The sequence below is a fragment of the Marmota flaviventris genome, chromosome 11 (genome assembly GCF_047511675.1).
Source record: "Marmota flaviventris isolate mMarFla1 chromosome 11, mMarFla1.hap1, whole genome shotgun sequence".
In the NCBI taxonomy this organism is placed as follows: Eukaryota; Metazoa; Chordata; class Mammalia; order Rodentia; family Sciuridae; genus Marmota; species Marmota flaviventris.
The window spans coordinates 99,253,974-100,407,406 of record NC_092508.1 but is presented as its reverse complement, the minus strand read 5'-3'; the positions used below and the strand labels follow the sequence as shown (position 1 = coordinate 100,407,406).

Genomic DNA, 1,153,433 nt, shown 5'->3' with positions numbered 1-1,153,433 from the left:
TGAAGCAAAATTGACTGAAGATGTGAATTTTACATGTTAAAATCATGTCAGAAGTTAACCAGAAGAGGCAAAGGGCATGAGTAAGGGGTAGTGGTAACTATTGTTAGCAAAGCCATCAAAAAGAGAAATACCACAGCATATCCAGGAAACTAAAAAAGTACTTGCAAGTTGCTGACCAGTAAGGTAAAAGACTGGAAGAAGATAAAATAAGAGAGGTCGAAAGTAACCAGAAAATTAGAGTTGGATTGAGATCTAGACTTATATCCTATGGGTGATGTGAAGCTACTGAAAAAGTTTACCAGGTACATCACAGAGCATGAAGAATCAAAACAACTATTAATGAACAAAACTACTTTAAAAATTATGAGGAATGTCAATTTATATTTCTAATAGGACTTTTAAAAATCTCTAATCTGAAAATCCAAAATGTTACAAAATCTGAAAGCTTTTGAAACTCATTGATGCTCTTGCAAGATAAAATTCCACACATGACCCCATAAGTTGGGTCTCACTCAAACTGTAGGCACACCAAAAATATTGTACAAAATTACCTTCAGAATATGTGTATGACGTGCATATGAAATATAAATAACTTTTTTATTTAGGCATGGGTCTCAGCCTCAAAATATCTCATTATATATAAGAATGTATTGCAAAATTCAAAAATGCCTAAGTTTGCTACACTTCTGATCCTAAGCATTTTGGATAAGGGATACTCAATATGGTCTCCTGCTGTCATCTGATGAATGGAATTGATAACTGCCAACCAAATCATTGCAGTCATAGAATCAGTAAAAACTCAATGGAATAGGTAAATTCTCAACTCAACCATAAGACCTGCATAGGATGTCTCAAATGAAATTAGAGTGCAATTTAACTGAAAATACATTTATTCAGTCGTTAAACCAACCAGCCTTATACACATTCATCCAATCACACATGCATCTCTCATTTATCAGATGTTGAGTTCATTATAATAACAAGCTCCTCCACAAATCCCACACCTGTACTTGTTTTCCTTTCCCTGTCGTTTGATAGTACCCTGATTTCAGCTATAAAATTTCATTCCAGGCTTACGTACAAATGTCTTGCTCTAGATCTAGAATTAGCCATTTTTTTTTTTTTTTTTGATTCAAGGAGGCTTGGTTTCCTTAAGTAGAATACTAAATTATCTGTATGTGAAGAGTGATCATTGATAATTGCTTGGCTGTTATTTCCAGATTTTATCAGTGAACAAAGGTAATTTATTTAATAATATTATTATCATTATTATTATTATTTGTGGTGCTTGTGATCAAACCCAGGGCTTTGCACATGCTAGGCAAACATTCTACCACTGAGATACACTTCCATCCTTATATCTATTAGTTTTTTAAAGAGAAAATACATCATGAGTTCATAGTGGTATTTTAAGATGTATCATTAATTAAAATATGTAATTGTAAATTTTGTATGACTCAAAAGCATGCAAAGCTAAATAGTTGCCAAATTATGTTGGACAATTCATACAGTGGTAAGCCTGTAGAACAAAGCAAAGAGAGAGAGAGAGAGAGAGAGAGAGAGAGAGAGAGAGAGAGAGAGAAGTAATTTCCATAAGAGGCACTCTCACATTACCTCCTGAGAAGGAGAGGGCTTTGATGCTGAAGGGACTCTCGGGGAGTCTCGGATTGCTGGCATTGCTCTTTCCCCTGATGGAATTGGTTATATAAAATAAATATCTAGAGTAGTTTACTGAGATATGCATATGTTTGTAAAATTTTATGTGTGTGTTAAAGTTCACAGTGTAAAGTCAATTTTAAAATGTTGCTGCAGCCTGCTCTTCCTAACTTTTTTTAAGCATCATTGATTTTTCTTTTTCTAATTTTCTTGCCCCAAACATTTCAGGGCTATTTTTGAATATTCCGTGCTTTAAAAATCTTATGCATAGCATGTGGAGGTTGTTGGAGGCATGACACCAAAAATTTCTAACAAATAAATAAATAAATAGTTTGTTAGATTAGCTTCCCTAGAATATTTTTTTTCCTTCCATCTGACAGTATTGGCACACACATCTGTAATAAACAACTACTTTTGCTCTCATTACTTGAATTGTCAAGAGACTACTATTCCTGCTTCTGTATCTTAATTTAAGTTCAACTTACTTTTGTCTGAAAGTGTTTTCTGAGCACTTTGTAGGTGCCCAGAACTGTGCCACACACAGAGTAAGCCCCATGGTTCCTGTGCTTGAGCACATTTTCAGTATATCGATGACATATGTTATTGGGAAACTGGATTATCAGAAAGGCTTTTGCATTCAAAGCCGGCAGCCAAATGAAAAGCAAATGTATTTTTATTTATTCAGATTTGAAGTTATAGGAAATGAATCTGATTCCTCTGTATACATTATTTATAGTAGATGCATGGAGAATAAAGATAAATATTATTTATTTATTCACATTAAGTAGCCTCAGGGAAAGAACACTTATATTCTTTTGTCTTCTTGTTTATTTTGTTGTTGTTTGTCAGTACTACCTAGTAAATAGTGAAGCTGGGATTTGATTCCTGGACATAATGCTCTTATTCTAAATATTATTCATTACAGGATTTCATTCCAACTTTCTCCAACAGCCATGCCTGATGCATCAACCCTACTAATTACCACAAACATGACACAAAGCTATAAGCAAGTCAAGCCTCTGCCTGAATCTATTTGGTGTGCCAGAACCTTCTAAGTCACAGCTCATTGGTGGGTAGATTGGGACACTGGAGAATCACAGCGTGGTTACAACTCCACATGCAAAGTGGAGCTGAAAATATCACCCACTGAGACAATTGTGCAGCTCATCTGGGAAATTATGTTGCCATTTAAAAGGGAATAAAAACTGAATTCAACGATTTTTAAGACAATATAGAGTCATAAAAAGGTTCTGGGAAATGTGGATTTTGATCCTGTCTCTGGTGCTAAAGTGAGATAGTGAGTAGGCAACCAAACATCAACAGCTTCTTATGGCTTCACAGGTCCAAATTCTATAATTATGGCCCCAGCCTAACTTTCCAGAATTATGGAAAAGTGCTTTCATGATTTCTCCCTCTTTACCATTAAAACCCTTCCTTGCTATCTACCAAACATCCTAGGACTTCTGGATTTTGTACACAGCATGCCATGCAGCTTTCAGCCTCAGTGCCAATATGTGGGCAATTCTCTGGAGTTGTTGTTTGATTGCTTGCATAATATTTCAGATTTTACTTACATAATATTTCAGGTTGTGTCCCACAGTCATTATCAAAGTAACACACATGAAATAAATTAGGACAAATACATAACCCAATTAAAATGGGATCATATTATGTAAGAATGCCCAAAGCAACAAAGCACAACTGGACCTTCTGAACATGAATCAAAGAGGTCAGACAGGTGGATAGTAACTCAAGTAGTTAGTGCTAAGGTAGAAAAAAACTGAACCATAATGGAAAAATTGCTAAGTGTTTTATAGATATGTCTGTAAGATAAAACTCTGGGTTGAGTGATAGGATCACACTTTGTGAATTGAACATACTCAAGCTCTGCTAAATGCTCACAGTGAAGATCAGAGAAAAGTCCCTGCATTTTTCCGGAATGGATGGGTGACCATTTGAAATACCCCAGAGTGTTCAGTTCTTCACAAGGACGACATTCAGGAAAAACTATTTATTATAGTTTAGATTGGATGTCACCCAAAATATCATTTGTGAGAGGATGGAAGCAAGTTTAAAGTGATATTATTGGATCATGAGAACTTTGTCATAACCAGTGCATTAATACTCTGATAGGATTAACTGGGTGATAACTATAGGTAGGTAGGGTATGGCTGGTGGAGGTGGGTCACTGAGAACTTGCCTTTGGGGTTTATATTTTGTTTGTGGTGAGAAAAGCTCTCTCTTTCTCTCTCTACTCTTGGTGTGAAGTCCTAAACCACTTCCCTTCACTACACTCTTCCTCCGTGATGTCCTGACTCACCTTGGGCCTAGAGCAATGAAGCTGGCCATCTATTGACTGAGGCCTCTCTAACCATAAGCCCCCAAATAAACTTTTCCTCCTTTAATTATTCTTGCCAGTTTTTTTTGTTTGTTTGTTTGTTTGCTTGTTTCGTCAGATGGTGAAATAGCTGATTAAAACACTATACTATTGTTTATCAATTGAATAGGCTGAAGTAATTTCTCAATTGTAGTATGGCCAGAGCCTATGCAACCTGTAGGAAGGTAATTCCCACCTCCAGCCTGCTCTGGCCTTCCATATAAAGAAGGCAAAGAACCAACTGCAGCTCCTCCAAGCATCCTTCCCCACCTAAAGCTTCAGGAAAAAAAAAAAAAAAAAGCTACTTATGAAGTTAGTAGCCAAAGACATAAGCTCACTGAAACACCAAAACCTCTTATGTACCTCACCACATTACTAAAGAAATATATGCCATTGTTATTTTGGTCCTTTGCACACGTCCAGCTTTCAACAGCAAATTACAAGGCAAGCAAAAATGAAATAAAATAAAAGAGTTTGAAGAGACAGAACAAGCGTCAGAACCAGGTTTAGGGCAGATATGCTGGAATCATTAGATTCTGTACTTAAAACTACTTTGATTAATATTTTGTATGCTCTAATGGAAAATGTAGATAACATGTAAAAACGCATGCATAATATACACGGAACATTAGGAATTCTAAGAAAGAAAAAAAGCAAATACTAGACATCACGAGCACTGTAAAAGAAATGAAAAGTACCTTTGATGATATTATTAGAAAACTAGAACTGGCTAAAGAAAGAATCTTTGAGCTTGAGAATATTACCTTGAAACATTCCAAAACTGAAAGAAGAAGAAAAGGAAGAAAGAAGGAGGAAAGAAAATAAGGAAGAAAAGAAAGAACAAAATACCCAAGAGATAAGGGACAACTACAAAAGGTGAAATGTATTTATAATAGGAAAACCAGAAGGAACAGAGATTCTTTTATTTATTTATTTTATTTATATATGACTGCAGAATGCATTTCAGTTCTTATTGCACATATAGAGTACAATTTTTCATATCTCTGGTTGTATACAAAGTATATTCACACCAATTTGTGTATTCACACATGTACTGTGGATAATAATGATCATCACATTTCACCCTCATTAATAACCCCATGCCCCCTCTCTTCCCCTCCCACCCCTCTGCCCTATCTAGAGTTCGTCTATTCCTCCCATGCTCCCCCTCCCTCTCCTACTATGAATCAGAATCCTCATATCAAAGAAGACATTTGACTGAGAATTTTTCCAAATCAATATTATATACAGAAACCCCACTCCATGAACTGCAGAGAACATAATAGAAAACAAGCAACAACATGCCCTATTTCTAGTGAGGATCATATTCAAACTGCAGAAAATCTAAGGTAAAGAAAAAAAAATGGTCTTAAAGCCATCAAAAGTAAGAAACATACACCTTTGGAGAGGAAAATCTTAGAATTCACTCCACTCTTCTTCAGAATCCAAGTGATCAAAAATAAAATTGAATGAAGTATTTAACGTGTTGAGAAAAAAAAGTCTCACCAACCCATAATATGTAGCATGTAAATTATACATTAAGAGCAGAGAGCTGGGTGGTGATGGCACATGCTTGTAGCCCCAGCTACTAGGAAAACTGAGGCAGGAGGACTGAAGAAGAACATTTTTTTCCTTAGGGAAACCAACACTGAGTGAATCTGTTGCTGATAGATCTGACTTATGTTTTTTTTTTTTTTAAGTTAGAAACTCAGATCAGCATAAAGAAAAGATGAGCATTAGAGAAAGAAAAAGTTAAAGTAAATTAAATACTTTATGTCTTATTTTAAAATGATCTTACAGATTATGGTTTTTAAAATTATATATATACATGTATATATGTGTATATATAATATGTGTATATATAATATGTATATTTGATTGTGTGTGTGTGTGTATATATATATATATATATATATATATATATACTTTTCCATAAGATAAGCATATATATATATATATATATATATATATATATATATATATATATACTTATCTTATGGAAAAGTAAAATGAATTATACAAGAGATGAGAGGAATTAGGTAACTGAACTAACCATGAAGCTATATAGTATTATTTGAATGTGAATGAATAGGCAGAGCCCAGATGATTTTCAGACCAATTAAATTATTCTATATGATACTGTAGTGTTGGTAAACATCATTGTAATCTTGCCATATCTCATATAATGTGCAACTACTATTTGATCTTTTTGTGATGATGCTGTGCCGATATTGGCATCAATTATAACAATTGTACCATGTGTGTCAGGGGATAGAGTCTATGTAGAAAATCTCTACTTTCCACTCAGCTTTCTTACAAACAAAACTGTTTTAGAAAGTTCAACTTATTTTTGTTTAAAAAATGCAGGGCATGGTAGAACAAATATCTAGAGAGACAGAGTAACCCAGCTGTCCTTTGTATTGCCTTTAATTCCCATACTTGTTAGAGCCATGTTCTCACATAGATTCAAATTCCATTTTTACTGATCTCCCTTAGCATGTTCCCTCATAAGGAAAATGGGTTTAATACAATTTATATTCTCTGCTTTTCCTGTGGTTGAAATTAAGATATTTAACCACAAGTGCATAGTGCTCAAATTGTGGTGGTTGCTCCTAATGGATTCCTGTAGGCTCATTCCTACAGGATGTTCCCACACAAAGAGAGATATGAGGGGTTGTGGTGGTTAGGATTTATAAGATCGAGGCCTGCTTTCACTCTGTCTTGAACTGTACATCAGAGAGGTCATTCCAGGCTCTGCACAAGGACCAGAAGTGCAATGTGGAATGTACAGGGATCCCTTGCAGGAGACCTAAAAAGAACCAGAGTCAGTTCCATCTCTTTTTTGGGGGGATTGGCTTATTTCACTTGGCATGTTGTTCACCTATTTCATCCATTTGCTGGCAAATGCAATCATTGCATTCTTCTTTGTGATTGAGTAATGTTCCATTGTGTATATATATCTCATTTTCTTTATCCATTCTTCTGTTAAAGGCTACCTATGTTGGTTCCATAGATTAACTATTGTGAATTGTGCAATAAACACTGATGTGGTTGCATCACTGTAGTATGCTGATTTTAAGTCTTTTGGATATAGACCAAGGGGTGGGATAGCTGGATTAAATGGTGGTTCCATTCCAAGTTTTCTAAGGCATCTCCATACTGCTTTCCAGAGTGGTGACACCAATCTGCAGTCCCACCAGCAATGTATCTGTGTACTTTTTTCCCCACATCCTTGGCAATATTTGTTCTTACTTGTATTGTTGATAATTGCATTTTTGACTCAAGTGAGATGAAATCTCTGTAGTTTTAATTTGCATTTCTCAAATTGCTAGAGATGTTGAACTTTTTTTCATGTAGTTGTTGACTGATCTTATTTCTTCTTCTGTTAATTGCCTGTTCAGTTCTTTTGCCCATTTATTGATTGGTTGTTTGTGTCTTTTGAGTTATTTTTCAGATTAATGCTCTGAGGTGCAGGTGACAAAGATTTAGGTTCTCTCTTCTTGTTCTTGATCGTTTTCTTTGCTGTAAAGAAGTTTTTTGCTTGATACTCTCCCTTTTATTGATTCTTGATTTTACATCAGTAAGTAGTTTTTTTTTTTTTTTTTTTTTTTTTTTTTTTACTATTTTCTTGGACATGTCACTTTTGGTTGTCTTTTGTCTCTCAAAATGTCAGTCAGTTGCTGCATAAGTTTTGTTTTTTTTTTTTTGGTTCTTTTTTTCCCCTGTGTTTTGCTTCTAATTTAAAAGACCAATGCTTCTCATTTTTTAAATATATTTTGGGAAACAGTAAAATTGACCATATTATACTTTAGTTTTCTTTATAGTTTTTTTCTCTCAGTTCTCGTTTTTTTTTCATGATTTGTGCAATAATTTCTTCAAATATTGCCTATGAAAAACTTGTTGTAGTAGAGTTAAACCCCTCAACTACAAAAGGAAACATAGAGTTGAAGTTCAAGAGCAACCTAGTAGAACCATACTGAGAGGATAGAATTTAAGAAGTATTCCCAGTAGATGTGCCAAATGTGCCCTGAGAACTGTGCTTGCTAGTTGTTGGGCTCTTTTAAGATTGACAGAATTCAAAGCAGTAGAAGAAATAAGAAATGAGAGGACAAAAAACTGGATTAATTATAAAGAGATCTTCACTACATCATGAAATGCAAATTGAAAATAGAAATAAAGTTGAATTAAATAGATGGATAAAGAAAGCTATATAGGCTATATGTGTGTCAGTTAATGGAATGAGATTCATAGAAGTTGCAAATAGTTGCCGGCAACTTTCTTATGTCCTTTCTTGACAGCCAGATAATCAATATTTATAGAGTCCCTGTTTTTAATAACTGTGGTATTAGTTACTACAAAATGAAAAGCCACATTTCCCTGTAAACCTGGAAATCTATTCCGGAAGACAGTTTACATGCTAATGAAAACACTTAGAAGTGTGATTCTTCAGTCATAATTTTTAAGGGTATTTTGGAAAAAGTACTTCTTGGTTCTCAATTTACTTTTAATTAACAGTTTTCTTTAGATCTATTGCTTTAAATGGCATTTTGCACTCATCCGTTGTAGGTTCAGCAGCACATGCATCAAACAATCTGTGAGTGTTTTTAAATAGCTTTAAGGTCATGTCCCTTGTGCTTTTCCATTTGGGGCATCACAGGTATATTTTAGTTTAGTTGTAAAGAACAGAGGTTGTGCGATATCTTAAGCTTTCAAAACATTTATATAAACAGAATGTTGGAGTACCTTGATCCAATTAGGCTTGAATAAAAATGTTCACATTTATAGCTGATAAACCACCTGTGCTTGGAAACAATCTCAAAATAATGTATATTTTAATAAACCTGGAAAATAGTAGGCATGAAAAATGGCTGTGGAATGAATACAAAGAATATATAATAAAATGAGTTAATATTTAGACAACATACTCAAAACTTGAAGTGTTATGGAGGTTTAATAAATGGACTTTTTCAGAATCATAGTTAGGCAAATGCAAATATGTATCATTTGTGAATGGTAAGAGAAACATTGTCTTTTTCTAGGCTAATAGTAAAACATATCTCACATTAAAAATCAGATCTTAGGATGGAAAATTTAGATAAAATACTAATATATGAAAAGTATCCAAAATAATGCTTAGCACATGATGTTCTAGCTATTATCACTATTATTATGTGACTAAGTACTACTCTACCTCACATAAAAAATGTAAAATATCAATAATTTAAAGTTTAAAGCTTCAAAATCTACTCAGATTTTTTTTTTAAATATGACATATTTCTTTATGTAGCAAAACCCCAAAGGTTACAAAAATACTATTAGAACTGATAAGCAAGGATTATAGCAGTGTCACAGGACACAATGTTAATATAAAAATTAAGTTGCTTTTCCATATACTATCAATTCAATGGATATATTGACTTGGAAATTTTTATAAATAGAAGAAAATAGTGCCAAAACAATGACGCAACTGGAGATAAATTTTAAAAGAAAAATGTAAGGGGTCTGAGTATGAGAAATAATGAAACACTAATATGAGATTGAAGAAAACTTACAGAAATGGAGAGGTATTTTGTTCCCTTATATAAGTATCCTAAATATTCCTAAGGTATTAATTTTCTTAACTTGATCTACAGATTAAAAGGAATCTCATAATTCCAGCAGGCCTTGTAAATGTTAACAAGTGATTCTTAAGATTAGATAAAAATATAAAGCATGTACAATAATCAGCACAATATTGGAAGAGAAGAACAGCACTACAGAACTCAAACCACCTAATTTCAAGACTTACTTTAAAGCTACGATTACCCATAGAATGTGGTATTAGCCAAATAATAGATACATCAATCAATAGAATAGAACAGAAAGCTCAGAAATAGACTCGTGCAAAATGACAAGGAAAATTTAGGTTTTTTTTTAAAAAAAGAGACTTTTTTACTGTTTTAATTTGCATTTTGAATTTGTTCAATTAGTTATACATGACAGTCGAACACACTTTGACACATCATACATAAATGGAGAATATTTCTCATTATTTTGGTTGTACATGATGTAGAATCACACCAGTCATGCAGTCATATATGCACATAGGGTAATAATATTCGATTCCTTGTACATCTTTCCTACACCTGTACACCCTACCTGTCCTTCACTTCCCCTCTGCTAATCCAAAGTAACTATATTCTTCCCTAACCCCACCCCCATTTGTGAATTAATATCCACATATCAGAGAAAAATTTCAGCCTTTGGTTTATTGGGATTGACTTATTTTGCTTAGCATGATATTCTCCAGCTCCACCCATTTACTGTCAAATGCAATAATTTCATTCTTCTTTAAGGCTGAGAAATATCTAATTGTGTATATATACCACATTTTCTTTATCCATTCATCTGTTGAAGGTCACTAGGTTGTTTCCATAGCCCAAATGGTATTGGAGCAATTTGAAACCCACATGTAAAAGCAATTTAGACAAGGCCTTGTACTTAGAAATTTTTTAACAAAAAGATTGCTCATAAACCTATATGTAAATGATAGACTCATAAAAGTTCTAGAAGAAAATTAGAGAAAAAATGTTAGGACCTTGAGTTTGATGCTAGGTTTATAGATGCAAGACTAAAAACACAATCCATGAACAAAGAGCTAAATTGTTCTATATTCAAATAATATATTTCTGTTCTGTGAAAGACATTATTAAAAGTATTAACACACAAACTTTAGACTGGGGAAAACATTTAGACAAGATATCTGATTAAAAAAAACCTGATATTTAAAATGTAGAAAAAATACTTAAAACTCATTATTAAATATGTACTCCAACTACTTGTAGACTAAGAGGAAGTGCCAAGCCTCAGCCATTGATTTTAATTTTCTAGCCCTTTCTAAAACAAAACAAAACAAAATAGATCATACAACCTAGAAGTTCAGTGATTAAATGATTGATGAACTGAAGCCCCACCATTGACAATGAGGTACAGAATGCATCTGTTAACTTTTCCAGCAAACTGCTGTACCGATCATGGGTTAAATACACTGTCTCCATGAAAACAGGGTAGACTGAGAGACCAACCATACTTTCATAAGAAATGTGGCTACCTTAGTAACACTTCATCTGTATTCAGTTTTCCTCCTTCCCTATTTGTTTGGTTCCTCTATTCATTAAATCTTTTGCTTAACTTCCAGGACATAAGTTTAAATGCCATCTCTGCTTTCTTGCAAAATGAGTCACAGAGAAGTAATTGACAAAGTTGAAATATACACCTAAACTGCATGGTTCTACTACATTTACTTTATTATTATTATTATTAGTTGTTCAAAACATTACAAAGCTCTTGACATATCATATTTCATACATTTGATTCAAGCAGATTATGAACTCCCATTTTTATCCCGTATACATATAAAAGTACATGTAGTAGTGAATACTACATGTACTTTTAACCATCAATTTTTGATGCTTCTGGGTTCCTTTAATAAGTTCCCCATGAAGATACAAAGTATTCTGCAGAAGCCCATGTATGAGACAATGCAAAATAAATTAGAGGTGAAATGGTTGGGTTATGAGAGCCTTAACCTAATCAGTGCCTTAATACCCTGACAGGGATTAACTTGGTGGTAACTGTACAAAGATACAGTGTGGCTGGAGGAGGTGGTTCACTGGAGACATGCCTTTGGGATATATATTTTGTCAGTGGTGAGTGGAATCAATCTCTCTCTCTCTCTCTCTCTCTCTCTCTCTCTCTCTCTCTCCTAGTTCCATGTCCTGAGCCCTTTTACTCCATCATACTCTTCCACCAAGGTTTTCTGCCTCACCTTTAGACCAGAGTAATGGAGTCGGTCACTAATGAACTGAGACCTCTGAAACTATGAGCCTCCAAATAAACGTTTCCTCCTCTAAAATTGTTCTTTCAGGCTTTTGGGTTATAGAGGCAAAAAACTGGCTAAAAGATCTTGTATATTTCTTATTATATCACTGTACAAATATTTATAGGAAGTACTAAATAATCTGTATAGGAAGCACCACCAAGGCAAATCAAAAGTATGAATGTTTAGGTCTATATTACCACCCTAGTACAATATCTGTCACTCTTGAGTATTGTGCTAAAATTAAAATAATTTATTAAATAATACAACACTTTCAAAAAATTTTATCAAATTGTTTTGCTCTTTGATCCATATGTCATGGTAGTGCCAGATTGAATGATAATGAGACATCTGGCTTAGGCCTATATTTGTGACTTTATAGATCTGCAGTACCAAATTATTATTTAAAATGCTCTCTTAAAGAGGTCTTATATCAATGAATGTAAGATATATCTGATATGGATAATTATGGACAAATATGTATCATTCAAGGTTAGAAAATAGAAAAAAAGTTAGAAACTAGAGTCAAATGTGCACATATTTAATTGTCAAAAATGGGGAGAACTTTATCATAATGATTTTCATGATTTATACTGTGGAACAATTTCTCCCAATTTCTGTTTTTTTTTTTTTTTTTCTATTTGTGACAGGCAGGTCTATACCAATTATCTCTGCCTACTGAATACCCAATCATTTCCCAAAGGTTTGGTATAAAGAGACTTCTGGAAACCTTCAAATACCCATCTGCTCCACAAAAGAGTCATTACTTCTGCTTGCTGTCTTTTAGAATATTTTGTTCATTTCTTTATTTTTGTCACATAATTTATGATATTTACTGAGATCTAATATTAAGAGAGTTCTGTTATCTCTGTAGAAATATCTATGAATATTGAAAAAGAATAACATTCAAAACCACTATTTTTTCCTTTATTTGAGCCAATGCATTTTTAAGTAAGTAGACTGTGAAAAAACATACACATACACATTTTTTCCTCATTTTATCAATTAAATAGGTGGCTATGTTTTAAACAGACCCTGAAAAACAGATTATAGGATGAGAAGATGAAATATATGTGTATAACATGTATATGTGTTCACACACACACGCTTAGGATTTTGTAATATTGAAAAATTAGGTAGCCTTTCTAATAAATTAGAATAATAATATAACTCTGAAGGAAAACAGCACAGATTGCTGATAAAACCAACTTGCGTGGTGATATCTGAATACCTTTTCCACTTCCATGTACATACAATAATCGTGATCAAGTTTCTGGGACATGGCGCTGGAGGGTGGAATCCAAGGGAGAAACAGAAAGTCGACTTGTGTTAGGGAGGTGACACTGACAGACGGGATTGCCAGAGGTTAAGATGCTACATGCAGAGACAATTTCATACATCTGTACAGGATCCTCCTGAACTATTCCTCAGAATCCTGATAAGTGCACTTGTATAAAGAAACTACTGAATTTTAGGAATAGAACCACCTAACGGATTAGAGGTAACAACATCTGGCCTCCACACAAGATTGGAAATTCTGTCTGTTCCCATCAGCATAAATGGAAAGTCTCATATATGATGTGGTATTGGGTGGGTGCACAGTATCTCTCAAATCATCCATAATGAACCCATCTGAAAATCAAAAACCAGAAGGATAAACTATTTCCAAGGGATGGATATAGGAGGGGGAAAAACATCCAACAACAAACTGATTAAAATTTACAATGTCTGGAACACAAACAAAATTACCAAGCTTCAGGGTCCATAAAATGTGATCTAGACTGCTTAGACTATACTATTAAGTGACTCAATCTAACTTACATTTATAGAGCATTCCATTCAAGAAGAGCAGAATACACATTCACCTCAAATGCACATGAAATATTCATGAAGATAGAAAATACTGTGGAACAAAAAGTCTAATTCTAAAAAAAAATTTAAATATTTAAATCATACCAATCACAATGAAGTTAAATTAAAAGTATATAATAACAAGGATTTCTTCAAAGTCCTCAAATATTGGAAAATAAATAACATCTTAAAATTACCCATGAGACTTAAAATGTAGCTAACGGAAATTTTAAATAGATTTTTAGATGGATGGAAGATTAAAATATCAAATATCAAAAATTGTGGGTTTCTGCTGAAACAATTCACAGGGAAAATTATATGTTATTAAATGCTTACAATGGACAAAATGAAATGTCTCAGTTTAATGTCCTCAAATTCTACCTAAAGCCACTATAAAAAGAATTCTAATTAAAGCAAAACCAGGCAGATGAAGGAAATAATAAAGGCCATAGTGAAAATTATTGAAATAAATAAATGAACAAAATTAGAGAATTAATAGAGAAAATCAATTAAATGAAAAGGTAGGTCTTTGAAACTATCAATAAAATTGATATAGACAGATCAAAAAATACAAAAATGGGCTGGGGATGTAGCTCAGTGACAGAGTGCTTACCTAGCATGCATGAGACACTGGGTTTGACCCACAGCACCACTTAAAAACAAAATAAAATAAAGGCATTCTGCTATCTTTAAAAAAATACAAAGATGACATAAATTATCACTAATAAGCTAAGAAAGATGATATACCTATAAATTCTAGAATAATTAAGTAAGTTTGTTTTTTCCCCTTTTAAATTTGTTCTATTTAGTCAGACATGATTGTAGAATATATTTAACATATAATTTATAAATGGAATATAATTTCTCATTCTTCTGGTTGTACATGATGTAGAATTACATTAGTCATGTAATCATATATGCACTTAAGATAGTAGTGTCTGATTCATCCTAACATCTACACAATTCCCATTGCCCTCTCTTTCCTTCATTCCCCTTTGTCTAATCCAGAGTATTCTGTTCTTCCCTAACAACCCCCCTTATTGTGAACTAGCATCTACACATCAGAGGAAACATTGACCTTTGGTTTTGGGGGATTGGCTTATTTCACTAAGCATGATATTTTCCAGTTCTATCCATTTACCAGTAAATGCAATAAGTTCATTCTTCTTTGTGATTGAGTAATATTCCATTGTGCGTATATACCACATTTTCTTTATCCATCCATTTGTTGAAGGCCACTTACATTGGTTCAATAGCTTAGCTATTGTGAATTGAGCTGTTATAAACAATGACATGACTGCATCATGGTAGTATGTTGATTTTAAGTACTTTGGGTATAAACCAAGGAGTGCGAGTCAAGTGGTGGTTCCATTCAAAGTTTACTAAGGAATATCCATAGTGCTTTTCAGATTGGTTGCATCAATTTGCAGTTCCACCAGAAATGTATGAGTGTACCTTTTTCCCACATCCTTGCCAACATTTATTGTTACTTGTATTCTTGAAATTGACATTCTGACTCAAGTGAGATGAAATCTCAGGGTAGTTTTAATTTGCATTTCTATAACTGCTAGATATGTTGAACATTTTTTCATATATTTGTTCACTGATCTTATTTAGTCTTCTGTGAAGTGCCAGTTCAGTTCCTTTGCCCATTTATTGATTGGGTTATTTGTTATTTTGGTGTTAAGTGTTTTGAGTTCTATATCCTGGAGATTATTGTTGTATCTGAGGTACTGGTGGCAAAGATTTTCTCCCATTCTGTGGCTCTCTCTTCATATTCTTCATTGTTTTACTTTGCTGTGAAGAAGCTTTTTAGTTTTGTTACTATCCCATTTATTGACTATTGATTTTACTTTTTGCACTTTAGAATTCCCAAACTGAATGATGTAGATTTAGTCCTATAGTTTTTTTCTATTTGGTGAAGGTTCTCTGTTCTAATGCCTAAGCCCCTGGTCCATTTTTAGTTGAGTTTTGTGCAGGGTGAGAAATAGGGGTTTAATTTCATTCTGCTACTTATGGATTTTCAGTTTTCCCAGCACCATTTGTTGAAGAGGCTCTCTTTTCTTCAATGAATATTTTTGACACCTTTGTCTAGTATGAGATAACTATATTTGTATGGGTTTGTCCTGTGTCTTTTATTCTTTAACTTTGGCCTACACATCTGTTTTGGTGCCAATGCCATCCCGTTTTTGTTGCTATGACTCTTAGTATAGTTTAAGATTGATGTTGTGATGCCTCCTAAGCAGGCCTATTGATGACTTTTTGGCAATAAATATTGAAGTTAGACAAAGTGGGTAAATTCCTTTAATGAAAGAACAACAAAACTCACTCATGAAGAAATAGATAAAATAAATAGCCCTTATCTCTTAAAGATAGTAAATATATAATTTAAAGATTTCCCATAAATAAAACTAATGAAAGGTCAACCAAGTAAGAAAGAATAATACAGATTGCCTTGAAGAGGAAAAAATATTCCTATTTTTTTTATTTTAGACTAGAATTACCCAGTTAACAAAACAGATAAAAAATAGACATCACTATTTCTCCTGAACATTGATGCAAAAATTATGCAGAAAAAGCAAAGCAAATTTAATATATAAAAGAGATAAGACATAAGATTTATTCCAGAAATGAAAGATTGGGTTAACATTTCAAAGTCAATCAATGTGTCACAGCATTAGCAAATGTAATAAAAAGGGGGTAAACCATGTGATCTTCAAATACAGATATATATTTGCTATCACCCAATACACTTTTATGATAAAATGTTCAGCAAACTATGAATTAAAGAGAAATTCCTCAGAAGAGAATCATCTGATAATCCATGTGACTCATTCTGTAAACATTTGGAGTGGGAAGCAAAAGATCTAAGAGTAAGACATTAATGCTGAAACGTAATTTCACATTTCATCAAGTTCTTCATCTGTTTCTTAAAAATGAAGACTATATGCTGTATTTCTCCCCTCCCTCCCTCTTTTCTCTCTCATTTATTTCTTCCTTCCCTTTCTCATCTATTCCCCTATCCTCTCATCCTGTTTGTGCATATATTTCAGCTTCTACTGTACGTTTTCATCTCTTTTGAAAATGTTCCAATCCCTCCAACTTATTCTTAGATCTTGCCTCTTTCTTGATGGCTAGTGAAATTTTAACAATTAACCGTGGCCATCTGCTGCTTTGGGGGTAATAGAAACCAGTTGACTTTTTCTTATTCATCCACACTGATGTATGCCAATCCTTCTAGGGAAGGAATGCATTCAGGACTTTGTGCTTCGCTTGAAAGCTTCAGACTTCATTTCTCTTGGTCCAACTCCTTGCCTCTTTTCTCCGCTCTGTAGGGTAGGGATTGTGCATATGCATGAATAATATTTGTGTGTGTTTCTATGCATTGGCACAAACAATGTTGAGCAGCAACATGAATGCATGACCAATCTTGTCTCCATATACACTATTCTTATATGTTCAGAATCTATCCTCATATTACTTTCTAACTGTATCATGTGTGAATAATTTAGTTACCTATATAGACTTAATATTTTGTGATAAAAATGAATAGCATAAACATTACCATTTTAACAATTTCTTTTTTTAAAAAGGAGAGAGAGAGAGAGAGAGAATCTTTTTTTGTAGATGGACACAACACAATGCCTTTATTTTTATGTGGTGCTAAGAATGGAACCCAGGTCCCGCCAGTGCTAAGTGAGGGCTCTATCGCTGAGCCACAATCCCAGCCCCCATTTTAACAATTTCTAAGTATAAAGTTACGTAGTATTAAATATATTCACATTGTTATGCAACACAATACTGCTTTACTGTAGTACCTAGCAATCACCTGTTACCATTATGTTTCTGAATTAAATGCTGATACTTCATTTAAGTAGAAACATACAATATTTTATCTTTTGCAATTGTCTTACTGACTTACTGTAAAGTCCTCAAGTTTTATTCATGTTGTGATGTGTGTCAGAATGTTCCCTTTTCAAGGTTGACTTATATTTCATTATATACATATATAAAATACATATATATTATAAATATGTATTATATATACATATATAATTTTTGTTTATCCATTTGTATATTGATGGATGCTTCAGTTGTTCCACTTTTGCCTCCTGTGAACATTTCCAATGTTTGCAATATTTGCCTTATTTACAATAAATATGGCTGTGGACATCTCTCTTCCAAATTCTGCTGCACTAATTTTGGATATATATCCAGAAGTAGAGTTATTGGATCATGTGACAATTCTATTTTTCATCTTTTTTTTGAGCAACCACCATGCTGTTTTCCAAAACGACTGCTTCATTTTACATTCTTATCAACACAATGCAAACATTTCTGTGCACTCTCACCAAGCCCTTGCTATTTTATTGTTTTTGTTCTTGTTTTTAGAAAGTAGCCATCCTAATGGATATGGTGACATTTAGGTTTTTAATTTCTTAAGGACTGACATTTTTGGTCTCATATTTTTAACACAGTCTTAAGCACATAGTAATTATTCAGTTAACACAAACAACAACGAAAAGAAATTGCTAGCGGAAGAATTATATTGGTGAAACAATTATTCTTTTGCTGATAAAAATTTGGATAAAAGATTGAAATATAAAATATAAAGCTATTTCTTTGTTGTTATGGCCACCCTGAAGTTCCAGGCAGGATCATTGTTTATATATATGTATGATTAGGGAGCACAGAACAACTTCTCTTTTCATTATTCACTCCTTGTTGATGTATTCCCGTTTTCCTATGCTGATCCATAAATGCATGAGTGCTTAATTTAATCTGATGTCATTCCCCAAACTGGTACAGAGCTATATGTTCCTGCTGTCACAGTTAAGGAGGTCAAGTGGCATCCACAAGGGAGGCCTGAACATGAGGACATATTTATGATTTAGATACAATCACCATGGTGTAGTCAAATTAATATTTAGTTCATAAAAACTCTATTCTCCAAATAACCTCTTTATTATTTGAAGGCATCCCTGGGTTTTCTCAAGTCAGGGCTGTTGATCTGGCAGTGCTAAGGCATGCTAGAAAGAGAGAGCAGACAAATTGTTCAGAGAGGTTTAATTTTTCATGCATGTTTTATACATAAGTAAATTGGAACATGGAGATTAGATCACACTCCAGCTGTTTCTTTTTAAATTGTGTTGTATCTTCTGTGCTACTCCAAGTCAGTAATAAACACTTTCTTCTCCCTGGTGTTACACACATGAGCACAGCAAAAAAGGATATTAACCTGAGGCATGGACAGATATTGCATGTCTCTTGTTCAGCAATGGCCAGCACAATTGCCTGCCTTCATTGGTACCATTAGATAGTCTCTTAGCTTTTTATCAAGTTCATTTATAAAAGTGAGAATTGGCAAGATCATTCTTTAAGGTGCTGCTATGTTATTCGATAAAATAGTTTATTCTCATCTACTCTAGGCCATATTAAGAGTAATCAAAAATGCTTTCCTCCTGGATAAAACATTTTGTCAATTCACTAATACATAAACTGTATTCTCCACACACTTTCTCTAGATGAAATGCATCCTGAAAGGGATGAACATATAAACAGATAAGATTCACTACCTTTCTAATATTACACATGAAGAATCATGTCTGTAGACAAAAAAAAGTCCCATAACAAGTATTCATTGGTTGTTTGCTGTATATAAAGTATGGTTTAGACAAGCTCATAGATTAAAAATTATTGAGCAAATGTAAGGTTGGTAGGCTGATGAAATGTATCTATTGATTATGGAAAGAAGACCTAAAACAGTCCAAATCTCCCACAAAACACAAACATCCTGGTTGCAAAGCACATCCCCATTGATAATATCCATTCGAGGACCATGGTAAACACTGGCTGTCCTTATCTAGTACCTGAGCACCTCTTCTTCTTCAATGAAACACCTCTGGACTCCTTCCTTCTCAGAAATATCCCTATTTCATAATGGAATCTACTCCAGGAAAGACAGTATAATGACTGACTTGGAGAGGCTTAAATGTGATGCAAAACTTTGGATCTTGTGAGCCTTATGAAGCCAAGGCATTGTTGACAAACAGGAAATGAGCCAGTTTGCTTTTAGCTTGCTTCTCAGGTGGATGATTTTCTAGGTTTTTTGATGTGTTACTAAAATCCAGTAAAGTGACTATGTTATATCAATAATGCAGAACATCTGCATAATTTAGAAGTTCTCATTAGGATGGGAATGATCACACTCCTTAAATGAGGTGAGGCAGTCACTTAAATATGTTTCTTCAATTTCTTTGGCAGTTGCAATGGCAAGTTGGCATCTCTATGATTTTTTTCCCTCTTGTGATCTTAATAGTTTGCTGTCTCCTACTTGAAGACTTAAAGGCGCTTAGCACACCTTTGGTAAGAATGCACCATAAACCTCACACTTTTCTCTATTTTTAGATGCTGGGAGATTTTTCTCAAATAATTGTAACTAACAGCTATTTTTATTCTGCATTCTTCATAATTTATTATATGACTCCCTCACTCAGTATGAGTTCATATTTCAAACATCTATCTTTATTTTTTTTTTCATTTTATTACTGGACATACAAATATTTGTTGCATTGTTGCTGCTCATAAAATACTTTGATTCCATGCTATGAAGAATCCCTGGAAAATCACCAACTTTTGTATGTCTTTAAATTAGATTTTTAAGAAGTAAACTACTGTTGAATTATGCATATTCTCATTTAGAAATCTCCAAACAGTTATTTATTCATCTGTGAACATTTAAGTGGAAGAATTTAAGAGAAGTAAAGCATGCTATTATCTTCAAGATGTTTGTTTCTTCACCTGGAAAATCAAAATAGTTGAGCCAATTAGAAAAAAAAATCTACAAACAATTTAATAATAAACAACAAACAACTGCTATGGAAAATTTAAAAAGAGATTTGTATGAAAAATATTTGTATAAATAAAATAAATTACATTTATGAATAATACAGTAATAAAGATTATTTTATATACAAATTCTGACTTACATTAGACTTAAATAATGAGATTTGTTAATTCTATCAAAGTTAATTACCAGGAATTTTCCTATGTTCAGGGTGCTGTGCTATATGGTCACAATTCAATAGCAAAGAGTCAGCTCTGGCATGGCAGGATTCAAATGAAAATCACTGTCATACAAAGAGTAATTGCTAAACTTAGAAGAAAAGTTAGGATAACAAAGTTATGACCAAACATGTGGTGGTCAAAAGGAAGGGTTAATTAGGATTTGTTTGAGGTGTTTGGGAGTTAGGATTTGATGGTAATGGATGCTTTTTCTAGGACCAGGCTGGGTAGAGTTAAGGTAAAATAAGGTTTGCTTCACAAAGAATGAGGATAATTTTTTTTCCTAATGAGTAATAATACAAATTTAGTGCCTTAAAACAACACACATCTATTGAGTTACTATCTTGGAAAAGCACAACAGGGGTCTTTATTTATTTACTTATGTGGTGCTGAGGATCAAACCCAGTGCCTCACACGTGGCTGGGCAAGCACTCTACCACTGAGCCACAACCCCAGCCCACAACAGGAGTCTTACTGGACTAAAACCAAGGTGTAGGCAGGAATGCATTTCTTTTTGGAGAAGTTAGAGGACAATCCATTCATCTCTTTTCCTTTTCTGGTGTCCAGAGGCCACACAGATCTCCTATTTCATGGTCCCCTTCTTCCATGTTCAAAGCCATCAAATCTTTGACTTTTTCTTGATCTGTTTTCTCTGATCAGAATCAGGATTGAAGTGACTTAATTGACCTCCCCTGGACAATTCATGATAATTTCTCCATCACTGGGTCCTAACTTCAGTTGGGTTTGAGAAAAAATTCCTTTTGGAATATATGAAAATATATTCACAGATTCTTGTAGAGATCTTTTGGAAAACATTATTCTGCCTAACACAGAGAATATTTAATGGTTCTAGAATATTTATTTTCTTCCATGTTACCAACTAATGATTTCCTGTTGACCGTGTGGCAAAGGCTTTTCATTAGATACAAATAACACTATCCCTATTTCAAATACATATAGATACATGCATATATAGATATAAAGATGAATATGTAGATGTAGAAAGAGATATTGATGCAGATGAAACTATGTGTACATATGCATGTGTGTGTAATTTAAAAGTACTTCCTAAAGTGCCTAAGGCTGTGTGCAGAAGAAATATTTATCATATACCTACTGGTGAATAAAATTGGAGTTCTGTCTCTTTTTGCTATATCTATTATTGAACTCCTGAACTTTTGAAAGTTATCCCGAAGGGTATTCAGGCCCATAAAGAATGCATGAAGACAGTCCGATTGTATTAATGAAATCATAGTCAAGACATAGATTCATACGTGATGTTCATCATTCTCTCCAATCTTGAGCATAAGTTTAATTCACCAGTCCACTGAACTTAGTTCCTCATAGAGTCACACCCGAATGAAGCCATTCGTCCTTGGTGCCTCTCCCACAGTGTCCATAGTGACAATGTCTTCTTGTATTCCCATGGATGTGTGTACATTCAGATAACTTGTGTGAGTCTGTTTACAAACATTGACAATTGGACAGGTTTTATGATACAGCCTCACAGATAAGAACTGATATAAAGGAAGAAGTCTCTGCTTGAGTTATGGTGTTGTACCAGACAGACACAAAAAGCAACAGATCCTGCAGCTGCTGTCATTGCCTCAATAAATACTTGTTGAAGGGTTGGTCTGGGTATCCTATCTTTCTCCTTAAGGGTAATACAAAAGGGAGTTAACTCTAGATGATAAAGGGAGTCTTTCTCCACTGTGAGTTTGTTCTCAGCGGTTATATTTATAAAATGTGTGCCACCGTGCCTGAGTTTGTATGTGTTAAATGTCCAATTTAGTAGAAATAGCCATATTCTCATATCTGCATCTTCAGTCAATAGCAATTTGTTCTGTAAGAATATGAAGAAAATTTGGTCCACTTAGATATAGAGTTGGAAGAAAGAGAATTTATTTGAATAGTTTCTTTAGATCATTGTAGATAACTTTCTTTGACATTATACCTGAACTTACTAAGTGATAATTTCCTAAGATTAGTTGCAATGTGGAATTTGAAAAAGTTTCAAAGAACTGTTGAACTTTACTACATTAAAATGAATTGGTCTACTGTGAATTTTCAATAAATCTTTATTCATAATTTTTGAAACATACTTATATTGGCATTGAGAAAATACAAGTTCATTATGATTGGATGACTGGTGTCCTTTTGAGAAAATACAGCAGCGAGTTATGCACAGAGAAAGGGCCCAGTGAAGACAGAGTGCAAAGATGGTCATCTACAAGTCAAGGAGAGAGACTTCAGGAAAATTCAATACTGTCAACCTCTTGAACTTGCACTGCCATCCCCCTGAACTGCAAGAAATACATTTCTGTTGTTAGCAATAAATGCATAAATAAAATATTAATTCATAAATCTACACAGATCTCCCAAACTTTGACATGTTTTATTATACAATATCAAAACTATTATAATCCTTAATAGTGTCACCAACCTCATAAGAAAAATGCTTCATATTATTAAGAAGGTGTCATACTCATGGTGGCCAATTCAAGTTATTGAAAATCTGATTTTCACTGGAAAGTCTGAAATGTATTATTGGCAAAATTACTTTCAGATATTTTCCTTGAGGTCACAAGTTCACTTCATTCATTTTCATCAAAATGTCTGACAAATCTCCTGAATAACCAGTCTATCTTTCAATCATTCTTTACAGTCAAAATCAAGTTCCACAGAACAAGGAGCAGAGTGACTTGGAAAGTCTCTCACATAAACACTTTCCCTTAAGGCATCCATTATTTTTTCATGTGCAACAGAAATGTTGCATGCATCTTTCTGATTATTTTACACAAAATATTAAAATTGTATGCAATACTGAGTCATAATTATTTCATTAAATTTATACTTGACCTCTTCATCAAGAATATTAACTGAAACATCCGAATTTGTACTGTCAGTGCAATGACAGTGAAGAACAGAATGCTAACTAGTGTGGAGTTTCTGCTACCACCTTGATTTGTGCTAAGACCCAGCAGCTTTACCTACAGTTACTTTATACTTTCAATGCAAAGTTCAGCACAGTGAAGACACTCACACCTCTTTTTATTATTAAAATACTTTTGACTTTACAGGCCTGTAAATATGTCTTGGAGAAGAGTCTGTGAAAGCACATAATGAGAGCCACTAATTTATAAAATGTAGAGTGGAACTAAGCAGAACAGAAAAATATGTAAAATAAATGTCATAACCACGGATCATTTAGTGTCAACAAGTTGGTGAAGATTTATTTTTTTCTGGAAAAACAGGATACTTAGTATAGTGGGAGGCATAAAGTAAGTAATAGGAAATAATTGTTCACTAAGTGAATATGGAAAACACACACACTCTTATACACTATATATCCTAGATCTTCTCTATTTAAAATCATAGTCATTAGCCATATGTTACCATTATACCTAAATTAAAATTAAATGACATCAATATTTCAATATCTTAGTCATTAGAGTCACAATTATGTGCTTAATCTCACCTAGCTAGTGCCTACTTTATTGGAAAGTTCAGATCTAGAATATTTCCATTATCAAAGAATTTCTTTGGAGTAGAATGAGTCTAAATACATAAACATAAGATAATATAAATTACATTTCTACTTTATAATATATCATACTGTCAACATAATTTTAATCAAGCATAACTCTATGATGTAGAAATAGACCAAGGTAATTACCTTTTTGTTTGTTTGTTTCAAACACATTAATTAAATAAAGTAACATTTGAATGATTAATGCATTTTAAAATATTTACATTTAATAATTAAAGGTATTTCCTGATAATATGCTTACTTTAATATTTTCCATAAGTATGAGTATTTGGAGGAAAGCTACAGATAGAAAGAGGTTCTACAGTAAAACAGAACCAATCATATCAAATAATCATGTGTATATAATAAACTGGCTTACCTGATTATGGATACTCAGAATTCACAATCTGCAGATACAGAAAGTTTGTTGATGTGACTCAAATGTCTGAGAGCCAGGATTCCATTCCTATCTAAAGTGCTAAAAATCTGAAGAATTGATGGCAGGAGACTGGCATCCTAGTTAAGCAGACAGCAAATTCATTCTCTCTCTCTCTCTCTCTCTCTCTCTCTCTCTCTCTCTCTATATATATATATATATATATATATATATATATATATATATATATATATATATTACATACATATATATATATCTGACACTTTAGAGTTTAAATACTACTCAATTACATTGAGGAGGTGTTGTGGTTTTGATATGAAGTTTCCCCAAAAAGGTCATCTGTGGGACAATGTAAGAATGTTCAGAGGTGAAATGATCAGGTTATAAGAGCTTTAATCCAATCAGTTGATTAATTTAGTTTGATTAATTTAGTTTGATTAGTTTAGATTGATTGTGGTAACTGTAAGCAGGAATGGTACAACTGGAGGAAGTAGACCACTGCAAGGGTGTCTTTAGGGTTTATGTTTTGTCTCTGATGAACTGAACTCTCTCTGCTTGTTGGCTGTTGTAAACTGATTTGCTTTTCTACATTATGCTGTTTTGCCATGATTTTCAGCCTTACTAAAACTGACTGTTTTAGGCAGATTTTTTTTTTTTACTGCCGTGACTGAAAGACCTGATAAGAACAATTTCAGAAGAAGAAAAGTTTCCTTAGAGAAACTTTTCAAGGATTCAGAGGTCTCTGTCCATAGATGGTCAATTTCATTACTTGGGGCTTGAGATGAGATAGAACATAATGGCAGAAGGGTGTGGTTGAAGAAAGCATCTCAGGACTCCCACCAGAAAGCAGAGAGATCCAGCGAGCTCCAATCACCAAGAACAAAATATGTACCCTAAGGCATGCCCCCCCATCCATGACCCACCTCATTCAACCCTACCCTATCTGCTGGGAGTTACCACCCAGTTAATTCCTGTTAGGGGATTAATGCACTGATTCAGTTAAAGCTTTCATAACCAATGATTTCGCCTCTAATGGTTTTTTGCATTGTCTCACAATGAGCTTTTTGGGGGCGCCAAATATCCAAGCCATAACACTGACCATGGACTAATTCTCTGAAACTGAACCAAAATGTAACTTCTCCCCCTCTGCTAAAGAGTTCTTGTCAGGTCTTTTGGTTACAGAGATGCAAAGCTCACTGAAATAGGAGGTTATCTGCTTTACTTAGCTCAAGACTCAAATGCTAATCTCTCTTGAAAGTATTCCCACAGACACAACCAGAAATAATGTTTCATCAGAAATCTGGGCACCCTGTGGTCCAGTCAAATTGATCATATCTCCATTCTGAACAGGAGATCAAGGTAATGCTGAACTCCTCTATTCTCTGTTTACTTGTATTAGCCACATTAGCATTCTGGTTAATAAATATATAACTACATAAATAAATTATTTAGTCCACATCATACCATTTTCAATATCATTGCATTTTTTATTATCACTTCACTTTAAATCAATAGATTTGAGGTATCTGAATACATGTGTCATGCACATTTGGGCTTTTAATGTATATTTTAAATTATATTCCATAACATAAACAATTTTTTTGAATGTCCACCAGTACTCTGTGAATATGGCTATATTTATTTCAACTGGATAATCTTATTTTAAAACTCACCTAGTTAAATACAATTAAAATTCATACTATTTGTTAATATTAATTTGCATTACAGGTTTGATTTCCTAGGCAGAGTTTTATATAGGATGGACCATCTTCATGTTGTGGGGTTATAAAGTGAAGCAAAGATGAAAGAAGAAATTACTAGGCAGAAGGAAGCTAATCATGGGCCCCATGAATTAAACTGAAGAATTTTCTAACATGTAGGTGTTGATTGTATCAATGTCATGTGCGTGTGTATGTGGCATAGTCATCCTGCAAATGCATCATCATCTAAAGTTCATCTGATCCTAGGATATATACACCAATAGGCTATGAAAAAGGACTTACTTACATAATTAAGGTTTCTAGAGACAGCAGGGAAGGCCTCCCTTGTAAAGAAAATAAAAAGAGACACAGAGACAAGATTCAGAGGCAGGAAAGATGGCAGAATGGCAGAATGCCCAAGCTGCCAGCTTTATTTATGTCTATAGGCTACTTTAGGTCAGTGGCATCATTAGTACATATTGTTCATTACTAGGCAGGTTACAAACTTAGCAACATTATGCAGCTTATTCCTCAGTTACATATTAAATTGCAATGTGCAATGTTAGGAGCTTTGTGTAGCTCTCAAGAAAGTCCATTGTGGGGCTGAGGCTGTGGCTCAGTGGTAGAGCACTTGCCTAGCATGTGTAAGGCACTGGGTTCGATTCTCAGCACCACATATAAATAAATGAATAAAATACAGGTTCATGCATCTAAAAAAATATATAAAAAAAAGAAAGAAAGTCCATTGTATAAAGTTACTGTTATGTGGACAGGTTTAGGCTCAGTCAAACATTGTGGTTGTCTAACAAGAGAGTTCCTTTATTCTCAGGAGTATGTGCCTAAGATCAAGGTCAAGGCTGATAAGACTCTAGCACAGAGCCTCCTCATGCAGGGCATTGCCACAGCAGCTAGGCATTCTGTGTCTTTGCATAGAAGTTTTCCCAGAAGCCTGGTATTGCACATGTATTAGTTAGCTTAGTAGTTCCTAGGAGAGATCACAGGGCATACTAAGGGTAGGAAACAGAGAGTCTGTTACGCCCTGGGGGTTTGCTCCCCAGAGGAATGCTTCCCTGTATTTTTCCACTGTCAGAATCCCTATAGCACCCCTTTTCTCTTTTGTATGGCATTTTGGATGAATAACATTTGTTTTCTCTTTAATATTGGAAGAGGCAAAAATAGGGTAAACATTGACAGTAACAAGCATAACATTACAATCTCAGGATCAGTAAACACCCACTTATGAATAAGGAGTCATTTTTTCTGGATTTCCCATAGCTGGGGTACAACATCAGAACAACATTGTCATAAGGATCAAAACAATTACAGACTTTTGTGTAAGGTTAGCAAACAAAGCAGTAACCAAGTTTTCCAGAGTGTATTTTAACCCCTTTGAGCCAGCAGCTGTTGAGCTGAGGTTGTTAATGATTTTATATCTCCCCAAGTCACTGGAGGTTGAGTATCTCAGGGCCCTCTTATAATGTTCCTTCTCTTTCAAGGAGAGTGATACTCTTTTTGTTTGGTGGAGATCTCCTAATCCAGGGTCAAATGAAACTTGGGTATCAGGTTGTGAGTCCCTGATGACCATTCATAATTAATAGGTCTCAGGCATCGAGCTGGAGTCCAAACAGAACCTGTTAGTGTAAGCATAGTAGTCTATCGTTTTTCCCATGTGGTCAGAGGCATAGGATCTTGTTATCCTGGGTCTGGTGGAACCCTATATTTCGCATAAATTTTTGGTAATGTCTGTTTGGGAATAAAATGTCTATCTAAAGCAGATTACCAATTGTGAGTATTAACTTTGTATTGCATGTTGTGTGCATTAACTCTAAATAAAGCAATTTTTAAGGCATTATTAACATGAGAGAAGCTAGACTCCCCAGCAATGTGCAATGGCTTAAGAGCCAGTAAAGGAGAGGGACTGGGTGATTATTTAGGTTAATTTAAGAATTCTTAGGTAGTTGAGGCTTTGAGGTTTTCATGGTTTGAATCTTCCACTGGCTGCAAAGGTGGGAGGGGAATCCCAAACTTTCTCAGAAGTTTTCCCAGATATGAGACACAAGGGTCAGAGGGGGAGGTGAGACTTACACACTACCAGCAGCCAGACAGTAAATCTCTGTTTTAATCATCCTCAACAGCTACTATAAAGTTCATTCAATTCTATTCTATATAACTCAGCTGACTCTCACTTTCATGAAACTGATTGTTTGTTTTTAGCTCAACTGAAATATCTTGGTATGCTTCTTCCTTCCCTTTGTTCACAACTTCTCTTAATGTCCTTGGAAACCATTAATATTTTTGACATAATCAATAGAGTCTCAAAAATTTTGCACCAATCACACATATCCCTTCAGAGGTAGGTAATGTTCTAAAGTAATTTCCAGGATTCCACCCCTGGAAATACACACTCTTTATAATTCCAAGGGTTTGTGAATATGACACTCATGCCAATGAAGAAGTTATGTGGCACAGCTGATATCAAGGAAGGAAGATTGTTCTGGGTTGACATGACTTAATCAACTGAGCCCTAAAGAAGACTGGGCTCCTTCTGAAGAAGAAGATTGCTATGGTTTGGATCTAAAATGTTCCTTCCAAAACTGATATGTTGAAAGGCTGGACCCTAATTAAGCAAGGTTCAGAGGTGGGGATAGCTGTGGCTTCATTGATGGATTAATGATTCCAATGAACTACTTAGTGGTAATTGTAGGCAGGTGCATCTTGTATGGAGGAATTAAGTCACTGGGAGCCTTGGGAACCATATTTTTTCTCTGTCCCCTTCTTGTCTCTTTCCCTTTGCTTCCCAGCTGTCATGAACTGGGAAACTTTTCTGTCATACCCTTCCGCCATGTTTCTGCTTTGGAGCCTGCTGAACATAACACTGATTCCTCTGAAAACCAAGAGCCAAAATCAATGTTTCCTTCTCTAAGCTGCCCTTGTCACGTGTTTTGGTGACAGAAACTCAAAGTTGACTAACACAGAGATTCTCCATTACAGGCTTGAAGATGGAAAGGCCACCTTCACTAAGGTTGCAGCATCCTGGATCCTAATCAGTTATTTTGGGAAGTTCATCCTCCTCCGATCTTTGACTCCAGGGACTAAGAATAGTGCTGCTGAGACTTTACTTTGTTTGGCACTGTTCTTCAAATAGTGATAGTAGAAGAATGAGCTGTTAGCATAAGATTTCTGTCGTGATTGAAAACTATTCTCAAACTCCTCTTCATAAATAATTCTAGCCAACTAAAACTCATGAACACATCATCCTCTTTATTTTAGTCAGACCGCATCGTGGACCCTAAATGATATGTCTTAGCTGACGGTATATTCTTTCTTTCTTAGGCTAGGCCCCCTGAGGCAGGGATGGGATGAAGATGTTTGCCAAAGCAAGGAATCTGTCTGATCCTATGAAAGGTAAGATATCCAGAATAGCTTCATGCCTCTGGATATTTTAAAACCAGCCATACTCCTTAATTCAGTGGCTTGTAAGTATATGCTTCCTTGGATTAGTGGAAAATATTGACTTCCTGTCTTAAGATTTGTTAAAAATGTATGTGGTTTTATTAGCAAAGTTCTTCTCGGTAAACTGCTAAAAAAGTAAGAGAATCAACTACTAGAAAACATAAACTTGAAGAATACTGAGAATGTTATTGTTTTTACGTACTCACTGTATCTTTGATTCTCAAAAGAATGCATGTGTAGTCATATTTTTTTTCAATTTATGTTGATCTTGTCAATTTCCATCTAAAATAATTTGGTATGTGTGCACTCCCACCTTCCAATCAAATCCTGTTGACATGAGTTGGTGTTTCATAGGTCATCAGAAAAAGAGAATTCAACTGAAATACACCGTCTATTGTCAACTATTTTGATTTTTTGCTATAAGCCCAAATGGCAATACCAGTGGCATGTTTTGAATTATATAAGAATATTACCATTTTTCAGGGGAAAAAAATCTTGGGGATGAAGAAATCAAAATGTTTCTATAAAATATTCTTTTGCCATAAGTGTTCATGTTTTTCATTATTAACTGGCAGATATCAGGGGCTATGGGAAGATCTAGAATGTGGCTCTGACTTCAGTAAGTGCAAGTATCCTTGATTTTCTACCTTGGTAATCCCAGGTGTGTTCTCATCAGGATCCTGCATCTGTTGCCAAGGCAAAACCACACAAAGATAAAGACACCATCACGATCAGCCCAAACCTCTCTCTCACCCTAGATGAATTAAAATCTCAGTAGCACTGAAATACCACTGAAAACAATTTTGGGTTAATGCCAAGCACCGTGGAGAATATAAAGGAGAGAGAAGATGAGGTGGGTGCCATTGCTCTAATCGAGGTAGCGTGACTGAGGCTCATAGAATTACTGAGGAAACACAACGTGAATCTTGAATCTGAGTCAGTCAAGCTGTTCATGAAGGCAGACAGACAAGGGCACCATTCTTTCCTCAGTGTGGCAGAAATAGAGAGATTGCTTTAGCAATATCTACCTTATATAAGCAATTTTTATTTGTGAAATTTGATTAAATGATCTCACATACCTTAACAATAACAGAGAAGCCTAAGTTGCTCTTGTTTACCCCATAAAACTTTTAGGAACTCACAGAAAGTCGTTTTGGAATATATTAAACCAATCTTACATGAATAACTAATTTGTTTTTTTAAAATTGTATTAGAAAAAGGGAATTATGTATGTATTAAAAGGTAATTTCTGACCTGTGGAAATCTTTGTTCTTTAGTTAAAATGATTAAATGCAAATCGAACATCAGTGAGCATATTTAAATGTACATTTTCCTTTTATTCTTCAAATTTTTTAAGTCTTCTAATTCTTTCACTTGTTTTGGGCCAAAAGCTCAAGAATGTGATTTATTTATGCTTCCATTTCTGCTGTGTACCTAAGATGGGATAACAGTTTGTGCCATCATTAAAAAGTCATTTTAACAAATGACCATAGAAAACCTCACTACTTCCACCCACCCTCCTCTCTCACTAAATGAGCCAGCACTGGGGTTCATATTTTCATGGAAGCTGGGGTGCTCTGCATCCTAATTTGAGATGCTATTAGCACAGTTTCTTTCATATTACCCACCACCCAATAAGATTGATGATGCGGCCTCTACCTCCTGACTCCCCTGAGCTTACTGGGTTTCCATGTCAGTTGAGCTGCTCTCAGAAGTTCATAATTTGGATAATACAAAAGTCACAGACACAAAAGGGCACAGGGAGAAGAAGTGAGGACAAAGCTTACCAAACAAGGGATCTGCACCCACACTGTGCCAGGTGTTGTACACAATCCATGTCATTGAATACATTTAAGCCTGTGAAGGAGGTATCACTGAGGTCATTTTTAAGTGGCAGATAATCAAAAGAAAATTACAACTTACAAATAGATGATGTTTATGAGCCCAAATCTCTGGAAGTTGCATGATTTACATTGTTTTGTTTTACATTTACTTGTTTGTCTGTTTTGCTCCCACTACCCAGCTCTCCCTGAAACAAACACATCAAAAAAGTCAAGAAGGTAGTATGTGGTATTGCTGTATGTGTAAATTCAACAAATACTATTTGTGGACTATAATATGAGTGTTTGCCAATAGCATCTTCCCAGCAATACTACCTCATTGTGTTTCTTTGTGAGTGTCTGTTTCCTATCTTCTGAAACTTGGAGTATTATGAGTTTCATCACCCTCAATCCTGCATGCATCTAATCCTTGGAAGCATTTTCTTATTTCAGTGGTATCTGATTCTTGTTTTAATTGCATTCTTAAATTAGATGAAAAATGGTATGTGAGCCACCTCAACCAAATGCATAATGCTTATTTCAGTACCACCACCCATGCTGGTATGCCAGATCACATTATACAGAACACCCAGGAAACTGTGTGCTGTGATTTCAGCAGGAGCTACAAACCAGCTATCTGCAGCTCAGGGTCCTTCATTCCTATCTCTCCCTGATCCTACCTAACTCTGCAGAACATGAGCCTGCTCCTTGCAATCAGACTCACTTAGCTAAGCCTCCTGTTTCTGATGGAAGAACAGAGGTACAAAATCATGGGAGAAGTGTTGACCCTCTTCCCTTCCTCAATCCTTGGTTTATCCATCTATAAAAATGATAAATAATACCTGCCTCCAGGTATTATAACTGGGGAAGGAGATTGTACAAAATTATCTTACATACATATACAAATATGAATCCCACTTACATATATAATGATAATGCACCAAATTGGTTAAAATGACAGAAAACAAAACTTCATAGTAAATACCTTTCAGTGCTCTGATTGCATTCATCAAATTTAAGAATAGCATTACTACTGGATGGAAAATAGCATTTGGTACTAACATTGGTACCAAATTATTATTATCTCATAGGATAAATTAGTTAATTTACATTTAATTCCTCAAATAGTGAAAGACAAAATAACAGACCAATTTATATGTGTAAAAGTGCTTTAAAAATGCCTTACACAAAATAACCATGTGTATATCATGTTAATGTTGGCATAATATTATGTTACAGATTATAATATGTTTTTTATATAGATATAAAATAAACAAGGTAAGTATCCAGCTATGTATCTAAAATCTACAAACTGGTTTGTTCAAGTCTGAGAATGGCATTGTGGCTTTCTTTTCTTTTTTCTTTACAGTTGAAATTCAGATTCTTTGTTGTTGTTGTTGTTATTGTTTTAGATATACATGACAATACAATGTATTTTGACATATTATGCATACATGAGGTGCAACCCATAACAATTTTGTTCCCATTCTTGTGGTTGAACATGAGAGGGAGTTTCACTCATGTGTATTATTCATATACGGATATAAGAAAGTTACATTCTGTTCATTCTACTGTTTTTCCTATCCCCATCACCCCTCACTCCTCTCCACTTCCCTTTGTCTAGTCTAATGAAATTCTATACTTTCCCTTCCCACCCTCCCTTGTCATGGGTTAACATCCACATATCAGAGAGAACATTTGGTCTTTGCTTTGTTAAGAGTGGCTTATTTCACTTAGCATAATATTCTCTGGTTCCATACATTTACCTGCAAATGCCATAATTTCATTCTTCTTTATTGATGAGTAATATTCCATTGGGTTTATATACCACATTTTCTTTACCTATTTGTCCATTGAAGGTTGGTTCTCAAATTTGGCTATTTGTAAATTGAGCTGCTATATACACTGTTGTGGATGCATCACTGTAGTATGCTGATTTTAAGTCCTTTGGGTATAAGCTGAAGAGTGGGATAACTGGGTCAAAGGGTGGTTCTATTCCAAGTTTTCTAAGAGTGATTGCACCAGTTTGTAGTCCCACCAGCAAGGTATGAGAAAACCATTTTTTCACATCCTTGCCAACATTTATTGTTACTTGTATTCTTGATCACTGCCATTCGCACTGGGGTGAGATGAAATCTCTGTGTTAGTTTAATTTTCATTTTTCTAATTGCTAGAGAGGTTTAATATTTTTTCATATATTTTTGACCATTCATATTTCTTCTTCTGTGAAGTACCTGTTCAGTACCTTTGCCCATTTATTGATTGGGTTACTTGTGGGTGTTGTTAAGTTTTTTGAGTTCTTTGTATAACCTGAAGATTAATGAATGCTCCATCTGAGGTGCAGAGGAGCCCATTCTGTAGGCTCTCTGTCCATATTGTTTCCTTTGCTGTGAAGAAGTTTTTCAGTTTGATGCCATCCCATTTATTGATTTTCAGTTTTACTTGTTGTGCTTCAGAAGTCTTGTTGAGGAAGACTGTTGCTGAGCAGATGTGATGAAAAGTTGGGCTTACTTTTTCTTCTAGTAGGTGCAGGGTCTCTGGTCTAATGCCAAGGTTCTTGATCCACTTTGAGTTGAGCTTTGTGCAGGATGAGAGGTAGCATTTAGTTTATTCTACTACATATAGATTTCCAGTTTTCCCCGCACCATTTGTTGAAGAGGCTATCATTTCTTCAGTGTATATTTATGGTGCCTTTGTCTAGTAGGAGATAACTGTATTTATATGGCTTTGTCTCTATATCTTCTATTCTTTTCCATTAATCTTCAATTCTATTTTTGTCCTAATACCACCATGCCATTCTTTTTTTTAACTTTACCACAACTCTGTAGTATAATTTAGAATGGTATTGTGATGCCAACTACTTTACTTTTCTTGCTAAGTCTTGCTTTAAACATTCTGGGCCTCTTATTTTTCCAAATGAATTTCATGACTGCTTTTTCTAGTTCTATGAAGAGCATCATTGGAATTTTCATAGAAAATTAAATCTTTATAGCACTTTCGGTAGTATGGTCATTTTGACAATGTTAATTATGCCAGTCCAAGAACATGGGAGGTCTTTCCATCTTTTAAAGAAGTGTTTAACTTCTTTCTTTATTGTTCTATAGTTATAGAGGTTAGAGGTTTTTCATATCTTTTGTTAGATTGATTCTCAAGTATTTTGTTTATTTATTTTTTGAGACTATTGTGAATGGAATAGTTTTCCTGATTTCTCTTTCAGCTCTTTGGTCATTGGTTTATAGGAACACAATTGATTTATGTGTGTTGATTTTATATCCTGCTTCTTTGCTGAAGTTTTTTTATGAATTCAAGAAGCTTTTTGGCAGAGATTTTTGGGTGTTCTAAATATGGAATCATGTCATTAGCAAATAGGAATAGTTTGAGCTCTTCTTTTATAATTCTTTTCTGATTCTTTTCTAAGTTATCTTTTGGACACATACAAATATATTATAGATATAATAGTATGATGTCTAAGATTTCTTTTAAAATAATATTGAAGAGGGAATCAGTGGATAGATGGACAAAACAAATTAGTCCTTGAATTAATTGCTGAAGCTGGAACACGAATCCTGGGCAGTTCGATATAGTAGTCTGTCTCCTATTGTATATATTTGTAATGTTTTATGATTAAATTTTAGGGGAGGAAAAAGATATGCAGTAAAGAATATTTGACAGCATCTATCACAGAAACATTCCATCGGTTATTGTTAATTAGCTACTAGAATTATTTTGCTACTTTTTAGAGTTCATAAGTTTAGTTTTTCCAAAGATATTCATTTGCTTTTTAAGTATTGGTGTATATGTGCATACCATAATGTATTAATATACATTAAGTAATGTGTATGTGTATGTATTGAAATTTATTTATTAAAATACCCTAAGGATTTTGTTTGCAGTACCAGGGGTTGAAAACAGGGGTCCTGTATCACTGAGCTACATCCCTTATTCTTATTATTGTTTAATTCTGAAACAGGATTTCACCAGGTGCCCATAGGCACCTGTGATCCTCTTGCCTAAACCATTCTAAATTGGTTTTTGTTGTTGTTGTTTTGGGAATGTTTCTCACAAAACTTTCCATTGTACATATATGAATACACCATAGTGAATCTCCACATCATGTGCAACCACAAGACTAGGATCCTAATTAGAACAAGATGTACTCCATGTTTGTATAAACTAATCTATTTTCTATCTCTGAATATGCAGCTATCTGTATAGAAAGTCAAAAAGGGTGAGTATATTATATATAAGACAAGAGATCCATCAAAGAATAAGTACATAGAAATATAAAAATATAAATAAAATAAACTCTAGGAATTTATAATTAGGAATTTTACGCAAAAATATTAACAAATAAGAAAGTACACAGTAAGAGCCAAATATGTGATTCAGTTTGAATACATTCTGGGAGCTCAGAAGAGGGAGAATTGTAGCCTAAATAAATCAGAGAAGGCTTTGCAATATGGAACTTAAAAGATTAATAAAGAGATCAGTTACCCTTTTTTCTAGGATCTAGGGATGGGTGTAAGTATAACTCAGTTTTCACAACCCTTCAAGTGTTTATCATCATTGTTCAGATGAGAAAATAGATCACATTCTCTTTGTTAGTATGAACCTGAGCAGAATATTTAAACTCACTTATTTTTTTTGTTTCTTCGTGTTATGCTTGCTACCTCTTCAAACAAGAAACGATAGCTAGGTTATTTGATGTGGAAAGAATGGCAAACTCAAAGATGTGACACAGGGAGATGAGAAATCATGACATTTTATGAAAGTAAAAGATAATTGTGTAGTATTTTGATTTTTTATATTTCTTTTAAAATATGGGTGGAAATGAGGAATAGTGAAAGCATCATAGATCATAGCACAATGCAGAAATTTTGGAAATATTTGATATATTGATCCTTTACCTAAATACCCACATGACAATGATGATGCCATTTAAACTACACCAATGGCTCACCACTCACCATTACATAAAAGTTATGGTTCCAGCCCTGTGGCATTATTACAAATGGGTCTACTACCCCAGTGCAATGCACATGTGCACACACTCACACACACACACGCACACACACACACACATACTCCTGTCTATTCTTTGGCTTGCCTGTTCCTTCTCATCCCTCTAAGTTTTTCTTTGTAATTGATGCTCTGGTGACTCTGCATACTTGGACTTAGTGTTAACTTGGATTTTGTTGCACATCATGATGATTCACTCCCATGCTTTGCCTGTCATCCGCACAACCTTTCTCCCTCTAAGACTTCAGAGTTCAATGCTCCTTCTGCACTATGTTGCCGGCCCCTGGAACCCTTGCCACCCTACCTCCAAAGTTGGTCTGACTGCAGTTCTGCTTTTTGGTCCCTGAGTCTCTCCTAAGACTTTGATATGATGTAAAGATCTGTCACTCTCTCTCTCCATGATTTAGGCCATGGACTTCTTGGAGGTATAAGACATGTACTTTATTAATTTTTCTTTTTTCTTTTCTTTTTCTGCCAGTATATGTCAGCAGCCTTGTCAAGTAAAACCTTTTAATGAATTAATAAATAAATATTTTTGAATTATTTTGTTTTCAAAGGCTAAAGCATTTCTCAAAACTCCTAGTTGCAAATAAATTTTGACAGCACTCCTATTTGGCAGCCTCAGATGTAGCTCCTAATGATCCCTGTCTCTGGGCTTCACACCCTTCTTTGGGTTCTCTCTCCCTCTAGTGTGGGAGAGACTTGACTTGCTTATAACCAACCAAATAAGGCAAAGCAGATGGGATGGGATGATACTTTCAAGATTTGTCGATAAATCTGTTAGGACCTCACTGGCCTTCCCACTTGCCAGCTCTGATGAAGCCAACATCTCCATCAGATATGGAGGCCCACATGGCAAGGATCTGAGGGAAGCCTTCAGTCAACTTCAGTCACATGGCAATAGCAAACTAATGCATCAAGGGGCTGGGGTTCTAGCTCAGCAGTAGAGCACTCGCCTAGCATGTGCGGGACGTGCTGGGGTTCAATCCTCAGCACCACATAAAAATAAAATAAAGGAACTGTGTCAAACTACAAATACATATATATATATATATATATATATATATATATATATATATATATATCATATTATGATAGTTGAAACTTTGTTGCTCTTTGTTGCTTTTGTCTTATGCCAGGCACACACCTAAGCACATACACACACCCCCCTTAGCAGTTTCTTTACTTTGCATAATTCATACAGACCTAGTTCCCTCCAGGTACAAATGTTGAATTAAGATATGTCCTTAGCTGTTAAAACGAACAGAATAACCTTGGGAATTAAAACGGAGACAGGATAGGTCTGGGGTTGTGGCTCAGTGGTAGAGCGCTCGTCCCCCACATGTGAGATCCTGGGTTCCATCCTCAGCACCACATAAAAAAACAAATAAGTAAAATAAAGGTATTATATCCAACTACCACTAAAAATTAAATCTTTAAATAAATAAATAAATAATGGAGACAGGATAAAAAGTAACGATAATATATGGAAAAAAAAGGAAGTATCAGAAGTTAAGAAATTCCATTTGCACCAGAGAGGAAAACTCCTGAAAATTAAACAATTATTTTTTTAAAATGACATCAATTTTACTTAATCGGTCATTTAAAATCTTATTTATTATACAGTCTCCAATTTAGATTGGGATCCTTTCCAGGGTCTGGCTTGTTTTAAGCATTGGAAATTAGTTATTTTCTGAAGATTGTACAATAGGCAATCACAATATCTTTCAATAACAACATTTCAGAACTGATTCAATTTATCCTGAAACCAACTAACAGCATTTATTCTTATTGTCATCACTTATGGGCACTGACACTATTTTGTTTTTTCTCTCAAAATGTCTAGAGGATAACATTCAGTATCTTCAATTAAGGAGATTCAAGATCCATCAACTAGGCATTTCCAAAAAGATATAAAAATAACAGCAAAAACAATAGAAAAGAATCCAACATCACATAAAGAAGGTGCATTCCTGTGAAACTTCCCTGACAAAATGTGATTTAAGGAAATGTTTATCTTAACAGTCCAACCTGATTATTCATATTTTAAACTCAAAAACCTAAGTGGGTGTGGAGTTGAGCAATGGTACCTGAAGGGCCATAAAGCATGGCTATCTAGCCAAATAATTCCAGGGGCTCAATACACTGATTTCTTCTCAAAACATGAGGCAGAGACAATACAAGTTTTGAATCAAGAAATTGCCAACCATTCAGTAATAATGGTACAACAAAGAGCTGTTCTTAGCAAATCCAAATGAAGAGAAATTGCTAAAGTCAGGTCAATAAGTGCATCAAGAAATTAATTAAATAATAATGCATTCTAATTGAATTTATTGTGCAGCTTATCACCACGGACCAAAGTTAACAGTTCATATAACTCTTAGAAAGGATGAGAAAATGCAATAATCTTACATGTGCAATAGCATAAACACCATAAAAGTAAATGCAGTGGAACTATTAAGTAATGAAACTGTTGAAGTGTGTATGTGTATATGTTTGAGTGTGTCTCTTCACAAAAATATAGCAAACATTACAGCTTGAAATGGGTGCTGTTGCTTTCTCCTTTTGAATAATCCATGCATGAATATTTCAGTGATATCGTAAGAGTTTCAGTAATTATGAGATTTTTTTCTTAAAAACTCCTCAGAGACAGCTGTTGAAGTATGCCCTAAGATCAAATGCTCACAGGGAGATAAAGTAACCCAAGTAACTTTTACAGATTGAGTGAGCTAAGGAAAAGGTGACGAGGTTAGATGAACTGGGGAACATATGTTCCACATGTAAGGGGCAGTTTCTATTCCACCCAGGTTTTGTTGCCATGAAAACCCTATTTTAGACTATTCTGTTTTCCAAAGAGGCTTAAAATCCCCATTAATGTGAATTTTCCCATTTTTAATATACAATTTTTTCAAATGCAAAATTCTTTTGTAGACTTAAGTATTCAAATAAAAAGACAAAAATAAATAAAAACATGTCAATGGGGTAGTTTGTGACTGTGCTGTCATAATCCATAAATTCCAATCACAGCCCAGCAGGTCTAGATGAAGGGATGGCAGATTGGTGCTCAACAAGGCAGGAAGGTGGGAAGAGGCAGTATTGGTAGTCGTTTAGATAATAGCACAAAGAAAGGAAATGTATGTGTAGGGAGAAATCATAATAGCATAATGACTAGAAGGAGGAGGAGAAGATATAAAGGAGGAAAGAAAAGAGTTGGAGGAGAAGAATATGATCAAGGAGATTTTCCAAGGTCAACAATTTAAGATTGGGGAAGCATCAAAATGACTAATAAATTCAGAGTAAGTCTAAGGTAGAAAAAAATGAAATAACCCTTATAATGGTCAGGGTCCTCCAGAGAAAGAGCCAATAGGATGACAGTTACATATCTACATATCTCTGACTCTGTCTATTATCTATCTCTGTATCTATATCTGTTTCCATAGCTAGGGACCTATCACAAAGACAGATTGGAAGAAAGTTGCCTCACGTGATTATGAGGCTCCAAAACCTTCAGAACAGGTGGTAAGGAATCAAGGGAACATTCAGTATTGCAGTTCAAATCTGAAAGCATCTCTTGGCACAATTCTTTCTTGCTGGGAAGAGTCAGCCTATGTTCTACTAAGGCCTTCAACTGATTCAAGCAGGCCCACCCATGTTATAGAAAGGATGTGCTTAGCATAACAATTTAAATGTTAATTTTATTCAAAAACTCTCACAGAAACTCTCGGAATAATGTTTGATCAAATATCTGGGCACTGTGGCCAAGCTAAATTGACACATGAAAATAATCACAAAACCTCTATAAAGAGGGCAGAATTCACATATGAACCCTCTGGGGGGCTGTTAGAATATGTAACCTATATTTAATTTAGCTGTTTGTAGAGAGGTCTCTTATGAGGTTTCTTTAAATTTGCTTAATTATGAATGATTGCTTCTAAGAGTGAATAAATAGTTTCATGAACAAAAAGTCATACAATTATTTTATTGTTTCTGATTTACAGAAATATTTTATGTTGACGGAATAGTTAATGAAGTAGCAAAAAAAGACTATTTTAATATCTGAAATATCAGATTAAAAATTTTGTGTTCATGGTTTTAGAATTATTCCTGATTATGTAACTATTACACTTTTACAAAAGATTCAATTTTTTTAAACAAATACTGTTAAACAATAATATATAGAGATGTTAAAATATTCAAGAACAAATTATTATAAATTAAAAAAATCAATTTGAAGAAAATATGAAAAATAAAATGTTAACAGCAAAAAAGGAACATAGAAAAATATTTAGTTTTCATTGTAGGTAAGAAGACAGACTGCACAACTTATACAAATTAATAAACTTAAAAAAAAAAACTTAGGAATATAGGAGCATGGTACAGTAACTCTGGGTTAATAGTAAGTACTAATTAAGGATCATCACTGATAATTCTTTCCTGGAAATACTGTTTTTATTTTTAAAATAGAGTTCCTCTGTCCTTAGGGTGGGAATCAGGGCCACATAAAATATCCAGTGTTCAGTCCTTATAAAAACTCAAATAAATAAATAAAATGGATTGAAAATGAAATCTAAATATGAGTAAAATATTTAAAATTATGGAACTGTTTCTATCTTTAAAATCTATAATTTTTATTTGGAAAAATTTTCAAAAATAATTTAAACATTTTAAATTACCTATGTTTTTACTATTTCCAAAGAACTTTAGGTCTGTTTATGATTTTTAACTTCTGTTTAGACTCCTTTAGTTTAATTTGAAAAAACTTCTTTTAGCATTTCTTGTAGGTTAACTCCATAATGAGGAACTCTTCCAGTTCCTGTTAAAAAAAAAAAAAATAGTCTTAGTTTCTCTCATTTTGGAAAACTTGTTTCTTCCAGATACAGAATTCTCAGTAGACAGTTTGTTATGGTTTTTTGTTTGTTTTGTTTTGTTTTCCTTTAGTAGTTTCAGTGGGGAATTCCAATGCTTTCTGGCCTTAAAAATTCCTTTTGAGAAATTTGCTGATAATCTAAAGATGCCTGTTATAGATAAGTTGCTTCTTTCTGGCTGTTTTCAGGATTCCCTCTTTTTCTTTGGCTTTTGAAATTCAGATTATAATATATCCCAGTGTTAATCTCTTTGGATTTGTCCTACTGGTAGTTCATTGATCTTCTTGGATTTGCAGATTCATATCTTTTCTCATATTTGGCAATATTTCAGATATTATTTCCTCAAACAATCACTCTATTCCTTTCCTTTTCTGTTTATGTGGTCTACATGGTGTCCCTCATGGTCTTGAGGATCTTTATTTTTGGTGTTACTCATATTTAATATTTCCAATTCTCCTTTCTTCAAATTTATTAATTCTTTCTGTAGTCTGCCTAAATCTTCTGAGAAGCCCTCTGTTGAGTGTTTCGGTTTAGCTCAAAAATTGATTTTTGGTTTCTTTTTACACTTTAATTGTATCTTATTTTGATCCCTTGTACATGTTTTCCTTTAGCTCTTTTAAATTATGTGAGAAAAATGATTTAATTTTTTTTTTTTTTTTAGTTCAGACGTCAGGACTTCTTTAAAAATAAGTGTTGTCCATTTATTTTATTCCCTTTAATTATTCCTATTTTCCTCAGTGTGTCTTATGAATTGTATTGAAAATTGTGCATTTAATTTTTACATTCCGCTAACTCTGGAAACCAGATTCTTCCCCTTTGTCCTGGTTTATTTTTATTTTCTTTATCTGAAGATTGTAATGATCCTTCTGTTTTGAGATTTTTCAAAACTTTTTGGAAGCAGACACTATTATTTGTTGGGTGTGATCTCTGAAGTTTTTGTTCCTTTACCTCATTCATGTTCAGCTAATATTTGGACACAGATTTCTTTGAATTGACAAAGCATGAAAAGATGGAGAAAAAAAGAAAAGAACAGCAAACATTTCCGTTCTTTATATGTGGCTCTATGCTAGGATACTCCTTCATAATTCCTAGGGTTGGAAAGGATTTATCTAACCCTAGATATCTTCCCATGGTTGAAGATTAAGATCTGAGAATTTCTCTCAACAGATATGCCTGAGCCTTTTCATGTCTTTTATATTACCTCATTTAAGTGGATGACTTGAAGGTTCTAAATTCCCAGAGTTTTATTCCTTCTTTTTCTCTAGCACAGATCACTTGTCCCTGATATCTGTAGTCACTCTGTAGGTTTTGTGAACAGTGCCTGTTTTTATTCTGTTTGCTATATTAGATATACAAAGTGGGATAATATCCTTGCTTCTGTCCTGTAGGAAATCCCTTAGTCTACCCAGAACAGGCTTACCAGTTATTTGCAAATAAGATCTGCTCTGCTTCTTCCTATTCCAAGGGGGAAAAGAGCACCCAGCTGCTATGGCTCAAGGCAAAAATTACTACTGCATTGGGTGATAGCTAGGAAAAGGGTGAGTGAAAATGTCATGATATTTTATGGCCATTTGGAAAACTGCTTCTTCCTGGTTTGGCATTTGCTTAGTTGATGTAATCCTTTAGTTCAGGTGACTCAGTTTTGTTGTTGTTATTTAGTGATTCTCTCTTAGACAGTTTTTAGCTTCTAAATCCTGACATTTTTCTGATATCACTCCCTCTACAGTATGTATTTTTAAAACTATCACTTAGAAAAGTGCTTGTTTTGATTAGTGGATAATAACATGTCAAAAATATTATTTTTTTGATTGCCAGTGACACCCTGAGTGTTCCATAACTTTGTCAAGAAGGTATATTTTCCATTTCAAAAGTATTTTGTTTATTGAACTTGCCACTTTGTAGGTTGAAGTTTTTAAATTTGGGGAAATTTTAGTCATTTTATTATATTTTTTTTAAACTTCATGAATGAAAGTAATTTTATTTTCTGAAATTTATAATATGAATCAAATAATTAATAGCTGATTATTATGTAAGACACATGTATTATCCTGATAGTCTAACAATTTTTAAGCAACACTTGCAGACTATAATACACACTTTTCATATTTTATCCTAGAGTATATTAAACTTTGATTTTCCTCTCTGTACCTGTTTTCTCCATTCGTCTACTGAATATATATATATATATATATATATATATATATATATATATATGTATTTGTAAAAAGCAGAAGCAAATTTGCATGTTTATTGTTTTCTCCTCTCTACTCATTACAAATGCATGGATTGTTTTTAGGTTAGTGGCATAGTTTTGTGCCAAAGATGATAACTCATATTGCTCAATAACATTATCTGGGCAATATTTGCTGCCTACCTTACTGACTTCCTGATTGTATCACTTTTTTTGATAACCTGATCTTGTGAGTTAGGAGATTTGGAAACTGTAACCCTAAACTTTTCACATTCATTCATATACTCCTCATTTAATTACATTTAATTATATATTAACCCTTCATAGATTTCACCTCCACTGCAGCATAGATAAACAAAACAAGGTGTTTGGAGCTCTAATGAATACAAGATAACTTACAATTTCAAAATGTGCTTAGATCAGACAATTTTGGAATGAAGGAAAAACAACAAATGTGAACCCTTTGATCAAGTTATTGCTGATCAGACACAGTGCCCCTACACCAGTGGTTTCAGAGAGACACAAGACTGAATATAGAGTAGATGGGGAATATTGAGCCCATGGCTGATTAGAAATAAATGCCCTCAAAACATACTTCTGACAATTATATTAGTTATGTAAGAATTTTCTGACATATTTTTCTTTGTTTCATGTGTTTATGACTGCTCTTCCTTAGCAGTAATCTTTCTCCACCACCAACATCAAGTCTTAAAGAAGTAGGTTTTAAACAATTTCAAAAAAATTGCCTCATATTAACTATGGAAGAGTCCATAAAATATGAGAAATCTAATTTGTCTTTCAGAAATATTAATTCTGCATGTAAGTTGACATGATCGTGAATTTATAGGCAGCCAAGGTTTATGATAGACTATGATTCAATAACATCATACTAATGAGTATATCCACATGGTCAAATGATCTGCATTTTAGAACATTTTAATATATAGTGTATCATTTTTATCTTTACAAAAGCTCTTTGCAGTAGATGTTACTGATATTTTAAATTACCATTCTTTTTTATGATTAAGTTCAGTGAATTTCAGTATTGGACCAAGTTCTAACACATAAGAAATTGTAGGACCATGAATTAAACCATACCTCCTAACTCTAAATTCAGATTGTTTTAGTGAAAACTGCACAGTTGCCTGATAGAAGATGTTATGTGGACAATCTGAAATGGAAATTTTACCAAAAAAGTAGAGGAAGCAATTGTAGCTTCTGTAGTCAAAGATTTCTATCAAAACAACAACAGAAACAACTCTGCCTTCATGATGAGTTTGACAAACAAAGCTCTCTGTCCTAAGTAGAAGTACAGGATGACAGTACCATGGGTAAGATAGGAAAAAAAAAGTAAGCTGTAATATTTTTATCAAAATTTGGAAACTTTTCCTAACCAGCATGACCATCATTTCTGACAAAATATGAAAATGGGCTTTGTAATGAAATAAATGACAAGTTGGGTAAAACTGTGGTACCCAAATGCAAGTAGCAGTCAATTTTCTGATCTAGTTTGTAAAGTGACAAATTTATTCTAACAACACTTTCTCTGTAAATGAGCAAACTATAGCAATATGAAGCAAAAATAGTATTTAAAAAGCCAAAGTAAAATATTTAGCATATATAGTCCACTGTACTCAATGAAATATTTATGTGCAAAATAGGTTTCCTATTTCACCCTAAATACATTTTTGCCGAGTATACTGTATGCAGTGCTCTTATTTGCTCTATTGTAATTTAGAACTTGCTATGCAGGTCAAAATGGCACAGTGTGTGATAAAGTTTTTCCCTTCATCTTTACCTCAAAACAAAATGAATTATGGAGCTTCTGATTATTACATTCCTCAGCTCTCCTCTTAGAATTTTTCCTTGTGGAACAAAAAAGAAAAAGCAGAGCTATATTTTTGCAGGCGTATGTACATATTTATCTTTGAAAACTAATGGAACAATACTGGCAATATGTATATGAGATACCTCTGATCTCTTCAGATGCAATTCTTCCCTTGCTTCTTGACTGTTCAAATATATTTTTTATTCTGATTTGCAGTTCCTAAAACTTGCAGACCCTTCACAGTTACATCTGACACCTCCCAATTTAGAGTCTGCAGAATGTTAAGAATATTCATTCATTCTGGATTAATTAAAACTTGATAAATGTGGTAAATCATGTTAAAACTCTTTCAATCCATATCCAAGGGTCACACAACCTCATGACACAGGACTAAATATATTAATCATTTATATTTTATCACTTTAAAAATAATTTACTGTTACCATAAAAATTATCATCTTAAAATAAGACATATTTTGTTATGTATATTTTATTTTTCTGTTTAAGCTTTTCTATCTAATTCAGTTTCACAAAATAACTGCACAGGAACTACAAAAAGTATCTCAATTCCATTTGGCACATATAGAACCGGAAGCTAAACAAAGTGTACCAAGGAGAGAACCAACAGAACCAGAATGTATATATATTCTGATTTAGATTTAGGGGAAAAATATACGTATACACACACACACAAACACATACACATACACAGAATCAGAATATATATATATATATATATATATATATATATATATATCATATAATTAAAATATACATATGTGTAAATTCATAGGTGTTTTTATACACACATACATATGTGTATATATATATATATATATATATATGTAATTATAATTATAAGAGGGTTTTATTAGATTGGCTTGCACAATTAGGGGATGGATAGTGCCACAGTGGCTGCCTGCAGGCTGGAAAAATGAGGATACCACATCCTTCCCTGGAGAGTCAATGGAGTAATTCTGTATTCAAATGTTAAAAAATCTGGACTCAAAGGTCTTGTGTCATGGCAGCAGCAACAACTGCCCCTGTTCAAGACAGTCTGAGTGTGTGAGCATGTGCAAGCTTCCCCCTTAAGCCTTTTTGCTCCAGCTTGAACCTATACTACTGGCTGGTACAGCTTGCATTCAGGGGAAGTCTGCCACCCTCAGTTTTCTGACCCACACAACAATCTCTTTCTCTGGAGCTAACCCTCACAGACATAGCCAGATGTGCGCTTTATTAACTTTCTAGGCGTCCTTCAATTCAGTTAAGTTTAAAAACAAGATTAGCCATCACAGAAAAGAAGGCCAGATTCTTGGCAGAGCTGATAACATACATCTTGATATTAAGTTCAATAAATGGCAATTACAATATAGATCATCTGTTAGAATGTTAAAGAAGGAGAAGGAGAAAAATTTGATTGTACCAACTGCTGGAAAGGAGAGACAATGAAAATTAGTTGGAATATTCGTACATTACTGCTAAGTATGCAAAATTTGACAGTAAATTTAGAAAACAGATGGCCAGTTCTTATAGTGTTTGATATAAAAGCATATAACTCAACAAATCCACTTTGGGGTATCTTTTAAAGAGATTGACAACTTGCATTCTTCCAAAAACTTGCACATGAAGGTTTGTAGCAGCCCTATTTAAAATCACCTTAAATTAAAATATCCCTAAATGGCTTTTAATGGATAAAGGGATAAATTGTGAACATCTGTAGAATGAAATAGAGTTAAAGAATAAACAAGAATATGCTACTGAGATCTACAATGAATTAGTTGCATTTCAAAGACTCTATGCTGAATGAAAGAAATCAGCTTCAAAAAGTCACACACTGTATGTTTTCATTTATATTGTATTCTTGAAAAGACAAACTAGAGTGCAGAAAATACGAAGATTTGAGAGATTATATGTAAGAATAACAGTACTGCTATTAAGGAACAATACAAGGGAGTATTTTAGGCTGAGGGAACAGTTTTATTTCCTGATTGTAGTGGTGGCTTCAGCAATGTATAGATGGGTTGAAATTCATCAAATTCATATAAAAAATGTCAATTTTATCATAAGATAGTTATAATACTTGAATCAAAGAATAAATACATTTAAAAAAATTTAAAACTGTATATAGGCAATAGACATCAAGAAATACTTAAATGATTTTCTAGTATCCTTGGATTTATTTTAAAGATAAAGGAAATAATAGAATGTAATAGGGTATTGTTTTCAAGCATAGTTAACATCCTTCCCAATGCCTTATGTAACCACAAATGTATATTTTCTTCTTAAATGACTTTTAAATTGGGTATTATATGTTCAAAATAATACACATTTGGAAAAAGTATATTCATTACTTTTTGAAGAGTCAGAGATGACAAGTTGTAAGGAAATTTTATATGATCACAGATTCTGGAAGACAAGCTAGCAGTGATATTTTCAAAGATGGCTTAAATTAATGGTGAAAGACAAGGAACTGATTAAAGAAGAAAGAGCCTCTGTCCTCACATAGAGGATACTGACGTTCACTGCAAGCATCCATAAATATCGAAGACAGATTTTTAAGATTCCTTTGGGACTTCAATTTACACTTCTATATTATAACTGATTAATATGCTAATGAAGAGTGATCCAATTCAATAATAACATGTTAACATTCAGAAAACAAGTTGATATTATTCTGTAGATAAATTTCAGATTTCATTTAAACTGTTTTCTTCCTTATTATCGGGGGTCAATAAATTCAGATAGAAGATGATTCTCTTGTGACTTTTAAATTATAGTTTTTAAACAGAAATAATCATGGTGAAGATCTGCATAATTGTACCGGGTGGGGATTCAGTGGAATAGAGATTTAATGAAGAGTTTTAGTAATAATAAATGGCAGGAGTTTCTCCACACCCCAGAAAAGAAATCCTTTGTGATATATAATTATGTGCCACCCAAATTCACCTCTTTCAGATGTAAACTCAACTGGCTCTTTCATGTTTACAGATTTATTCATTTGTACTATAATCTAACTTTAAGACTCTTATATTAGTACAAAAAAAATAATGTCATACTATTTGCAGGTTCTCTCACCACTCCAAATCCCATTCCTAAGTAAGCACTAATGTATGTTCCTGCTTTATAAATTTGCTTATTCTGAACATTTTATAGAAATGGAATCATACAGGGTATGGTCAATTATGACTGGTTCTTCCAGTTATCACAATGTTTTTGGAGTTTATCTGTTTTGTAGTTTATCTGTTTTGCTTCACTCCTACTTATGACTTAATAATATTTCAGGTGAGGATGTACCATATTTATTATCCATTTATATTAAATGATCAATATTTGGATTGTTTTCACTTTTTGGTTATTTCAATAATGCTTTTATTAAAATTCATATATAAGTTTTTGTGTGAAAGTGAATCATACTTCTTGGGTAGAAAATTAGGAAAGAAATTGAAGGGTCTTTTGTTAAATGGGGTAAGGTCAAACTGTCTTCCAATATAGATGTACCATTTTACTTTGTCACCAGAAAATTATAAGGGATACAAATTCTCCACATCTTGCCAACACATTATTATTATTATTATTATTATTATTATTATTATTATAGCTATTATACTGCATATTACAGCTATTCTACTGCATACATAAGGCATCAGGAAGAATGTTGACTATGCTTGAAAACAATACCCTATTACATTCTAATATTTCCTTTATCTTTAAAATAAATCCAAGGATACTAGAAATTTATACTTAAATTTGCACTTCCCTAATATCAAACGATGTTAAAAAGTTATATACTAAAATCCTTGGCCCATTTGAAAATTAGGTTATATGTGTGTTCATATTTCTATAAGAAATAAGGATTCTTTGTATATTCAAGATATAATTTTCTTAATAAATAATTTTCAAACATTTTCTCTTGGTCTTTCATTTAGTGAAAAGAACATTTTAATTTTTATGTTTAAGAAATAACTGGTGCTGGGGATGTGGCTCAAGCGGTAGCGCGCTCGCCTGGCAGGCGTGAGGCCCTGGGTTCGATCCTCAGCACCACATAAAAATAAAATAAAGGTGTTGTGTCCACCGAAAACTAAAAAATAAATATTAAAAAATTCTCTCTCTCTCTCTCTCTCTCTCTCTCTCTCTCTCTCTCTTTCTCTCTCTTAAAAAAAAAGAAACAACTTAAGGTAATTATAAGTACCAGACTCCTATAAATATCAGTATTTATTATAACAATATTATGTTGAATAAGCAAAACAAATCCCCTCCTTTAACACAAATTGTGCACTAACCAAAAGTAGTGCATGAATATACAATACTGAGTTTCTGTAGGTAATGAGATAGGATTTTAGTGTAGCTTTCTGGTATTTGTAATTTGTGTCTATAGCAATGGCGTTCATCTTACTATGACTCTTGAAATCAGGAGATGGTGGGAAATAAAAACTAAACCTATGCTGAGATTTCATGTCACTCCATTCAGAATGCAATTATGAAGAATACAAGCAACAATAAATGTTAGTGAGGATGTGGGGAAAAATAGGTACACTGATAAATTGTTGGTGGGTCTGAAAATTGGTGCAATCACTATGGAAAGCAATATGGAGATTCCTCAGAAAACTTGGAATGGAACCACCATTCAACCCAGTTATCCACTCCTCAGCTTATACCCAAAGGACCTAAAATCAACATACTACAGTGATGCAGCCACAAAAATGTTTATAGCAGCTCAATTCACAATAGCTAAGCTATGGAAGCAATATGGGTGCCCTTCAACATATGGAAGAATAAAGAAAATTTGATATATATACACAATGGAATATTACTCAGCCATAAAGAAAAATGAAATTATGTCATTTGCTGGTAAATGGATTAAACTGGAAAATATCATCATAAGTGAAATAAGCCAATCCCACCAAAACAAAGGCTGGATGTTTTCTCTGATATGTGGATGCTAATTTACAATAAGGGTGCAAATAAAGGGTTTCTGGAGCAAACCCTCTCTTGTCAACTGGAAAATGTATCAAGATACACCTCTTATAGTCATGGATCATATATTAACTTACTATAAATAGGCTTTTTGTTTCCATTTTACATTTAAGGTAACAGTGTTATTATGGATTATAGTACTTTGATAATTTTATTTCATTTTTATAATCCTCAGAGTTGTGATCAAAACCCATTTCTGTATGGACTCGAAGTTCATATTTATTCCACAAATTTTGTTTTTTGAACCTATAAGTATTGTGAAAAAGAAAAAAATGGATAAGCAAATAGTACAAGACTTTCTTTTATATTCCTCCCTCTGCTAAAATAAAACCTCTGTTACAAGTTTTATATTTAACTTGGATTCAAATATTTCCAAAACAAAACCTCATGATCAGATATTAAGAGTTACTGTCCTATATCCAGAAAACAAACAAAACCAAACCATTGAGTTTTTTTAAAAAATGTATTTTTGTCTTATTCTTGTTAAGAAATTAGATTTTACTTCACTAGGAATTCTTATTTTATTTTAATTTATAAAATACATATAGTAGTTGACAAAAAGTATATAATTAAATAAAATGTGTAATAATAAAAAAATCCATGATATCAGAGATTTCATATTATGGAACTTTACTTGTGTTTCTGATTCTTTCCATCAAAAATCTTGCTAAAATTTCATAGGAAGAAATGATTAAAAGGAGTTGTTATGGTTTAGATTTGCAATGTTCCCCAAAGGCCCATGTGTCAAAGGCCTGGCCCTTAGCTGTTGGTGCTAGTGGAAGGTACGGGAGCATTTAATAGGTGAAGTCACTTGAGGTGTGTCTTTGAAGAGTGTATCTTGTGGCAGACCCTGGCACATGCATGAGCACTTGCTCTCCCTCCCTCTCTGCATCTCTCTCTCTCTCTCTCTCTGCCCCCCACCAGGGGGTGAGCAGTTTACATTTGCTATACCCATGGCGCCATGATGTTCTACCTCACCTCAGACCTAATGGTGAGGAACTTCTGAATCCTCTGAAACCATGATCCAAAATAAATTTTTCTGCTTTAAGTTGTTTTTGTTGTTTTTCTCAGGAATGATGTCATAGACACATGAAGCTAACATGCTAGCTCCACACAGAAATCATATGACAAAATTAAGCAAAGAAATTTTTTATTAATTTATTTATTGTTGGGTACTGAGGAGTTAACCCTGGGGTGCTTAACCAACTGAGTCACATCCCCAACCCTCTTTATTTTATTTTTTTAAAATTTGAGACAATCTCTCCCTAAGTTGCTTAGTTAGGGCCTGGCCAAATTGCTGAGGATAGCTTTGAAATCATGATTCTCCTGCCTCAACCTCCCAAGTTGCTGAGATTACAGACATGCAACCCCTGTGCTTGGTGCAAAGTAAAAAAAACAAAAAAAAAACAAAAAACCCCAGATCATGAAGGCCAGAGTATATTTGGCTGAATATTTCATTTCCAAGCAATTATACTCTCCCAAGTTTTAAAAGTACAGAATACTACAGAAGTTAGAGGATGCCCAAAGGCAACAGACACACTTGAACTTGATAAATAAATAGGAATAAAGCAGAGAGGGCAAATAATACAGTATACATGAGCCATTGAAGCAAAATCATTAGCTCTGCCACTCATATAAACAGGCATTATGATTTGATGGTATAGTATTTATTATCAGAGTAAATCACATTGATCTGTATCATGAGACTTGACTGTGGCAAGAAATAGATCCTAAGGATTTGGGCGGCGGGGGGAGTGTTTGATTTTTATTATTTATCTTGGTTATTTGTTTCACGTACATTCGAGGAGGAAGCTGTGTGACTATGTGCAAGATAAGTATAAATTTAGTGATCAACCAACTTGTGTGTGTGTTTGGTATTCACTGGCTGAGAACAAAGGCAAGAAAGACAGAGACAGACATAAAGTGACAGAGAGCCAACCTGAAACTCGAAAATTAACAGAGAGCACTTCACAACGTGCCTCTCTCGTAAGTTCTGGCCCATGCGCAACTCAAACTAGCCCTTAGGCAACAGTTCATTGTTATTGCAGAGGAGGGGACAGTCACAGTGAAAATTTTCATTTATTCACCTGTAAAGTCATGATAGAAATGCTCTGCTGATCATGGTGATCCAATTGAACATTATCTACAAAATGCCAATCAGCAGTTTTCCCTTACGTCATATCCTTTTATGAAGAAAAAAGAAAATAAGACAGATTTATCCTGGTATGGAAATTTTTATAAACATTTGAACTTAGCATGCCACTCTTCTTCTTCCATCTCATGCTATTCTCTGGTCTGAAGTTCCAATCCCAACCATTGTGCCCGTTTGCTTTTCTAAATATAATTTGCACATTGGATCTCTGAAGGCGAGACTTTTTAACGCCTTTTTTTGTTTATTATTTATTCTTTTATTTATTTTTAATTCCACCCTCAGGGTCTACAAGGCTCTTGTGCTGTTCTTCTGATTCTTGCTCATTGGAGTACACCTTGTTTCCCTAATCAGGAAGGGGGTAAGCAATGGCTTTGACACAGTCACCATATGCCCTCATAGAACAATAAATGGCATAAACTAGGTGGGAAAGATGTGATTTGGTATAATTCAATCATTTTAGAATGAATTGATATGCTGACTAGAAAGGATTGAAAAACTGGATTTGAAATCAAGCTGTGCTACATGTTAGATCTGTACCTGTTTCAAAAGTGGCATAAGCCTCAGATTCCTGGTCTGTAAGATGAAGACACCAGTATGGAGCTTAACAACTGTTTTTGAAGATTAAAAGACAATGTTCTAAAGTGCCCTGGATATAATTTCCATTCAATAATTGGGATTCTACAATTTACAAATTAAAGAAAAAGTTAAAGAGAGGTAAAGCAACCAAGCTCACACAGCTTGTCACTGCAAAGTCTTAATTTTCAATGGCCTTTAAATCAGCAGAGCTTGCTATTCAATTCATATAACTGGATAGCCTTTGATCAAGAGAAAACCCAAGATTCTTTGTTCTGCAAATTCAAGTTTATGTATAATGTGGTCTAAAGAACCATTATTTTAAAAGATTGCCTGTTGTATAATATTCTGTTTAGAAGATTTGATTTGTATCTATGTACCAAAATTTGTGGTTTGGACTATGCTTCATTGTTCTGGTGTGGCCCTGTTGTCCAAGTAAGGCACCTGGGGTCTGAAACAAAGCATCATCTCTGAGAGAGGAAGATGGCAAGACAGACAGTAATTCAAAGAGAATACCAGGAACAAGAGCAAAAGTGAAGTGTTCCAAGCAAACTAAGGAAGAAATTACTATGTTTAGAGGTTAATTATAATAAGATAGCAGTAGTCAAATTTAAAAAGCTAACTTACTTCAACTTTAAGTAAGTCTAATATTGTCTCATTGGAATGGAAAATGTGAGAAAAGGATACACAAATGAGTCAGTAAATAAATAACATTTTTTTTCCTAATTGCAGTTTATTGAAGGAAAAAAAATCAATACATTCTAGTAGCTACTTTTCCTTTTTTAATAAATGAAAAACAAATGATTAAAGGTTATATAGATATGGATTTTTTACAGTTTGATGAAGTTGGGGGTTTTTTTGTTTTTTGTTTTTTGTTTTTTAACCAGGGATTGAGCCCAGAGGGCTGCAACCAGTGAACCTCATCCCTAGGATTTTTTTTTTTTTTAAGAGAAAGAGTCTTGCTAAGTTGATTGAAACTTCACTAAGATGATGAGGCTGGATTTGAACTTGGAATCTTCTTGCCTCAGTCTCCTGAGGTGTTGGGATCAGAGGGATGAACCATTGTACCCAGCCTGATGAGGTTTTATTTCATTTTTTAAAAATTCATTTTATTTTTTTTATTTGTTCTTTTTAGATATACATGACAGAGTGGATTCTGACATACTATACATACATGAAGTATAACTTGTTCTAATTAGAATCCCATTCTTGTGGTTGTACATGACGTGGAGTTTCACTGGTATTGGATTCATATATGAACATAGCAAAGTTATGTTATGTCCAGTTGATTCTACTGTCTTTCCAATTCCCATTCTTCCTCCCTTCCCTTTATTTCTTTTTGTCTAATCCAGTAAACTTCTACTCTTCCATTCCCCCTTATTGTGTATTAGCATCCACATATCAGAGAAAAGATTCTAATTTAGTTTTTTGTGGATGGGCTTATTTCAATTATCATAATAGTTTGCCCTCAAAAGTCAAAAGGCATTACTTTTAATGGCTAAGTAATATTCCATTGTGTATGTTTTACCACATTTTCTTTATCTATTTATCTGTTGAAAGGCACCTAGTTTGGTGCCATAGTTTAACTATTGTGAATTCATCTGCTATAAACATTGTTGTGGATGCTTCACTATAGTACACTAATTTAAGTCCATTCATGTTCAAAACACTAGAAAACCCATGGATAGTAGGAATGTGCTCCAACATTGTAAAAGCTATACATGTTAAACCCAAAGCCTACATTACTCTAAATGGAGAAAAACTGAAATTTTCCTTCCAAAAACTGGAACAAGACAGGGATGTCCTCTTTCACCACCACTTTATATTCAACTTGAAACTTTAGCCAGAGCAAATAGGAAAAAGAAAGAAATTAAAGTGATACAAATAGGAAAAGAAGAGCTCAAACTACTCTATTTGCCAATGATATAATTCTATATTTAGAAGACTCAAAAATCTTCACCCCAAAACTTCAAGAACTTATAAATTAATTCAGACAATAGCAGGGTATATATTTAACATCCATAAATCAATTGCATTCCTATACAACAATGATGGATCAGCTGAAAGAGAAATTAGGAAATCTATCCCATTCATAATAGACTTACAAAAATAAAATATTTGGAAATCAATCTAATAAAAGTGGTGAAAGTCCTCGGCAATGGAAACTATAGAACACTAATGAAAAAAATTGAAGAAGGCCTTACAAGATGGAAAGATCTCCCATACTCTTGGATAGGCAGAATTAACATTGTCAAAATGGCCATACTAGCCAGGCACAGTGGTACATGCCTGTAATCCCAGCAACTTGGGAGGCTGAGGCAGGAGGATCATGAGTTTAAAGCCAGCCTCAGCAGATGTCTCTTTGAGATAAATTATAAAAAGGGCTGGGGATGTGACTCAGTGGTTAAGCATCCCTTGGTTCAATGCCCAGTACCAAAAAAAAAGAAAGAAAAAAAATTGCCATATTACTAAAAGTGCTATACAGATTTAATGCAATTCCTATTAAAATCCCAATGGCATTCTTTATAGGAATAGAAAAAGCAGTGATTAAATTCATTTGAAAAAGATAAGAGGCCCAGAATCGCCAAAGCAATCCTCAGAAAAGTGAAGCAGAAGGCATCACAATATCAGATCTTAAATTATACTATAGAGCAATAGTAAAAACAAAAACAAACAAACAAACAAGAAAATACTGCATGGTATTTGCACCAAAATAGACATGTCAACCAATGGAATAGAAGAGAAGACACAGAGGCTAACCCACACAGATACAGTAATCTCATACTATAGAAAATTGCCATAAACATACATTGGAGAAAAGATAGCCTCTTCAACAAATGGTACTGAAACAACTGGAAATCCATATGCAGCAAAATGAAACTAGACCCCTATCTCTCACCCTACACAAACTCAACTCAAAGTGGATCAAGAACCTAGACATTGGACCAGAGACCCTGTGCCTATAAGAAGAAATTGTAGGCCCAGTCTCCATCACGTCAACTTAGGAACTCATTTCCTCAACATGAACACTGAAGTGCAAAAAGTAAAATCAAGAATCAATAAATGGGATGGTATCAAACTAAAAAGCTTCTTCACAGCTAAAGAAACAATAAACAACATAGAGAGAGAGCCTATAGAATGGGAGAAAATCTTTGCCAACTTTGCCTCAGATAGAACATACATTTCCAGCATACGTAAATATTCAAAAAACTCAACACCAATAAAACTAATAACCCAATCTATAAATGAGCAAAGGAACTGAACAGGCACTTCATGGAATAAGATATACAAATGATCAATAAATATATGAAAAAATATGTTCAACCTCTCTAGCAATTAGAGAAATGCAAATTAAAACTACACTGAGATTTCATCTCACTCCAGTCTGAACAACAATTATCAAAAATACAAGTAACAATAAATGTTGGTGAGGATGTGGGGAAAAAGGTTCACCCATACACTGCCGGTGGGACTGCAAATTGGTGCAATCACTTCTGAAAGCCTTATGGAGATTCTTCAAAAATCTTGAAATGGAACCACCATTTTGACCCAGATATCCCACTCCTTAGTATATACCCAAAAGACTTTAAAAAAATATTATTCTGATATTTGTGGAATATCCTAGCTAAAATATTTGAAAATATGTACGACTATCACAAAACAATGTTTGCATCAATACCTACTTCAAACTGGACACACTACGCCTGTGATATTTTTCACATGTGTCTTCTGACATCCTAAGGGAAATATGTGGGTAAAGGAAATCTACCTGAGTATAACAGATTAAAATAAAACTTATCTTAGTTCTCGATTTCTTTCAATTTTCCAAATCATAAAATAATCTTATAAAATAACTAAATCTCTCATTATTTTTCTCATAATTTCTCATTACTTTTTAAGTAAAAAGCAAAAATGAAAATAGCAGACCTATTCCTGCCAGAGTTAGGATTTTATAGGACACATCTTCTTTTGTGGTTGATAGCATGGGTCCTGATATGTCGTGAGGATAGGTTTCCTGGTCATTTTCTAGTGATCTGTATAGATCACTAGACCTGAAGGTCAAAAGAAAAAAAAATTAACATGAAATAGCTCAAATTTAAATCCTTGAGATTTAAATACATAATGAATTTCAAGATCTATAAAGACATCTAATGTAATTGTTGTTTCAAAATTATATTAGCAAGTTCAATTAAATGACACAACTTATCCACATCTTTTTTATGTCTTTTTATTGATAATAAATGTATATGTTGTTTTTGTCTACGTTGCCTTCATGATGAGGTTTAGCCCAAATTCTCACTCAAGGCCTGAATCTTGAGAAGCATTTATACATGCATTATATCTGTGAAGTGTGAGTATATGGAAGAAGTAAATTGCACACAGATGTTTGGAAGTATGTTGGTGTCAAATTTGTTTCCTTTCCTACCTGTGGTCTTGAGGCCCAGCCAGTCGGTTTGGTCACTACTCTGAAAATCCATGCAACACAGGTCTTTATTCTCTTCCTAAACAAGGCATCCAGTGACAATACCAACCCATTTTCTGTTTGCTTGAGCATGATCTGCTATAGTGAATACTGATCAAGTAACCACAAATGCATGCATGTAAATTATATTGTAAAAACATTTCATTAGTTGGGAAATATGGTGCACGCCTATAATACCTGCAACCCAGGAGACTGAGGCAGGAAGATCTCAAGTTTGAGGCCAGCCTCAGCATTACCAAGACCCTCAGCAATTTATCAAGACCCTCTCTCAAAATAAAAATTAATAATAATAAATCAATCAATCAAATTAAATACTTATTAGATTATTTATTAAAAAATAAAAATTAATACAAAGGTCTGGGGTTATAGCTTAGTGATAAAGCATCTCTGAGTTCAATATCCAGAAAAACAACAACAAAACAACTAAAAGTATTCATTTAAGTATTATTATTATTATTATTATTAGAAGAAGAAGAAGAAGAAGAAGAGGAGGAGGAGGAAGAAGAAGAAGAAGAAATATAAAATAATTAAAAGACTGGAAAGAATTTAAAAGTAATGTTATTATTTGATAAATATTTACATATGTCATTTTATATGTTCACAAAATATGATAGCCTCTGATTTATAATCACTATTTAAATGTATTAAAATACTAATACTAAAATTTATAAGAACAAAAAGAATTAATATCCTAGTACATATGATAAATGTAATACTAAATTTTATAAACTCAATATTATAATCTCCATTTCACAGATGATACTATGTCTCAGAAATACTAACTGATTTGCCTAAGGTCATATATGAAGTTACAATATGCAGAATTTTTTTTTTTTATTTGAAGTTCAGGCTATTTTTTTAATATTTATTTTTTTAGTTATAGGAGGACACAATATCTTTATTTTATTTTTATGTGGTGATGAAGGTCGAACCCAGTGCCTCACACATGGTAGGCACCAGCTCTTCCTTTGAGCCACAACCCCAGCCAGTTCTGGGTATTCTTAAATGTCACTCTGCTTTCTCTGGGAAGGAGCAATTCTGGATTGAGGGTTCTAAAAACTTTGGAAGGGGGATGTTAAATTGAAGTAACTAAAAAAAAAATTGAGAATGACTAATCTTTCCCACTGACTTCCACACCTTGTTAATGATAGCACTAAATTTGTAAAGTCTAAACAAGATCACTGAAAAGAAGTACAATATAACCATATTGAATTTTGGAAAGTAATCTTTATAACCATTTTCTAGGTGGGCATCGGCAATGAATTTGTTCCTTCAACAGCCTCAAAAGCCTCATTAATTTCATCATGCTTTGCTGTTCAGAGTACTAAATTCATGTCAATACTTCACTGAAACTAAGTGACAAATCATCTCTTAATTGACAAGAATTTTTTTTTTTTTGGTTTGAAGTCTCTGTATGATAAAGAATATATTTCCAAGGGCATCCCTGCCCCTACCCTTAAAGAAAATAAAACAAGAATAATAAAAAAAAAAAGAGGAAGAATGTTTATTCTCTGATATTCTCAGCCTCTAGCTCCCTACAGAGCATGGAAGTATTTCTTTTCAACATCTTATGTTCTTATGTTTTCAGCAATGATCTATATTCTTTATTTGTTAAGTGCCTAAGAACATTTGTTTAAATAAAGGGAGCTTAAAAGCATTAGATATTAAATGTTTCCTTGGTTCAGAGAAACATGGATCTTCTGGAATAAGTAGATATGCCACCAGCAAAAAACATATTGAATAATAAAAATGTACACAGTGCCCAGTATGTTCTGTAAGTCTAAATTTATTTATAGGTTTTGACTTTCTAATCATCATCAGTGTATCTCGGTTTTATGGTGTGCAAGGGCACCCAGAGGGAGAATTCATTTTAATCAAATGTAACATCTCAGAAAGAACCACATGAACAAATCAGCCAACCCCTTCCATTGTAAACCCTGGGTAGACAGGTGATTATGTGGCTAAGCTGTTTTATCTTTAAACTATCATCAGCAGTTGAAATGTTGACTGATTCCTATCCACTCCATTTCTTTTACTGGTGAGTGGTCTTAATTTGGCAAAAATGACAAAATCTTTTTAAAATCATTTTGCATTTTTAATGGAAATACACAATTGGTCCAAAAAAGAACTGGAGATTTTATAATAAAATTATAGGCAAGGCGAAAAAAAATCAATGCAAATACAAATAAAACAATAAAAATAAGGGAGGTGAGGAGAAGAAATATAAATCTATATATGTAGTAGACAATATAAAATATACATAATATATAACATATATAATATGTAATTGATACAATTTTTCTTGACAGGCATACATTTGCCCTTATCAAACTGTAAAAGAAACCCCGTGGGTTATAGTGGTCTATAGTACAATGTACGTAAGCTGATCATGAGTCTGTAAATGAAATTCTTCCCAATATTCTCCACTTCAATCTCATTTCTAATGTTTGTACCAGATGCCTATGATGCAGACTTGTTTACAATTCCCAAAATCCCCAGTATTCTTTCATTGTCTCTGTTTTTGTGGATTCTTTTGTCTTATCTTTCAGCTTGTCTTGCAATTTCTTATCACTTATGAATAAACAAACAATGTTTCAATGGAACAAGAAAATTTGGTATGCATACAACAATGGAATGCTACTCAGCAACAAAAAAGGATGAAATTTTGTCATTTGGAACAACATAAATGAAACTAGAGGTATGTTAATTGAAATAAATAAGGCACAGAATAAGGCACTTACATAAGAGAAACAAATCTGACATCCTGTTGCACTGTATGGTAACTATAGATAATAATGTACTGTTTATTAAACAAAATGATTTTGATTGTTTTCACCACAATGACATAATGAATGTTCAAAGGTATAGATATGCTTACCCTGTACACTACATAGCATATACATGTAATAGAACATCACATCGTATGCCATAAATGGGTATAATTTTTATTTTCAGTTAAAAATAATTTAAAAATCCAGTATTCCTTTGTGGCTTTCTGTTCCACCTCTGATAACAAACACATGTAATTGTCAAAAAATTATGAACAATATAGAATTGCAGAGCAGAAAATAAATAGAACAATCATTTTAATAAATGCTTTTGAGGGTATTAAATATAATATTTAAAAAATTGATTTCTGCTTCATGTAGTTCCTCCACATCAGTTTGAACTGTATTGTAGATTTAAACAAAAAAAAAACCCTAATTTTCTTAAAAATTCAAAAGTCATGAGTCATAAAGAATAGTCTATTTACAAATTTAAATGAATTGATTTTTCCAAAGAGCAAAACATGATAAAACTTTTTAATTTATCTGTGTGTTTCTACTACTAGATTTAAGGTTGATACTGTAACTTTTTTTAGTTGATATTCTGGTTATACCTTCCTTAAAATTTACTGAAAGAGTAAAGAGAGGAAACTGAATCCCAGAGAGGGTAACTTTCTGAGAGAGCTCTGTATTTTAAGTCATGAGCATCCTATTGGTAGGGTGACACAATCAAACTATAAAAACCTGGATAGGAAAGAGTCTGGAAAATAGAAATCCTAATCTCACTCATCACCTGTATTCCAATCTGCTATGCTCCAAATGGTTAAACATAGCTGGAAGCTGGATTATATGGGAGACTTGGCTACAGCTCATAGAAATCACCTTCTTTTTAAAAAAAAAAAAAAAAAATTTAAATTTTTTTTTAGTTTTGATAGACCTTTATTTTATTTATTTATATGCCATGCTGAGAATTAGACCCAGTACCTCACACGTGTCAGCAAAGTATGCTACCACTGAGCCCCAGCCCCAGCCCTATGAATCACCTTCTTAAGACATGATCAATGATGGTGAATGAGTATAATACTGACATCTCCGGTTATGGGTGACAATTTCTGTTCCCTCACATGTTGAAGTTTGAACATTAAAGAACAAGCACATAAAGAAGGGTTTATTTTAAAAGGGGTAACATAGACTGCTTCTGGGAGGGAGAAGGGGGCCATAGATAGTATCCTGGTATCCCAAGAAAAGAGGGTGTTTTGTCTCTTTATATGTCCTAGGCTTCCTTTGCTCTCCTGCTCTCTTCCCCTTATCTCTCTCTTTCCAGCCTTTGAGACTAGGCCCAGGAGATGCTCAGTTGAGTGGCCAAAAGCTGAGAAGCAGATGGACTGGGATGGGGAGAGGAATGGAGCAGCCCAGGACACATTAATTAACAACTTTATAGCTCCCTGTAGGGAGGGGCAATTCCTGGGACAGGTTACCCTAGCAACAGGTTGGAGCAGGGGCAGGTTCCTGATAAGGGTGGAGGAAGAACTCTAAAGGAATTAACATTTCAGTCCCTCAGGGAGCAGTCTCCACCTTCCCCCTATTCACTCAAATTGGCCTCCTTGATCCTACCTGACTAGATTTACCTATCTATACTGACTGCTGGTCTAATTCTGGCTTCAATACTATATGCAAATATAAAGTCACAAGAATAGCTGAAGTATTCATGAGAAAGATTGAGGTGAAAGAATTTGCTCTATCAAATATCAAGCTTTCTCACAAAGCCACAGTTAATTAAGACAGAATAACAATAGCACAAGTTACACAAAAGACAATGAAACAGAAAAGACTAAAAATCAGACTCATGTATAGAAATACAAATTAAGATGAAGATAGAGTAGGAAATATAAGAAAGTCTCCTCAATTAATGATGTTGGAACCACTGAAATAGTTGGGGGAAAAGAAACTTTATTCTCGGTTCACACCATTTCCTTAAATTAATTACAGATAGATTTTAAGTCAACCTATAAGGCAGAAAAAAATTCTAAACAGAATAAAATATATATGGATCATAATGAACAACATTAGATATTATTTTTACATCAACCTTGAAAATATTTATCTATTGATAGCATTACTTAGTGAAATTCAATATGTTAAAAATGTAATACAAAAAGACTGAGAAAATATATCATTCAAAATGGATAAAGGATATACACCAAGAAGAAAAAGACAATTTAATGAAAAATGACCAATGCACTTAGAATATAGTTCACAAAAGTGGATGTTTAATTGGTCCAGCAGTACATGAGAAGATGTTTAATTAAGAGCAAGATGATTCTTCCATAGGAACAGAAGAGAATATGAATTTTATGTCTCCAAATACATTTTGGTGATATGTGGAAAGGATCTCATGTTATCTTATTACTTATATTTTCTTATCAAAATAAGGGAAAAGATCAATAACTGAGTGTGAGTAGAATGAGAGGAGATTTTAGAGGTCTGAGGAGAGAGAAGAAATAAAAAAAATGTCATCTATAAGAATGAAAAAAAAGTCACCTACAAGAATTGGGATCTTTGCTGGCATGAGTGACCATAAGTAAAGTTTCCTTTGGTTATTTCTGATAATTCGATTAAGCACTAAAATTGTTACTGGACCAAATTGGAGCTGTAATTTTGCAAGTGGACGAAGATGGAACAATGAATTGAGGCTATAGACAAGAGATTGTAACTATTGACTATGGGATAAAAATGTCTGTGGAAAGAAATGAAGGAATGGAATAGCAGCAAAGTTGGTTTCCTCCAGTGTTCAAAGATGGATGGATTGAAGTACTGGGTCAAGTGAGATGGTCCATAAGAACTAGTTGATCAGAACGTGGGAAGTTTGTAGGGGGATTGTGATGGAATTGTATTTATTAACAATGACAAGTTCAGGTATAATTAATGCAATACCTCACCAACAGTAATATTTTATGAAACATAATATCTAGCATCCATCCTAGATGTTATATAATTACACATATCTCAACAAGAATCTGCAGAGTTGTTTAGGAGTAACAGTTACTTAGACATCAAAATCTTCAAGTAATAAAGATACCCAGGCCAGATAAATGAATGCAAAATACTAAGCACCATATTCTCCTGATCGGCAATTCAAAACTGTGTATTTCTTAATGGAAAGGGAGGAAGAGAGACTTAACAATCAGCATAATATGACAGAAGACACCTCTCTACCACTAGACCAAAGATAGTGATTATGGTTTGAATATGAGATGTCACACAAAGGTCCTGTGTTCATCAATGAATATTCATACTTAAAATCATTACATTATGAGAGTTTTAACCTAATGAGCCCATCCTGCTTTGGGCTGGGTGGTAACTACAGGCAAGACTGGAGGAGGTAAGTCACTGAGTTTTGCCCTGAAATGTTTTTTTCTGAGTTGGCCTCTTTCTCAGTCTCTTTTGCTTCCTGACCCCACCAAGTGCTGAGTAGCTTTCCTTGCCTGGACCCTTCCTTCTCCTTGGACCAAAAGCAATGGTCTATAAACTGAGACTTCTGAAACCATAAGTCCTAAGTAAACATTCCCTCTTTTAAATTGTTCTTGTCAACTTTTTAGTCACAGTGACACAAGAGCTGACTAATACAGAAATTAGTTCTAGGAGCGGGGTCATTGCTCTCACTAACCTGATCGAATTGTTTAGAAACCTTTGGAACTAGTATGAAGGAACAATTTTGAAAAGATTGGAAATGTAGGCCGGAAAAACCTTAAAATGTTACAAACAGAGTTTAATGGGTAATTCTGTCGGAGCTCAGAAGACCAGAATAGCAATAGGAATATAAACTGTGCTCATGAGGTTTCAGAGAGAATTGAGGACTCTTTGGGGAATTGGACTAGAAGCCACTTGCCTTACATTTTGGCAAAGAAGTTGTCCACATTTGCCCCATATCCTGAGGATTTTTGTGAGGCTGAATTTAAAATTTAATTCCTCTGGTGAAGAAAATTTCAAGGCAGCACAGAATTCAGGCAGTGACAAGGATATTGCCAGAAACTTTTGGCCAGATTTACTATGACAATTTTTATATTGCAGTTCAGCAGGCAAAGCACATGTAAAGCTGGGGTTGAGGAATTCTGGTTGAAGATTATAGCCACTAAAGAGATGCTAAATAATTTGCATAGAGACTATAGGAAAGATGGCCCAAGAGCATCTGCAAAATTTGTAAGACCACACTTCCTGGGGGCTCCAGGACTTAGAAGGATTCTTCTAATTCCTTTGAGAAGAGAGCATGGAGACACCCTACTTGCACAGAGGAGCCTAGGAAGTTATGTCACCTTGTTGAGCTATGAAGATATTTAGAAGCTGTTGTAGCCAAGATTCTAGGGGTCCCAGGTATTGAGCCAGTTGGCAAGAGATTTTGGTATCATCCATGTGGTAATTATTGTGCATGAATACAGAATACTAAAATTAAGGATCAAGGAGGCTTCCACTGAGATTTCAAAAGAAGGTACCTGAGAGGCAAAGGCAAAGTGTATTGAGGTTGTAGTCCCTGCATGCTGCTCAAAAGAGGGCAATGTGTGAAGGCAAAGCCAAAGTTGGAGTGGAGACCCTAGGATTTAAGAGATACCCATGAAATGGACTGTCTATCAAAAAAAAAAAAAAAAAAAAACAGTTGCTAACTACAGAAAGAATCAGGCTACAAGAGAGCTCATGTGTGCTGTAATTGGTTGAGATCTAAGGGGTGGGGCTGCCCAAGCGCTTTGGAGAGCATAGACTCACAGCTCACAGTCATGTGTCTTAGATGTTGTCCACAGAATTACAGGTGGATTTATGGAATTTGCCTGCCCCTTTGAATTTCAGTCTCTCTTTGACTCTTTTCTTCTGTGTCTCTATTGCTCCTTTCTGGAACATCTACTCTGTGCCACTACATATTGGATATATGTTACTTGCTTTTGATTTTTACAAAGCCTCACATTCAAGAGATTGCCTTCAGTCTCAGAGGAGACTTTGAATTTGGACTTTTGGGCAATGCTGAAACTGTTAAGATATTGGGACTCTTGGAGATGAAAAAAAAAATGCATTTTGCATTGTGAGAGGGACATGAGCTTTGGGGTTCCAGGGGTAGAAAGTATGGTTTAGATATGAGCTATCAGCCAAAGCTTCTGTGTTAATGCAGGAATATTCAGAGGTAAAATGGTTAGATTATGAGAGTCATAGCTCAATTGTTTCATCCTGTTTTGAATGAACAGAAGAGGTGGTAACTATGGTCCGGGACATGAGTAGAGGAGGTGGGTCACTAGGGACATGCCCTGGAAGTGTACATCTTATAGATGACCCGTTACTCTCTTTCCCTCTCTCTGTCTCCTGAGCTCACCATGAGCTGAGGGGCTTTCTTCTACTTGAGGGGCCATCTCTCATTACATGATGCCTAGGGTTGGGTCCAGAGAAATGGTGGAATCAGAAATCTGAAAACTGAAAACTATGAAACCATGAACATCAAGTAAACTTTTCTTCCTCTAAGTTTTTCTTGTCAGGTATTTTGTTCACAGCTATGCAAAAGCTAAAGTATTAAAGGTATGAAAAAAAATTCAAATACTGAGAGGGCTAAACAAAATGCAGATTCTGCAAGGGAAAGAAATATTTCTTCAAGCAAGAAGATTCAGGAAATATTCAGAGATAAATAACAAAATAGAATATGCTGATAAAAATCCCTGGGTAGAATACAATCACAAAGGGACAAACAAGAATGACTTAAGAAAGTAACAGGGAGATGATAAGTGGTGGTTAGCTTCACAATAGATTCTGAAGGCAGAGCTAAAAGGATATTATAGTTCATTGGAAGTGAGCCATGAATAAAAAAGAAAGGAAGAATAAATGATTCCATATACTTGAACCAGAACATCTGAATTACTACTGTCATTGGCCAAGACAGAACAGGCTGAGAGAAGGACAGTTCAAAGACGAAAAGAGGGATTGAGACAGGCGCACATGAATTTCCAGTTGCCTATTGAGCAGAGAAATGTTGAAATGGAAAAAGATCCACTAGGTTAAGAGAGCAGTTGTCAACATCAGCAAATACCCAGAGTAGATATTTTTACATTGCTTTGAATGTGAAATATACTTACATAAAAGTATGTAAAGTAGATAAAGTGAATTTAAACAGATCTCCATAAAGCCAACTTCCACTTACCATCATCCAGAGAAAGAAATAGAACATTGCAAGAGTCATTTAATTCTCTCACCCAGGATACCTTTATCTCATCATAAACCCCTCACTTGAACCCACCAGAGAAAAATACAATATTGAAATAAAAAGTGATTTCAAATTCATTTTTTACTTTATGACAGTTACATCTGTAAATGCATCCCTAAACAACATGAATTAGTTCTGCTTGTTTTGGAAATTGACCTGAATGGTATCATACTATCTATATGCAATTTCAACTCGATTCTTTTGCTCAGCATTAACTTGTGAGTGTCATCTGTGTTCTTGTGTATAACTTCAATTCGTTCATTTTCCCCTATGTAATATTTCATAATCCAATTGTTCAGTGTAGATAGACATTTGACAGATGACAGATGTCACTTTCAATGCCGACTTTTATAAGCAATACTTTCATTAACATTCTTGCAGGCATATTTTGGTGACCATTTAAACATTTATCTTTTGAGGCTCCACCCCAAAATTAGAATTGCCGAGTCATGAGTCAACCTTATCTTTCAGATCACTAAGTTATATAATTCTACTTCCTAAAAATTTTGTACTCTCACCAGCAGTGTATAAAAATTCTCCTTGCTAAGAATTTTTTTTTAATTTTTGTTAATTTAATATATCTTATTTTAACTGTATTTTGTCTCTCATAGGGGCAGATACACCTTCAAGCTCATGAAGTTTAAGTTTTCATGCTCAGTAGAAAATACACCATACTGTTGTCATTAGCTTTTGTGTATGGATTAAGTGATTCTTGACCACCCAGATGTGGAAATGACTCCCAGGAACGCTCTGCAATGACTTGCTCTGTAGCACATCATGAAGGTGCCGAGACAAATGTTTCACCGAGCCGTGAACGTATACCAAAGAGATGGCATTGGGTGTTACGTGTATTTAAAAAAAAAGCACTAAGAAAACTTTCATTAAAATATTAATTTAAAACAACAATAGGATGTTAAATACAAATATAAAATAGTGTAGATAATTAAACCAATATATAATATTTAGATAATAAAAAGTATATTGTGGCATCAAATCTGTTAAAATCACAATAAAAATGCTAATTAATATATTTAATAGCTAAATAAGTTAAACTTAGCCGGGCACCGTCGTTCACATCTGTAATTCCGGTGGCTCAGGAGGCTGAGGCCCAAGGATTGTGAGTTGAAAGCCAACCTCAGCAAAAGTGAGGCACTAAGCAACTCAGTGAGACCCCGTCTCTAAATAAAGTATAAATAGGGCTGTGAATGTGTCAGTGGTTGAATGCCCTTGAATTCAATCTCCAGTACCACTTCCAAAAGAGTAAAATTTAATGCAATCTTCTAGTTAGTTTAACAAATAGATTATAACAAATATGAGATGAATTTCCAATAGATGTAATATATAGGCCCTTGAGTTATTTGTTTGAAAATTAAATCATAAACATTAGATACAGTTAAATATCGTGCTAATTTCATTTGAAACAGTGACATCAGGAATATCTCACATTTTAATACCATAAGAGTTGTCAATATATTGTTCAGCAAGCACATTTGAAATGCTCTTAAGTCTTTAATATAAATGTACAAGAAGAAAATAGAAAGGTTTAGACAGCAATATGGGAAATTTCACATGATATTATAAAACATAATTATTAGACTGAAACTTTTGCAAATTATCAATTAAATTTATCAACACTATTAGAGAAAACATTGAATTATTTTTATAGTATATAGAAACTAATTCAAAAATCACTGTCACATGACTATGTATATATCCTGGATATATGTGTGTGTGTGTGTGTGTGTGTGTGTGTATAATATTCCTGGTTCTAAGATAATTTATGGCATTTATCAGCTTTTTAATATGTATGTATAATTTTGTTTTCTATTTCTTAAGGAAATACTTTTGGGCTTAAATTGGTACTTATAAGTTAATTTTTTTAAAGAAAAGATCTCTAAAATAAAATTCAGTTTCTTAAGTATCACATCATTTCCCCTCTGTACATTTCCCCATTTCCTAATGAGGTCATTTTCTGCTTTTTAAAACTGTACAAGACCATTGCCCTTTTTATTGAGATGTCTATATTATTCTTATTGTTTTATATTTATTTACATATGTGACTCTAATTTTTTTTATTTTATAAACAATGTATTTATTCCTATATAAAATATTATCCATTAATTTGTTTCTTCACTCTGTCAAGGATGGCCTTAATCAATAGAATTTGTTTCAGTTTCAACACATTAAGTCCCAATTTTCAATTCTGAACATATTTCAACAAAATTAGCACAGGTGCTTTAAAATAGGTTGAAAATCATAATCTAGAGCTTATGTAGATATATAAATAAGTATTAATGTATAATATAAACTTAATATTATTATTATTATTGAGTTATACTATATATTATATAATTATGTCAAATGTTGCATACTGTATTTAAATTTTGATGGTAGTTTCACATCTGCCATGATGGGATAAATGAATTTTAATGTGGTCAATTTATAACTATTTCTATTTACATTACTACAGAAATTCCTGTACAACAGTGATGATGATTTTCTCCCATAACTTTTCCTCAAAGTTTTATAGCTCTTTACTTTTTATTTATTTTTTGGTACAAGGATTGAACCCAGGGGTGCTTAACACATTCCCAGCCCTTTTTATATTTTATTTAGATACAGTGTTTCACTGAGTTGCCTTGGGCCTGGCTCAGTTGCTGAGGCTGGCTTTGAACTCACAATCCTCCTGCCTCAGCCTTCCAACCCTCTGAGATTATAGGCGTGAGTCACCAGGCCTGGTATAGCTCTTTATTTTTTGCACTAGACTTTTTTAAAGTATTGGGGATAGAACCCAGATGTGCTTTGTGACTGAACAACACCTCATCCATTTTTATCTTTTACTTTGAGAGATGGTTTGGCTATATTATCCAGGTTAGCCTCAAACTTGTAACCCTCCTGTTTTACTTTCCCAAGTCACTGGTCTTACAGCTTTGCACCCTCATGTCTAGCCTACTTTAGTTCTTTAACTTATCTGACCTTGAGTTTTGGATATAGGTAAAAAGTTTATATCCACTTCCGTCTTTTCATGTCCATAGCCAAATGCCTCATGAATATGAATTGAAAAGTTTGTGTATCTTTCTCATATCATTCAATAGGCCAAGTCTGTCTTTATCAAAATTTTCACTAAATCTGTAGCTTCATGTAGTCATTATTTTTTCTGTATTATCGATACTTTTCAATTGTGGAATCAATGCAAAATAATTTTAAACACTAGGATTTCAATCCAGTTTTTATAATTTAAGAGAGTAATTATCATCACTTTTATTTACTTTTTACAAGTATGTCTGCAGTATTTGAGTTCTTTTGCACTTTGGTAATTTTTTTTTTTTTTTTGTAGCTGGGCATGGGGGTAAACCTATAATCCCAGCCTCTTGGGAGGCTGAGGCAGGAGTATCTCAAGTTCAAAGCCAGCCTCAGCAACAGAGAGGTGCAAAGCAGCTCAATCTTTAAACAAAATACAAAATAGGGCTGGGGATGTGGCTCAGTGGTCAATGCCCCTGAGTTCCATCGCTGGTACCCCCCTCAAAAAAAAAAAGTGAGAGAGAGAGAGGGAGAATCTCTTTTGTTATTGCCTATTAAAAGTCGTTTTATATCTATATGTTTAGGTCTGGAATGATAAAAACTGTTTGGAATCTGTTCATGCCATAAATGATTTTTCTCTTTCATTTTGATACCCTGAAAAAATTCATTAAATGTAATTATGATTTTAAAACATTCCTGTATTTCTAAGATGACCCCAATGTGGCTTGATTTGGGAATCTAGTTTAGTGATGCTTAAAATATTGCTAACTTAGAAAATAAAAATTTGGTGAATTCAGCAAAATTGATGGAATGAGGAATCTCCAAAACTTGTACCAACACAAAGGTAGTGAGTAAATGTCAAAAGCAATAAGAATTAATTTTATTTGAACCTGGCAATTCATCAGTAGTTTTTAGTACCCAGACAAATATTTATTCAAGAAAAAAAATAACCAAAACTCAGTAATGAGTTCTGTGGTATTTTAACTTACCCTGGCTACATCATCCTATCTCCATCTTCTCAGTGGCCTTGAAGGCAACAATCTCATTCCCTGTATAGTTTACTAATATTGGAGATAACAGATTAACCTTATTCTCTAAGAATTATGGTTGTTTATTTTGACCTGTCTGGTCACTGAAAGCTTCATTCACTGAAAGCATCATTCAAAAATTGTGTGTTTATTTTGCCAAACTCCGAACTCACCCAGGACTAAGGTAGCTATACATGATTTGATTGTGAAAAGATTTAAGAAAAATATTTCAGCTATTGCTTCATGGACAAGAGACACCAGTTGGAACAAACAAGAATCTTGGGAAGAATAGTTGGATAAGGAGGTAGAGAATATAGGCTTTGAGAATCAGAACCATATCAGGAGGAATCTAGAAGACATATGCCTGCCTACTTCTGTTTGCATGATCATAGAATACATGGGAACACATTAAATCCTCTGTTTCGTCTTTAGGGTCATCCTCTGGTAGGGGTGTGTAATTGAATCTATGGATTAATTTATTTTATTGCTCCTAGAAAAATCAAACACATTAAGCTGGGGTTGTGGTTAGTGGCAGAGGGCTTGCTTAGCATGTGTGAGGCACTGGGTTCAATTCTCAGGACCTCATATAAATTAATAAAACAAAGGCCTGTTGATAACTAAAGAAATATTTTAAAAACACATGTGTTCAGATATTGCCACTGATGCATTTCCTGTCTCCTCCAATGATTTTTTCACTTCCTTCTCAATTCTCTTTTCTCCCATCTTTTCATTTTCTTTGCTATATTCTGGAAGACTCTTCTATCTTTTAATATTCTCTCTCAGAAGTTCTTCCTCTTGCTGTTCAATCTATTCAATAAGTTCATCTGTTGAGATTTTAATGCTCACTATTGCAACAGTTAGTGAATCTATTTAATATTGTTGTTTCTCAAATTTACTTCATTGACTTTTATAACTACCCATAGCTTGGGGAAATTTTTCAGCTGGTGGTCTGATTTTGTTGTTATTATGTGTGTGTGTGTGTGTTAATTTTGTTTTCTTTTCAGCTATAAGTCAGTTTATTTTAAAAACAGGTGAGGTTTCCTTCCTGTGAAATTCGGAGTCACATTTATTCTTACCACTCCTTATGATGTGGTAGAAGGAAGGTTTATATCTGGTTTCGCTTTGCTCTTACATTACATTTTTTTTGCGTGTGTTTTATTCTGAGGAGGGTCTTGCATTGGCTATAAGTGTTTGGTTTCGTATTCTTCTAAGCTTTGTGGCTAACAATAACAAAGTTCAAGCCTGTCATATCAACAAATGTCCTCTGAGCAAAGGTTGCTCAAAGCTTCTCTTCTAGATTCTAGCTTTCAATTTGACTTTAGGTAGATTAACTAAACTATTAACAGTTCAGTTTTTTAAGTATTATTTTATTGTTTTTCAGCAGAATGTTGAGTGCAAGTAATCTGGACTAAAATACATATAGAAACTGATTTAAAATTAATATTATTACAGAACTTATTATGTTTATATATTAATGTCATATAACTAATTATAAATTAGAACTTCTGAGTCTTATTATTTTTTTCCTTATAATGGCATGTAATATAATAGTATATCCATGTGGTTCTGCAACATATAATCAATTGGTGAAGTACCAATAGACAAACTCTCAACTATTTGAAAAAATATACAAAAAAGTTCTAACTTATTTAAAGTAAGTAGGAATTCAAAAATAATTTTTGAATATATAGATCATTAGTTACAACATTATATAATCAAAATTGTTTGAAAAGTTTACTATAATAGTCAGCCATAAAATAATACCATTAATTTGATTTTAAAAAAATATCAGAGGACTTCCATGTCTCAGAAGTGAGTAGATATACCTTTCTCCATTCTTTCCATTTGGTACAATAAGAATTCTTAACATTGTACATAAAACAAGTGGAAAAATAAAACATTTTTCTAGGAATTTTTAAGCCTTGAAATTTGTAATAATTTGTTATAACTGTTGCAGAAAATAAATAAAGGAGCTACAATAATCAAGACTGTATAATATTGGCAGAGGGATAGTCACATGGACCAGGAGAACAAGAGAAAAAAAATTAAAAATAGAGCACTAAAATATATCCTTCGGATTTTTGACAGAAGTGTTAAACAATCCTTTGAAGGAAAACTTTTTCAAAGAAAAGTGCTGGAGCAATTAAGTATCCACAGGAAAACATAATACAAATCAGAGTAAAATAAAACTAGACCTAAATCTTGCACATCATACAAAATAAAGCAAAACAAAACTATCTCAAAATGGCTCACCAACTTAAATATGAAATGCAAAACTATAAAATTTTTTTTTATAAAAATACAAGAAAAAATTCAGAATTTAGGGCCAGGCAAAACACTCTTAGACTTGATAGTATACGCATGGTCCACAGTAGAAAATTACAGTAAGTAAGGACTTTATTAAGTCATGAGAAGAAATGATGAAGACTAAGAGAAAAACACTTCAAAACTATGTATCAAAGGACTATTATTTAGAATATATAAAATATTCTCAAAGTTAATAAGTTATAAAACATTATATTTTAAAATGTACAAAAAACACAAACATGATATTTTACAGAGGGGATAGTAGTTAAGATGTCAACTAAGGACTGGGAGTTTTGCTCAATAGTACAGAACTTGTCTAGCATGGATGAGGCCCTGGGTTTTATACACAGCACCACAAAAAGGAAAAACAGTTGAAGATGACAAATAAACACATGAAATAGTTTTCAATAGCTTTAATCACTTAGCTGTCATTGCCTATGAAGTACAATGTCTAAAATAAACTAAATGGCTTGATCCAAGTTTTCAGCACAAACAATAGTTAAATCAAATGACAATATTAAATACCATTGAAGATATGAAAAAAGTAGGTCACTCATACATGGTTGGTAAAAATGTGAAATCCTACACTCACTCTGGAAAAAAATGAGTTTCATATATAACTATAAATTGGCAATTATCTCAGAGAAACAAAAACTTATGTTCACATAAAACCCAGTAATAATTTTTATCACAATAATCAAGAACTGAAGACAACTCACTTCTTTAAAAGTGAATGCTTAAAAAAAAAAAAAAAACTATGCTGCATCTATGTCATATGCTATAACTGACCAACAAAATGGAATGAATTGTGGATACACACAATAACCTGGATGAATGTGTAGACAGTTATGCTGAGTGGAAAGAAAACCTCAGTCTCAAAATGTCTTCAAGTGCAAACTTTTAGAGAGGTGGAATGAATTCGTGGTTGCCAGAGCTTAAGCAGGTAAAAAAAGAGAAGTGAGTGTGACTCCAAAGGGGATCCCAGGGGTGGCAGAAATGGGACTGTTCTCAGACATATGACTCTTCAAATTACATTTTTTTCCAACTTTACAATGATATGAAAGTGATACGTGTTCAGTAGAAAGGCTGCTGGGAATTTTGAATCTTGATCTTTCCCAGGCTACTGAGAGATTGCAATAGAATCCTCCAGCAGTTCTGGGCAGACAGGGGCCACAGACCTCAGTCGGGCAAGCACACACAGGACAGTCAAGTGTGTCCACTTACTGCACTGCAAAACCATGCTGTTTGGTAGATTACACATATTAGAAACAATCTTCATTTACAATACATTCAACCTTCAGGATTTGATCTAATTTTATTTTAATTTAACAGAATATAATCTAATCATGAGCAAAGAAGCATCTATGCATCTTATCCATATCAATTGGAATATTCTTATTATAAGGTACTATATTAATTTTACAAGATATTAACACTGGGAAAAGATTTTGAAGGATCCCTGTAATATTTATTTCTCTCTCTCTCTCTCTCTCTCCCTCTCTCTTTCTTACTTTCTTTCTTTCTTTTCTGGTTATAAATAGGACCCAGGTTTGAGTAAGTCCCATTTGTTGATTCTAGTTATTAACTTTTGTGCTATGGGTGTCCTATTGAGGAATTTGGTGCCCGACCCCACAGTATGTAGATCGTAGCCAACTTTTTCTTCTATCAGACGGTGTGTCTCTGATTTGATATCAAGCTCCTTGATCCATTTTGAGTTAACTTTTGTGCATGGCGAGACAAAGGGATTCAGTTTCATTTTGTTGCATATGGATTTCCAGTTTTCCCAGCACCATTTGTTGAAGATGCTATCCTTCCTCCATTTCATGCTTTTAGCCCCTTTATCAAATATAAGATAGTTGTAGTTTTGTGGATTGGTTTCTGTGTCCTCTATTCTGTACCATTGGTCCACCCGCCTGTTTTGGTACCAGTACCATGCTGTTTTTGTTACTATTGCTCTGTAGTATAGTTTGAGGTCTGGTATCGCTATACCACCTGATTCACACTTCCTGCTTAGAGTTGTTTTTGCTATTCTGGGTCTTTTATTTTTCCATATGAATTTCATAATTGCTTTATCTATTTCTATAAGAAATGCCATTGGGATTTTGATTGGCATTGCATTAAACCTATAGAGAACTTTTGGTAATATCGCCATTTTGATGATGTTAGTTCTGCCTATCCATGAACAGGGTATATTTTTCCATCTTCTAAGATCTTCTTCTATTTCTCTCTTTAGGGTTCTGTAGTTTTCATTGTATAAGTCTTTCACCTCTTTTGTTAGGTTGATTCCCAAGTATTTTATTTTTTTTGAGGATATTGTGAATGGAGTGGTTGTCCTCATTTCCATTTCAGAGGATTTGTCCCTAATATACAGGAATGCCTTTGATTTATGCGTGTTGATTTTATATCCTGCCACTTTGCTGAATTCATTTATTAGCTCTAATAGTTTCTTTGTAGATCCTTTTGGATCTGCTAGGTATAGAATCATGTCACCTGCAAATAGTGATAATTTAAGTTCTTCTTTTCCCATTTTTATGCCTTTAATTTCTTTCGTCTGTCTAATTGCTCTGGCCAGTGTTTCGAGAACTATGTTGAATAGAAGTGGTGATAGAGGGCATCCCTATCTTGTTCCAGATTTTAGAGGGAATGCTTTCAATTTTTCTCCATTCAGAATGATGCTAGCCTGAGGCTTAGCATACATTGCTTTTACAATATTGAGGTATGTTCCTGTTATCCCTAGTTTTTCTAGAGTTTTGAACATAAAGGGATGCTGTACTTTGTCGAATGCTTTTTCTGCATCTATCGAGGTGATCATATGGTTCTTATTTTTAAGTCTATTGATGTGGTGAATAACATTTATTGATTTCCTTATATTGAACCAGCCTTGCATCCCAGGGATGAATCCTACTTGATCATGGTGCACAATTTTTTTGATATGTTTTTGTATCTGATTTGCCAGAATTTTATTGAGGATTTTTGTATCTAGGTTCATTAGAGATATTGGTCTGTAGTTTTCTTTCTTTGAAGTGTCTTTGTCTGGTTTAGGAATCAGGGTGATGTTGGCCTCGTAGAGTGAATTTGGAAGTTCTCCCTCTTTTTCTATTTCCTGAAATAGCTTGAAAAGTATTGGTATTAGTTCCTCTTTAAAGGTTTTGTAAAACTCTGCTGTATACCCATCCGGTCCTGGGCTTTTCTTAGTTGGTAGTCTTTTGATGGTTTCTTCTATTTCCTCAATTGATATTGGTCTGTTTAGGTTGTCTATATCCTCCTGACTCAATCTGGGCAGTTAATATGACTTAAGAAATTTATCGACGCCTTCACTATCTTCTATTTTATTGGAGTATAAGGATTCAAAATAATTTCTGATTATCTTCTCTATTTCTGAAGTGTCTGTTGTGTTATTGCCTTTTTTATCCCGTATGCTAGTAATTTGAGTTCTCTCTCTTCTTCTCTTCGTTAGCATGGCTAAGGGTCTGTCGATTTTATTTATTTTTTCAAAGAACCAACTTTTAGTTTTGTCAATTTTTTCAATTGTTTCTTTTGTTTCAATTTCATTAATTTGAGCTCTGATTTTAATTATTTCTTGCCTTCTACTTCTTTTGCTGTTGTTTTGCTCTTCTTTTTCTAGGATTTTGAGATGAAGTATGAGATCATTTATTTGCTGTTTTTTTCTTTTTTTAAGGAATGAAAAGAAACAATAAGAGAGGTAAATAGGGAGCCTACATCCTGGGAACAAATCTTTACTCCTCACACTTCAGATAGAGCTCTAATATCCAGAGTATACAAATAACTCAAAAAATTAAACAATAAGAAAACAAATAACCCAATCAACAAATGGGCCAAGGACCTGAACAGACACTTCTCAGAGGAGGACATACAATCAATCAATAAGTACATGAAAAAATGCTCACCATCTCTAGCAGTCAGAGAAATGCAAATCAAAACCACCCTAAGATACCATCTCACTCCAGTAAGATTGGCAGCCATTATGAAATCAAACAACAACAAGTGCTGGCGAGGATGTGGAGAAAAGGGTACACTTGTACATTGCTGGTGGGACTGCAAATTGGTACAGCTAATTTGGAAAGCAGTATGGAGATTTCTTGGAAAGCTGGGAATGGAACCACCATTTGACCCAGCTATTCCCCTTCTCGGGCTATTCCCTAAAGACCTGAAAAGAGCCTGCTACAGGGACACTGCTACATCGATGTTCATAGCAGCACAATTCACAATAGCAAGACTGTGGAACCAACCTAGATGTCCTTCAATAGAAGAATGGATAAAAAAAATGTGGCATTTATACACAATGGAGTATTAGTCTGCATTAAAAAATGACAAAATCATAGAATTTGCAGGGAAATGGATGGCATTAGAACAGATTATGCTAAGTGAAGCTAGCCAATCCCTAAAAAACAAATTCCAAATGTTTTCTTTGATATAAGGAGAGTAACTAAGAACAGCGTTGGGAGGAAGAGCATGAGAAGAAGATTAACATTAAACCAGGGTGAGAGGTGGGAGGGAAAAGGAAAGAGAAGGGAAATTGCATGGAAATGGAAGGAGACCCTCATGGTTATACGAAATTACATACAAGAGGAAGTGACGGGAAAGGGGAAAAAAAAAAACAAGGGGGAGAAATGAATTACAGTAGATGGGGTAGAGAGAGAAGATGGGAGGGGAGGGGATGGGGGGTAGTAGAGGATAGGAAAGGCAGCAGAATACAACAGACACTAGTATAGCAGTATGTAAAACAGTGGATGTGTAACTGATGTGATGCTGCAATCTGTATACGGGGTAAAAATGGGAGTTCATAACCCACTTGAATCAAAGTGTGAAATATGATGTCAAGAACTATGTAATGTTTTGAACAACCAACAATAAAAATTAAAGGAAAAATAAATAAATAAATAAATAGGACCCAGGGCCTCCTATACAGCAGACAGGTGCTAAACCAGTGAGATGCAACTCCAAGTTGTATTATTATTATTATTATTTTCTTTTCCGACAAGGTATTGTTAAATCGCTTAGAGCCTAAGTTGCTGAGGCTGTCTTTGAACTTGCCTCAGTCCTTCTGCCTCAGCCTAGGATTACAGGAATGTGCCACTGTGCCCAACTGTATTCTTTCTTTTTTTAATTTGTTTTAATTAGTTATACATAACAGTAGAATGCATTTATGCACTTTTATATATCATACATAAATGGGATATTTCCCGTTTTTCTGAGTGTACATGTTGCAGAATCATATTGGTCATGTAGTCAAATGTATATTTCAGTAATAACATCTGTTTCATTCTATTATCTTTTCTATCCCCACATCTCCTCCAGTCCCCTTTCATCACTTCCCTCTACCTAATCTAAGGTAAATCTGTTCTTTCCTAGTGCTCCTCCCCACCCACCTTATTGTGAATTAGCATCTGCATATTAGAGAAAACATTTGACCTTTGTTTTTTGGGGATTGGCTTATTTCACTTAGCCTGATATTCTCCAACTCCAACCATTTACTGGCAAATGCCAAAATTTCACTCTTCTTTAAATCTAAGTAATATTCCACTGAGTTTATATACTACATTTTCTTTATCCATTCATCTATTGAGGGATACCTATATTGGTTCCATAGTTTCGCTATTATGAATTGAGCTGCTATAAACATTGACGTGGCTGCATTACTGTAGTATGCTGGGGTCTTCCTGCTGGGAGTGCTGGTGGCCCTTGTCTTGCTGTTGCATTTTGAGTTTGCTCCGTTGCATAAGCGTATCCCTGGTGGTCTCTCTACAAGTAGGAGCAGCACTGAGATCTCGAGACTGCAGCATGGCCAAGCCTGAGGTATCTGAAGCCCAGATTGGTAGGATAGAGACTGGGTTTGGAGGGCTGGTCTGGGTTTGGTGATACTGTGAGACATCAGAGACAGGGCTGAGAAACTGTTGAACACTGACAGAGACATTTCGACTTTCCAGCAAGATGTATTATTTCTTAATACATACAAATTTATAATTATCCTCAAATAAAAAGTTTAATAAAAAGTAATTATAGAAAAGTTAATGCAAAGGATTTAGAAACAAATATTTTTAAATTACAGAAAGTAATAGAAATGGTAAATGTGCTAAAGAACTCTCTCTCTCTGATACAGGCAATCTCTAGATTGCTGTAAGAGAAAAAGATAAAGGCAGAACAAACTGACTCAATAATAATATGACAGATATAATGGAGATGGAAATTACATGAACACTTTCCATCAATTTATCATAAATATTTATAACAAGAGAACATATAGACTGATAAGGAAATAGCTGCACTTTACTCAGGAAAACATGACAACCCTAATAATAGCAATGAAAAAAATTCTTGGGATTACTGTATTATTTTTAACATCCTATGTATAGCAATCAGCAAAAAGAATTTTGAAAAAAATTATAAACTTGGAAAACAAATTAAACCATCTCTATTTTCAGGTGGTATCTTTCCTTATATGTGGAAAATCTCAAAGAATCTGTAAAATTTTTACTAGAGTTAATAGATAGCTTCAGGAAAATTTTAGGGTAAAAGATCAATATGCAAATGGCATCCAAGCCATGTTTGTATGTAACAGTAATGAATAATCAACAAAGACATTCAAGGAAATAATTATATTTATCATAATATTCAAAAGAACACAATAGTTAGGAACAAGCACAACCAAATATCTGTCCACAGTCCAGTCCTGCTAGGGAAGTGGAGTAGGTTGCAGACAGGCCAAAGAAGATGCGTGGAGACAGCATGGAAGACATAAGATTTACTGGGGAAATTTTGCAAGAGTTTAGTGACTGCTTTAAGAGTTTAGGGGCAATAGATAGTCAGAACCTCAGTTCCTTACAGTGCTATGCCAAGGAGTGCTTCTTCTTCCCCACAGTGCTTTCTCTAATAGTTGATGGCTGGATGAATGACAGGCATTATTTCCAGAGTGCCCTCAATTCCACATCCATCTACATGGAGAGGGGAATTTTACATCTTAGGCTGAAGATGCAGTGACCTCATCATAATCACCTTGCTTAGTTTGCTTATTCGATCAGCATCCCAATGAGCAACTTTCTCAGCATACATGCAAGAAAGTAGCTGTGTCCAGATGACAATAAGTTGCCCTAGTTCTCAGTGTGCATAGAAGAAAGCCAGTGTCCTTCAAGATAATATGTATCTGGACTTCATGGCACAGGCTTGCTCATTTTGTTCCTTTGTTACCTTGGCTAGGTTTGGGGGAACAGAAAGAAAGCATTCAAGAACCTGGTGTTTTGGTATTTTCCTTTGCTTCAGGGATGATACTTCAAGGAGATGAAAGAGTTAAACAGAAACAAATTACAAAGTATTATTGATAGAAATTTTAAAAAGACACAAATAAACCAAAATATATCTCATGCTTGTGAACTGGAATAGAATATTGGTAAAATGGCAATAGTATCCAAAGTGATTTACGGACTCAAAGCAAGTACGTAAAACTCCTATTATACTTTGGATCTAAAGTTTCCCACAAAAGCTCATGTGTTGAAGACTTTGTGTCCAATGCACCAGTATTCAGAGATGGTCCACCTATTTGAGGTTGTGTCTGTATTTTGAGTTCTTACATAAAGAATTGTAACCTAATTTAGTGCATAATCAAATGGAAATCTAACTTAGGAGTGGTTTTATTTTATTTATTTATTTTTGTAACAGGTAAGCAGCTGAGAACCAGCCAAATAAAGGGAGCCAACTAATAAAAATGTGTAAATAATGCAAACACCTGCCTATAACCAAGCTATTTGTGTATTTTACTTCTATGTTTAGACTGTAAGAGCTCACTCACTCCTCTGCTCAGCAGAGCTCTCTGAATGCCTTTTGGTTTAGAGTACTGTCTTGTTCGTGTATCACTTTTGCCTCAGATAAATCCTTTAAACCCCTTTTGTATAAGCTTTCCTTTCCATACCCTTCATAAAAATTAAGAACTTTTGGTCACCCAAAGATGTTATTTAGAGGGTGAAAAGATAGTCTACAGAAATAGGATGGGCTATGTATAAATTACACATTTGATTAGGGCCTTATAATGTGCTAAACATGTCTCCCTGCTTAAAATAAAATCATATGCAGAAACCCTAATCCCCAGAGTGATGGTATTTGGAGGTGGGTCCTTTGGGAAGTAATTTAGTTCACATGAAGTTATGAGATTGGGATTCTGACAATGGGATTAGTGCCAATTTATGAAGAAGAGGAGATTCAGAGACTTCTTTCTACCATGCTGAAGGCACAGCAAGAAGCTTTATATTTATAAATCAGGAAGGGGGCCCTTACCAAACACTGAATCTGTGGTATATTGATCTTAGAGCTCCCCAAATCCAGTACTGTAAGAAATGAATGTGTATTGTTTAAACTACCCACCCTATGACATTTTGTTATAGCAGCCCAAACTGATCAACCTACTTAATCCAGCAAAATATATCTGATAGATGTTCATTTTTGGCCACATGATAAAGAAATATTTCTCTATATTATAACATAAAATTGAGATTTAAGAATATGGTACAACTTTTATAAATGCTGGGTGAGAACCAGTGTTTATTTCTCCTCTGAGGCCAAATCATGGTATCAAATCACCAACCTACACTCACTCTATAAATAATTTAAGAAGGCTGGTAGCAATTATTTTTGTACTAGTATATTTTGGAATTTTACAGAAAAAAATAAATTTTAGAATCCTACAGACCAAAAATTCTTATAAAACTGATTGCATTTGTTTATTCCCAGGATTGATTCATTTTCTCCCTTTCTTCCGCTCTTTCTTCTCCTTTTGTCAGGCCTTCCCTCCTTTGTTTCCTTTCTTTTTTCCTTCCTTACCTCCTCCTTTGTTTTCATTTGTTTGTTTTTTGAAGGACAGACTTCCTCAGAACCACTGTTCTTGCAAAAACTATGGATTTATAAAAAATGTATTGCTTGGAACTAAAAAGTCACATGGAGCCCACAATCATTCCAAAAAACACATTAGAGTTTATCAAGGGAGAAAATTAGCTATTTGGACAAATGTAATGTAAGATGAGAGTGAACCATTACTCAAAACCAGAAAATAAAATTGAATAGAAGCACTACTTTCTTAGACTTGGATGAAATGATAAGGACGTGTTGTTGCAGTGTGTTGAATTTGCTTGAAAATACAAGAGCCAAGTCCAATGTACAGGGGATTCATGCATTCAATATGTGTGCTTTTGCTTGACATCTTCCTCTATGTAAGGTTTAATATAGACAGGCCAGGGGTAAACCTTGTACTACCAATGAAATCCACCATGAAATAGAAAAGAACAACTGAAAAAGTGTTATTACATGATATTTGTCAGTAATATCATCTTTGGTCCTGCAGGATTGTTCAAGAAAAGGGAATGAGCCTCGAGAAAGTTCCACAAGAAGTTGTACAAGAGAGACAGGAAACAGTTCAGTTCAGCTACAATGTATTTATTATCATCAACTTACCAAATCCAAAAGAAATGGGTAAATCAAAATGAAAAAAAAAATGGTAAGACGTTTATTGGAACTGATTCCTAAAAGATTTTACATCAATATTTTAGCAAAGTCTGCCAACTATGTAACCAAATCATTCATTTTTTTCCTAAAATAGTTATGCTTTTTTGATGAAGAGATTTTAAATTTATGTTTCCACATTTATCAGTTCCAGAAATGGCATAGTAGTGGTTGAGTCCTTCTCATGAAAGATGAGAAAATTAGCACATTTATAGTTTCTTCCACTCTGTCCACCCCCATACCTCCTGGTTTTATGGACATAAAATGGGATATTTTTCTAAAGCAATAATTTTTAAATTATTTTTATGCCATATGACAATTATTTTAAGAATCATAACATTTGGTCTATGTATTGTAATATCTCATGGTTACGTAAGTGTGATTCATTTTTAAGTGGAAAAGTGTTTTCTGTATGTATATTCTTTCATATACAGATTAATATTTTTCAGTTTTATTTTTAAATATGGCTTAAAATGACCATTTGTTATATTTTGCTCTTTTGTCTGCATAACAGATAAGGGACAATAAAGCTATTGAATCTTTTCATGTTTGATATGTCTTTGCTTTACAGCTAGATAATATAATATTTTAACTAGATGTCAGCGTCTAATTGAATTCAACCAAAATTTATCTTCAACATGTAGATTCTATTTTATTTTATTCTAGAATATGAACATAATGTTGCTGAGTAGAAATCTAAGCAGTCTATTTTTTTCCTTTGAAATTTTGGTCTAGTTTAGATGTTTATAGAATATTTTTATTATGCTTAAAATTAAATGCTCAACAATATAAAATTTGTGTTTGCTATTCCTAGCCTTCTTGGGGACCTACTAGATAATGTTTATCTACAGATTTCCTTAACACAGGAATTTCTCTCATTTTATCTTAGAAAATTGCCTTTTTCATTATTATGTTCTCAAAGAATCTCCAACTTCATAAATCTAAGCTGCCACTATTTTCCTTCCTTCAGGGTCTTCATTAATTCTGATGCCACATTGAATTCTATGACCATAGTATCTGGATATGTGAATTCTCCCTGAGTTCACAAAAATACATTATTTTAGTATATACTCTTTTTTAAAAAAAAATTATTGTAGCCATAAACTTTGATGAATATTTAAATGACCATTGCAAAATGCAAAAATAAACAGCAAACATACATAGTCTCAAACTGTTTCCCCACAATACACTTATTAATTACATGGCAAAAAAAATGCAATTTTACAACGCAGAAACACTACCTTACCTAAGTGACCCAGGTTAACATCAGTTCTGTGGATTGTATGTAGCTTAGTATATATTCTTAATATCCTACCTTTTTATTTATTGTCTCATGTTAACAGTTTACTTATTTTTTTTGGAGAGTAAGATAGTTTCTCCTTAAAATTATATTTCCTAAAGCTGAAGTTTTCCAAACAATGTTCTTCTCAGAAAATACATGCAATTTTCTTTTTCTTTTCCTTGTTATAAAGAATATTAAAGGTCCTGTTGTTTATTGCTTTGTTTTACATTGTTCACTTATCTCTGAACAGCAACATTTTTATTCATGTATTTTTTTTTCTCCTGAAAGGCTTCTTGACTTCTTTGATTACCATCGCCTTCTTTCAATCATTTCCTTCAGAAGAAAGGTAGAAAACAAGTGCCATATATTTCTAAATTTGGAATGGCAATGCTATCAGCTGTAAAAGCATCAACAACAACAAAACATTTCAGTAGGTTAACAGAGAAGTTTGCTTCCTGCTTACATAACAATCCATTGTGGGGTTGGTTCCCAGTCCAAGGTAATTAAGGAACCCTCACCACTTCTATCTTGTAGTCCTACCATCTCCATAGGCCTTATATTATTTTTCAGTACAATCAGTAGGAGGAAAATAAGAGGATGTAAAAATTAATCTGCTACTAAAATGTTCTGTCATGAATTACAGTCACTGAATTATTTAACATTTTATTGACAAAGATAGTTATATAGTCACATTAGAAACAAGTTCATGACAGAAGGCTGGTAAATGTGACGTCTACCTGGGTGGCTTCTTGGTAAGTAGTATTTTCCTTTGTATTTGTGGGAGATTAGTCTAGGATGCCCAGAGGATCTACAAATCTTTGGATGCTTGGGTCTCTTCCATAAAATGGCATTTGCATATAATCTGTGCACATTCTTCTCTGTATTTTAAGTCATCTCTAGAATATTATGATATCTAATGCAATGTATGTACCATTTAAGTAGTAGTTCTGCTATACTGTTTGGGGAATAATGACAAGGAAATGTAATTTTGTGTATGTTCATACAGATTCAACCAGTTAGGCCCAATTACATAGTACGCAAGTAAGACATGAGACAAGTGACTCTTAAACAAAGCATGCTGGTCAGAGATTGAAGATGTGCTCATTGCATTCACCTGGATTCAGAATAGTGCTCAGTGGTATAATTTTTTTTTTCTGTATCTTTCTCAATATTTTCTTAAAAATATTTTTTTAATATTTTTGATCCTTGGTTGGTTGTAACTTCAGATACACAATCTGTAGATATGTAGGGCCAACTGTTTATGTAATGGAAGAAAGAGAGCATATGCTGCTGGGCAGCTTTCATTTCTGTCATATTCTAACCCTCTGACCACTAATCATCAGTGAAGACCATTTCCACATAGAGTAAGTAGTATTTATCTCTAAGGAAGACAACCCAAAGTCCTAGTTCAAGAACAATTTAGGGGAGTAAACTTTGTTTTGTGCTTACAGTTTCAGAGGTTCAGTCCACAGTAGGGTAACTCCGTTGCTCTGAGCCTGAGATGAGGCAGAACATCATGGTAGAAAGATGTGATGGAGGAGTTCTGGTAGCCAAGAAGCAGAGAGAGAAAAAGAGGGAGGTCAGGAGAGCAAGGATCCAGGACAGATAAAGTCCAAGGCCACACACAAAGTGACTTATTTCTTCCAGCCGCAGGCTATTCTCCTATAGTTAGTCCATTCAGATCATTAATCCACCAACTGGATTAATACAGCCTCTAAACATTGCTGCATTGTCTAACACACTAGTTTTGGAGGGATACCTCATATCTAAACTATAAAAGTCCCATCTAGTGATTTCATCCAGTTTGGATGATGCACAGTCCTCCTGTCAATTCTGGACGGGATATAGCTGTATGTTGTCTTGACAAGTCATCTTACCTTATAATAAATAGTTAAGATATGCAAACTGCACTAAGTCTCTCATTCAGAAAGCGGCGGGTGGGGTAGGAAACAAGAATCATTTTTGTCCATAATTGAGATAAATACCTGCTGGATAGGCATTAGAAAGAGCCAGCCCCTGCCTTTGCAATGTGGGCAGCTCCTTGTTAGAATGTTGGTTCTGCCTCTGAGAACAACTGTCTTGTACAAGTTCTCCATATGCCTGTGGCCCTATCTTTCAGGATGCACTTCCTTGTTTCTCCTCAGCCATCTCTAAGGTTGTCACTGTGGAGTTACAGTACTCAGAAAATACCCCGCTCCTTTCTTATGCCGGTAATTAAGAAATTGCTTCTCAGCTCTAAATCCACCCTGTGTGTCCCCCTCCGTGCTTCCGTTGCTAGCACGAGGCCAACCATGTTTCTTTTCCTTGCCAGTTGGATCTCTGTTAGTCCTTGCCAATAAGGACATGAGGGAAAGAGACTGTTAATAAGGAGACATAATGACTTGCTCTTTCTTTTCTGCACCTAAATAAGAGTTCTTTACGAAACTACAGTTATTCTTTCCTGTGTGACAGCTGAATCCAGTTTGGAGTGTGTCTGACCCTTGAAGAACTAGGAGGCTGCACATTCCTCAAAGATACAAAGACTAGAGGAGCAGCCACTTAGTTGCAAATGTCTGAGCTTCATGATGCAATGGATCCCCTTCTCAAAAGTTATAAGATTGATAAGCTTCATGCTCTTCTGTTTGGTTCTCCATCTCTAGGCAGGGTAATGGCTTACTCAAGTGACTGTATCTGAGATATGTCCATCCTGCTCTCTGTTAGTCTTATTTGTGAGCTTTTTTAAAAATTTTTATTTTTTAGTTGTCGATAGACACAATATCTTTATTTATTTTTATATGGTGCTGAGGATTGAACCCAGTGCCTCATACGTGCGAGGCAAGTGCTCTACCACTGAGCTACAGCCCCAGCCCATGTGAGCTTCTTAATGATTTTGTAAGGGATTAGTTATTATTTATATTTTCTCTCATAAATAAATCTTGTGATTTTTATCCCTTGGTGTAGTTTATATCAGAAGAAATCAAAGAAAAACTTCTTAAATGTGTCTGGATGTTGGGTTGTATCCCTGAGTTAAAAAAATATATATATACATATACAACCCAATATATATTATATATATACACAACCCAATATATATTATATATATATTCCTTGCCAATGGGTTGTCTTAATCTGTAGAATTTCATGGTACCAAAATTAAATAAAATTTTATCAACAAACTCTGAACACTAAACTCTGAGATATTAGTATATACTGGGGGTAAAAAAAAGTATGATCCAGCAGGAAATGATTTGCCTAATCAAAGATTTGTAAGATACTATTAAGTGAGCAGACACATGAATAATATGTATGAAATTCTTTCAATGGACGTTAGACCAGAAGGAACAGTATACAACCCAGGATCAGGTCTATTTTATTGACATAAGTACAGTTACAAGAGACTCTAAAAGTAGGGGCAATATTTAAGTTGATTAGTTGATTGAAACTTGAAGTTGATAATGACTGATAATGATGTTAAGATGTGAGAACATCCTTTGAAATACAAAGATGAATAGATCTAATAGCCTATGGAGAAAAGAAATGTTGGAAGGGATTGAACATATATTCTATGCCTCATCAAGAGATCCCAGAGACCACTGACTTCATTAATCATTGAAAAAATCTTTAAGTATCATTATCAGTATTTGAATTCTACCATCAATTGCTTGGAAATATCCGTAGTGCTGTCCTGTCTTGATCAGGGGTGGTGAGGATAGAGGACAGTAGTAAACTTACTATTTTTGGTGGTAATGAGAATATCTCATAGTAGCAGAATCCAAATGACAGTGTTTAAATCATTGAAGACATGACAGATGCATTTATATTAATAGTCCAGCACAGATTAAATGATTGTCAGAATGTTTTGAATGGCAGGATATCTGGCAATGTCTAATTTTATACAGTAGTCCCCAAAATGAAATAGATGGCATTTCCTACGGTAACAAAGATAATTCCAGTCTGGTGGCCAGAAAACATGGTTTGAGTCAGCACAACAAATAGCTACAGCTTCTCAACCTATTTTCAAAGCTAAGCCACTTTACATAGCAGAGCCTCTCCATTGAAGGGAAGGCAAATTCTCATCCTGCAGCTATGTCAATGGAAATCATCCTCTAAGCCTTCTTTTAAGGAACACTTAATTAGTTCATTGCTTTGTAGGAAAAGAATATGTAGACTTCTTGGAGGTGACTGGACCCAGGTTCTGTTTCACTGCTACAGTTTGGATCTTCAATGTCTTCCAAAGGCCCATTTGTTAAAGGCTTGATCCTCAGTCAGGTGCTGTCAGGAGGAGGTAGAACCTTTGGGAGATGGGGCCTAGAGGGACATTTCAGCTCACTTGGGGCAGGTCCTCACAGGACATTGTGGGACCCCAGCCCCTTCTTCTCTTGTTCTCTTTTGCTCCCTGGCTGTGAGATGTGCAGGTTTGCTTTACCACATACTCTAGCATGAAGTTCTGCCTCCCATGGGCTCAAATATAGCAGGGCTGAGCAATCCATGGCCTGAAACCTATAAAATTGTAAGACAAAATAAGCCTCTTCTCTTTGTAAGTTGATTAATTAAGGTATGTATTATACTGACTAATACAGTCAGTCCATGAGCACTGGCCACTCATCAAATATGGGACTTCTGTGAGAGTTTTGACCCAAGTTCAAATAAGAGCAATCTAGGAGGTATAGAGGTACCTTCTTTGTCCCCACACCTTTTTTTTTGAATGTATACTTAAAACACCAATTTTTATAATATGGTGGAACATTAACATTAAATCATGCAATTTTTATACTGAGCACATGTTCCCTTCAACAATACATTTCCCTCAGGAACAATCTAGACTTCCCTTTCCCTTCTATGTGCACCATTCTAAATCCCAAGAATTGCACTGAAAATCACACTTGAATCTAAACAAATGTCTTAAACTCTCTTTGCTTCTGCTCTGCTGGGGCTTAACTAACTTAGCTGGTGAAGTGGCAGGTTATCTATAAGAAATAGGTGGTGGCTTTCAAGTTGCAGCAGGCAAATATTTCAGCAGATATTTTTCCTCTTTATTATAACTGGCCTCCAAATGTTATATCCACAATCCATTTCTTCTTGCCAGAGAGAGGTGTAAAGAGCACTGATTTTGACTGATGCATAAGCACCCCCCAAGCCGCCCTGCTTGGGCCTCCTCACTCTGCTGTCACTGCTTGGGTTAAGATCTGAACCCATGTGTAGGATTCTGAAGGTGAGAAATCTGTGGCCCACAGAAATACAGAACTGCAGGCTGTTCAGGGGAGGAAAATAATGCCCTGTCACATCTTAGCGTGGGAGCTATTCTAGAATATAAAGAGTAACCCCCTTCTCTCCTCCAGGGTTCCTCTTGGGCTTTCTAACACAAGGCCTGACATTGTACCATTGGAAAGGAGCAATATTTCCAAGACTAAAATGTATTATAAGAAAGAAGGCAAAACAGGTAAATTTGTCATTGAGAGACAATATTCATTATTGGCACAGCTGGCAATAACACATCATTTCTGTTCACACAATACCCATGGAAACTAGTCACAGTGTAGTTGATATCCAACCAGACAGGAAGGGTCCAGGAAAATGTAGTTCCTGAGCGGCAGCCATTTCTTTGTCAATGCTATGCCATGGGATTGAGAAACGGAACTGCAGTAGAAGCAACTAAGGACATATTGCAACTAAGCAATATAAGAATCCATACCATCCATATATTCATCAGTTTGTATAGAAGATAAGAACAATCTGAGATTCCAAAGTCTTTTTTGTTTCACTCCATTGTAATACTTGTTGAATCAATTTTGTATCAGCTTTGAAGATATTAAGAGTTATCCAAATCCCATTGGTATTGATTCCAGGTTTTAACATAAGCTGGCTGTGTTGATGAGAAGTTGAGTGAGGGAAAAAAAAAATCTCATAATCTACAGGCTTTCAGATTTGAGAACGGCACATATTTTCTGGCATATAGTGAATTTTGCTGTTCATACTCTGCATGTGGAAAAATAGCTCTCAGTACATTATTTTCTGAATCTTTAAGATTGTCCCATTGACACTGAATTCTCTCAGTGTACCATTCTTTACCACAGCTCTTATAATTCCAAAGTATGGGTATCAGTTATTTTTCTGAAATCTTCATAATTACCTCCTGCATAATATACTTCTTCTTAAGGGTAAGGCTTGTATTTCTAGTAAAACATTTAGGTTGTATTTTCATTCTTAAATTTGGTCTCTTACTCAGATTTTTAGAGATGTTCATTCTTTTTTTGGGGGGAGGGTGGGTACCAGGGATTAAACTCAGGGGCCCTCAACCACTGAGCCATATCCCAAGCCCGTTTTTTTATATATTTTATTTAGAGACAGGGTCTTGCTGAGTTGCTTAGCGCTTCACTAATTTGCTGAGACTGGCTTTGAACTCATGATCCTCTTGCCTCAGGCTCCTGAGCTGCCAGATTTACAGGCATGTGCCATCATTTCCAAGGTGTTCTACTTTTAAAAAGTCCTATGACTGCCATTAATGCTATAAATTATAGCAATGGCAAATTATACTACAAATTTATTCTTTAGTTATATTACTTCGATGAAAACTGATTATGGAAGAGGTATGTATCAATAGTCAGATTAATGTAAGAAAGAAAATCCTTAATGATCTATAATTTGGAAATTTTTACCATTGTATTTGTGGGCACATCTTTATAATTCTTTATTCTGTTCAAGTTTAAATCATACTGAAAATAAAAATCTTTTTTTTTAAGAGCAGGATATAAGAATAAACTGTTGATAACACTATAATGTTTGCAGAGAATTTACTAATATTAGCATAACATGTGTGAAGTAGGCACTCCATGACTTTTGGGATTTGTGTTGTATCAGATTCTTTTCTCTATTATGCCTGATGTTATGACAAAATATTTATTAAAAAGAAGAAAATAATCCTTTAATTATCTAAAATAGATTTATGTAAGTCAAATATTAAGCTATTGTATTATGCAATGTTTAGGCCTTGTTGTATCAACAACAGTTTTCTAAAATCATCTTTCATCTTAAGGATTATTATGTAGGTAATTTCAGTTAGATTATCACCAGCATCAAGCATGTTGGTAATGTCCACCTGCTTGGGTTAATATTACTTACTTTGTGACATTGCCCATTTCTGAAGTCACCCACATTTGTTCACCATATTCTGTTATTTTCACTTCAACCCTGAAAAGTAGCTAAGAAAATAAAGGTAGGTCTTCTGACTTTAGACATGACTTGATTTGTTTTCTCATGCGTAAGCAATTTTCTGGCATTTCTGATATTTATAATGCCAATACTTCTTATATGAAATACTATATAAGAATAAAAGAACTGAGTCCTAAAATGCTATAGGATGCATGGTAATGGAATTGAGTTCATGAGTATCTATTTGCCAAGTACTTGACAGAAATCATCCCATTTAAGTATTAAAGCAATCACAATAACATTGGTTAGGGTAGAGTAGGCTGCTTTGCCAGAGACACCAATATTCAGTGGTAACAGTGTAGGACAGTACTTGTCACCTTCTTTTTCTACCTTCGTGTGTAGTTTGCATTCCTGTTAATGTCTCACTAGCAATGTCCCCTGTATACTCAGTGATTGTCAGCTAGGGCATGATATCATAGTAGCTAGCTGATTGGATCTTCTACTGGTTTCTACTGGGCTTACTCTTGCAGCTGCTGGAAGGACAGTCATACCCAGAAAATGTTATTGGCTGTTGTTTTGGAACCTTGTCCCTTCCTCCATGTTGCCTGTCATGGCCAGATTGGCTTTTGTACATGGATATCCAGGATAGCACTGTAAGAAACTGAGAGCAGGACATGCTAGGCCATCTAAGGTCTAGTCCTAGAAAATGCATGCTATGACTTGATACATTGTGAGGCTCAATAAAAGTCACAAAGCCAGGCCACATCCTAGGAGCAGGAAGCATACCCCCCTCTCGATTGGGGGATTCCAAAATTCTTAATCCACTGACCTATATTACAAAATAAGTTGTCTACACCACCTATGTAGTGTAGGGTTCAGACAATGATCAGATACTACATTCAAAAAGGGGGAAAGTGAATGTAAATAGCACTCATTGAGTTGTCCCAGTATTGAGTTTTACCCTGGCACACATTGCCAACTCCCCTTGCCCTGGGAACAGGGAATGGTCCTTGACAAAACAAACAAACAAACAAACAAACAAACAAAAACCTAGTTTTGCTTCCTCTGAGTGCTTTTCAAGTGCTTTATTCTGAGTGGTTCTTGGTGGGTCTCTCTTGAATCCTGGGCCAACTTTTTATGACACGTATTTATTTTTGGTTTATCATGAAATATAATCTATGATTATTGCTGCATTGCTTTCTCAGTTTGCGTTCTAGTCCTATAAATCTGATGAAAATTATTTTTCTTATTTTTAATAATCTGTTTCTTTTAATCTAATTCTCCAGCCTAATTGAATTATCTAATCTATTTTCACTAATACAACTCTCTTTTAAAAAACACGGGATTCCTGGGAATCTGACAGAAGCATGTCCATTCCTCAATAGACAGTCATAATTGTTTCACAAACACTTCTCCCTCTACTTTGGTCATGCGTGAAGTTGCTGAGTGGTGCCATGCTATGATTCTATTTTTATAAATCCCTATTTTATTTTTTTTCTTCTAGTTATAAACTTCTACTAGGATTTTTTTATATCTTTCGAAGATCTTAAAAGGAGTCTCCTGATAATTTTATGGTTTATTTATTTCTTATTTTGAGAATATTTTTGATGCCAAGAAATGAGAAATAACTACGTTTCCAACTCCATATAACATGGATATTCTTGATTGTTAAACATTCTTCAAAGATACAGAGAAGATTTAGAAAACCATACAATTCCTTTATAAGCTCATTTCTGCTTCTCATGCTGCTTATGCAACCAAAAAAGCCAAATGCCACTTTCAGTACACTGTCTGAAAATCTCTTTAGCAAGGGTTGAACATTCATTAAATGTCTGTTCTCTCGTCTAAGCTTCCATAGGAAATCATTTATAATTGACTGTTTGACACTGGTTGCTCTTTATCCAGTCTTCTCACCATTCTTCCAGCCTTTACCAATCTCCTGACTTCAAGGCCAATGCTATAATTTAGATTTTTTTAAAGATTGCACCCTGTTTTCTAGTACTGTGTTTGTCAGCTCAGTCTTACTGTAACAAATGCCTGACAAAATCCACTTATACAAAGAAAAAGTCTCTTTTGGCTCACAGTATTGAAGGTTTCAGTTCATGGCTGTGTTGCTCTCTGCCTTTGGCATCATATCAGGAGGGAGTGTGGGCCAGAGCAACCTGTTCATCTCACAGCCAGAGAGAGGGAGAGGGGGACTTGGGTCTTACTCTTGAGAGCTACCCTACAATGACCAAAGACCTCTCACTAGGCCCTACCACTTAAAGGTCTCTATTTCCTCCCAAGAGTGTCAGGCTGGACACTAAACCTATATGGTGTGGTTCTTTGGGGGACATTTAAGACCCAGGCAATAGCAGATGCAATTGCTGTAACAATATATGAAAACACTTCAAAACGCAGTGGCTTAATATGGATCAATGATTATTTGTGACTTTACAATTTTGCGTTAATTCTTAGGCCCAGCTGGATATCTCATCTCTGTTGCATTTGGACTCTAGAGCCTGCCCAGTGATTATCCTGAACATCTGTGATAGCCTCATCTACAGACCTGCAGCTTGACTGAGATAACTGGAATGCCCAGGATCTGGATGGACCCCTCTCTCTTCTGTATCCCTTTACTTTCTATAGCTTTTCTCTCTCTGTGGTCTTTCATTGTCAAATATACTAGTCCAAAGTCCTTTAAATGGAATATCAGACCATAGTGATCCAATGCAGAAGGTGAAATGCATCTTAAAAGGCAAAATTGGAATGTTCACAATGAAACTCTTACATTCTCCTGGTCATAATATCAGCCCAGATTCAATGAAATACTTCAGCATGAGTGTTTGTAATATTCTATAATATCACCCTATAATGCGGGAGATTTCTATAGGTTTTTTCAGAGGCATATGTAGTTTTAAATATCCTTCTAGGAATTACATAAATATAGGCCTATTTCCATTATGAAAAATCCCCACATTGGATGAGAATATTAACCAAGCAATCACAGCTTATTGGTGGAAAGTATAATGTAAGGTTAAAATCACAGGATTTAGATACCGAATACGTGGATTCAAATCTTGGGCTGCATATGTGCTTGCTACATGACTTTGGGTAATACTCTTTTGAGTCTTAAATTCTCATATACACAATGGGACAGGAAACCCAAAACTAGAGAACTACCTTAGAGTTTAAATAAAAAATCTATAGTTTCCAACATATACAAATCCTTGTTAATTGCATACATGTAACAGTATTCATAAAACTGAAGGTAGATGACAAAGAACAAGAACAACTACAAATAGATATTTAAGTATTTTGATAAATATACATTCAATATCCTATGGAAGATTAGAATTGGGATATTCAAACCAGATTGAGTGGATGAATTTTAAAAAGAAGAACAGAAGTACATGGAAAGAGAGGGAGTACCATGGATTCCAGGAGAAAAACCAAGTCTGCGAGAGGGCACAAAGGGGGAAACTGAGGCACAGGATGTCATGGTCCAGCAGCAGAAGAGGATCAGAGATGAAGGAAATGTCAAAAGTACACTGAGCTCTGAGTGAGGTCTTGAGCCTCCCTACTGGAATTTATGGAAAGATATGGACATATTTTAGGTAGAGTAGTGTAATACGTAGATTTGTGTTTTAGAAAAACCCTCTGTCAGCAAAGAAGCAGGAGTTTTAAAAGACCCTCAGAGAGAATCTCTCCAACCCAGTGACGGGCTGGTTGGTGCCAGCTGCTAGTGAGAAAAGCTGACATTTTAATGTATAAGAAAATATTTTATATACATACTATTTCTTAGTACCACAGCTGCTGTATAAAATGAGGTTTATGTATGTACATTCATGCATATGAAAGAGTTTTCCAAAAGGTAATAGAGACCTGTCCAGAAAACTAAAAGCTTTTCTTTCTTTTTGACAATAGAAGAAAATCTTTGTTCCTGGAACTTATGTGACATATTCACATCTTAAGTTTAGCCACTTGGGTAATATTCATATTTCTGTTTTATTTTTAATATACAGAGGCATATTAGAAAATATATTGCATATACTGTATTATCATTTTTTATGTTATATATAATTACATATGCTATGCATGAATATAGTATAATATACATCATATTATATATTAATAATATAAATCATATATGCATATACATATAAATTAATGTATATATGATTTTTGAAAACTTTTATTCCTGGGACTTTAAGGTAAAAAATTGTATTCTAGTGCTGAAAAATTATAAGAATTTAATAACATTGTTACCCAAGTCAGAGCAAAGAATGAAGTCAAAATATCTAATTAAATGCATTTCAAACAGCAAAAAAAGAATTGTTTATATACATCTTACATCGCATAGCTACAGATAGTGTTAACTTTCATTCTGGTTGACAACATCAAATTCTGCCTAACCTTGTTACAATCAATCATGACTCTGATGAAGCAGTTTGAATAAACAAGTCTGTTATGACTGTCATATCTTGTTCAAGGAATATAACAGCAGAGAGCTGGGGAGACCACTGCATATGGTCAGGAGTTTGTAAAAGCAAGCGCTAACTAGAAGCGAGAAGAACAGCCTACATTGTTGTGCTGGAACCATCTGCTTACCAACTGACACTCCAGAGCTTGCAAGCTTGTTATTTCATTAGTTTAAAAGAGTCATATGTATGTTCATACAATTGTAAGTAGTTAAAAATGTCATTAATAGAGGGAAGTATTTGGAATGATAGCATGCAGACTCTGACTCACTCCAAAAATGAAAGGTCTCAGGAGAATGGACCTGAATTATCTTTAGTGTATTTCATATCTTTCTCTGCTCCCCGCACTATGTCCCTGTTAATACTGAACATCAGCAAGTCCCACGTTTTCATGCTCAAGTCCTCTTCTTGGCTTTAAGTGATCTTCAAATTTGCATACAGGCTATAAAATGTATATAATGCTCTTCTTATTCATTTTTAAGCCATCACCACATGAGCAAACTATTGTTCAATTTTTCTAAATCCCCAGGAAAGTTGTACATGGCTCCTTCTCTTGTGGATGGGCCAAGACTTCCCCAACTTCCCTAAATCTTATTATCTATTGGTTTTCATGACATCATGATTTTATTCAATCACATGCAAGCTTTTTTTGATTACCCATAATGGGTTGTACATAACTTTGACAAAAGTGCAAAATAAGTGACAGTAGTTGGAGATTTGGAGGCTTTTCAAATCAGAGAATGTCCTTATGTAACTTTCTCATGTGAGTCATGACTTGGCTAGGAAGAGTATTTCTGAGATATAGCATTTTTTTTCTCAAAAGTCACAAGTGGGCTAATTGCTTTTCTGGAAATGATTCTGTAGAGAATTCTAATATTGTATTTGTGAGATATTGCATCATTTTGTGTGCACATGATGCTTAAAAAATTCATTAGTTGACCTTGAAAGTTATAGTTTCCACAGAATACATTTGTTTTAGCATTTGCTGATGTTTGGTGAAACAATACATTTAAGAAGTATATTTGAATAAAGTCTTTTTAAATTTATTTTTTAAATACATAACAATAGTGGAACACATTACACTCATTATTACCCATATACAGCACAATTTTCATAACTCTGTATATAAAGTATGTTCACGCCAAATTATGCCACTATATGTGTACTCTTTTTTTTGCATTACAATTCTTAACACACATATATACCACAGTTTTTCATATCTTTGTTTGTATGTAAGGTATGTTGACACCAAATTCAAATCTTCATACATATATTTTGTATAATTGTTTCCAACATTTGGTAAATGGAATACACCTTGTCATTTTTCATGAAGAACTACTATGCATGCTAGTGTATCAGGGGACTGAGAGGCTCTGCATTCAAGAAACCCAGTGAATTTCCCCTTCTCCTGAAGCTTTCCAACCTCATTTCAATATTTAAACTTCTTGTCACTTCTAGTCAGATCCCTGTTAGAAAATCCATATTTAGAAGATTTTAAAAATATATTGGCATCTTCTAAATATTGTTTTTCTGGGACACAATTAACTTTTCCAATATATAAATTTTCATATTATTTCTCACTCTTAAAAAATTTTGCTTTATTTATTCATTTATATATTTATTTATTTACATAGGCACTGGAGATTGAGCTCAGGATGCCCTTTCTTCGTCCTTTGTTTGTTAACATTATGAAACAGGGTCTCGATAAGTCAATAAGGCTTACCTTGGACTTGTGATCCTCCTCCTCAGCTTTCTGAGTCTCTGGAACTATAGGCATACACCATTGTCCCTGGCTAAACTGTACTTTTGGGTATCATTTGCATTTCATCTTTTTTTTTATTTCCATGCAAAATATTTGATATCTATTGCCTCTCCTTTCTTTCCAGTATCATATTGTGTTTACCTATGCCTGTACATTTCTGAGAAAATTCATCCACAAATTATTTTACACAGACTTCTTGGCTTTAGACAACAGAAATCAACTTTTACAGAATGAAGCAGAAAAAGCATTTTTAGAAAGCACATTTAAATACTCAGGTCTCCCCTGAAGAACTGGGTTGTCAAGGGAACTAGATTCAGAGGCAGCATAAACAATGGTGAGGCAGAGCTGAGAGGAATCATCTACCTGGGATGCTTTCTGGGCAGCATGATTACTGGGCACTCTCTTGTGTCCCTATTGGCTCCAATAGTAGTCATCTGTAAATGTCCCTCAGAATTCTGTTCTCCCAACTCCTCACTATCACACTGTTGATTTCTCCAAAATTCCCCCATGGAACAGTCTCAAAATTCAGAATTGTGTTGTGTGTTAGCTATTCATCCGTTCTATGACAAAATGACTTTACTACCTGTCAAAGAGAAAAAGCAAGGAATATCTACCCTTCCCTAGCTTTCCCAAGGGCAACCACACTTTGTCTCCTCATTTTGAGACATCCCAGATATAAAGGGTGCTTTTTGGTTAGACAACTAACTGCACACATAGGCAAGTGTCCACTAAATTACTAATTTGCTTCTTGAATTATCTTTTTTTCTTTGGTATAATGTAGTATAATGTGTATTGGATATAATTATGTTGATGCATATTTGGTTTTACAACATGCTTCCTTTATGTTATCTTGCTTCTTTGTTTTTAAATTTCTGCTTGCCTTTCAATTAACTTTTCACCTCACACTGTTATCCTATATTATCTCACATTTTATGGAATCCATGCTCCATAAATTTGACTAAGATAACAACAGATGCTGTTTAAAGTTTACTCCTCTTCCCTACAGTGAATCTGTTGTAAAATGTGTACTTCTGCCTTTGATTGTTGTGCGCCGTTGATTTGTTTCTTTGACATAATAGAAGATTTCCTTGGGCTTCATATCATTTTCCTCCCTTTCCATTTATTCGTTTTAAATGGGACTACAGTGATTATTCCTAAAACAAAGTGAGGACGACATCTTTGACCTTTCACATCTCAATTTAGATGTCTTCTTTTGCATTTGTAGCTGGAAGACAGATTCAGCATGCTGTACATATGGGAAGGGCCAGGGTCATGGACAACCTAGCAAGGGAAATTCATGATACCAGCTGGGTACCAAGTCTCCTGAGGCGTCTCTGCTTTCTTGTTCCTGTCCACTTCAATGTCAGAGAATGACATTCATTTTTTTTTCTTTTTAATGGAGAAACTCTGGTTATTTCTCCACCCCTTGCATCAGAGTTTGATGGGAGATTTCTTCCTGTGTCACTGCCTTTCACAAAATGGAGAGATAGAACCATGTTGGAATGATGTCATGTTTGGATATTCCATGGTGTGAATTCCTGAGTCCTGGGTCTCAGGTTGTTTGTAAGCATTGTTCTAGTAACATTCTTGATACTGCCACCTGATATGTAAGGGAAAAATTATCATCTCCCTTTTCCTCCTTCAATAGCCACAGCAAGTGGGGCACGGTGGTGTTGCACATCTGGAATCCCAGCTACTTGGGAGCCCGGAGCAGGAAAATCACAATTATAAGGCCAGCCTGGGTAACTTAGCTAGACCCTGTCTCAAAATAAAAATAATAAGAAGGACCAGGGATTTATCTAAGTGGGGGATGTTTGCCTAGCATGCATGAGGCCCTGGGCTCAATCTCCGGCATCACAAAAAAAGTTAAAATAATTTTAAAAATTAAACTCATAAAGGGCTGTGGATATAAATCAATGGTAAGCCATCCTTGGGTTTAATCCTCAATATCACACACATACACAGGAAATCATAAAAGATGTTTATATAGCTGGGGATGTGGCTTAGTGGTAGTGTTTTACTGGCTTGCTCAGGGTCTTTCAATCTAAAGCTCAGTATCTCAAAGTAAGAAGAAGAGCCATAGTTAGTGCTCTCCTGTTAACTGTAGTCAACTACTCCCTGGGCATACAGTGTACAATCCCCTTCAGTCTGATTGATGTGCATTCAAGTGTTGCTGCCTGCCCATCAGGGTATCATATTTTTATTGTGGAAAATTTCATCAGTTCAGTACCTACCACTCTTTTGGGGGGTAGGGGTACCAGGGATTGAATTCAGGAGCACTCGACTTCTGAGCTACATCCCCAGACCTACTTTGTATTTAGAGACAGGGTCTCACTGAGTTGCTTAGCACCTCGCTTTTGCTGAGGCTGGCTTTGAACTTTCAATCTTCCTGCCTCAGCCTTCGGAGTAGCTGGCATTATAGAAGTGTGCCACCATGCCTAGCAGTACTTACCACTCTTACCTCTCTTCTACTTACTGAGCCAATTGGTACATTCTCTAGGTATTTCATCTCATCTATTCATCACAAATTTTATAGATGTCTTGGACTCCAGGATTTATATCATTGGCTTCCTTCAAGTCCAAGTTGTTTTCTGAGAAACAAAGCATCAGTTTTGTCTTTTCTCAAAGATAGTTGATCTCAACAACACCTTTTTCAACTTCCCAATAGTCAGCAAAAATCTCTATGTTCACATCCTCTTCTTTGTTGCTGCAGTAATAGAAGAAAAGAAGGTATGTATCTCTATCCAGGCTGGATCTGTATCAACTTTTCTATATTGCCACTAAATCTCTCTCTTTTTTTGGGGGGGGTACCAGGGATTGAACTCAGGAACAGTTGAGCACTGAGCCACATCCCCAGCCCTATTTTGTATTTTATTAGAGACAGGGTCTCACTGAGTTGCTTAGCACCTCGCTAAATTGATGAGGCTGGCTTGGAACTTGTGATCCTCCTGCATCTGCCTCCCGAGCCACTGGGGTTACAGGCGTGCGCCACCGCGCCGGTTTGTCACTAGATCTCTTAGCAATCAATAGGATCAATCTATTTCCTTATTTGAAATTGTACATAAATTGCCATTTGCAGGCAAATTTCAGATAGTTGTATGTCCACTCTTAGAGACTATTGGTTTTTGTTTTTTTGTTTTTCCACTCTATAGTCTTAGTATTCTAATAACTTAAACTCTACCCTGGTGCTTTCCATTGAAGTCTTCCTGAACATGCTCCTATTTTCTTGATGAAAATACTGAATTTTAAAGACTAGAGTCAGATCATGTTGTAAAATTTCTTCTTTCAAAAATTACGGTTTTTAACATTTCTATTACTACCTATTTCTCGGAATGATTAGTGAAGTATAAATTGTGTTTATTAACATGTGTATTTAGCAGATTTTTCTGAAAACCTCCCTAATCTAACTTAAATTATCTAATCATAAATGAAAACATCAATGGCTTTATGATTTTCTTTAGTAGGTATAACTCTCTTTAATTGTATTCATAAACTCTAGTATCAATCATTTTTCCTATGAGCTCTATTGTTTCTAGAGTCTATTATTTCTATGTGTTACTCTCTATTTTGCCATAATATTATTTATTATAAATATTATTTCCTGGTAGAATAATAATAATGATGATGAAAAAGTAAGTTTAGTAGTGTTTTCTTTTTTGTTGTTTTTGTTGATAATGGGATAAATGTCAATGGGTTCCACATTTTGGCCTGATTACTCTTTTTTTTTTTTTTAAATGGCATGTATTTATTGTATATATGAATTGCAAAATAACTAACCAGTAAACATACATATTACCTCACGTTCATCATTTTTGGCCTGATTACTCTTAACATAATTGTACAATGAGAACTCAGTTCAGAATCTTTTGGCATTTTTAAAAGTGTATATATGTTCCCCCTTGTCCATAAGACCCAAAATATGACAGAGACTTCTTCCTAGAACACAACTATCCAGATGAATAATCCTTTAAAACCCATTTAATTTTAATTCCAGGTCACCCTGGGAAACAGATACGGGAGCATAATAATGGAGAAGGCAGTTAAGGAGCAGCATTTTTAGGACTTTAAAGTAAGTTTTTGCATTACTCATTATGGGTTGATGATTATTAATAACCTTAGGTTAGCCAAGTTATGAAGTTTATTACAAACCTCAGAGAAGTTTATCTAGACTTTGCGGAATGTGCAGTTTGGCAAGTAATTTTTCATTATGTTATCAGAGAAAGAGAGCCTAAAACACAGTATGAAATATACAGCATTATGAGCAGCCCCAGTAGGCAGGCTGCCTGGCTTTAAGAGGGCTCTGGTACAACTAAAGACAATGTGTGCTTGTGAGTACCCAAGAGATGGTAGAGGATAGTGGCCTGTATCACCTCATTCTTGCACAAAACTGAGAATTTTATTGAAAAAAATTGAAACAATCATGCACTTTACTGTTACTAGATAAGAGCATATAATCTTCACTTCAAATCTAAAATGCCTTTGAGTTCTAGTAAAAGTTAAGGATATAGATTAAAAACACTGACAATGTCAATGGTTGGAAACAATTGCCAAACATAGAAAAATTATCAAATCAATGGCTTGAAATATTGCCAATTAAAAAAATCAAGGTTGAACACTTCTTTGGAGTCAACTGTCGTCATTAAATTAGACATGAGAGTGATATATAATTGAGATAGATGTGAAGAGGGAGCAGAAAACCAGAAAGTTATTTAACTATTATTTGGTTATTATAGTTATTTAAATTAACTTTTTTAATTATTAGAGTTTTATGGTTATGCATAGTACTTGGGCTCATCCAGACAATTCATATATGCATGGAAATTGATTTCAGTTCATGATCCCCCTCTTCCCTTTCTTTTTTTCCCTCCTGCCCTCCCCTTGTCTCTTTCCTTTGCTCCACCAGACTTTCTTTTGTTCATCTATTTATTTGTATTTGATTATTTCTTTAATGTATCCTAGCTTTCCTTCCCACTTTATTTTTACTCTGGTTTCCATATATGAGAGAAAATATTCAACCTTTGAGTTTCTGAGTTTGGCTAATTTCACTTAGCATGATATTCTAGATTTTCATCCATTTACAGGCAAATGCCAAAATTTCATTTTTTTAAGAGAGAGAGAGAGAGAGAGAGAGAGAGAGAGAGAGAGAGAGAATTTTTTAATATTTATTTTTTAGTTTTTGGTGGACACAACATCTTTATTTTTTTATTTTTATATGGTGCTGAAGATCAAACCTATGCCAGGCGAGTGCGCTACTGCTTGAGCCACATCCCCAGCCCCCAAAATTTCATTTTTTAATGACTGAGTGGAAATCCAACACACACACACACACACACACACACACACATTTTTTTTTCTTTTTCTCTTAACCACCCATTCATCTATCGATGGTTATCTGGGTTGATTCCATAACTTAGCTAGTATGAATTGTGCTGCAATGAACATTGATGTGACTCTGTCACAGTAGTATGCTGATTTTAGATCTTTCAGGAAAATATCCAGGAGTCAGATGGCTGGGTCCTATTGTGGTTCCATCCCTAATTTTTGACAAAAAAAAAATGCTTTCCAGTGTGCTTGTATTAGTTTGCAGTACCATCAACTTTTCAAACTGCTTTCCAGTGTGCTTGTATTAGTTTGCAGTACCATCAACAGTATACAAGAGTTCCTTTCCCCCTACAAACTTGCCAGCATTTATTATTGTTCATATTCTTGATTATTGCCATTCATACTGGAGTGAGGTGGAATATTAGTGTAGCTTTGATTTGCATTTCCATGATTGATAGAGATATTGAACATTTTTTTCATGTATGTATTGGCCTTTTGTGTTTCTTTAATTAAACAGTTTCTGTTTAATTCTTTTGCTTATTTATTGATTGGGTTATTTGTTTGTGAGTTTTTCTTTTGTCATTAAGGTTTTTTAGTTCTTTATATATTCTGGATATTACTCCTCTACTAGAGGAGTAGACAGTCATGATTTTCTCCTCCATTCTGAAAGCTTTCTTCACACTCTTAATCATTTCCTTAGCTGTGCAGAAGCATTTTTGTTTAATGGCATCCCACTTTTTGATTCTTGGTTTTATATCTTGTACTTGGGGGTCTTGTAAAGGAAGTCTAGGAAAGCACAAATATGATGGAGTTTTGAACATTTTGCTTTGTTTTGTTTTAGCAGTTGTAAGGTTTCTGGTCTAATCCTCAGTCTTTAATCCATTTTGATTTGAGTTTTGTGCAGAGAAAAATAGAGGTCTAATTTAATTTTTCTGCATATAGCTATCCAGTTTTCCGAGTACCACATGTTAAAAAGGTTGTCTTTTCTCCAAGATAATGTGTCCCTTTGTCAGATATCAGATGATTGACTATAGCTTTGTGGGTTTGTCTTCATGTCTTCTAATGTGTTCTGTTGGTCTTCATGACTATTTTGGTGCAACACCATGCTGTTTTATCACTACAGCTCTGTAGTATAATTTCAGATTAGTCATTGTGATGCCTCCTGTTTCACTTTTCTTACTTAGTATGGCTTTGGCTATTCTGGGTCTCTTATTCTTTCAAATGAATTTAATATTTTTTTTTTTCTAATTCTGAGAAGAATGTCATTAGTATTTTGAGAGGAATTTCATTGAATCTGAGTAATGCTTTCGGTAGTATGGCCGTTTTCACAGTATTAATTCTGCCTATCCAAAAACATGGGATGTCTTTACATTTTCTAAGGTCTTTTTCAATTTCTTTCTTCATTGTTCTATAATTTTCATTGTAAAGCTCTTTTACCTCTTAGATTAATTTCCAGGTTTTTTTTTTCTTTTGAGGTTATTGTGAATGGCATGGTTTTCCTAATTTCTTCTGTGACTGAACAACTAAATCACTGTTGTGTAGAAAAACTATTGATTTATGGATGTTGAACTTTTATACTTTGCTGAATTCATTTACAAGTTCTAGAAGTCTTCTGGTAAAATTTTTTAGATTTGATAGATATAGGATCATATTATTGGCAAACAGGGATAGTTTGACTTTTTTTTTTTCTTATTTGTGTTCGTTTAATTTTGTTTTTTGGGCTGATTACTCTAGCTAATGTTTTGAGGACTATATTGAATAGGAGTGGTGAGAATGTACATCCTTGTATTGTTGCTAAACTTAGTGAAAACGCTTTTTAGTTTTCTCCAGTTAGTACAACATTGGCTTTGAGTTTCTAATAAATGGCCTTTATGATGTTGTAGTAAGTTCCTTTGATCCCTAGCTTCTCTACAACTTTTAACATGAATAGGTACTGAATTTTATCTAAGGCCTTTTCTGCATTTATTTTTTTCACTCCCTTAATCTGTATGACATATACTTTTTATCCCTTTTGATTAACTTTTGCTCAAAGTCTACTTTATTTATTATGAGGATGAAAACCCCTGCTTGCTTCTGCATTTATTGACATGACCTTGTAGTTTTTGTTCTTAATTCTTATGAAGTGATGAATTACATTTACTGATTTGCATATGCTGAACCAACCTTGCATTCCTGGAATGAAACCCACTTAATTATGGTATATTATGTTCTTGATGTGCTTTGAATATGGTTTGCTAATACTTTATTTAGGATATTTGCATCTATGTACATCAGGAATATTGGTATAAAGTTTTCTTTCCTTGATACACTTTGTCTGGTTTTGATATCAAGGTTATACTAGCTTCATAAAAAGTATTTGGGAGTATTCCCTCTCTTTAAGCTTCATGGAATAATTTGAGAAAGACTGGTGTTAGTTCTTCTGTAAAGGTCTTGTAGAACTCAGCTGAGAATTAATCAAATCCAGATATTTGCTTTTTGGAAGGCTTTTAATTGCTCCTTCAATTTCATTACTTTATATTGATATGTACAGGATTTCTATATCTTTCTGGTTCAATTTCGTCAACTCATGTATGTCTAAAATTTGTCCATGTCTTCCAGATTTTCCAGGTTATTGGAATATACATTTTCAAAATAGGATTTGATAATCCTCTGGATTTTGAAAGGGTCTGTGGTTATATCTTCTTTTTCAACTCTAATCTTACTAATTTGATGATTCTTGCTCTTGGTTAATTAATTCTGGACCCACTTCAGCTGGACTGGTATTCCACTAGACTGAGAGGAGGAAGAGATTTGGGCTCCACTTCACTTTCTGACTTGAGGATCCCTAGGTAAAATAGTCTCTGTGCCTGTTTTGCTCTTGTTCTGCTAGGTACAGCCAAGGTCATGTGGCAGGCACATGCCAGGACCATGTGGCCAAGACATTTTTGCTGAGATCTCTTGATTCCTGCAGTAGCAACTTTAATATAGCACTTCCTGACTTGGCTGTCTGTGGTCAGTTGGGAAGCATGGAATGCTTTTCATGCACCAGTGTACAGTGCAGCCTATGGATCATCCAGCTTGGCTTCAATGTAGGCCTTTTTTTTTTAATTGTACCCAAATTTCTTAGTCTCCAAGGCACTCTGTCTAATATTGGGTTTTAGTGAAATACCTCCTTCACCCACCTTGCACAGAAACAGATTCCTGCTGCTTGAATCCTGGGTCACAGAGCAACAAGGAATATACACTTCTTCTAGATCACCATCTTGAATACTTCGTGGGTATGGAAATGAAGAGGGGTTAAAGAGAAAGATTAAGTAGCACCGAAATCATTTTGAAAGAGAGGGGAGATCCTACTGTCAGCATTTCCATTTGTTCCAACATTAAGAAGCTTCAGCCTAAACTACTACATGCCCAGAAAACAGTGCTTGGTTTATATGGCACTTTTTCTTACATATAAATTTGGGTTCATCTCTACCAATAAATGCTTAAACAATCTCATGATTATTGATGATATTATTGGTAATAGTACAAAAGTATAAATAAACTATCTACCAATAATATATATATATATATATATATATATATATATATATATATATATATTGCAGCATATGCAGTAAAGCACCTATTGTTCATCTTAAATCTAAATGGACTTATGGTACAAATAACTGAAGGATCTGAATAAATACATAAAATATCAGCTGTTGAACTATCTGGCTGATGATAAAATTGATGCTTACAAATGAGAAACCATGCTGGAATATAATTTAAGAATTCATAAAATTAAAGTGATTGTGCTTAGGTATCCAACTAATTTTTCTTGTTTCAGGGGGCTTATAGAATCATTCTATTCAGGTAATTTACTTAATAAATTACATAATAGCAATAAAGCAATGTAATTAAACACACTGAAGTAACTTTGAGAGATGTTCCAAATGAACCACTAAACCTCAGTGTTTTAATATAACAGAATCTTGGCGCAACTTTAGATTTTAAGATAATTTTTGGCAAAAATAAAACCATTTGTTTTAGTGACAGCAATAAACATCATCATGTATTCAAAACCTCATATAATACATGCATGTTATAATGTAATATTGCGTATGCTATTTCCCATTTCATAAAGTCATCCAATATCATTAATTTTTTTCTTTTTTGGGGGGTAATTGGAATTGAACTCTAGAGTACTTTACCACTGAGCTGCTTCCCCAGCAATTTTATTTTTTTTAAACAAGGTCTCACTAAGTTGCTTAGGGGCAGGCTAAGTCAATTAGGGCATTGCTAAATTGCTGAGACACTAAGATTACAGGCATATTCCAATACTCCCAGATTCAATGCCATTATCATATATTCATATGTTAGTTTACAAATGTTGACCTAAGAGTTGGAAAATTTAAGTCACTGCCAAAGATCACATTGCAAACATGCCCAAATTTAAGACTATATCTGCATGACTTCAAGTTCAATATCTTTTCCACCTAAGGCCACAACTTCAGTATTCACTCATACAGGCAAAAGCCTGTACCTTTACGCTAATGACAAGAAACGCAAGGTGACATTGCCCAAGGCTTCTTTCATGAAGCATTTAGAAAGAACACACAGCTGCCTTCACTGTGGCCAGTGCTGGGAATTGTTTTCACACCACTTTAACTTCCCACTGTGAGGAGGCCTCCATCTGATTAGCTATCACCATCCCTTGATTTACGACAGCCATTAGTTGTGGCTAGTCACTTTTACGGGCACCTATGTTCCAATGAAGTGATTTGTCCATGGTTGTATATAATTATAGTCCAATTGGTTCAGGCACAGACCAGAGACCATCATCCAACGGCTCAGACATTCGTTTTATTATCAGCCTTGATTTGAGCTTTAATTAAATAATAATTTATTCAGTACCTCCTTCAAAGGATTCTGCTGCGATTAATACTCATACATCTCTTCAAGTGTCTATACATACTGTGGAAACTCAATAAATACTGCTGACTAACTTCATGCCTGACAGAAAGAGAAATATTGTGGCACAGATGAGATGGAAAGAAAGCCAGTAGTGGGATAAGTAAAATGGAATCAGTTGATCTTTCATTGGTTAAAACAATGACAGAGCCAAGCATAAGCATCAGATAGGAGACAGCAGTTCAAAGCCATGTAATATCAGAAACAGCTGCATAACCTCAACTGCTGTGCTCATTGGCTTCTTTCCCTTGCTATTGGAAAGAATCAGCTCTGGTGTTTTCATAAGCACTCTGTCATTTGACAGAGCGCTACCTAGTTACATAGTGACCCTGAGCTTTACTGCGAGAGGGTACTTCTTATCCTAAATTCTGGGATCTTGCAGAAAATGCCAGGTGTATGCTGTTGTCATTAATAACATCATGTTGTTTATTTGTAGGGAAAGGAATTAAGATGTATCTGCAAGGGAGGGGGATTACTAGCTCAGTACACACCATCTGCATCCTACAGATAAGAATATAAACACCAAATTATAAATAAAATATACATAAAACAAATGAAGGTAGTCATGTTGCATGCACGCCATTCATAGAGCTGCAAACATTAGCCATTATAATTGAGAAATCTAAGTGGCAATGCAAACTCAAGAAAGCAGTCACTATGCCAGTGGGTCAGATAGATAAATAGCTAGTGATTTATTACCAGATGATTATTAGCTAAACATACAAATGGATTAATACACAAGACCAACTCTTATTTGTACCTTTAATTTCTTTGCTTCTGGGGGATTAAGAGATTATTCTACTCCCTCATTTTCCCTTCCCAACATCTCCCTTATGCTCTCTCAGCCAAAGACAACTATGATTTATTTCCCATGAACATGTATCTCATCCGTTTTTACTTTAAGGTCAATTATTAGTTTTATTTCCTCACAGTTTTGTGAATTTCTGAGCAATGAAGGTAGGAAACTGGAGAGTAACACTGGATTTCTTTCTTTTGTGAAGTTAGGGATTCTTAGAAAGTCAGGGAATCCAAGTCTTCTCTTGAGCTTCTGTATCCTTCCTTGAAATAAATACCTGTCATATCCCACCCAGAACCTGCCCCAGCTTTGAGTCCTATCCCTGAGTCTCTGCCTGGTTTATTAACTTCTGGTTACTGTTAGAACTCATTGGCTACTGACACAAGCAGCCTGAGTGGATTTCTGTGTCTGACCTGTAGGGTTAGCAATGTTCTCATGTTCTAGTTGCAGACAGAGCACCCTCAGGATTTCAATAGTATCCTATATGCTACAGAAAATGTACCTTTCCCACTTGCTATTGTCAATTGCCACAGATTCTAGATAACATGTTTTGACTTCTGAATAAAATTTTCTTTTTAAAAAAGAAGAGTCAGATGATCCCTGCCTGCACTGGACAATTTTCATGAGCTCCTGAAGTGCTTATCCAGAATTAAAAGCATGGCACTGTGCAGTACAGACAGCATAACCGGTAAAAATAATAATGACCATGCCAGACTCTTGCCCTACTATTTAGACAAGATTGACTACAGAAACAACAAAGAACATAAACAAAACCAAAAGTTGGTTATTTGCCAAGATCAACAATATTTACCCCTAGCTAAATAGATCAAGAAAAAAACAAGAGTCAAATTTCCAAAGTCAGAAAGAAAAGTATGTACATTAGTATTGACTTTACAGAAATAAAAAAAAAGTACTCAAAGAATATATTGTGAACAGTTTTACCTCCATCAGTTGGATAACCTAAGTGGGCAAATTTTTTAATTTATCGAAATCAAATCATAAAGATGCAGAAAATCTGAACAGATTCTATAAAGAGTAAGGTATTTGAATTAGTAATCAAAAACTTGCCAACCAAGAGAAAACCTTAGGAGCAAAAGCCTTTACTGGTGAATTATAAAGAAGAATAAGCACAAATCCTTAAAATCCTTAAGCTCTTCCATATATATATAATTTTCTATTTTATTATTGTACTTTTAAACTCCAAGATATTTTTTTTTGCTTTTTGTTAAAATCTATCTATTGATACTTTCTTTTTGGAATATTTTATTTCCTCTTTGTTCACATCTTCCTTTAGCTCTTGCAGCATCTTTAATACAGTTGCTTTTGAATCTGTGCTTAGTAAATCTAACATCTCAGCTTCTTTGTGTATATTTCCTACTAAATTAAATTTTTCTTCAAATGGATTTTTTCTTTCATTGCATGAGTTGTATTTCTTAAAATTTTTATATTTTAATCTTATAGTATGGAAACTCAGAAGATCATATTCTCCCTATTTCCCAGAGTTTGCTGTTTTGTTAATTATTTTAGAGTGTCTCTGCCCAAATGAACATCAGGTGATGTTTACATTCCTCTCAGATCTTTTGCAGAGATGGTTTATGTTTTTTTTGGTTGCTATCCCCACAGCTGCCTGACACAGGGCTGGAATGTGGGGGGGGAGCAGGGGGGTAGCTGCTATTATAATGAAAGCTGAAATTAAGTGATGTCAAGCACAGTTTTCTTTTTTATATATTTTATTTTTTAGTTGTAGATGGACACAATATCTTTATTTAGTTTTCATGTGGTACTGAGGATTGAACCCAGAGCCTTGCACATGTTAGGCGAGTACTCTACCGCTGAGCCACACCCCCAGCCCTCAAGCACAATTTTCCACCCAAGCTTTTCCTTGGAAGTCTCAAACACTAAAATAGATTCCAGAATTCCAAAACAATCATTTCAGACAGTGTCTGCCTATCTGTACTGTTTCTGTTTTATTTTTTAACATTTCTGTGCAGGAATGGAAACTTCCGGTTTTCTGGTTTACCTCTTTCCATTTTCATCAGTTTCAAATTTGTTGAGATCTTTTTTCAACTATCCCCTTATTGGAGAGAAATTATCTGAAAGTATTCTCTAAAATGGTATCAGGTAATTACAAGAATTTATTCTTTTTCATGCTAGTCCTCCTTGTATATATTTCTTTCATTTGTTTATTGTTGTCACTTTGTTGAAAACGAAAGTTTCATATATCCGGGGACATTCTCCCTCTCTTTCACTCTCAACAGAATAAGTTCATATCCAAGACTACCTGACTTTTCCTGAAGGCTCGGGAAAAATTGGCTAAATGAAGGTAACTATTCCTATTACATTCATGTGAACTGAATATACTCAAGAGAAATAAGTACTTTCCCCCTCCCCCCCCCCTCTTGTTTTAGTACAGTTTGGCATCATTTTTTACTCTTTGTATTTCAACTCCTTCACTTATGGATTGGCAGATGAAATTAATTTGAGGTTATTAGAGACAAAGTTGAGGTTGCATTTTTAAATTTAACATTGTGGGAGTTATCAGTTGCTTATTCATCAGTGAGGAAAGCTAATATTTTAAGCCTTATTTGGCTTGACAAATCCTAGCATCTGAAACTCACAATAAATTTATATGAAACCATAAGGCATTAGAAATCCAAAATAATGATAAGAAATAATTTATTAACATGAATGTTCAATACCATTTAGTAGAAAATGTAATTAGAGAAGAAAAGAAACAAGGTCGAAATGTTGGTAAGAGACAGCTATCATTATTAATTGCTTTTAATATAATTGTCATCTTTACAATCCAAGACAGTAGATCATAAGCTGTCAGGGCTAAATAGAATTTAATAAATTATAAGAATATAAAAAACTGAAAACCAAAAGTTTTCTCTTTGAAATAACAAATTACACAATTAACTTCAAAAAAATCATAATTTGTGGTAAATCTAAAATTAGCTGTTATCACATTTCAGATAACGTAAGAAAAAATGAAAAAGTTTAAGTAACTAATAAATTATAAAATGAAGAGAGAAGAATGTAATACATCACATAAAACTGCTTTCATATTAGAGTACACATTATAATGACATGGATTATAAAATAATCTATAAATGTATGCTATTCACATTAAAATACTTGCAGTATTAAATTATGAAATTTGTATGATAGTTTATGTAGAATATCCAAGTTTTCTAAATGCAGTAATAGCAAAGAGAATTGGTATTATACATATTAACAAATAATATACAGCTACATTAATTAAATTGTGGGATATTGCTCAAAATTGACAAATATACCAATGGAACAGAATAGAGTCTAAAATATGTAGAATTGGTTACACAGTAAGAGTGGCTTTTATAATTAAGGGAAAATAGATGCAATTTGTGTGTGTGTGTGTGTGTGTGTGTGTGAATGTTTGTACATGTATTCCATTGGAATAATTAGCTAAATATTTGGAAAAAAATAAATGCTTATCTTATGTCATATTTTTTTAAAATGACTGTTTAAATGTTAATGTTAAAATCAGAATTATAAAAGCATTAATAAACATTTAATATATTACTTCAGCTTGAGAATAAGTAATAAACAAGACAAAAATTTAGAAGGTATAATAAAAACATTGGAAGATTGACTATATAAAAATGAAAGAACTGAATTAGAAGATAATGCACATAAAATAAAAAAGGCCACATAACAGAAGCAGATACTTTCTGCTTGCAGTCTTAGCAAGGACTTACTATCTAAAAGCTTCAAAGATTTAGGCAAATAAAAAAAAAAAACAATATTGGGCTGGGGATGTTTCTCAAGCGGTGGCCTGGCATGCATGGGGCGCTGGGTTCTATCCTCAGCACTACCTAAAATAAAATAAAGATGTTGTGTCCACCAAAAAACTGAAAAATAAATATTTTTAAAAATTCTCTCTCTCTCTCTCTCTCTCTCTCTCTCTCTCTCTCTCTCTCTCTCCTCTCTCTTAAAAAAAAAAACCCCAACATCTCAAAAATAAATAGGCAATTGATTAATAAGTAATGATTCATAATTTAAGACATGTGTATGGTCAATGAATATGTGAAAAGATGCCTGAGTTCACCAGCAATTAAAGAAAAGTAAATTAAAATAATAAAATCTATCCAGATTGGTAACATTTTTTCAGAATTTGATAATTTGAGGGTTTCCATGGGAATAGGAAGACAGGCTATTTTCATAAAGTGTAGGTGCAGAGGGAACATTAGTTCAGTCACTTTGTATTTTAAATATGAATAGCCTTTGCCTCAGCCATTCTGTTTCTCAGAGTTTTCTGGAAATATGAATGCAGATGAACATGATCCACGTGTTTGGTGCAGAACCTTGGTAGCAGGGGATTTGGAAATAATGTGAGAAAACTAAGCACAGTAAAACAAGTTACTATTTAGCAATTGTTTGCATTAGTGTGAAGTCATTTTTAAAATGTATTAAATCTTTTTTTTTTAATTTTTTATTGTTGGCTGTTCAAAACATTACATGGTTCTTGATATATCATATTTCACACTTTGATTCAAGTGGGTTATGAGCTCCCATTTTTATCCCATATACAGATTGCAGAATTACATCAGTTACACATCCATTGATTTACATATTGCCATACTAGTGTCTGTTGTGTTCTGCTGCCTTTCCTATTAAATCTATATTATTGACACAAAAAGTCAGGTGAACATTATATTATAGAAAAAGAATTATAGTAGTTATATACTGTTACCAAGATCCCCTATGTGCCTGAAACTAAAAAGTTTGCAAAGATGCAGTCCTAACCATTAACAGTAGTTACCTCTAAAGTTAGTGTCCGAAGAAGAGGAAATGAATGTGGGAAAATAGAGAAGTTTCCTTTTTCTCTATAGCCTTCTTGAACCTTTGGAATTCTCACTATAAGTATCCATTACTCTATCATTAAAATGAAGAGGCTCAATAATAGGAAGTCAAAACTACTTTATGATTAGTATGCACTGAGTATTGGATAGAGTGCTCAAACTCACAGAAAAGCAGCTCCCAGAAAAATTTACTTACAAGTCAAGAGCACAGGGTATACTTTCTGCAACCACTTTTAAGCCTTCTCTGGGGAGTGTGGTAATTAAATGTCCATAGAGGAGTATCTTCTAAGTCCCTACTTGTCTGTATCCTAGTATTTTATCGGAAGTTTCTATATTATGATCCAGAATTTGTCTGTGAATGATTGGGTGTATGTATGCTCACAAATTTAAGAATTAGAAAATATATATATATAGATAGATAGATAGATAGATAGATATATTTATATACAAGATATATATATATATATATTTATATCTATATCTATATCTATATATATATATATATATATATATACAAGATATATATATCTTGTATATCCCTTACTGTTTCAAGGAGTGAATTAAGCAAAACTGCAGGTTATTACATCTTCAACCTGTGTATGTCTACCTATTGCTTGAGGCATGGTGATATTTATTTGATACATAAATTGTGGAAATAAAACAACAAAGGAATGATGTTTTCCCTAGAAATGAAACAATTGAAAATGCAGTTTTTGATCATTTTGGAAAAACTGAAACCTTTCTGTCTCTATTAAATATGTATATATATATATATATTTTTTCTCTAAGGCCTTTTACTCTTTTAAGATTGACTACCAGCAGCTCACCCTAGATGTATTTATTGAATTTAGGAGTTGATTTTGTTGCCAGAAATGTCATAATTGTGAAGAATGGCAAGAGATAATAAAATATAGATAGAACCAGTCTGATCCTGACATCCCTGGAAATGGGCCCTAAATTTGGAACCCAGCTCCACTTCAGTCTGTTTAGTGTTGTTGAAACAATAAAATGTAGACCTTAGAAGTCAAGAAAAATACTGCCCCAATCATCAGGTAAGTGTGTGGCAGGTGGCTATACTGAAGTTGAAACTCAATAAATCGAAAATCCATGCAAACAGGGAGGCAGGAGCCTCCCAAAACTATTATCTTAGATAGCATCTGTTCATTTTGCCAATCCTCAAACATGCGTTCGAAATCCTACAACTCCTGAAATAGCTGAAAACTGGAGTTTTCATTTATTTTGAATAAATCTGGGCTATAAGTACTATCTGTTTCTTATACTCAGTTTCTAGCTGAAACTGTTTTTCTGTGGTTGCAAAGGAGTTGGTTATACTTGATGCATCTTTTAGTCAAACATTTCTTAATGTACTAGCCTATCATATCTAGGCTGTAGCTAGAAAGATTAATAATTAATCTTCAGTATTTTAGAGGTGTGAACACTAACACAGAGGTTAAATGGCTTGCCTATGACAGCAAATTGGCCAAAATATCTTCCGTCCCAGAGTCTGAGGCTGTTGTTGGAAACATACAGGTGTATTACAATGGAATCTGAAGTCCAGAAGCCACTGCCAATCAAGGGGAGAAGAAGGAAGTTTAAAATGAGGCAAAGTAATGGACTGAAAGGAGGGCAGACAGAATAAAAAGGATAAGGTCACAAAGGCAAAAAGAAAAAAAAAAATGAAAGATAAAATAAGATTATATTAGAGGAAAGAATGAAAACTAAATTTCAACCTCTCATTTAGGCTATTACAATGGACTGAATATATAGTCATGGGCACCATTTTTTCATATATATAATTTACTCCAGGAAAATGTATTAGTGACCCAGCAAAGAAGATAGACCATACTAATTTTCAATGCAATCAATGTCATCAAACATTTACAAATACTTGAAACTTAGCTTTTATAAAATAAAAAGCAAAAAGGTCTGGTTATGTAGCTTGGCCAGAAAGCATATGCTTTTCATGTCAACCACCTGGATTCAATCCCCATAAATAAAACAAATAAATAAATGAAAAATAAAGAAAAGGAGAGTCAGATCTCTGTTCCTTATCGTACTTATGAAATTTGTTCATGTAATGGTTAAATTGTGTAAAAGCATGAAAATTTTGAAAACAATTACATTTAGAGGAAGCAGAGTTTAGTATAGATATATTAGATAGGAATTTGCAACCAGGAAAGATCCAGAATGCCATTAGCATCAGTCTGTGAGGTTTATGGAGTGTGGATTAATTCAGTGAATTATTAAGTGGAAGTCAGTTCAGAGAGCTTGTAGTGTAAATGCCCAATAACAATAGCTTGCCCTTTTACAACTGGCTTTCTGAAATTGTTCTGGAAATATACTCAGTTGGGAGGCAATCCTCTAAAAGAGAGGGGTAAAAAAGGATGGATTTAAGGCCTCAAATATAGAAAAACTGAATAAACTCTCTGTTATAGTTTGGATGTGAGGCTTCCCCTGAAGGTTCATATATGAAATATTGCAAGAAGGTTCTGAGAAGAAATATTTGGGTTACAAAAACCTTAACCCGATCAGTGAATTAATCACCTGAAGGGATTAATGAGTGGTGACTGAAGGCAGCTGAGGTGTGGCTGGAGGAGGTGGGGCACTGGGGGCGTGGCTTTGGGGTATACATTTTGTTTCTGGAGAGTGGAGTCTCTCTCTGCCTTCCATGTGAACTACTACCCTCTGCCACACTCTTCCACCATGATGTCCTGCCTCACCTTGATCCCCAAAGAATGGAGCCAGCCTCTTATGGACTGAGACTTTCTGAAACTGTGAGCCCCTAAAAAAAAATGTTTTCCTCCACAGTTGTCCCAGATGGGTCTTTTAGTCACCTCAATAGAGGTCACCCTGTCTTCTGCCAGCCAGCAGAGCAGTTCAGGGCACCATCAGCATACACCTAGGAACAGAGAGTCTAACCAGGTGTTCTTTCATAAGACATCTATAACATGTGAGCCAAGCTTTGGTAATGTTTTTCTCCACACCGAATGAAGGCAAATTGCTTTGCCAGACAAAAGGTAAGCTGTCTGTAAGCATTCTTTTGAATCTTTGGGCATTGTTTCATAACAGAAAACATACATTTGATAGAATGAGCTGAAAGTTTCAAAATGAAACAGGTATAAAGCAGTATTAATCAAAATCTGATAACTATGGCCAAATAATGTGTTTCTGTGTTTGTATGTGTGTGTACATTTCTTATTAAACCCTATTGTGCAATAATCCAAGTAAGTTAATCAATACCTTGGAAAGATTTATTTTACAAAAAAGTGAATTTAATATTGGTTGAAATTAAAAGATCCCTGGAATGTATATGTCATTTGACTCAAATGTGGCATTTAATGACCACATAAATTAAAATAATTTGGGAATGATGCCTACCACAAATCTTGCCCAGGACAATAAGGCTTATCCAAGATAATATATATATGATGTTACAATGTTACACTGTCATATATATATGACAGTGTAAAATTATGTATAATATATATACCCACTAAATATCCTCATAGTTATTTTTGTGGATTAGTATTTTAAATCCTATAGAAAATAAACGCGATATAACACTAAGATTACAATACCCCCTTTATATTTTCCTATTTAATTACTTTCATCAGAGATTCCACTATCTTTCCACAGGTTTATTTCTCTATCAATACCCTTGAAAGACTTCCTTTAGCAGTTCTTACAGAGACACTTAGAATAACAAAGGCCAATGAGTTTTGTTTACCTGAGAGAGTCTTACTTTCTCCTTCTTTTTTAAAAAGCAGATCTTTGGATACAGAATTTTTTTTCATCATCAGAGATGGAACACAGGACCTTGTGAATGCCATGAAACACTCTAACACTGAGATATACCCCCACCCTAGATACAGAATTTTTTTTATAGCATTTTCAATATAATTTACTGTTCTATTGCCTCCAATGCTTTTATTGAGAAATCTGATTATTATCTTATTGAGGGTCCTTACTCAAACACATTTATTTTCTTTTAGTGCTTTCTATAGATTTTCTCTTTCTGTTTTGCTTTCAACAGTTTAACTGTAGTGTAACTCCATATGGATATCTTTGGGTTAGTTTTACTTGCATTTCATGAAATCTTTTGTAGATGTGAGATTTCTCTCAAATTTAGGATGTGTTCAGCCATTATTTCTTCAAATAATCTTTCTTCTCCTTTCTCTCTCATCTCCCTTTAGGACTTCAATAAAGAATATATTAGTCCATAGGTTCTGTTCACATTTCATCTTTTTTTCCTTTCTGTTATTAATCTAAATGAATTTTAATTGTTTAGAGCTCAGAATCACTGGTTCTTTTATCTAGGGACAAAAAAAAGGAAACTCAACTTTGCTGGTAAAATTTTCAGTTTGTTGTGATTCACAGGCCCTGAATTTCTGTTCATTTCCTTTTTATCTTCTTTTTATCTCTTCGTTGATATTTTTCATTTTTAACAATTTGTTTCTCTCATTTTTTAATGTTTTTCCATATTTTTCTTTAGTTCTTCAAGAATTCTCATGATGATTGCATGAAATTATTTATTTATTAAGTTTGATACTTTATTTTATCCTTTGAATGGATCATGTTTTGCTGTTTCTGTGTATGCCTTGTTTTGTTTTGGTTTTAAAATTGGGCATGTGGAAACACAACCACCTTTCTTGGTTTTTGCAGACTGACTTTGTTTCAGGTTTTTAATATCACTAATTAGTTAGCTTTGCTTTGAGCCCTGGGATCCATATCAAGGTAAAACATGAAATATTTTCAGGTGTTTTCTTAGCATGTATATTGACTAGACCATAGGTACCTTTCCTATTTCCACTTCATACATGATGGTTTTTATATAACCTAATTTTCCAGAGTCTCATTGCAGCCTTTACTCCAGAGTCTTACATAGTCATTTATATGTCTCTACCATTCCTTCTTGCCCAGGAGTCTATGGATCTGTTGTTACTCTGCAGCTTTCATGGCCATTGGGCTCTGCCTCATATCTGTTTAGTGTGACAGAGACCTGCCCTTAAGGAAGCTCATGAACAGATTAGAATACTGCAAATGTCTGATCTACTCCCTGTAGTATGAAGGACAGCTGAGTAGAGAGCTGGGAACTAGACTATTGCATCCTCTAGACCAAGGCCCTTCCTCGCCACTCAGAAAAGTGTGTGACCCAAGTGAAATAAAATATAGTTCAGTTTCCAATCATCCTTAAGGTATTGATATTGATCTTTGTTGTTGTTGTTAACTAGCTGTTTGCTTAATTCACACAAATCTTTGTGACTATTTTTCAGAATTCTTATGAGGTTAGTTCACCCATGTTTTGGTTACATAATGAAGGTCTTTGTGGGAGTGATCATCAGCCTTCTTGGATAGCCATTTGGTTGACATACATCTTTCACAATTACAAGCAAGGTATTAGCCAAAAAACATGCTGTTGCTACTTTTGCCCCACAAACTTGTGTCCATATTTATGTGTGTGTGAGTGTGCCCACATATACACTCACATGTGTCTCTGTTCACTAAATTATACTTACAAATAGAAAACACCATGATCTTTTTTCTGCTTATGTTAGCTGCAATTCTGAAAGACAGGTTAGTTCAAGTCAATAATCATTTCTTAAGAACCACATGAGTAGATAGGCCTTGTGCTAAGGGCTAAATACACAAAGGTAAATAGGATAAAATTAGTATCCGTATTAGTCAGAATTCTCCAGAGAAACAGAATTATACTACAGGAAGTATAATTATGAAAAAGGGGACTTATTAGTTGGCTTGCATGACCAGGAGCAGGATAGTCCATAATGGCCGTAACTGCACAGTCCAAGAAGCTAACATCCCAGAACATGAGGGCTCAACAGTGCTACCTCGTCTGAGGCTGAAGGCTTCTGGAGAATCACTGTCAGAATCCACTTTGTAAGAGTGAAGAAGCTCGAGTCTGATATCCGCAAATGATTGCAACAGCAATGGAGAAACCATTCAAGAAGAATCAAACCTGCATCTGCTGCTGCTTCCAATTTTTATTCCATCCAAGTCATTATCATATTAGACAGTGCTGCCCACACTAAGGGAGGGTCTCCATTTCAGTTGACTAACGCACATGTCAATCATTCCTAGGCACACCTTCATTGGCACACCCATAAGCCTCTTAGTCCTTGGCATCCCTTAATCCAATCAAGTTGGCAATTCAAATGAACCATTACAGGATCAAAAGGCTTTTGAAATTTCATGGTGATACAGGCAGGTCAACACAACATATTATAGTTGGAAAATGTAAAGTAAAAATATTCCATGGGAGACAAGCATGGGGCATTAAAAAAAGGTCATTGGGTCTTTCTTATATATATATCATTATATATAGGGCTGTCGGGAAACATTCCCAGAGAAGTCAATACCTGAGCTAGGATTGGAATATAATTAATGTATTTTTTAAAAAAATAATTTCTTTTTTTAGTTGTAGATAGACACAATACCTTTATTTTGTTTATTTATTTTTTTAATGTAGTGCTGAGGATCGAACCCAGTGCCTCACACATGCTAGGTGAGTGCTCTACCACTGAGCCACAACCCCAGCCCCTCTAATGCATTTTTGAACAGAGAAAAACTATAGGGTCTAGAGGCAAGAATATAGCATTATAAAATTTCATTTGTGTGACAGCCTTGTTGAAACTGAAGAGATTCACTCACTCATTCAACACATGTTTATTGAGTTGTTGCTAGGTGTCAGGCATTGCCCTAGGTTCTGGGAATGCAGTAGCAGAAAACACAAAGTCCCTAACCTTATAAAATTCAAAATATTTAAATGGGAGTTGAAAGTTAATCATGAGGTTCTTCTTTGATAATCACCAAAGACTATGCAGAGGAAGTAATATTTGAACATCTTGAGAAAAAAGGAAGAAAGCAGTGGTAATACCTAGGGGCAGATAATCTCTGATTAAGGATTCTCTAACTATGACAATTTTGTAGATTGAGAACATGTGGCTAATAAAAGGAACAACAGAAATTCCAGTGTGTTTAAGCAGTGGGAAAAGTGGAATGCAGATCATTGAATAAGCAGATCAGGTAGCATTTTATTGTTCAGGAATTCTTTTATGTTATAAGGTTGAATGTAAATGAAAATTGTGTCCTAGGACTGCAGAACTGACAGTGAAAATTGACAAGGAGGAAAGGCATGGGGAGTTAAAATCCGCATGGCAAAGAGTGCGCATCTGGGAGTCATGCTGAATTTCCATGGGAGAATCCTCATGATGTTTTATGCTTAGAGATATCACGTGGGACCATGACAGTTAGGATAATGCAGAAAGCAGAGAGGAAGATATTAAGAGACATATGACATGTGCTCACACACACACACACACACACACCTCATAAGTAGCACATACCTACCAACGTGGCACACACAAAGTAGCAGTACTGCTAAATGGCTTGAGACAAGAGCCATTTCTTCCTAAAATCTTGGAGTATTCCAACATTTTCTATTATGCAACCTTAAGTAATAATAGTGTGTTTGCCTTATAAATTTAGCTTCCAAGCTAAGATATAATGCAACATTCAATTAGATTGCTACTCATGAAATTCTTGGATGGAAGTCCCTGGGCTGGCTTTGGTTTTACTGTGAATCCAAGTGAGAAATGCAAGGACTGAGATATGAGGCAGGGTGTATTTTTAATAGACCAAGCACATGGTCAGAATACTTGCCAGGGAGTTGTACCAAAGTAGGTGAGATTTTTGTTGTTAAGATGTCCAAAGAAGTGGTATGTTAATTTGAATTATTGTATTTGTTTTCAGGAGTGAAAGGAATATTATCATCATCTTTTTAACTCCTGTGGCAACTTCAGTTGTTCTTCCATGTGTGCAACATGGCAATAGTAAGTTGGGATATGGAGAGGGGCAGCATATTTGAGTGATGAGGTGAATGCAGAATGGTTTTAGAGACCTGTTTTTGGAATAAGGTAGTTTGAAACATATAAAGAGAAAGTGATATCAGTTAGAAGAAAGAGAAAATGACTGCTAGGGGAGAAACAAGAATCACCCTAAAACAACTGACCAAGCTAATGCCTAGGAACAGTGTTCAAGAGCATATTTTTAAAGTGTGTGGAGTTTCACGGATGGTGGATTCATATTTGAACATAGAAAAGTTATGTCTTATTCATTTTACACGTACAACCATGAGAATGGAATCCTAATTAGAATAACTTATTCTCCATGTATATATAATATGTCAAAATACACTCTACGGTCAGGTATATCTAAACAGAACAAATACCAAATAAAGTATATAGAAAAAAAAATGTGTAGAATTTGAGACCCAATGGTTCAAATAAATGTATTGAGGTTTCTTTATTTAATTTCTTATTGAAGATACTTCTGAGAGTTTTTGATATATTAATAGACATTGCAAATAGGGTAGACAGCATTTTCCCTGCTAATATGATCAACATCCTGTTATTTTTGCCATATTCAAGAGCATCTCCTGAGACTAGTGTCCACTCTGCACATTTTGAGAAACTAGTGATTTTTCTACAGACGGATAATTTTATCCTCTTAATCCTCTACAAGGAAAAGGACTCCTTCAGAATAGACTGTCTCCCCAAGGATACACTACTAATTCAGTTCTCAACTTGGTTTTACCAAACATCAGTGTTTATAATCAGAAACTTGTATATTTCTAGCATTTAATGAGGACTGAAATTGCATATTTTATGAAGAATGCTGATTTTTGCACAATTTGCCTCCTACTATATTTGTGCACATATATTGGTTGTTCATTCATTAATGTCTTTTAATATTAAGTGGGAAGTCCTTTGGTCTCCTTCAAGTTCTAGGGGAGATTATGAAAAATACACATTTTAGTGATAATTTGGTCATAGTTATCAGTTGCTGCCACCATATGTAAATACATTTGTTAATATGTTTTGCAGAATGTTGTATTTCCACTTCCTGTTTTAATGTCCTTGGTACACTGTAAGTATTTAGATTTCTTTTCATTGTGTTGTATTACTGAATAGCAGTGAGCTTTTATTCATTTTCCTAAAATATATAAAGAGTGGAATAATTGAAACTGGAGTGCTATCATTGGAGTAGGGATGAAAGAGAAAGAAGGAAATTAAACATAAAAAGGAAGGAAGGGAGGGAGGGAGGGAGGGAGAAAAGAAAGAAAGAAAAGTTTTAAAGAACCACTAAGTCACATTTGCCTCATGTGGAAATCTACAGGAGTCATCATGAGAGTTTATTTCTGAAATTTGAAGAGCCCTTCTCAACTGTTTTATGTAAGATAGACAATTCTTTCATCGCCACCTATGTTATCGGTCTTCTATTTCTTCAAGGAGTGTAAGTAATATGTATGTTTTAAATTAACTTTTTGATTCATTTGTTAACTGCTACCTCCCTTAAAAAGGTAAGATCCATAATGTAAGGGATATTGTCTTTCAACTCTTGAGTCTGCAGTGCCTAGGGACATAGGGCAGAAAAATAATATAAACTGCAAGAAGAATGAGAGAGATGAATGAAAGATAACCGAAGAAGGTAGAATCAGAGAAAGAATGAAGAAAGGAAGGAAGGAAAAGGAGGGAGGTAAGGGAAGAAGGAAAGGAAGAAAAGGGACAGAAAAAGGAAAAAAAGAAAGAGGGCAGAGATCTTGAGTGTCTTATCCTTTTTTTTTGTACACATAATAATTTTCAGCACGATAATTAGCAGAGTGATTTTCATACTTAAGCCTTTCAATAAATATTTACCCACTGACTGAGCAAAAATTCATTGTTTGATTACTGGTACCCAAATGCTGAAATCCAAGTAGCATCTTATCCATCACATTTCTTTGCATTCTGTGTTCAGCATGTGCCATCTCTTTGAAGCTCTGGTGGATTTCCCTTCTGCCCTCCATTTCTACTGCTATCATCTTTCCCTAGCCCTCATATGCATGAGGTTAGCCCTAGAGTAATGCCCTCAACAAGTATCCCTTCTTTCTCAAAATCCACTCAAATCAGTCTTCATTAAAACATATGGATTCAGTCCCCTCTCAAAAATAATTTTAAAAAAATGCAAGGCCCCCAAACATAAACAGAATAAGCGGAACCTTCTTGTTACGACATTCTAATTGGCACTCTCACAAAACTTCCCCATGAGATTTCCAAGTTGATTTCTCACTCCTAGGGGTGAAGCATGTAGGCTATATACAGCAACAACAAAATCCTGTTCTGAGACCGTATGATCCTGAGCACATTATTTCTATTCTACGTACCTCAATTTCTACACAGATAAAACTTAGATTAAAAAGTGTGGCTTTGTTGCAGGGTTCTTACAATGATCAAGCTCTAAGGAATGACTGGCTTCCAGGATTCAGATTCCGACTTCGACATATTTACTGTGTAATTCTGGTGTGCTAATGAAGCTCTTTGCTATATTAGGCATGTCCTTTCCTAAACTAACATTGAAATTTAGTGGCCATTGTAACAGAATTAATGGGTGAGTCTGATTAAGACATGAGGACTTTGCCTCCTGAATGGATCATGTTGTTGTCAATCATGGGAGTGGGTTAGTTTTCTCAGGCATGGGTTTATTACAAGTGTAGTCACACACACCCCCCCCCCACTTCCACCCCCGCACTCTCTGTCTCACACATACTTTCTTGCCCTTCACCATGTAATGATGCAGCAAGAAGGTCCTTACCTGATGTGCCTCCTCCATCTTAGGCATCCAATCCTCTTAGAACTCTAAGACAAGTAAAATGCCATTATTTATAACTCACCCAGTTTGGGGTGTTCTCTTGTAGCAGGAGATAACAGACTAAGATGCTCTCTATGCCTCAGTTTCTCTAGTTTAAAATGGAAATAATACCTAATTTATAAGGATTAGATGAATAAAAGTTTAAATGATTCTAGAACACATAGTTATAAATTCATATATGCATATTCATTACCTACTTTTAGTTTCAACCCAACTTTCCTATTTAAAAAGTATATTAGATTTTTCCCTGGCTTCCTGCTTTTGCTTGTATTTATTTCACTGTAGGGATTCTGACACCTCTGACTGCAAAAGTCCTCTTCACTTTTCAAGGGTCCTGCATGATGTTTCTCCTGGTCCCTTATTGAAGTCCTGCTCTCTCAAAGAATTGTGATTTCTCTCTGACTTTAAGACTTTAGCCACCTTTTCTTACAGAATTTCCTTTTTTGACTTATTGACTATTTTATACTTATTCCTAATTGAGACCTGCATTTTTCAGGTAATATGGTGTTGTTATAAAGATAATAATTTTTAGATTGTAAATACAATACCACATCAAAAAGAAAACAGGCCAGCAAGCTGTAGGATCTTGGAAACAATAATAACTAAAGTTTGGCTACTGTAAGAGAAAATCTGGAAATTAGTTTAAAACTGCAACCACCATGAAAATGTCCCCAAAGATTAATCCAAACTCAAATGAGCAAAAGTTTCAGAGCAATTTACCCAGTTGATTCTCTGGCAAAGCATGAACAGGCAGAAGTGACTCAGCTCCTCTCCTCTCAAGAGGAAAGGAGCACAGAAGAACAGCACTTTTTTTTCTTTTTTTCCCATAAGTCTGAACTTTCTATGGGATGGTCATTGGAGCAGTTTATGTTTTGCCTGAGTGGGAACATATATGGGGAAAGGTGAGCTACCTGTCTGGAAAGCCACAGAAGAATGTTTCAGATGCTATGTGAATGCTGCAGGTAAATTGGAAAACTACAACTTCTCAGGCCAGAAGATGTTGTCTACAGTCATACAATAGAATATTTCAGTCATGCAGAAGAGCTGAAGTGAAACCCTGAGAAATATAGACTTTTGCAACCCACCATATATATCAGAGAAAATTTTCTTAAAAGTATATTAATAATCTCTGGTCAAACATAACCCCCTAACCAAGATACATGAAACTACCTTAAACATTCATACAGGGCTGAAATAAAGGCTCAACACAACATAACCTATTAATTAATGAAGGTCTTCCTCGTATGTCTGTAAAAGCTAGGAGAGGTGGCTGTTTTCTTATTTTTTTTTCAACATAAGATCATGAAACATGTAAAAAAAAATAGGAAAATAGTCCATTCAAAGGAAAAAATAAACAAATTTCCAGTAATCATTTTGCAGAAACAAGTCAGACAACTTACTGAACACCAACTTTTCTTCTGAGATATCTTCTGATGATCTATTTGAAGATCCAATTTCCAAGTCACAGTTCTCTTCTTACTTTGAAAACGCTTCCTTTGGGTTTGGTCTTCAACAGTTTGAGTATAATCTATCTATTATAGATTTCATGAGTGTCTCCCAAAAACTCATGTGAGAAAATGCAAGAATTTTCAGAGTTAAAATTCTTAGAATATGAGTGAAATAACCTAACTATTGAATTAGTTCACTGATATGGGATGGTGACTATAGATAAGTAGGGAGTTTGGGGAGGAAGTAGATGACTTTAAAACTATTCTTAAGTCCTCTTAAAGTGCTAAAGTAAATAATGGACAATGAATTAATCAGATATAAAATATAAATGAATAAAATTAAAATATCAACAAAAAGTAGATATTATAAAAACACCAGAGGCTGGGCATGGTGGCATATGCCTGTATTCCCAGCAGCAAGGGAGGATGATGCAGGAGCATACTGAATTCAAAGCCATCCTTAGCCATTTAGTGAGGCCCTAAGCAACTTAGCCAGACTCTGTCATAAAATAATAAAAGGGGGGGGGGGGCCTGGGGATGTGGCTTAGTGGTTAAGCGCCCATCGGTTTAACTCCCAGTAACAAGAAAAAATGAAAAACACCAGAAATTCAAAAGCTAAAAAGCACAATTACTAAATTGAAAAAAAAAATAATGAGATATGTTCAATAATAAATTTGAAACAGTGCAGGGAAAAAAACAGCACTAGGGACAGAAAAAATTTATATTTTAAGTCTGAGAACATAAATAAAAATGAATTAAGGAAAGTAATCAGAGTATAAGGGACTTTGGGGACACCATCCAGTTGATCAAGGTAAGTATTATGGGAGTGCCAAAAGGATAAAAAAAAAAGCAACGAGACATTATTTGAAGGAATATGGCTTAAAAAAATCTTGAATTTGAGAAATGACACAAATTACCAATTTGAAAAGCTCGTTGAAGTCCATGTGGGATGAACTCAAGAGACCCACAGTGAAATACTCTTTTGGTCAGCTTTTGTGTTGCTGTGACCCAAAGACATGATGAGGAAAACATAGAGGAGGAAAATTTATTTTGGTTCATGGTTTCAGAGGTCTCTTATCTGTAGATGGCTGACTCCATAGCTCTGGGCCCAGGGTGAGGCAGAACATCATGGCGGAAAGGCATGGCAGAGGAAAGAAGCTCAGAACATGACAGTCAGCACACAGGGAGAGCTACACTCACCAAGGACAAAATATAATCCCCAAAGGTGCACCTTCAGTTCCCTATTTCCTCCCCAAACTCCCTACTGATCTACAGTCACCACCCCCATTAATCCATATCAGAGGACTAATCCAGTGCTTAGGTTATTCCTCTCATATTCTAATCATTTTACTTCTGAAAATTCTTACATTGTCTCACACATGAGTTTTTTGGAGACACCTCATGGAAATCTATAACAGACAGATTAAACACAAACTGTTGAACACCAAACCACCAAAAAGAGTTTTCAAAGTAATAAGAGAACTGAGACTTGGAAGTTGGATCTTCAAATAGATCATCAGCAAATCTCAGAAGAAAAGTTGGTGGTCAGAAAGCTGTGAGAAAATATATTTAAAGTGTAAAGAGGGTAACCTGTAAGCCACTAATTTTATATCTGGCAATGTTCACCTTCAACAATGAGGGCGAGCCAAGGACCTGAACAGACACTTCTCAGAGAAGGACATACAATCAATGAACAAGTACATGAAAAAAATGCTCACCATCTCTAGCAGTCAGAGAAATGCAAATCAAAACCACCCTAAGATACCATCTCACTCCAGTAAGATTGGCAGCCATTATGAAGTCAAACAACAACAAGTGCTGGCGAGGATGTGGGGAAAAGGGTACACTTATACACTGCTTGTGGGACTGCAAATTGGTGCGGCCAATTTGGAAAGCAGTATGGAGATTTCTTGGAAAGCTGGGAATGGAACCACCATTTGACCCAGCTATTCCCCTTCTTGGTCTATTCCCTAAAGACCTAAAAAGAGCATACTACAGGGACACTGCTACATCGATGTTCATAGCAGCACAATTCACAGTAACTAGACTGTGGAACCAACATAGATGCCCTTCAATAGATGAATAGATAAAAAAAAATGTGGCATTTATACACAATGGAGTATTACTCTGCACTAAAGGATGACAAAATCGTGAAATTTGCAGGGAAATGGATGGCATTAGAGCAGATTATGCTAAGTGAAGCTAGCCAATCCCTAAAAAACAAATGCCAAATGTTTTCTTTGATATAAGGAGAGCAACTAAGAACAGAGTAGGGAGGAAGAGCATGAGAAGAAGATTAACATTAAACAGGGACGAGAGGGGGGAGGGAAAGGGAGAGAGAAGGGTAATTGCATGGAAATGGAAGGAGACCCTCATTGTTATACAAAATTGCATACAAGAGAAAGTGAGGGGAAAGGGAAGAAGAACAAAAAAACAAGGGGGAGAAATGAATTACAGTAGATGGGGTAGAGAGAGAAGATGGGAGGGGAGGGGAGGAGAGGGGGGATAGTAGAGGATAGGAAAGGCAGCAGAATACAACATACACTAGCATGGCAATATGTAAAACAGTGGATGTGTAACCGATGTGATTCTGCAATCTGTATATGGGGTAAAAATGGGAGTTCATAACCCACTTAAATCAAATGTGAGAAATATGATATGTCAAGAACTATGTAATGTTTTGAACAACCAATAATAAAAAATTTTAAAAAAATGAGGGAGAAATTAAAATATTGCAAAATAAAAAATGTTGAGGCTGTTCAATATTTCTGAACTTAAGAAATTCAAAGAGGGACTCTAAGTGATTGAAATAAAAGAATGATAGTTACTTGGACTCATACAAAAAATTATTCTCTCTTTATAAGGTATATACATGGAAAAATATAAAGCTAACATTACTGTAATTTTGATTTGTATCTCCTTATTTTATTTTCAACAGAATTTTAAGTGTAACTACTTAAACATAATTCAAATATATCTTAGTGGGTTTATAATGTATAACAACATAATTTGTAACATCAATAACATTAAATGGTAGAGGAATCTGGCTGTTAGGGATCAAGTTTTCATATTCAATTGAAGTTAAATTGGTATTAATTTAAAGCACATTGGTAAAATGTCATGAAGTTACATGAAATCCTCATAAAGAACATATCTATATAGTATGTACAAAATAATGTAAATATATTTACATTACTACATAATGTGTTTATTTTTTGAAACTTGAAATAAGTGATTTAAAAAAATGAATAACAATGAAGGTAAAAGATATTGTCAGAACAAATAACAAAATGGCAAAAGTAACTCCTTCCCTCAATTTTTATGTTAAAGATAAATGGTTTAAATTATTCAAGAAAATGAAATAAATTAGAAGAATTTTTTAAAACAAGATTCAAGTATATGGTGTCTTTAAGAGATTCGTTTCATCTATGTATACCTCTATAGGTTGAAAGTGAAAATGGAGAAAATGTTTTTCATGAAAATTCTAATCAAAAGAAGGCAGGAGTATTGATACTAATATCAGATAAATAAACTTCAAGTCAAAACTGTAACAGTAAGTTAAATACTATATAATTATAAAGGGGTAAATTTGCCATAAAAATATAACAATTAAAAACATACTTTCACCAAATATTAGCATTCCAAAGCATATACAAGTATTGACAGAATTTTTGGGATGAATTACCCTACAATAATAGAAGGTGATATCAATGTTCTACTTTCAATAATGTCTAGAATAACCAGACATATTATCCATAGGGAAATACAGAAACTTAACATCACTATAACTAATTTTGTTCAGTATAATTATTGAACAAAAATTCTACACTATTTCCTGATAAAAATCACTGAGTGCCTGGGGATAAAAGGAAACATCCTCAATAAGATAAAGACCCTACTTAAAGCACACAGCTAATCTATACTCAACATGATGACTTTTCCCGTTAGATCAAGAATGAGAGAAGTCTGTACTTGGCCTATTTTGTCAACATAGTACTAGGAGGAACAATTAGGCTACAAAAAGAAAAGGAACTCAAAATTTTAAGGAAGTAAAAAATTTCCTCCATTTGCAAACAGGATAATTTTATATGTAGAAAACCCCCAAATTTTCACCTGAAAAGGAAAATAATAGCAGTAGTAAATGCAATTTGAAAAGATACAGGATACAAAACAAACACACTAAAATCAGTTGTGTTCCTCTCTGTTGCCAACGAACAAACATGACAAAGAAAATACAAAAAGAACAACAACATCAAAAAGAATACATATCTCAAGGGGGAAAAAAAAAACTACATAACCAAGGAGACCAAAAACTTGCACTTTGAATTTGAAGTGGTGCAGTTGCAATGGAACACTGTATGTAGTGCCTTGTAAAATTAAACATAGTTACTCTACCATCCAGCAATTACACTTCTACATATATACCCAAAATTACTGAATGCAAAGACTTGAACAGATTCCTTGTTTACCTGTGTTTATAACACTATTTTCAATAAGCTAAAGATAGAGAAATCCCTGGTGTCCATTGACAAATCATTGGATAAACAAAACAAACAATAAATTTTATTCAGTCTTAAAATGTGATAATATTCTGATACATGCTACAACCCTGAGGAAACTACATTAAGTCACAAAAGGACTAACACTGTGTGAATCCTCTTATTTGAGTTATTTACAGTAGTGAAAATCATAAAGACAGAAAATGGAGAAGTGGTTGCCATGGGAGGGGCAAAGAGGACAAGGAGGAGCTTGTGTTTAATGAATGGCATGTTTGAGCTTGGGAAGATGAAAAGGTTCCAGAGATGGATGGTGATGGCTGCACAGCAATACGAGTGTACTTAATGCCACAGAACTGTACACTTGAAACAGTAAAAATTGTGGATTTTAGATTATGTACATTTTACCCTTAAAAAAATACCACCACCCCAAAAGGCAAATACTATAAAAACACATTATAATGCAAACTCACATATCTTCTCCAGAGAATCAGTGATGCAAGAGAATAGCCTAATAAAGATGATGTTAGAAATAGAGAAAGAAGCCATGTTAGTGGCACACAACTCTAATCCCAGCATCTCGGGAGGCTGAGGCAGGAGGATCACGAGTTCAAAGCCAGCCTCAGCAACTCAGTGAGACCCTGTCTCTAAATAAAATACAAAAGAGGGCTGGGGATGTGGCTCAATGGTTAAGTGCCCATGAATTCTGTTCCCAGTGCCAAAAAAGAAAAAAGAAATAGAGAAAGAATGTCTCATTTAATACTGTTCAAACTGAAGCAAACACTATAGCAGCTAAATAAAGTAATTCAGTTCATATTTTTTAGCTCAGAAGGCTTAAGTTTAAAAAATAAAAGACAGAAGAGAGAGAGGGAGGGCGAGAAAGGAGAGATAAAATGACAACTTGTAGAATAAAAACTAGCATTCAATGCCAATGCCAATTAGAGAGAAGGGAGCTCTGGAAGCAGGTGGGTCTTGTCAAGGTGTTCCAGACAGAATGGGTGTACTACAATGTCCTACAAGGCTGTAGCACCCTGCCTGCTTTGCATCTGCTACAGTGCAGAGTAGTCTTTTTCTGGGTGGTGAGGTCGCATGTATTGGAGATATACATCACTGCCTGGCATCCATGCCTGATTCAGTCTCTTGACAGCTCATCCTGCCTCTCCACAGATGAAGGCCTAAGCTCTAAATTGACAATTCTCAAAATCGTTCTGAAATCCTTCTATGTGAGAAAGACACTGCTAAACCCTCCTCTGTCCTGCTGTTCTCTGGGTTGACATGGGCAGATCTGAGGGGCTAATCATAGGTGACATAAACAGACATTTTCTTTCCCCATGTTTATGGTTTAAAGGGTCATTGCATAAAAGCAGTCATATTAAACTCCCAGAGGAAAAATTCAGTCCTGAACCAAGCTGTGCTATTATTCATTCAGTTCTCCCACCCTTTAAGCAGACATTTTAGGCTTACTCTGCCTTTTCCTTTATCTATTAATAAAGAAAATTATAGAACTCCATCCACAGTTGATACTTAATGGCAATGCCACTTGAAATGTGCTGATTAGGCCATTGTGGAAAGAACCTTAGCAATCCTGCCTCCTGTCTGCTTCAGGGGAAAAAAAATTACCAAGATTGTTGATATGCCTGTTTGATGTGATTTATTCTTCTTCTTTTTTTCTTTTTTTTCTTGGTGGTGCTGGGGAATTGAACTCAGGGCCTTGTGCATGCAAGGCAGGCACTCTACCAACTGAGCTACATCCCCAGTTCCTGATGTGATTTTCATGAGGTGTATGTCATAGTTTTCTACCACTGCTTTTATTCATATCATTTGGGAGAAAGAGTATCACCAGTCCTCCCCACACCAGCTTGCACACTAGTTTTAACATAAAATACATTCGTAAAATAATGTTTTTTAGTTAGATTGTTAGGACTCTCCATCATTTCCATGGCTCATTCTTGGAGAAAGTTCCTGTCCCCTCCAAACTACACTTACACCCACTATATGTCAGAATTTTGGTGCAAACCAGAGACAGTTTCAGCTTATAGATAACAGCTTCACTTTGCACTGAGATCTTGGACAGGTTTTTAGTATCATCTGCCTTCTTTCCTGTACTCTTGATGTCTAATTTGCTAATTCATACAAATATAGTTCCTGCCAATATATAGTGCTGCAAAATGTATGCACATTTTACGAAGAGTAAAATTGCAGAATCTAGTCATTTAGTGTTTGGGATTAGAGAAAGCTCAGAGTTGTAGAGATTAAGAGGTAGAACAGTACTCATAGGATAACACAAAGTCTATGCTTTTCCTGCCAGAAGCCTGTGAGGCTTGTATATTGGTTTTAAAGTCACACTGTTTGGGATTGATTCCCAGAGTTAACATCACTGGCTATGTGACTTTAGTAATGTTGCTTGTCTTCTCTGTGCCTTATCTGTTTTTTATCTATAAAATAAGGTAGATAAATCCATTCATTATTAGAGACCAATAAGTTAATTCACATGCAATACTTAAGTATTTGGTAAATTTTAGCTACAGCAATCAAACTAAGTTCGGGATCAAGCAGACTTACTTCTAATTCTAAATCCCACACTTAGACATTTAAATACATAAAACCTCCTTTTTCTTCTATTCAAAGCAGAGGCAAGAAGGTAGTATAATGAGTCCATGTCTGTTGTGATACTAACTTTTTCATCACGATTGCTGGTAATTTGAGTTTTCTCTCTCCTTCTCTTCATTAGTGTAGCTAAGGGTCTGTCAATTTTATTTATTTTTTCAAAGAACCATCTTTTTGTTTTGTCAGTTCTTTCAATTGCATATATACACAATGGAATTTTACTCAGCAAGAAAAGAGAACAAAATCATGGCATGTGCAGGTAAATGGATGGCATTGGAGAAGATAATGCTAAATGAAGTTAGCCAATCCCAAAAAATGCTAAAATGTTTTCTCTGATATAAGATAGGACTGACTCATAGTGGGGTAGGGAGGGGGAGCATGGGAGGAATAGATGAATTCTTGATAGGGGAGAGGGGTGGGAGGGAAAGGGAGAGGGCAGGGGATTAGCAAGAATGGTAGAATGTGATAGACATCTTTATCCAAAGTACAAGTATGAAGACATGAATTGGTGTCAAAATACTTTATATACAACCAGAGATATGAAAAATGGTGCTGCATACATATAATAAGAATTGTAATGCATTTCACTGTCATTTATTTTAAAAAATCAATAAAAAGGAGTCCATCAGGTAATATACATAAAAAAGTGTTATCACAGTAGTGGGCATCTAATAATGAATAGCTCCTTATAAACATGATGATAATATATTTAAAATAAAAGGTTGGTGTTTTCTAACCTCCCACTGTCCCAGTGTATTAAGTTGACATAAAATACATGACAATAGAAGGAAAAGCAGGTCATTTCACCTACATTAGCTAAAATACTCTATGCTTTGAAATCCACCCACATTTGAAATTAGCAATTAAAACAGTTGCCATCCATTCAATATACTCTTGCTCATCACACACTGTCATGGAGTGTGGTTGAATCCTAGAAACATGTCCTTCTGTAGTAATTACTACTTCTGGCTTTTTGATAAGCTGACCCAGGCAGAGGATACACAGCTCATGCATGGCAAATGCTGAATATATATATTCATATATATATATATTCATGTTTTTAGTGACATCTGTCCCAAACTAAAACAAATGCCCTCTATGATTGTTTTATATATATATATATATATATATATATATATATATATATATATATATATATATATATTCTGTATTCATTTTCAGACCTCACAGTTTTTCTAAATTATTCTCAAATATTGAGACTATTAAAAATAAAAACGGAGACAGATTCCATTCTGAAATACAAGCAGAATACCTAAGAAGAAAATTGAACTATTTAATGAAATGGTTACTGGGAAAGAACCATAGAACTACTTGTACTTGTAATTATCTCTGGAACAGCCAACTTTCTTTAAGCAAACAGAATGGTTGGTGATTATAAAATGATGGCCAGCTCAAAGAAAATTACACCTGCTGAAAAGTTTAAAAAGACCCCTGCCCTGAATCTCTCTACTCATTGAAATGTCGGAGAACTCAGAAAATAGTAACATGAATAAAATGTTGTTTTCTTTCTAATACTAAGATCCACTGAGCAGTGAATACTATACAAACTATTGATAGCCTCCTTCATGTATTAGAAAGAACTGTGACTTTAAAATTATGAAAATTTAAAGTTATAGCCCTCAATGATGCCCTCAATTAACACCTTTTATTTTAAAATGCAATAGAATAAAATTTAAAATATTTTTTCTAGAAGCAGAGAGTCTAACTTATCTTTGTCTAAATTTCACAGAGTTCCATTGAATAAAAATAACAAGGGGAAAAAATCAAGTTTTTGATATTTAAACTTTGGTGAAGGCAATTCCCCTCTCACTGTCTTGACAAGGTCACAGTGAAGATAAGTGCTGGCAAAGCTGATCTCCCACTGTCTTGACAAGGTCACAGTGAGGATGAATGCTGGCAAAGCCGCGCTGGTTGATGGGAAACCAAAACCATGAGACCCTTTTTTATGTAATTGGGACTTTTCATTTTCATGCTCATGTTCCTGACAGGAGGCATGAGTATGTTAAATGCCAAACCAAATTAAATTTCAGATGGCTAGAACATAACAGGTAGTTCATGCCTTGAAGGCTGTTCTACTACCCCTCAGAATATCAAGGACAAAATAGAAAGCTGCTCTACTATCTCAGCACATTGAGGACCAAACTGATAATGGACAACAGTCATTCTCCGAAAAGTCATGAGAATTTTAGGCACCACACTGATTATATCAACTAGAACCCAAGCCCATATTTCCGGCCTCTTAGAAAACCTAATCATTATGCTCACTGTACAAAATCCACCATGTGTAGTTTCATTCTTGATGAAGGAAAGTTATGTTATACACTTAGGAAAGTTAAGACATATAAGGATACATTCTTCTCATTTCTGTAAACCCTCTTTTACTTTACATATGGATTTATGATGAGCATAATTAACATTGGTGGAAATTGGACTGATGTTTAGAACATACTTTTTGTTGAGAAAGATTATAAAGATATAAGAACTAGTGCACCTTGGCTGAGAAACAAAGAAACTCTTTGAGAAAGCAGCTCAACCAGTTTTATGAGAATAAATTCAGGAATTAATTAAAGTAGCTTTATTATAAGACATATTTTTAGAATAATGTTAGAAATATTATTCTATTTAGAGTCTTGGGTTTAAAATTCTTAAGTTTTTAGCTGTATGAGTTTATGATGTGTTTTAAGGATGGTTTATAAACTTTAGGATATTTTAAGTATAAGATTTAAGGGGACTTTTTTAGATGGGAATTTTAGATTAGAAATAAATGTGCAGTGTACTTTAAAACTTAAAGGTTAATGATAAGTTAGGAGACTTAGAGTCTGGTTACGTAGTTTAGCATTAGTTAATAAGAATACAACTTGGGAAAATCTGAAAAAATGTAAATTAGTGACGCATTTTATTAATGATTGATAACTAAAGGTCACTTCCTGGAAAAATGTAAATTGATGTTACGTTTTTCTATACCCCAATTATGGTTAAGGAAACGTTATGTCTGTGTCTTGACAAAGTTTTGAAATTGTATAATCAATGATGTATTCTGAATTTATAATGATGAGAAAAATTGTAATAAAAGATGACACAGAGAAAGCTGCATTAGAGCTCTCTCTCTCTGGAGATTGCTCCTACAGAACGACTCCCATCTCATCTTTTCAGTGATGCCACTCATCCTTCAGGACTTCCTGGACCCCCCTAAGGCTGGACCCCAGCAATACTTACAACATCAGAAGTAATTTTCAAAAAGTTCTTCAGTGTCTGTGTCTATGTAATTTTATCTGACCACCCTTCCCCATTAAATTTGGTGAGTTTGTTAAGTCCACCTACCACCAACATCATTCAGTTCAGACAATATTCAGTGTTGGCTTCTCCATTAGGCACCTGATACTCTGCTCAGCAGTGAGGATTCAGCAATAAGATGCATTCTTACACTCACGTTCACAGCCTGGTCTTGTGGAACCTCTCCTTCAGGAAAAAATAAGTGGGAAGATTTTTCCTTTTACATGATGCATGATTTAGCAAAGTAAAATGGGAAAATGTATAGAACAGCTCTGGAATCAGATTAGGCTACTGAAATGACCTAGCTTTCTACACTGAAATAATAATATCCAGTTTTTCCTTGTGCTTAGGTCTATACTTAGTTCCTAGAGAAATTTGATATGGCAGATGACAACTAGGGGATTTAATACATCTTATAGCATTTAAAATCCATTATAGAATTTATAGAACATATTGCCAAAATTATAGTGAAGTGGGTTAACTCTGAATTTGGTGTTCCTAACGTTATGGTATAGATATTGTCCCAGCCCATTCTTAATTTGCATATCTTGCAAGCAATATTGCATTTCCATATTCATCCCTAGATGAGACTAGTTCCTGTTTCTATTGATTTCACAATTTACATGTCAGCTCAAGGTTATGCTCTGAATCTAATCAGATTCTTTCTTTTCTTTTTTAAAAATTTTTAGTTGTAGATAGACACAATACCTTTATTTTATTTATTTTTATTTGGTGCTGAGGATCTAACCCAGTGCCTCACATGTACTAGGCAAGTGCTGCTCTACACTGAGCTATAACCACAGCCCCAATCAATTAAGCTCTTTCTTAAAGGCTTCAAACTTTATCAAACCTTTGGTGATGTGGAAGGATTAAATCATAACAATGCAAATATTAGCTATTTCTATGGCTCATTCTCATTTTTCCAAATTCAAATTCAGATTCTGGTAATATTATCCTCCTCTCTTCTTCCATGGTTCAATCTTCTCACTTGTCCTCTGTGTTCCAGTATCTGTTTATTTCTAATGTAGGTCATTCATTAAGATATTAATCTTTCTCAGTTTCTTTGGATAGCAGGAGATAATGTAGACACCCAGCATTCCCCCCGCCACCAAAGATTTATTTAATGATATGTACAAGAGAAAGAGAAAATTTGGCCACTAATTTCAAAATAATATATGGTTTTATTTTCCATATGAGAAAAAGCAGATTCTTTAACAATAGAGATCACATATATACATTTTTTCCCAGATGGACTTTATGTTTCTAGTGAATGAAATCCATATTTTAAACTCCTTAGGATCTCCTATTTCATTGAATATGGCACCTTGAACTTGCTGCTCATGGAAGGAAGAGCAGGTTCTGCATGCTAAGTGAGCATATGTTGTACTTTTTGTTGAAGCAGCAGCATGTAGGAGGTAGAGTTCTATGGGAAAGAAACATGCTTTGCAACAGGATCTGTTAGCCGCTTACTATATAAATTTAGGATAAATCATTTAACATTTCTGAGCTTCAGTGTCTTCATCAGCCAAGCTGACTTCATATGTCACAGGAATGTTGTGAGAATTAAATGAGGTAAGAAATCAAAATACAATTAGGTTTCTTCCTTCCCTTCACAGTATGCAGTTTTGTGAATGAAAAAAAAAAAGATCCTTTTAAAGTACAGAATGAAAAGTTTAAAGTATTTCTTATGCCTATCTTTCAAACATAAAGAAAATTTTCAGTTGATTGATAGCCTGAGCGTTATGTTTCTGTTGCTTTTCAAGCAACTTGGCTTCGTTTCCAGTGGATGGCAATGGATTAGCCATGTTTCCAGCCTCTGTTAACTCAGCGCTTCAACATCTGCCCTAAGGCACGTGGCATACACATCTTGGGCTGGGGCAATCCAGTAATATCCTTGCGTCTTCGCACCTCAGTCTCCTGCTCCTCTGTACGTTTCACTCCTTGAGAGAGGTCATCCTTCCAGCCTCACTTCTGAAATACAAAAGAACCGATTCAGAGCCCACTTCTCCAACCACCTCCCTTATTAAGCTGTCACATTACGCCACCAGCCCTACCCTTGTCAACCCAGAACCAGGTACCAGACATCTAGAGGTAGTCCCTATGCCCCAGAGACGTGATGAATATTCACAATAGCCAATATTCACAATAGCCAAGTCTGCGGACCCTCACTCATCTATTCCTCCCTGAAAAACAAACAGCAGAAAAAGCACAAGGAAGGTCCCTGCCCAGGTTTTTCTCTCTTCTTCTGCCGCTTGATCCAGCCTGGTGCTTCCCCTAGTGCCCCCCACCCCAACCTCCTTTGAACTCTAACAAACTCTCCATGGGTGTTCATCTCTTGATTTTTTGGCCTTACTATACCTCAGATTTTCTACTTATACACTTCATTTTAAACTAAAAGCATACTTCAGTGGGTTATCAGTGGGAGTCTCTCATTCTTGCTGTGTGTCATTAAGCCAAGAAGTTGAAGTTGACTTTTTCTCATAGCCAAGATTCATGAAAGTAGATTACATTGGTCTATATGTATATGGTGTATCTCATTAATTATTTTTTTCCAATATTTGGTTTCTTATCATACCCTAATGTTATCTTATTCATGCTCTTTGAACATGTAATAACAAGCACATAAACGCTCATGGAACTCAAAACAAGTAGGGAGACAAAAACAATCTGATTATTCAAATAAATATAAATAAACTGACATCCATGAAAATTGCCATACAGTAGATTAATGAGACAGTGAGGGTGTTGGGCATAGTTTAGCAGGTCAAGGAAAGCTTCCTTTTGAAAGTAATACCTGAGCTGAGAGCAGAAGGATCAATAAGAAGAGCCCCATGTCAAGAGAAGAAGTGTCCATCTCTTGAGTGCATGGTGGACCTACACTTATCATAGAGTCTTTTTCAAAACTTTTTACATAAATGCACTAGTACATGAATATTTTTTTAACAATCCACAGAGCTCTTTTCAACTGGTGTAGTCTGATGCTGAATTTTATAACAAAGGTACATTTATCATGATTAGCAGCCCATGGTCCATGTTAAGCTTATTCTAAGATTAAAAAAAATCAAATTAATATAATATTAGAGTACAAAATTTGAAGATAGAACCAACTGGAAACATAATAAAGTGTTGACTTTGGGGTACTCCTATATCATTACTGTGCTGCCAACACCAAGCTCATTTGCATCTTCATGTTTTAAAGGTTTACTGAGCAGGTACTCAGTTCTAGGTCTGCAGCATTCATGAAAGCTCTAATTTTTCATGTCAAGTCATTTCCAGCACATTTGAAGGCACAGAAAAGAGAAATGAAGAATCAAAACATGAGGGCAGCTATAAATGAAGAATCCTTGAGGAGACACCAAGGAAGGAAAATTTGTCAGACATGAGAGCCCCCAGTGATGGGCTTTCTAAAGGAAATGGCACTCAAAATGAGATTTTAATAATTAAATAGCATAATTCACTGTGAAATCCCTGGCACATCTAATATACAACTAGAGGAGACAGGCTGAGAATTTGGGAAATGAGGACACAGGAAGCTCAGAGAATCTCTATATAATTTCATAGTCAGACTCTCAACACTGGGTAGCAGTTTGTTCTTCATTTTATAAATAAGGATTTGCAGAAGCCTGGGAGGTCAAGTGACTTGCTAAGGGCCACACAACTAATTAGCTCTTTAGCCACATCCAGACTCTCTGCCTCCGGACTCCGCAGCATGTGGCAGCAATCGGGGCCACGCAGGAGAAGTCAAAGTGCTATGGCATAATAGCGAGGTATTTTAGGGATGTGTTCTCATCCTGGAGTCTTTTTCAAGTCTTTATTCTGCCAAACATGTTTGGGAATAGATGCACTTCCCTGTCACCATGTATCCACAGAAGGTTACGGTGCAGTTGACCCCACTAGGAAATTCACAGGTGACAAAAATGCATCACTGCAGAGAAGCTGGCTCACCTGCAGGGCTATTCAATAGAGAAATCAAGTTTTAAATCAAAGTTGGAAGAATTTTGTAAAAGGCCAGAAACTTGGACCTTTTGTAGTCATCTTGACTGTTACTGTCTTCTGATAGTTTTTCCATTATATGTCGGCACACTAGGGGAATAGAGAAACATTAAAAAAATAACTAAAACACACACACAAACACACACACACACACACACACATGTTTTTTGTTTTTGTTTTTGTTTTGTTTTCTCTACTCCATTTCTGCCTAAAGGAGTCATGTAGGGACTGGAACTGATTTTGTTAGTTGTGTCTAAGGCAAGAGGCTTGAACGATAGGTCCTGACTTAAATTTCACTTTAAATAACTAGTTAATGTATTCACTCACAAAATAAAATGTAAGTCAGGCATGGTGGTGCATGCCTATAATTCCAGGGCTCAGGAAGCTGAGACAGGAGGATCGAGGTTCAAAGCCAGCCCCAGCAACAGCGAGGTGGCTAAGCAACTCAGTGAGACCCTGTCTCTAAATAAAATACAAAATAGGGCTGGGGAGGGGGCTCACTGGTTGAGCGCCCCTGAGTTCAATCCCTGGTACCAAAATAAAATGAAATTTAATTTTTACTCTACTTGCACATCATGTTACCTTGTAAGAAAGATCATTGTTGTCACCCATTAAGAGCTTAGTCTTTCTTAAATTTGGATAGGGAGAAAATAAAACCAAATCCTATCAATAGGCCTTGAAACCCTCCAACCCTGGTCAGCCCTGACTGGGATTACTCTTTTGATCCTTTCAGATTAAGTTCAAGTGCCATCTCCTTTTGGCCTAACCTTACCCAGTGGATCTAGCATTACACTGTGCTTGTGCCAATGTTAGTAATGACCATGTTAGACCGTGATCATGAGCTTTTGTGACCTCCCCCACACACACATTACAAATGTTTGAAGGTCAAAGAAGGCATTTTTATTTATTTTTATGTTATGAAGATAAGAATATAGAGCACTTTAAATATCCAAATGATGTTGAAGTGAAGAAAATTTAACAGATGCAAAATATCTGCATATTTCATATGGTTAGAGAGGATGTCACATGCATGTTTTCATCCATGACAACATGACACAGTCTAGAAACTCAATAATTAATGAGTAAATGTGAATGAATAGGAGGTCAGTTGAGGGGGATATCAATGTTACTGAAATATTTATAGCAAATGAGAAAGTATTAGCTGTGTGTTAAAAGATTCTACATTTAGGATAGGTTTGGAAGAAGAGGGCAGGACTTCAAAGCGGAGACAACTTTATGACAACATATTAATGAGAAGAATTCTAAGAAGTTTAAGGAAAAGTTGATAGAATAGTGCCTTATAGGTATGCAAGACCAGTCAGTCAAACTCACATAAGAATCACTAACCATTGCTCAAAGGCCTTTGAAGGGTCCTGACAGGAGATGTCACGCAAGCACCAATTAATACTATAACTTCAGTAAGTCAAGCATAGTTATTGCCTAGTGAACCAATGACAAGCTTTTACACAATCTCCAGAGGACATTAATGTTTTAGTTTCTTAATTAATGTGAATTTGAAGTTCATATTTGTTAATGATGGAGCTTTTACCTGCAACAAGATTTAGCAATGTGGAAAAATAGTCCAAATTTCTTTGGCAATACAGAAAAATACATAAGGTCTTGTGAACAGGACTTAATTAGACACTGATATTTTATCCCACACATATGACTTCTTTTAGAGTCAATTAAAGGAATTTATCAAACTACAAGACTTGGATCTTTCCTATCTGTGACTAGGATATGAGAGACAACTTCCTGTAGAAGAGTTAGTGGCTACCTTGGGAACAGATGGGTCTCTTCTCAAATATATGATGTATACTGTATTATTACAGAAGTGATTTAGCATTTCTTAGTATGATGCTCATTTTTAAATACCAACCTTGAGAGACTGACTTCAAAGGATTGCCGCTGAGTGGAAGAAATAATTTATATGAAGTAAGTCTAGTATCTTAAATATTCTGGACAGCCATATATATGTACACACACACACACACACACACACACAAACATACATATGTGTGTGTGTATATATATATATATATATATATATATATATATATATATAATCATGTATAAATTACCATTCATTTATGTATTCATTCAAATGTTGATTATAACTATGTGTATTTGAATCTATTACCTGTGCTAGTGACACATCAGTGATCTAGACAAAAAAACAAACAAATAAACAAATACCATCCTACTCAGGGAGAGGGGGAGAAAAAACAATCAGCTAAAAAGAGAGGTAAAATACATGACATCTAATATAAGTATCATCTCCCTAGAAAGTGATACAGTATGGAAGGACATAAGGTATGTCAGAGATTGAGTGGTCACAATTTACAGTTAGTTATTCAAGGAATGTCCAGATAAAAGTTGGCACTGTGCTGGACCTTTTATCCATACATTCCTTGAATAAATCTTTTATCTTAGGGCAAGTCATCCAGGAATCTGAGAGAAGAGCAAGTACAAGAGCCTAAAGGTGAAGCTGGCTGAGTAGGTGAATGTCAAGGGAAAAATCATGGTTATAATCAGGGTCCTTGGAGAGCAGAAGAAGGACTCCAAGAAGAAATAGGGCCAGCCATTAATTTTTATTTAAAAACAAACAAAAGGATGACTTTGACTTTCTGTGTGACAAGGAAGAGTGGACAGATTTGAATATAGAGATGACATGGATTGACAGCAGTCATTTTTAACAAAGTGCTTCTGGTTGCCCTGTGAAAGCCGACTACGTAGGAGAAAGATCAGCCAGTTTGGCCCTTGGGTGGAGGTTCACGGAGGTCTGAATCAGGGGCAGAGTCTGGACACATGGCAGATGTATTAGATGTGGAATGTGAAAGAAAGAGAAAAATAAAAAAATGACACAAGGTTATTAGCCTAAATCACTGTAAGAATGGAGTTACTCCCAGATGCCTATAGAAGACCATGGATGGAGCTATCAGGCCCCCTTCCACCGCCCCATGTTTCCCAAGACGGCCATGCCACGTCTACCTTCCACCTGTATCCACATCTGTCCAGAAGCAACTGTTGATCTCTTGTAGCAAGTGGTTGGAAAGAGTAGGAGAGGAAAAAAAAATCTAACTTATGTTCTATAGACTCTCTCTGTGCCACCATAGTATGTGAGGCACTTCACATGAATTCTTGCATTTACTGTTTGAGTGGTGTGGTGACATTGGTCTTGTTATTAAGGAAAACTCAAGACTCGGACTGGTTTGTCTAAATTTTCTAAAATGGTCTGTGACCTCAGGCCTCCAAAGCATAGGATGTTATTTTTGAAATAAATTCCAAGTCTATAGGATCAGAATTTCTTACATTGAGTTTATTTAGGGGCCCCCAGTTTCAAAGGTCCGAGTTCATGGACAAGCAGCTCCATTCCTCCAGGTTTGAGGTGAGGCAGAATATCATGGCAGAAGGGTGTGGCAGAGGGAAGCTGCTCATATGATGATTAGGAAGCAAAGAGAGAGACTCCACTCACCACTCCACTTCTTTTGGGGGAAAATATTTAAACGAACAAAGAATATCTATTCTTGATGTCAGTTTTTAATAACCAGTATTTAATAGGATAAAATGGTGGGGATTTTTACATTCAAAATAACTAAAACTTGTAATATCAATCCCAGGATAGGCATATGTTTTCTTTCCAAAAAACCAGAAATAAGAACTAGTTTTTGGAGAAAGAGTTCATGATAAAGAAACAGAAAGTAATTGTTACTTAAATAAAATAAAATTAGAGGCGATATATTTAGTTCTGTTATTTAGATTGCCTTGTTCATCAATCAGTGTCTACTCCCCACCACCCTCACTTACTGTTTGAATTAGAAAAGCGTACCTCTGTCCTAGCTGAAGATTCAGCTCTGCAAACAGTCCAGATAGTTTTGATAAAGATAGGAGTTTAATGAAAATCCTCCCACAATGCTCACTGATGGCAGTGTAATATTGGAAGTGTTCATACACTTTGTGCCTATGGCCTCTTCTTTGGAGTCAGCTCAAGCTTCTGTTATGACTTAGGCCCTTCCCTGAGCATCTTAGTTCCCAATGGGCTAGACCTTTATTTGTTTACTGAGGCAAACTGTTCCAATTCGTGTTCTAAAGAATGCCAGTTCCAGATCAGGTTCTGAGGATACAGGAACCATGTTCTCTCTTAGCGTATACCATACACATTAGACAAAGGACCTGAGATAGCATGTAGAAAATGCATGTGTTTGAGCTGGGGTTGTAGCTCAGTGGTAGAGCGCTTGCCTGGCACGTGCAGAGCCCTGGGTTCGATCCTCAGCAACACATAAAAATAAAATAAAGGTATTGTTTCCAACTAAAACAAGATTTAAAAAAGAAAAGAAAAGAAAATGCATGTGTTTGAGTTTGTTTAATCTGAATGTAAGATCTTATTGTATTATGGAACCATTTTATCACTCAATATTACAGTCAAACTGAGTAGTAGGAAATACACCAGGGAAGCGCTGAAGTTCTCAGCTTAATTTATTGGTAACTCTGACCCTAAGTGTCAATAGGTTTGCTTGAGTATATACAATTGCCATACCATTTCACACTTCCAGAGGCTCCCCAAGTATTTATTCTCAAGAATTCTTGAGTCCTATAAACTTATCACACTGCTTGTGCTCATTAATCCCAGCATGTTTCAGACTTTTCTGTAGATACTGGGGATACTACAGTAAATATAATTTCCCAGCAGCTCTCAGCTGTGAAAGGACAAAACAGGTAAGAGTTGAAGTTATGATGAGGTTTATTTAAATAATGTATGTAGACAGCAAAGGTCAGAGCCTGGCAGCTGGCATATACCTTGCAGTCAATTTTACCCTTTCTCTTATCCTCAGTACTGACAAGTACATGGAGGGCAACATGAAAGAGGTGAGCAATAGCCTTAGTGAGATCTTAGCACCTGCTTTAAGCATTGGCCTATGGAAAAGAAGCAGAGGGCAAACCAGTGCAGAGGTGGTGGTCAGAGGTTAATAAATATATTGGAGAGCAAAGCTTTGCATAAGAAGATGAGGTCTGGGAGAGAACTGGTGGGTAGCATTTGGGAGCAGAAAGAAATCTATTCTCCATGCTAATGTTTCCATCTGGAATGTCCCTCAAAAGTTCATAAATTAAAGTCTTTATCCCAAGCTTAGTGCTACTGGGAGGTGGAAGAAATTAAAATGTGGGGCCTAGTGGGAATTTTTTGGTCATTGGGGGCATGTCCTCAAAAGGGATAGTGAGACCTTGTCCTGCCCTCTTTTTAAATCCCTGGCCAAGAGTTGAATGATTTGCTCTACCATATGCTCCTGCCATGATGTACAGGCCCAACAGTCACATGGCCAATTAATCATGGATTGGAACCTCTAAAACTATAAGCAAAAATAAATCTTGTCTCTATATATTGATTATCTCAAGTATTTGTTATAGTAAAGCAAAGATAACCCCTCCTCAATCTCCATTTCCAGTTCTAGAGAAATAAGACTCCTAGTCAAATTTACAAACTGAGTTAAGATGATCAGCATGTGGTCCACAGGCTGACTTGAGGTATTGATACTGGCTACTGCCTCACCACTTCCTGAAGGACTCATATGCAAAAGTCAATTTACCTCACCCTGGGACAGATCTCCAAGCAGGAGACCTAAGAGGACCCCAAAGGCTCTGAATCATTTTCTCCAAAGCTTACTTGCTAATATAGATTTGAGAAACATGTAAATTGGTCCCATGCTAGATGTTTAGCAGCCCAGTAGGTGATAAAGGAAAATCAAACTGAGTCTACAATAATGGGTTCTAAACATCCAGACTTTGAAGTTATGAAGAGGACTCAGGAATAAAAGTAAGATGTTGTAGTCCTTTGGGCAGCCACCTAGGGCGCAGCTAAGCTCTTTTTCCTAGGAAGCCTAGATCCATACCCATGCATGCACATGTGCATGTGTGTGTGTGCACGCGCACACACACGTACATACTCTGAAAACAAACCAGGAGCCTGTGCTGTCTCTACCTTTGAGTAGTCTCTTTTGATAGACTTTGGGCAGGCTAGTCCAAACTGACCTAGATATACTGCCCAGTGAAGATATTATATAACAACATAGGCATTTGAGGAATTATTTTCAACAAATTGACTTTTAGCAAATTCTGTGTTTCCATCAAAGCAAGGAACCAAACAGATCTTTCATTGTTCTTTTTTGTTTGTTAGTGGGAATTGAATTCAGGGACACTTAACCACTGAACCACATTCCCAGCCATTTTTTATATTTTATTTAGAGACAGGGTCTCACTAAGTTGCTCAGTGCCTCACCAGTGCTGAGGCTGGCTTTGAACTCATGATCCTCCTGCCTCAGCCTCCCAAGATGCTGGGATTATAGGCATGAACCACTGTGCTCAGCCATTTTATTGTTCTTATTGTTTTTTTCTTTCAGGAAATTTTATCAAATCAACTAATAGTGGTAATCAGAGAAGTCTGTTTGCAAGATTAGCAAAATATACAAGATTTGACATTGGATATTTTGATTATTCTTTCCTCCTGCTGTCATGTCCTAAGCGTAGGACAGGGCAAGGTTGGAATTATCGAGCTACCCTGAGCTTACTAAATTCTTCTACTTTCACATTCTACTCAGGCATCTTATGTTCAATGTTTTGTCTGTTGTAAAAATTCTCTTCCCTTTTTCCTCTGTTCCAAATGCTGATTTCTTTGGTAAGGTGATATAAAGAAATACGGATGATTAAACTAGTTTGTGTTAAGGTGTGAATGACTCATAATTCATTTCATGCACCAATGGATATTGCATCTTAATGAAAACCTTTCTGGCAATGATAATGGTAGTAAAGAATTTCATATGGGAAGTGGGTAGAAAGTACCTGCATACCTAGCGTTTTCTAAAGCATATTAATAAACTCCATTATTTTTCTTTAAGTGTTAATTTTTTGACCAGGTCCTTAAAGCTAGATAAAATTTGAGGTAACATTAAAAGAAGGAAGAGAGAGAGAGAGAGAGAGAGAGAGAGAGAGAGAGAGAGAGAGAGAGAGAGAGAGAATTCGGGTCCAGAATGATCTACATAATTGCTTCAGTTGTGTTTTATTTCAGCTTGTCATAACTGGCTTTACTAAGCAAAACTTCTGCAAGAAGCAGAAATTAACAATTCTAACAGAGCAGCGAAACTCCAAGAAGTATGGCTAATGGAGGAGCCATACAAAAATAATGAGCTATGAGTTTCAATTGTTGTCAAACTAATGCTGCATCTTTACATTAGAAACACTAATCAAGTTGAGAGCATCTAGTTCATTTTTTATTTTTTTTCTTAAGTAACAAAATTAGTCACCCATACAATATTAAAGTTCTTGTTCATTATCCATAAAATGTTTTGCTTTATTTGGGGATAGAAGTTGCTGAAATTAAACACGAATGACATAAAGTTATAACTAGTTTTTCCGTAAATGGGATGTCTTAATATGGCATATATTTTCCCTTTTGGAAATGTAGTTGGCCCACACACATATCTTAGCTTCTGTAGCAAATTCAATTTTGATACTCAAAACAGAAACAATCTTGCAAGTTTTATTGTCCCATATTATCTACTGTAATTTTTTTTTCTTCCTGAAGTTTTCAGTCACTTAGCTAGAAAAGGGGCCCACCGAATTGCTGATCCTTTTGCTAATGGAAGCGTGAGTGTGAATGTGTAGGTTGGATATTTAGCAGAGGATTTGAGTTAGAGTTGGGTCAGATTCAAGACCATGCCTCTACATCACTGAAGCTAAATCAGGATCCAATTCTTTGGGCTATCACCAAAAGCATTGGAGATTAAGGAAAGGGAGATAAAATGAATAGCAAGAAAGAAACTCTGCTTTCTATAAGGCAAGCCTGAGATAGGTGAGTAATTTTATACAGCAGATGGTGCTTCTAGCAGTTGGCAGAAAGCTGACCTTAGTAATGCAAGCATTGGAGTGGTGGGGGATGTCCTGTCTACACTGCTGTGTACCTGCTGAGGTCATCCTGAAGGGTGCCAGGGAACGCTGCCTTTCACATAAGTGAAAAGGACTACTCTTTTTAGGCTACACTTCCCCAATGATATAAGCAAAATCAAGATGCAAATTTGCAATGCATGTCTATGTTGAATTTCCGAATTACTTATGCTGAGGCTATACTTCCTGGGAGAAGAACAAAAGGTTAATCTTCAAACAAATTTCATACAAGCTACTGTCCTTTGGAACATGAAGACGACCTGAAGAGCACCTACAGGTTGATATGAAAATGCACACATCTGTCATATTTAGCAGCTTTCTTGGACAATATAGGACACTGTGCTGATTTTGGTTTCTTGGTTTATTCATTTATTCTTAATGTTTCATGCCCTTTCCAGATACCATTTTTTCTTTAGTTATATTAGCTTTACATTTAAGCTACGGCAAGTAACTTCTGTCCATTCAGGAAATGCTCTGACTCTTCCTAGGTGATAGGAATTAGGAATACTTCATAGAAAGAGCAACAAAATTGCCTTTGTCATCTGCTCCTTTCAATTGCAGGTGTTGACATTAGTGGCCAGAATTCTCTAGTTTCTAAACAGTATACACAGATACCCAAGTGCTACCACAGCTGCCAGACCTTAAGGCAGACTAGACTAGAGGGTCGTTCCACTTTAGATACTGAAGTTTAATGAGCAACATCATACGCTCTTCGTTGACCTCATAAAAACATCCAGTATCATTATGAGGCTTTCACTTGGCAACCCCTGAGCAGAGTTGGCTGCCATGAGAAGTTCACTGCGAACCTCAGGCTATTGGCTATGCTGGTTAAATGTCATCTACAACTGGTATCCCATAAAACTGCACTAACCACAGCCAGGATCCTCTGAGCCTCATCACCCCTTTATCCATCTCCATTTGGCTCCTTACTTCACTCTCCCAGTACTGAGATACTCTCAACAGATGACAACTTACGAGTGTTTCTCTAAAACCACTCCTGTGTTTCTACAGGACTTTTTGATATCAAAATAACTTCTCTTATCCATTTTATTCTTTCTTTCTCCCTTTTTTCTCTCCCTCCTCTGCTTTTCCTTTATGCTTCCTTCCATTTTAATTTAAATGTAATAATCACCTGAGCTGTCATTCTGTGCTGACTAATCCTGATGTATAGACTAATGCAAATTCCCATTCTCAGAGGACATGTCATTCTTTTCTGTAAAGGTGTAGAGGCTCAAAACAAATGTTATTTCTTCTGAGAAGTATTCTCTACACTCCCTAGGTTGACTTGGATTCTTGTCTTTGCTATCAGAGACCCTAGGCTGACAACTCTCTTCATCAGATTGTGACATAATTGCCACTTACTCTTGTGCTTCTGGCTCCTCTCACCTCTTTCAATTTCAATGGCAGCCTCAGGTTTCTTCTGTGATTGACAGAGCATTAGGCACACAGTAAATTCTTAATATTTATTGGATTAATGAACACACACATAATATCTGATCCCTCTCCATTCTTTTCCATGATTTTGCTGAATAAATTTGTCCCTGTCTCTGCCTTGAATATTCCACCTTCCTACCATCTTTCTTTTAACTGCAAATGTGCTCAATCTTCCCCTTTTGAAAATAAATTATTTTCCTGACTCTGAGAATAACTCAAAATATTCTTCATTTCTCAAGAATAGTTTAAGAATAAATGTGGACTCCAGTGTATCATTTCTTATTCACTACTCTCTTCATTGGTTTCCAAAGTTTCATTCCCAGAGAAGCATTACTGTCATCCCCGGAGGACTTTCTAAAAATGCAAATTATTGATTCCTTAACCAAGAACTAATGAAACAGAAACTCTGGGGTGGGGCCCAGTCATTTCGCTTCATAAACACCCCCAGTAATAGCCAAGCATGCTCATGTGTGAGAGTCACTGCTCTTCCTGAATTCCTTTGCCCAGTAAGATTTTATTTCATTGTAAACTAAAATACCACATTTCAGTTCTCCCAATGGACATTTGCAAACATTCATACATCTCATGATGAGGCACAAACTACGAGTAATGTTTATGACATTCAAGTAAATAGTACTTTTAAGGAAATTTTTACATCGTTATTGAAACTATTAAATGAAAGACTGATTTATATTTTTCCATAAGTGTTTAGAGTAATTCCGAATTTCTAAATATTCCAGGGAACATTTTTTGGTTGCTAATTTGATTTTATTGCTATAAGACAATAGTATCTATGTATTGATTCTGTTACTTTATATGTTTTCTTTGTGACCTAGCAAATGATTAATATACCTTCTATGCTTGAAAAAAATGTGTAACCTATAATAGTTGATTATAGGTCTCTATGCTCTATTAATTTTAATGATAGTGTTCAAATCTATAAATTTACTAGGTTGGCACATTGAAATTAACATTATTGTCAGTAATGTTAATTATGGATTTATTGACTTCTATTTCAAATTCTGTCATATTTTGCTTTGCATATGATTATGTTATGATAAAATGCAAGTTTTGAATTATTATATTTTATTCACACATTGTTCTTTATTCATTGGTAGCCCCCCTCTTTATCTAAAAATATTTTTTTCTTTAATATTTTTAATAGAACTATATTTATATTATCTTGGTTATCATTGACTTGCTATGTCATTTTTTCCACTTTTTATTTACACATATGTCCTCTAGAAGAAATTGGTAGCATGAATTCAGTAAACAAGAGCTTAACATAAAGGGTTGGGAACTAAGTTAAGAAAAAAGTAGCATTGACTTTTGGTGGAGGTGAAAGAAAGTAAATACAAAATATTATTACAAGAAGAATATGAATGAAAAACCAAAAGGGAATTAGTAGATGTGATAGAAATAGAAACACTGAAGAAGAAAAAAAGACCTGAGGTTGTAAAGTAAATGCAAAAGAAAATGACAAAGAAATTAATGGGAATAGAGAGAATGTGGTAAGTGTGGAGGGCAAGGAAGAAAAAAAAATAACCAACTGTGTTCTCTGCTGCTGACATTCCAAATAAGGTGAACGCTGAGAGTGAACCACTGGAGAGGGATCCTGAGTGATCAAAGGTGGTCCACTCAGAGTGGCACAAGGAATGTCAGACTGGAGGACAGCCAGGAGAGAATGGGCAGGAGTGGAGACAGCTGAGTATGGACCACTCATTGAACTTCCAAAATAACAAAAGATTGTTTAAATCATTCAGTCACAAAATCAAGTCATTTATGAGGGAAAACACAAGTGTCCTGTGGCAGAAGAAAATGGAGTGACGTGGAGGAAAGGAAAATAATTATAGTCAAAGAACTTTCCCCATTAACAATGATAAACGAACTAGCAGTGAAGATTCCATCCTCCTATACATGAAAATGAGGCCCTAATGATTAGGCAATAACAATCACACACACAAAGAAAGAAAATGTGTTGAACTCCAATAGAATTTTGGTTTTTTGTAATTAAAAAAATGTGGAGCTGAGAGGGGAAAAGAGGTGAAAAAATTTATGATAACTTATGAGCTCCCGTTTTGAAGGAGGGAGACTATTACCACATGTGAAATTGAAACATGTAGTAATATGAAATCAATATTAATAAAATATTAAAATTTTCATAATAATGTTCTTTAATCAGGAACATTTTAAAAACAATATTGCTTGCTTTAATTAAATATTTATCAAATGTTATCTAATTTCTTAAATTTTATTTTTATTTTCTGTTGTTATATATAATAAAATAAATATAATGATTTATACAATGATTTTTTTTTTCTGCTTCTAAAAATTATTTCTGAATGCCCACTAAGATATTTATATACACTTCTATGTATCTTTGAGTATATTCCCTTAAATTGTTTTTGGAATATGTTTTAATTTTTTAATTAACATAAAAGTTGTATATATTTGTAGGTATGTGTGATATTTCAGTATATATATATATATATATATATATATATATATATATATATATATATAGTATGTTTGAATAAGGTTAAACATATCTTCCTCCTCAAACGTGTCATTTCTTTGTGTTGGAAGCAATCAGAGTCCATTTTTTCTAGATTTTAAAAATATATATGGTACATTATCATTATCTATAGTGACGTGGAGTCATATTTTGGGAAAATTAATATAACAATAAGATAAAGACTTTCTTTCTCCCTTTATATTTTCAATATTGCTGAGTTATTTTTTTTAAACAAGTAGTAAAAATCACCCTTATAATCTAGGTATTACTGAAACTAATATGCTACTGCAAAAAAACTTCAAAGACAAAGAAGAGAATGTAGGCTGCTGGTAATCCCTCCACCTGGCATCCAATTAAGTTTCTCATCAAGTCTTTAGCTTCCCTCCATCGCCCCAGAGTGGAACTGAGGTAGCCTTCTAAGTCAAACCCAGTGCTGTCACATTCTTCTCCTCTGGGCCCTGAAACGTTTAAATCTGCATTGAATAGGTAATTTCAAGTGAGTTTATTCAAGTGAGTGCATAGCTACAAACTCCTTCCACTCATTTCTTTAAAACAAAACAGAATGCCTCTGACATAGACAGTCATGCTGGAGATAAGCTCATATTGAAGAAAAGGAAAAAGGGTTATGTAAGTTCCTGATCCAATGACTTTAGAGTGATGGTAGGAAAGAAAATGACTGTCTTGTAATGATAGAAATTGGGTAAGTGCTTTTGGTCAGCACTGTAAATTAGAGACTATGATAATAGAAGATTCTCTAAACGAACTTGTGTGGTGGTGGTTGGGGGAGGGAGTAGAGAGTCTTCAAAAGCCACCAACCAACACAGACAAGCAGCACAGGATGTCATTATTATTTCCTAGATAACACCTTATCTTTGACAGACATTGGAGGGTAACATCAAATGTGCTTGCTCTAAGACCATGAATTGTAGTCTTTCAGACAACACAGAATAAATGTGTATAATTACAAACACCAGTTGGGTGTAATTATATGTCTACCAGAATTTTTAAGTATTAGGCTATCTTCCAGTGGTAATGTGTATAATAGTTTTAGTATTTCTTTTGAGCTGGGTTGATTTTTGTCATGCTAATCAAAGAAAATGATCTTAATTTATTCTGTATTTCAGTAGTGAGATATGTAGAAGTTTTAGGCATTCAGATATTTACTGAGTTCATGTTTACCAGAAAACCAATATGATAAATCAGAATTAGTAAAACACAATATATGTACCAAAAGATGCTCTTGTAGACAATAGAATAATAAAAGTAATTATTAAAATAATTTGTTAGGGTCTTCTATTTCTTCTTTTATGTATAAATTTTGGGGAGAGAAAATCAATAAAAAGTGAACTGAATTCAAACACTATAATCCCACCATTTAGTGCCTATGTGACCGTGGGCAGAAAAAAAAAATGCCTTTTGTGTCACATTTTCCTGGGTGGTGATACGAAAAATAACCCGATCATATTCAGAAATCGTGAGGATGCTGTGGGACCATGTATATAAAAAAGTTTCTGTGCAGTAAGTGGCAATTAATAACAGATGATAGAAAAATAATGTTTGGAAAGTTTTGTCTCTTTAAGAGAATGTATGATTTGACATCCCCAAATTCTTATAAAATTTAACTATTTTTCATTAGCATTTTTATTTCATTAGCAGATGTACTGTTACTGGCACATGCTGCTATTTTGTAGGTAGAACATTTGCTTGCAACTTCTCTGGCTGACATTCTCAGTTATATCCTAACTAACGATGATTTCATATTCTGTCCCTGAATTACCTAACACTCAAAAGCACATTCATTTTCCCCGAACACGTGATTGCTCAGTTGATGACACAAAACAGTCATCAATATGGTTTACTCCTCTCGACTATGTAAGTCATGAATTTGGGCTCAGATTCAACTTGGTGAATTCCCATGTTGTGCCCCAAACCTTAAAACAATTTGGATGAACTCTGAAGCAGGAATTGAGCCATGTGTTTCCCCTGCTTGCAATTTCTCACTCATTTTAACTCAGTTTGCACCTTGAGCAGCAATGCTACCATTCAGTAATGTCTTACAGTTGTTAAAAATAATCTTGTGTGAGGCAATGTGTTAAGTGATTTACACATTAATATGTTCAATGCATACAATAACTTTGAAAAGTTATAAGTATTTCTGTTTTATGATGATAAAAATAGAGTCTTTAAGGGTTTATATAATTTACCAGACATCACACAACTACAATGTGGCAAAATTGTAGATTTTAATTCAGGTCTCTCTGATTTTAAGAAAAAACACTTTTAGTATAGAACATTTCAATAATTGTGTGTGTGTTTCTTATAATTTTCCAATCAAATACTCTTCACTGGTGCCCTGTTGTCTCCTAGATGAAGGTGACGTGTGTAGGTCATTCACAATGTTAATCCGAACTTTGATTCAGTTTAATTACCTACTCTCTCATGAAGGACGACCTGAATTCCAGCAAGGCCACTTCATTTACCCTCCAGTGAGCACCTGCTATCCACACTCACTCAAGCTTTGAAAAATGTGCTAAATCAAATTCATCCTGAGGCAGGATGACTTCAGAGGGTTTCACAAAGGAAAGTGAAGAACTGCAGGAAGCATTAGGAGAGACAAATAGAGAAGATCTTTGGAAGGACCTATAATTGCCTTTTTAATTTCCTTTTCTTTTCATCTATACTAGCAAAAGAATTTTTTAAATGTTAGAAATGATACAAAGTAGAAAAGAGAATCCTTGTAGCTGATTAGTTTTAATTCATTTCATGTTTCTACTAATATACACTAATATGTGAGATGTGGCTGAATGGGAGGTTGAATTAAATAATCCCTTTACTTAAAGAACATGATATATAGGAAAGTCTCTATTTAGACCTATCAATTTTTTCTAACTATGCTCATAAATGATCATGCTTGTTGCCGAATGTTCCAGTGAGCTTCAATAAAAAGAATGAGAAAGACAGAGTTGGCATCCAGAGGAAAACTTATCAAAGACCTTCATTCACCTCCAGTTAACAATTGCTTGAGTTGTTACCGTCAAATAAACATTTTAATGAGTTGATGTTATAAAAGCAACTGATACTGAATTCATGTACTTATTTAAGTCAAATTTACTTGACTTTGCCACATAAACTGTTCCCAATGGCATTCTTTATTGTTAGGAATGGAATATCCTTTCCCATGATTGAAATATTTAGTTTCATATTCAGGGACCATTCATTTTGTGGTCAGGACCCTTGAAATTGAATTCAGAGTCAAAACACTGAAAAGAGAAGAACAGACAGCATTTAAGTATTGTGTATTGCATCTTAGGTAATCTTTGGTGAAAACGGTGGTCCTAACATAGGCTGTAGGGATTAATATCTTGGTCAATATAATCCTTTTTATTTTTATAAATATTTTCTGCAGTAATGAAGATATTATTTTACTACCTTTTATTTTAAACATTTTTTTAAAAAAAACTTGAGTTTGAGAACTAGAGCTTCCTACTATTTGGATCTATCTTTTCTGATTACATTTGTAAGAGACTGAATCTTATTGTGTATAAGTGGGGCTTTGGGGGTTTACTCAGTTATCCTGGGCAAAGTGGCATCTATCTAATGTTCACAGTAAGGTGGTCCCATCTGTTCTCTGTGGCATCAATAAAGAGAACCCAGGCTTTTCCTGCAATGGTGTTTTTCCTCCCCACCATCCATGGTGACTCCTACTTTGTTAAATTGAGTTAAATTTTTACAGTGAAGAAGAAAGTGGAGTAAGGAAAAGTATTCCCCATAAGTGCTCCTTTCTTGACACTTAGCATGCATCAATTTTATACCAACAGGAAAGTTATCTGATTTCTAAAAGTTCATTGAAAGTGTTAGCTGTTGTTGTGAAATTATGCATCTTTTCTCAGAAGAAATACAAATAAAAGAAATAATTTTGAAATTTTATTTTTTGTCTAGGCTATAAAAATAATACAAAAATTTAACTATTTATTCTCTTAGCTTGATAACACATTACTATTACACTTGCCCACTATACATAACCCTTTATGCTTAATATATATTTTATTATTTTTGCAAAAGGTATATTTGTATGTTTATTTTTAATTTATGTAAATAGCATATAATTATATACCACATTTTTTCATCAATACTTTTATATATCATTTAGAATTTAAGTTTACCTCATGTTCCTACATACATCAACTCTAATATTCCCTACTACTGAATAAAACTCTAAATTTTCACCATCAATTCTCCTGGTGCCAGTTGGACAGTTGGATCCCAATATGTGGCTACCATATATAACACTGCAATGAATATATATATATATATAGTGCTGGGGATCAAACCTAGGACCTTGTGCATGCAGGGAAAGAACTCTATCAACTGAACTATATCCCCAGCCCTGAATGAACATTTTTTGCATATATTCCTTTAGGTACCTGTGCAAGAACTTATTTGATGTTTATACAAGAATATATTTGAGGTAAATACCCATTTATTTGAGTATTCAAAATATTTGAGATGAACTGCTAAGGTGAAATATATGCATGCATTTCCTGTGACCACCCAGGCTAGCCTCTCCAGCTCAAACCCATATAGCACTAACATAGGGTTTTTATATCCTCCATATTATAAACACTCAGCTTTATTCTAGTTTCTAATCGTTGCCATATTAAAAGGTATAGCTTGGTGTTTTAGTAGATGTTTTAATTTTAAATGATATTATTTCAACTGCATTATATGGAGTAGCATCTTATAAGTAGCACAAATACATTCTTTCCATTTAGAATAAAGCAAACAAGGACCACATCAGTAAAGAGGAAGTTATAATTCTACATTTAACATTTTTTTTTCTTTTTCGAACACTAGTGCTATAGTTTAGGTATTGACTAACCTCCCAAAGACCCTTGAGTTAAAGGCCCTCAGGATAGTATTAATGGGATGGGGTGGGACTTAAGAGGTAGGCCTAGTGAGGTCTTTAAGTCATTAAGGGGGGTGTACCTTTGAAAGGAATAGTGGGACCCTGCCTACTTACTTTTCCTCTTTTTCATCTTAGCAATGAGGTGAGCAGTTTACTATGCAACAACAAAATGCTATAATTTGGATCTTGAGTATCCCCCAAAAGGCTCATTGTTAAAGATTTGTTCACCAGTTTATGGTGCATTTAGGAGCAGATGAACCTTTAGGAGGTGGGGCCCAGGAGAAAGAAGTTAGGTTATTGAGGGTGTGCCCTTAAAGGGGATATTTGAACCTCAGTACTTCCTCTCCACCTTTTGCTTCCGGATTGTACACATGCCTCCTTCATTGTGTATTCCCACCATGAAGTGCTGCCTTGCCACAGACCCAAAAGCATTGAAGAACCAAAACCTCTGAAATCATGAGCCAAAGTAAACCTTTCTTCCTTTATGTTGGTTATCTCCGGTATTTTGTCACAGTAGCAAAAAGTTAACACATGCTTTATTGACCCAGCTTTGGCCTCTGGAATGCCCACTAGTGGCCTAAAAGTAATGGATCTTGCCAATTCTTGATTGTAACCTATAAAATTGTGGGTCAAAATAAACCTTTTTGCCTATAACTTAATTATTCAGGTGTTTTGTTATAGTGATGGAAATCTGACTAACACAACTAGAGAAGGTAAAAGTCCAAGTACTTGTACAGGCAACTGAGAGTTCAGCTCACTGCTAACAACCCTACAATTGCAATGCGACCTTGGTAATCAATGCTTCACCTCGCCCTTTCAGTGTTTTGAAGTTTTTAAAAATGTCATACCAAAAGTAATATAAAGAAGGAACAAAAGGAAAGTAATTTATAATGAAATAATACGCTTTTCAATATGTAAATTACCAAGCAGGTCTATAGTAGAAGACATGAAAAAATAAATGCTTGTGCCTGTACATAGAATCATAATGAAAACAATAGCTATGATGCTGCCTGAAACAGGTGCATTGTATTAGAAATTCAAATATTACAGCTTTGCTACTCATGATGTGCTTTTCCAATCCTGTGAACAATTCTGGGCAGCATACTTAATACAAAAAGAAGAAGAAAAGAAAGTAAAACTTCACCTCAATTTATAGATTAGTTGCATTTCTGGAAAATTCAGTAATATTAAAATCTAGCCAAAATGATTTTTATTTAAATGTAACAAGGAATTTGATTGCAGTATCAATATTTTAGAACAATTTTATTTCTCCTGCCTGAATATCTGACAAGATATTTTAAAATGATGTCAAATATAGGGAAATTAATTTTGCAAGACTCTCCCATGTTTTACTCTATTTGCTTCTGCTCAAGAAACACCTCCTGAAACAAACAAACAAACAAACAAAAAACCCTCTTGAACTTGGAAAACCACTATCAAGGCCAGATGAACTTTGAATCCAAATCTAAACATCTAACTAATGTTTCAAAATAGTTAAGTCTTCATAATCTAACAAATCACTAAGCAGTTGCTGTCTAAGCGGGGGAAATAATATTTTTTTCTTTTTCTTTCTTTTCTTTTCTTTTTTTTATTTTTTTGAGTTCCAGGGATTGAATGCAGGGGCACTCAACCACTGAGCCACATCCTCAGCTCTATTTTGTATTTTGATTAAAGACAGGATCTCACTCACTTGCTTAGTGCCTCACCATTGCTGAGGCTGGCTTTGAACTAATGATTCTCCTGTCTCAGTGTCCTTAGCTGGGAATACAGGTGTGCTCCAATGTGCTCAGCAAAAATAATAACTTTTAATTGTTCTGTTCAATTAAATCACAATCCAGGGCATACCTGTAGAAAAAAATGACTAAGTATGCTGAAACCAAGATGGATCTCTCTCATTATCAATGGTAGAGTTAATAATTGCCAGGAACAGAGAACACACGTATTTGATATTGTTAGGATTGAATTTCAATCCTAGCTTTGTGTAATAGTATGAAATCAAGGGCTGGGGAAATAGTTCAGTTTGTAGGGTGCTTGCCTCACATGCACAAGGCCCTGGGTTCAATTATCAGTACCACCACAAAAAAATATATATATTAAAAAATCAAGTTACCCAACCTTCCTGAATCTCTAACCTAGCTTTGAAGGCTGGATTATTGATATTTGCTACACAACAATGCTATTTAGACAAAATAATATATGCACCATCATGCACCAGAGCAAGCAGTCAATGAAAGTCAGCAAATGGATATCCAATGATAGATGGCAGTCCTACAAATGGAACCTCTGTCTGTAGGAATTGAGTTTTGCCTGACTTCTTCCCAGTAAGAACACAAGAAGTTCTGTTCATCGATCAGCTTCTAACTAATTACAGGACAGGATCACTTAAAGTAAAATCTGTTTAAGCAACTTTAATTCGTATTAATGCAAAAGAGAAAAAGATTAGTGAGAAGAAATATTTAGAATAAAAAGGGCTGGTGAAATATGCCAGGACTTAGGGTTAGGATTTTATCCCAGAATCCTTCTGTAATATGCGGTCAGCCTTAAATTCATGAACTGACTTGAATTCCATATTGAATGTCTAACATTCTTTGAAACACTACTTAAAGATGCTGTTCCTGAAGTTGTTCTTCCTTCTCTAAGTGCCCAGTATACGTGTGGGTTGGGGTGAGGCATGTTTAGCTCTCTATTTAACTTTATAATGAGCTTTAGATTCTTAATGCATCTTAAGTCTACTAACTGCCCAATATCGGTTCCGTTATAGCGTGCTATTTAAAATCAATTTCTTTAAGTAATCACTTGCTTGATCACTCAAAATAAAAAGTCAGTCCTAAAGTGAATTTTCCAAAATTCTTTCTGAGAGATCACTCTTGCACAGAAATTACCTTTTAATTTCTAACATTTTCCCTTACACAATTAACATACATTGGAGAAATTGGAGCAGCTCCAAAAAAGCTTGTGTGTCCTTTAAATTAGTGTTGCGATCCATTGCTGTCAATGAGATGTGATATCATGAAGCGTGTGGCTTACATTCAATTTCCCCTTTGGGTACTAAGGACAATAGCAAGTTTTGCAGAGCACTTATGTACTGGTTGGAGATCCCTGGATGAAACGTGTAGGAGAAGAGAGAGACATTATAAATGGAGCACACTGGCTTTTATCACTTGAAAGTACAGTCTGATCTCTGCTTCTTGCATCCTTTTAGCTGGGCACAATGGGACGAAGGAAGAGTTCGAGAGAGTGCTGGCACACGGTGTGTGGAGGGGAGGTGGGCAGAGAGAGATGAAAAGAAAGTGGAGTCTCAAAGCTTCTTTCCAGAGTAAGAAACAGAGGCTTATTGCCAACGGACAAATTTCCGAATGGATGTGATGCTCTTTTATCTTGCTGTTGCTTTTTCAAAAGTTGAAAGTGTTTGGGGGCAGACACAGCTGTCTGCACTGAGACAGCCTGTTTGTTTTAACAGAAGGCTGCATTCAAAGCCTCTTGAACAGTGAGAGTTCAGATGAACTTCTGCCTTCACCTGGAGCAGAAAATAATCCAGTCTCACACCTCCACTGCTGCCAATGTGTGTGACTAATTATGGGAGAGACTTCCTGGGAAGAGGCCAAACGTAGCTGGAGATTAGAGAGAGACAGGGGTAGAAGGAAAGATATTAAAAACTGAAATCTGGATAAAGGTGCTATATCTGCAAAGAAATGGGGTTCCATAAAACCAGATTTGCCATAATGCCACTTCTGAATAGTTAAAGGAAGATGGCAAATATAGAGAAGTCAGGTGAAGGAGCTCTTGGGGACAGGAAGTTCCTTTGGATCTATTCAAATAGTTAAGTTCATGAATGCCAAGGAGAAGAGGGAAATAGCACTTTGACACCCTACAGATGGCTCTGCCCTTTGCTGAGCCTGTCATTTTTATCAGTTCAGTGGATTTCCAAATAGGTTCTACCAACCAGCCACATCAGTGTTTCTGGGTATTTCGCCTTGAATGCAAATTTTGGGGAGCATTCAAGAGCTGGGATCAGAACTTTGGGTGGATGAAGCTCAGAATTCTGTGGTTTAGCACACTTTCCAGAGATTCTGATGTGTGCCCGTACTTGAGAGCTTCAATGTTAATTTAAGTCATCTCCATAACAGCACTGCAAGCAGAGTATTGTTTAGCTTGAATTTTAAGGTAATGAAGCAAAGCCAGTGCAAGAGGAAACTGCAGAACAGATAATTACACCCAGTTCTGACATCTCAACCTGTTTCTTGTGTCTGTCTATTCATTCATTTTTCCCATCCTGCCTCCCAATAAGCACTATACACATTTGGCAAGAATGTTAGAGGAATACCAGGATTGTATACATAATTGGGCAAGTGCTCTACAAATATACAATAAGGCAAAGAGTTGAAAAGGAGGCAGCCAAGGTTTTACACTCTGACAAAGGGTTCAATTACAATGGGTTCTCCTAGCAATCAACCAGGTGCTAAGTCAAAGACTAGCATAAGTTACGGCAGCAAATAGCTGCATACTGAGCCAAATGCCCTTCTGATTCTGGGTTCCTCTGATGAGTAGTGACTTTCAAAAGGTGCCCTGGACCAGCATCATTGGCCTCCCTTCTAAGCTTGTTTGAAATGCAAATTCTGGACCTAAGAATAAGGAACTCTAGTGAGGTCAAGCAATCTTTACTTTTGCACAATCTAATTGAAAGAGATGAAAATAAAAGGAGAGAATCACTTGGGGTGGAGGCAAAATTGGTCTCCAAGGGAGTATTAGAGAGAGGCCATAAACAGGGTAATTTGTAATAACTGGCTTGCATGAGCAAGGAAAGGTAGAGGCAGCAAGGCAGGCTATATAACACAGAACTGAGGGGAGGAGGAATGAGAAGCAGACAGACAAGCCTGAGAGGCACAGGGCGAGCAGTTGAAAGTGGATCTGAAGACTTCCTTTCCTCCAGCATCTTCTTTTTGCTTGATCAACGCACACTATGTGTCAAATGGTAATTTATTCACCATTGGTGAAGCAGTTAATAGTGCTGTAATTTTGCTCTGAATAAGATATTGTACACTTATTATTTCATGTATTTAACAGAGCTTGAAATTAACACCATCAGTAGAGCAAGACTCATTGATGTTACCTCCAGCCCCTGGCAGGAAATGTCCTTTGCCAGAGGGGAGTAGCAGCCACTGCTCTTCTCTTGGCAGGGATGCTCCCATAGTACTCATGTGATAGAATCAGGAGCAATTAGGTTTCGAGGATCATTATCATTTTTGTTAATAGTTCTTGCTTGTCAATTTCTATAATGATCATTTCTCACTTTATGTGTTTATTTTGTTGGTGAGTGAGGTTCATTTTAGGAAAGTGGCCATACCTAATAGTCTAGCTCACTATCAAGCAAAATAAATTTAGAGCTCCACCATGGTACTCTTTCTCTTTACTCAGATGGGAGAGGTGGTACAAGGAAAGACAGGGCCTGTAGCAGCAGGAACCATGGGTCTTCAACTCATCAGTGAACTGCTCTGCTCTGTAAATGTTTCTTGACTTCATGGAGACTCCCTTCCCTCCTGTATAACTCGCAAATAATGAAACCAATGCAAAACTTACTTCTGATAGTTACGCATGATGGCAAACATAGATAACTTGGAATATAATAAGAGTTGGTATTTTTTGAGCACCTATGCTCCACCAAATATAAACTTCACTCAAGCATTTTTGTGGCTTCCCAAACATTTTACCACTGCTATAACTTTAACAATAAAGGAGAATAAATAATTCCACAAAAATCTATAGTAGAGCCAGTGTCCAGCATGACCTGCAATTAGCAATCTATTTTCAAGAAAGTGTATTAACTTTTAGAAGAGTTATAAATGTAACTTGAGCATAATTATGTTTGCTCTTATTTAAAAATATACTTTAAATTACTTTTTTCAAGTCTACAAGTAATCTTAGAGGTGCCAGATTCCCACATTGCTTCAATAATAATATAATAAGTGATGAAAGCTAACTGAAGAGAAAATCTCCCCTCCCAAGGACTAGGTCAAGTGCTTCCTGGTATGATCATGTGCAGCACTGGCAAGTGGCCTCCTTTGGTAGGTTCTCCTGTTATCCCCAAGTGTGTCTGAAGAGGCTGTTTCTGAGAAGTAAAGTGAACTTCTCCAAGGTTAACAGAGTTTAGAAAAGATCAGGATTTGAACCCAGGTTGTATGTCCGCACAATTCCTGGAATCCTTCATCTCTCCATGGAGATTTTATGTTCCCTGCGTAACTACCTTATCTTATATGTGTTTATTTCTAACTAAATTTCTAAATTGCTTTTCAGAATCTTTGCATATTTTCTTTTCTTAACACTCCTGATTTTGTTGAGGATATGCCCATTTTCCAATGAATTTTAAGCCAGTAAGCAGTTAAAATATGTTTGTTTTTATAACTGAAAACTATTGGGTCTCCTCCTGCCTGCTTCCACAACAAATAACTTGATGAGTAATTAATAGTAAATCCAGCACCAAGATAAACACTTCCACACAAAGAGAACTTCAACAAATATTTGTTGAATTTAATAAAAGCTCATAAGTTAGGAAAGTTAGCAAACTAATTTAGTCCTCTTAGTAAGAAATTTCTATATAAAATTCATATGGTAACTGGCTGTCACCCAAATACAAATATTTAAAATAAGTTTCCAGGACACTTTAAAATCCTTCAGTGTAATGGAATTTGTTCATTTACTCATTCATTCATTAATTTATTTATTCAGGAGACATTTATCTGATGCTTCGCAGTGTTGAAGAAACCATGGCAATTCTAGACAAGTTAAAGAAGTATCAAAGAGCATTTGCTTTTGAGAAATCCACAATATTGTGACTTAGGCATTCAATATAAATAGGTTAATTTGTATATTACCTGGATGTAACAAAATTATCTTTGCAATCATTCCATACAAGGTTTTACTAACATACATTGGCAAACAAGTTAGATAAAAATATTTGAAAATATTAAAAGATTTATTAAATAAAAGCAAATAGCATTCGGTTGAATTTTATTTGTACATAAATAATGCTTTTTTAGTATAGCAAGTATGCTTATTATTTATTGGGAAGGGGAAATGAGGACATGCAGTTTGAGGGACACAAAATAGCGGTTAATGCAAGATGAGCATGTCTATAGATCTAAGGCTTCATTATAATAACCGTTTTATTTTCAGTATGTATCCCATAACATGATGTTCTAAACCTCAAATATGCACAATAAAATTTATTTAAGAAAAAAGAAAAAGAAATGTACTCATTTGAAATGCACTTGTATAAAGTAATTGTTTGTTGTTTATCTGTAATTCAAATGTAACTGTGTGTTCTGTATTTCATACGATGCTAGTTCCGGGCACTTATTATCCCACTCCTTCTAGTTTTAATAGAGTCATAAAGGTGTAGAGAAAAAAGCACAGCCTACTAAGGCCCTACTGAGGTCTACGAACCACAGAGTCTCAGGCACCTTAAACAAAACTAATGAGGTTTTGAGAACCTTGTATGAGAGGCATTTTTCTGAAGGAAAATTATGTACCCCGTCAGACATATTTTCTACTCAGAGAACAATAGTTTTCTCATTTAAGTCTGCCTGTCAGGGAATATTTTGAGCACCGTGATATTTTTAATATCATATTTCACTCAAGAATTTCAAAGTACTTTATAAATAATTACATTATTAATGCCTTTGTGACCCTTATGAAGTAGCTAGGGGACATGTATTATTTATAATCACATTATGGATGGAGAAACTGAGATAGAGAAAGGTTTAGTGGTTTGATCAAGGTCATGGAATGAATCACCAGTGACACTGAGGAAGGAACTCAAAGCCGGTGAGCTGTGCAGTTCTGCACACTTAGAGCATGGGGGCTTTTCACTGAGGATAAAATTTAGCTGTGCTTTTACATAGAGGGCAATCATAGTTAAAATAAGCTGCAATTATTCTTGATGTCCTTGTAATGTGTCTCTGCTTGTCTGCCTTGTGCTGTCCTCCACACTCAACATGGTGAGTCTCCTGTGAGGGCCTGCTCCCGTAGCAGCTAGAATAGAAGAAGCACTTTCCTGTAGGACACAGATCTGGGGGCTAGAGCCGACCCTATTCAGATGAGCTGGCTGACAACAGAAGAGGCTGAGTGCTTGAGCTTAAAGGATGCAGGTGTTAGAACCGAAGGTTGAATACCAGCTTCATCACAGCCAGACGTATATCCCTGAGAAAGCCACAGGGAAGGCTTCCATCTTCAGAGTTCTTTTCTTCATTATGAAGACATTTATATTAATCTTGACATGCTGTGCTGTTACCAATGCTATTCATAAAACTCTAGGCAAATTAGGAGAACATAATATGACCAAAAAGGCTGCTACCTAATATTTTATATATATTTTTTTCTTGTCTCTGGATCTTGTTTTCATCTTCAGGAGATTAGAAATAGGTGATCTTGTCGGTCCTCTCTGGCTTTGAGATGACATGACACGATGGATTGGAAACTTTGAAAAAAGAAAATCACTGAGGGTTGTCTTAAAATCCAGGTGTACAGTTTATATCTTAAGCAGACTTCAATTACATGGGCTCTGCCTCAGGTATAGTGTTGCTGTTACCAATCATCCATGAGCAGCCACATGGTTTTACACACACACACACACACACACACACACAGGTAGCTTCTGGTAGTTCAAAATTTAGATCTACCATAAATAGAAGTTTTTGTCTTTCTCAAAAAAATCCTCCTGTCCTGCTGTTTGCATTCAAGCTCTTGCTGTGGAAAGCAGAAAGCTCTGCTGAACACCACGTTTGCTGCATATTGGTTAACATAGGAACAACCCTGGGCTTTGGAGTTACACATGCATTTGACCTGGGTTTAGATTGTTAACTTCTCTGCACTTCATTCCCTTTATATGCAACATGATGATAAGAAGACCTAATTTATAAGTTTATTATATGAATTAAATGACATGGTTTAGTTTTGCTTGACTTAGGAATTAAGTGATGCAGTGTCATTTTTTTTAATTCTCCAATTTAGTCAAAATTTCCAACAGGATTGGGCTGGAGCACTTCATCCAGGGTGGTCTTTACAGGGCACAGACGAAAAGATTCATGTATATATTCATAAGATTAGTCTTCCATTTATAAAATAATAGTACATTGTTACAAACGAGTGTATTTTGCTGAGATTAACTGAAATGTTTTATAATCTTAACAATTCAGCCTGTGGGAACACGTGTTTATTAGATACAGTATCTTTTTTTCCTTTTTCTTTTATTATCAGTTCTTTAATCTTCCTCTCACATTCTGAAACATCTGCTCAACTTATAGCACTATACTAAGTAAGAAATAGACAAGACATTTTGTTTAATTGTGCAAAACCGGCAGCAAGTTCACACGCCATGTACACACACACACACACACACACACACACGGGATTCAATAGAAAACTTGGTAGTGAAATAGCACATTTTTTAATGCAAAATGCTCACCAAAACCCCAAATATTGACTCACATTTCAAACTCCATTTCTATAATGTCACAGCACTCTGATGAGTCTATTTTACCCCTTCTTATGTCAATTAGAATTCATATCTCCTGGGTTGGACAGATAGAGCCCAGAATGTCTATCAGAGTGGTAACATATCTGATGGTCTTCCATGTAGTACCATCATGGCTGGACCATGCTGCTTGTTTCATCCTTACCCCAAGTACTCCCTTTGTCTGTTAGCTCCCTTGCAATGGCACCCAAGTTGTACCCAGCCCCATCTGACACCACACCCACTCACCTCTCCATTCTTTCATAATCTATAGCCAATTGATTAACAGGATTTTCTCAAAATGGTATTCTGGCTCATGGCTCTGTGGCATTCCTTGTGCTGTTGTCTCTGTTCAGAACACCTTTCCCGGCACCCTTCTTTTCCACATTTGACTTTTCTTCACATTCCACTACTTCCTTAAAATCCTCATGGGACAGCCTTTCCAGGCTGCCCCCATACTGCTTCTATGAGCCATGACTCATGATTCCTCTATCAGAGTGCTGGTCACACTGACTGCTCATGCACCTAGTAGAGTCACGGCTGATTTCCAGCAAGTGAGAACCACATAAATGTTGAATGGATGAACAATGGGCACATCATGGATAAATGAATAAAGACATTGCTATGGTTTAAAAGCATGTGAGGTTAAATGTATTGGTTTGTTGGAATTTAACCCCCAAAGTGATGATGTCAAGAGGTAGGGTCACTGGACAGTCATTAAATTATGAGGGCTCCTCCCCCATGCATGCAATTAAGTGTTCCTATAAAAGGATTCAAGGAAGGGAATAGAAGCCGTCTGCTTCTTCCACCATGTAAAAACACAACACGAAGCATAATATACAAAGCAGAGAGGGAGACTTCACTAGAAATAGTTCCTCTGCTGATGCCTTGGCCTTAAACTCCCCAATCTCCAGAACTGTGAAAAATAATTTTCTGATTTTCATAAATTACCCCCATCTAAAAATATTGGTTATAGACACAGAAACGGACGAAGCCAATCACTCCCACTGATATCTTCCATATGAACCTCTTGAAGTTTGACTTTAGGGTGGCCAGGAGCATGTGAAGAGGCTCTGTGTAAGGAGCTGGGAGCTATGAAAGCAGAATCTAGAGGATCATATTTGAGTCAATAAAGAAGATTTCTGTTTTAGGCAGCTTTTTTGCTGCTGTGACTTAAATACTCAAAAAAAAATTTAGAGAAGAAAAGTTTATTTGGGGGCTCACATTGTCAGAGGTCTCAGTCCAGTGGGCTCCATTCCTTGGGTCTTGAGGTGAGGCTGAACTTCAAGGTGGAAGAGTATGGCAGAGGGAAGAAGCTTACATGATGATCAGAAATCTGAGAGAGAGACATGCCCCCAGGGACCCACTTCCTCCAGCCATACCCTAACCATCTCCAGTTACCACTCAGTTAATCTCATCAGGGGATTAATTCACTGATGGGGTTAAGGCTCTCAAAATCCAATTATTTCTCTTCTAAACTTTTCTGCATTGTCTCACACATGGGCTATTGTGGGGCATCTCATATCCAAAACAGAATTTTCCACCTCTGGTTCCCAAAAGCTCATGACCATCTCACAATGCAAAATACCTTCTGTCCATTTCCAAGAGTCCCCATAGTCTCAACAGTTCCAAGATTGCCGAAAAGTTCAAGTCCAAAATCTCCTTTGAAGACTCATGGAAAGCCTGAAGTGTGAGCTCCTGTAAAAATCAAAAGCAACTTACAAGCATCCAATATATAAAGATACAGAGTAAACCTTTCCATTCACAGAAATAGCAGCATAGAAAGAAAGGATAGGAGCAAGTCAAGACTCAAAGCCAGCTGGGCAAACAAGTCCTGAAGTTCTGTGTTCAGAATCTGGAACACATGGTTTTGGCATTGTGATATTCTATTCAAAGGATTTGTGTAGCTCTGCCTTTGTGGCCTTGTTGGATGCAGCCCAAGTGGCCTCTATGTTGACTTGTCTTTGCTCAATCCCTGTAGTTTTCCTAGAATGATGTACTGTGTTACTATCATTTCTTAATCTTGGGAGTCTTCAATGCAGCTTAGGCTTCCTCCTTCACCCTCTCAGGAACTGCTGCCAGGGACTCTCACCCTGCTGCATTCTGCCTTGCCTCCTAAGCCTTTGAAATCTTCCTTTGAACTCCAGTATAATTAATTCCTGCAGAACCAGCACCATGTGGTTGACACCAAGGACTGCCGCCATCTTGAGAACAAGAAAATCCTCCTGGGATCCTGGCTGCAGCAACCTCGGAGTGGCTGGGTAGCTGAGCACTTTTAAAATAATTTCTAGGTCTCCTTATGCAAAAAGGTTGCCCCTCTCGTCTCTTCTCAAGAAAATTTTTACTTTTACTTTTTTAATCTGAGATGAGTGTGGTCTTGCCAACTCCTGACGTGCCCTCAAGCCATCTTTCTTATTGTCTCTGGGCAAAGTCTTCAGGATTTTTTTAGTAGCAGTCTTTAACAACTGCAACTTCCTTAGGCTCAGTTTTACTCCTGCCTTTCAAGTCCAAGTTTTTCAAATCTTTCTACTCTTCTATCTGCACCTGAATATCAAAATAAACTTGGCTAAAAGCCACTGTCCAAATGCTATGCTGTCTAGAAATGTCTACTGCCAAATTAAGAAATCCATCACTTTTAAAATCAGCTTCACAGACAGTCTTGGGACAGGGCAAAATGCAGACAACTTCTCAGCCAGAGCATAACATGAATGACCGCTAGTCCAACTACCAATTGTGTCCTCCTTTTCTTCTAAACCCTCTTTAGTTCCATCTTCATTGTTCATGGTCCTATTGGCATTCTGGTCTTCTGAGTGCCCACCAGAATCACCTACTGAGCTCCACTTATAACAATCTAAAGCATTTCCAGCTTGCAATGCTAAACATCTCAAAATTCTTCCACCAATTCCAAAAAGCTCCAAATGCTTATGAACCACATGGTCAGGTTAGTCACAGCAACAACCAAACTCCTGGTACCAATTTCTGTTTTATTCAGCTTTTTCACTGTTGTGATGGAAGTACTTGATAAGAACAATTTTAGAGAAGAAAAGTTTATTTGGGGGCTCATAGTTTCAATGGTCTCAGTCCACAGACAGTGGATTCCATTCCTCAGAACTTGAGGTGAGACTGAACATCAAGGTGGTAGAGTGTGGCAGAGAGAAGCAGCTCACGTGATCAGGAAGCAGAGAGGGAGAATCCACTCCCCAGATATAAAATACATACCCCAAAGTCACGCCCCCAGTAACCCACCTCCTCCATCCACACACCCCACCCATCATCAGTTACCACTCAATTAATCCTATCACAGGATTAATCCAGTGCTTTTGTTAAGACTTTCATAGCCCAATCATTTCTCCTCTGAACCTTCTTGCATTGTCTCACACATGAGTTTTTGTAGGACAACTCACACCCAAACCATAACAATTTCTCTCTAGTATCTGCATGGAAGACATGAAAAGAGACATAAAGGGAGATATATTACAAACAAAGAGATGGTTGGTGTTTGGAAGCAAAAGCCAGAAAGATATGTGAGGAAAAGGCAGTAAAAGACACGTGCCATGAATTATGAGAAATCATTTGTAGTGAAGACATGATAGATGTACTGCCTCATGGGATGATTTTAAAAATTAAAGAAATCAATACTTATAAAGTACTTAGGATGGTGCCTGGATCCTAGGAAGCAGTCAGTAAATATTTTAAATAGTAATCACTATTTTACTTTTTATTTAGAATAAAAAGGAGTTCTGTGAAGACACTCTAACTCAGAGTCTAAACTTCTACCACAGTGCATGATAACAGTACTATAATCTGTATTGATTTATCCATCTATTTGTTGGTAATAAAAATCCATTTACCATGTACATATTGGGTGCCTGCAATATTCTAACAACTCTTCTTGACATTGGTTTCAGTCTATGCAGTGAGCTCTCAGTAACTGATTTTTTTTCTCTAGTGTTATGCAGAAGAGTAAATAAGTAGAAAACATTCATTATATTTTTAAGAAGATTCTTTTCTATTATATCTATAGATATTTTATCTTAAGCAAGCCTTAATTTTCCTATGTAAATCCTGGATGTCAATCTTCTAATAGATGATGTTTTTCCCAATAGTCTAAAGAAGCTGCTAAGAATTTATGATATTTTCAACACTTTTATCAAAGATGGATCCCAGTTTTTGCTTTGAGCAAAACCAGGATCAAAGTAGATCCAAGATCTGTGTGGCATTTCTTAAATTTTAATTCACAAACTTACATCATGAAACATCTGTAATATATTGGGCAATTTCTTAGGTATAAGATATAAAAAAAAACAAAGAAAGCCAAGGTTTAAAGAACTCAGCTATAGAAGTCAGCCATAATGGAACAATGCAAAAGCATCCATTATATATAGAATCATAAGTTCTGAGAGCAGAGACAGAATACCTAGCACTAGGTGAAAGACGTCATAGACCCTTCTTCTGGGAGGCAGTGGCTAAGCAGATCATGTAAAGGACGTTGGTGTTAGTTAAATACTAAAAAAGAAAAAGAGGCTTTCAGGAAGAAACAATAATAATAAAGACAAAAGATATAAGACCCCAAAATATACTCAAGTTATGATAATATATATAGTTCAGACATGTTTGAATATAATATGCATTAAAACATATAACTATCCTTATATTTTATATAATGCAATTTATAAGAATTAAAACTTCAAAAAAGATGAACTTTGATATATAAGTTTCAGCTTGTTATAAGTCCAAATACATGAATGAAGTGATTTGACCTTTTGTATCTTGACTCCTGCTTACCTCCTTTGCTCTGTATTTGCCTCTTTGTGACCACAGTCTTTAATTTATGAGCTTTTTCTATAAAAGGCTGGGGAATATTTTTTTAGGCTTGGTGGCTCATGGAGTCTCTTTCTCCTCTACTCCACTCCACTCTGTCCCCATAAAAGAGCCACAGGCAACACACAAACCCATGAGCAAGGTCATGTGCCAATGAAACTATTATTCACAAGGACATTTAAATTTCATCAAACTTCCGTGTGTTATGAAATATCCTTTTTTTAAAATTTCTTTTCAATTATTTGAAAATGTAGAATGATTTCTTAGCTTTAGGGTCAAATAAAAAAGAGATGACAAGAGGAATTTGACTCCAAAGACATGTTTCGTTAACCCTGTTCCAGAAAACTGTGATCACTTAGTGGCTGAGAACTAGAACTGGAGTCTGACGGGGATGGGGTGAACTCTCAGCTCAGCCACTGAAGTGTATTTCATCTGGAACTAGTCAGAGAGATTTTAACTAGCTTATTCAATGTTTTCCCCCCTGGAGGGAATGGGGAATCATGTAAAGACTTAGAACAGCACAATTGTCTGATCTAGCTTTAAGAATTATTATTTTTTTTTTCCAGCTGGAAGGTTGATCCTATATCAGAGCATCTCTGGTAGAGAGAGCAATTAGGCTGAGTTATAGAACATACTACATTCATCCAAGCAGCATTTTTTTTTCATTGTTAAATATGAAACATGATTTAAATATTTAATTATATTATGTATTTGTACTGAACTTATAGTGTGTTTCTTTTTTTTTCTAATGTCATTTAGATATACTGTATTTCCTATTTCAAACAAATTAAAGGTCATCTGTACACAACAACCTTGTGAGAATCATGTTTGATAGAATCGAATCTGGAACTTGTTTACCGCAGATAGAAATGCTTTTATAAAGTGTTTTTTTGTTTTTGTTTTTGTTTTTGTTTTTAACCAGGAACACAGACCATCTGTTTCCTTTGGTGATACAGTATCTCAGTCCACAATGTGGTTCCAAATGAATAATGGAGATTGGTTTTTACAAGTCAGCTTTATCTGTTGCAGCAATGATTAATAACCCCATGGCCAACCCTGCTTATAAAAAGAGAGAAAACGTGAAAACAATTTTGTATCTGAGTGAGATGAATCCAAATTTTGCAAGTAATATTATACTCTACAAAAGCAGATTCTATAGGATGTAGAGATTTTCCATATTGTGCTACATAAGGGGAAGGTGTGGGCATCAGATCTTGCATGACTGGGGTTGAAACCAGGCTCCAAAATAAGCCTTTTGTGTGGTCTCAGCCAAATATTTGGTCTCTAAGGTCTCTAAGCCTTCATTTCATCTCTTTGGAATATGACACATTCTTTGTAGTATTTGAGTGAAGATAGTCATTTTGCATGTGTAGGGTCCAGAATATGGTAAACTATAGAGTAATCAGTAAGTTATTTATAAAATTATTTTTGAAATGGCATCTCTGTGTGTGTGTTTATCTATTGGTATATATGGTCCTGCTCTGATGTAGGAATTTCTCCACGTTCCAAATTATCTCTTGATTGGCACCAAATGACTTCTGTGTTTCTATAACAGATTTCCTTATTTTCATTTTTTTTTTCCTTACTTGATTTCTCAGCACCTCTCTGTCATTTATAAAATTCTCTTTCCTTGACATCTCTATCATCCTTTTGTTTTTGTTTTATTCTTACCTCTCTGATCTGATTCTTATTCTCTCCCTGTATCTCTTCCCCCTTCTCCCTTTTTTTGTACGTAAAATGGCCATTAAACATTGGACACATTCAGGGATGAATCCTAATTCACTGTGTTTTTTGTTACACTATGTGCTAACTCTAAGAATTGGTACTTATGCCATAATTTCAAAACCAGATTTTTTTTTTGATACCAGGGATTGAACCCAGGGGTGCTTAAACATTAAGCCACATACCCAGCACCCCCCTCCTTTTTTTACATTTTATTTAAAGACAGAGTTTCACTAGGTTGCATATGGTATTTTGAAAATAGAAATTCAATAATACCAACTCTACAGTAATGATGAAAAACACTTCAATGAGATTACCATTAAGAAAAAAAAAATATTCTGAGCATGGCCCAAAAGCCATATCTGCTATTATTCTTACTCTTCACCTTGGTCTTAATGTTGTAAAGAACTTTCCCCTGATGTCTCTTCTCTAGATAACTGGTTTTTGGTTTTTTGCTTGTTTGTTTATGTGTATGTGTGTTTCCCTGCTTACAATGGATCCTCAGGCTCTTAGTATTTGTGCCTGGTGTTAACTCAGAATGACCCTTCTCTACTCTTCCTAAACTCCTTGCTTAAATAACTCAACTTTTCCTTTTGTGATAACTATCCTTTCTTCAGAGAAGCCTTCTCTGGATCCTGTGAGAAAATTAATTATTCCTATTGTAACCAGCTCATAGCACTTTGTACTTATTATGAACACTAAGTCTTTTACTATTATTTGTTTTATGTGATTCTGTGTTAGTCAGCTTTTAGTCACTATGACAAACACATCTGATAAGAACAACTTAGAGAAGGAAACATTTATTTTTGGCTCATGGTTCCAGAGATCTCAGTCTATGGTTGGTTGAATCCATTACTCTAGGCTTAAGATTGTTCTAAGAAAGAACATCATGTTGGAAAGGTGTGGCAGAGGAAAGCAGCTAACTCATGGCCTCATGGCAGCTAGAAGCAGAAAGAGAGAGAGAGAGAGAGAGAAAAGAAGAAGAAGAAGAAGAAGAAGAGGAGGAGGAGGTGGAGGAGGAGAGGGAGGGAGGGAGGGAGGGAACTGGAGAAGATAAACTCTTCAATGGCTCACAACTAGTAATCTGCTTCCTTCTTCCAAGTAGGTCCTAACTCCCAGTGGTCCATTCAGCCATCGAGGAATTAACCCATTGATGAAGTGAGAGCAAAAATATCCCAAAAGCCCCACTCTGAAACTTGTAGCATTGGGAACCATATTTCAAAAAGAGACTTTGGGGAACATTCCAGATTCAAATTATAACATTATGTTACATATGTTCCTTCTTCACTCCCTATATTCTTTGAGAGTCAATTCTATTGTTGTTGATGTTGTATATTTATTTGTTTTAGAGTTTTTCACTATTATATCCATGCATGGTATAATTCTGAACTTACTACCATTTAATAAGTAATCCGTATTGTATGAAGGTATATAGTTTCCACATCTTATGAATCAAGTCTGTATATATATAGTTAATATTTGTAGCCGTGTATTAAAGACAAGTTGTAGCAAGAACATAGGAAAAGGTTTCTAAGTAGGAAGTTTATCCAAGGTACCCTATCCAGCTGATGACCAATGTGGGCAACTGTGTCTAGATCCTTTTAGGTACCATAGAGAAGCCATCTGTAGAGAAAGCAGCTGAGAATCGTCCACTCAGGGAACAGAAGAGGAGAGTGTTTATCTGCTAGTTATTGCCCATACTCGAGTTTGCACTGCCTGGACACTACCTTGTACTTCCATTTTTCATATTCCTCAAAGAAGCTGATTAGATTCCTACAGGACTATGATCTGGTAAAACATAGAAATTCCAGAATAGAAAGTAAAAGAGCTGAAGAGCAAATATTAACATCTTATAATTTGAATTTATTATTATAAATAAAGAAGATAAAATGGAATTATAGTTTAAAAAGAAGGAAGGAAGGAGAGAAAGGAAGGAAGGAAGGAGTCCATCCAAATAAGAGAAAAAAATTTAAACCTTGAACCTAAAACCTTAAAAAAAACATATTGAAGCTTATATATCTTAATGAGATAATAAGCACCTGTTATAACTATCATGTAAATAGATGTGTATGATATAGTGAATACTAGCTGCAGACATTGTAGAGTAAAAATATTATTGCTAAAATAAATTATCCAAGATGGAAATCTTTTTCATCAGTCTCAAGTGTTTGAACTTGATAGTCTCCAATATTCTGCCATAGAATCAAATATGATCTAGTATGTGAATGGAATAAGCACAGTATTAATTTCCTGTTTGATGAAATACTAGGGATTGGGATGAATACAAAAGAACAGAATGAATACAAGATTTATGTTCCCTTCCTAAGAATTTATAATGTATTTCAGAAAACAAAATCTAAGAGGGCTTTGAAAACTCAAGAGCAGTTACAGAGGCAGTATACAAGGTGGTCATAGTGATTGCTAAATCACTATTAGCACCGGCAGAAATTAAAGGAGATTAATTCAATTGAGTTAACTAGAACTTGTCTTTAAGTGACAAAGAAAAAGTAAGAACTGTGACTGGATTTGAACTGGTTTGGAGAGAGTGCTGGGGAAAATTGCTGGTTACAAATGATCAAAGGTAAGAACAGACACCTATAACTCCAGCAATGTGGGAGGCCAAGGCAGGGATTCAGAAGTTCAAGGTCAGCCCCTGTGATTTAGTGAGATCCTATCTCAAAGGAAACAGAAAAAAGAAAGGGATGTAGCTCAATGGCAGAGTGACTCTGAGTTCAATACCAAGTATAATAAATAAATAAATAAACAAACAAATAAATAAATAAATAAACACCAAACCACATCATCATCTTCATTAGAAAGGACAAGAGAGTAATGTCTTTAAAACTGAAATCAAGTAATATAATAATTTGCCTTCATTCAATTCAGCTGTGAGGGGGAAAAAGGTTTTCCCCTATTTTTTTTATTTTTTATTAATATTACACTCTTGCCTTCTTATTCCTTTTACCCCCATGATTCTTTCTGGGCCTTCCAATAAAATTGCTCTAAAGAATATGTTGTATTTAGTTTTCAAATGCTTTTCTCCTATTCTGATTTACACAACACTGCAATCAGGTTTTTGACTCAAACTCTCTACAAAATATACTGTGTGTGTGTGTGTGTGTGTGTGTGTGTGTGTTTGTGTGTGTATTCATATGTTCAGGAATTTCTACCTGATTTGTTCATTGGTGTATTTCCAACACCTAAAGCAAGGCCAGTGCATATTAGATGTTCAATAATTGTTGTGAAATGAACACAAAAGAGAGACACAAAGTTTGAAACTTTGTGTTTATTGAAACTTTGTAGTTATTTCTGCATGCATGCCTTTATTATAACATATTTAGTGACTTGTGGCTCTGGAGGAAAGCCTGAGATTTAGACAAGGTCTTGCAAAGAAGAAACCCAGATTCAATTGACACATTAAGCTCTGACTAATATTGGTCTTATTGAATTCTATCCACCTAGTTTACATGTACAGCTAGATGCTGCTTTAGAAATTCTACGAAATACTAAGGAGATTAATGAGGTACAGCCTGAAGTATTTTATTTGCTCCTGAGAAATGTGTTATGCATATGTCTGCACCATTCTCGCTTACAGAAACAAGTGAGGTACACGAGCAAGCAATTCAAACTAAGACTTCCAATCAATTTATGGTGAGAACTTAAATAGTTATTTTTCCCCCAAAGTATATAATGAATGGGAAAATAATCTTTGTAATTTTCTCAAACTTCACAACAATAAACCTCTGGAACAATGTGAAATATTTGAAGACCTTAGGATAACTCTCTGCCTTGATTTTACTGCCTTTGATTTGATTGTGCAGGGATTGGCTCCCTCCCCATAGTCACTTGGTGGCAGAGGGTAACTGGGTCAGATTCTTGAATTCATGACAGCCGCAGAGTGGAGCTCGAAGAGCATGGCCCTTGACATTGGTTAGTCCTGGCTTGGGATCCAAGTTCCACAAATTGGAAGCTGTGGAAATTCTCCAAATCTCTGTTTTCTCAACTGAAATGTGAGATTATTGACCTCATCTGGCTAATACGAGAATTAAATATAGCAGAAGTAAACACTGCAATAATAAAGACTTCGCTGCTGTGACAAAATTTTCCTAAAGGTAATTGAGCTTAGAATAAGTCTCAGAAAAGTTCATGCAGACTGAATATGCAAAGACTTCAACTATGGAAGGACCTATGAGCCTTGGGCATATGCTGAAGAGGTTTCATAGGACTGAAGACAAAACATGGCCAACATTGATTTGATGAATTGAACAATGAAAATACTATGACCTAACAATTTGGGCATTTTTTTTTAACCTTTTCAAACATTTTATTTATTTGTTTTCATACTGGGGATAGAACCCAGTTGTGCTTTACCACTGATGTATATCTTCAGCCCTTTTATTTTTTTTTTAATTTATTTTTGAGACAGGATCTTTCTAAGTTGCTTAGGACCTTGTTGAGGCTTTTTCAAACTTGTGATCCTTATGCCTCAACCTCCCAAATCAGTGGGATTACAGGCATGTGTCACTGAGCCTAGCTATTTTTAACTGTGCATAAAAACATAAAATTGTACATATTAATTTGGTTCCATATCAAGTTTTGATACATGTGTACATTGAGCAACGTTTAAATTAGACTGAGCATATCTGTCTACCCAAACATTTTTAATTTCTTTATAATGAAAACTTCAAAAATCCTTTATTCTAGCTTTTTGAAATTCATAATTCATTACTGTAATCCATAATCTCCCTATTGTACAATATACATTAGGACTTCTTTCTATCTGTGACTTAGTTTATACTCATTGGTCACCTTTCCCAATCACTCTTTCCTGTTGCTATTTTCAGTTTCTGTAGACCACCATACTACTCTCAACTTCTATAAAATCAACATTGTTTTTTGGGGGGATGAGAGGTGTGGGGGGGGGGGAGGATTCCAGATAGGAACGAAATCACACAGATTTTTCTTTCTGTGTCTGGCTTATTTCACTTAATAATGAATTCCAGTTCTATCCATGTAGTCACAAGTGATAGCATTTGTTAGAGTCTGTAAACAAGTCAAAAATAACACCTGGCATTTTGCCAGGGGAATGTTAGAGTTCCTAAACAAGTCTGGATGGTGCCTGGCAAAATGCCAGAGGGAGTGGTTTGAGAAGTAACAAAAGCGAGCCATTAAGTGTAGAGATTCCTTATTGGTTGACTGATGTATCTAGTTTATGCTAATTAGATAAGCTGTGTGGAATGTATAAATACTGCTCCTGTCCTGCAATAAACGGCTCCCATTCCTGCTGTATCAACGTACACAAGTTATTCGTCACCCCCCCGGTTATTTTGCTGCAGCCGGACTGCGGCAAGCATTGTACTCTTTTTCAAAGTTGAGTGGTATTCTATTATTTATATGTACTGCATTATTTTATATTCATTGGTTAATGGACACTTCCCTTATTATTGTTTCTTGCCAATTTTGAATAGTCCTGTAATGAACATGTGCATATCTCACTTGGTCACACAGATTTCATTTCCTTTGGATACACACCCACAAGTGGAATTTCTGTATCATATTATGGTTTTATTTTCAATATTAGGAGGAATCTCCAACCGTTTTCCATAATGGATGTACAAACTTACATTCCCATCTACAGAATACAAGGATTTCCTTTTCTTCTTATTCTTGTCAGCATTTGTCATCTTTATTATTCTTGAAAACAGCCATTCTCACAGAGATTAAGTCATTCTCATTTTGGTTTTGATTTGCATTTCTCTCTTGTCTCTTTCTTCTGAGGATTGTTTTCTTTATTGAATAGAAACTTTTTATTTGGTGAAATCTTACTTGTCTGTTTATGTTTTGTTACCTGGGTTTGGGGGGTTTTGTTAAAAAGCACCCTAATTGCTACTAAAATGTTGCCCTTATTTTTTTTTCTAGTAGTTTTATATTTCCAGGTCTTACATTTAGGTCTTTAATCCATTTTGAGTTGATTTTTGCAACTGTAAGAGATAGGGGTCTACTTTGTTTCTTCTGCATGTGGATACACAGATTTTTCTAGCACCATTCATTTAAAGATTGTCCTTTTTCCAATGCATGTTCTTAGTACCTTCATTGAGAATCAGTTAGCTGTAGATGCATGGGTATACATTTAGGTATTGCCCTAAGTGCAGACTCATGGACCAATGATCTTTCATTGGTCCATGAGTCTGCACTTAGGGCAATACCTTGCTGTTTGGATAACTGGAGCTTTACAAAAAGTTTTGAAGACAGATAGTCTTATGCCCCCTTCTTTATTCCTTTTGATCATGACAGCTTTGGAAATTCTGGGTCTTTTGTGCTTCTATACAAATTTTAGGTGTTTATCCAGTTCTATAAAAATGTCATTGAATCTGTATATTATTTGGGGAAGCATGGACATTTCAATATTAATTCTACCAACCCATGAATACAGGAAGTATTTCCTTCTTTTAGTGCTTTTTCAATTTATTTCATGAGTATTTTTTTTAATTTTCATTATAAAACACAGATAAAAGTAGCAGCCTTTCACTTGCTTACTTAAGTTCACTCCTAGATTTTTTTTTTAAAAGAGACAGAGAGAGAGAGAGAGAGAGAGAGAGAAAGAGTTTTTTAATATTTATTTTTCAGTTTTCGGTGGACACAACATCTTTATTTTATTTTATGTGGTGCTGAGGATTGAACCCAGAGCCCCACGCATGCCAGGCAAGCACGTTACCCCTTGAGCCACATCCCCAGCCCCACTCCTAGATTTTTAAAAATATTTTTACAACTATTGTAAATAGGATTGCTTTCTTGGTTCCTGTTTCTGACAACTCACTATTGGCATATTCTTGTATACGATTTTTACTTTTTGGTTTATAAAAGAGTTTGTGAAAAAAATATATATCTGTATATATACTTACATACTATATTTACATACTATATTTACATACTATATTTACATACTATATTTCATATATCATATATAATATATATGATATATAATATCATATATGATATATAATATATATTACATTTATAAAAATCTATGAAATGATCTAAATATAGTGCATATTTGTATCATTTGAAGAAACAAATAATATACATTTCAGTGAATATTTGCTGAGTTTTGCTATGCTCTTCTTCAAATAAATAAGAAACATCAAAACAGACCAACTCTGCCTGATAGAAGAGGAGGCAGCCAGGCAGCCCTCCAGAAGAAATGGTAAGGAGAAGTGAAAAGGGAAAGCTGTTAAAAGAAGCAGACTGTGACAAGTTGTGCTTTCCAGACACACATTTAAGTGAAAGGGGAAAACTGGATGTGAATAGGAACATTTCAGCATGCCTCTGAAACACATTTATCATGCAAGTTGCCTTTGTAACAAACCTTTACCTCCAGTTCTATCATAATCCTTATTTTATAGATAAGAAAACTGAGGAACACAAAGGTCAAATTGTTTACCCCAGTTTGTACATCTAATGATTGGTAAAACTGGTTACAAACTCACAGAACATTGCTCTGTATACTTTTATGGACAAAATGTGCATTGACTATCTGAATTCCTTTTTATATTTTTATCCTGTAAAATATGAATAAGTAAGGTAATATGTTTACTATTATGTGTCTCAATATTTCACAGAAAGTGGTTCACAGGGCAGTGTTTCTAAGGGACTCCTTCAGACATAAAAGTTGGAGAAAGTCTGATCATCAAATCCATCTTTTTGAGACTGTGTGATCATTAACATAACAAAGCAGAAACTTGCAGTAAAAAGAAACCACTTAGTTTTAAGAGCTAAAGAAACAAACTTATCCACCTGTATATTTCTTTGCATGTCTATCAAGAGCCCTTGAAAGGGTCTCCTCTTAATGCCACCTTGGGAAGTGTGACCTGAGGTCATTGTCAAATGAGTACCCAGGAGTGATGCCAGCAAACTTCTTCTATAGAAAGAATGAGCACACTAATTAGCTCTGTGGGGCCCGGTCATGTCTTCATTAACTTCACCTCCTTCTTGGCACAGTTCTGACAGTACAGATGCAGATGTCAATTTTTCTTTTGTTTGGTTTTAGTTTTTATTTTCTCCCCCACTTTGGTCAACTGAGGGAACTTGAACAAGGAGGCTCATGGCACTGTTGTAAAATATTCCCACAAAGTCATCACTGTCTCAAGCATGCCTTGTTGAAGTCTTAAGAAAAGGTTGCAAGTTGAAGATTTAGTATTTGGCACGTTTTAAAACTCCCAGTTGAAATTTCTAAAGAAACGCGGAGCTCAAAATTAAGCTTGTTTTGTAACCAGGGAACACCGTGCACAGGCCCTAAATCAACAATCTTCTTTACACTTGCAACTTCCTTTGCAAATGAGACAGACAGGTCAAATTCCAAATGTGATCCTGTTCGTTCAGATGAATAGAAACTATCAAAATTCTCTAACTCTCACTTTTGCCTGTAAAATCTGAAAAAGGTGTTCTAGGAGAAGAGAATGGAACAGTGGTTATTGAAGACTGGGGAGGGCAGAAAGGGTGATGACAGGTTAATCACTGGATGCAAAGTTGTAATAAGATAGGAGGAATAGGTTCTGATGACATATTATACACTATGCTGACCATAGTTAACAATGATATAATGTACATTACATGGTAGCTGCAAGAGGAATTTCAAATGATCTCACCACAAAAAAAAAAAAAAATACATGTTTAAGGTGATGAATATGTTAATTACCCTGATTTGATCATTATATTATAACATGTCGGTCATAATGGTACAATGTGCCCATAAATAAGTACAATTATATTATTATATATACTTGTATGTACCATAATTATATATACACACATACATATTAATTAAAAATTAAAATTGAAAAAAATAACAGCTGAACTCTTTGATAGCCATCTGCGCCAAATTGGTCTATACTTTAGATATATGTTCACATGAGATAAGAAAAAACTAGATCAAAACATTAAAAAAAAACCATATAGCAACAGATAATTTTTTGCCCTTAGACAAGTCTCTACATTTCAGGTTCTTCTTTGGTAAAATGGGCTCTAATATCTTCTGATTCTACTTTTAGCTTTATGACTTGTGCTAGACAACTCCCTTTCTTATGTGTACCCCAGGTGCTTTCAAAGACTTTCAAGCAACTAACAATAATGTGGCAAATCAAGGTAAAATATATTTTTAAAAAATCAAAGAAAAAATTTAAAAGATGTAAGATCCAGTTGGGCAAAGGGAACACACAGAGGTGAACACAAGGACCAGGCACATGTAGGTTCCGAGAGACTGGCACCAGGTTTAATTCAGAGATCCCCAGAAGCCAAAGAAAAAGACTATAGAGGTTATAAGTTTCATAGTGTGGAATAATGTAACTGCCTCTCTGGTGCTTGGAAGAAGAAGAAAGGTATTTTGGGTATTGATATGTGGAATGAACCCTGTGTGACCTCACAGTGGGAGGCTGCACACATGGTCCTGGTAACAGCAGGGATGTGAGCATGAGCATGCATCCCATCTGTGTGGACAGCTTTCCCAATTGCTATTGTTTTACAACCATCCTAAACATGTGACAGCCTTAATGGCATCTGTACAGTTAATATACCAGAGACAAGACTTTCAAAATGGTGATTTCTAATGACACTGACCAACAAGGTGGTCAATTTTTAGTCGTTGAAATTTTTGAGAGTATTGTATCACTCTGGGGCTTTGCCTCTAGAAATATTATTTTGAGTTTGTTGTTCATAGAAATGTAGACAGCTGGGCATGGTAGCACATGTCTGTAATCCAAGTGACTTGGGAGGCTGAGGTAGGTGAATCATAAGTTCAAGACCAGCCTCAGAAACTTGTGGGGGCCCTAAGCAACTTAATGAGACTATCTCAAAATTAAATTAAATTAAAATATAGTAGGGCTGGAGATGTGGCTCAGTGATTAAGTGTCTGTGAGTTCAAGCCCTGGTACAAAAAAAAATCAAATAAATTAAGAGATCATGATCAAGCAAAATGTCTCTGATTTGAAGAAAAAATAAATGATTTGGTTATAAATGCAATTATCAACACTGTAGACTACAAACTTGATTGACTTCCATAGCTTAGTGTGCTTTTTATTACCCATGGTCAGTAAGAAATGTGCTTCCCCCTTCTCCTTTTAGTACAGAAAAGCATATTGGAAAGAAATTGCAATTTTCTGATTGATGTTCACCTTTCCTGTCTCAGTATGCCCTCAACATGAAAAAAACAGTGATGTCTATGATTCATACTAGATTTATTTCATCCATTATAGAAATATTTACTGGATGTTGCTATCCTAAGCACCATTCTAGTTATAAAGTCAGAAAAAGAAAGAATGTGGTTATTATCTAGTGATAACATACATGAAACCTATAAGATGGTTTTTAAATATTTATTGTTAGTGCTCAAAGAATATGCTTATATTTTAATTGAAAAAAAGGATCCTGTGAGACAGTAGATCGGAGTAAGAGTAAAAGTCTAAATTGAGTACTAGTATAGTGTCTATCTTTCACACATTTCTCATCTGCTCACTGAGAGATGAAAGGTCATGTGACAAATTTGTGCAGCTGTGATTTGCTTGAAATTTAAGAATCTGCTCAAGAGAATCCCTCATGATTTCTTTTCCTGCCATGATATATCTGAATTATGCATATTTATTTATAAAACAGTTCATGTGTTATTGTTCTAGGCAGTCTGATATAAACAAAAATTTAGAGCATGTAATTAAAATCCTAGTTTGATGGAAAGATAAAATTTCTTAAAACGTTAATTATGAGGAACTATAAAATTGCTAATTCATGAAATGATTCTGTTGAGTACAAAAGAATGCCCTCTTTGGGCAGCCCATAATGGCAAATGACTTCCTCTCTAGATGGAAACATTTTTTAAAAAAACCCTCTCTTGTTCTTGCAGGTGCAGCCTGGTGCCAGGACACACAGCTGGGGCAGCTAGCATGTGCTGATGTCAGCTCACACTCACCTCCTTGGCTCTGCAGCTCTGGGTGGGTCCCAAACCACAGGAGAGTACATGCTACTCTGGTGCCACTAGAATCAATTCCAGTGGGGTAAAAATTAGAAAATTAGTAAGGCAGTATTCTACTCACAGAAGAAAATCTCTCATTATTATGCTTATTTTTTTAAAGAAAATATGTGAAAGAGGAAGAAAGGGCAATTGAATTTTGTAGGATAGGTTGGATTTGCCTAGTTGGAAAAGTCATAGAGGTTCTGTTTGTTGGATAGTGGAGATAAACTGAACAAATGCATAAAGATCAGAAAGGGAAATTTGTGGGAACAGCTGGTACAGGCATTTGGTTGGAACTGATGTTTTGAGAGTGAGAATTATGCTATAAGACTAGAAATGCAGCTGTGTGCCAGCTGACAGAGGATTTTGGATATTAGAATAAAGAATTTAAACTCCATCCTTTAGGCAACAGCAAATCATTGAATCATTTCAAATGATTGATATAATTAGAAGGAATAATTTTGGGAAATATCAACATAATGCAAAGGCACCCCCCCTCCATTAAAGTGGAAATCAGTAATATACAGTTGCTATAGAGGAAAGTAAAATTGCAGTTAGGGTAAATAAAATCACCTCTAATTAAATTGCATAGAGGTAATGAATGCTAATGTTTTATACACTTAAATCTAGATTCACTCCATGCATACAAAAGGTGTATTATAAAAATAGTCACACAGTGCATAATAGTTTTGAACTGTTTTGTTACTTCATATAATATGGCCTTGCAGTTAATAAGGAATAGTAAATCTAAACTTTTTCATAGAATTCCATAGAAATCACACACACACACACACACACACACACACACACACACACACATACACACACCTCATATGTATGTGTCATATAATATAAAAAATAAATATCATATACAAAGCCTTGTTTTGGGCACAATATACAACAAAAGCGAAAAAGCAAAGACATGAGCACAGGATAAGCAATCAGAATGAATTAAAGAAAAGAAAGATTAGTAATAATATTTGATTTGAAAGAGCAAATGTAATTATAGATACAATGAAATTCATAAATCAAAAACTTAAAACCAATACATGAGAATAGATGAAAATGACAGTGTCTATCCATCTATAAAATTTTAAAAATAATTCAACAAAGAGGTAAAAATTAAAATATTTCTATAGCCACTAGAGAAAATAAATCAGCAATAAAATTGGAACTAAATCTAAGTTTATGAATGTTTCATGAGCAACTATTAATAAACATTTAAAGAAGGGTGACTCCTATATCATTAGAAGATTTTTCATAGTAAAACGTAAAAAATACTTGTTTAAGAAATAAAGGAGGAGAGCTGACAGACTTCATGAAGGCAGAATTTTGTTGAAACCTAACAGAATAAGAAGAGAACATAAATATAAATTTTAGGACAATTCTCTTTCTGAAAATAATAATAATAATAATTCATTATAATACTAGCAAATATTTTTAGTGCTTCGTCTATATTAATTTATATAATCTTCAAAAATCTACTATGAATGTAGTGTTATTATTTTACATTTTATAGAGAAGAGTCCTGCAGCACAAAAGGTTTAAATAACTTTGTTCCTGGTTCCACTATTTATAAAAAAAAAAAAAAAGAAAGAAAAAAATCTTAAATCCATACTCAGACATTCATCAATTTCTGCTCATTTCAGTCACAATAGCACATTTTTGAATACTCCATAACTAGTCAGAATTTATTCCAGGTATACAGTGTACTTTTACACAGAATAATTTATTAATGAAATACATCTTATTGTATGAAAATGTAATTGTATCAATACATGGATATAAATCACTTTATAAAATCTCACAGTTAACATCAAATGTGATGGTGAAAGACTAAAAGCTTCAAGAACAAAATTACCATGGCGACTACTGCTACTTGTATTTAACATTTAATGGAGGGTCTAGCTAGGACAATTATTCAAGAAAAAGGAATAAGTAACATTGAGTTTGGGAAAAAAAAAAAGGCAACTACTTCTGTATCTAGGTGCATTGTTCTTATATGTAGATATTCCCAAGAACTACATACAAAAAAAAATTATAGCTAATAAATGAGCTCATCAGGCTTGAAGATTATAAGACCAATGTACAAATCTTAGTTAAAATTATATTCATTAGCAATGACATTTATTTTATTTTATTTCATTTTTGTACTGGGGATTGAACTCAGGGACACTTAAACACTGAGCCAAATCCCCAGCAAATTTTTGTACTTTATTTAGAAAGAGAAAGTGTCCCATTGAGTTGGTTAGGGCCTCACTAAGTTGCTGAGGCTGGCTTTGAACTTGTGATTCTCCTGAGCCACTGAGATGCACTACAGCACCAAGTGCAATGACATTTCTCAATATAAAATGAAAAAAAAAAATGAATGTATAGTATAAAAATTACATAGATATAGATTTAATAAAACAAATACAAAATAAGATAATGTTATTAGTTTGGAAATGTGGTGTCCCCCAGAAGCTCCTACTGATGCAGAGATATTCAGGGATGTTCTATTCAAAGAATAGAATGGACTGACTAGGTGGTACCTGCAGGCAGGTGGGGCATGCCTGGAGAAGGTGGGTCTCTGGTTACTGGGGGTATTCCCTGGAAGAGTTCATCTTCCCTGCAGTTCCTTCCTCCATCCCCCTTTCTCTTTTTGTTTCTGAGTCCACCTTGAGCTGAGCAGTTTTCTTCCTCAGCTGGGCCCCTTTCCTCATGATGAGCTCCTTCATCTTGGGTCCAGAGTAATGGAGTCGGCTCTGTATAGACTGAGACCTCCGAAATCCTGAGTCCCAGATAAATTTCCCCTTCTGTGATCTGTTCTTGTCAGGTATTTTAGTGGCAGTGGTGCAAAAGCTTATTTATTAAAATAAACTTGTAAGTTTTAGGAGGGATGTACGTACAAGATATATATATATATATAAAGACACATATAAGACTTACAAGAAAAGCATGTAAACTGAGGAATAAGTAAAGAGACAAAAAGAAAAGAAAAAGAAAAAGTTGATATTTCTGTAGGGATTTTGACCATGGAAATTTACAGGGAAGCATTCCCCTGGTGAGAAAACTCTTAGGGACAGTGGGGGGTTGGTAACAGGCACCCTGTTTCCCACCCTTAGAATGCCCTGCAATCTCTCTTAGGATCTAGCAATACAGCTAATATTTGTGCCATGTCTAGCTGATATGGCAATACCCTGAGGTGCCTCTGTATTGGAGCCACATCAAGGCTTGATTGCAGGCACTTAGCTCCTGGGAATAGAAGAACTTGTTTGCTAGATAACTACAATGTTTCACCAAGCTCTAGTGCTCCTGGATCTGCCTACCTAAGAGTAACTTCAGACAATGGACTTTCTTGAGAACTTCACAAAGCTCCTAACATTGCATATTGTAACTAGGAAAGGTAACTGCAGAATAAGCAACCTTACTGATACTCTAAACGATAATGTGGTTATGGTACTAATGACCTAATGTAACCTATTGTTATAAAAAAAATGAGGCCACTTGGACAAAGAACCACTCTGTCACCTTCCCTGCCTCTGCACCTTGTCTGTATCACCCTTTATTTATTTATTTACACATTTCCATATTATAGAATATTATTTGGCCATGAAAAGAAAGAAAGACTGAAACCTGATTAATTTAAAGCATTATTCTAAGTGAAAGAAGTCAAAAACACAAAAGGTCTAAGAAAATCACATTAGCTGTTTTGGAGCAAATATTGAGTGAAGAGAAATTGCTATCGGATATGGGTTTTCTTTCTGGGGTGATGAAAATATTTACATTATTGAATAGCGGTGATAACAGCACACACTAAGTAAACTAAAAACTACAGAATTGTATATTTTAGAGTTAATTTTATGGTATATGAATAATATGTCATCTAAAAGGACACCAACTCTAAATGTGAAGTATGATAGTGGGCTGGGCCCTGGAGAGGAAAAATAAATTACTGTAAAGGATATTATTGGTACAATATGCAAAAGTAAATAATGAATAAATAAATATTAAATAAATAATAAATTTTTAAATTAGATTATAGAATTATATCAACATTGAATTTCCTGTTTTGTGGCAAATTTGGAAGTTAACTTGCAATATTTAGTAGGAAAGAGATCCTATGTCTCCTACTTATTCTCCAATGTTTAGAGTATGCAATAAAACTAATAAGGAAAATTATCAGCAATTCCTCAATGAAGGTGGAGGGAATAAAGAAATGTGTTTTGCTTTTATGTAAAAATTATTGCAAAACAAAAATATTTGTGATAGAGTCAAAAGGCAAATGCACAAAAAAGAAAGAAAAAAAGAAAAGAGTAAAAAAAAAAAAAAAAAAAGATCAATCCACCCATGAACATATGGATGTGTTTCCTTCTAAAAAGAGAATTTAAATTCAAGGATTCTTTGAGGGAAGTTGAAGCTTTCTTATCCTGCTATTAATAGTGAATTTATAACATGTTAAATTAGCAATTGAAAAAAAAATCCCACCATCCTGATGGAAAGAAAAATTTAAAAAGCACATTGACATTTATCTGATGAGCTCACAAAATTCATTTTACTATGCACATTTGAATTTATTTGTCGACATTAATGGAGTTTTAAAAAAGATGGATGATGATATTTGATTCTGAAGATATACAGTCAAATTCAAGACAAATGTTAAGAATTATGAAATGATAAAATATTAAAATTAAATATTGATGCTGAAGTCATATTTGTATTTCTTGGCCATGCTTCATTTTTTTAACCTATTAATAGTGGTATTTCTGAATCACGAAATATTATCCTTCTATTTTCAATTATCAGCTTTTTTTTGTTTCTATGATTTATTAGATGATTGTTGACATAGATTTGAATTTTAATTTTGCACTGCTACTTCAGAGTAGTTATTCTGAGCTTGTGTCTCATGGCCACAAACAATGTGGGGCAATATTTTTAAAATTTATTTTATCCATCCTCAGATGAAAATAAGAACTAATCATCACTCCTGCCCATTACATTAACATCTCTCTTCTATGGAGGACTGTCTAAAGCCTGGGCAATATGTTAACACCAAACTGTAAGAAATCTGTGTTGTTCTGTCCTGCTTTTATCTTTAAGTCATTACAGTTCATCCGTCATCATCTATGTGGTACCAAAATGGAGAGCCCTCCGTGCCCTTCCTTGCACTCCCGTTCACTATTTTTTCTTTCTCAATGTTCTGAATACGGTTTTCATAGAGGGCCTTAAGATATCCATTATGACTAACTCTTATTTTTTGCTTATATTTTACGAGGCATGGAAATGGACATTATTATCACATAATATTGAGAAACAATATCTTTATTAATTCTTATCAAAAAAATGGGGTAACAGATACTCTCTGACTTCCAGTTCTGCCAAGATGCTATAGTCCCAGTCCTCACTGTCCTCTCCTATGCAACTAAAAAGTTCTGGACGTGAAATAATGAAAAACTACTAGAAGTCTCTAGAAAGTGGAAAAGGGAAGTCATGCAGTTTAATGACCTTTGGATCTGAAGGACAACATGGCAGCAATTTCGCTGAGTTTCTTTATTACTCCACAGGGCACTGCAGATGCTTCTAATCTAATCCATAAACTGCAACAGACACCAACCAAAAAAGCTTCAAGAAAGATTGTCAAGAGGTTGAGAAAAGGATAGCCTAATTGCAAATTTTTAAAATTATTTTTTTATCTTATTTTAATTTTTTGCAATATGCTTCCTATTCCAGCTAACAGAAAAAGAACATGCTGACCTCTGTCCACTCACTCCCTGGGACTGAATAAAAATTTATAGTACGTCTTGAACTCATTTCTCCCTTCCCCACCCTTCCAAGCAGGCAGATTTTTGTTCCTCAGGTTCCTCCAACAGGAGGTAAACTTGGGTTAATTTTCTGTCTCTTGCTTGGATAGTGTCTCCAGGGAGCTAAGTCTCCACTCCACCCAGCAGCAAGGAGGCTTAGCCAGACATAGTAAGACAGAGCTGTCCTGGGGAGGCACCACCAGCAGCATAGGTAAAAAAATGAAGGGTGAGAAGGGGAGCAGCTGAGGACAAGGGGGCAGCTGAGGACCCAGCTCACAGAGCATCAGGTAGATGCAAGGCTAATATCAAGGTCATCACTTTCTCTTCTTCCATGTTATTGAAAAGACCCAGTGAGAATTTAGGCATCCATTCCCACAATATGCATTACAAAGAATGGAGGGAGGGAGGGAGGGTGAGTTGGTATTCCACTCCCAGTGAGTGAGGATAAGGCTACAACTAAGCTTCAGTCTCAAAACTTATAGCAACAAAAGTGTGTCAGACCTCTTCCCCCTCCCCACCCCCGCCACCCTCTCTATTGGCAGCAGGACCTAGTAGGCAGCCGACCTTCCACTTCCACTTGGAAACAACAAGAAATGAGAAACAAAAAGTCCATACTCCACTCCTGGGGAAAATGAGGCATAATGCTAAAGCCAGCAGACCTACCAGCCTACTCTTCTGCAAGGGGCAGTGTGAGGAAGTGTCCCACCTGGGCAAGATGCTGTTGGCAGCCACCAGTAAGAAGTTGAACATGTACACCAACCTTGCTCTTACCGCTATCCCTAAGCAATGAGACCACTTACTAAAACGAGACAATAACTAAGGATCAGAGTTTAACAATATAATATCCATATACCAAGGACTGGGAAAAATCATCAAGAGTAAGAAAAGAATGTCAACAGCTGCTATCAGTGAGATTTATCAGGTTTGAGAATTAAATGATATAGATTTTAAAGTAGCCATCATAAAATTCCTTAATCAATTACTTACAAATTAAAAATCAGAAAATACAAAGAAAGAAATCAGCGGTTGAAGGAAGAACAAGAGGAAAATTATAGGATTGATAAATACAATTCCAGGGATGGCAACATCACCAGATGTGATCAATAGCAAGGTAGAAAGTGGAAAATGTGGAAAAGGATAGAATCAATAAACTGGAGGGCAAAGAAAGGGAATTTTTATAATGCAAACAACTTAAGAGAAAATAAACTGCAAAATAAGTTAACAGATTCTCAGGAAACTATAGAGCAGTGTAAGTAAATAATATACATAAATAAGTAAAGAAATAGCTAATATTCATATTATTAGTTCTCTAGAAGAAAAGAGAGGAGAGGAGTGGGTGGGGATGAGAATAAGACTGAAATAGTATAGAAGGTAAAATGAGTGACTGCTCTAATTTGGCAAAAGAGATTCAAGAGGATGTGTGAACCACAAAAACCAAAAAAATCCACACCAACATACATTAAAAGGAAACTTTTGGGAACTAAGAACTAAGAGAAATCCTGATGGCAGCCACAGGGAAGTGACTAGTTTTTTAGAGGACAACAAGAAATGAAGTAAGAATGGACATCTCTTTCATAACCAGGAAGACCAAGAAGAAGAACTGTATATGGGCAAACTATTTTCTAAATAAAGAGAAAATACATCTATTATTAGGTAAAGGACAAATGTGAAATGTTGTTATTAGCAAACCTATACTTAAAGAAGGGTTTTTAAATTTTCTCTTAAAACAAGAAGGAAATGTTTCTTTTGTTGGTAGTGAGCTGTGGAAGCATCAATGACTGGACTGAGCCACTGATCTCTGTTTAATATTAAAAGAGGCGATTGTTGACATTGAAAAATTTTGACTCCATGTATCATGATTGCCCTGAATCTTGTTCAGTATTATTCTCCTTTAATTCAAGATTTCTTCTAGTTAAGTTTAGTGGCAGTGGAGACAATAAAGTCAAGCACCAGGAAGCACATACATGTAACCATTCAGGGGCTCCATCCTTTTAAATTAAGCCTCTCAGTTTCCACGCAAGTATACATTTTGTGTTACCCCTGTAACTTTCTTCTACAAGGAGACACTTTGACTTGCTCCTCAGAATTATCACTACCTTCTCTCTTTACTATTCAAGTATTCAAAGCAGAATAACAGACTTCTCTGGACTGGGGAAACTGATCTCCTTAGCATACATTTAAAAAACCAAATCAAGATGTCATTTAGTCATCTCCTGATGCAGATGAATAATAAAGTAGATGATTGTTCACTTTACTTGTGGCCATCAGTCAAGAAATCCTAGTGATAGGATGAATGAATGTTTATTGACATCTTTCTTGATACAACACCACTGTATTTTTAATTATCATCCTGTGTGCTGGGGCTGGAGCAGGCCTGAAACCCATGAGCTGTTTTAATAAAAACACAAAATGGGGGTGTGGTGCTGAGGTCATCATTTCCTTAGAAATCATGCCTGTCCAGAGTTGAATCCATGATTTAATTGTTGCCAGCCCCAAAATAAGCCTCTAGAGCACAACAAAAAGGGTCCGCTATGGTTTGGATGTGAGGTGTCCCCCAAAAGCTCACATGTGAGACAATGCAAGAAGATTCAGAGGAGAAAAAAAAGTAGATCAGGATTCGGAAGACAGGAGTTATTGCAACTTTAACTGGGAGAGCAAACTATCAATGTGTCATCATTTTTCCCTCTGCCAAAAAGCATAGTTCCTATAATAATTTTCTTTCTGATTCTCCCACTTTAATTTTCACTTTCCTAGCTCTAAGCTCAATTTCCCCAAAGAGTGACTTTTTGAAAAAACAAAATATTTGGCAAATGAATTCAAACATATGTCTACCAGAAATCAGGTGGATATAACACAGGATTTTTTCTTGTTATATATGCATGAGATTTTTTTCTTTTATTGTATTTTTTAGTTGTCAATGGATATTTTATTCATTTATATGCAGTGCTGAGGATCAAATCCAGGGCCTCACATAAACCAGGCACTCTACCACTGAGCCATGACTCTAGTACCTACACATGAGATTTTTTTTTTTCTTAGGGAAATATACTGTTGAAATTCTTTTTGACTCTCCCCTTTGTCATTTTCCTACAATCCTCTCCAAGGATAGCATGCTTCTAAGGTTAACATACATCATCTCAATGTATTTTTTTTCAAATTTTACTCCATGTACAAGTTGCACAGTCAATATAGTATTGTTCAATGTATTTTAAAACTTGAATAGCAACTTCTTTTCATGTTTATGTGCATCTTCCTTTCTCTAATATTTTTATTATAGATTGCTATATATGTTTGTATATTCATCTTTGCAAATTTTTCTCCTATTAAATAAACCCTGAATAAAATGATTTAATTGTTGCCAGCCCCAAAATAAGCCTCTAGAGCACAACAAAAAGGGTCCGCTATGGTTTGGATGTGAGGTGTCCCCCAAAAGCTCACATGTGAGACAATGCAAGAAGATTCAGAGGAGAAATGATTGGGTTTCTACACCCTTAACCATATCAGTGAAATAATCACTTTAGGGGATTGAGTGGTAACTGAAAGCAGGTGGGGTGTGGCTGGAGGAGGTAGGGAACTGGAGGTGTGGCCTTGGGTTATATGTTTGTATCTGGAAAATGGAGTCTCTTTCTCTGCTTTCTAATCAGCATGTGAGCTGTTTCCCCCTTGCTACACTCTTCTGCCATGTTGTTTTGCGCCATCTTAAGCCCCAAAGAATGGAGCCAGATGTCCATGACTGAGGCCTCTGAAAACATGAGCCCCTTAGTAAAACTTTTCTCCTTTACAGTTGTTCTCCTTGGGTTCTTAAGTCACATCAGCATAAAAACTGACTAAAACAGAGTCTGTGGCAGAAGCCCTTCCTTCTTCTCCATTTTATTCTTTGCCAAATCCCTGTTTCATCCCTGAATTGGAGGCCTTGGGAGGATTTGTGAATTTGAGTGCCTTCCGAGATATCTCATAGCTTCTCATTTATATCTGCTCTTCTCCTCACTGCTTCTCCCCTTTCTCCTCTCTTTATTATCCACTTAATTTCCACTTTGACTTTAAACACTCTGAGCAAGTCAACATCCACCAATTTTCATTCCCCATACCTTTATCCAACTTTTTCACTCATTGAGCAACTGTCATTGGATTTTTCCATCAAACTGTGAGCTTGTAAAAAAGAAATTACATAAATTTTGTTGCTGTTGACCGACCCTGGGACATACAAGGTACTGAAAAACATTTTGTAAATGTATATATTGTCTTTATTGACCCCACATATATGGTTAAGTCACAGAGTAAAGAAAATAGTAGAAGTGGAATTGCTTTAAAGGACGCAGAGTTCAACACAAACACAAAATCATAATGGTTTTGTCAGCAAATTAATAATAATATCACCTAAACAGTATGTCTCTATTTAATTGTGTGGTACTGACTCCAGGCTTACTCATCCTCTGCAATCCAGGCTATCTGTAGTGATACAATGTGAGAGCTTCATATATTGCATAGTCCATATACTTTTGTGTATATGTGTGATTGTGTGAGTACATGACATTTAAATAGTGATACAATGTTATAGTTTAGATATGAGGGATCTTCTAGAAGCTTATGTATGAGATAAATGCAAGCAAGTTTAGAGGTGAAATGATTGGGTTATAAAAATATAAACCAATCAGTACATTGATCCACTTAAATGGATTAATTGGATGGTAACTGTTGGCAGGTAGGGTGTAACTCAACGAGGTAGGGCACAGGGGGCATGCCTTTGTGGCATAGACATTGGTCCTGGTGAGCAGGGTTTGATCTCTCAACTTCTTGAGCTGCGTTCTTCATCATACTCTTTTGCCTTGATGTTCTGTGTCTCAGAACAGTGAAGTCTGCCATCTATAGACTGATAACTCTGAAACTGTGATCCCCAAATAACCTTTTTCTTCTCTATGTTGTTCTTGTCAAGTCTTTTGGTCACAGTGGCAAAAAAAGCTGACTGAAATATACAATGATGTTTCTTTTTTTATTATTTCATTTTTTAAAAAATTCTTTCTAGATAGAAAAGACAGTAGACTGTGTTTTGACATATTGTAAATACATGGAGCATAACTTATTTTAATTAGGATCCCATTTGTGCTTGTCCGTGATGTGGAGTTGCACCAGTGGTGTATTCACATATGAACACAGGGAAGTTACACAGCAAAGTTACAAGGATATTTCATAGTGGCACTGTCCAAGCACTCATGTGCTCTCTGACTGTAACAGCAATCCAGGGTAAAGTTGGCACTGCTTTTCTGTTCATCAAGCTCAGACTGCATTAGACATCTTGTAATTCTTGTGGGATAAAAATGTTTATAGAGATGTTACCACCGGTTATGGGTGACAAGTCCTGCTTCCCCACATGTTGAAGTTTGAACATTAGAGAAGCACACCGAGGCAAGCATATCAAGCAGGGTTTATTTAAAAAGGGATGATAACAAAGAATTCTCTTGGGAGGGAGAAGAGGGCCATAGCTGGTATCCTCATATCCCAAGAAGTGAAGTGTTCTGCCCTTTTTATATGTTCTAGGCTTTTGTTGTTCTCCTGCCTTTTCCCCCTTAACTTTCTCCTTCCTGCCCAGGGCTAAGCCCAGGAATCCTTGGTGGGATGGCCCAAAGGTAGGAAACAGGTGGGCTGAAGGGGGAAGGGCCAGATGGTGCAGCCCAGGACACAATAATTAACAACTTTATAGCTCACTATACGGAGGGGCAACTCCTAGGACAGGTTACCTTAGCAACAAGTTGGAGCAGGGTCATATTCTTGATAAGGGGCTCAGAAGAAATTAATATTTCAGTCTCTCAGGGGACAGTCTCCTACTTGCTGGACTCACTCAAAATTGGCCTCCTTGATCTGACCTGACTCGATTTACCTATCTATACTAACTGCCTGTCTAATTCTGGTTTCATGCCCCCTTCTAATTTTAGGAACTCCTTACTACTGTAAGGAATGGGATGATGGCCATTCTGGCTTCTTTGAGCTGGAAGTGGGGCAGCAGTGTGGGGCAAGCAGGTTTTGAGTTCCCTTTTAGAAGTCAGGTTGGATTGAAGTCTGGTTGGGGAAGAACATGTTGTAAAGTCATCTGGGGATAGGTGTTTCAATGAGAGAGAAACAAAAAACATGAGTGCTGAATAAATGTTGCAGCATCTGGAACATGTCAATGTATAGTAGAAGTTCTCTCACCAGGAGGTGTGAGGGCTGATAAGTTGTCCCCATAACAAGGTCAGAGTGGACAAGGCCTTTATTTGGGATTGTAAATCTTTACTATCCCCAGAGTTATAAGGAATGTAAACACAACATTTAACTTTTAATATTTCAGATGTTCAACCCCATAAGATGTAATTAAATAACTTAATGTCCTCTGATCTTGTAAAATCCTTCTACTGATATGACCTCTGTTTCTGGTAGAGAACACTTTATTTCTGTTACTTATGGTTGGATAATCATACTAGCAAACATTAAGCCTACCTGTGTAGGGTAGGAAACTCTGTAGGCCTTAAACTAACTAAAAACTTCTGATTCTGGCAGTTCCTCTTGATAGTTTCTTTGGATAGTTATCAAGCATTCATGCCTAAGAATCTCTCTTTTGTAGACTCTAGTCTTACTTATTTTGGAGGTTAACACAATATTTGACTATTATTTTTTTTAAATACCCAGGAATGGCTTTTCGTTGTTGTTGTTGTTGTTTTGTTTTAACTGTTTTTGCTAGGTGTTTAAGATGAAGCAAGTCAAACTTATTTTTGTTTTTATCTATTGTTAACAATCAGTTGAGTTTCCATCAGAGACATTCCTGGGAGAACATGAGAGCAGCTTCTTAGTTCTGATAGTGCCATTTGTGCTAGGATGGGTCTAGGTATTGCTAACCATGTGGCTTCCCTTGGAAACATCAGGAATGTCTTCCTTCTCCAATGACCCTCCTTTTCATGGCAAATGTATTGATTGGCTTTCTGTTCTCCAGAGATCTCATTAATCTCCCCCCTGGGAGGTTATGTGGCACAGACTTGCAAAACTCTTTAGAGAAGTTCCCTTTTCCCTGGATTCAGATTGACTCAGAGGGCAAGAGCTAAATATTGCTTTTCTTGGCCCTTTTAATTTAACTTTAATTTTTAAGTCTTGATCTTCACCATCTAGCAAATCAGTCTCACCAGTCTTAAATTAACAGTACTTGATTTTAACATTAATGTCTATAAGTTTACAGTCATTTACCCTTTTTATTAATTGGGGCCTGTACTATCCTATATGTCCTGTAGGTGATGGCTTATTATTTTAAATTAACCCAGATTTTGTGTTCTTAAAGCAATATCTATGCAAAACATTGTCAGGCAAACTTTAAACAGTTTATAAGGAAAATATAAAATAAAAATAATAAGAGTAAAAACATATTTAGGTCATGTAATAAATATCTTGAATTTTGGCTGAGTTATATATTGTATCCCCTGTTTGAGAACCTAGTAATCTTAACAACAAAAATTCAATCTTTTGAAAATAATGTTAAATGAACTGAAGTCTGGCTTACTTTGGAGTCATTCTGACATGTAGTAAGATGGGATGCAGAGCCTTATCTCAGGTGAGGCGGGCTCTTCATAAATCTTTATAAATCTTAAGTAAAGTGTTCTAGTTCTGAAGCTGATCTTTGCTTCTTAAATATCATATTACAAAATTTATATATATTGTATCTGAAGATTCCATGAATATTAGCTAACACAATATGATATTACATTTAAAACATGAGTTAAAGAAAGGCTGAGAGCTTTTAGCCTTTTGTGGAAAAGTAGCAAAATGTTTGTGTTTTACAATATTAACATTTACATAGATTAGTCTCATTAACTTAAAAATACATTTAAATTGTACCCCAGTATAAAAAGTAACATAAGGGGCTGGAGTTGTGGCTCAGTGTAGAGTGCTTTCCTAGCACATGTGAGGCACGGGGTTCGATCCTCAGTACCACATAAAAATAAAATAAAGATATTGTGTCCACATACAACTAAAAATATATTTTTTAAAAAAAGTAACAGAACTTCATATTAATCTTATTGATAACAGGTCCAGTTACAGAACCTTAAATGATATAAATAAATCTCCAATGTTATTCTTATAATTCTAAAATTACTATACAACTTTTGTTTGGAGAACACCAGTTTGATATAATGATCTTTCAAAGCTTCTACCTTAAAGACTTGTATTCCTGGAAGATATGAAGATATTTAATATAAAAAGAAGAGCAATAGCACCACAATTACATTGATGTTTTTATTATAACCAAGTTTAGCTTTTAAAGAAATAACATAGTACAATGCTATAAAATAACAGTTGTTGTTTAACCAGTTTTTGTTTAATTTCTTCAAGGTTACTTCCTATTAAAAAAACAAAACTTAATAAACACAATGTTATGGAAAAATTAATGTTTTAATAAATCTTTTTCCTTTTAACACATAGATGAAACTTAGGTTTCATATCAGTATATTAACATTTGGCCTTAGGGAAGAAACCTTAAATAGCTTTCACCTATATATAACCAATTTACATAGACTTTCTTTATCACTTACTTAAACCCTCTTACTTACTTCATCACATAAAGACTTTCTTATCCAAAAACACATTTTCCCTTCTATTAAATATAGTTCCCATACCTAGAACCTTCTAATTCCTCCTTCCCATCTGTTAACCCCCTTTTTTGTTCACATTTTGAAACAATCCTTGTAAATTTCTGAATTTAGGCAAATTATTTAATTTTAATAAAAATAAATATTTTACATTATTTACATTATGCTTTAATTGGAACAGTTGAAACTTTTGGGCCTTTGTATATAGAAATCTTCTCTAAACCTTTGTATATAGAATCACATCCGTTTAACATTCCATGAAAACACAGTGTTTAAGTATATAGAATTATACCTGTTGGAACATTAAATTCTTAGTAACCTTTTTTAGTGACAATAAAGCAACTTTAAACCCTTTTTTTATTCATTTACCAATTGATGAAAACATCAATGTTACCCAATGAAATTCAAAGGGTTAAGAGTACTTGATGTTATATTTAACATTTATTTAGCATTTTAACCTTGTAAATTAATCAGATGTCTAACAAACAAAATTACTCATAAATGAGTAACCCCAGGTCAAATCTGCTTTACTTATTTTACCAAAATATCAGACATGTATATTGAACAGGATTAGCCATTTCTTCCTTGTTGAAGTCCTAGAACCTAGGGATATTAGACATTTTGTACACACCAACATTTATTAGTTCTTTGACCACTTGTAAGTTTAACTTGAAAGACATCTTTACTTTCATCTGTTTACCCAATTTAAATTGAACTGTTTAAAATTAAATTATGTGAATTAAATCAAGTGAATTAAAAGTATTTGGATCCATTTTTTAAATTTTATGAGCACTCTGCCAATTTTCATAACATATGCACATATAGACATACAGCACATAACACAAGTGCACACATATAACACAATAGTAAAGGCTTGTAGCTTTTTAAAGGTGAAATCTCCATTGCAATGTTTAAAAATTCCATAGTTGAATAAAAAATAGGACTGATCAGAAAAACATTAACCTAGGTCTGTAGGATCAAAATCATGAGCTCAAAAAAATACAGAATCTAAGAAAAAGCAAGAGTACTAGAAAAAATGACCAGCCAGTAATTAGTAAAGTATCATACAATTTGCTTTTTAGTTTAGTCTAGTTTGAGTTCAGGTAAAAGACACTTTTTACTTTTTTTTTTTTTTTCTTCTTGGGCCTCAGATCAGTCTCCTACACAGCTTGCAGGCTTCTTCCATTAGCATTTCAATGTAAGTCCTGGCTGAGGTCAGAAAGGTACAGGGAAAACTGCTATTCTGAACTGCTATTCTGAGCAGGAGAAACCTTATGCCTAAGGCGTTTTAACCATTTTTTTCCTAGTTGGTAAATGGACAGGTTTGTATGTTGAAAATTATAATAACTTACTTTCTATTAATTTTGAGAACAAAGCTACCATGGATGGTAAGCTCCTTACTGAGATAAGCTACTGGTTGTTGAGCAGGTCCATTATTTTGTGCAACCATTCCTGGGATCTCAGTGACAAACAGGTTAAATCTTGCTTTATAAGTAAGTTGAGGACAAACTAAGGCCCCGTTTTAATGACTTAAAGTCTCCTCAGAGCTGTTCATAAATCAGAGGAGGACTAAACTTTTTTGGTAAATTTATCCTTTAAAAGTAGGTGGCCCTTTATGGATTCAGGGTTAAAGGTGGTGTGTTTTTATTGTCTCCTGAGTTTCTCCATGAAAATAGCTGGGCTTTCCTGGGGCCCTGAGTAATTTCAGAAACCTTGGAACAGTTAATGGGCTTTTGCTTGACCTTCCTGAGACCTTCAGGGACCAACGTTTGGAAATATGTAATTTTCCAAGCTCCCATTCATCATTTGACTCCCAGTCAGGATCATTTCTGGAAATTGCCTGTACTCTAGATGAATAATTAGGTTTGTTTCCAGTTTGTGATGCTGGGGCATGGGCAAGATTTGGTCCATCCTCAAATTCTTCAACTGCTTGCTTTAGAGTGGCTTCCTTCTTATTGGAGGCTAAAGTTTGGCTAAGTAATAATATAATATCTTTCCAGGTGAGGTCAGGCACCTGGCATAAGTTCTGAAGCATCCCAAAATATTTATTTAGATCCTCCAAAAATCTCTCTGAATTTGTTCTTATTTGTTTTAAGTTGGGGCGAGGCTCCCCTTGATTTCTCTTCCTCAGTAGATGATTTCTTAAAGTCTTCTCTCACTGTAGAGATTGCGGTTAGGCCTGACAATACGTAAAAGTGAGGCACTTTTCCTGATCATCTGTAATTTCCCAGTATGTAGACTAGTGGTCAATCTACACATTGACTTGAGAGAGAAGCTCCCACCTGAATGATGGGAAATTCAAGTTCTTTCCCTCTTAAAAGAAAACTATTTATCTAATATATTAGGGACATCTCCCTAAATTTGAGCTTCATTATGGTCCAGAAAATCTGTCTCTCATCACTGGTTTTGCCAGTTATTTCTGGCCTCCTTTGGCAAAGTGCTAGGGTCCCAGTCTGCCCTCTGTCAGAGACCCTGGGAGGATTCAGACTTACAGGCATTACTGCTTTTCTCCCTGCCACTATAACTCCTGACTATGAAAAGTCCATAAAAATAAAAGAGAACAGTTGTATATGTCTTAACTTTTTGTGCCTAACTGTTGTCCTATAGACTAAAGGAATCTCCAGAGAGTAAGGGGAACATCTATTGATTGTTAAGTGCATAACAAACACCCTTTTCTGGAGGAGTTTATGGGAGGGGTTGGTCAAAAAAATGCCTCCCTCTTGTGGCAATTTTTTTTTTTTAATACATTGAGTACATCTGAGCACAGAAACTGTAACTGGAGATTTTTAACTGGCTTGTGAAGGCTAACTATGCCAACAAAGGGAACCTGGATGTTTTCTTACTAATCATCCCATGTCCTTCTCTCAGTCCTACAACCTAAATCACTAGTGTTTCTGACTGGTGAAGGAAGGGGCACATCCAGAAGGGAATGCATGCGGGGTTGGGGAGTGTTGCCTAACCCATATGGAGGCAAATGTAATTGGGGCTTTTCCTCAGTGCCATTCATCTACTGATCACCCTAGATACCCCTTAGGGCAGTCGGGAGGGGGTTCTAGAGAAGGAACCTGAGGATTCCTGAGTGTAGCCCAGGCCAGAAATTCCCCAGTTGTTCTATACTCCTTCATCCACCTTCACGCATCCAAAGGCAGATCAGGACTAGGGACGCTGTGTACTCATGCCAATTGCTCTCCGGACCTGAACAGAAGAATAGGAAGCGGCTTTGGCAGAACCCAACATGCCTGCTCTGTATTGAAGAGGTGATTGAATGCTGCCTAGACCAGGAAACCTTTCACCCGAGTCTTGAAGTGTGGTGGTTGTGAAGTGGTACCCCCTTCCTCCACGGAAATGTCTTAACTGGGCTTCTCCAGAATTCTTCACCATAGATGATTTTGGGACTGTTAGCAAAAGAGATTCTGCAAAAGAGTTCAATGTTGATAAACTTCCTATTTTCATGTTGCCCTGTTTACTTGGCCAGTGGCCAGGAAGATACCAGCACTCCAGGTGCTGGACATCCCCTTACAAGTTTTTCACAAACATATCCCCTATAGTAATTTGTAGAAATGTACAAACAAGGCTGCTGGCCTTGAGCTGGGCTTCACAGAGATGTCTACATTTTTAAGATAAGCTACCAACTGGGCTCCATGGTAACAGCTGGCCTGGGGAGGAAAGAGAGGGGAGAAGAAGCTCTCCCCTTCTCAGGTGTTGTCCTTGAAGGGTTAACTTGCCCAAAACAGTGAAAGAAAAAGCTGCTTTTATGTGAATTTCTGCAGACTGTGAACTTCTGAGCCCCTCCCCTTACATGCTGGGTATAAAACTCTGAAACTCCCAGAACTTGGGGTTCAGGGGATTGATTAATTACAGCAAAAGCTGTGCCCTCTGAACCTGGATGCAGCCAAATAAAACTGTTTCCTGCTATCTTCGGTGCCCTGCCTCCTCTGTCCCTACAAGAGTTGCATTATGCATTAAGTAGCTGATGGGTGCCCATCATTCTCCAAAATGAAAGAGGCTGAAAGATACACCTCAAACAGATGTAGGGTGCGTGGAGAGGAGCTTGCCTCAGTATAGATCTCCATGGAACCTCCAAATATGTTACCACTGGTTACTGGTGACAAGTCCTCACATGTTGAAGTTTGAACATTAGAGAAGCACACTTCAGGTTACCTTAACAGCAGGTTGGAGCTGGGGCAGGTTCTTGATAAGGGTGGAGGAAGGGCTCAGAAGGAATTAACATTTCAATTCCTCTGGGGAAAGTCTCCAACTTGCTGGACTCACTCCAAATTGGCCTCCTTGATAGGACCTGACTCGATTTACCTATCTATACTGACTGCCTGACTAATTCTGTTTTCATAGTGATAACCAATTACGAAGTCTCACTTTTGATTTGTTATATACCTTGTGTCATCCCCAAATTATTCTCATTGGTTGCCAGAAAAAAAAAAAAGAAAAAAGAAAAGCCTTATAAAGTCACAAACTACACACCTACTTCTTGATTTGGGATTCTGTGAGTGTTAGCGACAGCCTACATCTTGCCTTAGTTAATTTTATAGTTGGCTTAGGTTTTGAATGATTGCATTTTGCAATCAGTTAACAACCATTTTCTCTCCTTGTGAATATATATATATATATATTTTTTTCTCAATGCTTATTTTTCATTCCACATGAGCTTTAAATTAATTTCTTTAGTGATCATGGCTTTGAAATATGTGTGCCTTGTTCAGTGTAACTCTCATGCACAGATCATATTCTCCTTCAAGTGACTAAGTTTTCTCCCAGTGACAGTCCTCTTCCAAGCATACACTATGGCCTATTAAATTTAAAAAATGCCCCATTTGTGAATCACTTGTCTCCCGGCTTCAAAACTGCCCTTTTGTTCTCTCCTACATCGTGCTGGAGATGAGACTCAAAATCACATTTTCATGTTGCTGGTTGTTTCTTGTTTTGATCTGCTAACAAAGGATACAGAGGGAGTCTGCAAATCTGGTGTGAGCAACAGGGACTTGGCCCTCTTTTTCTACTTCCTGATTCTATGAGGATCACACCAGGCTTGCCTCTTCACTTTGGTGGCTGTCTTTCATGTTAGAGAGAGCAATCCAAGAAAGTTTTCAAAGTTTTCAACATTCTGAGAACTATTGTCACATGTACACTCAGAAACTCTCCTCCTGAAGTTCCCATCTCAACAGGAGGCTTCAGAGACACCTATACCAGCATAGTTCATTAATAAAAATCGGAGTCTTAGTGCTACAAGGCTCTTACTCCAAACTTATAAATTTAAATGATCCCAGCATCTCCACTTTGTTTGTACAGCTTATCTCCTGCCTATAACATGCTGGTAAAGGAAATTGGTAAGAGGAGAAATCTCAAGAAACAGAACTGAAAAAAAAAATGAGTTTCAGGGATTTATTTAATGTAGAACTAGTCAAAGTATTTCTATCAAAAGCCCAATAGATAATATGTTTTTAGTTTTCTCAGCCACTGTCACAAATACTAAACACAATTGTTATTACAAGTAAGAAGCAATGAATGATTTGTTAGCAAGTAGGCATGGTTATACTTAGCCCATAAATTATAGTTTGTCAAATCTGGGGATAGAAAAAAGATCCAGAGAGGAGAGGGGAGATGGGTGCTTCAGGCTTGGATCTTCTGCTGGTCTTTTCATGGGAGATTTACGTATCAACTCTGACTTCAAGTCCCTCCTCTCTAAAAGCCCACCATTGGGATGAAACATTTCAAAGGTATCTCACCTTTCAATTCTAGAATGGTAAGAATTTTTCATTTGACTTCCAGATTAATATCATGAGAATTTCAGCTGACCCACTCCTTAACATAACTGGTGGGAATCATAGAACACAACCCTTTAAGTGTTTAGAAATGGTTGTAAGAATAAAAGCACATAAAACAAGTATCTATTTGAGACTATCTACAGAAATTCAGTTAGAAGAGAACAGTCCATGGTATTTGCACCAGGATAATTGTTAAACCATGATGCAAAGAAAAGACCACCGACTCCAATTGAAATCAAATTAAAGCAAGTTTATAATTTTGACCGGCCAGGCTGCCTCTCCCAAAAACTGCAGGAACAGAAGACAGCCCCACAGCTCTCTAGGAGCACAGCTTTATAGCACAGAAAGTTACACAAAGAGGGTTTTGAGAACTTACAGATCTAAAGCAAAGAACACAGAGGCAATAATAAATGGTAGAGCAAAAATTAGTAAAATAGAGAAGAAAAAAAGGAAAGAAAGAAAGAAATCAATAAAACAGAAGCTAGTTCTTTGAAAAGAACAATACAGACAAACCTTGAGCCATACTGACCTGGAGAAAAAAAAAAAAAGAGAGAGAGAGAAAATAGAAGCAACTAGAATCAGTAACGAAAGAGGGTTATTATTAATGATTTATAAAAATAAAAAGTATCAAAAGGAAATATTCTGAAAAATGATGTTTCCAATTTTGATAAATGAAATGGAAAAATGTCTAAAAATTTATATCACACTAAAACCCACTGAAGAAGAAGTAGTCAATCTGAATAGACTGATAAAATTAAGATTTATTAGTAGTAATGATGCCGCTGGTTATCAGTGAAGAGTTCTGCTCCCTCACATGTTGAAGTTTGAAGCACGCGGAGGCAGGCATATAAAGCAGGGTTTATTTAAAAAAGGGTAACAGACTTCTTCCTGGATGGAGAAGGGGGTCATAGCTGGTATCCTAGTATCCTGAGAAGCAAAGCAAAGTGTTCTGCCTTTGTATATGTCTTAAACTTCCTTTGTTCTCCTGCCCTCTTCCCCTTATCTTACTCCTTTCTGCCTAAGTGACTAGGCCTAGGAATGCTGGATGGGATGGCCAAAGGGTGGAAACAGGTGGGCTGAAGGGGGAAGGGAAGGATGGAGCAGCCCAGGACACATTAATTAACAACTTTATAGCTCCCTGTGGGGAGGGGCAACTCCTTGGACAGGTTACCTTGGCAACAGGTTGGAGCTGGGGAAGGTTGTCTTGATAGGGTGGAGGAAGGGCTCTGAAGGCATTTCAGTCCCTCAGGGGGCAGTCTCCCAACTTCCTGGACTCACTCAAATTGGCCTCCTTGCTCTGACCTGACTCGATTTACCTATCTATACTGACTGCCTGTTAGCAATAGTTTCCAGATGACTTAGTGATGAATTATTTCAATCATTTAAAGAATTAATATCAATTCCTTACTTCATAATCCCTCCTAAAACACAAAAATGAGCAAATACTTCCCAAGTTACTTTATTGGGTTATCATCACGTTAATACCAAAACTACACTAAAACATCACAAGGTAGGATAGGACAGACCACTATAGTTTATGTGTTGGGCACAAAATTCTCCACAAAATATTAACAAGCTAAACAGAGCATGCTACAGGGACACTGCTACATCGATGTTCATGGCAGCTCAATTCACAATAGCAAGACTGTGGAACCAACCCAGATGCCCTTCAATAGACGAATGGATTAAAAAAATGTGGCATTTATACACAATGGAGTATTACTCTGCATTAAAAAATGACAAAATCATAGAATTTGCAGGGAAATGGATGGCACTAGAGCAGATTATGCTAAGTGAAGCTAGCCAATCCCTAAAAAACAAATGCCAAATGTCTTCTTTAATATAAGGAGAGTAACTAAGAACAGAGTAGGGACGAAGAGCATGAGAAGAAGATTAACATTAAACAGAGATGAGAGGTGGGAGGGAAAGGGAGAGAAAAGGGAAATTGCATGGAAATGGAAGGAGACCCTCAGGGTTATACAAAAGAACATACAAGAGGAAATGAGGGGAAAGAGAAAAATAATACAAGGGGGAGAAATGAAGGTCTGTAGAGGGGGTAGAGAGAGAAGAGGGGTGGGGAGGGGAGGGGAGGGGGGATAGTAGAGGATAGGAAAGGTAGCAGAACATGACAGTCACTAGTATGGCAATATGTAAATCAATGGATGTGTAATTGATGTGATTCTGCAATCTGTATATGGGCTAAAAATGGGAGTTCATAACCCACTTGAAGCAAAGTGTGAAAGATGATATATCAAGAACTATGTAATGTTTTGAACAACCAACAATAAAAAAAAATAAATATAAAAAAAAAACAAGCTAAACATAACAGTTTATAAAAAGAACTATATAATCTTCTTGGTAGTATAAAATTTTGACAGTATTACTTCTGTATATTCAAGAACATGATTCAATCAATAAATGGCCAAAAGAAACTAAAGCAGACATTTCTCAAAAAAAGAAATACAAATGGTCAACAAATATATGAAAAAATGCTCAATATACTTAGCAATCAGGGAAATGCATACCAAAACTACCTTGTGATTTCATCTCATTCCAGTTAGAATGTCAATATCAGTAGTACAAATTATTATAAATATTGGTGAGGATGTGGCAGAAAAGGTACACTCATAATTTTGTTGGTGGGACTTCAAATCCGAACAACCACTATGGAAAACAATATGGCAATTGTTCAAAATACAAGGAATGGAACCACCATGAGAGCCAGCTATTTCAATCCTTGGTATTTATCCATAAGAACTATAACCAGCATATTATATCAATTGCTCATACCAATGTTTATATCAGTACCATTCACAAAAGTCAAGTTATGAAGCTAACCCAGGTATCCCTCAGTAGACAACTTGATAAACAAAATGCAGTATATATACACAATACAGTTGTATTCAGTCACAAAGAGTGAAAGTATGCCATTTGCTTATACATTAATGGAACTAGAGAACATCATGCTAAATGAAATAAACCAGACTCAGAAAGCTGAGGATCAAATGGTTTCTCTCATTTATAGAAGTTAGAACAAAATAAGGAAACCAAAATGCCAGGGAGGGGGGAATTACATGAAACTAGAAGGGAGATGGGGAAGTATCCGAAGGGAAGGGAATTATGGGGCAAGGAAGGAGGGATAAGAAAAGGGAAGGTCTGCAGAATGAAGCTGAGCAAATTATTAATATGTATGTATATGAATATTCCATAGTGAATTTTACCTTTTTAGATACACATACATGTGTATCTATATATGTGTATCTACACATGTACATGCATGTGTATCTATAAGGCACCAATTTAAAAAAATAGAAATAAGACCAGTAAAGTAGAGATAGCTGAACAGAGGAAAGGATGAATGGAGGAAAGAAAGAGGTACTAGAGACTGAAGTGGAGAAAATTATATTACAGGCACATATGATTATGTCAAAATGAACTCCAGTATTTTGTAGAGCTATAATGCACGAACAGAAACATTTAAAAAAAGAACTGTACACTAGGACCAAGTAGAATTTATTCCACAAGGGCAAGATTGCTTTAACATCTGAAAATCAATTAGCATAATGATCATCACAATAGATTCAGAAAAGAAATCATTGGAAAAATCTAATAGGCATTTATGATAAAAATAAACTAGAAGACAGAAGCTTCTTTTACCTGATGATGGACATGTAAGACACACACACACACACACACACACACACACACACTCATAGAGAGAGCTAACATCATGCCTAATGCTGAAAAACTGGATGCTTTCCATCATAAGTTTAGAAACAAGACGAAGATGTCCTCTTTTGCCACTTCTAATCAACGTCGAACCAATGACTGTAGTCCAGAAAATGAAACAATAAAAAGAACTCAAATATGTCCAGGTGAGAAAAGAAAAGATAAAAGTATCTCTATTCACAAATGATGGAATCATATGTGTATACTCCTAGGCAATTCACTAAATACTATTAGAACTAATAAATGAGATCAGCAAAGTTTTAGGATGTGAGATCAACATACAAATACTAAATTGTACTTATATAAATATAATCTGAACGCAAACTAATAACCTGAAAGAGAAATTCAAAACAACATTCCATTTACAATAATACAAATAACAATTAGTATATTTTACAAAATAAGTACAAAACATACTCTCAGAACTATAAAACTTTGTTTAAATTTATTTTTAAAATACATTAGTAAATAGAAAAAAGTCTCCTGTTCGTCATTCAGAAAAGTAACATTGCTAAAATTGACAAGGTGATTCTTTGTGGTATTTGGGGTTGAGAAGTATTCCACTTCTAAAACATCTCTCCAACCTTATTTATTTATTTATTTATTTATTTATAGACAGGGTCTAACTAAGTTGCCCAAGTTGCCCTTGAACTTTCTATCCTTGATCCTCGCACCTCAGCCTGCTGAGTAGCCTGCACTCTGATGGCAAAGTGATTCTAAAATTTATATAGAATAGCATGAGAATTAAAATAGTTCAAAGAATACTAAATAATTAGGGTAATATTTGTGTGGCTTATACTCTCCAATTTCATAACTTAGTCCAAAGATATAGTAATCAAAATTTTGTAAGGCCAGAATAGGGAGCCCAGAAATAATATCTTTCAGCTAACTCCTTACAAGAATGCCAATGGATTATTAAAGATAATACCAAAAATAAGAGCAACAGAAGAAAAAAATAAATAAATTGAGCTTCATTAAAACTATTGTGTGGCCGGGAGGGAAAAGATGGCCGCTGCGTACGGGGGTTGCTGAAGTGCTGAGCGTGGTGCTCAAAGCAGCGGCTTTAATAGAGATTTCTGTTAGAGCTCATTTCACCGTTAATCTGTAGCGGACCACTTTGCCAAGGAGCAGGAAGAACAAAGAAATCGAAAAAGAGACGCTTGGCTGCCCAGAGCCGTGGGCGCTTTGCTCCCATCTGCTTCCTCTTTCGCTTCGTTCCGGGCGGAGAAGCTGAAGGTGTAATCAGCAGTGGATTGTAAGTACCCGAGGCAAAGAAAGCTCAGTGCGCCCCGCCTTTTTTTTTTTTTTTTTTTTGAATACTTTTTATACAGGGAGAGTTTGTGGATTGGGTTTGTTGGCGGGGCTGTGGTTTCTGTGCCGAAAATCCACTCCGCGGGAGCCGCCATTTGCTTTCTGCTTGCTGTCTTGATGGCTCTGTATACACTGTCCGGCAGCCGCACCTAGAGGTTGGAGCTGGGCTGCGTGCCGAGCCCTGTCCTCCGAAGGCTGGACTGCAGCCTCGAGCGTCTCGGTGGCCTGTTCGCCGCTGCACCTTCGGGCAGAGCCTGCTCTGGGGTCGTTCTGCACCCCCCTGCCAGGGGACCCGTGCTCCGGAGGAGGGGGACGGAGAGCCGCGGCGGCAGCCGCTTGGGCCCCTGGGGCCGGGCACAGGGCTGAAGAGCTGCGGAAGCCAGGGCGGCTCTGCTACGGTCGCAGACAAGCGTGGCCCAGAGACAGCGACAGCGGCAGGGTTTCATTTCTAGAAATCTGGACTGGAAACAGAAGCAGCAGTTTGTATAATCCCAAGAACTTGCTTATACCAGGAAGCTGTAAGGGCAACATGAATAGCATTGAGGAGATGTAACATGGTGGCAGGAGCAGAGAGATCAAGTCTCTGACATCTTCAACTGCGCGGGCATAGGGAGCCGTAAACTGTCTAAATGCTGTTTGCTCAGGATCACTAGGCAATGCTGAGCTGACGTGGATCTGGGGTGTACAGGCTGGGCCCCTCAGAACACACACACAGAGCCCAAATCGGAAGCAATTAAGCTCCGGTTCGCCTGCTTCCTGTGACTCAGCACTAACGATCCCGCTGAAATAATTGGCTGGCCCTTAGGAACTTACAGAGGTAAAAGCCAACCGAGCCTTCATAGGCAGTGGCCACAGGACTGAAACGGGGATTGGGAGAGACAGTCAGGACCCACCCGTTGCATTGGTCACCTGGCAAAGGGAACAAACGGTCACCATTTGCATGGGATATCACCATGGCAGAGAAACGGCATCACGGGCGGAGGAGATAACTGCATTGAAACCAGCGCGACAGGTGTGTAATCCCCTAGTCATCTCTCTCCACACAGCAAGGAAAACTTAAGGGCCACTCCCAGCTCTCCTGTGAACGCAATAACCAGACCGAGGGAATCAGGAGTAGTGCGGGACTCGCGGCGCGGAACTCCCGGCTACTGCTCCCACCAGTGCTGACAACTGAGGTCTCTTGCACCAGCTACCGGGGGCGTGGCTACAGGAGGGCAAGCAAATTCGCTGGGGGATCTCAGCCCCAAGCTCTACAAACTTAGGGTCTGAGGGAGGCAAACAGGGAGAGTGAGCCCAGGTGTTCATGAAAACAGGGCTCCCAGGAGCAGCAGACCTGGCGTGTAGCCAGTATTGTGGTGAGCGCCACAGGTGAGCACGGCCTGGCTTGAGGAAACACAAGACAAGGCCCTAGACACTCAGGATTGGAGACCCGCCCAGTCTAGGAGAAAGAGCGGCTGCACAGTGAATGGTTCCCACCTGTTGAGAGGAGAAGCTTGGCCCAGTGGGCACAGCTCCACCTACTGGAAGAGGAGTTAATAGAACTCTAGGACTGCATTTATTATTATTATTATCATTTTTTTTTCTTTTTTGTTTTTTTTTCTTTTCTTTTTTTCTCTTCTTTTTCTTTCATTTTCAATTTTTATTTGTTGTTGTTCTTTAACTTTTTTTCAATGTTTCTATTTTTTTTAATTTTTTTTATTTTATTATTATTTTTTTAATTTTAATTTTAATTTTTTATTATCACTATTATTTTTCTTAAAATTTTTTTTTTCATCTTTCCTTTCTTTCTTTATTATCTAATCTTTGTTATTCTTGTTTCTTTTGTCTTTTCATTTCTTTTCAATTTTCTTATTCCCCCTTCCTTGAATTCTACCTGCCTACTCTCATTCTCTTTAGTGACTTCTTCCCTTCCCTTCTAATATCTTTCCTCTCAAGCATCAAATAAATCTATAAGAGTAAACAGTAACTCAGCAGTCAAACAGAACAAGAAGAAACATGAGCAGCATAAAAAAGCAAGGAAGAAAAGTAGTACAAACAATGAAGGACAGCCTAAATATTCAGGAGGACCTAGAGTCAGCAGAAAAATGGTCATATAAAGAACTCAAGGAATACCTTAGACAGATGGAATGGAACCTTAAAGAAGATACGAGACAGCAAATTCAAACAGTGAAAGAACACTTTGAAAATGAATTACATAGACAGATAAAAGAAGAAGTTAAGCATCTTTATCAGGAGATTGAGATTATAAAAAAAAACCAAACAATAATTCTAGAAATGAAGGAAACGATAAACCAAATTAAAAACTCAATTGAGAGTATCACTAACAGAGTGGAGCAAGTAGAAGCCAGAACATCAGATAATGAAGACAAAATATATCATCTTGAAAAGAGCCTAGCCAACTCAGAAAGGCTGGTTAAAAACCACGAGAAAAACATCCAAGAGATATGGGATAACATAAAGAAACCAAACCTACGAGTCATCGGGATAGAAGAAGGTACAGAGATTCAAACCAAGGGAATGAGTAACCTGCTGAAAGAAATAATTACAGAAAACTTTCCAGAAATAAAAAAGGAAACGGATATACAAATTGTAGATGCATACAGGACACCGAGCACACAAAATCACAGTAGACCAACGCCAAGACACATTGTTATGAAGATATCCAATATACAGAACAAAGAGAAAATACTAAAAGCTACAAGAGAAAGGAGGCAGATTACATTCAGGGGTAAACCAATAAGGTTAACAACGGATTTTTCATCACAGACGCTGAAAGCGAGAAGATCCTGGAACAACGTATTTCAAACACTGAAAGACAATGGATGCCAACCAAGAATTCTGTATCCAGCAAAATTAAGCTTCAGGTACGATAACGAAATAAAAATCTTTCATGATAAACAAAAGCTAAAAGAATTTGCAGCCAGAAAACCAGCATTGCAAAGCATCTTGAGCAAAACACTACACGAGGAAGAAATGAAAAACAATAACCAAAACCATCAGTGGGAAGTGCCTCTATAAAGACAGAGGGCGGGGGGAAAGCTAACCATGGAGAAACAAACTAAATTAAAAAAAAAAAAGAAGAAGATAAATAATCAAACATGGCTGGAAGTACAAACCATATATCAATAGTAACTCTAAACATTAATGGCTTAAACTCTCCAATAAAGCGACATAGGCTGGTAACATGGATTAAAAAAACAAATCCAACAATATGCTGCCTCCAGGAGACACATCTGATTGGAAAAGACATACACAGGCTGAAGGTGAAAGGTTGGGAAAAAATATACCACGCACACGGTCCTCGTAAGCAAGCAGGGGTGGCCATCCTCATATCGAATAAAATCGACTTCAAGACTAAATTAATCAAAAGGGATAAGGAAGGACATTATATACTGTTAAAAGGAACCATTCACCAACAAGACATAACAATTATCAATATTTATGCACCAAATAATGGTGCTGCGACGTTCATAAAACAAATTCTCCTCAAGTTCAAGAATCAAATAGACCACAACACAATAATTATGGGTGACTTCAACACACCTCTCTCACAATTGGACAGATCCTCCAAACAAAAGCTGAATAAAGAAACTATAGAACTCAATATCACAATCAACAACCTAGACTTAACTGACATATATAGAATATATCAACCATCATCAAGTGGATATACTTTTTACTCAGCAGCACATGGATCCTCCTCAAAAATAGACCATATATTATGCCATAGGGCAACCCTCAGTAAATATACAGGGGTGGAGATAATACCATGCATTTTATCTGATCATAATGGAATGAAACTGGAAATCAATGATAAAAGAAGGAAGGAAAAATCCTACATCACATGGAAAATGAACAATATGTTACTGAATGATCAATGGGTTACAGAAGACATAAAGGAAGAAATCAGAAAATTCTTAGAGATAAATGAAAATACAGACACAACATATCGGAATCTATGGGACACAATGAAAGCAGTTTTAAGAGGGAAATTCATCGCTTGGAGGTCATTCCTCAAAAAAAGGAAAAACCAACAAATAAATGAGCTCACACTTCACCTCAAAGCCCTAGAAAAGGAAGAGCAAAACAACAGCAAATGTAGCAGAAGGCAAGAAATAATCAAAATCAGAGCGGAAATCAACGAAATTGAAATAAAAGAAACTATTGAAAAAATTAACAGAACTAAAAGTTGGTTCTTTGAAAAAATAAATAAGATCGACAGACCTTTAGCCATGCTAACGAAGAGAAGAAGAGAGAGAACTCAAATCACTAACATACGGGATGGAAAAGGCAATATCACAACAGACACTACAGAAATACAGAAGACAATTAGAAATTATTTTGAAAACCTATATTCCAATAAAATAGAAGATAGTGAAGACATCGATAAATTCCTTAAGTCATACGATTTACCCAGACTGAGTCAGGAGGATACTCACAACTTAAACAGACCAATAACAATAGATGAAATAGAAGAAGCAATCAACAGACTTCCAACCAAGAAAAGCCCGGGACCGGATGGGTATACAGCGGAGTTTTACAAAACCTTTAAGGAAGAATTAATGCCAATACTTTTCAAGTTATTTCAGGAAATAGAAAAAGAAGGAGCTCTGCCAAATTCATTCTATGAGGCCAACATCACCCTGATTCCGAAACCAGACAAAGACACCTCAAAGAAAGAAAACTACAGACCAATATCTCTGATGAACCTAGATGCAAAAATTCTCAATAAAATTCTGGCGAATCGGATACAAAGGCACATCAAAAAAATTGTGCACCATGATCAAGTAGGATTCATCCCTGGGATGCAAGGATGGTTCAATATACGGAAATCAATAAATGTTATTCACCACATCAATAGACTTAAAAATAAGAACCATATGATCATCTCAATAGACGCAGAAAAAGCATTCGACAAAGTACAGCATCCCTTTATGTTCAAAACATTAGAAAAAATAGGGATAACAGGAACTTACCTCGACATTGTAAAAGCTATCTATGCTAAGCCTCAGGCTAGCATCATTCTCAATGGAGAAAAATTGAAGGCATTCCCCCTAAAATCTGGAACAAGACAAGGATGCCCTCTATCACCACTTCTATTCAATATTGTTCTCGAAACACTGGCCAGAGCAATTAGACAGACGAAAGAAATTAAAGGCATAAAAATAGGAAAGGAAGAACTTAAATTATCACTATTTGCAGATGACATGATTCTATACCTAGAAGACCCAAAAGGGTCTACAAAAAAACTACTAGAACTAATAAATGAATTCAGCAAAGTGGCAGGATATAAAATCAACACGCATAAATCAAAGGCATTTCTGTATATCAGCGACAAAACTTCTGAAACGGAAATGAGGAAAAACACTCCATTCACAATATCCTCAAAAAAAATAAAATACTTGGGAATCAACCTAACAAAAGAGGTGAAAGATTTATATAATGAAAACTACAAAACCCTAAAAAGAGAAGTAGAAGAAGATCTTAGAAGATGGAAAAATATACCCTGTTCATGGATAGGCAGAACTAACATCATCAAAATGGCGATATTACCAAAAGTTCTCTATAGGTTTAATGCAATGCCAATCAAAATCCCAACGGCATTTCTTGTAGAAATGGATAAAGCAATCATGAAATTCATATGGAAGAATAAAAGACCCAGAATAGCAAAAGCAATTCTAAGTAGGAAGTGCGAATCAGGCGGTATAGCGATACCAGACTTAAAACTATATTACAGAGCAATAGTAACAAAAACAGCATGGTACTGGTACCAAAACAGGAGGGTGGACCAATGGTACAGAATAGAGGACACAGAGACTAATCCACAAAGCTACAACTATCTTATATTTGATAAAGGGGCTAAAAGCATGCAATGGAGGGAGGATAGCATCTTCAACAAATGGTGCTGGGAAAACTGGAAATCCATATGCAACAAAATGAAACTGAATCCCCTCCTCTCGCCATGCACAAAAGTTAACTCAAAGTGGATCAAGGAGCTAGATATCAAATCAGAGACTCTGCGTCTGATAGAAGAAAAAGTTGGCTACGATCTACATATTGTAGGGTCGGGCTCCAAATTCCTTAATAGGACACCCATAGCACAAAAGTTGATAACAAAAATCAACAAATGGGACTTACTTAAACTGAAAAGTTTTCTCTCAGCAAGAGAAACAATAAAAGAGGTAAATAGGGAGCCTACATCATGGGAACAAATTTTTACTCCTCACACTTCAGATAGAGCCCTAATATCCAGAGTATACAAAGAACTCAAAAAATTAAACAATAAGAAAACAAATAACGCAATCAACAAATGGGCCAAAGACCTGAACAGACACTTCTCAGAGGAGGACATACAATCAATCAACAAGTACATGAAAAAATGCTCACCATCTCTAGCAGTCAGAAAAATGCAAATCAAAACCACCCTAAGATACCATCTCACTCCAGTAAGATTGGCAGCCACTATGAAGTCAAACAACAACAAGTGCTGGAGAGGATGTGGGGAAAAGGGTACTCTTGTACATTGCTGGTGGGACTGCAAACTGGTGCAGCCAATCTGGAAATCAGTATGGAGATTCCTGGGAAAGCTGGGAATGGAACCACCATTTGACCCAGCTATTGCCCTTCTTGGACTTTTCCCCGAAGACCTTAAAAGAGCGTACTACAGGGATACTGCTACATCGATGTTCATAGCAGCACAATTCACAATTGCTAGACTGTGGAACCAACCCAGATGCCCTTCAATTGATGAATGGATAAAAAAAATGTGGCATTTATACACCATGGAGTATTACGCAGCACTAAAAAATGACAAAATCATAGAATTTGCAGGGAAATGGATGGCACTAGAGCAGATTATGCTTAGTGAAGCTAGCCAATCCCTAAAAAACAAATACCAAATGTCTTCTTTGATATAATGAGAGCAACTAAGAACAGAGCAGGGAGGAAGAGCAGGAAGAAAAGATTAACATTAAACAGATACATGAGGTGGGATGGAAAGGGAGAGAAAAGGGAAATTGCATGGTAATGGAGGGAGACCCTCATTGTTATACAAAATTACATATAAGAGGTTGTGAGGGGAATGGGAAAATAAACAAGGAGAGATACGAATTACAGTGGATGGGGTAGAGAGAGAAGATGGGAGGGGAGGGAGGGGGGATGGTAGAGGATAGGAAAGGTAGCAGAATGCAACAGTCACTAGTATGGCAATATGTAAAAACGTGGGTGTGTAACTGATGTGATTCTGCAATCTGTATTTGGGGTAAAATTGGGAGTTCATAACCAACTTGAATCTAATGTATGAAATATGATATGTCAAGAGCTTTATAATGTTTTTAACAACCAATAAAAAAAAATTAAAAAAAAAAAAAACTATTGTGTGTGTGTATATGTGTTTTAAAGTACACTATCAAGAAAGTAAAAACTAAAAGAACAGAAGAAAAATGTTTGCAAAATCATGTATATAAGGAGGGACTTATAGCTAGAAATCTAATAACTAGTTAAAGTCAAAATAAGAAGAGAACTCAATTTTTAAAATATACAAAAATTCTGAATAAACAGTTCTCCAAAGAAACTATACAAATGGACAAGGAATTCATGAAAAGATGTTTGACATTGTGAGACCTCAGAGAACAGCTAGTCAAAATCAGGATAAGATATTGCTTCCTACTGGCTAACAAAACTAGAATCAAAAAGTCAGATAATAACAAAAATTTAAATGTGGCATATCCTTGCAAAGGACATTAAGTTATCTGTAAAATGGTTGAAGTAATGAAAGTTGGTGTCCTTAGGTTAAAGTTGAAAACACTATGTTAAATGAAATAAGCCAAACACACCAAGTCACATGGTATAATATTCCATTTATATGAAATACGCAGAACAGGCATATTTATGTATGAACTACAATGTTAATTATGAAGCAGTAATGTTGGGTAGGGTGAAAGGGTAATAGCTAAAGGGTATATTCTTAGGTAAAGAAAAATATTCTAAAATTAACTGTGGAGGTTGCTATATATACCTGGGAATATACTGAAAATCATTATATACATTAATTGAATAAATTAATTTATTTGTTTACTTTTGCAACACTGGGAGTAGAATTCAAAGCCTCATACATACTAGGAAAGGATTCTACCACTTAGTAACATCCCAGCCTGAATCATATACTTTAAATGAGTGAATTATATGCCATGTAAATTGCATCTGTATAAAGCTGTTTATTTATTTGTTTGTTTGTTTATTTATTTATGCATTCATGCATGCATGCTGTGTTAGAAATTCAGATGGAAGCCTAAACCACTGGAGTTATCTTAAATCACTGCACATTTTGTTAGTTGATATGGTCTGTGTAGTCTTTGAATTTAGACAATTTTTTCAGTTTGGAATAATCATAGGGGCAAGAGGTTGACAGGATCTAGGAGGTGTAATTTCAATCCACTTCAGTTTTTGTTTTTTATTTTTAATCTTCATTGTGATAGGGGCAGAAGTTGGGGACAGAATATCTAGTTTATACTTGTGGCTCTTAAAATATCTGATGGCATAGAGCTTCTTGGATCCTACTGCATGCGATGAGGAACACAGGTTCATGTCAGTAGTCTGCAGAGATCTTCAGGGTGTAGAGCTCTTTGCAGAGGACTGACCACAGACTCTGCATCCTACCAGAGGGCATGCTGATTGTAGTACCCATCTGTCCTTTAATTCAGAGAACTACTACTACCAGTGCCCTCGCACCCGCTGACTTCTCTGTAGCTGCCTCCCTGTCATGTTTTAACAGGCTACGATATTTGTGAGATCTATATGAGTCGTCTTATTTCTCCCTGAGAGTTCAGTGAACAAAACCACCCCCTTTGCTTCTCTTCCTCATTTTTCTCTATCCTCTGCTAGACATTTCCATTAACTTAGTTTTATAAGACATGAATGACTTTGTTGCTGGCTTACATTTTCCTCCAATCTAGTACTATTTGGAGAGAAATTCCATTCTAGTAACCTACTTGGTGCATAAAATGCATTTTGACATATGTTAGTCCATCTCTGAGATGCAAAGCAGTCTATGATTAGGATCCAATAGGCTAGGAGGACAAGGATAGCATCATAGTGGTTGTCTCTGCAATACTGGGAGAATTTCTGGATCATGGCAGACTCTTCATAAAGTTTGATAGATAGAACTGAGATGGTATCAAGTGCTGCCAAGAGGAACAGATCAATTGTTTGGGGACAAATGGAACAAGTGTTAACACCATGATGCTTGGATGCCACATCATGACTACATCATGACATCAATTGTTAAACATGACAGTGGTACCCCTGAAGTAATTATAAAACAATATTCAGGCTAATCTGCTTGCTGTGTTAATTTTTTCCCAAACTTACCTGTAACTGAAGGATTCATATATGAGATAGTTTACTTTGCTCTTGTATCTGAACATCAATTTCTTCTCTCATTGTGGAGTCTTGAATTGCATAGCTGCAGGCATTCTAAAAATCAATCCATCAATGAATAAAAAATGCTGACTTTTTTTTCACCAAAATTGCTTTCATAATTAAAGGACATTTTTTTCCCCCCAAATGTTTAGAAACTAAGAAACTAGCCTGAGGAGATAAACTGGGACAAAGGTTGCTTTTTTTCCCCACCAAATAAATTGCTGTAAATGGGAAATTGATGAAGTAATTCATTAAGCATTAACTTTAAAATTCCAAATTTTCCCTGTGACTATAAATTTAAACCATCAGCAGTCTATTTTTTTTTTAATTCTAATATAGAAATGTGATAAAGGTGACCTCCTTGAAGTTACCTTTGGACTTCCAAGTCACTAGGACTCTAAGGCTTGATAGGCAGTGCTATTTAATGGTAAAGGAATTTCACTTTGCTCCACTACAATCTTGATGAGTGAATTCCAGAAGTTATTTAACTTTTTTGGATTTCAGTTCTTTATCATGTAACATGGAAAAGAGAATAGGACCCCCTCCATACAGTAGTCTTGTGAATTCAGTGGAAAACAAAAATACAGTATTTTCCTCAATCCCTGGTAAGTGTAAAATAGTCATTAAATGTCAGCTTCTGTTATTTTTATTTTTGGAGGTGTTACTGGGGAGTGAATGCTGGGAGGTCACCCATGCTAAATACATGCTGTACCACTGAGCTATGTCCTAGCCCTAAGCTGCCAGGATTATCCTTCCTTGAGAACATGTCTTGGGACAGTCAAAGGACTGTCCCAGACATGAGTGGTAGGTCTTGAGACCACACTTTACCTGCCTATACTAATATTATCTTTACTATGAAATCTATTCAGTTTTCATTAAATATACTTCCTGTTGGAAAATGTACAAAACATAAAAAATAATAATAATAAAAATTTTAGAAGCAGAGTTTAACAACCTGAAAAGTGCCACTACCAATAACATTTGGCATAAATCCTTTCAGCCTCTGTTTGTATTTGTGTGTTTGTGTTTTGTAATTTCAATCATAGATCAAATACATTTTTAACTTTGTATTTTTACTTAATTTACTGAAATTTTTGCATCTTGTGTATGTATATAGCTTTTTTTTTTCTTAGATCTGGTAGTAATTGCAATGGTTGGTGGCGGGGAAGGGTGTCACAGAGCATAGTGTTTAAGGATGCTGGCTTCAGAGTCAGGCAAAACTGGAGGTCCAAAACTGGCTGTGCAAATTTTCATTAGTGAAAATGGGTGACTTTTAATTATCTCAAGTCCAGTCTTTTTGGGTCAAGATGTGAATAGTATATAATTCTGAATTTGTAATACGCTCAGGAAATTTAAATGACATAAATTAATTCATGAGCATAATACCCAATTCACTTCTCCAATAACAGCAGTCAATTTTTATCATGATTTAATTAATCACATCCAATTTTACCTATCTTCTTGACTTCTCATATGATGCTTTTTTCCCCCCAATAGAGACTTTTTTTTTTTAAGGAAACAAGAATTTTTTTAAAATTTTCCATTGTACTCATATGAATCTATCATTATGCAATAGAGAAGCAAAGACCAGACAGGCAGTCAATTTTCCCCATGTCATGTAGTGAGGATGATGCATGAGTGACAATATGTAGTTTAGGACCTAGGCTTTGGCTTGTGTTTCTTGGCTTATTCCATTAAATCTATTCTGTGTATCCCTGGGGAAGGACAGATGGTTCTTCACAACTTCCTGTACATTGATAGCAACAAAAGACATTCAGTTTTAGGAAAAATTTATTCATACATGCACTCAGATATCTTACACCCACATAAGTGAGTGAATGGTATAAACACTTGCCAATTCTACTCAGGGTAAAAATACCTTCACACTGAGATCTGAGAGAAAACACATGGCTATTAAAAGTGAGCTGCCATTTCTATTCCTGCTCAATAGGATGTGGCGGTTTTATTTATTTAACTTGCTTTGTTTTGCTGTAGGGTTCAAATAGAAGAGATTAAAGGTCTGGGTTAAGTCAGTGGGGAAAAGAGGAAGTTCAAGGTGAAAGGGAGAAGACAAATATAGCTATATCTAAGGATCCCACCTACCCTCTCACTTAGTTTCATCTTTCCAGTCACATAAATATTTGATTTAGTGAAAGAGCAGGTTGATGGATGTGGATTTAAAATTGAAAGGGTTTGTTTTTGTTTGCTTGACAGTCAGATAGAAAACATGATTAAAGGTATCTCCAAAAGAACTGGAATTGCTGGGAGCTGTGGTACATGCCTGTAATCTCAGGGACTTTGGAGGCTGAGACAGGAGGATCTCAAGTTCAAAGCCAGCCTCAGCAAAAAGCGAGGCACTAAACAACTCAGTATAGACCCTGTCTCTAAATAAAATACAAAAAAAATAGGAATAGGGATGTGGTTCAGTGGTCGAATGCCCCTGAGTTCAATCCCTGCACTCCCCCAACCCCAAAACAAAACAAAAAAATCATACTTCCCTCATTACTGAAGATGTGGAGTCATTGCAAGAAATTCTTAGAGAATTTGAGGGGTCAAAACACAGGACAACCTCACAGTGTAACGGTTGATATCTATTTTAGTCAGCTTTCTCTATACTGTGTTGAAAAGACCTGACGAGAGAACAATTGGAGGAGGAAAAGTTTGTTAGGGCTCACAGTTTCAGAAGTTTTAGTCCATAGATGTTTGACCCCACTCTTTGGGGCCTGAGGTGAGGCAGAACATCATTGAGGAAGAAGGTGGTGGAGAAAAGCACCTCAGGAAATGGCACTGGGAAACAGAAAGTGTTTCCTTCACAATGGACAAAATATAAACCCAAGAACATGCCTCATTGACCCTTCTGTGCAGCCACACCTACCTGCCTACAACTAACCCAGTTAACCCCTATTAGTGGACTAATTCAGTGATTAGGCTAAGTCTCTCATAATCTAATCATTTTACCTCTAAAGTTTCTTGCATTATCTCACACATGAGCTTTTGGGGGACACCGCATATCTGCATCATAATAGTTTCAGACACTTATCTAACAACTCTGAACGAAGTTTCCTGCAAGGGGCACTTGGTGACTAATTTTGCCTATTTTCTTTTGGTAAAGCAGCCATTTTTGGAAAGCCAAACTAAAATTTCATAACTGCTGACGGAAGAGGGGTTCCATAATATCCACCAATTTGTTTATCTCAAACTTACTTTTTTTTCTACCAAGTTATATATTGCCTACTTATTACATTTGTTTGAATTTAGTAACTAATTCAAGTTAAAGTGAAATTCTTGCCACAATAGCGATAAAACCACATTAATCTCACAATTTTAGTGTTATATCTCTAAACACAGATGGAATGTGGCAGAGAGATGGCACAAACTGTGATATTGGAGAAAATTGTGTTTTCATGCTGAATGTGGTAAGTTTTCTCAGTAACTAAAAGAAAAGTACAATCATTTCCCACCAAAAAAAAAAAAAGCTGTAAATATAAATGAAATAAAATAAGAAAACATCCCTGTTATAATGTATATATTTTTAAAAATTAAAGTAAGTGATTGAATTCCTTTAAGAATCCAATCCTTTAAAAAATAAAAATAGTGTTTATCACTAATAAGTTGTTTTAATACCTTGAAGCCAAATTATTCTACTTCAAACTATATTGTAATAATAATAATAATAATATTAATAAGTGTTTTGAATAGCTAATGGGTACTAGGCATCGCTTTAAGTGTTTTATGTGTATTATCACTATTAATATTGTTTTTATTTTAATATATTTTTAGTTTAAAAAATATTTTTAGTTTTGAGTATAGTAATTTTATATATATTATGGGCTACAGTGTGACATTTCAACACATGCAAATACTGTGTACTAATCACACCAAAGAATTTGGCATATCCGTCACCTCAAACATAATCTTCACAACAACCCAACAATCCTACAAGAAAATATTATCATTTTTCAGATGAGAAAGTCTTAGCACATATAAGTTAACTAACTTATCCAATGTCACTCAGTTTTCAGAAGTAGATTGAGAAGGCAATCACACTTTACAATGTATTGTTTTTTATTTATCTTGCCATTTGATTTGATCAGGATTGGTTAAGTTATGCTTCAGTAACAATTAGGCTCAAAAATCTCTATGTTTTAAAGCAAAGCATATTATTTTTCATTCCTATTATAAGTCCGTGTTAAGGCAGGTAGAAGTTTCTGCTCCACAATTTCTTCACTCAGGACCTCCACCATCTGGAATTACTTGTCACTTGTGGAGAACTCTCCTGTCTTCAACACTAGACATTAAAAACATACACATACATAAATATACTTGCATGCACACATATACACATTTTTAAAGCTCTTTATTTATTATATCAACATACACAAGGAATCAACCTGAGTATTTCAGCCTGCCAGATTCTCCCTACCTTCCATCCATTCTTCCTTTCTTAAACAAATTGATCTTTACTGAGAATCAAGTATTCATATAGAACATCTTCTTTAAAACTTAACTACAATATTTTGAATACACAATTACGAGTGCGATAGCTGGGTAATACGGTGGTTTCATTCCTAGTGGTTGTATTAATTTGCAATTCCACCAACAATGAATGAGTGTACTTTTTCCAGTACATCCTCACTAACATTTATTATTATTGGTATTCTTTATGATTGCCATTATGACTGGTGTGAGATGAAATCTCAATGTAATTTCAATTGCATTTCCCTTATTGCTAGAGATGCTACACATTTTTTTCATATATTTATTGGCAAGCCACATTGATATTTACAGCAGCACAATTAACAATAGTCAAGTTATACAACCAAACTAGTGCCCATCAACAGATGAATGAATCAAGAAAATGTGGTATATATACACAATTGAATGTTACTCAGTTATAAAGAAGAATGAAATTGTGGATTTGGGTGGTAAATGGATGGAACTGAAGACCATCATGTTAAGGGAATAAGACAGACCCAAAAAGTTAAAGGTGAAATGTTTTTCTCTGATGCGTGAAAATGAGATAAAAATAAAAGGGGGAAAAAAGTGGGGGTGTTTCATCAAAGTTGAAGAAAGATCAATGGATTGAGGGGACAGAAGGAGGAATGGGATAAGGGAAGAACAGTGGGACTAATCAGATCTAACTTTCCAATGTAGACATATGAATATACCACAGTGAATCTACCTTTATGTATATCCACAAGGCTCATATTTATATAAAGTAACTATAAGTTAATAGCAGAACAATCAGTAGAGTAGAGGAAGAGGTACTGGGGAAGGAGGAGAGGAGGGCAATGGGAAGTACTGGGGACTGAATTACAGCAAATTATATTCCATGATGTTTAATTATGTCAAAATGAATCCAAATGTTATGTATAACTAAAAAAACTAATTTAAAAAACATGCATTTGGACATGCAACATGCCAAATCCCCATAATATGAATTAGAATTAATCTAACATCAAACTGTGATATTCAAATTAGTCTGCTCAGGAGCATTATAAATTTATTTTTCAATTCAGCCTATAGATATTTGAAAATATTAAAACAATTGGGTATGTTTATCCTATTTTCGTTGATATAAGAGCATATATCTATCTTTGTTCTTGGTCATTTAAAAACCACATATGTTTATAATGTAAAACTCACTATGTCATCTTCATGTAAAACAGGTGTCAATTGGCTGATATCTCCAAATTTTCATCCTTTGATATTTTCAAAGACTGCCTTACCTTAGACGCTCTGAAAAATCCAGCACATCAACATATATTTCTGGGAATTTGTGAAAAAGTGGTAAATACCTATTTTTTTTCAGGGAACTTCTTATCCCAAATTGTTACTCATATATGCACTTTTTTCAGAGAAGTCTTTTATCTCAAATATGGAAACCATTTTCTTTTCTATGATCACCACAAAACACCATTTTGCAACACTCAAACACTATAGATAATAGATAAAATATATGTGAAAAATAAGGAGTTAGTATAATATGGCACATTAAAAAAACATATTGTTTTATTTACATTAGACTTTATTTTTCTACTTATGTTTCTGATATTAGAGACAAGAGTGTCCTAAGCAGATAGATAACACTTAAAAATTAATCTTAGACATTAAAATTAATCTTGTCATTCTTAAAAACTTTTTGGCTATTCTGCAAACTCCTGACTGGCCATCCCTGCATTTATGTTCACCATATGATTGGATGGATTCACTCTTCTCCCCTCCCTGTCCAGCTGTTATCTTTAACCTAAACCTAAACTTACAACTTCCCAGACCTTGTTTATAAAGCTCAGGAATTGATCTTCAGCAGTGATGGTCTCAGTGGAACATATATACAAAAGATTCCCCCACCTTCCAGCTATCCTGTATATTCTCAGGGTATTTTGGTTCTAAAAATAGGTTCAAATAGGAAAGAACTTCATTCCTGACCTAGCAATCAAGGTGGTATATAGTTAACTTTGATAAAGATTTTAAATAGCAAAATGATTTGGTGATAATGAGGCTTAATATAATGTTTTTATTCATTTATTTATTTTGAGAAATTCAGAAGCCTAAATGAATATGTCATACGGTATATGGAATTTAAGTCTTACAACTAGTGATAGCTAACAAAGTTTTATTCTTATAATTTGTGATAAACTTTGATATTTTCTATTCCTTTTCAGTCTTCAAATGTTGCTGGAAATTAGAGTAATATTACAACCACATGTTGTTTGTGACCTTAATTTTATAAAATATTTGCTTAAAGAGGTTAAATAAGTTAATAAAAAAAATCCAAGAGATACTCAGTGTTGGGAAAGAATATCAACTGTGATCTGCCCAAATTTTAAACCCATGCAAGCACTACCAAAACATGAAAAAGAATTTTTTTTTCTCTAGGGGATGAACAATGTATTCATGAATCTTCAGGAGTTCTTGATAACAGCAAGCAGTTCAGAGAAAAGTAAAGAAAAAGCTTCCAACATTTTACCCAGAGCTGCTCATGCTTGACTGTGAAGGTGGCTGACTTCTCAGTGAAATAGGTATGCAGACCCAGTTAGAGTGAACTTTGAAGATGTTTTGTACAAATGCTGTTTCAAATCATTTGCATAAACTCCACAGTCATTAGAACTATGATCCTTGCAAAGTGGTGATATTGTAGCTCATTAATGCTGGGCATATTTTAATAAAAGGGAAAAGAACTACATGGCTTATTAATGTGGCAAGTTTAATGTTATGTCAAGTACACAGAAGATTATTATTTTTTTCTTTCTTTCTGTTATAACTGTACCAATCTTGAATCAGATACCTACACACATACAAACATACACTCATGACTACCTCAGCCACTGAATAGAAAAGATAAAATATATTACCTCATTCTCCAAAAGTGAAATAGTGACAATGTGGCAAAATCTAACGTTGGTAAGAAGTAAAGCAGAAGTAGAAAGAGATGAGCAAATAGGAATATCTCCTATGCCTCCTCCATACTTCTAAACTGAGAGCTTCTACAGGGTGTGGCTTACACAATAGAAAAGGAATAAATATTCCTGGGTTATGAAAAAGGAGAAATATTCCAAGTACACACACATTTCCCACTTTTTGATGAAGTATGATGGGTGTTTTTAGTGGCTTCTGTCTAGAGTTAGACATTGTCAGCCTGAGATGGGATGGTGCTTAAGCCACAGTGGATGGTCTCTGCTGTGGTTTACATGTGGTGCATGTGTTAGCGGAAGACTTTTCTCCAGCGTGGTGGTGTGAGACATGGTGGCCCCTTTAAGAGGTGGGGTCTGGTGGGAGAGATTTAGGCCATTGATGGAGCTGACTTCAGGAGGGGTTAAGTGGTTCTCAAGTTACCACAGTGAGTAATGAGCTGTTATAAAGGAGCACAAGAGTGAGCTTGACCTGCCCCACTCACTGGCTTCCTGTTTGGCCAAGTGATCCCCTTTCTTGCTTGTGTTCCCACCACGATGCTGTCCTCTATGAGATCCTCACCAGAGGCCAAACAAATAGGGCTGCATGATCTTAGACTTTTCAAAGTTTAAAACTGTGCATCAGATAAGCCCCCTTTCTTTCTCTTTTACTATTATGGTTTAAATTTGGAATGTCCCTCAAGGACTATGTGTTAAAAGCTTGGTCCCCAGACCATAATTCTATTGGGAGGTGCTGGACCCTTAAAAGGTGGGGCCTAATGAGAGGTTCCATCATTGGAGATGCACCATTGAAGCAGATAATAGGACACCAGCTGCTTTACATCTTGGTCATGAGGTGAGGTTTTTTGTTTTGTTTTGTTTTTAATTCTACCACATGTTCCCACCATGTTGTACTGCCCTCAAAAAAAAAAAAAAATGAGGTCAAACAATTATGGACGGAAATCTCCAAACCTCAGAAGAGTAGGGAGGGAGGGAAGGAGAAAGGAAGGAAAGAGGAAGGAAGAAATCTTAAATAAAGTTAGCTTTAAAAATAAAGAGAAATATTTTAAATCCCATAGAAAAGTCAATGGTCTGCATTATCAGAATCTCCAGCCAAATTCTCACGGGAGTAATCTGCCACACTCTCCTAATTCCCTCTCGGTGATGGGGCACTGTGCTCTCTATCGGAGACTCTCACAGCTCCTGCCGGAGCTGTGTGTGCTGTTACCCTCCTATTTACCTATTTATGGTAAATAGGAAATCATGAATTTCGTGTGCAAAAATAAAGTATATTCTGGAAAGGAGAGTGAATGCTGGCATACAAGGTGGATGGAGAGGAGGTCAGGGCCAACTAATGTCCACCATGGACCTCACAGAATATTCTCGCCCCTCTTACACATGGCAGGATGCCAATATTTGAAGAACACTTGAGGGTCTTCAGGATTATTCAAGCCCATTTTCTTCACCTATGCCCAGCACGTATCATTAAGGTTCACTTCATGTCTTAGTACGATATTTAAAAAAAACAAATTTACCAAAATAGTTCATGAAGAAAAATGGGATATGAATGCACGTTAATGACTTCCTAGGATCTCTGAGAATCAAGTTAAAAAGTTCTACTATGACCCTAAAAGTTCTACATGATTCAGTTGTTTCCCCCAATCCAGCCTCTCCTCCTGCCACACTGCTTCAAGCTCGGAAAATTCCTACCTTGCTACCCTCTCTTGCTCTGTGCTGTTGACTGAATCCAACCCCTCCCCTGCCCTGATACTTTGCACGAGTTGTTCTCTGTTTACCGTGTTCTTGCCTCTTTTGCCCTTCATGACTTCACTCCACCCAGCTCATTTTAGGAATCTCAGGTTCAATCTCCCTTCCTAAGGAAGCAACTGCCTTTCTTCACTTTCTTAGGGTATCTCAAACCTGCACCCCCTTGTTTTGCTCCCTTCTTTCCCCAAGCATTTAGTGAAAAACTGCAACAGATAGTAACTGTGATGCTTGACTTCTGAACTACAAAAAAAATTTCTCTGAGAACAGAGACCTTGTCTCTTTGGTCTGCCTAGGCACAGCATCATGCAAATGAACATGTGAATTCTTCCACTAATATTAATAATAGTTAAAAGTTCCTGAATACTCACCCCGTGATAGTTTAGATGAAACAAAAATAAGGCAAAAAGAAGTGAGATGAAGTGTCCCAGGTGACAGCTTAGCAAGCAGCAGTTGTGGGATTTGGGACACTGAGCGTATATGCTTACCTCCCAGGCTCCTCTGACTTCAGTAAGGAGTGAAACCCTGACTCCATTTGAAAACCGATTCTGTCTTCAGACTCTCCAACTCCTACCCTGTTATATTTCACTTACGTCTTTCAAAGCCTTTACTAGGGTGAAAGAGAGGAGTTTGAATCAGAACATTGGAAGCCTATATCCTAGAAAGTCTTAGGCAATTAAGTCACCTGTAGAAAATGATGGTCCAAAGTGACATGCGAGGCCTGAATCTGAGGCTGTTATGGTCTTAACATAAGGTGTCCCCCCCAAAGCCCCTACATTAATGCAGGAATATTCAGAGGTGAAATGATTGAATTGTGACAGCTGAAACCTCACTAGTCTGTATTAACTGGTGGTAACTGTAGGCAGGTGGGGCATGACTGAAGAAGGTGGGTCACTGTGGGCGTGCCCTGGAAGGGCTCATGTTCCTATGACCTATCCCAGCTTCTTTCCAACTGAGAAGCTTCTTCTTCTGCCACCATTCCACCCTAGTGTTCTTCCCCGCCTCAGACAGGTTTTGTTGGGGGCAATATATTAACAAGCTGATTGTGGAGGAAGAGAAAATTCTGACAATGGGAGTATTGGCCGGAACCAAGAATAGGAAAAGTCAAGGACCTTTCTAGAAAATATCAGTCATCTTCTTTTGGTCTCAATGATAATAGAGAGTTCAGAGCAAAACAGGCTCAGAAAGAAGCGTCCGTGGTGTGAGAAGTAGGAATTTAAAGTTTGAACCCCCATCTCCATCAAGAGAAGCAACCAGCAAAAGGCCAAGTAGGAGAATGGTTAAAGTCAATTTGAAATGGGAGGATGCTTAACATTCTGCTTGGAAGAGCTTGTGTAGCTGTGATGTGACCTCTGCCCCTCTTCCACTCCCCCATCACAATTCTAACAGAATCTACTGCATTTAGGAAGACCACATTGAGGTTCCAATTTTCTTTCTTTTTCTTTTTTTGTATCTTGTATGAAATATAGAAATGGGAGGTGCTGGCCTGGAGTGAGCTGATACAAGAAAGAAACAGCACAAACCAGTTGGACATCCCTTATCAGAAATGCTTGGGACCACAAGTGTTGCAGATCATGCCTTTTAGATTTTGGAGTATTCATATATACGGAGTGGGATGCCTTAAAGATGGAAACCAAGACTAAACACAAAATCCACTGATGTAACTTCTATGCTTAATTCACAAAGCCTATACATAATTTTAAGCCAGTGATTTAGTGTGTCAGTGTTTTGACTTTGACCCATCATATGAGGTCAAGTGTGGGATTTTTCTCTTGGGCCATCATGTTGATCCTTTAAAAGCTTCTGATTTGGGAACATTTCAAATTTACAGAATAGGAATTATCAACTTGTAAGACGTAAGAATCATAAATCTGAGAAAACAGCAAAATTGAGTCCCAGCTGAGCATGGTATGATGGCAACAGGAATGATAAGAAATACTGAAAAAGAAGTTAGACTTCAGGCCTGGTGTACACACCTGGTACACACCTATAATCCCAGCGGCTCAGGAGGCTGAGGCAGGGGGATTGTGAATTCAAAGCCAGCCTTAGCAACAGTGAGGCCCTAAGCAACTCAGTGAGACCCTGTCTCTAAATAAAATACAAAATAGGGCTGGGGATGTGGCTCATTGGTTGAGTGCCCCTGAGCCCCTGAGTTCAACGCCCAGTACAAAAAAAAAAAAAAAAAAAAAAAAAAAACACACACACACACACACAAAAACTTAAGACTTCAGAACTGGGACTTGGTCTTGCTGATCTTATTTAGATCACAACAAAGCACTTGGAAATCGAGATGGACTCTGCCTAACAGAAACTCAAATTAATGGTGGCTTATTGTGTTTATATTTATTTGTCATTCTGCCCAAAGATACTAGAGATATTTCACATATCAAATTAAGGTTTCCAGGGCTTCAAAAAGATGCTATATTTGTGCAATTTGATGACCATGTGTAATGACTTAAAAAACCCTGGAAGTGGCAGTCAAACCCCCTTATGAATAAAAGTATTAATTCAGGCAATCTCCACCAATCTTCTGATAACTGGAGAATATTTTTAGTCCTACACATGGAATTTTTATCTCTGTGTGTTTGCTCATAGTTTATTAACTCAAAATAAACCTTAAAAATAGAACATCTTTATATAAATGGGACTCAAATATTGTTGCTTCTTAATAATACCTGGCTAGTATTTACCATGCACTTACTGTTTCCCTGGAGCTCTGTCCATTCCCTTTACACTTGTTATCTGATTTAAATCTCAAACAGCCTATCCCATTTTCCAGTTTCCAGCTGAATATTCTGGAGCCTGGCACAGTGAGGCAATGGAGAGAATGATCCAGCTATTAGAGGACAGAAATAAATTTTGAACCTAAGTGTATCTTTCACCAAACTCCATTCACTACTAATCACATTGCAAAACAATCTAAAAATAAATTTTATAAAATGAAAACCTAAAAGCATGATTTGAGTAACTTGCCTTGAAAAGAGAGATGAGACTTAATCTCATCCACCTAAGAGAATAGGAGCCCAGGAGTTGCTCCAGATGTCCAAGGAGTCTGTTGTTGTACTAACATATGTTAAAGCTAAACATCCTAAGAAAGCAATTTGGAAATCCCTTTTTCCTCCCTTTATAGAAACAAGGAGTTTTAGAACTGTATCTACAGTCATATGCCACATAATTATCTTAAAGTCATGGACAGGACATATTTGATTGAGTGTTGCCATAAAATTATACCACCTAGTGCTGTCCTGGCTACTTGGTTGCATAAGTCCACTATGATGCTTACAGACAATAAAGTCAACGAACAACACTTCTCTCAGCAATTGCTTCTATTGTTCAGTGACACATAACTGCACATTGGCTTCTTGTTACTCACCTCTGTCTTCCATTCTTGTGACAGAATTTCTCTTTGTTTGCATTCCTCAACACATGATCTCTATTGCCATAGTATGAAACTATCTTTCAGCAGTGAGGGAAGGAAGAAAAGATGGAAGGACAGAGAAAAGGTAAGAAAGGAGCAAGGAGGAAAGGACAGAAAAATAATAACAAGACAGACAAAAAGTTATCTCTTTTTGGTAACAGGGATTGAACCTAGGGGTATTTAACCACAGAGCCACATACCCAAACTTTTTAATATTTTATTTAGAGACAGGGTCATGCTGAATTGCTTAGGGCCTCACTAAATGATTGAGGCTGGGTTTGAACTACCAATCCTCCTGCCTCAGCCTCCTGAGATGCTGGGATTACAGCACTGCACCCAGCTAAAAAAATCCTTTTAATGTTAGTGAAATTAGAAATATTGGGTTGTGGCTGTGGCTCAGTGATAGAGCACTTATTTGGCATATGTAAGGCACTGGGTTTAATCCTTAGTACCACATAAAAATAAAATAAAAGCATTGTGTTTACCTACAACTGAATACACACACACACACACAAATTTTAATTAGGAATAAATTGTTACACTGTTACCTTCTGCTCCTTATAAACTGAAAACATTCAAATTATTCCCCTGATTGTTTTTTTTTTTTTTTTTTCGCTCATAACACCAGCCTTCTCCCAATATCTGTCTTTTAGGAGCACTTCCAGCATAAATGGCTTGAATATGACAGTGCCTAAAGTTCATCTTTGATGCCAGTCAACAGAAGAGGAGAAGTTGTTCCTGGAAACTGGTCAACTAGGACCTCCTGAGATCCCTGAACACCACAGATTACCATCATCTAGTGAAAACACTTCTTAGATTTATATACTTAGCAAATCTTTTCTCAAAATCACACAAGGACCTGAAGTGCACAGTTTAGACAAGTATCATCCACTCTTGAGTCCCAAATCATTTATTTTTCTAAATTTGCAAAGGCATTGGGAAACTCTTAGATAACTCCCCTGGGGACAGCACCAATTGTTTCCATTGTGTCTGATCAGTGGCTACCATATCCAAACCTGAAGAATCTACAAGAAAGAAATGCTTTATGTTTTCCGGCACATCAAAATACTATTAGGCAGCTCAAATATTTGAAAGAATATACTTGTTACAAATATGTATCTCCCTAAAATTCCACCCATAGATTTTAGCCCCAAAGAAACAGAGACCTATCCTGTTTATTTCCTTTTTCTTTTTTCTTTATACGAGAAAGCTCCTTGGGCTTTTTTTTTCCTTTATTTTTTTAATGTTTATTTTTTAGTTTTAGGTGGACATAATATATTTATTTTTATGTGGTGCTGAGGATTGAACCGAGGTCCTCATGTTTGCTAGGCAAGCACTCTACCACTGAGCCACAACCGCAGCCCCATTTTAAATTTTTCTTTAATTAAAAGTATCTTTGGCTATGCCCCTTCTCTATTTTCTAGGATAACTTTTGAACACCTTAAATTCTGTTAGTGCTCTAAACAGATAAGCACTATGGTTTTGATAAACATTTTTAGTCAACTAGTTGAGAGACATCAAACCAAGCACCTGCATCTGGAATGAAGACCCAAGGCGTGGATTAAGAGCTCCTTACACATACACAATTTTCCTGTGTAGCTAGTTACTGATAAAACTTAAAGAAGAAAAATAGCAAAAATATTTCAGAAGGCATTAAGCAGTTCTAGAGATGAAACATTTTACAAACATATACGTGTATGTGTGTGTGTGTGTATATATATATATATCATGGTCAGAGAAAATGTTTTCACAAACGTGATGTTTGAACAAAGATTTGAAAGTTGAAAAGGATCTGGATTTACAAATATCTAGGGCAAGGACATTTTAGGCAGAGAAATTCACAAGTGCAAAGGCTCTGAGTGTGGTTGACACCTCAGTCCTGGGAACCACAGTGAGAATAAGTGAGATTCAAGTGGGGGAGCTGGAGGGAGATGTAGCAGATTTTCAGTTGGATCCTAGGGCACAGGATACTGTGGAGCCTTTTAGACCATTGTAAGGAATTTGGTTTTACTGTGAATGATGTAGGAACCTATTCAACATTTTTCACAGAAGAGTGACACTATCTAACATCAGTTGAAGAGGATCATTCTGACTGCTGTGTTTCAGAGCAGCAAGAACAGGAGAATTTATTCCAAGTGAGAGGCTTTTTGTGATAGTCCAGATGAGAGTTGATAGTGGCTTAAAGCAAGAGGATAGCAAAGGAGATAGTGCAGAATGGTTGGAATCTGGAAATATTTTTAAAAGAGAAGCAACAAAGAAATCTGATGAATGGATGTGGAGTTTTAAGGAAGAATGTGGACTGAGCAGAGATGAGAAACAGAACTGAGCCTCTCTTCCATGCACCTATAAGCAGTGATCCTTTGTTACCCAAAGAGCTAAGGTTTAAAATCTAATGCTAACTAAGCACAGCAATCAGAGAGTGCAACATACATGCCCCTTTGTTTTATGGGTAGGGAAACTGAAAACCAAAGAGTCAAACCCAAGTCCCCTTTTGCTTTGTTCATTCAACTTTTGAAAATCTAAGCTTGTATTCAGTAGAACAGCACATCATGACATAAAACAGGCATACAGCAAACTACTCCCATACCTCACTTACATTCTCACCATCTGCATACCGATCAAGAATATCAGCCATACCTCAGACGTCCCTCATCCTGTCTCCTGCTACTCTATTACCTCCAAAGAAATCATCTCTCTCCACTCTTTTAAAATAATAATTTTTGCATATTTTTTTAATTTAAAAGATAAAATCATATTTTATATCTTTTCATTTGACAAGAAGATCTGTATCTGCTATACAATATGGTTGTCATATATTTATTTGCATTTTAATAGATGGTTCTGTTGTATAAATATACAATCTATTAATCTGGTTTCCTGTTGACAAATATTTGAGTTTTTCTTTCTCTTTTTCTCTAACTATTATGATTAGTGCTACCATAAATAATTTTGCAAATGTTTAAGGGGATAGTTTTTATTCCTTACGTGGTCTTCTATGATGCTAGCAATATAGCTTCATCTGTTTCAATAGCACAATGGCTCCACAAATGCATTATTATTTGATAATTTGGCTTTAGCATGTAATTCACGAGAGGGTTCGTTATCAGTTATAATCTATGCAAACAAAAATTTATGTTCCTCTCCAAGATGCAACTTCTGCCAACTCTCTAGTTCATAGGATTTTCTAAGAGGTGACATAATGCCCTTCTTACATAAGCATAATTGGCAGCTGAAGTGCATTGAACAAGATATGAGTCCCCTAAGGAGTGATTTAAGTACTCAGGCTTGGATACAAATTCAAGACCATGGTAAAGCAAATACCACTTTTAATTCAAAGAGAGATGTTGGAAATGGCAAGATTAATATGATAATAAAAATTATATAATCACCACAGTAACAATGCTAGATGTATTTCTTAAGTAGGTAGAACAGCTCTGTATTTAATAGAATGGGGTCTGGTCCCAAATTTTCTTGGTTAGAATATCAATTCTGCTACTTTCTAACTATATGACCTTTTTTGGACTCAATTTCCTCATCTTCCAAGTGGGAGAAATAATATGCTTATTTCAGAGGGCACAGCTTTAATGGGATGAAATGTGAATGACTGAGAATTATGCTTGAAAATAGTGAGCACAATTTGCCATAAAAATATTATCATTATTTTTGAGTAAGTACATTCATTTTTTCTAATTATTTTTGTCTCATGGTAGCTAGGATCATCCCTAAGTTTATATATAGTTCTCCTTTATCTCATATTCAATTTTGTAGCCTTGTATGCTTAATGTGGCTTCCTCTTTTAATACAAGTGCACAATTGGTATCATATGCATTAACTTGCCCTTTTTTAAAATGGTAGGTATTTTTTAATATTTATTTTTTAAGTTGTAGTTGGACACAATACCTTTATTTTATTTATTTATTTATTTTTATGTGGTGCTGAGGATGGAACTCAGGGCCTCACACGTGCTAGGTGAATGCTCCACCTCTCAGCCACAACCCTAGCCCTAACTTACCTTTTTTAATACCTTTTTTTACTAGGTACTTTGATTTAACTTGTCTTGGTGCATTAAGGGCAAATCTAAGTAGATATTTTTTATAGCACATTTTAGAGATTTAGTAAGGAGACCTACATAAGTTAAATAACATATTCAGGGCTTTATAGCATATTAAGGAGTTAAATAAGTCTGCTATTTTCTGTAAGCCAATGGTATTTGGCTATTTCTTGCTGACTCCTGTGGCTGATTGGAAAAATTCAGTCTTCATTTTGGTTCAACTCCTACCCGTTAGTTTTAATGAGAGTATAGTCTGAATTAGTTGGATACTGTTGTTGTTGATTATCTCTAACATAATCATTTCTTGTCCTGATTGATAGATTAGGCTCTGATTTCAAATTTCAAATTGTTGTTAAGTTGCAATGTTCTGTTAAAGAATTGACCATAGAAACAAAAATAAAATAAAACAAAAAAATCAACTCATATAATGAAATGAAAATTACTATGTTCTTTTGTGCAGTATCTTTAAGCTGTATTGAAATTATTATAATTTAAAATAGTTAAAGGGATATTAATAAGTTGAAATTCTAGTGAACAGTGTGTAAGATACAAGTCTCTTCCACCGGATGCGACTAAAAACTTTGAAGGATGCATGGAAAAGCTGAGAACTCCTAAAGAAAAGGGGAGCAGGAGTATTGGAGGAGAGAATGAGATTTTGAACACCGCAAAATGGACACGAAATCCTCCCTCCTTTGTTCCTTCAGTATTTCTAGCTTGGACTTAAAGACAGCACAATATTCAGACACTGGCACCAAATATGGAAGCAACTTGAAAAGAATCTGTATGTCTCTGGCATAAGCAGAGGTAAAGTGAGCATTGATGAGGCAGAGACAAAAGAAGGAAGTCCATGGATTTTTAAAAAATCTTTGTTGTTTGCCTTTTACCCATCAACTAGGCAATCTCACAGTAGTTGCAGAAGCAGTAACAACTGGAATGACACCTATAGTTTCAGAAAATGAGCACCTGTGATCTCAAAAGTGCAGGTGTGTTTTAGTTAGCTTTTTTGCTCCTGTGACCAAAAGACCTGACAAGAACAATAAAAGGAGGGAAAGCTTATTTGAGAGCTCACAATTTCAGAGGTCTCACTCTATAGACTGCTCCATTCCGTAGGGTTGCAGGAGAGGCAGGACATTGTGGTGGAGAGTGTGGCTGAGGAAAGCAGCTGAAGACTTGGCAACAGGGAGCAGAGCATACTCTGCTCAACAAGAACAAAATATGAGAACCAAAGCCATGCTATCAGAGCCCTGCTTTCTCCAGCCATACTGTGTCTGCCTATAGTCACCACTCAGTGGATTAATGCACTGACTGGGTTAAGTCTCTCATAACCCAATCATTTCACCTCTAAACCTTGCATTGTCTCACCCATGAGCTTTTGGGAGACACCTCACATCTAAACTATAACAAAGGGGAGGACCACATTGTTGTCTTCTCCTGTTTTGCTGGCTATTTGGTTCCAGAGACAGACATAATCATAAAAGGTTTATGACAGAACAGAGAATTAAGCTCCGATTTTGTTGTCAGATCACAAAGAGTATCTCTTATGCTCAAGAAAGTGACAAGGAAGATACAGAGAAAAGGGTTCTTTAAAAAAGATTCTATGAAGTTGAAACCCTGAACTTATCTCAGATCTGTGCATGCATGGATTTAAACATCATACCAAATACTTAGAGAATGAAATTAAACCACTGACCACTTCTTGCATTCCAGATTGACCACTGAGGCTGGACTTAGAACAGAACTGTGAAAACTTTGAAAACTGACTTGAAATTGTACCTGCAACTGTAGGGTATATAGAAACCCAGCTGGTGAACGTAACATGATCAATTGTCTTTTATGATGAAGATCCATGTCTTCAAAAAGACTCTGAGACTAAAACATAGTCTTTAAAAAAATTGAGATATAATCTATAACTTCTGATCATGTAAAGGAACATGGAATAATGACTTCTAGAAAAGGAAAAGAAAATCAATTTATGTCAGCTCTGAAAATAGAGTGATGTCGAAGTCATCAAAGATGCTAAAGCAGCTAGTATTAATAGGGGCCAAGAAGTAAGAATAAATGCTTTTGGAACATAAAAAGTTACAACATTTCAGAAAAAAAAGATATAAAGAAAACATACACACACACAATGTATGGGCCCAACAGAGAGCAGAGAAAATATATAAAAGGATTAATAGCCATGAAGATACATCAATAGAACTTATCCCATCTGAAAAGTAAAAGAAAAAAAATAAAAAAATTTTAGAGGCCTGTGAAATAAAATTATCAAATTCACGTTATCAGAATGCCAAAAAATTGAAGAGAAAAGAGTAGGACTTGGAGAAAATGATGGAAGATAATGGCTGAAGAGATTGGTGAAATATGTAAGGCACAAGATGCAAAAATCTCTTGGGCTGGGGATGTGGCTCAAGCGGTAGCGCGCTTGCCTGGCATGCGTGTGGCCCAGGTTCAATCCTCAGCACCACATACAAAGATGTGTCCGCCGAAAACTAAAAAATAAATATTAAAAAATTCTCTCTCTCTCTCTCTCTCTTTTAAAAAAAAAAGATGCAAAAATCTCAATGAACCTTAAGGTAGGGTAAATTAAAAACAATCAAGACTCTGAAGCATCATAAAGAAACTACTAAAGGCTTTAAAACAGAAGGGGAATATTTAAAGCAGTTAAAGGAAAACAAGGCATTATATATAGGGGAACAATAATTTAAATGATCGTGGGCTTCTCAATAGAATTCAGGGAGGGCAGAAAACATTGAAACCTCATTTATAAAATGCCACATGTAAAGAACTGTCAGCTAAATCTAGATCAAATAAAATATCCATAATGAATAAAGATGCTATAAATGTATTCTTAGATGGAGAAAAACTGATAATATTTTTTCAACAGGAAATCTTTTGTAAAAGATATACTAAAGAGAATCGTTCATATGGAAGGGAAATTATACCAAATAGAAACTTGGAAACACCAGACTGAAGGAAGAGCAAAATTTCAAAATTTCACAAAAATGTGAAATATCCTGTTACATATAAATAGATTAACTTTCTCTTCTTTTGTAAAAGATGTAAGCAAAAATTTTATCAATATCTTCTCAGGTTTCCAATATACATAGGCATAGAGCAAGAAACAGAAAACAACAACAACAAAAAACTGATGTACAAGTGTCTTCCTTCGGACTAAAGTGTGGGTGTGGTGTTAGTCAACTTTTTTATTGACCAAAATACTGATCAAGAATAATTTAGAGGAATAAAAGTTTATTTTGGCCTCACGGTTTCAGTAACTAAGTCCATGGTCAGTCAACTCCATTGCTCTGGGCTTGGGGTGAGGCAGAACATCATGGTGGAAGAAAACTGCTCAGTTAGCAGCAGTCAGGAATCAGACAGCGTGTGAGAAGCCAGTGACAAGATAGAGTTGCCAGTGGCACATTCATTCCCCAGTGGTATTCTTCCTCCACCATGCCCCACCTGCCTACAGTTATCACCTAATAGTCTATTCAAATTATTAACTCATCAAATGGATTAATCCACTGATGAGGTTACAATTCTCACAATCCAATCTTTTCACCTCTGAACATTGCTGACACATGAACTCTTTGAGAGACATATTCAGATATGAACCATAACAATAGGCACATTACTGTTCATTTTATTTTAATATTTTTATTGCAATATAATTATACATAATAGTGGGATTCATTGTGATATGTTTGTACATGCACATAACATAATTTGGTCAATTTTATTCTCCTGTACCTCTTAGGGTCCTGGATTTCTGTGGTATTCTTACTCTACTGATGTCCCTTATACTTTCATGAGATTCCCACCTCCATTTTTTTTCTCTCTCCCTTACACAAATGATAGAAAATATAATACCTCTGACTTTCTGGTTCTGGCTATTTTGTTTAACATACTGCTCTTATGTTCCATCCATTTTCCTGAAAGTGACATTATTTTTATTTTTCATTATAATTGAAACAATTCCATTGTGTGTGTATCTATCTATATCTATCTATCTATATCTATCTGTCTATCTATATCACATTTTCTTATTCATTCATGTGTTAAGAGAGACCTGGGCTGGTTTCATAACTTGCTTATTGTGAATTTGCACTGTTATCAACAGAGATATGCATATATTACTATAGTATGCTAACTTTTAGAGAAGTGCTGAGAAGTGGTATAGCTGGATCATAAGGTTATTTCATTCCAATTCTTTTGAGGAATTTCCATACTTATCTCCATAGTGGTCATGCTAATTTACAATCCCACCAACAGTGATAAATGTTTCATTCCCCCTACATCCTTGCTAGCATTTATTATTATTTGTTTTCTTGATGATTGCAATTCCAATTGAAGCAAGATAAAATTTCAGTATAGTTTTGATTTTCATTTCCCTGATTGCTAAAGATGTTAAATATCTTTTTACATATTTGTTAGCCATTTGGAATTTATTCTTTTGAGAACTGTATCTTTAGATCACTTGCACATTTATTGGTTGGGTTAATTGTTTGTTTGGTGTTATGTTTTTGGAGTTCTTTATACATTCTGGATATTAATCTTCAGTCAGAAGAGTAACTAGCAAAGATTTTCTCTTGTTTGGTAGGCAGGCTCTCTTTCCATGTGTTTTGTTATTTCTTTTACTATGCATAAACTTTTTAATTTGATGCCATTTCATTTATTAATTCTTGGCATTATTTTCTGATCTTTAGGAGTCCTTTTGAGGAAGTTGTTGCCAGCACCTATACGTTGAATTGCTAACCCTAAGTTTGCTTCTAGCAATTGAAAATTTTCCGATCAAATGCCTAGATCTTTGATATACTGTTAGTTGACTTTTGTGCAGAGTGAGAGATAGAAGTCTAATTTCATTCTTTTACATATGGACATTCAGTTTACTCAGTACCATTTGTTAGAAAGTCTGTCTTTTCTCTCACATATGTTTTTCACACCTTTTCAAGGAGGAGGTAATGCATCTGTATGGGTTTGTCCCTCTGTATTCTATTCCAATGGTCTAAGTATCCAAATTTATGCCAGTACCATGCTGCATTTGTTAGTATAGCTGTGAACTATATTTAAAAAGCAGGTATTGTGGTGCCTGCAGCATTGCTTTGAATTGCTTTGGCTATTCTTGGTATTTTATTCTTCCATATAAAATTTTGAATTGTTTTTTATAGTTCTGTGAAGAATGTCATTGATAATTTGGCAGGGACTGCATTAAATCTATGGATCACTTTTGGTAATATGGTCATTTTAACAATATTGATTCTGCCTATCCATGAACATTGGAAGTCTTCCTCTCCTAGTATCTTATTAATTTTCATTGTAGAGGTCTTTTACTTCCTTGATTAAATTTATTTCTATGTTGTTTTGTGCTCCTTTCTTTTATTTTCTTTTTTTTTTCTACCCCAGAAGATTCATTATTGGTGCATAGAAAAACTGTTGATTTCTGTATGAAAATTTTGTATCCTGCTACTATGCTTGAATTTATAAGTTCTAGAAATCTTTGGGTGGAGGTCTTTATATCTTCTAAGTATAGGATTATATCATCTGCATATTGTGACAGTTTGACTTCTATCTTACCTATTTGCATCTGTTTTATTTCCTCTTTTTGCCTAATTAGTCTGGCTAAAATTTCAATACTATATTGAATAACAGTGGTAAGAACAGATATCCTTGTCTTGTTATTCTTTTTTAGAGGAGATGCTTTTAGTTTTCCTCATTCAGTATGAGGTTGGCTTGATTACAACTGTCTTTAAAAGATAAGGGTGATCTAAGCTGAGTCTTTCTTACCTATAATCAACCATTGATATGCATAAAACATTATATCCCTTTATTGTTTCCTTGTAGAACCTGGGACATAGGAAACTCTTAAAAAAGTGCTGACAATCTAGATATTATTGTTTTTGTGAGGCATAAATTGTCCTTGGTCTCCAACTCAAGAGTTTGGTGCCCTCCATCTACATCCTTAAAATTGTAGTAAACTGATTATGAGCTTGCAGATTGGACAAAATCTCAGACATTAACAGATCTCCACATGAAGTAGCTACTTTACATATAAACAAAGTATAATTCAGAGCCTGGAGAAGAGCTGGGAAAATTAATAAGTATAAAATAATAAAAATGTTAATTTACCAAGATTTCCTAAATATTCATATACTTAAGAGAACCTTGAAACACATGAAGAAAAACTTATAAAACTAAAAATTAAACAAAAAAATCCACACTTTTGTTGGAGAAAGCAATACCCTTTCACCAACAAATAAAGCAAAAAGACACAATATCAAAAAATCTACATAAGGATGGAAAAACAATATCAAATGCAATTTAATTGACATTCCTCCAGAACGTTCCATATAACAATATCAAAACACAAATTATTTTCAAGTGTATGTGGAATCTTTGCAAAGATAAACCTTAATCTTGATTATAAAAATATTCTTAGTAAGTTTAAATGACTTGAAATCATATTTAAATTGTATTGCCTGATAATAATAATATTAAGATAGAAATTAAAAACAGAAAGTGAAAACTCTCAAAATATTTGGAAGTATATTAACATATGTAAATAATCTATTAGATGAAAAGTAAGTCTTAATGGAGCTTAGAAAATATTTTAACCTGAATAAAAATTTAAAATAAATATACTAAAATTTCTGAGATGCAACTAAATTTCATAGAGGGAAAAATTACAGCATTATTTTATTATGTTGAGATGAATAAAAATATAAATTCCCATTTTAGGAAATTAAAAAAAGAAGAACAAAATGAACCTAAAGCAAAGCAGACATTAAGAAGGAATAAAGAATAAAAGCATTAAATACTTATAAAAAACAAAAAATAATAATCCACAAAATAAAACAAACAAAAAATGAGAGAAATACAAATTACAATATCAGAAATAAAATTAGGAACATTAAATGACATTAAAATGAGTCTTCCATGCCCCTAAATTGAACAATTTAGATGAAATACAACAATTTTTGAAAGACAAACCACCATGACATATTGAAGAAGAAATGTTCCAAATAATCTTTTATTTATTAAAGACATTAAATATCTATTTATAATCCTTCACATAGTGAAGGTGTTCCAGGTGGTTTCACTGGAAAATTCTATCAAATAATAAAGTATATGGTTATATATAGCAATATATTCACAAATATTCCATGGAAATAGAAGAGGAAGTTTCACTTTACACATCATTACAAGGTTCAGGAATACTCTAATATCAAAACCAGTCAAGAAAGCATAATGAAAGAAAACTAAAAAATGTCTCTCATGTACTTAGACACAAAAATATTAGCAAACTAAATGCACAATATAAGTGATGCATTGTGACTAGGTGGGGTTTTATTCAAGAATTACAAAGCAGGTTTAGTATTCACAAAAACTCAGTTAAATACATCATGTTATAATAGGAAAATAAAACCCTCATATGATTTCATGAATTACTGCATACAATGTATTTGACAATATGTAATACACATTTGTGATTAAAAACAAAAACAGAAGCAAAACCAAACCAAAAAAAAAAAAAAAAAAAACAACTCCAAAATATTCCTTAGCAAACAAAAGATATCAATAAACTGTCACAACCTGATAAATGGTCTTGATAACAAACCCAAACATTCTTTGTGGTAAAAGATTGAATGCTTTCCTCTTAAGATAAGTAAAAGGGCTAAAATATCCTCTCACACAATTTCTATTCAACATCATACAAAACAATATGTGATAAAGGTCAATAAGTGACATATATTGAAACAGAAGAAATAGAACTGTCACTTATCACAGACAATTTTGTTTATCTAAACAAAACATGTCAAGCAAATTTATCTTTAGCTCATAACCATATCATCTTGCATAGAATTTTGTGTCTCTTTAGAGAACAGCATGACGGTATCAACCTTTTGGAGATTGACAACGGTGTTCTCTTTTGCCAGCAGAATAATGTAGTTTTAGCTGGTGATCAGAGGGCCTGAAACCCTAAGGGAAATTGAAAATAGCAACACTAACCATAAAGATACCAGCACACTGAATGCACTGGTAAAAGAGGCCCCATGATTCTTATTGCAGAGATCGTATTGTATGGGGGCTCTGGAGAAGATAAAGAACTCTCTTACTAGCTGAACCATTTGCTGGTGAATTTTAACTATTCATAAAATCCCATAGTCAATTACCTCTCAGAACTGTTGGAACGAAAAAAAAAAATTCAATCCAGAGTGTAAAATTCCTGTAAAACAAAGCAATATATACCAGACTTCATGGCAAAATGAGTAACCAAATATGTCCATGTCCTAATTTTCAACACCTATGAATAAGATACCTCACGCAGCAAAAGGGAGTTTGTAGATGTTAAACATTCTGAGATTATCCTGGATTATCTAGATGGGTCCCACACAATGAGAAGGGCCCTTCCAAGTGGAAGAGGGAGGCCCGAGGGTCCTTGTCAGAGTCAGAGAGAGCTTTGAAGATTCTATGCTGCTCACTTTGAAGATGAAAGGAAAGACCACAAAGGAAAGCAGGAGGGCTCTTGAAGATAGAAGCAAGCAAGGAAATGAATCCCTTTAGAAACGTTCAGAAGGGGTACAGCCCTGTTGCTACCTAGGTTTTAACCCACAGAGACCATTTCAGACTTCCAAATACAGAAATGCAAAGTAATAGATTTGTATTGTTCTAAAATATAAAGTTTGTGGTGACTTGTTGCAGCACCAATCAGAAAATCATATAATTATTTAAGGCAAACAATTTATTTCCAGCTGTTTTTAGCTTCTACAATTGCTATACTACCACTTTCCAAATACTCCTAAAAATATCCTGTTATCTTTCTTACTGCAAATAGATGTTTAGACATCATAAATAAATGCATTATACATTGTGGACAGAAGCAAAGATTTTTTTAGTTGGTCAGAACTGGATTCAGGCCTTGATTCCTACATCTACCTTTCCTTTGCCTTGGAAAATGTCACTTTAGCTTTGGGTGCCAGTTCCTCAAGCCAGTGTGGGATTTTATGACTGCCTGCTTCATGAGGCTGTTGTGAAAATTAAGTGAGATATTTCCATGAATCATTTAGTACAGAATCTAACTCTTTATTAATGATTATCCAATGAGAATGATTATTTTTAGTGGCTATTCAATAGTCTCACTTTATAAAAGATGAGAAAAATAAAGTACATAAAAGGGAAAAAATCTTTAGCAGATGAAAACAAAGCCAGTTTCTAGCATCTGTGGGACTGGAATCCACATCTTTTTTGCTTCCATTCCACTACAAGCTCTGCATATAAATAACCATATCTGAATATCATTATTTTTCCTTTTAGAATTTTCAGAGCTTGTGGAAGGTTCAGTAAGTTATGTGTGCATACCAAATGTCTTTCTGTAAAAATCATGTTCTAGACTTTCATTGGAAATTCACATTTTCCTTTCCCAATTTTCTTTATCATATGATACAGAAGTCTTTTCAAAGTATCTGTTTCAAGTCTCAATTAAAAATCATCTCTAACTGAAATTGTCTCCTTTACGCTTGGGGGAAAAACACACACACACACACACAAAAAAAAAAAAAAAAAAAACCTCTTCCTTCTCTTTCAAAAGTCTTCTCCTAAGTATAAATGATTCAAGTGTGAAATGAGAACATCATAATTTCCTAGGTAAGAAATCATTCTTTTTTAAATCATTTTTCACTTAAGATGCAATAGAATAAATAGGGAGACAGCCCAGTTGGACCAGATTCACCGCTGTTGCCACCTGGTGGACACTGTCTCTCACTGCAAAACATTCTCAAATTCCTGTTTTTGAAAGCATCTGTGATCAATAATCTCATCTCTTTGGTTGTGTTTTCTACCAGTGCATGGAAGATCGAAGGGTAAGAGGAGAGATTGACAGTTATAAGTGTTCTGCGTTATCCTTACTTTGGAAAGAAAAAAAATTTACATTCCTATATTCAGTTAGCAATTAGTTGCCTAGCACTTAGAATGTGTGAGGTGCTCTTAAAGACAGAACTTAAATTCTTCCCAGGGGATTACTCACAAAAAACTTTATTTCTCATGGCTTTAAATAGAAACATTGCATTTTTTCATAATTGCTTGATATCCTTTGGTGTTATCCTATTCTCCAGGCTTTGTATATTTCTGTTTCCTTAAACAAACACTAACAGCCCCTTTGACAGCTCCTTCTTACCTTTGATTATTTGCTCAAAATCCTTTATCTATACCTGTACAATATGCTTTGTAATTATCTGAAATGAGCTGAATATTTGTTCCCCTCAAATTCATATCTTGAAACCTTAAGATAGTATTTAGAGATGGGTCTTTAGGAGATAATTAGGTCTTTATGGTTAGCCCTCATGTTGGGGTTAGTGGCCATCTACAAACCAGGATGTAGATCCTCCCCTGCAATCATATCCATATCATCCACCATGTTGGTTGATGTTGACTTACCACCCTTCAGAACTGTGGGCAATAACTGTTGTTTAAAACCCCAGTCTCCTATGTCTTGCTATAGTAGCCCAAGGGGCTTAGACATTACCTGTATGTCCCATGCTCTCTCATATTTCCTTTCTGTTGAATGTGGTAGTCTATCTGCATGTGATGTCATTTTCTCCAACTAAAAACAGTTATAGTTTATTTATAAAAAAAAAACAGTTATAGTATCTCCATTGAATCAGTAGACATAGTTGACATCATCATCATCATCATAGAAGTAGTACTTAGCATGTGCATTTTCAGACTAAGTTTTTAAAACAATGCACAGCCTTTGTTACTCCTGGAACAGAGCTATACTAATAGCCATGTAGTGAATAAACAGATGAGCCTTTAAAAAATATATATCTTTATTTTATTTCTTTATTTTCATGTGGTGCTGAAGATCGAACCCAGTGCCTCACATGTGCAAGGCAAGCACTCTGCCTCTGAGCCACAGCCCTAGCCTCAGATGAGCCTCTTGTAATAGTCTTTCATTGTCTCAGTCTCTGGAAGGTATCTAGCTGAATGTGTTTTGAGGACCCCTGCCATGAAAATAATTCCTTCTTTCCCTTCTTCAAGATTCAGACTCATTCTGTTATGTACCTTTGAGCCTTTGACAACAAAAGTAATTCCCAACTTAGATATTTCCACTTCTGATCATACATATTATGTATGGTTATATTATACATCACAGAACATTATTATATAATAACATTATATATTACATGGATGTGCTTTTATGAGTTTACATAGAAAGTTCACACAGAATATATACTTCAAATTTTGAATTGTAACTCCCCTCCACCCCCACCCCCCAGCTGCCAGTGATCCGCAATATGATCCTCTTTCTCATTATGCTGGATGGTTACAGCTCCCTGCCGTTCCAAATCAGGCATGTGACCAGGAAAGACACAACTGGCACTGTGCCACTGTGCAGTATGTGTTGCCAGAGGTTTTTTCTTTTCTTTTTTTGGATACATATATCCAATAAATAACATGATGTAGTCATCATTTTATGATAAAATAGGCTTTGTGTTAGATGATTTGCCTAACTGTAGGCACATTGAACTTCAGTTAAGTGAACTGTAACAAGTAGCACATCCAGTGTATTAAATGTGTTTTTCAACTTAGGATGCTTTCACCTTACAACGGGTTTGTAGGTAGCTCATTGTATGTTGAGGAGGAATTTTATATCTTGAAAGCAATTTTCAAACTATATTAAAATCCCAACCTCTTTGGGCTGGAGTGCTCTTTGGACAGCATTAGTTACTGGTAAATGTACTTATCAGCAGCAGTAGCCAGCAATATGGTCTTTAGGGAGCAGAAAAACACAGGGAAAAAAGACTCAAATAGCAAAAGCAAAGTTAAGAAAAATTAAAAATGATAAAAACAAGTATTTTTAATATCTGAGCTTTGCCTAGCAACAGATGAACCTTTGCTTAAGGACTTAAATGGCTTAAATGGATGTTTTGTTAAAAATACACACATTGACTCAGATCTGAATTCAAATCCAAGTTCTGCCATTTCTTAACTTGGTAAATGAAGTAATGCTTTTTATATTCTCTAAGCTTCATCTTTCCTGGCAAAAGAAGGGAGACACATCAGTGAATCTTGTAGGGATATTTAGGGGTATGATGTATGCATGAGGTGTGCCTTACAGCATGCTGGAATCACAGTAAGAAGTCAATAAATCCTTTCACCCTGTGCTCAAGACAGTCAATGATGTGGCAGGAATTTCTCTAGCCAATATTTTGTCAAATTTCTTGCCCAAAATAGATGTCAACCTCTATTTCCTGTGTGTGTGTTTCGTGCATGTGGTCACTATAACTTTCCTTATTTTTGTATCTAAAGAGCTGAACAAATCACTCCCAAGCCTCCAGGGTAATAAATGATATATTACTTGGAGTTTAGAAATCATATACTTTGCCCACTAAAATGTTTGTCTAAAATATATGCACAAGAACTTTCGTACATTTCACATTTACTTAGCACCTTCTGTGTATGAGGTTCAGAGCACTGTCTTTCATCTCTATCATTAGAGGGAGGGGAGTTAATTAAAAGTTATACTAGGTTTTTTTCCACAGTATTTCACAATCTCATCTGTCTTAAATTCTAAATGTAGAAAAACCGTATTCCAGCCTCAGCTCTTGGATATTTCTATTGCTCAAGATAGATAGACTACATTCCAAGAAACTCTGACATCAGCTGTCAGGAAGAGAACATCTCAAAGGTTGAATTACAACTACAGGGTATATGGTGAAGCATAGAAACACTGCAAGGGCCTTGCGTTTTTATTAAGAAATCTGCTGAGGGAGTTTGGTATGGATTCAGCTTGAGCTGAGAGCTCATAATACCAAGTTACACTTCAAAATCAAATACAGGTTAATCAAAAATTATTTGAGTCTGCACTGTGTGCAGTTGCTAGGGGAGGTAGGATGGGATGCAATTAAGTCTAATAATGTGTCTTCCAAGCTATGTCCATTTTCCCAGCACAATTCAAAAGAGAAACTCCATGTGTGATGTCTATGTAGCCCCATTTGGTGGGTTAGCTTCCTGGGATACAAATATCCTGCTGGGAGGATAGCCCTACAGTAGTGTGAAATTTGTCCTTTTCTTTATTAATTAAAGAAATAGCCTACCAGCAAGAAATGTTGCCTAACTTCTGCAAGATTTACTAAATCCTACATATATATGTATATATATGTGGTGTGTGTGTGTTTGTGTGTGTGTGTGTGTGCATAGAGAGAGAGAGTTCTTTACTAAATTCTCTCTATAAATATATTCTTTACTATATTATACATAATAAAGAACTCTTTAGCTTCTGAATCATTCTTTTGATAGTGTAAGAATACCTTAAAAATAAAGGTGACAGCTGAAGAAATTATCAGCTAAAACCATATAATATCTCTCTGTCCCAGATTTTACTGAGTTCTATGAAAATGTAAATGATATTTATTTATAAAAACATCAATATTTAAGACATATACACATACATAGGCATATACTCATACACACATGTTGAAACATACCTGGAAGCCTTGTATGTAGCATATTTTGGTAGTATTGAATGTTCTAGAAGACATCCTGTGTCACTCATGTGTCTTAAGTGCCTCTATTCTAATGTTTCCCTGTTGTCTATTCCTTCCCCTATCCAAACATATCACACTTAAATTAGGATAGTCACTCATCACTTAAGAAGAAGAATCCATTTTGAGAAGTGCATTGTTAGGTGATTTCAGCATTATGTAAACTTTAAGGAGTGTACTTAGACAAAGTAAGGAAGCTATGACATCTCTGGAGGATATGATCTTGTGGGACACAAAGTCATTTACATATTTGATTCCTCATTGGCCAAAATGTCATTGTATACCATATGACTATATTTTTTTGTGTGTAAATCTGTATACACTTTTACCTTTGGAGGGCATGGATTGGGTTTTAAATATGTTAAGTCTCTCAGAAATCATACAGGATTGGGCATACAGATTGTGGTCAAAAAACTTGCAAATAAAATAAGTAAAAATATTAGTTGAATAGATGTTAGAGTCATAAAGTGTGCACAAAATTCTGAGTACAAGGTAATCAGTGTGGATTATCAGACAGGTTGCATTAAGGAATTGAGAATAGGTGTATTTGTGAGGAATTTAAATTTGCCCTGTGCCATTTTTAATGGTAAGTCCATCCATTCACTCAAATACATATATCACTTCTTTTCCAAAACAAGTTCCCTGGAGAGTTCTGGGGTTACAACAAGGACTAATGGAGGGTGGGATTATGTCCTCAAGGAACATATAATCTAACAATTTCATCTGCTAGATGGTGACATTAATTTAAATGAATTCTTACTTATAAAAAATGAAGAGAAAAATTATTGTCCTCAATTGATAATAGAACACAAAAACCCAGGGAAAGCCCACTAAATCCATATGTCATACCTCTAACATGAGGAAACTGGTATTCAAGCTCAAGCCTGTCATAGGGCAAGCGGTGCCATGTTGCATTTTGACACACAAAAAAAGTGTATGTAGAGTAGGCAAAGAGACCTGAATAGACAGTGGTGAGAAATAGGCCATTGCTGTGACAGTGTGTAATGGCAAGCACTCATTAGGGTTCAGGTGTGGTACATCAGGGATCCACTTATTGACGGCTCTGAGCAACTCCCTCTCCGAGTGGCCAATTGAGGCGCCAAGGTAACTAAAAATAGATTCTCTAGACATTTTCCTTTGCCCTATCTCCAGAGCTAACCGCATCACCTCTCCTCATCCCCAATTAGTTCTCAATACAAAAGCACTTTGGCTACCAGCCATTTTTGAGAACCGGGGAAGCCGACTTCAAACCCAGCCTGAGTGTAATTCCAAAAACAACACCATATGCGAAAGATGTGGAATGGAGAACTTGGGCCGATGGAGAGACGCTGACTGACAGCATCATCCACAGTTCATTTGCCATTAATAACAAGGCAGCCTGCTTTCCTGGGCGTTCTCCAACCTGCTAATAGGTGATCTCTGGGGATGGCCTCACCCCTCCTCCTCCTCCTCCTCCTTCTCCTCCTCCGGCTGAGTGGAGCCACTGCAGAGCATCTGTGGCCCTGAAGTATTGTTTCTAACAACTCAGGGCTCTGCAGAATTCTAATCTCTAGAGTCCTCCTCCATTCAAATGGAAGAATGCGGGCTTCCAGGCATTGCTGCCTTCTGCATTGCCCATAAATGAGGGCATTTCGTATGTCATCTTCTGAGTCTCTTCTGTTTTCCATTTAAACACTCCCTTTATTAGAGGCACAAGCAATTGATTTAATTAAAAGGTTAACACCAGGGCAATCACATCTTTACTCCCCACCCTTCTCATCTGATTTATCTGGAGTTGTCGCTGATGGTAAAAATCACAGTGAAGGAAAGAGGAAAAAGACATTCGGCCAGTTTTATATCAAGATAAATCAAAGCACAGCTGGGGAGGGCTTCGTGCAGCTGACAGAACATGCATTTGGAATTGAGAGTTTGAGATTTTTTAACTCAGCAAGAATCTCATAACCGTGTTATTTTGGGCAAGTGCCTTCTTTTCTTTCAACTGTTCTGATCTGTTGAATGACCAGGGTTCTATGAATGTGACTGATTATGAAAATGATATGAGAGATTTGTCAATAATAATACAGATTGCTAGGACCCACCTCAGATGGACTCAAGTCTGAGTTCTTAGAGAACATGGATGTCCCCAACGTGTTGCTTAGGGACAATCAAATTCAGGACACTGTGGGTTCATGAGCCTAACAATCTTGTCCATCTCTGATAGCTGTCCACATCTGCCTTTGTTTCTAAAGCAAAATCATGTCTGGGTTGCAGATAGAAACATCACCGGCTTCGGGATTTTTCCAAAGCCCCTTAGAAGATACCATAATGCAACAGGATGCTTTTCCAGGACGTGATCACTGCTAGACAAACTCGAGAAACCAAAAAAGCTTATTTTAAAGGTTGCCCAAACTCCTTTTCTTTCTCTTCCCCATTCTCAAGTTATTCCTTAGCCCAGTTCTGGACTTTGCCTCATCTAAACCGCCCATCACATATGATTAAAGCACTCGTACCTGCTCATCTTGCCTCTTAAAACCATTCTCAACTCTTGCCAGACAATATCTGAAAACCAATGGGTATCAATGTGTTGATGACTACTTTTGACACAAACTTATTTCTTCAAACATTTTATCTAGGGATATTACCTAAACTGGAAAGAAGGATTTTGTTGAAATTATTGGAATTTTGAACACCTTGTGCAGACTAACGTGGAGATATTTCAGACCATGGGTTACTTCTGACACCCTAAATTACATCATACCATAACAGAAGAAAGTGCATTAATAGGCCTTTAGTTTTTAACACTTTGATGTGTAAAAAGATTTACCTCTGAGGCTAAAAATCTCTCTACTTTATCCACATGAGCAAGCATTTTGAAAATTTAATCAAAAATCCATTTAGCCCTTTCTGATGTTACCTACCAAGTAATTCTTATCCCCCAGTTAGGAGCATCCATGTGCCTTAGTTTTTACTGACTGTGAAGCCTGATTTCTCCCAGTGCAAATCCAAGAATAAATTACAACCTTCTGAAATATGTGCATCTTTGAAAAATTTAGAAAAGAAATATGATTGTGTCAAAACCATAGGTAATTGCATTTGGAACTAACGTAGTACACTCATTTTTTATAAAGTTGAATGGACACACTTGATTTTTTACATGTTTGCAACATTAAAAAAAAAACAAATGCTTGAGGATTTTCCTATTTGCAGAAGAGAAAACAATGAAAGGATCAGGTTATGGAAATGGGGGAAATTTAAAGGAAAATATTTTCATCAGGATTTATCCTGCTAACTTCATATAAAACCCAAGTAGGAAGACTATTTTGAGTCTATAAAGCACTGCCCAGAGTGTCCCAGAGCCCAGTTCAGCATGCAGAATTCCTGGATTAGAATGGAGATCTTAGTACCTTTAAACTTCAAGTTCCTGGGAAAGCCAATTAATTCCTCAGGACTTAGTGTCCATAAAGGAATATGAAAATATCTATTCAATAAAATTTCTGTGAAGCATAAAAGAGATTATGCATACAATGACTTAGAATAGTGCCCTAGTACCCAGTTGTTAATTAATGCTAGTGACAAGCGTTTCTATTATTACCTAATTGCTTCTTACCTAGGGGGTTTATTTAACTAGAGGAAATCCTTTGCAAATGTGAGCTCTTATTTCCTGTCCTTCCCTGGAGTTCAAATCATAATCAGCATCCTAACAACATGCCAGATCAAAAAGGAAAGTCTTAGGGATCCTTTTTACTGCCTGGTTTGAGACCTGGCCAGAGGCCTGGTGAGTGACCTGCACCAGGCTTCATTTTCCTTCAGCCTTAATCCAGCCTGGCAGGATTTCTCCTAACCTTCTCTCACCGGAAAAGGAGGAAAAGTCCTGTGAGAAGAGCAAGAAAATTTTCTCCTGATCCCTTGTGGTTTCCACTATGGAAAAAAAAATAGACTGATGGTTCAATTGTTTCATTTTGTTCTCCTTGTCTCTATTTTTAATTTATTTTCCATTGATTTTAAAAATGAGTAAACCAGTGTGTTCCTCAATAAGTCAATAACCGTTTCTTGAGAGCCAACATTGTGGCGAGCGCTGTCCCAGAGATTGAAGATATACTGACAAAAAGGATAAATAAGATCCTTATTCAGTGGTACCTCAGTCAAGAGAGAAAATGCATATTTCTTAAAAAAAGATTAAATAATTGCAAGCATAAGTGCTGAACACACACACACACACACACACACACACACACACAGGAGAAGGGCACTGATTAGGGGAGATTGGACTAGCTTACCTAAGTGGAACATTGAAACATAAGCTGACAACAGACAAACTAAAATAAAAAGAAAAGTTCTTCTAGTCACAAGAGAAGACTATATAAGAAAGCCATACAAAGGAGGATGCAACCATCCAAATCATGATGCAAAAGAGAAGTTGGGGATGGAACAACAAATATACCAGAGATAGAAGGAGGGTCAGCTCATTTGTGGCCTGCAAAGCCATGTTGAAGATTTGAATTTTTCATGACAGTGAAGGAAAATCATTTAAAACTCTTTACTAGGGTAATTAAAAGTTCAGAATTGTGTCTTTAATAGATCACTCTGGCTGCAGTGTAACAAAAGTCCCTGGCAAGGGATCAAGTCATCTACTTAGGAGACTATCTAAAATAGATCTTGTAAATTATCAGGGTGGGTCAGAGCAAGCTATTTGAAATGTACAGGGATCAGGACCTATGGGATGTGGGTGGAAGCAGATTCTAGATTTAAAAGCTCAGTGGAAGGTATTGCTGTTTCCTGAAGGAGCCAACACTGAATGAGGGTATCAGGGACATGCTGTCTGTGTTCTTCCTATGGCATTCAGGTGGAGATATTGCAAAGGCTGAGCATGTGGGTTGGGAGCTGGGAGGGGCTGTCTTGCAATAAGATGTAATTTTCATCATTGAAACCTTGGGAGTATAAGAATTCGCCCAGGGAATGACTATTCAGTGAAAAATAAAACAGCTAAAATTGAGCCCTGGGAAACTCCAAACTGTACTGACTCAATAGCAGAAAAAAAAAAATGTACTCTATAAAGAAGCTATCAGCAAAGCAGAAGGGAATGAACACTCCATAGAAGGCAAAGAGAGCTAAAAAAAAAGAGAGAAAGGAAGAAAGAATTGGTAAAGTATCAATTACTTATGAGGTTAATGAGAACCAAGCATCCTGAGAGTTAGTGGTGTTCAGTGGTTTTACCATCCCAGAGAAATCATGGCCATATTTACAGCTATTTTAATAACTTGCCATGAGTTTACTTGTGAATAGGAAGTAAAGAAAATCCATACAATAAACCTAGGGAAATTTTTTCTTTTCTGCTTTGAAGGACAAGACAAAGTCTAGGATAATTTTATGTGTGTCAGGGTGTAGGAAATATATGTTTAAGATTCTAAATTATTGATTTTATTTATAATCTGAGGAAGAGGATTTAATTTAAAGGGAAAAGAAAAAAAGAGTCCTCAGAGTTTCTAAAAATCAAAGTGAACCAACAAAGAAGCAGAGAAATTAGTTTTAAACTGGGAAGAAAAACATCCACACATTTTACCTATAGAGAAGATAAAATAGTGTGAAAAGTCTAGAAGTTTTTAGTTTCTTCCCTCAGCTTTCTTAGTCATTACTCTGTTGTGAATATATTTAACTTTAAAAGATACTTCATGTTTAAAAATACTTTGTTTCATTTAATTTTGCTTATTAAATGTACTAAAGTATTTTAAAGTATCCTTTAAAGACGAGCATTTATGTATTGAGTACTCACTCTGTACCCAACAGGGTTGCATGTGTTAACTCATGTAATCCAGTCACATCACTTGACTCATGAGGATATCAGACACAAGAAAGTCATGCAAGTTTTTCCAAATTATACAGTAGCCTTTATCAGAGCTGGCCATTTCAATAAAGTCCTATTGATCTCAAAGCATTACATCTTATTTCTTTCCATTCTTACCCATAATGGAGCTAAAATGATGAATACAATCTGTAAACTCAAAGCAATTAAACCAGCTTGAGTCCCTCTGAAGGTTCAGATTTTGCACTCTGCAGAGAATGGTTGTCTGAATTAAAATGTTCCAAGTCTGGGGCACCATGTTGTCCTTAGGAAGTCACTTTAATTCAACACATATTCCAGAGAAGTTTAGAATGTCAACTTGTAAAATAAGGGTATTATGCCTTGGGCCTAGAATATCCCTCAAAGTCTGGTGCATTGAAGGTCACCAAGGCAACAGTGCTCAGAGGTGGGGCTTTTGAACCTCATCCTTGAACTAATTCACTGATGGATTATTAATTTGACGGCAGTATTAGGAAGTGATAGAAACTTTAGGAAGTGGGGCAGAGTTAGAGAAAGGAGATCACTGGGGCACACCCAGAAAGGGTATTTCTGTTCCTTGTCCCTGACCTGCACCGCCACCCTCTGCTTTCTGGCTGCCAGGAGCTGAGCAGCTTTTGTCTGCCATGACCTTCAACCATGAAGTCCTGCCTCACCTCAGGCACAAAACAATGGAGCTGGCCAACCATGGACTGAAACTTCTGAGACCATGAACCAAAACAAATCTTTCCTCCTTTAAGTCATCTGTCTCCTTTAAGTTAATTTGTCTCAGATAGTTTCATCACAGTAATGAAAAGCTGATTAACATGAACGGAAACCTCCTTCTACTCCAAAAAATGACAAGGATATCTCACCTTAGATTACAACACGGTGACCACATTATCAAAGATTGATTAAAAGAACCAGCAGAAATGACACTTGCAGGTGGAGGTGGAGGGTATTTTATTCTTATTTTTGTTTTTTTATGCAGAAATTATGTCTCATTCCTTTTCTTATTTCTTAACTCATACTGTGGTAGTTTCAGATTTTTTTAAACAAGCAATGTTATTTTTTGTAACACTCTCTTTTCCAGTTTCTTCACATTTTCAGAAAAACACTGCTTGAAACTGACATTATATGTCTTAGATCTTAATGTACTTCAGCTTGTCTTTTGAATTTTAATCTCTTGCTGTCTATCTTTCTTAAGAAACATAATCCAAATAAAAAAATAAAAGCTAATCAGTCAATCTGTGCTCAAAATGTCTTAAATATAGTAGGGACATGTGATGCTTTTAGAACACACAAATAATATGAACTATGATTTTCTGTTACACCACTTTGATTATCTACTGCCTCTCCCCCATTCTGGTAACTGGTTAATAATTGGTCATTTCACATTCATTGCCAAATTATTTTTCTGATTATATGATGTCTTAATGATGACAGATAATGTGGGAAAAAATCAGTAAACTAGAAAAATCCCATAACTTAAAAACAAATGCTTCCAGATTCCATATTTATAATTTCTAACAGTTGTACACATAAATTTTCATATTAGCTTTTGCATCTTGACTTTCTTCATAAAATACAAAGAAGTATTTCTTCTCCTCCTCCTCCTTCTTCACTTATAAACAACTGAAATTTATTCCTCTCAGATAAGGAGGATGGGAAGTCCAAAATCAAGGCACATATTCAGTTTCTGGTGAAGGCCCCCTTAGTGGATCATGTATTGTTATCTTCTCACTATGTCTTCACCTGGTGGAAGGCAAGGGAGGCTTCTGGGGTCTCTTTTAAAAAGCCCTCATTCCATTTATCACTTCCCAAAGGCTTCACTTTTTAATACAATCACATTAAGATGTTCTTATTAAAGCTGTATATTTATACTGAATAGTTGAGTTCATCCCAATAATCTCATACATGCATGGAAATTGATTTTAGTTAATAATCATGTTTTTCTCTTCCCTTTTTCTCGCTTGTCTCTCATCCTCCCCTCACCCATTCGCCTTCCTCTATTCTACTAGTCTTCTTTTGTTCGTCTATTAATTTATATTTTATTGGCTCTTTATATTATCCTATCTTTTCTTTCCCCTTTCCTTTATTTCTAATGCCTTTGCAAATATTTTAATTACTAGGATTATTTTAAAAAAATTACTAGGCTATTACACTGTAGTATATTTAATTTGCCATGGTGAGCATTTATCTAGCTTTTAAATTTTCTTTATTGTGAATACAATTTTGTTATGCTTATTTTCCTAGTGTATTTTTCATAGTCTTGATCCCAGAAAACAGGATTGCTAGGTCAAAGTTTAGTGATGTTTTCAAGACTCCAATACCCATCGTGAATTTTTTTTTTCCTGAAATGATCATATTTTTGGAAGATTTCAACTGTGAACGACAAGTAGTGGTCCCACTATAACAAAATTTGGTTTTAATATACAAATTTCTTGCATTTATAACTAATTTTTGTTAAGCAACTATTGTGTACTTAGCACTCTGTTAACTGTTGTCACATTTTAAAGTATTTTACAGGTATGTTGCTTTATTTAGGAAGCCAGTAAGAAAAGATGGCATATCTATTATTAAACACTCTTTCAGGTGGGGTGTTAGAAGTCAATGCTTAAATCAGTAAATTGCTTGAGATCACTCAGTGGAGTTGCTGAGACTTTAGGTCACATCCTGCCACCCCAGGGTTTGTCCATCTCCCTCTGTCTCATCTGGCCTTGTCTACATATAGCACTCCTCTGCACACACTGATGCAGATGGTCACTCTTCCCTAGCATTAGGACAAGCCCAAGACCTCCAGTTAGCTGACATTCTTTTTCTGTCAAACATATGCTTTATCATGGATCCCACTAAAACCTTTCAGAATTATGTCCAGGGACATACTAGTATCAAATAGAGTTAAGAGCTGAAATAATCTCTTAAATCATTGAGCTCATTCCTATATTTCACAGAAGGAGGAAAATGAGGAAGGGATATGTGGCAGATTCATGATCACTCTGCAAAGTGCTTCATCGCTGAGCACCAGAGTAGTTAACCCAGAGAGTACATGCAGGAGACCAAGCACAAGGCCACACATGTGCCAAGCATACAGCAGGAACCCAATTATACTGGTGCTCTCAGTTTTCCTCTGTCACATTCTGCCTTTCTTGGTCACACATTATTATTGTGAGATTTGTCACTGGACACACATACAATAAAATCTTGCTTCTACCTGTCAGTTCTCACAGGAGGCTATTTAATTTGAGGATAGACTTTATATCATTAACCACAGATAATTAGAATGCCAACATTTTAATTTAGTCATCATCAAAGGCTTTCTTATGCTCTGAGATCCATTTTACTTCATTTTAAAATTAACTTTTCAAAGGTGAATATAAAATTTAAAAAAAATGAAAAGCCTAAGATGCTTTCATTTTAGCATATCTTTGTAAATGTTTGTTTATCTCATTTTATCTGTCTACATATGCATAGAATGTACATATTTGTATTAAACTTTGAAACCACATCATATGCTAATTGGCCTTGGCATGTCATGAAAATTTTAAGGATACTTTTTCTCCATAATTAGCATTGGTGATGGTTGTGTAAGATTTTTGCAACATGAATACACAAAATGTATCTGCCAGCACATGATAGTAAGGGGGCAGGCTATTTATAACATTTCACTCTTAAAAACAAAGATAAAATGAACATCCTTATGCACTTATAAGATTATATATTTAGAAAAAATTTGTTATGTTAATTTGTATGTTTAAAAGAACTTCCCCTATGACTATTTCACAAGAATATAATTGCAGAGCAAAAATGAATCAATGTTTTAGAGTTGGGGATGTATCTCAGTGTTCCCTTGCCTAGCTGATGTGAGGCCCCAGATTGCATCTCCAGCATTGAAAAAAAAAAAAGTGGGAACATTTTGACATTTCTTGAAACATGTGTCTTAATTACCTTCCCAAAGGATAGTGTTATTTTCACTGAGTTTGTTTATTATAAGAATAATAGTTATATATATTTATAGGAAAAATGTAATATTTTGTTGTAGCATATTCTCTTAAAGATATTTGAAGTTGTAGGTTGTAATTAATCTATCTTATTGCAGGTCTTACATGTGTTAGCTTTCCAGCATAACAGGGAAAGACTGTTTCATCATGCATTAATGGAAGGCAAGCTCTTGTGCTGGGATGGTTTGGAAGAGATGGGAAAACATGTGGGGTTCTCCTCTTTCCAACCTAAAATGCCAAAAAGGAAAAAAAAAATCAGAACAAAGTGGTATTAGTAGTCAAGTCAGAGACACAAGAATGCTCCTTGTTTTCTCCTTCCCCCATGTTCACCAGACTGTTCCTCGAGGCTGGGAGAGACCCAGAAAAAAAAGCCACCTCAAACCCAAATCCTGTGTTTCCTGACATCTTACATTCTGAGCATGATGAGTCTGTTATGCTTCCAAATATTTTGCTGCTGTAATTCATTTATTTGATTTATTTGTTGTTATTTTTGTGGAACAGCACACCCTCTTCATGAAAGTGCTAGAATCTAGAGCAAACTTCAGATCACATACACAGGCATAATCCATTATGCTCTGGAGTAGATATGGAAGGAGATCTTTCTGTGAGAATATTGGTACCACTCATTATAAGCCTTAAATATTTATATGTACAGCCTATTTAGAATTCTTGGTGTTAACTACAGTGTGGGGTTTCAGAGACAACAAATTTAGTTAGCACTTGTGCAAAAGTACTTAGCCTAAGCCACTTCAGGTCAAAAGAATCTTTTGTGCAGTTGTAAACAAAGTGCAAAGTCTAGGGTTATTCTTTAGAGTTTAACATCTCTTCAAAGAAGTGACCTGATGGTTTGCAAAAATCATGAATAAGATGTTAGTATTTTACGTGTTGTGTAAGGAATTTAAGAAGTTGGAGAACCAGGGTTGAATTGCTTCGTCTTTTACACCACTCCCTAAACTGGTCAGATAGAGAGGACTCCACTCTCTTCCAAGCCAACACTATGCAAGGCATATTTGAAAGGGAGGAAATCAAAATTGATTGCAAAATACTTATAATTTAAGACACTTAAATAACCTTTATCTCTGCTCTGATAGTAATATCTTTATAGTCGTTTCTAAGACTAATTATACAAATGGCCCTACTTCAAATTAACATTTTGTATACTTCACCCAATCCTTTGACCAACCTTAGAGAAAACATTGACACATTCATGAATTACTCCTCTTACTGTGTCTGTATGTATCCCACACATGCAATACTGATTCTACTTTACAGGAAGGTCCCAGTCTTCCCCAGCACATGGATAACAGGTCACAGCATAGGGCTTTTGACTTCCTCTGGAATTCCTCCTTTGCTCCTGTGATCCATGGATGTTTATCGATCTGCGTCTGGATTCACCTAATCTTAGTCCTACTACTTTCAGGTGGCCAGAGTTTATATCTTCCTGCTTTAATTTCCCATGTCCTTTCCTCCATTGAGTGTGACTTGTTTTAAGGCCTATCTCACCATCCACATGGGTAAAAATCCTCAGGCCAGAAGCATATTTTATTCATTATATAGCCAGTGTAACTGGGTAAACTCCAAATTGTTTCCTCCTCTCTATACAATAAATTCCACAGGAAAAGGCTTAGAATGTACACGAGCAACAAATTCCTCAGAACTCCATAGAATATTGTGAGCATCAAACAAATCCATATATACTACCCCAAGTGAAAATAATGCAATATGTTTATTGTACCATGATGGTCCCATGGTACTGCAGTTGGACAGGAATGGATACAACATGCCCTGCTTGCTAGTCTTGATGAGAGTAGCCAACTCACCTACAATTCTACATCAGTCCAAATGAAGAAATGAAAAATTTTGTGAATTAAACCAAAGTAACCAAAGTCTTTAACTTCTTCTCTATTGTAACACATTATTAAGTGATGTTACCATCTCTCCATATTTGTCTCTAATCTATTTGGTTTAGACTTGCTATATATACATTTAATAGCAGAACAGATGTAAGTATGATTTTAGAAAAATGGCTCAAAGATTGTGAGCTGAAATAATAAAAAAAAACTCCCTATATAAAATGTAGGTTGAAATTAAATTGAATGCATGCTTATTTATACATATCCTTTCCCCAAAATCGGATTGAATTTCATCCAATCCCATAAGTCTGAAATTGTACAAAGACTGATGTTGAATCTAGTTCTCATTTTTGCCCATTGAAAAACAGCTAAAAAATCAAGATATAAATTTTAAAATTAATTAATTACATTTTCTGACAAGTAAGATTAAAGATGCAAAAAAAAACCACTTTATGTAGAATTTCAAGAGTACAAGAAAAATATTCCTAAAAAACCAACTGAAATTCGTCTATACTCTGTATTGCTATGGATAAAGGCTTCACAGGGTTACAAACATGAGATTTCTCTTTCTTCAACTAAGAATTACACCATGTCAGAGAAAGGGTATAATTCATGGGAAGTGGAGATAAACTTGATAAATTTTGGAGATGGAATTTTCTTGAGAAATATTTGTCTAGTAAATTTAGAACCAAATTTTCAAATTTTAGCACATACAGTTTTGGCCATCCTAATCTTTATTCATTTTGACCAAACTCAGAGCTACACCTTTTGTTCTAATAAGCAAATTTAAATAAATTGTTTTCTATCTTTTTAAAATCATTCTACATCTTAAAGATAGGTCTTATTCTACCTGTTCCTTATTCCTGTATTGAAAACATATTGTATTTGAGAGTGGCATGTAATCATTTAGATTCTGATGTTTGCTATTAATTCTTCAGAAAATAAGTCATTGTCTACAAGAAAAAAAATTTGCCAGACAAATGTCAAATATATAGAAAAATATGAATTGCCCACATTTTAAACATTTTACTCCCCTCTAAGGTGATATTGATTTTTCTTGACAATGATCATGATCTTGCTACACCTGTGCAACTCTACTCTGTGAAAGGCAATAAAGAGTCTCCAACCAAGATAAGCTGGGAGTTGAAATATCACAAGTAATGAGACCAAATTGAATAACAGCATGTCTGATGAGCATTTGAAGCTGCATTTCATTTTCAACATTCACAACACATTGTGATAATAGATGTTATCCCATTTTACATATTAAAAATATTTAAATAATTTGCCTTCTATGTCATAAGCTTAAAGTGAGGTGAAAACTTAGTATGTGCCTAATATCCTGAACACCAAATCTCAAATCCATAAACTGTTTTTTTTTTGAGTAAAGTGTTATAAACACCTAACGTGAAAACATATGTTGAATAAAAGAGTAACACATTATTTCATTGTAGCTGCTAATGCTTCTAAGAGAATTCGTTTAGCTTGAGAAATGACCTGACTAACATTTGGAGCCATAAAACTACAAAATATGAAATAACTAAATGTTCCTCTCCTTAAAAACAAACAAACAAACAAAGCCAAACAAACACCCTCTCCCTTACCTACAATAAATATACATAATAAATATACATATAAAATTCTTCACAACTGTTGTAGGCTGACCTTGTTACATCACCCATCCATTTGGAAGCCACTAGTAATTTTGGTTCCCTTTCTCCATTCTGCTCCCCACCCCCCCTTAAATATACAAATATTTTCCTCATGTAGTTCTCAGCATCTACATAAACCATTTATTTGGGGGAATTTTCCTGATCCAATATAGTGTCAAGTCTTCTTGCAAGTGTAGTTTCCTAGTGTCTTGGAGTATTTGCATGTAAGCTGTCTTGAAGTGTCACATGCAATGACACCAAATGATGAATGACAGTGAGCCTTTAATGAGCCCTTCAAGCACTAAGTATTGCATTGCATTTACCTCATCTCTGATTTTCCCAGCACTTTGTGATTTGGTGTCATTCCATTATACACATAAAAATAATTTAAACATAAAATAATTTAAATAATTACCATGCAGTACAATTCTAATTTTTTATTCTACAGGGACAAAATATATTAGACCTTTAGATTTCATGAGCCTTCATGGTTGCTCTCCTCTGCTGCCCACATCCTGGACTTTCCTTATGCTGAACCAGATATTGGGTGGGTCAGAAAACTAGAGAAAGCTGTAGATATTTATGACCATAGTACAGGGGGGCAGTGAAATAAAGAGTGAGAAAGCAAGATAATTATTAAGTAGATGGAACAAAGTGCCTTTAATAAAGGAGAAAAGAAAAATGTATATGGGAGTTCTTTATACTACTCAAGCAAGTTTTCTATAAGTTGAGAATATGTCACAATGAATACCACAATGAAAGCATCAACGAAAACACACAGAGATACTGCCTCAAAGAAGTCTATTTTGGAAGGCAATGAAGACTTATCAATAATCAATACTCACTAGAGAGAAATGAGAACAAATCTATAATTTTGGATATTTTTAAAAGAATTGAAATAAGCAATAACTTAAAGATTTAAATTTAATTTATTCAGGAGGAATTGTTTCAAACCATTTTAATAAACAACATCAAAGCCAAATGTACAGTCTATATTTTGAAAACTTCTGAGATTATTTTATTATTGTGTTTATCCCACAGCATTTGATACATCAAAGGGTCTTGTTTAAAAAAAAAAAAATGAACAGATAAATGAACCTTATCGTCTCCTATACTGTATAAGCTTTTTGTTTCTTGTATCCTGTTCTACTATTGCATTTGTAAACTGCATCAGGGTTCAACAAAATTTTCTGTAGATGGTCAGTAAATAATTTAGGCTTTGCAGGACATGAAATATTTGTTTTGTTCCTTTTTTGTATATGATATCTGAAGGCATTGAATCCAGGGCCTTAGGTAAATACTTTACTGGACCCCCCACAGAATTTCTGTGACAACTTCAGAGCTACACAACTCCCATAGAAGAGTAGACACAAATAACACAAACAAATTAGCACAACTGTGCTAATTAGCATGACAACACAAGCTGGACTTGGTGGTGCACACCCATAATCCCAAAGACTCAATACCTAACGTAATTCAAATGCTATGTAAATAATTGTCTTTCCATATTTCTTTAGAAATGATGACAAGAGAATCCAAGTCTATATCGGTACAGTAAAGATGGATTGTTAAAGTATTTTTTAATCTAACCTTGATTTAATTGGCAGCTGTAGAACCCACAGATGTAGAAAGTTCACTGTATTTACAATCAACCAAAATTCCTTGCTATTTGGTGGCATCTGTTTTCAGTGCTATGGCATGACTTCCTCAAAATAGATTATTTCTAATTCATTTGGCATCTGTAGCGTCCTCAACAAAACAATTAGAAAGAAGGTACTTAGTAAATGGTAATTAAAACTATTTATGAAGAAAAAAAAAGATTCATATGGCCTATCAAAAAATATATATATATACATATATGCATATGCATATATATGTATGCATATATATGCATGTATATAATAGATATAGTCAAAATGCTGTATCATTAATCTTGAGAAAGAATATATTTTCTAAATTGCACAGCTTCAAATCATTAAAAAAATTAAGATTTTAATCGAAAGAGACTGGTGGTTTTATTTTAAAAAGAATAATAACTAAGATAACAAATGTTACTTAATATATTGAATTACAAACATTTATAATGTTAGGTCAAGTGTGATTTCTTAATAGACATAAAGTAAAAGAGAGAAGTAAAATTCTGAAATAAATCAACAGTTTTCTTTTTCTGCTTTGATGCCTTCTTCTGTATCCATTTCTCTCATTCCCCCAAATGAATAATAATCCAGCATCCTATAAAATCTCTCACACTGAAGCTTCAAATCTGTTCTGCATTTTTCCCTTTGTCCTAGTCAACACACCCCCTGCTGGCTCTAGGCTAACATTCATTCCACCTTATTAAAAATGTCAATGAAAAACATATTATAGATGTTTTTCACTGTTTTCTATGCTGATTTAAGTGTGAAAGGATTAAAAGGACATAAATGCCAAGGATTAGGTTACATGATGAAATAATTCTTTGAAATTAGTTCTGTCTTCTCCTAAATATGTATTCCCTGAAAAAACATACCATTGGAAAATGTTATAAATTTGTAGAAGAGGTCTCATGGTGGAGTCTGTAACACATCCTCTCTTCAGATGTTGGCCTGATTTACTTAAAGTTCAGGTATGCACCTGGGAGGGAACGTTTACCAGCCATTCTTCATTCATTCTAACAAGCTTAGTAATAGCATATTGGCTGTGCAGGCAGCTATTCCCTGAGAGACATTAGGCTTTAATAAACCCTAAGAAAAATAATTTTTTAAAAATAAGAGTCAAAATTGTCAGTCATGTTTGCGCTCAAATGAGGAAACAAATATATCTACTAAATCTACACAATTTTCTAGATATACTTCATTTCTATATATTCGTGGCACTAAAGCAATGGCATGATAAGCCAAGATTCTAGAATCAGAAAGTACAAGTTTGAATTTTTTGCATTTCTACTTAATCACTTTATGATTTGAGCAATGTTACTTAAATTTCAGGAGTCTCACTATCCTTATGTGTGAAATGGAGGGGGTAGCACTAAATTTAGAATTTTGCTATGAATTTTCAAAGAGAGAACAAAGTCAAATTGCCAATGTTAGGTTGATATTTTATAAGCAATGTTCTGTTTTCTTTTTTTTTTCTCTAGAGAACCTAAATAGCTATAGCTTAAATATTACAAACCGTTGCTCTTTCAGAGTAGAAGTAATTTTGTGTTGTTATTAAATCTCAAGAAAATATCTTTGTCATCAACCATCTCATGTTCATGGGATATTGTAAATGCTATGGGGAAAACCGCAAAGATACTAAGACTTTTATTCATAGACCCCTCTCTTTAAAAAAAAAAAAAAAAAGAAAATCTGACCTTACCCTTGAGTCTCATTGGTCAGATCTGCGCCACACAGAAAATACCACACAGATAATCGTTCATGAAGAGGAATATAATTGCTATGGTAGTCTTACTCCAATTATGTTTTTTTTTTTTGATCAGCCTAGTTTTCTTTTTTTTTCTTTCTTTATTTTTTTATTGGTTGTTCAAAACATTACAAAGCTCTTGACATATCATATTTCATACATTTGATTCAAGTGGGTTATGAACTCCCATTTTTTACCCCGTATACAGATTGCAGAATCACATCGGTTACACATCCACGTTTTTACATATTGCCATATTAGTGACTGTTGTATTCTGATACCTTTCCTATCCTCTACTATCCCCCCTCCCCTCCCCTCCCATCTTCTCTCTCTACCCCATCTACTGTAATTCATTTCTCTCCCTTGTTTTTTTTTTTTTCCCTTTCAACTCACATCCTCTTATATGTAATTGATCAGCCTAGTTTTCAAAGAAGTTAGAATTGGCTGTTGATCAAGAAATCAATATGTGCCACTTTAATGTATGTTAAAAAAAAGATGATATTGTTCCTGTCCTTCAAGCACTCATTACCTACACTTATAAATTTATATATGCTATCTTCCCACTTAGAAATTGTGATAAGTATAAGAACCTTAAACACAGAACTGGTTCATTTTGGGCATCTAATTCACCAAAAGCAAATGATACACGTCTAGACACACTACAGTTACTCATAGGTTAATACTAGTTAACTGAATTACTGTGTTATGTTAAGTAATGAATTATGCATATTTTCCCTAGAATGGGTAAACTTTTAAAATACTTGCTTTATTTTTACTCCAGGAATGAATTAGAAAATAAAATACAATAGAATTTCAATGATTATGAGCTAAATAATTTGGGCTACCATAAGGAATGTATAACAGGTTTGCGTAACAAAATCATTTTTATATGTGTCATTGTATTAGGTATACACAATTATCAAAGGTAAGGATTTTCATCATTCACAGTGGATAGGCATGGAAACTGAATATGAAGAGACCAAGTTGTGTACTCAAGATCTCATACCAGTAGGTTTCAAATCAAGACTCACACTCAGAACTTCTAATTTTATACTCATAAATATTTTTCATTAAATTACTCTAAACAGGTTTCTCTGAAAACATGAAATGTATCACAAATTACTCCATTGTGATTTTATGCAGAAGGTCCTTCAGAAACAGATAGAAATAAGTGAAGAAAAGAAATCCTTTTTTGTCATTTGTTTCTAGATGTGAAATGGTTGGTTTTGTACAAATGTAATTATATAGATGCTTTGGAAAGTGAACTTTCCCTAAAAAAATAAATCCACATTCTTGAGACATATATAGTTGGAAGAGAAAACTATCAAGAATATAACCCAAAACATAATTTCCACTGATTTTTTCATGTATTTGGCATCTTAATTTCCAAGGTAAATGAAGATAAATTTCCACCAAGGAGCCCAGGCATTCTGGCACAAGGACTGGTAGGGAATAGATGTAACTTCTGAAAGAGCTGACAAGGTCATTAATATGTAACATTATTCATATATCAACACTTGTTGAATACCTATACTGAAGACTCAAAATGAGAAACTTATCAAGAAACTACTTTTGAGAAACTACTCGGGGTTAGGGAAACATTAATGTGTGTTAGCATCACCCACACAATCTATAGAGACCTTACCAGAGATGTTCCAGCTGACTTTGAAATTGAAAATTCACTAGTGGACATTCACCTGGGAAAAGGAAAGAGCATTATGTGTAAACAGCATGCAGCGTGCATGCCAGGCAAAGGTATTTAAGTGGCTGTTTTATTGGCAGGAGTTGGATGACAGAAGATGACTATTTTTGATGTTAAGGATGAGTGTTGTGATGACAAGCTTGAATTTGACTCAGATCTAAGAAAGAGAAGTAGTGAAGAGATTATAGAAAATTTTTCTCAACATATGACTTAATCCATGGGCATTACTATGAATGTCCATTCTTCTGCAAAAATAGAATTCTGCCTTCATTATCTTCAGACTTGACTTTCTTGTTATGGTAAATACACCTGACTTGACCTGGCCTGAATAACAAGTGCAAGGCCCAGGGTGTCTCAGTTCCCTTTACTCCCAAGAGACACAGAACTGATTCATTATGCCATCTGCAACTCCCCCCACCCCCCAGGAGAATCAGTCTTTGTCAGCTTAAAAACTTCTAGAATACTTATAATTTTGGAAATCTGGTGTTTAATCACATGCTAATTTGTATTCTAATATTAAGTTTTAATGTATTTACATCTCATTTCCTCAAATTATGTTTAGCTCTATGAGAGCAGGATTTTTTTCCTATTTTCTATCCCCTGTACCATATTACTGACCACACATACTAAAAGAAAGAAAAAACGTAAAAAAAGGAAGAAAGAAAGGAAATACAAAGAAAATAAGATGAAAAGAAAAATAAATTAACTTTTTGCCACATCAAAATTTTCAGAAAACTCTAAATTGAAGATATGGGTAGAAACAAATTATTCTGAATTACTTTGATGATAAATGGACCTTTCTTCCATGCACCCAGGTATTCATATGTTGTAGTGACTTTCAGCTATAAGTTTTATAAGGATAAAGGAGATAGGATGGGAGGTTTTCATTTTTAGCACCCTTTGGGTTGAAGCCATTAATTCTGCATGATATTTAACGTATCAATATCTGTCTCCTCTTAGGATTGAATCAATAAAATGGAGATGACCAAATATACTTCTATCTGCCTCACAAGAGGATTGCAAAATCAATGAGATGAGCCACTTGTTGAATATTCGAAGGCTGAGATTACATTTAATGAATGATTCTTTTCCTTCTGTTCCTTTAAGAGTAAAGCAGTGCAAGTGCTCAAGGGAAAATCAAAGAGACACTGAAATACACTCCTACTCATTTCATTTCTCCCCCCCCCTCCTCCTCCTCCTCCTTCTTCTTCTTTTTCTTCTTTTTAGATTTTAGATCAAAGTTTTGCTTGGGAAGATATCTAGATTTATTTTTTAAAAAAAAAAGTATTTTTGGATTTCAATTATCCATTTTTCATTCCCTATTAGTATTCAATCTACTCTATCTATCTCTGTGAAAATTTTCAACCAATTCAAAAACAAGGTACTCTGAAATGTGAGTTATTCTAAATGCATCAACATGAGTAGAAGAGGGAGACTCTTACTCCACCCTGTGAAAGTTGAATGTATCAGACTAATAGCCTGAAAAAAGAATTTCAATAGGTAAATATCAATATGGCTGAAGACAGTTTTAATAGAGATTAATATTCAACTGATGATAAAAAAACACAAAACTTTGCTGCCAAAATGCCCCCAGAAGATGGCATTGTTTACACTATTGTCTGAGTGGAACAGCTGTTTACCCTTCACTATATTGAGAGCTGCAGTATTCTTACTGAAATGTTAACAAATCTTAGACAAATGTCTGCTGTTTAAGGCTCAAAGTTGCTCTGAGAACAGGTGTGTTGGAGAGAGAGAGAAAAACACAAACTACAACTGTAAATAGGATTTTAAATTAGCTGCAATTTATATACTCTATACAGGGCCCGCATATGGACATCTAAATGCAAAATTCCAATATTTACTAATAACTTGAAGATCATTCACAGTTGGGGACTTCAAAGTAACAAATTTTCCTGATTTCCTTTTAATATATATTCCAAATACATTTTACTGGCACAGTGGATTCATTTTAAGTCATTTTGCCAAAAATAAAGACATAAATCTTTTATAAGTATTAAAAGATTTTATTTAACCAATTTCTTTGAACATATGTAAAGGCTTTGATTATATGGAGGGACATAAACTTGATGACTGAATATCTGTGTTCTGTGACTCTCAATTTCCTATTAGTAAAATGGTAAGGCTTGAAGTGATAGGTTAGGATATGGACCTACAGGAAACCTCAAACACTGCTAGCAAAGAAAGGAGAGCTATGAGTTAGTATTGCCATTTTATAGAATGACTGGCAATGTGTAGTAAAACTGAAGAAAAACATTTCTTGTGATCCAGAAATTCTACTCCTAGTGTGTGAGAGAAACTAATAGACAGTTACAAAATGATAGTTTTATTGAGAAAAAATGGAAACAATGTATAGATCATAAATAAAAGAATTAATGAATAGTCTTTGAAATATTAATACAAAGAAATACAATACAGCAGTAAAGATGAAAGAGGACTTAATATAGTCAAATATGTGAATTTCAACAATATAATATTAAATAAATTGTAAAGTACAAAATAAGAGTGTTATAGCATTGAAAGAAAAAGCAAAGCTAATTAGTGCTTAGAGATGTATCTGACAAATGTAGGGAAATATTAAGTATAGGAATGATATATACCCAAAGAAAAGTTTACTAGAATACATGATGGAAGATAAATATTTATGAAGCAAGAATTCAGAAAGGGGGACTGGGGTTGTAGCTCAGTGGCAGAGCACTTGCCTAGCATGCATGAGGCACTGGGTTCAATCCCCAGCGCCACATATAAAATAAATAAATAAATAAACAAACTAACTAACAAATAGGTAAATATAAATAAAGAATTCAGAAAGGCCTTAAATTGTATTTTATTTCTTAATAAAATTTCTTTGGCATACGTTTGGAACACACAAAATGGAATTTCATATATATATATATATATATATATATATATATATACATATATATATATATATATATATATATATATATATATTTAATATACTCTAGATTTTCCAGTTTAATAGCAAGATAGTGTTCTCTATAGTCAGGGATAGGGTCGCAGCTTCTGGGGGCCCAAGGTGGAAAGGAAAGCCAAGCCCAAGCAACCCACCTTTGACTCTCACTCCCCCTATCTGCAGTCCCCTGCCAACAGGATAGCTCCTTGGGTCACCTTAGTTTTGATGTTTTGGAATTCATCATCTCCAGGGTGTGGCCTTTTGCCCACAATTGCAGCTTCTGCTGGGGGAAAAAAAATCTACTGACTTACATAATTATTTCCAGTTAGAAGCTTAGAGAGGAGAGGGTCTTTTACTTAGGACTGATAAGACCTTCAGGATTCTTCCTTTAATAAAATAATGAGGTCACTGAGCCAGTTGTCATTGAACTATCTTTTAGTATTCCAATGATGTGAGACCAGTTATAACCAAAACCACAAGGTTAACCTCACGATTTATGCAGAAGCTGGTGAAACACAGCTCAATTTGCTGCAGTTGTGCAGCCGGCTGCCGAAGACTAAGGGTTGTCAGGAATCCATAGTGTAAAATAAGTATGCATAATTGTTAACGCTGTGGGTGAGAAGAAAGGGAGACATCAACTTCCTCTGAAGTGGGTAGAGTCTATCAACTCTATTAACTTGATTGTAAGCTTCACATAGGAGAAATCATTATGGTCCCTCATTTTGTTAAGGTTTGACAGCTTTCTGACAGTTTCCAATAAAAACAAAATAAGTTGATTCATGGCAAAGCAAGAGAGTCCCCAGACACATACTAGAAATCAGAGACAGAAACTGGATTTCTTATAGGGAGCCTCTAGGAAGAAATCAAAACCACTGGTTCCCTCTTTTTAAATGTAAATTCCTCCAGAGGAGACCTTAGATTTCCAAAACGCCAACCTGGGCTTCCACCCTGACTCTCATTACCACCACACCCATTAGTAGAGACTCTCCATCTCTCCCAGGCGCCAGTGAACCACCTAGGCTCCGGAACCCAAAGCACCGCGCACCCTGCAGTACTTGCCCGAAGCAATGTGCCAACATCGATGAGGGAGACGCGGACGAGGAAGGCCGGTGAAAAGATGAGCGATGGGAATAGGGTGCGGGGTCGGTAAAACAGGAGAGTGGACATAATGCTAAACCTCTAAATCAGATCCAATAATATCAATATCCATCAGCCTTCCTACCAGAGAACGAACGCAAGGGAAATTAAATCTCACAGTTCAAAGCTCTACTTGCTCCTCCTTTCCAAAGGGAGGAAAAAAGGCATCTCGTTAGGTCATTACAAAGCTTTCCATGGGAAATTCTCTCTTCCTAATGCGTCTGTCCTTCAACTCCTTTTAGTATCCCTTCAGCAGCGTTCTTCGAAAACCTTGTTTAAATTTCAGTCTCTATTCATCCCCTAGATGGGGGATAGAGAAAGGCAAAGGGAAGGGGGAAGGTAAGGAGGGAGGGAGGAAACTGGGTGGGGAGGAAGAGAAAGAGAAGAGAGAGAGAGATTAAGACTCCTTTCCCTTGCCCTCCCAGGTAGCCAAAGCGCACCGCAGCGGCGCGCCTGCTGGAGGAAACTCGCCGGAGCGGGGCTAAGACCCGCCCAGACCACTCTTATAGGCGAGCGCGGGGCGGGCCTGTCCGGGGGCGGTGCCGCGCGGCCAGCTTGCCTATAAGGAGCTGTCCGCCACCCCGGTGCTGATTCCTGCTCTCGAGCTTGGCGAGGTGGATTTGGCTGTCCACCGAGCTAGGCGCCTGTCTTTGCAATTGGGTTTGGATTTGCACCTTTAAGGAGGGGGGAAGAGGAGGAAGAGGCGAGCCGAGGAAGGAGAGTACAGCAAGCGGCTCTTTCGGGGACTGTAGCCTCAGCCGCAGCTGCGAAGAAGCCCTCCCCACGGTTTCGGTGGAGCGTCTGGGCGCGGGATGGAGTGAAAGAGAGTACCTCTCCAAGGGGGGGTGGGAGGGGGTCAGAAGGTGCGGACAAGAGAGACAAGCCGCGGCTGGTGCCTGCAAATTTGGAATTCCATTGGAAGGGACCACTCACTCGGGGAAATGGATTCTGTACCAGGGCTGACCAGCGTTTTGACTTTGCTGTTCTCTGGTTTGTGGCATTTAGGATTAACAGCGACAAATTGTGAGTACTACTATCTGAGGACGGGGAGGTGAGGTGGGAAAGGATAAAATTCGGAAATGCAATCAAAACCCCAAGTGTGTCTGCTCTGGGCACGGAAGGGCAGGAGGAAATGCTGATCAGTGTGGAACCATCGTCACTCCAACCATCCCAAAAGTTAGCAGAGCTCTCATGCGCAAGCCCTGCTAGATTCCCTTCCCTTCTCTCGCAAAGTTCCCTTCTCATCCTATCTAGCTTCGTGTTCTATGCCTGCTTAATCTCAGCCTGGGCTTTTGCCCAAAAGGTCCCCTGTTCCAACAGTATACACTGGGAGCTCAGCTTCCAGGGATAGAGCTCCCAGCCACAGCGCACAGTGACAGCGACTCATCTCTGAATGCAGCTGCCTTGGATTTGCAGTATGCCCAGCTCCCCACAATACCTAGCTTTCTGCACTGCCTTAGGCAGAAGGTTTCAGTTGGGGTGTGTTGCAACCAATGGGCACTGGTTTAACCGAATTGGGAGTTTTGGCCTAAGAGTTATGGCCCGATGTAGTCAACCACAAGATCAATGGCTGCCCCTATTACAGGAGGAAGAGCTTTGATGCACACCCCACCCCCAAAATCTTTGTGCCAAGGAAACAGATAATGAGTATGCACTAAGTGTGCACTCTATCGTTCACACTCTAACCTCGGCAAGTGCAGGACCGACATTTAATTTAATAGGCAGGAAAGCTGGACACCTGGGGATCCACCACCTGCACTATGTATTTAAAGAACCCAGTTCGTCAAACTTGAATAAATCGCTAGAGCTATCAGAGGTTCAAGCTCAATTGCTCAGCTGCCTCTCTAGGCAGAGGAAAGGAAGTTTTTCCAGCTCTGGGAACTCCTAAATGAGAAGGAATGCAATTAAGCCATCTGTTTTGTTTCCAAGGATGGTTTATCATGGTCTCTTAAGTTTCTGGGTTTGCTCCCCTTTTCCATATCCCTGCCATGAACCTCAGAAATATTATCTATATTGAAACAGGATGATTATTATTATTATTATTATTATTATTATCATCATTAGCATTAGCATTAGTTTTTGCAATCTGTACTATCCCTTTTAGAGAAAGGAGAAAATAATATTTCTACTTAGGAATCCTTTACCTCACTTCCCACCTCTGTAAGTCCAAGAGGAGTTAAATATCTCTTTCCAGTTCCAATGGGAAACAGACAAATATAATATACTGAAAACTGTCCGGAGCACAGTCAGTGTTTCTATCTGTGATCAGAAGTTTGGGAGATCTACAACCTACAGTTAGTGGTAAAGTCTTATAAAGATTTTACTGAAGTTTGTATTCTGAAGGAGGGATAAAGAGGCCAACCTCACTGGAAAGGAGGAAATTTATTTAGAAATTATTTCAGGTTTTGTGGGGGCAGGTTAGAATCTGATTTTTTCTTTATTTTTCCTCTCTTTTCTCACCCTCTCCCTTTCTTCTTCTCTTCCTCCCCTTCTACCTTCTCTTCTTCTTTCTCTTCCTTCTTCTTCTGTGAAATCATTCCCATGGTGCTTTAGAAAAAGATCTGAGTGGTTAGAAAAAGGAAGTTAGGTATGTTTCTGAGCTAGTTTCTCTACCTTCTAGAACACTAGAGGTCAGCATTGTCCTAATGATTCAAAGGTGTGGCTGTAAACTATCACTGTTTTCCCTTTAGCACATTTGTCTATCTGAAGAGTAGATACTTTGAAAATCCACAAAGGTGGTAAAAAATAAAGATGAAATAGATAGAACATACTCCATTAGATTATGGTTTGGGCTTCCTCAAATAGCACTTTAAGAGCTTGGTGGGGAGATAGATATTTTTTGCAAATTAATTAAATTATGATTAATATGTGTTCATAATGCTCATGAAGCCTAAATGGCATGGACTTAAGACTCATGCTTATCATTGCTGATGCAGTTATAGAGATAATTCTGAACATTTAAAATGAAATTTTGTGATAATGTGATAATGAGCTTTAGTATTTCATCAATGACAGTTTAATTTCCTCATTTCCAATCAACGTTCCAATTGAGTGCACACTGCTTGCTAAATATTTTGGGGTCAGTGCTTTTAAGGAATAATGATAAATGTTGATTATGCTGTACAAAAGTATTAATTTGGTGAACAATAAGATAGCAGCAGAAAATTACTCCTGAATTCAATACAGATTGGTGGTTTTCAGAACCTATCAAACAAAACCCCTAAGAAAAAGCCTTAACATTTCACATTTTCTCTAGACTGCTATTGTTCACACTTTACTCATAAATATAGAGTGTGGACTTACATCTATATGTCATGTCATTTAATGCCATTTATGCACATATCTTGAATAATAGCATTTTCTTTTCAAATGGTCATTTTTAAAGTTTATTTGGAGAAACTATTTTTAAAGAATAAAAATATATCTCATGTCATTTGTGAAGTAGTCTTGAAAATGGATTATTGACCCAAGTTTTTTCATAATACATAGTTATACTACTAGACTTTGTTCAAGTGATAATAACTTTAAATTGTTTTTATATTTTTATAATTGTTTGTTGTTATTATTGTTGTGGGGTGTGTGTGTGTGTGTGTGTGTGTGTGTGTGTTTAGTTCTTATGATCTGAACAAAACTTGGGAGTTTATCTCCAAGGAAAACATGAATGCTGATCCGATTATAGATTTTATAAGTTTCTGATTAAACAAAATTAAAATGCAGTCAGTTTAGAAGGACTGGCTATAATATGGATATTAATAATATCTGCTGAGAATATATTACCTACAAATAATAAAAACTCTGGAAATTCCCCCATTCCAGATTTTTAGGATATTAAATAGCTAGAACATTTCCTGTGGGTTTACCCTAAGGGGATTAGGTAATTTCAAATGTAGATATAACAGACCAATGTTAAATGAAAAACCATTTTACATATAATATCAACTCCTTTGACACAGGAAGCAGCCCTGTAACTTGATAGTTCACAAAGTAAAACCAGGAATTAGAAGAGCTAAGAAGTTCTAGTCCTAGTTATTCTATAGCTAAAGTATCAAATACCCATCAGGTCATTCAACCTTCCAGTGCTCACAGTTGGCTGAATAGCAGAAGCTGTTATATATGTCTGCTCTCAAACAGAACAGCAGCTTGATGTCTTACTATAGAGATTCTTCAAGTATTAGATATGTTGATAGTCTGTTACAAAGAGAGAACTTGCATTCAAAATATAGTAGGAATGGGGATATACGCAGGGATACACATAGGGTGACTATGTATTTTACAGAATAAGCAAATGTTATGTCATTATAAATCACCTTAATTTTGACCAAAAATTGCTTAAAATTATTGTTTAGCATCTTATCTAACTTTGCTGCTGCATATTAGTTTCAAAGTATAAAACCTAGAGAGAGTACTGAAATTCTTCACTTTTGTTTTTTTCATATCATGCAGAAATGCACTCAAAATATATGAGGATGTTAATCATAAGGATCTTGAAATAAAGAAACCCACTATACCTTGAGTTATCTGAAGCCTACACACAAACCCAATCAATAAGTAATGGTATAAGTAAACAAAGATCATGCTGATCTTCTCAGCAGGAAAATCTTCCTTCTTTCCATAGTACATAGTTATACTAGTACACTTTGTTCAAGAGATAATAACTTAAAATTGTTTTTATGATTATTTGTTGTTTTTGTTGTGGTGGTGTGTACTTTCATTGGCATCTACAGTTAGCAAAAGTGAAGAAGCACTTTAATGCTCATTTAGAAGAGTCCTAAAAATGTTTCCCACTGTTTTGAGTTGACTTTCTTTGATGGTACCATCCTTATGAACTCTCTTTTCATTCCTTTTACATGTCTCCCTATTTCCAAACCAGATTGGTATGTTTTACAATTGTAACATGTGAATTAAATGATAGACCAATAATTTTCCAACAAAACTCCAGACTTGATGAGGAAATTGGTTTCTATATGAATAACTGCTTCCCTCCCCACTTCTTCTTGACCTAATGAATAACTATCCTCTAAATTGCAATTTTCTTTGACTCTGCTCCTCTGCCCAATTGCATTTGAAATCTTTATTGAGTCCCAGTTCCTTGGCTGAATTGCATCACTTTTCAGTGTCCATTTGTTATAAAGCAATGTGATAATATTCAAAATGTTTCTAAACTTTTTAGTTGGAAATCCCAAGTCTTTTAGTTTATAAGCCAGAACTCTGCAAAATGCAACCTGTACATTCAATGTGAATTATCCTCATCAGAAAGCAAGGCTGGGATGGATCTAGTTACCTGAAAGGCCAGAAGACAATAGTGATTTACTTAATAGGATTTCATCAAGAGGTTGCAGTGTACTCATTAGAAGCGTATAATGACATTTTTAATTCCAAGAGAAGATACCTTCATTCATCAAAAGTCTGCCACTTTCTGACCAATGACCTTGTAAAGGTTACTTACTTATCTTGATGATCTTTGTGTACTAAATGAAGGGATTGGATCAAATTATTAAGGCACTACCTACTTGTAATGTATTTTTTTTTTCTTAAACTGCTTATTTTTACATTTTCTCATTCCATGTGTATACCTTGGAATGACTGTGTTCCAAAATTGTAAAGTAAATATAATTAGAATGATAGAATAATAGGTTTTAATTCCTAGCAACAAGAGGCACTTTATATCACTCACTTCATACACATAGTTTTATAAGGCTGCTCAGCTAGGTAGACATTTATAGATTCAGTTTACAGAGGAGTAAGTTTTAGGTTAATAGAAGTTAATGATTTCCCTAAGATCACAAAGCTAAACAATGAAAAATTCAGTATTGGGAAGTATATTTATCTCTCTTTAAATACTAAATTCTTTGCAAACCGTGACTTTCATTCCAATGCATTTGGTTAAGTGCTACATATTAGTTTTTGTAGAAATTGGGCATGGTTTCTCTGAGATTGGTGTAACTATATTGTGACAAAAGGCATAGATCAGCAGTTTTTGCCAGAGTCAACTCCTAAGTCATACCTTTAAAAAGTAACAAAATAATTGAGATCTAGACTTGATGCAAAATAGTTAACATCACAATGATGAAAGATGAGAAGCCTCCCATCTGGATGGGTACCTGATGATTTATATAACTTTCATAAGTGTTGAGAAAAAAGACCTTGATAAGGAAAGGATATAGATAAATAAATTGATGATTTTTGAACCCCTCTCCCACATGTACACACTTAACAATACCATGAAAGGAACTCCTCCTAGAGAACTGTGTGGAATACCAACACATTCCAAAAACAAGCCAGGTCATCTGGTTTTAGTTTATTTGTATAAACTATCTGCTTGGTCTTTAATATACTTTTCCATTTGTAATTTGATTCACTTGGCTAACTAAACATGTGCATCTGCGTGTGTGCGCGCACACACACACACACACACATACACACACATTTAAGCTAGATCTGGTACTCCCATACATTACAATTTCAAAAATAGCACTTCTCAAAATCCTTGTCTCCTCAACTAGGATGCTAAGGTCCCTGATGGTCATATTTTATTGCAATGTCTATGTCCAACACCTAAGACACTGGATAAGGAAGTGAATAAAAAAATAAATAAATGGTTTCTTATTAAGTTTTTTTTTTTTTCAAATCGGTGCTTTATGGATATAATTAAAGTTAGAATTCTTTGTGGTATATTCATATATGTACATAGTATAATTCTATTAAGATTTTTTTTATTCCTTAACTGAAATTCTTGATGTCTCTTGCTAGATTATTATTACTTGTGTTTTTTGTTTGTTTTTTTTAACTTTGCTGTTGTTATTTTGTGGTTTTTTTTTTTTTTTTTTTTTTTTTTTTTTTTTGTGGTATTGGGGATTGTACCCAGGGCCTTATACATGCTAGGTAAGTACTCTATTGCTGAGCCACATCCCTTGCTCTAGAGTCTTATTTTGAAAATGTATTTATTTGTTTTTATTTTTTAAACTAATAAGTAGTACTTATTATCATTTTTAAAATCCAAGGAATAGGGTATCTGTTAAATTAAAGAGCAGAAGCAGTTTGGATTACTTTATCGAATGTGTAAGCTATGTAATGGGACCCTGTGTCTGTATAAGCTTGCATGCCTTCATATGGAAATTATCTTCTTACGTGGCACTGGCCATTGGTTTATTAAAGACAAAGTCTGTTCATTCATTTTATTTCAGTGCCAAGTTGGAACTAATTTTATTAACTTGCTTTATATAATTTTAATGAGCATTTCCTATATAGTCTAAAAAATACATGATCATTTTGTTGTGAAAGTCCTTTTTTTTAGCTCAAGGTTTGATATACAAAGTTTAGATTGTGTTCAATGGGGCTTTCATATTAAATTACTGAAAAGATTTTTTTTAAATTGCAAAACTACAACATTATCCTGATAAAACAACTATGAAACTCCTATGACATCATTCATTTTAAGCCAGTTAGAGAAGATTTAAGTAATAATAGTTTGTATGTATTACTCATTTGAAGAATTATCAGAGAAATCTATCCCAAATGGTCGTTCTTTTTCTGAAACTCAAGTATTCATGTGAAGCTGGAGAAATATATGAAAAAGAAGTGTAGTCCATGATCTCAAGGAACTTTGAACACTGGGCAGCCAGAAAACTAAATCTTTAACAATGTTAGAGTAAAAAAATTCAATAATAAAGGTAAGCACAAGGTGTGATGTAAGGCACAAAATGAGAATCTAAACCTGGCTAGAGCATCAAGGTATTCTCTTTGAAGAGAGTTAAATTTAAACTAAGGCTTAATAAGCTGAATCCACTAGCTGGAGAAAGAGGGCAAAGAACTTACTTAGCATAGGGATAGAAGTAGAAACATTACATTAATGGGATTTTATTTTTATTTTTATTTTTAGAGCCATGGAGATTTATTTGAGGATTTTATATATATAGTTATCATAATCAGATTTTTTTGTTTTTGTATTCCTCCTTAATCACTCAGTAAAGGATGGATTGGAATAGTCCAAGAACTGGTGTTAAGAAATCTAGTTAAGAGATGATCACAGTAACTCAGAGGACTCTCAGTAAGGATCTTAAGAAGGATTCTTTAGACTCTGCGGTTTATACACGTTCGGAAAGAAAATAATGGTCAAGTAAATTCAAGACATGGGGATATATAAGCTAGTAAACTCACAGAAGGCACAGATTTGTGGTTAAAATGTATTCTATAGCTGCTTCCATTGTTTTTGACAAATGAAAGCTATAGATGCTAGAAAAGGTGCTCTGTTCTCTGAAATGAAGTTCCTCTCTGGGAATACCAAATAACCATATTCTCAGTGCAGTGTATTTCATATTTGCATGACAGTGTACAGCACATGTTGTCTGTATCCATCATCTTGATACATCTTCTAGTCTGTAAATTATGCTGGCTTTTGTCATCAGAGCGAGAACTAGTCATTAAGGAATATGTAATCAAACCTCGACATACTGGTTCTCATTCCCCCTCTGACAGGGGGGTAAACCGGGGAATCATCACTGTCATCAATGGCTGCTCAGTGGAAAGAGAGAAAAAGAGAAGTTGGCTGTGCCACGTTGATTTGCTATCATTGGTAATTGATTTTCAGGCATAAATTCCGTGTCTCTACATTCCTAATTGCTTTTGTGCATATTCTTGGGGGTTGATTAATGCCATCTGTTCCCTGGATCAGCCGCATTGATGGAGTTTTAAGGGATGACAACAGTAATGTTGAAGATAGAAAGAAAGTGAAGGGGAAATGCCAAAACACTACTTGTGATGTATATTATTTTTAACTATCCACCTTTGGAAGCAGAAATATCCCTCCAAAGACAGTGCAAGGAAAATAACAATCTAAAGAAATTTGCCTAACTGACAGATGTTTTGTAGGTGTTTAGTCTAGGCCACTATTCGCCGAATATATATGTTCAGATCCATCTCCCGTTTCCCCTCCCTCACTTCCTCTCTATTCCTTCCTCTCTTTCCCACCCCTTCTCTCTGTCATGTCTTCATACAGTTTGTGCATCATCCTTGACTTTTCCCCGAGCTCACTATTCTGTTAAGGATGGGGAGGAGGGGACTAAGGGTGTTGAATCCCAGTGCTACCTTGTTAAACTGCATGGCACAATCACCAGTGTGAAACTCCTCCACAAGCCCTTACCCACACAGGCCTGAAATGCCAACGTCCACCTCCAGGGCCCTTAGAAAGCCCACTGATTCCAATGCCCCAAACAACTCCTCAGCCAATTGCACTAATCCCCTGAATCTCTAATTATGGGGGTAGAAAGGCTTCCAATTCATAAAAGTAAGTTGTAAAGCATTTATAGAAATACAAATCTATGCTGAATAATACTTAAAACAGACATTAGAAAGAAAAATTTATAGAAATGTATGCTGTATATTGGTGGGAGGAGAACACACTGTTCTCAGTTGGGAAAAAGCAAACAGGAAAGTCCAGGATGTCTAAGAAAGTGGGATCTGTGTCCTCTTTATGCCCAGGGTAACCCCCAGTCTCTCCATATTATAAGGCCAAAAGTACAACACATAGGCAAAGAGGAGATAATGAAGGGCAAGGGAAAGGCATAAGTTGCATAGTTCTGGATTGATTTAATTCTCTCTCTCCCTACATACTTCCCATGGATACTAACGAACATGGACTTTGCAAAGTTGGCACAGTATAATATGAGTTACTCTATACACAGCGAACATGGTGTGGGCATCTAATAATTATGCCTATTATCACAATTGTTAGTGAATCTCAACATTCAATTATAATATAAAGTAGGACAAGGGCAATGACACAGTGTCACACCAAGATAGATTGCTTGCTTCCTCTTCAACTGGATAATCAGGGCACTGAGTGATTGCCAAGGTAAATATAAACAAGCTCTTACTGTGACATATATGTCAAAGGGATGGTGGGCAGAAACTACCTCCACCTAACAGAGAAATATGACTATTCTGGATTCCTCACTTGGTTCCTGGACTCTAGCATAGTACATGCACTACTTCTGGTCCTTGGCCAGTGAAGTTACTTGCTGAGAAACTCAAAAAGGGAGCCTCATAAAAGAGTGGGAAACCAGGTTCATCTAGAGAAGTAGGAGGAGCAAAGAAAACTGAGCAGCCCCTTGCAGGTTATGTCAGCTTTGTGAGAAAAAAAATTTGAACAGATCTTAAGGAAACACCAATGACCCTGCTCTGAGGTATGTGAGGGGAATTGCCATTTCCTACAACACACCATTTGCAGGAGGTTTAAGCAGATGGAGGTAGAATTGGAAGATCCCAGAGAGCTGTATTACCCTCTGTGTACCATGGAAGCTGCTTCTGGTGAATAAGTAGCAGAGGTGTTCATTTGCTCTTGTTGATTGTGAGTGAACAATCAGTTGCAGGTGCTATAATTTATGAATAATAAAGGCTCATTCCATCTGCAAGAGCCTCATCTTTCATTCATTGCGTCCATGGATATTTATGAAATGCCTATTGTCCATACACTTCTCTATACATTCCATAAAAGCCTTTTGTGCAATAGCAATGCAGTGTCTGGGAAAAAGGATTCCAATCACTGTTGACATAATTCCAGAGAAAGAGCCATCAAAATAATTATTATCTCAAAGCAAACGCTAGGTACTGTGACACCCCATCACTTCATTCCTGCTCAACATAGAAAATGCCTCTTTCTTTTTCCAAAGATCTTTACTTCTGCTCTGTTTTCAATGACCATCCTCTTCACTCTAATGTACCTACTTTCTTTTTTTTTCTTTTTCCTTTCCCTTCTCCTGTCTTCCCCAAATTCTACTCTTTTCTACTTTTTTTCTTTCTCATCACTCTCTCTCCTTTCTATTTTTCTTCTCTCATTCTGCCTGCTTCAATTAGTTTTTACTAAATAACTTTATTTTTTATGTTTTGTAGCCTTAGTTATTTATTTTCAAACTTTTCCACTAAAATGCTGTTTGCTGGAATAAAGACATGCACAAGAATCCAGGGAGTTCAGATATTAAGGCTGTAAGTGGCCACAGAAAAATGCAATTTCTTGAATTTTATCGAAAATACTCTGGTAAATTGTCATTCAGCTCCATATTACATCTGTGTTTATATTATGATAAAAATATTTTCCCCAAATCTCTAAACTTCACGAGCCAAGTTTATTAACTTAACCGATAGCAGAGAGCAGCATATACCCAGGGGCACAAGCCTAAGATTTTTGGCTTTTTCTTCCTATTCATGTCTTCTAGTACTCAAAGCAAACTCTGGGTACTGTGTACTTTCTGTATTGAAGAAAACAACTTCAGTGTCTCTCCTCTTCTCAGAACAACAGATTGCTTCGTTTCCCATTATCAACTGTTACTGATGTGTAAGCTGCAGATTATGATTTACGAATAATGGGAAATAAAAAGGACATATCAATTCACAGAAAGGAAGGAAACCCACCAGACTGCTTAGTGGACAAAAATGACACTTTTTGGCTTCTGTAACTAAGAATTCCAAGCTCTCTCCCCAGGTCTGGGCTGCCCCCTATGCAATCACCTGGGCATGTGTTGTCTTATTCATGAGGTTTACCTAGGAGCAAATGAGTTCTATGAGGAGCTGGATTGAGGTCAACAAGGGCATATTTTTTCTTTCCTGATTTCACAAGTTGAAATCACCAGAATAGTTAAAAAAAAAAAAAAGACTCGTGTATCTTCTTTTGCAATAATCATAAATATTTAACACAACCAAACAAAATAAAGGAAACAGATTGAAGTGTTGGAGCATTGGAAATTTGAGATAAAATTAACTAATGTGTTCTTTGCCTGGGTTTCAAACTTGCACCCTGTGTCAAGGTTGGTATTTGATGAAGTTTCATTCTATTCCTTCTCACATTTCTATGGAACAGTGGTTCTCACTCCCCTTCTAGAGTGAGAATACACTGGCTTGAATGGTTAGAGAATTGATCTGAGGTCATATAGTTAGTAGATGGTCACGTTAGAATTTCAATCCATTTTTCCTGACTTCAAAGCTCAAAGCTGTTTTCTGTTTTATTTAACCCAGTGCTAAAGCTGAGCTAGTTTTTAACTTAAGGGGATAGGCATGTGTTCATCTTGCAGAACCTGGTCTCTCTGTGGGTAGAAAAAAACCTTGTGTTTCCAGGACCACAAATTCTGCCCCAGTGTTCAGGTCAGATTACTCCAATATTGCAGAGTCTGTTCCCCATACCTAGAAGTTACTGAAGTTCCTGTTGATCTACAAATTTATAAAAGCTGGGTGTGTCACTCATTAAATCTTTCTGTCAACTCTTTGTGGCCAGGATGTATTACTAATGGCCTTGGAGAGTCAATGATCAGTGTCCACTATTAATGTATCTCTACATGTTTTGAGATAAAATTGCAGTATTTTTATCTCTATATTTTTTCATATCACTCCAAGAATTTGTTAGATACATGTTGTGGTTTTTTTGTTTTGTTTTTTAATCTCACACTTACCTGTTCATTTCAGCATTGTTCACAATAGCAAGTGTCCATCAGAAGATGGGATGAAGAGTAGGTGGTATATACACATGGTGAAATGCTATCTGGCCTTGCATAGGAAGGAATTCCTCTCATTGTGACAATGTAGATGAACACAGAAGATATTATACTAATGAAATAAACCAAGCAAAAAAATGCATATATAGCAAAATTTCACTTATATGTGGTATCTACAAAAGTCAAACTCATATAAGCAGAAAGTAGAATGGTTGTTGCCAGACACTGAAGGTATAGGGAGGAAAGAGGAGGTGTTGGTCAAAAAGTATGAAAAGTTTCATTTAGGAGAAATAAGCTTCAGAGTTTTCTTGTACATCATGATGACCATAGTTAAAAACAATAGTGTATTTTTTATAATTATTCAATAATAGTGAGATTCATTGTTACTTATTCACGTGCATAGAACAATTTGATTTCATTCCCCAGTACCTCCAACAATAGTGTATTTTGTACTTTAAGATTAGTTTAGATTTTAAATGTTTTTGCCACCCTGCCCCACCTCTGCCACAGAGAAAAGCCAGGTTAACAAAGGAAAGATTGCATTTCAAGGATACCGACAGAGAGAACTCTGGAAATCAGTAACTAAGTGATGGGAACCCTAAATAGCTTGAGGAGAAAGGAAAACAGCATAGAGAAAGGAACCACACTGTCACTTCAACCTTGGCTCCCAGGCCAGGGTGGAACTCCACAATGATGGGATAAGATAAATGGGAAAGTAACAGTAACCCCATCACAGCATCAGATTGGCAGGCTTAACTATAGGAGGATCTCACAGTCTTAGAGGCTTTAGTTTCAGTTTAGAGAACTGGGTGAGGTTTGAGTGACAGCTTTGCTCCACAATAGGAACTAATTGGGACTCCCCAACAATCAGAACACAAGTTGCTAAAATAGCCACTTATAAGCTTTATCCTGCTTTAGGAGCCAGAAGCAGACCTCTTGATGCTGCAAGAAGCCCTGGACTTTTATATGCCTCACAGGAAGGAGGACAGGCTCCTTAGAATGCTGCAGTTCCAGGACCTTTAGCTTCTATAGCACATACCATGGTGCCATGTATACTTTTCCCTCTGGACCTAGGCAATATCCTAGCTCTGTCCTGAGGCTCCAGGTCCATGGCTACCAGTATGAGAAGCCTCACTGATTCCCATACTTCCCCCCATAGGATCTAGGGATAGTTTGATCAGCATTCTGTAATTCCTGGTAAAAAGTTTTTCTTTTTATTTCTCTTTTTAATTTTTTTTTTAAATAACCCATTGGTCATTTAGGAATATGCTGTTCAATTTCTGTGTATTTGTATATTTTCCACTGTTCTTTTTTTTGTTGATTTTCAGTTTTATTTCATCATGATTTGAGAATATGAAGGATATTATTTAAACTTTTAAAAACTTATTGAGACTTGAATAAAAAGTGGTATAAATATGTGAGGTAAGAATATGTAAATTAGCTTGATTCAATAATTTCACAATACATATATATTATATGTATGTAAACATTAGATAATGTGCCATAAATACATGATTTCTGTCAAGTAAATAATAAAAATTTTGGCACTAATGAGGAAAACCCTATTCATGATCAAAGTTACAAACAAGGCAAGAATTGATTGGGTGGCATTCAGATGTGTTCCTTATCTTTTTAAACTACAGGGTTCATCTCGGACACAGTTTGTAATCTCTTTTTCACTCAGTAGGGATAGATGGTGGTTTAGATGGGAAGGTAGTTTGATAAGTGTGAACCCCAAACCACTATTCTTTTTTTTTTTAATATACATGTTTTAGTTGTAGATGGGCACAATAACTTTATTTTATTTTATTTTTTTATGTGGTGCTGAGAACCGAACCCAGTACCTCACACGTGCTAGGCAAGTGCTCTACCACTAAGCCACAACCCCAGCCCCATAACACTATTCTTTGCCACAGATTATATGCTGGCCTTGAGCATCCATTTGGTAGACAAGGACCAGCTCTTGCACTGGTTTGATTCATTGTCAGTTGCATGGACAGCTAGACTTTTGTTTGGTGCTCAAGATCTCATGACTTTCTTCCTTCAACATAGGCTACTGTGTTGACTTAATTGTGCCGTCTATCCTTGTGTCTCCTGTATGTTGTTTTTCAGCTGTTTCTGTGGACCTTCCCACTTAGGTCTAAGAAGTTAAGTAATGTGTTCAATATCCAGTGCCCTACAGCTATGCCTCCATTTTCCTATAAGTGGTTGCTACCAATAAGGGGCATTGAGCATCCTGAAGCTATTCCACTGAGGCCATTAATAACTTGTGTGTTCTAGTTCTCAAAAAGATTCTGCATTCTGAAGAAATAAAGGCCTTTAAATATTTAAACTTCATTTCAAAACCAGGATCTTTTAGTTTCCTAAATGAAATTGTCCATAAAATTTTTGTATGTAAAATAAATTACAAGGAGAACTGCTTCTGGGAAAATGGGAAAGCCCAGAATTCTGCTTCTCAGAGTATTATTTCTCTCCTGGTTCTTCATGAAGTTACCACATGAAGGGCTGTCTTATTCTAATTGCAGAAATCTCTAAGTGTAATTGCATGCAGAAGGGCTTAGGCACATGAGGGCTACAAGCTGGGAGCACTGCACCTGTGACAGTGCTGGCATTGGTCTATAAGCCAAGGTCCAGGTTATTAAATGCTTTAAGTGTTACCTCTGCCCCAAATCACACTAACCCAACAGACATCTGTTTTTTAAGTCTTATTGACACGTTATACTTATACATATTCATAGGGTACAATGTGATATTTTGGTATTTGTAGAATGCAATGATCAAATCAGAAGAATTTAGTTGGGCATGGGGTGCATGCCTGTAATCCCAGTGGCTCTGGAGACTGAGGCAGGAGGATGGAGACTTCAAAGCCAGCCTCAGCAACTTAGGCACTAAGCAACTCAGTGAGGCACTGTCCCTGAATAAAATACAAAAAAGGGCTGGGGATGTGGCTCAGTGGTTAAGTGCCCCTAAATTCAATCCCCCCCATAAAAAAACCAGAAGAATTAGCATATCCCTCACCTCCAACATTAGTCTCTTCTTTGTTGATAAAGTAAGAACAATAAGTTATGCTCCTCTACTGCACATTTAAGTGACTATTAGCTAAGAATAAGGCGTTGTATGTTTCAAATAGCTCAAAGAGAAGTTTCTATTTTTAACCCAACAGAAATCTGTTTTTTTTTTTCTTGCTGCTATTTTATATGAGTGTCAGGGAAAGACAATCTTATTGGCATTTACTGATTTGAAAATATAGTAGCTTGTCAAAAAATCGCCTCCTCACCGTGATCTCTAGTTCGTAGTCAACAGCTATTTTTTATGTTAAAGAATTATCTTGCAAAGGCCCTTGAATTATCCACCTCCAGCCCTGACATTCCCTTGGGACCTCCTCAAAGGAAGGGATCTCATGTTAGCTGTGATTAAATTGCCTGAATATAGCACAATGAAAGGCAAAGTAACTACCTGATAAATTGAAGCACAGGTGGGTGGAGTGAAACCCGAACAGAGGCAGCAACCTGGATCTGGAACAGTAGAAGTCCAATCCCTGAAGGAAGACACAGTGAGTGCTGTTCCGTGGTCCCATGCCTCCATCTCCTAAACTTTTTGAAAGAAAGGGACCTTGGGCCACCATCAGTGAGGACCTGTTACTGTACCCTGATATCAGTTAGTGTGAGTAGAAATGGAGAGAACATTCAAAATTAAGGAAAAAAAAAGTTGCATATCTGGAGTCAGCCTTGGTTTCTCATTCTGGTTGCACTGTTAATAATACCTTTAGGTGTTTGTTTAAAGTATCATCCATCAGAACATCCTTGCATTTAAAATCTGGATGTGCTTACCCCTCCCTTCAGTGAACTACAAATGCCCCTGCTCTATATTTTAATAGAATTTAGTGTAATAAATAATTTAATATACTGTAGAAGTTAGTATTATAAATAATTTAATAATTTAATATAGTGCAGGCCATGTAATAAATTATTAAAATAATTTAATAATGTAAAATAATACATTTATACATAGATTCATACCCACTTTTTTTTAACGATCTATTATTAGTTTTCTTTTATGGTCAGTATTAAATTAATACATGTAGAAACCATAGATTTGTACAATTGAATATTCTTTATACAAACCAGTTCTTTCAGTGACTGTCAAGATTTATTATACCCCAAAGTCAATATTGATTTGGGTGTCACCTTTGTGAATATGTACCTTTCTAGATAATGAATTGAAATGGGCATTTAGATGGAAAATAATATCTATTTATTTTCTGAAATCAAATGTGTTTTGCCAAGGGGAGGAACTTAAACTGTTGGGAGGTGTGTGGGCATGCTCCACCATGGCCGTTTTATTCAGGATGCTGCTTGATAAGCATGCTTTGCATTCTTATTTATTATCTTCTTTTTATAGTTCTCTTACACGGTTATGTTGTCTAATAGACAGAATGTGAACTTCAAATACCTTTGGCTTGATAGTTTGGTAACATAATCTGGTGATACCAATGCTTGAGCATCTGGATAACAAGCACACATCAGATTAATGAGCAACTTGAACTTTGAATTTATTTAGGCCAATAAACATAGACCTCCTCCAACAAGGACATACAATTAGTTGAGGAATGCAGGACCAGAATACGATTATAAAATAGTTCCTTTGGTTTAAGATACTGATGAATTGTTTTGATACAGACTTATAGCATGTCATATGTCTAGGAAATATGGTATGCATGACTGTGGGTAAGGCTTTGTTTTTGTGTGTGCATATTTGTACCAAAGCTCTTTTTTTATTTTTTCCTTGAAGAAGTCAGTACCACTTGCTTTTGGTAGATGACTTTGGTAGAAGACTTTGGTAGAAATTCTTTCTAAAAGTGTGAGTCTACAATAGTGACATTTTCCTATTATTCTTTTCACAACTGCTGTACCAATTTTGGGTACTGAGTCACAATATACATTCTGAATAATGGTTCATTTTACAAAGAACTGATAAGACATTTAAATAAAAGTATAATGCATACAGTTTTTATATATGCATGGATGCATATTTACTTTTCTATATAAGTTTGCACACCCTGCATTCTTGATTTGTCCTTTACAAACAAGATGTATTAGTTTAACTGTCATCTCAGCAAATCTTTTCCATTCATTAATGGTCTGATAAAAGACCTAGACTTAGGAAACAGTATCATAATTAAGTTCAGGCTGTGGCTTAGTAGTCAAGGGAATATATACTGTGAAAATTCATTAGTAAAATTAATCCAAGAAACATCTGAGCAAGTGAAACAAAATCAATTCAAGGGTAGAATGTATAACTCTATTGATGTTTTCACCCTTGTTGATACATTGTTTGGGGTAAAGATTTCTGTGTTTTCTGCATAAATATCAATTTATGTTGGCAAATTCAATTTGACTTATTGGGTTCCTATAGCTAAGTGTTTTGTCGCTTCTTTGGGAGATGATGTCATTTTTGTGTATAGAGAAATAAATATCCCACACTTGATGTCTCATTTTACACATCATCCCATTTTCATCCCAGATTAGAAAACAAGACCCAAATGGCACCATTAATGTAAGGTGCTGGGATGATTCCCAGAGGGAGCCAAAATCTTAGGGAGGTTTCTTTGTCTTTCTTATTGTTGTGTGAGTGTGCACACATGCCCACACACAGCACAATACCTCCTCAGTGTTAATTAACTTAGTTCACTTTTTTTTTCCGTAAAGAATTTAAACCCAGTTGGGGTAGAACAGTTGTTCTCAACTAGAAACGATTTTGCCCTAGAAAACATATGGCAATATCTGGAGACATTTTTGATTGTCTCAAAAGAGGGCTTGCTACTGAAATCTAGTTTAGAGGCCAGGGACCTTGGGAAGCAACAACTTACAAGCACAGGACTCCCCCAGAACAGAAAATTATGTAGCCTGAAATGTCAAGATAGCCAGGGTTTGAGAAGCTAGTTTTGATCTATTAGTCACTTATGAATCTTCATGTGTTTTTTAAAATAGAAAAAAAAAGAGGCTTTAGTCTAGTATCTCTTTCCATAGGAAGAGTATTAGAAGAAAAAGAAGTAGAGTTTTGTCTCCTGATTCAGCCACTATTCACTGTATGAGTTGATTGTCACCATTCTGTATATTTTTTCCCAAATAAGGGTAATGACACATATACCCTATCTGCTATTGTGAAAATAAATAAGAAAAAGAGTGATTTGAGAATCTGGGAAGATGTTCTGATGCAATGATATTTCTTATAATTTGTATTATTTGTGGGAGTAGTGGCCTCCCTGTACTCTCCTCCTTGGCTTTTAGACTGACAAGAGATAATATCGATGAGGCAGGCACAGAGCAAAGAGGTGCTAAGAGGACACATCCTGCACTAAAAACTGCGATGGCAAATTTCAAGCCATTTTTCAGTTTTTCTAGGCTCCTTATGGCTCAACGTTTTGTCTCTTCTTAAAAATCATCTGGTCAGGGCTTCTCTGGCAGGGTGCCATGTGCTTCAGGCAATAGCTACAGACTGTTCGTAGTATGGAACTTTGGACCATTTTTTCTTCTGATAAGCCCCTTATGGATATATATGCCCTATAGATATATAGATAAGAACATTGTGAAATGAAAACTAAAGGTGCCAAAATGACCTGAGCTTCAGCAGTGACATAGCTGCATGTCTAAGGAAAAGCCATGAACCAATAATCTATTCAGATGACATTTTCTACTTCATTTAGCAGCTCAAAGATCATTGAAATAAGGACCCTGGCTTTGATGGCTTATCTGCTTCACTTCAATCTTCAATTTTTAAAATCAATTAAATCAGAAATACAGTCTTTAATTTGTCTTTTAAGTGGAAATGAGATGATCAGCCTTGGCCTTTAAAACATGTCTGCTTTTTGAATAAAAGGCAGCTTGAAAAATCAGAAGTCACAGAGACTGCAGAGTTGGATAAGAGACTTTTGAAGGTTTATAGTCTGGTCACAGCCTGCATAACCTATGTAGGTCTTCGCATTCCCTAAAAGCATTCCAGATAGTTGACTTGTCCATCCTATTTGACTTCTCAAGTGTAGAAATATGACTTCACAGAACAGTTCACTTCCTCAACATAGATTGTGATTGATACGACATCCTTCCATTTATCTAAGTCAGCCTCCAAGTATAAATAGATGACTCCTCTTACCCCTGCTTACCAAAGCTTCTTAAGCCAAGTCTCCTTGTCCTCTTCATGATTCTTCGGAAAATACCTAAGAACAGCCACCATGCTTCAAGAAATCTTGTTATTTCTTTTTATTTTTTAAGAGTTGAATTGGCTTTGTTTTTTATTCTAGATTTTGACAGTACTTCATTTTGTGGGATAGAATATGTTTTCTGATAGGTCTAGCAATCTTTTGGTTGGTTTTTATAGACACAGAAAGACTAAAGAAAGCAGAAAAAAGCAAGCAAAACAACAACAAAAAATGAGATGTATTGGTCATTATCCTTGAAAGGTGGAGAAAGAGACATAAATCTATTAACTGTTTGGTTAATATCAGATAACTTTTGTGTAAGATTTAAGGCAGAGGGGAATTTTTTCATCGTGCCAATTGAAAATAGTTCTGGGAAATGTAGCTGTTACGGCTCTAATCCTGATGTCCATTTTCTCTCCCTCTTCAACTCCCCATAAGCATGTTCTTTTACTTTGTGCATGCCCCACTCTGTCAATGTTCTCTTAAAATGTCCAAAATAGAATGCAACTCTTATTTTTTACCTACCTGCAGAGGCCACAGTTCAGGTTGTGAAAAGACCTGGATTGGGAAGGAGGTTCAGTGAGATTTTCCAATAACATGAACCCTGAAGTCTAAAATGAATCAAGCTAGAAATCACCGAAGAATAGTATTGTCAAAAGGCCATTGTTGTCTCTACTTTCTCTCACTCACTCTTTCACTTAATTGGCCCTACATTGACAGAAATAGGTCTCTTCACTTCACTCAAAGGTACCTGGTGAAATTTTGTGTTGGTGGTGTCTCCTAAACTGAGTGAACTATGAACTCTGTCTCACCTCTGTCTGCACAGTTCTTCCCCATGGGCCTGTTCTATGCTCCCTTCTCTAGTCTTAATTAACATTGCTTTTCTCTAAGCCTTCAAAGCCTGTACAATATATATTAAATCTTTAAGCCCTTAATTATATGCTGCCTTTTATTGGCATCTACTTTTCTTTTCATTAAGAATCTGTCTAACCGCAAGTCAATGCTAAGAATTGCATTTTATACTTATTCTGTGTATAGTAACGGGATTTGCCATTATAGACTGGCTACTCCCTGCCATATCTTATCATTAATATACACTACTGATAATCTGTCCCTAAGTCATGCTTTTAATATTATTATTTTTATTTTGTAGGTAAAGAAATTTAAGGTTAAGCTATCTAATTAATGTGCCTCAATCTATGCAATCCTAAAATGGTTGTTCTAAAATCCAACGCTGATTCCAAAGCACTATGTCTTTACTATTGAAAATATTTCATAACATAGCTGGGAACTGAACTTCTGTAAGAGGGTCTCAGTATCATTTAGGTTGATTGAAATTGTTTTCATTCCAAAATATTTTTTGAGTGCAAGTTCTAAACCAGAAACTCACCTTAGCTTTTGGTAAAGAAACATATTTAACTTGTAAATATAAACCATGGCTTTTTATTTCAGACTGAAGACAGAGTCCCATGTGTTCTCAAAGCCATCCTGGTGGAGATCATGTCCCACACTGTTCCCTTGTTGCTGGTCCTCCTGTGTGCTTCCATTTTTGCTTTGATGTTTCATAATGCCAAATCGTTGCTCTTAGCACTTCCACTAGCATGTGGGTGGATCCTGTGAAATGATCGTGGTATGTTTGAACACACAGATCCTTCCGGGTGTCCTTATCTCAGAACCCAAACTTCTCAATTGGAGCTTTAGTACTTCCCATGTTACTGAAGAAACTAATGGTAATGAGGAAACACAGATATAAGCACAGTTTCAATCTCTCTCTCTCTCTCTCTCTCTCTCTCTCATCAACCAAGCTCATCTTTTTAGAGCAATAATTTCACTCAAAGCTTAGGAAATACACATTATTTTAACAACAAAGAAAATACAGGTATATTCTGTAGGAGAATGATCTCATGAAATTTTCAAATTAAACATGAGATTCTAAACATTGCTCTGGTTTAAAAATGGGTAGGTCCACAACAATTTGATGCTAATAGGTTAACTGTTTCTAAGTTAAATAATCCCCAGAAAGAACTACAGTGTCAACAACCACTTTTTGGAGAGCAGCCCTGAGGCCTAGATTGAATCATTCAGTTCAGCCTCCAGTTGAAAATGGCTTTCTCCAAACTTATTTTTTTAGTAGTTCATGGGATTGAAATCAGGCCTCCTGCATCTTAGGCAAATGCTCTCCCACTGAGCTACATCTCCAGTCCCCCCTTTTCTAATTTAAGGTAGATTATTAGATAGTGCTGCAACATAGAACAGTGTTATAATTGTGAATGTCTTATCTCTTTAACATTCTCTGATAAAAAATGCACCATGCTGGAAATAATAATGTTAACACTCATCTTTTTTGAAAAAAAAAATTCTTATAGCAATATTAAGATAATCCCTTTTACTAGTTTTATATCTTGGGGAAGAAAGAAAAATAAAGTGATACTGATGGTAAGACATTCCTTCCCCCACTCCCAGGCTCTTCACAGGACACCCTGCAGGGGTGCTACCTCAGGACTCTCAAGGATTTCTAGTTTGTGTTAAGAGGTGATGTGAAACCTCTGAAATTTGCACAAGACATTGTATATTTATGAGCATCTGTGCATCTTTCTTGCATAAACTTCGTTATATTTCTCCTGATTTCCAAAATATGGCCAAGATCCAAAAAAGATGAAGGGGGAAGGCTTGGAGTCCCTGATTACCCTCAAAGTCCTCAGGGAGGGGAGAAGGGACAATCTTGCTCTAAATACTCGTGATTTTTATCTAAGTGTGCATAAGCAGGTACCATTTCTCAACTCCTGACAGGATGAGTTTGAGCTCCAGGGGCCGAAGGCAGTGAAAAAGAACCCGCCAAGGGGAAGAGTCTTACGAAATGAAAAAGACAAGGACAGGAAAGGGAAGCATAAAAGATTTCACAGTTTTGCCAGTGGCTGAGTATGTGCATTGCAAAAATCTGGAATTAACAGGGATGAACAACTTCATTACAAAGAGTAAAAAAAAAAAATATATTCAGATCCTGTCCCTTTGTCCTTTCCTCACCCTTCCCTGTCATCCCCCTATGAGAGATACAAAGAGAAATAAGAACAGTTTAATACCTAGAATTTGCAAGTCTCTGAATATTCACCTGAAACAGCTGCTTCCTACTGAGAAACCACTGAACTTCATCATTTCCCATTGCATCAGAAGAAAGATGGCTGAGGGATCCATTTCTCCTTTCAAATATCAGGTGCCCACAGCAATTAGCTAATCATGTTCCTATCAGGTCAAGTTATAGGATAAGGCACATTTCGCATGAGAAAAGAAGACAAATGGGTTGTTAATGCTAAGGGAACCTTCTAGAGATAAATGAAAAAGCATTTCACAGTATCAAAGGCTCCACGGGGGTGCCTCAACATTTCCTCAGTAGCCCAGACTCTTTGCAGAGGAAGCAAAGAAACCAGGCTGAGTTTGGATCAAGGAGGGAAATAGAGCCTTGGAGGGGTGTGTGTGTGTGTGTATGTGTGTGTGTGTATCTTTTGTTTTTTTATTAATGTTGGAATGGGCTTTAAAATCTCCAATTGTAAGAGATTTCTTTGATTGTGAAATCTCAAAATTTTCTAATACTAAACTTTGAGAGAAGCTTTTCTAAATCATCCTTCCTTAGTCTACCATAGCATGAGAATTAAGTTCTTACTATGTGAAAGCAATAGAAAAGCCCAGATTGATGACAAAAACAAGTATGTAACAGTTATTACCAACCAGAAGCAGTTCTGAGTTATTTGCTTCTGCCAGCACGTTAACTTTCATGAAAATCCTATGTGGTAGTGTATGTTAAACCCTAGCTTATAGATCAGGCAACAAAGGCACAGAGATATAAAGTCACTTGCCTAAGGCCACAGCTAGAAAGTAGAAATACTAGCTCAGCAAGTCTGGCTCTATGGCTCACAAAGTCAGTGTTATGATCCTTATTTGACAGAGGAGAATGTACAACTGTCATAGGTGAATGGTCTCATCCAACATGTCTCATCCAGCACTGGTACACACCGAGCTTGGTTTGGACCTAGACCTGCCTAGCTGCATACCCATTTCCCAGTTGAATATCACTTTACATAGTCTTCATCAGGCATGACATCATATTGAAGTGCACCCCAGCAAAGTTGACTTCCCTAACTGTGTGATGCCTGGACCTATACAAGTAATAAGACTGCAGCCCAAATGGACCTTATTGTGTATACTGTTATGGATTCCGTCCATGCTTCAGCCCTTGCCTGCATACTGTCTCGATTTCCCCTGTGTCCCTAATACATACGAGGGCAGTCAGAGCCTCAAGTCTAGAAGGTATAAGAAAGTATTTTCACTCAGAAATGTGAAGTCATCCACTAATTATCTCCTTTCTCTCTTCTCAGCCTTATCTATTCATGAACCCCATGGGCATTTATTGAGTGTCTATTGTGTATGCACAGGGTGCAATAATGGCACGGAGCCAGCACTTGTCCTCATGACACATAAAAGTTCAGATTGGGGGCCCCTGGAGGATTTCTTCTGTTGCTCTCATTTGCAAACTGTTCCTCTAGCAAGGCCCTTGTTCACACATGAGCATGGGCATGCACACAGATGTACACACACACACACACACACACACGAGAATTCTTTGCTTATCTCCGTCCTAGCCATTCCCAAGCCTACACTGAGATATTCACCCCTTTCTCATTCAGTACTACCTCATGTTTCTAATGAATTCTTCTCTCTGAATAATTACTTTTCTTCTCATATGTATATCTTTAATCTTTACCCCAAAATATTGCTCCTTAAAGCTAGAGTCACTTCATGCTCATCTCTGTTGTTCTCATTAAACTTGCAGCATGTGGTCACAAGGGCATGTTTTAGAGAACCCAAGGGAGTAGGAGTGAAAACTAGCTCTACTTGAGGAAGGTAACCATGGGAACCCCTTTACCTCCTCTTTTCTGCAAGGAAATGTAAGTTCTTTTCTCTCCCACATTTTTTAGCACATTCACACCTGATGAATATGTAGATGTCATTTAATATTTTGTTGTAGCTGAAGTTTGTAAGTATAAATAGTTTTATTGGCTCTTTAATTAATTAATTTATTTATTTATTTTAGTTTGCTTTCATACTGGGACATGAAGCCAGGTGTGCTTTTCCTCTGAGCTATAGCTGGGATTAAAGGCATGGACCAAGGCCCTCTGCCTATTATTGGCTCTTCCTAAGCTATTAACTGGGAATTAAAGTCCAAGTACTCTCATTTGTCACTGGTTTCTATTTAGGGTTTCATTAGCCAGGTTGGAAGGGGGAAATCTATAGATATTTAAATTCTTTGTAAGAATGTTTGTGTGTCTTACTTTATTTATCATACTTTCAGAGGGGAACAAGATAAAAAAATGACAAAGTTAGGAATGCTTTTATTATTTTTCTTCTAGATATGTTTTTATAATATAGCCATTTATTCCATCTTTAACCTGATTCACCAAGATAAAAATGTTGACAGTGTACATTTGCAGACAGGAAGTAGATGATGAATGGTGAAGACCACTATTATTTGGGTCCCAAAGAACCTAAAGCATTTTGGATGACCTTTAATAAGCCGAGAGTAAAAACTTAAAATGCTTTTAAACAATCTCACTGAAGCAAATATTTATACATGTTTATTTTTATAAGCATTGTGCAAGATATTGGGTTACATCAAATATAAGGATTTTTTGTTGGTTTCTTAATTCTTAATGGCAGGACTTTCCCAAGCTCTTGATATATTAATATTGAAGCAAGAATCTCCAAAACAACTGTAGTGTTTTCCCCCATTCATTTGGCCACAAGTCTCATTAGTCAGAATTGCCGTTTATCAAACATCACTTTGAGAAATACAGATCTGAAGACCTTCTGATTTATTACTACTATAGTTCCTATGATTTCCTGTACCTGGTACCACCTCAAACATTTGAGGTTTCTTTTTTTCCCCCTTTCTTTAGCATATCTCTAAGAGACGAGTAGAGGTGCTGGTCATTTGTGTGCCTTCAAACCAAAATTCTCACAGAAAATGACTGTGTTTATTTTCAATCTGAACAGTCAAAAGATTGGTATATAATTTTAACTTCTCAATGTACATACCTGCTATACTGCCTTTTGGTGGGAAATAAAATAATGTTTAAAAAATATCTGTGTAAGGGGCAATTGTATCTGAGTTTTAATGCAGGCTCTATAATCCACTAGCCTTTTAACCTCCTCTGGACTGCAATTTCCTCACTTGTTAAATGATAACCATAACTACTCTTGCGATTAAAAAGGAGGTTACAGAAACTAACTTTCATGCTATGTCAGTTTTAGTCTGATTTGGCTGCTACAAATAAATTCTGTAGCCAATTATTTTTTATAGTTCTAGAATCTGGAAAGCCACAGACCAAAATACCAGCAGATGCTGTCCGATGAGGGCCCATTTTCTGGTTCACAGATGGAAACTTCCCACTGTAACTTCAGATGGTGAAAAGAACTAGGGGTGGAAACTCATTGGGTTCCCTTTTATAAGAGCACTATTGGCATTCATGAACTTCCCAGCCTCATGGTCTAATCCCCTCCCAAGTACTCCACCTCCTAATACCACTGGGGGTTAGGATTCTAGGTCAGTGTTGTGTGGTCACAGACCCATGGGCCATGACAACATTTTATGCACAGTACTTAGCATCTTGTAGGTACTCACTCACTCAATAATAAATATCCTTAAGATGATTGCTATTATTAAGAATAAAGAGCTAGTTTAGAATTTTGTTAGCAAGAATTTAGGAAGGCAGGGTGGAAGGAAAATGTCTAGAATACATACTACTTTACTTCTTTTGACTGTCCTGATCTCAAGTCCCCTTCCTTCATGCCTGTGGTCCCCCTGCATACTGCTCTTTTTCCTGATGTGGTGCCTTGGGCTCACTGGCAGGAAAGCTGAGAGATCTGGATACCTAGTTCTTCTCAGATCCAGCATACAGCTCCACACTTTGATGGAGAACACTTTTGACAGAATTTCAATTTCTCTGCAATATCCATCTCACAAACTACAGCTTCAGTTGCACTTAGCATACTCTGCTTGGGGCTCTGGCAAGTGCTAAGTATGATTGATAGGAGGGACCAGTGCAGAGATGCAGGTTCTCTTCAAAGTGTGTTAGTTCTGAATGAAACAGGCACAAGCAGAACATCTATGATGCTAAATCTTCAACTTCTAAGAATTCTCCTGCACCACAGCTGGCTAGATTGTTCATAGTGAAAATCTAAAAGAGAAATACACTAATTGTTAGCATAATCTAACATTATAGATAGCTGAGGAGGGGATGGGATCAGAATAATGGGATGGGATCAGAATAATGGCATGTGACAAAATGTTTCCTAGTGATATTGTAGCTGATGTGATTATCTGCAATAGTTTGAAGACTTAAAAGTCATAATGCCTCTCTTTCTTTCTAGGTCTTCTTCTAAAAATATATGCAAACAGAATTCTCAGGATTAAATTAAAAATGTTCCTTTAGCTACAAGAAGTGCCCTAAGGTTTTATTGTTTCTAGATGACAGTGTAGTGCAAAGACCCTTCCTTTGGTAGATGCCATCATCTGCTCATGAACTGGACTTTACCTGTTGTTCCCTGTGCACATGGGGCTGCTCTTTAAGCACCAACAAAGCATGTAATACTAAGGGCAACTCCAGTATGGTGCCAATCATACAGAAAATATTGCAAATTCAGGTTTCTTCTAGTTCTATAATAAGAAAAATGAAATTTTTTTTTATTTTGGAATTTTTTCATAATTATAGCTACATAAAAAAGTTGTCCAAATGATGGGCTTTACTGCAAAATGCATGTATAAATCACACATTGATTATGACAGATTATAGACTTTTTAAATGCATATGATATGGACTCTAATCTTAATGAGCTTCTCATCATTTAGGACTGTCCTGGGTACAGTATTTAGGGCCTATAATCCTAGCCACTTGGAAGGCTGAGGCAGGAGGATTGCAAGTTTGAAACCAACCTAAGCAATATAATGAGACTCTATTTCAAAATAATATTAAAAAAAAGGCCTGAGGATGTGGAGATGTAGCTTGGAGATATAATGCTCCTGGTTCAATCCCCAGTAACAACCAGAAAAAAGTATATCTAATTTTAACACTAAATTACATGCTTGGTGACAGAGGAGCAGGAGATACCAAAAGAATATTGATTTGGGGATTATAGTGATTTGAAAACCTAAAGTTTGATACCAATCTGAATGGTTTACATGCTCTTCTAGCCCCAATTCTTCCATTTGCACAAAGGCCAAATAATGTCCATGCCATAGAGCTCTGGTAAAGGCTGACACATCCTATTTACCTAAAGGACATATAGTAGTCATTCAAAAATTCTAGGCTATTTTGCTTTATTTTTTTCTTATGGCATTTATTTTGCTACATGAAGTAAAAAAATATTTCTCAAACAATCTGTGATAAGGAGTCTGTCCTTTCCCAATCATTCCTCTGACCCAACCTATCACAGCCTAATACTTTTAAAAATGCAACTAAATGAACTAATAGACTAGTAGAATAAAGAAAACAACAAGCACAAAAATTCCAAGCCAAATTTTTCAGTTAGATTAAACACAGATCAAACTCTGCATCTAGACTTCTACAGGTCTTTCAGTGTTCACTCTCAAAGTTTGCACACACCTTAGGTTGGTGGTAAAGGAACCCTCTCTCAGTCCATCCTATTTGTCAGATTATGTTTGGAATAGCATGAACTGGAAGGTAAATGATATGGCTCTTAAATTTAATCTGATTAAAAGTAGAAGTCTTTGGGTTCTGTTATTGGAAGGCTTTGCTTCAAGCCAGTATTGACAGAAAGACCAACCACCATCTGCAACTGATTTTAATCTGACCTAAGAAAATGATCATACCCACACAGATACCAAGGGCAGAGATGGGGGGAATACTCAGAGGAGATCAAGACACAATATCAGAGCTGAAGGGATTAGAGGCCACCTGAGCATTTATCTTATTCCTTTTCTACCAAAGGTCTTTGTGTTCATAACAGAGAGGAATTGGAAATGAATGCATGCATTGTGTAATGTGGGACTTTTAGCATTTTATAGATTTCCATTCCAAAGTCCTCACTCAGTAATTATTAATAATCCTTTCCCTGTCTTGAAGGGGTGGAGAGCATTGGGCTTGTATCCTGAACTTTCACCTCCTACTTCTCATTGCACCTTCCATCTCTATTCAAATGCATAAATGCATCCCTGTTCATATCACTTGCTTTGAGGCAGCATGCAAGGGCCTTCTAGGCCCAGTTCTGCCTGACCTGTCTGCATTCAGCCCTCCTTCTTAGCTCTGCATATAGCCCTGTGTTTTATGTTCTAAGCACCCTGAACATTTGGCAGTTCCTTTCCCTCATCTCACTTTCATGTTCCTGCCTTTTTGTCTGCTCAGCCCAGCATCAAGTGCTCCTTGGTTGGCTGACTTCTAGTTACCCTTCAATTAGTTCAGAAAGTCTCCAGGAATTCTTTCCAGGCCTTCCCTCCCCTGAGCTGGACGAGACATCACTGCTCTGTGTGCCCATACTTTCCTCTGCATACCTTGACCACTGAACCGACTACATTATTCTGAAACCATCTGTTTGTCCTCATTTCTTATTCATCAGCAAATGTCCAATAAATGTTTGAGAACTGACCATAACTGAGTTAGCTGTCATGGCTGTGTCCAGAGGCACTCAAGAATCGACCTGCATACTAATAAGCAAAATGCAAAATTTATTGTACAAATTTGGCACAGGCAAAGCAGTATCAACCTTTATCAGGTTCACCCATCAGTAAAAGAAGAAATGCAGAATCAAGATTATTTCTCTACACACTTTCTATTTCTTCTAATTCCCCTTTGACATAAACTAAATATGTTTGCATATATTTTGGATAAAGCCAAGGAACTACTGTCAGCTATCAGGACAAAGGTCTCTACTTTTGTATAGACAAATACCTTGAGAGAGATGAGACCTGGTCTAGAATAATGGACAGAACACCAGTCTTAGATGGGAACTGTGTCCTTGCTATTTATAAGTTCAACAATCCAGTGACCTTTGTGCGTCTCTGTATCTTCAACTGGGAAGAAAATGAAAAACATAGTAATAGCCTATGTCACAAGATATTTTGAGGGCTAAATGGCATGATTTACATAAACACCTCCTATGGTGTCAGGTACTATTAATGATAACTATTATGATCACAGAGTTATTTATATTCTTCTTGAAAGCTTTCTTAATCTGATTTTGCTTTGTAATGTATCACAGACTAATTACAAGGAGATAGTTTGGGGGAGTGAACTCAAAAGACCCTTCAACGCATGTTTCTACTCATCTTAAAACCAGCCCTAGACATTATAACAAACATGATCTTAGGAAGTATTTGTAAGCCTGTCCATAATGATGTATATTTTGAAAATCTGAGTTTTTTCCAAAATGTGGAAAACCTTGAAGCCCATGCTGAGGAATTAGGATCAAATAAAATAAAGGAAAAGGAGGATGTCAAAATGATTTACTGGTGCAATGTGACTTCATGTAGGCAGTAGAGAGCAGCGTCGGTTAGGTAAGGAAAACCTTATTGCGGTTGCTGATTTTGGAGCACTACAGGTATTTTAGAGGAACACTAAGGAAGCAAAACATAAGGTCAAAAAAATTGAACTGAAGCATGAAAGAGACATATGTCCTTTGCTACCTCCAGAGAAATGTGCTCTTGTTTTTTTTTGTTTGTTTGTTTGTTTTGGGTTTTTTTGTACAGATGTTTGGGTTCATTGTGTTTTTAAGTTGCATTACTTGGAAGTAGGGAGAGATGGGCTTTTGGGCAGTGGGGAAGTGCTTTAGTTAGTTATTTAGTTAGTTTGTTTATTTATTTATTGTGTATTTTTGCTCTAGGGATAGAAACCAGGTGGTTTAACTGCTGAGTCATCTCCCTAATCCTTTTTATTTATTTATTTATTTTAAATTTTGAGATGGAGTCTCACTAAATTTCTTATGATGTCACTTAGTTGCTGAAGGTGGCCCTGAACTTGTGATCCTCCTGCCTCTGCCTTCTGAGCTGCTGGGATTACAGTCATGTGCCCTCAGGCCCAGCTGCTTATAGTTTTAAAAGAAATATAATGGGGGGAAATTAAATATCTTTTTCAAAACACAGGAGATCTGATGCACTGTGGTGTTCCTCACCTCCCTGGATTCCTAAATCCAGCCTTCGACAAGTGTGAACCTAGGCAAGGGCCACAGCGGCTGTGCACTTAGAATAACTGTCAATGTTACTAATCTTCCTTAAGCAGTCTGGATGAAAGTTGCCAGAGGCTTAGGCCTGCAAAAAGATGGGACAGAAGTCATGAGGAAGGAAGAATGTCAAATTCCTTGGGATTTTATTGCTCATAAAATCCCAGATTTACTGCAGCAGGTCTTGGCCCCAGGTAGTTTTGTTGTCCTTGACTACTCGTTTCTTACTTCCAAGGGCAATGGAAACTATATAACATACAGTACCCAAGCCATTTCCTGCTGTGGCTTAGTAAAATTGTCTGTTTTCGTAAGTCTTGTTGAAAACAAACAAAAAATTTACTTTTTATATTTTCTTCCCACAATAGTAACAGAATTTGTCCCTTGATTTCCAATATCATCCTTCCATAAAGACAAGGAATTCTGATTATATACAGAGGGGCTCTTCTTGGGAAGTCCATGTGGTTGAAGTCTTACAAACGATGTCCTTAGAGATTTTATGGACTGAAATCAAATGTGTGGGATTGTGGGCTCTGACCCCTTGGCTTCCTACCTGTGTGACCTTGGGCCATATGAACTCAACACTCACGTTGCTGAATGTGTGAGACTCAAATGTTGTGTCTGTAACTCTCTTTCCAGCAGAGAAAGAGCTAACCAAATGGTGACTCCCTTCCCCAACATCATGAAACAACACTGGATACAAATATTTGTTAAGTCTAAGGAAAGACACTTAGTGAAGTTATGATCATTTTCAGTTTTTATAACTGTTGACAAAGTATGAAATCCAACTATTTCTCTTAGACTGGAGTTCTCTGGCCGGACAAAGACTCATCTAACTCTTATTTCCAACATTGCCCAGGAATTCCTCTCTGCCCCCCCACCCCTCACCTCCTCAGGCAGAGATTTCCCATGCTTTCTAGTTGCTCTTTCCTCCTGGAAAGTTCTTTCTCCCCTTGTGCACAAGCTCATATCCTCTTCAACATTTACAGTCCTCCCTGACTGTCACATCTTTCATGAGTCCTTCCTAGAATGTTCTAGTCCAGTGATTCCTAACTACTCGTGTTTGATCACAGAGGTTGTCAAAAATGGGCATCAGTGTTTTCCCTAAGATCCTGAGAGTGGCTTGAACATAAAAGCAGAGTATTCTATGTCCTTAGCCCCATCCTATTTAAACTACCTGGTCCCATTTCTATAGGACCTTGGTTACCTGACTTTCCAAAATCTTTCAAGAGGTTATTCAAGCCTTTATTTCATTTTGTTCATGCCCTTCTTTTACCAGCAGATCCTATTATTCTCAGCAAATGCCTCCTAAAGCATTGGAGAAGATTGATCTCCATCTATCAACATACTTATTTCTATCTTTGATCCCTTCTCCTTCACCATCCCCATGTCCACTGCCCTGGCTCAGAACTTGATTTTGAAGTGACTCCTTTACCTTCAAATTTTCTTTCGCTGTTCATTCTTCGCTTTTTGAATTAAAGCATGTTTTTTCCCTTTCTCAATTTCATATCTCTTCATCTCACGTTGTGTTTGCTTTCTGAGACAAGACTGAAGAAAGACTCATCAACATGCAGTTTTTCTATTTTACTTCCTCTATTTACTCTTGCACTTATGGGAATTAAGTCTACTGGAATTTCTTTCACCCCAAGTTTTAGAAAGATAGTCTATGAAAAAGGAAGGGGCACAGGCTTCTAGATAGGGTAGAAATCAACTTACCCACATGAACTTGGGCCATTTAAGAAATCCCTTTTGTGCCTGGGAATCTTTTTCTATAAAACTAGAGTAATTGTCCCTGCATGGAGTCATCGTGAGAGATAAAATAATAAAATACATCAAGTGAAATATAGAGGCCATTAAATTGTTTGAGTCTTTGTAAATCTGTCATCCCAATAGTATTTTAACACTATATGTAAGACCTTCTTTCTTGGAATTCACTTTGTTCTTGCCTTTTGGGATGCCTGTCTCTCCTAAGATCTGGTCTTCCTGTCTTCATCCTTTTATATGGTGTTAAAGTCCTTTTACACTCAATTCAGCTGTCATACTTGTACATCAACCTAAAAGTAGCTGTCATCAATCATCTATCCCTTAGTAAGGCTTCACTGAGAAAATTAACCCACTACCCTTTCACTCAGAGATAAATCCATCTTCCACGCTTTCTTAAGGTGAAGGACATCACCATCCCTTCCCTCCTTGTGCTATCTCCACCAACTATATCATTAAAGATATGTCACTGTCTTTAATTGTTTGTTAACTCATCTGTCTTTCTCACCATCTGAGGAGCTTCTCGGAACTTAAAAGATACCTGGCACATGTGAGGTGCTCAAATATTATATGTTCACTGAGGAATTTTCTTTTCAATCAGTATGTTTATCAGATATCTCTTCCAGTCCCATGGGCCAAATTGTGTCCATTGATGACCTTCTCAAATTAAAGTGGTCACCTTGTGGAGAAGATTTGCATCCTCATTCCTAATCCTGCTTCTTCTAAGCAAGTGATTTCTCCAGCTGCTTCCTGCTGATTCAATCTGCCAGGATATTTAATTGGCCTTGGGCCCATTCCCCTGGTAATCTCTGAGGTAAATTAGTGTCCCACCTCTTCTGGTGATGGAATTATTATTTATTATTTTGTACAGTTTTACTTTTTATTCTATTTATTTTTCACTTTTAGTTAAGGAATAAAAGTTGCCCTTAGCAGTATTATTAAAATTTTCAAAAACAAATGGACATGTTAGGTTTGATTGTATTTGATAGCCCTAACTATAAAAAAGATAACATTGCTGTTTGGATTGATGAGAATACATCATTTTTCTTTGAACAATTTGTAAAACAACTAAAAGTCTGCCATCATATGGATGCCTTCAGAAGATTGTGCTTTTGCTTTTTCTTGTCAAAGGGAAGCTTGTGCACTGGATTTAAAGCCAAACTGAGTAATTTAGGGTCCTGGTCTGTAACCCATTATGGTCATCCACAGGGAGCCTGTCATTCCTAATCTTCAGATTTTTATAAAGTTGAGATAATTATATGAACATTGCAGTGTTGATGGGGTAGAATCAAAATAAACTATAGAGCGTATTTTGATAACTGGCACATATTAGGCACTTTAGAAATACTTTTCCTGGTTTGTGTTTTTGAGCTATTTTCTATCATAGCTGGAAGATTTGTTTTTTATACAGCCATTAAGAAGAATTTGAGAAACCATTATTCTCATTATTCTGGCATGTTTCTATCAGCCCTGATTATCTTCTGTCTGGCACCATTGTAAAGTTATTCAATATCTGTGTACTCTGGTGTTCTCAATAAGATGGTGAGTTCCTTAAGGGCAAGAGCCTGTGAATGCCAGTACAAAATATGAACTCCCTGAATAAAAACATCTGATGGACACAATCTAAAACTTGCTGGGATAGCACTGTATAAGAGGAGCACTGTTATGCTTGGAAAATAATTTTTCTTCTCATAACTGCATATTCCCTAAAATGATAAGGTTAGAAGTAAAATGCTTCAAATCTTTTGTGAGTCCTGGAGTCCATGATTTGTAAGACTTGTGCTGTAGTTGGCTGAGGTCCATAACCTCTAAGCCTTGACACATATGAGTAGTTTAAGCAGAATTTTATTTTCCTGTGTCTAGAGTGGCCCCTTTACCTTTTCAGACCTTGCTACTCTGGAACTGATGACTCAACACAATATAAAGTGGAATTAAAAGCTGAGCGGTGCCTGTATCCACTTGCTGTACCAGAAATCCATCCACTATGAAGACATCTGTCATGATTAATCAGGCTAAGCAATTCTCAATAAGAAAAGCATGAGTGAGTTTGTTTTGCTGCAAAGGCCTGCCCTGATCACATTAATTTGGAAGGCAGCTGGAGGTGGCAATGTACCAGGTGAAAACAGATTGGGGAACCCATGAAATTATTCAGCTGCTCATGGGAAGCTTTCCCTGTCATCCACAGGAAAGCCTCCACTTACATCCAAGGAGCAGAGTTACAAAAAAAACTCCTTTTGGAAGTTGCAACCTCGAGTAGTTGAAAATTTGAACTACAAGTAGCCTGTATGAGAGTACACCTGTGCATAAACCTGCTTTATGGACACACACAGGTGTGGAAGGGGCCACCCATGATTATAAAAAGAACATGAAATTTGACAATAGGCAGACTTTAGTTCAGATTCTGGATCTGACATTTATTGGTCTCCATTTCTATATCTGGATATGGAAATAATAAACCCCAATTCAGTGTTCTAATGAATAATTGAGAGAGAATTTGTATACCTGAGGTTGCTAAGAAGCAAAGTCATCACCTTCCCACCTATGGATAGGTACCTAGGTAATATGATTTAACAAACTTTTAATCTTTTTAACTTAATTTTATTTATTTTATTTTTTAGTTGTAGTTTAGTTTTAGTTGGACACAATACCTTTTATTTTATTTTATTTATTTATTTTTATATGGTGCTGAGGATCGAACCCAGTGCCTCAAACATGCTAGGTGAGCGTTATACCACTGGACCCCAGGCCCAGCCGCTTTTTAATGTTTTTTTTTTTTTTTTTTTAAATTGTTTGTCCCATAATCTTACAAATTTCAACGTGATTATTTTGCTCCTATGGTAAAGCAAGGAATGTGCATGTTAAAATTCAAATATTTTTTTGAGGCCACCCACTATGTGTCAGGGACTGTTGTGTTTCTGTAAATGAGTACTCCCATTTGAGTGTTCTTCCCAAAGGCTCAACCTCAGAAAAAGAAAAATGTGATGATGAAAGATGTAAGGACGTGTCCATTGATCAGAGAATTCACCTTCACTTCAATTTACTCTGGATTCTGTTACTAAAATTGACACACCAAAAATATGGAGGCTCTTTTCAATAAGGCAGGGAGGGTAGTGATATTTATCTTTGTCTCAATGGAAGTCTTACCTGGACAGGTCTGTGTGGTATGCTTCTGGTATGTAGCCTCCATACCTCCAGATTATGAGCTTGTCAAAGAAGAAAAAATTTCCTCCTCTGTGTTTTTCCAGTATCTAAACAAGGCCTGGCACAGAAAATTCTCTATAAATAATTGCTAAATTAGGTCAAAGAGGGGCGGTTAGTGTAGAAGATTCCAGCAGAGATCTGAGATCCTTTATTTACTTAAGAAAGTGAAAATCACTGAACACAATATTCTTAAGAGATTGGAGCAATAGACTTTCATCAGGAAACTTGTAGATTGAATCCCTCTGATTTGTGTTTAATCTGATTTCCTCCGATATTTGTGTCCTTGAAGTTTCTCAAAGTCAAAGACTTAAGGCCAAAATTTTCCTCTTGGAGCTCAAAATCTTTAAAACCCAATTCTCCCCTCTTTAGCTAAATCTATATGCCACACTTTCTTCCAGTCATCCTGGTGTCTGCATCTCTTCCTTGCTTACATGCAGTTCAAGTATTTATCCAAGGTCTGTCTTTGCCCCCAATGGCTTCCTTCTCAACCCCTGGCCCAGGCTAATCAGATCCTCTTCTTCAGCCAGAGTTTCTGTTCAGAGTGAAGAATTTGTACCACATACCTCTGTAGCCCACATTGCTCTGTGGCTTCTCAGTTATCCTGCCCCTACCTGTACCATTATTTTATTAAGATTTATTTTTATTGGTGCATTATAATTATACAAAATGGTGGGGTTCATTCTAACATACTTGCACACATACATAACATAATTTGGTCAGTTTGATTTTCCAGGATCTCCCATTTTCCTCCTCTCCTCCTTTTCCCTGGTTACCTTTTTTATCTTCCTCCTAATTTCATGAGATAAGAACCCACCCACAGTGCTAGGGTTTTTTTTTTTTTTTTTTCCTTTTTTCTAACTCACACACATACAAACATTTTCTTAATTGATCGTTCCCAAATTGATTCATGCTCATCAGCCCTACCTCTCCAAATAGATTGGAAACAAATAATACCTACTTGTGGAACTGTGGTGAGACAGAGTGAAATAACACATGAGATGAAGATCAGCTCCAAAAAAGAGCCAGATCTCTCTCTTGCCCTTAAGACTTCACACAGACTTCAAAGTTGACTTTTCGAAATTTTTTTTATGTCAGTATACATACAGAAATGTGTTCTACAACAGTGCTTCACACAATGTTTCACATGATAGAAAAATAAAAATAACAACATGATCCCTTAGGTAAAACAAAAAGGTAGCTAGTTATGAATGACTGTTTAAGGCTTGGTTCCTGCTTTTCTATGCAAGGACTAAGAATATCAATGTCCTGATTCCTCTGTGACCCACTAGTGGCACATTTCTCAAGCTTCTTTATGACTAAGCACAGTACCTCCCTCACAATAACTCTGCTACTTAGCATGCTAACTTTTATCTTCATTTGAATTATAGTCTCTGTGGCCCATATACCCATAATTTGCCTTTCTCAAATACTTTTACAAGGTAAGTCTAAACTCCTCCTCATATGCAAAATATTCTCTACATGAAAAACAACTGAGAAGTTCTCAAAGGGCTCACCTGTACTTCCTGGAGTTGGAATTGGATAGCTACCCCATAATCTCACAGCGACTCCTGAGCTCACAGTTACTCCAGAACCAAAAACTATTTCAGTCACACCTTACAAAAATCAGTTTCCAAACTCTCACCTCCCTACCTCATTCTCCCTTTAGTATTTACTTTATGTACTCCTTTCTCATTTTAACAAGAAGAGAGCAAATATCATGCAGAGAAGCAATTATTACACTGTTGAGGACTATAGTTGGTACCACAACAACTCCTGATGCATCACAATTAATGAACCCATCACAACACTACATTAGTTTACTATTGCTTTTATAACAGTTACCACAAAATGACTGCTTAAAACAATACAAGTTTCTTATCTTCCACTTTTATAGGTCAGATCATGAGCCTAGCAGGAATCTGGTCTTCAGGAGGCTCTAGAGGTTTAATGTGTTCCTCTGTGCATGGCCAATTCTTCCAGGGACAGCAACATCAGGCTTAGTTCTATTTATAATGTTATTCCTCTAGTCCTCTCTCTTCTGTCTCCCTTTTCCACTTAGAAGGACTCTTGCAATTATATTAAACCCACCTAGATAATCTAGGATAATCTCATCTCAGGGTCATCTGATTGGAAACTTTACTTCCACTAGGGATCTTAATTCACTTTTTCCATGTATCATAATATATCCATGAATTCTCAGTAATATGGTTTTGGTGGTCATTCTTCATGTCACATAGAGGAGTTACCAAATGTGTGGGATGCAATGATTAAATAATATGATGTGTATAAGATTAAGCATAGTTCACAGTAATAAGAAGCATTCAAAAACTTAGTTTTGATATTATCCATGTATGCATATTTAATGTCTAGATTGCATATTACAGACAAAAATAAAATGTGGTCCCTCTTATAACCTTCTGGGTATGAGGAAACATTGAGAAAAAATAGGGAATGAGACACAACAAGGAAAATACTAATATCAACAATAATCCCTGAGGTCTGCTGAGCAGTCTTTATTTTTCTCCGCACCATTTTCAGTACTGAATATATATAACCCCTTTATTTTCATAATAATCCTATAATATAGGTTCATTATTATCCCCATCTATCAGGTATAAAAGAGAATGCAGAGAGGTTAAATATTTTACCCTAAGCTTCACACCTGAATTTTTACCAACATGGGTTATTTTTTAAATACAATTGTATGAATAAATGTCTGCATGGATAAATGAGTAAATAAATGAAAGAATGAAGGAATGCATAAAAGTTATCGAGTTTGCTAAGGGGCCTGTCCCTGAAAAATGTCATTGTCTTTCTGGAAGCCATGATAATCAACACCAAATGTAAACACATCTTTGCATAAATGGCAGAATGTTACATCATCGATATCAAACTAGGGTAACAACCAAGTTAAACTTTTTGGGGTGTTTTTTTTTGACTGGGAAACCAATGCCAAGAAAGCATACTGATTAAGTTGATCTTGATTGACTCAGCTGATGTCAGCTGATGTCCAGCTTTATCTGAGCGGACTTCATGAGAAGTTTGTTCTCCTAATACCACTTGATTTTTCTGCTTCCACCAAGGTCCTTTTTTTTCTCCCCTACAGACCATGTGCTCTCTCCATTAGGAGTAAATGCTCTCAAAGGTCAGGAAAACCCAGAGTAAAGCAATATCAACTGTGACTCATTTTGAGATCTTCCCTGGCTGTGCCCTATTGCACAAAACTTCAATATTTAATTCCTTATTGCATTTCATCTTCAAAGGTGGGAAAATGTTTCCAAAGCAGAGAAGCATTTAGCATTTAAAATACATTTTGTCTACACAAATCATTTGAAATTTGATTCTATCATTGACTGAAGTCTCAGTAATCCTTTTAGTTTATATTCGATCATTAACTGTTCTTCATCCTTTCAGTTTTTCTGATAGAAGCCAGTCTGACCCTTTGTCTATAAGAAAAGCTATATCAGGAGTCATAGAACTTGGGAAAGCACATTTATTAATCCCTGTGTCTATAAGACATGTGACTGGCCACTGTATTAAAAGAAGACACTGGGGAGTATGTTCTTCTGGGTACCTTCTTTCTATAGGAAACAAAAGAGAGAGGAAGAGAGAGAGTTGTGGTATAAGACACTATGATTATAACACTATTTAATTAGGTTGTAAATCAAAGACATAAATGTACCATTTGAAAAAATAAGAAAAAAAAACAGTTCAGTAAATAACTGAAGGCTCCCCAACTAAATAATATCAAAGTTGAGTTTAGAACCTCTTTTCTAATCTCCTTTGTGTGTCAAATTTAACTCTATCTCCTTTTTCAGGCTTGCTTTTTCTTCTGAGTTTCTGTCTTTACTATTAACATTATCAACCTAGACCAAGCAAATGGAAAAACACACAATGTCCCCTCCCCTCCCTGTGTGTGTATTATGCATGGAAATGACTTATCCTCTATGACCTCACTAAGTCTTTTTCCCCATTGAAGTACCTATTACAGCCGCCTATCACTTACTGCATAGGTGCTCAACAAATGCTTTCCACGACATTTGAAAGGCTTCTTATGGCAGATGGAATAAATAGGATGGAGTGGCAGCACAGTTTTAGATTTTAGAAATGTATATGGGGAAATTTTAATGCCCGATTGGGACCATAAATTTTAATGCCCAATTGGGACCCTTTTTTGGACTCAAAAATATGAAGTCCCTCACTTCTTTGGAAAGCTTTTCTTTGTTGTTGATATTATGGTTTGTTTGTTGAAAGACAGTGGGAAATTCACAGAAAATTCTCCTGTCACTCTCCCTTGGAGGAATCATCACATACAACTGAATGGCAGCAGAATCTCTGGATGAATGTTTCCTACTCCTTCATTTGAGAGTTCATCATATAAAAGGATCTGTTCTTCAGAATAAGAGATGTAATTTGATATTGTAGGTTGATATTGTTTTTTCATGTTTATTTTGCAATCTTTTTTTTAACATCTCATGATTGGTTTCTTGATGATCATCTCATCATAGCAAAAAGATCAAGAGAAACTTGGGGCAAGTTTTCTCTTTGTTTCTTTGGTTTACAGCTCCCCACAGGGTGTGGGGAAATTGTACATCCAAACTATGAGTTCCAAAGTTTACATTTATGGATTGGTAGAAAGAAAAACACATCAAAAAGAGTCATTCAACACTTATCTTGGAGTTAGAAAGTCAAGTTATAGTTTCCAGCTCTTGTTCTCTTGCATATGTCATTTTAGGAAAATTTGTATATATCTTTATGTGTTGCTTTCATTTTCCATAAAATGTGAATAGTGATTTGGATGATTTCTAAAATTTCTCATAAATTTGACCTTCTATGATTCCACATTCTATAATTCTGATTTAAATTACTCTAAAGGTATCTGCTGAAAGCTCTTTATGCTTAGCAATTTCAGCCAAAAATAACAGGGTCTGGTCTTTATTCATATTGAACTATGATTTAGAGAGGTAAGGTTAAGGCATAAGGCACATTAAATGAGAATTACGAAAGCACTTAGATTGCGTTTTATATAGACCATTCAACACATATTTCTTACATGTAGTGAATATTTCTCAAGTCCTTCTGTATTTCAGGCACTATGTTAATTGCCTATAATATATTGAAAAAAAAAGAAAAAGAAAAAGTCTCTACCCAAGATCTAGTAAGGTAAACTATTTCCAAGCCTGATATTGAATATGAAGCTGGAATAAGATTCAGATCCCGAAAGAGGAATATTACCATAAAGGCAGTGGGATATAACTCTCCAAGGTTGTGAGATTTTATATATATATTTGAGAATCGAAAGCATTACCCAATCAAAGTCTTTCATTGTAAGGCTACTTCTAAGCATACTAAGAAAAGTTCTGGCAAGATCCAATAGCCTTACTTTCCCTCATTCATCACATGCAAGCAGCTACATACTTCTCTCCATTTCTTTTGACAACAACCCAGTCCAATCCACCATCTTTGCATATGAGGATCACCATGGCATGTTTCTAACTGGTCTTCTGAATCTGATTCACTTTTCTCTTGTATATTTTATTCTCTACAATACAAATCATATATTATCCTTTGTTGATTCAAAGACCATGTTCAGTGGTGGCTCAATGCTCTTTGATAATGACCAAATCCTAGAAAATTGATTATAAAGATGTTAATAATTAGATTTATGTATACCCCTTTCTGTGACTGGAGTTTGGAGAGGTAAATTTAAGGTATAAGACATTAAATGAGAATTATAAAAGCACTTAAGTTGTAAGTCCCCTTGAAACCTTACTAATGCATTTATGTTCTGTCATGAATTAAAACCTTCATACATGATTTTCACAGGGCTAGGAATGCTATTCTCTCATGTCAGGCATGATCCTATTATCCTTAAGATTTAGCAACAATTTCACTTCCTGCAGAAAGACTCTTTTGAACCTAGTGGAGATTGCTTTCTCCTGTTATAGACTCCTATAATCTTTCTGAACTCACCTTATCTCACTGTATGGTTTGGATGTGAAGTGTCCTCCAAAAGCTCATGTGTGAGACAATAAAAGAAGGTTCAGAGGAGAATGATTGTGTTGTGAGAGTCTTAATCTAATCAGTGAAACAGTTAATCCCCTATGGGATTAACTCGATGGTAACTGGAGGCAGGTGGAGTGTGGCTGGAGGAAGTAGTTAATTGGGGGTGTGGCTATGGGGTACATATTTTGTATGCTGCTTGAAGTTCCTGTCTACCCTGTTCACTGTTGTAGGGCACCAGTGCCTATTTACAGGGGGTACTCCATGCTTACTAAAGAGCTAAATCATAAGAGGATATGGAGAATTAGTCAGACCACACAGGACCCAGGTTAGGATACTGCTGAGAAAGCAAAGGTGATTAGAATTAAGGCAGAATTGCTAGTAATTATTCAAAATCCTGTTCCAAGGTGGAACAAATAAATGGCTGGAGATTGTAGATGATTAAGAGGCTGTTAAGCAAGACTAGCAACTAAAGAAATATACATATGACACTGGTCCTCATTGAGAACTTGTGATGTAGAACCTGACCAATTCCAATTTTTCCAGGCTTGTCCTGGAAGATAAAAGAGTAATTTATTTGACCTAATTATGTGGGTATGAAGAATACCAGAAGAGTCAAAGTGTCAGCAGAGAAACGACTGAGTCACACAGTGCTAGTGTCAGATGCCTGCTCCATTGAATTTAAGCTCACATTGGCCCACATTCCAAATCCCCTTGGGTCTCTGTTTCCACATCTTGAAAGTAGAATAGATATTAATTCCTTCAAGAGTTGCACAAATCCAGATTTTGTATGCAGAAAAGCAGCTATCATGCCCCGAAAATGAAACTTGTCATTATAATAACAAAAAAGATCCTAATTTAGAATACTGGAAGAAAGGCAGTTCCCGCCAACAAAAATAGGAATTCAAGTGATGAGCAATGGCCACCTCCTCTCATGGTTGGTGTTCTCAGTTTATCATGGTGGAGCTACAACCTGAAAATGAGATGACTCATGATCAAAAGTAAAAAAAAATCAAATTTAGTTCACAGTATTGATACTAATGTTAGTCTCCAACGGGAGGTTTATCAGCTTAAAGTCCATCTGCTTTACAAAGCTAAAAAAAGGATGATGTATTCACAGTCTGGCTTGAGTTTCAAATTGAGAAATACTTTCTGAAGCTATTAACAGTAAGTGGATATGCTCTCGAGGTAGAATATCAAAGCAGCCAGTGCAAAGAAACAGGAGGTTTCTACTGCTGCCACCTGCCTTAGTGCTGAGGTTTAGGAAGTTTTCGCTCTGCTGGCATAGCACCTGGTGTGGTAGCTCCTATGACAGTGTTTGTGTGTGTGTGTGTGTGTGTGTGTGTGTGAGAGAGAGAGAGAGAGAGTGTGGTGGGTGGGGTATTCAGAGGCAACAATTCTTTTTCCCAACAAACTTTGACTAAGGTTTCAGCTACGCAAATTCTGAAATGCTTCTGTTTAATCCAAATGATTTCACTTAAGTCTCCAGGAGAACAAATTCTAGATTACTTTTTAAAATTTACAGTTCCATCAATCTATGATGGACTTATTTCACTTTGCCATATTTGGAGATTAGGGTTTGCACTTTTAATTTGATAATTTTTTTCATCTCTGAAAACTTATTTTATGGCATCCCATTTGATTGATGACATCTAAGCATTGATATTGTGCTGAGAACCTTCCATGTGGAGGCATGTCAGCTCATTTGATTTCTTAGATCCCTTCTCTGTGTTATTTTTACATCCTGAATATGCTTCAAACTGGCACTGAGCCCAGACAATTTTTAATAAGAAATACTTTTATTGTTGTCTTATTATTAAAAACTGAGGACATTGGAAAATGAAACAAAATGAAGATTAAAATAAACATCAGAAACCCGCTACCTAGGCAAAACCATGAATAATGTCTTGGATCATGTGCTCCCGGATAATTTTTTTTATGTATTACCTTTTTAATATTTCTTTGTGTATCAATGTATCTCTATTTCAATGTATCTGTTAGCAACCTTATTTTTAAAAGTCAGATAATATTCCATTATACAAATATGTGGTTGTTTTTATACCAGGTGCCAGAATTTGAAGTAATGCACTATACTGTAAGAATTCTTACCTGTTTGTTTAGTCTATGAATACACAAAAAACAGGAGTCTTGTACTATTCAAACCTGACATCTTATACTTGGAAGGTTCTCAATAAACATTTGTGGATGTTTTAGTATTTCTGCTGCTGTGACTAAATGACCTGACCAGAACAATTTTAGAGAAGGAAAATTTATTTGGGGGCTCACAGTTTCAGAGGTCTCCATTCCTCAGGTGAGGCAGTACATCATGGTGGAAGAGTGTAGCAGAGGGATCAGGAGGAGAGAGAGAATCCACTCTTCAGATACAAAATATTTACCCCATAGCCACACTCCCAGTGAACCATTTCCTCAAGCTACACCTTACCTGTCTCCACTTACCACTCAGTTAATCCCACCAGGGATTAAATGACTGATTAGCTTAAGGCTATAACCCAATGATTTTTCCTCCAAACCTTCTTGCGTTGTCTCACATGTGAATTTTTGGGGACACCACGTCTGAAGCATAACAGTTGACTTGGATTAACTCAACAAATAGAAAGATACAGGGTAATGTACAAAATCTTGAAGGATAATATACTAGTTTTCTGTGAAAAATTACCATAAAATCAGTGACTTAAAACAACAAGAAAGTACTTTCTGATAGTTCTGGAGGCGAGAAATCTGACATAAGTACCACTGGGTTGAAAATTCAGCCCTTGCCTCTTCCAGTTTCTGAAGGTTATCAGTATGTCTTGGTTTGTGGCCACATCACTCCAATCTCTGCCTCTTTAGTCACTTTGCCACCCTTCTTCTGCATTTATGAGCTCTCTATGACTCCCTCTTATAAATATCAATGTGATCACACTTAAATCTCACTCTCATAATTTAGGACAAATTTTTCATGTCAACATCAAGAAATTATTCACATCTGCAAAGACCTACTTTATATAAGGTGTATGTATAGGTACCAGTAGCACAGGGCATCTTTTATTGAGGAGTGGCATTTTCTACAACCACTAAGAGAACAGAAATTCAACTGCAGCATTTAATCATAGATTGTTCATTTTAGGAAAAAAGTAACTAGTGGAAAGGGTAGAGGTGGTACAGAGACTGTTATTCAAAATATGCCTTCCTAGACAATGCTTTGGTGTTTGTTGAAATTAAGACTATTACTTCTTATTGTTATACCAATTTGAAAGCCAAAGTGACTGAATTATTACCCAATTTCATTATTTCAAATAATAACCTTTTTAATTTTAGTTTTTTGTTTTTTTGATTTGCATATGATAATTGTACATATAAGGTGGTACAGGGTGATATTTCAACACATGAATCCAGTGTGCATTAGTAACATCTTTCTCTTGTTATTATTTCTCTACATTGGGAGTCTTTGAGTTCCTTTCTTTTTTATCTTCATAAACCATATAATAGGTCATTGTGAATCATACCCCTTCTACTATGGAGATAATCGGTAAAGAAACTCATATGGTATATAGCTGGAGAAAGTGAGAAAAATATAACAAGTAGTATTCACTTTACATAGTTCATCTGATTTAATCTTCATAAAAATTCAAGTATTTCTATCTTTGTGAAAGCCAAAACTACACAAAGCTAACTCAATAAACAAAGAAAAAATTGCAATTGTCTCATCACTTCTAAAAGTGAATATCAGCTGGGCTTGGTGGCACACGCCTGTAATTCCACTGACTCTGAAGGATGAGACAAGAGGTTCATAAGTTCAAGGCCAGCCTCAGCAATTTAGCCAAGCCCTCATCAACTGTTTAGAGAAACTGTTTAAAAAACTAAATAAAAATAAAAATGCCTGGGCATGGTGGCATACCTGTAATCCCATTGGCTTGGGAGGCTGAGGCTGGAGGATATCAAGTTCACAGCTAGCCTCAGCAAAAATGAGGTGCTAAGCAACTTAGTGAGACCCTGTCTCTAAATCAAATACAAAATAGAGCTGGGGATGTGGCTCAGTGATTCAGTGCCCCTGAGTTCAATCTCTGGTACCAAATAAATAAATAAAAATTAAAAGGGCTAGAGACTTAGCTCTCTTCATTCCAGGTAGCTAGCATCTCCTCTTTCCATAGAACCAATGTGACCACTGTCTTTTCTTTTCCATCATTTTCCACAAGGAATAATCAAATGAAATAATCACAGCTTAGAAAGAAATGACTGATTGTTCTCACATGGTTGTCTGAGTTGATACCACATCATATAGAAGAAAGTGTCGCATACGCAGATGCGACATTAGAAACCTGTCTGTGAAGGTCTGCTCTCTTGTCTAATGACTGAGACCTAGGGCAAGGTGGGACATTTCAGAATATCAGTGTCTTATTTATCTATCTATTTATTTTTCATTCATTTATTTGCTTTGTAAAATTGGTGCATTATAATTATACACAATAGTTGGATTTATTACTTATTCATATATGCACACAATAGAACAATATAATTTGGCCAATTTCATTCTCTAGTACCTTCACTTTCCTCTCCACTTACTATATTTTATTTCTCTCTTCTGTTTTCATTAGATCCCCCTCCTTCTTTTCTTTTTCTTTCTGGATTCTATATATGAGAGAAAGCATACAACTCTTGATTTTCTAAGGTTGGCTTATTTCACTTCATATAATGCTCTCAAGTTCATCCATTTTCTTACATATAACATAATTTCATTCTTCTTTATAGCTCAATAAAATTCTACTATGTATATTTACCACATTTTCTTTACCCACTCATCTGGTGATGAACAGCAAGGTACTACCATAATCTGACTTGTGAATTTTGTTGTTATAAATATGCATGTAAAATTATATTTTGCTAGCTTTAATTCTTTAGGATAAATACTAAGAAGGGGTTATAGCTGGGATATATGATGTCTCCATACCTAGTCTTTTGAGGAACCTCTGTATTGATTGTACAATCCCACCAGCAATGTTAAGTGTTCCTTTTACTCTATATCCTCTTCAGCATTTTTTTTTTATTCTTAATGGCTGCCATTCTGAGGTGAAATGAAATTTCAGTGCAGTTTTTACTTGCTTTCCCCTAATTGGTAAAGATGTTGAACACTTTTTTCATATAATTTTTTTAGCCATTTTTATTTCTTTTGAGACATGTCTGTTGAGTCCATTTGCCCATTTATCATTTTGATGGTAAGATTTTTTGTGCTCTTTATATATATTTTGAATATTAATTATCCATCAAAACAGTAGCTCAGAAGAATTCTCTCCCATTCTATAGTTCCTTCCTTTTCATTGCTGTGAGGAAGATTTTGATTTTGATGCTGTTCCCTTTATTAACATTTGGTATTATTTTCTGAGCTTTGGGAGCTCTATTGAGTAAGTTGTTTCTTGTGCTTATATGTTGGAGTGTTTATCCTATATTTTCTTCTAGTGGTTGCAAAGTTTCTTATCTTATCCCTAGACCTATCAGTGTAAATGAAAAGATAGTTAATATAAAGCTGCCATTACATATAAAATTCCAGCAAAACCAAATATTAATATCAGGGATTGGAACTTTGAAAACCATGAATTTGTACATTTACTTTGCATTAAAAATTATAGTAAAAATAAATCAATTTTTGTAAATCAGGAATAGGATCAGTGAGACACCAAGACATGTGAAATTATAAGCAAAACTTTTATCTTTATTTATGTATTTATTGACAGCATCCAGATGATTTTTGTAGCATCTACTAATACCTGTGCTCCAATAACTATTAATAGAATCACAGAACAATTTATTGATGATATCTAGTTAACATGCTTCCAAAAGCATCTCCATATCTTTCTTTCTGTTTGATAGAGGTAACCAGAGAATAGTACTCAAAATTGTAAACCCTTTGGAGGAAGAGATCCTTGGTAGTAGGTTATCCTCCTAAACTTAGCTATGTAACAAACAGATACTGTCTAAAATTCAAACTCCAGCTCCAGTTTGCTGACATCTGCATTGCCACATGTTATTAAAAGGTCTGACTTAAGAACACCTTATATATTTGTGGTGAATGAAGACACCAGGGCAAGGACAGACACAAGCTCCCCCCAGCCACCAAACTGTTCACTAGTGGAACCATAACCTCTGGTGCCCAATCAGACTTTAAAGCCCTTCCCCTTCTTCTTGAGCTGTATTTAATTTTCCCTTGACATCACCATGTCTTGGGTTGACACTGGGGCTCCTGGTGCTTTTTGTCTCTGATTAAGCAGATGGGTGGATAGGATTTAAATCTCTGATAAAAGCTTTACAGAAAGTAGGTAGAATCAGGCAAGATTACCTCTGGTTCATAGTACCACCTGACTCATATGGATTTTTGGAAGTTAACAGCTTATTGTATATAGACACACTGATCCTGCTCTGTAGTTAGTCATACCGGGAACTATTCCTTTTGGGCAATGTTGTTGTAAAGGTCATAGAACAGGAGAGCACTTGGACAGGGTTCTCCATTTCTTTGCAAGGCCCACCACATGACTGCAGGTTGCAGGAGCAATGGCATGGGAGCCAAAGGCATCACTTGTTGAGTTAAATTAGCAATGTATGATGACTCCAAAAATAAAAGATTAGAAAATACAGAAGCAAATGCCAAACCAAATCTAGAATTCTACATTTGAAAGACCTTCTACTTTTTGAAGTATAATATGTAGTAATCAAATTTTCTTTTTTATAATTATATGTGCATTTAATCCCTGTGATGGTATGTTTACAAATGGGATCATGGTCTGCCTGTTAAAAATCAACCTGTTTTTTTATTCACCAATAAGTTTTGTGTATTTTTTATATCTGTAAACATGTTTTGTAGGATTGTAACAGGGTATTGCAGATAGACACACTAATTTCTTTTGTACACATCCTTAACTGTACCAGTTGATAAAGTTATAGAAAATAATTATGGATTAAAGTCTTTAAAAGAATAAAATTTTAGCTGCAGATAACTATGGATTGGCCTGGGCTTGAATTCTAATTTCTCCACTTACTAGGAATATATTAGCTCTTAACTTCAAGTTAGTTTTAGCTCCAACGCATGTGTTTTCCCTTCCCAAATTTCATCTGCATACTGTAATAGAATTTTCAATCTGAAACAACTTATAATTTTTGACCATGTCTAAAGTACAAGGCATTCCACTAGAGAAAGAATTTTCTTTTGTCATCTAATCCTTACAACCCTCCTTATGTCAATTTTGTCCCTTTTATTTTATGTGTTTCTGATAGCAGATATGGAGATAGAAGTCCATGCAGGTAGTTTATTTGTGAGGTGATCCCAGGAAGTTGAAGTAAGATTGTGGGAGAGAGATACAGGAAAAGAGGCAACATCAATAAAAACCCGGTAGAATGCTGCAGGGACTCAATTGTGTGGCACCTCTGGGAGAGGTAGAAAATAATTTGCAGATCTGTTTCCTCCAAGGGCAGGAAGCTGAAAGGTTTATTCACTGGTTAAAGATTCACTTCTTGGACCATAATTCCTCTAAATTCATGAGGTTGGGTGAAGCAGTTCTAAGATCTTGGAAGAAGCCACACAGCTGTGCCTAGAAATGGAACTTCATTTGTATGAATTTGTGTTTATATAAAACTGTCTGCTGTGAGGGGGGGTGAAATCACAAGGAGAACGAGGGCATAAGATTTGGAACAGTGAAAACACCTGCTGCATCATTCTAGTATAATAGGCAGGAAATTTGATCTCAGAGAGATTAATTAATTTGCCTGAGAACGCTCAGCCAGCAATTAGCAGATCCATGCTTCACACTTGGGTTTCCTGGCCCCCACACACCTGCTCACACACACATGATCCTGCCTCCAGGAAGCAGCAGCAGTCTGCCTGAGTGGAGGTTCTGTCAATTGTGCAATCTTCCCTAGCTGCTTGGGCATAGCAGGGTGGCTTCTCCTTTTGGGTATCACCCATCAACTTCCAAATTCTTTTCAGTCCCAGACCTTGACCACAGGGAATGCAATTTGAAAAATCTTTTGCAACCCTTTACTTTCCGGCTTCACAAAAGAAGTTCATTTACCTCAGTTTTAAATGGTGGATTGCAATATCAGTGTTGATGCCCAATCAGTTTAGTGTTGACTAGCATTTTAAACATGAAATAGTTGAGAAACAAGTATCAAAGGGGAGTGGCTTCTGTCACTTTGCAAAGGAAAGAATGTTTACTTCTTTCATTCATTGTGTGTGTGTGTGTAATCTCCACAAGGAAAGGATTTCAAGGAATTGACAATAAATAGGAAGCTTTGAAAGCCACTGACTCATATGTTTAAAATGAGGTTGGATGATGTTCAAAATGCAGAGTTAAAAATCCCATCTATGCCACCTACTAGCCAGACCCATTTCAGCCATTCTATCAATAAAATATTATTAACCTCAAGGGATATTCTGAAGAATGCCTAACACATTAAGATTATTCAGTAAATTCTACTTATTATTACAAATGTATATTCAATTGATGAAATACAAAACTTGCCGGCAAACTTTGTCCAATATATAGAACAAGGAGAAGAAAATTTCCAACATTTTCAAGTACTTGGAAATATATACTGGAAGGATTGAATTAAATTTAAAATTTTCTACAATTCTCTCTTAACTCTCCCTCACAATCAATGTTTGAGAAATATAAACTCAATATTTATCAATTTAAGCCATCAATGTCTTAGAAAAATCAAGTTAAAAGGTTTACATTAGTAAACTAAATTTCATTCAAAAATATGCATTGTGTCCAGTACTCTGGAAGCTACATGCACTATGTAATATGGTCTTATGCTGAAAATAGTTTCAGTCTAAGCAATTGACTCACAAATTGCTATAAATTAAGATATAATTACAAACACTTCAGCTCAGAAAGGAAACTACAACCCAGGCTTTGGGACAAGAACAGTGAATTTGAACCCTTGTGTGAGTGTGGATGTGTTTTCTTTACGTAATCTAGAGAAGTCATTTCTGAATTGATTGCACACTGAATTCTCTTGGGGGCACACTGAACATCATCTTCCAGTTGCATGGGGCCCATTACATAAGAAACACTGACATTGCCCCAAATTCATTACATAAGAAATACTCCTAGAAAGTGACAGTGAATCCAGAGAGAAGCAATTTTGGGATTACTTGGACTAGAATTTGCTGACTGCTTTTTCTTGGCTTGAAATAATGCCATTAGAATTATTTTTAGTACATCTGAAGCAATTATACAATTAGTTGATTTTCACTGCTACTTAAAAAAAAAAAAAAAACTCAAAAAAGCATGGATTCTAAGATTCTGAAATGTCAGGAAAGGATCCAAGACAGCATTTTTTCCAGAATCCCAATGGTGAGAAAAGCTCTTTTTTTTTTTTTTTTTTTTTTTTTTTTTTGCCAGCATTCTTCATATATATCCTTACATCTGATTGAAGAATTCTAGGAATAATTAGTCATTTTTCTTTACTGAATATCCATAGTCAATTCATAAACAGTCTCCAAAATTGTTGTAGCCACTATCCATCTATAACTGCATTACATTTTTTTTTCTCTTTTTAAAATTGTCTTTAAAAAATTAGGTATTTTAAAATAGAGAATATATGCATATATATGTATATATGTGTGTATGTATCTTACTATAATTAGGATTTTGTATTACTAGATGTACCATTTTTCTAATACACATTTAAATGACAAAATAACAATTAACATGAAATATGTTAGTTCTTATACCACCTAAAATCGTCGATTAAAATCACCCTTTGGGAAACACTCTTTATGAGCAAGAGGAAATAAGCCTCCTATTTGTCTCACCTAACAGCTCTTCAAATGCATGCACCTGCTAACATTTCTCTTCTAGAGGCTAAATCTCCATAACTTCTTTAACTGCTGCTTCCTATGTGAAATTACTTCCTGTCTGCTCTCCATCCTAGCAACCTTCTTTTACATGCTCTCTGGCTTGTCAAAGTAGCTTTTAAACAGTGGAAGCTTCTCTTAGGTGTTAATTTCTTACTTGTCTCTGGGAAATAAAAGCATTGCACTACCAGTGCCTTTCCTGAGCTGCAGGCCTTAGGGACTCTTTTCTGAAAAGTGTGAATGAATCCGCTGCAGGATGTGGAATTTCTCATGCTGTGTGAGTGTTCTCTTTGTTTCTTTGAAAAGGGATCTGGTGGTGAGGGTTTGCCTTTATATGAAGACACTGAATACAGTACTAAACAGGATGTGTGTATATATATATCCCCCAAGGAGGACAAGCATGTGGCACATGACTTACCCATCCCCCATTTTAATTATTCTTTTATTATGGAGATAATTATAGAGTCACATTCAGTTGTAAAATATAATACAGAGAGATCTTGTATGTCCCTTACAGGGAGTCCTCAGTGGCAATATATTGCAAAACTGTAGAATAACATCACAACCAAGATAATGACATTAATATAGCCAAAATGCAAAATTCCTATCACTTATTATTGCCCTTTTTATAGTTAGTTTCCTCCTATCCTCAACTCTCCCTCAGACCTTGCAACTGCTAAGCCTTTCTTCATCCCATAATTTTTGATCAGATCTTAAATGTTATAAAAATGTAATCATGTAGTATGTAAACTTTGGGATTGGCTTTTATCACCTACCATACTTCTCTGGAGATTCATTGATATGCATGTATTGACTCCTTTTTCATTCATTCCTTTTCCTTTTATTTATCAGTTTCATTCTGTGTCAAATAGTTTTCCAAGGTATGGATGTGCCTCACTTTGTTTATCCATTCAGAGGAGAATTGGGCTCTTTCCAGTTTGGTCCTCTTATGAATAAAGATGATGTAAAATTCACATACAGATTTTTGTATGGCTAGAACTTTATGTATCTGAAATCAATATCAAGAAGTATAATTGCTGAGCCATATATACTAATGACATTAGGACTTTCTAAAGCATCTGCCAAACTATATTTCAGATGTCTATAACATTCTACATCCCCACCAGCAACATGTGTGTGATCCACTTTCTCCACATCCTGGAGAGTGTTTGGGGTTGTCATTGTTTTTTATTTTAGACATTCTAATAGCCATGCAGTGATGTCTCATGGATGTAGTTGGAATTTCCCTGTTGGCTGGTGACGTTGCCCATCATCTTCCATGTGTGTGTTTGTCGTCTAAATGTCCTTTTTTGTGAAAATTGTCCTTTTGTATTTTCCCAAAAAATTAAAAAGTTTAATTATAGCTAAGATTTTATATATATATATATATATATATATATATATATATATATATATAATTTTTTCTTGGATATGGAGTTTAAAATATTTTAAATACTCCTTTTTCAATCTCACAGAGTATTTGGGTAACAAAGCTTTCTAATTTGGGTGAAGTTCAATTTAGCTTTGTGGATTATGCATTCTTTCCCTGATTTTATATGCCAAAGTTTTTCTGCTGTCTTTTTCTTCTAAAAATTTAATAGTTCAAAAGGTTATTTTTTTCTCTGCTGCATTGCTTTTAAGCCTTTGTCAAAAATCATTTGAGTATGTTTGTGTCTCCTTCTGAGTTCTCTTTATGTTCCATTTGTTTATCCCTCCACCATTACACATAAATTTTATTACTGTTGCTATAAATTGTCTTAAAATCAGGCAGATCTAATCCTCCTTCTCCCCAACCTCCTCTCTCTCCTTCTTTCATTCTTTGTTTTTCTTTATCCTTCATTCTTTCCTTGTTTTCTTTGTTTCTTTCAAAATTGCTTTTCTACTAGGTTCTTTTACTATTCTATGTAAATTTTAGCCTAGTCTTATCTACATACAAATAAATCATACTGGAATCTGTTATGAATTGTGTTACATCTGGCAGTTTTGGTAGCCATAGTGTTTTGTAGACGTTTTTCATTAAATGGAAACAGTTCTCTACTTTTAGTTTTCTGAAAGTCTTTATCATGATTGGTTTTTGAAATTTTTCAAAATGTTTTGCTAGATTGATTGATATCATCATGAGATTTTTTTTCTTCCTTAGCCTGTCAATAAAGTGATATACTTCCAATGATTTTTTATACTTAACAAGTTCAACATTATTTAAGGGGGGAGAGAGGGAGTCCCCACTTGTAATAGTGCATAAGTACACTCATATATTGCTAAATTCTACTTGTAAAGCTTTTAAAAATATTTTTTTTTTGCATCTGTATTCATGAAGAATTTTGAAATACTTAACAAGTTTAACATTCCTGAGTGAGGAGAAAGGGAACTCCATTTCATAATGAAGTATGATTACCTTTACATACTGCAAAAGTTCTCTTGAAGATTTTTACATCTGTTTCCATGAAGGAATTCAAGGTATCTATGTATTTATAAAATGAATTTTGAAGTATTCTCCCTCTTCTGTATCTCTCATTCTAAAAGAGGTTATTTAGAATTGGTGCTAATATGTCTTTTAATTGTTTGGCAAAATTCTTCAGTACAAACATCTGAGTCTGGAGATTTATTTTTTCCCCCAAGGGGCAAAGTTTTACAAAGTTGGAATTTAAGCCCCTTAATAGTTATAGAACTACCTATCCAAAACATACATCTCGTATCTGTTGAGTTGTTGTAGTGATTTTTTTTAAGGAATTGCCATTCAATCTAAGTATTCCCTTATGTTTCTCACAATGTCCGATGTGATATTCCTGATTCTTTCCAGATGTTAGTTCTTTAATCTTTCTTTAGTGTTGCTAAGGTTTTCTAAATATTGTTGATGTTTTTCAAAAACCCACCTCTTTTCTTCATTGATTTTTCACTATTTTTCTTCCAATTTTATTGATTCCTGCTACCTGTTCCACTCCACCCTCTTCTGTTTCCTGTGCCCTCCTTTGTCTAGGTTCTTAAGGTTTAACTTTGGAGTACTGATTTAACTCTTTAAATAATGCATCTAGTCCTGTAAATACCACATTAGCATTATTTTAGATGTGTTCTACAAATTTTGATATTTTGTGTTTTCATTTGCAATCTGTTCAAATTAGTAACTTAGTGATTTTATCTTTGACCCAGTGCATTCTTTTGAAGTGTGCAGTTTAGTTTCCAAGTGTTCGGAGATTTTTCTGTTTCTTATGTTATTACATGGGCATCAGAGAGCATACTCCACTTTATTTCAGTTCTTTAAAATTGTGGAGATTAGGTTTATGTCCCAGTATTTCTTCTATCCTGATATATATATATTTAACAGGAATTTGAAAATTATATGCATTTGGCTGTGGTTAGCTAGAACTTTGGTTGTTGTGGAGTTATTCAGTAACCTTTGCCAATGTTCTGTTGTAGTATTAATTATGTACAGAATGATGTTGAATTCCCCAACTATAATTGTGGGTTTGTCTGGTTTTCCTTCCAGTTCTATCAGTATTTATTTCACAGCTTTGTTGTTGAATCATACACTTTTATGATCAGTGTATCTTCTTGCTGCATTGATGTTTTTATCCTCACTTCACACCCTACGGTTCTGGTAATTTTCATTGCTCTGAAGTCGACCAAGTCTGCTATTAATGTAGCCACTTATGTCTTCTGTGATTAAGGTTTCCATGCTATTTTTTCTTTCCCTGTTCTTCCAATCTGCCTATTTGTATATATTGGTAATAAGCTTTTGGAAAACAGCATATAGTTGGGTCATGGCTTTATCATTCATCCTGAAAAATCCTATCTTTTAATTTGTGTGTTTAGACCATTTATATTTTATTTCAATATATTAGAACTTAAAACTCAATATTGTTTTCTATTTATCTGTTTTTCAAATATTTTTTTTTTCTTTTTCTTCTCTTTTACTGAATTACTTGATCATATACTTAGAATTTCTTTTGTTTGTTTGTTTTTAGGTACTGGGGATTGAACTCAGGGGCACTAAGCCACCGAGCCACCTCCACAGCCCTATTTTGTATTTTATTTAGAGACAGGGTCTCACTGAGTTGCTTAGTGCATGGCTTTTACTGAGGCTGGCTTTGAACTTGAGATCCTTCTGCCTCATCCTCCCCAGCCACTGGGATTACAGGCATGCGCCACCGAGCCTGACTTAGAATTCCATTTTGATATATCTATAGGGCTTTTGAGTGTATCTCTTTATGTAGCTGTATTACTAGTTTCTAGGTATATTATATGCAAGTATTTTATCACAGTCTATAGGTGCTGTCATTTTACCACTTTAAGTGAAGTATAGAAAGCTTGCTTAGTTGTATGTCCCTTCATTCTCCTCCTTTTGTAATATAAATGCTTTAAATATTTTATATATTTGCCTGCATACTTTAGAACCACATTAGATAGTGTTATGATTTTCACTGCAACTGTCAAACACAACTTAGAAAATTCATGAGAAGAAGAAATGCTTATTGAATTTACTTATGTTTTTGCTTACTGTATTCTTTCTTCTTTCTAGGTATTTCAAGCTTTTTTTTTTCCTTAATCATTTCTTGCTGTTTAGATAACATAGCATAACCATTATTTTAGAATTAGTCTGCCAGTGCCAAGTTTTCTTAGTTTTTTTTTTTTTTTTTTTTCATCTGAGATTCTATTTATTCCTCATTCTTGAAGGATGCTTTTCGCTGGTTAAAGGATTCTGGTTGACTGATTGACAGTTCTTTTCTTAGGCATATTAAAAATATTCTTCCACTTCCTTTTGACCTCTGTGGATTCTGATGAGAAATCTTTCGTTTTTCCCCCTTTATGAGTAAGGTATCATTTTCCCTGACTGCTTTTTTCTTTCAGAAGTTTAATTATGATGTGTCTTGCTATAGATATCTTTGGGTCTCTTTTTATCTGGAAGGTTTCTATCTTCTGTAGGTTTCTGTCTTCTGTCAAATACGGTAAGTTTTCACCATTATTTAAGTGATTTTTAGGTGCCACCCTTTTTTTCTTCTGGCACTTAGATGACAAAACTTTAATTAATCTGGTATTCATGCCATATTATTGAAGCACTATTTATTTTTATTCCAATTCTTTTTCTCTCTGTTTTTTTATAAGCCTGGCAATTTTTAAATTCTTCTTTCTTCTGTTTTTTATTTTTTCCCTCTGTCCTCTCCTATCCTAAAGCCTATCCACAATATTTTTATTTATTATTACTTTTTTCCATTTTAATATTTTCATTTGATTCTTCTTTGTATCTTCTATTTTCTGATACTATGTCTTTGCTGAGGCTTTTAAACTTTTCCTTTATGGGTGCTCATAATTGATCATTTAAACATTTTTATCAGGCCTACCTTTGAAACTTTGTCAGATGATTTAACATTTTTGATGCAGGTGCCAGTATCCATTAATTTGTGTCACTCCATCTTTAATTTTCTCCACTTTTGGTATGATGGTGATCTAGAATTACAACTTGTATATTTCATATACAAGGTTCTGGATTTTCTTTAATCTTTTAACTGGATTTTTGACATTACTCAAAGAAGAGAGAACCACCTTGCAATTGTTAGGTGGATGTAGAAATTCAAGCTTCCTGCTCAGCCCTCATAGATATCTGAAGACTGGATTCCCCATTAGTGCTGAGTCAGGTGAGAACTCTTACTTCCCAGATGGTCTGCACTGAATCTGTGAGTGGAGGATGCATTGTTGGCAATAGAGTAAAATCCAGGCTCCCTACTTGACCTTCATTCTCAAATGCTCCACTTGGAGGCAAAGTACAGATTATCCATTCAGCCTTTGCAAAAATGGAGATGGGGTAACGTTTTTTTTTTTTTTTTTTTTTCTGTATTTTTTTTGAACAAAAAAAAGTAGTTATTTTTTTGTAAGTTTTCCAGATTGCTAGGATGCTCTTTTCCTGACCATTTGCTAAGGGAGAACAGACTTTTTATCTACTACTTTTGACATTTTCAGGTTCTAGTTCCATCATCTCTAAATTCATGATATAAGAGAAAAAACAGAAAATTCAGAGCATTTATGACTATATCCTTTCAGTTTCAAGCTCTTCATCCACTCTATTTCAATGTTCAGAGACTTCTTTATCCCCATTTAATTACAGTGTTCAGAATTTTCAGTTGTACTTAGTCTCAGGAATAGAAAAATTATATCTATTCTATCTTCTCAGATGCAGAAGACTCTAAGCCTTTTTTTTAAGCCTTAGAGGAAAAAAAACCCAACATTTTGTTGGACTAATCTGCACTAAAAATTTGACAGGCAGCATATCATTTCATATTTTTAAAATTCCTTTCTAATTTTTAAAGAAAGAATTCAGGACTGAGAAAGCTTAAAGAACTAGCCCCGGGTCATGCAGATGGAATATGGAGTAGTTGGAATTTAGGGCATACAGGTGGCTAATTTACCAGATCCAATATGCTTGATATCTTCTTTCCATGTTCTTTCATATTTTCACAGTCACAAAAGTTTTGCAACAACAATTTCAAGAAAATAATGTTTAAGTGTCGAAATAACTATGCCAGATTAGTTAGAGGAGAAATTTAAATCAAAATTATAAAACTTGAGAACAGCAAACATAAGTATATTTGATTGATCTCAAAACATAATGATTTGGGCTCAACACATGTGGCTTAGTTCAGATCTCTGCTCTGTTGTGCACTTCCTGCTACAATAGATGGAAAATGAATTGAACCACTGGTTAATGAATTGAACATAACATAGTTCAGAAGAGCTAATAAGTGATAATAGTGGTTGCAGGGGCAGGGGATGCGTGGAATGCCTGGCCCCATTTTTATCCCAGTCTTCCTAACTAATTCATACTCAGCCTTTGAATCTCAGCCCTGAGCTGTAGAGCATTTCCAGAATTAACTGAGCATACATAACCGTATACCAATTACTTCATACTACCTTGGCTTCTCTGCAAGTCCATCTTCTCTTCTGAGAGTGGAGCCATTGACAGAAAACAATCTTTTCATCTTTACATTCCTAACATCTGTATCATCCATTACATAGTAGGGTCTCAAAAAACAACAATGGGAGAATATATGGATGAAGGAAAGAAAAAATAGTTAGCAAAGCTACCATTAATATAGTTGTGAGAAATTATTCCCTGATTGAATAATTCTTTATGAAAAACAAAATTCCCACATTCAAAAAGAATTTTGTATGATTATAAAACCACATAAATGATCAGTCTCAGCATGCTTTAAGTTTTTCTGAACTTTTTCAAAAACTAAAAAGAAAAAAAAAGAAGAACCAACACTGTAGATGACGATATTTGTTTTTCTTTAAATTTTTTTTTTTTTTTGAATAAAGAAATCTTGCAAAACACTGCCTGGTGGCTAACTTTTCCAGGGGGTTATATTGATTACACTAGGTGGAACTGATGGTAAAACAATGCTTTCCACCCACTAAGATATACTAACCAATCAAAATTATTTATTTTCTGATTGGTTCCCATATGCCCAACAAATTATCAAAATAAAATAACACCAAAAAACCTCACAAAAAATAACAAAAGGCAGGGCCCCTTTTTCTATGGTATCTGCATTGCCCTTGAAACCCACAGGATTTATGGAAGAAATAATGAGAAATACTATCAGCCTCTGAGAGTGAAGTACTGGTATGCATAGGGTATATTAAACTATCACAGTGACAGGCTACAAAAAAGAGAATTAAAATAGGTATTGATTATCTCCTATGCATTGGCCATTATATGGGTCACTTTTAAATGATATCCTTTCAAAATACCTTTCGAAATAGTGCTACCTCCAATTTATACATAGGAGAATCTGAGACTTAGAAAGACTGAATATCTTACTTAAACAAAGCAACATTCAAATAGAATTTGAAACAAAACTCGTTCTCTCTCAAGCATATCAAGCCCACTGAGGTACATAAGCAGTATAAATTTAATAGATATGTGTATTAGGAATTAAAAGGATAAATAAATGAATGAGAGGGAAGAGAAAACTTATACATGGGGAAAGTATGGATATCACAGCTGAGTAGGGTTTGGAAGCATGGAGAAGAGAAAAGGTAGCGTCTAGAAAGAGGGGAGAGCAGTCAGATCAGGATAGAAACTCAATGGGAAACAAAAGAGGCCTCACACCGTAGGGTGATGCCGACAATAGCAAAGTGTATGTTGGATCTGATAGGAGACAGAGTGGATGGGATTAGGGCATTTCAGTGACAGAGAACAAGTTGGGGCTAGGGCAGTTTTTGAACCCTGGAATTACTTAAAGGAGATAGGAAAGGAGGAATTGATATCCCCAGTGATTACAAAGTAAGAGCCTGAGCGGTTACTTCCCAGAGTAGGTGATAGATGGCTGAATGTGAGTGAAGGAGAAAAATCGTTTATCTCACTCAAAAATGGATGGTCGCTACTAGCATGGTAGAGAAGCCTGACCCTGTAGCCTTGCCTCTGTGTTAGTCTCTGACTCTGGGAACATTATTTTACCTTTCTCAATCTCAGTGTCATCATGATGAAAATGGGAAGGTCTGACTGTCTCCACATGTTGGCCAGTTGAATTGAATTAAATAAAAAATGTAAAGTATGTATCCCACAATAGGCACCAAGTAACTATGATTTATATCATAGTTACTTGATATAGCAGAGAGAGGAGAGCACAGATAAATGGAAGGATGAGTTTAACATAGGAGGCTTAATATGTGTTCATGGAGGGATTCCGTACACCTTTAGAGGAATATATTTGAACTGGACCCTAGAGTAATGGGTCCCCACATAGTGAAGTCGTACGAGTTCTTTGCCCTGAGGTCTCTCAGGAAAAATCAGTTCAGAGCTGTCTGTGTAAAAATACTGCAGATGGTTTCTGCTGAGCCAGCTGACTGAATTGAAAATCCAAAGTAGGTCAAATACATACTACCTGGAATTTCTGGGAACCAAGCAGCCTTCGGTTTCACATCTGGTATGTTCTCCACTTTTGTGCTATCCTTGTGTCAGTCTAAGGCAATGTCTTTTTTTACCTTGGATGGCATCCTCTATATTGAATCTGATGCCCCCCTCCTCTTTTTTTAAATCGTGTTTTGATTTCTGAGAGTGCTCTCATTTTCTCTTTATAACCTCACAATCTCGTTCTGCAATGTTAGATTATATTATACCATTTTACAGTATGTCAAGCCAAAATACAGGAGGGTAAAGTGATTGGAAAGGGGTCAACTGCCTATTTAAGTCAAAAGTATGGGGGAAACTGAGGTCTTGAAATGATGATAACTGTCAACGAATCCAGGGGTGTTGGAAAACTTTACAAAAGATCAGAAAGTGTATATGGTGGGTTTTATAATCTCTTCAATGTGGCTAATGGTTTGAGAGCAGAATTTATTGGAGTTCTCCTGTACATCAGTGTATTATGTCAGCCTTCTGTCACTAAACAAATACCTCAGGTAATCAACATATAAAGAGAAATTTTTTATTTTCGTTGACTACTTTTGACATTCCTCTCTATAAATTGACCTCACTATAGTTAAGTTTATGGTAAGATAGCACATCATGGCAGGGGTATAGGGCGGAGCAGAGCCACTGACCTCATGGTCAGGAAACAAGGAGAAAGAATAGAAAGGACCAAGTCCCACAGTCCCCTTCCAGGGCATATCCCCCGCCCAATGACATAAAGATATCCCCCTGGGGTCTAACTCTTAAAAGTAGCACAACCTCCCAATAATGTCACTGTAGGGACCGCATCTTGAACCCAGGGGACATTGGGGAACATTTAACATTCGAAGAATAGCAGAAAAGTTGGCTTCAGCACATTCTGCTGACTCATGAGATCACAGCCAGCGTAGAGTGGCTGGATACAAGGTGCAGAAGAGGGAGCCTCTCTCTCCTCCCCTGCATCTCCACCCTCACATTCTATACCCTCTCCTTCCTTCCCTGGCCTGTGTTCTTCTAAAGGAGGATTTCTACCCACTCATTGGTTCCATTTTCTCAGCATACACCCATGGAAATCATGTCGATTGTGTTAATTTGCTGCTGATCAATCAAGGCCAGACTGCCTTCCTTTCAGTGAACTCTTCTGAGGGCCACAGGTCTTATTTTGATGTTTCCACCTGGGTTTCTCACAGTTTTCTCTAAGAGATAATCCTCAAGTTATGCAATGCACATAGTTTTGCAAGGGAAATAGAGATCAGTCATTCCTTCAGTGAGTATATACTGAGTGCATCCAAGGTCTTGGGAATAAAATAGTAAACAAGAACTAGTGATCCTCTTCTAATTACAAACAACACTACCCATCGAAGTATTTTCAAGCCTCTACATTTAATTACCCACATTATTGAATCAATGAAATAACGGAGATTTGATCTTTGCTGACCATTTCAACCACCTGTACTCGCTTCTTCAGGTGGCTTGTATCCCTCTGTCCCCACTGAACACTTGGTACTGTGATCTTCCAACAGTCTTTCATTTTATTTACCAGAATATTTGCAATGTAACTTTATTTCCACTCATAGAATGAAAGGTATAATCTTTCGCAACAGCATTCTTGTTAACAACTGGAAATAGGATTAGGGGAAGGAGGTTATTCCATATAATACAAATCTAGTCCACACAAAAGACTGAATTTACAAGGTCTTCATTTTGTTCACCTTTTTAAAAAAATTGTGCTACTATTATTGCATAAAGGATTGCATTGTTTATTGGCTACTCTATGACCTATGGAGCCAGATAAACCTGAGTTAAAATCTTATCCTGGTACATTATTACTATATGAATTTGGCAAGTGCCCTAGCCTTTCTTATTCTCCATATTCTTATCTATGAAATGGGAAAAAAAGAACAGCAAGCTAAAAGCTTGTGGTGAGGAATAGTAAATGAACTTGAAGCTTCTTGAGGAGAATAGCATGTGATCAATGTGCAATAAATGGTCCCTGTTATGATTACTATCTGTATGTTTTTTGCTTGCAATTTGATGGCAGGATGATTGTTGAAGCACAGGCAACTCTGGACTGATTTGGAATAAAATGAATGCCTGATGATTCTCAGTAAATGTATTGAAATGAATGATTACACAGTAGATGTTTCAGGTCAGTATTTGAGATAACAGAATTTTTTTTTCAGTTAAAAGGGATGTGCATCCATAGCCACATTAAAAATTAGAACCCATTTGACATTGTGAAGGTATAGCCTAACAAAGGCACAGACAGCTGATATTTCATCTTTTAGTTCTCTGGCTTGATCTTTTTTTTTTTTTTTTTTTGGCACTGGGAACCCAGGCGCACACCAGTACTGAGATACATCCCTATCCCTTTTTATTTACTAAGTTGCTGAGGCTAGTCTTGAACTTGCCATCCTCTCACCTCAGCTTCCTGAGCTGCTGGGATTACAGGTATGCACCATGGCACCCACTGGTATAATTTTTTTCTTTTCACCTTTTCCAGTATCCATACTTGGGTGTGAGATAAAATATCATAGACTCTGGGACAACTACATAATTTCATTGCATTTTTATGTCAGCTTGATGGGGGTGAAAATAAAGATGCTTTTCTCAACTCAGTATTATCTTGCATGATTTGTATTACTGATATCACAGTGTCAGTGTTCAAAACCAAGCTTGGAAATTTGCAGATGCTACTAAATTATGGGGAACAACAAATAATGAGGCACTATGCATTCTGACAGAGGAAAAATTTGCTCATTTGGGCACCTCAGGCTAATAGAGAGCTAATGGATGGCAAATACAGTTTGGTGTAGATAAATGTTGAATAATGAGTTTTGAAACACAGACTAAAGAGAGGGAATGCCTAATGAATTGAAAGTGCTTTCACACAATGAATCAAAGAAAGTTGGGGAGTGATTAGAGGGGATGTTCTGAATGTGAAAACTTGAATTGTTTCTTCTTTGAAGTGAAGGGCAGAAGTGGTCACTAGAAGGAATTAACATTTTCAAATAATCAGCATTTTATAGAGCAGAAGTAGGAATTTTGAAGTCAGGCCTGTATGCACTTAATTTCTGCCATGTCATTTTCTAAAGTTGTATGATTTGAGACAATTTTTTGGTCTATCTGAATCCTAGTTTTTTATTGGAAAACAGAAATAGTAATATTTGCCAAGATTTCTGATATGGCAGTCAGGTGAACACACACATGGATCCCCAAACGGATGCTATAGGGTACCACCTATATTGGAGACATTGCAAATTTGTATATTTATGATAACATTGATAATAAGTAGTCTGAAACATTCATGTGTGAATCAATATATTTAAAAAATACTTCTGATATATGGAGGGAAAATATGTTGAAAAATGGGCACAGTTATTCTAAATGACCACACACACCCACAATAGGAACTACTGGAAGTGCAGAAGGTGAATGGAAATTGTCATGCACAGTGCCAGGAAATGCTCAATGCAGCACCAGTTTTGGAGAAGATGAGACCAACTGTGATGGAATTCCACCTACATGGGCATTACCCATGAATAAGACAGGACTGCCTCAGCAGGGATAAGAGTGAGGCTGAGGTCCCCAACTCCTGGGGGACCACAGAAAGAATGAGCCAGAGTGGACACAGCCCTCCTCCATAGCCCTAGAGCATACTACCTTTCCAGTGTAAGACTGTTGTTTTCAATTTACTAATATGGCTCTTTTCCTGGAGTATGGATTCTTGGAAAGACTAGGAGCAAATCTCACTGCCCCACTCTTCACAGGGAAGTGCCTGAAGCATGGTGGGCACCTGGAACGTTGATTCTAAATGGATCATAAATGGATCTCACTTCTGCTGCTTATACCTGAGGTCAATGTCATAATCTAGGATTAGTTCTCTGAACTTGCCTTTTTTTTTCCTGTTCATAGGCATCTTTTTGTCCTTTAGTTTTTATTTTTAATTTGTGTCAGTTGACATTTATTGAATGTTCACTAGGAAATAGTCTTGGTAGCAAACATTTTTTTTTATTTTATATAATTTTTGAAACAACCTGATGGGATAATCACTATTGGCCCCATTTTCTAGATGAGTTAATTGAGGATTATTTACAAAAATAGTAACTTAACCAACACCTAACAACGCACAGTAACAGAACAGAGATTCAAAGCTAAGTTCACCTGCCTCCAAACTGCTCTTAAACTCTATTTTGTAAGATCCTTTGCAATGCTATCCTTCATATCCTCTGTTTTACCATGAAAACTTTTACCCTTAAAACTTTAGATAAGGGGTAAATCATGTGCTTAGTTCTGGGGTCAATCTCCAGAATCAAAAACAAACCTAAGGTTATGCTGATATTTTCTTTGATATGTATATCACTTCTATTGCTTTTATTTTATTAGATAATTACTAAGTAAATCCAGTGTCCTTGTGCCCTTGCCTTGGGTAATTCAATATTCATTATTTGTCTTTAGTTCCAACTTTTACTTATATAAAAAAACCTATACCATCAACCTTAAAATTTCCCTGTTATATATCTGCCCATCAAATGCAGTCATAGGGCTATATGAGGGCCCTGATGAAAGGACTGAGGTAGGGCCAGGCATGGTGGCACATACCTGTAATCCCAGCAGCTATGGAAGCTGACACAGGAAGAAATTCAGCTTACTGAGGTCCTAAACAATCTAAGAAGATCCTATCTCAAAAAAAATTTTTTTCAGAAGGTTTGGGAATGTGATTCAATGATTAAGTGCCTCTGAATTCAATTCCTGGTACTAAAAAAAAAAAAAAAATAAGAGGAAACCTCTTTGGGGAGTAAGTGTTCAAGAGAAAATAGAATTTGATGTCATTGGTCTCATGCAAAACAAAACAAAACAAAAAGAAAAGAAAAATCCCTCCATTAGATTCTTCATGCCAATTTAGCTAACAATATTGCTTATAATTAAGCATCCATCTCTGTGAGGTCTAGAGACCTCTTTTTTTTCTTATCACCTGACACAAATTCTCTTGCGCAGCACTAACTTGTCTGTCTCCGTAATTTTCAGGTGTATTCTTGAAGCAGAGGAAGCATATTATATTCATTCCAATGAATTATTTGGTGAACTTTATTCACAAGCTGAGCAGATTCTTTTTCTCTCTATACCCCAAATGAGCTCTTTTCATCTATTCACATTTGTGTGAATGGATCATCCATCTACTTCTCTGCCACCAAACATGACCCATCACTAGCAGTAACTAGAATTCAAATATACTTTTGGAGCTTATTAAAGCATGTCCCCATATATTATCTCAGAGTTTCACAATATCCTTTGGGAGAAAAATGGTTATGCATGCTTCGTTGTTGGTTGAAACATGTTGAAATTACATGGCTTGCCCAGGAAGGAAATGCCAAACTAACAAAGGAAATCTCTGCTTGGGATTCTGACACATGTGTTTGATTCTGAAGTCTACTTTTTAAAGCTCTGTCATGTTACTTCATCCCAATTCCACCTTCACCCTGAAGATTTTGCTTTCTAACTACTCTTTCACTCAACTTCTATATGTGGTGATGAAGCCAAGAAATATCTGTTTGGTCAAACATATTGTTACCATATTAACAACCAAGTAAATGCATAAAGTGAAACAGAACACATGTTATGCTAATATAGATTAGAACAAGTCCCCTCCATTTCCCACATTCTACCCTACTTACCTTCAACTCAAGTTCCCCTTTGAAGACACCCTAACATCCTAGATCCTGTGTGGTATGGAACTTTCTGGTACACCTGGGAGATAGCATTTGAAGTGAATGGTGTGTTCCCGCATCAGTAGTTTTTCCATGTTCTTCCAATGAGTGGAGAATACTTCTGAAGCACATACTCAAAGCAGGGGTAGAAGGAGCAGCATGACTTAGGGCTTTAATAGCAATAAAATTTACTGTGTACTCAGCCTATGCTAGAAGGTTTCAATGTTATTTCATGTATCAGATTATTTAATTCTCAAAGCAACTCTAAGAGCTGATGTATACCATTAATAGGCCCAATTAACAAATTTAAAAACTAATGCAGAGATTAAAATGTGTCCAAGGACAAAATTAATAAGTATTAAATTGGGAATTTATCTCCAGGCAATCCAGACTCTGAGCCTACACTTTACATTACTACCTGGGCCTGGGATAGGCTAGAATGTTAGGGGGAAAAGAAAATGGTAAGATTACAAATTGAAGAATGATTGATGCCTTAGACAGGTGGACTTTATTGCTTTGGGAAACATCAGAAAGGGGAACACAGAATCAGAAACTGTTACAGGAGTATCCCATGCATGAGAGAGTTGAGCTTGTCTAAATAGCAGTTATCAGTCTGAGGACACCGCACCATTAACAACAAGAATGATCATGTTATCTATCAGTTATTGAATAATTTCTGTGGCTTTCAATGCCTCCCTGTTTCCTATGCTCTTCTGTGCAGCACTCAAGAAATGCCATGATGTAGGATTTGCTGATCTCTTCAGATTTATCTCTCACATCTCTTACATCCTTTCTCACACTATAAGCTCTGATAATATCAATGGAACCATTATCCCCCTCTACCATTCAATTTGGAGGTTTCCTTTACACTCTTGCTCCACCTGGCATGCACTATGTGCCCTTTGTACCTGGAAAGCATTTTCAGCCTCAGTTCAACTATTCACTAATCCAGGACACCTCCTCTCAGCACACAATGAGCTGAGATGTTTCCTGGGTCCATAGAACACCAAGCACTTATATCTGTCTGGATACATACTGTTATGATTTAGATATAAGGTGTCCCTTAAAAGTTTCTGTGTTGGTGCTGTAAATATAGCTCAGTTGGTATAGTGCCTGCCTTGCATGCAATCTCCAGTACCACACACACACACAATGTTCCTGTGTCAATGCATGAATATTCAGAGGTAAAGTGATTGGGTTGTGAGAGCTGTAACCTAATCAGTCCATCCTAGTTTAGAAGGAGTAACTGGGTCATAACTATAGGCAGGTGGGGTATGGCTGGAGGAGATGTTATTGCAGGTGAGCCCTGAAGGGGTTTAATCTTCCCTGTAGCCCCTCTCCCCTGCCCTTTCTCTGTTTCCTGTATGCCATGAATAGAGCAGCTTTCTTCCATCATAATTCTCTGCCTCACCATGAGCCCGGAGCACAGACTAAACCTCTGAATACCAGAAGTCAAAACAAACTTTCTCTCCTTTAAATTGTTCTTGTGGGATTAAGGTCACAGTGTCTTCCAGTTTAACAGAATCCCTGGTACATATGTGTCAAAAAGTTACAAACTGAATCGTTAATAGACCCAGTGTGCTACTTAAATTCCAACTTTAATCTCAACATGACCTCAACATTTTACATCATTTCTGACTTTACAGGTAAAAAGTAAAGTAAAATAAATATAATAAGTTCTAAGTAAGTGATAAATTTATGATTCAGACTTGTCCATGTCCAGAGCCTGATTCCTGGGTCCATAGAGCACCAAGCACTGATTCTTTTTTTTTTTTAATTTTTTATTGTTGGTTGTTCAAAACATTACATAGTTCTTGATATATCATATTTCACCCTTTGATTCAAGTGGGTTATGAACTCCCATTTTTACCCCATATAGAGATTGCAGAATCACATCAGTTACACATCCATTGATTTACATATTGCCATACTAGTGTCTGTTGTGTTCTGCTGCCTTTCCTATCCTCTACTATCCCCCCTCCCCTCCCCTCCCCTCCCCTCTCCCCTCTCTACCCCCTCTACTGTCATTCATTTGTACCCCTTGTATTATTTTTCCCTTTCCCCTCACTTCCTCTTGTATGAACTTTTGTATAACCCTGAGGGTCTCCTTCCATTTCCATGCAATTTCCCTTCTCTCTCCCTTTCCCTCCCACCTCTCATCCCTGTTTAATGTTAATCTTCTTCTCATGCTCTTCGACTCTACTCTGTTCTTAGTTACTCTCCTTATAACAAAGAAGACATTTGGCATTTGTTTTTTTAGGGATTGGCTAGCTTTACTTAGCATAATCTGCTCTAATGCCATCCATTTCCCTGCAAATTCTATGATTTTGTCATTTTTTAATGCAGAGTAATACTCCATTGTGTATAAATGCCACATTTTTTTTTATCCATTCGTCTATTGAAGGGCATCTAGGTTGGTTCCACAGTCTTGCTATTGTGAACTGTGCTGCTATGAACATCGATGTAGCAGTGTCCCTGTAGCATGCTCTTTTTAGGTCTTTAGGGAATAGACCAAGAAGGGGAGTAGCTGGGTCAAATGGTGGCTCCATTCCCAGCTTTCCAAGAAATCTCCATACTGCTTTCCAAATTGGCTGCACCAATCTGCAGTCCCACCAGCAATGTACAAGTGTACCCTTTTCCCCACATCCTCGCCAGCACTTGTTGTTGTTTGACTTCATAATGGCTGCCAACTTACTGGAGTGAGATGGTATCTTAGGGTGGTTTTGATTTGCATTTCTCTGACTGCTAGAGATGGTGAGCATTTTTTCATGTACTTGTTGATTGATTGTATGTCCTCCTCTGAGAAGTGTCTGTTCAGGTCCTTGGCCCATTTGTTGATTGGGTTGTTTGTTATCTTATTATCTAATTTTTTGAGTTCTTTGTATACTCTGGATATTAGGGCTCTATCTGAAGTGTGAGGAGTAAAGATTTGTTCCCAGGATGTAGGCTGCCTATTTACCTCTCTTATTGTTTCTTTTGCTGAGAAAAAACTTTTTAGATTGAGTAAGTCCCATTTGTTGATTCTAGTTATTAACTTTTGTGCTATGGGTGTCCTATTGAGGAATTTGGATCCCGACCCCACAGTATGTAGATCGTAGCCAACTTTTTCTTCTATCAGACGGTGTGTCTCTGATTTGATATCAAGCTCCTTGATCCATTTTGAATTAACATTTGTACATGGTGAGAGAAAGGGATTCAGTTTCATTTTGTTGCATATGGATTTCCAGTTTTCCCAGCACCATTTGTTGAAGATGCTATCCTTCCTCCATTGCATGCTTTTAGCCCCTTTATCAAATATAAGATAGTTGTAGTTTTTGGATTGGTTTCTGTGTCCTCTATTCTGTACCATTGGTCCACCCGCCTGTTTTGGTACCAGTACTATGCTGTTTTTGTTACTATTGCTCTGTAGTATAGTTTGAAGTCTGGTATCGCTATACTGCCTGATTCACACTTCCTGCTTAGCATTGTTTTTGCTATTCTGGGTCTTTTATTTTTCCATATGAATTTCATGATTGCTTTCTCTATTTCTACAAGAAATGCTGTTGGGATTTTGATTGGCATTGCATTAAACCTATAGAGAACTTTTGGTAATATCGCCATTTTGATGATGTTAGTTCTGCCTATCCATGAACAGGGTATATTTTTCCATCTTCTAAGATCTTCTTCTATTTCTCTCTTTAGGGTTCTGTAGTTTTCATTGTATAAGTCTTTCACCTCTTTTGTTAGGTTGATTCCCAAGTATTTTATTTTTTTTGAAGATATTGTGAATGGAGTGGTTGTCCTCATTTGCATTTCAGAGGATTTGTCTCTGATATACAGGAATGCCTTTGATTTATGCGTGTTGATTTTATAACCTGCCACTTTGCTGAATTCATTTATTAGCTCTAATAGTTTCTTTGTAGACCCTTTTGGGTCTGCTAGGTATAGAATCATGTCTTCTGCAAATAGTGATAATTTAAGTTCTTCTTTTCCTATTTTTATCCTTTAATTTCTTTCGTCTGTCTAATTGCTCTGGCCAGTGTTTCGAGAACTATGTTGAACAGAAGTGGTGAGAGAGGGCATCCCTGTCTTGTTCCAGATTTTAGAGGGAATGCCTTCAATTTTTCTCCATTCAGAATGATGCTAGCCTGAGGCTTAGCATAGATCGCTTTTACAATATTGAGGTATGTTCCTGTTATCCCTAGTTTTTCTAGAGTTTTGAACATAAAGGGATGCTGTACTTTGTCGAATGCTTTTTCCGCATCTATCGAGATGATCATATGGTTCTTATTTTTAAGTCTATTGATGTGGTGAATAACATTTATTGATTTCCATATATTGAACCAGCCTTGCATCCCAGGGATGAATCCTACTTGATCATGGTGCACAATTTTTTTGATATGTTTTTGTATCCGATTCGCCAGAATTTTATTGAGGATTTTTGCATCTAGGTTCATTAGAGATATTGGTCTGTAGTTTTCTTTCTTTGAAGTGTCTTTGTCTGGTTTAGGTATCAGGGTGATGTTGGCCTCGTAGAATGAATTTGGAAGTTGTCCCTCTTTTTCTATTTCCTGAAGTAGCTTGAAAAGTATTGGTATTAGTTCCTCTTTAAAGGTTTTGTAAAACTCTGCTGTATACCCATCCGGTCCTGGGCTTTTCTTAGTTGGTAGTCTTTTGATGGTTTCTTCTATTTCCTCAATTGATATTGGTCTGTTTAGGTTGTCTATATCCTCCTGACTCAATCTGGGCAGTTCATATGACTTAAGAAATTTATCGACGCCTTCACTATCTTCTATTTTATTGGAGTATAAGGATTCAAAATAATTTCTGATTATCTTCTGTATTTCTGAAGTGTCTGTTGTGTTATTGCCTTTTTTATCCCGTATGCTAGTAATTTGAGTTCTCTCTCTTCTTCTCTTTGCTAGCATGGCTAAGGGTCTGTCGATTTTGTTTATTTTTTCAAAGAACCAACTTTTAGTTTTGTCAATTTTTTCAATTGTTTCTTTTGTTTCGATTTCATTAATTTCAGCTCTGATTTTAATTATTTCTTGCCTTCTACTTCTTTTGCTGTTGTTTTGCTCTTCTTTTTCTAGGATTTTGAGATGAAGTATGAGATCATTTATTTGTTGTTTTTTTCTTTTTTTAAGGAATGAACTCCAAGCAATGAATTTTCCTCTTAGAACTGCTTTCAATGTGTCCCATAGATTCCGATATGTTGTGTCTGTGTTTTCATTAATCTCTAAGAATTTTTTAATTTCCTCCTTGATGTCTTCTATAACCCATTGATCATTCAGTAACCTATTGTTCATTCTCCAAGTGATGTATGCTTTTTCCTTCCTTCTTTTATCGTTGATTTTCAGTTTCATTCCATTATGATCAGATAAGATGCATGGCATTATCTCTACTCCTTTATATTGTCTAAGAGTTGCCCTGTGACATAATATATGATCTATTTTTGAGAATGATCCATGTGCTGCTGAGAAAAAAGTGTAACTGCTTGTTGTTGGGTAGTATATTCTATATATGTCAATTAAGTCTAGGTTATTAATTGTGTTATTGAGTTCTATAGTTTCCTTATTCAACTTTTGTTTTGAAGATCTGTCCAGTGGTGAGAGAGGTGTGTTGAAGTCTCCCATGATTATTGTATGGTGGTCTATTAGACTCTTGAACTTGAGAAGAGTTTGTTTGATGAACATAGCTGCACCATTGTTTGGGGCATATATATTTATGATTGTTATGTCTTGTTGGTGTATGGTTCCCTTGAGCAGTATGTAGTGTCCCTCTTTATCCCTTTTGATTAACTTGGGCTTGAAATCTATTTTATTTGATATGAGTATGGACACTCCTGCTTGTTTCCGAAGTCCATATGAGTGATATGATTTTTCCCAACCTTTCACCTTCAGCCTATGTATGTCTTTTCCTATCAAATGCGTCTCCTGTAGGCAGCATATTGTTGGGTCTTGTTTTGTGATCCATTCTACTAGCCTGTGTCTCTTAATTGGTGAGTTTAAGCCATTAACATTTAGGGTTACTATTGAAATATGGGTTGTTCTTCCAGCCATATTTGTTTATTTATGTTACTAAACATGGTTTGTTTTCCTCTTTGATTATTTTTCCCCCCTTTACTGTCCTACCTCCCACTGTTGGTTTTCATTGTTATTTTCCATTTCCTCTTCCTGTAATGTTTTGCCGAGGATGTTTTGAAGAGATGGTTTTCTAGCTGCAAATTCTTTTAACTTTTGTTTATCATGGAAGGTTTTAATTTCATCTTCCATCCTGAAGCTTAATTTCGCTGGATACACAATTCTTGGTTGGAACCCATTTTCTTTCAGTGTTTGAAATATGTTATTCCAGGATCTTCTAGCTTTCAGAGTCTGTGTTGAAAGATCAGCTGTTATCCTGATTGGCTTACCCCTAAATGTAATCTGCTTCCTTTCTCTTGTAGCTTTTAAAATTCTCTCCTTATTCTGTATGTTGGGCATCTTCATTATAATGTGTCTAGGTGTGGATCTCTTATGATTTTGCACATTCGGCGTCCTGTAGGCTTCTAGGATTTGGGATTCTGTCTCATTTTTCAAGTCTGGGAAGTTTTCTCGTATTATTTCATTGAATAGATTGCTCGTTCCTTTTGTTTGAAACTCTATCCCTTCCTGTATCCCAATGACTCTTAAATTTGGTCTCTTGATGTTATCCCATATTTCTTGGATGTTCTGCTCATGGTTTCTTAACAGTCTTGCTGAGCTGTCTATGTTCTTTTCAAGTTGAAATACTTTATCTTCATTGTCTGATGTTCTATCTTCTAAGTGTTCTACTCTGCTGGTAGTATTCTCAATTGAGTTTTTAAGTTGGTTTATTGCTTCCTGCATTTCTAGAATTTCTGTTTGTTTGTTTTTTATAACCTCTATCTCCCTGTATAGTTGATCTTTTGCTTCTTGGATTTGTTTATGTAATTCGTTGTTGAAGTGATCTTTCATTGTCTGATTTTGCTGTCTGATGTCTTCCTTGAGACTCCAGATCATCTGAAGCATGTATATCCTGAATTCTTTATCTGACATTCCATCTGCTGCAGATATTACCTCTTCTAACGTTGAGTTGACCTGCATTGCTTGTGGTCCTTTCTTTCCTTGTCTCTTCATACTGTTCGCATTTCTTTCTGCTTGGTGAAACTGTTGTGCTATTGAATTTTCCCCCTATATATTTATATTGGTCTTGTATAGTTGCAAAGTCTCCCTCGCAGGCGCGGGCGGCGGCTCTGCCCCTCCTCCAATTGGGGCAATGTGCCTACCACGCCGGCAGGCCGTTGGGCCTGTTCTGCCGGTCGGTAGCAGGTCCGCCTACCTTGCAGGCACGGGCGGCGGCTCTGCCCTTCTGCGGGCTGCTAGGCTTGGGTCTGTTCTGCCGGTGGGTCGCAGGCCCGCCTACCTTGCAGGCGTGGTTGGCAGCTCTGCCCCTCCACGGGCCCCTGGGCCTTTTCCGTTGGTGGTCACAGTTCCGCCTACCTTGCAGGCACTGGGGGAGGGGGCGGCTCTCCAAGCACTGATTCTTAAAGCTGTATATTACACCACACTGACTCTCTCTCAAAAGAAGAGCTAGAAGTTGAAATTAAGGCAGCTCAGTAGAAGATTCAATAATCATGATTCTTAGAGCTGGGGGTATTGCACAGTGGTAAAAAATGAGCTTAGCATTCAGGAGACCCTAGGTTCAAATCCCCAGAGCAACAACAACAAAAAATAGTGATTCTTAATTCGTGTCCCATACTTCTTGAATCAATGGAGTAGAAAAATAGAACAGGGGGCATTTAAAGAAGTCTAAAGCAGTTCTTTCTTATCACTCATGGTTAGTTAAAAGTTCCAGGGCCCATAGAACTTGGCCAGACCTGGATCACAGGTATTGGGGAGTTAGAAAAATTGTGAGATGAGTCACTATATTTATGTTATTAAGAATAATAAAAAAATATAGCTAATATTTTAGTCACTTACTGTAAGGATTAAGCATTTTAACTATTTTACTATGTGGTACTATTCTATCTTTCTAGCAATATATTCTGTCCTCATTTCCTTTTGGATGAGAAAACTAAGACAAATTTAGTGAATTGCTCAAATTTGCACTGCCAGTTTGCCCTCAGTATCCATGGGATGTGGATCCATGGACTTAGCCAATTGTAGACTGAAAATATCCAGAAAAAAAATGTGTCTGTACTGAACATATACAGACTTTTTTTGTCATTATTCCATTAAAAAATACAGCATAGCAACTATTTCCCTAGCATTTATATTGCATTAATTATTATAAGTCATTTAGAGGTGATTTAAAGTATATGAGAGGATGTGTGCAGGGTATATGCAAGTACGAAGATATTTTATATAAGGGACTTAAGCATTCACAGGTTTGTGTATTCATAATGGGTGTTGGAACCAATCCCCTGCAGATACCACAGTCCAATGTACCAAGCAGAAAAAGCAGACTTCAAATTCAACCCAGACTGTCTGGCGTCACAGGCCACATTCATAGAGAGAATCCTCCACTTTCTTAATAGTGTTGACCTTCACCGAGATGCTACTTCAGGGCCTGTAGATCCAGAGGGCCAGAGCAGGAAAGTAGTAAAATAATTCAGGCAAGGTATGATTCAACCAGACATGAAGGTCTCTGTGTGAATGTGCTTTAGAAATTTTAGGTGGTAATCATAAGCATTAGTGTGCTCTACTCTTAACACATAATTTGGTTCAGGAGTGGGTGCTGCAGAACAAATCTAGATGAGGCTTTTTTCTGCTTATAGGACAGATCCCCAACTTTAGTTTGAAAAGTGATTTAACCCAACTTTAGTTTGAAAAGTGATTTAATTCAGCTGTTCACTCACTTCAACCCTAATAAATCCGTGCACCAGAATGTCTGGAGACCGTGCCAACTGTTCCTGAGGTTTGAACTGACAGAAACAACAAGTCGATGTTAACGACACTGGGTTTCTAAATGGCCACTCCACATTGATCATTTATCTCAGGCTTTTCTCCAAGTTGAGAAGGTTGATTTTATTAGATGTGTACTCTTTTTAATGTAGATCAGTAGCTCTGGCTCATATCAACCAAATCTACCTTGTGTCCCATTAGTCTTTATTATGAGCTGAAGAGTCTCCGAAGGTATGTCACTAACAAGTCACTCCCAGCTCCAGAGAAATTTGCCTGTATGTCTTTTAGGACCAAACGTAGATGTTAAAAACAATCATGACTTCCCTACGCACTGAACTCTTAAACACTGAGCTTCTCAGTTCCTTCTACCACTTCCTAAATCAGAATTAATTATAAAGGAAGCAAAAAAATGTATTGTATATTAAAAGTAACCTTTGAATCCTCTTTTACAAATATTAAAAGCAATACCACAGGCATAGGAACTAATCTGAGTCCCTGGGGCCATTTTTCAAACAAATAAAAAAAAAAAAAAGTAAGCCACTGCATGAAATAAATGAAGAAACCACCAGCTAAAATTGCTGAATAATACAATAAAGAAATATAAATCATCCTCAGGGGATAATTATATCCTGGACTCTGGCTGATTTCGCAGAGAAAAGGAGCACAGGGTCAGAAGTTAAGTGAACAGGGTCTTCATCCCAACTCTGCCATTCATTGGCTTTGTGCCCTCACCTCAGGCAAGCTACTCAATCTTTTTTGAGCCTCGGTTTACATTTTTGCTGTAAAAAAAATGACGACACCAACAGAAGTCACAGAGGCAGACCAGGAAGCAATGAGAAAGCTAGCTATGTTCTGTCTATAATTCTAAGCTCATTACATTAAATAAAATGAGAACCAATCCCCGTGCTCCAGACCCTAGAATAGAGTTTCTTCTCTCTGAGGAAATTGGGCTGCATTATTCAGGTTTTTGTCACTGGACAAAGGACCGAACATGAACAATTTATTTTGGATGACAGTTTGAGAGGTTTGAGTCCATAGATGGCGGGATCCTTTTCTCTGGGCCTGTGGTAAGGCAGGATCTCATGGCAGAAGGGCAGGGCCAAGGAAAGCTGCTCAGTTCATGGCAAAAAAAGGATGCAGAAAGAGAGAGAGAGGAAAGGGCAGAGGACAAGAAACAGTTCCCAGACTGTTCCCCACCCCAACTGAGTCCTCGCCCCAGTAGTCCATTCAGTCATGAATGAATTATTCAGAGATGAGGTCAGAGCCCCCCTGATCCAATCACTTCTCCCAAACCCCTTTCTGATCACAGAAGACATTGAAGGGCATTCCAGACCCAAGTCATAGCATGGATCTTTCCACGGGTGCTCTGGAACCACCTCCCATTGCTTTGGCTGATCTGGTTGGGAAAGTTGCTTAGATTCCCTGAGCTTTAGTCTCACCATTGATGAATCTGAATTAAAAATATTACCTACCACACAAAGCCATTGTGACGATAAATGGAATAAATTAGGTCATGGTTTAGGGAAGTGCCTGGTAACTTCAAAGTATACAATAAATGCTAACCTTTTCTCCTTTTGGTTTTTATTTCTTCATCTAAGAAATTGTGTCTAACGGTAAATATTCACATACGATAAAAAATAGAATATTATATATAGTTTAACTACAATAATTATTATTACATTTCAGAAGTCATAACTATGTATTATATACACTATACACATATATGTATTACATATAAGATATATGAATATATATATATATATATATATATATATATATATATATATATCTTTGACGGGTATACTCCATCACCCTGTAGCTAATTACTCCCTTATTTCTCAATTTTCCTCCATGGCCAAATTTCTTCTCCAATTGGTCAACATTTATCATCTTCTCATTTTTTTAATATTTATTTTTTAGTTGTAGGTGGACACAATACCTTTATATCACTTCTTTATTTTTTCGTGGTCCTGAGGATCAAACCCAGGGTGGCACACATGTGAGGCAAAGTCTCTACCACTGAGCCACAACCCCAGCCCACCATCTTCTTTTTCTTTCTCTTTTAAAGGGAAAATAAAAAGGTAATGGATTCCATGTACTTATCACACAGCTTCATCTACCTCACCAACGTTCTGTTCCCACATTCCTTTGAAGCAAACTATTGCCATTGTATACCTTCTCCATAAATTTCAGCATGTATCATTGACAGATTGAATTTATACTTTTTAAATTTCCATTCCTTTTCAACATGGGAACATGTGTACCCTCCAGACACAGAGTGATGAATAGATTGGTGGTTCTTCCTCAATCCTCTGAGCAGTATTTCATGACATTCCTTTCTTAGAAAGGTGTTCTAACTGTTCCATACTGTATCCCACTTGCCCTCATTTTATTAAAAAGATTTTCATTTGCGTCAAGGTAGCTAATGACCTCCACATTGCCAAATCCAGTGAGCCTTTATCATCCCTAATTATATTTGATTTTCTGAGGCCTTTTGATACGTTACTGTGAAACAGATCTGAACTAACATTGAATCTAAGTTACACAGCGTGGGTAATCTTTGTTAACACTTTGAGGGGGCAGTTCTACTGTAAAGCACACGTTGTAATCAGTATCAGTAGCTACTGTATGAGAACTAATATTGGTAGCTCGCTGTTTGTCTTCCATGATACTTTGTTCTCCTTGCTTATTACGGACCCATCACAACTTCAAGACACTTTTCTCAACCCCAGGCTTCAGAAAGTTTGATGTATTCCATAGTTTTGCATGTGGCCCTTATTTCTTGGCATTCAGAATATTTTTCTTGGGAAGAAGAATTAGGAAAAAAAAAATACTGATCTGACTTTCTTGCTAATGACTCTCTGGTAGAAGAGCATCTGGTGTTTCTCTACTGTGTTCTAAACACTTTCCTCTCTCACCAGCACTATTTATGCTCAGTCATCACTGGGCATTTGTCAACTACTACCCATAGACTGGCAGAAAAATTCTTTTGCAGTGAACAAGTCTTTTCTTTTATTTGAATAGTTCTACTGTCTAGCGCAGTACCTGAGATACAGAAGTAAATTAATGCTCAAACTGTATCATTTTTATATTATACTGCTTTTGGAAGTCAAGAAGAAATATGGGAGTAAATAGTGAAGTTTTGATTTAATTGTCTTTAGAGCTGTAAATAAAGAAAGGAAGGAAGGAAGGAAATATAAATATCTAGGTCATATGATTGGAATGTGGTCCGAGTGTGTCCCAAAGACTGATGTTTTGGAAGTTTGGTGCCCATTGTATCTATGTTGACAGGTGGTGGAATCTTTAAGTGGTGGGGCCTCCTGGAAGGTAATTAGTTCACTGGGGTACACTGCCCTCAGAAGGGATTCATGTAGTGCTCATGAAACCAATGATTATTATTCTGTTATAATGTTATCTTTTACTTTCAGCCTCCTAAACTGAGTTAAATAAACCTCTTTTTTAAAAAACAAATTACTAGCCTCAGGTATTTTGTTATAGCAACAGAGACAGACTAGTACAGTGGGTTAATTATACTCTCAAGTTAAAAAGTCCAAAGATAGGGCTACGTGTATTTCATTTAAAAGAACAGTAAATAGAATTTTGGCAACGTCACCAAAACGTCAGCTTTAGATGAAGAGAGCATAAATATGTGTGTGTATGTATTTGTGTGTGTGTATTGTGTGTGCGGGGGAGGTTCATTTGTTCCTTTATTCACTCGAAATGTTTATTCAATTTTTACTTTGTATAGGGAAACACATTAATCACTATTAAAATGTTAATAAAATTCTCTCTTTGACCTGAAAAGATCTGTAAACTTAAATAAAAACACATATATGTGTATATATGATGATATGTGAAAAGTGCCCTAAATAGAATGTAAAGAGTGTCAGGAGTTTTCATGGAGTAAGCAGAATTATGAAATGTAGAAACCAGGGGCAATTTGACAGCCTATGTTAACTGGTCTGTAGGGTTGGGTGATATTGACATGCAGAATCAGGCAAGGTAGGAGTAAAAGTGCATATACAGACTATATCATGAGAAAGTAGGGGAATTAAGAAAGCTAAGTATATTTGACACAAGGTGGTATTTCTGTATAATTAGAGTAGTATCCACATGGAATGTGCATGTTGATTCTAGAGGCATGGTTTCCAAGGCTGCAGATAGTCTTTAATACCAAATGAGGTAGATGGTACTTGAAGGAGAGTGGTGGATGGGATTTAAGAATAAAGACAGTAGAATGAATTGGACATAACTTTCTTATGTTCATACATGTATAACCGACGAGCATAACTCCGCATCATACACAACCACAAGAATCGGAAGTTACATTCTATATGCATGGTATGTCAAAATACATTCTACTGTCATGTATATCTAAAATTAGCAAAAAAAATAAAAGAATACTGCATGTGCATCTGATTGGTAATAAGTGTACAAAATTAATAGTGATTGATTAGAGTCAGGAAGTGATAAATATCAGAAGTGCTTACTATATGGTATATAGGAACACTGATGGCAAATTGCTGTGGTTTTCTATGATTTTGTTTTATCCCCCCCTGTCCACCCTCAACACATTGGTGATGGTAGGTTCTGATAATTGATATGAATGAGAGACTTTAGAAGTTGTAGAAAGTTCCTGAAATCTGACACTAGTTTCACCAAATTACTCTCTCATTTAGAAGAGCCTAGAAACTTATCATACTGTTAGCTTGCGTAGTTGGTATAGTAGGGCTTTTCCTGTGCTTGTTTTTATTTTATTTTTTGAGTAATTAATATATGCATACTATATACAGTTAGAGATATGCATAAAGTCATGTAATTAAAAGTTTACTGATATTCCTACTCCCTAGAAAACCAGTTCTCACCTTCGAGGTCACTTTCTGAAATGTTCTGCATATGTCCAAGCACATAAAGAAGACCTCTTTTTTTTTTTTTTTAACAAACACAGATTGCTATAAAAATGAGCTCTTCTGCACTTTTTCTCTTAACTATGTATTCTGATAATCCTTTTAGATTACTGCATGAAAAGCTTCATTTTTTTAAAGATGCACAAGATGAATGGTGCATATTGTAATTTTTAAAAACCATTTCCCACTGTGGGAATGTAGATTATGACTAATCACTGCTATTAAAAAATAAGGCTGTAGGCTGAGGATGTGGTTCAGAGGTAAGGCACTTGCCTAGCATGCACATGGTTTGGGGTTCAATCCCCCGTAATGAAATAATAATGATGATGTTGTTGAGGTGAATAACTGTGCACACCTGACAGCATGTAAGTGTTTGAATGCATGTGTAAGAATACTTTTCTAGAAGTAGAATCATTACATCATACATAAGAACAATTATTGATTTTAAAGATAATATCAAATTGTTCTTTATAGAATTTGCACCAATATTCATTTCAATGAGCAATTAAAAGAGCGACATGTTCCCAAGACTTACATGAAAATAGAGTTTTATTAATTTTTCTAACCTATTCAAGCCTATGTAATGAAAAGCATTATCTTGGTCTAATTAACTAACATTTTCTATCAGCCTCACTTTATCTGGATCCTTTAAGTTTTAATATGGTTTGTGTTCATCATTGCCATTTCCAAAATATCCTGCATCTTCTGGCATTAATCATTTTCTCATTAACTTATGAGATGTTTTTACCTGATCCTGTTATAGTTTTGGTTGCTGTTGTTATTTAATATCTAGGCGCATAATCAATTGATTTTCTGACTTTTATATTGATTCTAGTTTTATCCCATTCTAATTTAATAAAGTTGCCTGTGTCATCTCTGTGTTTGGAGCTGTTTTGATACCTTTCCTGGTGGTCATTTTTTTTAGGGGTAGTCTATGGATCATCATACAAATGTTCATTCTCAAATATAAGGCCATAGGAAATAAAGTATATCTATTGCATCTGATTTTTAAATTATGATACTTAACTCCTTTCCTTATTTTTTGCCCACCTGATCTTTCATGGAATTTAAAGAAAGGATTACAATATTATTTTAAATTTTTTCATATATACATATTTACATACACACACATATGTGTGTGTGCTCCTTTTCTCTATGTTTATCACTATGGTTAGGCATCCCTCAATAGCTCATGTGAGAGACAATGCAAGGAGATTTAGAAAGGAAATGATTGAATTATGACAGCCTTACCCGATCAGTGAATCAGTCCCTTAATGGGGTTAACTAATTGGGAATTGAGAGCAGGTGGGTTGTGGCTGTAAGAGGTAGGTCTCTGGGTCTGTCTTTGAGGTTTATATTTGTATATGGCTAGTGGGGCCTCTCCATGCTTTCTGATCATCACATGATTTTTCCTTCATCACTCTCTTCTGTCATGATGTTCTGCCTCACCTAGAGCCCTAAGGAATGGAGCCAGCTGTCTATGGATTGAGACCTCTGAAACTGTGAGCCCTCAAATAAACTTTTCCTCCTCTACAATTGTTCTGGTCAGGTCTTTCAGTCACAGCAGTGAAAAAGCTGACTAAAACATACCTATTATTATTATAGGCATTAGACTGCATGAATACTGTTAGGAGAAGAGGATTTGGAGAAGATGTGGAAGCTAAGGTCAGGAAATGGAACAGAGATTCATGGAAGGTGCCTCTCCTAACACTCATGATAATAAAAATTAAGTATTTGGGGTCTTGTCCCCACTTCCTGGCACACAGCTTTTGGAATCTCCTGAATGATGTGTCCTTTATATGTTAATAAATGACAAATGGCTGGAGGATACTGGATAGACTCTGTTGGGAGCTGGTCACCAGAAAACCAAGGCTTGATTAAAGACTAGAAATTTTAGCCCCTCTCCCCCACCCCCGCACCTCTCGGTAGAAGAAGAGAGGGACTAGAAATTGAGCTAAAGGCAAATGATATAATTAATAATGTTTATATATCGAAACCTCGAAACACCCCAGCAGACAAGGTTCGAAGAGATTTTCTATGTGTCAACACATCCTGGTGCTGGGAGATGATGATATTCCCCAGAAAGGCATGGAAGCACCTTGTCCCTTCCTCAGTGTTTTGCCCCATGCATTTTTTTCCATTTGTTTCTGAGCTATGTTCTTTATAATAAACCGATAATATAGATGGTACCACGTTTAGGACGTTTGACTTGCCATACTTCAATTTCAATAATGTGAAAGCAGTATGCATTAGATAGAATTTATACTTTGAGTTGGACTTTTCTCCCTAGGCTAATGATATGCAGTTCCACACTCATGACACAGAGCATCAGAAGTAGTGAATGTGGCTTGCAGGCAGTCCTGCTGAGATCACTAGAGAAAAGAGCCTTTCCTCTATATGTAGTATTGCTAAGGTGGTAGGTCCCATAGGCTTGGTGGATTCAATGCATTTCAATGTCAAATGAGTTGATGGAGACATAACCCATCATAAGTGGAGGAGAATCTGTAGTAACTGAAATGCTTACTTGATTGCTGTGAGCTATTCTAGCAAATCATTGAGACTGAATTTGTAGCTCATCTGAGAATTGGGACTGGCATCTTAAGTAGTGGCACTGAGTTCTTATGCTCTGAGATCTGTATAAGGGAATTAATGTCAGAATTGAAGTATAGAACATTCAGCTGACCTCTGAAGAGTTAGAGAAGTAGTTGGTGGAAGAGAAAACTCCATACATTTGGTGGCAGAAATGTTGTGGAGTTCAGCAGTTCAGATCAGCCCTCGTGAAGCATCATTGGTCAGGTGGGGGCTGTCCTATATCCCTGAGAATTCAGCTCTTTAGGTCAGCTGAGCAGGACTGTGAAACAACAGGTCATGGACTGAGGAAGCTAGTGCTTTGGGGCAGTGACCACCTAGCTAGCTTTTGAGGATAGATCTGGGATGTCTGTTAGGTGGAGAAGAGGATTTGGAACTGAGGACATTGGGTCTCACTATATCTGTCTGTTCTTGTATCTGATTATAAAATCTTCTTATAGAGGAGTCCACACAGCCTACTGAAACTGCTCCAAGGGATACTTCTGTCCAGTTAGGTCATATGGAAAATGGAAATCTAGAAAACATAGCTTTGCAATATATACCAAACAGCCAAGCTTGCCTTTGTTCTTTATTATATTTTCCAATTTTCTGAATTCTGTGTTATATGGGTTTTCTTATAAGTAATATAGAACCAAGGTTTGCTTTGGTCTGATCTTATATCTTTTTTTTCTTTTAGTAAGTGTCATGATAGAATTTTGCATGGCAGAAATGTTTGCTTTTAGATAGTCAAATATTTTCTGTTCGCATTTTAGCTGTTGTGACTTTATAAAAATATTTCTTCATGCAGTCAATATTTTCTTGGCTTTGCTTTAACAATGTGTTTTGGTGTATGTGTGGGTGTTGTATGCTTTATTCATTTCAAATTGGAGAGTGAATACTTTTATTCTTGTGGTTACCTTTGAGGCTGTTAGGTTACATATTATCTTTAATCCTCTTCTTAAACGATGTGTATCAACTTTTGGTTATAACCAATGATCCAATTGATTTCATTCCTCTAATTTATGCTTACCTTTCACTTGATCTTATTTTATTGTTTCTTGGTGTTAACTTTTTTTGTAACATTTAATATATTTATTCCTCTGTTACTTCAAATCTAGTGTTTAAAGACCACATCAGAAGGTGAGAAATTCAGAAAACACTTCCTCCAACCCTTTAACCCCTTTGGTGTCTCCGTGTTTTATATATCGTTACTATTTTCAACTTAGCTTGCAAGCTAATATTCGTGCTTCTTATACTCTGTATCATTTCTCAGAACAGAAGGGTGAAATGACTCTGTCATGCATTCGTTGGAAGTATATGAGTACTTTTTAATATGTTCAAAATAAATGATTCTCAAATTTACTCCATTAAATGATATTAAAAACAGTTTATTTGCCACATGGCACACTGTTTTCTGTCATACATTAGTTTGTGCAAACCCTACACTGGAGAACCACTTGTCTAGCCCAGGCAGAACAGCAATTTTCTCAATGCATTTCAGAAACCAAAAGGCAATCAGATTTTTTTTTCCAATTGAGGTTATATCGCTCATACATGTTCTCAAAGGAGATATCAGTCATACTTAATCCTGCACCCTTTGTATTTCCACAATTCTAATGAACCAGATTATTACCAAGCCACCACCCCAGTGAAAGTATAAAAATGAGAAATTTGGAGATAAACATTAAGTTACAGTTCACATCCTGGCAGCAAGCTGGGGGATCCCTGAAAGCATCATGGTGCAAAACAATCAGTGACATCTTCAGGAGCCTGCAGCCGGTACGGCCACACATTCCAGTCTGCGGAATTGTTCCTACCAGGGGACCCATGGAACTATTAATAATTTCATATTTTTTTTCATGTCTTGTAACTGATATCCCATGAGATAAAAGAGCACTCACTGGGGTCTTAGAGACTTGGCTCACGGGGCTTTTGGGTTTCTTATGTCCCACTCACTGATGCTTAGACTCCATCTACTCTCCCCTCCTTATAGTCACACAATGGAAGCTGTCACACTCCACTAAAGTTGCAAAGTTGGGCCCATGTCCAGGGAGAGCTGGGGAAGGCCACCCATTCCCATGTCATCTTGGGCCAAGGCATGCGAGTGCTGTCCCTCCCCAGTCTGGCAACACCAGGGCACAGTAGGCATGTGATACAGCACAGGTAGACCCCTCTCTCACTCTCCATTCAGATGACAAACATTCTGGGAATAGCATTGTAAAGCCCTGGGGGTCACCCATCCTCCTTATATTGGTGAGCAGGCCCATGGGAAAAGGAAGTTGATTTTCCTACCTGGGCGAGGTACATCTGTCAGGAGGGGTAAACTGATACCTCATCTAGATATTATTAGTGTTTGTAACCAAGTTTATATTGTGATACTATTGCTCCTATGCTCTGGGTAATTTCACAGAAAAGAAGGATGGAATTACAACAGTTAGCCATGTAGGTTCATTTGCCATGTCCCAAGGGGTTTCCTGGGCACCTCAGAGAGTCTGTACACACTCTATGAGTACCTCTTTCCTGAGACAATGTGCCACTAAATATCAATTAAAAAATACTGGGCTGGGTTTGTGGCTCAGTGGTAGAGTATTCACCTCGCACTTGCGAGACCCTGGGTTCGATCCTCAGCACCACATTAAAATAAATAAGTGAAATGAAGTTGTTGTGTCCAACTACAAGTAAAAATTAAATATTTTAAAAATACCAACAGAGATCAAGATAAATACAAAGAAAAATTATATAGATATATACATATATATGTATGTGTGTGTTGTGTACATGTATATAAAATATATGTAAATACATGTATTATATATAGATTAATGGCACTTTTTTCTGCTTTTTGCATGAAGAACCCAGATTTTATTTTACACTGGCCTCTGCAGTCATGTATGTGGACCTAGAAGTAATTTAGGTAGAAGACAATTTGACTACTGACTCTAACTATTAAGGTATAACTGTTATGAAGTTAAAATAAGTGCTGAAAGGGTGCTAATTTATTCTCAGTCAACTGACTGTGTGGAAGGTGTTGCATTTAACCTTTACTTTTCTACTCGCTTCAAGAAGTCCACACATTAGCAGGCCTCTCCAGGGTTTGACTTATTCTGTGAGGTCATGTAGTCATGTGCACACCTGCGTGAAGCATCTTTCTGTTAAATCGTCAGTACGGAGGCACTTGGTGTCTCCTTTTACTGAGCAAAGAGATTCATATTTGAGAATAGAACTTTCATTTTTTGAGCTTATGCACGCAATGTTAATGTTCATATGTTTGACCCTAGGAAGGAAATTAAAACAATAAAGATTTATCTTTCTGGTGCTTGGAATTAAATTGTCAGCCAAGCACATATTCAATCAAAGAAAAATGAGCAAAATAATAAATATGCCCATGATGACTGTCAAATGAACCATACCAAAAAACAGCCACAGGAAAGAACTCTGTGTTAAATACCGGGGATAGATAAGGCCCCTTACTTTATCTAGGACTTTATATACATGATTTTTTTGTCTTCCTTCTACCCATCCTGATTGTGAGCAACTGTACTCATTCTCTAGATAATCAAACTGAGGCTCTGAAAGTTTCAATTGGTCCTGAGGTCACACAATGATTGGGATTGAAAGGTAAGTGTAGGTGACCCTGAATCATTCTATTATAAAAGACTACATCCCAAGGATATGTTTCTCTGTTTATTCAGAACACTTACCATTCAAAGAACTTTTACATCTATTACTTCATTTGATCTTCACAAAGGTCCTTGACAGAGAGCTCACCACCAGAAAGGGGAGCAGAGGACATAGAGTGGATAAACATCCCAAGTTCATTATCTATTCACAAGTGGGGCTCCTCTGATCTTCCGTGAACTCTACTTGTCTGATAAATGAATGGACTGAAAAATGACTGTATAATCAAAGTGTGATTTGTCCAGGGTGGTAATATATGAATAATGTATGCAGCACAAATACTGCTGGATAGAGCACTTAACTAAACCCTTGATCAGATGCCTCTTATTATCTGGCTGGCAGACAATCAAAAAATAAAATGAAATTTGGGCAAATTCCATACACACTTGGGAAAGGCCACAGAGAGTGAAGGAAGAACGCTAAAAAAGGAGGGGAATTCTTGAGAGTTGGGGTGAATTTGAATGCCTGGGACATCTGGAAGCTCATTTGAAAAGAACTAATATGCGGTTGCATATCTCGGTAGTGAAATTACATGAAGGAACCGAGATTTTAAAGGGGAGTCTACTTTTGACTACATATGATAGGTGGGTTGTTTCATAAGTTCTCAGCCTGTCATGACTGATTCTGATATTGCTAATGAGCTTAATGTCATTTGTGTACTGATACATGGGAGCCTGTTGCAGTGGGTGTTCAACACCTCGTGGGATATAACATTATTGATCTTTCCTTGCAACCCCAAATATTACTTCAGGCTCCAAAACTGATGGGGGCAACTGAAATAACCCAGAGGAAGAAGACACAATATGACTAAAATAAACCCAGAAAGGCAGCTACAAGAAAAAAATAGCAAATATTCAGAACTCCAAGCCCAAGGCCGATCGTTCATTGGAGATAATGTAAACATTTCTGTGACACCACCTTTTCTTCTTTCTGGCCCTTCTTCACATGAATCAAACATCGGTCTTCCTTCCAAATAATAGCTTTCATTTCTGATTTCACAGTGTCTCCAAACTCAAAACTCTGAGTCACTAGACTGTGTCTATTCAGGGTTTTTTATTTTTTATTTTTTTATCACTGCATAATTCAGCACACACTCTGCTGTGGTTCTGTCTCAGAAACATCCTCGAGGGGACAGAGTACCTTCGGTGACTTCTTCCTAGTTAGGCACAACGGCCCCACCCACAGGAGCTTTCTGGAATTGTATGCTGCTCCAAATATAATGATGGAGTTTCCTGAATTCCAAATCGCTCCCCCCCACCCCCCCACCCCCCCGCAAATTGTAAACTCATTAACAACAAACATAAAGAAGATTTCTGACCATTCAGGTTTTTATATAAATCTGACTTGTTTAATTGTCATGCGTAAGGAAAAAATGGTGCCTTTTACTGGATGACTTCTTAAGTAGTCACAGGAATTACCTTCCTATTCATTTCGGCTTTTCATTTTTTGATCGTGTTTTCCTTAGTTCTTAAAGACTTTGACTTTCCACTGTCTCAGGTTCTCCTTAAGTTGGTGATCTAGATGTGGAGGTTCAGGATTCTGCCTTAGACATGAAAGTTGGCCTGCCCTTGACCAGAAACCTGGTCATCCAACAGGAGTTCTGACAATTGCTTCACTCAGATGACCCAGGTTGACTGAACCAACTTGTCACAACTCTCACTTTTAGAAAAGAGACAGCAATTTGCTGCTTGTCTGTTTCTCTTATTCTTTAGTAGCACAGTTAGGTATTGTTTTCCTTTCATGTATCAACCGAGTATATTTGTTGATTTTATTTTTCTTGTTTGATTTTGATTAAATTTTGTGTTCCTAAAGATAAACCTGCAAAAGAAAAATATTTAGCTGAATGATTCATTGCAAAGTGGTTACCTGTGTAAGTATCATTCTTGTTGAGAAAGCAAATATTACCAGCAGGCAGAGTGAGGCCCCTAGTTCCCCATCACCACCTCCCCCACAATCCCCTGCTAAAAAGGAAGCCCCGCTCTGATCTGCAGTCATGATGTAGTTTTACTCTACGGTAAGCATCACTAAACATTATGTATTTTCAATTCCTATAAATAGAACGTATTTTGGGTTTGGCTGCTTTTGCTCAATATTGTGTTCTTTTGACATTCTTTCAAGTTGTATTTATAACAACGGTTCATTATTGCCATTAAAATTTAGAAAAATCCACACAAAGCCAAAAGAAGTTTCCATACGCAAAAGACAGAATGCCTAAATTTATTAAAAAACTAATGCTATCAAGAGTTAACTAGGCAGTGACACCCTACCATAGAATGTAATTGAATACACATGCGCTGGAGAACTGTTTGCAACTTACTACCTCCTAATTTTTAAAATGAGCATATCCAATTGGACAGGGTGAAACACACCTGGGATCCCAGTTACTTGGGAGGCTAAAGCAGAGGATCACAAGTTTTAGGCCAGCCTCAGCGACTTAGTGAGACCCTGTCTCAAAATAAAATAACAAGGTCTGAAACTAGTTGGTAAAGTGCCCCTGGGTTCCGTCCCCAGTACCAAAATGCATACATACATATATACATACATACATAACATGTTGTACCCATGTCTGATGACTCAAAAGTCTCCTTTCTGGTACCTATCTTGAAACACATGCACATCATTAGAACAGCATTATTCATAATAGCTAGGAACTAGAAATCCTCAATAAATATGAACTGTAAAATGAAAAATTATTTCATTTGCATACAGTGAATTATGATATATGATAAATATTTCTATGTAAGTTTTTCTGTATACTTTTCTGTGCATGTGTTTTATCTATCACTCTGCCAAAAAAAAGTAAAAAAAGAAATCTTTATTTAAAAATGTAAATAGGACTATCTGTAACTTCATACTAGGCAAATTAAACACTAGGCCTGTCCAATTCTTTTGTTCATTTCTATTGAAATATTTTTATTATTGCTTCGTAGAAATTTTTTAATATTGTGGTTAGCACCCTTGATCCATTATGTATAGCAAACACCTCCCCGTCGCATCCTGTGTTTGTTCATCTTCTTAATTAAATCAATCAGAAGTTCGTAATGCTTTAATTTAGCAGTGTTTTTCTTCATAGCATCTTGCATCTTGTTTAAGAATCACAAGATATTTTCTTATCATTTGGAAGCATTATTGCTTTTGCCTTTTACATTTATATCTATAATTTTTCTGGAATTCATTTTTGTGGATGATGTGGTATAAGATAGTGCTTTATCTCATATCTTCCAATTGTTCCAATACCATTGGAAAGCCCATTTTCTCACTACAATATAATCCTTGCTATAAATCAAATATTTCTTTAAATAGGCCTATTTCCATGTTTTCAATCCTGATTCACTATTCTGTCTGCCTAATTTTGAGGCAATATCATGTGGTCTTAATTATAATAATTATAATATTTTTTATGGAAAAGAATAATTCTGACCACTTGAAGAGCATCATTGGCTATTTTTTTTGAAAAAAAAATGTGTATATTAAGAATTAACTTTTCAAGTTAACAAAAAAACCTCAACATTGGGATATTGGTTGGATTACATTAAATCAATAGATCATATAAATAATAACAGACAACTTTACAGCATTTAGTCATGAGTCAATGAGTCTCATCTCTGTCTTCATATATGTGTCTTCTTACATATTTTCTTTAATATTCTAGAAAGTTCTGATTAGAAGAAACTATACTTTGTTAGATTTATTCTTAGGCACTTGATATTTTTGTGATATAGTATAAATTATCTTACTTTCAAATATAATCTTTTAATTGTTAGCTTCTATTATTCAGATGTAAATTTATTTTAGTATATTGACCTTGAATCTTATCAGCCTTGCGAACCTTATAAATCCTTATGATTTATTTATGGACTTTGTCAGATTTTCTATGTGTATAATCATACCTTCCATGATTAATGGCATTTCTATATTTTCTTTTCTGATCCTAATGTTTAAATCATTTTCTTTCATTATCCACTGCATAGGACCCTCAGTACAATCTTCAGCAGAAGTGAGAATTATAGAGAACTCTCTCATTCCTGATCTCACTATGAAACATTTCAAAATTTTATCAAAAATATGTTTTTCTAGATATGTTTGTAGATACTACTTATTAAGCTAGAGAATTCCATTTAATACATGCCATTCAGTCTCTATATGCATGTAAATTAAGTATATGTGTATATTGTGTATATAAATTATTGAAGACAAAGATCACCAATTATTATTTCTATGTCTAAGACATTTTATTTCATGAACATGTCAATTACAATGATTAATTTTCTGATAAACCTTGCATTAAAAAAAAACAAATAGTTTCTGTATTTCTACTGAGTTACATACCTAGATATTTAGAGATGTTATAATTATATTATGATAGTGTATAAATAGCATAGTATGATTAGGTCATGATATATAACAATGGTTTTATATGTCTGTTTTTATATTACTAAATTCAGTTGACCAATACATTTTACTGTTTATTAAAAACATGACACAGATGCAACAATTATAGTTGCTCAACTCAAGGAACAAAATGGATACCCCCACATAACTAAGTTTGCTAACACCTCACTTCATATTTTATTAGATTCATTGCAATGTCAGAAGCCAAGAGCACATTAAGAGTTAAATGAGGTTTACATTAGGAATCTTTAAGTAAAAGCCAAGGAATTGGAAGAAGACATTTATTCTGTGAAGATCATTGATATTCTAATTGAGAGCCAGCCAGATCTTCAGCTTTATTTTTTTTAATGAAATTAAAAAGGTAATATATTTTGAAAACAAAATAAAGTAGGATTATTAGAAAATCCATAGTCAATCCTCAAGGGTGAAATAATCAAAGACACAAATCAGACTGACCTGAGTATAACATGAAGCTGCTAATATTTATTAATTGTGTGACCCTGAAAACTTCTCTGTATCTCACTTTTCTTACTGGCCAAAATAAAAAACCACTGCTTTCCTTCAAAGATCACTAACAGTTACTTGGTGAAGCTACTTGGTGAAGTCTAGCACTTGGCACATGGTGTTTCATTGATGTTAATTTCTTTCTCTCTGTATCTGCCTTAGTAAACCCAAACCTACAATGAAGAAAAAAATATTGACGTTTAACAGGGCCATTTTTTAAAAATATGCTTTGTTTTTTAGTTGTAAACAACAAACTAATAAGAAGGTAAATGTTAACAGCAGGTACCACAGAGACAGAATCCAGTTCAGACAGTAGTTCAGACTGTGGTTCCTCCCTCCCCACTTAATATAACTTTAGTAAGGTGAGAACCAGGTGTTCCAAGTATAAAAGGTGGGGCAGGAAGAACTGCCTGCAAAGGCATTAAGTCCGGGTACCAGCATTCCCTTAGCATAAGAGGCAGACCTGCTACTTTTCTTGAAGAGAGAAAAAGGGCATAGGGGCATAGAGTTGCATTCTCTCCAGCCAATCATTGGACAAATGAATGAAAGAGAAAGGAAAGGAAGTTCAGAACAGTGCTAGCCCTGCCAATTTATCCATGCATTTGAACCCCTAAGGTGAACTCTGTTGTGTTCCTTCCTTTTGGTGGCTCAACCATGGATCGCTGTCTATGCATGAAGCAAAACAGATACTTGAGTTAGTCCTGGTGATTGGACTTTCCCTATGTGATAGTTTGGATCCAGGAATTCCCTGCAAAACTCACATGTTAGCATTGCTGCAAGGATCAGAGATGTGGGTTGTTAGGCAGTTGTGACTTCATCAGTGGATTAGTCTTTTTTGGTTGGTTAATGAACTGATGTTGAATATACTACTGGGTACAAACTGTAGGCAGGTGGGGGAATGGCTGGAGGAATTAAGTCATCGGAGGAGTGCCTTGGACTATATATGTACAGCTCCTCCCTCCCTCCCCCATCCTTCCTGGCTGTCACATAATGAGCCTTTGTCTGCCATGGTCTTCTACCTTGAGGTTTTCTGTATTGGAGCCAGCCAACCATGGACTGACTTCTGAAACTGTGAACCAAAATAAATCTTTCCTCCTCTAAGTTGCTTTTATTAAGAATTTGGTCACAGCAATGAAAATCTAACATACCTTAGAAGAATTGTTTCACTTTTGCACAAATTTAAATATGTAATCCAAAACTTCCAATTTGGAGGATGTTTCTACTGAGAATTCTGTACTTATCTTTCAATCAATTTCAGATGCTAGAGGTTCTATTAAGAACATGTTAAAGAAATGGGCATGCTTGGTGAAGGAAACTCCTCTGGGCCATTGTCCTAAGTCATCTCCTTTGGTCATGTATTTCAAAGTTGTGTAATTTTCACAGCCAATCTTAATCCTTCACCTCAATACACCTTGTTACTTTTGAATTAGAATCCAAGGTGAAATACAGCTGGCCAGGGTTTTTAAGAAAATGAAACTGATTACAATTTTAAACCAAGTCTTTAGTCTGTTTTTCCAATATTTACATTTTATTGCCCTTGGAACCTTTAAAGACTTGAAACATTCTCTCCCCCTGCCCGCTTCTCCAAACACAGTACTACAAAATAATTGTGGCAACATTCTTCTTTAAGAATCACTACACCTCAACATTTCTTCATTTCCATTTGATTTTCTGGTTCAGTTTTCAGGAAATACAACCGAAATTTATAATTTAAATCTTCCTTGGTCACAAATCTGAATCTTTCTCTGATCACCTTATCTAAGATTTCACTTCTCCTCATCACTTCCTAATCCCATTATCCCACTTGATATTTTCCTATCACTGTTGTCTGACGTACTATATATTTTATTTGATGAATTTGTCTTTTGTCTGTATCCCTTGCCAGGATTCCATGGAGGTGGAAATTTGACTTTATGTCCTCAGTCCTGAACCATGCCTGACACCTAGTGTGTGCTCAGTGCAGTCTTCCTTGAGATAGTTTATTGTGTTAATTTATAACAAGATGCACTGAATTCCAAATTATCCAGGCTGGTTTGGGAGAAGTAATTAGTTTGAAAGATGAAGAAAAGCAATATTCAAACAATTTTTAGTGAAATAAACTAATTTAATAAGTATTTAACCCTGAATACTTTCTAATCAACTAAAACTCTTATACCAAAAAAGCCTTTATCAGAAGAAGTGAATTCCCTTTCATAATCTCTGTTCCCTCACATACCCTTACTGACCTACTCTTCTGTTCTGCACTCAAGCACAAAACTGAACAAATCATTGGAATTATCGTTCTGAAATGCTAATTCTAAACACCCCGCCCATTCCCATGCCAACTAAATTAGGAATTCTAGGAAAAAGGCACAGCAACATGTCTTAACAGGCTTTCCAGTGCATTCTGATAGGTAATGAAGCTTGAGAATCATTGATCCATGCTTTCTTTTTAAAAACATAAATCATTATTTTATCTTAAGATTGTTTCTTTTCTAGTTCTTCTAAGATTAAAAAAGGAAGATCATTATCATGCAACAAAATAATTGAGAATGTATCTGTGTGTATTTCTGAATGTCTTTGTACATACAATTCATGCATATATATTTACACACATTAAATTCATACATGTATACACATGTGTGTATGCACACACACACACACACACACACATGCAAACACAGATCATTTAAAAGCCAAATGTGGATCCATCTATATTTGTTAACTTAAGAGCCTTACATGCCACAATACCTGCTTCAGATTATTATTTGTTCAAGCCACATGGCTTGTATTCAACTTAGAATGGTTGACAAGTCATTCTTAGACATGTACCTTCCAGAGGATACACCTGTCACTGGGCAGATTGAAGGAGGAGTAAAGTGGATTCAAAAATAATGAGGCTTGTTTCCCATAAGGAAATGGCATGACAGTAAGCCATTTACTTTGTAAACCACCACGACCCAATCTGCTTATGGGAATTCTGAGTTTTAGAAAGAGTGCTTTGGAGGGAAGAAAGGTCATAGAAACTAAAAGAAACATAGCACTCTGATAACAGCTCATGCTTCTTAACCCTAAATGCCTGTGGTGACCTGCTGTGTGACAGTTATAAGACATGCAGTAAGAAAGAAAATCAGCATCTATTAACACAGTCTGTGGGCTGAGTATATGGATATCTCATTTATTCTTCAAAATAACCCACATGATAAAAATTCCATTTGTATTGTAAAGAAGGAATTTGAGGTTCAGAAAGTCCAGCATCACATATTATCTAATAAATGCAGTGAGAAACGTTTGGTCTGGGTCTAGTTACAAATAATGTCTTATGCCTACAATACTGCCTAGGCTCTGGGAAGTGGACACCGTGGAGCCACATTGGCCTTCTTTCTGTTTGTGGAGCAGTCCCCCCTCTCCAGGGCCCTTGCATTTATTGTTTGCTCTGCCTCAGGCACGCTCTGCCCCAGGTCTAACTCTTCCTGCCCTTCTGTCAGTTCACTTGTATAACCCATCCTTGTATCACCTGACCATACAGAGAAAAGGAAAGTCCCTGCTCACTCTCATCAGATCACCTACTTCCTTGTCCTCCTGGTGCTTAGACAATGAAATGGCTCTGCATTAATCATGCTTTTGAGCACTCATTTATTGTCCTCACTTTCCAATTAGAATGGACATGCTCAAAGAATAGGGGGCTTTCTTTCTTGCCCTCTGCTTTACACCTGACCCTTAGAGTGATCTGCGGAAATCAGTCCACACTCAATGTGCACTATGTATTTTCATGGAATGAATAAAACCTGCTCACATCAGTAGGAACAATACATGATTAATTTTCAAGAATTCTATCTATAGCATTATGGGACTGAGTGAATGATGGCAATTTTCATCCAAAACAAGTTTACCAGTCAAATTTTATGTGGATGGCGCCATGATATATACAGCGATAATTTAAGTTAGACTATGATATTGTTCATTAAATAAAAAACTTCAAATTGTAAGGGCGAAAACTGCAGTGAAGAAAAAAGAAAGGAAGAAACCACTACCGGCTTTTTTCAACATGGAGTGATGTATTCATTTGTTAGCAAACAGGTATTGAATAGTTGAGAGCTGGACACTCTAAGATAGCGGTTTGCAAACTTAGAACCAGCTGGAAAGCTTAAGATTACTGTTGGCTGTGGTCTATTCCATAACATTAGATTTAATTGAAATAGTAATTGTTTCTCATGTGATAGATTTGGATCACTCAGGTGATTCCATGAGTTCCTTGCCTGGGCCACCTTATTGGCAGCAGTTCTAGGATTTGAAACTTCGGTATTGTTCACACACACACACACACACACACACACACATATGCGCGCACACACAGATGTGTGAATTTAAAAAGTTAAAATCTTCAGTAAGCCTCCTCTGAGTGTCTTAACTCAGTTTCATTGGCTACAGGCTGACCCTTTGAATCACACTTCCTTAATGCAAACCATTGACAAGAAAGCACAGTGCTCCCTGCCTAGCCTGTCTGCCAAGCACACATGTATATATTTTCTTTCCTCATTTTCCACACTTATTTTCTTTCCTGGAATGTTTCTCCATCTTTCCTGTTTTTCTGTAGTTTGGTTTCATTGAAGTCAGCACAGCCAAGACAATTGAGCTGCAGGGAGGCTGCTGAGCATGATTGGTATGTCTGCATAGTCAACACAATTATTGCTTATGTCTGGCTTCCCGGACTTTTATCATCATTGGGGAGAGATGCAAAACTAAAATCACATGCCTTTGTGGTCCAATGCTGAATTAGACATTGAGTGTACAGATGGGAAAATTATGAGGTTTTCTGAGCCATGAGATGCACCTTAGGAAATGGGTTAAGGAACTCCTTGCTCATTTTCTCAAACCCTCCCTGAATGATCCAGTGTACCCAACTTTTATGACACACACCCAAAGTTTACTCTATCGCTGCAACCCACGTTGATCTTTCCCTTACATGAACATCAGCTGAATTTTATAGTGTGTACCAAACAATTTAGCACTTAACGCTAATTAAATGAGGTTAAATAAAATCACTTTTGCAGAAGTGCCTGCTGTGAACTGTACGAGACAGATGCATGGTACTATTACCACCATTAATTAGATTAATTGGCTTTTGTGTGTTCATTTTTCCTCCTCAGCTCTTTTGTAAGCTTGCGACTGGAGCTTCCATGTCAGCTAATTCATGATGGGAAAAGAGAAGATGCTAAATAGCTGTGGATTTATTAAAGATGGAATTACTTGGTGGGCCAGACTCGTGGCTTGTTATGCACCATGGTCTTATTTCTTCCTACCTCCATTTTCTCCTTGAATGTTCTCACTCATCTTTGCAAAGGGAACAATGCCAGAGCCCAATCCAGCTATATTTAGATAGCCAGAAATGAAATAACTGTAACATGATTGATAACCTTAGGTCCAGGGAAATGATATTACTAATTAAATCGTGAAACATTAGGCAGGCTGTCAAGCACAGATATATTTAAAGTCGTAACAGCTCTTGCTTATTTTTAAAGTGTTTGCATATTGAATGATTCTGGTAAAATTGTTTCTATTTATCAGACCAAGTATAAAGTGCTCATCTCCACGGTATCTGCAAACATAACAGTCAATCTGAGATAAATCCAGGCCCAAGAGAACAATTTCTCCTTCATCTCACATTCTCTCCTTCTCTCTAGCCCTTTTATGAATATGAGTGGCATTCAATTTTAGTATTAGCAATTCCAAACTTTACAACTTCTAGAAGCAAACGTATGTGATAAGGAAGGCAGAAGGTAAAGACTGAAGCAACAGAACTACCATTTGCAGAATTACAATTTGTTTTGCACCAGGTTCACTGAGTCTCTGGATTGGTACCTTTACATGTCCCATATTACAGATGAGAAAATGAAACACAGAGATGTTCAAAGAAACAAACACATCCACAAAAATAACCTTCCATGCATCATCTTTAATAACTCTATTCAGTATGTTATCCTTATTAGTCATAAGGAATAGATTACATATTAAACTGAGGGCTCTTTCAAACAAAAACTTGCTCAACTTCTACAAAGTTTATTGCACTTTCTCTCACCAGTATTTTCACCCCTTTCCCACCTTTTATGTCTGTTAAAACCCTTCAATTTGATGACAAAAGAAAAGCTATAAAGAAATGGAGTCGACAAAGGTATAATTCTTCTCCAGAGGTGGTCATTGTCATGAGTAAGATTATTTTTAGGGATATATCTCTAAAGCCAGTGAAAGAGAACTCTGGGCTTAGATTGAAACTGATCATTTGTCCCATGGCCAGGTCATGTGGAGACCTGTATGGCCATGAACACATTGTTTCTCATCTCTAGGGATCCTCATCCCTTTTCTACAAAAAAAAAAATGAAATAAATAAATAAAAAATAAAAAAATAAAAAAAATACTCTATTGCCTGACTGAAGAAGAATGAATGGAAATGATTTTAAGGTATCCACAAGTAGTCAAAAGGAAGAAGAGGTAAAGGCAATAGTGGACCTCAAAATCTTTCCAAAATTGCATTTACATGTTACATATTCTCTTAACAATAGGCTTAAATATAGTATATTGTACAATTTTGGCAAACATAATAGGCGCATCTTGTACAAACACGAGGTATTAGACTGAGCACAATAAAATTAGGGAGTTAAAAAAAAAGACTGAAAATCATGTTGAATAGTATTAAAGAAGCCTACATTGAAGTTCCAAACTGATTACTTTAAAATGTCTTAATCTGAGTTTGTTATTTTCCAATCTGATTGTAGAGAGAGGAATGCTCCTAGCTAATTTCTACCTTGCATTCTAAAAGACTTTCCATCATTTTTGCAAATGAGTAAACAGAGACTGTTCCTAAACCTGAGAACTTCTAAAACCAATCAGGGTAAATTACATGCACAAAGGAAAAGAAAGGTGTTCTGGCATTAAATCCCAGTCTGGGACCTCATCTTCATTCCATATGGATTTTCAACTAGGGAAATTCAAGGCCACATGCTATTGCTGTAATGAGACTTTGAAAACCTTTTTCTTGTTTCTCTTTTTTTTTTCTGTTGACAAGGATTTCCTACTTAAAATCACAAATTGCAAATATATTGTCAGAGTCTGCATCTGATCATCTTTCATTTTATCCCTAAGTTCTCAGGGATGTTTTTAGCATTGAACTTAGGTGGCTATCTAATGCTGACTCTGAAGTGAATGACTAGCAGAGGGAATAGAGAAAGTCACAGACTCTTGTCCCTTGATCAGCAGTCCTTCTTAAGCTCAATGATGCATTCTCAAGCCTCTGGATCCACCAAAAGACTTAGTCTCCTCTCCCCGAACTCCGCTGTTCAGTCTCCACCCAGCCACATGTGTCCTCTTTTTTATCCAAGGTGAACTGTTCACATGGAATGACTGCCATTTGGTCTATTCATAAAGTGACTACATATTTTTTGAAAGTGACAGGAAGTTATAATGCCTGAAGAAAATGCAAAATATCAGAGTTGGTTGGGCCAGGCAGGACATCTGGTCAATAAGCTTATACAAATCCATTGTCTGTCTTTTGGGTTCATCCAAGAGGACCTGCATGAATGCTTTAGTAGTATCTCCTCTAAGCTTCTCCAACAGTACCTGTGAGCCTCAGATTCATTTTTATATTTAAGCTTTTCATTGCTTGTCTGAATTTTTGTATGCTTTGAATACGTGCCTGACCTCACAAACTAAGTTGTCAATTTGGGCCTAGAGATTTCATTCCTTTAGTGTCTAGTAACATGCTATGACTTAAGTAGACATTCAAATACTGAATGAATGAGTAAGAAAAATACATCAATTAAAAACACTTTTATGGTTTGCCTTCTTTTTTTAGGAAAGAAGAACGATGACACAATAGTAGTGATCCTCAGAAGTAAAAAGACTCTTAAGAATTATATTCCCCTAAACATTGGTGGCAGCAGCCAATTTTGAAGTTTGATTTGCTTAGAATTTTTCAAAAAAAATTCCATTATGCTATTTAACCGACTTACCATTGATATCGGCAGTTGTGCTTCAGTGGGGGTATCGTTGTGTAAGATCATGAGTTGACTTGGATACAGCACTGACCCTAAAGTAATGGCTGAGTAGACTTACCTGCATTATTTGAAACTGATGATGCCCTATCTTTCTGACTTGTAACTTGGGTTAATAGAGCAAATATTGTCTACCTCAGACATACTGTGATGATACATTTGAGATCATGACCTCCTTAAGAAATCATTCCATAGAGGAGGAACCTATCATTCATCCTGTGAGGAAGTGTCATGAGGTGGTTCTCACCAGGACACTTTACTCCTGTTAACAGCCTTACAAGTATCGCTAACCCCATTTGAAGTTGAGGAAATGGAGATGAAAAGGGTTAAATGGCGAACTAAGATTCAGTCTCAAGTATATCTGACTCTGCAATCAGGAATTGAGTAGAGTCCTTGTTTCAGCAATACAAGTGATTTCCCAGTGGGTATGTGATTGGGAAGTAATAGATTGGAGATTGATCTTAGGATTCATTTACCTTTGATGATTACATGCAGATTTAATCCAGGTGTGCTTGGGCAATGCTGCTTTAAGACATTGATATTATTTATTCATTGAGGAAAGGGGGTGGTTTCTATGCAAATGCTAAAATGAAAGACTTTAATAGGGAAAACAACCCCAAAGGTATGTTATAAACACCATTTTGTTTACATATTCTCCTTTCCATTATACAAGTTTTAGAGAGAAACAGGCTCCTTCTCTTATGATCTGCCTCCCTTTAGGTTAGTGAGCACAAGAACAATGTTTCATTAGCTTTGTGTCTTGGCACCGTGCCCCAGGCTTAAGCATGACATCATTGTGTGTAGAGAGTGGATGAAAACTGAGAGCTTGGTCTTGCCCTGGTGAAAGCATCAAAAAGGAATCAGTAAATGTGTATTAATAAGAATCTATTTAGTCTACTGGAGATGTTCACACTATCTCAAGAAAAAGAATTACACAGAAAGGTGTAATTTCACCTTGGGGAAGGAGAATGTTTAAAGATGCCACACAGCAGTGCTTTTATGTGTAATAGGGTCCCTTTTTTAGATCACATGAGAACTGGAAAGATGTTTTCACACCAAAGGGGCATGCTGATCTCTCCCAAGGTGGTGGTCAGAGGAGACACTGCCACAAAGATGCCATCTTAGAGAACCCAAAGAGAGAAAAGTGAAGCTAGAGAGAGCCACAGAATATCAGTGGTCCTTCACACAGTCAGCCTACATGAGCATTAAGTGTGATTAGCAATCAGAACCTGATGGAAGCAGCAGACATCCTGGCTTGGAAGAGAGACAGACTAGTTGTGAAGTGTGCCTTGCTCAGACTGGATAATAGTTATCATTTGTTCCTTCCTAGAAAAAAGTGGAGAACTGAGCAGAACTCATCATTTCTCCTTACAGTTTGTGGAATAAAAGAATACAAAACATTGCAAATGGTGCTCACGATAGTGACTGGTCATGGCTATTCTCAACAAATCTTTGTGTTGATGTCATAAAGTGCAGAGTTAATGGCCTATATTATTACAGGTAGATACTTAGGTGAGGTGAACTATGCTAAGCTATTACATTTGAGATTTTCTTGTATAGATAAACAAATAACTTCTATAAAATATTGTCTTACTTTAATTTGTATTTATCTAGCTATATTAGATTATATATTTTCAAATGGGACATGTGACTTTAACATTAGCATAAACTCATGAATAAAAAAGAATCAACCTTATTAACCCCATTTTACAGATAAGCAACTTGATTTATAAGGGATAATTATTATGGCTTTTAGGGCTATCTGATAGTCAAACCATATGGATATTTGATAATTATGATACATTTATTAATTCTCATGTAAAATGTTACCTGTGGCAAATGCTTAATGAGCTCTTTTTATATATTAAACACTCAGCTAAATATAATCTCAATTTTTTCACCTGCAAATTGGAGCTATAATTCTGTTCCATTCACTTCATGGGGTTTGTAGAAAGAGGTGCAGTAAAGTATGCGATAGTGCCTGGGTATGTTAGGTACTATTAAATAGTAAGTGTACCTTCATTAGCCTCTTGACTAAAAAAATGCCTTTCTGTAACACACTGAACCACCCAACCCTAGCACTCCTGCCTGTTCTACTTTTCGCATATAACTCTTCTTACATTTCTCCCTTTAATTTTTTAATAACAGCATCTATAATGGCAATAATAATACGATTATTATTATTATAAAGCATTTCTTCCATCATAAAAGTCTGCCTGGTGTACAAAGTATTTGTTATATTTGGTTTGCAAACTAGTCCTGTGATCATTCAGGTATCATTATTCTCAGTTTTCAGAAAAAAAAGACAGCTGAAACGTAGACATGGGTATTTCTAATCCACCCTGGTGGCCAATTGAAATTCACACCCAGGTGGACTCATTCACTGCCAGAGCTGTCTCTGCTACAAATGACTGTCCCTCCCTTTCAAGTCCCTTTGATGGAATGAAAAGAAAAAAGACCTAGGAGAATTTTTGTCTTCCTCAAAGATTCTTACCTCATCAGCCTCTGCAATTCTTAGCTGCCTTCAGGTGGTCTGAGCTCCATGGAGCTCTATGACAACCATCACTAGTTCTATTTCTTTATGTAGGTCCAGGTTACACAGTTGAGGCCAAGGGTTAATGCTCTCTCCATGGAAAAGATTATTCTTCTCTTCAACTTTCTGGTGCAGGAGGAGATTCAGCACCAGCTAAGTTGTCCCTCCCGTGAAATCTTTCCCAATGCTCTGAGGAGCACTGTTATCTTTGTGTCCCTCCCAAATCCAGGACCAACTTTCCATGAAGCACCAGCAATATCTTCCATCCCCCACCTAGTCACAGATTTGTGCCAACCAGCAGAATGTAAATGTGGTCATGTGTGTGTGTCCCTGTTCCAGCACAGTCAATGACAAGCGATAAAGCCACAGCATATTTTTGAATGAATGAGAAATTAAAACACGAGACAAAAATAAATAAATAAATAAATAAATAATTTTTAAAAAGCATTGCATTTGTTAAAGGGCAGGATATCTGTCACTGCTCTGAAGCAGCTGTGCTCTGCTGGAATTTGAAGTGGCAAAAGAAGTTGCCTCTTTCTTCCTAGGTCCTTAATTGCTGTTCTTTCCTTGCAACATTACCAGTGTAATGTGCTAATTCTTCCTCTGTGTCACCCAAACACATTTTGCAAATGTATGTGGAACCTAATTCTGGTTTCACTCATTTGTAAAGGTCAAAGTTGAAATGTTATCAAAGTCTCACCTCAGTGCATCAGTGAGATCTTCTGGGGGTTCATTTCACAGGGCCATTAGTTGCCTAATCCTACCTTCATTCTCTGCTTGAAGTCAAAGGAAAAGAAGAAAAAAATGCAAGGAGAGTGAGACTCTCTCCATTAAAAGAAAAGAAGGGGACACAATTAAGAAATACTCTCCAGGATAATTAGCCCATAGAAAAGAAAACAAAAGAATTGGTAAAGCTTTATTTGCTATTTACATTAATGAACTTAGGTTCCAGACAGAAACTATGGGGTCTATTAATAAAAATTACTTGGAAATAACATTGCTTTCAGTTCTATTATATGGCAAACTCTTCTTCAGAAAGCTTGCTATCAGTAAAATACCCCCAGCAAGGGGTCTAGCGCAATGCTATTTCCATCTCATAAAATCCATATTGTCTGCTTCAAGTCAATATCAACACACTAGCTAATAAAACCCAATTGTGCGTGGTCCTAGGGCCCGGAAATCATGTGGATAATTTGAAATGAAAGACACAGAAGTGCAAATAATTGGCTGTAGTCAGAAGTCCTAATGATCACTCCTACCAGCTTTTTAGACACATCTGCATCTATCAGCATTCTTGCCTAGTATTAGCTGACACTCTCCTCAACACACCCCCTCACCTGACCCTCCCCAAGACTTTGTGTTTCCCTGAGTAACGTTCCTCTGTTCCAAGACCACCGGGCCTTATGATCAGATAAACTAGACTGCAAAATGTAATTTTACCTCTGCCTGGTTGTATGACCTAAGATTTTATTCTGGCATGTTAGCTTCCTCATTTGTATAATTGGAATAAAAATATCTGCTGTACAGATTGCTTGCAGAATTAAATTAAAATGAAAGGGATATGGGATGCTCATATGCTTAGTACAGCTCCATATAAATCCCCATTCTTCTCCTCAACAGTGAGGCCCCAGATAGAAAGAAAAAAGGAAAAATAAGATAGCCTGAAAAATAATTTTTAAAATGTACTGAATTTCTCTGCATAAGCTTATGATCGGATAAGGTTTTCACCTCTTATAAACTCTGGTAATTTGCAATGTTTCTGAGAATTCCTATCTTCTGGAGGCAAACTTCTCTCCCAAGCCAGCTCTAGACAAACTTCCATACATATTTAGAAATCAGTTCGACTTTTGCCATCAGGTTCCCACCAGAGGTCAGCCATGGGGGAGCCGAGGAGCCTGGGCTGTCTTCCACCTTTTGGAGACTCATTCTTCCCACCTACACAGGGAGGGCGTAGATTGTTCTTTTTATTTTCTTGGTGTTTATATTATATAATTTGCAACGGATTAGAACCAGGGACACTAAAAGAAACTGGCAGGAAAGTTGAGTGCTCATAAGAACTTAATTTATCCAAGGACTGCCCATTCCCTCTGATGCTACAAATACTATGTCCCCCTGTGGATTTGCCAAGCTTGTTTCCCCTGTGAGTGAATTCCCCTTCTACTCCTTTCTCCACAACTTCGAACACCAATATTTACATGTAGGTCTACATCTCTGTGCTCATCCACCATCTTTTTCTTCACCAATATCTAGGTGTGGAGACCGAGGTTTTGTTTGTCCATTTCTTCAAATTTGTTTTATTTCTAATATTTACTTAGTGTGTGATACTTGCTTTATCTTCTAACTTGTACTGTTCTTTGCTGTATAAACATTGTTTTTTCCTTTCCATCTTCTAAAACTAAGACAAACATAACCTTTTTCATGAAGACAGATGAGCTGCCTAACATTGGATTAGGAGTATTGAAGTTGTGTCATGCAGATAATTCAGGGCATATAGTTTTCATCCTTAAAGACTGTGATTATTTTCCCCCTTAAGGTTTTATAATTTGGCTTATGAGGTGTCCTCCAAAGGCTCCTGTGTTAATTCAGTAATGCGTAGAGGTGAAATGATTAGATCACTATAGCTGTGACCTAATAAGTCCATCCTAGTTTGAATGAAATAACGGAGTGGTCACTGTAAGCAGGATAAGTGTGGCTGGAGGAGGTGAGTCACTGTAGGCATGCCCTGGAAGGGTTCATTTTCCTTGAAGCCTCTTCCCCTCTGTCTCTGCTCCTGGGCTACCATGAGGTTAAGTGCTTCCCTTTCCCACCACCCTTCTTCAGTGGAGTTCTGCCTTACTTGAATCTCAAAGTGAAGAAATTGGCCAACCAAGGACTGACACTCTGAAATCATTTGTCAAAACAAACTTTCATTCCTATAAATGGCTCTTGTTGAGCAGTTTGGTGATAATGATATAAAATAGACTATCACAGAGGAATCTTATCTTTTAATCATGTGAGAGGTCATTTGAGAGGTCAAAGTCAGGGATCAGGCCTTTACCATTGTTAAAGTACCAAGAATTGTAGCTGAATAAGAGAAAACCTGAACAATTGTCCCAGGCCTTTGTGTTTTGAGCTTTCTCATTGTTACAGCGAAAGGGTAATAAGAATGGAAAGGGGAAGTGATGGTAGGGGGAAGGATGAGAAAACTCGTGTCACCAACAACATTAAGGAGTGCATGTATGCTGTGTGTGTGTGTGTGTGTGTGAGAGAGAGAGAGAGAGAGAGAGAGAGAGAGAGAGAGAGAGAGAGGAGAGAGAGAGAGAGAGAGAGAGAGAGAGAGAGAGAGAGAGAGAGAGAGAGAAACACACCATTATTGCACTGGGAAGAACTTGCCACCTGAACTCAGTAGACCTTTTCTCTATATTGTTTAGATTAAATGTTATATCACTTAGGAAGTGTCCCTTTGACAGGAAAACTCTGGCCATTAGAAACAACAAGTTCTGTCTTGAAAATGCTTGTTAGTTTTGCACTTCAGTAACAAAATATCACAAACTGGATAATTTATAAGAAATAAAACTGATTGGCTTATAGTTCTGGAGGCTGAATAGTCTAAGAACATGAAGCTGGCAACTGGTGAGGGCCTTCTAGCCATTATCATTCCGTGGTGGAAGGTAAAAGTCCAAAGAGAAGGCAAAAGAGAGCAAAAGAGGGCCAAACCTACTCTCTTATATGAAACTCACTCTTGTGATAATGGCATTGATGCATTCATGATGGTGATGTCACATGACCCAAACACTTCTCAATAAACTGTACCTCCACAAAGTGCTGCTTAGGACATCAAGAATTTTAAACTTGGAACAAGAACTCTAGGAGACACATTCAAACCATAGCAGTGGTCTATTTTTGTTCCTGTGGGCTCTCTTGTCCCAAGCTTCTACATAACATCCTTCTAATTAAGGCTGGATGAACCATCCCTCTCTTGGGTTCTCCTGTCCCTTGCTTTTCCCTTCAGCGTGACTCATGCGCTGTGTTTTGTGTAAATGTCAATCTTCTTCTCCTCACCATGAATTCCTCAAGGTCTAAACGGTTCTTTCCATCTCCATATGGTATTGCCTAGAACATGCTTTGACTCAGCACTGGTGAATCATCAGTGTTTTCTGTCAATGAATGAATGAAATTTTGAAAATGCTAGTACACTTTTGTGAAGTCTTTTCTATTTTGAGATTTCTCTTGCACATTTGCTCTACCTGTTACTTTTAACCAGATTTTATTTGTATATAAATGAAAAAGGAAAAGAAGAAGGAGGAAAAAAAATCTCCATTATGTCTAGATCCGCTAATGACTTGGTAAAGAAATCCCCAGTGGAGTCTGTTGACCTTAAATGGTAATCTAAAATAAACTTCGAGTCCATTTACTCTGATCTAATATCTTGGAACAAAATTACAAGAGGAAGTTCAATTGCAGAGAAAATTTTCATTCATCATACTCATGTATTAATACAACAAGAGTTTGCTCTGAGTGCTTTAAGAGAATAAAAATGGAATCAAAACTTAATTTTAAAGGGCTTTCATTCTATTAAAAAGCATGTCTCATACACACGTGTGTGTATGTTTGTTTGTGTATGGTAAGGTTCAGAAACAGTGTCATAACCTGTAGAGAAAAATATGACTTACCACGAACAGATGTAAGATCTGAACATGGGAAAAAGTTAGTGGACTTTCTGGACGGAAGATAATGGGATCCAGAGGCTTTAAACCTGGAGATAGCATTAGTTGAATCAAGTCAATTATTTGTACAGGTGGGCACACCAAGCTATAAGTTCAGAATGGAAGCCCATGCCTTTTGTCTCCCATAGGCTCTATATTTTGGAGCAACTCTACATCATGGAAGATTTCAGCAGTGGACACCTGTTTTGCTCAAATTAGATGTCCTTGATTCAAAATGGAAAAAAAAAAATCAAAAACAGTACTTTAAAGAGGAAAGTTAAACATGACCTTTTACAGACAAGGAAGTATAGAACAAAAAGCTGGAGGAATTGAGACCAACCACTACTCCACCCATGCCCTCCCTGTTTTGTGGCTGTATCTCACTGGCTTTGCTGATAAGAACTGAGAGAGACCCAGAAGCAGACAGAGTAAATTTCCCCCAGGCATGTGTCTTCTCCTATATAGCTAAAGCAGGCAAAGGAAGGAAGAGCTCAAGCCCACACAAAGGACCAGCTGTGCTCAGAACATGCCTGTCATGTTTCAGCCCCTTGTTTCACTCCAGCCATTTAATAGGCCTTTCAGATTAAAATCCTAGGGAATCCTTTGTTCTTAATGGACCAGTTTGATATGAGACTTAATTCACAAATGTTAAGAGACTGTGGCTTTCAGAGATAAGGATGTAAGCCTTTTTTCATGAACACCTCAAATTTGTTTATGTTTCACCTGGGGGCTTCTCTCAGATTCACCATTTTATCCCTCCACTGCCATATGTGGAGACTTCAAGTGCTCCAGGGTGGTCACAGCATGTGGAGCTGGGGGCCAAGTGTGCTCTGCACTCAAAACCAAATGGAAGAATTAGTCCCTGAGGCGGAAAGAAAACCTATTTAATTTGCTTATTGACAAAAGAATAAGTGACTCCATTACTTCTATTTAGTTTTCTTAATATGGCATGTAAGAACCCACATGATTTGCATCTCTCTGGCTCTTCTCCCTCTCTCTTTCTCTCTGTCTCTCTCTCACACACACATACACACAAACACACACACACACACACACACACACACACACCACTGTGTGCCAGCCTTCTGGGATTATGCATTTACTTATAATTCATGCTCTGTCCTCCGCTGCCATGTATTTGTGTAGGAAAATTATCCTCTTCAGAACACTCTTTGTCTAACTATTAGGAGCCCTTCAGGACTCTATTAGGGGCTACAGAGTGAGTCCTCAGACTATAAGAGATTACCTTGCACTACATCTCTAAAACAGTTCAGATCTTCATTCATCCTGGAAAGGAATCTGTATGTTAATTACCTATTTATTTGTTGTATTGTGCTTTACTTTTTTTCTTACAAAGACTGCGAGCCTCTCAAAGATAAGGGTCATGATTTTATCTTTAATCATGAAATCTTAGCGGATTCTTAGCAAAATAAATGCTCCCTATTTCCACTGACACTAGACCACACACAGGCAAATACACCCACTCACATACACAGATCAGAACATTAATCCAATGACTGAAAAAAAAACATTAACATGCCATCTGATCAACTCATGCCCTCAAACAACAAACTATACCCATTTAAAAGATGCTAAAGGGCTGAGGTTGTGGCTCAGTGGGAGAGCACTTGCCTCATGTGTGAGGCACTGGGTTCGATTCTCAGCACTGCATATAAATAAGTGAATAAAATAAAGGTCCATCAACAACTAAAAAAATATTTTAAAGAAAGAGATGCTTAAGACAGAAGGAATAAAATGATGTTTCCTGAGGTTCACTGTGAACTCCCTCCTCTTGAATGCCCTTCATTGCCTCTGAGGAGGAAATGGGGAGACTCAACTGTTGAAGCTCAGAGACCAGAATCCTTGTCACTTGAGTTAGGCTTCATATTGCTCATGTTAGTGTTCTCTGGAGAGTGGCAACGGAGAGTCTGCTCTATAATTATCTACTTCCTTTGGTCTCTCATTAATTCTTGCTGTCGCTGAATAGACAGATAAGTCTATTTTTGAGAATTCTGTGCCCAATCATTGTTATTAATTATAGGGAAGATTCAATGCCTTAATATATATTTAATGTGTTTTTCAGCTTTGAATTTTATGGGGAACATTGACGTTTGATCTTTCAGGGGAAAGACTGAAATTTTGTAAATAGAACATAGCTGACAAAGATTTTCATTGCTGGGTTGTTGAATTAATCACACCTTGCTATTGTACAGCAATCTTTTACTTTACAAACACTTTCATGAAAAATATTTTGTTTTCTCTTCAGAACAGTCCATTTAAAGTAGACAGGGAAGAGGCCATCATGCCTGCAAACAAAGAGAAAGGGAAATGGAGGCACAGAAAGGGCAGACAGACATGAAGACAGAAGCTGTTGCCAGAGAACTTGACATCTGACTGGAGTACTTTCCACAGGAAGCTGCTACTTCAGTGGTTACAAGCTCCTAAATTCTCAAATGTTTAAATATGCCCCAAATTACTGATTTACTCATACTGATACATTTTGTTTACACACACACACACACCTCTTGATTTTTCTTGAGGGAATGGTCAGAATCATAAATAGCAGAAAATGTCCAAGTCACATTTAGTATCTCAAAGTGCTAAGGAGTTTAACACCCTGGCTCTTTCACCTAGAAGTCTCACATCTAGAAATCCAAGCTAAATAAAGAAAAATGCACTTTCACTTACAGTGAGCAAAGATATTCAACTCAGAATTTTATATATATATATATATATATTATATATATATATATATATATATTATATATATATATATATATATATATATATATAATATATATATATATATTTTAAATAAGCTCACTCACAAACACTAGAAATCAGTCAAGTAATTTGTATTCTACCCATATGCTGGAATTTTGCAAAGCTGTTGAAAATCAGGCAAAGAAATATTTCATAAGCTGGGGGAATGCTGGTGACTTCACCTTAAGTAAATAAAGAATAAATAATATTAAAAACATATAAAAATTTTAATAATAGGTGATTAGGTGATTTATATGGATGATTTTCAGGTTGTTTTTTGTTTTAGTTATATTTTATATATATTGTAAAAAAATATATATACATATATATATTTTATAATATATATATATATATATATATATATATATATATTACAATATGTTTATATATATTGTAAAATGAAATCATTGTTTGGGTGATATAAGAAGAAGACGTTCCAATATTTTTGTAAAAATGATAAACTGAATGAATATGTTCTTTCATTCAATGTGATTTTTTTGAGATCTCCGATGGAGATAGCTCTTTTCAAGGACTTGCATGCACAAGGCCCTAAGCTTGTGAAGTTCACATTTGTCTTTTGGGTAGTCTCGGGGACTGGGTTGGAGAGCACAGACAGACCGTAACCATAAACACACTGAGTAAATGATTAAAATTTCCAAAGTTAACAATCACTTTCAAATGCTATCTTTCTACAAAGTACTACAATATGTAGCCAGAGGTTATGTGAGAGAAAAAATAAGAAAATGAAAAAAGAAAAAATGATGTACAGGATATCAAGATTAGAGGAGGAGTGTTGTGCTTTTGAAGGAATGGAACTTGAATGAAGTCTGAGGAAATGAGAACCTCAGCAGGACACAGCTCTTATTTAAAACCATAATATCATGTTTGTTTTGGGAATTTGTTAAAATTTAAAGAAGTAATTCCATGGATGCACTATGATTAGGTAACACTTTAGTGGGGTCTGAGAAAATGACCTGTTTTCGTCAGTTTTTTCACTACTGCAACTAAAATACCCACCAGAACAACTATAGAGGAAGAGAGGTTTATTTGAGGGCTCACAGTTTCAGAGGTCTTAATCCATAGAAGGCCAGTTTCAGTCCTTGGGGCTTAAGGTGAAGCCAAACATCATGGCAGAGTCTGTGTGAGAAGGAAGCAGCTCACATGAGATCAAGAAGCAGAGAGAGAGACTCCACTCTCCAGATATAAAATATATAACCTATAGCCATGTCCCCAATGAACCACTCCCTCTAGCCACACCCCACCTGCCTCTAGTTACCTGCCACCCAGTTAATCTCATCAGGGATCAATTCACTAATTAGGTTAAGGCTATAACACAAATCATTTTGCCTCCAAACCTTCTTGCATTGTATCACATTGAGCTTTTGGGGGACACTTCACATCTAACCATAACATTCTGCCCCTGGTCCCCCAAAACTCACACTCATCTGACAATGCAAAATACACTTTCCATTCCCAAGAGTCCCCATATTCTCAACAGTTCCAAGATTGATCAAAGTTCAAGTCCAAAGCCTTCTCTGAGGCTCAAGGAAATCTCACATTGTGAGCTCCTATTTGTAAATTAAAAGTAATTTACAAATAGCCAATATATAAAGGTACAGAATAAACATTTATAAAAATAGGGGAATAGAAAGAAGGGAGTTTCAGGAGATACCTCACATCCAAACAATAACATGCCCTTAATCAAACACATTCATATTTCTGTAGGGAAATATATAAATTCACACACACACACACACACACAAAAAAAAAAAGACAGGATAAATTAAAGTATATAACCTCACTTTAGTTTAGGTCTGGTTTCTCCACCAAATGAATTATGGGGAAACAAATTTGGATTTCAGAAATGGGAATAGGGGGTTGAAAACTATAACAACATAGAGTTTTAGTAAAGTGATGTAATTAGAAATAACCCTTCATATTTATTGCCATCAGGGTTTATACATTTTTCTTCAGATATCTCTCTGACAACCTGTAGCTCCTGGGGTGGACTTGCAATATTTGAGATGCTTGTCAATGGAATGGGCTCTTTCTAACTTTCTGATGAGCCTTTTAGCTCCAGGTGGGTGAACAGCCAGGCCTCCTACTAAAGGGACTTCCTACACTGCTTAGGTGCTTGGACTAGGGTACCCCCCAATGTTCCTTCACTCTAAGATGATGCAAGACTGTATATACATTCACATGTGCAAAACTCTCTCAACAGATGTATTTAATAGTGACTATTCCAATGGGAATGCATCTGAGAGATATTGATATAAAGCTGGTCATTGGCATTTGTGGACATGATGTTGATACTTGTAAGTGATTCAATAAATATGCATTGAAGGAAGGTTTAAATGACTGAAGGCACCTGGCTACATGTAATTTTACCCACACTGCTCTCATTTTGCTCCAAAGTCTCCCAGATTAACTGTCTTCTGTGTTTGAGGGTTGTAAGTTAGTTTATTATATTATGATTTACTTTTTAACTAAATCACTTGGATGAACATAATTTTCAACATTTCTAAGACAGTATGATTTTAGACATTTTCATTTTTATGTTTAGTTTTGATTTACATATCCTAAAAGATAATTCAGAAAACATTTTGCTGTAGAATTACAGATTGTCCCAGGACTGGAGGGGTTTTGTTTCTTCCTATATCTTCAGGTCCTGGAAGTGTGCTATAACAAACCATGCACAGTGTATCTCTGTATGCAAATATATAGATAGAAAGACATAAGTACATGCATACCTATAGATGTACATACTGTTAGCTTTTTTCGTTTGGATACAACCAATCTCAAGTCAAAAATATTGGGAAAAAATTGTACTGAATGTGTTCAGACTGTGTGTTGTTGTTATTCCCTAAACACTACACTAAAACCACTTATGTCGCATTTGCCTTGTATCAGATTCTATAATAAAGCTAGAGATGATTTAAAGTATATAGAAGGATGGGTGTTGATTCTATACAAATACTATACCATTTTATATAAAGCACTTAACTATACCCAGATTTGGATTTTCTTGGACAGTTCCAGAACCAATCCCTCAGAGACATCAATGGACAACTGTGTGTGTGTGTGTGTGTGAGTGTGCAAATATGAATAAATATTACTAATTGTTTTCCTTGAATTTCATGATATTGTATTGAATTCCTATAAAGTAAAGAGTAAAATATGTCTTTTTAAGTTGTGTATATTCTAAATTAATCACATATATTTTCTGTTTCCTTGAAAACTTTAAGGTCCTGGGACTTTTATTAAATTTTATTTCCAACTGGGACATCCACATACCCTTTAATGAGTCTGCTCACATGTTCCACTCCATTCTACCGTTCTTCCTGTCATTATATTTTAGGTCCCTATATTTCACATTTAATTTTGATAAACGAGAAAAGAGGGAATGTGGCCTGTTCGGACATTAAATTGTAATGCTTTTCATGACAAAGAAGAATTAGCTGAAGGAAATTGAGGAAATAGGAGTTTGCTACCATGTGGTCCAAGGTAGTGTCAATCAGGGAGAAAAAAGTCCAGGAAAGCCTCAACTAAACTTGCAGTGAAAATGGAAGCTAATATCACAAACAAATGGTCTTTATAGTTGTATTATCTGGATTCAGAACTCTTTAAAATGTATACCCAGGGCTAATAGCATGATTTTCTGTGTTATTTATACTTGTCTATGAAATTTTCTTCAAACAGAAGGGAGAGAAATCCACTCCAAATTCCATTTTTAAGGGTTATCACAGTTATGAGAATAGTTATACAATGAACAGAGAGACAGCAGAGATAGCAACAGCCAGGCTGCCAGTGCTCCTCCCCTTCCTATGGCCCTGACTATAAAAATAAAATGCTAGTGTCTTTATGGAGCCAGCAAATGCCTGGCAACTCACATCTGGCCAGGCCACCTGCTCATATTTTGTTGTTGCCAAAACAATCCTCTTGGCATCTGTGAGCATCCTGGATGCAGCTTCTTGACCCTCCCAGGCCATTCCTGATAGACTTGATAGAGTTAAGGAGGTCCTGACCTTTCACCTTTGGGCCAATGCTGATGTTTTTGAAAACCTTTGCTCTGGCAGTTGGAAATCCAGGCCTCCATCTCTTGCAGAATATCTGCATTACTCACAAACAAATGAAAAAACAAACAAATAGGACTATTGGGCCAGTGGTGGAGTGGGAAACAAAGTCCTTAATTCCATATGCTTTGAAAAATACTATGGAAATTTGCCACATGTGATGGCATGCACCTATAATCCCACTGTCTCTAGAGGCTGAGAAGGGAAGATTGCAAGTTCAAAGCAAGCCTCAGCAACTTAGCAAGGCCCGAAGCAACTCAGAGAGACTGTCTCTAAATAAAATACAGAAAGGGCTGTGGATGTGGTTCAGTGGTTTAGCATCCTTGGGTTCAAAGTACCCACCCCCCAAAAAAGAAATACTTAAGAAACTCTCATTAGAATTCAATATTTTTTCCACAAAACACTGTAAAATTTATTCTTGATTAAGAAAGAGTAATAGTAAAAAGTATATATTTGCTTTTGTATCAAAATATGTAAATTCATTAGCATCTATTATATTGAGGTTTGTGTATTAAGTAATTGAGACTTGCAATATAGAAACACAGTTTTAAACATACTGAAGGTGTATTTTAGCATCTGTTAATTGTGTGCATTCATTTACTCATTTACCCCATAGAGATTCTAGTTACAAATGAATTTCTCAGCAGGTAACTTATAAATTGGTAATAGACATGGAAAGTAGGGGCAGATTAACTAGAGGTATTGGATAATGGATTGCCTTTGTCAGTTCAGGGTACTATCACAATAATACCATAGACTGGATTGCTTAAACAAGACATTTATTTCTCATGGTTCTGGAGGATGGAGGTTGGAGATCAAGGTGCCAGTGGATTCAGTGTCTGCTGAGGGCCTGCTTTCTGGCTGTCAGATTGCTGGCTTCTTCTTGTATCCTCACATGGTAGAGAGAGATGAACAGACATAGACACAGATAAAATAGTCTCTTATGTCTGTACTTGTGCGGACATTGTTTCAACTCCTCCATCATGACTCAATTACTCCAATGGCCTCGTATCTGTATGTCAGTACATTGGGAATTATGGTTACAAGCTAGGTAGTTTGGAATAACAAGAGCATCCAACCCACAGCATAGATACTGGAGAGTTACTACTTGGAGACCCTTTCTCCTATAGTGCAGTATGCCCATCTTCTGTATATCAGATGTATATTCAATATCCAAGTATATTCAGTCATTGGGAAAAAAAAAAAAAAACTATTTGAAAACACTGTCTCTGGAGGCTGAGACGGGAAGATTGAAAACACTTACTGTGTTCTTAGTTATCAGTCTCTGTGCTGGAGACACATGAGATTAGGGACTTTCCCTTCTCTGGACATCCTCCTGAGCATTCTTACAGGACTTGGAAGGTGTTGTGATCCCAGTTGGAAGACTGGAAACCTGATGAACTGGCTTAAAAATCAGCTCTGCCAGTGACTACTTTGTAATTTTAGACATTACATTGCTGAGACATTGTTCCTTAAATGGATTTCCTAATAGGCTGCTAATTAACTCTGTGTTTCAAAAGTTTAGAGATGTTCTTCTCTATTTTCATAGTCATATGAATTTCAATTAAATGTCTTAACTCAGTGGCCAAAAGTTGTTAATTAGAATTCCAAGATTAACTCATTAAAATAATGTGTGTGTGTGTGTGTGTGTGTGTGTGTACACACATGCACATGTATATTTGAAGACAATTATGTCTGAGTAATCACACAGGAACTAACTCTATGAAGTGGCCTGCATAGGTAACCATGTACCCTGGTATCCTTAGTCTGGATAATCCCTATGTATCCTCCTTCCCAGATGAGGAAAGATTTCAGGCCCAGGAATCAGTAACAACTACTATTCATTTAGTTTGCTTATACAGTGCATGTCTTTGTTCAAAATGTATATCTGTCCTGAGGGGTATAACAATGCATTAATTATCTGCCAAACACTAAGCATTATTAAGGAAATTACAACTGCTGAATTGGTGAGTGGGAAGATAAGTGGGATAAGGAAAATGTTTATTTTGGTCACCCACTAAAAGTACATTGACAAGTACTTCTCATGCAATGAGTCATTAAACTAAATTTGACCAGAACCAAAGGAAGTGGATAGTGGCAAATACATTTTATAAATAAGGAAGTGAGGCCTGAGAAAGATATACCAACTGCTGGATGTGGTCTGGTCCTACCTGCCAGTGCACTTACGGGATAGCCATAGAGCAAGGCTTGTCTGACTTACCATTTATGCCCCTTACATGAGTACTCCCCCAGGAAGTCACACAATGAAAAATGTTGGTGGTGATTTAGCAATTATGTACGGAATGCATGCTATATTCCAGACACTGTGCTGAGTACATTATGTTCATTATCTTATTGAGTTCCTTACATAAATTTATGTGGTAGGTTCTATAATTATCCAGATTTTTCAAGTGACAAAACAGAGATTCATGCGTAGGTAAACAAATTGCAAAGCCTCAGTGTAAATAAGTAGCAAAGCTGAAGTCACATATCTGCATGTTTGCCAATACCTTTGTTGGTAATCATTCCACTTATGCACAATAATATAATCATATATTTGCAACACAAAATTAAAATTGGTATATCATTTCAAAGTTGATATCAGTTACTAGGGCAGGTTTTTGGGAAGGGAGAGAACAACAGACATGGGCTTGAAGATAGAAATTCAAATAGGTTGAGAGGAGAATGCAGAGCATTGTAAGTAAGGAATGATTACAAACAAGTATTGGAAAGGAGAGGACAGATTTTGGAGACCACAGAGAGAAGTGAAGAGCAGGAATCTAAATTTCCATTTTTAAGGAAATAGATGGTAAACTTATCCTATTATAGCAAATACTACTCTGCTTGGCAATCATAATTCTTCTCTAGTTTTCTATTAAAAGAAAGTTGTAACTCAGAGACAGGCAAATGAAAATCATCCTCATTCATCAATGTTAGTTGCTATGGAAACCACTGTTGGGGTTCCATACAGAATCCTGGAATCAAGGTCATCTGGAGCATCCCTAGGGTTAGTGTTGCTTAGCATATTCTGGGAGTGATTAGCCAACCTAAAACTGCCCTTCGGCTAAGGCTGAAAGGGAGGTCAGGATTCCTGGTGGTAGATTTATAAGAAACTTACCCCTTCATAATAAAATGACATGATTTAAATAATTCATATCATTCATTGATTTTCTAGAAGAAGGGAGAAGTGATGGTGACATTCAGCAAAAAATAGAAAAAAAATTGAAAACTAGAAAAAAACAAAGATCAAATGTGGGGAGGACTTGCATAATACAGAGGCTTAATAAATATTTTAAGGAATCCTCTCAGATATCCATGGGGATATAGAACGTTGGTTAAAAGCATAGCTTCTGATATCAAACCTTGCTGGGTTCAGAGCCTGACCAGGCTGCATGAGAACTGAGTTCAGTGTATTAGTTGGCATGCACTGCTGCAACAAATTCCACAGATTTGGTGGCTCCCACCACACGAGTTTATTTCTCACAGTTCTGAGAAATAAATAAATAAATAAATAAATAGACTTGAAGTTCAAGATTGAGTCAAAAACTGATTCTGTTTCCAGTGAAGGCCTGCCTCCTGGTTTATACACAGTCATCTCACTGTATCCTCACAAGGAGGAAGGCACAAGGGAGCATTCTGAGACCTCTCTTTAAAAGGCACTAATTCCATTCATAAGAACCTGCCCCTGTGAGCTAACCCTCTTCCAAAACACCCTCATTCAGTTATCATAGCATTATGGATTAGATTTCAACATGTGATTCTGGAAGTGAGATGAACATTCAATTTGTAGGAAGTAAATACATAAACTCTCTCACCTTTAATAGCCTCATCTGAACAATTTAGGTATAAACCTAAATTAAAAGTTTTATTCATTTGTCGGCTCTCCTTGTTATAGTGTGGGTTTTCCTCAAACCAGAATGAGTCTAGCATTAGTTTGGAGTTTAGTTTGGAGTTTTCTAGAGCACCTAAGCCAAGAATTCCTGTGTGAGGACTTTGGGAGATAAAGGGAACAGTATTAGAGGCACACAGACAGGGAGAGGAAAAGCCATCACAGAATGGTTGTTTTCAGCAAGGAGTGGTTAGGCACAGGTGGGACTGGAGATTAATTTAACTGGAGAAATTCTGAGGGCCACACACTTCATAGTCAGATGCCCTTGTCAGAATGGGGAAGTTCCCACCCATCTTGGGTTGCTGGATGCTTCCTTCCTAGGAGCAATAATTCTCCTGTATTTTTGTCCTGCCATATGATGGACAAAGAGGTCTTCACTGGGAAGAGAAAGTTTTCAGATGAAGAAAAACAGGTGATACTATGGGAAGTGCTAGGAAGAGGAGGAGACATGAGTGGGCATAACCTCGGTCTACTACAGTCTCCCTAGTTCAGAGCAGAGCAATAGGCCTCTAGTATGTGCTATATAAATATCTATCCAGTGAATGACCAATAAGATGGTCTGTACATCCTCCAGCCCTGTACTTCTTTATCTGGTTGCACATAACAATCAGACTGGGAACTTTCAAATATCCAGATGATCTGGATACACTGCAGATCCACGAAATGAATCTCTAGGGTTGGAACTCCAGTATCAGAATTTTTGCAAGCTCACCCAATGATTCACTGTGTGGCTAGAACTGAGTACCACTGCTCTTGTTCAATGAGATATATGGATTCTGTCTGCAAAATTCTTGACAGATAACTATATACATATCTTTTTGAAATTCTTCATGGGGAGGGACTTTGCTATTCTCAGAAGCAAACCATTCCCTTTTTCAATGGCACTAATTGTTATTTTTTTTTCTCGTACTGAGCCCAAGCCTGCCTTTGCCCCTTCCATCAGTCATTCTAACATTACACTTTGGAACAATGAAGAATGAGTCTATTCCATTTTTTACATGACCACCCTTTAGATATTCCAAATCGGCAGTAATGCCCCAACTTGACCTTCATTTTTACACTCCAAACACTCTCAGCTCCTCCAACAAGGGCTATTCAACTTCTTCTAATTGTATTTGAGTTTGCCAATACCACTTTTATCCTGTGGAATTCTCAAATGAACTCATGGTCAGTGACTTTAGAGCAAAATATACAGTAGATCACGTGTTAAATAGATGCTTTGTGTGTGTGTGTGTGTGTAGGGGTGTGTGTGTGTGTGTGTGTGTGTGTATGTGTGCATGTGTAGAAAATGTTATTAGTGATGGACCTGCTTAAATTATATTTGCTATAATGGGCTTACTGGAAAAAAAATAGAATTTTCATTCTTCCCTTCTCCCAAAATTTGTCTTTTTAAACCACATTTATTTTTTCTCTCTTGGTTAATTTGTTTGAACAGCTGAATCCTTGTTTTGCTTTGCAAAGCAATACAGATATATTTTTAACATGAATAACATGGAGTGGGGAATGAAGAATGTTGATATTGGAGGTTTGTCCCCCATACTTTTTAAGACTGCTGATCCACAGGGTTCAGGAACCACAAAACATAACAGAATGAAAACTAGTAAGTTTACTTTTGAGAGAAAGGGAGTAAATGGCTGTGGTACTTCAGGAAAAGCAATTGTTATCTCAATGGCCTTGTATACTGCAAATTTAGAGGAGGAATATCTGGACCTCTTCTGTCTGAACGAGATAAAGTACACCCTTGGTCCTCGGGAGGCAGTAACCATGCCTGACTGTCCTGACCCTGTACAAAATAGGACTCCAGGTGGCTTGGCAAAGTGACTCTAAAAGATGGCTCAGGAGGAAGGCAGACTTTTGCCAGCTAAGTAACATGATCTCAGAAATGACAGACAAACAGAGTTGGCAAGTGGCCATGATCAGCAATCTTGACCTTGAAATAGGATTAAAACTTTTAGAGACTTTCATGGTCAAATCTGAAAGCATTGGAAGAAGTTGTTTTGAGTCTCCCAGTAGGGCCAAGGGCTGGGCAGTAAGAGGATCATAGACATGACTCAGGCACAAGAGGTGAGACTGGAATCAGATGAAAGTCATTTTGACTCCAGCTCTATTTCTGGTCATCAGGCTGACCACCAGAGTTAGTTTTCCTTCCTCAGACTTGGTCATGCAACTGTGAAATGAGGGTAACCATCATCATAAGGTTAATGTCTAACCAAAGAACTACTGTGTGTGTGTGTGTGTGTGTGTGTGTGTGTGTGTGTGTGTGTCCATACCTGAGCTAGGTCTAGACTGAAAATCCTGGTAAGTGTGAGCATTTTGCCTACTGACTCGATAATAGTTCTTAAAGCTAGAAGACCAAGATCACTCAGCTTTCACCATGAGCTTAGTGTCATGACTTAGGAAAGTCGCTTATCATCTTTGAACCTCAATTTTCTCTTCTGTAAAATTGAAACCATAAGAATACCACTTTCTGGAATTATTACAAGGATGGATCATTTTATATATGTAGAAAGCCAATGAAGTAGAGCCCGGCGCTTAGTAATCATGCAGCTCACATGAAATGACCCACTCTAAACTCTTTCCCACTTGTCTAAAACGCATAAGGCTCAAATGTATAATGGAGTATATCACTGAGGAGTCTGGCTCTTATTCTGTATTTATTGCAGCATTTACCAAGTTGTACTGAAAGTTTGGCTGCATATCTGTCTCCCTTGCAGCCACCTTCTTCCCATAGACAGACCCTAGTTATTTTATTATTTGTTTTTTCTGATGTTTAGCTGTTAGGTTACATTTGATACCTGATCTTGAATGAATGAATGAATGAATGAATGCATATGTTAATTCAGTAACGCCTCTTCCTGTGGTATGGGGGGCTTGGCTTCCATATGGTTCTATAGAAACACAGCTGTGTTAGGCTCTTGGAAACAGGAACTGAGAGATAAATTCTGACTCTTTTGTAATTATTCCTTCTTAATTTTCTCTCCTAATAACTTATCCTCATGATTCCTTTACTGAAGTTTCATACTTATACATTTTTTTTTTGGAGGGGGGCGCGGGAACCAGGGATTGAACTCAGGGGCACTCAACCACTGAACCACATCAACAGTCCTATTTTGTATTTTATTTAGAGACAGGGTCTCACTGAGTTGCTTAGTGCCTTGCTTTTTTTGCTGAGCCTGGCTTTGAACTTGAGGTCCTCCTGTCTCAGCCTCCCAAGCTACTGGGATTATAGGCATCTTATATTATAGGTATAATTCTAATAGTACAATTCCTTATAGAAGAAAGAAGCTTTCCATTGCTGTAATAAATACTTGAAATAATCTATTTAAAAAGGAATAAGGCTTATTTTGGCTCACAGTTTTGGAGTCAGTTGTCACTTTGAGGCCTGTGGCAATATATCTTGCCAAGAGCATATGGTAGGATAATGCTGAGTACCACATGGCTGGAATGGGAAAAGAGAGACAAAGGAAGATATCAGAGTCCTTTGAGGATGTTAAGGTTTAGATATGAAGTGTCCCCCAAAAGATCAAGGGTAAGACAATACAAGCATTTTCAGAGGTGAAATGATTAGGATTAACTTGGTAGTAAGTATATGCAAGTGATATATGGCTAGAGGAAGTAGATTTCTGGAGGTGTATGTTTGGGGCTTAAATTTTGTCCTTGAGGAACAGAGTTCTCTCTGCTTCCTGAGCTGCTTCCTTCTGCCACACACTTCCATCCTGATGTCCTGTCTCACCTTGAACTCAAAGCTATGGAGTTGGCTGACCATGAACTGAACCTCTGAATCCATGAGTCAAAACAACCTTTTTCTCTCTAGTTGTTCTCTTCAGGTATTTTGAGTAAAGTTACATAAAGCTGACTGGAGCAATAGGCATGTTTCCAATAACCTAAAACCTTCCATCATGGCTCAGCTATTAAAGATTCTACCATCTCTCAATAGTGTATATTCTGGGGAATGTATCTATAACACATGGGCCTTCAGAGAATGTTGCAGATTTAAACTATGGCAAAAAAAACCATATATATATATATATATATATATATATATATATATATATATATTCAAAATTTTAGAAATAAAACCCCATTTTATGATTTAGAATACATTTTATAACATCTCCAGTTCTCATTATTCATAACTTAAATGGAATCTACAGTAAGCACCTTTGGTAATTTATGCAAAATATATTTCTATCTACTCTTCTTTCCTGCTTAAACCCCAATTGTGTTCAAGCATTAACCCTCCTCCATCCAATTGTGTGCAGATGGAAAGAGAGAGTCTATTTCAACCCCAGAACCAGAGTATATAGCAGCTCTTCACGCCCTACTCTCGCAAGGATACCTGATAAAATTCTAGCAGTATGAAGGAGTCCCTTTCTATAAAGCGAGGTTCTTGAAAATAATCAACTCATGGTCTTCCATTGGACATTGTTATAACATGAGTTTTGACAACTTTGAAAATGAAGATATGCTGAACATGTTCAGGGGCAAATAAGAGAAAGTGCATGATGGGTGGTTGATCATGCTTTTGAGTCATCCAGTTAAACCATCCTGAAGTCACTGTCCCTTTTCTTATAGCAAGTGATGATTAATTTCCTTTGCTGTTTATGACAATTTGGAATTTTCTGTTACTGACAACCCATAGTGCACTCTTTAGAGAGCATTGTCTATAATATGGAGGGATTGAAAGAGCTGATGAAATAATGTATAAAGCTGAATATTTGCTTATTTCTACTAGACATGTTTGTATGTTAAACAAATGCTAGTGACTTTATGACAGATTTTATTTCATTTTTTCCTGCAATGAAGGAATATTTTACTTGTTTTTCACTTCCTCAGTAGTTATATGTCTGTTCCAGACATAGGTTGTTGGATTCTTCTAGCCATAAGATAAACAGGTAAAATTTATCAAACAGAGGTAAACGACCAGAATATCAGTTGGTCTTTCATTCTATTGAAAGTGTGGCATGAATCACACCTTGCAAGTGAGGAACAGGAGTGCCAGAGGTATGTGTTCTGTCAACTGCTTGTGCATATGTGAGTGTAATATAATGTAAGATTCACAGGATCGTAGAGTTCAATTTTCAACGTATGTCCTGTAAATAAGAACTCCTTAATGGTTACGGCAAACCTTCAGGAGAGAGACTATGTGAAGTAGCTTTAAGAGACAGCTCTATCACATTGTTTTCATTACACTTCTTAATGGAAATAATTTCCTTTAATGTTGACATTGCATATGTGACAGTGTATGTCTCTTGGTATGTGAAACAAGCTTAGTGCAAAAACATCAAACATAGTTTGTTGTTGGTTGTTTGCATTCACTCAGATGAAAGAAGAGTGGATGATATCTCATTTCATGAGCTGAAGTTAGGGAACTGTTCTTTTTCTTAATCAAAGGTCTGCAAACTTTTTCTGTAAAGGATCAGATTATAAATAATTTTAGCTTTGCATGCCATATGGTCTCTGTCACAATGCCTTAACTCTACTGTTAGATCAGCAAGGCTATACCATATGTAAATGAATGAGAATGCGACTGTATCCCAGCAAAATTCTATTTACAAAAATAGGTGGCAGTTCCTATTTGACCTGCAGGTCATAGTTTTCCAGGCCCTGACCTTAATCAGTGCAAAGATCAATTTGAACACTTTATCCCAGTTTTCTCTCTAACCAACTGTGTGGCTAGTGGTTAAGTGATTTTTCCCTTTCTGAGTCCTGGTTTTCTTGATTTGGAAGAAGAAAGATGGTCAAGGTGACCCCAGGTTTCCTTCTATGATTGATACGTTACATTCTGTGATTCCAGTGTGACATTTCAAGGATATAGCTGAAAATTATGAAAAGATGAACAAGAAGCTTATTATCTTGTTTTGAATGAAAATCTCACCTCTAAAGTCACTCTCAAATATCAGAAAATGGTATGTGCATGTATATGAAAAAAACAAGGCTTCTAAGGAATTCTCAAGGAAAAAAAAGTTTATCCAGGCTTTGAAGAATTTGAGGAATTAATACATTTGAAGGAAGAGGATAAATAGATCTATACTTATTAAAAAAATCTTTCAAAAACTAAATAATGTTACTATTATTCTCAAATGCAATTTTTTTTCTTAGATATAATCTGCAATATAATATATTAACCCACATTCACAAGAGAAAGACTTTTAAACCATCAGCACAAGATTATGGAGGCTGAGAAGCCTCCAAATCAGTAGTCAGTGATGGAAGTCCCAGGAGAACTGAATGGTATAATTTCAGTCCAATTCTGAAGGCCTGAGAAACAGGAAAGAAGATGGTCCAAATTTCAGTGAGAAGTTTAAATTTGAAGGCAGGGAAGACCAATGTTAAGGAGAAAGAGAGAGAGAGAGAGAGAGAGAGAGAGAGAGAGAGAGAGAGAGAGAGAAACTCTCTCACTCTGTCTTTTTGTTCTGTTCCGTCTTCAATGGGTCAGACGAGGTCTACCCATATGTGCGAGGGCCTTCTGCTCCACTCTGTCTACTGATACAAATTTTAATCTCAACCAACAATATCCCCAGAGGCATCACCAGAATGTCATGAGGAAACTCAATTGACCACCACAGGCAGATCAGTATTCCTATTTGAGGATGTTGAAAATGAAAGCAGCTAAGAAATTATCTCAAGTTCACCCACCAAATAAATCAAAGGATTTTGAATACACCTTTACTAATTTCCAAATGTGGTCTGTTTTTACCACATTAGACTCTCTTAGACTAATGGAGAAGATGACTAATATCATATTATGGGAATGGAACAATATAAGCTATGGTGTTGGGAAGAAAGAAGCCAAAATTAAGGTTATCAAATTCATAGTCTGGGTCCCTCCAGTTGCCTAACAATGAACTCTTGGATGATAGATGCTATGAACTTTAGTCCTCTTCTCCCCACCCAGTGTTTACTGTCTTTTCCATTTTTTTTAAAAGTTAAGATCAATTGACCATGACACATAAGCAACAAACTATAAAAACTGAGCATGCAGGTGTGGAGAATAGTGGCATAATCAAATAAAACTTACAACAGAGTTAATTTGACACGCACCTAATGATATACATAATGCAGTTTTGAGGCATGGTAATTAGGTATAAATGGTAAGCTGTTGACATAAATGACTGCAATTAGTATTGCTTCTGCACAGGCAATCCTTGTGCTAAATTTTACATTTCTCACTTTGTTGGTTCTTTGGGATTTATAAATAATCATCACTGTTGACAGTTTGTATAACTAGAGAACACAAGGCTTAGGAAATTCATGACCAAAAGGCTATATTTATTTATTTATTTTTATTTGTTTGCTCATATTGTTTGTTTGTACTCTCTCCTGCCAACTTCACAAAGGCTGTGGGGTTCATCTGCAAAAGTTATAAACAATCCAATAGGAAAAAAAAAATTCATGTACAATGGCAAACAAAACATTAAGATCAGAGGAATATTAAGGAAAGAAGGAGTTGTACAGTATAAAAGAAACTAATATCATGCTTCTTTTTGCAGTGACTAAATGATGATAACTAGGTGCTTAATATGTCATTTTATTTCTATTTATTTTACCAATCCTGTAAAGTAGAGATCTATTTTTTTTTTAATAGATGGGTCAGGGAGGTGAAAACAAATTGAGCAGTTTCATTCATTCAGTTAAAAAAGGAACAAAGCTGAGATTAGAACTCACTATTATGAGTAGGAAGGTATTTGCTTATGAACATGAAGAAGATGATGGGGCTGGGTATTTGGAGAATCCCGATCATCTAGAATTGTGAAGTACACAGAGAGGACAGGAACAATGGTAAGGCCTGCCTGACCATGTGAACATGTACTCTGACAGGGACCACACAAAAGCCACTCCCAGCCATTATTAGTAATTAGCTAAATATTAGTAATTAGCAAAAGCCAATATTAGTAATTAGCAAAAGCACATAGCCTTTACTTGATGACTTAGTGAAACAAGAAGACATTTCAAAATGTATGTATGTCAGTGTCAATACACTGGTGCTATTTGTTCATTTGAGTGTGGACACCTTGCTTAAAAGAGATACCCATCCTTTAACAAAAGATAATTATAAAAATGATCATCTTTGTGCTCATTTTAAAGGGAAAAGAAAGTAGAAGTAAAATATGAATGGTCACTTCCTTAGATAAAGGAAAACACATGACAATCAAACGACAATAAAAATCTTTTCAAAATTCATTGATAGATTTAATAGATATTTGGGTTCACTGGAAAGTTTGTCACCTGGGTGTGATGATACTTGAAACACATTTTAAATCATAACTTAAGATTTCAAAAGGTACAAAAACAAACTGAACAAAGGGAAATGGTAAAAACAGATGTACGCTGCATGTGTGGACATTGCAATGAGGAAGCTCCCTGGAGTGGAATCCTGTTTCCCTGATGACCTGCATGACTGGGCAGGTAATTTATTCATCTTTCTAGGCATATTCCTTTGTATAAATCTCACAAGGTAGATTAAACAACAGTGAGTTCTAATTCATGGCACTGAGCCTGCACAGGCCTATATGGCCTGTTCAATTTGTGCCACACATTGTAGTATTTCACTGGTATTACTTCATTTACCTTGAAAACAAAATTATGAGGTAGTTACTTTTACTATCTTCATTTTGCAGATAGTTAATCAAGTAAAACCAAGAAGGTAAGTTGTTCCCCAGATACTGCATAGGTAAAGGTGGCAGACTTTACACCCTTCGGTCCCGAGTAAATGGTTTGATTACTGGTTAGTTTTTCTCAGGTTGTCCCCAGAATGCAGATACAATCACCACTGATTTGGGAATGATGGCTCTAGTGTTAATTGAAGAAACATAATTCTCCCTTTGTATTACCATCCAACCCCTATCCATAGTGTGAAATGTGGCTTGAAAAGTAGAAATGACAATAAGGAAATGATAATGATTTTTTTACACTAGAATTTTATCTAAAATTAACAGAAAAGCACTAACTATTCCTGTTTTGAAAAGTAAGCTAAGAATTAATTTAGTTACTATATGTCTTTATGAACTGGTAACTATAATAAACATAGGAATAGCAAACATATCATAGCTTATATTTCAAGGTAGGTTTCTTATGCATGCCACCATGATTCTTGGTTCTCTCTGCACCTCCCCACTTTTGGATATCATTAGCCAGGTGCAAATCCCAAAGACAGCTTAAAACTGAACTTTTTCTAAAGTAAATATAATGTTTCAATATTGACTAATATGGAGCCTCAAGGAACTATTGGGAGCATTCCTCTGACACATTATTTAACTGGAACATTCTTAAGCCATTTCTCCTACGACCCATTACTGATTTAGAATTATTCAATTTTAAATTTGTGAAGAGACCACAGGGCTTATTCAGTCCATCCATCCTTTTATTTCACAAGAGGTTAAAACTGCAATCTAGAAATGGGATCATGAGGGATTAAAAGCACAACCAGATCAAAGCAAATGTACCATGATCCAAATGTGATGTTTGCTATTTTGCTCAGAACTCCCCATCCCCCAGGTGTTACCGAGGGTGCCAGGCTGTCTACAGCCTCAGGAGCAGAGTTTTGGCAGTAGTTACTTTGTTTTTATCAAGTCGCCACCATTGGAGACCCTCAGAAAGAAAGCATCTTATCTACCCACCCACAGAGAGTTTTCATTTGCTGCAAATGTCAAGATGGGATTAGCATGCTTTGAGGAGCAGTATAGGGGGCTGAGTCTGATCCACATGAAGACACTTTAGGACAGAAATGCTGTCTTTCAAGGCTCCTCATTCTACATGAAATTAAACAAGCAATTTAACCGCCTTCCTCCCTTAAAGGTTAACAAAAGCAATGCTAAACTCACTTTAAGCTCCATTTTGAGGGCGAGATGTTTTCTTTTCTTACATCTATAGTGCAAAAAAAAACTACTATGTCTTTGACAGCCCTTAAGATTTTACATCTCCCCCATTCTCACCCAGCTATCTCCATTCCATTGTTCATCTCATTTCCCAAGAGGAAATGAAAGAAAAATAACATTTACTTTTCTTCCATGAAGAACTCATTTCCCTTTTCTTTGGATTTCTAGTTATCCTCTCTGTATGTCTTTTTTAAAGAACTAAAATTTCTCTTAACGCCACTCATGGCTTAATCATTTTAGTCTTTGTTCCTAAGTCTTTGCCTTTGTATACTTAGCTGGGATCCATCCAAAAATTTTCTGTTCTAACCCGTATATATCCCTTGTATTTGTTTTCAGTGAATTTCAAAATGTGAGTATGCTAGTGTTTTTGGCTCTGACAACATTATAATGCACACCAAATGTGAGTCACTGTGCCTGTGTCCTGGAAGTCATTCAGCCACTCATTAGAGATGTGCTGTGTGTTCCATTTCTATAGACCTCCTTCTAGGTGGTCCAGCTGTGAGCATGCCAATACTCCTGCCTTCATGGAATAGGACTCCCATGAAGGATACAGGCAATAACAAAATACGTAGATAAAGCCATAACATAATTTTAGATGGCTCTACAGGTTAGAAAAAGAAATAAGCCTAGGTGTGCTCAGGGACTTTATTTTATATTACATAAACATATTTGGTTTTTTTCAAAAGAAAGTGTCTCCTTGAGTAAGCTATATTTGAACACACACATAAATGAAGAGAGAGAGAGAGAGAGAGAGAGAGAGAGAGAGAGCGAGATGTATGAAAAGAAAATTTAAGTAGAATGGGCAGTCCATAATATTAAGGACCCTTGATTTACTGGTGGATCTGTAAGAAAGCAAGAGTGGTTGAAATGCCAAAAGGAACACATAGAAAGGTAGAATAGGGTTGGGCAAGGATGGCTTATAAAGGATATGAATCCCATTCATATCAGTGGGGATATGAACCCTGTTGCTTCATATAGGATTTTGTGCATTAAGCAAATCCTTTTTTACTCCTCTGCAAAATTTTATATCACCCATCTCACATGATTGTTGTTAAGAATTAAAACCACATAGGGCAACACCTAAGATATAGGGAATATAGTTTAGTAGCTGAATGATTTTGGATTGATTCCCTTAATCTCTATTTGATGCAGTTTCTTCTATAAAATGGAAATACCTGATATGTTTGTGAAGATTATGTAAAAACTACATATCTGTAGTTTTCACCCAATTGTCTGCCATGTACTCTGTGCTTTAAAAAGTGAGATAGTTGAATTCTCAGCAAAAGCACTTTTCTCTCTGCTCCTGGCCCAATGCATTTGAAATAAATCATCACTTTAAATATCCAGGTTCTCAATGGTTTGAGGTGTTCTGCCAAGTGAACACCTACAATCTTCTTTCCCCACCATTGTTTCACCAAAACGTACAGGGTTTGCTTATTACAGGATAAAGGATGCCAGGCAGAACCTGAAGGCATCTATCTCTCCTCCTGTAACTATCTGTCTGTATCTCCATTCTTGGCCAAACTCATTTTTCCTTGGTACAAACACATTCATTGGTATTTTCACTAATGCATTCCACACAAATTCTCTTTCAGTGAAGTAGACATTGAAAAATATATTTAAAAAAAATAAAAGAAGAGAGAGAGAGAAGGAAGGAGAGCCCGATAATCGGCCTGGTATCTCATCTGAAAAATATATAGTTTAGAGCAGAGGTCCCAAACTGATATATGGCTTTATTTGTGGTCAGCGAGTAAATACATGTAAATTATTTTCTATATTTTAAATAAAAACTTTTCTGCATAAAAATCCCATCTTATTGACCTTTGTAAAAGTCTGATTATTTTGTAACAGTTGCATGGTGCAGTACAGAAGACTGGCTCTCACCATGAGGCATGTGCCCTTCACCTAGATGTAACTCCCAACTCCCTATTGCTCTCACATCCAGCCCACTCACTCATCCATTTTCCTGAATGAGCATGCGGAGGACTGTGAGTGCAAAAACTTGATCAACTGCAAGGAAAAATATGGCATAGGGATGTGGAAACTCTCCAAACTTCCTGATCCCAGAATTCATTTTTCTTCTTGAAACATGAATGTTAATGATCCAGACAAAAAAAAAATCTCAAAACAGCCAATTGTTTGGTCTGCGATGTGCCTGATTTGCCTCATCATCCATCCTTCCTATGGTTTAACATCTGTGAGTTTGTAAACAGGACATGGATTGAATTACACGGGCTGTTGTTTTCTTTAAAACGGATGTGCCATAATCCTGATTAAAGCATCATGTGGGAGATTTTATAATAATAATTACATGCAGTTCTCATTAGAGCCAGGGAGAGCCTAAATCACATTTAATAATCTAAAGCTTGGAACTAGTTACACTTACTTACACTGGGATTTAGGTATAGAAAAACCCAAAGATGAGGAAATGAGCATGGCTGCCCTTTAGCCTTGATTAGGTCTCTAACAGCAGATCAGCTTAGAGGAGTTGCTATTGGAGGCTTATCTGATTGAGCATGTAGCTAGTTATTGCCCATCTCCCATTTCACCTTGTTCTCTTATTGACTCCCCCTTTTATTTATTCTAAATGGCTGTGGCAGTTCTATTATTGGGCTAATAACTCAAGCTAATTAACAGAAACCTCCAAAAGAAAGAGCAGTGCCATTTCCAACATCTGGAGTTTCCCTTCCATGTGGTGATGCCCACCAGGAGGAGCAGGTGGCACAACCAGGATTTACAATTAGAATATTTATATTGACAAAGAGAACAGGGTCATTGAATGCAAGAAGGGCTCAGCTGCAGATTCAGCTCCCTCTCTCAGTCCTTGCACAAAACTTTCTCAAATCCCTCTCCCTAACTTTGCTCAATATAGAGCTGGCAGATCAAGTCCTACTAGGTTTTTGTTTTCTGTTCTTCTGTGGTTTTCTGTTTATAGTGCTATTTACAAATGGAAGCAGTCTGTAACTGAAACAGCAGAGCCATGGCCACTGGTAATTTTGGTTACATCTGAGTCTTCCCCACTACATGGTAGAATATCAATGGAATATTTTTTTTTGGTCATGTTGATTCTTACATATATGAATGTAAAATTTTTCATTCTTAACCTTTTCGTATTATATTCTGTCCTTCCATCTTCCCTAAATTCTCCAAGTTTATATTTGTAACGGATTATATTTGTAAACATGCCTCTCTTTCAAAATTAGAGATTTCTTCAAATCAATACAGACGGACACATCATTGCTGATTTCCCCTGCCTCCTAAAGATGTTACCATTAAGTGAAGTTCTAATGTTGATGAAAACCACATGTAACTTGATAAAAAATGTGGCTTCTGACCCTCAAGGTTGACGTTTGGTCTCTTTCATATATTACCACATATGACTATAGACTTAAAACCATAAGAGATTTTTTTAAAAATTTCTTTTATGCTCCATTTTTACTTGGTAACTACAGCTTCACTTACCATTGGAAGACAGCAAGTAAAAACACAGGACAATTTTTAAAGAAGATTCTCACTTTGTTTTTCTGAAACAAAAAGTGACTTTCTCACTTTTTTTAAGGCATATGCAGAAAGCAGCAGGTTTTATGCGGAGAAAATGATTCCATTACCATGTACTCTCCTTAGTGTTCTGAAAATAATCGAGGGTGATTGCAGAATAGATTGTCTCTTTAGGTCTCCTGCTCGGCTGTTTGCAGAGAGCCTGGCTAGACAGAACCTCAAGGACAGCTAAGCTGCATCCATGCCGGGTCAGAGTTACTCTGCAGAATCTGAGGGCAAGCCCAATAAGACTTCAAGAGACCCTGGAAGGTCACAGATACGAAGAACTATCTTCCCTTTCCAGTGCCCATTCTTGATACCTCAAATCTGCTGAAGAAAGACAAGGAGATTCTGAAGTCCTATAAGGACAAAGCAGGGAATCAAAACATTGATGTCAATCAGGAAGAAAGGAAGGTAGCAAGAAGAGAGAAAGGAAAAGTAGCAGGAAGAGAAGAAAGACAGAAAGAAGAAGAAGCATCGTCATTGTACTTCTTGGATTTTTCTGGATGCATGACCTGGGAAAAGTCAGTTCCTTGCTGTAAAAGAGGCAGAAGAACAAAACGTTTATAAAACTGTTATAAACATTTTAAAACACTGCCATATAAAGTTCATACATATATTAGTGAACTTATCATAATTGGTTTGCTTCTCCTACTATAAATTATTAATCTCATCTGGGAAGAGAACCCTGGGCTCTCAATCTAGACGTCATACTATCATGTAGACAGGACTTTGATCCTTCCCTACAGGTCTATGGACTGTGAGGTAGCAAAGAAGAGAGCTTCCACAGACCTTGAACTATCAGAGAGAAGGAAAGAAAACTTCAATGCTAAAACACGTTCCCCACCCTACTGCATTTTGCTACTATGGAATCTGTTTATAGGGCACCATTTGTAGCAAACATCAACCCTCTGTTCTTTCACCCAAATGACTCAATTTGTTGGGCAGAATTCCTTCATTCATTAAATAATGAAGTAAGCTTTGAGAGAGAACTTGGAGAAAAATATTCCTGCTATAGTTGGAGGAGAAAAATGGTTAAATTCTCAAATATCTTCTTGATTTGTATAAAGACATGCACTTGATTTGTATAAATAGTCTGTGATAATCTTCTGTGAGGATCAGGTGAGAACTGAAAAGAAAGAACACAGAAAGCAACTGGAATTTGTTTAGCCCTGTCTATTTTGCAGAAGCAAAATATTTTATCAGCTGCCTCAAGATTTTTGTATATAAAGATGGAGTACAAACCAATGAAAATAGTTAGAAATATTACCATTTATTGAAACTTATTCCTCACACAAAACTGAGCTGCATTAGTCAGCTTTGCACAAAGAGGTTTATTTAGCGCACAGTGTTCAAGGCTGAAATATAAAGAACATAATGCAGGCTTCGTAATGATCCCATTGCAAATGGCAGAACACTTGCAATACAGTAATCAAGAAGCAGACAGAGTGTAGGGTCAGGCTTACTCCTTTTGTAATAATCCTTTCTCAACAACATAGGTCTCAAATGATAAATACATTAAACTCTTTTATGACCAAGTCTCCCTGTGACACAAGGACTTGCACTCAGTCCTATTTCTTAATGTTTCCACAATACCTTCCAAAACCATCACTCTGTGTACTAAGCCTTCAATCAAATGAACCCTTGTGGGATACTCCAACCCTTTCCAAACCATAGCACAAGCTAAGCATTTACTGATCAATACTGACTGTGAGTTGGGGATGCCAACTACCTATGTAGCGCTTCAAAGTTGATACAAACTTTAAAAGATCACTCCATGTGACCCTCCCCACCAACCACATAGCACAGCTAATAACCCCCATGCTCCTCAGATGGAACCAAATGTGCACCTCTTCCTAATGCCTATGCCCATTTGGAATCACCAAACTGATGGTTCCAAAACTCAGCACACTGCCTCATTTGCTTATTTTTTTCTTGGCACTCTCTGTTTGAATCATAACCATGTCTTCTTCTTCACTCGACTATAAATCTTGAAGGCACAGGTCACTGACAATTTTCCTCAGAGTCCCAACTCTTTTCACACACAGGATGAGAGGGCATAATGTGGAAAAACTTAGGAGTAACTATGCACAGTTGTTTTCCTCTGTGTGGGTCAAGCTGTCCTGGGGTTCTTGCTAGTCTGTATTTGGAATTGACCCAAGGATTATAGACACACCAGCCATGATGCACTGAGCAGCTATCCACTCACAAAGGACAAGTAGACATATCCACAAAGAAGGATCCAATTCATCCATAAAGGAAAGCAACTGTGGAGGAGGATGGAAAAATACAATAAAGAAAAAAAAAAGAACTTCCTTTTGGAAAGAAAACTTCAATATGGGCAAAGTTTCTATAAAGACTCTTGAGTTATGAATAGAAACCGTGAAGACTTGACATTTGCTGTGAACTTTGGAGGAACACCGGACAAAATGTAGTGATTTATTTTTAGAAAATAATAACTGGTAATATAATAGTGTACTTCCAGCAAAACCCAACCAGAAAATTCAATTTTTTAAGATCCAAAAACCCTCGCCTATTAGATTTATAATGCTTCAATAATAAAAATGCATTGTCCAGTTATTAGTTCTTGTTTTTGTTTGTTGGTTGGTTTAAGGAGCAGGTTAAAGTGGTGGCACAGAACTGTCACTCAAGCTGAGGCTTCACGTGACTGTAGCTAGCATGGATGGAAACAGGTCAAAGCCCCCTCTTCTAGGTGCCGGGAGCCCTTGAATTGGCTTTTGAGCTAAGTTTTAACACTTTCCACACCACATAGATCTGCCTCATTTTTTTTTTCAGGTGGAAAAAGATAACTAGCAAAACCCTGATCAGGAGAACATTAGTGTAGAGTATATCTATGGACACACAACTGCATATTCAGGGTAATTGGTCATATATTCACATTTTGAAAGGAAAAGAGGCAGGATAGAAAACCAGGACAGCAATACTCAAGGGTGACCTACAATCTAAAGATGGGAACTGCAGGAATAAGAAGAGGCAGGCAGCATATGGAGATAGTTATGAAGAAATCGACTTTCAGACACTATGTCTTAAATATTCTTTTTTCTTTTTTCCTCCCTGAAAGGACATTGGGTTGACTTCTGTTTCAGTCATCGACATAACCTTTGCTTTTCTCTCTGAGGACAGTTACCTTGGGAGAAGCCCAATGTGGCTTTGACTTGTTCATTTGGCATGGTTTAGTACCTGAGTTAGCTTTTCAGAAATCTTGCCAATATTAGCATTGTATGCAGACGCTTCTCAAATGAGTGGCGCCCTGGGACATCAGTGGAGACGGTGCTATTAAATCACACAGCAGTGTCCTCTGCCATTATAGGAAAGGCAGGCAAGGGTGCCACAGCTCCTGGATGCCCTCATCTAGGTAAACGATGGTGCTTTTCATAGGAGTTTCTAGGGAGAACTTCCACATTAATGAAGTGCTTTGGGCTGAGTGGCTAGAGACTGTCAGGTCAAGGTTGGGACAGAGTGAGGTATATCAGCCCTTTCCCCAGCATGTGCTGGCAACCTGCCTTGTGGGGAAGGGGTGCTGTGGGTCAAATAGGACAAGTGATTAGTAAGAGGGTGGGAGCAAGAAAAAAAAAATAGAATATGCCCAATGAGACAAATGACATTAGAAAGCAGACAGATGAAGCAGAAAGTCAGTGTTCATAGACCCATGGCATGTCCCTTCCAGCTGTGGGACCGTGTGTCAGTTACCCTGACTTTTCAAAGCATTAGGCTCATCACTCTTAAGTAGGAAACCCAGAAAGCTTTGGGGGCATCCTATGATTCTTTACCCATTTGAAAAACCCCTTCATTTCCCATTCTACCTCCTGCACCATGTGGGTTGATTTTTTTTTCCCATTTCATTCCTACGTTATTGAGAACTATAGAACTATAGTAACAACCCCATATGGCTGTCACTCAGATAGAAAGAAGGTTATTGCTTTTTCAAAACAGGATAGAGTTACAGCAGGGATATAGAATGTTGGCTTCCATCGGGTAATTTCAGATGTCCTGTTGGCTTTTCTGCCCTCTGCAAATGTTCTTTCCCTGCCCACTGGCATGAAGCTTTCTTGTCTCCTTGAGCAAGGTTAGACAAAAAGCTGAAGTGTAATTTCTGCTATTATTGAACACACAAATCATGGTACCTCCCTCAACTGACCAGATGCAATTGTCATTGCATAGCTTGTGACCATGGAAAGGGGCAACAGCAAGATCCCCCTAAACCTGGCATGTGTAGCTAATTTGAGTTCTTCTCTAGATATGATAATTGTGGTTGGCTTGTGACAACAGCTCTTGGATGGACACCAAGAATCATGAGAAAGCATAGGAATTATGGGCTGATGCTACACAGGCATTCCCGGAGGTCCTGGGATCAGTGTCCTAGCTGGGTCAGCCCTCAGGGGATGTGCAACACACACAGCTGACATTATCGTCTCAGACTTTTGACCTTCTCCTGTCTCTGGCGGTGGGAACATTCTGCTTCCCTGGAGTCAAGGCCTGTCTGCCAGAGTGAAGGGCAAGGTGTCCTTGACATGCTGTTGTTCAGTAAAGGTCAAGCATTTTTGTTTATCCTGTAAATACTGAAACAGGACTCTCTGAGGAAAAGAGTCCAGAAAACTTTTTTTTGTCAATCATACTATGTTGTTTTAAGTTTCTCCCCAGGAAATAACAACACTATGACTCCCTCCCTCATTCAGATACAAACCAAGGTCTCCCCAGCCAACTTAAACTTGGGTTCTCAATGCCTAATCACAGCCCCTACCCATAGTGACACAACAGTGTTCAGGGAATGAGGAATTACTGGTTTGACTATTCTAGTTACTTTTCTCTACCAGGATTTGACCAAATATATTCTCATTTCTTTGAGGCTTTCAACATTTCTATCCCTGGAGCTCATATTAAATACATCCTGTAGAGAAGGCTCAATTTCCCCTCTCAAGACAGCCGTGAAAATGGTATAAACTCTTAAGAGAATCACAAAATGTATACACCATGATTTGGACATTGTTCTTAGTTTGGGACATGTTATGAAGTACATACTAAAATATTTCTATATTTGTTTGACTATAAAAGTAAACATGGGTTCAGTTTAGAAGTTCATAAATTATAAAAAAAAGTCAGAAAATATGTAAACCCCCCCTCACAAAATTAAATCACTGAATACTAATGATTTTGACAGACTTTATACCATGGTCTTTACCTTGTTCTGTTTGTTTTTTATTTTCTTTTTAAAAAATATTTTTATGATACTGGAGATTGAACCCAGGGACATTGTGTGACTAAGATATATTCCCAGCCCTTATTTGTTTTTTGTTTTTTTTAAATTTTGAGACAGGATTTTTTAAGTTGCCCAGGCTTATTTTGAACTTGTGATTCTCCTGCTTCAGCCTTGAAAGTAGCTGAGTGGCTGGGATTATAGGTGGTGTGCACCATTGCACCAGGCTGTTGTGTTTTTTAATCTCTTTCCTCTCTATATATCTCTGTCTCTATATCTATATCTATCTATCTATCTATCTATCTATCTATCTATCTATCTATCTATGTATCTATACACACACACACGCATACACACACTCACACATAGATACACACAATTTCTTCAGATAAATATGTATACACACTATGTGTAAACGTATACAAATATATTCACACACACTTCATATTTCATATAAATTGCAAATATATCTATCACAAGTGGAATCTATGTGTACATGTTTATTAAAGCTTACCTATTTATAATTCAGCATCCTGATTCTTCTCAGTTCTACTTCCATTGTTATCTTTCCCATGCTTTTCAGTGGTCATCAAAAACACTTTAAAAGCCTGGCATAGTGGCATGCACCTGTTGTGCCAGTTGCTAAGAAAGCTATGGCAGGAGGATCCCTTAAACTTATGATTTCAAGGCTAGTCTAGGAAACATAGTAAGACTCTTCTTGAAAAAATTTTGAAAATGCTTAAAATTATTTAAACATATCTTTAGATTATACTAATGGAAACTCATGCTAGTTCAAAGTGTCTGAGGCTGAGAACACTGAGTCCTCAGGAGAGCTTGCTGTGCCCTTTGCGTCTCCTGGGGTTTCTCCCTCCTTCCCAATCTTTTCTTGGCTCCCCACATCCCTTGGCTGAAGGAAGGATTGCAAAGGCCAGCACATGCTCTGCTGGGGGTCATTTCTTATAAATCATAGTGAATGGTCATGAGATGAAGGCCACTACCCTTACTTCCACATCTTATTATTGGGGGACATGATTGCTTGGCTGACTGAAGGGGAAGGAAGTCAACATGCCTTGGTTTTGGTCATGAAATAACTCTCAGAGTGGAAAGCACAGAACTCTGATGCAACCTTCCTTTTCAAGGTTTTGTTCTCTCTATCCCAGGCAGCACTCTTGTTTAAATATATAAACAACTATTCAGTTTCTGCAAAAATGATCACTGGATTCACTATTAGAAAACAGGTGGAAAAAAACAGAGATCAAATCGGTCTGGAATCAAATCCTGCCTTTTCTGCCTGAAATGCATGTGTATTGATATACCATCTCTTCCTTTTATCATTGTCCCTTTCCTCTAGGTAAAATGTGTCAAGATCCCCTATTTATGCTGGTATATGGGGAGAATGGCTAAATGAACACATGGCACAAGGTAGATATTTTAATTAATGTTCATTCTGCTGTGAGTGTGCCTATGGGTACGTGAGCACACTCACATGTGCATGCACACTCATGCACGTGTGCGCGCGCACACACACATACACATACACACACACACACACACACACACACACACACTTCCCAGAGAACCTCACAGCAAGGAGACATCCGGGGTAAGAGCTAATATTCATTCAGTGACTGAATTAAAATAACAATTTCTACTTTCTATACTAATTTTTTGTTTAGTTGTATTTATTTTGTTTTGTTCATGGTTTACTTTTTCCTTGTTAACTTTCTTCAGCATCCATTCGTGTCATGACTGAGTTACTATATATACCAAGCAACTCTCCTTTATGGTGTTTTTCTTTTATATATTGAAGACGTTACATATGTAAAAATTAACACCGTAAGTCAAGCGTCTGCTAGGCTATAAAATCAATTCATTATTTCTTACTATCTAATTTCTTTCGCTTTTAAATATAAATGTTGTTTTCCATTAGATGTGATCCATATTCTTGATATTCTCATTTAGTTGCTAGGATTATCCACTGGAGAGCGCAATCTAATTTTAGTTTGACTAATCTTACTAAAATTTGGGAATGACTGACAGTTCCCACGTCCTGAGACCTCCTTTGTTAGATGTATTATTTAGTTTTACAGTTTTAGTGTGCTCTTGGAAACTATGATTTAGCTTATATTCCACTAAGGCTTCCAAGTTCACTTTGGTCTCAGTCCCTCAGAGACTCTCTGCTCTTTTTTCACCTTGGATTTGAAATGCATTTTGTTTTGATGGTGGTGGTGGCCTCATACTGTAGGGTTCTGTTGTTGTTGTTAACTCCTGAGGCGGCTAACCTTAAAAGTTGCTTTTAAGATTCGCACATTTTGTTGGGCACTGTGGCGAACACCTGTAATCCTAGTGGCTTAGGAGACTGAGGCAGGAGAATCTCAAGTTCAAAGCCAGTCTCAGCAACTGTGAGGCACTAGGCAACTCCGTGAGACCCTGTCTCTAAATAAAATACAAAATAGGGCTGAGGATGTGTCTCAATGTTTGAGGGCTCCTGGTACCCTACCAAAAACAAAATATTCACACATTTTTCCCTTTTGAGATATTGATAGTTGCTTATTATCAAGAGATTGATAGAACTCATAAATAGATGTCAGTAGTTTGAAGAAGAACAAAGAACTTGAGAGAGACCTCAATGAATGTTGCACTCCCCTCCACCTGTCCTCAGTCCTCACTAGAGCCCAACCCTATTCCTGGCTTTTCACTCACAAGAGTCTGTCTGTGCTCACTCTGTTAACTTCCAACAGATATGGGACTGCATACACTGCAAGATCAATTTTATCTAGGAAAATATATGAACTTTTTTTTTAAATCACAAAGCAATAACGTTAAAACTTTTCTTAGCATGCTTGCATTATCATCAGATGTTGCATTCTACAATACTGAGAGCTATCAACATTCAAGATGAAGATGTTTCCTTTAATTACATGAAATGTCAGTCTGCAAGCTGCATGGAGTGGAAGGAGGGGTGGTTATTCCAATTCACTCAAAGACAAATGCATTTCCCACTTCCAGCTATTAAAATCCAAACCCTGTGGCTTTAGCAGAATTAATAGGATTTCTATGCATTCCTGATAGGTTTGACTTTTAGATTTCAATAGTTGGCCCCATGCCTGTGCTTGATGCTGCTCATCTGCTTATTTCTGTTCCCTGAAGACAAGGCTATTTCAGAATACATATTCTGTATTTCTATCAAAACTAGAGAGGGCTTCTTTAAAGAAATAAAACTATGGTCATTTTCTTTCTTTTTCTACCATTGTGATTTGGTGATTCCACAGTGAATGCAAAAGATAAAAAGATATGATTTGGGAAGCTTTAAGACTGTAAATACAAAGAGAAAAATAGTGTTTGGCTTCTGGTGTCTTATGCAACAATTAATTTCATGAAAGTGTATTCTGGTAGCTTACAAACAATGCATGAAAATGCACAATAGTCTTTGACAGGACTTCAAAGAGACTCCAGGGCTGAAATGATTTCCATCACAGAAAATCAATTTCCTGTAAATGGTGAAGAAGCAAAGATTTTAGGCCAACATCAGATATGATTCTCAAGAGTCTATTTTCTGCTTGTTTTCTGGAAGCACTTGATGGAAATTTGAAATAGATATTTTACCCCATCATTTAATTTCTCTTTATCCATCATCATCAGTGATATGAAAGTTAATATTGTACATATATATTTAGATCCTAGTTTGCTCCAATAATGCCCTCAATTCCGTAAGTAAAGAAATAAATAAATGTTGGTTGCTTCTAGTTTGTAATCTGAATGTAAATGCTAGTAAGAGATGATGATAAAGATTCAGTAATAAGTCTCAGTTACCCTCTTGCCATCCTCTGATTGACCAGGACCAAAGCCTAAATCTATACAAATTGAAAATAAAATGAGAAGTTTAGAAATATTTAGATAAGGTTAAAACTGCATATGAGTTCAAGATGAGTTTTATTATCACTCATTATAACTAACTCCAACAATTGATAGAAATCATTTAAAGAATTATAATACTGTTGGAAATGTGTTATATGAAAACTTAAGAGTTAGGAAATGTTATTATTTTCTCAGTTCTATATTTCAGGAAATGAGAATTGCCCCCTGATAATTCAAGCTCCGCTCTGTAAGTTACAGGAAGTTCCCTCTCTTGCAAGCTCATTTCCTCTTATTGTTCACTTTGAATGAGTCCCCTTAGCTACATTTTTGTACTTCTCTCTCCTTATGCATCGAGAGCCTCTTAAAAACCTGCAGCTTCCATGGGAGAAGCGCTGGGTCACAGATGCCCCTGGGCACCATGATTTCCCCTTCTGTAAGAGAATGTGAAGGGGCTGTTTAGCAAAGCCAGCATTTCTCATCTAGCCAGGACTACTCACTTTCACTGATATATTAAAAGATAAGGGATATTTGGTCACCCTATTTTATTGCAATTTTATGTTTCAATTAATTTAAACATTAATTTCATATTTTTAGTAGACTTAATATTATATATTTTATAAAACCCTGTGTATTTCTTTGGGTAGCCATAGCAAAGAGGTGGCACTTTGCTTTGTGGCTCAATTGAGAATTATGAAAAAAAATTAAGATAAAATGAGTGGTTTTATGATATTTATGAATCCAAATTATATTGTGTAGGAATTCCTTCCCTTTTACATATTCAAGCTGGGGAAATACAGCATTCAATATGGTGTGTTAAGTATCATGAAGATATTCTAGGAATATGTCTTACCCATATGCAAATCATATCCACATTTCCCTGTTTTCCTTTTCAATTTTTTTTTCTTTCTTTCTTTCTTTCTTTCTTTCTTTCTTTCTTTCTTTCTTTCTTTCTTTCTTTCTTTCTTTCTTTCTTTCTTTCTTTCTTTCTCTCTCTCTCTCTTTCTTTCTTCCTAGTGAGCTATATATTCCCCAATATATTTCCATTCTCTCTGTTTTTAAAGCTACTTAATTAGTAAATGAGTCAGGTGAGAAAAGTCTTCCTGTGAATTACATGAGAATCATCCTGGACTATGAGACATAGGTTCCCTTCCAGTCTGTGTTCTGATCTTCCCTCTGTAATAGTGTGTAGGTGAGTCACTTCCTTTTACATGTGCTATTCATTCTTTATCTAGCAAAGGAAAATACTGTGTCTCTTGTCTACATCATGAGCTTGTGGTGAATAAGATTATCACTGCAATCTTAGAAGAGATATCACAAGTGGTATATACGTTTTCCACCTATATGATGGGATTGTTTATTCCTGTGGGGGTAGGATAGAGTATTAGTTATGTGGCAGTTTGACTTAACAAATCAAGCAGAATTCTCTCTTCTTCCCCTTCAATCTTGATTTAACCAGTAGCCATTCCCAGCTCTAGATATTTTGACTTTCAAAGTTAGCAATGGGATAGAAGGGAATGTCATGAGTCTAAAATATTTTAGAAAGAAAGTCATTCAAACCGGTAAGTATAGTTGGACTTGACTCATAGGCTTAATGATCATCAACTAAGGAAAAGTAGATTTAACAGTCTTTTCAGATATGATTCCTTATCAAAAGAATCAGACTTGGAAGCAAACTTCCAGTACCTTAATCTAATTCTTCTACTGTGACAGAAAGAGAAACATGTATGTTTCTTATTTGATATTATTTACTAAAACTGGAAATATCATCCCCACATTTTCTTCAAAGAATATAGAAGATAATTGTCTCTACACACAATTGTGTAACTCCTCCTTAAATGCACCTTGACCTCAATTATCCATAAAACTTAATGTTTGTATTGATCAAGTCAAGCATGTCTTTAACACCAATTATACCTTGGTTTTGTTTCAGAAGAAACAAAGATCCTCTGGAAGAGGATCCTGTGAGGTACCCAGGGAGAGGGTGAATTGAGACTTAGACTAAGTGGAGGTCCTTGACTTCTATAACAGAAAAGAATTCCAGCAAGGTTCAGTAGAGGCACAGAGACTGATTTAGGAAAACAAGGAGTATACACTCAAGGAAAGGTGCAGGACATCATGAGAATGAGAGGCACATTTTGAAGGTTCCCAGATCTTCTTTTAAAGGAAACTTGGATGGGTTTGGGAAGGTATATGTGGATGGTATCAGTTTGGTGATCTCCAGATAATTTTTCATTGTCTGGTCATTCTCAGGATCCTTAGCTAATATGGTCTCTGTTATCTGATCAACACATAATGCTGGAAAGTCCCCTAAATTATGGGTTTCTCAAAATATCATATCAGTCTCTGTTTAACCTAATAAACAAGTGCACAAGATAATTTTGATAAATGATGAATTTACACTAACTTCAAGACTTATATATTTCCCAGAAATTTGAAAATGACAGACGTAGCGGAAAGACTATATTGGGAATGGAAATCCTGAAAAAGCATGTGGAACTTTAAATTAAAATTATATTTTCTTGTCTTGCCATTAGTCTCATTTCTACCTGGTTTTATTTCTTCTATTCTACCTAAGTTTGATAATATTTTCTTCTTTCAGTCAGAAATTTTCTTTGATTTCATTCCATCATAGTGATGTTATTTCACTTTTACACATACCAGATTTTGTGCTTAAATTTTGCCCTCCTTACCACAGAATCTCTGTATACATACAATCCTAAATTGATGTAGGATTTTTGTTCTTCATTCTCATCAGTAGCAAGAAAATCCTTCAGCATGGAAGATCTTCTGCATTTTGTTTGTTCAATCTGCAGTTTGTACTGGTCCTTCAACAGTTTGTGATAACTTCTCTTTATTGGGAAGTCTATCTGACACATCAGGATGATTTAGATTATTCTTCTCTATGGCCAGTGCTTCCTGTATTCTTACTACTGGGCACAATGGCATCTAGTAAACATTCCATTAACAAAGAATTAGCTATTTTACAAATGAATGAAATACATGTTTAGAAGCAAAGTATTTTTTCAAAATTTGCTTCCTCTGATCTATGTTATTATGTCAGCTGAAAAGAGGCACATTCTCTGCTAATTATTTTATGGTAACCTTGAAAAGCTTAATGGTTCTCTCATTTAATTATTTTTGAAAAGTAGTAAAAATGTCTATCTTCCTTGAAATATATTCACATCTTACAAAAATGAAATGTGCATTTAGTGTGTTAAATACAGTAGACTCAGCTAATGTTACATTTCTGTCATTGTGAATGTGCTCAGTTGAATATTACTTTCAGAGAGCATCATCCATGGTATTAATCAATTCAATCAAATAGTAAACCACAGTTGATCCTTTCTCATGTGGTAATGGGTAAAAACATAGTTAATGTTCTTCATTGCCACTCCCACATGTCCCTAGTGTTTGCCTTAGAAACATGATAATGAGATTGACCTAATTTATTCAGACTTTCTTTCAAAATCTATTTTTTTAGAATAATGTACAAGGAAACTCCCAAAGACTGGGGGCACAAAGGGATAAAAGAAAACATATGCCCAAGATGTTCATATTTAGATAGAGGCAGATTAATAGATTACCATAATGGATTATATTATCCAGTCTTAGATAGATGTTCAGGTTCTATGACAAAGAGAAGAAGGGCAAACCATGAGACCAGGGCACGTGGAGGACATTGGAGAAGTCATACATTGGCTAAGTGGTAAGGAGTATGGTAGGGCATTGGGCATGGTCCTGAGGAGCTTATGTAAAGACGTAGTTACTAGAATGGCAGAGTTGTGTTTGGGGGACTGAAGCATTGGCTGAAAGATATGAAGAGTGGATTTCCATATTTAAGAGCAGGGTGAGGATAAATCTAGAAATGTATGAAGGAGCAACTTCCAAACAGACCATATATGCCTCCCCAGCTTTGTGGAGAGAGGAGCTTTAAATAGATGAGTGGTGTGATTAGATTAGCATTTGGAAGCAGCTTTCCTGGTATAAGGTTGCCAGATAAAGCATGGTTAAATTTCAGATAAACAATAATGTTTTCTAAAAGTATAAGCATGCCCTAAATCTTGCATGGTGTGTGTGTGTGTGTGTGTGTGTGTGTGTGTGTAAAATACTATTTTGAAATTCTGCAATTCAGCTTTAACTGGACCTCCTGTATTTTTTCTGTGTTAAATCTGGAGGGAGTATGGAAAATTAATTGGAGAAGAAAGAACAAGACATTTTGGAGGGGCAAGTTGTTAAAGCTTGGACTCATCTTCTGGGTCACAGTGGCAGTGCTAGAGTTCAGGATGTGAACCTCTTTGTTGAAATGCCTGAGACACAGAGAGGCACAGCCTAGAGAAAGAGGCTGTCTTTAGATCTTACTCAGAAGTTAGTGAATATCTTGAAATGAATGAGTATTTGTAAAGTTCTAAGTCTTTCTGGAGCCATCAGAGCTATGATGGAGATATGTTAAACTGAGGGGGATATATAGCATGTGTACATGCTGTTCTGAAAACCATGGGGGTAAAACAGTCACTTTTGTTATAAAACCTATGATACAAAGACCCAAAGGATTTCTCTTGGGTCTCTTGAAAAGTTTTCAAACATGCACCATAGTGGTGTTTCTATTGTCATTTGAATGTTTTAATTTCCTCTTATGCTCTTGATACTCTATGGCCTTGCAATGGTTTTGCAGTCAGCAGACAGTTATCATGAATCCACAGTGAACTATAAGGGAATCTATTATATAAAAATATTCTGCCTTAAGTTTCCTCATAAAATACTATTTGCTCTTCAAATCCCATTATAATCCCCACATTTCCTACCAAAATGTTTGCTCTCCACATTTCACTCATCTTGCCACTTAGAATGAATATCAGCACACTTTAGTCCAGTACAAGGTCACTCTCTGAGACCAGGTTTGGTTTTCTCCTGTGCGTTCATATTGCCACCCACTGAACTGAAGCTTGCCAAAGAGCAAGGGTGAATTCTTGCATTTTTCAAAGAAACTTCCACAGTATCTTAGTGAGTGTTGTGTATGTACAAGACTCTGAATAAATATTTGATTATCAAACCATCAGTGACAGAGCTAGAAATTAATAAAAAAAGGATCTAGTACCATGGTATAAATCCTTCTACTCTTTTGAGTTATATTCACAACCATTTTTATATCATACCTTTTTGAAAAATATGGAGGTCGGGTTTTGAAAACAGTACACCCCAAAATTGTAGGAACAGTACTACTTAGAGGATGCTTTACTCATGCCCCACATTTCACACAGGATCGAACATAAGCTACACTAAAAAGATGGTGTCGCGCCATCCAGTGGTGGAGAGAGACTTTTGCCTCTTGACACAGGCTTCCCTCCCAGATGCCCTGCTCCAGTTCTTGTCCTCTTTGTCTTCCTTGGAGATTGTGAGTTCAGCCACTGCCCAGGTTCTGTGCAATGCTGGGAGAAAATCAAGAGGATCTGTCTGAAGGTCAAAGAGTTTAAGGCACCAACTGGTTCATCTATCCCTAATTAATGGGATGTGGCTTTGTATTTATGAATATATTCAAATATTCATTTGTTCCCTTTGGTAACATAGGGCACCTGTATATATTCTTGTATGTAAAATGTGTGCAAAGAACATTTATTATGTCCTGGATATAAGTCATTCTCATGCTAACCATGCCAAGGTGTATATCTGAGTCCCCTGGAGAACTTGTTAAAACACAGCTTGCTGGGCCTCAGTTTTTCTAATCCAGATGGTCCTGGATGTGCCTGAGAATTTGCAGGTTTAACAAATTCCCAGGTGATGCTGATTGTGTTAATATAGAACACACTTTGAGACTCATTGATACCAAAAATATATTTTTATATTTTTCTGTTCGTGGGTTAGGCACACAGTAATTGATATATGGTTGCATCTATTCTGCAGTTGTTTATTATAGAGACATATTAATGTAAACAGACTTACCTATAAGTCTACCCATACATATATAAAATATGCAGTGAACAGTGGGGATGTAGCTCAGTGGGTAGAGTGCTTGCCTTGCATGCACAAGGCCCTGGGTTCAATTCCCAGAACCACTATATATATATATATATATATATATATATATATATATATATATATATATATATATATTATATATAATATATATATATATATTATATAATATATATATATTTATATATATTATATATATATATATATATATATATATATATATATATATATATATATAATGAGTTACCTATTCATATATGAATTACATGTAAGTAAATGTTTATAAAAGGCTATAAACCAAAATATATAATTGCCCATATACATGCACACAGAGACAGGATTGTATATGGAAATACAGTTACAAGTCTATTTCTTTGTAACTTTTATATGATGTAGGTATATGCATATATCATTAATGTGTTTTTTCCTTTTATAACAAGGTCTTTATTAAGTGACATCAAATTCTATATTTTATGTTAAACTCATCATCAACAGCGGTTCTTAAATGTTCGAACCTGAGGGCAGATAAGACTTCACACGGGCTCTGTTAAACTTTATTAATAGGATGATCTGTTTTCATATTCCTTAGAGAAACCGACAGATTTGCCGTATTTCACATATGGACGTGCCAAATTAAATAAGGTCCATGTTCTTTCAGAAACACCAGGGTCCTCCTGTAAAGTCAAATTTCAATCATCTCACTTCTTCTCCTTCCTCTTTAAGAGACAGATAGTGCAATTCTTCTGGCACTTAACTGGCAAAAATTAATGAAAACAGCACAAACTCAATGCCTGGCGTGCTCCTGGGCCATATCCCTTCCAATTGCTGGAAGTGTTTTTTTTTTAAACATTTTCAATTCTTATTTTTAATATTTATTTTTTAGTTGTAAGTGGATACAATATCTTTATTTTACATTTATGTGGTGCTGGAGGATCGAACTCAGTGCCTCAAGCATGCCAGGCGAGCACTCTACCACTGAGCCACAAACCCAGCCCCTGGAAGTGCTTGTTTTCTTCAAAGGCAAACTTTGTCTTTGGAGGAAGAAGAAATGTGAGCCAAGAGTATGGGACCTGACACAGGTCAAACCTCTGATGAAAGCTGTGGCTATCAATGGACTTGCAGGCTTCCCTCTAAGGAGGTTCCCACTTGGGAAACCCAGCATGCTGTATCTTGAAGGTCAGCTTCCAATAGCTCACTGCTGTACCCCACATCCCAAGTTTATTTTATTCCTAATAAATGCATAATCACAGCACATCCTTTCCTGATGTGGGGCAAAAGTGGACGGAAAATAAATGAAAGCACCAGTTTGTTCAGATAACTCTTCCCTCCACCACTATCATCCCTACTCAAAATTCTTCAGCCAAAATGAGAGAGAAGAATGGCCCATGAGGAAAAGGAAATTGCATGGAAATGGAAGGAGACCCTCATGGTTATACAGAATTACATACAAGAGGAAGTGAGGGGAAAGGGGAAAAAACACAAGGGGGAGAAATGAATTACAGTAGATGAGGTAGAGAGAGAAGATGGGAGGTGAGGGGATGGGAGATAGTAGAGGATAGGAAAGGCAGCAGAATACAACGACACTAGTATAGCAATATGTAAAACAGTGGATGTGTAACCGATGTGATGCTGCAATCTGTATATGGGGTAAAAATGGGAGTTCATAACCCACTTGAATCAAAGTGTGAAATATGATTTGTCAAGAACTATGTAATGTTTTGAACAACCAACAATAAAAATTAAAGAAAAAAAAAGAAAAGGAAACACAAAAAGAAGGTGATACTTTGCTAGCCTCTGTGTTTTACAGTTGTGACCACATTCTCTTTACGACTCATGCCACCCTATCTGCCACACATTCCATCTTTAATGGATAACTATATTAGTTGGGGGAAAGAGTATTTGAGTCACATGCTCAAGGATTCTTAGCTAAAAAGGGAAGAGCCAGGAATGGAGCTAAGATCTATCTGATTCCAAAGCTCAGATCCAGAAACTTAGATCTTTTCTTAAATGACCATGAAAGGAAGGGTCAAATGATAAAACTAAATTCTGCATCAAAATACATGCATCTCAATAAGGGAGGTGTAAAAGAGTTACTGGGCTTGTTGCATTTTGGAGCATAAGAATAAACTTGGGATACCAAGGTATGTGCAGTAAGCTGTTGACAGCAGAATTCCCCAAATGCACAGTGATGAGTTGTCCATGTAGGAACCTCCGTAGGTAAAGTCCAAGATTCATGCATGTTTATCCCATAGCTTTTATCAGGGTCTTTATCCTGTGGTAAGGTCACAGTTAACACTCTTTGAATTAATTGCCCAATTGGAGATGGCCTAGTTTCAAATTTGACTTATCTTTCCAGTCTTCTAATGACTATTATTTTTTCGCAGAAAGTAGAATTTTGTTTCAAAATCGAAATGAGTGGAAAGTGACTCTGTAAATAACGAATGGCATATCATCTTCAGAGATGATGATTTATTAGAGAGGTGGAGAAAGTCACTGAAAACTTATAGAATGGGGGATGAGCACAGAAATGAGGGAACTGGGTGCTGGAAGGCAAATGGTCCTAATTTTCTGTCATTTGGTATTTTGAATAGATTTTCCACAGAGGAAAATTAAGTGGTGGCTTTTGGAGCTCAGAGACAACGTGTGTAGAATCCTTCCTGGAAAACTATCTTTCCCAGTATATTCATATTTTTTTCCCATGAGCAGAAAGGATAGCAATGCTTCAGTACAGAAAATAGAAGACCCTGAAGGTAGAAACAACAATGGTTAAGAGGTTTATTACTGAGCTACAAAAGTGCTTCCCACACCTGGCTATTTGCAAAGAAGCTTGGGTGAGATTGGATATCAAGTTCTATAACAAAACCTAAAGTGCTTCTTCAAATGAGGCAAATTAATAGAATGATCCATTCATAAAAGAAAGAAAAATGAAAAATAAAGGAAGAGAGAATAAGAGAAAGAAAGAGTCATTTCAACACTAACCATCATGAAAAATGAGATCAGTCATATCCAAAGGGATTTTACATCTGGATAACTTAACATGGGTCTCTATGAATGAATCCAAGACCATGTATAATAGGGTATTAGTATTTTGAAGATTAAGCCATTCATAAATTCTTCAATGTTTTCTTGTACCCAATAGTCAAAGGGAAATTAATCAAAACAGTTAGGAAATGTATACTGTAATCAGGTGCATTATCTAGGTAATTTGAAATCATCATTTTGCATTTGAATTTTTCTTGTTCAGGCAATAACTATTTGTCAAGCATCATTGTTAGTTATTTTTTTTTTAGGTGTTCAAGATATAGTGGGAAACAAAACAAAAATTCCCAAACTTATGGACTTTATATTCTAAAGAAGGAAAAGAACTCTCCATAAAGTCTATTCATAGAGTCCATTCATAGGCCTTATTAGCCAGCGTAAACACAAGAGCCAACACTGACTTTTTGGGGATAGGAGACTGTGTAGCTTTGTGTGGTCCTCATGTACCTGCTCTGAAGTTGACTAGGCTTTTCAACCTGGACAAGTCACTGAGCCACACCAGGCTGCATTGGAGCAACTCTCTATCTTGTGGTTATCATATTTACCTTGAAAATTTTTGAGAGTTTTACAGAAGATAATATAAATGAGATGCTGTGGATGTAACTAACAATGAAAAGAGCCATGGGTGCTCTTTGTTACCATGATTTTATCAACATAATTTACTCCAAAATTAACCAAGGAGAAAAATCTTTTTATGTAGGGATATTTTTGTTTTGTTTTTTAAAGGAGACTGGACAGTTATCTATATTTTTAGAATTGGTAGGGATTGCCACTAGACTTGTAATAAATTTCTGAACACCTTGCAGGGTCTCAAAATTGCTATTCTAAATACGTAAGTGATAAGACGTTTCTGGAAAGGACACAGAGATGATAATATAGCTTGCTGAGCTGCTCTCCCCACTTGCAGTTGGAAAGACAGTACTACAGAAAAGGACCTGCATGTCTGGTTTTTCATTTTCTCCTTCATTCTAGCTTTAAACAAGGCTTTTAACCCCACTGAGTTTTTTTTTTCCATCTGGAAAATTGGGAAAAAAAAAATCTACCTTGCTGACTATTTGTGGAGCCTTAAAATTGAGGCTTTTCTCCAAAGGGAAAAGATACAAAACTTTCATGCTTGAATTAAAAATTACAGCTCTCATCTGTTTTGCTAGACCACTTTTCCTTTAAGTATTCTTAAGGGTGAGCTTTATCTCTCTTTGTTCCATAATGCATATGTTATTTAAAGAATTTATTGCTTTTGTGGTCTGTCTAAATAGGGATATGATATGAGCCACCATTAGCCTAAAAATTGGTAGCAATTATCTTTATAAGCAAACTTTAAGGGTAGTTAAAGAAGAAGTCTACCAGCAAGTAACTGCTTTCTGATTTAAACACAATAAGGGGTGGTAACCAGTATTCAAAGCTCTATTAGTGAGTAGGATGAGCAGTTTCCAATAACATAGCTTTACCACATGTGATTTGAGGTCCCGATTAATCAAATTTATCACACTAGCCCTGCAGGACACCTACTAAATCAATAATCCTCTCTTAAAATAAAAAAAATCCAAACCTTACAATAATCACTTCCTGCATTATCAATTAATAAAAAATGTATGTGACAAGAGAATAAAAACATATCAATCAAGATATTTGTTACCTGGGGTTGGGATTGTGGCTCAAGTGGTAGAGTGCTCACCTATCATGTGTGAGGCACTGGGTTTGATCCTCAGCACCACATAAAAATAAAATGAAGATATTGTATCCACTTAAGACTGACTAAATGAATAAATAAATAAATATTTTTTTTAAAAGATATTTGTTCCCTAGAAAAGAGACATGAGTGGAAATTTCTCAGAAACACCCACTTCTATGAACTTGCCTATTCTTTGTTAAAGCAGGAATAAGCAAGTTATAATAAATGTTTGCATTGTTAGTATGAGTCATATGATATCTGTTAAGTGGTATGCTCATTAACAATGTGTGATATGAATATATATCATGTACACGTATAAATGTGAACCCCATATCTGTAGGAATTTTGTTCTAAGTATTTTCTCCAATGGTCTCCATTTAGATAAAGTATTGACTGGTGTCTCCACTGACATGAACTTTTCAAATCCTCTAATTTTCTCAGGAGATCCTACTTACTTTTCATTCTGCAAAGGTAGACTTCTTCTCATTGAATGATAATGATACTAGCCTTTTGTGGCATATATTGTTGGAAATTCAAAGGGTTAAATATATTGTAATTCCTCTTTGTGGACTGTGTTTTATTTTTGTGGGTATCTTCAAGTGTATCCAAGAGCAAATTCCAAAATGCACTTATGTTTTCTGACTAAGGCCTCAAAAAGACTTTGAGGAATTATATTATTCTACTCTATTCCAGGTCAACAAATATGTACTATATATATGGCTCGTGGTTGTGTTCATACACTTTTTGCTCTCTCTGGGGAAGATGTTAGGGGATGGGGACTGTAGTGACTCCTCTGCTGTATGCATTAACATTAGCCTGCTCTTTTTGGTTTATTGAACTTTCATATGCCCATATGTATGTCTTTAAGAAGTCTTATTTGTTCAATATTTTTGTCAGATAAACTTTCTAAAGTTGATTCTAGCCCTTGAAATTTTTAAAAATCTTCTAATTTATGACCCATTGCAGAACAATTATATTAGAGTCAGCCAGTGGATTAAGAACTATTAACCCAGGAGTGGTGGTACCCAGTGACTTGGATGACTGAGGAAGGAGGATTGCAAGTTGAAGGGCAGCCTCAACAATTTAGCGAAGCTCCCAGCAGCTTAGCAAGGTCTTGTCTGAAAATAAAATAAAATAAAATAAAGCTGAAACCTTACAATTTTTGCTTGGGCTGTGATTATAGGAATGGATATAATTTAAGGTAGGAAAGATCATGAAATTGTTGATGTGAGGTGCAAATGCCTTAAATGTCTTCAAGGTTTTTCGTTTGTTTTTGGTACTACAGATTGAAGTTAGGGATGTGTCTCAGTGATTAAGCACCCTTGAGTTCAATCTCCAGCACCAAAAACAAACAAACAAACAAAAAAGACATTTAAGATATTTGTATCTCATGTCAACATTCCCAACATAAGATCTTTCCTACCTTAAGTTATATCCATTCCTATAATCACAGCCCAAGCAAAAATTATAGGGTCTTAGCTTTAGCCTACTCATCCATGATTTATGACCATACAATGATCATTAAATCAAATTATTATGTGACTCTTCTTTTATTTTGGATAATTGAACTCACCCAAAATCAATCTTTTAAATTCAGTCTCTTTTCCAATTAAAAATGCAAAGACCACAGATTTATAGGAAAGAGTCTTCAGTATTACTTAGCCCCAGTGCTCCATTTTATCACTAGGCAAACATGGCAAAAAGGAGATCATACTGGCTGAAGTCACATAGACTTGTCTGTCACATGAGGCAAAGATTCAGTTCTTCCCTTTCTGGCTCAGTATTACTATGCAATTTTGATATTTCATTTATTATTTCAACATAATACTGGAAATGCATTATTGTTTTTCTTGCCTTAAAAAGATGCAAAATCCTCTAGAGGAAGGTTGCAATACTGTGCCTTTTACAGAAGCCATATTTATTTGGAAAATGTGAATATTGATTGAAATAGATGTCTTGGGGGTGGGAATCTATTTAACAATTTGGTAATGGGCCAGCCAGTGTAATTATTAATACAGATGATAATTTTGTTCAGTCTGAAGGATGGATGCTTTTCCTTTGGTATGAAATACCTTTGCAATATTAGAATATGGACATCAGTCATTATTGAGAAGATAGTTTCTGGTCTAATTGAAATCTAGGTAATTTGAGACAGTATTCTTAGCATTAACTACTACTATGAAAAGCAATTGTTGTATACCTAAATAATATTTTCAAGTAAAAACGATAACAAACATAGATTTACTGGCTTTTTTTAAAGGGTATTTAACAGATTAACTGAGGCAAAAGAACTTGTGTTTTCTTCTTCTATTTCATCTTATAATGAATATTTAGAATTTTTCTCCAGAAAGCAAATAAACAAGAACTAATTAGTATATATAAATTAATAGCACTAGGTAATATCTTTTATTCAGAATAAAATTTTTTGATGTATACAGATGCATAATGTAAAGTCATGCTTAAATATTTTCTTCTCTTTTGTCATGCTGGGAATGGAACCCAGCATGGTAGGCAATCTCTCCTCCACTGAACTACATCCCCAGTCCCATGCTTATTGGTAAATCAATATATTTTTATAAAGTCAAAATAGACACAGAACTTGTTCAATTTCGTAATCTTCTAATATCTGCATGTTTCCAAGGAGTCATTTTAAGCATCTATGAATAAAAGAAGCTCAACCTCCACTTTTGAAGCATTGCTGATTTTTAACAAGAGACTTTATTTCTAGTTATGATTGACTTTATCTTGCTTGCTTTACTGTATTGTAACAAGAATGACTCTGGTTTAAAAGTGAAATGAGTAATTTTGAAATAGGCAAAATAAATGTGGCATTTTTTAATGGCCAGACAGTGAAATTTCCCAATTGGAGTCTAGCAGTAAACTTCATATAAGTAACAGAAGGGAAAATAAAAGAAGAAACGAAAACTTTGCCAGTATTGCATAGCTTCTTTGCATGTCTTGATATTTGAGAAAATATTTTCCCAAGGCCCTTCAGATGATGTTGCTAAGAAAAGAGAAGGCTGAGCTTATCTTAGGGTACTTTAAGAGATAGAACATAAAAGGTATTGTGGTTATGTTTCTTGAAGGGAACTAAAAAGGGAACTAGATACAGAGCAACAGAAGGTAGACACAACATTCTGACATTCATTCAATAGTGAGGCACCAGATGCTCTGGATACACAAAATCTGCAAATGGAGAACAAGGTGCAGATGCTACAGATCTAGCCCATGTGAATTCACAGTAATATGGAGAAACACCCCCCCAAAAAAAATCCCTAATAGGACAGGGCAATAAGGTCAAATAACATAGACAACCATAAAATAATAGAGGACCACAGAAGGACCCCTGAAACAGACTGGCCCACCACCCTGGTGTGGACTTGGGGGAGGGGGGGATGGAAGCTCTATTCAGCAAGTACAGAGCATGATTTTTTTAACCTCCCTCTCCCAGTGGACTGGTCTCCAGTTACTTGAACTTGTGACCCTCCCTGCTACTGTCTTCCCTCCTGGGAAGAGTGATTCTTTATAAAGACTCTTTGGGAAAGATTTTTAATGGAGATACTGAAGTGATATTTGGTGAAGAAGGTTGCAGAACTTTCAGAAAAGAAAGAAAAGAGCATTCCAAGAACAAGGAGGTTTGAAAGAACAGGCCCTTCAAATCATCTAACGTTATTTGATGTGACAGGTAAGAAAAGGGAGAAAATCGAGTAATCAGGAAAAAGAGGTAAGCAAAAGCATCATTTCTAGATGAAAGATATGAAGTTTTTTAAGCTAGCAGGTGCCATTGATGAATTTTAACATGAGTTCCATGATAAGACATGAAGAGTGACTGTTAATTTTTTTGTGAAGAGGGATTACAAAACCCTTCTTCTTTGATCCTTTTAAGATGCTGAAGTGTCTCCAGTTTGGGATGTTTCTAGGACCAGGTAGATGTTAGTTACACATGACAATACAATGATCTTGACATTTCATACATTTGAAATGTACGAAATGATAGGTAGATGACCTGGTGACATGGAGCCTACTGGATTCTTTTATTCCCACCCATGAAAAACAACTGTAGTGCTGAGGTGTTCAGCAGGGCAAATTTTGTGGTCCTTGCAGATTCATGCTCTACCTCTTGGAGCCTAGACTTCAGAAGCTGGCTTTCTTTCTCTGCTTATTTCCACCCACGGGAGGGCACGAGGAGAAGAATCTAGGACTGGAGGATGTGAGGTCAGAATGTTTGCTGCATTCCTGCCCTCTGCCAGTGCAGTTGGTGGCTTCTCCTTAGAGAATACAATAGCTCCTGCCTGACTTTCCCTCTGTCTTCCCCCTGGGGCTTCCCTCCACAGCCCTGGCTCCTCAGCTGCCCCTGCATGGGGGTGAACCATGCTGAGTGCTGCCCACTGTGGCTGGCCCAGGGCGGGCTTCCCTCCACCCTGCCCACACCTTGGGGACTGTCCCTTTGTTCTATTCTCTTCCTTGTGTTTGAGAGTGCCAACCGCTTCCTCCTGGCCCCCAGACTGACATGATATGTATTTGGTAGTTCAGATTCAAGATGTCAAAACTGAACTCCACGATACGATCTATCTGCATGCTTTCACATTCTCCATGCTGTGGCGATTCCACCCAGCCAGTTGCCAAACTCAAAACCTCAGGGCCTTCCCCGACTGCTCTCATCAACCGCTCATCATCCGTAAGGAAACTGCACTGTCTCTACCTTTAAGACCCATCCAGAATCCTGTCTCTTCTCATCAGAAACGTGGCTGCCTCCCAGGCTCAAGCTCTCATCATTCCTTGCTCAGATTAGTTTTCAGTGGTGTTTTAAAAGGTTCCCCGGTCTCCAATGCCCTACACGCAATAGAGAAGTTGTACAACTGGATTAAAATATATAAAAAAAAAAAAAGATCATGTTCCTCAAAAACTCCAACCACGGAACCCCATCTCAAAATTCTAGGCTTCTTATGTGGCCAGCAAGACTCCAGGATCTGACCTGGGAGCCCTCAGAATCCACGTTCCCACTTTCATGTCTCTTATACTCAGTCCTTTCAGCTACAAAATGTTGAACTCTTGTCCAGCAGTCTCCATGCCTGCATGCCCTTATTTTACATGACCTCTGGGCTACTATCCTCACCTTTGTGTCACATGCTATTGTCACAAGAAGTCTTACACTGACTGCCCTACTGAGTGTTCTACCTGATTTCTGGTTTCTCTCAACTACCTTACTTTTCTCTATTTTTTTCTTTGTTCCTTATCATTTATGAATTTCTAGTATGCATGCCATATTAGTTCTTTCAAGCTGCTGCAACAAACTATTCAAAATTGAATGGCTTATAACAGTATTATATATAATATATATATATAATATATTATATATAATATGCATAATTAAGGATTAATTTGACATGCATTTTTACTCAGAATGAGGAAAAATGCCCCTGATGCCCGAGTTTGATAGCCTTGGTGTTGAAAAGCAAACACTTTCTTATGATTAACATAAATATATATATATATATATATATATATGTTATATAGGTTATTCATATACTATATATAATATTATTTTACAGTTCTGGAGGCTAGAAATTTGAAATAAAGTTGGCAGGGCCATGCTGTCCTTTAAAGTGCTTGGAGAGGATCCCTCTTCATCTTCTCCAGTTTCTAGCCCTTCCCTGGTTTGGGGATGTGTAACTTCAATTTCTGACCCTGGCCTCACTTGAACCATCTTCCTTCTGTATTTGTGTGGGTCTTCACAGGATGTTCTCCATGTGTCTTGTGTCCAAATTTCCCTCCTCCTATAAAAATACCAGTGGTATTGGGCAAAGGCCCATCCTCCTTCATGACCTTACCTTATCTAGATTAAATCTACAAAGACCCTATTTGAAAATATGGTACCATTTGAAGATGCTTAAGTTCAGACTTCAAATTGTAACCGATCTTTTCTTTTCGGGGAGGGTGACACAACTCAGCCTATAACCCGTGGCTGACTTATTTATAATGAACCTTGCTTATTATCTGTCTCCATTAGTTAAGAGTTAGGATTTTTGAAGGAAGGCATCTTTGTCTTTTTTAGATGCTTCTCAAACATCCAAAGCTGATGGTAAAAGAGTGGCTGTTCAAGAAATACCTTTTGATAGGAAAGGAAGTCTGCTTTAAGAATTAACATGACATGAAATTTTACTCCGAATGGGGAAAAAATGTCCCAGAAGGTCTAGTTTGACAGCCTTAGTGTTGAAAAGCAAACATTTTATTATGATTTTTAAAAAGACACTGAACCTCCAGCCTTTCACTTGGAAAACAATACTCCACTGGACACTTGGGGATTGACATTTTACTTTGATGAGTTTTCTCCTTTATTCTACAGCCAGTTCGTGAAATTTGACACACTTATTTTTCAACTAATAGCTATTAAATCTCTAGAATGTCAGACCTGAGGCTTGACTCTAGCAGATGGTTAATGTGTACCCTGGGGGGGGCAGAGGAGGTAAAGAGGGAAGAGATGGAGAGTAGAGGTGTAACAGGGGCTGCCAGACTTGAGCCCTGAGCAGACTTATGCAAATAAACAGAAGGGAGACCCAGCATGATTGGGTGTGGAGCTCACTTTACTGTTGTTCCTGAGTTCTGGGTCATAAGTGACCTAGTCAACCTTAGTCCACATCTCTTTGGCAATAACTTAATGGCTTTTCACAAGCATCCTCACCTCCAACCAATCCCCAGCCTTAGAGGGCATGTCCAGATCCTTTTACATGGGCTCTAGGACACAGATGCTGCAAATTTCCTGCATTTCATATTACCTCCCAACCACTCTCTCTTTTGTTTCTTCTCAAGACAACTAAACCATTTCAACATTTGGTACATTAGCATGCTTTTCATACCATCCCAAATCTCTGAGCTGCATTTTACATTTGGGGAAGACCAGCTGTGGAAGAAAACAAGTAGCAAATACCATTTTCCATACATGTTAACAAAACCCAAATTCCACATAGTACAGGGATATACTAGGTTCCATGTACAGATGATCCATGTTCAGATAACACAAAGAGGCCTTGATTTTCATAAGGATGTATTTATTGATCTTCTATTTGCTTCTGTAGGTGTTGGTGAATAATTGCAATTATTTAGAAGTTGTTTACATCCAATCAAATCAGTTACTAATCAACATTATTTGAAAATACAGGCAAATCAATGAAAATTTTTACTTAGAACACTTTAGTTTGCTACATTTTAATAATGATATACTAATAATGTAATAATAATATTGCATATTACATTTGACACTACATTCTATGTAATATTATATAATTATATATAATATAATTTGATATAATGATAGTAACAGCTACTCTAATTTAGCATTGGTATTCCAGAAAAGCGTGTCTCTTCTATATTAGACACAAAGGAGAAAATTAATAAATGGATAGCAGTGTCCTAATTCATTTAGAATTTTTGGTAAAATATGGGAGAGATCCTACAGACCAAAAGTCATAACTAAAAGGAAAACCACATCAATATACATATGGCGAAATAGTTCACTGTCACTTTCAGAAATAATAAAAAAATGAAAAACTCAAAAGCACATAAAGAATCTGAAGAGAAGTCCTTCATACTAAAAATCAATAATATGTATTTAAGCAACAAAAAGAATTCACTTAACATCCAAAACTCTAGCAAAAAGCAGACAGCTGAACATGATCAGGGCTGATGTGGGTGGGTAAAGCCATGATGGAGAGCCGGCTAGCAGGGAAAGCAGGATCCAGCGATGTACATGCCATTAAAACCATCCATTCTTCCCTGAGCATATATTTTAAAAGATTCTTGTATAGTTTCTTAGGAGAGTAAACCTGAGAATGCTCAATTTAGGGGTTATTAGAGAATGGGTAATGGGCATAAGTTATAAGTTACAGTCATTAACATCCTAATACAGGAGTCAGAAAACTAGGTCTGTAAAGAGCTTGAAAGTAATAGGCAGAGCTGGGAGACCCTGAGTCTGTCTTGCAATTACTCTGTAAGGTCCCAGTGCACTGAAAGCAGCCCCATGGGCATGACACAGATGGATGTATATGGCTAATGCTCCAAAAAAGAAGCATACAAAAAAAAAAATAGACAGTGGGCTGGATTTGGCATGTGTCATCATGTGTAGATTTTCCTTTACCTTATAATTACCCCCCCCAATTTAAAAATTATGCTCATGCATAGAAGGAAAACAAGCACAATAGAATATAACACACACATGAGCCATATATGAATGACAGCTTGTGAAGCAAGGGAATGGGAGTGATGAGAAAGAGAATAAGAGATGGAGAAGGGGGAGTATGATGAAAATGATCCTAGGAATATGGAATTTCATTGACTCATAATTTTTACATGGGTCTAATTGCATCCCCCCTAAATAAGGGTAAAAAAAGCTATGATTTTGAATAAAAACATTAATTTGCTCACAATTTTTCAAGAACCAAGTTTCTATGTAGCATGCAGCCAAATTTCCCACTGTGAGTTAGTTAATATAAAACTTGGGCATCTGGTTTGATGGTGTGCCTAACTGTGGCTAGGATTCTTAGTACTTTACACAATGTCTTTTTTAGTGCCATCTCTCTCTCTCTCTCTCTCTCTCTCTCTCTAAATAAATGGCACCAGATAAAAATAGCAGCAGTTCTTTCTTGATCAGGAAATAATGATTTGAAAAATGCTCAAGGGAAGAAGAAAATTGTCAAGCTACATGTACAATGGCTTAATTTGTTCAAGGTATTACCTCTGATAAAGAAGTAATGGAGATCTGTCTTACAAGAAAGCCTGTCCCTAGGTGAAAAGGATTCTACAGTTGATATAAGTAAGGGATCTGGTTAATTTACATTCACAGCTTGGCTCTTCATAGCTAAATTCCTTACCCATCATCAGCCTCAGTTTCCTCATGTTACAATTAGCATGAGAATATCTACTTCCAAGAGTTCTTCTGAGGGCCCAGAGCCCAATTTAGAAACTAGGAGATGTACATAAAATAACACTTTTATCATGAAAGTTTTGCCACTAATTTGTATCATGGGCAGTTCCCAATTTCTATTGCTTTCCATATTTCCATGCAAAGATGGCATACTCATTTATCATCCTCATTAGCAAAGAGAAGACCATTGGCACAAAATGGCACATTGTATGGAATGCCACCATGTATTGTCTTGAACTGCAAAGTCCCTGAGGGCATCCTAGTTTGAAAACAATCACAAAAATTTTGTAAAAGACCTCACTTACAAAGAAAAAGGCAACATTAGTAAATTAGTAAATGAGTTCATTAGGGACTTAGTAAAATACAAAAAAGATACATCACGAGGATCCAAGTTCATACATTCTTTTTTTTTTTTTTGAAATAAAATACATGTTTATTTTTTTTAATTTTTTTATTGTTGGCTGTTCAAAACATTACATAGTTCTTGATATATCATATTTCACACTTTGATTCAAGTGGGTTATCATACATTCTTATCTGCTTTTTTTCTCAGGTCCTAAGGTCCAAGTACAATGCTGGCACTTTCTTTTTCTTTTTCTTTATTTTTCATATTTTTTTTCTAGTTGTAGCTGGACTCAATGTCTTTATATTTTATTTTTATGTGGTGCTGAGTATCAAACCCAGCGCCCCGCAGCACATGAGAGGCGAGTGCTCTACCACTGAGCCACAACCCCAGCCCCAATGCTAGCACTTTCTGCCCCTGTCTAATTCCCATTCATTTACCTGTGAGTCAGGCTTGATGCACACACCTTCCACACCTCTGCTGTGGGTGAAAATGGGAATGGTATAAATAAATGACCTGAGGCAGTGTCTCACACCAGTCAATTCAATATCATTTACAAACTCTATTCACACAGTTTTTATTTTGTTCTTCAAAATTCTTTTTATTAAGTTTCATATATATATATATATATATATATTTGTATATATATATATATATATATATATATATATATATATATACATATATGTGTGTGAATTAGTTATGTGTAAAGTATGAATATTAACAATTAATATACATATATGTGCTCACCACCTCAACTTAGGAAAAGTACTGACATCATGTTAAAATCCCCTCTCCAATTCTATTTATTTTCCTCCTTTTTTTGCAGATACATATATCCTGATAACTCTGTTTATGATTCCCTTGCTTTCCTTTAAGAAGGATTTATACCTACAAGTCTACGTTTAGTTTTGTGTTAATTTTAAATTTCATATAAATATATCCATTCACTGTTTCTTCTTCTAGGACTTATCTTTCCCACTGGGTCTTATTCCTGGATTTCCAATGATGCTGTTGCATGTATCTGTAGTTTATTCTCATGCTGAATGATTTTTCTTTTTAAGAAAATACAAAAGTCTATCTATCCATTCTATTGTTAGGGAGTAGTTGGGTTGCTTCCAGTTTTCTGCTATAATGAACAAGGTCAAAAAGAATAATTTTGCCACATCTTGGGGCACCTGAGGAAATCATTTGTGTAGAGTCTACACTTGCCAATGAGACTACTTATTCATGAGGTGTGCAAACCCTTAACTTTATTGATAATATCAAATCATTGTCTGTTTGTCCCAGATCATATATTCACAGTTGCTACATAATCTTCCTGAGAACTTCTAATGTCAGAAATCGTGTGTCAATGGATGGTATGAGAAATACATTTCCTTTCTGTTTTAATTTCCATCTCTCTAAATACTCCAGTGAGGTTTGTTAAACATTTAAGCCATTTGGGGCTCTTTTTTTAAAAAAAAATTCTCTTCAGATATTTTGAATATGTTTCTACTGAGCCATCTGCCTTTTTATTGATTTGTAGAAATTAATTATGTATTCTGAATTCTAATATTTTGTCAGTTATATAGTTTCCAAAGTTATCTTTTGATGTGTGGTTTGGATTTTTACTCCTCTTTTATGTATATTTTTAATGAACAGACGTTTTTTATTTTTTATATAGGAAAATTAATCCATCACTTATTTGACAATTTTGATTCTCTGTATTTTTGTTGAAAAAGAGTAACTCTCTAGCTTAAAGTCATAGCAACATTATCTTGTAGAGCTTCCTGGAAATTCTGTAGTTTTATCTTTTACATTCAAATCTTTACTCTGTGTGGAATTTGTGTGTGTGTGTGTGTCTGTGTGTGTGTGTGCGTGAGAGAGAGAGAGAGAGAGAGAGAGAGAGAGAGAGAGAGAGAAAGAGAGAGAGACAGAAATAGAGAGAGAGAGAGGAAATATGTTGAATTTCATGTATTATCACATGGATATTTTTCAGTATCATGTATTGTAAATTATATTAGTTTTTTATTAATGGGACTAATTGAATCACAAATCAAGATCCTATAATTTTTAAGCCTATGTCTGCTTGTTTCATTTTTTTTTACATTGGTAATATTTTATTGCACAACAATATACGCACTGCCTAAATCACTATTATATCTAGCAAGGCATTTCTGTTCATTATTTATTCCTTCAGGAATATTCTTCAAATATTCCTGAATGTTGGTTCTTTTCTTGTCAACTTCAGAACCAGCTGGTCAGGATTAAAAGACGTTAAAAAAAGAAGTTAAAACAAAGTTTAAAAGGAAGGCAGACAGAAAAAAAGGGGGGTAAGGAGGAAAGGAAACTCAAAAGTCTGAATGGAGAGTGAATGTATGGACCTATTTAGGGAGAATCACAAGTGCAAACTTTACAATCTTGAATCTCCTCTCCAAGAACAAAGAATTCCTCTTCCTTTATTTAGGTCTTTCCAAAATGTTTTATAATTTCTTCACATATCGTCTCAATTTTATTCCCAAATTCTTGAAACTGCATGTCTTCTGTTTTTTAAATCATTATTTATTTGCAGCTCATATGTATAAACACAATTGATTTTTGTACATTGGTTTTAGTGTATCAACTTGATGAACACTTTTATTAATTCTAATAATCTCTATGTAGATTATTTTAGTTTTTTTTAAATATTCAATCAAGTCACGCATAAATAAAGACTTATGTTTTCTACTTTCTAATGTAAAGGGAAAAAATAATTTATCTTCAGATCTCATAAATTAGCATTTGGAACACACCCCTGAACCAAAAGCGGGTTAATAACAGAAAAAACTAGCACACTTATTTACAAAAATTCTTACATTACTTGGAAACCTTAGGAAATGATGACCTTAAGACTCTTTGCAGAGGCTGGTGGATTTGTTAAAATTTCTCCTTAACAAAAATCAATAAATAAATGAAACTTAAAAAAAAAAAAAAGACTCAGGAAAAACTGTTCTTAAGCTCCTCGGTTAGAGATATGATTGGACCTAGGGAAGATCAAATGTAATTGACTGAGGGGGAGATCCTGCAGGGCCTGCTGTTCAGGTTGTTGGACTGTAGCATTCCTCTTCAGTTTGGATCAGAATCCCTTGGAAGGAGCGCCTTCTAGGGAAAAGGAAGAGAGTGAACTTTCTTGCTTTTATGGCTTACTTTGAGGAAGACAAGTTTAGTTTCTGTTCCATCCTTCAGGAAGATTTCTGGTTTCTATGACTTGCTTCTGGTACAAAGAAAGAGGGGTGAGAAGATATCAGAGAAAGATCAAAGAATCCTTTCCTCTGAGGTCACCCCATCTCTTTTTAGTGGAATATACTTAACCAGGCAACACACAACCCTTTGAGATATCATTTTCTAAGTTCCAACACCAATTTTAGAAATTTTCTTTCCTTTTCTTGTGAACTCTGCTAGCTAAGCTTTTCAGTATAGAGTGGAGTAGAAAAATCTTCATGGTGGGAGTGTTTGTCTTTCTCATAATTCTAAGGAAATGCATTCAATATTTCATCATTTAGGATAATGCTTGCTCTAGTTTGGCACAGACACCTCTTTATTCCTAATTTGCTAAAAAGGTTTGTGAATAATAGAAGTTGAGATTTTATATATTGTATATTGATTTTTTAAATCGATTGAAATAGTGATATTATTTTCCACCTTTTATCTTTCAATGTGGAAAATAATATTAAATAATCTCCTAATATTAAGCCATTCTTCTCCTGTCAACTATTGCAGAATTCTATTTAGGATTTACTCTCCTTTATAAATTACTGATCTCATTCAAAGTTCTTGAGACACCAACAATTGATGATATTTTTCTCAAAATGTTTTCCTTCTGTTGGCATGAACTGGTTCAGACTTTCAATAACTTTTAAATTCTTCTACCTCCTAAGTCATACCTCATTTTAGTTTTTTTTTTCCAAATCATATAACATGATTTGACAATTAAGTCCTGACAAACATGAAATCTAGTATTTTAAGACATTTTTAAGAAATATTTTTAGTTGGAGATGGACACGATATTTTTATTTCATTCATTTACTTATATCTGGTGCTGGGGATGGAACCCAGTGCCTCACACATGCTAGGCAAGCGCTCTAACACTGAGTTACAACCCCAGCCCTTTTAAGACATTTTTATGTTATTTATTTATTTTTAGCTTTTATTGATTTTATTTTTATTATAAATATACGACAACAGTGGAATGCATTACAATTCTTATTACACATATAGAGCACAATTTTTCATATCTCTGTATATAAAGTATGTTCACGTCAATTCATGCCTTTATATATGTACTTTGAATTTTTTTTGCATTACAATTCTTAATACACATATATACCACAGTTTTTCATATCTCTGTTTGTACATAAAGTATGTTGACACCCAATTGAAGTCTTCATACATGTACTTTGTATAATGATGTCCATCACATTCTACCATCCTTGCTAATCCCTGCCCCCTCCTTTTCCCTCCCACCCCTCTCCCCTATCTAGAATTAATCTAATCTTCCCATGCTGTCCCTCCCTATCCCACTATGAGTTAGGCTTCCTTATATCAGAGAAAACATTTGGCATTTGTTTTTTGGGGAATTGGCTAATTACACTTAGCATTATCTTCTCCAATACCATCCATTTATCTGCCAATGCCATGATTTTTTTTTTTTAATGCTGAGTAAAATTCCATTTACTGTCACCTAAAGACCCAATACTGTACAATAGATCTCTAGAACTTATTAAATTTTGCATCACTGAAAAACTCCATAGCTATTGCATATTAACTCCCTATTTTCAGTGTCCATCTTCATTCATAGGTTGCAGGCTCTTCTCTCTTACCTTGCATTTCTTACTTTTCAACCAATCCTGAACTCCTGGTTCAGGGGCAAAATTCGTCCACAACCTGTCTGCTTTCCACTTGTTTGTCTGTCACCCGAAGGTCAGCTGAAACCTGAATTTCCTACAGCTTTCTGCCCCCTCTTTTGGAGCCCTCTTCACTTATTCTCTGAAACATGGCCGTCTTAGGGTAAAGACACCTCTGAGATCCACAGATCCTTTAGAATCCACCTGTGTAGCAATGCCTCCCTCAGCCTTTCCTTTCCTAAGCTGTCTCATCATAAATGGCAAGAGTGCACTAGCATGGCTTAGATGGAATCAACCCAGTTACTCTTCATTGTTATGGCTCACTCAAATATCTGACACAGGTAAGAGAACCTGGAAGCCTACACTATTTCCCTACCTGCAGTCAATCTTCCCTAGCTTCTCTTTCAACTTAGAAAACTACTGGGTAGGAAAGTCAAAGTAAACTCTCCAGGTCAGGAAATTCAGTAAGGCTTAGAGAACTAATGTCTCTAGTTTCCCCTGAATCAAATTACAGTTTTCAAAGCAATTAGTTGTGGTCCTATAAGTAGAGGCACTAGAAAAAAACACAATACTAATACTGAAGATAATTCTCTTTTTACACCCACTGTATGTCATGCTGAATCCAGTGGACACTGGGGAATTATGTGTATGCTAGTAGTATTTTCCAAACTCTGATAAAAGATCTCCAAACAAAGTTTTCAAATAAGGGCTCCCTTTAGAAATGGTAATAGTGGGCTTTTAGTTCCTACTTGATAATTTAAAATTTGGTTTAGGTATACTCAGATATTGCAAGAATGCTGGGCAGAGTGTATATAGAAATCGCTTGTACTTTTTCTAAATGTGCCATGATTGGCCCCAAGATTGAGAACAAATTAGTTGAAGGAACTGACATAGTATTGTGGATCAATTCATCAGAGTGGTAACTATGGAGATTTGACCAGATCTAGGGCCAATCCCAGCTTTGTGATCTTGAGCAAGTTACTTAAATACTCTGATGCTCAGTTTTTTTCATAAAACCAGGATAACTAGGGATCATTAAATGACTTAATTGATGGAAATCACCTGTAGCAGCAGCCCATTGTCTGAACTCAATAAATGGTAAGTGTTACCAGAATGGTAGTGATGGCAACTGGGACAGGACCCACTGGGGCTGCATTGCAGGATGTTTTGAAATAGAAAAGTAAACTTCTTTTACATAATGCAATGCTTAAAATTCCCTCTTTTTCTCATCTTTCACCTCTTTTTCCTTCACCACAGGGCTGGGCACAATTACCAAGATCTTTGTGTGCTATTATAAGGGTTTTGTAGATTCCAGAGGTCTAAGTTGGTCAGAAGGGGTATTTTAATTAAGTAGTAAAGTACAGGAAATCCAGACAATGGAGGCGGCTAGTGCCCTGGACCCTTATTGATCCAAATATGGCTCTTGAACCAACAGCATCAGAAACAGCTGGAATCTTGATCCTATGTCAAAATCTGTGTGTTATCATGATCATTCATGCTTGCAAAAAAGTTCGCGAAGCCCTGTCATAGGGAGAACACTAGGAAATCAAAAGCAAGTGCCTGTTCCAGTAACAGGTAACAGACACCAGATAGATTCTGCAATGGAGTCAGGTACTTACCATGGTAGGGAGGTGACCCTGCTAGGAATTTCATCAAGGTACACCTCTTTTGAAGGTACTGGTTATATGCAGAAAAAAATAAAAGACTATGCAGTTTAAATATAAGTAGATATCAGACATAATTGAATTTTTTCTGACTTTTCAGTATTCATATAGATTCAGTCCAAGTTTTTATGGTAAATATAATGCTTCATGTCTAATGGTATGAATTCACATCTTCCTAGTACACTAAATTTAATCCAAATTAAAATTCAATTTCAAGAAACCAGAACTTCTTCCTAACACATTCTATAGATTCTAAGGAACGAGACTCTGTGACCTAGTTCATCCAAATGCACTTGAAACAGTCTGTATGCAACACTGAAACCAAAGCTATGCACTAAAGATTCTATTTTCTTCATTCTCTCTTTTCCCTTCCAAGGCTTGACTCCTAACCACTTGAGATAGAGCTAAAGCTGACAGAAAAAGTGAAAATCCTTTGCCTTCTTGCCTGGAGGAAACACATGGCAGGAGATTTCCAAGCTATGCTGTCATCAAAGTTAAACTTAACCTTTCTCAGGGAAAAAAAAAAAAAGAAAGAAATGAACTTTCAAACCAAATTCTTGTCAGGATCATTCAACTTGCAAAGTGGCAAAGTATATTGTAGAGTGGATAAAAAAGAAAGAAAGAAAAAGCAATGAATGCATTTCAGTTTGAGGTTATTGAGACTTAAAATGATGACTTCTCATGTTTTGCAGTGACATTAAAGTTAAATGTCTTGGTTCACGGCCACTTACCACTCCCTTCATCTCCATTAATCTTTGCTCACAGTTTTGAAATACACCACTTTCTGTCTTGAGCAATAAAACGAAATTTTCCCGGGGTTATAATTGCTTTCCAGTGTGTCTTTTCTCATGTTATTTGATTGCTAAAGATTTTCTCCAAAGTAGAAGATATTTAGTGAATACAAAGCAATGTATTTTCCTGCAATTTTTAATCTGTTCATGCATAATTTGAAGGGTTGGGTGAGGTAAAAATGGAAATTGAACTCATCTGACCATGACAGATTTGCAAACTCTGAATACAACTTACATTTTATTGATGTTTTTAAATTATAGAACCAAATACCTGGACATGTACATATAACATTTATAGCATTTTATGTCTTGATAGCTACAGTCAACGTTTGCTTAAGAATCACAATTGTAATTTGGGATGAGCAAGAAGAGTATTTTACAAGGAAAAGTAGAACATGCTGGAGCATTTTGCCTGAACAAGCTTTTATTTTTAGCCTGTCTCCCAAAAAATCATTATCTAGAGGCCTGAGATGTTTCAAAAAAAATCATTGTACTTGAGTGCTTGGTAGATCATTTCATAAAGTCCTGAAGGATCTTATTCGATTCTACATGGGTGGGCTCTCAGGACCACAGTGCAATTGGTGAAGTAGACTGTTGGAACCTGGCCTCTCCCTCTTTTGAGATGCAAACTTTCTCCAGTGTGCAGAGTTTTAACTAATGGCAGAACAATACAGTCTGGTCCAGTAAATGACACCCAGGATTTTTGAGTTAATGTGAAAAGTAGTATCTCCAAAACTGAAATATGGTAGTCAGAGGATCTCTGAATAGTTAATTTTTACCTCCGTGTATACATTATTGTCTACTCTCACATCTTTTATCTTAGATATATTTTTAAGAGCAATATTATATTAAAGAATGAAAAAAGAAAAAGTGATGGACTTGGGATTTAGCCTGAGTTCTGCCCAATTCCCTTCTTTCCGGTAAAGAAATTAAACTAGAAAAATATTCTAAACAAACAAACAACCAAACAAACAAAACATAAACTAGATCTCTCCATCACAGATCAAACCGAACCAGTGGGTGAGGGGAAATCACCCGTGGCAGATTATGGACCACCCTGGCCAACAAATAATTTGCTTCCACCCTCCAAATACAGAAATCCAAGCTAAGAGAAAGACATAGTGATGGATTATGATAAAGATGATTATTCAAATTGACAGTATTTTGATGTTACAACTTCAGGATTCAAATGTGTGCACTTTCTAAACATTATTTTCTTACTCAAAAATATTTACAGAGGTTTACTGGACAATTATAATTACAATGTTAGAGCTGCTATTAACTGAACATTTTCTACATGCCAAGCACTGTTGATGATTCATGATTATCCTCATTTATCATGATCACCTTGGCGGCGGGAAGGGAGGCAAGTATCGTTTTCTAAAGAGGAAGGGAGGGATAATGAAGCAGAGGAGGGACTGGATTTGCCTAAATTAACCAGGCTAGTCAATACAGTAACCAATGTACAAGCAGGGTGATGGTACCCACCCATGTGATAGTCTCTTTCTATTCCATGTGGCTTACATGCTCATAAGACTCCCAAGCTACACAATCAGGCTGTCTTCCAGATTCTTAGGTATGTTCCCAGCACTCTCTGAGACTTTGTTTCTGCTCTTGAAAAATGAGAGGGTGTTGATGACTGGGATAAATATTTTGGAGAGAATATGTCTTTGCCTCCCCAGGTAATACTGTGGGACCTGAATACTCATGCTTCCTCTTCTCAGTGACCACCTTGACTGTCTTACCTACCTGATGCTATAAGAATGTATTTAGAAATCTTACATATGTAAGGGATGATAATGACAGTCTCATCAATATTGTCTTCCAGAATGCATAGTGTTGCTTTCATTCCCCTATGTGACTCAGGCAAATGAGATAAATGTTGCTCAGATATTTTGCATTTTAGAAAGCTGCCTAGACTTTAGTTCTTACTTGGATTTTAGTGCTAATTTAAGATTGTCCTCCACTTATTTAAAATTCTGATGGATAATTATTTAGTGAGTGCTTTTTGGTCTTCACTGTAAAAGTCATGAAGTCAGGATGATGACTAAGACGGGGTCTTCTCTCAAAGAGTTATCTGTTACTAGTTTGACATCGTCTTCCAAACAAATGTTCCTTGTTGTGTTGGTCCTCCTAGTAGAGGGAGAATACAAGACACAAAAGATCTCAAAAGCAGAAAGAGGTTCTCTTCTCTGGAGACGTCAAAGCACAAGTCTGAAAGTATTTGCATTTTGTGGTGAGCAAGAGTTGGTGGGAGTGTAATGAAGAGGAGGGACAGAGAACTCTCAGATATGGAGGGTCACAGTGCTGGAACCCAGTATGCCCAAAATACTGCCAATAGATTGTCAAGTCTCAGCACAGACTGAGAAATTAGGAGTGTCAGAAGATGAAATAACCAAGAGTCAACTCACAATAAAATCTAGAAACTGTAATTTTACTCCAGAGGCATGAGGAACTACCAACCTCAGATCAATGTCATTTTTCATTATCTTAAATATAGAACGCATTGCTCACCTGTCTTTGGACAATTAAGAAAGCATCACCTTATAATGTCTTATGGCTTGTCATCTGATAATAAGCAAAAAACATAGGGATATATAATGTTTAGTCTCATGATAATACTTATTTTATTCATCTAAAAGATAGATGAAGAACTTTATAATTTGACAGTTGTTTAAATGTATGACCATTTATCACTTCTGTATCGCTTGATTTAGAGAATTAATTTTAGAAACTGATTTGGGCACTTCCCAGTTCTCCAGAATAACAAAACAGATCACCAATGAAACCAGAAATCTTGAAGAAATCCTTCAATTATACCTTCCTTTCAGTTCATCGGGTCATGATTATTCCCATACAATATAGCTAGATTTTCTTACCCTGTTTCCATTCATATTGTCATTATTTTTTAAAATTAGCCTTTATTACATCGTCTTTACTATTTCTATATCCCCTGATTGACTCTTCTTGCCACAAATCTTGCTTGCTCATTACCCTGCTGCCTTATTCTCACCCCTGCCATATGCCCACACACACATAGCCCATTCTTTGCAATGAAATGAGAGCCAACTTTCATAAAAAAAAAATTGATATGTATCTCTTGCATGAAGTGATGTTTTCCTGCTTTTTAAGCTTAGTATCTAAAATTGAAAGCATGGTGGATTATTTAAATATGTCTACATTATAAATAAATAAATATATATATATATATATATATATATATATATATATATATATATATTGTTGTTTTTTTTTTTTTTTTTGCAAAGATGATGCCATCTTGCCACAACTTTTGTAATGCTGCATGATAGCCATGCTTCCTCTTCTCCTTAAGGGTCACCAGACCAAGTACCATATAGCAGGAAGTCCAGACTACTGTGCTTAAGTGATTGCTTGTTGTACGCAAGAAAAATAAAAGTATGATAACACTTGGAAGTGTGTTCTGTTCATCTTGGATTATAAGCGATGCATAAATAGAATAAAGAATTATTCTATGAGTTTTGAACAGATGATAAATTGTTAAAACCATGCAGCTGGGCAAACTTTAAAAGATACAGCAGAAGGTACAGGGACATCACTTTTCAAATACCCTGTCTGAAATTGAAGATGTTGTGACTGAATCTAAGGCATTATTTTAAAAATGAAGGACACTAATGTATATCCAATTGAAAATAATGTATGTTCAATTGTGTTCCAATCACTGGGATATTTTATATGAATTGCCTCTTATTGTCCTCACAGAAATCCCATACATCATTTTTATTCCCATTTTATACAGAGAAAATTGAGACTAAATAACTTCCCAAAGGATATGTAATTATTTAAATGCATGATCAGGGCCTGCATTCAGAATAAGCTGGATTCCAATATCTGAGCTCTTTACAAATACAATAGAATCCCCAACATACACTTGCACACATACATGAAGTTATCATGAAGGATCACTTCTCTGACTCTGGCCTGCCATTATTTTCTCATCTACAAAGACCAATAAATGTCAATGCTTCTTCAAACTTTCAGTACATGTTTATCACATTCACTCATAAATGGCTGACATTGTGATCACTGATTCTGCTAGAAGCCAGCTGGCCAGTCCTCTACTTTTGACCAGTTATTTTCATCAATTTTCAATGAACAGATTGTGACACACAGAGATTGCAATGATTCTTTGAGGAATACTATACCTAGATCCATATGAGATGAAGAGGATTCTACGACTGTGTATGGACTGATTGAGCTGCACTTTAAGTTTATGGTTTCCTGAGTAACCAAGAATTTTAGAGTAATTTAGAACCACTCAATACAGGATCATGATTAGCTATTGGAAGTTTAGCCCATTGTATTCAAAAAAGAATAGATTTCTACTGAGAAAGACACAGTCAGAGAAGAAAATCTTCAACTCTGATGAGGACTGAATTGAAAGAAACACTATCCTTAAAATTTTCCCACTCTTTTCCCTCATGTTAATATTCTGCACATAATCATTGAACAATTCACTTTTTAAAGTGAAAAGAAATCATCTCTACCTGTTAACTTTCAAAACTTTTTATCTTTTACATTTTCCTATTTTCCAAGTCTTGTGATTCATACGATCCTATCCATTCATTTATTCAGCTTGCTTAAAAATACAATAATTTTAAAACAGATTTGGCACTGTATTTCCTAATGCTGTGTGTGTGTGCGTGTGTGTGTGTGTGTGTGTGTGTGTGTGTATTGTATAGTGTTGATAGGTGGAAATAGGGAAGATAGGGTTGTATACAAGCAGAGTTGAATTTAGGAAACAACTTTCAGGTAGATAAATTTTTATGTTTTTTTTTTTTCCAAAGACTTTTTTTTCTTATCAGACATTTCTAAAATCCTCCAAAGAAATCTAGACACAACTCTCAGCTTCTCATATTCCAGAAGTTTCTAATTCTTTTCATCTACAAATCTCACCATTTCTACACCCTAATAAAAAATGTTCCACGTTCTGTAGATAATCAAATTAACCTAGTAAGGGCCATTTATAACCTTAAGAGTTTAATAACTTGGTCATGTTTGAGTTTAGATGCCATCAGGATGGTACTTTGGAGGGCATGATTGTCAGACTTCTCAGCAGCAGACCCCTTACTTCTGACCTCTGCCAGTTGGGCTTTACTCTTTGGCCATCAACAAGGCCAAAACTGTGCTTAGCAGGGACTTACCAAGTGCAAATACCCCACTCTCCTCTTTCGTCCTCACGGTTCCACCTCTGGAAGCCAAAATTAAGGTTGGCATGCTTTATTTTCCAGGAAACACATTGAAAGCAGGGTTCTAAAAGGAAAATTCTAATACAAACGCAGCTTGGTGTCTACCTGAGAAGACTACTGCAAAAATTATCATATATGTGGAAAGGATAAATTAGAATCAAATTTTTGGGAACAAAAATGTGAGCTTATATTTGTGAAATATTTCTAAGTAAAAAGAAGCAAATAAACTTGATAAGGTCTGAGTCTTTTATTTAACAAAGATTTATTGAACACATGTAGTTCCACATACTAAGTCTTAGGGAAAATAAATAAATAAGTTTAAAAATTCCAGTTCAGCATGGCCTTTTATATTCCTCTCATAATTAGTACACTTTGTGTCTCACATATGAGGGAATTACGAAACATTTGTCAACCTGGGTGTAGTTGTGCACAACTCTAATCCAAATGACTTGGGAGGTTGAGGCAGGAGGATCGAGAGTTCAAAGCCAGCCTAGACAAAATCGAGGCACTAAGCAACTCAGCAAGACCCTGTCGTTAAATAAAATGCAAAAAAATAGGGCTGGGGATGTGGCTCAGTGGTAAAATACCCCTCAGTTCAATCTCCAGTACACCCCAACAGAAATAAAAGTAAAAAAAAGAAACACTTATTGAATTGAGAAAGTCATTGATGAATTAGATTTAAAGATAGACATGGAAAACAAGTAACAGTGTGATCTGAACAAGATATCTTTATCTGAGAATTAAAACAAAACAAATCAAAAACCAGTGGTGGTATGGGAAAAAAATGGGTGGGGAGACTTTAATACAAGAGAGAATGGTGTTTGAGAACCATTGAGTTTGCGCTAACTCTGGAACATCCCTGGACAGATGTTCTTCACAATTAAAGAGAAGAGCAATATTAACACAAGGTATTCAGTCCAACAGGAGCTTCCCCTGCCAGTTTGTGACAAAGGACTATGTTGTGGAGATCCAGAGCAGGTTTTGAGATAAGCAGTACACAGAGTCGCACAGACTTTGGTTCAAATTCCAGCACCCTCTTGTTAATTCCTAGACAGGACTAGACCCTCTTCTGGATGTTCCTGCAGCCTTCAGTGCTGTGAATGACATGTCCACCTCTACCATGTTTGAGGGATTTGCCATAAGCCTTCCACTGTATTGAAACTGAGGGAAACTATGACACCTACTATGTGCTCGCTTAAAGTATGATAAGGGAACAACTGAACAGTAATCACTGTCATTTTACAGTTGAGGAATCTAAAATGAGATTTAGAGGTAAAATGAGACCTGTTTACAGTTCAAGCAAGGGAAGTCCAGGACTCCTGGATTCCTGTCCAAATGTTATTTACGTGAATTTACATGCTATTTTTCACAAACAAAGGCAATTTTGGTTGTGTTATTGTTGTTGATGTTTTGTTTTGTGCTGGGGATTGAATCCAAGCCAAGGCCTTCTGCGTGATAACTGCAAGTTCTACCACTAAACTAGACGTTTAATCTCTTCTTTATTAAGAAACGTAGATGCTTGGTTTCTTGAGCTCAGTTCTGTATTTGACTTTATTCTGCCTTGACATGGCAAAAGCCTCACCTTGAGTATTCATCAGATGGTCAAAAAGCAGATGTTGTAAAGTGCCGCAGTCCGGCTGCAGCAAAATAACCGGGGGGTGACGAACAACTTGTGTACATTGATACAGCAGGAATAGGAGCCGTTTATTGCAGGACAGGAGCAGTATTTATACATTCCACACAGCTTATCTAATTAACATAAACTAGATACATCAGTCAACCAATCAGGAATCTCCACACTTAATGGCTTGCTTTTGTTACTTCTCAAACCACTCCCTCTGGCATTTTGCCAGGCACCATCCAGACTTGTTTACGAACTCTAATATTTCCCTGGCTAAATGCCAGGTGTTATTTTGACTTGTTTACCGACTCTAACATTTCCCCCTTTTGTTTAATTTAAATAACAACCATAGTGGTTTTTACAGAAACACCATAAATAACCTGCTACAAACAGAAAGGGAGGATACAAAATGTCACAATACCAAGCCAATTGATGGCTCCATGCAAGAAGCCCTTGGAAAAATTATACCAGCAATGACACTGTTAGCAAAGATACCGAGTTACAATTTGTTATAGAGTACAGTTTGTTGTCTCAGTCCAGGTAAAGCAGTGTCTCAATAGATTAACTCACAGTCCAGGTAAATCACAGTCCAGGTAAGTTCTGCAGGCAGCTAGCTTAAATCACAGTCCAGGTGAGTTCTGCAGGCAGCTAGCTTAAATCACAGTCCAGGTAAGTTCTGCAGGCAGCTAGCTTAAATCACAGTCCAGGTAAGTTCTGCAGGCAGCTAGCTTGATCCGAAGTCTCCTACGGTTCTCAGCTGAAATCTCAGTCCCGTTCTCAGCAACACTGGGAATTCTTCCACCTTCGTCTTCACCCACACTGGGACGAAGGCAGGAACTCCGGATGGCTAAAGAAAATCCTGTAGCATTTCACTAAGAAAACAACCTTCTGAACAATTTAGTACATTATCTCAAGGTTTTTTTGCATTTGAAATAAGCATTAATAGTACTCATTATTTATCAGCCTCCAGGTCAGGGAGAACCATTGTAGCTTAGTTATTGGCATTGAAAATGACCAAACATCAGCGGACGCCAGTAGCGTCTTCTGCCGGCTGTAGCGTCCCGGGTAGCCCCAGATGGCCCTGGGGAGAGTCCCGGTCTCAAACTGCTACTGGGCACAGGGAGCAAGAGCTTGCGAGACTGTGCCTCCAGGTCAGGTCTAGATTTGGGCGCGGCAGTGGAAGAGCCAGCTCCCCGGTCAGGAGGCGGGGAAGGGCCAGTCGCCGCAGCCTCTTGGAAAATCCTTGCTGCGCTGTGACCGGCTTGCACACTTGGCAGCCGCTTCTCCGCTTCACACACCCTCCAGTAACGAAAAGTATTCAGTAATAGCCTTTTGCTGCAACTTTTTTCCTGATAATCCTTCCTCCTCTGATAATCTTTCTTCTTCTGAACTTTCTGTTTCTTTCTGACTAGAGTTCCTGGGCTTCTATCAACACACGCCCTAACTATTCTTGGTTCCACTGGGGTGCCTTCTTCCCTTAGTAATTTACTTCTCACCCCTTCCATATTTTCATCATAAAGACAATACAATACACTGAGACAAAACAAGACACAAACATACTGTATCAATCTTCTCCATTTTCTCGAAATGGTCATTTTTCCTCTCGCCCTATCTGCCTAGGGACGAGCAGATTTGCTCCCGTCCTATCTATGGACAGGCAGCTTTTTTTCGTCACTTACCCCCGAGTGTCCCGGGGCTCCCCGTACGGGCCACCATCTGCCGCAGTCCGGCTGCAGCAAAATAACCGGGGGGTGACGAACAACTTGTGTACATTGATACAGCAGGAGTAGGAGCCGTTTATTGCAGGACAGGAGCAGTATTTATACATTCCACACAGCTTATCTAATTAACATAAACTAGATACATCAGTCAACCAATCAGGAATCTCCACACTTAATGGCTTGCTTTTGTTACTTCTCAAACCACTCCCTCTGGCATTTTGCCAGGCACCATCCAGACTTGTTTACGAACTCTAATATTTCCCTGGCTAAATGCCAGGTGTTATTTTGACTTGTTTACAGACTCTAACAGTAAAGGCTTGGAGATGAAGACCAGTATAGACCTTCTTTTCATGACTTATTTTAGAGAGCTATTGTTTTCTGGTCTGCTCATTATGAAGCAATTTATCTTTTGAGGTTTCCTCGTAGAAAAGGGCAACAGGGTCAGATTCAAGCGTAATATTGTAGTATTTATTTTTGTTGTTTGCTAAGTGAAATTATAGGTAGCAAGGGGGGAAAGAAATGGAGCTAAAAGCATGAGTTATCACTTCTAAGCACCATTGTAGGCACTCTACAAAATGCATGGTTTATGTCTTTTAAACAAAGTAGGCCATTAAGTGTGCGGTGCTAAGGGGAATTTTATCTTACCTATAAATACAAGTGAATCTTTTAAGCTCCAAATCCCCATATACAGACAATTTACTGTGGTAATCAAGACAGTGCAAACAATTTCACTTCAGCACCGTCTGTAACTCAATTGGTATTTTAATAATAATGAATAAAAATATATGCTGGCAACAAAAAAAAATGTTACTTAAAGTAGAATCATCTTAAAGAGTCAATGATAATTTCTAAGAAGCTGTGTAAATATCGTAATTACCCAGACTTCTTTTTGGTGTGTGTGCCTTCATCTTTTAATTAATGTGATAGGATACCTCTAGCACTGAACTGTACACATATATTAAGGAACAAATTATCCCCACTTCTTCAGATTGCAATACTAAAATGCTTAAGTATCTATGCAAATATATATTCATAGGCAATCACATTAAGTCTCATTTATTTTTCTGTTCTTACCTCTTTTTTCTTTCCCATTGTGCTTTACTTTTTGTCTGTTTGCCTTAGGGAAATGAGGGACTTAGGAGAATGTGAGGAAGGAAGACATAAGGAACGCAAAAAGATTCAAATAGTTTTGAAAGTGACAGACTATCCTTTGTCAATGTTTGTCTGTTATCTGGGAAATGAGATGGTGTTTTTCCTTTTGCAAAAAAAAAGAAAAAGAAAGAAAAGAAAAGAAAAAAAGAAATTAAAAAAATTAAAAATAAAACAAATAAAAAGTCACCCATTAAAACAATTCTTCTGAAGAATAATATAACTCATGATTACCTGCCTTATGAAAAGGAGGCAGGTAACTGACCCTGTGGTCACCAGGAGACAGTGAATGAACTTGAGTTTTGGTCCAGGCTGGTCCACCGATTATTTGGATAATCCTGAACAGTGTTATTCTCTTCCCTCATTTGTGAAGCAAAGATTTAGATTTAACAAACCGTAGATGTGACTTCTGGGTCCTGAAATTCTTTAAGTCTATGAATACAAGGCAGATTATCTGCAAATAGCCCTAGGGTTGCATAAACAGCTACTTGAACTGTAACAGCAGAGGAGCCTCAGTCTCACCCACAGGTGTAGAGTTTTATCTGCACAAGACAATGTGCAGCAGGCAGGGACCTTTGTGCTATCAAGAAAAAGAGTGAAGATGGCACGGTACTTATTTTCTGAGGAAAAATGGAGAATCACATGTCACCTTTGAATCGGGGTTTGCATTTTGAAAATTGCCTTTTAATTTCATCTAAAGGTTGGGAGAAAAGGCCCATGAAGATTTTTGAAAGCTCATTTTGAAAATGTTCAATTTCACCAATGTATCCGTGGTTTCTTGGAAAATCCCTTTTTCTTGAAAGCAATTTTTGGGAAAATGCTTAAGGTCTGTCCTAAGTGGTCCCACTGGAAGTGGGTAGGGGAGAAACCTGATGTTTAATCCCTGAGTATCTTTTTTCCCTAAACTTTAAACACCTCCCTTTGGACCACAGTTTCTTCACATTTTCAGCTTTTTCTCTAAATACAGATAAACACATACACACACTTCTGGAGGAGAGAGTGATGGATTTAGCATTGTGCAGACTCACTGTCAGAAGGCTGAGATGCTAGTGGAACCTGAAATTCAACGATAACATAGATTTGCTTATTGGAAGCATGCAGGAGGGGTGGAACAGATGGTATTTCTTTTCCTTCCTTCCCTGCCATGTGTTCTGTGTGATGTCGAGCCAGCCTCCAGGAGGCTGCAGATCCCAGGCTCTGTGATCCTTCACCCCCTCATTCCCCTCCACTTCATCTTCTACTGCTCATCTGGCCCATTGTAAGCCTTTAGTGCAAAAGAGCTATCTGTGATACCAATTCTTGGGCAGGTTTCATGGTACAAAAATGAGATCCCAGAAATAAGATTGTTAAAATAGTTGTTCTCAATTACAGAAAGATATTACCAGCAATTCATATACCACTTTCTGTTCTCATTTTGGGCTTTATACTTGACAAAAAGTTGTGTTTTTCCCCCTCATCTATTCTAATTCCATCTTTAAAATGATTCTATAAATGTATTTGGCAGAGATGATTCTTTATTTTACAGACAATGAAAATAAAGTTGAATTCACTTGAATCTATTATATTGAGTCATTGAGTCAAAAGAAGAAACAAATCTGGGAACCAAGATCTCCTAGTTCTAGACACCCAGATACTTTCCACCACCCCAGGCTATTCCAAATCATAAAATAAAATAAAACAAAACCTAATGATTGTTTTCAGGTATGCTGGGTCATTTCTCTTCTGTTTTAAGAATAGGAACCCTGTCTAAAATCATACCCACTTTTAGATTTAGGATGTTTATATTGTAAACTCTTTTGAGAAGAGTCATGTTCCAGTCTCTTTTAGGTGAGGTTATCAAGTTATTCACTTGACTTAGAGATGGCAGAGAGAACTACGTCTCTGCTCTAGATGGAGAGTGATGTCATCTTTCTTCCTTTCTAATTTGAAAATTTCCCACTCTTATCCTATTTTGAGCAAGGAGTTGAAGTTCAAACAGTTTCTCTCAAAGCCACTGTTGAAATGCATAGAGTGTGTGAGGAGGTGCACCTAAAACAATGAAAATCTCTAGGCCTTTCCCTTGGCATAGATTGTGTTTCATGTATTTACTTATTTCTGAAATGGAACCATTAACCTCAGAGGCTGAGACACAGGGCAAGCCGTTTTCAGAGGAGGAAGTGTGACAGCTTTGCCATGACACCATTGGGCCCTGGAAGCTGAGTCCTCCCTAAGGCCAGTGCCTTGTGAAGGAGGGAAGGGCAGAGGGTTGGAGGAGATGGCAAAGATCACTTGTCTGAAAGGCTAGACAGTGAGTACCAGTTTTAGCAGTTGGGCTCTATGCTTAGTGAACATTTCCTAAACCTCCCCATTTCTTTATTTGTTTACATCTTTATATTTCTGATAGTTCTATGAGCTCTGTAAGATTTGAAAGCTTTTTACTCAGCTCTGTCCTTAATGTTTCTCTGAGGATAGGCACAACATCAGGTCAGATATTTGCACTGAATTAAATGACCAGGTTACATCCATTTCTAGTATTTCATGGACATTTTAATAGTTAACATATTCCTCCAAGAACAACTATAATATGAGGAGAAAAATTATACTCCAGGGTTGTTTCTTGAGTGATGTGTGACTTGAGATGACTTGAAATTTCTACAGAAGTATAGTTGATTCTGCTCCAATATAGTGTATGCATTTATAAACACAACTGGTTAATTGTACAATAAAAAATCTTATAAGAAAGGGCTTACAGCACGACAGATGCAATTCCACAGCATGTACAATCAGAAAAAATGAGAAAGTATATCCCATTTATGTATGATATATCAAAGTGCATAAGTGCAGTTTACTGTCATGTATAACTAATTAAAACAAATTTTAAAAAAAATTAAAAAGAAAGGGGGGCTTAAGTTAAAATAGGGTTAGGAGCACCATACTCAAAAGGCATCAATGACACATAGAATGTAAGAACCTAATAAAATGATAGCAGAGTTGTATGCATATTAAACATTTTAGAAATACATAAATGCTATAATAAATAGGTTTCTTTGCCTTTAAAAGATTCACAGTTTTCTTGTGGATTTGGGTGTCATAAGGGCTTGAGTTGTTACAAAGTGATGGAAAGGTGTTTTTATGAAATGGGTTGATAGTGATAACTACAGAGGTCAATGGGGGAAGCTCATAACACAGTTGTGAATTTTAAATTCTGTGTTTATATTTGATAATTTTGTGTGTGTGTGTGTGTGTGTGTGTGTTTGGAATATACATCTAAGGTTCATTTTTTTTTGTATTTATCTGATATTTCCAGATGATAAGAGTCAGAAGTAAATTGCAACATCCACATTATGTTTAAACTGTTTCCTAATATATAAATAAAGTAAAAATATGTTTTCAAGCAAGTGCTTTGAGGTAAGCAAACATCATCTAACATTTGTGTCTTATACCAGGAGTGAAACAGTCACATGCTTTGCTTTCTGTTCACAGAGTGACCACAACTACAGAGATACCAAAGTAGTGACATCTATGTTCTTTCTCCAGTGAGGATCTGGTGTTGTCTCATGTTTGTCAAATACCTCAAAATATTTTTCAAACATTTCTGTTTGGAGAGAACTCAAAATACACTTTGCCAGTTGATTTTTTAGCACTCTTAACAAACAAGAAATTAATTCTTATGATTCTAATTAATTTTTCCTGCAATTAGCTGAAATGCAGGTCTCTAAGAATTTGTTAGATAATCAAGCATGAACCAATATGAATGTTCTTTAAAAATGTATCAAACCAAAGCTTCCTAAGAAGTTTACCTGCAAACTGAACAGCACATTCTGATTTTGTTTTGAATGAGGTATGTGTAGGTCTCAAGAAGTCATTTCTCAATGTTCTGCAGAATCAATTTTGTACAACATGGAAAAAAAAAAACAGGAAAAGAATGTTGGTACTCTGAGGCTGATGATTGATTGATTGATTGATTGATCCTTTCTTCCCTTCCTTTCTTCCTTCATCATTCACCATACCACCCTTTCACAAACTTTTCTTCAGGACCTATTATGTTGCAGATTCTTTGCTAGGAGCCCACAAAGAGTGTGCTACCTAGTGGAAGATAAAAACAAAATAAGGAATTATTATATAAGACTAAGATAATCTATTGTTCTAGCTACTTTTGTGCTGTTCTAACAGAATACCTAAAACTAGGTCATTTAAAATGAATAGACATGTATTGGTTTACATTTCTGGAAACTGGAAAGTCATATATAAAGGTTCTAGCATCTAACAAGAGCTAATTGCCATGTGATCACATGGTAGAAGGCAAGAGTGTAGGAGACCACATTCCCGAAACCCCTTTTTAAGGCGTAAAACCCATCTATGAGAATGGAGCCTTCACAGCTTAATTATCTTTTTGAAGGTTTCTCCTGTTTCCATTGCTAGAATGACAATTCAATCTCAATATGAATTTTGGAGGGTACAATATTGTAACCAAAGCATCAATATGCTAAGAGTGAAGGACAGGATCCTCTATATGAAATTGGATGGTCATGGCATTCGTATCAATCTAGAGGGACATATAAGGAGTCAATACCATGTCTATGCCTGTGACCTCACCTTTCTCATATTTGGATTTTATCAAAGAAGCCTTAGAAAACATGCATATCACATTTAGAATAGTTGGGATGGTACCTATTGAAGTGAATATCAAATTTAAGACTGCAAAAAAACAAACAAACTCTGAGGCTATTCTCTAATGCTGTATAAAGTATAAATGAGCTTCTAAGATGAGTAACTTATTTTGCAGTGGTGTTCACAAAGCAGAGAGTAAGCTATTTGAAACAATCTTATACCTCTAGATACAATTACTATAGGAGAACTTGAAGACCAGAAAATAAACATTTACATCCATAATGGTCTCCCTTTCTTTAGAATAAGTACAAGTATAATTAATTAATGCTTTGCTCAAACAGTCAATTAAAGGAATGAATGGATAGCTGGGCTTTTGAGTCAGACACACCTAGGCGGATGAGACACTCCTGGGTGAGTCTTGGGACCACAGACAATCTGCATGAGACCCTGAGCTTCATTGCCACCATCTGTGAAAGAAAATCACACCTGTCCTTCAGACCTCTTGTGAGGAGTAGATGCAATAACACAAGGAAGGAAGTGGGGCCTCACTTTATGAGGAGAAAGTGATTAATAAATGATGGTAGTTAATGTCATGATTGCCCTTTTCATGGGCAATCTAATCTCTTTTTCTCTCTCTTCCTATCATTCTAGACAACTGTGATGACCCATTAGCATCCCTGCTGTCTCCAATGGCTTTTTCCAGCTCCTCAGATCTCACTGGTACCCCCAGTGCAGCTCAGCTCAACTGGAGAGTTGGTAAGTAGACGGAACAAAATCCCAACGCCAAGTGACAAATGAGAACACCACAAACACAGGAGAAAAAGTGATCGTTTCATATACTGGGTTCATGTCCAAAGGCAGTGTTCAGAAGATGTGGAAGGACAAGGGTTAAAATTTAACAGAATCATACTTCCTGTCACATAACGGAATTCCAGAGAATGCCTTTTTTTTTTTATTATAAGAAGCCTATGCAAAAGTGACTTTTAAAAGGAATTTGCTTTATTTTTATACTTTGTGTATCTAACATAAATAGCTACCCAAACATGTTATTATAACAAGTTTATAGAATAATGAAGTTTATTTAAAATTCCCGACTTTAATTTTACTATAAAACTAATATTGCTATCTTTAAGAATATTCAAAATACTATTCACTCAAAGTAAGAATTCAATCTATAATCCTAGTAGTAGGAGATAACTGTGCTTAAGTACCTAGTATGTAACTTTACAAATGCTGACAGAAGCCAGGGTAGACACTCTGAACTAGTCTCTGATGTAAAATGCCCTTAACAAATGCGATATTGGATATGTGGACATTACTATAGGAGAATTTGAAAACCAGAAAACAAACATTTACATCTATAATAGTCTCCCTTTCTATAGAATAATACTTTAATTATATATGGGTGTTGATTTTTATAATGTATATGAGAGATATAAAGATAGAAAAGGTGATAATTGAATTACTTTAGTTTTAAAGACTAATTATCTGATGATAACATTTGAATATCTGATTAAAGTTATAAACTTTCTCCTAGGTGAAGAAAAAAATGTATGAAATTTGAAAAGATCCTTTTAGGGTCTATTTTAGAGTTCATATTAATTTCTCTTGACCATTATTTCATTGGTATGTTAGACCAACCACATTAGTAAATTTTTCATTGTTGAATCATCATTGCATCCTGGAATACATTTTAATAAGTGATTTTGTAATTTTTAAGTGTGTATTTTTAAGTAATGAAAGATTTAATTTGTGAAAGCTTTCATTTATATTTAATTTTTGAATATAATGGAACCAGTAATTTAAAAGCCAGCAAGGGTCAAAATTTATTTGAGAAAGCCATTTAAGAATACAGACAATCTTTCATATTTGAACACTCAAAAATATTTATTAAAAACTGCTTATATGCTGAACATGTACAGACTTTCTTTTCTTGTCCTTATTCTGTAAACATTGTAGGATGACAAGAATTTACCTGGCACTTACAACATCCTAGGTATTGTAAAGATCAAAGAGATATTATAAATCATCAAAGAGATGATTTAAGGTATAGATGCAAAAATGTGTATACATTGTATGCAAATATTACATCATTTTATACCACAGACTTGAGCATTCACGGAATTTGGTACAAGAGGAGGACCGTGAACCAAACCACTGTGGATTCCAAGGGATGATTGCATTATTCTAAAAGCAAAAGAATGGCCAGTTAGAGAGATAACAGAAAAATATTAATAAAATTTTATAATAACACTGACCTTTGATGATTATTCTGTGCTACAAATTTTATTAATAATTTTACCAATATCATGATAGAGGTAACAAAGTTGTTTTAGAATAAGCAATGTGACCTTTTACTTCAAGTCGGGTCCCTGAGGCTAAGAAAAGTTGCATGATTTACCCCAAATCACACAGCTAGGAAAGAAAATACTTGGATTCAAACCTAATTAATCTGAATCTAAGTCTCATTTTCACAATCAGCACATTAGCAAATTGATTCACAGGTACAGATTAAAGAGGGTGAAGTAGAAAGAAAAAAGAGATTTTATTCTCTTTTATTGCTGAGTAATATTCCATTGTGTATTTATGCCACATTTTTTTTATCCAATCATCTATTGAAGGGCATTTAGATTGGTTCTACAATTTAGCTATTGTGAATTGTGCTGCTATAAACATTGATGTGGCTGTGTCCCTGTAGTATGCTCTTTTTAAGTCCTTTGGGTATAGACTGAGGAGAGAGATAGCTGTCTCAAATGGTGGTTCCCTGCTGTTATATATAAATAATGAAAAAAAAAATCCAACCAGAAAAAAAAGAAGAAAGAGAAACAAATCCACTACAGTTCAGACTGTAATACTTATAAAAGTTACAAGTTACTTTGAGTTACTTCAAGTCACTTACCTGCTCTTGATCTCAGCTTTTTATCTGTGAAGTAGGCTCAGAATGACTGCCTTGTAACATTATGTGTAGAAAGAAACCAGACTTGTATAACCAAAAAGTCTTTCCCACTGCAGGATAGAGAACTGGAGTAGAGCAAGGAGGTCCACTGTTCTTTCAGGAAGAAGCAGCTGGGGGAGACTGAGAGTTTCCAACAGGGCTTGCTGGGATAGTTTGTCTCAATTCCATTCAACCCCTGGGCATTTCCTGAGAAACTATGGGTCTTGCCATAGGCAGCTCTTTCCTTATTGGAGAGGTAGTGACTAGGAACAAGTGTCTTCACTGCAATAGATAATAACCCTGCTCCAGTTCATAGGGAGGCTGTGTGCCTCAGCCCAAGGCCACTATGTCTGTGTGAATATGGAAATTCCACTTCTCTCCTCTCTCTTAAAAGTCCAAATCCTGAAAGTTGAATAAATTCAGTCCTACTGATGGGATGCATTGACTTCATCTTCCAACATGGAATTCCCTTCCTTCACTGGGGCCCAAGCTTCCCCTCACAACACCATTGAATCATCTGGAGAGCTTTACAGGGAGCATTGCCTGAGCCTATCTCCCAAATATCTGAATTAATTGGGATGAGACGCAAGCAAAGATGCCAATCAAGTGAATAAATAAATGCTTTCTGAGTGATTCTAGAATACAATGATAGTGGCAAACCACTACGTAGGATGAATTCATGGGTAACAAACCCTTCTGTGACTATTTACTGAGCACCTTCAATTTGTTAGTCATCATGCAAAAATTCTGACATAGCATTGGCAAGAATAGGTACAAACACTATCAGTAAAAAGTCGACATAGATAAAGCAGACTATAATTAAAATCTGTGATACTAATTAACACCAACATATGTCATTGATGATAATAATGATATTATAATATTGTTTTATATGGATTCTATTTATGGATATATAAGTATGTATAAAATAAATCATATATATGCTATCCAGTATATTTTTATTAGGGCATGCAAAATTAAAATATATACAAATATTGAATATATAAAAGTAGAATTAATGTATAGAGAAGTATATATATAGGGATGAGCATGGATACACACATACATACACACACGTAGTAGAATGTATATATGTGTATACTTATCTTTCAGTATCCATTGGTTTCAAGACCCCAATGCATACCAAAATCTGTGGATATTCAAGTTTCTTAGATAAAATGATATAGACTTGCATATAATCTATGCACAACCTCCTGTGTAATTTAATTCATTTTTGGATTTCTTATAATACAGAATACAATGCAAATGCCATGTAAATAGTTACCCTATAATTTATTAGGGAATAATGACAAGGAAAAAAGTGTATACATGTTCACTTCATAAGCCATGATTTTCAAATGTTTCCTGTCCCCATTTTTTGAATCCTCAAATGCAAAACTCAAGGATAAAAAGAACCTACTATATATAATATATGAATGGATAAAATAATATACACTTGTATGTACAAACATACATAAAATATATGCATATGTTGAATATATACTATAATATACATGTTAGTATAAAGCATACATGTGATTATAATAATGTTATTAAGAATAAATTGTGTAATATGAATGGATAAAAAATAACAAGTTATGGAAGAAAACCCATAGCATTAATTAAAATTGGACATATCAGTAAAAGTAGACTGAATTTTCTGCTTCTCAAACCAGTCTGATGTAATTTTTGTCCATTGTCAGGATCTAGAAGCAAGTATAGCAATGAAAACTCCTTTTCCACATGGATTACTTTAAATCTTCCCTTTTATTTTATGAGTGGAAAGACATCAAATATAGCCCAAAGAGTATATTGCACCACAAGGTGTGAAATCTGCGATGCGCTCAGATTTCCTCGGAGATGTCAACCATCTTCTTCCTGAATACAGGGATTATTTTATTTAAGATTTTTTTAAATTTATAAATGACATTAGAATGCATTACAATTCTTATTAGACATATAGAGCACAATTTTTCATATCTCTGGCTGTATACAAACCATATTCACACCAATTCATGTCTTCATACATGTACTTTGGATAATAATGACCATGACATTCCACCATCATTTCTAACCCCATGTACCCTCCCTTCCCCCTCCCACCCATCTGCCCTATCTAGAGTTCATCTATTTCTCCCAAATTCCCTCTCCCTATCCCACTATGAATCAGCCTTCTTATATCAGAGAAAACATTTGGCATTTGGTTTTTTGGGATTGGGTAACTTCACTTAGCATTATTTTCTCTAACTCCATCCATTTATCTGCAAATGCCATGATTTTATTTTTTTTTTTTATTGATGAGTAATATTCCATTGTGTATATATGCCACATTTTTTTAAATCCATTTATCTATTGAAGGGCATCTAGGTTGGCTCCACAGTTTAGCTATTGTGAATTGTGCTGCTGTAAATACTGATGTGGCTGCATCCCTGTAGTTTGCTGTTTTTAAGTCCTTTGGGTATAGACGGAGGAGAGGGACAGCTGGTTCAAATGGTGGTTTCATTCTCAATTTTCCAAGGAATCTCCAAACTGCTTTCCATATTGGCTGCACCAATTTGCAGTCCCACCAGCAGTGTATGAGTGTGCCTTTTCCCCCACATCCTCGCCAACACTTATTGTTGATTTTCTTCATAATAGCTGCCATTCTGACTGGAGTGAGATGAAATCTTAGAGTAGTTTGATTTGCATTTCTCTAATTGCTATAGATGATGAACATTTTTTCATATATGTGTTGATTGATTGTATATCATCTTCTGAGAAATGTTGGTGCAGGTCCTTGGCCCATTTATTGATTAGATTATTTGTTGTTTGGGGATTCAGCTTTTTGAGTTCTTTATATACTCTAAAGATTAGTTAGTGCTCTATCTGATGTGTGAGGGGTAAAGATTTGCTCCCAAGATGTAGGCTCTCTGTTCACCTTACAGATTCTTTCTTTTGCTGAAAGTAAACCTTTTAGTTTGAATTCATCCCATTTATTAATTCTTGGTTTTAATTCTTGTCTTATTAAGGAAGCTGGGGCCTAATCCCACATGATGAAGATTAGGGCCTACTTTTTCTTCTATTAGATGCAGGGTCTCTGGTTTTATTCCTAGGTTCTTAATCCATTTTGGGTTGAGTTTTGTGCATGGTGAGAGATATGGGTTTAATTTCATTTTGTTGCATATGGATTTCCAGTTTTCCCAGCACCATTTGTTAAAGAGACTATCTTTTTCCCAACCCATGTTTTTGGCCCCTGTGTCTAATATAAAACAATTGTAGTTTTGTGGTTAGTCTCTGTGTCTTCTATTCTGTACCATTGGTCTACCAATCTGTTTTGGTGCCAATACCTTGCTGTTTTTGTTACTATTGCTCTGTAGTATAGCTTAAGGTCTGGTTTAGTGATGCCACCTTCTTCACTCTTCCTGTAAAGGATTGCTTTAGCTATTCTGGGTCTCTTATTTTTTCCAGATGAATTTCATAATTGCTTTTTCTATTTCTTTGAGGAATGAGGAATGTCATTGGGATTTTGATTGGAATTGCATTAAATCTGTATAGTGCTTTTGGAAGTATGGTCATTTTGATAATATTAATTCTGCCTAACCAAGAACAATGTAGATCTTTCCATTTTCTAAGGTCTTCTTTGACTTCTTTTTTAGGGTTCTGTAATTTTCATTATATAGGTCTTTCACCATTTTTTTTTTGAATTGAATTCTTTTTTTTTTATTGGTTGTTCAAAACATTATAAAGCTCTTGACATATCATATTTCATACATTAGATTCAAGTTGGTTATGAACTCCCAATTTTACCCCAAATACAGACTGCGGAATCACATGGGTTACACATCCACATTTTTACATAATGCCCTATTAGTAACTGTTGTATTCTGCTACCTTTCCTATCCTCTACTATCCCCCCTCCCTCCCCTCCCATCTTCTCTCTCTACCCCATCCACTGTAATTCATTTCTCTCCTTGATTATTTTCCCATTCCCCTCACAACCTCTTATATGTAATTTTGTATAACAATGAGGGTCTCCCTCCATTACCATGCAATTTCCCTTTTCTCTCCCTTTCCATCCCACCTCATGTATCTGTTTAATGTTAATCTTTTCTTCCTGCTCTTCCTCCCTGCTCTGTTCTTAGTTGCTCTCATTATATCAAAGAAGACATTTGGTATTTGTTTTTTAGGGATTGGCTAGCTTCACTAAGCATAATCTGCTCTAGTACCATCCATTTCCCTGCAAATTCTATGATTTTGTCATTTTTTAGTGCTGCGTAATACTCCATGGTGTATAAATGCCACATTTTTTTTATCCATTCATCTATTGAAGGGCATCTGGGTTGGTTCCACAGTCTAGCAATTGTGAATTGTGCTGCTATGAACATCGATGTAGCAGTATCCCTGTAGTACGCTCTTTTAAGGTCTTCAGGGAATAGTCCGAGAAGGGCAATAGCTGGGTCAAATGGTGGTTCCATTCCCAGCTTTCCCAGGAATCTCCATACTGCTTTCCAGATTGGCCGCACCAGTTTGCAGTCCCACCAGCAATGTACAAGAGTACCCTTTTCCCCACATCCTCTCCAGCACTTGTTGTTGTTTGACTTCATAATGGCTGCCAATCTTACTGGAGTGAGATGGCATCTTAGGGTGGTTTTGATTTGCATTTCTCTGACTGCTAGAGATGGTGAGCATTTTTTCATGTACTTGTTGATTGATTGTATGTCCTCCTCTGAGAAGTGTCTGTTCAGGTCTTTGGCCCATTTGTTGATTGGGTTATTTGTTTTCTTATTGTTTAATTTTTTGAGTTCTTTGTATACTCTGGATATTAGGGCTCTATCTGAAGTGTGAGGAGTAAAAATTTGTTCCCATGATGTAGGCTCCCTATTTACCTCTTTTATTGTTTCTCTTGCTGAGAGAAAACTTTTCAGTTTAAGTAAGTCCCATTTGTTGATTTTTGTTATCAACTTTTGTGCTATGGGTGTCCTATTAAAGAATTTGGAGCCCGACCCTACAATATGTAGATCGGAGCCAACTTTTTTTTCTATCAGACGCAGAGTCTCTGATTTGATATCTAGCTCCTTGATCCACTTTGAGTTAACTTTTGTGCATGGCGAGAGGAGGGGATTCAGTTTCATTTTGTTGCATATGGATTTCCAGTTTTCCCAGCACCATTTGTTGAAGATGCTATCCTCCCTCCATTGCATGCTTTTAGCTCCTTTATCAAATATAAGATAGTTGTAGCTTTGTGGATTAGTCTCTGTGTCCTCTATTCTGTACCATTGGTCCACCCTCCTGTTTTGGTACCAGTACCATGCTGTTTTTGTTACTATTGCTCTGTAATATAGTTTTAAGTCTGGTATCGCTATACCGCCTGATTCGCACTTCCTGCTTAGAATTGCTTTTGCTATTCTGGGTCTTTTATTTTTCCATATGAATTTCATGATTGCTTTATCCATTTCTACAAGAAATGCCGTTGGGATTTTGATTGGCATTGCATTAAACCTATAGAGAACTTTTGGTAATATCGCCATTTTGATGATGTTAGTTCTGCCTATCCATGAACAGGGTATATTTTTCCATCTTCTAAGATCTTCTTCTACTTCTCTTTTTAGGGTTTTGTAGTTTTCTTTTTTTTTTTTTATTTTTATTTTTTTATTTTTTATTGTTGGCTGTTCAAAACATTACATAGTTCTTGATATATCATATTTCACAATTTGATTCAAGTGGGTTATGAGCTCCCATTTTTACCCCATATACAGATTGCAGAATCACATCAGTTACACATCCATTGATTTACATATTGCCATACTAGTGTCTGTTGTATTCTGCTGTCTTTCCTATCCTCTACTATCCCCCCTCCCCTCCCCTCCCCTCCCCTCCCCTCTTCTCTCTCTGCCCCCTTTACTGACATTCGTTTGTCCCCCTTGTATTATTTTTCCCCTTCCCCTCACTTCCTCTTGTATGTACTTTTGTATACCTCTGAGGGTCTCCTTCCATTTCCATGCATTTTCCCTTCTCTCTCCCTTTCCCTCCCACCTCTCATCCCTGTTTAATGTTAATCTTCTTCTCATGCTCTTCGACCCTACTCTGTTCTTAGCTACTCTCCTTATATCAAAGAAGACATTTGACATTTGTTTTTTAGGGATTGGCTAGCTTCACTTAGCATAATCTGCTCTAATGCCATCCATTTCCCTGTAAATTCTATGATTTTGTCATTTTTTAATGCAGAGTAATACTCCATTGTGTATAAATGCCACATTTTTTTTTATCCATTCATCCATTGAAGGGCATCTAGGTTGGTTCCACAGTCTAGCTATTGTGAATTGTGCTGCTATGAACATCAAAAGTTGATTCTCAAGTACTTTTTTTTTGAGGCTATTGTAAATGGGGTAGTTTTTCTCATTTCCTTTTTTAAGGATTTGTTACTGATATACAGAAATGCCTGTGATTTATGGGTGTTGATTTTATATCCTGCTACTTTGATGAATTCATTACTAGTTCTAGAAGTTTTCTGGTGGAACTTTTAGGGTCTTCTAGGTATAGAATAATATCATGAGCAAAGAGTGCCTTCAGTTTGAGTTCTTCTTTTCCTATGTGTATTCCTTTAATTTCTTTCATCTGTTTAATTGCTCTGGCCAATGTTTCAAGAATTATGTTAAATATAAGTGGTGAAAGAGGGCATCCCTGTCTTATTCCAGTTTTTAGAGGAAATGGCTTCAATGTTTTTCCATTTAGAATGATGTTGGCCTGGTGCTTAGCATAGATAGCCTTTATGACTTTGAGATATGTGCCTGTTATCCCTAATTTTTCTAGAGTTTTGAACTTAAAGGGTGCTGTATTTTGTCAAATGCTTTTTTTTACATCTATTGAGATGATCATATGATTCTTAAATTTAAGTCTATTGATGTGATGAATTACATTTATTCATTTCCTTATGTTGAGCCAATCTTGCATCCCTGGGATGAATCCCATTTCATTGTGGTGCATGATCTTTTTGATATGTTTTTGTATTCCATTTGCCAGAATTTTATTGAGAACTTTTTGTATCTATGTCATTCGAGATATTGGTCTGAAGTTTTTTTTTTCTTTTCTTTTTTGATGTGTCTTTGCCTGGTTTTGGAATCAGGATGATATTGACTTCATAGAATGAGTTTAGAAGTACTGCCTCTTTTTCTATTTCCTGAAATAAATTGCAGATTATTGGTATTAATTCTTCTTTAAAGGTCTTATAGAACTCGGCTTTGTATCCATCCAGTCCTGGGCTTTTCTTGGTTGGTAGACTTTTGATAGCATCTTCTATATCATCACTTGAAATTGATATGTATAAATTGTGTATATCATCTTGATTCAATTTGGGCAAATTATATGACTCTAGAAATTTGTTGATGCCTTCAATATTTTTCGTTTTATTTGAGTACAAGTTTTCAAAATAATTTCTAATTATCTTCTGTATCTCTATAGTGTCTGTTGTGATACTTTCTTTTTCATCACATGTTAGTAATTTGAGTTTTCTCTCTCTTTCTCTTTACTAGCATGGTTAAGGGTTTGTCAATTTTATTTATTTTTTCAAAGAACCAACTTTTTGTTCTGTCAATTTTTTGAATTGTTTCTTTTGTTTCAATTTCATTGATTTCAACTCTGATTTTAATTATTTCCTGTCCTCTACTGTTTTTTGTTTTGATTTGTTCTTCTTTTTCTAGGGCCCGAGATGTAATGTTAAGTCACTTATTTGTTGACTTTTTTTTTTAAGGAATGACCTTCATGCAATGAACTTCCTTCTTAACTGCCTTCATAGTGTCCCAGAGATTCTGATATGTTGTATCTGTGTTCTCATTCACCTCTAAAATTTTTTTAATCTCTTCCTTGATGTATTCTGCAATCCATTGTTCATCCAGTAGCATATTATTTAGTTATTAGTTTATGTGTTGGAGTGGATTTCATTTCTTATTTTATCACTGATTTCTAATTTTATTCCATTATGATCTGATAGAATGCAGGGTAGTATCTCTACTTTTTTTATATTTGATAAGAGTTGCTTTGTGGAATAATATATGGTCTATTTTAGAGAAAGATCCATGTGATATTGAGAAGAAAAAGGATGAAATATTCTCTATATGAAATATTCTCTGTATGTCAGTTAAATCTAAGTTATTGGTTGTATTATTGAGTTCTATAGTTTCTTTGTTCAGCTTTTGTTTGCAAGACCTATGTAGTGATGAAAGAGGTGTGTTAAAATCACCCAAAATTGTTGTATTGTGGCCTATTTGACTCTAGAACTTAAAAGTTTGTTTGATGAACATAGATGCTTCACTATTTGTGGCATATATATTTATGATTGTAGTATAGCTTAAGGTCTTGTTCCTGTATGGTTCCCTTGAGCAGTATGTAGTGTCCCTTTTTATCCTTAGTGATTGACTTTAGTTGGAAGTCTACTTTATTTGGTATGAGGATGGAAACCCCTGCTTCTTCTGCAATCCATGTGAGTGGTATGATTTTTCCCAACCCTTCACCTTCAGTCTATGGATGTCTTTTCCTATGAGATGAGTCTTTTGGAGGCATAGATTTATTTTTTTTTTGTCCAATCTGCTAGTCTATGTCTTTTGATTGGTGAGTTTAGGCCATTAACATTCAGGGTTATTATTGAGACATGATTTGTATTCCCAGTCATTTTTGTTTATTTTTGGTATTTAACATGACTTGGTTTCTCCTCTGATTAGATTTTCCTTTAGTGTAATCCCTCCCTCTGAAGATTTTCATCATTGTTTTTCATTTCCTCTTCTTGGAATATTTTGCTGAGGATGTTCTGTAGTGCAGGCTTTCTTTCTTTCTTTTTTTTTTTAAAGAGAGAGTGAGAGAGAGGGAGAGAGAGAGAGAATTTTAATATATTTTTTTTTTTTTTTTAGTTTTTCGGCGGACACAACATCTTTGTTTGTATGTGGTGCTGAGGATCGAACCCGGGCCGCACGCATGCCAGGCGAGCGCGCTACCGCTTGAGCCACATCCCCAGCCCCAGTGCAGGCTTTCTTGTTGTAAATTCTTTTAACTTTTGTTTATCATGGGAGGTTTTTATTTCATCATCAAATCTAAAGCTTAGTTTTACTGGATATAAAATTGTTGGTTGGCATCCATTTTATTTCAGAACTTGGTATATGTTGTTCCACTATCTCCTGGATTTGAGGGTCTGGGTTGAAAAATCTGCTGAGATATGAATTGGTCCCCCCCATATGTGATCTGATTCCTCTCTCTTGCAGCTTTTAAGATTATTCTGTATGCTAGGCATATATAGAATATATGCCTAGCATATATTATAATGTGCCTTGGTGTACTTTCTGTTGTAATTTTGTACATTTGGTGTCCTGTAAGACTCTTGTATTTGGTTTTCCAATTCGTTCTTTCTGCTTTGGAAATTTTCTGATATTATCTCATTGAAGAGATTGTGTATTCCTTTGGTTTGAAACTCTGTGCCTTCCTCTATCCCAATAACGCTGATATTTGGTTTTTTGATGCTGTCCCATGATTCTTGGATGTTCTGTTCATGGTGTCTTACTATCTTTACTGTGTGGTCAACTTTATTTTCCAGATTGTATACTTTGTCTTCATTATCTGACGTTCTTTCTTCCAAGTGATCTAGACTGTTGATTATGCTCTCTATTGAGTTTTTCATTTTCTGACTGGATTTTTTCTGAGTTTCTATCTCTCTTGAAGTAATCTTCTGCTAACTGTGTTTTCTCTCTTATCTCTTTGTTGAAGTGATCAGTTTTTGCCTGTATTTGCTCATTTAGGTCATTCTTTAATTCACAGATCTTTTTAATTATGAACCTTCTGTACTCCTTCTCTGACTGTTCATCAACTTTGCTGTCCATAGATTCTATTATTATAGTGTCCTGGTTTGTTTGTGGCACTTCCCTCCCCCCTTTTTCTTCCCATGTTGTCTATGTGTCTTCCTTTCTTGCAGTGTGGATCTGAAATGTTACACTTTCTTCCCTATATTCTTGAAGTACATGTGCAGATTATCTGTACCCCACCTTGATGTTGGCTTCCAGACCCTGCTGGTGTCCCTCAATGTATGCCACTGCATCTAAAGGTGGTGGCAGCAATAGCTGAGGTAACTTGAGATAATAGTTAAGGTGCCCCAAGATGGAAGCAATGTCTTACAGAGATGGGGCTGAAAGAGTGGGCCTCACACTCTCTTTGGGATGCCTGCTCTGAGATGCCTCTGCTTCTATGCCCTGTCTATTGTCAAAAAGTTAGGGGCTACTGTGTGGGGGAGGTTATGGGATGACTATAGTGTCCCAAGATGGGAGTGGGTTAGTCTTAGGCTCCCAGGTGAGGGAGGGGTGAATTCTGACCTACTCTGGACCTGGGTCCTGCACAAGTTGGTGTGGACAGATCTGGGCTGGGTCTGGCCTCCCGCAGTAATCTGCTAGTGGGAAGAGGTGATCCTGTGCAGGAGGCTGGTCTCCAGTAGGTGTCTGCAGGTGGAGGGGTGGACCCAGGCCTACTGTGAGCCTGGGTCCTGTGTGGGCTGGTGTGTCTGAATACAGGGATTATGTGTCTAGGATTATATCATTTTATGCTACCAGCATATAAATGGCAACCACCACACACTAGGCACTTGTCAGACCAGAAGCTTCACTGTTCTAAGCCCCTAAGGTATATCAATGCAGTTTTCACATTATCCCTGTTTTAAAGGTGAAAATGTTGTGATACAGAGAGGAAAACTGATCAAAGTAGACCTTTACCACTTAAGTCTTATTACTGGTCCATGATCTTACCCACTACACCTCAGCACTGTCCTAACTGGAGGGTCAGCACTACTTTGACACTTTAAAGAAGGAAAGATTGGGGCCATTTTCATTAGTTCGCTTGATCTCCCCCAAACCCTGGTGTTATAGGGGTATAATTGAGAGCTGACCTATAGATATTTAAGATGTGTAATGTGATAATTTGTGTGTATATTGTAAAATGATTATCTCAGTCAGTTAGTTTATATATCTTCCCACAGTTATCTCTGTGTGTCTGGGGGCGAGGTGAGGGGGGTGAAGAGAACATTGGACCTACTCTCTTAACAAATTTCATGTACATAATAAAGCTTTATTAACTAAAGTCACTATGCTATACCATTAAAATCCTCAGAATTTATTTCCTACAAATGCAAGATAGTATCCTTTGACCAACATGGATGGATTGCCCCCATCCCCAAATCCTACAAACCACTACTTTACTCCCTGTCACTGTGAATTCAACATTTTTAGATTCCACAAAAAAAAAGAGAGATCATACAGAATTGGTCTTTTGTGTGGTGATTTCACTTGGTATAATGCCCACCAGCTTCATCTATGTTGCCATAAATGGCAAGGATTTTTTCCTTTTTATGGGTGAATAACTTTTAATCACACACACACACACACACACACACATACATGCACACACACATACACACACACACGTGCACATGAGCACACAGACTTAAATTTCTTTATAAATCCATTCATTTACAGACACAGAGAGTGTTTCCACATCTTGGTTATTGAGGATAATGCTACAGTGAACAGGGGAGTACAAATACCTCTATGAAATGCTGATTTTTTGTATTATTCATACATATATCCAGAAGTGGGATTGATTTATCATATGGTAGTTCTATTTTTAACTTTCTGAGAATTTCTCTATTGTTTTCCATAATGGATATGCCATTTCATATTCTCACCAGCGGCACACAGGACTCCCTTTTCTCCACATCCTCACCAACACTTATTTCTTTCATATGGGTAATAGCCATCCTAGCAGATGTGGGGTAAAATCTCATCATGGTTTTGATTTTCATTCCCTCTATCATTAATGCTACTAAGAACCTTTTTGTGTTCTTGCTGTCCATTTGAATGTCCTCTTTGGAAAAAAAAAATCTCTATTCTCTAATTGGGTTATTTGTTTTTCACTATTCATTTGTATGTATTCCTTATATATATTAGACATGAAATCCTTTTGAGATAAATAGTCTGCAAATATTTTCTCCCATTTTATAGGATTTCTTCCCCTTTGTTGATTGTTTCCTTTGCTGTACAGAACTTTTAGTTTGACATATTCTCACTCATTGCCAATGAGTCTCACTTATTGCCTTTTTTCTCTGGGCTTTTGGTGTCATATCCAAAAAAGATCATTACTTACCTTGAAAATCAATAAAGAATTTACTGTGAGTGTACTAGCTACTTTTCCTGTGCCATTTTCAATACCCAGGCCTCTATTTCCCCTTCAAATCCTAATGTGCTCTTTTACTCTACAGATTTTCTCATAGTGTCCAATTGCAATGAGCTATTTTAGTTAGACTCATTTCTCTCTCTCCTACAGGGGGGCACTGTGAATCTGTCTGCTCAATTCTACTGTTTAACATAAAATCCCTTCCCTTTCTAAATATCCAAATACCAGGTTGTACATACACATATACACATACATACACACATAACCATATCTTCTAACCTGGATTTAAGTTCTCAATAAGCTGGAGTCAACATATACATTCACTATTTTTATCCCCAGGGAATGAATAGTTTAAAATAGATGAGCAATACTTGACATAAACATATGACTATGAATAAGGTTAAAATCATAGTTCCCATACAAATACAGAATGAACCCATAAAAATGCTCAGCTTGTTAATGAGGGAAGCAGCAAGATAGTGAAGCTTCAAGAAGGGTTTTAACGAACCAGGTATCCAGATATATTTTGAGGGGAAAGCAAAGGGTATTAGAAAAAGTAATTAGGTAGATACAAAACTAGCTAATGTCTGTATTAGGGTTTTCCAGAGGCATAGAACCAATAGGCTACATACAGATATGTAAGAAGAGATTTATTATCGAAATTGACTCACATGAATATCAAGGCTAAGAAGGGTCTGCTACACTTTCTGCAAGTTTTAGAACCAGGGAAAACCAGTGGTATAATTTAGTCTGAACACAAAGACCTGAGAATCTGGGAGCTGCCTATACAAGCCCCAGAACCCAAGGGCTAAAAATGCGAAGCTCTAATGTCCAAGAGCAGAACACTTCAGAAAAGACAGCAAATTCACCTTTACTCTGCCTTTTTATTTTATCTGGTCATTCAAGAAATTGGAGCTTCTGGAAAAAAAATCAGACCTATAATGGGAAATAATATATTACCATTCTTCAGGTTTTCCTTTACCCAATCAAGTTGACACTTTTTTTTTATAAACTTTTTTTTTGAGAGAGAATTTTAATATTTATTTATTTAGTTTTCAGCGGACACAACACTTTGTTTATATGTGGTGCTGAGGATCGAACCCGGGCCGCACGCATGCCAGGCGAGCACGCTACCACTTGAGCCACATCCCCAGCCCTCAAGTTGACACTTTAAACCAATGGTTACCATGCCTTATAGGATAATGAAATTCAGGGGTTAATCTTCTCCATTAGATGGACAATTATAAGTTAACATGTAACTTCATAGGATCTGAGATATAATCTACCAGAAAACAACAAAAACCAAAGATAGCTTTATCTGTCTAGAGAATTAAATGATCACTAATTTGATTTGATAAAAAGATGCCCAGGGTGATATTGATAGGACACACCATACTTAACGATTTTCAAAATTATTTTAGCTTTTACCTAACACATCTTATTTATTCATTTGTTCATTTCTCACAGTAATTAATGAATTCCATCTACTATATGCCATCCAACCTTCCACCCCCATATCCTTCTGTTATTCTCTTGGAGATGAAATATAAATTGTAAAACCCATGATTTTTACAAAATTACTTCTAGATCAATAGACACAAGTGTGCTCAATGGCAGGATTACAGCTCATCACTGCTGAGCTATTTCACATGGACAAAGTTCCTTGCAAGTCCCTGGGCAACAAACATGTAAAACTGCTGAATCCCCCAGGAAGCATAGAAACTATTGAGATACATCGATCACAGAAAATCAATGGATGCTTTGCTTCCAGTGTGTTCAAGATATTCCAGTATACACATCTGACTACACTCAGGAAGAAAGTGTACATGTATGGTGAATTTGTCAGTGGCAAATTTTAAGGAAAAACTTCCCAAAGTTCAAGGGAAGAATATAGGAAAGGCCTTACTGGGCAAAGACGACCGATGAGCTTCCTCCAAGCTTTGGTAAAGCAAGTGTAATGAGTTCCATCAATGACACACTAATCTCTCTGAGCCACAAATAAATAAATAAAGCACCCTTGAAGACAGCTGTTGACCTGAGCTATTGCTGTGCCAATCAAGATCTGGGAAGTTCACAGCATGAGGAAGGGGATTAGATGGTTAAAACCCAACTGTAATAGTCTCTACACTGCTATCTCATCTGTGGAGGGGATTTGCCAAATGGAATTTTTGTTCTCTCCCTTCCACACACACCCATTGGCCTCCATCTCATTTCACACGAAGAAAGTGAAAAGCAAGAAAGAGACCTAATTACATTTGAAAAAAAAAATAAAATAAAATGACAAAATACATTAAGCTGGGGGTCAGATCACCATTAACTTAGGTTGCCAAGTCAATCTATATAATTGTGGCTTAGGAAGGATCTGTCTTTGTCAAATGTGATTTGTTTTGTGGCAAGAAAGCTTTTGATCGGGCATTAAGTCAGCTGGGCTTTGAGAAGCACTTACTGTCAGCGGGAAGTGCAGGGGCTGGTGGCAGAGCATGAAGCCACTGAGCTGAGCTGTGGCTTAGACCTTGAAAATGAGGGGAAGGATTTAAGTTACTTCACATGATTAAAAGGCAAATAGGAAAAGGCATCTTTTGCCCCACGAGAGGAAAGGTTTATATTTCTCTTTCCCATTCTCTTTTATTTTTTTTTTCCAAATACAGTTTGCAAACAGTCATGTTTGCCATTTGTCCCTTGACATTTTAATCCTTCTTCCTCACTTGAATATATTTTGTTGAGATGCTTGCCTGTGTAAGTTGAGATTGTATGTTTCTAGCATGACAATTTTGTTGCCATGGAGAATTTGATTGCTCATGTCAATGCATTTTCAGCTTCCAGGGCTTGTGGATGGGCGAAGAGGCTCAAAGCCCTTGCCTCTCCTTTTGGTACAGAATTTATGCATGCTCCCCACCCCCAATTCCCTTTGGGCAGCACTGGTTAAAAAGCACTAAGGATCTAGGAAAACCTTTGGAAGTTGGTTTTCAGTTTGATGTCACCAGACTAACCATGAGAAGATGAGAATTGGCAGCAATGTAGGAATCAGGGTTAATAAACACAATTAACATGATATCGGCTCTCTAGGGACTTGTTCTAGATAACCAGGAATAAACACTGAAGGTACAATTTACAGCAAGTCTAGAATGGCTGCTTGCTAAGGAAAGTACCAGTCTTTCATCTGTACCGATTGACAGATATAGGCATAATACATATATAATTTGATAGCTTCAAAAAGACAGGGGGTGGTGGCATGGTGGCACACACCTGTAATCCCAAAGGCTTGGGAGGCAGGGGTCAGAGGATTGAAGGTTCTAAACCAGCCTCACCTCAGTAACTTAATGAGGCTGTAAGGCACCTCAAAGTAAAAAAATAAAATTAAAAAGAAAAAACAATGCTGGGGATTTGGCTCAGTGGTGAAGCACCCTTGGGTTCAATCCCTGTCTGAAATAAAGAAAAAAAAAGACATTGGGATATGCAGAAATCATTTACTGGATTCTCTGTTCTCCCCTTGAAATGACCTTTCATTCTTCTCAGCATCTATCTTTCCTTTTATCATGTCTAGCTGCTCCAGGCAGAGTATGCTTTAAAACCTGTTCCCTTTCTTGCCTCATATTCTTCCTCACTACTTGGTGTTCCACAGGGAACTGGTTAGACATGCAAGACCTGAACTTTTACCCAGACTGTCAGATCAGAACCTGTGCTGTCACAAGTGTTGCATTTGCACATTCAAATTTGAGAAGCACCCATTTGATGCATTTCTGCACTTGTGTTCCTTCAATAATTGCCCACATGCCTTATTCACCCTGAATATGTATGGTAAGGGAGGATGGAAAGTGTCAGAATTAGCTAACTTCTTATGGTAAGGAACCAGGTAGAAGCTTCAGTTATCTTTTGTATCATCATGATAGTACTCGAAAATACTTGATATTACTTTAATTTTTAAAGATGAAGAGATAGACTCGGAGAAGTTAAGTCACTGACTCAAGGATGAACAGATAATTTGAATAGGGCTTGTGTTTGATGCTAGCCTGTCTACTGTATATTGACCAATATATTTATTGATGTAGATATGAAATCTTAATAAGAGTGTGCATTGGTAAAATAGTCACCCCTTCAGCTAATTTTGACATTTCAACCAGTGTATCTAGCATTTTTAAGCACAAAAGACTAAATTTTTCAGACTGGGGGCAGGGGTGCGGGGATTCATATGTGTGTGTCTTCTGAATGGCCATGATTCATACTGTAGGCTCATACACCTGTGGGAACAATGAACCTTAACCTAGATATTTAAACAGCATCCCAATCCTCTTCTACTATTGGGACATCTATAGAACATCAAGAAATGGAAGACAGATCTATTGTAATGGCCATGATATTTGCCAAACAACACAGTGAAGATGGAAGAAGGAAATGGGTTGTATGAATATTTTTGCTCACTAATAATATAGCGCTTCCAAAATCTAAACTCACCGTTTGGTCCAAAAAAAAAGTGATAGAGAAATGAAGGTACTTTACCTCCTTTTTTTTTTTGATGGCTGATCATTTCCCTTGAAGGTTCAAGTTGACATTATTTCTAAGTAGCACCCCATAAAAAGGCTAGCTCAATGAATCACCAACCTGATGCCTTTAATACTTTGCAGAGAGACAAAAGCTTCTTCAGTTCACCAGCTCATTATAGTTAATTATAAACTTAAAAACCTTATAATGGGATTAAGAGAAGGATTATTAATGTCTTATTTTTCTCTAGTGATTGACAGTTTACACTACCAAGTTTGCAATATGTGTCACAATCAGGAGTAAGTAAGATGCAGTTCTATCCTACTTAACAAGGACACATTCTGAAAAGTGTGTCGTGATTGGTTTCAGCCTTGCAAAACATTTTAGGTTATGCTTGCACAAGCCTACATAGTAAGATCAACTCAACTGGCCTCTCAGTGCAATCAAAAGATGCAATAAATCCTAAATGTATGAGAATACTACAATTATAACATGGAGAACTTCTTTACAGTAAACTTTTAGAATAAGTATCCTACTTATTTTAGAGTACACTGTAAAATAATAATGAAATGCATAGTACCTTAAATATATGAGCCAGTAACATGGTCTTTTATTATCAAGTAGTTTCTACTATATATGATTGTCTGTGTTATATGTTTATGTGCCTTGAAGTGCCATAGGTTTGTTTATACCAGCATCACCACAATGATGTGAGTAATGTTTTCTACCACGAAATGACAAGGGCTATGAACTCACTATGTACTAGCAATTATTAGCTCTGTTATAATCTTAAGGAACCACCATCATATATGTGGACCATGGTTGGCCAAAGGGCTGCTGTGTGGCACATGACTGTGTCTTTGAATCACACATTGAAAGTGCATATTCTCACTTTGTCTAATCTGGAGTAGTTAGGTAGGATCCACTTGATCTGTTTACTCTGCTAGAAATCTTTTATTTAAATGTTTCAAACTGACTGTTCTCAGTTATAGTCATCAATGCTATTGTTTGTTTATGTTTGTACTTCATGTTTCTAATCAATGTGCAAGTTTGATAAAAATCCAGATTTTATCAAAGACTCCTTATCATGTGTTTGGTGAAGTAATTGTTTCTAATGAATCTCCATCACAAAAATGTCCATAACAATCAGATCATTTTCTAGGGCATCTTTATTATCCTTTTCTAGGGCATCTTTATTAGCATTCATCTGAGTACAAATAACAGAAAATCCAGATCACATTGCTCAAAAAAAAAAAAAAAAAAAAAGATCTTTGAGATTAAGTACACAGAGATTGACAGACATCCCTATTTATATTTCTGGGTTAGGGTGGTTACAAGAGTATAGGCTATCCTATAGGCTAAAGATTCCTTTTGTGAAATTTTGTTGCTTGTTTGGGTTTCTACTTTTTTTTTTTCCCTGAACTGAGATTGAACCCAGGGCCTCATGCATGGTAGGCAGACATTATACCACTAAGCTATATCCCAATTCCTGTTTTGTGAGGGTTTTTTTTTATCTCTATGTTATAGTTTTGCATCATAACAATATAAAAATTAAAAATAAAATTTACTACTCTTCATAAAAGGGAGTTTACAGGGTTGGTTCCTGGGCTTGTAACTCAGTTCAACAATACTATCTTCGGTGTCACGGATATCCTGGAGCAGATATGCCTGTCCCCTCTCAGCCAGGCACAATGTGCTCTGGATTTGCATCCTGAATTTGCTTTCAAACACCAAAGTGGTATACAGCAGTGTGATGAATGTCATTTAGGAACCTGACAGAAACACACATTTTCTGGACTACTATAAACCAACTATACTAGCAATGGTAGGACCTGAAACCTCTTTCCCTAGATTTCCCAAGTTATTTGGATGCTCATAAAAATTGGGATCCATCAATTAGAACATTAAATTCTTCCAGAACCCAAAACCCAACCTTTCTCCCACTTCACCAGCAGTTTGTTCTCATGACCAAGTACTCATAATTTGATTGTATTTCTACTCCTGAAAGGAATCAGCTACCAAGGGGCATGGAAGTACTATGACCAACTTTAGTCTTATCATCTCATAGAGAGTAAGAAAACAATTATATTTATAGACCATGCCTATAAATTTACATTTTCTCTCTTTTTCCTGTCTTTTACCTTTCCCTGTCTTCCAAAACATTGCTTGTAAATGACTTTAGTGGGATGGCTTTTGATTTGCATTCTACTCTCTAACTTTATCCCCTGCCCTGCCCTGCACCCATTTTGTTGGGTTATATTACACATCTTTAAGCCAAAGCGTAACTTTCTGATGGAGGTTTTAATTGATGACCGAGTTTCTCTTTTGTATAAAAAGGTACACCCAAAAGGAAGATTTTGTTATAATGAAGTTAAACACATGTATGTTTAATCATTTTGTATCCATAGTGATGACATTGATGAGCTGATATATACTATTTTATTTGATCCTTGGTAGGATAGACACCCAATACATAACATGGAAGTACAAAAATAACTTGTCCATAGTCCCTAAGGAAGAAAGCAACCCTTTTAACTCAAACACTAGACTAGACTGGGCCCTTCCTTTCAAATATAATTGCTTCAAGAAACTAGGTTAAATCTAGTATGCCCAACTGTGGACAAAGTGTGTTGCTCATGAAAGAATTGCTTTAAGTGTCAATTCTAACAATATGATATCTGCAGTTTCCAATGACTTCCAATTCCACTTCTTGATTTTCTCTTAAAAGATATTTGAGTGATTTTTTCTCTATATACCTAAAAACAGGAAGACTATCTTACCCTGTTGTTAAATCTTCTATACTATTTTGTTCATGGATGGAACTCAATAATTGTAAAATCCATTAAATAAGGTATAGGTAAGCTACCAAAATCCACTAAGAATCCCTTAGGCCTGAGCAAGAGACGGATAGAGTTAGAGTTTATTGATTTGACAAATTAAAGTAGAGTAAGCTTCCACCCATTTTATGAGAGAAATCTTAGAGCAACATTGTTTAATAGAAACTTCTGTGAGGACAGAGTCACCAAGTACCAGCCAACAGAATACCCACTCACCACACAGGTATTGAAAACTAGAATGTGGCTGATGTGCCCAAGGTATCAAATCTTTATTTCATTTAAATTATTTAGCTTAAATTCAAATATCATCTACCATTTTGAACAACCAGCTCTAAAATCTTCAATTTTTATATACATGACCTTCTCACCTAAGTTTTTAAAAGTGTCTGGATTCTTTTTATTCATATATGAATTAGTCCTAAATCTGAGAATGCATAAATGTGAGATACTCTTCCTTGGGATTAAATTCCAAATCTCCTGAGTGTCAGATGTCCTTTCCTGATCCATCACAACCTTGGTGGCTCCAGTCTTTTAAAAGGAATGTCCTTTTTGGAGTACATCACTGCCAAATAGCCTGGACCATGAGCATCCTTCAAAATAATACAGCTTTCTGGCTGGCGGTTTAGCTCAGTGGTAGAGTGCTTGCCTAATGTGCACAAGGTACCCTTGATTCAATTCTCAGTACTACAAAGATACAGCAATAAAAAATCAAGAACACTGTTGCTTTCTCATTACAGATATAAACAGGAGAGAAGCCAAGTACATCCATTGTCACAGAGGCTGTCATTGACCACATCCCTCAGACTTCACCACATTGTTCCAAAACCTGCATCTTAAAAACTGTTTTCTTTCAGAGCTGAACTGATATGAAAAGTCTTCTTGAAGTAATAGATAATGGATGTTCCATAGGGACCAGGTGTGCGGCAAACAGGATGAGGCAGAGGTTGGGGAATCTGGCAAGAATGTAGTCTCTGCTGAAGTCTAGTTTCTTCTGGATGCCAAGAGGATGTTCTAGACCACAGACTACAACCTGAAGTCAGTCATGCCTTAAGACTACGGGACTGATATTTTCATCCTTCTATTGGTCTTAAAGTGGTTAAGATACAGGTAAAAGAAGAGATGGCTTCTCAAGCAAGAAGTCTACTTTTTGGTCAAGGGAAAATCTCTGTGAAGGGTATGGCTTGAGTTGTCAGATAGCACCCATAGCTGGGGAATGGAACTACCTGTTAGGGTTGGTCTTGGTGGAGGTCCAAGAACATCACTGGCAGAACCCCTTCCCACCCTGTTTGTTTCATCTCCTCCTTTCTGCCCAAGATCTTTGTCTCTGTGCTTTCAACACTATTTCTCCAGCAGGACTCAGTCACTAACCAACAAGAGTTGGTGTTTAAATGCTATAGCATATTCCCCCTTGGGTGAGATAATACTCAGGAGCATCCTACACAGGTGGAAGTATACTTACCCACAGACATGAGAGCTTAATGATGTTCCATGGGTCTCCCTTGATCTCTTCTATGTCTCATCTCTGTCACATTCTCTTGGCCTTCTGGGGTCATTTCTCAAATGAACTACATGCATTCAAATCTTTATCTCAAAATTGACATCCACGGAATTTAAACTAACTCATACAAAGAACTACTCCTTCCAACCTTGGTCTTGAGGCATCCCATGGTGTTTCTGATCAAGATCCAACTTTCTTTCCTTTTTAAAAGTCCTTGGTCTTTGTATAGGATCTCTAGCCAGTGCCAGGCTGCAGCATCCAGTTCCATTGCACCTGCCCATTTGCAGAAGAAAGATGCTACATATTCTAGCCAACAGCTTTCCAGTTTCTAAGATCCCTGTCCAGACAAAGATCCTGTGATGCATGGTTGGTAGCAATCTTAGGGAAGAGCAGGAAGCCCGCCCGAATACTGTGAGCATATATGTGAATGGCATTATCACTCTTCCACACACTATATTAAATATTTATGTGAGAACTCTCTGCTTTATTCATTACCATTAGTAGGTAGATTTTTTTCTTAGAAATCTTACACCTTAGTTTACAGGAGCATCAACTGTTTTATAACTAAAGATGTAACAAATACTACAAGCTGGTTTTTCATTCATTTGTGAGAATATGCAAGTAAGTCTATAGGGAATTTTGTAAAATGGGAGTGAAAGCATGTGAATGGGACACTTATTCTCTATAGGGGCTTATTTTAGGGATTGAAAAAAGAAAAACTGGCCAAGCTATTGCTCAAAACAAATTATGTAAGAAAATGCTATATGTTGTGTGTGACTATTTCAGCTCCATCTTGTCTTGTACTAAATGGACTGTGTTTGAACAATAGCATTGAAATATCTCTTAGGAAAGACCTGTATATAATCCATTTAGTGCCCATTTTCAATGTGTGACATCAATCAATTATCATTTCTGTTTCTGAACTAGAAGTGGAAATCACTATAGAAACAGAGGAATTTCTGCTTTTTCTAAAAGTTATTCTGTTTCATGTTAAAATCCTACCCTGAAATCTGAAGTTTGGAAATTCACTGGTCAGGAGTTGGGAGACTTATGTTTCTTGGCTTATCTTAAAACATGCTTAGAATTCATCATGAGAGTTTTCCCTTGCTTGCATAAGACTAGTCTCTGTTAAAAGCTTTAGAACTAGAAATCAGAAGAACTAGGTTGAAGTGCTTTCTCCAGACATATGACTTGGACCTAATTCTTGGCCCTAAAAAAAGGAAATTAAAAATATTACTGCTGCTTGCCATAAGAATCCAGAGAGAGATGGAAAACAACATGAAGTGTGAATTACAGCTCCAGTGAGAATGGCTATTAAGAGGGAGAAGAAAGATGAGCATGAGAAGGATTTGTCACTGCTGTTGAGAGGTACTTTGCAGCAGAGTCAAAGCTTTGGTGCTGGATCTGGTTTTCTGGGTTTGAATCCCATGCTTGGCCACGTATTGATTGCATGGTCTCGGAAAAGCTTCCCAAACATTCTGGCTATGTTATTGAGCAAAAATGAGAACAGCTCATCTAATTTAGTAACCTCAGGAGCAGAAATGACTCTTGTGCCAGTTCTTCTGACTTTATGTCCAGCATCTCCTTACTCCAATTTTCCCCAAAAGTCAAATTATTGAGGGCATAGATGATGAGGCTTAGAGTATGCTAGAAATAAACTAAGACATTGCCTCCAAGTCATCTCTATTTCTGTGTTTGAGAAACTATTGAAAAATCCTGAATGCAATAAAAATCTAAGGTGAGACGATTTTTTCTTTTAAATTTAAATTTCCATGACATGCTTTCAGTGCAGGATTTACGGGATTGTTTGTAGTTAATAGTTATGAAGACTTCAAACACAATTACAGACAACACTGCCTTTGTTAACATCTTCAACTTACTAAATACACACTTTTGTATGTATGTTTCAACCCCAAAAAAAGAAATAACCCAAAAACAGGATGCTAGTGTGCATGTGGTGTGTCTTTAAAGAAACTACAAATAGTATCTTCAGGCCACTCTGGTCATTTGTGAAAACACAGTTATTGTTTGGTGGAAGGAACAAAATGTTTGCCATAGCAACCACAGCAACCCTGGGTATTTCTCCTATTAGCTGTAATGCAGGAAGCATCTTCAACAGAAGGGAGAGAGTCCTTGGCAATTATCACCTAGGGAGCAGACCTTCATCCAAAGTGCTGAAGCTGAAGCTCTTGGGTCCAGAACATTCTTAACATGATGTGTTAATGAATGCTAACAGCAACTATTCCACTTTGGTTAATTTCAGGAGGATTAATAAGATAAGTTTTTTTTTTTTTTTTTCCTGCTGGGCAAAAGGTAGATGTGATTTTCTTTAGACAAATTTGAACGAATCTTTTTAGTGATAAATCTTCCTCTATTTTTTGTTTTATTTTGTTTTGGTTAAGGTTTGGGTCCACTTTTTGTGACTTTATTGTTTTGTGAGGGAAAATTCTGTTCATATCACTTTCTCCTTTCCATCCTTAATATAAATTCTTATTATATGATAATTATAACAAATAAGTTAAAAAAATTAAAGCATGAGTAAGAAGTCCAATTTTAATCAATTGGAACTAAAAGAGAAATGGCTACAGCTTGAGAATTTTTAATTCAAAAATAGTGACAATCACTCAAAATGGCAAAAGTCCTATATTTTACCATGAAGTCTCAAATTCTATAGATATGATTTTATTTTTTATTTTTTTCTGTATATTTTTCTTATGCAATAAATCACATGTAATAAGGCTATCAGTTTATTTAAAAGAGACATGCTAGGAAAAAAAAACATTGCATGCAAAAAGCATAAAAGTAGAAAATCATTAATATTTTAACTACTCAGAAGAAATCACTTTATAAATTCATTTTCTACCATATTTTAATTTTGTTGAGATAATGCTGTTTAAACAACATTGCCTCCCTCTACACACAAACATAATAAGAATAAAGAAACTTGTAAAATGGGCAGCAAGATGAGTAAAAAGAATAATTTTGGATTTCTTGGAAATATAAAAGATCTTCCTTTCTATCAGTTTTAAGTTAGGGGAAGATGGAGGGGATTGAGGTTTATAAACATATCGGACAAGACAGTGTTGGTGATAAACACATATTTTTATAGTTGGTACTTTGGAAGCTGGTTCAAAAACCCAGTGACTTTCCACTGTTACTGGTTTTCTGGGGTTTAGAAGTATTATTATTTTTTGGTTGCAGAGTAACCCCAAATAGTTATGTTACCTCTGTGCTTTAATTCTAGTTGCCAAGTGTTCTAAACTTGCTAGTTCTGAGTTTCTTCAACTGTACAGTATGGATAACGATATTTTCTCGTTTGGATACTGAGTAGGTATCGAAGGAGGCTAATCTGTAGTATCAAATAAATTCAAATGTGCAATGACTTAAATACCAGAGATGTTCAGTTCCTTTCCATGGCGTAGGTCAGTGCAGCTATGTGCAAGTTAACAGATGCTTTCCGCCATGTACCAGTACAGGGATCCAGGTTCTTTCTTTCCTGTCATGTTACCAACATCTTGGATCTTGTAAACTGCCTCCATTGATGGTGGGGAGGAGGAAGGGGCAGAAGCAGGCTGCCTAGAAGTGCCACATCTTATTCCCACTCACATTTCTATTGGAGGGAATTTGGTTATATCCCTATTAATATGGGAACTGAAAAACATTATTAGGCCATGCACCCAATACAGTCCTATTTCTACAGAAAAAAGACAGATAAGTACTTTAATATCAGAAATTCCTGCTATTGTGTACATGTCTTGTAAAACACTTGACAAAATACAAAATACACAATAGGTGCTCAGTACTTTCCCTCCTTTTGCTTTTCCAGTATTTAAATATTTTTAGGGAGGATGGGAAAAACAAAAACAAAATATACTTTTATCAAATTAGATTCCTGAAGGCTAGCTATTTACTGAAAGGAAGTCAACCATACCTTGTCATATTTACCTTATGGTTAGAATAAGTTCTACCATATGTCCTCTGTCTTCTGTGTCTGTATGTCCATCCCTGCCCACCGAGAGACTGTACTGTAGGCATACAGCTCAGAAAATCACTCAGTTGCCAAGAAGAGGCCCAAGTGACCTCTCTTCCAATGCATGGAGGAAAACTAGACCAGATCATCATTACAATTATTTCCAATGACAAAATTTCAAAGACAAATGAATTTATAAATGATTCCTCTAAATTAAAATTTTAATGAACTCTCTACCCTGATGTCTTGTGCAAAGTGGTTAACACAGGAGTTGGTTGGGGACCATCCCTATCTATGATATGAAAGAATCAGTGATAGCTCCCCTCAGACTTTAGAGTATTTGGGAAGTAGAAGTGCATATTGACTTCTGTGGGCTCACATAAAATGGAAACAGAAAACTGAAGACCACAAGTCTTCCAATTAAGTGAGAGTGCATATTGATCTTCTGCAAAGTTCAAGTGTGATGAATAATGAAATTCTGGAACAAAAAGCCTTCTGACATGTTAGAATATTCCTATGTGTCCAGTACACTGAAATGCACGTGGGTCCCATACTGTCGGGCTCTCTCCTATCTCTGAGGTTTGTGTGTGCTCTTCCTTCTGGTCTGGTTGATACTTATGTAACTTTCCCCTTTATTTCTGGATGTGTTGTGCCTTGCTTCAGATTTTAATATCTTTCAATATCTTTAGAAGGACTTTCTCATCATCTCCTGAGGCATTCTGTCCTCTGGGCTCCTACAGGAACTTGTATTTACCTTTTGGGAGGGTTTCTTTCACATTGTGTTCCACATTTTTGTTTCCATAATATCCATCTGTCTCTCTCCCTCCACCCTGAACCACCCAGGATGGTCCTGTTACTCAAAAAAAAAAAAAAAATGTGGTATGAAGGAATGATGCCCCTCAAAAGGCTTGATCAGTGTCCTTTTATCTTTGTATACAGGATACACATATCTGCTCTGTGTCTGGTCCATAGAAATCATTTGAAGAAAAGAACGGAAGAAGAGAAGGAAGGAAAGAGAGAAATAAAAAAGATATCAGTCAGAGAGAGAGAGGACATAGGGCTAGTTTGTGTCAGGATAGAGTTTTAAGAAAGAAATAGGACAAACCCCTCTAGGAATTCATTAGATGGAAGCTATGATGACTGGCAGATACAGCATTCAAAATGAATCTTAAGCCATAAGGATAAAAATTTGTTGTAAAAATAGCAGGACGATAAATACAGAGACAGGGAAGGGAAGGGCATGTTGAGGTGATGGCATCTTCATTGAACACCGTTTCATTGATCTTTGGCAGTTGAAAGTTGTAGCTATGTGAGACGTGACTCCAACTCTCTCCCTTCATCTCTCTGATGCTGTTCCAGGAACTGGTGGCTGGTCCCCAGCAGATTCCAATGCTCAACAGTGGCTGCAGATGGACTTGGGAAACAGAGTGGAGATTACAGCCGTGGCCACACAGGGAAGATACGGAAGCTCTGACTGGGTGACGAGTTATAGCCTGATGTTCAGTGACACAGGACGCAACTGGAAACAATACAAACAAGAAGACAGCATCTGGGTAGGACACTGTTTTCTCTCCCCATGAATAAAACTGAGATGCGCCGGTGGTAACCAGTGGGTGCTTCTGTCATTTTCCTACACCCAGATTGTTGGTGGCTTAATAACCATCAAGAGCTGATTCAGAAATAATTTGGTCATGAATCAGCCTTGACTCCAGCGTGGCTGTGTCGTTCCTGGGGAAACTGGGTGTCTGCTGTGCAGTTTACTGTGTTCCTCCATTTCTGGCATCTTGAGTAATCATCTCTAACAGAGAATTATACCAACAAAGTCTGATTGTTAATGAGATGGCATTCGTTTACTATTTATCTGTTGTTTGTTTATTATGTACCATAATCCCTTGTAACAACCTAATTGACTTGGTTAAGTCAGTTGCCCAAAATTACCCAATTTGTGCACTTTGGCCAAAGATTCTTAATTCTTGTTTGACTTTAAATCTCAGTGATGAACACTCTGGATCTAAGATTTGAAAGCCACTGGAAAGGGTTAGAAATATGAAATAAATTACACACTTTAGAATTATACTGAATTATAAACAATCTTCAGCTTAGAGAAGGAGTGTTTGCCCCAAGTTGCAAAGCGGAACTTTCTTCCCATCTCCCCATCCTCACACTCTTGAACTCAGTATTGTTATGAGGCTGTCAGCAGATTGTAAGTGGAAAGGAACAAGGAGAGGCACAAAGAAAACTTTCCTGCCTTTGGAAACTCTTGCTCATGAATAAAACAGTGGGTTAGTCTATGCTGCTTTTAGTTTACTGGGGGAAAAAAAAATCACCATTACTTTCTAAATGCATAAAAAATGTGAAGATTTGGCCATTGATAAAACAAACAACAAACAAACAAAAAACTCTTCCCTAATCAGAATCTCCCTACTTGCCTCCCTGTGAAATCAATGACAACTAGAATTTTAAATTGCTGTCATTTTCATGTGCATGTTTCTGTATTAGCTCCACTTTTGGGGAAAAAAAAAAAAAAAAACTTTCTGTTTTGGATTCACTATTATTTGCCAATTGCCAGGCATTCACCACTCCAGGTTCTAACTGAACATAGTAGTAAATTAACGATTAAGATTGATCATAGCAGAATCTTGAGAACACTACTATTGCCATTTTTTTATTGTCATTAGTACTATGAGGTTGTAATATTCATAGAAGGCATGGGTTTTCTTCAGTTTTAAAAATAGTTTTTTGAAGACCTTTTTTTCATCTCAGTGTTGAAGGCACCATAATTTTTTATAAATTTCTGTTTGGTTTTATTTTGAGTTTGAACTGAGAAATGAGCACACCTTCAATTTTGAGGAACAATTTTAAGATTTTATGTTGACTTTCGAGGGACAAATAGATGTGGGGTTATTTATTTTCTCTGGCATTTTCAATCAGAACCGGTTGTTTTTCAGATGGAGCTGCAGTTTTTGAGTTATCTAGTCTCAATTTTTTTTTTTAAACTCCAAGTTTCATTTTCTTCAGAATCAAATGACCTGCTTTCAGCCTATTCTCTGGATCAGGATGTATTTCAAGGGATGACAATTTCTCCGGGCTTGGGGACAGCTGGCACAAGGTCTCTTCCATGTCCATGCTCCTATTAGTTACTTGTATTTCCAAGTAATTTCAACTCCTTAAAGACAGAAGTCTCTCTTTCATGTTTCTATACAGCCCCTGGGCCTGATTTTAGTGGACATATGAGGCTCATTTTAGGAAGGTTATTAGAACTGCAGAATGACTAAGACTCTTAGAATTGGAGAGGGGGTAGAAGGAGGAGACTATCCCATCCTATACTTCATACCCCAAACAGCTTCAACATTGCTGAATAGGTAAAGGATGCCGGGCAGCAGGGCAGGAGAGGTACAAGATCCTGTGTGCAGCAAGGCAGAGAATTCCAGTTGCAGCATGCCCAGAGATGTTCACAATGCCTGCAGGGCACTTAGGAAACAGGCAGCTTTAGGACCAGCTTGTCAGCTGCAAACACTGGGAGGAGTGGTGATTCCAGAAGAGGTTATCACAATTTCCAATTTAAAGTATAAAATACAGTGACATTTGGCAGGAACACCATAAGTCATGGTATCTGCAAAAAAAAAAATGGGTGTCCACTTATACTAACACTAGGAAAACTAACAAACCATTACATCAATGAGATGTCACGTTTACACACTAATGTATGTGAGTGTGGGAGTGTGTATGTGTGTGTGAGAATATGTGATTCTATAAACTCTGGTGATTTGTTTTTCATATCTCCATGAACAAGAGGCTTGCCATCACAGTGATCAATCCAAGCTCAAAGCTGATGACACCATGATTAAAAACTAAGATTTATTCTTAAATATATCTGTAGTTTGTTTATCCTTTACCCCAATTGTTTTTTTTAAAATTTCATATATACATGTATATAAATTTATGTATGTATATATATGAATCTCTCTCACTTTAATTGTTAGATAAGTAAGCACTAATCTTTGAGATAATATTAAGTATAACTGTTTAATTTACACAGTGCTGATTATAAAAATGAGGAAACAGGGCTGGGGTAGTAGCTCAGTGGAAAAGTGCTTGTCTAGTATGTGTGAGGCACTGGGTTTGATCCTAAGCACAACATAAATAAAATAAAATAAGATAATAAAATAAAGTTATTATATCCATCTACAACTAAAAATATTTTTTAAGTGAGAAAACACCATTAAGAGCTAACTGTGTTTGTGAATGTTGTCAATGTTGCTTAAAGTGTCTGAAACTGTTTAGCAGCATCTATTGAATCCAAATTGAGGATGTTTTACAAACATTTCACAAATATATGTAAAATCTGCTTTGTGACTAATGCTCATTGATACTTGTGTCAGACTATGCTGTTGCATAAAAGAGATTACAGTTTTTCTTTTTACTTTTTATTTTCAACTTAGAAGGCTATGGATTCACAAAAGCTTAGCCTTATAAGCAAAGTAAAAGCAACAGCCAAACAAGAGGTTTAGGTAAAGCTGTGTAAATGGTTTCAGTTTAACTTTTCAGAGAAAAAGCCAAGACTTGAAAACATCAATAACAAGTACAAACTTAATTAAGGAGAGTATACCAAGGAGATAATCTCTTGAACACATATTTTCACTTGGTCTTTTTCAGAGCCTCAAGTTTTTGATGTGATAGAGTTTATAATGCTTTTTAAAAATTATTTATCAAATAATACAAATACAGCACATTTTGTGAATAGTACATCAATTTACCAAATCTTGAAGATTTTATTTTATTTTACAAAGTTCATTTCAGGACAGGAATCTTTAAAAAATACTTTTCCTACATATAGTAACAAATCTTCATGCCCTGATAAGTCAATTTGGAGAGTTTCTGATTTGACACCGAATGAAATGTTTATGAATAAGACCAACAAGCAATTGTTTAATGATGTACCATGATACATGAACAAGAGTTCCTGCCTCACTAAATAATCAGGCATGAAAGCGTCACAGGAACAAACTTAGCAGATCAAAAATTTCTTCTTGTTTGGTGTGAAGATATTTTGAAGCAAGATAGATACTAAAATTCTAACTCCAAGAAGCAATGTAAATCTTTTGTTTGGTAACGTGGAAAATTTTATTTGGAATTAAGAGAACCTCTTAATTAAATCCTCTCAGACCGCTTCCTGTCTCCATTCACCTTGAAACATACATCACAAGAAACACTTACTGTTCTTGTTATGCATATGTATACATATAGATAACTTTTCTTTCCTGAGTTCTTTGTGTTTCAAGTGTCCAGACCCTTCATGAATCCCTGTAGGGGTCCTACATACAAAGAAGGGTATGTGAAAACTCATTCCCCTCTCTGAGCATTGACACGTTATTTTCTAACACTTATCAGTCTTAAATTTTGAACACTTACTTTATAATAATCAAATTATTGAGATCCCCTTCTCAATCAAGTTTAGCATTCAGATCTTTATTGAGGTATAATAAATATCATATTCACCTTTCCCGCCTCCTTTAACATATGTATCAAAAAACTCACATAAAATGTCACTGTAATACAAGTTCAACTCTATCCTACTTAGAGACTTCAATGTTATCTAAAAACTTACACTCTCTTTTTTTGAATATACAAACTTAACACAAAATAGATATTGAAGGCAAATTTTGAGAAACCTGAACTTTCACATTTCTCTTTTGCCCAATAATTTGCCTTTTCTAAGTACAATCTCATAATATCAGTGGCAAAGTTAGTCTTGTACTTGTAAAACAATTTACTTTATTTGACTTGTGCAATTATAATCTGATAAACCCCTTTAAGTTACTGATTAGAAGCAAACATTTGATGCTGGTAGATTCCTCTGAATTGACAGTGAAGATATTAGCTGATTCTATTTTACTGATGTATCCACTTATGTCTTCCTAGTCTCCATTTAATTAGTCACTTTCAAGCAGTCTGTGCTGATGCAAGCCCATATTCTAATCTTCCCTATGTGATAACATGGAGAATCATGAGTGAGAGATGCAATGATCATAGTGACATGGGATCATAGTGACTGGGGAAGGAAAAGAAGTTAAAGAATTGTGTCCATGACTGAAACAAGGCCTTTTGCAAGGCTGGTACTTATATAGGAAATGATAGCATCTCAGAATTCAATATTTAAACATTCATAGTGAATTCTTTTGCTTCTTTTGAGTGTCTGTATCCTGGGATTCTGAATGCATTGCTACAGTTCCTCTTTATCTTACACTCAATAAAGGTAGGCACTCAGCTAAGATAATGAAGGAGATTAGTTAAGTTTCTTCTGTGATCCTAATGAGTTGCTTTTATTTTACAGAAGAAGAAAATGAGGTTTCAAGAGGTCAAGATCTCAGCCCATATCTCATAAGTAGTGAAGTGATGGGGCCAATTTACAACCCTAGCTCTGTCTGTCCATAAAGCCTAAGCAATTAAATTACTATATAATATTTTAGCCATTGTTGAAAACATGACAATTGTCAACCCATATTATCTTATAAAGGAGCTGGAACAACCTGAACTGAGATTCAGAACACATTCTGCTCCATGATAATCTAAGCCAAAATGGAAACTGAAGGCCACCCTGGACTAACTGACATGGTGACTTCATGGGAAGACCTGGCGAGCAAAGAGATTCCTAGAATGGAACCCCAGTTGGTTTCTCACACAATGTGGGCACAAAAATGTCTCATTATCATCTCCTACAGAATGGTTCTTTGCTTCTTTTCATAACAAGGATGTTTATCCCTTCCCCTCTCTGCCACAATTCCCCTACTACCAGAAAAGCTGTTCCCCTCCAGCCCAGTGTCCCAACATACTCAACAGCATTCCATATGGCTGATTTTTAACCCTACACTAGCACTTCATATAAGATCTTGTATCTTATTAATGCTCAGTTTGCCTCTCCCCAAACAAGACCCATCAAGTCCTATACCATGGAATCTTTTGGACCATGCAATATGATGGCCTCTGATCTCCTGTAGCTCTCCGGAATCTGTCAACAGAGAGGGCCTGCATTCATTACCCAGCATATTCCCACACAGAGGTCAATTGAAAGAATGGATTATACATTTTAGTCATCAGTTCCCCGATTTCATCCTTGAGTGACTTCCAAATTCTCTGGGAGATGCTCTCCTATCTTCGTGATTTATACACATTTATTCTGCCAATTTAGCTTAGAACTTCCTGAGTATTGATCACTGTTTGATATAGTATTTTAAGCCTACCAATTTCAGAAAACAATTTGAGAGGGAGAATCTCATTACCATCAACATATATCTTTTAAGCTCTCATTATACGGCAAGCACCACACTAGTTGCTGGGCATACTAAGGGACTTAAGATGTGGTCCCTTCCTCCCTTGAATGCATAGGATGATTAATGAGAGAAATAAATGACACTTCGACACAACATGTGCTTATGTGAATAGTGCTGATGGCAGTTCACATGTGCAAAGCTGTTGGAAAGGGTGTGCCTGGGAGTGCATGACTGGCAGGGACTTAGATGAGTTTAATGGGCAGGGACCATGTTTAAGTTTCTTTGGCTTCTCAGCAGTTACAGAGTGTTTTATACCTAATACAAATTCAGTCAGTGTAAGAAGACAGGAAAATAAAATGATAGGAAGGGAGAAACATTCACAGCAAGAAAAAAATAGTATAAGAAGCCCTACAGGAAGATATCAAATTGCATTTGAAACACAAAGAAATAATAAATTCAGATACAAGATTTCCCAGACCAGTAATACAAGATAAATCTGAAGAGGGAGACTTGACAGAATGTATATACCAGTACCATCTTTTTTAAGCTATCATCTAAGAGTGTTGTGTCATTTGTTAGCCATTTTGTTTTAACACTTTGTTGGTTGATAACAAAGGCTACATTGTAGGAATCTGCTATTAAATATATTTGCCATGATTTTGTTAATAGCTCTCTCATTTGTTCTTTCACACATATAAACTTTTAAAACAGAGATTAATTAATAGTTGGACTTAATTAAAAGCTCAATAAGAACTTAGCATACAGAGGATCTAGCTTCAGATTTAATGGAGTCCTCCAGTACAAAAGTAATTTATCACCATGTGACAAACCAACAGAAAATAGGGTCAGAGGTAAACACAGAGGCTTTTGATTAAGGCCAGCTTCCAGTTGCACTAGCAGTTGCTTCATTGACCTTGGAAATGTAACTTAGCCTCTCTATATTGAAATTTTCTTCCCTTTTAGGGAAGGTGTATATCTAGAATCTTCCAGATCCATTGCATACGTTCTTCTATACTGCCTTGCTTAGACTTCCTGGTTATGGACCATCCTATGTGTACAGTGGAAAATACATGGAGATGAAGTTTGGACTTCTCTATGGAACCAGTTTAAGACAATCCAGTAAAGACCCTCAAAGCCCAGTATTCTTCTTCAGTTGCCCCAGTGGTTCTGTCCTTAGTTTTTTGGCTGACCTTAGATGGTCTTATTGCTGGATGAAACACCACGGAAAGAAGGAAGAGAGAACAACTATCCAATGAGCACTGGGAAAGCAACGGCTGGTCTTTGCCCCAGCATCAGCAGGCTTCCCTCCAGCCCTCTGGTTCCACACTTAGCCTTAGAAACTTCCTCACTGAGGCCCATCTGTTTCCCCATCTTAATGTGAGAATTTGCTGAGAGGTTTCAGAGAACTTCCCCACAAGGGGTCTATTCCTTTTAAGGAGAAAATGCTCTCATACATTTTCACATGTGGCATTTAAACACATCCCATGGACAGGGAGACAACATGCAGTCTTCAGGATTAATATTCATATGGACACTTTCTAGGCAAGAACAGATGTTTGCAGTCCCCTATAAACTGGTTGCATTTGTAATGGGATAGGATCCAGGAGCTGATATCAAAGTAAGAAGGATGATCTGCTTAAAATTAATTCTTCTAAATCCACTGCTATTAAATTAATCTTATTGTTAAGGTACTTAGTGATTCACAGGAAACTCGACTTATTATTGTATTTGCAATATGTATAAACCTGTGAGCTTTTGGAGACACCCACCTTAGGTTAGAAGAAATCAGAGTTAATATTTCAAATTTGACATGCAGAAGCATTAGTTTTCTTTGGGTTTTTAGAATCTAAATGTATTGAATTATGTTAGATATAAAGAATGAGGAAAAGATATTTTAAACTATCCTTTATTCACTGAATTTTTAACTATTGTGCAAATTGTGTTTCATTGTTGTTGTTTCCTTCCATATATTATCTCAGCTTTGAAGTCTAACAGAGATTCTGTGACTCTGATAGATTACTAAATCCCTAGGAGGTGCATTTTTCTCCTTTGAAAAGTGAGTATAATGGGGATGCTAATCCATGTGATCTATAAAGGGGAGATTCTCAAAAATGAACATGCATCAAAATGTCCCACAGGGCTTGTTAAGACACAGCTTTCTGGGCCCCACCTGCAGAACTTCTGACCCTGTAGGTCTGGAGCAGGATGAAAGTTTGCATTTCTAATAAAATCCCAGGTAGCATGATGCTGGGGCTTCTAGTTGGGACCTCAGTTTAAGAACCATTGTTTGAACTTTAAATTGGAGGAGTTAAGCACAGTCTAAAACAACAAGGGCTATTATGGCTGTTAAAGGTGGGTGCAGGTGGGACACCTGGTGAAGATACCCAGAGAAATGCCAGCTCTCAGAGCTTGCTTTCTTTTGAGGTTTGTATATAATGAAGAAGGCAAGCTTAATAAGTCAGCAATTTTTAATAAACTAAATGCTCAGTGGAGAAGGTAAGATATCCTTGTGGTTACAGACTAAGATAGTTACCCAAAACAGGCTCATTAAAGACAATTAGCTCAGAGTCCTAGTACTAGACCAGAGAGGTAGAAGAAGCATCTGAGGGAGTTGCTGACGCCTAAAGAATAAAACTCTAGGCCCAATCTGAAGCCCCAGGTGTCTACTGGGCTCTAGCCAGATGGAAAGAGTCCAGGCTTTGCAGAACCTTAGGAGCCAAAGAGTCTCTCCAGCATTAAAAAAAAAAGTTCAAGGAAAAACAATCTTTAATAAATTTATTAAATTCATTGTCACAACACAGCAATTGATATTAAGGAAAAAACACAACATGGTAACAAGTTTCTGACTGTTAACTAGGAGTCCCAGTTTTGTTTGCCTAATGTTAGTTGGAAATAAAGTTAACTAATATATACTAATAAAAAGAGAAAGCCCAAACAAAATAAGGTGAGCAAAGTGGATAATGTGTTTCACATACCTGAGGGATTGCAATTGTTCATGTAGGAGATTATCCTTCCCACTGCTATAAACAAAGGGAGCCGCTATGGTACATCCTGAATTATGCCACTGCATCTCACATCTTACACTTGCCTTCAGAATAATTCTTTGATTTAGTGTTTTGAGACTTTCCAGAAATTTTCCCCTCACACAAAAATATTACTAGAACAGAGAAGGAGCCCTAAGAATGGGAAGAAAGTTATTTTAACTAATGAGCATCATAGGTGCTTTTTGCTTGGGAAGAGAATTGTACTTAAAAAACTATCCCCAAGAATCATACACCTCTAACATCCTGTCTTATCTGATTGTGATTTAGGGTATCAAGCATCTGCTAAGCTCATTCTGCATGCAATAAATTAGGGAGGCTTTAAAAGTAGATGTAGACATCTCTCCTACAACAGGTAAGATAGATACATGGAAAGATATTCGATGAGACTATGCCCAGATGCGCATACAGGTGAAAGTATGAAGTTTATGGCTTGTTGGTAGAGTAAGTGCTATAATTCTTTTCCAGAAGTGATTTCGACTTTGCCATGTTTCAAGTTTCATCCAGTCTTCCTTCCTCTATGGCATGCTACAATAAGAGACGGTCAGAGTTCCAATAACAGATGGTGAAACAGTACAAAGGATGGATAAGGACTAGGAAAGTAACATGTGCACGTTAGTGCTTTGTTCTAATCCACACAGCTGACTGTGAGTCTACTGTCCATGGATATGGACAATCTGAGTGTAGGAGAGAGAAAAGAAAATACTGTGTATGTGGAGACATCCATGATCCATATCCATGTTACTCCAAAGAGGTGGAACTTTTCTTCCTTTTGCTTTCATGCCTTGGCCTCCCCAATCTTTCTCAACTAGTGTATGGTTCTTTGAGATGTTATGTTTTGTTTCAGACATTATGTCCATATGACTTCTATAGAAATGTGAGAATTTAAGAAGGTGATTATAGGGGTGGCATCTTAAGCCAACTTAATGAACAGATAATTTAAAGGGACAGCAAGTGCTTGTTCAATAGCTCTGCTAAACCCTGGAAACCCCTTCCACCAAGCTGGCTGGTCCAAAACTGCTCACACACAGAAATACCTGGCTGCATTGGTAGTGTAGGTATGCACATGCAAGTGCACTTCTGGTGATGACAGAGATGATCAACCACTCTTCCCTGCTCAGTCCATGCCAGCTTCCCTCTGAGATGTATCCAGGGAGAAGCAGGTGACTAGGAAGACCTGACTTAGAGCTTATGCTTCTTTATATACCTCCTCTTATTCCACATAACATGGTGGAGGATATTTTTTTTTTAAGGATTTGTCACTTAATGAATAATTTCTGAAACAATTAGATGACAACTCAATATAATGGCTTTGTCAATTTTCTGTAATGGAAAACCAAATTATCAGGTGAGAAAATGCAAAATCTTTTTTTGCATGACATCGTAGAGAAGTTTTAAAAATAACTGCAAATTTACAAAAAAAAAATTGAGGACTCTAAGTTTGCAAAATCAATAGGAATTCATCAAAACCAATTTTCCTGGAAACTTGAAGTCATACATTTGGCTTTATTAAATGTGAGGATGTTAATGAAAACTCTGTTTTTAGAATGTGATCCTAGTATTTAAGCTAAAGTGGATATATTACCTTAATGTGTGTGTGTGTGTGTATGTATATATATACATACACACACACATATATGCATACATTTTAGTATTAAAGATACATATGTATATAGTTGAATTATATGCATTCATATTGATAAATTTAAATATATTTGTATATATTTAAATAAATTCTAATAAGATATAAGTTCTGTGTGTGTATATATACATATGTATCATTAAATTTCATCATGTTTCATCTTGATTTCTCATTAACTATAAATCTGATCTTTCAAAAAAGTTTTTAGCTATTAAAGTATTTTGAAATTTTTGAGTCCATTTATTTTGTATTAAAAATCTTGATCTTATAATTAACTATTACAATAATGGTAGCATACATGATGCCAAATTACTGCAAGTTTGTGCTATTCCCTGCCAGTATCTTAATGAAGTGCAGAAATGAGAGACAACACAATTTCTGTTTTCTCCACTCCTAACTCCATGGATATTGACAATTCTCAGTCAGGTATAAGGAGGTAACTTTTGCCATGGGTGTTACATGAAAACTTCAGGAATTAATTCCTCTGTACATTAAATTTAAGTTAATAAGGACATGCAGAGCCAGGCAATGTGGTGCATGCCTGTAATCCCAGCGGCTCCAGAGGCTAAGACAGGAGAATCACGAGTTCAAAGCCAGTCTCAGGAATGGAAAGGTGCTAAGCAACTCAGTAAGACCTTATCTTTATGTAAAAGTACCAAATATGGCTGTGGATGTGGCTCAGTATTTAGTGTCCTTTAGTTCAATGCCTGGTACTAAAAAAAGAAGAAAAAAAGGACATGTGGAGTTGATTTATCCATGAATAAGAAGGACTATTTCATAGAATTGAAAATGAGTCTTGCTATTTGTTTTTTTTTCCTTGAATCCACCTTTTTTAAGCCTGTTATAAACAATAGTGCTAGTAATATATACTAAGCATCTACTATGAGTCACATTTGTGCTAAATACTTTTCCTAAGATCTGTCCTACAAAGGAGAGATTACCCCCATTTAAAGGTGGTCAATAGGGTTCCTGGAGTTAATCACAAGCCTTGCTTCAGGAAGAGTAGCAGGGCTGTAATTTCAAATGGAGGCAATTGAACTTCTAGCCTTTGTCCCGGGCTACACAAGACACAATCATAATAAACAAGACAGTACCTTACTTGCAAATACAGATATGCCAGCAACCTTACTTTAAAACATAATAACCACAATTCTTGGACATAATCATAATTTTTCTCTTCCTCTAATCAGTATAACCCCTGATAAAGGAACATATTAAGTGTTTGTTGATTGTATTGCTCTGGTGTTTAATGACTTATGTGATTTTCTCATTTAAACAAGAAAACAGTAGACAAAGAAAATAAATTAATGCCTTTCGGCATAATTGGATACTACTTATGCTTGTTGGACTCATAAGCATAGCAGATTCTGAATTATTTTCAGTTTGATCTACCTTTGTTTATTCAACAATAAATACAGTGCTCTTGGTAACCTGTGACTGTACCCCAGGGATTTAGATAAGAAGATAATGGGGAAGGGAGGATTTTTTTATTCAAACCAGAGCAGGATTATATCATTTCATTTGAAACTCTTTTAATTTAAGTGTACTTAATAAAACTCTCCTTTATGAGCGGATTTGGAGCATGAACTTTGGATTTAGGCAAATCTGAGTTTGAATCTCTGCTTTGTACTAATCATATCGCTCCAAGCAGCATTTTGTATCTCTGATTCTTAGAGTTCACATCTGTACAATGTTTATAAAAGTTACAATAGAGTACTATAAAAATTCATCGAGGTGATCTATGTAGACTTCCAATGTCCCTAAAATATAAGAAGTACTCAAATGAACAGTATTTGAATCTCAACTTGAAATAAAGAATGAATGCTGACTAAGACTGTGTCAGAATCCCAAAAGGCAACTTTCTTCCCTTAAATGTAAGATGTCAAGTACCTTAAAATTAACATGGCTTATGTTCTAGGGTATATTTTGCTAGGCCAGTGACATTTGCAAATTCCAGAGGCTATGGCCTGCAGGTACCTGCTGGTAAAAGAAGCGGGTAGGGACCTTATGAATAGTTGAGCATTTCCCCGTTGGGGTGGTGCTGCTTTTCTTGCTCCCAGGATGGATGAAGCATCTGCCATTCTGTGGGTGGACAGGAGTTACTAAGTAATATGCCAGGAAATGTAAGTGGGTTTGGAAACAAGGTAACCCACCTGGAGGGCCAGGAATTTAACAATGAGCAGATTTGAAGCTTCTGGCATTTTGTTTAAATCAGTTCTCAGGAAAATCATTTGAGCATAGCTTTACAATGAGAGCTGGGGACTTGGTTGAGGAAAGGATGTTATGTTGGGCATCTTGCTGGAGGCCTAGAACCTGAGGAATCATTTATCAACATCCCTTCTTGAAACACTAGGTAACAGCAGAGCTGTTGTGCATTTGTTTCAGAATGGACTGGCTAGGTGGTCAAAAGAAGTGACTCAAAATAATGATTTTTTTGACTGATTTCTGGAAGCACAGGACTGTTTGCAATTTGTTTCCTTGTGGACACAGGTTCCTTCTCTTTTCACCAAAGATATCATCTAACAAAGATTCCCATAGAAGGAAACATGTTATTACTCAAAGGCTTAGGTAGCACCAGGTTTTAGACCAAACTGTAGATGATAGGTGTTCTCCCCCGCCCCCCTAACCCCCACCAGAAAAAGGCTAGGTAGCAAGGAGAAACCAGTGAAGAACAGATTATGGACCTGCATGGGAACAGCAATGAGGTCTAAGAAAGATCTTAAATTGTTGAAGGCACCTACTTCAAACTCATCCCTATTTGATGAAACTTAAAGAACCCTCTATGAGAGGTATGAGAAACAAGTGATACAAGATTTGAAAAAAGAAGATGTACCCCAGTCCCCCTTTTTTTATTTTCAAAGTCACCACATCTCTCTGAGCCTCTAATACTGAATCTTATTCAAATGAAGAAATTCAATGGAAGTACATAGCCTTTATTCAGTAAATGCTGGTTTTTAATAATTAAAAGCCATGTCATTTTCAATGAACCGTAGATATTGTGACAAGTCTTAAAATTGAGTGGTGGAAAAAGGACATATAACATCATTTAACTGCCCAGGAATTAATAGAAATGCCATCAAATTGACTGAAACACAGGACTTAATGTATTGGGGACATAAGATATCAGTCAATAGATTTATTGACTGATGAATCTTCTGAGTTTACTCAGCAAAATACCATGCTTCTAGTGTAACTAGTAACAGAGCCAATTTTTTTTTTTTTTGCTTTCAAAAATGTGTTGATTTTTATAATAAATTATGTGATCAATGTCCTGCTATGGGCAATCAATTCAGAGTGAGAAAATTATAATTAACTCAGCAAGAAAACAAATTAAGGAAAACCATTACCTTTTGAATATGTGTGACTTGAGGATGGGTAATGATATTAGTTGATGCTGGATGTTCCTTAACTGATGTTAACTCAGGAGATGGTGAGTATTCTTTAAGTTTAAAGTTTAAGCATGCTGTAGATGAAACTTTGGTTGTAAGCCTCGGATGATTGTACAAGTTCATGGTCTTTAGGAATTAGATGACTTAGAGTTTGCAATAATGTTGTAAATAAAGAAACCCTAATATCTAAGTAATTCCTTGCAGAGGGCTTGTGAAGATAAACAATCAGGGGCTTACCTGCCTCAAGAAATTTTTATTAAAGACACATTAGTCTATTTTGAGGACAGATAGTCTACAAGAGATAGATAGAAAACAAGAGAAGATTCACAAAATCACTCTTATTCAATGGAAGTCTAGTTAGAAACTGTAAGATTAAACTCTTTTTCTTTTGGTCACTTTTGAGCTTATGCACAGATAGATTTGCTAAGGTAAATTGAAGAGTGCTCTTATAAAATTCACATACACCTGAAACTTTAGTGATGCTATTTGGACATAGGAGTTTGTTGATGTGATTAGTTAATCATAAGGTGAACTCACTCTGGAATTAGAGCAGGCTCTAAATCCCATCACTGATTGCAGAATCACATCGGTTACACATCCACATTTTTACATAATGCCATATTAGTAACTGTTGTATTCTGCTACCTTTCCTATATGTAATCTGTATTTGGGGTAAAAATGGGAGTTCATAACCCACTTGAGTATAATGTATGAAATATGATATGTCAAGAGCTTTGTAATGTTTTGAACAACCAATAAAAAAAGAAAAAATAATAAGCAAAAAATAAAAATAAAAAAATAAATCCCATCACTGATGTCTGTATCAAAAGCGGTTATGATGCAGACTCACAGAGGAAAGATCATATTTAAAAAAAAAAAAGAGGCAAAGATTGGAGTAATGTGTCTACAAGCCAAGGAACCCCCCAAAGTGCTGGGAGCCATGGAACCTAGAAAGAGGCGAGGACAGATTGATAACCTGAACTTTAAGAAAGCCCCTGGCTCTCCAAGTGCTTCAATTTTGTATTCCTGACCTCCAGAATTAGGAAAGAATTTTTTTTTAATTTGAAGGCATCCAGCTTGTGGTAATTTGTTATGACAACCCTAGGAAGCTAATACATTGTGTATTTATCATTTTGTGGCATCTGCTATGACTTCACACATGACTCTGAGCTGCTCTGCTGGATTGTGGGTAGCAGTCCAAATACAGTTCCTCCAGGGCACCCAGCACAGTGAGAGACACTGCTGGTCCATTATACTTATAACTGGATGAGCATGTTTATGGTTCTTCATCTTTAAGATTTTGCTTATGGTGACACCTTTGTCTAGAGTTCTCCTTCAATCTCCCTATTCTCCTCCAACACACATATCTCCACTTTTGGAAATTCTCTCTCTTCTTTTAAGATCCAGTTTTATCCAATCACAGGTCCACAACCACATTCTACAGACTCAATTGCATCAAGTAGAAGTGATCTCTTGCACATCTCTGCTCCCTTTCCATTTCATATTGGCCCATCTGCTAGGACTTGGAAAAATTCTTCACTGTGTTTTTTTATAATCCCTCCAAACGTTGCTCCATGTGAACCAATCTTGACCATGAAACTAAACAGAGTGATCTTGAAAAATCCAGCCCAGTCTCATTTTTATCTCCATTTCTCTACTTTGCCTGGTACAAAGTAAATGTTCAATAGTAATTTGTTGACTATTTGCCCTGGCTGTCTCATTCCACAGTGATAAAACTGAAATGTTCTCTAAAATTACTTTTCCATCATTATAAATTTGACTTGAAAGCCATGCAATTGATGCATTTGCTGGGGATTATCTTTTGCCCATAGCTCATTAAAGCTGCCCTCATATAGCACAAATATTCATAGGAACAGAGAAATGTTAGCCCCCCAAGTGAGAAAGTGGCCCATACAAATGGCTGGCTGTAAGACAACACCTTGAGCAACACAGATCATGTGATGACTCTGCTGGGTTGTTACAGATTCAGGGTACAGGCAGTGAATGAGCTGACTTTGAGAAGGCAGTCGCCAGTCATCAGGGGAAAAAAGAGGGTGCATCTCTCATTAATTTCTTTCGAGAGAACAATTTTCAAGGATTGCCAACATAATATTGCCCCTAGAATGTGCTCTGTAATTTACCAAAGATTATCAAACAAGCATTTCAAAACAATAATTGTTGAAATGATGATTCAGTGGAAGAAATCAAGACTGTGAATATGTGGCATAAAAAGGTGACAAAGTTGCTTTTGAGCAAAAGGGGCAAATATGAAACTACATTATCATGCTTCACTGGGTATTTTAGCCAGAAAGTACCTTGTCTCACCCTTTATATTTAGAGAATATGAAAAAATGTGAATATTTAAAAGCACAAGTTCAAATTGGGGCCATCTGTGCACTGTGTTACAAGAAGAAATTAGACCTCTGGTTGAAATCCAATACTTCTGGAGAATATGAGTTTGTGACAGTACTATCATGGTGTTTCACTTAAAAGAAATCCAGTAGGGCTCAGGATATAGCTCATTGTTAGAGCACTTGCCTAGCATGCATGAGGCCCTGGGTTCCATCTCCAGCACAAGAAGGAAGGAATGCAGGTAGACAGACAAACAGTAAGTAAGCAATCCACTAGACAAAATGCAACATTTTTGCACAGAACATTTCATTGCACTTGCCTTTAAAGACTCACATAACTTCCTACAATACTATAAACATGCATCAGTGTTCATACGACATTTTAAATGATTTCATTATTTAAACAGTTTTAATAATTTTAAAAATAATTTTGAATGCATATATCAATATCTAATAATACTCTCAAACATCATAGCTTAATAATCTTTAAGAAGGAAACATTTTGGATGAGACAAGTAAGTTCTTAGCTGTAAAAGGAAAGGTTAACTCATTCTCAGACAGAGAAAAAAGCTATTTACTTAATCCCAATGCAAAAAACATAGAATTATTTGCCTGAAGATTTTGTTTCAGGTAATATATTACATATCACACATGTGAATTTATGAACAGACTCACACACACACACACACACACACAAATGGAATAGAATTTTCATATTGTAAGTAATTTTTATAAATGACTATAGGTACCAAAGAATTACTCCCTTTCATTGTGTCATTTTGAAAATATTGTTAGAGATAAAGTTCTATCATAATACTTATTTTTTCCTGTGATTACATCTCAAATTTTATAATAAAAATCAGCAAGGGAAAAATGTTCAATGTATCAGAAATTTCTTTATGGCAATTTACAAATGAAATAATTATTGTGAATAGTAATGCACAACAATACTAAGATCCATAGGGCATATTCATCTGATGAGTCAGTTCATCTAATAACTGACAAGATGGTGAGATTCCTATGTTGGGACTCATTAAAATATAGAGGCCTGTAAAATACAGATATTCTCCCTGCATAAAACCTTTCAGTGCATTCCTCCCCACTCAAACTTCCAACAGTCTTTACTGCCAAAAACATTAATCATCTTCATATTCTCCCTCATGAAAAGGACATATCATACGATTGTATTAATCTTTGTTGACTCTCTCCCCCCCAAACAGTGATTTTTTTAAAGGAGACAGGAACTATACTTTATGTAAAAAATAGCAATAATCATTAATGATAATGATGCTAAAAAGTAGTCACAGCAGTGGCAATAACATTTTCAGATCTCCTGACCAAAGCTCTGTACAGCAATCCACCCCATTACCTCTGAGCTCCCAGAATCCAGGTGGATGGCAGGAGGAAGCCTCCTCTTCAGGACGTATTTCACCAGCAGGTTACCTGCCACAGTTTTTGCCTTGTAGCCAGGTTATTCTATACTTGGGAGCAATAGGCAAGATGCTATTTCTGCAGCGGCAAATCCTTTTTTTTCCTTGGTTTTCAAAAACTGAGGCTGATCAGGTACTAGTCTTCATGAGCTTGAATAAAGAAAACCTGCTGCCTGGGTAGCTATAGGGTTCCAGGGTCAACCCAAGCAGGAAATTGACAGGAAAACATTGATAGATTGGAAAAGACAACTATTAATTTTATTATGATTATTGTAGCTGCTTTTTAGTTATTTATAACCTACCTAGATCTAAGAAGTGAGTTTTTTTTCAAAAGATATATAATAAAAAGTACAAAAGAAATCAATCAATAAATAGTGGAAAAGATGAAACCATTAACCATAAATAAAACAAATCCAGTATGATGCTAATATGACAAATAAAATTGAACATATAGCGAGTTTTCCTATGACAAGTATCACCTCTGCTAATATTGATATTGCATATGAAAGACAAAAACTTTGCAAATGAAAGACATGAAAATAGAAACATGAGGAATTTATTCCCCATTCCTCTTTTACTTGAAAATTACAGTCAGATTTTCAAACTGGCTAGTTTGAAAAGAGAGCAGGTTTTTACTTTCTCTTTTGTAGTACATATTTTTATTTTACACTCTAAAAGTAGACTATATTTAAATTTTATAAATTCCCACTTATTTTGAAATATGAATGCCACTAAACCTGGAATAAAAATTTGTTCAGTTTTCCAATATGACAGGCAAATCACTAAATGAAAATAAGAATTTAGAGTATACTTTAATTTTGTACTCTTTAAACACAGAAGCAAGTTATTTCAGCACGAACTTTATTGATGAAACTAGTTTTTTTTTATTTGATGAAACAGATATTTGCAAAAATATTCCAGGAGGAGAAATGTTGCTTTATCATTCAATAAATGGGCTAGAATGCCCACACCAAGAAGCAGGAGACAGAGGAAGCTTGCAGAAAACCATGGGTCCTGTGAGATTAAGCTGTCCTTCAACAGATTTGACCTGAATAGAAGCTCTTATTTTAAAAATATGCAGAATGTGAACTATAAGTATTTATCTCATTCAGTACTACTGGATAGGTGTTAAAAGGTCCCTATGGAAAAATACAAGGACCACTCCATTATTTCTTACAAAAAGTAAAATAAAATAAATGGCTTCATGATCAACTTATCTTGGTGACCCTGGAACATTTTTCAAAGATCATCTAAGACATGGAGGCCCATTTCTCCCTAATTACACTCTTTGTAAGTGAAAAATGTACCCCAAACCTTTATGATGATACTAGAAAGACTACAAGTTGTATCAACATAAAGCTGTGGCTTTGAATCCCGGTTCCATCACCAATGAGTCCTCTGTGCCCATACCCTAGTGAAAGGTAAATTATAATGAAATAATAAAATAATAATAAAATACAAATAATATGAAATATAAGTAATAATGCTCTCCTTTTGGAATATTGAGGAACTTTCATAAATTATAAAATGTGTTTCACACAATGGGTGATAAGCAAACTCTTAACATTACTAACTACTGTTTCTTTCATGAACTCATGTTGCCATACACAAGAAGATACTTTCAAATCCTAAATGCCTCCAGCAATGGAAACTTGGGGACTATCTGGACATTCAAATGATAGTCATTGATAAGAAACTTCTGAGTTGATTAACAAAATGAGTTCATTTTAATTATGTAAATTGTTGAGCCTCTTATAGGTAACAAGAATAATCAGACCCTTCTTATGAAAAAACACAGAAAGAGTCCTCTATTAGAAAAGTCTTTCAAGTAAATGCAGTGATGCTCAAATCTACACACTCACACAGATCGCCATGGCCAATAACAGGATCACATTCCAAGACTCCAGAATGATGCCCATTGGCCCTTCCAGAACACATGGTATGAAAAGCAAAGAGTTAGTCCAGTCAGGATTCTTGGGGGACACTCTACAATCAGATATCTGAGAGATGCCATATCAACACCAAGGACAAAAAGACCAGTTAAATTTAAGTTGTCAATTAGAGAGCTCAGGCTTGTGTGGGTTTGACTAGAATGAGACCATATCTTGTCCAATGTAGGAAGATGCTGGCTCATCACCCCCAACCATCCCTAGTGGTTTTGTGAACTTACTCAAGAACCAGAGAGAGAACAGACAGACAAGCCAAAGGCCATCCTAGGCACCCCTGCTTTTTTACCTGCATTATTCGTTATACTGGAATCCCTCTCTAAAGTTATGGGTGTCTGTGTTTTGACTGTGTGCATGGCTAGGCACACAGTCAGAATACACAGCTGGCTGAATTTGTACCTGATGTCATTGGGTAGGAATGTGGAGGTTCACATCCGAACCCAGATGACTCTTCTCACCCATAAGTGATGTTGCTAGAAGACCCAGTGGGCCTTCTTGCTTAATGTGCTTGAGTTGGGCACATGCCAATTCACCATTTTGGGAATGTATGTTTTCAGACAAAGTCTGTGATAAATACCATTCAGCATCTCACAGTTGGAGCCACAAAGCCATCCCTTCCCCACCTAGGCAAAGAAGGGGTCATAAATAAAGCTCCCACTGTGCATAGCTTCGCCATCTGGAATCCCTTAAGTGAGAATGGTATCTTTCCAGTGCAGCTCATCAATGCTCATTTGCCTCATCCCTTAGTGTCAATTCCACCTTCTGCCTCTATTAAAGTCCAAATGAATGGCAGGGCACCTCTGCACACTCTGATTATGGTGATAATGGCCTGCTGGCTACACTAATGGGGTCATTATCCACCCCCCTCATGTTTACCGGTTGCAAATCACCACTAGAACATCATTGCTTCTGTCCTAATCGATCACTACCCTTCACACCAGCCATTCTTAGAACCCAAGAAATTGTATTTAAAAAGGGGCCTTTGTGCCTGTACTTTCTGGAAGCATTCTAAGATAAAAGAATAAAGGTACGAAGGGCAACATGCCTGAGAGAGATTATAGCAAGACAGGGAAGAGAGAGGCCCTCTGGCAAGGTTTTGCAATGCAGCGAATGAAACTAATTCATGGGTAAAGTATCCTGACATGAAACTGGAGCTTTTGCAGTATGTATATACACTCTGGCTTATCTAGGTGACAGAGGGCTGGTGTGGGAGCTGGGGACCTGTCGTCTACTCCAGCAGCCCTGGCTGGACTGCACAAAATTAATGGGCCTTCACGTTTCCATTTGCAGCATGAGAATGGTAAAGAGAACAGAGTCAGTCAGTGAGGTTTTGGGTCAGTGCAAAGTCAAACATCCAAGCCGATGATCCAGTAGCCACAAGCAGATAAACCACAAAGTCCCAAATGTGACCTGTGTGGACAGACTTCTCCTGCTCTCACTACACAGCTTCTGCTTAAGAGTCCCCCCTCTGGGGCCACACAGTTAGGCTTCAGCCCTTACTAGGTGGGTGACTTTCAGAAAATTGCTTAATCTCTCCAAAACAGTTTCCCCACCTGTAAGAAGAAACCAACAGAATTATTGACCCCATAAAATTAACACTTTAAGTCTTATTCCCTGAGCCTTGTACATAATAGGGACCCAACCAATGGCCATTGATATTTTTATTCAATTGCAAAGAAGTGACAGAAGTTTGAGGATGACAATTCACATTATCATGGGTACAAACCATGTGAGTTCTCCAGTCTATATGACTAGAAAATGCCATTTTGAAGCACCAAATTGATATTTTATTAAACTAGATGAATGAAATAAACTACCTGGCATTTGTGACTACAATATCAGTTGCTTTGCAGACTTCAGAAATTGATTTGCCTGGATTAGGCTCTGTAAGAGAGTTAAATTTCACCTTCAAAAGAAAAAAAAAGTTAGGCACCCCTCAGAATGATTTATGAATGGTCCTCTGATGCATAAAATCTCATTTTCTTTAGTACATTTGTCAAAAGATCTCCCGATATGTGTCTTGTGTAGGACTTGGTTGCGGTAACCCTCTTAGCCTCCCATGCAGGCTGAATTTTACTGAAACTTTCTCTTGACAGGTCTTGGGATGATCATATTTGACTGATGTGCTGGTGTTCTTCCTTTAACTCCTGCACTATGAACTTTATATCATGTTTTACTTCGCTGCATATTAATGCCTGGATCTTCATGTGCAGATGAAGTGAAGCCATAAAACAGCCCCGTCAGCCAATTAGGATTCATCTGACAAGCAACACTTTGTCTTTTGTGTGCTAAACCGGGAATGGTGAAAAGACAGCATCATGTTTTCCTTTCCCAAAATACACCCCCATAGAATAGAAATTATATACACTTTTGCCGTCTTAAGCATAATATGGATTTATTATATGGAGAAGATAGATGAGAGATTTTTTTAAACATGAGCCAAAGGCCTTAAAATTATTTACTGTCCTCATTATCATTAGGAAGCAGGCGTTATCAGATCTATCTCCCCAGTTTTTTATGGTAGAACACTATTTTAAGATTCATAACTTTTAAGCATTGCTTGCTCCTGCATGGAATATGCACGCTATGCAGAGAAGAATGATGTCTGACGGAGGCTCAACTGCCATCCCAAAAGCATATTTGGAAAGTTGAGAAAAGGTTTTCTAACAGTACACAAAAATTGGGTCCTGAACAAAGTGGATTTTTGGAAGGGAATGACTTGTGAATTTACGTAGTGTGAACATCTAAAGCAAAAAATTCAAATCCTCACCTTTGGGGTCATGGTGATTAATTTCCATTCCAAATGTAACTCTTCTTATAGGCAAGAAATCCAGTAAATATTCCCCTGTGACCAACAACCCTGTGAGCTGTTGGCAGAATTAATAAAGCTGTCAGGATTTCTTTAGGATATTGCACGTCTCCCTCTATGTCATTTAATTGTGAAGTGTAAATATGCATATGGCACTTCAAGAAGGCTAAATATATTAGTCTTTAGGGTTTCAGCTCCTGTTTCTGTACTCATTTATCAATTTTGATTAAATTAGGGGAGAGCACTTTGATACAAAAATATATAAAATTTATGCAGTTTTCTAGGAGAAAGACTTGCATTGTTTATACAGCACAAGTATCCAGGGAGAAATATATATTTTTCTAATATGCAACTTTGGATAATATAAAATGTTCTGTATATAAGATTACATTCACAGCTTGGGAGAATTTGAGGAAAATGCTCCTGGTAAGAAAACTGTTTTCAGGAAGTAGAAGACCCATGAGCAGAGGGAAAACAACACAACTCCTAGTTTTGAATACTTTAAAATATACAACTTTTATGACTGACTCCCAATCCAAGTGAGACCTGTCAGGGAGAGTTTGGGTAGGTGAGGGAGAGGTGTGTAGATTGAATGAGAAAGCTTATGGTGATATAAAATCTGGCTGGATTTTACAGTACGTTGTAATTGAATATTATTAAAACCCAACTGTTGTAAGCTTTTGTTCTGATTTTCCTCCCTTCTTATATCAATCTAGTATAGAAAGTTTATAAGTTTTATTTACTAACCAGTTAGTCTCTGTCATTCTGGATATTATAACATTTAATGCAAGTAAATGATAGGTATAATCACATCAATTTAATATATAAAAGGATTATGATTTTCAGAGATTTAGGAAATCACTCTAAAACCCAAGGTGAGGCAGGACCCTCCTGGCAAGGGTAGGTCCTGGGATACAATTATTAATGATTGATACAACATAGGTGGACCTAGAAGACATCAAGCTAAGATAAATAAGCCAGACATAAAAAGATATATGACTTATGATCTCATTTATATGTTTAATCTGAAAAAAAAGAAACCTGACCACATAGGGTACAGTAGAATAGTAGTTACAGGAGACTGGGGAGGGATGGAGACTGGGGAGGCCTTCACAGACCCAAGATTGGGGTGATGGGAGATGTGGGTCAATGGGTATAAAGTGTCAAGTAGGTAAGAGAAATTTGGGCTGGTGTCTTATTTCACAGTAAGGTGACAATAGTAAACAAGAAGAGATTGCATATTCCAAAATAGCCAGAAGAAAGGTTTTCTTTCACCACAGGAAAATAATAAATATAAAGAACAATAGATATGCTAATTAACCTGGATTGATGATTACATAATATATATATATATATATATATATATATATATATATATATCTTGAATGTTCACATTGTACCATAAAATACATAATTATTGTGTGACAATGAAACAATTTTACTATTACTATTGAAAGATAAAATAAGAAATGAAGGTTCATGTGATACAAATATGTCCTTCTAACCCCTGACACCATTCCTCATATCATGAGGGGTTGAGCTCACATTTGGAACATGCCATCTTTCCCCACATTGCTTATGCCCCAATCCCCAGGAGCCCACACTAGTCTTATGTCCTGGTCTCTGGCAGAGGCCTTCACAGACCCAAGATTGGGCTGGGGGCCATTTGGCCAGGTCTGGCCAGCTGCAAGAGACTCTTGGCTGGAATGAGGGAGTAAGACAGGATACCTGAGGGGAGGGCAGTGTCTAAGCACACTCATCACCTGCCAGGCCCCAGAGTACCCATTGCTGGTGAAACCCCAGGAAAAGAGGACAGAAGAAGGGCTCTTATAGAGCACAGAACCCAGGAGAGGAGCCTATCTTACTCTGATCTAAGAGGCTATTTGGCCATGAAATAGGGAATTCCAAACAAGACCATGCACTCAAAAGCTGCATTTTATTCACTCTACCTGGCTGACTCACTAGTGTTTTCAATGAAAACATAAGGAAAAATGAATATGTCACTATAGATACCTGACTTTCTCAGGAATTCTCTGCATAGGGATAAAATAAAAGATTCTGGGAGTCAACCCTCAGTAGAGTCTCCTCAGGTACCTTAGTGCCCTTGAGAGGGGCCACAGGTCCCCCAATCAGGGTCCCCATTTAGCTGAGCAAGGTTTTTTTTTCTTTGGGATCTCCTTGAATTGGGCTTCACAAGCTCTCCAGGACCACTTATCTGCTAGTAATGCCTAAGATAAGACCAGCAGGGCTCTGCTGATGTCCCAGTGGTGCTTCCAGTGAGTGACAGGAGCTTTGAGCAGCTTTCTGTGTGTGATAACCATGAAAGAGAGGCCACTATCAGGACCAGGGGGAGGGATTTTTTTTTTTTTTTTTGCAGTAGTCTGAACACGCAAAGTGATAAGAAAGGAAGGCCTCTGCAGACTGACCCAAAAGCTAACACAAGCTGAACCAAAGGGAGCTCCTAACATGAAAAGATAAGGCCTTTGCACGATGGGCAACTGGTTGCAATGATCCATACATTCTAGGTACAACTTTATTTCATAGTCTGCAAGCAAGCAAAAAATAAAAATAAAAATATGGAAATTAAAATTTTTTTTGAGCTTTCCTCTACTAAAATAGATCAACATATCAAACGTCTCAAGGTTTCCTGTATTAAAATAGGACAAAATATTAAGTTAAATTGAAATAAAACAAGGTGAACTTTTGAGTCAATTGCTGGGTGAGAGAGAGAGTCTGCTTATACAGACCATGTCTACAGGTATTAGGACAAACCTAGAGGAGGAGAGGAAGCAGACAGATGCTAAATTTTAAACACTTGTGCAAGTTGAAATAAGATGTCTTTAAATAGAGACATAATAGTGACACTGTGTAAAGAGTCCCAGGTCACAGACTTATACCTCATTGGAGAGATTACTGTGAAGATAAAATGATAAAGGCAAAGCTAGTCCCAGGTCAGGGACTAGCAGAGAGGAGAGTGCAGAACAAATAAACCCCTTCCACAGCTCTCTATCAAGCAGGGTATTTGGGTTCTAGATATGTTGAAGGAAGGGGATGAGAATGTGTGAGTGTGGGATTTGGACATGCTTAAATTAAATGTATTCGTGTGTATTAATTTAAGACCAAGGCAAAATGTTACCACATCAAAATTCTCTATTAAAACATCCATATCAGCTGGGTGTAGTGGTGCTCAGCTGTAATCCCAGTGACTCAGGAGGCTGAGGCAGGATGATCATAAGTTCAAATCTAACCTCATAAAGCCTTATCTCTAAATACAAGATAAAACAAATATAATTGTATGAAATATGTATTTAAATATAAGATATGTACATGTATATATATATATATATATAATATTATATATATATATATATATATATATATATATATATTATAAATAAATATATGTATATAAAGATCTGGGGATGTGGTTCAGTGGTTAAGTGCCCCTGGGTTCAATCTCTGGTGAAAAAAAAGATTCCATGTCAGCATGAAATGCCATATTTATTCACATTCCAAATGCCACTGTGTTCACATCAAAATGACAGTATCAAAAGAACAGATCTGCTTCTCTTCCATCTAAATTATCTCACTCTTAGAATTTGTGTACATTTATCACACTGCCTCCCCCTAGATTTGGTTTCAATGTTATGGTCATCAATTCCTCGAAACAGTGCTTTCACTCTGCTGGAATGTGGTAAGGATGGGTTATATTCATAAAGAGTTACTAAGCCAGGTGTGGTGATACACACCTATATACCCAGTGACTAGTAAGGCTGAGGAAGGTGGAATGCAAATTCAAGGTAAGCCTTGGCCACATAGCAAGACTCTGTCCTAAAATAAAGAGCTAGGGATGTAGCTCAGTTGTAGAGCAATTACTTAGCATTCAAGAGATGCATGAAGCATTGGGTTCAATCGCTAAATCCACACCCATACCCCCACATACATATATACATATATATGTGTACGTACACACACACACACACATATATATATATATATATATATATATATATATATACACATGCACACATACACACACACACACACATATATATATGCATATATACACGTGTGTGTGTATGCTTTTTTAATATTTATTTTTTAGTTGCAGTTGGACACAATACCTTTATTTTGTGTATTTGTTTTTTTATGTGGTGCTGAGGATCAAACCCAGGGCCTTTCACGTGCTAGGCAGGCACTCTACTGCTCAACCACAACCCCAGCCCCATGTGTATGTTTTATATGGTGGAGGTGTACCTCATTGGTAGAGTGCCTACTTTTCCTTTCTATGCACAAGGCCCTGGATTTAATCCCAAGTATTGAAAAAAAATGATAAATAAATAAATATGGAGTCACCATTCTAATCCTCAGAGTTGTTGGGCAGGGCCTGTCCCTATAGCTGTAAGTAACTTCCTGTGGTACCGTACAAATATAATTATTGAGTATTACAATTTTAAAAAGGTTGGAAAATACTACCAGACAACTCTAGAAAAGAGAGAGATGAAAATTCTTTGAATAAATCAGAAAAAGATTACAGAGGAGATAAATTTTAAGGTATATATCCTTACAAGAACAAAAAATTAAAATTAAAGAGGAAAGAGAATAGATTGCATAAGAGGAGATCCAGAAGACAACAGTGAGGTGGAGTGCAGGATGTAACAGAGCTGCTGACCTTCTGGAGGGGCACATTTGGGATGGGAGACAGCAAGTTGAAGAGGTCCAGGGCAGGGTGTGCTCGAGAGCAAGAGGAGTAGATCTTGGGGCAAAGATGTGTCATGATGAGGGTGGGGCTTTGTGAAATGCATCTCTAATTGCATCAATACTGATGTGGGCAGAAAGACATGGAGTGAGGAAAGCCTGAGAAGGGTCCCTCTGAAACTACACGATTTTTTGGTTTTCTTTTGAAACTTTGGCATCAAAAAGGTACATCTTTAGTTACTCACCTGCATCTCCAATTGATTTTACGTATTTCTAAATAAATAAAAAGTTTTCTGTTTGACAAATCTCTCTTGCGTTTTGTCGTTAGGTTTTAATTGCTTGTGCATGAGACATAGGCTTATTTTTTTTTTGTCCTTCACATTTGAGATTTTGCTATAGATAGCTATCATAAAAAATTAAGCAGAGAAAGAGTTTATTTCTGAGATATTTTTAGCTTTCCTAGTCCCTGATCTAGACTTCCAGTTTTCATTTATTTACTTTGTTCAGATAAGATGGATTGTTTTGTCTTATGAAGAAGATACTTTTCCTGCCAATAAACTACTTTTTCTTTTTACCAAGCAAAGCACAACTTTGCATTTCTCTGGTTGTACACAATGCAGAATCACACCATTTGTGCAATCATACATGTACATAAGGTAATAATGTACGTCTCATTCTACCATCTTTTAACTATGCTATCAGTGTGGATTTAAATGGTCTTTAATGGGAACTAGCTATAGCATATATACACACCAGACATTTTATACAGAATGTGCTCACAGAAAAGGAATCTGAAACCTGAGAACCCCACAGAAACCATCTACTGTCTCCTCCACCTCTTCAGAGGAGAGCAGAAATGTAACAGAGATAGCAAGTCAAATTCTAGAATTTGAGAGTCAGGATCACATAATACTACCTTTATCATTGCACAAAAGAGAAAGATGAAGTTGGCAAATTAAATAAATTTAAATGCAGCTTATTCATAATTCATTGGCTGGTGTCAATCAAATTACTTTAAGTTTTCAATTATTAAATGATATACTGAAAGTAAAACTCTAGTCATGATGTGTTCAATAAATTGTACCCATATATTATTCTTATTCTTATTCTTATTATTACTATTACTATTATAATAAAAGTAAAATTGGAACATACACCACAAAGATTATTAGGTTCTATTTGAATAAGTAAAGGATTCAATGCACAAATCAGCTAAGAATTATACTTCTTAGTACAGACGAGGAAATACATGATCCAGTAAGTAATTTCCTTATGAATCTTAGCTCCCTAACTTTTTCTCCAGAGGCAAGTGCTAAATAGTATAGAAAGAGTGGTGATAGTCTTGATTCTGATATTGCCTAGATAGAAAGTCCTTTCAATTTTCTGGCTAAGAGATTCTTGAATATTAAGTAAGATATGGTGCTCAGCATACCTGGTGTAGTGCCTCTCAAATATCAGATGTTCAATAAGCATTGATCCTCTATTTTTAGTACCTCACCTGTAACATTACAACACCACCCAACTTGCCTACTTTTTAGGGTTATTTTTGATTCAAAATATATAGTGGGTGATATAGCAAAAACCACTACATGTAATGGTATGGATGTGGAATGTCTCCAAAAGTTCATGTGTTGAAAGTTTGATCCCCAATGTAGCATGGCTCAGAGGTATAGCTTTTAAACAATGATTGAGTAATGAAGTTCCTGACCTCACCAATGGATTAGTCTACTCAGTGATGGCTAAATGGACTACTGGGAGGTAGGACCTAGTTGGAGAAAGTAGGACATTGAGGACATGCCCTGGAAGGTTTCATCTGTTCCCAGGAACCTCCCCCCACCTCTCTCTCTCTCTCTTTCTCTCCTTGCTTTTGTGCTGCCATGAGCTGTTAGCTTTCTTTCTTTCTTCCCTCATAACCTTCTACCATAATTTTTCTTCAGTAAAGTCAGCCAACCATGAACTCAGACCTCTGAGACTCTAAGCCAAAATAAATGTTTCTTCCTCTAAATTGTTATCTGATATTAGGGTCACAGTGACAAAAAGCTAACTAACATTGTGTGTGTGTGTGTGTGTGTGTGTGTGTTAAAATTAAAAGCAATTATCAAAATCACCATCCTGATATGGAATAATAGATGAGCAATGGAAAGCCTCATAGCTGGAAGAAAAAGATAGACTTCCAAATCCCACCTTAATGAGTGCATGCTCTATTTTCTTATTTACTCTGTCACTGTTCATGGCTAATACTTGAAGAGTTCTCCTCAGTTGCTATGATTGTTTTCTTTCCTTCAATCCCATGACCGTTCGAATTGCTGCCTAGAACAACCCATATTTGTTTTCTCAAACAGAACAGGTATAAATTGTGCTTCCATGTTGAATGTTTGAAAAGGAACAAAGGGAATGGACATTGCCCTTACTTCTTCCTGCCAGACTGTGAACCTTTGTTTCCTGAGTGTGACTAAGAGCCCAAGTGAACATTATGGTCTCCCAAAGAAGTCCAAAGGGAATTGAATGGGGGGGGGTGTTGTTCATAAAATCTCCCTCATAACAGAAAGTCTATGTTCTTTATAAATTATTTATCATTTCAGAAACATTTAATATTATTTACACAGCAACCCACAATAATATTACTTATGCAAATATTTTAGAAGTTGACACTGAAGCTCAAAAAATGTAATTGATCAAGTGGGTATATTCAGTTAACAGCAAAGATGGTAGAGACACTCAAATCTGAGCAATATAGGCTGGCATTGGCTATTGTAAGATATGGACACCATGTTAAGTTATCTAGTTTTAAAAAAAGAAATTGTTGGCATTAATTTCATAATATATCTTATTTAATTTCATAATTTATCTTCCTTAAGTCAATATAATAAATAATGCAAAATTACTAATCAATTAAGTCTGTAAAGCTCAGTGTGTATGTTACACAGAGCGCACATCTTGGTTTAGAATAGCCATGTACCGGGTGCTCAATAGCCACATTTGAGACAGCAACATTGTTAGTCATCTCTTTTTAATACTTTCTACATAGAGCAACTAAGTTCCATATGATAGTGATTCTCTAGTGTTGTGGATACTCGAAAGGGATCAGTAGTGACAGAACAGGAAAAGTCTTCCCTTTACATATTTTCTCTACGTTTCCCCCAACATTGAGTGTCTAAATCTCATTATCAGAATATGAATAGTACCACCACTATTCTACATCGCCTGGTACAATCAATTTTATAACAGTGGCTTGTAAACCACTGGTCCCAGGATGCTCACACTTGAACCTAAATTGCTACTTTGAAATACAGGACATACATAGGTACATGAACACACACACACACACACACACACACACACACACAATCTCTAGCACTGACAGAGAATCGGTCTTACAATCTATGTGGCTGCGCTATCTCCTGGACATCAATGCCTCCTGTTGGTATATTTTTATCTATTTCTGACAAGCTATTTTTATCATCACCTAGGTCACTTTGCAATCTATGATTCTTCCTCCTTCAGCTGCCTTGCTTCTCAGTTCCTGCCTCTGTTACATTCTGAGAAAAGCTCCTCTTTACTCTGATTTTTCTGATATGCTATCAGACAATAAGTCACTTGAATCATTAGATGATTCTTTGATTTTGCCCATGAACTCTAGGATTTTTGGCACCAGTTGCTTATTCCCTGGGTTTCAGACTCCCATGTCCTACATGATGTGATTGTCATTAGATCACTCCTAAGTGACCTGCCAGGGACTCTAGTCTTGCACTTGGTTGTCAGGCTTTCTTCTTACTCACATTCCCCATATGATACATAGTTTGCCGTACGTGACAAGCTCTTCTGCCAATGAACTGTCTAATGTCTGCCAAGTAAGAAGAAGTTTTGTTTGCATGATTTTGTTGTTGCTGATATTATTTGTATTGTTTTTGTTGTTTGCTTAATTCCATGTAAAAAAAATTGCCCCCAAATAAGGCTACTGTACACATTCACCAAACTTCACACTGAAATACTCTGTACTCCTGGGAAATATTTGAAGAACCACAAATGCCATAGGTGTATGAACAAGTTCTTAAACAAAATTTTTTTTACATGAAATTAGAACTACTTTGTGTGTGGTAGAACGCAGGTATGAAGTTAGCAAGAATAGAGAATGTAGGAAATGAACATGAAAGAAAATTATTATCCCATTCCTAAGGCCATTTGTGGCATACTTCTGTCATGAAGTATTTTAAAAACAAAAGACCATGACAGACAAGATTTTTTCTCTGATTTTAACTTAAAGGAAGTATTGATGGTACTCATTAAAAACCTAATCAAGAGGGGAAAAAGTGTATCAGTCTATCTTCTAGTTGGAATTTATGAGTGATGGTTTGGACATGAGTTGACCCCCCCCAAAAAAAAAAATTCATGTGTTAGTTCAGGAATGTTCTGAGATGAAATGATTGGCTTATGAGAGCTGTTACCTCATCAGTCCATCATAGTTTGAATGGACTGACTGGATGGTAACTGTAGGCAGTGGAGTGTGGCTAGAGGTGGTAAGTCACTGGGGATGTACGCTGGAAGGGTAATTCTTCCCTGGTGGCCCCTGCACCCATTTCTCTGCTTCCTGGTGGCCATGAGTAAGTATGCCTTTCTGCAGTTATATTCAGAGCTTCACCTTAGGCTCAGAGCAATGGAGTTAGAACTGTGAGCCCAAATCTTTTCCTCCTCTAAGTGACTCTTATTGGGTATTTTTGGTCATAGTCACCCAAAATTAACTGGCACATTATGCAAATATCTTTTTTGATTTACTTAAGTTACTTCTGTATCTAAAAGATGTCATAATATTAATCCATCAAAATCTGTATATGCTTAGATGATGGGTCAATCCAAAGAGAGGATATTTGAGCTCAAACTTCCAACATTTCAAATTCAGCGTCTAGGTAAAAGTTATTTTCTTGCTTGAAGAATTTTAGTATTTAATCCTAAAGTTGATAATACTTAAATATGTGATGTGTACTTTTCCCCAGTATTCATCCATGGGGGGACCATTAATTCTATTCTCCTATTGATCAATTGGGGAAAAATCTTAATTGGAGAATATATTTGGGGGGTATAAAACATTTAAGTTTAAGACAGTATGTATGTACATTTAAGTGTAAGGGAAAAAGCTCCGGAGTAGTAAACAAATTAACACCAAATCACAAGGAAAAGAATGAACCATATTACAGACTTCCAGTCTAAAGGCTTTCACTTTGGTAATGTCAAGAGGGGATGAAATTTGGATCCCATACCAAGATCCCAAAGCTAAAGAGAGGGGACTCAGGAAATATTGGCATGCAGGACCACCTCTTTAGGAGTTGTGCCCATGTCACAAATGGGAAGTTGAACTTAATGACCTTCAGAGACCCATTCCAGCCTTGAGATTTACTCATCAACTATTTCTATCCCACAACCACTTGTGAAATATAAATGTTGCTTCCCAAAATGTAAGCAAGTACAGATTTGGTTTAAATATATCAGGAAGGGGAATGCCTGCTAGCAAGAAGTTTGTGTTTTGACTGAGTTTTGCTTTTTCATAAGTAAACAACAATACAACCCACTTCAGAAAGTGGGATTGGCCTTGACACAAAGTAGGGAAACTCAGGCCTTCTTTGTCTCTTGGTAAGAAATCTTTTATTGATTGCAGTTGTCATGAGTAATCTGCAGCCAAAGGAAAGAAACCATCAGAGTCCTACAAACTGTAAGCATTCCTATTGCGTTTGCCATGTTTTCAGAATGGATACAACATACAAGAGCTACACATAAACCTAAACAGTCTATATACTATCCCTATTTCCATTGAACATTTACTCCATTTATAAATAATTGGATAAAAGCCAATCCCTTTTAACGTTAGCTTCAGAATGTTTGCTATATACCACTGTGTTATATTAAAATGAATATCAAATCAATCATCCTTTATTATTAATATTAAAACTATCATCATCAACAATAACCTTAGCACATCAGTTAGGAGTAGGCTTAACCACTAGCTCTAATGGGAAGGAGGGGTTATTTGTCTTTTGTCATCAGAAATCCTGTAAATCCAGGCTTGATACAACACATGTTAAGTAACTAGCAAGTACAGGAGTTAGGCTGTGAATCCAGAGTCATCCTGCAGTAAGGTCCATGTAGTTGCAGTAATCACCATGTTAGTGTATAGGAGGATCCTGTCTCAGGAAATAGGTCATTGCGTAACTGACCTGTTACCTTCCTGCCAGATATCCCTCTGCTCCTAGAGAATGTAATGGTATTGTCCTAACCACGTTAAGCTGGAAATGGCTGTTCTTTCCCTAATCTACACTAGATGCAATTATAGTAAAGAAAGCTGAAGGAAGTTTCAGGGTTTAGATGGAAGATTTCACAAATCTATTTCTTAAATTAGAGAGAATCAGATCACTGGAGTTGCCCAAAGTATCTAAAATCATCAGGCTTAACAGACCCAATGCTACATTTAAGGAGAGACATTGAAAACAATGAGTTCATAATAAAGAAGAAACAGATTCTACTCTTTTAATCAATTTCCAACAAAGGAATCACAAGTTATTTTCAAAAGGAAAAATACTGAAAAAAGGTGGTAATTCAATAAAAGTGTAAGGCATTTACCCCTACAGAGATATAATCCAAACAGATTTTAGAAAACATTTACCTTTGCATAATTAGTCATTATAGTCAACTTTATATGGAAATGACCAATCTTAATACCCCAGGTGGCTAATCATGTATTCACATGTCTGCCCACAATCAAAACAAAGCCCTAGACAGTCAGGGACTTCAACATTTTCATTCAATTAGTAGAAATTTCCACAAACAGGCCTTGTGGAAGATGATGCAGTACTTTTACTGAGTGATCAAGAGTTGACAATGATGTAGAATGGCTTTATCCGTCCAATTCTTCTCATTCTAAGCTGTGGTTTCCGCCTAAAGAAATGATGGCCTTTAACACATAGCCCAGAATAAGCTGGAGAGCTATGCAGCCACATTGCATTACAGTTGGTTTCTGTTTCTTGATTTTCATCAATGTTTTGAGTGACTCTCTTCTTCCTTCTTCCAATTCTCTTGTTCTTTCTCAACTGTTCCCCTTTTAATAAGGACTTAAGTTCTGTATGAGGAAATATATACCTCCTTGAAGAATGTGTCTAGCATAATTCACTATTGGTCTCACTCATGCTTCTGGTCATGCTGTATGTAAAATCTGTTTCTATGCATTATTTATTTTTATATTCAAGGTATGCTGGATGCCTGCTCATTGTTATCTTTCGAGGGAACAGAAAAACAGATGCTACAAGTACCATAGTTTCCTGCCCCATAGTCCAGACAAGTTAGCACAAGGATTTCCTTGTACCCAATTCTTTCTGGAACAATATGTCTATCATCTGGATATAACTATTTTTACTGACTTTTGACATCTTCAAGTGTTCTAGTTAGGAGAACAAATTACAGGCTTTAAGATCTTTGTTAGTAGTTAAAACCATAAGAAATAGGTTTTCCTAAGTGAATGACTATGGGAACCTGTCTTCCATGTGTGATTTCCAATGGGCTAAAAAACCTCAGATCCCATGTTTGACAAAGTAATATTGTTGTTCATATTTGGAATCCAGCTCCAATGGCTACCAGGAAACAGAGAGGCTGCTTAGAAATTTCTGTGTAGTGTTAACTTATATAACAGAAGCACTGATAGGAGTATTCATTGACTACTAAATACTCTGTGCTAAGATTCCTTAGCCATCACCCATCTCTCAGCAACAATCCTATAAGGTAGGCACATTTATTTGTTTTCTTATTGAAAGCTCTGAGGTTGTGACAAGTGAAGTGAGCAGCCCAGGGGACCCAGCATGACCATACTGAGACTGAATTAGGGGATGATGCACATGGATTCACTGTGTTACAATTAAGCTACTCACAGATTTCAGAAAATCTCTTCTCACATGGTTGTGGATAGGGTGAGAAGAATGAGCAGTGACAGAGGGACAGGGGAAGAGTTACAAATGTCTTTGATGAGATTGTGGTTCCACATCTCTGATGGAATCTGTTGGGTTCAGAGATTCGTCCCATGATTCCCTCTTACCACCTCCCTCTGTACCTCCACTGTCCCTAATTCCTATATACACATTATTTGTTTGTTACCAAATGTCACTGTATATTTGATCTTTTTTTCCCCTTTCATTTCAGATTTCTAGCATTTTCCTTTACTTAAAACCCAAAGGTACAACTTAAACATCTCTGTAGGGTTTGCTTCTAGAAAATTTAGTGTTCTTCCATGAATATTAGAGGATTTCTATTGCATGTGTTTCAAGACCCAGTTGTCACACTTAACCTCATGCTCTTTTAAAAGACCCAGCTACACTTGCTGTGTCCACTTCATTCTGGAAGTTCTCCACAAAACCATGGCTTTTTGATTAGTCAAGTGACTGCTGACATTCTGACATTGGTGGAGAATGATCATAGCACCAGAGACCACAAAGCACCAAACACTGAGTGCTGCTGTCCCCGTGTTGGCCAGTTGTTCTCTAGCTCTGGATATTGATCTGGCATCTCCCTTCAGAGGCCTTGGTACAGGCAAATGCTGTCTTCATACCAAGACCCTTCTCTTAGTCTGTTTTTATACATGGACCCAGTTCCCCAAGTCAATCCATCAATCAATATTTTATTTCATCTGGTTATTATGAAGATCTTAAAATAACAAACAAAACACATCTCTACAGCACACCTGAAGAAGGATGTTACCTTTTTCTATTATCATACCTGGGCCTTTATCTAGCTTTGTCTAGACCTTTCTATAACTATTTTGTAGCCATTCATTAAGTTGTTGCCCTAAGTAGAGAAGTAAACTCTTTTCTTATGCTGCCACTCCAGAACAATAAAATGCCAAAATCAGCTTTTAAAAAACTAACAATATTATTCTAATGCTAAAAATGAAACATATTGGACTAATCACTAAAAGTGCATTTATTGAGCACCTATAATACTTGAATGATATGGGGGAAATTATAGGGTTATAAAGCAACATAATATATGAATTCTGGAGGAGATTTGCAGCCAGTTAAAAGGAGCTCTTTCTTAAAGACAGATAAAATGAAGAAAGAGCCAGGTATGGTGTTGCATGCCTGTAATACTAGCAGCTCAAGAGGCTGAGGCAGGAGGATCGCGAGTTTAAAGCCAGCCTCAGTAACTTAGTGAGGTCGTGATTCTAAATAAAACAAAATACAATTTAAAAGGGGATGGAGATGTGGCTAACTGGGTAAGCACCCCTGGGTTCAATCCCCAGTACAAAGAAAAAAAAATGGAGAAAGAGAGTAAAAAGCTAGGTCTTTTTCCCACACTCACTTTTCCTAGCCCATTAAAGGGTACTGGTTTGAAGATCAAACTGAAAGAGTTTAAGGAAAGAAACATATTCTTTAACATTTAAATATATTTATTAAAGTTGATTTAATACATATTTCCTAAACACCTATTCTTTGACAAGTTGCAGTATGCAGAAATTTTGTGAAGAGTACTCTATATTGCCTAAGAATTGTGCTATTCAACATGGTCAAAGTAGAGATATAGACTGAGTAAAAACATGGTACTCGGAAAAGTTTAAAGTGAATTTTTTTTTCTCAAAAAAAATATTGCTTTTCTTTTTGAAGATGGAGGTATTTAAAAGATTACCATCTGTATAAGGCTAGCATCATTAGGCCAGTCAACCCCCAGGAAAAAGCAGCTAACTGAGGACACTTAGCAAATGTGGATTCTCCTGGGACTAATTAGATAAGAATAGGAGAAATAAGCTTTTGCTTGCTTATCTTCTATGGTGGCTTCACATATCAGCTGCAGTGTTATTATTGACCAACTAAGGAAGCAGGATGAGACCTTTGAAGCATGAAGAGTTAAAGGCATCTCTCACAGCTCTGCTTCCCCAGGCTCAAGACAAACAGCATGTTCTTTCTGTAACTAACCAGAGCGCTTTCTTTGCTTTTTCATGTAAATCCTCCTAGTATTCCCAGTGGCATTTGTCCACAGGCAGGTTATATATACCTTCTCTTTCTTTCAGTAACTGCCTTCTCTATCCTTTCCTCTTTTCCCAGGATAAATCAGAATTCCCCTATGTTTGACATGCAAAGATCCAAAGCAGCATGGTTTTCAAGCTTTAAGACAGAGCTGCCTTGAAGCTTAAATGAATCACCTATGTAGAGAACTCCAACAAGCATCGGTTCACAGTAAGGGCAAAACATATTACTGGCAGCAGAACAAAAGACTTTGAAATCACATGCACTTATGTTTGAATTCCAGCTTTTTGGCAGAGTACCTGTGGACCTTATATTTAATGTTTAGCCACTATAAGCCTCTATATACTTACTCCTAAACTAGGAATAATAACGTCTCCATGGTTTAGAACTAAAGGGTAAGAAGAAGAAGCTGCTCAATAAGCAACGGCCATGTGGTTGAAATAAAAATGCTAAAAATCCCCAGAGTTATTCTCCTTTCATTCATCTTTGGAATTCACAGTCATGGATAATTTATGCTCCGCAAAAGAATGTACACAGCCAGACTTCTCTGAGTGGTACAGATGTTTCTAGTATGTATACTTATAGCACCAAGCATCTCTCCACTCTTGGTCACAGTTGAAATTTTCTGGTAATCATGTATAGATTTAAAACGTGTCTCTTATCAGACTTTAGACACCTTAAAGGCAGGGACATTCTGTTTTCTTCTCTCTCTCTTTCTTTTATTTATTTTTTATTTTTTGGCATGAGCATCCCCAAAGCACACAAAGATGCCTAACATATACATATAGTTTGCACACAACAAATACTGATCCAATTAAATAAAAAATTAGATGTTACAAAAATTATGATTAAAGTATAATTCCCCATTTCACTGGTGAGAATCTACTTCATGGGTAAAAAAAGCTGATGATTTGAAAGAACAATTTTTCTAAAGTCACAAAGGGAATACATAATGAGACTGAGATTCAAACTAAAAGTGATGCTCTAGAGTAGATAGAGTTGCTATTGAGAAAAATAATATGTCATTAGCATCCTCTTTTTAATAGATAAATGCATAGAAAATCAGAGGATTTTAAGTAAATTTCCTACCCGAGTGCTTGATGAGTTGGGGCTTAATCCTCAGACTCCCATTAAATATCCAGTCCTCCTTCTTTCTAATCTGCTTTCAGGTCACCATGAAAACCATTCTCTGGATACTTCAAGAGCTTTAACTGTTCTCTCAGCTAGCTTCCCAGGATTTGTTTGGCCCTGGCAGGAGCAATTCCTCTTTGTTCCTCCAATAAATTGAAGGAGACATGCCAGAGTCTTGGTTTGGACTAGTAGAAGGGAATCATATTTTGGATTTGCTGGAAAGAATTTTGTCTCAATATTAATGGCAGGCTGCCAGTCCTTTTTATTTTATGAAAGTGTGCCCCAGGGTGCTTCACAATGGAGTATGAAGCTGTAGGGAGGTTGAGGCATGGCCAGCTCGTGAGTGCAGAGACAGGTCATCTGGCTCTGGTACCTGCTGAGGCATGGCCTTCAGCATTGCAGACAGAGATATTCTCCCAGATATACCTGGGGCTCTTGTTAGCCAGGCAGGGATGCAGACCTCTGTCAAGTACTTCAGAAATCAATCCCCAAGACAACAGGAAGCATACTCTGTCTTGGCAATATTAATTTTTGCTGGGAAGCTTTGCTTGACCTCTTGGGAATGGAAAAGAGTGTCTTAATCTTTCTAGGCTGCTGTCACAAAATAGCTGCAACAGATTCACAAGATACCGTAGAATGGGTGACCTGCAGTGGATTCACTTATTTCTCACAGTTCTAGAGGCTGAGAAGTCCAACAATAAGGCATCAGCAGACTGGGGATCTAGTGAGAACTTTTTAGGTCACAGATGGTGCCATCTAGCTGTGTTCTTACATGGTGGAAGAGGAGACGGAGCTCTCTGTGTCTTGGTTTATGAGGATACTAACCCTCCCAGTTTAATCACCTCTTGAAGTCACACTTCCTATTTGTAGTGTATTGGTGATTAAGTTTCAAGACAGGAATATTTAGTGGGACACAAGCATTCACACTGTAGTGGGGTTTGTCCTCTGGGCTAGCCCAGTACTTGTACTACATTTTTCTTCAAATTGGGGATGAAGTGATAGTAGCTGCATATGTATATAAAAATTATTCTTGCCCAGTAATAAAATGCCTATGCTTTGCAAACAGTTTCCATAATCTTGTGGCTATTCTGACCTTCCCCAGGATACCTTGAATCTTCTCAGGACTGGGCATCTAGAATGGAAAATAAGGGGACTCCAAGACCTATCTAAAAACATTTCCCTAGGCTGTGATACCAGCCAATGGTTAACAAGAATTTGTTAAATATTTTAAATACCACGCTTACCACCTATTTTTAATAAACCAGAATATTCAAGTAGAGTAGTTTTTCAGAATACTTTGTTATTTTAAAAATAATTTTTTGTGTTGGAGTAGGAATATCTATTAAACTGTATACGTATGTTTTCCCTTTCCACCATGGACTGTGACTAATTTAAGTTTGTAGGATCCCAGGTGGCATTCTATATGTTGATTGGTATTATCCAGGTACTGTTGTAATATCAAAGTCAGTGTATTTTAAAATCAGTTCCCAAGACAATTACTCTCTTAAGCTATGGTCACTTTGGCAGTTTTTCCCTTCCTTGGCACCACTGGGAATTTCTGGACATGGATGAGCTCTCTTTCCATACAGTTATCTAAAGAAGAGAAATTAACAACTGCTATGTAACACATGCATTAAACAGTATAAGACAAGGTTATAGAGTCATTTAAAATTGCTGACCAATTTTTGTGTATTTTCTTTCATCAAAATTTACAGTTCTTGGGCTGGGAATGTGGCTCAAGCGGTAGCGTGTTTGCCTGGCATGAGTGCGGCCCGGGTTCGATCCTCAGCACCACATACAAACAAAGATGTTGTGTCCGCCGAAAACTAAAAAAATAAATATTAAAAAAATTCTCTCTCTTTCTTTCTCTCTCTCTCTCTCTCTAAAAAAAAATTTACATTTCTGGAATTTCTGTCCTTCCATGTGCTCATCAATGAAATGCTGGGTATGCAGAGTTTATTGAAACTGTTTAGATATTGACACTTTTCTAGAACATCATTGAATGTAATGAGTTTTGTCTCTATTAAGAACTTATACAGATACCCTTTTTATCCTGAAAAATAAAACACCTTGTTAGTAATAATGTTTTTATTCAGTCAATATTTATTATGTGTTGATCATAGCACCACAAGGCAGGTGTTTTATATACATATTGCCTTTAATTTTGATCTTACTATGGCAAACTAGGTATTTTTAATCTTCAGTTTTACCTATGAGGAAACCAAAAGTCAGAGAGGTTAAATAATTTCCCTGAGGCCATCGAGCTAGTAATTGGTGTTCTGGGATTCATCTTGCGTCCGTGTGACTCCTGCTGGCATCTCTTTTATTTCCTACCAACTCATGCCTTATCAGAGACAGTCTGCTTTTTCCATCTACCTCACGTACTTTGAAAGCAGGAATAACATTGTCACCATCACATTCCAGAGCAGTGGTTTTCAAATACTGTAGAGTCTTAGCATGACTTGGGTGGCTACATAAATGACGGTTATTCAGGTTCCACTTCCAGATATCCTGATGTATTTTATCTGAAGTGTTCCTGGACATCTGGATTTTTGAAGGCTTTCTGGTCATTTAAATGTGTGCTGAAGTTATAATTCATTTTACAGGGGCTGGGGATGTGGCTCAAGTGGTAGCATGCTTGCCTGGCATGCGTGAAGCACTGGGTTTGATCCTCAGCACCACATAAAAATAAAATAAAGATATTGTGTCCACCTTAAAAAATAATAATTTAAAAAAATCATTTTTTAAAAAAGAATTTGTGTTGCAGAGATTTCCCTTAAATTTCACCTGTATATACGAGCCCGTCAGGAATTTGTTACAGAGAATCCTGACTAATAGAACTGGAGTTCGGATCTGAGTTTTTGCATTTGCCCAAAGTCCCTAGTGATGCTGGGCTACTGGTCCAGAGACCCACACATTGTGAGCAAGGCCCTAATACTGCTCCCTTCTTCTACAAAGTATGCCCAATCTTCAACTCCAGCTCCTTCCCCCTGGGAGAAATTTTCCTGCCCAGGGGTTCACAGTCTCCACTCCAGTTAGCTCTTCTCTTTTGGCAGGCCAAGTAAGGCCTGTAAAAACTTCAGTTTCAACCACCACTCTGTTGGCTGAGTGGCATACTGGGTGGCATGTAATGAAGTCCAGGTCACAAGTTCAGTGCCTGAGTTTAATGCCTGCAGGGACCAGTTAGCTCTTCCTCTCTCTAGACCAGCCAGAGCACCTGCTGATGTGTGAGATTGGCCCCATGGGAGGGATCCTCCACCCACATGTGCAAAGTACTCACCAAAAAATTAGCCAGGACCTGGCTCCAACTCACAAACAGATCAATAGCATCATCTTGATAGGAAATACAAAACAGCAATATTAGCTGTAATTTTGTCATGCCAGGCACTATGCTAACCATTTTAGATTTCCCACAATATTCCATGTTTCCTTATCCCTGTTAGAAGGGGGAAATGAGCTCATAGTTTTTGCCTTCTGAGAGCAAGTAGCCTGTAGATAACCCAAAATGCAATAATTTAAACAAGTATGCTGGATGTGGGTATGAGTAAATAGGGATGATTAATGATTTGCACATTTTTAGTTCTGTAAATTTAAAAAAATCAAATTCTTCTAACTTGGGCCCTATGTTGCTTCTTGTTTCCTACATTGTCCCTTTAATTTATAATGATGATGAACAACTCATCAATTCACTGCTTTTAGAGAAGCATGTATCAGACCATCCCTATTTAAAAGAAAAAAAAAAACTGAACAACCATTTAACATTAGGGATATATTAACTATGTCCAGTATGAACAGCAAATGTATCTGCAGACTGAATAACTCTTACATGGTTCTGGTCCTTTTGCTGTGCCTATCTTTTGATTTGTCAGCAGATTATAAGATAGTACTTTGGGGCTAGAACCTAAAAATTCCCCAATCAACTCTGAGCTAGTGGGTCTGCAATATTTCTCTGAGTGACAGAAAGACAAAAAAAGAAAAAAAAATAGTTTAGGTTTAAGGAAAAAAAATAAAGAGAAAGTTATAACTGTTTTACTTTAGGGCTATAACTACACATTTTTAAAATTTATAGTGAATATTGAATAGCAAAAATAAAAAAGACAGAAAAGAAGTCATGATTTCAGTAAGGCATAAGGACTGTGTAATTTATAGTAATGACACATTGCTAAAATTTGAGCATCCGATAGCACAGCTTTCTGGAGATGTCCCTCATTAGCTTTCTATGTTATTCAGTTTTACTCTCATTTTAAATCAAGCCAATAATCCATTCGTCAACAGATTTTTATTGACAACTTCCTATACTGGGCACTGCCTTAAGCCTTGGGAATTGAAATCATCAGACATAAGACCTACCACATAGCAATTTGACACTTCCTTGTACATAGAATATTTTATTTATTTTTAATTGAGTATTTATTTACTTCTTCCTATTTTATTTTTTTCATGGTGCTTGGATTGAACCCAGGGGTGCTCTACCACTAAGCACTTGATGACTATCCCAAGCCAGGATATATCTTGTGATCCTCTAGCTTCAACCTCCTTGGATTACTGGGATTATAGGCATGCACCCCTGTGCCTGGCTGTTTTCTCCCATTTTAAAGGAAAACATGTATATTCTAAGAAATAATTTGATTTTGATTTAACATCCTTCAGGGTACTTAGATAATAATTAAAAATGGAACCTATAGGTCCCCAGTATTTTAACCAAAATTCTTCCTTAAGCCTTTCCCAAGTGATTTTCCATCCTCTTCCCTTATAGGAATTTTATCTTGCTCAAAATTTATTTATTTATGCTTTTACCTATCTTGTCCATCTTTCCTGAATTGGATGTAAATTTTATGGCCACCAAAATCTGTGTCTAGTTTGATGATATATCACCAAAGAAAATAATATGAGCTGAAAAATGGGAAACACTCAATAAATATTCCTTCAACAAATGGATGATTATAGGCCCTGGATGGAGTAAGAGAAAATTCTGCACTGGATGAGAGGTGACACATAGATGACTTCTTAAGGGTCCTCTTTTAAATCATAAGATTTTACAATTTCATGATTCAATTTCCTGGTTAACAATAATAACTATTGTTTGAGCCTGCTGATATAGGGTTACTACAGTGAATATGTAGCTACTAATCTAAGGACATTGTAGTTATATAAAAACACCATATGGAATTGGCATTTTATCTAGTGTATTGTTCTTGTTTTCAGTCTTTAAAGATGTCTGTTTTTTTTTTTTCTTTTTTATTTCATCCTCTGAAGACTACTTCACTAATTATAGATACCTTCAATTTCTGCTGAGAATCTAAAGTTAACACTCACTAAACTGCTTTTAAAAAAAAATATGATTGTTTTTAATGAAATACAGGACCAAAATATTGTTAGCAGTTACTAGAGAGTAAATGTATTGGGAGTTTTCAGCTTCTAAGAGTGAGCATAGATTTAAAATTGTTTCCACGTTACTTAAAACCCAGACAATTAAAGAAGTGTGTTTCAGGGATATGAAAAAATATGAGTTTGTGAATACAAACTTGTAACCAGGCCTAATAATATAAAAACAAGAGCCTGTTTCTCAAAGCACACAAAACTTCATTAGGTTTTAGAAGCAATATAGAGAAATAAAATCCACAGGGCTGAGGATATACCTTAGTGGCATAACACTTGCCTAGCATGTGTAAGGTCCTGGGTTCAATCCCCAGCATCACAATTAATCAATCAATCAATCAATCAATCAATTAATTAATTAAAGTAAGTACTAAGGTTAAAAAAGAAAGAAACCCACACATTTATAAACAATTACCATTTATGAATCTCCATTTTTTGGTCAGACAGTAGTTCAGATATTCAAAGTACCTTATTCTCTTTAAATGTTGCTAAAGCCCTATGAAAAAGATACATTGCCATCATTCTGCAGATTTAGAAACTGAGAATCAAAGAGATTAATGAGAAGATGAATCTGGAGTTCGGACAAGTTGTTTACTCTTTGCATGCTGCAACACTTCCCCCTGTGGTGTAGACTTTAATAGCAGTCTTACCATGTGATTCCAATAGGGCCTGGCATGGTGATATAGGAGGCATGAGGATAACAAGTTCGAAAAGTTTGAGTCCAGCCTTGGCAATTTAGTGAGAAAATAAAAAGCAAACAGTATTTAAATGTAGTTCAGTTGTTGAGGGTTTCTGGGTTCAATTCCCCTGTACTGGAGGGGGAGGGGGAGGCGGAGACAGATATCAAATATGCACACCTTTTTGCTCCATAGTGCTGTTTTTGAGTTGCTCTACAAAGATTTTAAATGCATATTTTTTTTATGCTGATGGGATTATTTGCTATTCAAAATTTCTACATGAAACAAGCTATTTATTTGCCTATGCATTTTAAAATATCCATTGAGCTTTTCTGAAGGTGTCTGCAAGTATTTTGAAGACTTATAGCCATGCCTCTCTATACTACCCCTTGGAATTGCTGTGAGAAGAATCCCACATTAGGAGGACCCTGGCCTCACTCAGTACAGCATATCAAAAGATAAAGTACTCATCAAGTCCAATTCAATGTGCCTTTCTCTCTTGTAGCAAGTCCCTGAAACTCGACAGCTAATAGAATGCAATATTCAAATGGCATTGAGCTCTTTAATGTGTTTTCCCCAGTGCTTTGAGTTTGGAAATCACTATATAAGTTATTACTACAATTATATTCCACCTTTATCTGCCAAAAGAAAAGGAAATCAATTCAGTCCACAACTTGACTGCAAAGCTGTTATAAAAGATCCATTGTCTGAACCTATTCTGTACATGGATCTTTGAAATTGAACCCAGTGATGCAACATAAATTTCAGAAAAAAATGATATTCCACTGTGGAGCAGACCCCAGGACTATTTGGAAAATGATCTGGGGCTCTCTATTTCAATTTCTATTGCTCTCAGGTCTTCACCTTGTTTAGGCAGTTTCTAGAACCAACACTTTCCCTTAACAGCTCTGCTGTCTTCCACAAGATTCTTGGCCTCTCTGTCCCAGTTTCTTTTTCTATACAATGGAAATTGTTCCTTCTGTGATTCCCTCCATAGGCATGCTGCAATCACTGTGGGTTGTGGTGGTGGTGGGAGGAACCCATGATGTCACAAGGTCCTGAACAGAAAGGAGCCCATCTTCTTTCTGGCTCTATTGCTTTACTAGCAACAGGAGTTAGTGAGGCTTTGTTGCCCCAACAAGCTTCAGTTCTCCTATCCCTAAAGTAGGAATATATAGAAATCCCTAATAGAGTTATGGATAGGAAAGAAAATAATTTAGGTTGAGCAACCCTTACCAGAAAATCTGAAGTGCTCCCAAATCTGAAACTCTTTGAACACTGACAAGATGCCACCAATGGAAAATTCCATTCTGACCTCATATGAGAGGTCAAAGTCAAAAGCAAGCACAATAAAGACATTTGTAAAATTATCTCCAGGATGTGCATATAAGGTGTACATGAAATATAAATGAATTGCATGTTTAGACTTTGGTCCCATCCACGTGACATTTCATTATGCATATACAAATATTTCCAAATCCAAACAAACTGGTCTAAAGCAGTTTGGATAAGGGGTACTTGACCTGTGTGTGTAAAACACTCGCTGCAATGACAAGAGTGGGTGCTTGTGGACGGATGATGTAAGTATATGAAGACATAAATTATTTTAAGTATTAAGTCAGAAATTGTGTTTACTTTGCTGATGTTGTTTTTCTGTTCATTGGTATAATAAAAATTCTATCTGCATATAAATATATATAGATATAGTGTATATATGTATGTATATACATTCTTATTATTATTGAAAAATAGGTAAAGAGGAAATGGGAGTACAAATCTATAATTCTATCACATCATTACCATTGTAACTACTATTAACATTTGGCACTTTTCTTTTCCATTTATATTAATTATATAAGTATTTTATAGATTTATATATACCTTATACTTTTTCACTCAGTAATAAAAACAAGTACATGCCTTTGCTATTATAATACTATTATAAATACTGGCAATTAATAGTAATATAATAAAGTTACGTTATAATAATGTAACAAATTGTGCATATATTTTATATCTGTATAAGTAATTATACATACTTTCTCCATTTGGAAATGACAGAGAGTAAATTTAAGTTATAAACATTTGTATTTCTATAGGTCAGCGATTAGCAATATTAACATTTTAAGATATTTTCTTCTGGGGTATATATTTATGTATATTAAGTCTAATTAAATACTAGTGATTCTAAGACTTACAATTATTTCCTAAGAAGAAAAAGAATATGCTTCCAAATACACACTGACACAATAGTTTATTATCAGTTAGAACTTTTATGTTGTATGTCTTGAAATGGCTCTCTTAAATTACATACGCAGAACTTTTTATTGCACATCATTCTTATGCATACATAAAAATAAAGTAGATGCAAAACAAATTGGATCAGATAGTCCTGAAACTCATCCACAATCAGATTCTGTCTCTCTGGAACCTCCTTTGGTACATCTATGTGTCTGAGCCCATCACAATATCATCTGGGCTGCTGATTTTCCATGTAAACAATGCTTTTCAATATTGAATCAAAATAAAGTATTTTAAATAGCAATTAAACTCAACATAGGCATTATAAACAATGCACATACTTTGTCCAATGGCAAAGATGTGCTAGCTCTGCCCATGATTACACAATTCTTACATGGCCAAGCACAATGGTGTGGTGTCCAATGACGACTTATTGATGTGAAGATGAACCCAGCTGTCAAGCATGCTACAGTAGGAAAAATGTATATAGGCTAGCCTAGTAAAAAGTCATGTTTTATATAATTTTCTCTTAGGGTGCTTTATTTAATTTTATCTTTTTTTCCCCATTCAATATTAAATTGGGAACATTTCCCAGTATCTCTGAAACTCTTCAAAATTTCTTTCTTTTAAAGTATTCAACAAATATTGAGCCAAAAAGCCTTAGTTTTTAATGCTTTTAGAAAATTATAATCATGGAAAATAAAACTATAAAAAGGAACATATTGAAAATTATCCCAACAAAAGCAAGGGAGGAACTAAATAAATTATATGATGAACACTTCAATGTATACAAATTTAATTTTTAAAATCTATAATTGTGTGTTGTTAGAATCTCTTGACTTCTGGGAAGAATAACTTAAGGGAACTCTTGTTTTTAATTAGATAAATTCATATGCTGAACCAGAAATGAAGAAAATTGAGAATTCCTATGATTTCACATACATCTAAACCCAGTAAAATATTCAAAGCAACCATAAAATCAATTTATTTGACAAGTTCTATGGTGTAAAAATGTTTATCAGGGCTGGGGATGTGGCTCAAGCGATAGCACGCTCGCCTGGCATACGTGCCGCCTGGGTTCAATCCTCAGCACCACATAGAAACAAAGATGTTGTGTCCACCGAAAACTAAAAAATAAATATTAAAATTCTCTCTCTCTCTCTCTCTCTCTCTCTCTCTCTCTCTCTCTCTCTAAAAAAAAAAATGTTTATCAGTGAGAAAGAAAAATTGTGTCAAAAAGGCAAAAACACTTCATATGTAAAATATTTGGACTTAGATATTTGAAAAACTATACAAAAATATTAGGATTAAGAATGTCCTCAGTCTAGTGCATTTGCTTTGAATGTGTCAGAAATCTTAGCACTTTAGAAAATTAGTTTCAAAATTAAAAATATTATGGTCTACAGAGAAGATTCAACTGAATAAGTCAATTATTTCCAAAATATGTTATAAACTATAACTTATAAGAAACTATAGAAAGTATTTTTAAAAATAATATGAATATATTGAAAAATGAATTTTTCCAACAAATGTAATAAAGAAGTGCCATAGAAAAGAAAATAAACACTAATTAAAGCAATAAATAGGAAACAGGAATAGTTATTTTGCTTAAATGTTCAAATAAACCATACCAAGCTTTTCAAAAATTAAATATATTGTTATTTTTGTTATTTTAGTAATAATTTTGTTATTAAAAATTGGTTGTATTTCTTAATTTTAAAAGGGCCACCAATAGAATTAAATTATTATTTAGTAAATAAACATTCTTATAAAATATTTAAAAATTTTCTTCATGCCTACAAATAATAGTTCCTATGGAACACAAAGGTGAAATCACCTTTCCCCTAAGGCAGAGCATTAAGGATATTGCCCATTTCCTTGATTGTAATCAGTGTTAAATAGGTCCCCTCAACCTGTAATCCTGATCGTTTTGTTAGGATAGATTCCAAGTAGTGGAACTTCTGAATCCTATAATATAAAACATTTTAAACTAAATGTGTTGAAGTCTTTTGAAAAGGTGCTCTCTGAATATCAGGGAATAATAGTAATAAAAATCCAATGCATAATTTAAGAAAAAATTTAATAGGTTTTAAATAACTAAAAGAATAGCAATAAGACTTTGTAGGAAGATAATGTTCAGCAAATTATGTGAATGGTACTTGTGAAAATTATTTGAGAATAATTCTATTTTTTTTGTTCAGTCAATTGCATTTTTAAATCAAAGGCAGTTGTGGGGTCTTTGGCATGTTTGAGGCATTATACATAATGTTGTACTTATCAAGGTAAAGAGGACACAACCTTGTCCTTATAGAACTCTGTGGCTGAAATGCATACATGGAGATAATTACCATAATCTTGTACAATTGTTCTAACAGAGTCTTGAGGACAGTGAGTGCAGAGAGTGATTCTATTTGTTAGAAAGTAGATTTGCATGAAGCAGATTTCACAGGAGTCAGACAGTTCATCTGAGTCTGGGAAGCAGGGTAACTTGAAGGTGGAGACAAGAGAGAAAGTCAACAGAGAGCAGTATAGACACAGTCCTCAGGTTAGGAAAAACCATGGGTGTTAGAGAGACAGAGAGACAGAGAGACAGTTGTAAAGTTAATTGTAGGTTGCATGGGGCTGGAGAAGATGTGGCAGGATAGGCATAGAGTGTCTGTGATTAAAGTAGCGAAAACTTTATCTGTCCCGGATATGAATTCTCTCATTGCATTTAAATTGCACTTTTGTAGCAGACACCAACAGTTGTGTTATTATTCTATGTGGGATAGTCACTCAAAAACATTTAATGATATCTTTTTGTCCATGTGTTGGATACTCTGCTGATCCTCAGAAACAGGGCTACGGGCACAATAGATAAGTGCAATGGCAATAAGCGAATGAAATAATAGGACAATTTTAGGTAACGATAAGGGTTATAAAGTAAAGCAGGTAATTTTAAATAATGTTCAGGCTGAAATTAGATGTGGATTAAGAGGGCTGGGGAGATCCATGAAAAGGTGATATGTGGACTGAGGCATCATTCTAAGAAGAGCACAGTCTCTTTAGTATCAGAGGAAAACCAGTCCAGGCAGAGGGAACAACAAAAGAGCAAGTACAAAAATCCTGAGGCAGGATAAAGCTCAGCATGTTGTTTGTTTGATGAACTGGAAGAAAGCTGGTGCCTGATATTTGAAAGTAGAATAAGAACCAGAGGGATGTAAGAAGAAGATAAAGAGATAGATAGAGGCCAAAATCCATCTAGAGTTTATAGGTTTTGTTGACAAGATTAAATCTTATTTTCCTGTAATAAAATATTTTCCTGTAATAAAAAAATAAGTTTATTAATACTGTTGCTCCAATCTGTAAGGGACTACATGTCTCATGTATTTGAGTTGTTGTAATGAGCCCCTTGATTGTATTTGATACTTAGAAATGCTATCAAGCTTTATATAAAACTAGAAAGTGGAACTTCCCATGGTACCCATGTCATACCTACCCCCATGCATCAAAGCTCTGAAGATCATTTCAACATACTTTTCATTGAGAAAGATGTTTTTCAAAGGGCCTCATTCCGGAGGAGAGTCACTTATGTAGAATGGATCCTGTGACAGAGCTCAGAAGCTCTACAGGAATAGTAATTTTGCTTAAATGTTCAAATAAACCATACCAAGCTTTTCAAAAAATTAAATATATTAATTGTGATTTTTGTTATTTTGGAAATAATTTTGTTATTAAAATTGGTTGTATTTCTTAATTTTAAAAGGCTCACCAGTGGAATAACATTATTATTTAGTAAATAAACATTCTTATAAAATCTCTAAAAATTTTCAGCCTCATACACCTGAACATATAATACAGCTTTGGCGTTTAACTTTTTGTAAAGCACATTATTATTTCAGAAATGAGTTAATTTTCCTTCTGATTGTTCGTATGTCAGTGGTTACTACCATTTTGACTTTGATTGATTTTACCCCAGCCTTAGTCAAGGTGGAAGAAATTGCAAGAAATGAGCAATTAAAGGCATTCTGTAGGCAATTAAAAATAACAGAAGTTTGTAGATGCTTCTCCTCTGTTTAGTATATTATATTTGCATATTAAAAAAATCTTGGGGTTGGAAGTGTATTTCAGCAGTAAAGCTCAGGATATATATGCACATATAGATATATAGATAGCTAGACAATATATCATTCCCTTCTGTTAATATTTTGGTCTTGTTTTTTCTACGTGTATGCTTTACCAGTTTTGTGCATGTCATGTACATTGTAATTCAAAGGATTAGAATGCTGGTGAAAGGTGTTTTGTTTTGTTTTTGCTTTTATCAAGGTAATTAATGTCAGCTTCCCACAATGGAAGACACATCCTTGAAATCATTGAATTATTTATTTTATATTTTTTTTGATGCTGTGTATCAAACCCAGGGTCTCAGACATGCTGGGTAAGCTCTTTGCCACTGAGCTACATCCCCAGCCCTAACACCCTTGAAATCTCAGTGGCTTAATGCCACAAAGTCCACTCAGATGTGAATGGATGGCCATCTGCCATCTTTTACCACTCCATTTAGAACAAGCATCTACAAAGCTACAATGGCAGAGGGAACAAAACAGGATGTGCATGGCTATCAGTGGCTCAGAATCTACACCCAATGCTGCACTGTGCAGAGCTGGATTCATGGCTGAGAACAAGGGAAGACATGAAATGGTTAGTGAGAACTGCCTTTGCCACCCTCCCCTTCTGTCACCAAACAGTTGCTCCCATTCCACATACATGAACATGTGCATGCTCCTGTCTCTCCTCTCATGGGACATGGCTCACCATCCATTTGTGATTCATATTTTTGGAAGGCATTCCAAAGTCCCATGTAATATTATATCTATTTCCAAGTCCAGCCATGTGGTCGTTTCCATAAATGTAGATGTGGCCTCTCTTGGGACAAAGATCTTGAATACAAAACATAACTCAGTCAATAAAGAAACTGAACTGATATCCTCTCCTCAACACCCTTCTCTCCATACCAATATATACATATATATCCAATGTTTGAATGCAGAACAGGAAAAAAAATAGGTGCAATAGGCATCCCCATTCTTTCGGAGACAAGGAGACAGAGTGCCTGTGCTATAGTTGGAATTTGGAATTTTGCCCAAAGGCCCATGTGCTAAGTTTATTTTGGCTCACAGTGTCAGTGGTTCCTGTCCAGGGTTGGCTGCTCCTTTGCTTCTGCACCGAGGAGAAGCAGAGCATCCTGGCAGAAGTGCATGGTAGAGGAAATCTGCTCAGCTCATGGTATCTGGGAAGAGAGAGATTCAGAGGAATGGTCCCCAGACAAGATTTAGTTCCAAAGGGCATACCTCAGGGGACCCGTTTTCTCCAATGATGGCCCACCTGCCTATGGGTTCCACCTCCACCCAGTAGTCCATTCATCTATCCGTGGGCTTATTCACTGGTGATGTCAGAGTCCTCATGATCCAAGTCTTCAACACATGAGTCTTGGAGGACACTCCAGATTCAAACCATAATGAGCATGAGGTTCTCTTCCTTCATCTTAAATTTTGGCCATGTGGAATGCATGTTCTCTGAGATTATGGTGACAGGAAGGACAAGGATGAGTTGAAATTTCTTTTCAGCATCTTGATTTTTAAGTGTCACCCCACATGCCCACTGTGTCTTCCTGCTAGAACTAGTTTGATGACTTCATCTAAATTCAGTGTGGCTGGGAAATTTAAGGGACACACATAATATCTGGTAATATTTAAATCTCTGGGTCACACTATTGAAAATAATTTTTTCTTTGCAAAACCATGTTCTCATCCACAATTTAATACTAATTTCAACTCTCTCTTAGGATTGAGGAAGCAAACTCATGACTTAGGTGTACACCTGTCTTTGATTTCCCTAGCTTTCAAACTATTTCCTCTTAACTTTAGTGCATGCAGAATGTCTTATTTTTATTCTTCAAATACTACCATGGAGTCCAAACATCCCAATAATCACAAGGACACAAAATACCAAGGTTGAAAAATAATTCTGATAAATGTTGAGAAGTTTTGTGAAAACCTATAGTAGAATCACCTTTCTGAGTCGGCTGGGGAGAAGCAGCTTTTAAGGTGGATACAAAAGAGCCATGTGAAGATGAAAGAGGAGGAGTGTGGTTCTAGTTATAGAGCTGAGGAGAGTAAACTTAAAGGAAGAAGAGAACATGAATCCTAGTGTAATGAGGCAATGTCACCAGGACTCAGTGCTGGCCATAGAGATGGCAGCATGGGACAGCATGATGGGCAGGCAGTGGAGACAGAAGAGCTGGGAAGCCACATTCAGGAGTTTGCAGTTTAACCTGAGGACAGCCAGTTTAAGGAAACAAGTACAGGGGGAACTGTTCCATTCCTTTGTGTTCCTGCAATGCCCCGCAGGCTGCAGGGACTTAGGTCTTGCCTGAGGCCAACAGTAGCTTTTTAAGAGGTCAGGTCTCCAACTGGTCCTACAAAATCTACTTGAGGTTCAAAGGGGAGATTGCAGAAGTTGTAACCTAAAACTCTTGGGGGGAAATATATTTACCTATCAGATCCAGTTACGGGAATCATGTAACCCAGGGTGTTTTGCCATGATGTATTTCAGCTTTAGAAATTATTATCCCATGTATATATATGACTGCACAACTGGTGTGATTCTACATCATGTACAACCAGAATAATGGTAAATTATACTCCATTTATGTGTGATGTATCAAAGTGCATTCTACTGTCATGTGTAACTAATTAGAACCAAAAAAAAGGCATAAAAAAGAAGTAGATACATTCTCCAATACCTTTGTATGGAGTATCAAAGTGAAAAGTTTTTTTTTTAATTACATTTTTTTTAAAGAAAATAAGCTCCCTGTAGAAGTTACAGTGTCTCAGTTCATCCTTGTTTCTTCTCCAATTTTTGTTTTAACAATTATGTGATTAGGTATTGCATGTTTTACAAGGACTTTGTTCTGCAGTTTCTAAAACTACTAACTCTTTTTCTTGGATGATGAACTATATAACACTTGAAAGTGATAGTGAATTTATATTTTTAATTTTTTTGCAGAGGCAGTATGCAATCTCCCAAAATTGGACAGCTGTACTTGCTAAATAAATAGTAGTACTGAGCAACCTCTTAAACTTGCATGATTTTTGTGGTTTGTAAACTAACATTACACTATTACGCATCACAACTTTATTCAGTCCCATGCCCTCTCCCCATATATGAAGGGTAATCATTAATGAAGGAGTTATGCATTGTATGGTATTATTGGCTCTTCTGTTATAAATATTATTCATATTTTTGAAAAAATAGTCATTCTTTTTTTCTATACCTTTTCTAATAGAGGTTAACACTCAGCTTAGTTTAAAACATTTAGTTCAGTTTGATATCCATACATACACTATTCCATAAAAGCACCCACATCCCCTTTATTTGGGGCATCCTACAGTCCTGGTCTCAGGAAATTCTATTCAGACCATTTCCATTCTGTCTAAGAACTTAGTACTCTTTCAGGCCCGAGGTGACTCTGAGGTGATACTTTTGAGGCTTCTGCCTTGCAATTTTATCATGATCTTTCTGGGGACTCATTTGTGGATCCTCCTGAAGGACTCCACTTCAGATTATTTGGGGGAAGGTACCCACCATAGGAGAGCTCTTAAATGAAAATTTCACTGAAGTGGACTATTGTAGACTGATTTATGTTCCCCTAAGTTAATGTGTTAAAACCTAAACTCCCATATGACTATATTTGAAGATAAGAAATCTAGGGATATACTTAAATTTAAATGAAGTCTTAAAGTGGGGGTCTAATCTAATAAAAAGAGGGAGATACAACAGGGGTGCACACACATAGAAAATGTCATTTGAGGTGATAACTAGAAGGCAGTAGTCTGCAAGGAGATCAGCCTCAACAGAAACCAAATCATCTGGGACCTTCATCTAGGACTTTGAGCCTCCAGAACTGTGATAAAATAAACACAGTGGACTGGGTTGCCTAGTCAGTTGTATATTTTATGGCAGTCTTAGCAGACTATTGCATAGACAAAGAATGCATGAATGAATGAATGAATGAATGAATGTACTCTACATTGAAGTGCCTGTTTTCTTCTCCATCTGTAGATTTGGATTCTTTCTCTGTCAAAATCATTCTTGAACTGAGTGAGCTGAGCATATTTTAAGGTATACTTAATTTATAAAGTAGTTACTCTAATATTGGCTCCTTTTTTTTCCTATATGCTATATGTCTATTCTTCATATCTTTGACCTGGAGCTCATCCTTCTATTGTTCCTTATATCTTCCTAGAAATTGCATTCTATTTGTTGTTTGTATTCTGACTATAATTTTTTGATCTTTGCCCACATGAATGTCCAGATAACTACCTACCTTTCACTCTGCCCTCAGCTAATCCGTCTTGTATTTGACTGCAGGTCACCAGGAATTACATTTTCTACCAGCTTGCACAGTTTTGTGACAACAGCCTCTCTCCTTCTGGTGAATATTTGGGAGTTTTTTTTTTCTTTTTGTCTAAAGCATGAAGTATTCTTTATTAAGGAAGAGGGAGGTAGAGACAAATTTCATCTCTTGGAGCCAACGCAGCAGGGAAGGACCCACGTGGACACATAACCAGAGTATTAAGGAAAACATACAAGTAAATCTACCGATTCAGTCATGGCATATTTTCTAAATGGTGATTTTTAAAAATAGATGATTCCACTTTGCAAACTCTTGTGCAGATGTTTATAGCAGATGAAGCAGCAGCTTACCCATGGCAACAGCCATAGAAATGTCTGACCCTTCCTCTGAGGCTAGAAGCAGCTGTTGATGTAGCTCACAACAATTAAGACAGGTGTTCAATTTAGAAACAAACAATTGCCAAAATTTCTACTTCTGTCTGTTTCCATAAAACATGAACACATTAAAGTAGACTGTGGATTCCAGCTATTCATGGCATTAAAACTGTAGGTTACTGGAAAGAACTGAGAACTATTGAAAGGGCATCTTCTTGGAGCCCAATTATTTTGACACAGTGAGGCATGACCCAACTCACACTTCTGGATCATCGTCATAATCATGCATTCTATTTGTGCCAGGAACTATGTTTGGTGCTGGGGATAAATAGTGAACCAGTTAGACAAGGGCTTTGATTTTACAAATTGCATGCTTTAGCAATGGGAATGATTAAGAAAATAATTAAGCAGATTATTAGAAATGTAGTTGTAATTACTATGCTAGAAAAGGAGGTATGCTTCGTGAATTATAAATTCATCATTTGAGCACTTGACCAAAACTGGACGACCAAGAAAGAGTTCTTTGAAGCAATAACCTTGATGCTGACATCAGATACAAAACAAGAAATCACCACCAGGAGAAATGGGCAAGAGTAGGTGCATGAAGGGAGCAGACTGTGTGAGACCTCTGAAGCAAGAGGAGCCCCTCAGAACTCCAGAAGGTTAGAGGAGCCAGGTAGGAGGGGCTCAGAGCCCTGAGCCTTCTGATAGCAATGGTACATAATTGGCCACTTAATGTTCTGAGATCACTGGAAAGCTGCCAAAGGATCCTCAGTGGGGAACACTACCATCAGACACCCTCTTTAAAAATAATGCTCTGGATGCACTGCTGAGAATTAATTGCAGAGAGATAAGAATAGTTACAAGAAACCCAGAGAGAAAACTGGTGTTATTTAAGAAGGGTCAGTGATGTTTCTCACTTGAGCCAGCTATGGTGGGAATGTGCCTCTTTCCCCCGTGCCTGGTCCCAAGTTCATGTGTTAGAAACAGTATGGAGAGGTAAGACCTTTAAGAAGTAAAGAGGTGATTATGACATGAGAGATCTGACCCTATGAACAGATTCATGATGGTATGGCAGGAGTGGGTGGGTTATCTCAGTCATCCTGGGAGGAGGCTCCAGATGAAAGGATAAGTCAGTCAGCTAGTCTCTCTCTCTCTCTCTCTCTCTCTCTCTCTCTCTCTCTCTCTCTCTCTCTTCACTTACCCCCTCTTTCTCATGCTCTTGTGTCCTTCTGCCTTATACCTTAGTATGACTCCTGTCAAAAGTGGGTCCCTGACCTTGGACTTCTCAGCTTTCAGTTTGGGACTTAGGAGAACTGAAAGTAAAACACACCAAACATTGTTTTTCTTAAACGTATGATTTTTTGATGGAGAAAAAAAAAAATAAGACATCTTTGTGCTTATGTCCCTTATGGCATGTTATTAATTTTCTATACAATTGGTTCTCTTGACTATGGGTTCCATGTCTGTGGATTTTACCAAATGAAGATCAAAATGTTTAAAAAAAAAAAAAAACAGAGGTTGAAGCAGGAGGATCACAATTTTGAGGCCATTCTCAGCAATTTAGTGAGACCCTAAGAAAATTAGCAAAACTCCATTTCAAAGTTAAAATAAGTAAAAAGAGCTAGGAATGTAGCTCAGTGGTGAAGTGCCCCTGGGTTCAATCCCAATACAAACAATTTAATTTTTTTTTAATTATCTCTATTGAACATTACACTTATTTTTTTTTCTTGTCACAATTTTATAAGCAATACAGTATATAAATTTTATATAACATTTAAAGCCTATGTAGTATTATTAGTAATCCAAAGATAATTTAAAGTATTTGGGAGGATATGCAAAGGTTATATAGAAATGTAATGCTACTTTATGTAAGAGACTTGAGTGGTCATAGATTTGGGAATTTTGAAGGCAGCCCTTGAGTACAATATCCTAATGGATACCAAAGAGCAATCATACCTAGATGTGGAAATGGATGCCTGTAATCCTATCACTCAGGAGGCTAAAGCAGGAGGATTGCAAGTTTGAGACCATTCAGGGAAACTTAGCAAGACCCTGTCTCAAAATAAAATGTTAAAAAAAGGCTGAGGGTATATCTCCGTGGTAGAGTGCCCCTGGGTTCAATTCTCACTAGTGTATCACCAAAAATAATGATAGTAATAACAACCGTTTGACATTTGTTTCTCATGATTCTGGAGGTTGGAATTCTGAAATGAGGGTACAGCATGGTCAGGGGCTTGGTGAGTACCCTTTTTTCAAATGATGCTTTCACATGACCTTTCCCTGGTACCTGCATGCATGGTGCGGGGAAAGAAAGAGATTGTGTGTTTTTCTGTTTTGTAAAGATACTAATCCCACCATGGGGCTACACGTGATGTTTCAGCACTCAGACTGATGGTTATTGACACTTAAATGCTTTCATCCCCCCTCGGTACTTCATCACTTTAGCAGTCTTCTCCAAAATCCGACTGGGAGCTGGTGAGAAATGCTGAATTTCAAGTCCCACCCCAGGCCTGCTGAGTCAGAACCTGCAACGTATGACCAAGTTGCCAGGCAATTTGTAATTTGTAAGGACTTTAAAGTTAGAGAAATACTGTTGTGAACATTTCAGTCCCAAGTTCACTGTGCTTCAGGGAATTGGGAAAGACAGAGAGTGTACACTTGGCCATAATGTTAATGGTGCATAACTCTTTAGCAAGTTATTCCAATAAGCAAGGTGAATTTCAAGGGATAAATGTTGGGCTTACACAAATGTCCCTTCGATGCATGAAAAATCCTCTTTGTTGCCAATATTGGAAGGGTTTTTTTCTAAAAAGGAAAATCAGAGCCAGGTATGATAATGCATCCCTGTAACCCCAGCTAGTCATGAGGCTGAGGCAGGAGGATTGCAAATTTGAGGCTAACCAGGAAAATTTAGTGAAACTCTGTTTTTAAAACTCAAAAATTAAATAAATAAATAAATATAAAAAAGAGCTTTATGCTTTATTGTATATAGATCAGTGTTAATTGTAATAGCGTATACCTGCGGTGCCAATTTAGAACACTTATCCATAGCTTCAACTTTACTCTTAAGCCTTTCCCCAGTCTCCACCCTATTTTCTAACATTATTCTACTACCTGCTTAGATAGAAGAATAAATTTATTCAGTTTCCATTTCCTTTGGTTACAGACAGCCAATCCCAATGTTGCAAGCTAAAATTAAACCAGATGTGCTAGGAATTTTATTGACTATTTTATGTAACAAGCTGAATTACCAAAAGGCTCAAACCAAATTAATCGAAAATTAAAGCATAGGAGATTTAAGCCACAGACTATTTAAACAGGCTTAAAAGGTTACAAAATGAAAAGAACAGGATCAGTTTGTTTGAGTTATAAAATAAGAAGTTAAGCTAAATCAAGGAGAGAAAAGTTACCTCTTGACCTATAGATTTATCTTCTAAATGAAGTATCAGCTGTTTTACTGCTTTTGGAATTAAAAAATGAACCCATACATATATAAACATAAAACTAGCAAATGTAATGCAGATTGTACTGAAAAGTACTCTTGTAGACTTGTAGAATTTGAAAACGGAGGCTTTGGGAAAGAGAGAAAGAACATGTATCTGTGGATTAGACTGAATTGGCTTCAAATTCCCATGGACCATACACTTCTTGTGCTGCAAAAGTTCAGGTGTTTCCATTTCCAGAGCTAGGTTCCTTATCTATAAAATGTGAATTGTAATAGAATCTATAAAGGGTGGTGGAGATTAAATGATAATATTTACTTATAGAGCCTGACATATACTACAGATACTCAGTAAAGAAGGATTAGCCTAATTGTGGAGAGAAGCTGATAGAGGAGTCCTAGCAAGAGTGGGAGATGGCATGATGCTAGGGAACATCTACTTGTCAAATCCATTTTAATTGAAAATAAAAGAATCATCTCTGCGTTCATAATTTCAACATCATAGGCACCTGCAGACTAGGAAAGTTATTTTTCCAAAGTAATAGAGGCAGAGGGAACATGAAGAACAGGGAGTTTAAGTAATGGCTTACAGCCCCCACTTGACCATGCCAGAGCAAGGGCTGAATCTCAGGTTCCATGTGATGAAAACCTGGGGCCTTTGTCAGGACACAGCTGTGGCAGGGCCAGCTATTCTGCAATGGATGTCCATTAGGGCTGTGCCTCCCAGCCCTCTTTGCGATCTAAGTTTCCCAGCAAAATAAATAAGATATGAAAGACAAAAAAGACTCTTAATAGAACCCACAGTATACCATTCCACCAGGCAGTAGATCTTTTTCATTCCAAGGACTTATCCAACATACCTAGAACAGAGTCTTGCAAGCAGAAGATCAAGGGTATCACTGGATTAATCAATAAGTGTGTGCTTTTTATATTATAAGGGGAAGGTGGGTAGCTTACACAGTCTGCCTGCTCTACAAAATTTGTATCTCTTACGTTCTATGAGCATTACTGTCAGGTAGACAAGTTGTTCTCAAATGAAATATTAGTTTATATGGAAGTATCCCCTGAGGGACTTGTTGAAACTGTAGATTTCTATTTCAACCATCAATAACTAAGTCTGATGTTCAAGGTGGTTTCCAGAACCCTGTGTTGATATTAATGTCAGAAAAGAAAGGTTGCATGTCAAGAGTCCTTAGATTATAAATGGAGGCATGGGCTCGTGAGTGTGTGTGTGTGTGTGTGTGTGTGTGTTTACATGCATGCACACTTGTGAGTGGGTGTCTATATGCTATGGTGGTTGGGGAAGAAGGGAGAAAGAAAGTTCTGTGCAGAGAAAGAAAAAGTGCAAAAGTTTACCTAGTGAGCTGGTAAACTTTCTCCTTTATTAATAATAATTTTTATGTCTACATCTCATTCAGAGAAAATTCAAGGTTGGCTAGAATTATAACTTCCTCCACTGTCCCCTTTACTGCCCTTAACAGCCCTTGGAGAGAGTAAGAAAAGAAAACAGGCCTCATCAATTTCCCTAATGACTCTTTCAAGAAGCGCTCTCTCTCTCTCTCTCTCTCTCTCTCTCTCTCTCTCTCTCTCTCTCTCTCTCTCTCTCTCTCTCTTTCTCTCTTTTGTTCACTTGGTATTTTTAGATCTTTCCAAACAATGTTCCTATTAGAAGGTTGTCAAAGGCCCCATGGGATTTATGGAAACTTTCATTAAGAAAAATAGAGATGATTTCAAGGACAATGTCAAATGTCATAAAAAGAGCTATCTTTTAGAGCTATGAATAAGTACAGTTTCATTGCATAGTTAACCACATTCACCATTGAATTTGAGGTTGACAGGAGTGTGGCCGACAGAGACAGACTTATGCTTCAATTCTTGCACTTACTAGCCCCTTGTCCTTGGGCAAGTAAGTGTAAGTGTGATCTGAGGAATAATGCCACTCCTTGCCAATTTCTTTCATTCTTAAAATTATGTATAAATAGTAGACAAGATATGTAAATAAAACTCAGCATCTGTCTTTAATAGTTAGAAAGGAAATCAACAACCACTGAGTACTTTATTCCTCTGATAATGAAAGGAGACATCAAGTCTTATTACTTTACTTCCCCTAAGTGTCCCTTCAGAGGACCTGGCCTTCATTTGCTGATGAGAAGGTAACCCTTTGCTTCTTAGACTTCACCTTCTTTTTTTTTTCCCCCTTCAGGCTGTATCTCTAATACACTATCATTTTTTTGCTACCTGCCTTAGCTTGTGCAGTGATAAGACATACCATGGAGTGGGTGGTTATTTTAATCAGGGTTTGTTTTTTTGTTTTGTTTTGTTTGTTACTGTGACCAAAAAACCTGACAAGAACAATTAGAGGAGAAAAAGTTGATTTGGGGCCCATGGTTTCAGGTTAGCTGACTCCATAGCTCTATGCCCCAGGTGAAGCAGACGATCATGCATGTCAGGAGGACATGATACCGGAAAGTAGATCAGGACTTAGCAACAGGAAGCAGAGAGCAAGAGAGTTACATTCAACAGAAACAAAATATAAATCCTCAAATTACACCTCCAGTTACCTACTTCCTCTAGCCACACCCTACCTGCTTGTAGGTATTAACCAGTTAATCCGTCAATGAATTAATCCACCAATTAGGATCTACCTGTCATAACCTAATCATTTGGCCTCTGAAAATGAGCTTGCGGGGGATACCTCATATCTAAACCATAACAGTGGCTCAAACTGCAGAAATTTATTTTCTCTGCTTGTATTGGCTAGAAGTCTAAGATCAGCGTGCCAAAACATGCACTTTCTGGTAAGGGCTGCTTCTTCTATAGAAGATGACTATCTTGTCCCTGTCTCCTCACATGGCCTTCCCTCACTTCCTGACCTTGGAGGAGTGAGAGAGAAAGAGGGAGGAGAGAGCACTTTCTCTTTGTATAAGGAGAGCAATCCTATCATATTATGGAACCACCCTTACGGCTTCTGTTAACATTATTATCTCCTAAAACTTCTCTCCCCATATATGGTTACCTAGGGTGTTAAGGCTTTAATGTATGAACCTTAGGAACACAGTGAAGTCCATAGCACTACTTAATTCATGAACTGTGGTCCTTGGGTTACACAATTCTTAAGTGTTCCTACAGAAAGAAGTGAACCATTTGTGTGAGTTGCTGATTGACACAAGTGTATTCATTCAAAAAAAAAAAAAAACTATCAATAACCTAGTATATGGTGATCTTCATACTAGTCTCTGGGATTCCTCAAATTACTAAAACATAATCTTAATCCTTCTGAAATCTAATCAAGAGAGACAGACATTTTAAAATGATAATATTATAGATACGGTCATAGAAATAGGGTCATGGTACTTCAGGGAGCAAGGAGGAAACTCCCACGTATGGCCTCAAATGAAGATTCTAGGGAATCTTGAATTAATAGTAGAAAGAGATGTGGAGAAGAAGTGGAAGACAAGGAACAGGCTGGGCAGGGAGGATAATAGGCAACCTACAGCTTATTTGAAAACTCTAGAGGCTGGTTTGGAAGAACATGACTCAGTAGCCATAAAGCTAGCATTCAGACAGGGTGTAGTCAGTAGATGACCTTGTGTTTCTCAGTAAAGAGCAATTTCTTTGTCCTTGAAGACAAAGACAAGTCTATTTTCATCATAATGTACAGGATTTGAAATAAGAATCTGGCTGGGGATACATGAGATTAGAGCAAAAATGGATTTTGCAAGTGAGTAAGAATTTCACACTGTGATTACTTGTGATCAGTCTTTTCGTCAGGGGACTATTGGGTGAATAGGATTCAGGGCTCTGAATGGGCTGGAAATTACTGTGTGCGCATCCTTAACAATGCATCAAGAATATTCATCACTCTTTCTCAATTAACCCTGTGCCATCATTGATATTTAAGAGTCATTCAAGCTTGCACATTCAACATAAACTGAAAATAGGCTATAAGGTGAATACACTCCATTATTATACGATTAATCACCAGTCAGGGATGATTGGAAAAACTCTTTTAATTTACTTTCTGGCTATCAGATCATTAAATACATTTGTAATCAAAAGGCGAAAGTTCTTGTATCTCCCTGATCACAATAGGAAATTTTCAAGACATCATTCCTACATTTTAAGATGATTTGACACTAGGCTGGAATATCAGTCACCTGAGGTAGTTGGGAACAACAATGAACAGAAAAATCAAGCCCCAGTGATGCTGTTTCTATTGACAGAATTGCCTAGAAACCCCAAATCCAGTTTCTACTCACACCTTCTTTTGTCCTACCTTTATTCTTTTTTGTCCATTGACCTAAAAAAGAGTAAAATAAAATTTGGACTTTTTTTTAACCCTTTGATTCTAATTAGTTATCAATAATTTTGTTTTTGTGGTTATCTGGATTATTCCATTTGTGTCCATGTAACTAAGAGAGAATATGGCACAGGGTCAGAAAGACCAGCCGAAGAAAGTCATTCAGAACTCACCACAGCAGATGGAGGAGTAGTGATTCTGCTGGGGGGGCGGACATGGGGACCCCAAATCTAGATCATTCCTGATCTCCATTTAATTGTTAATGGTTTGGCAAGGATGAGAAATTGTACCAGTAGATGAACTCAGTGATTTCCTTCATAACATCATCTTTACCGTTAGAGTTCAATCATAGACTTCAATCACTTTTCTTAATAACTGTAAATATGCTGTATTTTATCCCATGTGCTTCAAAGTAGCTTTAGATTTGTTGCCCCTATGGATCTTTTCAGAAATACTGTGGATAGATGATTTGTAGGGAAAGCCAAGATGCAGTATGTTTTCCAAGTGCAGGATTCACAAGGAGTAATGCGATAATGATACTATGCTTTCTCAAGCTTTCGTACGTGCAGGCCTAGAGTTGGCCACGCACAATCTTACACTCCTGCATCTGAATTATGGAAACATGAATTTTTCTGGCTGAATTCTATTACTAATTTTCATGTTTCACAACCTGCAGTTTCTTGGACTTCAAAAGTAAAGGAAGCATAGCTCAAATTAGAAAGCACCTTGCCAAAGCCAGTAAGAAAAGCCATTTCTCCTTGATTTGCAGTGACTTGTTTGAATCTCCATAGTGGGCCCTAAGAGACCCATATTTTGACTTTGGGAGCAACACTGTGCTGATTCATGACTTTAGCAGAGGGTAGGCACCAAATGACTGAATTATTTTCATATGTAAAATGTACTTAAAGGGTCCACTTGTTCATGCCTACCTTATTCTACTCTGAACCTAGGATTCTCATTTTTATTTATTTTTTATTAACAGTCTGTGGCTTTGTTTTTTCATTTAAAAATAATACATGCTCACTTTATATGACACAAAATATGTACAGAAAAAAAAATATCTCATAATCTCACCATAATCACTTGTTTAAAAAAAAAGATGTTTAAAATTTTATATATGTATTTATTTAACCATCCATTTATTCATCCATCATCCATCACCCATTAATCCCTCCATTGACTCTCATATTTCCTGCTTTAAGAATGTATTTATGACAGCTTACTTTATATTATAAAAATATTTCCATTTAGTAAACTACATACCAAATATACAAACTTTTTGGCGTCTCCAGCAATTTTAACTTTGAAGATAATTTTAATGCCACAGGAAATTTTCCAAAATGTGTATATAGTATATGTATATAAATGATGTGCATCATGCATACAAAGGACAAATAAGTATTTCTGTTTGGTTGGTTTGTTTGGCCAGTATTATCCTTCCCTCATTAGAGGAAAACCTGATTATATAATATGTATAATTTGGGGGTTGAATATGAACTCACAGAACATCTTGCCCTGTGATTTTCAAACTTCAAGAATTCTAAAGAGGTGCTTTGGGGGTTGCTGTGGGCCAAGGTAGAAGCTGGCAGAATAGGTCTTCTCTCTGGACCTATTCCACTTTTTTGTTTTATAAATAGAGTCAGGTTGGCAGGATGACATTTTATTTCATTTATTTTTGGCATAAACATTTTTACTACTCAAAAACATTTACAGAAATTCTGAAAGTAGGAAAGTATATGCATTTTCCCCTTCTATTCCAAAACCAAATATCTGAAATACATTTAATGTTTGATTTGATGTTCCACAGTCTCTTAGAAGATAAGGTGCATAAGTATTTTAACTGTCAGGTTGAAGACAGAGGAGTCTAAATAGGCATTCTGCAAACAATGGTCAGCTGAATGGTTAAGAGCCAGGGCTTCTGACAGACAGTCTGGATTTAGTCAGAGCTTTTCCACTTAAAGTTGAATGACCTGTAGAAATTTAACCTTCATATGCTTTAGGGTTTTTTGTTTGTTTGTTTAACATGTAAAAGTGGGATAAATGCTCTGTGGAAAATCTTATTTGGTCTAAAGAGAAACTGGCTTTTATTAAAGTCTAAGAGAGCGTGCAAAGAAAAATAAGTGAGTATTTGGAGATCACTGAGATCACTGAGTTAAAATGCACACACCCATACACACACATTCATATTGACTCACAGACACATATGCATTCGTCCTTCTACTTACAGAACATGTGTGTGTGTGTGTGTGTGTGTGTGTGTGTGTGTATGTGTGTGATTCCCACTCTGTACCAGAACCATTTCTGGAGATGCCTGCCCGCCAGCCATTTTTTCCTCCTTCCTCTCCCCTCCCCTCCCATCCCCTTCCCTCCCCTCCCTTCTCTTCAGTACCTGTGTTAGGCTCAGGAGTTGGAATGTGTGCAAGCCTTCATAGCAGAAATGAAAAGGGAGATCTCCCAGTCAGTGTCCTCAGGAGAAACCACACTGCAGCAGGACTAGAGAGGAGAGTGGAGACTTCTCTGCAGAAAGAGGCAATGACATAAAGGGAAGGAGCTGCAGCCAGCGAGAGCTCCAGACACAAGTGGATTCCTCAGTGGCATTGTGGGGCCATTGACAGGGGACAAATTGTACAGGTTTCTTTTGTTATGTAGAAGAGCTGGTGTTTTTCTTTTAAAATTAATATTGCAGGGTCTGGCGGGTATAATCTCCTTCCTCACCCATCACAAGGATAATGGCCAACACTCCTATAACAGAAGACAGGATGTAAAAGAAAAGCATTCCAAATATATTTGGTCAAAGTTTCACATAACCTGAGCCTGCAGAAAAAAAAAAAAAAGACACAAAGAACCAGGAAAGTCTTATTTTTATGCTCAATTTCAGGAGAATGGACAGCCATGTAGAAATGTGATTGGAGCAGTTGTGTGATTTAATGGTGGTAGACAGAGGGGAAGGAACCCCAGCAAGACCTGTCTGTTCAGATTCTTCTTGGATTTTCTGCTCATTGTTTCTTCCCCCTTCATATGAGGCAGGACCCTCTGGAGAAAAGGTCTTCAAGGGAAAAGGAAGAGAGTGACCCCAATTTTTATGGCTTGGTTTTGGAGAGAGTGGTTCTAGTTTCTAGGACCTTTCTTGCAGAATGAGGATTCTGTTTTCTTGTGTCTCACATCATGGAAGTAACCAGGCAGAGAAGATCAGAAATGCCTCAGGTCTGGGGTGTTTTAAATTTCCTCAGTTCAAAGCATTTAGCCCACCAAATTGCCAGACCTCTGAGTATCATGTTTGATCCCTGACAATATCTAAACATTAAATAATGTAAAGCTAGAAACCACTGTTAAAATATACCATCAGTTCAAACAGAAAATATTTATGTCACTAATTTTTATAAGGCTCTGTGGCAAAAGGATGGCTTATAAAATCAGTAATTCCTCAAAGTATGGATGAATCTGTCTCACATTTCAGGTACAGTGCATAAACTCACGATCAGGAAATAATGAGATAATTATATTACTTTATGCTTCATAGTCAGGCTTTATAATTTTTAAAGAATGTCTAAAATTCTATTAAGTTTAATTGTTGAAGCTATTTATAAGCCAAGGGAAGAGTTTGGAAAACACCCTTACTGTTTTGTTTTAGTGATTCAGATCATGTCTGGCAAAAGAAAAAGGATCTTTATAAAAATCCCGAGGCAGGATTATTTTTTGCAATATTTTGGTTTATTACAATGCTAATCACTAGCTACGTGGCTAGTTTTTTCCCTAAGCAAGAAGCCTAGGAGTCTTCTTCCCCCCACCTCCCACTTTCAATCAGTCTGCCATTTCTACCTCCTAACGGTCTTTGTTCATTTCTCTCTAGTCCCACTTCCACTCTTACTATTCACTCAGTTCAGAATTCATTTGGCCCTTATGCATCAACATTTTGATTCCCATGAAACTTCCCTGTGCCTTCTCTTCAGGTGGAACTGATCACTCCCCTCTTTAGGTCCACACCAGAGTTCCCAGGAAAGTTTTGGGGGTATTTTTCATTGCATGTCCGTCTCCACTCCTAGACTATCTATAACCTGCCTTTTGGAAAGAGAGATGGTGCTGTGTTCTCTCATGCACTCTATAGGCACTGGGCCGACAATATAGATCACCTGTCAGTACTTGCTCAGTGAAGAACACGGTGCCTATGATACTTTCCTCCCCAGTTTTTTTTTATTCCTTTATTTTAAGTAGCTCTCTCTATTAACTATCTTCCTTCTTAATACATAAGTCCAAAGAAGATAGCAATTTTTTTTTTTTTGCTTTGGGGACTTTTAGCATGCTGATATGGCAAATAGTGAAGCTGTGGACCACAACTACTTTTCCACTTGATATTAAGGAAATAAAACTTTCTCCGTCCCAGTGAAGTGTATCAAAGACTCTTTCCTGTCAAGATTCTAACTTCTGGCCATGTGAAGAAAGGTTCAAATCTAATGTAGGATAGTTTAAGGTATGCTCATTGTCTCACTTTTCAGTTTAGGTTTCCTTACCAATGTATATCAGACTCTTTTCCAGGATACTTGTATGTATTTTGCTAATGCTCTGTTTGTTTGGTGTATGTTGGCATAGACAACTTTTTAAAAAATATGTAATCATCTTTCTTTATTCAAATAACCCTTATTTCTCTCATATTTCTCATCCCCCTTCCATCTTCATGCTCTGGTGCAAAGTTTTAAGCTCTATCATTATGAGTCAATAGTGTTCTGTGCATTGTAAGATGTTTAGCATCCATGGTCTCTAGCCATGGTAGTATTTCCCTCCCAAGCTGTAATAGCCAAAAGTGTCTCCAAGAGATTATCAAATGTCCCCTGTGAAGTAAAACCCACCTTGAGTGGAACCCACTGCTCTAGAAAGCCAATGCTGGGATACCTCTTAGAACTCATTTCACATAGTGATATATTAGAAGGTATGCAGAAGATTTTGTTATTCTTGCTTTTAAATATCAGTACCCTATAATATTTCCTTCTTTGCTTCCTCAAAGATGGAAGATATGACACCAACGTGTTCCTTTTAAAATGTCCACATAATGTTTCATGTATATATGTGTTGCCAACTTTTTAGCCAATACTACCATGATGAATGCTCACTATGATGCTTTACGGTCCAAACACAGAATGCTATAATTAGCACCATTCCAGTTATACCCATACATGCTGCCCCTATTATTCCTGTGGCCTACTTGCCCTGGAGTGAGATTTCTACCCTGGAAAGTGTATGTATAATTTATGGAAGTGAAAGTTGATAGATGTTTTCTTAAAAATATGGTGAAATCTAAATTTTCTCCAGAAATGTGGAGGAGTCCCTACCCTTTTCCCTAACTGCTTGACCACAGAAATTGTCAAGGCTCTGCTTTTTAATAAATCTAGAGTGATACCCCACCACTACTGTACTTTGCATTTCCCTGATAGTGATGCTGCTGAGGAGTTGCTTTAAAAAAAGTATCAAACCGGAACCACACACATCTGGTACCTGCAGGGCTTCAGTCACTATTCCACTGCCCACTTCTGAATTTTGGAGCCATTGCCTTGGAAATTTCTATGCAGTACTGACTTATCCAACCTCAAATGCATTAAAATAACACTCTGGGATAGACAGTCTTCAACCTCTTCATCAAACATGCTTTCCAAGTACCAAAAATTATGCATATTTAATTCAACATCATTCAAAGAAATACAGTATTTTCCTCATAACTAAAGTTTTGAATGTTTCTCATATTTTACATGCATTTTCCTCCAAACAGAAATTTTGAGGCATAATCACCAGTGGACTATGCATTTCTGTTGTCATATTTAGTATCTTCAGTCTTCAGGAATGTATCACAATGGAAAACAAGATCAACTGGGAAATGAATGGCTGTCTGGCTTTAGTTTAAGGGGAAATGTGAGGAAGATCCGAGTACTGTGTTCCAAGACTCAAATAAGCAGTCACTGTGGAGCTGCTATAGAATCTTTAAGGCAGCTCCTATAACCCAGCTCCACAGAGGGCAAGCTGGAGGAAACAGGTTTGCCATGCAATGGGGATGCAGGGAAAATTCAGTGTGGGAGTTGAAAATAAAGGAAAGGACAAGAATATTTTTTTCCTTGTGCTTTTTTTTTTAATCTAACAAAAGAGAAAATGGATTAATTCTGTTCTGATTTTTTAGAAGACTTTTTCATTACAAAGTAGCATATGTTCTTAAAAGAAAATTTGAAAATAATTTTTAATACAAATTCTGCAGTGGTTGTCTAGAGACTTGTGGTGTTCAAGCAAATGTGATTGGAAGTTAGTGGAAAAGCTTCCCAGATTTTGGTACGGAGTTGATTGTCAGTTCCAATTATCCCTATGGGTTCTGATGTATTCTGGATCTTTTATCATATTAAAAACAAACAAATGAGCAAACAGAAAGTTGGGACAGGTTTTATTACTGCCTCCTAAATCTGAGGCACTAAATTTAAACCTAAAATATTTATGTGGTGTTGAATAAGATATTTTTATGTTGATTTGTTTTTCTCAAAAAGTCTGTAAAGACAACAAATTATTAATTTGGTAGGTGGCAATCTCAGCATTTGTCAGAGCCTGGAACATACTACATAGATCACTGGTGACATTTGTCTCCACATCTGCCAGAAATTAGGCAAATCACTTGGTAACAAGCATTAGTCGATTTCAAGCTTAAGAGTTTGCCCTCTATAGATAAGTTAACCTAAAATACTCTATAGCTAAATAGCAGAGAGGATAGGCAAGAATTATGAAGGGATCAAGGATTAAAACTGTAAGACATGGGTTTTAAGAACCTGTATTAAGGCAGAATTAATGCCAATTACGACAAATCAGGAGCATGCATGTGTCTAAAATAGTTATGTAGGAGAGTTGTCTTGATTTTACTTGGGGAGTCTTAGCTCAAAAAATTACCAATGATATGACATGTTATTAAGTACTTTGCAATGACCGCCCTGTACAGCTAGAATTTTAAGGAATACTTGTTCACAAAGCAGTCCCTCTGGCTGTGAAAGCAGCATGTCTTTCCAGATCACAAACCTGGCCAGGTAGAACTGCAGTCTACTTTCATCCTCTGCCAACCATGCACATGCATTTCTGTGCTGCCCTTTTAAAATTCCAGGAATGCAAAATTACTCTTTGAACAAATTAACTGAGTACCTAATATGTCCTGTGTTTGGTGCTGTCATATAAGACGATTAATGACGAAAGTAAGTTCCATCTGTGGAAGTGATGGTGATCTTGTAAACAAATACTCTGAGACGTTTGTGTTATTGTAGACATTATTGTACAGGGCACAGAGGAGGGAGTTGACATAGTAACAAGCTGGTGCAGTGTAGAATTCTGGCAGCAGTTATATTTCACCCTGAAGTCCTAACCCCACCTCCTGGGCAGGCTGGGAGCCCAGGACTCTGACACAGAGGGAGTTCCCAGAGCCAGAGTGAATATGAGGTCTGATTATTGCAGACATAACCCTAGTAATCAAATTTCTAGGCTCATAAATGTATATGTCACACTGGAATTGGGCTTTAGGAGGGAAAAAAAAAAAAAAAAACAAGGTCAGAGGAGGTAGAGCTAGAAGATAGATAGGAAGGTGAGTAGATTTGCAGCAAATAGGAGGTGGGACCCTCAGGAATGCTTGAGCCTAACAATGCAGAATTGGATACCTGGAGTTTATGGATATAGGCCAAAGGTGGTAAACCTCTTACATATGTGCTACTAATCACCACAGGTTTTGGTCAATGAGCCTCAGTAGCTTGACAGGCTTGTAAATCAACCCTGAAACAATGCAGTTCAATGAAACAGAGAAGCAAGTCTGCAAGATCTCTGAGCCGACCAAGGTAGAGGGCTGGAGGACTTCCTGGAGGGAGGCACAGCAGCGAAAGAAAAATTCAGTTATTCACATATGAAAAAGGTGCATTTTATAAGATAAACTTCTGTTAACCTCAGAGTTTTAGTAGTTCAAGGACTTTGAAGGCAACTAAAGATGATGTTGGAATCCTGAGTAGGAATGAGATAAGAACACCTTTTTTGAAATAGTGTATATTATAGCTATAAGTAGAATAATTTGAAAATGAATGAAAATAGGATGTAGTCATTCATTCAACAATAGAGTGACTTGGTCTCAATGTTTGTGTCACCCCGAGTTCATATATTGAAATCCTATCCCCAGTGTGATAGAAGGAGGAGGTACAGCCTTTGAGAGGTGAAGAGGTTATGAGGATGGATTCCTCATAAATAAGAGTGCTGCCCTTGTAAAGGGACCTCAGAGAGATGCCTTGCCCACAGCAAGAAGAGGTCATGTATCAACAAGAAGCAGGTCCTCACCAGTCAAACTGCTGGCACCTTGACTTTGTGACTTCTCAGCTTCCAGAACTATGAGAAATAAATTGGTTATTTATAAACCACTCAATTTGTGATATTTTCCTATAGCAGCCTGAATGGATTCAAACACAGTTTCCAGCATAGGATGGTGAGATATGGAATCCATATAGGACTTCTAATATGGAAAAGAATAGACCATTCCCCAGAAAATTCTGGAATCTTGGAAAAACGTTGTATCCTTAAAAATTTGACCGTGATACAGTGTGCATTCATGAAATGATTTCTAAAAACTCTATTATATGAGATATTGTGAAATTGGTTAAAAAGTATAAATCTTGGAGGAAAACACAAAACAAAAAACCTTTTCTGGTAGCTTCAGCCCCATGCAACATTGTTAAGTGACTCCTGCTCTCTCGGAGTTTCCATTTCTCCATCTCTAAAATGAGAAAGTGAGATGAGGTCATTGCTAAGCTTCTTTCCCAGTTGAATATTTTGTATTATAATTATTCACATCTTGAAAATAAGGATAAGGATTTACAGCTGGGAATCTGGCTGCCTTAACGCAAACTTATTCATAGAAATGGAAGCAACTGCACGTAAACCTCCACTGGGCGCTAGTCCTGCTGTGTAGGTTCCATTCTATTCACAGTACTCTTAGGAAGATGTTCAGGGCTTTATACGGGAGCTAGAGAGTGAAGCACACCAGCCAGGGGCTTCAGATTTAAGCACAGTCATGCTGGTTGTTACAATGAGAACACAAAATGAGTATAAGGAGGATAAATGTAGATAACAAACAAGTAATAAATAGGATTAAATGTTTGCAGGATATACTACAGTGGAATGCAGTCCTGGGAGAGAGCCAAGGGAACATTAAGTTTAGACACTGGAGGGTAGAAGAGAATGATGTATCTTTGTTGAAGGCTCACAATGAAGAATTCATCCCCAGAGAGCCTGATCAAGGGGCTTAACGTCCTGACAGATTATATGCATGGCCTGAACAGAATACTCTTAACTTCTTAAAGTTGTGCAGTAATTATGAAGTTTTCAAAATGATTTTTAAAGCATTAAACTTGTGTTTTAGCCAAGATCTAGTGGTGTGTGGTTGTGTGTGCCTGAGTAGATATGTGTCTGCTGTTGGCAGGGACTCCTAACATAATACATAAAGCTTTTTCATGTGTTGCCCCTGCTATCAGTGTAAATCCTGTTCTTGACAGAGAAAAGACTGAATCGTTAAGAATGATACTATATAGGAAAGGTAATTTATTAAAGCAGCTAAAAACAAACTTTGAACCAGGTATGGTGGTACACGCCTATAATCCCATAAACTAGGGAGTCGAGGCAGGCGGTTTGAGGCCAGTCTCAGCAACTTGGCCAGACCCTGTGTTAAAATATGAAGCAGGAGGGAGGGAGCTGAACATTCATGGGTTTAATCCCCAGTGAAAACACACACACACACACACACACACACACACAACACATAAGCTTTGGAACTAGATTCCTTCAGCACAGAAAACCCTGCTCACAAATTTATTATTAATTGTGTGACTTAGGACTTCCATCCATTTTCTCAACCTTAAACTGAACACTATACAAATACTCATTGCATAAGATTGTTTTAAGAATTAAATGAGCTTAAAAAACGTTAGAGCTGGGCCTGTCATTAGAATGTGCTCAAGATTGCAAACATTTATTGAAAAGAAAGTTTAATGGAAAATAAAAAGATAGAGTGATCAACAGAAAATAAGTAGTAGCTTTTAAACTCACTATTAATAGGTCCTACAGTTTATAATTTTTGAAAGACAAAATATTGTTTTTATTTTTCATGTAATATACATAAGGTAAGCGAGTTCCACAAAGTTCCCTCTTCAGAGTAAAAATTCCATAGGGAAAAGATAGTTTCTAAATTGCAGATTTTATATTGCTCTTCTCTTTATATTGCTCTTCAAACAAGTAATCTTGTTTTTATCCTTTCCATGTGAGGTACTATTGCTAATACCTTGCCTCTTACTCAAAATCCTTTGAATCCTTTAGGTTTTTGGTCTTATCTCAGGGTTCTTTCAAAAGTCTCTTTTTACTTCTCTAAGTTACTCCTTCTCCCTCCTCATACACAAGGAGGATGATTAGAGTTGCTTTCTTATTATCACTTTCTTTTTTTTTTTATTGGTTGTTCAAAACATTACAAAGCTCTTGACATATCATATTTCATGCATTAGATTCAAGTTGGTTATGAACTCCCAATTTTACCCCAAATACAGATTGCAGAATCACATTGGTTACACATCCACATTTTTACATAATGCCCTATTAGTAACTGTTGTATTCTGCTACCTTTCCTATCCTCAACTATCCCCCCTCCCCTCCCCTCCCATCTTCTCTCTCTACCCCATCTACTGTAATTCATTTCTCTCCTTGTTTATTTTCCCATTCCCCTCACAAACTCTTATATGTAATTTTGTATAACAATGAGGGTCTCCCTCCATTACCATGCAATTTCCCTTTTCTCTCCCTTTGCCTCCCACCTCATGTCTCTGTTTAATGTTAACCTTTTCTTCCTGCTCTTCCTCCCTGCTCTGTTCTTAGTTGCTCTCATTATATCAAAGAAGACATTTGGTATTTGTTTTTTAGGGATTGGCTAGCTTCACTAAGCATAATCTGCTCTAGTGCTATCCATTTTCCTGCAAATTCCATGATTTTGTCATTTTTTAGTGCTGTGTCATGCTCCATGTTGTATAAATGCCACATTTTTTTTTTATCCATTCATCTATTGAAGGGCATCTGGGTTGGTTCCACAGTCTAGCAATTGTATTATCACTTTCTTTAAATGCTTGTGGATAGTGGCCTCTGACAAATCCTCTTCTCAAAGAAATGCAAATGATCAGAGACAAGTATTGGTTCCCTGCAAAGGAAAAAGAGAAGGACTTGCATTTTCTCTGGGGGAATAAAACTTTTACTAAAAAATTCTGGGTGAGATAAGTATTTCTACAGCATAAGTACAAAAGAAATGTAAGTAAGTCTAAAAGAAGAGACTTTTCATCTGAATTTAGCAAGAATAAAAAATTTCACCAAAGGTAGAACTTGTTCATTGGAGGGTAGGCATGAAGTGGTCTTTTAGATGTAGTAGATGGTGAAGATCTTCTGAGTGGGCGAGATAGCATGAGTAAGTCCAGAAAAAGAGAAGGTGGTCATAGATGTTATATTAAGAAGAGGCATAACTCTGTGAGTCTGAAACTCAGGATACATGTGGATAGACAGATTTGTCTAAGACAAAATAGATCATCTTCTTGAAGAGTAACTTATAATTATTCACTTTTATTCTATCACACCATAACTTAGAGACCTAAAATTCACACCAATTTTATGAATAAATTTCTTGGAGTGTCAAAAAACTTGTGGGACATTCCTCATCTAGAAAGTATTCCAACTGTCTGAACAACAAGGAAATATTCTTGCACTATTTGCAATGATGGGTTCATGGTAGGTCTTTGATAATTTTTAAACAGTAAAATAATATTACTTAAGTTGTGGATGAGGAAAATGCAAAGGAAGTTGTTGATTAGGGTAGAGAAGAGAAAAGGAGACAGAAAAACTTTGTGAACTGTAATATTTTTATATAAAAAATATTTCAATTTTTTTTATGGTACCAGGATAATGTAACTTGGAACTCAACTAGCTTAATAGATGTAGAAAAGGAAAATAAAAGGATTATTGAGAAAAATGTTTTATAGTCTCCAATGTCTTTGTATTTAGAGCAATCAAGGCCCTAGATTTTAACTCTTGGAATATTTTGCTAGAACTAGTACAGTTTGAGCATACTTTTTTTTCTAATATATTTTGACTATGTCAAAATACACATTTTTTATCATGTCTGCAGAGGGTTGACCAGGCAGATGTCAAGAGTTTCAAAGGCACAGTTTTCTCACTTTTATTTTGTTTTATTACTGTGTTCCAAATAAAAAACTCAGTGGAAATCAGGACAACATCCTAGCAAACTCATTATCAGTTGTGTGGAGGTGGAGACCTGCTGTCATTAACATGGGGGAGGACAGATGCTAAAATTCTGACTTTCCCAGAGTGAAATTGTACAGTCACATGGAGAAGAGGTTTAGAATTAGACACAAATGGAAAGAAACAATTGTGACATTTTCAGTATTCATAAATGAAGTCAATAGTGGATGTATCCATGGTATAGATGTAACTGTCTTTATGTGTGTGTTCTCATGTGTATATGATGATGATCGCTATTTTTCTAAGTGTTTTTCATATCTACTGTCTCATTTGCTCATCATGACTAACTGGAAAAGAGAAGAAGAGAAGGTTTAGACCAAACACTTGCAATTGCTTTGTCAAGAAACTGCTAAATCTCCTCTTTATTCTCTTTTTATCCAGCACAATTATCCTTCTCCCTTCTATTTCCAGCCTTTTATCCTTCTGCTCACTTATATTTACTCAGAGTGCCAATAAGTTTGTACTGTTGCTAAGCCAGAGAAATAACCATAAAATACCCACCCACATGGTGGACCTTAAAGATCTCTAAAAGTAAATGAGTACAAGAGATATTTCAAACATGTGAATCTAAGTTATGGTTTTAAATCAACAATTTGCAATACCAATGACTGGAGATAATTCCAAGGTGTGCTGCAAATATCTCATTATATTAATAATGTGTTAAAGTTTGTTAATGATTTGCTGTCCAAAAATAAATTCAGGTGTATTTGACAGTATCCCTAGGATCCCATTCTCACACACTTACTTAAATTCCACCATATGCTTACTTGAGTAACAGTAAGCAAAACAGGCAATTGCTGAGAACATCAGCCTTGGTTCAGTAGCTGTCACTAATTTCATAGTTTTATCCCCCTTCATCCACAGTTTTGTACAGTCAGAAGATATTAAACAGAAAATCTAAGAAATAATTTAGTTTTAAATTATTTGCCATTCAGAGTAGCATGATGAGATTTGCTGCTATGCCAGTCTGCCCCAACCTGGGCATGTTCATCATTTGCCCAGCATTATCCACACTGTATACACTACCTGCTCATTAGTCACTTAATGACCCTTTCAATTATCAGATCTGCTGTCATAGTATTGGAATGTCTGTGTTTAAGGGACTCTTATTTTGTTTAATATTGTTCCCATGTCTAAGCGTAGTGGTCCTAGCAATTTGGATGTGGCATAGAAAAGACATAAAGTACTTCCTTTAAGTGAGAATGTGAAAGTTCTTAAGAATAACTTGTATTCTGAAGTCGTTAGATCTATGGTAAGAATGAATCATTTATCCTTTGTGAAAAAGAAAAAAAAAATCTTGTTTTGCTGTCTCACTTCCAATTTCATAAGTTATAGCTACAGCACATTATAAGTGCTTAGTTGTAAGGTTCAGTACTACCCCTGGGTTCAGGGATCCACTAGGGGCTTGGAACTTTATGTTGGGGCATTCAATAGCAATAGTTACTGCAAAGAATATTTTGCTTTGAAATTAAAGGAGCATTATAGTCACTTCTTCACTCATTCATCACATGTTTATTATATTCCTCATAATTTAATTTCTGGAATTATATTACTGAAGTGAAAGTGACAAATACACAGATCTAAGAGTTGCTATTTGCATGAAGGAATTAAAAGGTAACTCATTTAACAGAATAACTGCAGTGTTAGGGATAGGGAAGAAAAGCACTGAACCTAATTTTGGAAGTTGGGAAAGAATTCCAACCGTAGGTGATGACTGAGAAATAATAGTGAATAGAAGCCATCACTTTAGAGAAAACTCCTAGGGTAACACCAGTGCACTTTTGCATTTGGGTATACAAATAGAGTCATGCAAGGTAATTTTGTGCCTTGCCCATTTCACTACATCTACCTGAAATAAATGTGGCTGTGAAGATCCATTCTGTATGTGTGATACATGAAGTTTTATAATAATGGTCACCTTGTTGAAGAAAATTATTCAGGAAGAGAAAAGAGAATTCATAGGAAGAGTTTATTATGTGTCCAGCACTTTCTTACCCCGAGGGAGTCTCAATCATATGACTATGTGCCAGATGAGTACCAGAAGCATTTTGCACAGGAAGGAGAGAATGAAATTCCAGGGAATTAAAGCAGCTGAGTGCTAGAGCTTTCTGTAAAAGACAAAGCAGTACCTGAAAACAGAAATGCAGGTACAGAGAAAGAGTTCTCAATGTCCTCACAGCCTGGACATTTGCCACTGATTAAGGTGTGCTAGTTTTAGGAAGTCATGAGCCTTCTCTGAGTCTCTGCCATCTGCTTTTTAGAACAAGGATATCAACCCCAAAGTGCTGATAATATAGAGGCATAGAAAAATGTTTGCTTTTTAGCATCAGTAATGCAAACTGTGATGTGGCAAATACCTTTCAAGGCAGAAGTTTCAGCTTTTGAGTCTTAATGTAGATAAAATTGCTTTGTTCATGAGACAAGAAAAAATAATTTGGCATGGCTTTTGAGTGAAAATACAGGCAGCAGGATAACTGATAACTGAAAATTGAAGAATTATCTGCTACTTACAATTCCATCAGTCTTTGGTAAAGATATTAAACTCATAAAATACTTGAACAAAGGTGTTAGCTTTTAAAGGACAGAGGAACAGTCTTCAGGCTTCAGTTGATGAGAGGCAGAGCTAGAGAAGAATGTACAGGCTCAGATCTTTAACAAAAAGGAAGAAATGAGCACCGGAGTCTGGCAAGAGCCCAGCACTGGGTGGGTCACACTGAGCTACTTTTCTTAGCAAGGGATAACTTAGTGAAATCTTGTAAAAATGGCATAAAGATGATAGACACAGGAGGCATGACTTGCAAGCTAATACTACCATGAATCAACTCAGTCAATGAATAAAACCCTCATCCTCAGAGGATGTAGGACGTTGATGCAAATATTGTTCAGCCTTTGATTCCTTCTTTCCCAATCTCTCAAAACATCAACAACAAAATCAGAAAGAACAACAATATGAAGGCCATTATGGCACCATAGGAAGAGTATGACATTTAATTTAATGGCCAAAACCTGGAGACATTTTTACAGATTAGAGTCTGGTGGAGATGGAGAATGGATTGAAATTGTAGGACCATTCATGCTCTACAAACAGGAGGCTGTCTGCCTAAAGAAGCATGTCTTTGGGTCAAAAATATGATGGGTGTTTTACATAGAAATCTATATCTGTCCTTTGCAGGTCTGATTTGAGGCAGGCAAAGTTACATTTTGCACCACCTTCCCTCTCTCTGGCTCCAGGACAGAGTGTCTAAAAATCTCATGTGAAATTTCTCATTCCTAGAACACTGGAGAACAGGAGCAGGGAAGTCTGTGAAACTTTGAAGAAGATAAAGATTCAGACACGGAACATTCTCTCTGGGACTGGTAATCTATGACAGTTAAAACTGTAGATAGGGCTGAAGACAAGCATCCTCAGAGGAAGGCTTTGGGGGCATTGACAGTTTTTCTTGTACTCCATCTCAGTGTTCACAGAGAGGTGGTAAAGGCAGGGCAGATCACATTTCAATGAAAGAGAAATGCATTTGGTAAAAGTAGACTGAAAGTTTGTCTAAGAGAAACGAATGTCAAAATGCCACCTGTCACATAGATGAAAAACATCCTCTCCATGAGCAAGAAGAATAAAAACTTCATAGGATTTCAGAAGACATGACCACAACAAGACACAATTATACAAGAAGGAGATGGGAATGAAGAAATTCTAGAGGTTGAGATGAACAAAATTGAATTAAATAATGAAGGATTAAGAGGACATTAAAAAATGGCCACATAGAATATGTTGAGTCTTTTGCTTGAGGTAGTGGAGAACAATTCTGCAGATGTTTAAAACCAATGTGAACTGAAAATACAAACAAATTAAAAAAAAAAAAAAAGAATCTTAAGTTCTTCCAGAGTACAAGATATCTGGAGATGCAGTAACGTAGGATTTAGCAGTGTCTACTGACAACTCCTTGAAAAGAGAATCTCAAACCTCACTGCCAGGAAGCTAAGGTATAGGACCTACTGCAAAGAGGAAGAACCTCCCCTTGTCAGTTTCAGCAGAGAGTCTGGAAGGCAGGAGAGGACATTCGTAGGAGCTGAAGACCTACAATGGGATATTTTAAAGTTAATTTTGCAAGATGAGAAACTTTGGGATCAGGCATAATTTGTGACTCAAGACCTTGGAACTATGGACTCAGAATCAAGAACTTTAGGACGGGGCATACAATTCAGTGTTAGAGCACTTGCTTGCTGTGTGAGGTCCTGGATTCCATCCCCAGCACTGAAACAAGCGAACAAATTTTTAAAGTGAGGTTTTATTTTTTGTTTTGTTTTGTTTTTGTGCCAGGCATTGAATGCATGGGTGCTCAACCACTGAGCCACATCCTCAGCTCTTTTTTATATTTTATTTAAAGAATCTCCCCGAGTTGTTTAGGGTCCTGCTAAGTTGATGAGGCAGGCTTTGAACTCTCGATCCTCCTGACTCAGCCTCCCGAGCCACTGGTATTACAGGCATGTACCACCACACCCAGCTTAAAGTGAGACTTGATGAGTAAACTGCCAGTCTTGATCAAAAAGCTATTTTAGGGTTTTCACAGTTTTATTTCCTGAAACATGTATTTCCTAGCACAGGAACTGTCACTTTTGCTTATTCTAAATATTAGGTTAGTACAGAATAGTTCTCAACTGGTCGCCTAGTTTTTATTTCTGACTAGATATTTCTTCCTTTTGTTTTCTAATTTAGAGATATGACTTTTTTTTCAACACATAGAGTTTTTGTCAATAATTCTATAAGAGAGTGTCCCCTGTCTGATAACCATAGTAAGCCTAATCATCACTTTAGGAGATTGTCCTTGACTGTGTCTCAGAGATACCTCTTGTGCCATAACATCTTTCTTCTATAGGAAAAGTGATTTTTAAATAAAATCTACGTTCTCTGTACCCCATATGTATAATCCTTTTCTTGTCCCTTTTTCATATCTATATAATTTATGCTTTGCATAAGAAGTGGCCAGTACTTTTAAAAAATTAAATATATGTGTTCTCAAAAGGGTCAGAGAATAAATACTCCAAAGTGTTCACAAAGTTTTTCTATGTTCAAAATGGACCAATTAGGAAAGTTTTTCAAAAGCTACCATTCTCATTTTCCACATCCCTTTGAGGAACAGGTACAATTTTTGCCCTAGAAACCTAATTTTGGCTTGGTGTGGTAGTACATGCCTGTAATCTGGAGGCTGAGATAGGAGGATTACAAGTTAAAGGTCAGCCTGGGCAACTTAGTAAGACCCTGTCTCAAAAATATAAAGTCAAAACTGGAGTTCAGTGGTAGAGCTCCCCTGGGTTCAACCCCCCAGTCCTGAAAACTAAATAAAGGAAAAATATTTTTTATGTATTTATGCCATCTTTTCCTACTGTTGTTTCTCACAAGTGTCCAGTTTGTGCCTGGGAATGAACAGAGCTGGTCAGTATGACTGCAAAGGGCTTTGGCAGCCACAGACAGACCAACCATCTCTTGTACCATGTGTCAGCCCTTTGTGCCATATATCCATCTTTGGTAGAAAATCTGGAAAAGTAGAACAACTTTCTATGAGTTTGTCCCATATGTAAACTTAGAGGTTCATCCTCTGTCCCCCTCTTGGGAACTAGTTTCTCCTGCTTCTGTTTTCTGCTTTCTTTTTGTTGTTGTTGTTTGGTACCAGGGATTGAACTCAGGGTTTCTTAGCCACTGATCCACAATCCCCAGTCCTTTTTTTTTTTTTTTTTTTTTAGTTTTTATTTTGAGACAGGGTCTCCCTAAGTTGCTTAGGGCCTTGCAAAATTGCTGGCTTTGAACTTGTGATCCTCCTCCCTCAACCTCTGGAGTAACTGGGATTACAGACATGTGTCACCACACCCATCTTCTCCTGCTTCTACTTTCAAGAGTGAGCTCAAAGTCCTAGTAGGCAAAGTGTCTACACAAAAGTGTGGGTTTTACAGCCAGAGTCTAATTTCATTTTGTCCAAGAGAGCTAAATATAGAAGTCAAAGTTGGAGATTTCTAATTTGCATTTATTGAAGATGATAAATGTCATGGATATTAAAAAATAAAGAGGGCATTTCTATGGTTAGAAAGACAGATCCTGAGAGATTTGTTCAGCCTTTGGACTATCCAGTGTCAATGATAGATATCATCCCAGGATAATAAATCTGCAAATGAAAGGGAAGGGCTATACTTTTCCCTCACAAATTTTGTAATTTTGAGGGTGGTAAGAGTGAGTGAGAGTAGATAATGCTTTCATATGAAATACAATTAAACAAATTTTCTTCTTTCTGAGTCTTGGCAGTCATACATTATGACCAAATGACAAATTCAAGATTGTCTAATGATTTGAAAACTATATTTAGAACATCCTTATAAAAGTAGGATTAAGTCATAGCAAAGTGCTAATAGATGTAAAACTAAAGATAATATGTTGCTTTCATTAAAATATGTACATGTTCAATGACTTTAGCACTACACTTCAGAAATATGCCTTGATAGATGTTGATCCATAGAATTCCAGCACCTTAAAAAATATTAACAAGAAACAGCCAGGTACCATTGAAAGTATGATCTAAGTTCTAAGTACTACTGGTTTCCAGAATTTTATCTTACTCTTCAGCATCTTGTCATACTTTTGATCTTTATTTCACTTCCTACCATGGCAAAAGATAGCCTCCCCGTCAAATTTTTCAATAAGTGACTTTGAGGATTTCTTCTAGCTCCTCTACCATACATGGTGGTGCCTAAAGTAAGAAACAGGAGACTGTTATTTACTGGGCAGGAATAAACTCGATCCCACTGCCTGAATAATGACCTTCACCCTGCAGTGACTTTAACTAGTTTTAGCCTTCTTACAGAGCACATTCAGAGCTTTTTCAGGTTACCCCCCCCCCCCATCTAGGCAATACCCCACTAGTGAGGGATGGGTACTATGCTAAGCTGCAACATATCACACTCTCAATAGGTCATTGATTACATTCCACTTGTTGGTACGTTGTCAATCACTGTTCAATAAATATTTGTGAGCACACCTGCTGTGAGTCAGACTTTTCTAGGAGCTCAAGATATTTCAGAAAATAATCAAAGGATGTGGCTTGGGTTAAGGTGGAAGAGACAGGCATTAAACTAGTACACAGATAAATTTCACTCACTACCGTTGTGGCAAGTGATAGGAAGGTACTTTGGTTGATTGTAATGCCTCATGTTAATTGCACTGCTGCTGGATGTTAATCAGGACCTGCTCAATCCTAATTCCACTGTAAATCTCATTTGGTATCATCACTCTTCAGTGACTTCCTGATCACTCATCCTTTGGGTTTTCCTCGTACCTTAGTGGCAGACCTCTGTCAGATTTGTTCCCAGAGTGATTCTTTTTTGCCTGACTTGATATTCTCTATTCCCAGATTCTCATATGCACATCACCAACCAGACCCTCCTCCTGAGAGATTCATCTGTTTTCTCAACAGCCCTCTTTCACTAGCAATAGCAATCCCCCAAACTAGTACATTAAACTAGTACACAGATAAATATCTGAAACAAACTAACTTTATTACTAATTTGCCTCACTCTCAGCCTTGAAAATCTCAGTGGGTGGAAGCTCAATTCTTCTGGTAACCCCAAACCTTTTCTCCTGACTCTTCTCTCTCTCTCTCTCTCATACCTCATAACTGTCCATCAGCTGTCACTTCAAAAATACTTATTGAGTCTGCTATGTAAAAAGACTTAAGTTCTAGAAGTTTGCTGGACAGTATAGTGTCTATATTAACAACAATGAACAGTGCACTTAAAATCAGTGTTATGCGGCCTGTCTCATGTTAAATGCTCTAATCATCAAAAAATGCAAACAAAACCAAAAAAAAAAAACGACAAATTAAAAAGGGGATATTATGGTTTGGATATCAGGTGTTGTCCAAAATCTTCGGTTAATGCAGAAATCTTCAAAACTGAAATGATGGGATTTTGAGAACTATACCATAATCAGTCCATCCCAGTTTGAATGGACTGATGAGGTAGTGGCTCTGGGCAGATGGGGCGTGATTAGAGGAGGTGGGTCACTGGTGGTGTGCCATGGCAAGGTTCATCTTCCCTGTGGCCCCTTTCCTTCCCTCTCTCTATCCATCTCCATCTGTCTCCCTCCTTCCTAAAGCATACTCCTCCATCATGCCCTTCCCCCATAATGTTCCTCCTCATCTTGGGCACAGAGCATCTATTGAGACTCTGAAATCATTAGCAAATGTAAACTTTCCCTCCAAGTTGTTCTTACCAGATGTTTTGTCACAGTGATGAAAAGCTGGCTAACACAATAGATAGGTCTATTACCTTGATTGTGGCAATGATTTTATGGATATATTTATATGTTCAAACTCATTAAATTATATACAATAAATATGTGCAAAGTTAGATATATAAATCATGCCTCAAGGAAGCTGAGATAGGGATTTATGATAAAAAGAGAGAGAGAGACACTGAGTCTTAAAGGAAATATTCATGAGCCATTGAGATGCAGAAAACACAGTTGTAAATCTTGAGTGACATGCCCTTGGCCCATGCCCTTACTTGTAAAATGAGGGCAATACATGAGCGCAGGGAAAACTGGTAAAACATAGTGTTGTTCCACACTGGCTCCACCTCCAGTCCTGTCCCTAACAGCAGCCCTTCTATAAATATTGGATCCCCAAACTAAGGAGGGGCTTCTTACTCTCAAGATAGCCCACATTCTCCCTTGACTGTTTCTACTTCCTAAATAAACCTTTGCCTGGCTCGTGCTGAAATTCTTTTCTGTCTCCATATTCCAAAATCCCCACTGATCCCGAGTTGAATTTCCCTTCCCCTCTGGGAACTGCTCAAACTCTTCTCAGGAGATATCTCTTCTCCCGTGTCAAAGCTGTATATACATCTGCAGAATCTAACCAATTTTTACCACCTCCACCAGGGCCCACCTTGTTCCAAGGCACCATTACCTTCTCCATAAGCGAGTGAGTTCCTACTTCTAGCACTTATCTCCCTGAATTCTATTATCAACTCCAAAGTCAGAGGCAATCCATTTAAAGTTTGAATTGGATCATGACAACTAAACTCCAGGCAGAGGTACCTTAGTGAACTCAAGGTAGGAAAAAGACCAAGTCCGTATTATGGTCTACAGAGTAGCACGTGATGCATGAAACTTCCAGAAACATTCAGGTCTCATGTCTTATTGCTCTTTTGCTCTCTCCAGCTACATTTGCCAACGTGTTGCATAACTTGTAAATGGAGTCATAATAATGGTCTCAGCCAATCTCATGGCAATCTCTTGGGCTGAGAGAGCTCTTCAACATTGTTCATATTTAGGGGAAAAAAAAAGGTTGAGCCTTGTTTTAGGCAGCTTTTTTTGCCACTGTGACTAAAGGAACCAACTAGAACAATTTTAGGGAAGAAAAGTTTTTTTGAAGGCTCACAATTTCAGAGGTCTCCACCTATAGATAGCCGACTCAATTCCTTGGGGCTTGAGGTGAGGCAGAACACTATGGCAGAATAGTGTGGCACAGGGAAGCAACTCACATGGCGATCAGGAACCAGAGACTGTTTCCGATTTTCAGATACAAAATATATACCTCATAGCCACACCCCTGAAGAATCACATCCTCTAGCCACAACCCACCTGTCTGCAGTTACCACTCAGTTAATCCTGTCAGGGATTAATTCACTGATTAGGTGAAGGCTATAACCCAATCATTTCTCTCCAAACCTTCTTGCATTGTCTCACATGTGAGCTTTTGGGGGACACCTCATATCGAAACCATAACAAACCTTGTTGTGTCATTGCCCACATACAGTTGTCTTGGGTTGCAGGCCCTTAGTTGGAGGTATGATTTTTATCCAAAGAGGTTCTATTCTGCTGATAAATACCAAGAGAGGGTCTTAGCTGAAAGTTTCCAGGTGCCATCAATCCCATCAACTGAGCAAACTGCAGCCTCAGTCCTGTTAAGGGGAGGGGGTCCTAGGCCATACAGCATGGCACCTACCAGAGATGGTCACAGAGTTTATGTCTTATCGATGCCGATGCTTGATACAAAGGGAAAAGAAAGAAGTAATTACTTGTTTGCAGCGACTCTTCAGTTTGCATTTAACTCACAAGGATAATGACCAGTTTCAGTTTTGAACTGTTGTTTTATGAACAGGGACACATGCATTTGAACTGGTGAATGCAGACAGCAGTAACCTTTATGCCAGAGGCAGGAGGTTTGGTTTCCATTTCTATCCAGCTGCCCATGATGTGACCCTGTACAAGTTACTAGCCCTCTGGCCTCCATTCTGCATCTGAAAACCGTATGTTGGCATAAATTGATTTTTGAGAGCCTTGGGGTTTAAAGTGTACTCCATTTGAACCATAGGAAGAATTTGACTCCCTGATGTGATGGAAAATTATAAAATTCACAAAACCTTCTAAAATGCTAACTCTTTTATTATGACTGTTAAATGACCTTCATTCAAAATGCAATTTATTTAGGGAGAGAAATCAATTCTTGGAAGAGACTAGCAGATAATTTCTGAATTCACTTGCTTTTCAGTACTGTTCACCTGAGCAGAATCTACTTTCCATCAAATATGTAGTACCTGCATGATGAGGGGCAGAGCATCACATACATTTCAAACATGTTTCATCAAAACTGAATTCATTTCAAACACCTTTTTATAATACAGTTATATGGAACTACAGATAATTTTTCCCATATGAAGAGTTATGGAAGTACTCAGTAGATTCCCAGGCTAGCTCATGAATTAGGCGTTTCAGCACATATTGAAACAAACAATCACAATAAAAAATATCAACTTTGATTAGCACAATGCTGAGAATTAACACAAGACAAACAGAAAAAAAAAATGACTCTAAAAATTGTTATCAGAAAGTTGATTGCGATAAGCAATACATAAAACTATTCTGGAAAGCCATTTCCATTTGTTTGATTGACATACAGATCAATTTTATTATTATTTTTTAACACACGGTATTGATAAGAATACTAGGAGAGCCATATAGATAGGATGTCCAGAGATCATTTTGAATCTTACAATAGCCACAGAATATGGATATTCTGATCCAGCAATTTTATTTCTAGAAATCTGCCTGAGAAATGTAAACTCATGGAATTAATTAGTTAAGAGTTTTGTCTATAACAACAAACTATTTGGAACAGGCCTGGAGATGTAGCTCAGTGGTAGTGTGTGCTTTGCTAGGGTGCAGGAGGCCCTAGGATCTAACCCCCACACTATTTAAAAAAACAAACAAACAAACTGGGAACAAACTAAATACCTATCATCAGTAGAATGGTAGAACATAATTGAATATAGAAAGATTTAAAAAATGAAGAATGAAAAAGTATATTCTATACAATATGGAAAGACATTCAAAATGTATTAAGAAGTGAAAATAACAAGATGCAAAACACTTGATATTGTGAACAACATTGGTTGTTGTCTTTTTAAAATAATTAACAGTCTTTTTTTTTTCTTTTTAATATTATTTACAGCTAAAATTTTGAAAAAAAAAAAGCTAATTTAATTAGAAAAGAGGAAAGAGAGGAAAAAGCCATGAGGTTTGGAGAACTTGATGGGCCCTTTACTGTAAGACCCTGTGTGGTGGTAGCTTGGTCAGGCTTCTGAGATGTTCCAGAGAACTGGAGAGGAGAAAGTGGCTAAGAGGATTCTTGGGGAAAGGGAAAGAGAGAATTATCTCCACCCATCCAATTGTGTCAGGACACCCAGGGACTTCTAATTCCTATGTTTGCATAGGAAAAAACCTGAGAGGCCTCCTAATGCAAAGATAACTTGGGTAGCAATCAGGAGTCTCTAGAACTAATTGCAAACAACAGTCAATTATGTGGTTTTAGTCAAATCATCTAATCTCATGGTTCTTAAGTCTGGCTACACTTTGAATTTAACAAGGGAGCTTTTAAAAAATATGGTCCTGGATGGGGTAGGGGAGAGAGGAACCACACCTGACCAATTAAACCAGAATCTCTAAAGAAGAAACAGTTTTTGTTTTTGTTTTTAAGTTTTTCAGATTGTCACAGGAAAGCAGGGAGCTAAAAATTCAAACCTCGGTTTTTGTGTTCCAATGAAAGAAAATTTAAAGTCAGACACCAAATTCATGTAAGATAACTTTATTATGTGAAGGTAAAGAGAAAGTGAGGTGAAAGTAAAGTAAAAGCAAAGTGAGAATTGAGCAGACAGCAGCACTAAAGAGAGAATTTTCTGGATTGTCTCTGAGCAGAGAACAACAAATGTTGTCTCCCAGTGTATTACTGTTTGATGTTTACCAGAAGAACTGGGAACCACCTTCTGTACTCTTTATCAATCAGGCGTTCATTTCCTCCTTCATGTCAGGTGGTGAAGTTTTTGACCTTAGATGGTCCTTTCAGTAATTTCATTGCTGGCCATCCCTTTTAGGGGGGGGCTTCATCTACAAGTCAATCCATGTTAATTTGGGTGCTGTGGTCAATAGCTGGTCAGAAGTTACCTTAGTGCACCTGCGCTACTAAAGGAATCTTCCTTCCCAGCCAAAAGGAGCTAGCTGATTCCTTGATTCTCATCAACATCAGTGGACCCTGTCAATAGTTAATCCCATTAATCCTTTTCTTTTGATGTAGTTTCTAATTAGCAACTTTGCTTCTGTTTATTTTCTACAAATTAACTACCACCCTTTGCTTTTTATTTCACTGCCTATTGCTAGCTACTACCTAACCACATGATCCCAAATCAAAGCTAGGGCTGAAATATTTTCTTTCCTTTTTTTTTTCTTTTGAGTTTTTTTTTTCTTTGATTTTATAACATTTCAAATTTTGATATATAAGCATGAAATGATATTATAGATTAAAAATGACACATTTTTGACCTCATGACTCACCCTAAGAATAAAGACAAGGTTTTCAAGAGGGGATTGCCATATCCTGCACATGAAAAAGTGCTTAGCAAATGATATGCACATATATCACATATGTTTTAAAAGTCCCCATTGGCAAAATGTAAAAAGGTCCTATTTATACCCATCTGTGATCATAGAATCAGCATAACAAAACCCAGGAAAGGCAATCCCCTGGAGCTTCATAGAAAGAATCTGATTATTTAAAAATCAGAGCTACCTGGGGGTCAGTCTTTTCACTTTTGTGTGACATGGCCAGGAGCAAATTTCTGTTCATCATCAGTGTCCTCTGAAACAAAGTAGCCATAATAATACCGGCTTGTCAAGGTTATTGGAAAGAAAAAAAAAATAAAGACAATGCAGTTATCTTAGAAGATTCTTAGATGATCAGTCCTCTTTACAGTTAAAGGCAGTGTATAATGAATGCGTGAAGAGTCCTAGGAGGATGGGATGGATGTTCTAGGAGAAAACAGAATGTCAAGAGTTGAGAAGAGAAAGGATTTGGAAAATGATAAAGTGGGAAAATACTCTGCAAAGGAAAAGGAAGTGCAAAGCTGAATGCTGTGCTTTGTAGAGATGAAATCTATCTAGACCCCTGTGGAAGAGGTTGTTCTCTGTGGAAGAAGAGGGCAAAGCATCATGGGGTGGGGAGGAGAATGGATATAATGGCTACCGGAAAAAAAAAAGGGGGAATCCTGGGAGCAACTCTGGAGACCATTTTGTTCTTGAGAGAAAATAAATTTGGGGGACTCAGGCTATTTTCCACGTTCTACTTCCAGATGGTGGGAAAGGGTTTATGAGGGAACTAAAGTTGGATATGGATTCAGCCTGCTGGTTTTGGAATTGGTATTTGATTTTCTCTTTTGATTTTCCAGAATCATGGTTGGGCCCTTGGCACTAGGTTTTGTGTGTAGATGGATTGCACTGCATGGAGTCTGTAGAAGAGGAAAACATTTTCTCCTTAATCCATCTTGGTCCATGACCAAAATCCCTATAATGAAAGACAGATAATTGAGAGAACGTAGTATTCAACTTTTTTTTCAAGTTACTTTCATGTCACATGAGATGCTTCATAAGGACACAAAAACCTGAAGAAACAGTTAAACTAAGTGCTCAGTTTCTTTTTAGAGTAGGATGGATGAAGAGTGGGTTATCAGGTGGAAATAAGGTCAGGCAAAGGGGTCTGATCCATTTCAATAAAATGATGGGAGCTTAGCAAGCTCATTTTGTTAAGATTCCCCCCTGTGTCCCTGTGACTTCAGATATAAAGATGCTCCTTTAGTCCAGTAATAGGAAGAGGGCCCCTCACCTGCAGATAGTATGGCACACTCTGGAAGAAGCTCATCCTTAGTAGGTTTAAGACCTGTTCTAAGAAACAGGAAGTGGGTGGTGAGAGTGACCTTCCTACTTTACTGTTTTCTTAAACATCTTCAGCTTATAAAATAGTTCTATGATAGCAGGTGCCGACCCCTATCAGGTGTGGGAACTATCCATTTGCTCTGACATCTGCAAATTTGGCAAAAGTTCTTAGTCTACGAAAGGAAGGAATGATAGATGAAATTTCTGATTGAAATAACTAGAGTATACATTAAAATAGCTTTCCCCAAAGCATCCCTTTTTAAAATTTTATAATCACAGGATTCAAAGAGCCCATATGCAACAAGAGAGTTTTGTGATAGTGTCAGTTTGGAGAATGAGAGATTCAACATGTAAAAAGAAAATTTTATGTTCAACCACAAGGCTCTGTCATTGACTATAGCATTTTAATATGCTTTATGAATCACCTCAAAGTAGATATGATAAGTGGCACTTCGTAAATTTGTAATATTTATGCAACCGAAATAATCTGAAGAATGTTGCAGTAGTGGGTATCAAATGAAGCCGTGGGAAGTGGGTATCAAGTGACAGGCAGTGTGGGGGAGGATATGAAAGTACACAGAGAATTGCACATGGTCTCAATATACTATATAACAAAATGAAGCCTGTGGGTGAAGAAGGAAGAGCATGTGTCTACACCATTTCTAGTTTCAGTGAAGGATCCAACAGTACAGAAGCACTGCAGTACTGGGGAGGGCCAGAGATCTTAAATTTTCAAATCACACTGCAGAACAATATGTCAATGTTATTTTTGGAGGTATTTAAGTTTTTCCCCATTAATAATACCAAGGAAACAAAATTTCATGGTAGCCATTAATTAGCAGCCAACTTCTAAAAATGAGGTAAATCATCCTTAGCGTGAAGCTGAGCATATGGACAGTGGCAAGGACAGTTGCAAAGAAGTTGTGTTACTGAATATGTCATAAAACCACTCAATCAATCAATCCTTTAGCTCTTCCTACTTCTGGGCTTACTAATGTATGAAATATTAAATTCCCATTTATTTAAACCAATTTGAATCAGATTTTCTGTTATTACAGATAAAACTGTGCTAACTGGCATATTCATCAAGAATTAATAACATGACATTCAGTAACAGAATGGAAAATTAACTATGTCCAAAGGAATTAGAATCTGAAGGAAAAAAAAAATACAGGAGATAGAATCAAATATGCATGTGAGGAAGATTAGCTACTGTCTGGAATTCCTCCCACCTGATGATTTAAAGTCACTTGAGTAGTGGGGCATATGTGCAAATGACAAAGACAACAGGTACTAAATGTTTGCAGGAACAGATTAGCATTTCAATTGAAGACAAAGATTTTGCAGTGCAGATAGCTAGCAGAACAGCCACAGGTGAACCTTACTACTGTGGTAGAGGAGTATCAATGTTCATAACAATAGCTTGGAGTCTCAGCTGAGAGAGGAACAGTCCATAAATTTTTGATTTGCCTTCCAGGCAACTTCAGACTCCAAGAAATACATATAAGAAAGGATGAAGAGAACTATTACTTCCTATCCACAAGAAGGTGTTTTGTTATAAATTGGAAATAACAGAGGACTCATGAAAGCATTGAATCTCATCCATAGGAAGGATTCCAGCCCAACCATTCAAAAGTGACCACGATCACAATTTCTAGAAAGGAGAAACAAAAAAGGAATGGATCCAAAAAAATGAGAAACCATCTAATTTAAAATAGTGGTTTAAAAAAAATGATTAGCTATAACTATGATAATTCAGTTGACAGGAAAGAATTAGTTGAAGTGGGGGGTGTGCAGAGTTCACTGATAAATTCAGATGTTAGCAAGACATCTACAAGTTATGTAAAGGAAGAAAAATACAAAAGCATGACACAGGAGTGTAAAGATTATATCTAGAAGCCTGAAGATGACAATAATTAATAGATTGAAGAAATTGCAAAGTGAAACAAAAATAAAACTGACACTTTCAATTGTATCCAATATTTTTCAATCATATTAGCAACAATGTGAGTTTACTTGTAATGATCCGTCTTTAGTCTGAACACAAATTTTTGCACAGTTTTTTTTTATTACAGTCTACTATATTTATAGAGAAGTTTCAATAATAAAAATTTAATTAAAACTTCTAGTCAACACATAGAATGATCCATACTATTAGTAAAATTATGTTTATGAATAATTTTTGTGTGAAATTACTCATGATATCATGCTAGTTACAATAGCAGGACACATTATCATGCATGAAATGTATTCTCACATTCGTGTATCTGTGTGTATATGTTAAATGTGTGTGTGTATGTGCACATGTGCACTGTAGGGATAGTGTTTATCACTGGTGGGGACCTTTTGGAACTTTTTATTCTATCATGACCTATGTTATTGGGTGATAAAGGAAGTTGACACTATTTTTATATATAAAATATTCTTAAATGGTAATTATAAAATGAAGTTAAAATTAGATATTTTAAAGAAATAATTATATCAGAGATAAAAGTGATTACATTAAGGTTGATTAATTAACTCCTTATATTACATGTAAAGAGGAAAAATATGTCTGATAACAAAAGAACAGATAGAACAGATAGTGGGAATTCTATAGTTTTCTCTCAGATATAATTTTCTTCAGATTGGAAAGAGTCGAACTATCATAGTCAGTAAGGAGTTGATCTCCAAGTATTAGGGACATCATGAAAGTAGTTCCCATTGCTCTAGATAAGCCTGTAACTCCTGGTCTTGTTCAGACATGTTGCAACTCAGAGACTGAGTGTACTGACAGTGGAAGTTAATAATATTCTGCTTAGGACTAAAGAACAGATTTCTGGAATACTGGAAATATACCAAAATATCCCTCATTTCCCAGAAAGCAAAGATAATAGATTAAGCCCATATGCTTGTGAATAAAACAATTATTCCAAGCAAAATTACAGAATAATTTGATAAACAATGTGTGAGAACAAAATGATCATCACTATGAATTAGTAGGAGGACATCTAGAATAAGTCCCAATTTAGTAGGAAGGAGCACAAGGAGCACACCCAGCAGCAAGACTTTGGTTTCTACCCTCATTCTCCACTAAACAGAGATAGGGAGAAGTAGTTGATACCAGAGTTGGGACAGGGCGAATGCAGGGTAGGACCGGAACATTCTGTGACAAACACAAAAAAGAGAAGGACTGAATAAAGGACAGGCACATATCAAAATGACACAGGAGTCAACAGAAAAAAAGCTAAAAACTTACACAATTGAAAAAAAACCTGAGAAATAAATAAATATATTATTATAACTCATGTACCATAGAATAAATATGCCTGAGTCCATCCTGATATAAATAAATAATTTAATAAACAATTAACAAAAACTGGGGAAAAAGACAGTTCTTCCAACAGAGGAATTCTAATTAATAAAAGAAGAATGAACCAGCAAAACAGAAAATCACCTCAAGAACCCTACAGTCATAATTGCTACAGACAAGGCTCACCTATGGGATCTAAAATAAGTGTAAAGAAATTGGGGGATAGACAAGATATTTGCATAATACTAAGGACCTCTCCAAAGATATTTATTAATTACAAAGGAAAAAATAAGTAATTTCCCAGTTAAAGAAACCCACAGACCCTACCCTAAGGGATTAAGGTTAATATCACCAGTAAGGGATCATACCAGTATCTGATCCACTTCTGTATCATTCTGGACAAAAATGTAGAAATTCAACTTAATCATTTTAAAAACATCAGGCAGGTTTGCACTGAGTGGCTTCCTACAAAACAACTGACCTTTAATTATTCTTTACATCTGAGGGTCATAGGGACAAAGAAAGATGGGGAGACTGTTACAGATTGGAGAAGACATGACAGATACTGCAATGTGGGATCCTGAATAGAATAATGGGATAGCAAAGGGAAAATGTAAAAGAGAATATAGAAGAATTAATATGATTAAACCAATGCAATTTCCTAATTTTGATCATTGTGCTACGACAATTCCAGTCCTTAACATTAGGGAAAGTTGGCTGAGTGGTACATACATTCACCCAGCATTATTTTTGCAACCCTCTGTAAGTTCAAAATTATTTCAACATAAAACATTTTAAAAAACAACAGACCATTCCACATTAAACTGTTCTCAGATACCCAGGAAGACAACATGAAGACATGTATTAAATAGTACTAACAGTTATGAACTCCAAATGGCTGCTCACAGAACACTCCAAATATTTAATGGTTCTTTCACCCTGACAAGTGCTCTCCAGAAGGAATCACAAGGCACCCTAGACCTCATCCTGCTGCTCTGCTTTAGAGTCAGGTTAGTATGAATATCAGACTTACATGTTTTTCATAAGAAACGAAAGTAGAAGTGAGATGAAAGAACATGGTTCCCCAGATTAATTGGAAGAATTGGGTTAAAATTTAATTTTAAGAAAAATCCAGGAATTTTATAGTTTGTAAGCTCAAAACAACTCTCAATACCTGTAAGGAAATGGAAAGATGCTGCCTGCCATGAAATCAGGTAAAATAAAACGTGTGAGTGACAGCTGCCATTCATTTAACATAATGAGCCCTCTTTATTGGAAATCTATAATGAGGAAAATGGAACTTTTTATATTATCCCCAAAGGCAGAAGTAGAAACAAGAATAGAAAATACTGGGAAGTAAATGTTGGCTCAGAGAAAGGAAAATCTTTGCAATGGTTAATTTTGAAACACTATGTGCCAAATAAATGGAGGTATCCAGGAAGAAAGGAAAGATTTCCACTGAAGCTGATAGAGGTAATATTTGTTGTACTTGGATAAGAAAATTTTACAATCAGCATAAGTCCATGTAAACTAAAACACCAGAATGCTGTGACCTCAGAATATGCACTTTATGTGTGTGTAAATGTGTGTGTGTGTGTGTGTGTGTGTTATAGACTTGAATATGCGAGCAGTATAATTGTTATGAAGTTCAGCATTTGATGGGTAGAGCTTATGGCTGCATAAATGCTTTTGTGAGCATGCCCTTCCATGTTAATATCCAGTTTCTCCTATTTTTAACAAGATATTTACTCTGGTGTGAGCATCCACAAAGGGCCCAGATGGTTCAGGCTGGGTTTTTTTCTCTCTTAAACTTAAGAAAGAAAAGAATTAGAATGCTTCCAGGAGTCAGGCCTCACACCTCCAGAAAAGTGGTGGGGAAGTTGTTCTTGTTTTCTTTTTTTTTCAAACTCATTTCCTATATTTAAATGGAAATATTGATACCTGTAAACAAGTTCATCCTGGGGTTTGGGAGATGTGAAACTGTGTCTTGTATGTAAATCAAAGTAAGATTTAGATTTGATGGCATTAAAGTAAGAAGTGTGAGGGATTAAAATAAAAGTCCCCCAGGAGAAAGGAGCTGGAAAAATCTTCTGTTAATAGCCTTAAAGCTGCCTTCCAGGCAGTTACTGTCCAAGCTTTGGATGATAATGCAGTAAGAAAGCTCAAGCTCACCAAGCAGATAACTAAGAAGGTGGTTATTTACATCACAGACACTTTCTTCCACTTCATAAATAATGATTTACTTTAGTGGAAGGATTTATTCTTCAAAAAGGGTCTCTTCCTGTTAGTGTACAGGTCACCTTTTACATTAAGAGGAATGAATGAGGTGTTTAGTAGGTATGGAATCTAAAGGATTATGTAAAAACTATATTTGGAGCTATCAATAAATTCTGCAACCCCAAAATGTGATAAAACATCCTAAAAATAATAATGCAAGTCCCGGAGGGTTGGGGTGAGGGAGAAATCTATTTTGGGAAAATTTATGGCTACCAAAAAATGTAGAATCTTCAAACTAAACTTTTCTTATTTAATTGCAGAAAATACAGGAGCTTCTGAGTTAGGTAGATGAATGATGAAAAAAAAAAATATATATATATATACCTTATGTTCAAATCTTATAGTCTTGTTTGAAATGGGTATCTGACTTCCAATGGAGTCAACCTGAGGATCATTCATTGTAATTTGTGATTCTAGGAGCCAGTGCTAATTACTGGGAATTCTGTTTCAAGATTTCTATTTATTTTGTACTTATTTGGGGACCATCACATATTCTATATCAACAGGATTTTTTAAATATATTTTGATGCTTACTTAGAACCCTTATTAGATAATCTGAGAGGATTGCAGTGGTCCATATCTATCTATCTATTCTCAATCTATTTATCAATCATCTATCTCTGCCTTATGATTCTTTAAACTAAGAACTTCATGAAGACAACAAAAAGATTGTGAAAGGCCGAATCCATTCCATACGTAACTTGCACAGTTTTTAAAAGTAGCACATGCTTTTTCTAAAAGCCGACATTAGAGAAGTATATATAAGTATAATTCTTCATATCTCCCACCACTTCTCAGACTCTCCCTCTGATTGCCAGAAGTGGTATTTTGGAAGTAACTGTTTTTAGTATTTTACATGTGTTTTTTTTTTTCCAGAACTTTCCCTAAATAAATAAAAGTATTCAACTCTCTACAAAGTCATGCCTCATATAATGATTTTTTTTAGTCAATGACAGATCACACATCCAACAATATATCCTTTATGGCCTAGGTGTATAGTAGTCTGTACCATCTGGCTTTATGATGTTAGCACAGTGATGAAATTATCTAATAATGCATTTCTCAGAATGTGTCCCTGTCAAGAGACACATCATTGCAAATGTAGAGATATCCATATTAAAAACAAAAAATTCCTATCATTGCATATATAAGTTCCAGATTTTTTTAAGAGTTCCTTAAAATTCCATTATATGGTCTTACCAATGTTTCTTTAATAATCCTTGACTTTTGTACAATCATGTGTGTGTCAATTAGAAGCCCATCCTTCATAAATAATGCTAATGTGTTCCTTATGGATTTATCCTAGCATGCTAGTTTAAGAACATCTAGGTAATGTTTGTCTAAGTCTGAGGTACAGAGTGCAGAGTGTGTGTGTTTGTACATCTTTTATCTATTCTTGGTGGATATTGTTCCGTGTGGAGGTGGTGCTGACCTCAGTTATTATTGATGAGTGTGGACATTGTTATTCTATGTTTACACTCTAAGAGAAACAAATTTCCATCCCACATGGCCTCACATGGAATGAGCTCACTTTGCACATGGATTAGCTTGCAAAGAAGGCTTACCTCCTATCATGCACACACTTTAAAAACTGACTGCCACTAATTCTTTTTAATAGACTTTATTTTTCAGAGCAAGGCCTCCCCTGTTATCAGCATCTCCCACCACAGTGGTGCATTTATACCATTGATGAACAAGCATTGACATATTACTATCACTTAGATCCCATATTTTATATTAGACTTCACTCTTAATGCTGTACATACTATGGGTTTGGACAATTATATTTTTGCCACTATAGTACCATGCAGAGTAATTTCACTACCTTAAAAATCCCCTGTGTTCTACCTCTACATCTCTCCATCCTCTCTAACTCCCAGTGGCCATTGAGACTCTAGTTTTAAAGTCTGTATAGTTTTGTCTTTTCCAGAAAGTATTATAGTTGAAATGATTCAGTATATAGACTGGCTTATTTAATGTAGTGACGTGCATTTATGGTCCCTACATGTGTGTGTTTGTTTGTACTTTTCAATCATTTCTTTTGTGCTAAATAATATTATAATATTCCATTGCCTGGATACACCATAGTTTATCTATCTATTAGCTTACTGAAGGATATACTGGTTGCTTCCAGGTCTGGTTTATTATGAATACAGTAGCTATAAATATCCATGTATGTGTATGTGTTTGTGTGTACACATATATACATTTCTGTGTAGACATAAATCTTCAACTCCTTCCAGTTGCTGCCAACTTATCATTAACAGAAGTGTGGCCTCCTTTGCTAGATCTGGCAATGGCCTGGAACTGGCTGCCCTGAGAGCACTATACTTGCAAGGCTGCACGCAGACCTGAGACTCTGCTCCCATCCATGGTAACTGCAGCTTCTCTAAGGGGAAACCATGGTGAAACTGTTGGACAAAAACACAGATACTCAGGGACAGGAGATGGTCAAAGAGGTTACAGTTGAAACAAAAGTTCCTGTTACATTCATTGTGGAATCTTCTTCCCTTAAGATTACACTTGTGTCAGAATTAGAAGTAAGATCTGGGTTACCATATCTATTTGCCTTATATTTGTTGAATTGTTTTTCTTAAGAATAATTTTTCTGTCATTAGGAATACAGTTGATTTCCTTTGTATATCCAGTACTCTTTTCCTGTTGTCGATTTGATATTCCAACGAATAGATATTTTGTATATAGATTACATTTAAAGATATTCTCATAGATTTTATCAGCATAGTTTTTCTGAGACTGACCATGTGATCCCAATATTTCAGGAGGCCGGGACAGAAGGATTACAAGTTCTAAGTCAGCCTGGGAAATGTAGTGAAGCCCTATTTCAAAATAAAATAGAAAGGGCTGGGAATGCTTTTCAGTGGTAGAACACCCCTGGGTTTGATCTCCAGAAAAAAAAGAAAAAAAGATTGACTTGGTGGCAAGGATTGTTTTTGTTTACCATCTCACTTAATCCTCAAAGCCATCTTGAAAAGAAAAGAAAACTTATGAGCTGAGAATGAGGAAAAATTGCCAGAGCTGGTACATGGCTGGGCTGAGGTATAAAGCCAAGTTTCTCTTTCTCTAACATTCAGACTTTTTGACTATAGTGACCAACTTTTATTGAATTTGTCCTTGAGGTTCTGTAGCATATAATACCTTCATACTATGCCATAGAGAGACAGATAATTGCTGTAATTCTCCGGTAATCATAGGAGCCTAGGCTTAGTCCATTTTGATTTCCAACAAATAAGCATATTCCTTACAGCACTTATGATACATTTCATGTGCGTTAGCACTGAATTATATACTCTTGCACTACTCACTGTTTTCCTTTCCATGGGCTTATATCATCTCTTTCCAAATTTATAATAAAGACTCCATCTAATAAATCTTTCTCCTCTGCTCCACTCTGAAGCAGTTTTTGAGTCAACAGTCAGTCAGTAAATATTCTCTGAGAATGAACTAAGTGCAGGGCACTGTTGTAATTCTGGGGACAGGGCAGCCATCAAAACGGAGCCCGTGCCTCCAGGAGATTCATGTTCTGTTGGAAAGGGAATAAGGAAACACGCATCCCCCAAATGAACAAATAATTTTAGATAATGATATGTGTCATACAAAAAAAGTCAACTGCTAATACCATGTGTTAGGGAACAACTTTGAATTTGGAGAAAGTGACATTTCCCTGGGGAAAGAGGGCTGGAATCTCGAAGAAGGTGACATTTGACTTGAGCCCTGACTGCTCAGAGCAGACAACCATGACGAAGGACCCGGGGGACATAAAACGCTGCCCAGATGGAACATGACATGCAGAGAACCTGATGTGGGAATGAGGTGATGTGTTTAGGGACAGATGACAGTCTGAAATAGCTTGGTGACTGGAGGCAAGTGCACGTGGCAGAGAAAATGGTAGAGAATCGAGGGAGCCACAAATCACATAGGCATCGTATGGGACCAGGAATGGCATTTGAACAGGCCACCAACACCATGTTTTACCCTAGGAGAGGAGTGAAGTGTTTTATTTTTTAGAAGGAGCACATCAAACTTGGGAGATGGGACAATAGGCTGAATGAGTGGAAGTAGTGGCCCCAGTAAGAGAGTCATTGGCTGTGGCTAAGAAAGACATGCTGTGGCTTAGACAAGAGCAGGAAGAAAGTGAAAAGTGATCCTACTGGGATAGAGCTAAGGGGAAAGACTGATGAGCTGTCTTTGGGGCATGCAAGCCAAAGGAGCATAGGGAAACCCCCTATTCTGAACACTTTGAAAGTGCCATTTACTGAGATGGTAAGTGCTGAGCAGTAATAGATTTGTTGGGTGCAGGGGTGGGGTAGGCAAGGTTTGCTTTAATTTTGTAGTTTGATCTATCTGTTCAACAGCAAGGAAGGTGTGGAGTCAGATCTGCAAGTAGCCTAGCTAGAGGCTTAGATGTACAGATGAGGTAGTCACTGAACATATCAATGGAAGTTATAGCCACAGGCTTAACCAGGTAAACTAAAAAGTGCTCTTCCTCTGGGCCTGAAGATCCTGGAACACACTGTGGAGAGTCCTGTGTCCTCTAACAATCACAACCAGGCATCACAGAACCAAGAATAGTTAAGAGAGACAGCGAAGGAGTAGGAAAATGACCAGGGTATGGCATTAGGGGAAGCAGAGGAGGGGCAGGGGCTACTAAGGGATGCAGGATCTAGGTCAGCATTGTTTGCGTGTTTTTTGTTTTATAGAATGAGCATTATTAGGGCATATTTGCTAGCCCATATAAATAACCCAGGAGAAAAAGAAGACTGATGAAGAAAGAGGTTACTACAAAAGAAAAAGGTGGGCAGGAGGTATAAGATAAGTCACACAGGTACTTACTAGAGTGAGCAAATATTTGGTTGTGCTCCCTATCTTGGGGGGAAGATACCTTATGTGCAAGAGTGCAGGCTGGGTAATAGCTTTGGGGGTGTTGGATGATGTAGTTCTAGTCGGCTTCTGTTTTGTACTAAAAATAAGAGAGTCCATCAGCTAAATGTGGGGGTGATGAGGAGTACTGGAGATGCAAAGAAAGAAGATTGCATGAAGTCATCTTCTTGGAGAGGGGGAGAGTGAGTTTACCCAAGGAAGCATCACTGGGTGGTTTTAAAATCTGCACAATAGATTTGAGTCTCACTTCATTCCTCTTCCAGGGTTTATGATCTAAATAAAAAGAAATAAGGAAGGAAGGAATGAAGGAAGGAAGGAAGGAAGGAAGGAAGGAAGGGAGGGAGGGAGGGAGGAAGGAAGGAAGGGAGGGAGGGAGGGAGGGAGGGAGGGAAGAAGGAAGGAAAAGAAAAATGCTTAAATTCATTGATTCAGTTTCTCCAGCAGTACAATTAAACTCACAATAACTGAGGACCTGGACATAACAGTCATGTGACATCAGGTGTCCACATAAACCCTTCAATTTAATCTGCAAAATGGCTTAATGGTGTGTAGTAAGAGAGAGGCTGTGTGTGTGTGTGTGTGTGCACTTGTGCACCTGAGCATGAAAGGCCACTGTCAACTAAAGACTAGGCTTTCAGAATATTTTGTTGGCATTATTCTTCCCCATCAATCCTAGCAATCCCAGCTCACACCATTTAGTACTTAATTGATCCTTAGGATTCCTTTTGGTTAAAGTTTAGAAATTTGAGTCCATATTTCTTTTAAAACAAAACACAAGATAGTTAAGACTGTAAAGACTATCAGCTTTTTTTTTTTTTCCTTTTAAAGTGTTCTTAACATTCCTCAGATTCTGGCATCTGCTTCAAGTAAAATTAGGTATATATTTTGAAATGTCAAGATTTCAAATACACTCCTGCAGGTCAGCTGCAAAGTTGCTCCCTTTGTTTTGATACCTTCTTGCATGAATATCCTCCATTCAGCTCAAGGGATCCCAGCTCCAGCCCCACATTCCTGTGCCAAGCATGACAATGGCCCTATGCATTTCCAAGTCACTTTTCTTACAGGCATTTAAAACATTTGCAAATGTCATTACTGTAGTAATAAAAACAATTCTTAAGATTACATTAAAATTACCTGATGTACTCTCCCATTACCATTCCTGAAGCAAACATTAGCATTGGACTTCCAGATAGGAAACAATGGTCTTGAAACTTTACAGTCCCAGCGCTATCATTGATTTCTACTGTCCTTCTTGTTAACTCTCCAGCTTCTAGCAGTCTTTTGGAGGGAGAAGGAATGCACCAGGGATTGAACCCAGAGGTGCTTAACCAGGGAGTCCCATCCTCAGCCCATATTCATTTATTTATCTATGTATTTTTAATTTTGAGACAGGATCTTGATTAGTTGCTCAGGGCCTTGCTAAGCTCCTAAGGCTGGGTTTGAACTAGCAATCCTCCTGCTCAAACTCCCAAACTACTGGGATTGCAGGCATGAACCATCACACCCAGTTTAGCAGTCTTTTGATGTCCATTGCAGCCTATTTGCACTATGAAAACTTCTTTAGTAATTATGGCATCATGCTCTGCTCCCTCTCTACACTCAACTCTGCTCCCTCACTACACACATCCGTGTACTGACGCCCATGTCTTTTGGTTCCACAGTCCAGCAGGAGGCAATGTATTCTGATGGCACAGAAAAAACACACATCAGCACAAAACTTGAGCTACAAAGTTGACCCCACCATGTTCTAGGTAGTATTTAAAAATCTCTGCACTTCTACTCACTTATTGGTCAAAGTTGCCAGATTTCTATGAAGAAAGAGTTGGTTTATGCAAAGTGCTTCACATCAGTCTCTACCATCTTTGACATTCAATGAATTAGAACTCTTGAGTTTAATCCACAAATATTTTACCATTTACTAGTTGTTTAATGTAAATATGCTCTTCTCTCCTGGATAATAACAAGATCCTGCAGGATACGGCCAATGTCACATGGTCGAAACGAAAATCTTAGGTTTGACTTATCTCACTTATATTCATTCTTTTCTGTTTTTTAATTCATGTAACAAAGCTACCTGTTTCTCTCTTAGCAATGCTTTAGCTTTGATGTGGAGCCTTTTGTAAGTTGTTTAGCTGTACAAGTATTGCTATTTCTTCTATTGTTGTTTCTCTAATTTGTCTTTATATTCTTGAGTTTCTGGAGGTATGATTTTAAAAATTTATTATTTTAAAATATATTATAATTGCTATTTGGTTATACATATATATGTATTGCAAGGTGGTAGATGATATATGTTTTTATGTGGTTAATTCTTTGGAATTTATTTTGGTCTCTTTTGTGATATTTATTATTCAGGACAGAAGTTTATAAATATTCCAAGTATACTGGAGAAGAAAGTCTTCTCAGTATACTGAATTTACATGGTTGCATTGGACAAAATTTTACCCTAGAATATAAAACTCAGAATTTTATCTCTTTTCTTTTTCTCATATGAAACTATGTTTATATGTTGTGGTGGTGGGCAATTTGGAAGTTTACCTAAGTTTTTTTTAGAGATGATTTTTTTTTTCCTTTTTGATGTCCAGTGTAGCATCGATAGAAATTATGTAAATGTTGGGCAATAAGAAAGAGAGAAAACATTCATCAAGTAACTTCTACATCCATGAACATTCATATATGTTGCATTTTAATTTCTGCTTGGGAATGATTTATCATCTTCATTTTAAACATGAGGAAAATGATACCTTACAAAAGATGAGCAATTTCCCTGAAGCCATAAAGCTATGTGATCACAAGGCTGGCATTCTAATGTAAATTCTTCTAAATCTAAAACATGTATCCTTCCTCTGCATAAGTAGAAAAGTAAATAAGTATGGTCCTGTTAAATAAACTGGAGGTTTCTTGTTCCTTGGCTTTGTTCTTCTGCTGTTTGATTTCCTTTGTCCCGAAAGCTCAACAGAAAGAAGGGCAGGGAGATCTCCATAGCAGGCATTCCCCTGTCTTTCTTCCTTCACCTTTCTTTGCCTGCCTTTCCCTTCTGCAGTACCACTCCTGACAGGTGAGCTATGGACAGGTTGAAGAATCCAGAGGAGGACAGGGATGCCATATGGACTCCAGGATGCGACACGGGCCTCTCTGGCTAGAGGCTTTCCACACAAGCAGCTGGTGCTTGGCAAATGATTAGAGGTCACTTAGCAAATGGCAGGGACCAGGCACTGAGCCAGAAGTCTCTTACCATACCTCACGTTTTGGTAATAAGAGATATTTCATTTCAACTGGAATGGAATACGTAAATTATCTTTGTACATGTTCAAGGAAAGTTCTGCCTGAAGATCAGGAAACCAATACCTGTCATAGATGAAGATATAGGTAGTCACATTTGTGTTCAGAACAGAGGCATCAATGGGAGAGGAACCATCATCATCAAAATTAAACAAATAGTGAATATGTGTCATTTTTCATGCCAGGCGCTACACGGAGCACCTGACATTCCTCGTTTCTCCTTACCCCATTGGAATCCTGTGAGGTAGGCACAATTATTATCCCTGGCCCCCCATGGCTGAACTTGCTTCCCCATTCCTTCAACTAATCACAATACTGCAATGCAAGTATTTAAGCAAATTTATCTGCAATTGGGACTCCCTTAAACTTAAAACCTATGGGGACAGGGTAATTCTATCTTTAATATTAGTCTTGCACTCTGTTTGTCACTTGGAGAACCCCTCAAAATTTTTATTTTGAATGAATGAATTTGCATTGAGAGACGTCTAAGTAGCAAGAGAGTGGAAGTATCTGTCTATCCAACTCTAGGCCTGCCTGAAAATCATAAGCAACGCAGGAAAAAAAAAATCTATGTTTTCTTCTTGAGTAAGAACAATCATGCAAATTCCTCAAGAGATTGAAGAGTCTCATCTTCAGGAAGCCCTGTGGGAGGATGAAGCACGACTCCCTCCCACTTTTTACTTCCTTCTTTATCATGCTTTGTGATAACATGTTCTTCCTCTCCTAAGACCTGCCTTTTGGCCATGGATTCTCTCAGAGCACATCATTCACCTTGTATCTCTGTGGTATCCAGCACCTAGACAGCGTGGATGTTTATTGAATGACTGAGTGAGTGAAAAAGTGAACTGCCTGGGGTGAATGCATCAGGAGATGTACAGTCGGTTGACCTTGCACATTGAGTTGCGTTTCCTGTGGAGTGATGGATTGTACTGCACTGTTCTTTTCTCTCACATGGTCTACTGAAAACCAAACCCCTATATTTGTGTGATATAGCTGCTCAGAATCACCTAAGGCTGCTGAGCAATGTTGTTTAAATTTCTTTTATATTGTGTGAAGGTCATTGGCCTGTAAAGAGAGGAAATCTATGCCTTTTAGAGGCTTGCAATACAGGTTCCCTCTAGAGGAGGTACTAACCTTGTTTGAGAGCCAGAATCACAGGCTTTTCAAAATATATGAAACAGTGGCAATCGTCCAACCCAGTTCTCACCCTCTGTGGGAATCCCCTCTTCTGCAACATCCCTGCAGAGACTGGAAAACACACAGGGAAGGTGTAGTTGCTACATCATCAAGCCTCCCGCATTGTTGAATAGCATTTCTCCTAAGTAAAAGTCATAACTGTTTTGGTCTAAATCTTCCTAACAATAGCTTCTTCCAATTGTTCTACTTTTCTAGTTTACAACCATGCAAAAGAGGTTGCATCTTTCTTCAGTAGTTATCAAAGTTAGTCAGTTTTGTATTACTTCAACAAAATACCTGACAGCATAAAAGGAGTAAAGATTTGTTTTGAGCAACTCATTCAGAGTCTTTAGTTCACCATGGATTGGCCCCAACACTTTAGGCCTATAGTGAAGTACTAAATTGTGGCAGGAGCATTTGATGGAAGAAGGTGCTCAACTTATGGGGGTCAAGATGCAAGGGAGAGAGAGAGAATGAGAGAGGATGGAATCCCAATAACCCCTTCAATGGCATATCCCCAATGACAATTTCCTTTCACTGAGTTCCTTCATAAAGGTTCTATTGCTTCCCAAAAGAGCTAAGGTGAGGACCACGTTTTTTTTTTTTTTTTTTAACACATATACCTTTGGGGAACATTATAGATCCAAACTACAGCAACCTCTGCTGTCATTCTGACCTGCTCTTTCACCATCTCTTTCTTACAAAATGCCTTAGTGGCTTCACTGTTCCTCATGATCATTTTGGATGACTTTCTGGTCTCACATTTTCTTCTGATCATCTTCTGTAAGTGTTCCCTTAAAAATGTGTCACTCAAGGTGCCGGGTGCAGTAGGTCACTCCCATAATCCCAGCCACTTGGGAGGCTGAGGCAGGAGGATAGCAACTTCACAGCCAGCAAAAGCAAGGCCCTAAGCAACCTAGTACAAGGCATTAAGCAACTCAGTGAGACCCTGTCTCTAAATAAAATACAAAAAATGGGTTGGGTATGTGACTCAGTGGTCAAGTGCCCTTGAGTTCAATCCTCAGTATCAGCCCCCCCCCCCCAAAAAAAAAGTGCCATTAAAAAAAAAGTGTCACTCCCTTCAAAGGATTGAATATTTGTGTTACCCAAAAGTCACATGTTGAGATCCTAATTCTGATATGATGGTAATTGAATGGGGGTCCTTTGGGGATATAATAAATTCATCATGATGGAATTAGTACTGTTTTTAGTCCATCTTCTATTACTATTATGGAATACCTGAGACTGGATAAGCAAAGAAGAAAAGGTTATTTTGGCCCATGATTTCAGAAATGAGGAAGTCCAAGATCAGCAGCTGCTTCTTGTGATGACCTCATGCTGCTTTAACTCAGCAGTACGTGGTAGGATGTGGGCAATTATGAAAGATACAAAACACAAGAGTAAAAGTTGCTTGCTAACCACCTGCGCTCACAGTAACTGATCCAGCTCCATAGAAGGGGGGACCCACTTGCTCCTACTAGATGGCATTAACTAGCCAGGAAGGAACTTCCCCCACCATACAAATGCCTTCTACGGGGCCACATCTCCCAATGCTGCTGCACTGAGAAATTAAGTTTCCAGTAATGCATTTCAAAGAGCATAGTCAATCCATAATACTACCCTGATATTAAGGGACCAGAGAGCCATCTTGTACTCTTTCCACCATTGAGGACAGAACAAGAAGATGGTTGTCTCTAACAGGAGAAGATGCCCCTCACCAAGAACCTGAGCATATGTCATTCTGATTTTGGAGGTCCAATATCCAGACCTGTAACAAATAATAAAAATAAATATTTGTTATTTAAGTCACCCAGCTTGTGGTACCTGGTTGTGGCAATTTGGGCTAAGGTCCACCCACTCCTCCCTTACACAGAATTCTTAAAGTGTGCATGTGACCTCATAAAGATGAGCACAGAGCCCAACCACATGCCATCTCTTCTCCTGGAGGGAGTATTGCCATGAGTACACTGTTTTGGATACTATGCCCTACTGATAATTTTATTAGAATTCATTATGTTTTAACAAAGGAATTTTAAAATCTCAGAGCATGTACCCTGAGATCATAACAAGAAGAATGGGGATCAATTTACAGTTTAGTCCATAGCAGTCATATCTTAGTCAAACTGTCTTAGAAAATAAAACTGAAAACTAAAGTTTCATGGGGAAATGTAATCCCAGGGAAGCAGGTGGAAAGGGAAAAAGGTAGGCAGGGAAAGAGGGAAAGCTGTTATAAAAAGTGGTACCTTTCCTCAAAGGCTTCACAGTGGCCTTGGGGAATGATTGTACTTTCTTACCGCTTACTGAGAGGATCGAAGGGAAATAATTTATTATATTTCTCCCCGCTTTCAGCGGCACTCGGTAAGCACAGATCATGTCCCCAGGCACCATGTCTCAGGGGCAGGCATTGGGAGATGTGTGGCTTGTGCATAAACCAAGGTGCCACCATCAGGATGCAACTAGAATGCTAGCGAACAGCTGCTGTGAAGGCACCTCCTATCTGCAGTGGCAGCAGTCACCTGAGCAGCCACCAGAACTGTGGGAGTAGCACAAAGCCCTGCTGAGGCCACTCCAGCAAGGCAAGAGCACAGCCCTGCAGGGATCGAGTATACCCAACACACACCATGTGTGTTATGCCTGTCTTATGTTTAACAAAATCCTTGGCTTTTAAGGAGCTCAGGGCTCTGCACCAGTGTCTGAGTCAAGTTACTGGAATCTCATTCCCCAGATCTCTGGTCTAGGCTGGATGTCAGGATTATATGCTCTCAAAGCATACATATGTGCCTTCAAAACCATACATTCATGTGTGAATTATTGGTGATATCTGTCCCCAGCTTGACTTCATGCTCTGAACATAGAGCCCATTTTGTGATCACAATTTTCCCACAGCCTCACAGAACACAAGGCAGCTACAAAGGATCAGGGTCCATTCATTCTCCAAACAGCTGAAATGTGTCAATGAGACCATAAACACTAGATGAACCTCATATCTGCATCCTCAGCCCCACCACAGCTTTCTCCACAATGTGATTGCAGTATTGCCAAACTCTTATGTAGGTGATTTAAAAGAAACACAGCTGGAAAAAAGAAAAAAAAAAATAAATAAAAATAAACAGCAACCTTTTCTCTCCTGCAATGTTTACATACAGATAAGAAACACAAACAGGGAGTTTTGAAAATTTAATAAAATGTGTCCTTTTAAAATAAGATGTGTTGCTACAAGATGGGAGGAAAAAAAAAAACTGCTCTAGGAATAGTAATATAATTATCTGTCCTCCTTTCTGAATCCTACTCAAAAAGTTCTGCAAGTTTTTTATGTTGATTATTTACCAGTAATAAGAACATGGCACAGTGGGTTTTTTGTTGTTGTTGTTGTTGTGTTGTTTTTTACTCATTTAAATTAGCTCATAGGCAATGAATGTTTCTCATTTTCAAAAATATGCTTTTGCTTCCAGATTTTTCACAGTAGGACAAGTTTGGATTTTGTCTAAAGAAAGACATACATATATATTTAATACCCAAATTAATTATTCACTTAATGAGATTCTGTTTTAGTTGATTTGGACAAGAAACAATGCATTCTGACTCTCACATGTAGTTGAAATAAATTCCTACAAAGGAGGACCTGCAGACATTTCTTTTAAAGATAGAAAAATGAAAACAGCAAAAACAACAAAATGTTTTTTTGTTGTTGTTGTTTACAGATGTGAAGATCAGCCTAGAGACCTTTCCAGTTAAAATACCATAGATAAGAGGCCCCAGATCATGACCAAGTACAGCAAAAAGAGTACGTGGCTCAAAACTTTCATAAACTCCAGATTAAGCAATTGTTGACAAAGTCAACTTCTAGATCTTTCTCTGCCCCCCCCCCCCACCTTTTTTTTTATTTTGTAATTACTTTTGGTTCCAGGTATTGAACCTGGGCACACTTAACCACTGAACCACATCCCCAGCCCATTTTTTGTATTGTCTTTTTAGAGAAAGAATCTCACTGAGTTGGTTGGGGCCTCACTAGATTGCTGAGGCTGGCTTTGAACTCACTTTGTGCCTCAGCCACCCAAGCCACTGGGATTATAGGCATGCATCACCAAGCCTGCCTGTTTTATAATTCTGGCTTTTCATTTGCATCCTTTCATTTGCCTCTCATCTGCCTACCATCTTGATAGCTCAACCTGATGACATCTCTTCTCACAATGCAGAAAAGGTTCCCATCCACCACAAGGTTGTCTGTTGAAAGGTCATAAAAGTCCACCATTTTCTGCTTCATTTCACAGGACCATGACCTACTGGCCTCAATCAGTGTACAGAAAATAAGACTATGCAAGACAAAAGAAAGAAGAGACATATCAAAAGATGTGACAGCAGAAAATAGTTAGAGGAACCTAATTGAGTGAACTACAACATCTGGGAAATTCTTATTTATGCAACAAAGTGGGTTGTATACCTATACTCTTTATCTATATCAACAGAAAATGCACCTTAGGCTTTGTAGTAAATTGTCTACTTCTATGATTAACTTCAAGAAGGAACTATTTGGTCAAACCCTTGTAGAGTAATCTCAAGTGAGTGCCATAGTGGGCAAATTTTTAGATAGTGTTTTACATGAGGTACATAAATGATGAAATAAAAAAAAAAACCAAAATAAGATTCAACAATATTTTTTGCACAACATTCAGAAAAGCATGATTACCCTCTAAAAAAACACAGGACTGGAATTAGACAGTTCTATGAAAATATTTCTGAATGGAAGAGAGAGGGTATGTACGCTAGATATCTGTGCAGAGCATGGTGGGTTCCGATAGTATTCTGCATAATCTAGTAGAAAAGTTGAATTTGAATATGTGGTTTATATACACAATGAAGATTTCTTCATCCACAAAAAAAGATCAAATTATGTTATTTCCAGGAAAATGGATGGAACTTCAGGACATTATATTAAATAAAATAAGTCAAACTGAGAAAGTCAACGGTCATATTTGCTCTCGTATGTTAAAACTAAAGAGAAAAAAGGAAAAGGAAGGTATGTTGGAGTGAATCTCATGAAAATCAAAGGAAGAGCAATGTTGTAAAGAAAAGGACCAGGAAAAGGAGGAGGGGATGAAAAGGGAAAATAATGGAGAATGATATTGGTCAAATTATATTGTTATATTGTGTGCATGTATGAATACGCAAAAATGAATCCCACTATTATGTATAATTGTAATGCACCAAAAAAAAACACAGGAAAAATAAAGGATTGAAAACCAGCAACAACAACAACAAGAAAGTAGGTAACAGGAAGGAGATACGGGAGGGAGGAAGGAAAGGCAAAGGGAAATTCTGGGAATTGAAATTAATCAGATTATGTTATTGCATGTCTGAACATACCAGCATGAACTCACTTTCATATCAATGTAATGCATCAAGAATCTCCACATAGAATCACTGGGTTAAAAAATTTAAAAATAATAATAATAATAAAAATAAACTCTGCTTGTACAAATTTACAGAGATATGGCCTTGGAGAAGTTACTTGAACTTGATGGGTCTATATCTTTATCTAGTAGGTAGACATAAGAAAAGCTACCTCACAGAAACTTTCTAAGAAATTAACAATAGTAATAGATTTCTAGTGTGTGTTAAAAAAAGAATCTTGGCCAGGGATAAATAGCTCAGTGGTAGAGGATGGCTTAGGCTGAAAGCCCTGGGTTTGATCCCTAGCACAAACATACAAAGACCTACTGAGGCCAATAGGTCATGGTCCAGTGAAATGAAGCAGGAAATGGTTGTTACATAATAGATATACAAGATTTATTGAGAAGAATGTATAACAAGTAAGATATTTTAGATCCATGTGACACATTAGATTTTAAGGTATGTATGTATGTATGTGTGTGTGTGTGTGTGTGTGTGTGTGTATATATATATATATATATATATATATATATATATATATATATATATAAATACCAAATGGAAAGACGGCAAATCTGGTCATGCATGGAAAGATAAAGTCATCTGGGTGAGTTCAATTTATTGACCTCCTCCCTCCACTTTTTACCTGAAATAAGTCAGACAATAAAAAATGGAAGGAAGGAGCTTCCTTCCCTCCTTGCCTTCAGTAAATTGCTTCTTGCACCCGACAGGTGGTTAGTTGCCAGTTCACTTCTGTGGTTTTCTTTGCAACCTCTCAGTTTTGTTTTAACTCTTATGGTGAAAACCCAACAGGCCCAGTGTTAATCTAGAGCACTCTCGGTTCTTACCGAAAAAAAAAAAAAAAAAAAAAAAAAGCAAAGACAAGACCAGACAGGGAGAATGACAGGTGAACAAGAAGTAATCAAATGTTGCTCTGAGGAAGGAAGGTGAGAGAGGAGCACAAATTCGGATGAAGGACAGCACAAAGTGACTTCTCCCATCTCTGTCCCCAGAAAATTTAAATTGAGACATAAAGACATTTATCATGGGAACCTTCTAAAAGGCCAATTAGCATTTACTATATATCGAAGTTGCTTACTGTGAAGGAATGCTAGAAGGAATGAAGAACTGTAAAAGCTAACAAGTTAAAAGTCAAATAATCTAAACAGGATGAAATGGTATATATCAACAATTACCCCTGTTGATGGAAAGAAAGGGCTTTGATTGACTTTAAACCAGTTAAAAGATTGCTAATCTCTTAAACCAGTTGTCTTTACAAATCTCTAGAAATAGGTTAGTTAAATGAAATCTCTAAATACCTCAGTAAGTAAGTTCATAACACCAAAAGCTCTTTAATGGAGACAAGGCTCCAATGTATTTTGACAGCTTCATTGGAAATAAAGACTGAGATTATATCATAGACAAGTAAATCTATATTGAAATTTATTCATATAACCCTGTCATCTTTCTCAGAATCCCTAGCTCCTGCTCTGAATAATTTGCTCAGATGTGCTTCCTAAGAGTGGTATTTGAATAAATCTGACTTATGATTTGCATTTTGTTGTTCTTTGCCAGAGGGGGAAAAAAGAAAGAGAGAAAAGAGGAAGGGATAGAAAGGAGAACAAACACAAAGACATGCTTTGGTCAGTTGGTATTAGCAATGTGAGTCTCAGGTTCACTGAGGAATTATGAAGAAGCACTTTTGGTTTAATCCTCATCAAAACACTTCCTTAAATATATTCAGACATGTGCAGGCAATTAATTCTAATGGAGACTGATCCCAGGAAACTCTTAAACTTTGTTGAGCTTTTTAGTTTGCCATGCAAATAATTTCCACATATGAGCTTATTTTAGTTTTTGTCTCTTTGTAATGTAGCAATATTTTTTGTTAGTTTCCTGATAATTTAATGGATGATTAAGAATGGGAGAACTCTGTTAAGTGAGCATAGTGTTTATCAGATTGAATCTGTGCCCATTTACTGTTGTAAGTTATATAGTAACACTTGACAGCTCATTGTAACATGGCGTGTAGAGTGTTCAGATGTCACACTTGCCTTTAATTTCCAGGTGACAAATAGTCAAGTTCTCATTTTCCATGACTACTCAAACTCCTAAATATTTCAGAGAGACCCTCATGAATGCTTTCATGATCTTCAAAATCCATCTCGGCTAGGACTCTTGGCCTTTTAAATGCATCAGAACCAGTTATCAAGATTCCCCTAGCAAATACATAGTCCCTGCTCACAATTCTCCAAGGACCAAACAAGACATAACTCCAGAAAAAGTAAAGAAAAGTACAACATAGGAAAGCTTCATATGGATTATTACATATTAAAGATCTAGACCTAGGCATAGTTCACCACCTCCTGCCAGTCTACCCTGATGGGCATCTCTCTCCCTCACCCACAGCACGCCACTGTAGCTAAGGCTCACTTGACTGCAGAATGTCTTAGAACAAATCTCTTGCACTCCAAAACCAGAGGCACATGCTTCTCCCAACTTACTCTATCAACTAATTGAAAGGGAAGAGTGCATTTCCCCCATCCTAAGGTCAGGCTGTGTGGGTAGGATCAGACTGTCTTAGGCTTCACCTCACTGGAACATAGATGTGGTTTTATTTTGGCAAAACCAGTGGGTCTGACAAAGCATTGTGCTTTATTTTCTACAAAACAAATGTGCAGTTTCTTCCTATATAATAATAAAAAAATTCTCAGCTTGAAGCTACCAGTTTGTCTTAATTTCTAACTATCAAGGTTTTAAGATGCTCAGGGTAGGTTAGAGAACCCAGTTACACTATTTTGGGGATGTCAATCATATTTATACATTTCTAATACTTGTTAGAATCATTATATGCATTCTCCTATCTTTAATAAAAGGAGAATAAAGAATTTAGAAAACTGGAGAAACAGAAATGATACATCACTGGACCGGCACAACAAATCCTGTTCCTGGCAGAGAGTGGCTTAGGTCCCCATGGACAATGTGATGCCTGACACATGGCATAAAAAAAAAAACAGAAAGAAGAAGGTGAATATTGACTATGTGATGAAGATGTGATGAAGATTTGCATTAGCAGGGACTCACTTTGTAACTGTATGACCTTCTCCTTTTGTCTTTATAATAGCCTTCAGACATTCCCAGTCTTGTTATCCCCCCATTTAACAAAGAATGATACAAGGCACAGAGAGGTAATAGCTTGCTCAGATCCCATTGTGGTGGAGAGAAGACTGAAGCCCATATGGATGACCTTGATCCTTCCTTTTGATGGCACTGTCTCCTTTGAAACATCTGCATCCTCCCTTCACACTAAGAGAATCTTGTATAGATTAAAATTCAGTCTTCATTGGAAAATAAATCGGGCTCATGTTGTGACAATTTTTTACTTACTATGTGTTGTTTCAACCAGTAATAACAAAATACCCCAGATTTTACCCCACGATAAATGCTGGGAAGAAATTTTGAATAATTTAATTTACTTCAGAAACAAAAGATCTTATAAAGGAAGCAAAATTCTCATTTATCAAAACCTGGAAATATAGAATGTTGGAGGTAGGTCAAGGTCAAATATTAAGTAAATGTTTAATAAATGATGCTGGGCAGATATAGAGGCTATAGACATAGTACAGGTAGGGAAATTATATATTTTAAATTATATATATTATATAAAAATTATATTATATATTATAAATTATATATCCCTATATTTAAATATGAATGCATTCTTATTTATGCATACATTAAAATATAAGAAAAATATGAAATATATATACATGGTTACATATAAATTCCTGCTCTGAAAAAGCTAATTCTCTCATAGCAAATTTCAGATATGTGTACACATAGCTATAATAGAAACTACAAACTCTTAAGCTTCACAATGGAGTTAGAAATTATGTACAATGATAGTTTTGAGGACGAGAAGTTATAACTCCCAAGAAGCAATGGTGTTGAGCAGAGCAAATGGAGATTTGCACAGGAGGACAGATCTGGGCTCATCTCCCAGTCACACAATGTGCAATCTATTGGACTTCCAGTTCTTGGTTTCCTCATTTATAAAATACATAAAAGCAGCATAAGACAAAGACTGGCATAAGAACATGTATGTAGATCACTCTCTACTCCAATAAATATTCTTGTCCTTTTCCTGGAAAATTAAGATTTATTTAATAAAGGGTCAGTATTAGACATATGTCAGAAGAACATTTATGGATTACATAATATATGGAACTACCAATAATAATCATGAACCCTTATATAAGTCATAGTTTATATCACAGCTTCATATTCCATGCTAGAACTCTTCTAAGAAATACCCAAGCATTATACGTCAGTGTGTATATTACTTAGAATAATTTAGTATGAGTTATCAGTGTACATGTTAACCAATGTATGCACATACATTCATACACATACACACATGTGCATGGAAGTGTACGCTCCTTTCAACAATCCCTTGAAAATGCATTTGTATCCCCATTTTAAAATTGGGAAAGTGGTAGGATGGAAAAGCTAAGTAATTGGCCAAATTCTCACCTGCAGTAAGAGGCAGAGCATGGGTATAATGAAGGCAGCATGTTCCAGGATCCATCCTCAGATCCAAACTAAAATCCCCAAAATGCATATCACAGAGCTACTATAACAAGATTGCAGATTATGTGTGGCCAATGATGGGGAGCGAGCAGCCTGATTTTAGAGTTTACAGCGCACGTGGGGATAGTGAGAAATAAGACACATCGAACAGATCAAAGCCAGATTAGGGGACCCTGTGGGTCAACCCAGGGGACTCAGAAAGCCTGTTCAGGTTGGTTCAAATATGTTCAACAAAGAAATCAGACCAGGAGTAAAATCATCAAGCTAGACTGTCTGAAAATCACTACTTAAACTTGGGAAAGAACCAAAATATGAACAAAGCCTCAGTACTCTTCCCTGCACCATGGTGCCAACACATTTATCCATCGTTAATCCTCTGCATTCCATGCTGACCTCCCTGGTTTTCCTGCAGGGGAGCAGCTGGAAGCATGATTAATGTCAGCAGTGGAAGCACTGTTGCAAGCTATTGGAGAAGGCTAATCAATTCTCAGTTCTAGGGGATCCTTTTTTTCTGGGGGGGGGGTTGTTTTGTTGTTGATAAGAAATGCTTCAGTAAATTTGTTTAAAATAACGAATAAAATTCAGGCTACAGCAAGCAATTTGTTTTAATTTTTCTTTCTAAATAATTTGTTGATTTAAGAATAGCTTTCAACTTAATAGCGTCAGAGTCTTGTTTTCAATTATATACCTTACCTAACAAATAGCTGGCTCTCGATGCTCTAGAAAAATATGGAAATGGAACAAAACTTCACTACATTTCTTAACTTAGTAAACTCACTGTAGATCTTTGTATAAATACATTAAATGTTTCTATTAACCTGTCAAGAGCAACAGTAACAACAACAGTAATAACTGCATCATATATGTTTGGAGTTAGAATCCAGGTTCCCTGACTGCCCCAGGCCTTTTAGTCTTTAACTCTACTACCAGTCTGCATGAATAGGGCAGGCTTTTAGTCAGGTACAGAGAGTGTAGCTTGGGCTCTTGACCACGAGATAGCATCTTCTATCATCTTCTGGAGTCTCAACCTCATACTTTAGGATGTCCCTATGTTGTGATCATGAAGGTTCCCAGGCATTTTTGTGAGTAAGGAAATTTGAGTGATACTCTGCTGATAAGAACTGCCAGAGGAGTTCTTTGACACTGAATTTACAGCAAGCTATTTTTAGATTACGTGGTTATTTGTCACAGGTTAGCAATTGTAAAGAACTTTTGTCTTAATCCGTTTAGGTTTCTATAAGAAAATAATGTAGAATGAATGGCCAAAACAACAGAAATCTTTTTCTCAAGTTTTAAGGACTAGAAAGTCCAAGATCAATGTGCTGAGATCCATTATCTGATGATGACCTGCTTGTTATTTGTAGATACGTATCTTCTCATTTTATTCTCATATGGTAGAGGATGGAAGGAGGGAGGGAGGGAGGGAAAAAGGGAGGGAGAGAGAAAGAGAGAGAGAGAGATAGCACCCTTCTTATAATGACACAAGACTCATCATCATGGGGATACACCTTCATGAAGTAATAATTTCTCAAAGCCTACCTCCTGATACCATGGCATTTGGTATTAGCTTCTTAATATACAAACATTGGGGGAATACAAACAATCCATCAATAACACCTTTATCCAAGTCATATTTTGGGATGATTATTACTATGCTACATGACTCCACAAATGAATCAACCATGAGTTATTTAATATGTATAACTCATGTTATATAGCATTTTTGTCTCCATTCAATAGATGAAGTAACTGAGATTCCAAAAGACAATATGAAAAGCCTCAGGCTATATATAAAATAATGGTTGTAGGTGATTTTCAGGAGTATCTCTCTTCAAGGTCCATTGGCTTCATATTGAATCATGCAGTGACACTTCTCAAGGGGAATCTTGGGATAGTGAGTAAAACGAAAAAGAAAAATGTCAGTGCTTTTATAGAGGCATTGGAAAAATACTTGCATACAACTTCACACATACCTTTAATTTAGAGGAACTAGCTCCATGATAATAGTTATCTGGATTAGACCAACGTTTTAAATTTCCTATGCTTAATAACAGAAAGCTAGAAATTTCTTTCAGTGACAAGTAATATCACTCTTTTTTGTATGTGGATGCTGTGGTTTGGATACAGTTCCATTAAGTTCTTAGAAAAAAGCATGCCTTTTTATTTAATTATTTTCTTTTGTAGTTCTGGGGATTGAATCCACATTAGCCAAGCACTGTACCACTGAGAACACCCCCAAGACCCAAGCATGCATTTTCTACCTTCTGTTTGCTTTTGCTTGAACAGGTTCTAGGGATACAGAATGAATGAAGGCAGAAGTCCTCAAGGTGCTTGCTGTCTAGAGCAGACCATGGTAAGGACATGCATTCCAGACTTTTGCTGACGTGTAGCTATGACAGAGGATAATGGGAATAAACAAGGACAGTGTCACCAGCTTAAACGAAGAGGTTGGTAAAGAGCACAGTAGAAAAGATGAATAAGGAATGAATTCACCTGTGTGTTTGAGAGAACTTCTAGCTGTTTGATATGACAGCAGGAGGCTATAATTAAGGAGAGAAGCAAGAAATGGTTTGGAATGCACAAGACTGGATAGGGCATACTACAACATTTGTACCTGTTCTAGAAGGCAGTGAACCCTTTGGTTGGATTGACCAGATGAGAGTAATATCATAGGTGGAAAGATCATGTGGATGTTACTTCTGTAATCCAGAAGGAGGCAAGGAAGGTGATGGTGGTAGTGGTGATGGTGGGAGGTAAACCATATGCCTGATATTTACTTAGGTTTTTATTCACTCAGGCTCAGACCTCAGGGTTTGACTCTGTCACAATTTATCAGCCAATTTAATTTCTTTGACATGCAAAACCATTTTCCCTCCCTTTCTTCCTTTCTCCTTTCTTCCATTGCATTTCAAAGCATTTAAAAGCCTAAATGCTGATTCACCTAAGGGAAGGCCATTGCTTGAACTACTTACAATTTAATATGTACACAAACAAACCACAAAAAAAGGAAAAGTCAGCTAAAAGTCAAAATCGAAGAAAGAAACAAAGTAAAGGAAATCATGAAAAACTTGGCTTCTTACATGGTTTTGCTGAAGGCTGCCACTGAACTTCAGTCTTCTCTGCAGAGTGCTGGTTTGCAATCTGAACCTCAGCAATATAAATGAGGGAGAAGAAGGGAAAAAAAGATACACAGTTGGTGCGTTCATGCTGCTCTTTCCAGTGAGAGTCTGCTCTCTTCTCAAAGGTTCTCATTCAAGGAAGTTCAATTATCTTTGGAGATAACTGTCTACATGAGAGAAGAAGAGTTTATTGGTATACTCACTGATGTCAGGAAGCGTGTCTGAAAAACTCTGGGGAGAAAGAAATGTGAGAGCAACCTCCTGGTCAAGATTTGGTCCTCACAAAAAGAGCACCCAGCTTAACCTGTTATCTGGCCAATTAAATGTAAAAAACAAAACAAAACAGGAACCAGACTAATGAGTGGTTAGCTTCTGAAGTTAGCAGGCTGACACTCACAGGCATAACACACCCTCAGAGAAGAGTCACAGACCAGCAAGTCCTGCCCATGAACTAGTTTTGAGAATTCTCCCTCAGTTTCTGACAGAGCAGGAGATGCAACATATGAGTAACCTTGAACGTTAAAACTTTATTTGATTCTCTGAAGCTCTCTAATCTGGGAATTAAGAGTAGAACGACCTAGCATTGAGAAAGTTTCTTCAAATTGCTATCGTTTGTTTTCCTCATCAAAATCCATGAGAAAGTTCTTCCATGATGATATCATGTTCACATTGCTCTGGAGCACGGTTCACTCATGGTGCTCTGTGAAAAACCACCAACAAAAACCATGAAATGGTTCTATAATAAGACAATTAACAAAAGAAACAAAAGCTGAGTATATTCCTTCACTCATTCAGCAAATACTTTTGGGCCATCTCTCTTCCACTTGTGATTCTAGGAGAATCTGCTTTCATGAAGTCATGATAAATAAATGTGTGTGTGTGTGTGTGTGTGTGCACGTGCATGTGTTTTCAGCTTGTCAGGTGGTGATAAGTTTAGGAAGGTAAATAAAACAAAACAAGGTATACGTAATGTTGGACAGGAAGAGTTGGCACAAAACCCTTGCTGAAGTCACTGCAATGCTCACTGGCACAGAAATGAGCTGACAAGCTTGGCAGCCTTTCCAACTTGGTTTCCATTTTTCCCTTTGCCCCAAGGCTTTACCCTGGACACAATAGTTATTCTCTTTCTATGTCTGGGCCTAACCCTTGCTGCAATCTCTGTCCTCAAACCAGGTCCTGCAGTAGAAGCCAAGACCTCCTGTCAACTTTCATATGTTAGTTCCCTTCTTTATCGGGAAGAAAGCGTTTTTATTTTTTTCAGAAGGGCAAACGTATTGTTTCTCTTTGCTTTACTGGAGTGTGAAAAGTCGGATTTTGCTAAGTGGGTATTTCAGTCTTCCCAGGCACGCACCATATGGTGGAGCTGCCATACATGCTGGTGTTATAGCTCTCGGCACAGAGATGGAAACATAAACATGTGACATGGTTGTCAACAGTCACTTTATTACCTCTTATACTTAACACAGCAGAAGTCACACACACATTTCAGAACTTCAGAACAAATACAACAACAGCAGCGGAAGAGTTTGGTGTCATATATATGCACTCATTTACTTAATGAATAGTTATGTTACATGCATAGTGTCTTCAAGAATTAGTATACTTAGATCATCCAAGTTAGCGGTCAATAAAACCACATTTCTATTTTGCTCTGGGTTGGTAGAAATGATTGCTTTATTTTCTAGTAATAAGTGAGCCAGATACTTATAATAATTGTCAAGCAGAAGCTGTAAGACTATTTGTATACATAAAGTTCATATTGATTTTGAAAGAATTTTGAGCCACTTAATTCAGAAGTTTCCTTCCAAAAAAAAAAAAAATTGTGATTGGTTCTTAAAGACAGAAACAGCCTGGCATGGTGGTGCATGACTATAATCCCAGAGGCTAAGGCAGGAAGATCACAAGCTCAAAATTAGCCTCATCAGCTTAGTGAGGCACTAAACAACTTATTGAGACCCTATCTCAAAAGTAAAAAAAAAAGGTTGGTGATGTGGCTCTGTGTTAAAGCAATCCTGGGTTCAAATCTTGGCAAAGAAAGAAAGAGAGTGGGGGCGGGGAGGGAAGGGAGGGAAGGGAAGGAAAGAAAAGGAAGAATGGAGGGAGGGAGGAAGGGAAGCAGAGGACATTGGTGGCTGAGGGCTCTTCAACTTCTACTTTAAAATAACTTTGTCAGTGTTCCTTCCTGGTTTGTGACTCATGACATTCAATGGACCCTACTTGTACTTAGGTCATTGAAGGAAGAAGTTCTAATGCAAATGCAAATACTTTACAGGGAAGCATACTGGTTCATCAAACTTGGAGAATGATGAGGATATTAAGTTAATTACTTGGATGAGAGGAATGGGCTTAGAGATGGAGATGCTCCATGCCCATGGGGAGCTGCCTGTATGGGCAGATTTCTCTGTCTGGAGCCAGGTGCTCATCATTCCAATGGTACTGGTACCTAGAAGTGGGAAAGGCACTTGATTGAAGCCATAACCCACAACATTATAGATTGTGATGTAATTTCTTCTGGCTAGTCCTAGAACAGCCTATCACTGTCAATGGAAAGGAATGTTTGGGGTGAGTAGGGATGGGGTACAGCAGTGTGTTTGGAGACCTTATATCTAATAAGACTTGTATCAAGATAACTTTTGTATGGGTAAAGTAATAATAAAGTGGTTAATCTTAGGATATCACTTCAGATATTATTTTCTGAAAGGTCTACACCAGGTTTCAGAAGGATGACTGACAGCTAAGATCCGAACAAGAAAACAAGAAGCAAAATGTGGCCACTTACTTCATGAGAGTTCAGGAGTTATAAAGGTTGTGGGACAGCACTGAGGGAGCACTAAGGTCCATGGGAAGAATTTTCACTACCAAACACTGAGGAGGAAATACATGGATGTTATGGTTGGATGTGAGATGTCTCCTAAAAGCTCATGTGTGAGAAAGTGCAAGAAGGCTTAGAGGAGAAATGACTGGATTATGAGAGCCCTAAATCAATCAGTTATTTGGTTGATTAATCACCTGATGGGATTATTTGGTGATTGAAGGTAGGTGGGGTGAGGCTAGAGGAAGCTGTGTATTGAGGGCGTGGTTTGGGGGTATATATTTTGTTTCTGGCCAGTGGAACGCTCTCTCTGCTTCCGGGTCATCAAGTGATCTGCTTCCCTCTGCCACACTTTTCCATCATGGTGTTGTGCCTCACCTTGAGCCTCGAGGAATGGAGCCAGCCTTCTATGGCTTGAGACCTCTGAAACTGTGAGCTCCACTACAATTGTCCTGGTTGGGTCTTTTAGTCACAGCGGCAAAAAAGCTGACTAAAACAATAGGTCTTTACTGGTACAGTTAAGCTACCTGAGGTATAGGAGCAGAGGTGGTCATGATTGCTAAGACAAGGGAACAGCCCCCTAACCACATGATTGTCTTTAGCATAGCTCCTCCTGAGGGGACAGAAGTGCATGCCCCACTCAGCTGGAGATTAGGATCATGTGGGACCAGAGTGTTTTTGTACAGGTGCTCCTTGATTTAACATGGGGGTTAAATCCCCAATAAAGCCAGTACAGTTTGAAAACATCACAAATTGAAAATGCTTTGAATACACTTCATCCTATAGGATAGTGCCCTATAGGATGTCTCTCGTTTTAGCTTTGTGCCACACTGGGAGATGAAGCCAACTGACACTGTCCAGACTCCTGAGAAAAGATCATATTGCACATCAGTGGCTCAGGAAAGGTCAAAATTTGAAATACTTTGCTAACTAAATCCATATTGTTTCCCGCTATTATAAAGTTGAAAACTCTTCAGTTGAACTATTATAAATTGAACCATTGTTAGTTGAGACTGACTGTACTGCTGCCCAAAATCTTTGCCTTATTCTGGAGGCCATAGCCAGGCAAAGGAGGCAAAGGAGGCAGGGTGGGAGCATTATGGATCAATCATCCTCCTTTGCCAACCATTATGATACAACTAATAAGACATTGACACAGCAATCAAGTTCTGAGTTGTTTCTCAGCCCAATTAAATAACAGTTCCTATGAAATGGCAGGCAGATATACTACATACATACTTGTGATCGTGTAATAGATGCTGTGTTACAAACAAGGAAGAATTAGGGAAAAAAAAAGAAAATACAATAGTTTAATTCTCCTTTAACCTCATGTAATCAACATTTTAGAGTCATTCTCAGCCACTAATAATAGTTGATGCCCTATATTTACCTTTCTCAGTTTTTTTTCTGTAAGTACCTATCTGGCTAAGGATGTAGCTCAGTGATAAAGCACTTGCCAAGCAAGGGCTTGGATTCAAGTCTCAGAACTATAAAATTAAAAAGAAAGAAAGACAAAAAGGCTGTCAGAACATACCCCTAAATATCAGTTGAAACACTGAAGCCTGACTGAGTTTATCGATTTTTAGTTTTAACTCTATAGTTTGCATGTAAATTACCCTTTGAGTTATTAAGTATCTCATTGAATAAAAGGGAATACATTTATAATTAGCTCTGAGCTTCCAGTCTTTCTTTCAACATCATTCAGAAAATTTAAGTATAATTCGCAAGTGCCTGGCATAGGCCTTGAGGGTATTAATAGGCTACTGTTTTTGGATACCTTCTTACACAGAGATATTCACAATCTTTTCTACTGAAACCTGGCTTTGAACCCCAACCTCTGACATAAGACTTGCTTGTATTGGTAAGAACTTCCCAAGTGCAATGTCATTTGCATATGCTCATAAGTAAACAGATTCTGAAAAGTTGGTTATGTTCCTGTTCGTATATGCTCTCAGTCATTCATTAAGTCTCTAATAACAGTATGAGCAATATTAAGACACGGTCTGTAAATTCACTGATCTTGAAACAACTAAAGTGGATTCAGTTTGGGTAAAGAAAATCCATGTTAACATGGAAATACTATGTTCCATGCACTGAGATAGACACTGCAGTCTGAAACAAGATGCAATCCATATCACCCGTGAATTACAGGCTAATTGCCTCGCTGAGGATGAAGAGCAGAGATCAGCAGGGTTGTTTGGATTAGCACCCAAAGCTCATCTTTTTTCTCTCCCCCACTGCTGCTTCTCTTAAAATGAACCCTTAGGCAGCGAGGTGTGTTTGGCAGAAACCCAGACTTGAAATATAGTCTCCCTGAGAATTTCCAGTAGTCCCTGTCAAGGTCATTGATGAGGAATTTGGTAATTGTACTTGTTACTTCTTGCATAGGTGGCAGTTAGGCAAATTAATAGCATCTGCCTGGTGGCGCCTAGAAGCTTGTAATCTCGCTGCCAGTCAAAGTCATCAGGGTGGGTTGACTGAATTCTGTGCAGTGGGTGAATTCAAATGAGAGACTCTAGTGGTTGCTATTGCAGAACTTTCACTGTCCAGTGTGAATGAAGCCTATCTTGGCCTCACAGTGTGTGCCCACTTCATCATCAGCCTAACAAGATGCGGGAAAAGGCATCGGCACGGCACCTTCGTTATCTCCACAGGTTCTTCCATTCATGACCAAAATGGACTTTAATGTCCAGGGATGACATCTGAAGGGGACAGAGCGTAAGGGTGATGCTGCCAATCTCCTTTTGCTTATTATATATCCTTCCGTAGTTGTGGATAAGTGTCCCCGGTGGTTCCCTTTTATGTGCTTGTGTCTGTTACAATATTTACACCCAATGTGGAAGAGTTCTCTGAAAGGGAATATGGGAGACTGAGGTTCTCCTCAATGAACAAATTTTATGCTGTGTGACAATTACAAGGAACTTAATTTCCCTCAGCCTTAAGTTCTTTAACTGTTGGATAAGAAAGATAAGCTCCTACACTCTTGCTGCATAGTGATGAGATTAATGAACCACTGATGTTGGGGAAGTAGCTCAGTGGCAGAGCACTGCTTAACCTGAGTGAGGACTGGCTACCATTCCTAGTGAACTACTTTGTTAGGTACCATATGCATGTTATTTAATAATAGTAGCAATCATATGTATGTCATTACAACTGTGCAGGCCTGTGCTCAAATTAGCATAATAAATGAGGTACAGCTGAGGAAAAGGAATCAGAACAAACTTCTGAGAAGTAGTGTAGGTAATATTGTTCTGAAGTGGAAATGTAAAGTACCTGCCCTGATTTTGCAATGTGTTCATGCGTTTAACCTCTGTAGTCCCGAGGCCTCCCTGGTGAGGTGGGGACATGATATCATCTCACGACATAATTGTAAGATGTATTACAAATTCAGAAAATTTAAGAGTGCATGAGTGATGAGGCACCTCTTTAGTGGGAAGGTTGGTGAAAAACCTTCCTCCATGATAAGTGAGGTGAAATAGTAATGCAAAGAACATACCAAGTGGCTGGACTGGAGGAGACCCTTGAAAAGGGTGTCTTGGCAATTATTTGGTTGTACAGAATTGATTGAATTTATATATGGAAGTGATAATGAGAATAAAGTAAAATAATTCCTGGAGTTTAATCAGAATCTCTGTACTTTGGTCTTATTCCAGTGAATTTGGTGCGGAACTGGTGGTAGCTTTGTTTAGACTCAGTCTGCTCCCAATCATCAAAGGCTTTGGAGGTGATTTTAAGCTCTCACTCCAGGAAGGTCTAGGGATAATGCATTGCAAACTTTGAGGTCTCAGTACTGTATGACCTTGTGTCTGCTTGGAGTTGAGTTTCTGAGACTGTGACACTGCAAATGACATGACTTGAAGACAGGAAGACTTTGTGACTATGAGTCTGCAGTTATAAGGCTGTGACATAGTGAGTCATAGAAAGATTAAGTTGCTTGCCCAATGTCACATAGTCATGCCAGAACACGACCTCCTTTGACTGAGAATCTAGGATTCACTCTCCTTAGAGCACACCATATATAAGGGGTAAACTCAAATAAAGCATTCCTACATCATAAAACTCAACTTTTTTAAGTTATACAATCAGAATCCAGAATGCTGAATGAGATACTCTCCCATTAGGTTGTAGAGAAATTCAAACTACCTGCATTCTGTTGGAAGCAATGAGAAATCACCAGAAACTAGCGCCCTTCCTTCACCCACACATATCAAAGAGTTTGAATATATACAAATTTAAAATGACACTCTACAGGGAAGATTTCTTTCTAGGTGAGTAAGGCAAGAAAGACATCATCATGCATGTGTTCATTGCTAAAGTTGGAAGCAGGACCTGTGGAAGATCAATCCTGCCTAACAAAATCATTCTTTCTTGAATAAGATAAAATGACCAAATCCTTGACAAGCATGTGGGATGAATGTTGGACTTGAAACTCAAGGAATTTCTTTCCAATAAATCATTCTCTCTTTTTTATTAAATATTTTTTCAGTTGTAGTCAGACACAATAACTTTATTTTATTTATTTATTTTTATGTGGTGCTGAGGATGGAACCCAGTGCCTTGCACGTGCTAGGTGAGCGCTCTGCCGCTGAGCCAAAACCCCAGCCCCTAAGTCATTATCTTTTTAAACAACAATTGTGCTGCTTGAGTAGTAGAATAAGAGGAAATAAGCTTCTTTCTTCTTTCTAAGCCACCTTTTTATACATAATGGTAATTATATCAATTGCCTAGTGTCAGAGCAAGTTGGCATTTTGTGGGTAGTAGAAATGTCAGAGATTGTTCAAGATACTCTAAGTCACAGGTGCTTTAAAAATACAAGGTCAAGAATGGAGTCTTTGAAAATGGGTTCCATTAAATACACAAGAACCTGTTAATGGGTGTTCACTTTGGCATTTGAGAAAGAAAAAAATAAAAGTCTTTTTCTTTTCTTGCTTTCTTTTTTTTTTCCCTTGGGGGTTGATATTAATTGTACATGAAGAAGCAGATTTTATCTGTAATTCTTTTTTTTTTTTTTTTTTGGTCCAAATTGGGAATTGAGTCCAATGGTGCTTTACTACTGAACTACATTCCCAGCCCTTTATTTAGTTGGTTATTTATTTTGAGTTAGTGTCTCACTTACTTATGGAGACTGGCCCCAAGCTTGAGGTCTTTCTGCCTCAGCCTCCCTTGTAGCTGGGTCCACAGGCATATACCACTACACCTGGTTTTATCTATAAATCCTTGAGGCTGAAGACAGAGAATGATTATAATAAAGCAAGCACATTGGTATGCCAGTCAATATCCTGTCCTAGTGATGAGGTAGGATTGAGATGATGAAAATATCCTGAGAATGGTCAGTGGTCATGTTTGCCCAACAATGTGAATATGCCTAATGCACTGGAATGCACACTTTCAAATAGTTAAAATGGTAAATTTTTGTTATGTACATTTGACCCCAGTTTTTTAAAAAAATAGATGAGGTGTAAGAACTTTGGATCTGATCTGTAGAAAAAATAAATTCTAGTAATCTTCATCAAATGAAGGTTATGAGGCACACTGTTAGTGGATCAAGTAGTTACTATGCTGTGTGTTTTCACTTAAACTGCTCCAGGAAATGTGAAGTTAAACTGCACATAAATCTGAGTTGTGATGTCTCCCTGCTGTAGCAATTAACAATGGGAGAGTTGAAGAGCAGGGACTGTAGAAACCACATGAGATTTGGAAAAGGACAGCCTTGGAATTGAATCTCAGACCAATTACTAGTCAGTTGGGTGATTTGAAGATTTTTTTTCCCTTCCCCCTTTCACTTTGTAGATTCCAGTTATTTTTTATCTGTAAAGTGGTGATAATGGTAATGGAAAGTGCTTAACAAAGTGATTGGTATCAAATAATGGTAACAATTGCTTTAATTCAAAGCTTTTCCTTTCAAGAGGAGATTGCATGGTGTCTCCCAGGTCATAGTGATTATGAACATTAGGAATGTATGCATTTCATTATTTTATTAACTTCATAAATATTTTAGGCTTTATGTCTTACAACTTGCTAGGATTGCTTTATTCATAAAATCTGGCTGCACATGAGAGTTGGGTGGAGGGATTTCTTAAAGAATAATGTATGATGTTTCTGAAAAAATACAACACATGATGCAACATTGTTACCCAAGTCAGATGTATATCAGAGAAGTAGAGGATTTCTTTCCTGAAAGAATTGGTAAATGTTATGTTACGGATATGAGGTATCCCCCCAGTGCTTCTGTATTAATGCACAAATATTCAGAGATAAAACCAGTAGATTACAGAAGCTATAACCTACTTTAATGGATTGATTGGGTGATGAATGTAGGCAGGTCAGGCGTGGCTGGAGGAAGTGGGTCACTGGGGTCTGCCCTGGCAAGGTGCACCTTCCCTGCAGCTCCTGCTCTCCATTCACTCATAGCTCTGCTTCTGGGTGGCCATGAGCTGACAGCTTTCCTCCACCACAACTTTCCACCGTGATCTTCTGCCTCATCTCGTGTCCAGAGTAATGGACTTGCGTATCTATGGACTAAACCTCTGAAACATGAGCTAAAATAAAATGTTCTTCTTCCAAGTTGTTCTTATCAATTTTTCTGGTCACAGTGATAAAATGCTGACTAACTGTGGTGTAACTTGGATTTCCGTTGATGTTTGCTGGTATTTTGGACCTCACTGGATCTCCTTTCTCCCCGCAGACGTTTGCAGGAAACATGAATGCTGACAGTGTAGTGCACCACAAGCTATTGCACTCAGTGAGGGCCCGCTTCATTCGCTTCGTGCCCCTGGAATGGAATCCAAATGGAAAGATTGGCATGAGGGTGGAGGTCTACGGATGCTCCTATAGTAAGTACCAGCAAACCAACTAACACTGCTGTGTGTTTGAGTGAAATTGTCCACAGAAAATCAGTGTGTCTACCTTGACAATGACAATTACTTAATTTTAAGGTTACTTCCAGACTTTAATTACCTTATATTTGCATAATTGAAAATGTGTACTTCAAACCAGAAGTAGAAAAAAAATCTTCTATGTAAGGCTGAAGGAACTTGGAGTCAATCATAGGATAAAAGATGAACAAAATGTTCAAAGTGAAGAGTGCTTGAGATTTGTCATTTGCAATCAAAGGAATAGGTAAGCTTGCTTTCCCCGAAAAAAGTTTGGTGTGTTATCATGTAGGTCTTCTCTTGGCCCAGCATCAAGAGTAGGGAAGGAGATCTCCTTCACATGTTCAGAAGAGGAAGATAATTTCACCCTGGAGTAACTCATGGAATGCTTCTCTCCTGGAGTTAGTGGTATTCATCTATGGGTCCGTGAGCTGGTTTGTACTGAAGTCAAAAGTCGAACTCCATCTTGCATATAAGGAAGGCTTTAAACATGGATAGAAATGGTGTTCACTTTAGAAGAATGAATTGCCCAGAGGAGGGTCCTCATTTTGATTGTATAAGTGCCAGATATGTGACCTACTTGTACTACTTTCCATAAAAGAAGCACCTGGCCACAAGCATCAGAATTATTTGAAATGCTCCAGAAAAACTCACTTCCCTGGTTCTGTCCTATACACACTAAATTGACTCACCTGGCAATGAGTGCTCAAAAAGCAAATGTTATCCAGGGACATTGACAGAAGCCTGTAATTCTAGCAGCTCTGGTGACTGAGGCTGTAGGATTACAAGTTCAAGGCCAGCCTTGGCAACTTAGCAAGACTCTGTCTCAATATACAAAATTAAAAACACTTGGAAAGTAGCTTTTTGTTAGAGTACCCATGGGTACAATTCCCAGTACCTCCCCCCCGCATACAATAGCAAATGCTAGTTCTTCAGTAAACTATGGATATAAGGTGTGTCTACTAAAAGTAAATGTTCTTCACAGAGATTTGTTGGTGAAATTATTGTATTTATCTTGAACAAGCACTTTCAGGAAGAATATGATATAGAACAGAAGCATCAACAAAGCATTAAACCTAGGAAGGACTCCCCACTCCTCCCCTAGCCTCTGGCATTTTAGATTCTATTTTTTTTTAATTATAGGTGGAGACAATATTTTATTTATTTATTTTTATGTGATGCTGAGGATCAGAACCAATGATGCACACATGCTAGGCAAGCACTCTACCACTGAGATGCAACCCCAGCCCCTCCATGTTCTTTCGATAATAAGTTGTTCCTCCTGGGCGGTTTTCTTTTCTCTTTAAAATACATATGTTTTTGTGTTAAAAAAAAATCAGCCTAGAAAAAGCTCATTCATATTATTTTGCCAACCATCTGCTTTGTCCTAATAATCTTATTACTCTCTAACATGTCCTCATTCTTTATCTTTCTCCCGTGGGGCCATTTGTCCTCATTTTTCACACCATTGTTCACCTACACTGTATGCTCACACAGGATGAACAGCAGTTCTAATAAAGTCATAGACTTTTGGATTGAAAGATATCTTCCAGCAGCACATTTAGATTTTTTCTGGTGATGGATTCCGGTAAGAAGGTGATGGCAACAAAAAAGCTTCTGCTCAGTTAAAGACCCTATGTACATTTTTAGTAGTAGAGGTTCACAGATGTGCTAGAGCCCAGTTGTGGAGCAGGCTGAGAACCCTGACGTTGGGTCCCTCTCTCCATCTCTCCATGTCCACTCTACATCTAGCACGTCCTCTAAGGGGATGAATTGCCTTCAGGTACACATGACCAGCAATGTCATGTACCCACTTTGGGGTTTTATTAGACAGAGCATGACTGCTCTGCTGTGCACCCAATACTGGCACCTTGTAATCTTCAACCACCAGCACATATCCTTGGCAGAGCAGGTGAAGAACACATACCTGAGTGTCTGTCTAAAACCAAGCCTTGGCATATCTTCTGGGTCCAATCCATCCTTTTCAGCATAATTTTATCTCTGTTTCCCTGGATTATTCATGTAAACATAAAACCTTGCTGTATACACTACCAATTAAATCAATAGTAATAAAAATCCTAGGACCCAACTTGAGAGCTACCTCCCCTTCTCTCCTCACCTCCTGTGCTCAGAATGGTTTCTCTTTAAAACTTGGCTTTCGTTGCTTTCTCCACCTGCTTGTCTCATTCCAATGAGACAAGCTGGAACTCATTCCAATCAATCTTTAGACATTTGAGTGTCAGTTGACTGTGTCAGCGTGACCAGGTCACAGTTTAGTTATTCAACCAAACATCTTTGTAAACATTGCTGTGATGTGGTTGATGTCTATAACCATTTGACTTTAAGAAGATGTTTCTAGATAATCTGGGTAGGCATGATTCAATCAGGTGAAAGTTTCCTGAAGCAGAATTGAAATTTCCCTGAGGAACAAGAAATTCCACCTGTGGACAGCATCTGCCACTCCTGAAGAGTTTCCAGCCTGTCCTTCCGGTGGCCTGCCCAGTGGAATTTGCATTTGCTTAGTCAGCCTTAGTATTACCTACGCAACTCTTTGCAATAAATCCCATAATTTATGTGAGCATCCTATAGGTTATGTTTCTCTTGATGAACCTTGACCAATTCAGAATACTTTAGAGATTTGACTCCATTCAATATCTTCTTGGTGCTTCTAAAATATACTAGTATTTTACTACCTCAGGATCTTTCCACTTTATGTTCCCTAGGCACATACCACTGACTGTCACACAGCCAAATCCAATAGACACTTGACTTTTCTTACCTCACTCAATCTGTCCTAGTATTTGGTTCAAATAGGTATTTCCATTTTTTATTTAAAAAATATATATTATTTTCTCCTTGTCACTTGCTATCCCTATTTTATCTCAGGTCTTAGTCTCAGGCCTTCTTTTTCTTTCTTTTTTTCCCATCTACACCCCATGGCTAGCTGGATTTATCGTTTCTTAAATTGAAACACCATCTGCATGCTAGTCATCTTCACATCTGTATCCTGTACATATGACCTCCGGAATTAATATATGCAATTGCCTACTTGATATCTCCACTTGAAACTATAATCAATGTCTCAAATTTAGTATAGTAAAAATGTAACTCTGATTACTAATAGCCTCAGGACCCACTCCTTCACACCCCTCTATCACAGTAAATGGAACCATTAGACCCTGTTCCTTTAGCAAAACCCTGGGTATCCCCCTTGCTTCCTCCTTTCCCATAATTTCTAGTCTTAACAGCTTGTCTATAGATCACAGCAGCTCTGATAGTTGCTTTTTACAAAACATGTTCTAAGCCCGTGTACTTCCAGAAGGCTCTCTTCTGTATTCAGCTGAAGGATCTCATTGGTTTCCTACCTGTGGTTTTCCACCCCAATCTCTCAAACCCATTTTTGCATAATCACTATTAGTGATCTTTATAATAAGAAGTTAAACGGTGCCATATCACTGCCTGATGCACTTAAAAAACTGAGCCTCCTTACTAGCAAGTAAAATTCCCGTGGAATTTTCCTCTTCTACCTCTTTAGCTTTCTTTTACTGCTTTCTGGCCATGTGGATCTTTTTGCTGTTTCTAAAACATACTAGTATTTTACTACCTCAGAATCTTTCCACTTTCTGTTCCCTATGCACAGAGCATAATTCTAATGTCACTTCCTCCAAGAAGTCCACCCTGGCTTTCCCTCTAATGTTGCCTGCCCTACTTCCTGGATACCGTTCAATTAAATCATGGTTCTATGATGTGACTATTTACTTTATAGTACCACAATTAGGAACCTCACTAGTTTTTCCTTGGTTGTCTTTTGTGTGTCTCCCCAAGTCCTTGCTCTAGAACATAAGTCAGGTACCATGAGATAAAGCAGCTTGTCTATTAATTGCCAGTACTTAATAGGCACAAATATTTAATAAACATTTTTTGAATGGACAGGTGCATATATCAGTCCAGCCCATTCTCTCCACTTAGGTAACCAGGTTCCTGTTGTTAGTGAGCCCACTGTATTTTCTAAGGAATTAGTTTTATTTCTATAGACTTTTAAATCTTTTCCTTGAAATCTATGAATATGTTGCTAAAGGTTGATAGGGATTTATAGATCTAAAATTTCATAAGTCATAAACTTTCATCATTTTGGAAAAATCAGAATTTTCATTAATTTATTTATTCACTTGCTCATTTCTTCACTGAGTTCTATTTATTTATTTAGCATTTGATATATAAGCATTACGCAAGGCTCTAGAGAAATGAAGAACAGACCCATTATTTCGTTTTTACAAGAATTTTTGTACGCACATTTGAGATTGGATGTTATCAATTAATTGTATAATTGTTTGTCTGATGTCCGTCTCCCCTGACTTGACCCTAAGCTTCACTAAGGCAGTAACTGTGCCTTCCAGGCATCCCAGAGCCCTCCTGGTGTTGAGTAGGTGGAATACTTGCAGTAAGGATTGGCAGAATGATTGGCATTGCTCAGAGTATAGTATTGGGTAACAAGCATGTGAATAAATCCATGTAATAATGGATGATTTGGGCTTTGTAGAAATTGATAAAGAGGGCAAGGGAGGCAAGGAGGAGAAAATAAGGATTACTGTTGGAATTAGAATGAGTCAGACAACATCATTTCCATTAGCTGAGTCTCAAAATTCAAAGAGTCACTTCCCTGGCATTATAGAGCCCCAGCAGCAGGAGAGTTGGCAGGGAGGAGGCAGGACCACCACATGGCTTTGTTATGCTCAGTGCACAAGAGTCAGTGGGGGAGAAAGAGAAATGGAGATACTTGCCTCTCTCTGTGATTGCATTTCCCACCTTGTCTGCACTTTCTGCTTACATAGAATTCACCTGGTCTGTAGGATTAGGGTCATAGAAGGGTCATACTCTTTTCTCACCTCTCCTGGGCGTCAACTTCCCCCTAAGAATTTCTACCCTCTCCAGTTTGGAAAGCATCCCACTTTATTGGGAAAGTGAGTCCACTGGAAAGTAAGGAGTTTAATTGCCTTCAGTCATCTGCAGAGTTTGTCCCACATGGAGACCTGCATTTTGTTTTGTGGTACTTTGTTTCACTCTCTTCAAACCTGCCTTAAGCATCCCATGGCCGTGGGCTTGTTTGATATCCTCAGTCAGTCAATCCTGGTTATTCCACTTGCCATGCACTTGCCATAGCTACCCATCCCTACCTGGATTTGTCCTTCATCTTTTCTCTCTTGCATTTCAGTAGCAGTTCTGCTAGTCCCTCTGTTTTCTAGATCCTTCTGCAAGGAGCAGAGGCTCAACCCTTCAGGGCCTCAAGGCCTTTGGAAGAGTCCATATTTCTCAATATCTTTCGTATTCCACCCTCTTTCATTTCCTGCAAACCCCATACTCAATTTTCATCCCGTGTTCATGATGCTGAGCTTCTTTCCCAATTTCATGTTATCTTTCTGCCTCTGCCTTCTTTGCAATATCATCCTTCACCTTACCCAGGAAGGCTCCTGGTTGCCATTCACCACTCAGGTCAAATATCACTTATGTTTAAGTTCCCTAACTCCTGGATCTGGTTATGGACCCCATTTCCACGTGTTGGGCCATGATCTAGGTCTGATCTTGTGATATGAGCTTTACCTGGTACTTCTGCCTGCTCATCAATCTGGTCTAGTCCCTATAAATATTACATGGCCTATATCAAAATATCATATGGTATTTCACAAATATGTACAAAGTTTATGCTTATATGTATCAGTTAAATATAAATAAATAAAAAGTAAATTTTAAAATGTACTGGGATCAAGTCCTACCTCTTTATTCTCTGGGAACAAACCAGGGTTTGACATCTGCTATGTATTCTGTGAATATTTACTAAGTGATTAGTTATTTTGGGACCTAGGATCAGCCATTTTTATTAACTTAAAAATTTTTAAAAATATTTCTGATGGACATCCTCCCATCTCATATGCATGTGTATATAAACATATTTTATAGGTGCTAAAATATGTTGGCCACAATGTTCCTTATACATGGATTTCTTGAAGTATCTCATTCTGTTTTTGAAATAAATGATTAAATTTATTTATAAATTCAGTTCCCAACTTGAGGTTGTTGGGAACTCATAAGTGTATGCTGAAATAGCTTATTTTAAAATCATTACTGATAGATGTAGACATCTATTTTCCTTAAGAATTCATGCTTTAAAGTTCTTCGTCTTTGATGAGATTATCCCATCTCAAGAATGCCAGAGTGACTTGCTCAACTTTAATGAGGTTTCTCTTTCATGTCACCAGGGCCATTGTTTTAAGAGGTCACAATGAAGTCCAGAGCAACAGATTCCTTTTGTGTATTCAAACAAGATCAGCTGGTCTCTTCTTAAAAACATGAGACTTCAGTGACAACTGAATATTTCATTCTGTATTTCAAAAAGCTACAGAAAAGGCTTTTCAATGTTTTCTCTATAAAGAAATGAAAATCTGAGATAGATATGGTTACCCTAATTCAAACATTACATGGTCTATATGAAAATATTGTATGGCATTTCATAAATATGTACAAAGTTTGTTTTTATGTATCAGTTAAATATAAATATATAAAAAGTAAATTTTAAAAAATGATGAGACTTCTAGCCAACCATTACTTGAAGCTCTCTTTCCTCCTATGTAGATGGCAATGGTGATGATTTTAAGACTTCTATGATAATTTGAGTTGTTATATATCAAGCACTTAGCAGAGTATCCAACATAATTCATGTTGGAAGATATTTGTACAAATGTCAGCACACACTCCTAGAAGAAATCCTCTATTGCCACTATTTGTTGTCATTTTGGGAAACATTAACAATAGCCCCCAGCAAACAAGGACCCACTCTGACACTTACATCAATGTCTTTGCTATTATTTTTACTTGGTTTGTCCTAGGCTCTGAGTTTGAGGCTTCCTGCCAAATCTAGGTTCTGTCCTTGTCTAAGAATGGAAAAGAATGGTATCTCCCACTGCATTCCACATGACCAAAAATTGTTTTCTCCCATGAAGGTTACTACAGCTGAATAATTACATGTAGAAAATAATTCAAAGGAAATGATTTTTAGCATCCTGACAGATAGTTATTCTGAGTAAGTTACAACCTTTTCTTGCTGAATTTCAAGTCCATTTTGGCTATTAGACATCTTCCATGTGTGGATATCTGATGACCAGGCTCACTATTTTCTCAAAAGAAATATTGAAGACTTACTTTATCACAGTGATGATCTTTAATCATCACTTATGTTTACAGACTGATTGTCAAACTTGCTCATCCTGATGAACCAAATTTTAAAAAAAGGGACATACTTTCTACTAAATTGTGAGTTGGGAAAAGAAAGATTTACACTAAAAATAAAGATGTCAATATACTATTGTGTGAGCAAATACATCTCATGTAGAGACTACAAGAGAAGATACGGGGAAATGAGGAGAACTATACTGAGAAGACATTAACAAAACACTTTCTGGGGGAGAGAGCCAATATTTTCCCAACTGTTAGCAACTTCTCCTTCATTAAATTAGCCATTTATTAAAAATGCTGCCATCAAGATCAACATTCCCTCATATTTTGCATGACATTGCGTAACACACATCCCACACCTCATAGCACTCTGCCAAGGTATTAATTCCAACTTTTATATATTTTAGAAAAGAAAACTAAAATTTATAAAGGTCAAATGGCTTTTAGAAAAGTTAAGTAACTTGCATCCTAAACCAAATACTTCTTCTGAGCTCTAAAAATTACATATCCATTTGCCTGATTGATAGCTGTTTGATTACATCACCAATAGCTCGAATTTAATAAATGCCATTAAGAACCCAGTCGACTTGGACAGACAGTAACATTTTGTCTTTTTTATATCCCCCGCCCCACCCCCCATCCCATGTCCCTTATTTCTATAAACTGGGAGTCTTTCTTGAAAGCTTTTCTCGCTCTCACTTCCTACAGCAAATCCATCAGCAAGTTTTATCAGTGTTACTATCCCAATCATCACAAATTTGTCCCTTTCTTCATCTTCACAGTCACTAGCCTAGTGCAGTTCTGTCTTCTATCTACTCAATTTTCACTTAGCGATGCCCTTTCAATCATTCCCTCTTTCAGTCCATTATCCTGCTGCAGCCGAAAGGATCATCATAAAACACTGAGTTGAGCTCCTACCTACTAAAAACCTTTCAATGACTTTTGACCACACTTAGGAAAAATCCAAAGTTCCATGCATGAAGCCTGGGTCCTGCAGGTATCTAACTACTTCACAGGCCTCACCACCCAGCAGTGCCTGCTCTCATCTGGACTCTAGCCCTACTGGCCATCTGCTCTGCTCTCTCTTGTCAAGTGCTCTCCTGTCTCAGATCCCTGCCTAGACTTCTCCCTCTGCCTGGAATGTGCCCTCTCCTTTCCTTGACTCATTGCTTAATTAACCTCAGTTTTAATATCAGTTTCTCAGGAAGATGTCAATTGATTTAAATTTAAATCAGACTACTCTTTGTTTTTCATAGTTTTTCTACCTTAAAACATTACTATTCTTTTCACAGCATTGATCACCCAATGTATATGACCTAATTATATTTATCCATTATCTATCTAGATGACCTAACTGCATCTATTATCTTCCTATTTATCCATCCATCTATCATCTATTTTAAATAGCTATTTATATGTATATTTTGTTGTGAATTACCTGTATCACCTACCAAGTAATGAACTCCAGTAAGGCCAAGTACCAGCATTCAGCACAGATTAAGACTCATTTCTATCAATAGGAAATGATTTTTTTGAATAATCAATTTCCTCAATATTCATACTACATGTAGACTCCCTCTGAGCCAGGGTCTTAACCAGTGCTCTATTTTTCTTATGTTCTTGGGCTTTCTTCCATGCCCTTTTATGCTTAAGCATTAGTATCTTAAAGTATCACAAGACATGGGAAAATTTTGTTGGCGGAAATAAACCACAATCAGTCTTTTCATACACAGATTACTATTATTTTATTCACAAAATCAAAGTCAGCAGCCTACAATTTTTGAGCTTATGCAGCTAAGATGCTCTAGGGATAAAGTTATTTCCAGCACCAACAACTCCTAGGCTCACATATCTCCACTCCTACATCCCTTATCTGACTTCTCAGACCTAATTTTGCATAGGAATCATCTGAGAATTTATCTTTAAAAATACCTACTCTATCTGCTCTGACCAGATCATAATCTCTGGGTAGGACCCCCAACACATTTTTGTTGGTGCTAGGTAGTTAGAATGAGGAGTCAGAACTTGAAACTATTGTCTCAAACTTACTTTTTTAACTGTGATAGTCAGGTAATTCTTAGCCTGAACTATCATTTTAATATCTCTGGTTGCTAATCATTAGAATTTTCAGTGAAATCTGAACTTTTAAATGCATGGTAATGCAATGATAAATGCATGGGCCCTGGACTCAAACTACCAGAGATAGCAACTTGGTTTTAGGACCTACTAGCTATGTAATCTTAGGCAATCGTGGGTCTTCTGTGAAACTCAGATTCCTTTACTCATAAAAAAAGAGGTAATAATAGTGTGTGTTTCATGCATCTAATTGCTTGAAATAGTGCCTGGCATATGATAAAGCACTCAAAAATTATTTCTGCCTTAGTTATTTAGGCTAAACTTTCCTTCATTTTGCTGCCTCCTTATTCAGGATCACATCTCCCCTGTACTTCCAAGAAAGGAGGTCAGCTTTCTTACACACCTGGTCCTGAAGGGTTTCAACACCTTCAATCCAGCCATCTGGAGACTGCAGGCTACATTAAGTTTTCTCTGGGGTCTTCTGTTTGAATTTCTTTATGTACAGGAAGCTAATTAATTTTAAAAATCATTATGAATTTTGATAAAGTATAATGATCTGTCAGGCTTCCCAGTCTCATTAAGAACTACAACCATCATTTTATTCCTCAGGTTGCTTCCTTTCTATATAATACCTTTCTCCTATTTGGTTAATTACTGCCAAGTAACATCATCCAAAATTTATCGCCCTCACAGCTGAAGTCATACTTTCTTTCCTCAAATAAATTTCCCTGTCATCTCTGCTTCTGCTGACCTCCTCATTGTTGTTCTTATCATTTGTTTTCATTTGTCACACCTGGTAGAAGCCAACAAGTTGTAAATTTCATCACTGATGGGCTAAGGCCCAAATGGCCCTATCACAGGGAACCTCTGAAATTCCAGCTTACAGCTGTTCCTGCCCTGGACCTGGTCTGGGGCTTGCAGGTTCATGGAAGCTCTGAATCCCACCTTCAGAATCCTGGTGTTTTTGAGCTGAAAACACCTCCAAGATAATCCATTACTATTTTTGTCACTCTAGAGATGAGAAAACTGAAATCCAGAAGCATCTTAAAATTAGGTCAGTCAGTGAATGGAGTCTGCTTTTAATCCACGAGTGAAAAAATATATTCGATGATAACAATTTGCATATCTATATGCAACATAAACACAGTAAACAAAAATGACTGTGATCTTCTATCCTAAATGAATGACTTCTTCATAACATTTCTAATTGAGGTTCTGAAAGCTCCATCAAACACTCATCAACATTCCTCACTAGCCCCTGTCTGCTGGGCTTGGGGATATAGAAATTAATAAGATCATTTCTGCCCTTTAGGAATTCTGATTTTCAGAAGCCATAAGAGTCAAATACATACTCAGATGGGGAGTCTGAGCAAAACACCTTTTGGTAGGTGACTATATTGTAGGGAGGACAGGGAGCAATTTTTCCTGAAGAATTAATGCTCTGTGTCCCAGTGTGTGATTTGACTGACCATATCTCTGATTGCCAGGATTCATATGCTAATGGTGGCAACATTAATGAAAACCTTAAAAGTGGAAATGACCTAACAGATCAACCTCTTTCTGCAACAAGTGGTTTTCCACATGAATGTCAAGGCCTTGCCTCTGACAGTTTGTTTTACACTTAACTCACTACTGAAGTAGTCACTGCAGTGATTTTTCATCATTCCATGTGGTCCTCCAGCTCTAAGTTCCTTAGATTGTGTCCAGGTTGAATCATGGACAAAGAGTGCTTGATTTCCCCCACTCATAACAATCTTTCTATAGAAAAAGTACCAACCAGTGTTAAACAGAAAAATAGCAACTCTCATTTCTAATTTTTCACTAAATAAGTGCTCTTCCAGGGAGCAGCTAGCTGTGTGTAGCATCTGAAGACCCCTAAATGTTGAAGTAACCAAGGGAAGTATCTGATAATCTACCTATGCTATTGTCACAAGGGTTGGCTGCCTGCAATCAGCCTTTGCCTTCATCATTCCCTTTCTTCTGTGAAGGTGTGATTAAGATCTCTGCAACATTATTCCCTTAATGAGCTCATTAGTTATCTCATCTACCTCTTAATGGGGGTGACCACTGACTTCTCACTTAACTGCCCACCCTGCTCCTGTCACTTGAGGTGATCATAGTTTTCCAGATTTTCTGCACTAAGTGCATCTTCATGCTTGCTATTCCTGTTTAGCTATTTACACCTCCCTTTTCACTCCACAAGGCACTGTTTAGGAAATGGGTTGTAGGGACCATAATAACACTTCCCTTTATTACATTCTACCCTGCCACTGGGATTCATGTATGTTGATGTTCATATGCATGATTCCCTAGACAACATGGCCTATGTCTTTCTGATCTTGGCATCTGAGAGCACAGTGACCAAAATGAATACAGGATGTGCCTTATACCCACCAAGAGACTCCAATTATGAATGAATGAAAAACTGAATACATTATGAGTGTAGTGAAAAGTTCAAATAAATTACACATTTTAAGAATGCTCACAGATATCTATGCATTTAAAAGAAACCTAACTTTGTAAGAAGACGAGTCTGGCAGCAGAAATAAAAAGTACATCTGCTGGGGCTGGGATTGTGGCTCAGAGGTAGAGCGCTCACCTAGCATGTGCTGGGTTCAATCCTCAGCTCTACATAAGATAAATAAATAAAGATATCCTGTCCAACTACAACTAAAAAATTATTTTTAAAAGTTATTAATAAAAAGTACATCTACTAAGGTGAGGATTAAGATTTTTAAAATTCAATCATTGATTTTTGTTTTTTTTTTTTCTGTTGTCTTCTTGAGGCCCATTCTGTTTTTTACCTGCTGTTATGCATAGGAATGTCAGAAAATTTGTGAGAACGACTATTCTTAGAAGTGGTTACAGTTGACTTGGAAACTTATATCCTGTTTATAGTTCATCTGAGGTTATCATAGTTTCTGACAAGACCTGGAAAAATCACAGAATTGGTAGGGGAATGTGTGCAAATTTGAGCTGACTGTTGTGGTTTGTGGATTGCTAGCCAAAGCCCTTGAGCCTTGGGTGGAAGCCTATGGTCTGAATAATAATCATTTTTTCTTATATAATGTATCATGAGAAAAGCTTCAAAATGTAATTGTACTGAAAATCCTGTTTACTGGGAACAACCAAACAGTCCGAGTGGGACTAATTGTCTCAGAGAGAATCGATAGTTTCTCCTGTCAACTTGGAGCTTGGGTTTCCAGCAGATGAGAAAGCAGACTCCTTCTCTCAGGCCCACACAGGAGTCTTCTCAGCTCACTGGGGATTTGAGCTTGAAATATTTTCTTCAGTACAGCCCCCCCCCCCCTTTTTTTTTAGCTAGTTTGATGACAAGCTACCAACATCCATCAAATATGCCAGAATTTGCCTCCAGAACTCTGTCTTTTCCAGAAAACAAGCCATGACAGCTGGGTCAGCAATTATAGGCCCAGTGGGAAATCTGGCCAGTGCTGACATTTCTCCATTCTGCTGGGAGGGTGGCAAGAGTGCGCTGGATTTATCTTGACCTAAATGGAGCGGCCATTGAGATGCAGGAACTGCCCTTATCCTGGGGACTGCTGGACCCACAATTGACCTATTCTTCATATTCTAGAGAAATCTGCCAATGCATCATCACCTTAATAAACCACCAATTGAATAGAATTGAGTTCACAATGATGAGATCTTAAAAATCAATTTTCAGAAAGAGGGAGAGACTGTCTACTCCAGGAAATAAATATCAAACAGCTGTGTTCTGGGTCACTGGCACTGTAGATGAAATAAAGAATTCTGAAGAACAGTCATCATGTATTAATGGCAGGGAAAAAAAAAAAAAAACTTCCATAAGGCCCAAATTAGGATTTCATTACCTTGACTACAAACAACAGAGCTAGATAATTCCACAGAGAAAGGGCAGGATAAAAAGCCAGGATTAGAACCCTGGCTAACTGTGCAAGTAAGCAGATGAGTTTACCAAGAAACACCTCTTTACAAAAATTAAAACTGATCATGCAGTGTCCCTACTTTAAATGCTTCAGGAACATTTTATTAACTTCAATGTTACATTAAAACCCATAGGATTTTATTTTGTTACAGCAGATTGAACCTAGAGCCTCATGCATGCTAGACAAGGGCTGTACCACTGAGCTACACTACCAGTCCTGATTTTACTTTTAATAGCATTCCTGACTTTGTGGGTTCCTCACAGCCTCTGACATTCTTAGGCTTCAGTACAGAAGTTCTCAGACCTTCATGAATGTCAGAATCACCATTGGCCTGTTATGAGTTCCCATATCCTATACTTAATTTTTTTTATTCTATTATGTTTTTAATACATTATAATCATAAGTAATAGTGGGGTTTACTATGACATATTTGTACATTCACATAACATAATTTTCTCCATTTTATTCCCCACCACCTCCCCTTTTCCTGCTTTCCTCCCTCTCCCTGGGCTACTTCCTCTTTTCTATTGTTCTCCCTAGTATTTATTATTTTTTATTTGGTGCATTATAATTATACATAAAAGAGTGATTCATTGTGATATCTTTGTATAATACCTAAAAACACTTGATGGATTTCATTACCGGATTCCTCCATGTTTTCTTTCTCCCATCTTCCCCTTGATCCCTTAACCTCTATTCTGTTGATCACCCTTCTATTTTTGTGAGTCCCTTTTTATTTCATTTTTCACTCTGTATCTTCTGCATATGAGGGGAAAAATTAGCCCTTGACTTTCTGAATCTGGTTTATTAAACTTAAGATGATATTCTCTAATTCCATCCATTTACTAGCAAAAGATATAATTTTATTCTTCTTTGTGATTGAGTAAAAACTCCATTGTGTCTGTACACCACATTTGCTGTATCCATTCTTCTGTTGATGAGCACATGGGCTGGTTCCATAACTTGACTATTATGATGTTTATTGCTATAACAGATCCTGTACTTGTAGCAAGCTCTTAGGATATACTAATACTGCTTGTTCAAAGAGCATACCTCTAGGCCACAGCACCAGCAAGACTGATGCCTCCCAAATTCAACATGAAGTTCCATTCTCTTTTCTCCTTGTTTTGAACACATGGCACCATCTTTCTGTTGGTAGCATCCTTTCCTGTCACCTCATCTTCCAGATTTCCACTTATCCTTCAGAACTCTATAGAAGCACTGCCTTCACCTAGATTATGTGGTGACTTGCTGCCCCACCTGTCTATCTTGGCAGCCCTCCTCTGGACAGCCTCAATATACAGTGCTCTTTTGCTGCCTACCAATATGGAATTTTGGGTTTGCAGTTCCATCTTAGTGCTTAAATTCAGGACCTCTATGGAAGGTGTCACTACACCCTGTTCTGCATTCCCAGTTCCTGCCCTGTTGTGGGCAATAATGTATGAATGAAACAAGACTATAAAAGTCAACTAGGATAGAGGCTTTGAGTTCAGTGGCTACAGTGGGGCTGAGAGGTCTAACTTTAAAGAAGCCACCATGTAATGTGATTTCCAGGTTCTCTCAGGAAAGGCCACTTGCTCCATTGAACTTTTCCTATCATGAAGGAGCAAATCCAGATGAGCAGGTTCCCATGGAAATGCATAATAACTGTAAAGGAAGAGAAATCTCCCCTTTCAACTTTCAACTTACCTTTTATTTAAATAGACATCTTATTTCACATACACACACACACAATTCTCCATTGCATGTTCTGTGCACAATGCACCAAGTCCTTTACCTCTCATGTAATCCTAGACAGCCCCTCCCCATCCATTCTTTAATGAGAAAAAATATATGGTTTCAGTGTCAAACAGCTCATTACCTTGTGTATCCCTTTGGGCAAGGTTCATAATCTTTCTGAGCTTCAGCTTCCACATTTTTTAAAGGATGGAAAAATCAGTACCTTGCAGCGTTGTTAAGAACACTAAATGAAGTGATATGTGCTAATTAGTCTCTTTATACCCTGAGGAAAAGATTACTTAATCCAGAGAAAGAAATCCCCATGTGTGTCTTACAAGAAGTTGTGACAGAGAAAACAGAAGCTATATTTGGTTTTGTTAGTTATTTTGTGAGTTCCCTTAACACTGCCTTCCAAGATGGTACCATGTTCTCCATCTGCCAGTAAGAGCCATTCTTTAACCTTCATGTACTTTTCAACACACTTTCCTTTCCCTTTTTCCTTTTGTATTTTTAAAAGGTAATAATCTACCAAGATACTTAAGTATCTTAAACACTATATCTTAAACACTTGAAGCATCTTTAACACTCCAAATAGTTTGATGTCCAAAACCAGATCCCATCTACAAATCAAGTTCCAAGTGAGATAATCAGGACAAATGATCATAATAACTCAGCATACAATGACTTTTTTTTTTAATTTTTGTTCAACAGCAACCAAAAGGAAAATGGGTCTTTATTATCACCATTTTGAATTTGCTTTATCCCAGTGAATTTGAGGATGATGAGTATTTCCCTTGTGTCTGGGAGAGGTATTAAGTATTCAACTTGGGAAATGTTTAATCCTCTTCAAAACCTTTCTTCAGCTTGTACTTCTCAATCTGTGAGGTGGCTGATGCATTCCATGTGTGATTTAATTAATATTGCAAATGTCCAGGGTGGTTGGCCAAGTTCTGGATATGTAAAGTGTTCTTTTTAGCTGTTTCCATTGTTCCAATGGGGAGGTCTATGCTCAATAAAGATATGTCTCTTCACTACATTAAGGAGTTTGTCTGAGGGCTATAGGGATCACAGCTCAGGTGGTTGAGCATGCTCCTGCAAAGGAAATTATACCTCTTAGTGTGAAGAGGCAGCCAGTACTAAAGGATGGAGAAGATGATGTAGGAAGTCAGAGGATGCTCAGGTAGCATTGCTCTGGTATACAGGTACCACAATTTGTCACTATCTTATTTCTTTAGTGTTTTGGGCCAATATAACTTTCTGGACCAAGTGCTAGACTTAGAAATAATGCAGTGAATAATACATATCTGGCACATGTCCAAATGGATGCACTGGCATTTGGGGTAGCTGGACTCTAAACAAATAAAGAAACAAACAAGTAACTAATGCCAATGTGAGTGTAATTATGAAGGAGATAGCAGCATGATTTGAGGGAAGCTGTTACTAATGTGGGATGGGGAACTTCTTAGGGAAAAGGATGGAATCTGATTGAGCCATGTTAACCAGGTTTCCATAGCTGTGACAGAATACCTGAGAAAATCAACTTAAATGAGAACAGGTTCATATTGACTCATTATTTCATAGCTTTCAGTCCCATGGTTGTTTTGGGCCTGTAGTAAAGCTGCACATTCTGGCTGTAGCACATGATAGAACAAAGTTGCTTACCTCATGGTGGCTGAGGAACAAGGAGAGAGATAGGAAGGGCCCAAATACTCAATATCCCACTTAAGGGCACACCTCCACCAACCTAACCTCCTTCCATGAGGTCCCATCTCTTAAAGTTTGCCCCACCTCCTGAAAACATCACAGGCCAGAAACTGAACCTTTATGGAAGACATTCCAGATCCAAACTATAAGTGAAGTGGAGCACAGGAGCTTCATAGGCAGAGGGGCAGCACTCACAAAAGAGCTCATCACACTCGGTACACTAATCTGATTAACACGGGGTCAGGGTGATTTTACCTCTATCACTTGCTCACTGCATAATTTTTCATCTCTGAGCCAAGATTTCCTCATTTGAAAAATGGGAATTATGACTATGATGTGAATTCTCTGGAACCCCAATCCTGGACAGAATGTCTTAATGCCGCATTCTTCATAGTGTCTTCATACCATGATTGAAACCCTTACTACTGAATAATTCTTTTGCACTACTAATAGAATTTTCATTTTCAGAGGTGAGCTTTTGCAGTTCTCAAAGATTTTGTAAGGTAGGTTTCTGTAAGTCCCATTGCACAGATAGGAGAACTAAAGCTTGTTTGAAATCAAGAAATGCTTCAAGTGTCCCAGCTTTTAAGTAGCAAACTTGAAATGAAACACTGGTCTCTTTGGTTCCAACAGTGATTTCATTGTTGTTTCTCAACATGTAGATGTATTTCCTTCACAGTGACCTATGTCATCAAGACATTTCATCAATTAAGTCACTAGCCTAGCCAGACCTTGGCGATAAGGATATGCAGATCAGAACAGTTGTGATGGACGGTGATGAAAATTCAATAGTACAGTTACTGGAGAAAGGAAGTTTCTGGAACCCAGAACTTGACTGAGAACTTCATGGTTTCATGAAGTATTTTTTGGACAATGCCACCATACTGTGAGATCATAAAATGGAGCAGGATGGGGAAAATATCAGCAAAATAATAAATATCGTGTGTGTGCGTGCACGCGTGTGCGCTCACATCCTTTTTGAAAGAAGCTTTCTTATTACATCATTGTTGTACTGCAATCTGTTGTAAGTTTAAATAAATATACTGTTTTGCACCACTTCACAAAGAATGAAAGTGAGGCCGATGTTTTTGATGCAGAGTTGCCTCATCCAGGGCCCAGGTCAGCAGAGGGGCTTCTCTACAAAGCATTCTTCTTGCCTTTGTTCAGTGCTGTTTCCAGGGAATAACAGGCAAGTGTGGTCCATGCTCTTTCACTATAACATCCATCAGGAACTTCCTGTCCTGTCCCAGACTCTGCTAAGTACTCAGCGCTGGTGGTTCTCAGGAGGTTCCTAAGACAGTGGAGGTATCAGTGAGTGAGTGTAAAACACACAATTTATTGATGGGTACTCTAACACAAAACAGTGATCCAAATTGTGGGGGCCTTCCTTGTGCTATGAGAATGCAAAATTGAGAGATTGTATCTGCCTGTGAGAGATGCAGTAAGATAAATGATTCCATGAATAAAGGTGGAATTTGAGTTAATGTTTAAATGGCACTCAATGTGTTGTGTCCCTAAGCCTACAGGAAACAAACACACTGGGAAACTGAGATATTTGTGCCCTTTCCCCTATGACCACTTTACCTCCTATAGTGCTGTGATGTACCTCATGTCCTCATCCTCTCATTCTCTTCCCAGAGACACTGGGTCCATCTTTTCCCACATGTAACATTCAAGACCAGCATATTTCTTGCTTCCTCTAAGAAAAACTCTCTGAACCTTCTCTGCTTTGAACTGGGTCAGTCTCCTCTGAGTGTGCATGACTCCGCACATTCACCTTTACAAGCTCTGATGGGCTATGTGTGGTTGTTCTTCTCTCTGATGGGCAGTAAAACTCCTACGAACTCAATTGCTACCAGAGTCTTGTGCAGTGGCAGACTAGAAGCAGAAGAGAACAAGAGTATACAATACACACATGTGCAGCATTACAACTAGCGTGAGAAGCTGAAATGTGGTAGAATAAGAAACTTGAGGCCAAACTTCCATTCCCTGGGCAGTAAGCCATTGAATCAAAAATAAAAGTAGCATTTGGGGTGAAAAGGTGGAGTTGTCAGCTGTTAGAATTGAGTACTTAGGAACTCGGGCCCTCTGTTTAACCCATTATGACCCATACTCCTACGACCTATTAATGGATTTAAAACATATATTGTGTCTGGCCCAATGTCCTTGCTTTCTATGTGTTGTCACGATATATGTATCAGACAATTAATTATTGAGGCATCCTTTTCTAATGGATATAAGTATCCCCATTTTATAGGTAAGAAAGAAATCAATCTTAAAGAGGTAAAGTTATCCAAGATGAACAAGCTAAAATTCTATGGCCATTATAGACCAAAATCTGTGCTCTTACCCATGCCAGGGTCCTCATTATTCTGAGATTGAGGGCAGTTTGCTTCCTGTAGACCTCATTTCACTTGGGTAAAACTCCAGTTTAGAAGACAGGCACAAATGCACAGATGGGGTGGGGTGAGAAGATTTTCAGAGGGGTAGGTGTTTGTAAAAATCTCTCTGCATTTGGGCAGTTCCTTTTTACAATCTGGAGCCATCAATGACCTTTTGGTTATACTAACTTAATTTCATAGAAATAAATTGTGAAGTTGTGTTTTAAAATTAATCATAGGCAAGTCTGACTTCATTTTTCTCTTCATTTCAGATTTTTAAATTTACAAGGATATTTCTTGATCTTGGTCAAAAAGTGCTTAATTTATCCTTATGTATGCTCAAGCTGAGGATGTTAATTACTTAGCAAATAGTGAGAAGTTGAGTTTTCCTGGGTAGTGGATTTGAAATATAGGCAATTGCATCCAGTTCAAGCCACTATTTGCCTTTACTTCACTCATGTAAGATAGTACATCATGAATCTCTTTTAAGTTATGATGAAATAGCCTTACTTTTGTTCTATTTTTTTTTTTTTTTGCTTAGCATTATTTTGAGAAATTTATTATGTTTTCATCTTGAGGTTAATTAATTCTCTTTGTTACATATTATTCTAATATATGATTTTTAAAATTGATTTAGAAAAATAAATGACAGCAGAATGCATTACAATTCTTATTACACATATACAGCACAATTTTCATATCTCTGGTTGTATATAAAGTATGTTGACACCAATTCATGTCTTCATACGTGTACTTTGGATAATGATGTCTATCACATTCCACCATCCTTGCTAATCCCCTGTCCCCTTCCTTTCTGTCTCACCCCTCTGCCCTATCTAGAATTCATCTATTCCTCCCCCGCTCTCCCTCCATACCCCACTATGAGTCAGCCTCCTTATATCAGAGAAAACATTCGGCATTTGGTTTTTGGGGATTGGGTAACTTCACTTGGCTATTATCTTCTCCAGTGCCATCCATTTACCTGCAAATGCCATGATTTTATTCTCTTTTATTGCTGAGTAAAATTCCATTGTGTGTGTGTGTGTGTATATATATATATATATATATATATATATATATATATATCACATTTTTTTTATCCATTCATCCACTGAAGATACCCAAAAGACTTAAAAACAGTATACTATAGGGACACAGCCACAACAATTTTATAGCAGCACAAGTCACAATACCTTCATTCTATTACAAAATTAATAAAAGCTTACCATAAAAATGTTTATGATAAAAATAGGAAAAATGAAACTTAAAGTCTCTATTAGCTTTTTTTGGCATATATTTGTCAGATGTGTGCATAGTACATAATTTTGTCTAAAAGATCTTATCTTTTGTCTTTAATAATACCCAAACCGGAGGACACTATGTTAAATGACATAAGCCAGGCACCAAATGACAAGCATGGACAAGATGTGATGCCTGTGTGGAACCCATAAAGTTGACCTCATAGAAGTTGAGAGTAAAGTAGTGGTTAATGGAGGCTGGGGAGGGGAGAAATGGGAAGAGGTACTAGGTTGTATTCAGACAAGAGAAATATGTTCTGGTGTCCTATTGCACTATATGGTGAGTATAGATAATAATAATTTACTATTTATTTCAAGAAAGCTGGAAGAAAGATTTTGAGTGTTTTTACCTCAATGAAATTATAAATGGTTGTGGAAATAGATATGCTTACTCTAATTCAAACATTACACAGGGTTCACATGTCAAAATATCACATAGTACCCCATCTGTAGTTATTATTTTATGTGAAAGAAAAATATCCCATAATTACAAGGTAAAAACTAATAATTAATAAAATTTTTTATAAGCACTATATTGTATAGCCAGCAAAGGACAAGGTGGGAATGGCAAGGATACAATGTATTTACCTTTCTATTCAAACATCAAGTCTTTCTTTGCTGACTGTTCTTTTCTGCTGACCTCAGAAGAATCCTCAGAATCCTTCTGAACACAGGTTTTTGGGAAGACAGAATGACCCAAGCAGAGTTGGCATAATAAATTATATCTCTTTTTGATCTCCAGCATCAAGACTGAGATGTGGAGATCAAATGATTCCAACTGTCAGAAGCAAATTAATAAGGAAGATAAATCATGAGAGGTTGTTACAAACCAGGCACCTGACAGTAAAGCCTGACATAGGTACTTGTCCCCTCAAGCAAAGGCTGACATATCACTAATGAGAGTTTTTTATCTCCAGTCTGATGATCAGTTCACTTTGACTCAGTGTGTGGTGGTTGCTTATAAATGAATAATTCCTCTGAGTCTAATTAGATTGGGTCTAGTCTATATGCTTCCTGTTGAGGTGGGACCTTCCAGAACACAAGAACATTGCTGTGAATTGGATAATGCTTAAGATCGAAAAACAGGAACAGGAATCCCAAGGATAAATGCTGATTTTTCTTTTCCTCCTCTCTTTTTGTGCCCAGAATCGGATGTTGCTGACTTTGATGGCAGAAGCTCACTTCTCTATAGGTTCAATCAAAAACTGATGAGCACACTCAAAGATGTGATCTCCCTCAAGTTCAAGAGCATGCAAGGAGATGGGGTCCTGTTCCATGGAGAAGGTCAACGTGGAGACCACATCACCCTGGAACTCCAGAAGGGGAGGCTTGCCTTGTACCTCAACCTGGGTAGGATCAAGCTCTGTCCACTCCCTTTCTATGCCTGTCAAAAAAACTGTTCTTCATAACAAGTCACAGTAGCACATAAACACTAGTACTTCCAGTACATCACAGGGAAATCCCTGGAGTTACAAGTACCCTATCACCTTTACCTGCCTGGGGGTAGAAAAGTACCATATTTTGAAATACTTAAATAGTAGATGGCTTTATTTGACAAATGGTGGTATTGCTATGTAGAGGGAACTACCAATTAACTATTATTTGTTATGTATCTCTTTGTCTATGTATCTCTTTTCTAGTTATTTCTTTTAGTAACTCAAATTTTAGCAAGTTTAAGCACATGCGTATTGTAATGAGCATGCCCCCATCTCTTTTATGAAATAATGATCATTTATGATAGTTAGATTTTAGGGGAAAGTGGAGGAGAAATATTTAAGTTATTTTTGGTTATTTCTTCAGGAGTGAGGGAGGGAGGGATGTGATATATGTAAAGCGGCAGGGGGATGTTAGGTCTGAACATTCCCTTGTCTTAAGGGAAACCTTGTTATTTTTTTTAATGTGACTTGGTTGTGCCAGAGTGAATCATAGTTGTCCAATGCCAGCTTGTTTAGTGCCAATTGCCCTCCTTCCTCCCAAGGGGTTAGGACTTGAACCTCCTGGGACCTGAGTTAGCTTTTGCATGGCTTTCCACCTCACTGCACTCAAGTCTGTATTTCATTGTAGTGGGCTCCCCTAACACAGGGAAGAAAAGAGCGGGGCTCAGACTGCTTCAAGTGATCAAGTGAAGAAGGGTAAGCAAAGTGCAGAAGGCAGGGGACCAGAGCTCCCCAAGATGACAAGGCAAACCAAAAAGGCTCATCTGTAGGTAAAAACAAAACCAAAAATAAAACAACAAGACTGCAAAATAAAGACAAGGTAAAGAGAGAGCAAGTGGCCATTTAATAAAAGAGTGCCACCACTTTGGCTTCAATTTGATATTTATTAACATTAAAGGGAGGGGAAGAGAATTGTCTTTTAGTATTTACTATCAGATAGCAGCAACAAAGGAAAGACATAACCGATTGCAGTTTGTAAACTCAAGTTGCATGGGAGACTAGAAATATAAAAATAGCAAAATATGTTCCAGCAATTAGCAGGACAGTCATAAGGATGAAGAGTGGTGTTCTCATCCATCACCCCCAAATCCAAACACATTGGGTCTTTATTTTGAGGCATTTCTGAGGGCCTTCTTGAGCTCTGTGATGAGCATGGTGACAGGAAGAACCTACAGAATCCCTAGTTCAACTCAAAATTGGCATCTTTAGTCAGATGCTTAGAGACATGCAAAGTGTGGTGTTCTTTTCAAGAGATACTCTTTGATGACTCGTATTTCCATTATCTAAGTACCAGTACAGTGTCTGACTTCAACAGAATAAGTTCTGCAGTGAAATTTACTAGGTAGTTCTCTTTGGCCTAATCTCTTAAGGTAGAACATTGAATTTTCCAGACTACTAAATGGGAAAGACATTTCTTCTTTCAATGCCTAAGGGGATTAGAGAGACTCCCCTTCCTAGTTTTTGCACATCTCATTCATCTCATTCAGATTGCCCATGGCAATCTTCCCTCTACAGAATGACAACAACCAGAACCCACATAGGCAGGTGGAGAATCAAAGAGCACAAGAATTACGTGACTCGGAAACTGTTGTAAGAACTAAACAAGACATCAATAGTGCACTCAGGTCACTCATCCTTACAAGAATTCATTGCCTTTGAACTGAGGCAGAATGTTTGGGCGATCTCTAATACGAACAGCTGGAATAGAATAAACATGTGCAGAGCTGATGTCCTTTGGGGCCAAGTGCAACACTTGAAGACCAAAGCCCTCAACTGCATGGTCAGATTATTGAGATCTCAGTAAAAGCTTTTCATAGCCTCCGAAGGGTCAAATGAACATTTACTCCACTCTTTTGAAATTCAGTCATTTTAATGAGTCAACTCACACATATTTAAGGAAGATAATTTTTTTTCAGATTGCCACTTTTAAGAAACCATAATCTTGCTTTGTATTAAACATTTTGTATGTCTATATATACATACGTACACATACACATCTATATATATACATTAACATTATATATGATATTATATATGAATATGTATACACACATATATATTTCATTTAAGTTACAAAGCAGTCCTATACATTATATCTAAACTCAGTAAGTGACCCCAGTCAGTTGCTTAAGATCACACTGCTGCATAGCTGTAGACCTGGGATTAGCACTCTCTCCAAATCTGTAAACCTCCATAAAAAAATTATATATTAAATATCAGGCAGACTACATTTATGAGTCAGATTGTGAGAAGAGAGATTGGGATGGGACATGTGCATCTAGAATTAACCTTGCATTATCTGAAGATTCAATTATGAAGAGGGGAAGGAGATTGGCATTGCAGACAAAGTGTCAGTGGGATGAGGTGTTCCACATTTCTGTCATTTATGTAATAAGAAGAGATTAAACAAGTACATTAAGTCAGGGCCTGAGCTCAGTTAAAAGTTGGATTTGCCAGTTGCAGCCTAGTGAAATAACTTTTTCTACTTATGTTCTAACTTTGTAGTATTTATAAAATTTGTAGTAGCTATGAATCATCAAAACCATATATCATAAACAGGTTAAGATAACACTTTCCTAAAGTAACAAAGTCACAGAGAATGAATATAAATTAGGATCCAGAGCTGAACAACTCCTAAATCTGGAAAGTATTTTTATTCACTGAAAAGACATGGATTTCATTGTTTTATTGGTACATAGAGATTTGCCTGACTTAAAGGTCAGGTTCACTGCAGTGGCTTATTTCCTGTTAGTTTCTTATTTTCTTCAGAGGTCTGACTTGGGTGCTTAAAAGACTGTTCATAAATCTTGCATACCATCAAGCAAGGATATAGGGCTAGCTTTCTGGAACTGTGTAGCCTATGGAGATAAAATTTGCCTTTTCTCTCTATTTCATATCCCTCCCCTTCGGTATGGCACCCTTTTCATCTGCCATAACTATCTGCTTTACAGTTCATCCAAATATTTTCTGAGACCCTGCATTTCTACTAAGCAGCATAGCTTACAATGTTCTTACAGTGGGGAGCAGATAGGAAGAATACAGAAAATAAAGGAGAAATACGAGCATTTTTTTCAGCAAGAGGAGTGGTGAGAATATTAGCTTTGAAATCAGATGAAGTGGGTTGAATCCCTAATCTTTGTGTCCTTGGGTAAATCATGTGACTTTTTGGAGACAGGGCTTTTGACAGAGTTGTGATCAGAAATAATTGAAACAATGTATGTGAAGTTTACCTTCTGGGAGATGCTTAACAAGTACAAGTGATTATTAGTATTGATAATCTGACAAGTTCAAGGTTGGGAGGTGGATTCTGAAAGTCTGGTGGAGGCAGGCATAGGGAGGTTCACATGAGTGGCCACCTGTTTTATCAAAGCAAATTAATCTCCTTCTAAGAATAACTTTGGCCAAAATATCATCTAAATAAATGTTCTCACCCCGCTTTTCTCAGGCTTTCTGAAATTCACAAAGAAAGTTAATGTGGCATTCATATTTGAACAGTTAAGATAAATCTAGAAAAGATTTAATAAAACAATGAGTTTAGGTGAAAACAGTTGTATATGTTGACCTTAATAAAAAGAAAAAAACAATAAAAAAAAAAAAAAATGAGTCCTAAAGGAAGTGAGGGGACTGACACGTCTATACACAGCACTTTAGGGTAAGGGACCGAATAAAAAGATGAACTTAAAATTGCAAGCATTTCAAGTTTCATGTATAAATTTTGCTGCTTAGGGTCTTAGATGTTACATATATCAATTCATTTTAACTCTATCTCAGACCAAGTTTTTATTTAATTGGAATAATTTTTCCTGTGCTTCCAACCCATAAGTTAGCTTCTTCATGATCTTCTCTCTTTTATCCTTCACAATTGCCCATGAGAATTTTTAATATTGCTTTAATAAATTGGAAACTAGTAACTAAGTAACAGAACTTCAAGTGCCACTGAGATAAAACTTGAAATAGATATTCGAAGATAAACAGTGTAATCATTTCCTGAGAATTGAATTTTTGTTGTAATGTCTAATAATGAAGATTTCTAGATGATTCAAACCCTTCTCAATGATTTGCAGAAATTCTCTTTTCCCAATTGTTTAACCAAACCAACATTCACTTAACTTGTTTTAATGCAAAATATCTGAGTGGTAGTGTAAAATAACTAAAGAAGAGGGGGAGTTAAATTCATTCTTGAGTTATCTTTTTTGGTTAATTTAAAAGCACATGTGATCTACTGGTGCAGTTCAGTGGTAGAACAACTACCTAGCATGCTTAAGGCCCTAGGTTTAATCCCCAGCACTAAGAAAAAAAAAAAGTAACTTGCAATTCAGAGATATTCAATAATTTATACATCACTGATGTATTATTTTCAATGAAGCAGCTATGCAGGATGAGGATTGTGTTTTTAATGAGATTCATTTTTTCCATTATCAAAACTAGTTATGCTCCCTCTAAAATATAGAATAAAAGGGGAGGGAAAGAATGTGTTGTGGTAAATGTGTTCTTGAATTATATCTGCTCATAATACTTTTCTGTGCCTTTTCCATAGCTGTGTTTAGGTTATATTTATCATGTTCTGTTCTGCTTTTATATATTTTAAATCAGCAACATATAAATTATTAAGTATTTTATTTATTAAATGTTACTGTTTATTTTATTAAAAAGGTTATTCAGTACTAAGTATATTTTAACATGATATAAATACTTTATAAATATCATTTGATGGTTCTATAATAGTCTATTTGGTGATTCTAACTTATACGTAAGATATTTTTCCTCTTTCCAAATTATTGGATATTATCTCTAGTTTTTAAATCACGAGCCATTTAAAATTTTCTTTACCACACTTTAATTGGTTTTCTTCAAATAAATTTCCAGAAAGTAGATGACTACATAAAATGTCATAAATATTTTCTAATGTTCATCAATACCTATTAACATTTTTTTTCAAAATATTGATGGAATTCAATTTTGCATTATCTTTAGGCAATAAAATATTGACTAAGTAAATTAACAAGATGAACAAGGAACAATCTTAACCTGTTTCCTTAGAAGTAAGGAAAGAGCAACAAATTGCTTTATGTGTTTGTAAAAGTCTCAGGAGCTATGTTGTATGAAATGATGTTTGTTAATTAATGTTTAGAGGTTCATTAAATGCAGTAAGAAATAGTCACCATTTATTTAAAATGTGTACTTTTATTGCCCTAAAATGTTAAAAAAAATAAGGAGAAGAATTGTTAGGTGGAATGACAGTAATGCCACTTTCCTAGTCTGGGTTAGGGCATGGGAGAGGAAGGGATGACCTTGGACCTTGAGAAGAATGAGGGTGGGGCTATGGATGCTTGCTCCCTTTCCCAGATTCACAGGGTGTTGATGTGATAATGGAAACAAGCAGCCTACAGTGGTAACAACCAATTCAAAACTTACTACTTGAAGTTTCAGGACTTAAAGATCTCATCAACCTACCAAGCTACTCATCTGACTTAGTAGATTTCTCCTTACGTTTTGCTCATTATGTTCATATCCATAAATAATCACCTAGGAATTTTAAAGTAATAGATTTAAAACAATTAGGTAATCATCTAAGAGCATAAAATAAAGATAGAACTGTGCCTTATGCCATATACCAGAATAAATTTCAAATTAAATGAACTGGAAGAAAATTTGGGAGAATTCTACAGTGATATTGGAATAGGGAAAATCTTTTAAACTATAATATGATTCCAGAAGCCATAAAAGAAAAATGAAATGATGGAATTTTTAACACACAAAATATATTTTTATAAAATAAAAATAAAATGAACAACCAACCAAAAACAGAAGCAATATCAAGAATAGAATAAAGAGCCACAACAAAAATGGTGCTGCCCAAATTGTTAGTACAGAGAGTGGGCTAAATACAAACTGATAGAGAAATAAATAGACATTAGTTAGGAGGAGACAGTTCACAGAAGAGAAAACACAAAAATGAGGAGATTTTCAATTTCATCCATATTAGGAGAAATGCATATTAAAATTACTCAGAAATGCTTTTTATTTTTTAATTTTTTTTTTATCTATCAGGCATTTTTTTTTTAAGCTAGAGCCTAATTTGTTGGGAAGCCCGTGGTGAAGGATTCTCATCCTTATCATCAGGAGTTTAAATAGGTACAGCATTAACAGAGGACAACTTGACATCAAAAATCAAATTCTCAAACAGCTGCCAAAATAACCCTTTCCTCAGTATTAAGATGTACTAATAATCTCTGATTTCCTGGTTTGTTCATGTTCCCATTCCTTAGAGATACAATATAAATCATGCAACCTAGTACACAAAGTTCTGGATCATGAGTTCTGGCTCTTCCAACCACGTCCCGTGCTTTGCTTTGGAGATTGCTCTCCCATTGCCTTGTGGCTCTCTGAGCCTTGGCATTTGTTTCTCCTGGCTGGGTAACAAGGCTCCTTCTTCTGCTCATAATTCTGCCCATTGCTGCTCTGTAAGTAAGAAGTAAGGAGGCTTCTCCAGCTTTCCAGGCTGCATTTCCACAACTCCCTGCACTGACTATTTGTCTCCAGAACACTTTTAAGATATATTTCATTGGGTCATTTTAATTACACATAAGAGTGAGATTCATCACTCATCGTGATATACCCATGTGTGCACATAACAAAATTTGGTCAATTTCATTTTCCCTTCCTTCCTTTTCTCCTCACTCCTCCCTCTACCTGGTCTCCTTCTTCTACTCTACTGAAGTCCCTTCTAATATCATGAGATTTCCCTTCTCCATATTTTTGTTCTGTTTTATTCTCTATCTCCCACGTATGAGAAAAAAAAATGACTCTTCACTTTCTGAATCTGGCGGATATTGGTTAACATAGTATTCTCTAGTTCTGTCCATTTTTCTGCATATGACAAAAACATCATTCTTTTTTAGAAGTAAGTAAAATTTCATGGTGTATATCTACCACATTTTTTTAATTCATTCATCTGTTGATGGACAACAGAGCTGGTTCTATAACTTGACTATTATGGAATTGTGCTTCTTTAAATATGGGTATGCATGTATCACCATAGTATGCTGATTTCAGGTTATTAGGATAAAAGTTGAGAAGTGGCATAAGTAGATCATATGATGTCTCATTCCTAATCTTTTGAGGAACCCCCATACTGCTTTTCACACAGGTTGTAGTACATATAGTCCCACCAACAGTGTGCAAGTGTTCTTTATTCTCCTCATCCTCACAAGTGTTTATGATTATTTGTATTCTTGATGATTGCCCAGGACACTTTCTCCAGATGTATTTGTGGAGGGTCTCCACACTAAGACCTTCAGAAAGGGCTGTACATCTTTATAATTCTTATCTACTTTACATATCAGCTGTCACTGTGACCAGCACAGGTAGTTTATGTTGCCTGTGGAAGGAACAGAAAGAAAAAGAAAAAGATAAATATCTATTCATTTATTAGCATAATCTATCAAAGAGTGAAATTTCAAAAGTTGTGGAGCAAATAAGCAATCGATTAGCAGAATTAGGTACTAAGTCGCCGGCTCTTATTTCCCAATTATTATAACTTTGGTGTCCCCATATGCACTCCTATATGAAGCGACACAGTGTTCTTAAGCAGTGACTTTGGGCCATACTGGAGGTGGGAGTAAACAGCCTACAGGGAGATGGCAGCTCCTGCCCCCTTAATGTCACACTGTTGAACAGGCTGCTGCTGCTGTGCTGAGAAAAAAACATGTCACAGGAGAGGAGAGACACTTCGTTTTCAGTTTCTCAGAAGACGGAACACATGAAATATTTTCCAAATTGAAAACTTACATATAAGTAAATGTTATTTGTATTTAGTTGTTCATTTTGCTAAGGCTGGGACCAAATCTGCCAAGGGCATGGGGCGAAGGATGCTGGGGAGTTGTGATCTATTTGGTGGGAAGATATATCCAAGGACTTCCCTAAAACTGGAGGAGGGAGAGGGAAAGGGAAGACAGGTTGACTTGACAGAGGAATTACTCTACATCTGAATCTCCCACATCATCCCACAAGCAGTATTGTGGTCCCAGTATTGTAGGCTGAATCATCACCACATGAGACCTGTGCCATGATCACTACCTGTAATCAGAGTGCAAAGGATCAAAGCCTCACTGTACCTCTGAGGCATGCAGCCTTACCTGGCTGAGCCTCAGATTCCTTATTTGTCAAATTTGGGTGATAAGAGAGAGGGATTAGCCTCATACTTAAATATTGTACGTACAATTGAGCATTGGAGAGTGTCAGCTAGAATAACTAGCTCCTAACCTTTTCCTCTGCCCACAGACTCATCTAATATGATGTGCCCACTGACCCCACTTCACCTTTTCCAAGTTTTCTCATCCTCCCAAGCAAGCATGGTTCATGATCTGCTTTCTCCACTACAAAGATTCTAAATTTCAAAGAATGGGTATTTTTTCTTAGAGTCAAAACCCTATTTTCAATTTCAATTTTGAGGCCCTTAAGATATAGAGTTCTTTTTACTATTTAATTGTTCTGGTCCTGGAAACATTCCTGTCTGAAAGCTGGGAGTGTAGGGTTTGAATTAGAATTCCGTCTCAGAATCTGTGGGCAAAATCTGTTACTCCTTCGCAAGTTCTGCACAGTTGTTGGTTTGTCAAAAGACAGTCCCTCTTTACCTCTAGGAGAGAGTGTGGGTCATGTTCACAGAAGGTTTTAGTCCTGGAAGCTACCCTCCCACACAGATGCCATCTTCCCTTCTTCCTTCCCCACAGATGACAGTAAAGTTCGACTTAGCAGCAGTCCACCCTCCGCCACCCTGGGCAGCCTCCTGGATGATCAGCACTGGCACTGGGTCCTCATCGAACGGGTGGGCAAGCAGGTGAACTTCACTGTGGACAAACACACACAGCACTTCCGGACCAAGGGTGAGGCAGATGCCCTGGACATTGATTATGAGGTGAGTTGACTCTCCCTGCACATCTCTAGGTCATTTTTCTCAAGAGGCATAAGAAAACCAGTAAACAGAGCCATTGAGAGACATGGTGCACTGAGGAATCTTGCCCTGGGACTTATCTCCCCTCCATCTATGCCAGAGGATCTACAAGGAAAGGAATCCAGGAATCTGAGCAGTAAGGTGATAATGGGGATCACCAGTGAGATGTGTTTTAAACTCTGAAGATTTCCCTATTACTGGGTGTACATGTGCACACACATGTATGTGCTCGCACATGTGTAGCCTTTCTGAGTTTTTGTCAAATCCCTTGATTAAACATAGTCAGTCTTCAATTAAACTTCAATTTAGCCGAGTCAATGAAAGACCTAGAAATTATAAATAAAATCTCCAGGAGTCTAGAACCTGGACTAAAATCATTAGCCTTTATGACCATTCCTATGCAGATGTTTGACTAATGCATGAAAAGCTGTTTCTCCCCGCTGCCTTGTAGAAGAGCCACAGTGAAATATACTGGATGAACACTGCCAAGGAGGTTGCACAGAGTTCTAAAAACTGGCAACCAAGAATTAGCCATTTTACTAGTAGTTGAGTTCAAGAAATGTCTATTGTACCCTTCCTGGATTACCAGGCTTCATGGTCAGCTCAGAGATGACTGAGTCTAATTCCTTGCATTGGAGAAGCTTATAGTCTATTAGTCAACATAAACCACTATAGAACAAGGAGGTGCTAACGGGGTAGGAAGCCATGGACACTGAGAGAATACTGGGGTCAGTCTGGGAAATGGCAGAAGGCTCCCAGCAGGATACACTGCTAAGTCCTGGACGAGTTAAGTTATCCTGATAGAAATGGTCAGAAAGGTACACCAGGGCACAGAGCATGATATGCTACTAGTCTTGTCCAGGATTTGTGTTATTTAAAGCAGTAGGCCAATAGTGGTTTGTTGGGGTCAGTTCAAATTATAAGGGACATATATTAGATTTTCAGAAATTCTGTGAGTTGGTTGGTAAACACAGTCATTATTAAAAGTTAAGTTGCATAAGCTGACAATTAAGTAAAATATTTTAAAAGGCAACAAATTATTACTTTCTTATTATTTTACCATATAATTATCTATCCATTATCTGTCTAAATGAACTCTTCAAGCTTTTTGTAATCATTTTACCAGTGCAGTGAAAATACTCTGCACTGGGTTACTATAGCATGCCTTCCCAATTTCACGTTTATTGATCTCCCTCTGATAGCTTGACATCCACAGTAGTGGAAGAATCTATACTATGGATATTATCAAACACGATGAATCAAAGTTTGATTCGTTTTTTTGTGGATTGTTTAGACCAGGGGTCAGAAAACTCTGGTTTGAAAACTATTTTCCTATGACTCCTTTAGGATTAATTTAAACATTTTTAAAGATTTGTGCAAAGAATAAAGAATATATGACAGAAACCATAGGTGACTACAAAAGAGTAAAAAATGTATATAAAAATCAATTGATTAAAAAAAATCAACTGATTAGATGAAACTTAATGACAAACCTTAGTGTATGGTTTATTATTTATAAATTGTGTATTGCACATTGCTTATAAGAGAATGATCTATGTCTATACACACACACATTTGTACACGTCTCTCTGTGTGTCAGTGACCCACCTTGGACCTCCACCTGTTAAACCTTTATCAATAGTCCACTCGAGGCAGGAAATAGTAAAAGATAAATTTTAATAATTAGGAAAGCGTGGGGTGGTAGAGGGCCATTTGAGCCTTGTTAATGATCTTACATTATTGAGAATGAAGAAGGACTGAAGAATTTTTTCATGATGGTAACATGGACAATTTCTCATTTTAGACTAGCATTTCTAAATGTTTGATTCAGGGCCAGTCCAACCAGAAACCACTGGAAATTCGCTGAAAGTGAACATATTCATGATCCTCCCTTTCCCAATGAATCAGAAATTGTGGGATAGGACTCAGCAATTTGCTTACAATTCCTCCAGGGAATCCTGAAGTTCCTGATGTCTCAGAACCACAGTCTCACAGCAGTCACTCTGAAGGTTATGTGTAGCTCGGGTTTGCAGATGGGTGGAAGGAAGGAGTTTCTGAACAGAGAGTAGGAAATCCTGTTTGGAGACAATTTCAGTTACCAATTGAGTAGATAACACAACAGTGGAGATGGAGATTGGTGCTTGAAAAATTAGGAGGTGGCCTATTTTTTTGTTTTCAATCACAATTATAAACTTAGAGAAAAATCTCTTCTTTTGATCCTAATGTTACTTTAGTACATTGTAGATAAGGCATGCCATTCATTAACTTCAAAAGAAAAGTTGTCATTTTTGACTCAGAATGCTAGATGCCAGAATGATATTTTTGAGTTGCTGAAAATTGGAAGTCTGTGAATATCCATCACTCTCCCTTTGTGTAATTGTTTAATTGATTGAAAACACAAAATGAACAAAGGGAACACACTATATTAAAATCACCTCAAAGCAGAGAGGTCTTTGATGAATTTGAAAACAATAATAAAAGAAAAACCTACAAAATTATCACTCAGTATTACAAGTCCCTCAAATACTTTCCCTTTAATGTCCAAGGGGATGGTTCTAAAATTCACCATTGCTTGACTTAATTGACTTGCAAGAATCTGTTTACCTATGATCTCTTGTGTATAGAATCTGTACGCAATCACAGCTGAGTGACATTGAAATGAATGTCAGCATTCCGGGAAATGAAATCCAATGATGTCACTCAGTTTATGAAGTTGGATCTGATTTCTTTAGGGCATGCATTGATGACTTATAAAAAAATATTTTCTAGGAAAGAAACACCTTGAAAAGTTTCTCCCAAGCAACCTTTGCTTCAGGGGATGTAGTCCTTTCAAAATATGTGTAGCCAGGTTGCTCTAATGATCATAAAAGAAGACAGATTGACTGTAATAGCATTGGGAGATGCTGGCTGTGCTGGAAAACAAGAGTTATATGCCCAGAAAAGTCTCTAGCCTTGCAGAGGCACTTGAAAGGGCATATTAAGAAGAGAGAGAACAGGGATGGGAGGGCCAAGTTCTATCCACCCTTATCTCACCAAGTAGTTGTGTTAACCAGGGAAATGAAAACTCACAACTCTGATTACTGAGAAGCAAAATTGGCACTATTATTGGAAAGAAGTCAAACAAGATATTTAAATCTAAGATCTGCTTTATTGCAGAATTATATATTGATCAGGTTTGGTTTATGCCTTGAGCCCTTCTGTGCACACATGAGGCCTGGGCTACCGCCAGCTAGAAAGATAGCTGAGTTCACAACCTCAGGCTCCAGTGACCCAACATCAGAGCATCCTCCTGCTGTAGAGCTGTTCTCTATCAAATTTTATGTGAAGTCTAACTGTTTGATATAAACCTATTTTTCCTTCTCAGATTTTACCATATTGTGAATAGTAGTTGACAAAGAAAGTACAGTGGCTTCTTCTTAGACTGTCTTATGGAGGTCAATCAAGTGACGTTATGACTTTGTATGAGGCAACTAGTCTGGCATTTGCCATGTAAGGCATGAGATTGTCTGCTTCTTGTCCAACCTAGAAGGTGAACACAGACAAGACTCAGGGAGACCTCTGTCAAAAAGATAAGCAGGAAAAAAGATATAGATCAAGTACTTCGTATTGGGATGTCTTCCTAGTTCACATCACTTAATCCATGTGACTTTTCTGAATGCTGTGAGAGACATCATAGCAGTTTTCTTTTCTTCTAGCCTGAAACAGAAAGACTTTAGAAAAGACACATTTTTAGGACCTTATTCCTCTGATACCCCTATAATTGAAAAAGTCCTTTCCTTTCAATAGTGCTAGGGGCCCTGTTTTACATCACTATATGTACCCAAACTCTAAAAACTTGTTTTTGAAAAAAAAAAAAAAAGATTTACATGTTTCTACTCTATAAATAACAGACATTTCATAAACTACAAAATGTATTTTAGTAAAAATCTTAGCTTAAGACATATATACAAAAGCCTAAAACTAGATTAAGATCCTTTCATGTTTAAAAATACATGTGTGGTGTATCTTCAAAAATAAGATTGAAGTTTTTTTTTTTTTTTTTTTTTTTGTTAAATGAGATATAGTTTCATAATCTAAAAATGTTTAAGGTCCTTCTAAGTATGATATGGATTTCAGGAACCTGGGAATAAAATATATGAAAAATTTTACCAATCTGAAAAAAATGTGCCTATATAAAATGAGAAATAAATAACTTGCACTTTTTGTAAAAAACTATGTTTAATAATGCCACATCCACCAAATAACTAGAAAAAGTACTTCAAAGTATTATAATATTACTAATAAACAAAGCCTCCCTACATTTTTTTTGGAAACAGGTATCCCACTGGGGAAAAAAAAAACAGGGAAAGAACATGAATATAAAAAAATACAAATGACTTTCATATGCAAAAGGGTCTTCAAACTCTCTAATTGAAAAAAAAAAAAAAACACGAAAGAAAGAAATATCAATTCATGCTCCAAATAACAAAGTCCAACACTATATAATCAGCCACAATAGCATGATAAAAAGAAACCAAAATGATATTGTATATTGTTGTTGGCATAGTAATTAATGCAATATTTAAGAAAGGATAATATCATTCAAAATTAGGAAAAACATTTCTTTCACTACAACATTCTGTTTCTAACAATTTTCCTATAATTATAAAGGAGTGTGTGCAATGGATATATTCTAGAAATTAAAAAAGAAAAATGAAAAATTTTCCCCAAATCCTTCAAAAGTAATTGATGACACATTATGATCATCTCACTGGAGGAGCAGCTCCACTTCAGTGCCTAGGTGACTTTGCATTGTTCACATAGGCCACACAGCCTGCAGTTCACAGCAGGGGGTCATCTAAGTCTTGGCAAGATATTCTGTGATCCAAGGAGACATGAAAGGCTGGGGATGATCTGCCCAGAGATTCTGTTTCACTCACCTCCCTGACCCAGGGAAGCTGTTAGGGTACAGTTTCTAATAACCTCCCCATTCTGATAATGTGTAAGGTTTTCACCCTGTTCTCCTAGAATACAGCTGTATCATATAAACTTGTTTAAACTGCAATTTACAATTACATACTGAGGAATAGGAACACGCACTTATTTGAAGGTCATCTCTTCCATTTTCTTTAGGAGCCATTGTTTGGGGTATGTAGGGCAGGGACCAAGGGCAGCTGCAAAGTTTGTCTCTTGTTTTATTGTCATCTGTGCAAATTGGAAGCTGTCTGAATCTAAAAACGATTCCTGTATCTTTACCAGGAATGTAAAGTAGTCAGATGTTGGCCTTCAGCTCACCTACTGTGAGGATGCTTTATAAACCTATACAAAAGTAGCACTCATTAATGACAGAGACAGTCCCATATGTTCTAATTTGAAACTTCTTAATATTAATTGTTCAACAAAAAGGAAAATCAATAATACACCAATAAAAATAATAATAGAATGTCCTAACTAGACAAAACTTTTCCAGTCTTAGAAGACAAATATTTCATGAGAAATGTAAAGAAGAAAAGAAAATACAAAAGAAAAATCAATGTGTAATGGTACAAATAAATAATGTATGTTTTAAAAGCAGAGATTACATAAACTTGAAAATGTGCAAATAGAAAAAATTTTAAGGTTACTAAAGAGACTAGTAAGAAAGAATCTGAAAGTGTGGGATAAAACAAGAAGAAATTTTTTTTAACTATATACTCTCCTTTAACCTTTTGAATTTTATTCCATGTGCAAATAAAGAAATATTTTAAGAAGCTGAGGCAATAAAAATAGTGAATGATTTAAGAAATGTTTCTTATATTTATTTCTAACACTATATGTTCTGATTTAATTCACAGTTTATTTTCAAAAGCACATTGCTTCATAATCTATAATTAAATTTACTTACTGTTTTTTTTTTTTGAGTTGTGTATCTTATCATCCCCACCCCTCATTAAAAAAGGCCTCATTAAAAAGGCCAAGATTTTCATTTTTTGTTTTCATTTATTTCTGTAGAATTGTATCTGGCTTGGAAAACACAGTAAGGAAATATTTGTTGAATAAATGAATGATTGTTTTTATGTAAATCCCAAATAATATGAATCTAAGGCCTATTTTTCATCTCCTAAAAAGGATGTAATAATTTCTCCATGCTCAGAGGCCACCTTTGATGCTGCCTTACCATTGCTTGGCATGGCCTAACGGAAACTTCTCTTACAACTAAGACAGTCATTTGACTGGATGGACATCATAAAAGTGTTTATTTGGTGATCAAAATAACTACAGATCACTAGGGAAACTGTTTTCAAGGCCATGAGAGAGTATAATTGTTATCGATCCTTTTCTTTCTTTGGAAAATCAGTTTCAAGGCTAACACAGGAGGACATCAAGGTGAAGAATAAACTGAAGAAAATAAAAGATAAAGAAAAGCAAAAAGGAAATGACAACGAAAAGATGAAAAGGAAAATTATTCCTATTATGTGTGGCAGTTGTGATTTTTGTTTTAACCTCTAAACAATCCCTATCAAGGAGGTTATCAACTACTACATCACAAATAAAAACCTAAAAGACAGAGCAAAATTGTTGAGTCCCACAATCCCTATTGTCCACTAACCCCTGCCACAGCAGTAGGGCCAGCATGTGAGACCAGGTCTGTAGCTCTTGGAGCAGGATCCATGGGATGGCCAAAATTTCTCACTCGGGGAGGAACACTTGGTCCCTGGAGGCACAGGCCCAGATTGTGAAGCGGATTCCTATCTGTGTACAAGACTTGAAATCGCTTTATGTGGTTCTCCCCTTTGCTTCTAGTCTTCAATTTAAGATTACTGTGAGTTGGAGACCTGCTAAATTTATATTTCCTCCAGTTTTAAAGCAAGGAAATGACATATGAACACTTCCTCTTAATATGTCTTAAAAGCAAACCAATTGCATTGAATATGAAGGAGAGAATCTTTCAAAGCCAGTATTATAGAAAAACATAATTGTTTTTCTTAACATGAACCCAAGGAGTGAATGATAATATATCTTCTTGTTTAATAGGTTTCTATTAGGAAAATGACAGTATGGTTTAATTACCCCACTTTTTCTAGTGGAAGTGGCTAAATAAGCATTTGAAAACTGGTTTTTTTTTTAGGTTCAAGTAATATAATCATCAATAAAATAATATACAGTTATCCAGGACCCTCTCGGCTGCTCCTAGAGCCTGATGCAATAGTATAAATGGAGAACTAGGTATCTTAAATCTAAAAATTTAAAGAGTTGCAAATCAAGCTAGCAAACTATTGAATTAAATATGTTCTACTCTACCAGCTTAGCAAATAGTCCTTCACAGCTAAAGTGCATAGGTCCAAATTCTATCTGCAATCCAAAGAGCTGCCCCTTGTTCACATCTCTCAGAAAGACAGATGAGGGAAGAGGACAGTGGAGACCCTGAAGTGGTTTCAGAGCTGTTGAGGCAGAAGTGTTGGTGCGCTGCTGGGGAATTCCTGGTCTGGATGGTGGTAGCAGCTTTGTGATCATCTCCTCTGGGATCAAAACACATCTCCCTGCAAGACAGGATGTGACCAGGGGATGCAGCAGGAACCTGAGTACCTTGCCTGAGTAACACAGGGTATGCTGAAGTGAGGCTTTCCATTGAGCTTCTTGCTTGAGTACTGAAATGGACATGACTGAACTGACTGGCCAAAGGATCTGAAGTGTGTGTGTGTGGTGTGTGTGTGTGTGTGTGTGTGTGTGTGTGTGTATAGAGAGAGATACGCATATAGAGATATATTTATATATAAATAGGCATATTTATATATAGTAAAATGTGTGTGTATACAAAAGTCATTCAGACAAAAAGATCTTAAAACGTATTAGACCAATTGGGCTAATATACCTGAGGTCTGCAAGTCTATGAAAAGATATCTATTTGGAAAAAGGAACTAAAGTTCTAACAGTTGATCTGATTTGGCCTAGGAACAACAATGGGAACTACAACAATAATAAAAAAAAAAATGTTCTGAAACATCCCTGGTGCAAAACTTAATAATAGATTGAGAACGCAGGGTTGGCCTGTCAGAGAAAATTGGAAGGACCTGATGTATGCTGTTGAGAGCACACTGTGGTTTCTGGTGCTATGTACCCTCCCTCTCGTTTTCTTCTTTTTAAAGACTGCAGCAGGACTTAGGCCAGGACTGTCAGTGCTCTGGGGAAATTTTAATTTTAAACAATGAGACAGTTTTAGGAAAACCAGAATATTGGTGAAGAGATAGTTAGATGCAGAATCCCAGTTCCTGTACTTCTGGCTGTGAGACCTCAGTTGAATAGTGAACTTTTTGTATATCACCTGAAAACTGGGCAGTAAGTGGGGAACAGGAATGAGGAGACAGTTCAGGCATTCAGTACTTTGTAAACAAGAACTGATTTTGAGACTAATGCTTTATTTTTACCCAATATAGGGCTGTATCTTGGTAAGATATCATCTATTCTCTGTCCCCAGCAAAATGAAATAAGATAGTCTTCATGCATAAAGAAGGGAACATTGGGAACTTATGAAAGTTTAGATCATAAAAGAAAAAAAACAAAGTAATTTTTTATGAAAACATTGTCAATTATCTTCGTTCAATTTCCAATTTCAATGTAAGGGGAAAATAGCACATCATGTGCAATGGAAGAACATTAAAGTTCTAGAGATCAGAAGTTCCAATCCTGTCACAGACTGAGTCATTGATCTAGTCAAAATAACAGAGTAGAAGTTACAAAATGGTGACCAAGGTGACTGACCAGGCAAGACTAGCACTGCTTCATCTCATTTGGCTTATCTGTTGTTTTTCTTTCTTTCAAAAAAAAAAAAAATAATCATTTGAATTCAGATTGATATTTGTAAAAATATCAAGTGATTTCATGAGAAAATTGGGATTTTTGCCTCATTTTTAATGGCAAAAATTCATCAACCTAGACTTAGCCCATGAGGGGCAGTGCCTTCAGGGAAGGGTCACATGACTCATTAACACCTAGCAAGGTGAGTTTCAAAGACTGAAAAAGAAGACAGCAGTTTAGATCCTTCTTCAAAGCCCTTCCATTAAAAAGTGGCCATCAGAACAAATGTGACTCAAAAATGTGCATAATATTTTGAGAAATTTCAAAAGTATCAGAGAGTCAAATTAGACAGAAAGTAGAATCATCAGAACCAAAAGATTCCAAATTTAAATGGGCCTAGAGAAAACAAGAAACAGTAAAGAAGGAATGAACTCGTTGCCATCCAAGTAACATCAAAGATCAAGAGGCAAGCATATACCAGACCAAAGGAGATGAATAGATCAAAGGAAACGAGAGTGGCAGATTCTGGGACCTCATACCTTTAACACCAAAGTGAGCTTTCTCCTGGGACTTACCCAGCTGGAGCACACCTGTGACACACACAATTACCTCAGGTTACTAGGTAGACTACCTTGTCCAAGACACACTGCCAGTGGAACTCTGGAATCTAATACTTAGTTTTGTTGCCCACTAACATCAGTGAAAGGTACACTCTGCAATTTGCCAAGACCCATAAAACAAGAACAGAATTAAAAAAAGGCAACATCATCAAAAGGGAAAAGGCAAAAGAAGACCTAGAAGAAAATTGCTTATGCCCTTTTTTTATCCAAATAAAGAAATATTTTGTTGGATCTATTATATTTAATCATAGCTTTTAGGGTTATGTAATAAAAAACTGAGTAAGATATTTTCTCTATCTTGAGAAACTTAAGGGATAAATTTCAAAATATTCACCTTAGTCCCTTTTCTGCTACCAAAGCAGATAACTGAGGTCATCATCTTATAAAGACAAAAAGCATATTTTGCTTTACAGTTTTGGAGTGTTCAGTTCCATAATCACTTGGATCCCTGTGGCAGGAGATTATCACAGAAGTATATAGTAGAACAAACTGGCTCACCACACAGACAGGGAGTGAAAGAGAGAGAAAGAAGAAGAGGCTAGGGTCCCAGGACCTCCTTCAAGGGCATGCATTCAATGACCTGCATGCCTTCTACTACTCCCTTACATCTAGGGACTAGTAGACATGGACATTTAAGGATGTTTCAGATCCAAAATGTAGCAATATTTATCAAATATTTATTTGGTATCTACTATGTGTCAGGCCTCCTTTTAAGTGCTTGAAATATATCCATGAAAAGACCAATGATTCCTACCCTGGTGATGTTTGGATTCTAGCCGTAGAGAAAAACTATTCAGCAAAAAACAACACAAATCAGTAAATTCTATACTAAGTAAGTAGACAACAAACTGCTGTGAAAAGAAAACTAAAAGTAGATCACAGTACTGGGCTTGGGAGGTCAAGGATAAAGGTTAACATCATGGGGACAGTCACCTTTGAATAGAGACCTAAAGGGAACAATTAAGTCTGTTGTGTTGCTATCTGGAGAGAGTTGACTGAGAACATAGGACTCCCAACCTAAAATAGCTGTACTGAACATTTTAGGTTCTGGGCCCTTCAGCAGAGGCTAGACTAAGCCTACTGAATCCAATCTTTGCATTCACAATTTAAGTGATATCTTCCTGAAGAGGATTAATATTTTCTTGCTGAAAATCCTTCAGTACTCCCCATTCTTCTGAGCTCTACATTCAGTGATTTTGGTGTGTGTCTCCAACTCACCTTGCTAGTTTTATTTATAACTTAAATGTCTATGATTACTTAGTTTTTTGATCACCAGCATAGTGTTTTTGGGGCTGTGGGGGGTGCCCTTTATTTTGTCCTTCATACTTTTCTCGATATGCTTTTCTGAAATGTCTGTTTTCCTAAATGTATGTCTCAAAATTCTATTATTCTCCAAACTCCAACTCTCTGGTTATTTTCTCCAGTTATTTCCCAAACCTCTTCTTTGTATAGCAGTTGGTCTTTTCTCATTGTTCTTACCATACCTTGTCTTCCATCATTCTGTTAGAGGATGGATTTTTCATTGGGAATGGCCCTACATTTCTACAGGAAAGAGAGAGTGCATGATTTAACTTCAATACCACCACAGGGGCTTGATCCATGCTTTACAGAAAGTAGGGCCTCAACAACTAGTTAGGGATTTGACTTGGACCAAAAAAGTGGAAACAAGTTTTTCAAGTATTTCTGAGAGCTGCTAACAGAATAGTTAAAACAAAAGATTTTTTTTTTCAGTTGGTGTGAAATAGAAATAATTGTTCACATATGACAATTTTGGAAGTTTATGACCACTATAAACTTCCAATGAATGGATGAAAACATGATCTAAGTCAAGCCAAGTTTCTAGCTCTGTCTTCCATATACCAAAGACCTTTAGGCACTTCATGTGGACTATGTATGCTGAAATATACTCTCTGTTCAGCATCATCAATATCCATCACATGATGAACTATGCCAAATTCTAAATAGAAACTCAGAATCCAAAACAATGAAATCAGTAAAGGAAAAATTTTAAAAAATGTTTGGAATTGTGAGAAACATACAATAACTGAATTCATACAGAAAAACAAGATAGAAAATTAGCACCTTTGAAAGGAAAAATTAAGATCAAAATATAAAAATCATTGTAAACTTTTCATTATGATCCCTTATTTAAAATATCTATCCTAACCACATGTGCATACCATATAAAACCTCAATAAATGCAAAAAAACCCCATTAAATTGCACATTTTTATACTACAAATATTGGTTAACACTGCTTTTCTGTGAGCTGAACCCAAATGAATGAACTAATGGATGGAGTCAAGGAGAAAAGCAAGTATTGGGAGACAGTGAATCAGAGTACAATTAGATCAAGTAGAACAGCTTGAGAATGGTCAATATTCAATTTTTTTCAAATAATTGGTACAATAATTTGCCAGCCTACGTCATTGCACAGTAGTGACTTTTATATGCATGACTTGATGGACAAAAACAATTTTAAGCAAGATTTTAGTTTTTATTACCAAAGTTTTGATAAATAAGATAAAATATAAATGCAAATGATCCATTGGCTATAATTACTAATATAAAATTAATAGTTATATACCAAGTGTTTATGAAATATTTAGAAAAACAACATTTTATAGGAAAGAAATACATCAATATATGAAGCAAACTTTTCCAATCTAACTTAAATAAACTAAATCTATAACTCAATACTACAATTAGAGCTGCAAGTTTCTACTTGAAAAATCAAAATGTATAAATCACTTGCATATATATATATATATATATATATATATATGTATATATATATATATATATGTGTGTGTGTGTATATATATATATATATATATATATATATATATATATATATATATATATCTCAGTTTGTACTCACACTCAAATATAAATAAATGCCATTTTACCACTTCTCTCTCACTTCATCCCATATGCTCATCATTCTGTTTCCCTTGATGGCAGGAAAAACATCTCTATTGAGTAATTAGTTAATACCTATTTATACCTTTGTGCATTATTGTATAAACACTGGATTATATTAATGTTTCCTGGGCAGATTATTAACTGGCTAGCGTTAGTACTATCTTACATCAAGGGAGGTATTCCATCTACTTGTCCCACCTGAAAGCATATCACCCACTAGTCCTACCTGGTTTGGAGTCTTGAGAACCAAGTGTCACCTTCTGCTGCTGTGGTCTGTGATACCTGGTATCACCTAGATCTATGAGATATAGTTACTTGTGCTCTCCCAGACTTCAAATGCAACTACCAGCCCTCTGTACATTTACTGAAAACCTCAGCACTTTCATTCCTCCCCCTGCATCCTGTTCTCTTAGGCCTATGCTAGCTAGAGTGCCCAGGTCAGTGAGAAACAGGTCTTAGGGCTCTCCTATATTGGAGCTCCACTTAAGCCACTGATAATCCTCCTGGCTTCTCTCCAGCTCTTTTGTTCTGGGGCCATACTGAACTTGAAGCAGCTCATATAGGCTTGCAAACATCACTGCTTTGGTAATCAGGATGATTTCCAGGATCTGACTTGTGATTTCTATCCACCTTCTCCAATGCTCTATAAGTTTCAGTCCCTCAGAGTGGAACAGAGAATAGTCTGTACACTACAACCCAACTTTCCCCAACAAATTCTTCTCAAAATCCTCCACCCAGACTAAAAGGAGTAATAGTTGCTCCCTTAATGCTGTAGAAAATTACAAGATTATATACAGTATTCTGTGTATTATTTTTCTTTGGATAAAAATCTTTACCCTGAATAACTTAAGTACTGTTTTTGCTGTGTAAAAGACAGTGCTTTTTGTTCTTTCTATTACCTTTCAAATTTTGTTCTGTATCTGCTGTTTTCCTAAATCACAATGCAGTGAAGTAGAGCATTAATTTTTTTTATTAGTAATTGAAGAAGGTGGTGAACATCAAAGTGAAAAGGTAATTTTGTAAGCTCTCAAAAATATTTCTTATAAAATATTTGTGGGATTTACAAATTTATTGTTGATGGGTTTTTGTTTTCTAGAATATTTTCCAAGACATATATCATGAAAGATAAAGCTTCTCTTGGGAGGCAAATATAGACTTGATCTAAATATTTGACAAAAGAAAACTAGGCTTTTATTCATTTACTAGGTAAAATATGGATATAAAACAAATGGTACCCAACCATGACTCAATAAGAGAGAATTTATTAATTCATCATCTAACAATGCAATTCAACACAGCAATAGATTGAGCATGAAATACTTAGTTCCATCCCACAAACTTTTTGAGAAACAATGGATAATGGAAAGTGTTCATTCTCATTTCAAACACAGAAACAAATTATATGTAAACTGGGAGTACAGGAATGTTTCCCTGATGTGAAGTCAGAATCAGAGTTATGTGTCCATGGTAAATGGAAGGGTTTTTTTTTTTTTTTTTTGTCTTCTTTTATTTCAGTTTGGTTTTAGAAGGTTCTATACCATTATTATTATTTAATATTTCTTAAATTGTGGCTCGATCCTAGAAAGTTTTGGTTACGATGACAAAATAAAGAAAAGATATGTACAAAATTGATTTTAAAAAGGAACAAAGTGCTTGTAGATGTAATATGATTGTACCCTTCACAAATACAAAGAAATTATCTTTAAAAAGTATATGACTTAATATGAAGTTACATACAAAATATTTTGTTAGAGAAAATGAACCAGCACCAATAATATGGGTATTTATATGATAAAATATTAGTGAATTAGAAAAAAATATAATGGAATTTTTAGTAGTATGAAATTCCTAGAAGTTAATTCACTGAAGAATATGTGAACTAGGGAAAGACATTAACAACTTAGGTGGAGGAACCTTATCTGAAATATTCTGAAAAAAAAAAAAAAAGATACTGAGTTCTTGGAAAGGAAAGTGAAATATTTTTAAAAATTCATTCTTCTCTGAATAAACTCTTTAATGAAGTAATGAATCCTCAATCAAAATTTCAACAATTTTTTTTCAAATAAAATTCTGAAATTGTGAAAAAAATGAAGGATAATATCAATTCTCTTACAAAAGTAAAGCATCAATAAGTAAAAGTGAGTAAAGGATTAATAATCCTTATCACCTCTTACAATTCATTAAGAAACACTTTTCAATAGTGTAGAACTTGTGGAAAAAAATAAATATCTAGAAGTAATCCTTTGCATATAGCTGGTATTCATATAAGGGAGAGACATTCAGAGTAGGAGAATGCGTGTGTGTGTGTGTGTGTGTGTGTGTGTGTGTTTGAGTAGAAAAGACAGGAGAGGTTTAAACATGGATATCAGATAAGTACAAGATTAAGGTGACATTTTCAAGTAGTAGAGAAAAACTAGGTTACTTATTAAATGATATTGGAATAAAGGTAAACATAGAAACTGTTCTGTTTTGTTTTCTTCTCATGGTAGAAAAAATATTCACAAAAGATCAAGATGCCAAAAAGTAATATATCCATTAAAATAATTTGTATTAGTATTTACTAGACATAAAATGGTCATGAAAATTAATATTCCATAATCTTCCCAGACAAATTCACTATAAGTAAGTAGTTTGGTGCTATAATCACACTTCACAATCAGTTACAATTCTTGCACTTTTCAATCAAATTTATAGTAATTTCCCATTTTATCACAAATGCTGAACAAGTGTCACTATTGAGAACTAAATAAAGATTTCATTAAATTGTTTCTTATTTGCATTATAAAACTGTATAAGGCATTTGCATTATTGTCTGTTTTTTTATTTTCATAGATAATGATTTGGGAAAAACCTTGTGCTGAGTTTTTTGGTACAATGCAGGCCTTTAAAGTAGGTCTCTCAGCTGAATAGAGTTATGTTTTGTTTGTCCCTTGGCTTTCTATGGACAATTTCTCTAAGATGCTTGTGTAAGAGATAAATATAAAGATGCTGGTTTTCTTTCTTTTTCTTTTTTTTTTCTTCTCCTTCTGTAAATTACTGTTTTATTTAGTATTAAAAAGGTTCAGAAAAGAAGTGAAAATGGTTTTGTAAAATAAGCCCTCAAGAAGCAAGCAATTACAGTTATTTTTACATGGGCTAATCAGTATCCTTTTAAATGTGTAATCAAGTGGCATCTATAATTATTTGAGTCACTTGGCTCATACATACAATTGAATCTACTGAATGTATTTGCTTCCTTTCCTTTTCTACTCCTTCAGAGTTTATAACTAAGAGTTGATTTTTATTTTTCCCACTATAAAGCTTAGTTTTGGAGGAATTCCAGTACCAGGAAAACCTGGGACCTTTTTAAAGAAAAACTTCCATGGATGTATTGAAAACCTTTACTACAATGGAGTAAACATAATTGACCTGGCTAAAAGAAGAAAGCATCAGATCTATACTGTGGTAAGTTATCTCATTTATTTTTATTTTTATTTCTTGATGTTTTCTACCACTCGGGGGTAAGTCTTGCTTTCACTATCGCACTCCTGTATCTCTTCATAGTGTGCCTGTGTTTATCTTGCACTCTTAAGAGGTCCCATCAGCCTCACTCATACTCAAGAGCAAGACTCCCAGCCAGGACTGAGTATGAATTGTGTTCCTGGAGAAAAACGTGTATCAAAGATATTTAGAGAACTCTATTTTTCTGGTTGTGGTTGCTTTCAGCTGTGGGTGAAATTTGCATTCTATAAGGGCTAACATGGATTTTTTTTTAATCTCTGGTAAACCAAAGCAAAGAATATTCCATTAAATTCAAGAGCTTGGGAGTTACATAGTTGTCTAGGAATTTGTTGAACTTCAAAAGAGGGCCTTTTAAACAAATGAGGTTACATTTTTTTTTTTTTTGTATTTTAGAGATGTCCTTTGTTACATGTATAATCCTGATAAGTTAAATAGTTAACATTTGTTTTTCCTAATAAGGCATGAGTTTCATTAGGGTCAGGTATATGTCTTCTTTTATCACTAATGGATTTTTAATATATAGCAGAGTGCCTTGCATGTAGTAGGTACTCAATAAAGGTGTTGATGTTTCCAGCTATAGTTAAGGATTTTTCCATTTATACATGCTTCCAGTGTTTTCAGTTTTCCCATGGCATATTTTATAGCTCTGTTTAGTACTGCTATTTGTTCCTAACAGATTAGCCCTTTAATCATCGTATAATGATATGCTCTTGCTCTGATGAATTTTTTGGCTCTGAAGTCTACTTTATCTGAGGTTAATGTTGCCATTTATATATTTTCCAATTAACTTTGCATGATATTTCCTTTCTCATCTTTTTATTTTTAACCTAGCTATATTGTGGTACTTGAACTGAGTTTCTTATTGACAGCAAATATTTGGTTCATTTTTTTGAATTCATTTTCCAGTTATGTTTAATAGGTATCTTTAGACCATTTACATTTAGTGTAATTAATGTGTTAGGGTTGCAATGTCCATTTATTTTTTATGTTCTGTTATCTTCTTTTTTCATGCTTCTCTTCTTTTTTCTATGTGTTGCTTGAATGATTTTTAAGAATTTCATTTTGATTTATCTAGTGGTCATATCTCTATGTACAGGTTTTGTTAGTGGTTTCTTAGTTACTATATTACATATATGCAAAATTTGATAACTTACTGGTTTTATTTTACCAATTTAGGTGAAATATAAGACTTCTCTCCTTTTAAATTTTGTTACCTTTCATGATTTTTATGTAATTGTCTTTATATTTCCTCTATACTTTAAACTGTATCACACAGTTTAATTTTTGTTTCAATTATCAAACAAAGTTTGAAAACACAAGAGAAAAAGGAGAGTTTCTTGAGTTCAGCCATATTTTTGCTTACTATTGTTCTCTCTCTTTTTTGTAGCCTGATTTTCTTTCTTTTGTCATTTTCTTTTGATTGAAATACTTTCTTTTAGCCATTCTTTTTGAGTGTATATGAAAGTGACAAATTATCTTATTTTTCTTCATCTAATAATGTTTTTCTCTCTCCTTCTACCTTTGAAAGATATTTTCTTTAGATGTAAGATTATAGGTTGACAGTTCTTTTTATTCAGCACTTGGAAAATGCTGAATCATTTACCTCTGGCCTCAGTGATAAATTTAGTTTTATTTCTCCAATAGGTAACATGTCATTTCTCTGTTGGTGATTTCAAAAATTTCTGTTTTTAGTTTTTGAAAGTTTGAATGTGATTGTCATGTTGTAGATTTCTTTGGGCTGACCTTGTTTGATTATTGTTTGATGTCTTGAATGAATGAATAGACTATGTCTTGGGCTAATCTTTACACATTTACATGTGGATAACTTGGGGAGTTTTGTGGGGTTTTTGCCATTATTTATTCAAGTGCTTTTATATCTGTCTCTTTCTTATCTTCTTGAACTCTGACAACATGAATACTAGATCTTTTGTTATAATCCCTCAAATCTTATTTCTTAGTCTTATTTTGTGTGCTTTGTTCAAATCATGTCATTTCTTTTGTTTTAGGTAGAAGTTTAGTATTCTTTTTCTTTTTTTTCTCTCATTCTGTTATTGAACCTATTATCTTTTAGGCTTGATAATGAATTTTCATTTCTAAAATTTTCATATCATTCTTCTTATCATTTGATATTTTAATTTCCTTGCTAAGACTTTTGATTTGTTACTAAGATTTTCTATTTTTTTTAACTCATATCAAATGGGTAATTGGCATTGAGACATTTTTATTATAATGGCTGCTCTAAAAATATTTGTCAGATAATTCTAACATTAATTAAATGTCATCTAAGAGGCATTTATCGATTATCTTTTTTCGTTTAGCTTGAGTTCTTTTTTGGCATAACAAAATATCGTTGTTGTTTTTTTAAGTGAACCTGCATATTTTAAATATTATGCTATGGCAAATCTTCTTTAAATTTTCTGTTTATCTGTCTTCTGCTCACGCTGTCCACTCAGGGGAAAGAGAGGTTTGGCCTTAATAACTCTGGTTTGAAATAGAAATCCCAATTCCTTTCTGAGCCTCCATTGACTTCTGTGGATGGAAAAGGTACTTGTTACTACCAAGTATGTGAGAGTTACTGCTTCCTACAAAAGTTTCATTGTTTCTTCTCTGAGTAGGCTGCATGGTAATGTCTCATGATCATCCTCTGTGTGACCTCCAGTGACATTACTACCAGAAGAAAGTGTCTTCACTTGCTATCATTGGACTGTGGTGAAGTCCACCAAGGCATCCTGACCCCATCTTTGTGAAGTGGATGGCCTCCCTCATTAGTGCTAAGTAACGTTGAAGTCCAGGATCCCCATGTAGTCTCCACTGACACACAGTGAAACACTTGATCTTTTCTGACAAAGATAGACTTCTCAAATCCCTAGGATTTTTCTTTTAGATTCTAGACATTCCCAGATTCATTTCCATAATGCCACCCTGGTTAGGATTGGAGACATTGTGATACAGCATAGCTAGATAGCTTTGCAGCAGGAGTTTTCTCTATAGCATTTATCTTGGGTTGAACAGTTATTTTAGTTATTTTCTAAAAATATTCTGTCTTGTTGCCCATTTCTTCATCCTTTGGCTGTAGAGGGCAGGCTTGGTATTGCTATTTTTTAAAAATTTGTTTATACCAGTTCGTCTGTTGGGGTGGTTGTTAGTTCTTCAGCAACGGGGCTAGGACACTAAGAAAATACAGAGAACTCCCCACCCTGTTGTGCTTTAGACCTTGAAGTTATTACATATGCTTTCTGTCCTCTCTTCATCAGTCAGCATCTTCTTAGGTTTCTTTTACACATAATTTTCAGTGTGGTTTAGTTATGTTCAGTAGCAGGAGAAATATGGAGAATTATGCTGCTTCCTAATCTCTGAATTGCAAGTTCCTTACAACTTTTTTTTTTTTTTTTTTAATCCATACAAGAGTAAGTCATTGTATCACTGATAGAAAAAAAACCTAACCCTCCGGCTGGAGTTGTAGGTCAGTGATAGAGCACTTGCCTAGCATGTGTGAGGCACTGGGTTGGATCCTCAGCACCACATAAAAATAAATAAACAAAAGAAAGGCATTGTGTCCATCTATAATGAAAAAAAAAAAAAAAAAAAAAATATATATATATATATATATATATATATATATATAACCAAAGAACCAAAAAAAAAAAAAAATCCCTAACTGCCTGAAGTCTGTCAATTGAACTATCTGAGGAAACTATATATGCAAATGAGCCTGTTTTACTTTCCCTTGATACATATAATTTACATAGTGCATTTTATAATTTGGTGTTTTGCCTTGACACATTTTTTTTCCAAATTGCCATTGGATTCCTAGGTGTAAGACACATTTGCTTTAGGAAAACCACACCAAGATTAAAGGTCACTATTGTTTAAAAGTTTGTCACCAAGTTTCTGACTCCTTTTGTTGGGAAAGGTTAAGACACACAATACTAACAAGGGCTCATTCCCTCCATTGGTTCCAGGAGTGACATCAACTGATATTACCTGACCTACCGTTTCTGGCTCACACAGAAGGCCCCTGACAATTCCCCCACTTTTCCACATGAGCTTAGGTTATCTCCTAATTTACCTAAGCACCATCTTGTGGATGACATTTTTCTTGAGTCTGGCTCAGAAGATTTAAGCTGTGGAAAATGCATTCATTCCCATCCTTTCCACAATACTATTTCCAAGAATCATTTCTAATATATCAGTTCCTGTATTAAGTGTAGTCTGCTAACACAAGGGCACTTACATTGGGTTCACGCCCTGCCAGAAGTTTAGCTTAGACAAATGTCATAAACATCAAAAGGCAGCTGTACTTGCCATTGTGCTCTGAGTCTGTAGAGCAAATTGCAACACAATAAGCTTAAGAAAACATCACTCACTCCCATTGTTTATAAAAGGTTCTTAAAAATAAGAGAGCCTGAGCCTCAGATATGAGTAACTAAGATCCCTATGGCAACATTCATAAAAGAAATCTCCATACATATTACACTAGAAAATATCTTTAATGACGAGATATTTTGAAGACAGTCACTGAATAAAAATGAGATAATGGAGACAAAACATGGATTTCTGAATATTGGTAGCTTCCATCTTCTTTTTTGAGAGAATCGTTTAATTGTAACCTTAACAAATGTTTTGGTGATGTTTTAACTACCATTGCATTTAGCAAGTTCCCTGAAACTTGGCTAGCGTACTTTATTCTTCAGGGTTTAATTGGCAGTGTCCTTAATATGAGGCTCAGAGAATCCATTTAGCACTAATGCACTTGAAAAAAAACTCCCAAGAATAGCGTTTTATTGTGTAGGGAGACAACCTTAGTTTTCACCTTCACAATATAAAGGGAAAAACATACACTATTTTTCTTCCAAATTGCTTTCATCACCTTGCTTAAATGAGAATTCATGTACACACACACACGCACACACACAAGCACACAGGCTTATATACCTGGTCTGTGTCTTTGGAATTCCTTGTGGGAAAGAATGGTTTGCATGGTCAAATATGAGTTACAAACTACTTCATTCCTGTCGCCAAGCTTAAAATTTCCCCCAACAGCACCAAATCAGCTGTACTCTAAGTCACTAAGTCATTGCAATGCCAAGTAAGGGTTTTTGAAAGGAAGGGTGTTTTTGATCTTTTCCAGTGTTCACAGATTCTCTCTCAACTATAGAGCCTTGGGAAGTTAATTTTATCAGGCGATTCAAGAAATCAACAAATCAGGCAGGAAGAGCATGGTAATGCCCATAAATTATAAAATGCGGATTCGAGGCTCACAAAAGCGCCAGCCTTTGCCTCATGTAGCACAAGCCTTTCCTACTGGCTGCATTCAGGCGGAATCCCCATTGCAATCTGTCATCCCTTTCTTGTGGGACCTGCCCACTCCCTGGAGATTTAACAGCTGTTCCATGGGGATAATTCAATTTAGTCTTTATAGCTCGATTTGACTACAGGACGATCCTGCACACTCTGAAACGCAGTAAAACTAACAGCTTAAAGTAGACATAAAAAATAACTCGCTCTTCTTCCTCAAATCCTCTATCCTATGCTAATATAGCACCATATAATAAACAATCAGAAAGTAAATGGCCCATTGAAGTGTGTGTACAGTACCTGTAATGTGGATTATAATATGTATAATATAAAAAATATATTGCCCTGATGGTTTCCTGAACATGATTAATTTCATACCTTGAATTCCATGAGAAATGATGCTTTCTTTTGAGCCATCCTTTCCTGAGCATCACACCTCCTCTCAAGAGGCAAAGAGAGGAACATGATTGTCTAGAAGTTGTCTGAGATCTCATTCACTTCATTATAGGTGTTAAAATGATTATTATTATTTTTTCAATTAAAAGAAAAGCCCAAAAAGGTCATATTACTCTATTTTGTCTTCAAAGGAGGAGGAGGGAAAACAAAGTGACCAATAACTCAGACTGTAGCTATAGAATTGGCTTTGGAGCTGATTGATCATGTCAAGTCATTTCTGTGGGTTTGTCTCAAATCATTGAAATCAAGGAATTGGGTGGGCAATAGCCAATACTAAGCACAACCTCATGATTAGAAATGAAAATTAATTACAAAATACCTTTCAACTTGCTCTAGAGTCAAACCTAATGATCTTCTCAATCCAGTGTTCAGGGCAGTACCAGATGTTACATAATGGTGGAGAGCATGGGTGTCTCTATTCCTAAGCCCTACTCCATTGCTCACTCAGCTAATGAACCTGGGTAAAGTTACCAAACATTGGCATCCTCATATATAAAATGGGGGAAAATTAGAGTGCTTACTTCAAAGTGTTAATGTATAGATTATATCTACCTGCCATGTGTTTGGTACACAGTACATGGTCCACAGTTAGCACATAATATACAGAGGAGTTTTTCCTAAGTAAAACATCTACCCGTCCATTCAACTGAAGTTGGCATGTAAGCCAATATTTATTCGCCATATTACATAGATAACTAATAACATCACATCCAGTTTCCAAATAATAAAAATATATTGGAAAGAGCTCATGGTCATTTCTGAATCCGGATTTTAGCTTACTCCTGAATTATATAAATCATAAATTGGGTTCAAAGTAAATACATTTGTAATTTTATCTATCTCATTCATTTGAAGAAATTTAGTGACAGTTCTAATCTAGGCTTGATCAAATGAGGGACTCTTTTAAAATAAGATGTTAAAAAAATTATGATGCACTGTGGAGTGGGTAAAATAAGACATCCAGATAAGTAACAGCAATAATGAGTTTTTGTGAAGTTTTTTCATTTTTGTTTGTGTCTCCTCCTGTCATGCAAATCATTGGAGCATAGTTGTTTATTTATCAAAATTCCACAGTCAAAAAAAAAATCTTCAAGAGTTAAGTGCATGTATAACTGAGAACACATACACATTCACATCTGTGCGTGCACGCGCATGCCCGCACACACACACACACACACATACACACACAATCTAGTGACAGCAACCTTTGTCTTACCTTCCTGTGACCCAGAAGCTCATGAAAATCTTTCACTGAAAACTCCCTACTGTCTAGTGAAGCCTATAATCTCTTCAGCTTGTCCCCAAGATCATGTTTCATCTCTGTGAGTATGCTCTGTGATAAATGATACTTTCCCTTGATGGAAGGAATCATTTGAAAAGCAGCTAATGTATCACGTCTTCTCTCTGCGTGTTCCTGCTGTCTTCCACTGCCATTTGACCAGTCTGACATTCACTTCACCTGCTCTGGGTTTTGTTGTTCTGATACCTTGGAAAAACAATTTCTAAGTTATTAGCTTCCTGAGCAGATGCTTCCTTCCTTCCTTTCAGAAAATTGAGATTAAACAGTTCAAGGTCATATGAAGAATAATGTAACTTAAAGTAGGAAAAATAAATAAATATGCTAACAGTGGCATGGTCATTGTCTTGATCTATTTGGGTAGCTATAACAAAATTCCATAAACCAGGTGGCCTATAAACAACAGTGTTTATATTTTCACAGTTCTGGAGGCTGGGAAATTATAGGTCAGAGTGCCAGCATGGTAGAGACTTAGAAGAAACCTCTCCTGGGTTGAACACTGTAGCTATCTCACTATATTCTCACACCGTACCATGGGAGGGTCTGCAGGCTTTTTTGGGCCTATTTGCTAAAGGCATTAATCCAATGACCTCAGGATTTTATGAACTTCTATAAGGCCCCACCTCTTAATGCCATCACATCATCACATAAGTCTTTCTCTTGGTTTTAAAGCTTTATTTTTCTTCTCTCTCCTCCTCCTCCTCCTTGTCCTCCTTCTCTCTTTCTCTCTCTCTCTCTCTCTCTCTCACTCACTCACTCTCTCTCTCCTCTCTCTTCTCTCTCTCTCTCTCTTTTTTTTTTTTTTTTGTGTGTGTGTACCAGAGATTGAACCTAGGGGCACTTAACCACTGAGATATATCCCCAGCCCTTTTTATGTTTTATTTTGAGACAGGGTCTTGCTAAATTGCTGAGGCTGGATTTGAAGTTGCCATCCTCCTCCCTTGGCTTCCTTAGCTGCTGCAGTTACAGGCATGTGCCACTGTAACCAGCTTTGACCTTATTTTCTGAGGTGATCAGTGTTATTTACTCACGTGACAAAAGTATTACTTGAAGTTATTTAAAAAATTACTTCAGAAAGTTTTGAAAAATGTTTTTAATGACTGTGGTTGTGGCTCAAAGATAGGTCACTTACTTAACATGTGCCAGGCCCTGAGTTCAATACCCAACTCCAAAGAGGGGAAAAAATACATTTTTGTGTGTATACACTCACACACACACACACACACACACACACACAATGATAGGGATTGGACCCACAGCCTGACACATATCCCAGCCCAATATATATATACATTCCTTAATGAAAATGCAAATGCAAAATGTACAAAACTGAACACCAACCAGATAAACATTGTTCTTATCCATATGCATTTCAGTTTCACATTTTAAATGAATGTTTTTATATAGCATAGACAATATTTTAATGATAATTTTATGTCTTGATTTTTCATATTAATACATTCTTTAGATATTTTCAATATCATTAAAATTTTCAATCTGTACTTATAAATGTTACTTAAAACATTAAATCAATTTACCATTGTTCATTTAAGAACCCAGTACATTAAAATTTGAGTTGTCTGAATGTCTACTGCTGAAAAACCACCTAAATGACAACTACAGTGTGAAAGTAATTTTCTGACATTTAAAATAGATGACTGAAAATGTAGGTTATTGGGTTATAGATTATGGATTTTGTTTTATTCAACTCTATTTTCTAAAGTCTTCACCAAGTTCCGTGCACCCCACAGTGTACAAGGAGTCTGCTTATTCTTCTAGTTTTACCAGATGTTGTCGAGTCATATGAATATTCAGGTGACTTTACAAGAATGGAGATAAGTGAAAGCCGAAATGTACCCAGGTGATTTTCTGCTGTGTACTACTTCCAACTAAGAAGCTGAGCATGTTTCTTCTTTTTGCTTTTTTTCCCCCAATATCTGCAGCAATGATAACTCCTGCATTTGAAGGCATGTTGTTTCAGAGAGCTATCTTATAGACAGGATGCCACGGACCACAATGCTCATGCCAAAGGCACAGTGAGTGGAGAGATGACTGATGGGAGCCAGGGTCATATTAGTTCCTCTGTCCCTGACACATCTGTGTGAGTCAGGCAGGGGGCAGACGTTATTATCCACACTTTATACTGAAAGATACTTTATAGTCGGGGCTAGAGAAAGCCAATGATATATAGTCAGCCACTGTGTCATTCACACTCTTCTTCCTTTTTTCCTGGAAAGCACTACACCATCAGCTTTTATTCATTTTTATTATACATCTATTTTTTTTTCCTAGAGTCCTGAATGACTTTCACATAAAAGTGAAGGAAAAAATATACTCACATACACACACACAAGGCTGAGAAAGTCCATGAGCAGAACTACTTCCCTGGGTGTTAGAGAGCAATGAGGTGTTTCAGAAATGGTCCCGTGTCATTAGCTAATTAAGGAAGAAATCTCTCCTGGGTATCTGTTGCAGTGAGCAAGCATTAGGGCACGATTTTTGCCTTATGTGAGGGGAAGAAAAAAAAGGGGTGGCGAAGGATGAAGGTTCCACTTGTCCTGTGGCACTTAGCCCCTCCTGTGTCTGGCATCTGGCTTCCAGGCTCTTCTTCCTGGATGCAGGAGATGGTGGAGAGTCCTATGCAGGGAATAAATGCTTCCCAGACTCAGCCCTGTGCTTCCAGTGGCTCTTGTATTTCTCCTAAGCTGATGTTGAACAGATGAGGACATCTGAGGAATTTTCAGGAAGCAGGTTTATTTAAGCTACAACAGTCCATAGGGGTTTAATGCCTAAAAAAGTCTCTGGATCCCCAGTCTGGAAATTCTTTCAGATTTATACTCAGTGAGGTGGTTACATGAGAGTGGCTGGGTATGTAACAGTTATTCTTTGTCTCATATTTCTAGGTTAGACAGAGGTTTCACAAATATCTACTAAAAAAAAAAAAACAGATACAATAACTTTTACACAGCAACAAGCTTGATTGCAGACCTAGCTTTTACCAAAAAGAGAAACCTGTCTTTTACAAGAAAGAGGAATCCGGAAACCACAATGAACTCTCTGCAAAAATCCTGCTAACTTTCTTTGTAAAAATCTTGTTGACTAGGAGAGAAGCTTCCATGTTACAATTTTGCTGGGAGGGGTCTCTGTGGAGAAGCTTAATTATGAAAATGGTCTTTTTGATGGGAGTATCTGATGGCTGCACCAAAGCAGTAGAAACTTGTACAGAAAGGTCTCAAAACTGTTCTTACAGTATAAAGATTTGTTTCACATTTTCTCACAAGTGCCTCTTTTTTTTTTTAAGCCATGCCCAGACTAGTTGCCATTTCTGAAGTTCACTGGATGGGTATCCTCCTCTCAGCCTTCCCATCTGTACGTCTCCTGTGCCAGCTACTTTCCTTTTTTTCTCCTTCACCTCCTCCTTGACCCAGTCTCCAACTAGTATCCTTCTGCTCACTCACAGGAGAATTCATATTATGAACTAGGGAAATAATAAAAATATTGAGTTGGTTGCAGCAATAAAGAAGTCTTTGCAGTCCCAAGGCTATGCTAACCATGAAACCTCAAGTTACTGCATTGTGGGGAAGCCAAAGTGAGACTGGAAAATAGGCAGCAAGTCCAGATATTAAGGTGCTTGTAATAGTTAATTTGAATTGCCCACTCAGTTGGATTAAGAGATGCAGAAGAGTTAAGAGGCTTCTGGGTGTGTTGATGAGGATGTGTCTAGGAATGATTGGCATGTGGAAAAGCAAACTGAAGAGGAGACCCTCCCTAAGTGTGGGCATCACTGTCCAATAGGTTGAAAGATTGGATGGAATAAAAGTTGGAAGAACAAGGAAGCAGCACCAGTTGCAAGTTCCATTTTTCTTGAATAGGTTCTTAATTGCTGCTGCGAATACCTAAGGACTTCAGACTCTAGGTCCTTCAGTCTTCCAAAGCAGACATTGCAGTGATACTTCAGGGAATTTCCAGAAGCTGTCAGTCCCAGACTGGGATAGCATAGTTGATCCCTCTTGTTTTCAGGCTTCAGCATCTTGGTCTGTACAGTTACTGGTTCCTCCAGCTCTCTAGCCTGAAGATGGCCATTGTGGACTATCCAGCTTTTGGTTGTCTAAACCAATCGAATTAATCCTCTTTTTATAATCATACCTCCTATTGGTTCTGTTCCTCTAGAGAACCCTGACTCATACAGAACCATTCAGGAGGTTTGGTCCAGTGACTATTGAGCAAAAATGTGGAGACTTGAAAATTAAAATATCAAAATGCCATTACGTCATGTTAGTGTAAACCTGCTATGTATGTATGTGTCCTGCCTTCTCAATTCCATATTAGATTTCTAATGTCTTCCAGGAGCCCAGTGTGGGGAATTATAGGGCCGTGTCTACCCTGGATCTGTGGTGGGTTAGGGCAAGGGGTCCTGTTGAATATGCATTCTGCTCACCCCATCCAAGTGTGTTTCATGCCCACCTTTCGAAAGCTGAGGTCCAAATGCTTCCCTTATTGTGAACTTTATAGACATGCAATATGACCCACCTTATCACTTATTCAAAATATAATTGTTAAGCATTTACTGTGTGCATTGCCAATATTACATGATTCTAAATGTGCAAAATCTTAGACTCTTTCTCTTCTCAGCATCTGCACATTGAGTGCCATGTTACGATTCCATTACTCAGAAATCAAAACTAATGCACTCCCTGGGCCATCCTCTTAGAACTTCCAGCCACCAGTTTAATAGCCCTCTCCTTCTCATGTCACTTGTCTTCATGATTTCACACTATTTTTTTGTTTTTTTTCCAACCTTGCTTACTTTCCACTATTATGTTTTTCCAGCCATCTGTTTTCTTATTTTTCACCATGTCCCTGCCTGTGTGGCCCAACTGTGCTTCTCACTACCATGGACCAGCTACTGACTGTACCCTGTGGGTAAGACTCTAACATAGTTCCCAGTGTTAAGGAAAATGGCTAGTAGGTTCAAGACTTCATTAAGAGTGTAGGAACTTGGCCTAAACTGTGAAGAAAGGGTATCTTCCAGATAATTCCAAGGAGAGAAAAAGGAAGTCCAAGCAGAGGCATAGTATTTGCAAACATCTCAAGGTGGAGACATAAGAAATAATGTTTTATTCTAGTCTATTTATTGCAAATAGTGATTCCCATAACTCTAAGTGTTTGGAAAGTTTCACATATTCTATACCACTCATAGTGTTGAATATTTGATAGATGTCAAGGAAATGTTTATGAAGGAAGAAATATCTTTCTGATGAAGAGGTTGATCTTTGAAGGCAGTAAGATAAAATCCCAGCATTATCTCATAATTGATACAGAATCTGGATAATGTTATTAAACCTCTCCCTGCTTCAAAGTCTTGATCTACATAGTAGAACTAATAATGCCTACTTTACATATGCAAAGTGATTCCTGGGATATTATTTAATTCACATCACTATTGTAAGTGATGTGATTCCACTAATCTTATTCTTCCATTGTGTTCACTGTTTCTTGTTGAATGTTCCCTGTGAAGAACATATTCCTATAAGTGATCTCTATCCTTATCTATAAGTGGCCTTCTATTAATATGATATTAAAGATTAGATCAGAAATTAATAATATCTTAAGGGTCACAAGAATATAATGAAAACTATAGTTACATTTTCTTTTGCAGAATGTTTTTGAGATCTTATTGCTACTCCTGAAGTCTACCTATGGATAGAGGCTAAAAACTCTAGGTTAAGTTTTAGATAAGAATGTCATAGGTATAATTAAACTTTTTATCTGTCTTTATAAATTCCTAACAATCTGCTATAAGTGTTCTTTGTCAGAGCCAGAGGACCCAATATGGAATCTGTTCCATGTGGGAATATGGACTGGCTTCTGAGAAACTGTATACTTTTTGTTACAAACTTTAGAAGAGGTATCTATCTATCAAGGCCCAGGTCATTTGAAAAAGAATATATATATACACACACATATATATATATGTATAATGAATTATATATAATAAATATAATTAATTATATATACATATAATAAATATAATGAATATATATATATATATATATATATATATATATATATTAGCTATTAGAAGGTTTTTCACTACTAAAATGGTTAAAAGAGTATTCTAAGGGGTCAAGAAGGAAAGTGGACAGTGGAGGAATAAGGACCAGGAAAGCTGCTCCTACATAGGGACTGTCCAGACTTCTTAAAGAGGGTGTGGTTACCACAGGAAAATGAGGCTTACAGTTATCAATCTTGCCAGAGAACCTAGCTATCTGGAGTGTCTGTCTGAAGTGGAGTGATCAATCTCCAGCAGAGAGAGTGAAATTGTAACTTACCTATGCACAGCCCTGGGCTTCCCAATAAATGATAAGAAGACAGGAACTTGGAAGTATTTTTCTGTCTTTTTCTCTCTTCAGCGGCCCTCTAGTGCCCCCTAATGCCTAACATTAGCCAGGAGTGGTGGGGAATGCCTGTAATCCTAGAGGCTCAGAAGGCTGAGGCAAGAGGATCGCAAGTTCAAAGTCAGCCTCAGCAATTCAGCAAGGTCCTAAGCAACTTAGCAAGACCCTGCCTCAAAATTAAAAAAAAAAAAAGGGGTGGGGGATGGCGCTGGGGATATGTCTCCGTGGTTAAGCGTTACTAGGTTCAATTCCTGGTAGCAAAACAAAAAACAAACAACAACAACAACAAACATTCCTAACACTAATGATCAAACTATCTGACAAAAGAGAAAAGAAATATTTATAGGATCCAACTCCATTATCAAAATCAGCATAAATACAGGTGACTTCAGGACTGAAACTCAGAAATGGATAACTGGCACATCCACAAGTTGCCTTTTTCCCTTAAAAAAAAAAAAAAATCTAGGTTTGGACATCTAAAGGAAGCACTTGGGAAAACAAAAGGAGACATACCTATATTCATAATTTCATATATCACCTGAACAGTCTTAGATAATACTAGCACATCTCACACATGTATGTAGGACAAAATCTCAAAATAGGTCTAAACTTTTGTGATTAGTAAAACATGATTTTTTTTTTTTTACTTTGTTGCTGTAGGTATGTTCAATTAAAAAAATACTGAAAGGACAACTCTTATTTATGAGCCCATATGATTTATTGCATTAAAAAGAACTTCTCACATTTGAAAACTTTAGGGCTCTGTACAAGTGCTTGTATTTGAAGCACCTGAACAATGTACCCTTCTATCTGAGGATCTCCTGTGTTACTATTCTCATAAAAACTACCTTTTCCTATTCCATCTCTCATTTCCTCAGGCAGCTCACCCTTCTCTTTTGACATCTTTTTGTCTCACAGCCATTTCAGTCTACATTTTCTCTAACCCTTTAGTTTAGCTCGTTGCTCTATTTGTCAGTCAGTCCATGGAGATATCTGGGCTTCTCCATGGTGGACAGTAATTACTTCAAAAAAAAAATTTTTTTTTTCCTGAAACTTTAAAAAGGTCCCGAATATGCCTTGCTTCAGCCAAGGAAGAAACCCTTTGAAACATGTTCATATTCATCTTTGTGGCATCAATATCATCTGGTAGTTAAAGAAACATCTTACCTTTGTAACTAGTGATAATTTAAAAATGAAAACTATAGAATGATAGGGCCTTTTAAAACATAACTTTGAGATCCAGAACAAGGATAAATGTGCATATGTTTATTGGTCATAAACCACTTTAGATGTGGTCAAAAAATATTTCCATAAACCACTTTTGATGTGGTCAACAGATATGTCCTTTTGAATGAGGGATGCTCTAAAGCCCACCATTTACTTCAGTTACATGCTGTATGGTGGATGCCCATCTGCACAGTGTATTTGCATACAACCACACTGAGAATTGAGTCATCTCAAGGAGCATCCACTGCCAGCTTCCCAAGGAAAATGGAAAAGTGGAAAGTTTCAAAAGATGCCACTATTTACTAGGCAGGCTTTGATAAAAAAATTCGCAACCATCTCACCATTGTTAACCAGCAAAGTATTGATTCAAAATATGAACCAATAAGATATCAAAAATATATATATATTTTATTTCTATTTTGCATGACAAAAATCAATATTTTCAACTCATAGGAAATTAGAAAAACACAGAAAAGCAGGAAAAAATGCTTAAATTCTGATCAAAGGCATCAGTATTATACAGGTACATATTTTCTGTTCTTTTTTAATGAAGTTTTCAATTCCTTTTTTCCTTGTTATTAATATACATTATAATGAAAATAATAACATTAAATATTTAGCATGTCCCAGATATTTCATCAAGTGATTTTCATATATTTATTTATTTTAATCCTTGAAATAGCTCTAAAAATGAATAATTATTTGTGGTTTTAGTTTAGACTTGAGAAAAATAAGGCTCAAAAATATTAATGTAGCTGGATATGGTGGTGCATGGCCTGTACTCCCAGTGGCTCTGGAGGCTGAGGCAAGAGGATCGTGAGTTCAAAGCCAGCCTCATCAAAAGCAAGGCACTAAGCAACTCAGTGAGAACTTGTCTCTAAATATAATACAAAATAGGGCTGGGAATGTGGCTCAGAGGCCAAGTGTCCCTGCGTTTAATCCCTGGTACCACCCCCAAAATTAAAGTGACTTCACCAAGATATATGACGAATAACTAACAGAACTTGGTCTCCATTCCTGGTTTACCTGGTGCAAATCCATACTTAACTACTGTGGTATGGTTTATACATATTTTATAACCTTTTCTAATTACTGTGTTTCTAAATTTTAACTAAAATAAAATTTCATTATGAAATGTTGATCAATACATACTGAATAAATTAATGATTTTTTTATGAGAAAAGAAAGGAATAATTTGAGTTCCCTATAGATAAGTGAAACAATACAAATAGAAGTTGCATAATAAATATTTCTTTAAACTTATGCAGTGCTAACTGTACTAAAATGAACTTTAAGGTCCAGTTAATCCTGGATCATCTTCTGAAGAAGGTTGACCTTCTCTGGACCGACAGATCAATGAACAACCTTAAGAGATACTTGGCCTCGTTTGGCTCAGTTGCCTGGAAATAGTGTTAAAAGATGATGTTTGGGTGCCTCTTCCCACTAAAATAGCCTACTTTCCCAATTCAGCAGAAATGATTTGTCCTCACTAGAGAGAGCACTGCTCTCTCTTTAATTGATTAACTAGTTAGCTCTTCCTATTCTGGTCTCATTCTGAGTTTCTAGGGGTTAGAACTTCAACGAATGAATTTTGGGTGGTACACAATTTAGCTTATAACAATTATTAGGGTTCTGGTGAACACTTAAAATGCTCCTATTCACTGTTTATGGAATCACTTTCTCAAACAATACAAAAACAGGACCATCAGTACTGTCCCATAAGTACTTTCAATCCTTCTAGATCCTTCAGTCCTTCTGATTGGCCATTTCATCCTCTTCCTTCATCCTAAGGTTCCTAACAAGCTACTCCAGTAGCCTACCTACTTCAGGTATTCCAGTAGCCTCTGTAGTTAACATAGCCACACATATATGCAAGGAAAGTGGGGATATGTAGTCACCCAGTTGGGCATGTTGTCACCTTAAGTTCATGAACATTCCACTCTCAAGAAAAGTAAAGAAAATGGATCTTGAGTAGATAGAGATTTCTACCACAATCTCTTTGACCAGTAAATGTCACTATAGGAGTCTTTTCATGTAAAAAGTAGTACAAGCCAAGCCCAGTGGCATACACCTGTAATCCAAGTTACTTGGGAAGCTAGGGCAGGAGGATCACAGGTTAGAGGCTAACCTGGACAACTTAGTGAGACCATGTCTTATAATGAAAAGTCAAAAAGGATTGAGAATGCACTTCAGTGGAAGAGCACTGGCTTTGATCACCAGTACTGGAAGGAGAAGGAGAAGGAGAAGGAGAAGGAGAAGGAGGAGAAGGAGAAGGAAAAAAAGAAGTAATACCACTCAGATATATAGTAGATCTATTTTTAAGTTTTTGAGGACTTTCCATACTATTTCCTGTAAGATTCCCCAATTCCTTTTTCTCTACACCTTCGTAAACACATCTTTTCTCATATCTTTTTGACAATAGCCCTATTAACAGATTGCAATGATATTTCATTGTGGTTTTGATTTGCATTTCCCTTGTGATTACCAGTGTTGAGCTCTTTCTCATGTGCCTGTTGGCTAAATGAATATTTGCTTTGGAAGAATCCTCATTTAGGTTCTTAGTCCAGTTTTTAAAATCAGATTATTTGTGTTTTTGAGGGGTTTTGTTTGTTTTTTGTTTTTTGCTTTTGCTATTGAGTAATATGAATTCCTTAGATATTTTGGATATTACACTCATCAGATATAGAGTTTGTAAAAATTTTCTCCCATCCTGTGCATGGTCTTTCCATGTGTTGATTGCTTTTGTTACTGTGCAGAGTATTTTGATTTTGAGATATTCTTACTTATTTATTTTACTTTCATTGTTTGTGCTTGTGTTGCCATACTTAAAGGCATTGCCAAACTTGGCATGGTGGTGTACACCTGTAATCTCAGCTACTCTGGAGTCTGAAGCAGGAGGATCAGACGTTCTAGGCCAGTTTCAGTAATTTAGTGAGACATTGTCTGAAAGTAAAAAAAATTAAAAAAAAATAGTACATCTGGGGATGTTGCTCAGTGGTAGAGCATACCTGAGTTCAATCTCCAGTACTGCAGGGGGAAAAAAATAGGAAAAAGAAAAAAAGAAAGACTTGTTCTAAAGAACAATGTCAGGGATGGGGATGTGGCTCAAGCGGTAACACGCTCGCCTGGCATGCGCGGGGCGCTGGGTTCGATCCTCAGTACCACATAAAAATAAAATAAAGATGTTGTGTTCACCAAAAACTGAAAAATAAATATTAAAAAATTCTCTCTCTCTCTCTCTCTCTCTCTCTCTCTCTCTCTCTCTCTCTTTCTCTCTCTCTTTAAAAAAAAGAACAATGTCAAATAAAGATTTTTTACTTTTAAATATTTAAATATAAGACCTGAAACTGCAATACTCTTTTTTTTTTAATCTACCTATAGTATTTAAGTGCTGAAGTTATTTTAAATGAATTTTTGTAAGGCATGGTTCCAATTCAACATTTTTGTAGGGGTGCATCCTCTTTTTAAACATTATTAAGGGGAAAAGATGTTTTCTTTAATAATGTTCCATTGGTTTATGTATGAGTACGCCAGTACCATACTATTTTGAGTAGTATGGCTTTGTAACACATTTTGAAATCAGGAAGTGTGATGCCTCTAACTTTGCTCTTCTATCTCAAAATTACTTACACTATCTGGGATCTTTTGTGGTCCCATTCCAATTTTTGGACTTTTTTTTCTATTTCTATGCAGAATGCCAGTGTAAATTAGTTATGATTTCATTGAATATATAGCTTACTTTGTGTTGTATAAACATCTTAACAATGTTGATTTTCTTGACGCTGTGAACATGAGATGTCTTTCCATTTATTTATGTGTCCTCAATTTCTTATAATGTCTTATAATTTTAAGCATAAAGATATTTTACCTCCTGGGTTAAAGTTATTACTAAGCTTTATTTTCAATTTTCTTTTTTTTAGTTTTGATAGACACAGTACCTTTATTTTATTTATTTTTATGTGGTCCTGAGGATCAAACCCAGTGCCTGATATGTGTGAGACAAGCCCTCTGCTACTGAGCCACAATCCCAGCCCACTACTAAGCTTTTTTACATCATTGTACATTTTCAGAGAGTCTTCTCTTAATGTGTAGAAGTGTAACTGATCTTTTTAATCTTAGTTTTATGTCCTGCAACTTTACTGAATTTGTTTATTAGTTCTAACAAATTTTTAGTGGAGTCTTTAGGGTTTTCTATAAATAGAAGATATGTAATAGATATAATATTAATTCTTTCTTTATGGTTTCAATGCCATTTATTTCTTTTCCTTTCTTAGTTGCTTGTGATGATGCTTCCAGTACTCTGTTAAACAGAAGGGGTGAGAATGGGCACCCTTACCTTGCTCCTGATCTCAGATGGAAAGTTTTCAACTCATTGCTGTTGAGAATGACATTAGACATGGGCTTGTCATATGAGTTCTTTACTCTATTGAGGATTATTCCTTCTATAATTAATTTGTTGAAAATTTTCATCATGAAATAACTGTGAATTTTGTCAAATGCTTTTTCTGCTTTGATGAAGATGATTGTGTGAATTCTATGCTTTCCTCTTTTAATGTGCTTTATTGCACTTGTTGATTTTCATGTATTGGATTATTCTTGTACCCTGGCCTCTGTTTATTTAATTTTAAAATTAGGATAACTCAGTGTTAGAGCACTGTCCTAGCATGAGTGAAGACCTGAGTTCTATTCCCAGCACCACAAAACAACAAACAATATTCTGTGCTTCATTTTATTTATTACTTATTTTTTTATTTGTTCTAATTAGTTATACATGACAGTAGAATGCATTTGACCCATCATACATGCATGGAGTATAATTCCTCATTCTTCTGGTTGTTTATGATGTAGAGTTAATACAGGTTGTGTAATCACATACACACATAGTGTAATAATGTCCAATTAATTCTACTATAATTCCTACCCCCATATTGTTTCCCCTCCCTTTATTCCCCTCTGCCTAATCCAGAGTCCTCTATCCTTCCTTAGCACTACCTCCCCTTATTGTGAATTAGCATCTGCATATCAGAGAAAACATTCAGCCTTTGGTTCTTTGGGATGGGCTTATTTTGCTTAGCATGATATTCTACAGTTCCATCCATTTACCGCAAATGCCATAATTTCATTCTTCTTTAAGGCTGATTAATATTCCATTGTGTATATGTACCACAATTTCTTTATCCATTCATCTGTTGAAGGGCATCTAGTTTGGTTCCATAGTTTAGCTATTGTAAATTGAGCTGCTATAGACATTGCTATAGCTGTCTCACTGTAGTATTCTGATTTAAGTCCTTTTGGGTATAAATCCAGGATAACTGGGTCAAATTCTGGTTCCATTTCAGGTTTTCTAAGGAATCTCCATACTGCTTTCCATAGTGGTTGTACCAATTTGCAGTCCCATCAGCAATGTATGAGTGTACATTTTTCCCTACATACTTGCTAACATTTATTGTTGTTTGTATTCTTGGTAATTGCCATTTGATTGGAGTGAGATAAAATTTCTGTGTAGTTTTAATTTGCATTTCTCTAATTGCTAGAGATGTTGAACAGTTTTTCATATATTTGTTGATCGATTTTATTTCTTTTTCTGTGAAGTGTCTGCTTAGTTCCTTAGCCCATTTATTGATTGGGTTTTTTTTTATGTTAAGTTTCTTGATTTCTTTATATATCCTGGAGATTAATACTTTATTGGTGATGCATGTTGTAAAGATTTTCTCCAACTCTATAGGCTCTCTTACATTATTGATTGCTTCCTTTGCTGTGAAGAATCTTTTTAGTTTGATTCCATACCATTTATTGATTCTTGATTTTACTTCTTGCACTTTAGGAGTCTTGTTAAGGAAGTCAGTTCCTAAGTCAACATGGAGGAGATTTGGGCCTATATTTTCTTCTAGTAGGTGGTGCAGGGTGTCTGTTCTAATGCCTAAATCCTTCATCCACTTTGAGTTGATTTTTGTGCAGAGTAAGAGGGGTTTAATTTCATTTTGCTACATAATTTCCCAGCACAATTTGTTGAAAAGGCTATCTTTTTCTCTAATGTATGTTTTTGGCACCTTTGTGCAGTATGAGATAACTGAATTTATAGATTTTTCACTGTGTCTTCTATTCATTGGTCTGTGTGTCTGTGTAGGTGCCAATACCATGCCATTGTTGTTACTATGGCTCTACAGTATAATTTAAGTTCTGGTATTTTGGTGCCTCCTGCTTCACTTTTCTTGTTTACAATTGCTTTCCAGATGAATTTTATGATTGCTCTTTCTATTTCGATGAAAAATATCGCTGGAATTTTATTAGGAATTGCATTAAATTGTTATAATACTTTTGACAATTTTGACAATGTTAATTCTGACTATCCAAAAGCTGGGAGATCTTTCCATCTTGTAAAGATCTTCTTAATTTCTTTCTTTAGTGTTCTGTAGCTTTCATTGTAGAGGTCTTTTACCTCTTTTTTTAGACTGATTTCCCATTTTTTCTTTTCTTTCTTTCTTTTCTTTTTTTTTTTTTTTTTTTTTTTGAGGCTATTGTGAATGGGGCAGTTTTCCTAATTTCTCTTTCAGTGAAATCATCACTGATGTATAGGAATGTATTTGATTTATTGTGTTAATTTTATATCCTGCTACTTTGCTGAATTCATTCATTAGTTCTAGAAGTTTTTTGGTGGAAATTTTTGGATCTTCTAAATATAGAATCATGTCATCAGCAAATAGTGATAGTTTGAGTTTTTTCCTATTTGTGTTCGTTTAATTTCTTTCTTCTAATTGCTCTGGGTAGCATTTCAAGAATAATGCTTTATTTTAAATATGTTGAAAATATAGAAATTTTAAACTACATGTGTAAATAAGCTTTTCACTTTGGTATGATCAAAATACTTGAAAGAACAAACTGAGAGGAGTGAAGATTTGTTTTGGTTCATGGTTTCAGAGCTTTCAATCTATGGATGGCTGACTCGATTGCCCTGGGCCTGAGATAAAGCCATCTTGGATAATCATGGTAGAAGGATGTGATGGAGAAAAATTGCTTAGTTGATAGCAGCAAGGAAGCAGAGAAGAATGAGGAGACAAAATGTAAATCCCAAAGACCCATTCCCAGTGACCTATCACTCTAGTCATATTCTGACTGCCACACTTACCACTCAGCCCATAATCCTTTCAAATTATCAATCCACAAAATGGGTCAATCCATGATTAGCTTACAGCTCTTTCTAATCTAATTGTTCCACCTTCTAACTATTTCTGCATTGTCTCACACATGAGTTTTCAGAGGACACTTTATATGCAAGCCATAACACTATGTATCACCATAATTCCACCAGAAAGAGCCACTAGTAAGCAAATTAATCTGTTTTATACACATGTATTTATGTTACTGTATTCTACCTGATTCATGTGTGCAAATTTGCATTTTATTAATTCAATTTGAAATTGTAAGCCATTTTTATGTTTACCATAAACCTCATCATTAGTGGTGGCAAATAGTATATCATATGTATATACCATAATTTACTTAACTATTCCCATAATTTTAGACCCAGTTTTGTTTTATTGCATATTATAACGTTCAGTATTGGTCCAATTTCAGATTATTTCTCGAGAATAGATATCTAGAATTCAAAATGATGTGTCAAAGGGATTATTAATATTTTTGGTTTCTTGATTTATATTTCCAAATATCTTTTTGTAATATTTGGTAACAAAACTTGAAGAGTTCTCAAAATAAAGCTTCAATTTTATCTTTCAGTTTAAAAACTTATAAGTCTTTAGCTTAATCCTGGGTCCATTTTCCATTCTCTCCGACGCTCCTCCCACCAACTCCCAAGATCCTTCTCTGGGATTTATGTGAAACTCAAAGTCAACACTATTTGCAAAAGCTAAAATCTTGGGTGGATTATGTTCCTCTCTAGTGCATAGGAAGGAAACACAAAGCACAGGACTCAAAACAAGACAGACACACACGGAGCCCAAACTGAGACCAGAGTCAAGATGCTGAAACTAGGAGGGCAGGTTTGAGGGGGAAAAGGAAGAGGCAGAGGCAGAAGAGGACCTCTGAAGCCACGGGCAGTGTGTGGTTTTCAGTCTCCTCTGTTCACTGGTCCTGCTGGGAGCTGCTGGGAGGAGAGGAGAAGGCTATGAGGAAACTGTCTTCTGACCTCCCTATGAACTTAGGCTATTAGTGGAGCCTTCCCTCCATTACTAAATATGCCTTTCTCTTCGATGTCCCCTTGATGAAACTCAAGAGGTGTGATTTCTATGCTTGAGGGCTTCCTTTAGCAGGAACAAACACTTGGCTGTGTATGTTAATGACAAGCATCTATTCTCCCTTAAATTTCTGAAAGTCATCATGGTCTTCCCAGTGTTTGTCCTCTCATTTCCCCTCTAAACAAATCCTGTTTCCATCTTCACTCCTGCCTACTTGTCCTGTAAAGCTCAGATCAAAATAGACTCTATTTGATAGCTCTATTGCATGCTGTCTCATCAACATGTATGTCAGCTTCATGGCACTTGATCACAGTTGTGATGACGATGTTCTGGAAGCTTCATCTTGTTGCTGTGAATGCTTGAGGTGGGCAAAGTCTCAGGCTGACTCCCTTCTGGTCTGTGTCCTGACCCATGAGAATCCAGTATGACCATTAAGAACAGTTTCGTAAATATCTTCTGAGTAAGAAAACATGCTAATATGAAGGAGTCTCTCTTCAAACGTGAAATAGAGTCTTAACTTTGATCCCTTACTATTCCCAAGTCTGTGAACCAGGAAAATAGTTTTGACACATAGGGCAGTCCTGCCTCTACATTTGCTGATAGCATGCCAGTCAGTCCTGGTAGTTTTCAGACAAATCAAATTAGAAATGGTTGTACTCATTTGGAAAATCAAGAACTGGCTTTGAAATCTTTTCCCACAAATTAGATTGAATCAAGATCATTTTTCCCCAGCTTATAAATGCTTGATTGCCTTTGTTTGATGCTTCATGATTGAAGCTCAGCCTTGCACGGCTAGCTTTATTTTTTTTTTTTACTCACCAGGGTGTTGTGATGTCTGGATGATGATTAAAAACAAAACAAACACCCACATTAAAAATTCTTTGTAAATAACAGCTCAGCACAGTAATATAACCCTTGGAAGTGGCACATTTAAGAAACTCTGAAACCAGTCAAGGTAAGCAGAACTTCAAGCTGGGTCTGCTCTATTACCTTGGGGTCTTAAAAATTGTACTTAGCTATCCTGGACTGGCTTATCATCCCCTCTCAGGGATGATAACTGAGGGATGGAGCAGGACTTCCCCATAATGACATTTGAGGATTCCTGGTGGCAGTGGGTAGTTTACACACCAGTCCATTTCTCTGGCCCATCCCTTGTAATACTTTTCTCTCATTTCCATCTTTGTCAGCAAGCTTTGTTCATAATTAATTACAAGCCTACCTTGATCTGTGACCACAGGCCCTATTTCAACAGAATGGTCACTCTCCTTTTTTTTTTTTTTTTATGTTTCCCAGATGACTTGAACCCTGGATTAGCTAGCCTTTTGTTGTTGTGATCAAAATCCCTGATTTGAATAACTAAAAAGAGGAAAGATTTATATTGGCTCATGATTTCAGAGGTTTTAGTCCACAGTTGGCCAGCTCCACTGTTTGGGCCTGAGGTTAGGCAGAACATCATGGCAGAGGGTGAGAAAGAAGAAAGCTGCTCAGCTCATAGAGACAGGGGAAAGGGAGTGGGGGTGGGGTAGAAAAGAAGGGAAGGGAAGGAAAGGGAGAGATGAAGAGGTGACAGGGGACAAGATGTTGCCCCCAAGGACCAACTCCTTCACCAAAGTTCCACCTTTCAATAATGCCATCAAAATGTTAATTTGGAGATGAGAACAGAGTCTTCATTGTTCAATCAGTTTCCAAAAGTCCCACCTCTGAACTTGGTTGCACTTGGGACTAAGACTTCAATACATAATCCTCTGGGGAGCATTATAGATACAAACCATAAGAAACCCAGACTAGTGTCTTACTGCCAAGCTGGTGAGCAGTGTTGGGGATGGTGAAGCCCTACAAGGGTTGAATAATAGGGATATCCATCTTATTGAGATGGACAAGAGACTACGGCCTTTGTATGTTCTTCACATTTCTCTTATTTATACTTCTGATGTTCTGGTTATCATTGAAACCTGAGCAGATGTTAATGTTTGAGAGTCTTCCACATATCTAAATGGTTTGATTCACCAAAAGTAGATATTACTAGAGGTCTTTGGGAAAGTGATATGAGTCCAGAAAGAATGCCCTTACAAATTCAACTACTTGATTCGACTGGAGGAAAAATACCAATGAATGGGAAATACTGATAATCAATACACCAGAAATGACACACATTAGCCATAAGCCATAGTCTACCAAGCCAACCCAAGTTTTACAAATAGGAATCCACTCTCTTTCAAAATTTTTACCTAACAGAAACATAACATAAAGGCAAACAGCTAAGTAGAAAATTCAGGAACAATTATCTTTTGCTGGTAAGGTCTGAAATTGGTCATATTCATCAATGACCTCAAGCAAAACAAGGAAAGGAATGTATTTAATTATGAAGCTGTGTATTATTTCCCATTAACCTATTGAAGAACATTTCTCTTCTCAGTTCTGCTAGCTCCATTTTCTAGCCTAATACATTTTGACATTTATGTCATAAATTGAGATCTGGCTAAAATACCTGGTAACCAATGAAGCTTTGCTGGATTTATATTAAGGAATGTTCTGCAAACACAGAGAGCCGTTAGCTCACTGCCCAAGACAGCTCCGTCTGTTCCTTCTCATACACTCACGTTCAGCCCACTGTGATGTTTCATTATTGCGTCTGTCAGCAGAGCAGCATCTTCTGAAATTGGTCCTTCCATGTAAAAGATCAGAGTCCATTTATTTGATTCATTCTGTAGTCACCTAACAAAGACTTAAACGGTATCGAGTTCTCCCTGTCAGAAGGCTTCAAGAAGGAAAGCCACTGTCATGATACTCCCACCCATCAGTCATGAGATGGCTATAATTATGTTATTACTGCAAGATCTCCTTTTTGATGAGTCCCTCTGTCACAGACAAAAGCTTTTAGTTGGATAAGTTTTATTGGATTTCACTCAGCATTTGACACCCTTCCGATGGGGTGGCACAATTGCCTGGTTACATTCAGAAGGAAGGTGCTGTTCACAACCTATATTCAGTCTCAGTGTTTTCCTATGCTTTGCATTGAACAGGCCTTGGAACCACACCCTGCAGATAGTTTCTCTCACTCCATCATCTCCAATAAACTGTTAGCCACTCCATAGTTTAGCATTAACCTAGCATTCTTTTTGTGAAATACTTTAGAGTATATTTCCAGGGAAGAGGAAGAATAGACAGTCAAAAATTGGTTGTCCTTCTCTGGTAAATATTGGGCTTTGATTTTTTATATCATTTTCTATGTACTTTAAAAATATCATTAACATTTTTGGTGATTCATGTGCTTTTCTGCATTGAGACAGGAATTGGTAAGAGAAGGCTTTGTTCTTCCTCTTTATGCTCTGATTATTCATTGGAAAAGAATTTTTAAATAAAAATACATGATTATAATTATTATGCCAACAAAAGATGATGACCAATCCCTCTCCAAAGAAAAGATAGAAGAAAAATATTCATTTTGAGGCACCCAAGAATGAAAGAACCTTAGGGAATCCTAGAAGTATCCATGCAAATAATCTTAGGTCACCAATAAGGAAACTGAGGCCCTGGAAATGACTTGTTTCTAGTCATCCAGAAAAGTGTCAAGTCTGAAGAAACAGAACAAGACAAGAGCAATGGTAGGCACCATGCATGAGGTCTTATGCTATCCTACATCAACCCTGTTTTCATCCTCCCAATTTGAGGACACAAGAGGGAAAGTAGGGCTTTCTCAGCAAATATTCATGAAAAGAATACAGTATGCCTAGATTTAGATACTCTTACTTTCTTCTCAGAATTAAAAGCAAGATGCTCTATACCAAATTACAAATGTCCTATTATGTAAGAGTTATGCAGTCATCAAAAAGTAGCTAATTATTATAAGCCATATTATAAGAAATATGATAAATTTCTGCAGGTAGCACATACCATGGAAAGCCAGTAGAGAATCAGCCACCTTGGGGGTGGGGTTGTGGGTAAAGCTGCAGGTGTACATTTAATAACTTGACAGCTGTAATGTACATTTAATAACTTTCCTGCAGGTGTGAACAAGGAGAGAGTTTCACTTGCCCTGGGGGAAGAGCATAAAGTTGTGTGCAGAGCTAGGAGGGGTCACTCCTGGTGGAGGGAAGAAGGCTCAAGTATGCTTAGGAGTCAGGTTATCCTAGGAGCAATGCCAAATGAAAACTTTGAGCAAGTTTAAGAGCTTTTTTTTTTTTTTTCTCTTAGTGTGTCCTCACACTCTATTGGGGTGGTGCCAGTGACCAGTTTATACCACCAAAGTATGTGATGGTCTATCAGCAATCAGGAGACATCTGTCCTTTCCTGTTGAAGTCCAATGTGCAAGTAGAGGACAATGGGAGCCACACTTGACCCTCACTCTTTGTCTGACCAGCACTTCCTATCAATTATGTCTGTACATTTCACATGAATAAGTTTCCTTTCCTTCCTCTCCCCCATTACTATTTGTATTAGTTTTCTCCACAGGAAAAAAAAATCAGGATATATATGTATTTATATATTCATAGTATATATATATATATATATATATATATATATATATATATATACATATATACATACACACATACTATCTATCTATATATGTGGTGTGTGTGTGTGTGTGTATATATATATATATATATATATATATATATATATATATATATATAATTTATTTAATAGGAAATGACTATTATGGAGGCTGGGAAGTCCTACCATCTGTCACTTCCAAACTGAAGACCCAAGGAAAAAACAGAAATAAACAGTGGTATAATTCAGTCTGAGTTTGAAAGCTTGAAAACCAGGGGAATTGATGGCATAAATTCTAGTCTGAGAGCAGGGGAAGTTGAAATGATAATGTCTCAGCTCAAGGGGGAAGCAAAAAACAAAATAAAAAATGAATCTTTTATTTCTCTACCTTTAGTTGCAGGTCCTCAGTAGAGAGTAATTTTTGGCACATATGAGAAAGAAACATAAGTTACTAAGAAATGTCATCTTGGAAATTAAGAGAGGCTCCTACTTAGGATACCTAGAGACCTGAGACGTTTGTCATCCCCGGGAGTCCTCATTATAGTCTAGACCAGCAACTTCAGTCAGATGCTGAAGACCCTCATTCAACCAGAACCTGGTGAATGTTGTCAAGAAAGAAACATTATACACTAAAGACTTAGTTCTTCCAATTTAGAGTAACTTTCTTTTGGATAGAAAACCCCTGTAGGTCTTATAAAAGATGGAGAGGGAAAAAGATCCATGCCAGTTTATTGAATTCTTCTTAATCTCTTCCATGAGGCCAGCACTAGTGACTTTACCTTGGAGAGCACAAGGTACCTTTCCTTTCCATGTCACTCTTCACACCAATTACAGCTGTAGTGTACATTTAATAACTATAGAACGAAAAAAGATAAGAGTTTTGCATGCAACATCTAAATTCCTATGCTTAGCATATCGTTTTACAATGCTTAAAAAAAAATCTTAAACGGATTTTGAAATCTTGAATGATTTAAGTGTATGTTGGGATGATGGGACTCCAAGAAATGGAACTCCCTTCTTTGGGAATGAAAGGAATGAAATTTGAAGAAATAGATGAAAGAGGTAGATCAGTTAAAATGCAGTCTTCTGACCATTTTCCATGTCTGTTTTGACACAATTCTAAAGCAAATTGTTTCCTTTCATGGCACTTCTAAATGGTTGGTGGATGCTGAAGACCCTCATTCAACCAGAACCTGGTGAATGTTGTCAAATTCTCAAATGTTACCTTGAGAAAGATTCTGTTATCAGAAATGGCACTATTGAAAATTATCAAATAGTCAAAGTTGATTTCAAAAGTAGCACTTCTACAGGTAGCTAACTAACACTTTCTTCTTTCTCCCCACTGGAGTGGATGGTGCTGATTATTGATACTTCTCAGTACTGTGTGGCACTTTTCATGCCCTGGCATCAAGCACAATGAAATGGGCTTAGAAGCAGAATTGTCATGCAGTAGCCCTGTGATGGGAAGCTGAGCTAGAAACACATTCAACGGGTCAGATTTGGGGTAGAGGGAATTTCCCATTCACTCATACCTTCTTGCCCTTGGTTTTGCCCATGGAGAACAGAACAAGGGCACACTCTTAAAAACAAAGACAGCTTCACCAGCTGCATGGGAACCGAGGAAAGTAATAAAAGGAACTGAGGGAAGGTAGAGAGGAGAGTTAACTACAGGGAGCCAGGAAAACCAGTCAAAGACAGAGAAAATACCCAGTGGATTTCAAAGTTTTCCTTTACCTTGTTGAGCAAATTGTTGATTACTACTCATGGCTTTATCTATGGCAGTAAGAATTCCTGAAAGCAGTTATTTGAAATTCTTGTTCCAAGGGTCTAATCCAGGGAGACTTTATATTTGGAGCTAACCTTGTCCTATAGTTCTCAAGCAGTTGAGGCCATTAAAAATAGGATGGAGGGAAACAGGAAAGGGAGCTGTCAAGTCCTTATCAGTGAACAGATCAAATAATGAAAGAGTCTCAGTTCTTCCAGTTTTCTACTGTCCTGACATCAGCCTTCCATTGCTGTCTTGGGGAAGGTACTCAGAATAAGACTTGAGTCGGGTTGAACTTTAAGTTTTAAATAAACAACTTCAAGTGGAGATTTTAACAACTTCAATGGTCTTTGCCTTCATTTTCTTTACAATTTCCTACCCATTATTCTTTTTACACAGATTCAAATTTGGGGTACAGTTGTATTCTGGCAACTTTGTTACAGGAGGTGATACTGACCTCAGGGAAAGAAAAAGGAAAGAAAAGTTACAACTATCCCCTACCTTCTCTGTAAAGTGCTCATGATTTTGGCTTTTAAAGATAACCTTGCCAAAATTAGTCCATCATCAGTGGGAATGTTTTCATTCTTTAAAGGAAATTTACCACAAATCCAAAAAACGCAAATGAAATAGTGATGAGATAACACTCAGAAGTCTCTGGTTCCATGGTGGCACCAAGAGCACAGAAGGATGCACCATGATGGTGGCTAGATGCGAAGTCTTCACAGTTTGAAAAATACATGCTTCCCTCCCATTGTCTAGCAAGACAAAGGGATTTTGTTAAGTTACTTATTGTATCTGATCCTAGTTTGTGTGTCATTTATTTATTTAGTTTTTTATGTGTGTGCTTATTTATTTATTTTTGTGATGCTAGGGATTGAACCAATGTGTACTCTATCACTGAGTTAGATCCCCACCATTTTTTTTTCTTTTAGTTTGAGACAGGGTATGGCTAAGTTGACCAGGCTGATCTCAACCTTGCAATCCTCCTGCCTCAACCTACCAAATAGCTGGGATTTTGTATATTCTTTAAATCAGTACTTGAATAGATGATCACATCACTGTGCAAAATTCACTGGCTATATTTGGAAATTCTAAGCCTACTATTTGACATGGTGGTGCAGTCTAATGTGTGGGCACTTTTTTTTTTTTTTGATGGATACCAAAAGTGTTATCCTTTGACTCATTAATTCACTTATGGGAATCTAACGTAAAGAGAAGAAAACATCTAAAGAACTACAGCAAATGCTTCATGCAAGAATATATTCATAGCAGTGTTATTGATGATTGGCTTCTTAAAAATGTACTTGTGTGTGAAAAAAGTTTGTTTTGGGATGAGTATTTTTCAGGCATACAAGTGTATCTTAAACAAACATGGTTGAGACCTAGGGATGCTTTTCTGGGAAAGAAGTTATTGGATTTGATCCATTAACTTGCTGTAAGATTGACAGCTGTTCTAGCTAATTCTGCCCTTTGGCCACCTCAGTGGAAATTAAATTCAGGCAGTAATTCAAGTTAGGGTGTTCCTCTGGAGAATATATCTCTCTCTCTTTCTCTCTCTCTCTCTCTCTTTTTTTTTTTTTTTTTTTTTTTTTTGCATTAAGTGGTGCTGGCTATGGGAGCAGGCTAGAAAAGGTCAAACCAGAGCATCTTGCAAAGGCAACTGCTCAGTGGCCTTGAAAAGAAACATTTACAAGGAATGTGATGTGTGTATGGGTATTTCCATGATTTTACCTGATGGAGCTCACAGTATTGTTGTGCAGATTAGTGTTTGGAGGCTAAAGGAGAGAAATGGCAGGGTTGAAAAGTAGGATGTAGTCAGTTCTGAAGTTTGTGATGTAAATTCCAAATGGCTCTCATAACACTTATTCACAATATAAGGTGTTATGCGAGCTTTCTCCTTTACCTATCTATTAGAAGTCACTACAGCCTATTGCTCAGTTGAGCACACAGATTTGTGTTTTTAATTTCTTATAACTTTATAATGTAGAAACAGTCTAGTCATTCTCATATAAACTTGGAGAAACTGCCCCCTTATTACACAGAGAATAATCTTATTCTTTCTGGTTCTGTTCTATATACAATATTCATTCACTTTCTATCTTATGCTATTGCAAATACTATTAGTAAATTAAAAATATGACCAATGTCATCTAAGTTGGAGTAAAAAGTTTGGGCAAGCACAGAAGGGCTTTTAAACTCTGTCTTAATTCTCCTTTCAGCCTCACCTCCTTTAAGCTGTCTGGAACTTCCTGCCCGACTCACTACTGAGAAATGCCAAGTTCTCTGTAGTTCCCAGGGTGTCATTTTGCCAACTTTTCCAAGCTTTTGCCCACACTTTGCTTTTTGCAGAAAATGTCAACCAGGCCTCACTCATTCCTCTCTTTTCCTACCTCCTTTGATGCAAGCATTCCTTCTCTGTGATAGCTTTTCTGATCTAGTTATTTCTTCTACCAGGATCCCTTGGGAGCTGATATCTATCTCTCTTTAAGCACAACCCACATTTTAAACAAAGTTTTTTTCCACGTGTATCTCTTTAAAAGCCATCCCAGAGCTTGGCACGTAGCTGGCTTGCCATATGGATTTATTCCATGAGTGAAAGTAATTATTTTTATATCTTTGGTTCCCTAGAAAATGTTGATGTTTCCATCCCCTTATCTTCCTGGAGACTCAGATGGCCCTCTTTGCAGATAGCACTGTGATCCTTAAAACAGGAGCAGAAAACAATCTTGCGAGTATATCTGAGCAAAGCTGACATATTTTTTCCTTTAAGATCTTGCAGCTGAATGTGGAATGATCCTGAAATTAAGGTCAGCTCCAGGTGGTTGTTTATATCAGCTGTCAGATTGCGGAATAAAAAATGGCTTTTATATGTTTGATTTTTATTGTTTTCCAGGGCAATGTCACTTTTTCCTGCTCCGAACCACAAATTGTTCCCATCACATTTGTCAACTCTAGCAGCAGTTATTTGCTGCTGCCCGGCACCCCCCAAATTGATGGGCTCTCAGTGAGTTTCCAGTTTCGAACATGGAACAAGGATGGTCTGCTTCTGTCCACAGAGATGTCTGAAGGCTCGGGGACCCTGCTGCTCAGCCTGGAGGCCGGAATCCTGAGACTGGTGATTCAGAAAATGACAGAACACGTAGCTGAAATCTTTACAGGTACTGTCTGATGATATACTTCTAGCAGAATTTCTTCTCCTCCTCCTTTTTTAAAATTTTTTTGGATGGTACCTTGTTCAGCCAGTGAGTCATGAGGGATCAACTTAGAAGTTCTTCATCACTTGAGCATTGGAAAAAAAAAATTACTTCAGAAGACTGTGATGGTCATTACATAATAGAATATATCTCACTTAGCAATGTTGAGAATCTTCTTAACAAATTTCCTTTGCTTCCATACTAAGTCAAGACCTATCATGAGAAGGGGCCTTATTCCATAGCGTCATTAAAGCTAAGAGAGAATTTGTGCAGTCAGAGGCGTTTTATAAAATTTATTAGATTTCCAGTAATGGGAGTGAGTTAATCACTTAGAATTATAATATTTTTTTATGTTCAGAGTTATAAAAGTTAAATCTCCATCCTCTTTATTTGGAGAAGAAAAATGTGAGCTGGCACTGGGCTGTTTCTCTCTAATCGGTGAAATGTTTGAGTACAGAGACTTGTAGGCCTCAGGTCAAAAATGCAGTTTTAATATAGTACAGGCTCTGGCGGCTCTTGGCTCTAAAGAATCCAGGTGCAGCCTGTATTATTAAGCACATGTCAGTCCATTAACATGCATTTATGACTGAGAAAGAGGCTGGTAAGAACTGCCACCTTTTCCAACTACAAAAAGGGAAAAATCATCAGTTATTTTAGACCTGTCTTTCAAATATTGAAATAAGTGAAAGGAAATTTCAAAATGTGCTGTTTGAGTTCCTGACATCTGTCTCAGAAAACTCTTGCATAATTCTGTCCCTAAGGAGAACTTCCTGCATTTTGGAAATTTTGCATTGAATTTCTTAATTTGTCTTTCAAATGGCTCAAGAGTTTGTGTTTTCTGGCATTCGCCTACTTGGGAAGCAGGGAGACAGCCAAGAAAAATTTTAAAAAATTATATTTCTGAAGGAACTTCTTTTGAAAGTATTTGAGATCTTATTGGCTTTATGATATGAAAATCCCACATAAGCAGTGAAAATATGATAGCTTATTGTCCAATAGTTTGTGAAGACCAACAGGGCTACACTTGATATATGGTTGTCATGTAAAATGTAATACAGCACCATATTTTATTATGAAATCCAATATTAAAAGCTTTACTTTTGACTAGGTCTGATGTTTTTAACATCCTGGATCTGTTGGAAGTTAATTTCTATGGATAGGTCAGCACATGGATATCTGAAACCTTCACTTTGAGCTATGTACAGTGTACATGCTTTGGAGAAGCAGTATATTTGGGTTTCTTGTATTGTGGATGATAAGGAGACTTGCAAAATAAATATATCCATACATTTTTAAAATGGAAGGCATCTGAATTTAGTTGTTTTAGGTGATGGTGCTTGGTAAGATGAAAAATTCCCTTCTTTGTATTTTTCTTCATTTTCTATTTTTGTTGTCTCCTTTCTTGAAAGTCTTACATATGCGTTTAGCAAGAAGGTCAAGGACCTCATTTCATTGTGATATGAGGGTAGAACCAACATCCATTGCAGGCTTCCTGCTGGTCAGGTACTTATCCTATAGGACTGTGACATGGGGGTCTGTCGGGGGCGGGGACGTAATGAAACTGACATGATCATAGTTATTCGACCAACACACATAGAATAAAACAGAATCAGAGGTAAGTTAAAGGGATCGAGATAACTGATAACCTAAGGTCTTTCCTTTGGATTTCCATTACATGATTTTCCTCTGTATCCTGTTGCTATATATATATATATATATATATATATATATATATATATATATATATATATATATTCATTGTTTATATTGTTTGTTGCTTAAATAACTCATATAAAAAGAGACCCTGCTTAAGATGAAGGGTCTGCAGACAAATATGCAGTAGTCTACAAAGAAGAATGGGCCATTTAGGATCCATCATTGTTTCTTTCACAAGCATTTTTCTTGAGTTAAGTGGGATTCACATAACATGGGGAAGCCATTGTCTTTATAGACTTCTAGTATACTTTAAGTAAGTTTTTGGTGTAATACAAAACAAATTATACATATCTAAGTACCAGTAAGCACAAATATTCACTGAGTATCATATATTTTACATGGTTTTTTTTTAGATATGTTTTAGCTCTTAGTATGTATTCTGCAGTAGGATTATCATCTAAAATGAGAACTAAGGCACTAGAGGCTGAAGTCTCTCTCAAAGGTTTATCCGCTTCCAAGGACTTTGCCCTGTGTTCCACAGCATTTCCAATGCTAAACACCCCAGTGCTCTTTGGCCCATATGGAAATTCAGACACTGCATGGAAACAGATAATATCTTCAAGGAACTTGAACCACAGTGACTAGCTCTTAGGAATCAGAAAATTTGTTTAGGCAAGTCTTAAATGAATGAAATAATATTTCAGCTTCCTGCTTTAACACACTTTGAACTTCCTGTTCTTTACTGCTCATCATGAAATACCATGTACAGTGGTGACCACATTCACAATGGTCATATGATCCTGAGGATCTGTCAAAATTCTCATCTGTTCCCTGATCAATACCTACCATAGTCCATTTTTTAATGAGGAAGATGGCTGCCATTTCAAAGAATCTTAGAAAAAATGCTTAGAATTGAGATTGGTGATGACCATGTCAATCTGAATCACTAAGAAAACAGGGCATTTATAAAGGTAAGAGACCACCTGGTTCATTTTCTTAGGAAGACTGAGGAAAAATGTTTTGAATGTCATGTAAAATGTTAAATAATGTAAAAAGAAAATTAGCACTGCTATAATTATTTTGAAAGTGATCTGACATTTTTTGTTTCTATTTTTTTCTGCTGAGAGAATGCAAGGCAGTAAGAATAGGAAATAAAGAAGTATGGAGTATCAGTCCAAAGATAGTTTTTAAATTGTAGTGCTTCACAAAATGTTACCACCCCACTGAAGAGAGTCTGAGCAAAGAAGCCGATGATGGGTTTTACTGGTCCAGGCTCCAGCTCCCCTGGGCACTTCTCAGGTACAAGGTAGGCATCAGTATTGCTCTGTTAAACCTCAGGTTCCTCCTGTTTTAAATGGAGGGCAGACGTAGAATCATGGAACCCATTCTAACCCTTTCAATAAATTCTCAAAAGAAAGCTATAAGTCAACTCTCTGCTTTACCATTTTTTTAAAAAAATCTCATCAAACCAAAGATCCTCTTTTGAAAATGGAATAAACAAAAATGCCTGGATATTCCCATTGATTGGGAACACCCAGGGCCAAACCCCTTACCAGAAATAATTCTTTTCAATTCTTTTAATTCTGGGACATTTTGCCACTTTGATGCCATGATTTGTGTAACTAATATGCTTGTACATCCCATAGAGGTTACTCACATGACTTTCAGTGACCAGTGGAAAATTAGAATACAAATCAGTGTTTGTTTGTTTTGTGATGCTAGAGGTAGAGTCCAAGGAAACTCTACCCCTGAGGTACATCCTAGCCCTCTAATTGTTGTTGTTGTTGTTATTTGAGAAAGACAGGATCTCATTAAATTTCCTAGGCTGGCTTTGAACTTGGAATCCTCCTGCCACAGCCTCTTGGGCCATTGAGATAATAGGCGTGCACCAACACTCCTAAGATGTTTTTTTTTTTTTTTTAAATAACCTCCTAGGTTAGCCAGTTTTCTGTCCCTGTGACAAAAATACATAAGATATTAAAGTAGCAAAGACTTATTTTGGCTCACAATTTCAGAGGCTTCAGTATATGGTCACTTGGATCATTGCTTTGCATCTGTGCTGAGGCAATGCAACATGGAGGGCACCCTGTGGTGGATTAAAGCTGCTCACCTCCTGGTGAGAGGGAAGCAAAGAGAAGAAAGGATCAGTCCCCATAGTGCCTTTGATGGCATGTCCCCCACCAGTGATTTAACTTCACTCAACTAGATCCCATCTTCTAAAGGTCCTACCTCTTTCTACTACTGGACCCATCAACTGGGGACCAAGTCTTTAATACGTGGGCCTTTGGAGGATATTGAAGATCAGAACCATAACCCTTTCTTTAAATCACACTTGAGTACTCTGTGCATGTGTGCGTGGGTCGGTAAAGTAGTATACGCACACTGGAACTTTCAGAATTAAAAGATGAATCGGCACTTTAGTCTCAGCATAAATTGAATGAACTCTAGAAGAAACAGGAAGAAAACTCCAAACTGAGAGTTCTCAGCCTGACAAATGGGTACCACCAACTGACGATAAAGATAAAAAGATAGAAGGTGAAAGCCCATCACCTGGGTTGGAACAGAATCTCTGAAAAATGGGAACCATGGCTAGCAAAGAGCCATACACAGATGCCATGACAAAGGCTTTTTAGTTGAAACAAATGCCCTATTGGAGCCCATTTCAGTTCGACCCATTCCTAGGAGAAAGCTACGGTGCTTGTTGTATTTCCTCAGACACCTAATAATTGTTCAGTATTTCTGTAGTTCCATGAATGGTACTAGTTGGACAGAAGGCATTAAAAGTATCAGTTAAGCCATCCATTCTATCGGTCAGTGATTTTCAATACTTGCTAGACAGTTGTGAGTGTCTTCCTTTCTCTATTATGAGATTCTAGTGACAGAACTTGGATCAGCCTTAAGGAATAGTATTTGATGTCTATTTAGCATTGAGCTCATTTGAATTAAGTTATCCTGAGCTACGGCCAACACCATCCTGTCTTGTAGATTTTATCTCAATTGATATTTTCTAAAGAAACCTTTCCAAAGAAGGCCAGGTGGCCCTTTTCAAGGTTTCCAATTGTTCTTTGTAGCTTTTGTCCCAACTGTGTGTGTGTGTGTGTATGTGTGTGTGTGTCTATATGAGCATGTGTGTGGTTTTCTAGGTCTTACATAACAAAATATAAACTAAGTAACTTAAATAGGAATTTGTTTTTTCACAGTTCTGTAGGCTATAAGTCCAAGGTCAAGGTGTTTGCAGGGTTGATTTTTTTTTTTTTTTTTTTTGAGGACTCTGTCTTGGCTTGTAGATGGTTATCTTCTCCCTGTGTTTCCACATTGTCTTCTTTTTTGCATGGGTGTGTCCTAATATCCTCTTCTATATATACCATTTTACATTAATACTTAAAATGTCTTATCTCTCTACATAACCATACTTTAAGAACTTTACCATATGAATATTGCCAAGACACAATTCAATTTAAAACCAGATATACTAATTACATGTCATATAATTAGTGGTTTAATGTGATCTCACCACTGGAATGTAAAGGCCATGGGAAAAAGAACACTATCTGTCTTACCCATCACTATTACTCCAAGGCCTAGTCCAACACCTTGCCTAATCACGTCATTGGTAAAGACTTACTGTAGTATGAGTGAATGGATGAATAAACCAGTTGAATTGACCTTCCAAACATTTCTGAAAGTTATAATTTTCAGAGTAAAAAAAGAATAGTGATTTTTAACATTCATGTTAGAACAGAATATGCTACAGAATGTGTCAAACATCAGAATGAGATAAACTCGGGGGAGGTATTAATTAACTATAGGCCAGTGGAATTCCAAAAGGTGGGAAAATGGCCTAGAGAGATCTATCTTGCAGAATGGAAGTGCTCACCCTGATTAATACTGGTGGCCAGATGGTTACAGGCTACAGCCCTGCAATTAAGAGCTGTTCCCCAAATATTGCCCTTTTTCATATAAGCCATTTGTAACTAACCACCATCTGCACATCAAGTAAACATGATGAGGCTGTGAACTTCATCCTCTGCTTCAATTAAGTTTTCATCAATGCCTCTGTGTTTTAGCTAAGATAATGTTGATGATAAAATCCCATTAGCAAGGGCAGACAAATAGATAGCCACAGGGCCATGAATGTCACAATAAGCTGTCTGCTTGAGCACAGAGTTCAAGTTTCAGAAAACAGATATGTGATGTGGCATTCCATTTCATGCAAAGCTGAGAAATGCAATTGTCTGAGCTTCATATCAAGCAAATATTAGAAATATTTACCAAAGTAGTGATCTCTTAATTATCTGCATTTTTTTTTGCATCCTGGGTAATAACCATGGCAACATTTTCTTTTCTAACTCACTCATGTTACTCTTTTACTCAATAGGGAACTGAGGGAGTTAGATTATCACTATGATAGCAGAATAATCAACTACTCAAACTTGCTATCACTTTCATTTGATTTCTTATTTTCCACTTTCACAGTTCTCTCATAAAATTTGCTTTGCTTTCCTTTAATGCAGCATTTTTTTGAAGTATATTCTCTGTGCTGGTCCTGGGCTGGAAACTGGAGGTGGAGACACCTCCATTCAGTGGCCTGTTGGTACTGTTGGAAGGGATGGTATACAGGCATTTGTGATGAGGTAAAATTCATACCCAGTATGCAAAGGAAAGAAGAAACAAAATGGTGAGAAATGAAGGCTTTCTTGAGGTGAGGACAATGTGGCATGGTTCTGTAGAGTGAATAAAATTTGACCAAACAAAAATTGAGGGAAAGGATGCTCCTTACTCCAGCTAGTCCAGTGAATTAATTATGCTTCAAGTCAACACACTTAACCAATCAGTACTTCTACTACAGCCTCTGCTCCAGTATATGGACTAGCTGGAGTAAGGAATTTGTGTAGGGATATTGGGAAATAACATGGAGAGGACATGGATTCTGACTTGACTACAAAAGGAACAAACTATCAAGTTTGAGTCTCATTTGCTGTATCTCATAGCTCACACAATGGGTGGGGCATTAATAATCTTGCTCTTTATCTAAACCAGAAAGAAGCAGAACTTGAGAAAAAGAGGGAGAGCATCATGGAAAAATCCAACTGTAGTGAGAAAGAGTAGAATAAAATTTAAAATGGAAAATTGAAAGAATAGGTCAATTCTATCTACCATGTGCAGAGAAGGGTTAATATAGTTTGATAATTGATGGACAAAAGATGTCCAAGAAAAACATAACTCAGGCTCTAAGATATAGCATAATGGTCTTAATAATTGTAATATGTTCTTTTACAATGTGATTGACATTTTAAAATTGCCTTACTCAATTATTTATATATTCCCTACTTTGTTCTCACAAAATTGAAACTACCTTTGTACTATTAAGTAAGGGTAGAGATGACAGGATGTGGGAAAAAACAGCCAAATTGGGTTTTCTAGGAACAATAAAGCTGAAAGTTCCAAGTCAAGCCAGTCAATTCTGTTTCTGTTTTACAGATGAGGAAGCAGGTTCAGTGAGATTAAGAAATCTAAATTCCTATAAATTATAAGTGGCAGGGCTTTGAGTAAGGAGTAACATGTGAATAAAGGTATCAAGGAAATCTGTAACCAGTTATTTCCAGCACTGAAAATAGAATTTTCAGGGGCTGTCTCTGGCCTGGGCTCTATCTCTCTGCATGCTTGTCTATGGTTGTAATGGCTGTGGCAGGCCATGGCTGACTGGCTGGCCCTGGATGATACATCCTGGGAGAGACTCTTACTTTCATTAACACCTTGCAACACAGATTTTGATCTTGCTTTTCCTTCTCCAAAACACAAAAAGAGCCACTACAATAAGATGAAGATTGACATGGAAAGATCTGTTAGGGATTTGACTGAGGAAAGAAAGAGAAAGTACCAGTGCACCAGGGCCCAGGAGCATGTCAGGCACCAGTACTCTAAAACTTTAGAATTATTGTTTTAAGCCAGGGTTCTCAGTGAGGGGAGATTCAGACTTCCATAGACATCCACCCTCACCCTTTACATCCCTGGCTAGGGAACTTTGGGCAATGTCCGGAGACATTATTGTTATGGGGTTGGGGTCTTGTTATCCATGTCTAATGAATAAGGGATGCTCTCCACATCTGCAGGCCAGTTGTAATACAGACACCTCACTCCAACTGAGAACTAGTCATTCTGAAAGATCCAGTGTCAGTCCTGCTTTAAAACCAAATTTCCCTTCTATATAAAGAGTAGACGCTCATGGTCTCACTGAACTTTTCTGAGTCTGTTTCATCAAATGTCTACTATTAAAATTGCTGTAAAATTAATTCACAAAAAAACAATTTAAGAGATGTATTAAGTGCTCCTATTTTATATTTTAAAAGAGAAAATAAATTTGAATAACAATTAGCTATAATTCCAAAGTTAGACCTACATAGGCATTTTGAGACACAAAAGTTGAAACTTTAGTCGTTTTTAAAAGCTAGATTAGTTGAGTACACATGTGTATAATCTGAGTGACTTGGAAGCCTGAGGCAGGAGGGTTGCAATTTCAAAACCAGCTCAGGGAAACTTAACCTGGGTCAAAATAAAAATAGAAAGATCTGGGGATGTAGTCCAGTGGTAGAGTGGCCCTAGTTTTAATCCTCAGTAACTAACACACACACACACACACACACACACACACAGAGTTTCATAGTCAATAAACAAAAAACAAGATCAAAGCTTTAACTTAGTATTGTTAAAAGCAAATTTATCTACTGAGAGTATAAGTTGGTGCAGTCATTTTGGAAATAGTCTTATAGTTCCTTAAAAAATTAAATATGGAGTTTCCATATGACCCAGCAATTCCACTCCTGGGATTCCAAAGAAAACTGAAAACCATGTTGACATTAATATGTGTACACAGATGTGCATAGCAACATCTTTCATAACAGCCCAAAGTAAAATCCACCCAAGTTTCCAGTGACAAATGAATTTAAAATTAAATGCAATATACCCATACGAGGGAATATTATTCAGCCATACAAATGTACTTATTCATACTATATGTATGAACTCTAAAACTATCATGCAAATCAAAAAAAGTCAGTTACAAATGGAGCATGTTCTATGTTTTATTTTTGAAAGTTTCAGAAAAGGCAATTAATTCATAGAGGTAGTTACTAGATTAGTGGTTGAGTGGAAGTGAAGGTGTAGGATGACAAGACGGGAGAATGATAGATAAAGTTTATGGATTTGGGGGATGATAAAATATCTTAGAATTGTTTGTTGTATTGGTTATCTGAATCTATCGAGTTGTACATTCTAAGTAGATGAATTATACCTTAATAAAGCTGTTATAAAATTTTTTAAAAAGGCAAATTAAATAGCAGAAACAAAAAACTTTAAAGAAACACTTGCTCATCACAGTGATTCCAAGAGCAGGGCAGGGCTCACTTTGGCATCTGATACAGAAGCAGCTTAGCCATGGTGTCAGATGCCTCCCTTAAAGGCTGATTCTGCCTCTAAGTAGTCACATGACCTGGGGCAGACTCTGGATTTCTGTGTTGGCATCTACAGTATGAGAGCAATTAACTTTCTCTAAGACTATCATGAGAATTATCAATTATACACTTAAAGTGCCTGGCATATTATACACATTCAATACTGATAATGTGTATTTTTAGCTATTTTTACAATTGGGATGTGTTTTAAAAATTTATTTTCAACATTGAGAACTGCCCCCTGATCTTGGGAATGGAGCTCAAGATCCCTTCCAGTTTTGGTTTGCTTCCTGAGGAAGTTCAGAACATCCTATTTAACTCTCTATATAAGGAACCTTTTTTTTTTTTTTTTTTATTAATGTCTTAGTTTGAATTCTGGGACCTATGAGAAGCAACAAGGACAAAGTGGATAAAGACTACAAGTTGCCCCATCCTGCATTTCAACTTAAATAGATTCTTATCTTTATTTTTAAGTGATTGCAAAATTTTTAGAGTTTAATTTTAGAAACTTTAAAATTGCCAGCACTCTATATAAGAAAAAACAAAAATACTCTGAGATTCTATCATTCAGTATTTTCTCCTTGGAGAACCTTCAGAACAAACTGTTTAGCCAGAAGTTTTTACTTACCAGTATGTCAACAACATTTTGGGACATTACGCTTTTTAATAAGTATATTATATTTCATATGACGAATATACCATATTTGATTTAGCTAACTTGCTATGATTGAAAACACTGATAGTTTTAAAGTTTTACTATTATAAATAATGGTGTCATGACGTATCTTCACCATACACTTGGTCTTTAGCATTTTTTATTTTAGGATTAATTCTCTAGAACCTATGGAAAATGAGGTATGGCATTCACAAGATTTTTGATGGCTATTTGGTATATTGCCCTCCAGAAAGAATGCATAAACATATGCAGCCATGAGCAACATACGAAATGTCCTCTTTCCCTCTATATCTGCTAATATTGAATAAGTACCAGCATAAAGTATGATCTCTTCTCCTTTCCTGTCACAAGGCTCGTCACTAACATTCTGATAACAGAAGACAGGTGAACATGAGAAAAATGTAACTAATTTACTGAATCAAAATTTTATGTGAAATGGGAGATTTCAGAAATGAAGACCCAAAGACCCAGGGAAACCGATCTGTTCTTAAACTAAGTTGGATGAAGAGTGCACAGCCATATAGAAGTGCAAATACACCCACGTCTATTACCATTATTTGATCCAGTGATGGTAGATGGAGTGGAAAACTCAGCCAGACTCTCTGCTCAGATTCATCCTGAACTCTCTGTGCAGCGCTCCCTCTCTCCCAGATTTGGGTCAGGGTCCTGCAATGACAATCTTCAAGAGATGAGGAAAAAAAGCGACTGTACTAGTTTTTTACTTGCTTTCTGGGTGTAGGATTCTAGTTTCAACAGTCCTCCTTAAGGAAGAAGAATTTATTTGTGTATGGCTCATTTTATGAAAGAGGGATAGAACAAAAGAGGGCAGAGGACCCTTAGACCGTCTTTATAAAATGCCCTCCCATGTTCCTCAGCTCAGAGTATTTAGTCTGGCAAGGTGCTATACTTTGGGGGTTACGAGTTCTGAGCTCCAATGTGTATAATCATGTTTTGTACTTGGTCAGATAACATCAACATCTCACTAAAGTTCAGAAACTATGTTTGTTATCACCCAACTCTTTTCAGAACTCAAATGCCATCGTTCATGCCTCAATTCCCAACGCACATAGGTGCTTTTTGCCCCAATATGGCCTTAAATCCCTTGCTTTTTTACTTCCAGAGGCATTTTCCCATCTGGGTTTTCCTAACCTCAAATCTTGCTTTTGTGTTTCCTCATTGAAAACTGCTGCTGTTTTAAAACTATTTATCTCAGGGAAGTTTGGAAGGAAAGCAGTGTGATAGAATTGATTCTCCCTAATTTGTGAATAATTTATAGCACTTCAACTGTACTTTTTAAAGAGTCTTCTTAATAAGCAATTATAGGAGAATGTCTAGGGGTATTTTTGGGGGGGTCCAATAACAGAATGAAGTGGAGAAAAATAATAGCCAGGTAGAAAAATAATATTTTTTAGAGGGAAATATGCCATTTCACTTGCCTTGGAATTGATTCTAGAGTTAGCTCCCCTGTGTCAGTTGAGTTTCTTCTGGCTGTTTGCCTTACTATTCTGAAATCTCTAGTGGAAACAGTTCTGAACCCAGCTGCATGATGGAATCCTTGGGATCTTTGAGCCTTCCAAGGTCTGGAACCACCCTCAGAAACCTGGCTTAATTAACCTGCACTGGGACTCAAATACCACCAGTTTTCTGAAACTCCCCAAGTGATTCTTACACCAGGAATTATTGTTATATTAAAGCTCCTCTAAAGAGCTGAGATTTCACTCAGGTTCCTCCTGCAGAGAACAGGAATTATTTAAGGTCCAATCAAAAAGAAAAGCAGACCCCCCACCCCTACAAATGTGGACTGAGGTTGTGGGTCAGTGGTACTATGCTTGCCTAGCATGCAGGAGGCGTGGGGTTCCATCTCAGAACAGCAATAACAAGAGGAAAAGAAAAAAGGAAGACAATAACCAACAAAATAAGCCTCAATAAGTGATAACTCTAAAGGCAAACAGACTGATGTGATAAGGGGGAAGAGGTAGAGACCACAACAAATGCTCTTGTTGTGCTGACTAGATGATAGACCTCAAAATAGCAGGACACTTCCTGCAGCCTATATACTTCTTCCTCACTGTGTTCTATACCTATCAGGACACTTGTCCTTTAGGAATACTTTAGAGTCTGTGTATTGAACTAATTGAACACTCTCAGCCCAAACCGTCTATAGCTTACGTTCAAATGACATCTCCTGGGTTATGCAGATATATGCAAATGATATGCAAAATAAGGGGAAAAGAAAAGACCTACAGTTGGCTGAGCCCCCCAAAGGCTCCTGAAAGAAGTCAAATGTTCTTCACAAGGAAACACCTGACAGAGTCTCTACCTCATTAGCAGAGTCCCTGTAGCCAGGACCCAAATCTTGGCCTTATCTGAGGACTGCTGCCTTTGGGAAAAAGTAGGGCCACCAGACTGAGAGCTTTCTCAGTTCTCCCCTCCACCCCAAGCAGATGTCCAGGGCTGCAGCAGAGACTGACTGCAGGGGAACTGGCTAAAGCTGCAGGAGGGCCCATACATCTGGGCTGCTCTGAGCAGATGGGGCACAGCTGCTTGGTGCATACACAGCTGGGCCCCACGCCTGGTGTGGGTCCAGTCTCCCTGGGCAGCTCATCTAGCCATCTAGAGCTCAGGGGCAGAAGCTCTGCACGTGCCAGTCTGAAAGCCTGGCAGACCTCTCATCTGATTGTCTGTTCATGCCTTCTTCCCAGCTGGCTGCTCAAGTGCAGTTCCAGTACAATCTACCGAGGCTGGTCTATTTTACCTCCAAAAATAGCTCTTAATACGTTTGTGGATCTCCATTTTCAATGCCATTACCTTGGCTGAGAACCCATCATTTTGTCCCCAGGGACTTCTGCAAGCAATAGCTCTATCAGGTCTGCCTCCAGCCTTGACCCCTCCCAACTCCTATCATCTGCTTTGCAGTCAGAGGATTCTTGAATATGCACATCCAAACTGGTCCATTCATTTCTTTCAAATGAAGAAACTGCCTGTGTGCTATTGTGATGGACAACTCTTTGTGACCAGATCAGTTAAGATGACTCTATTTCTGTTAGAAAGCATCTTGACCCAACAGGACAAAATTTTAATAGATGAAAAATGTTTTAGAAGAAATCATTAAAACTCTGGTGACTAGTTCCTAATACAGTTTTCTCAATCAGGCAGGTACGCATTATAATGTGCATCAAAGACAAGCAAACAGGAGAGAAATGAACTATACCTTCAAAAAGCTCTAAGAATTTTCCTGATGATCACATATAATCCCTTTAACGGTGATACAGAATTAGTATCTTAATATTTACAGATAAACAATCCAAAATCAGTGAAGATAGGTAATTAATACAGTGTCACATAATTAGTTGCAGGAAAAAAAATTAGAAATGAACTAGTTTGTACTATTAGTCTAAAAGGACACTGTCTCTGCCTGGTACATCATTGGAATCAAGCTTTCTTTGAGCACTTTAAAAACAGTTTACCAGGCTGGGGATGTAGCTAAGCAGCACAGCATTTGCCTAGCATGTACAAAACAGGGTTCTATCCCAACATTGAAGGAAAGAAAATTTACTGTTTACTAAAAATGGGATGTAAGTTGTTTGTAGAAAATTGAGAGAAAAATAAAATTGTCTGTAACCATACCATACAAAGATAAAACTGCTGATATTAGTTTGAGGGTTTTTTTCCCCCCTTAGCTTTTTCCTCTACAATTATATATCCATAGATCAGTTAATATATGACACACCGTTGGTTGAAATGTATATATAATGTTGTGTTTTACCCTTTTTTAAAATCAAATATATCAGAAGTGATTTAATTGCTTAAAAAAATAAAAGAAGAAAGGAGAACAGAATTAAGTGGTGAGAAGGAGAAAGATGACTCCCACATAGCAGTTGGAGGTTTGGTTTGAAGCAAGTGAGGCTGGGCTGCACAGAGCATGCACATTGACCACAGCAGGCTGGGAAATGAGCCCCACTCTTTCCAAACCTCCCCAAATCAATCATCCCTACACTTGCCCTTCCTGTTTCTCCTGCAGGCAGCAACTTGAATGATGGCTTGTGGCATTCGGTTAGCATCAACGCCAGAAGGAACCGCATCACTCTCACTGTGGATAATGAAGCAGCATCCCCTGCTCAGGACACCACCCGGGTACAGATTTATTCTGGAAATAGCTACTACTTTGGAGGTAAATTCTCCAGCCTTTGAATTCAAAAATAAATGGGCAGGGGGAGGGAAAATATAGGGGGCAATTATATCTCACTTTGTCAATTAGGCAATTCTTCTGAAGTATGTGTATGCACACACACTCACACACCACACATACACACACACACACAGAGACACACAAACACACCTAAAATAGTGTGAAGCAAAATCTTTCATAGCTGTGCAAATATAAATTATCTAGGACAGTGCTGAGGAAGAAAAGAACTTGAGCTATAAGTGCTGGTGTTACATAACACATCCAAAGGAGATTTTTTTGTAGCCATGCCAAGCTCTGTGATCGCATTGGAAAAGAGAAACTCAGCTGAAAACTTGGAGAAAGTGAACCAAGAGTCAGCAGTACCTGCAAGAGGGAAAATTCAGGTGCAGAGGCAAAGCCAGCTGCCCAGCCATCTAGGCTAGTTCAATGTTATTTTGCAGTCTTAACCACTGTCTTCCCTTCTCCACTTCCTCTGAGTTCCTCCTTGCCCATGGAGAGGGACAGCTGGGAGTGGGGGGGAAGTAGGAGGCTCTGCAACGTGAACCACTTCACATTCTATTCTCTCTGGTGTCTGGTGAATCCTGGAAATCTTTCTGATGACAGATACACAAGAACAAATTGGTAAGGGTAAATAACATATGATCAGGCATCTACTACATTTGTATACACACACATATACTCTTATTTAGCCTTTCAATGTTATTTCCTTTATTTTAAAAAATAATATCTGATTCCTTAGCCAGTTATTGGTATTCTAGAAACCATCCCTCAAAGGAATTTAAGCTTCATGGCTGTCTGACCTTGAGCAAGGCACCAATAATCCCTGGACTTTCTTATCTGAAATGTGGGAAAATAAGCTCAACTTCCAGAATTGCTAGGAGAGTTAAGTGAGAGCAAGGTTTAAATATATAGAATGGGAGCTGGGAGTGTAGCTCAGTGTTAGAGTGCTTACCTAACATGTACAAAGCCCGGGATTCATTCCCCAGCACCACACATACAAAAAATTGGGCAAAATGGCACCTGTTATATGAGAGAACATGGAAAAATTGGCTTCAGTTCTTATAGATATGAGCATGGGGTTGTCATCAAGATTATAGTCCCTAACTCTATTTCCATTACAAAATTGAATTATTATATAAAAGCATGCAGTGCATCCCCCTCCCCTTTCTTTCTCACATCTGTACACATTCTCTCAAAGTGTTGGGGATTGAACACATGTTAAGTGCACACTGGACCATTGAGCTACAACCACAGCATCTTTAGTCTCTTATCTTCACACCCTAGCATGTACAAATCACTTCTCTCCTCTTGAGGAAATGTTGTTAAAGCTTTGAAATACACAAGGGACTATGCAAGGTGCAGCATACATATTTGGGGGAAGGAGGAAAGCAGGAGGGAAGCGGTGCAGAGCATAAGAAAGAACGTCTGGTCCTTCAACCCAACTCTTCTCCATGTGTGCAGTTCTGTCTTACCTCATTTGATTCATGCAGCAATTTTGTGAGGTAGCTAATAGCATTCCCCATTTAATAGATAATAAGAGTGACATTTGCTGACATGAAGTATCTATCCATGTAAGGTGGCAGACCTAGTAAAGTAGTAGAGCAAGGACTCAAATACAGAACTGTGTTCTCCTCAGCCTGCTAATGAAAGCAGAGAGATAAAAGCAAATACAGAAAAGCGTATTGGGGTCCCTGAAGATGTACATCACAGACTGCATAATTCTGCCCCACATGCACTATTTCAGCAACAGAAAAAGAAAAGTGCTCTTAAACTTATTCTAGAAAAACTGATTTCAAATAATTATCATTAAATAAGTATCTGACCTGTCACAAAGGCAAAATGACTCCTCTCATTTAAAGAAGTTCTCTTAGAGGTGGACTCTTCAGGGGCACTGGGCTTAGGAGATAAAGATTTATCTGTGATTTGAATAGTGTTTAAACAAACGCCCCATGCATAGACTGTAAACTTGAGGTGAAAAATGAGTTTCAGTAATAATAGTCAACTTACATAAATTCTCTCTACAGCTTCAATTAGAACTTGTAGCATCTCTCTTCATTTTATAGTGTGTCTGTGAGCTGTTAACCAGCTGCCGGCTTCAGCCCAGCAGTGACTGTCTATTAGAGATGGCTGAAATAATTCCCAATTATTTATGGGTTATTGCCATGTTTTCAAGCTTGCATTCCCATATGCTTTGAACCTATTAAAACCATTGAGATGGAGTTTGTAAAGAGCACAAGCACTCCTATACCTGCTTTGCTCTATACCTGTCTTAATGAGAAGTAGATATGCCCTTATTGGAAGCTATGCTAAATCATTGCAATGCATTTTTCTCTTTAAAAAAAAAAAAGATACAGCATTAACCTTTCACAAATGCTATTATAGATCTATAACTCTGTGCATTTAAACCCTAGTTCCTTTAATGTCTGGATTTGCTTTGCACATGATTTCAAAATTCCAGTTACATTCCTGTGTGTACCTTTCTCAGAAACTAAGCCTGTTAATGCTAACAATTAACCAGGCAATGACTCTGCTGCCATGCTTACCCAAAACATGATTTCCTTTGAAAGTGTAATTCAGAACTGAATTGTGCATTTAGACATGTGTTTCAAGACAGAGCCAAGATTCCTGAGTAGTTACAATATGTTTCTTCCTTGAGATGAGTGACGGATGCCATGCCAAAGAATGACAAATAGCTTGTGAATAAGAAAAAAAATAAGAACAAGATAAATGTTGTAGTGTTGGTATTCCCTTTAACACCCTCTTTCCCCCTATAAAGTGATTGAGTATTCCCATTTTGTATCATTTCTGTCCCCTCCCTGAGAATGCTAGGATTTACAACAAAAGTACATGCACTGCGATGAATGAAAAAGTACCAAAATAATTAGACCTCAAGGTCTTCCATCAATAGGTCGCCAAAACAATGACTGATCATTTCAGTATTCTTCATCTTTTTTCTCTGTCCCACAGGGTGCCCCGACAATCTCACCGATTCCCAATGTTTAAATCCCATTAAGGCTTTCCAAGGCTGCATGAGGCTCATCTTTATTGATAACCAGCCCAAGGACCTCATTTCAGTTCAGCAAGGTTCCCTGGGGAATTTTAGTGATTTACACATTGATCTGTGTAGCATCAAAGACAGGTAATTATTGTCTCTTCTCCTCTGTTCTCCCACCCCCTTCCCATTCTCACTGTTCTAAATATGAGTTTCTTTAAGCAAAATTCTAATCCACCAACATTAGCCACATTAGACATAATTGAGTCGCCTAATGGAAAATATTTCTGAAAGGATTTCAGGCCCAGAGAAAAATGGTTTAAATTAGTTGAGTCTCTCTTCATGTTGACTTGCAGTAAATGGGATATGCAAATTAAATCAAAATACAAATTTGTGAAAGGATTAAAATTTTATGCATAAACAACATTTGATTACTTTGAAGTTAAGAGTAAAGCAAAAAGGAGGGAGGAATTGCTTCTCTCCTGAACCATTTCATTCTTTGCTGCACTGGGTATCTTTTCTATCACAAGCATCTAAGCATCAGGCCTCCTGGGAATCTGACAGCAAAAGCTTTGGGCAGTGTCAGACTGTGCACAGCAGTAGCCTGGGGGTGGTTGATCTTCACTGTCATGATCCCCTATGCGGCTTTGTTGACCCAGACCCTGGCTAGCAAAAATCAGCACTCTTATTCTGCAACCCATAGATCTAGCAAAAGCTTAGTTTTCTCCATCATTTCTCCTGGGATGTGGCTCTTCTCAGGTTGGGAATTTCTAGATTTAAAGATAAACTGCAGAAAACCGCAGAGAATGAATTCTGGATTTTCAGCAACATTTGCCATGTTCCCCCTGCAGCACCCACCTCATTTATTCTTTTAATTCTGCTCACCCCAGTCCAAATAGCATTGATCCAATATGCTGAATAAGATCTGCTAAGTGCATGGGCTGTGTGTTGGTGATAGAGATCCTCTGCTCAAATTCCATCAGGGAATTAATTAGTTATTACAATAAAGTGAGATAAATGACCAAGCAATGCACCCTTATTTGTGGGACACATGGCAGTGGCAATTTAGTCTTGCTCTAAGAATGAGATCAATGATGCTGAGTGGAATCTTAAAGGAGGAGGCAAAGTCGGGAATGGCCAAGGCAGGAGTGGGTGGGGATTGGAAGAACAGTGTCATGAAAAGACATGAAAACAGGAGATAGCATGGCTTACAAGTATTAACTCAGAATACTTCTTTTGCCTTTAAAATCTCTATTATTGGAACAAAAGCATTTTATAACTGATGGTATGTAATAGTTTAATTGACAGCACTTATTTTTCTCAGTGGTATATAATTGGTGGTATATCTTATTATTCATAGTGTCTTTAGATTCAATTAATATAGTTCATATAGAGAGGATCAGTGTGGTGAAACACATGGCTTGAACTAGAGAGGTGGACCTGTTCTTCAATCGTGAAGAATTCTATGTGCTAGTGAAATGTGCCTTTATGTTCTAGGCAAGAATCAGGAAGAAGGGCTGGGATTGTGGCTCAGTGGTTGAGCGCTCCCCTAGCACTGGCGGGACCCAGGTTCGATCCTCAGCACCACATAAAAATAAAATGCATTGTGTTGTGTCCATCTACACCAAAAAAAAAAAAAAAAAATTAAAAAAAAAGAATCAGAAAGAAGTGGTCAAATTTGCACAGTTGAAGGAGTATTCCAGAGCAAGTTAGAGAGTAAGCACAGATCTAGGAAGGTGACTGTCCATCTTTGTCTGGGGGAGCAATGAGGAGAAGTATCAGGTCTTCTACCAAGTGACATAGAAATCAGCTATGCAGAAAATAGTCTTTGCTAATGCTGGGAATGACCCATCAAATTTGGTGGAGCTTCATGTGCATGTTTTCCTGTTAATACCACAACTCAGGGAATCATCAATAAAGCACACAGACTTCCTGGTTTGTATGCTGTATTTTTTTTTTCTATTTGACCAGGTGAAAAAGTGGGTAATAAAATGTGTGCTTCGTTAAAATGCACTAGTTAAAGAACTCAGAAGAAAGGGTATTACAGGGAACAATTTCTCCCCTTTGGTCTTTAATAATGGTGAGATATAAGCATCCTACTTCATCAGGCAGCAAAGCTTTTTGCAAAGTGTGGATCAATACGGGGAACATTTATCAATAGGAATCTCTTTGATACCTTAATTTCTAATCAAGGAAGCTCTCATTATTTTTGATTACATGAAAGTCATTGCTATCTACACTGCATCATTACTTTTGTGTAATTGTAGTCTTGGGTAATTATATTACATACAATTGTGTTTTGGTTAATTGTATAATAAGGGATTGTGTTTAGTTTAGTGGGTAAATGGTATGTTTTTCTTGATTTGCCAGACACTTTCTCTAAGAGAAGGGAAACCCATGGCAAAATGTTTGCTTTATGCATTATTGATTGAACCTATATTTAACACTTGTTTGAGAAAGACAGGGGTAACAAGGAGAGACAGGTAGTTTCTGAGTTTGGTGTTTCATTTATAATGTACAATTAAATATGAACACGATTTCAGGGTAATTGCAAAGTCATTGCCTTCAAGGAATGGACAACTTGGTGGAGAGGGAGGAGAGAATAGTGTGGTTGTTACTTTCCTTATCTGTGTTCCTGTCTGAAAATTCATGGAGGATGGCCTAAGAGTCTCTTCTCCCAAACTTCTTCCTGTCTCTTTCCTCAGAGGCTACAGACACCCAGGCCTCCTCCCTTACCTTCCATAGCTCTCCTTCTCCTTCAAAGTGAAAAAGGATCATCCCTACCGGCCTCTCTTTCCCACTGGTCCCAATTATTACACATTAAAGGTCTTGGTGCTGGTCATTATGGGAAAATCAGATACGGGAAACACATGGTAGCGTTTATAGAAAAGGCATGATGGTTCCAATATCTTAAGAGGTTCTCCAGGGAGTCTCCTTTGAGATGGTGGCTGGAAACTCTGGTAGGTACTGACTGGTTTGAGCTGTTTACAGTCTGCTTTTGAGATATTATCTTAACTAAAAAATGGAAGGTCCTTTCTCAGGAATTAAAAAAAATTTTATTAATCTGCATGCCAGTAATGGGCAAATTACCAAATATCTTGCCTCTGGGAAGAAAGGAGGTGGAATAACTGGCCAGGCCTACAGCTCTAGCAGCACGGAAAGCATGGGTTTAGGCAGTTCCTGTGCCTAATTGTGCAAAGACAATTAGACAGAATAGGAAGAGACAGCTGGGATACCAATAGACCTTTCCAAGGAGACCCCACACCCTTTAATAGTCCCTATTAATTTGGGACATACAAAGTACAGCTCCTCCAGTCTCATGGTCTCTATATCCCAAGCTCTGGTTCTTTGAGCTACATTTGTTCCCTCCCTTGAAGGCAAGACATTGTATTCTAATCTCTCATTGAGAAAAGGTACTTTCAATAATTGCCTCATTTGAAGAACAGCTATTTATTACACTCTCTATAGTTCAATCTCACAGAAAGGCATTGAGTGAATAAGTGAAACAAACATGTACATTTGTGAATAAGATACTGAGTTATAGAACCCTGGAAGTATAGAACCACAAATATCCCTGCAGTCAATAGCTTTCTGTCACTGTGACAAGATATCCAGAAAAATCAACGTGAAAGAGGAAACAAATTATTTTGATTAACAGTTTCAGAGGTTTCAGTTCCTGGTCACTTGGCTGTGTTATTATTTCTGGGCCTCTGGTGCGGCAGAACATCATGATGGAAGCGCATAGTAGAGAAAAGCTTTTCTCCTCATGGTGGCCAGCAAGCAGAAAAAAATTAGGGGATATAGACAAGGTAAAGCCTACAATGGCTTGCCCCCAAGGACTTATTTCCTGCAACTACACCCCACCTCCTACAGTTTCTACCACCTCCCAATTGCCCATTAAATCATAAAACTATCAATGTGTTAATCCATTGAGAATATCATGATCCAATCACCTTCCAAAGGTCCCATCTCTGATTGGTGCATTGGGGAGCAAGTCTTTAACATGTGAGCCTTTGGGGGAACTTTCCTGATCTAAACCACAGTAAGCTCAATTTTCAAAAATGGGGTGACTATGAGCCAGAGATGTTTTTCAGCTTTTCTAAATTCACATACGGCTAAAGTTGCAGTCAAGAGTTGAACACTGCCAATGTTCTTTTCTCTGTACAATCTACTAAACAGGCACTGACCTAGAAATGTCAGTCATTGTGTAACTGTGACTCTAAATATGTAACACCACCTTTTGCTCAACCGGATAGATTTTTTACAAGTATGCAGTATGTCTTATTCTTTGTCATTTTTATGTGCCCAATGGGTGGTTCTAGTCAAAAGAGGGACAGTCAATTATTGTGCACTGTCAGGTAGGGTCTGAGTGGAGCAAGATGGGTCAGGTCCAGAGGTGGCCTGAAATCTAGTATCCTATGGAAAAGCCATTCAATGCCAGAAACAATCTGCAACACTCTGGAGTTCAAGTTATAGGACAGTAGAGTCAGATATCAAATGCCAGCCAAGAATTCAAAGAGAAGTTGGAATCCAAGTACAAAGTCCAACAAGGAGTGGGGGGGGGGGTGGTGGAGACAAGGGTGCTAATGAATGAGTTAGGGATGTCATACCCAGAAAGAAGCTTGGACCCCAGGGTAGGTGGCTACAGTTTTGAGAGGTGTTAGAATGCACTTAAATCCCAACCCACTGCTTTCCACCTTGAATGATGTTATGTTATCAATCTTTGTTCCATGTTTCTCCTCTTGAAAGACCCAGATCATAAAACCTCCCTTTATGTTGAGAGGTAAAAGAGAGTGTGATATCAACAGTTGCATATCTAGTATGAAGTAATATTCAGAAAATGTTCACCATGTTCATTCCCAAACCCAAAGTCTTTCCTGGAGAGAAAAGAGGTTCTGATCTCTTTCAATAAATCCTCAAACCCCACCAAGGCCAAATGATTCCCAATAGTTTCTGGGAGTGACTCCCACAGAAACATATCCTTGCATGTGCCCTAAATTGCTCAGTTTTACAACACCCTTTTTGGGTTTCAGTTTTCTCTAGTTCAAGGAACCTGCCTAGTTCCTAGGACCTCTAGTTCAGGCCACCAGCCAGTGCCCATTAGTAAATCACCCATTCATTTGAGCCAAGACTGTAGTCTTGCCAATTTTCTTAAGGCAAAAGTCTCAGAACCAGTGCTAGGATGAGGTTAGAGATCCAATTTTAAGGTGGTCCTTCCTTACAGATTCAGGCTTGTGCCAAGTGTGCATTCCCAGTTTAAGGACTTCCTTAAATCTTTTAAGCAATTTTGTGGTTGCATCAGAATCATCAAAAGTGCTTGTCTAAATACAAGTTTCTGAATGGGGGAGGGGGCATGAAGGTGAAGCCTAAAAATTTGAGTTTCTAATAAATTTCCTAGTTTCAGCTGCTATTGGTAAGTAGGGCCAAGTGACTACTTTTTTGATAATAGCAACCTTAAAGAATCTAATCCTAGAAACCATGGAATTGCTGGGAATCTTCAAGGATGATATAGATCTGGGGGAGAAAGGATGGTCCCTGCACCTCTTGAAACCACATGTAGCTTCTCTCCTGGCCAGAATCTCATGGGATCTCCAAAAAGTTCTAGGAGACCTGCCTTAATGTCACTTTCTCCAAAGGGGCATTTAAGTAAGTCCCAGAGGTAGTGTTTGGGGGGGGGGGGATGAGTTTTCTTTTCCTCCAAGACTTCCCTTGTCTCACCTCCTCCCTGCTTTTCAAGACAAAGTCTTGCTTATTACAAATCAAAATATTCAAATGCATAAATCATGGGGGATTTGGGTTGGATGGGAATGTGGTTTTAGAATAGCTGAGGGAGTCAACAGTTATACTCATGAGATATATATGAGTACAATTGATTGACTTTTTGGTCCCCACTGAATGGCATAGCTTGATCTTTTCTTCTAGAAAAATCACACAGCTTATAGATGGTAGTAGTACCATTATCAACAAAGTAACCCTTACCTCACATACTGACACCTTGTAAAAGATTGACAGACACTGGTTTCAAGACCTAGTACTGGAAAAGGGCTGGGATAGGTTCTATTTTCTGTGAACCTTCTTCATACAGTGATGCTATTGGGGAAAGTCCTTGGAGATCATCCAGCCTTAGTTTTGTACAGCCAGAAATGGAAGTCCCACAAATAAAGTCAGGTACAGAACCAGGAACTTCTCCCTGGTCTTTGCTATTGCATCTCAAGCAGAATTTTCACTACAATTCTTTTGAAAGTCAAACAATTTTTTTTTTCAAAGAATGGATCACATGTAAAACAGTGCATTGGATTTCCTATAGCCATTTTTATTATGAAATGTAGCTTCTCCCTTCACAACCACTTCATTTTCTCTCCACACATTTTCTCTAAAGAAAAGCATTTGCCAAACTTTCTGGTCAAGATTCTTACCTTCTGGTCTCAGGGTTTGGAGTGCTGTAAACATGGGGAGGAGGAAAGCATTATGTTGGATAACCTCCCATAAACAGACTCCTGCTAAAACCCACCCTGTGTGTGGGAGTTTGTCAAAAACAGTGGGTAATATAAAAAGATTACATTGCGGGGTAATACATATGTTTTAGTTCTCTCTCAAATTGAAAGCTTTTACATTGGGTGCCAGAAAAGCCATCCTAAGGGCAATGCCCACACAATCTGTGCTCCAAACTCTAAAGTGAGAAAAGTTGCAATATGGTATTCTCCCTTTATTCATGGGATGGGGCCAAAATCAAAAGATCACTTCTGCTTTTTTTTTTTAAGTTATCATTTTTGCTCTATTTCATGGAGGAAAAGGAAAGATTATATTTTATGCACTAGTTACTGAGCAAACATTCTCTAAATATCACTTCATTCAATTAATTCCACAGTCCTGCCAAGCCCACCCAAGTGGTCCTCTAAAAGAGTGGCTCACAGGTCACATAGCATCTGTGGTAACTTGCTAGAAATACAAATTCCCAAATTTCAAATCATACCTCCTGGACCAGAAACATGGTTGCAGGTGAAATCTAAGTATTAACAAATCCTCCAGGTGGTTCTCATGCACACTCAAATTTGAGAACCACTGTTTTTTTTTTTTCCCCCACTATCACCATTTTACAGATTAAATCACCAGTGGTCAGGGAGTTTCAGTAACTGCCCAAGGTCACATATCTAGTGATTGGGGGTACTGGCATTCAAATCCAGTTTTCCTGATTCCTCAATCCATATAAATATGGAGGGCCTATTCTCAAACTTCCAGAGAAATAGGAAAAACAGGCATGTTTTTTCCGGGGAAGGTGAAGGGAGGTGTCATTGAGGACTTAAGACTTTAGAAGGAGATCCAAGAATAGGCTCAATATGGGGAGACCAAGCAGAGTCTTCAAGATGCTCCACAATGGCCAACTAAGGCTGAGACTGAGAGCTGGTGAGGTGTTGGATATTTCTTTGCCTGGTTTAGAGGGGCTGCATTGGAAGCAGTGGGTAACAGAACTTGAGTCAGGATCAGAGAGAACTAACCAGCACACAAAACAGTCTGAATCTGAATAAGAGGCCATATTATTAGCTAAGTTTTAAAGAATGCTTACTATAGGCCAGGATATCATGAGAGATAGATAGATAGATAGATAGATAGATAGATAGATAGATAGTGTGTGTGTGTGTGTGTGTGTGTGTGTTTTACCCTAATGATCTGGAATAGATAATATCATTAATTCTGTATTACCAACAATGAAATTGAGATACAGAGACACTAAGTAACTTGCCCAAGGTTACTTAGCCAGTTTGTGGTAGAGCTTGACTACACATAAAGGAGTCCCATGGAAGAGATTTGGCCTGTCCTTGTATAGTACTACTTTGAATCCAATGATGGTCAAACATTTTGCCTTCTTCGGCATCATGGCAAGAAGAAAATGTTGTGTTTTCATCCAATGACAAAATCACAAAGTGGGCAGTATTGAGAAGAAGACAAGGGACGTGGAACATGAGAATAGAGCACCTCTGGAAACATAGGTTATCATCCATGCAGCTCACTGTCATAGCCTTGTGATGAACACACCAAGGGACACTGTGAGGGAGCTCATGCCTCCACCAGGAGATTTAGCTTTGCTAGTTCTTCAGGCTGGTTAGGAGTGGAGAAACTTCAGAACTAGCCTGGCATGACCATTCTGTGGCCATAGATTTTGAGCCAGTTTTGGTACGGGCTGTTCATCTGGAATTCCCTATAAAAAGTGCAGATTCATTTGTCTGCTCCTTAAGTGAAAGTTCTTCCCATCCCCATCTAACACCTCTTTGAATGTCAGTAGAGAAGAGAGGCTTGGGAAAAATACAAGGAGGTTTTGCTTGGAATGAGTGCACTTTAATGAGTGCATCTGTGTTCTGTTACCAACCCCATCTCTCTCATCACTTGTTTTCACACGGAAATTGGATGATAATGTTGGTGAAATGGTACTTCTCTAACTGTGCGTGAGGAAAGGCACCAAGGTACATTTGATTTATGGCGAAAACAGAGGGTCAACCACACTGAAGGTGGCATTTTATTCGGGCCCATCAGACAGTGTTGAGAATCTTCCCCCATCAAAGGATAATTTGAAATGTTCATGCTGGAAACAAAGCCAGACTGGTGAGCTGAGTGAAGTCTCATGAACACTTCCAAAGATGATGGATTCCGTCTAAGAGCTATTGCTTTGAGACTAAGGGGTGATGCACACTTTCAGGGAGCCGTGAGAAAGTGTCTATCAAAATCTGTAGGTGTCTGGATCATCTGTCCTGAGAAATACTGGCTAAGCAATTTAGATTTTAGACAACATAGAAGCCAAGGAAACTTTTGATCTTGGATAGAAACATGAGGAAAATATTAGTTTAGATTCTCAAGTTACTTTTGTGAGGCAGAAAACATTTCTAAATTAATAATTAGAAGAGATTCTTCCTTGTTGATCTCTTCACAGAATCAATATCTCAATGAGCCTTCATCCAAAATCCTGATACAGGCCTTCCATCTGTTTTTCCACATTCTCTAAAGGAGCTCCCATCTACACAACCAACACTGTGTTCTTTTTCTTCTCTACATTGATGTGCACTCCTTGAGCCCTTGAAGTCTGAAGACTTTTAACACTGTTATTCTCTGGTCCAAAATAAAATATAGGTAGCCATAATAAGCAGCATTTGTAGACACATTTGGAAGAGAAAATTTCAATGTTGTGAGACAATGAAAAACCAGATTTAACCTCCAATAACAGGTTCTCACTTATTGCTGCTACAGAAATTAATTTAAAATCAGCATTGTACTATTTTTATTTTGATTAGGAACTCTCACAGAAAGTTCATAGAGCTCAAATCTGGCCTTGTGGATTTTATGGTGACACAGACATGATTTTATGGTTACTAAGCTGCGTCCACCTGTAATTGTGTCATAGGCATCGTCGGCACCATTTACACCAATGTGTTATTAACTGGCAAGGAGCCTGAAGGTGACCTTGGCCCCTGGTTAGCAGATGAGGAAGCTTACATTAACTAAGTTTAATAACTTGCTTTAAAATAAAATCAAACTCCAGATTTTGTGGTGGTTTAAAGCCTTTGCATTTTAGCTCAAAAGGAATCTCATCTCCTTCCGTTATTACTGAGGGTGATGCATACACTTTATAGCCATAAGTTGTTAAAACAAAAGTCAGGTGATATTATTCCCTCATCCCTCTTGGAGTGTTGACAAGGATTGACTGAGAGTGGAAAGATGAAAGTTCTTAAAGTTAAAAGCAAGAGAGACAGAAATGGATGGGGCACTGTGCATATCAGCGGGCTGGGTTTTAGAAAATCTGCACGCAGGCAGCAAAGGATGACATTTCTTTGAATAATTTACCTACATACATAACCTATTTTATTTTTTTGGACAAGTGATTAATGTTTTCACTTGATTCAAGTTACAGATTTGAAATCTTCCCTCGAGGTTTAGCTTCATCTTTAAAAGATCTCTTGGACATGATTTAGTAGGCCTACTGCAGGGCTCACTTCTCCCAACACTGGGATATAGCACAGGCCAAGCAGTGGGTATCTTAACACCTGAGAAATGCAGAGGTAAACAAACAAACCTAAGCAGATACTTACTGAAGAGAATGCTGATTCAGTTGGAATTTTTGTGTTTCCAATATTGCATTCTTTAAATTCGTGATGTCCAGCACAACCAGAACACCATTAACTTTATTATGACAGAATGTTACAATCAGCTTGCTACTTGTTTTTATCCATGCTGAAAATTACACTTTTAACTGCAATAATTAGGTAGGGGGCTATCCCAGGTTTGGCCATCAAAATAATCCTTGGAGTTGTTCTTAAGCAACTCTGGCTCTAGAGATTTGCCCAGATAATTTTTTTATGAAAATTGCAGGACCTCACAATCTGAAATGGGTATTATATGTATCAATATTAGCCTTTGTGTGTACACACATGTGTGTACATATTCATGTGTAATATAACTGGACCCAATGTATCCTGATACACTCTTCTGGTTCCCAGAGAGATTACACACATTTTGCTAATGTTACTCTGAGACCCCATAATTCATTCATTGAATATTTTTTGAGTGCCTACTTTTGTTCCTGGAATATTGCTTTGCCCTGAGAATCCGGGAGTGACCAAAGTATAGAGTGTGTAACTTAAGAGCACATGCCATTATTTCTGTACTGCTGTGGCCTCCCTTGTGTCCTAGGATCACAGGTCTGCTTTGGTCATAATGGGTCATTCATTCATTTATCTCTCGAGTTTGGCACATCCTGGCTATACCAAGGGCTTGGGAAGAGGGGGTGATGTGGTTGGATGCTGAACGCAGCACACATCCCTGACTTTAGCAAACTCCATGGAAAGACAGGTTTGCCTAAATAATCATGGAGATGAACATATTCTCCCAAAGCATGATGTAAATAAACAGGCTAGTAGGAGGGAATCTTAGAGGAAGGCTGGTTTTTATTGGGGATGGGACAGTATGTCAAGAAAGGGGATTGTGAGTGTCATTGTCCTCAAACTCTGCATAATTAACTGTTCGGAGGCCACTGTAAATTGTTGTCAGTGAATTTCTCAGAGGTCTGCACTTCCTGATGCTTTCTACAAACCTCTGGCTGATAATTCCCATGGTCATTGTTCTGTGTGTGTGTCCTCTGCTGAAATCATTGCCATGGGGAGAATGGGGTGGAGAAGTGAAAGATTCTTCTCTCATTAATGGAAAGAAACCTAACTATAGAGTTTAGCTAAAAACAAATTCTTTGTGTTTCCCTAAAGCCATGTTTGCTGGGAATTTCTGTCTGACATTAGTATCACTCCTTTCCTCTTCTCCTTCACCTCCCCATTCTTTCCCTGACTGCCATGATTAAAGAATTTATGTTCTAGTAATTCATTCTTAATATTATATAGGCTACACCAACACTTATCAAAACATGACAAAAGTCTGTCTACAAAGTAAACATCTGTGTAAAGGTGGGAATGGTATTTCAGCTGGCAATTTGGGAAATCCCAAAAATCTGAAAGTGACAAGAGAATACACATTTTAAAGGTCATTCCAATTACCATGCTGACTCATGTTAAGTTTCAGGTCTGGAGATTCACACACTGAAGGATGAGAGCATGTAGCTTGCAGGGACTTAAGCATACAATGAAGAGAGTACTACAAATTACTATTGTTTTCAGTGGTATAAAATGATTCCTGTGCATCTGAGGCATTTGATTAGTACAGGAAACCAAGTATAGATAAAGAGCAGGGCATAGATCTAAAGCTTGATTCTAACCTACATTTGGCACAATGGTATAGGGACCTATCAGAAAAAGTCCCAAGGATGAATTCCCATCTTCATTTAAACTTCCACCTTCATTTAAACTTCTACATGCAACTGCTTTATTCTCCACAGCACTGTGAACTCAAAACACAACACTTCTTGATAGAATTTTCCCAAATGTAGGACCATCTTTTAGAGAAATACAATAATTGAAAATTTGCAGTCTTCCATCTCCCCAGACACATTTATTGTTATAGCCTAGCTATTGTGAACATCAGATTCTCCATGTGCTTTTCACATGACCTCCATCACACATTAGAGCCAGAGACATTACAGGCAAAGTTCCAAATTCTCCAGCTTGTGTTTTGCCATTTTTTATGGTCTTCCCTCTCCCCTCTTTATCTTTATCTTCTACTCTATTAATCCATCATTGCATCTATATGTACTTACTGAGTATGCAGTTTGTCACCACCTTCAAGAAGCTCAAGAGCAAGACAGCCACACCAGAACAACAACAAATAAAAACAGACATTTTTTTTACATGTTCATGGTACAGAGAAGCATGAGGCTATATCCCAGATACATATATTTAGTTAAGCAGAAATAGAAATAGGAGTGGCTAGAGCATTCTAGAAGTGGACCACTGTCATCCCCCAAGCAACCATTCCTGTTCCTGTCTCCAGGGAATGCTGCCATTTTGTTTTTCTGGAGTCCCCTTCCCAGTTCTTTTTACCCACATTCAGCCCATCTATCAAAATCTACTTCTTATCCTACCTACTCCGTGAATTCTCCCTATTTACATTGATTTGTGCCTATTTGAATGAAACTGATACTTTCCTTCTAGAATTCAGTATTTGAACGTCTCTTATACTTTTTTTTTTTTTTTTAGATTTAATTTAGCTCCCAAACATAATCATTATGTGTGTTTTGTATTCCATGAGAAACTTCTTGACATCAGTGATGCATTCATTTAATAGCAGGTGCTTTGTGATAATTTGTTGAATAATTTGAACATTTTAAATTATAACAACACTTGCTCTTAGTAGCTAGGGATGAACTGCCTACAAAGCTTATGAAACTCAACAATTAATATAGTACTGTCCCAAGATTTAGAATGAACTTGGAAATATTTAATAACTTTGTACCCTCAAAACTCTAGAGACTGCTGTCCAAGATTTAGAAATTAAAGCCCTTCACCCCTTTCTCATCTTGAAAACTTTCCAATGTGGTTTGTGCCAACTATCGCTCTATTTGAATAGCAAGAGTGCCTAATAAAAGCAACGCTGGTGCCAGCTGTCATCGTTCACATGGTGTTAAGTGCTCCGTCTGTAAGCACTAGCTAGCAAGAGTATTTTTGTTTAGCAAGGCCATCATAAAATTAGACAAGCAAACCATAGCAATGGATTTGAGCAATGTAGTCTATAAATAATATAGTGGAAGGAAGCATACAAGTACATTATCCTTATTACAATCTTGTGCTTTAAGGAAACAAAAAAATGGGGCAGCTCTGTAATAGAAGGCAAGTGTGAAGAGGAGGCAGCTCTAGAGAAATACACAAAATGTCTTTGGTGATTGTAAAGGATGTCATCAGTCTCCTGGTAATAAGATCTGCTGAGAGTAACCTCTGGATTCTGTGCACCTCTAAACAGCTCCTGCAGGGTGAGGTGGGCAAACCTGTATTTACCTGGTAGGAATGAGACCAAAAACAAAATGTCACTGAAGGGTGACAGGGTATCAATGTGGGCTATTTATCTGAAAGTGAAGTTATTGAAGAGAAAAAGGATTCCCATGAGCCCAGGAAGCAACACTGGAATCAAGTACAGACTCTACTGTGCCACTGTTTCTTTCTTTCTTCCTTTCTTTCTTTCTTTCTTTCTTTCTTTCTTTCTTTCTTTCTTTCTTTCTTTCTTTCTTTCTTTCTTTCTTTCTTCCTTCCTTCCTTCCTTCCTTCCTTCCTTCCTTCCTTCCTTCCTTTCTTTCTTTCTTTCTCCTTCCTTCCTTCCTTCCTTTCTTTCTTTCTCCTTCCTTCCTTCCTTCCTTCCTTCCTTCCTTCCTTTCTTTCTTTCTTTCTCCTTCCTTCCTTCCTTCCTTCCTTCCTTCCTTCCTTTCTTTCTTTCTTTCTTTCTTTCTTTCTTTCTTTCTTTCTTTCTTTCTTTCTTTCTCCTTCCTTCCTTCCTTCCTTTCTTTCTTTCTTTCTTTCTTTCTTTCTTTCTTTCTTTCTTTCTTTCTTTCTTTCTCCTTCCTTCCTTTCTTTCTTTCTCCTTCCTTCCTTCCTTCCTTCCTTCCTTCCTTCCTTCCTTCCTTCCTTCCTTCCTTCCTTTCTTTCTTTTCAAAAGGGCCTGACAGAGCCTTAAACAGCATTGTTATTATTCATTTGGCTTTGTCAAACTCTCCAGCATCTTCCAACATAGAGAGCTGCTTCTAGCTTTTGCCAAATGTCATGTAAAGGCTCTTTATTTAGAAAGAGGAGGAGGAGGAGGAGGAGGAGGAGGAGGAGGAGGAGGAGGAGGAGGTATGAGATGCATTTTTTCTTCTCCTTAGAAATTTTTTCTTCCTTGTTTCAACACTATACTCCAACTAATGTCACTTAAGTTCACTGAAATAAAACAATGGAGTTGAGGGTATAGCTCAGTGGTAGAGCACTTGCCTGACACGCAACAGGCCCTGGGTTCCTTCCTTAGCACTGAAAACAAAACTAACTAAATAAATGAATTAAACAGTGGGCCAAGTGCCATGATAGGGATTATTCCTCAAATAGTTACCTTGTTTAAATCTGTGGAGAGCTACGTTAAAATATACAGACATAAACTATTCTCAGTTTACAAAGGAAGGGACTGAGGTTCACAGGTATTAAATGACTTTCCCAAAACTATTTAGACAGCAATTGTTTGCATTAGAAGTTAACAGACCAGGGCTGGAGTTGTAGCTCAGTGGTAGAGTGCTTGCATAGCATGCATGAAGGTACTGGGTTTAATCCTTAGAACCATATAAAACTAAATAAATAAAATAAAAGTATTGTGTCTGCAACTAAAAAAAGAAAGTTAACAGACCAACAAACAACTAGGAAAATAATCAATCAATCATTCAATCAATCAAATAAATAAACGATTCAAGGAACTCTAAATAGGTCTTTTTTTTTAAATCTTTTTTTTTAAAGAGAGAGTGAGAGAGAATTTTAATATTTATTTTTTAGTTATCGGCGGATACAACATCTTTGTTTTGTATGTGGTGCTGAGGATCGAACCTGGGCCGCACGCATGCCAGGCGAGCACACTACCACTTGAGCCACATCCCCAGCCCTCTAAATAGGTCTTACTGGATCATCTTGAAGATACAGGAGAACATCAATGAAAGACTAGACTGCATCTGAATTAAGGCCAATATTTCCAAAGGAAGATAGTATCCGATTACAGTGGGATGGTGAGAAATTGAATTATAAATAAGGAAAACCAAATGCATAAAGATCATTGTAGCTGAAGAACTAAATGAAGATGTCTATAATATCAGACACTTAAAATAAAAACAGTTCATTCTCGGGTGTAACATCCAATGGGAAAGGGTAGAAGTGTCATCAATTGTACACTCCTATTTTCCCACACTACTCAGCATGCATTAGCACTTACTCCCCACCAGAGGAATGGATGGAAATTATAGGAATATAATATACATTTTTGCTGTAATGCATCAAACACTGCAGCTCTAGGTCAGCATAATGCATTTTTTGATGAAATTTTCTGTTTTATGCAATAAAATACCCAGTCACTAGAGGTGATCAAGACTCTGAAATATGACTATTATGATAAAAGAGATAAATATTTAATTTTATTTCCTTTTAACAGATTTAGATTTAGATTGACATAAAAACTCAGAAATCCTGGGACTATCCTTGTTCTGATTTCAAGTCTAACTCAGAGCCCTTTGATATTCTGCAACAGTATGAAGTTCAATTATAGAAAGAAAATATTACCACAGTCTGGTGAAAATATCAGGCCCTTTGAAAATCATTGTTTTCAAAGTAAATTTGTGAATTGTGATTCTAGAGTTATATACCAGTCTTTTATGAGATTTCTTTCACATACCATAATCCTGGTGACTGATGGTCCTGGGGATCTGTCAAGAGTCAGTTTCAGAGTGTTAGGATTAGTCTACTTGCACCAGATGCTTTCCAAAGTAAAGACCACCTCATGGGGGCTCTGTAGACAGCTAGTTGAATTCATTTGAGTCTTTATACTAGCAAAAATGTCCTCACAGAAAGACATATGCCAGACTATAAATGACGACCTAGAACATTCTTTAATATAATTATACTTTGGATATGAGGTGCCCCCAGAAACTCCTTAGTTAGTACAGGGATGTTTGGAGGTAAAAAGCCTGGATTGTGGGAATTGAAAGGATTGTCCCAGGATTTCTGCCTCACCTTGGGCCCAGAGCATAGGTCTCAACCAACTATGGACTAATCCTCTGGAATTGTGAGTCAGAATAAACTTTTCTTCCTTTACCTCCCCCCCCCCCTTGGGTATTTTAGTCACAATGTCAAAAAGCTGACTAACATAAATGTTAACCATGAGTTAATGTAATTTTAAAATTCAGCCTCAATCCTGAATTGGCTAGTAGCTTTATATTTTGGAAAGCATAACAAACATTTAGGAATCTCTTAAATGCAGATTTTTGGACCCCACAACTCCAGAAATTTTGATTGAGTCCATCTGGAATGGAGACTTAGAATCTCGAATTGTATGAAACACTCCAGGATATCTGTATATCAGTCCTTTAGAAATATTGAGTCAGCATATGAAACAGACATTTCTTTATTGAGCTCATCATAATATAGTCTCATCCAAATTTTTTCTACACAGTGGGGAACTAAGCTTCTAGTTCTGTCTAACGTTAATGGTATTCTACTGAAAATGGAGATTTTTTTTTTGTTCAAATAAGTTTGAGTAATGCCAGAGTATAAAAAGTTAAATGGATTTCCTTTTTTTTCAGCTTTTCTCTCTCCCCCCTCCTCCCCCCCCTCCTCTCTCCCTCCCCCCATTCCTGGTCTCTGCAGTGCTAGGATGAAACCCAGAATGCTCTGCATGTTGGGCAAGCACCCTAACCCTGAGCTAGACCTACTACCTGCCTCCTCCATCCCACAGAAATTTTCAGAATTTTTCAGCATTTTCTGAGGCCCAGCTGTTCGTATGTGTGTGTATGTGTGTGTGTTTGCACACATGCACTGAAATGCTTATAAAATGTGTAAGAGAGGATTGAAATTTCTCAAATATATGAGATCGCAAACTTTTGTTTGGGGCTGAGTAAGTAACTCAGCAGATGCATGAGACTCTGGGTTCAATCCTCTATTCCACAAGTACACGAACAAAACTATAATATGCTTTTGGAATCTCTGCCTTAGAGTTCATAAATCATAGTAAACACCAGGAAACTTTTGGATTGTTTGTTGTAAGCAGCAGGACACCAGCTTGGGGAGGTAGTCAGTAGTGTAGGTAGAATGACTTCTAGAGGTAGCATTAAAGAGAACTGGAGGGCTATTGATAGGCATTCATCTTAGCTTTTCCCACGTTTATAAAAAAGCAAATGGTTATGTGTTAAGGTCATTTCTATGCCAGTTTTTCCTGTTTTCTAGTAGGTGCTTCTGATTTATTTATACTCTGGTTTGTAGCTTGCCAGTTTAACTTCTGGGATGTTAAATGAACCACTTGACTTGTGAACCTCACTTTCTTGTAGATAGTGGTCCTTGTCTTAGAAGGTTGTTTCATTGATCTGTTAATATAATTATCACGATGGCCTTGCACTAAGTTCACCACACCAAGCCTAGTGTTTAATACATGATAGAAACATTTATTTTACATATTCAAGTTTCGGAGGCAAATGAAACAAAAAAAGAGAAGGAGTAGGATCTATCCTCCCTCCATCCCCACATCCTTTACAGGTTGCAAAGACTACAAGTTTTATACCAACTTCGATGCTGGCAATATTGGTGTCAGGCAATATGGAAATCCCAGGCATGGCTTGGGCTCAGTGAAGAAAAAGAACATTAAGAGAGAAAGACCCCAGTGACATTGTCCATAGAATTAGGAATAAAGATGACTTCCAACATTTTTCTTAGCCCCTTCAGGGAAAAATAAAAGGAAAATGAGATGTGACCTTCACCATCTCAGAACTAATTTTCACATGGTATTCAGTTTCAATGAAACAAAAATACAATTGAACAGTTACACACTGAACTTTGTGGTGTTGGTTATTAATGCTGAGAAATTATTTGGGAGATGGGTCTAATAAGCCTAATATTCTTGGGAATTTTTCAGCAAAGAGAAGAGGCAATATTGGTGAAGGTAGATTCTTCTGTTAAATTGGGAAGTGTAGGAAGATTTTTAGAAACTTGCCATAATTTTGTCTGTCCAGTACCTCTAAGGTTGCTCCTTCATTACATACAAATGGCTCTGTAGGAGTTTTACAGTCTTATATAACCTCTCACCTTGGCTCAGAGTGGACTGATTCATTCATCCAGGGCAAAAATAGCTTCTTTGAGGTATTCTCAAACTTAAAGCTAGAGAGAAAGGTTATTTTCTAATAGTGGGCGCCTCAGGCTGCAGAACATAGCAACTGGCAGTCGTATTTGCTACAAGGAAGGAAGCTGTAATGTAAGAGTGAGCCCTCACCCCCAGAAAAAAGCAAAGGACAGGAAGGCTGGAGGCCCTGGCTGGCTCAAGTCTCCAGGCTCAGCATTTTCTGAGGCCCAGCTGTATCCTGTTCTCTTACCATTGAGAGTTGTTCAGCCCTTGTTTGAATTCTATAAATCCATGTCTCATTCTTTAAAAATGACTTCAATTGGATTTTGAACATTTCTAACTAAGGTTCTCATTAATATGAGACGTATTAGACCACATCTTTCACACTCTTAAATTTAATGCTGAAGAATCCAAACAAGTTGAAGGAAAGAGACATAATTGCGAGAAGAAAGGATTTAGTGTTCTCTCTTTTGTTTGTGTTTTCTGTAATCACCATGTGCAAAGGCCATAGATTTTAGCTCAAATTGGATTCAAAACCTATTCTGAGAACAGACAAAAAGTCAGGAGCCAATTAAGTTGTTGACAGGCTGTGGCTGGAACAATCACCAACAACCTGTGGCCATTAGCAGATTTATCACTGGGTAGTGCTGTGCCAATGCGTGGCTCAGATCTCTGCCCTTACTTCTCAAAGCCACAGGTGCAGATCTGCAATGAAGCAAAGCAGTTGTGTTGCTCACTTCACCCCAGGAAGTCAGGATTTCTGCTCAGGTGGATAGAAAATGGATGAGACTTCAAAGAGCAAGCATGAAGTATGACCTTTCCTGGCAGCTATATGGTTAGCAACAGAAAATAGAAATACTGAATGGCTAAGCATGATGGTGCACACCTGTAATCCCAGGTACTTAGGAGGCTGAGACAGGATCACAAGTTTGAGGCCAGCCTGGGCAACTTAGCAAGCCCCTATGTCAAAAGATAAAGGGCTGAGGATATAGCTCAGGGGTAGGGTGTCCCGAGATTCAATCTCCAGTATGAAGTGTGGGGGAGATTGGGGGGGAAGAAAAGCTTAGTAATATGCAGCCCAACCCTCCCTTCCCAGAAAAAAAATACACAACAGTTGAAAAAGAAAAGAAAAATCATTGTCTGTGTCCTTGTAATAAGACATCTGCAAGTATAGATGACAATAATAATGAGGTCAGGCTTGTTCACATGCTATATGGCCCTATTTAGGCCTTCTCATTGATTCACATAGTGTTTTTGGTCTTGATTTCACAATCAAGAAAACTGAAGTTCAGAAAGGCAGAATAATTTCAAAAATTACATTGATGGAAAGTGGTGATTTGAGGATTTGAATGTGGGTCTCTGATGCCTGGATTATTTGAATGTGCCCCCATCACCTCTGTGAAGGAGTTCAAGCAATTCCTCAACTGGGACACAAGAGGTCAGAGGACAGACAGTTGCATATCAATCCTCACTCCATCATACCACAGTGGCCATGTTCAGTTAGACATGGCAGCCTCTGGCTCAGTACCTAACTCTCTCAATTCAAACATGAGCTCAATTGTAATCAACCTTTGAAATGAAACTTAAAGAATTATAAAAGAGATTGTCATCTTGAAACTATAGGACCTGCTGGTGTTGCTTTACTTCTTCTATGAATTCTGCAGCCACGCACTGACCTCAGTAGCAAGGGCCAACCTGGACAATACTAGTTTCCACTGGAGAATAAGGCCTCCATGAGTTTGGATAATAAAACCTGGAAGTATATTGATGGGCCAAGTGTAACCTAAGCCCTCTTGGCTTCTATTATATGAGTGTTTTAAATTATTTTATGTGCTAAAATTATTTTATGTGGTTGTTTTGTTTTTGGTACTGGAAATTGAACCCAGAGGCACTTAACAGCTAAGTCATATCCCCAGTGCTTTTTATTTATTTATTTATTTTTATTTTGAGACAGGGTCTTGTTAAGTTGCTGAAGGCCTCACTAAGTTGCTGAGGCTAGCTTTGAACTTACGATCCTCTTGCCTCAGCCTCCTGAGTTGCTCTTATAACAGGCATGCACCATTGTGCCAGTTGGTAAAATTATTTTTTTTCTGCAAAATTTTAAGTCTATCTATACCATATAAGATCAATAATTGAAGATTAAATCTAATGCTTCTAGTTTGGTCTCTGAAAATAATTATTAGAGACTTTGTCTCTGAAAACAACTATGCTTGGACCCCAGGGAGTAAGGAGTGTTACAGATTACAATCATATATGGACTTCAGTATCCATTTTATTTGGCTATACTGTTTTTGGTTTCTAACTATTGAGAAAAATCTTGATTCACATAGATGAGAAATAGCCCAGTGGTAAAAGTTCTGGATACTTTACCTTGCAAGAGAAGATATTTTGCAATAAGACTGATCCAAAAGCCTTCAAAGTAGGTCTAATTTCTTTTCTTTGTTTTATATCTGAGAACTGTGTGTTTTTATTAGAAATGTAGAACTGAAATTAATATATTATCAATGTTAATATTTCCTATATTATAGTATTATTTCATATGATGTTTACCCATTTACCTTTTCTTGCTTTATTAATATTCAGGGGAAAGAGCATGTGGAAGGCAGATGTTCTTGAGCTTGACTAGATTTACGTGGATGAGGCTTTGGAATAGTGGTGCCCTCCCCTCACCCATTCTCCCTACATGGACTTGAGCTGACTGAATAAGATATGGCTGGTGCTGTATAACATCTTGATAACATGCCTACTCAAAGTTCACATGTGCAAAGGGAAGGTGGAAGGAAATTTCCATTATGACCTCTAGAGTTAACCTGGAGTACAAAATGTTAGTGCATTGTGTTAAAATCTGATACATAACACGTTTGGAAGCTATACTATTTTAATTCAGAATTTACAAGATAATTAGAAATATTTATAAAAAGCCACCAAAAACAAGAAAAGGGAAAAAATAATACCTCAGAATTTGCAACTGCTCTGAACCATCTCTACAGAGTGTTTCTCACTTGCAGTCTAGCTCTTTCTTATTTAGTGTGCTCTGGAAACCTCTAGTTTGGAATCATCTGGAAGCTTCTGATTAATGCAGAATCTCAACATAGATCCACTCAGACTTATGTAACAGGATCTTCCTTGTATCAAAGTTTGAGAAACACTGAGCCAAATAGAATTAGTACCATTTATGGTGGATTCTGAGTGATGTTCTAAAATTTGAGAATAAAACCATTCAAGTAATTGGTGGAACATGACTGTGTATTTCCTGATTAATCCCAGTATTTCAAAAGAAATGCCCACTCTATTATATGAAACAAAATCATCCTTTTGTAAGAATCACAAAACCCTTTACCTAACTGAGGTGAGAGAACAACCAGACTAGATTGTTCTCTTGTGAAATCCAGAGTCCCCCTATAAGTTCTGTGGTATATTTCCATTCTGATAGAACACTTCCTTAGAAGTGAGAAAAAAAATGGATTGATTAGAGAAATTCAATTCATTTTAGTCAAAATGCCTCCCACCAGGCTAATAGGCAGTTATCTTCCTTTGAATTTTTGGTACATATTATTCAATTATTTGAAGGTAAATGGGATTTCAGTAGCAAAGTTTCACAGTCTTAGATTGCTTTGCTTATTAATCAGGGTAGGCATGACACTGATATGTTTTTAATTCTGAATTTTCTCTGTTTTGAAGAACTGGCCTTAAAAGACCCCCGAGTATCACTGCGGTTATAAACTAGATGTGTGTTTTATAGTGTAGGGAGGATATGACTGGTTTTTTGCTCAGTGGCCATCAACAGTCAATATAAGGAGAGGCACACAGGCCAGAGTATAAGATTCCGTCCTTTTTGAAGCCCAGCACTGTCACTGAGATTGGGATCACTGATGTCCACTGCAAACTCTTTGACCATCATTGCTTGTCCATTATCTGGGGATCTTCTCGCAACAATCCACAATTGACTCCCTGCTGGGAACTAGACACAGGCAAATTAGGAAACTGACTTCTGACACTTTTCTTTTTATTCACTTAATTCTTGAATGTCTGCATCTGCTGTAATTACAACAAATTTCAATTATAATGAAGATCCAACTGTGGGGGTAAAATGGGATTATGGTAATTGTTAGCATGAAGAGGCATAGAAATAGGTTTCAAAAGCTTTCAGAAAAGCTATCTGACCAAAACAAGATCAATGCAGTTGGCTGCTAATTAAAGCAAACAGACAAAGGAACGCAACCTAGCTGATTTTTAATGTGTGAGTTTCATTAAAGAGCTTACATTAGTCAGCTTGCATTTTGAGGACTATTGAAATGTTTTGTTCTTTCCTCTCTAAGGAAAGCCTATAGAAATTTAGATTGACCTTAAACTGATGAAGAAGAGATGAGAATTCTTAAAAAAAAAAGAGAGAGCATGGAGCATAAATGCATTCAGATTTATGGATAGGGAAGTGTTTATCTGAATATTTGGAAATTTCAGAGGCTTGTCAATAGGTGTCTTATTTATTTTAGTCTGTTATAAAAAATGCACAAGGGGGAAATTTAATAGTAAGGAAAAATAGTTCTATATTTTTTAACATAAACATGCAGTGGTTTTTTTTTTGTTGTTGTTGTTTTTAATGTTGATCTACCTCTTAATAAATGACTTCCTCTAGGCATGTTTAAGTTGAGAATTTTGCTGTGCGGGTTTCTATCTTATAGAGTGTGCATCTAAATAACTGTCATAGGAGGACAGGCACTCAGACACACACATTAACCAGTGTGTGCGTGTTCTTGCAGCAAAGCTCCTTTTCTTTTAATTTTGACAAGTGGCTTTTAAAATTTACACAGATCAATAGATGACTGTAATGAATGGTGATCATTAGGAGTGTATTGCCAGACAGGCTTTGTTCCAAAGGAGCAGAGGCATCACCTATTTAACATTATTTCCAGAGTTTAATGTAGGAGGCAAAATGGATTTGAATGCCTACTCTGCTCTAGCTGGGAAAGTGGGGACACACTGAGCCTTGGAAAGGTAGCAGAATACAACAGTTACTAATAGGGCATTATGTAAAAATGTGGATGTGTAACCGATGTGATTCTGCAATCTGTATTTGGGGTAAAATTGGGAGTTCATAACCAACTTGAATCTAATGTATGAGATATGATATATCAAGAGCTTTATAATGTTTTGAACAACCAATAAAAAAATAAATTTAAAAAAAAAATAAAAATAAAAAATAAATAAAAAAAAAGAGCCTTGGAAATTTTATGAGAAAAGAAGCCTTCACTGTGCACCTCTGTGGTTACTAAGAGAACTGAGTCCAGATAATGCTCATGGGATAGGTTCCACTTTGCAAGTCCACCGAACACTTTCACTGTCATACAAATTCAGCAACTACCTTCCTGGTCCTCTGCCCACTCCTCATTTACCTGGACCTCTTCTCTCATGCAGCTGATCTCATTCCCAGTATGAGAGTGTATCTGAGGATGGTTGGACACTCTCTTTTTAAAGAATATTTCCAATTTAAGATGACTTTGTCTTTGCTATTTTATAATCACAAACTTTTTTAAAAAAGTATGCACAAATATAATACATTCACATCACCCTGCACAATAAATGTTTTAGTCAATAATCAACTCCTAAATATGATGGTGGCCCTGTAAAATTATATTACCTGGTGACACTGTAGCTTGCTTTACTTTATGTAAGTACATTCACTGATGTTCACAAAACAAAATCACCCAGCAATGCATTCTCTGACCTATCACCATAATTAAGCAGTATGTGACTTTACGTACATATTTCCTTCCAGTTTCTCTGTAAAAATCTTAAAGCAAGAAGTCATATAGTTTGTGACTTGGCAGTGCCACTATGTCAGAGATGATAACCTTCATGTGTGTCATGAACAAACACTGTGGAACTTGAAACACTGGCAGATACCATAAGGGGCAATGCATAACACAAGGAAAAAATAGAGGACACAAGGAAAATATGTCAAGAGCACTAATGAAAATAGGATGAGGCAGCACTTTTTTTTTTTTCATAAAGCTTAAAAGTTAAGTGCTCTCCAAGTTTGAGGCAACAGTCACCTGAATTCTGCTTAGGGAAGTGGAAAGGATTTTAGAGGAGAATTTGGTTAAGAGATTCATCCTTACACCTGTTACTTTCACCAAAAAGTACTCACTAAGATAACAAAGATACCAACTGAGAGGGAGGAAATGGAAGAATTCAGTGCTCAGGCTGAACAAATGGAATTGGCTCCAAGGTCAGTTTCACAGGTGTTGCATAGATGGTGATAGAGAGTAAAGGATTAGCCCAGAGTTGAGCATGGTGAAAGTAGGATTTAGTATCTGAATCATAAGAAATGCAGGTGCTGATTTGAACATTTTTTTTATGAAGAACAGGTTGTTAGTAAGACTCAACTTTTGTTTTTTAAAAAGTGATATTGCATTTCTTAAAATTATAAATTCAAGATCCCGCTTCTTTATGTTTCTTTTCTTTTTTCAAAATTCAACTAATAATTTTTTTCTATTTGTAAGTCTAGCAGATTTTGACCTTTGAAAATGTTTAATCTTATTTATTAATTTAGTCATTTAAGCATATACCTTTAAATAGTTAAACTACATTTTTCTTCTTAATTGATTTTATTTTTTAAATACATGACAGCAGAATGCATTAAAATTCTTATTACACATATAGAAAACAATTTTTCATATCTCTGTTTGTATGTAAAGTATGTTCACACCACGGGCTGGGGATGTGGCTCAAGCTGTAGCACGCTTGCCTGCCATGCGTGCTGCCAGGGTTCGATCCTCAGCACCACATACAAACAAAGATGTTGTGTCCGCCGAAAACTAAAAAATAAATATTAAAAAAATTAAAAAAAAAAAAAGTATGTTCACACCAATCCATGTCTTCATGCATGTACTTTAGATAATGATATCCATCACATTCCACCATCATTGCTAACCCCTGCCCCCTCCTTTCCCTTCCCACCCCTCTACCATATTTAGAATTAAACTACATCTAAATATATATTTTATTTACTTTCCAAATTCTTTAATTTACTACCTTAATAAGCAGAATGCTGCAAGTTCTTATAAAACTTAAACATCCAGAAAATGAACTTTTAAATTCAGTGAACTTAATTCTACCTTAGATTCTATTTTAAAGTTCATTCAGTTGCCTCATACATTTTTAAATTGATGTTTACAAGGATCATACTCAAATAGTATAAGTTGTCTTAAAAATATAAATGCAAAAGAATTATTCTATATTTTCAAAGTGTCATTATCATTTTTCTATGAGGAAAAAGACCAAGAATGGGTCAATTGAAAGATTCATTTCTGGCAGGGGACTTTTTTAGGGAGAAAATAAGAAATAAATATTTTTGTTCAACATATTATATGAAAATGAAAATTAAAAACCCAATTAATGGTAATTAGGCTCCTTGACCTGATGAAAGATTGTTTAAGGTTCTAAGTAAGGTTCTTTCCTGTTTAACAACTGACCCAGAATCTTAATCCTGTTGTGATCTATAGCTGTTTTTTTCCCCAGAAAAGACTGCAAATTGAATCACAAGCAAGCCTCTGTCTGAGATAAGCTTTGGGATCATTTTCCTTTTTCCATATCATATTTCTTCTTTACTCAAAAATATTAATATTATTGTTTATTAGAATTATGATTTTGATTATTTAAAACTTTGATATTCAGAAATTTCTGAGATAAAACAATTGCGTGGCTGAGGAAGATGCTTCAGTACTAAGTGATGAATTTGGGCATGATGCTTATTGGTGACCTGTGAAACACCTTGTCCCTTATAGATGGGTCCTTAGTCAAGGGCTCCAATATACAGGCATTCACAGTGAGCTGCCCATGAAAGCCTGCATTCAAAGACCAAAGCTGAATCCTGACTTAACTTTCCATTTGCTTGATGAACACTGAGGAACTCTTGCATTTTTCTGTGTTGTGAAAGTAAATAACCTTAGGTATATTTTCCTCAATACGCAATAAAATTCCATGGTAGGCTAAATGGCTTGGTCTTACCTGTAATGATAACATATATGGTCCTTGTACTGAAAACATGCAGAGGTTAAAATTTTTATGTTGGTATTAAGTACAAGGAAGCAATCATATTAACTCAGGCTTAAAACACATATAAAACATCTGGATGATATGGAAAAGTAAAGTTCAGGGGTGGGACAGGGGCCATTTTGTGGCCTGTTTTAAGGATTTCACAAATTTGTGTTAGAGTTAAAATATAATTGAAATCCTTCCCCACTATTGAGAATTTTATATTATTATGTATATATAGAGAATTATATATTATCATGTTAATCATATAATAAATGTATGTTTTGTTATACAGTGTAGTTCTATTTATTCCCAATTAATCAACTTGTATATTGTTAAAATCCCTTTTCTACCAAAAAAATATCTCTAAGAAATATAAACTGAGAGCTCCAAGTTTACTACTATGTCTGCAATCAGTGGACAACCCACGTGAAGCCTTGTACCTCCTGCTTTGGCAGAAGTGAAGCCCTAAGATGAATGTTTAGATTTTACTTTTAAGGAGATGAGAATTCTGGCATGGTGTTTGAAAGGGGTAGACTTCAGTCACAAGTAGCATAGTTCACCTTGTTGACTCTGTGGCTTCCTACTTGAACAAATTATTCTCTGGTATCTAGTCTCATATTCTTCACCAATAAAACAGTGAAAATGGTATAAAGTCACATGTCAGATGTGATTATGAGCACAATTCAGAGTTCCATTTCAAGTTCATTGACAAAGTAAAGCCTTCAAGAAAACCAAGATCCAATGTTGTCTTGGTGGAGGTGCTGGTAGGAAACTAGACGGGGAAAGAATGTTTGGCCAAAAATGAGTAGAAGAGTCAGCTTACCCATCTTTGAATATCTGCTTAAACACAAGGCAAGTCAGAAAATTAAACTGAATTTCCCATCAGACTTTTCATGCTATTAAAGTCTATCAAAAACTGTGCACAGATTTTGTCAGGAATGCTAGATACTTCCCCAAAGGAGCTCTAAGTCACATGGTGCAACAGTGTTCTGCTTCTGACCCAATTTAGGGACAATTATCTTTCCAAGTACTTAGGTGATAAAGTTGTTAGAGCCCAACAATACAGCTCAATAGTCACAAGTAATCAGAAGGAATTGCATCATTTACTTGCATGCCTAAACAGCCACAAAAAAGGAACTCTTTCCTAATATGTCTTCTTTCTCTGCTCAGAGAAACTCAGATTTCTCTGCCCTTCCTTACCTGTCTTGCCTATGGCTTCCATGAGAAGTCTCTTTTTGTGCCATCTTTTCCTTACTACTTAAAAAAAAAACAAAGAAACATGAGGCTCTGTTTTTGTTTTTTTTTTTTTTTTTTCTTACCCTTTCCCCACTCAGAGCTCAGTGTGCTTCTAGGGGATAGGCTGGTGATAGCAAATGATTGGAAGTAGCTAGACCATGATTATCTGATAAGGCTGAATTTCCACTGACTGTTGTTCCTCAGAAATGTTCATTTATTAACTCCACCAACAAGCTTTGATTGTTTGCCTAATCCCGTTCTGAGGATGGATACAAATATCATTATCATAACAAAATAACTAACACAGGCTACTTATCAAGAAAAACAGGTTTATTGGACTCAGTTTTGGAATCTGAGGGTCCAGATGGTCTAGTGTAGGTTCAGTTAGGGTCTCTTTTGGCTGCATCATCTTTTAATGTGGAAACAGAAACATGTGCAGGAATAAGCAAGTAATGAGGCCTTGATCCCGTGGTAGTGCTACACTTGCCCGTATTATAACAACACTCTGGTGAGAACTCATGGAGTTGTATGAGAATGACTTTCTGAGAGCAAAACCCATAATGACCCAAGAACCTCCTGCCAGGCCCCACTTTCTAAAGATCTCACCACCTCTCAATAGTGCCACTCTGAAGGCAAAGCCTCCCATCACAATAGACCCTTCAGGGACATTCATACCATATCTCAACCATGACATGAATCAAACAGACAGCAATCAGTGTCCTTATGGAGCTGACATTTTTTTGCAAGAGGACACATGACACATAATAAACTTAAATGTACAAGCAAAGAACACAATGTATTAGAAGATAGTAAGTGCTAATGACAATTGAAAACAAAATAACTGGGCAAGAAAGGGGATTGGAGATGTCCAGTTATGACAGATTGCAACTTGAAGTAGCATGATGTCGGAAGCCTCCTTGAGAAGGTGAAATTTGTGAGAGTCAGAAGGAGGTGAGGAATGAGCTACTGTGACAACTGGGAAGAGCTTTGTGGGCAGAGTAAATGTCAGTGCAAAGACCCTGACAAAGACACATCCTTGCTATGTTTTAGGGACAACAAGGAGATCTACCTGGTGTCATGGTGTGAGCCGATGTAGAAAGTGTAGGGGAAAATTAAGAGTAAGTAGTGGTGCAGATCAGTAGAAACTGATAGGCAGTTTTAACACTGTTGCTTGTCCCCTGGTTAAAATAAGGAACCACTGGAGAGGATTTGAATGGGATCTTCCTCATATTTAAAAAGAATCTTGTTTTGTTCTTGAGTGAGAATCGACCGAAAGGGTCAGTGGCTAAAACTAGGGGAAGAGTTAGCTAATAGTTGCAGTTGTTCAGGTGAGAGATGCTGGTCGTTCACACCAATGCAGCATCGGCAGAGGTGGTGAGAAACCGTTAGATTCAGGACATATTCTTAAGGAATAGCTTGAAGGTTTTATTCACATCTCCAATATGGACTGTGAGAGAAGAGGAAGACCTTCAAGTTTGGGGGTGTGGATATGGGTGAAGATGGTCTTTCTATCAACTGTGATAGTGAAGGATGCAGGTGGAGTAGGTGGGAGAGGGACCAGCCAAGGAGATTGAAAAGTCATAAGCACACAAGTGGAGCTACCCACTGGTCAGCTGGAATATGGATCTTGAGTGTAGGAGAAAGGACTGAACTCATAATATTAAAAAAAATAAATAAATAAATTTGAAAGTCTCTAGGGGTTTAGTCTTGAAATTTGTGCTGTTACTCAGGGTTTTAGTCTGGTTTCTCATTGCTGTGATCAAAAGACCTTACAAGAACAACATAGGACAAGAAAAATTATGTTGACTCATGGTTTCTGAGGTTCTTTCCTTGTTTGGCTGAATCCATGGATCTGGGCTCAAGGTGAGGCAGAACATCATGCAAGAAGAGCATTGTAGAAGAAAGCAGTTCTTGACATAGCGAATGGAAGCAGGGGGTTAGGGGCCTCCATTCATTAGGGATAAAATGAAAAACCCCACATCATGTCCCCAGTGGGACATGTCGCCTCCTCCAGGCATACACCCTACCTGCCTGCAATACCAATCAACTAATCCATATCAGTGGATTCTGCCTCTCGTACTGTAATAATTTCACCTCTGAAAATTCTTGCATTGTCTTGCGTATGAGATTTGGAGGGAAACATCAGACCTAAATTATAGCACTCAGTAATCTGATTTTCGCTTAAGAGGAACCACAGATATTTATTTCTTCTGTGACCCTTTTCAAATGAAAAACAAAGCAATATCCTGCCTTTTTTGAAAGTAACCTGGATCTCTCTGCGGTCATAACACTTCCCTGTCCTTGCCCATGCCAGCAGGAAACTTCTGTTTTCTCTGGTTAAAGCTAAATCAGAAAAAAATCTTTCTCAAGGAAGACTGTGGAGGTCCTTTTGTTCTTCCTAATGCCAATTGAGAGTGTGCATTCCCTTCAAGTGTGCTTGCTTAGGATGCTTGAAACTGGGTTTTGGTTTCAATTTTCAGAAATGTCTGCCTCTAGTCTACCAAGTGGCTCAGTCTATAAAAATCCTTTGCCTTCTGTGAAGCAGCTTTTTGGCTGTCTCCCTTGCTGTGCATCAGTCTTCAAAGAGAACTGTTTTGTTCCTTTGTGTTTCTTGTGAGCAACCAAACACACCCTAAACAGCACCCGGGAAGTTGGAACCATAACTTCTGGACTATGACCATTGATGTGAACGAGTTCTTTGGACCACTCTAGGTGAACTTTCTTACTTCCTCTATTACCCAGATCATCCACAGCCCCACCTAATCGTTCTCCTTTGGAAGAAGTTTGATTTTTTTTTTGGAGGGAAATTATAAATAAATGTTAATAACCTTTGTCCTTATGACATCATCATTTTTTTTTCTCTTTCTACTTCTAACTCTTCTCTGCCATTCTTCAGCCCTTCCTTTCATTTCTTGTAAATCCCCACACTCTCTGCAAAATGACTGCCAATGTGTCTGCTGTGTGTTCCAAGTCTTTGCTGGGACCCATCACAGTGTTAGTTTATTGGGGCTCTTGGGAAGTACAGAAAGACTTGTCGTACTCATTCTGAAACATTGTGCTCTAAGGAAAGCCACATCTGTCCAGGTGGGGTTACATCTGCAACAGCAATAGGAGTTTTAGAGGATCTGTGTTCAGAGCAATTATCTCCTGGCAATTTGAATAGAAGGCGCATGCCTAAGATTGTGACTCACTTCATAGTCAGTGGTCTTTCCTTTAAAGGTCTCTAAGCAGTTCCCTTTGTGAGTCCATTTTTTTTTAAGTGTTCAGTGTAGGCCAAGTAGAAAGTAAAAAGAAACAAACATTAGTTAAAATAAACTGATTAAAGAATATGGGAAATTATACTCATAAAACTGCCCTTTCTTTAGGTAGAATGCGATGGACATCATTACCCTAAGTATATGTATGACTGCACATTTGGTGTGACACTACATCATGTACAACCAGAGAAATGAAAAGTTGCACCGCATTAGTGTACAATGAATCAAAATGCATTCTGATGTCATATATACCTAATTAGAATAAATAAACAAATAAATAAAACCCTGCCCTTTCTTTTTAAAAAAGCAAATTGGGCTTAGGCATCTTTTATTTTGAATGTCTACTTTACAGATGAGTTTCTCAAATCATGGTATGTGTTGAACCAAAATGAATCAAGCTCCAAGGCAGCCTTACAAGTGCTCATTCATTTTCTTTTCCCCTCCTTCTTGGAATATTAGATGTTCGCTTATTCAAGTATCCTTTTTCCATTCCAGAAATACATCATTGGTTTGTTCATTGACCGTAGACAGATGAATTTATAGCCTAGATTTTCAGTGGCAAATTGAGTCTATTAATACTGCAATGCAAGTTCTGTGTAGGACTTATAAAGATATGCTCAAGAAGCCAGTAGAGGTTATGTGCCCCTGTAATCCCAGCGACTCAGGAGATTGAGACAGGAGGATAGCAAATTCAAGGCCAGCCTGGGAAACTTAGTTAGTACTTGCCTCAAAATTAAAATAAAATAAAATAAAATAAAAAGGACTGGGGATATAACTCAGTGGTAGAGTGCCCCTAGGTTCAGTCTCCAGTACTGGTAAGAAAATGGAATGGAACCACCATTTGACCCAGCTATTCCCCTTCTCGGTCTATTCCCTAAAGACCTAAAAAGAGCATACTACAGGGACACTGCTACATCGATGTTCATAGCAGCACAATTCACAATAGCAAGACTGTGGAACCAACCTAGATGCCCTTCAATAGACGAATGAATAAAAAAAATGTGGCATTTATACACAATGGAGTATTACTCTGCATTAAAAAATGACAAAATCATAGAATTTGCAGGGAAATGGATGGCATTAGAGCAGATTATGCTAAGTGAAGCTAGCCAATTCCTAAAAAACAAATGCCAAATGTCTTCTTTGATATAAGGAGAGTAACTAAGAACAGAGTAGGGAAGAAGAGCATGAGAAGAAGATTAACATTAAACAGGGATGAGAGGTGGGAGGGAAAGGGAGAGAGAAGGGAAATTGCATGGAAATGGAAGGAGACCCTCAGGGTTATACAAAATTACATACAAGAGGAAGTGAGGGGAAAGGGAAAAAAAAAGGGGGAGAAATGAATTACAGTAGATTGGGTAGAGAGAGAAGAGGGGAGGGGAGGGAAGGGGAGGGGGGATAGTAGAGGATAGGAAAGGCAGCAGAATACAACAGACACTAGTATGGCAATATGTAAATCAGTGGATGTGTAACCAATGTCATTCTGCAATCTGTATACGGGGTAAAAATGGGAGTTCATAACCCACTTGAATCAAAATGTGAAATATGATATATCAAGAACTATGTAATGTTTTGAACAACCAACAATAAAAATTATAAAAAAAGAAAATGTGTTCAAAATGTAGGATATTTATATTTCTGGTGTCTTTCCCAAAGCTGTTCCTTCTCGAAACAGGCCCAATTGGATTTGGTAATTTCAAGATTGAAAGATATTTTTATCATGTATACCATAAGAAAAACATGTTTACATTTCCTTTTGTAATTCTAGAATACTATCTAACAAAAAGTTAAGATTCTGGGCTGGGGCTGGAGCTCACTGGTAGAGCGCTTGCCTCACAGGTGTGAGGCCCTGGGTTCGATCCTCAGCACCACATAAAAATAAATACATAAAAAGATATTGTGTTCATTTACAACAACGAAAAAATTAAGGTTAAGATTCTGTGAATTCAAAGTAATAGACTCCCAACTGGAGCTCTCCTGAGTGAAATGAGGATTTTGCTGGAAAGGTCTTGGTTTATCTCACAGAACCCAACACAGATTAAAATAGCCAGTTCCCAAGAGGTTCAGGAGGGCAACCAGATCTTGAGAACAGCAGGAACCAAACACAAAAATATCTTCAGGACTCTCTCTTTCCTTCCTGCTGAAGGCTGCATATTGGAAAAAAAATTTTTTTTCCTGTACTGTTCACTGCAGACAAACGTTCTCCTCATGTCTGAAAATACAGCTACTAAAACTTTCTGAATTTTTTATTTTATTGTGCCAACTACTGAAAAGAGGGTATGCTGAATTTATTTGGATCCAAAAGTAAAAGAACTAAAGGATAAACATCTATGTTGCTTTTTGCTCAGCTCTCCAGCCTTAAAGCAATAAACTTTTTGTTGAAGTAGGGGAACAATAATATCATCATTTGCTAATTTTGGAAAACTTGTTTTGGGGCAGACGGCAGTGGAAGGTGGTATAAAGAGGTTGTGGATGAACTTGGAAGGCTCAGGAGAAGATACAGTGAAAAGTTAGGTGATGCTGAACCGGGGAGATGCTAGGGTGAAACGAGCGTGTGGGGCAGATGGACGTTCAAAACAAAGCTAGCAGTCTAGCTTACAGGACAGGCTCAGAGGGAGTCTCCTTAGTTGCATTTTGTTAATAAGGGAAACTGTTGCTCCAAATTTATGTAGCTTCCCCCACAGAGTTGGTAGGGAACAAGGACTTCCTTCACAAGGACTTTGATCACAACAGTGACAAGTCTGCTTTAGTTCCTGTTCATCAAGTCTAGGAGAGTGGATAAGAGGAAAGGCAGAATTGGGTAGCAGGGAAAAGACTTTTTTCTATTTTTTTCTATTTGCTTTTTCTTTTTCTTTTTCTTTTTTTTTTTTTTTTACAGTTACATTTTGGTTTAGTTTTGATGAACACATTCCACAGCAAGATTCTTACGTTGTTTTTTTTTTTTTTTCTCTTTGTTTTTTTTTCCTGTTCTTTATGCCGGACTTGGGTGCCATGAAGTTATCAGCAAGTTTTCCCCAAACATAATCCCTGTCAGCACAATTTTATGTTTGCTGTGCTGAGCAGAAATTTCTAATAATACATCTGAACATACACAGGGATTGTACTTTCTGCGCTTTGAAACAATCATTGTTGGATGGTTTCCTACCTATCGAGGACACTTAGAGGAAATCATCCTGTGTTTTGCTGGCTTCCAATTCTTAGTAGTTCTCAATGAACCCATTTGTTGTTTTATACACCTTTGTAATTTCAGTAATTGAACCCTCTCTCTTTTTAAATTTGTGAGATTTTGTTTTCATAGCTCTCTTAGACTCATTGCAAAGATTGTTTTCAGAAATTACTGTATTTATCCTTACTTTTACATGTAATGTTATTCACTACACTTCCTGGGTACATCTCAGCAGCAACACTGGAAATTTTAAACTATGTGTGCAAGATGCAAACTACCATACAGTGAATAGATAAGCTGGAATCTAAACGCAGGCATATGTGTCCCTAAAGACCATGATTTCCACCTAGAGAAATAAGCATCACCTTTACTATCACTAGCCCAAGTAACTCTAACATATTTAAGACCCAAATTTTTGAAACTCATAGATTCTTTTTTTAGTTTCTGTGGCATGCTTCATATGTGGGATTTTCACCTAATCGAGTCTCAATCTGTGATGATCTTTTTGTTGTTGTTGTTTACATTATTTGTAGTCATTTTATGGTAGCCCATTAACCTTGTGAGCAACAGATCCCCTATGTAATATTCTAATATTAGATAATTACCTTGATTCACCATTGTGAACATCATTGTGAATAGCAGCAGTTAGCATACATTGTCTTCATATTTTGAACCATATTCTTAAACAAAGCCATCAAAGTATGATTTCTGCTTCAAATTACATAATGTTTTAAAGAACTTTTCATTGTGTGATGCAAATATTTCTCAGAATAGCCATATTGTTTTGACCATAACTAGTAAAGGCCTTATTTTAAGGACAGCGCTGGCACATTTAAAAATGATACAATTTTCTTGCATGTTAAGTGAGCAGGCATCATCTTTTCAAATTTCATGTTGTGCTTATGTATTTTAAAATAGTTTCCTGGCCTTCTCCCAAGAGAGAAGCATATGGAGAGTAACCTCAATTATCTGTCCCTTTTTCTTTAAAAATGCAAAAACTTTAAAACATATGAAATTACGATCTGTATACATTTTCTCTGTGATAAATAAAATACCACATCAGTTTAACTTTAAATTCAATAAGCATTCACCCCAGTGCTGGAATATTAACTCAAGTGCCTAATTTGGCTCTGAGACTTCCATTACATGGCAGCCTCTGGTGGAAACACCTGTTTTGGTTAAGCCATTATATTATGTTCATCATTTGAAATCTGACTTAGGTATATGATTATAGTGGATAAATTCCCAGAATTAATTCATTTTGTTGGATATAAGACATTGTTTATTTCTTCTTTATTTTAACTGACTTTTTAAATTTTGTTGTCTTTTTTTGTGCTATCTCACATTAGGTGTTTGCCAAACTATTGTGAACATGGAGGAAGCTGCTCCCAGTCCTGGGCCACTTTCTATTGTAACTGCAGTGACACAGGTTACACTGGTGCCACCTGCCATGACTGTGAGTAGATGCATGGGTTATGCACAGTGGATGGACAAAGCTACAGAATTGCCAGTGTTAACCCATTGTGTTCCTTAGTTCAGAGGTAGAACCCCTATAAAATCTTAAATTGAGAAAAAAATATACCACTCAAGGTAACTTTGAAATAATTAGTGTTTTTAGAGGGCTGATCTCCTGAGAAAAGTAATAAATGAATAATTATAGCATCTGAAATACGCAGATACACATATTATAAAGGATATGTAAGTTCTCGGTTATGGATTCCAACCTATTTTAATGCAACTGGGTCAATTTCATTAAATATTCACAGACTTGAAAAATTGGGACTTAATGGGTTAACAAGGTGCGTTTATTGTTGGAGGACACATTGTATTCATTCATTAAGTGTAAGTTTTTTAGAGGACAGCATAGGCCAAAACTGTGGTGGATGGGAGCACACATGGATGAAAGTTATAACCTGTGGTGTTCATAGACTGCTGGTAAGACAGGAAATGGGATAGTGGCAATGCAGTCACATACATGTTGAGGTTGGGACAAGAAAACATGCTATGGGCACACAAGAGGTAGCTCTAAAGTTAATTACACTGTCTTCCAGGTTGTGCTATGTTGCCATAGTAGAAAATTAGAATCTTGGTGGTTTAAGTAATGAGTGGCCATGTCCTGACCATGACACATACCCATCACACATCAGTAGGAGGTCTTCTTCCACATTTTCCTCTTATCATGGAGGTTTCATCATCTGGAATGTTGCCAGAGCAGAGAGAAGGACACACAGGGGCAGAGACAGGAAAGCAGGGGCTAGCTTTTAAATACCTTGACCTCTCTCTATGTGGCAAATATTACTTTCACTCACAGTCCATTGTCCAGATAGGGTCACAAGGGCACACACAAGAGGGCATGAAGTGCATTCCCACCATGGCTTGTGAGACAACCAAACCTGAGCACTGGCGATAAGTACCTGTCAATCCTGGCTTGGAGGAGGCTTCATATAAAAGGCCTGGGTTGATCTTTGGTGGAGACCTGGCTGAACAATGGCAACAACAAAAAAGGGATACTCAGAGCAAAGGAATGGATGGAGGCAGGAAACATAAAGTCTGAGTCTGCAGGTAGTAACACAGGACGGGACGATGGTGGTGGAGAAGATGGCAGGACAGGAGGTAGGCTAAATTGTGCAAACATAAGAAGCAAAGAAAAAAAAAGAAAGAACGAATTGGAGCCCTGAGTCCTGCAGTTTAATATTCTCATTGGGATCATCAAATAAAAGACAACCAAACAAATGGTTGCCCTCTAGAAAATTTTATTCCATGCTGAGTGATGGACTTAAGTATTAAGTGAGAAAGACACATCTGAAGGTGCTGGCAGTCATTGTGGGAGATTTCATGGAAAATATGAAATTGGAAATTGGAAGGACAGGTGGTAGAAGATATTATAGAAAGACACTGAAGCCAACCAAGGCTTAGATGTATTTTGAGGACCGTAGGGAGATATCATTCTGGGGCAGATCTCACCAGTTTTTCCTGAGTTCCTGACGTTGTTGCCTGGCCCTCAAAGATTACGGAAGGGGTTGGTAGATGTCCACTGGACTAAATTCACTCTAGTCAAGAAGGAACAATGTTGATGCTCTGATTTTTGTGTACTTCTCAGCCATCCCATGAACTCTGTTGTGCCACAGAATGTGGCATATACCAATGACGCCCATAGAAGAATATAACTGAATCAGAAAAGAATTAGTTCAGTGGTCATTATGGGATGATGATGTTATTGCTATTAGTTGCTTGGGAAATTGAGAAATGTCATCTGGCTATATTAGAATATATTTCATTTAAATATTGCTATTTAAAAACTTGGAATGATGAAGAGAACATGGGAATGAGAGAGAGAGATTGAAGTTAAATTTTACCCAGCCATTATACTTGACTAAGTACATAATTATATTATACTTGAATAAGTACATAATTTTATCTCTTTAGAGATCTTTTTTTTTTTTTCCTTTAAGATCCTATGAGGAAAAACTCATGAATTCTTACAGACCTATCTAGGGAGAAAATCATATTTTTATCAAAGACTCCAATTAATATCAATCTATAAACTTTAAAAGTCTGTTTCCAGAAATATTATCCTCACATAGTCAAGAGCAACATGCACTTGTACAGAAACATTGCAGGACATGCACAGGACTGTTGAGTTTGTATGTCAGTGTGCTCTTGGAAGAAGCTCAAAGGAAATTGACATGTTCATCAGTCTAATAGTAAAACAAAAGAGCCCTGGAGAAGATTTAACCCAAAGCAAACTAAATCCCAGTCAAAGCACATTACAGCATTCAAGGTTTATCTGTTCATTTTCTCCAAAAGTAACGTAGCAATTTTTTTTTTTTTTTTTTTGGTGAGGAGTTCATCTTCACAGATGCTGTTCTCCTTTAATTTTCTCTATCCATTAGGCTGAAAATAGAAGATTTCTAGTTTTTTTTTTTTTTTTTAAGTGTGAAGTTGAAAATTGATGGAGGTGAGGTGCTGATTTTTAAAGGAATGCTGTCAAGTCTTGTGAGCAGGAGACTCGGCATATAAAGTAGTAAAAATATCATTCCTTAATTTTTTTAACACCTTCCCATTTCCCTTTTTGTGAAATTGTACAGTTCCTACACTGTAAACTGAAACTCTGTGAAACTCTATCCTTCATTCTGGGCATGTAGCCAGAACAAATCAGAGCTGCTTGGGTATCTGTGACGTTTGGCAAGCACACCATGGATGGCGGTGTAATTCAAGGATCTGTCCTTCTTCCTCTGACTAATCTCTCCCTCTGCTATTTGGGTGACCCCACTGTTTTGAGTACTTCTTGAACTGAGTGAACCAGTTCTTGCCTTCAATACATATGTGCCTCATACCTGAGCCATGAGAATTTAAGAGTGGGAGCTGCCCAAATGCAGATGGTGGCACCCAGAAAGCCCTCGGGTCAAAATAAACAAACCAGCCCACAATCTTGCTCATGTCAAAATGGCAGGGTCATCCTTGGTGTGTTGAGGCATGTTGTATTGAAGAACTCATCATCAATCAGAACAATTACCTCAATTTTTTAGATTGATAAAATATTTATAATAATATTAAAGTGCTAATTTTTGAGTAATATTTTGTATTTTTTAAGCTCTTCAGGATATGTTGTTCTCATTATTTGTGCTTTGCAGCAAAGGTGGGCCAATAGAGCAGACCTGGGATAGATGGGATTAACTTCTCTAATTCTTGTGGATGAAACAGAGATCTGATTGAGGAAGGTAAAGGGTGACAATGAACTTCTAAGGAATTGCAACATGGAAATTTCCAGTCTTCAGACATTTCAGGTTGCTGCCGAAAGCACAGGGATCTTCAGTGTATCTTGATTTTCTTTTCCCCTTGCCTGATAACACATAAATAACTTGGGTATGCAAGTTATGTCACATATCAAATACACCTTGTTCAAAGCCACCTGTTTAGGAAGGAGATGACAAGTATGTCCAATTCCTTTCCATTTGTGGCAGCCTCTCCATAGAGAAGGTATTCAAGTCTATCATGTATCCAAGGATGTGCCATTGGACACTATTCCGTGATGTTTGAAAATTATTAGGGTGAGGAACTTTCTCCTTTAGGTTTTATTCTTTTTTTTTTCCTAGATGAATAACTAAAAGTAAACAATGTTTGTGATCCAGATGCAATTCTAGCTGCCAGCCAACATTTATCAGTTGGTCGTTAGTTTTATATAATCTATGAGTTCAGAAGTTTGTAAACTTGAAGCCAAACTTCTAACTCTCCAGGATACATCTTGATTATGGTATTTCATGACCACCTTATTAGGAGTACAAATTAAGATTTAAAAGAACATTTTTTTTTTTCATTGTAGAAGCTTAGCAGATAGTTAGGTAGATACCATTGCAATATAAGAATAAAATGAGCTGGATATCATTATTGCCTCCATTTTACACAGGAGAACATTGAGAACCAGAAAGGATACATAACTTTCTCAAGGTCACATGTCTCGGAGAATGGACATGAAGTAAAGGAATCTGATATGATATGCCACATGCTTAAGCCCTATATCTTATTCCTTATCTCAAACAAGTAGGACATGTGCAAAGTTCCATATATGAACTTAATGTTATCCATCATATGCATGAGACACAGTAGGGTATTGTGACGTCCTCATTAAAATGCTGTCCTAGGGGTCAAAGAGATGAAATTTTTGTGTGTGTTCTAAAATAATCATGAAAGCATTATAGAAGGAAGTAGAATGAGATAGGATTTGAAGGACAGCTGAATTTGAAATAGATGTAGGTAAAAGGAAGAGTATCAAAAGCAAGGAGACTGGCAAGAGTAAAGACATAATGGCCAGAATATACATGCTATGATTCAGAACAATGTAGGTGCACTTGCCTGGATCAAGATAGGAAAAATGAGCAGTTCTGTTCATTTCTTGCTGAAGCCCTAATGGGATTCCCACAAAGCACTTTCCCTAAGGGAGTAGAGATCACTTACCATTATAATCAAGACTTTTCTCACACTATTGCAACATTCGTAAATGCCACTTTGATACTACATAATAAATAATCTAATGATAGATTTATTTTTTATATTCTTATAAAATATAAAAAATACACTTTTATATTTTGTAACATTTTTATATATTTTGTGTTGTTTCCAAATATTCAATGTTATAACCAACACAATGGTGAGCCTCACTGTGCTTAAGTATGAACCCCACAAGTTCTAGTGTTTATATAAACTCATCTAAGAAGTGGCATTCTTGGGTCAAAGGTTATAAGTAATTTAAAGGGTCTTCATTCATATTACCAACTTTTCTAAAGTCTTAATATAGTTTATACCCTGATGACTATTTTCGGAGATCTTCTGTCACCATCACTGTCAGAATTATTTACTCATTTATTCAACATGTCTTTTTACTAAACAATTGCATATTAAATGGATATTATTTCATTAACAGTCCATGATAAGGAAAAGACTTCTTGCCACAACCTGAACCTTGGGCATGGCATTTTTTCCATAATTTTTTTTTTGGTCACTCAAGTACATTTTGAAAGCACATTTATTGTCAGTAACTATGCATTCAGTGATTGCTGTTACAGAGGGCTGACTTGCCAAGTGTGATAGGAGTACTTATCATCCTCTGTATTTATACTGTCTAGTGAGACAGTTCTTGACCTTCTTGATGTCTACATCTGATAACATTCATGGGATCCCTGTGCAGGATCCCTTTAGTGTGTCTCAGTGTTTACTAATCCCTTCTCACGGTAGGACTCTCTGACATCCTAACAATGCTTTTAGCTCATTTTTCAGCTTTATAAGCGTATGTCAGCTTTCTTCCTCTCCCAAGCTTGATATAGTGCTTCTTCCTTTGGGCAGTCAATAACCAGGTATTGATTGGAAGCATATCAAGTTGTCTGGCCATTGGACTGTACAGTAGTCATCACAGAGCAATATCGCTTTGCTTGTTTAACTGTAGGTAAATGGTCCTCTGACTGCACAGCATTTGGATGGTTAGAAGGAAAGGTTAGAGAGAGTAGGGGATGCTGGTAATAAAGACTTTAAAAAAATCATTGTTCATGTCTCTGAGTTCAGGTCAACTCATATCTTAATATTATTCTTTAAGTCTCCCATTAAGATCTAATCCCTAAATGCCATCAGCAAATTGTTCTCATCGGTAGCTAGATGAAGAAGGAGGAAGAAGAGGAGGAGGAGACTGCTGAATTGATACCCTGCTTCATTTTATGACATTAACCACAGTCTTCTTTGCTATTATTTTCTTCCATGTTAATTCTTCTATTGAGACTATAAACTCGTGGAGGGAATAACTATGTCTTGCTTTTAATTGTAGGAACCACAAATAAACCACTGGTGATATACAGGGTATATCATATAATCGATGAGACAAGTAATTAAGTAGAGAAGATAACATAGTGTGCCATTTGATGAGAATGCCATAGGACAGAATGGTGTCTCAATCTTTGCCAGCTCTCCATTGTCTTTTCTCATCCCTGTTACATAGTCCCTAAATGAATATGAATATATATATATGTATATATATATATATATATATATATATATATATATATACACATATATATATATACATATATATATTCATTCATATTCATAAGTGAGATTATGAGATATTTGCACTTTATGATGTTGTGTTGCTAGAATGAGAATAGTGGTATTTGCTGGGGAAGATGAGGAGGTTTTCAGAAAGAAGTTCGAGTGGAGATAAAGGACAAGTAGGAAGAATTGCAAGGAGAAGAGTCTTCTAGGAAGAGTGAACAACATCTGCAAAGGAAGAGAAAAGTGGAAGACCATGGAACAAAGATGGGTTATAAGACATCTTGCAGAGATGAAATAGCAAAAGATAGAGATACAGGAAGTCCAAGCATAATGAGTGCAGGTGACAGATTGAGAAGGAGTGAGCCTGTCTGCTGGGCAACTAAGATCCAGTCATGGTGTATTTTTTTTTTATTTTAATGTTGGAAATAGAGTTGCTAGTAATTATGTTATCATTGGATTTGTTATCAGATTCGTTTTGAAAATATAACTGTGGTGATATTGTAGACCATATACTGAAGTTAGAAGACGTGTATTTTTAGGGAGAGATATGGGGAATAGTGTTTGCAATTGGTAGGCAGCAAATGATGAGAGATGGAGCAAGCTAGAAAGAAAAGACCTGATGTAAAAGCATATCTAAAATTGGATCGAGAAAACTTGAAGACACACTGAACAAGGTAGAGAGAATGACTTAGCTTTTAGCTTGGAAGAGTTTGTGAATGAGACATGGAGTGACTGAGTCTTCAGGTCTGGCTTGGTGTGACAGCTTAGTATCAAATTCAGATCTGTAATTTACAAGATATATGACCTGGGTGGGCTATGTGAGCTATGTGCTTTAACTTCATCATCTGGGATCTGTCACAGATGAAGAAAAATGGCATGATAGCAATCACCTCATGGAAATATTAAGAGGATTAAATAAAAGAATAAAAGCATCTCCATAAAATTTTAGCATGGTATCTGGCACAGGAAAAGTCCCTGATCCATGTTGGCTACTATTTGAACAGATAGAGGACATGTAGGAAGAAGAAATTTAGTGGATACCATCAGCAGTTCTGTTTGGGGCACAGTATTTTCCTGGATATGTTTCCACTGTGCAGAAGTAACTGGAAAACTTTCCATTAAAGTCTGGGGAGAAGATCAGAATCAGTGGGTATATAATTACTGAACCCTTTGAGCAGATGAAATCAATAAGGCATGTCAGGTCAAAAAGTGAAACCTGGTAAGCAAAAAATTCTGAGGGACTCAAGAAGAGGTACATATGACACACAACCAACATGGAGTGGGAAGGAAAAAAAATAAGAGCTATGAAAAAGTGGTATCCTAGAAACCAGAAGGGCATGTTTCAGAAATAGACTATTAGAAGAGAGGTCTAAGTAGTATCCCCCAGGTTACTCTTTCATTATACTAGTTGTCAATCCTTAAATGACTGGTGGAAATTTAGAATAGAAGTTGGAGGAAGACAAAGATAAAGCAATGAGGAAAACTCATTTTCTACTGGCAGCCCTTCATGGTGACATTATTGGAATGCATCGGAATAAGCTATTCCAAGTTAATTTATTGACAAAGGACAGATCTAAGTGTTGGCAGGATCCAGATGATTCAAAAGCTTTACTTCTGAGAGTATTGCACTCTCAGGAGAGAAGTCCAACACCCACAAATCCATTAACATACAAGTAGTGCATGACCTTGGGTAACTAAGTGCCCAGGATTGGCTGTAGGAAGGTTGCTGCTCCGTGAAGGGAGGAATCCAAGTGGACTGAGATGGCCATAAAAGAGTTCTTGGAAGAGTGCTTGAACCTGCAAGTGAGGCCAGACCCAAACTTGAATAAGCAGAGAGTTTCAGGCAGTGTTTTTCAAGGATGACTAGAGAGAAAGGATCTGAAGAGAAGTGAGCATGGAGGATATGTGAGGGCCAGTAGCATAAAGAGAAGGGAGTGAGTATTTGTGGAACCCAGTTTAAGTGCCACATGCTTCAGCAACTGCTTCAAATACACTATTTCCCCCTTATCCATGGGGTTCAGTCCAAGACCTGCAGTATATACCTGAAATCACTGATCCCACCAAACCCTATACCCTAAATTTTCCTATGCATACATATCTTTGATAAAACTTAATTTATAAGTTAGGAACAGTAAGATATTAACAATAATAACTAATGATAAAATAAAACACTCAATAGCAGTATCCTTTACTAAAATTTTGAAAATGTATGAATTGTTTATTTCTAGAATTTTACATTGAATATTTTCCAGCTACTGTTGACTATAACTAGAACCTCAGAAAGCAAAATTGCAGGTGAAGAGGGATAACTGCATGTCCTCTTAAGCTGTGAGTCTTTCTCATGTTCATAAATCTGATTGGGTTTAACTATGGCGGATGTTTAAGCAACTCTGTCTATACATAGGCAATTCTCCTAACCAGAAAGACTTCTCACTTTTTTCCTTCAGATTATTTGTCAAGAGTATTCTCTGCAAACTTCTTCAAAACACTGCTCAGACCTATCTTAGATACCTCTTTGCTCCTTCAGTATCGCTCACACAGCACTTACTCTACCATAGCAGACGATCAATAAATGTAAACATTCTTTCACAGCCAAAATGATTAAAGCCACAGAACTAGTGGAAGTGGGATTTGAACTCAGTTCTAGATGGCTTGAAAGCACTTCCTTTTCTCATTATAACATCTCTAAGTGGAAGGAAGAGCAGTTGTAAATATTTGATGGAATACAACAGGATTTATAAACAAAACTCATGCAAAGACTTCCTAACAGAGAGCAGGAGGTGCAAGGGTACATATTCACCTTAGATCAATTTTCTTCCTTTTGAGTACATCTCAGTCATTTAAGAGCTTCCCAGAGTCATCTCCTATATGTTAAATTGTTCTATTTGTTCTTTCCTTCCTCTTTGTCAATATCTCTCCCTCCATCTTTCCCTACCCCATTGTTAATTGAAGCTACTTCAAATAATTATGTTGCATTGGCAAAGTACAAAAATGTAATCACAAATTTTGGCTTTATTCCAAACCCCTAGAAGCACAAAAGATTCCAAAATATGAGAGAAGATAATTAACTGAAGATAATTTAATTGTTGATGTTACCTTCCTTCAGAGAACCATTGATATTAACTTTGAACATTGAGCAAGAACAATGAGCATTTATTCCTAACGTATTTCAATCATCAGAAGACTAATTGCCAGAGAAATACAAAACTCTGGTTTGTCCCATGAGTGAGAAGTCATCTGGAATATACATACATATTTTAACTCACTTCATGAAAACTCATTTTCCATCTGTGCCTCTGCTTTGGATGTGAACGGATCGAGTTTATGGATAACACCTCAGTATTAGACAAATTACTTAACTTTTTTAGCATCAAATCATTTATCTCTAATATAATTATAACTCCATTACACAGTTATTGTGTTGATTAAAAGAGACATGGAAAACAACTAGCACAATATTTAAAATCTGGCATTTCCATCTTTGGTTATAACCATTTCATATCTAGAGTTATTTTGAATAAAATTTCATGAAAGAGACATCTAGTGATTTATCTTCCTGTGCTACCAAAGCATATGGCCAGAGGGATGCTTTTCCTCTATATGTTACCAAACAGAGATGAAGATTTTTGCATAGGCACTACCACCAATAATGACCTGAGAGGCATAATGTCACCCACAGAACCCCAGGCTGTGGTGAAGGGAGTGCAGTTCAAGTCTTCTCTGCCAGATGAGTTTAAGGAAGTAGGTTTGTGTAACCTGTGATTTCTTGTGAATGAAATGTGAATTGTACATAGATTGTACATGATCACTAGCAAAGATTGTTTTGACTTGCTCTTGCATGATTCCAATGAGTGTGTTTACTTACTGTGGTGTGCTGTAATCACATTGTACAGTTTATATTTCTTAGCCATTTTTTAAATGTTAGAGCCCAGAATAACATTTTTCCATCAATCAAAGAGCCTTCTCTCTTCTGTGGTTTAGAAAAAAACAGAGCATTCATTCACATTATTACTCAAAAAACCTTTAACAGTAAAACAAGACAAAATATAAGGGTCATAGATGTTCAAAACTCTTGCCCATTCTCCTTGAAGCATTGGGCAATGCTGAATTCCTGGGGTTTCATTTGGAGTGGGCAACTCAGAGAGTAATAAGAGTAATAAGCAGTAAGAGATTGAAGAGAGTGTGAGATTGCTCAATATAGTTTATCAGTTTTGTTTTAAACTATGACTGACTTCACCAAATAAATTGTCATCAAATAAATCCCCAGTTTGAACTTTGCAAAAATATTTTGACTGCGTAATTCAGATACAAAATTCAGGAAACATTTATTCATCCATTAAAATTCTGCAACACAATAATACTGTGACCTATGGCAAGTTATTCCACCAGTTTAAACTTCACTAGTACCACATGCAAGAGAAAAATAATAGAGTCCGCCCCTTATTGCTACTGGGATAAATTCATGAATCAATGGGCGTGAAATTTCTGACAAGTATGATCACAATCCTCCCTTATAAGTTCTTTCTTATATATTTATATCATTTTGTTTCCACTGCAACCTTGGTGAGGGACAAGGCAAGTATTCATTTTTTTCCTAATATATGGAGGAAAGATATGAAATTCAGAGCAGTTTAGAATTGAGAGCCCAAGGACATAGTTATAAGACCCAAGTTGAATTGAAAAAAAAAAACTGAATACTGTGACTACTCCCAAGATTCTTTAGCTATAGCATTCACTTGGTGAGATCTGTGGTTGTTAAGCAAAATTCCAGGGATAATTTAAAATTTTACTTTTTGTTTACCCCCTCCTAAAAAATACTTTGATTATGTTACTTCTCAGTTTCAAATTCTTTTAGTGTCTCTTCATTATCCTATTGAACAAAAGCCTTGCTATTTCAACTCAGTTAGCAAAGACCATCACGATTTACCCCCTTGTGCATGCATGTTATAGCCATTCTGATGATTATTCATTACCTAATTAGGTTCTGAGTTATTTTTATCATTCTCATCTTTTGGCCTGTGGTTACTTCTGCCTAGAATTTTCTTGTTCACTTTTCTTCAAGTAATTCTCTGTTCTACCCAACACCCTTCTTTAGCATCCCCTCTGTGTGTATATGTGGTTGAAATAATTGACATTTTTTTTTGTGTGTGTGATTCCTTGAGTTCAGGCATTATGACTTTTTCTTTATATGTTTCCAGCACCCAACACTAGGACTGGAATATTGCTTGTACAAAATAAATATTGAGAGAGTAGAATTCCAATTTTCAACATGTTGCATTTCCTCAAAGTATGCTTATATACCTTCTACACTGAGGCAAAGTAAAAAAAAAAAACAGCAAATTATGTGGTACCCCACAGCGTCTGCTATGCTTTCTTTTTAGCCACCATGTAGAGAAACATTTCATTTTTTTTTTAAATTTGGTGAAAGGAATGAGGCTTCATCTTTTTATTCAAAACATATTTATTAAAGATCCCACATCAAGTCCCCATTAGTTCTCAAACTGGCTTCTAAATCATCTTTCAGTTGGAGTAGCTGCAGTGCACAATATTAAGATACTAGCATAAATAGGGCATTTGGTTAAGTAAACATACACAGAAAACATAACAATGATATAAAACCATCCATGTCATAGCAGGACATGCAACTGAGTTTATTAGTCTGTCAACAGCAGAGTTGTCAAAGTCAGTTTTCAGTAGCACAGATTTCCTGCTGGCAGCTAATGTGATGATGGAGACCCTGGCAATCACTCCCCTGCTCCTGTCTCCCTGATGCCGCTGTCATTATGGCTAGAATAGGAAGCGAGTGTTTCCGTCTGCTAACGTTTGATTTCATTACTGCCTGTTGTCTAAATAGGCATTTAGACGAAGAGCTGATGTGGAACATGTGCAGAATAGGGATGCCTATGCTCACAGGCCACCAGAAGGAGAACCTATTTCCCTGGCTTCCACTTACAGGAGTCTTGTGTTTAACAACATCACGAGGGATTGTTCCAAAGGTCTAGAAAAAATTCTGCTCCATTGTTTTGTTTTTTTTTTTTTTTTTTTAAAGATAGAGCATGAAAAGTGAATTGCTTTTGAAAATTAGGCTGTCTTGGGGTCAGTTCCAAGCTCTACCACTTACCTAAATGAGTGACAGGAAATTTTGTTTAACTCGGAACTCTGATTTGTCTCATCTCTAATTATGGAGATAGTGATACCTATTTCTATGGATTTTTTGTAATTAAGTAATAGATCACACATAGAGCATTGGGTATAGTGCCTCTGCAAGAGGCACTCAGCTGCGTTTGCTTGCTTTGCTTCATCAAGACTCTGCATTTCTACAGTTTCTGTTCTTCTGTGGATAACTTTTGGATTAGTAGCAAATGCTCATTTCTATTGGGAATGAATTTTCAAATGTGTGTTTTCTTGCTTCCTTCCTCAAGTTGATGCTCTAGAGACAGGTTAACCACTTCTTCCTGCTGTCACTGCTTCTCTGGGAATTAGAAGATTTGTTTCTCTTAGTGAAATTTACCTTCTAACTTTGTTGAGTTAGTTGTATTTGGGTCCCCAGTGATTCTCTTTGGAGAAGTTATCATTTAAGTCCTCTTTACAGAGTTATAAGGAGTCCTCCAAAGAAGGGGTGTCCCTACTGTTCTCTCTCTCTCTGATTTCCTGTAATTGAAGAGAAAACCCATGTTTCTATTCTTGTCTTCTCTCTACTGATTTCGTATTTTAATCACTTCTACAAAATACCTTTAGACAATACATTGATTAGTGTTTGATTGAGTAACTGGATACTATTTCCAAGTGGACCCATAAAACGGGCCATTACATCTACCCACTTGTCAACTTGGAGCCCTGCACTTATCTCCTTTGACCATATATTATACTTCTGCCTAAAATGTCATACTTCACCTGCACAATACAATGTTCCTGTGTGCAACCGACTTCACTTAAGTTTGTGTAGTACCTTAAAGATTATACTGGTAATAGTGTAATCTTGCCTTTGACTAAGATGCAGAATATGCAGTCAAAACACAACTCTCTCTCTTTTTTTAATCTCCTACCCTGCTTTAAATTTTATTGACCCTTACCTCTGGATACAATCTTAGGCACAACTCAGTATTTTCCTTTCCACTCTTAGGTGATACACATTCTTCTAATTCCTGTATACCACAATGCAAGAATTAACAAGGCCCAGTTTAATATATCCATCTGCTATAGTTTGGATCTTGAATGGTGCTATTAGGATTTGGTGGAACTTCTAGGAGGCATGGCCTAGTGAGAGTTCCTTAGGTCTTTGAGGTATGCCCTTTAAGAGGCCTGAGGGGCTCCTCCTGTGCCTCTCTCTTTTTGCTCCTTGAGTCATGATATGTGCAGATTTGCCCCACCACAAGCTCCTGCCATTATGGGCTGCCTTCTCACCTGTCTAAATGCATTTGTTTCAATCAATCACAGACTGAAACCTTCAAAATTGTGAGCCAAAAAGAAAAACAAAACAAAAAACACTTTTCTTTACCAGCTAACTACTCAGGTATTTTATTACTGTGGAAGCTAATTAATAAATCATCAATACTTCATTCAGTCTTCGTTCAACCCTGAGATTTCTTCTAAGAATCTACCTCTAAATAAGGCTAGTAGGAAGTGAGGACTGAGGGAAGAGAATTTGTGGTTGAACTTTTTTTTTTTAATTCAGCATAATTTCTTGAAGATACATTCAAGTTGCTGAATTTTTTAAAAAAATTCAATAGTATTCCATGGCATGTACCAGAGTTTGTGTTTCTGGAGAGAACTGTGGATACTCAGGCTTCCTGTGTCAGGCTGCTTGCTTTTGTGCCAGCATCCATCCTACAGGTACAGCCTGGCTTCCCCCATGTCCTTAGGAGGGGAGACTACAGCTGTGCCCACAAGGAGCAGATCACCATGGCCACTTTCTGCTAGTGGGCTCCCTGTGGATCACCCCACTGGTCCTTCTTTATATACCTGGGGTTAGCAAAGGTACTCCCCAGATTCAATCTAGTATTTGTGGGGCATGGAGGGCTGATCCTACCTGGGTTGCCATCTGTTGCTAGAAGAGGGTCAGGAAAGGTCAGCCTCAGGTCACCATTTGGGTCTGTTGGGCAGTGTAGGTACACGGGTGCTGTACCACTTCTTCAGATTCCAAGGCCCAAACCACATCAGCTTCCCATCCACATTCCTGAATTCTTGACTGCTTTTCCTTTTACTTTATTCTGCAGGCTTGTAACAGGGACTATCAGGGAGAAAGGAGTCTATGCCATCTTTTCTGGACTAAAATCTTTCCATAGATTTTAAGAATCTATTTGCTATCTATGTATTTGTCTTAATACATAGTACTTGATTTTTTTTTTTTTTTGTGTGTGTGTGTGTGCATGTGTATGTGTGCTAGGAATTAAACACAAGATCCGATATATGTTAGGTAAGCATTCTACCACTGGGATATGCCCCCAAGCCCTATTTTTTAAAACATAATTCTTTAAAAGAGTGTTTAGAATTTATTCACTTATTACGAGATGGGTGTCTCACTCTGATACAGTCTGTCCTTGAACTCCTAGACTCAAATGATTCTCCTTCCTCAGTCTCCTGAGTAGCTGGGATTGTAGGCATGTATCACCATGCCTAACTAAATCTTTAAAATGAAAATTTTTAATAGATACTATGCTCAAAAGGGTCAAAAATCAATGCACATAAAAATAAGTGCAGTGAAGACCCATATTTCTGTCCCTGTGTTCTGTTTCTTTAGAGTTACCTTCAGCCTATTACAGGTAACTCCCACCTTCTACTTGAATTTATTTGCAAAGATGCAAGCAAACATAGTGCATATTACACAGCTTTGCATTTTGATATTTTATTGTAACAATCATCATAGATTTTTTACATATCCATACGTAAAGAGTTTTATTCTTAATTTTTTAGTTGTTTGAAATCCTATTGTAAAATTGTACCATCATTCAATTCATGTAACCCTAATTGATGAGCTTTTTTAAAGATTTATTTTTGGATCTCAAAAATCATTGTGGTTTTATTTAAACCACTGAATAAACTTGAACATAATTATTTCACACAGTAGCAAACATATCTGTGTGGTAAATTCACAGAAAAGCAATAGATGGATCAAAGTTTATATGTGATTTTGCTGTATACTATCAAATTAACTTCCAAAGGCATGGGGCCAAATTCACTCACTACTAGTGCAAGAGGACTAGTTTCCCCAGAGATTCATAAAAGCATTGTTAAATGTTTGGGTTTTTGCCAATTTGATAATTATTTTTAAAAAATGGTAATAACATCATTTAGGGACCTGGTGGTACTTAGCAAGTGATAGCTGAGCTCTGTGATTGCTTGGTCCTTCCTGTCACAGCCTCTAATATGCCTAATAGTTAAACTTTGTCATGTTGCTAGAAGGAAAGTTATCTTTCTCTCTCTCATTCTGTCTTCCTTTCATCTGTCTATATCTCTGTATCTGTACACACATAGATTATATGTGTGTGCTTATAAACATATATATGTATACATACACAAATGCAGTCATACATCACTTAATGATGGAGATGCATTCTGGTAGATGCATTGTTAGGCAATTTTACTGCTGTGTGAACATCAGTGTGTACTTACACATACCAAGAAGATACAGCCTAATATATACCTAGAATATAATGGTGTATCCTATTGTTCCTAGGCTACAAATTCATACAGTATGTTACTGTGTTGAATACTGTAGGGAATTATAACACAATGGTATTTGTAAAGTCACACACACCTAAATGTAAAAAAAAAAAAAAAAGTCAAGTATAAAGTACTGGACTATAGGAATTTTTAGCTCCATTATCATCTTATGAGACTACCATCATATTTGCAATTCACTGTTGACAGAAACATGGTTATATCATGCGCAACTCTGCGTGTGGGTGCTTAAGTGACAGAGACTGGATTGAAAATATGGGACATCCTAAAGTCAGGCATCTTTATCAAAGAAGTGAGGCGAAGCAAGTCCTTACAGGATGCAGGTATTTGCACAAGGTGGGGAGAACCTTGTAGATATATCATGGAAGTAGAGTGAATGCCTAGCTCCTCACAGATTGTCATTAGAACATTATGGAATATTGATGAGATGATAGAGGGAACACAAAAAAACTGGAAGCAGGCCAATAAAGAGACTAGAGTAACTGAGCAGTGAAATTTCTGCCTCTGGAGACAGCAAGCAACCAGACTGGAAGTGACTGGCAATTTGGGACAGAGATGTCCTCTTTTAACTTTCCCATTCTTCTAAACTCTCTGAGCAACATAGGTCCTCTTATTTCTTTATTCACAAAGATCATTTCAAGTTTCTTAATTGTAAATTAAAATCATGGTAAGGTGGGAATCAAATGAAAGAAGGAGAAAAAGTGAAAGTAGAAATAATGTCTTTGTAATAGTCTCTAGTCTCCTCATTCTTCCTGCTTAAGAAAGTCCAATCCTCTAATTAGAAGATAAAGCATGAAAGTGAGTGCACAGATTCCCTTATGTGATTCCTCTACTAAGAAATCAAAGCTCTTTAATTTTCAATTTTCTAGCATGACAACATAAAACAATCTCATTAAGGACGTTGTTGAATATTGGCAAAGGTTAGACAGAGTTCAGGCAGCAGTGAATGAGAAAGAATGTTTGAGAGTTTGAGCAAAAATTGGATAATTTCAGATGTAAGTTTTCATGAAGCTGAAAGTGAGTAGAAAGGCAAAGCATGCAGGTAATGACCAGCCAAGAGATGCTTCTGACACCCCAGGAACGAGCAGATGCAGAATTGAACTAATGCCCTGAAATGCATACTAGGAAGCAAAGCAAGGTCATGCCCACTGTGTTCCCAGACTGCTGAGGAAAGAAAGATTCTGATACATATATACATATAGTGGTTCTTCAGGAAGAGAAAGACTACTTCCATCATGCCAGCCCTCACACTAGCTAAAGGGGACAGTCATGTCCAGTGTGTGAAGAATTTTCTCTCCAGTTTAAGAAAGAAGAACATTTTTTTTTTTTTGGTATGGTGCTGGGCTTTGAACTAAGGCCTCATACATGCTAGGCAAGAGCTCTACCACTGAGTTACATTCTCAGCCCAAAGGGAGGCATGTTTTTATACACAGGGAAGAAGGAGCTTAGAGTATGTTTCTAAATTACTCATTAAAACAGTTGGTGATTTTTTTTTTCTCTGTTGTAAATCTACCTTGAAATGAATCTTGGAAGACTGAGATGAAAGCAGGCTAGAAAAGACATAGAACTGGTCACTGTGTAAATCTGGTGATGCCATCAGTGTCAGGAACTACGTGCCATCTGGCATGAGCTGGTTTCCTTTGCTCAGAAAGCCTTGTCTGCGTTTCTGCTCTGTGGGTTTTGATGCCGTGTGGTCAGACAGCAGACAGAATGTGGACATGAAGCAGCCTGTTTGGGGCAACACTCCAGCAGGAGTGATTGCGGCTGTCCTGCCTACCCTGGAAACCAGTGTTTGACTACAAGGCAGGCAGATTTCTGCTGCCAGTCATCCATTTCTAATCATTTCACAGGGGGATGTTTAACTAGAGATTTCTGACTTAAACAAAAAAAGAAGAACAAAAAGTAAGTCTACGGTCTGGAGGTCAAAGACAAAATGAAGATTCTAGGACACCAAGCAATCTCTGAAGCCGAGAGTCCAGGGCTCCTATTTACTTAGAGCAGCCACTCAGAAATATCCCTGCTGGAAGCGGCTGACAGCTTTGCTTAATGACCTTGGCAATTGTGACTTACCAATTATGTGCATAGCCTCTGTGCTACTAGTTAGGTCAGATCAAGTATCAGAGGACTCAAAATTTTCATAACTTGAAGCCAGACATGGTGGTGCATGCCTGTAATGCCAGTGGCTTGGGAGGCTGAGGAAGGAAGATCATGAGTTCAGAGCCAGGCTCAGTGAGACCCTATCTCTAAACAAAATACAAAATAGGGCTTGGGATGTGGCTCAGTGGTCGAGTGCCCCTGAGTTTAATCCCTGGTACCCCACCACCAAAAAAAAAAGAAAGAAAAAGAAATAAACAAACAAACAAAAACAAAAAGCTTTTATAACCTAAATGTCCTTATTTAATTTTTTCTGCATTATTTAATGTGTGTGTATATAACACACACACATACACATATTACATATATATATTTAGATGGGGTATTTCTATGTTGTCCACACTGACCCCAAACTCTTGGGCTCAAGTGATCCTCCTGCCTCAGCTTCCCAGTTATTTGGAATAACAGGTGCTTTTTGTTGTACCCAGCTTTCTAAATTGTTTTTAGAATAAAAAAGGAAATAATTAAAAAACAATAATTGATTCAAAAAATTAGGCAAGTACTGCAACTTTTAAAATCAAATAAAAACATATAATATTTTGATTAACTTTCTTACACAGTTACATGAAACTTGAATTTCCGTATGTTTTTCAACTACTATGACTTTAATTGCCTCCTTACATTACGAGTTTGTGGAAAAAAAATTACATAAGATAAAGATGAGATTCAGTTGTTCCTCTAGTGTGGCTGATCTGATTATCTTTCTTAAATTACATGGATTGTTTTGAAAAGTTTTTTTCCCATTTTCACATCTTAGTATTGATATTGTCACATAAGTTTTTATGACTGTGGTTGAAATTGGGACTATCTTGCCAATTTCCTCAAGTTGAGATAAGATTTAGAATTTCTACATAATTACATTTATTTCTGTATTTCCAACCCATTTTTTCCCCCACAACCTACAATCCTCTAGTGCTGTTTGCTTTGTTATGATGCTGGGTAAATTTGCATAGGAAACAGCAAAAATATTCATGGAAACAACTCTTAAATCACAATAGCTATTGACAACTTAGCTGTATAAGCCAGTGGCCACAAAGACATGGCTATATCCCACCAATCTAATTAAATATGTTTTCACAGCATAATTTCCCCTAATTGGGTATTAAATTTTCAGTAGCTTCTTTTTGTGCTGATATAAAAAGTGTGACAATGGGAAGAGCCAGAGAAAGAGGCAATTGTATTAGTTACAGTTCAATAACTTATTTCAACCAATAGCAATTAAAATAACTTATTTTTGCTCTTTAGTACCTTTATAGTGTGCCAACATGGTTTGACTCAACTTTATTCCCCTGTTGTCTTTCTAGTTATGGGGAACCAGAAATGAGAGATTTGTTGGCACTTTGAAAAGTGAGACAGAAGCAGCAACCCTTCTGCATTTTACATGAGCTGTGGCTGGTTTGGTGACTCATATCATTGTTACAGGGCAGTGGCTGAATGTGAAATTGCTCCACTTTTATCTGGATCCTACTTCAGCTTCTCTAACTCCTGAGCCAGGTCTGTGTATTTAACTGGGTGACAGAGAGCCCCAGCTGTTGCAGGATGCTCATGCCAAGGTCAAAGACCACAGAAAGGTTTCAGCCTGTCTTCCTGGGCTCCAGTGCTTTTGTGTGGGTTCCGGCTTGGTCTTGCTCCTCCACTCATGTCCTTTCGCTTCTCAACTGCGATTTTCAAGCTTTCACATCAAATGCAATGACAAAACCTTACAGAGACCACCAGCTTTCACAAACACATTAAGTCAAGTTCTATTACTACAGATGGATGGATATCTCCTGTCCACTTCTGTGATACAACTTCCATTGACCTATACAGTTTGCAAAAATATGTGACCATGTAAACACATTGCTAGGACACACTTTAGGACTTTGCAAGATGATATTGAAGCTTCAGCTTCATTAGTTTTACAAGAAAATCACCTCTAACCCAGCAATATATGTCCGCATATATATTTTGCTTTTCATGGCAGTCATGTTGTTTAATGTCAATTGATATTATTTAAATACCAGGATTATAGAAAGGAATTTATAAGCATAATCTGAGAGGAAGTATTATAGCATTTAAAAAATTTAGTCTGGATATGGATATCCTATGTTGCAGCAAGGTAGTAACAAAACTATTCTTCCCAAGAGTAGCACAGGATACTTTTGTCTTCTCCATCAAATATGATGTGAATTGCATATACTAAAAAACAAAACATTTTTCATCAAGTGTTGCTTTTTTCACAGCTTAAAAAGGCAGACATTTATGGTTGGAGTGGGCTCAGAGATAAAGCAATTACTTAGTATACATTTGTGAGGCTCTGTGTTCAATCTGCAACACTGCAAAAAAACGCATTCACTAATTTATTCATACAGAACTATAAATTATATATGGTTAGCAAATGCAAAAATATTCATTTATGTACGATTATGGCCTCTGCACAGAGAAATCTGGACTCAATAACAATGACAGTAAACAATATCTAAATAGTGTGCAATTATTTCCAAAGATGCCTTCAAAGAACTTTCTCTGCAATTAACCTTATTATTCTGTGTAGTTGATCCCAGTTTTAAAAACTTGTGACCACAGGATAACTATTTTATGAATTTTTGTTTGACTTCAGCCTTTAGAGGAGAGAGCAAGGAATTTAGAGTCAGAGAATCAACATCATATTCACAGATTCACCCCTTACCATCAGGGGAAGCTTAGAGCAAAGTTGTTACATTGTGTAAGCTGATTTGCAAACAAGAATACTCGACACTGGGATATTCCCCTAGAAATTTCCCAGTAATGGAGCTAAAGTTGAAGGAGCAAATATATTGGGAAGAGTAGACAAACAAAGATGACAAACAACCTCAAAAATCTTAGCGGCTTAGGAAAATAAAAGTTGTTTTGTTTGTACATATTTACACAGCAGAATGGCTGATCCATGAAGGTGGGCAGGGATTCAGTGAACTTGTACTTTATTTCTCCATTTTTTTTCCCAGTCCCTGAGAACCTCTAGTCAGCTAGTAGAGAGGGGGAAAGAGAGCGTCACTGATGGCAAATTCCTAAGGGCTATGCTTGGAAGTGGAATGTATGCCTCACTCCATTTCTGCTTAAAGGACACTACACAACTCGTAGTACTTGTGTCGCACTGTCCTTCTGAACCTTCAACTATTGCTGTCACCTCTTCAGGAAGACTGTAAGATTATTTGTCTGCCGGGGTATATGTACTTGGCATTTCCATCTCAACTCACACTCCATCTAAGGAATACTTTTCACAGACCTAGCTGTTCATTTTTGTCAAATGGAAACTAGAATTGTTATATGCCCTCATCATAAACCATGTCATAATACATTGCAAATGCTTACATATTCATCTCTTTATTATTGGAGAGCAGAAATTGTTTTTGCTAGATTTTATATCCCTAAAAAATAGTTTAGTTTTTTATTTTGTAATTTCATAGAAATGATATGCAAGTCACATAATACATGGTGCAGGTAGTACACTTACATTGGGGAGAGACCCACTAAATCAGAACACTTGCTAAATGTGAACCTCCAATGGAGGAGGACCAATGGAATTGGAATTGGACCCTGAGTACTGGCTGCTTATATTCTAGACTGGAATTTTTTTTTTTACTCCCCCCCCCAGAACTGGAAATGGAATCCCAGGGTCTTATATCACTGAACTACATCCCCATCCCTTTTAATTTATTTTTTACTTTTAATTTTGAGACAAGGTCTTGATAATTTCCCAGACTGGTCTCAAACTTGGAATCTTCCTGCCTCATACTCCAGAGTAGCTGAGATTACAGGTGTGTGCCAACGTGTCCTTCTGGACAGAAATGTTCTTAATAAATACATAATGCATAGGGAGTTAACTTTTCCATGAATGGGAAGCAAAACTAGGGGGTGGGATTTAACTGTTTTTGAACACTTACTGTATATGTAGCTTGAAATTTCACTAAAAACCTTTGAAATTAGTTCTATTCGTATTCCTTTATAAGGAAACTGAAATTGAGAACAATAAGCCCATGTTTATAAAATCCATAAGTAGAATATGCAGAATTTTAATTCAAAATTCCCCAGCTTAAATATTTCTGTTTTGGACAACACTCCATGAACTCTGCTTTCCAGAACATAAACATTTGGTTGGGAAGTTAAAGATTTATCTATGATGCAAGCCAAACATAAGATGTTTTGGTTTTGTACTGTATGGGCAGACCAGGAGCTGTCATAAGGAGGGAAGACTGTAGCATGGGGTCTGGAATGAGCTGAGGCAGACTGGATATGACAGGACATCTGATCCTCTCTTGTGCCTGGGGAAAAATAGTTGGCAATCCTAATTTAGACTATTAGACTCCCTGTTCATCATATAGTGATTTTAATAATGGCACGGATCTTTCAGTTAGCTCTGCTGATGTATTTCCACTTTATTTTCAAGTTGCATGAATCAAAGAGCAATTTGTACTTGTTGTCTAATCTGTTCCCAACATCCAAATCTACATTAGTGAGATGTTGTTTTCATGGAAGATGACAGGAATGATATGACTCAGGTCTTTGAGTCTTTAAGAGCTCAAGAGAGGGCTGGGCCTGTAGCTCAGTGGTAGTGTGCTTGCCTAGCATGTCTGAGGCCCTGGTTTTGATCTTCAGCACCATATAAAGATAAATAAATAAAGGTATTGTTTCCATCCACAACATATGTGTGTATATATGTGTATATATATGTATATATGTATATATATACATATATATATATATATATATATATATATATATATATATACACACACATACATATATACACATAAATATATATTTATAAAGAGCTCATGAGAGGCCAATTTAGCCAAAACCAAACCAAGTCAGAATCAGACACTGGCAAGAATGCAGGGTACCAGGTGATTTTATCTCTCTGAGTTTCAGATGTGTTTTTTTTTTATATTCATATATTAATTTGCTTTCTATGCATAAAGTACAGAGTCAAATAATAACTTAAACAGTTATTCTTACAAGTTAACTTCTTAGCCAACCCTGCTGGCACACACACTTTTAATCCCAGCTATTTGGGAGGCTGATTCAGGAGGATCACAAATTCAAGGCCAACCAGGGTAACTTAGTCAGACCCTGTCCCCAAATTTGAAAAATTAGAAGGATTTGGAGTATAGATTAGTGGAAGAGTGCCCCTGGGTTCAATCCTCAGTGTGGCAAAAAAAAAAAAAGTAAAAAGTAAAAATTTCTTACTAAGACTCTGCCTGTTCTCCTTTCAGCTTGAGATAGGCAGTGATATGTTCAAGTTGAGGCCTCAAGGAAATGCAAGAACAAATGACCTTATCATTGGGAGTGCTTGTCAAGAGTTAAGTACTATAATATTGAAACATCACACTGTACCTCATAAATATGTATCATTATATGTCAATTCTAAACAAAATTGAAAAGAATCAAGTTGTATTACTATACTCTGAAGGCTTTCTTTGGCAGAGTAAAGCTAGAACATCAGAATTAGATGGATGGACAGATCCTTGCAGGGACCTTGGAAGACTTCCAAGGTTAAGGGAAACAATGTTTGGAAAGTTAAATACAGGGGGCACAAGAAATTCTGTAACTATTTGCTAGAGATTGTGATATTGAAATATATTTCTGAATATCACACTTTGTTCTTTTGCATTAAATGTATTTGTGACACAAGAACTTCTCTTAGTGAAGTGGGGGATCCAACCCTGGCCTGGGGTTGGATACCAGCTACCCACCCACTGGTTCATGGGCTGAGAGAAGCCAGGACCCTATTCAGAGCCTCTTCCTATTCTGCTGTAAAATTGAAGCTGAAAAAGTTTTTCCAGACTAATATCCTATATATAAGGTGCCTAAGGCTGTGCCTAGCATAAAGTAGAAACCACAGCATTAATGGTAGCTATTATATCAAATAGTAACTACAGTGTCAAGAGGCAACTATTATATCAAATGGTAACTGCTATCATTATGTCTTTAACTCCAGTAATATGCAGTAGTGATCTGTTGCATTGCCATTTCTTTATTCTAGTTGTTTTACCCTCCTCAATTATGTGACTCCCTATAATACAGAAGCTTTGACCAATACAGAATCTTTGTGTAATTTGAAATGACTCTTTGAATGACATTCATAGAATGACACATTTGAAAATTCATTCTTACTCTGATATTGTGTTAATCTTTCACTGGGAAGAAAGGACATTTTCTTCCTGTTTTTCCCAATTGTGGGAAATGCAAGAACAAATGACCTTATCTATGGGAGTGTTCCCCAGTATTAGGAAAAATTCCATATGGGTGCCAGGTATATGAAGTCCTAGATGAGCTATACAATAATCATCTTCAAATTAGAGAGTGCATTAAAATGTCCCCATGGGGTGCTATGAACTTTATTATTTTTATTATTTTGTTGTTGTTATAGTTTTAAGAGACAGGATCTTTCTGTGTTACCAAGCTGGCCTGGAACTCGTGGGCACAAGCAATCCTCTGGCCTCAGCTGCCCAAGTAGCTGGGATTACAGGTGCACGTGCCCAGGCCTGTTTTTAAAAAGACATGAGATTGCCTCTTCCTGGCTCAAGTCTTCATTCTTCCTAAGGAGAGATTATTGCAACTGCTTTTTGCTCATCTTCCTGATGTTGAGGGGGATGTCCAATATCTCTAAAACCCTCATGAATTCATCTTTTGGACACACCTCTGTAATGCAAAAATAGATAACAAGAGAAAAACACAGAAATTTCTTAACACATCATGTGCACATCACACATGGGGGAAACGACTCAGTGAAAGGTGACTCAGGACAGTGACTGAGAATTCTGGTTTGTTTAACATCTTCAACAAAGAAAAATAAAGTTTAGAGAAGTCACAACACTAAGATTTGCTTTAGATTTCCAGAGGTGGAAATCTGTAGAAAGGTAAATATATGAAAAGAAACTCAGGGAATGAGGTTTGTTTGTAGATTGCTTTGGTGCTCTATCTGAGCTGATGGAGTTGTCTGCAGGGATGAAGTTCTGTTCTTTCCGATAGAGATGGAGTTGAGTGCAGCTTTTCTGCAATTGTTTCTTCTTAATTGTCTTTGATTCAAAAACGTCATCAGAGAGGCATATTTTGGGGTAGTATTTTCTGGTTCCATTCACCACCTTTTCTATTCAGTTCTATGCTGGCTTCCAGAGAAGCCCCTCAGAAGATCACATCTTTACAAGCCATTAGTGTATGAACTCAGTGTTACCAACTTCCAAGGATCCTTTCTACAAATATATCAGATGGTAAAAAGTCAACTGGGATAGGGTCCTTAAATAAGTGAATTGGGAAATCTTCTGGACTTACATATGTACATGAAGGCTATTAAAAGGAAACTTAAGATCACTGGGGAAGAAAGGGGGTGAGGTAGCTGGGGTTATGACTCAGTGGTAGAGCACTTGCCTTGCATGTGTGAGGCACTGGGTTCTATTCTCTGCACTGCATATAAATAAATAAAATAAAGGTCCATTGACAAACATATTTTTTTTTAAAAAAAGGGGGGAGAGAAAAAAAATACAGAGATAGCATTCTGAACAATTCAAAATTATGACCAAGGGTTATGCTGATATTTGAGCTTTCAGCACACAGGACAGAAAATGTAAAAGGTCAAAAAAAATCTCAATATCTGCCACCATTGAATCAATTTTTGTTGTTGTTGTTGTTTTGTTGTTGTTGTTTTGGAATGATGCCTTTTAAATTTTAACTTTCAGAAAAATGAGCTGAAGTTCTTGTAAAACAGTTTCCAGATACCTATCCTCAGAGATTCTGCTTTAATAGGTTGCTTTAATATGGGTTTTGTGAAGTTGCAGGTGTGCGGGAAGCTCAGGGGGCATGTGACTGTTGTGGGTCTGAGGATGCCCTCAGAAAGAGCATCACTGCATTTGAAGCTGGGTGTTCTCCCTGAGGTTTAATTCATCCTGTGCTTCAACCCACTGAGAGCTCTGCTTCTATGCATCCAATGTGCTATATGAATTCATTATCATTTTTTGCACTGTTTTCTTTTTCTTTCCTTTCTGTGTTTTGTTTTGTTTTAGATGCTGGGAATGGAACCCAGGGCTTAGCACATACTAGGCGGGTTCTCTACCACTGAGGTCTACCCCTACCAATTTATATTTTAAATAGTACACATTATTAGGAATAAGTATTGTGCATTTTGTAGATTAATTTACTGCATCACAGAAAGGCATGACGTGTAACAGAAATGTTAGACACTAAGATCTCCATGTATATTCAGAAACTGTTGATGCTTTCTATCTTAAAAAAGATATACTGTGGTTTCTCACAAGAAAATGATTACAGATGTAGTCCTGGGTGGAGGTAAAGCTAGAGGCAGGTAGAGTCTTTCTCATTCACCAGAGGTCATTTGCCTGGCACCTTGCCCTAATCAGACACCATGGTCAAAGTACAATAGACACCAGTCTTTGGTGCTGCATGTCCAGAGAACCAAAATCACCTTCTGAGACTTGTCCCATATCCAACACTGTACCCTTTAACCTTTTTTCCAGATTTATTGAAATTATTATATGTAACATAAATTTCACCTACTTAAAATATATGATTTGGTGTTTTTGTTTTATTTTGTTTTTGATACTGGGGATTGAACCCAGGGGAACACTACTACCCTTGACCTATATCACTAATGTTTTTTTGTTTGTTTGTTTTGTTTTTTGTTTTTATTGAGACAGGATCTTGCTAAGATGCATGGTTGGCCTCCAATTTGCAATCTTCCTTCCTCAACTTCCCAAGTAGTTGGGATTACAGGCATGTACCACCATACTGGGCTCCAATTCAGTGGTTTTAATATGTTCACACAGTTATGAATCATCTCCATTATCTAGTATTAAAACATGTCAATGTCCCCGAAAGGAACATACACCTTCACTGTCATTTCTTATTCCTGATGCTTATCTCCCAACACCTACCTCTAATAGTCACTAATCTACTTTCTGTTTCTATAAACTTGCCTAATTTGGATATTTCATACCTGTGAAATCATGCACTTTGTGGCTTTTGGACTGTTTTTTTTTTTTTGCTCAGCATATGTTTTTGAAATTTATCCATGTAGTCACATGGATCATTAGTTCATACCTTTTCATTGCTTAATATCAGTCCTGCTGGGAATAGTGGTGCATGCCTATAATCCCAGAGGCTCAGGAGGCTAAGGCATATAAGGTAGCAAGTTTAAACCTGGCCTCAGCAACTTAGAGAGGCCCTAAGCAACTCAGCAAGACCCTGTCTCCATATTATATATATATACACATATGTATACACATATATACACACACACACATATATATATACACACACATATATAATATGTAATATATATATATATATATATATATATATATATATATATATATATATCGCTGAGAATATGGCCTAGTGGTTAAGTGCTGGTGAGTTCAAACCCCAGAACCTCCCCCAAAATAATCCAATCATATGAATTATTCTATGTGATTTAATTTTTTTATCCACTCATCAGTTGATGGGCTTTTGAGATTTTTCCCACTTATTCACTATTCTGAATAGATAGCACTACGTTGAACATTCACAGATTAAGATTTTATGGAGATGTATGTTTTTATTTCTTTTAAGTATATACCTACAAGTGAAATTGGTGGGTTACACCCCCATTTCTTTTTCTGAAATTTTTTTTTTGCAATAAATTGTTAACAAAAAAGCTTTTGGAGATTTTGTGAACCTTTATCGAGTTTTTCCAATGATAGTATTTTGCACATCTGTCATATGTTATTACAAATGGAATTGACATGTTTATAGTATACAGAGATGAATCAAATTTTACCATTTTTACATGCACTCAATTGTGATGTTGTCTGTGTGCGTGAGTGTGTGTGTGTGTGTGTGTGTGTCTTTAGTTTGCTGCAGTTTTATACAATGTGTGGATTTAAATAATCATCACAATAAAGGAATGGAAGGTCTCATCACAAGAATCCTCCCTATTATCCATTATAGCCACACCTACCTTCTCTCTTCCTCCATTCTTAACCTCTGGTAGCCACTAATCTAGTTTTCATTTTCACTAACCTCCTTTAAGTAATGAAACTGTTGCAGAACCTGTGTCTATTTTCAGCCTGTACCAGCTATCTGCAGCCTGGGACATCAAAAGATCTATTTTCTAATTTAATCCCCTGACACATTTTTTGAACTAATTTCAGCAATCCCATTAGTTTTAACATATTTTTCCTGTTCTTCACTGAAACAAGGCCAAGGCAAAGTCCCACAAAACCACTGCACAAGGGGTTTGATAAACTTAATTAAATAAATGGCTACTAAATGCAAAATGCTTCACAAGCATTTACTTAATTACTAGAATTAATTTGATCTTATTTATGTCTGTAGGCTGTGTATGTAGATCTGTAACTAATTGCAATCATGTGGCAAATATTATATTACTGAGGACACAGGGAGCAAGGAAAGAAATGGGAATGAAACATTTTTAAGGCCTTAAAAATATGAACTGAGATAAGTTTCTTGTCTGTTTCTATAGTTTTACAATAGGAATATAAATGGCACAGCAGAAAAGCTACAGTTCTGACCTTGGTACTTGAAAAGGTGAGGTCTAAATAAAACTATTTTGCTGTCTGAATACTATCATTATCTTTAATGAGTGTGAGCATCACAAGGACATTTCAAATTGTACCTTAGGCAATAAATTAGCTGCCAGAACTATATTCAGACTATTTTCCTCAAATATGAAAACACTGATCCATCTGCTCTGTCCAGCTACATTATACATCTGTTCCCATTAATATAAAAATCTATTCTAAAGAGTCTTGATATGTCCACCATTGTCCTTTCACTGAGGAGCACATAGCGTTGAATGTACTCCTAATATTAGACCTTCAAATGACAGTAGGTTTATTAGTTGCTGTTTTTAAAAGAGACAAATCTTGCCACTGAAAAATTTATTTTTTTCCCTCATCCTCACATCATCACTATATAAAATGTGATGGCTCTTCTGTAGACAATTGAGAAGTTATAGAAAACACATCAGGTCGTTTTTACCAGCAGTTGATAGAAATTTATTCAACTAGGGCTCTAAGTGCAGAGAACAAAAACATTGCCACAGAATCTTTTAGTTTTGCTCATTTCAGCTTTTAGCAATAATGGGGATATTCAACTAATTTTCATTAAATGTTTCCCTTTTTGATTGAAAGAAAAAAAATCTCTGCATTCTAGGAATTCGTGGTCTTCCAGGGAAGACCAAAAACGGAATTCAAAGATTACTATAGACAGTGATGGAGGCAGACAGGAGGACTGCCTAATTCAGATGAAGAATACAGAAAGGTTACCTACAGGAAGGAACCCTAGAATTTAGTTTTAAAGAACATGCCTTTCATGCACCCTTGCACTGCATCTTTTCAGAGCTTAAACTGTTCTTTGAAGAGAAAGATCCATCCTACATCCACCTGGTAGAGGCTGAGCTCAGTGCTTCAGCATTTGCCTACTTTGTGTGAGATCCTGGATTCCACATCCACATAGTGAATACTTACTCGGCAATACAAAATGGGAAACTTCCCATTTTGTCCATATGTAGTTTTATTTTATTTTTGGCATATTATTTTTTATTCAAAAGGTTTAGTTTTATAATTTTGTTTTCATTTTTTTTATTTTTAAATGTGAGTTTATCTGGATCTTATTTTATTACTTCTGGCTTTTGAATCATTACTAAAAAATTTTTGAAATTTCTAGTTTATAAAGAAAATCAGTCAGTGGTCCTCTAGTACAAGCATATATTTTACTTTTTAATGTTTAATTCTTGTTTCATTTGTAATTTGATCCTAGCTTGCAGTATTAGGTGTGGATCCAATGTTCTTTTTCCTATGTGGTTTCCCAATTATCTCAACTTACTATATAGTTATATTTTTTCCTTCCAATTTGAATTGTTACCTTTACCACCTACTAAATTTCATATTCACTTGGGTAATAATGTGTTACTCAAGCAGTGTAGGAAGAACAATTCCATAAGCAAAAGAGCATGCTGTACTTCCTAGTAGATTGAATGTGGCTATTTACCTTCAGTTACTTCTAAAGTCACATATAACTAATAGTAAATGATTTTTTAATGGCTCTGCTAGCTGATCACAGGGGCACCTTACCACTTATCACCTCTAAATCTGCAAATTTGGAAAAGGGGGATTTCAAATGAGATTTTAAATGCACTTGTCCTGGAGGTAGCTAAAGTAAAAGGTAGTCCATCTGGGGGAGCTGCTGATTTGCTTGCACAATACCATGCACCAGAACACAGACAATAATGTGTATGATGTGCAATACTCCTTCATGCCCAGTTCCAGCCTCACAAGCATAAAACAAATATGTGTACTTACTGCAGTCCCTTCTACCTTCCAAATCTCATGTAAAATGTCCCTTGTGGAACATGCTATAAACTAAACTTAGGCAGGGAAAGCAATGCTGAAAATGTAGCTCAAGCTTGGCTTAAGTTGGTACAACTCAAGCTCCCCACAATGTTATAAACACAAAATGTCAAAAGAAGGCAAATATTCACATAGACACATACATACACAACACAACACAACACAACACAACACAAAACAGGGAAAACAAAAAGCAGAGGGAATAAAAGAGAAAAATACTAAAGTTTGGGAAGTGAGTCGATGAACAGTGTCCAAGTAGCTGATCTAAAAAAGTCAAATCCTAATTTACAATAGTGAAATTCAAGAAACAAAAATTTCCATTGCAAAATTCCCCAAAGGCATAGGAACTGGAGATAGCAGCTACTTTTTACAAGTGGAAGTAATGGTGAGTTTTAATATAGAAAGGGTCATTTAAGTTTGTGTGACAGGTGGATAGATGACCAGTCCTTCTCCAAAAAATTTGGATACTTGGAGATTCTCTCCTCATCCCTGAGAGAGAAGCCTGAAGTTTTTTTTTGTTTTTGTTTGTTTTTCTTTTGGGAGAAAACAGTCTCTGAAACTGGAAAAGAAAACAAGTATGGTTGAAATAGTCAGTACCACATTGGAAGAGGTGTACATATGATGACATTTATGCACAGAATGTTAAAACCTCCCAGTCTTCTCCATTCCAGTGGTCTGTTAACCAAATATGTGTCCTTTAAATGTTAAACTCTAATACAGCTGGGAGTAAAGACTGAAGACACTAAGATGGGATTCCCATGAACTCAGCTAGCTAGATACATCTACATTAATGTCCTCAGAGGGCAAGCCACAGAAGTTTGCTTATAATTCAAAATTGTTGTTTTAGAAACCACTGTTAAATATGAGAAAATTATAAAAGACATCCTAACATCCCAGGAAAGAGTATTACATGAAAGATAAGATAGAGAACAAAGCATAAGGCAAAATAAAGCAGGTAAACAAGTGCATACAGGTTGGAGTAAACAGCATGCGCACAGAGAAGAAAATGTCAAGAAAAATATTATGTCTGAATATTCTCAGAGATCTGAAGGAAATACTGCATCAATGAATGAAGAATCATCTGCTATTAAAAAAAAAGAATATTCAAAGGGAATAGCACTCTAAAAATTTTAAAATGCAACAACTGAAATGGGCAAAATCTGAATATGACCCAAGTGCTCTTCAATGGGCTCATGATTAAACAAAGTGTCATAAATCCATTTTGTGCAATACTGCTCACAGAAACATATTATTGAGACCCCAAGCATTTGGAATGGATCTCAAGGGAATTATACTAAATGAACAACAACAACAAAAAAAAAATAATTTCAAGACAGAATGTCATACATGACAGTGAGGGATGTCCCAAAGAAATGACTATGACTAGCTTGGGATCACCCTAGGCAATACTGCAGCACTCTCTTTATTTCCCTCCCTCCTTTGCTTTCTTCCTTTCCTCCCCTCCATCTTTCCTTCTTGGTGTGTTTGTCTCTGGATTGAAATAAGGTGTATATAGCATTTGATGTGTTTTGTGCATTCTCACATTTTCTTATCATTTATTTGTTGAAGATACTGAGTAATCATCCCCACATTCTAAATTTTAAAAAATTACATCTTTTTTAACTCTTGTTTTTAAATTGTGTTGTTCTTAGTTTTATATGACAGTAGAATGTATTTTGACATATTATATATACATGGAGCATAACTTCCCATTCTTGTGGTTGAACATGATATGGAGTTACAATGGTCATGTATTAATATATGAACACAGGAAAGTTATGTCTGATTCATTCTACTGTCTTTCCCATTCTCATCCCACTCTGTTCCCCCCACTCCTCCCTGTCCAATTAAGTGAACCTCCACCCTACCCTACCCTACCTATTGTGAGTCAGCCTCTGCATATCAGAGAGAATATTCGGCCTTTGTTTCTTTTGCAATTGGTCTATTTCACAGTTTTAGTGCTTATTTCACATGGGATAAAATGTGAGAGGGTTCAGAAGGGAAAGATCAGGTTGTGAGAGCCTTAAACTAATCAGTAAACTAATCCCTGATGGGATTAACTTTTGTGTTTGGTGAGTGGAGGCTCACTTTGCTTCCTGATCATAACACGAGCTGCTTTCCTCTGCCACACTCCTCCACCATGGTATCCTGCCTCTCCTCAGCCCCAAGGAATGGAGCCTACTATTTCTGGACTGAGATCAGAAACCATCAGCTCCTAAATAAACTTTTCCTCCTCTATGATTGTTATGGATGCGTCTTTTAGTCTTGGCAGAAAAAAAAAAAAAAAAAAACTGACTAAAAAATTCACTTAGCATGATAGCCTAGAATTCCATTCATTTACCAGTAACTGCCATAATTTCATTCTTCTTTATGGATGAGTAATATTCTATTGTATATATGCATCATATTTTCTTTATCCATTTCTCTGTTGAAGGGTACCTAGATTGTTTCCATAGCTTAGGCTATTGTGAATTGAGTTCCTATAAATATTGATCTGGCTGTGTCACTGTAGTATGCTGATTTAAGTTCTTTGGATATAGACTGAGGAGTGGGATAGCTGGGTCAAATGGTGGTTACATTTCAAGATTGCTGAGGAATCTCCATATAGCTTTCTAGAGTGGCGATACCAATTTGCAGTCCCACCAGCAACGTATGAGTGTGACTTTTTCTCCAAATCCTTGCCAATATTTATCATTACTTATACTCTTGTTATTTGGCATTCTGACTGGAGTAAGATGGAATCTCAGTGTAGTTTTAATTTGCATTTCTCTAATTGCTAGTAATGTTGAGCATTTTTTCATATGTTTGTTGACCATTCCTATTTCTTTTTCTGTGAAGTGTCTTTTGCCCATTTATTAATTGGGCTATTTGTTTTTTATAGTTTTAAGTTTTTTGAGTTCTTTATATATCCTTGAGATTAATTTTCTATCTGAGGTGCAGGTAGCAAAGATTTTCTCCTATTCTGTAGGTTTTCTCTTCATGTTCTTGATTTTTGCTGTAAAGAAGCTTTTCAGTTTGATAAAATCCCATTTATTGATTCTTGACTTTACTTCTTGTGCTTTAGGAGTCTTGTTGAAGAATTCAGTCCCTAAGTTGACATGATGGAGATTTGGGTCTACTTTTTCTTCTAGTAGGTACAGGTTCTAATGCTCAGGTCCTTGATCCTCTTGAGTTGGTTTTTGTTCAGATAAGAGATAAAGGGTCGAATTTTAATTTAATACATATGGATTTCCAGTTTTCCCAGCACCATTTGGTGAAGAGGCTACCTTTTCTCCAATCTGTGTTTAGGGTACCTTTGTCTAGTATGAGATAACTATATTTATGTGGGTTTGTCTTTTTGTTTTCTGTTCTCTACCATTGGTCTTCTTGTCTGTTTGGGTGCCCATACCATGACATTTATTTTACTGTACCTCTGTAGTATAATTTAAGGTCTGGTATTCTGATGCTTTCTCCTTCGACTTTTGCTATTCTGGGCTTCTTATTTTTCCAAATGAATTTCCTGACAGCATTTGACAAAGCACAGTATCAATTAATGTTCAAAACACTAGAAAAACTAGGGATAGTAGGAATATAACTAACATTGTAAAAGCTATACATTCCAAACCCAAGGCCAACATCATTCTAAATGGAGAAAAAAATGAAAGCATCACCTCTAAAAACTGGAACATGACAGGAAAAAAATTAAAAGCATTCCCTCTGAAACCTGCAACAAGACAGGGATGCCCTCTTTCACCACTTCTATTTTAACATAGTCCTGGAAACTCTAGTCAGAGCAATTAGGCAGAAGAAAGGAATTTAAAAGGATACAAATAGGAAAAGAAGAATGCAAACTATCCCTATTTTCTGTCTACATGATTCTACATTTATTAGACCCCAAAAACTCCATCAGAGAAGTTCTTGAACTCAGAAATGAATTCAGCAAAACAGAAGGATATAAAATTAACACCTGTAAGCCAGGCTCGGTGGCATATGTCTGTGATCCCAAAGGCTCAGGAGGCTGAGGCAAGAAGATTTTGAGTTCAAAGCCAGCCTCAGCAAAAAAGCAAGGTGCTGAGCAACTCAGTGAGACCCTGTCTCTAAATTTAAAAATACAAAATAGGGCTGGGATGTGGCTTAGTTGTAGAGTACTCCTGAGTTCAATCCCCGGTACCCTCACCCCCCAAAAAATTAACACCCATAAATCAATTGTGTTCCTCTACATCACTGATGAATCAACTGAAAAAGAACTTAGGAAAGCTATCCCATTCACAATAACCTCCAAGAAAATAAAATATTTGGGAATCAATTTAACAAAAAAGTGAAAGACCTTTACATGAAAACTACAGAACACTACAGAAAAAAAAAATGAAGAAAATCTTAGAAGATGGAAATATCTATATGTTTGGGGCAGAATTAATATTGTCAAAATGGCTATACTACCAAAAGCATTATACAGATTTAATGCAATTCTCATTAAGATTCCAATGACAAACTACATCCTTATAGTGTAGCATGTTTTTTAACCTCTTTTGTAAATCAGTGTTTAGGACTCAGAGCCTGATTAAACTCAGCTTCAATTTTTGGCAAAGATGTGTTTTAGGTGGGGCTATGGGCTTTTTGTTGCACCATCTTTAAGGTACCCTGTAATCACTTTTAAGAATACTAAGATTTACTCATGAGTTTGAGTGTTGCTAACTGAATGCATGAATTAAAATATCTTCTATTAACTTCTTACCTAATGATTTTAGCAGTCCTTCACTGGGTATTTTAAAAAGATGGTTTTCAAGTTCTATTAGGCTCACTCACTCTAGATTTAATTTTCCTTTGTTTCCTTGGTGGTCAACCAGTGCCCAAAACTACAGGAAAGTGAAATGGAATACTTTGAGAAAGAGAGAGAGAAATCACACTCACATACATATTATTAAAATATATTATTATTCTATAATTCTTTTATTATTATTTATTTTTGTAATCTCTTGTGCCTACTTAATAAATTAAACATTATCACAAGTATATATGTGTAAGAATTAAAGATATTGTATAAATGGGGTTCAGGACTACCCATGGCTTCAAAAAGCTTTTGGGAGTCTTGGGATATGTTTTCTACAGAAATGGCAAGTGGGCTATTGTATTCCTTTGCATTTTCTAGATTTGATTTTTCTCCAAACATTATCTCTTTGGATTGTTAGGTTGCTCTCAAACACAGTTAATACAACAAAAACAGAATGTGATCTGTATTATTTCTATTTTTCATAACAAGAGTTCATTTATTAGCAAGTTTGAAAGGTACCCAAAGGACTTAGATGTATAGATGAGATAGATACTAGGAAATGCATAAATTTAACAATTACAGTGATTACTATTATTGATACTGTAATTCTTCTATTAAATAGATTCTTCTGTTATTTTGACATGAATCCAATTTTTGATATTTTTCAAGTAATACAAGGTGTTCCAACCATTTCCTGCTCCAAACATGGAGTCAGTAAAACCCTTGTTATATTTTAATGAGAAAACGCACTTAGAGACCTTTGCACAGTAGATTGTTTATAGCGTTTTCAGTGATACAAATATGAAATGATGCTATGTTATTTAAAAATTAAATAATGAGTTCATGCTGATATTACAAACTCAAATTGAGAATTTTATGTGATTTTTGTACTACAGATTTTATCTAATAAAACCTTACTTTACAATCTCAAGAACATAATTGCTAGCTTTTTCTTGCTGTTTATACTAGTTTCATAATAAAATAACAATGCTTTTTAAAAAATCACATTATTCACTATTTCAAGACTTTTGTTATGCTTGTTTTTGTTTTTTTTGTTTTGATTTCCTAATAGAACAAACCCTACTTTATCCTACTTGTCAAATTACTGTGTAAATATCAAATGTTTTTAAGAATTTAAGTTCATAATAATTCTAAAAATATTCTCCTTGGTCACTTTTAGAAAATGCTAGGTAAACCCTTTATTGTTTTGAAACTGATGAATTAAAGGAAAACATCAGATATTTATCTTGCTTTTCCCATACAATCTTATTGTTAAGGGAAATCAAATCAGAGATGATTGACATTTGAGATTTATAAAGTATCCCCGCTAACAAATCAGGAAGAAGTGTGTGTGTTCGTTTTTTGACATCATAAAAAACTGAAGATAATGACCTTACAAAGACAAAAGATTTATTTTGGTCTATAATTTTGGAGGATTCAGTCCACGGTTGGTTGATCCCTTTGCTTTGGACCTGTAGCTAAGCAGCGTATCATGGTAGGAACTTATATAGGAGTAAAATTTCTCTCTTCGTGACCAGGAAGAAAAGGAGAGAGAGAGAGGAAATAGCTAGGACACCCCAGTCACTTTTAATGACATGTCCTCAATTACCTAAAGACCTTCCACTAGGCCCCACCTCCAAATAGCACCATCTGAAGATCAAGGTACCATAGACCTTTGAGGGATATTCTGGATCCAAAGTAGAGCACAGTGATAAACTTAGTGTAACCACTTGCCAGCTAGTTGTCTTTGGGCAAAGTACTTATATTTTATGAGCTCATGTATAGTGTATATGTAGAAATGCTTGTTACTAGGCTTGGCCCTTAGAAATCACCTGGTAACTGGGCCAAAGTTTAAGGAACTAGTGTTCAAAGAATAGTAGGCAACATGAGGGGATAAAAGATATCCAAATCCCAACATTTGTCACACTCTAGTGTGATCCTGCCCCATGAAGTCAAACAAAGATTTAATCAAGACCTAGCCTATAGTTGCAATTCTTTCAGACCCTTGAGATCAGTTCTTTGGAGTTTGACTGGCTCAGTTACTTGTTTTGGAAGCTGAGACATCATCAAACATCATGCAATCAGAGGTCTGGCAAGCACTTGCCCTCTTGCTGCTCTGGGAGTCTTTATTATGTAAACCTAGGTGCTAGAATATGAAAGACCACATGGGAAAGAACTGAAATTCCCATTTACTACCAAAGTCTTCTCTGCCTCCGCAGCTGATGGCAGATGCAATGTTAGCCCTCACAGATGATCTGAGCCTGGGCAAGAATAAACCAGCTAAGCCCAGCCTCAATGGCTGACCTGCAGAATCTTGCAATGATTGTTTTAACTGAAAATCCGAGTGGCTTATTTTGTATATGTCTTTGTTTTTATGAAAAAATAGATAACTGAAACATGGAGAATATAGATGACAGAAGATAAGTCAAATGGCACTGATTGCTAAAGCTGATATCAGGTTCATTTATTTCTCTCTGTGCTCTTCTTATGTATCTGGATTTTGTGATTAATAAAGAAGAAAATACTCAATCTCAACACCACTTGAAATATTTTCTAGTTAATTTGTTTTTATTTTCTTTCAGTGATTAAGAAGGGACTAATTTTTTTTCCTTCTGTTACTTATACTTTTGTTTGTAATTATTTGAAATACTTTAATGGTTTCAAAATTAAAAATACAAAACATCCAGGAAGGTCTACTTTTTATCCTTCTCCCTATTACCTTACTTTCTCTCTCCCCCAATAGATATCTGTTTATATTAATTTTATATGAATATTTTGGGATACATTTTATATAATTGTTAGAAAATTTAGAATCAAATTTGTGATATATGTTATATATGTATGTGTGTATATGTATGTGTATTGTGTATATATGTAAAATATGAAGAGAGAGGATAGAAAGAAAAACAAGGGAGTTAAGAGTTACTCTTTTTGTATAACAAGTCTCTTGAATAGTAATGGAACAGAAAAAAATAGGTAAAGAACTTATCAAAGGAAAAAGCAATAACATGAAATGAGGGCTATTAATTATAGTTCATATTAATCAAGTAACTTCTATGTGCCATACATAAATTATCACTTTGAGTACTTACTAGGACCTTATAAAGCAGACTCTTTTTGGACCTACAGGTAAATGAGAAAATCAATGCTCTGAGAGTTGCTTAGCTATCTCTTGTAATGAATCATGGCAAATCTTAGCTTGTGGAAACAACACATATTATCATCTCCTAGTTCCTTTGGTTTTGTGTGTAGTTAAGAGGGTGGTTCTAGCCGTCTTTCATGCAATTGCAGTCAAGATGTTAGCTGAGGTTGTTGTCACTTCAAGCTTTGACTCTGGATCTGCTTCACTGCTCACTCTCATGGCATTTTGCAGCAATGTCGGAGCTTGCTCATGTGGGCCATGTCACAGGGCTTCCCCATGACAAGGCATTTGGCTTCTACCACCAGGAGTGATACAGGAACAACCAAGATGGCAGCCACTGTCTTTTTACAATCTATTCTTGGAAATGACATCTATCATTTCTGTCATATTCTGTTTAGTACAACAAGTCAATAAGTCCAGCTCACTCAGGGGTAAAAGATGGATTTTTGAACAGGATATGAATACCAGGAAGCATCCATCACAGGAGTCACCTTAGGAGGTGTCTACCACAGGTGAATCTGTTTAAGCTATCACAGACAGGAAGTGGTAGTCCCACACTGAGAAACTGTCCAGTCTAACATGCATGTTCTTAACCATTATGCAAGCACCCACATGCTTCATGGGTGACATTTTATCTTTCATGGGACAATAGCCATTCCTTGCATGTGGCTCTCTCTGTGGGAGTGTGAGGGTATTTGTGGCAAGGTCACACACATACAAGTTGGCTTTCACGTGTATAACACATTCAAGCACAGGGGTTAGCAAATACAAATGAGCTATAGGTGACGTTCACTATGTAGGGCACAAATGACAACACTCTCATTTACCTCTTGCTTTAGAAAATGTGCAGGAATGAAAGAGAAATTTCCATGAATATAAGTATAACCTTGAATTCACTCTAATTTATAAAAAGTCAAACCCTCTCAGGCTTTAGAATTTTACTGGTAATGAATTATTTGAGACACCCCTCACACTTGATCATGACAAACTGCAGCTTCATATTTCTGGGATGGGGCATTAGTCACAAGGGGCAGGAGCTGGCTAAGTTGAGCAGTTTGTACTACATCTTGGAGGCTGTGAGGAGCTACTGAAGTGTTTTAAGCATGGTTGGGTGACACAATTGGATGTGTACCTGCTGCTCTGATCCACCACATTTGGGTCTGAACCATCAGATGACATTTTATATTCTCATACATGAGACACCAGATGATGCCTCTTTACACTCCTCCAAATTCATGCATCTTGTTTAGTGAAATTTACAATTCTCTAAACAACTGATAGATCAGTCAAAACCTTCTATTTGGGGATACCTGTGCCTGTCCTTCTTATCCAAGCACCAAAAACTTCTGTGGCTGCAAACAGCAGGGCTTTGAGTTTTCTGGGGCACAGATTGATTGCCTAATCCATGTTTTTGTCCTTTGATGGTAACCTCATCTGTTGACAAGAGTCAGGAAGTTAGTGCCAGTTCAGTCAAAATGGACTGAATGTGGTTTTTCAACTACTCTGTCAGTTACTGTGCTCAGCTCTGGATATATAGACATTAGACAGTAATTTTGTACATCATTAGTAAAGACAGATGACTGCATATATGCATTTTATTTTTCTTTGATTCATGAATCAAAGATTTATTGAACCAGCACTGTGATGCTGGAACACAGTGTAAAATAACACATGGCTACTACTTATACAGATTTGGTATCCCATAGCATTATGGGAGCCAGAATACTCTATGGGTAATTTTAGCTTAATGTACTGTGGGGGCAAGAGGGAAGGATATATAAATCATCAAAGAGGTATATAAGAGGTGAGGGCAGACTGAGGAGGTGTATACCCTGTGAGCTGAGTTTAGAAGAATGGATGAATTAAGATAAATGGAGGACAGGACTCTATCAAGTATTGGAAGGATAGTTTTTAAAGGCATGGGGTTCCAGCTGAGGCTATAAAAGAAGAGAAAGAAGGAATCATGCAAATTACATACAATAGGAGGTACTGAACCTACAGGGGAAATGCAGGGCCAAGCAAACTTCCCTGTCTCTTGCCTTTCTGTCTTTTCAGCCATCTACGAGAAATCCTGTGAGGTTTATAGGCACCAAGGGCACATGGCTGGATTCTTCTACATTGACTCTGATGGCAGTGGGCCCCTGGGACCTCTTCAAGTGTACTGCAACATCACTGGTAAGAGTGCAGAGTTTCTACTCAAGCATAAACTAGCCATTGGATGGTACAAAGCAATGGGAAATCACTGGAAGGAGCCTCTTTTGTGGCTAGAAACATAGAGAACCAACTTTTTGGGGGGTAAATTGTTTTGGTAAAGATAGGAATTATCAACAAGGTTATTTTCAAAAGAGAGAGAGCGAGAGGAGAAAATCTGTTAATGGTCTTCATAATGTTTCACTGAATCTAGAATTAATTATCAAGTGTTTTCTGTCAAGCTTGCCAAGGACATGATCTCTCTTAAACTCTGAAAATAGAAAAAAAAAGGAATACAAACAAAAAACAAAATTTAAAGACCAGTGGGAAGCCCTGATTCAATAATTAGGAAACCTTCATTTGTATATGCACCTGAGGACTGTGTATCTGGATGAATCTTAATATTCTCTCTAGGCTTCAGTGGTTCATCAGCAAAATGGGAATGATAGTTCCACCCCCTAGAGTTGTAAGGATTAAATGCAACCAGGTGTAAGTGTATTGGAGAAGCAAGCCAGGCTGGTTATCCATTAGATGCCTAAAAAAAATGGTGAGCTGTTTTTGTTCTTCCTAGAAATTTCATGATACCTTGAAACTTCTTTCTAAATCACAGAAGGACATAGAACAAGGCAATTAGTACATGGGTTTAGAAATGACATCTGATCACTAATTTTCTCTGAAATATAATTTCACAGTGCCAAACCTTGATTTAATCGTTAAATAAACATTCAACTACAGGAGCATTTCTACCATGTGGAGTGTCATTAATCGGCAAATACACATTTTTTTGTTGTTGTTGTTTCTCTTTCAAGTACTTCTCTTTAGAGATGCCAGCTGTATCATATAATTAAACAGGAAAGTAATAGGGGTTCATTGAGTCCTCATGCCCCAGGTTTCTCTGCAAAAAGGCGACCACATGTATGAAGCTCTTTCTGTAGCTAGACACTGTCCTGAACACTGGGGATATGCAGAGAAATAAGACACAGTGACTATTGTTCATCAGCAGTAATAACTGGCAACATTTCCATGCAATCCTACAAGCAGAAATGCAAGCAAACCATTGCAAGAAATGACAAGTAAGAACACTTAGCTATTTAAGAAACTGCATCCAAAGGGCCAGAAATATTCTGCAGACCATGTTAGAGACCTGGAAATGGATGCAGTTTTATTGCATATTCACAGTACTTCATCTTTCTAAAATGAATGTATGCTAGCTGTTTTTCAGTAGCACTAAAACATAATTAGAAATTGTATTATTGTTTTCTTTCATGGTTGTGATAACCTAGCTTGTTAGAAAACCTGGTACAGTACGAAGCTTCTCGGAGAATCTAGGATATTTTTAAAACATATGGAGTCTTGCTAAAAATGCAGGCTTCCCAGCCTCAGAAATTCTATTTCTGTAAATGCAGTTTCTCTAAGTTTTCCAAGCCATTCTAATGCAAATTCTCCTTGGTCTATACTTTACCAAAAGAGTAATTTGGCTGCAGAATTGAGCAAAGAACATAAATGCCTCCTACTGAGTGACCAAGTATGATGTGAAATAGTAGAATTGGTGGTGATGGCAATCATCTATTGAGCATCAACTACCTTTGGATCTGAATTGGAAGAGTACAAAGATTATACCTCTTTTTTCATATATGAATATATAACCAGTTTAACTCCACTTCATGTGCAACCACAAGAATGGGAAATTATACTCCATGTATGTATAACATGTCAAAATACATTCTACTACCATGTATAACTAAAAAGAACAAATAAAATTTTAAAAATATATATCTCTTTTAATCCTCACAATAAAGATCTGAGACAGATGTTCATTTTTTATATATTTTTTATATAGTCCTTACATGGAAGGAGAGAGAATATCAGAATTTCATGATATGCTCAAGGTAATAAGTTCTGCAATTTTGAGTCAAGAATTAGGAAATAATTCTGACTCAGTTAATTCATTTCACTGAAACTTAATTGGATATTTTGTATTGCATATGTTTTGTTTAAGTGGTATTTTTTAAAACAAAATACTCAGTGATAATAGTATGAAATTTGGGCCTAAAAGGAAAATATGAAGAAGATGTTAAAACCACCTAGAAGAAATAATCTAGACATTGCTATGTTATTATATTATTACAATTTGAAAGGAAACATTTTCTATGAACACATATGTTCTACATGTATGTTATGTACATACACAGATATAATAATCTTGAAGTTTCATAAAGTCCATATGTAGGCTTTCATCCAATTGTATGGATGAAAAACTTGCTATTTGTGATACTGAAGGATCAGAGACTGAGTTGTGTCTAAAGGTGAGTTGTGTCTAAAGGTGGGAGCTATGATGATCATGGGTTGGCATTTATTTTGCATATGATTATTTTGGTCATATGAAGTGGCAAAATAATTAGGTTTTACTTTTTTTAGTTTTATTGATTTTATTTTTTAAATACACAACTGTGGAATGCATTACAATTCTTATTACACATATAGAGTATGAATTTTCATATCTTTGCATATAGAATATGTTCACGCCAATTCATGCCTTTATACATGTACTTTGTTTTTTTGCATTATAATTCTTATTACACATATATACCACAATTTTTCATATCTCTGTTTATAAATATATAAAGTATGTTGACACCCAATTCATGTCTTCATACATGTACTTTGGATAATGATGTCCATCACATTCCACCGCCCTTGCTAATCCCCTGTCCCCTTCCTTTCCCTCCCACCCCTCTTCCCTACCTAGAATTCATCTCATGGGAAGATTAGGTTTTATTTTTTCATAAAGTATTATAGAAATAAAAACAAGGCTGTGTTGAGGCTGAATTATCAATTATCATATTTTATTGGCAAGCAATTTTCCAATGTACAAATGTAATGATGATTAAGTATGCATCTTTCTCTTTATGAGTTTTAAATCTTCAATGCTCTTAAATATGAGTGATTTATAACACTATGAAAAGTATGAAAAACTCGTCCAGGAAAGACAGAAAGGGAGTAATAAAGATAGTGAAGGAGAAGGGAGAGAAGAAATGGAATACAGAGGATCAGTCTGTCTTTAGCTCTGATTTTTGAAAACACAAAGCTACTCTTCTCTGCCCTTTTGGAGCAAGTGAAGTAATAGTGTTACTGAACCAGACCCATTTTGTATTCCGTGCAAGATGCCATTCACTGAAATGATGAGTTTTACCAGAGTTTATTCATGAGGTGATCAAGCATGTCTTCCATCCATCTCCCTAAGGACAAGGCTTAGTTGTATGAAGCAGGATGGTCTAAGACAAAGTGGAAGACAATTGGAGGTTTGGAAAGGTGAAGTACTTAGTGATCTGTGCATGCATAATCAAATTTCATGGCTCTTCATAGGATGCAGGTTGAGAAAATGGTGGCGTTAGCATACTCTGGAGGTGGAGTTTTGACTTTCTGAAATCAAAATCAACCAGCAGATAGATATTTGCCCAGGCCCAAGTGAAGGGCAGGTGGTTTCAACCAGTTGGAGCTGGACAAAAGGGGCCTCTAGGTCCCTGGAAAACAACATAGGCAACCATTACCATCATGACCCATGTGTCAGTGGTGTTATCTATAGCAAAGCTATTGGAATATAATAATATATTGCATAGCTACATGACCTCTAAAATCAGTGATTTAAAAAGTCATCTCAAAGAAAGTACAGTGTATTAAATTTAGAGGATTTATTTGAGTTTTTTTTCTCAGTCTCAATTACATAAAGAACACAAAGAATGCTGGAGAAAGAAAACCTGGGTTCTCCTTTCTGTGCCCATCAGATGAGCGCTTATGGCTTCAGTGTCACATTTCTAAAATATAGATCTGTTGCCCGGCAATCTTACAGCCCTTTCTCATTTAGAAATTTCTGAGATTATCTGTAGAATTTTTTTCCTAAGGAGTCTCCAGGTACTTTCAAATAGATGTCAAGTGGTTGAAGATGAGAAGCTTTCAGTGTGGAAGATAGCAAATGTGCTTCCCTCTTTATAAGGCACCCTAGGGAATGTTAGTTTCCTATTGCTGTAGGCAAGGTGGTACGTAACCTGTGCTGAGAGATTGCAGTCTGTGCATCTAAACTACTCTCAGGGTAATTTGGGGGAGGTGAGATGCTCAAATGCTCCAACGGCAACTGCTATCTTTGATTAAAGTGTCATGATCTCTGCATGGGGAACATAAGCCTAATAACATTAGCAACATGATGGAGTGTTTAAGTTTACCGATGAAGGGACTAAAGTCAAACCTCTGTAAACTTTTGATAGTGTGCCTTCCCTGGAACCCTGTTCTAAGTTGCTTTGCCATGGGACTAGTGGATGGGAGAGGGAGGAACCTCAGTTTTTGGATGGAGGACTTTGTGAAGTGCTGAATGAGAAAGATGAAGAGCAATTGGCTATAGGAATACACACAGGACCTACTTTCAACATCTTTGTACATGATTTTATAATTCATTTCGGCTCAGTATAATTTCACTCAAAATAAACTTGCACATTGCAGACACTATGCAAGGTGCCTCCGTTGTGAAAGCTTGTCTCCGTTAGTTTCCTATAACTGCTGTTACAGAACCACACCCTAGGCAGGACATGGAAATGAAGTGTATTATCTCACAGCTCTAAAAGCTAGAAAACTAAAATCAGGGTGTTGGCAGGATCACATTTCCTTTGGAGCCTTCAGGGTGAATCTTTTATCTCTTCCTCCTTTCTGGAAGAGGAATCTGCCCCATCCCTGGCATCCCTTAGCTAGAACTAAGTTTCTGCCTCCCAGAGATAGCCATGCTGCCTCCAGATGACCTTGACACATGGCTTTCTTCATTTTTGTGTCTGTGGGTCTGTTTTCTTTTCTTCCTATAAGGGGTACCCTTCATATTGGATTGAGTTCAATTATACCTCTATGGAGTATGGGCTCATCTTAACTTGATGATATTTGTAGAAAATCTTTTCCAAATAGGCCACATTCATGAGTTTTCAGGGCTAGGAATTCCATGTATAATTTTGGCAGAAAATGTTTAACCATGACAATATCATTTCAGCCTTTTTCACAGATAAGTAATGGAGATGCTACAGCAACAATTAAAGTATAAATAAGGACAGGGAAAGGATATGTATAGTGTGTGTTGGGTACCTACAGGAAGGGTCCATAACCTAGTCTGGAGTGCAGTGGAAGGGTTATTGGGCAGGCAAGTGGTACCTCTTAAGCCTGGGTGGGAAAGAGGGACTGACCAAGTGAAGCAATGAGAGAACACATTTTTGGGAAGAGAGAATGAATGGCAGGTAAAAAGTGCAAGTGTCTCTGTGGTCTACACATTTGTGAGGGCCACCAATTCCCTGTGCTGAGTCATTGAGTAGAACACTGAAAATCTTGTGAACAACTAGAAAAGAAAGGATCGAAATGACTTGACCAGGGGTAAGCTAAACTTATTGAAGATGCATAATCTGCCCAGCGAGGCAGAAGACTCGAAAAGGAAGTCCTATCATAGATGCTCCTTGAGCCTACCAGATTACTTAGCTGGCTTAGAGGAAAAGGCAAACCAAATCCTGAGCACTAACAAGATGTTCTCTTTATGTCATGCATGGACTTAGTGCTAACATTTGCATTCCCATCTTGGGGACAGTGAATTTGCCTGATGGTTAGTTCAAATCAGGGAGTATTTACAAATATACAAGCACATAAAAGGGATTATGGTGGTGGTGAGTTTTAAAGCTTATATCCCAGAGCTTTAAAAGTAACAAATGGGTGGTTCCCACCACCAAGTCTGGACAATTGAGGGAAAGATGTGCTATCAGGCTAGAAAAGAAGGCAGAGTGGAGAAGATGTTGCATGGGAGTGCTGTGACCTCTTGTTGGGAAGCAGCCAACTCAGTGGGAGTGACCATTCTGACTTCAATATTCCATTGCCCCTTCCAGTCACCTTCCTATTCTTTCTATTGACCAGACCCAACTAGAATCCAGAAGGTAAGAAACTTTGTTGATAGAATGTTTTTTATTCAGCCTTCTTGGTCACAGAGAAAACTAGAGATGGGTAGAAACTGGATCTACTGGGGCAAATGGAATCTATCCATAGCAGTATGCTTAAAGGAATATCCAAAGAAGTTTAGGAAAAATGATTATAGTTCATCGAAGATCAAGATGCTTGATGTTGATGATAGGGGCCATGAGGGTAATCTATAAACTGTGCAAATAAATGAATTTTACAGATTTTTTCCAATAAATTTCAATCTGACCAACAAAGGGTCTCCATTTTTAAGTTAAATGGGGTTAAGTTTAAAATAAAAATAAGAAATATGCAAGGAATAAGAGATGTAGAAAGTGAACTATCCCCAGGAGTTGATTAAAAGTTAAAAATTAAACCAAGAGACAATTAGACAACTAAGAGAACCTGTGACATACTAAAATGTAATGTTTTGTCAAAAGGGGTAAATGGGCTCCATGTCACTATCTGGTGATAAAGGTCTGGACTGACTCAGACCATTTCAGGCAATGATGAAGAAGCTTGTGATCATCCTTGCCTGCATTAATCTGATTGGGCATGTAGGAAAGCATACCTTTGAGACAACGAAGAGTCCAGAGAAGACTAAGAATTGTTTTACTGAAAGAAAATGCACATAAGGTGGGTTTTCAGGATAGGTGAGATACCATCAGGAAATGAAGAAATCCTTGGGGCTACAACCAATATGCAGAAAAACAAAACAAACAAACAACAACAACAACAACAAAAAAAAACAGAAGTGGAACAGAAAAGAGAACATTGTATGTGGTTGAAATTAGCAAACCCTTGAGTTCCCTGTAGAGGAAGCTTGGGTTGATGAGACAGAAGCATGAGGTTTCTCATTCTTCCCCCGGTTTGAAGGATAATTTCATATGTCATACTGACTGAGATTCAATATTGGTTTCTCCAGTCAAACATTATTCTGAATGTCTTGTGTGAAGGTATTTTTTTTTTAATGAAGCTATCATTTAAATCATTTTACTCCTATGAGTAAAGCAGTCTTCCCTCCATAAAGTGGGTAGACATCATGCAATCCACTGAAGGCTTTAATACAACACACACTGACTTTTTTCTAAACATGAAGAGGTTTTGACACATACATCTGGGTTCAAACTGCACCTCTTCCCAGAGTCTCCAGACTGCCAGTTTGTCCTACAGATTTTAGACATACCCAGCCTCCATGATTCAATTCCTAGCAATCTTTGTCCCTATCCCCTTCTCTGTCTCAGGTATACACACACACACACACACATACACACACACACACACACACACAAATCTAGTTCACCCAGGTTGTTCTGTTTCTCTGGAGAACCCTGAATAATTCAGTCAGGTACGCTCAGGCCCAAATGGATATCCATATTCAATTCTCCCCTTTCATCTTCTATAGATTTCCTCAATGAAACTGATCCCTCTGCGTAACCATCAATTTACTTGTGTGTTTCTATGGGACGATGATTTTCATATTAGAAAATAACTAACAGGATATATTCTGGTTTCAATGTGATGTGTTTCTCATGGGTTGGAAGTTTGGTCCCCAGTGTGGACATGTGAGTAGTGTTGTGAGTGCAAGAGGTGTGGCTTAGTGGAAGGTCCTTAGGTCATTGCGGGTGCTGTTGTTGAAAGGTCAGATTAAAAGAGTTCTCATGGGCATTTGCAGGTAAATGGATGGTGTTGGAGAAAATAATGCTAAGTGAAGTTAGCCAATCCCCCAAATAACAAATGCTGAATGTTTTCTCTGATATAAGGAGGCTGACTCATAGTGGGGTAGGGAGGGGGAGCGTGGGAGGAATAGAAGAATTCTAGATAGGGCAGAGGGGTGGGAAGGGAGGGGAGGAGGCAGGGGTTTAGCAAGAATGGTGGAATGTGATGGACATCATTATCCAAAGTGCAGGTATGATGACACGAATTGGTGTGAACATACTTTATATACAACGAGAGATATGAAAAATTGTGCTGTATATGTGTAATAAGAATTATAAGGCATTCCACTGTCATTTATTTTTTAAAAAATCAATAAAAAATAAAATAAATTAGTTCTCATGGGACCCTACTTAGTTCTCATAAAACGGTTGTTATATAAGAGCAAGAGCAGCCCCTCCCCTGTCTTTCTGATTCCCTCTTGTACTCCTTCCTGCCCTCTAATGCTGTCTGCCATGAGGTCTTTGCCAGGGCTGATGATATGTCATTTGAATTTTCATTCTCCAAAACTGTAAACTAAATACACCTTTCTTTCTACCCTACCCACACTCAGGTATATTGTTATTACTGTAGACAATGGACTAATGCAGAGGGAGATGAATCCTTGGATCTCCTTTTACACATACTCCAATGAGTCTAGTATAAATGAAATCACTGTCAAATTAAGACTTATTTCTAGCTTCTCTTTTTTGACTTTCTACTTTCCATAACTTATCCTAGATGCAAGCCCTTTCTTATTAAATCAATAATAGTTTGTAACTGTGCAAACAGGCCTCAATGGTTAGTCATTACCATTTGCATCCTCTTCTATAAGGTAAGGAGTAATTCTCCTAGTATTTCTAGTAATTCTCCAACTTATTTCTCCCTGTCTTTTCACTGCTGCCCAGCATCTCCAAATGCCTTTGTTTCTTCAAACATTGGAAAGACAAACTATTTTGGACACACAGTATAATTCATATTCTAGAGCAACACATTCTAGCAATGTGGCCTTGGACAGGCATTCAACGTTTCTGGGTCTTGGTTTCCTCATCAGCAAAATGATGATAATAAAAATGGCTGCCTTTAAAGATTAAAGTGAGAATTGGAATATATATGCAAAGTTCCTAGCCCCTGAGTAGCCATGAAACACGTACAATGTCCTGCATACTTAGTGGGTTGTACTGTCACCGTGCTCATTATCGTCCTAGTATGGATGATATCTATATAGACATCCTAGCTATAGACAACAACCAAATCACTTTCTCAACAATAAAATCTTTATCCTTTCTATGGATGCCATGATATTTCAGTGGCTCTAAAAATCTGGAGGGGGCATTTCTGGAGGGGACACTTTCAGTATGAATATAGCAGAATCAGAAGGATGAGGATTTCTAGCAAGGTTTTCTTTAGAACTCGACATTTAAACTCATTCTAAGCAGTTTAAAGTGTGCCCTTTTAAGTGTTAACAGGACATCTTGTCAATATATGAAAAGATACTTATTACCTACCTGCATGCTATTTTTCCTCTGTTCATTAAAATTGCATATTTACATGCAAAATTGTTTGTCTACTAACAAAACACGTTTATTTCCTATAGTGATAGATACAAGGCCAATTTCGTGTGTGTGGACCTGTAGGGCAATCATCAGACATTACAAGGAATTTGCAAGGCACATTTAGGTAAATCTCTAAAGCAAAACTTGTTTTCCATTCTCAAACATCTCCTAATCCATTTGCAAATCACCTTACAAGGCTCCATATCTTATCACCCTGGGTAATATGATGCTCCGTTTCTCACTGCTTTGGCAGCAGCCTCTGTTTTCATTAAAACTCATCAAAGCATGCATAATGGAGTAGGTAGAGAAGCTACAATTGAGGTCTCTCCAATATTCCTGCACAGAATTGTGCAGTGTTATTGCAGGTAATAGATTATCATCCCCACTATTGACAGAAAGTTGTGTGTACACACAGTTAAACCTAAACTGTTAGCCTTGCTTCCTAAAGTTAGAGTGATGGTTGTGAATTGCCTCTGGGTTGCATACCATACAGTCAGTGCAAGGGAAATTAGAGTTGCCCAGGACTTAGGATGGGGCCACTAAGTTGTACCATTTATTTCTTCCCAGTCTTATTATGTTGTTCATTCTTTGACAGTTGTATCTTATAGAAAAGTAGAATTCAGGTGTTTGTGTCATATGCATTTGTAATAGATTTCTGTGCTGGAATTTTTCTAAATATTTCTATTCCAAAACATTCCACTTTCAACACACACACACACACACACACACACACACACAGAGAGAGAGAGAGAGAGAGAGAGAGAGAGAGAGAGAGACTGTATTAGTTTGCATTGCCTTGCCAAAGGCTTACACAAGAACAAGCTGGAATGAAATTCTCAAGTTTGCTTTTAATCCTAAGTTGGGTAGTCATCACTACAGAATTACTGTTTCCAAAAAGTTATCACTTGATTATAGACTGTATAAAATCACGTTGAATATCTGCTGTGTACACAGCTAGTGCAACATGCATCACTGTGAAGTAGCTGGAATAAATTTGATTTTACAAACATATTAATGAGGCTAGTAAGTTGTAGAAACAGGATAGCAAGTTTAGCTACATAGACTGAGGCTTCTGTAGTACTTATCATTAGAGGAGTAAGGCTTGGGAAACAACCCTCCCTTCTTCTATTGCTTTGCACCAATATACATTAGTTGTCTGATCTGGCCAGGTAGTGATGAGCCACTGAAAATACAGAAATAAGATACGGTCTATTGCATGTCCTTATGGCAAAACAAATGCCTAAGTCTTCAGCTGTCCTAGCCATGACTCAAAAATTACACAAAACCAGAGTGGTTTTTTAAAAACACAGTTTTGGCTATGCCTCTTAATCCCTTTCCATCTTCGCCTGTGTCAATTCTAATATCTGTGACTTACCATTTTTGAAGGGCAATAGCTGTGAAGATATATAATTAATATCAATTAAATATCAATTCCTGTCTGTGTTTATTGCAACCTCTGAATTATTTTATTATCTATTTTACTTGTCTTCTGTGGGCCCACAAGGACCTTCACTTTGTATACCATAGTTTCTGTCTCTGTAAATGGAGAACAATGACGACAACTTCTTATGGTGGACCTGTAGTCACTTAGTCAATGAGCAAATGGGTAAGCAGTGCCAGAGAATGAATGCCTGTCAGGAGCCACTCTGGAAATACATGCCCTTAAGTCCCGAGCAAGAAATATTAAACAATTATTGCACCCTGCAATAGGCTTTACCCCCGCTTGGATAATGAGGCATGCCTCCAGGAGTAGGTGTTACCTGGTGGGATTGAGTTACACTCACCTGTTTCTTTGTAACCCCACCCCTTGCCTCATTTGAATGGCTTCTCCCCAATAAAACCAGATTTGGGGTGTGCTCTTTCTCTTTCTTGCCTGCCTTGCCTCTTTTGTGGGAGCCTGGTCCACGGAGCTGTCAGAGAACCCGAAGATAAAGGTATTTCTCTGTCTCTGTGTGATTATTTTTCATACCAGCCCCATTCAGCTGGAGTGACCCTGACTGGTTTAGTTGTGTATCACAAGTGTCCCAGAACAGAAGGTAAGGGTAGCCAAGGTTCTTCCCTTTACTATCTTTCCCCTTCCTCTGGAAACATGACCTGTGTCTTTATGGATGGCAGGCTCAGCTCATCCTGGGGAGGAGCTCAAAAGCTGCTTCCTATGGCAGCACAAGCATCATTTTCTGGTTGAGACTCACTCATGGGTGACAGATGTGCTGTGGCTCACTAGCAGCTTAATCAGTTGGAATAATACTTGTATTGTTGCTTATATTTCAGAGGGACAATTTGCTTTCTGTAAATGAAGTGTTTTCCAAAGGACTCTGTTGGGCTGCAGAAGAATTATAATTCAACAGTTTAGGGGCATGAAGCTTTTAAAAATATTTCTCTTCCTCTCTTTAATACATTATGCTGTCAACCAAAGCATGGAGACCACATAGGGCTTCCAGAAGGCTGGTCTCCTAGGCAAAGCTCAGGAGCGGATGGATCTGCAAGTGTTGAAGGGCTGAGCTTTAAAGTGGTCTCTCTGGGCTAGCACAGACAGCATAATCTCCTGCTAAATTGGGCCATTAAATAAAACTACTAAGTCATAAAGCTGTAGCATTACCCTGAAATTAAAGCATTGTCACCTTTGAATTGCCAAGAATTTTAACAGGTACTTAGAGAAATTTCTTTCACACACCCGTTTAGCATGGCCAGTTGACTCCAATCCACATGGATGGAAATAGGAGACTCTGATGATTGAAATGTGGTTTTCATTCATTCACCTGGTGATTCTTCTTGCATCCCCTTGTACTCATTGACCAAATTCTTAAAATTTTATTAATCTCTCACTTACTCACTCATTAATTCTCTTATTTATTTACTTCCTTAATTATTTTTATGTGTCCAATGATTTGTACATCATTCAATTTTTCATCTGGTCATTCAGAAATTAGGTCATGCTAAGAAACTTTGAATATTGACTGAGCTAAGCACCAAGGTTACAAAATCGGTAAATCTATTCTTGTCCTAAAGGAACTCACAGTTCAGAGAAGACAGGCAATGTAAACAGATACATTATATGTGGTATGGAAAATAGAACAGAAACCAGTAGATAATGCATAAATAGCACACATAAGGCAGGAGTTGAATGAAAGTGTAAAAGGGGACTGAATATGGTAGTCAGACAAGATGTCCTTGAAGTGCCACCATCTGAGTCGATTTTTTAGTAGAATTGGTTAACACTGTAGTAGTTACTAGTATTAGGCACTGTGCTAGGTACTTCACATTCCTGATATCACTTAGTTTCCCTAACAACTTTGTGAAGAAGCTGCCATTCTCTCCATTTTATAGAGGAAGGCACAGAAATATTAAAAGACTAAACATCATGACCAGAGTTAAAGCTGTGATTCAAGTTTTGAGGCTGTGACTTTCAAGTCTAGGTATCCAGGTGACATGGAGTCTCTGGGCAAGGAAAGACCCCTGTTTCCAAACACAGTCCCCTCTGGCCCATACTATCCCATTTACTGTTCAGCTTCCACCTGACAGTGTAATGGAAGAAAGGTCTTCCAGGAAATGACTACAGAAGAATTAGTTCTCTTTGGTACCCACCTCCTTTTCCTGATCAACACTTTCCTCATCTGGAAGATGAGGGTACTCACCCCCTGCCTTTTCAAGGTTTTTCTTGGTATTAGATGAAAAGTTTATAAAGCACAGGTTCTCAAAGCTTAGTTTGCTGAAGAATAAGCTGGGATGAATGTTTAAATGGCCAATTTCTAGGCCTGTTCCCAGAAGTGTTTATTCAATGAATGTAAGACAGTGATCAGAACTAGAATGGTCAGCAAGCACTTGAAGATATAGGACTTTGGAACATGTCTATAGAAGGTGATTAGCACAGTTTTTTGGCAGTTATCAAATCCTCTTCCTTTTCAACTCCACACTTCTAAAGGACCCTGAACAGAGACTAAAGGAGCTGTCCTTCTTAAGCTCTGAAAATAGGTCTTCTGACTCCTTCCTAATGGATTTTCACTGCACTTTTATTGCAGATTCCCAAGAGTTCCTTGTTCTTATGCCAGGGGATCAGAAGGCGGCACAGCCAACAAAGGCTTACTGAGGTGCTGCCTTGTGGATTGTACACTGCTGGCCCCTGTGCACAAGGACTTCCTACTATCACCACAGAATAAAGGCATCCAGCTCTTAAAGCAATTTCATCTGTGTCATTATCTTTAATTCATACTACTATCTTGTAGAGGCTTGATAGTCATGGAATGTTGGCCAGGTTGCTTAATATCTATGAGGCTCCATCTCCTTATCTGTATAATTGGAGTGGTCAGTTATTCTTACTTGATTGGGTTGATGTGCAGATTAAAAAAAATAAATGAATGGATGTATCAAGCAGAGCCTCTTTAATATCTGGCTTTCTCTAAGAGCTCCTCATATAACAATTGTCAATGTTCAGTGTCACCATCACAGGAGTTTCTAGAGACTAAGGAAATTCAAAGAGAGAATTAGTCAAGAATGGCTTCCTGGGAGTTATCAATCTTGTGTTTAACACAAGAAAACAGTGTCTCTGGGTTACACAAAAATAAATAAATAAACAATAGAAGAAAAATCAGTCTTGTTGAGCTCAGCAGAAGCATGAACACAGAGATGCAAGGAACAGGTGTCCAAGAGTTCTTTGCCTTCTTTAAGGGATCCTGGCTCACACAGTTATTCTGATACAGTTTGGCAGAATGAAGTTTTTTTTTTTTTTTTTTTTTTTCCAGCTAGGAAGAAAAAAAAATAACAGGTGGGTGTCAAAAGTGTCTACCAGAAAGGTTGCTTGTTCTTGTTCACTTTTGCTCTGAGCCCTGGATTTCAGGAGACACAATGAATCAAAGTCAGTTTAGAATAAAAGAGCCAAGTTGTACTGGCAGCAGGTGATCCCTTGTTCTATGAAGTAGGGAAAAAGAGGAACCATTCACCTGGGAGTTGTTTTTTTTTTTTTTTTTTCCATTACTCTTCCCCTTATGTGAACTGCCTTAGTCTGTTTTCTGTTGCTGCAGCAAAATAACCTAAGCCCGAGTACTTTATAAAGAAAAGAGGCTCACTTTGCTCCCAGTTTGGGATACCAAAAGCCTAAAATCACCTGGCCTCATCTGGTCAGTTTCTAATGAGAATCTTCTTGGCTAATTTATAACATGGTAGATGGCATCTCATGGTGCAAGTGTGTGTAAGAGAGATCAGATGGCAAGAAAGAAAGCAAAAGAGAGAATGAAGGAAGGGACATTCCAACCACAGCAAGGGTTCATGACACCTGAGCATCAACCAACCTTGCATTCTCCAAGTGCAAGTGTCCCAAGATGCTATGTTTATTATCTGTTTATAAGGAACAGCAGGAGATGACAACTGGCTACTGTCCCTGAGGACAGCTTCTGCATGAGTCTTTCTGTTCAACTTTCATATATCCTTAGATCCAGTTTTGCTTTTCTGGACTACCTCCTTCTTTAGACTAAGTACTCATTTCCTTCTCCTATGAAGACACATTGACAGTCAGAATTTTCATGGCTCCTCATTGAATTCATGAATTCATGTAGCCAATGAACTACTACTAAATCCAGGTTAGTTACTAAGAACATGAGTTTGATTTGAATCTCAACACTAACATTTCCTCTTTTTTTTTTTTTTTCGTGTTATTTGACTTACAGCAGTTACTCAGCCTCCATGGTCTTCCTGTTATTAATAATAGAATAATATTAATTATATTTATAAATATAAACCTATTTATAAGTTTGTTGTGAAAATTACATAAAACAATGTGAACCATCAGAAAAAATAATGTCTGACCTTATATTACCAAAATGTGGCACCTGTTATTAGGTATTATTTTCATTAATCTGTCCCCAGAAACCTGAACTCTTATTTCTTGGTGTTTCTGGGAATATGGTGAAAAAATAATAACTAATAACTTTTATGAGCGCATAACACTTGGTATCGGAAAGAACCCATGAAAATAAATACATATGCCTAAAAGTGGTTGAACTAACAGGGTATGATTGGTGGAATTTGTAAATCACTTTGCTTTTTGATAATTGTTCAACCAGTTAATCCTTATCTACATGTGTGTACCTGAGTGTGGGTGTGTGCTTTTGTTGGTGTCAGTATAAAGGCACCAAAGGCACATGCATATGCATTCTTGGGAGTACAGCATGATCATTATGAGCCATTACTACAGGTAAAGCATTATGGCAATCTCCAACTTGATATTCTCCAAGTTTTATTCTGAAATATCCAAACCTACAGAGAAGTTAAAAATATAATAAAATGAGTAGCCATCTAACCTGTACCAAAATTTTCCATTGTTAACATTTGCTACATTTGCATATTATTATGCTTGTCTCTCTTTTTCTCTTTTCTTTTTCCAACTTCTCCTATAGAATTTTCCCTCCAAACCATTTGAAAGTAAGTTCTAGATAAACTGATGGTTTAAACCTGAGGATTTCAGCTTGTATCTCCTAGGAATATATTCTCTCCTATAACCACAGTATTAAAACTATACATAAGAAAAACAATGTTTTGATTAATATTATTTTGGGACATGTTTTCTCTTAATATATTTTTTAGAAATGTCAATTTTTATATTTTTATTCAAGATTCAAATGGCCAATACTTTGGATTTGATTGTCATGTCCAATTAGTCTCTTTTAATCCCAAAATCCCCTTGCCTGACCCCATCTCTTCCTATTTTTGTTCCTTTGTTTGGTTTTCATGGTATCTTTTTAAAGAGTATGAGCTAGTTGTTATGATTGTTTTTCTGATTGTTTACTCATTGTTAGAACATCAGCAAGAAATTCTCTTAGGTAATATCTGTCCTGCTCAGAGCCTCCCGTGAGCAGCAGGTGATGTTGGTCCGTTCTTTTATTGGGGATGCTGAGCTTCTTCAGTTGGCCAAAGTGGTCTGCCAGATCTCTGCATTGTGAATGTGATTTATCTTCAGTGAGTTATCTGTGGTGTTACATGCGGACACTGAATGAATATCCTGTTCCCCAGCATTTCCTTCCAATCTGTGAATGGTCATGACTCATAAGTTATTACACTGAAATTTATAAAATGCTGGTTTTCTAATTCTGTACTTCCTTCTGCACTTCTGGCTGTCATTCTGCATTCTTCACTATAGAATTTTTTTGTTTTGTTTTTTCCTTGCCCGATTTATTTTGTTTATTAACTTATTTATTTTTGGTACAGGGGATTGAACACACAGAGATGCTTACCTACTGAGCTATAACTCCAGCCCTTTTCATTTATTTATCTATCTATCTACTTATTTATTTATTTTACTTTGAGACAGGTTCTCACTAAGTTGCTTTGGGCCTCCCTAAGTTGCTGAGGCTGGCCTTGAACTGCATCCTCCTACCTCAGCCTTACAAATGGCTAAGGTTAGAGGTGTCCACCACCACACCCTGCCTCCTTGCCTGACTTCTTACCTACTACCATGTCATTATGGTTTCAAAAATTATTTCATTTAAAAATATTGTGTTGCCTTCTTTATCTTTTTGATGCTCAGATATTTCTAAACATAAATAATAGCACCTTTAATTCTGCTTTATATCATTTTTACATTTCCACCTTAATCATGTAGCATCCCCTTGCTTTCTAACACAACATGTCCCAGGATGTCACCTTAAAATTTTCCTGCCCTAGACTCAGACTCAAGACTTTTTCCTAAAGAAGCCTTGTTTCCTTTGTCAGAAATGGTATTTGGAAATTCAGATCCAGGTGTTAGGTTTGTACATTTCTAGGCTTCTCTGATAGATAAAGATAGAATATGTGTGTGTGTGTGTGTGTGTGTGTGTGTGTGTGTGTGTGAATTTGAGTCCATAGTTATTTCCAATGCAAACCAAATAAAATTAAATTTCTTTTTCTCTTCTGTCTTGTCTCTCTTCACTTTGAAAACTCATTCCAATGAGATCAATATACTTAAGCATTTGCTCTCCTACAACACAAACAAAATAGTTTCAGAATCACATTAGCAATATCAGGATTAATAACAAAGTTTAAGATTTCCTTGAATTTTAATTTTAGTTCTTAGAATATATTCCACCAAGGGCGTAAAGTCTGACAGAATATTATTTTCAATATACTTGAACTGGTCATGGGGACAAACACCTGTAATCCCAGCAACTTCACAGGTTGAGGCAGGAGGACTGCATGTTTGAGCTAGCCTAGGAAACTTAGCAAGTCCTTCTGCAACTCAGTGAGAACCTGTCTCTAAATAAAAAATGAAAAGGGCAGGAAATATGGCTCAACAGTTAAGCATCCTGGATTCAATCCTCAGTACCAAAAGGAAAAAAAAAAAACTAATTATTACTTTTTCTTTTACTGTAATTATGTTAACAATATAATGCACAGTTCAGATTTTTGTGAATTTTAATTCTTGCCCTTCAACCATTTGATTCAAAAATTTATGTATTTATTGTCATACTGCAGACTGAGCCCAGGGCCACTCTCCAGCCCTTTTTATTTTCATTTTATTGTTTTTAATTTGAGACAGGGCCTTGCTAAGTTGTCCAGGCTGGTTTCAACCTTGTGATACATCTGCTGCAAGTCTCTCAAGTCACTTAAATTATATGTTTATACCACTACGTGTAGCTTGATTCAATTTTATGTCTTGACTATTTAAAATATTTTCATGTTATAAAATTTCAACACACATATACTCACACAAAATGGTTGACTGGAGATATTTTGTTTTCTTGTTGCTTCTATCCCATTCTTATTGTCTCTTCTAGATAACCATTTATATTAATTTGTCCTTCCTATGTTTATCCATTTTTCTTCTTTTTATAGCACAATATGCAGCATATGCCTTTGCACATCAATAATTTCATTTTGTCACTTGACAATATCTAGTGGAAATCACTCTTGATCAGTTTAGAGACGGTATGTATTATTTATTATAGCTGCATTGTATTTCAGTGTGTCAGTTAACCACACTTTATTCAGTGAGACACCTATTGATGTGTATTTAATTTTCCCAATATGCTGCTTTCTGCAATAGACAACCTCAGCTGCAAAGCAGAATTTCAACAACTTATCTAAACATCGTTTCCTATCACGTATCACATCCCTGCTGATTTCAAGAGCTGTCAATGAAGTCAGTAAAAATCCTGGTAGTCTGTTGAATGTTCTGTTCCATAGTCAGGGAATACCTATGGTGGGACAGGTGTTAGGCAAAGGTTTGCGAAGCAGTCTTTTCATTTGTAGCACTTACAGTTTAGCAGGAGGGAATGAGTAAAGAGTTTGTTCTTATAGAGTGAATGAGACAAGCACAGAAGTTGGTGGAGTTAGGAAAGGCTTCCCATCCGAGATGGTACTGGCACCCTGGCAATGTCATTTATGTTATGATGAGCTTCAGAGTAGAGATGCCAGCTGAAAGGTGAATAATTCCACTCTCCCCTTTGAGCTTTCTTTTTTTCACAGCCTTCTTCAGAACCAAAGTATAAATTCCATGAACCAGAGTTGACTCAGGGATGGGTTGTCATCTTCTTTGACTTGGTTAAAGCATATACAAATGTCACCCTTGTTTCTCTCTCTTAAGGCTAGCTATTTGTACTCAGTTCATAATCTCAGGAAGTCCTCTGAGCTCAATACTGACAATTTTTGATTTTTAAACAAAGGGATAGAAGTCTACTATTTATTATGTACTTGGGTCCCAGGTACTGGGTCATAAATTCTTAGAGTTTATCTCCTTTAGGCTATATAATAAAGCATGAGGGAGGGAGGGATCATGTGTCATTTATATTTGGAGAAAGCAGAAGCTGTGAGAAGTTGAGCTGAATGTCCACCATCACTCAACTAGTAAAAGTGACCCAACCTGGAATCAAAGTTAAGTTGAACTGAGTCCCCAGTTTTTTATCCTCAAAATTCACTAAAACAGTGTCTGCCACAAAGATCCTCCTCATGACCTCACAGAGGCCGTGCAAGATGGTGTGCACCTTTAATTCCAGCTACTTGCACACTGAGGAAGGAGGGATTTCAAGTTTGAGGCAGAGCCTCAGCAACTTGTTGAGACCCTGTATTCAATAAATAAATAAATAAATAGATAAATAAATAAAGCAGCACTGGGGGTGTACTTTAGTGTTACAGTGCCCCCAATCCTCAGTGTCACCCAGCCCACACACAAAATCACAAAATCTAGCAGCAATCAAACCCCATCACAGCCTCAAGTTCCTCTTTTCATCAGGTGATTAAGAGTTAGGGCTTCCTTTGCCTTTTTTCCCTGTTCTAGATGTTGACAGACTCAGCATCGAAGGAGGGAGGCGAGGTCTGTCACCACCCCTTCTGGCTGCCCATTTGCTGCTGCCGGACAGTCACCTCAATAAGAAAAGAATACCAAGTAGCTTCTTCCCCTAGCCACTCCTGCAAACTCCTTGAGCTGGGAAACCAGAGCATGATTCAACCTTCCATCCCTCATGTGGTCCCACTCCAGTCCCTAGCAGGGTACTCTACACACACTAGACATTTAAATTGCTTTTCTTCGATAAATTAGTGAACAGACAAAGTTGATACAGGATACATGGAATCCATTCCAAACCACCACCCTTCAGAATCATAAAACAGATTACCCAAACCTCTTTGATCATGCCATCTATTTTAAAATAAGGGAAAAAAAAAGAAAAATTATCCCCCCAAAAAGGTATATAAAAAGTAAAGGCTAGAGCGAAGTGGAGAGGATAAATCACAGTCAAGTATGTTGTCTGGAAGTCGTAAAGCGCGGCCCAAGCAGGCAGGTGGAAGAGCGGTAATGGATGGGAGCCTGATCCGCGCGCCTGCCGCGCTGCGGTGTCTGCATCCCCGCTAATGCACAGCGCAAGGTGGCTGTAAACCGGTAATGCGCGCTCACCCAAACAGCAGAAGCCCAGCCTTTAAAAGCAGCTGTGCCTGCAGTGGTTTTCACAAGGCACGGATGGAGTCTCGTGCAGGCAGCTGGGCTGGTACGCATGGGAGGAATAACAGCTCCTGTGGGAATTCTTAGCCTTTTAAAGGAGTTGGAAATCGCTTTACAACAATTGACTCCCTTCACTTTGAAGGTTGGGGGGAAGGTGGCATTGATCCCCTCATCACAGATTCCTAGAAGTGTTTCTAATAGTGAAATTACCTCATCAGATCCTCCTTGAATTTGGGAGAGGTCATATTAGGCTTGAGGTCTTGGTTCTGCCATTACCAGTCATGTGACCCAGTACAAGTTGTTCAGTTTCCATGACTGGAAATTGGTGCTGGCCGAGTTGGCTATTGGAAGCCAGGTCTGACTATGACAAAACCCAAGCTTTCTTCTAGCACTTCTGCCTTTATAACTGTGCAAGTTCTTTCTAAGCCGATATTGACTTAGCAGTCACTGTCTGTGATTTAAATGGGGAGGAAAGATACAAACATATGAAAAATTAAATAACTATAAATGCAAAATGACATATCCTAAGACCTTACATGAGTAGATGGCAAATGAATGGTAGAGACAGTATTTTGAGGATTATTTAAACTGTCTTTACCCTTGGCATAGAAAATTCACTTTGTCAATAGAGATAACTGTACCAGAAATGACCCTAAGGAACTTAATATAGACTTATTTTATTACAATAGGAGTATAAGTGAATTGGCACACTGTTCAAAGGAACATAAGCAGCTCTCCACAGTGATTTCAGTTCAGTTAAGCTCAGTATTGACAATCTGTAGACTTCCCTTCCTTCCAAGCATTGCAATAGAAAAAAAAAATTGCTTTTTTTTTTTTTTTTTTCTGGCTCTATGTGCAGAATGAGGTCTTATTAATCAGTTATTTCTTGTTTCTGTTTTTTTTTTTTTTTTTAACTTTCCTTGTGTTTGTTCTTCCTTCTGAGTCTTGATTCCCATGGCAACAATGGAACAGTATACAGGATCTGTAATTACTATTTATTAATAATACTGATCACAATAATAATACCAATCAGATATAATGAGAGAAACAATTTGAAAGAAAATTAAATTGTGGCTCTGTATGTAAACAGTTTACAGTTTCTGAAATGAGAGGCAGAGGAACCTAGTAGGTTACCAAGAGACCCACAATAGAGGGGTGTCAGAGCACTTTCCTGGGGTGATGACCAGGGAAGATTTCTCCACAAGGATGATGATACAGAATGTTCCAGAATATCTATTCATGGCTATTCTACCAGTTCTTTGTGAAACCTCTTTTTAGTTTGATCCTGCTATATTTGTTGTTGTGTGTATGTGTTTTGATTTTGTAACTTGAAATGTCATTTAAATTTGCACCATTATATAACACATATATAGAAGAGCTGATTTGGAAATACTGGAACTAACAGCCTGAGATATTGTCATTGCTGTATATGTAACTTCCTCCCCCAAATGATAGCAAACTTTTGGAGGAATTAGATGGTGCCTTATACTCCTGTACTCTAGTGGCTAACATAGCACTAATGAGGTAGAAACCTGAACACAAGAATGAAGGACACATTGTAAATCTTGGACTATAACATAGTCTGTGGGGAAAAAAAAAAAAAAAAAAAGATCGAAAGCTGAAAGTCCTAGTGTACCTTAAGGAATGTTTTATTGGTCTACATAATACTGCATGGTCATATCTATGGAATAGTGCTTTGGAAGTTGATCATGCTTGCTATATGATGACCCTTATCCTGTGACTTTTTCATACATAAAGCTGGCATGATAGCTGGCTCATGACATCATTCACTCTCAAACCAAACCATTGGGATGAATGTTACCTTATAAAAACAATTTTTGAATATATATAATAATAGTTTCTTTAAGCTAAGTTGGATGTTTAGTGAAGTGACCCTATTTCCTTCTTAAGATAATAATGAATAAATAGATTCCTGTATGTTCAAAAATCTCCTAATGCACTCCTCTCTTAAGCAAAATGAATTGGTCTTAGTTAACACACTCACATGCCTTTGAACAGTAAGAGATATGAATCTGTGTTTCTAATCATGGGATTGAATAGCAGCAGACACATCAGCCTACCAGACTGATGAAAGAGAATGGACAGGATAGTGCAATGCAGAATCAGACAGCAATATTTTTTGAGGTTTCTGGATCTGAGCTCTTAAAATATAATTCTGTTAAAAAAATTTCAGGAAATGTAAGAGACACCAGTAAATAGACATATGATGCTATTCCACTGTTTATGGATAATTGAATAAGGTAGTAATAATTTATTGTGTACAGCAGCAGCTATGCATCAAGAAATTACAATCCATGTTTCTTGTTAACCTGATTTGCAGAATACACTTCCCACCACTCAGTTCTCTAAGGAATGACATCCAGCTCCTCATTCTGATACAAAGTTCTAATGTACAGATTCTTAGCTGTTGAGCACCAGATAACCTGTTATGTATTCCTGTGGATCATGGCACCAAATCATGATGTTACTATCAAGAATGGAAATATTGATTATCAAATAACCTCATCTTCTTTGTTTTTGTGTTTATTGGTGATTTTATGGTGCTAGGGGTAAAACCCATAGTTTCATACATGCTAAGCAAGCACCCTACTGCTGAGTCACATCCACAGTTTAGTAACCTTGTTTTCCAATGAAAATATTTCAATGATGGGCCCAAAATTACTGCCAAGGATTGGAAAGCAGATTCCAACTCAGATAGGCTTATTTCTCAAACAAATAATACTTTTCTCTATTACTGGTTGAGGAAACAGGGCTTTAGAGAGAATAATTTGATCATGGTTGGTTAACCTGGAAGCATTGAGCTAGCATACAAAGAAAGAGTTTCTGGCTCTAGAACACAACTGTATCTACTTATTTCCATTGTCCATTGAACAAATAAATTCCCTTGAACTTTTAACTTCATGGATCCAGTTTTAGTTAAAGGTAAATAAGATGTAAATCCATCTATGGTCCCACTTGGGAATGAATCTTCCCTCCTCCTTAGCCTACCAGACTGTTGCAAATGAATCCAGCTCATTTGGAAATCCCTCAGAGCTAAGCTTCTCTACCTAAAGCTATCCTTTCCCACCCTAAGCCTGGCATCAGCAACATCAGTCAGCAAAGCTGACTTTTGCCATGGTGACATGGGTATACCTGGCTTCCCAATATTTAGCCAGGTTGCAGGTATTAGTGTGAATAGCTATAATATAGCTGAAAAAAAAATAGAAAGTGAGATAAAACAGGATTGATCATCTCTTTATTTTCAATTTTATTCTTTTTCCAGAAGCAAAAGTATTCAGAGAACATAGGGTAGGTTTGAAAAGAAAGCCACTATGACGTTCTAGGTTTGAACCAATCTCCTTTTCTCTTCTCTTGTGTCCTGTGCTTGCAAGTAGGGCTTGAGATGTGTATTAAGTGAATTGTGGGATATGCTTTGAATTTCTAAATTTTCTATTGTTTTTCCCCCACATATTTCATGTACTTAAAAGTGCTTGTCAGTGATTGAAATATTAAAGGCAAAATTCACCCTTGCAAGCCAAAAGGTGGAGTTATCAATGTTATAAGTGGCCTTAAGACAAAACTTGACTTCCAATATAACTTCCTTTTACTTCTTGCCAAAGATACAATATGATTTTGGCAAAAATCAGTTGATGGGTACATTCATCAGTTAGATGAATGGATATAAGAGTATGAATACTTACACTTATATATGTATGAATATGAATACTTATACTTAGAAGGAAAATGTAAATACATGCAATTTAATGATGTTCACATTTGTATATCAGCTTGGATACATGGAGAATAGGGGATGGATGGATAGATAGATAGATAGAAAAAAAGAAATAATAGTATCTAATTACTTTCCTTATTTTTATTCTTTACCTATCTACCAGGGCAGATTTGAAATAAAAACCTGTAAATAGGCTTGAGGTTTCAAGCAATCATCTCTCCTATTGTCCCTTACAATATGTTTGAATTTTGGGGTTGTGGTAGATGTTTGCTAATGAAGGAATAACATGTTTTAAATATCCTGGAACAAAGCAGTAACACATCTTCTGTTATTATAGACTAGACATGGTTTTCCTTTTCTTCTTCTTGTAAGCATAATGGCTATTTCAAAACTCTGCATCTTTATTCCTCCCTTTATGACATTTCAGTATTCAGTGATAAGTTTTCTTTGCTTATTTATATTTGTCTAAATGGTTGCCAAAAATTTTTGAAGCTTTATATTAATTACCTTTGTTATAATATTATCTTTACAAATAAGAATCATGTCCTATTATTATTTTTTAAAGTGAAAATCTAATAACATTGACTGTTTTTGCATTTTAGAGAAAAATGCAATCCTGGCTCAGAGAAACATTGGGGAAATGTGGGTTATCAAACAGACTTAAGATGTGTCAGACTGTTTGAGCATGATTTAATTATATGGTCCAGGAAGCATTTCTTTTGTAGAGTTGGAAAATGCTTTGGAAATAATTAAAACTGAATCTTTTCTTTCTACTTTTAATATGTTGAAAGTGAGGAATAGGGAGATGAAATAACTTGTTGCAAGTCATGTACAGAATTGATGGTAGAGGAAGAAGTAATCTAAGGTTCCTAGGTAGTCTCTTCTGCATTTTTTTCCTGTTAAATTTTGCCAATAGTCCTCACCCTGCCTCTGAGTAGTGAGGACTAATAAGTAGTGATACTTTGAGCATGTTTGCCAGTCATTAGTGTCTGGTAGATATGCCTTGAGTTATTTCCTTACTTTAAGGACCTTAGTTTACCCATTTTTAAAACTAAAAGGATGGGAAAGGAAAAAAAAAAACACTTGATTTCTATGTTAGATTTCTTTTCAGCTCTGAGAATCTATGAAGAGTAATGATGCAATTATGTGGGCAAGATTCTCACATGACAAAAGCTTTTCAAGTCTTCCGATTTCCTCTTTTGCTTTGTGAGGATGTTCAGAATTAAATTGCATGTCCAATTGCAGTAAATATTTGCCCAGGTTACTGTAACAGACTGTTACAGACTGAATGCCTCCAGACAGTGCCTTATAACTGCAATTTTTTTTTTCATATTAACAACCCTGAGGCCTGTGTTGCAGGTGTTACTGTCCTGATTTTGTTGTAATTGCTGTCATCTTAACTGACTATAACCTTGAACTTCAGGATGGTGAAGTGACTGATTTGTTGGCAGAAATAGGTTTCAAATGCAGATATCTAAACCTCTAAAACCCAAATTCCTCTCTTTTCTCCTTGGCTTCCATGCTTTCCTGTCTTATTGTTTCGCTCTGATTTAGAGGTCTTCATCTCTGTGTATTTTTTATTGTAAAACTTTTAAATTATTTTTGTCCAATAGAGGTAACATGGAGAATGAATAATTAAAATCTGCAATTAAGCACCTGCACACGCAGCGTTGATAACATCGTTTCAGCCTTCGTAATGATGTTGTACTTTACAGATGCTTGTTATGTATATGTCTTATTTTTAAATAAGATACTGACAGTTTTTTGAGAAAATGATCTATGTTGTCATTTCATAAAGGATATATTGCAACAACTCTTTGCAGCATTTACATTGAATTAGGTATTATAAAAACCTAGAAATGATTTAAAGTCTGTGGGTGGATGTTAGTGGGTAATATATCAATACAACACTTTTTTAATAAAAGGGACTTAAGCACATACAGATTTTCGTATGGTATTCTTGAGGATATCATGAAACCAAGTCCCCACTGATGTGGCAATAAGACTCTATTATTAATTTTAAATGACATAATGGACATTTAAGGCTTTGTATAAAGCCTGTGAATGAGAACTTCAAAAATTTAGCTATTTAGATAATTTGCTCTGATACTAAGTCTGAGGTAGGGTTCTATAAGGAACAAAAACTCTCTGGTGACACTCTATATAAGTAAAGCATTCAGGTAGTGTTTACTTGTTGTACTTTGCATGGGATGGCGATAAAGCGTTACACGTTTAGTGACTCATTTATACTCTTTGCATGCTCTTCTTTTGACCTTCCTTGTAATGTCTTTTGCTTTGGGTTATTGTCTGAGCAGAAGACAAGATCTGGATGTCAGTACAGCACAACAACACAGAGCTGACCCATGTGAGGGGTGCCAACCCAGAGAAGCCCTATGCCATGGCCTTGGACTATGGTGGCAGCATGGAGCAGCTAGAGGCTCTGATTGATGGCTCTGAGCACTGTGAGCAGGAGGTGGCCTACCATTGCAGGAGATCCCGCTTGCTCAACACACCTGGTAAGTCTCACCCTGACCTTGTGCTTCTTCATAGGCCAAAGAGGGAGGTGGCTTCAGTAGAATAGATGAGTCTCCCAAACCCAGAATATTTAAAAAAAAAATGGGTGTTTATCCAAAGAGGCTTTGTAGTTGCAGTTGTTCACTCTACAGAGAGAGTTGCAGCCAGGAAAGGACTGATTGTCTACAAGCATTGGATTTGATATACAAGGTATGATCTGGGTGAGTTCTATAGCTTCACAAGGTTCCCCCTCATCTCCAAAAAGAAAATGTGGACGACATCCTTCCTGCAACAGTGGTGAGAATACAGAGCTTCTTGAGAGAAGAGGTACTGAAAGAGAATATTTGCACTAGCTTTCTTGGTGATGGTGGTAAGAGATGCTCTTTCTGAGAGAGGGCATAGAATGTGATGGCACATCAAGAATCTTAGCACATTTATCCAAGAGTGATGAGCTATTCCTGGTGAAAAGATGCACACAAGAGAGCATTGTTAGGCAAGGATGCCAGCAACACCGGCAGGAGCCATGCTCTGTGTTCACAATAATTATGTTACCTGAAGAGTGCAGACCTTAACAGAAATGACTCCTTTAAAAATAATTTCATTTTAGCAAAAAATGGACCTATTCTTCTTACTTCTTATTTTGTCTGTGGTTGATTTTTTTTTCTTTTAGAATGAATGATTTACTTAGTTATTAACATGTTTTAAAAAGAGAAAAGAGAAAAAGTCTAGGACTATTTACCCAAACCAGCTTCTTGTAAAATGTCAAGAGGAGTCTGTCATCAGTTTGTGCTTGCCATGGGAAAAAAATATAACACCTATTGGAGGGAATGTCAGTCCATCATGTGTTTCAAGGCAGCAAAGCCCACAAGGTTATCAAGAACCCAAAAAAGGGATATCATAGTTCTTTGTCTCAGAAGCTTAGAATTTGGTGATTAGAGGTTAGGAATTTCAAAACGGTGGAGGAAAAAAAAAAAAAAAAAAACACAGTGAAATGTCAACAAAGGGGAAGAAAGAGAAGCCTAACTAAAACAACGTACTGCCTGGCTGATCTAGAATCTTCAGGGAAGATGCTGTTCCACATAAGTGAATTTTCCAGATAACTGTCACTTATCCTTCTAAGCACCAAAAATCTTTTCAAAGAATTTTTAACTGTTTGAAATGAAAATCTTTCTCAAATGGATTACACGCTCCCTTGCCTTCTTAAATGGAGAATTCTGAACATAAAATGTAACCTTTTCCTGATGACTCAAGATCATCATTGTGAAAATCAATTATTGTACTCTCCTTGGATGCAGTCATACTTTCAGAGCTGATTAGATTGTAGGCACCTATTGGTGCCCCTTTTAAGGATCCTCAGACATAATACCCTGTGGAATTCAATGTTTATTCATATCTCTCACCTTTGGATGTCAAGGCTGCACTTGCCAATATCAGCATCTTGTCAAAACATTTATCTCCAGAAACTACTCTATCTACTTTTGACTGTGTAGTCTCTAGTTATCTAAGGATTGGGTTTTGTAGAATTACATGGAAGATGTGAGCATGCTCATTCTAACTTTGGAAGGTCCTTTAAAATACTCCTTCTGTGATATCCAGTTGGTTACACCATCCTCTTTGTGTGTGTGTGTGTGTGTGTGTGTGTGTGTGTGTTTCCAAAGTTCAACTGTTTTAAATTCTCTCAATAGGAAGGGTGTGGATTTGGTAGAAGCCTTACTGGGAGTCAGGACTTGATTCTGTCCTTATCAGTCCTTGTATAAATTGCTCATTTTTGACAGTTCACTTTTACCACCTAAAAAATTTACATTTCACCTGAGCTCTTAAGCCTGGCGAAAGAGCTGAAGGAAAGATCTAGTCCACCCTCCTTGTTCTAGGCCTGGTTTGTGTTAGGTGTCCAGCAAAAACTAAGGTCCACATCATTCACATCTTCCATCCCAGCAGGGAAGGTCCAAAATCTGGGTCATAATGGTCACTCTCAAAGGAGAATTTTATTTATATTCAAATTGTGAAAATAGAAAAAAAAACATGTAATAATTATATGGTGTCTGACTTGATTAGGAAACTCATACGTGCAGATAATCTCAACTCATGAAGATGACTTCTGTACCATTCTGGCCTGCATCCTTCCAAACAATTTTCCATGTGTGTATTCACAGAAATATATCAGAATAAAGTATTGGAGCTTGATGCTTTTCGTTAGGTCTCTTTTTACCCATGGATTTTGAATCAAAGGAAGGAGATAAAGGAGGACCCTGGGCACATGCAGTATTTCCTTTGTCCTGGAGGGTTGGCTTGAAGATTGCAGTATGGGCACTTATGTCCCTCAGCTTCCAACTCCAGACTAGCACTGCTAGTGGTAGGGCAGTAGAGCACTCATGCAGACAGCATCATAGGGAAGTGGCCCTCGCCTCACCCTCCCACTACTGGGAAAGAAGCCACAGGGGCACATTTACAGAGGAGCTCACCTTGTGAAATAGGTAGAGACAAGGAGAACAGTGTGCACAAAGCAGCCACATGGATCCTAGAGCCAGTGCCCAAGGCACATAGCTGCAGGAGCTTTCCCCTGGGATCCCTCCATGGCAAGCACTCCCATCCCCAGAGAAAAAGCCAAGGCCAGGAGATAAGAAGGGGGGAGATATCTCTCCCTCCTCTACTGGCAAATCTGGAAGCATTAGGCAAGTTTCTGTTTTGTCTGTTAATTCAGGACACATTTAGCAGAGATTCCCAACCGTGGGGTACTGTTTTACAGCCTGCATTTGTCACACAAACTCACACTTTTTCATATCAACAAATAAGATTTCAGACCATGATTTTTATTAAGGGAAGAATATTCCCTTATATAGATATACTCCAATTAGCAAATCCCCTATTTGGACATGTGCTTTACTTTCATATTTTAAAATTAATACCAGTAACACTACAAGAAAATTTGCATGTAGATCTTTATGAACATAACTGATTATCTACTCAAAATTTACTCCTTAAGGTACCATTGCCAGAGCAGAAAGAGTGTGTATTTTTAAGGCTTTTGCCACTGTAACTTCTGTAGCACATCAGGGTTGTACCTATTTATACTCACAACAACACTGTAAGATGAGGAGCCCATTTCCCAGAAATAGTTATTATCAGTTTACTTCAACTATGTCTACCTGATAAATGTAAAGGAGCATCAAAGACAATTATACATTTTTTGTTGTTGTTCTTAATTTTTTTAAAAAATAAAAATGTTAATTTTAGGAGATTTTCCATAGTTTTTGGGCTGCTACTACTAGTATCCAGAATTAGTAGAAGCTATAAAATATTCTAAGTTGTGTATTTAAATCAATAAGAGGATGTGGAGGATGACTTCTTGCCATAGATTCCTTTGCATGGTATACATAATAGATAATAAAGGGAGGAAATAAAGAAAGCAAGATGGGAGAAAGGAAGAGAATATTCAAATGGCCATCAATGACAGAGGTTTCTTCTGCCTAGGTTATGTGTGGGGTACTGTATAATCATTATGTCTAACCCAAACAGACCTGCACTGTGTAATTCTCCCCGTCTGATATTTCAGAAAATAAAATCCAGGAGGATTTTATTATCTCCTTCTTATCTTCTGGAAAGAAAATGTTTGCTCAATGCCTCATAGCTGGGAGGGGACAAGTCTCATTCTGGCACCTACTACTATGCTTGAAGTCAAACTACGATGCTACTTCTTGCACTCTGCAAAGCTCCAAAAAGCCAAAAGTTATAAGGAAATGAGGAATTGCATAGGAATTGAGAATTTGCATGAATTCCCTAATTGTGTAGAAAAATAAGGGTGAAGAGAGAGAAGAATTGTCAAAGCAGTCTCCACCAAAGCTATCTAGTTGAGTGCATGGCCTGAAATTGGGCAATTTTTTTTATTTTTTTGCAGCATCAAAGGGTTTGCACTAAGCTAGCCAACATGCAGCAGCTTCTACGTTCACATCCCCTTCAGAGGAGCCCTGTGAATCCCACAAACGCATCCTCAGAGTCTGCTGTCTTTTAATTCCAGTTGTTGTTCAGGTTTCCTTCATCTAGCAGCAGGCAGGTAGAGAGGGAAGACAAGCAAGATAAGGTTATGCATGGTTCACCACTGTGTCTTTTTCATTCAGTGTGTGACTGAACCATGACACTGTCATTTTCTGACAGATTCTTCTGATATTCTTCCCCAGAGCTACTGATAAGTACCAGCCAATTGGAATGTGTCATGTGTCTCTTTAACTGGAAGTGTATTCTGAAAACTCTGGAAAGGAATAAAATTCCAAGATGTTGATTGAAGTTTTTGTTACTTGAGGGAATCTTTATGTTATTCCCGTTTAACTTTGTTTTTCTTCACTGTGATTGCTAACTTCCTACCCTGCCCTTTATGTAGGCCCTGAAACTGCTACAGAGCAACTTCCAAATCCAGGCCAGGAATTACTAATCTATAAATGCTTGTCAGCTCCTTGTTACCTCAGAAGCAGGTGGCCACTTGTCCCCAGGGAGGAAGCCTTGACCTTTCCTCAAGTATCAGTACCTATGTAGGAATTTTCCTGAGGCCAATCTCCTGAAAGCAGCATGTGATAAGGATATGAAATGAAATAGAACCCACTTGGAAAAGGTTTGCACAGAGAACACAAAAATTAATATTGAGGCCACAGTCAATTAGCTTTATAGTCTATCACTTCCCCCTAGATGGATGACAAAATTGAGAAGGACATAGAAAGGTGCTCTCATGGGGAAGCTTTGTGCCAATATCCCTGGAGGGAATGAGCATAGAAAGTCCTGCCTAGCTTCAAATTCTCTTCCAATACTTGCTATGTGTTTTAGTCAGCTTTTTGCTGCTGTGACTAAAGGACCCAACCAGCACAATTGTAGAGGAGAAAAAGCTTATTTGAGGGCTCATAGTTTCAGAGGTCTTAGTCCATAGAAGGTTGGCTCCATTTCCTGGGGCTCAAGATGAGGCTGAAAATCATGACGGAGAGTGTGGTAGAGGGAAGCAGCTCATATCATGGTGATTAAGAAGCAAAAAGATTCAAGGACAATCTCAGAAACTTTCCCTAAAATGTACTTTTTCAAATGCCTTCATCACAGTGGTAACAATTGCATGTTATGACTTCAGGCTGTTGCTGTATTTATTTTGGACAATTTGACTAGGAAAGCCCAGGTCACTTCTGGCAATGAGGATAAGAAGAAAGAGTCAGACAAAGTTCTGAAAAAGCATGTAGGCTGATTATTCTCTTAGCTGTCTAATTCAGTGTCTGACACAGGTAGGGACTGAATAGATATGGTTGAATGAATTGAGGTATGGTAGAAATAACTTCTGGGTGATTAACCTCATGGTTGTAGTTTTGTTGCAGTGTGCACTGTGTACATGGTGTGTTGGTTTTTAACCAAAGGGACCTGGATCCCAGTCCCAGTTTTGTCACTTGTTAGTTCTGTGACATTTGACCAGACACTTTGACTTCTCTTGAGCTCATTTTCTACTTGTAGAATATGAACAGCAAAGCCGTCCTTCTGATGTACATGCTTATCATTTACACTAAATGAGATAATGGACATAAAGGTAAACAAAGACCCTAAGGTGCTCTACAGATATAACCATCTTGAAAGCCCTGGACTTTGTAGAGAATTGTGTGAATTGATGTGTATTGATCAAGACATACATCTTGTTAGGTAAAAACTGAAAGTGAAACTCATACACTTAAGATATGAAAATAAATATAGTATATTGAAAATAGTATTATATATATATATAAAATAGTATATTCAAGTCAGTAGGGTAAAGTAGGGAAGCATGATTCTGCTCTGCTCAGAAAATATGATTCACTGACATAATCAGATGATATATTTAGTATAATGATTATTTTCCCCATTGTCTGAATAGCTAGACCTCAAAGGTGACTTGGCAACCTCCTTCTATTTGATCTTTCTGGGTCCATGAATAACAGTGGATTCTCCCACTCACCTACCCAGGTCTGAACATCTAAGCAGCACCATTTACAGAGTTGCTTTCCAGAGAACTGAGAATGCCATTCATATCCAAAATTTCTTTCTTAAATATCACCATTAAGTTTTTTTTTTAATTTTACATTAAATATTGCTCTCTGTATTCAGTTTAAGAATATAAATGCTGTCAGAAAACATAGTCTGAGAAGTTTCTACTGCCTTAGTGGGAATTTGTTCACTATGAACGTTCTAGAAAGGGAGAAAGAACAGAGTGACCTGATTTAACTGGGGTTCTGAGAAGAAGGAGCCTGTAGAACATTCAGAGGCAGAAGGGGACCGTAGGGGAAGGTTGACGCAGGAACAGTGCACAGTTTCACCCAAGGAGCTCTGAAGCTAGGTATTCCCTTGTCTTCTGAAGACAATTATTCTTCCTTTGGCCTTTCACTTATTTATTCTTGGGATAAAAAATATCAAAAATATTGAATCAGTTTCTCAAAGAAATATCTGCACCCCTGCGCTCATGACATTATTCATGACAGGCAAGGTGTGGAAACAACCCAAGTGCCCATTAGAGATAAATGGATAAAAAAAAAAAAATGGTGTGTGTGTGTGTGTGTGTGTGTGTGTGAAAGAAGGAAATCCTGTCATTTGTGACAACAAAGATGAAACTAGAGGACATTAAGTGGAAATAAACCAGACAAATGATCTCAGTTATATATGGAATCTAAAATGTCCAACTCGTAGAAACAGAAAGGAAAACAGTAGTTCCAGGGACTGGTGAGTGACGGGAAGTAGAGAAACATTGATCAAAGGATGCAAACTCTCAGTCATAAGATGAACAAGTACAAGTTCTGGAGGTGTAATGTACAGCACAGGTGGTGACGGAATGTTCCTTAATTTGATTGTTTTGATCGTTTCACAACATGTACGTATATCAAATCATCATGTGTTGTACCTTGAATGCATATGATTTTTGTCAAATAAATATTTTAAAAGAGTATTTAAAATAATGAAGCAGAAAGAGAGAGACTCCACTCACCAGATACAAATATATACCCCAAAGCCATGCCCCAATTCCCATCTCCCACAACCACACCCTGCCACCTCAGTTACTCCCATCAGGGATCAATTCACTGATTAGGCTAAGGTTATAACTCAGTCATTTCTTTTCCAAACCTTCTTGCACTGTCTCACACCATGTGAGTTTCCAGGAGACATCACAACCAAGCCATAACACTATGCTACACAGAATGTACCCGCTAGATATACTCATTGGAGTATCAATATATGTGTCGTTTTGCCATTACCACTGTTACTAAAGTCTACTTGGGGTAACCTCCCCAATAAAGCTATAGTTCTTCAAGGTATAGGAAAGAAGTCAGTATTGAAACGTGATTTTGATTTTGAATATCCCCCCAAGGCCCATATGTTAAATGCATGGTCCCCAGTGCTGGTGCTATTAAAAAGCAGTGGAACTCATAAGAAGTAGGGCCTAGTGGGAGATCTCAGGGCACTGGAGGCATGCCTTTAAAGGGTACAGTGGGCCCTGGTTTCTTCCTCATTTTTACTTTTATTACTTCCTGTCCTGAGCAGTTTTTCTGCTCTGTGGGTTCCCACTCTGGGTTCAAAGCAAGGGGGTTAACTTCTCATGGACTGAAACATCCAAAACTGTGAGCCAAAATAAACCTTTTATCTTCATAAGTTGATTATCTCAGAAATTTGTAACAGGGAAGGAAAGCTAACTAACACCACATGAAGCCACTGGAGATTCAGACTCCATTACTTTGAAATCTAATAGCTGTAAGACAGTCTGAGCTGGAGTTTACTTTGGTTTTTCTGAACAGAAAGCATTTGCAGAGTAAATCAGTCATGCAAACAAGATTGCTGTGAGGATTGTTTAAGTTCTTCAGTAGAGCTAAGAATCCAGTGCCTTCCAGCACTTCAAAACCTCTATTTGCCTATAAGTAATGGGTGATTCGAAGTCATTCCTGTCCATTTGTTCATGCTGGTAGAGAAGTGATTTTTATCTGGATTCAATTGCTCTACCTGATCATGTTCTAGTGAAATTTAAAGGCAAAAAAAAATCATATTCTTTAAAAGTATCCTAATATTCTCAATTCTTTCCTTTTTTTTTCAATTATTTATACTTCAGTAAGCATGCAACTAACTGGCTACATACATAAAAAACTTACATAAATAAAAACTATATTTTATAACCATATATATTCTATGTGGTATTGTATTATAATTTGTATTTATAGGTTCTGTATCTTCAAATTCAAACAACTGCAGACTTAAAATATTTGAAAAAAAATGCACCTATTCTGAACATGTATAGACTTTTCCCTTGTCCTATTCCCTCACCCGCAAAGTATAACAACAACTTATATATTGTTTATATTGTGTCACATATTGCTCTGTCTGTGATTTTAGGCATACAGGAAGATGCAATTATGTGCAAATAGCATATCACTTTGCATAAGTCACTTGAGCATCCCTGGGTTTTGATATCTCTGAGGAGTCCTGGAAGAAATCACCTGTGGGATCCTGAGGAATGACTGCACATGATTTATACACTACCTGTTATACCATATACATCATGTAATGGCATATATACTCATGATAATTTACTTTTTGAATGTCCAAGTAGATCTTAAAATGCACTTGTGTATACACCTTCATAGGCATTTCCAGTATTTAACTCCTCATGTTTTCAAAACTAATGACTAGGTTCAGAAATCTAAGTAAGGAATTGTGATGAAGAAAAGCCTCATTCCTTCTTAGAAATGGAGCAGCACATCAAGGTACTCTGGAGTTTCCGACACTAAAAACTCTTTATCACCACTCTTTGTACCAAATAAGATTAATTAACAGAATTTACATTTTATTTCATGCACTAAGTATGTGTTGAGTATTCATCCAGGTTGCAGGCACTATTCTGGATGGTCGGAATAAAACACTGAAAAAACAGGGTTCCTGAGCACATCATTAGAGTTGCCAGGACAGAAACACACACACACACACACACACACACACACACACACACACACTCCCTGTCACACACACTCAGAGTCACTTCACAAAAACAAAGTGAGGCAATGAAGTCCAGAAGACTAAGAATGGAGAGTGGTCAGATATGGGGGGCTGCATTCAGAAAGGGGTGGTGAAAGGTCTCCTGTTGCTCGGCTGCTAGAAGATTCTGCAGCTGAGCCCCATGGGTAGAGGAGGGGGTTGCAGGAGAGCATGTGCCTCACTGGGGCTGAGAGTTCCAGCTTGAGGAACAGCATAAAGGATATTGTAGCTAGAGGACTGGGAGGCAGGAATGAGGGTGGTAGGAAAATGAGGCAGTGGGGTATCCAGAGATCATGCAAGACTTCAGACGGTGTAGAGAAGTCACTGGAACATCTTTTGAGTCTTAATGTTTTTAAATCTTCCTATTTCAAATCCAAGATCTGGTGTCAGTTTATGTGAGTCACGTTGAACCAGGTATCCATATTTGCTAAGCACGTGGACATTTTGGGTCACTCCCTCCCTCTGCCTGGTGAAATGGAAACAGCTTTGAGCTCCCTGAGGACAGATGCATGTTCCCATGGAGAGGGTCTCAGAATACCACTCCATGTTCAGGGAAAAGCTCAGTTTTAGAGTTTGCCTCTTTCTGGCTTCTGGGCACACTTGCTTTCTAAAATTCACTTGTTTATAAATGAGGTGTTTATCTACCCCTCGTAACACTACTGGGCATGTTAGAGTCAAGTCTAGCTCCTTCCTGTCATCAGCCATCCATCCAGATTCACTCATCCATCTAGTCTTCTTATTTAAATAAAGGGTACTGTCATCTGCTACGTTTCTTAAGGTGAAAACATAGGCCTTTTCTTCTCCTCACCATCTCCATTCCATACAACAACAAATGCTCAAACTCTCCAATCTCTTCTCTAATTCTTCTGCTACCCACTATCTTCAAATTACCATCTTTTCCAACACCAAAAAAGCACAGTAGATTCCAGCTTCCTCTCTTATACCAATCTGCCCTCACTTCTTACCCTCTAGCCAAAGGGATGATATTTTCAAAATGAGTTTATATTACCTTGTTTCAAGCCAGGTTATATAAATAAAATAAATAAATAAAACCCAGACTCCTTCCTGTGGCCTACATAGCTTTGCCAGATGGACCCCTTGCCAGCCCCTCTCTCCAGCTAAGCCACTACACTTGACCTTAGTTTCTTTGCCTCTGTTCCTGGTAAAGGTTGCCTCACCTCTTAGAACTGATGCGTTCTGATGTGACTTATGTGAGTCCCATGTGTTCTCTCCCCTCAGAAACCTCAGTGTTCTCCCTTGTTTAGTTTTATCTTGTTATTCAACCCTCAACTCAAATTTCACATTCAGTTGTAATATCCACTCCATTACTCTTTGACTCTCCATCCTATTTTCATATTCTGCCTAGAGATGATTACTATATAGCATTTTCTTCCTGTTTATTTGTTTCCTGTATTTCCTAATCAATAGAATGTAAGATCCATGAAAAAAAAAAAGGGCCTCTTTTGTCTCATTATTTATTTCCAAACTGCTTAGACAGTTCCAGGCACACAAGGAATTTTTAATAAATAATCACTGAACGAATAACAGGGTCATTCTCAATTAATAACAAGTATCACTTGCTTCCTATTCATATTATGTCAGAGGACGAGTGATAAAATAATTGCATTTGGCTGAGACTCCCGCCCTGGTGCTTGTGGGTGGGAATCAGATTCACAGGGTGGAAACTGCTGGCCTGGGAGGTGGGCATTGCTGTCTCACTCCTGGATCTGCCATTGAGTCTCCATGACCTTGAGCAAGTTACTTATATTTTATGGGTCTCAAGTTTCTCCTCTTTAGTGGTGGAGGTTATATTTGATGTTCCCCGAGTGTCCTTTCCACCCTGACACTTACTAACCAACCAAAGTGAGTGAAAACACATGTCAGAGCTTATTACTTTCCTGTCACAGTAAGGAACCAGAGAGTTTGGTAAAACAAAGGAGGGAAAAAAAAAAAAGACTTTTGAGAGTCTTTAGCCTATGACAAAGGACTGATGGCAATGAGTTTTATACCTTCAGGCATTTGATCGCCTCAGAACATACTTTCTATGTGGTGATACTGATTGACTAGATATTATAAAACATTGCCAAGGTCATAAGTTACGAATAGCAAGAAATATAGGACTGTGAAGTAGCTTAGTGGTGGAGTATTTTCTTAGAATATGTGAGGTCCTGGGTTCAATCCCTAGTTACTCACCCCCACACACAGACACAAAGAATAGAAAAAACAAAACAATTTCTTACCTTGAAGTATGTATACATCTATGATGATATTTATATTATAAACACATCTGGTAAATTCTGGAGTAAATATGGAAATTAAGTCTTGGAGACTTGCACCGATGAGGCTAATGGGTCTACTCAGACTTTGTGCTCTTGGTAGATCTAGGGCTGGCACTGGATTTCACTAGCACCGTCCCAAGGAAAACGTAGCAGAGCAGTGGTGACAGGTTCTGCTGGGTTAAACCTCACTCTCATTCAAGCACTTCGGCGACTGCTGTTGACCATATGATCTTAGATTCATCTCCAAGCCTCAGTTTCCCCATTCATAAGAATGAGGATGGCAAAAATATTACTAGTCACACCCACATCACTGGCAGGACAGGAAATGTTGGAAAATTATAGTCTTTATGACTTCAGCTGTCAGTGCCTAAATTTGTGGAGATGAGAACGTTATCTTTCTAAATATAATTTTCACTGTCCTCTTTTTTTTTCTGAGAAGAGGAAGTGGATGAACTATGGCATTTTTATTTCTTCATGCTTTATTCAGTATGTGCACTTGCATGTGTGTATGTACACACACATAAGATCTGATGAGAAATAAAAAGCAATGTGTTTTCCATCTGGTGATACTGATTTTGCAGAGAAGGTAGGCAACTTCCTAAGACTGGCAAACCTATCATTTCAGTATGGTGCAGTGAAAATGACCGGGGCTCTAAAGAAGAAAAATAACTACTTTATTCCACTCTTCCACTTGTCAGGCATATAACCAGAATCTCTGCATCTCATTTTCTCATCTGCAAAATAAGTAAATGTTGTAACTAAATTGTAGATTTTTTTCAAGGATTCCAAATGAGTATGGGGAAAAGGCTCACTGCAGAGCCCACTATTATTTCAAAAGTTTCTACCCTGGGAGAAACATTAGAGATTATATGAATGCTAGAGAAGTGTAAAGTACTCTGGAAGAGAGAAAATATTTACAGTTAGGTGAATCCCAAAGGTCTTTTGTGGAAAGGCATCCCATTTTTAACTTAAGGTGGGTAAGAGTCACTCTGTGTTGAAGCAAGTGATGGGAAAAGTTATGGAGGGAGGTCAGTGTGATTCACTTTGAGGGAGTGGACGAGAATTCCTGGGAAGGAGGAAAGTGGGGTTGTTGCTGGTTATTTCAGATAAGTAGAAAGAGAGAACAGAGAGAAGGATGGGCAGCATGGAGCGGGGGTGGACAATGGCAGCCCTTCTTTGTTTTAGATACATTGAAGCAGGATTCTGTAGAAACTCACCTCCTTGCTCCTTTCACTCAGTGGATAAACACTTAAGGTGGATAGTGATGCCACAGAAAATCAACCAGAACTAACTGGAAGGAGACTAGAGACTGGTAGAGGAGTTAGCAAGCCTAGTAGTCTAAGAAGAGATGATGAGCATGAAAAACTATAGAAATGGATAATAAAGACAAGAAGAACACTTAGATGGGAGCCCCAGTTTTATCTGGTGAAAGAGCGGTCTCAATGGAGAAAGAAGACTCTACAATAATGTTGTCCAGTTGGAAATATAGTTCAAGCCACATGACAATTTAGAATTGTCCAGTAATCACAGGAAAAATTTAACAGTAAACAAGTTAAATTAATTTTAACAATATTTTATTTCAAAATATCTAAAAATAGTATTCTTTTGACATGGGTTTAGCAAACTGAATATAATCAAAAGCTATTTTACCCGGGCACAGTGGCACGTGTCTATAATTCCAGCAGCTTGGGAGGCTGAGGCAGGAGGATCACAGGTTCAAAGCCAATCTCAGCAACTTAGAGAGGCAAAGAGTAACTTAGCAAGATCTGTCTCGAAATAAAATATAAAAAAGGACTGGGGATATGGCTCAGCAGTTAAGCACTCCTAAATTCTATCCCTGGTACTAAAAACAAAGAAAAACTATTCAACTATTTTACATTTTTTTATGTTGAACTTGCCAAATTTGGAGTGTATTTTCCATCTACAGCACATATTATTTTATATCAACCTCATTCATGATCTGAATAGTCTTATGTGGCTAGTGGCCAGCATGGATCACAGATATCTTTAATCCTGAGCAAGTGTGACGATGAAGGGGCCATTAGCAGAAAGAGCAAAGTCAGGAAGCTGAAGGGAGATTTGAATCTAATATTAAAGAAGTTAACAGATTTCATTAATTTTTTTATATATAACAGCAGAATGCATTACAATTCTTATTCCACATATAGAGCACAATTTTTCGTATCTCTGGTTGTATACAAAGTATATTCACACCAATTCATATCTTCATACATGTACTTTAGATAATAATGATCATCACATTCCACCATCATTTATAACCCCTCCCTTCCCCTCCAACCCTCTGCCCTATCTAGAGTTCTTCTATTCCTCCCACACTCTCCCTCCCTACTCCACTATGAATCAGCCTCCTTATAACATAAAAAAAAAAAAAAAAAAAAAAAAAAAATTGGCATTTGTTTTTTGGGGATTGTCTAACTTCATTTAGCATTATCTTCTCTAACTCCATCCATTTACCTGCAAATGCCATAATTTTATTCTCTTTTATTACTGAATAATAGATTTTATATTGAACACACTGATTTTGAGAGATGGGGTACAGTCAGGACAGAGGCTAAATTAAAGCCTGAGGTCAGAGGTCAGAGGTGACAAGGTAGATGAGAGACAAGAGCTGGGAAATCAGAGACAGCTAGCTCCTGCTCTTCAGGGAGCAATTGGGGAAAGGATTAAGGGCTATAGAAGAAAGCAGTAAGAACTGAGAGTGGAGGTCTGGAGATGTGATAAAGAAAACTTAGAAATGCAAACAGTGGCCAAGCCTTGGAGTTCACCTGGTTGAAGAGAGAAAAATTCTGAGCAGTGGCCTCAGAAACACATCCAGGGATCTCCCCAGTTCCAAGGATGGCTATAATTAAGATCCATAATATTTCTCTCTAAGCGGTGGATATGAAAGCACAGAGGTGGTCTAGAGCCCCTGAAGCCAAGTGTCCAGGACCAGCCAGCAGAGAATCAAAACCCTACCATTTATGATTGTCAAAATACACCTCCACTAGTTGTGCCAACAGATGCCATGAGCTTCCACTGAGTAAGATAGGCAGCACCAAAGTAAGATAGGGGGATGCACATTTATCTATATTTTATATTTGTATGATATCAGTCATAACAGTGTTATATTTTTAAAGCCATTAAAGAATAGTTTTATTAGTCCAGTATTTTAAAGGAGGAGATAGATATTATAAAGATGAAGTAAATTGCCCAGGTCTTATAGGAATGACACAAATCCAGGTAGATCTAATTTCAAAGTCACAGACAACTGTCAGGAGAGAATGGAAACAAAGCAGGATCAAGTTAAAGCCCTCAATCCAAATATCTTTTCCAAATATCTTTCTTTTGTCTGATGTTTCTATCTAATGAAAAGAGGTATGTTTACCAAAGAAAACATGTTCATAAATGACCTATAGAGTCATGTATATGCATATATAAAATAAGCACATACTTATGCTTGCCTGAATATGATATGTATAAATATAAATATATAAGTTTGTGTATTATACACATAGGTTTTTTCCTCTAGATACTAAATCCCTAAGTAAGGGAAAAGGAATAGGAAAACTGTTCACATAAGCATAGCATTTGAATCCATCACTGCTGTGTACCAGACCTTGTGATTAAATATTTTCAAAATTCCTTGTATAGACAAATTATACAACCATCTCAATTACTCCTTACAGTCCCATGAGGTATTGAGGATTACCAATGAGCAGACTGAGGGTTAAAGAGATAAAATAAAATGAAAACTACATGACCCCAACTGTAACTGTGGGATTAAATCCAGTTTCATGGGCAGGTAAAAGTAATCCTTGCTTGAGTCCTCCAGGTCACTAGCTCCCCAGATGACATGGGACAACATGCTCGGAACTGAGTCAAGCCTAGACTGGATTGTCTGTTATTATGTAGATATAGTCAGAATCCACTCAAAATCTATCTGGGGAATCATTTCACAAGATGCTTTCCAAAATAGAAAACTAATTCTTTTGGGAAATACGTCACTGTCAGGGAAAGGAAGTCAGATAAGGAGAAAATCAGAAATGAAGTTGCTGATGCTATTATGATCCATCTATGTATTCAGCAGAATTTTTGGATTGGAATTTAAAAAGAAGATGTAAGGATAGTGGAGCAGTTGCAGAAACTACCATGAGAGGAGGGAGTTGTGGATGGAGGACAAGTGAGAGAGAGAGAAAAAGGGAGGGAGGGGGAGAGAGAGAGAGAGAGAGAAAGAGAGGGGGGGAGGGGAGAATAGAGGAGAGGAGATGAAGAGGGCAGGGAGGAGCATGCAAGAAGGAAGGAATGCAGGTTGGGAGGGAAGGAAGGAGAAACCTTTCGGAGAACTGCCTCTGAATTATGACCCTGTGCTGTCTCATTTTTCATTGTCAGTGAAATTGAGCAGATTCTCAACATGGAGGCATGATTTTGGCCACATAACCTTATTTCATTTTCCCAAGACCCTGAACATATTGATGATGAGAAGCAAGTGAGAAGCAAGAGTCCATGACAATGGACCCAACTATTCCAAATGACACCATCCCACAATGAGCTATAAAAAATAAAGGGGGGGGGGCATGGGAACTCTGGATTGGCAGTTTTTGTTGGCATGGATTATCATGAAGGTAAAATTGAAATGAGAATTCCATTTCCAAGTGAAAATCTTCCAGCTCTGCAATTTCTTCAAAAGAGCCAACTGAGTCATATTTATTTCTTGAGACTTCTAATACCACACTTAGGAACTGGCACACAGTAGGGGCCAAAAAAACCCATTTTTTATATGTAAAAATCATGTGAGACCATGGTAAAATAAATTTAAAAGATAATAATCAGCATTCCTACATCAGATAAGCAAACGAAATTTTGCTGGAATACCAACCACAAAATAGAAATTCAGAAGATGTCAGTGGTTTAAAATGACAAGATTTCACTACTTATGGAGACCAGCTATTTATTATGGATTGGCTGGAAGCTCCTTGTTATATCTTCCCCCTCTAGCACCCAGAGGAATGCAGTAAATTCTCTCTCAAGTGCTACTAGTCAGCATAGCAGAGGACAGGTAGACTCTGAAATGCCTCCAACTTGCTGCAGCTTTGGGGTGACCTATTGCATTTCTGCTTATAACCCGTTGTCCACAATGAAATATATGCAACACCAAGGGGACCAGGCAGTATGGTTCTACCAAAATAATCAGTGCATAACCTCAGTGATCATCAGCCATTTAACAAATGGACAAATACAGAGAGAAAAAATTAAAATCAGAATTAAAATTAAAAGGCATGTTTACAATGTTGAGTTTTACTTCTGACATAATATTAACAAAGTCTGTGTGTGTGTTTGTAATAATGGGGATGGAACCCATGCCCTTGCTCATGCTGCTTGAGTACTCAACACGGAGCTTCATTGCATCACACAAAAAAAGTGTATTTTTTTTTTAATGTAGAGCACACTGAAGAAAAATATGAAATACCTCTAAAGTACTATCATCAAGCTATTTTTAAACCTGTAAATCTATTTGTAGATCCTAATATGAGCATGAATATGTATGTCCTCAATTTTAGTTTTAGCTAAAATCAAATATTTAGTTCAAGTCAAAATTGGCTTTACTATTTAGGCAATATTATAATCGCTGTGGTCGTTTATACTAATGTCAACATAAACTGAAAAGCTAATGTTTGGAAAGTATTATTTTATTGCTTTTTTTTTGAGAAATCAAAACAAGTTTCCAAAATTATCTTTTTAATAGTCACAGAAGTCTAACATACATGTGTATAAAACTATTTCTGTATGCTTGTATTTGTGTGTAGCTAATAAACACTACTTATCTTTTTGATTCCCATAGACATCCCATTGAATATGGCTTTTGTAAGCCTGTTGCCTGGGGATTTTGAACATCTGTGTGTATCTCTGCATATATGTGCAAAACTCAACATCCACTGTTGACATATTTTGTCTCATGGTCTGAAAGTTGTCCCCCTCTCTGGCAATGGAAGAGCTGATAAAGCAGAGGGTACCAGACAGCCTTGGCCATTGAGGTCTCTTTCCCACAGTGGCCTTTTCTCCTGCTGTGTATTTGATCTCTGAAGGAGGTGCATTGATTTCCCAAGACTTTCAAGATGTTATGTGAACTACATCAAAGAACCAGGGAGATTCTTACCCTGGACAATAAAATTCAAGTAGTTCCCTTTTGTCCACAAGGGACATGTTCTGAGCCTCCCAGTGGATGACTGTAGTATAATGTAATAGTTTGGTCCTATTTTATTATATACATATTTTATTATGTATATATTTTATTATATATATAATGCATATTATATAATGTATTATATAAATATACAGTATTTTCCCTATACAAATAAACATACCTGTGATAAAGTTTAACTTATAAATTAGGCACAGTAAGAGAGTAACACATGAATGAATATTAAAAGTAGGAAAATGTACTCAAACTGCAATAGTTGCAGTGATATTGGACCTGGCTACTAAGTGACTACTGGATGGGTAACATATATACCTCACAAAGGGATGATTTGCCTACCAGAGAGAATGTGCAAGATTTCATCAAGCTATTCAGAACAGTGCACAAATTAATATTTATAAATTGCTTGTTTCTGGAATTTTCCAGTTGACATTTTCTAACCTTGGTTGGATTGATGGTGGGTAACTGAAACCTCCCAAAGTGAAACTGGTAAACTGGGGATTACTGTATGCATTTTGTAGCAGCTTGAGGTACTTTCTGAGAAAAGTTTGAAGAATCATCTTAAAAGGACTGAATATTTAGTAGAAGTCCTTCGATACAAGGAAGAACTTTAAGCATCTTGGCAGCTAGGAAAGATTAACAAAGGAAGAAATCTGAAGAGCTGGTCTGGTGCAGTTTGTGACTGCAGGTGATTTGAATGCATCTCTGTAGGATCTATGTTCTCTGCTAAGAACATTCCAGAGTTGATCAATTACACCAGAAAAGAACTCCTACTTCCTGCTGAATGGAGTTTGCTGGCTGTGTGCTGCTCAGAGAGTTCTTTAAAGTAGAAGTGTGTGCTTTGGCTGCCACAGATTTCTTTGTTTCCTTGATTTGATAAGCTGGTCTCTGGTGTCTTAGAGCTAATCCTGGAGTTTGAGGGCATCTTTGTCACTGAGCATCTTTGTTCACATATGCAAGTGAGCTGGGTCTCACCTGCTGGGTGGTGTTATTTTGGGCAAGGTAAGCATAGTGCCTCCTGCAGTCATTCATCACAACCCACTGGTCTTTGGTAGGTGTGTTCTTTCCTGCCTTGGGGCAATGCTAATTTCATTTCTCATCCTCCCTCGCCATGCCTGAACACACAGTTTACCTAAAGGTTAAAAATTATGAGTCTAATTAAGAGGATGGAGCAATTCTACTACATTAACATTAATCGTGCATGGAAAGTACTCCTCATGGCTTCATTTTTTAAGCAGTAGCCATTTCCATCTCTATTCTCTTTTCTATTTTTTTTTCTCCCTGCATCACTTAATGAAGATCTAATAACAATGGCTATATGTTCATGAAAGAGAAAAACCGATCATTGTTCCTGCTTTTCTTTCTCATTTCCACAACTAAGGGTTGCTAAGGGCAGTATCCTTAAGACAGGTTTGCTCTGCTGATCAAAGGCAGTCCTTGGGGAAAGAAGCTGAATTGGATGGGGAAATGTCAAAAAAATTTTTTTTTGCTGCAGAAAAAATATGATGGAACTTGTTCATCAAATGATCAAATGTGAACTTTTCTTTTATCTTGGAATTGAAAGGTCATTACAATAGACAGTGAGTTTTATAAAGGTTAAATGTAAGTGACTGATGGTGATGGATCAGGGAATTCCCTGGGCTTATAACACTATCTGGTATAATCTGTCTTGGCCTGCTTGAATTTATGCACAACCATTAGAACCTCCCACCCATCAGTTAAACAGAAACATCCATGGGGCATCAGGGACTCCCATAGTTTGTAAGACCAGAAGTTCTACTCAGTTAAGGATTTCCCTTTGGACTTTTACTTGGGAGCTCTTCTGAGAGGGGCAAATGCAAAGTAGCTGAAAGATCTCAAGCAACTAATTAGAAAGTTTGAGAGCAATTGTTTAGCATGATATGAATTTCAGAGTCATTGGCGACCATGAAGCAAACTGGGCTTGTATTGGGGTCATTACAAAAAGAAAGAAATTAGACGGGAAATGAAGTGGTATGGAGTGAGGACTCCATAAATACTTAACTTATCCAGACTTGGCAGATTTCAGGTTAACTTTTCCTGTCTTATTGTATCAGAGGTCCCTTTCATGTAACAGGGGTCCACTTTATAATTTGACTATAAGTCTTCCAGACTTATTTTAAAATTGACATTTTTTATTTTTCTTTCCTCTTCTCCCTCTTGCCCCATGTAATTGTGGAGAAAATGGGATGAACATTCTTCCTGTCCTGAGTTCCCAATCCGTTGGTTCACTGCCCACCTGAGCAGAGAAACTCCAGACCTGTAAATGGTACAACAGCTCTTTTAAATATAAAGTTGGACATTAATTACATACAGTGATAATATCTAGAAATAGCCCTTGTAGTTCCCTTTTCAAAATCCTCTGATTCCCCCCAAATTTAGAATGGCAGCCTTGGTCACTTGAGTCTGTTCTTCTCTCCTTTGCTAGCGAAGACTTTTTCCTTTTTGTCAAATCCTTGTCCTCATTTTGGTCCAGCATCACGGATAAGGACTCAGCTTTCTGTATCATCATTTCCCTCCACTGGCCTTCCCTGATATTCTAGGGTTGAATATAGGGATCCCAAGATATGAAACACAGGAAGGACATTTTAGAAATGTTATTTGGGGTTGTGGGTGGAGCTCTGTTGTAGAATGCTTGAAGAGCTAGTGTGAGGTCCTGGGTTCCATCTCAGATACCAAACAAACAAACAAACAAACAAAAAAAAAAACCCAAGTTGTCCTTTCATCTTATTTGGAAAAAAAATGTATGCAATGAGCACACTTCAATTATCTTGTTACTAAGAGAGTAGTGTAAATGAAAAATAAATGAATAAATGTAAAGTTACTTCAATAGAAAAAATGTTGTGAAACAAGTGATGGTGCAGGTAGCAATGATAGCAGAATGGAAGCTGCTTCTGGAACTGTCTCCAGCAAGGGTCTGCTCAGGTCCCAGAGATGGGGACCTCAACTCAGGAATACAGGGTTCTTGACAAGTTTCATAGAAGAGAGTTTCTACAAGTGTCAGATATTGAGCCCAGAGATTTACTTAGGACAGCAAGAGAAGCACATCCAAGGGAGAATGTGGAGCTTGTTAAGAATGAGAGATGCTTTGGGGTACTTTTGGGGTTCTCCCTTCTTTTAAAGGGAAGTTGGTGGGTGGTGGGCACAGGGAGGCATATGGGGTTAACATCAGTCTGCTGATCAGAAGGTGGTTTATGATGGCCTGACAATTCTCGGGATTCACAGGTTGACATCTTTTTCATTATGTGATCAAAAGGTAACATTGGGAAAGTACCCCACATGAGTGGTTTCCTATCTCCCTTTGTCCAATAACTTTAAGATTGCAAGTGAAGATTTATAGGTTTCCCAGGAATCTGCAAGTGACAGGCCTGGAAGAGAGAACTGACAGGGGAGGAAATGGAGGAGGAAGGTTAGCACAAGGCTTTCATATTAAAGTTGTATTTTTTCCCTTGGCCTTTCCCGCTTACATTTCTTCTTCCCTGTCTCAGAACAAAGGAAGGTTCTTTTTGCTCCTCAACACCTAGGCTCTTACTCATACTCAGTCCACTCCCCCAGGGGCCTTCTTCCCACACTGCCTTTGGTGACATTGCCGCTTCATTTGCCAGCTATGCCTCCTGGGTGAAGCCCACTCTGATTCATGCAGGCTGGTTCAGTGTCTCTGCTACCTTTTTACCTGGTTTGTACTTTCACTTACATGCCCTTTGTATTTAATCAGTTTCATACCCAGAGTTGGTATGCAAATGGTATTCAGTTCTGTATCCTCAGTGCCCAGATCTACATTTATAACATACCAGTTGATTAGTTTTAGACACACAATTCCTCCAGAATTTCTCTTATCAAAATTGCCAATGAACTTCCTAGGGGCCAAATCCCTTGCAATATTCAGAGCTCATGTCTTGCATTTAGCAATGTTTGACCCAGTTAATCATGTCCCTCTTTTGGAAATATCTGCTTTGTTTGACTTCCACTCCCTAGTTTATTCCTGCCTTCCTGACTGCGCCTTTGCTACTTTTCTCTTTGGTTCTTTCTTTGGTCCTTTCACCTAGTATAAGGAGGCCTCAGGGCTCAGCCCATGGCTCTCCACCTTGTGCTTTGTCCTCTGGGGTTTCCAGTTTAGTCACACGCTGGAGGTTCTCGAATTTAGATCTCTGCTGAGATTCTCTTTTGTGAACAAGATTCTTGCTCTTCCTTCCGAGTGGCATTATGATGTCCAAAAATCATTTCTTGATCATTTTTGTTTTTCAAAATCTGTTCTTCCAGCATTTGTTCCAACTTTGTAAATGGTAACACGTTCTACTAGATCCTTAGTGAGACACATGAACTTTGTAGTTATTCGACTCCACTCTTCTTCTTGTGTTGTCTCATAACATTCCTAATCCTGTGGGCTATCCTCAAAATTCAGCCCTCAATTTAACTATTCTGGCAGCTGTCTTGGCCACTCCCCAGTTTCAAGATGCCTCATGTTACAGTTTGGATATGAGATGTCGCCTGAAATTTCATGTATGAGACAATGCAGGAATGTTCAGAGGTGCAATGATTAGATTTTGAGAGCTTTAACCTCATCAGTAGATTAATCCATTTGATGGATTAATAATTTGAGAGGATTCTTGGGTGATAACTATAGGCAGGTAGGGTGTGGCTAGAGGAAGTAGGTCACTGGGGGCTGTCTTGAAGAATTATATTATCTCCTTGCATTCCAGGGCTCTCTGCTTTCTGGCTGTTACAAACTGAGCAACTCCTCCCCCTACACACACCCTTCTGCCATGATGTCCAGCCTGACCTTGGCCCAAGAGCAGTGGAATTAGCTGACCAGGAACTGAAACTCTGAAATTTTGAAACAAAATAAACATTTTCTCCTCTAAATTGTTCTTTTTTTTCCCCCTCAGTCATAGACAGGAGAAACTGACTTACAGGACATCTCTCATTTGTATTATTATGATTGTGTCTATAATGGATTTCCTTGCTTTTTTTTGTTATAATGGATTTCCACAAAGCCCTGTAGTTTGTTCTCAGTTTAGAAGCCAGTGTGTGTTTCTTCCTGACTGGGAGATCCAATGGCTCCCCATCTCATCAGGACAAGACTAATGGAGTCTCAAGTCTCCCATATTTTTTTCTCTACTCTTTTTCCCCCCTATGGTACTTAACCTATTTGATGTAAAGTGGTATCTCCTTGTGGTTTTGATTTGCATTCTCCAATAATGGTATCTAGCATCTTTTCATGTACTCGTTTGGTCATCTATTTATCTCCTTAGAGAAATGTCTGCTCAAGTCCTTTGCCTTTTTCAATCATCTTTTTGTGCTGAGAGTTCTTTTATTCACCTGGATTCTAAGCTCTGATGAGATATATGATTGCAATTATTTTCTCCCATTTCTGTGAATCATCTTGTCATTTCACTCATATTGACCTTTGATGTAAAATGTTTAGTTTTGATGAGGCACAATTCATCTGTCTTTCTTTGTAATTTGAACTCTCCATGTCAAATATCAAATCCACTTTCCAGCTTTTGCACTTTCTGCTTTCCTGCCTATACCATTTTAATTTACTCTATGCCTTATTCCTTTATTGCTTTTAAAACTCTGTACAAACACAAGCTTCTTAGCTAGGTCTTCACTATTAAGCCCGGAACAGGAACTTTTCACTGTTATCTGTGTAAGAGGGACTTCAAGGCTGCTTTTGCTAAAAGCATTGGCTCTTCACTTGGCTGTGTTCTTTGCTACCTTAAGCTTTGGGTCAGATTCCTGCTTTAACTCTGCATCATTTCCTTTGAGAAGTGTTCGTCTAAGACATAGTAATACAAGATTGATTTGACCTAAATTTACCTAATCTTTCTTGTCTCCTTTCAAGTCTGAAAACACCAAGGTAAGAGTCACTAATATATTTGCAAGATTCCAGAAATAACAAGTTTTGCAGTCAGAACACCCCATGATGGAAACCAAGACTGCCCCCCTCCATGTTGGAACAATAAGCCCCTGATCCACTGGATCTAGGTTGCCCCCCAACCTGAGTGGGGATAATAATCTTAAAATGGTAAACAAACTGCTCTTCAAGCAATAGTGATTTTGCCTAGAGTCAGTAGAACCTGGCAGAACAGCATAATGATCAACTGGACTCTGGTATGACTAAGACTCTTGTTATTATGCATGCAGCTCTTCCCAAACTTTGGTCTGTATCCTGAAGACAAGGCTTAGTACACTGGTCTCCTTGCATCTTCCCTATGTGTCCACAGTGAGTAGTAAATTCCCTTTTGGCTTAACTGCTGCTCATCTGTCTCGGATTAGTCTTTGGAGGGCAGCTACTGGCCAAATCTGGTGTGTTAGTACCCTTCACCCCAAGTCAGGCAATGACAGCACTCAGGGAATAGCCCTGTTTAAAACTGCAATCCTTTTTGGCCTCAGCATTATCTTGCCCCTCTTCCTGTTTATTTTTCTTCAACACTTATTTTCATATATAATTTCCTTCCTTATGTATGCCTGCTTATAGATATAAACTCCATACAGCAGGGATTTTTGTCTATAATATGTTACTGTATTTCACTTGCTTATGGCAGAGCCTGGAGGTAAGGTAAGATAGAAGAAATAAAAAGACAGGTAGAAAGGAGACAAAATAAAGTGCAAGGAAATATAACTTGAATCTAAAAGCCTTGTACTACCATTTTTTTCCCATACCTTTCTTTCTCAAGCCAGTTCTCTCTTCCAAGTTGTCTACTCCCAAACTTTTGGAAAATCTACAGATCTTCACTTAAAATCTTAAATTTACAAAAAATTTACTCATGTTAAAAAATTACCTGGTGCACTGTTCATTAGCCTACATAATAAATAGATTGAGAAAAATAGATAAAATATTTTAAGAAGGCTATAATCTAGGGTACATTTCAAAGTTGTCTCCTGATCAAATATGGAGACCATGTCATATAAGGATCCTGAGAATTGCCAGGCCACCAGACTGATATCATCCAAGCATACCTTCCCATGCCTACCCCTCACCATTTTACTTTAAAAGAAAGCCCCAAAACCCCAAAGCATGCATTCCTCTGGAGATTTTCATATTATATCTAAAATATATTTCTTTGTCTCCTAAATAAGTCTCTGTGATGCTACTGAGATGTCCTTAATTTAATTTCTGAAACTTTTGTCCGCAGCCCTACTGACCCTGAGTGGAGGTCCCCCTCCTCAGGACCTTCTTGACCCCCTTCAGGGCTGAGGTCAAGGAGGTACTCAACACACCTGACAGGTAGCCTATTGCCAGAAGTCTGATGGTTCCTGTGCAAAGACGTTTTCTGTTCCTTTCCTCACCTATCCTTCATTTCAACTGTTATTTTATCACTGGGTCATTTTCAACACAGTCATCACTAGTAAGCATTATTTAGAAAGGTTCCATCTCCTTATGATGCTAAACTATTTATAGCTATTGAAGCACCCTTCTGGGATTTTCCAGGATAGTTTTTTGAATTAAAAATAAGTTTATTGGATAATGTAACCCAAATTTTACCTAAAAAAATCCCCACAGGCATAAGAAATAGCAACTCTGTATTTATTGCTTAGAAGCATAGTGACCTTATGTAAATGTCATGGTCATTCTGAACCACAGTTTCCTCATCTGTAATATGAGGTCATTGTGAGGATTAAAGAAAATCATTCCCAAGTGACCACTCACATAATGCATGTTTAATTTCATTTACTAGTAAGCCTTGCATAGAGTATTTTAAATACTCATTATTATTATGAGCATTGATCTTATTGTAACAATACTGGTATTGTCTTAGTTTAAATGTTAGAATACTTAAAGCACTGCATCACCTTAGAAAAATTAAAACATCTTTCAAAAATTAACATGTGCTTTCTGAATGGATTTAACTTGCTAATTACAGTTATGACCAATGCAGGGATGATGATGATGATGATGATGAGCAATAATGAATTAACAATCTTTCATTCCTGATAGGGTAGTGTCTGGTGTGTTAGAGTAGTAGTAACCTAGTATCCTAAACAATGTCAGGGATGTAGTGAGTTAAATTTTTGTTTCTGGCTATCAGCCTAATTTTCTAAAAGTTTAGTTAATTTATGTATCTTGAGAATCAAAGTATGAAGGTGTATGTTAGTGTTTTTGATAGATTTTGTTTGTTGGGAATCTGCTTTTATATATCATATAGTATCTGCCACAATAATAAAGCAGTATTCACTTATTAAATACCTACTTTGTGCTAGAAATCCAGGCTAATTACTACGGGCTATACATAATTGAACCATGCAGTGCAGAGAATTTTTTTCATGGTATTTAGACACACTGGAGAGAATTTATGATTTCTGAAGAGTCACACTGCTATTTTGGCAAAGATGGAGACTTCAACTCAATTTTTTTTTCATTCCACATTCTTAAAATGTTTTCACAATGATGAAGTGCTGATTTTAATGACTTTATTACTATATATTTAACTTGCCATAAAATTTATCCACTAAAATGTGTAATTCAGTGGTTTTTACCTTTTTTACAGAGTTGAAAACATCACCACAATCTAATCTTAGAAAATTTTTAACACCGGAAAATATACCTCCTACCTGTTATCAGTCATTCCCCATCCCTGTTCCATCCTGCTCCACCTCACAATGCCCCAACCCCAGGACAGATACATCCTCTTTTATTTCTGATTTTCTTTTATTTCTGATTTTAATCTTCTCTCTCTCTCTCTCTCTCTCTCTCTCTCTCTATTTATTTGTTTTTTTCTTCTTTCTCAGGATAGCTAAAAAATTGTCAATTGTTGAAAATTTATTGTCTTGTTTTGCGTATGTCTTGGAGAATATTCCATGTAGTCTTAAGTTATGTTGTCAGCTGTTATGGGGAATGTCCTATTGAAGTCTAATAGGTATAGTTGATGTATAAAGATATGTAAGTCCTTAGTTCTTGTTGACCCTTTGCCTTGTTTAATTTAGTATTAACACTAGGATATTGGATTGTTCAACCATTATTTTGTCTATTTCTTCATTCTCTTTTGTTTTTCCTTATGATTTGGGGGCTTGATTGTAGTTATGAATTTTTTTAATCTCCCTGATAATTAGTCTCTCTTATCATGATAAAATGCCCTTTCTCATCTTTAGGAACAATTATTTTCTCTGATATCAGTGTGGCCAGTCTAGCTCTGTTATTTATACTTGCATGGTATTTCTTTTGCCATCCTTTCATTTCCAACATGTTTATGTTTTAAATACAACTTTTATTTATTATAGACAGAATATATTTGAATCATATTTTTAAAATTTATACTCCTTTATTCTATCTATTATTATCTTTTGATGGTTTTTTTTTTTTCCCATTGTTATTTGATTTGATTACTGATGGGATTTCCAACTGCCATTTTTCTATTTTTTTTTTTTAATATCTTATGCTTCTCCCCTCAACTCTGACTCTTGTTTTCTTTTTTGTTAAATAGGTGTGTGTTAGTCAACTTTTGATCACTGTGACCAAAACACCCAACAAGGACAACCTGTAGAACTTTATTTTAGCTCATGGTTTCAGAGGTGTAGTCCATAATGTGCTGACTTCATTGTGGTAGAGTAAGGTAAGATATCACATCATGATGGAAAAGTGTGGCAGAAGGAAGCTGCTCAGAACACCCTGACTTATGATGTCTAGAAAGGAACAGGGGCGGCAGGGAAGTGAACCCTTCCAGAACATGCCCCCATGAGCCATCTGTTCCAGCCAGCCCTCACCTACCTACCTACACTTACCACCCAGTTAATCCATTCAAACTAAGATGGACTGATTAGGTTACAGCTCTTACAATCCAACCATTTCACCTCTGAATATTCTTGCGGTAAACACAGCAGCTCTTTAGGGGACATCTCATATCCAAAGAATAGCAAGATATTTTCTAGTATCACTTTAACTTCCTTTGTCACTTCTATTACCATATCATTTAAGTCATTTTTAAAGATTATTCTGTGATTAAAACTGGCATCTTAATTTAAAACAATCTTGTTCAGACTAATACTAATTTAATTTCACTACTACATAAAAAGCTTGTTTACAGCATACTTGGATTTTTTATTCTCTTTATATTTTTACTGCAATGCAATTATTTCTTTATATGTTATAAACTCATCAACCATTTGTGTTCATTGTTTTATCTAGTTGTCTTTTGTTTATTGAGATATTTTTGTTAGATTTTTCTTTAATTCTATAGATGCTTTCCTATATTTCTTTGGATGTCTTTTTGAAAGGTCATTTAAAGTCTTTGCTTCATTAGTCCAACATTTGGGCTTCGTCAGGGAGTTCTTACTGAGTTTTTTATAGATCAAAATTTCCTGTTTTCATTTTATGCTTTTATTTTTTTCTTAAAAATGTGAAATTTTAGATGATATATTAACTGTAAAATTTATATTCCCCACCTCTAAATTCTTTTATAGTTATTTGGTTTTTAAAAATTTTTTAGTGTTGTTTTAGTTTTTTTAATTATGTTTATTCATTTTACCTTACTAATCCGAAAAAAAAAAAAAATTTGTTCTTTTCATGTGTGGCCACAGTAGTTTCTATTCAATTGACATTCTTTGAAGCCAATTAATGGACAGATTACCTGAATTTTCCCAAACTAATGAGTGTTCCATGTTTTTCTGAGAGTCTCTGCATATAGATTGGGCATTGACTTAATGCAAAAAGTTTACAATTGTTCCTTAGATTTCACATCCAGCATCTGTAAAACCTTAAGGTCTCTGAGTTCTTTCTTCAATGGGGACAATCCTGCACATGTGCATAGACTTAAAGTTTCTCCCCAAAACACTGGAGTTTATTATAAAGTCACTTGCAGATATTTCATTCCCCAATTGTTCCTTTATCATATTTAGTCAGTCTCTTTACAGTCTCTATTCACATTGTAACAGTGGTCTACTTTATGCTTTAAATATAACCTTGGGGCTCTGCCACTGCAACTTATTTTTTAAATGTACATGTTTCTTTCTCTTCCTCTCTCCCTGCTTCTCCCTAATCTCTCCCCTTCCCTAATCCTAGGGGAAACAGGATTACCTTTCTTTCCCATCCCAGGCAGAGTCATCTGACCCTGAGTACATAGCCACCAGAGGAACGAAGTAATCCAGACTTTGGGGATGGTACCAGAACATCTCAGAAATTACTTTCTCCCAAATTAACAAGAAAATTACAACTCTAGACAGAGAACACGTGGAATGTAGCCTTTGAATCACCTCTTCTGAAGCCCCCATTCCTGCTGATAGGCAGAATCACAGCCTTTGGGACAGGAGTCCTCTGTGTGTCTCCTTTGCTAGCAAAGCAATAAACCTACTTTTTCCTTTTTCTTAAAACCATGTCCTCGTTATTGGATTGATATCAGGGACAAGGACTGAGCTTTGGGCAACATCAGTACTTCAGCAAGCTGCGATATTATACAGTTGTCACTGATTGTTTTCATAAAATGCTGCAGGGATAAGGCTATACCATGTGAATGAGGTGTAAGTCAAGTCACCTATAGTCCCTAAAAGTGGAGCTTGTCAAAGAGATATAAGATGGGTTACATAGTGAAATTTTTCTGAAGTGGGCTTAGGGTGGACACGAAACCCTTTCTGCTCCTTTCAGTGACTCTTAAGCTACCACACTTGTGAGACTGTTGTTTTTAATGCTTCCATATAGTTGAGAAGAGGAGGATGTAAATAGGGCAAGTGAAAACACCATAGAGCTTGATAGTATCATTGATAATCATCTAGTTTTCACTAATAAATTGTTATGGTATACATATGGTGTTCCCCCAAAATCTCACATGTGAGACAATGCAAGAAGGTTCAGAGGAGAAATAACTGGGTTACAAGAGCCTTAACCCAATGAGTGAATTAATCATCTGACGGGATTAAATGAGGTGTAACTATAGGCAGGTGGGCTGTGGCTGAAGGAGGCAGGGCACTGGGGGGCAGCGTTGGTGTATATATTTGTGCCTGGCAAGTAGATTGTCTCTCCCTGCTTCTGATCATCATGTGAACTGCTTTCCTCTGCCACACTCTCATGCCATGATGGTCAGCCTCACCTTGAGTCCCAAGGAATGGAGCCTGCTATTGATTGAGTCCTCTGAAACCGTGAGTCCCTAAATAAACATTTATTTACAATTATTCTGGTCAGGTTCTTTTGGTCATAGCAACAAAAAAACTGACTAAAAAACAAATGCTCCTAAACATTGTTACAAAACTTTGGTGACTTTCAAAGTTTTGAAAAAAGATTATATATAAATATTTATATATAAATATATAATATAATATAATATTATATATATATATATATATACATATATATATATATATATATATTAACAATGTTAAAATTTTTTTGGAGGTGCAGGTTTTTGGAGCTCCTTCCTCCACTCTTCTTTTCTTGAAACAGCTTCAGAACATGAGAGTTTTGGACCTAGTGTGGGATCTGGTGCTCGGCCTTGTTAAATGCCATCTCCTCTAATGGGACCTACTGTTGCACCAAGCATTCCTGATGTGAGGATAGAAAAGTAGAAATTGCATTCTGAACTTTCTGCTGATCAAAGAGGAGGCTAGGATGTGACTGTGCCAGATCTCTCACAGCCTTCTCTGACTGCTCTTGTGCTGCATATCTGGTAAAGTTTTTGAGCTCCTTTCTTATCCATGCTTATCTTTACTTTAGCCTGATTGTCCACTGTCTTGTCAACTGTTGGCTTCTCTATCCCTTCACCAGAATATAAACTTCCTCTGGGACAGAAAGGTTTGATGGACCTGGATTATCCCTATGGCTTAGCACAATGTTTTGTATGCTCTGGGAGATGTTCAATCAATGTTTATGAAATAAAGTGATCTGCAAACACTTTCCTTATAAAATCCCAAACATAGTACAGGCGGGGCATGCTAAAATATCTGTCACACAGGAAAGCGAAGAAAAAGCACCAGCCACACCCTCTCACCTCCACCCACATGTTCCTTATTAGAGGAATGAATGGCCAGAGGCCAAGCCACTAAAGAGAGGCAAGGACAGAGGTATTCAGTTCCTGATTTGGGAGGCATCTCTGTGGTAATCAAGATAAAGAAACCTGGTAGATGACAGATATGCACAAAAAGCTGACCTGATTAAAAACTGGCCCCAGCTGCTGGGTCACCCCTGAAAAAGCAGTGGTTGAGACCCACATATCTTATTCATTTATTGTTTGAATAGAAACAGCTTCCCATGCCACCTCAGACTATTTCTATGGGAAATAATCAGTAACACTGTTATTCTTTTTGTTTCTAAAACACTTCAGGGTTTATATAGAAACCATATATGGTGAGCTGCAGCCTGTGAGGGTCACAGGACACATACTCTTTAATCTCCATTTTCTGGGGATTTCCTCACATCATTAATCATGATGAGTTACTAATCTGATCCTAGAACCCAGGTTTCTGGAGAACACCACCATTTTTTTATTCCTGTTTCAGTTGAGTTCAAAACAAAGTACATTGCTTTGGTACTTCCTCGTGGGTGGATGACTGGCTGTGGTTCTCCAGTGGTTCTGTATCAGTTCAAATCTGTGGCTGGCTTTCTCGGTCTCCACCCACTTCTTACTTTGTGGAAACACTGCTTCCTACAGTCTCCAATTTTGAAGCTTTGAAAAAGTGGGAATCATAACCTGGCCTTCAGAAGGACATTTAGAAAACAGAAGTGCATTGTTTTCCCTCAGATTCCCTCAGGGATTCGTGGTCAAATTTTTCATTAAGGTGGGAGTCAAGCACACTCTTTATTGTTCCTCAAGATTCAGCAGAGATGTCACATACCCTGGGACATCTCCTGGACCTCCCTGGCCAGGTTAGGTTCCTCCTTTGAAATCTTCCACAGCCTCCACTAGGTTCCTTTACAGAAATGTTAGCATCACTTTCTGCAACTTCATTGCAATGGACACGTCTCTTCATAACAGTGTATTTGCGGTCCCTTTACTGGTCTAAGTCACCTACAAGAGCACAATGTCTAGGAGATAGAGATGGCTTATTATCCCCTGCCACCTTTTTGTTCTTTGCAGTAAGTCTGGCATATCATGGGCACCTGTGAGCAACATCCAGATGGCAGACTGATTATTGAATTAACCAGACAGGGGACCATCCTGGCTAGGGTTCTTCTAGACCAATCATTTCTTCTTTTGCTAAGTCCAATATTTGGGTGTTTAAGGGACATTTTCTGGTGGTTCCTTTTTTTTTTTTTTTTTTTTTTCTATGTGAGCATAGCAGACTTTCTTTTCTCATTGGATGTCTTGGAATTTTTCATTGGACATTTTAGATAATATATTGTACCAACTCTATCCAATTCCTGTGTACCCTAAGGCTCATTGCTATTGATGCTTTGTTTGTTGGCGGTGTTGCTGCTGCTGCTACTTATTTATTTACTGACTTCTCTTGATTAATTCTGTATATTCTATATTCCCAGTTGTTTTAAGCCTCTAAAATTTTTTTGCTAACTTTTGTTTTTCAAATCTTTTTTTTTTTTTTTTTTTTTCATTTCTAAACCTGAATTCCTCTGAGTTATTTCTGGGTCAGTATAATTTAGTGGTCAGTCAATGTCAGAAGATAATTCTTAAATGCCATGCCTATCTATCCTTAGCCAAGTGAATTTATGGGGAAAGTCGGACTTTTGAACTTCTGGTGTGTTGTAAGACATCTTCAGTTTTCACGTGGGCTTGTGCAGGGGCTCAAAGTAAGCCGGAGGTGAGTGAATGGTGCTCTCTCCTTTCCAAGGTCTTCTCGAGGATATAAGCATTCTCGCATGTTTATGCAGCTTGGAGATCACCCAACTGCACATCCATGCAAGAATTCACTTGCCAAGAGGTTTTCAAAGTTTCTATGGCTGTCTGGTTCTCCATTACCTATTGAATTCCACACCAAGCTCTTGTTTGCTCCAATTGAAATCTTAAGCAGTTGAGAGGCTGCCAGCAGTTTGCTATTATTTTGGCAATGCCTCGGAGTTAGCGCTTCTTGCTTTCCAATCCAGCTGAGCATTGAGTTAAATTAAATACCGATCACACTGTGAGAATAGAGATTTGCCAAGGGAAATGTGAGTTTGGACATAATGTTGACTGTGCTTTGTGATGGTGCTTTGAATGGAGCCCCAGATGTCCTCAGATCTTTCCATTATCTGCAAGATTGCAGGTTTCTGGCTATAGGGCCACAGAACTGGGGGTGGGGGGCAAATGGGAACATCACATACCCCACCCCACTGTCTTCTTGAGATTCAGGAGTTTTATTTGGGTAGGCAATTTTCACTTCCTTCTGTACCTGAGGTTAATTGCTAGAGTCCTGAAATGGTTGATTTTAGTTGTTTTGCCTGTATTTTTTGGTTGTTTTAGAAGGAGCATAAATAAACCAAGGTGTTCAATCTGTAATTTGGAAGATATCCTAATTTATTTATTTATTGTTTGTTTTCTTTTCTTTTTACTTTTTTGGAGAAAGCGGGTCTCACATTGCCAGTGCTGCCTTTGAATCCCTGGCTCAATTGATTCTTCTGAGTCAGGCTCCTGTGTAGCTGTGACTCCAGGCATGTGCCTCCATGCCTGGGTCTTTTGTCTTATTTTGTTTTTGCTAGGAACTGAACCAAGTGCCTCACACACACTAGGCAAGTGCTCTACCACTGAGCTGCATCTCCAGCTCCTGATTTTATAATTGAGAACTTGTGCATACAGACAGGTTTTGAAATGAATTACACCTTTTCACCAACTATAGAAAAAGGAAGCTGTATCCTTAGTGATTCAAAAATAGGATGTGACCTGTTTATGTAATTGAAAAATAGGTTGTTTTGATCACTCTGTAAATATTGGCTTACATGTGAACAACTACAGGAATCATCATCAAGAACTTTCTCATCTATCTAAAGTGATTTTTTTTTTTTTTTTTTTAGATTTTCATTGTAGTTTTTGTTGTTGGTGGTGGTGGTGATGGTGGTGGTGGGAGTGGTGTGTGTGTATGTTTGAGGTGCTTGTTTTATTTGAAAACATTTCATTTGGGTAAAATCAACTATTTTTAGAGTCCTAATTCTGTTTCCCCCAGTTCATTTCAATTCTGAGGAGCCTCCATCAGCACAGGGTGGCTGAAGTACCAACACCAGCTGTTGGGAGCTCAGAGTGTCCCCCCTTCCTCCCCCTGCCCTGGTGCAGGTTTGTATTTTAGATTGCATAGTTTGTTCACTGCAGCTTTAAAAACAAGAAAACCTGAAAGGTGTTTGCCACTAATTTCATTGATGTTTATTTTTCTGTTTCATTAATTATCAAAAGAAAGGGAATCTTTGTGGCTTTGCTCATGTTAAATTCCCATCGAAGTCTGGACACAAGTAGCTCTTTACCATTTTCATGACAAAAAAAAAAAAAAAAAAAGAAATCCTCAAATATGTTAGGGAACTACCATTTATTGACTGACTATTTGCCTAACTTTATTGACTGAGCGATTGTTTCATCTGCATGATGCCATTGGGAGGTAGTAAGTTGTGAAATGCCACCTTAGACAATTCATTTCTATCTCTGCGCAAGGCCTGGGGATCCTGTGAGCTGGATCGTACTGAAGAATGTCATGTTTCCAAAGGATAAGGTTTATCTTCCGTGAAACAGACCATTTGCAAAATTAATAGGTAAATTAGCAAAGTGTAACAGCCCATTAGACCCACTGTCGTAGTTTAGAATCTGGGTTGAGGAAGGAAGCCAAAGCTAAACGTGTAAATAGAAGTTCCCTGAAATGACAGGAACTCTCAAGTCTGTGGTGGAGGATTGTGGCCACTCAAACAAAGCCAGAAAAAGGCTGTTAGCTTGTGGGTGCCTCAACCCATACTCCTGGGCTTTAACAACACCGCTGGCTATCTTTATTAGTAAGTATATGCTAAATACATGAGATTGAAGCAAAAATGCCAGAGCTGATTTCTGCTAATCATTTCTTTCTTTAGACAAGAAAACATTCCCATCCCACTTGCTTTGTGTAAATTCTTATAGCCTTTACTTCCTTCCAAGGAAGTAGACTGGAAACAGCTGCCTTCCTAGCCAAAAGGCCATCAACTATATTGGCTTAAAGTATGGACTCTGTAATCGAATAAAGTATTTGATGAGTTTGTGACCTTGGGAGTGTTTGAGGTTTCATTTCATTATATGTAAAGTGAGGATAGTGTCATCTTTTGGGGGTAGTTTTGATTATTATGATTAAATGAGAAAAATATCTATGTAATACTAATCCTAGATAACATAATGATTCCTTAGGATGCTTGTCAGATACTGTGCAAAGGGATTAATTTGCATTATGTCATCCAATTCTCACACACACACACACACAAAAAAAAAACCCTATAAGGTGGAAACTATTATAATCTAGCTCTGACATTTGGAGAAAATGACATTTGAGAGGTTAAACACCTTGTCCAAGGTCGTTGACCTACTGGGTGAGGGAGGTGGACCTTAGAGGCAGGTCATCTGACCCTGGGGCCTTAACTGTTAATTACTAGGTGTTACTGCACCTGTAGTAGCCCTCAACAGATGTTGGGTTCCTTCCTTAGCTCTTATTTACCACTTCCACCCCTCTTATCTGACATAGGGATCTATTTGAGTTTTCTAGCCAACCTCTGAGGTACACATTCTTCACATTGGTTAATAAAGCCTCTTGATCTTCAAAATGTAAATTACTAGAGAACTCGAGGTAGTCTCTGATGAAAATCCCCTTGGATGCTTCTTTTAATTCCAACTGTCAAAGTGCAAGGGTTCATTTCCCTTTTGCCTCTCACATAAATTAAAGAAGACACATTATTTCCATTTCCCTGTCTCAGATCTTGCCTCCTTCACTATTTTGGAGGCTGTGCAAAATAAATACTGTAAAATGGCTCATTTCTGCTTACACTTTATTTCTTAGTACCTACATAGATCATCTCAATCACCTATAGAAATATTTGTGTCAAAGGCTAAGGCAGCTGATAAAATTTTTCCCTTGTAGGTTATGAGCCTGAGTATCCCAGCATCTCTGCATTGAAAGAAAAATAGTTACAGTTGGTGTTTGTGATGACTTGAGGTAGTGAAAATATTTTTACTGCCAACAAAAGCAGTTTTATGGCGTTCAATCCTGAATCACTAAAATCTGGATTTTCAGTAGAGTAAATTGCACTGCTTACAACGGGAGGTTTTTTAAAACGAGTGCAATTTATTATGTAGGCAGTCTTCATTGGCAAGTTTGTCTATGTGGTTAATGTCTTTAAAGAGTCTGGAGACACCCAACACCTAAAGAGGGTGTGTGTGTGTGTGTTTATGTGTGTGTATGTGTGTGTGTGTGTGTGTGTGTAACTGAGTGTTCCTGTAAGAATAGGAAATAGCACATAAGCTAAAATATTGAGCAACTAAGCAAGGTGAGCTTCCGAGGACACTTGCTATAATTCTCTAAGAATTTGTATCTTTGCCATTGTGATCTGTAATTTTTTTTTTTAATTAGCTCTTAATTCTTTAGTTAACTTTCTATAGATGGAAGCCATCTCCACAGTTTCATGATGAAGATCTACACAAGCAATAGGATTAAATGGAACCTATTAATGAAACCTGGATCTGGGCTTTAAACCTTGTCCTTATAACTACCAAATTTGACCACATAATTTTTGCCATGGAATCAGTGTAAATTCATAATTAGTCTATGCATTCCAATCATGCACCAAAGACAGTTTAGCAACAAATGATTTTTAAGCAATACTGACACAATATTTTTTAAAAGTATTTAGCTTTGCCTAATGGTTGTACCTCATTTTTTTTTCAAAATAAATTTGGCATAAAATCTGCAACCATTAAGTGGTAAAATATGTCACAAAGTTTACTGTGCACTACTTCTAGAAAATAGTGGACGCTGTTACACTTTTGAAATGAGAAAGTGGTGTCTGGTGTGGAAGGGAGATCCAATTCTCTTATTTATCCATGGCTTAATTTGTACCTGGCATTCAGCTAAATGCTGTCATTTGGAGAGAAGTACATAGATACCACATACAAACAATTCTTGACATGATGGTGGTTTAATTTATGATTTTATGACTATATGATGATGTGATGGTGATAAACACATACTTAGAATTTTGAATTTGGATGTTTTCTTGAGCTAGTTCTGTATGGTACCATCTTCTATCACTATGCTGGGCAGTGATAGTAAGCCACAGCTCCTGGTCAGCCCCATGGTCATGATCACAAGGGGAAATGATGGATACTTCATAAAGTGCATTGCATTGCTAACCTAAGATGTTGGGTGGGTTATGAATATTCAATGCATTTTCTGTTTAGGATGTTTTTAGTTTACACAGGTTTAACAGGTCCTTATCGTTAATTGAGGAACAATCATATTAGGGCCCTGTCATATCTTTCAAGAAAACGTCACACATTTGGGTTTAGTGGGGTAAAGAGGAAATCATGAAATCAAGAAATATTTGAAGGACAACATGATACAAGGACACTGGAATGCTAGAAGCAAATTAGTACTGAGAAGATTTAGAGAACTGTGAACTGAAATGGTAACACTTTATAAAAGAGTGTGATTTTAGTGGAGGTTTCAAATATTTTCTACAGTTAGCCCATCTGCAGGTGAGGAACGAGAGAGAGAGAGAGAGAGAGAGGGAGAGAGAGAGAGAGAGAGAGAGAGAGAGATAATACATTAATATGAATAAATGCCTTAGGCTCCAGATGGGCCTAGCCACTCAAAAGTCCCTTCTATCATGTCACACATGGGGATCTAGTCATCCAACCCCAGTTACCACCTGACTGCAGAAGTTTGACTACAAACTTTCTAGTCTGCACAAAACTGAAAAGAAGCATCTCATTGAGACCCAGCTAACTTGCTGTGTCTCCAGAAATAATAAAATAGTTTTTTAAAGTCACAACGTTTTGGGGGCGATCTGTCACACAGCAGTAGATAAAAGAGACACTGGAGGTTTGAAACTCAGATAAAATCTGCATAAATACTTAGGCTTTATAAGTGCCAGCAATGATGAGAAATAATAAGTTTTATATCAATTATTTGAAATCCCAATACATTCTCTAAATTAGCACTGTCCAAATAAAAATGACTGCAATGGTGGGAATGTTCTCTAGGCACATTGTCCAGAGTAGCAACTTATGTGATTATTATCACATAAGGATTATGTGACAATGGAGCACTTAAAATGAAAATATTGGGATTATGTGAAAATGGGGCACTTAAAATGAAAATATTGGGAACGAGGAACTCAGTTTTTAAGTTCTATTTAATTTTAATTAAGTTAAATTTAAATTAATGTCTTTATACAGCTACTCTGTTAAACACCACCACTATAACACTGAGAGTGGATATATTTGATTGTTGGGTAATATGATTTTATTTACAATTCCTTTTGCAATCCAGAATTTTATTTACAATTCCTTTTGCAATCCAGAATTTTATTTACAATTCCTTTTGTCTGGATGGGAATAGGGGTTGACTGAGTTGATGTATGTTGTTGACTAAATTATTAGGGCTGTGGGGGAGTGGCAAAGCTTTCTATGTCAGTAAGACTCTGTACATCAGTATCTCTCAAATCATGGGATGTAAGAATAAGAACTGTTAAAAATGTCCCACCCAAGTCCTTCTGCTTGATGGACTCAAACACTATATTATAGAAGGATCTGGCTCATGTGGGTGCTAGTACAGTTCCTAGGTGCAACTCTTTGTATAATTAATTTGTTCAGATGGCTGTTGGCAATACTAACAGGTAGATTTTCCTCAACACTTACTTAGAATTTCATTAGATATGTTTAACACTCTTTAATGCTCATCAAGACCCCTTATATGTCATCTTTTCTATTTAATTTGAAAAGAACTGCTCTATAAGGTTCATCATGCTTCATGAGTTTCCTTTCACCCAGAATTATACTTTTCTTAAGTTCCTCTTGAGTGCTTAGAGAATATTGATGTGAAAGGTGGTTGGTAATCACAGGAAGCAGTTTCTATATTCAGAAATGTCAGTACTTCTGTGTATGGAAACTACAGAGAAGTCTGTAAATTGTAGGCAGGAAGATTCAGTTGAGCTACAAAAAGTCAGCATTTTATTTTGTTCTCTTGTTCTGTTTACTTATAATGAAGCAGATGTTAACTTATCAAAAAATCATAAATAAATCAAAAAATAAAGAATTTGTTATTACCACTAATTCTGAATGATGAGGTACACATTTATGAAGCTTCCATAATCATGACACATATACTGGATTCCCAGGGTCTCACACTCTCTAGATCTTAGGTTTCTTCTTGTAGTTATGGGAGGAGACATTACTGTCTATAAGACACTCTTTGCTAAGGTCTCTCCATAAATCTGCACCCCAAATCTCATACTATAAGTAATCTTTAGATCAGTTGCCACCACAATCAGCTATGATGTTCTTTAACTGGAATTTTTAAAATTCATTCTTTGAGATGGGCTTTCAGTGTTGTCCAGACTGGTCCTGAACTCCTAGGCTGAAAGGATCCTCTCCTTTCAGCCTCCTGAGTACCTGGAACCCCAGGTGTGCACCTCCACCCCAGGCTTTGATAATGGTTTGATTTGAAATGCCTCTTGGTAATAATATTTTCAGAATGTCTGTTATATTGTTTTGCTAGCAAATTAAATCCTGAGGGAAAATTGCGGCAGTGGTGGGATAGAGGGGTTTGAAATGCTTTAAGCAGTCAAAGGCATAATATGGTTTGTATTTTGGAATTCTTAACTTTAGTGTGGTGTTCAGCAGAGGGGAAGGGAAAAGGTGAGGCGAGGAGATGGGTTGCAGCCTGGTGTCCCAGCCTAAGACAGAGATATTGAGTCTGACACTGTCAGTGTCTGTGATAAACAAGGTGGCAAATTTCAGGGAGACCCTCAGGGTTATACAGTGGAGGGGGTAGAGAGAGAGGAGGGGAGGGGAGGGGAGAGGTGGGGAGGGGGGATGGTGGAGGATGGGAAAGGCAGCGGAGCACAACAGACACTAGTATGGCAATATGTAAATCAATGGATGTGTAACTGATGTGATTCTGCAATCTGTGTATGGGGTGAAGGTGGGAGTTCATAACCCACTTGAATCAAAGTGTGGAATATGATATGTCAAGAAATTTGTAATGTTTTGAACAATCAACAATAAAAAATTAAAAAAAAATAAAAGATACTTTACCCTAAAAAAAAAAGTCAGTAAACTTTTATATCTATTTATGAAAAAGAGAGTGCAGAGTTATGAGTCAGATAGAAGGAACTAGAGTTCTAGGATAAGTCTTAGAGTGTTAACTTCATGAAAGAACTAAATGATAATGCAATTAATTGAAAGAGGAGGGACACTCCTTGTGTGAATGGAAAGACCCTGAGTTCAGATGGGAACATGCAGTGAGCTAGCAAGTGTTAGGTTTAGAGGGGAAATTACAAAGCGAGGTGTGAAATATACAACCAGATGAACCTGTTAAACAACAATACGCTGCCAAATGGAGAAAAAGTCATTACCCTTAAATAATAGTCCACATCTGAGAGTTAATTATTACAGGGTGAGATTATAGGTGCCTCATGCAGACAAGGTCAATTGTCTCATATCCATTTAAAATGTATTATGAATAATTCACTTACAAAAGCTATAAAACATGTTAAAAATAAAAGGTGAGGAAAACATTGAATTCAGATGTAATGCATTTTGATAATACAGCTAGATAATTACACATGGACAATGTGCACACTTGGGTCACAAAGAGTTCTCATTAGTATGGTTTCCCTACGTGAGCACTGCCACTCTTTTTAGTCTCCTGCTCTTGGAAACAGTCCTTTCATTGTTCATAGGACCATCATAATTCTACTTTGCATTTCACCACACCCAGCTCAGTTGCTATTTGTCATCCATTTACTCTTTACCTAGTTTTATATTAATACTGGAAGATATAATGTTGAGGAAGAGTTTGGTTCCCTAGGACCTCACAAGGTAATGGAAGAGATAAATTTATAAACAAAATAATTTCCAACAAAATAACCATTATGGAAATGGAGGTGTTTAGAAAGGCTTGCCCAAGAAATGGGTTCTTGAGCAAGACTGGGTCTGAATAAGTCTGGGAGAATGGGGCACATAACCAGGAAAAAAAACTGGGACATCAGTAAACATGAAAAAGTATTGTACATATATGCATACATATGCATGTGTGTTTGTGCAAGTGTATGTGTGCATGTGTGCATATATGCATGAACATCTATGTGCAGATGCACACATGTTCTTATCTGGGTACAGATGTGATAAGCATTTGCATGTGTGCATTTATGTGGACCTGCATGTGAGATGTGAACTCATGTGAGTGTGTGTGTGTGTGTGTGTGTGTGTTTATGTGTGTGAATGTATGTGCATGTGGTATGTGTGTGTATTTGACTGAGGGAGGCAGGGGAACCAGAGGAGTCTCAGAATCTCTACAAAGCAATCTCAGAGCCCTGCAATCTCAATTTACAATCCCCATGGTCTTTTCATTCTTAGTTCAATTGATTTGCTCTGAGCACTTAGCAGGAGATTTCTGTAAGAAACAAAATTAGCATTACCTCTTTTCTCTTCAGTTTTGCCTTCTTATGCCCAATATATGACAATGAATCTTCAAAGTTTTTCAAAATGAACAGAAGGGGGAGTGGAGGAGAAAAGCATTAGAGAGTTTGGAAAAGGAAGCTCAAGTCTCCCTTTTCACTCTCCCTCTTTTTCATGAATTTTCACTCATTGGAACGTTTTTCCAGAATGAATATATATTATGTGTGTAACTTCAAAAGCAACAAGCAATGCTTCAAAACACATTTAAAAGATTGGGGTGAAAAAAAAAGTCTTGTACATCTGTTAAGAATGTATTAAGTTTCAGTTAAAGGTCTATTATAGAAACATAAAACTATTCAATTCTTGAAGGTTAAGTTAATTCTTCAGATTTCTTCAGAGCACCATTTATTCAAGTGGTCTTCCTACAAGTCAACATGTTTTATTTTTTTGAACACTTTTCCTTATTCATTGTTCTTTCTCTAAACCCAAGTACTGGGAGTAGTTTTCCCCTCAGTGAGCAGCATGAATAAGCAGAAATCTCTGCAATGTGATTATTTTTTCTAAGTCTTAATCTTTTTCTGCCTGCTATACTATAAAAGTCTGATATCCTTGGCTCTGGTTTTTTGTTTCACTAATTTCTGTTCTCTGCTGTTTCTAAAGTCTTGCTGTTCTGAAACCCTATGTCAGATCACTTTTGGGGACCAGGTAAAAGCCAGACATCTGCACCTGTCACTCAAGACCCTCTTTGATCCTGCTACCTCTTGGGCCCTCCAGCCCATCTCCTGCTATTTTGCCATTCTTCTACCAGCCAACTTCCTTCTGGTCTCCTTATACTTCCACCCTGTTCCCTTTGCCTATACTACTACCCCCCACCCACTGTTCCGGGTCTGGCCCATCCTTTAACCTTCCTGCTTCATTAAGATTTTACTCGAAAATGATTTCTCCCTCAAAGCTTTCCTTAATATCTCTGGGCCCAAATCTTCTGCCAAATGTGTTCCTATGGTTATTTCCTTATTAATATTTATAAACTATAAATCACAATATTTCTGAAATTATAAAATTTCTTTTAACTCCTTTATCCCATAACATGTTGTGAACTCCAAGAGGGAGCCATGTCTGTCTACTTGGGTATTTTAGTGACTGATACTTCTTTAAAGTTCAATCGATGTTTGAATGAGGAAGTATTCTTTCCTTTCACTCAGTTGTCTCAATTTTCTTCAATTAGATCATGAACTTCTGTGGTCTAGGAACCTCTGCTCACACTAGTATTTTACAATCAATTATGTGATATACATGGTAAGTGTCATAGGAAGTTATTTGTAAAAGAGGTCATCAACCATCCCTTCAATCCCTGTATGTGCATGTTGCTCTGTCACAGAGATAGCATTCATTTCCATTCCCTATGAGTCTAGGCTCCCTTGTCCTATGACTGGTATGACCATGAAGCTCTGTGCCAGTTCTCTGACTAGGCATTAGGAGAACTAACGGCTTTAACTTCTGCATTCTTGGGACCAAATATCCTTGGGAAGAAGCATGGGGTAGACTATTGGGTGATTAGACAAAAAAAAAAAAAAAAAAAGTTCAGAAAGACTTCAGATGTTTCAGTCACCCTTGTTGAGGTGCTAGACAGATGAGTGAGGCCATTTTGGATGTTCCAGTGCCAGCCCAGATGAATGTGGTAACATGCAAAATCACATGGAGAGAAGAATAGCTCAGAAAATTCTGAGAAATAATAGTGTTGTTTTCAAATGGTTGACATTAAATGACAGTCTTTGTGGCTCACTGTTTACTCTGGAAAAAAAAAGGTTTACTGGAACATAGGAATATCTATTCATTTGTGTATTAAATATTGTTACTTCAGCAATACCAGGGAGAAATTGACCAGCTATGACTGAGACCATAGAGCTTTTAAAACTAAAACTAGATACTATGTGGCCTTTAACAGGAAAATTTCTGAACCACGTTTTAAGGTCTTAAGTTTGAGGTAGTTTGGTAATCAGCAAAGAACACAGAACACCTACCTGCCTTCAGATTTCCTCTGATCTGTGGATAATGAAGAAAAAGATGTGACAGGTGATATGAGGTAGATTCAACATATTGGTGTACAAATGATTCCTATTTAAGATGGGTCTCCCTCTCCACAAACACCTCCTTAGAAGAAAACACATCAAATCCACCTAGCCTACCAAACACCCTGCTTAGACACACGTCACTTTGTAGAGTATTGGTTGATTTCTAGGTCTCCCTCTCCCTTTTTGTAAATTAATGCTATAAAATAAAGTATTAATGCAAAGTAAGAGGAAGTAAGTAAAAAAAAAATTCTTAACTACGGGAAGGTGAGGAGATTACAGTTGCTGTAGGCCTTGTCCTCTGTCCCTGCCAATGGAATGCAAAAATGGAGTTTAGAAGCTAGGTCCTTGAGCTCTGATGGTCTATGGTCTCTTGGGAAAGTCCTGGCTGATGAATAGGACCTTTTTGTGTTTAGCTTATTTTACTCCTTCTCAGACTTTCCTTATGATCCCCCAAAGGGGACATGCACCTGTTCTCTTGAAATGAAATGGAGAATTCTTTTTTCCCATGACACATTCTTGTGAATTATGTAATTTTTTTCAAAGACATATTTTAGTTTACCGGAAGGAGGTAGCCAAACATGGAGGCAAGGACATACAGAGAAATAGTGTGAAATCCTGGCTTCACCATTTGTTTGCTGGATGGAGCTGGAAAAGGCCTCTCTCTACATCACTTTTCTGTGAAGAATGGACAAAATAGAAACATGATAAGTACCGTTTTTGTCTTTTTGTAATGAGAATGCATTCTTGTATTATACTTAGACACATTCTCCTTTAGCATTTAAAATAAAAACCCCAGAAATATTGTGGGCTATCCACAACTGTTTAACAGTGATCACATTGGGCAATCCCCAAATTTTTGAAGATGACTATCCTAAGTGATGGAAACATCTGCAGTGTGAGGAATCATGGTTGCTCACCCTCAGATCTACTGGGAAATTGTGTAGGCTAGGTTTTATTCAGTATTTTCTGAACTCAGGATGCTAACCATTTTTTCCCCCATGGAGTGCTTACCATACCTATTTATAAGCACTTTGCATCCATTTGTTGCTTTATTCCCGGTATCCCTGTGGAGTCTGTGTCTGTGACATGGATGAGCCATAGTGGGCTGTACTTTCCTCACTGAGAATCATTGCCCATCTTTCACATCCCTGGCTTGGGTCTATCTGTTCTGTTTTCAAAACTAGAATGAAACCCCTTTCCCTCCTGTGTATTTTAAAGCATTTGAACCTAATATCATCATAGTTCATGATGCTACATGCCAAAATAAAACTAAATAAATACAAGAAAGCACAACCAAACAAAACCAACCAACCTGAAAATTATGTTTCAACACAGTCAGCTCTAACTACCAAAAGCTGATAAGGGACCATAAACTCTGAAAGTCCATCACTGAGATGTGCTGAATATACTTGCCCAACCCTTGAGCAACGGGATTTCTTATATTCAACTGTGTTCAGATTTATGGACTCATTCTGTGCTGAGTTCTGGTTTCCTTTGTCTCCTTGACGCATCTCCTCTATCTCCCCTTTCTAGCCTTAAAACACCAGATTTCACCTCCTTAGTGGACACTTAGTGAATTTCTTTACAGGTGTGTACTTCCAAACCTGAGAGTTGAGCAATTGTCTATTGTTGTGATTGTTTTATTTTTGTTTCACTTGTAATCTATAGTAGTCCCTACTTGATTCATTGGAGAAGCATTAAATAAGCAATTTGTCTGCTGATACTATCTCATAAATGAAAAGCCAGATTCAAACCCCAGCACTCTGTTTCCATACACACTCCTGGCATCTCTTTCTGCCCATCTGCATATAGTCAAAGATTAAACACCATGTTCTTTTGTATAGTGTAATGCTATTTTCCCGTATGCAGTTTGGAATCATCTTCATAGTTATGTTGTGGTAGGAACATTCATAAAAAACTTTGATATTGAAAATAGGAATGATTCTCTATAATGCATCTAATCAACATGCAATCCCATTTTTTGATATCCTTATTTGTAATAGTAAATATTTAATGACAGGCTTTACAGTGTATGTGTTGGTGTGTGTACCTATGCATTTATGTGTACATAAATTTACTGATGCAAAGATTGTGCAGAATACAATTGACAAATCACAATAAATTTACGTATTACTACTGTTATGATTTCCGGGTAGCCATTTTATTTTTGCAGGATGTATTTCATTTTTTTGGCAGATTCTGGTGTTCATAGCCATCTTATGATCACAAGTGCTGATGATAGGTTACCTATTACTCTGAAATGAACAACATAAATATCATTTGATATTTGCATTCACACTAATGAATAAGTTGAATGTGAAAAAAATAAAGGCATATGTTGAAAATTTACTTGTTTTTCCATGAGCAATGTTATTGTAGAATCAGATAGTAGCTTTTGAATACTGGCATAGTTCCCCATTTTTTTTAAGAGAGAGAGAGAGAGAGAGAGAGAATTTTTTAATATTTATTTTCTAGTTTTCATCGGACACAATATCTTTGTTTGTATGTGGTGCTGAGGATCGAACCCGGGCCGCATGCATGCCAGGCGAGCATGCTACTGCTTGAGCCACATCCCCAGCCCATCCCCATTCTATTTGTGTATTATTTACAACATATTGATGTCAACTTTTGAATTGATTCTTTATTATTAGTGTTTTCTCCATCATCTTCTTGAATCTAGATAATCAATGAAGCAATGAATCAAGCTCTGGTTTGTAGTGTTTGTCAGTTTCTGTGCTATGAATATTTTCACCATGGCTGGCTTCACCCACCAACTTGCTGTTACTGACAGTGGAACTCAGGAAAAATGTGCAGCAGTGTTCATAGAGCGCTTTGGTGTTCTGTCCACACTGTTCTGTCCACACTTAAAAAAGACATGCAAAACTACCCTGGAGATGGGGGGCAGCTCAATGCTAGAGCACTTGCCTAGCATGCACAAGACTGTGGGTTTGATTCTCAGCACTATGCACACACACACACACACACACAAATGGTATTACTAATCACAGCCTCAAGAGCATAGACAGTTGTAAAACCATTGAGAGATTACTAGTTTTGTATTTTCCCTTTGTTTTTAGCATGATTTCTCAGTTGTAAGTTTATATAATTTAAGTTTTAATATTGATTATATTTCACAACCAATCCCCCAAATTTCCAAATATTTAGCAATTAGCACTCTTGATCCAGTGCAAGCTAACTACGGAACACCACTGGATGTACCTGAAGAATTTATACACAGGAAGATTACAATCGATACTATTAGACTTTGTGCATCTAAACTGTCAGGCATTTTCAAATCCTCTGAAAGAGACCAAGCATTTTCACAACCTAAATCAGATGTAAAGCCTATTTTAACGTATCTAAAGAAGGAACTTGTTATTTAAAGAACTGGCCAGCCTAGGAAACTGAGTTCTACATTGAGACCAGATGGAGGGTGATTGTACTAACAGACTAATGAAGCTAATGTCCCATGGCCAAGGCTGTCCTTATGAGACTGGAGTATAGGGTTAAAATTTCAGTTGAAAGAAAAAGACTGCATGCTCTTTTGCTTGAGGTAAATGGTAGGAGGACCTTCCCCAGTTACACCCATTGTTTAAGACATACAACAACAAAGTATTGAACCACCAGTACAAGCAGATCTGACCACAGCTGCTTGCTGGAAAGTAACTTAGATCCTCATTAAATTTATTTACATGCTAAAAGATGCACTGGGCGGGGGAGGAGGACTTAACACAAATTCACTCATAGTTTTGCAGGTGTGCAAATTGGCACAGGTGCAATGAGAAATTTTAGTATAGCTTATGAATGTATTGATTTCTAACCACAAACATATATTTATATATATTGTATATAAATAATATATTTCATGTATGTGTATATGTAATGCATATATATAATATATAGGTATATATGATATATATTTATACACCATATATATATATATATATATATATATATATATATATATGTGTGTGTGTGTGTGTGTGTGTGTGTGTGTGTGTGTGTGTGTATGTGTGTGTGTGTGTATTGTTTACCCCATGGTTTTCTTGCTTTTCTGCCTATGGGGCAGCCATCTTTTCCTGCTACCTGACTATGGGGCAGCCCCGCCTGCTTACTCTGTGAATCAGTGCAATGCATAATTTATACCAATCCTCTTTTATGTCCATGTTTGATTTCTATCCTGCATGATCTAAAGGACCCACTGAGTCAGTACATTCAGAGTGCAGGGCAGAAGCACCATACTCTGCTCTTTTTGGGTGACCATTGTGGGAGAGCAAAGGACACTTAGCACAGTCATAGATTCTCTGCATGTGTTTTTGCTTTGATTTTTTTTTAAGTCCTAGGTGGTAGTAGTGCTCCTGTTTTTATTTATTTTTATTTATTTAACTAATTTATATTTTGTTTCTTTGATTTGAACCCAGAGTCTAGTACACACTGCACACAAGTTGTATTCCAACCCCCTACACCCCAGCCAGGGTGAAGTTCAGTCCCTGCTGCTCTTTTTAAAATGATAAAATACACAGCAAATACATATACAAACATACTTTTTCTGTCCACTTTCTGATTCAGATATAGTTTCACAAAAAGGTTCTTGGTAGTGTATCATTTGTGGATTCAGTCTTTTCTTTTCTTCTATTCAAATTCATGGAACTAGAACTTTGTGGGAAAATATATTTTGTTTTTTTTTTTTTTTTTTCAACTCTTTCTTGAGGAAGTACCATCTCAGAAAGGTGAATGACCTTGATCTGAGCCACAGAATCATGCATCTCCTCAACAGCAAGTCGGCTTATGCTACTCAAGTGCCCTGACTTTTTTTTTTTAATCTTTAATCTTTACTTTTTTTAGAATTATTTTAGACTTACAGAAAAATCAAAACAATGATAGAGTTTCTATATAACCTGTACCAAGTTTCCACTTTTAGTAAACTTATGTTTATATGATGACGTTTTTCCAATGATGGGCCCACATTAATATATTATCGTTACTAAAGTCCAGAGTTAATTGAGATTTCCTGCTTTCCCTGAATGTCTTTTTCTCTTCCAGGACCTCATTCAGTTTACCATATTGCATTTGATTTTCTTGTCTCCACAGGCTCCTCCTGGCTCTGACAGTTTCTCAGACTATCCTTGCTTTTGGTGACTCTGGCAGTATTGAGGAGTCCTGGGCAGGTGTTTTATACAGTGAATTCCTGATTTTTAATCCAGTGGTATCCTCAGTTATTCAATACTGACTTTTTCCAACAAAGCCTGTCTTATCTTAAATGAAAAATGTCAATGAGTAATTTGATGGGTAGATCTAAAAGATCATCTTTAATTTAAAAAAAAATTAAATCATACCCTTCCAGCATTCTGGCAGGGGGCTTGCATATCTTCCCAGAGAGATCCCTTCCTCTGCAAGAGCCTTCCAGATTGCATATGCTTCTAAGCAGGGGAACCCCTTAACCTGTGTCATCTGTTAGCAGCCTAGCACCATTACGTATTTTGTTTCACTCTGCCTACTAAATAACAGAAATTCTCCTTATGCACTTTGCTAATTAATTATTACCATAACCTTATGAGATAGGCTCTTAATTATACTTATTTTACATAAGAAAACAAAGGCACACATTAGACACAGTGTGTACCAAGCCCAGAAGGGAAGAAAGAAAATGGACTTGCAGAAAGTAGGAGTCATTTTAGCCCAAAGTGAAGCAAATTGCAAATATTGGGACTCACATGATGAGCAGGGACCTCATCCTGGAGACTGGTTTTGCCCATGCAAAGGCCATAGATTTTTTTTTTCCCCCTGAGGAAAAGTGTAATAACGGAAGGGTTACAAAAAGGAATGTGACCTGCTCAGATTTATATTTGAGGGTAATTGCTTTCCGGCAGTGTACAGAATGTGTTAAAGGTAGATCAGGCTAGAGCTGAAAAGCTGTCAGATGATCTAGGTGGAGAGGCAATCTGCATGAAGGCAGAAGCAGGGACCGCATTTCCATCCCTGGCTTCTTCGTCCTCAACTCCATCTCTACAGACCCTGTTATGATTTGAATATGAAGTGTTCCCCCAAAGGCTCAAGTGTTGAAGGCTTAGTCCCCAGAATAGCAGTGTGCAGAGATGAGGCTTTTAGGAAATGACTAGATCATGAAGGCTCAGACCTCATCAGTGGGTTTAAAATATGATGGCATTATTGGGAGGTGGTGGAAACCAACCACAGGAGGTGGGACCTAATTGAACAAGTAGGTCCTAGGGGGTGTGCTTTTAGGGGCTGTATCTGGTCCCAGGCTTCTTCCTTGTTCTTTTTCTCTGCTTCCTGATGTATGACCCTTTCACCACACCCTTCCACCATGAAGTTCTGTCCCACTTCAGGCCAAAAGTGGTGGAGCCAACTGATATGGACTGAAACATCTGAATTCATGAATCAAAATATACCTTTCCTCTTCTAAGTTGTTCATGTTATTTTTTTTCCTGCATAGCAATGAAAAACTGTTTAACATAGTCACTCTTGGAATTATAACTGGAAAACAAATTATTTTTAATACTTGTAAGGGGATAAAAAAGATATACCTGTATTCCAGATTCATAAATTTATGTATAATATATACATGTTAGGATTTTATTTCATTTTTTTTCTTTCCTCCTCCTCCTTCCTTCCTTCCTTCCTCTCTCTCTCTCTCTCTCTCTCTCTCTCTCTCTCTCTCCTTTTTCAATACTAGAGATTGACCCCAATGGTATTTTATACTAAACTATGTCCCCAAACTTTTTTATTATTTTATTTTTAGCTAGGGTCTCATAAGACCTTGTCTTGAACAAGAGTTCAAGAGTGGCCTTGAACTCTTGATCCTCCTTCCTCAGTCTCCCAAGTTGCTGAGATTACAGGCATATACCCACTACAACCAACTATGTATACTTATTGATTTGTGTTTATATGTATAGATGTAGTCATCCATCGTAGACTAATTGATTGATATCAGATATTAATCTTTCTTTAGTAAGTGCTGATAAGTAATAAATTATACTTTTTGTGTTTTCTTCATTTTAAATTAAATCTGAATCAGTCTACCAAGAAATATAATCTTGGTAACTGTTGTCTAATCCTTCTGGGCACGAAGAATCAGGAAGATTGACACATTATCCCATAATGGGGGAAGAGCTTCTAAATTTCTATAAATTCTAGCCACTACTAACACTCACTCTGTCCAGGTAAATTCTTCCATTGTTAATTCCTGAGAGTCTGAAATCCTATTTTTGCAATAAACACTAATATGTGGGGTCCAGCTATTCTGGACTTTGAGGTCTTTCCATTCATCAGTCATCATCAAGTCTGAAGGAGAGACTCACTGTGTCATTTTCCGTGGAGGAATATCTTCTTTCATTTCTTCACTGTTTCTTGCTCTGCCCTTTCCAAAATATTATAGCCAGTGTGTCCAATAGGATTTTCTATGATATTGGACACATTTGTTTCTGCATTACCCAGGATTATAGTCACTAGCCACATGTGGCTATTGGTCTCTTGTGGTCATTTTCTCTTTTATTCTTATATGCTTTCAACTTACTCCCTGTTTACAGGTGATTGTTCTATAAGTTACTTGATTGTTCATTAAAGGAATTTAAACAAACCCTGTGACCCTGCTATACTGGTGCATATTCCACTACTCATAACTATTACTTAACAATGTCAGTACTCAGCCAAGCCCAGTGAGCATGCTGTACCAGGAAATTGGGCTTCTCAGATTGTCACATGTTGTGCTAAACCACCCACCACCCACCATGGAACACTCACCAGTATCTCCTTGTGGCATGTCTCACTGCTTCTGTAACATGTATTTAATATTCACTTTAGCATACCTCAGGTCTGCTAAAGATGTGATAGTGAATATGCCACTATGGAACTCATGATTCTATATAATTAATATGCTGGGCATGGTGGAGCACGCTTATATTCCCAGAAGTTTGGGAGGCTGAGGCAGAAGAATTGCAAGTTCAAAGCTAGCCTCAGCAAAAATGAACTACTAAGCACTCAGTGAGACCCTGCCTCTAAATAAAATGCAAAATAGGGCTGGACATGTGGCTCAGTGGTCGAGTGTCCCTGAGTTCAATCCCCAGTAACCCCCCCAAAAGTGCATTAATAAAAATTGTATAGTGAACACCTATAACTTATTGCTTCAGTTCTACAATAATATTTTGCTCCATATACTTTATCACATATTCATACATCTGATTATATTATTTTTATTTTTTTCTTTGGCTTTTTTGGACATTCCTAATTCAACCCTTCCCTTTCCTACACTTCAATGCTTTTCTCACCACGGGCCAAGACATTGATCCATTCAGAACTCAGGGGAAAAAACAACAATGCAACCAAATTGTTCTCAAAAACGAGAACATTCATCTTATTGTTCTCAAAAAGAGAACATTTATCTTAAGTATCTGAATTTAAGGAACCAAATTAGTTGTCGTAAAAATTACACTTTGGTTGAGCCCTGCTGGACAGCAATCGTGGAATTAGGAATCATGATATCTTTCTGTGAATTGTTAGCAATCCCTCTTTTGTTTTTCTTTTTATTTTCCTTGTTTCTTTTCTTTTTTTTTTTTTTTTTGGCTGTGTTGGGGACCAAACCCAGAGCCTTACATATGCTAGGCAAGTGCTCTATCACTGAGCCACATCTCCAGCCTCAGTCCCTCCTTGCAACTAACTAGGGTCATGAATGCCACCCTTGACTTTGTGTGTACTCCAAGAGCTAAAATAATCGCTTAGGGATGTGGATTTTTTTTTAAGACTTTGTGAGTGAGAAGTTATCTCCTTTAGTGCCTTATTTTATGTCCCTGAATTTAATAGTGCCAATTCCATGGCTGTTGAGTTTACCTGCTTTATTTGCTCTAAAGAGAAAGTTCAGCAGAATTTCAGAAGGGGCTGGAGAATTGCATGTCAAGCAATGTCTGCCCTATATCAATTCTGCACAGCCCTGGGAAAAGAGAATTGAAACAAAATTTCCCATTATGTAAAAGCAGCTATTAAGGAAAAGCAGCTGAATTTAAGATGATTGGCCAAGGAGTGGGATACAGTGGTAAAGGGAGTTGGGGGCACAGTTAAGGAATTTATTTGCCCTTTCCCCCCATTCGCTGTTCTTAGTTTTGCCATTTACTTCATAGGCTATCAAAAAGCACTATTTTGAAACCAATTTGAATTTTTGGAACATTAACATCTGATATGCTTATTTCAACACATGAACATGAACAGATGTTTACATTATAATGTTAAATGTGCCAGCTGTTCTTATGTCAGAATAGGCATCTATGCATGTTATTTAAAAGTAAAACAAAGCTTTTAAAGCCCTCTGCTCAAAACTCGCCTTCTTTCTCTTTTTTCTTCCTTTTCTTTCCCTCCTTCCCTCTAACCTTTCCTTCCTTCCTTCCTTCCTGCCTTCCTTCCTTCCTTCCTTCCTTCCTTCCTTCCTTATTCGTTTTGAAAGAATCAAGATTTCTTGGAACATTTTTGCTGTTTCAAAGTTTATCACAGAAGGTCAGTGCTCAATAGCCACGTTAGTGAATGACACGCTCTTATCTCTGTGAGCAGGACAGTGTGGAGTGTGAAGAATTCATACCAGATGCATTTTAAGATTTTATGTTTTCATCCACAGCTGTGAAAGACTGGTTTGCATCCCTACAGGCAAACGTCCATGAATTCATGAATTCTGGTAGCTGTCACCATTTGGCTATCATTGCCTATCAAACTATTTTTATTTTTTCCTGTTGTACCAAAAACAACAGATCATGTTGCTTTTAGTTGCTATGAATTTCTTTATCTCTATATTCATAATTAAGATAGCAATGTAAGGGATTTAATTCCCTACATAAGATTATACTGGAGGTAGCTTGATCTGCATAGACCACACCAAGGGTGTTCTCTAACTTTTCTTCCTTGTTACAAATATAGGTGTCCCCAGGGGGATATCTGAGGGACTTTTCCACTTGAACAGGTGGATCAGCCTTGAAAAGATCACCAACGTTTAAGTGGACTTTTGCTCTAAGATGATGAGATTTATTTCTTTTTCCTTATTTCCTCAAAGGAATTAAACAAACATAATAGACTGTTTGGACATAAAGTATGAATCTCATTTTATTATTCCAGGAGTATACCAGGACCTCTATCTACTTTCCTAAGCCTATACATTGGAAGAAACAAATAGACTAATATTCAGTCCTTAGTGTGTTTTTGGAGAATATGTTATATCATGGTGGAATGATTATAAAATGTCATTAATAAATACTGCAGGGTACCCCTGGTAAGTTTAGTGTTCTACCAACCCATTTTAAATGTTTATCTGTGTGTAAACAGAGGAAAAAATAAATTGGAAGGGGAAATATCAGAATATTTAGTTATCTTCTGACTTCAGTGTTCTTTGCAGAAGGCTACAAAAGCCCTACATTGCCTGTGTCTTTTCTCCCTTCCCAACTCCTACCACTCTCAACCCCCAAGTGTGTGTCCCTTTCCTAATAATTTTGGGTGCCTTCTCTTCCTTTACCTCTGCACTCAGCATCTCTGAACTAGTGCTCCCTTGTCTAAACCCTCTTCCTGAACAAAGTTGTCTGCTTAGTGCCTCCCGCATCTCCTTCATGTTTGACTCAAGTATCATTTTCCTAGGTGGTTTGCCCTCATGAAGACTGCCATGTTGACTAACAATTTGCCTCCTCCTCCCCTCCTTCCCCATCCCTTTAGTGCTTTCTGCTTCTTATTCCATTTCTCATAGTAGTTTTCCCTTAATTGTATACTACAAGTATATGTTGTACTACACACATAGATGTATAGTTTAATATGTGCAGTTGACTCTCTGTATCTGTGGGTCTACTTTCTTGGATTCAATCAACCATGGATCCAAAATATTCAAATTTACATAGCTGCATCTCTACTGAACATGTATAGTTTTTTTTCTTGTCATCATTCCTTAAAAATATAGTATGATGACTTTTTACATAGCATTTGCATTGTATTAAGTATTAGAAGTAATCTATGGACAGTTTAAAGTATAAGGGAGAACATGCGTAGGTCATATGCAAACAATACATCTTTTTATATAAGGGAATTAAGTATTCATGTTATAGGGAAGTAGTCCCTGAGCAAAAGTCCAGAACACATGTACCATAGTTTATGACATAATTCTCACCACTGCATTAACATATACTCAGGAGTATTCTGTGCATTCTAATCTTGTACCAGAGTTTTGTAATAAATGATTTTTAAACAATATTGGCACAGTTACAAAAAATGCTTCATACAATGGTCACAGCTCACATTTTTGCAAGAAAAAAAATTGACATAAAATCTGTGTTTATGTGGTGAATTTTGGTACATATGTATGTGCATATATACATATTTATATATGTGTATATGTATATAGTTATATATATATGTGTTTATATACATATTTATATATACACACATACATAAAGAGAGAGTCATGTGTTGCTTAATGATAGGAATAGTTTCTATGGTGATATTGCCCTTCTGTGAACATAAGACTGTACTGGAATAAAACTAAAATGGCTATGATATCAGTAAGTAATATAATCCTGTGGAACCATAGTCATGAATGTGGTCCATCCTTAACAAAACACTGTTATGCGGCATGTGGCTATATATAGCCAGTCATGTATTATATAAATATATACACATATATTTTATGGATTGTGGTGTGTGTGTAACTCTACCTTTTGGAATGCGAGTTTCATGAAGGCATGCACTGCTTGCTCTATTTAAATCTAGAATGTAATTCCTGTGGTTGAAATAGCATCTCTAGGAATTCTCTAAATACATGGTGAATGAATGGGGGTTGGCATGACATATGATTTAGAATAAGAATGAAGTGACGTGGTCAATAAAACAAGTGATTCTTTAAAAGTAGAGAAGGTGTGAGTACCATAAAATCTGAGCAAAAATTTAAGATGTTCATATACCTAGAAACTGACTGGCTTCGTAATTAAGGAGAAAACTATTAGTGAACCATGTTTAATACCCTGCATCCTCTTGTGAGGGTTAGTCTGAGAATCCCAGTGACTTCTTTTGTGGCTATCTCCTTCCAAGCCTCTGATCCTCAGAAAAATGTGACAGATGATTTTATTCATGTTTGTCTCTCCTACCTGTATCCCAGGTGCTTGGACCAGAAGACAACGATAAGTGTCTATAGGTTTGATCATGAAGTGAGAATGATAAAGCAGCAGCTTTAACTCTAGGTTACTGATCCTCATCATCTGAGATTTAGTCCCTGGTAACAAAGGAAGTTTGTTACATATGGCAAAAGGCAGTGTTCTCTCATCAAATGTTAAAAAAAAAAAAAAATGGCTTTGTGTTGGCAAGGTCCATTGGTTTGGAAATAAAGGGGAAAAATAGAATTTTAGTTTCTCATTCACAGCCAAATTACAATGCAAATGACTAATTTCAGAAGAATTTTATTTTGGAAAAGTTTACATTGGTGTGAAATTCTATCCCAAGGCATTATTAATCCTTTGTTTCTTTGGCCTGGTTTCTGTGGCCCTTAAAGTATTCTGAGATAGAAAAAAAAAAAAATGTTTATTGACTTGAAAGAGAGAAGACTGTAGACTTTTCTCAGTGGTGACACCCATGGGTGACCTGACAAATGGAGGGAGGGATACAGCAGTTGAAGAAGGACTTGGATTTTTCCAAAAATGTCCATCAAAACTGGAAATGAAGTTGTCTTTTTGATATGGGCAACTGCCATTTTTTCAAGTAAAGTGAGAAGAAAACTATTCTAGAAAGTATGAACATTTTTTTTGAGCTATATCACATTGTCCCATCATCTAAATAAATTCAGAGCAAGACGTAAATCAAATCTGAAGGGAAAAAAGTCCTTAACTCTCTCAAATTATTCTCCCATTGCTATCTCTTAACCATTTAGGGGATTGGTCACCCAAATAAAATAATCACATTTTTACTATAGTGAAGAATTGCTAGCATAGTCAAAGGTGTGGGGCAGAGTCACAAAGATGGGAGCACTTGATTCCAGGGATCATTCTATAGTGGTTCAACCTATGACACTGAGCAAACATCTTTGTCTCACTTTCTATTACTACAAAATGAGCATCTCTTTCTTTAGCATTCTGCATTAAAAAAAAAAAAATGCTTCAAAAGAACTGTTACAGTTTAAGTGCTCCCAAAGGTCCAGAGGTTGAAGTTTGACTTCTAACCTGGTGTTATTGGGGAGTCGTAAATCTTTAAGAGGTGGGGCCTAGAGGGAGGTCTGCAGGTCATTGGGGTCATGTCCTCAAGAGGAAATGCCACCTGGGTTCTTCATCCTGCTCCCTGCTCTCTTTTGCTTCCTGGCCATGAGGTGAACAGATTTGTACCACACTGTGTTCCTGCCATAATATGCTGCCTCACCACAGGCCCAAAGCAACATTGCAAACCAATCATGCACTGAAATCTCTAACACTTTAAGCCAAAATAAACCATTTCCCTTTATAAATTGATCATCTTAGGTATTTGTTATAGTGACAAAAATCTAACACAAGAACTAGCAGGATTCCATAAGATTTAGGTTTAGATATAAGATTCTGATTTAGATATAATTCTTTTTCTTTTTTACTTTTTTTTTTTAAGATGGAGGTCTCCCTGTGTTGCCTAGGCTGGCCTTGAACCCCTGGGCTCAAGAGAGCCTCCTGCCTCAGCCTCCCCAGTAGCTAGGACTACCAACACATATCATGGCTTGCTTCAAATCAATGTTGATACCTTAAAATATAAGTGAGGATGAATAATTTTCATATACTGTTAATACCACTAGGATAAATTTCAGTATAAATACTATTTCAGTAATTTTAATAGAAGCTGCTCAAGTTTGCAAAAGGGAATTATTATGTCAAATAACTAGTCAGACCCAGATGGTGTTGGTGGTTGTATTTGTTTTCAAAATATCTTAAGTACTTTCACCTGATCTTGTAAAGTTTGCTATTAATAAATGGAAAGACCAAGTGGACTTTTTCTTTGACACTTATTGCTGAATGAACTAGACTTTCTCAGATAGTCAAAATGAAGAGGCTTTAATAATGAAACTGCTACAGTAGTGTCAGCAGAAATAACTAGAACAAAGGGGATACAAATCACACTACTGTTTATTATTGGGATAGACCACCATTTAGACATCCTCTCCAGGACTGTGTTTCCCAGGATTGTATAGTGTGAGGATGCTACAAGCAGTTTCCTTGCCACTACCTGATCCTTAAGCACAAATGTGATCCATTTATGGTGCCGTGGATGCCCACAGCATCACTTAATGATCATTATCCATTGATGTTAATTGCTGAGTTTTCTAAGCCAGAATTGCTTAGCAGTTGACAACTGTGTCGAATAAGCAATTATTTATGTGCAGTTTCTCTTTAATGTGATTCTACCTAACTACCAAGAAGTTTCAGAAATGAGTTCTTTCCCCTCTGCAAACCTGGGTGGAAGGCCCAGCTGGTGGAAGTCTCTGCTTGCTAAGTCACAGCACCAACTCACCTACTCACCATGGACTTTACTCAGCTCCACATTGTGCAGCCGAGTCTCTGTTGGGCAAAACTGTCAAGTGGGCAGTATCTAGCCTCATTTTTATTTTTTCTGCCTCAGGCGCTTCTAAGAATATCGAGAGTCTTTGGGCAATCTCTACTGCAATCAGAACTCTCATTCACACTGTGATGTAAGTAGAAGGATCAGCTTGACTAAGCACTGCCAACTTCCTGGGAGGGGGTGTGTGGGTTCAGTTTAATAAGGACCAGAAATGAAATTGTCTGCAGAGGCCAAGCAGGTAACATAATTTCTACAAAGACCCATTTTGTGTAAGTAATAACTATTTAGGAAAATGTTTGCCTTTTTAAAAAATCTCACATTACATTTTTCACAAACTTAAAATATGTGACTTTCATATAAGTATAGAATGAACACATGTTCCAACTATGTAACTCATTAATGAGAGAACCAGAGGGTGCAAAAGTTATTTCCAAGAACATTTTAAAGGCAGAAAATTATGCAGTTTGGAGGATATGCTACATTTAGTTCACTAAGTTCCATTTCCCCAAGAGAATGTCACCAAAACACACAAGCATGCACACACACACACACACACCCAAAACTGGTTAATGTCTTATAAGACAATAAAACACAATGTTTACAGTTAGAAATAATTTTTATCTTTTCTGGACAAAATCTGCAAGTCAACATATATTATGTTCCTAACCAGTAGTGAACATTGAAAGTAAATCCCCTAATGAAATAATTAATCCCCTGGATAATTAAATTATCTGTAGAAGTAAATTAAATACTGGATTTGCCTATTTAGTAATGCTTCAATATGACATTAAAAGAGTATTTGTTATCTCATTGTCTTATGTCCAATTTTTAGAAAACTTAAGGAAGAAATTTTTTGTCTTCTATATTTCTTAAAATATACCCTGGCTTTCTTAGGTTTTCCATTTTTGATAGATCTAAGTGTAGAAGAAATAATCACTTTCCTTTCAGTTCTTCCACAAACTTTTTAAAAACAGTGCTATTGGACGGGGATTGTGGCTCAGCAGTAGAGCGCTCGCCTCGTATAGGCGGGACCCGGGTTGGATCCTCAGCACCACATAAAAATAAAGGTATTGTGTTGTGTCCATCTACACCTAAAAAATAAATAAAAATGAAAACAGTGCCATTTTTTGCCACTCACGGTAAATGGATAGATGATGACCATTGCTGGGCAAGGCAATGTCTGTCCTTCATAGAGCGTGAGAATGTGAACATGGTGTTGGTAGCCCTTCTGATTTTCCAAGAAGACCCAGAAATCCAGACTTCTAGGTTGAATCTCTTGATTTTTTACATATTAGAAAATTAAATCAAAAAGTTAAATACTCAATGGAGAGCAACAATTTCAGGATACCTCTGGTTAGGAAGTTTTCATCTTGCAATTCTTCCTTAAGTCCAAAAGAACAAGCTCCAGCGGAGACATCTGAGTTTCTCAGGTGTTTTTGTACATAACCTGTGATAGAGAATTGATGGATTTTTTTTCCTATATAAATTTAGATCTTTGAGTCTACAATGTTTATGTCTTCTCAGCTCAAGAAGAGGACCTAACATCCATAGTCTGTGTATCTGCCTGTCCACCTACTCATCTATTCAGCCCAGATGATGTGCCAAGTGCTGAGCTAAAGTATGAAGGTCAATGTGATTCCATCTCTCTGGGACCCTTTTTGCTAGATTTTTCAATGTGCACATTTTTTTTTCCCAGCTGGCTTCTTAATGCAATGCACATTCTCTCCCCACTTCAGAATATTTCTGATTTGCTCTTAGCAGCGAAATTGGGGACCAACTCATTGTTAAATACAGGAAACATTTTTTAGTCTCCATGTAGCCTCATTTCCTGTGGCATTTAAAAATCTATTCTGAAGTTTTTGGAAATTTCTCTTCTGACATCTAAGAATGTGTTCTTTACTGCTTAAGAACTCCTGTCCATTATTCTTTTGGTAGATTTATCTTTATTCACTTTTTGTCTTTTTTTATTGGTTCTTTTAGTTGTATGTGATCATAGAATCCATTTTGACATAATTATACAAACATGAAATATATCTTGTTCTACTTCAGACCTCTCCATCCCTTTCTCTCTCCCAGACCTGACTCTTTTCCCTCTGTAGATCTTTGTGAACTCTTCAAATCTCTTGAGTTTATGTCACAGTCTTCATTCTTGAGAACTCTATTAAAGTGAGAGCCATCAATTCCCTCTAACCTATTTGCTTATATCCAAATGGTCATTGGATCCTTTATATTCTATATTATTATTATTCTCAAAATGACCCTCTTTCGCCCATCTCTCTGCTTTAATTCATGCTCTTCTTATTTTGTGTCAAAGGTAACAGTTAAGATGCTTTTGGTATCAAGCGACAGACAACAATGCAAAAACATTTTAAACAATAACGACATTTATTTTCTTGTTAACAAAAAAAAAGGTTTTTATTTGGACAGTTTTGGATTATTGAATTCAGTATTTCCTCACAGATAATTTTTTCACTGTTTTCCACACATGTCACCCTAAAAAATTGTCAGCTGTATGTAGATGTTCTGACCTCTCAACACAATGAATAATATACAGTAGTAAAAGGCCTCTCTCTCAATTTGTTTTTAGAACTTGGTCTTTTATTTTTTATAGCTTATTAACTAGGATTATATAATATGCCTCTATCTAAAATCATCACTGCAAATGAAATTTAAATATACTGACCAGCTTAGACCAGTTACACTTACTTTTTCTTTTGGGATGCACCTTTCTTGAGGCTCATGTATGGTAAGATCCATAAACCAAATGGTGGTAGTGGTAGTAAGAGTAATAATAATGATACTTAAACCTGAACATGACCAATGCTCTTCTAAGCATTTACTTATATTACCTGATGGAATCCTCATAATAACACTATTTGGTAGATTGTGTTATTAACCCAGTTTCACAGAAGTGAAAACTGAAGCTTAGGAGGATTTTGAATAAGAAAAAAAGATTTCTACGTAAGCTTTCTGACTCCAGAGTTCTGATCTCATCCACTATTTTCTACCAAATATGGGTTTTATTGGCATAAGAGGAAGCTATGCATAGGAGAGTGTTGCAGGGTAGGGTTCGAGTCTGTTTGAGCTGCTGTAACAAGTTTTCGTAAACTGAGTGGCCTATGAACAACAGAAATTTATTTTTCACAATTTTGAAGGCTGAGATGTCCATCATTAAGGCATATTTGGTCTAACAAGGACTTGCTTTCTGACTCATAAATGCTACCTTCTAGCTGTGACTGAGAGGGACAAAGGGGTCTGTCTAGGCCCTCTTTTATGAGGGCACTAATTCCATTCACAAAAATAAAGCCCTAAAAACTTTACCTCCAAAAGGCCCTGAGTCCTAATGCCATCATCACTTTGAGGGATAGAATGTCAGCCTATAATTGCTTTGGATGGGGAGGAACACAAACATTTCAAGCAGATCACTTGGCTGCAAAGTGTCTACTGCATTTCTCTTACTATGACTATCTAATAATACTTCCATTATTTCCAGTATTGCTCCTCTTCTCTTTTTCCTCTCTATTCTGCAACCTTTGAAATGACAAAGAGTCTCTTTGAAATTACAAAGATGATCACGTTACTTCTGTGGTACAAGTCAGTCAAGGCATCACTGACTTCTAGGGGAAATCTCAAATCTGTATCAGGGAACACAGGCTCATCTAATGGCCCAAACTTATCACCTTACTTCAGAAAAACTTAAATCCTTCTTCTCTGTGCTTTAATGCTATCAAATTCAGATCACAGCATATTTTCTCATTTCCCTTTGACTTTTACACATACATTTTCTTTCTTTTTATATATTTATATTTGGGGCAAGAATGTCCTTTGCCTCTTGTTTTCCATGCTTAACCTATCAATTCCTCTAGTGTTCTCTTCTCTGATAACATGCTGAGCTTGACAAGCTTCATTTCTGTTTCTACAGTGTCCATGTCTTATGACATGTTTTATTTGTTTTCTAAGTGTCCCTCATTTGCAGGGCAGTATAAGCTCCTTGAGGGCAGTCATTGTGCATGATTCATCTCTATGCTCACAGTGCATCTTTTATAAATAATGTACATTTTCACTGAATGACTATATATATTGTGACCCTCAAGAAGCTCAGAAGTTAGTAAGGTAAAGAAAGCATTTGAAATTGGGGTATTTATATAATAGGAGAAGTGTTATAACATTTAGGAGAGTTGGCCCCCAAACAGATCCCATCACATTTGAATAGAATTCCCTAATTTAACCTCTAATAATCGACATAGGTTTTGTTTGACTTAACAGTCAGCAAACTCATCAACAGTTGGTGAAATTCAAGGATTCTTCCTGGAATGGGCATGGGGGGCAGACAGAATCATTCCTTACTTTATGTAATTACCTTCAATTAACCACATATCATGTATGAGGTACTTGAGACATAGAAATTAAAGAGAATATATAAAACAAAACAGAAAAACATTGTCATTGTATCTCCAGCTAGAGGGGCAGAGAAATAAAATAGGTAGTGAGATATAATACATTTGATCCAAAACATAAGTGCAGGGTACAGTAGCCCATACAAAGGGTCTGTAACCCCCTGGGGAATGAGGGGAAGTTGCTATAACACCTACTAGAGAAACCAGCTTAATGAGGAAATGTGTCTGTGAGTCAACTGTGAGTAAGGGCATCCTGGGAGGAAGAGGGTGGGTGTGTTTGAACCTCTTTCCTTTAATTTGCTATTTGTAGCTCCTGTGTTCTCATGGATGACCTCAGGCCTACACTGATAAACAATGCAGCTCGGATTATTTTTGTTTTCTCCTAGAGAGCTTCATGCACCCTCTGGATACTGACTGCTGTTACATCCTCACTTCATAAGTGACCCCCACAGATTTCATACAGGGTGGTTTTTCTGATTACGGCACTCAGTGCTTTGGGTTTCACTATCTGAGGATATTTTCTGAGAGTGTTGTGGTTGCCTTGATCCTTGATTTCTTGTGGCAAGTAAATGCCAATTTCATATTTGGTGCTCAAGATATGTAGAAGGTTAGTATCAATCACTAAAAACATGGCAGATAATGGGCTACTCCAATTATCTGTGTGGTCAATGCTAGTAGGGAAGAAGATGCTTAAGCCAGAGAGGATCTATGCGGAGTTCACCTCTTTTTTCATTGAGATCAGGTCCTTATTGGGTAAGCATTATTTTCCATGAGGAAAGAGGGCCTCACCTTTCATTGTCTCTGGATTATTTATTTATTTTTTTTGTAAGACCTTTTTTCATTTGTTGTTTTTAGATATACATGATAGTAGAGTGTACTTTGGAGTACATGGAATACAATCTATTCCAATTAGGATTCCATTCTTTTGGTTGTACATAATTTGGAGTTACACTGATCGTGTATACATTTATGAGCAAAGAAAAAGTTATGTCCAGATCATTACACTGGTTTTCCTTTTACCATCACCCCTCCCTTCCCTTCATTTCCCTTTGTCTAATCCAACTCTTCCCCTCTCCACCTTCCATTATTGTGGGTTAACATCCACATATCAGAGAGAGCAGGTGGCCTTTGGTTTTGTGGGATTGGCTTATTTCACTTAGCATGATAATCCCCAGTTCCATCCATTTACTGGCAAATGGATTAAATTTTGAAATGGAAATAATGTGACATTTTTGTGGTTACTTTAGAACATGGTTCAACATACAAGTACCTTTGCAAAATTTATTGATTTATTTTTTTGGTAATTCACATTTACTGCAAAAAAAGTCATAGATTTCAGAAACAGTATTTTACACTTTCAGGTTTAAATAAAAATATTAACAACTTAAAGTCTAAAAGGTTTTAATAATCATATTCAATGGAACCTTGAATAAAGTGTTCCTCCCTAAATCTAAACACTTTTAAATGTTTCAGTATGCAATTATTTATTCATCTAGTTTCTCCAATTTTCGTTGAAGCACAGTGAATCCTAGGATAAACACAAATGCTAATGTAATACCACTGATAATTGGCGCTTGTTCTTAGCTCATTCCCCTGTTCTCAAATGCTAAGGAAAAGAAGCAGATGTTTCAAATCACAAGATCCATTTTGCTGAGTGTTGTGGTATGCTTCAGGTGAGTTCTCTCCTCAGGAATGGTGCCATTTCAAAAACAAACCATTGCTTTCAAGTTGTTATTCGGTAATTATTATTGGTATTTACATAAAGTTACTGTCTCTTCAAAGTAAGGTCATAGAGCCACCCATTTAGGGAATCTAGAGAACAATACTGCTTGTGAGTTTAAGAAATAGTTTTAGTCTGTATTGTGCTGCTATAATACAGATCCTGACAGTGAGTAATTTATAAAGAAGAGAAATTTATTTACTTGCAGTTCTAGAAGCTGTTAAGTCCAAGATCAAGGCACTGAAATCTGATGAGGGCCTTCTTGTTGCACTATCTGGTGAGAACAGGTTGGAAGGGCAAGAGCATTTATGTATGTGTGAGAATGTGAGCAAGAGGGGGTCCGCGGCTCACTTATAAACACACCCATCCTCACAATAAGGACATTAAACCATTCAAGAGAGTTAAGCCCTGATGACATCTTAAAGGTCCTGCCTCTCAACGCAATTGCATTGGGGAATAAATATCAGATACATGAATTTTGAGGGACATGTCCAAAACACAGAAAAATACACATTATATAATAATAATGAGTTTTACATTATTCTTTATACTATAAATTATATTGTAGATTACATATCGAATGTATACTTGATCCTTATAAATATATTCACATATTTAATTTTACCAGGATCACAGGTAGATATAGATACAGATAAACAGAGATTTTAATTCCCCCAAACAACCAAGACTCCATAATGCAGATACAATATAGAAAAACCTCTGGTCTGTGAAGACAGATTTGCAAAGGAATTGTTCTTGACTTCGAGAAAATACCTCATTGACCTTTTAAACAAGACTCTAGCAATTTTGTTAATTAACTTTTCAGGCAAATTAGAAAATACAATTTCATATAGGGGACAAGAAAAGACAAGGCTACTAGATTCAAAAAACCAGTGGAGCCTTGTACTAGGAAATAATAGCACTGTTCTTGCTAGGGAGCCCAAAAACGCAGTGTGTTTAATCTTAGGTCAGATGCACTAGGCAGATAAACATTGTGGGTTTTTTTTCTTTTTTTTTTTTCAGAGGAAAAATACTGAGCCCTTCATTTCAACCACTTTAACATTTTTATGTATCAGGCATTGGCCTTGTGGAGGATGCAAAAATAAGTCAGATATGAAAAGTGGCTCACCTGACATTTGTCAGTTGAAATAAAGAAACATAAGATATGCAGGCGTCTCTCACATAATGATCCTGCATTGTTTGGGCTCAGGTATTTTTTCCCTTTTTCATATTCTGTTGTTCCCAAGAGACTGAACTTCTTTCCCTTCATGATTTTGGATATTGCAAAGAGGCTGCAGTGCAGAAGCAACGGGGTTGGTCCTTTTGTTTAAGGGGCACACATCTTTTCTAGTCACATACCATTGACCAGAATTTAGCTGCAAGACTTTTCCTAAAAGCAAATATGACTTGGGAATGTAACCTCGATGTAGGTGAAACCATACTCTTCTAAAAATGCCATTGCTACAAAATGAATGATAATAGATATGGGGGAACAATTATAGGTTTTTGTCACCTCCACTGGTAGAGAAAGATGGATTTGTGAATAAATAAGCAGATATGAAAAGCAAATACCCCAAATGACTTCCTATTGAAATATACCAGAGCCTATCAAAAGTACAAGTCTATAACTCATCCAAGACCATTCCTACTGAGATCTATGTTTATATGCGTCAGGGAGCAGGTGTGGCTTCAAGGCCAGTTGTCCTTTGATTTAGTTCCTTTTTTATTACTTAACTTTTTAAAGGCTACACTGAAGAAAAAGTCATCTATACTCCTCCATTAATTCTCCCCTTTATTCTCTTCCCACCTGACAGTCCTTTATTTGAAAATTCTCCTCACACTTCTGCCAAGCCCCCTACATGACGACTTTCAAAAAAATGATTTTTTAAAAAGCAGTAAAAACAAAAATAAATTGCAATATCTCTAGATACTTAAATAAATCCTGGTATATACAGTTTTTGCTGATACTAATGATTCTGAATGTTCAGGGCTATCTCCTATTTAATAAAGCCTGGGGCAGTTCAAAACTTCCTATCAGAATATATTACTATCATCATTTTTCTCAAAAATGCATGATGAAAAAAATCCACATTTATTATTTGAAAGTTCACTTATAGAAAGCCATGCTGTGTGAAATTGTTGGATAAATCAGATATAAGAATAGTACTATTAGAAGCTCTCACCTATGTAATATTTGAAAACTCTTAATATCTTTAGTAAAATATCTTATCAATATTGATTTTTAATTACATTAGACTGCAAACAACTTAAGGGCAGTGAAAAATCTTATCTTTAGGATTTTTGATAAGAATATTCAAATACCTACTCTGTGTAAAGATCTATTCCAGATATTGGGAATGCCTACATGAATAGGAAATGAAAATATACATTTTTTTAGAATAGATAACTATGAGATGAATGGTAAATAGATATTGATTAGCTGATAGATTTTTCTGGCATGACACGTATTTAGGATGAGTGGAAATAAAATTAGGCTGTTGGTTTCTTTGTTGTGTCCAACAACCAGTAGACAAATGTCCACCTCTTGGGAAATCAGTTTCCTCTAACACACGGCTGTCTGGCAACACATCTGTGGCACGCAATGCAAGTGTTCCTTTGCCTAATTCCTTCCTGTTACTCATAATCACCCCCTGCCTTAATATCCTGGGTGCTTATCCTCTTGAACACAGTTCTTAATCTCTCAATGATCATCCCCCACATTTTATTTTCATTTGGCCAAGCTCCTGCTATGTAATTATTTTAATCAGGAGCACTATCTCCTTTAACCACGATAGCAAATGATGCCATTTCCAGGGTAGGTTAGAAAATGAAAATGGTTAGAATCTAATTTGATTTGCTTTGTGATGGTGTTTCCAGGGGACAGAGGAGAGGGGAGTGCCTGCTGTGAGGTGACATAATGGAGATAGGTGGCTGAACGCTGCCACCGTGGCATGATTTCTGTTCTATAAAAGGTTTTCATTTCGGAATGAAACTGTGGGATTTGTGTCAGTTTAACACTCAGGGGATACTTGAAGAGGGTGGAATGGTGCACTTTATCCTGTGAAACAGTAGTACCTGCCTTGAGACACTCAGCACTTTGTATATATTGGTTTAAATAGACCCCAACTCAGATATATAAAAAGCATTAGCTTGCCAGTGTTCCTGCAAAAGATAGTGTGTGTAAGAATCATAGGAAACTTGAAAAAATGCTGAGTTCTAGGTCTTGTCCCCATAACTCCAATTTAGTGCATGTGACATAGGGGCATAGAAATCTGGAACTTAAGGAATTGAAGAATACAACCTGCATGGATCAGCTGCAGTTTGTATATGAATGCCAGTTTTTGCTGAATACTGGGGGAATTGGAAATCAGCAATGTAATCTATGCTGGTGGGAATGAACTGTGCAACTTCAATAAGGAGTCAATAAGGACAATAAGGACAGATTCACAGTGAAACAGATAATTCTTATGGCCAGGGATGCCCAAAGTTCCAAATTGCTCACCCACTCCCCAAAATAGTATTAATGTTTGACCAGGTGCATGTGAATAAAACTAATCACATTTTACATCTATGAACCAAATAATGTAGAAGATTCATATTTGTAAAGAGGCAAATTGTCTGATTGATCTCCCCTATATATCCAAACTTCCAATTCTCTATTATTCTTACCAAATGAAAGATAGAATATGAAAATTTTAAATTGGAGACATAAAATTGGAAAGACAAAATCCATAATTATGGATTAATTACTACCTGTATGTCTAGGAAAGCCATCCTACATGGGGGACTTATGATGGGAAAAGATGACTTTTCCTACTTTCACTTTTTAAGTCTGCCTTTTTACCTAGAAAATAGTAGAAAAATCAGTAAAACAAACTCTCCAAATAGGTTACTGTCAGTGAATATCTCTGGCCCTTGCTTTCCTTCTGTCTCTTTTTTGGCATTTTCCAACTGTGTCAGGATGTGTCATGGCATAAACTGTCACGGGGAAATAAACAAAAAAACCAAAACTCCCAATTATTGGAAAACAAACAAAAAATACACCCAGGTCTTATCTTTAAATATGCCGGTGCTCCTAAAACCATGGTGGCGATCAGGGATGCAGAAACGTTCCTATTGGTATAATGGCTTTCACAAACCATTTGCTCAGAGATCCAGGTAAAATTTGTTAGACCAAGGCTACCTTAAAGAAATGACACAAGACCAATGACAAAAAGGAATGACATAGGCTTAATCAAGGTCAAGCCAGTACTTCACAAAACACAAACCACTGAGCTCTCTTTGGATTAGAACATGGTGCCTTGTCTTGGAGAACAGCATAGAGAGAGAGAATGACCAGGTCAAGCTTCAGTTTAGGTTCTTTTTTCTTCATGGGAATCTGAAATCCAAAATTCTCCACAATCTGAAACATTTGAGCGCCAACATGGTGCCCCAACTGGAAAATTCTATACCTGACCTCGTGTGACTGGTTGCAGTTAAAATGCAAGTGCACAGAAGTCTTATGTATAATTACTTTCAGATAATGCACACAACATGCATGTGAAACATAAATGAATTTGTGTTTTAACTTGGATATATCCAAGGCATTCCATTATATATATTCAAATATTAAAAAAAAAAAGCCACAAATCTAAAATACTTCTTATCCCAAGTATTTCAGATAAAGGATGCTCAATGTTTACTTTGGATTAATTTTTAACTCCTCAAGGTTTACCCTTTTTAGCCGTAAAATGAGTATTATAAAAATCATGTGGGGCTGGGGTTGTGGCTCTGTGGTAGAGCGCTCACCTTGCACGTGTGAGACCCTGGGTTCGATCCTTAGCACCACATACAAAAATATACATGTGAAATAAAGATGTTGTGTCAACTAAAAAATAAATATTTAAAAAAAAAAAAAACTCATGCACAGGTTTTTAAGTCTGTGATTGATACAAAAAATGATTGCACAATGAATGTAATCGGAGTTCTTGTGCCTGGGTGCTTGCAGTCTAAAAGGACATATAATGGATGTACATAAGGAACAGCTGATCCAATGACATGTTCACCATGGGTTTGGGGATAGGGATGATATTTGTTCTGATATTCAGTGCAAAATAAAAGAGTTTTAAAATCGCACCATCTATTTTTTATGGGTGGCAAATTCACTATACACAACTCAAAAACTTCTTGTGCAAGGTACTCTTTAGCATATGAATAATAATTCTTTTTGCAGTTGTGTGATAACTTTTTTTGGAGGCACTGGCCTTATATTCCCATTTTTGCCTTCCTTTTAGTTTCAGTAAAACCATGATGAATATTCTTATCAAGAACTCTTAAGACATATCTTTAGAAGAGGATTATTAAGGCTTTTAATATTACCAAATAACCCCTAGAAAGTATTTAGGTGAGTGTATGTCTATGGTTGTGATATGACATAAGTCAATTTGTTTTGGATGTCCCACTGGTCACAATTTTGGTGATAGAATATTTGTAGTTTGCTTTGCCTGAAACAAATAATTTCTTTGGAGAGTTGTGGGGAAAGAAGGAAAGTATGAATACTTTGGCTACCAATATTTCCTCAAAGATGGATTAGAAATAATGGAAAACTAAATCAGCCTGTAGGAACAGGATGACAGTAAGACTTTGCGTCGGTTCTGAATTATCTGTGAATTTGGTGTTCCCTCTGGTCTTCGATGGTGCCAGAATATCTGGGTTTTCGTGTTGCCTCCACACTTGAACACCAATATCCCAAACTGAGCTTCAATTTTTTTTTCAAATGTGAGAAGGGGTTTTCCCTGCTGGATATTTTGTGTTGACTAAATTATTAGTTATTTTCATGATAATTATCTGAAGGATTTTAGCTGACAAATATTGCCATCAAAGCTGTTGGAAAACCCAGTGGTTTCCTGCTTTCAGTGTTTTCTGAGGACATGTGTTCTCTCTTCCCTAGTTGAAGCTGCAGTTACCTCCGGTCTAGTTGCTTCTACAGGATCCATTCTGCTCTGTTGGATTTCAAGGGTACAATTGATGTAACTGGAAATAATGTGGAAGTTGATGGTATTTTTGTAGGAAACTACATTTTTCAAAATGAAATTTTTAAAGGATACAGAAAATCACTTTTTAAAAATTATTTTAAATTTTCAGGTGGTTCTGTTATTTTGAGATCAATTTTAGGAGAAGTAGGCATAGACCGAGAAAGGACATCGAGTCAGAAACTTTATTTTCCTTGAGCAAATCTCGCTAGGAGCCTTAAAATTACAAAACACACCATTTAGAAATGGCAACTTTAAAAAAAAATTAGAAATATTTATTGTTTTGCTGAGGCTGGCTTTGAATTCGTGATCCTCCTCCCTCAACCTCCCAAGTTGCTGGGATTACAGGTGTGCTCACACCCTGCATAAAATGGTAACTTTAAATCAATATTTTAGAGTAAATACATTTGTTGTACTTTGTATTATTTCAAGATAACATTATTTGTGTACTCATGACCCTATAGTTATGAAAAAAGAATAGTAAATTTTATTAGTTAATATTTTTTCAGATCGTACTGAGAATAGAATTTTAAGAATTTTGAATTTTAAGATATCCAACATGTTGGACATAATGGCACATACTTGTTATCCCAGCAACTTGAGAGACTGAGGTAGGAGTTTTCTTTTAAATGTACAGGTTGAATACTCCTTTATTTGAAATACTTGGGACCAGAAGTTTTGAGATTTCAGGTTCTTTTCGTTTGTTTGTTTGTTTTCAAAGTTTGTAATATTTATACTCACACTATGAAATATTTTAGGAAGTACCCACATCTAAACATGAAATTCATTTATGATATATTTATCTTATGTAGATTGCCTAAAAGTACTTTTATGTAATATTTTTAATAATTTTGCACATGGAAGAAAGTTTCATGCAGTGATATTTTCTGTTTGTGATTTCATGTTGGCACTCAAAAAGTTTTGGATTTTGGTGCATTTTATGTTTTGGATTTTTGAAGTAGGGATACTCAACTTATACTTACCAGAGGTAAAAATTTCTGTCTTCCCTGACAAACTAAATGATGCTGTTCCATGCTCAGTGGATTATTTGTCTGCTTCAGTTTCTATCTTTTCCTAACTAATCTACACCCTGAGGTATAAAATGGCAAATCTCATTAAATGGATAGAGTCTTCCATCGCTCACCTTTGCCTCGGTCCATCTCCCTTTCCACACTGCAGTGGACAGATCTTAGCATACTTACAGTGGCTGGGTTTCTACATTGTTTACCCTTAAGAATTCAATGTAGGCTTTTAGAAAACAGAAAGATAAATTAAAAGAAAAAATAAAAGCATAAACAAAATCCACAGAAGAGGGCTGGGGATGTGGCTCAAGCGGTAGCATGGTCGCCTGGCATGCCCGGGGTGCTGGGTTCTATCCTTGGCACCACATAAAAATAAAAAAAATAAAGATGTTGTGTCCATGGAAAAACTAAAAAATAAACATTAAAAAACATTCTCTCTCTCTCTAAGAAAATGCACAGAAGACATCAAAACTTTTTAAAATAAACAAGCCAACTAAAGTTTTATTGCTCTATTTTCAAGAATACCACTATTCCTCTTAGTCATTAAGGGCAATTAGAGTTTCCCTTCAATGTCTTGGATTATTTCTTTACTGTGAAACAGAACTGAGCCCAAGGTGCTTTATGACTTCACAGTACTCCCAATCATTTTTACTTATTTTTGAGGTGGTCTTGCTAAATTGCCCAAGCTTACCTTGAACTTGAGATCTTCCTGCCTCAGTCTCCCAAACTGCTGAGTCACTATGCCCAGCATGTTGAATATCTTAAAATGCAAAATTCCAGAGTATTGCCAAACTGTACTGATTTAGTTCACCAGGGTTTCCATAACAAAATACCTCAGACTAGATGGCTTAAGAACAAATATTTGTTCTCTCCTAGTCTTCAAAGATGAGCAGTGGAAGAGTCCCGTGCTGATAGGATTCTCTTTCTGATACCCCCTACCCCTTGGCTTACAGGTGTGTGTTCCTTTTCCTCCTGTGTGCACATCCCTGGTCAATTTCCGGACAACAGACCTTGTAAGGACACCAGTTGTATTGATGCCACACATGAACAGCTTATTTTAACTGAATTATAAAACCCTTATTTCCAAATACAGATTTTATGATGGTAAGAAAGCTTTTTGATTTTATGATGGTAAGAAAGCCATATGCATTCAACAGAAACTGTACTTCAAACTTTTGAATTGGGATCTTTTCCTGGGCTAGTGATATACGTTCTATCTCTCTGTGACACTGGGCAGTGACAACTAGCTCTTTGACAGCTGTTGATGCACTTCAGGGTAACTCTTCTGTATATTGTGGTGCTAAGCCATTGTTGGCATGTTGGATGTTATTAAAGACACTTTCAACTTAGAATATTTTCACTCTAAGACATATTTACTGGGCTGTAACTTCATTTGTACAAATATTCAGAGGTACTAAGGGTAACACTGAAATATGTGAATTTGAAAGGAATTTAATTAAACACATAACATTCTATATTCCTCTAATTCCTGTCCTTCTCACAAGCAAAATACAATAACTCTATCCCAATAAATCCAAAGTCTTTGGTGTCATATCCAAAAATATCATTGTTTAGACCAATATCAAGAAGTATTTTCCCTATTTTCTTCTAGTAGTTTTACAGTTTGGGGTCTGACATTTAATTCATTAATAACCCATTTTGTGTTGATTTTTGAATATGGTATGAGATAAGGGTGACTGTATTACCCTTCTTATTAACATGAAATTTTACCAACACCCTTTATTGAAGAAACCTTTCTTTTTTTGTGTGTCTTTGACACTCTTGTTGGAGATCAGTTTATTGTGAATGTATGAATTTATTTCTGCACTTTCTATCCTGTCCCTTTTGAAATATATATCTACTTATATGCCGGTACCATACTGTTTTAGTTATTGTAAATTTATATTTTGAAATCAAGAAAGTGTGATGACTTCAGTTTTGCTCTTGTTGAAGATTGATTTGGCTATTTTGGGATATTTTCTGCTTTCATATAAATACGAGAATTTTGTTTCCATTTCTGTGAAAAATGGAATTTTATTTTAAATAGTGATTACACTGAAACCACAGAGAACATTGAAAAGTATGGAGATCTTAATAGTTATACCCTTCATAATGTTTTCATCAATGTTTTATAGTTTTCTTGAATAAATGCAATTCTAGATATTTTATTCTTTATGTTGTTGTTATATGTGGCATTGTTTTCTTCACTTCTTAAGCAGATAGCTTGTTATGAACATATAGAAACAGTATGAATTTTCATTATTTTGATTTTCCATCCTGTGACTGAATTAAATTCACTTACTAGCTTTAACGTTATTTTTTTTGGGGGGTGTAGATGGAGTTTTTAGGGTTTTGTAAATATAAGACCACTTTATTTTTAAAGAGACAATTTTACTTCTTCAGTTCATATGAAAAAGTAAATTAGAACTGTTTGCCTCTCCTAATTGCTATACTGAGGACTTCAAAAACTATGCTGAATAGAAGTGGCCAAACTGAGTGTCCTTGTCTCATTCCTGATCTGAGAGGAAACTTCAACATGTTACCATTGAGTTTGGTGTGATCTGTGGGCTTGTGATGTATGACCATCATTGTTTTGAGGTTCATTCCTTATATACAGAATTTCTTGAGAATTTTTAATCCTGGGACAATGTTGAAAACATATTTGAAATACCTTTTGTGCAGCCATTGAGATGCCTGTGTGGTTTTTAACCTTTACTCTGTTAATGTGTGGTGTCTTATAGGTATTGGTTTGTGTCTATTGAACCATCCTTAACACCCAAAGGATAAATCTCATTTGATCATGTTATACAATTCCTATAAGTGCTGTTGAATTCACTTTGCTTGTATTTTGTTGAGGACGTTTTATATTTTCATCAGAGATGTTGGCCTGTAATTTCTTTGTCCTTGTCTGGGTTTGGAATGAAGGTATTAAATGTTGAGAGGTTTTTGATTACTTATTCAATCTCCTTACTCATCATTGATCTGTTCAGACTTGTGGATTATGTTCTTATTGAAAACCCTCTCAAATAGAATATATGAATTGACTCAAGAAATAATGTTCCATTTTCCCCCAAACTTAAAATGTTTTGAATATGGAATTTTATTAAAGGTAAATTTTTAAAAAATCATTCCAAATGAATGGTAGTTATTTATAGCTAAGTTGGTCAAAGAAAGCTTCATGAAAGAGATAATATTTGTAATAAAATTTGAGACACAGAAATATTAAAATATTTCAGCTCATTATGAGTCTATTTACACTTCTGAAGGAGCCCATCCTAGAATATGGTAACTGCACAAAAAGAGAGTTGGGTAATTTTTTTATAGTTTAATTTGCAGCCTAAACTGAATGAGAATTTATAATCTAATATGTAAGCTGAACTATGTTCTTATCTAGTGTCAAATTCCAAATATCCTTAGAGTGTTGGAAAGGCCTCCTTACTTGATTGACTGGTATATATAAGGGGGGCCATTTTAGTCTCCCAGGATGTAATAAACAAACAAAATCACAATGCTAGAAGTACCAGACCTACCAGGCCTTTTAGGACACTGGCTGAGAAGTCACACAGGTTCACTGTGTCCTGATCTGCTGACTAGAGCAGTTACCAGCCCAGTAACCTTTAGGGAAGGAGACATTAACTTTACCTCCCAGTTTGAGGAGCATCGGAGGTGCTCAGGACCCCCTTTGAAATCAGCTCATATAGGTGTTTCTTACTTGAAAACTTTAGTCTTCAAATATATTCATGAAATACTTGTATCACTGTCTAATTTAAGCCAAGCAGTGGTTATTATATATAGGAAATTATTGATAGGATCATGACAGATTTGCTGGTATTGTTTTCTGTTACAGAAATCACACTTGGTCCTTATTAAGTATATTAGAAACACCAACAACAAAATATTAAGTACTATTCCTGAATAGGTAAAACAGACGCAATGAGTCACAAGAAGCTTAACTATATTTGTAAATGCAGTTGAAACCAAATTTCATTTTGCATTTTTAATCTCTGATGCTAAAACGGCTCTTAGAATCAATGATATATCTTTGTTGAATTGGAAGCAGTTTATTTTTTCTTAGATGTACATAAAATAATGATTCATCTTGTTACTACTGGTAATCTTTTTCATTGTTTTGAATGAAATATGATTGTTGTGGGGATGGGGATGTTGCTCCGTGGTAGAGCACTCACCTAGCACATGCGGAATGCTGGGTTTGATGCTCAGCAGCACATAAAAATAAAAATAAAGGTATTAAATAAAAAGAAATATGATAGTTGTAATTCACAAAACAAAAACAACAACAACAAAAAAAAAACACAACAGAATAACAAGATACTTAGGATCTAATATCAACTTTTGTGTTAAGATATATTCCATATAACTACAAATGAGTCCTAGGTCTTAGGTCCACTTTAATTGTGCTGTTCTAGAAACCTGTTAGCCCTCAGAGGACTTTTTTGTTTGTTTTGGTTTTTTATATAATGTGCTCATCTCTCTCATTTGATTCCAGATTCCTAAGAGCAGCCAGCAATGCATTAGCTATAAGTCTGTTAACTGAAAGGTCCTTTAATTGACTTGCTTCTATTGACTGAGATCCTAGAAGGCAGCTTCTGATGGCAGACAACCAATAGGTCTGCCAGCATCGGAGTTTAAGGCTAATGTACTATATCAAGTTATATTCAATCACTCAGCTTTTTCTTGTGATAGCAACAAAGTAGCCTCTTGAAGAATGGCACCCTGTACCATGTTATCTGAAAAAGTTTATACCTGGTTATAAGCAGAAAAGTTTTGAGGTTTTTCTTCTTTTTTTGGGGTGGGGGGCATAATAGGGGTAATATTCCTATCTTAAATCATAGGTAAAATAAATCATCTTTGGGGGATTTATACTAGAGTTGTCATTAAAACTGTGCCACAACATCATTTAAAAAAGGACAGTTCCATGTTGTGCATAGGTGAATTTGTGTGTGCATGTGCCTGTGCATAGACATATGTATCTACACATATATGAACATTTATTCATTCAGTTATTATCTGAAGAACTAGTGGATGTCTAGTATATGCTGGAAACAGAATGATTACTATTCATCCCAGCCCTATGTAACTTATTGTCAACCTCTTTTAGCCTCATTTCTTGTTCTCAAACCTTCTATGATGTGGAAACCTAGCCACTAGTGTATAGTAAGTCCTGAGTAAACACTAGCCCATATTTTCAGCTTTCTATTTAGAAAATTGTGTTTTATCAACACATAAAATTAATCACTTACATCAGCTGGTCATTTAATCTAATTTTTAACATGTAAAGCAGTTTTTAAAATGGTATATTCCTGCTCACAGACCAAAATTATCACTTTCATCTATTTCCTGATTGTCGGATACTTTCAGAATAATTGAATGACCTTTGCAGGCCATGACGGAACAGAAAATCCTTGAAGGCAGGAATCTGTAGCCTTGCTCTATTTTTTTTTTTTTTTTGTTATGCACCCTGCAAATAATCATAAACAGGAGAGTGGTTAATAAATATTATTCAGATCTGGCGATATGAAATAGGAGATACAGGCATGAAATCCTATTTTTATTACTGTCATTATGCTGATGATCCTCTGGCCACTTCTCTCTGGTGTGTGTAATTGCAATGTTCTTCATATTTTATTCATTAGAAGAGCTTCTCTGTGCCCATTCTTCTTCTTTTGCTGCCTTGGCTGCTTATAACACTTCCTAATGGGTGTGATCTGTGGGCTCCATCAACTTTCCATTCCTGCCTTGTTCAGTCCTGTAACGAATATTAGACTTGCAGCCATCAATTATGTTTCAAGTACAGAAATAAATGAACAGAGGATTTTTGTTTGTCTATTAGCATTGTGAAAAGCAAACTCACTTTGTCTCCTTCAGATTCTCTTTGATGTATTTGCTCACCTATTACAACTAATTTGAAGGGAACCTTGATTCATGTAGGCATACACTTCAAGGATTCTTTCTGGCTCTTGTTTCTTTCCTTTCTGTTTTACCATAAGTAGATCATGCCTATTAACGGGCGGCCATAGAATATTGTAGATTAGAATTGTGATCCATTCTTGATGAATCTGTGGCTAGGTTATGTGTTTAAAAGAAAGAAATTAGAGTTACTGCTAGAGGTCAATCAAAGAAAATGAGGAAAAGAGAAAAGGGACAAGAGGGGTACTCTCCCTCCATTTAGGTTTCCTTGTTCAACATCTGGATGTAATTTATTCTTGTGTTCTGAACACATTTAGGTTTCTGTCTTAGTGAATTTCACTTAAATAAGACAAAGAAATAAAGAAAATACACTATAAAGCAAATAGCAGCCTGTCAGGGATCTATATTATGATTTTCTTGAGTACTTGGAGGAAGTGTTATTCTTCTTCATTTTATGATGGGTTTGCTCAAAATAAAACATTGATAAAGATTGTGGAGGTATTTGAAAAGAAAACATAATTAATTCTTGGTTGTTCAGCTTATTTATTTTAACAATTTTGTCTCCCTTTCCTCAGAAAACATTCTATCATATTGCTTTGTTCACAATATTTTGTGCCTCCATAATTTACATCTTAAAAACTAATCCTCAATGGGATGACATTAGAAGATGGGGTCTTCAGAGGTGATTATGTCCTTGAGTAAAGACTTCATGAATGGGACTACTGCATGTGTTAGTCAGTTTTCCATTACTGTAATTAAATGGCTGAGATAATAAACTTATAAAGAGAAAAGTTTTATTTTGGCTTACAGTTTGGGGGTTCCAGCTCAAGATGGGTGGGCCCATTGCTTTGGGCCTCTTGGGGTTATGCTGGATAGCAATGGCAGAAAGTATATGACAGACCAGTCTGGTCCTTTTATGGCCAGGAAACAAGAACGAAAGGAAGTCCCAATCCCCTTTAGGGGAATGCCCTCAATGACTGGACAACTTCCCATTAGGCCCCACTACAGGCTAACAGCAATTCCCAATAGCACCACCAATGTCCATCCAATCTGCAGCAGCATCTTTCTATAAGAAAAACCCACAGAAAGCCTCACCCCTTACAGCACATGAGGACACAGCAAAAAGGTTCTGTCTATAAGCCAGAAAGTAGACCCTAGTCATGCACTGACCCTGCATTGATTTTAGACTTTCTAGTCTCTAGACCATACAAATAAATTTCTGTTGCTCACAAACTATCCAGTTCATGCTATTTTATTCCCCAAACTCAAATGGGTGAAGTTTCATATGGTTTTACTTTATAAAAAGAAAATGTGATGAATTTAGTAGTTCAAATAATATTTTAAACTTTCTACAGTTTAGAGTGAATGCATACCAACAGATCAAAGTACAGGCAATTTTCAGTACCTTATAGGAGCATTCTTGCTTTTTGTTATATGTTATTCAATATAAAACTTCCACAATATTACCATCACCATGAGGAACTTACAATCTGGTTGAAAGATGCGTGATATAAACCACAATGTACTTGTTTCCTTATTAACTGATAAAAATTACTATTAGGAGGGTACATTAATATGAATGATCACAATGGCATTTTGATTAGTGAGGCAATGTTTGTTCATTTTTCACTTTATTTAATATAAAATTATTAATTTATTGATTGCATTATTTAAGAAAAGATCAGAAACTCTTGGGGAGCTTGCATACATGTATACCTCTTGTGTACAATACTATATATTACTATAAATAGTGTGTGTGTATATTACTATATATACACACACCCATTATTTATATATACACTATATATATGATAATGTATTTGCTACATTGCATTTCATACACATAATTAGTCTTATGTAAAAAACTTACAACTCTATAAAGTAGATAGACCTTGTATTTAATGAGTAAAAGTAACCTAACATGATACTATGTAATAAGTAATTCCTATTTTTTTTTTTTTCAATTGAGAAGAGGGAACACTTTTCAACTAAAATGTTCAGAGAAGATCCCTTAGAGGGAAAAGTATTTAAGATGGGTTTTGAAGGAAGATAAATAGAGTTGAATATGTCAAAATGTGGAGGAGTAGAAGTCAATTACTGATGGAGGAAAGAATTATGTTAGAAGAGAACCAAACAAAATAAAAAAAAAAGATATTTTACTTAAAGTGAAGAATCATCCAATCTGATTGAAGACTAACAAATGTCTAGGAGAGCAAACAAGTCTAAAAAGTAGCTTGGGTCTCTCCTTTCAGTAGACACTTTTTATTTCCGACTGCAAATGTTATTTATTTTAAAAAATTCATTTGGAAAAAAACAGATGCTGCTGGAAATTTCAGAAATGAGATGCTGTGGTATATTTTGCTTCCAGACAACACCCTAATGGAATAGTTAGTTATGAGAACTAACTGAGTGCATTTGTGCAGGTGAATTGGGATGATTTGCAAGCAGGACATGGTGAGCCTGACAAATGATTCAGGAAGAAAGGGTTTGATGAAATAGAGATTGTTCCTAAGAACTTTTACAGTCATTTCTGTCTTCATGGTCAAGAATATTGTTTGCTTAATATAACACAAAGTTTCTTTGCCTAAAAATGTAGGGGAAATGAGAAAATATGAGAGAAACTGGGTGGAGAGGAAGACATATGACACCACATTATTTTGAGATACTGATGCAGCTGTTATATGCAAATGTCTATCAAATGGCTCAGAAAGAGTGCAAGGATGGATAATATACACATTTAAGCTATTTGTATGTAAGTAAGAGTTGAAGTATCTATTAATAATGTCAAAGAAAAATACTACCATATGTCCAACTACCAGGCCCACCAATGGGCTATGGGGAGGTAAATAATACCTAAGGGGATATATGAGTGGGTGGGCTCATGAACAGAGAGAGGGACAGAATGATAGAAGTCAATTTCATCATTCTTTCCTTTGAATGAAATGAGAAGCAAGCATAAGAGAATCATTTGAGAGAGGACTTGAACCTGGAAACTTTTTTTAAAATTTTTTTCATATCAGCCTGGAAGAAAACTACAAAAACCTAAACTGGACCATTCCAATCTCTTCAAAGTATGAAACAGAGTTTGCTTCAGAAAACATACCAAAATGGAATAGAAATGGGAGATAGAGAAGAATTAAAAATCATGGGAGAAACTTCTCTGGTATATCTTTTAGGGACTGAATGAGAAGGTTAGCAGTATCAAATACCCATTAACTGTATTCATACTGGATCAAGACAGAAGAGCAGTAGGTTCCTGACTGTAAGAAAGGAGCTCATGTACAAATTAGGTGACTTTCTTCTCGGTTACAAATGAAACCTCATTTTTAGACTATATTTCATTTGTCTCCTCTTATTATTATGCCTTTCTTTAGCTGTAATTAAAATAACCTAATAAGTGTATTTTGATAACAGAATTAAATGTAAAATCAACTAGTTCCTTTGTACTTACCAATCTGTAAGGTTATCAAATAATAACTCTTAACTAAAATAAAATAGCAATGTAAAATTAAATAAAAGGTCAGAGGGAGGAAGTGTAAAAAGTTTTTAAGAAGTTGGAATAAGGTTCAAACCTAGTAACCCATGATTCTGATATTTTAATGTGTAAAAGTTAGGGTAAATTTTTAGTGCCAATTGGTAAGTATGATAGAAATATAGTATTAGGGGCCCACTTTCTGAGTATCTGGGAAGGGCCATGAACAGATGTTCCTATAAGCAACCCAGATGATTCCAAGTCGAATGGCCAGGGGCTACACTTCAAGAAACAGATCTAAGATTTCTAGAGAGAAATTCAATTTGATTCCTAGTTATATGATTATCTTGTCATTATTTTAAATAACTATTGAACAATATTAAAAGAGTTCAGGCAAATTGGACTTCTCAGAATGAATGGTACTTAGTTTTAGTAGAATAACACCTTTATTTCTAAAGGTGTTACTTGTTTTTGTTTTTCTGTTATTTATTTATTTAATTTTTTATAAATTAGCAGACCAATATAATTGGGGAGACAGTGCAGTTGGGAAAATCTCCCCACAAAAATTGGGGATACTACAGAATACAGATCTATAGTTTTGTTGATTCAATTTTTATTTGATATATATTTTTCTAATATCGATTCAAGAACATTTTTCTCTGAAGACCTATGATATGCTTTTATATCTCTTTATAAAGGACTGATTTTACAAGATATAAGAAAATTACTATTAAGGTTTGGAGCCATAAGATCTAAACTGGAGTAATCCTTTCTGCGTAGCCTTAGGGAATTTATTGATCTTTTATTAGCTTCTATTTCTTCTCCTGAAAAATTAGAATGAAAAACCTTCATAGAGTTGTTGGAAGGGTTGAATGAGGTAAGTTATGTGAACCTTGTTTTGAATGCTAATAGTATGTAACTACAAATTTATTTCACTAGTAGCTAAACAAAACTTGCAGGGGTATTTGTAATAGGAATGACATTAAACCCTCCCACATAAATGTATGCTTCTCTGATTAGCCATTTCTCCCATTTGACTTTCCTCATATTGCTTGAATTCCTTTCAAATTTATTTTAGTCTAATTTGCATTAAAGCTAATGTTTGTTTGTTTGTTTGTTTTCTGTCTACCACATTTAAGGTATTGATGGCAGGACAAATACCTGTTCTGTATTTTAATTTCTAACCAGCAAGCTACTTGTCCTTTGTAGATGTTTTAAGTCATTTTGTTGAATTTAGGAATGAACCGCTATATGAACACCTTGAGATATAGTGGTCTGTTATAGGCCATTTTTATAGTAAGTATTTATTCAAAGATTGAATGGGTGTCATCTGAATCTGTAACTGTAATTTTAAAAGCTACTTGATGTCTTCAATTTTGAATTAATATGCCAAAGTTGAATATAAGGTCATGTGTTATTTAATAATAGCATATGTTCCAAGAAATCCACCATTAGATGATTTGATTATTCTATGAACATCAAAGAGTATGCTTACACAAACTAAGGAACAACAAACTCACTTGGTGACATCATCTCACAGAACAATTGTTGTATATGCAGTCTATCATTGACCATATTTTCAATATGCAGCACATAACTATACCTACATAGAATTTAGAAATATCTTAATCATATATATTTCTGCAACAAGCTTTTTTCTATTTTAATTCATTCTGTTTTTGAGTCACCTGTGGGAAATCCTTCTGAGCTGATATCTCTTTTTCTTGGTATTTAGTGATTTGCTCATTTAGCAAGTATATATTTAGTTTCTAGTATGAATCAGGCAACATTCTATGTGCTGGGTGACGAACAAGTCATGAAAAGGCCTTTCCCTCATTTCCATGAGGTGTGACATATGAAGAACTTGTTAAACAAAGACCAACAAACCATAGAATGATTTCCCACAGTAATAAGAAATCCTAAGGACCATGGAGAGCTTTGAGAGTACTTTAGATAAGGTCAAGAGGGAAGAAATAAAATCAGTAGGAGCTAGGCATCTGGGGTTTTATTGGTCATCATAAGAAGTTTAGATTTTATCCTTGTTGTAGTAGGAAGCTATTGGAGGATTTTAAACAGAGAGACAAATCATCTGTTATATACAATCTGCCTCCTTATCCATGGAGTCTACATTTAAGGATTTAACCAATTGCAGATCAAAAATATTTTTTTAAAAAAATTGCAAATGTACTCAACTTTTAAGCAAACCTTTTCGTTATTCCTTAAACAGTACATAACAACAACTATTTACTTTGTATTGACATTGTATTTGGTATTGTCAGTAATCCAGAGATGATTTAACATGGGAGGATATTTGTAAACTATATGCCATTTTAGATAAAGGGACTTGAGAATCTGCAGATTTTGCTTTCCTCAGGGATCCTGGAACCAATCCCTCATAAATTGACTGTAATTTAAAGTTCTACTTTGGAGGTTGCAAGATTAACCTTTTGGGGAATAGAATAATAGTGGAGGCAAACATTTTACTTTTGAGTTTAATGTAATTTCTTACAAGAGAGACCATATAGTCATGATGAGGGTTTCTCATTTACCAGCTGAGTTACCTTGAGCAAGTAATATTACCTCCCTTGCCTTTATTGTCTCATATGTAAAATGAACATAAAAGCATTACCTTTTTAGGGTTATTATGAATATTGAATGAACCAGGATATTAAAAGTATATGAAGCTGTCTAGAATATATTAAATGCTCAATAAATACTAGATTTTTAACTAACTAGCATAAATATACTAATTAAATTTGTACACAGATTTATTATAATTCTCCATCTTTATAGTGGTGTGCAGATACTAATTATTTTCCTTTTTAACTTTGTTTCCCATTAATTTTAACATTTAGTATATTTGGTCAGTGCATTTGAAATTATACACACCCCACTCCAAATTGCTGTGGGTTAACACAGTAAAGGTCCCTTTCTTCTCATATCACAGTGTGACATAGATTTCAGAGTCCTCCTGTATTATGTCATACTACATCTGGAAACACCTGCTTCCAAGCGTGCCATATCAGAAATTGTGTGGGAAACTGAAGATCTTACTCTAATGCTGAATTACTCCTTTATTGTTTGTCCAATCCCACAAATTCATCAAAGTGTATTTAACTTGTCATTTTTATCTGTGAAGCTTACATTACCTCAGTGTGTTTCTGGAACACTGAAAAATTGGTCTGTGGTGTGCAGGACTCAAATCATGCTATGTAGTGTCCTAGGGGCCTAGGAACTTTACCTTTGTCCAACTTGTCCCTCAGTTACCTGGTGGCTTTAAACAAGTCACTTAACGTTGCTTGAATTCTTCATTACAACTCTTCAAAAAAATATCAAAATAAAGCATATTCTGTTTTATAATATCAAAATAAAAAATATAATTATATTTTTTTCACAAAAGTTTAAACAATGTAAATAGAATCACTTAAATTAAATTGCTTTTCTACCTTTCTCTTACCATGAAGGATCCCTGTGGTGAATTCTAGAGAGTTGTGTCTAATTCAGCTTTAAATGACCCCATCCAAGTGACTTTTATCATTTGTTTTGGAAGCAGTATCATTAATCTTTTCTGTTTCCCTCTCTCTTTTGGGTTAACTTCAATTAAATAGGCAGGAGAGGAGAACAATGAACAACATTATAAAAGTGTTAATTTCTAATGTCACTGACTAGCTCTTAATCACACTATTAGACATATGCTCTGATCTAATCATCCTGACCAGCAAGCAGTAAGAAGAAGATTGACTTTGATAAATGGCTGCCATTATTTTCTGATGTGGATGAGGTTGTTTTTCTTTTAAACTAAATGTTTCCTCAGAAAATGATATCTATTTGGGGGGAAAAAAGGCATACATGAAAAACTTTCTTTAGTCGATTGACTTTTCTAAGCCAGTGTTTGGATGATTCACATTTTTTTCATACAGTGAAACCTTGTGCTGCAATCACTGGTAATTACTTGGCCTTGGAACCTTGGTGCCTTCATTTGCTACTCTGATTTTTTACACCCACAACACTCAACTACAATAAATGAAATAAAACACAGTATGTAGGTGTAGAAATATCATTATTTCAAATAGTATCTTCCTAGAGATACTGAACTATCATATTCCCTCTGTAATTCCCCCGTAGCACTGTTTGCTGAAGTCCTCCTCAACGTGGAGCCTGCATGAGACCTTCCCAAGGACTCCTGAGAAAGTTAGCTTCTTACTCTGAACTTCCCTAGCATTTTATTAACTACTCTGCTTGGAGCTTATCTTGCTCTGCTTTGAACCACTCACAGCTATGCACATGACCTTCTCCCCCTAAATGTTATGAGCTTCTTGAGGGTAACAAAATTCTATTAAAGTTTATATCATGGATAGGTCACACCATGACCTTTACACAGCATGGAATTAAGGAATCATTGAATGTAATGATAATATAATCTATATCATTTTATTATTTATAGTATTTTATGAATCATTTACTACATTTAATTCATATGAAACCTTTGGTCTTGCATTATTTGGTGAGTAGAAGCTGTTATAAGAAGTCCAAGATTTGACTTAACCAGGTTATAGTGAAATGACCAGCCATGAAATTGTTTCTCCATGCTTCCAAGTGAATTAATGGGTGAGAAACACTGAGATTCAGAGAGATGAGGCCAGACCATCACCACTGGGAAAAAAGCACACACACACACACATACACACACACACACATATCACAGAGACAACCAAGAACAGTTCTTGAAGGAGATAAGAGAAAGGCATGAAATTAAAGATTATAAGGCCAATACTGAGTTGGAAATAGAATTATAAGAATGTGGGTAGGAATAGTAGAAGGTGTTAGGGGTGACCTGACTGATTAGTCCTTCCATGGATGGGTAGGAAGTCAGAGGAGAGGTAGGTAAAAACAGCTGATGCTTCCTTGAATATTTCTTCTCCACCTGTTTGATTCCTTATTTACACTCCTAACTAAATCACAGAACACCTTGAAAGTAGGACTGTCATTGATCTTTATGTTTCTTTACAATCTGTATAGATTCCTTTTTACCTGCTTATATCCAATTTGTTTCGTGTCAGTTATTGACACAGTAATGCTATAACCCGTTACCAGAGCTCAGTGACATGCAGTGCTCAATCCTTTTCCTCAGGCTCACAATCCTGGGCGTCCATTGGGCTTCCATTGCCACATCCTAGGGTCCATGCTGGAGAAGCCAAACCATCTGAATATGTTTCTATGGTTACAGAGAAGCTTGTCCAAAGGCAGGGGAATGTGCATTCCTCTTCAGGTCTAGACTCTACCTGACCTGCTGTCATCTCTGCCCACATTCCATGGATGTGAAACAGGAAGCAAAACCAAACCAAACATTGATGGGGCAGGACTGTCTACTCTGCCCATGAACCCAATGTCACAGATTTGCTGATTAATGTAGACCCATTAAAGCTTTAAATCTGTAAAAGCTAAACTCCTTTTTATTGGCATACTGTATTTACCAAAAGTAAGGTGATGAGCCTATGTTACTTCTAAACTTAAAAGTGAAATAAAGGAGAACAATGACAATAATAGTTCAACATAGTAGCACCATTCCCCTATCTACAGAAGTTTTCAGATCCACTCTGGCTTTGTTTGTAATGATGCTTGGACTGTTCCCAGCAGTGGGAACAGGCCAAATTCTCTTGGCTGTTGAGAGGCTATTGTGTTTACTGTTTCCCAGGTTGTCAGGACTTTAACAATTGAAAGATTAAACAGGGATCTCCACTTTGGATTCTGTTCAATTGCCCCTCGTGATGAAGCCATAAAATTGTGCAAATAACCTGGTTAATGAATTATCCTGAATTTCTATTTTTTTGAATATATTTTTTTAATTGTAGATGAACATAATACCTTTATTTATTTATTTATTTTTAATGTTGTGCTGAGGATTGAACCCAGTGCCTCACATGTGCTAGGCAAGCACTCTGCCACTGAGCCACCACCCCAGCCCCTATCTTGAATTTCTTACGTGAGGAAAAGCACAATTGAACTAAGCATGTATAAATTTGTCTTATTTTTCTTTTATAAAACATACTGAGTTTTCTTCTCTCCTAGAATTATTTCCCTATAAATATCATATACAAGTTCCAAAGAGGAAACATTAGAGGCTATATGGAATGCTTATGTACTCATTAGCAAAACTTCCTGACTTGACCTTTATTAAGACTTTAAATTCAGGTCTAACATTTTTTTCTGAAATTGTTCATAAAGGAGGAGACATGGGCTGAAATTTCTAAGTTAATAAGTGAATAGGCAACTTTCTTTCTCCGTTTTTCTCCACTTTCTTCTCCTCCTTCTTCTTCTTCTTCTTCTTCTTCTTCTTCTTCTTCTTCTTCTTCTTCTTCTTCTTCTTCTTCTCTTCTTCTTCTCTCTCTCTCTCACTCAACACACACACATACACACACACACACCAAAAAAACACTTAAATTTTGCCAAACTTAAATTTCTTTTACAAGATACCATATAATATGCAGTATTATTTTTATGTCTATCATCCTTTGACTAACTTTTGAGAGTTCTTTTCTAAGTTTATATTGCATGATTTTTATTGAGGGTTGTCAGATAAATGGTAACCTATGATTGGTAATCCAAACGGAAAGTAAAGTACATCCCAAAGTTTCTGCAGTGGGGACAGAGATCCAGAGTGTGCAGGCCTTTGAACTACACCTCTGCCCTGATAGATAGGGAAAGAAGCCCACTGTGTTTAAAGAAGCTAATAAAATATCTCTGGAAATGAGATTTTATGAGCAAATTTGAGCCTACATATATACCTCCCATCCAGTCAGCTCTGCCTTGTGGGTTAAATAATTGTCTTATAAAATTTTCTATTTTAGCTTCTCAAATATCCTAGCATTTAAAATTCACAGATTTAAAAAATTATGTGCATGTGCAAATATGACATAGCAATGCTCATTATTATGTATCATTATAATGCACCAATAAAAATATCAGCAGATAATTCAGATTATAGGAAATGGATTTAAAAAAAAAAACTGAGTAACACTCAAAGAATAAAATTTGTATATGTATGTGTGTGCTTGTGTGCTTATTTTTATCTTTTATTTTTATTTTAACTAACATATACTAATTGCTTCAGTGTGATATATCCTTACAGGCACACAGCAAGCACTGGTCAAATGCCACCTTCTTTTATCCTTCATCTTTCCCAGACCTCCACACTTTTTTCAGCCTCTATTAATCACTCTTATACATTCAGGTTGACTTATTTTTTTTTTTTCCTTTCTACTTTCACATTTGAGAGGAAACAGGCAGTACATGTCTTTCTGGGTCTGGCTTATTTCATTTAAAATAATGTATAGATCTGATTCAACTATCCCACTTCTGACTATATATCAAAAGGTAATGAAATCTGCATACTAACTATGTAATCTGAATTTCCCAGACCTTATTTGTATACATGAAGTTATATAATAATAATGATTCTAAATGTGTAAAAGTAATACAAATTAATGCAATTCCTCAGGTTTCTTTTCCATATCCTATGTTCTGGGGTCCTTACCTTCCTCCAAGATCTTTAAGGTAGTTCCCAGGAGATCCTGGTGTGCTCTCCTAGGTAATCCTTTCCTGGTTTTCATCTGGACTCTTTAGAGGAAGTTTTTGTGGTATATAGCTGCTGCAGCTGTGCATGGGAAGGAAAACTGTCCCCTGGCTAAGGAGCTGGCCTGTAAAATTGCAGGGCCTCAGGACCTGTGATCAAAAAGCATCCTGCGTGTTTCTTTTACTGTGAACTATGTTGCATGAATGCAGCTTTGGGGTGAATTGATTTGTTCATTTCCCATTCTGCTTCCTTTCAAAGCAGAATGGCTTCCTGACTGTCAAAGTAAAATTGTTGTTTGCCCTTACCCCACTTTTCACAGAGTCTGTTGTTTCGTTAGAAATATCTGTAAAGGTAGACACTTTTATAAGTAATCTCATTTTACTGAAAACAAAACAAAACAAAACTGGGATTTCAGAGGTTTAATGGATACTGCTGGTTATCGGTGATGAGTTATCCGACATGTTGAAGTTTAAACATTAGAGAAGCATGCCAAGGCATGCATATAAAGCCGGGTTTATTTAAAAAGGGGTAACATAGACTTCTCTTGCAAGAGAGAAGGGGGCCATAGCTGGTATCAGGGGCAGGTTCTTGATAAGGGTGGAGGAAGGGCTCTGAGGGAATTAACATTTCAATTCCTCAGGGGACAGTCTCCAACATCCCAGGACTTATTCAAAATTGGCCTGACTTGATCTGAACTGAGTCAATTTATCTATCTATACTGACTGCCTGTCTAATTCTGGCTTCATAATCATATCACCTATGAACATTTCTTTACTGCCTAATACATAAACATTTTGGAGCATGTTATTATATCCAAACCACAATGGTCGTGGATTTTAGAAAATGCTTTGATTTTTATTTTAGGCCATTTCCTTAGCTGTGATGCATTTTGGTCGGTGGCCACATGTGACTTTTCCAGTGCCTTCAGGTTTTGCTCATAGTTTGTCTCAGTGGAAGTCTCCCCTGACCATTTTCACTAAATATTGAAAACCTCCCTTTTTCATAGTATGCTCAACTTCCCTAGTCTGCTCTATTTTTCTATACTTTTTATTCTTTCTAAATACTAAGTTATTTAATTATTATTATTATTGTACATTTTCTCTTATTTGATTACAAGCCCTGTGGAAGTATGCACTGTTTATTTGTTTCTTTGTTTTGGTCAATGATGTTTCTAAGTGCTTAGAGCAGTACCTGAAATATTGTAAAGTCCCAGTAAATATTCACTGAATAAAGTAATATCTTTTAAGTGCAATTTTTATAATTATGCTTTTTTTTTCTTTCCTTTGTGAAAGAAAATTTTGTAAGGAGAAAAACAAATCAATTTCTTCAGTGGTCAAAATTTGCAGTTAAGGCATAGAATGTTTTCCTGACTATATCATTAGAGTCATGAATTGAGGCAAATCAATTATCCTATTTGAGCCTCAGCTTCCTCATGTTTATGTTCTCTCCAGTCCTCTACAGGGATGAGCTGGGACATCTGGGGAAAAAAATTCACCCACATCATTCATATATATGTAAAAAAATGTTTCTCTCATTCCCTTCCTTTTTCTTTCTTTGTTGACAGTCAATAGGTTAATTACAATTTGTAATCTTGAAGCCGATTGCTAGAGTTTAGGAGAGGACTGTTGAGCCTCAGTGGTACAAGACATTAATACATTCAAAACAAAACCAGGCTTGAGAAGCTTACAGAGCTTCTAGGCAGGGTAAAATACCAAATAAGGATTGTAAAGCCTCTAGAAGCAACATATTCATGGTAAGTTGCGTACAAATTGCTTGTTCAGAAAATTATACCATTGATAACCGGACTGTTAATGTGCTTACCCTTTGGGATAGTTTATAAATAGAAAAAAAAAATCCATGTTGACACTGAGCTTGACTATTTAGTCTAGATTCTATGTTCTTAAAAGGAGATCTCTGGGTAGTGCTGAAAAGAGAAAGGGGTTAAGCGATTTCTGCCCTTTCTTAGACTCAAGCCAACACTGGTGAATGCATACAAATAGGAAATCCTTTGCCCAAGTTTTATGTTACTTGGACTCACACAATGGAACCATCTACCCAAGCTTCATATTGAAAGTGCTGTATGCGCTAGATATACCCATCAGCCCTCCAGGCCACATCAATGAATGGGGATTTAAGGAGAAACCAATTCATTTGAAGTACTTAACAGTGACTTATAATTATTTGGAATTAGGGAAAATGGATTTATGTCATTTAGAATTATTATTAAGAAGGATACTGCTTCCGCAAATATCTGTAACTGCTATTCTAGCTCAGAAGATTATAAAGGGATGTATACTATTTTAGATAGGTACAATACAGACTAATACAGACTTTCAGACTGTCTGCTGTGAAGTAGCACCCCTAAAATAATTCTGCTTTTAATAGAATCTTCCTCATGTTCTTCGCATGTTTTACAAATTGTGGAAAGCTCTGGGGTGACCTCCTTCTTGACTTGACACAGTAGCTTCCATGAGAACCTTAGCCATCAGGACAACTAAAAGAAAGTTGGTACTGTTTATATCTTGGGGTTATTTGTAAATGAGAACTTACTGCACAATTAAACCTAATAGCCTCATCAAACAAGTGTTATTATTCTACTTTTAAATGATGAATCATGAAAAACAGTCTTTAATAAATATTTCCTTCACTTTTTAAATAAGCACATTATAAGCACCTTTTGAATACCAAACAGAAACACAACAGTGGTTATCAAAGGGAGCCCAGGCAGGACACCTTTCAGCCTAATGTAAAACATCTCCATCTCAATCTACACCTGTTGTTTAGGATACACTATAATTTTCTTAATGGTAATACTACGCTACTGAAACATTCTTAATCATGAAAAGAATATCTAACAGGTTTTAATACATTCAAATTTGTAAAGAAAGAAATTAATGAGAGCAAAACTCAGGAATGGTTTCCTATTAACTATATGAACTGGAAATTGTATGTAGCATACCTGTTTATGTGGGTTAAACACATTTCGTGGGTTTCCCCAAACTGAGAAGGACATTTTCTTCTCAGTTCTATGAGAAAATGGCCTTCAGAAGGTTTTGTTTGCTCTACATATTATTGGCTTTCCTGATGCTTATGGTTTTTATTTGTTTGTGGGGAATTAGACCCAGGGGCACTTAACCATTGAGCCACATCCTCAGCCATTTTTGTATTTTATTTAAAGACAGGGTCTTTCTGAGTTGCTGAGGATGGCTTTGAATTCATGATTCTTCTATCTCAGCCTCCTGAATCTCTGGGATTGTAGGCATGTGCCACTGCCCCTATCTGATGGGTTTTCTCCAAACCTATAAGCTTGGAATTTCATGACTAATCTTTATATATATATATATATATATATATATATATATATATATATATATATATATATATATATTTATTCACCCTGGGGCTATTCTTATCCTGACAGAAGGCCATGGGAGGTAAGTCAGGACCCGTTTCCTGAACCAACATTCCTTTTTCTCAGGCTCCACACTCCTCATTGTCTAACAGAGGCAGAGAACAAAGGTCAGACTCTTTCTGGCCCTGGTGATGGTGGTGCTTTTGTCTTTGGTACTTTTAAAGGGAATTTTTAAATTTCATATATAATGTTTTGTGTTTGGTTTATGTCAATGCATGTCCAATTCACTCAATTATGATTACTCACTGATATCATAGGAACCTGAGTTTGTGACCCTGCCTCTGAGAGTTGTCACTAATCAATATTCAAACAGTTTTGATGTAAATATGATTTGTATGTTCATATATGTGTGTGTGTGTGTGTATATATATATATATATATATATATATATATATATATATATATATACACAGAGAGAGAGACGGAAAAAAAGGGGGAGAGGAAGAAAGAGGGGAAAAAAAGAAGGGAAATAAAGAGAGAGGAAGGAAGGAAGGAAGGAAGGAAGGAAGGAAGGAAGGAAGGAAGGGGAAAAGGGAAAGAAAAGAGGAAGGAAGAAAAGAAAGCAGAGAGATTACTCACATATGTATTGTGAATCTTGACAAACCATCTCCAAAAAGTATTTCCTTCCTTTTTAATGTGGGTGTACACATACAACCCAAATTCTTTGAGACATTTTCTTCTCAGTTCTATGATTTCCTGTGCTCTGCTTCAACCTTGTGTCCCTGAGCTGTGAACTCTCTTGTCTTTCAGATGGAATGCCATTTACCTGGTGGATCGGGCGGTCCAATGAAAGGCATCCTTACTGGGGAGGTTCTCTTCCTGGAGTCCAGCAGTGTGGATGTGGCCTGGAAGAGAGTTGCCTGGACATTCGACATTTTTGCAATTGTGACGCTGACAAGGATGAATGGTAATGAGAATTGCGATCTTTCTACAGTTGTGGAGGAAGCACATTAATTGATGCATGAAATTTCCCCAAAGAGAGAAGGATGTGGATGAGAGATTCAATAAGAACCCAGGCCCCATGATATTTGTGATTGTTTTTAATTTTGAAAATAGCTAGTTCTAATATTTTCAGGACTACTACTGAGGTTTGTGACATGAAGGCATATGGTTACAACATTGCCTGCCTTCTTGTATTTGGAATCTTGCATTTCAAATCAAAGGAATGGGAAGCAATATTAAGCTATGCAATTGAGTCAATTATGGGTGGAATATAGGTTTGGGTGAAGGAAGTGATGGGTAATTATACGGAAAGGAAAGTTTCTCCTTTCTGTCACTGATTTTTTTCATTCCTTTTGCCACCATCAAAAATATAGCAAATTCATATATATTGATCAACAAACTAATCTTCATAGTAGTCATTATATTCTGTAAGACTTTTTGGCTTTTCATTTTGAGGTTGAAAAAGGCTGGGAGGAGATAATTTATTTTTTCCCAGGGTCATGCATGTTTATCACATAATAAATTCCAAATTTGAAGTTGGTCTATCTATAGTGATAGTATATCAAACTCTCCTAAACTAAGTTACTTCTATAAAGTGTAGTCTCGTTTTAAGTTTTCATGACCATTAAACTATGTTTCCTTCATCCTCCAGCTGAATTGTTTGCTTTTCACTTTATTAGCTATGAAAATATGCACAGAGCATTTCCACATACCCTTTGGTATTGACTGAATTTAAGGCATTCTTTGGTTTTGGATTATGCAATTTTGCTTGCCTCATCAAATGCAGCTCAATCACATTTAAGGATCCCTATGTCAAGCTGCTCTCTGCCCAGATAAAATTTCTTTTTAGTACAGTAATTTTCTTTCACTGTTCAAATTGTTACCAGCAGAGACTGCTGCAAACAAAATGTCAGGTTGAGTCTAAACCTCACTTCAGTGAGGAAAGGGCTGAGCATCTGGCTCCATTGGGTTGCATATGATATGAATAACCACTTCAGAACACCACAGGGCTGCTGTCTCAAGGCAAGTTTCCTGTCTTCTCCTTAACCTATTCTCTTCATATGGAGATAATCAGATGAAGTTGACTGCACGTACAATGGCCCTCTGGTTGTCTTCGGACCTCTGCTTTACCCGCAGTAAATTCTCTGATAGCATTGTGAAAACCTACAAAAAATATAAGTTGTGTCCTGGATTGTGACTGTATCTCTGTTAACATTATACCACTCAAGACCAGCTCATGAGGCAGTAGACACCTGATGTGTAGTTGGTGGAACACATAAACTTTAAATATCTTTGGAGAGGAGGAATCACCACAAAAATGTCTTCTACAAGCATGGGAGTTATGTGTGATAAATGGTAAAGGGCTGTGTTTGCCAGGAAAACATATTCAAGTTCTCCACTCCCAGCAGCTTGGATTCAGTCATCTCTTTGATTCATAAGTTCAGCTTCACTGTGCATGATATTAGATATTATCTACAGATTTATAGGCTTCAATGGAAACACCTTCACTTCCTGGTGTATAATTAGAGAAGTTGATGTAAGAGGTAGGATGCAAGATAAAAATCATTGATAAAGGGAAGTGTTTCTCCTTTGATGGGTTTTCCTACTGCACACTGTTGAGAAACTCCCCTTTTAGGGAACAACAGGCCAGTGCTTAATTTACTGCACATTGAAGGGCAGTGGGGACAATGGTATCATTCACTTAATATGGTGAACATTCTACTTTCATGTCTTCTAGTAAGATTCCAGTCTCTCCCTCCTCTGATCTGCTCATTAGTTCATGAACCTCTGAACCCCCTCATGTGTTGCTTTGTCTTCATTATCTAGACTGTGCTCAGAGGGACATCATTTCCTCCATCTCTTGGGCCAGCACATCTTTAGCACCTTAGAGATTATTGCACACCTCACCATTCTTTCTACTTCCTTTAGAGGCATGCAAAAATCTCACCCTGTTCCTCCTTCTAGGGCCAGCAACCTCTATTAGATTGTCAGAAGTCATTATGAAATATGGGTCTTGTTTTAGCAGCCAACTTTCCAAGAATCAGGAGACGAGAACTAACTTTCCCTTCAGAACATTGTGTGCCTTATCCACAGGGGTTCCTGTGGAAACTGTCAGGGCAAAGTCTAGGTGGGAAAAGACCAAGTGCATTTCATCATTCTCATGAAAAAACAGAGGCTGAGATTCCAACTTAACTCTTTTAGGTTTTATCCATTGTCTAAGGATACATGATTTGGGGGAATAACATTTTATATGAGCAACTGTATGTTTTATGCCATGTGGCATTTGCTTTTTTTATTGCTTATTTACGAAGTCTCCCTTCTGTGCCAGCCATCTAGAAGAATATGCAAGTTAGTGTTATACAGGAAGGAGGAACCTCTGTGTGCTGAGACAGAGTAATGTGAAAAAAATATGAAAACCACTATTTCCCCAAAACATGGGTTCTTTGGTGTAGTTGTTGCATAGTTTCATATGGAGAATCTACAGGGGATGAAGCTAGGAAAGAAGGTTGAATCCAGATCATGAAGCAAGCTCCTTCTGTGGGAAATATCAATGAGCTAGCTCTGTCTGCATAGGGATTGAGGACATGCAATATGCATTCAGACACAGCACCTAGTAGAACCTTGTGGAAATGCATTCATTTTTTTATGTACCCGATTCCATTATTTATTGGAAAAAGCAAAAGTACAAAAGCTGATACTGTGGTGAAATGATTAATTAGGTTCAACATTCTTCCAACATTATTCTTGCCAAATTACGGTCAATATGCTTTTCCACATAAAATTTGGATTTTTGTTTCAGATAGCATGTTCCTTTTAGCATTGCTGGTGTTCTGAGAGCATCTAATAAACCACAAACAGCTTTACCTTGTAAAATTCCCTCAAGTTTCTGATCATGGAGAAAGTTAATCAGAACAGACTTGGGCTAGTGTAGCACCTTCTAGAGAGCAGTTTAATATATTACAACTCCTAAATAATATTGTCCCTTAAAAATGCTATTACATGCTGAAGTGTTCTTAGTATTTTATGTACTGTTTCTGATATTTACATTTCAATACCCCTTGAGGTTGGTTTTATTATCGTCTCCTTTACCCAGAAAAGTAAATTATCTCTGAGGCTCAGAGATAATTAGTGGCATGGTTAAGGTTATTTGAGTAAGAGAACAAAAAATTGATATTTCAGCTGAATTCAAGGATTCTCCTATTGACTATATAGCAAAGAAACTGCTAATGTTGGGATTTCAATCATGGCTAGTCGGTGAGGATGCTGAAAGAATTCTCCCAGGATCTTTCAAATCACATCACTGCAGCATGCTTCTTCTTGCTACGTCAGATAGCTCATGACACCTGGGGCAACTTTGAAGCCTCTGGTGATTGAGAATTCTTTGGACTGTTTCAATAAGCCTCTGTAATTGTGTAACTTACTGTCATATGTTCCAATGAGAACCAATTAATTAAGGAAAATTGGTGTGTTCTCTAGGATTGGGTGAAAGTGAGAGATGTCAAAAGATGGAATGCATGTGGAGGGAAAAAAGTTGCCCAATGGATATTTCTAGGAATACATTTGCTGCTTAAAGAAGTAGTATATTTCTTTTGGGTAAAAAGAAGCCCCAGTTAGATAAGTAAATCATGTGTACAGTTGTCCCTGGATGTCTCCTGATATTTGGTTTCAAGATCCACTCCTATAGCAAAATCCACAGACACTCAAGTCACTTGTGTAAAGTGAAGTAGTACTTTGTATAGAACCTACACACATCCTTCCCTATAATTTAAGTCATCACTATATTACTTCTAATGCCTAACACAATATAGATGATATGTTAATAGTTGTTCTGTGTTGCTTAGGAAATAATGACAAAATTTTAAAAGACTGTTCTTGTTCAGTAGACACAATTAGAACTGAAACGTCTTTTCAATCTGTAGTGGGTCGGATCCATGGATGCCAAACCTGTGGCTATGACGGCTGATGTTACCATGGAACTGATCTCTTAAGGGGTTTCTATCTCAGCCTAAAAACAAAATAGGAAGGAAAAAGAGAAAGGAATGAAGAAACTTATAACAGTTTCACAGCTAATGACTGTTTGCAAGGGAACTTTTCTTTATTTAATTATCCATTTGATAGAAATCTTTCCAACTATGAGTTTGCTGAAGCAAGTACTTCAGACTGAGGAACCACACTGAGATTAGGAAAGAAAATCCCAGTGACATCCCCAGCCTGCAGCCCTGGAGATAGCACAGAACAGAGCTGCGCTGTGTGGGAGGTGGAATAATCCTCCAGGTGGAGGATGAAAAGCAGGGGTAGACAGCACTGGGGACGGCAGGTGGGAGGTGTACAGTGGGCTCCTTGGTGATGGTGACCCACAGCCTGATCGGGAGCTTTTTCATCCATTTCTCCAGGTTGAAAGACAGAAAAGTTCTCTTGCTTTGCAGCAGAGCATTCTTTCATTTGTTGTACAAGAAAGTGTAAAAGTTTTTATCTGATTTTTGAAAAAAACTCTATATTCTGTGCCTTTTGCCCTTAGTGTATCCTTGTACAAAGTGATATGATACAAACTAGGAAGAAAAAATGATATAGGGTTTAAATTCTATTCATCTGATAAGACAAGAAAGGAAACCTACTGGTCTTTTTCTTAAAGAACAGAATATTTTTAGGGGACCTTTTTTTTTGTTTTCTTCAGTGTATGGAATCCTGGAGCTTTTGCCTTCTGTTTAGCCCTTGATTCTACTTCTCTGCCACAGAGCGATTATTTAATGAACATTGCTGAAGCCATGAATGAAAGAGGGATGAATGGCTTCTGTTGGACATATTTTCACATCTTTTTCTTTTAGTAGGTCAGTCATGACCATTTTAGAATTCATTGATATTTACTTTACTGTTAACCATTACTTATCTTTCACAGTCTCACAAGCAAGGTTTACCAAGTTTAACAAATGTTTTTGCTAGAGATTAATTATCTTTCACTATCAAAAGTAGTTATTTATCTTTTGGTGCCAGGGTTATTTCATTTAACATTATGAACTCCAAATCATGAATGGCAAGAATGTTTTATTTTTCCACTGTATAGATGGTACACATTTTCTCTGCCCATTTTCCCATTGATGGACACTTTAGGTTGTTTTCTAGTGGGGTATGTTAATTAACTTGATTTAGTCATTCCACAATTTATACATATATTCAAACACTATATTATACACTTTGAATATACACATTTCTTATTTGTCAATTAAAATGAATTAATTTTTACAAAGTACTTGAAAGTGTTCACCCTCCTGCAAAAGATACCTGTTTATAACCTTTACTTTCAAATGGCCTTTCTCTTTAAAAGTCCATGTCTAATTCCAGTCCCAGACTTTGCCCTTCATAAGTGCCCTTCGTTTTCTTCTCATGGGATTTAATGATATGACCCTGGATATACCCATGGGGGTTAGGGTTTTGCTATTTCCTGGCCTAGGCTGTTCTTTGATCTCTCAAACCTTTGATTTCTTCAAAACTTCCAGGTCTGAGATCCCTAGGCTGGATGCAGTTAGGGTACCTCCTACAGGGTTGCATCCTGAGACAGGGCTCTGATCCTGAATCCTGAAAGGAAACAAAACATCACCACAGGGCATACTAAGGTTCTATCCTTTATTTAAAATAATAATAATAATAATATTGTCGAATCTCTACTGGTTGACTTTTATTATTTGTGACTTTGTTTGTGAGTCATTCTACTTTTTACTGAGCTTTGGAAGTGCTTTTCTCCCAAGCAGGTAGGGATTATGAAAGGATTGTCTGAGTTGTTACTCACTCAGTCCCTGAATTCCCACTCACATCTAGCAATTCGATCAAGGCTCTTCGTCCTTGTATTGGAGATAAGTGTGCATGGCAAATGGTGGGTCATCCATGAATTAACTGCTGAATCAGTGAGTGAGTGAATGGATGGGTGATGGGGTACCTTCCTTTCCCCTCTTCTTCTCCTCTATGCTAAATCTACCCTCTACTTGTTAGTTTCTACCTGCTAGTTTAGACATTAGCTTTTTCCTCAGAGTACACATTCTGGGGTACTTGATAGTATCTTGTTTATACCGGTGTCCCCATGATTGGGCTTCAGAGTTTACAAAAAAGAATGTTTCAGAGTGCATTGGAATAGAGAGAGTAGAAAGGGCTTTGAACACTTAAGAGAAGAAGGAAAATACAAAGAAATGAATAATTAATATTCAGAGCTTGAAAAATCAAAATCCTTATATCACCTCATTCTTTTGTAGAACTCTAGATGGAGTAAAATAGTGGCTATTTTGCCAAGATTAGTATTTAGGAGATAATTTTGTTGTTGTTATTTTATGATGATGCCATCTCATCATCTATGAGGAGAAAATATCCAATATGAGCAGCTTATGATTCAGGTATTCTGGAAAACAATATATAACTATGGAATAGTCCTTTTTATTACTTGTAAGAAAGATGTAAACTGAGGTTTCTTTTGCATCTTTTACCTATCAATCTCTAAAAGGCCAGATTGTCTGTGAAGTCTTATATTTGAACAATTGGAAAGGTACATAATTAGAACACAGAGTCAGTATTGACAATGAGTTTCACATTTATCTAGAATATTTTATACAACATTTTGATTTTGGACTATTATTTTATACAAAAATATTATAATTATACACTTCAATATAATAAGGCCTTGGCTTCCATTTTAATTTACCTATTTATCACCAAGTTTATGGCATCACCTGGATAATAGTAGCTCTTACTCAGATCAGGATCAGAATAGGAGGAATTGCTTACCTCTTTGTTCTGCAAGTTTGATTATAGTTGTCAGTTCTGCTCTACCACAATTTAAATAATGTATACAGGGAATTATTTTTCTGATTTTCTTAATGTTAGGAATTTTTATCATCAAAGAAACATAATATAATCTTATTATAAATTATTCAAGATTTTCAGGCATATTTGAATAAAATGTAGAAGCTCCCTACCACTTTGAGTCCTCATTTCTTCCCCATGAGCAGAATCTTGCTCCTATAGAAAATAGTTGGATGTATAAGATATTTCTATATATAAATATTTTTCTATACTTGTAGCATGTCTTTAAATATGTTTGTTCAGTTATTACTGAGCAATTAAAACAGGTCTATCATTAGTTTATATATATATATATATATATATATATATATATATATATATATATATATTATTGGTTGTTCAAAACATTACAAAGCTCTTGACATATCATATTTCATACATTAGATTCAAAGGGAAATTGCATGGAAATGGAAGGAGACCCTCATTGTTATACAAAATCACATATAAGAGGCTGTGAGGGGAATGGGAAAAAAAACAAGGAGAGAAATGAATTAGTTCTATATCTTAATTAAGATAAAATTATATATTATTCTGCATATTGTTTTTTTTCCAATCCCCCACCCCAAATATTGGAGATCTTTTTCTTGGTTTTATCAAATAAGCATGTAAATGAATGTACCATGCCCATTTTAATGACTGCATGGTGTCCCATGGTATGGTTATAGCATTACTTATTTTTCCATGTCTTTGTGATGAACAACATTGGATTTGTGACTGATTTTTCCTATTCCAAACAAGTTTAGAATGGAAAAAAATGATTTATGCTCTGATTCTACTTTTCACATTATTATTATTGAGGAGTATCCCACCATAGTATTATCAGATGATGTACTTATTGATCTTGATAGGTTGGACCAAACTGCTGAAGGAACTTTGGTCTTCATATAGACTGCAGGTGAATCAGTACCCAGTGGGCTGCTCTGGCCCTGAGGAGGGAAATAGCCCCTTCCCTGTGGAGGTAGTTACCATGGAGATATTCAGAACTCTTTAGAGTCAGAACACAGCCAAACAGGTTGTGGTGGTGGGGTGAGGAGACGTTCCTTACAACCTTTTCTTGCTCTGAAAACTTGCTGGACTCCTTGGTCAAGTGTGGCTTCAGGGAACAACTCTAAAGGGACAGTTCACTGCAGAGGCTATTGCTGAATCTGTTCCTCCTTGGTACCTTCTCTCTGCCTTTTTCATTTCTACCTAGTGCTGCTTTCATAACCTATGGTAAAGCAGTTGGCTAATGACAAATAAATCCCATTGTCTCTGCATGTTTTTTAAAATATAAAGTCTTCATCATGTGCAAGAAAAAATTATTTTCTTTTCTGAAAATATCATGAGCTAATACATATAGTGCATTTATACAAACAGAATCTTAACACCCCCCCCCCATTTTTATTTTCTTTCTCTTTTTCTTGGTTGCCTGTCACTTTCTGGATACAAAATTATAATAAATCTATAAGTTGTACTTTATTTCATAATGGGACAATCAAATTCCAGATTTGGTGCTTATTAATTGTAGAACCTAAATGATTTAGCCTTTCTTAGCTTCAGGTTCTTATTTTATTAAAAAAGAAAAAAATAGAGAGGCGGGGGATAGCTATCCTCTAGAGAGTATTGGCTGAATTAGTAATAGTTTGTGTATCTAGCAGACATGGCATGCAGTCAGTTCTGAAAAAAAAAGGAAGTCATCACATTTGTTATTATTTTCTTGATTTTCACAGTAGTATAAATAAGCTATAAGAGGAACTACTGAGTTCTAGATTTTAAATTACTGTCTAAAACATGTACATATACATGCATGCAATAAGATGAATAACATAAAGGAAGCAATAGTATACCTTTACAAACTTCATTCACTCATCAAATTTGGGGTAAAGAAATAATACCGAGGATCCTTTCTTGGCAAAATGGGAATTCTTTCTGAAAGTTTCTTGGTAAAAATCAGCATGTAATAAATGGGTGTGCCTTGCGTGGAAATAAGCCTAAAGATTGCTTGTAAATGTGTAACTGAAGAGTTTGTGGACTCTCAGAATTCTTGCCAAGGTGACCCAGGTGTAATCTCAGGGAGTGCAGGGCTGGAAAATGATTGCAAATTAGTAAACTGAAACCTAATCAATTGACTTGTATCTCATGTGGAGAAAGCCTGTGTGAACAGAATGGGGATGGTCAGCCCAAAACCCACCAAGGACAGCTCAAGGACTCAGGTCCTGGTGTTGTACTTTCAGCACTGTCTAAACAAGGCAGAGACTAAATGTAAATATACCCAGGGGACAGTGAAGGCACAGAATAGCATGGTATTTATTGGTGTACAAATCTGGGCTCACTCCAAATGACTACTCCTTTTGCAAATGATGCAAGTTGAATTTTGTCACCACCCTGAATCTCAGTTTTCTCTCCTATGCAACAAGGTAATTATTATAAAATTTATCACAGGATTTTTCCTCAGGATTAAATGAGATCATGAATAAAACTTTATATCCAATGGCCAGGGAAATGGAGTGGCAACCCTCACACTCGATTCAGAGATATGAGGTCTGCAACTGAACCCCCAAGCCATCTTTATGTTCCAAGAATAGCAGTGCTAAACTTTATCTAGTAATGACTCCAACTTTCAGATGATTTTCTTCAGAAACAACTCCTCTCTAAAAAAGGCAAAATGATTTCAAATGGTATCTTATTGTCCACTTTTTTTTAAAGTTCAGGACTGGGAGTAGCTCAGTGGTAGAGTGCTTGCTTATTATGCATGAGGCCCTGAGTTCAATATGGCACCACCACCAAAAAAAAAAAAAAAAAATTGTGTGTGTGTCTGTGTGTGTGTGTACCAAACATGAAGGCAATAATGTAAAATAATACAACAAGGTGAAGGGGAGAGAGGCTGATATGTTGCGTGATCACTAGCAATTTAAAGGGAGACATTTCACTGGTTAAAAAGAGGAAAGGATGATTATTTAGGTTGAGGAGGAAGAGAGAGAGGGATAAAAAGAGATAAAGGGGACTGGGATTGTGGCTTAGTGGTAGAGCACTCACAAAGCAATGTGCGAGGCACTGTGTTCGATCCTCAGCACCACATACAAAAATAAATAAATAAAATAAATGTATTGTGTTCAACTACAACTAAAAGAAAAATCTTCAAAAAAAATAGGGGGCTGGGTTGTGACTCAGAGGTTGAACTCTTGCCTGGCACATGTTTCTGGGTTCAATCCTCAGCACCACATAAAAATAAAATAAAGATTGTGTTCAACTACAACTAAAACAAAATATTTTTTTTTTAAATGAGAGCGATAAAGGAGAGAATGCAGATACTTATATAAAAAATGGTTGGGCCCTGAAGAGAAAAGGAGAAAGAGAAGTAACTGGATTGAGAGGTAGATTTAAGGAAGCCAAAGCATATGAACAGAAAGAGATTGGTAAAAGGGAGAAATTGAAGGTGGGAAATATAAGGATAGAGATCTATTAAAGGAGAAATTGAACTGAGACAACAGGAGAAGATGGAATTCAAAATCCAGAATTATCCAGGGTTGAACCCTTAAAATCATAAGAAAGCCAAGGAAGCAAGTCACTATGGGAACAGATGCTCTAATAATTTAGGTATCCTTGCATATAGCTGAGCTTACTTTATATATAATATCAACCCATTTCCAATGGGAAAAATAATTATATGCACAGAAGTCAATTTGTTAACAAACATCAGACATCATTGTATATAATAATATAAATATGTAAAAATTAAATATATAAGAAGGAATTTAGGGCAGAGAAGGAAGACAGGATGCAGAACATTTGGGAACATTTTTGAGGAGGAACTGAATTTGAGTATGGCAAAATTTTTAGAGTTGAAGAAAAGAACTGGTTTATTCCAGGGAATGAGAGAGATGGGTATGGAGTCATTTGCATCTAAGTGATGTTGAATCACAAGTGTGTGTGCTCCACAATCCAATGGTTTTGACTTTTAATCTGCTTGCTTCCTGACTAGGACTGATGAGTCTAGAAAGGCATATATTTATGGCACTACTGGTTGTTCCTTTCAAATCTGTGAATCCAGAGTAGGTTCAGCAAATGATGCCTCCACCATTTTTCATCAGTGACACTATTTTTAAATCAGTTTCATACCTGTAAAGTCTTGAGGGCCATTTTTATCTCTTCACAGGAAAGTGATATTGAGTAAACATTGACTGTGATTCCTTATGCCAAGACCTGACTTTGTTTTCTTACATCTAATTGTGAAGAGCCCTAGGCTTTCAGGTTTCTAGAGTATTTATAGAAAATAAAACAATTTCAGAAATTTTTAAATGTGTATGCAAGTAATATTTTCTTTATGTTTATTGTGCTCAGGACTGAAAAAAGAATAGTCCAGGAAGCACAGTGGGATGGGTGTTATCCATGCGTAGGCATTGTCAATGCTCGCATTTGTTTTTGTTAGCAGACAAGTGACCCTTCAGCTCATTTTGAGATTCTTATCAACTAATTCCCTGGGTTGTTTTTCTGGGAAGTCTGAAGAAGGAAGTCAAAATGCAACTAATGCCTTCTAAACAAAGCTATGATAGAGTCATTGGCAAACATCAATATAGAACTTCAGATTTGCAGAGTTGCTTGTGGCCATCCTACTGGTCATTCTCACTTTGCAGCCACAGGGAACAACATCGTGCATCCCACTCTAAGGAAGGTTATGTAGAATCTATCGATATTAATCCACTCGAGTTCACACAAGGACTTCAAAAATTGCTGAGGTCTTGAGTTCATCCTATAATTTTCTAAGTCTGCCTGCCATATGCATAATGTTTTATTTGTTACTTTAGAGTGACTGAAATAGGAAAGGACATAAAAAGGGGAAAAAACATTATCCCTCTTAATGGATTCAGTCACTCAAATGACTGTACTAAAAGAAGGTTCCAGAGCAACAGTTAACCAAAATTGGTTGATGGAAATAACATTTAGCGTGTGGCATTTCACCACACGTTGCTCCAAGGTTATACTAGTAAATTAGCAGCTCCCACCTCAGCTCTGCTTTTCTAAATTTAGAGAAATCTCCAGATTCAGATAACTAAGCTAAGGAGCAACCACATTGACTGATTTTGTGCCTCAGCCCAGCTCTTGAGTGAGAATTTGAGTTTTCTTTTGATCCACATGCTCTTATGAGCTGGACCCTTTGGCTAGCCTGCCCATTCCTTCCAATAATGAGGTTCCCTTCATTTAGCATTTTTATTTCAAATATCACTGATAATTTCATTAACTATTTATCAAGTCTCTCTGCTTCTCAGCATGTTAGCTGTTTTATAAATTATTGACTTTGATTGTTACAGCGATATCCATTAGTAGTATCATAGCCATTCAGAAGGTAAGGCAACAGGTCCAGAGTGATCTCATTGGTCATACAACTAGTGTACCGAGCCACATAGTTCCAGCTCTTGCTAATTTGTTTCTAATGAAAATGCTTTCCCACTATGACAGTCACCTCAAAACTGCAGTTATATAACAAAGATCTCATAGATCATTTCAGAGGAAGTCAGTATTTAAAAAATGTTAGCTTTAATGTGAAAAAAAAAAATTCTACAGCTTCAGTCTCCCTACCTATCAGGTGGTATCACCATAATTCGTATCATTTTGTTATTCAATCTACCACCACCACCACAACTGCTATCAATATCACCCCAAACATTCTATCCGTGGTTTCAAAATGGTGAAGTTATACTTGCTACTCATAAATTAAATTTGATCTAATTTTATTCTCAATGCATCCCTAAGGGCATGGATAAATTTGTAAGTTCCCCTTGATAGCTTACTTCCTTATAGGCTGAACACAACCCTTACATGTAGTTTATTGGCCCACTCAGAGTTGGTTCCCACCATATTTTTATTCTTTTTTTTTTTTTTAAGAATTTTAAGCATTTTGCCAAGATTTGCAATGGAAACATCTCATATTAAGATTCCAGGCTAGCCCATTGGTCTTGCATTCTTGATTTGCATTATTACTTGTTGCTAATGGAACTTGCTGCCCCACTTTAAGAGAGACATCTAGTTTCTACCAGGCATTCTTTTCACCCACTCTATGACAATGAAGCTGTGTATCAGGTTCCATTTATTACTAACATAAAGCTGGCTTCACTTCTTTTTATTACCTGCTGGCCCCTCTAGGCATTTGAGTTTGTATCTGTTTCTGCTACTTTAAACAACTTTTGGAAAGCAACTTACTTTTTCTTTAAGTTTTTAGAAAAACAACAACAAAAAAAAAAATAGTGCGCTTGGTAATGTGTCTTGCATCATCAAAGTAAATGTGATTTTTTTTTTCTTTTTTTGGAAGAGATTTTCATTCTTACAGGTCTATTTGTGTAGGCCAGCACTTTGACACAAGAACATCAAATTGATGCAGGCAAGATGCCATAGTGTGTAAAGGAGGCAGAAGTTAGCATTGTTGGACAGACTTCAGAATTGACCATTTTTACCTTGAAAGTAAAAATGGAGAGAAATAAAATACTATATAAAATCACAAAATTTCTTCAGGAAAGAATCTGGGCTTGATACTCGTTCTACTTTGTCTATTTGAAATTTGTTTTAAAATCTATTTGAAAATATATTGGAATGTAAAAGACAAGTTTATTCTGTGTCTACATAACTTTCATAGATGTGCTTTCAAACTGAAAATAAAGCCTAATTCTAGATCATTTTAATGATCTAAATTAAATTCTAAACCTAAAATTAGATCATTTTAATGTCCTCCAAATATGGTACTCAAATTATAGGTATTCTATAATGTGTTTCTTAGCATTTTTGGTTAATAGTACTGGAGGGAAAAGTATGTAAGTGAATATTTGATTTATTTATAACCAAGATAAATTAATATGTATTTTCTCAAAATCTCGTGAGTTTGAACCTGAATCTTAAAATTCAATTTTCCACATGTACTATGTAGCAAGAAATCTCCAATACAGAGTCACAGCTAGATACATTAAAAAAAAAATTGACTTGCCTGAGGCCACACAGTGGTTCAGGGACAAATGAGAGAACTAAAGTAAGTGTCACCACTTAGATTTTGGAATATTTAACATAGAGCAGGCACTGTGCTCAGTGACTATATAATCTCACTTAATCCTTTAAATGCTATTATTGCAGATGTATCTCCATTTAGAAACTAAGTAGAGGGAGGATTTCAGAAAGGAATTTATTTGCCCAAACTGACACAGCTAGGAACTGAGACCTGAAATTCCAGAGCAAATGTGTGTACTTGTAAAGCTTTGTCCTTAAAGACATGTGACAGATGCTGGGGCACTTCAAGAATGCGATTTGGTTCCTGCCCCTTCTGCAATGTGAATTTAGGCACATTAGAAACTGTGATGGCCTCAGTTTCTCCATTTGTAATTGGAGTTAACGGCACTCACTGAACAGGCATTTCTGTGGTAAAAATATACCCATCCCTAGTCAATTTCTGGCTCACAATAGTTATACTTTCAATGCCAGTTTTGTTTTTTTGTTTTTTTTTTACTTCTGATTTTTACCTAGAAAGTGTGTGTGGGGGAAACAATGTTTTTTTTTTTTCCCTATTTTTTTTAATAAACTTTCTTATCAAAAGGTAACTAGTCAATTTTTTACTTGCATAATTAACACCAACAAAGTCAGAGTCATTAACTTTTAAGATCTTTAAAAGAAAGAACAAAATGAAAAGCAACCAGTAACTATAAAGATTTATATTTACATGAATTAAAAAGTGATAAGAAACATCTAAAGCTGATTAAAACCTGTTGGCAGGTGACTGAAACAAGTCCTTGGAGTGATTTTGAGAGGGATTTGTGATGTCTATTTCAAGTTAGTTGCTAAGATAGCTGATTTTTTTTTTATGAGGAAGTGAGGTGACGTTTAATGTCACATTAGCACTGTGTTGGGCAGGTAGGGTGCTCTTAGCCACAATGAGCAGCAGAAATCTTTGTAAACTATCAGTGTTTCTGCAACCACATTTAGGGAAGATGTAAAATCCAGTGGTGTTTGGAAGCCGGCCATGGGTTTTGTAATTGGCATTCCAGTTTTCCATATACACTCCTGAGATGAAAGACCCTCTGCTATACTCCTGCACCCCTGCCTCCTGCAATCAAATCAGGTTACTTTTGAAAAGAGGGATCTTGACATAGAGTCCTGAGATTATTCACATTTTGTCCTTTTTTTTTTAAATTTATATTTTGCAGGACAAATGATACTGGCTTTCTTTCCTTCAAAGACCACTTGCCTGTCACTCAGATAGTTATCACTGATACCAACAGATCAAACTCAGAAGCTGCTTGGAGAATTGGTCCCTTGCGTTGCTATGGTGACCGTGAGTACTAAATCGAAAGAAGCTTTCTCTCTGCATTACATGAGCACAAGATGTTTTAACTCGCTTATCCCTTTTCCCTGCAGTCTCCCCTAGTCCTGAAAATTATCCACATGCCCAGTGTTTTCCATCCTGCATAGAAAACAATGAACCATGCTTAAGGATGTTCTCATTTGCAGGACACTTCTGGAATGCTGTTTCATTTTATACTGAAGCCTCTTATCTCCACTTTCCAACCTTCCATGCGGAATTCAGTGCTGATATTTCCTTCTTTTTTAAAACCACCGCTTTATCTGGAGTTTTCCTTGAAAACCTTGGCATTAAAGACTTCATCCGACTTGAAATAAGCTGTAAGTGCCCTCATCTACAAATTTACTATCATTGATCTTCAGGATAAGTGTTAGCCTTGACTTTGACACCAACCACAGCACGTGTTTTATCATCAAGTTAATCTTTCTGGACAAGGGTAAAATTAGCAGTGATAATTTCCACTTCCTCTGAATTCTTTATGATCTAACTATGTCCTATCAGCATTTATGAGTCATTGTGTCATCAAAATATATACATTCCAGAAATTCTTGATGATACCTATTGTGGGTTCCATTATCTGAGCCATGGGTATTTTTTTTTACCCATGACTTTGAGATTTTATACCAAAGGACTATACCTTTTATGGAAAGTAGAGATCATTATCATAATTATACATTTTGTTGACATTTGAGGTAGACTCTTTGTTGCACTGGTGCTTCAAAAGTGATTTCCTGACTTCTCTCCTCCCACTAAGATAGTGTTACTAGCCAATCAGAATTCTCAGTTTCCCCATCTTTTCCTCATGAACAGTGGTATATCTACAGAATGAGATGCCAGGATGTCCATCTTCCTATAGAGAGCCTATCCCCCATATATAGATTTTATTCAGCAATAATCATCACATGATTTGAAAATTAATAGAAATACAAATAGTAAAACCTTCTACTATTGAGCAGTTTATATATAATGATACTACTAAAATATATTTCAGTACTAAAAATGAAATACAATGGCAAATAATTTATTTCTATAAAAATGGGAAGTACCAATCTTTTGATCTATACCAGTAATGAAGACATTAACATTTCTGTTTCTAAGTCTTTCTTTCTACAAATTTGTTGATGACTTCATCAAAATTTATTTTCTATACATGTTTGTGTTAAAAAGACAGTGTTAGTCATATTTGTCCATCTGTGTTCTGTGTTGAACAAAGAATATTTCTTTATTAATTTTAAATTAGATTGGTTTTCCACATAAAGCCACAGATGTGCAAATGTTTGCTAAAGATTAATAAAAGTTCTATTTTACAATAAATTCCAGAAATTATGGTACTGTATCTGTATTGTTTTAGGATCAGCTCTACCAAATTCCAAATAGCTCTGAAACCAAACATCATTTTGGTGAAATAATAATTTCACCAAAATGCTTTTACCAGAAAATTAATAATACATTTTTCTTTTTTTAAGTGAAAATAAAATTTCCAATGCTTTATAATTTCTTGAGTTCTTTTAGGGTACAACCCTTGTGGTACTGAACATTTTGCATTTCATAGTAGATTCAAACTAAACAATGATGGCACAGAAAGTGTATAGGTAAAACGGCAGAAGTTGAGTTCTTACTCTTGAAAATAAACGTGTGTGAGTCTGCATGTTCAGAAGCCAGCAGTGTTTAAATACACTTTAAATAGTTGTCTGTATTGACTTTGCCCCAGACTATAACATTTATTAAGTGGCAAGTAATAAAATATAGTAATAAAATGAAGTTGATATATACATTATTAAAATTTTACAGTGACTTTAGCATCTGTCGAAAGGTAGATGAGCAAAAGACTATTTTGGTGGAGGAATGTTTTATTATTGACATTGCTTAGAATTACTGTTCAATAATGAATATAAAGCCAGGCATGGTAGTGCATGCCTGTAATCCCAGTGGCTTGGGAGACTGAGCCAGGAGGATCTTGAGTTCAAAGCCAGACTCAGCAACTTAGTGAGGTTCTAAGTAACTCAGTGAGACCATGTCTCTAAATAAAATACAAAAAAGGGCTGAGGATGTGGCTCAGTGGTTAAGCGTCCCTAGATTCACTCCCCAGTACCAATAAACAAACAAAACAAAACAAAAAACCAGAAAGAATCAGATACATTTTAATTGCTTATGCCATTCCTTTAGGTTTTCTGCACATAATGCACACTTTTATTGTGGACTACACCCCTGCCTTGCCCTTGTTATGCACACCACGAGAGTGATGACTTGGGCCTGTCACTGAGTGCCCCATTCCTCTGTGTATAGTTTGAGTGAAGCAACTGACCATATCACAACAATGATGTGACTGCATGAAATATCTTGAAAAAACAAAGCAACACCTCAGAAACAGACACTGGGGATTTGAGAGATCTGGAAAAGGAGACAGAAGCATTGCCTGGTAGAGATGGCAGAGATATTTGTATAAATCTCCAGCAAATCAAGGAACAGCTAAGTGTTTTCTTTGCAGCTACAGGACAATATATACAAGGCAAGAGAGCCTCTTAATTGGGAGTTTCACCTTTTCCTCTAAGGATTTAGTCTACTAATGGGAGGAAGCTTTTGTGGCTATGGTGTAAAATGAAATTCCTCGTACTTACTTGGCCATGCTCTGAAAATATTGCATAATATGGAAGCAATAAGCTCACTGTAAATGTAATAAAAATTAGGCCCCACGGCCTTTTGATTCATTAAAGCCACAGCAAAGTCATGGTATACTATTGGAGGATAATGCGTTATAATTTAGCATTAATTACGTATCAATGTCTAATTTGTACTTTGTGGTGCTGTTTTTTGCCCTTTGAATTGTACAAAGATGTTTTTAATACAAAAATTTACCAAAAAAATTTATGTAATTATTTGGTGCATATTTTATCACGAGATTGGTGAATTTAGATTTCTAAAACAAGATTTAATATAAAAAAATTAAAGTGCATGGTTTCATGTTTCCAAAATGTGTTATTATCTTTATCATTATTATTGTTTATAAGAGAAAATGCTCAAATTGTGAGGGCATCTTGCATTTTTTATTTGCAGCTTCACTCACATTATGGATTTTAGGCAGATGGGATTTTTTTACCCTAAAGAGTTCATAGCAAGGAACCCATACACTCTAGCTGCTTGGAAAGGAAAAGCCTTTTCACCAGATGCAGAGGCTCCAAATAGATTCTGCTTCCATCCCCAAGGAGTATTCCTTTATAACCATCTGAATAGCAGCTTCCAAGGTTGATATATCCAAATTGATAGACAGGAAACAGCAGGTTTCCGTCAAATTTCCAATCCATTTCCTCTAAGTTACTTTCAACTAAGGCATTTGAGTTCTGTCACCTTGGGATTAGCCTGTAGTCTGTGAAAAGGAAGATACTTCACTATGTTCTCAAGTTTTAGAGAAAGTGTTTCAAACAGGATTGTGGGAAAAAAATTGCCGTTTGACAATTATCCCACAATGGTGTGCATATAGAACTAGGTATTTGGATTAGATGAGAAGGAGCATAGGAAATCACTTTTAAGAGTAGGTATAATGTAATAAAAAGAACTTGAATTATAGAGCCCAATATAGATTCAGATTTCTGCCTGTCCAAGTCAATTCATGAGCCACTTTGGACATTTCTTCACCTGTTCAGTATTTATTAATGTACCATGGCATTGGCAACACTCACATACCAACTGGATGTGTTTGGCCACAATTAACAGAAAACTCATTCTGAACTGGCAGACACAAGGATGGGAATTCAACCCTGGTTCTGGGGCACATGGCTTAGCACAGAGGCCATGGGTCTGGCTTTATTTGTTTGAATTCAGCAACTGAACAAAAGTCACCAGTGGATGATTTGTATCTTCTCTGTGCTCTAAATTCTTAATATTTCCTTCAGGCTAGCTGTCCTTTACAGCAGAGTTACATTGCAAAAGACTGAGTAATTTCTTTTCCAGCTAATCAAATATTTAGGTAGTATACAACTCACCTAATAACCTGGACACCAAAGACTGTGGCCAGACAAGAAAAGATGGTAGATTGTTTATGCTAAAATCCCTCCCATCTGAGGCAAAGCTAGCCTGATACCAAAGTGCAAGAGAAGGTAGTTTCCCAAAGCAAACTCTGGCACTACTATAGAGGGAGTGGTAGAAGGAAATCAATTATGATTTCTTCTAAGGCACACCTTTCAGGATTTAAATGAGTCATTGCATAAAAATGCCCAGAGTTCTGGGCATGGTGGCACATGCCTGTAATCACAGCATTTTGGGAGGCTGAGGCAGGAGGATGGTGAGTTCAAAGCGAGGTTCAGCAAAAGAGAGCAATTAAGCAAGTCAGTGAGACCCTATCTCTAAATATATATATATATATATATATGGGGCTGGGGATGTGGTTGAGTGCCCCTGGGTTCAATCCCTGGTATCCAAAAAAAAAAAAAAAAAAATGCTCAGAGTGGTTGTTGGGAACCAGCAAATAGGCATTTAATTTTGGACATATTAGTTTTCAGTGCAATTGTAATCCTAGTATTATTTGTGGCCTAATATATTATCACTTATTCTCTAAATGATTAAGATTTAATCTTTTCATTTTTTATTCTAATGACCCGGATGGCTTTAATAATATTAATTCAAATAAGCTCTATAATCCTTCTCGGTGTGAATTAAGTAGAAAAAAATCCATAAATTTCCTGAGTTTCTGAGTAAAAAAACCATAAGTATATGTCATGTATATGTAGAGAGAGAGAGAAATATTTAAATTTTTCATATCATAGGTATCCTACTAAGAATATTACTAAATTCAATGTTAATTTGAATATATGATAGTCATAACCTCAGAGAATAGTAAAAATTAAGACTGCTAAAATTAATTTTCACTGAATTGTTGAGTGATTACGTTGATTAGTTTCTTGACTAAAATCTTTACATTAATTCCTTTTGTTTTCAAATAATCCTACCTATGATTATCTCTGTATTGTACTATAATTATCATTGCTCAATTCCTCATCCAATATGCAGAGGAAGAAAATGAACCTGGAGAGTATATACAACAATCCAGAAAGTCCTTCCATGCACCTTGAAGGCTCAGAATCCAGGACTCAATCTCATCCCTCTGATCCTTACATCAGCCCTCTACTCTGCTTTGAAGAATTACCTCAAGATTAAAGAATGTTAGGACTCAGGAGAACACAGAATGACTTTCCTCCAGATCTCAAGGCATAGGGCATTCACGAAGTTCTTGAGATTTTGTGCAAAACTATAGTGTAAAAGACAAAAATCACAGCAGTCATCAGATCCTCAGAGAGCGCTTGTGTCTTAACAGTATGACAATATTTCTTCCTCTCAGTTCATATTTCTCATTTTATAGATGTGGACATGAGAGGTCAGAGAGGTTAATTGGCTACATTAAAGACTTGCAACCTCCTTATTCCACAAATGTACCTGAGATCACTCTCATGTCTGACCTGTGTTGGGAGATGAGGACACAGACATGAAGCTGGGATTTTATGTTCATGAAGCTCAGGACTTCTTCCTCAGAGGAGACTTGTGAGGGTTTACTAAGAGAACTCTCTCCAGGATATGGTCAGCAGGTCTTCTCCTTGAGGTCAAGAAGAACATCGCAAAGGTGCCTCTGGTCAGAAGGCTTCTTCTCCTCTGTCATAGCATTGGTTAACATTCCCTTGGGGCATTTTCACATCCCACTATCAATCTTTTTAAATTGTGGATTCCTCTTGTCCCATTCATTTCTGAATTTTTGGTGCCTAGCAGAGGACCTGACTTGATAAAAACCCATTCAAAGGCTAAAGTGACTCCTTTATGGTCACTATTTTATGGTTACAATAAAATAGTTGATGCTGAGAGAAGGTATCTTTCTGACACTTAGGGTGTGGAAAAGTCAGATGCAAGTTCATCATAGAATTACTGCTTTCCCAGGGCCACACTCCCCAGGGCCACTGGGTCATTCTTTTCCCTCCATCCAGGGAGAGGTAGCTTGGGTTTGCTCCAGTGCCCCACCATGTAGTCTGTAGGCATTGTGGGGTGTATCATTCATTCACCCACAAATATTTCATTCAATTATTTTCAAGTATCTATATTATATATTCTAGCTTCAACTGCCCCCAAAGAGTATATAGGAGTCTCAATGTGAGGTTTAGAGGAATGGTTTTGAAAATGAGGTTCAGAAACACATCACCAGTAATCAAACCTTACTCCACCCCATTGTCACTAGGGTGACTTGTTTTGTCACCTGTACCATAGTTCTCTCATCTGTAAAGCAACAATCTCACAAGGCTGTAATAAGGCTCAAGTGAATTAGGCCATCCCAAAATGCTTAGCAGAGTGCCTGGCTCATGGCAAGCACTCAGTAAATATTAACTATTAGTACTTCATTTCACTGACTCTCCTTCAGTTCTAGGAGGGAAAAGATTAAATGTTGTAGGTCTTAATGGTTATTTGAATAAAATAATATTTTAAAAAAATTTCCAGGAACCTAATACCTTGATATAAAGCTAAAAAATAACTAAGGAAAATTGCATTTTATAGTTGCAATATGACCATGTTTTAATGAATAAAATTTTAATTTGGCAAGAGCTTCCAGGGTTATGTGCTGGGTCTAAAATAAATAGAATTCATCCAAATTTTGCAGATTTGTAGTGGGGACACACAGTAAACCAATCATTATACAACAAGGGATACATGGAAACCTAGCGTAGGGGTGGTGGGAGACACAGCCAAGCAGAGAGCCCCCCACCAGAATGTGCTCTCTGAGTGGAACTTGATAGCCACAAGGCTGGTTTTGCAGGAATATTTGTTAGCAAAATCTTTAAAATTCTTCTCTCCAAATTCTTACTGATTGTTACCTATATTCTGTAGAGAGAAATAAATACAGAACCTATTCATCTCTCAGCAATCATTTGGTTTTGAAATGTTTGGGGCTGCAAAGTGCCATTGATGTTGTGAATCAGAAGTAAGAAATAACTCAAGGGACTTTCTTCACTTTTATCCATTAATTGTCACCCATTTGTTTCTTTCAATTCCATTTCCTTCCATGCATGACTTTGTAAGTCATAGCCAAGTCACCTGGGTGGGGAAATTATGTCATCCAGAAGAGTGACAGTAGCATCGCTAACTTGGGCTCATACTAGATGGCAGGCACAGTTCAAAAACTTCACCAAGTTTAACATGCAGAGCTGGGGTTGTGGCTCAGTGGAAGAGAACTTGCCTAGCATGTGTGAGGCACTGGGTTTGATTCTCAGCATTGCATATAAATACATTGTTCATTGACAACTGAAAAAAGATTTTTAAAAAAATCTTTTTTAAAAAAGATTAACATATAAACAACCTGATGACTAGGTATTGCTTTTATTTTCATTTTACAGATGAGAAAACTGAGAAAGTGTGCCATCAAAAACCTATCTAGGAAAAGGTGGTATCAGTGTATTCTCTCAAATCCCCCTTTTCAGCCTTAGACTTACTGCTTCTTATTAAAGTCACAGCTCACCAGAAGGTGAAGCAATCTGAGGTCTCTGGTTTCTTGAAATGTTGCATTATGAAGGCTTCTTATAGGAAGGATAAGTTTTTGTTAAGGCTTTAAAGGCTGGGGAAGGGGATGATCCAGGGTAGGTGTTTGACCTTTGGTATCTCTGATAATTTAGAACTGGCTGTTGATGACTTTGTCAAGTAAATGCACGTTTTCTGATTGAAAGGGGAGGGAAAAGAAAAAAAGTAAAGAAAAAAAGGAAAAAAATAAAAATAAATAAATAAATAAAAGGGGAGGGAAGAGGAGACAATCAAGGAGTGCAGAGAAAGACCACAAGGTCTAGCATATGAAGGGTCCATTTTCTCACATGAGACCCTTCTCCTCAACCTCACTTTATAGTTAACCTTTCCACTTCCTTAAAATTTAGATAATTCCTGTGTAATAATGATAAATGCATGAAAATATTCTCAATAGAGAAAACAGGTGAGAATCTGCTCTTGGAGTTTGCTTCTTACTACTATCTAGGACATTTTGAGCAAACTATTCTTGGAGCTTTCCCCCACTCATATGAGAATAATAACAGCCCCCCTCAGGGGTATTTTGAAGACTAAAATGAGAGGGTTTACCCTCAGTGCTTAGCACAGTGCCTGATAGAGAGCTCAGTCTACCTATTATGCTGCCACATCCATCCCTCTCAATCATTATAGAGCACCATCGCCATCATCATCAACTTCAACTCCATTCATCAACACAGTCACCACCATCATCACCACTACCACCACAACCAATGTCATCACTCCCATCACCACCACCATTATTACCATTACCATCACAACCACCCTGATACTTGTGGTATTTTAATATCATTGGTATTATTTCTCCTAACTGGCTGCCACCTAACTTTGGTGATATCTGATTGTTCTAGAGAAGCAAAAAGAGGCATGAAAGTAATCCAACATGGAAGCAGAGGCTTCCGTTTGTGTTAAGGCATTGCAGTAACCTCTCCTTGGTCAAGGAAATTAGTTTCTCAAATTAATTTTGTTCTTGTTTGTTTTAGACACAGGAACAGCATATTTGCTTGTATCGTATGTATTAATGAGATATCATGAAAGTGGGTACTGGGCTTCTTAGGCTGTGTCTCTCCTCTCTATAGTAGCAAAAGTGCCTACATGACCTCATATCTACAGATGTCCAGGATGACACAGCTGAAGCCTGAGAAGACCCAGGAAATCCAGAGCCTCCGCATAGATTAGTATTCATCACATAGGCATCAGTTTCCCAGTTTCCTATGCTATTTCCTGGATTTATACCATTAGGACCAAATAGGTAGGGTGCTGGTGCTTGGAACATGTATACTCTTAGTATTTAGTGGTTTTTATTATTAATAACAACTTCAGTGTTGCAGGGATTTTAAAGAGTATGTCTGCTCTGTAATGACAGTGACTTTAATTGTTTCTCTTATTCATTCAGGACATACTTGAGTCCTCCACACATTGAGAACTTCCTTCATCTTTCATCCTTCTTCCTGTTTCCTTGTTTTGTTTCAGCTCCTTCTGAGATCACATTTGCCATCGATGTTGGGAATGGCCCAGTAGAACTTGTAGTCCAGTCTCCTTCTGCTCTGAATGACAACCAATGGCATTATGTCCGGGCTGAGAGGAACCTCAAAGAGACCTCCCTTCAGGTGGACAGCCTTCCAAGGAGCACCAGAGAGACTTCAGAGGAGGGCCATTTCCGGTTACAGCTGAACAGCCAGTTGTTTGTAGGTAGGGGACAACTTAAAACAACCTTTGTGTTTAACACCCTATAAGACCACTATGTGACTAGGTCCAATGAATCTTGCATTTATTTGAGGTCAGGGAAATGATGAAAATATGTCATTTTAAATTATAAATTTAATTCTGCAGGTTGTTCCTGTCTAGCTTCATTAGTGATAGTGACAAATGATTATATTACACACTAGCACGTTTTGAGGATAGTCTCAGACCCTTTTTGTACCTTTTCTTTGGTTTATATTATTTTCCAGTGCCTAGGGACTCCTTTTGTTTCTCATCATTATGATCAAAATCTACTCTCAAAGAAAACATGCGTTAACCTATTAGACTTTAGCAGGTAAAGATTCCAGGACAGTGGGACACCCTTGCTAGTGATTGATGCCTGAGGTGTGATAATTATTGGTCACAGTATAATGAAATCCTTGAGCCCATTCAAAGGAATTTCAATCATCAATAATATGTTGGGGGCAGAACCATTGCTTTTTAAACCAGGGGCTCCTCTGATCCTACCTGAAATCATATCACTTAGGTAGGTGCCTTACACTTGCACAGAAAAACAGCCCTTGGCCCCTGAATAGATATCTCTCAGCTGGAATTAACCTGTGACAAGGCAGCCACTGCTGGGATTAAGATGGGATGTATTCCAACATCATTTCCTAAATCCTTGCTTTCCTCCCTCCATTACTTCTTTCCTTCTCCCTTCCTTCCCTTCCTTCCTTCCCTCCCTCCTTCCTTTTCTTTCTTTTCTACTTTCCCTCAATAGTCATTGGGCATCTAACACTAGTCAGGCACCCTTGTTGGATGAAACATAAATTGAGCAATTCCACTGCTTCTAAAGGAGATCATGGTCTTCTCCATGTGCATGCATGTGCAAGTATTCATGCATGTATGTGACTTGTGTGTGTGTGTATACACACATGTGTGACAGAGAAGGCAGGGGTAGGATTTGACAGGGGTTCTTTCATCTATGTTTGAGCTTTAACTGCATTTCAACTGTTCAACTGACATTTTATTTTTCTTGTTATAATTTCTGTATTTTGTTATGTATAAGGGATTGTGTGTGCGCGCGTATGCATGTGTATGTGTGTATGTGTGCGTGTGTCGGAGGGAGAAAGGGAGAGAGAGAGGGAAAGCTTCAACAACATTGGCTCAGGTAATTTCCTAGACTAATACAAGGCCATTTTATAGCCATAATTTGGAAAAGGTTTTTAGAAAATGGATTTGAGGAGGGCTTGTAAGGCTATAAAAATACAAAATAGAGCTTTAAACATTAGGGATATTGTAACGCTATAAAAGCCATAAGTGTGTTCCTGTATAAACTTGAATTTCAGATGCCTGGTATAGGGATGCCAATAAGTGAACAAAATTTGCCAATCTGCCCAGACTTAACCTCCTTTCTGCATTTGTTTATTTGTCTATAAATCATCTCCCACACTGCATAACTTTACTGCTAGTAATGAAGTGCTCTCCCCACTTAAGGAGCATTTCTTACTTGTTTCCTTTAAAACTGACTTTATACAACTTTTAACTGTGAGAAAAAATTGTCACCAAAAACACATCAACCAAAAGAAAAAAATGTAACAGAAGGAGGGTGTCATTTTTTTTTTCCTCAATCACGTTTCTCTCTTCATCTGTTATAATTTACATATCCAGCAGAAGCTAAAATGGTAGTGATTAAAATCTTTATGATCACAGGGGTTTTTTTTTTTTTTTGCTTAATTAATAACTCATGTAGGTGCTATGGTTTACTATTAATTTTTTAAAAGTTATATTGCTGTTTTAATTCTACTTAAACATTGTGTTTTATTTCTCTAAGGAAGTTTCCTAGTCATTAATATTTAATAGCTTTTTTTTTTTAGCAGAATCAATTTAAGTATTTGGGGGTTTTCATAAGTTTTGTTATGTGTCAATGTTTAATTTATGATTTTTTTGTGGCTAAGGAGGATGTACAAAGATAGCATAATTTGTATTTTCTCTTTCATACCAATTTCATGTAGCTATGAAATTATTGTATGGACTGAATATGTGGGAAATTTTGTGCAAGTCCAAAGGGAGGGGTGGCAATTATGTTTCTTGGTGAGTTTTTATCTACAAACATTTCAGTTAAGCTGATCACAAATCCAGTGAGTGGTAATAGGTAATAGCATGTGCAGGGGCTTGGGGAGATGTGTTGCCAAAGCCAAGGTCCACTCTGGTGAGAGGACTTGCTCATGTTATATTTCGTTCCAATAAGTCCCATCTCAGATGTGTCTCTGCTTTATTGAATTTGTCTAAAGGTACTTGAAGAAGGAAAAAAAATAACCTGTTGGTTTACATTTTATCATTTAAAATTCAGTGATATGCACATCTAGAAATACCAGGTCACTGAAAAAAAAAAAAAAAAAAAGCTAAAGTCCCAACATCACCATTTTGTATAATTCAGTTGTTCAATAGATGAATAAATAAATGTATCAGTCTGCAATTATCTACTCAGTTATAGCAGCCCAAATGAAAGACTGCATTCTTTTTCAATCAGAAAATTTGAGATACTAAATATTTATGTTTGCTATGCATGGAAAAGTATCAATGATGTTTTATTCTTGACTGGGTTAGAGTGAGTGTGGCATTATTTAAATATTAAGTTGAATAAGTCTGCCTGCGTACCTTTGGTCCCTGAAGGATCTTTCAATCATAACAGAGCACCATTCAGCATTACAAAAATCGCACAGTGGCTGTGATCCTCAGTACTAAACCCAGGCTGCATTTTATAAAATAGGATGTGTCTCTCAGCTCTGCCCTTGTCATTGGAATGTGACAGGCTGAATTGCTGATGCATCAGTCAATGCATGCTGGATTCCCAGAATCGATATTTTAACTTCAAGCTGCTTTATCACCATGATTGTTAGGGACACTTGCATCCATGCCACTTTGTTGGTTGCATTGTCTAGCAGGGTGGGAGAAATTTCATACCATGTTGGTTTTGAAATGTATGCTTAAGCACGTGGCAGTATTATAGTTGGCTAATGGTATCACCATTTCTGTTTAGATATTGCCCACTAATGTGTCCAGTAATACGTAGATGAGGCAAGATAAATCCAAGAACCTTCCATCCATTGCTAAAAGTGAAGAGGAGAACTCTGAGTATGTGTTTCAGATCAGCTACCACAAGCTGACCTTGGTAGGAAAACAACTAGCCTAAGCTTACTATTGCCTTTATCTTCAGAAAGAAAATGAAATCTGGCAACCAGTCTTTTAAGATTTGAAGATCTGCTCCTTGTGAGGATATATTAGACATGACAATCATACTTCCCATGCCCATGTCTCTAATATTTTCAAGGAAAATGTCTTATTCTTTCCAAATTGAGTATAAGTATGCAGCTATTACAGAGTAGAAATTTGGTGCAAATGTAGGTCTGGAAGTCTCATTTTATGAATATTTTTGTTGTTGTTTTCACATGTTCCCATTTTTCTCCCCTTCAGCTCAGCTGCTCTATTTGTGTCAAAAAAAAAAAAAAAAAAAAAAACAAGAAACAAAAAAACAACAAAAAAAAACAAAGTTAGTTCAAACTTACAGTCACCGGGGGAAAATACTATACCAACTTGATAAATCATAAAATTTGAAGAGATCCCCCAAATGCTACTCCTCTTTCCAGGCTAGAAGAGAACTATTATTCCTATAGGCAGGGGAAGCCGGTCAAACTTAGAGAGGTTGATGGTTAACCAAGAAGACTTGGCATGTACATTAATTTTGTACTCAGGCACTTTATAAATTCATGATCCATGGTATGAAGCAAACACCATCTCCCGTGGATTAGTAACTTATATTTTATCCTTTTGAGTGCCTCATGAGTATGGCTGTCTTGATGCAGGCCAGGACAGTTTTCCATTTGAGAAGATGAGATGTGTCTCAGAGCACAGGAGGAGGTATGTGTTATTTTCACACTAAGAAATAATTGGAAAATCACTTTTTTAGCATATTTATTGCATAAATATATAGAGAATGATCCTTCTCATTATTTCATTGAGAAAGCAAAAAGTTAAAAAATATTTGTCCTTGTAAAATTGTATAAATGTCTAATTCGTTATATTTCTTTTGCCAGAAAAATTTCATTTTATTCAAAGTTAAATAATATGTCAAGTAAACTTGAATCATTTTCCTCTGGAAGAAATTGACATATGACTTCTGATGTTACATATAATAATTGCATAAAGGGAATTGTACTGTCAGTTTAAGAAATTGGCAAAGCCTCCAAACTTCAGCAAAATGTCTCTAGAGAATCTTACTTGGTTATTGCATCATAAACACTTGGAAAGGCACATAATAGCCACTCAATAAAAATGCTTCTTGATCAAATGCAAAACAAGTGATACATATTAATACATGCCAACCAAATGTTGTAGTTTCAGAAGACCAGATTTTATCATAACATGATATAGTCAGATAAATATTCATATTTGTCATGGTAACATTTAAAAGGTAAAATGTGAGAGTTTTTTAATTTGTTATGCTTTTTTTTTTTTTAAATAATACTTCTTCCCTCATGTTGAAAGTAGATGTCATACAGCATGGAATAGTAGTCACTGGAGGGTAGGGGGTGTAATGTAGAAAGGGCAGAGGTAAGTTAATAGGTACAAAATTCATTAGGTCAGATGACTAAGTTCTAGTGCTCCCTAGAACAATATGTGACTATAGTTAAAAATAACGGATGGTTTGTTTCAAAACAGCTGGAAAAGAGGAATTTGAATATGAACAACAAGAAATAATGTTTGAGGTATAGTGATATGAATATTCTGATTTGATCATCATACATTCTCTACATGTATCTAAATATTTCACTATTCCCCATAAATATGTATAATTATTATGGATCAATTAACTTTTAAAAAATGCTTCTTCACTTTAAAAGAAATGATGAAGAACCATCAGGTTCTTCATCAGTTTTTCTTTCCAAATACCTTTGAGCCACAAAATCAGATTCTTATAGCTTGAAAATGTTTGGAAACAACAGTGGTCCACTTTTATATTCAGAGAGCTAAACCATCAAATTTCTTCTGCAAAAATTTATTTTCTTCTCAAATAAGTTGAGAGTTGGACACATTTAGCCCAACCTAATAGACAATTTTAGTGTTTTCTGCCCTGTTATATTCAAGAAAAGTTTTTGAAATGTTTATCTACAATTTTTTTTCAGTTTTAATTGAAGCTCATTTCACCCTGTATTGGTCTCTGTTGTATTGATAATGTGCAATTGGAGCAGAATGGAGAGTTTTCTTGTTTGGTTTGATTGTTTTTTTCCTGTTGTAAAAACTTATCAGGAATCATAATGTCTTTTTTAAAGGAGAGTGTAATATGGCCTTGTTTTTTTTTCATGCAGCCGAGGGAGATAAGCCCTGAGAGTTAGAGCACAGAGACTCAGGATTGCAAATAGTTATTTGATTCTTCTGGTATGTTCAGTAGCCAAAATTTATAACTCAGTAAAGGAAGAAAAATGAGAATGCCATTATTTATATGAGTTAGATTATACTTACAAAAAGAGATTCAGGCCAGAGTTTTCAGGAAAAATGAATCAATTTTCTTTGCAAATTCAAGGACCCAATCTGAGAAGCATTATACAGTTCAGAGGTCCAGGTTACCTTTCCCAAAGCCAAAGTGTCATTGAACTGATGTGACCAGGACATGCCTAGCAGCACATGGGAAACTCTAGGGTGGAAAAGAGCAAACCCAGCGGGGCACATTGATGCTGCGCCTCTACCTACAGCTTAGTATCCTGTTTTGATTCCTGCAAGTCTTTATCAACAGCCTGATGGCTCAGTAGAGGGTGAGAAAGCCCTTGAGGAGAGCAGTGGATGGGAAAATGTAGCAACACCCTCCCCAAACTGTGGGGGCAGATTCTTGTCTTTCTCATTATGTTATCAGATTCTTCTGATCCTGGGAGAAAGAGGTTTAGATCCAAAGCTACTAAAGAAAGGATATTGTAGAATGGGAGGTAAGAAGTTCCATGATGAATTCAGCTTCTGACTTCTTCACTCTTGTCTCAGGCTAATGGGTAAAGAAAATAATTCAGGCCCTTTGTGCTGTGTGAGTAGACCATGGGATGCTTGCCCAGAGTCCCCAACAAGGAAGGACTTGTGCCCAGGGCTTTGAATGCTGTTGGAGGAATCTTCATATACACTCCCCCACTTCAGGGACTGCCTCAGCTGCAGAGAAATCATCACTAGAGTTATTTCCTTCCCAGAAGGGTCTTTATCTAGTGACTGCTAAATCCAGGGAAAGAAGGTCTGTCCTCCTTCCAAGGAGGATCATCTCTGATGAGTTATTCTAACTCCAGCCTTCTGGTGGGGCTGTGTTATTCTGATGTCAGTAGTTTGTCTGGGCAGTTCTCTCCTGTGCATCCCTACTTTTTTTTTTTCCTTCAAAGATGTTCCCAGGAACCTCTTTCTATAAAAATTATCTACTCCCTTCACTCCATCTCAGAGCTTGTTTACTGGAGAACCCAAGCTAAGACAGAATAAGATAGATTTCTTATGCAACACACACACACACACACACACACACACACACACACATGCCTACTTAGTTTTTAAAAATGAAATCAATTTCCTTAAGTGAAATTTATTCCTCAGTCCTCACAGGGGCTATCAATAAAACGATGCCTCCTCCTCTCCCACTTTCTTTAGCAAAGTGTGTTCAAAGCTAATAGGTTCTTTAGAGCAAGTTTACAGCATTTTGCTTCACTGCTTTCTGAAGGTCCCATCGTTCAAACCAGGGTGGGTCTGCTCCCACTCCCGATCTACCTGTCAGATTCTTCTTCATTAATGATACAGGATTTTTTTATGGTTCAGATAACTATTGCTGCTTGGAGGAGTTCATTCTTGCACACCCACACCCACACACACAGACCTCTTTGAGCACACTCATCATATGTCTTCGAAATGCCCTGATTATTGTCCATATCCCTGCTAATGTTTCATTGGGGGCAGATATAGTGGTGAATTTATCCTCTGGGCTGAGGTCACCAGTATATTTTGTATATAATAAATATCTAATGAATTAAAAAAATAATGAAGTGGAGTTCTAAATGTTGTTGGCTCTAATAATAATAGCTGTACAGCTGTAAGCTGGTCAATTACATTCTCTGAGCCTTGATTGTTCCATCTGAATTTAATAATAATCAGTAATAATCAATACAGGATGAATCAGTTTCCAATGATGAATGGGACAATGGGCATTTCCCTCTCCCATTTGGTATCTTTATGAGATTAAATGAAATAAGAGTGCAAACAAAAGACTATTTAAAATGGGAAACCGGCCGCCGCCCGTGCCCGGAACAGGCCCAGCGACCCGCTGGCATGGTAGTCACGTCACTCCAATTGGAGTAGAGGCAGAGCAGAGCCGCCTCCCGCGCCCGGAACAGGCCCAGCGACCCGCCAGCGTGGCAGACATGTCACCCCAATTGGAGTAGGGGCAGAGCAGAGCCGCCTCCCGCGCCCGGAACAGGCCCAGCGACCCACCAGCATGGTAGTCACATCACCCTAATTGGAGTAGGGGCAGAGCAGAGCCGCCGCCCACGCCTGCAAGGTAGGCAGACCTGCAACTGACGGGCAGAACAGGCCCAGCGGCCCATCAGCATGGTAGACAGATCACCCCAATTGGAGAAGGAGCACAGCCGCCACCCGCCCCTGCAAGGGAGACTTTTCAACTATACAAGAACAATATAAATATATAGGGGGAAAATTTCAATAACACAACAGTTTCACCAAGCAGAAAGAAATGCGAGCAGTATGAAAAGACAAGGAAAGAAAGGACCACAAGCAATGCAGGTCAACTCAACTTTAGAAGAGGTAATAGCTGCAGCAGATGGAATGTCAGATAAAGAATTCAGGATATACATGCTTCAGATGATCTGGATTCTCAAGGAAGACATCAGACAGCAAAATCAGACAATGAAAGATCACTTCAACAACGAATTACGCAAACAAATCCAGGAAGCAAAGGATCAACTATACAGGGAGATAGAGGTTATAAAAAACAAACAATCAGAAATCCTAGAAATGCAGGAAGCAATAAACCAACTTAAAAACTCAATGGAGAATACTACCAGCAGAGTAGAACACTTAGAAGATAGAACATCAGACAATGAAGACAAAGTATTTCAACTTCAAAAGAACATAGACAGCTCAGCAAGACTGTTAAGAAACCATGAGCAGAACATCCAAGAAATATGGGATAACATAAAGAGACCAAACTTAAGAGTCATTGGGATACAGGAAGGTATAGAGGTCCAAACCAAAGGAATTATCAATCTATTCAATGAAATAATACGAGAAAAATTCCCAGACTTGAAGAATGAGACAGAATCCCAAATCCTAGAAGCCTACAGGACGCCGAATGTGCAAAATCATAAGAGATCCACACCTAGACACATTATAATGAAGATGCCCAACATACAGAATAAGGAGAGAATTTTAAAAGCTACAAGAGAAAGGAAGCAGATTACATTTAGGGGTGAACCAATCAGGATAACAGCTGATCTTTCAACACAGACTCTGAAAGCTAGAAGATCCTGGAATAACATATTTCAAACACTGAAAGAAAATGGGTTCCAACCAAGAATTGTGTATCCAGTGAAATTAAGCTTCAGGATGGAAGATGAAATTAAAACCTTCCATGATAAACAAAAGTTAAAAGAATTTGCAGCTAGAAAACCATCTCTTCAAAACATCCTCAGCAAAACATTACAGGAAGAGGAAATGGAAAATAACAATGAAAACCAACAGTGGGAGGTAGTACAGTAAAGAAGGGAAAAATAATCAAAGAGGAAAACAAACCATGTTTAGTAACATAAATAAACAAATATGGCTGTAAGAACAACCCATATCTCAATAATAACCCTAAATGTTAATGGCTTAAACTCACCAATTAAGAGACACAGGCTAGTAGAATGGATCACAACACAAGACCCAACAATATGCTGCCTACAGGAGACACATTTGATAGGAAAAGACATACATAGACTGAAGGTGAAAGGTTGGGAAAAATCATATAACTCATATGGGCTTCGGAAACAAGCAGGAGTGTCCATACTCATATCAAATAAAATAGATTTCAAGCCAAAGTTAATCAAAAGGGATAAAAAGGGACACTACATACTGCTCAAGGGAACCATACACCAACAAGACATAACAATCATAAATATATATGCCCCAAACAATGGTGCAGCTATGTTCATCAAACAAACTCTTCTCAAGTTCATGAGTCTAATAGACCACCATACAATAATCATGGGAGACTTCAACCTACCTCTCTCACCACTGGACAGATCTTCAAAACAAAAGTTGAATAAGGAAACTATAGAACTCAATAACAGAATTAATAACCTAGACTTAATTGACATATATAGAATATACCACCCAACACCAAGCAGTTACACTTTTTTCTCAGCAGCACATGGATCCTTCTTAAAAATAGATCATATATTATGTCACAGGGCAACTCTTAGACAATATAAAGGAGTAGAGATAATACCATGCATCTTATCTGATCATAATGGAATGAAACTGAAAATCAAGGATAAAAGAAGGAAGGAAAAATCATGCGTCACTTGGAGAATGAACAATAGGTTACTGAATGATCAATGGGTTATAGAAGACATCAAGGAGGAAATTAAAAAATTCTTAGAGATAAATGAAAACACAGACACAACATATCGGAATCTATGGGACACATTGAAAGCAGTTCTAAGAGGAAAATTCATTGCTTGGAGTTCATTCCTTAAAAAAGAAAAAAAAAACAAATAAATGATCTCATACTTCATCTCAAAATCCTAGAAAAAGAAGAGCAAGACAACAGCAAAAGAAGTAGAAGGCAAGAAATAATTAAAATCAGAGCTGAAATTAATGAAATCGAAACAAAAGAAACAATTGAAAAAATTGACAAAACTAAAAGTTGGTTCTTTGAAAAAATAAATAAAATCAACAGACCCTTCGCTATGCTAACGAAGAGAAGAAGAGACAGAACTCAAATTACTAGCATACGGGATGAAAAAGGCAATATCACAACAGACACTTCAGAAATACAGAAGATAATCAGAAATTATTTTGAATCCTTATACTCCAATAAAATAGAAGATAGTGAAGGCATCGATAAATTTCTTAAGTCATATGATCTTCCCAGATTGAGTCAGGAGGATGTAGACAACCTAAACAGACCAATATCAATTGAGGAAATAGAAGAAACCATCAAAAGACTACCAACTAAGAAAAGCCCAGGACCAGATGGGTATACAGCAGAGTTTTACAAAACCTTTAAAGAGGAACTAATACCAATACTTTTCAAGCTATTTCAGGAAATAGAAAAGGAGGGAGAACTTCCAAATTCATTCTACGAGGCCAATATCACCCTGATTCCTAAACCAGACAAAGACACTTCAAAGAAAGAAAACTACAGACCAAGATCTCTAATGAACCTAGATGCAAAAATCATCAGTAAAATTCTGGCAAATCAGATACAAAAACATATTAAAAATATTGTGCACCACTATCAAGTAGGATTCATCCCTGGGATGCAAGGCTGATTCAATATATGGAAATCAATAAATGTTATTCACCACATCAATTGACTTAAAAATAAGAACCATATGATCATCTTGATAGATGCAGAAAAAGCATTCCACAAAGTACAGCATCCCTTTATGTTCAAAACTCTAGAAAAACTAGGGATAACAGGAATATACCTCAATATTGTAAAAGCAATCTATGCTAAGCCTCAGGCTAGCATCATTCTGAATGGAGAAAAATTGAAGGCATTCCCTCTAAAATCTGGAACAAGACAGGGATGCCCTCTCTCACCACTTCTGTTCAACATAGTTCTCAAACACTGGCCAGAGCAATTAGACAGATGAAAGAAATTAAAGGCATAAAAATAGGAAAAGAAGAACTTAAATTATCACTATTTTCAGTTGACATGATTCTATACCTAGCAGACCCAAAAGGGTCTACAAAGAAACTATTAGAGCTAATAAATGAATTCAGCCAAGTGGCAGGATATAAAATCAACATGCATATATCAAAGGCATTCCTGTATATCAGCGACAAATCCTCTGAAATGGAAATGAGGACAACCACTCCATTCACAATATCCTCAAAAAAAAAAAAAAAAATACTTGGGAATCAACCTAACAAAAGAGGTGAAAGACTTATACAATGAAAACTACAGAACCCTAAAGAGAGAAATAGAAGAAGATCTTTGAAGATGGAAAAATATACCCTGTTCATGGATAGGCAGAACTAACATCATCAAAATGGCGATATTACCAAAAGTTCTCTATAGGTTTAATGCAATGCCAATCAAAATCCCAACGGCATTTCTTGTAGAAATAGAGAAAGCAATCATGAAATTCATATGGAAAAATAAAAGACCCAGAATAGCAAAAACAATGCTAAGCAGGAAGTGTGAATCAGGCGGTATAGCGATACCAGACTTCAAACTATACTACAGAGCAATAGTAACAAAAACAGCATGGTACTGGTACCAAAACAGGCAGGTGGACAAATGGTACAGAATAGAGGACACAGAAACCAATCCACAAAACTACAACTATTTTATATTTGATAAAGGGGCTAAAAGCATGCAATGGAGGAAGGATAGCATCTTCAACAAATGGTGCTGGGAAAACTGGAAATCCATATGCAACAAAATGAAACTGAATCCCTTTCTCTCGCCATACACAAAGGTTAACTCAAAATGGATCAAGGAGCTTGATATCAAATCAGAGACACGGCGTCTGATACAACAAAATGTTGGCTACGATCTATATACTGTGGGGTCGGGCTCCAAATTCCTCAATAGGACACCCATAGCACAAAAGTTAATAACTAGAATCAACAAATGGGACTTACTCAAACTAAAAAATTTTTTCTCAGGAAAAGAAACAATAAGAGAGGTAAATAGGGAGCCTCCATCCTGGGAACAAATCTTTACTTCTCACACTTCAGACAGAGCCCTAATATCCAGAGTATACAAAGAACTCAAAAAATTAGACAATAAGATAACAAACAACCCAATCAACAAATGGGCCAAGGACCTGAACAGACACTTCTCAGAGGAGGACATACAATCAATCAACAAGTACATGAAAAAATGCTCACCATCTCTAGTAGTCTGAGAAATGCAAATCCAAACCACCCTAAGATACCATCTCACTCCAGTAAGTTTGGTAGCCATTATGAAGTCAAACAACAAGTGCTGGCGAGGATGTGGGGAAAAGGGTACACTTGTACATTGCTGGTGGGACTGCAAATTGGTGCAGCCAATTTGGAAAGCAGTATGGAGATTTCTTGGAAAGATGGGAATGGAACCACCATTTGACCCAGCTATTCCCCTTCTTGGTCTATTCCCTAAAGACCTAAAAAGAGCATACTACAGGGACACTGCTACATCGATGTTCATAGCAGCTCAATTCACAATAGCAAGACTGTGGAACCAACCTAGATGCCCTTCAATAGACGAATGGATAAAAAATATGTGGCATTTATACACAATGGAGTATTACTCTGCATTAAAAAATGACAAAATCATAGAATTTACAGGGAAATGGATGGCATTAGAGCAGATTATGCTAAGTGAAGCTAGCCAATCCCTAAAAAACAAATGCCAAATGTCTTCTTTGATATAAGGAGAGTAACTAAGAACAGAGTAGGGACGAAGAGCATGAGAAGAAGATTAACATTAAACAGGGACGAGAGGTGGGAGGGAAAGGGAGAGAGAAGGGAAATTGCATGGAAATGGAAGGAGACCCTCAGGTTTATACAAAATTACATACAAGAGGAAGTTAGGGGAAAGGGAAAAAAATACAAGGGGGAGAAATGAATTACAGTAGAGGGGGTAGAGAGAGAAGAGGGGAGGGGAGGGGAGGGGAGGGGGAATAGTAGAGGATAGGAAAGGCAGCAGAATACAACAGACACTAGTATGGCAATATGTAAATCAATGGATGTGTAACTGATGTGATTCTGCAATCTGTATACGGGGTAAAAATGGGAGTTCATAACCCACTTGAATCAAAGTGTGAAATATGATATATCAAGAACTATGTAATGTTTTGAACAACCAACAATAAAAATTAAAAAATAAAAAAAATAAAATGGGAAACCATTTGTGCCCCCACCTCTGTGTAATAACTAGGCACTCCTGGAAATCTGGGTGATTAAGTATTTAAGAACACACTCACCTGGTGTGATAGCTCCAGAGTGAAAGGTCCTTTCATACCTTGGATTTTATCCCCTTTTTCATCTGTCAGAAAGTGTCCCTATATGTTCCTGTATCCAGTGAGAGAATGTTTCAAGTCTGAGAATGGGGCCTTCAGGAAAGAGAAATGTTGCAACTATCATTTCCTTAGCATGGAATTTTCAAAATCACATTTTTAAATTGATATATTATTCACACACACACCACCCTTCAGAGGTATGAATGCCAGATTACATTGGTGTGATTTTCCCCTTTTTTCTTCAATAAATACAGGCATTTTTAAAGGAGAATTGCATCTGATCTAGTTGTGAGAACAAGTGCTCAGACCAGAGATGAGCCCTGAGCTTGTGTTTCAAGGACACCAGTAGTTTCGTAGCGTGAACTGAAAGCCAACCACATTAATCACACACTTGTGACCTTCCTCAGCTACTGTCCCTCTCTTGGGCTGGGCTGAAAATAAAGCAAAAAAAAAAAAAACAAAAAAAAACATAAAACAAGATTTTTTTCTTTTATTTTTAAATATTAAAGTAAATTATTTAAGCAAAATATATCCTTCATTTTCCCAGAGATTAGCCACTTCCCCTTCTGTTTTCTTGTTCAAAAGTTTACTTAAAGGTCAATGGGTTCTACAGCTGAGTTTGCATCCTTAAACATTATTTGCTGGAATAATGGGGGGCAGGGGAGCAAGGCATGCTGCCTCATCTTTCCACTTGGTACTCTGTGTCCTTCTTCCTAGTTTTCCCACATTCTTTTGCTGCCATTTATTGATCAAATATTTTCTTCTGTTTGAGAGAGAGAGACAGAGAGAGAGAGAGAGAGAGAGAATTTTTTAATATTTATTTTTTAGTTTTTGGCAGATACGACATCTTTGTGTGTGGTGCTGAGGATCGAACCCGGGCCGTATGCATGCCAGGCAAGCGCGCTACCGCTTGAGCCACATCCCCAACCCCATTGATCAAATGTTTTCTAAGTGCATGTTCAATGATCAGACCTGGGTTAGGAAATGGGAACATGGAGATGAATAAGATCCATCCATGCTGGGTTTGTGGCTCAGTGGTAGATGGCTTGCCTGGCACATATGAGGCCCTGAATTTGATTCTCAGCACCACAGATTTAAAAAAAAAATCATTTAAAAAAAGATTAATTGACATCTCTCTCTCTCTCTCTCTCTCTCTCTCTCTCTCTCTCTCTCTCTCTATATATATATATATATATATATATATATATATATATGATCCATCCACTGTTTAAGGAGTATGGAGGGTGTTGGATTTTAAATAAGTTTAGCAGTTGAAACTTTAAGGTGGTGTGAACAGGGCAAAGGGGATCCTATTTCTAATTTGGCACAAAGGCAAATTGCAAACTCTTATCTCTCATATGAGGATAATGATTTCTTGCCTCTCTCTTTGTTACATTTGCAAAATAAAGTTTTCTTGCCTCTCTCTTTCTTACAGTTGGGAAATAAGGTCAATGTACAGTTTGGTGCAGTCTCTAAGGGCATCAGCCCTTGCAAGGTCATCTGAGACTTGGGCACATTCTTGGTATGTAGGGAGCAGAACTCGTACTTGGTTTAGGTGCTCAGTTGCTTATTCAGTTTTCTGGAAGGACAACTGAAGCCCTGACTTTTCAGAGCCTTAAACATATTGGGCATCCTCATCCTGCTTCCCACTTGACTTGTTCATAGCGGACATTGCCACTGGGGGCTAGAACACCTTCCCCTCTCAGCCACTCCTGCAGTGACTGGAGACTTGCTTTGGGCTCCTGTTTGTCATGTAATAGTGAGTTACTGCTGCTCAACAATGGAGCAGTGCTCTTCTGTTTTCTATTCCCCATCCTATCCCCCAAAGCCTTTGTTCTCAAAGATCCTTCCCTCCCTACATTTCATCTCCAACCAGACCCTCCCCAGAGAAATGAGTTCTTCAGTATCAGAGATAGAGTCTTCTGCTAAGATGAGGTTGCCTTTAAGTCCAGACTTCAGCATAGGCTCACTGGGTGCTGACCCACCCAACCAGTAGTGAGAAATGGTCCCTGCCCAGAGCAGAAACCACGTGTGTGTGTGTGTGTGTGTGTGTGTTTATTTATTATAGAGAGCCTACTGATCATGTTTTTTTTTCTGGTTTCATCATTTTTTTAAATACCTTTTTCTATTTTACTATTTCTCCTCATTGTTTCTCTTCCTTTCCCTTTTTGCAAATCCACCTTCCTTTCTTTCTTTTATACCTGAAAGTGACTTAACCTTCACAGATGCCTGCGTTCTCTGTAGGAAAATGTGGTTCACAGTGTTTCCAGCCTGTTTCACATTTACAGAAGACTAATAGTATTCTAGAAATATAAATGTTTTTATTATTATTATTTATTATTATTATTATTATTCTCCCAGTCAGCATGTATTGTGGAATTAACACCTATTCATCAGAGTTGCCTACTTTCTAATGAAAAGTAACATCATTTAAATCCAAGTATATGTTAAGTATAATCTTCAAAAAAGGTAATATCTGAGTCTTGGACAAAGAGACAATGAATGTGTATCATAGATTTTATTTACCTCAGTAGTTAATGAGGAAGCCATGTAATAGGTTATGACCAATTGAAAAACTTTTGAAGATTAACATTTTTTTGCAGGCAATTTAACAACAAATTTTAGGATAAATTTGTTGGAATAGATATAAAACCAATGAATGTTCAAAATGACATCTTTGGAGTTGTCTGTCATACTGCAAACAAATTTGCATCTCTGCTACGCAAACATCAGTCATATGTTTTGCTTTATTTTCAAATTTTGACTCATGTTTTCTGACCAGAGTTGCTACTCACATTTAATGATATGCCCTAGTCTTCTGTTGCCGCCATCACTTCCACGAAGGAAGGTGAAATGAAAAGAACTCCAAAGTGATTGTTGCACAATATCATCAGACTGTCCAAACAGTGTTAATGGGGATTTGAGTATAATTTGTCCCTGACCTGCCAGTGCTACTGTCTTTTTAGTGACTTGTAGGTTTATTTATTAGTCCAGGTTCTTCTGTATTCACATATAAAATCATGTTTGTTGCTGGGCATGGTTTCAGTGTCATGGGAGGCTAAGGCAGGAGGATCAGAAGTTGGAGTCTAGCCTTGGCAACTTAGTAAGACCCTGTCTCAAAATTTAAAAAAATAAAATAAAAATGAAAAAAAAAATTGAGATGAGGATATAGTTCAATAGTCCAGTGCCCTTGGGTTCAATCCCTAGTACCAAAAGAAAAAAAAAAAAAAAAAGAAAAAGAAAAAAAAACCTCTTGTTATGTGAGACTACTATTAAGGGACATTTTTAAAAGTTTATAGTTGCAGGATTTTTAGTTCATGTACTTATTTCTTTGTGGTTCATCTCCTAAGGCAGGTACCTTTCCTGTAAGGCTCAGTGTTCAGGCAGTTAGAAGGACAGAACTTAAAGAAGACAGCTTATGGTTTGTGTACTTGTCATTTTATGATGTATATGTTAAAACTGCCTTCATGTTAAAATTTGAAATGTAGGTGGTAAAGTTCAGTATGAGATTTATTGATTTTAGACAAGTAATTCATCTGGAAAATGAGCTGTTCAGTGTTCAGGGATGGAAAGAAAAGAAGGAAGGAAGGAAGGAAGGAAGGAAGGAAGGAAGGGAGGGAGGGAGGGAGGGAGGGAAGGAAGGAGGGAAGGAAGGAAGGGGAAAAGAGAGAGAGAGAAAGAAGGGGTAAGGGAGAGAAAGGAAAAAAAGAGAAGGAAAAGGAAGGAGAGGGAAAGGGGCAAGACAAGGGAGGACAAGAACAGAAACTGTAGCACTGAATTAATTTTGTGAGAAAAGAGCCTGACCTGGCACTTTTAGTATTCTTCCAAGAAAGGAGTTCTCAGCAAGAGTTTTGCATGATCCTGTGCAGGAAAGAACAAGCACATGTGAGAGAAATAGAGCCTCCTGGGCTTATGCTCAGAAGGGAACAAGGCAGTGAGATATGTCTCGGAAAGCAATGAACATCTGTCGAACTGACACATGGAAGTTTTGTAAGACAGGCTTAGAATGATGACAGCAAAGATTTTAGGAGTTGCTTCATACTCAGTGCAAGGAAATACCACCATAATGACGGAAGCTGCTACCAAGGGCCAAGTGAAGAGTTTCATACAAAGTTGCTTCTAGCTAGGCCAGCCAACTAATGGTCTAAGTCGTCAAGGAAATTGATGGGGAAGTCAAGGGGACAAATGCAAACGTGTATCTAACTTGGTGGAAGAAACAATGTAAAAGATCAGAGAAAGAAAGTATAAGAATCACTTAATTGCAGTATTCACTTAGATTTTCTAATGTAATGGTTCATTTCATGATTTTATGGAATGGAGTTAAATGTAAGCTTTGAAGTCACCAGATCAGGTCTGACTCCTGGATCTGCTACATAAAATTTATTTGATCTTTGACTCTGGCCAAGGTAATGAGTTTGATGCTAAGTTTTCTCAACTGTGCAATATGAATTCCCACTGTGAATTCAATGAGTTTAGGACAAAGTTTTCCAGCATATATCTAGCACATTTGAAATACACACATTTAGTGTAAATGCCAATGTGTTGATTCTCTAACAGATTTGCAGATAAAGTGAAGCCTAAAAACATGACTTTAATTTACTCTTAAGAATAATGCTGCATGATTTTTGTTCTTCTAATCATTCAATGAACTGTGCATAAATCAAGATGCACACAGGAAGGAGAAAAGTACGTTCCAATAATGACTGAAAAACTAAATGCCTGTAAGACTCAGGAAGGCAGCGTAAATGAATGCAGAGGTTTCCATGGGGCATGGGGCCAAGTGGAGAGTGTATGCCCCACCTTCAGGAAGCTGACTCTGTGCATCTTCACTTGAGTTCTGATGTGTAGGAGAGTGGGCTCACTTAAATATTATTTTATTTTCAATGTTAAACTTAACTAAAATTAAGAGCTCCACTTTGCCCTTCACCCATGATATTCTGCCTCATGCCAGGCTCAGAGCAATGGACTTCACCAACCATGGACTGAAACCCCTGAAACTATGAGCCCCAAATAAATGTTTCTTCTTTATAAAAATTGGTAACTAAAATTAAAATAATCAAATGCTGGATATGCAGAAATATAAGTGACTAAGGAATTAGTTATATGGGTACAGGTATGTGTATTTGTGACTGCATGGGTGGATTATTCTGGACATTAGTTAAACATGGGGGGAAATAGCATATAGTTTTGATGGATCTAGAATGTCTCCCCAAAACCTTCTTTGTTAGGTGATGCTTCAATATTCAGAGGTGAAAAACTGGATTATAAAGGTCTCTGATCTCAGTCGTGGAGTAACTCACTTGATGAACCAATAATTTGAGTGGACTTCTCCCTAGTAACTCTAGGCAGGTGGAGCATGGCTAGAGGAATCAGTTCAATGAGGCCATGTTCTTGGAAACTTTCTCTTGTCCATGGGCTCTTCTTGTCTCTCTTTCTGTTTCTCAGTCATGAGACAAGCAACATTGTTCCTCTGTGCCCTTCACTCATGATGTTCTGCCTCATGCCAATGGATTTGGCCAACCATGAACTGAAACTATGAGCCCCAAATAAACTTTCCTCCTCTAAGTTATTCTTGTCAGTTTTTTGGTCAAAGTGGTGTAAAGCTGATTATCGCAAATCAAGTAAATAAAACATATGAAGAGGTTCAAAGTCTAGGCAGACCATGAGGCATTGGGGAACCTAGCTGGGAGTTTGGAGAAGGAAGCTGTAAAGGTAAGCAGAGACCAGTTCTCATTTATTATATCAGGTGGGATAAGGAATTTCACCTTGATCCTTAGGGCAATGACTAGTCTAGAGAGGGCATCAAGCAGGGATGGCAGAATCCAATTTACAAATTTGCAACCATTCTGACTGCAAAGTGCTAAATGACTGGCTACAGTCAGGACTGAAGGTAGGCTGCTATTGGAGGGATTAGGGTGGGAGTGAGGAGACTGTGCCAGAGTGTGATGCTGTTTATAGAAAGAATGCACAGAATTTACATTTTATAGAAGATACAAGCCTTGAACAGTTCTCTGTACATAGTAGGTGACATCACACATAATAGCTAACTTCATCAGAGGGTGTAGAGAATCAACAACTACTCCAGGTCCCTGTGGGTGTGTGCAGGTGTGCCTGTGTGTTTATGATGGGGGGGGGATGTCTTAAAATTATCCTATTCTTAGACTATATATTTGCCTCAATAAAATAAAAAGGTCTGATTCTGTAGTTTTTCTCCTTTGTAAAGAGTATAACACAGTCAGGTGAAACTGAAATTTAGTTCCTTGTACAATTTAGCTGTGCTCTGTCTCCATGTGTCATTGGGTCTTGTCAGCATTTGCAAGTGAGATGATCCCTTTCTTTGGGGAGCATGCTGACCAGGTCTATGTATTTCCAATTTCAAGGAGTGTATTCCTACCTAGCAAATCAACCTAGTCACCTTCTTCTCCATTTATATAAGCTCATTGACTAAGTCGCACACAAGCAAATGTTCAATAGATCTCACATTCTCCACCCCTGATAGAAGAAAAATTATACTAACAAGATATATGAAGAGCTATTCAAATCCACCATAGGAAGTGACTAAAAAATATCAAGAGAAAAACAAAACAAAACATTTGAGTATATAAATCCTCTCTTTCTTATTCTGCACAGTCTCTGGGAAAGAAATAATGAACCTCCCTCTGTGATCTGCCCATGTGTATAATTGATTAATCTTGTGGTTAAAAGGAGATTTGCTCACCAAAATTGGGATAGACAGGGGAATGCAATTTGGGTTTCTTCTCTTGGCCTGCTTGGTGATCACATATCAGAACTGAATGTACAATGGAGTTTGATCATTACTTCAGAATATGAAAACAGATTTATTCCTTAGGAACATTCCATCTCAGTCTTTGGAAGCAGGCAGTGAATTTCATATTTGTATTTACTCATCTGGTAATCTGTTAGGATCCAGCAAGGGGAGATCTCCTCCCCTCACCCAGACTTGAAAACTCCTACATTTTTAATTATTTCCTTGCCTCCCCCATTCCCTATTCATTCCTTTAACTTATAGCCGTGCTTTTTTTTTTTAACATCCATAATTCTTGTCTGAGATAACACATTTGAAATTCCCATCTGATCCACCTTGATGAGAACATATGCTGATCTAGTCATTTACTAGGCCAAGATTTAATAAAATTGTAGGACGAGGGGTCAGAAATGAATGAGGTTCAGACTGGAGATCCCTGAGAGACAAAAAATAAATGTCACATAGTTGCTGCCCTTATTGTTACTCTATCAGTACATTTAGTAGACCTCAAAGATTTGAATGTGTTCTCCACTCATGCAAGTGTGTCTCCTTGAGCCCAAGGACATAGAATAAAACTCCTGTTCTATAATGGCAGGCTGGGCCTCTGCCTCCTCCAGAATCTCCCCAAATTCCCCAAACCAAATAAATATCTGCTAGTAGGATTTAAATTTATTTTCTGGTTTGTGATCCCATTTCACCCATATTTTCTGATTTCAGAGAAAAAGGTGAATAGAATTCTGGATTTTCAGTGGGAACAAAATACTTAGAACCTTTGGGTCTGCTCCATTTTTCAATAATTTGTAAGGAGTGTACTGTATCTGTCTGAACCCCTCAAGATGTGTTCTCCACAGAAAGTTGAGGTACAATCCTATTCTGCATTCCAGATGCCTTGTCTTCCAAATAGTAATTTGAGGGTAAACTGTAAGATCAATTAGCACATAAGGACCTACAGCTTCTGGCCACTATGAGGACCCCAGCGAAAGGATAAGAGAACAGCAATGATTGAATGCACACTGTCTTCCATGTTCTTACCTGAGGTTACTGTCAACACACAAAATAGATTAAATAGATTTCATTTTATTTTATAGATCAAGTAGTTAAGGCTTAAGTGATTCGGTGATCATGGAGTTTTAATCTGCAGCAAGCCCCAAAGTCCATTCTCTTTTCAAAATCATGAGCTGTGCTACATACGTACTGAGAATTGTGCTGCAGTTTTCTAACTTGGTGTAGCCAACAGCTTGCTTTAAAATTTGCCAGAAGGTCAGTCTCACTCTGTACCTTCTACTTTGGATGAAAGTTTGCTGCAGACCGCGCAATAAGTCATTTTATTTTCTTTGCAAAGACTATGGCCATCTGAAGTTTCACTCATAAACCTGTAAAGGACTCCTCAAAAACTAACTCTCTCACTTTTTCTCTTTCTCTTTCTCTCTGTGTGTTCTGTGTGGGTTTGTGTGGGGGTGGTTCTAAGTCTAGAAAGACAAGTATTTTTTCCCCCAGGTTTAAACTTCTAATTCTTTACGGAAAATTTAACAGAAAAATTCAGCAAAATACAATAGGACAGTAGTTAACTGTGACACATAGGATCTTAAAAGTAAAAGAATTGTGCCCTAGGATATCTTACAGTATTTTATTTATTTTTTTTACCTTTAGGAGGAACATCATCAAGACAGAAAGGCTTCCTAGGATGCATCCGCTCCTTACACTTGAATGGGCAGACACTGGACCTGGAGGAGAGGGCAAAAGTCACATCTGGAGTCAGGCCGGGCTGCCCAGGTCATTGCAGCAGCTATGGCAGCAACTGCCACAACGGGGGGAAGTGTGTGGAGAAGCACAGTGGCTACCTCTGCGACTGCACCAATTCACCATATGAAGGACCCTTTTGTAAAAAAGGTATGGGTATTCGTGGTTTCCCATGTGCAGGGTGATAGCAACCATCAGGACACATGGTCCCCCTCCTCACTGTGCCCTTTCACTTGATTTCCTTCTGCTTGGAGGCTCTACATAGCTCCTCAACATAATTACATCTACTCATTTTCCTTATGAATGGACACTGTCGATGCAATTGAACTGAATGTATAGTTACAGAATGACATGTTGTCTGAAGCTGGGGAGCCAGCTGAAGACCAGAAGACGTGGACTTTCATTGCTGGATTATAAGTGACAGACTATTATTTACAGTTCTAATTCATCAGTGAACAATTGTAAGCAAAGGATCAGAGCATCTAGCTCTGTAGGAGCCTTTGAGATATTGAAGCCATCTTAAATCATTTTTATAAAAAAAGAAGAGTTGGGTAATTTTTTTTTTTGAGGGAGAGAGAGAGAATTTTTTAATATTTATTTTTCAGTTTTCGGTGGACACAACATCTTTATTTTTTTATTTTTTTATGTGGTCCTGAGGATCGAACCCAGCGCCCCGTGCATGCCAGGCAAGCGCATTACCGCTTGAGCCACATCCCCAGCACGAGTTAGATAAATTAATAAAAACAATATCATATAGCCAGTGAAATCTCTCTTTTCCGCAAGTGATGAACATGAACATCTGAGGCCTTAAAAACCCTGTTTTGAGAACTCATGTTTTGCTTTTCTGGAATTGAAACATAAAAGTCAAAATTCCTGCCCTGGGGCACTTTAAACATCACATCCAAATCTAATGAATTCATCATATCGACAAGTATATCATTATATGCTTGACATACCCTTTTGGTGAAAGAGTGATATGGTGTGACTCCTCTAGATAAATTCTAGATAGCTCTAAAAAATTGTAGAATCTTATTATTTGGGGTAAACACTCAGTATTTTTCAAACAAAGACAAAACCAACTATCAATCTTTGCAGGATTTTAAAGTTTATTTTCTTGATGAAAAATTGTTTACTGATCGAATAATGTAAACGATATATCCAGAGTACCATTTAAACTATTAAAATGTTTTAATCAGGGTAAGAACCATTTACATAAAAATGATGATCATAATTATAAATAATTTTGTCAGCTTATTAAAGTACATCTTCCAAGTGTCTCTACCAATAATGCTTTTTGTAGTTCATCCTACTTTGGAACTTAAAAATGAAAGGAGAAACATAAAGCACCCAGTGTTTTCCTTGATATATTCTGTATTTTAAGCTCTCCAATCTTTCATTTTAGCCTTCTCCTCAATTTAGGTTGAATTATGTGCTTATTATTGCTGGTAAGCATGTAATACTCCTTGGGAAAAATTAATGGTACAAATTTTAGGGCCAAGAGTGTGTTGGAAACCCTGCATGGGAGCTTGAAATATAACAAGTGCCATCTCAGTAGGTTCTTAATATGAGCTAAGGCAAGCAAAAATGCTACTAGGTTTCACACTGGGCGAGATCTCTAAGTTACATCCCCTGAAAAGTTTGGATGCCATTGTTAGAGTGGTTCCACATTCTAAGAAGAACAAATGCAGAATAAACACTACCAGGCTTGGTCACTGAAGTGCATAAGCACCATCTTACAGTGTCCCCATCCAAGGCTACTGTCTATAGAAAAAAGCCAAATAGATTTCCCTGCATTTCTCCAGGGATGTGATTCCAACATGTGTCTTGTAGATCACATTGTTCTAGATTTATCTTTTTATTGTCACTTCCTTTGTCTGAGAGAATTCCTATTTAGTCTCATCTGGCCACCCCACTGTATCTGTTGCCTACATATGCTAATTTTCTGTGCTCTTTCACCCTTACTTTGATCTGTAAATTAAATGGACAAATGTATGCTTAGCCTTTTCAGGGAGCCTCGGATCTCACTATTTCCAAATTTCCCCTCTCTGTATTCAAAGGAAATAATCCCCTCTATGTTCAGTTATTGCAATGCATGGGACTTTTAACCATGCCAATTGACCCTGGGAAGTGTGGTGTGGAACTGAAATAGGAAGCCATCAGCTACAAGATGGTCATGACCAAAATGCCCTTTCTACAGGGGTGTTCTTCCATTCCTTTTACTGAAGCACAGGGTATTCCAGGAAATACTGAAAATATCTTGGGTGGAATTAGGGACATGTTCATTTCCAATCCTGGGCCAGAAACTCCATTGGCCCACTTTCTATTTCTTATGGTAATATGGAAATATGCAAGTCATAAAATTAACTGGATGAAGTGCAATATATATATATATATATATATATATATATATATATATATATATATATATATTCCTTATCCTTTAACCAATGACAGGATTATTTAATATCTGGATTTAACATATGAGGGCTTCACAGAGGTATGTTAATCCTCTTTCTGTACCTGTGACAAAATGCCTGAGATAATCACCTTAAAAGCAAGAAATGTTTATTGCAGCTCAGAATTTCCATGGTTTCCATTCATGGTCACTTTGTCCTATTTCCTCTGAACTTGGGGTGGCATAGTACAGCATATCATGGCAGGTAGCACAGGGCAGCAGAAACTATTCAACTCATGGCTGCCAGGAAGCAAAGAAAAATGAGAGAAAAAGGCTGAAATCCTGATATCTCCTTCAAGGGCATGGCCCCAATTATCTAACTTCTTCCACTAGACCCCACCTCCTAAAAGTTGTGCCACCTCCATAGAACACCACAAGCTGGTGACCAAGCCATTTTCATGTAGGCCTTTGGCAGTCATTCTAGACCCCAAACAGAAGATTTGGTGACTTGCTAATATGTTCCAAAGTTGGAGATTCATACAGCATATCTTTTATTTCTTTTTCTTGTTTCTTCTCATTTAATTCTGTACAGAACTATGATAATAGGATTTTATCTCTCTGAATATATGGGCTTTTGCTTTGTATGTTTTTTTTCTGTTTTGTCAATTATTAGATGATCATAATTCACATATCATAAAACCCACATTTTTAAAGTTTGTGGTTCAGTGATTTTTAGCATTTTCACAGAGAGGCACACCATCATCACTATCTAATTCCAGAATATTTTCATCATCCTTTCCAAAAAATTTTATGCCCTTTCACAGTCACTTCCCATTCACCTCACCTGCCCGTCCCTGGAAACCACTAATCTGCTTTCTGTCTCTATGAATTTGCCCATTCTAGACTTTTCATATAAATGGACCCATATAATTTTGGGCCTCTTTTAGTCTACTTTCTTTCACTTAATGCAATATTGTTAAGGTGTATCCATGTTGTATCATTGTTTTAGCATTTTATTTCTCTTTATTCCAGAGAGTATTCCACAGTATAAATGTGCCATGTTTTGTTTCTCCATTTACCAGTTGATGGATTTGGGAATGGTTACAATTCTTTGGCTATTATGAATAACTCCGCTATTAATATTAGAGTACATATTTTTGTGTGGATGTATGTATTCTATTCTCTTGAGTGTACACTTAGAAATAAGGTTGTTGGATCCTGTTTTAACTATGTGTTTTATGTTTTGAGAATTTCTAAACTGGTTTTCAAAGAGGTAATTGGGCATTACATTCTTACCAGCAGTATGTATGTATGTGTGTATGTATATATATATATTCAAATTTTCTACATTCTTGCCTACTCTTGTTATTTCTTGACTTGTTGTAATAGACATCTACTGATTGTAACGTGTATCACAATAGGTGTTGACTTATGTTTCCCTAAGTATCAATTACATTGATCATCTTTTCATGGGTTTATTATCCATTTGTATAATTTCTTTGGGAAATGTTTACTCAAATCCTTTGCCAATTTTTCATTTTTTCTTATACTATTCAGGTATACAGATTTTTTGTGTCTTCTGAATATAACATGTATATATATATATATAATGTTTTTCACTTATTTTATCCCATTATTTGGGTTTACTTTTCATTTTATTTACATTGTCTTTTAAAGCACCAAGTTTTTAATTATGATAAAGCCCAGTTGATCAACTGTTTTTGCTATGCTTTTAGTGTCATATCTGAGAAATCATTGTCTCATCCAAGGACATGAAAATTTGCATCTATAGTTTATTCTAATAGTTCTGTAGTTTCAGCTCTTAAATTCAGGGCTTTGGTTCATTATGAGTTAATTGTGTGTGTGTGTGTGTGTGTGTGTGTGTGTGTATTGTGAGGTAGGGATCCACCTTGATTCTCTGGCATGTTCATATCCACTTGCTCCCATATCATTTGTTGATATGTATTTGTCCTTAGCCCCCCACCACTTACCATTAATTGAATAATCTGGGTAAGACTGTCATGCTGATATCATTCAAATATTTTTCCTAAATAAAATGTTAGATAATATATTTGGAAATTTATTTGGAAAACTAGAAAAGGTAAAACCCAATGTAATTACTATAATTAAAAAATGTTTCCTTCTAGTTCTTTTCTTTGCATTTAATAGAGCAGAGATAGTGCTACCCATTATATTTTACACCATCGATTTTATCTATTTTATTCCTATATACATCATAAATATCTGTAAGTATCAGTTTAAACGATTGCAATATATTCTATCTGGTGTAGTTGCCTTCTCTTATTTAATTCATTCCATCACCACAGCATTACAGCCCCCCAAATCATATTGGAACTCTGCCATGAGACCTAACTAAATTCAGACCCTGGCTTGCTTGCAGCCTGCAGTATGTGACGCTGGTCATGTAACTGAACCTCAAGCTTCCTTAATTTCCTTCTCAACCAAGTATGGAAAATGCAGGAATCTTTCACAAATAGTGAAATTTAGCATCCAATGAGCCCTCCACAAAGCACTTGAGATAATTCCTGCAAAAAAAAGGTCACACTAAATGCTTACAGTTCCTACTGTTTCAAAATTTTAGACCATCTGATGAATTTTAGATCAGATTTTGTTTTAAATAATATTACAATAAACAAATGGATTAATTTTTTCTTAGCAATGGAATTTCAGTAAAAATAATAGCATATATATTTTGTGTACTTTTTACATAGTCTAAAACCCTGTTCAAGAATCCTTTAATATTTACATTTCTACCAATTTATATCATTTTGTTTTATTTTTTTTCTTGTGGAAAATGAAAACAAACTACATACAGTAAAGAATTTAAGAATCTCCATACACCCCTTTTCTAGTTCAACAATGACCAACTCATTTATTTCATCAATATATGCATCTCCTGAATTCCTCCCTTATTATTTTGAAGCAAATCTCAGATATAATATCATGTAATGTATAAATAATGCAGCAGGGATTCCTAAAAGATAAGGATTCATTAAAATCACATGCATAGGGTCATTTTCATAAGGAAAAACTGTAATAGTAATTTTTAATATTATGAAATATACACTCCATGTACACATTTCCAACTTACTTTTAGTATATTTAATTTTTTTTCTAAATTAATTGCAGCCTATATGATTTCTAGGTATCCATTAGACTATACATTATCCTACACTGGTCTTTATTGTTCTCATTCTTAATTTAATTCTGTCACTATTATTAAGACTAGCTGCTGTTTATTGAATTAATCCTATGTGCTGTGCTTTTCCACACTGTCTTCTAAATCTTCCATCCAACCTATAACTGACTAAATACCCCCATCGGTCTCTGAGAAACTGGAGGTTGATTTGGATTCTGTGAAAGCTAGAAATATACAAATCCAGAATCCAGTTTCAGATCAATCAGGATCCCTCCCTAGGGCTATCCCCGTTTACTAGAAACTCCTCCTAGTTAATTTTCCACTTCAAGGTCTTATCAATGCTGAGCACCTCTTTCAGGTCTTAGGGTTCTCTGGACCTCAGGGGCATACATCTCTGAGAACCTTGGTCTCTGTCACTCAAACAAATTCACTCAAATCTTAGACTAAGTTCTGAAAGGGAGGGGGAAAAAGATCAATTTTTCCAATCCTCATAAGCATAGAGTTGAGACAAAACTCTGTAAAAACAGACTAACCAGAGATAAACAAACAGATCAATTAGTCTTTGGAATTCATATCACAGAGAAGAAAATTTACTCAAAGCAGTGGTTCATGGATCTGCCTTTAATAATATTTCAACAAAGAACAATAAATTTTAGAGAAGTGGCACAACACAGGAAAAGCAGTCCCAGGCTTCAGAAGTAAGAAAATAGGGAAGGCAAATTTATAGGAGGAAAGCGAGCCTACAGATTTGGTTAGTGTCCATATCTTTGAACTGGTAATCAAGCAAGAATTTATCTCTCTCTCTTTAAGCCGGAGAGAAAAGGTTTATAAAGAACTTTCATTTTTGTAATTTCCTGTTCTGCTTCTAGACAAATAGAAGGAATATAGTGAGTACCCTTGTATTTTATTTCCTTCAGATTTTGAGATAATACCTTCCAGTTTCCTTTATTTCCACTGGTATTTATTTGTTTAAATGCATGTCCTAGTATCTCAAGACCTGAACACCATGGCTTCATTTACCAAGTGGGTGTGCAGGGATGTTAGTATTGACATCACTGGTTGGAGTAGCACAATGAACACTGGCAGTCACCTTTGAATTAAATATTTTCTTCCATTTATCTCATTGTTTTGAATATCCGGAAACTCAATTTATTTGATCAAAAGCTGGTTCTCTGATTATAAAACATAAGAAGCAGAAAGAATAACAGAATCGAGGTACATTATTGAATTTAGCTTTATGCTAAAATAGGCAATATCTAAACATTAAAAATAATTAGAACTATGGATAGGGGAAGAAAAATGACAGAAACTTGGCTTTACATATCTCAATATGAAATGCTTTTCATTTCTAATTTCTTGTCCTAAATATGAAAAGACATAAGCCAATATATAATATGTGTAATAGAATGCTTTGAATTAGACTTGTGAATATTTAAGCATATAGACAAACATCAAATAAAAGTCCTTCATTGTGTTAACTAGAAAACAGTAGCTCTAAATACATGATAAATGTCCCTTAGGAAGATTATTCAAGAAAAATACTTGGATCAAGCTGATGATTAGCCAAGATCTTCACTGTCACAAGTTATATGCTGTATATTTTTATAATCAGGAATACCAATATTGTAACTTGCTCAATTAATACAAAACATTTTCTATGAATCTTTAGTAGAAACAAACTAGTATTCTCAACCTGCTAAGCAATATGAATAAATATGCAACATTAATTTTTTTGGCATGATTACACACTGGAGCAGAGTTTTCACAAAGTGGAACAAATTTGCGAGTGAATTAGGAACCAAATCCAGGTTGCATTATGTTCTAGGTGCTACAAACTCAATCAAAGAACTTTATGAGAAATTAGGAATATTCTGCATGTCCTTTAGGATGAAAGGAAATTCATCATGTTAATAGTTAATACACATTCACATTTGCCGTGCTGTTTCTATGGCAGAGATGGCTACCAGATGTAAGATGTGTTGCTCTACAAAGGAACCTTTCCTTCACACCCTGGTAAAGAGACGAAATTTTAAGTGAACTCAAGAGCATCCTTGGTCTAAGCAGAATAAATATTTCAGCATTTGGATGAATGCATGGTAAATAAAATGGTGCATTGTATGATGGCAACTGGAATGGGTTCAGATTAAATTTTCTTCTAATGTGGAGTTCAAACTGTGCCAAGCAATGCTCTTAAGTGTGTAAAGCACTTAAGAGCATTGCTTGGCATAGTTTCATTAGAAATACTAATGAGGTAGGTTATATTCCCTTTCGCCAGAGGAAAAGTCTCCATAGGATTCGCTACATTACCTAGGACCACAAAGCCTGCATGAAATCAAATCTAGTACTGATTCTTGCAGTGTTACTTCTATGAACTAAAATGATGTAATGGAGCGGGAGCATTCTACAAGGAGCATTGAGTGATTTTCAGTTTTCTGCTAATTGAACTCTATTACTTTATAGATGCCACATTTTTCCATGGTGTTTGTTGGCAGAGCTTCATCCAATGTGCTGTGTTATAGGGTTTGTGTGCCTAAGTCTGCTAGTTTTCGGAACTGAGTATCAATGCCTATAAGACTGATATCTATGCATTTGCTACTTTTTCAGAAAATTCCTTCTATACTGTTCCCCTTCATCCTCATGCTTGACCCAACATTATAGACAATGGCATCTGCCCATCCCCCTGTCCTACTCTTTGTAATTGAATACCCATTCACATCCTGTAATCTCATACAGATAAATACAAATAAGAGCTATTAAGCTCTCTATTTTGATTGCAATATGGTCCCAGAAACATTTCTTTTTGCACTATGCTAAAGTCAAGGACATTTACATTTTGCTTCTAACAAAGTTAGCCTGGGACATGATAGTCATTCTGCAAATGTACGTTGATCCAGACCTAAACTTTAGGAGGCAAATGTGAGCTCCCTTCTGGCTGTGCAACTTTATTCAATGTTCTTAACCTCCGTGAGTCTCAGGTTTCTCATTTTATAAATAAGAATAATAATTTTTGCCACTTCAAAATTATTATGGGGAGCATGTTACATAATACATTTAAAACCCTTCACATGGTGCCTGGTATATAGGAGACAATACACAAGCAACTATAACTATTCTGAATGCTTCACTGACTGTTTCAATGTGTGCTCCCTTTTTTCTCTTTTACAGAGGTTTCTGCTGTTTTTGAGGCTGGAACATCAGTTACATACATGTTTCAAGAACCCTACCCTGTCACCAAGAATACAAACCTCTCATCTTCAGCTATTTACACAGATACGGCTCCATCCAAAGAGAACATTGCATTCAGTTTTGTGACAGCTCAGACACCCAGCCTCTTGCTCTTTCTCAATTCTTCTTCTCAGGACTTTCTGGCTGTCTTTCTCTGCAAAAATGGTGAGTGTAGATGACATAAAGTCCAATGGAGTGTCAGACTGGCCTGGAGGGAGAGTGCATGTCCTCCAGAACTCTGCATAGTTTTAACCTAAAGTTGGTCCCATTTGGGTAGCTTTTTTCAAGCCTGCCAGCCAAACTCTTGATTATACTTTACCTTTATGAGTTGCAATTGGTATTCAGGGCCAGCGTCAATTCACTGCTGAAGTCTCAAATGCATTGACTTTAATTTACCTCAACTGTGTAGCAGTAATTCTTTATTATTTATTCTGTGCTGGAATCCATTAAGTGTAAAGGAGAAGATCATAAGCATATCTGAATTTCAGAAGGACACTTGCCACATATATCCTGTCATCTTTGCTGCAGTCCTTTTTACTGAGGGTTGTTAAAACACCTAGCAAAATGCAGGCTATATTAATAGATGTCAATTGTCCAGGTCTTAGAGAAAAGTACTATACATGAGTTATAACCTTGTGGAAGAGAAAATCTGCTTCTGAGAACCAGATTTTGGTTGGGGGAGACAAACTTTTCTATATAGTTAAAGACTGTGCACACTGTAGCATTTTCTATCTTGAAACAGCAAAATTTGGGATATTTTATTTTAAAAAAACAATAATACTATTGTTTTTATAAATAAACAATTTGTTATTTCTTTTCATTCTACAATTATTCCAACTTAATATGAAATTCACAAACACTTGCATGGCATTTTTTTCCTGAAATTAAATAAATAGACCCAATTATTTTTGAAGGTTATATATAATATATTATAGTTTATGCTTCTGGACTGGTGATACGTTCAGTATCATTATATTTGAAGAGAAGGCATTATTTTTCCATTTGTAAGGTATCTTATAGAACCTAGGCTTTCATGATTAAATTATCCATTATTCGTTTAAGAAAAAGGTGAGAATGTGGAAAGAATGTGGGCAAAATGGACTATGAGAAGATTAAGGTAATGAAGGGCCAGATTGTCTTCCACACAAGGAATGCTGAAGGTGGCCAGTTATTATGGTTATTAGAAGTCAGGATTTCTTCCCATATATCCTCATTACACCTTGCAAGAATAAGGACTCTTGTTATCTCTGTGGCCAAGGACACTACAAAATTAGAACCCCATGGGGTTAGTATAATCGCTTTTACAGGCAAAATGGCCAAGACCTAGATATTCCTGTTATATGATCTCCAAAAACACTGTCCTGTAATCAAGAGCTTCCCTTTCCTCCTCTTGAAATCTGCAGGTATTATGACATGGGCTTTTTATCAGTTCTTCAGGACCCACAATGGTATACTATAGGAAGGATTGTGGTGGCCCACAGTAGAAGGAGAGTTCAAGGAATGAAGCACTTATATAGCCCTTTCTAGACCTTAGGAGAAATTCTCAATAATTTTCTTTATCTACATTTTATTGGGTTTATTGTTCATTACTTCATCCTGCTTTTTGATGTCTAATGACTTATGACTTTCAAAGTAAGGGATGGTATATTTGATTCTAATTGTAGGATCAAAATTGGGGAGCCTGTGGTTTGAACCAGGCCTGAAGTACAATGATAATAACTATGGCCCAGGTAATGCAAAAGGTTTCATTCATTGTACGAGTAACAGAGAAGAAGAAAGAGAGAGAGAAAGATGAAGAGGAGAAGAAAGAGTTGGAGGAGGGAGACAGGTCATTCCAAGTGCATCAGTCCTTGAGGAATCTACAGGAGAGAAAGGTTATTCATTCTGCTATTTATTGGAAGACCTTTACATGATTGTCATTAGTACCACTATATCAACATGCCAGGTCTTCCACTTTGCCTTATAATTCCTCTTGAGGTTGATAAGACTGGCTGAGGACACTGGGAGATGCAGAGGTCAAGCAGGTTAACCTATGCCAAACAGATGATTTATGACAACACTGGGACCATAACGCAGATCTCCTGATAATCAGTCCAGAAATATTCCTTCTAAATCAGTTCATCCTCTAATGATGTGGATGGAACATATTAAGATGGTTATGGCTGGGTGCAGTAGTGCACACCTGCAATCCCAGCAGCTTGAGAGGCAGAGACAGGAGGATCGTGAGTTGAAAGTCAACCTCAACAAAAAAATTTTAAAAAATGAGGTGCTAAGCAATTCAGTAAGACCCTGTCTCTAAATAATATACAAAATAGGAGAATAGGACTGGAATGTGACTCAGTGGTCGATTGCCCCTGGGTTCATTCCACAGTAACCCCTCTCCAAAAAAAAAAAAAAAAAAAAGATAGTTATGGATGGAGATTATCATGTTATGTGAAATAAGACAGTGCCAAAAACCCAAAAGACCCTGTATTCTCTGTGATGCTAATTTCACAATGGGTGTGGGGAGAAGGAAGAAGACAAGTTCATTGGATTAGACAAAGGAGAATGAAGGGAAGGGAGGGGGTGTGAATATGAAAGACAGTAGAATGAACTGGACATAATTTTCCTATGTTCATGTCTGAACACATGACCAGTGAAACTCCACATCATGTACAACCACAAGAATAGAACATTATATATAATATGTCAAAATACACTCTACTCTCGTGTATATATAAAAAGAACAAATAAAATAAAGAGAATTGAAAAAAAAAAAAAGATGGTTATGGAGAAGTAAGATGCAGGATTCTCTCCAAAGCCTCTTTTGAGTGTAACTTCACAAGCACATGTATTGCTGTCAGGCCAGAAGCATGAATATAACTGTCATGAATGCAGACAATGCATAACAAGACTGATGTTGTCTACTTAATTTAATTAACTCAGACTGTCCATGGTTCTCGAAGCAACTCTGTTTAATTGGTGATGTGGATATAACCTAAAAACCCAGTTTTCCATAGTTGGAGCTATTGAGGCACATAATCAAATAACTTCATTAAAATCTTTTAACAAGTAAGGGGCAGATTCAGGATTCAACCTCCCTTCCCCAGTCTGATAGCATATTCTGTACTCTAAGTCATAAGAGCTAAATTTGTTTGTTTTTGTAGTGCTGGGGATTGAACTCAGGGTTGTGAATATATAAACAAGTGCTCTACCTCTGAGTTACAGCTCTCTCTGTAATAATTTTAAAAATAATTTGTATATTTAATAGGGAAGGCATTCTTGAATTCTGCCATGTTCCTAGATTCCTATATCATCAGAAACTCAGCCTGACTCCATAGACATTTGTGTTTTTTTTAAAACACTAGCTAAATTCAGGAAATAAGGAGACCTGTGCTTTGTTTGTTTTATGGTTAGGTCTCAGGGCAAGTGTGAAAGCCCTAGGGCTAGTCCTTTTAGCTCAGGTTAAACCATAGAGATGGATGTCCACAACGTGGTTAGTAATAGGCAGCCCCACATTGTTCCAGGTGACACTTCTGTGAATGCCTTGGAGAAGGACTAGGGCATATAGAATCCTGGGTATCACCTGTCATCTCCTTATGCCACAGAGATACAACCAAGATCCATGATCACTCATTCATTCTTCCATTAACTCTTAAGGTCAGTACTAGGTTCAACTCTGTAGTATGAGAGACTGAGAAGACAGAAAAGATAAGCAGGACAGGGTGCTGTCTAGGTGATAAGGAAAAAGAGACACAGAAACTGTCTTCAAGTTTTAAAAAGCAGCCTAGTGAGAAGAGGGAGTACCCAGATTTCTAAAGCAATCTAACTAGAAAGAAGGCTTCAGGGATTATAACAATGGGATCAAATAGTCAAGTGGTAGCCTTCTCATTGGAGTTTTCAGATAATAATTAAATGACTATTTGTTGGAGAACCTGTAATAATTCCAGCAGCAGAAGAGAGAAAAAAATAGCTGGAGTTTTTTCTTTTCCCTCCATATCTTAGATTTTGTGATTATTTGTTTTCTTCTGGTGTTGTCTGACATTAATATTACTTTCCATTAAGAATTCTTTTACAGACCTTGAAATGCTGCTTTGAGGAATTAAGAATTGATACCTTTACAACTTGTTTTCAATGTATCCATGGTATCAAGTTTCTGACCAAATTATTTGTGAATCATATGTGGGGTGAGGGCACTGCATTATCAAGAGCTAGGAATATTTTCAATGTGCCTTTGATTCACTGCAGTAAAAAAAAAATACATTACTGAAAATGCTATTGGAAATCAGGAATACTTTATGGGCAAAAAGATAAGGAGAGAAAAAATAGTAAAAGGTTAACTAGGAAAGGTCTTTTATCTGTAAGAGTTTTTATAATAAGATTGAGTCATACCTAGCTGAGATGGAATTAAGGGACTTGTTCTCATGCAGGCTTCTTAACCTTTTTTTGAATCTAAGACACTTTTGGGAATCTGGTGGAATTATGAGGGGAGGGCCCTATTGAAGTGAGTCCCTTTTGCTTTCCCAGGAGGAAGCAAACATCCAGAACCAGCTTATACAAAATAGCTTTAATTCCAGTACTGTGGATTAAGAAGCCAGGGTGGGGAGTTAGTTGGATAAATTGTGCAAATACTGAACAAAATTATCAGCTTGCAAACTTATTTCATATAATTTTGCAGGCCAGAGGAAAGATCAATGTGATTCAAAGTCATGCTTACAAGTCTTGCCCTGGCAAGGGTTTGATTTGGCTGGTTTGGAATTCTTCTTTGCCCTTTATCATTATTCTTGAAATTTCTCCAAACATGGATTTATTTGGATTTAAGCTGCTGCTGTCTTTTTAAGTGAAAACAGGTTCTTCTTCCTAAATGAAGAAAAGGATTTTAATTTGTGGGTGGAAGAGTGGAGGCAGAAACAGAGGCATTTTGAGGTCAGGTAGTTCTCAGGAGAGAGAGGGCAATTAGAGCTCCATATTCTGGGGCTTTGAGTCATAGGCAACTTCTCAGAGACTTGGCAATTAGAAGAGAAGGGTCTTTCAAATGAGGAAAGAGTCTAGAGAGGGAGCTGAGAGTGTTTTAAAGCTACACTTGACCTTCACAGCATTCTGCTGAGGGATGGCTCTGCCTTCTCTACAGTACTGGGGGGGTTGTCCTTGAAGTTTGTCATTTGAAAATAGTCAAGGAGACCCTTCCACAAGCAGATTAAATTTCACATCTGAGAGAGAGAGAGAGAGAGAGAGAGAGAGAGAGAGAGAGAGAGAGAGAGAGAGAGAGAGAGGTCAATAAGACCCTACCCTGCCTTACAGAATTTGTTTTGGGACAGAAATAAAGACAACCAACCATATAACATGGCACCAGGTACATATATGCTAGATCCTAGGTCAAGGTAGAGGGAAGTCAAATGAATCAATTTTCTCTGATAGAGAAGGTCAGAAAAGGCATCATGCAGTGGGTGAACTTTGAATTATGAAATATAAGTCAGTATTCTCTATGCAGATATCATGTTCTTTAATAAAAATATTTCTTTGTTCTGCATTTTGCCATTGTAATGCCACTGCAGAAATGTATATTCCCCAATCAATTTTATTCAATATGGTTTTAAACATTAGTCCATTTTGGATCCTGAATTGTATAAAAAGTCAAATTTGAAAGATGTGCTAACTTTTAGGCCACCAAACTACAGTAAAGTGCTATGAGTACAAAATCCAAATGGTGCTCCCAGGTCACCTTACCACGGTGGCTGTTCAGGTGCCCTTCAGCACCAAATGGTTTGTCTGCCTTTGCTTCAGTATTTCCTCTTTATTAATCTTTTTGAACATATACACTCATAAGACTCACTGTCTGCATTTCTGATTGTATACACCTTGGAGGGAATAATGATGAACCAAGACACTTCACATTTGGACAGATCCCTGACACAAGAGTCAGGGATCCAAAGACTCTTGTGTCTTCCAAGGACAAAACTCACTATCTGCTTTGAGTTGACCTTATGTTATCCTCACCATTCTTCCATGTGAGTCCTTCAGAGTTTAGTGCTGTCTCCTACTACCCACTCTCTGACACTGGCATAAGTCTGTGTTCCTCTGGCAGCAGGAATTCTGATAAACAGACTGAGAGAAGCCTCAGAAGCTTCAGAAGGCTTATTTGTTTTGCTTTACTATGCCCTGATCACTTGCATCTCAGTGGCTTGCATCATGCAACTTTGCTAGCTTTGATTTGAAATCCCCCAAATATACTGTGTTTTTCCCCAGATTTGATTCTGTTGTTCATTTCCCACATTTGTAGGCTTTCCAACTATCTCTTGTTGTCTGTCATTCATCATCCATTACACAATGTGGTTATGACATACTATGACCTCTAGGGGATGATCAAGAGTCCTCCTCTTCACCTCTCCCTCCTAGGGGAAGAGGAAGTGTCAGAGGCTGGAACAAAAGGAACGTGCACTATCTTATATTTAGCATCCAGTGCTAAGTTGTGAGTCTGAGTGTGAAAGTAGAAACATGTTGAGTGGAATTGTATTTGAGGAAACTTTCTTGTTTTTCTAAACTTTGTTGTGATGAACACCTTAATTTGTTAGTGTCCCTGTAGGTTCTTGAAGGTTGCTATGAACTTAGTTTTTCCCTTGCCCTCAATCTTCATTTTGAAATCCCGACCCCAAGTGTAGCTGCATTTACTGTAAAGAAGTTAGCACGTCAAAGATGCCACAAAATTGGAGCCCTGAACCAACAGGATTTGTGAGCTCATAAGAAGAAACACAAAATTGTCTTTGTGTTGCTAAATGCCATGTAAAGACAGAGCAAAAAGTCAGACTCTACAAGCTCAAAGGGCCTTTCCTTGGGGAAAAGACCAAATCATCTGGCAGCTTGACCTTGGACCTGCAGCTGCCAGAACTGTGAGAAAACAAGTTTCTCTGGTTTGGGTCACTCAATATATCATATTTTGTTTCAACTGACTGAACAGACAGAGATCAAATAAAGCAATGCAAATGGGCAATGCAAATGGACATGGGCGTGCATTGCAGGCTATAATGTACAGAGCGTTTTTATTTTCTTATTGATAATGGTAATAATAAGAATTATTTGCATAATTGTGTTATCAGAGCATGAATACAAAGTTCAAGGTTAAATGCATTTGGGATTAAAATTTAATACAAAGAGGAAAAGGAAATTGCCCAGTGGCTAGAGGCTGAGCACTTGATGGGCAGAACATTAGCCTGAAGAAGGAGAAAGATAAGGCAGTGGGTGCTCACTCTGCACATTAGCTGATTGCCATTGGACACAGGCAGCATATTTTACTATCCAAGAGCAGAGAAACAATACATTTTAAGGATTATTTTCTCAAATGTCCTCTGATGCAGACCTTTAAGGAACAGGGAACTTGTTTGATGTTTCAAAAACAGAGAAAACTCTGGAACGGAGTAAACTTTCTCTGTGTAAACCACTAAGTCAGGCTCTGCAAGATACATTGGAGGAGATGTAGTCAAATGTGAGAGAACCGCCCCTCCTCAACCCCAACTACTCTCCTTGTGGGGCAAGCTGGGCAGCAAATGCCAACATCAAGGAAAATCAACATGGGGGAACCACTCCTATTGATCTAGTTCTTTAAGTCCCTGGGGGTGGGGGACAGTAATTAAAGACTAGTACAGAAATAAAACTAACAAAAAATTCAAGTAGCTCTACATATATTTTTTTTTTTAATACACAGGATCTTAGTTTTCTATGGCTGCCATAACAAAATACCACAGATGGTTGACTTAAACAATGGAAATTCCCTTCCTTGCAATTTTTAGAGTTTTGACATTCAAGATCAAGATGGTAGAAGTGCTGGTACCTGTTGAGTTGACTACCTTTTCTCTGCACATCCATGAGAGAGAGAGAGAGAGAGAGAGAGAGAGAGAGAGAGAGAGAGAGAGAGAGAGATTGGATTAAGTTCTCTACTGTCTCTTCATACAAAGACACCATTCTTTTTCTTCTATGAGACACAGGGTCTCTAGTTGTATTCCTAAATCCTTGATCCATTTTGAGTTTGAGTTTTGTGCATGGTGAGAGATAAGGATTTAATTTCATTTTGTTGCATATGAATTTTTAGTTTTTCCCAGCACCATTTATTGAAAAGGCTTTCTCCAATGCGTGTTTTTGACAGCTTTGTCTAATATAAGATAATTATAGTTTTGTGGGTCAGTCTCTGTGTCCTCTATTCTGTACCATTGGTCTACCAGTCTGTTTTGGTGACAATACCATATTGTTTTTGTTACTATTACTCTGTAGTATAGGTTAAGGTCTGGTGTAGTGATACCACCTGCTTTACTCTTCTTGCTAAGGATTGCTTTGGCTGTTCGGGGTCTTTTATTTTTCCAGATGAATTTTATGATTGCTTTTTCTATTTCTATGAGGATTGTCATTGGAATTTTGATCAGAATTGCATTAAATATGTATAGTGCTTTTGAAAGTATGGTCATTTTGATAATATTAGTTCTGCCTATCCAAGAGCAAGGTAGATCTTAGGCCCCAACTTCCTTAATAAGACTCCTGTGGTACAAGAATTAAAGTCAAAAATCAATAAATGGGATGGACTCAAATTAAAATGTTTCTTCTCAGCAAAAGAAACAATCTGTGAGGTGAACACAGAGCCTACATCTTGGGAGCAAATCTTTACCACTCACACATCAGATAGAACACTAATCTCTAGGTATATAAAGAACTCAAAAAGCTAAACACCAAAAAACCAAATAACCCAATCAATGAATAGGCCAAGGACCTGAACAGACACTTCTCAGAAGATGATGTACAATCAATTAACAAATATATGAAAAAATGTTCATCATCACTAGCAATTAGAGAAATGTTATTATCAAACTCTAAGATTTCATCTCACTCAAGTCACAATGGCAGCTATTATGAAGACAAACAATAATAAGTATTATCGAGGATGTGGGGAAAAATGTACACTCATACACTGCTGGTGGGACTGCAAATTGGTGCCGCCAATATGAAAAGTAGTATGGAGATTTCTTGAAAAATTGGGAATGGAACTACCATTTGACTCAGCTATCCCTCTCCTCGGTCTATACCAAAGGGCTTAAAAACAGCATACTACAGGGACACAGCCACATCAATGTTTATAGTAGCACAATTCACAATAGCTAAACTGTGGAACCAACCTAAATGCTCTTCAATAGATGGATGGATAAAAAAATGTGGCATATATATATATACAATAGAATATTACTCAGCAATAAAAGAGATAAAATTATGGCATTTGCAGGTAAATGGATGGAGTTAGAGAAGATAATGCTAAGTGAAGTTAGCCAATCCCTAAAAAACAAATGCAGAATATTTTCTTTGATATAAGGGGCTGATTCATAGTGGGATAGGGAGGAGGAGCATGGGAGAAATAGAAGGACTCTAGGTAGGGTAGAGGGGTGGGAGGGGAAGGGAGGGAGCATGGGGTCATTAATGATGGTGAAATGCGATGACTGTTATTATCCAAAGTACAGGAATGAAGACACAAATTGGTGTGAATATACTTTGTATACAACCAAAGATATGAAAAATTGTGCTCTATAGGTATAATAAGAATTATAATGCATTCCACTATCATATATATATATATATATATATATATATATATATATATATATATATATATCACCAATATTATAGAATTAGGGCCCCAGTTTTATGACTTCATTTAAACTGAATTACTTTCTTAGAGGCCTCCATAAGTCATATTGTGGGTTATTCTTCAGCGTGTAAATTTTGGAGAGACATATATTTAGTCCATACACTAACCATCTGCTATAAGCTATTCTATACGTCATAATAGAAAATTGAATATGATATCTTTGACTCTGGGGATATTCCTGAGTTTAGGAGCCATATATGACTCATCTTTATAACATAAGCATCTGGCAGAGTTCCTTAGTACAGAGAATATTCCTGGGTTGAATTTATGGTTTTCTGTTATTTTTGTTGTCATCATGGAACTACTGGAACCCAGGGTAGTTATCCACTGAACTATATCCCCAGCTCTTCTTTTGTAGAAATAAATAGTAGAAATAAATTCTATCTAGCAAATGTGGGAATGCCCCCACAGAATCCACAAGGAGATTTTTGTAACCAAATGAAATGGATTTTCCTCTTGGTGAACGCAAAGCCAAGAAGCACCACCAGGAGATAAAAGAGTGAATAGAAGTTTATCACTTTCACCAAGTAAGAAAAATATTGGGGATGATTCTAAAGGTGGGGTTCTTCCCAAAAAAAGAAAGCAAGGGGACTTGGGAGGGAACAAATATATTCATATCAAAGAGACTCATCAGCACAATAGACACTGGACCATTTCTGAGTATGTTCACTTCATGGTCAATAAAACATTAAAAAATAAATAAAAAGGTAATTGAATGCCTGATGGTGGTGGAATTTAATATTATAATGAGCACATTTTACTTTAGATCACCTGAAAGGAGTGAGGCAGTTCTCTGCCATTTCACTGGCTTCTCTCAAGTTTCTCTGTAATCTTTATGTAAAACAAACAGAAAGGAAAACAACTTTGAAAGTGCAGTAACAGTCATTTAAAGAAGCGGCAACTTTTTTACTCGTGTAAATATAGAAGCTTTTTCTAAATGTGTCAGTTTAGCAGCTAACAGCTTCATAGGAGTGCAGGAAGGCTATACTGAAGTGTTTTTGTCCTTCATAGTATTTTTTCTGCCACCTGTGATATATGTGTGAGAAACAGGGCTGTTTATAGAGTGGGTCTCTGTGGAGCTGGTGTTCTGTGGCTTTATTTTCCAAGGGCTTTCTGTGTCTTCTCACTTTGTACTTTTCCAGTTTAAACACTTGAGAAATTTTTCCTAGAATTGAGCAGCTGTTGTTTTTTTTTTTAATTTTTTAATTTTTTTAACAAGACCAGTTGCTAACAACTGTAGTGTGAGAATCAGGATAATTATTATCCACCCTGTGATGTTATATTGTTTGTAGAAAGGAAAAAGAAATGCTTGAGGTGGCTTGGTTTCTTCATCTGTACCTTTGGGATAATTGTGTTGGTCAAGGGTCTCACAGCAGTGCTGTGGGGGATTAATGAGATCCTATTTGTAAAGGGTCTGGAGGAACTCAGATGAAAGATGTGGGAAAAATACCAGAAGGGTTATTACAGAACTCTCCAAAGAGCTGGCTGGTTTCTGAGCCACCTGGAATTTTTTTTTTTTTTTTTTAAAGCTGGGGTGAAGAGATTGGGGATTGAATATTTAGCTTTTGGACTAGAACTCTAATTAGAGGTTTAAGGATTAAGGAAATAGTTGGAGTCTGTTCGAATAAAGCTTTTCTCAGAGAAAAGACATGTTTTGTTCTCCTCAGAGCACTCGACCTGTAAATACTTACATCTCGAGATGCAAGACAAACTCAGCAATTGGCCAAGCTCGGGGCTTGTTCAGTTCTCTGTGCAGTTAATTTCCTTTTGTGAAGCAAGTAGGCCTTGAATGATCATTATTTCTCCTAATTCATAGTTATTAAAGATGCGCTGCTGCTTGAACAAGTAGCCTGACTTCTCTATGTTTAAAAATGAGGGCTTTGGAAATCGGATCCCTTATTCTAAAGCCACAGTTGGCACAAAAGAGATGGTGAATCATTTTCAATCCTAAGAGTTCAACTCAAATTCCTGACATCACCCACGTGCCATCTTCTTTGATCTCTCAGCTACAAAATGCTTCGTAGGAGCTAACATACTCATGCACTACAGAATGATGTTTTCTTCAAAGACAGACTACATATACAGGTGATTCCATAAGATTATAATGGATGGACATTATTATCCAAAGTACATGTGTGAAGACACGAGTTGGTATGAATATACTTTGTATAAAACCAGAGATATGAAAAATTGTGCTCAATATGTGCAATAAGAATTATAACACATTCTGCTGTCATATATAAATTAAAAAAATAATTTTAAAAATAAAAATACTATGCAAAAAATAAAAGATTATAATGGAGTTGGAAGACTCATATGAATTGGTATGTTACTCAGGTTTTCAACACTGTGACCAAAATCCACTGACAAGAACAACTTGGAGAAGGAAAAGTTTATTTTGGATTAATAGTTCCAGAGGTTTCAGTATATGATAGGCCAACTCTGCTGCTCTGGGTTCGAGGTAAGGGAGAACATCATGACAGAAGGACATGGTTGAGGAAACCTGCTCAGTTCATGGCAGCTGGGAATCATGAGGAGCCAGGGTCAAGATGTAGTCACCAAAGGCACACTGCCAGTGATGACTTCCAACAGCAAATGCCCAACTACATATAGATACACCCGGAAATTTCTTCAAATTATTCATTCATCAAATGGATTAATCCACTGTTGAAGTTTCCATCTCTCATAATCTTATCATTTTACCTCTGAACATTGCTGCATTGCCTAACACATGAGCTTTTCAGGGGACATTAGAAATCCAAACCTTAAACGTCTAGTATTTTTACTGTGCCTTTTCTATGTTTAGACATGTTTACATATACAAATACTTACCCCTGGGTTACCGTTGCCTATAATATTGAGTATAGAGATATTCTGTATAGCTTTGCAGCCTAAGACTAATAACTGTACCATATAAGCTAGGTATATAATATCCCATCTAGATTTGTATAAGCACATTCTATGCTTTTTTGTACAATGACAAAATTGTCCAATGTCTAAAAGCATTTACAGAAAGTGAGATTAGAAGTGGAAGGGGGTACTAACAAAATATAATTGAAACAATTTATAGAATTAAAAGCAAACACAAAGTAAAATTTGTTCCCTTTCCCAGCATAAAGATTAGAAAACAACATGCCAAAGCAAAGTCCAAATCCTGTCTCCTACAAATAGATGATCAGTAAGCAGGATAGCAAAGAGTGCCTTAACAAGAACATGAAAAATTTGCAAGTATTGGGAAACCACTCAGACATTGTGTCATCTGGCATCCCTCAGAGAAACAGGGGGGGGGGGGGGAGAGAGAGAGAGAGAGAGAGAGAGAGAGAGAGAGAGAGAGAGAGAGAGAGAGAGAGAGAGAGAACCTCATACAAGGTAGGAAAAAGCCACACAAGGATCTGGATACAAGAAGGCAGGGATTACTGAAGTCCATCATGGAGGCTGTCAATTACTACATGTTTCACCAATTCAAGAAGTACATAAGAAAGAAACATATGGAGTTCAGGAAACAGGGAACCACCTCAGAACAGGCCAGGTCATATCTCTAGAATGTGTTTGCCGAAGTCCAAGAGATCAACCAGTCTAGTCTTATAGGACTGTTGTTGTCAAAGGGGCATAGTGTTCCAAAACTCTCTGTGCTTCCTCTGGGGGATTTTTGGCAACCCCTGGAGATACTGTTCATTGTTAAGATGGAGAGTGCTACTGGTATAAGGTGGGTAGAAGTCAGAAATTCTGTGATATGTATTGAAAATCCAAGAGAGCTTCCCGTGACAAAGAATTCTCTATTCTAGCTTATTGGTAGTTTTGAGGTTCCAAAAAATAGGCCTAGTATCTGGAAAGCAGAAGAGAGTGCTTTCCTAAAGAAAATATGCAAAGCAAAGAGTTGTATTTATATCAGATAAACAGTATAGACAGTGAAGACCAACCTAACCAAAATTGTTATATATATATATATATATATATATATATATATATATATATATATGTGTGTGTGTGTGTGTGTGTGTGTGTGTGTGTGTGTGTGTGAGAGAGAGAGAGAGAGAGAGAGAGAGAGAGAGAGAGAGAGAGAGAGACCTGGGTATGGGCCCATATAATGACTAGGTCTAAGGAAGATAATTCTTCATTCTCTGTTGTGGCAGGGCAAAAAAAATCTAAAATTGATAACATAAGAAGCAGCAGTATATTTAATAAAATAGTTGAAGGAAAATAATGAGAAAATGAATAGAACTAAAAGTAATTGCATGTGAGGATAAAGGGCTGAGGAAGAGTACTTTATCACATTGTCTTTCTATACTATTTTGTAAATGCATTGCTTTGATTAAAAAATAATTAAATGCTTGAAATGAGTGCACTGCTATAATCTAAGAAAGTGATAAAGAGTTGTGTTAGTAGAAAATTAGTTTGTCTCCCCAGCAACAAATATGTCTGAATATCTAAAGAATATTGATTGATTAAAGACACATGAGATAATTATGTGCACTTTTGCATTAATGCCCAATTTTGATGTTATCCATGCATGGAGTCTTTCAATGAGTGAATGAAGAAAAGAACGTAAGAATGAATAATGAAATGACTGAATTGGAATTAACAAGTACAAAGAAAATGATATTACTTTCCCAACAATTAAGCATGTTTCATTTGGATAATTCAAGCAGAGACCAATAAGAAGCTCCTCATCTCCTGATTTATTTCAGACCCCCGTTTCCATGAACTTCGTAGAATGTGTGCTCTGACAAGCATATTGAGAAGAGCTCTGATGGCTACTTCTCAGTGTCTTGTATGAACTCTCATCCTGAACCTAACCTTTAAATGTTCGCCTTCTTGGGGAAGTTTTTGCTCTTTTGGAGGAAAGATCTGCCCTTATTGAGATGTCTCACTCATTCCCATGACTTCAGATTGTGTAAGTTGATGAACTGCACATTTGTATGCCTAGCTTGGGTGGCTCCATTTGCTTTACAAGAATCATCTCAAATGCCTGTGGGGTCAACTTCACTTGACTTTTTCCTTTCTTCCAGAAGGATCCTAGCTCCACTTGTAGCCCCTCTTCTCTCTGAGATAAACCCCTGCATGAATTTTTCCTTTCTCATAGAAATATTCTACAATAATGCAAATGTCCAAGTCAGAAACAAGCAGTGGTCATCTCTTCCTCTTTCTCTGCATTCCAGAATCCAGAATCCAGGTAACTTGTGTTACCAAGTCCCCAGAATGCATTTTTATATTGAATCTTTTAATACTATATTGCATTGTTTTGAATCTACTTCCTTAGTCTCATTAATATTCATTCAATTCATTTTTTGGGGGGTGGGGCTTGGGATGGAACCCAGGATCTCCTGGAATCACAGTCTCAGCTCCCTATATTCATCTAATTCATTACACTACCACTTTGGTTATCTTTGGTTTGGACCACCTAATTTTAGAAGCAAATATGGCCACAGTGTTCATATACTTCTCCCAGACTTTGTACCTGTTTCCTTTTAATTCATTATCTATTTTGACTAGGATGATCTTTTCAAAGTTCAAATATATTCATGTCATGTGTGTTTTGATAGTTCCCAAACACTTCACTTTCAAGCACTCTCTGGTGAAGTTTTAATTCTTAACATTTTTCTACCTCACTGTACCCTCTTATCTATTTGTGTTACCAAGTCCCCAGAATGCAGGCCTGCTTGTGGAAGTCCCAACAAAATAGATCTGTTCATTCACTCCAAAAACTAAGAAGAAAAGCTAACAATGAAAAGCAAGAAAGGAACTTCAATCAATATGATCATATTGGGAAGGCAAAGTGAGATCTATCATCACAGCCCTGTCCTCAGGATGCTGACGGGAGCTTCAGGCTAAGATATAGGAAGGGTTGGGGCAGAAGGTTACAGGTAGCTATCACTAAGCTGTCTTGATCAAACTGTGTTCTGGTTGATCACTTTTTCAGTTCTGGTTCTCGAAGAAGAGTCCAGAGATGTCCTTATAACTTGTGAGGGCTTCACAGGATACATGGTGTTTATCTATCAGACCTGCCCTTCTAGACAGGAGCACCTCAGCTCCCATGAGATATAGTGTGACTACTTAGGACTTCTAGGCAACAGTCCAGGGATCTAAACCAGGATGCCACAAACCCTCCATCTTGAAGGGGAACAAGAATTTACCTGTATTACCAATTTTTAGAGGAACACTCCTTAAATAATTGACATGCCTTCATGCAAAGCTGATCAGGAACCTGACCCAAAGTTCAAGGTAATAAAGGAGACCTATACCAAATGAGGGTGGAGATCCCCAGCTTTATCCTGCATTCAGTTTCCCAGAGTGAAACTGCAGGTCCAACTGAAGTCACTTCTTTTGACAAAGGCAATCTCTTTAAGTGCCTATGATATAATGAATTATGTTTAGAACTCTGAGTGCATCATGTGCTATCTTTTCTCTGGGTCCTTCATATTTTGTTACTGCTCTGGCTGTGTTACTTCCCAGAAAATTTTATATGTTGATGACATATACTGGTCCCCATCAGAGTAATGTCTGGAGGTGGGGCTTTAAGGAGGTGATTGCACTATAAGGGCTCTAAACCCCAAAATAAATTAGCTTATTTGATGAATTAATAATTTGGATGGACTACTGGGAAAACTAGAGGCAGTTGAGGCATGGTTTTAGGAAGTAGGTCAGTGAGGGGAGGGACCTTGGGGATTATCTATTGTCCCTGCCCTGCCCTTGCTTCTGGGTTGCCATGAGGTGACATATTTGCCTCTGTCACATTCTTTCTCCTTGAAGTTCTTTCTCATCTCAGGCCCATAGCAATGCAGCCAGCCATTTATGAACTGAAATCTAATAAACTGTGTTCTCAAACCAAACTTTCCTCATCCAAGTTGTTTGTGTCAGGTATTTTGGTCACAGCAATGAAAAGGGAACCAAGAGAGTCAGCTTGAACATCCTTTCTTTGCCTGTTTCCATTCTTCCTTGCTGGCAAACTCTTATTCCTTCAAGTCTCAGTTTAACCTAATTTTCTCTGGGAAGCATTGCTGGTCTTTTCCCTAAGACAATGTTAAATGCTCTCTTAATGGCTTCCATAACAGTCTATTACAAAAGTGGTCATAATCACTGTTACTCACTTCCACTACAGTGATCCTGACTCCAGAACTTAGTACCACTGGCCTAGTGCCACGTGGGATCCAGCATCCACACCCAATAAACATGCCACCATCGAAGACAGCTTTTTCTAGTAAAATTGCTTAAGAGCTTATTTGACAAGGGATACATTTTTTCTAAGTAAAAGATCCTTCTTATGAGCATATTCAAGTGTTTGATCTTTAGGAGTGTTTCTGTCATATCTTTGTGGTTCACTAAGAATGAAAGAGAAGAAATTAAATTAAGTGTTTGCTGTCATATCTTTGTGGTTTACTAAAGCACGCCTAAGAATGAAGGAGAAGAAATTAAAAGCACGAATGTAAAATGAGGGAAAAATGCAGGAAGTGATAGACAATAATTAAAATGGATTCTTCTCATCCTTTGGCTGCTAAATTTGACAGGCACTTATCCTCTCCACGGATGTTAAAGGTCATAGGGGAAAAAAAAATCTTAAAAGAGAAAATTCAAAACAGATAACATACAACATTTAAGAAAAGACAAGGAAAAGAAGTTTTGACAAAATTATCAGCTCCATTTTGGTAATAATATTGGTTCTTTGGCATTGCCGCCCTTAAGTGGGACCTCTAAAAAGACAAATGAGATTAAAGAGAAGTGCCTGATAGCTCATTCAAATGAAAGCACAACAATAAAAATCAAAGGAGCAGTGCATATAATTCCCCTTTGAAGGTTGTGGTTTCCAGCTCTCTGTAGCAATAACTAAGTAAGCCTGGGTGTCCTGCAACATAGGCACTGACATTTGCCAGGCTTTTCAATAAATTGGCAATGAAACACTAAATCCATGCAAGGTGGGAGATAAATTAGCGGACAGCCAGAGGTACTGGAGAAATAAGCACTGGTATCATCGCTGAAATATTTTTTGATAAAGTAATAATCCCTGTAATCTCTCTTCAGCTTTAAATAACCACTGGTCTTTGTGCCGGCAGTTTAATTTTGTTGGCTGCCCTTGTTTTACAAATATATTTAGCGGAGTATGGAATATCGTTTTGTGTGAAAGCTGAAGCCTTTGTCATGCTGAAGTCAGGCAAAGGTAATAAATCAAGGACGAAGTGAAAAAAGGAATAGAAATGGGCTATCGGAAACTTATTTCCCCAGAGCGGGCAGGCTTTTTTCTCATGCCAGCAGGTGTATTGCATCAGGCGTGTCCTCCTGTTAAGTGCCTGTGTTGTAAGGATATTGACTTACAACCACATTGCACCCTGGCTGGCACCGCTCCAAAGTGCTTAAGATGCCTCTATGGGAAATGCATGCCGAAAATAGCATCATGAAAATATGCAACCTCCCCTTTCCATTTTCCCCTTTCTTCTCTAAGATCGTTCTTCCCAGGAAATTGTATTGAGCTGCCCAACCTCAACTTCTTACACTGGTTTCCTCATTTGTGTCTGACTAATGAATAAATGACTGTTCAAAAGTAAGAGACCACAATAAATTTAGAATGACAGGACCAAGACTCATGATCTGCATGGATTGTGTTTGCCTAATTGATAATTCTTGAGACTGAATAACTGAGAAACACGGCTGAACTGTTTATGGGGTGCTTCTTTTACTTTAAATAATATGAAATGAGCTAAAATCATATTAGAAAGATTATCTTGTTGTATTTTGTACAAATATGTAACTACAAATCCTACTATTAAATATGATTATAAGGCACAAATAAAAATTGTTGAAAAGTTATCTCCTATTTACAAGGTAAAAATATATATTGCAATTAGGATGACTTTTTAAAATAATTAGCTTAAATTTTAATTTGGCTTTTAACAAAAGTTTAATAAATCTTTGATGAATTTTGTTTTTTGTAAAAGAGAGCTGGTTCTTGGATTACTATACTATTGCTGAATAATACTGTTCCATGAATACAGTGGTTAGAACAGTAGAAGTCGAAGCAGCATTCATCTGGGTGCTCTAGGTCTTCAGACAGAAATCAAAGTGTCAGCTAAGCTGTTTTCTCAACAGTATCCCCAGGGGAAGTTCTGATTCCAAGTTTCCATAGTTTGTTGGTAGAATTTGGCTTCTTGTGGTTGAGAACTGAGCTCCTAGGTTTTTTTTTTTTTTTCCCCTGTCATCCAGGCTCTATTCTCAGCACCTAGAGGCCATCAAAATTTCTTTCCATGGGGCACTGTTCACAGGTTCCTGCCCAAGAGAGAATGGGCAGAGGTATGGATGACAGGAGAGATATCCTAACACTTTTAAATGTAATTTGATCATGGGGGATCTAGTCTATCACCTTTGCTGTATGCCCTTTACTAACAGCAGCTCCTGGGTTTTAGAAAAGCTCAGGAGTTGGTGTTCTGTATACACTGTATACATGAAAGACTCACCAACTCTTTTGTGCTTCTTGGTTATGTTAGCCAGCTTTTCATCTCTGTGATGAAAATATCTGACAACAGCAACTTAGAAAGAGAAAATTCCATTTTGGCTCATGGTTTCAATGGTTTCCGTCTGTGATGGGTCACCTTGGGCTCTGGGCATGGCAGAGAAAGCTACTCTACCCATGGCAGCCAGGAAGCTGAGGTGGGAGGAGGGGAGATTGAGGAGCCTAAGATATACCCCAAGGGTGCATCCCTGATGACCTGCTTCCCCCTGCTATGCTCCAGTTGCTTATAGTTATCACCTAGATATTTATTTAAATTATTAGTTTCTCTAATGGATAGTCAACTTATGAATTTACAGCTCTCGTCATTGCCTAAAAGCCCCAACTCTAAACCTTCCTGCCCTGGGGATCATGCTTTCGAAACATGAGATTTTGGGGAGTAACTTTTAGATCCAAACCATAGAGTTGGTCATTAAAAACTAGGCACTGTTATATATTCCCTCTAAGCAACAAGAAATAATGATATATGTTGGCATAAAAAAATTGAGAAATCTCACAATTTTAACAGTGAGAGAGACCATACATAAAAAAAAAAAGAAGGCACATTCTGTATGATCCTTTTCTTTTCTTTCTCTTTTTCATTTTTGGTACTAGAGATTTAACCCAGAGATTCTTTGCCACTGAACCACATCTTCTGTAGTCCTTTTTATGTATATTTCTTAGATGAGGTCTCACTAACGTTTTTAGGGCCTCACTAAGTTGCTGAGGCTGGCCTCAAAATTATGATCTTCTTATCTAAGCCTCCCAAGTTTGGGGGATTACAGACATGTACCACCATGGCTGGTGAACCCATTATTATTTTTTTATACAAAATGAATTTTACTCAGCATTAAAAAGAATAAAATTATGGCATGTGCAGGTAAATGGAGAGAGTTGGAGAATATTATGTTAAGTGAAGTAAGCCAATCCCCAAAAAACCAAATGCCGAATGTTTTCTCTGATATATGGATGCTGATCCATAATGGGGATGGGGCGGGGAGCATGGAGAAATGGAGGAACTTTAGATAGGGCAAAGGAGAGGGAGGGGAAGAGAAGGAGCATGTGGGTAGGAAAGATGGTGGAATGAGATGGACATCATTACCCTAAGTATATGTATAAAGACATGAATGGTGTGACTCTACTTTGGGAACAACCAGAGACATGAAAAATTGTGCTCTATATGTGTACTATGAATTAAAATGCATTCAGCTGTCATGTATAACAAATTAGAATAAATAAACATATTTTAAAGAAACATGCTAAATCAATCTATGCTATTTGAAACTAGAATAGCAGTTGATCTTGGGAGCTAGTGATGGTAAGGACATGCCCTGAGGCCTTTAGGTGTTAGAATGTTATTTGCGAAAATGTTTGGAGCATTATACTTAGGATACATGCACTTTCCTAACCACAATTACATATGGTGCTTTGGTGAAAACAAAACAAATATACTTGGTGATCTTAGACTTGACATTTAATATGAATAAGCCTCATTTTTTTTTTTTTTTAGTCTGTACCATGAAGTTGGCCTTGATCACTTTCTATCAGAAAGTAGTTAGAGTTGTGTAATGGTTTGAAGGGTCTGTAAAACTCACTGTATCATTGTGAACAGCCCATAATTGTACTGTCCCAAACACAGCTCTTACCAACAGAGAACATCCTTCGGCCTACACATACTTCTACCTACAGCGGGTGTGGCTTGGTTTCTTGTTTCCTGCTGGTAAAATTTCCTCAACTAACAAAATGGCAACATGAGCCTGTGTGGTCCTGACTGGTGATTGGTTGGGAATTTACACCATATGTCACCAGAGTTTCATCATAATCTTAACAAAATCAGTGAACAATTGACACTGCTTCTGGTGGAGCATCTCCTTTAAGTCAGCCTGCAGCCCATTATGGAAATAAACCATCTTTGATTTTAGAGTCAGTTTATGGAAACGGATGGGCTAATATTTAAATTTAGCTTCATGGCTAAATTTAAGAACCAGGATCAACAATATAGAATTAAAGGAAAGAAACAGAGAAGGGGAGGGAAGTATGGAAAGTAAGAATAGTAAAATTTAAAAACAAACAAACGAAAAGTACCATAATTGAGAAACAGAGAGTCAGGAATAATAAAAGGAAAGAGGGAAACTAGTGGCCTCAATAGTGACTATGTCGAGGGAACTGAATGACTAACACATGTCCCTTTCTTGAAATTTCTTCAGGTTTTCAAACTCTTTCCAGGTGGCACTTCCTTACATATTAGACCTCTCTAGCCAGGAATTTTTTCTGGTAGGTGCAATTGCATTAGGGTCTCCTATTATTAGGAATGTATCAGAGCACTTAGATTCTGTTATTAACTCAGCCATTTAGTCCAACAGTTAGAACCAAATATTTGCTTGAAGTTCAGTTATCATTTTTATCCTGAATGGTTCTTGATTCTATGCTTTGGAGTTTCAGAGCTCACCGCTGCTCATCTTCCTGGCTAATGTCCATTATCAGAACCTCAGACCAGTTGAAGTTTCCCAAACCTATTTTTTGCTGGGCTGGCATGAAAAGATTCATTTATTTATGTATTCATTCATTGATTCTTTTTAGTTGTATATGACAGGAGAATCCATTGGATAGAATTTTTAAAAAGCACGTACTATATCTGATTCTAATTAGGACCCTGTTCTTGTGAATGTACACTATGATGGGATTCACTGTGGCAGATTCACATATGTACATGGAAAATTATGTCAGATTCAATTCTATTATCTTTCCTTTACCTTCCCCCCCTTCCTTACCTTCATTCCTCTTTGGCTAATCTACTGAATTTCTATCCTCCCTTTTTTTTTGTGGGTTATCTTTCACATATCAGTGAAAACATTCACTCTATGGATTTTGGGGACTGGTTTATTTCACTTAGCATGATAGTCTCCAGATATACTCATTTATTGGCAAATGTCATAAAGTCATTCTTTTTAATGGCTGAGTAATGATCCATTTTCTTTACCCATTCATCTGTTGAAGGGTACCTCTGTTGGCTCCATAGCTTAGCTATTGTGAACTGTGCTGCTATAAATATTGATGTGGCTGCATCACCATAGTATGCTGATTTTAAATCCTTTGGATATATACTGAAGAGTGGGAGAGCTGGGTCAAATGGTGGTTTCATTCCTATTTTTTGAGGAATCTCCATATGGCTTTCCAAAGTGGTTGCACCAAGTTGAAGTCCCACCAGCAATGTATGAGTGTACCTTTTTCCCCCACATCCTTGCCACCATTTATCATTACTTGTATTATTGATAATTGCCATTCTGACTAGAGTAGGTGGAATCTCAGTATAGTTTTAATTTGCATTTCTGTATTTGCTAGAGGTGTTGAACTTTCTTTATATACTTGTTGACTATTCATATTCCTTCTTTGGAGAAGTGTCTGTTCAGTTCCTTTGCCCATTTATTGATTGGGTAATTTGTTTTTTTTGATGTTATGCTTTTTGAGTTCTTTGTACATCTTGGAAATTCTTTTAATGCCCTATCTGAGGTGCAGATGGCAAAGATTTTCTTCTATTATTTAAGCTCTATTTGTGTTTTTGATTGTTTCCTTGGCTCTGAAGAAGCTTTTTAGTTTGATGCCATCCCATTTATTATTATTTATTTAACTTCTTGTACTTTAGATGTCTTGTTAAGGAAGTCAGTTCCTAAGCCAATAGCTGCAATGTGTGGCCGACATTTTCTTCTGGTATTTGTAGTTTTTATGATCTAATTCATAGATTTTTGATCCACTCCCAGTTGAGTTTTATGCAGTATAAGAGACAGAATTTAAAATTTATTCAAAAGCATCTAGATTTTCAGTTTTCCCACCATCATTCATTGAAGAGGCTATCTTTTCTCCAATGTATGTTTTTGACTGTCTTATCAAATAGGAGGGAACTGTATTTTGGGTGGATTTGCTTCTCCATCTTTTATTCTGTTTCATTGGTCTTCTTGCCTGTTTTGGTGTCAATGCCATGCTGTTTTGTGATTATAGCTTTGTAATATAATTTAAGTTGTGGTGTTGTGATGTCTCTGGTTTCACTTTTCTTACTAAAGATTGTGGTGGATATTCTGGGCCTCTTATTTTTCCAAATGAATTTCATGACTGATTTTCCTATTTTTATGAAGAATGTCATTGGAATTTTGATATGAATTGCATTGAATCTATATAGCATTTTTAATTCTGCCTTTCCAAGAACATGGGAGATCTTTCCATCTTCTAAGGTCTTCCTCAATTCCTTTCTTTAGTTTTCTGTAGTTTTTATTGTAGAGTTCTTTCACCTCTTTTATTACATTGATTCTATGTGAAGGTTTAAATAGGGGTGTCCAGGCATGCAAGTCCCTGTTCCTTAAGATTTGTATTTTTCTATTTACATCCTCAACTTTCCCTCATTATGACTTTGTCCTACTTTGTTCTTCTCCTTATCATCTGAGACTACAATTATGGGCAGTTTTATCCAGTGTATTAAATAATTAGGCTCACTCTAGTATGCATTTGTAAAATACAATTCATTTATTAGGCTGATTGTCACTGTATGGATTGTTCATGAGAATGATGCAATTAGTAGCTTTCTTCCAACGAGGTATCAAATCATCATTTTTGAAAAGCATTTCTGCATCCAGAAGTCATTTTGTGTTTTCTGGAAATAACGAAAGAAAGGGAAAAAAAAGACTGTAGACAATGAAATGAGAGAAACAGATTATCATCTCAAATGATTTCTAGGCAAACTCTGAGTCATTTCACTCCAAATATGTGATGTTTATGTAGCAAATGCAGATGTTATGTTTGCTCACTTCAGAACATTTGCCAAAAGGCTTGGCTTGAATGGGAAAATTTTGTGGGATATTCTATTTGTGCATGTTTTTCCAGCTGAAAGAAATTTAGAGTAAAGAACTAATGTCAAGCAGAAATGGAAGTAGAGGCATCTTAGATGAAAACGTTGATAGGATGATATTTAGAAACAAGACAATCTTTTTCAATCTCCAATAATACCTGTGTGTGCATAAGGTTGAGATGAAATTTAGAGACACAGTATTTCATGTCTTCTGTGAATATACTTCCTGCCCTTATAAAGCTTATAGTTTAACTGAACAAAAAAGATAAGGAAAGCACAGTATTTATTATACATGCTGCGATAAGTGTGACTTATTGTCAAAAGCAGAGAGTTCTAGAGATGCTAATTATAATTTCACCCACACAACAAGAATAATTTGGGACTGTTATTGACATCAATTATATGGATACCCAGCTTCAGTTGGTAAGCACAGGTATGGAGCAGTAAGCTCTTAGAACCAACTTATCTATGGCTGAGAATTCTGAGAAAGCTACCTAAGGCAACAGATCTAGTGCTAGAGGAACTAATACACTCCCTTGTTCTATTGGTCTGCAGATGCCCCTCATTATGTATTTATCAGGTGCTGTGTTGGGTGTTGTGTCTCCTTCTAAAGTTGTCTCATTATCAAATGCTTACTCTCCTGAATCCAGTCATATTCCACCTTTGCAAATGCCTCAAAGACATGAGCTTCTGCCAAAAGTAAGTCTTATAGATTAAATTTAAACAGACTTAAAAGTCTAAGGTTTATAAACATCTGTGTTTTATCCCTGACTTTATTGGAAACTGCAAATCTCTAAATTTCTCTAGTCCTAAAAAAACAAACAAACAACAACAACAAAAAAACCTATCAAGGTCCCTGTTCATCTTGTTCTTTATTGCCACCATTAGACTAAGCATTGTCATAGATACACCTACGGATAAATCATAGCTTTGACACTTATTAGCTGTGTGATCTTGGACAAGTCCCTGAACACCTCTGAACACAAGACCCTCATTTGTAACAGCAGCAGGACCCCAGAGGTCAGTTGTATGGACTTAGTACAGTACATATAAAGTACTTAACAGAATACCTTCGGCTAAGTATACGGTAATTAGCTGCTATCACTCTTATGATTGATGTTGCTGATTGTCACGTGGGCTAGCAATGAGTGACGGTTCTGATGTTCTTTTAGACAAGTGACCATGTCCTTTCTCAGAACCATCTGGGAGTCATCATTCCATTTTACTGTCTTTGTATGCTATTTTCAATTTTCTTGCTAACATGCCCAAAACAGTTTGTTGCTCATTCCTCTGCTGCATTTCCAAACAGGAAGTAGCATGCTTGCTGGCAGGTGCTGGCTGTCTGACTGAAAGAAATAAACAAAAATCTGTGATGACACAGTTTGCTAGAATGTTTTATCCACCATGTGCAGTGGAAGGAGGTTCATTAGTTAGAAGCTTGCTCTGAAGGGTGCCTAAGGCAGAGTGGTCGGGGAGGGAATACTCAGCGATGGCATCTGGAGAATATTGGCATGAGAAAAGCCATGATTTCCAGTTATTTAAAATAATATCTTCTCTAGGCCTGGTGATGCTGTGGCAACTCCTATTGATTATTTATGGCTGCCCCAGGAGCAATCGTGAAGCCACTTTGGCCCTGGCTGGAAGGAGGGCATGATTAGTGATATCTGCCAAGAATGGCAGGACATCACTTATTATCCTACCAGTCCCGGTCCCTAAACTATTAGCATACCAGCAGGACTGTCACACAAGCAAAATATCTCACACTTCATTTATTAATTGATTTATTCTCCAATAGGTCTTGTTATTACTGGATTTAAATTATTTGTCTGATCTCAGAAATGAAACAAAACTCTGTTTAAATTTGTTTCATTCTTTCCCATTTACCCTTCTTCTTTCTTCATTCTGAAAACAATACTGGAACAATATTTCAGCTACTCATAACAATTGTAAAAATGGCATAATGACCAATGAAAGAAATAACAGCAAAGTCTGAGAATTACTTAATAAATGAAGATCATAATTATTTAAAGCATGTATATTGAGAATTTTTGATAAAAATTCTGGGGCTGGGGTTATGGCTCAGTGTAGAGTGCTCACCTTGCATGTGCAAGGCCCTGGGTTCGATCCTCAGCAGCACACATAAAAAATAAAAATAAAGTTATTGTGTACAACTACAAAAAATAAATATTAAAAAAGAAAGTTTAAAAAAAATCCCATGCTCTGCTAAGTTCTGTTTATCATCCCTTTTCCTCTCTGTAACACCAAGGACAGGATATGTATGACTTTTTATAATTAATCAGAATCATAAATTTATATTCTTAAAATTATTGAAGAATAGAAATTTATTGCCTCCAGTAGAACTTATTTTATGTGCTTTTCTTATCTTTCCCAAACTACTTGCTTGTATTCAGAGATATGGATGTCAGCACTGAGAATATTTCTATATAATTATTTATCATAAACAGATATATCTTGAAGTCCACATTGGAGTCCTCTCCCTCAATGCCATACCTTAAGGTAATAAGAAAAAAAAAAAAAACTATGAAAAGTCATAAAAGAAATTTGCCATTAATCATCGCCATTAGTCCCTTACACTGCAGGTAGAGTAAGACAGTAAGGACTTAACAAGACTGGATGCAGATCTTCATGGGGGAGAGATGACAGTATCTCAAAATTTCTTCCTCTGATATGAATTCCTTCCCAATCAGAACAGCAATTGTGTTGAGAAACATTTCAGGGAGTTATACTTACAGGTCAGGGATGCCTGCTGATCAAAGGGATCCTTTAATTCTGGAATCTGGGGATGCGGCAGAGGAGACTTACTTTTGGCAGAAGATCTGTTATAGTTTCTCCCCCAGACATTCTTGACATATGGACATGATAGAGACCCCAACCCAGGGACCCCAGGATTTAGATCCCTTTACTTAAAATCTTTGGTGATTCCCCATGGACAAGATCCAGGTTAGAACTTCAAAGTGCCTGGGAGGCTAACGTAGTAGAATTACAAGTTTGGGGCCCCCTGGATCCTCTCTTAAAATAAAGTAAAAAGGGCTGTGATTATAGATCAATAGTAGAGCACAGATGGGTTTAATCCCCAATACAGTAAGCAAGAAAGAAATAACTTGAAAATGCCTTTAAGTACAGAACAGTAAAAGGGCTTTGGAGCCTTTTTAAAATTATGTTGGTCTATTTAGTAGAAGTGCATTTAAAGGATTTAAATATCTAATTTTGGTATTCTTATATATTCGTATGCTCTACTTTTTAATATAGTGTATACCCAAAATATCTACATATTATGTTAAAATCAATATATTAATTTCAAATAATATTTTTAAAAATCTGTATCCTTTGGATTTTAAAATCTTACTTAGAGAATGATTGCCTTAAATATTAAAAACTAGGAGAGGTACTCAGCTTAAGAAACTTTATGATCATATTTCTACTTTATTTAAAGATTTTCTAAAGTACTGGTCTTGTTTTACTTATCATTTCCTAGGCTCCTGTGAAGGAAAATCTCTCAAGTTAATTGCATGGCCTTTCCTCAAAGACAGTTTGGGTCCCATAGACATTCCGTTTTCTTAATAGAATAGGCTTAGAATTGGAAGAGGGGATGTTCAGGAGAGTCAAGAATGTGCATGTAGGAGCTAAAGAAGTAGAGTGGTAGGATATGATGGTGGGAGATGCTTCCAGACCCAGTTCCCAGTGCCTCACCGGACCCTGACCACTTCATTCTGGGGTTAAGCCCAGGTTTTGCCTCCCCTCTTTTGCTCCAGGGCAGACAAGTTCTCTGAATTTTTCAAAATGTGGTTGCTGGACCCACAGTATCAGCTTCACTTGGAAACTTGTTAGAAATGCAAATTTTAACCCCAAACCCCTGCCAGGGGATTTCAGAAGTGAAAAATGCCAGGATAGAGACACCAGCAATTTAGAGGATTCTGACTCTGTCTGAAAGCCACTGAAGAAGCCAGATGATGTTTCCACAACTTCCTTGAGCTAGGACTCACCTGGAAATCTATTTAGATATATACCTTTCTAGAGTGCTTTCTGAGAATTCTGATTCAGTGTATCTATATAATGCCCCAGAAACTCTAAAAACATAATATGTATTTCAAAGTGACCATAAGTAATATATTTGTTGCTCAATTTAAAATTTTTATAGGTGTCCTATATATAAGATGACTTAAAGGATGTAAGTATCTAATTTTGATATTGATGCTATTAGATCTGATGGGCTAATAGCATCAATAAACATTCATATCCTCAGCACACTTTGGCCCCACTGGGTAACCATCCCCACCACGTCCCATGGCACACTGTATGCTGCTGAAGGATACAGGAGATTTCAGCAGTTCTGTTCCAAAGCCAGATGGACCTGGGACAGTTAAATGCCCTGGACTCGTTTTCTCTGAACAACTATGTCTGTGTGCACCAGTGTCTCTACACATACTCTGATGAGAAAACTTACTAGACTATCAAGATCTAACCCCATTCACCAGGATAACCTACATTAACAGAGACCTTCTTTAATCATGTTCTTTGGTGGGACTTAAGACACCTGAATGAAGAGCTGTCCTGAATCCTCAACCTTGGACAGTTATACCAATATCTGAGGATAGATAGAAGAATCCATGGAGATCACAGCCTCCTTAAATTCTCATTTAATTTGTAAATTACCATTATTCACAATTTATTTTTATAATACATTTTCTTTTTATATCATAATTCCCAACTAAATGGACTGCATCCTTTTACTAGTAGCTCTATGTCAGGCTAAAAAGTGTTAATATCTATTGTATGCCATACTAAAGTCATCTTTAAGGCAGCTGTTGTTCCATAGGTTTTCTCCCATTTTCCTTATCGTCACCTATGTCAGATTGAGGCATTTGATCTACAGAAGGTCATGAAACTTGCTGCCTTTAATTTTCTCTGTTCTGGGTGAACAGTTGAAACAAACAGTCTCCAAGTCAGCTCTCAGTTGTTCTTCCTCTTGGTTGCAGTGGGCTATGAGGTCAGATATGAGTGACAGAAGGAGTATTGTCATTTTACATCTGAGGCTGCCACCATCATAGCTTTGCAAGAGCTATTGAATTTTTCAGATCCCATGCTATAACATTTGGATAATGTTAGTCAGTCTTCTATTGATGTGAAGAAAAGAATTCACAAGAACAACTTAGAGGAGGAAAAGTTTATTTTGGCTGAAGTTCCAGAGGTTCAGTTCATGATCAGCCAATTCCATTGTTCCAGGTCACAGAGGAGGCAGAATTCTCATCATGGTGGAAAGGAATGGAAGGCTGCTCAGTACGTGATTGCCAGGAAGCAAATACAGCTCTCCTTATCACTGACAAAATACAAATCCCAAAGGCACACACTCCAGTGACCTATTTCTATGGCCTCCCTTCCTGCAATTACCACCCAGTGAATCCATTCAAGTAGATTAATCCACCAATTAGGTTGCATCTCTCATGATCTAATTATTTTACCACTGAACATTCTTGCGTTTTTTTTTTTCCCACATTTGAGTTTTTGGGGGACACCTCATATCCAAACTGGAACAGTTGATGTCTATTTCTCATTTTAAAAGAATGTGCCATGAATACTGAAGAAAATGTAGAATATTTAAAGGCATGCCATCCCTACATATGTTAAGTAAAATAAGCCAGGAACAGAAAGACAAGTACCAGAGGATCTCACTCACATGTGGAATCTAAAAAAGCTTTGTATTAAAGAATATGAGAGTGGAATGGTGGTTTGTTATCAGAGGGTGAGCAGAGTCAGAGGGGGGAAGGGAGCTGAGGGAAAAAAAATTGATCAAATTACAGTTAGATGGGAGCAAGAAGTTCTAGTGTGCTATAATATAGTTGGGTGGTTATATATACTAACATTGCATGTTATAATAATGTGTAATGTATATTTCCAAAGAGCTAGAAGAAAGAATTTTGAAATTTTTTACCATAAAAGATTAATGTTTGAGGAAGTAGTCTTTATCTGATTTAAGCACTGCACAATATATGCATGTATTGAAGCATCACATGATACCCTATTAATGTATACAATTCTTATGGATCAGTTAAAAGCAAATTTTTTTTAAAGTTAAGTTTTATTCTCCTCTTCATTCTTTCTCAGCTATATTTGAATGATTGAATTTGCTTGAGACATGGCTTTTTTTTTACTGTATTATAAGTGTGGTAAGGTTTATAGTATACTATAAGTATAGTGCACACTCAAAGTATAGTGGCAGCATTTGCTAAAAATATTTATCAAAGATTTCCCTTGTGCCTTGAACATCAACCAAGAGACAAAGGATGGTTACAAGAGAAAAACTTATGTAGCAAGGCTCCGTGTGTAATTCTACGTAGTACACATTACTAGTATCACCCAGAGCACAATAATAAAACTGAGACAAACTAGATACTCTGCTGCAAATCAGTGCTCTTGACCACTATGCTACTGACTTTAGCTTTGAATGGCTCAGCAAGGAGACTGACCTCTAGTGCCTTTAATACCAACATCACCCCTACAACACACATTCACAAATGATGCTTCTCTTAAAAACACATTTTTAGACAATTGACTCTGTTGCTTCATCTTACTAGCTGTACTTTCTCTGAAGAGTGAATTTACTGAGAACCAATCCCTAGGGAGAACCAGCTAATTAAGGCTCAGGCTTCATAGCCAGCTGTTTCACACTGAGAGAGGTAGTTCATGTTTAAAGATCCAGGCTATAAAGGGGAGGTGTTGCAGCAGAAGGCCCGTGCAAGCTGCCAGAATATATTTCTTGTTGAATGGCAATGGAAGCAGGGGCTGGCTTGCCAACATGATCTGTAAGTAACAGGTCTACAGACTGTAGAATCCCTCCCAAGGGAGCTCTCAGCAGAAACAGAACCACGGAGTCAAGAGCACTGTGACAGTGACAGTGACACTTGCATATCTAGCAGGTACATCCTCAACAATCTGCTATAGTGTATTTACTTTAAAGATAACTTTAAAATAGCTCACTACTAATACACACTTAATGAAGAAAAGTTAAAAATAAAAAAAAAATGTACAAAAGAGGAAATAACAAATCACCCATAAAAATATCACCAGGATAAAGGAATTTTAAAAATTTGGCTTTAGATCTATTCCTATAGCTATATATTTATTTATTAGCAGAGATAAGAATTGAGCATTGGGGTAGGGCCATATTTCTTCCACCTGCTTGGAAAATCATAAAAAAAAAAAAACCCTTTGCTCTTTTCTCAGTTGTTAAATGGAAATAATAATACCTACTACTATTGGTTATTGTGAAGGTTAAGATAACATAGGTAAAGAACTTAGTGCAGTGCTTAACACAGGGATCATATTTAATGGTGATACTTATTCATCTCCCTATAAATAATAGAATGCAGCCAGGCATGGTGGCACATGCCTGTAATCCCAGCACTTTGGGAGGCTGAGAAAAGAGGATCCAAGTTCAAGGCCAGTGTCAACAACTTAGAAAGACCCTGCCTCAGAATAAAAAGGAAAAAGGGCTGGGAATGTCTTTCAGAGGTAGAACAGAGGTAGAACCATGCAGGGTTCAATCTCTAACACTGTAAAAAAAAATCAGACTATATATAGTTTTAGAATAATTTTCAATTAATATTATGTTGTTGACATAATATTATATTCTTATAAATTAACAGATAATTATATTACATTGTTTGCTTATATTTCCCTTACTGTTGGACACAGTTTGATTTTAATATTTTGCAATTTAAAAAAAATATTTACTTTTTAGTTGTAGTTGGACACAATACTTTTATTTTATTTATTTTTATGTGGTGCTGAGGATTGAACCCAGGGCCTCGCACATGCTAGGCAAGTGCTCTACCAGTGAGCCACAATCCCAGCCTCTAATATTTTGTAATTTTTAAATGATATAATCAATAACTTACTACTGAGGATTTTAATCCTCAGTTATTTCCCTAGGTAATTCCTAAATGTAGAATTGCTAATGTAAGCATATGCATTTTTAAATCTAGGGAATTTCTAAAACTGAGTCACATCCTCAGCGCAAGATAGGGTCTTGCTAGACAGAATATTCATTCAGGCTGGCCTTAAACCTGTAATCTTCCTGTGTCAGCTTCCAGAGTAGCTACAGCCTGGATGTCAGGCTCCTGTTTCCTCTTCTATCTCTTTCTTTCTTTTTTTGGTACTGGGGATTGAACCCAGGGGTGCTCTACCATTGAGTTACATGCTCACCCCTTTCCTTTTTTATTTTGAGACAGAGTGTCTCTAAATTGTTCAGGCTGGCATCAAACTTGCCATCCTCCTAATTCAGTAGCCCTGGCTCCTGGGATTATAGGCATGGACCACTGTACCCAGACACATTTTTTATGGAGTATTTTATTATACACACACACACACACACACACACACACACACACACACACACATATATATATATATACTTAAACAAATTGACAGGATTGTTGCAGAACTTGTCAAGGTCCTTTGATTGCATGCACCTCCTTGCTAAGCTTCTAGAAAGCAAAAGCATTTACTTGAGTATGAGTGCCTCCTGGGTAGACACATCCAGATCCCTGCCAAAAATAATAATGTGGTATTAATGAGGTCTGGAACGAGAACCAATGGTGTCATGACCTGTCCCTAGGAATAGTGCACAATGTCAGGCTCTTAGACAATCACTATTTTTTTTTTCAGTATCTGTTGTATTATATGCAAGTCTGGAACATTCTGTTGTTTTTTTTTTTTCCAAAATGTAGCAAAAATATCTGAGGAGCAGACATTAATATCCTTATTTTGTAGCTAGGAGCAGAGAGCTTACATGAGCTGTCAGAATACACACAGTAAAAAAAGACAGCTCAACTTTTTGTCTTCTGACCTAAGGAAGATCACAGAGGGGTTGTGTCTCTTGCCCTAGAGCACAAATATTGTCATATGTATGGGGACTCCAGTGCCACAGAAAGCATTTTGCTGTTCTTAGTAGATTATTGAGGGCATATAAGAAAGTAAAGGAGAATTCGAATGAGGTTGGCAGTCCATGGTAAAAACCTGCACCTTTCACCCTACAGTTAGCAGTGAACCACAGCAGTGTTTCAAGACAGGGGGGATAGAAGTGAGAAAGATAAGACAATGGTATTGTGGTTTGGATATGGGGTATCCCTTGAAAACTCATGTGTGAGACAATACAGCAATGTTCAGAGATGAAACAATTAGATTATGAGATCCATAACCTGATCCATGGATGAATCTATTCGATGGATTAATTTCACTTGATTTATAATTTGAGAGGTCTACTGTACTGGGTGGTAGGCAGGTAGGGTAAAATTGGAGGAAGTAGGTCACTAGAGATGTATATTGGGATTTATATTTTGTCCCTGGATCCATAGTCATTCTTTACTTCCTGGATGAGAGAAATGATCTGAGCAGTTTTTCTCCACCACCAGTTTTTATCCACCACACCTTTCTGCCATGATGTCCTCCCTCACCTCTAGTCCAGAGCAATGGAGTCTGACTGTGGACAAAAACCTCTGACACCATGAGCCCAAAATAAACTTTTCCTCCTCTAAGTTGTTCTTGTCAGTTATTTTAGTCACAGCAACAAAAAGCTGACTAACACACTGGGGAAAAGATAGCTTTTTTAGAGATTACTACAGGGAAAAAAATGGCTGAAAGCCGATTTAAGGAAGCTATTCACCTTAGAACTTTTATGAAAGATTGCAGAATCAATAAATGGTTAGCAAGGTACTTTGTAAAACTCCATACAAATGCACTTATATAATAGTATTAGTCAGAAGGTAATAGGTTAGGGAAGATTTTATAAGAAATTTTAATGTCATCTAAAAATAAAATCAGTCTCTAATATAAAATTTTTCTTGACATAGACAGCTCACCTCTTGTAGGTTTTCATTATCCATCTGATCAAGTCAAACATGCCAAATTTGTGGACTTTTTTATAGAGGGAAGAATGGTGGACAATGATTTGTTTTCCGGTTTTGGTCTATGATTTTCTGGGAGAGCAATCTTGGCACATTTTGTCATAATGATTATTCTGCTGCTTCCTGCTTGTCCTCAAGTTAGCACAGCAGAGTCACCTCCCAGCTCAATGTGAACACGTGTTGCAGTCTTCAGGGATGAGAGTGGATTGCAATGTGCTTTGTCTATGATAGCTTCCATCGGTGTTCTTGAGCGATCTGCAAATGAACTCTCCCTACACCCGGGGGGAATGTGCCCTGGGTTGTTTTGAAATCATTTAACTATCTTGTATGAGTGTCAATGTATATACACATTCTTACCCAGAGAGGCCATAATCCCCATTGAAGAGTTATTAATTATACACATACCTCATGTTTGCATTCCCACTTTCCCCAGGGAGCTTGGAGCACTTTGCAAATATAAATTGCAAACAATAAATAATACCTTTGATTTCTAAGACTTCCATCTCTAAGGACTTAAGTTTATTTTTATCAGGGTTTTAACAGTAAAGACGTTCTTGCCACCCAAGGCAAGAGTAAGCACATCTTGTTTTACCCCCAGAAGGTACTGAGGATTAAAAGCTCAGTAGTAAATTATTGATTATATAATTTTTTTTAAATTGCAAAATATTAAAATCAATTTGTGTCCAATAGTAAGGGAAATACAAACAAACAATGTAACATAATTTTCTATTAATTATATAAAAATAAAATATTATGTCATTGACATAATATTGAAAATTATTCTAAAACTGTGCACTAGTAACAGGCCAGATTTTATTAAAGTTAAATCTGAGTTTGTGAGGATTGACTTCATAACTAGGATTATAAAACCAGGTAAGTAGCACTAAGTGGCCTTTGGAAAGAAAGCCAGGGCTCTGTACTACCTTTGAACTATTAGAAACATTCATTAATCAGCAATAAAAATTCAGGGGGAGGGGATTTTTAAAACATGGATTATAGTTCTACAATTCAGAGCTAATTGGCTTTGAAATACCTTAGTGACTAATTCCCAACTTTGGCTAAAATAACTCATTTCTTTTCCTACTGCAGAGAGTTTTCTAGATGAAATATATGCAGATCAGATGGCCCTCTTTCCTTCTTTCACAGCTTGCTCTATTTTTAGTTCCTCCCTTGCCCATGGAAAGTATTGGGGGAATTATGTGGGCCATTTTTTGGTTTAGGACAGAATTCAACTGTAATTGAATTAGTATCTAGAAAACATAATATTTTAAGCACAATTTTTGTTTACAAAACAGCAAGTAAATAAGAATCATCTGGTTTCTTTCTATAAAAACCCTGCTACTTCCAGGAATTGATCTGTTCCAAGATTTTCAATGGGCAAAAATTTGAACTGGAGATGAGGATTAGGTATTTGAGAATTCTTCTAGGCTGTTTCCTACCTAGCAAATTGTACATACTCAATTGATATCAATTGGTAATGAGACTAGCTCTCCAGGCGGCTGTTTCAATGTTCGACACTACACTCGCTTCTTTCCAACTCCCTGTTGTGCAAATCGAGCTCTTTAATATGGAGCTGCATTAATAGAGCTCTTTTCAGACTCATTTTAACAGTGAAAAAAATAATGACACAGAGGAAAAAGCATAAGCCAACTAGATGAGGAGGAGGAGGAGGAAGACAGTATGTTCTTTATCCTGATTTCTTGTGGAATTCCTGCAAATATAGTTTTAGAGGTGATAAAAAACAATAATCAAAATTATAATTGTGATTCTAGTTAATGCTTATGAATGTTATGATTGAGATGCTCTTAAAGTACTTAATATGGCTTCAACCACACAGTTTTATGAAGTAGAGGCAGTGAGTACATCCATTTGCCAAAGAGGAGATAATGCACAGGGTGTTTGTTTGATCTGCCTGGGGTCCTCAATGCATTGAAATTTGACCCAGACAGACTGGTTTGAAATGTCTGCTCTCTCCTCCTCCTCAGAAAACACATGTTGTTAGATATACAGGCTCACCATTTGAACTGGGGCAGAGTGTCATGGATTCCGTCATTGAAATGGGTACAGGGCATCTTAGAAAAGAACATGGCTTGTGTCCCCTTGTATTATAACAGTCATTTGGTTGAGGAACAGGGAAGAACTAAGGTGAAGGTACCATTCCTAACTTGCTATAAAACAATGTCGTGCTACATGTGATTGAACTGAACAGGTCTGTTATCTTATCTCCACAACTTCTTTATTCATGGCTCTTAGACATACTCAGTCTCTCATTGCTTGCTATTTGTTTGCCATCTTTAGCTAATAACATCCTATGCGTAATTTTGTGGTCAATTTTGATTTTTCTCATGCTTTAAAATTTATTTTTTCTTCCTATATTATCTTCCTTAAATCGACTTATTGACTTATTCCTTTATCCATTAGATTTAGATTTATTAGCTATCATGTTTCAGGTGTCTTTGATAAGTACCTAAGATACAGAGAATTACAGAACATTGAATCTCTGTCCTACTGGATTTCACATTCAGCTGGAAGAATAACATATTAATAAAACGTCCACATTAATCAGAATAGTTGTGAACTGTGACAAGTTTCATATGAGAAATTACAGAGTACTTTTTCCTTTCAGAATACCATGTGAGCTCATTTCAAAATGGTGGATGGGGAAGTCTTCCCTGAGACAGACAGACACTTGGACTGAGATCTGGGGATGTGTGGGGTTGGTTGTGTTGGTTATAGCTGACTGCAGAACATGAGATGACTTATGTAAAGGTTTCCAGATGAGAGAGGTTGGTATGTCAAGGTCTAGCTGGCCACAGACAATGAGGGTGATTGCCTTGGGAAGGGAATAGAGAGCAGGCTGTGTCCAGGTCACCCCTGGACCTAACATCCTAGGATCCTGGTTCTTTTCTTTGCCTCCATACATGCAATAATGCCACCAAATCCTGTCTGGGATAAGCTTTTCTTTGACCCAATCTTGCATGATTTCTTCCTGTAGCCTTTCAGCGATTTCCCATTCCCATCCAGCCTATAATTCTTTTTATTGAGGCCTGGGGTTTTTATTTGTAAATTTCCTAAAATACATCTTAGGATATTTCCTCTCCACTAGAATCATCATAACTCTTCAGACTCCTGCTGTATAAACTTAGGTTCATAGTGTACCAAACTCTTCAGCATCTGATCCAGCCTAGCTAAACCTGGTAATTCAAATCTCCTTAGAAAGTTTTCTACATTCCCCACTTTTCTCTGAAATACAACATATTGCCAATTAAAAAGTGTTTCTTGGAAAGCTTCAAATATATTTTCTAAAAAAATATCGGGAAAACCAAATGCAATTATTTTCCATCAAGTAGGCACACTTTTCAACTTTGCCATAAGAGAACAGATATACTTGACATAGTAGAAAAATGACATTAGTTTTCCTCCTGTGCACAGGTTTTCTGAAATGCAATCATTCACCTGGCAGGGAATTAAACAGCACTTACTATGGTCCAGGAGTACTGGGGGAGAAGTTATAAAGATTGTAAGTATGTGGATCTCTGTTGCATGGAATATAGGAACACTAGGAGGGGGTTCCTGAAAATACAGCCAACAGATAGTTTGACAAAAACTCTGAGAATGCAGGCCAGGCTTTGGACTTCATTATATTACTACATAGGGAAGTTTCTCCACAGTGTAGCAGCACTACCATAGTCTTGGTGGAGAAAAGCAGATTTGATGTTGATAGGAGAGGACGCTAGAGAAAGAATGGTCAATGGGAAGACAGTGTACTCCCTCAGGTATTTTAGAATAAGGAGGGAATCCCCTCAAACAAATTTGTTTTTTCTTTATACAGTCCCACTGATCCTGGGACTTTTGCTCTGGGTCATGACATTTGCTTAGTTTATAGTTGAAGATTCACCTTCTGTCTTTCCCAGTAGATGTGAACTCCACAAGCTCAGAAGGGGTCACTGTATAGGCACAGAGTAGGCACTCAGTAGGCATGCACTGGCTACTTGCCAATGAATATCCTCATCATAGCACAGTTCATTGTCATGTCACCACTCATGATTTCTGACCCCAGGTTTTTAGTCCTGATTTTCTTATCTGTAATGCTAGGGAAGGTTAGTTACATGATCTCTGACCTCCCTGTCCCCAGCATGGGTCATTATTCATGTTTGCATACGACATGACATTCACCCTCTCTGTAGAGAACAAGATTCCTTATTATTTTTATTTTTGTGGATGCAGAATGTTTAAATCTTTTTGAGAAGTTACACCACATAGAATCAGCCAAGGATGTGACATGTGTATGTTATGAGTATGCACGTGTGAAAAAGCATGAATAAGAGTGTTTGTACATGGAGGGGGGGATGTTCTTTATTATTCTTTCAGAATGAATTATACCACATGTTCAGGAAAGCAGGAATGAGGACAAAAATAAAAACTACTTGGACAGTTGTTATAGTCTTTTCTCTCTGTTATATCTGAAGTCATTGGGGGAAGACCCCTCCTTCACAACTTCCCATCTGCCTAAGTCCATGGTGTTTTACAGGCTTAGGGTTTAAATCTCTGTGCGACCATCAAAACTTTAGACCAAACTCTGACTTTCTTGAGCTTCATTTCTTTTTCATTTGTTACATGGAATAATAATAACTATTTCAAATCACTGTCACTGTCACAGTCCTGATGCTAGGGTCAGCTTGTCCCTCATGGGAATTGGGGCAGGATTCTTAGAGTCTGAGTCAAGAAACAGAGACTGTGAACCCGCACACAGGGGTATCCCCAGATGCCAACAGAGGTTTTCATTGACTGAAGTTTCATGTATAAACACATAAAAACCTTGCACAAGGCTTGGCATAGAATAGACACTCAATAGAACTCATGTTCCTCTTTGAATGAGTTTTTCAGATGAAAATCAATGATTCCATTTCTGAGGCCATTTTGGGGGTAAGAAAGACTTAGTTATCTGGAAGGCACAATGTCCTGGGCAGGGTCCTTACCTGTGCACAGGTGGGACTCCACAAGTAGAAGTTGTTGTACCGCACACGCCCACTCAGTAATAAAACAAAGCTCCCCATCTGATTGTCTCTGTGCATGAAATAAATGTTGTTACTATGTCTTCATGACTTTGCATTGTGGCCAGCGCCTGAAGTTACTCAAGAGCCAGTTATGCCATTTGTTAATGATTTTAGAAAGTGGTTCAGGAAATCATCTCCAATTGACCATCATTTATATTTTAATTTAAGGAAATGCCTGAAGCACTCACTAATTGCTGTATTTTCTGCACTTGGCAGACCATATGGGTCTGATAGATACTAGGAAACACATGACCTTGGAGTATGGGTAGAATTCTGACTAAGCTGTAACTTTCACATCATCAAACCTTAGAAATCATCACTCTGAACCCTGAAAATATCTTGGAATGTTTACTAAGTGAGGTGCATAATATTAGACATAATTTTAGTGTTGGCTATTAAATACTTTTTTGGATCACCACCCTGTTATGTGGATATGTTTGTACTGTGGGTCAACTACCACCCAGACCACTCCTTGTAATGTAATTTTTAAAGTGTACCAGAACTGCCATTTACAGTAGTGTTTCCTTTGAAATTATCTTCATAAGTAAAATTTAGGGGAAAAAATGTGTTTAGGAATACCATAGGTAGATAGAGGTAATGGCTGTCTTGATGGTCAAAATTTGATTCATATTTCAAAATATCCCACAAATATTGTCTTGTACTTATTCTTCACAAGCATTCCCACTCTCCACAAAACCACAAGACAGACAATCCATCTTCTTTCCCATCTCCCTGCTATTGGTATACTCTTTTCTCTAGTAAAAGTATTTGTTTTTGTCTTGTCCTTCTGGATAATTTTTATGTCGTCTTCAAGACCCCAAATTCAGGTTTTATGTCCCCTGGCAAAACTTCTCTGATTTCCTTATCCTCCCATGTGGATAAATTCCTGCCCTGCAGTTCTCTTTTCTGTCATAGTCTGCTTATTGCTCTGAGTTGCTTGCTAGACTCTGGGTGTCTTGGGAGAAAGCACATCTTGCTTCTCTGGCAGGTACTCATAACAGTGTTCCTGGCACAACATAATGGATGTTGACCTTCTGTCTATGGCATGTTGATGGAGGACCTGCTCTGGCTGACCCCTGCACAGAAGGCTACAGAGATGAAAAAAATTGGCATAAGCTCTTTTTGAGAGAGAGAAATAGTGGCTTTCAGCAGCATTTCAGCCAACTTAGCAGCAAGCTACAACTTGTGACCTAATATTTCTGTATATTTGCATCACTCCCAGTATCAGTGGTTATGGAAACTTTAAAAGAATGTTCAAACACACACCACTTGTTACAAATATTTTAAAATTGTAAGTGTCTTGATCAAAAATGTCTATATCCAAAAGCAATTGCATCATAAAAAATGAACATAAATTTTACAAAGCTGCCTCATCCTAAATTCTTTAACGACTAATTACTATGTTGAGACCTAATGACTATTGCCTTCAAATCTCATAAATCATATACAAATAAGAGAAGATAATTTCTTAAGTGTATGTGAGCTTTAATTGGGTCTCAGAAGAAAGCAAAACAGATCTTCAGTAGTTAGTGAAATCTCTAAGCACATACAGCATCAGCCAGTCTCTCCCAGGGAATTTTGTTGACTAACACTTTTATACATCCTGTGAAAGCTGAATTTTTTTTTCATTTTTTAATTTTAATGTGTTATATATGACAGAAAAATGCACTACAATTCATATTACACATATAGATCACAATTTTTCACATCTCTGGTTATACACAAAGTAGAGTCACACCATTAGTGTCTTCATACATGTACTTAGGGTAATGAAGTCCATCTCATTCCACCATCTTTCCTACCCTCTGCCCCCCTTCCTTCTCCTCCCTCCCCTTTTCCCCTTTGCCTTATCTAGAGATTAAAGCTAAAATTAAAGAATGGACCTGAACAGAGGAACTTGTTTAGATTTACCTATGTATATCAACTGAAAAATAAAAATTAAAGAAATTCCTAATTTTATAATTCAATCTATTTTTCTCTTTTATTGAAAAAAAGCTGCTCTTTCATGAAGCAGGCAAAAGGGAAGTGGGTCAGAACAGAGTGCCATGGAAAAGTGGTAATTGGTCTGCCTTCCCTGGCAGTAATGGGACTCTTTTTCTATGTAAATGTCTGTTGAGTTAAAGGTAAGACAGGTTGTGGGATATTTTGTGCTAACGTAAACAGAAGTGCTGAAATAGAAGAAGATAATTGTTCCTTATTAAAGTGCTTAGAATAAGGCTGAATAAAGTAAACTAGAACCTATAGGCTGCATAGGCTGGAGGATTTGGTACCTGTTTATTACTTCCTCTGAGAGTTTTCAAGGTTGTTTTTGAATAAGAAATGAATTGAGCCCTAGAAAACCATCATAGCTGAGTGGATCTGGGAATGCTCAGCGCTTTGTGGTTACTGATTCATGAGAAATTCTCAAATAGCTAAGAATATGTTCTTTAGGATAGCTGATTCTTTTCTTTCTAATCTGTCCTCACCTTGCCCAAGATAGAAACTATGGAGAACAACCTTAATGTTTGCATTTGCAGGGGAAAATGACTTTATCTTTCACAGAGTTTGCACTTTTTAAAGCACAAAATGTGTCTTTTGCCAAAAAAGTATAATATTAAACTTTCTAAAACATTTGAAGTCATCTGAGTGCATTTTGTTAAAATTTAACTTGACAAAGACTGAATATACTGAAGGTGCACAAATTGATAACTTCTCATGTATGCATATTGTGTCATGATTATCTCAATCAAATTAATTAACACAGCCATTGTCATCCATGCTGTACATTTGATCTCCAAAACTTGTCATCTTCATATTTTCCTCACCCTTCCTTTAGCAACCACCACTCTTCCTTCTGCTTCTGTGAGTTCTACCTTTGCAAACCACATATAAGTGTACAAGTGGGATCCCATGATGTCTTTCTGTGTCCATCTGGCTTACTCTACTTAGGACAATTTTACCAAAGGATCATGCGTATTGTAAATGGAAAAATTTCCTACATTTTCATAATTCAATAATATCTCAATTTATACAATATACTACATTTTATTTATTTATTTATTCCTCAATGTACACATATTTTTCCCCAAATTTGAGCTAACTGAATCATGCTGAAATGAACACAGGAGTATAGCTGTCCATTTGTGATGCTGGTTTTATTCCTTTTGAAAATATACCCAGAAATGGGAATGTCAGATCACATGGTAGCTCCATTTTTAATTTCTTTACAAACATTCACACTATTTTCCATAAAGCCTGTACCAGTCTACATTCCCTTGTACAGTGTGTAAGAATTCCCTTTTATTGACACCTTTGCCAACACTTGATATCTTTTGTCTTTTTGATTATAGACATCTAAAAAGTGTTAGGTGGTACCCATAGTGGTTTTCATTTGCTTCTCTGATGAACAGTGATGTTAAATACATTTTCACATTCTATTGCTCATCTGTATGTCTTCTTTGGAAAAATCTCTATTTAGGTCATTTTTTTTTAACCTGGTAGTATTTGTTTTTGCTATTGAAGTATATGTGTTCTTTATATATTTTGAATATTATCCCATTATCTGATGTATTATATTCAAATATTTTTACCATTTTGTAGATCACCTTTTAATTTTATTGATTGTTTTCTTTGCTGTGTAGAAACTTCTTAGTTTGGTTTAGTTCTACTTGTTAATTTTTACTTTTGTTTTCTATGCTTTGGTGTCATATTCAGAAATCATTGCCAAGACCAGTGTGAAAGAGTGTTCCCTCCATGTTCTCTTCTAATTGTACAATTTTAGATTTTACATTGAGGTCTTTTGATTACTTGAAGTTAATTTTTGTGTGATCCAATTTTATTCTTTTTGATAGAAATATCTAGTTTTCCCAAAGAACAATATCTGAAGAAACTCTGCTTTACGCTTCTCTATTCTGTTCCATGTCTATGTGTCTGATGTAGTACTACTACCAAACTAGTTTGATTACTGTTGTTTTGCAATATAGTTTGAAAGTGGCAAGTGTGTTTTTTCTAGTTTAGATTTTTCTCAAGATTGCCTTCCCTCTTCAGGGTCTCTGAAATTCCATTTCCTAATGTTTGGAGTTGAAAAATATATATATTTAGTCCAAGCTGTGTAGTGCCATGACCAACGTGGCCAAATTAGCAGGTTTTGGTGAAGGGAGATGGGAGATTGGAAGAAATAAGATTTATGAACTCAAATTGTGAAAAAAACAACTGGGATTGGGTGAAACACTGCTCTCTGGTGGAAAAGCAGGTCTAAAGAATTACACCAGCAAACTTTATTATATATGTTTCATTCATCAGATTAAAGACTATGCAAGCATTATTCTTTGCATTCATGAAAGTTACAGAGTTAGCAACATTATGCAGCTATTTCCTCAGTTATATTCTACAGTTGCAATGTGCAATGTTAGGACCATTGTGTAGCTCTCAAGAAAGTCCATTGTTTAAAGTTACTATTATGCTGGTAGGTTCAGGAGCAGCAGAACTTGTGAAACACGGTGGTTATCTTAGCAAGAGTATTCCTTCCTTCCTCGGAGCTGTGTGCCTGAGAGCAAAGTCAAGGATGATAAGACTCCAGCATAGAGCCACCCTATGGAGGTCATTACCATAGCAACCAGGCATCCTGTATCTTTGCACAGAAACTTTCCCAGGCACCAACCATGCCACAACCATGAAGTCATCAGGGACCCCAATCTCAGTCACTGGTCTCCCTATCACTGTCACCACTCTCCATAGTGTAGGTTATCTTTTCATTGCTATGATAAAATGCCAGAGAAAATCAGCTTAGAGGAGGAAAGATTTATTTTGGTTCATGATTTCAGAGTCCATGGTTAATTTGCTCTATGATTTTAGACCTGTGATGAGGCAATGCATGATGGTGGAAGGGCACCGCAGAGCAAAATCTATTCACCTCATGGCAGCCAGGAAGCAGAGAGAAAATGAGGAAAGGGACAAAAAAATACCATCTCAGAGCACTCCTTCAGTGACCAATGTCATCCAATTAGACCCCACATCCGACAGGTTCAATCACCTGTCAATACTACCATTCAGCTATGAATCCATCAATTTCTTAATCCATTGATGAGTTTACAGCCCTCATGTTAAATCATTCCACAACACCCCCCACCACAACACACACACACACACATACACACACACACACACACTCTGAAATTTCTGCACTAGGAACTAAGACTTCTACACATGAATCTTTGGGGGACATTCCATATTGAAAACATGTACCAGGTTAAGTGCCTCATACATAGTAGCCACGACATCGCACAAGGTATGACAGTTGCTTTAGTCTCTTTCAAACTCTTGGAAGATAGAAACATTTTAATATGATTATTTGTTTCTCTGGTATCTCATATGGAACAGATTTTGAATAAACATGAGTTTATAATTTGAAGAATATGATGATAACATTCTCCAGAGTGGTTGTTTTATTCAATAAACATTCTGTAAACTAAGATAGGTCATAGACTATTCCTTATAGACACAGTGATGAAAAAAGCAACTGTACATCCTGGGGAGCTTGAATTCAAGAGAAGGAGAAAGACAAAGTGCCACCATACATCGAGATTGGTAGTCAAAATGGGACAGTGGCAATACAGTGAAAGAAAAGATGGTGTTAGTCTTAGGGACAAGTGGAGACCGAGCCATAGGAACTGGGTTTAAACAATGAGGGGAAGCTTGCCAGACAATCCCATGGGAGCAGTGGGGCATTTTCTGTTTAGCTGAGAAGAAAGTAAAAATTAAACTAAACAAAATGATAATAATTCATAGAGAAAAGGAAGAACATTTTCTTGGAGCGGGATATAGACTGCTCTATTGTGATTAAGATATAAACAATATGTATATGATAAAGTTGTAAAGGTAAGAGAAGGCTCTCAAATGTCAGGTTAAGAAGTTTGACATCATGAAGAATTAAGGAGCCCTTGGGATTTTTTAGGCAATATATTTACTTGGCCAGCTACCTGTTATAATAACACACCTTAATGGTAATATGGAAGACAGAGAGAGTAGGAATACTAAATGTGAGACCATAAAACAGAAAATGGTGGTCTTGAGAAATAAAAGTGCAAGGATCTTTACCTAAGATCTATCTTGAGATGCTAAACTGAATATTATTTTGGCTTTTCAATTATTGGTTTACAGTAGGACATAAATAGCAAAACATGTTTCTACAAACTACTTGATTATCCTTTTCTGATTATTAGGACATCTTTGAACGTAGGCCCAACATCTCCCTAAGTGATCAGTTTCTCTATAACTGATTGGGATCCCTCCTGAGCCAGCTGTGTGTACCTAGATATATACAAAGTCATCATTGATCAACTTAAAGCCTAATCAAACTCAGTGATAAACATGTCAGATGTGGCATCTGGAGTGTGGGGTCCCAAGGATCAGTCCTGAGAGAGGGGCTGATCTCTGGGTCATGGCTTATGGGACTCAGGTCAGAGATATAAGAAGCTGTCTAGGGAAGATGTTACCAAGATGGTATGAGTTGTCTCTTTGAAGGGACAAATATTATCCAATGTGCTCCTGAGAGACCAAGGAATTCCATTGGTCAAATATGGCTATGGGGTGGGGTCAGGATGAAAGGGGACAAGGCAGTAACAGTTACAGAGGGGTTCTCTCATCCCTTACTCCCACTAAAGCAACTCCAAGTCTATCTGTTTCTTTGCTAGATCCCATTTGAATAAAGTCTTCTGATTTAAAACATATTTGAAAAACTAGATTTATAATATAAGGCAAAGCCGGAGGTATGGAATCCTAAACACTGACTAGAGGCACAACACCCATGTCAGTTGGTGCCATCCAAACCTAATGCATTTCCTGAGATTTCACATTTTTAGACACAGGTGAGAAGGAGGCTAAACCATTGTAAGTTCTGCTCAGCTCTAGACATGGCCATGGAGAATTGCTGAGTTCCTTTGGCATGCCACCTTTGGGATTTTCCAGATAGATGAACAAAGAACTCTAGAAGAGTAAACACCTGGGTGATACAGTACCTCAGAACAATTGGTCTCTGGACTTCCTGAACATAAGTGCTACCCAGAGTTGTGTTGTCCCCTACCCCCTCCAACCTATGGAGTGCTTAACATGGGCCAAGCCCTGGGAATGCAAGATAGATAAGACACATCCTGAGCTCCAATGAGTTTGCAGATAAAGGTGAAGAATCTAAAAGAAGCAGATTGCATACAGTACTTATTAGAACAAAGGTGATCATAGAGCCTACTGGAGCAAGGTCAGCCAGTAGAAGCCAGGAAGTGCTTCCTGGGTCAGACAACCTTGTGCTGCAGTCTGAAGGTGAGTGGGAAAAAACGTAACCAGAAAGATCATCATGGAAACTGTTCTGGGCAAAGATGACCAATTAGGGCTGTGGTGGTCTAGAAGAAACCTGTGATCTTTTGAAATAGCTAGATTTAGTTTCTAAATCTGACTCTGTCACTGACCAATCACAATGAAAAGTTACTTCACAGCACCTCTGTTTTGTTGTTGTTGTTTGTTTGTTTAACTTTAAAATGAAGAAAATAAAAAAAACAAACAAACAACCTTCCAAATGAAAGTGGAATATTGAACAGGAAGCCAACTGGTATGAAATTTGTGTACTAAGCCAGGGAGTGTAGCTTGATCTAGAAAGTTCAGACAAATTTTAATAGAATGTGACTACCTTCCCTTTGAAGAAGAATACTTATCATTATGTTTAAGTCCTTTTTAAAAACATAGATTTTCTACTCTTGTTTTTTTTTTTTAAGTGGCATTGATTATATCTATGTTTAGTTCTAAACAAATGGTATGGATTTTGCCTAAAAACATTTTAAAAAGAAGAAAAATCAGCTAGATATAACTTGAGTGTACCAACATTAATAGAACCATTTAAAATTGTTATGAGGTACTTACTGTTGACAAAAGTTCATTCCATTATAAACATACATATTCCAAGAGCATTTTTGGAAAAAAATGACCCAACTAGAGCTCAAATCAGATTGATTTTTAATTTCCAGATCATGAACATCTTATCTCTGTTCATATGCACATGTAAAATAACAATTGACTTTTATATCATAGTGGTTTTAATATATATAAGAAAAGAAAATTTTTAAAAAAAGATTGAGACCAAATAAGAGAGAAATAGATAACAATGTGTTAACAAAATTCTAATGCACTCCTGGTCAGGACAGTTAATTTACTTTTGTGTTTATTAGGTTTATAGACAGCCCATTCCTTCTGTCCACTGTCTATGTGACTATAAATTGCAGTGTTCACCATTGGTGCAAGTCTGTGTAAGTGCATAGGGCTGGGAAACACTAGGGAGAAGATGGAAGTAGAGAGATGAAGCAAGTAAGGAGGCAGAGGAGGGCCCAAGGTCAGGGGTATTAGTTTTGGGATTGAGGATTCTTCAGAGACAAGGGGACTTGGAAATGCTGGGCAGGAGGCTAAGTAACCTGCTAAATCTCCAGAAGGCAGACTCTTAACTTCCTGACCAAGCAGTTAAAGAAGATGCTGCAGAAGATGATTAATTCATTCCTCACCCCAATCCTGGGCCCTTCTCATCTCACCCTCTTTCCTCACATAGGACTTATTTAGAAAAGTTATGGATTGAATTTTCTTCTATTAGGATTCTGGAAAATGTGTTAGTGAGTGGTTTCAGAATATTGTGTTGGGGTACTTTGAGAGGCATGGATTTCATCAGAATTTCTAAGAAAATAAGAAATATTGGATGGTAGAAGAATTAGTTGAAGTATTTTCACCTCAAATTAGGACACTGGAGATGCTTCAGAACACTGTTAGGGAGATCGTCTCTGTTGAGATTACTGGTACCTAAGAGGAATGATTGTGAAGTTCAGGTCAGTAAGGATGTATAAAATAAAAGTAATTTCTAAAATGGAAAAATATGTAAATAATACCTGTGCAAGCATAAATTACCCTAACAGTAGGATAGAAAGGGAGTCCAAATAGCCTGAAGAATGCAGTATTTATCACCATGCCTAGCACATAATTATCCCACACTGATTTACTTTATTGGGTCAAATTTAAATATTAAAACACCCAGATTCTTAGAATTAGAAGAAGCCAGAAAAAAACAGAGTTAGCTATATAAAGCTTTGCCTGTTGACTGACTGTCTTGGGTGATGGTGGTATAGCCCTAAATCATTTTGTTCCATTTAGTTTTAGATTACTTTAAAATTTCATTTCACATTTATGCACTCTGAAATTCCAGAAGGAGAATTAAAAAAAAAATTATTTAGAAGAGAGAGGGGCGGGGGGAGAAAGAAAAAAGAAAATTCCACTCCTTGTGTAAGCTCTAATATAAGTCATGGACATATTGTTTACTTATGAGCCAATGTTGTCTGGTGATAGTTTAGGAAAAATGTGAGAAAGTCAAACCATATTTCTGAAGCATGACAGACTAAACGGATCAGGAAGAATCACCTTAATGCTTCTTGGACCAAACTTGAGTAAATGTACCTTTCTGCCCAATGACCACAGCTTATAACACTGTTCCTTGTTTGCAAGGTTTCCTTTCCCTATGTATGTTTAGAAAAAGAGCTTTTGGCATCTGTGTGTAAGGTCTCCAATGACACCAGAGCCTAAGACCCTCAGAGTGGAAAACAGAAAATTCCACTTAGGCTACTTGGGCTCAACCACTTTAACAAATCATGTTGGGAGAGAGGGTAAAATAAAGATCATTTATGATAAAGTAGTCATTCAAAAAATGTTTGTTCTTCCCCACATTGGTTTTCTCATATAGAATGATTTTCAAATTTTTAAAAATATGATCCATAGTAATTATTTTGTATCTTGATGTATTATTTCCTATCCCTCCCTCCCTCCCTCTCTCTTTTTCTCCTTCCTTCCCTTGCGAAACTAATTCCCTTCTTGTCCTTAATAAGTCTCTTGGGACTCTCATATTTCTTTTTCAATTCTGTTCCATTTTGTAAGAAATATTGATTGAGAAGCATTAAATCGATTTCCTGACCTCCAGTGGATAATGAACAGTTATTTGAAAAACACTATTCTAGTGAAATTTGAATGTCCTCATGGGCCACAAAGGGTTAAAGTTAGTTACTGTACCCTAACCATACCACAGTACAATTATCAGAGGCATTATATATCAACAGATGAGAAACCTAAGGACTTCTTTCTTAATTGAAAAGGATGAAGGCCACTGGGAAGAAAAGAGATACAGGAAGTTATAAGAAATTAACAGAGTAAAAAGAGGTCTTTACCGTCTCTTACTAGAATTTCTTACAATCCCATCACAAATCAAGCTCAAGATTGGTTTGGTTTTCAAACTGGCTTTTTAATTACTGATAACACACCATACACACCTGCTTTAAATTTGCTATTTGAACCATGATGAATGCATGTAATATATTTTAAAAGTTCAAATTGCGGAAAGATTGAGACATGAGTCCCTAGAAAATTGAAATGACCAGTTAAAAGATAGTCTGACCATGGCTCTGCATTTTGTAATTACTATTCTTAATTCTAATTTATATATTTTTTTCTTTCAAGGAAGTTTACAGGTTCGCTATCAGCTAGGCAAGGAAGAAACACATGTATTCACCATTGATGTAGAGAACTTTGCCAATAGAAAGATGCACCACCTGAAGATTAACCGAGAGGGGAGAGAGCTTGCCATTCAGGTATTTGCTTCCATTCTTTTTATTCTTCCAAGGCACCGTGGCTCCTCAATCAAGCTATTCTGAGCGTCTGACCTAAGCCAAGTGCAGAGCCAGGTGCTGGGAAAAGCAATATGCAGCACACTTGGCCTCAGCCTTGGACCAACTCTTACAGTGGCTCTCAGAGGATGTGCTTTCACTTCCTGCTACCATCAGCGTGACCTGGGATGACATTAGCAATGTGAAATCTTGAGCCTCACATGTAGATCTACTTACTCAGAAACTATTCCAGAGGGGTAAGCAGCAGGTAACTCTAACATCTGCTTGAATTTGATAACCTCAAGTAGATTATAGTGGGGAACACAGGTCAAGAGAACTCATAAAATGTGGCAAGAGCTATGGGGGAAGTGAGCACAGGTGATATAGGAGCACAAAGGAGGGCATAGGTCACAATAGGCATCAGTACTTATCTCCTGTTTAATCATCTGTTTTGCTGCTGTGACTGACAGATCTGACCAGAAAAACTGTAGAAGAGGAAAGGTTTATTTAGGAACTCATGGTAATTTCAGAGGTCCTAGTCTATAAGTGGCAGGCTCTATTCCTCAGAGCTCAAGGAGAGGCAGAACATCATGGTGAAAGGATGTAGCAAAGGGATGCAGCTCACATGATGATCAGGAAGCAGAGAGAAAACTCTACTCTCCATATACAAAATATGTACCCCTTAGCCATGCTCCCAATGAACCACTTCCTCCAGCCACACCCCACCTCCTTCAGTCACCACCCAGTTAATCCCATCAGGGATCAATTCACTAATCACATTAAGGCTACAAACTAGTCAATTCTCCTCCAAAGCTTCCTGCACTGTCTCACACATGAGCTTTTAGGGGACACCACATCCAAACCATAACACCTCCTAGTGGAAGTTAGGAGAAAAACAAGCCTTGAAAGTTGAATAGCAATTGGCTAGTTCGAGGGGGGAGAGAGGAGGGCTCAGGAAGGGGGTTCACATGAGCACTAGTAGAGCTGTCTGAAAGAGCATAGTGTGTCTTTATATGTAGGGCAGACATTAGGTGAGGGCAGGTCTCAGTAGAGAATAGGCAGAGTCTAGACTATCCCCTTTTCTAATAATAACCTCAAAGGAGCCCTAAAATCTGTCTAACAATCACTCCATATTGTTTTAATCTATCCATTCTCCTGTTTTTCCATCTGGCCATTTTTAAATCTTTCTCCTTATAACAATAACAATCGCAGTTTCATCTCCTCTACTTTACTTTCTTCTTTTGTGAACAATATAGCATTCAGAAGAGAATATCCATACACTTTCCGTAGCATATCATGTACCTACTTGTACCTGACTTTTGCTTTCTCCTTCCTGTTGCTGAATTTGAATGGTTCATGATTCTATTGAAGGTTTGACCTGCTATCAGTGGGACAGATCTCATACCCCGCTCACAAAACTCACTTTAGCATTCTGTTCTCTTTCTATACCTTTTTACTATTTTTCCAGCTCTATTAGATGGCTCCCCAAAGCATAACACAGGCAATTATCACATGCAGTAACAACCAAAACAAAATAAACCATCAAACAAAAATCTTTCTGGGTCAATGGAAGAAATATCTCATACCTGATTTCATAAAGTGTCCCATTTTTTTCTCTTATTTTGTTGCCCAATTTTCTTTAGAAATGTTGCTTATATACTTAGCTTTCAAATTACCCATTCCTTTTCCTTAAACCCGCACAAATGAGATTTCTCCCCTGTGCTGCACCAAAATTGTACTTCTCAAATCACCAATGGCCTTATCCTTCAGAACCCAGTGAGCATGCATTTTTACTCTTCCTCTTAGTACCATTAACACAATGATTTCTCCCCACCCTGGGGACTTAACTGAGCTCTCAATTGCTTGGAGGATACCCCTCTTGCCTGTTCTGCCTCTGTTGCTCATTCTGGTTTCTCATTGGGTTTCCTCCATCTGTTCAAACTCTATCTGCTAGAGCACAACAGGACTTCATTTTCAGATTGATTCTATTTTGTCGTTACACTTACTTCTCGGCTCATCTCATTCAATTTCCCATTTTAAAATGTCATGTCTATGCTGATGAATTAATCCCAACTGCATACCTAACTCCATTTCTGGCAGATTGAAACCTGTCTCTTTGACTTCAACCTTAAGCTCTCTACTACCCTAGCCAGCTTTAACTGTTTTCTCTTATCACCTAATGCTATCCAACATACACAATGGAATTTACTTATTTGTAGAACTTTCTCTCTGGTCTCTTTCCTCTAAAATGTAAGTTTCCTAACAATGGGGATTTTTATATGTTTTCATTATCAAAGAACCCCAACACTACCAAGCAGTGCTTGACATATGAAAGTTCTAAATAAATATTTGTAAAATACATGGATGAATTTTGCAGGACTGAAGAAAGTTCCCATGTGAAGGAAATTGAATTGACCTTATCATGAAGGGAAGGAAAATCACTGGATTTTATGAATGGGAATAGCATGGCCAAATTTCCACTTTCATGGCTTCCCTGTGATCATTGGATAGAAATATGGACATACATATTTGGGAGTGTGGACACATAAATCAGAGACCAGTCAGGAAGAGATAATGGGAGCCATGGAGAGAAAGATCTGAGAAAGTAGTATTGGTAGCATTGGGTGAACTATTGGCTGTGGAATATAGGAAAAGAATGACTATTAATTATCTGAAGTAAATAGAAGTTTAAGAATAATAGCCCCAAATGGTGCAGCCAATATGGAAAGCAGTTTGAAGATTCCTTGGAAAACTGGGAACAGAACCACCTTTTGACTTAGCTATTCCAGTCCTTCACAGTGTATACTCAAAGGACTTAAAAATATCATACTACAGGGACACAGCCATATCAATGTTTATTGCAGCACAATTCACAATAGCTAAACTGTGGAACTAAACTAGATGCCCTTCAGTAGATGAATGGATAAAGATAATGTGGCATATATACACAATGAAATATTACTCAGCAATAAAAGGGAATAAAATCATGACATTTTTAGGTAAATGGATGGAGTTGGAGAATATAATGCTAAGTGAAGTTATCCAATCCCCCCAAATCAAATGCCGAATGTTTTCTCTGATGTAAAGAGGCTTATTTATAGTGGGGTTGGGAGGAGGAGCAAGGGAGGATTAGACAAACTCTAGATAGGGGTGGGAGGGAAAGAGAGGGGACATTTAGATAGGATAGATGGTGGAATGAGATGGACATCATTACCCTAAGTGCATGTATGAGGACACGAATGGTGTCAATATACTTTGTATATGACCAGAGATATAAAAATTGTGTTCTATATGTGTAATATGAACTGCAATATATTCTGCTGTCATATATAACAAATTAGAATAAAGAATAAAAAAGAAGACTAATTGCCAAATATATAGTACAAGTGAATCTAGAGTTATCAGAATTTAATTGGTTAACTTCTAGTATTTACTCCTTAAATAAGTAGAGGGAAAATCTCTGAGCAGTTTTGGATTGGGAAAAAACTGGGTTAGTAAAGTAATAGTAATGTTGACTTCTGACTTTTTTTGGACTGAGATCCCCATTGAAAAAGTAGGGGGTGTTCTCTTGAACATTTGAACGTAGGTCTATTTTATCCTCCTTTATATTCCCTTTTTCCTTTTCCACAAATACAGATATGATGATGAGAGATTCATTTCATTCCCTCTTCCATCTAAATAATTTGTACTCATTAAGAAGTACATATTAGGTGAAAACACATTATTTTCAAAGTATTGAGGTAGCATAAAGAAGTAGAGGAAAAGACTTTTGCTTTTAAGTAATTCTAATAGCATAGAACCATAACACGCGTATGTCCCTGTCACTCTTATCTCCCTCACCCATTCTGGAGCTCTTCCTGTTCTACCCACTAGAATAAGCCCTTTAGTGAATATGTAGAGAAGCATTATATCTCCTGCCCCACTCCCAATCCTGTGGAGGAGGTCTCAGGTACTACTCAAAACCTGCTAGAGAAAAGGGGACAGCTATCACCATAGGCAGCCAGCTAGAATGCAGTCTCAAGATTAGATTCCCCCAAAATACCTCACCTTGACTTGCTCTTTGTCTCATTTACTATGCTCTTTATGACCATAGGAAGGAAAGCATGGGACCTGGGCTTGCCACCAAGAACAAAAACTCTTGGCAATGATACTGAGACTTGGAATTGGCTATTTATTTTTGTTTGTTTGTTTGTTTGTTTGTTTGTTAGGTCTGGGCAGTGCTAGGGTTTCATACATGCTAGGCAAACACTTTATTATTGGCTATGTCCCTATCCCTGTCTAGAATATTTTAAGGCTCCCTATTTTAAGGCTCAGATGCAACTCCCGCCCCATGCCCTGATGGTGAAGGTGAACTTCAGTGTCATTATTTAAAATGTACTGATAATATTTTACAGATGAGGTCAGTTTAACCAAAGGTCAACAGAACACAAAGGAGGGAGCATTGTTTTAAAACTAACTCTTTAATTCATTCCTTTGAGAGATGAAGATCCTGAGGTTAAGAAGCATCCCTAGAGGGACACAGGCTCAAGTGTGAATTCATGCTCTAACATTTATACTCTGTGGTCTTAGACAAGTTACTCATCTTTCTGACCTTGAGTCTACTTATATCCGTATGTCTACAACTGTATCTGTCTATATCTCTATATATAAGGATAAATGCAACCAGGCCAAGTCAGTTCTTGTAAAGATTATATGGAAAAAAAAATGAAGCTCAAGGACCACACACACAGCCTGGCATCTACAGCTTGCTCAAAAAAGACTTTTCCATTATCCCCCTTTTCCCATTTATTTAATGACTTGACAAGGTCACTGAGTGTTCTTGGTTCTGAGATTGGTGGAGCCTCTCTAAGTCACATTGAAAATTTTAAACTCTAGGTTTAAAAGACTATGGTACTTTACCTATTGTAAATACAGAGCAAAATAATACTAAATAATAAAATAGACATAAGGAAGTATGACAAAAATGATGCATTTCCCATTAACTCAAAATTTCTTAGTCCATATCATAGATACTGGAGTCTTCTAAAGAAATCTTTGTGTAAACCCTTCCCCCCTTTTATTGTACTTTTGCCCTTTGCATTTACTTTTTCTTGGATAGGTAATCCAATACCTCAACCAGTATTATGGTTTGAATCTGGAATATCCTCTGCCAAAGCTCATGGTTTCAAAAGCAGGATACACATTGTAGGTTTTGGGCAAAAATGGGGGCACTGATATCACAAGTGAATTGATCCCTTTGTTGGGTTAATGCATTGGTAGTTGAATGGACAACTGGGAGATGATTATATGCAGGTGGGACATGGATGGAGGAAGTAGGTCACTGGAGGAGTGGCTTCAACTGTGTCTCTCCCTGGCACTTTCCACTCTCTGGTTCTTGGCTGCCATGAACCGACAGCTTTCCTCTATCTTCCTCCACAATGTTTCTGCCTTGGAACTAGCCAACCATATACTGAACCTATGAAACTGTGAGCCAAAACAAAATTTTTCTCATCCAAGTTATTCTTCTCAGGTATTTTGGTCACAGTAACAGAAAGCTGACTAACACACAGTACCAACGTGCAGGTGCCCTTCCTCTATGCCAAGATGGGAACCATCCCCCAAGGCATCCACAGCGCATTAGTAATGCGAAGAATGCTTTGAGTCAGCCCACTTCCTCTCCCACCTTTTACAGACACTCATTTCACTAAAAGCCTCTTTGAGTATCACTTACCCACTTCTCTCCTTCATTCGTCATCTGGTTAAAGTGCTAAGGAGCAGGCAGAAAAACAGTAGGATAGGAATGACTCCGGTACTTGAACAATTGGCTCTTCCATGTGTGGCATTTGAGCAGAGGGTCATTGTCCCGGGAATTGCTTATAGATACTAGCCCTCTGGGGCCTGGTGAGGAGGTGAAGAGCAGACACCAGAGGAATCTAAACTCAGCCTACAGTTCTGAAAATCCTGCTATTACCCATTACATGGCAGGACATTGTGGTTCACTTTAGCCTTTCTGCTACCTGGGCAGCAAATTATCATGTGTCCTGCTGGGAAGGGAAGCCCCCCTAAAAAAAAGAGTAAAAAGAGGCAGGAAAAACTGCTACATTAGTCTAGGAAGAAAACTCCTCTGGGTCAAGAGCTGAATCCAAACCCATGAGCATTAAACAGATGAAGGATGGGGACCAAGAGTACTGAATACCTTGTGTTGTAGCTAAAGGTATGGGGGGGGGGGCACTAGGATACTCTTGTTTTATAATAAACTTCATAGCCCACCAGCTAGAAGGGGAAGTAATACAGGATGTTCTGTGTAACGCTGCAAACTTTGCCAATTGCTGTGCTATGACCTACAAAATACATGTGGATATATGGGATCTGAGCCCTCAAAGAGCCAATAAGTTAGTGTAGGGAGACTGAGAGAGAGCAAGATCATTATACTGCAATATATTAAATGCAAAGTTAGAAATAGAAAAAGTCATGATAAGAATGGAAAAGAAGGCAGCTAATCTTACCAATCCACAAAAATATTCTGGATGAGGTGGATTTATGGGGTCCCTATAGTCTGGCATACATAGATTTCAATTATTTGTTCAAAGTGTACACTAGAGATTCAGAAATGGATACAGTGTTCATTTACAAATCTCTCAAATATTTATTGAGGTATGACAAGTAAACTAGAGATGATATCATCTGTGGGCGGCCCTCTTAAAGATGATCAAGTCATTGATCTCTGTGACGTCCATCTCTAACATGGAGATAATAATAGCTAATTCATAGTATTCCAGAGAGAAATAATTTGGAAGTATCTGTTATCATGTCTCATACATACCATTGTTTGATAAATTGCAAATATTTTTACAGAACAATTTCATTCACAAAATGGTAATAAAGCATATGGTCATGTACCGTAGCTCATAGCCAGTAATTGGCAGAAACTGCCTCAGGACTAAGAAGTTACAGACAAGGATCACTGTGAGTAGACATGTATACTGCTCCCCGAGCTGTGCAAAGGCAGTCACATAGCCCAGGAGATTCTTAGTCTTCTCTTTTTACAGGTGACCTACAAGATAACAAGGAGTCTTTCTATGGGTAGCATTATATGGACATAAGAGTAGAGTCTGGAAGAAACAGGTTGGACTTGACTAGTCCAAAAAAAGTGTGGCAATGGATGGGGAGTGCTGCCTAGGAACCAGGAGGAGGGGAACAAACAGGTGGCCCTGGAATTAGCAATTGAGGCAAGGAAGCATTCCTAAATACCCTAGAAATGCAGTCCGAGCAAACCTCAGAAGTGACTTTTGCTCAGTCCTGAAAAGGAAGGGTGATCTTCCAATTATGTCCCTGGCATCTGCTCAGTTAGCCTCTCCTCCTGCAGCCAAAATGTTTTGTCAAACTCCAGTCGTTTCCCAGGACATCCCTCAATTCACACCTGGATGAGACCAGGTCAGAATTAGGGCAGAAAGGAGACCATTGGTGGCCCTGAGGAAAAAGGGGAGAAGTGGAGAGCAATAGGAAATGACTGCCTGTTCCCATTCAGTGTTAATACTGTACAGAAAGTTCCTCAGCAGTTTTCTTTACTTGTTTATAGCAAAGAATTTGGTGAGAAAACTTCAGAAGGAAGATAAATACCTGTCAAAAGCTCTAAAATTTCTGGGGAGAAGATGTCTGTGAAAACCAATATTTCACAAAGAAGAAAGGGATATTTTACATGAATTATGGGAAAACTAGTGAAAACATTCTCTTGTCTCCCGAGAGAAGATCCTAGGGGAGTTCAGATGAGTGTCTTTTATGCCCTTTTCCTGAGGATCTTGGCTGATGGACCTTTGTTTTTGTTTTCAAACAGATGGACCAGCAGTTCCGGCTCACTTACAACTTCTCCCCAGCAGTGGAGTTCAGGACGATAAGGTCACTTGTCCTGGGTAAAGTCACAGGTCTGTTGTTCTACTCTGCATCTTTGCAATATGATGTATCAAAATAAACTAATAAAAAATAATATTTATTTTGAATTTTAGCAATTCATATCTGGAGCTTTTGCTCCCTTTATATCAAAGATCTAGGACTAAAATTTCTGATACATAAAATTCTAAGATGCATGTATGGCAGTAGTGGAGAATTGGATTTATTTCTCCTCTATAGAAACTTGAAAGAGGTAGATTGGTAAAGTAATTGAAATAGATAATAGAATTTTTAAATAATTTTATTTGAAAGTTTGCACTTAAGTTTTTTTTTTTCCTTTGATTTCCTTGATTTTTACTTAAAGACATGAGCTAAAGAAATTGGACTATTGAAAAGGGATTGGGATCTAATAGTGGATTTTTTTTTCCTGCTGCAAGTTTTGTGGATTTTCATTTTCTATATAAAGGTATTTAGTACATACATGCAAAGTTGAAATTTTTATATCTTTTTGATGAACTGAGCATTTATCACACTTAAATAGAGAGATTATTATCTCTTTTAACTTTATGTCTTTTGATATTCAATTTATTTTGTCTATTAATAACACAGGTATTATAGCTTTTCATTGGTTATTGTTTGGCTGGTCTTTTATTGCCTTTTCCTTTCAACCTTTCCTTTTCTTTAAGTCCTGTATATGACCTGATGAAGAATATTCAGTGGAATTTTGATTTTTTAAATCCATCTGGCCATCTCTGCTTTTTATATTGGCAAGTGCTGATCCTTTCATGTTTTGTGGTTACTAGTATAGCGGGAGCTTTTTCTGCCTCTTTATATTCTATTGGTCAATTTTTCTTATGATTCTCTCATGCTCTTTGTTACTCTATCAGTCATAATGCAGTGCAGAAAACACTGATAAGTTTAGGCATTTTAAGGGGGAATAAACTTAACACAAGAAACTTGCTTCTTATGAAATTGTGTTGGAATTTAGTGTGGATTTTTCTGAGGCCCTTTTGGAATGACTCCTTAGCAGTTCTGATTGGAGTAACACAGAGCTATGGGGAGTTGTTTATTACCTACTGTTGAGAGCAAGAGTCCAGAAGCCACAGTGGCTACAGTACAGCATATCAACTTGCAAGAGACAGGAGGTCTTGGAAAAATGGCTGCAGAGTGTGCCCCATGCTACCATAACTGCTCAACAGTGAAAGAATTGATAAAGAAGGGAAATGATTCCTATTTCACTGGCCTTCTAAACTGAGAAAGAGTATATAATTTCCAGGACAAAATGTGGATCCAGAAACTTAAGTGTATTAAGTCTAGAAAACATCGGTTTTAGTTTCCCAAGTGACAGCTAAATGAACCAATCAATAGTAAGAAAATTCTGGATATACTGTTGTTTGTGTCTTATCCTATTTCCCCCTCCTAATTATTATATTTTCTGTAGATACTGTTTATATTTTTATTTACTAACACTGTCACTAGCTTTTTATTTCCAATTCCTTCCTGTGTCTCAGAACTTTTTACTTTCTACCAGATTTGATTTTCTTTTTTCTGAAATAAATCCATTCAATTATCTCTTTCCTGTGTCAAGGTTCCTTGACTGTCAATTTTATCTGGAAAAGAAAAAAAAAACGTTTCATTTCACCTTCATTCTCAGAAGATAATTTTGCTAGACATGCCATTCAACACTGAAGGAGATTTTTTTCCTCAGATTTTGAGAAAGTGTTCAGAGCTGTGATGGAGACAGTCCTGGCTCACATTAGGCACATAACACACATCTTTCTTCAGCTCTGCAATTAGTGATGTCACAATGGTACATTGGTACCTTGTATTGTCGATACTGGGGGGTGCTCATACTGTGGAAATCACAACACTGCATACCAAGATGCTGTGTGTCTCTTCCCCCTGAACAGCCAGTTTTAAACATTCACAAACATACCACTTTACCCTTGTCTTCTGGTTTCAGTCGCTACTGCTGAAATGTCTGTCAATTTGTCCTCTGACCACCTCTACCCACACTAAGCTACTTTCAAGTTCACCTCATTTTCTTTGGTCTTCTATAGTTCTATAATCAGATGTCTGGTTGTTAACATTTTTAAGCATCATACTTGATCAGTTAGGCTTCCTGAATCTATTATTTACTTCACATGCACCTATGTAAATAATTCATATGTATTATTAATCTGTATCTATCCAGGAGTTTTTAAAAATTCTCAACATACCAAATATTTTCTTTAACATTTTCTCTATTTGATTATTTTAGATCTCTATTGGATAATGCTTTTGACTTTCTAATTCTGTCCTCATATCTCTTATTTTCCTCTCATAATGATTTTTACTCTTTGACACAGTAGCTTGCATTCTGGACAATAAACTGGCTTTATCTTCAAATAATTGATCCTTCATGTGTACCAAATGCCTTCTAACCTACTTGATAAGTCATTTTTCATTAATATGTCTTTAATTTCTTCAAGAAATGTGTTGTTCTTTTGCTAAAATGTGGATCCATTAAGATAATTTCTTGCCCTTGCTAATTTCCTCTGTTTCCAACTTTTCCTATCTTCAAACATTTCACTAATGGCTGTTGAACTTTTGACTCTGCTAATTTCAGTATCTAAGGTCTTGGGGTCTAAATCTGTTACTTGCTACTTTCTAGCACTCTTCCATGGTAGCTTGCTTTTACTTGCTTTTATCTCTGTGTAAGTGTGCATGCGTAGACTTGCACTGGTCCATACTTAGTAGAAATTAACTCGTAGTAATCTGGAGGCTAAAATATTGGGAAGCTTTCATACAGGTCAGGTTTTTTTTTTTTTTTTATGATGCCAAGTGCCAACAGGTGCTATCAGTTTCTCCTTATTATTTTTATTTCTTATTTCCTGAACAGAGGAGGAATATAAATTGGAGTTTCAAATCTCAGTGAAATCAAGCCTCTTGGTAAAATTTCAGCAGATATATTGATAATTTTAATGCAATATATCATTTTGTTACCCTTTTGATTTGTTGTTTCTGTTTGTTTTTCAATTTCAAGCACACCAGATTTAGACAGGATTTTACTTTATCCCGTATTACATTAGATGATTTTTTTTTTCTGATCCAGTTTTTCTTAAGTTGAATGTTAAAGTCTTGGTTTCAACATCTTCCCTTTTCAAAGGCACAAAGTTTGAAATTCCAAGTCTTTTCCAAAACAACTCCTTTTTTTTTTTCCTCAGTGGAATGCTAATATTAGTTTTGGTTTACTATCTTGGTTTAACTCTCCTGTCTCTCAAAAAAAAAAAAAAATCAAAAACTCAAATACACAGGATTTCGCTTTTCTTCCTGAAGCTCAGGAAGGCATTAAAATTATGTGTGTTGGTTTTAATGAAGGAGAATTACATTTTTGATTGTGCAATCTATTAACATTGTCCTATGCTAAGGATATTTTGGACCATCGAGACCTCACTTCAATCAAATCAGCAGAACCATGATAGGAGAGATCTAACTTTCTCACCACAAAGCTCAGACCTTTTTCATAGTGCCTGATGGTGTAATGGAAGCTTCAATAATACCTCCCGCCTTTTTACACTCCATGTATCTTGGTACTATGTGTGGCAAGCCTAGGACCCTTCAGCCTATCAAGTTCAATGCACAATGAGAATAATATAATGAAATTTTAAATCAAGGTATTGCATATTTAACACCTTGGTATTTTTTTCCGATACTTTGTGATGATCATCAAGTAGGAAAGAGTTGAGAGAGAACTTAAAAAAAAAAGTCATTATTGTTGTAGGGTGGGAGCCCTCTGCCTAGAAATGAATGGACTTCCTTCCCATCCAAACTTCCATTCAACAAGAAGATTTGGAGTCATGTTTGTGCTTGACATTTTTGGTCTGTGAAAGTTCTATAGCAGAATGTGAGGCTCGTTATTAAGGAGGAATGTTATTTCTGGAACCATTAGAAAGCAAAAGAACCAAGACCCATGCACCAGAGAGTAAAATGGATAGGGAGGGAATAGGAATGAATGGTATAGAACCAGATAACTAGAATACATGCCAAATGCAACCTCACTCTGTAATTTTACAAAATTACTTTGTAAGACATTTTCAACTATAAAGTAAGGATTTACAAGCATTTTTCATTATAGACACTAAGAGAAAAATATATAGAAAATTTGTCTGTTTTCTTCAGTACCACTAATAGCATTCCACTGCAAAACAGAACCAACTTTGTTTATTTTCTTCTCATAAGAGGAAAGAGCAATTCTCTATTCTAGAGTATTCTAGAGGACAGTGACTTAGTATCATTCTGCACCAGCATTGGTGCTTCAAATATGATATATAAAAAAGCTTCTTTTGTGAGGATTCCTATGAGGTAGACTTGTCCATGAAAAGAGCAGAGGCCATCATCTATGCCAAAACTGTATTGTTGGTTCTCTATGAATGTTGGTAATAATCTATAAGAAGATGCGAATATTGCTAAGTCTAAGGTCTTTGTTTATTTGTGTGTTGGGGTGGGTTTTACTGACATTCCTTTACTTCCAAGGGGAATTACTTGGTTCTGATGAACTCTGTCAGTGAGAGTAAGAGAAAGTAACATGAGAGGGGGGAGTGAATATATTTACAGAAATCATCCAATTGGAAAAGATCTTTTGTTTCTGGAAATTTACTTTATTTGAAAGTATAAATTGGGTGTTCCTCAGATTCAAGAAAAATGTAACATCTTTGTTTTTAGGTCTTTAAGGTGTAATTTGTTCCTATCACAGGAACATGGAGAGTCAGATTTTGGAATCCAAAAACCTTGAAGCTTCTAAAAGAATGTGTTTTTTTTTTAGTTCTTTAGTTTTTGTGTGTTGTTCTCTCTCTTTTTTTTTTTTTTTTTGGTGGTGGTGGTGGAGTTGGGGGTAATGCCTGGGGATTGGTCCCATGACTTTAATCATGCCATTGAATTACAACCCCAAACCTGATTTCTTTTCCTGCCAGAGTGTATTGTTCAATATGATTGTAAAGTAAAAAATAAGCACTTTTTTGGTGGATTTCAGAATTCCAGAATTCATTATTATTTTTCTGAAAGAGAAAATAATATGAGACCTTTTGCTGGTATGCAGATTTAGGAAATAGTTACTTATTAAAATATAGAAACAAGTTAAATATTAGGTGTAAAGTGGAAAATAATTATAATTCTGCCTTTAAACCATAAGTACCATATTCTGAATAGATTAATGTCTATAGGATTTGTACTCAGGAGGTGCTGATAGCTTTGTTTCTTTATGCATTCAATGTTTATTAATCCCTTGCCTACATGCCAGTTTGATAGGTTAAACCTTACAATTGTAAGAGACATTTTCTGCTCTGATTGGTGTTTGCCCACATAGCTTCCAACATTCACTCAATCCTAAAAAGCCAGATAGAAATTGTAAAATAATCCTTTTCAACCCACATAAAACCCATCTAATCAGAAAATTGCAAAGCAATCTGTGAGCACTTATGTATGCTTTTGGTCTGTTAAGGTGATTTGAGTTCTAGTTGTACCTATTGAAGAGCAGGGTTGTTTAATTCTTCCCAGACCCTCAGATTTGAGCTTCAAGCCCTCCACAGCATCACAGTACTGTTGAATGAATGAATACCCTGAATGCTCTCCCATTAAAGCTTTTCCCAAGTATCTTGCAGAAGGGAAGGTATGACTGCCAAATGAGAAAACACAGAAGAATTTATACATATAAATAAAAGATGTGGCCTTCAACGTGCTCATTTGAGAAGACTATAGTCTAATACCTTTTTGATTTTGTGCACAGCTGGGGTGTTCTTATGATTCAAATCTGGTCCAGTCAATATTAAATTGAAAAATAAAATTAGAGTGAAAGATGTTCAGTTTTGTAGGGACAAACTGATGTGGATATCTCTTTCTGTCCCGTAATTACTGTCATGCAACTCTGATGCATTTATCTATTCTGTACTTCTCCACTGGTAAAATGAGAACATAATTCATTGGATATATAGAACTCTGTAAGGATTCTATAAGATTTTATATTCATAGTACTTGGTATTTAGTATTTACTCAATTAATGTTAGTTTCAACAGTTTTTGAGTATCAAAGACTGAAGAACATAAAAGAGAACTGATTCACTTCCATTGTGTCTGAAAAGTAACTACAAAGGTAAATTCTAAGGATATGTGCTCTTAATGGGCAGTTCTGAAACATGGTGAGTTGTGAAAACGTGAATATGATTCACTGTTAATTAGCACTGTCCCAAGGGTAGATCAAGTTCTTCCCAGCATAAATAATGACAGCAAAAAGAGCCTATCATGCTTGATGAAAATGAGAGTTTCAAGGCATATGATTCTGCAGAAGTTAAAAGCTCCAGTATCCTCATAATCCAACTCCTTGTCAATCTGTCTGTTTCCCACTCCCTTCTTTGACTCTGCTTACCTCTTTGTGGAGTTTCATTCTCAGATAAGATTTCAGTGGTACATAATAGAACAATCAGCAACTCCAGTCTTAAATACTACCAGTTCAGCATCCCATATGGAAAGAAAGCCTTTCATTTTTAAAAGTGATAGTAAGTTCTGGGATTGAGTTTTTGAAGAGCAATTTGTGCTGACTGACAATCACAGACTGTTACAATGTGCAGGTGTTTGAGATATTCGAAACAATAGAATCTGGGGCCTGAATTATCTTCCCGCTACGGTTCTACAGGGGAAGAAGTTGACTCAGTGTTAGCCACCTTTGTTGAAAACAAGGACAGGTTATTTCTCAAAAGGAAGTTGAGATGCATTACTGGAGAGAGGTGGACTGTGAGAGGGGGAAAAAAATAACAACAACCAAAATCCAATAATATCACAACTTTTCTCATTTGCATTTTGCTGTCTTTTTCAAGCAGGAGAAAAGGGGACAAAGTTATAGGAATAGGGTAGAGTTATGTATAATCTTGGGAAAGGATTGTGCTTATGTGCAGCAACAGTCAAAATGTGAATGTGGTGCAATAGAAAAACATAACAGTTTAGAGATACTCCTTGGAGAAATGCGTGCTACTTCCTTTGAACACATTTGTAGTTCCATAACACTCCAAAAATATAATTTCATTTAAATATATAGGTGTCTTTAATAATATTTTGCTTTGTTTATGGCCATATATGGATTCTTAGGAAATAAATAGATCCCTAAACTACTGACTGTGTCTTAAGATTATAATATAGTGTAATTGTTTTATATTGTGTCCAAATAATTCTTAATGATACCATTTTTCTGAGTAATAAAATACTTCACATGCTTTAATGTAATCTGACAGTCTGCACCATGAAGTAAATGGTATGTTTTAAAAGCATCCTGAAATATGATATTTCAGGATTTATCCCAACTTCTCAATATACGTGTCTTGTATTTTCTACTTTATAGATAACCAATGATGGATTGCAACTGGGTTACATAGGATTTTTGTTATTATTTCTTTTCAAAGTAATGAACTGTATTTTTCCCCATGGAGAAGCTCAATAGATGATTTAGTTTCTCCTCATGTAACAGAAAGGTATGTTATCTTCTAATTTAAGATGCAATTTTATTTCTGTTTCTTAAATGAATCACTTCATGATAGAAGCACAGGCCTCCTCCATACTCGGCTGCTCTATAAAAGTTGACTGTTTTTTTTTTTTTTCTAAGAGCAAAAACAGTCTCTGAACAGCATGCCCTTGAGTTACTCATTTGATATCCTCACTTGTCTGTTCTGTGTTACTAACAGGTTAAAAAATGAGTGAAGTAAAAGTATCGATATGTTGCTTCCAAATACAGAATGTCCTTAGCTAGGTGGAGCAATTGCAAATCCATTTCTAAGAGGGATGGCCTTGCAAAGAAGTGCCAGATTTACCATCTTTGCCTGTCTGCTTTAGGAAAGGATGGTTTGTATGGTTGACCAGAACGTACGGAGCATGACTGTTATTGATAAAAAGTTCAAATTAATTGTCTTCAAACAAAGTTATTGATCATTTCTATGGGTCACATAATGTGGTTGGCCATATTGATACTGAAACAAATGAACAAGTAAAAAATCTCTGCTATAAATCTTGCTTAACTTAAAAACTATTTTTCTCAAAGGAGTATTATCAGGGTATGATTAAGAATATGAAAGTTCTCCAAGGATAAATACTAGGTTTTTTTCCCACTATAACCAAATAAGAAGACTAATACTGGCATAGAGTTTATGATACATTAATACTAAGATTATAATAAAACAGAGTAGTTATTATTGGTATTGTTATTTAATAGTATATTGCTTTGTGCCAGGTCTAAGCTTGTTTTTAGGTTAACTTCTTTTTGATCACATCCACCCAGGGAGATAGGTACTATCATTACTTATACTTTACAGATGAGAAAGTTGAGTCATAGATGACTTGCCTAGTAGTGGCAGACCTGGCAGGGAAAGGCAGACACTGTAAGTCGGATTCCATATTCCCAATCAACCCTGCCATAGTTGTTTTTTAAGGAAAAACATGAGGAATTACAAGGAGAACACATTGCCTTTTCCTGCATCAAATGTTTGTCTATTCAGACTTAATGGGTTTATAGGAAAAGGAAGAGTGAGGCGTTAGTCACGAAGAGGGTGTAGCATGTTTCTTATAAGTCAGTCTTTGGAATCAGCCCTGGGTTCATACTCCAAGTCCACTATTGACTAATGTGACTAAACAAATTGCTTAATTTGCTGAACTTCAGCTATCTCAATTAAAATACAGGCATAAGATGAAAATGTAGAAGGTATACCTAACATATATTAAAATCTCAATAAATATATTGCAAGAAAAATACTGAAGGAGGATGATGATGATGATAAAGATACGAGAAGCTCCCTCATCCAACCCTTTCCTTCTGAGAATAATATTTGTTTCCCATTGTGTTTCAGAGTAAGTATGTCCCATAGGGGAGAAAAAATATGTCCTCTGTATTCTTGTGTAATGAAACTGGATTTCCCTTTCTTTCCTGCTATGAGGGAGTGAATGGATGCAACAATGTGTGTTCTTGCCTCCTATTGAAAGAAGCAAATAGTAGAAGCAGACAATATTCAGTTTCTAATAAGATCATCTAACTCTACCTGATGTTATTTAAACTTAAGTTCTCAGGAGCTAAGCTGCTGGTAGTCTATAACAGTTTGATACTTGGTAGGTCAACTGAGCTTAAATTTATAAAATCTAAGCCAGGCTTGGTGGTGTACACTTAAAATCCCAGCAACTTGGCAAACTAAAGCAAGAGAATACCAAGTTCAAGGTCAGTCTCAGCAATTCAGTGAGGCCCTAATCTCCAAATAATTTAATAAAATAAAAAAGGAATGGGGATGTAGCTGAATGGTAAAGTGCCCCTGAGTTCAATCCCTAGTATCAAAAAAAAAAAATCATAAAATCTGATCTGGTATTTGAAGATATCAATCATTACTTTCCCCTTCTCAGAAGGGGTAATCATAAAATTGCAAAGAACTATGGCTTTATTCTTCTTGCTACAATATTGGCAGGTACATATTAAGTGTTCAATATGTTTACAAAAATTTTATATATGCACTATATAAAACATTATATATATAAAAATTTATATATATATGCAGTAGTAACCTGAAAAATTATTTACACATTAATGGCCCCAATACCATGCAACTGCTTGCCACTAGGTTTTAGATGAGACTCTCCAGGCTCCCTCTATGCTATCTTTTCTTCTTACAATGGTATGTGTTTCTAAGTTGGAAAATGTATGTGTTTGGAATCTGGTAACTCTGACATCAAATTCTATGAAGGTCACTTGCTATTTATGCCACTATTAACTTGAGCTCTTTGAGCCTTAGTTTCCTCATCTGTAATGTAGTGGTCATACTTGCTTTATGGATTTCTTATGAAGATGATAGATAAAACATGTAAAATATCTAGCACCTAGAAATATTTACAGACAGAGGCTATTGTTAATAAGATCATGCAACCATGCTGCCTATTGATTTTCTTTGGTTGATATTCCTCTTCCTTGCCAATGGCACTGCTGTTGACCTGTTTGCCCTTTGCCTGGGGAATCTGGAACGGTATTATAAATGTCATTGCTGACAAGGTAATGGAGAGAAGAGGGTATGGACAAGAGTAATGAACTCCCTGTAACTGTCTTGTAGAGACATCTCCCAAGCTTGTTGATAATAGAAGCACTTAATTGGTTAGAAGCTAAACGAAATGGATAGAAAACAAAGATCAGAATTTTAGATGCCTTCCCATGGGGAAGAAGAGGGAATCAGAGGCTCAGGAAGATGGTGTGGCCATTGCTCACTCATTGACTCTACTGAAATTTTGTTTTTGCAGAATATCATTAACTAAAATAGACTGAATATTAAAATGGGTTAAAGTACCATGAAGTCCATTTCACTAAGGAGTTGTAATATCTTTTCATCATCTTCTAAAAGAGATTTGCCTTGTGTCCCTGGATTTTTTATTTTCCATTTCCACAATTGTTATTTCCAGTTATCAATATTAGAGTTAGGGTCTGATGGTTAATATTCTAAAGTTTCCTACTGTTTGGTTATTAAAGATTCACAATGCCTGTTTCCCAATGGATAGAATAAGTAAATCATTATATGTAAAAAAAATCTCATTTGAGTTCATTTCTTTAAAATGAACTACTTTCTGCTCTAATCAATCCAAAGATTTGGATATATGCTTTAATTTGCTCATTATTTCCTCACCATTTTCAAAGTACACCTATTGAATATATTCTTTGGATAGGGATTGCCTCTCTTAAAACATAAACATAACATAAATACTTGTTATTAGGAAAATTACCCCCTAGAATTATTTGTAGATAATTAATTTACTGTATGTCTCTTAAACATCTATGATAGGAAGGCAAGGTAAAAGTATGAAAATTTTAAATAGGTATGGCTTATGGGGCTTTGTTACTAAAAAACAAAACCCATCTATGGAGATATGATACTTACTTAACAATCATAATATGAGTAGTTTTGATAAATGATATGCAGATTTGTTGTGCTTAGGGTTAATAAGAAAGAGAGACCTTGTGTCTTGGTTTGTTTACTGCTGGTACAATACAATACCACAGGCTGATAACTTATAAGCAATAAAAACCCAACAGCATGGAACTAGCATCTGGTGAGGGCCTCCAGGCTGAATCATAATATGGTGACAGGGCAAATACACACATATGAAAAGGAAAGGAAAACTGAATGTAATGCTTCCTTTCTATCAGAATAACCCACTCCCAGGATAAGTAATTCACTTCTACAGTGACATCACTAATTCATGAATGAAATCATTCACTTCTGCAGTAACATCACTAATTCATAAATAGACATAAGAAATTCCATTCATGAAGCCTGTCATGCTAGGAGTATGGTTTATAACTTAAGGATCCATATATGTTGAAGGTTTGGGCTGGGTGCAGTGGTGCCTGCCTGAAATTCTAGCAGCTTGGGAGTCTGAGGCAGGATAATTGTGAGTTCACAGTCAGCCTCAGCAACTTAGTGAGGCCCTAAGCAACTTAGCAAGATCCTGTTTCTAAATAAAATATAAATCAGTGGTACTTAACCAGTGAGTCACATCTTAAGCCCTTTTTTATATTTTGTTTGGAGACAGGATTTCAATAAGATGCTTGGGGCCTTTCTGGGTTGCTAAGGCTGGCTTTGAACTTGTGATACCCCTCCTCATCCTCTAGAGCCACTGGAATTATGGGCTTGTACTAGTATGCCCATATTATTGTGTCATTTTTTAAAAATTATGCTAGCAAGGCAAAAGTGGTATTTTACATGTTGTCCAAGAAAAGTATATTTCGGATGTAATTCCAGTCTTAAATGTGTTATGCCCCAGTGTTGTAAGTGATATGCAAATATGTCATTTCAAAAACTTATATTTGTAAGTACATATTTATAACATCAAAAAATAAATACAATATAAAATAAAGGGCTGGGGAGGTGTCTCAGTGGTTAAGTGCCAATGGGTTTAATCCCTTGTACAAAAAAAAAAAAAAAAAAAAAAACAGAAAATGAATATTAAAAACACAGTTTGATCTCCAACATCTATATAATGTTGGGAGGCGGAAGCTTCCGGAGGTGAGATCTAATGGGAGGTCTACAGGTTCAATGTAGGCATTGCCCTCAGAGGGAATTTTTCTATGGACCTGGTTAGTTTTTGAGAGAATGTCATTTTAAAAGCATGAGCCTGGACCCACCTAGTCTGCCTTTGGCTTCTGATTTCAGAGGTAACTGTTTTCTCTCACACATGCTCTGGCCCCTACTACCCTGAACAGTGTAATGCAACTGAGAGTATCCCAGACAGAACAAAATCAATGCTAGCATCTTGTCTGTGAAACTCCAAAGCCAAATAAACCTCTTTTTCATAAGTAGCTTGCCTCAGATAGTTTATAATGGTGACCGAATGCTGATTAATACAAGACCAGGGAATTCATGACTTAGTCACCTCTTAAAGATCCTATAAGGAAAACATGCATGTTGAGATAGGAGGACATTACAGAAGACATACAGTGCTCTGCAAAAAGAATCCAAATTTTACTGTGTAGGTCGGAGAAGAAGTCAAAGAGAACTCTCATGGGCAGAACAACTGTTGTAAGTCTCTCTTGTGGATATCAAGTAGGATGGAGAAGAAAGAGACTTGGTGTGGAGGGTATGTAATAGCTATCCTTTAAGAAGGGAACAAAAGAGTCTAAGTGGGGAGGTTCAGGTGACAGATATGAAATAGAAATTGGAAAATTTGGATAATTAATTGAGTAGGAAAACAGAAATGGAAGCAACAATAGGAATGGAAAAGAGGTGTAACTTTGGCCAGTCAGTCCAAATGGAAATCCCACAATCCTGGTCTGGCCTGCATCAATGTTTACTAAAATGGGGCACACATTATAAGGGATGATGATACTGAATTATTTTTCCTGCTTCTTAAGCCAGCTCTCCAGCCTGCTCAGCAGCTTGTGGATTTGAGAAGTCTTTTTTTTTTTTTTTTTTAGAGAGAGAGAAAATTTTTTTAATATTTATTTTTTAGTTTTTGGTGGATACAACGTCTTTGTTTGTATGTGGTGCTGAGGATCGAACCTGGGCCTCACACATGCCAGGCGAGCACGCTACCACTTGAGCCACATCCCCAGCCCGAGAAGTCTTTATCATTAAGGACAGGAGGGAGAGAAGCATATCAGATTGCAATGAAGAGAGAGTTCCACTTGGAATCCTGGAAAATCATAGAGGGGATTTTGACATTAGTTCACAGTTGCATGAGACCTACCCTTCCTCAACTCAAATTTGTTCCCATTTCCCTGACTTATATTTCTTTTCTGTATATATTGCAGCTTCCCTAGGAAAGGGAATACTCCCTAGGAAAGGGAATACTCTGTGTGAATGCAGAGATTCTTTGTTATCCATAGTCTTATTATTCCTACCTGGAAAGAAGACCTTGGTGCTCTGCGTATGATTCAGATCTATTTTACAATGCAGTTCTTTTGATTAGTGCATTACAGACAAAATACCTGTTTCCACCACAGAAGAAAAGTGTCTGTGTTTAGAACCCATGTTAGGGTGACCACTCATTCTGATTTTCCATGTAATAAAGCATTTTTAGGGACATATGATTATTGGTGCTAAAACTAAAAGTCCTTGGCAAGCCAGGACATTAGCCACCCTTTACCATGCTCAATGTAGGGATTTTGAATAGTTTAACAGAAGTGGGGTCAGAGTTTTGAATGATAGGTGAGCAACTCTTTTTTCTCATGATTTTCAAAGTGACAGCTGAATATAGCTGCCCCCATCCAAGATGGTATGTGATGAGTTGACCCAGGTGAGGCTGAGGAAGGATTTAAAGTAAACCAGTCAGCTTACTGAATAGCATACACTGAGTCCTTGCCAGGGTGCAGAACACAGTATCCAGGTGTTCCGAATTGATAGAATAAGAGCATGAAGGCATTTCTTCTCTTAAAAGGCCAGTGGTCTGAGTGTGGAAAACAAACTTGGGTGCAAATAGTTAATTATGGAACCATTTATATTTAGAATGTAAAAATTCTATTCTGAGATTATAGAGAAAGGATAAATCAAAATAAAACTGTCAGTAACCAGGATGCTGTTCTGCTACCCATCCTAGGTAGAGGGTCAGCTCCTTTTACCCTAGTAGAGGGTCAAGTTCTTGAATGAAGGAGGCACATCAATTGTAGCTTATGCATAACAGTGGTGTCTGGGCTGGGTAATATCTAGGTGTCAAGTGCAAATCACTTCAGTTGCTCTAGATTTCTAAACCGGAATTCCTGCATCTATCATTCATTCTAACAAGAGCTCACATTGTCTTGGGACCTGTGGGAGCTACTTTGGCATATTGTGAAAGGTAGGCAAGGGCTTTGTTCATGCATTTATGTCTAGTGCTATTCCCCAAATATGTATCAATAAATCTTTTATACATGGAGACAGAAAGACAAAGTCTTGGAGATTAATATTGAGCTTCAAGTTTGAATTATCTTTTCTTATCACTCTGAGAATATTAATAGCCTCTGTGTGTGTATGTTTGTGTGTCCATGTACATGAGAATATTACTTTCTCATTGCTTTAGAGAAATCCATGAGAGGAGCGAATTTTCAAGAAAAAGAGGTCTGTTTAGACACATGAGTGCACATGTGTCTTTGTGCATGTATATCTTTATATATACATAATTGTGTGTATATGTTTGTGTGTGTGAATACAGATGTGTGTGTGTCCATGTGTATGTGGCCTTTGTTTTGCTTATCGCTGCACATTTTCTTTTCCCAAGTTTTTTTTTTTTTTTTTTTTTCTCATTTAAGTCACTGGGTCTCATTCCCTCATTTGAGGGTTTCCTCAAATTTCCATGCCCTGGAATAGTCTGCTTATGTTTCAGAATGAGTTTGGCCAGATGCCTTGACTGGGATCTACCCAGAAGAAGAGAAAGGAGTCTCTAATTAGAGGAACTCCACAATCTTTTTCTTTAGGCCATTCTTGGGGGCAGGCAGATTTCCTAGGAAAGACTTTCCAATCTCTGGCTTAAAGAGGGAGGGTTCTGAAGTTCCTGTTGGGGAACAGAGTCATGTCCAGGATTTCAGTATCTTCTGAGTAAAAGCCCATTCATTTGTCATTTTTCAGTTCACATCCTTGACTTTAGCTATGAGTGTTTTTTTCACCTGTCATATCCCTGCAGTGTTATGGCACTTAGATTTATTCTTTTCTCCAAAAATATGGGTATGTCAGGTTATAAAGTGGACTGTTTAGAACTATTTCATTTTCCTCTAAGATTTCTATCTTGTGAGGAGACTGTGAAGAGTTGACTGAGAGAGGACTAAGGACATTTAGATGACAGACCTCCTAGTTTTACAACCCACCTTTGTCAGTCAGAGTTCAAACAGTGAAGCACAATCAGTAGTGATCATGCACCGTGACTTACTGTCCAGAATTAGTTCCTGTGGTTATGGAGGCTGGGGATAATATCTGCAATCTATAGCTCGAGAACACAGGAAGTGCAGGCTGAAGCTGGAATTTCTTCTTCAGGGAAGTTTGAAAAGCCACCCTGTTATAAAGGACTTGAACATGCTGGAACTTGACCCACCCATATTACCTAGGATGATTTTTCTTACCTAAAGTCAACTGATTATGAACTTTAGTCACAAAATACCTTCATAGCAATGCTTGTGATTAGTCCTTGATTAAGCAACAAGAGACTGTATCCTATTTAAGATGACACATGACCCATCAGCAGATCTTTACATCACACTCTGTTTTTTCTTATTAAGGTGAAATCCACATGAGATAAAATTAACCATTATAAAATCAACTGCCTTGATTTGACCATTATATACTCTATATAGCATCAAGTTACCTCACTATATCCTATAATGTGTACAATTAAATTAGTAATTAATAAAAATAAATTTAATTTTTTAAATTAGAAATATGCAACTCAATGGCATTTAATTCAATTACAATTTTGTGAAACTATTACTTTATCTACAAAACATTTTCATCATTCACAAAGGAGACCCCATACCCTTAAACAGTCACTCCCCATCCCTCCCTCTTCTGAAGCTTTGAAAAGCATTAATCTTTTTTCTATCTGTTTTGCTTTTCCTTTTCAGAACATTTCATATAAATAGAATCATACAACTGGGGAAACTTTTGTGTCTGACTTCTTTCACTTAGGATACTTTTGAGGTTTATAACATTACTTTAAATGTCAGTACTTCCTTCCTTCTTATGAATGGATAATATTACATTGTATGCACTATAATGTATTTTTAATGCATTTAGTATTTGATGGACATATGGGTTATTTCCACTTTGGCTATTGTAAATAATGTTACAGCAAACATGTGTTTACCTGTATCCATTTGAATACCTATTTTAAATTCACAAGTGTGGCTGTGAAGGTATTTTGTAAATGAAATTCATACTCAGTCGACTTTAGGTAAGAAAAATTATCCTAGGTAATCTGACAGGATCTGGTTTCTTTGGAAAACCATGAATACCCAAGGCTTAAGTGAGTGGGATCAATCCAGCAAATCTTCACTTATAACCTATGTTTCCCACATTCTCATTCCCCTCCTTATCAATACAAGAGAATCTTCAAAGATAACTCCTGGTTGATTTATTCTTTTAAGTACCTGCCTTTGTGTGTCACTGAGAAACCAAACATACTACTAAATGTTACACTATTAAACCTGAAATATCACTTAGGATAAGAAGAGTCACTGTGTACCATTTCATGGTCTTTCTCCAATCAGTGGTTCAAGGATATGTTGTTAGCCCCCCAACTGATGATAAGCAGTAGGTGCACAGGCAAAAATGTCTTTGTGCTCACAGAGCTGTGTGACACTGAGCAGCTGCTAAAACTCTCTTGGCTGTGAATTCATCCTCTTTGAAATGTCAGGGACTGCCAGGTGATCTTTGAAGTTTATTCTAGTTTTGAACATCCTGTGATATTGTGATATATGGAAATTTGATGAAATTTGACTTTGAAAATCCAAAGCAGACCCTAAAGTCATATTTAATTTCATTTTTAAAAAGGGTAAAAAAAAAAGAAAATTGAAAGTCAATTTTGCCGACCTAAATTGGTGAATTTCTAGGTTACAAGAAAACCTACTTTTCCATTTCTGTTGAAAAAGAAATTGAGCTTGGTGATATTCCCAGTTAAAATACCAGCTTGCACTCAATAATTGTATGAAGGAGAAGTATGGGTATTTTATGATATATGTTTGTTTTTTTTTTTTAAGCTTGTGTAACTCCAAACTCTCCTTGCCTTATCCTCATACCTGAATGTGCTCTGACCACACACCCTTAGTTCCCATGGAAGAAATCTTTCAGTTGACTGCCTATTGGAAACACAGGCCCAGGCACTTGACTGTCTGCAATCTCTTGCTCTCTCTTGAATTATATCATTACTTTGGTGTGTAGAAGTATCTAGTCACACCTCATCTTTTTCCTCTGTCTTTACATAGTGGAGAGAGTATGGAATTTGGAGGTATATGCCACCAGTTTCCACTGAACTTATTTATACAGCATCATAGTTTTGTGAATCCTTAAACCTTCTGGATAGGAACTTCTAATTCACAGAATTTCATCAACTTAAATTATGAAAGCTCATAGTTTCATTTTAAGGGCAGCAGTGTGAAGGAATTTAGGACTCAAGGTGTTGGCCTTGCCAGGGCTTTAAAAAAAAGGAAGAAAGATATCCAGAGAGCTGAGATAGTGAACTGGACTCAGGGCTTTCATTCAGCCTTGTGCTCTCTGGTAAAAGGTGCACTTGAAGAATACTCAGGAATTCTGATTCTTTTAGAAAATCATAGTGCTAGCTTTTCTGTGGCCAAAAAGTTTTTCGTAGGTAGCATTTATGTTCATCTTGCATCCTGTCATCTTTTTTTTTTTAATTTTAGTTACTCTTTCTTTATTTTGTTTATTTTATTTTACCTTTTTGTGATTAAAAAGAAATTGAGCTTGGCAATATTTTATTCCTTTTCTTTTTACTCTAATTTATTATGTATGACAGCAGAATATATTACAATTCATATTACACATATAAAGCATGATTTTTCATATCTCTGGTTGTACACAAAGTAGAGTCACACCATTTGTGTCTTTATACATGTACGTAAGATAATGATGTCCATCTCATTGCGCCATTTTCCTACTCTCATTCCCCCACCTTTCCTTTCCCTCCCCTTTGCTCTATCTAGAGTTCTTCTAATCCAACTATGCTTCACCCCCTAACCCCATTATGAATCAGCCTCCTTATATCAGAGAAAACATTTGGCATTTATTTTGGGGGGATTGGCTAACTTCACTTAGCATAATATTTCCAATTCCATCCATTTACCTGCAAATGCAATGATTTTATTCTCTTTTAATGATGAATAGTATTCCATTGTGTTTATATACCACATTTTCATTATCCATTCATCAACTGAAGGATATCTAGGTAGGTTCCACAGATTGTGAATTGTGTTCCAATAAACATTGATGTGGCTGTATCCCTGTAGTATGCTGTTTTTAAGTCCTTTGTGTATAGACCAAGGAAAAAGATAGGTAGGTCAAATGGTGGTTCCATTCCCAGTTTTCCAAGCAATCTCCATACTGCTTTCCATATTGGCTGCACCAATTTGCAGTCCCACAAGCAATGTATGAGTGTGCCTTTCCCCTATATTCTCACCAACACTTATTGTTGTTTGTGTTCTTAACTGTTGCCATTCTGACTGAAGTGAGATAAAATTTTACAGTAGTTTTGATTGGCATTTCTCTAATTGCTAGAGATGTTGAAAAGTTTTTTCATATATTTGTTGACTGATTGTATATCATCTTCTGAGAAGTGTCTGTTCAGTTCGTTGGCCCATTTATTGATTGGGCTATTTTTTGGTGTTAAAATTTTTGAGTTCTTAATTTTTTTTTTTTAGTTCTTTATATGGCCTAGAATTTAGTGCTCTATCTGATGTGTGTGTGGTAAACATTTGTTCCCAAAATATATGCTCTCTATTCACCTAACTTATTGTTTCTTTTGCTGATAAGAAGCTTTTTTAGCTTGAGCTATTCCATTTATTGGTTCTTGATTTTAATTCTTGTGCTATAGGAGTCTTATTAAGGGAGTTGGGGCCTAATCCCACATGATGGAGATTAGGGCCTGCTTTTTTTTCTATGAGTTGCACGGACTATAGTTTAATTCCTAGGCTCTTGATTCACTTTGAGTTGAGTTTTGTGCATGGTGAGAGATAGGGGTTTAATTTCATTTTGTTGCATATGGATTTCCAGTTTTTCCAGCAACATTTGTTGAAGAGGCTATCTTTTTTCCAATGTATGCTTTTGGCACCTTTGTCTAATATAAGATAATTGTAATTTTATGGGTTAGTCTGGGTGTCCTCTATTCTGTACCATTCATCTACAAGTGTATTTTGATGCCAATACCATGCTATTTTTGTTACTGTTTCTCTGTAGTAAAGATTCAAGTCTGATATACTGATGTCACCTGCTTCAATCTTCTTGCTCAGGATTACTTTAGCTATTCAGGATCTCTTATTTTTTCCAGATGAATTTCATGATCTTTTTTTTTTCTATTTCCATGAGGAATGTCATTAGGATTTTGATTGGAATTGCTTTATATCTCTATAGTGCGTTTGGTAGTACGGTCATTTTGACAATATTAATTCTGCCTATCCAAGAACAAGGTAGATCTTCCCATCTTCTAAGGTCTTCTGTAATTTTTTCTTTAGCATTCTGTAGTTTTTGTTGTAGAGGTCTTTCACCTCTTTGGTTAAATTGATTCCCAGATATTTTATTTTTTTGAGACTATTGTAAATGGGATAGTTTTTTTCTTTCCCTTTCAGAGGATTTGTCACTGATATACAGAAATGCCTTTGATTTAAGGGTGTTGATTTTATATCCTACTACTTTGATGAATTCATTATTAGTTTTCTTGTGGAATTTTTTGGGTCTTCTAGGTATAGAATCAAATTATGGGCAAATAGTGCTAATTTGAGTTCTTATTTTTATATGTGTATCCCTTTAATTTCTTTCATCTGTCTAATTGTTCTGGCCAGTGTTTCAAGAATCATGTTAAATAGAAGTGGAGAAAGAGGGCATCCCTGTCTTGTTCCAGTTTTCAAAGAGAATGTTTTCAATTTTTCTCCCTTTAAAATTATGTTGGCCTGGGGTTTAGCATAGATAGCTTTTATAATGTTGAGATACGTTCCTGTTATCCAAAGTTTATCTAGTGTTTTGAACATGAAGGGGTGCTGTATTTTGTCAAAGGCTTTTTCTGTATCTGTTGAGATGATCATATGGTTCTTATCTTTAAGTCAATTGATGTGATGAATTATATTTATTGATTTCCGTATGTTGAACAAATCTTGCATCCCTGGGATGAATCCCAGTTGGTCATGGTGCACGATCTTTACTGTATTCAATTTTTCAGAATTTTATTGAGAATTTTTGCATCTATTTTCATTAGAGATATTGGTCTGAAGTTTTCTTTCTTTGATGTGTCTTTTCCTGGTTTTGGATTCAGGGTGATACTGGCCTCATAGAATGAGTTTGGAAGTGCTCCCTCTTTTTCTATTTGACAAAATAATTTGAGGACTATTGGCATTAGTTCTTCATTAAAAGTCTTGTAGAATGCAGCTGTGTATCCATCCAGTCTTGGGCTTTTCTTGATTGGTAGGCTTCTGATGGCATCTTCTATTTCATTGCTTGAAATAGATCTGTTTAAATTGTGTATATCATCCTGATTCATTTTGGGCAAATTATATGACTCTAGACATTTTTTGACTTCAATATTTTCTATTTTATTGGAGTACAAGTTTACAAAATAATTTCTAATTATCTTCTGCATTTCTGTACTGTCTGTTTTGATATTTTTCTTTTTTTTCACATATGTTAGTAATTTGAGTTTTCTCTCACCTTCTGTTATCATAGCAAAGGGTTTGTCAATTTTATTTATTTTCTCAAAGAACCAACTTTTTGTTTTGTCATTTTTTTTCATTTTTTTGTTTCAATTTCATTTATTTCAGCTCTCTGATTTTAATTATTCCCTATCTTTCACTGCTTTGGTGTTGATTTGTTCTGCTTTTTCTAGGGCTTTGAGATGTAATGTTAAGTCATTTATCTGTTGACTTTTTTTTCTCTTAAGGAATGAACTCCATGCAATGAACTTTCTTCTTAGCACTACCTTCATAGTGTTCCAGAGATTTCAATATGTTGTATTAGTGTTATCATTTACTTCTAAGAATTTTTTAATCTCCTCCTTGATGTCTTTTGCAACCCATTGTTCATGAAGTATCATATTATTTAGTCTCCAGGTGTTGGAGTAGCTTTTATTTTTAATTTTATCATTGTTTCCTAGTTTAATTCCATTATAATCTGATAGAATGCAGGGTAGAATCTCTATTTTTTTGTATTTGCTAAGAGTTGTTTTGTGGCATAATATATGGGTCTATTATAGAGAAGGATCCATGTGCTGCTGAGAAGAATGTGTATTTGCTCCTTGAAGGTTAAAATATTCTATATATCTCAGTTAAGTCTAAGTTATTGATTCTATTATTGAGTTGTACAGTTTGTTTGTTCAGCTTTTGTTTGGGAAATCTAGACAATGCTGAGAGGTGTGCTAAAATCACCCAGAATTATTGTGTTGTGGTCTACTTGAGTCTTGAACTTGAGAATAGTTTGATGAACGTAGATGCTCCATTCTTTGGGGCATACATGTTTATACTTGTTATGTCTTGCTGGTGCATGGTTCCCTTGAGTAGTATGTAGTGTCTTTCTTTATCCCTTTTGATTAACTTTGGCTTGAAGTCTAATTTATTTGATACGAGAATGGAAACCCCTGCTTGCTTCTGCAGTCCAGTGAATGGTATGATTTTTCCCAACCTTGCACCTTCAGTCTGTGGATGTCTTTTCCTATAAGATGAAACTCTTGGAAGCATAATAATGTTGGGTATTTTTTGGAGGGGTGGATCTAATTTGCTAGTCTATGTCTTTTGATTGGTGAGTTTAGGCCATTAACAGTCAGGGTTATTATTGAGACATAATTTGTATTCCCAGCCATTTTTGTTTATTTTTGGCATTTAACTTGACTTGGTTTCTCCTTTGATTGTTTTTCCCTTAGTGTAATACTTTCCTGTGCTGATTTTCATCATTCTTTTTCATTTACTCTTCATAGAATATTTTGCCAAAGATGGTCTGTTGTGCAGGCTTTCTAGTTGTAAATTATTTTAACTTTTCTTTATCATGGAAGGTTTTTATTTTATCATCAAATCCAAAGCTTAATTTTGCTGGATATAAGATTCTTGGTTGACATCCATTTTCTTACAGAGCTTGGTATGTGTTGTTCCACGATCTCTTGGCTCTAAGGGTCTAGGTTGAAAAATCTGCTGAGATACAAATTGGTCTCCCCCATATGTGATCCAATTCTTCTCTCTTGCAATCTTTAAGATTCTATCCTTGTTCTGTGTACTAGGCATTTTCATTATAATGTGCCTTGGTGTAAATCTGTTATGATTTTGTACATTTTGGTGCCCTGTAAACCTCTTGTATTTGATTTTCCAATTCATTCTTCATTCTTGGGAAAACTTCTGATATTATCTCATTGAAGAGATTGTGCATTCCTTTCATTTGAAACTCTGAGCCTTCCTCTATCCCAAAAACTCTTGGATTTGATCTTTTGATACTGTCCCATAATTCTTGGATTTTCTGTTCATGGTTTCTTACTATCATCACTGGGTGGTCAACTTTATTTTCCAGATTGTATACTCTGTCTTCATTATCTGAAGTTCTGTCTTCCGCATGATCTAGTCTGTTGGTGATGCTTTCTATTGAGTTTTTCATTTGGCTTATTGTTTCCTTAATTTCAAGGATTTCTGAATTTTTTTTCCAGAGTATCTCTTTTTTGAAATAATATTTTGCTACCTATATTTGGTCTCTTATCTCTTTGTTGGAGTGATCAATATTTGCCTATTGTTGCTCACTTAGGTCATTCTTTAATTCAGAGATCATTTTAATTATGAACTTCTCCAACATTTTATCACCTGCTCTGTCCATGGGTTCTGTTATTGTAGTATCTTTGTTTGTTTGGGGCACTTTCCTCCATTGTCTTTTTATGTTGTCTATGTGTTTTCTTTCTTTCAATATAAATCTGAGATATTACAGTTACTACATTATAATCTTATATTATCCATGCATATTATCTGTACTTCACCTTGATATTGGGCTTTCAGACCCTGCAGGTGTCCCTCCATTTATGCTACTACAACTAAAGGTAGTCTCAAAAATAGTGGAAGTATCTTAAGATAGCAGTGGAGGTGTCCCAAGATGGATGCAGCATCTTTCAGAGATGGAGCTAAAAGGTTGGGCCTCACACTGTCTTTGAGATACCTGCTCGAAGATGCAGCTGCTTCTAGGCCCTGTCTGTTGTCAAAAGGTAGAGGCTACTGTGTGGGGAAGACTATGGTGACGTCTGCAGTGTCCCAAGATAGAAGTGGGTTAAGTGTGGGCTCCCAGATGCAGGGAGTGGACTCGGATCTACCCTGGGCCTGGGTCCCCCACAGGTTGGTGTAGGCAGATCTGGGCTGGGCCTGAGCTTCAGTGAGAGTCTGCTGGTCCGAGGAGGCGGTCCTGTGCCAGAGCCTGGCTTGTCATCTTGATAAGATGATAATTCCTTTGTATAAGGTTGAGTGGAGAAAATTTAAATCAAGAGAGGGAAAAGAATTTTTATATTTTTAGCTCAGCAAAAAGGGAATAAAAGGGTTAATTTTATATGTCAACTTGAATGGGTCATATGTCCCCTGACATTTAGTCAAACATTATTCAAGTATGTCTATGAAAGTGTTTGTGGATGAAATTCACTTTGGAATTGTTAGAGTAAGGCAGATTACCCTTCCAAATGTAAGTGGTCCTCATCCATTCAATCAGTTGAGGATCTGAATAGAAAAAATAGGTCAGAAGGGAGCAAAGCAAAGGGCACCCCTCTTTCTGCTTGGCTAGTTGAGCTAGATATAGGTCCTTTCCTATTGGAATTCAAAGTGAAACATCAGTTTTTCATAGGGTTCTAGTCTGCTGGCTTTTGAACTGGAATTTATACCATCAGCTCTCCTAGGTCTCTAGATTTCTGTGTGTGTGTGTGTGTGTGTGTGTGTGTGTGTGTGTGCGTGCGCGCTCATGCATGCAGATATACATACATGTGTGTGTATATGTATATGTGTTTGTATATACATATATATACACACATACATATACATATATATACACATTGACTTGTTGAAATACAACATTTTAGTAACCTTGAGGAATACTGATTTCATATTTTGAAGTATTGCTCTGTGTTCCCCTATGTCTTACTTCAGATAATGGACAAAAGTCTTAAGTGGTCATAAGCCATGTAAAAACTTTTCCTATGTCTTCCAAAGACGTGAGGGATAAATTAACATACTTTTCTATGGTAGTCAGGCATCTCCCCCACCTCCCCAAATGTTGTTTCTTTCTAAGTCCATTTTGCTCCTTCTGGAGAGAGCTATGTATTCATTAAGCATCTGAGCAGCAAGTATTGAAACTTGCCTGGTTCATAAAGTCAGGAGAAGACAGGGGTAAGTATATGAGCTCTGGCTTTGGAAAGGCTAGGCTCAATCTTCCATCCTAAGACATTGGTAATTTTGCACTTCATCTGACCTCAATTTCCTTATCTATAAACACAGGACTCACCATGACTACCTATGTGGATTGTTTTGATGATTATATAATATTGTGAGTGCGTATATGTATTATGCATTTATACACACACTGTTTAGTGCACAGTGGCTGCTTGATATTTAGATGCTAAGTAAAGGCAGTTACAGATACAGGATTTGGAAATGGAAATGGAAGAATTTTTGTGAAATTCAACCTGTAAAGAAAACTTGTCACATGGGGACCACCCATGCCTCCTAGAGCTCTCTCTTATACAATGTCTTCACTCCCTGGAATGGTTCCCCAGGAAAAATTCCAATCTGTACAGCCAGGCTCCCAGAAGCCAGAGTTAGTGGGGGTGGGATAGACTAGTAAGTTAAGGTCTCAAAAAAGTCAGGATTGTTTGTCTGCTTCATTTTATCTAAGATAAAAAGGCAAACTATGGATAGTTTTAAACAAAAAGGTGAAGAAATTCTTAAATACAGAATTTCCTGGTCTTTTCCTGGAGGGCTTCTTTTTTAAGTTGTTGTTTTATGTTTTTGATTATAGTGTCAAATATTTCTGTAGACGTTTACTCAAAGGCTCCTTTATGACATAGCTGATGCTCACTGATTAAGTTAAATGAAAATATGCTTTACATCTGTTACTGCTAATGCCAATAATTGCTGTGATAAAAATGATAGCAAGTGCTTTTTGTTTGTTTTATTATTATTTCACACAAGGTTTCTTCCTCTTGCTTTTATTACAATATTTGAGTGATTTAAACCAAGATGGTTTTATCTCCACTCTTATCTCTGATGCTTTTAGGTTGCCAGGAGTAAAATATTTCAAAAGCAGTCATGTGTTTTTATATTTAGTGGGATTACTGAGTTTTAGTCAACTATCATTAATTGCATCCCAGCTGTTTTCTCAATTCCATTCTCTTATGTCTGTTGATGGCACAAGGGTAGGACTTTGGGAAGATTAGAAATTACACAGAGAGTTCATCATAAGTTTGGATTTATTATTTTTATCCTGGTTTGAGAGATGAAGAAATCCAATTTAGTAACTTGTCCACGTATTTTAGCAGATGCTATCGATGCTGTACTCTATTGCCTTCCCTGTACCACTTCCATGCCAGCTCACTTCGAATTTACAAGTCTTCACATTATCCTGGTGGCCATCTCTGTCCAGGAAGCCTGCTTTGCCTATCTATATGGCAGTGCAGAAGTGCCAGGTTTTTGGTGTCTGCTGATAATAATCCTTAGCCAATTACAAGATGAGCTGGTATATTGATATTCCTGCTCGCTCCCATCTATTGGAACAAGAATGATACATGTGATCTCCTTTGGCTCCCAGAGTTGTCCTAGCAAGAGAAAGTGCTCATTGCCCACAATGCTGTTACATTTTCTTCTCATCTGAACTCTTTCATAACCTTGCCAATGCTTTCATCAGTTCTCAGAAAAAAAAAAAAAATACTTGTGTTCTAAATGGATGCCTTTGAGAATTCAAACTATCACTCCTCTGTTCATTAATTGGCTGACCTGGTATGCAAAATCAGATTTTCCTGACTTTAAAAGTTATGTGTATCCTCCTATACCATGTATTTTTAAATAAAAAGCATGTAAGTTATAAACCTAACTTCATAGAAATTGCAATATTACAGGGCCAAAATGTTAGTACACAAAAAGAGGAGAAATTATAAAAAGGCCGAATGAAAGCAAAATATCAGCTGGAAGTCTAATTTAGAGCAAATGTAGTTCTGAGCTGATGAGTGCATGACAAAATCCTACATTGGATGGGAAATCTCTTACACAGATAGATATATGAGGTCTTAGAATTTAATATGTAAGATAAACAATGAATATTTACCATGTGCCAGGCAATAAGTTAAGATACTTATCTTCAATATTATATTTAATGTTCACAACAAATAGGTATCTATTGTTGTGTACTAAATTATACTACAATCAACATCAACATAGCTTTATATAATATCCATTTTAAAATTTCTCACTATTTGGGGGGTTCAGAATTTAAATAGAGCTTGCTAGGTTGGCTCTTCGGCTCTTTATGATGTTGACTAAGTCACTGAATTATATCTAGCTAGGGGTGTGGCTAGTCAGGAAAGTCTAAATGAATTCACTCCTGTGTTTGATGGTTTTGTATAGACCAGCTGAAAGTCTAAGCTGAGCTGGTCCCTATATTCTCCATTTGGTTTCAAGGAATTTCCACATATTCTCACATTGCTGTAACCAAAATACCTAACAAGAAGAATTTAGAGGAGGAAGTTGATTTTTGCTCAGATTTTAGAGATTCAGTCCATGGTGGGATGGCTGCATTTCTGTGGGTCTAAGGTGAGGCAGAACATCATGGCAGAGGGTGTGGTAGAAGAAGCTATCCTCTTCAGGGTAGCCAGGAAGCAGAAAGGGAGTTGAGAGAGTGCAGGAAAAATGACCTCTTCCAGGACACACCTCCAGTAACCCACCTCCATCAACCATGCCCCACCAGTCTACAGTTACTACTAAATCAGTCTATTCAGATGAGAACAGGAGCTTTTGGTGAGTGCCTCATATTCAAACCATAAGGTCTACCAGGCTAAAGATGAAGGCTAATCTCAGAATTGGCAAAATATAATTTCCAGTGGATTCCACTGGATATATCATTTGTAAGTCAGCTCAAATTCAAAGAAAAAAAGGAAAAATGCCTGTCTCTCAGTGAAAGATTCGCCAAAGATTTCTGGCCTCTTTAATCTGCCATATGCACGCACTATATTCATCTTCATCTCATAGGTTAAATGAAACTGAGTCCAAGAGATGACATAAAGTTTGGCCAGATATTACCAAAGGAAAGAGTTGAATGTTGAACCTGGGGAGTGTAATTTGTTAATGATAAAAAAATAAAACAAACAAACAAAAAAACTGCCGAGTGGGAAAAATGTTTAAATGTTTCATTGAGAGAAGGGATCAAAATAAAGTTTATTTGGCAGAAAAGTGTTGAGCTAGAGACTGCTACCCATCCATTAATGTTCAGTATTAATTATCCCTCTCTTCTTAATTAAAAATTATGGCATTTTTCTTTCTTTTTTCTCTTTGTTGTTGTAGTTGATTTTTTTAAGGGAATAGTGTACCAAATTAAACATGCTTTATTCCATATCCTCCACTGAGTTAAGAATAGCCATGTGACATTCTCCTATTCCATGGGCTATAAGCACTAGAATTTTCCAGATGGATGATTTCACACATATGTAAATCTTTGTCCTTCACTCTTCTTCTTTATTCTACCTACAACATAAGGGCATGGCTGAAGATCCTAAAGTCATCTTATGAAAAGGAAGGCAAAGGCTCCAGTCTGTAGAGAGAGGAGCATAAATCTAAGCAAAAGCAATTCTGATTCTCTGGTGCTATCTGAAGCAAAGATGTGGATGCCAACCCTAGACTGCCTAATATTAGGCTTCATATTAACTGGGGAATAAAAAAGAACTCTGAGTTTATATGAACCATGTTATTATTTTATCTCTGATAACATGTGCAAACTATAAATCATAAATTATGACTTTGTGTTTCATAGGATCAGTTGGAGTAAGAGAGAAGGTAATGTTTCCATTTTAGGTAAATCAAAAAATTCTTATAGAATGACAATGATAGAAATTTCTGAAAGCCAGTAACTTTGAAAGCTGGAGCAATTCCTCATGTGTTCTTTGCCCTGTAGAGAAGTCAGAGGATGACTTGCTTTTACTCACATCTGCACCATTGAAACTTGGCAGTCACCTCATTGTTTATTAAAAAAAAAATCTTGGAGAGACAAAACAAGGAAGCATTAGTTTAAGTTTTAAGCAAGACCTACAGACAAGGAGTTCTGTAACATCCTTCTGTAAAGGATGTTATGGATCACTCTTTATTTTTTATTATTATTATTTTTTAAATTTTGTAGTTGTAGGTAGACAGCATGCCTTTATTTTGTTTATTTTGATGTGGTGCTGAGGATGGAACCCAGTGCCTCACATGTGCAAGGCAGGCGCTCTGCCACTGAACTACAGCCCCAGCCCTGGATCATTCTCTTTAAACATGGGCATGGGTAGGAGGTTTCCAGGCTGGAAAAACTGGAGAGTGGTGAGTGCTACAGTGTAATTGTGATGTGCATGCTCTAAAAACTAAGAAGTCAGCCCATATGCAGACAGCATAAGCAATGCTTTGTGCTCAGTTCATCCTCATTAGTATTTTTCGAATCAACTTTGTGGTATGATTCAATGCAGGCTGCAAAGCATGCTAGTTTCAAAATGCCACTTGTAGTGAAATCCCAAAATATGCTTCTTCTTATCATGAATACATCAAGACAAATTCTAAAATATACATAAGCTATCTTGAAGAAGAGCACAGTAAACAATCATCAAACATGATTACCTCATTAGGTTTCCAGTCAGTAGCATTTCCTTTCCACAGGGAGGAAGGGAGACAGGCTCTCTGGGTTGAGCAAACTTTGCTGAAGATAGTTAATAAGTTGAGGGGAAGTGTTTGACAAATTCTCAGAAAAATATCTAGAATACAATTTAAAGGTCCAGATACTAAACGTATCTGTTCAATAATAGATATCAAGTTCCCATACTTGTTACACCAAGACCCTTTGTCTGGAATAAGACTTCACCATTCACTGTGAGACCTGAGACAATTGTTCTGAGCCTGTTTCTTTCATCTGCAACACAGAGATGAATAATTTTCACATACCAAGGTTGTTGTCATGAGGTGATCATCACACACAGTTGCCCATTGAAATTGAGCGGCATGAAGTCTAGTACATAACTGGTGTCCTAGGAGCATCAGCTTCGCATCCTACAGCCTAGTCCTGAACTGACAAATGATGGGTTCAAATCCCAACTCTGAGACTTACTAGCAGTTACTTTCAGTATTGTTTATGTTTTCTTTCTGATGTCTTGTCTTTAAAAGGGGCAGAGTGACCCAGAAGATGTTCTCTAGTCACATGGCATGGAAAGCAACATTTGGCACATGTTGAGAAATCCAGTCATGATAATATGCAGGCAGTCCTCAATTTCTCCAATACTGCAGGGTTATGAAAGTGACCGCATGAGCTAAAACTGGATGTTTGGCTTGTAGTCTTTTCCTCATATCTCTTAATAATTCATGCAAAATTTATGGTGGTTCTATGACCTTTAAATTTCCTTTGTCAAAGCCTTAACATTATATTATTATATAGGAAAATTAAAAATTAGTAAAAGAGAGTGCACTAAAACAGTGTACTGGGTATACTGCAATATAAAGCTCTAGAAACATTGAGAAATTGTCTTTTTATTTCTGTCTAAAAGCTTATCAAGAATCTTTTGAACTGTGCTGGCCCTCTGACTATTTGACTTAAATCTTTGTTAAACCTTGGTGAACTGTCATCCTCTTTTCTAAGTCAGGATCAGCTTCTAACATCTCATCCTTTGTGCTTTCAATCCCGTAAAATACCTAGGAGGGTCCTTTCATGTGAAGGTTTTGGCTAACATGGCTTCCTGTGGGAAGTGCTCTTTGTCATGACTGCTTTCCTTTTCGAAGTCACTAATTCCCTGTGGCTGTGTACCTGCGGTCTCTCACACAGGGTCAATATTGGCATTTCCCTGAGCAGCCATTTCCTCTCTAGCGCCATGTACATTTGAAATTTTTTCACTTCCTGCGTTTTCAGGTTTCATTTCTTTGCCACACTTTCAAATTTGCTGACCAAGTTTATTATCCCTTTATTCCCTTCTCACTGTGTGAGTACTCATGTATTTGTGCATGTGGTACTGAGGATTGAACCCAGTGGTGCTTTATCACTCAGCGATACCCCATCCCTTCTTACTTTTTACTGTGAGACAGTGTCTCATTAAGTGGCCCAGACTGGCCTCCAACTTTCAATCCTCCTACCTCGCCTCTGAAGTACCTGAGATTATAGGTGTGCAGCGCTACACCAAGCTTTAGTTCCCTGTTTTGATTATCTATCTTTGTAAAATGGCACACCAGCATGTTACTAGGAAAGAAAGAAGCAACATTAACTATACACGTTGCTTTTTGTGTGTGAACAGATATGCAGTGCCCAGTCACCCACAGACCTTGAAAGAAATTATGGGATAGAACTTTGATCCCAAAACTCACAATTATTTTATATTCATTTGTGAAAAAAGAACTTACAACAGTGTTTGCACATTAGCAGTTGCTCACAGTTAAGATACCATTGTAAATGAAACTTGAACTATTATTTGGGGAGGAATGGTGCTATTTAAATCATGGCAACTGAAATGCAGTCATAACGAAAGCAAGAAAAGTAGAGATTGTTTCATATTACCAAATTTATTGAATAGCAGTATTTAAATGAGAAAACTGTTATTGTCGTATAGTTGCTTAAATATTAATATCTAGGCATGCTTTAAATATAGATGCAAAGAACCTCTTAATAGCATTCACAGAATGTTCCGAAGTATACAATTTTTCTATTGCTACTACTGGTAACTGCCACACACTTGGTAGATTAAAACTGCATACATTACTATCTTATAGTTCGGGAAGTCAAAAGCCTTCGCTGAAGTTTTGAAACTAAAATTAGTGTATCATTAAGGCTGTATTACTTCTGGAGGCTTCAGGAATACTCTAGTATCATTTTATTTTCAACTTACAGTGGTCAGTGCATTCTTTGGCTCGCATTCTTTTCCTCAGATCTCTGTAGTGTTGTACTTCTGCCTTTGATCTTCTTAGTCTTCTCTTACAGGACCCTTGTAATTACATTGAGTTTATCAGGATAATCCAGAATAATCTTTATGTCTTAGTATCCATAATTTAGTCATATCAGTCCAGTTCCTCTTGCCATTTATGGTATATAATCACAGGCACTGTGAACTTGGTCAAGGGCATCTGTAGGGACTATTAAGAATAATATCAGGAATTGCTATGAATTGCACATGACAGGTGTCTCCCAGGCTCCTGTGTTGATGCAGGAACTTTTAGGGTGAAATGATTAAATCAAGAGAGTTCTAATCTAGTAAGATGATTGATACATTTGATTTGATCATTTGGTGTGTTAATGGTTTGAATGGACTAACTGGGTGGTAACTGTGGACAGATGAGTTATGGCTGGAGGAGATAGGTCATGGGAGGATGCCCTGGAGTTTGTATTTCATTTCTAGTGCCCAGCTCTCTCTTTGCTTTCTGGTCACCATGAGTCAATCAGTTTTCTTCTGATGGGCCTTCTGCCATGATGTTCTTCACCTCAGGCCCAGAGCAATGGACTGAGTTGGCTGACTAATGACTGAACCTCTGAAACAGTTATCTCAAAATAAACTTTTCCTCCATTAAGTTGTTCTGGTTGGGTATTTTGGTCACAATGACCAAAATAACTCAGATCTTATGTTTGTTTTTGTCTTAAAAATCCAACTTTAGGGTAAATACTATGACCAGCTCATTTTTACATTCAAGTCAATACAGCTTTAAAAAAGGTATCTTCTTCATGGTCCCCATGTCAGAGAAATTGTTTCCATTAGATATTGTAAGTAATACAAAAACACCAATCACATACTAGATTACAGTCTGGACATACAGAGACTTACCTCTATCACCCTTACCTCAGCAGGCCCTTGGAACAAATGCATTGTTGTTGGTTTTCAGAAAAATCCTTTTCCAGGCAGCCAGACTGCTGCAAGCACATCCCTGCCATGGACAAGTGGCTACTCATACACAGAGTTCAGTCTGGTCAGGTCAAGGATCTGCTCTCTCCACCACAAACCCAAATCTTTGTCCCAGGACATTTGAACAGAGCTCGTCTTTAGTAGTTTTTTTTTTTTTTTTTTTTTTTTGTAGCCTTGATCTACTGCAGTTTATCTGTACTGTACTAGGTGACTGATGGTGTGATATTATAAAAACAGCTCTTCTGTAAAGTCAGATTCAGTCTTAAGCATAGGTTAATGAATTCAAAGGGATAATATGACATGCAAGAAAAAATTAGTAATTAAAGTCTAGGAATTCTAGCTACTATGTAAATGGGCATCTTGCTGAATCATTATGAGTTTTGTTTCATGATCTGCATGGTGGATATAATGCCACACTGTTTTGTCCTTTCCAAATCTTAAAAGCAAATTTGTGTCATTTTTCTGTATGATGTTTTATCACATAATTCGATAAAATTGTGGTCGCTAATATTCCTATGGAGCAACGCTACAAAGGTTACCCTGTGTGACCCATTATGTTATCGGATTGTATGTGATGTATGATAAAAGTTAGAACCGGAATACAGGAGACTTGGCATAAACAAAAGTCGCTCTCCATGTAGGCATTATATATAGGGCAATTTTTTTCTGTGGCTACTAGATTATATCAGCCCCCAAAGAACAGCTCTACTTTTCCTTATTAACAACAGCCAAATTAAGGTCATTCAGTATAGACACCAGAATTCTTATTTAGGTCAGTTTATGACTCATCAAAAATAATTGACTTTTAAATTAAAATTATATATAAACATAGATGATCAAATTATATGAGTATACATGTACCATCAGAATATTTATAGAAGTCAGAATATAACCCACTAAAAAACTGCCTCTTAAACTAAATATAAATATAATTAAATTTTGTTTTGATTCCAGATATTGGCTTGCATGTATATAACTGAACTGTATTGGTTGCCTATGCAGCACCAATTTGGAATCCCCTCTCGCTTCCTAACAGAATTCCAGTTTTGTGTAACTATTCTTCTTCTATAAGTTTACACGCTCTTGAGATAGTCATCTCTACCTGTGATAATTAAGGATTCCTCCTAGTTGTATGATCTGTTGTATGTATTTGTTGCAGGTATCATTGGGGGAAGCAGATCTTGAGATCTTTCCAAGAAACCAGTTGGTCAAAAGTATCTTCATTTTCCCAGTAGATATTATTTGCCTTTTTCATCCAGTTGTCTTATACATATAGTTAGGTTTATTCAGAGGTTGTCCTGTTTCATGATGTCATTACTAAGTGAACTCATGGAGAGTGTGTTGTGGACTCTTGTTTTAAAGCTTTCTCAGTTTTGATTTCTAATAAAAATGGACATCTGTAGATTAAAAAATGCACACAGATGTCTAAGACCTTTTTAGGATTTTCTTTTTTTAAAACATGTATTTTTTTTTAGTTGTAGGTGGACACAATGCCTTTATTATATTTTTATGTGGTGCTGAGGTTTGAACTCAGTGCCTCACGTGTGCCAGGCAAGCACTCTACCACTGGGCCCCAGCCCCAGACCATCTTTAGGATTTTCAAAAGTTGAAAAGGGATCTTGAGATTCCTGGTCTAAGCAAATGTCCATGTCTTATGCTAGTGACCTGGATTAGGCATAAAAATGACCCACATCCAGATAATTAGAAGAAGCCTGTGAGGTGGCTGAGTCTATGAGGTCCTGGGGCAGGATTTTCTTTCTAAAAGATGAGACGGACGCTTGTTCTTTTTCCGTATTGTCCTTCTTGCACCTAGACATCATGTCTGGAGCTCCAATAACACCTCATTCCAGCCTGACATTGAGACAGCCACAGGGGGTGATCTGGTATCCTGGAACCACAGCTTTCTTTCCATGCTTCTAGACAACTTCCTATGTGAGAAAATTAGCCCTTTATTGTCTAGATTCCTTACAGTTGAGTTTTCTGTTACCTGCTGTAAAAAGCATCCTAACAAAATTTGCATTGCATAAACCCTGTAAATAAAAACAACATCAAATCACCAAAGTTTCCTGCTATAACTTTTACTTCTCCTGATGTTTTAACTCCATCACTTGTAATTCCCCATCGGAGTATTATATTTCTATAGATTATTTTGTGCTCTGCCAAAGATTCTCTGTTGGGACATAATGTCCCCTAGTTTTGCTCCTTTCTCTTAGCAAAGTAAACAACATTGTTGTAAACCAAAACATGAGAGTCCTTCAGTTCTAGCCCCACATGAAATAAATAATGAACAATCTAGGAAGAATTATTTTTGTTTCTTTGAATCCCAAAGGAATGGATTTCTACATTAACTTGCAAATCCAAGTCTTAAAGGCAGAAAAGTTGTTTTTATATGGAAAATAGACCTTGGGAATATGATGTCTAGAATTCCAAAATTTGAATAGGTGTTTAAGGTCTCACTGATTCGGCAGTCACTGTCCTGTAACCACAGAAGGGAACTCATATGATGTATGGTACCAGGCAACCTAATTAAAAAGTGAAAAATGTGTTCAACCAGTGAAATTTTAGGTTGAAGTAATTAATTCTCAAGTGATAGAATTTTTATTTACTACATTGATTTTTTTTATTGGCTTCTTACATTGTTTCTGTTTATCCATCCATCTATCCACCTACCTGTATTTCTGTGTATTTACTTAAAGAAAAGTTGGAGTTGAGTGTGTTGACACCCACTTATAATCCCAGCAACTGGGAAGACTGAGGCAGGAGGATCTGAAGTTCCAGGCCAGCCTGGGAAACTTGGAGAGACCCTCTCTCAAAATAAAAAGGGCTGGATATGTGGCTCAGGGTGTTCAGCACCTGCCCTGCATGCCTTATACCCTGCGTTTGATTCCCTAGTACCAAAAAAAGAAAAATGACAGTTGTATAAGACCTTCTACCTATCAGACCCCATGCAATGTAGACCTAGTCAAACATTCAAAAATATTTAGCAAAATTTATGTACAAGGTTATGAATTTGTTAAGAAATTGGCAGTTACCTGGAAGGTAAAGCATATTTTCTTCATTAAACTTATTGTTTACAGAGGTGCATAAAAGATAAACCAATAAGCAAATACACCTGTGCACCTACACACCCACACATATGTGTGTGTGAAATTACAGTTACATAATTTATAGAAAAAAAATTGAAAGGACATGAACTGGGTTTGGTGTTGAGAAACAGAGAAGGGAACAGGGGATGTGCTCTTTAGGTACCCATGAAAGTCCTCTCCAAAGAAGAATTTTTATCCTGATATCTAAAGGAAAAGAGCCCCAGGGAGGTCTCCCCAGCATGTGAAGAGTCAGTGCATAGGCCCTTATGTGTAAAGTGTGTAAAGTCATTACAAATAGTATTGACACCATGCTGTGTAGCAACCAAACTCACCTACACATGCAGATTTCATATAGACACAGAAGTCTGAGAATAATGGAGAGGTATATTTCTTGTACACTCCTGATATAATTATAAGAGATATAATGAAATTTTTATCAGAACTTGGCCTGCCTCAGCAGAGTTCTGGATAACATGTCATTTGTATGAATGTAAAAACAAAGCCAAGGTATATGTATAAATGGCTAGAATGGAAAAGTCTGAGATCTACCTATTAATATATCCCTGATTAAACTGCATTACAGTTGATAATAGAAAATGTTTTTTCATTCATTAATTCCATTTACTAATTCTGTTAGCCAGCTTCTCATTGATGTGTCCAAAAGACCTGACAACAACTCATAAAATGAAAAATTTATTTTGGCTCACAGTTTCAGAGGTTTCAGTCCATGGTCAGCCAACTCCATCACTCTGGGCTTGAAATGAGGCAGAGGATTGTGGTTGAGGAAAGCTGCTTAGCTCATCAAAGTCAAGAAGCAGAGAAACAGTGTACTAAGCCAAAGGATAAAACCCCCAAAGTGTTTCCCCAATGACCTAACTTCCTTCAGTGACTTCCAACTTGCCTACAGTTACCAACCACTTATTCCAATCCAGTTATGAATCCATCAAATGAATTAACCCCTTTCATTAGATGAGAGTTCTCATCATCTAATCATGTCACTTCAGAATATGCCTACATTAACAGGAGTTTTCTGGGGACATTTCATGTTCAATATATAACATTAAAGTTAACTAAATTTATTCTAACTTATTCTGCATATTGGGTACTTTATTTTAGTTGAAGGAGATAAAGATTTGAAAAAGAGGGGCTTCTTGAAAGCAAGAAGAAGACAGACATTATCGTGAAGTAAAATCATGCAATAGCAGTAGGAAAAATGCCTTGGGAATATGAAAATCATTTATGCTATACAGCTTCTACCAATCTCTCCAAAATCATCCCTTACCTTATTTAACACAAAATTAACTTGATTTTTCTTTGTCTTACATGTGATATACTTTGTCCCTTTATGCCTTGTGCTGGCTTTGTAACGATACTCTATTCATCATTCTAGCATTTATTTAAGCACATTTATCCCAAGCAATCTTTCCTAAATCAGTGTTTCTCAAAGAGTGGGCCATGAACCATCTATATCATAACTGCATAAGAAAGTTATGATATATATTTTAATACACTTCTCTGGAAGTTCTTTTGCATTCTTAATGTTGTTTTCTCTATATTGTTCCAGAGTTCCCTTCTACAACCCCACAGCCACAGTGATCTCTCTCTATTATAAGATTTATCACCTGATATCTTTGCTGGTCTGTTAAATTCATCCTCCATAATGATTGAAATTCACCAAGATGAGAGAAAACTTCATCGATTAGCTATTACAAATCCACCACTATGAATATAGAACTGTATTTTACATAGGTGGTCAATAAATAGATATATGTTTTGCAGAAGACGAAAGATGTTAAACATGGCATAATAGAACAACAACAACAAAATAATAATAATAATAATAATAATAATAATAATAATAATAATAATAATAATGGTAGAAGCCAACAGACCTAGGTTCCCAGGCTTAGCTTGGCCAAAGATTGGTTAATTTGATTTAGAAAAATAATTTGAACTTATGTTTTTTCCCTCCAATTTGATAGTGTGTATACTTATCTTAATCTTTCTCATTTTATAAGGATGTAGTTTACGTGGGATTCTGTGCAGATGACCATAATGACAAAATATGAAAGCAAAAAACAAATCCCAAGTTTGCATACAAACTTGTGTCTGTGTGTTTAATCCAGTTTGATGATCTCCTTTTACAATTAAAAATTTACCTGAGAAACATGTTCATAGACTCTGCAAACTTCTGGTTGTGAAGTTTTCAGGCTGTTTGCCCCCCGCCCCTGAAACCCAAAGAACTCTTAAGACAGAAATTCTTCATTTGTGTATGCTGCTCTTACCTTCCACTGACTTCAATTCCCCTTATTTATATTTTATCTTGGTACAACATTTTACTCTTATAAGTCTAGGTCACATAGGTCTGCATGGCATGTTTTGTGACACTTCAAGATTTGAATATCATAAATGACTTTTAACATACAGCAAATGCCATGTTTCATTCCAGAACAATGTCTGTTTTTAGCAAAGTGCTGATCTCTCCTACTCTATTTTTTTTGTATTAAAAAAAAAAAACACACTGCAAAAAACTGCCTGCATAAAATTAGCCTGGATTTGCTCTATCTGACTCCTCTTGTCAAACAATTGCAATTGTGTGAAGCATTTCTGGGGCTAAAATTGGTTCTGTGCTACTTTCCTTGGCATCTCAAATCCACTAGATTTAATAGTGAAGTACAGCTTTACTTTGAAGAAATAAGACTGTTTGCAAATTAATGTAAAAAGTCAGGTTTTAAAATGCCTGAAGAAGTTAGTCTATATTAAATTAGCCAGCTGAGTCATTAAAACTTTGAACATTATGTCTATTCAACTCTGAGTCCATGTGAAGTGAAAATTTCGTAGAAAAAGATTGCACAGCAAGCAAATCAACATTTACATCTTCTTTCTCAAGCACGGTATTATTTGGGCATATTGAGGGGTCTTGAGTTCAGGTAAAGAGGTTTGGAACTGATGAACGGTAGGAGGAATAAAAGACATTGGTACTTCTGAAACTACTACTAATGATAATATGCACTTGTTATGAAAAGATGTTGGTAAATCATGAAAATTTCAGTTAGACCAGGTAGATATGATCAAGATATCTGCTGTATATCGTGGTGGCTGCAATTAATAAGAATATGCTTTATGTTTGAAAATTGCCAAAAGAGTGAATATTTAGTGTTCTCACCCTAAAAATAAATTGATAAGTATGTGAGATAACAAATACACTAAATATTTTGTTTAGCCATCCCACAATGCATACCTATATCAAAACAGCATATTGTACCAAAACATAAAAAAAAATAAACAACAACAACATCAAAACACCAAAAATGAATCATGGGTACTGAGCTAAGAATTATACTATATCATTATGTTTATTTCTACCATGATGCATATGGCAGATCCAGTGATCACTATTTTATCATGGGCAAAACTGGAGCTCAGAAATGGGGAAACAGAAGTTACTTGTGCAATGAACACTGAAACTTCAAGTTCCTCCTATCAAAACAAAGAGGCAGTGCTGCGTTAGCTATAACAACAGGTTGCTGCTAGCTGAAGTGTGCTTGCTTGCCTGACTCTGGTTGATGGCACACCCTCTTATAGAAGTAACTGATGTCTAACTTCCCCCATACCTTGTCAGCACTCCATGCTGCTTCTACATCAATATTTGAGAGAGGGGTGCTGGGATATAAAGTGAATCAGAAACTGTATTTTGATTGGATTTAAACTGTGTTGAGAGGGACAAACTAAGTATTTCAAATAAGATCAATGGAAATACTGCAGATTTTTCCTTCTAAGACACCTGTGGCTTCTCAGAATGGTAGCAAAACTTTGCAATTCTCCTTTTTTTTGGATGAGAATTTTATACATTAACAGAAAATCTAAGGAAGAGTGGGAAAGAGAACCTTAATATTTTTTAGTAGCAGTACTTTTGCATTCTCATCCCATATGCTTCTGGGAAACCACTTTCACTCTTGCATTCTTCTGGGATATTCATTTGTTAGCTGAGCACACAAAATAGTTTCATCACTTGGCTCCTTATGAGTCTAATGCAATTGTAACCCAAAAACTGAATTAAATGAATTGGTAAATACATTATGTCTTTCATGTAATACAGAGTTCAGTAAATTGCATGAGACATTCAACAAAAAAACTTCATGTTTTTCTTAGTTTTTGCAACCTATGTTTTTGAAAATAATTTATGTAAAATTATTTTACTCTGTGTATAAAATATTTTGAAGTTTTATTTATTTATTTAGTTGAGAGCTATCGTATCTTAGATAAATAGTATAGCATTTAACATAACAACTTGGGTCTAAACTTCAATTCTCACTCTACTGTATCTTTTACGTTCTCTGGTTCTCAATCCCTTCCTCTGTAAATTTTCTAGAATCATAACAAATACATGGAAGAAAGTTTGAAGAAAATCTAAAAATATTTGAGTAGCAATTATACACTGTTGTATAGTAGTTGTTCAATGATTGGTGAATGTGAGTTTGTTCTTTTTTTTCTGCAGCTTCTTATTCATTTATTTGTATTCCCTACTACTTAGTAGCTAATACTATCATAAAATGCAAAAATCATTTGAAACAGTTCTATGGTTTTTGCCTTGCTGTTTTTACTAAAAATCTGAAAAATTACTATCTGACATCTCATACTGAGATTATTTTCTCATACCAGGAATTCCTTGCTCTCTTCATTTCTTTCCAGAAATATCTCAAGTTCTCTCTTCTTATTCTACATCTAGAATAAACATATTTCACTAGAGATAAGACTTTATTCAACACAATTTTCCTGTAAGTAGAGAATGTCACTCACTGGCATTTTGCCCATTTTTTATCTCTGTACCTATTCTTGCACCTGGGACTGGTATTTATGACAGCCACTATAGTGATGTCCTCCAATGACCTTGGCACCAATGTCAGCAGCATTCCAAGTGAGTGTTGAGAATGAGATCTGGCACTTTTGACTAAGACCCTCAAGGCATAGCTTCAATAGCATGTCACTTTTCACTGCTTTTATATCCTACAGTGCAAAAACTTCATGACAACTTATGCTTCCCTTCTCTTCTGCTTCTTCATCTAGATACTACTGATTTCTAATTTTACCCTTCACTAACAACTAATCAGAAATTCACATACATTCTCTATTACAGCTGGGTACACTGAGTTCTGATGACACTGGTTAATAGCCTCCAGCTTATTGAAGCTTTTTGATCTAAAAAACTGTTGCATAACAAGGTGCAAGAAATCTCATATGGGACACAGTCTTTTAAAATCTATGCTAACAAATAAACATATGTGGTCATTTACTAAGTAAAAAAATGTGTGCCATGGATGGAGATTGTTTATTTGAATATTTGGAAGTTATCTATTTCCTCCCACACCCTACTGGTCTCTTACACTTAAGAAGAGTAGTATTACAATGGTATTGAATCTTATTTTCCATCACCAGGACAGCTCTTACAGCATATCTGACATGGAATCTTAGGCAGAATAATGAGCCACCAAGATTCCATGTCCTAATCCCTAGAACTTCTGAGTATGTTAGAGTAAAGGGCAAAGAGGAATTAAGTTTGGGAATAGAATTAATATTTCTAATGGTTTGCACTTAGAATGGAAATATCATCTTTGCTTATCAGCACAAATCCAATGTAATAACATGAATCCTTAAAGGTGAAAGAGAGAGGCCAAATAATGGAATCATAGGTGTGTGTGACTATGAAAAAAGGAACATAGAAATGCAACATTGATTCCATTGTAGATAGATGAAGGAGACTAAGCTATGGAAAACGATTGGATTCTAGAAGCTAAAAAATGGAAAAGAAAATGTGTTAGCTTTTGATTGACTAAACTTCCAGACAAGAACAACATAGAAGAGGAAAAGTTTATTTTGGGCTCACAGTTTCAGAGGTCTCAGTTTATGGTTGGCCAGCTCCATTGCTCTGCTCTGAAATGAGGAAGAACATCATGGTGCAAGGGCATGGTGGAGGAAAGCTGCTCAGCTTATGGCAGTGAGGAAGCAAAGAAAAAAGCCAGGAACAGATGTAGTCCAAAGCCACATCCCCAGTAACCTAATTCTTCAACCATGTCCTACCTTCCTACAGTTACCATCAAGTGGGCTATTCAAGTTATTAATCCACCAAATGGATTAATCCACTGATGAGGTTACACCTCTAATAATACAATCTTTTTCATCTTTGAACATTGCTGCATTGCCACAAAGATTCCATGTCCTAATCCCTAGATTGATGAGCTTTGCAGGGGACATCCCAGATTTATAACAGAAACGTATCATACTGAGACTCCAGAAGAAATCAGTCTTGCTGACACTGTGGAGCCAGTGAGTGCTATATCAGACTTCTAACCTACAAAAATGAAAGATAATCAATTTGTGTTTTAAGCTATTTGATATAAGTTGTTTAAGTTTGTGATAATTTGTTATAGCAGCCACATAAATTTAATATGCAATTACTCTCTTCTCATGTAAGAAAAGAGAGATGATAAATTAATGAAGGTTACATGGGTATTGAAGAGGGAGGTAAATTGAGGGCATAAATTAGAAAAGGCATTATCAAGGGATGTTAATTTATTATTTTCAAATATAATCTCATCACATCTTTTCCTTAATACTGCCAACATAATGCATACTTACAGATCCATGAAGGCACCCTTTGACCATTTATGAATCAAAATAAAATTGTAATGTACAGTGTTAGTTAAGAAAGTAGCTGCCCCCTTCCAGAAAATAAAAAGATTATCATGATAAAATAACCATTTGAGCTACCTAATTATGTTAAAACTCTCATATCTTAAGAAAATGGTTTATTATGCATTGAAGGTTTAGGTAACTGCATCACAGCAATTTGTCCAAATGACCCCTTTTAAGACAAAAAAATGTGATGCTGAGTAATATTGCTACAAATCTTGAAGAAAATGAGACATTTGATCTTATTGTGAATCCCAAATTATTGCATCTTCATCTTCAATAAAGACTCAAAACTACTTTAGGAACTTGAATGCTGTCAAAATAACAAAGCAATCTCTCACCAGTCAGTACCATGGGCAGAACCAAGCAGGTAGACATTTTCTCTAGAGGTTAATCTACACAGATACCTTAAAATAGTAAATACAATAAATATATGGGAAGACCATTTTGATTTCTAATCTCATTGTCTACATCTTATCACTTTTTTTCTTGTTTCATTTTTATTGAGATTTTTAATGAGAATTGTAGTATGGATGTCCTAATTACCTGCATCCACAGATAATGGTAATAGAGATGCTGATGCAGATTCTATTAAACACCAAGAGTATAGGACACATTTGCTGTCCTTCTACAGATAATAAAATACATGAATACAAGTTTTGTTTTGAAACATTTAAAGCAGAGATGGGCTAAGCAGTTATCTACAAAATCTGGTTGATACATTGATGCTTGCAGTGTGGGGCGGGTAAAGTTGGAAAGAGGATATAAAGACAGGGGAAGTTTTTTCCTTACTTAAAGAATAATAAGATCATTTCAGTTATTTTATATAATTGTCAAAAAACATAGAGCATATTTTTAAAACATATGTATATATATTTTTTTTCTGGTGGTCTTTTACATTGCAGATAATCTTGGATTGGATTCTGAAATTGCTAAAGTGAATGCCCTGGGTTTTGTTGGATGCCTTTCTTCAGTCCAGTACAATCATATAGCACCACTGAAGGCAGCCCTGCGTCATGCCACTATCGCACCTGTGACCGTCCAGGGGACCTTGACGGAATCTAGCTGTGGCTCCATGGTGGACTCAGAAGTGAATGCAGTAACCACTGTGCATTCTTCATCAGGTAGATTCCTGAGAATGCCTAGTGAAGTCCCCTTACTAAGACTACCTTATCTGTCTTCTAGAAGCTTCCAGTTTAAAGAGCCAGCTAATAGTACTCAATTCTTTACCTTGAATTGGGTGATTTCATACATATTTAATATAATACTATTTCATGTGATGAACAATTAGAACTAAAGGCACAATTTTATATATTTTACATATATATATAATCATATTATATGTGTATATATGTGTGCATAGTTCCTGTTGTTTAAGTGGCTGCTGTTTTGAGGATCAAAGTATCTAAGTGTAAGGGAGGTACAGTCTGGTTGCTGAACTAATATGTAAGTAGATGTATGAATTTCTAGTGGAGTTTAGCATGTTTAATAAATCACAGAAAACTCTGGGAAAGTCATCATACAGATGCAGGAGTCTAGCATTAAAAAAAAAGGGAGTTCTTATTAAACATTATGTGTGTGTGTTTTCATATTTATACAGACAGATATGGAAACATAGGGGTATATAGGTATGTATTTAAATGAAGTCATTCATTTTTGAGAGGGGGACTTACAACTCACAGTTGGCTTTAAAATTGTAAAAGACAATAGAGACAAACCATCAACACAATACTCACCAATGAATATATAGATTAACACTCTGAAGGATTATTTTCCTGGAGGTACACATCCAAGCATGGATTAATCCTGATATTTTAAAAGTTTTGTAATCACGTTACTAAAACCATCATCTTATCATCTCAGAAGTGTTTTATTTGTGGCTCCAATAAATATATCAGAGAGTTAGAATTAATAAACTGAATTAATATATGTTAATACAACAACAACAAAAATGTGTTAGGTATTGAAAAATCTGGGTTAAAACCAAGTCTGCATTGGTTTATACAGTTACAAAGTAGTGCATAGACTAAATTAAAGAGGAATCAATGCACGTTGGAGTAAAAACAAACCATGCTCTGAACCTGGCAGGTAGCTAAGTTTATATATGTATGGCAAAGTGGGAGGAATTCCAGGAAGGAATACTGGCATAGGAATACATAATAACAGCAGGCTTTAGAGGACACAGGAAATATAATGACTAAATGGTTTTGTTTTTCTCCCTTTCTTCACTTCTTCATTCCTTCATTCTTTCCTCCCTCGTTCTCCCTCCTTTTTCCCCTTCCTCCCGTTTTGCCCTCTACCACATTCTATATACCCCTTCCTTTTTCTCACTTCTTCTCATCTCCTCTTCTGATTTCTCATTTCTACCTTTCCTTGTCTGTTTGCTTTCTGTGTGTGTCACACACAAACACCACCATCACTGTCGCTCCTGTTGTCATCAATCTCATGTATGCATACATGCACGTAAACTAACTATCTGAACATCCAGAGATGATTAATAGCATTATCAAGTTCCACAACCAAAGTTCTTTACATTAGAACTACCCTATAAGTACTGCCAACCCAGAATGCCCAACCCATACCAATTCCTTGAATGTCCTTCCCATTTGACTCCTTCAGTCTCTCTTTCCTAGGATTTTTTTCTGAGCTCCAGTTTCATGAGTCTTAGGAAAAGTTCCCCAGAATGCACCACAAGGAGTATAATACTGTTCACCCAGTTCCACAAGAAATACTATATATTTATATTTAAATATAAATATGGCTATTTATTAAATGTGTATTATCCACTAGGTTTTGAATATTTTTATGCATTATATACATGCACATAAGTATCCCTGCCCACTTTTAATATGTGTGCAACTTATCATTTCAAAAGAGATCACAATTTTACAGCACAAGCAAGGATTCAGAGCCACATCTGTCTGTGTACTTTTAAACTTGCTGTTTTTCTTTTCTTTTACTATAATATACATATTATTCACTTGTACCATGCATGTATCTCTGTGAGGGCTGCTCCTAGGAGTATTCATTCTTGTCTCTGCCAATGGGCTCAGAACCCTCTTGCAACTGAAGAAAACCCTCATGCAGAGAGGGATGTGTGCTTACAATAAGAAGCCTACTCATATACAAGAACTATCCAGCAAAGCAGCAAAGGACCTCAAGGGAAGACTGAGGACATATGGGCAAGAAACCAGTATTCTCTGGCTCAACTCTTTATCCTGTTATTTACATATAAGCTAAGAGGGTCTAGGAACTGTGGGTTATAAGCAGCATATTTAAAATGCTTCTTTTTGTTTTCACTGGAATTCCTTCCAAAATGCTAACTCACAATTATTTGAGTACATTTGGTATAATCTGTAGGTATTTTACATTCTGTTTCTGATGGTTCCAGTGGAGAGTCAAGTTTCAGGTCTTTTTCTCCTTAGATCCCTTTGGGAAGACGGATGAGCGGGAACCACTTACCAATGCAGTTCGGAGTGATTCAGCGGTCATTGGAGGTAAGCCATTCTTTGTTGTTGAGAGTAGAAAAGATAAAAATAATCCTCTACTTTGGAGGAAGTTATCTGAAACCATCCTTAACTACAGCCATCCCAAACCCAGAATCCCACATTATCTGCAAGACCATGAGCCTTTTTAATGAATAGTCCTGTGTGCTGCATGATCAAAGACACCCTTTCCTCAAATTCCAGCAGCTCTGTGAATTCCTCCTGCCTCTGATTCATTCAGCTGAGCACTGAGTCAACAGCTGGAGCATTTACTTACAGACAGGCAGCCTGCATCCTGTTCATCTCATCCAGTTGTCACTTTTCCTAAAGCACAAACAAAGCGGACCCATAAAACTACATATGGGGAAGAAGCCACGTTGGGGCAGACAGATGGGTGAAGCTGTAGTCCTGTCGGGGGCTTTCTCCACCAAGTGATTTGGGTTAGATCTAATGAGCAGGGCGAAGCCCACAGGACTATAACTTCAAATCCAGCAGCACATATGGTTACAGATGCAGATCTTGTCTGCTGTGTTGTAAACTCAGCTCCTGACTCCCTCCCTTACTTTTCCATTTTCTAACTGCATGTTGGCCTCACCCCCTTTTTATTCTGTCTCAGCTTGGCTGCTGCCGGCAGTAGCTTGATTTTTCCATCTGGGTCTTGCAACACAGAATGACTCCCAAACCTTGTTTAATGTAAGATGCCTGAGAGAGAATAAATGAATTTTCATCTGAGAACTATCAGCCTAGCAGGTGCCCCCATCCCTACCTGCTGGCAGCCTAGATAAACCGCTCAGTATCTGGTACGATAGCATTCTCCTTTTAAAACTTTGCAGTATCTATTCACTTAATTGATATTTAATGAGTCCCAGTAGCAGGGCAGGTCCTGTCCTAAGCATAGGGATATGGGATGAAAGACAGGGACACTGCCCTCAGAAATTACAGCTCGACTGGGATAAGCAAACTGTAGAAGAAGGAGCGATGACTGTTCTGAGGGAGGAGTGGAAATGACAAGGGGAGCCAGTGGTACATCATCATAATGCAATCACAAGGAAGGTGATCCATGACCATTATTTATGGGAGTTCACAAAACATCTGACCTGAATTTCTGCTTAAGGAAAGAACGTTGAACTTAATTTCTGTTTGCATCAAAAATGTCAGAAAGTATCCTGTGCCTGCTTGTCTTCCTGTAAGCTTTCATTTGACAAGTGAGGAAGAGACTTGTGACTGCTGACTTTTCTCCACTCATTTGCATGCTTCTGTGAGTCTCTGTAGGAGTAGGAAAGTTATCTCAACCCTATAGGAAAATTCCCAGAGGCCTGCATACTTTCCATCTCTGAATCAACCAGGCACTGGAGGAGTAGAAAACCGTTCCCTCTTTCATGTCTTGAAGCTGTAGCACACTCACTGGGTCACTCACTGCCACCCAGTTTATCCATATATTTATTGATTAGGTGGTTTTACTCTGCCTTCTTCCAAAATAGTTGAACAATGTTATCTAATGATTAGAGAATACATAAAAATACAAGCAATCTTAATTTGGTCCCAGCTCGCAAAAAAAAAAAAAAAAAAAATGGTGAAGGCATGCCAAGAGCATATTTAATCCTCTAGTATACTTGCTTGCGTAAATTGTAACACAAAGTCTCCAACAACAAATTTCTTTTTTTTAAAAGAGAGAGAGAGAGAGAGAGAATTTTTAATATTTATTTTTTAGTTTTCGGCGGACACAACATCTTTATTTGTATGTGGTGCTGAGGATCGAACCCAGAGCCGCACACATGCCAGGCGAGCACGCTACAGCTTGAGCCACATCCCCAGTCCCCAACAACAAATTTCTAATGTAAACATTTTTTTCTCAACATTTATGCTACTTAGAAAAAATTTAACCAGAATATAAAATTATTAATAATGGAATATCTTTGATTATCAATAGTATTTTGAATGGTTTCAATGCTATAAAACCTGTATTTGTGTAGAGACATATTCCCCCACCCACATTTCACCAGTTTTTACTTGGACTGTCTTTTAAGTCCCTGAAAATTTTCTAGCAAAGGTAGGCACAAGATATTAAGGTCAATGAGGACAACTTGCAAAATAGATCCAGAACTACTACATACAATCAAAGTAAAGATGGAATTAACAGAACTGGGCTGAGTTTACCATCTCAGTTAACTATAAATTTTCCAAGAACAGCGATGTTCCTTGTCTGAGTTAGCAGAGTGTCCATCAGTGTAGAAATGCCCTAAGTCATTAGTAAGTATTTATTATTAATGAAATTTTTAGCAAACAAACATAACATAAAACAAACATATATAAGCATGTGTCAGGATGTAAGTTTTTAAGCATTGTTTTCTAGGATGTTCAAGTAATTCTAGAAGCCTTAGGTACAGGTGACAATGAAATATGCTAATTACAAATGATTCGGACACATTATTTAAGCAGATCTTGAAAAAATATATGAAGAAATCCTTTGCTATTCTCATTCTGTCTTTATAAGGTAGCATTCTTAGGCCATGAAATAAAACTTTCTGTGACTTAAACTGATTTTCTCCCTCCCTAGTGTGGAAGAAGGAGGTTTTATAGTAATTGAAGACTAAAGTCATGTAGCAGGTCTTTCTTTCTGGGTTTGTGGTAGAGTTTGGTTTGTGTATTTGTTTTGTGTTGTTTTCTCTGAAGTGCATCCCTGTCTACGTTGAATCGTCTCTGGGCCAGATGATCTGTGGTAATTTTCTTCTCTTTTCCATCTTCCTTTCCCCACAGGAGTAATAGCAGTGGTGATATTCATCACCTTCTGCATCATCGGCATCATGACCCGCCTCCTTTACCAGCATAAGCAGTCACATCGCACTAACCAGATGAAGGAGAAGGAATATCCAGAGAATTTGGACAGTTCCTTCAGAAATGATATTGACTTGCAAAACACAGTCAGCGAGTGTAAACGGGAATATTTCATCTGAAAAAACTACAGGGTCACCTGATACTCATTTCTGTGGTTACTTGTTAATTTTTTCTCCTTCTCTTCTCTCTTTTGTCTTTTAATTTTGGTTCTTCTCTCTTAAATGTTTGCCATTCCTTTTTTGGAACATAACCTGCATCTACCACAACATCAATCCCCTTGACCCAGCTCAGGAGACCAGGCAGCTACAGCTACTGCCTTCCTGTCTGACACCTGTATCATGGTGAAAATGACCACTCAAGACACTGACTTTACTGTTCTAGACAAAGAAGAGACACGTGTGCACACACACATAATCAGCTTTGTGTTCCACTTTCTAAAATGCACTTTTTGGTTTTGCAGACTCGTATTCTGGCAGGCTTACCTTGAACTTGAGCTCTGTGACTAAGGCATCTAATGGTCATCCTTGACATCCTCTCCCATTCCCAGTTCATCTCTACCAGGGAAGCCAGGGCAGAGAGATCCTTCAGGCCTGGTTTGCATTGGTGGCATTTTACAAGGAACAAGAACAACTTGCGTTAATTTAATTTCCCTAGGCCCCTTGCTCTAACTCATCGCCCTTTTTTGCTATGACTCTTATCCCCTGAGTATTTTCAAATAGAATTGCTGATAGTAGTGAGCAATTACTTTGCTCCTTTCTTATCACTGTCTCCTGGGGCCAAAACTTTAGAAACAGCACACAATAGCATAAACCTAGAGGAAGCATGGAAATAGTCGCTTGAAATTAGGAGGTAAAAAGAAAGTTGCTAGGAAGTAGATGTTCCCTAACTTCAAAAAATGCCTCCTCCAATTTTGTAAGACATGTTAGCTAGGTTATTCCTGGGATTATTATATTGAGGTAAAAAATATATATACACACACATATATATGTAATTTGCTGCAGTATAAAGAAATTCAAATAAAAGTCTAAAATAGTACCTGGTTCCATGAAAAAGCTTAAACCATCTTAACTCAGCTTTAAATAAATATATATATATGGAAAAAACTGCATGAAAGAAGTGAAATATTAGGCAGAATTCTTCCTTTCCATCTACTCATGAAAGACCTGGTGGAGAAATTGAATGTCAGTTTGCAGGATTTACATTTTTGAACAGTTATAATGAATCCATCTCTGTCCACTGAGCTGTTTCTAGGAGGTTTCGGACATACTGACACATGTGGCATTGTAGTCACCTCCAGCTGACCCAGTGATTGATTTCAGAGGAGCCCTTAGGTTCTGTAGCACACCCCATTTTGAAATCTGCTGCATTCTGTACATTGAAAAGCCTCCACTTACACATACTTTTCTGCAGACTTATATTCCCAGATGAGGCAGCAACAAATTTCAGGCTCTTTGCCCCTTTTAGTGACAAAGTATGGAATTCATCCCTTTGAGAAGCCATCCTGAGACTATCTATGGATTTTGATAATAAGAATTCTGATGATTTTGCTGTAGAAATATGCCTAACTCTTTGCCCCTGGACTACCTTGGAGAAAGATAAGGGATAAAAGATATCAATGCTCCAGGGTCCTGGCGATGCCAGTAAAATGATTCAGAGTTGAAGAAAATACTTACTGATTCTTTTTAGGTAAATTTGATCTGCAAAACAATTACCACCTTACCTTTGGCCAGCCTTGACAGCAGACTGTCCATCTTGCTCTGATGTCCTTTGCCTCTCATTCCTTAACACTCCTCTTGTGTTAGGAAGCTCACAAGGAGCAAGTGATTAGCTTCATTCCATATCAATCCCCCAGTTTTTCTTCCAGTTTCAAAGCTTGTGAAAGAGGATTGAGTTTATAATCATGTCTCGAATTTAAGACATTGTTCTAAATACAGTCTTTCCTTACAATTTTCTTTGAATTTTTAGTCATCTCATCAGTTAATATATAGTCATCATTTTCCTAGTAAATTTATTTTACAGTGATTTTAAACAAGAATATGTTTTTTTAAAAATTAGCTTTAATAAGACAAATGATAACCGAATAAAAGGATAGATCTTTAAATACTGTATTCTGCCGCCCTTTCTTCCTCTTTCTCCAGTTCTCACTTTTGAATTTTTTATTTCTATAAGAAGGTTGTTTAAATCAGGAGGCTTTTGCTTGACTACATATTCCTTTGTCACCTGAAATAAAAGTCACCACGAAGTACAGTGAGTTTAGCCCGAAGCATCTCCAAAAGAAAAATGGAAAGGAGAAGGAAAGTATGAGCAATAATGCGGAAACTCTCCCTTATTCAAATCTCTGAGAAGCATGTCCCATATTTTGCCGACGTGGAGGACTAGTAAAGGTCAACTCATCCTATTTGAACTTTTCATGGACTTATATATGCTTGTAGATAGTTGTATAGGTTGGAGAATTTGTGAAGCTCTGTCCTGGCCATGTGGACACCACAAACTACTGGTCCCTGCCCCCATGTATGGACTCTGTATATAAGAGCTCTGGGTACCCAGGCCAAAAGGCAGATGGATACCCAGAAAGTACAGTCTGCACAACACTGCTATAAATAGTCTCAGTGCCGAATCAGAATTATTCTTACAAGACTGGATTTCTTCACAACCCCAGAAAACACTATGACTTTCACTGGATGTGTCTGAAAACACACTTTTCTAAACAAAAACACACTTCACAATTAGGAATAAATGCTAACTGTACCTCTCAGTCTTTTCTGGAACCAAGATCTGTTCCATTATCTGTTATTATGCAATTTTGTGAGTATTTCAATCTTCAGGCAACTATAATCTAAAACGAGACTTTGCATTCTAATTCTCCTTTACCCACCCTGTTCCACTGCCATATTCATTTCCTGACAGCACCATGTGGCCACGAGACCTCCATAACCTCCTCTGGTTCCACACTCAGTCTTTGGTAGCTGCTGTTTATAGAAATATTTCATGGAATATAGTAACTTCACACTAAAACCAAAAAATACCTGTGCAATTTCACATTCTAAGGGGGCTGTTCCACTGATATTATTTCCACCAAACATATTTATTTATTCAAGCAACAGAACATTTGCTTACCAAAAAAGGCTGACTATATCATTCACTGTGTGTAGAGGGCAAGTTTCTCACAGTTTCTATGAGAATCCACCTAAAGAAATAGACATTGTGCATTTCTCTAGATATATTTTTATGAATAGCTTAGCCTCTTCTATTCACTCTCCAAAACACAAGGGGGATTTATTTTAAGAATCCTGCAGCTGATGTTTTAAAATGATCTTTGTTCTCTTTAGTAATAATGGAAGTGGTACTAACCTGATTTCTTCCTTTTGTCAGAAATGTGCCCAGTCACAGTGTAACAGGAGCAAACTAAAAAAAAAAAAAAAAAGAAGAAGAAGACATAGGTTGTTCTCTTCTTTCTATTTCATTCAAGAAGTATACATTGGATGCCCTCTACTCCAAGGATTGTGCTGGGCATTACGTATACAGACATAAATTATACCTTGCTCTTCTCCTTGGGGAGTGGAGAGTCTAGCAGGGGTGGCATATATTGTTTTAATAGGGGTATGCATAAAGTGCTATGAACACAGGGCAAAGACTCTGTGCAATTATTTTTGTAAAGCACTTGTGAGAGACTTCAAGAATCTGGCAAATTTATACATGATACTTATAATTTTGTTTCTCAATTATTACTTTCATCTACAATAGACGTACTCTCAAAGTAAATATCTATTTACACAAATATATTTCTATGGAAACAAATTGATCATGTCTTTTGGGAGAGCAAGAATAAATGATTCTTGTCTCTGACATACTTTTGAGACAGCGGAATTCTCTGTATTCTTGCTTCAGTTCTAGTTGAGGTATATTAGAAGACTCCTTTCTTTCCCATGAATTAGACCTAAGAGGAAATTTGGGATTACTTGGGATAGAAAAGGGTACTCTCCACTTCAGCTCCTCTCCTCCTTTTTTAGGTCTTTTACTTCCATTCATTTAAGCCATTCCATACCATTCATATTCTAGATAATTCTGAAGTTAGCTTTGTGATCCTCAATCACATTCTAAGATTCTCCTCTCTTGAATAAACTTTGGACTCTATTTAGGAACATCTATGAGAGGTAGATGAAGTCTATCCTTGAGTAAATAATTGACTTCCGTTTGTGCCCTGGGTGAATTTTTTCCAGTCCCAAAGATCGTGCATGCCATCTCTCTGTACCACATTAATTCAGTTGGGGGCACCACACCTAAAAGTTACTATCAGAACAATTTCTCCAATTTATCTAGAGATACAGGAATCAGGCAAATTGGATTTTTTTCCAGAAAAAATCTTTATACTATGTCTTCCACCTTCCCTGGCTTCCTTTGGATTCCTCTACAGGTATAATCCATCAAACTCTTGCTACAACACCATCCTGACAATAAGCTTTTGAGACATCTGTATAGTTCTGTCATTCATTCCTCTTTAAGCTAAAGGCCTGGATGTACTTGTAGTCCTCGATTGTCCTACAGGTCAAGTGTAGACTAAATCAATAAATAGGCTTTGTTGTTCTGAGCATGGCACAGGAGGTTAATGGAATGTGATGTAACAAATTCCAAACTGTTGGAATACTTGGAGGATAACTGAGTGCTATTTCATGTCTCTTACGCGGTTTGAAAATGTTATCTTTAAAAGACACATAGTGTAATAGAATTACTTCCATACACTATTTTTGGATCTTTCTTACCCTGTGCACTGCACCCTCGCCCATACTCTTTCTTGTTGATATATCTAGTTTGCAGATTTTGGTTGTCCCTAGTTCTCAACTCCGTTCATAAATTCCAAATAATTGAACCACCTAAAGGGGGAAAAGTGCAACACACACACACACACACACACACACAAACACACTGTAAAAAATAGGGCTGTTACTTAAGTATTCTCCAGGAAATTTTACATACATATCTGCTTGATAGGGACAGAAACATTCCCACTTTGTGTTGACAATTATTTTAATCCTTCATGTAAGTTTTTAATAATTAACTGTTTTACTATTTTTGAGTGATTTTTTCCCTCTTGTTTTTCACTAAGGTACTCTGTGGAAGAACAGGAAAGCACATTTTCTAGTGAAATACTGTATTTGTAAGATAGTTGTCCATTTTTTGGTAATGTTTATAGTCTACAAAGTGGCTGAGCAGATATGAGCTACAAAGTGTAGGGCAAACGTTGGTTTTGGTGTTTTGACCAAGCCTGCTGGGGATGTATCAAAAAGGAAGAAGGGATTTGTGGCAGCGGTTGGTGGCTTTTGGAGGTGAGGAATGTCATTGCTTCTATCATGAATCAGTGACAGTTCCTCCACTTTCTAGCTCCTAACTCAGGCATCTCTTTAGTGCATTTGGACCCTTGTCTTACACATTAGGGAAGAGGCAATATCACGGGCTTTGCATGAGGAATTCTCACTTACCTTTGCATGACATTTTTTGACCCTTCCCACCCCTACTGTGTCTACATTATTTTCTAAGTTTTTATTTCATTGAGATTTGCCCAGGGTGCTTTAGAACTATCACCACAGCTACTTAACCTGCCCAAGTTAAGCACCCAGATAAAGCTTTAAGGAAAATGAACTAATAAAAAACACCCTAGGTCCACTGTCCTAAATAGAGCTTCATCAGTGGAACTCCTGAGACCCTTTAGTCTGTCTTGTGGTCTTTCTTCCTCCTTCCCTGGTCCTGCCGTCCATAGACATGTCATATGGTAAGAAGCTAAACTATTCTCCAGCCCTGACAGTGCACACTGGAGTCACCATCTAACACTATCTCCCAATACTAATCACTGTCAATATATCTCATCTAACACTGTTTCTCTCAATCCTCCCCAGTGACACAGGGAAATGCTTTACAAAAGAGCAGGGTAAATTTAGGGGACTAGTCCTAAGTCATGACCAAAGGTGAAGCTAACTGTGTTAGTGGTGACAGCCTGGTCTTATGTCATTAGCATCATATTCTCCCATGCCTCAAATGCAGACAGTAGCCTCAGATAACATGAAAAAAGGCACTGAGTATGCAGAAGATGCATTGCATTACTTTTCAGACTCTTTGAAAAGTCTCCCCACAGGTAATCAATTCACATGCAACTTTACAGGATAATATTAATAGGCATCTGCCTATTCATACTTTTTCATTATAGTCAACTCCAATCCCAAAGGTTTTACATGAAATGTTAGCATAGTCTCTTCACGTTGAATGGCAGAATCAACCAGAGTAACATTGTCCTGCCTTAAAAACTCTTGCAAAAAAATACCAAATGTTGCTTAAAGTAGCATAGTTACATTGTAAGAGGGATTTTGTATTTGGTGAGGACCAAGACCATGAATTTTTTCCTGAATCTGGCAGTTGACAGGCCTCTTGATATCCTGTGTTGTCTTGAGCAGACACTTCTTTTTGTCAAAATGGTGGCCATTTGTAAATGGATATTCATGGCCATTTTCCAATAAAACTTTATTAATAAAATCAGGCAACAATTCAGATTTGGTTCATGAAATGTAATTTCCCAATCCCTAAGGTAGAACATTACAGTTCCCATTTCAAATGGGAAATTAGTCCTCCTCTGACATGTTCAGGCCCTCTTTATATGAAGAATGAGAGAGCAGGGGAAATTACCTTTAACAAGTAAATACTAAAATGAAAAAAGACATAGATAATCTGATACGTATATATCTGATATGTATATATCTGATATGTCTATATCAGATTATTTGTGATGGTAAAAGCACAAAACAGGTCATATCCTTTGTGGATCTGCTGGAGACTCTCCTTTCCTTTGGATCTTCTTATTTTTGTTTCTATAACAGAATCCCAAGTGATGTTGCCTCATTCCAAGTCAGTTTTGTAGACCATGTAACATGTCTTAATACACTGTATGGGGAAAATAAAAGTTAGCCTTAGATTTATTTGTTTTCTATGGTTATTGTTGTACAGAAGAAAGACTTAAACTGTAAATAATGTATATTTAATAAAGAGAGAATTTTGTATGATTTTGTGTGGAAGACAAATGTGTCTTGCTGTGTTGTTCTTGGTTAATGAAGAGTCAAGCAATTAATCCCTGAGTTCCCATTTCTTAGACCATCATTAGCTTCTTATTCCTTGGACCATTAACTCCCCGTCAACATGACCTTTGGGGTTGCTGGAGAAACATGAAACAACTACTCCCTGGCTTTATTGATTTCTGCATAGCTAAAAGTGCTGTCCTGGGTCCTCTCATTGCTCAACTGAATTACCCTAGATTGCATCTCTGGCTCAAAAGTGTTCAAAAGCAAGCTCATTGATTTGGTAAAAAGTCAGGTTCAGGGTTCTGGAGCCATTCTGGTTTCAGGATTCCACAGGGAACCCATAGCCTCTGCTAAACCCTCATCTGTGTCCCCTCAGAGCAGATGCATTTCTTATGTCACGTTGCTGGTATCTTCTTGTTATGATTCTGTGTTTGAAATTCCAAACCAACTGCTATGAGAAACAACCTACTTTGGGTGGTGCTTCTTAAGACTTCTGTACATGGGATAATTAGTTAACATACAGAAACTAGAAACTGAAAGGAGTTTTTGAACAAGGTATTGACGATATCAGGTGTACACACCCAAAAACCCATCTAACAGCTCAATGGAGAAAGGACCATGGTGGAATGGGAAGGACAAAAATGTTCAAACCAATAGAGGCCCTTTCAGAAACCTGAGAGAAGCCACAGTACCTTAGACTAAGCTGGTAATAGCTGAGAGTACAATGGTAGATGGCACCAGAAAGAACCAACAGGGCTTGCTGAATTGAAAGGGAATGTTAGAAGAAAGAATCAAGAGATTAAACATTCGGCTTATGCAATGAATGAATGTGAGCAAAGTTTTTGTTTTACTTTGGGGAATGGTGGCTCTAAATTTAGAACAATGGATCATTTGATTTTGAGATTCTCTTACATTTGAGATTGTCTTACATTTGAGATTCCAATTAGGTGTCAAGTATAGATATTGGACAGGCAGCTCAGAATATGTCTGAAGCTGAGAAGAGGTCTCATCTGTAGAGACATTTGGCAAAAATATCTATGTATAGGTATAGAAATATATATCTGCCTATGTGAGTATGAAGGAGAGAGAGAGAAAGACATGTTGAGATCATCTAGGGTACACATATATCTAGAAAATAGAGCCAGGATATATGATTTGCTAGAGGAGGATAAGCCAGACAAAGGGACTTAGACATGTTCATGGAAGAATGAGAAAAAAAATTAATCTGGAGACCATAGAAGAAACTGCTTCATCAGGAGAAAGTTGAGTGTCATTAAATGCTGAGAAATTAAGTCAGGTGAGGATAGATAAATGCCACTGACTTTAGCAATCCTCAAACACTAATGACCCTTGTTAGAGTTATTTAATGAAGGAGTAGGTAAGAAATATTATTTTGAGTCAGCTAAAGAGATAGAGAGACTTGAGAGTTTCAGGAAATGAGTCTCCAAACCCCAGATCTGCAGGAGAAATGCATGGACATTAGAGCAAGATAAAACAGGGCTCAAATTCCAAAGAATTCTGTTCCCTAATTTTGTGACTTGAAATAAATAAACCACTTAAATCCTTAGATTTTGCAAATGTAAATTGGGAAACCAAACTAAATCAAACTTAATAGGTTCTGAAGATCAAATTATTTTGTTTAAACCACTTTGTAAAGTCCATCATCACTAGGGCCTTCCACAAGGCTACCTGCCATAACTTAGATATTTACCATTCTCTAATTTGTAGAAAGAAAATTACACATATCATGCGTGGTAGCAATTTGTAAGCAACTTGTGTTGGGAATAGGTTTTGAATTCTAGTTCTGTCCCTGCCATAAATTATCTTTGTAAACTTGAATAAATTATTTGCAGATGATCTATGGAAAGCCTTTGAGATGTCCTCCCTGAAAGAGAAAACATGACTCTAAATAATGAATCAAATTGCTTTTCTTAATAGAAATATTTGCAGAAAGTAAATAAGACAGCACATGAATGGGTCCTGTCTGATCATCAAGGCTCAATTCTTCATCACTTAAAATATTTTAAAGAAACACTCATATGCTTAATAAAAACATTAGTTTCCCTTCCTATCTCTAGCCATAAACCATAATCAAAGAGTAAAATGAAAAATATGTAAAGAACTCTGTTGAATTGAATTCTTCTTTAAATATCTGTATTTGGTTTAAGCCAATGAAATAAAAGAGGATAAAATGTAGCTCTTAGTACAAATAAACATACAATATGTGGGAGGGGGCAAAGCCATTTAAAAATATTCAAAATTTTAAACTATTAATTTCTGGATTCTATAAAAAATTACAACAATCTGACTGGCTTATAAACAACAAACTTTTTTTTTAAGATTTCTGGAAGCTGGAAGAATAGGGTGACAGTATAGCTGTGTCAGATGAGGGAGCCATCCATTCTGGGTTGCAGAAAGTCACTTTCTTATTGCATCATATGGTAGGAAAAAGAGGAGGAAGCTTTCAAAAGGCACAAATACCATTCACAAAGGCTCTAACTTCAAGACTAAGTTCCCACCTTCCAATAGTGTGACTCTAGTGGTTAAGAATCCAACATACTAATTTTGTGGAGGACACAAACTTTCAGTCAAGGTCAAATTAAATACAAGCATATTTTACTTTTCATGATGGTTCAAAAAGAAAGAATTTTCCTGAGCCAAAATCTGATCAGGTAAATAATATCACAGTGTGTGCTTATCTCAGCCAGAGGCCAGGCTGAAAAGCACTGTGGTTGCAGGAGGGCTGTGGATCAGCTCAGTCTGATTCCAACACATGGAGTTTGCTGAAAGCCAAGTTCATGTATGCAAAATCCATCTCTGGGGAGGACACATAAGTGTTAATGACAGCATTGACTTGTAAGAAAGGTAAATCCAGTTCAGCTGTGTCCTCTGAGGAGCTCCAACTCTTCAAAAGGGCCTTCGAGAATTCAAGCCTGTCTCAGAGCATATCCTTCACCGGTATCGGGGGAAGAAGTGCCTTCAACTTGAAGGGCCGAGTGTGCTCCCAGTGAAAGGGCAGGCCTAGCAGCTCTCTTCCCACACACACTGCTCTGGAGGATTGGTCAACTTGCCCTTGTCTCCTAGGATCCTTGGTTTTACATAAAGCTCTTATTTAGGAAATACTGACTCTACTTATATGAAGCGTTTAGAGGAGTCAAAATCATAAATAAGGACGGGAAGTTGAATGGTGACAATTTGGGGAAGTGGGGGAAAGAGTGTGGAGAGTTATCATCTGATGGTGTTATGGTCTGGAATAGTCAGTTTCCCTATAAAGTGCATGTGTTTAGCAATGCAGCCCTGATCAGAGATGAAGAGATTGGATTGTGAGAGCTGTGATGTTATCAGTGAATTAATCCATTTGGTGGCTTAATAATTTAAATAGACTGGGTGCTAACTGGGCAGGAAGGGAGTGGCTAGAAGAAGTAGGTCACTGGCAGCATGCCTTTAGAGATTGTGTTTTTGTCCCTGGCTCCTTGCTGCCCCCCCCCACCCCCTTTCTGACTACCTTAAACTCAACAGTTTTCCTCCACCATTTCTTTCTGCTGTGATAATCTGCCTAACCTCAAGTCCAAAACAATAGAGCCAGCTGACCATGAACTGAATCTCTGAAACTGTGAGCCTACAAGGGACTTTTCTCCTCCAAGTGGTTCTTGTGAGGCATTATGATCACAGCAATAAAAAGTTGACTCAAACAGATAGATGCAGAAGTTCAGCTTGGAAAGATGAATTCTGGAGATGGATAATGGTAAGGGTTATAAAGCAAATGGGGATATACTACATATCACTGAATCGTACAACTTTATATGAAATTTTGTTTGCATATTTTACTATAATAAAATTGTGGGGGAAAAATATTGTTTTTTTGGAGAGAATTTAAATGAGTCAAGAATTTTCAATGATGTATAGTAATAATAAATATAGTAATTGAGCCATTTGTTGCTGACCTATAGTATGACCAGTCCTATATTCATGTTACCAATTTCTTACCACTTATTGTCTTAATCAAGTCAGAAAAGATGTAATATGTGTTCTAATTTTGAAGATAAGAATATCTAGCCTGAAGTTAATTTACTAAAATTAATACATTGTCTTTGATGTCTAAAATACTTTGTTTCAACATTCTTTTTGTTAAGTATTATCTATGAAGAGTTGGGGAAATCTTTTACCCTATCATGACTCAGTTTCTCTCTTAAAAAATGAGAAAGTGGAATCTATTTAGCAGAATTACAAGGTTAAGGGAAGATTCAAAATCTATCCATTTTCCATCTTGAACTACACCCAGCTCTACCTACCTGCTTCCAGGAGTAATTCAAGGCATGCATTTTGGCTCTGCTGCCAATACTCTGACCCAGACCTCTTCTGCAACATGTAATTAGTGGGAAATCTTCTTCCAGGAAGATAAGAAGATTTTAAAGAAAGTTGTTAACAGTCATTAATGTCACCATGAGGCTTTCTCAGGACAAGTACACACATGCAGTATGGAAGCAAAGACAATAGGGACACTCCTTGGTGAATGCAGACTGTAGCTGGTATTTTCTCAGAGGATGTCTAAAAAAGCTCAGTTTCCTCTGGGGGAATGTTCACATAAAGCAGGGAACAAAAGGAAACTTCTTTGAGCACATGAACTTACAATCAGTTAGAAGTCAAGTATTCCTCCAAATAAGCAGGTAAAGATGTTCACCACCCAAGGCACCATCTTGAAACATTGGTAGTATATTCACATAGTGGTGTGCTCCAGGGCTGTGGAGCTTCCTTTTGGGTTTTTAGAAGGAAACTGGGCAAAAATGAGGGTGCAACGTGGAGAGCTACAAGGTGCTGGATGCTGAACTTCCCTTTTAAACTCTATGAGGCAGAAAGCCTTACCAATCAAAATGACTGGAGGCAAACAAACTGGGTTCAACTTATTCGGTATGTGGATATATGTTATTTAGCATTTTATCTTACATAAAAGGACTTTTTAAATTTTGTCCTTCTTTAGGATTTGTAAGATGACTTTATAGTGTTACAGGTGAGTGTTTGTTAGAGTCTGTAAACAAGTCAAAATAACACCTGGCATTTTGCCAGAGAAATGTTAGAGTCTGTAAACAAGTCTGGATGGCGCCTGGCAAAATGCCAGAAGGAGTGGTTTGTGAAGTAACGCCAGCGAGCCATTAAGTGTGGAGATTCCTTATTGGTTGACTGCGAGCCATTAAGTGTGGAGATTCCTTATTGGTTGACTGATGTATCTAGTTTATGCTAATTAAGATAAGCTGTGTAAAATGTATAAATACCTCTGTTGTCCTGCAATAAACGGCTCCTACTCCTGCTGTATCAATCTACACAAGTTGTTCGTCACCCCCCGGTTATTTTGCTGCAGCCGGACTGCGGCAAGTGTTCCTAATCCAAATAGGCAAAATATGAAATGTAAAAAACAAACAAACAAACAAAACCAGTGATTTTTTTGACAGCATGACACCACAAATGGATAAATAACTTCACACCTGACCTAAAGTGACAGGTCACAGTCAAAATGCAAGTGCACTAAAAATGTTATATAAAATTATCTTCATGCTATGTGTACAAAGTACATATTAAATATAAATGAATTTTGCATTTAAACTTGTGTCTCATCCCCAAGATATCTCATTATGTACATGCAAATATTCTCATATTTGAAAAAAAATCTAAAATCCAAAACTCTTCTGGTCTCAAGGGAAACTCAAACAGTATTACAGTGAGTAAAATCATCTCTAGCTTATATTATCTGGGAAAAAAAAAACCCTATTGATTTCCTCCACAATGCATTTATTCATTCAGCAAGTATTGGCCAGCCCTTTGACATGAATTTTGAGTGAGGTAATAGGAATAATCACATGATAAGATTGACAGGTATGGCATGTTAGAGTCTGTAAACAAGTCTGGATGGTGCCTGGCATTTTGCCAGAGGGAGTGGTTTATGAAGTAACGCCAGTGAGCCATTAAGTGTGGAGATTCCTTATTGGTTGACTGCTGTATCAAGTTTATGTTAATTAAGATAAGCTGTGTGGAATGTATATATACTGCTCCTGTCCTACAATAACGGCTCCCACTCCTGCTGTATCAATGTACACATATTGTTCGCCACCCCCCGGTTATTTTGCGGCAGCCAGACTGCAGCAATGGCACCTGCTTGCAAGGGGCCTCAGTTTAAGGATTCCAACAAGTGAACAAGAAGCATGAATGTCAGGTGCTATGAAGAATGGCCCATACAGGAACAGTGGCACATGCCTGTAATCCCAGGGGCTTGGGGAGCCTGAGACAGGAGGATCGTGAGTCCAAAGTCACCATCAGCAGTGGCAAGGTGCTAAGCAACTTAGTAAGACCCTGTCTCTAAATAAAATACAAAATAGGGATGGAAATAAAGCCCAGTGGCTGAGTGCCTCTGAGTTCAATCCCTGGTACTCTTCCCTGACCCCCAAAAAGAATGGCCCAGATTTTTTATTTTCATTCAGGAGCTGGAACCTGACTAAGGGAGGTATTGTTTGTTTAAGGTCTAAAGAATGATTAGAAGTTAGGTAGAAAAGTGACATTGAAGAGAAAAGAGCAGGAAGTATTCAGGTGGGGATATGGGCCAAATTATATTATTATATGTACAAATATGTAACAATAAATGCCACATTATATACAACCATAATGCAACAATAAAAAGGTAAAAAAAATGATTTTTGAAAAAGATAGAAAAGGACCAGCATTTGAAAGAAGGCATAGAGGGCTGGGGATGTGGCTCAAGCGGTAGCGCGCTCGCCTGGCATGCGTGCGGCCCGGTTTGATCCTCAGCACCACATACAAACAAAGATGTTGTGTCCGCCAAATACTAAAAAATAAATATTAAAAAATTCTCTCTCTCTCTCTCTACCTCTATCTCTCTCTCTCACTCTCTCTAAAAAAAAAAAAAATGAAAGAAGGCATAGAACAAAAGCCAGTGTGAAAATTCAGATAGCTCAATTCAGCTTACAACTAGAAAATTGTGATCAGAAATGGCAGGTTGCCCAGGAGAGATGTGAGGATGCCTTTTTATGTGGGTGCTCCTAAAACTGGGATAAGGAAAGCAAAGGTGACAGAGCACATGTAAAAGTGAAGTGGTATTATATTTAGGTCACATCATGCCCAAGCAAACATGAGATGATCTATTAGTCAGGGGTTCTACAGAAAGAGAGAGAAACAGTAAATAGGAATACAGACACAGGAGAGAGAATTTATTAGGGGAATTGACTTACACGATTACAGAAGTGAGAAGACCTATACAGGTTATTGTAGACTGAGATGCTGGAATGTGGGTAATGTGGCTTAGTCCAAGTTCAAAGGCATCAGAAACAGAGAAGTCTGTGTTGTAACTCTCATTCTGAAAGAGAAAACTTGACTGGAGGACAGTTGGTGTAAGTCCTAGAGTCCAGAGGACAGAGGGGCTTGCAGCTCTGATGTCCAAGCCAACAGAAGGAAAAATCTACCCAAGCTCTCACAGAATAAGACAGTTCACCTTCTGCATTTATTTTCTTGGGACCCCAGCAGATGGGATGGTGCTCACTTACATATAGTGCAGATCTTACCTATTTAATTCACCCATACTCCCATGTTCATTGCCTCTAGAAACCATTGAAATAATAATTTACCACTTTCTAGGTACTCCTTAATTCAGCCAAGCTGACAACTACAAATTAACCACCATTATACACACACACACACACACACACACACACACACAATGAATATAAAAATATTTACCTGACTTGGTTGTTAGGAAAAGTAAAAACAAAATGAGAAATGCAGAAGTTTTTTTTTTTTTTTTTAACTATGTAGAGCAATAAAAATATTAGCTATCTATATTGCATCTATAAGCAAGGAGGGAAGAAAATATCTATCAATAGCAGATGAGTACTGGAAAATCTTTTCTGTAAGTGGACAGATTGTAAATATTTAGGTTTCAAGGGCCAGTCTCTCTTGGACTGACTCAACTTTGCCTTTTAAGTGTGAAAACAGCTATGGACACTATATAAAATAATGAGTGCAGCTGGTTTCCAACAGAAGTTTATGTATTGAAAAATGAAATTTAGATTTCATATAATATTCATGTGCTATGAAGTATTTTTCTTTTTATTTTTTTAACCATTTAAAAATGCAAAACAACATTGTTAGCTCGTGGGCTGTACCAAAATAGGCAGTTGGCCTGGTTTGACTTGCAAACAGAGTTTTGCTGATCTCTGAATCAGACAAGTACTCATTGAATTTGGAGACGAGCCTCTCTTAGCATGAGGAGTGGAGATATAAAATATATGCTCTTTTACCTTAGGAAAAGAATGCCATTCAAATATACATACAAACTTTAAAAAACAAGATTGGAAATGCTGAGAGCCAGCTCTCTGAGAGATGTAGAATTCAAAAGAGATCAAGACAGCTCTTGAGTTAGCTAAATAAGAAAGGCTAAAGCAGAGGGGTCCCTTGAGTCACAGCTCTGACAGGCAGGAGCGGGAAGAGGACCTGAATTTCTCACTTACCTCAAAGAGTCGCCATGGAAACGAATAACAGAAGAATTGCAAAAATGAAAACATGTGTTAACCATAAAAGCGTATATAATTTTGTGTTTTTATAGAAATAAACCCTCCTTTTTGTTTGAAATCTTGCTTGTCTGGTTTGGGAAACCAAAAGGAAGTTCAAAACTTTAGAAGAAGTCTCAGGGATATGACTATATTGTACATTTACCTATGTGAACAAGTTAACTGGGCTGAGTCATTTACAGGAAAAAAAAAAATGAAAGGGAGTTTTACTCCCTCAGCATAGATGTCATTCATGGATTCCAAGGTCGATAGGACAACAGAAAGCTCCCAAATGTGAATTTTACATGAAGAGTGGGAAGCCAGTAAGGTATTGATTTCCTAAGAGCCTTAGTGAGGAATGGCAGGATTTAGGGTGGCTGGGACATTCTGATTGGTGGCCCTGTCCTAGGTTCTAGAAATGATGTCCTGCTGAGGCTTTGTGGATGGTGGATCAAATTCTCTAATTCCTGATCCACACTTTGGAATTGAAATTTTAAAAAAATATGAATTAAGAAACTAAAAGGAAAGCATAAAGAAATGGACAGGATTTTTAAGGACAAAATGAGAAAAATGACAGCTGGCTACATAATGCTAAGAGAAAGAAGATAAAAGATACAATGACATAAATTTCCATTAGACTATGGGTCAAGAAGTTTTGTGTTGTGCTGAAAAAGAAAAGTCCTTACAAAAAGCCATAAAAATCCAGAAAGTTTGTACAACTTTTTCACTTCTCACTTAAAAAAATGATGTGAATTTTTGAGTTGAACAACTGTCTGTTTTATTGCAAAGTCACAGGTAAATATTGAAAGATGAGGAAGAGCTAGGAGGAGCACCACATGCATATCAGAGGAATTGGGTGCTAAGCCATCCAGCTGGTTATGATCTTTAAGAAAGAAAAGAAAACATTCTGAAAAGTTGCATGTCACTCAGAAAGAAAGTGAATTCCTTGTGAACCATGGTATGACCTATCTGCAGTGACCTGAATGGGGCCTGAGATTTATGGTGCTAGAATACAAACCTCTGATGAGAGCAATTCTTTCTGGGTTGACTTAGTTTCTCTCATTGAAAAGGTACAGAAATGTAAGAACACAATGGAAATTATATCAGATGTCTATCTTCACAAAGTCTTTGATTAATTCTGCCTCATCAGACATTCTATTCAATAAGAAAACACTTTGCATATTTGGGTATAATATTTTGGTAGAAGAGTAACTGTCGTGTGATTATCTGTAACTCAGTCTTAACTAGGGCCACTGATATTAGTTCCCAGTACTGCCTCCTGGAGTATGCCATAACCCAGCTAAGAGATTAATTATATATGCATCATATATATAGATAAACCTCACTGGGCTCATTCCAATGTAAAAGAAATATGTTTTAAGATGCTATGATACATTGTCTTAAAAAAAAAAGTTACTACTGAAAACAGAAAAGTGACAAAATGAAATAAATACGAGAACAATAATAAATACACCTAAATTCAGAAAGAGGAAGAATTTGTAGAGGGAAAAACTGAAGAAGACCACAGCTTTTCTTTGAATAAAGGTCAAATGAAGAACCCTTTCCCCATTATGTATTGTCCATAAACATCCCAGCCGTTTCCCTTAGCTTTCCTTGTGTTGGAACTTATGGCTGTGCTATTAGGATGTTGCTGGTCTAGGTTTACCTTTCAGTCCCTGAGCATCCTGATGTCAGTGGTCAAACATTAGTCCCCTTCCTTATACACTGCTGAACACATGGGAGACTTTGGCCTCCTCATTAACGTTGTTGGATGGGTCAATGGTTAAATGTCAGATTGAAATACCATGATAACTTTCAAAAGGAATGTAAGCCAAGAGAGGAAGGACCCTGGTAAGTTTTTAGAAAATAATATATTTGAAAACAGATATTTGAAATTTTATGAAGACATACAGTATAGCCTAAATAATAAGGTGTAGCCTAAATCCCTGAAAATGTTGAACAGAAGTGAATAATTCATATGTCCTAGAAAACTTAGCTATTATACCTAGCTTCTTGTCATCCAATATTTATAGGATTTCCTGACATTGAGTTTGGGTCTGAGGATGTGGTTCACGGGTATAGTGCTTGCCTAGCATGCATGATGCACTGTTCCATACACAGTAACCCATTAAAAACAAACAAAAAAATTAATGAGTTTAATAAATGTTCTTTAAATCATAACCTTATGATAAGGCAAGCACTTAAGAATATATATGTGTGTGTGTATATATATATATATATATATATATATATATATATATATATATATATATAATTTGTAGACACCTAAAGCTAAATAGTCCTGGGCTGGGAGTGTATGACCTGGTTCAATGGTAGAGCTTGTATACAGAGGGCTCTAGGTTCTCTCTCTAGCACCAAAAATAGTCTTTCTAGAGAAAGACTTCTAGCCAATTTATTAAAATACCTCTCAACTGTAGCATGGCAATCTGCAACAGAAATACCAATTCCATTTTGGTTTAGATATTGAGCTAATTGCACATTGTCATCATTTTATTATTAAGAATATGAAAATAAGTAGTACTATTTAATATTCACATTGCACCCACTATATGCCTGATGTTCAGTGGGCAAAGAGATACAGGAATTGCCAATGCTTGTTCTTCAATGAGAACATTGTTTAGTTTGAATTAAGGTCATGGGTGTTGAAAGAGTACGTGCAAACTGTGGTCTGCGAAATTGTTCCAAAATCTATGGTTAGGTGTTCTGTAGAGAAATTAAATACTATGCAAAAACAAAAGGATCACAGGAGTAAGTAATATCTGAGGAATAAAGTATATTCTTAAACCTGGCAATCCAATGTATGAGGAAAAATGAAACCAACCAGTAGAGTAAAAAATACATGAGGTTTATTTATCCCGTTTATGCCAGTGTTTTTCAGCATGTGATATATTCTCCCAAGCCCTTGGTAGAATCCAAGATTGAGATCCATTTCTGACTCATTGTGTTACCTTGAACTTTAAGCTCAGTAATACAATTTCCACAAATGTAAAATTTGAGGGCTGATACAGATGAGTCTCAGAACCTTGTCTGTTCTCAGACAAGAGAATAAAGTCTGTTTGTTATTGATTTTTCACATTAATCTAGATCGAACCAAAGAATACATAACATCAATCAAGCATGAAACCGAAGACTGATAGAGTTAATAATTTTCAATATTTTTAATTAACTAATTAATTAATTTTGGTGCTGGGGTTTGAACCTAGAGATTCACACTAGTAACCTCTCTGTGGGAAAATAAAGAAAGAAAGAACATGCAAAAGAAAAAAAAATGCCTAATAATTTAGCCATGGATGTGATCTATGTTCCTTTAAGATCAGTATAATAAGGTTTTGCTAGAAGAAGCCAAGAAATGCTTTGTGCAGGAAGGTTTAGTTAACTACCCTAACTTCATCCCCAAGGTGAAATACACCTCCTCTAATCCCTATGTCAATATCCATAATCTCCCAAGGATCCGTTGTTGATAAACCAGTCTATCCTCCTTCAACAAACAACTTTAGTTGCTAACATGTGTCTAGTGGTTCATTTCTTGGGTTTGACTTCCATAACAAAACTATTTTTATTTGTTGTATCAAAACTAATATCCTTAAGGATTAAGGGTGCATCGGTCTCGCTAATATTTTGGGATGAAAACTCTCCATTTTCTTCGATTTTTCTGTCAACAGCCACAGTAGCTTCTTCCTTACCATTATGTGGGGTGATTCTCTAGTCAGGTACTTCCTTAAACACTGTGACTTCATATTTTTTGAAGAATGAATGCAAAGCACTCTCATTATTTTACACACAGAGATGCCCAAGACAAGAAAGATGAAGTTCAATGTCTAAGGTCACACTCTCAAGGGTGGGATTTTGAACCCAAGTAAAACTGAAAGGGTGGGCAGGGAAACGGAAGAGCGCCACCTGGAGGTAAGTGTTGGCCTCGGCCCCATGACTGCTCTCTTGACGCTTCCTTCCTCATCACACACCCAGGGGGCAAGGCAGCATCCTAGCTACACAAGTCTGAGTACAGAGCCCCATATTAGGCTTCCTTTCTCTTTTCCAACCCTCACAGATATAAGCTAAAAATGCCCCATGGTTTAGTCTGCTCTGCTCTCTTGTTCTTTTGGCAGGAAGAACTCCCTGCTGAGTCCATTCACATAAATAAAAAATGCCCTCACACCCCGGGGACCTCACTCCCAGGTGTGAGAAAAGTGAAGACTGAAGAGATAATGGACCTGCAAAGCAGATGCAAAAGGAGAAATTGGGAGAATTGACATTGTTCAGATGAAAATGCTGAAGGACTTCCTGAATGCAGTGCTGTTCTTCAGTTTACGAAATTTGACTATGAAAGCATCAATCTGATGAGAGCAAGCCTGTCAGTGTTAGGGACACTCTTCTGAACAGCTCTGTGGAAACTGGGACAAGATACGAGATACAATCATTCTTCCTGTTTTAAAGAGGTTAGGGATGTTAACTGGAAAGATTAGGGTGTATTTCTGTGCAGAAAAGATTGCTCTGAAGCTGTGCTAATGTTTGAGAGTGAAAAGACAGATAAGAAGCACAGCAGGGTTTTGATACCAGCAGAGGTTTAATATGAAAATTAATGAATGCTGTTCCATAAAGCTGTGAAACTCCTCTAACAGGTAGATTCTCCACCGAAGGACCTGAGTGGGTCCCACCGAGTCCCTTTCAACTCTGATCCTAAGTTTCTTCCCCTTCAAATGAAGGAAATAGAAAAGCTATATACTGGAGTCCTTCCCTATTCAATTTATGAGTTGATGATTCTATTCTGAGGATAATTTAAAAAAAAAAAACTATTGAGAGTTCAATAAACTTTTTCAGGATTTTTGAGGGACAATTACATAAGACAAATTTAATAATATTCTCATAATGAAATAAAGAATCCTTAGTGTTTATCGTGATAAAATTCTGAATTGAAAATAATGATCATCTATTTTTTCTTCTAGCTAAAGTGTCAATAACAGACATGAAACCTTCTACTGAGCTAATGCTGTATGCACTGCAGTTTATATAGTATCTTTTATTCTCACAAGTCTTCTACAAAATAAGACCCAAAACTTCTGCTTTCCTGATGAGAAATTTAGTCTCCAAAAGACTATAACTTCTCTAATAAATGTTCTTCTAGTCATTGTTGGAAAAGGGTGAAATGGGACATGGAATGAATTGATTCCAAATGCCTGTTCTTCTGTGAAACCAATACCATGAGAGTCCTAGCTGATATTGTTGTAACAGAAGAAAGATTAACAAGAAAGAAGCATGACAAATTTATTTAATCAAAATTTTAGGTGTCACAGGAACCTTCTAAATGGAGACCTGACAACCCAGGGAAAGCTGTGTATTTTTTATGCTAAGACTTGTGAATGCAGGATATAGTAATGGAGAAGAACCATGATTGGACAAAGAGGATAAGATCTAATAGGGATAAACTAAAAAGAGGAACCCAGCAATGCCTAAATGTCCAAGTTTTTCTTTCTGTGTCTCTGTAGAACATTCATTCCTTGCTAGTATGAGATGGGATATTTGTCACAAGAGGATTTTCAGGAGGAAAAGAGGAGACCAGTTTTCTAGGGGAGAAAAATTTTAGTTTTTATGGTTCACTTAGGAAATGGATCAATTAGGAAGAACAGGGAGCGGCCAAAGTTCAGACTGACCTTCCTTTTGAGACCCTGCCAGTCATCTTCAGTTCAAGGTATTCAGCACAACAATGCACCATCATTGTGGAATACTGTATTCTGAGTTCCTGGTCCTAAAGTAACCAAGTAGTTAACTGTGGCAAAAATGGAGACTTCTTTTGTTAATAAGTTTCTGAAATAGATATAGATAGATAGATAGATAGATAGATAGATAGATAGATAGATAGATAACTGGTCAAAGATGGATGGGTAAACAAAAGGATGGACAGACACATGAATATATGAACTGACAGAAGAATAAATAGACAGATGAAATAGATAAATAGATGTTAGATGAGACAGGTAGTTAGGTAGAAATATACATAGATGAACAACACATCAAACAACAATCAACATAGACATTTATTGAAAAATCTTACTGTGTCAAGCCTTGTGCTAAAAGTTTTATGTTCATTATCTCTGATACAACAGCTTCATGGAGAAGCCCCAACCCCCTCCACCTTGTTTCCTTTCTTTCCAAATTTTCAAATAAAGAAGCATAGCCTTAGAGAGATTAAGTTTCAAGGTCATGCAGCAAGGATACAGAAAGGACTTAGAGACAGATCTTGAATCCAAATCCCATGATCTCAACACTGTGTTCTACTTCTCTGCACTGGTAAAATATAGGCAGTGAGAAAGCCTGGCTTGAGACCTGATATTATCCAGCTTAGCTCTTAATACTGGGTGAACGAACGCCTGCCAACTCAAGCACCTCCGTGTATGAGATGCATACACGTGAGGCTGGTAATTCATGATGAGATTATATGCTGTGTTCTAGGTCAGGAATTCAGTCAAAACACCCACCTTGATTAGAATGCAAGTTAAAGATGCTCGAACCTATAAACTGGGATGTTTTCCAAACCTTGAATTCACTGACCTAGAAATTAAGCAATGGCCACTTGTCATCAGTGATAGAGAGTAACTCCAGTTAAGGGAGCTAATTAGCTAGTGCCTTATTGGATTTTGAACACTGGGAGTCTAACTGACACCCTCTTTCCTTTTTTTAAATTTTTTTTTTTTTGTTATCAACATTATTTTTTCATCTGAAGGGAAATGAGCATTATAATTCAGATTGTAAAAACAGACACAGGTACATTGTGTGCCTACTGCTACAATTGCTCCCCCATTTCATCTTCACGCAAGTACTAACCAAAATAACAATGTGGAGGTTACAGGATCAAAGAACAGACCATGGACAATATCTTAGAGTTCACTCAGCCTAATATATTTATTTTTCAGATGACAAAGTTGAACGATCTTAATGTAAATTTCTCATTTAACCCCAACTCTCTACTTAAAAATTCATGAGAGCTCATGCAAAATACTCAATTTATGTCAATCCTCAGGGTTTCCAATCAGAAAAGGAATGATCATCATAGTAAAAGCTATAGCATGTGATGAATCTAAAAGTGCTTCAAAAAGTCAATAGAAATCACTCAAAAGAGTACCCGAAACAGGGAAAGTGTTCAGGAAATGTTGCCAAATTCCAAGTCATATGGTGTCTCTTTCTTACACCTGTGGAAGTCCTACCCTCTCTCCGGAGCTCCATGACTACTTCGCCAGTGAAGGACAACTTTCTTTGGCTACCTGTCATTTCATCATTGTCCTGGAAAACTTACCAATTACTGGAGGCTTTGACTTTCAACTATTTTCTAGATTTTCTGCAGAACATATACTAAAATGTCTTCAGTATTTCTCACAACTCCACAGTGAATATCTCCATTCCTAGGTCATAATATGTTTTCCATATTCCAAAGTTCAAACTGACCTTCCTTTTGAGACCCTGCCAGTCATCTTCAGTTTAAGGTACTCAGTACAACAATGCACCATGCTTGGGAATACAGTATTCTGAGTCCCTGGTCCTAAAGTAACCAAGTAGTTAACTGTGGCAAAAATGGAGACATCTTTTGTTAATAAGTTAACTTTGAATTGAGTAATTAATTTTGAAAAAAAAATTAATCAACTTAGAACCTGTACCTACTTTAAGTAGCAAAATAGTTTGATAAGACTATAAATAGCAAAATAGTTTGATAAGATGAAAAATCAGTTCTCTGTCTCACCCATCTTCCTCCCCGACTTTAACTCCCTCAAAGTTGCTTCTTCTCATACCATCCTTTATTTTTCTAAATATCATGTACATTCTGCTAACTTTTGATTTTTCAATTTTAGGCACTCTAAATGCTTTTTCTATTGTGAAAAATAGCCTTTACCCTCAACCCAGAAGAATGATAATTTTGCAAAATTGTTTGCTACATCAAGTAGTGTTTACAGCATTATGAACACATAAATGTTAGTTGACTCAAGACAATAACTGTGCTCTAATTGCATTCATTCTCTTGTAAATCTCTCTTATATTTTCATGTGTTTGATGGCCTACAGTCTGTGGCAAACCTATCTTTAAACTGCATAGAGTGTGATTCTCCCTTCTGTATGCTAAAACACATCATGTATGCGGTTTCATTTCCTCCTTGCCTCTCCAAGTCTTTGATCTTACTGCTCCAGTCAAGACTTTTGCTCACCAGGGCCTGGTGCTCTGCGGTTCTCCTGGGCTTTCCCTTCACTGCCAGCCAAGATATACACTGCGCTTTATTCTGCATTATACTTCCTTTGCAAGATTTCATGTTCCTTGGCGCTCTCTCTCTCTCTCTCTCTCTCTCTCTCTCTCTCTCTCATTTGGGGATGGGGTATCCTGAAACATACACCTCCACACATGCACACAAGAAGAAATTGAAAAATTCTAGATTGTGCTTATCTGAAAAATTACTTCTTTCTCATACTTGCTTAGCTGCTGCTGGGTCAGGTATAAAATTTTTACCTTGAAAATATTTTCTCTTAGCATTTTGAAGACATTGCTCCACTGCAACATTAGCTTCTAAGATAGGGAACAAAAACGCCTTTTTACCATATCAGTTCCTTATAGGGTGACCACTGATTTACCCCTCATCCAACCTTTGTGCTTTTCTGAAATCCATGATGATATCTTTTGATGTGAGCTCTTTGCTATGCATTGGAATCTGAAAAAACCAGGCTTCTCAGGATGGAGTTCAGAAAAACTCAAGAATTTTTGGATACATTATGTTTTGATTTCTCTGTATGGTTCTGTGAAATAAAATAATTTGAAGCATCTGGGTCTAATTCTGTTTATCCCTGCCATAATTTTACTCTTCCTTCTGAGTATTTTCTTTAATGTTATCTGCTCTCATTTTGAGCTTTGAATTGATGCTAGCATAGTTTTTACTTTCATAATTCTTTCTTGTTGTAACATTTGGCTCTTCTCTTTCTTCACTTTCTATCTTCTACCACATGGACAAATATAGTTTGAGCAAATCTACATTAAGACTGAGGACATCTAACAGTTTTGCTCAAATGCACATTTTAATAGTTTGGGAAAAAATTCAGACATGCAAACTTGTCTTTAGGAAGACTACTATCTTCAAACTGGATTTATTCAAAATACATTTGTGGTACAGTTATGGGAAACACTCCTCATCAGAAGCACTGGTCAGACCAGAGTTGGATGTGGGCTTAACCTCTCCATTCCCTTCATAAGCCTATTCAGTTGTCCTGTCCTCCACAAGAGCTCATCCCATCGTATCAGCTGCCACTATGTTGCCAGATTCTGTTAGAATAAAAGCAGCATTCAGCAATATTTGTCAATTGATCTTTTCTCTACTGGGTTATTTTATGGAATCAATTGTGTTCCCCCAAATCCATGTATTGAAAACTGATCTCCAATGCTATGAGATTTGAAGACAGGGGCTCCAGGGATGTATTAAAGTCTAGTGAGGTCATAAGGGAGAGCTCCTACCCCAACAGGATTGTTACCCTTATAAAGAGAGGAAGAGACTCCAGTGATTACTGTTTCTGAGCATACAGAAAGCGATGAGGTATGGAACAGCAAGAAAGTGCCATCTGCAGGTCAGAAAGAGAAGCCTCGCCAGAGACAACCCATCTGCACCTTGATCTGATCTTGGACTTTTGGAGTCAAGAAATATGAAATAATATTTTTTTTTAAATTGTTTAAAAAAATTAAGCCACCCATCTGTGGCTTGGTTATAGCTCCCCTAACTAACTCAGTTATCAAATAATTAAATTAAATATTTACAAACTAAACTATGTTGTAACTACATTAGGCTTGTTTGTGTGGAGCAATTCCAAACAGTAATTTTTCAGAATAACCAGCTTACAAGAAAAGGAAGAAGGCCCATTCTCTGTTCCTGATGTAAAACTTGCTCAGTCTGTGTGACTGTCTGGTGGTTCTTAGAATAACTAGAATACCGTAGGTCCCAGTCAGAGTCTCATTTGAGAAACTTAATATGTCCTGAAGCAATTGGTAATCAAAATATTATTAAATTTAAACTTAAAATCCCCCCTTTTCCCAAGCAGGATCCACTGCTGCAGGCTGGAGGGTTATTTATGGAGAAGTATTGGTCAGATACTCCTATCCCTGAAGAACATGCAAGGGATGGTTTCCAATTCTACTTTGAAAAAGGCAGATGTTTTGTCTTTCAGGCAAGGAACTGAAATGAATTTCAGAACACAACCCACACAATCATTTGGAAAGTGAGTTAGTGCTGGTGTGGAAATGTTCAAGCTTGTTTTTAGTATAACCCCTACAGTATCACACAGACTCCTATTGAAATGAAGCATTGATTGGGCCATGAGGAAAACATGAAGAAACAGAACTTGCGTTACTTCAAAACTGATAACTTTTTTTTTCTTCAGCACGTGGAACAATAACCAAAATCATTTTTATGTTTTAAAATAGGTAAATATTTTTAAAACTATGTATGTATGTCTACTTAAGATAGATTTTTTTCATTTTGTTTTTCTTCTGTTTCAGATAATCTTTTTTACTAATTTATTTTAATTGCACATATGTGTGGGGTACAGTGTGATAATTCATGTATACAACATGTAATTATCAAATGGGGGTACTTAGCCTACACTTTACTTTCAGGAATCATTTCTATAATTTGAATCTGCTATTCTGTTGTCAAACCAATCAGAATTATTATTTGATGAAACACTTTAAGACATGAGAACTATGAGGTATATCATTTATTACTTAAATACAAAATTTATACATGTAATGACATTCATATGTACATAATATCTTTAAAACAGAAACTTATCCCTCTGATTGTTTTGCTTTGATAACACTGTAGTGCTCACTTTAATTTTCGTTTATTATTTCATTGCTCCCTGACATGATTACATGGACAAAGTTCATTAAAAAATTATTTTACTGCCTATATTTCCTTTCATTGCCATCGCTATTATTAATTTTATTGAATTATTAGTACTGCAAATAATTTTGTCCTATAAAAAGATTACTGAAAAAAATGTCTTGCTGTGGTTATAAAATAAGTTCATGGTGACACTGGGGAAACACATATCCATACATCCTGGTTTGCACATAGTACTGGACCCTGGCAATTTCTCCACCAGGGAGCTCAGGAAAGTGTCCTGCACTGTTTGCTTTGAGGACCAACCTAAACTCCTCCTCTGAAGCACTTCTCACCTACAGCTTGCACTAGGTATGGCATCTCATGTCTTCATGATGTTGGTCCTTCAATTTCTCCTCACTGGAATTTCCTTTTCGAATATGCAAACAATGTACCCTTATGAGTCACTAAAGGTCACTGTATCTTCTTTATGTAATCTTTCTTGTCACAGTTCTAGGAATAGCATCCAGTTCTTTATCTGAGCTCCATGACATTTCACAAAGACCTCTGCACAGGCACTTATACAAAACTTGAAATATTACAGATATATCCTGAAACTAAGTAATTAGCGCTTTGATTTATAAAATATTTCAAATATAGATTAAATGTGCAGGAAAAAAAAAAACAATAAATCTCATGTTCCCACCACCCAGAATTAATAGCTGCAAACATTTTGTCAAGTTTGGTTCAACATGCTAATTAATAATAATGTTGTAATAGTAATGTTGTTATGACTAAGAACACAGACTCAAATATGTGCCATTGAAAGTCATTTTCCTTTGTGTTACCATTCCCCTCCATCCAATAACAGAGGTAACCAGTATACTGATGTTGATATGTGTTCTTCTTAGCAATGCTCTGAACATTTGTTATTAAGATATGTGGCAAACTATATCGTATACATGCATATATTCATTTATATAAATATATACCTATTAGCAAATATATTGCATTCAAATACTTTGTTAAATTTTTATTTAAGTTTTATTTTTAATTCATATATTTGCTAGCTGGGCACAGTACCTCATTCCTATAATCTCAGTGTGTCAGGAGGTTGAGTTAGGAAAATCACAAGTTCAAAACAAGCCTCACCTCATCAACTTGATGAGGCCCTAAGCGACTTAGTGAGACCTTGTATCAAATTAAAAATAAAAATAAGAAAAGCTGGGAATGTGGCTCAGTGGTTAACTTTCCCTGGGTTCAATCCTGGGCACCACCCTCGCCCCCCAAAAAAAATATATATATGGTGTTGTAAATCATATCTTTCTACTACTCATTTATTTCTGCTGACTTGATTTTTCAGGTTTTGTGAATTTGTATTATAATTATGATTTTGGAATAAAAGCTACTTGTATAAAATATTTTATTGTACATACCATATTTTATTTATTATTCTAATAATGACGATAATCAACATCATACCAATTTATTTGCACACTGTCCATGCAGAAAAATGTCTACTTCTATGAGATTTTTTTTGATCTTTTAAGCACATGCAACTTGGTGGGTTTGAGAGGAGATGATGGTGTTTTTCTGTGCATTTTTAAATATTGATGATAAGATTGTTTTATTGCACTGAGCACCTCTTTGTGCCTGTACTGTTTGCAGCTTCTAGAATATTCAAAAGAACACATGGCACTGACACCTGGAGGGAGCTATAGACCCACACAATAAGCTGAAAAATAATGCATAAGTAAATTACCAAGTATATACTTGATATATACTCCTTAGGAATATACTATACACATATTTCATTCACAAAATATGAAACATACTAGTGACAATTAGAGTGGAAAAGACTTAATCAAATTATCATTTACTTCCTTCTACTAGGAACAAATATAGAAATAATTTCCTTTTCATGAATAATTGCATCCATCAGGAAAAAACACCCATATAGATGCTAAAAGCATTGTATCCTAACTTTGGTTGGTCTCAATACTTAGGTTGAGAAGCTTAAATTAATTGTAAAGAATAAGTGTTTTTTTTTTTTTTTTTTTTTTTTTTTTTTTACTAGCAGATGTAAAAGTCTTCTAGCTATCTATTGCTGCATAATAAACCTTTCCAATGGTAGCTTAAGGCAATATCAAGATCTATTTTGCTCACCAATGTGGGGGCTGATTAGACTTGGCTAGGCAGATCTGACTTGGGCTTTGACACACCTTTGTAGTCAGATGGGCATGAAGCTGGAGCCATGTGGGAGGCTCCCTCCCTGGTGTACCTGCCTCATTGACTAGGAAATTCAAACAGCTGGGGGTGGAAAGATGGGGATTATTGGATGTCTCTGTCTCCATGATGTCTCTGCAAATGTCTTCCCACATGGTCATCTCAAGATAGTGGCACATCTTATAGGTCAAATCAGATCTCTTGGAATGACTGTCCTAGGTGAGACTAGAAAAAAAATCTATACATCCCCTTTTAAAATAGTCACAGCAGTCATGCCATGTAACTGTTGCTTCCTTTCATTTGTTGAGGCAGCCCCCCCAAAATGCCATCCAAGATCAGGGAGAGAGAATGTAGACAGCCTTTGAATGGCAAGAATGTCAAAGGATTTGGAAACATGTTTTAAAACCACTATAATAGAAAATCATAAGCACATCTTTAAAAATCTTTAAAAATCAAATTCAGAATTTTCACCAGATATATGTGAAATAAAGACAAATAATTATATTGAAAATCCTTTTCAAACCATGTCGATCTTACCGGTCAAATCAGATAACACGTCCACCCTAAAGACTCTGATGAGTAATTTTTTTTTTTTACCTTCTAGATCATTTCACTATCAAAATGTTATTCCAATAATGTTGAAAAGGAAATAAAATAGCTCAGTGTTACACAGACTACATAGATAGACTTCTATAGAGAAGAGGTTTTGACAAATGTATTGGGGACAAAACAATTTCAAAAAGGACAAGAAATCCATTAAAAAGTGATACATATTTTACTAAAAAAAATGACCCTCTCTACAAGTATATAGTATCTTATACTTGAAAATTTCTACTGCACTAATCTCCCATAGTAGATAACAGCAACTGGAGTTACTAGATTAAAAAAATGTATGTCTTTGATCTTCAAGGTGTTGTGGTAGAAGATTAGGATGCAGAAAAACTTTGGTAAAGATTATCCACCCTCCAAGAGTTTACAATGGTGGTAATTAATTAATTACCATTGCAGTAACAACTTCTAGAATGTTGAAAGTATGCCAAATACAATGATTATAACATCTGTTTTTTCTTGGTGAGATTTATGATGTGCACATTTTCTACTCATCTTGTAGCTAAGGAAAGATGAAGGTGAGGCATGTGATTACAAACTAAATTCCTATCAAGTGTTTTAGCCATGGCACAAAACTAAGATCCATATATAAGGCCAATGTGCATTATGCACTATGCACAATGGTTGGCAGGGACTCTAAATATCATCTAAATTCATAAATGTGAAGCACAGTATTCACTTTGGGGATTGTAATATATTGGAGGACAGACAGAGTTTGAGCTGACCCTTGAAAGATGACTCGATGTGATTTCAAGAAGCAATGAGAGAGTGAAGGAAATGACTTTAGCCACATCAATAAGTTTTTCAGTTTTTATGAAAAGAAGAAAAAAACATGAAGGAAGTGATTTGGTGTATAAAATATGATCTGTCTGAAAGATAATTTGGAGAACAAAGTAATAAAAATGCTTTGTCTCTAGTATTGTATATAAGGAATTTTTCAGAAAAAAAGTATTTTATTATATATGTCATTCAAACAAGGGTTTATAGATTCTTTATGGACCCTTTATGGATTTGGAACTTATTCGTTGTGTGTGGAATGGAAATTGTGAGTTTATGTGAAACAAAATCTTTGACATATGAGGAAGGGAAACATCAAAACTGCACCAATGAGTTTGATTCTTGACTATTGCTGCAGATTCATAAAAAAAAAAACAAAAAACTCATACACTTCTACTTGAACAGAATCTGAAAGAATTTTCCTCAGAAAAAGGCAGCCAACTGGAATCATAGAGAAATCTGACAGTGACTAAGATAAATATCTAGAGAATTACAGGTAGAGGACAGTTGAGAAGAAGAAGAGACAACACGTTCACATTAGCCCCAGGATATGCACATGGAAAGCAAATCTTATCCCTGAGTTTTTCATTGCATGAGTCCTGTTGTATTAACCAATTTGGGTTGACTTTTGTTGTTTATTTGCAATTAAACAAATCCTAAGTGATATATCTTGTTATATATAGTATAACACATTAGATCAAAGTCTAACCACAATGAAATCAGCCAACAATCTTCATTCTTTCATTGATAAATTTATCACATAGTTAATTTTACTTCTACCTTGTAAATGAATCTGGCACCTAACTGAAATAGGCAAAACATATTTTGGACCAGCCTCAAGGTTGCATAGTGTAGTAGAAGTTCCTTATGCAAATAGTTATAACCCAGTGTTAGAAATAATACAAAGAGATAGAGTAAACATTACCTGGACCCGGAGCATATAAATGTATTTTGCAGACTGAGAAGAATGGGGAATGTTGTCTAAAATGAGATTTAAAATGTCCAACTTGTAATCCTCTCTATATTGCAACAATTGAATCAGGATATTTTTGAGATTTATGATTCTATTTTTTCTCCCAACTCATCTTAGAGTCATGACATTAGAAGCATCTTCTCTGAAGCAGTGTGTGTGGAAATGCTCAGCAGCAAACCCCCACCCAAACTCCAGGTATTGATTCTAGGTATTGATTCAACCATAGGTAGAGCGATTGTTGTTGAATAATTTCACAAGGTAAGAATTGGGACAACTTCAAATGCAGGTCATCAGCATGTGCTCTGTGGACTTGAAATGCAGTTCATGGCTTTTGACATTTACATGAAATGTTCCTGAAAACATAATCTGTATCTCCAAAAGGCAGGGGAAAGAATAAATGCCTATGTCTTGTTCAGATTATTTCTGTTTAAGTGACATTTTGAGAACAAGATAGGTTTACATAGAGTTGAACTCAAGACTGTTGTGTGGCCAGGAATCATCTAATTCCAGGTGGTGAGGACTGTAAGCCATCTGACCTTCCAACCTAGATTCTTACAAATTCAGCACTCACAAGAGCAAGTAGAGCAACCAACCCCAAGACGTTTGAAAAATTACAATATCTTTGACTTGCAATTCTTTAAAATTCTGATTTTATGTTTTCCAAAATTTTATTATAAAATTTATCCAATCTGTAGTATATATGGGTGAATTTTTCAGTGAATATCCTCTGGAAGCTACTATAGACTGCTGGCTTGATCACATCTAATCCTTTCTTCATTCAGATCTCCACCAATTAATCAACCTTATCTTTTGATTCATTTCACAGTAAGTTAAATAAACATGCATGATAAATACTTCAGCCTGTCTATTGTCAAATAGAGTTCAATATTGTTAATAATGTTCATATTTACAAACAATGAACTACATAAATCTTAAGTTCTCTTGCTTAGTGTTAATCAATGCGTGTACTCAGGTATCCAAATACCTATCTACAATTGAACTCTAGCACCGTCTCAGAGAGTTTTGTCATGATACCTCCTAGGTATTTCCCATGACCAATACACTGGGCAATACACAATCCTGGTTCATATTTTTTTCCCATAGCATTTAGTACCATCTCATATATTTGCCAATATTGTAACAGATTTACTGTTCCTCATACCTGCTAACATTTGTTATTACCAGTCTTTAATTTTTACCATCCCAGTGGGAGGTAATTGCATTTCAGTAGAGTTCGTGGATGTTTTTCTGCAGTCTAATAATACTGAATCATTTTTTATGAGTTTATTGTCATTTCTTCTTTTGTAAAGTGTCTGTGAAAATGTTTTGCTTGTTTCTAGTTGTATTGATTGTCATTTTATTGTTGAAATATAGGAGATTTTTATAAATCCTGAATACTACTCCTTTGACAGATATATATTTTATTTTGAAAAACATATTTTCATTGTTTATGGCTTGTCTATTCATTTTCTTAATGATGTATTTAATAAGTGGAAATTTTCAGTTTGTCAAATTCCATTTTTTTCCTATTATTCTGCTTTTGATTATTAACAGCAGCTTTTATAATGTTTAGTTCTGGAAAGAGACAAAGTCAGGAATAAAAATAAAAGTTTTAAAGTGATTTGAGCATATATCTGATTTGTCTGATATTGATAACCTGTTTATTCAATTTTTTTTAGTTCCATCCATGTACAGTATACTTTGCCAAAATGCAAGTGTGAACCTTACCCTACTAGAGTAATAAAAGGGTAAATAAGGCATAGAAAGAGGTTAGTGACTGCTGGAGAATCTTATTCCAGATGAAATCAGTAGGAAATGAACCCATGATTAATTCTTATTTTAGACAAATACTATAATAATAGCAAACATTTTTATGGCACATTTTTAGAGTCCAACAGGCTGATGGCTCCATTTGCCTTTTCTGTTTCTTCCTCCCATTGCTTTATAAAAGAGTTCCCCTTCTTAGAAACCTGTGATACTATAACCCTGCTTATTTATAGGACAATTGTTTTAGTCAGATTTTTCATCAGAGTAAAAGACCTAACCAGAGCAATTAGAGAAAGAAAAGATTGTTTGGGGTTCATGGTTTCAGAAATTCAACCAACTCCACATTTCTGGACTTAATGTGGGATAGAACATCATGGTGGATAGTTGTGATGGAGACAAGCAGATCAAGGCATGGCAATCAGGAAAAACAGAAATCTCCTGTCACCAGGGAAAAAATACACACCCCAATGGCATGCCCCCAGTAACCCACCTCCTCCAGTCACACCCCACCTGCCTATAGTACTGCTGAGTTCATCCATATCAGTGGAATAATTATTTAGGTTCTCATAACCTAATCGTTTTGCCTCTAAACCTTTTTACATTGTCTCACACATGCACTTTTGGGGAACACCTCATACTGAAACTGTAACAGCAATGAAGAAAATGGAAGAAGGAAGAGGAAGAAGAAGAAAGGAGAAAATGAGCTTCAGATATGAAACAAACTGAATCCTGGTCTTCCTGAATCTAAGAACTAAGGTCTTACCCATTCTATTTTATGGAGTATTCAGCTTTGCATTGCTGTGACCAAAAGACCTGACAAGAACAATTTATAGAAGGAAAACTTTGTTTTGTTATGGATTCAGAGGCTCAGATCAAGGTCAGCTGACTCCAAAACTGTGGGCCTCAGGCAAGGAAGAACATCATGGTGGAAGGGCATGATGGAAGATATTTTTCAGCTCATGACAGCCAGAGAAAGCAGAGAGAAGTTGCGTGCAAGGCCCAGGAATAACATATTCTTGAAGTGCACACCCCCAATACAGTTATCATCCATTAATTCATTTAAATGATCAATCCATTAAATGGATTAATCCACCAATTTAATTATGTCTTATTATCTAATCATTTCACCTCTAAACATTCCTGCATTGTGGAAAATACCTCCTTAAAACATGGAAAATTAATTTCTAATTTTAAAAAATTGTGTGTGTATGTGATGGTTAATCTTGTGTAAACTTCTCTGATCATGGTGCCCAGACATTTGGTCAGACATCATTATGGATGTTTTTGTAGGACAAGTTTAACATTTAAATTGGTGAACTTTGAGTAAAGCAGATTAGTCTTCTTAATATGTGCGTGGGTCATTAGTTAACCAGTTGAAGATTTAAATAGAATGAATTGACTTCCCCAGAGTAAGAAGGAATACTTTCAACATATGGCCTTTGGACAATAAGCACAGCATCTAATTTTCATGGGGTCTCTAGACTGCCAGTATATCCAACAGATACTGAGATCTTAAAATAAATTTATCTATCTTTCCAAACATACATATATCCATCAATATATTCACCCATCTATCCACATATTCTTTTCTTTGTATTTCTCTGGAAAGTCCCCCAATGAGCAGCTCCGTGGTCTGAAAGGGTGGGGAAATAGCCAAATGAGCATCACCACAGAGGAGCCAAGATTGCTAGGGCAGCTGTGAGCCAATCATCAGCTGGCAGCTGGAAGTTTGCTGGCAGCTGGAAGTTTGCTGGGGCCCCTTCTGCTGTGGCTCTCAACATCTCCCCCTCTCTGTTTAAACAACAAGCATGTGGCTTAGGGACCATGCCTGCCTTAGGTTGTCCAATAGTACATATGGTGCTTACCCGTCATCAAATGAGCTGACCTCAAGGCGTCAGCCTACTGTCTTAGGTTGGTACCATTGCAATTGGATCTTACCCGTCATTGACTACCTGTCCAGCATACAGCCACACCTGTGGATAGGTCTTTATACCAGCAGGAGGGTGAGGTTCTTTGCCTCACCTCTGTTGACCCCCAAATTTTAGCTGAACAACCATCACAAGCAGAAGGGAGGAGGATACACCAAGCCAATTGATGGCTCCTTTTGGAGAAATTGTACCACTGATGACACCATCAGCATAAATACCCCAACACTACCACAAGTCCCTGCACCAATAGATAGTTCACAATGCATACAAGTGAGTTCACAATGCATACAAGTGATACATAGTCCAGGCAAGTTCTGCAAGCAGTTCAGTGATAGCTATTGCAGAAGCTGTAGATTGGTTTTATCTTTGTCTTCACTGGCACTGGGATGAAGATAGGAATTCTGGCAATAATGGCTAAAGAAAAAATTATGTAACATTCCAGAAGGCACTAAAAGAAAACAATTTTCTGAACAATTTACATTATCTTGAACAGAATTATTAAATATAATGAAAAGGAAAGGTGAAAGTAAACAAACAGATCTGTTAACCTCCTTTTTTGTTCACATATTAAAACAATCCTCAACAGCTTTTTACCCAATTTAAATTAAACCATTTAAATCACATTAAAAAAAAATATTTGGATCCATTTTTTTCATGAGCGTTCATCATATATGATATATGGACATATGTATATACAAACATACAACATAAAACACAAGTGTGTACACATAATATAATACATACAACATAACATAATGGTAAAGGCCTTACAACTTTTTACAGGTGAAATCTCCATTGCAATGTTTAAAAACTCTATAGTCAAAAAACAGAACTGATCGGCAAAACATTAAGCTAGGTCTGTATGAGCTCAAAAAACAAAATAGAACTTCATGATGTGGGAGAGGGCAATAATAAAATAGATATTGAAAAAAGCATCCTGGTTCTGTCGCAGATGTAAGGGTAGCCAAACTGGATCTCTGGATATCAGCTGTTATGGATTTGAGCCAAATCATCTTCTTTCTGGTCTGTAGAAATTGCTTTAGTTAATCTCTTTGGAATCCAAATCGGCTGCTGTTTTCCCTGTAGAAACACACAAACAGACCCCTGACTCCAGACAATTACTGGGTCAGGACCTTTCCATTGTCATGTTAGAATATCCTTCCAAAGTACCTTGGGCTTATGTACATTTTTTGGACACATATGCCTTTCCGCAGCATTAAGCCCTGATGAATCCAAATTTAAAAAGTTTAGAGTAAAAAGGGTTATTTTAAGTTTATCTTTGGGGAATATATACCCCTTCTCAATTCCCTCTTTTTGCTTTAGTAAGTACATTTTAATTGTTTGATGAGCTCTTTCAACTATGCCTTGTCCCTCTGGATTGTATGGGATTCCTGTTATATGAGTAATGCCAAATGATGAGCAAAATTGTTTAAAAGAGGTAGAAGTATAACCAGGGGAATTATCTGTTTTTAACTGTTTTGGAATGCCCACAGTGGCAAAATTTTGTAAGCAATGAGCTATAATATCTTTAGTTTTTTCTCCGGCATAAAGGGAGCCCATCAAAAATCCGGAAGAAGTATCAACTGTAACATGTAAATATTTTAATTTTCCAAATTCTGGCAAGTGTGTGATGTCCATCTACCAAATATGGTTAGTTATCAGTCCTCTAGGACTGACTCCAAGATTAATTTGTGGTAAAAAGGTCACACAATTTTGACATTGTTTTATTATTTGTCTAGCTTGTTCCTTAGTTATTTTAAAACGCTTTTGTAAAGTATTAGCACTAACATGGAACTTTTTATGAAAATTTGTAGCTTCTTCTAGTGTAGAGAAAATATGTATGTCAGGTGTAGTTTTATCTGCTAAATCATTGCCCAAACTAACTTAGTTGCCTTAGTTGCCTTAGTTGCCTTAGTTGCTCCAGGCAATCCTGTATGTGCCCTGATATGTCCTATAAAGAATGGATCTTTTCTGGCCCAGATTAGACTTTGTATAGTGGAAAGCAAAGAGAAAAGAGTAGAGGAAGGGGAAATCCTACCAGCATCTTCAAGGGATACTATAGCATTAACTATATACTGACTATCGGAAAATAAATTAAATACAGAATATTTAAACATCACAAAAGATTGTAATACTGCATTAAGCTCTAACTTTTGAGCTGATTGTTTGGGTTCTAAAAATGTAAAAGTTTGATCAGGGGTAACTACTGCTGCTGTATCATTATTTGACCCATCAGTGAATATGTTTGGATCATTCATGATAGGTGTTTTTCTTGTCATTTTTGGAAAAATTACAGGATGCAATGACCAAAAAGACAATAAAGGATTAGATGGTAAGTGGTTATCAAATGAAACATTAGATATGCACATAATTATTGCCAAGTATTTAACTCATTAGCTAACTCATCAATTTGATCCATAGTATATGGAGTAATAATTTTATTGGGAGAAATTCCAAACACTCCCTTTGCTGCTTTTATTCCTTTGATTATTAATTGTCCTACAGCCTCAGGATACCTAGTAAGAATACTGTTAGGAGAATAAGATAAATGTATCCATAATAATGGACCTTCTTGCCAAAATACTCCTGTAGGAATATTTTTTGTTGGTAGTACAATAAATAATAAAGGCAAACTTATATCAATTCTATCCAAATGCATATTTTCCATATATGTTTCAATAATTTTTAATGCCTTTCTTGCTTCAGGCGTTAACATTCGGGGTGAATTTGGATCTGATGGACCTTTTAGGATATCAAATGAAGGTTCCAACTCTCCTGTTGGTATACCTAGATAAGGCCTTATCCAATTTATGTCTCCTAATAACTTTTGAAAGTCATTAAGTGATTTGAGTTGATCTACTAGTATTTGAATTTTTGGTGGACGGACCATGGTTGAGGATAATAGAACTCCTAAATAATTAATTGGAAAATTTAATTGTACTTTATCTATTGCTATCTCTAGATTATATTTTCTTAATAAGTTTATAAGTGTGGCATAATATTCTAGCAATGTGTTTTTATCTTTGTATGCTAATAATACATCATCCATATAGTGAAATATTTGTAGTTCAGGATTTTAATTTCTAAGTGGCTGGATTACTTTGTTAACATAAATTTGACACATAGTTGGGCTGTTAGCCATCCCTTGAGAGAGTACTTTCCATTCATATCTCTGATCAGGACTTTCATGATTCAGTGCAGGGATAGTAAATGCAAAATGTGGACTATCCTCAGGATGAATTAGAATTTAAAAGAAAAAAAACAATATTTAATATCTATAACTAAAACATACCAGGTTTTGGGCAAAGCAGACAATTGAGGAATCCCCGATTGAGCGGGTCCCATAATAACCATCTCATTATTAATGGCTCTTAAATCTTGCAATAATCTCCATTTACCACATTTCTTTTTGATGACAAAAATGGGAGTATTATGTGGAGATACAGAAGGTTGTATATGTCCTTCCGCTAATTGTTATTTGACCAGATCATGGGCTGCTTGTATCTTTTCTTTAGTCAGGGGCCACTGAGGAATCCATACTGGTCTTTCTGATTTCCAAGTAATTTTTATTGTCTCAGTGACCCCTCCTTAAAATCCAATCCATGTCTGTCTGTTCCTTGATCTATTTGTATTGGTGCTGCTATACCTTGTTCTTGTTCTCCTAATCTTTTTCCTTTCCTAAAAACTTGTCTAGCCATAATAGTGGGCGCATTTGGATTGATGTTATTTGTTAATGTTAGTCCTAATTGATCTAGGACATCTCATCCCCATAAATTTACGGGAAGATGATCCAATACATATGGCTGTATAGTTCCTTCACATCCTTCAGGATCCTTCCAATCTAATACCATTGCACCTCTATGGGGATTCATCGCCACTCCTAGGCCTCTAAGCATTTGAGTGGCTTGTTGTAATGGCCAATGTTTTGGCCATTCTTGACAAGAGATGATGCTAACGTCTGCACCTGTATCCAGTAGTCCATTAAATTCATGTCTTTGAATATTTAGTTTTAGCATGGGGTGAGAATCTAAATTTAAAGAAAGCATATCCCCAATCTACATCTGTGGAGCCTAATCCCCTGGAACCTCTTTCTACAGTACGACTGGAAAATTTATCATGTAGGCTGGGTATTTTTAGTAACTGTGCTATTCTATCTCCTGGTGAAATTACTGATATACCCTTTGGAGAACTGGCTATAATTTTCATTTCACCTTCATAATCGTGATCAATTACCCCAGGACTTATCATAAGTCCTTTTAGAGTAGAAGAACTGCTTCCCAATAATAAGCCTACTATTCCTTTGGGAAGAGGTCCTTTTACCCCTGTGGGAATGATTTGAACTCCCATCTCTGGAGTTAGTACTGTTCTTGCAGAGGCGCAGATGTCCAACCCTGCGCTTCCTCTGGTTTGTCTAGTGAGGGATTTAATGGACAATGTGTCCTGGGCACTACCCTGATGGGGTTGCTGGGTTCCTCCAGTGCTCCATATATTTGTGGTCTTGGGCCCTGGAGCATTGGGCCTCCCTGTCCATTTTTTGGCAATGGAGCCCGATGCCTTTCTCCACGATATTGTGGATAAACACCTGGCCCTTGTTCGTTTTTTTGATAATGGAGTACCCTCTATGGTGGTTTGAGAATGGCATTCATTAGCCCAATGTCTCCCTCTACAGCATCGTGGGAAAATACCCAGGATTCTACTCCTTTGATACCTAGTTTTGTTAAACCCTCCTCCTATGGGGCAATTCCTTTTAAAATGTCTTGTTTGTTCACAATTGAAGCATGTTTTGGCCTGGCATCTAAAACCTGTTGTACTGCAGCTGCCACGACTTGCCCTTGTTCATTAATGTCTCTACATAATTTAATATATGTGTTTAAATCTTCATGTTTCCATGGTCTAATGACTTCTCTGCACTAACGATTCACTTGCTCATAAGCCAGTTGTTTTATTAATGGCATTGCTTGTTCTGTATTCCCCCAAACTCTGGTAGCTGTTTGAATAAGCCTATCTACAAATTCAGTGTAAGGTTCATTAGCTCCTTGTATTACCTTAGATAATTGACCTTGTAAACCTCCATGCCCTTGTAAAGTCTTCCATGCCCTAACTGCATCTGCAGCAATTTGTGAGTATACACCAGAATCATATGCAATTTGTTGCTGCTGATCCTCATAAGGTTGCTCTCCCAACAACATATCTAGATTTCTCTGAGGATAACCAGCTGCTGCATTTCGCCTAGCCATCTCCTTGCAAAATTCCTCATTGACAACCTTCCATAACAGGTATTGTCCTCCATTTAGCACAGCTTTACACATACTAGCCCAATCTGCTGGCGTCATGTTCAAGTTGATAATGGATTCGACCATGCTTACAGTGAAGGGTGTTTGAGGAATATGTTGTTACAGCCTCTTTTAGCTTCTTCACTGTTTTGAAATCTAAAGCATGGTGAATTCGCTGCCCTCCTGCCTGCTCAAATACAGGGCATGTTAATATTTGAGGTCCTGTCTCAGGATCCCATCTATCAACTGTGGGAGTTGGGGGCCTCCCAGCATATGGAGGTGGCACTGTTGGTTGGACACTTATGCCCTCTGGTGATAGAAAGGTGTTAGTAGCAGTCTCCTGTTGTAACTTTTCCCCTGATGGCTTTTTCTGCTCTAAACTTTCTTCCTCCTTCTGACTAGCTCGAGAGACCTTCTCTTTTACTTGAATCAATATGTCTTCTCCTTCCTCTACCATTGTCTGAACTGAAGGCATTGGACTAAGCAAACAAGATATGAACGTCCACAATGGTAATGTGCCAACTGGCAGAGTCCCTGGGCTTTTCTTTTTAAATCTTCACCATGATGATTCCATTGTGATATATTTAACAACTCCTCCTTAAAAGCCGTGGGCTACATTTTTGTATTGTATCAAGGTATGCTATGACTATTCTTGATTTTACTGAGATGCCTCCTTCATCTAACAATTTACTTAACACTCTTTTGGTTTGTTTTTTACTAATTTCTGATCCCATATTTCTAATATAACTATAATACAACCCAACAAGATAACGCCAAACAAAACTGAAACAGAATGAAACAAAATTAGAACAACAAAAAATCATTATAATAGATTTTCTATCCTCCTGAAATGTCCATCCGTCCTTTCTCCCTATCTGTTCCTCAGATGTGAGCGGTTTTTCTTCCATCTTACACATCTCCAGGGACAGGCAACTTAAAACAAAAGTGAAACAAAACAAAAGAAGAATCTTAAAATGGCTACCCATCCTCTCGCCCTGCCCTCAGGGGCGAGCAGTTTACCTTATCACTTACCCTCAGTCATTCCCCTTGCGGGCCACCAAATGCAGCAGTCTGGCTGGGCACAATTCAGGAGCCACTTATCAAGCAGAAATGAACTTTATTTTTAAAACACACACGCCACACCACACGAGCTCTTCAGGAATTCCCTCAGAGCCCAACTGCCACCACCGGCTTCCCATAAGCCTCTCAACCCCCCCACTCCTCCTGCTCTTGAGGCCGATTGGCTGGGTCACATGGGTGGAGCCAAAAAAAGTCCCCCAATGAGCAGCTCTGTGGTCTAAAAGGGCAGGGAAACAGCCCAATGAGCATCACCGAAGAGGAGCCAATCAGCTGGCAGCTAGAAGTTTGCTGGGGCCGCTGTGAGCCAATCATCAGCTGGCAGCTGGAAGTTTGCTGGGGCTGCAGTGAGCCAATCATCAACTGGCAGCTGGAAGTTTGCTGGGGCCCCTCCAGCTGTGGCTCTCAACAAAGCACAGCATCTAATTTTCATGGGGTCTCTAGGCTGCCAGTATATCCAACAGATACTGAGATCTTAAAATAAATTTATCTATCTTTCCAACCATACATATATCCATCAATATATTCACCCATCTATCCACATATTCTTTTGGTTGTATTTCTCTGGAGAATCACAAGTAATACAATGTGTGTATGTGTGTGTGTGTGTGTGTGTGTGTGTGTGTGTGTGTGTTTAGGCAGTTTTTTCATTGCTTTGATCACAAGAACAATTTTAGAGGAGGATAAGTTTATGTGTTGCTCATTGTTTCAGAGGTCTCAGTCAATAGATGTCCAACTTCATTGCTGTGGGCTAAAGGTAAGAAAGAACTGATCATGGCAGAAGGGTATGATGGAGGAAGGCAGGCAGTGACCTGCATGATTCCTGGTGAACATGATATAGATATATATATATATATATATATATATATATATATATATATAGAGAGAGAGAGAGAGAGAGAGAGAGAGAGAGAGAGAGAGGCAAGATAATAATGACCGGGTCTTGCAAAAAAATCATAGTCATTGAATGTATAAATGCCTACTGGAGGCAAAGAAGAATGGCAGGGTACAGAATTCTGAATGCAAAATGAACTCTACTCAGTTTCTAGAATGCTGGTGGTAGTCAGGCCTCTACCCTTTCATCTGGAGGCTGGCAAATGTTTCTCTGATAACTCTGGCAAATCCAATCAAAGAGATCAATGTAAGCTCCATCAGGCAAATGCAAGATACATATTCTCAGTGTTTACAAAGAGGTTTTAGTTTCTTCTACTTAATTTTGAATAGACAATAAGATTTTTATCTGAAAATTTCTCTAGCATGAAAGATTGAGTACAGATATAATCATACACACAAAATTAAGAAAGCTTTGTCAAGACAAGCAAAACTTCAAATAAATAACTATCCATAAGTGAGCGACTTTAGAGAAATATGAAAATATTTTGTAATTATGAAGCAAGAAAAGAACTTAGAAAAAATAAGAATACTCATAGAGCAAAACAAATTTTCAAAGGTATGCATATAAAAAATTTTAATAGAAGTTTGAAAATGTAATTGGATGCATACTGGATACAGAAATCTTTTGAAAAATAAGACAAAAAACAAGATAGGTAATAGAAAGGATTAAAAAAAATCAGAGAAGCTATTAAGAATTATATGAAGCATGTTCCTAAGTCATGTTTCATAGTGATTTAGAATCAACAACAGAATTATTGATTGAAAGAGAATCTTTATATGCCATGTGTGAATGCCCAGGGTAAAAAAGCTCAGTGTACCTGGGCATTGAATGAATATAAGCCCAAAACATGATATAGGCAATACACACACACACACACACACACACACACACCACGTATAAAAATAACCAGCTGTCCAAATACTTAAGATTTCTCTTATACCAACAAAAAAATGTGATTTTTTAATTTAAAAAAATCAATTTTGATTTAGAATTCTGTTGCAAGCTAAATTAACAATCCATTGACAAAGTAAAGAATTTTACAAAATATCTTCAAAAGCATAACTGGTGTACTACATTTTTTATTAAGAAGCTATGGAATCATGTGTCTCATTGGAAAAAGAGAATAGACCAATAATGACAACAGGGATTCAGTAATCAAGGGGCCCAAAGAAAATTACTATCATAGTGATTCAGAAGAAACCCATACAGAAATTTTGTGCCAGAATCAGAGATATTCAGTGTCTTTAAACAAGTCAGATGCTTTTAAGAATATATTGATGTGTTTTGTAATGATGTTAATGTCTTAAGAGAGCTTGTGGTGAGATTCATAGTAATTCTGTAGTGAAAAAAATATCAGGTAGAACAAAATAAAAATAAATTTATTCCTTAAATTATTAAAAAAAAGTTTTGTTAGAAAGTAAAAGTAACTTATTTATTGTTTCAGCTCTAAATAGCATTTAAAACTTCAAAATAATGTAAAAAGTAATGATTAAATTAATTTAAATTACATTTTTATGGCGTTTTAAGGGTGAGGAGAGAAGGAAGAAAGATATACAAGTAAATGGTTAAAAAGCACTTGAAAAGATGCCTAATGTCATTAGGAAAATTCAAATCAACACAGCAGTGAGATATTCCTTCCTTCATATTTACTAACACTAATGATAATAATAACAGATGTTGGCAATGATATGGAAAAATTGTAATCCATTTTATATTGCTGGCAAGAATGTAAAATGGTGAATAAATACATTTGCCTAATGACAAAGAAAACTCAAAAATGTCTGCTTACTACTCATATATAGTATAGCACTGAAATGTATTGCCAATGTGATTAAGTAAAGGAAATAATAGGAATATATATTAAAAAGAGAAAATGTTGTCTTTATTTTCAGAAGGGTTTATTGTATATGGAGAAAATCCAAGGAATCTACAAAAATGATCCCAGAACTACTAGGCAAGGTCAACAAGATTGCAAATACAAAATCACCATACAAAAAGCAATTATATATTAATAATGAATGTCTGCATTGAAATTAAAAATATAATTCTGTTTATTATGTTCAAAAATTAAATATTTAGTTGTAATTTTAATAAAAACACACAAACTATACTGAAAATTACATAAAACTAATGAAAGCTATCAAAGATGAACTAGTTAAATGGATATACATATATTATATATATATATTAGTATTTTGTAATCTTTTGTATACCGCATTAATGGATTAGAAGGCTCAACACAATAAAGATGTTATATGGGCTTAACACAAATCTTATCAAAATCTCAGTGATATATTCTTACAGATTTCAACAAGATTTTTCTAAAATTTGCATGCAAAGCCAAAGATACTAGAATAGCAAAAACAGTTTTAGAAGACTATTAAGTACAAGGGAATGGTTTATTTGGCTTCAAGACATCATATAGCAACAGTAGTCAACACCACATGCTATTTGTAAAAGAATAGATGTTAATAAATTGAACAGAATAAGGAATTTAGGAGTATTCTTTCATAAGTATCCAAATACTTTTAGTCAAGGATATAGAGGCAGATAAATTGGGGACATTTTAAATAAATGATATTATAACAACTGTACTTCCCTGGGCAAAATAAATGAAAAAAAGGAAAAGAGGTAAGTAACAAAAATAAGCCTAAAATGTTATGAAAATGATGACTTAAAATGGAGCACATAGCTAAATGTTAAAGGCAAACTTAGAAAATTTAGTAACATAAGAGGAAATTTGTAGGATTCATGATTGGACAGGATTTTTTTAAATATGGAAACAAAAATGCAAGTCATAAAAAGAAGAATTGATAAACTAATGTCCTAAAATTAAAGATTTTGCTCTGTTGAAGGCCTTATAAAAAGAATGAAAAGATAACCTATTGAGGAAGAAAATATTTGTAAACCCCATTTCTGCTAATGAACTAGAATCTAGAAAACTCTCGAAACTTAGAATCATAACAAATAATCCAATTAGAAAAGAGGCAAAAGAAAGAAGGATATACAAATACTTAAAAAGCACAAGATAAAATGTTCTACATCATTAGGTATTAGAGAATTCTATATTCTAATCACAATGAGATAACGATGTACAACTTATAAAGGCTTTAATGAAAATAGAACAAGGCTGTTCAGTGTGAGAAGGAACAATCTCTCAGCCACTGCTGTTGGGGATATAAAATACTATCATCTTATTCTGGACCTAAGAGGTGTCTTTACTGAGCTAGGTGCCCTGAGGTGCCTGATTAGTTTTTGTGTTAAAATTTTGGTTTGGAGATTTTTGTCAACTACATAGTTTGTGAAACCTGTGCTTGCATTCACAGGTGCCATAGATTTGGGGCTCACTTTCTCCGGAGAGCTGCTATAATTTGCTTGACACTTCTGCAGGCCTTTGAATGAAGTGGTTTTAGTCTCTCTTCTAGGTAAAAGATAGCTATTACTGAGTTTCCTTCTTTAAAGTCCTTAGTTCCAATTTCACGCAGCTAGAGGAGGCTGCAATAAATGACCAATCAGCTTTGATACCCACACAAGAGTACAACTTAAAGATTTTCAGTGGCACACACATGCTGTTATCCCAGTGGCTTGCAGGGCTAAGAAAGGAGGATTTATGAGTTCAAATCCTGCCTAGCAACTTAGTGAGGCCCTAAGAAACTCAGAGAAACCCTGTCTCTATATAAAATACAGAAAGAAAGAAAGAAAGAAAGAAAGAAAGAGAGAGGGGGGAGGGAGGGAAGGAGGGAGGGGGCCAGGGATGTGGCTTGGTGGTTAAGTGCCCCTGGGTTCAATCTCTGGTACCAAAAAAAAAAAAAAAAAAGATTTTGATGCTTTTCTGTATTATGTGCTCATCTATCAATAAATTGTGTTTTTCCCCATCATTAATATCAATGTTATAGGTAATATTCCTTGAAAAATATTTAAGGTGTTTCTTATTGATTGACACTGATTTATGCCTAATCATTTTGAAAATTCACATTTGGTGCTTAGTGTTTGTCTTTCAATTATACGCACACAGATTTCCACCAACAAACTCTTGTTGTTTTTCTGTTTGTTTGTTTGTTTACACTTTTTTGGTGTATGTATTTTCACCCAAGCCTCAATTTTTGACTCATACCCAATTTTCTCTTCCATAAAAATAAATTTTAGGAATCTCCTCTTTTGATTTATACTTGCTTTTCCTATGTTTTAAAAGTGATATCTATTGTCTTATGTTTAAATCCATCATCAATTCACCTAATTTGGAAATAAATCAAATACATTTTAACATCCAGGACATAGGATTAAACATTTGAAAATTATTTCAACAACTATGGAATAGGTAAACATGTGGGCAACATAGTATATAGATAATAGTAGATAAGACATTGACACTTTTTAGTTTAAATAAAATAATATTAATATATATGAAAGAATTATAATGGTATAATTAGTTAACAATATAAAAATTATAATATAAAATATAATAGTGTAATTAGTTGACAATATGAAAAATCATATCTGCTTTCTAACAACATTAAAATAAGAAGGTATTTAATCATCTTTTCTTGCATAAAAAGAAAGTCACCATATTATGTTTTATATGTTCATATATGAAAAGCATTAACCTTCACAGGATAGTTCCCTTTAAACCTACAAGTTAGCTTTAAATCTAATTTTTAGAGATAAGTGGGGAGCTGGCCACCAGAGAAGATGTGGACTCATCACACCTCCTTCTACTGTTTACCTCAGGATGTAGCAACAGTTATGCGCAGGCAGGTGTCCGACTTCTCAGAGCACTAGTGGAGGAGGAACACCCAACAGGAATTTATGTTGTGTGGAAATCAAATCTCTGTATATGAGGTAAGACTCACACAATCAGAAGTACAAATAGAACTTTAACTCAATGGACTTCCTTTTTATTTTTAACATTTGAATTTTCTTTTCATTTTAGAAATACTATGATTCACCAAAATTAGGAACAAGACAAAATTCACAGGCAAGCAGATGACTCTGGGATTGGAAGAAAGTTAGCACTGACAAAATCAGATTTCTTTATGCCTCTTGGCTTGTCCATGTGGTCAGAAATTATAATTCTTCATATAAGGAGATGCTGGAGGCTTACAGTCAAATAATTTATAATTTACCTAATATCACAAAGAAAGACAAGGATATATATCTATCTCTAAACTTCTGGAACATATTGCCCAATTATCTATCTCAGCCTGAGGATATTGCATGTATAAAAGAAGGTTTTTGTGGATTTTTTTTTTTTTAAAAAGGGTAGAGGGAAGTACATAGGATTTAGAAAATCTCTTATGGAAAGGCACAGAAACATGTCACATATTCTGAAAGATAAACATCTTGCTAAAGCAGAATTGTGTAAACAAGACTGATTAGTTAGTTGGCCCACTCTGGGGAGCTGTGGTAGTTAAAGTTATCCACTAAATGAAGTCACCCACATCTGATAGTATCAGAAAATTCAGTACATTCATCATCCGTGTCTGCAGTTTCGATATCTATGAATTGAAGCAACTAGGAATCAAAGAACTTTGACAAAACAATTATATTTGTACTGAATGTGCATATACTTTTTGTCATTATATCCTAAATAATATGGTAAATCAACTACTTACATAGCATTTGCACAGTATCAGGTATTAGAAGTAATCTAAAATAGTTTGAAAATATACAGAAAGATACACATAGGTTACATGAAAATACTATGCTATTTTATATAAGACATCCTTGAATTTTGGAATCTACAGTGGATCAGAGAACAAACCTCCATGGATATAGAAGGATATATTTTTTGGGGGGTGAGGGGTTACTGGGTATTGAACTCAGGAGCACTCAACCACTGAGCCACATCCCCAGACCTGTTTTGTATTTTATTTATAGACAAAGTCTCACTGAGGTGCTTAAGACCTCATTTTTGATGAGTCTGGCTTTGAACTTGCAATTCTCCTGCCTCAGCCTTCTGAGCCCCTGGATGTGCCACTATGCCTGGCAAGGGATGAATGTATCTTAAGAGATAACATAATTTTATTTTATTGGAAATGGGTTTATATACATTTCAAAATAAATTATACAAATTATACAATGTAATCTATAAACTATAATTACAAACTGATAAGAACAAGTGATTTCACTTAAACGTCTGTGTTCTGGTATTTTTAATCAGTTATTTTTTTTTCCCTAAACCATATTCTGTATTATTAACATTGTTGCACTTTAGACTTTCAAATGCTGGTGTATTTGTCTATTTTTTGTTACTATAATAAAATACCTGAAGCTGAGTTCTTTATAAAGAAAAGAAATTTATATAGGTTTACATTTCAGGAGGCTCAAAGACATGGTGCTCATTCTGGTGAGAAGTTTTTGATCACATTACAATACAGCAGATAGCATTCCAGCAGAAGTGCAGGTGAGAGGGAAGGATTGTATGGGAAAACAGGAAGCCAGAGCAGTTGGGGTGGGCCAGGTTTTTCTTGTATTACAACCCTCTTGGGAAAACCAATCTATGAAACTATCTTAATTTCTTTTGAATAAGCCAGACCCTTCTACTGAACCCTCCTCAAACCACCACCTCAAAATCATCACACTGGGAATCAAGCTTCCAACACAAACCTCAGGAGGACAAAACACATTCCAACCATAAAAGTTGTCAATACAATTTTTCACTCCATTGCATCCAGTCTCTTATAATTGGTTGAGCTATCTTGGATGTTGTGTGAACTTTTAAGGAAAGTTCTTTTGGTTGATAAGCCTTCCTATAACTTTGGTTCATGGAATGTGACCATTCCTTCTCTGATTTCTCATCGGGGTAACTGTAGCCAAAAGAAGACCTGTGTAATTTTTTTTTTCACAAGACTTTCCAATAAGTTCAATTCTAAAAACAACTTCCCCCTTCCCCGTGGGAAGACAAATGCTGATTGCATTTCTAGTTTTCTTATGTCTTTTCTGCACAGGTTGTCACCACCTCTCTATGCAGCTGTATTGGTGACACTCATGTCTCAGATAGGGCTCATGTACCATCAAACTGTAGTTCCAAATGAAGAATGTCAGTCCCCAACATGTTATTATCTTTAGAGTCCAATATTAAATGACTATATGAAGTACAGTATATTACCTTTTAGTAGTAGTGGGTAAAGGCTTTATCCCTAGTTCTCATAGAATGAAAGGTACAAAAGCCTGAGACTTGTCTCATTTGTAATGGAATAGAATCGCCCCTTCCTATGAGTGGGGAAAATCATTAGGTAAGCCTGTGTGCCTGTGTGTGTGTGCCTGTGTGTGTGTGCATGTGTGTTCATGTCTGTGTGTGCAATAGGGAATCACTTACCTGGGAAGAATAATTAGGAGAGGAGTGTTGGATGACAGAATCATAATCTTCCTTTATTATACCAAGATTTTTATGCAAGAGTGTGTATATGTCTCCAATTCCACTCTGCTGTCTTTATTGCATTTGTTAGTGAATCACACATAAAATTGTTTTGGAGTTGGGGAGAAACAAGCTTTAAAAAGCTCACAATTTATCCCCCATTTATGCAGTGATAAAGCTAGCTCCTTGTGCCATCTTAAGTATAAAATATTGTAGTTTACATTGTGTTTATTTTCATGGAAGTATGCTCCCAACATTCTTTCCATAAAACAGATGTGTTTTGAGGAAAATATATGTTTCCCATGTGCCCATTTATAGATATAGGGTTTCTCGTGGGAGCTGAAAATATTTTCACTTTTTTCCTCTTTCAAATCCCATTAGAGGTAATTATCTACTTCCATTTCTTACTTTTATAATGAAATAGAAACATGTGATATAGTTACTAACTCAATTAAAGTTCTTAGCCTCCCAACTTGAATCTCTTGATACTAATAAGTGGGGTTTTGGTACATTTTATCTTCTAATAAAATTAACTCAGAATAACATGTAAGCATCTTGTATGTTTCATGATTTAAATTATTTTAATTATATATACATATAGTCACTATTATATGTGAAATAAGATAAATTAGTAAAATATGCACAAAGATGCATGTGGAAAAATAAAACTGCCCTTCTCTTGGGGGGCCTCATGACTTTATAAGCAAAACTATGTAACTAGTATAAAATTTTGTAAGTAATTTCTATTTTTTCACATGGTTTTAGTACATAAAGTATAGTAGACAAAAAATAGTGAGCCAAGCATGGTGGCAAACTCCTCTATTTGTAGCAACTCAGTAGGCTGAGGAAAGAGGATAGAAAGTTTGATGCCAGCGTCAGCAACTTAAGACGACCTTGTCTCAGAATAAAAATATAAAAAGCACTGGGAATGCAGCTCAGTTTTAGAGCATCCATGGGTTCAACCAAGGTACCAAAAACGAAAATTATATATGATATTTCAATTGGATTTATCTATGCCCATATCTGTATCTATTTCTATTTTTATATCTGAACTGTATTTATATATCTATCTATATCTGTATCTGTATCTGTATTTGTATCTATCTTCACCCTGACTTAAAGGAAGTTTAGTTATCTATCCAGTCAGATCTGGTAAGGACAGAGAAAGAAGACAGAGTACCCAGTTAGAACATTCTTAGCATGTTCCTTTTTTCCTTTAGAATTTCACCCTCCCCTTGTTTGGTCAGATACAGTTTGCTGTGGACTCCCTGGTGAAATGTGTGCATGGCAACTTTCTTCCTCCTTCCTCACGCTGAAGTTGCTTGTTCTGAGACAAAAGATGCTTGAGCACTAATGTCTTTCCAAAGAGTGAGTGTGTGGACGGTTCTAGGGTAGGGTCAACAGTTGTACACCAGTGACTCATTCTCAGTCTGCCTTGCCCTAATCTTTGACAGGTTTCTAATTTGTACTTCCTTATTTATAATGTGGACTGCTTTCTTCCTCCTTTTCTATCTTCCTTTTTTTTCCCTCTTCATCCATATATATATATATATATATATATATGTGTGTGTGTGTGTGTGTGTGTGTGTGTGTCTCGGATGCTTCACATTTCACAATGCAATATGTCATCCCTCCTAGACTCGCTGCTTTCCCTGCAATCCCTAAAGATACCCATGTTCATCCAGTCACTTCAGATATGCAAATATATCAAGCAAAGTCTCCAATCAGAGTAAATCGACATACTTTCTTGTTTGATTTCAGATCTGCAGTAGTGCTTAACCCTTCTGAGAGAGGAAAGTGGACACCACTGTTCTCAGGTTCCCTGTGGACATAAAAGCTAAATCAGGTAAGGGCGAAATGATCTAAAGACTTAAGACCCTGCAGGGAAAATGAGATTGCTGTGCTTTTGTTTTTCTGTCTTTTACCTTAAGAAATCCTCGTTTTATTCTTTAGAACTTTTTATAAATGTCAGTTCTCCCCAGACCTGAATAATGAAAAAGCTGGCATCCTATAGAGAGAAATCCTAAATAATGAGTCCTCAGAAATGATTATTCAACTCTACCATGGAGTCTAGCTCTCCCTCAAACGTTCCCCACTCCTATCTGCTCTTAGCTTAAGCAGAAGCTAAAATGCTTCATTACTTTTTAGCGCATGGTCTTTGGAAAATTATGCCTTATTGTTTTAAGGGTTGATCAAGGTAATGAATGTATCATTTAAGTCAGACCTGGAGTGTGGGATGAGTCTTGTTTTTGTTCACAACATAAGGCAAACTTTAGATGGCTTACAGAATTCCAGAAACCCAGAGGGAAAGCCCAAATTCTGGCATTACCATCTGATTTTAGCCATGTTGCGTAGGATGGTCTCTGGTGAACAAGACTGGACATGAACAAAGCCCATCTACTCTCAGCTTCACATCAGCCTTTGGGTAAAATGAGGTATTTATTTTCTCTCTTACTCTCTCGCCATGGAGATTCCTTTTATATGAATCATGTGTGTCCATCTCCTTGTACCACTTTAGATTCTTTCTGTCAGCACCATTCTATCTACATCCAAAGGAAGATTCCCAAGCTGAAAGCCCCCGGGGTGGAGTACGCACAGTAACATTTAGCTTAAATGTGGACTCAGCACTGTATTTTGAGACAGGTTATGTCTGCATTGACAATAACAAATGTGATGTCACTGAAAAGTGAGCAATCTCTCCTCTACATATTCATCTATGCAGGAAGCTGCATTTTGGCTTAAGGGACATTTCTGCATAAGCCGGGGTAGGAACTACTTTTGGTAAAATTATTATTTGGTAAAATTTGCTTGGTCTATATTTTCCCTGCTTATTCCACACACCAGGGCTTTTAATACTACAGATTCCCAGAAATTATATCAGTGCCTCTAAGGGTGAGATCCAGTTATAAGTATTTTTTAAAACTCCCCGCTGTGATTCTAATATACAGAAATCTTGAGAAAAATTCAGTTAAGGAATATCAGGCACTTGAAGTTATATGTGAATATATTGTGAGGGCATTCAGAAATTTGCCCAAGAAACCCAAAACACCATATTTCAATAAATGCCTATCTATTCCTTCTAGAATAAAAATGATATTCTTGAACACAAATTTGAGGGACATTATTCAACTCGCCACAATGATAGCACTTATTCAGTTGCTCTTTCTTGAATCTGGGCAACACTTTGTTCCAAGGGACTTTCACATAAGATCTGTTCCTTTACCTCACTCTAGTCAGTTAAAAAGGCATTGGAGAATGAAGACAAAATAGTGGCTAGTTTCTCCTCATGGCCAAGAGCATTGCACAGAACTACTAAATCTTGGATTTTAAAAATCACAAAAAATAAAATGAATCTGATAGGACCTTATCAAAGGTTATATAAAGGTGAAACTGGAGTGTAAAAGCACGTAGAAAGCCGCAACATATTTTCTCCAACAGAACAGAATTTAATGGGATGTTGATATACTGTGCAGAAGCAGTCTCCATCTCACTGTTTTTTCTTTCAATATTCAATATCTTTCACTTGCATGTGCCACTTCATAGAATGTCCTGAGCTCTGAGGGCAAAGGATAAATGTCTACTCATGATGTTCAGATAAGTCATTCTTATTGCCAGAAGCATGATGCTCTCTGAAATCTCTCCATCTATGTGAATTTGAAAAATCAGGGAGACAGCTATAAAAATGTCTAGGCTGAATAAATTTCTTTTTTGAGCCCATTCGTTGGTATGATACCTCTGGAATTATGCTGTATTGGTATTTGTGTTATAATTCGATGATGATCTTTCTTTATATGCCCAATTAGATCATTTGTCTTTTCAGCATCTTCTCAAATCCTCAGAACTCATTAAATATTCATTGACTTGCTGACTGACAGACAAGGAGGATAAAGACCTATAGGTCACTAAGGATGGCAACCTAATCAAGACATCAAATACTTACAAATCCATGCTCTGTAGGGTGCCAAAGGCAATGCTGAATAAATAGCAAAGGATATGAATCCTAGCCCCCTTTCTACTGGTCCACATGACATGTAGCAAGTCAATCAAAGTCTGAACTGAGCAGCTTTTATAAATTACACAACAGAATACAATAAAATATGATAAAAGGTAGCAATCTATCCAATAAAAAGTGGTCATAGCTACTTGGCATCAAAATTTATAATAGACCTGATTGTAGGCATATTTACCCAAAATGTTTTATTTAATCTTTATAGTAACTCTTGACATAAGTGTTATTATTACTAACATCTAGAAAATGACAAAATTGGGATTTATGTCAACTGAGTCACTCACTTGTCCAAGGCAAGGTTCATCCAGGATTAGCACATGGTTTTCTGGCTTTATACTTCTTTGGATTATAATGCCTCTATAAGAGTCTAGGGTGAAGAATCATCTGAGGCCCTTTTCTAGTTATAACACTGAAGATGCTCTAGTGTAGATGAAATGGTGTTACGATTTGGACTTGAAATGTCCACAAAATCTCATGTATTGAGAATATGGCTCCCAATGGAACAAGGTTCAGAGCTGGGGCTTTTAGAAAATGATTGGATCTTGAGGGATCTGACCTTCCCTGTGGATTGATCCATCAATAGCTGATCGGAGTACTGGGAGATGGGACCTAGTTGGAGGAAGTAGGTCAGTAGGGGGATGTCTTAAAAAGGTCTGTCTTCTCCTCCAGTTGTCACTAGATCACCATATTCCTCTGTCACACCCTTCCACCATGATGTGTCTGTCCTGGAACCAACCAACCCTGGACTGAACCTCTGAGCCACAATAAATGTTTCTTTCTCTAAGTTGTTTTCAGGTCACAGAAACAAAAATCGAATGAACACAGATGGTAAAGAGGGTTGATTTTTGGTACATGCCTGGTAAAAATTTGCACAGTCTATTTTTATCATCACCATCTACTCTGAAAAAACAGGCTACCTGAATACAACACATTCTTACAACTCCTTTTTCTGGTCCACTGACTCCCTGCTGCTCTCTACAACAATGAGTTTTGTTCTCCACTTTTTCTACCTAAATTCCCTCTTACGTCATTCTCCCAAGCACAAAAATAGCTGCTCTCAGTTAACTGTCGGTTGTTGTCTAGAAAAAGGCCAAGAGATGGTACAGTGGATGTTGTATATTCTGGAGATTCTGGCACAGGATTGAGCTTGTGTGTTGAAGGTATGGATACAAGGTGCGTTCCTTAGGTATAATGAGCATTTGTTCCTCTCTAGTCCTTTGTTGTGAATGACTTGGGGTAGTTTAGACTAGGAGAGGCCAGTGCCCCAGACCAGCAGAAGGAAACAAGTTCAGTTCAGGATCCACTGTGCTTTCCACCATTACCCTCTGCTGGGAGGACAAAGGTACATTCTGTGTGACCAGAGCAGTTCAGGCCTCCCTCTCCCAGGAGGAGCTCAATAACCTACAAAGCAATTTGCTTTTGTTTTTAAATTGCACAAGTGGCCTTTCATTGTTTAGATTCTAAGGAAAAGTCATGAATTTGCCTGAAGAATTGCCATGACAGCTTGTGAAAATCTCCAAAGGGGAGAAAAAATAAATAGAAGGACTGAAGGCAAAGAACAAGACATTTCAGTTGACGCTAAGCTGACTTTTCTTCATTTCCCATAGGTCACACTCAAAACTCTCTTTGCATTTGGATAGCTAATGGAGGCTAGATGTTCGTGATGGGAAATGATGGCCTTTTCTGCTGCAGCCCCAGTCACTTCAGTGAAGTTGATGACAAAAGGAAGATGAATGCAAAATCATCTGAGGTCTTGCCCTCAGTAAATCTCAGGATCTGGTAAATCACAATAAATAGCTAGCATGAGGGAAGTCCCCCAGTTCCAATGAAATGCTCTGCTGGTTCTCTCCTCTCTGAATCTCTGCTCTCCCTGCCTTTATAAGAGAGTAGTATTTTGCAAACTCTATGATAACTTTAAGGTCAACAACCTCCAGCATAGTTCAGGTAAAGCTGACCCCTGGGTGGGGGAGTCATACTTTTTCAAGTCTAAAAAGAAATTTTTATCCTGCTACAGTTGACTGTGATGTTTTGTTATTATTTTTATTTTCAATGTGCTTTCCCTGCTCAGCAGGTCATATATATATATATATTCTGGTTTACAGAATAATATTAGAAATGTTGTCCCAACCAGACACCTGACAGCACATTTTCTCTCCAAAGAGGACTGAGATGACTCAGGAACAGTGACAATTTTATTGAGCACTCACTATAGAAAAAGCAAAAGTTTTTTGTAAGAATATTTACTCAATATCTATGGTAGTCTGCTTAGGATCTATAACAATGTGTGGACACAGGAGAATAAAACTAATATATTAATTGGTTTATACCCAACAATACCTCTTTCCAGGCAAAGCTGGATCCACTGAAGACCAGCAAATAGGGAAGTGCAGATCCAGGAATGATCCTGGAATCATAATCAACTTCTTCTTGATGGTCAGTGAGCTGCCCAGAGCAGACATAGTTACCACCACAGAGATCCTGACCTCTACCGTGTCTGAGCTGGGTCTGTAACAAACTTCAGAGGGTACCAAGAGGTATGGCAATAAAAAGGCTGGGGGGATAGCTCAGTATTGGAGTGGGTGTCTACTGTGCTGGAGTCCTGGGTTTCAGTATGAAACAAATAAAGGGAATAGAGAAGGAGAAGAAGATGGAGGAGGCAGAATTGGGAAGGTTTAGTTTTTATGGATGCAGGAAATGGGAGCCTGAGAATGGAAGTGATGAGATCTGGTTCAATAAAATTTCAGAACCTTTCTGGTGGGGGGCTGAGGAAGGAGACAGATACGTTGACAGGTCAAACAAGCAGACCCTGCTACACAGTAGGGCCACCAGGTGACTCCAGTGATTACTCAGGCTCCTGCTGCAGCAGACCAGTTAAATCAGGATCTCCAAGGTGGACTGTGCTGCTATAAACACATTGTGGCTGCATCACTGTAGTATGCTGATTTTAAATTCTTTGGATATATACTGAATAGTGGGATAAATCTGATATGTGGTTGATAACATAAAACAAAGGGAGGAGAGAAAGAATAGAAGTTCAGTGGATCAGATAAAGGGGAATGAAAAGGGAGCAGGGATAGGAATAGGAGAAACAGTGGAATGAATCTGACATAACTTTCCTATGTACATATATGAATACACCACAGTGAATCTCCACATTATGTATATCCAGAAGACCGTGATCCTAATTAGAATAAGACATACTCTGTGTTTGTATAAATACTCAAAAAATAGACTTTATCATGTATAACTAAAAAACAAACAAACAAACAAAAACAGATAACATTTTTTTTTAAAAAAACGTATCTCCAATGTGGTTCTTGGGCATCCATAAATTTCTCTTGTGACTCCAATGAGAAGTGGCTAAGCACCTGTGAACCAGGAAGTTGAAATTGGCGGACAAGCCCAGCACTGGGTACTCTTCTGCTTCCAGCTTGCTTTGTTTCAGTCTTTCCTGCCCCAAGCCTCAAAGATTTGGCCAGAGTTACTCTTCTTCATAAAATGCTTCTACCTGTTCTGACTTAGGAATCTCATTTTCCTTCCAAAACAGAGTTCTTCATTTCCCATAGATATAAGGACTTGGACGTTTTTAACTACTCAGACTTAGAAAGCAATCAGTAATTCATGACGGCATTTTAACTAACTATGCTACATGATTAACATTAATGCTGCAAGGTAGAATCCAGGAGCCTGTTTCCATGTGTTACACCAAATGCATTTGATACCTGATTTCACTTAATCCTCCTAACCATCCTATGAAGTAGGAACTGGTTCATTGCTTTTTACAGATAAGGCAACAAAAGCTTAAAATTTAAGTCATTTGGCAAAGATCATTCTGAAAAATTGTGATAAATATTGGGCATGAGCCCAGTTCTGTGTGATTAAAGCTTCTGACCTTAACCACAGTGTGACATGGGCATATGCTGTACTAGTCTGTTTTCTATTACCGTAGTAAAGAGACTGGATAATTAAAAAAAGAAAAGAAAAGAGGTGTTTTTGTTTGTTGGTTTGTTTTTTCCTCACTGTGTTGAATGTCCAAATACCATAGCACCATCTTTGGCAGGTACCTCATGGTAAATAGTAGAAACTGGAGTAGTGGAAAGAGAACAGAAAGGCAGGGAGCTAGCTGTTCAGTGGTCAGGCTTGCTCTTGTAACAGTTTGCTTTACTGAGTGCTCAGTGGTTCTACAAGAGCCACTTTAATCCCTTCCGAGAGTACACCACCAAATGACCTAAGAAATTCCACCAAGGCCCCTTCTCTTACAACTTCCACACCTCCCACATTGCCCCACTGGTCACCAAGCTGATGACCCATTATTATGTTTTGGAAATGAGGTGTATCCCCAAAAGCTTATGTGTTAATAATGCAGAAATGCCTGGAATAAAAATGATGAGATCATGATAGTTCTCTTCATAATTAGATTATGATGTATTTGACAGATTATTAATTTGAAAGGAATCCAGTACTGGGTAAAAAGTATAGGCAGCCAAGTTATAGCAGTGCTGAGAGCCATTGCCAAGTAGGAATGACGCATGGCAATTTCTTTGTCAGCCTACCCCATGTTGCTTAGAGGAAGGACTCTCCATTGTGGACCCAGGTCATTTGCAGTGACTTTGCATGAAAGGTGACCTTGCTCAAGGACCAGGGTGGATCCGGGTTTAGGGTGGATCAGGGTTTAGGGCGGATCAGGGTTTAGAGCGATCCAGAGCCCGGTGGAGAGTGTGGATTTTTCCCTAGAACGTGAGTGTAGAGTGCCTGTGGATTTTGCCCAGAACGTGCGTGTAGAGTGCTGGTGTGAATTCGGGAATAAAGAATTGCTGTTTGAATCTACAAGGCTGTGAGTGGCTCGTGATTTTGTGCCCAACCAGACTGCAGCATAGCAGAAAGAATCAGATTACTGTGTATTTGGGGTGCCTTTTAGGTTTATAATTTGGTCCTGGTGCCTGCCTTTCTTCTTTACAGCTGCCATGAGCCGAGCAGTTTTTCTCTACCATAACCTTCCGCCATGATGTTCTGCCATACTTCAGGCCCAGAGCCATGGGGTTGGCTGATGATAGACTGAAAGTTCTGAAGCTATGAGCCCAAAATAAACTTTTTTAAAATTTTTTTTTTAGTTGTAGATGAACATAATACCCTTATGTTATTTTATTTTATTATGTGGTACCCGGGATCGAACTCAGTGCCTCATGCATGCTACGCACACACTCTACCACTTTTTTCTAGGCTGTTCTTGTTAGGTCTACACCTAACCAAAAGGTCGCAGCAGTGAAAGCTTTCTGACACATATGTGAGTCTTTGGGTGTCAAAATGAAACAAAGTCCAAAACACAGATTATTTCAACTAAATTGGCTACTAGGAGCATCCATCACCATTGCTGGACACTGTTTTTCTTTTGATGTTGGTGCCAAAGTCTCAACCCCACAAGAGTCCCTCTTACCAAACCTAGGAAGACCACGTGGTCTTTCTCCACCCGTCAGCCATCCCAGGCTGATCATATATTTTAGGCAGAGCAGGGGTAGTGTAAGGCAGTGTGGGTTTGAAAGTCAGACTCCTGCAATTTTATGTGACTCTGATTGAGCTATTTTACCTCTCTGATCTCTGGTGTACTCTCTATGCAATGAGGGAAAAAATTAAAACATTGTTAATGAGGACCAAAGGAGAAAGCATATAAAATACCTATTAAAATGCAAATGCATAATATATTTCTAATAAATGATAGTAGGTGGGGGAAGTGGTTTGATTGCAATTCTGAAGGCAAGCAAACCACTTCCCTCACCTAACCAGGATGTTCCAGACACTGAGCCTTCTTCCCTTCCAGGCTACTGCTGAGGATAGTTCCACCCAGGGGATCAGAACAAAAGCTTGTACAGCATTCATGTGGGCCCAAAGAAGGGGCCCATCGCCAACACTCTTGCTCCCCTTAGTGAGGCCTGACAATCATTGACATTTCTTACATTGGCCATTGTGGGAAATGACTGCTTCTGGTGTAGCTTCTCTACCTGTCTTCATCAAGGCCACCTTCACCACTGCCTAACTTGCTCTTAAAATCAGGTTACCAAGAATTATTTTTAAGGTGAAGCCACTCTAAACAAGCACTCCAAGGATTCGCCTCAGGCTCAAGAGTGGAGATTTCATTTGCCATTTCTGTAGCTGACATTTTCGTTCTGCAAAAACCTGCTTATTATGGAAGTAGGGAAGAAAGCTCTGGGCTTCCCAAAGAACTTCTCCTGGAGTTTGTGTCCATGGGTCTTGAAAGGAACAAAGCCTTAGTTTATATGTAATTGCCTCTAAGTTTAAAGCTGTGTAGGTGGGAAAATCTGAGAAGTTTTGGAGAGGTGTGGATAGACAGGTAAATGAGGAAAGAAAATGTGCTATTTTCATTTGTTTCCAACTCAGCTACTTCAGAGTTACTTGCATGGGTCACTGAACCTCTGCACTTCAGTTTACCTACATGCCAAGTTGATCGCTGGGCTGAGTGTTCTGTCTCTATCAATTCACCAGCTCCATGTTCTGCCTTACCTTGGTTTCTGGAAGGCTGACCTTACATACAGCAATCCCAAGGAGATCATGGCCCTCTCAAGCTGGGAGAAAAGAGACCTGGCATGATGTCCCCAGGTCCCTTCTTCATTTTGGTGGGGTCCTGTTGCACAGGCTAAATTTCTCTGGCGCTAGCTTCTGCTGGAATTGGAAATTCCCTTCTCTAGTTTTAAGTTCTTAGACGCCCCTCCCCCAACCCCTTAACCTTGCCTACACAATTTGTACATCATCCTTCAGGAAGTTCTACTATTACACTTGTTAAGCCATTGAATTCCTGCCCTACCCCAACACATTGTGACCCAGAGAATATTAATATCTACAAGTGCTGGATCATTGAGGTTATTTACACATGCACAAAGCTGTGTGCAGTGGGCATTTTGTTCTATTAAACACTGATAAAGTGATAGCTATGGTTATAATTTGTGTTTAATTCTCGATAAGAGAAACAGAGAGACCCTGTGCTTGAAGAGATGTGTATTCATAGAAACTATTGTTCTTACTACCTACGTACAGCCTCACTCACAAAAATCAATGAGTGACAGCATTTTTGGTTTTGGGGGGTTTTCCTTCATCTAGCTTTTTGCCTTTGTGAATGATACAGCATGATTATAGAAGACAGACACGTTTGCTTCTTGCGTTGTGCACCGCCCCCCATCACACCTCACCCTTGAAGTGAAAGTCTCTGATGGGTCATTTGGGGATAGGAACAAATGAGAAGAGGGAAAGCAACTTGGCAGAGGCTTCTGGAGACACAGGACAAAAAGGCCAAGGTCTTCATACCACAACAGCATACATAGAGATGACACCTCAACCCCCACTGTCTTCCCAATACTCTGTTAATGATGGATACTAATAAGAGGTTTCCACAAATCCTTTTTCTGCTGGTTAAGGACTTATATATTTCACGTATTTCATGGTTTAATTAATGATTTTATGTTCTATATATTACCTTAGCTTATAAATTCAAAAGGGCTTTTAGAGGTTCTTCAGGTAGGAAATGCCTTCCATAAAAGTAAGGTTGTTATTAATCTCGATAATTAATTTTTAATTTTAAAATGAATAATTAACCCATTCTAATTCTACATTTTTTATGGTATCTCTGCAACTCCTACTTTCTTGCGTGTCTGACCCACAGCACCTCACTCTTCTGGGGCTGTCTTTGGCTTTGAAATGTCAAGATTTATGTCATCTTTTCATTCGGTCTCTGTCTCAGTAAGGGCTCCTGTTAGCAAGTCACAGATGCAGATTAGGGATCCCATGAGACAATGTGGAAATCATCAAAAGGATACCACGGAGGGGAGGAATAGCTGTAAAGTATGGAAAGCCTGCCTTGTAAATGGGCAGGAACCAAGAGCAGCCACCGGCCAAACTGCTTCTCCCGTCCCAGCACTCTGGGGGACATCATTGCTTTCATCAGACCACCATGGAGGTACCACCATGGTTCTGAGTGGATGGAGGGCCTAGGACTGCTGCTGACCATGGAGACAAGGCAAGCTACCAACAGAGAGAATCCTCCGCGTAGCTTCTTCCACGTCACTAGTTCCCGATCTGCTATGACAGCACATGAATATGTTTCATAAAGTTCTTTTTATACCCCAGAGATTAATTAATTCTCTGAGGTGAAGGTGGTAAATATTTTCTCCCATTCTGTAGGCTTTTTGCTCACATTCTTGATTGTTTCCTCGGCTGTGAAGTACTTTTTAATTTGATGCCATCCCATTTATTGATTTTTTATTTTATTTCTTGCACTTTAAGAGTCTTATTGACAGTCTAATCCTGAGCTGACATGAAGGTCAACATGATGATTTTTTTGACATATATATATTAAAAAACAAAAAACAAAAACCCAAATAACTCAATCAATAAATGAAAAAAGGGAATGAACAGACCTTCACAGAACAATGGTCAAAAAATGCATGAAAAAAATGTTCAAAATCTCCAGCAATTAGAGAAATGGAAATTAAAAATACATTGAAATTCCATGTAACTTCTGTCAGAATGGCAATCATCAAGAATAAAAGTAACAATATATGTTTTTGAGGATGTGGGGAAAGAGTTTCACACATACATTGCTGTGGGAACTACAAATTGATGCATCCACTCTGGAAAGCAGAATGGAGAATCCTCAGAACACTTTGAATGGAATCACCATTTGACCCAGTTATCCTACTCCTTAGTTTATAACCAAATGACTTAAAATCAGCATACTACAGTGATGCAGCCACATCAATGTTTATAGAAGCTCAATTCACAATAGCCAAGCTATGGAACCAATCTAGGTGCCCTTCAGAAGATTAATGGATAAAGAATATGTGGAATATAAACACAATGAAATATTTCTCAGCCATAAAGAAGAATGAAATTATGGCATTTGCCAGTAAATGGATGGAACTGGAGACTCTCATGCTAAATGAAATAAGCCAATCCCCCCAAACCAAAGGCCAAATATTCTCTCTGATATCTAGATGCTAAAACACAATAAGGCAATAAGGAGGGGTAGGAAAAATAAAAAGTACTTTGGATTACACAAAAGGAAATGAAGGGAAGAGAGGGAGAATGCAAATAGGGAAGACAGTGGAATGAATTGGACATAACTTTCCTATGTTCATATATGAATACACAAACAGGGTATTCCCACATCATGTACAGCCACAAGAATGGGCTCCTAATTGGAATGGGTCATACTCCGTGTGCATATGTTAAAATACACTCTACTATCACGTACATCTAAAACAAACAAATAATAATTTAAAAAAGAAGTAAATAGCTAAGCATTAAACCAACCATGAGTCTCCTAGAAGTATGCCATACTGTCAACCTCACAGGTCACGTTCCATGAAGCACAACTGTCTGTGGAACATTGTTAGTTATTGGTTCAAGAAATATTTAGTCATTGATAGGAAATACTTAAATATTTTTAGTAATTTTACATTTTCCTATTTGTGATCAGAAGACATGTCTCATTGAACAGGATAGAGATTGGTTTAGATACTGTCAAATCTATGTGTTAAGTTCCATGTGGAGCAAGCTATTCATTGGTAGTGCCAGGTAGAATTACCATCAATGTAACAGATTGAAAAATAAAAGATAAAAAATGGTTCTTTGTGATTGACAGTATAAAAAAAAAAACTAAGTTAAAAAATATGATGTACTATGACAGCACCTGGCAGATAATTATATAATTGGTGACTATTAATTGTTTTATCTGTATTAATTTTTATGTTTTTTGTTATTAAGTGTGTGAGTATAGTCATGAGATCTGCTATCTCATTTTTTTTTGTTTTTGTTTCACCCTTTCCTTCTCTAATCCTGACTAATCATTATGATTTACTCCACTTCTTACTTAAAGCCTTCTATTACTCCTATCCTTCTAACTGGTGAGTGGCCACTCCTCCCCACTCAAGGGTCCGTCTGCAGCTTTGCTTTTAGCATATTGTGTAGTCATTATTTGGGTATCTCTTCATGACTCAAAAGATTGTGATGTTGTCCCCGAAGGTAAAATTTATGATTTATTCATATTTGAATACCGAATTTTAATTCAGTATTAGATGTATGATAATTGCTAAAGAATTATTGGAGACTAGAAAAAGGAAGAAAGATAAACATAAGGAAAAGACAGGTCAAGTGTGGTGGTGTACACCTCTAATTGTAGTGACTTAAGAGCCTGAGACAGGAGGATTCCATGTTCAAGACCATCCTCAGAAATTTAATGAGATCCCATCTAAAAATAATACTAATACTAATAATAAGTACTAGGAATATGATTCTGTTGCAAATTGCCACTGAGTTCTACATCTAATTAAAAGGAAAAAAGAATGAAAAACAATGAGACCTCATGATCTAAAAGAAAGAATTTTTTGAAGCTTTGAACACTAAGAAATGATTCACTTTTGAAAAGATAGTAAACTCTTTTAAACATTATGTAACATATGCATGTATTAAAATAGCACATTACCCCAGTAATATATAAAATTTTTATGTTTTTTATTAGTTAAAAATAAAGAGGAAAAATGAAAGAGAAAGAATGTGTGACCCTAAGCCAAGGATTTAGCTACTTGACCAAGAATTCAGTGTTTTTCAGATGTGCTTCCTGAATTTCTTAGATAATCCATAACTTCTCCATCTCTTTTTCCTTCATCAGAATGGCCCCCAATCCTCAGGATTGATGATATTGTGTGTTCTTATGGGTTGATCCTAGGACTTGTTCCTTTGTTGCATTTGTCTTCTCTGCCTAAAATGTCTGCCTTCTCAAACATTATATTTTGTCGCTACAAGGCCCTGAGTTTAGAGACAACACACTCTAATTGTTTTAAGCCTATACAAAGTTGTGCCTGTTGTTCTGGAAACAGAATTAACATTGACTTGTTCCCATTGCTCACTCCTAGAGCTTACCCCAGACTTTGCCTACTCTATCTTTTCCTTGTGTTGATTTTGATATGAATCCCTTCTCTGTACTAAACTATGACTGTGAGTATAAAGTCTCAGTGGTTTCTCTGAATTCTTGTAAATTATTGAAGCTGAGAGTAACTTTGATCCTAAAACTAACCACAATTAAGTTTGGTGGGCTCAAGTTTACCTACAAGAATGCCCTTCTGATGCCACCTGCTTCCCCAGGAAATCTGATGCCAACATTTGTCTGAATACATCCTGCCACTGAGACTCATGATTAGCCTGATTGATCCCTTGCATAATAATACCCATTTATGCTAAAGAAAACCCCAATAAAATGATCTATTCTTATTAAAAAATGTGTTAACTTGTGTTTCTTTTTTATTGTTTCACGTTGTTGTTCTACAAATCCATAAAAACCGTATCATATAAAATATCTAATATTTAAGAACATGATTAATAAAAGATTGTTTTTAACAGAGGGCATCTTGGAAAAAAAATTATAACAATAAAGAAATGACTAGGTAATTATGGAGTAATCTTTCAATAGAACAATATACAGTCATTTTAATACAGTTTAATAAGTATATTTCATTACATACAAAAATGTTCATAATGTATTGATGTATTAGGTTTCTCTGGAGGAACAGAACCAACAGGATCTGTATATGTATGACTATAAAAGGGGATTGATTAGGTAGGTTTATACCATCAGAAGTTGGACAGTCCACAAAGGCCATATTGTAATATGTACAACCAGAGGAACCAGTTCTCAAAGTAAAAGCCTCATAACAAGAAGACCAATGATGGAGCCCCAGCCCAACGCTGAAGGCCTGGAAAATCCCTAGAGAATCACTGGGAACAGTCCACACTGAAAGACTGAGGAAGTTGATATCTGATGTCCATGGACAAATCTAGCAGCAATAAAAGCTCCTTCTCAAGATAGACCTCACATCTGCCTCCAGTTTCCTCTTTCCAATACCATTTGGTCCATCTGGACCTCCAGCATGTTGGACAGTGCCTGCATTTAAAGCAGGTCTCTTCCCTCCGTTCACTGTGCCTCATGAAGATCTTCTCTGGAAATAGTCTCATAGACACAGCCAAGGTCCCTTAATCCTAGGCATCTCTCGACCCATCAAGCTGACAATCCAGATTAACCATCACAACTGGGAAATAGAAAAGCCCACGGTGTCTACTTTATTTATAATGTGCTCATGCCTCTGATTATTACTTTTTTGCACTTTCCAAATTACATGCAACTTGCATGTGTATTTTGTAATAAAATGAATGAACTTTATTGTCAGAGCTACTTCAGAGACAAAAGTTTAAAAATAGAAAATTATGCTGAGGCTGGAAAGCCTTTTTGTACCAAAAGTATCTTTTTGACTTTTCCACATTATTCAAAGGGACTCAAGAGAATCTTTAGAAGTTTGGGAAATTTTTGTAAGACTAAATTAAGATTTTATTCTATTGTAAAAATGTGTGCAGATGTCTTATTTTACTCAATAAAATTTATACTTCTTTTAATAAAAAATAAAGCATTTATCTTGAGAAAAAAATTACAGTAGAAAAGACCATAAATCAAATTTTCCAATTGTTTATTGCACACATTTTTCCATCCGAACCTTTTCAAAATCTATGAATTTAGCCAATGTGAGAATTCTTTTAAATTATATATATATATATATATATATATATATATATATATATATATATATCACATTTTTTAGAGTTTAAGATTAAAAGAACCCTGGCTCAATCCTTTATTCCAGTGACAATACTGGAATGAGATCAGATGTCCCTGTCTTGTTTTTAGGAAATATGCATTGAATAAGAAGAAAATATGAAGAAACTTTGAATGGAACCACCATTTAATCCAGTTATCCTACTCCTTAGCTCATAACCAAAATGACTTAATGTCATACTTATCTTATGGCATTTGTGCCTTTTACCACATACTTATCTTATGGCATTTGTGCCTTTTACCACATCTGGATGAGCCCCTGATTAGTCACAATTTCTTCATTTTAGCAACATTGTCAACTTTGAACATTTTAACAGTGATATGTAGAACAAGTGCAAAGATTCTTTCTTTTAACTGTTGTTGTTTTAATGTTTTCCCTCATAACAAAAATATTCCCCTCAAAACAATTTGCCTCTGTCCTGAACATGTACAGAACTTTGCTCATCATCTTCCCTAAATGAAACTGTATAACAACTCTTTTATATAATGTAGGTTGTATTAGGGGTTAAAATAATCTACAGATGAATTAAAGTAAGTGGGATGATGTGCACTGGTTATAAAAAGATACCAAGCAATTTTATGTAAGGGAGTTGAGCATCCAAAGATTTGGTATTCCTCCTGATACCAAGTATCTGAACGTTCGGCTCCCTAACATAAAATCAAATAAGACTGCCTAAGTTAGAGGTGGTTGTTTTGAGACAAATATTGACAAAATATATTGTTTTTCTAAAAGGAAACTGACGAAGGGGAAAGAAATTTGTTCAAACACCAGTTCCCTTGTTGGTGGGAGTGGAACACTTAGTGCTTTCTTGCTGGTGGCTCTTGTGCTTCTAGTTGAGGTCCACAGTGCAGCAAAGTCCTGGATTTCTGAAATCTGACCTGGGAGTTAGAGGATGACTGACGACCATCAGGTTTATGTGAGAACAGAGAAATCTATGTTTCGGATCTTAGTTATTCTAGGGAGGTGAACAATGCAGTTTACCTAACTCCAGAAAACAAAATCAGCAATCCTGTGTACATCTGTAACACTTTGATGATCTGCAACTTAAACTGTAAAATAAAGGAAGTGATGCTTACTCTTGTCCAACATTAGAATCACCTAATATAATGCAAATGCAATCTATCTTCCCTAGATGCTAGGCATGGAACCAAGGGCTTATTACATGTTATTTAGGTACTTCACCATTGAGTTACACACCCAGCCCGGGAAATGATTTTTAAAGATGTGTAAGACATGCATGTGAATTAGAATTGCTACTAATCATTTCTAACCATAGTTTTGTACTTGCACAGACTGAAGTCAAAGGAAGTTCGGGACAGATGAGTGAATGAAACTTGAGTTTCACTCAAATGATGAAAATGATGTGAACTGAGTTGGTCTCCAGGAAAAAAAAAAAAAAAACAATAGCTAAGAGGAGCTTAAGTAAAACTTTTTTGTGTTTGTTTTTTCTGACTAATAACCATCAATTTGCCCTTTTTGCAGAATAACTCTTGTCTTCTTCCTGAGTTAAAACCTAGCCAACCCAGCAAAGACAACAAAAGTACACAAAGCAAAGTTAAGAACCTTCAAATAATAACAAAGCACAAGTTTGAGGCCATCCTGGGCAACTTATTGAGACCCTCAGGATCTCACAAGAAGCACCTGTTATAACCTAAGCCAGTTTCCAGAAGTAAAGTTAGTAGATTGAAATAAGTATTAGATATTTTCTAAAAACAAGACAGGGACATCTGATCTCATTTCCCCTAGGAACCCACCTTTTTCACACCAGGTGGAGGCTATGGCCTCCAACAGAATGCCGATTATATTTATTTGTATCTAAATCTTCTATTCCAATGCTTTCCCCTTCCAACAGGGCCTCTCTTTCCCATGATGCAGCTTCCTATGCTGCAGTCAATTAGCTAATGTACTCCCCCATGCGTCCCCACACTGCTTTCTCTTGAAAGTCAACTCAGTACAAGGGAAGACCGTTCTCTATCCTGTTCTTGGCATTCAGACACAGTGGGCCTCGCCACTATTGGACCTCAGCATTACCGATCTCATTTCCATCATGCACAGCACCTCAGCATGCCCTTTTCAATGCCCCCTTTTATTCCTACACTTGCAACTCATTAAGATAATTGACTTTTTTAAAAAAAAATTTCTATTTTATCTGTAATATAAATTTCACTCCTTAGAATAATGTGACTGCCTGGCCGGTTTTAAAGGATGTTAAGGCAATTGTAATGACAAGTAGCCACAGGAGGAGGAGGCATGAAGTAGAATGGTAGGGAGTAGCAATTTCCATTTCAGTGAACAAGAAAAAAAATGGGCTTACCCTGAGGGTGAGACCTGGAATAGACACTCCCCAGGACCTCTTGAGAGTAAGAGGTGTTGGACACAGAAGAGGGAGGCAGAGAAGGGCATGGATTATGATTTCTGGGAATTTAGACAACTGCAATAACAAGAAGCCCAAGAAGCTACAGACAAGTGAAGGAAATGATAAAGTCTTGCAAGCCTCGCAATGAGCGATAAAGGGGACAACAGGGTTTGGTGTGGATAAATGGCAGGGTGGGGGATAAGGGTGGAGGAGTCTGCAGATCGTATGTGGAGCTGGATTATAAAGAACTCTTTGGGTTAAAAATATTAATTTTATCATGACAAAATATTCACTTAGAGGTACAAAAATGTGTATGATGAATCATAAAGGAGTGAATAAAAAAATTAACAAGTTAGTGAAACAGCTACTAACACCATAGCAGTGGTAGTAAATACATACAGTGTAAATAGACGGATAAAACATACTAATAAGGAGAAATCAATTGGCATTGTTTTTTTTAGGTCACAAAGGGCTCCCTGCTTTCTGCTTTTGTATTTTATTTTATTTAAAATTCAGTCCTTATTTTAAACTTTAGAAAGAAGATGTGTTCAAGACTGTAGGGTGTTATCTCAACAGAGAATAAAGTTTGAAAGTAAGGTGGAATTTAAGCAAAGTATAAGTGTTTAAGGTATTTTAGGAAGCAGGAGAATTGTAAGACTCAGATGTAAGAAAAATGAGACGCTTCTGGAGAACTGCAAATGCTTGGTACTTCACAAAAGAGGAGGCCAATAGTGAAAGTTTTAGATAGAAAAGTAGACCTGAATGACCTTGTGCATCTGGAGAAACACAGTAATTTGTGAACATTGGAAAGCTACTGAATGATTTTAAGCCAGCAATGAAGCACATTTTTTTCATTTTCTCTTTAGAAAAATTACCCTGGAAATAAAACAAAGGTTGAAGGTAATGTGACCAGATTTCCTCATTGTCCTGAGGGAGTCCAAGTTTATCATGTTATTCCAGAATAATTATTAATTATTTCCCTTTCCCCATCGAAAGTGACCAAGTATAAAAAAATGAATTAATGAGCTAGACATGGTAATGCATACATGTAATCCCAATGACTAAGGAGGCTGAGGTAGGAGGATCACAAGTTTGAGGCCATCCTTGGCAACTTATTGAGACCCTCACAGATTTATCAAGATCCAGTTTCAAAATAAAAATAAATATATAAACAAATAAAAGTATTGGGGATGTAGCTCTGTGATGAAGCACCCTTGGGATCTATCCCTAGTACCAAAATCACAACAAATAAAAGCTGGTGAATTTCTGCAAGAGGAGAGTAAACCCAGAAATAAGTTGAAAATTCAGTGTACCAACTAATGTCAAAGTGACCAAGTAATAAAATAAAGCATGATGTATCCAATATACTTAAAGAAGTTCTATATAACTTCAAAATAAAGTACTAGAAGGAGGGAAGCAGAGGCTAATGAGGTACATAAAAGCCAGATCACTGGATGGGAGTTCTTGTAAACCAAATTAAAATATTTAGGTTTTAATGAACAGAAGTTTGAAAATATCAAACGTCTCCAAAAATAGGGGCTACACAGTTATATGTGTGGGTACAGCTGACCAATGAGGTGTCCATGTGGAGAACAAATTTACAGGAATAGATTAAAGGCAGAAAGACTAGATGGAAACATTGTGATTAAATGTTGAAGTAGTTCAGAAGAACAGTAATCTGTGTCAAAAGAAGAAGACAGGAGTATATTTATTCAAGTTTTTCTTATGAAATACAAATACAGTGAGCAAATAGAAATGATGAGTAAGAAGAAAAGAATTTGAGGATGAGTCTTACCATTGGACTTTGTCTAGGATTTTACTAAATCACTCAAGATGAAAACCACAGGAGATAAATAAATTTTAGAGAGGTTGGTAATTATTTTTCTCTTTTTTTATTATTTTTTTTCTTAATTATATATGAAAGTGGAATCCATTTTCATAAAATTATATAAGCATGGAATAGATCTTATTTTAATTAAGACCCCATTCTTGTGGGTAGACACAATGGTGAGATTCACTTCGGCATTTTCATATGTGTAATAGGAAAATTATGTTAGATTTATTCTACTGTCTTTCCTATTCCTAGCCACCTCCCTTCCCTTCATTCCCCTTTGTCTAATCTACTGAACTTCTCTTCTACCCCTCTTTATTGTGGTTTAGTTTCACATATCAGCAATAAACATTAGATCTTTGCTTTTTGGGAATTGTCTTATTTCACTTAGCATGATAGTCTCCAGATCCATTCCTTTATTGTAAAATGTCATAAAATCATTCTTTATGGCTGAGTAATATTCCATTGAGTATATATACCGTAATTTCTTTATCCATTCATCTGTAGATAGGCATCTAGGATGGTTCAATACTGAAACCATTATGATTTGTGCTGCTCTAAATATTGATGTGGCTGTGTCATTGGAGTATGCTGATTTTGCACTTTAAAATATATGGCAAGGAGTGGAATAACAGCATCAAATGGCATTCCTGTTTTTTTGAGAAATCTCCATACTGCTTTTCAGGGTGGTTATACCAATTTGCAGCTCCACCAACAATGTATGAGCATTCCCTTTCCCCACCAACATTTGTTCTTACTTGTCTTATTGATACTTGCCATTCTTAGTGGGATAAGCAGTTTTAATTTGAATTCTCTAATTGCTTCAGAGGTTGAAATTTTTTTCCTGTGTTTCTTGACCATTCGTATTTCTTCTTTTGAGAAGGGAATTTCCAGAATATAAGAAGAACTCAAAAAACTTAATGTCAAATAAGTAAATAACTAAATAAATATGTAAGAAAGAAAGAAAAAAGAAAAGAAAAAATAATAGAAAACCAAATAACCCAATCGATAAATAGGCAAAGGAAATGAACAGATCCTGCTTTCTGATGGTGGTGCAACCATAACATCAGAAAATGATTGCAATCTATGGAGGATAATGAGGAATTTTCCTGAGTTCATTTTAACTCAGGGTTGTGTATCACACATGTATGAATAATCTGCAGATGGCCACACGTGGATCTGGAGTTTAACTGCATAGAGTGACTGTCGTAGGTTGGGCAATGATGTAGTCCGCCTTTAGATATGAGCTATGAGTGCTTCAGGAGAGATGCAGGTGAGGTCAGAGAGCTGGTGATGGCTAGCATGGGGACAAATACATCACTTGTGCACTTTGCAATGTAATATACAATATATTTTCATTTTATCCCACCATAGTGAGATATAAATGATAAATATGTTATCTCCATCTTTTAACTGTAACAGAGAGTTCTGAAAGCTATTTATTTTCATGTACTTCAGTATAAAGTAATAGAATAAATGTCTTTATACCTTTATGCCATCTTGATCCTGAGCCTTCTGACCATAAAATGCAGCAGAAGATGGGAGTCAGCTGTCAGGACATCCACAAATCTGGAACATCCTTTGCTGCTATAAATTCTAGTTTCACTCTTCTCTTTCTACTGATACTTGAGACCCAATGTCTATTGGCTCTCTTGTATTTGAACTTTCCCATCTCCACTAATGAAATAGTTTTACCAACATATTTCACAAATATATTCTTCCTTACATTTGGGGGAAAAATTATTACCAAGACTTGGTTCTTTGTCAGAAGTTAGTTTCACAATGAATCCAGTTTTCTGAGCAAGACATAGAAAATGCTAGTGCTTTGTACCTCAAACAGATCAGCTCTTAAAAATGTTTTACTGTGGAGTGTGAAGAAATTCTAGTTAGTTGCAAGATTGCTTGGCTTCTTCATCCTGGAGGGTCAACAAAACTCTTATTAAGAGGTAAAAGTTGTAATAAAATATAAAACTTCAGACTCATTATATGGAAATTCAGTGATGGTAGGTCACCATATTTACTGTCATGTGATCAGGAGATAATAGACAAAGCTTCCCAATGTAAGTGTCCAGGCCACCTGATTGCCCCACAGTAAGTGGTTGTTCAACTATTGACCAGTCCACTGTGACTATGGTATTTTGGATTACATCAAATAAAACTTGACAACCTGGTGCTCCACCAATCAAGAGAGTTGAAGAGATTGTTTCAAAAGTTGAGAATATAGTATATAATGTGACATATTTAAGATCATCCCAAAGATAATTTCTACAAACATTGTAGTCAAGACCTATGTGAAGATAAAATAAGAGACATTAACATTTAGAACAATTCTATGCACAATATTTTCTAAAGAATGGTCATACTGTTATATCTCATGAAACTATCCCAGGTAAGAAATATATGTGGGCATATAACATGTTCCAGGAACGGAGCCCAGCACCTCTCTCTGTTAATATATGTGAGAACCTATGGTGATTACAAATATTAAGAGAGTTAATGGTTAAGAGAGACTTATAGTAAGGAATAAAGAGAAATAAATGGAATTGATGGAAATAGATATCACAATCCTTATCTATTTTACATTTTTTTTCTAGCCCTAAAATGTGAGGGTAATTTCTAGGATGTAACAGATAAATTTTACAGCTATAGAAATCTAGAGTTTAAGGAAAGATAACAATATATATTGGAAGAATAAAGCCATAGTTCCAGCTGGGCACAGTGGTGCATACCTGTAATCTCGGTGGCTTGGGAGGCTGAGATAGGAGGAGGATCCTGAGTTCAAAGCCAGCCTCAGCAAGAGCAAGGAGCTATGCAACTCAGAGAGACCCTGTCTCTAAATAAAATACAAAATAGGGCTGAGGATGTGACTCTGTGGTTGACTGCCCCTGAGTTCAATTCTCAGTATCCCACACCACCACACTTAAAAAAAAAGCCATACTTCTATCCATAGTGTTTTAATAAATACAGAGTTCCCAATGTACCATAATTCAATGCATGGTTTTTCAAGTTTACAATAGTACCAAAGTGACCCACATTCAGTAATGACTGTAATTTGAATGATTTTTATTAGTGCCTTATGGTGACACATAATAGTGGGGTTCATTTTGACATACTCATAAATGCATATAAAATAGTTTGCTCCATTTCAATGCTGAGTACTTCCTTGTTTTCTCCCCTTCACCCTCCCTTGGTCCCCTTTCTCTATTCCATTATTTATTTATTAATTTAAATTGGTGAATTAGAGTTAGATCTAAAATTGGAACCCAGGGTGGTAAAGTCATATATGCCAATAGAATAATTTTGTCAAATCCATTTCCCAGTTCTTCCCCTTTCTCTTTCCTCTTCACTTTCCATGGGTCCCCTGCTTCTGCTCTATTGCTCTACCTTCTTTGTTTTCAAGATTTCCCTATTTAATTCTTTCTTTTTTCTCTATCTTCTGTATATGAAAGAAAATATTTGACCCTTGACATTTTAAATCTGGCTTATTTTATTTAGCATGATGTCCCCCAGTTCCACCCATTTCACAGCCAATTACATAATTTCATTCTTTTTTATATCTGAGAAGAACTCCATTGTGTATATTATCACAATAACCACATTGTGGAACCAGCCTAAGTACATGTCAGTCTACAAATGGATAAGGATAAAAAAATGTAATTCAAATTTACATTTTTGATCTTTCCCAAAGCTAGTTATATTTGATCGTATGGTCTCAGAAGACGCAGGGCAGTGGAAGAGAGCCACAGGTCCCTGGTAGCCAAGCCATCATAATTGGAAAAAACTCATACTTGCAGTGTGCTGTGCTGTTGAACTGACTGTGTTCAGTCAGTTAAATGAACTAAGTGAATTTTTTGGTTCACAATACTTTTTTGCTGTATGATGGGCTTATTGGGGATGTAATCCCAATGCAAGTTATAAATTGAGGCAGATCAGTAGATACTGAGAAAACCAAGAATTTCTGAGACAGCAAATTTGCCCTGGAAATGGTGGAGAAGAAGATACATTGTTTGACAATGGTGGACCTTCTGTTTATTTTCTTCCCTTTTATTAATTCACTATTGTGATAAATGATAGTTGAGTTAATTTTGACTCAATCATAGATGCATGGAATTTGATTTACACCATTTCAGTTCCCCCCCATGACTCTTCTTTCTCTCTCCACCTTCCTCCCCATATACTTCTTCTTCTACTCTCTTGAACATTTTTAACTTATTTATTCGCTTATTTTTGATTGGTGTTTAATAAATATACAAAAAAGTAAAATTCACAGTGATATATTTATACATGCACTTAGCATGATTTTGTGCTATTCATTCCCGTTTCCTCCCCCTTCCCGTCCCCCTCAATCCCCTTCATCTACTCCACTTATCTTCCCTATGTCTTTTTGATATCCAATATCCCCCTTTCCCTGCATTTTTTTCTCTTGTTCCACACATTAGAAAACACACTTAATTATTGAGGCTGACTTATTTCACTTGGCATGATGGTCTCTAGTTCCATTCATTCACTAGCAAATGCCATATTTCATTCTTCTTTAAAACTCTATGGCGGAGGTGACGCCGAGTGGTCGCGCGCCCCTTCCGGCGAAGGAAGGACACTGAAGATTGGGGCCCACTGGGCCGCAGGGCGCGTCCAGGGCGGCCAGGGGATGTAGCTGGGGGACGGCGGTGCCCAGCAAAGCCTGCCCACCCGGCCTGTTTGCCATCACAGGGAGGTCTATGCTCCCTGGGGCTGAGCGATCCCAACCTGTTCCAAAGCTGAAGCCGCAGGGTACTGAGGTACCAGCCAGATGTCTGCGCATGAAGGACCAGTGGTGGCCCAGGGCAATGGGGCTCCTGCTAGTAACAGGCAAACGAACTCAGTAGAACTGTCTAAGCTGAGACCTCTGCCCAAAGAGAAGGGCAAGCGGGTAATTGCCAACCCAGACAAGGCTGAAGAAGGGCAAACGTGCCCACTGCCCAAGGAAGAAGAGGAGGAGGTACCCCTACTGAAGCTCCCCCTGCAGGCTCACCATGCCATGGAGAAGATGGAGGAGTTCGTGCATAAGGTCTGGGAGGGACACTGGAGGGTCATCCCGTTTGAGATGCTCCCTTACTGGCTGAAGGACAATAACTATTTGCTACATGGCCACAGACCACCCATGCCCTCCTTTCGGGCTTGCTTCAAGAGCATCTTCCGCATCCACACAGAGACTGGCAACATCTGGACCCATCTGCTTGGTTTCGTGCTGTTTCTCTTTTGGGGAATCTTGACCATGCTTCGACCAAATATGTACTTCACGGTCCCTCTCCAGGAGAAAGTGGTTTTGGGCATCTTCTTTCTGAGTGTACTCGTGTGCCTCAGCTTCTCCTGGCTCTTCCACACTGTCTATTGTCATTCAGAGAAAGTCTCTCAGACCTTTTCAAAACTGTACTGTTCGGGGATTTCTCTACTGATTATGGGGGGCTTTGTCCTCTGGCTCTATTACTCCTTCTATTGCGCCCCGCAGCCTCGGCTCATCTACCTCTTCATCATCTGTGTCCTGGGCATCTCTTCCATCTTCGTGGCACAGTGGGACCAGTTTGCCACTCCTGAGCACCGGCAAACAAGAGCAGCAGTGTTCCTGGGACTTGGCCTCAGTGGTGCTGTGCCCGCCATGCACTTTACTATGGCTGAGGGTTTTGTCAAGGCCATCACAGTGGGCCAGATGGGCTGGTTCTTTCTCATGGCTATAATGTACATCGCTGGAACCGGCTTTTACGCTGCTCGGATTCCTGAGCGCTTCTTTCCTGGGAAGTTTGACATATGGTTCCAGTCCCATCAGATTTTCCACATCCTGGTAGTGGCAGCAACCTTTGCCCACTTCTATGGGGTCTCCAACCTTCAGGAATTCCGTTATGGCCTGCAAGGTGGCTGTACTGATGACTCCCTTCTCTGAGCCTTCCCACCTTGAGGTGGAGGAGGAATTTCCCAAGTGCTTCTAAAAATAACTTCTTTGCTGCAGCAAGAGGAAGAGTCTCTGAGTTGTCTGTTTGTAGAAGAAACCTCTTAGAGAATTCCGTGCACTTTAAGCTTCAGCTCACTTTCACAGACACAGGGCAATAAACTTTTCATTTCCCATTCCCCTAGCTGGGTAGGGTGGGGAGGGTCAACATAGTCATCTACTTTCTTGGCAGTCACCTTCCTCAACAAGACAACTTCTGGTCCCTCACAGAGACAGTACTTCGAAGCTCATTTTGAGATTTTTACCCTCTCCTTCTACCATTTTAGGAAAAAATTATGGACTGGGACTCTTCAGAAATTCTGTTTATTTCTGAAAGAAAACGTCTCTCCCTTACCCCTGTCCTTACTTTATAACCTGGCTTATAACAGGCCATTTATTTTCATAGCACGCTTTTCAAAAACAATTATAACCCATCTTTCTAGGGCCTAGAACTGATTACATAGCAGGAAAAAAAAAGACACAATTTTTTACATAGCCTGTCTAATCATGGAAGTGTGTCCAGACTTTAAATAACTTGAGTTTTAATTTTTTTTCTTGGTAATGTAAAATTAAACTGGGGAAAGATATTTAATATTTAATAATAAGCTTAAAAAGAAACTTGCTCTTATTGAAATGTATCTCAATGCAAAAACTATGATGATAATAAAAGAAAGTACAGTGAAACAAAACAAAACAACAATAACAAAAATCTCTATTGTGTATATTCACCACAGTTTCTTATTCACATATTGAAGGGCATTTGGTCTGGTTCCAAAATTTGGCTATTGAGAATTGTGTTGCTATAAACATTGATGTGGTTATATCAGTAGAGTATCATGATTTTAGTAAATTTGGAAAATACCAAGAAGTGGAATATCTGGGTCATATGGTGATCCCATTCCTAGGTTTTAAGGAATCTTAAAATGCTGTCTAAATTGTTTCTATTAATTTGCAGTTCCACTAACAATGTGTAAGTCACCTTTCCCCTACATCTTCACCATCATTTATTATCATTTATTATTGTATTCTTGATAATTGTCATTCTGACTGAAGTGTGATGAAATCTTAGTGCAGTTTTGATTTTCCTGATTGCTAGAGATGTTGATATATATATATAATTTGTTGACCATTGGTGTTTTGTCTTTTAAAAAATTCTATATGATCTTTTTTTCCTCATTTGTTGATTGTGTTCTTTGTTTTGTTTTCTTTGTTTACTAATTGTTTGATTCTGGTGTTAAACTTTTTTGAGTTCTTTATATATTCTGGATATTAATCCCCTATCAAAGGAGTAGTGCTAAAGATTATCTCCCATCTCTCTTTATACTCTTAATCATTTCCTTTACTATGTATAATCTGATGAGAGCCTATTTACTGATTTTTGGATTTTTTTTTTTTTTAGCTTTAGGGTTCTTCTTAAGAAAGTTAATGCCTGAAAAAATATGACTGTTGGGCTTATGTTTTCTCTAGAATTTTCAGTTTCTAGTCTAGTTCCTAAGTCTTCAATCTATTTTAATTTGACTTTTGTACAGAGTAAAAGAATTTTAGTTTAATTCTTCTACATTTGGATATCCAGTTTTCCCAGCACCATTTGTTAAAAAGGGTATCTCTTCACCAACATAGTTTTGGCACCTTTGTCAAGTATCAGATGGCTATACATATGTGAGTTTATCTCTGTGTCTTCTATTTTATTCCAGTTGTGTTCATGTCTATTTTGATGCCAATTAAATGCTGTGCTATTTTTCTTTAGTTCTGTAGTATAATTTTCAGATGAGGTATTATGATGCATCCTACACCACTCAGGATTGTTTTAGCTATTCTGAGTCTCTTACTTATTTTTCTATATGAATTTTAGATTAAGGAGCTATAGGTAACAGGCATTAAGAACATCTTTAGTGAGACAGTACTATAAAAATTTTCCCCATATTAAAAATGAGACATACATTCACATACAGGAGCCTTATATAACCCCAAATGTAGATTTTATTTTCTAATACTTTGTGTCCTGTAATATGGTCTAGGTTCCATGAGCTGTTGAAAAGAAAGTCAATTCATCTGTTTTGGAGGACACACTCTGTAGACATCTTTAAGTCCATTTGATTTATTGTACTATTTGGGTCAAAATATCTTCACTGATTTTGTATTTGTGTGATCAGACTCCTGGTGACAAGTGTGTGTTGAAATTACCCAGTATTATTATTGTTTGTATCTGGTATTTAATGTTAAGAAAGATTTTTTTGTTGTTGTTGTTGTTTATGTGTTTGTTTTTTATGTAACTAGTTACATTGGTTTTTGGAGCATATATATTTTTTATTTCTAAAACTTCTTATTGGATTGTTACCTTCATCAGTAAGTATTGGCCACCTTTGTTTCTTCTGATTAATTTTTGCTTGAAATCTGGTTTATCAGGTTTGAGAACATCTACTCCTGCTTATTTTTGGACTCTATTTAAATGGAATTATTTTCCATCCTTTTACTTTTAGTCTATGGAGTATCTGTCTATGGCATGAATCTGTTGCAAACAGCATATAGTTGGATCTTATTTTTTAATCTATTCTGCCAATCTATGTCCTTTAATTATGGGGTCAAGACCATTTATTTTCAGTGTTACTATGGTTAGATTTTTTGTTGTTTCTTGCCATTTTGGTTCATTTACTATATTTAATCCTGTCTTTATTTTCATTTAGTTGGTTACTCTTCTAATGATTTTCATCTATTTGGGAAATTTGGGGTTCGTTTGGGGTTTCTGTATATGTGGTAAACTTTGAGTATTCTTTGTAATATTGGCTTAGTGGTTGTGAATTATTTAAATTTATCATTATCATGGAAAGTTTTTTCCAACAATTTTGAAAGATTACTTTGCTGCATATAGCAATCTTGGCTGGCAATTATTTTCTTTGAGAGCTTGGAATATCTTCTTCCAGGCCTTCCTTGATTTTTGAGTTTGAGTTGGAAAGTCACAAATTAGCCTTATTGGTTTGACTCTAAATTTGACATAAAATTTTTCTCTTGTAGTTTTTTAATTTTGTCTATTTGGGGTTTTGTGTATTTGGGTTTCTCTATGTGAATGTCTATCTCATTTCTACTATGGGAAAATTTTATGCTACTGTCTCACTGAAATGTTCTTAATGCCTTTCACCTGTATCTCCATAACCTGTTTTATTACAAGACTCTCATACTTGTTCTCTTAATGCTATCCCAGAGTTCTTATATATTTGGATCATGAGCTTTTAATTTTTCCTTTTATTGAATACTGAATATTCAAATTTACATATACTATCTTTAAGGCCTGAAGTTTTTGCCTTCAAGGCCTGAATTTCATTTTTCACCAACATAACCTGTTGGTGATACTTTCAAGTGAATTTATTTGTTGTTATTGTTACCAGGGATTGAAACCAGAGATGCTTACCTACTGATCCACATCCTCATGATATAAACTATGCCATTCTATCAGATAGTGGAATTACAGTTTTCAAGTAAAGAGAAAATTGAATATAAAGGCAAGAGAAATCTTGAAATATTTAAAAAGTGAATAGAGGAGAGGCAGGAAATATTAGCAGATTATAGCTAACCAAGAGGAGGAATGAAAATAAATAAAAGTAATAAAATAATGAAGAGAGAACATGAAAATTTGACTATCACTTTGGGATCAGAGTGAAGAGGAACAAAAACCAAGGTACAAAGAAACAAACAAATTTAAGATGAAAACAACTCAAATCCTATATATAAAAGGCATTAAGTAATTTTATCCACATATAATTTTACCCCACATAAGTCAAACGAAGGCTAAAGAACAAACACATGAGGAAGCAATTAAAATAAAATTAAAATTGTGTGTGTATGTACACACACACACACATATATGTAAACATACACACACATATATAACCTGTCCATGCAGTGAGAACACACCCACCCATACAGCCACTCCCTGACCCAAATTCGCAGAATGGAAAAAATAAAATATAATCAAATGACATAACATTTTAAAACCTTTATATTTATGTTTTTAATTCAAATTAAGAGTCAAAGGATAGTATGTAAAAAGATAGGAAAAAATATAAAAGTTCTTAATGAGAAATAAAGGTCTTGTTTCTCCTGAGGTAGACAAAACTGTTGACAGGATGAGTTTTTATTTATTTTGGGGCTCTGTAGCCCTTAGGCCAAGTGCTGGGGGTTGTTCAGTCCAACCTCTTTGTGATCCTCACCAAACTGCCAGCATTGTGACTGGGAGACACGGTTGTAGTAGCTCTCAGCTTCCTGACTCCCAGTATAGGATGGGATAGACTGGGGAGATTGACAAGTTGTGTACTCCTGTAGCAGGGCTGGTTGCAAAGTTCAGAATTAAAAGTTCCAGTAGTTGGGATTTAGTTTTGAATGAACGTTGGAACTGTGCAAGTGAGTATTTGAGATTTGAACCATAACCCCTTGTTGCTGGGAGATGCTGTTCTCTGCTGAATGTCTGGATCTAGGGACCATTCCATAAGTTCCACTTTTAGGGTGTTGATTTTAATCCTCTGCAGGTTTCACATTCAATGATATGGATGTAAGTTACCCAGATTCAGCTCTGGAGTGCAGACACTCCTGTCTGGCCATTCTTAGTGTTTTCCCAATAGCCCTTGTGGAGCTCCAGTGACAAAGAAAGTTACAGAACTTTCTTGGGATACTTGTTGGTATCTCAAGTTTGGATGTCTCAGGAGAAATTCTCTTGAGTCTGTTTCAGTTACGCTGGTCCAGATGCACTCTTGGACCCACATTAGGTAACTGCTTGGTCAGGCTGGCGACTTCCTTCACGAAAAAAAAACTATTTTGCAAAAAATAGTTTACTGCCAAACTGTGCTTATAAATGGTTCCTCCATGGTGGTGACTCTGCTTCCAGAAAGGACTCTCCTCCTTGTTTGGATACTTTTTTTTTTTTTTTTTTTTTTTGAGAGAGAGAGAGAGAGAGAGAGAGAGAGAGAGAGAGAGAGAATTTTTAGCTTTCGGTGGACACCACATCTTTGTTTGTATGTGGTGCTGAGGATCGAACCCAGGCCGCATGCATGCCAGGCTAGCGCGCTACCACTTGAGCCACATCCCCAGCCCAGGATACTTTTCACTCAATAACTTCCCCACAGACTCAGTCAGGGATATTCCTTTTTCTTGATTACATATCTTCCCCTGAATCCCATACCAAACTTTCTGATATTTCAAAGTAGAGCTGTATCTGCATTTCTCTTGAGAAACATTGCTAAACATTGAAATTACCTTTTTAAATTGTGCAGCTCTTTGCTTCCTATAGTATGTGGATGACTAAATGTGTTTTGTTATTTGAAAAATAAATTTAGTTAAGTTTGATTCATATATGATTTCTATAACAAAAAGTGTGTTCAGAATGCCAAATAAGTAGCCTGTTTCACACTGAGTAAAACCTCCTAAAACCACTTCTGATTCAACTCCATCCATATAGGCCAATCTTCACGGAAGAGTCTCTGATTTCTACAGATTTAATTCAGGGTCTGTAATTGCTTCCCAAACTAAGTTTTCATGGTGAGAACATACTGTAAGTACAAGAGAAATCTAAAGCTGAGGTTATCCAGATACGTCCCAGGAAAAGGAGGGAATCCCACATCTTATAGTTCATCACTGACAGTGTATGGACTGACTATAGGCATGTTGAAGTCATGTGACTAGTGCTCAGTATCCTACATCATACTTCCATGAGAATCCAAGTTCTGGGCACAAAGAGTATAGGTGATGATTTTTTAAAAACTGTGCTTTTAAAATCATCCTCACTTCTATACCACTGTAGTATTTATTGCCTAAACTCTGAATCAGTCACTGACCATACAGTGAACGGCAAGAATCTGTGCACATGTTTCTGGTTAATTAAATATAACTCTCTGGAAGGCAAGGCACATCTTAGATTTTGTTTCCTTACCCATGGGACACAGCTCCGTGCCTGGCATATGTCTTCAGGGAGTAAGTAAAGCAAAGATAAATGCTTTTGCCTAAAATATACTATTTTTCCTGAGTATTTTATTTGGTTTTCCACTTATCCCAGTGACAATTTCCAAATTCCACAATCTCTACTACAATTGCATATCCTTCAAGAAAGCCAACCAAATCATCGAATGCTACTTTTATTGTGAATCAACCAGCAGATGATACATTGTCAACTATTTATCAATGTGACCAAAATACCTGACAATAACAAAGGGTGGGATATTTACTTTGGTTCACATCTTCACATGGTGTGGTGCCTGGTTGTCTGGCTCCATTGATTTGGGTCTAAGGTGAGGCAGAACAATATGGCAGATAGTCCCAGCAGAAGAAAGTCACTCAAGTCATGGCAGCCAGGAAGCAGAAAGAGAGAAGCTGAAGAAGGAACTAGGAATAAGATATTGTATCCAAGGACATTCTCCCATTAACCTAATTTAAGCTCTAATTATGGCCCAACTGCACAGAGTTTCCACCACCTCCCAATAGTTCATTCAAATTATTAATCTATTAATTAGACTAATCTACTGATAATGCTAGATCATTCATGATTCAATTACTTCCCCAAAATCCCATCTCAGGATATTGCTGTGTTGGGAACCAAGTTCCATGAGGTTTTGGTGTTCACTCCAAATTCAAACCATAGCAAGCTGGAATATTTTATAGTTGGAGAGACAAACATAAATTATCTCTGTGTTAGAAAAGATTGCACTTTCTTCTTCTTTTTTATTGATTACTATTGTGGGGGTAGGGACATGTTTGTGGAGGAGAAATGGAATAATGGATTTCCAAAGGGGATAATTGAAGATATTTTGGTTAGAGAAGAGATTACTTGGAAGGTTTGATGGAGGAATGGTACCAATGAGCTTTACAAAACTGGAGAGTAGAATGCCTGTTTTCTCTTCTATAAAACCCAACTGAAGCTGGTATTAGCCAAAGACATTGTCATTATCTTCTGTTTCTTGATAGGCAGAATATAGCAGTGATGTAATTTAGAAATGGGGCCCAGAGAAGATAGCATCCTCTGCACCTGGACATGGAGTCACCCTTCTCTAGGGCACAACAACACAGCAGTAAAAATAGGAACAGGAGATTTTCTAGATAACTTCCAGTCTCTGCAACAATGCAAAATTGTGTTTTTATGATTAAACAACTTAACTTCAATCTTTTATGACGATACACATGAAATGTATATTTTAAATATGACTACCATAGGAATGAATAAAACTTAAATTTCCATATATAGTGTATTCTAAGCAATGCAGAATTAGTAACTACTTTTTTATATCATAAAATGTTTAATTTACATTAATTAGTTTATTTATTTTTGCAGTGCTAGGGATCAAACTCAGGGCCTTGTGAGTGCTAGACAAGCACTCTACCATTCAGTTATATCTCTGGACCCTTCAAAATATGGTTGATTAGAGAAACAAAGGATTAATATGGCTGATACTCATTCAAATCAACTGCAAGTTATTTTTTAGGCAGAAAACATATCTTCTGATATTTTTGTCTTCATTTTCCTTTCCTTCCTGGTACCTACCAGCCTCATGGCCCCACCTGGTCAACTCTCTGCAATTGTGACTTATTGGCTATTAGCTTTTCTTTGCATAATTCTCAGGCTGAGGCAAGATTTTGGGAACACAGAAATAACTATTGAAAGCGACTGACCTCAAAGAAGTAGCAAAGACAGTTAAATAAACAAGTGGTTAAAATTCCATGTGGTAAGGTTTAGGTATAGGATATTGGGGATGGGGGCAGTTAGGAATACCTAGCCCATGTTTTGAGTTACATAGAAAAATTTAAAATGGGTAAAATAGTTTTATAGATACTTAGCAGGCAATTACCTCAGCAAACATAGATCTGCAAAGACCCCTTTCCTCAAGGAGGTTTTCTTACAAGATGATGATTATGTTTACATGCTTTCTCTTTCCTTCTTTCTCCGTGAACAAACACTATGTCCCCAATCTCCACATTAGCTTCTATGGAATTTATTGCTGTAAATTTGGCAAAATAATTTACAGATAAAATGTTTTCAAGAGCTTAATTGGAAATATCATCCCTTCCGCCTTTATTACATAGAATATGGGGACATTATTCAGAGTTCTTTCAAGGAAAAAATATTTCTAAATCAAATTACATTTAATGTAGTGAGGTTTTTGCACATGAACAAATATCCCAATTGAGATGTATAAAACCAATTAACTCCCTATTTATCTCTGCTTTGTAACTGAGTACTGAGTTTTCAGGTTGAGTCTGAGTGTGGTGGTGTGTTTGATGGGGGTTGCTCAATGAGCAAGGACATGTTTGAGAGCTCCAGCCTCATATCCATCCTGATCATTGTTCCAGATGTTCCTGGTTGTGAACCACATATGCATAAAAATATAGTGTTTCATTAGAAATGATTTCTAAGAACATGTTGTGTTCTTTCAGTTCCTTTAATGACTTAGTGCCACTAATTAAACAGCAACAGGACACAGTGGTAAAGTCTGTGCCTGGATTCAGTGTGCCTCTTCAGATTAGTGTTTCCTGGCAGTGGGACTTCTCACAGATACCTGGTTTTTCTCTAACAGCGTGTCCTTCTGTGTAAAATGCTGGGTATATTAGTACTTCCTGCATGGGGGACAAAAGAGATTGAATGATGTATGGTCAGTGCAAAGGGGAAGTATGGAAATCATGCTGTGCAGTACACTTGAACTTTGGGTTAGTTCTGTGAACTCTGTCTGCAGATAGCTGTAAATGAAAATAACTGCATATTTGAAACAGTAGTGTCAATTTATTGAGTTAATCCAAACAAAGAGTACAGAGCAATTCCTATTATATCATAGTCACTGGATAGATGTTTTTAACATAAAACACATGCTAAACTATGCCATTTATTACCTTTCGTGAATTTCTTGCATGTATTGTACACTTATATGATCTTCCTTTAATTTTATCCTCATAAAGGCTTTGTAAACTATTATTGTTCTTTTTACAGATATCAAAACTGAGCCTCAAGCTCAGTGAAGTTCAGTTATGTATGCAACATCACTCAGTAAGTGTGAGACAGGATTCATCAAGAGTGGAGCTGATATTAAGGTGGTGTTAATTTTAAATGTTAACTGGAATAATTCTAGAAAATCCTGTTTCCAGTGAAAAGAGAAATTAAATCTTAACCATTTCTGGGAAACTATTTCTTTAAGTTAAATAAGTCAAATCAAGCACGGCTTTCACTCAAACATGACACAGCTAACAAAAATGATAGGTAAATGTGCCAGCATTGACCAAGTCCTAAAACTTGGCAACCAATACAAGCACGTGTGCCAGAGTCAACAGGAGCACTAGGTCTCACTTACTACTTAGCCAGAAGGAGGCAGAGGGTTGTTGGCCTGTGTGTTTTCAGAATAATTCACTTTCTTTAAGAATTCTGGGGCTCTTCCTACATTTTTGAATAATCCACATTAACTCTGAGATGCCTGCTTGCAAGTGTGAGAAAGTGTGTTTGGTTTTCCTGTGATGCTATTTGTAAAAAAAAATACCTTGAGGCTAAATCTTAATGTCTGCATTTAGTGAAAAAATGAATAATAAGTGGGGAAGGAAAATGTTGAAAGGAACAACAACAAAAAATCTGTGAACTACATGGCCTCAATAAAATTAAATGGAGCAAGTCTTTCTCAATTTAATCAAATTCATCATACAGAATTTGATACTTATTACATTGAAAAAGTAATATTAAAAAGACTAAAGCTATCAGGTATTGATCTCCTACTATGCGCAGGTTCCCTTTCATATGTTATCTACTTTCACAAATCACATGGGGCAGATAATTGTTTCATTTTGCAGATGCCAAAGTAGAAAATTAGAGAACTCAAGTAATTAAGCAAGTATTACTTGCCACACAGTAAGTAATAGCAGCATCTACCATTTATTGAGCTCTCAGAACATGTTAGATACTGTTCTAAGTAGGCTCCGGGTATTTATTCATCATTAATTTATTTAATAAGTATGTATGCAGGCCTGCTATGCACTTGGCATCCTTCTGTGCCCTGGCATTACAGCAGGATGCAAAAGAGGATGGCCTCCTAGACCTCACGTTCTAGCTGGGGAAACTCAGCAAACACATGGGTCCATCTTTGGGAATAATATTAAAATGCAAAATGCTATGCGGAGTACTACATCAGAGCAGGGCAACTGAGAATGCTGCAGGGTTGACATTTAAAATAGGATCAAAGGGCTATCCCTGGATAAGAAAGGGAGAGAATGAGGTTGGTACTGAAGATGAAGTACTATCAGGTTCCACTTGTCCAAATCTAGTTGACACCTGTCAGTATGGAAGGGGCTAAAATAATGACTGGAATCAAGAGCATGGAAGTGGTTTTCAGAGGGTGCCAGACTGCCCCTCTTGGTATGAATACTAGGAGAACACAATTATGGAAACTATTTGAACCTGCTACAATTTACTTTGCTTTGAATTGGGGACAATGATACTTCATGGCTGCAATGGACTGAATTTTTATGCCCTACCACAATTAATGTATTGAAATATGAATCAACATGAAGGAGATGGTGTTAAGAGGTGAAATCTTTAGGATTTATGAGTCCCACTCTCACCAATGGGATTAGTGTCCTACTTTTGAGGTCTGAGGAAGTCTCCTTGTCCCATTTCACTAGGTGAAGACAGAGCAAGAGGTCAGCATCTTAGACCAGAAGGTAGGTAGGTCCTCACTAGGCACTAAATCCATCTTGGTCTTAAACTCCCCAACCTCTAGAATTGTAAGAAATAAATTTATATGGTTCATGGACCACCCAATCTATGGGATATTGGCAAAGCAGCTGGAATGGATTTTGGCAAACCCTCATAAGGTGCTGGTAAGTTTAACAAGTTCTCTGATCTTACTTCCTACCACTCTCCTTTTCAGACTCTGCTCCATGCATGCTATGCCACTTTCCATGTGTCCATGAAAATATATCCAATTCTAATTATGGTATTCTGCTCTTTGATTTGTATTTACCTGGATTATTCTTACTCCAGATTAGGAACATGAAGTCAAAATGCCCGGAAGGAAATAACTCCAAATAGAAAAAAGAAGCACTGACATTATAAGACACTAGTAGGAATCTGGAGAATATGAATAAGAACAGACCTTGCGAGGACAGGAGCTGGAATGGGATGTTGGATGTAAATTTGGATAGGTGAGAATTTAATGATATGGGAACAATAGCCAATGCCTGCAGTCTCACATCCTATGAAAGTCAGCTAGAAGCATACTCCATGCATTGTGGGAATGAGTCTTTGAAGCTGAGGTTTGCAGAAGGTTAACAGTAAATGCCACAGGAATGGCAGGACTTCTGAATCAGAGCATTGCAGTTAAGGTCCAAAAGGCTTAGGGAGGCAGAGGTAGAAATCTGAAAAGGTATCAATTATATAGAATCAAAGTAACTATCACTTGATTTTGTTTTCTGTGTATGCAGACATGTCAATGCTTTAGCAGATATAAAGCTGTTTATACATAGGTGCGGGTTTTCCTCTGTAGGCAGGAACTGAAAGTAGAAGATGCTGCCATAAACCCGAGCTCCCCAGTATCAATGCAGATTATATGCAGGTAGTACTAATGCAGATGATGAGATTCTGGAATGCAGGGGCCAGGTGATGGCATTTAACTGTCAAATGCAAGATGTAATTACTAAACATACAGAAAGGCTGGAATGACAATGAGATTAGCTTGTCCCCTGGGATCTGTGGTGAGAGCTAATAGATCTTGACATTAAATGAGACAACATAAGTCAATACCTGTTTGTGGTATTAGTTGACTTATATTACCACAGAGAGAGAAAGAGAGAAATGAAGGAAGGAAGAAAGGAAAGATTGAATGAAGTAAGAAGGAAGTAAAAAGGAAGAAGGAAAGAAGGAAGCATGGAATGAAAGAAGGGTGAATTGCTGCCCAGAAAGCAGATGACAGTCCTGCTTAGCAAAACCCTGGTCCTGCAATTTAAGACTGTTCATGGGCCCAGAACTGCTGGACTGAATAGGAGAATATTCTGCAATACCAGAGAAAGTATATATGCTAAACATCCTCTAGATCCTTCCCGAAAGAAACCTAGGGTAATGTATCTGACTAAAACTGCTTAGGAGAAAAATGATACACTCAAACTTTTCCAAAATTGTTGGCTTTGAATATGGGAACATCACTGATATCAGTGAAACAAACACCCATCAGAATCCTTCAGCTACTGAAGGCCCTATAAAGACCAGTTATGACTGAAGCTCTAGGCCAAGTCATTTCCCCACCCCATAGATTCAATCCTCTGCCCACTGCCTTTTGATCATTTCTCTAGTGTCTGAGTGTATAATTGAAATAAATACTCTTAGCAGTTCACAGAAACCTCACTGGGTTTCATGATCTATGGAGTAAAAACCACATTGCTATTAAAGATGAAGTCTGAAATTTCCAAGGACACTGCCCTCTCCTGGCTGTAGAGACAGTAGATCAGAAGTAATTATGCACCTTATAGGAACTGCAGAGATTAAGCCAACATTAAAGGTTTAAAGCACTAAAGAGTGCTACAGTGATGCTCCCATTATCACCACATTCACGTAGTTTGCGTGAACTCTGAAAATAAATATAGCTCTTGTCAAATGTCAGTGGACTACTGTCATTTTAGCCAGATTGCAGCTTAACTATACATTTGATGTGGTTGATGTGGTTCTACTGGAACAGATTAACACAGTCTTGATATTCAGTATGTAACTGGTGGATTCACTATTCTCAAAAAAAATATCAGTAGGGAGGAACAAAAGAAGTTTTAATTTATGTAAGAAGTAGAGCCATGATGTCTATGGAGAATGCTAGTTCTACTTTCTGTCCTAAGGAAATCCATCATTGAGATTGACTGAACGTTTGGATCCTTTCTCAATTCATATGTTTAAATATAATCCCCATTATGAGAATATTGAAAAATGGAGCCTTTGCATTCTGATCTCATAAATGGGATTTGTGCCCTTACAAAAGAGGCCATACAGACTCTCCTCTTTCCCTTCCACAATGTAAAGACATGGTGAGATGGTACCACCTATGAATCAAGAATTCGGCCCTCAGCAAACATTGAATCTGACAGTGTCTTATCTTGGACTTCCCATAACAGAAAAAAAAAATAATGAATGAATAACTGTTCTTTATAAAACAATCAATCTGTAATAGTTTTGTTATAGTAGCCTGAAAAGTCCAAGACATTTGTTTTTGTAATCTCTGCAAATCTACAATATTGATGACAGAGTATTAAAGCTGAATAAATAGCTAATATATTGTGTCATGTCCCCAAAAGCCAGCATTCACAAAACAAGGTATGGAAGGAAGACACCTTTCACCGTCATTCATAATAACATACCTGTGAAATATCCTCTCCTTTTCTCCACAAAGTCTATGATGTCCTGTTTCTTGGGCTGATGTGGAAGACACTGTAACTATGTAACAGAGAAGAAACATTCTACAGGATGTGAAGCTATGAGTCTCATGGTGACCACTGTGGCCTCTCCATGCCATTGGTCCAGAAGATAAATGACAGATGACTTTTCTGATACATGCTATTGACACTGTTTCATAATGTGGACAGAGGCATATGTATCTCATAATTGCAGAGATTCACCAGGGTGACTTCTAATTCTTCCATGCAGGTGGCAAGATTGAAGTAGTTATGTCTGTAGTCTCAACAGTGTTTAGTCACTGGTGATCAGGAAAGCCTGAGTCCTTCAACCAGAAAACTTAATTAGTGAAGCTGAAGTGAGGGATGCTAGAATTTGGAATGAAAACAAAAGTTGGTAAAAAAACAATTATTTCTTCAGATCTGGACGCAGCAGTAGGGCTTATAACTTATTCCATTAATTATTTACATGAAGTTTCTGTAGAGATTGTGGCTTCCTATTACCTTGGACATTCTGGGAAAGGATAGACTTAATAGAATATAAAAATGGGACCAGGCAGTACAGAGATCTTACTCCCCTTAGGCACCACTTCATATCCTCTGAACTCAACCTCTTATCTGATGGCAGCTGTAGTGATTAGTTCTGCATGAGCATTAATCAATTCATACTGGTGTATCCTCATGTCTTGTACATTGGACCCTGTCCCATACATGGCTTACTTCCTATTCTGGGGTGTCTCTGACTCTGCCGCATGTTATGTCCACAGGAGCCTGCTGATCACTCATCATGTACATCCATAAGAAAAAAAAAATGGAAGTTAGCAGTCATGTGTTCACCTCCTGCAACTGGGAGGAGTAGTCAGTGGATTAATGTGTTTCCCTTAGTACCCTAGGCAGGTAGTGACTTATCAGAAATGTCTCTAGTGATGGATATCCCAGGAATGAATTATATGGAATTTTTTCCTTCTGGTTCACTCCTTCATCCCTCATGCCTGGTACCTGTAATGGTCTGAAAATAGGTCTTTTTTTTTTTTTTGTCTTTTTCTTTCTTTAATTTTTGACAGCATTAGGAATCAACCAATGGTCTCATACTTTGTGCATACTAGGCAAGATCTTTATCACTGTTACAACCCCAGCCTGTAAATATACTCTCTGAACTATTTGAAATTATCTGATACACACAACCTTAAATTCAGGGTTGGAAGCAGGCAAAGGCAGCTAACACTGTCCTATGTCTTCATTAACCAACATACTCCGAATGACAATTCACTATGCTTTGGAAAAACCCTTAGTTCTGTTTGTTCATGAACTTACAGAATTTGAGATCACAACCTACTCCACCTGAAGGCACTATAGTGTTTCCCTCTAGACCTAATGACCGTCAGAAAAAATAAATAATTTTTTTGTTTAAAGAAGATAGAGTAATGGGAAGGATATCAGCTCTTGGAATCAGATGAATCCCAACTGTAGCCTTGTAGACTAGTGAGGTAAGGTCATTGGAAAAATCCCTTAACCTCTCATACCTTCCCCTTCTCCTCACTAACTGGAAGACTTTGGATTGCTCTCTGAGATAACTTAAGAGACAAAGATTTATGGAAAAAGAATTTTTAGCTTTAACACAGGCCTATCAAAAACTCAGGAGTGGGTACAAGATTAACAACAGAACATAATCAAGGTAATGTTATTTTTCATGTACATCCATGTGAAGAAGAGAAAGAAGTGAGTAACATTTCCTAACACCCCTGGTGCCACGAGGGAGTGTGTGACTTGGCCCATGAGAGGGGACCTGCATAGTTGTTCATGAGTCTGCAACCTGCTTAGAACACCACTCTGTGAAATCCTCTCAGTTTGCCTAAACTATGCCCTAATAACCGTGGAAACTTATACTCCGATAAAATAGAAGACATTAAAGGCATCGACAAATTTCTTAAGTCATACAATTTTCCCAGATTGAATCAGGATGGTATACACAACTTAAATAGACCAATATCAAGTGATGAAATAGAAGACACCATCAGAAGCTTACCAACCACGAAAAACCCAGGACTGGGTAGATACACAGCCAAGTTCTACAAGACCTTTAAAGAAGAACTAATACCAATGCTCTTCAATTTATTTCAGGAAATAGAAAAAGAGGCAGCACTTCCAAACTCATTCTATGAAGACTAATATTACCCTGATCCCAAAAGGAGGTAAAGACACATCAAAACAAGAAAACTTCAGACCAATATCTCTAATGAACATAGATGCAAAAATTCTCAATAAAATTCTGGCAAATCGAATACAAAAAATTATCAAAAAGATTGTGCACCATGATCAAGTGGGATTCATCCCAGGGATGCAAGGTTGGTTCAATATACGGAAATCAATAAATGAAATTCATCACATCAATAGACTCAAAGAATCATATGATTATCTCAATATTTGCAGAAAAAGCATTTGACAAAATACAGCACCTTTACATGTTCAAAACACTAGAAAAACTTGGGATAATAGGAACATATCTCAACATGGTAAAGGCTATCTACACTAAGCCTCAGGCCAACATCATTCTAAATGGAGAAAAATTAAAGGCATTCCCTCTAAAAACTGGAACAAGACAGGGATGCCTTCTGCCATCACTTCTATTCAACTTAGTTCTTGAAACATTGGTAAGAGCAATTAGATGAAAGAAATAAAAGGGATACACACAGGAAAAGAAGAACTTAAATTGGCACTATTTGCTGACTATATGATTGTATACCTAGAAGACCCAAAAAGCTCCACCAGAAAACTTCTAGAACTAGTAAATGGATCCAGCAAAGTAGCAGGATATAAAATCAACACTCAGAAATCAAAGGCATTTCTGTATATCAGTGACAAATCCTCTGAGAAGAAAATGAGGAAAACTGCCTTATTTACAATAACCTCAAAAAAAAAAAATAAGACACTTGGTAATCAACTTAATGAAAGAGGTGAAAGATCTATACAATGAAAACTACAGAACCCTAAAGAAAGAAATCAAAGAAGACCTTAGAAGATGGAAATATCTACCTTGCTATTGGATAGGCAGACTTAATATTATCAAAATGACCATAATACCAAAAGCACTATGAAGATGTAATGCAATTCCAATCAAAATCCCAATTTTTTCTACTTCCTAAATTTCCTCCAAATGAACATTGAAATTAATATATATGTATATATATATATATATATATATATATGTGTGTGTGTGTGTGTGTGTGTGTGTGTGTGTGTGTGTGTGTGTATATATATAAAATTGTATTTTTCCTCTTTGAAAATACTGAAATAGTTTTAATATCCAGAAGATACATGTCCAGGGATAAATTGTACCATCTCATTTTTGGAAAAAACACTCAAATATCAGTTGATTATTCTTTTCCTTTCTGTATTCTATTCACCTCCTTTTCTTCTTTATATTATCCTTTCTGTCTCTTTTTTTTCTTTTCCCTATATGCCTAGAATATGCAAATCTAATTCAACATTATATACATAATTTAGAATGGAGAAGAAGGAATGTCTCTAATTCCACACTTCCATAAAAGAATTACTGATAAAAAAAAAAATCAAGTTTTTCAGAACTCTGTAAAATACCCAAGGGCTTGCAACAATCTGATTCGGGAAAATAATATTGATCCTTGGTGAGAACAGTGAGCATTGTCTCTTTTTTTTTAATTTTTTTAAGAGAGAGAGAGTATTTTAATATTTATTTTTTAGTTTTCGGCGGACACAACATCTTTGTTTGTATGTGGTACTGAGGATCAAACCCGGGCCGCACACATGCCAGGCGAGCGTTCTACCCCTTGAGCCACATCCCCAGCCCCTGAGCATTGCCTGTTGTTCCCTCCCTATCTGACTTCTCCAACTCTGCAACTGTTTTGAAATTAAGCAGCCCTGCAGCCACTGGAGGGGAAAGACAAGTTTTGAGGATTAAATTTATTTTCATTCTCTTAATATATAAGATAATTTCTAGAGTGTTTACTTTTTGTTGAATAGCAAAGAGCAGGGGTGTGATTATGGCTCTAACATTCCAGCAAGAGATTGGTTGGAGGACTACGAAACAGGGGTGGAGGGTATGGGAGATTAGTTCTATGCAGAAAACAATCTTTTCAGGAGACATCTCTGCTAAAAAGAGATTGAAAGATGTTCTCAAACATTTGGAGACACATGCATGCATATTGGGGCACTGGAAATCATAGAAAACTTTCTGAAGAAGTGAAGAATCTAAGCAGGACTGGAATCTTTCCTGGGTGCATGAACAGGAGAAGATGTTGAAGAGTGAAATAAGAAGATGATATTTAGGAATTAATAGGTAGTTTAATTTGTATGTTTCTACTTAAAATTTATACTCTTTGAGTTTCTTCACATTTCATTCTTAAAAGCTCATT

General features: G+C 36.6%; 1 protein-coding gene and 1 pseudogene across 2 annotated transcripts; both read left to right on the top strand.

The window, feature by feature from the left end:
* The first annotated feature begins 271,734 nt into the window (after window positions 1-271,734).
* Cntnap5 (contactin associated protein family member 5) lies at window positions 271,735-1,059,608 on the top strand. Of its 2 annotated transcripts, none has more exons than XM_027936831.2 (24): window positions 271,735-271,816; window positions 452,711-452,815; window positions 481,312-481,505; window positions 608,562-608,709; window positions 630,226-630,429; window positions 639,248-639,432; window positions 655,067-655,207; window positions 687,291-687,555; window positions 701,396-701,545; window positions 704,531-704,702; window positions 739,850-739,956; window positions 780,202-780,321; window positions 806,503-806,703; window positions 898,558-898,714; window positions 913,755-913,882; window positions 914,059-914,229; window positions 922,922-923,140; window positions 944,804-945,043; window positions 953,614-953,838; window positions 1,003,130-1,003,260; window positions 1,011,089-1,011,176; window positions 1,054,075-1,054,293; window positions 1,056,595-1,056,666; window positions 1,059,412-1,059,608. In XM_027936831.2, the coding sequence occupies exons 1-24, from the start codon at window positions 271,735-271,737 to the stop codon at window positions 1,059,606-1,059,608; spliced, it is 3,921 nt and encodes a 1,306-aa protein (XP_027792632.2). The 2 variants fall into 2 exon arrangements, with proteins under 2 accessions (XP_027792632.2, XP_027792633.2); XM_027936832.2 differs by having other exon boundaries at window positions 655,067-655,210.
* A 74,884-nt stretch (window positions 1,059,609-1,134,492) lies between these two features.
* Window positions 1,134,493-1,135,620, top strand: LOC114093966 (adiponectin receptor protein 1 pseudogene; annotated as a pseudogene).
* Window positions 1,135,621-1,153,433: the final 17,813 nt, after the last annotated feature.

What these genes read in the sequence shown, in the direction of transcription:
- Cntnap5 (XM_027936832.2), top strand. Translation starts at nt 271,735, where the DNA reads ATGGATTCTGTACCAGGGCTGACCAGCGTTTTGACTTTGCTGTTCTCT. An exon ending in CCGCTTGCTCAACACACCTG is followed by an intron (nt 806,704 to 898,557) that starts GTAAGTCTCACC and finishes CTTGTCTTTCAG; the next exon opens with ATGGAATGCCATTTACCTGG. An exon ending in CATCCGACTTGAAATAAGCT is followed by an intron (nt 914,230 to 922,921) that starts GTAAGTGCCCTC and finishes GTTTTGTTTCAG; the next exon opens with CTCCTTCTGAGATCACATTT.